The sequence below is a fragment of the Globicephala melas genome, chromosome 11 (genome assembly GCF_963455315.2).
Source record: "Globicephala melas chromosome 11, mGloMel1.2, whole genome shotgun sequence".
Taxonomy (NCBI): domain Eukaryota; kingdom Metazoa; phylum Chordata; class Mammalia; order Artiodactyla; family Delphinidae; genus Globicephala; species Globicephala melas.
The window spans coordinates 92,343,407-93,496,839 of record NC_083324.2 but is presented as its reverse complement, the minus strand read 5'-3'; the positions used below and the strand labels follow the sequence as shown (position 1 = coordinate 93,496,839).

General features: G+C 42.2%; 6 protein-coding genes and 1 long non-coding RNA gene across 32 annotated transcripts; 3 read left to right on the top strand and 4 right to left on the bottom strand.

Annotated features, from left to right (window-relative positions):
• Window positions 1-260,776: 260,776 nt before the first annotated feature.
• On the top strand, window positions 260,777-800,690 carry PHACTR1 (phosphatase and actin regulator 1). 9 transcript variants are annotated; one of them, XM_060308257.1, is made up of 17 exons: window positions 260,777-261,135; window positions 261,729-261,775; window positions 262,892-263,043; window positions 298,598-298,744; window positions 515,795-515,830; window positions 595,941-596,105; window positions 691,391-691,471; window positions 718,013-718,180; window positions 720,278-720,481; window positions 733,909-734,230; window positions 756,422-756,621; window positions 758,358-758,514; window positions 783,140-783,195; window positions 788,103-788,164; window positions 792,696-792,836; window positions 796,605-796,681; window positions 797,502-800,690. In XM_060308257.1, the coding sequence occupies exons 3-17, from the start codon at window positions 262,941-262,943 to the stop codon at window positions 797,515-797,517; spliced, it is 1,935 nt and encodes a 644-aa protein (XP_060164240.1). In that variant the 5' UTR covers window positions 260,777-261,135; window positions 261,729-261,775; window positions 262,892-262,940; the 3' UTR covers window positions 797,518-800,690. The 9 variants fall into 9 exon arrangements, with proteins under 9 accessions (XP_060164240.1, XP_060164241.1, XP_060164237.1 ...); XM_060308254.1 differs by having other exon boundaries at window positions 260,780-261,135; window positions 756,383-756,621; XM_060308258.1 differs by lacking the exon at window positions 691,391-691,471 and having other exon boundaries at window positions 756,383-756,621.
• LOC132598138 (uncharacterized) lies at window positions 794,887-805,382 on the bottom strand. Its single transcript, XR_009565883.1, has 4 exons — window positions 803,309-805,382; window positions 802,865-802,954; window positions 801,600-801,763; window positions 794,887-797,127 (listed from the first exon to the last, which is right to left on the bottom strand). It is a non-coding gene; the product is annotated as an uncharacterized lncRNA (long non-coding RNA).
• Window positions 805,383-820,545: 15,163 nt separating this feature from the next.
• TBC1D7 (TBC1 domain family member 7) lies at window positions 820,546-842,216 on the bottom strand. Of its 9 annotated transcripts, XR_009565882.1 has the most exons (9): window positions 840,063-840,221; window positions 838,581-838,737; window positions 837,461-837,541; window positions 833,855-834,042; window positions 829,804-829,941; window positions 823,773-823,918; window positions 822,374-822,503; window positions 821,757-821,896; window positions 820,546-821,340 (listed from the first exon to the last, which is right to left on the bottom strand). XR_009565882.1 is itself a non-coding variant. In XM_060308266.2 (8 exons), exons 2-8 carry the CDS (start codon window positions 838,690-838,692, stop codon window positions 822,134-822,136), a joined length of 945 nt encoding a protein of 314 aa, XP_060164249.1. In that variant the 5' UTR covers window positions 838,693-838,700; window positions 841,228-842,216; the 3' UTR covers window positions 820,546-822,133. The 9 variants fall into 9 exon arrangements, 8 of the variants coding, with proteins under 8 accessions (XP_060164249.1, XP_060164247.1, XP_060164250.1 ...); XM_060308266.2 differs by lacking the exon at window positions 840,063-840,221 and adding an exon at window positions 841,228-842,216 and having other exon boundaries at window positions 820,546-822,283; window positions 838,581-838,700; XM_060308264.1 differs by having other exon boundaries at window positions 820,546-822,283; window positions 840,141-840,245.
• A 20,123-nt stretch (window positions 842,217-862,339) lies between these two features.
• On the bottom strand, window positions 862,340-964,078 carry GFOD1 (Gfo/Idh/MocA-like oxidoreductase domain containing 1). Of its 2 annotated transcripts, none has more exons than XM_030881405.2 (2): window positions 963,078-964,078; window positions 862,340-869,160 (listed from the first exon to the last, which is right to left on the bottom strand). In XM_030881405.2, the coding sequence occupies exons 1-2, from the start codon at window positions 963,328-963,330 to the stop codon at window positions 868,241-868,243; spliced, it is 1,173 nt and encodes a 390-aa protein (XP_030737265.1). In that variant the 5' UTR covers window positions 963,331-964,078; the 3' UTR covers window positions 862,340-868,240. The 2 variants fall into 2 exon arrangements, with proteins under 2 accessions (XP_030737265.1, XP_060163378.1); XM_060307395.1 differs by lacking the exon at window positions 963,078-964,078 and adding an exon at window positions 962,476-962,600.
• Window positions 964,079-1,027,203: 63,125 nt separating this feature from the next.
• On the top strand, window positions 1,027,204-1,055,558 carry SIRT5 (sirtuin 5). 8 transcript variants are annotated; one of them, XM_060308068.2, is made up of 11 exons: window positions 1,028,840-1,028,951; window positions 1,029,052-1,029,090; window positions 1,034,881-1,035,013; window positions 1,037,722-1,037,855; window positions 1,039,936-1,040,161; window positions 1,041,458-1,041,538; window positions 1,041,656-1,041,743; window positions 1,042,567-1,042,620; window positions 1,044,042-1,044,165; window positions 1,045,831-1,045,946; window positions 1,055,052-1,055,558. In XM_060308068.2, the coding sequence occupies exons 3-11, from the start codon at window positions 1,034,899-1,034,901 to the stop codon at window positions 1,055,125-1,055,127; spliced, it is 1,014 nt and encodes a 337-aa protein (XP_060164051.1). In that variant the 5' UTR covers window positions 1,028,840-1,028,951; window positions 1,029,052-1,029,090; window positions 1,034,881-1,034,898; the 3' UTR covers window positions 1,055,128-1,055,558. The 8 variants fall into 8 exon arrangements, with proteins under 8 accessions (XP_060164048.1, XP_060164054.1, XP_060164047.1 ...); XM_060308065.1 differs by lacking the exons at window positions 1,028,840-1,028,951; window positions 1,029,052-1,029,090 and adding an exon at window positions 1,027,204-1,027,320; XM_060308064.2 differs by lacking the exons at window positions 1,028,840-1,028,951; window positions 1,029,052-1,029,090 and adding an exon at window positions 1,027,577-1,027,716.
• Window positions 1,055,559-1,057,387: 1,829 nt separating this feature from the next.
• NOL7 (nucleolar protein 7) lies at window positions 1,057,388-1,062,910 on the top strand. Of its 2 annotated transcripts, XM_030881399.3 has the most exons (8): window positions 1,057,395-1,058,326; window positions 1,058,414-1,058,474; window positions 1,059,070-1,059,128; window positions 1,060,416-1,060,447; window positions 1,060,688-1,060,775; window positions 1,061,093-1,061,214; window positions 1,061,293-1,061,370; window positions 1,061,849-1,062,910. In XM_030881399.3, exons 1-8 carry the CDS (start codon window positions 1,057,935-1,057,937, stop codon window positions 1,061,923-1,061,925), a joined length of 909 nt encoding a protein of 302 aa, XP_030737259.2. In that variant the 5' UTR covers window positions 1,057,395-1,057,934; the 3' UTR covers window positions 1,061,926-1,062,910. The 2 variants fall into 2 exon arrangements, with proteins under 2 accessions (XP_060164055.1, XP_030737259.2); XM_060308072.2 differs by lacking the exons at window positions 1,059,070-1,059,128; window positions 1,060,688-1,060,775 and having other exon boundaries at window positions 1,057,388-1,058,326.
• On the bottom strand, window positions 1,062,743-1,152,524 carry RANBP9 (RAN binding protein 9). Its single transcript, XM_060308063.2, has 14 exons — window positions 1,151,656-1,152,524; window positions 1,137,383-1,137,494; window positions 1,099,074-1,099,126; window positions 1,097,951-1,098,118; window positions 1,093,899-1,093,921; window positions 1,085,351-1,085,535; window positions 1,082,733-1,082,845; window positions 1,081,297-1,081,405; window positions 1,079,608-1,079,798; window positions 1,078,158-1,078,302; window positions 1,074,769-1,074,890; window positions 1,072,951-1,073,102; window positions 1,066,981-1,067,092; window positions 1,062,743-1,063,739 (listed from the first exon to the last, which is right to left on the bottom strand). Exons 1-14 carry the CDS (start codon window positions 1,152,239-1,152,241, stop codon window positions 1,063,609-1,063,611), a joined length of 2,202 nt encoding a protein of 733 aa, XP_060164046.1. The 5' UTR covers window positions 1,152,242-1,152,524; the 3' UTR covers window positions 1,062,743-1,063,608.
• Window positions 1,152,525-1,153,433: the final 909 nt, after the last annotated feature.

The following is a 1,153,433-nucleotide window of genomic DNA, read 5'->3' as shown; positions in this document are numbered from 1 at the left end:
TTTCTTTCTGGATGTTCTGTCTATTGGTGTAACTGGGGTGTTAAAGTCCCCCACTATTATTGTGTTACTATCGATTTCTCCTTTTATGGCTGGTAGCATTTGTCTTATGTATTGAGGTGCTCCTACGTTGGATGCATAAATACTTATGATTGTTATGTTTTCTTCTTAGATTGATCTCTTGATCATTATGTAGTGTCCTTCCTTATCTCTTGTAAGAGTCTTTATTTTAAAGTCTGTTTTATCTGATATGTGTATTGCTACTCCAGCTTTCTTGTGATTACCATTTGCATGGAATATCTTTTTCCATTCCCTCATTTCAGTCTGTATGTGTCTCTAGGTCTGAAGTGGGTTTCTTGTAGACAGCATATATAAGGGTCTTTTTTTTGTATCCATTCAGCCAGTCTGTGTCTTTTGGTTGGAGCATTTAATCCATTTACATTCAAGGTGATTATCAATATGTATGTTCCTATTACTATTTTCTTAATTGTTTTGGGTTTGGTTTTGTGGGTCTTTTTCTTCTCTTGTGTTTCCCGCTTACAGAAGTTCCTTTAGCATTTGTTGTAAAGTTGGTTTGGTGGTGCTGAATTCTCATAGCTTTTGCTTGTCTGTAAAGGTTTTAATTTCTCCATTGAATCTGAATGAGATCCTTGCTGGGTAGAGTAATCTTTGTTGTAGGGTTCTCCCTTTCATCATCTTAAGTATATCTTGCCACTCCCTTCTCGCTTGCAGAGTTTCTGCTTAAAGATCAGCTGTTAACTTTATGGGGATTCCCTTGTATGTTACTTGTTACTTTTAATATCTTTTCTTTGTATTTAATTTTTGATAGCTTGATTAATATGTGTCTCGGTGTGTTTCTCTTTGGGTTTATCCTGTGTGGGACTCTGTGTGCTTCCTGGACTTGTCTATTTCCTTTCCCATGTTAGGGAAGTTTTCAACTATAATCTCTTCAAATATTTTCCCAGACGCTTCTTTTTCTCTTTTTCTTCTGGGACCCCTATAATTCAAATGTTGGTGCATTTAATGAAGTCTCTGAGACTGTCCTCAATTCTTTTCATTCTTTTTTCTTTATTCTGCTCCCTGGCAGTTATTTCCACCCCTTTATCCTCCAGCTCACTTATCTGTTCTTCTGCCTCAGTTACTCTGCTTGATTCCTTCTAGAGTATTTTTAATTTCAGTTACTATGTTGTTCATCACTGTTTGTTTGCTCTTTAGTTCTTTTAGATCCTTGTTAAATGTTTCTTGTATTTTCTCCATTCTGTTTCTGAGATTTTGGATCATCTTACTATCATTACTCTGAATTCTTTTTCAGGTCAGTTTCCTATTTTGTCTTAATTTATTTGGTCTTGTTGATTTTTACTTTGCTCCATTGTCTGTAATATGATTTTTTGTCGTTTCTTTTTTTTTTTTGATGGGTGCGTCTGTATTCCTGTTTTACTGGTTGTTTGGCCTGACGCGTCCAGTACTGGAGTTTGCAGGCAGTTGGATAGAGCCAGGTCTTGGTGCTGAGATGAGGACCTCTGGGAGGCCTCACTCCGATTAATATTCCCTGGGGTCTGAGGTTCTCTGTTAGTCCAGCAGGAGCTCAGGCCCGACCTCCAGTCTGGGAACCAAGGTCCTGCAAGCTGTGTGGCATGGCAAAAAAAAAAAAAAAAGAAAGAAAGAAAGAAAAAGGAACAGTACAATAACAAAGAATAAAAAACAAAATAAAATTAGAAAGATAAAAAATATATTAGGAAAAATAAAAACATAATTGAAACAACTGCAACAAGGTAAAATAAAACCACAACAGCAAAAGAAAAAGAAAAAGGCAGGGGGAACAAGCCAAAAGGAGAGAACGATAACAAAGTATAAAGAATAAAGTAAAATTAGAATAATAAAAGATTTATTAGGAAAAATATAAATGAGTGAACAACAATGAATCAACAAGGTAAAACAGAACCCCAATCTAAAAGAGGAAAAAAAAATAAAGGCTTTGGCTATGGGGGCAGAGTTTAGGTGGGGGTGGAACTTAGGTAGGGGCAGGGTTTAGGATGGGGTGGGACCTAGGCGGGTGCGGGGGGGGGGGGTGACATTTGAGCATGGGGCAGGGCCTAGGCTCAGGACCCAGGCAGCTGGAAAAGGCCTTGGGGGCAGGGCCTAGGTGGGCCGATGTTCAAGCATGGGGCAGGGCCTCTGCTTAGGACCTTTGTGGAAGGGGAGAGGCAGCACGTGGAAAGGAGGGCCTGGAGAGTGGAGTTCCAGAGTTTGGAGGTAAGGCCTGCAGTGAGGGTGTGTGGGTGGGGTTTAGGCCCAGTTGGAGGGGTTCTCAGAGAGGGTCTCTGAGTGTACAGGTGGGGCCCTGGGTGGGGGGGGGCTTGGGCTCTGCACAGCGGGAGGGAGGGTCCGGGGGCAGGGGATTAGGTCCGGGAGCCCAAGAGGCTCCCTAATGCCCAAGTGGACGGGGAGAGCACTGGCCCACGCTCCGTACTGTTGCTCTGTGCCCCTTCCCCACCGTCTCCCCTGGGGTCTCCCCGATCCCTGCTGGACCCCTAACCATGGGTGGGTCCCCCTGGGTGTAGGAACTCCTCCCCTCCCCCAGCCACCTCTCAGGGGTGCTGGTCCCAGAGGTCCGGCCTTTACTTTTGCTCCCCCTTCCCTCTCTCCCACTCCCTCAGGACCCCCACCCGGCTGGAGGGGGCCTCGGTGGGCAGAAGATCAGGCCCGGGATCTCAGCAGGCTCCTGGGGGCCCAAGTGGGCAGGGGAAACCCCTTAGGTGTCCATGGTCCCCCACCAGTGCCTCGTAGGTGCCCTAGTTGTGTGGAGATGGGAATTCTGCATTCTCCTAGTCCGCCATCTTGACTCTGCCCTATATGGCTTTTTTTTTTTTTTTAACATCTTTATTGGGGTATAATTGCTTTACAATGGTGTGTTAGTTTCTGCTTTATAACACAGTGAATCAGTCATACATAAACATATGTTCCCATATGTCTTCCCTCTTGCGTCTCCCTCCCTCCCACCCTCCCTATCCCACCCCTCCAGGCTGTCACAAAGCACTGAGCCAATATCCCCGTGCCATGCGGCTGCTTCCCACTAGCTATCTACCTTACTACGTTTGTTAGTGTGTATATGTCCATGACTCTCTCTCGCCCTGTCACAGCTCACCCTTCCCCCTCCCCATAACCTCAAGTCCGTTCTCTAGGAGGTCTGTGTCTTTATTCCTGCCTTACCCCTAGGTTCTTCATGACATTTTTTTTTTCTTAAATTCCATATATATGTGTTAGCATACGGTATTTGTCTTTTTCTTTCTGACTTACTTCACTCTGTATGACAGACTCTAGGTCTATCCACCTCATTACAAATAGCTCAATTTCGTTTCTTTTTATGGCTGAGTAATATTCCATTGTATATATGTGCCACATCTTCTTTATCCATTCATCCGATGATGGGCACTTAGGTTGTTTCCATCTCCGGGCTATTGTAAATAGAGCTGCAATGAACATTTTGGTACATGACTCTTTTTGAATTTTGGTTTTCTCAGGGTATATGCCCAGTAGTGGGATTGCTGGGTCATATGGTAGTTCCATTTGTAGTTTTTTAAGGAACCTCCATACTGTTCTCCATAGTGGCTGTATCAATTTACATTCCTATTAACAGTGCAAGAGGGTTCCCTTTTCTCCACACCCTCTCCAGCATTTATTCTTTGTAGAGATTTTTGATGATGGCCATTCTGACTGGTGTGAGGTGATACCTCATTGTGGGTTTGATTTGCATTTCTCTAATGATTAGTGACGTTGAGCATCTTTTCACGCATTTGTTGGCCCTCTGTATGTCTTCTTTGGAGAAATGTCTATTTAGGTCTTCTTCCCATTTTTGGATTGGGTTGTTTGTCTTTTTGTTATTGAGCTGCATGAGCTGCTTGTAAATTTTGGAGATTAATCCTTTGTCGGTTGCTTCATTTGCAAATATTTTCTCCCATTCTGAGGGTTGTCTTTTGGTCTTGTTTATGGTTTCCTTTGCTGTGCAAAAGCTTTGAAGTTTCATTAGGTCCCATTTGTTTATTTTTGTTTTTATTTCCATTACTCTAGGAGGTGGGTCAGAAAGGATCTTGCTGTGATTTATGTCATAGAGTGTTCTGCCTATGTTTTCCTCTAAGAGTTTGATAGTTTCTGGCCTTACATTTAGGTCTTTAATCCATTTTGAGCTTGTTTTTGTGTATGGTGTTAGGGAGTGATCTAATTTCATACTTTTACATGTACCTGTCCAGTTTTCCCAGCACCACTTATTGAAGAGGCTGTCCTTTCTCCACTGTACATTCCTGCCACCTTTATCAAAGATAAGGTGTCCATATGTGCATGGGTTTATCTCTGGGCTTTCTATCCTGTTCCATTGATCTATCTTTCTGTTTTTGTGCCAGTACCATACCGTCTTGATAACTGTAGCTTTGTAGTATAGTCTGAAGTCAGGGAGCCTGATTCCTCCAGTTCCTTTTTTCGTTCTCAAGATTGCTTTGGCTATTCGGGGTCTTTTGTGTTTCCATACAAATTGCAAAATTTTTTGTTCTAGTTCTGTGAGAAATGCCAGTGGTAGTTTGATAGGGATTGCATTGAATCTATAGATTGCTTTGGGTAGTAGAGTCATTTTCACAATGTTGATTCTTCCAATCCAAGAACATGGTATATCTCTCCATCTATTTGTATCATCTTTAATTCCTATATGGCTTTTTAATGTCAACTCTAAGATCCAATTTTTCTCTGACTCCTTTAAATACGAGCACCCCTATATATTTAACATATAATTCAATTAAGGACATTTCAAGTTTACCTGCCAATCTGTAGAAATGTCTGTTGGCTGAAACAAAACTGTTGTTTATGACTTTCTACTCAACCCTATTTATTATGTGTGTACAATGTATCAGGTACTATACTAAGCATTTTATTATAACAGGAAACTAAAGACATTTCCCACACCTTCAATGAACTGAAATATTTACTGAAGAAACAAGTCACAGATAGATAGAAAATTAATTTTTAAATACTAAATTGTTGCCCAAAGCTCTGCCAGAAATGTGGGGATTCAGATCTAGGAGAGAACATCCCAGGCTGTGATGCTGAGGAAAACTTTCATTAAAGAAGTGGAGTTTGAACTGTCCTTTGAAGAAATTATTGACCTATGTGTTCTCACTGCTTCCATTTAATTATCTATTTGTGGTTAATCAGAAATCAGCCCAGAATAGTAAGTCCTTTTGTTGCTTCCTACGTCTCTCAGATCACAAAAGTAAGCAGAAACATAGAAGATAACCCAGAAGTAGATTTACAGGACAGCTAGAGTTCAGAAAGATACCTTAATGGGGGAATTGTTTATTGACAACCCCTGTCTTCAAGAATCTTGGTGATGTTTCAGCATCCTTGTATCATTCATTCAGTTTACGCTTAAGTATTTTCAACCTAACAGTCACCAAAATAAGAAGAAACAGCTGGAGGCAAATTAATACCTCAGAAACTCTAGGTCAGTATCATCAAAGGGATGATGATTGCAACATTTTGAAATTGTTGAAAATAGCTAGTGTGATTCCTTCTAATACAATATGAATAATAAGGGAGAATTTGAGGGATAGTACTGCATTTCTGCATTTTGTAACATTTGGTAAACATAAACTTCCTCCATTTTCTGTTCACCATATGTGCCATATTTTCTATTAGCATAAAATTCCAGTGACTCGTAAATAATCCAGATTCAGTGACAGAACATGACTAAGATTCTGTTAAAATTAAATAGATGAGCAAAATTATATTTAGTCTCTTATTTTGAAAGTAAAATAGCTTCTCTATGCTACCCATATACATTTCTGGTAGACTTCTCTTTCTTGCAAACATTTTTAATAATATAAAGTATTGTTTAGAACCCAAATATTATAAACTAGTTTCATGATAGAATAATAGCTTTTTCTTGGCCTATTATTTTAAACATTTTATTAGAATTGATAAGATAAGCTTCCCACTTAATTTGTTCTCTAACAAGTTGAATTTCAACAGCTTTTTTTGTCTTTACATTTTGGAGGAGGCAGAAGGAAGCAAAATTGATGTACAATAAGCACCCAGCTCCATCCACTTGGGGAAAATTTAAAAGTTTACAATTATTTGTAGAGCGTGTACGCAGCCTGGTGCTAATTACTGTTTCATATATTAGGAAGTGAGCCTTGTTCCAGACCCTCAAAGAGCTTTCCATCTTGCTAAAGAAAGAAGACTCCTACATGTGACTTAATAAAGCAACAAGATCAAACTTGAGTGATTCAGAGTCGTAACACTTAGGGTAAGAGATACATAAATGGGAATCAGAGCCATGAGGGAATGTTCAGAAGAAAGTACGACCTGATCTGATCTTTGAGACGGGCTTGAGGGCAACAAACATCGAAAAGGGACCTTTCTGTTCATGGTCAGTGAGAAACAATCACTTAATCAAACAGAGAAACAGAAAGAAACATTCAAAACAAGCAAACAAACAAAAAACCCTTCCTCACTGGAGTAGAGATATCCTTGGAGAATAGTGGACACAAGCGAATCAGTAGCTGTGGTGTGACCAGGTGATGGTGGGCTTTGACATTTAGGCAGATGAATCTATAGTGATAAGACGGATGCCTGACTCCCATACAATCCTGAAGAAAGTTGGAGAACCCCCAGCTAGATAAGGCATTTCGCTACTAGTATAAAAGTATGTGTTTTCTTTCAATTCCATTATACAAGTAAGTAGGGAGATAAAATGATCTCATTCTCAGTGGTGGTGTTTTATTTTTAACCCATAACTTTTCTTAAACTTTTGGTGACTGCTGATGACTGTTCTCTAGCTTAATTCTAAAAGATGTTAGGAGTGAAAGAACCATTCAATCACCCGGAATGTGACAGCTTGCATTTTGCTTTGTTTTTAAAAATGGTTTGTGCCTGGGGCTCTCATTTTTTGGTCACATATATTTATCGCAGTCAGATATGGCAGCTGTTCAGTGTAATAACTAAGAAAACAAACCTTAGAGTCAGAGTAAGTTTCGATTGAATCCCAGCCCCACCTCTTACCAGGATAGACTTTCAAGGAGTTATTTTATTTACCTGTGCTTCAGTCTCCCCCTATACAAAATGAGGAAGAGATGAGGATGAGAATGATGGTGGAAATAATAATACCCATCTCATAGAATTAAATGTATATCTATAGTATAGTATACATAATGTGTGTATATATATGTATAGTTTTTAGAAGAGTCCTTGGTACAGAAGAAGCCATCAATAGGTACTAGCTCTGTTTATTGTAGCAAAAGGGTCCCTCATATTGTGCCATAATTAATTGTACTAACATTTTATTGTGTCTACAAAGAATACTGTAAGATATTGGATTAAAAGTTTTGAGAACCACATAGTCAAAATAGGAAGCAATTATAGTTTTTCAAAAAGTGACATGATGAAAACAAATTTCAGGAAGATTAGCTTTCTTCTCTTTTTAATTTATTCTCACTGCATACATTTTACCTGTACAAGTTTACCCATCTCCATGGCTTAGTTTATAGCATTTCTTATGTGCTGGCATCCAAATTTTTATCTCCCAAACTGACCTATTCCTCTAGCTCGTAACCTGTCTATCCAGTGGCCTACTAGGATTTTATTACTCCTTCAGGGAACTCAGGGGCACTGCTTCAAACTCAGCTATTCTCCAAATCTGTCACATTGGTAGAACTCTAATGCACTTGTTCTTAGCATGCTATCCCCTATCAGCAACATCAGCACCACCTGAGAGCATGTTAGAAATGCAAATTCTTGGATGCTATCCCAGACCTGTGAATCAGAGATTTGGGGTTGGGGGAGAGAAGGCTAACTATCTGTGTTTTTAAAAGTCCTACAGGTGAACCTGATGCATGCTAGAGTTTGAGAACTACTGGTCTAATACTAAGGTTTATACTGTGTTCGGTATCTGGTGTGTGACTCTCTCCCTCTTCACAGGAAGGGTTCATATTTTCAAGTAGAAAGAATTACTCTGGTGAGCTAAGAAGAGCATAGGTGGGAAGGGACAAGACTAGCACTAGAGACACCTACTTGGCAACTAATGAAATAATACCTGGGGCAGGACAGTGGGATGTTTTATAGCTAAAGCAAGAGTCTACCAGGTTCTGTTCTTTGAAATCCACCGCTATTAGCTCCTTCCTTTAACTAAGTACTCTTAATAAGCTTTAATATTTTTTGTGGAATTTTTGAAAATTATAATTAAACAGTTGGGCCCATAAGCCCTTTTAAAAGGTTGAGAAAGGGGTCTTACTGGTCAAAGTTAAAATATTTACCTAGATTTTGTGAATCATGAGCCTTGTGTCCATTAAGAACAACCCTCAACCTCTAAAAATTGTCTGGGAGGGTAGATAGGGAGATTATATAATAAAGGAAATTGTAGCCATAGAATTTTCCCAAATATATCTTAATGTATCTGGAAATAGTTTTACATTAAAGCCAGTGTGAAAGTGAGATCATAAGGTGAAACTAGACTTTTAAAATATTTTTTCATATTCCTAACTTAAAAAATAATATCAAGGCATTCTTGAGGCTCCTGTTTTCTGACTATTGATCCTTTTAGATGCCATTCTTAGCAAACCAACTTCCAAACGATTTCCTCTTTGGAACAGAAATATGAGAACTCTGGACCAATGGAACAGAATAGAGATCTAAGAAATAAACCCACACACCTATGTCAATTAATCTTTCACAAAGGAGGCAAGAATATACAATGGGAAGAAGACAGTCTCTTCAGCAAGGGCTGGTGGGAAAGCTGGACAGCCACGTGTAAATCAATGAAGTTAGAACACACACTCACACCACACACAAAAATAAACTCAAAGTGATTAAAGACTTGAACATAAGACATAACGCCATTAAACTCCTAGAAGAGAACACAGGCAAAACATTCTCTGACATGAATCATACCAATGTTTTCTTAGGTCAGTCTCCCAAGGCAATAGAAAGAAAAGCAAAAATAAACAAATGGGACCTAATCAAACTTACAAGCTTTTGCACAGCAAAGGAAACCATAGACAAAATGAAAAGACAACCTTTGGAATGGGAGAAAATATTTGCAGACGATGAGACCCACAAGGGCTTAATAGCCAAAATACACAAACACATCATACAACTCCAACAACAAAAAAAAAGACACACAACCCAATCAAAAAATGGGCAGAAGAACTAAATAGACATTTCTCCAAAGAAGACATACAGATGGCCAACAGGCACATGAAAAGATGCTCAACATTACTAATTATTAGAGAAATGCAAACCAAAACTACAATGAGGTATCACCTCACTCTGGTCAGAATGGCCATCGTAAGAAAATCTACAAACAATAAATGCTGGAGAGGGTGTGGAGAAAAGGGAACCCTCTTGCACTGTTGGTGGGAATGAAAGTTGGTGCAGTCACCATGGAGAACAGTATGGAGGTTCCTCAAAAAACTAAAAATAGAGTTGCCATATGAGCCAGCAATCCCACTCCTGGGCATGTATCTGGACAAACTATAATCCAAAAAGGTACATGCACCCCTCCGTTCATAGCAGTACTATTCACAATAGCCAAGACAAAGAAACAGCTTAAATATATATTGGCTGATGAATGGATGAAGAAGACATGGTACATATGTACAATGGAATACTACTCAGCATTAAAAAATAAGGAAATAATGCCATTTGCAGCAACATGGATAAAACTAGAGATTATCATACTAAGTAAAGTATGTCAGAAAGAGAAAGACAAATACCATATGCTATCATTTATATATAGAATCTAAAATATGACACAAATGAACTTATCTACAAAACAGAAACAGACTTATAGACGTAGAGAACAGATCTGTGGGTGCCAGGGGGGAGGGGTGTGGGGGAGGGATGGACTGGGAGTTTGGGTTTAGCAGATGCAAACTATTACATACAGAATGGATAAACAACAAGGTCCTACTGTATACTGGAAACTACATTCAATATCCTGTGATAAACCATAATGGAAAAGAATATAAAAAAAGAATGAATATATATGTATTGTATAATTGAATCACTTTGCTGTACAGTAAAAATTAACACAATATTGTAAATCAACTATACTTCAATAGAAAAATTAAACCTGAAAAAAAGAAAAAATTATAAGATTTGTAAAATGAATTTAATACATCCAACATCTGTTTAATAAAAATGTCAAAAGTGAAAAAAGAGAAAATGAACAAGAGAAATAATCTAAGAAGGAAAAGTTGTAACATTATCAATCTTCACATTAAGTGCTGAGCTGTATAAACAGGGGAAAAAAGCAAAACCAGACACGTTATGTTAAAAAGTTCAGAACAGTGTAACTAATAAGATGATCCTAGAAGTATGCATTCTGCATTTTCAAAAATGCAAAGACTTAGAAAATTTATCTCCCATGCACCACTGTTGTAAAAATTACATGAGAATAAAGTAGCAAAACAAGAAAAGAATACGAAAAAAGAACATAGAGTTGAAGAGAGAAGGGAGCTAATTCAGTGCACAGAAGAATACTGGGAGATAACTACACAGCAAAGAAAACATTAAGTCCAAGTTTGAACATGAATATCTGTTCCTCAGAGAAAAAAGAATTTTCAAAATGAAAATATTATACAGGTAACTGAATAATGTAATTAAGTTGGGATAGCCCATTCATGTAGTAAAGGTGGTATATATTTCTTTTCTCAGTAAAAAACAAAACAAAAAGCATGACAGTCAGAAACTATAGGAAAAAGCCTACATTTTATAAGCTAATTATAATCTATATTATGAAGCAACCAAACATTTGGCATGGTTTGGAGGAATTCAAGTGCTGTGAAGAATTCACATATGGTGAAAGAAAAGAGGTTTCATTCATTCGTGTTCTTGTAACATTTTTCTATTTGAGTGGCACTGCTCTAAAGGCATAGAAATTATTTTATCTCCGATCATACTAGTTGGTTTTATAGTAAACAATATTTTGCAATCCTTTGCAAAAAAAGATTTTGCAGTCAATATATTCTAAGTACTGTCTATTGATTTTCTCCTTTTATGGTTTCCACTTCTCTGCTGAAATTCTCAGTCCTGTCTTTTAATTCCTTGAACACATCAAGCATGATTATTTTAAAGTTTGTGTCTGATAACTATTTCTGAATCCCTGTGAATCTGTATCTATTGTATGTTGTTTATATCTTGCCGCCTCCTCCTCTCTCTCCTCTTCCTCCCCTTGTTTCCCTCTTCCTTCTTCTTCTTCTTAAGTCACTTTTTATCTCCTTATTCCTACTTTTATTTGAGTGCTAGACATTGTCTATGAAAAAATATAGAATTAATTTGAGGTCTAAGATGTTATATTTCTCCAGAGAGAATTTATGTCTACTTCTGAAGAACTGAGATGTTTCCAGAGCTGGGCTCCAGTTCCATCCTATTTCTGGTTCACTGTTTTTCCTAGAGTATAGCCCTTCAGAGTCCCAAGTCAAAATCTCAGTGGTTTACCATGCTCATCCAGTTTGCAAATCCTGAGCTCTAATTTTTATCCTGTAGCTTGGTAAGACTATTTTTAAAAGTCTAGCTCATCTTCTAAGCAATCTATGTTTGAATTAGAACCTACCCCTAGGGGAGAAACAGCCCCAAATGCTGGATTTACTTCCTTGGTATGAATTACCTAGGGTGCCGTTACTGGAAGCAGAACTCTCTTTTATTGATTTCTAATTGTGACAAAATATTTTATACGAAATCTAGAAACTTAAAGACATCTTCTGTATACATATTATGAAACTTGATAATGGGGCTTCCCTGGTGGCGCAGTGGTTGAGAGTCCTCCTGCCGATGCAGGGGACACGGGTTTGTGCCCCGGTCCGGGAAGATCCCACATGCCGCGGAGCGGCTGGGCCCGTAAGCCATGGCCGCTGAGCCTGTACGTCTGGAGCCTGTGCTCCGCAACGGGAGAGGCCACAACAGTGAGAGGCCCGCGTACCGCAAAAAAACAAAAACAAACAAACAAAAACTTGATAATGTAGAAGTAATGGTTTCTCTGAAAGAAGTAAGAAAATGGAGAGTGAAGGAAAAATGGAGGGGAGTATAGGAGTCATAATTTTCTCATTTTACAAACAGGGATTCAAGACATATTTGCCTAAAGTTGATGGGACTGAAACTAGAGAATTTACAAACATCAAAGTTATAAAAATAGCAGATGAACCTAAACAGCAACAGAAGAAATGTAACTGAAAAATTTAGGGGTATTAGGAAGGTAGGGAAGAACATGAGAGCTGAATCTTCTTCTTTCACAGCAGTGGTCAAAAAATAATTCAGAACAGTGATAAATCAACTTTCCTTAGAAATGTGGCAATAAATAACAAATCTAAACACAAACAAGTTAAACATGGTTTGCTCTTGGAAGTGGGCCTGGGGATCTAAGGAACTAATAGAAGACTTTTCCTCTTCACTTAGACCCACTAAAAAATGTTTAACTTAAAAATATATATATATTACTAATCCTGGGGAAATCAGAGAAAGTTTTACAGAGATATAACACTTCAGCTGCATTTTAATGGGTACTTTGATTTTTCCCCTTGATCATAGAAAAAGAGTGGCCATTCAAAGCAGAGAAAATGGTTTGGAAAAAAAGATGGACAGATGACATGGCCTGATTTAGACATTCTGCAGATTGGAGCAACAAATAAAGGAGAGGAGTTGTAGGAAAAGAGGCATATGAGTGAGGTAGAAGCCAGAGCATAAAGGATCTTGGAAGCTTTGAAGGTTTTCTCCAAGTTTTTTCATTTGGGAGTCTGGGAAGTGGTTCTCTATCACCTGAAACAGGGGATACCAGAGTCAAAGAACTCTTCCGAGGAGAATGCAATCAAAAGCAAGTAATTCTCCAGGTATTTCACAAGAAGAGCCTTAAATCTCATAAAGAAGCGCCTTGACTGTTGTATGCGGTATGTTGCATATAAGACTCGTGTGCTGTAGAGGAACTCAATACATACTTGTTGATTATTTTGACACAACAGTACCTTGAGAAGATTCAGTAAGACAGTGTATCTAACAGCCTCTACTTATACCACACTTTCTGAAGAAAAGAGCTTTTACCATTTATTAAGTCTCAGTGTGCTTTGTGAAACATCGCCATCACTCTCATTCAACCCAGATAATCATTCTTGGCGTTCTCAAAAGTATATACAGGTCGCTTTAACTTTCTCTGTGATAGATAAACATCCACACCACGGTAGCCAAAAATCATACCCATTCTGTGCTGGTCTGATGGGTCCTTCAGATTAGGAACGAGTTCAGAGCTTCTCTATTCTCTGGAAGGGGAACCAGGGAAGGGCTTGTGTATTTAAAGGCTCTCTTTTTAAATCAGATATTAATTTACAAGAGTGGCTTCATCTGTATGAAAGCTCTTAGGTTGGCTAGGAGTTTGTGTAGTACAGAAAGAGAGTTTGCAACATGACAGAGATACTAGCAATGTGCTAATCCCTCGTGTTTTCAAAGGGATAGCATCAGGGGTACGTATCTTTTTTTTTTTTTTTTGGCAATTAAAGTGAATGTATGACCCCACTTTCTCATCTAATTAAGTGAAGGTTCAAAGATGCCAAGAATCCAAAGTGAGGCAAAGTGAGGACACAGATATCAGCCTAGTTACACTACAGCTATTGATATCATGCTCTTATGAAAGGAACTGGATGCATTTTAATAGCTGGGCTAACTACCACCCAGATTGGAAACAATTGAAGCCACCTCTGGACAGACACCTATTAGCACATCTCTTCAGTGAACCAAGATCTGTGAGCGTATCTTGTGTCATGTATCTTCTTGGTATGGGTTGAATTGTGCCCTGCCCCCGACACCCCTGAAGTCTTAATTAACCCTTAGGACCTCAGAATATGACCTTATTTGGAATTAGGATTGTTGCAGATGTAATTAATTAAGATGAAGTCATACTGGAGTATAACATGCTCCTATGCTCCTAATTCAATGTGACTGGTGTCCTTGTAGGAAGATAGCCACATGAAGATAAAGGAAGAAAGCCATGTGAAGAGGAAAGCGGAGATTGGATCTATGCAGCCACAAACCAAGGAACGCCTGATGCTGCAGAGGCTGGAAGAGGCAAGAAAGGATCCTCCCCTAAGAGCATGACTCAGTTGACACACTGATCGTAGACTTCTAGCCTCAAGAACTGTGAGAGAATTGATTTCTGTTGTTTGAAGCCAGCCAGTTTGTGGTAGTTTTTAATGACACCCCCTAGGAAACTCATACACCTCTCCTGATCCCTAAATGCAAATAAACTGGAATATAAAACTAATACCTCCACTAAGTCACCTCAAATGGAGAGAAATTAAATTATTTATTCATGATCAGGGAGTATAATCCAAAGCAGCCCATTTGGAAGTCCAACATTCTACATAAGTCTAATGTTTCATCTTTAAAATCTAAGCAATTTAAAATCTATTTTCTAATACATCTACTCTTTTTCTCAAATAAACTTAATGGTTTTTTAGAGATGTTTTAAGTTCACAGCAAAAATGAGCAGAAGGGGACTTCCCTGGTGGCACAGTGGTTGAGAATCTGCCTGCTAATGCAGGGGACACGGGTTCGAGCCCTGGTCTGGGAGGATCCCACATGCCGCGGAGCAACTAGGCCCGTGAGCCACAACTACTGAGCCTGCGCGTCTGGAGCCTGTGCTCCGCAATAAGAGAGGCCGCAATAGTGAGAGGCCTGCGCACCGCGATGAAGAGTGGCCCCTGCTTGCCACAACTAGAGAAAGCCCTCGCACAGAAACGAAGACCCAACACAGCAAAAATTAATTAATTAATAAACTCCTACCCCCAACATCTTCTTTTAAAAAAAAAATGAGCTGAAGGTACAGAGATCTCCCATATGCTTCCTACCCCGATCCCTGCATGTATAACCTTCCCCATTTTCAATGTCCCCCACCAGAGTGGTACATTGTTATAATTCATGAACATACACTGATGTGTTGTTATCACCCAAAGTCCACAGTTTACACTCTTGGTGCTGTACAATCTGTAATTTTGACAAATACATAATGAAATATGTCCACCATTACAGCATCATAGAGAATAGTTTCATTGCCCTAAGAATCTGTGCTCTGCCTAGTCATCTCTCGTTCCCTCCTAACCCCTGGCAACCACTGATCTTTTTACTGTCTCCATAGTTTTGCCTTTTGCAGAATGTCATATAGTTGGAATTATACAGTACATAGGCTTTCAGATTGGCTTCTTTCACTTAGTAATAGTAATTTAAGTTTCTTTCGTGTCTTTTCATAGCTTGATAGTTCATTTCTTTTTAGTGTTACTTTTTTGTTTTCAACTAAAATAGTGCTTCGGTAGAAATGATGTATTTGTCCTGTTGCTTTAAGTGGCAACTTGTTCCCTGCTTAACCTTGATCCTCACAAAACAAACAAACAAACAAACAAACAAAAAACAGAAAAAAACACCAAGGGCTCAGTATTATTATTACCTGTACTTAGCAAGTAAGGAGACTGAGACTGCAAGAGGTTACATCAGTAGTTTACAATTCTGGTTGCACATTGAGTTACACAGGGAGCTTTAAAAAGACCCAGAATGCCTAGGCTCCATCCCAGGACTTTAATCAGCATCCCTAATAGTGACACCTGGGCACCCAATACTTTGCCCGAAGTCACACAGCACAGACCGAGGAAAAGTCCTTTTGCCTCTTAAACATCTGGACTTTCCCTAAACCACGTAGAAGGATTTCTTTAAAATATAAACAGCTGTTTAGTTCTCAAAGATTGCAAAAACCTAAACGAAGGTTTAAGTTAAAGCAGAAAACAATTTTAGATATGAGGAAATATTTGTTGATCCATCTGAATATAGACTCCATAGTCTGTGTTTTGGTAAAAAAAATCCACAGGGCTGGAGTGGATGAGACTCTGAGAGCTCCTTCAAAGCCATGTGCTAAAGGAAATAACAGAAAGTGTAGGATGACTATGGGAAGGATACGATTTTGATAATCTAATAATTTTGAAACAACTGACAATGCATGCAAAAATAGGTCAGATATTTGCATGAATCAACTTTTTCTGGCTTATCATTGCCATTTTAACTTCTTCTCCATCAAGAGTTTCTTAACAGATTCATGAGTGACTTTACTGCATCATTTTTAAGAGCACAGATTTTGGGATAAATCACCTAATTTAGTTCCCAAATACATATTCTTTATAGCTGTATAATCTTAAGTAAGTTACTTAATTTCTCCATGACTCAGTTTCTTCAACTGTAAAATAGAAATAATAATGGTATCCCATTAATGTTGCATAGTGAATCACCCAAAACACTCATGGCTTAAGATCTCTCGTGGTTTTTCTGGGTGGGAATGCAGGAGCAGCTCGGTGGGGCAGTTTCAGCTCAGGGTTTCTCTAAGCCAGGGCTGCAGTCATCTGATGGCTCGATTAGGGCTGGAGGACCCATTTCCAAGGTGGGTTGCTCACATGAAGGACAAAATGGTGCCAATGGTATTATTGGCAGGAAGCTTCAGATTTTCTCCACAAAGCCCTCTGTACGGACTGCTTGAGAGTCCACATGGCATGCTGTCTGACTTTCTCCAAAGCAAATGACCCAAGAGACCAAGGTGGAACTTGCAATGCCTTTTATGACCTAGCCTTTAAGGTCATACATCATCACTCCTGCAGTATTCCTTAGGTCATACAGACCAACACTGATTCAGCTTGGGAGGAGGCGATACCTTTGTGTCAGTAAGCAAAGGTCACTGGGGGCCATTTTGGAGGTAGATACTACAAGTACCTAGTTTATAGGCTTGTTCTGTATATATCCACTTAGAATAGAGCTTAGACCAATAGCTTAGAACACACGCAGACCAGAGCATAATACGTTGTGTGTGTATATACCTCACATTTAGAACAGAGCTTAGACCATAGTAAATATTATATAACTAAGAAATTCCAGGAGTGGCCGTTAGTATTATAGTTTAAAAAGTCACCAGAGGTGATTCTAATATGCAGCCAGGTTTGAACACCATGATTCTATACCAATACTTAGCTTCTTTATGATAATCAACCCTGAAGCCCTAGTTGAGAGTTTCTCTACCCCGGATGCACGGTAGAATCATCTGGAGAATTTTTAAAAATCCAAATGTTCAGGCTACATACGGGGTCAATTGTATCAGAATTCTTGGGCATGGGACCTGGACATCGGGGTGTTTTAAGCTTCCTAGGCCATGCCAATAACTCACAGTCAAGTTAGAGACCCACTGCTTTCAACTCAGACAATTGTATTCCGACTCTCCCCATTTTCTCCGTGAGCTGAGCTCTAACTCAGCATTTAGATCATTGAGACCTAATTTCACTTGTTGAAAACAAAGGGAAGACCTTTGACTCACCCTCATGTGCTGGGAACGCTGAAGACGGGTGGGAATGTGCAGCATGGCGCCAGTTGCTCTCTGTCTATGCTCTGTGTGTCTGGAGGATTTGAGCCTCCAGCATGTCAGCCAGGCTCCTTTGGCCAGAATTCGCCTTCATGCAAGAGTAGAAACCTCCTAGGCATGTGATTGCTGGGCCAGGAAAATGTCACCCACTGCCAGAGAAAAACCAGCCTTCCACGAATCTAGAGAGAATGGCACATGAAACCAATTTAGCCAGAGTGGCTGGAGAAGCATCAGAAAGCATAGTGAGATGGCCATTCTAGAAACAACGCCTATAAGATACACCTGGTAATGCTTATCGGTACTGTTCAGGCACAGAACATGCCTCAAATTCAAAAGCATGGAGTTGGCTATCTGTGGCTCTGTGAGTCTGCTTCTGTAAATGAGCATTCGCATGGCATAGAGAACAATCAATTAGGATTTGGGGAAGATGAACAATAGGGAGCAAATGGCAGCCGTATCGGGGCCAGAAAAATACTAGGTAAGTGGCAATTTCTAGTGAATGATGCCATCAAACTAGATATAGAAAGATTGTGATGTGCTGGAAAAGCCAACACTTTCTGCAAATATTTGGGATTGAAAGAAGCTCTTAACAGACTTTGCTTATGGCTTTCTCTCCACATTTAAACCTATGTTTGTTTTAAGTAAAGCTTAATCCATGTGTTTCTGATTCCTTTACACATAACTCATCAGAGTCTTTATTTTGGGGAAAAAAAAACCTATTTAATGTCCAAGATGCTTTTGCTTTTTAGCCTTTTAAAGCATTTTCCCCCTCTTTGAAAGGGGCTGAAATCGCATGTTTGCCAAGTTTAGAGCCCACTCAGCTTTTGTGAACGCAGAATTTTGACCACTGTTAGGGATTTGAATTTCTTCACATTTGCCAAAAATGTGACTTCCTGCTTGTTTTTAGTACCCAAATCTCTTTAAAAATGAATGTGAGACTCTCAATGACCCTGAATGCGGCAGATCTGCCCATCCATAGATTCTTTTTTTTCCGTTTTGTGGAGCTTATCAATGCATGTATATTACAATCTTTCTGACTCTTTGGAACAATTGTTATTTGTGTTGCTTAGTAATAAAAGAAAAATATTTTGAGCTTGTGATGGTACCTTTTATCAAGGATCTCAAAGCTGGCTTGCAAACATAAGCACAAAACTATGACAACATTACTTTCCATATACCCCATGATGAATGCAGAAATTGACTTGTGGGAATAAGAAAAAAGTAAGAATGTAAAAGGAGAATGTATGGACTTGAAAGCAAACCAAATGGGCCATCAGGACTCCAATAACTATTTTCTCATATGTCCCTTAAGAAAACTAGTTAGGTGTCTGTTTTACAACCTCTGTTTCTTAGAACGAAGGGAAGGGAGAACTGATCATATTAGTCAGACTGAGCCAACGTTGTGTTGAAATAATGCAAATCACCGAATAAAAAATAAATGTTAGTCAACTATTCAGATATATGTATCTATATAATGCTGTATGCTCTGTCATTTGGAATCTCTTTCCTTTTCTTTATTAAAATTTTAATTATAGTTGCTTGATTTAGCTCATCAGAAAGAGAAAAGAAATAAAGCTCAAGAAAGTTGTAATGAACCATCGTCAAGAAGCCGGAATAAATATTATCTTCGTAGATGCAGTAAACTGATATCTAATGTCATCCCCACATGAGTAATTTGGTCAACACCATCTTTTATGTTGATCGTTATTTGGTCACGTGGGGACATTTGTACAGGAAATGGAAGGCACAGTCCTTATCCTTGAAGAACTTACAATTAGGAGAGTTTATAAAATTTCACTACCAAATAATAAAACACAAAATCAAACGATTAATCCATAGCAATGGTAGATGTTCAAGCGACCCAGTACTTGGGGGGGTGAAGAGGACCGAATGTCAGCAGAGACTGAGAGACCAGATCTAGGGGCTCAGAGCACATTGACTGTCAGCATATCACGGTAAACAATAAGTATGATTTTTCACACAATAAAAATTCATCTAAAAAAACGACATAATCGGGCTTCCCTGGTGGCGCAGTGGTTGAGAGTCCACCTGCCGATGGGCCGATGCAGGGGACACGGGTTCGTGCCCCGGTCCGGGAAGATCCCGCGGAGCGGCTGGGCCCGTGAGCCATGGCCGCTGAGCCTGCACGTCCGGAGCCTGTGCTCCGCAGCGGGAGAGGCCGCAACAGCGAGAGGCCCGCGTACAACAACAACAACAAAAAAACGACATAATCAGAATCATTCTATTTTGTACAAGCAGTCCCTAATTTGATATTTAAAGAGAAGACCAAATTGATTATTGCAGTGGAGACAGACATACTTTAATAACTACGATTGGCAGCTTGAGTATATTTTCTGTAACAAGTTTCACAGCCACTATATCTACTTAATATACCCAATTGGATCAAAACATTTGTATTATAGTGCTCAAGTTTCAAAAAGAATGTTACAAAAACCATTCCTCATAATAGCTTTATATTTGATAAAATATACAATGTATTTTATTTTATTTTATTTTAACCTGTGCAGATATTTTATCTCAGGGCCAGGCTCCTAAAATGCCAGTGATTAATGTAAATTGTAGTTGCCTTTTGAAGAATATACAGTAACTTTTTTTTTATTAATGAGGAAGAAAAATGAGACATTTTAAGGGAAGATTTTGGATATTTTCTCTGGGTGGCTAACCTTAATTCAGTTTGTCTCTAGTCCCTTCTTCTAAAAAGTAGGGCTTTCACTTCCCAGAAAATAAGTGTGGGGAGGTTGAATGCTTGAAAAGGAGATTTAGACTCCATAGTTGTAAGAATCATTATTCCTGGGATCCTGGGAAGATGGCAGAGCTGGAAGCATGAGGAATTTGTCTCCCCACCTAGACAAAAATTGTATTGGCAGAATCTGTCTGATGTAACTATTTTGAAACTCTAGAGTCTGTTGAAGGCTTGAAACTTTCAGGGAAAGACTTGGATGGTAAATTGTGGTTAATTTCAGTCAATTTTAGCTCTTAGCACAGTAGCTGCTACCCCTCCCCAAACACCAGCCTCATGGCAGGCAGGTGTGCAGGTGTTCCAGGAGCAGCTAGAATGCAACCTATGGGAGCAAGGGTGGGCATTTTAATCAGGGTTCTCCTGAAAAACAGGACCAATAGGATATGGATAGATACAGCTAAAAGAAGAGGAGATTTATTATAGGAATGGCTCATGTGGTTACAGAGGCTGAGAAGTTCCACAGTCTGCTGTCTGCAAGCTGGAAAACCATTAAAAATGAAGGTGTAATTCAACTATCTGGGCATCCCTTTGTCTAGTCAAGTTGACATACAAAATTAACATCACAGAGGACAAAAACTATTGTATGACCCTGTTCTACAAATATCAGGGATCTGTGCTCTGATTGCTGATTGCTACTTCTGATCTCAGAGGTGCAGAGAAAGAGGTGGGCAGTCATTGTTGTTGCACCTCCCCCATTGTTGCAGGCTCCTTCACCTCTGGCTGACATGACTCCTAGGGGATTAAAAGGGCTGGTGCCCTTTATTCCCCCTCCTTATTTTTTGGTTTTCCTCTGGGAATCAGATATGAAAGACTAGGATATTCAAAAGCAACTGCACATGTAAGAGGAAATTAGAAAAGTCACCATGCTCAACATCACTAATCCTAAGGGAAATGGAAATCAAAACCACAATGAGACATCACCACATGTCTGTCAGAATGCTATCATCAAAAAGACAAGAGATAACAAATGCTGGTGAGGATGCGGAGAAAAGGGAACCCTTGTGCATTGTTGGTGGGACTGTAAAGTGATGCGGCCACTATGGAAAACAATATAGAGGAACCTCAAAATCTTAAAACTAGAACTACTATCTGATCCAGTAATTTCACTTCTGGGAATATATTGAAAGGAAATGAAAATACTATGTTGAAGAGATATCTGCACCCTCATGTTCATAACAGCATTGGTTACAATAGGAAAAACATGGAAACAACCTAAGTGTCCACTGAGGGATGAATGGATAAAAAAGTTGTGGCATATATATATATGATATATATATATATGATATATATATGAGAGATATATATATATATCATATATATATTTCAGCCATAAAACAGAAGGAAATTCTGCCATTTGAGACAACATGGATGGGAATTCAGGGCATTATGCTAAATGAAATAAGTCAGACAGAGGAAAAGAGTTTACCAGAAGTGGTAGGGTGGAGAGGGAGGATTGGATGAAGGCTGTGAAAATATACAAACTGCCCGTTTACAAGATAAATAAGTCATAGGAATGTAACGTACAACACGACAACTATAGCTAACTCTGCTGTATGGTATATTTGAAAGTTGTTAAGAGAATAGATTCTGAGTTCTCAATACAAGGGAAAAAACATATTTCTTTCTTTTTGTATCTATAGGAGATGATGGATGCTAACTAAACTAATTATCGTGATCATTTCACAATATATGTAAGTCAAATTATTATGCTGTACACCTTAAAATTGTATAGTGCTGAATGTCAATTGTATCTCAATAAAGCTAGAAAATAAAATAAAAATTAAAAAAGAGAACATAGAAAGTCACCATGCATGCGCAGGGAAAGGGAAAGACTCAGAAAAGACCTAAGAAGACCTTAAGTTCACACCTCAAGCTGATCCTTGGCACAGATACAGCCTCCAACAATATTAAAAAAAAAAGGATAGTAAAAAGACAGCAAAAATTCAGCCAACCCTGAGGAAGAGGGAGAATCTGATTTCTAGAACTACCACATTATTACATTCAACTGTCCAGTTTTCAACAACAACACAATCACAAAGCATAGAAGGAAACAGTACAGTATGGCCCATTCAAAGGAAAAAATAAATCAACAGACTGCTGCTGAAAAGACCTGATGGCAGATCTACTAGACAAAGAGTTTAAAATAACTGTCTTAAAAATGCTCAAAGAATTAAAGGAATACATGGATAAAGGCAAGAAGACAAAGTATGAACAAAACAGAAATATCAAATAAAGAGATGGAAAACATAAAGGTAAACCAAAAAGAAATTCTAGAACTAAGAAGTACAACTGAAATGGAAAATTCACTAGAGGAATTCAAAGGCAGATTTGAGCAGGTAGAATAAAGAATTAGCAAACTTGAAGACATGATAATAGAAATTATAAAGTCTAGGGAACAGAAAGAAAAAAGACTGAAGAAAAGTTAACAGAGCCTAAGTTAATAGACCTGCGGGATACCACAAAACAGACCAACACATGAATTGTGGGAATCTCAGAAACAGAAGTGATGGGCTTCCCTGGTGCTGCAGTGGTTGAGAGTCCGCCTGCCGATGCAGGGGACACGGGTTCGTGCCCCGGTCCGGGAAGATCCCACATGCCGCGGAGCGGCTGGGCCCATGAGCCATGGCCGCTGGGCCTGCGCGTCCGGAGCCTGTGCTCCGCAACGGGAGAGGCCACAACAGTGAGAGGCCCATGTACCGCAAAAAAAAAAACCCAACAAAACAAAGAAACAGAAGTGAGACAAAAGGGCAAACAGAATATTTGAAAGAATAATGGATGAAAACTTCCCAAATTTCACGAAGACATGAATATAAACAACCAAGAAACTCAAAGAAAGATGAACTCAAAAAGACCCTAACCCAGATACATTGTAATCAGACTTTCAAAAGACAGAATCTAGACAACAGGAAGAGATAAAGAAATAATCATACACAAGGGATCCTCAATAAGATTATCAGCAGATTTCTCATCAGAAGCTTTGGAAGTCAGAAGTCAGTGAGCCAATATATTCAAAGTGCTAAAAAAACAAAAGCAAAAAACTGTCAACGAAGAATCCTGTATCTGGCAAAACTGTCCTTTAAAAGTAAGGGAGAAATTAACACATTTCCAGGTAAATGAGAGCTGAGGGAGTTTGTTACCACTAAACCAGCTCTGCAAGAAATGCTCAAGGGAGTCCTGCAGGCTAAAATGGAAGGATACTATACAGTAACTCAGAGCTGTATGAAGAGACAAAGATCTCAGTGAAGGTAGAGACTTGAGCAAATATAAAAGCTGGTGATACTGCAACAATGATTTATAACCCCACTTTTTATTTTCTGCATGATTTAAGAGACTAATACATTAAAAATTATTAATCTAAAAGGTAGTATTACTGTCACTTTGGTTTGGAACTCCACGTTTTGCCTTCTACGTAATTTAAGAGATTAGCGCATTTAAAAGAATTATTAGTGTATGTTTTGGAGAACACAATGTTCTTACACCCAGAGCCTCAGATGTAGAGGGGTTCTAGACTGTGCATCTCCAAAGAAAAAAAACGCTTATCAAGAAAAGGAAGATGACATGTCGAATTTGGGGTTTGGTTTGCAGCCATTCAGGTGATCAACAAGTACTTATTCGGCATATGCCAGGTGTCAAGCACAAGCCCAGGTTAATTTAAGTTAAACTTAATTAAACTTAATTAAAGTCATATTTTAAAACAGGCCATATAATATTTTCAACTTATTGTGGTCCCCAAAGCAAGTTCTATTTCAAGATTTACTCAGTGAATTCAGGTGAGTCATTTAACACTGATGAGCCTTCACTGAAAGTAAAATGCTGATAGTTCCTGCCCTTCAGACAGTGTTAAGTTACCAATCTCATTCTCTTTTACCCTAGCCTACCTCTACTATCATCTTGAAAAGCTAAGTATGAATTTTCCAGCCAGCCTTGCAACCAGAGATGTGTGATGCAGCAAGTTGATGTAAGTAGAGATATAAGTACCCAACGAGTTGTAAGTAATTGTCTGCAGAGGTGGGGTGGAAAACTCTGGAAAACATTTACTTCCCTCGTAAAATGGCACAGACACAGCTAGTGCCACATCTCAAGCCCATTTTCTCCCTCCCTCTTCCTTGAATGCAACTGTGATAACTGAAGTATGACAACCATGTTGTGACTATAAAATGATAAGTAGAGGACAAAATCCAATGTGCTAAGGATGGCTGAATGAAAGATAGAAAAGTCTGAATCTTAGAAGAGATTACTCAGCAACTGGGTTGACTCCAACCATGGCTGACCTTCCGATTTCCTGTTATGTAAGAAAAGCATCATGCACCCCATTTTTATTAGGTCTCTGTTAGTCAGGGATTCACTTTCCTGCAGCCAAACATATTATTACATGGTTACCCTTTCCTCTTAAGCTGGTTGTAAGAATTTTACACAGAGATAACCTAAAATGTATATTTTACATGATTGATTTTATATTCTCATTTTGCATATGAAGAAACTTGGGTTCAAAAAGGGTATGTAACAGAGCAAAGTTAACCCAGGTCTTCTAACTGCCTATGATCACGCTTTATGCCTTGCCCCCTTTTGAAGTATACAGAGTGTAAAATAACATTTTGTAAGTGATGATGCTCTTATAATACCTGTAAACATCTGTCTAGTCCTTTAAAATGTTGGACGCATTTTCAGTAACTTCATCAAGCTTGATTCTCAGAGCAGCCCAGTAAGGTAGATATTACTGATATCTCTATGGTACATAGTTATCGTCATTTCCCTTCACTTCTTTCTCAACCACTACTGCTACTTGGTTCAGCAATTCTGCCCTCGTGGATTAACAGTTCCCACTTAACTATTCTTTTTTTGATGGGTTCAAGCTCTTTCTTTGCTCCATGGTAGCCTTAGTCTATCTCTATCCATCCCTTGTAAAATTCTACTTTAATTCAGTAGGGACTGTAATCACACAGGAGCTCTGGAAATCACACCAAGGAGGCTGTCTACATTGCCAAGTTCACTTATTAAAGAAAAAATGCTTATTATAGTATTAGGCATGAAACGTGATTGGAGCCAGTTCTGGCCAGGGACAACTTTTACAAAGATGGTGCCCCTGATTCTAGTGGAACAGTACTTTTTCCTACCAAACAGAACTTTTTCCTACCAAACAGAACTTTTTCCTACCAAACCGAACTTTTTCCTACCAAACATGCTCGCTTAGAGGAAATCTCTTTGCCTCATTTGCGCTAACTGGGTGAAATCTGCCCCTTGCACACCCACCCCCTTCAAGTTGGTGGCTGTAAAGTGATACCACATGTAAAAACGAACACCGGTTTGTTGAAACAGATTCTTTGTGTAATGAAACATGGCAATTCAGTGTAAATAGGGAGCTAAGAAGGAACTTTACTTAGAACTTTTTCTATGAAGTCTTGTGGCCCATGGACCAGCATCGTCAGCATTACCTTGGAGTTTTTTTTAAAAAATGCAGAAGAACTCAGGCTCCACCCCAGACCTACTGAACAAAAATCTGAATTTTAACAAGAGCCTCTGGGGATGTGTACTATGTTGAAATTTCAGAAGACGACTGGGAAGGGCCACCTATCACATAGTTGCATCTGTTATAGGTGCCCATAAATCATTCTTTGCCACAGTATATGTTCTTGCCATCTCTTTTATACCTGGAATGTGGTGCCTATAGAATTTCAGTGACCAAAAATGCACTTCCCTGACCCCACTTTTTTATTACTCAAAAGTGTAGGTTGGTCTACTCAAACCTGCTTTATAGTGGATATGTTTAAATGCATCCATTTGGGGAACTGGTGGATGTTTCACTGTATTATTTGTCCTCTCTGGTTAGATTTGGATTGAGATTTATACCTGAGTTCCTAAAATCTTATTGATTCTCAAGTACCACTCCAACTTGTAAAGTTGATTGAATAAAATATGTGAAAGCACGTCATTTGGTGTCTATAATAGACTGTTATACAAAAACGTGGTGTTGTATTTTTGTTTGTTGAATTTTATGATATTATTCGTTTTTTTAATTTTTATTTTATTTTTTTCATGGAAAGGCATTTTATTTTAAATATAGCAGTGTGTACATGTCAATATGATATTATTGTTTTCATTTTAGGATCCACATTTAGAGGACGTTGAGGGGGATGGAGAGAGGAATATGGACTGTGGCAAATTTGTCTGATAATCCTTTCTTTAACAATTGTGTACAAATGTCTTCTAGGTTCCCACGTTGGCCAAGAGATTAGCATATGGATGAATAAGACACAGTCTCTCTCTTCAATTTGCAGATGGTCACGTGGAGACAGAGCCCTGCACAGCTGGACCCCAAGGGTACCAGCCACTCTCCAGTCTATGTGAATGGTGCTTCCTAGAGCTAGATGCCACAGTCACCTTGTGGTTGGGCGACCAACTGTAAATTAAATGAATTAAGGCAGAAATGAACCCAAGAACTCAAGTAGCACAGTAGAGGGGGGTCAAATTCACAGCGAATGAAATGTGAGTGTGTGTGTGTGTGTGTGTGTGTGTGAGAGAGAGAGAGTGAAGTGTGTGGGTATGGAATGAGTGGATGGGATATATATGTATATGGGTGTGTGAGGTGTGTGTCCTCCTTGTGTGTCTGGTGGCGGGAGAAGTGGAAGCTCTGGGTATCGGCAGAGCTTTCTGGAGGAAGAGATACCTGAGCTCTGTTTATTCAACTCCAGCCAGGCTTTCCTCCTTCTACTCCACTGAAATGACACCTGCCAAGTTCTCAGTGTCTTCACCGCCACCGAACCTAATGGTGGATTCTTGGTCTTCACCATACTCACCCCTGTGAATTCCCATCTTGGCAAATGGCATCCACTTCACCTAGATGCTCAGACTGTGAACCTAGGAATTATTCTAGACCTTCTTTCTCTCTCACTCTCCATCCAGTCCATCCACAAATCCTGGTAGTTCTCAGAATCGGAGCACTTCTCACAACTTTCACCACTAGTCAAAAGCTCTGTATCTTTTGCCTTGACTATTAGAATAACTTCTGAACGGATTTTCCTGTTCTACCTGCCTTCCTAAAGTCTATTTTACACTCAGCACCTGGAGGGGCCCTTTAAAACTCTAAATTTAATCAGGTAATTGGTTTTTCTCAAGATATCTCAATAGCCTTCCTTCATGCTCTAATTCCATGTCACGGCCCCAGGCCGTACAGGACACACGTGGTCCCTGGCTGCCCTCCTACTTCCTTCTGACCTTTCTCCCCTCACTAACTCCTCTGTCCACACTGGCCTTCTTACTGGTTCTTGGACTCACCCAAAGGGCTCCTGCCTCTGGGCCTCCACACTGGTTACCTTCTGGTTTTAATGCTTTGCCACCAGTCAGTTACGTGTCTTTTTCTTCATTTTATTCAGGCTCCAGAATTTTCCTGGTCTTTCTTTTTCCATCTTACCCCCTTTATTATTTTTTTTCTTTTAAGCGCTAATGACTACTTAATATTTTATATTAATTTGTTTAGTATCTGTCTCCTCATTAGAGTGTAAGCTCCATGAAGTCAGGAACTTGGGTTTTTTTCTTCCCTGTCTCTCTAACTCATAGCAGAGTGCCTGGCATAGTAAGTGCTCAGTAAGGATGTACTTAATGACCAAATGACTAACTGACTGAACAGATGTGGGCAAAGCAGGAGGAATGCTGGGACCAAAGCAGTAGCTCTGGGAATGAAGAGCCGGAGCAGGACATTGAGGCTACAGGACTTGGTGATAATTGAATGTGGGTGCGAGGAAGCTTTCTGCTCTGGGGTACTGGCTGACTGCAGTTCCATTTGGTGAGAGAAATAACATGGGGTGTAAGAGAGTAGGTTTAGAGGTAAAATGATTAGTTCAGTACTGGCCATTTTGAACTTGAGATGCCGATGGAGCATCCAGTTTGAGGTGTCTGATAAGCACATGGGAACAGGTGCCTGGACCTAGGGAGAGGAAATTTGAGAGCTGGATGGTTACAGGTAGTAGCTGGAGTCATGGGGGAAATTGGGTTCACTCAGTAAGCAGCCCAAGGGTAAGAAAAGAAAATGCAGTAGCTACGTCAGAGGCTTGAAGTATCATCCATCCCTGCTGCTTTGCGTAGCACTCAGTGGTGGCATCAGTCTCATTACCAGCCTAATTTAAGAGCAATGAATGTATGTTGGGCCTGAGTTAGTTGATGGTGGTAGCAGGTGAACCTTTACAATTATCTTGTAACTTGTGTATACCCCAGAAAATACTCACACTTCTGCTTGACATGATGACCAAGTGGTCTGCTATTTAACATTGTGATGTACAAGGAAAGATGCCTCATTATTATTTTGGCAACTTCTCTGTTTCATCCCTACCCCTGCACTTCTGTAATCTCCCTAACATGTGACTTCAGATTCTACCGCTCTCAGAAGCTATTATTTGGAAGCCTTTAGTAACACAGAAAGAATACACTTAATGCACTTTCCACAATTTCATCCTCTTTGCCACTTCTGACATTTGACTGTTGATCATATCCTTTGTTATGAAGCACTCTCCTGTTTGTGGGAAGTTAATTTTGGTCATTCTTTCTCTTTTCCTGGTTCTACATCTTTCCCTGTGGGCTCCAGCCAAATTTTTAACCTTGGTCTTCAGTTGTTCTGTTTTACGCTTTCTCTCTGGGATCTCAGTCAAACATCCACAGCTTCACAATCCCCAAATCTGTGACCATCTCTGACCATGCTTCTTCCCCCACTATCCCCACTTGTCTTATGAGCTTACATTGTTTCCAATAACCTTCTAAATAGTTCCATTTGGATGTCATACTTCATCACTGTAACCCTGAACATACTTTGAAACTGAATTCACCATTTTTCTCACAATACTGACTCCTTTTTTTGACTTAGCTCTTCTCATCCATGGGAAATGTGCTGAGCCACAGAACTACCTTTAATTTTTCATTCTCTCTCTCAGCTGTTTATCCAACCAGCCATCAAAGGGCATACATTCTTTTTTTTTAACACCTCTCATGTCTATCTTCTTTTTCTTTCCATTGCTATCACTTTGGCCAGGCATGGGCTATTACCTATAGGGTAGAGGTAAGAGTACAGGCTCTGGAGCTGGGCTACCTACATTTGGATTCAAGCTCTACTCTTTACTATGTAACTTTGAATAACTCACACCATCTCTCTGTGTCTCTGTTACCTCATCGGTCAGAGGGAGATAATAATGGTATCCATCTTACAGACTTGTTAGAGAATTAAATGAATTTATACATGTAAACACTTAGAATAGTCCTGTCACATTTACAGTGTGACAGCATTGGGTACTATTATTATTATCAGCCTTTGTATAACTTTCTGAGTCTCCCATCTGCCTCCCAGCTATTCTTTTTTACAGCCTCCCAGTACATCTTCATCATCTTCCTAAAATACTTCCATCATGTCCCTCTTGCTGAGGTCTGTCTCAAGATCCTCCCCAGCCTGATGCCATCGTGGGTGGTCACCTTTATTTTTTACCCTCCCAAAGTTCATCTGTACTTTAGTTTCCATTTCAAGCATGGTATGATAGAGAGATGGGAGGAGCATGCCTTACTTTTCACAGACCCAGTTCACCTTCAGATCTAGTTTCCAATCCCAGCTCTGTGTGACCTGAAACAAGTAACTTAATCTTTCTTCATCTGAACAAAACTGGAGAGTAACAATTCTATATAGTGTTGTTATTAGTATGAAATGAAATGATGTATGTTAGCTGCTTCAAGCCCTCATTGGAATGAGTCTGGATGTAAATAAAACACAACAATTAAATGAAATATTATGAATGGAATGTAAAAAATGAGCTTGGAATACGTGCAGACAAATGGAATATATGCAAAGCACCTGGAAGTTATGTAAGTTTATGGAATGTATGTGAAGAGTTGACGTAAATTAGGCTAGTTCATTCCCATCCTTTCCCTTAAGAAGCTACTTCCTTCTGAATAGTCAACTTAACCCTCTCTGCCTTCCCATCTTAAAAATCCAACTCTGGTCTTGATATTTGGGTGATGTCTTTTTCCAACTCAGAGTTCTCTTTCCTCCTTAGAAAATCTACAACACATATTGTCTAGACTGCTAATTTAGGGTTTCCTATGAACTGCCCTGCGTGGTTAGTTAACTTTTTTATGTTTACGTGTTTAGTCTATTCGGCTAAACTGTGTGAGCTCCTTGAGCACAGAAACTACTGATATGTCTTCATATTCCTTTAGCATGTAGAACAGAATTTTGCAAATAGCAGCCCACCAGGTTTATGTTTTTAATTTACCTTACTGTTTGGAAAAGGGACCTTTGCCATGCTGACTGCTCGTGTTACATGAATACCATGAACTCATGGGTGTCTCTCCTCCTCTGTATAAGAAATGTCATGTCACCCTCCTGCGAGCTGGGCCTCTTGAAGCCACACTGAAAATGCACCAGTCAAGCCATTACCAGCACCGTGTTCCTCTTTGTAAGTCTGGTGTAGATCGATGCAGAGGATGTGAAATCTGGTTGCTCTGTTTACAACTTGCAAGTGCTTTCTTTTTGGCGGGAGCATTTAGAGTGGGTGTAGAAGAAAGTAAGATCTAGCAAGAGCAAGTCTCACTTGGAATAATATATAAAATAGTTTTTAAACAATCCCTAGAAACTGCCTGCTCTTTCCTCATCTGGCAACTTTGATTTGAATTTACACAGAATTTATTAGTTTAAAATGAGATGCATTCATAGAAGAGCCTTAACTTGCCTCATTATTTATTTCAGTTTTGAGGTATTATAAGTAATCCTATTATAATGTGTAGGTGGCCTGAGCTAACTCAGGCTTTCTGTCCAAACACATTACAGAAGAGCCCTTCCTCAACCAATGCTTCAGTGCTGACAGTGGTGCCCTGGGCCAGTCTCGGCACAGCACATTAGGGAGTAAAAGAGGCCGTTCATGACACGCTTTGGAGATTTATTCTATAATGAGCTTCAGCAGTCATTTCAAAGAGCCCAGGGCCATCTTAGGGAATTTTGATCCACAGACTAAGGAACTTGAACAGAAAGGGTTCAATTCAACCCCTCCTTCCAAGGCCTTGTTACTCAGCCTGATCAAGTACTAGCACAGCCTTACCAATGATCAGTAAGTACCTGCTAGTTGGAGAGGCAACAAAAATACCACTGGTGGATCAATAACTCCATAAAAATAGGGTTTATACTGATACTGGTAACAGCTCTATGTATAGAGCACTCTGCTAAGTGTTTTACATCTGCTGTCTCATTCTATCTTCATAGCAACCCTACAGAGTAGGTTGGAGACCAACCGAGGCTCGGGTAAGAGTCTAGGGATGTTATTTGAACCCAGGTCTCACTAGCTCCAAAGTTTCTTAGGCCAAATATTGTCTTGCCTAAATGAGGATGCTTCTAGAAATGGTAAATGTTTTGGAGGCTGAGTCTTTGAAAACACAGGACTCCATATGATCTTAAGTAGTGTGTTTACTTTGAAGAAAATATTTCGGTAATAACTAATAAAAATGGAGAACTTAGTCACATGGTGAAATGTGTGTATAAATCTTTTCAAACTGATGTTTAAATGTTCTGACTTTGTATTGGTTACTTTTCTGTGTGTATAGGTATCTAGGTGGGGAGGTTATTGGCTAGTTAGGTGCACAAGGAATTGGAAATGTTTAATCTCTTGATCTTAGCAGCTTTTACATGGGTGAATACTTATGTAAAGAGTTCGTTGAGCTGTATGTATACTTAAGATGGTACATTATATTTGTAAGTTATACCTCAATAAAGACTTTTAACAATTAAAAAATAAAATACTCTGACTTGTTATTTGGTGGAAGCTTAGATTACTGATTTAAGACCTTTCTTCTTTTCTAATAGAAGTAGTGTACACTGCAAATTTCCCCTAAGCACTGCTTTAGTTGTGTTTCCTGTATTTTGATATATTGTGTTGTCATGCTTGTTCAATTCAAAATATTTTCTATTTTCCCTTATAAATTCTTCACTGACCCATTAGCTACCTTGTAGTGTTGTTTAACTTTCAGATAACTGGGGATTTTTCTATTTTTAATTTCTAGTTTAATTCCATTGTGGTTAGAAAACATACTCTGAATGTCTTCCTTTCCTTTAAATGTGTTTTGTAGCCCAGAATATGATCTATGATCTATATTTAATGTTCTGGAAATAAGTTACATTCTGCTGTTGTTGGATGGAATGTTCTATAGATGTCAATTAGATTAGATTGGTTGATAGTGTTGTTCAGATCTTCTATAGTCTTACTGAATTTCTTCCTACTTATTTTTATCAGTTACTGAGAGAGAACTGTTGAAGTCTCCAACTATAATTCTGTATTTGTCTTTTTCTCCTTGTAGTTCTGTTTTTATTCGTATATTTTAAAGATCCATTAATTGGTGTATAGGATTATTAGATCTCCTTGATTAATCAACCCCTTTATCATTAAGAAATGACCTTCTTTATTCCTGGTATTATTCTTTGCTCAGAAATCTACTTTGTCTGATATCAATATAGCCACTCCAGCTTTCTTTTGATTAGTGTTATCATGGTATATCTTCTGCCATCTTTCACCTTTAACTTATTTTTTGTCTTTATATTTAAAGTGAGTTTCTTGTATGTACCATACAGTTGGGTCTCACTTTTTTATCCAATCTAAAAATTTCTGCTTTTTAATTGGTACATTTAGACAATTTACATTTAATATGATTATAGATTTGATTAGATTTAAATCTACTGCATTGATATTTGTTTCTAATTATCTTATCTATTCTTTATACCTTTTCTCCTCTTTTTCAGCCTGCTTTTGGATTATTTTTATGATTCAATTTTATCCCCACTATTGACTTATTACTTATAGGTCTTTTTAAAAAAATAGTAGCTGACTAAGCATTTACTATATATATATATATATATATATATATATGTTTGTCAATTACAAGTTACTCTCAAATAATATTGTACTGCTTTGAGTAAGGTGTAAAATACTTACGTATTTCCAATTCTATCTCTCATATTTTATGCTATCGTTGTCATACAGTTTATATTGTACATGGTATAAACCTCGGTATATTGCTATTATTTTTCATTTAGAAAGTAACATCTTTTAGAGTGATGATAAATTAGAAAAAAATGTCTTATATATTAACTTTCATTTTAACCATTCATGGAAATCTTCATTTCTTTATTTGACCTAAATTTCTGTCTGCTATCATATTCATTCTGCTTGAATAACATTCTTTTTTAAAAAATTTTTATCGGAGTATACTTGATTTACAATGTTGTGTTAGTTTTAGTTGTACAGCAAACTGAGTCATGTGTGTGTGTGTATATATATATATATATATATATATATATATATATATCCATTCTTTTCAGATTCTTTTCCCATATAGGTTATTGAATAACATTCTTTAACATGTCTTGTAATCCAGGTTTGCTGAAAATGAATTCTATCAGTTTTCATTTGCTTGAAAACGTCTTCACTTTGCCTTCGTTTTTCAAAGACATTTTCACTGAGCAAAGGATTCTAGATTGACAGGTGTTTTGTTTTTTCTTTCAAGCTTTTTCACTCCACATCTTAGGCTCGCTTTGTTTCTGATGAGAAGTCTCTGGTGTTTCTAATCTTTGCTCCTCTGTTTGTAATGTGTCTTTTTCTCTGGCTGCCTTCAGACTTGCTGTTCAAGTTTAGTTTTCAGAAGTTTGCATCTAATGTGTTTAGGTATGTGTCATGTGTGGGGTGCTCGATGGTTATTCTGCTTGAGGTTCTTTGAGATTCTTGGATTTGTGGTTTGATATCTTTCTGTGTGTTTGGAAAATTTTCAGTCACTATTTTCTCAGCCAATGTCCACATTCTGTCTCTTTGAAGGGGCCTGTTTCTACTTAGGTTTCAGGCCTGTTGGTTGCCTTGAAACTTCAGGTCCCTCAGTCACGCAAGGGAAGTTCTGATATTACAGTTTATCTAGTTTTTTCTTGTTTTCAGAGTGGAAGCAACAGTGTTTCCTAGAAGGAAGTGAAATTCTCTTTATTTGAATAGGAAACTTAAAATCAGTATCTGTTTGGTATAGGAAACTGCCAAAACTGTGAAAGGTTTGAGATTTCACCCTACTTTCAGGTTAACTGGGTAGCCTGCCTCTGTTTCATGGATGCTGACCAAAGATCCAAGATTCCTGAGTCAGACAAAGGTTAATTTGTTACTCCTAGTAACGAGGGGGGGGGGTGCAGGATAGCATCCTCTTTGTGCCCATTCCCCAAGCATCAATTCTTATAAGGCAATAAACAGAGCCAGATGGTACCTACACATGCAGTGGGTTGTATTATAGGTCAACCCTGAGTTTAAGAAAACCAAATCTTTTATAATGGGCAGTAAGTATAGTTGCCCTTTTCTGTGGAGGGAAATACTATTTCTTTCTTGTTTGCTGTGCCGATATCCTTGAAGAGAGAGTTTAGAATAAAGGCAGTCAGTGCCTCTGCTCTCATGTGAGAGACCTACGGAAATTGTCTCCCAATAGAGATAGCATCCCATGAGCTGATCTACTTTCTCAATCCACATTCTCAATCCAATTGTGTCAGTAATTCAGCTCTATATTTTATGTCCCAGGGTCTATTTCCATTCATTTCAATATTTATTGTGGACCTGTCCTGTGCCAGCCAATGTGCGAAGTGCTGAAGATACTACGGTGAACAGAATAAATATGGTCTATATTTCTCCCAGCTGATAAACATGATAATTGGAGTTCTCAAGGTTTTTAACAAACCATACAAAGTCCCAATAGGCTAAACTTCCTGCAGTGGGAGACTTTAGATATTCAGACCATAATAGCTGATTGCCATTTACATTTACATCCTGAACCTGATCATTATTCCTTTTCTATTATGTGTGTCCCTGTAAGAATTTTAATACCTGTCTGTGAGGTTTTTAAAAGCAAGAACTGCATTTATTATGCTCTACTTTGCTGTGACTCCTCATACATTTTATTACCACATAGGAGACATGAGAATTTCTTTTGTGAATGTGATTTTAAAGGTGTTCTCTCAATCTTACATGTTATTCCATTAGAAAATGATACTTAATCCTACTTTTCCATAGCATGGTAAAATGGCTAAATAATTTTTACCTGGATGTCTGCCATAGCAAAAAACTTTGAATCATTAGGTATAACATGCAAATTCTGATATTCTATCCTCAGCGAACTTTACACTTCATAAAATAGATGTGGTGCTTCCTATTTCTGTATATGGAGGTGAGAGATAACAAAACTGAAGGAAGTTTGGATTTGCAAATGACCTGGAACCACATCTTGCATGTTATTTTTGTTAACCACATGTCCTTTACAAAACAGATATTAAATGTAATCTTTTTTTTTAATTGCCAGGAATAGGAATATAGTGGCAATTCATTTCTGATAAAACATCACAAGGTTATCTAAATATTTCCCCCAAATAATGTCTTTGACTTAGTCAAACCCAGCCAATATGTTTTCTTAGAATTTTACCCTTGATTTTTAAATTTCACAAATGTGTATGCATGTATATCAATAAAGTAAGACAGAGAGAGATGTAATTTAAACTATATTCTTTATTCATTTATGTTTAATTTATGTGTCTCGAACAGATGTTCGCGTGCCTGGGGTGTCTTGTCAAGATGCCTTTGTAAGTGCTGCCCTTCGAACCTACGAACGATGTCTTACCAGCACTCAACCTGGGAAGGGCCAAAGTTCAACTCTCGACTCCATGTGTGCTGCTTGTTTTAAATGTGAAACTTGGCACTGAGTGTCCCCCTGTGCTGGGTTATTATTCTTGGAATGCAAAAGGTACATGTTTTTGTAATTCTCTGAAAAGCTTCTCTATAGCTTTTCCAGAATCTAAGTCAGATTTTGCTTCCAGGGCTATGTTCCAAGGTATAAAATCCATTTTTTAGCAGCTCACCGACAGATGGGTGCTATTTTTGAAGTCCATATGGGCTTTCTTGTCTGCTAGGGCCTATTTAATGGTCTACGTTACTAACACAGAAATATACTTACTGCATTTGTTCTTCCCTTGCTGCATAAAGTGTTCTGATTTCCATCCAAAATACCGAAGCAGTTCTGGGGCGGAAAGGAAGAGCAAACTCACTGGCAAGTGAACTTGAGTCAGCATTTCTGAACCTCTGAAGATTTCATTTCAACGTTCATTGGCACCTTAGGTGTTAGGAATAGTGAGAGTATGATGCCTGCAACAACCTGTGCAGCCTGAGAGAAGAAAATACAAAATAGAATCTATGCATGTGCTATATCTACAGCTGGTATGTTCTTGAAAGAGTATGGGTAGGTTAAGGTTTGAGATATCAAATTATGTTTTAAATGGACTAGGAGAGCATTTCAAAACAACGTTCTAATTAAATTAAAAAAGAAACTTTCCTTATTTAAAGAACTACTTGGTATTCATTTTAAAATTCCTTGTTTTGGGAACTACGACCTTACCTATCTGAAATTCACCTCGCCTGTAACTCCTCCCACTCAATAACATGACCTGGATTTACAAAATAAGCCAAAGGTGTAACCTCAAGCTAAAATTAATATCACAGTGTTCATGCACTAATCCCAGGAGCATCACTCAGTGGCAAGCCCCCTTCAAGATCTATTTATTTGTACTTCATGGCTCATTCTAAAAATGACCTATTTTCTGTTTCTTGTTTATATTAGTTGGCTAGGGCTACCTTAGCAAGTACCACAGACTGATTAAATGAAAGATGAATTAAATAAAAGAAATATATTTGCTTTGTTCTGGAAGCTGGAAAGTCTGTGCTTTCATTTCATTCTGAGGGTTGATTTCATTCATTCTGAGGGTTTTTTCTTTGGCTTGTAGATGGCTGTCTTCTCCCTTTATCTATACGTGGACTTTCCTCCGTGTGTGTGCATGCTTGTGTCTAAATTTCCTCTTTTCATAAGAACCCCGGTCATATTGGATTAGGGCCTACCCTTAAGACCTCATTTAACTTAATCACCTCTTTAAAGACCTTATTTCCAAATATAGACATGCTCTGAGGTACCTGGAGTTAGGACTTCAATATATGAATTTTGCGGGATATAACTCAGCCCATAACATTATTTATAGCAGCTTTGAAGCAGGAAATGTAAACAGTAACTATAGAAAAATATGGCATTAATCAGGTTTACAGATAGTAGAAATAAGCAGTAACCCAAAGGCAAGAAAGAAGATAGCAAATTTATTTTGAAAGCTCATGTAAATATATTGAAAAGCACAAAAGTCTGGCGTAAACATCCTTGCATCTCTCAGCAAGTCCTGGATCATCTTGATATAACTGCAGAATTATATCAAGTTATAACAATTATCAATTGTAACTGATGCTCTGAGGAAAAAAAAAAAAGTGAAGTGTTCATCATATAGAAGCAACAATTTCTCAAAGAACAACAAATGGGAGTTGAAGTCCTAACACTCTCACTTGGGACAAGTCACTTAAACTCTTAGTATTTGTTTTCTCACTGGTATCTTGAGAGTAAAATTATTTGTACAATACCATTGATAAGAAAGCCATGTATGGGTCAGTGCTTCATTCTGATAAGAATTCTACAGGGACTAGGGTTTTAGATCCAGCAAGAAGACAGGAAAATATGTATTACAATTAAATAGGGTCTATATTTATATATCAAAATGATCAAGGAGGGAAAATGTTAAATTTTTTTAATGAGGTATATCATTAGTTATCTGGAAAACTGATTTTTAATAATAAAAAAGTCAAGTCAACATCTAGGAGTTCCCTACACTAAGGATTCATTGCAATGATCTTCCTTAAGATAGAGAATAATTGCTTGTTAAAATAACCAGATGAGGTCTTTCTGACTAATATTGCCCTGTATCCAACTATAAGAAAATAGAAGCCATTAGAAGTAATATGATATAGAAGAAAGAAATCTGCTCTATAAACCTAAGGAATATTGGATTCTGATTAGAATTTTGTTACTACCTTGAACTTCATTTTGTTTTTCTGGGTCAGTTTCCCCATATTTAAAATAGAGGTATAAAACCAGATGGTTTACATAGTATCTTCTAATAGTAAAATTTATAAGACATATTTCTGTTTCCTTTCCTGTTTCCTAGAATGGGGAGATATAAAAAAGAAATGGTCTCGGGCTTCCCTGGTGGTGCAGTGGTTGAGAGTCCGCCTGCCGATGCAGGGGACACGGGTTCGTGACCCGGTCTGGGAAGATCCCACATGCCGCGGAGCGGCTGGGCCCGTGAGCCATGGCCGCTGAGCCTGCGCGTCTAGAGCCTGTGCTCCACAACAGGAGAGGCCACAACAGTGAGAGGCCCGCGTACCGCAAAAAAAAAAAAAGGTCTCTACTTACTTAAATTTCCATTCTCTCCACCAATATATGGAGATGAGAAGGGTGGGATATGAATCACCAGCGAGCCTGATCTCCACCTACACAGCCGTCTGTCTTGCCATGGCAGCATTGACTCTCTGAATCTGAGTGTTAGGTATCTGTTCCCTGGGTGGGCATTTCCAGGATAACACATGATTGTCAAATCTAAATCTCATAATGGGTAGGGTGCCATTTTACTCTGTTAACTGCTCCTTCGAGAGGCACCGGACTCTGCCCCACTCTGCTAATCTCTGACATTCAGAAGAAACCAAATAACCTGAACAGTCACAATATACATATAAAGTAGGTCAAGAAAATGTGCCTTTAATGCTGTCAGTAATTTAGTAACTATAGGAAGCCCAGTGCCCTCAGCCTTTCTCTTTGTAGTCCTAAGAAGAAAGTCCTTGTCCTAGATGGAAGCACCTCTGAGAGTTCCCCTAAATGAAAACAGTAAGAATCCACCTTGTGACCACCTAGAGGGGTGGGATAGGGAGGGTGGGAGGGAGATGCAAGAGGGAGGAGATATGGAGATATATGTATATGTACGGCTGATTCACTTTGTTATTAAAGTAGAAACTAACACACCATTGTAAAGCAATTATACTCCAATAAACATGTTAAAAGAAATGAAAAAAAAAAAAAAGAATCCACTAAGTGTTAAAAATAAATTCTTCAATCCTTCTACCTAAAGCAGTTAGGGATTTGGGGATGGTACCAGAAATGGTTAGCAAGCAAAGCACTTTCTCAGGCTCTAAGTAATCCAAGGTTGGACATGAGAAGATAACCTTCACAGAGCTTATGATCTGAGAGTGAAAGAACAGTGTGAAGTTCTGATATGAGGGATTTAGAAAACAGGGAAATGCTTCTGCAGCACAGCCTACAGGGATACAGATTTTGAACTCTTAAAGGCAATTCAAATTTAATGTATCAGCAACATATTTGCTGCCCCTGCAAAGCCAATTCCTATTTTAAGTCACTCAAGCCAGAATGGAACCTCTTGTAGTTAATCAGTAACTAGGACCTACCGATTCCATTTCCGAAATATTTCTTAAATTCATTTCATTCTCCTGTTTTTATTGTAATTGTTCTAGTTAAATGTCTCTGACTCTCAACTTCCCAACCTGTAAATCATTCTTTACACAATCAACAGATTATCTCAATAAAGTACAAATTTAACCAGATCACTCCTCTGCCTAAAGCACTTAGAGCTCCTCATTTCCTTCAGTAGAAGTCCAGGCTCCTCAGAAGGGTATATAAGGCCTTTTGTCACCTAACCCCCCTTTGATAGGGCCACTCTACCCACTTTCTTTCCCATTTCCCATTCCCATCCTCCCATTCTGGCTTTAAAACTTATCAATTCTGATCCATTTGTATTTCTTTACACATTGTTTTAACACACTTCATTCTAGAAAAGCAACATAAATGTTGTAAGTTTTATAGCTTAGGTGCTCTTATAATAATTTCATAATTTTCTGGAATAAATTTAAATTGTGAGTGCCATTTCTTCCCCATCATATCATCTTTCACTAAGCTGAGCATTTAGGTTCATTTTGCAGTGAAGATAGAACCCTAGATTAAAGAAAGGTAGCAGCAGCCTTTATAAGCCAGCAAACTGTAATCCACTACCACAATCTTTACACCATACCAGGCAAAGTTATAGTAAGATAAATTGATTTACAGAATACAAGTTTAGAAATAGTAGATGAGCAATATAATAGTCCTTTGATAAGCCTTGTTTAGTGCAAGGCATTTCTCTCCACAGGCATAAGCATAACTAATATTGGGGTGGGATGGGGGAGGCGGTGGAAGGAACATGAGCTACTGTCCATGGTCCTGATACAAAAACACATACTATGATAAGGTTGTTCTCTTTGGGCCATTTCTATCATCTTCCAGGACCCAAGAGTTACATCAATACTGCTAACTGGCTTTTTGAGCGAGTCAGTGATTAGAATGAATACTGTTGTGGGTTGAATTGCATCCTCCCCCAAAGTATGTTGAAGTCCTAAACCCTAGAACCTGTGAATGTGACCTTATTTGGAAATAGGGTCTTTGCAGATATAATCAAGTTAAGATAAGGCAATACTGGTCTCATTATAACAAGAGGAAAATTTGAGCACAGACACGGGGAAGGTCATGTGAAAACAGAATCAGAGATTGTATAATGCATCTATAGTTTAAGGAACACAAGGCATTGATGGCAAACACCAGAAACTAACAGAGGCAAGGAAGGATTCCTCCCTTAGAGCCTTCAGAGAGAGCTTGACCCTTCCAACACCTTGATTTCAGACTTCTAGCCTTCAGAACTTTGAGAGAATACAGTAGACTCTTGAACAATGTGGAGGTTAGGGGCACCAACCGTCCACACACAGTCAGAAATCTGCATGTAATTTTACAGTGGGCCCTCTATATTCATGGTTCTGTATGCATCTGAGGATTCAACCAACCGTGGTTAGTGTAGTAGTGTAGTATGTATTTAGTGAAAAAAAAATCTGAGTATAAAGTGGACCCACACAGTTCAAACCCGTGTTGTTCAAGGGTCCACTGTACATTTCTGTGGTAATTTGTTATGGCAGCCCTAGAAAAATAATACAAGCACAATATAAATAATCCTTTGGGCTTTTTGTCTGATGCTCTTTTACAGTCTCAAGTCTTAGCTATCTTATCTTTCTTCAAGCGCTAGGTTTGGTGCACTCATTTGTATGTATAAAAGATAATAGTGTTCAGAACTGAATATGATAATGCCTATAAGTGAGGGAGATCACATTGTCTACATTTAGTCAGGCTTTGGGTCTGCCTCCCATGATACTGCTCTATTTCTGCTTCAGTTCAGGCAGCAGGGCAACTATATCTTTTCACTTAAATAAATAGCTCCATATTATTCAAAATTAGCGGTGATCTGTAGGTAATTTACAGAGATTTTGCTTTCCAGCTTTTCTCCTTTGGATCTTCATTTCTTAAGTATTTCTCTGACCATCTGCAGTGATTTTAATGTGTCTACCTACTGTTTTAAGACATTATTAGGCAAAGAAAGAATGGGAATTATCTCTCAAAAAGTCTGTTTTCCTGGCGCTCTTTGGCACTGGAGGAGAGACTTGTGAAGAAGCAGCTAGGGAGAGAGAGGGGCATCGTGAACATACCATGCTTTTCAAACTGTAAAAGGTCCTTGTGACTTGGCTTTTTCTGACTGCAGTGAAAACAGCTTGCTTTCTCCCACTGCCATGTAAACATTCAGTGGCCAAACAAGGTTATCTTCTTTATTCTTCTGCTTATGTATCTCTTTGCTGTTGATGAGAACACAGAAGAATCCCTGGCTTCTCACCTTTTCATCTGGGGTGTGTATGTGACCAGGAGGCGTGTGCTCAATGTTCTGTGTGTGCTGATGTTATCAAGGTACCTTAGAGGGCAGACTGTTGAAGGGTTTCCTGTTGCTTCAGAACAGAACAGTCAGACTGAGTTTTCAGACAATGTACTCTGGGTCAGCGAGGCTGACAGGCTGCACGTTAACTCAGAAGGAGTCTTTTGCATGATTGGCCTCGTGACATGTAATTCTTAGCTTGTTTTCATTCTTTTCTCTTAAAGGGAGCGATCTTTAACCCATTGTCATCTTCCTCTAGATTTCGAAACACATTGTCTGTCCTGGTGTAAATGCAGCAGATGTCTCTGAGGTGACCTTCCTGAGATGGATTTTTTGGAGTGAATTTTGGGATTGGCATCTAAGTACATTATAGAAACAGATTGACTTCACTCAAGTTGCTCTCAGGTCACGGCACTAATATATTAGAATTTGATACACAGTGAGAACTCCTGTAGGACTCAATTATTTTATTTTGATAATATGCGAATATATGCAGTGAACCCATGGACTTTATTTCAAGATTATTGTCATTGTCACTAACTGAAATAGGGAGTATCTTGCAGATATGGGTATTAATTTGTGAGATGTTAGTCCAGAATCTTGCCCTTTTCTTTAGGCCTCTGTGAATAAGTGAAAAAATTACTATTTTCTTGCCAAAACAGTTTGCCAGTGAATGAATGACTTAGTTAATAAAACAATTCCTATGCTCTTGTTTCAGTGTGCTATTACTCTTCTGACATAGGACTGTAGCCTTTGGATTAAGCGAAGAGGTCAGGACGACTTAGAAGCAAAAAGTTTGTTTTCATTAGTCATCTTTCTAAAACAAAGCACTTACCATGACATTTTTTTCTGTTCAAAAACCTTTGTATTGTGGACTCAACTATGGAAATGCTTTGTCACTTATATCTTCCTCTGTCTGACTGCTCCTGTCTATAAAACAAGCTGCAGAATGTATACTATTTCTTGCATTAGAAAGGTGACTCTCTCCAGGGAGAAAACGATTTGTGTGTAGTGACACAGTTCGTGCTCTGTTATGAGCCAAATAAGAAAATGAATCTTGCCTAACTGCCAGAAAAGTGGAAAACTAACTTACTTTATTTGATAATGATAGAGCTAGTTAATAAGCTTAGCGTGGGGTAGATACCTAAAAGGTTCTGATATAATTTGGATATTGAATTTTAGCAAGGCATTGGGCAAAGTCTTGTCATATGCTTATGGACAAGATGTATAATGACTGCTGCACAAACAAATTTACATTTATGCTGTATTAAAAGAGGTGTAATGCCTGTAACAAGGTATATATTGGTCCCATCCAGATCGGTCTTAGTCAGAAGTTTTTGGAGTTGTGGGCTCAGTTCTGGGTACTATGCTTTAAGGAGACATTGACTACATGAAATGTATTTAGAGAAGAGAAACTAGAATGGTGAAAAGATTAAAACTCAAGTCATTTGAAGGAAGGCTGAGTTAATTCAGAAGTCAGAACTGGGTTTGTCACATCATTTTCTAACTGTGTGGAGCTGGACAATTTTTTTAACCTATCTGAATTTTAATTTCCTTATATGTAAAGGGAGGATAATAATAATAGTGTTATTATTATATATAATGTATATAAAATAATAATACTCTGCCTTAAGAGGATTAAAAGACAGGTATTAAAACTATCTGGCAGATGGTAGGTTTATGGACTGAATGTTTGTGTCCCCTCAAATTCATAAGTTGAAACCCTAATGCTCAATGTGATGGTATTTGTAGGTGGGACCTTCAGGAGGTAATTTGGTTTAGATGAAGTCTTGAGTGTAGCACCCTGTGATGGGATTAGTGCCCTTATAAGAAGAGGAAGACGCATGAGAGCCCATTCACAAAGTGAGCACACCAAGGAAAGACCATGTGAGGACACGGTGAGAAGGTGGCCATCTGTAAGCCAGAAGGAAAGCCCTCACTGAGAACCGAATCTGCTGGTGCCTTGACCTTGGACGTCCTAGATTCCAGAACTGTGAGAAAATAAATATCTGTTGTTTAAACAACCCAGTCTGTGGTATTTTTTTCATAGAAGCCTGAGCTGACTAAGATAGTAGGTACCATTATTTCAAAGAATTAGAACTAATATCTAGAAGGTCCTGGGAGGTAGCTTTGCTTCACTGTGAGGAAGGGTTTTCTTGTATTCAAGGCATTCTAACAAGAGAGTGGGGGAGTGAATTCCTTCTAGCTCAACTATTCAGAGTCTGTATGGTAACCTGACTGATCTGTGTAACCTTTCCACCCACCTTCCTGTATCGGCTCAACCTTTGCTATCTCCTAGAGAATCAAGGCCCAAGTGATTAAGAAACCATATAAAAAGGAGATTAATTTAAAGAAGAGTATCCCTAATTCTGATCTTCTTCATGAGTTTGTAATTCAATCGTCTCAAAAGAATTTGTTCATTTAATTCTAATGTGGATGTGTTCATTTATTTTAGCCAGTTATACCTGAAAAATTATATCTCTTAACACTAGATCAGTTACTTCCACCAATTCAAATGGCTATAGACTTGAAAAGATTGTTCATTCTCTTTAATTTGGAACTCAGAAATCAGTTTTAATTGCTCCAAACCAAGCACACGCTGTTTTCCAACGGGCAATTATTGTCTCCAAAGAGAATAAAACTGAAATGCAAGAATGCACCATTTTCTATTTTCAGACACGAGATGAAAACTCAACTTACATATATATTCCCTGAAAGAAATAGATAAATGACCCTCTATAAAGCACAGAGTCCCAGTAGAACACTGGATCTAAGTTACGGCACCTTGAAGGTGTGTTAGTGTAATTTATTTACCACTAAGACACTTAGATGAATTTCATTAATATTAAAAAGTAAATTGTTGCTATCTCTATGTGGATAAACTATATTTTCTGGTGGTTTTTGAAAACCATCCTGTGCGCATAACGAGAACTATCATGAGAACTGCGATTCTGTGTATAAAAATTAATGTTCAGGGGCTTCCCTGGTGGCACAGTGGCTGAGAGTCCGCCTGCCGATGCAGGGGACACGGGTTTGTGCCCCGATCCGGGAGGATCCCACATGCCGCGGAGCGGCTGGGCCCGTGAGCCATGGCCACTGAGCCTGCGCGTCCGGAGCCTGTGCTCCGCAACAGGAGAGGCCACAACGGTGAGAGGCCCGCGTACCGCAAAAAAAAAAAAAAAAAAAATTAATGTGCATATATCATCCACTGTAGACAGCTCATATTATTGTTCAGTGCAATACATATTAACAAATTAAATCACATTTCTAACTAACAGACTAGAAAGAGGCAACATGGTGGTTTTTAAGGTTCTTTAACAACTTTTAAGACACAATAGGAAGGAAGATTCTAAAACATAGCTGAAGTTAAGAGTCATTGAAACCTAAAGGAAAAGAAATTTAAATTTCTTTCTGGACAACAAATTTGTTCTCAAATACAACATGTATTTTCAAAGTTTTGGGAACCTTATCCAGAAATCAAGATAAATTCACCAATGGGTTTTGTTATAAATTATATGAGGTGGGTATAATTAGATGAATTTCCTCTGTAATAGAGAAATTCATCATAGTTTCCTCCTCAAACAGGAGTTGATTGAAAAATCATTTGAGATATCCCTTGGCTTACAAGTTGGCCTTTCCAAAGAAATTTTTTAAATTCTTCAAGATTTGGTGAGCCAGGTATCTGAAGTGCCTCGGGTAAGGAGAATCATTTCTAGGTATGAATAAAGCAAATTATGTGTTAACCTGTTCTAGGTACTGTGCACATATGTCAATCATTTCCTTAGAAAGAAAGTATTTGAAAATAGGAATAAAATTCTTGTGAGCATTATATAAAACTTATGGATACATATTATTTGTCTTACTAATGACCTTACATGTTAAGAAAAATTAATTTAATCAAATCAAAAGAGGAATTTGTTCTTGCTTTCATAGGTGCCTCAGGGAACTTCAGGTGGCTCATTCTGAGGCTTGCAGATGTACGTAATACCTCTCCAAATTCAAAATTGACCTTGAGTTTCGAGAAGCTAAATAGTTTCCCCAAGTGTACGAAGATGATAGGTGGTAGAGCTGGGACTCGAACCCAAGTGAGATTGTCTAGAAACACTCTCTTTGCTTTTCTCAAGACACCACTCTCTCTTCCTGGGAAACATTTCCATTATCTATTCCCAGTCCTTTGCTAACCTCATTCCCTCTATTTAACTTGTTATCAGAGTTATTCGGGGCTCCAGACTGGACCTTCTCCTCTTTACCAGGACAACTTCATCCATTCCCACATGCACAAATACACACAACACAAATGTTGACAATTCCCAACTTTCATCTCTAGCTCAAACAACTTTTCTGAGTTCTAGATTTATGCATCCAAATGTCTTACGGTCACTTCATACTGAAAAATTTAAAAGCTTACTTTCTCTACAAACTAAAATATACCGTCTCCAATTTCTTCCATCTCAATAAATGGTACCTTCACCCACGCACTGCTCATGACATGAGCCAAGGAGTTGTCATTGATTTTTCTGTGTCTCCACATTCAACCTACCTCCTAACTATGTCCTGTTGAAATGTTTCCTAAATAGCCCCAGGGTCCCTTCACTTCTTTCTGTCTCCTGGTGACAAGGACCAGAAAAGTGGCTGGTGAATCAAAAAAGCCAAATTGATATAATCTCATCATAAAAAAGGTGCAATGGGTTATACATCCTGTTTTCTGGAAAACATGGTAATGCATTTGCTCATTTCTTTCAAGAACTTGCTTTCCTTCCTTTAAAAAATTTAGAACTGTTTTCAATGTTATGCAGGCAAGAGTCATTTAAGAATGTACTCCTCATCTCAATGCCTCTTCTCCTTTCCCTATGTGGTATTTTCTATGTTCTCTAGAAGCTCCTTCAATCCTCACTGGGGTTTTCTTTGCTTAATTATTCCTCCAAAGCCTTCTCGTTGCCTAGTCAGTCCTCAAATTCTCGTTCACCGGGGACTGCATTTCTTATTACCATTATTAAGATATAAACATATTTTGTTCAACCAAACATGTAAAAACATTTTAATTTAGGGTTTTCCTCATTTTAAAAACATCATAAAGTTGTATTCTTTTATTCTAGGAAAAGGAGAGGAAGAAAATAAATATATAGCAGTTCTAAGTCCCAAGATTTTGCCACAGGGGGAATACACTATAATCAAGTATTTTAGTACAGTTGGGTTCAGAACTATGTTAGAACTTGTTACTGGGGTTAACCTGGTAGAGTATGGTTAATGACGGTACCTGTGATAGGCTGGATAATGACCTCCCTCCCCCCAAGATATCCATGCCCTGATCACTGGAACCACTGAGTATTATATGGCAAAGGTGCTGCAGATGTGATTGAGTTTAGGATCTTGAAATGGCGAGATTATCTAAGATTATCTGGATCGGCCTTAAATGCAATCACAAGTATCCTTTTGAGAAGGAGGCAGAGGGAGATTATAGTCAGAAGATGAAAAGCCAGTGTGACCACTTAAGCAGAGATTGGAGTGATGGCAACCACAGCCAAAGAACATTGGAGCTATCAGATGGTGGAAGAGGCAAGGAATGGATTTTCCCCCAGGACCTCTGCAGGGAGTTATGGCCCTGCTGGCTGCTTGATTTTAGCCCAAGGAAACTGATTTTATACTTCTGAACTCTACAACTGTGAGATAATAAAATTCTGTTGTTTTAAGTCACCAAGTTCATGGTAATCTGTTTCAGCAGCCCCAGGAAACTCATACAGTCCCCACGTCAAAGGGCTTTCCAAGAACCAGCACAGTGACTGGAATATAGTTAAGGTCTCAGTTTTTATTTGTTGCTGTTATTATTTAAACCACCCAAGTTAGTGGGAATCTGTTCTACCTTTAATGGTCTCCACAAAAAGAAGAGGCTCCTGCTTCTCAGAGAGGAGGAGAATTTGAACAACCTTTCCACTTACCAGCCAATAGTGGTCATCTGGAATGTGTTGTGTGCAAAATGTTATGAACAGGTTTTGTTAACCGTGTTGTTATAAGGAGCAAACATTCTCTTATCACATTATTTTGGCTCTTGCAGTGTTATATTCTAGCTTTTGCTACATCACTTATTTTACATTGCAATTTATTTAAGCTTATATGTCAGAACTCCTAAGGGTGGGAACCCTCTGTAATTTGGCTCTATATTCCCGGCACAAAGCAGAGGCTCTGGCACACAGTAGGCACTTCGTTTTGAATGATTTAATTGATGGACTGACTGAGTGAACAGATTCAGATTTTCATTGCATCTAATTCAGATAGAGGTCCAGAATGAAGGAACAGGATAGCTGACAGGTATAACAGCAACTGTCTTTTTGGACACTTGGAATGGAGAAGACTGCAACCAAACTACCACCCAGCTACTACTTCAGTTTGAAGATACTGAAGTCCCTGCTTCAGTTTTCTCCTCTGTAAAATAAGGGGGCTGTAGTGCATTCAACAGTTTAGCCATACAAAAGCTATTTGTGGAATATTCTGGGCCAGACAGTCTTCTATGATCTGGGAAGACAGCAGTGAATAAGGCAACAAGAACTTTCATCTCATGAAACTTCAATATAGTAGGGGAAGACAGGAGATAAATAAATAAGAATATGTTAAGTAGTGCTAGTAATTTGGTAAGGATTAAGCAAGATAATATGACAGACTTTTCACTAAAACCTAAAAAAACAAAGAAGAGACAGCCATGCAGTGATCTGGGGTAAATCATTCCAGGCAACGGAAGAAACAAGTGCATAGGCTTTAAGACAGTAAAAGCTTTGCAATTTTTTTTTTTTTTTTTTTTTTTTTTTTTTGCGGTACGCGGGCCTCTCACTGTTGTGGCCTCTCCCGCTGCGGAGCACAGGCTCCAGACGCGCAGGCTCAGCGGCCATGGCTCACGGGCCCAGCCGCTCCGTGGCACGTGGGATCCTCCCGGACCGGGGCACGAACCCGTGTCCCCTGCATTGGCAGGCGGACTCCCAACCACTGCGCCACCAGGGAAGCCCCAGCCCTGCATTTTTTATGAAGTGGAAAGGAGGCAAATGTGGCTGGAGAGGACAGGGCAGAGATAAGCATAATGCAAGATGACAACAGAGAGGTTCAGAGGGGCCAGATCAGGTAGGGTCTTAGAGAGCATGCAGAGAGCTTGTATAATTTTTATTCTTTCAAGCACTGGAGGACCAGCTCAGGGGACCAACTTCAACTGGGCTATTTACTTCTCAAGGTCATTATTTGTAAGGTGGACTGCAGTGAAAGCAGGACACCAGACGGCACACCATTGCAGAAATCCAGATGGGAGAAGAGGCTGTTGTTTCCCATTAGGGTGGTAGCAATCAGGATGAAAGAAAGTAGACAGATCTGAAATCCCTTTTAGAGTAAAATTGACAAGACTTGTTTATGTGCTTATTAAATGGAGGGATTAAGAGAGGACTCAAGAATGACACCTACATCTTTATCTTCAGTAACTGGGTGAATTGTGGGATATTTACAAATGTGGAGGAAAACGGGAGAGAAATCAGGTTGTAGGGTGGGAATCACAATTTCTGTTTTGAGATCCCTATCAGGCATTTAATGATATGTCAAGTGGGCAGATACATATGCGACGTGGTGTTCAGAGTTGGTCAGGGCTGGATGTTAACATTCGGGAATTAATAGCGTACAAAGGGGGTATTCATTTCCTAGGGATGTGATAAGAAAGTACCCTCAAATGGATGCATTAACACAACAGAAATTTATTGCCTCACAGTTGTGGAGGCCTGAAGTCAAGGATCAAGGTGTAGACAGTACCATGCTCTTTCAAGCCTCCAGAGGAGAGTCTGTTCCGTGCCTCTCTCTTAGCTTCTGGTGTCACCAGCAATCCTTGGCATTTCTTGGTTTACAGCTGTATAAATCCAGTCTCCGCCTCTGTCATCACATGGCACTCTTCTCCCTGCCCTTTTCTGTATCCAAATTTCTGTCTTCTTGGATTAAGGTTCCTCCTAAAGATCTCATTACCTTGAATACATCTCTAAAGATGTATTTCCAAATAAGGTCATATTCTTAGGGACTAAGGGTTAGAATTTCAACATCATTGGAGGGAACACAATTCAACTCACAACGGATGGTCTTTGAAGCCATGAGACTGAATGAGGTCATCTGGGAGAAGGTTAGATAGAGAAAAGATCCAAAGACATGGCCCTGGGGTGCTCCAACATTTAAAGGCTAAACAGAGGAGGAAGAAGCATGAGATGGTGGTAGAGGAAAACCAGGTGACCTGAAAAGATGAGACATGAGTGTTTTAGGAGACAGTAGTTAAAGATTTTTGTTAATCAAAAATACTAAATCATGGGATTCCCTGGAAGTTAATTTTACAACAAAGAGTACTCAAGTGCAGGAACTGCACCCTTTCAAAGTTGAGAAGGGCTGGAACGGACCTTTGTCTGGAACAGGAACACACTGCCCTCTGTGGCACATCCTTTGACACATTTCTGATCTTGGACCAGCAGACAAGCCAGATCTGCTGGATTCACAGGCAGGGAGTTTGAGGTTTGGTGAGGGAAAGGAGTGATGTTTCTCTTCTGAATCCTTCCATTTCCTCTGTAATGTGTGAGGCAAAGTCATTCATAAGAGTGAGTCAGGAACAGGGGGTGTAGGTGACATGAAAAGAGGGGTGAAGGTGTGAAGGGAGATTCAAAGAGTATGAAAGTGAAAATACTAAGGGCCTACCCATATATAAGATAACTTCCATTTTGAATTCCATGATACCAACCAATGCTAGCTACACACCACACATACACACGCCTCCGTGCTTTCTCAAAGTTACTTATTAAAATTGATTTTTAAGCGTACTTTATGTATTAAGGATATTGATGTTGGCTACTAGTCATGTTGTTATACTTGTTACAGTCTGCTGTTTGAGTATTGATTTTGTGATGTTTTTTGGTTTTAATCTTTCCTTTTGTCAGATCTCATCCTTCTTTGTGAATTTTCCCATTATTTTTATGCAAAGAAAATCCCTCCTTTAGAAGAGCATTACAGCTGTCTTTTCTTCAGGTTAATCTGTCATCATTTCTCAGACTTTCCTAATTTAGGATCCTCTTGTCTGCTGCTGTGTTCATCATCACGCCCTAACCCTAGTCCATGTCTACAACTGAGTATTAAGCAGTTTATATCTGTATGACACTGGGTTTTACACTTGAAGAGTGTAGAAAAGACACATTGCCAGACCTCAAATTAATAATCACGTTTTTAAGCTCTTTCTTTTTCCTGTAATTGAATATTCAACTCTCTCATATGGATTCTTTAATTTTTCAACTAAGAATCAATTGAATTAGAAGTTGACCAAAAAAAAAGTAAAGTAGTCAATGAAAAGAAAGTACATCCAGTGAACAAGTGGAGATTTGTCTGTTTTCACCATGGGAGCTGGCTGTCAGATGCTTGGAGCAGAGAGAGAAAAGCCCTGGGAGGAACTTAGAAGTCAAGAGGAAAGCTTTCCCCCCTGGCCCCAGTCAACATCCCAGGGCTGGAAGGATATTTTGCTCTCAAGATCTAAGGGGCTCTCCAGGGATTTTCCTGGAGCCTGAATAAGGCCTTTATCACATTTCACTTCATAACTAACATGAGCTCTGTCTCTCCTGGCTTGGGAACAGCAAGTCTGCCGTTGGGTGATTTTAAGTTGGATGCTAAAGAGAGAATGTGGAAGCAAGTAAGCATGAAGCGTGTCGCGTGGATATGAGCCCTCTTTCCAGGTTGGGAAGAATCAGGCTGAGGCCTCCCTCCACTTTAGGAATTCATGAAATAAAAGGTATTTATTGAGCAACTAGTTTGTAGCAAGCATTGTCATAGAAAAGGGGAACTCTTGCTTGTGTAACTGAGTTTGCCTGAACTAGGCACTCATTCTTTCAAAAGGAAAACTAACTGTTCCGTTGTTTGCAGACTGTGAACACCTGAATTCCTTTAGCACTTTATTCACCTTGTCAGATAGACCAACACCTACTGTCTCAGAATTATATTTACCCAACGTCCAGTCATTTGTCTGTTCATATAATAATAATTATTATTATTGTTATTATTACCATCATTTTCCACTGAATTAGCAGGATGACATAGAGATCACTAGTGACAGTGTGTGTTCTATGATGTCACTGTAATTGATTGTTTTTACTTCTGGGTCTCTTTGCTCTATCTTTTCTCTGTCTAGCCCCTTTGTTTCTCCTCTTTCCGCTCTCTTTCCACATCCCTTCTTCTCTAATCTCTCTCTCCCCCACCTCCAACACACGCACGGAACACACCTCACACCTGGCTTTCAAACAACGGGCTGCCCTTCACCACATTACTGATGAAGTGCACAAGTCCTGCCCTTTGTTTCTGCAGCTTTAGCGGCTCTAGGATATTCATGGTCTACTGTCACGTACAATTTTCTTTCTTTTGTGAAGTAATTGAAATGGAGTCATGACTCAGCCTTTATTGAAACACCACATTGTGAGGCTGACAGATTTGGAAAATACTGCAACTCTTACCCTAACCAGAGCTGTCTTTCTGGTCTCTCACTGTATTATCCCTCCCATCAGTTGTCGTTCCTGCTCTTTTCCCTACTTAATTTGTTACATGACTAGATGTAATACGGAGCCTATGTGAATTGCAGGTTGGAAATGAAAAAAAAAAAGTACTCAATCTTCTGAGTACGTTAGTTAAAAAGTAAGGAGATTCTTACATCAGAATCTCTGCATATGAAACATTGGACCAAATCAAACAGACTTCTAGGAAATAAAATGATTTTGGACTCCCTGGATTATAACTGATCAGTGTATCTGTTGATCCATTGCAAGAGGTTTTTGTTAAATACTAACCTAGTTATAAAGGTTGTACATTTTAATTTTTCTCTTGATGAAACCCCATTGCTTGTGTGAGCCTCTTCATTACCCTGGACCTTCATTTTTCATAAAGAAGAAGTGGAGATCCCAAGAGGGTGAGCATTGAGTATAATTTTAGGATACCGTGAGCTCTGGAATGGGATTTGAGGGCTTCTGGTATGCAGAACTGGAAATCCCAGATCAATGCTCAGCTTCCATTTGTCTCTTCATCCCAGCCAGGTGCCATTTCGATGGTGATCTCCCAGGGAGCATCAGTGCCCTGACTGTCTGCTTGGGCAGGGGATTCTCAATTCAGGAACCTTTTTTTCTTACAACAGTAGGTTATATTCGTTGTATATAATGCCAGCTAATTACTTGGACTTTCATCCCTACATCCTCCCCTGTCCCTTCAGCTCCTTCCGTTTCTCCTTCCCACAGCCCATCTGTCCTCATTAAGGAAGAGAGTCCTTCTGACCAGGGCACAGAAGTATTGAGTCTCTGACCTGCTTCTTTGATGACAGCGCCTTGATTTTGCCTTGCTGCCTCAGGGGTACTTGTCTACTTCTTATTGTCTTCATGTCAAAGCTCTCTGCACCCTTCGGACTGCCTGGAGATCTGATTTTTCCAGCGTAATCCCGTGCTCTCCTCTCCAGGAAGAGTGCTATGCTGTCACATGGACCGAGTGGTGTCTTTCTGCGAGCTCTGTGTTGTTCTGTGTCAGTGCCGATCCCACCACGCACAGCGCTCCACTCTGCACCGAAGGCTGAACTTTTTTTTTTTTTTTTGGGCACTGGAAGGGAAGGTTCCTAACTTTACAGCCTCTGAGGGATTCCCCCGAGGGCCACAGGCTGATGACTTCACTCATCAAATTCCTAATTCTCTCCAGGTCCATCCTCATTGCTTTTCGGTTTTTTTTTTTCTGCCTCCTGGTCCCACTGAGCAGATCCTGGCTCCACAGCCTGCCTGACCAGAGTCCCTACCGAGCAGCTTGGCCTCTGGGACCTGGCGGCCACATACTGATGCTCAGATCTCTGTGGACTTTTTGTGGCTCTCAGCAGGCTGGACAGGCCGTTTGTCTTGTCCTGTGGTTTTGAGCAGAAAGCAATAGCTTCTTGGCGGTCAGACAGCATGAAGACTTGCTCTCCAGTGAAGCATAGATTCTCACTCCAGAGTCTTTTCCTGCTCTCGATTTCAAACACTTCACCAATGCCAGACACACCAGCTCTTCCATGGAATCCACTCTACCAGCTGGGTCTGCAGCAGAAAGCTTTAGCTCTTTCTTGCCCGCCAGAGAAAGAAAGGGGCAACACTCATGCACGGATCCTTATTTTGATAAGTTTTAATTCAGCCTAATTTGGAAAGCCATTATTATGGGAACGAATAACCAGATAAAAACATTGTCCCAGATCCTAGGGCAAGAAGACGTCATCCTTACTTTTAGGCACAGAGAAGCCCTTACAAACACATACAGTAACACACACACACACACACACACACACAATACACTACTTAAACACTGAATACACACTCCACAACACTCACACATACACCAGTGTGACTGCAGCCTGAAATAGAAGGATTATTCTCAAAATAACCATCTTGATTTCAACCAAGTTTTTTTCTTTGAAATTGAATTTTAAATACTGACTAGTCATGCTTTTCTAAATCTCCTGCATAGACAGATCTATTTCAGGTCTTTCTAGGGAATATGTGAGTCCCAACTACTTATTCTAGAATAACTCACCATCTTCTCTTGCGTTGTTATTTCAGTCCACACTTGTTCACCAGAGACACCGCCAGTACAAGTCCAGACTTAATGAAACACTCTAGGACCATTTCCCTTAGATTCCTTCTCCAACCAAGTGGTTTTGCTCTCCTTGTCCTATAATCATGTAGCACTTAGTACATTTTGCAACACTTCAATACAGGATGGTAGCTCTTTGCATACAGAACCTTCTCCACAGGATACTGTGAACTCTTTACAAGAAAGTGCTATTCTTAGTCATCTCTGTGGTTCCAGTGCTTTGCATAGTGCGTAGACTATGGGAGACCCTTAATAGATTTCCACTGACATACAAATGGCCAACAGCTACATAAAAAGGAGCTCGACATCACTAATCATCAGGGAAATGCAAATCAAACCATAATGAGATATTAACTCACATCTGTTAGGTTGGCAAGTATCGAGAAAACAAGAGATAACAAATGTTAGGATGTAGAGAAGAGGAAACTCTTATATACTGTTGGTGGGAATGTAAATTGGTGTGGCCATTATAGAAAACGGTAGGGTGGGTCCTCAAAAAATTAAAAACTGAATTACCATGTGATCCCGCATTTTCACTCCCGGGCATGTATTAGAACAAATTGAAATCAGTATCTTGAAAATATATCTGCACACCTATGTTCACTGCAACATTATTCACAATAGCCAAGATATGGAAATAACTTAAATGTCCTTTGACGAATGAGCAGATAAAGAAAATGTGAACACACACACACAAACACATACACACACACATACGGTGGAATATTATTCAGCCATAAAAGAGAAGGAAATCGTGCCATCTGTTATAAAATGGAGGACACTATGCTCAGTAAAACAAGCCAGAAAGAGAAAGACAAACACTGTATGTTATCACTTATATGTGAAATCTTAATAAAAAATGCTAATTTTGTTTTAAAAAAAAAAGAATAGAATGGTGGTTGCCAGAGGCTGGGGGAGGGGGACATGGGGTAATGCAGGTCAAAGGGTGCACATTTTCAGTTATAAAAGTTCTGAAGATCTAATGTACAGTATGGTGACTATAGTTAATACAATATATTGTATACTTGAAAGTTGGCTGAGAATAGATTTTAAGCATTCTCACCACATACACACACACAAAATTAATTATGTGAGATGTTGGATGTGTTAATTATCTTGATCTTGGTAATCTTTCCACAATGTATACGTATATTACATCATCACGGTGTACAATTTAAATACATACAATTATATTTGTCAAAAAAAGGATAAATAAATAAGTAAATGCATTTCCACCGAATGGCCAGCTAGATGAATGATTCATCTCCAATCGGTCTGCCACTCCAGTCATGTTATCCATTAAACAAGAGCATGGGTCAGAACCCAGAGCAACGCATGGTGGTGTATTGTAGACCTGGCCTAAGAGTCTCCATGATAGAGCCCTACCAGGAGGATTGGTTGCATTTCCCAGTGTATGGCTTTGCTTTTTCCACTACTGTTGCTTAATTGTGCTGACATAGTCCAGGATACCTATAGATTTCATTAATTAATTAGTCTGTCTTCTTGTTTAAGTTTTCCATAGTTTTCTGTGAGTGCTTAGTCGACCAGTATCTATGGTTTTCTTTCCCTCCGCCGTTGGTTGGGAAAATTTTCTTTCACTAGGGAAGTCCAAGGCCTTGTCTGGCAGCCTGGCAGTTCTGGTGAGATGATTGCTTTGCGAGGCAAGGATTAGGGACATTTCGTCATTTGTACATAAGCTATGTTGTCTTCTGTCATTTCAGTGTAGGAGTCAATGAAGACATATTAGTCTTCTTAACACATTACGGATAACCTCTCTCTGCTGCATGTTTTTCTGCTTCTAGCCTGGAGCCAAATATTCCTCACACTGAAAAGAGTGATGTCTGCTTGTTTGTTTTGCCATTTACTCTTTTAATATACAGCACAATTTTGTAATTCAAATTGTCACCCCAGCACTTTGTATGCCATGTGCATTTTCTTTCTTCCCAGTCATTGCTGCGATTATCTTGACTCCTTCTTTGTATAATATGTTCTCTGTGGGTCTCTGTGTTGAACTCCAGTTACTTGGCAATTATGAAAATTCAGGTCTGGCTGGAGTTTAATTTCACACTCCATGAATAGGAGGTTTGCGAAATAAACTTTAAGAGTCAAAGAGTTTAAAGAAATAGTCAATCTGCTTAAGGGAAGAACTTTTAAAGACACAGCCATTGTTTGAAAGCAAATGACTCCTGCTAGCCAGGTGTGATTTTCTTTTGTCGTGAACAAAGCTTTTATCTGGAAAGATTTTGCTAAATTTGTCTACTTTTCTTTATGTATGTGAAAATAATAAAAATGCATTTTGAAAATGTTTCTATAATTCATATTTGAACTTATATATTTTATTCTCCATCTATCGATGCAAGTGAGAGCTTCTACTGTCCTTAGAATTGAATGGAAAGATCAAGACAGATCAGGATATGGGGACACAGGAAGAACTGCCTCCACATTATACTATGAACTCTCCACGTTTCCATGATTTTCTTTTCTTTCGACAAAGCCCAGGGCAAAGGACTTTTCCAGGATTTGCAACAGAGATTCCAGAAATGTGGAGGAAAATCGGGCAGGAGCTGGCAAACTGTTTCTGCAAAAGGCTGTACTGTAAATATGAAATACAAAATCTTAGACGTTGAGGACCACATACTGTCTGTTTCATATTCTTCATTTCTTTGCATCTCTTCCCCCTCCTCCCAATCACTTTAAAAGTGTCGAATCTCCTCTTAGCTCATGAAGTCATGCAAAAAACACACACTGGGCTGGATTTGGCCCACAGGTTTGCAATACCCCTAGAAGAGAGGATTGCTTGTTCCTTGCGAGCACATGTAATTGTGTATGCTGTGAGGGCGTGTGCGTTTGTGTGTGTGCATGCATGCTTGCACACATGCGCGCTGAGGGAGGGGATTTAGATGGTGGCCGTTGAAACCCTGAAAAACTTTTTTTTTCTTTAGTTTGTGAAACATTTTAGTTTTTTGGTGCTCAATTTTAGATTCTTCTAGTTACCTAAAACTAGCCACTTTAAATCCTTTTCACAACAAAGCTGGGTATAAATGCACACACACATATAAATGAGTTGAAATAACACCTTAATCATCTTTACGGTAGACTTAACCATCTAGAAATGCAGAAACGAACACAGGTCTCTCTAATACCACAGCTCGGCGAAAATGATTATAATGTTATACTGATTTTCCTCTAAACTATTTTCTATATATGTATTCTGTTCTACATGCACACCTAGACACAAATGTATACGTGTGTGCAGAATGTGCGATCTCTGTGTATATATATACAGATATACACACAAAACCGATAATTTTATATTAATCTTTTCACATCCATTTTTATTCAATATAAGTATTTTCTGATGTAATCACTTATTCTTTGTAAACATCATTTTAAATGACTAGGTAACATTCTGTCTCACCAAAATACCATTATGTATTGCATTATTTTCTCTTAGCTTGTTCTCACTGTAGTGTATAACGCTATGAGGAACATCTTCATAGCACTACTTTTCAGAAACTGAAAGTATTACTCTTGAATGAGAGCCAAAGATTTCACAAACACAGCTAAAGAAAAGCACACAACAACCACATTAGAGTTTCTTGGAAATTTCTGTTAATAAGAAAAGGGAGTAAAATGGTATGGCTGCTTCTTACTGGAAGTAAATAACCTTCAAGAATTCACTATGTTTTACTCAACAAGATATGCCAAGTTCTTCATGGTACTTTTTCACCCAGTTTATCTTTTCCATCTCCAAATTCTTTTTTCCACTTGAATTAACTTCCCAATTCTCCATGAGCCCCTTAGGCCTCTACTATGCTTAAGGTGTGCTGAGAAACCAGAACTTAAATGCTAAGTGCTACTAACACACCATTGTAAAGCAATTATACTCCAATAAAGATGTTAAGAAAGAAAATTCTACACACACACACACACACACACACAAGTAAGTGCTACTTTTTAAAGGAGAATTTTCTGTGAGCAATTCAACTAGAGTAGGCAAAAAATCTCAGGTTGCTGTAAGATGAAGATGATTTGAAATACAAAATTCAGCTTAGTGGCAAGGTATATAGTATTTGCTTTTACAGTGTCCATGCCAGCTTAATTAGTTTTGAGCTCTACAGCTACAGACACCTCTATTAACAGAACTGGCCTGGTATTAAATGTTGGCAGCACAAGTTTTGATGAAAAATGCAAAGTTTTAACACATACCTAGTATTAGTCATGGAAGCTCAAAAAATAAGAACAAGTGAAGTTGCTTACACACCATCAGAAGTGCTGCAAAACATTCGTCGAATGCCTTACAGCTAAAACAGTGGAAGTATGTGAATTTGAAATATGTATAGCATTCTCTTTATCTAAAAAAGTTATACATAGTCAGCAAAGGAATAAGAGGCAGCATTCCCTTTAGGCAGGGACAACTGGCTGACTGATGATATCCAAAGATCTAAAAATACATAGAGCCTTCCCTGAGTGATCAGATGGGTTCATTTGGAGGACATCTTCAGAGCTAATTCCATCTCCTGTGCACGCAGTGCACTATGCAAGATGCTTCAGGAACCTGGAAGGATGGAGATGACCCCCGAAGCCAAATGTTAATTCTTAACAAGCTTGCGGTAATCTTTCCCCCTCATTGTCCTCACTCCATTTTATGGTTTACAAAGCACTTTCGTAACATTGGTTCCTATCATCGTAGGCAACGAAACTGAGGCTCGAAGAGAGGAGGTGACTTATCTAGGGTCCTACACCTGAGAAGTAGGGACACTAGATCTCAGATGACTGCCAACAAACCCCGCTGTGTGGCAGAATTTGAAGAAACCGAGACGTTACCTTGTCCAAAGAATCTCCCTCAGGTACATATCATGATATTGTGCCATGTCCCATAAGAGATATTCTTTTGGTTGAAGCACTTTTAATGATAAGAGAACAACAAGAATTTCTGGAGTACCCACAATAGTGCTTTTTATGTGCTAACTCTAGCCTTTATGAAAACTCTGCAAGGTAGAGATTTTTCTTTCCACTTTACAGCTGAAAACATGTGGTTTGGAGCAGTGAAATGACTTACCAAGTCCCACAGCTAGAAATGGTACCCCTGGCACTTGAACCCAGGGCTCTGGAAGCAGCTTTGTCTTTTCTCTCTAGGAAGAACTGCTCAAAATATAAATAACCCTCAAGGGGCGACACATTCACACCTTGTACAGAAATTGTTTCCCTGGCTGAAAATGCAAAGATAATGGGCCATAAAAGTTTGATGGCAGACAGAAGGAGAAATCCAAAAGTAGGAGCAACAGATCTAAATAAAGTGTGGAAATGATGGAGCTTGGAGGAGTGTATGTGCATGTAGGGGGCATCGGTGGCATTGCCTAGGGGCATTAGGATAGCGTGTGCCCTAGGCAAGTTAGGTAACCTCTTTTTTAAATTTTTATTTTTATATTGGAGTATAGTTGATTTACAACGTTGTTCAGTTTCAGGTGTACAGAAAAGTGATTTAGTTCCACATATACATATATCTATTCTTTTTCAGATTCTTTTCCCATTTAGGTTATTAAAGAGTATTGAGTAGAGTTCCCTGTGCTATACAGTAGGTCCTTGTTGATTATCTATTTTATATATAGTAGTGTGTATATTGCAAACTCTCTTTTACGTCATATTTTCCTCAGCTGTAGAAACAATAATTCCTACCTTCCAGGGTTATTGTGAATAAGGGGGAAAAAAAAGATTGTAGAGTAGCAAACATAAACTACAGCTACCACAAAACTGTACCCACAGCCAGCCCTCTGTCTGAACAGAATCTGTTTTTCACTCCCTACTGAATCTTTGTCATGAAAACATAGTAAAACAAAATTTAAAAACCCTTTCTTGTCCCCATTCTCCCCACAGCTATGGGACCATTTCTTAAGGAGCAGGAAAAGCTCCTTAAAAAAATTTGTCTATTCTCACTGTCTCAGTGCCTCTCCTTCTATTCTTTCTTAAACTAACCCAGCCAGGCTCTCACCCCATCATTTCACTGAAACCTCAGCCTGACCTCCAAGCTGCTAAATCCAATGGTCATTCTCCATCCAGTTGACTTATCAGTGACACAGTTGGTCATTTCCTTCTCCTTGATTACGTTTGCACTTTTACTCCCTCACTTCCTTCAAGTCTTCATAGATGTCACCTTCTTAATGAGGCCTACTTTAACAGACCGTCATGTTAATACCTCGTGCTGAGTCCCCAGTCCACCACTGGCACGCCCATTCCTCGTGATACAGATTGACTTCTTTTTTCCCCATAGCGCTTATCGTCTTTTAAACATTCTATATAGTTTACTTATTAACTCTGCTTATGTTGTATCTGCCTCTTTGAGGGCAGGAATATCTGTGTGTGTTGTTCAGTGATTCTGTCCTAAGTGCCTAGAACAGTGGCCACACATACTAGGCCCTTAATAGCTATTTTTTGAATGAATGATTGAATGAATAAGCTGTAAATAAACTGACTCTGATTCAAGGGCAGGTAACCACTTCTTCTGTATCAGTCTGTGGGAAAATTATAGGTTCAAAGCAGAGAATCTACCCCATTTTTTCACGCCATTCCAAGGGAGAAGTGTGAGTTTTTTAAAGGAAAGTTTAGCTCATTGGTTGTAATAAAGAGCTATTTCAGCCATCCGGAAAAAGAAATCAAAAGAAGTCAGTTAATGCAGACTTTCATCCCCCAGAAACTGATTTTTTTTTTTAACTTAAACCACTGTGTATGCACAATGTTTACACGGTCAGTGAATCAATGTTTGAGTTCAACTCTTGTTTAATAAAGAAGAGGTGATTGAGGGTTAGATTCCTGTTAAAAATTCTCTGTTTCCTAAAGTATGTTCCTTGGAACCCCACGCCTAGGAGATGCTTAGTGAAATGAGCCCTTGGGTCCAGTAAAATAATACGATGAGTCAGTGGGTACTGAGGTGGCTCGTAAGAGCCAAATGTGCACAGCTTTTCCCACCCCTTCATCGGTAGTTTGAAATCTGCTGTGTTTGGGAATATTTACACCACGAAATAAGCAACTAGCAGTAAGTGAATGTTCAAATCAAGCTTTATCATCCATGATTAGATTTAAATAAAATTTAAATGAGAGAGTTGGTTGTTAAACACTACCACCCCAAATCTACATTTGCATATTAAAATCATAGAGACGTCTGTGGGAAAAATCCATTTAACTTTGCCTTCCAGTCTTACTAAATGTGCCTAAATGTGGAATCAGTTTTTTTTCCAAAATACCATGGATTTCTAAACACCAAACATTAACGTCTAAAAGAATATACTTTGTAACATGCCATAATGCTGGAAATTGCATGGAATGTTTGAGTCTGAACCACCTAAGTTATCAACTATGTGATCCTGGGCAAAATATTTCTTCATGTGAAGTGAGGAAAATATCTGACCTGCAAGATTTTTGAAAGGCTGAAAATGAAACAAAGTCTGTAACAGCTTATGGCCTATATTAGGCACTTAAAAATGTTAATTTTTCTCTTCCCCATTCCCATCAAGGCAACCTAGTTTCTGGAAAATGTAAAATGATACTAAAGGCCTTCCTATCATGAAAATGGGAATTATCATCCAGAATCCTATTTCTCATTACATACTCAGATATACAAATTCATAATCAAGACTAAGAAATTCCTTGCATTACTATTTTATTCATAAAAATATCTTAAAATACATTTATTTTGAACGTAGATTTAAATTTTGATCCATAAAATAGTTTGTATGATAATTTTTTTTAATCTTACTATAAAATTTCAGAGTTTTAGTTTTTTGGTTTTTTTTTTTTTTTTTTTTTAGAGTTTTAGTTTTGTCTGTTTGTCTGGGGCATATTCTGTAGTCTCAGTTTTTTTCCTGATGACTTTTCTTACACCCAAGAATCATAGAAACGTCTCTGAGTTTTATTTCTTTGAAACAGCTTAGTCTCTTCTAAGTTATAAGTCAGGGCTTTGGGGCCAAGAAACTTCATTTATGAGTAAGTTGTCTTCACATCTGGTAGGTATTTTGTCCTAGTAAAGGAATTGTTTTCCATATGGTGAATGTATATTGCACAAGGCACTGTAAAATCTTCTTAGGTAAAATAAATTGGTCTCTCTTATTTATTATGAAGATCAAATGGGTAATTGTAGAAGTTTCTAGGAAATATCACTTCTCAAACAAGCCCAGTCCCAACTCTTTGCTGAAGTCAACTTGCCTCGAACTAAATGGTATCCAGCAAAACTCTAACAACTTTCATCCGAATAATATAGATATTTCAAATGACATTTCAAAACCACTCTTAAAAAATCCTTCTCATGTGCAAGTTAGAGACATACAGCAGATCTTGTAAGGGGAAAAAAAAAAGTCTTTTGTGTGGGTGAAATGGTATTTCCCATGGGACTCTTAGGACACATCCTGATTGGAACATGCCATGTCATCTTCCATGGGCACCACTCTCCAGACTCGGGGGAGGCTGAGTGAGCGATAGTCATACATGTGCAAATGGAGGAGCCCCTGGCACTAGTAACAGAACTTTTACGGACATCAAGATTGGGATCCTGATGTGTAGAAATTCCTAACCATCAATGACAGGCTAAAGGACCTTCCTTCTTCCGTCTCCAGATGAACGTGAAATAGTAATCTTCAGAAACACAAAATGGTCAGCTCTAGCCATTATGTGGATTGCAAAGATATTTCTTTCCTGTTATCTTTAGGAATGCATTACCTTTAGGGTCTCTTCAATGTGTGAGTACATTTCTGTGAAGAGGAAATAAGCATATTCAAGGGTAACCAGCAGCAAAAGGCCTTCCAGGAGTTCCAGGTGTGCTTTATTACATTGTGCTGATTTTGCCAGAGACAAAATTCTTGGGTACTAGAAGAGCCACTTTGAATTCCATTCAATGCAGAAGCAAAAGCCTTTGCCAAGGAGGAATTATAGCTGGAATATAGACACAAATAAGCTGCATAGCTAACAACGACAAAAGTTCAACTGTTCTTTCTTCTATGTTTCCTTGCTAGTATTTGTCAGTATTACCATAAAAGACTGTTAATTTTATAAGTGAAAAAATATTTTAATTCCTTTCTTTATTGGTGAAATGAATGGTTTTCCATGCTAGTGAACTAGTTATCGTTCTACCTTTTAGAATGTTGTTCATATTCTTTGCATGTTTTCGTTGAGTTTTCATCAATGTTTCTTATATAATTTATGTGAACTCTTTATAAAATAATGAAATTGACCCTTTATTTATTGAATAGCTGAATTTGAAATACCTCTGAATTTTGATTACTTTTTGTACAAAGGGAAGTTTAAATCTTTTATATAGTCAGATCTATCAACCTTTTCCTTTCTGATTTTTTTCTATCATTTCTAATCTTAGTGAATGTTTTTCTGCCTTGCAATGTGCTGAACATACACTCATTTTTCATACACGTATATAATTTTAATTGTATCGTTAGTTTAATAGGTAATAAAATAAGATAATTCGATAAGTGATATCTAAGCTGTGTTGTTTATTAGTGTAGCCCCAGGGCCAGCAATAGTGTCTGCTACATAACGTGTGCTGCATAAATAACTACTGAACTTTTTTAGGTTGTATCGTTTGCTTAAACTGGCGAAGGAGAGCGGCGGTGAAATTATCAATCCAGAGAATAGAAGAAGTGACGGAAGACACACAAGAGAAGGAAATGCCAGCACCTCCTTCGGGGGACGTTTTCATTGGAAGCTCCAGCTGTGGAAGGCGCCCCCGACTTCTCATACCTGTCTATGCAAACTTGCTCATGTGCCTCCCCCCTCAGGAAGGTGACTGATGAGAACCAAATGGTCAAATGTGGCTTGAAGAAAGAGTAGCAAAAGGAAAAGTAATGGCCCTTGAATAAGTGAGCATCATCTCTGTTTGTTGTCTATAAGAGTAAATAAGTAGCCCACATGTTTAGTTAATCCCTTAGCAATGAAGCAGGCTTCCTGGTTTGTTAAATGCCGTAAGACTGTAACTTAATACTTAGCAATCCTCAGCAGCATGGTTCTCAAATCTTTTAAAAAACAAACCTCATCCTTACATATATTTCCTATCTTTCCATACACTGAAAAACAAAACAAAGTGTTTGAAAACTGCGAATTGCACTGATTCTTTTGACGTCATTCGATGGCATTCTTTGCACGGCTACGGGGAAAGTTAGATTCCCTCTTAGCTTTCTGTTTACACGATCAGATGGAGACTCGGAGATGCCTTCGTACTTTATTCTAATATTCTTTACTTTATTGCCCTTGCCTAACAGAATTGTAGTAATCTCCTAGACTGAATGAACTTGCTACCAAAAACCTTTCAAATAAATTCTTCTCACTTCCATAAACTCATGGACATGGGTTCCTGAAGGCTTTCAGGAACCCATGTCTTTGTCATCTTGTTTTAATATGTTCTGTTTCCATTTCTCCTATTTCCAAATAATTCAGAGTAGAACTCTTGAACTTTCTCAGATGTCTGTCTCCTTGGATGACTAGAAAAGCCTTAACATTATAAAAATCAGTGGGAGGGGAAAACCTTCATTCTCTAAACTGCAACTCTTTCATAACCCCTCTTGGACCCGAGGCAGAGCCAACCTGCCAGAAAGAGCATTTTGCTCCTGCCTCGGCAACGTCCTGACTCACTGACAGCTATAGCTGCTCCCACGAGTCCTCAGACAGCTGAAGCCCATGTAACCATTATCCGAATGCCCCCTCTGGCCCACGTTTACTTCCAAGCACCCAACTGAAATGCTTTTTCTCATAAAGGTGAGACAACCAGTGACTGCTTGCCTGTGCACGAAGAGGCAGGCATCTCCAAATCAGGATGCCTTACCTGGTACAACCACGGCTGACTCAGATGACTTGGATTTGGGGACAAATACTGGTTAAGGTTTTATTAACCAGCCAGCAGCACGGTGCTCATGTCATTGACTGAGAGGTTTGCTGTGTCATATTGGTGAATGCAAGTTCATTCTGTTCTCTAGAAACAGTGAAATGAACTAAGTACTTTTTTGTTCCATCAGTGTTTACGTTAGCCGTGTAGGTTTTTATAATCGAGGTCTGGCTTCTAGTTTCCCATCCTGGTTTTTCAAATGTCAGAGAACTTTCCAAAGCTGTCACGGCACTGCTATTTCTATTAGAACGTTAAGGACCCAATTTCTTTAAAAAAAAAAAATCAATTTGTTGGGAAAGTTAGCTCTTTTTTTTTTCTTTTTGCTAAAAAAATTTTTGATTCATATCTTGCAAAAATACTGGTTTCTCTGTGAAAGAGCATTAGGTTCCGGCTTCAGATGACTTCCTAGCAGTTGAGGCACTTACTAGCGTACATAACCAAGCAACAGGCATTTACTAGGTTTCATGTTTGACGGCTATTCTCAGCCCTGTGGTGGTGGTTATGAAAGACGTAAGAGAAGTAATTACAAAATATCATTTCCGGTTTCGGAGATGCTGTACTCAAATGATTACCTCCAGGAATGAAGGACCGCTGGTGGAGAAGTAGCCTCAAGGCCTATTTGCATACGGATTTGCAGGAAAAGGAAGGGCATTTGAGGAGAAGATTTGCACAGAAAAGCTTGGAGGTAGAGGTGGTGAAAAGCAGGTTATGGAGAGCAATGGGCCTCTCTCCTCCCTTGGCCCATGGACTAGGTGAGAGCTTTCTCGAAAGAGGAACTGAAGACAGAAACTGAAGAGGGGAATTGAGAGAAACAGAGGGGCATGGAGTACTGCTTTGAGGCCTCGGTGACAAAGGACAAAACATAAGAGGGCAGGGATAGAATGAGGAGAAGACCATTCTCCTTGTGTACAGATGGGACACAAACAGCACAGTATGGGTGCCCACAGGCCCACAGCTGAAGGACACTCGGGATTTATACCCTGGCGCTGGATCCAGGTGGTAATGGGCACAGTTAGCAGAGGACATTGCCCAGGCCAGTGTGGACAAATGGAAGAGGGCCCTCAGTGGCTGAGCACCTGTGAGAAGCATCAAGGGAATCCCAGAAATAGCTGGGAGAGGTTTAGGACAGCGGGAGGGACGGGGGTGAGGACCTCATCGTGTAAGTCAGTGCAGCGAGCCAGTAAATACGGCCTATGACTCAGCGTTACCTTATTTGTACCCACATGTTGGAAGTGATTTTCCTGACCTGACTTTTAGAGCCTTTCCAACATTTATGAAGAGAATGTTGGTGAGACAGTTCTTTCCAGGACAAGGCTATTCAGAGAAGAAGCAGGCTGGCTGGAGAGAGAGCCCAGTTCAGTCCTGAAAAAGTGAGGTGAATTATGTGAACATCCTTTTCCATGTTTCCTCTCTTTACCCTCTTTAGAAGATTTTGGTCACTAAAATGACCTCAGAGGGTTGTAAACTCCTGGACTGCTAATTAGGGGCAGAAGGAAACATTCTAATGGGGGTTATGTAACATTAGTCAAGTTGACTCTATCTCCCACATGAAACCCTATATTTAATTGGAGGGGAACTCCACATGTGACCACATACACTCTGCTGATTACTGCCTCCCTCTCCTGCTGGAACAGGAGGGCGAAGGTGAGCTGGGGGATGGCTGTGTGAGGAAGGCAAGTAATAGGCTCAGTTAACACATGCCACTCGGAACTATTCACTGCACTGAAGCCTGCTTCTCCCAAGCAAGAGATCATCAAACGAAGAAAGAGTTCACCTCCTTAATATTCAGGCTTGCAATCTCCACCCTGTCCTCTTCTGTTATCTGACATTGGATCCAAAGCCTACTTGTGTTAATACAATGATCAGAAACCTGAAAGAAGATCAGCAGCTAGTCCTCTCCTGTTCAGTGTCACTTCCTCAAGCTTGAGAATGCCTGGAGTTGTCTTTCGCTGGCATGTTACTTGCTTTGGGAACATTCATCATAAGAAGGTGAACACCAACATGCAGAAGGAATTGTAGAGGTTATGTCATCCCCCTGCTTCCCTCTATTACGTCCAGAACTAACTGGTTTTAGGGGTATTTCACTACTGAGTTTTTTAGGATGAAAAGCCAACTGTGAAACTGGTGTATTCATTCTTCTTGGAAATATGATTTGAAATAAAATAACAGATCTCCTTTACAGATAAGATTTCAGAGGAAATATTTTATGTTTAGTTCATTGTTAAGAGTATCCATTCAAAATGAAATTATTTCACACGTTCCACATGTCATAAACTGTCTGCCTCTTTCTCTCTTATGGTATTTAACTGGCATGGTGGCCATCTGGATAGAACAAGACAGATCTATGCCCTAAGCGATAATGGATAATTAAGGTGGAAAGTAAAATGTACCCCATCACATAATGTCCTTTGAGATTACATGGGATGAAAAATAAAGCTATATGCAACTCAGCTGCTCTAAGGTCTGATATTTAAATCTCAGAGTCATGGCGTTCCAGCCATACCTTGATCCACAGATTTCACCCTCCAATACCCTTGGGTTGAAATCTATTTGTAGTGTCATTTGGTCAGAAAGCTCTTGAATAGAAAGGGCTGTCTCTGGGGTGTGTTTGATTCTTAATTCCATGTAATTACTCTAGATGTTGTATTTCACTGCCTGATTGAGTGTAGACTGAGGTAACCCGACAGATAGTTTCTGACATGTCTTGGCAATTGGCTGATGCTGCCGCCAAAAACTTAGCTATGAAGAAAAACCAAGCGTAACTTGGTCTCATTTGGAGTGGACTCGGGGTGGGGAATGGCAGTGGCGCAGCTCCTTGGCATCAAGAACTCTGCGGATAAGAGGGTAGGTGGCACCTCAGCAGATAAGAAAAATGTCAGAGAACTTTCCAAAGCTGTCACGGCACTGCTATTTCTATTAGAATGTTAAGGACCCATTTTCTTTTTCAAAAAAATCAATTTGTTGGGAAAGTTAGCTCTTTTTTTTTTCTTTTTGCTAAAAAAATTTTGATTCATATCTTGCAAAAATACTGGTTTCTCTGTGAAAGAGCATTATGTTCTAGCCTCAAATGATTTAAACAAGTTTTTAGCCAACATAAATGTCTAATAGGAAGAGACATAGGACAATTATATGAGCAGAACTGTCTCATGTTGTTTTTTTTAATTAATTTTTATTGGAGTATAGGTGATTTACAATGTTGTGCTATTTTCTGCTGTACAGCAAAGTTAATCAGTTATACATACACATATATCCACTCTCTTTTAGGTTCTTTTCACATATAGGTCATTACAAAGTATTGTGTATTGATATTGATCTGACTTGGAAGAAGCCTGCCTAATGTGTGGTTTCGATTTATTTTAATAGTTCCAGAGAGCTTCCACCACAGAATAAATGGAAGAAAAAAATTTTAAGGAGACTATTACGGACACTATGGTCCCCCTTCCCACCCCTCAATGCATGTGTTGAAGCCCTAAGCCCTCGTACCTCAGAATGTGACCGTATTAGAAGATGGGATCTTCACAGAGAGGGGAGACCCTAATCCAATATGACTGGTGTCCTTATAAGAAGAGGAAAATCAGACACAGACATTTAAAGACAGAGGGTGAGAAAACAGAGTGAGAAGGCAGTCGTTTACAAACCGAGGAGAGAGGCCTCAGAAGAAGCCAACCCTGCCAGCACCTTGATCTTGGACTTCTAGCCTCCAGAACCATGAGCAAATAAATTTCTGTTGTTTTAGCCACCCCATCTGTGGTAATTAGTTACAGCAGCTTTAGCAAAGTAATACAGAGACCAGAGACTAAAGACACATAGAGGCAGAAAAACAGTGGCTCAAACATCTTTGGTTAAAACTGTCATAAGGATCATGAGGAGGGTGGAAAGGTTGGATAAGCATGATTAGGGCAACATTTTCACACTCAAGTCTCTTCTATTGAACTTTGCACAATCATAGTCCACATACTTAGTCTTTCTGAACCTCGATTTACTCACCTCTAAAATGGGCTGCCAGGTCCTTGAGGAAACCACTGGGACTTTTCCATCATTTTAAAATATGAATCTAGCCCACAGAAAAAAGTTTTTTTTCTACTAAATGAATTAGTGATTCTAGAAAAAGAAAGCAAAGGAGTCCTCCTTCCTCAAGGAGCTTACAGCCATGTGGAGGGAGATACATGGTATACACACAGAAATATAACCTGGAGGTGGGTAAGTGCTGAGTATTCGAAAGAGTGAGGGCTGTAAAGCTCCCAGAAGGAAAGACCGTGGAAGGCTTCAAGGAGGAAGTGAAATAGATTTACTCTTTGAAAGTTGAGTGAAGACTGGCTAAGAATAAAAGACCGATGTGTCTCAGATAAAAGCAAAGAGGTAGAAAATGCAGTGTATGTTTTAGGGACCATAAGAGGAACAGTGTGCAAAAGTGGAGCCCTGTGCACACTGAAGAGAACACCTTTAGGTGTTCCTATTGGGGGTTAATTCTTTATGAGTCATGACCTTAAAAAAATAATAAGGTAATTTGACCAGTTGCTGAAGGCAGGAGGAGCTTGTCTAACTATTGAAATAAATCAGGGCTGTTATGAATTCTATTACAACGGGTGAATGTTGCATCCAGTAGAAGATGTTCTTTCCACTCCTTCTGACCTAGATAAGGAAACCTCACTATTCTCTTCCACCCTACTGACACCTGGGGTTATGTGGACAGAGACTGCGCTGCAGTTAACTTTGCTTCCTCTAGGAAGAAAATATCCGCCAAAGAAGTGAACAGAATAAACAAGGCTCCAAAAGGAATGCTTCCAGAGCTTCAGAATACCAGGTCATTCTAACTAGTACTCTAATTCTGAATTCATCTTTTCATCAAAATAAAAATCTGGAGTATTGCCATTTGGCATTGCTCTCAGGCCTATTTAATCCATTCTATATGTCTTTGAAAGCCATGGTTGTATTTTACAATTTAAGTTTTTAATTCAGATTGACCTTTACTATAGTTATCCAAATGATGACATTTTACTGTACTGTTGTCTTCTATGAATTAAATCAACAGTGAGTTATTAAACTTCTACTGTGCCCAGGGAAGAAATTAATAACTCTAAAATAATATGAAGATACGGTGTAAGGTACATATTTTCAATTGATATTAAAGCCATGGAGGGTCCCAAAACCCTGGCAGTTGATAAACATTTTATTTACTCTAATTGAAGTAAGAACTGGTGGAGAGGTTTGAATTTTGAAGATGATGAAAGAGATCAAGTTGTAGATTTACTGTGGATGGTGTTACATGGAGAAGCTTTGCTAATCCTTTAGCATCTTTGTGGGGTTTTTTTTTTGTTGTTTTTTTCTGCAGTACGCGGGCCTGTCACTGTTGTGGCCTCTCCTGTTGCGGAGCACAGGCTCCGGACGCGCAGGATCAGCGGCCATGGCTCACGGGCCCAGCCGCTCCGCGGCATGTGGGATCTTCCTGGACCGGGGCACGAACCCGTGTCCCCTGCATCGGCAGGCAGACTCTCAACCACTGCGCCACCAGGGAAGCCCAATTCCTAGCATCTTTCCCCGTGAGGAATGGGGAGGGAGAGTGAGAACAGAAGTCTCATTATTAACATTTTGCTCCTTATTAGTCAGTTGGGCTAGAGCTTCATGAGTGTAGTTGCTGAAGGAAGGAAGCTTTGTTGGAAAAAGCATGGGGATCAGTGACGGAAGTAAGGATTGAGAGAAAGGCAGGGAAAGACCAGCTCATAATCTAGAACTTGGCTTTACTCTTACGGGTAGTGGGAAGCCAGTGATTTCCTTAGAGTAAGGGTCTGATAAGACACGAATTACAGTTGGTGAAAATTATTTTAGCAGATATCTTCAGAATGTGTTTCAAAGGAAGAAGTAAGAAGGCAGGCTAGACTAGTATCTGGTACACAATTTTATATATTCATTTTACCTAACTCTACCTTAATTTTTTTGGTATTTCTAGGCTATGCAGTTCATCTGTGTTTTTTTCAGGTTGTCACAAATCTCCAAAAACTGTTCCAATATATTTATCGAAAAAAATCTGCATATAAGTGGACCCATGCACTTCAAACCCTTGTTGTTCAAGGGTCGGCTGTATATTTCCTCAACTTTTCATAGCCAGACAAGAATTACAAAGATTCCTCTTCTCCCTAAGGATTCGGTTCCACTGACAGTCTATGGGATGGAAAGAGGAAGGGGACCAAATTAGATACAGAAGACCTGGGTCACATTCTACTTGTCAGGCTTACAAGAAAATTTTTACCCTGCTCTCAGTACTGAATGACAAATGTTATCGCTATTATTGTTTTTGTTGTTATTCCTATTACACATCATTGCCCTGCCTGCGTAAACGTGGGCACGTGACTTTTCTTACCTCTTTCCTACGCTAAGGTGTTAGGAGCTGGAATCTCAGGATTGTCTTAGGTTTGGCCTGTTGTAACTTCATGCCATTTTATTTTTATGGGCGATTGAGAAAGGAGCAGTTTTATTTTGGTGAAAATGCTTTAAGTGACACAGTCTTCTGATAAGATCATTTTATTGGGAGCGCGGAACTTCAGCTGTACAAGCAGCGGTTGGGTGGTGTACGAGGACCACCGTCAGCACTACAGTTGGTTGTTATTTAATTCACAGAACTTCATAATAATCAATAGTGACAAACTGAAGTAAAAATATATTCAGGCTTCCCAAGTGTTTTATGGATTTGGACTGAAATCAGGGAGCTTCTTCCTCAGATTAGGGAGTCTCATGTGGGTTCTTGGATTCTTTTGCTTAGAGCAATAGTTCAACTTTCCAGTTTCATCATCAAGCCATATGTCACCCATGGACACCAGAGCTCCTTTGAGATAAGTAGTCTACAAGCTGATATTTTTGGCAGAAAACCACATTCTGGGTAATAGGGGTCTGGTATCTGTAGGAATCCTATCTCAGCTCTAGATTGCTGACTTCACCTCTCTTCTGTGACTAAATCTCCATCCACAGCTGAAGTGCGGGCTGCTTGGAGAGAAGTTACGGGTGCATTTCCGGTTCCCTCTGGGACTCTGTGACCTTTGACAAACCCCAGAAACTCTTCCTGCCTTGGAGACAAGTTCCTCCCCATTACCTCCCTCTGACAGGTGCTGTCAGAATTAGAAAGCCCTGGAAGATCCAAAAAACATAGTCTTAAAATTATAATTATAATTAATAATAGTAATTAACTTTCATCACAGGTGAATCATCTATACATTAGAAATTCAGTGATAATTTGTTTCAAACATTTCCTTACTTAATCTAACTCATCATAAAAGGTAAGTTACATCTTATTTTTTATTATTTTAAAAGTTTTTCTAGTTTTTCAACGTGTAATTAACAAACAAAAATTACATATATGTAAGATGGACAATGTGACGTTTTGTTATGTGTATACATTGTGAAATGTCACTACAATCAACCTAATTAACACATCCATCACCTCACATAGTTACCATTTGTGTGTGTGTGTGTGTGTGTGTGTGTGTGTGTGTGTGTGTGTTGAGACACTTAAGATCCCTTAGCAAATTTCAAGTATACAATACAGTATTGTTAACTGTAGTCACCATGCTGTACCTTAAGTCTCCAGAACTTACTCATCCTGCATAACTACAACTTTTTAATGTACCTTTTGTCCAAAATCTCCCCATTCCCCCCACTCTCTGGCCCCTGACAGCCAGTATCCTGGGATACATTTTAAAGAAGATATTCTTAGCTTTTGAAGAGAGCAGAGAGAACTTTTCCCATCTCATGTTTAATGCATTTGAGCGGCTGAAATTGGCAAAGCAATGTTTTTCCTTAAATCATGGAGAAAAAAAGGGGTGTTTTCTAAAGTAATCTGTAATTCTATATCTGTAATTATGTCAATATGACATTTTTGCTTTTAAATTCTTTCAATATTCAACAGGGCAGTTTATGTCTGTGAAATGTTTCCTTCTTCCCCTGTCCAATAACAAAAGGATGGGAAGTTCGGACATTTGTACTTTTCCTTTGAAGCGATTGCGCTAAGCTGGTAAAAGCTATTTCATCAGCTACAGCTTTGAGTAGTTTTATTTCCTCCTGATAAAAGTTTTAGGTCTGTGCTCATGGACAAGATATATAACTGTCAATAACCAACTTTCCAGCAGGTAGAGTCAAAGTTAGTTTATTAAACACAACAAGCTGTTCTCCTGGTCTTCCCCCCCTCGCCGCCCCCGCGATGTGTTGCTCAATTATTTCACATTCTTGGAGTGTAAAATAAACACATTAGTCTGTTGAGATACTGCTGTGGATATTTATTTTTCAAATTTAATAAGAAGGAGGGGGATGACCTTTCCTCTTACAACAGGAAAGAAAATTAGACCTGACAGTGACACATTATCAATTTTTACAAGTATGAAAATATTCCATAAAGTAAGCAGTTCTTTGTGCACTCAGGTGACCGTCCAAGCTGGTCAGTGAAGTTAAAAAACCCAAATCCTTTTTAGTTCTGAGTTAATGTTCCATTTACTTGTAGGGTTTCCTTTACTCTGGAAGTCTGATAACCATGCATAATTATGTCAGCTTTCTTCCTCATCAAATTCCACCACATTTCCCAGGCCAAAAGGAGCATAGGATCGTCTTCTTGGTGCAGGTAAAAAGAGCATGGGGACATTGAGAACAGGTTTAGTTGAGGAACATGCCATGGTAAATTTGCTTCATGAAACTTTATCGTCTTGTATTTCCATATCTCTTACAGTCAAACGCAGCAACAACAGAGTCTCTTTCCCGACAGTGTTAGAGTCATCAAAATGTATGGTTAAAGTTAAAGAAAACTACATCTACCTATACATACCAACTGCCTCCCCACCCCAAAATCTGTTGGCAGTGCTGGAACAATCTTTCAGAGTCTTTCACTTTTCTCTAGTCACAATCCTGGATTTGGTTTATGTGGATATGCTCTCATAGCCAGGGGCATAATTCTGATGTGTGCAGAGCAGTCAGGGGCAACAGCGTTGGAAGAATCAGAAGCATAAAATGCTTGAGAATTGAAGAAAAATATTTCTAGACTTCGTACAGACATTGCAAATTCTGTGGCAAAGGGAGAAAAATAAAACAAGCAAAGAGACACATACATACATCTCTCCTCTGAGAGCTTAAAAAATAGAGATACTTCTTTGTATCAGTCCTTAAAAATACTCTCTAATTTTCATCTCTATAGCTGTCTAAGCTTGAATTATAGCTTTTTTTGGTTTTATTTTAAAGGGGATGTATGTTGGGGAGAAGAATGGTTACTGATTCCCAGACTTTTAACATATTTAACACAGGGAGAATTCTGACAAGGGAAACACAATAACTGGATTCCCTGTTTTCTCCTCTCTCGGTGGTGGTTCCATGATGAAAAGATACAACCCTGTTTTTGTCACTCCTTATTAGGAGCTTCAACAGAAAGCAAGCTGCTCATGAAAATGGGTTTGGAAAAAAGAAGATTGGAAAAAGAGATAAGTGTGAGATACTGTCTACAATGTTGAATTGAAGCCTATGAAACAAAGATAGGTATATACTAAAGTCAGACTTTCCATATGAAGGTTTGGATTTTTTAGGGCCCAGATGTTAGATTTCAGTACTGGTCCCATTTACCGAAGATGCAATCCAGCTTAAAGGGAGCCCTGGGAGATCCAACAGTAATCATACCTGAGGCTAAACATCTTCTGCACGGTGAAAGTAACCATCATCAAAACAAAAAAGGCAACCTACTGAATGGGAGAAGATATTTGCAAATACATCCCTGAGAAGGGGTTAATATCCAGAGTACATAAAGAACTCACACAATTCAACATCAACAAAAAAGCAAACAACTTAATTAAAAAATGGGCAGAGGATCTGAATAGACATTTTTCCAAAGAAGACATACAGATGGCCAACAGGCACATGAGAAGATGTTCGATGTCACTAATCATTAGGGAAACGCAAACCAAAACCACAATGAGATATCACCTCACAATTGCTAGAGTGGCTATTATCAAAAAGACAAGAAATAGAAGTGTTGGAGAGGATGAGAGGAAAAGGAACCCCTAAAACACTGTTGGTGGAACTGTAAATTGGTACAGCCATTGTGGAAAACAGTATGGAAATGCCTCAAAAAATTAAGAATAGAAATACCATAGGACCCACCCATTCTACTTCTGGGTATTTGTCCAAGGAACATGAAAGCACTAATTTGAAAAGACACATGCACCCCTATGTTCATTGTAATGTTATTAATAGTAGCCAAGATATGGAAATAAGATAATCATTCATCAATGGACAAATGGATAAAGAAGGTGTGGTATATATATATATACAATGGAATATTACTCAACAACAACAAAAAATGAAATCCTGCCCTTTGCAACAACATGAATGGATCTTGAAGTTATTATGTTAAGTGAAATAAATCAGAGAAAGACAAATACCGTATGATTTCACTCATATGTGAAATCTAAAAAAAGAAACAAACAAACAATATAAAACAAAAGTAAACTCATAGATACAGAGAACAGATTAGTGGTTACCAGAGAGGAAGGGGGTTGATGGGTGAGCGAAATGGGTGAAGGGGGTCAACTCTATAGTGTGGATGGTAACTAGACTTGTGGTGGTGACCACACTGTAGTGTATACAGATGCCAATTTATAATGCTGTACACCTGCAACTTATACATAAAAGAAAAAAGTATTGCATAGCCAAATAAACCAAAACACCTGAGTCCAAATCAGTCCAGATCAGTTACTATTAACTCCAATTTATTACTATTATTGAAATATTTGTTAGGTCTTATTAGCAGCAGCATGAATCAAGATGATATTTTGAGGATTATACGTTCATGCTTTTAATTGCTAGATAATACACTATCTTGTATTAATAAAAATGCTCTCTGTTGTCAAGACTATTGAGTTCTATAGTTTTTCCTCATTTTTATCTTCCTCTCCAACTCCTTCCTCTTCCCATCACTACCTTGTTAGCAGGTCCCTAAATAATTTAAGATACAAGCAAAGATTTTCTTGCATGAATGAGTAGAAAGCTAGGTTCTCTTTGGGAAGCTATTTTATTATGACGTTTAGTTTTGATTGTGCGTTTGTGTTTCTGCCTTAGATCTCAGGATTGTGGCTGCTTTCCTTTCCAAGTGAAATTTTTCTCATTGCAAAAACAGCCTGATGTCCTTCTTAAAGAATTTTGGTAAACAAAGCTCTGTCCCTTGCTACCAGGAGCAAACAGTTTTCCTTCTCCCTCTTAGTCATTTCATCCGTCAGTCATTGAAAATTACCATATGTTAGAGGTTGACACCGAGACAAAATATCCTAATGTTAGGCCATATGGTTCACCTTTTCCTTCAGGGTTGTTTTGTTTTGTTTTATTTTTGTTTTTGTTTTCACTTTTGATCTTGGGTAGAGCATTTGTGAAATTCTTGATGTGAGAATACATTTTATTGTGGTTAAGACTTATTCTTTCTGGGGATGGAAAGGCCGATAAAGATAATATGCGTTCCGAGTTCCAGTAATATGCGTTCCAAGCAACCAAGGCACCTGTATTCTGGAGCTGCCTGTTTACTGAAAGACAACTGTCGGTGGGAAAAGAACTCTTCCAACTTTGAATTCTATTAGAACAGGATCTTTCCTCAGAAGATGGCTCCTTGGCCTTCTGAGGGAAATCGCCAGTGAGCTGGCTGGGCACATTCCAGTAGGGGATCTGGCACTTAGCAAGGAGAGAATAGCTCTCCTGTCAGTCCTCAGTGAAATATAAATAATCCAGAGAGGAGCAGAAGAAAAAAATAACAGTCCCTTTCTAGTCTTTGTCATGAGTTTTGTACACAGCCAACTTTCTAACAGGTCCTCTGAGATACTGGCCTCAGGCCTAATAGGGCTTTCCATTATGGTTAAACCGGACACCAGTGAAGAGGGAAGGGGTCCCTACAGAGAGACCTGTTTCTCTCCACTCTGCTGCCCAGTCTCTCTCCTGATGGGACTACAAGGAGGTAGGTGTGCTGAAGACACAATTGAAAGAATCTGATTGAGAATGTTCCTTGAGACTGCAGCGATCTCAGACAGACTTTCCTAAGGCCAGAGATCTCTTAGTGGCAAGGCCCTCATACCAAGAACTGTACTTTCCTCTGAGACTTCTGATAACAAGGGATAGAAGCCTAACTCAGTCTAACTTAATGAAAGAAAAAGAATTTCTTAGAAGTCTAGATATGACTGAACTCTGGATTTTAAGGCTGTCCTGAGCAGTGCACATTCCTGGTCTACTCCTACCTTCACAGACTGGTTCCCCAGCAACCCTGAGTCTACATAGACCTTTGAACTCATGATCACAGAGAAAGAGATACCATCTCTTCCCATAGCTCTGGCAAGGGTCAAGAGAGGGCTCAGACTAGCTTGGATTGGATCACATGCCCATCCCTAAATCAATCTTTGTGGCCAGCAAGATTGATTGATCCTGAGTGGTCAGAACTGAGTCAAGTGTCCATTCCTAAGGCTAGTGGGTAGCTGGGCAAAGACAGGGACCTGGACTGAAATCCAAGAATCACTTGGACTGAAAGATATTATTAAAGACTGAGGGAGAGATGGTTCCCTCTGGAGGTATTAGAGATACAGAGAAGTGTACGTCCACTACACGTGGGAAGACCTTGATGGGACATTCATTGAAGGAGACTAGGTGCTTCCCAGAAGAAGAGAAATGGAGGGTCCTGAATGAGGCTGGCATGAGTCATGATGTGAATTGGAGAGTGGAGTTGTGGATTGGATTTTGAGCACACTCAATTTCAAGTAATGTCACTGTACTTTGCTGGTTGGCCTGGTCCTAGATAATATTGTGAATTCAGTTACACTGTGTTTTGGGTCTCTATCTCTTGTTTCTATGGTCCTGTTTTCTTTCCCCTTCTACCGACTGTCCACCGAAGCACTTGTGCATCCCAAGCCATCTGGCCCTGATGTCCTGCACCTAAGTAAGGACATGAAGATTCTACCCCTCACGCCTTACCAAAATGACCTACCCTATGCTTTAAATTCTATAGACCTCCAGGGGAATTGATGACTAATGTGAACTAATCTGAGAATTATTTGTTACCAGACAAGATACAAATGAGTTTCAAAAAAAGCTATCTCTTAATCTTGTGGCTTTCAGGCTTAGAGCTTTTCATAGACTGGTAATTGAGAGAGAGAGAGCATGTGCATGCTTGAGAGATGGGCGGGGAAGGGAGGAGAGGAGAGGAGAGGAGGGAAGGAAAAATTAAGGCTGGTTTAAGACTTTTAAGCATTTTATTTTGGTAAGTTAAGAACCTTTAATATAGCCACAACAAAACTACTATTTAATTTAATATCACCAAAAATTTTATAAAAGGAAGGATATTTTAATACCAAAAAATTGGAAAAGTTTTAGTTTCATATTCAAAGAAAATTCCTCAAATTTTAAAAATTACAATTTTTTTGGAAAACTCACTGAAATGGCCTGAATTAGCCACAGCTCATTTAATGTGTCATCCCAAAGCAGCCCCTTCTAAAGATTAATGTTTGAGAACCCCAGTGTTACCCCCAAAGAGTTTAATGGTGGGAGTTTGGGGGCTGTGGCTCATCAGTGAGAGAGTTTTTTGTCCAACCGCATCTTCATACCACAAAGATAAATCGTTCCTGTATCTCTGAAGACTTGGCCTTGGTTCCAGGGCATGGATTTTCGTAGAACTTACACACATCTGAATCATCCCTGATAAGGAACATTTATCACTCAGTCTTTTCATAGAAGGAGAAACTGAGGTTCAAAGGGTAAAGAGACTGGGCTAAGGCCACACTCCAAGAGTGAATCCCACAGCCAAGGCAGAACTTTCACGAATCAGGACTCAGCTGGCACTCTGAGAGAAGGCAGAGAGAAGGACCGCAATCTGAAGACTGAACACGTCCTCGGACGGGCCCTGGTGGAGAGTGGGCAGAGATAAACACGGGTGACAGGAAGCAGTGTCGACCAGCAGGTGGAGCACTTCAGGAAAGAGAATGCCATCAAGGGATGGATCCCAGACTGGCCACCAGGGAGTTGTGCCTGGGGCTTGCGGCAGTGGAGAGGACCCAGACTATACCTTGGACTTGGCTATTTCTTGGCAGGCCCCATGAAGTCTAAGCAAGACCCTATTCTCAGAAACACTGGAATACCAGGCTGGTTATCAAGACCGGGGTTTGATGCCTCTGGAAGTAAAGTCAGGACCTGAGTTCCTGGAAACCAGGGATAGGGAAGTTGGAGGAGTAACAAGACAGACACGACAGGCTAGAATTTCAAACCAGTGGGTGGGACTAGCTAATTCTGATACGAAGATTGGAATGTTAGCAGCAAACAGAAGGTTTTACATTGTGAGTGTGTGATATGGAGGAAAGAAATCGTAATGGATTTCTTTCCTCCCAGTAAAATAGCCATCGTTTTTAATATTTACCTGTCACCTGAGCTCCACTGCCGACAAAAGAAAGTACACACCAAACATTGTGTCAGAAAAGGTGTGGTCCCGTTTGGCTGTGAGGACATTTGTATAAGATAGTGAAACTGTAAGGAATGTAGAAAGAAAAAGAAGAAAACTTGGTGAAGCCGTGGAGAAAGACGAAGACTGGTTCTTTGGAGAAATGAGCTGAAGGCAAAGTGGCAAAGCTTTGTCAAAGTGCTCATGAAAATCTCAACATTAAGCACAGGCAGAGGGAGAAATGCACTTGTGGCTGAAGACGCTCCAAACCAGATCGTGTAGATCGTGATGGAGTTTCAGCCTTTGCAGTGAGTTAGCAGGTCTGAAATCTCATAGAAACATGGAAATCTGCCATGTCTACTAAGAGACACTAAGGACATTAGGACTAAAACCAAGAGGTGGCTTGAGCCCAGTAGGAATGATAGGACTTTTTGAGAGACTTAACAGACCAAAAGAAAAAACTCAGACTGAGTTCAAAGGAAAACATACAATGACCCAGGGGGCATAACTGCCACCCAGCATAAACATAGTAGGGAATGCCTAAAGTTCTTCAGTGCCTTAAGATTGTGCCAAGTGGTACCTCAGAATTACTTCACACTGCAACACAATTTAGTTAAGTCATTTCTGAACTCAGTAAATTTGTCTTGGAGGGAGGGGGCTCAGAAAGTGTGGCAGTGCCCCCCGGTTTCTCCAAGAACACAGCAGTGCCCAGGATACGGGAAATCTTTGGTGAAAATGTCAGAAACAAATGAAATATCCTTGGGACATTAATAATTAAAGTCTCATATCTTTTATGACAAAAACAATATGCAAAGTATGGGCATTACTGGAAATTCATGAAATGAACCCTCTTTTTTGGGTCAGTGTTTACTACAGTCCTGATTGTTTCAGAAAGAAAACTTTATGAAAGGAAATCAAAAGCGTTTCTCCAACTCCATGAGCATTGCAATAACAGGAAACAAAACTCCTATTTCTGTAGTTTGCCAGATAAGAACTGAATAGTAGATTTTTTTTTTGGAAGGCATGTAGCACATACTGTTAAAGACATAAATTACTGTCTATTGCATGGTTTTGACTAGGCAACTTACATTGTCGCTTCTATTTCTGGTAGGGGAGGCACATGCATTTGTTGTTATTCCAGAAAATGGTGAAAAATGACAAGTTGACAGAAGAGCCATTATTGCTAAGAGTGTAGCCATTCAGCCCTGGTCATTTGGTGGAGTTACTTTAGTCCAAGAACATTCTAGAGAGTGAACTTGAAACAAGGCAAACTACAAGCAGTTGGAAGCGATTTCCAATAGCCTCTAAGATACTGCAGTTCAGCTGCTCCGTAAGACTAGAAGAAATAAGAGCACCCAGTAGCCTTCTATGGGATCTTTCCTTTGAATATGCAAGGAGATGCCTTACTCAGTTTAGTCCAGGGCCTATTAGCTTATCACATACTCTATTGTTCAAGTCCAAGGGCTAGCTGGCCTATTGAAATATACTTCCCCAAACTTCTCTCAAGTTATGTTGTAACAGCAAACATAGTTAGGGAGTATATATGTTTCATTTTAAAGTTTATCTTCTTTAGTAGCTTTGAAAAAGACAGGAAAGTGAGGTCAGAAAGCCAGTGGGTCACTGAAGACACAAATCTCTTAAAACACATCGTCAAAGCATATATTGGTATCGAAATATGTACACGGAGGGATTCTTTAGGTTATAATGTGAAGGTTCTTTTCTGGGAATGGTTTTCATCTTTTTAATCATGACAACTGATTGTAAGCTTCCTTGTTTGCTAAGACATCACTGATGTCATCCATTGCTGACAAGGCACAGAGAGAAGAATTTTTAATATGTGGTTATGTCAACAATTGTGAAATATTACTGAGACCAAGGAACAGAGGGTGAGACTGTTGAACGTATTATTGTTACAACATTAGGGAATTGCAATGATGCAAAACAATGCACCAAAATCCCCAAACTCAGGTTCAGCCACTGCTAACATTTAGCTACATTTGCATTTTATGTTTTACCTGGACTAGACCACATTTATCCACAATTTTGCATCCTGCTTTTACTCCTCTTAACTTTACGTCATAAGCAAGTTCCTATGCTATTAAAACTCTATGCAAAGATTATTTTTATAAATGGATCCGTTTTGTATGAATATACCATACTTGACACATCAAGGTTGTTTGCAGTGTTTTTTTAAATAAATAATTCTAGGTAAAATGTCCTTGCAAATGTATCCCTTTCCTTATTACTTATGATGTTCTCAAGATGCAGAGGAGTGATACTTTGACCTTACAAGGTCAAAGATATAAATTTTTTGAGAACTCTTGATACATGTTGCCAAATTGTTTAATATAAAGGTTGTACCAATTTATACCTCAACAGACGTTTATGAAGGTAAGCAAGAGAACGTACTTAGTTTTCTTTAATTTGAACATGGTCCTATGAAAATTTATACTATGGTAAACAGAGCATGTGCTAAAGACAAGCTATTGAAATATATTTTTAAGATAAAATGGAGAAAGACATCTTTAGATTACTAGTTAATGCTAGGAGTTTAAAAATACATTCAAATTTATAGCCAGGGTAACATCGCAGGCAATTTCTTAAAGTTCACTGTTTAAGAATAAAAATAATCCCTTATATTTGCCACTTAACAGTTTGCAAATACTTTCGTAAATGATCTCTTATTAATCAAGAACTTTAGAAAATTCTGAAGTAATTCGGGCATACCAGAAACCCTCAAATGTAATCACATAAAAACTAAATGCAAGACACAATTGTCTTGCATTTAGAATTTTTTTCATTAGTTTTAAAATATGTATTTCCAAGAAAGATCTCTGCTCTGGGTAAAGAATAAATTCAATGGCGTGGTTCTTTCACTTCCAAGCAGCATAGGAAGGTAGGTCTATGAGCTAGGCTAAACAGTATTTGCCTGACTACATGCCTTTGCATCACCTTGAAATCAAATTAGGGAAAGAGAAACTGTTGCAGCACCCTAACACACCATGCTTGCCCCTGCCTTGGTATCTTTCCACTGCCCAGCCCCTTAGTCTGGAGCTCCGCCCCCAGTGACGTCATGGCCCCTCCCTCCCTCCCGGTCTTTGCTCAGTTGATACCATCTCACCTGGTCTTCCCCCCTGCCCCACAACCCTACTTAGAATTGCAAACACCACCATCCCTCCCCCCGACAAAAAGGCCTTCTCTGTACCTTTTCCCTGCTTCCTTTATCTACACAGCACTTGTTACCATGATTTTTGTGTGTTTGTTTTACTTAATTACTCGTTTTGGTCTGTCTCTCACAGTACAGTATAAGCCTCATGAGCGCAGGGATGTTTTGTCTGCTTTATTCACTGCTGTATCCATGTTACCTAGAGCACTTGGTATACAGTAAGCACTTAATATATATTTGTTGAAGGAAAACAAATGGCTGAATGAATGTGGGGCCTGGAGCCGTCTAAGAGCCTGTCTGGATAAGCTCTATAAAAAGACAGCGCTCTCTTCAGGGGCAGCTTGAAGTTGATGCCCACCCTGCCAATAGCTCACATTACAGCACAGCATTGGTCCCAGGGCTCGCTAAGGAGAAGAAGGGGCCAGGAAAGCAGCACCTTTGGGCAAGTGGAATCTTAGTTCCCCAACCAGGGATGGAACCGGAGTCCCCTGCAGTGGAAGCACGAGAGTCTTAACCACTGGACCGTCAGGGAAGTCCAGGAAAGCAGCATCTTAAAGTGTGGTCAGACAGACCCTGTGGCATCAAAAAATCCCACATTGCCACCTTCTTGGCATACAACCCTGGGCAGCTGGTCAATATCTCTAGGTTCTAGAGAAGAACAGGATACCTCCTACCTCTAAGGATTGTTGTGATGACAATTCAACATAGTGACACAGGCAGCCCCTGGCGGGGTCAGTAATTGTTAGCCCTTATTATGCAGGAGATACTGAGCTAAACATTTGAGGTACATTATTATGCTTACTTATCACAGTTTATCACATTAGGAGGTGGATAAACTCTTCTGAATATGTATCCTGTGGGTCTCCAAGTAAGTTTGGCTAATGCTGTGTAATCCATACCTCCACTGGAGAGTCATGTTATTGTACCAACAGATCAAGAAGCTCTACAATAAAGAAATCTGCTCAACTTTAATTTGACTTTAATCTTTTATTTGAGTTTAATCAAGCATTACCCAAAAGATGCTCTTCTCGTTTTGCAGTAACCCATAGTGCCACTATGTGAAGATGGTGATTCCTGTAAATGCTCTTTAATACCAATAGATACAGAATACATGATTTTCTCCATTTAACAGAGGAGGAAGCTGAGGCTCTGAGAAGTTCAGTGACTTACACAAGGTCACATAGAGAACAAATAGATGTGCAGCTATCCTAAGTGGTCAACCCAATTCAGGAGGCTGATGTTATCACCACCTCACTTCAAGTAGTCCCCCATCACCTAACTTGATTATAATTATTGCATATAGAGATGACAAGACAACAACACAGCTGCTCTTATAGAACTGCTGAAAATTCAACTAAACTGGAAGATAGATGTGAGATAAGATTGCGTTTTGTGAACCTAAAAGAAACATGTTACATGAACTCTGTTTGGCCATTGACTTGGTGTTACCGATGACTTTTTTCTTTCTGACATTTATGATGTAAGGAGGCAAACAGAAGGAAGGCTATTATCTAAAATATAGAAATGGCATATACTTAAGTTACAGAGATTAAAAAAGGGAGAATCAAATTAAAATCAGTTAATTAGAAACACACTGATACAAACAGGAAATCTGAAGCTATTTCCCTTTTGTCCAAAAGAAAACCCAGAAACTTTCAGAACATTGGATGAGAAAAGAAAAATTGAGCTTCAAAAAAATTATAGGTCTCCACTGTTAGTTAACCAGGGCTGAGCCTTGTAGACAGAAATCCCAGTTAAGCAGGCAGCCTTGCTCACAAATTGATGGGTCTTGTCTGTTCTGGAGATATGCTTACTTGGTTTCTGAATCAGCCAGAGATTTTTGTTATTGAATTATTTAGGCTATTTTTAAGTCTGACAAAAAAAAAAATGAGACCACAGGGCTCAGAGATGAACAGAGAGTACTCAGATTTTTGCTGTCCTTGAAATTTATATTTCATTGTAAGTGAAAGAAGAAAAAAGTCCATAGCAAATAGAGAAATCATGTTTGAGGTTAATGAGATCTTTATTCTCAATCCCTGAAAAGGATTTCCAAATAGGGATGGGCAAAAGTGACAGAACAACCCAGATGAGATGCCTGAGAAGCATCACAATTGTAAATTGCATCTGGTGTCAAGAAAAATTATCTCAATTTAGATAAGTTGGAAACGGTTTATCTGCTTTTCACCTCCAGAGCATGTGAGATAGATAGGACTGGAAGGGGTGACTTAAAGATTGAACCATGTATCCACCTAGCTCATTTTGCTCTGTATAACTGTGCCATTTTTATGCCCCACAGTGTCCCTCAATAACTCTACCAAAATAGAAAGTGGTAGAAATACTCAAATTGGCATTTTCTTGTGTCCAAACCTTGATAAGCGTTCCCTGGTACTGTCCCACCCCCAGACTGACCTAGGTGGACTTCTCTCGAGACATTCTGTGTTTACTCTAAAATCTGTTTCTGGTTGTTAAAACAGTAGACACGTCAGTTCTAAGCAGGGCTCCCCGGGCATGCTTTCGTGCAGTGACACATTGGCACAATAATCCCAGGTTATTATCAGTGGCAGCACGGATTACTAGAAAGAACATGAAGTTTTCCTCCTTAATCACAGTTTGCTGAGTCCTGTGAGCAACAGAGGGAGTGAGACCCAATTGCTTGAAGGGTGATTCATTGCTGTCTGCGGTACAGAGTTCTTGCATAACTCCTTACATCCAAATTAGCAGTCCTAGAATACTGTCGGGAGAAAGGTCTTCTTGATACGCTTAGGATATTTTTTAGGGATAATAGCATGCACGTTTCTGTGTCACTCTTTCAAAAATAATCAAGGATTTGGTTTTGCCAAAAATGCATTTGAAACAGGCCTTGCAATGTCAACCTTAGAGGTCTGTAGGATGCCAAGAATCTATGTTTAGTGCAGTGTGTATACATTTTGGATGAGGTACAACTATTTATTTTGAAATTAAAACGTCTCCAAGCAACCATGCATTACAAAACATTTTAGAAAAGTCTTTTGGCAGTGGCTAAGGAGAATATACCATATATATGAACAAGCATGTGGAGAAAATGGGCATAAAACCCATTTCTAAGTTCTGACACTTCGTGTGCCTGATCTTACCTTAGAAAGAAGTAACCGTGATTGGGCTGCATGCAATGACCTGTTCTATACAACATCTTCAGGGAGCAAACTGTTTTTTTTTTTTTAACATGAAGTAATTACACATGATGTAAACTGCAAGAGCAACGCTAAAGTTTATCTCTAGGAGGTATATTCCTAAGTCCATTTTTTAGGTCATTAACCTCCTAGGGAAAGTGCCCTTTAGGCTAAGCCTTTTCTGCTCTTTCCCTATATTATTTGGAAAGATGAAAATGCCTATTAGAGAATATCTATCAAATCCCATAATGGTAGGGTTAGGTGGGGAAAGAAGCCATAGGGCATGAAAACCATGATTATTATTTGTTAGTATATTTATTTGCACTGACACGTGGCATTTCTAGGACTTTCTCTCTCTGGCTGACAGGGGAACGGAGATTGGATGATAGTGTCTCTCCTTTATGAAGAGTCATGAAGCTACAAGGTGGGGGATTACTCTCAGTGCTCTGCTGTTATGAGGGCAACTCTTAGTCACCTGGCATGTTCCACCTTTTGGGGTTAACTTCTGGTCTGTCAGAGCCTCATAGAACTGATTTATGTTTGGAATTTTTTCCCTGTCTGACCATGGACAATTTGAAAACCTTTCTATTTGCACAGGAATTAGCCTTTAGTTGAAATTGGGTTTTGGCAACGTTCTATGTGTTATACCAACCAGAAAGTAATTGCCCAATTAAATATAATTCAAGTTTTATGCCTCATCAAAACTAGAATCTTACAAGTAAGTATATCATTAAATGCTGAAGCCCTTGTTAAGCTCAAACCCCCCTTCTTGACAGTTTGATATATTTTTACCCTCAGTTCTTTGAACTCCTCAGGTTCTGAGTCTAAGCGAATTCTGCTTGTGATTTGTCTCCCCATTTAGGTCCGACTTCAGCGAGTAATTTCCCTGATGATGCCGACATGAGTATTCCAGTTCTATGACAGTTGTATTTCTCACTGCAAATTAACACACTGAATACATGTGAATGGTGTTCTACCTTGGTTAACCCAGGTCTGCCTGCTGCCACTGCATTAACAAAATCTGATTTCAGAGTCCTCGAGGCTGAAAGTCAGGCTGGGGTCCATGGTAGGTAATTCCTCTGAGACCCTCCTGGTGAGTCAGACGGCTGGTCTGCTCCCCTGGGGGCAATTTTCAGATATCACCGTGTGGGAACTGTTAAAAATTCTTACCATCTTCTTTGTATTTTTATTCTAGGGAAGTTTAGAAGCTGTATGAGCAAAAGTAGTATGAAATTGGAGGTGGGCATTGGGGAAATTGAGGTGATTATGGTGTAGAGAGAAGACTTCTTAGAAAGGATAGGAGCACTAAGTTGGACAAGGATAGATTCTATATCCTTTTTTTTTTAACTCCCAATATACTTTTATTTTATTTATTTTTTTTATTTCTTATTCTTTTCTAAATTTTTTTTTTTTTTTTTTTTTTTTTGCGGTACGCAGGCCTCTCACTGTTGTGGCCCCTCCCGCTGCGGAGCACAGGCTCCGGACGCGCAGGCTCAGCGGCCATGGCTCACGGGCCCAGCCGCTCCGCGGCATGTGGGATCTTCCCGGACCGGGGCACGAACCCGCGTCGCCTGCATCGGCAGGCGGACTCTCAACCACTGCGCCACCAGGGAAGCCCCTCTTTTCTAAATTTTTAATTTAATTTTTATTTTGTATTAGAGTATAGTTGATTTATAATGTTGTGTGAGTTTCAGGTGTACAGCAAAGTTATTCAGTTGTACATATACATATATCCATTCTTCTTCAGATTCTTTTCCCATATAGGTTATTGCAGAATATTGAGTAGAGTTCCCTGTGCTATACAGTAGGTCCTTGTTGATTATTTTATATATAGTAGTGTATATAAGTTAATTCCAAACTCCTAATTTATCCTTCTATAGAGTGCCTACAACATTGCTGGCATGCCAGTGTGCAGGAAGAAGAAAGGCTTCCACAGAAGGAATGTTTATCCACTGATAGCCAAATTTCAGAGGATGAGGAAAATAACAGTTCCCTATCTATATTAACTTGGATTTGTCTCTACCCTTTATCATTCATCATTGCTCCAAACAAAGTTAATGGGAATGTTATGGCTCAATTTCTGTGAACTGGGGAAGCTTATCAATGGGGCTGCCACTTCCTAGCTACTTGTGGAATGTATCTGTGTTAGCTGAGTTCACTCAGGGATGTCAGGAACATTATAAATTCTGTCCCGCCTGGATGATGAAATATTAAAAAAAATATTCACACACATTTAGGGAAAAAGAAAAAGAAAGCTCCTAAAATCCAACTTCTTCCCTCCATTCTGCCATGAACTTCTTGCTCAGAAGACTTCAGTGGACATTTATAACTACACACAATAATAAACATCCATGAAGCTTCATTATAGTTTTAAACGCAAATTGTTTACAGCATAGTTTTTGAAATACCGATGGTGACGATTCAAGGATTCCTTTTAAGAAGGAATATTATTAGAGGTCATAAATGATGACTTTGAAGTATCTTGGGAGTAAATCTACCTGTACAGCTTACAGTCTACCAAAAACATTCACATTTCATCATAGAGTTGTACAAAGTTGTTTTATTATGTTCTCCAAATAGTGAGTCATTGCTGCTTAAGAATCCTTGATTCCTACAGCAAAGAAGTAAGCCATATCAAGAATACGGTAACTGAGTTACAAAAAACTGTAAAATTCTTGCCCAATAGGACATGGGAACCTGGTTATAGGACCACAATTCTCCCAGTTAAAGATACATTCCCTAAGCGCACTGGACTACCCTGTATTTCAATTAAATGATGCCTTTGATCAAGAAGAGTGAAAAGCAAATGGTTTAGCGATAGAAGCAGTATTGCTAAAAAAATACCCAAGAACCCTATTTGTCTTTGCTAAGCTCTGTGCTATTTACATGAAGATTTATGGTATTGAGAGCCCAGATAGCTTTAGTCATTTTACATGTTACCGCAGGGGTGGGATGAAAGGATCAGGCCAGAGGGGAAGAACACCTCACTAAAGAATGTCACACGCCCAGTCTTCCTTAAAACCTTGGGGAAGAATTCTACACTTTAATTTTAAAAGCCACTACGTGACTTCCAGATTGAGTCTCTTAAATGTACTAGGATAGAGCTTTATGGAGGGAGTGTATGACGTGAAGCAACTAAATTAATCGAAGTAGTTAAATACCACAATTTTTTAAGGGCTACAAAATACTGGCTTAATCAACATTTCTAAGAGGATAACTCTCTTCCTTCCCCTCACCCCAAGCCTTTATTTCCACATTATTTACAAAAAGTACATGTTTTTGTGTGAATTAGAACTGACTTGATTAGAATTAGAATTTACTTTGAGAAATGCTCTCCTGATTACTAAGATACTAAAATATCTTTGATATAAGATTTATTTCTAACCATTTTGCTAGGATGCTAAAAAAAAAGGCTGACTTTTGTTTCTCATTTTCAAGCGCTGTGGGCCTAGGGCTGAAGAAAAGCTCCTCTACTCATAGCTAGGTAATCTTGGGGATGGTATTTCAATTCTCTGAGCTTTAATTTCTTCAAATGTACACATGAGGCTAGTGATTCCTACCATCCAGGATAGTTATGAGGGCTAAACTGGATACACTATATAAATTTTTGGTGCCTAGATTAGAGTGGATGTTCAATATTAGCTCCCCCTCTAACCCCTTCAACCCCAACTAGATTTTAGGCTTCTTTGGTACCAGGATAACCAACTTTACCTATTATTAGTGGATTTAATCATCAAAGGATGATATGCAAATTGCTCATGATAAATATAAATATATTTATTATAACTGTAATCAAAGGAATTAGATTAAATATGTTTTAATAGTGTTATTTTTCCAATCATATAGTATTTAATTAACACTTCATTGGATTCTAATACATATCAATTGCACTGGAAAGAAGATTTTATAAAAGGGTGTGACATACAAGGAAAAGGAAGAGATCACGGGGCTTCTCAACTCAAAATCAACATGATTTTATTCTTCAGCCTCTTCATAATACATAGGGCTTTTTTCCCAAGTTATTTATTTCATGTGGTATCATCATGTTGTAGCTTCTCAGGGTTTCAGAATGTGGTCTCATGCTACACATCAAATTTAAGCTCCCCTATTCCAAACATCTCTTTCTTTTTCTCTCCCTCTCTCACACAAACATTATATAATTATATACATACTTTAAACCTTTGCTCATACCTCTTCCCCTGCCCATAATCCTGCCCAAATCCTACCAATAACTGGAGACCCAGATCAAGTACTACCTCCTTCAGTAATTCTTTGTCTGTTACCTTATTCAGCAAATGAAGGGATTATTCGATGCGTGGCACCTAGCTATGGAGACAAAGACACGAGTCCTTCTACAGGTTTACAGCCTAACATGGAGACTCAGGAATAAAATATCACAGATTCTAGAGTAACTGGATTCAGAAGCCATAAAGGGGACCAAAATTGTCAATTCAACTTGGTCAAGGTGGTGTGTTCCAGAAAATACCTAATGTATTGCGTTTGGGACATGAACCTGACCTTGAACACACAAGTATCTTGTGTACATAAGTAGGTGTCTATCAGGTAGAGTGAGTGTAGAAGATGGTCCTCAGAGAGGGACCTTGTATGTGAAGGTACAGCAGCTTGAAGCATCAGAGTTTTCTGTTTATTCTACAGAGGTTGGACATTACCCTCAAGGGAGTAGAAAGCCACTGAAAAATTTTAAAGTAACGAGAACAAATGAAAAGATGCACATTTTAGAAAAATCTCTGGAAGAAGCACAGAGAATGGAGGAGGGCTACTTTAGGGGTGGAGTTCAGGTTGGAGACTTTCAAACCTCCAGCCAGAAGGTGGCTAACATTCTCTTCTTTGAAGTTCTATTGTGCCGATGGTCAGGGCATTTACCTTATTACTTAATTGTTCTCTTCTTTCACTCATGAGAGTTTTCTCTCTAGGACTATATTGAAATATATTCTGCCCTGACATACCTTGCATTGATTTTTGGTATCTCCTCTTCTAACCCTCTGCAATATCTTCATATACACACACACAGCTCCCAGGACAGGGATGCATACTGAGAAGATGGGCAGAAAATGCTTTTAACTGACAGACTTCACTGGTCTCAGGAGTGATTAACTGTACACAACCAGTGCCACTGAGGTCAGCAGCAGTGAATGTTATACACACACAGGCTCCTGAAAAATATCTGAAAGTTAAATCAGCACACAAGAGAGTTGGAATGTGTGTCTCGTGATTCTTTACCCTTTAACTATTTATTTTGTATAACCTCATTTAATTTGAATCTTTGCATATAAAAATGTTCGGCTACCATCATGTAATACTCTAATTTTGACTTTGCTGAATATATGAGATGATTTGTCCTGAACACATTGCCCTCCATCTTTCAAACTGAGTTTTTATAAGAGCCTTAAAAAAGTTTTTTTTAAGAGCCATCCAACTCAGTGGAATTTATATTCAAAAGTAACTATTCTTTTAATAGTCCCTTGTAATCGGACCTCTTAACTGTAAGCGTAAGTTAGCCTTTACTGAATGCATCGTCTTAATTTATAGAGCATTACATGTATGGATGATCATAAAGTTAAAGAAAGGAAAAAGTCCGGGTAAGATACCCCATAATTCTTGGGTTTAAAATTCATGGAATTAGACAACTATACTGTCTAAAACAGGACAACAGGCTTCTGCTTTGAAATCTATTTTTTCCTAAGTCTTACAAAATGTTTTTCATTGGCTATCAGAACATACTGCAAAACACGTTTTTAAAAATTCTTGCATTGTGACAGTGATAGAGATCTAAATGTTTAAAGTTTTCAAATTTATATGGATATGTATGTTTAGACACTAAAAATTTTTGTTAATGCTACAAGAATCCAGACACTCTATGGAGGTATCTGGGTTCTTTTTTATTTTTTTATTGAAGTGTAGTTGATTTATAACGTTGTATTAGTTTTTGGTGTACAGCAAAGTGATTCAGTCATATATATATTTTTTTTTTCAGATTCTTTTCCATTATAGGTTATTACAACGTATTGAATATAGTTACCTGTGCTATACAGCATGAGCTTGTTGTTTACCTATTTTATATATAGTAGTGTTTATCTGTTAATCCCAAGCTCTTAATTTATCCCTCCCCCCTTTCATAACCATAAATTTCTTTTCCATGGCTGTGAATCTGTTTATGTTTTGTAAATAACTTCATTTGTATCTTTCTTTTTAGATTCCACATATAAGTGGCATCATATGATATTTGTCTTTCTCTGTCTTACTTCACTTAGTATGATAATCTCTAGGTCCATCCATGTTGCAGCAAATGGCATTATTTCTTCACTGTTATGGCTGAGTAATATTCCATTTTGCAGCCACTATGGAGAACAGTATGGAGGCTCCTTAAAAAACAAAAAATAGGGCTTCCCTGGTGGCGCAGTGGTTGAGAGTCCGCCTGCCAATGCAGGGGACACAGGTTCGTGCCCCGGTCCGGGAGGATCCCACATGCCGCGGAACGGCTGGGCCCGTGAGCCATGGCTGCTGAGCCTGTGTGTCCGGAGCCTGTGCTTCGCAACAGGAGAGGCCACAACAGTGAGAGGCCCTCGTACCCACCCCCCCACACACACACACAAAAAAAGACAAAAAACAAAAAATAGAGTTAACGATATGATCCAGAAAGCTCACTCCTGGGCATATAACCAGAAAAGATGAAAACACTAACTCGAAAAGATACATGCACCCCAATGTTCATAACAGCATTGTTTACAACAGCCAAGACATGGAAGCAACCTAAGTGTCCATTGACAGATGAAGGGATAAAGAAGTTGTGATATGTAGCTGGGTTCTTTTTAAACTTTTGGCAGTCTGCCAAACTATAGGTAGGAGGGAGTATTGGGCAGTATAGAAGAGAGTGAGACAGGATGGAAAACAGGAAAAAGAAGAGGGGGCTTCCCTGGTGGCGCAGTGGTTTAGAGTCCGCCTGCCGATGCAGGGGACGCGGGTTCGTGCCCTGGTCTGGGAGGATCCCACGTGCCGCGGAGCGGCTGGGCCCGTGAGCCATGGCCGCTGAGCCTGCGCGTCCGGAGCCTGTGCTCCGCAACGGGAGAGGCCACAACAGTGAGAGGCCCGCGTACCGCAAAAAAACAAATGAACAAAAAAGCATATGATGCAATGAGATGAAAAAAATCTTACTCCACAAATTGTGTAAGATAAATGAAGCATTTTGATTTCCTTAAAATAGACAGATCAACCTTAAAGCAAATGAACACTCATGGAGAGAATGAAATGTGTGTTCTTCCCACCATCATCAAGGGAAGCTGGACTAACCCTAAAAGAGCCTGCGTAATAATGCTCTAATTGAGTAAATAGGAAATAATGAAAGTACTTTTGTAGATGGTTTAGGAGATTGTGTGGTGTAGGGACACATTTGTTGAGTGCTCTGCATTTTCTGACAGTCAAAACAGTCCCCTGACAATAAATGATAAACCACATTAAATTTTTCCCATAACTGTTTCCCTTAGGCTTCGTAGTGTGGTCACGAAATCACATTTGTGAGTTGTAACTGCTCCACCCTCCCTGGCTTTACAGTAAGGTTCAAGGCAACAGCCCTAGCTGTAACCATGGCATCAACTATTAATAGTTGACGTTGTTTTGTGCCTGCTTCTCTGAACTCAAAGCATGGATGTATGGGTAGATAGAGAGATAGAGAGAAGAAAGAAAAGAAAGAAAAAGAAAAGAAAGAAAGAAAGAAAGAATTTTCCAAGACATCTTACTAAGTGAAAACTCAGTTTGCAGAATAATACATAAGGTAGAAACCTCATTAAGAAGAAAGAAAGAAAGAGAGAGGAAGGGAGAAAGGAAAAAAATAAAGAGGGAAGAAAGAAGGGAAGAAAAATTGTTGTATGTGTTTGTGTGAAAATGCAGAGAAATTAAAGTGAAAGCCTGCAGAGGTGCATAATAAGCCTTTAATAGTAATGCCCCTGGGAAGGGAACTTAGGATGGGGAATGTATGAGGTGGTGAGGGCCATAGAGCAAGAAAGCTGGAATCAACTTTGACTCCCTGTGCACCTGGATATAACTAACACCAAGTCCTTTCAATATTGCCTTATTCCTGACTTTAGAATTTGTCTGCTTTGAGAAGTGACCTTCCCCAACCAACCTGCCCAGAGCCTAGGGGGGCCATTCTCTGTCACTTCAGCTTTGAGCTACTCTTCTAAAGGGTCTCATTGCGTCTGGTTTTGCTTACCCATATCATCCCACTGCAGCCCCCAATCCATGTGAATGCCTTAGCCATGATCCTTCATTAAAATATTTTAGCTTTACAATTAGGTATTATATATTATGTATAAATGTATTTTTAATGTAGAAAATTCAGATATCAAATTATCCAAACACTTCTTTCCTGCCCACCCTCCCATATCACTTCCCTACACATTCACCATCCTAAATTTCATTTCCCTCCAGTCTCCTATGCCTCTTAGCAGACACACACACACACACTTCCATACATCTTTTCCTTTGTTAGTGTTTGCAAAAACATGATTATACCGTATGTATTATCCCACAGTTTTGTTTTCCCCCTAAAAATCTGTCTTGGAGAATTTTCCATTTAGATATATAAAGTCTACTTTATTCTGTTTAACTACTGTAAAATATTTCATAGAATGAATATATTGTGATTTACTTATTGATAAACACTAAAGCTTATTACAGTTCTTTGCTATTTTAAAAAAATGCTGCATTGGGACTTCCCTGGTGGTCCAGTGGTTAGGACTCCACTCTCTCACTGTAGAGGCCTGGCTTCAATCCCCGGTTGGGGAACTAAGATCCCACAAGCTGTGTGGCACAGCCAATAAATGAATAAATAAATAAGTAATTCAAATTAAAATTTAAAAATGCTGCATTTGTGTGACTGGCCTGTTTCTATAGAATAGACTCCCTAAAAGTAGAATGCTGAGAAAAGATTATGAATTCTCTCATTTTCGATAGAAACTGCACAAAATTACGTTGTAAAAACTCTTTACCTATTAGCACTTTCACCAAAAGTGCCTGTTTCTGCAACTGATTTTATCTTTTAAATGTTTTTAATTATGATGGTAAAATATGATATTTATTGTCTTAGTAATTCCAGAGATATTAAACATGTTATATTTTTGACAGTATCTCTATTTCTGTGTTTTGACAAATACACACTTTTTTGTCCATTTAAAGATTCTTTAATTCATTTGTATGAATTCCATCTATTTATCAATTGATCAATCACTCTTTCATCTGACGTATAGAGCTTCTGGATTTTTTCTCTTGCTCAGACTGTCCCAACCATAGATTTAAAAATTATCCTATATTGTCTTTTGATAATCTATTGGGAATTCGTGTTGTTTATGGTGTTAAGTAGAAGAGTCCTTTGTGGTTTTTTTTTCTTTCACATTGGTAGGCAATGGTCTAATACCTTTTATTGCATAGTTCGTCATTTTCCCAATGATGTGAAATGCGACTTCATGATAAACTACAACTCCACGTATACATAGTCTGATTCTAGTCTTTCCATTCTTTTACTAATATGTTTTTATGTTTTGTTTTAATGCCGCAATGTTTTAATTATTTATAGCTTAATGACATGTTCTTATATCTAGTAAGGCAAGTTTATCTTTTTTCTGTTAAAAAGTTCTCTTGGTTATTTTCATAAATTTTTATGTCATATAAAATTGAGAGCTTATCAAGTAACATGAAATATCTTCTTGGGATTTTAATTGGTATTATATTAATTTTATGGGCTACTTTAGAGAGAAACAACTATTTTGCAACAATGAATCTTCTTGTCCAAGAATATGGATACTTATTTAGGTCTTTTGAAATGTCCCTCCCTACATTTCTGTGATTTTGTTTTATATGGTTTCTTGTACATTTCTTGGATATATTATTCAGGCTTCTGTTTTTGTTTTCGCTATTACAAATGGAATTTTTTTTCTTCCAAAACATTTTCTAATTAATCATTTTCGCTTTTGGGGAAATTATTACATTTCTGTTTTAATATTTAGTCTAGTTTTAATCTAAGATCTTTGTTGGTCCTTTCCAAACATCTTGTGTTTTGTGCTTTGTATTTGAGAGCCCTGGCTTGGCTCCTTTTGAGTTAGCAGCAGCTGGTTCTGGTGAGGACAGGATGATGGCAAAAGTGCATCACTGTTAAAGAGTGTTTAAAAAATTAAAATAAAATAAAGGAAAAATAATTTAAGAAAGAAAAAAAATAAAGAATGGAAAAAAAAGAATGTTAACCACAAAAATAGAGTGTCAAAGAGTCCTAACTTTTATTGAGGAATAACTGACAAATAAAACTGTGTATATTTATGTGTTTTTTTTTTTTTTTTTTTTTTTTTTTTGTGGTACGCGGGCCTCTCACTGCTGTGGCCTCTTCCGTTGCGGAGCACAGGCTCCAGATGCGCAGGCTCAGCGGCCATGGCTCACGGGCCCAGCCGCTCCGCGGCATGTGGGATCTTCCCGGACCGGGGCACGAACCCGCATCCCCTGCATCGGCAGGCGGACTCTCAACCACTGCGCCACCAGGGAAGCCCAAAACTGTATATATTTAAAGTGTATGGTGTTATGATTTGATACATATGCACTGTAAAATGATTAGCAAGATCAAAATAATTAACACATCCATGACCTCAGAAGTTAACATAGGTAATTTTTTTAATTTATTACTTTTTTTGTTACTCTTTTTTTGTGATAAGAATGCTTAAGATGTACTCTCAACAACTTTCAAGTATTGAATACCATATTATTAACTATAGTCATTATGAAAAACAGTATGGTGGTGTCTCAAAAAAAAATTAAAAATTGAACTACCATATGATCGAGCAATCCCACTCTTGGGTATAAATCCAAAAGAATTGAAGTCAGAATCTTGAAGAAATATCTGCACCCCTATGATCATTGCAGGATTATTCATAATAACCTAGATATGGAAACAACCTAACTGTCCTTAATGGATGAAGAGATAAAGAAAATGTGATATGTATATATATGTACAGAGTGGACTATTATTCAGCCATAAATACACACACACACACACAGGAACATGATGCAGCCATAAAAAAGAAAGAAATCTTGCCATTTGTGACAATATGGATGAATCTGGAGGACCTTTTGCTAAGTGACATAAGCCGGGAAGAGAAAGAGAGCCCTGTCCTTCTGAGAGGCCAGCGTCTTCCTGCAGTGCCTTGCCATCTTCCTGGCCGCAGTGTTCACCCCCAGAGGTTCAGTGTTGGGTACACACCATGCCTGTTCACGTGCTGCCCAAATGCAGAAAGACAACGTGGGGGGACCCAGTTTCAGCTGCTTTGACCGTAACTCCCAAGTGAGTGCCATGATGTTGCCTCACTGGGTCCTTTGAACTTGGAGTTCCCCAAAGCTGCTCCAACTTCTCTAGGAAAGTACATTTTCTTTTATACTTTCTATTCTCTATGAATTCCTCAAAATCTCAGGTCTACCAATGATGCCGTTTTTTGTTTCCTAATGTTATTACTGATTTATTCTCCTTCTATCACTTTGTTGGCTGGTTCATGGGTTTGGAGACTGGCAGATAAATAGAAGTTGCATTCAGTTCACTATCCTGATCATCAGAATGATTTCCTCTAGATATAAATCTTATTATATCATTTTCCCCTTAAAATGTCTCAGTGATTCTCTTTCCTCTGCTCCACAAGAGGTGACTGCCACTTGTCCAGCCTTTCTTATACCCTTTCCCCCAAACCCAGATCTCATTTTTCAAGCTGGAGACACACTGAACTACTTGTGCTCCCCAAACACACTCTGTCACCAGTCCTTGTTTCTGTTACCCCTTACACACTTTGTTAGCTTTATCCATTTGATCAGTTAGATTAGCGCTAACAAGTCAACTCCTCCAGGAAGCCTTCCCTGACCTCCAAAAGTTTAGATGCCTCACATCTATTCTTCCAAGGTACCCTGTGCTTATTTCTGTCCTTGCGTTTGTCACACTGTATTGCTTTTTACTTATTCTTTACCTCCTCCACCTGTATTTTATGCGAAAAGAAGGGATTGTAATTTGTTCATCATTCTAAGCTCCCTGACATAAGGAACCACAATTGGTTCTTACCTGTATACTTTCTGGAATCCAATATAATGCCTTAAACATAGTTGTTGTTAAAAGCAGGAGCTTCAGAGTAAGGCAGACTTGGATTCAAAGTCTAGTCTCTCACTTACTAGTCCTGTATACGCTGATTACATAATTTGTGGAGACAAGGGCAAAATGAAGATATGATCCCGGACTTGGGTGGGGAAATGGATCTCTCCTTCCCACAGGCCCACTTCTCCAACCCATGGCTGATGGACAGTCTCCAAGGGGTTGCACCCTCCATGTTTTACACGATTGGTATCTGGATTGGGGGTAGGCAAGTGGCTCTTGCCATCTCCTAACAACATGACATGGCACTGTCAGCCCAGGGCAGTGACCTCTGCTACCCTGTCCCTCCCAAAAAGGGGCCTAAGCCCCCCGGGGGCTGACAGCAATGGTGGAACATGGTCTAGCCCTGCAGATGGTCACTGCCCTGGTCATAGGGTGGCAGCAATAGCCCTCCCCCATTTTCATTCCTCCTCACTCTGTGATGTCACTCTTCGATGTCACTCTTCAAGCTCTGCTCCAATGACCTTTGAATGATAACTTCCAAGGAGGTAAACTCAATGGGCGTTTTTTTAAAACGTCCTTGTGCAGGATACCTGCGTGTGCTCGGTATTATTATTTCAAGAAAACGACAGCTGTCTTTGTTTCCTGTTGTTCATACTTTTCAGAGACACAAACTCCTTTCTATGCTGAAAAAATTCCTGACAGCCTCGAGCTCAAGGCCACGATTTTAAACCTTCAGAATTTTGAACTCACTGCAAAGGGAGAAGGGGAAGATTGGGAGGATTGAAATGAGAGCTTTAGGTTCAGTTTTTTTAAATGCTCTGTGTTGTAAACAATCATCTGAAGATCTTATAGCCTTTGAGTGAGAGTTAGGTAGTAAGGTAACCATATTTGACGAGAAAAGCAGACCTAGGGGAGAAGGCACCTTTTTCCTTAGGCTACCGTGGGGAGCTTGGAACAGAAGCCAGTCCCCTATCAGGAGATCCCAGTTGCCTCTGAAATTCCACGATCAGAACAGGCAGAACACAAAAGAGAAACCCACTGAGGAGAGGAAATGTTTTCCCACAAAAGCAATTTCCTCCAATTTGTATTTCAGCAACAAATTTGTTTCCAGTTTCAGATGCCACTATTCAAAAATGACCTGTTGCCTTTTGACTATAATAGACCCCCTCTCATTCTTCAGTGATTTGCTTGTAAATATTTATCAATATGGCTTGGCCCTTAGCCCCCTTTTCTCTTGCTTTTATTGCAATGAGCCCCCAGCCCCTGCCAACATTTCTCAAGCTTTGATGACTGTTATGTCTTTCACGTGGGTCAGTGTGCTTTCTCATGTGGTCTATGAAGTGTTGTAAACATTTACTACTGAACTGTCAACATGGATAAATAAAGCACTGTAAATTTTTACAGTTCAGTCACCTTTATTATGCTTTTTACACTCTTGCATAGGTCCAGAGGATTTGCTTTATCTCAAGAAAGGAAGCACTAGATTAGATTAGTTTAACTATATTACTCAGTCCTGGTTGAGCTAAAATCCTGAAACTGTCCTATTCGTAGTTATATGTGTTTTTTCTTTAGTTAGAAACTGGTTTATTAATAATATAAACAAAGCCTTGATTAAAATTTCAGTCTTCCTCTCACTGACAACTACAGTTGTCTAAGGCAGCAGTTCCAAAACTTTAGCAGGCATCAGAATTCCTGGAGGACTTGTTAAAACATAGGTTGCTGGGCTCCACCTCCAGGGTCTCTGATCCAGTAAATCTGGGATGGGGCCCGGCAATCTGCATTTCTAACAAGGTCCTAGTGATGCTGATGTTGCTGGTCCAAGAATCTAAAGCATTGATTTGGTTCTTCCATCTGAAGAACCAAGGATATTTATTTTTTAGTTTTGTTTTCCAGCCAGTGATTGCCTCAGTCCTGTATTCAGAGCTATTCAGAATACTAAGGCTTGTCTTCACGGAAAGTAGGGCTTGTCTCGGGCAAAGTTAGAGACAATTAACTCTCACACGTGGACAGTTACACATCTCAAGGTACTGGGGGACCAGTGGACACCCTGCCAGTCTCGGTGGCCTCCAGCAGTGCTGGGCCTCTCCCCCTTTGGGAAGGCCTTGTGAGAACATTCTAAAATATTCTTTCCTTCCTCCACATCACTACTTTAGCTACTATTTTTTTAACTTCTTCTGCGGGATATGTTTATCAGGAGGACTCACTTCTCACTCAATCTCACCTTCCACACTCCCAACTGTTTTAAATAAAGTCTTCCAGGTCTTCCAGGCTCAGCTCCACCTTGCCCCACCTTCCTGTGTGATCTGAGAGCATTTTGGTCACATATCTCACTTAACACATGGTCCTGTACTTTTCTGGTTACGTGTTTGTCCCCTTCTATGAAACTTGGGGTCTTCCAGACCAATCAGTGTCTTATTTACGTCTATCATCCTGAGAAGTTACACTCAATCAATTAAGAAAGAAGGCAAGATGATAGAAAGGGAGAAAGAGAGGAAGTTCTGCTCCCAAGAAGTATGTAGAGGGGGATTACAGAGGGGATAGTACAGTAGCTTAGTGGTTGGGGAAAGCAGCGGAGGCTGCTACCTGCAGTGACAACCTAAAAGACTGATCCTCACAGCAGCAACAATGGAATCAGTCACATGAATGACTTGGCCTTAGGTCAAGGTCCTGGATCCAGCCCAGCCATAGAGGAACAAAATAGTGAGCATCACCGGCACACTTAGAGTTTTTATGGCTCTATGGCAGAGATGGTGCTGATGCCATGACAACAACAGGGGGCTCTTTGGGAGGCTTTTATTTGAGGCTGAAGGACTTTGAGATTCAGGAAGGACATGGGATAAGGGATAAGATATATATATGTATTGCAAATAGAGTCACTCACCATTGACTTGCTATGTGTCAGGCACTGTTCTAGGACTAGAAATACAATGGAATTGGTTGGTTAAATGGAAGATTATGTAATAAATTAAGAAAATATATGTCTTTTTATCATATGTGAATAGTATTAGGCTTTCCTTTAAGAAAACATCATACTCTTTTCTATTATATACTTTAATATCTTGCAATATATGAATGACGAATGAATTCATATCATGTGATATATGTCATTTGCTGCTTCCAAAAATAGTTTAAAAATATTTCCCTCATACAGCCACTTTAGAAGACAGTTTGGCAGTGTCTTACAAAGCTACACATAGTCTTACCATATGATCCAGCAATCATACTCCTAGGTATTTACCCAGATAAATTGAAAATTTATGTCCACATAAAAACCTGTACACAATTGTTTATAGTAGCTTTCTTCATAATTGCTAAAAATTGGAAACAACCAAGGTGTCATTCAGTAGGCAAATGTTTAAATAAACCATGTTATATCCATACAATGGAATATCATTCAGCGATGAAAAGAAATGAGCTATCAAGCCATGAATAGACAGGGAGGAATTTTAAATGCATAGTGTTAATTGGAAAAGGCTGGTCTGAAAAGGCTACATACTGCATGACTCCAACTCTATGACATTCTGGAAAAGAAAAAACCATGGAGACAATAAAAAGATGAATGATTGCCAGGGGTGGGTGGAGTGAGAGGGATGAATAGTTGGAACACAGAGAAATTTGAGGGGCAGTGGAACTATTCTGTATGACACTATAATGGTGGGTACATGTTATTACACATTTGTCAAAACTCATAGAACATACAACACAAAGAGTGACCCTAATGTAAACAGTGAGCTTTAGTAAATATTAATGTGTCAAGGGCTCCCCTGGTGGCGCAGTGGTTGAGAGTCCGCCTGCCGATGCAGGGGACACGGGTTCGTGCCCCGGTCCGGGAAGATCCCACATGCCACGGAGCGGCTGGGCCTGTGAGCCATGGCCGCTGGGCCTGCACGTCCGGAGCCTGTGCTCCGCAACGGGAGAGCCCACAACAGTGAGAGGCCCGCGTACCACAAGAAAAAAACAAGAAGTGTCGATATTTGTTCATCAATTATAACAAATGTACCACAATAACGGAAAATGTTAATAACCGGTGAAAATGAGTACAGGAGAGAGGGAGGTTATGGGAACTCTCTGTACTTCCAGTTGAATTTTTCTTTAAATCTAAAACAGCTCTAAAAAATAAAAAGTGACAGAGGAAAAAATATTTCCTCATTTTGTCCCATTACATTCTCAAAACACCTAAAGATCCATTTTCCCCTAGTTCCCAATGACTTGCTTTTTGGGTTTTTTTTGCGGTACGCGGGCCTCTCACTGCTGTGGCCTCTCCCGTTGCGGAGCACAGGTTCCGGACGCGCAGGCTCAGCGGCCATGGCTCACGGGCCTAGCCGCTCCGCGGCATGTGGGATCTTCCCGGACCGGGGCACGAACCCGTGTCCCCTGCATCGGCAGGCGGACTCTCAACCACTGCGCCACCAGGGAAGCCCTTGTTTTTTTAAGTTGAATTTTTATTGTGTAACTATCTGTTGACAGAGTACAATGCATTTTCTCTTTCCTAAGTGAAAGGAGATAATATTTAATGCTGATTTCATGAAGACTTATGAAGAAGTCAATTCTATGAAATAAAAATATTTCTGAATGAATTTATTACAAACGGAAAGGGGAATGGGTGGAAATTCACACTTCATACTATCATTTTTAGAGAATTTGGTCTATATATATTCAATACTGGCATCTAGCCGTTAGTGGCTTTTGAACTGGTAACTCTTCAGAAAGGTTCTAATGTCTCTGGTGAAGTAAGGATGGGGAAGAAGAACATAATAGACTAATTTATTTTCTTTAATACATTTCCACTTGAAAGGATTTTGAAAGTCTGGTCTCAAGATAATTCTGGAAATGGATTTCAAAGACTGCTACTCAGATTTCTGTTTTGTAGTAAACTTAGGTTTTATAACATGTCAAAATAAGAGTCCGTTATATGGAAGCTTCTATAATGGCACATTTTTACGGCGCTTTTAATTTGTAATGATGCTTTTCATATGTTATCTGATTTCATCTTCACAATCATTCTGGGAAAACTGTAGAACAGATGTTAACTACTAAATAAATAACCACACTGTCACAAAGTAAGAATACTCGCTTAAGTGTTCTTCTGGCTTCTCTCTCATGATTTTGGCAGATTCGGTTTCTTAGAAACCAAACCAAGATAGGCACTAAAGTCTATTCTTAAAATCATCAAAAATGAATCCTCCAATCTAAGGTCATTATAAAGATTTCTTAAAATGAATTCTTCCAATTTTTTTCTTACTTCTGTCATTGGTAAATAGCAGTTCCACAGAACAAATGTTTAAATGAAAAAACAAATACCTTATTTCTCATAGATTATAACCAAAGATGAAAATAATATTAAATGCAAGTAAAAATAAATACAAAATCAGAACCAGGCGTCTCCAAACACAAAACGGTAGACTCATAGCAAACACTGTTTGCCATCTGTGCCGTCTTCTGTTTTGAACGTAAATAGAAATGTGTGTTGTTCTGTGTGTGTCCATATGTATGTATGCTCTCCAGTGGGGGCCTCTCTGCTTGAGTCAGTGACTCAGGTAAAGATCCAAAGGTAACGTTGCTCAACCTTCCCACAGGATGTTGGAGAGACTGCATATCCACAGTCCATTTCTGGAAGCTTTATTGGACAATACATTGTCCATTTTGGCTGCTATGTGGGATTTTCATGAGAATTACAAAGACAACTGATGCCTATAAAGATGATGTAACTAAATCAATGAGATCCATGTTTTAACTGACCCGTCAGTTCTCCAGAGGGAAATTCAACCTGTCTTTCAGGGTGGGACTTGCTGAAATTACAATTGTTTTGAGTTTGGATTCAGGCCCAGACTGCACAGAAGTGGAGTAGAATCACTCTGATTCCAATCTTGGATATCTGTCTGAGGTATTTGTTTTTCTGCTCTACTTTAGGGAGTGGGCTCATTCTTATACTTTTGACCTTTTAGTTCTTAACTGTATCTACACATCAGAAGTCCATATCTTCTTAGTATAAAATAGTTGTTATTAAGGGTTTCATGTTTTGCAGACATCAACCTTTATTTTTTCTCCTGACCTATTTCATATGGAGAGAAGACAAAATATTGGCTCACAACCTCCTCTTTCAAGGCATGTTAAATTACATAAACATTAGAATGCTACTCAGTGTATACTAGCTTAACTTTGGGGTGAAAAAGCAAATGTGGTATACTGAAATCATGAAAACATTTTCTTTTACTTGAGTCAGTTGCTCATTTACGGTGCATTTAAGTAAGTGTCTTTTAAATCCTCAAGGACCTTCTTACCACCTCCCCTTCTGGAAGGCTGGAGTCTTCAGGACCATCTTGGACCGGCAGGGCTGGATGGGTCCATTTTCTCATTACCCTAGAGCATTCTGGAATCTACTACTGCTTTTTCTAGAGTAAGTTGCTGGTCTTTGGAAGAACAATCTTCTAAGATAGTACGTTTATCTATGTGTGAGGGGAGGATGGGAAATCGCTGGGGGATGCTACCAGGAAGTCAACACAGGGTTCCCACTCTAAAGATGCCTACGGGCCAGTGGAGGAGAAAGAGGCACTTCCACTAATTCCAATACAAGAGGGACAGTCATCATCACTTGCAAAATTGATGTCAACATACAGCACAGAGGAGGGGCAATTCTATTTCACCTGGGTGGGATGGAGTGGAGGTGACATATTTGTCTTGAGAGATTTGGAGCTCCCTTTCTAGATAGGTGAATTCAGTGCTGGATGTATCAGTAAATTCCTATAGTCAGAAAGAAGCAAGAACAGAGCACTCCACTTATACATTCTCTAACGAATACTACTGAGAAAGATCTCCTTAGACAAGGAAAAGAAAAACCTCTCCAACATAAATAAATAAAACCACATGCAACACAGCTTTATAGATTGCCAGTCCTTCCCCCTTTGATTATTTTTTTCCCCCAGCAGGGTTTATGTCCAGTGGGAACCTCTTCCATGTGCTTCCTGAGGGTGGTGGAAGGTCTGCAGCTCTGCCTGGGTGCCAGCGGTAGGCTTCTCTCCAGAGCACACAAATATCTGGAGGTCCTTCTTTTTTTTTAATAAATTTATTTATTTATTTTTGGCTGTGTTGGGTCTTCGTTTCTGTGCAAGGGCTTTCTCCAGTTGCGGACAGCGGGGGCCACTCTTCATCGCGGTGCGCGGGCCTCTTCACTGTCACGGCCTCTCCCGTTGCGGAGCACAGGCTCCAGACACACAGGCTCAGTAGTTGTGGCACACGGGCTTAGTTCCTCCGTGGCATGTGGTATCTTCCCAGACCAGGGCTCGAACCCGTGTCCCCTGCATTGGCAGGCAGATTCTCAACCACTGCGCCACCAGGGAAGCTCCTGGAGGCCCTTCTGAGAGCATGCCCTTGCTCCTCCTGCCAGGGCTTACCTGGGATTGAGTTCCCCCTGCGGGGAACAGAAAGGGTAATTCATGTTATGGGTGTTGTGTTACATTTAGTCCTAATTGATGCCATTACTGATATTCTCTACCATCGATGGGTGTTGAATTGCATTTTAGAAGTCCACAGTCCTCTGCAGTTATTCAGCCCAATTCCTGAAAAGGACTGAGCTACCAAACCATAGTACATGACTATTACTACAATTACTATTTCGTAAACCATAAGGAACAGCATGTAGACCTTTGGGAGATGACATGGTGTTCATCTCTTTACACTAGAAAAAGAAGAGTAGTCTAATTTGTCCCCATTGTCCTAACCTGAGGGAAACAACACTCCAGTAACACTAGCTATCATTTATAAAAATGGAGGCAAGTGTACATCTATGTCAACTCCCTCTAGAATTGGCCCGGGCTAGTCTTTATCAGAAACTTCTTTCAAGGGAACATTAACTGAAAAGGGAGGAATGGAAATATGGTCTAAAGTATCTGCCTTTAGATTAAAAATCTGCTCTGACCTAAATAGACATTCTCCACAGAAGACATGCGAATGGCCAAGAGGTACATGAAAAGACGCTCAACGTCACTAATTATCAGAGAAATGCAAATCACAACTAAAATGAGGTTATCACCTCACACCAGTCAGAATGGCCATCATCAAAAAATCTACAAACAATAAATGTTGGAGAGGGTGTGGAGAAAAGGGAACCCTCCTATACTGTTGTTGGGAATGTAAATTGGTACAGCCACTATGGAGAACAGTATGGAGGTTCCTTAGAAAACTAAAAATAGAGTTACCATGTGATCCAGCAATCCCACTCCGGGGCATATATCCAGAGAAAACTGTAATTCAAAAAGATACATGTACCCCAGTGTTCACTGCAGCACTATTTACAACAGCCAGGACATGGAAGCAACCTAAATGTCCATCAATGAAGGAATGGATAATGAAGATGTGGTGTTATATACAATGGAATATTACTCAGCCATAAAAAAGATTGAAATAATGCCATTTTCAGCGCCATGGATGCACCTAGAGATTGTCATAATGAGTGAAATAAGTCAGACAGATAAAGACAAATATCATATGATATCACTTATGTGTGGAATCTAAAAATATGGTACAAATGAACCTATTTACAAAACAGAAATAGAGACACAGATGTAGAAAGCAAACTTATGGCTACCAAGGGGGAAAGGGGGAGGGAAGAGGGATAAATTGGGAGATTGGGATTGACATATACACACTACTATATATAAAATAGATAGCTAATAGGAACCTACTGTATAGCACAGGGATCTCTACTCAACACTCTGTAATGTCCTATATGGAAATAGAAACTAAAAAGGAATGGATATATGTACATGTATAACTGATTCACTTTGCTTGCAGCAGACACTAGCAAAACATTGTAAATCAACTATACTCCAATAAAAATTAATTTTAAAAATCTGCTCTGAAAGAAAGAGCAAACTAATTTGTACCACTTCAGAGGATCAAGTTTAGGTACAAGGAAGATCTCTCTTAAAATTAAAATTGCTAATCATAGGAGTGGGTTCCCCGTCATTGGGAGGCACATGCTGCAATTATATGTCTACACAGAATGATGGACGGTAGAGGAGTCACGCCTTACTTAGGTTAGAATACTGGGGTAGATAGTATCTAAGGCTACTTCCAATTTTGCTATTGTGTGAGCTACAAAAAAATAACCACAGTTATAATGAACTCTGCATAGAATAAATTAAAGGCAAAATGACAGATTACTCCAGACTAGGGGTTAAAGAAGGCAAGCAAAGCACATGGAATGGGTGTAATTCTGAGCAGTGGTCTTTGCCCAGTAAGGTGTAGGTTGAGCAGGAAGAAATGAAGAGTGGTACATTAATGACATTTGTTTCTTTTCTGGAAATTGAGTATATAAGAGGAAGTAACATATTGGACAGCTGTAGAATCTTCCCTGCCCTCTATTTCCTGAAGAGTATGACCTATCTGTAAATGTATGTTTGTACGCACACGTGTAAATGGCTAGTGGCATGAGTCTCACTAATGGGTTGGCCCGTTTAATGGTTAATTTGGTTTTGGAAACTTCCATAAGAACCCTCTAAAGACACTCTAGGAATAATAGAACAGACACACTGGGATAAGAGCCTCTAAACCCTGTGATCATGTGTTCCATATCTGGAAAATGTTATAAAGCTTCTCTTTCATCCCCTGTAAAAGGGAAACTATAGGAAGATTTTTTGTAAATGTACTCAGATAAAAGCCCCTCTATGGTCGCTTATGTGTTCTTCTCTGTAACGTTAAAGGGAATCTAGAGTTTGTGTTTGCAGAGCTGCCGTTGCCAGGGAAACAGAGGGCCTCATCAGAATGCAGCTGCATTAAGATTCCCTATCCCAGTTACTGGGTCTTTTGATTGGTCTGCAACACACAAGAATCTCTTTATATCTAAGAAAGTTATTTTCTTCATATGCGTCTATTGCACAAACCTGTTTGTCAGCTGACTGTGTGTCTGACATAGAACTCCATATCTGGTTACCTCATGAGAACTTGTTGATGGAAAGACGGAAAGCAAAGCTGGAGGAGATCATTCCACCCTTCACAAAGAACAGGTGGCACTAAAACGTCCTGTCTACTGAGTGCCTTCCTGTGTTCTGGAGTTCTCCAGAGAACAGGAGAGCTTAGATACTTATTTCTGATATGTATGCATTTCATATGCTACGAGGGCATTGTAATTTTCCATGACTCAGGTAAATTTAACATGGGCTTTACTGCAACTAGACTTGACACTAAAGTTATCTAAATCTTTAAAGCCAGGACCACTCATCTGAATTCCCTGACCGTCCACTATTATTGGAAGGACTTTCTGAAGCAACCTAAATTCTTATTGTAATTTTAGATTTGTTCCAACCCAAACAAGTTACCTGAGTGATTTCTAAAGAGTATCTGAGCTGATGCATACTGGATATGGGCTATTTTGAGTTTGATAAAAGTCCCAGTGAGATATTGCCCCATTTGTATAATCATGAGTCCATATGTATATTAATTCAATAATCCAGCAGGCCAATCTTTTTCATACAGATAAGTACCCTTCAAGGAATCATCTTCATCCAATTTTTGTTTAATTGGTGATAAGTAACCTTTCTTATTCATGCTATAGATGATGATATATTGAACAGGCTGACATACTCAGAAAAATCTGAAATGTGGACATTTTCAGAGTGCCTTCTTTAGGAAGGCAAAGAACATGTGGTGAATGTCTAATTATGAAAGCTCATTTCACATGCACCATTTATTTTTTTCCTAAAAGATCCTGAAGTTTAGCTCTCTGGAAAGATTCATGCTCTCTTGCTACTCTGTCATTGTGTTTTTCTGTGCATGACATTAATATTTCCAGATTTTTTTACTCTCTGCTTAGTATCTGAGATACTCTGTTCTTACATTTCGCTTTTAAATTAGCCTCGCAGAGTTCTGCTTTTCACTAATTATTCCATTAACTTAGCACTGCATTTACAAAGGACATTCTGGAATATTTTTTTAGGGTTTTCCCTGATAATGTCTGCTTGAAAGTAGCAAGATTTCAAATGAAATCCATTCTGCTTTAGTAAGTCTAGGGGGACATTTACCTATTCTCCCAATAGGCAAATTCAGGTTTAGTTGGGTTAAAGTGGCCCAGGTAAGCAAGGGTTTCTGCATGTAAACTCCCTGGAATGTTTATTCCTTATTCTCATAGCTGCGGCTGTTTGCCAAGTCATTCAGCAACTCCAAAATGATCGTTTAAAGCGAGACAATGTGCTTATGCAGTGAACTGTACAATGTAAAGCCCAAACCTAGAAGACTGACACTTAAAACTTGACAGAAACATTCCTTTTGCAGTAAAATAAACAGTTTTCTCTTCTAGATAAGGTGAAGTAATTTTTTGATTAATCCATATGGTTTGTCCTCTTGCCTTGGAAACAACTAAAGACAACAATTTTCCAGTTCCCTTCCTCCAAGTCTTCATTATCAATAAATGCCTGTGATATCAGCTGAGAGTGTTTAGCCCACACATCCGGCTTGTATCTTAATTGCAATAACTTCTTGTCACAAACAGCCAACGCAGTGATATATGGAAACATTTGATTTTTTTTTCCCTCCCCCCATACCTTCAGCCCTCTTCTCTCCTTTCTCCATCCCAATCTCACAGAGCCCGGAAAGTCTTGCAACATTCCTGAAAAGTTACATAAGACACCAGAAGTAGATAACATTGTATGTTTCAAGTTTAAAATGCAGAATGTTTATGCCTGTAGGGAGAGAAGAATGAAAGAAAGTCCCTTTCAGGAATCCTATCTGAAATGACTGGGAGGCTAAATGCTCCCCTTTAAGTAAAACTGATGTTTAAGGAGTTTGGGTGTTTTTTTACTATCAGGTCAATGGCGAATTCTTTGTTCCTTAAGAATAAATAAGAAGCATCTATACAGCCAGCAAGGCTGTGATTTCCAAGGTTTCATTTGAGGCAGGGGCAATGGAAGGAGAATTTTAGATCCAACAGCGGTACCATTGTGTTGAGATCCAGTCTTCTTTTTGTGGTATAGAAGGAAAGGGATGGAGAACATGGGTCTTGGCTTGGCGTAAAAGAAAGGCAAACCAAGTTCTCTCTTTGGCATCTGATCATATCTCTAATGCCTAACACAGATATGGAGTTAGGTCTGTCCAATACCCAGAGTTTTCAGTCACAGGTGCCCTTCCCATCCAGCATAATACAAGCCTTCTCTGAGAACAGAAGTAACTGTGCTGTATCTTAGAAGAGGAGATCATTTAGTCGGAAAATGGAAGCACCAAAAAAAGAGGTTTAATGTGTAAACATATTTTCCCAAATCAATATGCCACACAGAAATCGTTCCGAGGCTTCTTAACCTTGACCTTGCCCTTCCCTTTGGCGAGGTCAGCCGCAGCAGACACGCACGCAGCTCCACAGCCAATTCCAACACATTGCAACGGTCTCCAAGGCAACACTGACACAAGGTCATCTCAGTGCTGTCCAATTTCCAGGAAGCTTCTGGGCGCTCTGTTCTTTGTGGTCTGGCATCAGGATGGAAGGTTTAACCTGAGCACAAGTGGAGGAGGCTGGTTGGTTCCTACAGACTCTGCATTCTTTTCTCTGGTGGGTCAGGTTTGTGAACAAGGACTGGCCCCCACCTATAATATAAATATTTTTGAAAGGTTTGTAGAGTGTAGACATGACCTCTGCCCAATGGACTTACCACCCATCTAGATAAGAAACAACAGGAGGGAAATGCAATGAGCCTCTTCGTTAATTTGCTTAATGAAGGGGAAGTGACTTGGGGAACATGAGTGAATTAAAGAGGAAAGAACAACACAAAAAGGTTCAGAGTCGTTTTTTCCCTCTGTCCCTGTTAGACCCTCTTCTTACTGTTTCTTTGCCACCTTGCTGAGTTTATTTATTTTATTTTTTGCAATAGAGTTAGGCCATGGGTGGGATTGGGGAATGCTGAATACAACTGAAATAAAATGTGGTGTTTACCAGTGAGTATCCTTACAGCAATGACTGCCCTCACAGCAATGGCTCCCCTTGGTTTTACTTACTTATTGTTATTGAGCTATGATGGGTATGCAAAAAAAACATACATAGTTAACGTATACATCTTAATGAGTTTGAGACAAGTACTCTTTATTCTAAATATTGTCTCAGACTGTTCTTTCTTGCTTTTACTTAGTATCATTGATGCCGTTTGTTTTTGCATGTACTCATCAAAAGTTGACAGAACCCCTGCTGAGCACCAGACACTGTGCACAGCCCCAGGACAAGGAAACAGGTAATTACAATGCAATCTGCAAGCGCTATGGAAGTTAAGAGGAAGCAAATGACCCATTCTGATGGACAGTCCAGTGTAACGGTCTTGAAGGGGTGATCTTGAGCACAAAGTAGTCAAAGGTTCCTTAACATGGTAAGATCATGAACATCTCTGTACTTCAGTTTCCTCATCTGTAACATAGGGACAGAAATAGTACTTTCTATAGCATCTTAGGAACTGTATCCTGGCTTAAAGTACCTATCTTCTAGATGTAACTCATCACTGGTCCAGCAAGTTCAGGGAGCCTGCCCATTTACTCCCTGAGTTGCAGTGACTCCCAGTGCCGAATGGGGTAGGTATGCTACACAGAAATGAAAGGGGAGTTGGGTTTTCGCCATTTATTAAGACTGATTCCCCCTGTGGCCTCCAGTGCTTGGTAGGGTTAAGTTAGACAGAGATGTACCAAGTCCTCTCCAGTTGGGCAGGAACCAGCCCCTGGGCAATGTGTAGCTCACCAAATCTCCAGACATTTTAGAAGCCACGAGAATGTGAATATTCCTTTGTCTAGTGTTTTATGTCCAGACAGATCCAAGTGCAAAGAAGGCAGTTGTAATTCACACAACCAGCAAGAGTGAGAATCACTTTTATAAACAGGATCCTCTACCCCATGGTTCCATCTCAAGTTGCCACATCTTAACACAGTAGCTCAGACAAAGGAAGACCCTGGATGGGGATTTTGATTTTAATTGTTTGCCATGCTAGTGAACCAAAGAACTGAAGCTGACTAGACTCTTTCAGAGACACTGTCATTAGCGGTGAGAAACGTCCACATTAGGACTAAAAATTTTCATTAGATCTAGAAGATCAAGATAGAATGAAGACATTTGGGAGGGGGAAGTTAGAGTTGATAGTGATGTCTCTTATCTAAGACATCGACAATAAACCTCCACTTACGTGGCATCCGGATAACAGACATTAGAAAAATTCTAAGTGAAAAATTTCATACTCAACATTAATGGGAAAAAGCCAGAATCCAGGGAAACAATGTGTTATAAGTAAAATAAGCATTCGATAACAACAACAAAAAAACCCTCGTAACTCTTCACAACCGTCTCATGAAATAGATCTTATCCCCATTTTACCGACGAGGAAACTAAGGCTTAAAGAGATTAAGGGACTTGCTCGAGGTCATCCCAAATTGCCTTTCACTGGCTCCAAAACTTGAGAACTTAATGATGCAATACTCTTTCATGTCAGGGATTTACTTATATCAGATGTACAACTTCCAGACGGGTATGACACCTAAGAGTCCCTAAGGATCTGAAACCTTAACTGTAATATGACTTTATCTGATATTAAGAGATTTCTCTAACTCATCTTTCAGGGCAGGGGCTGGAAAACTACAGCCCATAGTCCAGATCCAGTCCTTTGTCTGCCCTTGTAAATAAAATGTTATCAGAATATGCTCATTACTTTATGTATTGTCTATGGATACATTTAAGCTATAATGGTGTGGAGTAGCTGCAACAGAGACCATACGTCCTGCAAAGCTGAAATTATCTACTATCTGGTCTTTTACAGATCAGTATAAAAGGGTTAGTATAAAATGAATCTGTCTGCCTTTGTATTATACTCAGTCAATATTTTACAGTGTTCACAGTATGAACCATGAGACCCCCTACAACTTCTTAAGGCATCGTGTAAATCATAAAAGATTCAAGTCTACCTGACGCAGTGTTAGAGTTAAGTATATTTTATACCATTCAAATCCACTTTAGGTAAAATTAGTACAATTCTCTTAGCCAAAACATCCTATTGCCCAAACACCCTGGATAAATAAAATCTTCCTGTGAAAATATTCTACAATCTCTAGTGTATAGCTCCAATCACTACAGTTAAAAGCTACATACTGGTTGTGGACTCAGCAGATTTATTCATATTAAAACATGGTTTAGGTTTTAATGTTGTTCTACAATCCCCATTCGTACAATTTCAGTTGCTTGCTGTGGTTTTTATGATAAGCAATGTATCTCTCCTTCACAGCTTATGAGATCGCTTTTGCATTCTTCTCCATCTGAATCTTCAAACAACCATACAAGAAGTCAGTCGTTCCACTCTTTCCTGTACCATCTATTTTGTTTTCCACTGATTCATTCCCATCAGCTTACAAACATGCTTTTATTTTCTCTCATCTTAAGGCAAACAGAACAAAAACAAAAAATCTTTCTTCCATTCCTCTTCTCTCTTCCCTTTTAAACTTTTCTAATCAGATGTTCATCCTCTCCACTCCCACTCCAGCTACTCTATTAAAATTGTTCTGAGGGGCTTCCCTGGTGGCGCAGTGGTTGAGAGTCCGCCTGCCAATGCAGGGGACACGGGTTCGCGCCCCAGTCCGGGAGGATCCCACATGCCGCGGAGCAGCTGGGCCCGTGAGCCATGGCCGCTGAGCCTGCGCGTCCGGAGCCTGTGCTCCGCAACGGGAGAGGCCACAACAGTGAGAGGCCCGCGTACCGCAAAAAAAAAAAAAAAAAAAAATTGTTCTGAAAGCAGCAGCAGTGACCTTGCTGTTCAATCCACACTCAATTCTTAGTCCTCACACTCTACGACTTACTACCCGCAGCATCTGGTGCACTTGCTTGCTCTATTCTCTTTGATATTCCTTCTTTCCTTGGCTTCCAGGATGCCACACTGTATTGGGACCTTTGGTTTTGTTGTAGTTTATACCTGGCACATGGTAGGTGCTCAGTAAGTAACTGTTTAAATAAAGGAGACTGGGACATCTAACCTCATCTGCATCACAAAATAAATTCACACCACTGCTAACAGGATAGTGTCAAATGTAATTTGACAGCTAGATAGAACAATATGCTCACACTAAATCCAAATCGTCACATTCCAATGCAAAAATATCAGGCACTTTGAACAAAATAACCATCACTCATCAATATAATATATATATAATGACTTCCTTTAACGTGTTTGAAGCAGCCGTAAAGTTTTTACGGGTAAAGTGATGACAGTATTTTATTCTACCGAGACTACCACACATTTCTGGGAAATAATTACAAACCTGGGTAGGTCACCGATTCAAAGACACAGCCTGACATCTTTCTTCTCAACACTGTATTTGACAGAAGTTGTAAAAAGACTTTTGGGAATATATCAGTGATGGGCACGGTGGTGGGAAGCCATATTAGTAAAGCCATTTCAGGAGAAAGTCATTAGGATTAGAATGACACATTAACCAGGGTGTTATCTCCTCTGGTCAGATAACATGTGGCATATGTGTCAGGGAAGCCTTCTCCCCTACCTCCCCACTCCCTGTTAAACAGAAGATAAGCTCGTTGTGGATATCCACTAATACTTTAGAATGGAATGGAATTTTTTTTAAAGCATCGTGGTAAATTTTAACTGACTTACATATGATTTAAGAAGCATTTTTATTCAGTTTGTCTTTCCCAGATCAAAACACTATATGTGGTCAATAGAAATTAAGAATCCTGAGTCTCACGGTTATTCAAGACACACTTTGAGAAAACTGAAAATGATTGCACTCAGCATCTGCACGTTTTATGAGAAGAAAAGCACGTATCATGAGAGTGCTGTAAACATTGTGTGAGAATGAAACTGGGATTGTGATGTCGAGGGCTTCCTCTGGGTGGGTGACATGCCACCAAAACAAATGGCATTCTAGCCACTCAGTGGGCCAAAATCTAACATTATTATATTAACCAATTTCCGTCCTGTTCTTTTTCTTTATGGGTTTTAATGACCAGGCAAGATCTCACTGTTTAATATTTAAACAAATGTTTTTATGCTGAGACAATAAGGCACTGTTGAGACTGGAGAGAGTTGTTTAATATTCTCCAGTATGGCTGACTGCCATTCCCGCCGGAGTAAATGGCATGAGCTGACTTCTAGAAATGTTCAGAAATTAAAGCTCCCTAGTTGGTGACATGTGTGAATGGAATCTCCTTGAGCTGCACGCACGGCATCCCAGGTGTGTGTGGTCTGCCCCACAGGGTGAGTTCCTCTATTGTTCCGGCTCTCCTAGCAGAATGCTATTTGGTTAGCATAGCTTGTGTTGGCTAAACAGACTGGCTTGCTTCCATGTGCTGCTTCTTCTCTACACTGACCCTTATCCATTTACTGACAGTGACCTTCAATACACCCCTTCTTAATTATCCATCATCAAAGGCAGCTGAGTGTGGGCTTCCTTTTTGAGGTTCAGTACCCCTCACTGACTAGATGAGCTTTAGTCAACCACTGAGGTGAGCTTACTTAGTGTGAAAACATGTTTCACGTACGGCAGGACGACTCTCAAAATCCACGCTGACTGATTTAAATCGTGGTTACATTTCTTCCCCGCAAAGTTAGGTGTGAAAATTTTGCATCTGACGTGAAGCAAGAAAACTAACTTTACAAAATGTTCAGGAACTTTTAGGTTCCTGAAAAACTCTGTGATGGACAACTTCCCAAAAAATCTTTGAATACATCTCTAAGGAGATATTATCTCTTATAAGGTTGGGTGTGGGTAGGACAGACTGAAAATCCCCATCACTATGCAGTAGATTTTTAGGCACAAAAACCTGCAGCACATTGAAGTTATAAATTCTACTGGGACCCACCATATTTTAACTTGTTTCTTCCCCAGAAGAGATGGGGTCCAAGATGGAAGCCAGTATTGGAAAGAACAAGGCAAACCATCTTAAGGTGAACAACCACAGTAACCAAAAAAAGACCGATCAGAATTGTAAGAAAAGTACTCGGTTGGTTTTTATTGCTTAAGCTTGCCTTCTTTAATAGGAATCTACATACATCTCAAGTGTGAAAAATAAAACCCTTTGAATATTACCGTGTGTATATTCTAAAGCTTCCATAACATACTGGCCAAAAAATAAGATGATTTCTCCAAACGGAGACCCATAGGATATACGTTTAAGCAGTGGTCCCCAACCTTTTTGGCACCAGGGACGGGTTTCGTGGAAGACAGTTCTTCCACAGACAGGGGCGGGTGGGGGATGGTTTCAGGATGATTCAAGCACATTATATTTATTGTGCGCTTTATTTCTGTTATTATTTCATTGTAATATATGGTGAAATAATTATACAACTCACCATAATACAGAATCAGTGGGAGCCCTGAGCTCATTTTCCTGCAACTAGATGGTCCCACCTGGGGGTGATGTGAGACAGTGACACCAGAAGTGTGTTGCTTACGTCCAGTCTACTCCGTAAGATACAGCTTCATTGTCACTTGCCACTCACTGATAGGGTTTTGATATGAGTCTGCAAGCAACTGATTTATTATGGTCTCTCTTCAGTCAAACCTCTCTGCTAATGAGAATCTGTATTTGCAGCCACTCCCCAGCACTAGCATCACCGCCTCAGCTCCACCTCAGATCATCAGGCGTTAGAGTCTCATAAGAAGTGCACAACCTAGACCCCTCCCATGCACAGTTCACAGTAGGGTTTGCGCTCCTATGAGAATCCAATGCAGCTGCTGATCTGGCAGGAGGTGGAGCTTAGGCACTCATGCTAGCAATGGGGAGCGGCTGTAAATACAGATGAAGCTTTGCTCTTTCACCCGCTGCTCACCTCCTGCTGTGCGGCCCGGTTCCTCACAGGCCATGGACCAATACTGGTTCGTGGCCTGGGGGTTGGGGGCCCCTGCATTAAAGAACACACTTTCTGGGCTTCCCTGTTGGCGCAGTGATTGAGAGTCCGCCTGCCGATGCAGGGGACACAGGTTCGTGCCCTGGTCCGGGAAGATCCCACATGCCGCGGAGCGGCTGGGACCGTGAGCCATGGCCGTTGAGCCTGCGCGTCCGGAGCCTCTGCTCCGCAAGGGGAGAGGCCACAACAGTGAGAGGCCCGCGTACCGCAAAAACAAACAAACAACAACAACAAAAAAAACCAAGAACACACTTTCTCAGAAAGGGCATGAATTGGTGTGGATTCATCCACATTCTCTCACCCAGCTCTCTCAGATTCACAATGTTAGTAACGGCTACCTGGGTCCAGGAAGCTATGTAAAGCCACCTGGCCACAGGGAGATGTGTTTCTCAAATATATCAGATCAGAAGGATTACTAGGGGCATTTGTTAAACGTATAAATTCTCACACTCTCACACACCTACCTCTCACTTCAGATTGACTCATTAGATATGGGTTGGAGCTCAAGAATATAAACTGGTAATAAGATGATTCTTTACATCAAGAAATGGTGTGAAATATTTCTCTACGGTATAGAATCCCCATATCATGACCTCACCAACTGAAGGTATACCCGTTTCATGGCTTCATATATTTACAGGGAATGAACAAGAGAAACTGGAAAAGAGTTAAGACATGAAAACCATATATAATGAATATATATGATAGGAGAAAAAATAAATAAAATTATGTATAATATCAGTAATGAGTAGTGACTTGAAACTTAGGATATGAGACTGTGTGAGGAAAAAGACAAAGAGACAAAGACAAGGAGAGATAGAGGGAGACCCAGAAAAGTTTGCCTTCTCACATCTACTCTGAATTTGGCTTGCTTTTGTGTCCAAGATCAAGGTCCCCTGTTCTGATTGCAAGGTCCCCTACTCAACAGCCCCTGTCTCTTTGGTGTATGTAGAATTAGACACCTGGAGATTAACTAGCAATGCTTGGGGTTTCTTTATTTATGTATTTATTTTTAAAGGAAGTCACTAAAAAAATATGTAAAGGAGTAAGTGTTGGTGGAACAGCTACCATTTATTGTGCATCCAGCTGTGTTCCACACGCTGTCCTCATGTTATATCATTTCTTTGTCTTCAATTCTCTGACAGAGGTTTTATTACAATTCAACTGATAGGGAAACAAGTTCAGAGAAATCTTTACTCTAAGGTCACATTATCTTCAAGTGACAGTTGGGATTTGAACCCAGATGGACCTCTCTCTAGTACACCCTACGTCAGTGAGATGGTAACCTGTGGATTATGAGGCAAGAAACTTGGATTCATTTCCTAAGTTGCCTGATGACTCATTGTGTGTATATAGATCAGTGTCTAGTTTCTTTGTGCCTTGGTTTCCATGCCTTCCAGTCTGCAGACAACTTTCCTATTAACTGGTTTTGAACAACCCCTAAAGAAGCACCAGCTGAAGTAAATACAGGACTTCTCTTTGAGTTCTAAATCTGGTGTGAAATTGAGAGGAACATTTCAGAAAGCTTTCCATTGCTATCGAAATGGCAGCAGACATTCACAGGTTAGGGAGCCCATTGAAGTAGTCCAAAGTACCATCTGCCCAGTTGGGAACCATTCGATAAGTTACTGTTGTCTTTTGACCCTGTCTCATACTTGTTAACTTGTTAAGCTTTGACAAAAGGGACAGAATGGAGCCACTGTCGAAAACAAAGCATTCTGTTTGAATTGGCAAAAGGCAAGATGATCTCCCAGACACTCTTGCCTAGAAGTAACCGCTCTCTAATGAGTTGTTCTTTTTATTGAATATTATGTACAGCTGATTCATCCTTTTGGATTTCAAGAGACACAAACATAATGCAATGTGCTTTTCCTATGCAGAAGCTGTTAGCAGGCTTTTACACTCCTTTTACATAAGTCCCAAGTGAATCTCTGCAAGCCAGTGATATTTGCACACATTTAAAGAGGTTTGCACAAAGCTTTGAAAGAATTAAAAATAAGCATTTTCAAACAATCACATCCATCCAAAGGACGGTGTTCCCTGGTGTCAAGGCGTATCCTTTGCAAGAAGGACCTGGGCGACGTGGAAAAGAACATGAAATTAATGTTAGGAAAACAGATGTCCAGAGTCTTAGGGACTAGCAATGCAATTCCTAAACAAGAGAGCTATAAAGTGCAAATGAGTCCAGGAAGGAAATGTGATAATGTGCGGGAGTGTTATCTATTGAGTAGGTCCTAGGTCTGCAGGGGTTTCACATTTTCAGCAACAACTCAGCGGTGGCACCAAGAACATGTTTGTGTTCGTTCTGTTAATCGATGACCCCAGGCTGACCCAGAGAAAATTAAAATTCAGAATGATTTTATTCAATGTGGGAGAGGAATTCAGTGAAGATTTTAAGGATATGTTCCAGGCAATGCACACATACAGAAAATAACACGACAGGAGAAAACTGTTTGGGGTTTACAATGAATTCCACTCTGTCTCTAGGTCACTACTGCACAGCTATGGTACTTTTCCCAAAGAAGCATGTACCATGTACAACACTTAACTGGAAAGGAAGTATATGGTGGGCTCCCTTCTCTTTAGTCAGTAAAGCAAATGGCAGAAGGAGACAACAGAAGGCAATTACAGAATGAGATCAACCAAGAGGATGAGATTTGCAATAAGGAGACTTTTCCAAAACCAAAACTCTACGGTTAAGGATGTAATCATCATCCTCATTATCACCTTCCTGAGGTCTTTAAAAACCAGAGAAGTAACATAGGCAGAACACTCTATGGCATAAATCACAGCAAGATCCTTTTTGACCCACCTCCTAGAGGAAGGGAAATAAAAACAAAAATAAACAAATGGGACCTAATGAAACTTCAAAGCTTTTGCACAGCAAAGGAAACCATAAATAAGATGAAAAGACAACCCTCAGAATGGGAGAAAATATTTGCAAATGAAGCAACTGACAAAGGATTAATCTCCAAAATATACAAGCAGCTCATGCAGCTCAATATCAAAAACCCAAACAATCCAATCCAAAAATGGGCAGAAGACCTAAATAGACATTTCTCCAAAGAAGATATACAGATTGCCCACAAACACATGAAAGGATGCTCAACATCACTAATCATTAGAGAAATGCAAACCCAAACTACAATGAGGTATCACCTCACACTGGTCAGAATGGCCATCATCAAAAATCTACAAACAATAAATGCTGGAGAGGGTGTGGAGAAAGGGAACACTCTTGCACTGTTGGTGGGAATGTAAATTGATACAGCCACTATGGAGAATAGTATGGAGGTTCCTTAAAAACCTCCTATTCTGTCCCTTTTGTCAAAGCTTAACAAGTTAACAAACCTCTATTTGTAGGTTCCTTAAAAACCTACAAATAGAACTCCCATATGACCCAGCAATCCCACTACTGGGCATATACGCGGAGAAAACCATAATTCAAAAAGAGTCATGTACCACAATGTTCACTGCAGCACTATTTACAATAGCCAGGACATGGAAGCAACCTAAGTGTCCATCGACAGATGAATGGATAAAGAAGATGTGGCACATATATACAATGGAATATTACTCAGTCACAAAAAGAAATGAAATTGAGTTATTTGTAGTGAGGTGGATGGACCTAGAGTCTGTCATACAGAGTGAAGTAGGTCAGAAAGAGAAAAACAAATACCGTATGTTAACACATATATATGGAATCTAAAAAAAAGGTTCTGAAGAACTTAGGGGCAGGACAGGAATAAAGATGCAGATGTAGAGAATGGACTTGAGGACATGGGGAGGGGGAAGGGTAAGCTGGGGCGAAGTGAGAGAGTGGCATGGACATACATACACTATCAAATGTAAAATAGATAGTGGGAAGCAGCTGCATAGCACAGGGAGATCAGCTCGGTGCTTTGTGACCACCTAGAGGGGTGGGATAGGGAGGGTTGGAGGGAGACGCATGGGGATATATGTATATATACAGCTGATTCACTTTGTTATACAGCAGAAACTAACACAACAATGTAAAGCAGTTATACTCCAATAAGCATGTTAAAAAAAAAACAGAGAAGTTCTCGTCCAACTAGGATAAATTGGATGTCATTAGGACTACCAACACAAATGGTTTGTAGGTTTAGATGATTCTTTAAGTTCTCTTTAGCCAGATGTTGCTGTGGACATCAGAAGGAAAAGTGCAGGCCCTGTTTGAAATTTCCCTGGACCTCCTGCTTTCGTCTTGGATCCAGACAGCTCTCAAGATAATGCAGTCAGGTTGTGTTGGCTTTTCATCTCTCTATGCTAATGGACTCTGACGTTGGTGCACACCCCTGTTTCTTTCCACCCTATCCCCCAAAATGGAACTGAATGAGTTCATTTTCTCCTGCTCTGAAGGAGCTCTGACTTTGTTCGTTAATCTTCTCGAATCGAGTTGTTCCACATACTAAACTGAGATAAAGAGGCAAAGAAAAGGAGAGGGATAGAAAGAAGGGAAAGCAGTAAGCAGTGCTAAGAGGATGGCTGGGGACTAGAGCCTTCGTTTGATTTCCATTTGTACGTCCTGTTAAATGGAACTCAACTTCAATGAAACACTACCTTGGCTGTAGAAATGTAGCTTCAACATAAATTCCTCAGTCACCCCTTCCAATCAGTTTGGTACCCTAAAACTAGAAGCTCTGGACCTTCCAGTTCTTTTACATTATCAGAGAAAGTCTTTCACTAAAAAATCAAAGACAAAGAATCATGAGCTATAAAAGACAGAGAAAGGTCATCTAGATAACAGCTTTACCAATGAGCAAACTAAGGGCCAAACAGATAAATGACCAGACCCAAACCATCCTCCCCTCGTGGAACAGAGCAAGGTTTACCGTCAAGATTGTGGGCTTCACGCAGGCAGGATATTTGTCCATTTTCTTCTACCGTATCTCCACAATTAGCACAGTGCCAAGCATACAGTAGGCACATAATAAATAGTTATTGAATGAGTGATCTGTGATTCCTGATACCCCTTCTCATGTTCTTCCCACTCAAGTACACATTTTAGCTCTCAAAAAAAAAAAAAAAAAAGTCTCAGGACCAATGTAGCTCACTTCACCCCACCTCAAGCCCTGAAATGACCTAATATTTTATCTTGGAATGTTCCACTGTGTTTCCAAAAATTCCTAGTATGCAGTGATGTGGTTTGACTTAATTCTGTTTTCACACAAAAAAAGTCTGGCTAAATGAGCCCTTCACAAATGCTCTATTGTTATCACCAGACTCGATCTTTCCCTAGTGAAAATACATTATCTTATTAAAGTTTTGGTGTTTTGATTCTTGGGTTTTCCCCCGACTCTTTATAAAAAGTGTTCCCATTCCCCAGACTGAGGGAACTCTTTCACCTTATCTTATAGTAAAAGGACGTGTATAGTACCATAAACCACAGGCAGGTAAATCTCACCATGTATAAATTCTGATATCAGAAACTCTGGTTTCAAAATAATACATTCCAGGAGAGGCCAATTCTTTGTAGTACTGAAGGATTCACCATAAGATCGCCTTAAATATTGGTCTAGGGTGTAAATGTGGTTCAGATTACATTCAACTTTTTAGGAACACATCTATTGTGCAAGAAAGGTAACTTTCCTGGGACAACCATGGGATAGGCAACGCAGCCAACTGATGTGGCATGTTTTAGGAGTGACTGAGGGCAGTGAGTTGGGAGCCAGAGTTCCCGAAGTCCTCTAAAGCATGTGACTCTTTCAAGCTCTGGAGATCAGGGAAAACCTAAGAACTACCATACTTAAAATTGCTTTCTCCACAGCCGTTAAATCCAAAGATGGAGGGTGGATTGGAATATAGGGAAAGAACATTTTAACCACTACTGGAATGTCAAGCGTCCTGATGCTGCCTAACCGTGACTGACACGTAACAACTACTAACACTTTGACACTGAGATATTCATATTCTACATTTTCAAAAAACACAGAGTAACTTAGGGGAACACATAAAATACAGTAAAATAGACAAATCAAATGTACATGAGAAAAGAGATAGGGATATAAAAACAAAGACAGAAGCTAACACAACAATGTATACCATAATGTAAACTATTGTAATAGGAGACACTGACATGACTCTTAGCTTTTTAGTGGTCAGTGAGAGAAAGGAAACTGACCAGTTACTTAATTCACTGTCTTCCTAAGATTTTTTTAAAATGCTCAAGAAAGTATGCCAGAAAGAAATTTGTCTTCATAAGTCCTCATAAAGACGGTACTGGGTAAGTAATAAATAACATCCCTAATGATATACTTACTATAGACCAGTGGTTCTCAAACCTTAAATGCATCAGAATCAACTGGAAGTCTGGTTAAAACACAGACTTCCAATGCCGCTCCCAAAGTTTCTGGTGCAGTATGTATGGGGTGGGGCCTGAGTATTGGTATTTTTAATACAAATTTTTAATACGCTTCCACATGTTACTGACACTGCTGTCCGGCAACCACATTCTGACACCACTTCTATAGGCACATGGCCAAATTTTCCAGGTCCTCTCATTAAAGCACCCTTCCACATAGACTGATGGCACTGCACTAGCTGCAACTGAGCAGTTCCCTGGGATTAATACAATAGAGCCCAGCTGCATTCCCTCTGTAGGTCCAGCCCACAGTAGGAGGTATCAATGTGGAGAGGGAATGACCACACCATTTCTCATTCAGGGTATTTGCTACGTTGTTCCGTTATGTAGTCCAGCCCTGTTGGTTTATTCATTATATTCCCCAACAAACTTTTAGATTTCCTCCTCACTTATCAAATTCCTCTGCAACCCAGAGCAGAAGGAACTCTACCTATGGGAACCCAACCATCCTGCATCAGTAAACAAAAGAACAACTTTTTCTTATTGAAGACTGCCTCTTACTCATTACTTAATGTTCTCCTTTTATGATTTATCAACATTTTAAGACTGAGGTTCCTTGTATTTCCAACCACAGTTCAAACCTATGAGCCATGTCTAATGCTTCCTTGTATCTCTAAAGCTCACGGTATAGTGCTTTTTATAAAATGGGCACTCAATTATCTGAGTGCTAAACAAAACTCTTAAGAAAACTGTAAGAAACCTGTGAAACTGAAAAGGAATGTTAATGGAGGCGATGCCTCTTAGCCATCATAACATACTTTCCTTCTCATAAAGCTGAACTGTTTAAGATTGACTACATTCTGTTGAGAAAAATGTGTACATAAAAGATGTGGCTTTATTAACTATGTAAACAATGTATGCTATGGTTATTCTCTTTGAAATAAGATTTTTCCATATTTTATTTTATTTTATTTATTATTTATTTTTTTGCGGTACACAGGCCTCTCACTGTTGCGGCCTCTCCCGTTGTGGAGCACAGACTCCAGACGCATAGGTTCAGCAGCCATGGCTCACGGGCCCAGCCGCTCCGCGGCATGTGGGATCTTCCCGGACCGGGGCACGAACGTGTGTCCCCTGCATCAGCAGGCGGACTCCCAACCACTGCACCACCAGGGAAGCCCTGGATTTTTCCATATTTTAAAGCTGTGTTCATTTGTTGAATACTTCTTGAATATTTGCTATATGTAAAGTAATAGGTAAGCAAAGAGTACATTCTTAAGGAACTCACAGTACCATAGAGAAGACAGGCACACACACACAAAATCTAGCCTGTAAAATGAGGGAAAGATTCTGTGTGTGTTTGTGTGTGTGTATGTGTAAAAAACACATATAGTGGTAAAAGCACTATTTTTGTTACTGTTTCTATGAATTTGATTATTCTGTATACCTCATGTAAGTGAATTTATACAGTATTTGTCTTTTTGTGACTGGTTTATTTACTTAGCATGATGTCCTCAAGGTTCATTCATGCTGAGGCATATGACAGGATTTCCTTCCTTTTTAAGGACACATAGTGTGTGTATGTGTGTGTGTATATATATATGTGTATATATATATGTATATATGTATATATATATATACACACCACATTTTGTTTTTCTATTCATTCATTGGTAGACACTGGGTTACTTCCATTCTGAGCTATTGTGAATAGTCATGTTATAATATGGGTGTGTATCTATCTCTTCAAGACCTTGCTTTCAATTATTCTGGATATATAACCAGAAGTAAGATGACTGGATCATGTGGTAGTTTTATTTTTAATTTTTTAAAGAACTACCGTGGTGTTTTTCGTAGTGGTTGCACCACTTTACATTTTAGATTCCCACAAAGGCGTGGGTGCACAAAGGTCAAACTTACTTCTTAAATACTCTAAAATTGATAATATTATACATGCAGAAACCAAGACATATGCTTCAGACTCATAGATAATACATGACCAAATAGGAACATGCCCATAGATCTTCTTGACACAATTTAGTGCCTCATATCATTCCATTTATTGCATCAAAGCCCCAAGTAAAGCAAACAAGGCAAATGTTATTTTTTGTCATTGCTAAGTTTGATTATCTCTGTTAGAGTCTCTGTGATAATTTTAGCCAATGGATTCCTCTACCCTTTGAAAGAATAAATCTTCTCTGGTTCCTCAATTCTGCTTTTGCTTTCCCACAGCACCACCACACTGCCTTATACTATAAAACGATAGAAGTTGGTATACCAGCTCTTTGGTCATTATTTATGCCAGGTTATATTCATCCTCCACCATCCATAAATTAACCAAAATCTTAAACTTGGAAACAGAATGATGCCCTGCTGGCCCAGCATTGGGGAAAAAGTCCTGAATGAGTAACCCAGTAACCCAGCTAGACGTGTTTGCTAACCCAAAAAGCTGTGATCTCTGGGCCAGGCACGTGGGGCCAGAGGAAGAACTAACTCTTGGCTGTATTACTGGATTTTTCCACCGAAGAATTATTGCAGGAAGACAGGTCACAAAGTCAAAGCATATATTACTGAGCAGGGAATACCATCAGAGGCAAAAACAAATACCAGCAGGAAAAAAGGAAAGCCTGGCCCACTCTCCCTCACACGTCTCACCTCAAAGATGTTGGTGGTTGGAAGCTGTTTCAATAATGATAGCTCAAACTGATGACAATGCTCTCTAGAACTGTCCTTGTGATCCGGTTGTTTCATGTTTCATAAAACGTCCAATGAAAAAAGGGAAGGTCATTTCCATGGGGAAGGATGTGACTGAATGTTGTCCAGCAGAGCTAATACTTTCCTGATCGACACATGCCTCAGGTCAGCTTTCAAAGTTTTTGTGCTCTAATGGTCAAGGAGCTTGCTGCTAACACTAAAATTATCATCTCTGACACTGGAGTGCACATACCAACATTTAAGAAAAAGATGGCTTTTATACATGAATGGTGTAGCCAATAATCAGCTAACAAGCACTGGAACATGACATTTCAAGGCAAACTAGAAGTACATCCACATATAGAAGGAGACATTGAGGAAATGTGCCTGTCCTGAACTTGGCATTGGACAGAAGGGGAAAAAATCTCCCTGAAGAATTCATAACTACGCTCTGGCACATATGTAGTTTCGCTACCCAATCTTGTACTTCCAGCTTAGTCCAAAGACTCCTATGCAAGATAAATAAAAACATCTGCAATTATACTTACCATAGTAAAACTGCAAAACACTAAAGACTAAGTAATAATCTGAAAATTTGTCTAAGAGAAAACATAATATTGACAAATTAACAATTTGATTAATTGATGTTTCATCAGCAATGATAGAAGCCTAAACACCTTGAATGATATCAAAGTGCTATGCAAAAACAATTATTGGTCTAAAATTGTATACCAGAAAAACTATCTAATAATGATATTTTTAGGAAAAACTAAAATGAGAGCATTTTCCATTTATACTATTTACTAAAATAAAGTATCAAGAAAGTACTTTAGGCAGGAGTAAGTAATCACATATGGAAGAAAGAAAGGATGAGTAAAGAAATTGATAAAGTATATGGGCAACTTACACAAGCAGTGATTGCATGAAATAACAGTAATAATTTGTAATTTTGTTAAAATACACAAGAAAGAACAAAAATACAGTGCACTGATGGTATATTGTATATAAGAAAGGAGGGGTTGTTTGGGATTACAGAGTACTAGGTTCTATAATGTTAGGTAACAGGGCAAAGGCAATGAGTAACTATGTATCTGTAAGGGTTCTTGAGAAACAGACCAAATAGGATATTTATTATAGGAACTACCTTACACAATTATGAAAGATGAGAGGTCTCCAAACTGCTGTCTGCAAACTGCAGAACGAGAAAAGTTGGTGGCATAATTCAGTCCAAGTCCAAAGTCCTGGGAACCAAAGGAGCTGATGGTGTAAGTCTCAATTTGAGTCTGAAGCCTTAAGAACTAGGGAGTGCTGATGTCTGAGGGCAGTAGAAGATGGATGTCTCTGCTCCAACAGAGAGAGCAAACTCACCCTTCCTCTGCCTTTTTGCTACATTTGGGCCCTCAATGAATTGGGTGAAGCCCACCAACACTGGGGAGGGCCTTCTGCTTTACTCAGTTCATTTAATCTCTTTTGGAAACTCCCTCACAGACACACTCAGAATCATTTTACCAGCTATCTGGGCATCTCTTAGCCTAGTCAAATTGTTATATAAAATTAAGCATCATACTTCAGAATTTAAGTAGGCAACAGTAAAATTTTTACAGTAACTACTGTTGAAAAAGAAAGTGAGTTTATAACTTAAAGCTAGGAGAGGGATAAATAAAAGATGGAATGAGAGGAAAACATTCAAATAATTTCAAAGACAAAAAGGAGAAGAAACAAATATACTCAGAAACTTATACAAGGCAGGAGAAAGAATAACAGTAGAAATAATTTCATATATATCAATAATCACAATAAATATAAATGAACTAAATTTAGCAGCCAAATAGTAAAGATTATTATATTGGATTTAAAAGATCCAGTTATGCTATTAATACGAGATACATATAAATTATAATGCAGAAAATTTGAGAGTAAAAGACAAATATTAACCAAAAGAAACCCAACATCATTATATTAATATCAATTCCAACAGACTTTATAAAAAGCAATACTGGGGATAGAGTCACTGCATAATGTACACTATACAATGTTTAGTCTACCAGGAGGATAATATATACAGCATATCACCAACATGTATAAAGTAAAAATTGACAGAACCACATGAAGAAATAGATAAAGCCACCATCATCTGGAAAACATTAGCCTGTCCCTCATTCTACTTGATAAATCAAGCAGTAAGGATATGGATATTTGAATAACACAACAAATTGTATATAAGAGAGACACATAGTACATTGAATGCCAAATATAGTTTTTAATCATGCAAAAGAAAAAAGTTTGCAAAATTTGGCCTATATTATGTGCAACTCACAAAACAATGAACCTCAAAACTTGTTATCACAGAGCCTTAATTCTCTGTCCACAATACCACGAGATTAGAAATTAAATAAAATAGAATTAGTATTATTCCATATATCTGTAAATTTTTTTAAAAACACATAGTTCTACCTCTGAGTTACAAAACAATAATCATGAAAGTAAAAAATTAGAATTATTCAATGCCAAAAATACCACATATCAAACATGAGTGATACTGAAAAGCCATACTTAAAAGTAGAGAGCTTAAATCTTCATGTTAGAAAATGGTAAAAGCTGAAATTTAAAGTAATAAGCATTCAACTTAAGAAATTTTAAAAGGCAGGAAAAAGTGTAGAAGACTGTAATGATAAAGCCAAATTTGAAATTAGTAACATACTAGGCAGAGATAAAATATGGAGATTTAACAAGTCCGAAAGTTTATTCTATGAAAATACAAATAAAATTGACAGCATCTTGGTAGAATTAATCAAGAACCCCCCCCAAAAAACTCACATATTTTGAAAAATAGGTTATCAAAACTGACTCAAGAAAAAAAAGATAATCTTGAAATAGAAAACTAACCATTTAAGATACTGAATCAGTAATTTAAAATCATGAAGCAAACAAACAAGAAAGCACCAGGCACATTAATATAAATAATGCAAATCACTCCAGCTAATTTATAAAGAAAAGTATTTGGTATAGAGTACTTACCTTTACAAAATCCGTGCAAGGGCTGGCGAACTTTTTCTGTAAAGAACAAGATAGTAATATTTGAGGCTCTATGGGTCATATGTCATCTCTTCCATATGCTATTCTTTGTTGGTTTTTGTTTTTAATTTTTAAAACCACATTTTTTAAATGTAAAAAACATTTTTAGCTCATGGATTATACAAAAATAGGCCATGAATTTGGCCTACAGGCTGTAGTATACCAGGCTCTCTTCTAGGCTGAACAATCTAGAATAAATCCCAGAAACTCATTAGAGGAGTTACTAAAGAAGTAGGTACCTCAGGAGAGAGGAAGATATGGGATCTAGGAAATAGGGACTCCAATACATAAGAGAAATGAAAGGTATTCCCATCATGCAGAAGAAATATTCCAAGAAGAAGGCCTGGAGGGCAATCTATCCAGATTGGAGCAGGAGGAAGAAGGTCCCAAAAGAATTGACTCCAAGAAAAAGACAGAAACGATAGGCTCAACTGAAGTATTTGACTACATGAAAAGGGGTTTTACTCATTTTTTGGGTGTATTTGGGGATGAATTTGTATTACCTGCACAGAAAACCAAAAAGTAAAGCAATAATTAACTCCAGGAAAAATGCTCAGATATACAAAAAGGGAAATGAAATCATAGTACCCTACATGGTTCAGTTACTAATAATTAGGATAGGGGTGGGGAAGCATGTAAAAATGTTAAATCCTTATTTTCAGAGAAAAAAAATGTTAATGAACAAATTTTGGGACTTCCCTGGAGGGCCAGTGGTTGCTTCGTGCTTCCACTGCCAGAAGAGCAGTTTCCATCCCTGGTTGGGGAACTAAGTTCTCACAAGCTGTGCGGCAAGGCCAAAGTTTTTTTTTTTAAATAATAATAATGAACAACTTTAAAAGTCAAGAAATCATTGTTTAATTACATTGTTTAAAGCATGGTACTTAATATCAGAAACAGCTAATGTTCTGTGACTGAATGCTCCTACCCCCCAGGTCCACATCACCTGTCTCCTAGTAATGGCAAAACGGATCTGGTTTTTGATGAGGTAATAATTCATTTGGGGGCCTTCAAACATATAGTATTCATTTTCTGCCTATGATATATAAATCCAACTTATATTTTTGGAAATATGCTTTTTTTTTTTTTTTTTGCGGTATGCGGGCCTCTCACTGTTGTGGCCTCTCCCGTTGCAGAGCACAGGCTCCGGACGCGCAGGCTCAGCGGCCATGGCTCACGGGCCCAGCCACTCCGCGACATGTGGGATCTTCCCGGACCGGGGCACGAACCCATGTCCCCTGCATCGGCAGGCGGACTCTCAACCACTGCGCCACCAGGGAAGCCTGGAAATACGCATTTTTAATGTCATGAAAATGCTACTATTCTCTTAATATTGTTATATCTGGATGTTCCAAATGCATCCCTATCGGGAGTGCTATGTTCCAGAGGATATGTATAGGGCTTAGCTATCATCTGTTCTTTCTGATAATGGATTCCTTTCCAAAACCCAAACACCTGGTATACAAATGAAAAATAATATTAATCCAGAATTTTTTGTCTCCTTATTCACTGAGGACCTAGCACTGCTGAGACCTGCTGAAATGTCTCATAATTTGCTAAAAATATTACCCACAGTTATTGAAACTTGGGAGCGGTGGAAGGAAGTGGTTTTGTTATAAACATTTATGGATAGTTGCTAACCCCTCACTTGAGTTCATGTCTTTAAAAGTACGAGTACTTTATTTTCTATCCTCAGGAATAGTTAATTAGGGAAATAAAATGCCCTCAAAACTCCACAGAACTGACTCCTGTGCAACTGTGTCAAAATGAAATAAAGTTGAAATATTTGTTCCTACTTTCATGTAATTCCAATGAATTAGTTTTGCTTCTCTTTTCCCTTATGTGTTTATTTATTAATATACATGGTTATAATAGATTATACAAGTTATGTTCATATATCTATGTAGACATATATATTTCAACCCCTAAATATTATCATTATGTATTTACATCTAATTATAAAATTTATGAAATATTTATTTATGTTATTTTATTTTCACATAGGTGTCAACTCCATTTGAGCTTTCCATGGTTGCTGGCTGCTTACAGTTACATGCATTTATTGATTGGCTTATCACTTTCTTGTCACACTACTTAGACTATTATTTGTTAAATAAACATCATGACCAAGAATGCATTTTGGAAAAAAATGAAATGCAAATAAACCCAATAAATAAAATATGAATCATAAAAGAGTGTGAAAAATATATTTATAGCATATGGTTAGGAGCTTCACTGTGTTCAGGAAATGGTATTTGCTACCAAAATCACCATTGATAATATTTTATTACAAGTAGATGCCTGGAATATACCTCAGTGAACAGTAATCTTTCATATGTCAATTCTTTTTAGTTAATTGACTTTTGTCTAGACCTAACATGTCCTGAATATGCCTTGATGCCATGTATATCTAGTTCTAGTAAACCTAGAAACTCTAGCCCAATTAGAAACTCCTCCATTCCATATTTTTATACATTTTAACAAATGCTAACAATTTGTACAGGGTAAAGAGCTATCAAATTGAGCTGCTGGTTGAAAACTACAATCTTTCAACTCTCACTAGCCCACCATTTCTTTGCTATATATTCTTACCGGCTCATTTCAAAAGGGATTTAGGATGCAAGTTTTCACTGAAAGCACAGGGCACATCCCTGTGATGTCTGTAACACAGTGGACAAAGTCACCAAGGATCTCCCTGAGGCAGAAAAGACATTAAATGACGTTCTTTCCCTGAGTTCTCAGCTGGAGAGAAAGAACAGGACAACCTGTTCATTGCTCTCTATAGAAATTTGGATCTAATCAAGGTCTGAATATTAATCACGTCTTTACAGGAAGGGCAACGCCAGGAAGCTTTTTTAGCTGGAAAAAAAGAAAATGAGAATGAAAATAAAGCAGTGCTCTCCACAAGTTTGAGAGTTCTGAAAACGACTCATCCGGAGACCATGTCAGGAATGCCTGGCTGTTAGCAGAAGTCTGGTTTGGGTGTCAGACCAGATTCTTGAGATCCAGGTTGAGGGATGGAGTCTCTCCTTTAGTCCAGACCTGAACTTAAACTTTTTGAGATTCAAGTCAATGGAGATGGAGGCTGGGGGGCTCCAGAGACACATGGGTAGTGCTGTGCTCTCAGCTGTTACTTGACTTGTGGAAGGAGCAGACGTGTTTCAGCTCTCTCCTCAGTATCCCAAAACAATAAAAGCAGCCCTGTCTTGTTGCTACTCTAACTTGGTGTTGCATGGTCCTGGGAAGACATATATGTGTGGATGATAATTCAATTCATACACATATATGCACTTAGATGTGACTCATACTACCTTGTCTACTTTTTATTTCAGTTAAGCATGTGCTGCCCTATGCTGCCTTCTATTTAATGTGTAACACAATTTAACCTTGATATTATCTTAGTTTTTTCATTTTTTCTCTTACCTACTCAAGCCAACTGTAAGCTTATACGAGCAGGGATCATGCCTTTTACTTGCTGGTAATTCCCACAGCATCTAGATTGAACTGGAATTCAAACACATTCTGAATTTCAAATGAATAAAAGTCCATGTGATATTCTTCTTATAAAGGAATATCATGAGTTAAAAAAAATCCAGACGCAGCATTTTCCACAAACTCATCTGGTTCTCAATGGAACCAAATGACAAAAACTTGTTGGATGAGCCAAACAATTGTTGGCCTGTCTGTGGCCTTCATGGATGCGCTGGGCACAGCATATTTTTTCCTGGGGCATAAACACTGATAATGCCTTCCTCTGGTTTTCCCTTCCCATTGATGTCACCACTGACCTCAACAGCAAAATTACTTAAAAATTCATCTAAAATATAAAGCCATCAATTAAAACATTGTTATTGAGAGTCCACTATGGCCATGGAGTATTTTTCACAAGTGGGTAGGTATTATATATAAAATCAAACACAGAAAATCATAGCACCAAAACTAGAAATCACTGTGGTGTGTTGATGACTTATAGTATACCTATTTAGAAATAAGCTTTAAGACAGAGTTCTTTAAAGGGGTATCTTATCAAGTTAACTATTCTAGACACAAGAATCATGATCCTAATTAATCAGGTAGGCACTACTGATTTTAACAATACCTTAGAGCAGTGTTTGGCAAACTGGTACACCAGTTTCTGGCAAGAAGTCAGTAAGTGTTCAATGAAAACAATAGTTCAATGAAAACAATGATTAAGTTTGGGAAATGGTGCCTACTGTATCACTCACTTGAATAACTCCCAATGCATGTAATTATACTAATGATTCTGAGAAGTCCTTCTGTTAAGAAATCTGTTTGGCTTTAACTCAGTGTTTTCCAAACTAATTTGCCTGTAGACCACCACCTCTTTTTATTTTTAATGATTTATTAACATTTCAAAGGATACTAGTGTTCCAAGAAACAATTTAGAAAAAGTTCCCTAAAAAGTTTTTTTCTTAATTCAGTTTTTTTTGAGGATAATAAAAAGATTATCCTCAAAAAATGTGAGAAAAATCACACTTGCTCTGTGTAATGAGAACTATATGCACTTTACTCTGCATAAGTACATTGTATCATGGCCAGCCTCTCCTTCCTAAGAAACACCTTATCATCAGTGGGGTAGGGAAAGAGTTTCTAATCTGTCTCATCTTTATCTTTTCTCCTTCTCTCTCCTATTCACTGGTCTTTCCCATCCCTTTTTGGGTGGAGTATTTGTTTCTTGTTTCTCATCCCATGTTAGTAAATGTAGAAAAGTTACTAACTGTTAGTAACCACACAAATGAGTTATTGCTTATTGCTGAATTTCTTAGTCTTTACAACTTTGTATTTTCTCTGAAAATACATCAATATTCTGTGATGTTTGAGAGAAACTGGGAAAGATATTCTACTTGCTCTCTTGATAATGTATTTTCCTTTATCTTCCAGAATATTCTGTGATGATTAATGACACATGTCTTCAACTTCTTCCCTCAACTGGTTTCATTGTCTCACCCTATAAACATATTCGTCTCCTCTATGCTAATCAGACAAACTCTCTTCGCTGTCTGGTTGTTCTTCATTCTATTCTCAGCCAAAGTTTTAAGAAAAAGGTATATCTGCTCATTCTGCTTGTACCCCAATTTATTCTTCATCCCTCTGCAGTCTAGAATTACATTCTTCCCCAATCCACTGCACTAATTCTGTTCTAAGAACACCAATAACCATGTCTCTTGTTATTATCTTGATCTTTCTGCTATAGCTGACCCGTTATCAGAGCTTTCACGAACTTGCCACTCTCACAGTTTTAGTTACACCACACCTTCTTGGTGATTTTTATTCTTGGTCACTTTGTGGGATTCTCTCTGCCCAAAACCAACCCTAACTTTGCTGTTTGCTGGTGTCTGTTCTTGCTCACTCTTCCCACTCTATTTGTTCTTTCTGGAAAATTACTCCATTCTCAAATATTTAGTCTCCACTTATTAACTAATGATTTACAGTTGTCTTCCCCCACCATGAGCATTTCCCCTGTATCTCAGACTCACATGATAAAATGTCTTCCCAACACCTTTACCTGGATGCTCTACACAATAGTTCACCATAGTACTTTTTACCCCTTCCTCCTACCTCACAAAGATTCAGTCTTCCAAATGTCATCTTTAGTACATTTGGCAGCAACAGTATCGTCTCTGCCATCCCCAAAAGAAACCACCTCCATGCACTCAGCCTCTTCTTTTTTCTTTCCCTCATTTGTAACAACTAAGAGTGCCTTGGCCCTTTCACTTCCTTTACGTTACCATATGGACTAGCCTCCGAATTCGTGGCCTCACTCATTCAAATTTATTGACCACACAGCTGCTAAAATAACCTACCTAAAACACAAATCAGGTCAAGTCATTTCTCTGCTTAACGCTTACCAGCCAAAATCCAATGGGAAGCTATTGTCTCAGTAGCAGTTCTCTTTCAGGTGGTCTGTGAATTCTTTCACTTTTTCAATGATTTATCTTTATGAGGCTGGAATTTCTTCATACACTTTTAAAAAATCAACATAACCCAGCAGATGGAATGCAGAAACAGCTATGAGAACCCAACTGTCTTCTCTCAAGCCAGAGAAGAGATTTGCAAAAACGTAAAGCAATGCCACTGTTCTCACTGAATTTGATTCTTGTTTTGGAAAATATAGTCGCTTTTCATAAAAATAGGTTATTTATGTTGACATATAATAAATTTATTGTTATTCTTAAATGAATGGGTAAATATTTTAGATGCGTCAGCTATAATTTCTAACAGTAAATATAGATTGAAGTAACCTCTATAATCTAAAGTTCTTTAGGATCCACAATCATTTTTAACAGTGTAAAGTAGTCCTGAGACCAAAAACTTTGTAAACTTCTCATCTAAAGGCTGTAATACTATCTCCTATCTCCATTGTACCAACAAATACACAGATAAACGTATACTTGTAAATATCCGTGTGTTGCTAGGGAAGAAAACACATGGTTCTGTCAGAGAGGTTTAGGAGGGGGCAAATCTTCTTGATAGTTTGGGCAATCAATTAGAGAAGGATTCCCTCAGAGGATGGTATTTAAGCTGAAACTGAAAAGATGGAAAGCAATAACCAGGTTTGTAGATCCTGAGGTAGTAAGGACCTTGTCCTATTTGAGGAGCTGAAAGATGATTGATGTGGCTGGAGTAGCATGAACAAGGGCCAGAACAGCCTGACTTAAAGTTGAAGAGAGGACAGATGCCAAATCACGCAGAGCCCTATAAGTAAGTCATCCTAACGCACCATCCAAACCAGGACACTTTAGAAATGCAAGGGAACGGTCATTACAAAAACAAAGTCAACTGCTACGAACAGGATTGTCTTTGGCAAACCAGGACAGATGGTCACCCTAGATATAAGCCACTTTAAGGTGACAAGGTTTTACTTCAAGTAAAATAGGAAACTATTCAAGGATTTTGAGATCACTCTGGTTGCTATCTGGAAAATGGAAAATGAGACAGTAAGATTAAAAATAAAAATACTGGCCTTCCCTGATGGCACAGAGGTTAAGAAGGTGCCTGCCAATGCAGGGGACACGGGTTGGATCCTTGGTCCGGGAAGATCCCACATGCCACGGAGCAACTAAGCCCGTGTGCCACAACTACTGAGCCTGTTCCCTAGAGCCTGTGAGCCACAACTACTGAAGCCCGCGCACCTACAGCCCGTTCTCTGCAACAAGAGAAGCCACTGCAATGAGAAGCCTGCACACAGCAACAAAGACTAGCCTCCGCTCTCTGCAACTAGAGACAGCCCGCAGGCAGCAACGAAGACCCAACGCAGCCAATAAATAAATAAATTTTTAAAAGTAAGAATACCGTTTTGGAAGTTCTTGCAGCATTCTGGGTAAGATGTAATAGTAGCCTAGACTAGAGTGGAAATGGAAAGATCTGAGGCCTATTTGGAAGTGAAATCAACAAGGTTTGGTGATGAATCAAGAGTAAGGTTTGAGGGAAAGGTAGGAGACAAGAATAATCCTACATTTTTTAGTAGAGCAACTGAGCAGATAATTGGGGTCTTTTATTGAGAAGGATGTCTTTGGAAAAGAGTAGGTCTATAAGGTGGGGGAAAGGCAGCAGAAATCAAGAATTCAGTAATTTGGGATATTACATTTGCAATTCCTGTGAGACATCCAAGTGGAGATAGATGAAAGTTGACCTCTGTATATACAAGACTGAACTCAGAAAAAAATGGCCAAAAATATTAACATGACAGTCATCAGTATATAGATAGCATGTAAGTAAAATAAGGTTCAAATTATTCTCTTTTGCCTCTTCTATTTAAAAAAGCTGATATAATTCTTACCTGCCCCAATTCCATATTTGTTATAGGGGTTAGAAATAGTCTTCCAACTTTAAATTTTGAAAGCTTTGCTATCTCCTATTCTAGGGTAACTTCAATGACTGATTATGTTGCATCTTTTGAAAGATTCAATTTTCAGCATTTCTGGATAGAACTTGTACTATAGGGTTGTGATATTCCTAAGGGTTTGGGAGTAGATCACTTCTGAAAATTGAATTAAATGAGTAATTGAGTAAATGAGTGAGGTCAGTTCATCTTTATCTTAATCCCATGGTGAAAGTATTTATAAAATTAGGAATCTGTTTGATTGGTGAAACATCAAGCTCTGATAGTTTTTTTTAAAACGTTTGGATTTCGTATAGCAAGTTTTCTTGAATAGGTAAGTCCTGAGTTTTGTTTTTAAAACTGATATAGTTATTTTCTCTATGGAAAAAGGCCTACCAGCCTATCTAAGTCAACATTGCTTCATTAATTATGGGTGGGTCTCTTTCCACTTTTAGACTTGAAGTTAAAACTGAAATGCTTAGGTCGTTAATCATTGTACTTCCAAGTTCATGTAAGAACTCATGCCTGTGGAATTCTCTAAATGAATTGGCGATTTCAAAAATTTGGGAGAATATTTTACCAAATCTCCCCAAAACTTATTTATTACCCCTCCAATCAGTACACATACAGATGAAAAGAAATAACCACGATTTGCTAACAGAATTTAGCCCTGATCTACTTTTACTATTAAATGGGGATAGAAGGCATGTGTGCTTGAAAAAGCATGTCCGATTACATATTTTACACACTAGTTTTGAGGTGTCACTAGAATTGGGGCTCTTAAAATAATAATATATTACCAAAATTTTCATCTATCTCTTGAAGATTTTAATATGAAGAATAATATGATTCTGGTTAAGTAGATTATATGTGTATGTATGTATATATTTATATGTATGCATGTATGTATATATGTGGATGTGATATATATGTAGGTAGTATATGCATGTGTGTAGTTCATGTGTATATATAAGTGTAAGTGTAGGTGTATATGTATATGCACATATGCATAACTGAAAGGATAAATACCAAAATACTGATAGAGATTTCTTCTGAAGAGGGGAGTGGGAATACAGGGATACATGCAGTGGGCTTTCATGTTTATTCTATGTATGTTCATAATATTTGAAACTTTCACCATATGAGTGTATTCACATTTCTTGTGTAATTTAAAAGGATAAAGAGGAAAACAAATAAATGGATAATACTTTATTAAAAAGAGCAGGAGGGTAAGGAAGAGAAAGAGAATAAAAGGATGATTATCAAAAAGTGGAGAAATGGCAAAAGTATTTAAACTTGTTTCATCACTTTACATCCCACCTGGAAAACTGATGCAAAGATTTGGACTTTTTATAATGTAACCATCCGAACTTTGGCTTAGACCCAATATTTCCAGTAGCAACTAGCTACTGGACTTTTTATAATGTAACCATCCGAAATATTGGCTAGACCCAATGTTTCCAGTAGCAACTAGCTAGTAATAAACAAATGAACCTTTATCTACTAGTTCTGTGTCGAGAGAGATCCACCAACTCCTCCCACCCCACCCCTAACGCTGTCCATCACAGGGATCCTTCAGCAGAGGAATCATTAGCAACATCATGCTGTTGGTGTCTGTTTTAGACTCCCACTATTTGCATGGCTAACTTGGCTGAGATTCTCACCCTCTTTTAAATTATTAAGCTCTTATCAAAAACAAGCTTGTGTGTGCTGCCCTCCTTTTCCCATGGGAATGGCCATCCCAATCCTCATGAGACATAAAATTATTTCTTTAATCCTTATGAGTACTTGTTCAACATGCAACTCTTAGGAGAAAGTTCTTCCATGGGCAGCTCATGTTTGAAAAGCAAAACCCTTTCATTCCCGGGAAGAATTCCTCTGGGTGATATACCCGCTGCCCTCCAACATCTGCAGATCCCCAGATCAAGACATATATTATGTAAATGCTTGGAGAAACTGTTTGGAGTCAAGCAGACTTTTGCTACCAGAAGCACAGTGATACTTGGATGAATGAATCTTAGGGGGATGGCATGGAAATGGGTTTCATTCCTGAAGACAAAATGTCCAGTTATTCCTTTATCTCTTTCTGCTCACACCCCTATCTTCCTCCTTTCTCTTCATCCTCTTTCCTTCCTATCTTTCTCTTCATCTTATGAACAGAATCTTCATTTCCAGAAGGCTGTCCACCCCAGGGCATGTGTGACTTTTGGGGAACGAAGCCCACTGACACTTCTTACAGTCAGAGGGCCTGCCTCCCTGGCGTTGCTCTCTGGGTGACTCAGGACCCTGGCAGCAGGGGATGGCCCGAGGCCCTGATGGATGTGCCAGAACACTCAGATTGAATCTGACAGGCAGCTTCAGCGATTTGAAGGAATTCACAAAGAGAATTTTGCTCCTCCTAGGTGAGTCCAAGTGCTCTCTGAAACTGCCAGTGTCTTGTCCTTCACTCCTTGCCCAGGGGCAGCTTGGAGATGCTAACCCATACTCTTTAGATAAAAATAGGGCTGCTTCTTTGCCTCAAATACTAAAAGCAAAAGGATTTGAAAATGTTTTAAAATTGCCCAATCTTCATACCCCATTTGGTTTACTGACCCTGCCACCGCTAAAAATTAAAGGAAGGAGGAGGAGAAGGGGGACAACAAAAAGATAGCTCTGTAATCTCCTTAAGGTCACAAAATACTGTATACTCTGTAGTGAGAAGTGGCACTGAATAACATAGGCTGTTAGGTCTTCCTGGATATTCAGGGTTGGTTTTTGTTATTAACATTTTATTGGAGTATAATTGCTTTACATTGTTATGTTAGCTGCTGCTGTTTAACAGAGTGAATCAGCTATACAGATACATACCTCCCCATATCCCCTCCCTCGTGTCTCCCTCCCACCCTCCCTATCCCACCCCTCTAGGTGCTCACAAAGCACCGAGCTGATCTCCCTGTGCTATGCGGCTGCTTCCCACTAGCTATCTATTTTACATTTGGTAGTGTATATATGTCCATGCTACTCTCTCACTTCGTCCCAGCTTACCCTATCCCCTCCCTGTGTCCTCAAGTCCATTCTCTATGTCTGCATCTTTATTCCTGTCCTGCCCCTAAGTTCTTCAGAACCGTTTTTTTTTTTAGATTCCATATATGTGTTAGCATACAGTATTTGTTTTTCTCTTTCTGACCTACTTCACTCTGTATGACAGACTCTAGGTCCATCCGCCTCACTACAAATAACTCAATTTTGTTCCTTTTTATGGATAAGTAATATTCCATTGTACATATGTGCCACATCTTCTTTATCCATTCATCTGTTGATGGACACTTAGGTTGCTTCCATGTCCTGGCTATTGTAAATAGAGCTGCAATGAACATTGTGGTACATGACTCTTTTTGAATTACAGTTTTCTCAGGGCATATGCCTAGTAGTGGGATTACTGGGTCATATGGTAGTTCTATTTTTAGTTTTTTAAGGGACCTCCATACTGTTCTCCATAGTGGCTCTATCAATTTACGTTCCCACCAACAGTGCAAGAGGGTTCCCTTTTCTCCACACCCTCTCCAGCATTTATTGTTTGTAGATTTTTTGATGATGGCCATTCTGACCGGTGTGAAGTGATACCTCATTGTAGTTTTGATTTGCATTTCTCTAATTATTAGTGATGCTGAGCATCCTTTCATGTGTTTGTTAGAAATCTGTACATCTTCTTTGGAGAAATGTCTATTTAGGTCTTCTGCCCATTTTTGGATTGGGTTGTTTGGGTTTTTGATATTGAGCTGCATGAGCTGCTTATATATTTTGGAGATTAATCCTTTGTCAGTTGCTTCATTTGCAAATATTTTCTCCCATTCTGAGGGTTGTCTTTTCGTTTTGTTTATGGTTTCCTTTGCTGTGCAAAAGATTTGAAGTTTCACTAGGTCCCATTTGTTCATTTTCTTTTTATTTCCATTTCTCTAGGAGGTGGGTCAAAAAGGATCTTGCTGTGATTTATGTCATAGAGTGTTCTGCCTATGCTTTCCTCTAAGAGTTTGATAGTGTCTGGCCTTACATTTAGGTCTTTAATACATTTTGAGTTTATTTTTGTGTATGGTGTTAGGGTGTGTTCTAATTTTATTCTTTTACATGTAGCTGTCCATTTTCCCCAGCACCACTTATTGAAGAGGCTGTCTTTTCTCCATTGTATATTCTTGCCTCCTTTTTCAAAGATAAGGTGACCATATGTGCGTGGGTTTATCTCTGGGCTTTCTATCTTGTTCCATTGATCTATATTTCTGTTTTTGTGCCAGTACCATACTGTCCTGATTATTGTAGCTTTGTAATATAGTCTGAAGTCAGGGAGCATGATTCCTCCAGCTCCGTTTTTCTTTCTCAAGATTGCTTTGGCTATTCGGGGTCTTTTGTGTTTTCATACAAATTGTGAAATTTTTTGTTCTAGTTCTGTGAAAAATGCCATTGGTAGTTTGATAGGGATTGAATTGAATCTGTAGATTGCTTTGGGCAGTATAGTCATTTTCACAATGTTGATTCTTCCGATCTAAGAACATGGTATATCTCTCCATTTGTGTGTAACATTTTTAATTTCTTTCATCAGTGTCTTATAGTTTTCTGCATACAGGTCTTTTTTCTCCTTAGGTAGGTTTATTCCTAGGTATTTTATTCTTTTTGTTGCAATGGTAAATGGGAGTGTTCCCCTAATTTCTCTTTCAGATTTTTCATCATTAGTATATAGGAATGCAAGAGATTTCTGTGCATTAATTTTGTACCCTGCTACTTTATCACGGTTGGTTTTTAATGCTTCTGTAGGAGAAACTGATTCAATAGAGAAAGAATGAAATCCTACCCATTTATATATCCATTGAGTGTAAAATTTGTTCAGAATTTTAGGTTGACAAATTGAGGTGTATCCTTTCTTCAAGGCAAACCTATCTTCGCTTCCTTCACTAGCATCCAGTAGAATAAGTCATTTCTGAGTATATTTGCCTCACATAGGTGACTTAATCTAATAAGTCATTAGCTGAATAAGGAATTGAACTTTTTGGAAGTAAATTTCATGTTTGATATGTTTCTTGGTAAGGACTGGCTGCTAAACAAAAAACAGTTGACACCAGACTCTTGAAAACTTCTGAAACATGCACATGCAAGGTTTTGAAGGTGTAGGTAAGGTTATTCAAGTGTAACTTAATCCATGTGCCACAACTTCCAAGACTTCTTAAATAAAAATGACAAAATTATCTCAAATAAAAAAATAAAGTCAAGAGAATTTAGATTAATTATCTCAACTATATTTTGAGCCCAGTATTTTTATCTTCATGGCAATTCTCACTCTATTACTATTAAACTAAGAGCCAGAAAATCAACTGTCAATTTGATTTTTAAGGAAAAGCCCCACACAGAAATATCCACCAATAATCATTTCTCACCAGATTTATTAAGGAGTTTGAAGAGCCCTCCTATTTTTAGGTACCTGTCTAGGCATTTTGAAGTGTATTCATCCCCCAGGCAACCCAGAGCATAATTATTTCTTGCTCTAGGTCCTTTAATGGCTTCGAGTTTACACTACACCAGCATATAGCACCCTAGCACTGCTGATCTTCAATGATTCAACAGGTCCAGACTCATAGGCAAGAATTTTAGAGCCATCGCCCAGGCCTGAATCAGCCACGACTAAATCCAATTCATCACTGCAATTATATTTGTTTTTTCTTGTTCCAAATGTTGTTCAGAGAAAACAAAACCCAGGGGAGCTGGGTACAATTTGTTAGCCTGCAAGTAGCAATTATTTTAATGAAACTGTATAGATTTCGTCACCATGACATTACAAGAGTTATTTTGACTTCTATTTTTATTTTAAGTGACCAAGAGAATCAGAAATGACTTACCATTATTATCTATTGTTCTTAAAGAAAAATTAGTAATATCTAAAGCCTTTCAGGAAAAAAAGATGATACACCAGAATATTCATAATCCTTCCATTGTCCCCAGTTTCAGTTATCTAATTCTGAGTCTTTTTATGGATGCCCTTTGGATGAAGCCCAAATTTGAGTTCATTGGCAGGAATTATCTCAAGGAACATCTGTCTTATGAATATCCATCTAATTTTTTGCACTGGTTGAGGTAACTCTAATCTTATCACTGATAAATCATTGCTTATTCTATAATTACCATTTGGGGAGCAATAAATGTTGAAAATTTGGAAACGTTCCCTTTCTTCTTCAAAGTCTCAGAATTACAATTTACACTTATGTTTTGAGGTCCAACCAATATTTTTTTCCAAATTCTAACATCTGGAGAGACTGCCGTCACACTCTGACAGTGTAAGGACGATCCTGCTCACAAGGGGGTGAAATCCCTCAGAAGGCAGAGGTGAGGGGCAGCTTCTTCCTCAGCCCTAGCAGGAGCCCTGCCTGTACTTCACCTTGGAAGGTAACATAGTCTCTATTTCTACAGTGAAGCAATGTTAAGAAGACCAACCTATGATTTTCAAAGACTGCCTGCCTTTGCCTAAAGAACAAACTTGAAAGAAAGGAAGGAAGGAAGGAAGGAAGGAAGGAAAGAAAGGAAGGAAGGAAGGAAGGAAGGAAGGAGGAAGGAAGCAAGGAGGAAGGAAGCAAGGAAAAGAAAGAAAGAAGGAAAAAGAGAGAGGGAGGAAGGGAGGAAGGAGGGAAGGAAGAAATAAAGAAATAAGGAAGGAAGGAAGGAGGAAGGAAGGAAGAAAAAAGAAAGAGAGAAAGAAGGAAAAAGGGAGAGGGAGGGAGTGAGGAAGGAGGGAAGGGAAGAAGGAAGGGAAGGGAAGGAAGTCTCTTTGTGTTCGTTCCCTACATCTTGGAAAGAATTAATGAGAGCAGAGAAGTTTGATAAAAAGTGCCACAGCTTGTAAACAGTGGAAAGTTTCTGCTTTTGTGTGGGTTGAGTTGGTCAATGTTATAAGGAAACCAGGTAATTCTTCCTCCCTGCCTATATTAGGAGAAACACCTGTTGAGGTTAGCTTTTCTCAGGAGGGCTGGGTCGGCCTCTGAGCTGAAATTGGCTACCTCAGGAAACTGTGATGATGCTCTGGCTGTTTACAGGGGTGGCTGGAAAGAACCCTTGCGAGGAACTTGGATATAACTGACCACTATGGGTCAGCATCACAGCTGTACAAATGGTTCTTTAACAACCATGACATCAATGAGGTATTTCTGATGGCTGAAGTAAGAGATTTCCTATTACGGGCTTTTGCGGGACAATGTATTTGCTAATCATGAAAACTCTCATAGAGCTTGTCCAGACACACTTTGCTTACAGCAGGCAATCCATCTTCCTTCAACTGGGGCAAAATGGATTTCTCAGAAGTCTATATAAAAACTCCAACTGCCAAGTATGAATAAGGAAATAAGGCATACTTAAAATGAATTTTGGTTGTTTTGCAAGCCGGTAACTTACTGAAGCAAGTATCTTGGGGATTCCATGCAAGACAGTTCAACAGAGATACTCATGGATTAAAGCACTTCGACACCTGAGGAAACTGTGCTGTTACCCTCGTGATGGTTTGAGTTTGCATTTAAGTCTATTAACATTCAAACGGGACCTCCTTTAGCACTTTATATATGTCATTTGGGATTTATCTCTTTTGATTTGCGCCCAAGTCATGCATGTGCTCATATGCCCTAACTCCTTTACCAGACAGTGATCCCATGTTGGCTGTACACAGGTCTGAATTACTTTTCCTTACTCACTATTACTCTAGGAGTCGTAGCACATACTCCTGGTGAATGAATTTTTAATGAGTGTAAATATGTCCTGTCCTAAGTATATTTCCTTTTTTTCTAAATAGGAAGACACATGGGTACACATTGACAACTGTAGGTGAAATCTCCGGACTGGGAACGTCCTCGTTCCTATTTCTGGATTAAATGATATTTAAATTCTTTTAGGGGAAATTTTCCATTATAGGTTTTCAAAAATTTCAAAAAGAGGGACCGATGAAAAGAGTGAGACAGGTTGACTTATGGAAACGTTTTGATGTTTCTCTCATATCTGGCCTTCACTTCCTATAGGTGTTTAAGCTCGTTTTCTTTTAAAAGAGAAGAGTCAGTCACTGCTCTTCTTTAAAACAATTCTTAAAAATCCTATCAAAATTACTATGTACATTTTATTATGAGTTAATATAGTTAATAGTTAATCGAGACTGCAAATCTCATATATTTCCAAGGATACTCTGAAAACTTTAATTTCTTTATTGAATTGGTCTCTATTCTACCAGGCATAATGAAACTGCCCAAAGAAAAGTGATATCATCTATAATTAATATAACCCAATGGATAGAACTAAAGCCTAAAATTTCTTTCTGCCTCGTAGCTCTCAAGGAGAAATGGCCTCAAAATGCTGGAAGCACAATTCTTTTCGATCATCAGATTTTCAGGTCTGTTGCATCCAACAGTTGGACAGAATTTTTGCCCTGTTCAGACAGACACCAAGTTTAAAAACAAAAAAAGGCCAAGTACCTTTTTGATCTAACTTTAAAAAGCATTGTCAATGTCAAGAACACGGAGACTGTAGACCGTGGGTTGTTTATTATGCTAGAAGGAGTCTTCTGTGCTGTATTGTTTGTGTGGTATGAAGAGACATTGTACGCCTGCTGTCCCTCTGGGACCCTCATGAAAAGGAGGTATTTTATCTTCCCTGCCTATGCCCGTAAATGAATTCTGCAAAGTAAATACAATATATAAAGCCAAGCCTGGCTCCAAAATCATGTTATGTGCCTCCCTTTGGCCATGAGGAAGTTACTCATGCTTATCAGAGGACCAAATTTGGTGTGCCATTATTAGGTTGCAGGCAAAATGGTAACAGGACGCCATTAAGTGGTTTTTACCAACAAGGCGTGCCAAGACATGGTGTCCCAGCCTACTGGCTGCCGGGAAAGTGTTCTTTACCTTGTGCACGAGGTGGGGGAACATCTACTGATGATAACATAAAGAGAACTCAGATCCTTTGAGAACTAGCATCAGATCACTAGCTCACATAGGGGATGTGGTTAAATACATCAATTTAAAATGTGGTCTTGGCTCTGGGGCACTGAAGTTTGGAGGACCGGCATTTATTTTATTTTCTTGATCGAAATCAATCAGGAATGACTTGCCTCCCATGAGGAAACCAAATAGGTATGCAGGAATTTAGCCACTTGACATAACCATGACCACATTACAAGCTAGACAATGAGAAAGGACAAAGGAGAAGGAAAGTCAAGTTGAAATTGTGCTGCTTCATGAGGGAACCATCCCATTTATTCCCTGTTCCTGATTCACAGCCTCTTCTGCCACGTGCATCAGTTTTATCTGACCCTTTCCTATTTCTCCAGATTCTTCAGAACATTTGTGTCCGATGTCTGTCGTCAGTGCAATTGCATTGTTGGGGTTAAATAAAATTGCTTTGAAGCCATGAACATCTGGACTCAAATATTGACTCTGCTGCTTGCTAGCTGTGTAGCTTTAGACAAGCACTTTCTGAGTCTTGTTTACTTTAAAAAAGCAATTTCTGAAAGATTTTATAAAATAGCTATATAACACCTGAAACCCAGAGGAATTTCAGAGAACGTGAGGCTACGAAAGCAGATCATTATCCTAAGATATGTCTTGAGAAAACAACTCATTGAAAATACTTGTGCTAATTTTTTTAAGATGGACTAAACTGGGAAGTATTTTGTTAATTACCATCCTAAGACTTTTAGGACTTACTAAGTATAATGTATTAGAGAAATAAAGATTTAATTTTTCCCCAAAGGCATCAAACTAATCCTTGATACTCATGTGAAAATATTGGTCAGATATGACTGACTTTAGTTTAAAATTTAGAAGTAGAAATAATTAAAATTTTTGTTGATCTTCTGTTGAGGTATAATTGACATGTAACATTACATTAGTTTCAGGGGTCCAACATAATGATGATACTTGTATATGTCGCAAAATCATCCCCAAAATAAATCTAATTAACACCCATCACTACACATAGTTACAAAGTTTTTTTTTTTTCTTGTGATGAAAACTTTTAAGTTCTACTCTCTTGGGAACTTTCAATTATACAAAACTGTATTCCTTTTTTTTAAATTTATTTATTTTATTTATTTATTTTTGGCTGCACTGGGTCGTCATTGTTGTGTGAGGGCTTTCTCTAGCTGTGGCGAGCAGGGGCTACTCTTCGTTGCAGTGCATGGGCTTCTCAGGGCTTCTCATTGTGGTGGCTTCTCTTGTTGCAGAGCACGGGCTCTAGGTGCACAGGCTTCAGTAGTTGTGGCACGTGGGCTCAGTAGTTGTGGCATGTGGGCTCAGTAGTTGTGGCATGTGGGCTCAGTAGTTGTGGCACAGGGGCTTAGTTGCTCCGCAGCCTGTGGGATCTTCCCGGACCAGGGCTGGAACCCGTGTCCCATGCATGGGGTTCTTAGCCACTGTGCCACCAGGGAAGCCTCCAAACACTGTATTCTTAACTATAGTCCCCATGCTGTACATTACATCCCCATGGCTTATTTTAGAAATAATTTGGAGTTTTAGATATCAAAAAATCAAACATAAGCATCTATGAAAACATAATCGAAAGTCTTACAAACTCCTCTTTTCTTTATTTCTTTCTAAGGAAATCTTTCTCAGAAACTTGAATACTTTTGTCAACATTTGTCCAGTATCCATCATGTTTTAAATCTGTTAAGAATTTTATGTCAGCTCAACCAACACTTCAATCACGTAACAAGGCTGAAGAAATCAAGATTGATTCAGCAGGTCCAAATTTTATATACTGAGGCATTTACATCAAGTCTGGAAGATATATCTTTGGATTTTCTGTGGAGGTAAAGTAATCTGTTTTGGTCTGTCTCCACTTTTATACCATTTCAATGTGTAAATAAGAAACTATCAAGTACCAAATAAAGTTGGAGTAGAATTGCCCAACTGTGATGTCAAACTTCCGAAGAGTAAGAATTTTAAAGTGAGTATTTCAAGGGGTAACATCAATGTTTTTTCTTCTTATTACTGATTAGAGAAACCAAAGGACTAAACAATTAAAAATTCACAAACTTGTTCAGTAGAAAAGGAACCATACTACGGAAAGAATCACTTACATTCTGGTCAGAGTCCGTCTCTGCTCAGCCTGTAAGGATTTGTGTAAGTTTACATTATAACAAATGAAAAACAACTCACACTACTCTCAGTACTAAGGGGATCTATTTTGTTTCCTTTGGCAATTTAAAAACATATCTGGGTCTGAATGTGTGCATTTTTGAAACAGCAATTTGTCAACTTTGTTGTTGACATATGGCATTTGTGAGGTTTGATTCAGGCCTGTCTTAAAAAAAAAATCTTCTTAAAACTGTATGCCTTTATCAGAAGTCGCCCCTCTGCTATTTACAAGCGCCATGGTTACGGTCCTGCTAGACTGATGATATTCACATGCAGGAAACAATGCAGGGAAAACAGGATTTGCACGGCTCCGACTGCACTGGCCCAAGAATTCCAGGAAGTGATTGTACTTTATGAAACCGTCTGTGCTCCGCTAGATTGTCTATAGCTTTTAAGGTCAAGTCCTATCACACTGAGTTTGCAATGCCCTTTGTAACAACGCAGAGTGTTTATGAAGCTGAGTACACGCTGTATTGTTTACCAGTCCCTCCAGTTTAAAGGTGCGATATCCCGATCTGTTCAGGATGGCACCGGGAATCCATCACAACCTTTTCTGACACAGGCTTGGGCTCGCTTCAAAGAGCCCCCAACAATAGTGACCACGCGACAGTCCAGTGCATGGAGAAAGTCACGAAGCCCACAGTCCCTGACGGGAGAGACGGGTGCGAGTGTGGAAGATAAATGTGGGGAGTGCTCTGAGTTTATGTTATAAGATTTCTGGGCTCTCTGATACAGCTGAGCAGTCTCCTTGCAGGGAGAAAGGTGCTGGCATACAGTAACTGCCGATTCCGAGAGTGCGGTAAGGAGAGTGAGACAACAATGGAAATTACTTCTTCGCGAGAGAGCTGGCTGGCAGCCAGGCATTCCAGGGCCTCGCTCTCTCGAATTCTTTGATTTCTCTACTGTGTGTAGAGATTCCTGGTGCCGCTGGGCTCAGGGCTGCGGGAGCCCGACAGGGGACACCCAAACTGCTCCCAGCGCAGACGCAGCAGCATTGCTTGCTACCCTCCCTCTTCAGCGCCCCCCAAATCTCTTTGTAGCTGCCCAACTAGACGTGACTGACCAGACCCCTCCCGGCTCCCTCTCCATGAAGGATGCTGAAGCCAGGTTGAACACACGATGATCCACAGCCGTTGTTAACGATGCTGTAGCCATCAGGTTGTCTGGGTCCGCATCCTTTCAACTAGGAGTACCCACTGCTCCCCAGGCTTAATGAACTTTCGGAAGCTATGTGAAATGCTGTGCACCAATGTCATGGCACCTTAAGAATAAACATGACAGCACTAATGTTCTTACACACAAGGACTGAATAAACCTCTGTGGGTGACTGTCGCTGTCAAATCAATCAATATAAATATAATGAAGCCTAGCAGTGTGTAAGTTAAGTGACTTGCCATAGGGGCTGTTTCCTCCAGGATAGAAAAATAAATGGACAACAGTGAGTTACTTTTCATCCAGCCCCACGTTATGGACGCCAAAACCCGTTTTCGATATCTGGTTTCCCAATGGAGGGCTGTATTTTGTTTAATACATTTTACTTTTTTTTTTTTTTTTTTGCGGTACGCGGGCCTCTCACTCTTGTGGCCTCTCCCGCTGCGGAGCACAGGCTCCGGACGCGCAGGCTCAGTGGCCGTGGCTCACGGGCTCAGCCGCTCCGCGGCATGTGGGATCTTCCCGGACCGGGGCACGAACCCGTGTCCCCTGCATCGGCAGGCGGACTCTCAACCACTGCGCCACCAGGGAAGCCCAATTTTACTTTATTTTTAAATGTATAGGCATCTTGAGGTTCATCTTTAAATTAATGAGTACACTCTGGGCAAAATCGCAGAGCTATCTTTAAACCTTTTGGTAAAATGTATTTCTTTCAAGCTGGCTCAAAGAGAGCCATTGTCGGATGTAGCGGTGAGCATGACTGCCTCATAAATGGCATAAATGGTTGCTAATTGCTGGTCAAAACATTCAAAGCTAAATTAAAATAAAAAGTGCCGCTCATCAAGTAAGGATCTAATAGGAAACACCAGACCGGAAGTGTCGAGTTCTCCGTTCTGGTTCTGGCTCTGGCACTAACTGCTTGGGAGTTTCTCCTCTGCTGTTTATAGACACTGGGGTAATCATTCCCTAGACTTTTGGTTTTCATCTGCAAATGGAGGAGCTTTGAATATATGACCTTTAAGAGCTTTCACATCTATAAAGATAGAATCTGTAACACGTGGCCTCTAGAACAGGAGAGTCTATAAAGAGGGAGCTTGAAGGATTCCTAGAAGAATAGAAAAAGACACATATGAGAAAAAGAACCGAGGTATAAAATTTTGAAGATTAATCCTGACATAGGAAGAAAAATAATGACATATTTTCATAGCACATTTTAAAAAGTGCTTCCACATTCATTAAATCCTCAGGAAAATACTGGGACTTTGATATTATGATTTTCATTTCAGAAATAAGGAAACTGAGGCTTGCTGAAGATCCAGAGTGATAAAGGCTTGAGTATAAAAACAAATTTAAAAAGAAAAACAACAAAAAAAAGCAAATCAAGCTCTTGGGCTCCAGGAATAGGGCTTCCTTTAGCAGCCTGAATGCAAGGGCGGTGGTGCCCAATGGAGAAGAATTCTTGGTTTTTCTTGCTATATCACCTTCAGTTTTCTCCATGTTTTAGCTGGCAAAAATGCAAAAGGCTACTGGCTCTCTGTAGGAACATTTTCTGATCTTAACTGTGCTAATTTTATTTTTCACCCTGTTGAGACGTGCATACATAAAAGAGTAAGGAAATTATGGAGTGATTTATTTGAGGTATATCTCTTGGTTAAGAGAAATACATACATTAGAAATAATGAAAACTATGTTCTGTGCCCTAAATGCTCTCAACACGTTGTCAGATGATGTAAATAAAATGTCAGGTAATTGCTTTATTTATTCAATATTTATGCAGTTAGAGCTAACAAAAACACTATATATTGTATATACTAATACAAAATATGTGGGGTGCAAAAAAGCAGTTTTTAAAAGGAAAAATATAGTCTACAATTCTTACAGTAGAAAAGAGGAAAGGAATTTTATTTTTATAAAAGAAGACGACGGCTTAAAATTAAATGAGTTCACTATCCATTCTAAGAAATTAGAAAAGGAACAAGAGAATAAACCCAAAGAAAGGAGAAAAAAAGAGATAAAAGAAGTTCAGAAACAAAACAGAAAGTAAAATTTCATATAAGTAGTCAAAAAGATAAAAGTTGTTTGAAAAGACAGATTTATCAAGAAAAATAAGAAGAGACTATGAAAACAAATAACATAAAAAGAGGGAAATAAATATTGTTCCCACAGATATATAAAAAGAAATAAGAAAATATTATGAGCAACTTTAGGCTAATAAGTTTGTAAATGATGAAATATATGAATTTGTAAGAAACATAGCATATAAAAATGACTCAAGATGAAACAGAAATTCCCTACAAATTGAAAATGTAATTAAATCTGTAGTTTAAAATTTCACAAAGAACATAACATGCCAGATTGTTTTACTTGTGAATTCTACCAAACATTTCTTACACAAACTCTTCCAGGGAATAGAAAAAGATGGAACACTTCCCAAAATATTTTATGAGACTACACAATGTCAAAACAAAAATTAGCTAAGGGCAAAACAAAATAGGAAAATTACAGGTCAGAATTGTTGTAATTCACTACATTACCAAGTTAAAGGAGATAAACCACATAATTACACCCATAGTAGCAAAAAAGATGTCCAATAAAATTCAATAACCATTCATGATAAAACGTTTGGCAAAGCAGGAATAGAAAACAATGTCTTTAACTTGATAAGAAAACCTATAAGCCTCTAGAGAAAACACCATTCATAATGGTGAAAGCTTGAAAATATTTTTTTTTAAATCATGAGCAAGACAAGAATGGCCACTATCATCACTTCTTTCCCACACTGTAGTGAGAAAAATTCCAAGCATCAAAATAAACAAAAATAATAAATAATTAAATATTTCAAGAATTTCAAAGAAAGGAACAAATCTGTCATTACTTACGGATGATATTATATACAGAGAAAGCCCAAAATATCAAAAGATACATTATTTACATTTATTCTAATACTTAGCAACAAATCAATTGTCAAACAAAATCCATTGTATTTCTAGATATCAAAATATTTCACATACAAAATGTAATTTAAAATATGTCTTATAAAAGCAACAAATTAAAGTACATAAACACATGGGACTAAATCTAACAAAAGTTATACAAGGCATGTATAATTAGAAAGCTTTTTGAAGTTCATTAAAGAACTCAACTAATGGAAAAATACACTATGTTCTTGAATAAGGAGAGTCATAAAATGTTGTCAGTTCTCCTCACTTGGATCTAAATGGTAAATATATTTACGATACCAATTACAAAAGTTTTTCATGGAATTTGGTAAGCTGATTTTAAAATTCATACAAAAGAACAAAAAGATAACGGGTAGCCAATATGCTCCCGAGGAAGTGAAGTAAGAAGAAGGAACTCGTCTTATTAGATATCAAAACTTATTATAAAACTATACTAATTAAGTTGCTCACAATGTGATGTTGCACATTAATTGATGAATAGACCAAAGGACAGAATGGAGAATTTGGAAATCTGATTTATGACAGAGATTGTATTTGAAATAAATGAGGAAAAGAGGAACTATTTAGTAAATGCTACATTCAAATTTCATAAGCTGAAATTCACCCCCTCCTCACACTATATACAAAACTCAAATTAAAAGAGTAATAAGTAAATAAATGTGCTAGTCAGAACTACATAACCCCAAGAGAACGTAGGAGGTACCCAGAAACAAAACTCACAATGAACAAACCCTAAAGAAAAAGACTGAAGAATTTAATGACTTTAAAATTAAGAACTTTTCTTTGTCAAATGAGCCCACCAAAAGAGTGAAATAATTAGCTATGGAGTGAGAAAAGATAATTACCTAACATGTAATTTATAAAAATAAATAAACTATACATAGTTTAGCAGTTAAATTTATTGCCTATTGCTATTCCTACTTTGATATTTAAGAGCTCCAATCAGTTAATAAGAAAAAGAGAAACAACCCAATAGAAAGATAGACAAAAGACCCAAAAAGGAATTCTAAAGAAAAGGAAACACATAAGGCTTATTATAAACACATAATAAGATGCTCAGGGGCTTCCCTGGTGGCGCAGTGGTTGAGAGTCCACCTGCCAATGCATGGGACACGGGTTCGTGCCCCTGTCCGGGAAGGCCCATGAGCCATGGCCGCTAAGCCTGCGCGTCCGGAGCCTGTGCTCCGCAATGGGAGAGGCCACAACAGTGAGAGGCCCGCGTACCGCAAAACAAAAAAAAAAATAGATGCTCAGCTTCTTCAGTAATCAGAGAAAGGAAAAGACAGAGTCACAATGCACCAGATTTGGGGGAAAAAGGGGGACAATAGCATGTTTAAGGAGGATGTTGAGCAATGGGAACTCTCATCCACATCTGGTAGGGATTTAAATGTGTACTATTACTTTGGAAAACACTTTGGAATTGCCTAGAAATTTGAACACTCATAGTTTATGACCTCGCCATTCCATTTCTAGGTGGAATTCTAGTTCAGAGACTCTTACATACAGTCACCAGGAGACAGGTTCCCCCAAAATTATACCAGTGCTCTTTGCAGTAGTCCCAAACTAGAAAAAATAAGCGTGTTGATCAAAATTAGAATGAATAAAGCAGAGTGGACAAGTTCAAATGGTTGTCAAAAGCAGAATAAATGAATTCATATGCTGAAACACTACACAACAGTGCAAATAGTGAGCTACAGACACAAGCATCAACGTGGATGAATTCTTAAAATATAATTTTGAGCAAAAGGATTAAATTCTAAGCAAATATAAATATAATAATTTATTTATATAAATTCCCCCCAAAGGCAAAATTAAACTATAGTTTGCTTAGGGATGTATGCATGTATGTGAAAACTAAGAAGAAAAGCAGGGAATGATTAACAGAAAAGTCCGGATAGTGGTTACCTCTGATGAGGGCTTGGGGAAGAAATTGTTGAGGTTCATGTAGGAGGATTTAAACTATAGGTTATGTTCTAGTTTTAAAGCTGGGTGGTAGGTAGGCAGATATTCATTTTATTGTTATCCTCTATAGTACAGATGTATTTTAGACAGTTTTGTGTATGTACGATACACTGCACACTAAAAATAAATAAATCTATGTTTACTTCAGCTTGTTCACTTCCAAAGGCTCCCCAAATACCTTATTCTTTGCCACTGGACCACTATGGTAGGAAATGTTTAAAAGCCGTGTCTTAAAGTTAATCAGTGCAAATGATTTAAGGTTTGGAATGATGAGATGATACATACTGAGAGAGGGCACTGGCTGCCCAGGGTAACAGGAGGCAGCCAGTAGGGTAACAGGACAAGAATTTAGTGGGTGCCACTGTCGACATGCTTCACATGGTTAGTAATTTCGCCAAGCCCTGTCCTTGCCTGAAGAATTGCCACAGGTTGGAAATTCCACATCAGTCACCACTTCCCTGGTGATATTAGTTGTTCATGTAAATTGTGAATAATGGAAGGCTGTATTTTAATCACAAAATAGAAGGAAATGGAAAACAAAGACAGCCTGGGAAGGGGAAGGCAAGTACTGGGGTTTCTCCCTAAACTTCTTTCCTTACACTTCTGTTGATGTTCTCCTTGGTTAAGTATTTGGAAAGCACATCATATTTCGTTTGTCCCCCCTAAAAAGAACAGTTTGTTCCCATACTAGGAAGAATGACAGTGTTTTCTTTCCTTATGACATGAAAGTACCATCTGACACCAACAAGCAGTAATTTTGTTTAGGGATGCATACATATGTGTAAAACTATAAGGGGAAGCTGGAAATAATTAACAGGAAAGTAAAGAGAGCAGTTACCTCTGACAAGGGGATGGGGGAGGACATGATCACTGAGCTATACTGGGTGAAGGGAGTGGTTTTAAAATACTGGTGATATTTTATTTCTTACTATAGTTGATAGGTACTCAGCCATTCCTTTTATTGTTATTCTTTAAACTGTACTAAAGCTTTTATAGCCCCTTTTGTACATATGTTTCACAATACAGTTTTATTAGTTTTATTTTACCTGAAGTCATGTCTAGATACACAAAAAAAGCAGAGAGGACCCTCCAAATTCAGATGACCACCCCCCCCCCCAAAAAAAGGTCCCAGAATCAAGCAGGCAGGTGTGAGACTTTTTACGCACACTTGTACTTTTTTTCAGATTTCAGCCTTTCTGCATACACACCTTTCAGGAGAGACATTTTAAATGCTTTCCCCCTGACCTGAACAAATAACACACCTTGGCTGAGATGCTGTGAGTTCAGTGAGAAGGGAGAGGAATACTAGCAGAAGAGAAGCCAGAGTTTGCTACCCAGCTGGCCCGCAAGAAGCAGCTTGAGAAAGATTCCAAAAGCAGCATGTCAAACAAATGCAAAACAACACGCTGTCAACTAAATAGCTACCTGAAAGAAGGGTGACTATTTGTACCACTTCACCCGCTAGAGCCCCATCAATGTCTTCCGTTTCAGAATAAGTATTAACAGCACCCCCCTTTTGCTCTCAAAAGTGTCCCAATTTGACAATAAAATAGGTGGTCATTCCATACATAAAGGAAAAGATATAATGGTGCAGTGGGAGTTGAAGGGCTCATCCAGCAACACACTGTAAAAAGGAAGAATCTAGAGCTTAGATGTTACGGCTCTAATTGGCAAAGATGAATGGAGGAAAAAAATTAAATCATCAGAGAGAGAGAAAGAAGAGGAAGAAGAAGGGAAAGGGGAAAGGAGAGAGGGAGGATGAGAAGGAGGAGAATTATTTGTGTTTGTTTAGATCAAAAAAAGAACTACAATGGGAGGAGCAATTATTTCCTTAACCAACTTTTCTTCGGTTTTGAGCTTCTAAAGGGTGTACCTGGCATTTCTTTCACCTCAATTCCCTTTTCATCCAAGATGAGTAAAAGAAAGAGAGTTGGGAACTGGAATTATCAGAGTTGATTTAGACAGCACAGAGGGGTTCGTTTTGAGCCCTCCATCTCATCTGCGGAGAAAAGGGTGGACGCTTCCCCTCTCATCACAGGCCGACCTTCTGACCTGCAGTTCTTGCTATTTCCCAATATGCATTCTTGTGGCTTTGTTAGTTCATGGAACTAACACTATGGCGTTCATGGAACGCTATAATTCCTGACCTTTCCTCTTTTGACTCTTTCAATGAATTCATCAACATTCTCCAATTTTATTAACAAAAGGAAACTATTTTTAGGTGTGATGACCACATAAGGCTAAACCAGGACCACCCCAAGCATGTTGCGATGTTGCAAAGTGGTTCTGTGAGGCTCTTTCTCCTACATGGTCTCAGCTCTGAAGTCATTGTTTCGTAAACCTTGTCCTAAGACGACCAAATCACAAAGCTTCTGTTTATTTTTTTCCTTCCAAAATCTCAATTTCCACATAACCATCTAGTGAATAAGAGCTTATAGAAAAAGAGGGAAGGGACAGAGAGATAACACAGAGGAAGAAGGGTCACACAGAAACTGGAAAACTACAAATTATTAAGGTGGTTCTTCCATTTTTCTTCTTGTATTTTTTTTTTTCTAAACAGTGCCTGAATTGGGATGGGCAAAATCTGATTGGGATCCCAGACGCAGTATCTCTGTGGATTTGTGGATTAGGAAGGTGAGGCATGAGACCAGGTAGGAAACTCTTGGGAAAAAATGGGATTCAAATGATCTGATTTCAGTATTGCTCAGGCAAACCCAGCCTTAAGATCTTAAGAAAAGCATGAATGGTGGAGTCACTAGGAGATGAGCAGTCTAATTTGACTCAAGAGAATGAGTAGGAAGAAATGCCCAGGTTCCCAGCTTTGGAATCAGGACAGTCCTAGGAGGGAAAAAAATGCCATTTGCTAATTTATTCATGGTAGTCAAAGTGAATAAATACAATCAAATTATGGTTTAGCTACAAGGGGAAAACTTTATTTACTGGTTCCAGGTATTCTAAGCTCTGGGTGTAGAAGGATCACTGAGAAATATTCAAAAATTATGCACTGTATCCAAGAAATATCCTTCACAGCAAAAAGACTCACACCACCCAAGATTAAACATATTAATGCCAACTCTAATGGCTCAGTAAACATTATCAGTGATGTCTTCATTTTGTTTGGTTTTAAGGCTGCCTTTTTTCTACATAGGGAATTCAGTTCTCCTTTTTAGTCTCAGCTTAGCAAGAGATGGGAGTCATGAAGTCATATATTAAAGTATCCCTGGCCATTTCATGGCCAAACGGATATTTACCCAGTATTCAAACTTATGAACATAAAGGAGAATGACAGGGAAACCTACAAGAATTTCTCCCTGTCAATACAGACTCCAATAAATGTCACAGTAATTAACTTGGGAAGTAGACACTTTTCAGTAAGGAAAGATACTGACAGAGTTCAGCCTGGAGCAGGGAAGAGAGGTAGACAATTTGTGTTTTAGAGCATGGAGGTCCACCATATACATACTTGTTCAATCCTCATTAAGGCAGTGTGCCAAGTGTCTATTTTTCCCAACTCCTTTTCCAAATAATAGGCGAGGTCAGTTCTCTTCCAGAATGGAAAAGGTGGTGATGGCAACTCCCCCCTCAAGAAACTAGCTGAGCCTATTAACAGAGATGCCAAAGGGAAGCCACCCAGAGAGCAGGCTTCCAAGTATTGGGACAGGATCTTCTCTTTCATATTCAAGCTCATTTGCTTCTCTAGACAACAGTCAGTGTTTCCCCTTTTTAAAACAAATACACTTGGGAGGAGTACTCATTTTAAGTGTTGTTGACATTTGAATTAATTTTGAAGGGGTGTCTTGGTAGAAATTAGAACATAGTCAGTGAGAACAAGCATGACTCTTTCAGGAGAGTAGACAACTACTGCTGGGTGTGGGATGCAGAGGAAGAAGAGAGATGGCAAAGACATCAGGAGACAGAAAATGACAGAAGAGAAACAGGGAGACGAGGAAGATGAAGATGAATTTCACTGATTTAAAACTTTGATCTGAACTGGTTCTGGCCATTCTAGGAATTAACACGTGCAATGCCATGCAATACCCATTCATCTGGCAAACCTGTGTTGAACACCTGGTATGTTCCAGACACTCAACTAAAATCTAGGGATTCCAAACTGAACAAGACATATGGATGGCTTTTAACATGGATTATATCCCAGAGGAAATTACATCTAAATTGAGCTTTGAGGAATAAATGAGAATTCAGAAGAGAGGCAGCAGTGTGTAGTAGGATATGGTCATTTGTGGTTAATCCAGTCCAAGTGGACCCTCAAGTATTGCTTGCAGTTCTTTCACTCTTCCTCAGATTAACTCTACATTTGGTCTCCTGGAGGCTTCAACACTGCACCATATCTACTTACTGTCAGGAGATGACCTAGTCCTAGTTTCTCAGAAGAAGGACAGGCCACCATTCATAAAATTCTTCAATTTCTCTCTATCACCCATCAATTTCTTCCCACTCCCACCCCCTCACATTGTCTTACAGGAAAATGTATCCATCTCTCCAAATCTTTCTTTAAATCACTGAGACTTGGACCTTTCATATTTCATCTGGAACCTGTGATACCATTCTCTCATGGGTCTGCATCTTCTTCCTTTGCCCTAGTTTAGCATGAAAGCAGCTCAGCTCTTCTCCCTCTTAAAAAGCAAACACACACACACACACACACACACACACACACACACACACAGACTCACACAAACTTTTATTAAAACAATTCCAGTCTGTTGTTCCTCTACTTGTTCTTAAATTGCTTTATTAATCTCCTCACTGACAAATCAATGAACTCTTCTCAAAATACAATCATTTCTTCCTTCTTGCAATGGTCTGTCTTCTAAAATATTAACTCCGTACCCGTTCTCTTATCCATCTCAATATTCCTTCTAGATATATTATCATTCTTTATCCTTTAAAAGTTTGTAGTCCCCCGAGTTCAGGCGTTGGCCTGTTTCTAATTCCATTAGCTATCCCAAGTAATTTTATTTACTTTTAGGACTTACTGTCTCTGAATTCCCATGCCCAACCAACAGAAATTTCTGTTAGATCTTCCTTCTTTGTATTTTTCAATTCTAACCTCCTCTCTACATTCCAACTTCCTATCATTATTCAGTGTACGCCACCCTTGTCTCTCACCTGGGTTAGAATAAAAGCCTCCCAATGCATCTCTTTGCCTCTATTCTGATGACCCTCTAATTCTTCTACACTTTGCCAGAGTGATCTTTCAAAGTGATGAATCTTATTTTGCTCCGCTGATTAAAAATTCTCATTGTGACATAGAAAATCATTTAAGATCTGCCCCCAATCTATTTTTCTCATGTCTCTTCCTCTTCTTTATCTTCCAAGCATAAACTTGGTGAAAATTTTCAACCATGCCATGATTTTCACACCTCATGTTTTTGCTCCTGCTTAAATTTGAACCTGGAATATCTGTCCTGAATTTCTCAACCTGGATAAATTATAATGATTCTGCAAAATACAGAAAAATAATTACATCCTCTCTAAAGCATTTCTTCTTTTTTTAACATCTTTATTGGAGTATGATTGCTTTACAATGGTGTGTTAGTTTCTGCTTTTTAACAAAGTGAATCAGCTATACGTATACATATATCCCCATATCCCCTCCCTCTTGCATCTCCCTCCCACCCTCCCTATCCCACCCCTCTAGGTGGTCACAAAACACTGAGCTGATCTCCCTGTGCTATGCAGCTGCTTCCCACTGGCTAGCTGTTTTATATTTGGTAGTGTATATATGTCCATGCCACTCTCTCACTTAGTCCCAGCTTCCCCTTCCCCCTCCCCGTGACCTCAAGTCCATTCTCTACATTAAAGAATTTCTTGATATTCCTCCCTCCACCCTACACAAACCCATCTCCCAGGCAAATTGAATTAGATTCCTTCTTCACTCCTACAATACTTAATTCATTCCACTACCTGTAGCCCTTGCCAGATTGTTTCACGGTCGTATGATAGCTGTGTTCCTCCTGGGAAATTAAGGTCCTAACCCAGCATGGCATGGATAGTTCATGTCACTATTGGAACAACAATGACCTAGAACACTTAAAGCCAGTGAGCCATCTCCTATGCCATGTTGTAAGAATTGGCATCATCCTGCCAGAAGGGAAAGAAGTAGATTTGATAACCTCTGAAAGTCTCTGCCTGTACTACCATGACTCGGAATAATTTCTTTCACTATTGCTTCACCACAGAATCCACACAGCTGATGCCTCTGTTTTCTAAAAGCCACCCTGGGAACAGCAGTAGGAAAACCAGCATCTCTCTTACCACATCATAGGCACCGTTACTGAAGGTGACTTCTTGAGAGTGTTCAGGCTTGCTGGCATTCCCAAAGCTGGATAAACAGAGTGACATTTTTAGAGCTGTCCCATAAACTGAATCATTCTGAAACGGGCCACAGTTATCTGAGTGGTTGGCTTTCTGAGTGGTGATTTACTGTGGCATACAGAGTAGCAGAAATGAATTTATTGTGCTTAATTGACTTGTTAGATCAAAAGGTCTTTCTGAAGATCAATCCAGATATGAAGGTGCTTTTGAGATCTAAAGAACTTTTTCTTTTCTAAAAATGGGAATTGTGGGACTTCCCTGGTGGTGCAGTGGTTAGGAATCTGCCTGCCAATGCAGGGGACATGGGTTCGAGCCCTGGTCCGGGAAGATCCCACATGCCACGGAGCAACTAAGCCCGCACGCCTAGAGCCTGTGCTCCGCAACAAAAGAAGCCACCACAATGAGAAGCCCACGCACCGCAACAAAGAGTAGCCCCAGCTCGCCGCAACTAGAGAAAGCCCACGTGCAGCAACGAAGACCCAAAGCAGCCAAAAATAAAAATAAATTTATAAATTAAAAAATAAAATGGGAATTGAAATGAAGATACAGCTACCAACCTAGTGAGATTATACATTGGGATATTGGGTTAGCCAGAAAGGTCTTCCAGGTTTTTCATTCACAGCTTTCATTCACAAACCTGAACGAACTTTTTGGCCAAGCCAATATGTTGGTTTAATTGCAGGTATCAGAAAACCCAACTGAGCATTTACTGCGTGTCAGTTAAGTAAAATATAAAAAGACACATGCCTGTGCAAATAGCAGTGTTTGTAAAGAATTTAAACTCCCTGGATAAATTCTTGGTTAAACTCTTTTAAGCAACGGTTTTATAATACAGAATGGAAGCTGTAGACTTCATGTGAAAAATACGTGATGCACACAAAATTGTACCAGCCCCACTTTGAAACTTTACCTTGTCCTTTTGGGGAGGTGGTGGAGTAAAGGATGTGGAAAAAATTGGGTCTGAAAGTTGAAAGGAGCTTTAGGTCTCTTATTACAGTTCTTCTCTAACTGCTCATATGACTTAGAGGAAGACAGCCATCTGGTCCTTAACATTCTCCAGTAAAGTACAGGTAAAAACATCTGCCTCACAAAGAGACTGTGCATTAAGTCTGAAGAGTGAAATGGTAGTTACCTTGGCTCTTAGGAGAAGTCACCCCACTATAAGGCCAAGGTATGTGTATCTCTATTGTATTATTCATTCATTCAGCAAATAATGATTGAACGTCTACTATGGGTGGAGCACTGTTCTAAGCGTGAGGATGAGCAGAGAACCAAGAGGAAAAAAGTCCCGTCCTTTTAAGAGCTAACATCTAGTGGGGGGGAGAGAAAAGCAAGCAAACAAAAGAAAGAAGTAAAGAGTATATTAGAAGATGAGAAGATGGTAGGTAGCGTGGAAGAGAAATAAAACAGGGAAGAAGGTCAGGAAAGTCTGGGGTTAGAGGTGGATTTCAATTCTGAATATGATTCTCAGAGAAGACCTCACAGAGAGAGTGACATCTGAAAAGCACTTGAGGAGGTGAATGAGATGATGTGTGAATGTGAGGATACATGGGGGAAGAACATCTGGGCAGAGGGCTCCCAGTCGTGAAGGACTTGAGGTGGGAGCACAGCTGTGTATTCAAGGAAGAGCAGAAGTCCAGGGTGGCCAGTGGGTAGAAGAAGGTCATAGCGTTAGCAGGAAGCCAGACGCACAGAGCCTTGTAACCAACACACTGAAAGGATCTGTTTCTCTGAGGGTGATGGGGAGCTCCTGGGGACCCCAAGCAGAGGAGGAAAGTGATCAGACTTGCATCTTAAAGGTATCCCTCTGGCTGTTGTTTTGAGAATAGATCTGTAAGGGCATGTCCAGGTAGAAGCACTTAGAACCAATGGTGGCAGTAACGTACCAAGGGTAATCTCTTGGTTTGGATGGTTGTATTGTGGTTACATAGGAGAATGTATGGTTTGTAGAAAGGACACACTAAAATATTCTAGGGTTGTAGGGCAACAGGTCAGCAACAGATTCTCAGGTAGCATCAGGGAAAAAAGTCTCTGCAACGCCCTTGTGACTTTTCTGTAGGTTTGAGATTATGATTTAAAAGATGCAGTAATGCAGGTAGTGGTTCAGGCAGGTAGCAGTGGAGGCACCGAGAGGTGGTCAGACTCTGCGTACATTTTGTAGGGAGGGACCATAGGACTTCTTACTGGAATGAACTTGGGTGGTGAGAGAAAGAAAGGAGTCAAGGTTGACAGCATGGCTTTTGTCCTGGGGAATGGAAGAATGCACTGGTCATTATAATTCCACTGGTGTGACAGTTGCGGGGAATTTAAGGCAAATAATTTAACATGACCTCTTCTTCTGCATTTGAATATATCTTTCCAAATGGTAAAGTAAATATACACAACAGAGAATTTTTAAAGATTTTCATTGAAGGATGCTATATAATAAAAAAATTTCCATCTATATATTAATTTGGGTTTTAAATAAATTTATTTATTTATTTACTTATATTTTTGGCTGTGTTGCGTCTTCGTTGCCACGCATGGGCTTTCTCTAGTTGCGGGGCTACTCTTCGTTGCGGTGCATGGGCTTCTCATTGTGGTGGTTTCTCTTGTTGCAGAGCACGGACTTGAGGCACGCGGGCTCAGTAGTTGTGGCTCGCGGGCTCAGTAATTGTGGCACACGGGCTTAGCTGCTCTGTGGCACGTGGGATCTTCCCAGAACAGGGCTCGAACCTGTGTCCCTGGCATTGGCAGGCGGATTCTTAACCAATGTGCCACCAGGAAAGCCCCTATATATTACTTTAAACGGCTCACTTGATCCCAACAGAATAGCTATGATATAAAATGTTTTATGAAGAAGATCCATGAGGGCTTCCCTGGTGGCGCAGTGGTTGAGAGTCCGCCTGCCGATGCAGGGGACGCGGGTTCGTGCCCCGGTCCGGGAAGATCCCACATGCCGCGGAACGGCTGGGCCCGTGAGCCATGGCCGCTGAGCCTGCGCATCCGGAGCCTGTGCTCCGCAAACGGGAGAGGCCACAACACTGCGAGGCCCGCGTACAGCAAAAAAAAAAAAAAAAAAAAAAGAAGATCTATGAGAAAGGAACAATCAATAAGGTATTATTACCCAGGTTTTACAAATGAGGAAGTCAAGGCCCAGAGAAATCGTCATGCAGCTAAGTCCAGGTTCTTCTGATTTGTTCTCCAGAGAAATTTCTACCACAAACACTGCCTCTCTGACCACGTTAAGCCCCATGCGTTGTACTTTCATAATAAGGGTAGTGATTTTCTATAGACAGCCTCTTGAGTTTTAACAACTAATAAACACCTCATCTAGAGAATACAGATGACTATTACAAGACACAATATATTACCAGGTTTCTTTTCCCTTAAATCTTATTTCCCCATCCTTCAAGTTAGAAAGTTTTTAACCTGCTACTTTTACTGTCCCTTATGTATCAAAGCTAAAATGTGAAGGTTGACCTGAAATGCAAATGCTGTTTCAACATATTTCCAGAAAAAAACACTTTTCAGACAAATGATGAAGGGTGTGAGATACACAGATTGGAGTTCAGTTATTTTTCTCCTTTTCGACTCTCTCTGCTTGCTATTCTAGCATGTTTTGAAAGGCAGCAAGAAGAGAAAGTTTATAATGATTTGTATTTCCTCAGCTGTAGGGCAAAAAAAGCTCAAATGTCGGTTTTATAGTCTTCTCTGCTCTCAAGGGAATTTAAGTATGCAGAGCTTTGGCTGAGATAGGAAAGAAACAGCTCAGAGGTGGGGACTGATGCTTAAAATGTTCCTTTGTTTAATTTTTTTCCTGTTATTGTATATGGAACTTTGAAACCATCCTGACTTTCCATTCCAAAGGCACATGCCAGTACAGGTGCCAACTGTGGCGACTGCTTGGATGAGAAGTATTCGTGATTACTGATTTTTGTGGGGCTCAGAGTGAAAGCAGAGGGGGTTTTCATGAAGATTCATTATGAGGTTAAGGTATTTGCCTTGTTAGGGTAAGCTGGCACCCTCTGTCACCTTTGGGTGAAAGGTGTCCTGTAAGAAAATTCAACAGGGAAGATCTCCAAGTTCAGTACAAACAAGCATTAAGCAGGGTCCCGGGAGCCCAAGAATTGAGTGGAAACTCAAAGGCTGTGGATTCTAAACTCAGTGTGTGTTCACTTGCTTGGCGAGCTGGGGAAAGTGTCTTTAAACTACCCCTGCCTCCGTTTCTTCAACTATTGAGTTGGATATGCCATAGGGACAGGTATTAAGTAAATACACACATATCATTATTTCTTGACAAATAAATGCTTTGCTTTACCAACAGAGCTCTCTTTTGTGTAGAATAGGGTGTAAATCAGAGTCCTGGGTCTCACTCCAAATTGTTAAAGATATTCTGAAGATGTTCTGGAAAAGGTACTTTCTTTTTAATGCATTACCCAACTGCAGCTCAGAACCAAGGAATATCTCTTTAATGGCAGGGTTGGGAAGACCTGTTTTATTTTTCTTTTTGATAAATCCCTCTGAAGTGATGAACTTATAGATCTGCTGGCCTGCCTTTTCTGCTCTGTAGAACAGCAAATCCCACCATTATCTTGCTAAATTCATTTCCCATACTTTCCCCTAAACCAACTCCCCTCCCAAACACACACACACACACACACACACACACACACACGATACCTCCCCACACTGGTCATTTGCAGGACCTATACAATATCATTTAAGGGATGCCAAAATACTTCCTGCCGCCACATATATGCACCCCTAAACTTTTCTCCTGTTATGACATTGAAACGTGTTATTTAAATGGAAAGAGAGTCAAACAAACTCCATCGTTGCTAATGGTATCAGATTAGTGTTAAAAGTGTGGGCACTGGGTTTGAATCCCAGCTCTATCCCTCACTAGATATGTGACATGTCTCATCCTCAATTTCGTTTTCTGTAAAGTGGTAACAGTAACAGTACGGACCTCTGGGGATGGCTGTAAAGTGCTGCAACGTGCTTAAAATATTGCCTGACACATAATAAGCACACAATAAACAACATGATTATTATTGGCTAGCCAATCTCCAGCTAGAGCCAAAAGGAACGATACAGAGGAAGGGAAACCGTGATGGTGAAGAGAGGCAGAACAAATTGTATATTTGCCCTGACCGTTTATGAGTTTTTAGTCTTTATTCTGCTCCTGCTGATAGTAAATTTTAAGGGCTTGCAAGAGCTGCCTTATCCTGTAGACAGAATATTCTAATCATGTTGTTGCTAATGACTGGAGTGACCTCTAGTGGTACTGAATTTTCCATCCTGGGGGGGGGGGAAAAAGACAACCAAATTCAAGGTCACTGCTAGCATCATCTTACTATTTTGCTCGTAAACTCAAAATTCAGAAGTTGATTAAATGGGAACAAATGTATAGTTTAATTGAATTGGCTAATTTATTAATGGGAACTTTACCTCCAGATAATTTCAATAATCCCTCGTGAATACCACTACACCCTCACTTTTGACCGGGTTTCTGTCCATTACTACTGAGCCATGGGGGTCATTCATTCACATTCAATTAAAAGGTTTTGGGTGTCAGACACTGTGCTAGACAGAAGGAGACATAGTAAGATGAAAAATGGCCAGGTTCCTGCCCTCAAAGAGCTCCTTATTTGGTTGGGAGTTTGAGGAGGGACGAATGTACTAAAGAAACAAACAAAAACCAAAACACTAAAGTAGATGTCAGTACAAAGAATTTTCACCATTTGATGCTTTCTGGCTTTATAGATAACCTTTCCTTTCCTGATAGGAGAAGAAACAGACCCTCTTACACTAAAGCAGAATAAAGCATGTGTATCCTTTGACATCTAAGAGAATTCTCTCTCATGGGCTGGAAGATATTAGCCAAGAATAGATCCAGGTATCAAAAGAGAAAAGTACTCTCCTATGGTTAAAGAAAATCAATGTTAAAGCGAAATTCAAACTTCAGAAGTCTTCTAAAGCAGTCATTTAAAATTTGTCTTGTTTATTGAGCAGCCGTATCTCACTTATTTTCTGGGTAATTCTACTCTCAAATAAACTTACTCCTTTCTAGAAAGCAAGGCATTAAATAAGCAAATCAAAAGGATAATTTTTATGCCTTTACATAAATTTTCATAGAACTAAGTTCACAAGTCAGAAAAATATTTTGTCAGATTCTATTTTATCTCGTAGAAGATTGGCAATGTAAGCCTAAAGAAGTAAGATTCCCAAAGAGAATGTTAGTGCTCTGATATAACACCCATACTTTGAGCATTTTTATTTCATGGCCATATGAAGCTCAAGAATATTTTTAGCTACCCATGCAGAGTATGACTGTGTCTTGTTTCTCTTCTCATGAAGACCTTTAATGATGTCTAGTTGACAAGCTAATGGCCTTACCACAAAGAGCTGTTTATACTTGGCAGAAATTTAGAAATTCCTCAAGCCTAATTCTATCGAAAAGCCTCAAAATGAATTCACAAACCTTCAAATTTCCTTTTATAACAACTTTCCTTGGTCACAGTACATAGAGGATTTACTATGCATACAATGTCACTGGAATTTTCCTGAAACATTAGGCTCCATCACTGGGAATTTTGTTTCTTTTTAGGGTTTATATTTAGCATCATTTATGTCTATTCTTATGTCCTGGGAGTATAGAATGGATCATTAAAAGCCAATTAGGAGCATAGAAAATAGGATGGGACAAACATTTTATAAAGAAATATTTCGAAAAAGATTTATAGGGAAAAACACAAGTTGAAAATTAGAATGTTGTCTGCTTCTGTAGAGTCTGATTTCTCATTGTCAAATTGTACTGATTCAATTTTTATTTGCTTTACATTTAAAACTCCATTGACTTCACTTTGCTGTACACCTGAAACTAATACAACATTGTAAATAAACTATACTCCAATAAAAATTTTAAAATAAATTAAAAATAAGTAAATAAATAAATAAAACTCTATTGACAATCTAATAATCTTTCATAGGCGGTTATATTCTGAGCCACTATGGAGTGGTTTGTACACAGTTAAACAGCCTATACTTTTTTAAGCATTTGTACTAAGCAGTGGGCTGATATGTCAATATATTTTTTTTTCTGTATTGCTGTTAATTATTTGAATTTAAGTATTACCACTTAAAACAACTATAAGCACAGTTCTAAAATAAATAAAAGAGATTAACTGGCAACACAGGTTTAAAGACAACCTTTCGTGATGACAGACAGAAGCTATGATATCTGGATACCTATTTTTGACTGCTGAGAAATAATGAAACTGGAGGTGGCCTTCATTAGGGTTAGGGTCTGTTCGGTGTGTAACTGCTCTCTACAGTGTGAAGGTCAGAAGATGTAGCTTCAAGAAGCTTCAGAAAATATTGGGAGATATGGTAAGTATAGTTATGCCTTTGAAACTGGCAACCAAGTGTGTTCTTTCTTATCGTTCAGTTTTATCCACACCCATATGCACCATCTCCCTTTGAGAATCATGAAGAGGTTTGAGCTTCTTTGTCCTTTGGCTAATTGTTTATCTCAGCAGTTTGCTGCCACCTAGTGTCCAGGAAAGACTGTCTTCTAGTAAGGTTTGGTGCCCCAAGGACAAACTGGACACTCCTTACCGGAGGGCACACAATGCAAAAACCAGCATGCATGGGTCGTATGATAATGGTTCCCACATTGATCCAAAAATGCCATCACAGGAGATTCAACTCTCCTTGATACATGTCTCACAGTAGGAACTGGGGTTGGGGGGTCAGTTCCAGTTTCAAATTAAGTTAGAAAACCACCTTACACATTTCCAAGCCTCCAAGTTGCAAAGTGCACGAAGTCAATTATGAGAATTCTCATAGCCCCAGCCCTATCACATGAGTTTAATTAACAGAATTACAAAAGTTTTGGTAGAATTTCAGAGGGATTTGCATTTTCCCATTGTCTTCCATTTTTAGGGATACTTTCTGATACGAGGTCCTTGTACAAAGGCAATTTCTCCTTATTTTGTCTACAGAATTTTAGACTTCCTCCACTTAAATCTTCCATTTACATCCGGCTACCACTGGATCCTGTATTCCTTCTGAAAGTCTACTTGTTACTAGACTTTCAGCATTTGACATCCAGTTTCTTTCTGAGCCTGATCCACTTAGAGCTGTTCTGAAGAACAGATTTCATTTTGGGAAGAGAACACAGTGATGTTACATAAAGTCTGATTGATGGGCGTTAAGGTGGGCAGAAGTTATCCAAATCTGAAGATGAAGTGTGTTTGAAGGGGAAGGCATGTATTATCAGTAAAAAGGTGGGAGGATAGAATTGCCTGCTCTGACTGAATGATGGATTGCAAGCACCAGCCTCTATTGTAGATCCCAAGAACTGAGCCCAGTGTCCTTGAGAACTTGGGCTGCGCTGACCTTCTCAGAATACTTGAAAGCTGCTTGTCAGAAAAATCTTCTTCAGCAATCCATCTAGTCACAAGCAAAGACTTGTTTGTCATATGTCACACTGGACTAAAATATTACAATATTAGAACTTACAAAAGAAGCAACTCAGATCCAAAAATGAATTAAGGCAATGAGAAAGGGAAAGAAAAAATTCAGCTTCACTGTTACAGTCACACTAATCTCTCTCTCCCTTCTCATCTGGCCCCTTCCTCCCTCCTGAGCCCCTCAAAATTCTTACACTTATCCATGCTTGGTCTCCCTCATATACAGATACAGGCAGTCACAACTTTATCTCTCCTCTTTCTTTTCTGCAAGAAGTATGTGCCCCAGAATCACTCTCCTGGTAGCAGAACAACTATTGAATTATTTCAAACCTACAGTTATAAATTTTATTTCTATTCATTAAATTGACTGCCCATCTTCCTCATCCATTTCCTACATGGATATAGACTTAAAATGCCGGAGCATAACACAGAGGATCTGTGAATAGAGCAAACATAAAATTTATCTTTACTTTTATAATTCTGAATATTTTTATTTTAACAGTCTCATTTACCAAGTTTCACTGCTAGCAAAGTTGAGACTCTTTCTGTGTTTGGATCATTGAAGTACTTGCCTAGCTGAAGGCAGACTGGATTTTGGATGAAGAATTCATCTGATCTACTGGCTTTTTGTGTCACTATGTGTCTGATGACATTCTTAATGAAGATAGCTCACTAAACCTATGATATTGATGAAAAATACTTAGATGATAAACAATAATGTAAATTCCATGTGTGGGGGGATATACATATTACAGAGGTGCTGAAGCCAGGAACAAGAATCTTGATTTAAATATTAAGCAAATAAAAACTTTTGTGAGAGAATCATCCTGAAATATACTTTTCTGGTGCAGAACTTGAGTTACCAATTGCTAGTATTCATAATAAGCCTGATGATAATGAAACGTCTATTTCTTGCTTTAAAAAATATCTGTTGACACCTGCAGTGTTACATAAAGAAGGCGGAGATTTTTTGGCACACTGGTCTGTCAATATAACAGAAAATATCCACCAGATGTGATGGTGATTCTATTGACGTGTCCCTGGTAGGATGTTAAGAACAATCCTTTTTGTAAAAGGATGAAAAACAAAAACTTTGAGCAGTGAAAGATTGCACATTCCAAGAAGATTAGCTAATTTCCTGCAACGGGGCATAATGAAAGGGCATGCAGACAGTGTGTGTTGTTGTGATTTATCTGTAAAAAATTAAAATAAAAAAGAAACAAAAGCATCACCACGTCTTCTGGTATCTCGATATAAAATTCCCTGACTTACACAGTGATTCTGAGCAACTTTGAAGAGGTCATCAATATTGTATGCTATTTTAAACAACAAAACCTTTCTCTTTGTACCTCAAGCAAGCTTATATTTTAATGAAACGGACTCAAAATAGCACAACGCATATTTCTAGGTTTTGATCATTAAAATTCTTCATCTGTAGATTGCCAGCCACAAATAACCGACTTGAGAAAATAAACCAAACTAGATGACTTTCTTGTTTCTTCTAACCATTTGTTTTTTTCTTTTAACCTTCTGTTCCTACTTGCTCAAACAAAGATAGCCTAAACAAAGAAAATCCAGCCATTTGCCCAATCTTTTCAATCCAACCCTGCCTAAATCAAACTAGAAGTGACCTTATTCCTTGTTTCACCAAAAAGGACTTAGTGACATATCGAAACCTCCCCCTGGAGAAGAGAAATGGTATTGTCCAGAAAGATAAATTATAAACCTGTAGTCAAAATTTACCATTGAGAAACAACAGGAAATATCTACAAAGCTGTTTACAGCTTGTCAAGATGACTAATATGACTACGTAAGTGACTTACCTTGACAATAGTTGGAACTCTGGAATTTCCTTCCACTGCAGTCAATTTTATGGTGCCCTTGAGCCAGGGAAATAGCATGCTGTGCAGTGAGAGACACTCATTTTGCTGAGACAAACCGAAGTGTGTATCCCCAAACAGCCACTTACCAGCTGGGTGGCTTTGGCATTTTTTTTTTTAATTTTTATTTTATATTGTAGTTGATTAAAAATGTTGTGTTAGTTTCAGGTGTACAGCAAAGTGATTCAGTTATACATATATAGGTATCTATTCTTTTTCAAATTCTTTTCCCATTTAGGTTATTACAGAATGTTGAATCTGAACTTCTTAATTGAAATGGGTATAAGAATCTATACCTATCGTTACTGCGTGGGAAACTAGAGATAATTTACGAAAAGTACTGAGACTACATCTTTAACCATTATTGAGAGCGTTATGGGAGTTGACTACAGGAGAAGATTCTGCTGAGAACACAAGTAGAAAAAGGCTGGGAATTAGGATAAATCAATACTTGTGGAGCAAAAAGTTTCTGTAAAACCCAGCTGGCACAAGGAGGCAGGGAAGCTATATGACAGAGAGTTTGTAAAGGTATTGCACTGCTCTTAAACCAGAACTGTTCTGCTATAGCCTATCACATCGCAGATACATTTCCAAATGACCCTTGTAGAGTAGGCACTGTAAAAAGCAGTGCTCATGGGGAAATGTCATTCTGCAATAATCATGCTTAAAATCAGCCTTATGAACTACAATACCATCTTGGCAAACACTAATTTTCATCACCCATTAGGCATATCCCAAGTTGACATATTCAGAATTTCATCTGTTATTCCATCTACACAAGGTACTTTTATTTGGACATTGTTTTGCTACTTTATTGAGTTAAGAGACTAAGCATTCAGCAAGAATATAAAGTTAGGGACTTTTATTTTAATTTGACACTGTGGTCATTGATGCAAAAGTGTTGCTATCTTTTAAGCAAGAGCTGAAGTGAGGTGCCTCTCCATATGTTTTGGCAGAATTGCTGTGTCTGTAAGATTCGGTGCTGAGCCCTGCATGCCTTCGCACAACAGCTGCACAAATCAGTGCTCTTGGATTGATCACCACATAACTTTGCAGCAATAAGTCAGAAATTTTAAATCCACTGGATGAGGCTGGTACTGGAAGTGTAAAAGCTGATTTACTTTTGCAAACATCTATTAAGTATCTTTTCGTGCAAGTCACTGCATAAACATCATTTAATTTTTCAGCTATCTTACCCAGAACTCTAAAAATCTGCAAAAAATATTTTATTTTACCTCAAAAAACCATTTCCACTGGTTAAAAAAACAACATACAAAGTTTCAAAGCTTCAAAAAAGGAAAAACTATTTCAGAAGCCTACCAATATTCAGTGGTATGATTGGAATTGGATAGGCAAGGTTTTTTGAACAGAATTTAAAAAGCACTACCACAAAAAACTGATAAATTGGACTTTATTAAAATTAAAAATATCTTATTATTAAAAAACTCCATTATGAAAATGACTAGACATATCACAGACTGAAAGAAAAATGTTTATAATACCTATCTGACCAAGGACACATACCCAGAATATATAAAGAATGACTACAAATCTCTGATTTTAAAAATGCAATTAACATCGGCAAAAGTTTTGAACAGACACCTTCCACAAGAAGATACACAAGTAGCCAATAAGCACATGAAAAAGTTGTAATCATCATTATCCATTAGTAAAATGTAGTTTAAAATCAATAGAGCATCACTTTACACTCATTAGAATAGTTAAAATTAAACTCTGACAATATGAGAAGTTGGCAAGGATGTGGAGCATCTGGAATGCTCATCCACTGCTGGTGGGAGTGTAAAATGGTAAACTACTTTGAAAAACAGCAATTCCTGTCCTACATATTTACATAAGAGAAATGATAACTATGCCCAGAAAAAGACTGACTTGTACTAGAATAATCATAGCAGTTTTATTCATAACAGCCAAAAACTGAAAACAGCCCAAGTGTTCCTTAACAGGAAAATGGATACACAGATTGTGGCATATTCATATAATAGAGGAGTGATCAATAATAAAAAGGAAAGAACTACTGATACACACAACAACCTGGATGAATCTCAAGTGTCATACTGAATGATAGAAGCTGGGCAGAAATAACAGTGTTATGGTGTGACTCCATGTACATGAAATTCAAATTCAGACATAACTAACCAACGGCTATAGAAATCACTTAGTGGTTGAGAGGAAAGGTGGACTTGAATGGAACAGAAAGAAAAGTTCTGTGGAGATGGAAATGCTCTCTATCTTGTTTTGGATGAACACAACGGAAGTGTAAACAATGTGAAAACTAAGGGACTGAGAGGGTTCCACCTTTGGTAATAGCCAAGTTGCTCCTACCAGAACATTCCATGCACGGACAAGAACTATAAACTCTGGACAAAATGTAAAATGCAACTACCTGAAGGCATTAGAGAGCAGCTAAGTCAGACACTGGAAGATGGGTGACACTTGGACAAAGAAAACAAAACTGAGTAAATTTCATGAAGGGCAAGCCATGGTCTGCACCATTCAGAGCAGCTAAAACTCAAATATAAATGTGCTGTGCTATTAGCTTGAAGAACAAGATGGCAGGCGTTGGGTTGACCACTATAGCTGGGGAGTGAAGGGAAAACACAGAAGAAACGGACAGAGAGAGTGAGTCTCAAATACTGTGTATACACTTTGCCCAAACCTTTCATTGGTTCCAAAACACGGATGCAGCAAACTTCTAGCTGTTCAGCTGAGTCTAAAGGAACTGAACTGAAATTTCAGTTACCAATCAGTTTGCTGTTTGAGTCCGGTCAAGTTATCTGCCTAACACTGAAAATCAGTATTTTGGCTGAAATATTACAGAATTCAAAGTGTCTATAACAACATATCATTTGTCCAGAATATAATCCAGAATTATTCAATAAAGAAAGAGGAAACTATTATCCACACTCCAGAGAAAGGTAATCCATGGAGACTGGTCCCAAGATGATCCATATATTGGAATTAGCAGGCAAAGAATTTAAAGCTGCTATTACAGCTATTGCTAACGTATGTAAGAGAACTCATAATAAAAGAAAAGACAGGAAATACAGAAGAGAAGTTGAAACTAGAAAAAAGAACAGAATGGAAATTCTATAACTGAAAATTTAAATATCTGAAATTAAAAATTCAATGAATGAGCTTAATAGCAGATTGGGAATTGGGGAAGAAAGAGTTATTAACCTCTAAGACAAAGAAACAGAAATTTTCCAATCTGTAGAAGAGAGAGAAAAATATAGTTAAAAATAGTGAATAAGGGGCTATTAGGGTCATATCAAGAGGTTTAACAGAAATTTTGGAGCCCAACCACTAGAGGAAAGAGAGAATGAGTCCCCCTAAAAATTAGTTGAAGAAATAATGGCTGAAATTTTTCCACATTTGGTGAAAAGACAAAACCTGTAGATTCAAGAATAAGCCAACCCTGAGTCTGAGTGGCAGGACATGGGTGTTCACTATACATGTATCTCAATTTTCCTCTGTGTTTGAATTTTCCTAATAAAATGTTGAAAATAATATTAAAAACTCATCAAAATGAACACAGGTCTGTATTACATTGTATATTAATTATATCAATTTTAAAGTAATCTAATTCTAGGCTATATCAGGTGGGTATTCAAACTTCTAGCTTAAGAAAGATACAATATTCAACACTTTGATGATTCCTGCTAAGAGAGGTAAAGTGTGGACCATGGAAAAAGGGGTGGATGGTTCACATTATCTGATATAGGGTCTACTCCCAAATAATCTGTTAACACATCAATCCTCCTGTTACTCAGTAAAAGTTCTTCGTCGCATCTCATGGATAAATATGGACATCTGATGAAAAGATTTTCTTTAAAAAGACAATGAAAGGAGAGATGGGAGAAAACACTATGACATACACAACAAATTCCTTCCCCCTTTTGTGTTGGTGATCTGTGTTTCATTAGCAAGAGTGTACATTAAAAGGATATAGCAATGCACCCAATCTTTCAGGTACTCGGGCATATGATGACAGAGAACACTGGTCAGAAGGTTAGTGTCCTAATTCTGTCATTAACTAGTTGTGTGACTGTAAGTAACCCCTAAATGTACTCAATATTCAGCTTCTTCTCTACAACATAAATAGTTTAAGAATTGCTCTCGCCAACCCCTTTTGTGTCTAATATTTGCTGTCATCACTGGGCTCTTTTGAAAAGAATAGTAATTCTGTATTTCTGAGAATTCTCTCATGATGCAAGATGTACCAAGTCTGTCTGAGATGATCTCTTTGGCTAAAGTCTAGGACCAAGTTTCAGTTGTCCCCATATGAACCTAGCAGATTTGAACATTTTCAAGTAAGCATCACAAACTCTTAACAATTGTTCTTTTTTAAAAAAGGGAACTGACATTAGCAAGCAGGTGGGTTTTAAAAGATATGAAAACCCTCGAAGAAAAGGTAATGTGCTATGATTAATTTCGTACAGAACTGACATCATGAAGGGGAAAAGGGAAAAAACCACCTACGATCAAATGTTATGCGTGTCCCTGTTTTCAATTTCCTCCCATGCATCCACTGCTTCTGTTGAAACCTGTTATTGCTAAAGTACTTTTTTTAAATCATAAAAAGAGCTACAGTTCTAAAAGAGACTATTGGCCCCCAAATTCAGCTTTGGTGTTAGAGGCAATTAAATTGTGTTTGGTAATTGCTTTCCTGGGCATTTAATATGATTACTGTTGTCGATGTGCCCAGGAGAGCAGTGCTTTCTATTAATCATAAATAGAGTAACAGATATTATACTAATTTTTGAGTATTTCTTTTTGAAGACAAAGAGCTAGATTATATCAAGCTATAATGGTAGAAATAAAAGCAAAGATCCAGATACTGGTAAAAACAGATATATGCTCAACTGCTAATCAAACATATAAGTAACTATAAGAGGCTCTCATTTCCTAAGTCAAGGTGATATAAATGCAGAACGCTGCTTGCAGAGTAAATCTAAAATATAACCTAAATCCCCATTTTAAAAATATAACACCTAATTTAGACTAATTTTCTGATTAAGTATAGATGAGCTGATGATCAGTTACTTAACCTTTTGGAAATTTACCATCATTGTGGCTCTGATCTAAACTATTCTCCCTTTCATTCTTTCTCTCCATAGGTATAAATAACACCAAAGCAATTCGAGGAAATGCTGAAATCTGTTTATTTCATAATTAATACACTGGGACAGCCTTTTCTGAAGCTTTTGTCTTGAGCACTCAGAATCTCTGGCCTATAACTCTTTTTTTTTAGGTAATAATTCTATCAGCTCATAAATATAATTCAGAAATCATTTTTATGCTAGGACTGAAAAAGACAGTGGTTTCCAAACTCTGCTCCTAGAAGCCCCTTAAGTTTTAAAGAGATGTATCAAGGGCCCAGCCCAATTCAAGCAAACAGTCCCACATTCTGTTTCTTTTAAAAAATAAAATGGATGGAAAGCATGGGTTTAATCCAACTCCCTCATTTTAAAGTTAAGAAAATTGAAGCCCAAAGACATGCAGTTGCCTTTTATAAGGTAGTTCAGCTAGAGGACTTAGAGGACTTAGACAATGACTTCACCAACAAATATGAGAGAAATAGAGACAGAGACAGAGAGAGGGAGGGAGGGAGGGAGGGAGCGCGAGCGAGCGCTGGAAACAGTATCCCACACTGTACATCATTTTTCTTAGTTATCTTGGGTTAATTTCACTCCCATGAAGTATCTCATGCCGATTTTGTCCTTTTTGTGTTTGTTCCCTTCACCTTAGTTTAGCCTTATTTGCTCACGCCGGGACTAGACCTGGTCCCCCTCATCCAGGATCTCCTTCCCGCATCCTTCTAGCATCCTGCTACCAGACTTCCAACTGAGCATGTTCCTGCCCTGAGGAGAGACCTCCAACGGCTCCCCATGCCCTCAGCACTGCTTCCCAGGGTGCAGTCCCCGGACAAGCAGCTCAACACTACCTGAGAACTTGTTAGAAACGCAATTTCTCAGGTCCCACTTTAGACCTACTGAATCCAACGCTCATGGACTTGGAGCCCAGGAATCTGTTTTTTAACAAGCTCTGCAGGGGATTCTGATGCACCCTAACATGTGAGAACCCTGGTCTGCAGAATAAACTCCAAACTCTTTGTACAAGTATTCAAGGTTGTGCATTATTCCTTTCCAACCTGCCTCTCCATCTTATCTCCTATTGCTTCCTAAAGTGTAACCCATGTTCCACATAAGCTGCACCATTCCTTTGACCCATGACTGAAGTTTTCCTGCTTCCAGGCCTTTCCCCACTCTGCTGCATTACCTAGAAGTCTCTTTTGTTCTCTTTCATCTTATTTTGAAAACCCACCCATCTTTCAAAGGCAACCTCAACTGCTCTTTCTAGGGTACTTCACTGGGTACAAACTATTAGGTATAAAACAAGCTACAAGGATACATTGTACAGCATGGGGAATATAGCCAATATTTTATAATAACTATAAACAGAGTACAACCTTTAAAAATTGTGTATGCCCATAACTTATATAATATTGTACAGCAACTATACTTTAATTTAAAAAAAAAAAGTACTTCATGGTATCCCTGGTGATGTAACTTCTCCATATTCTAAATACCTACAATACTTTGCCCCACCCCCTTTGGTTTTCTCTATCCTCACTGAATTATAATTCTTTGTGTATATGTCTTATCAAGGCTACTAGATGCTTTAAGCCCTCAAGGTCAAAGGCTGTGTTTGTTTTATCATTTTGTCCCTCGCAGTGCTTTATACACTATATATATTCAATAAATATTTGGTAGATAAAAGACTGAAGACTTCTTTAGGCCAAGAACCATATCCTCCTTGGCATCAAGCATAAGATATTACAACTAACAGGTGCTTAATATGTTTATCACTTGAATGAAAACTGAAGAATAGCAGTTTGCTTCAAAGGTCTGGTTCTGATTTGTGGTAACACTCTGCATGATGTCCTCTCTATGTGTATTACGGGCAAAGTACTAATAATGGAGAAGTTAAGAAATCTGAATTCTAGACCAGCTCTTGGCTAGTATATGACTTTACCTAAGTCACTTAGCTGGGTTTCAATCTCCTTATTTTTAAACTGACATTTTTAGACAACATGTTTTTTAAAGCTATTCTACTGTTTAAAATCTATAATTTTATAAATTAGCGTAACTGCAATGAAAAGAACCTCTAATCAACAGATACTGAGGACCATTTCTTTGTTAACCATTCTGTTAGGCACTAGAAATAAATTTCAGTAGAGGTTCAGCTCTGTCATGGACTAGCTTTTTGTTAATCAAGCTCCTTAACTGGTCTGGGACTTCAATTTTTTCATTTATAAAATCAGGAGATTTTACTATATGTCCTTTACTGTGAAAGAGCATCTCTTCTTTTGTACTTTTTCTAACTGTATCATACTGCCTTGTATTGTAGCCATTTGAGCAGTCTTGTCTAAAAATGTCTTAGAAAGACAAATACTCTATGATATCACTTACATGTGAAATCTAAAAAATAAAATAAATGATTTATATAGCAAAATAGAGACTCACAAACATGCCTTCTATCATTCCCCCAAGGATCTGCAGTAAAGAAAACCTTTAAATTTATTTTCTCAGAATTATTGGATAAACCTGTGGGGATGAATGTCAAAAGGAACACAATTCAGGGTGATTCCACACAGTAAATCATGGTGATTTTAGAATAGCTCTACCTGGGAAAAGGTAACAGGGAACTTGTCACTGTGTATGACGGCACCTGTACTTGCTTACATAAAGAGTTAGAATTTTTTGTTGGGAAACACAGCATTCATAAGAAAAGTACATACAGCCAAAGAATGCTTTGCACTCCAGTCTAGTCTGAATAGCATCCTGTTCTGGAAACTTTGGACACGGTCTTTGTACCTTTGGCCTAGATGAACTTCCAAGCCCAGAGCACTGGTAGACCTCTCAACCCTTGTAACTTTGTTTGAACCACCAGTGAGATCATTGCCAAAAACTCATAGGATTGAGCCAGAGGGATATGCCTAGATTGACTGAATATTTAATTGAGTTCCCTCTACTCCAAATATTAGTAATGAATGTATGTTTTGTTTTCTTTCTTATCTTATACCTTCAAGGAATTATCACAACAAACACCCATATTACTACCTCCTAATTCAAAATAGAGATTTTTACACCCTGGAAAGCACCTTCATACCACTTTTCAATCCTTACCCACTTTCTCCTCTGCAAAGGAAAACATCAACATGGGTTTTATGATAATCACTTTCCTGCCTTTTCATCATAGCCTAACCATCTAAGTATGCATTACAAAAATGTTTTTTGAATTTTATATAAGTAGAATCATCAGTATGTGTTATTTTGTGTCTGGATTCTTTGACTCAACATCACATGTTAGAGATTCATGCATGTTTTTCGCATAGTAGAAGTTCATTCATTTTCATTGCAATAGCAGTCAATTATAAAAATATACCATTATCTATCCATTCTACTGTTGATTAATATGAATATTTTTCACTTTTTTTCAGTTTTTAAAAAATACGTGTTTTAGGGCTTCCCTGGTGGCACAGTGGTTGAGAGTCCACCTGCCGATGCAGGGGACACGGGTTCGTGCCCCGGTCCGGGAAGATCCCACATGCCGCAGAGCGGCTGGGCCCATGAGCCATGGCCGCTGAGCCTGCGCGTCCGGAACCTGTGCTCTGCAACGGGAGAGGCCACAACAGTGAGAGCCCTGCGTACCGCAAAAAAAAAAAAAAAAAAAAAGTGTTTTGAATAAACAAAGTTTGGAAAAGATTGAAATTTATTCTGGATAGGCCAAAAACCTATCAAAATCATTCTTTCCAAATGCCTAGTTTCTCATAAAACTAATGCCATGTATTTTGGTGTTAAAAACAAAAATGGGGGAAAAAAAAGTAGTCCCAAAAATGATGCTTAAAACTCTCTGGATTTGGATCAACTTTCCTAGCCCCATTTCCCATCTTTTACCTTAACTCTGACTTTCTCAAGTGACCAGACACCTTGAAGCAATGACCCAGGGAGGCTGCTGGGCGATAGGAGAGGGAAGGGTTGGAAGCAAAGAAGGTGAGACTCATATAAAGCATGAAAATCAAGAGTGAGCCAATCCGGGGTAAGCACAGCACATGGGCAATGGGGTGGAATCCTCTTCAACATTCTTCTCTCAAGTCCCCCATCTGCCACTTCTTTTTACCAAGAGGGTGTGTGTGTGTGTGTGTCTGTGTGTGTGTCTGTAAAAGATAGGGAAGCATTAAGGCTTTGATAAATGTGATAGTGAGAACAACTCATTGTCTTCTTATTAGAGTGATAGGCAAGCTATCACTTAGGCAATGCCTGGGACATATATGGGACAAGAAAAGCAACCCCCAGGCTCCCTAAAAAGATGGACTATTTCTGAGCACAAGAGAAGGAAAAGGCATATTGTACAAAATGTGTACATTTTTAGGCATGAGGACATCAATTTATGCCACTAACTAAGCATAATTTTTTAACAGGAATCTGTCTAACCACTTTTCCACATCCTCTTCTATTAAGTATAGGTTCTATTACATTTCTACTTATCTCCATTTTAATAAGAAATTGAAAAATATTTAAGTGCAATTGAAGAACAGAAAGCGTGAGGGAAACCCCTGGGTGAAGACAGCTTTCAATTAAGAGGAAAAAATAAGAAAGGCATGAGTAGTGCATATGTTTGCCACGTTTTGCTGTGACCTGCGATATAGCCACTAGGTGATGTGAACAAAGGAGATATTACACGTGGATATTTTTTTTTTAACATACCAAGAGTTTCTTTGTTGCAGGGCATGTCTTAATATGTCAATATGCTTGTCAACCTCCCAGGGAGAGGGAAGGGTAGAGTACATAGCCCTTCCCAAAGTTTTTTTTTTTTTTTTGCAGTACGCAGGCCTCTCACTGTTGTGGCCTCTCCCGTTGCGGAGCACAGGCTCCGGACGCGCAGGCTCAGCGGCCATGGCTCACGGGCCCAGCCACTCCGCGGCATGTGGGATCTTCCCGGACCGGGGCACGAACCCGTGCCCCTTGCATTGGCAGGCAGACTCTCAACCACTGCACCACCAGGGAAGCCCTTCCCAAAGTCTTTTGATCATCAAGTCCTTGTTTTGTGAAACATCTTGTAGGACTAGTGTTCCATGGAATCCACTTTGGGAAACACTTATCTAGGCACAGCCCCTTGAAAACTTTCATGAAGATTCTTTCCCCTCCATAAATATGTTTTAAAAATTTTTGACATTTCCTCATGAAAACACAAGACTCTTCTTGAATAGTCCCTTCTTAGAGATAGTTACTACATATTCAGTTGTATTCATAAAATGTTCTGTTTCTTTGTAGTTAAAGAAAGTTTCCTTAGATTAAAAAAAGTAGCCTTGCAAATCCAATTTTTATCTGCATTTCTTAGAAAGTAGAAGAGTCTGTTTAACTAGCAAGGCTGTGTTTTATGCATAGATATTCACTTAGTTCTTTTTAATAGTCATTTATCACTGCTTTATAAAGATGACAAGAATATAATTTTTTTCTTTCTGTCTGACATAACTTTTAATTATTCCTAAAGGCAACAAGGGAGTATTTTTATTTGTTATGTTGACCTAGTACTTTTGGATTTTGGCTTAAATTTTAACTAAAACTAATTCCAGGCCACTATTACATTAGATTTTTTTGAATACCTGCATTGCAAGCTGACCTTTGAAATAAGGGCCCAACCACTTATGTACAAGAAAGCAGAGGTGAAGTCCTTTCCTCCAGGGTATGTGCCTTGTTAGTGCCTGAACTGGGAGGATGCCGCGGTCTCCTGACAGACTCCTAGTCAATGCACTTTCCACTCCGCCTAAAATTCTCCCACCATTTCTTCTAGTACATAAAGGGATATGGGATTTGTTTCATTTGTTTTGTTTTGTGGATTTATAAATACGCCCTTCCACTCCTAGGTGAGAAAGTAAACATATGTCCACACAAAACTCACACACTAATGTTCACAGCAGCATTATTTACTACGATAGCCAAAAAGTGGAAACAATCCAAATGTCCATCGATGGATGAATGGATAAACAAAATGTGGCATATTCGTACAATGGAAATATTATTCATCGATAAAAAGAAATGAAGTACTGACACATGCTGCCACAGGGATGAACCCTGAGAATATTATGCTAAGTAGAAGAAGTCAGGCACGGACTGATTCCATTTATATGAAATGTCCAGAATAGGCAAATCTATAGGTACAGAAAGTAGATTCATGGATGTGTAGAGCTGGCGGCAACGGGCAGGGGGCTTGAGGTGACGGTTTAGAGGAATGCGATTTCTCTTACGGAGTGACGGCAGTGTTTTACAATTGACCGTGGTGACGGTTACAGAATGCCTTAAAGATACTAAAAGACATTGAATTGTGCACAATAAATGTGTAAATGGTATGGAGTATGAATTGTATCTCAATAAATCTGTTACAATATGCCTCTGTTGGTGCTCACTTTAAAGAAAATTCAGATTTATATCAACATTAAAAAGAGATGAAATATCCATCAGCAACCACAGACATAAACCATGACGAAAAAATAATAACAGACGGCCCAGAACTAAAAGAAATTCATAGAATGTGCTTTCCTGTGCTTTACCTTATTAGACCCTCAGTGTAAGCTGTGCTAAGAAATCATTCGAATGTCCGTTTACCGCTGTGTGATAGGCTCACTCAGTCTGCAAATATCACGGACCATCTACTTGTTGCCAGAAATTGTGCTGGACTTTGGAGGTAGAATGATAAAAAAAAAAAAGAATATAAGATCTGCTCAGGGAGCTCATGGCAAAGATCCGAATGTTTTAGTAGAAACCGAAGAAGTTAGCATTTATTGAACACAATCTATGTGCCAAGCACCATAGAAAGCATTGCACATAGGTTTAAAGTTGTACTAATGGCCAATTGAAAAACCATTTCTCACGCTGCAGTTAATATTGCTTGGCTGTGAAGATAACTGAAGTCGTTAAACCATTCAGTTGATTATTTATTTCATAAATGAAGTCATTCACTGTTTTATTCATCTCTATCTCAGGAACCTATGCAATGAATGGTAATAAAAATATAGTTCATGATAAAAATGTGTTGAACTCTCAAAGTGGTTAATGATTTAGTGATATGATGGTCTTGTGACTGTGGTTCATTAAAATCCAAAGAGCAGTTGAACAGTTATCTTATTGATTCTTTTAATCTCCAGTTCAAGAGAGCAGAGAAAGGAAAAATATTTGCAAAGGTAGAACATGGAGAATTATGGGCATACTTTGTAAGCCTGGGTAAGGCCAATGCAATTTATGGCCTTATGAATATTGTGGTCTGATGATTTTTTTCAAACAATTTGTAAGGCTAACCACCGCTTTCTGCTTTATTTCACATGGCTCCCAAGGCTCCCTCAGGCACAAGAGTTGCTTTATTCTTTTGTATTTGAGCTTGAAAAGTGAGTTTCTCTTTATTACATATGCCTTTGGTACATGGCATGTGAAGGCCGAAGAAAGCTTGGCCGGTGACGACATTTGCCCCTACTGCAGTCAGGTGGATAATACTTATCCTTCTAAGTGTGACCTTTCTTCTGAGCACAAAGTGCTTTACAACTATTATCTGATCAAGTTCAGAACCCCAGCAGGGAGACAGGAGCTGGGGACTAGTAGTAAACTATTTCACATCTGAGGAAATCAAAGAAAAAGAGGTTTTCCAACTGAGATGTAAGGACATTTTAACCTTTTAAATACTCAAGGCAAATGGTCCAAGAAGTAATGTGAGAACGAGTTTGACTTTTGCATCCTGACAATGGCAACACAGCCTGCAGACTTTGGGAGGATTCTGCTTAAACTGCAGCCAGCCAACCTGCACAGATCCTGGCATTGCAAATGCATCTGGCACAAGGAGGTGCCTGACAGCAGTTCCTGAGCCCAGTGGGCTCTTAACAAATGAAGGTTGAGTTGATTTTGGAAAATGTGGAAGTGATTCTGTAGCATAAATATAGAACATTAGCTATAAGCATATGCTGCATAAGACAATCTGCAATAATTGTCACTGTGACCATAATAGGGAGATGTTAGCAGGATGAGGTCACTTCCAATGGACTTGGATTGCATCTACCCATAAACGATTTTAAAAATTTACATATATACACATATATGTCAATTAAATATACACATATTTAATTCAGTCAATCAATAATGAAAGAAAAGTTACAAACAACCAGGGTTTGAATTAAAGCAATTTTTAAATTAATTGATCTCCATGTGTGGACATTTTTACCAGGTTGTTCTTTGGAATCATAAGAAACTAAGAAATAATATCACTTCAGCCTGGGAAGGTTAAGGTTTCAGCTGAACAACTGATTTTCATTTGATAAAACTGAGAATCTGGCTCTTGCATTTACTAATTGAATCTCTCTCTGCCTCAGTTGCCTCATTTGCAAAAGGGCAACATTGAGTTATTACAAAGACTAAATGAGTTAATACAGTAAAGTAGGCCTAACAGTGCCCAGTACAGCACATGCTATATAAATGCTAGTTATCTCTGTTGTTACTATTGTTGTTGTTATTGCTCTTATTACTATTATTTCATTCATGTAACAGTACTTAGAGTCCAACAGTAAAACATACATTAAGTAATTACTATAAAGTGTGATGAGTATTAGTATGGGGAATTATAGGATGTTCCTTGTTCCTGAGTAAGTACCAATACCTTCTCCAGCTATTTAGTTTTCCTTCCTCATTGCAATAGCGGGGTACTGGGGTTCAGATTCTGGTGAAAAACCCAGGAGGGAATATCCCACCCTTAAATTCCCGGCAGACAACTTTGACTCATGGATAATGGGGAAAGAATTCTACGTGGGAGATTTTCTCCCAACTCTGTTTCCTTAGAACAAACGGACTGAAGTGGAAAGAGCAATAAAACCCAACAGAACTATTGCAGCAAAATTTCCCTAAAACTTGAAGAAGAAACTTACCAGCAGTATTGGAACCAGCGATGGCAGAGAAACAAGACACGCAAGGACCAGATGGTGGCCATCGGTGGCCTCTGCTGTCAGGCATCAACAGTCTTGAGAAAAGGCAGCTGTAGGGCTCGGGGTGGACACCTTGGGCAGGTATCAACAACCCAGCAGGATCTTGAATTGGCATCTATGGCACAGGTGTCCTCTTTGTCACTGGCAGCAAGATAGCAAGAAATGAGGGAACTGAAGGATGCCAGCTGGTATCCAGGAAGGTCTGTGTCCTGCCTCACTCTTCACGAATCAGACAAGTCTTAGGGTGGGTCATCAGATACGCTTGCATTTGAGGGCTTACCATTGCTCTGGGGACTCCCAGAACAACTGGAGTTATTAGAGAGGAGAGGTGACCTGTGCGGAGCAAAAGGGACAGTGTTTTGTTACAAAAATGGTGGCACTATTTTTGCCCCAGATCATTGTTGTCAGAAAAAAAATACATTCACTTTTCAAAGGATAATATTTTTAGTACTTTTAAAACCCAAATATGAAAATCCATGTGTAAGTATAAAATAATGTTGTATTTTTCTAATCCTATAGTACTAACATGAAAAATAAACCCCAAAATTAACTGCAATAACGTTTCCTATAGGCTTCTAAGTGATACTGGGACTGTAATTTTTTTAAAATAGCCTTTATACGGTAGAAGTCTAAACGGTCTGATTTTTGTTTTGGCTGTCAGGATTATTTCAAAGATGTTATCATAACCAGTCTCAGTCAAGGGAAGATTTATGGTACAAATTATGAAATAATATACGCCTGTCCCTTATAACTGTTACTACAGATAATGTAGTCACTGTTTCTATGTATCTTGAAACTATCATTTCTTTTCAATGCTTGAGGATATGATTTTTTTTTTCATTTTTCTTTAACTTGTTGGTAAATTTACTTTTACATTGACCAACGTGTCTAAATGCCTTTGTCCTGAGTCATGCTTACCAGGATATATACTCAGGGTTGGTTTTAGATAAACTCATGAGTCTGGTTACCCAGTCTGTTTCCTAGCATTCTCCAATCCCCACCTCCCATCTTCTCTCCGGTCCTCCAGAGAGAACTGCGTCTGTACCACCTACCTGATTTAACCTATCCACGTCTGTCTTGGAAATAACTACTGAAACTGATGTACCATTACTTCCTTTTATCTAAATGTATGTCCCCACAAAGTGATAGCTGTATTTTAACAAGAAACAATGCCTGAGCTTCTCATGTCAGGGTACCTTTAATCCTACAAGTACATTTGGTCTGCCAGAGTATGCAGTCTTGGGGAAAAAATATGGTAATCTTCTGGAATGTAAATATGAATTTGTATATTAAAACAAGCATGGTTTTATAAATCCAGATTGCAAAGAACCTAAGAATTGTAAAGACAAAACACAAACGTGTAAAGAAATCTTATATTTGTGATAGGCTATTTGAGCTAAAGCCCCCACAGCATCTCATTCCTCTGTTATTTGTTATCATGTCCCTCTGCAATCATCTAGGCATCTGTAGAAAAATTTAAGTAGCATAGGTTCCAGCTAAAGGGAAGAAGTCCTAATGTGAAATTTCAGTACCATGCAGATGGAGAGATACCAGAAATAAGCAAGAGAATGATGATTCTTAGGTAACAGAAAGAAGTTGAAGTTCCAACATTTACTGTGTGACTTTGGGCAAGTCACTTAACTTCTCAGAGTAAATTTCCATTAAGTGTGAATTGGGAATGAAGACTCCCAGTTTGGCATTCTTCACAAGAACTGGTGGAGCTGAAGGAAGACATCTGTGAAATATTATGAATTATAAAATAGCTACATAAATGTTAAGTTACTCTTGTTTCTGTTTTTGCTCAATGATTGGTTTTGTGGAAATGGTCACAGCCCTTCTCTGAACCCTGGAATTTTGTCCCAACAGCAGGGCCCCTTCCTTCCAGCTGCTGATTGATAACTGATCTCCTGTTCTGGTCGGATGCACGTCTGGACTTCCGAATGTAAGCTGAGAATTGCCTAGGGTAGAGTGTCAGAATTTGATCATAAATAATTATACTTGTTGTATATTAAGATTTTACACAGAAATAGAAGAAAACTGGTACATTTTAAAGAATCTGTGCATGATTTTTGCTCACATCCCTCCTCCATCTGAAGGATCTGTAGGAGCTTGTGAGGGATGCAGAATTGGTTCTAGTAATGCTTGCTACAGAAATGGAAGTAGCTCAAGAAATCACATTTCCTTCTTTGGGACTAAGATACATCTATCTTTGGCTTACATGCCATCTGTGCTGGTAAATCTTTGGAGGAGAGATAGATATACAGCTCTAGATTTGAGGCCCTCAATTAGGTATTTATAAAAACAGAAAAATGTCTTAATGTGAACTTGGAATTCCTGGTAGTGGGTTTGGATATAGAGAATCCCACTTCCCATGGAGCAAGGCATGTACACACAGAGAAGGGTCATGCAGGGTCTTCCACTCCTAAGAGGTAGAGTCCAAAAGCAACTGTTTAATAGGAACAATTTTCCTTCCAATTGCTACTTCATTCTCCTCAGTGTGTGGACACCTGAGAACTTCAGTCAGCCCTAGGGAGAGATGCAGATGACAATGTTGTCTCTGAATAAATACAGTTTCACTTATAAAAAAAAATTTACAATAAAGCGAGATGCACAATGCATGACCATTTTAAAGCTCCAAGAATAGCACCTCTCAGGAAAAGTTATATTAGTCATCAGAAATTGAGTGTGGCTTCCTAGAGATTCTTCCAAATAACATGATCTGATCTATTCTGCTTAAATTTGAGAGCACATCTGTCCTCTAATCTCACTTCTACCACTAATTGTTCAACTGGTAGATGGAGCCAGGCTCCTGCCCAGCTGGCATGCAAGGAGACTTTGGCTGAGATGGGAAAGGCGGACGAACATTCTAAGCGGATGGGAGCAATCCCAGATCTAATCTTTCCTCTAGCTTTGAGCAAGTTTGTTCAAATTCCACAAACTTACTTTCGGTTCTAGGACACATGGCTCTTAACTTTTTTTTTCTTTTACTTTGAGAGATTATTTTCTTTCACATTATTTTATGATTATACAGATAATACATGCTCATTTCCAGAGAACACAGATAGATACAAAGAGGATAATTAGACGGCTTCCGGGAAGATGGCGGAAGAGTAAGACGCGGAGATCACCTTCGTCCCCACAGATACACCAAAAATACATCTACACGTGGAACAACTCCTACAGAACACCTACTGAACGCTGGCAGAAGACCTCAGACCTCCCAAACGGTAAGAAATCCCCCACGTACCTGGGTAGGGCAAAAGAAAAAAGAATAAACAGAGACAAAAGAATAGGGACGGTACCTGCACCAGCGGGAGGGAGCTGTGAAGGAGGAAAGGTTTACACACACTAGGAAGCCCCTTCGCGGGCGGAGACTGCGGGTGGCGGAGGGGGAAAGCTTCGAAGCCGCGGAGGAGAGCGTAGCAACAGGGGTGCGGCGGACGAAGCGGGGAAATTCCTGCACAGAGGATCAGGGCCGACCGGCACTCACCTGCCCGAGAGGCTTGTCTGCTCACCCGCCGGGGCGGCGGGGCTGCGAGCTGAGGCCCAGGCTTCGGTCGGAGGCAAGGAGAGGACTGGCGGCGTGAACACAGCCTGCAGGGGGTTAGTGCGCCACGGCTGGCCGGGAGGGAGTCCGGGGAAAAGTCTGGAGCTGCTGAAGAGGCAAGAGACTTTTTCTTCCCTCTTTGTTTCCTGGTGCGCGAGGAGAGGGGATTGAGAGCGCTGCTTAAAGGAGCTCCAGAGACGGGCGCGAGCCGCGGCTAAAAGCGCGGACCCCAGAGACGGGAATGAGACGCTAAGGCTGCTGCTGCCGCCACCAGGAGGCCTGTGTGCGAGCACAGGTCACTCTCCACACCCCCCTTCCGGGGAGCCTGTGCAGCCCGCCACTGCCAGGGTCCCGGGATCCAGGGGCAACTCCCCCGGGAGAACGCACGGCGCGCCTCAGGCTGGTGCAACGTCACGCCGGCCTCTGCGACCTCACGGCGGCCTCTGCCGCCGCAGGCCCGCCCCGCACGCAGTGCCCCTCCCTCCCCCGGCCTGAGTGAGCCAGAGCCCCCAATCAGCGGCTCCTTTAACCCCATCCTGTCTGAGCAAAGAACAGACGCCTTCCGGCAGAGGCGGGGCCAAATCCAAAGCTGAAACCCGGGAGCTGTGAGAACAAAGACGAGAAAGGGAAATCTCTGCCAGCAGCCTCAGAAGCAGCGGATTAAAGCTCCACAATCAACTTGATGTACCTGCATCTGTGGAATACATGAATAGACAACGAGTCATCCCAAATTGAGGAGGTGGACTTTGAGAGCAAGATTTATTATTTTAGAGATTACTTTGAGAGCAAGATTTATTATTTTTTTTTATTTTTTCCCCTTTTCCTCTTTTTGTGAGTGTGTATGTGTATGCTTCTGTGTGAGATTTTGTCTGTATAGCTTTGCTTCCACCATTTGTCCGAGGGCTCTATCCATCCGTTTTTTTTCTCTTAATAATTATTTTTTCATTTTTATAACTTTATTATATTTTACTTTACTTTATCTTCTTTCTTTTTTTCCTTCCTTCCCTCCCTCCTTCCTTCCTCCCTCCCTCCCTCCTTTCTTTCTTTCTTTCTTTCTACTTCTACTAATTCTTTCTTTCTACTTTTTCTCCCTTTTATTCTGAGCCGTGTGGATGAAAGGCTGTTGGTGCTGCAGCCAGGAGTCAGTGCTGTGCCTCTGAGGGGGGAGAGCCAACTTCAGGACACTGGTCCACAAGAGACCTCCCAGCTCCACATAATATCAAACGGCGAAAATCTTCCAGAGATCTCCATCTCAACACCAGCACCCAGCTTCACTCAACGACCAGCAAGACACAGTGCTGAACATCCTATGCCAAACAACTAGAAAGACAGGAAAATATTCACACCCATTAGCAGAGAAGGTGCCTAAAATCATAATAAGTCCACAGACACCCCAAAACACACCACCAGACGTGGACCTGCCCTCCAGAAAGACAAGATCCAGCCTCATCCACCAGAACACAGGCACTAGTCCCCTCCACCAGGAAGCCTACACAACCCACTGAACCAACCTTAGCCACTGGGGACAGACATCAAAAACAACGGGAACTATGAACCTGCAGCCTGCAAAAAGGAGACCCCAAACACAGTAAGATAAGCAAAATGAGAAGACAGAAAAACACACAACAGATGAAGGAGCAAGATAAAAACCCACCAGACCTAACAAATGAAGAGGAAATATTCAGTCTACCTGAAAATGAATTCAGAATAATGATAGTAAAGATGATCCAAAATCTTGGAAATAGAATGGACAAAATGCAAGAAACATTTAACAAGGACCTAAAAGAACTAAAGATGAAACAAACAATGATGAACAACACAATAAATGAAATGAAAAATACTCTAGATGGGATCAATAGCAGAATAACTGAGGCAGAAGAACGGATAAGTGACCTGGAAGATAAAATAGTGGAAATAACTACTGCAGAGCAGAATAAAGAAAAAAGAATGAAAAGAACTGAGGGCAGTCTCAGAGACCTCTGGGACAACATTAAACACACCAACATTCGAATTATAGGGGTTCCAGAAGAGGAAGAGAAAAAGAAAGGGACTGAGAAAATATTTGAAGAGATTATAGTTGAAAACTTCCCTAATATGGGAAAGGAAATAGTTAATCAAGTCCAGGAAGCACAGAGAGTCCCATACAGGATAAATCCAAGGAGAAAAATGCCAAGACACATATTAATCAAACTATCAAAAATTAAATACAAAGAAAACATATTAAAAGCAGCAAGGGAAAAACAACAAATAACACACAAGGGAATCCCCATAAGGTTAACAGCTGATCTTTCAGCAGAAACTCTGCAAGCCAGAAGGGAGTGGCAGGACATATTGAAAGTGTTGAAGGAGAAAAACCTGCAACCAAGATTACTCTACCCAGCAAGGATCTCATTCAGATTTGATGGAGAAATTAAAACCTTTAGAGACAAGCAAAAGCTGAGAGAGTTCAGCACCACCAAACCAGCTCTACAACAACTGCTAAAGGAACTTCTCTAGGCAAGAAACACAAAAGAAGGAAAAGACCTACAATAACGAACCCCAAACAATTAAGAAAATGGGAACATACATATCGATAATTACCTTAAATGTAAATGGACTAAATGCTCCCACCAAAAGACACAGATTGGCTGAATGGATACAAAAACAAGACCCATATATATGCTGTCTACAAGAGACCCACTTCAGACCTAGAGACACATACAGACTGAAAGTAAGGGGATGGAAAAAGGGATTCCATGCAAATGGAAACCAAAAGAAAGCTGGAGTAGCAATTCTCATATCAGACAAAATAGACTTTAAAATAAAGACTATTAGAAGAGACAAAGAAGGACACTACATAATGATCAAGAGATCGATCCAAGAAGAAGATATAACAATTGTAAATATTTATGCACCCAACATAGGAGCACCTCAATACATAAGGCAAATACTAACAGCCATAAAAGGGGAAATCGAAAGTAACACATTCAAAGTAGGGGACTTGAACACCCCATTTTCACCAATGGACAGATCATCCAAAATGAAAATAAATAAGGAAACACAAGCTTTAAATGATACATTAAACAAGATGGACTTAATTGATATTTATAGGACACTCCATCCAAAAACAACAGAATACACATTTTTCTCAAGTGCTCATGGAACATTCTCCAGGATAGATCATATCTTGGGTCACAAATCAAGCCTTGGTAAATTTAAGAAAACTGAAATGGTATCAAGTATCTTTTCCGACCACAACGCCACGAGACTAGATATCAATTACAGGAAAAGATCTGTAAAAACTACAAACACATGGAGGCTAAACAATACACTACTTAATAACGAAGTGATCATTGAAGAAATCAAAGAGGAAATAAAAGAATACCTAGAAACAAATGACAATGGGGACACAACGACCCAAAACCTATGGGATGCAGCAAAAGCAGTTCTAAGAGGGAAGTTGATACCAATACAAGCCCACCTTAAGAAACAGGAAACAACTCGAAGAAACAACCTAACCTTGCACCTAAAGCAATTAGAGAAAGAAGAACAGAAAAACCCCAAAGTTAGCAGAAGGAAAGAAATCATAAAAATCAGATCAGAAATAAATGAAAAAGAAATGAAGGAAATGATAGCAAAGATCAATAAAACTAAAAGCTGGTTCTTTGAGAAGATAAACAAAATTGATAAACCATTAGCCAGACTCATCAAGAAAAAAGGGAGAAGCCTGAAATCAATAGAATTAGAAATGAAAAAGGAGAAGTAACAACTGACACTGCAGAAATCTCATGAGAGATTACTACAAGCAACTCTATGCCAATAAAATGGACAACCTGGAAGAAATGGACAAATTCTTAGAAATGCACAACCTGCCAAAACTGAATCAGGAAGAAATAGAAAATATGAACAGACCAATCACAAGCACTGAAATTGAAACTGTGATTAAAAATCTTCCAACAAACAAAAGCCCAGGACCAGATGGCTTCACAGCCGAATTCTATCAAACATTTAGGGAAGAGCTAACACCTATCCTTCTCAAACTCTTCCAAAATATAGCAGAGGGAGGAACACTCCCAAACTCATGCTATGAGGCCACCATCACCCTGATACCAAAACCAGACAAGGATGTCACAAAGAAAGAAAACTACAGACCAATATCACTGATGAACATAGATGCAAAAATCCTCAACAAAATACTAGCAAACAGAATCCAACAGCACATTAAACGGATCATACACCATGCTCAAGTGGGGTTTATTCCAGGAATGCAAGGATTCTTCAATATACGCAAATCAATCAACGTGATACACCATATTAACAAATTGAAGGAGAAAAACCATATGATCATCTCAATAGATGCAGAGAACGCTTTCGACAAAATTCAACACCCATTTATGATAAAAACCCTGCAGAAAGTAGGCATAGAGGGAACTTTCCTCAACATAATAAAGGCCATATATGACAAACCCACAGCCAACATCGTCCTCAATGGTGAAAAACTGAAACCATTTCCACTAAGATCAGGAACAAGACAAGGTTGCCCACTCTCACCACTCTTATTCAACATAGTTTTGGAAGTTTTAGCCACAGCAATCAGAGAAGAAAAGGAAATAAAAGGAATCCAAATCGGAAAAAAAAGTAAAGCTGTTACTGTTTGCAGATGACATGATACTATACATAGAGAATCCTAAAGATGCTACCAGAAAACTACTAGAGCTAATCAATGAATTTGGTAAAGTAGCAGGATACAAAATTAATGCACAGAAATCTCTGGCGTTCCTATACACTAATGATGAAAAATCTGAAAGTGAAATCAAGAAAACACTCCCATTTACCATTGCAACAAAAAGAATAAAATATCTAGGAATAAACCTACCTAAGGAGACAAAAGACCTGTATGCAGAAAATTATAAGACACTGATGAAAGAAATTAAAGTTGATACAAACAGATGGAGAGATATACTATGTTCTTGGATTGGAAGAATCAACATTGTGAAAATGACTCTACTACCCAAAGCAATCTACAGATTCAATGCAATCCCTGTCAAATTACCACTGGCATTTTTCACAGAACTAGAACAAAAAAATTTCACTATCTATATGGAAACACAAAAGACCCCAAATAGCTAAAGCAATCTTGAGAACGAAAAACAGAGCTGGAGCAATCAGGCTCCCTGACTTCAGACTATACTACAAAGCTACAGTAATCAAGACAGTATGGTACTGGCACAAAAACAAAAATATAGATCAATGGAACAGGATAGAAAGCCCAGAGATAAACCCATGCACATATGGTCACCTTATCTTTGATAAAGGAGGCAAGAATACACAGTGGAGAAAGGACAGCCTCTTCAATAAGTGGTGCTGGGAAAACTGGACAGGTACATGTAAAAGTAGGAGATTAGATCACTCCCTAACACCATACACAAAAATAATCTCAAAATGGATTAAAGACCTAAATCTAAGGCCAGAAACTATCAAACTCTTAGAGGAAAACATAGGCAGGACACTCTATGACATAAATCACAGCAAGATCCTTTTTGACCCACCTCCTAGAAAAATGGAAATAAAAACAAAAATAAACAAATGGGACCTAATGAAACTTCAAAGCTTTTGCACAGCAAAGGAAACCATAAACAAGACCAAAAGACAACCCTCAGAATGGGAGAAAATATTTGCAAATAAATCAACTGACAAAGGATTAATCTCCAAAATTTATAAGCAGCTCATGCAGCTTAATAACAAAAAAACAAACAACCCAATCCAAAATGGGCAGAAGAGCTAAGTAGACATTTCTCCAAAGAAGATATACAGACTGCCAACAAACACATGAAAGAATGCTCAACATCACTAATCATTAGAGAAATGCAAATCAAAAGTACAATGAGATATCATCTCACACCAGTCAGAATGGCCATGATGAAAAAATCTAGAAACAATAAATGCTGGAGAGGGTGTGGAGAAAAGGGAACCCTCTTGCACTGTTGGTGGCAATGTAAATTGATACAGCCACTGTGGAGAACAGTATGGAGGTGCCTTATAAAACTACAAATAGAACTACCATATGACCCAGCAATCCCACTACTGGGCATATACCCTGAGAAAACCATAATTCAAAAAGAGTCAGGTACCAAAATGTTCATTGCAGCTCTATTTACAATAGCCCGGAGATAGAAACAACCTAAGTGTCTAACATAGGATGAATGGATAAAGAAGATGTGGCACATATATACAATAGAATATTACTCAGCCATAAAAAGAAACGAAATTGAGCTCTTTGTAATGAGGTGGATAGACCTAGAGTCTGTCATACAGAGTGAAGTAAGTCAGAAAGAGAGAGACAAATACTGTATGCTAACACATATATATAGAATTTAAGAAAAAAAATGTGATGAAGAACCTAGGGGTAAGACAGGAATAAAGACACAGACCTACTAGAGAATGGACTTGAGGATATGGGGGGGGAAGGGTAAGCTGTGACAAAGTGAGAGAGAGGCATGGACATATATACACTACCAAACGTAAGGTAGCTAGTGGGAAGCAGCCACATAGTACAGGGAGATCAGCTCGGTGCTTTGTGATCGCCTGGAGGGGTGGGATAGGGAGGGTGGGAGGGAGGGAGACACAAGAGGGAAGAGATATGGGAACATATGTATATATATAACTGATCCATTGTGTTGTAAAGCAGAAACTAACACACAATTGTAAAGCAATTATACTCCAATAAAGATGTTAAAAAAAAAGAGGATAATTAAAAGAACCACTGTGAACATGTTAAAATATTCCTTTCAAGATTTCTAGCAGTGTATATGCATGTGTTTAAAAACTTAAATCATAACACACAGAGTCACTGAACATTTGCATTTCTGCTTTACATTTGCCTCAATTTTTGAGGAAGCTTCATATTTTTCTGATTGATGTGAAAACATTTATATATATATTAAAGATAGTAACCTCTTATAAATGTAGCAATGTTGAGACTGGTTTATTCTTTAAACTCATTAATTTTTTAAGTAAATGTAACCATAATTGTTTTGAATGATAAAAGAAAATATGTCACTGTGGAAAAAAATCAGCAAATATCAGTAAGTAAAAAGAAAAAATGTTGCGGAAAAAAAGCCCACATTAATCTACACCCTGAGATAACCTCTATTAATACCTGGCTTGTGTCTTTCCTGTTACATGTATCTATATGTGCATATATTTCTTTTGACCGTATTTACCTGAAAATTATTGCCCCTTACTTTTATTTTTGACTTAGCTGTGCACTATTACTTTAAATCTGTGGCTTCAAAGCTCCACATAATTGGATTCTGGATTTATTTTTCTCTAATTTGAGAGGCTTAATACAGCAGTTAAAACCCCTAACTCTTCTGCCATGTTTCTCCCTTGCTATTTCTTTCTGTTTTAGTCTTTTACCAAATGAACTGTTTCCATCCCTCTCTCTTTTTCCTGTACTTTATTTTTTTATATAGCTTGTTTGTGCTTTATTGGTAATCACATTTTATTTTTAAATTTATTTTTCTCTACTCCACAAAGTCAAAAATGAAAAAATGACTTCCCTGGTGGTGCAGTGGTTAAGAATCCACCTGCCAATGCTGGGAACACGGGTTTGAGCCCTGGTCCAGGAAGATCCCACATGCCGCGGAGCAACTAAGCCTGTGTGCCACAACTACTGAGCCTGCACTCTAGATCCTGTGGGCCACAACTACTGAGCCTGCGGGCCACAACTGCTGAGCCCGTGGGCCACAACTGCTGAGCCCGTGTGCCTAAAGCCTGTGCTCCACAACAAGAGAAGCCACCACAATGAGAAGCCCACGCACCACCATGAAGAGTAGCCCCCTTTCGCTGCAACTAGAGAAAGCCTGCGCAGCAATGAAGACCCAACACAGCCCAAAATAAATAGATAAATTTATGGAATAGAAAAAAATCTCTCAATTCCTCCTGTGTGAGATGAAAAATACGAGTGTTACCTCCTCCTATCCTTGATATAATCTGGAATTTTAGACCCATATTATTTTTATGTAATTATTATTCAATTAGCTATTTAATTATTAGTGTTTTAATATTATATAGTTTCCCTGAAAGGAACTTCCGACATTTTTATTATGTTGTATGTGCATATTTATGTAAGTTAGATGTATCTCTACTTGTTTTCCACATTTTCCAGTTCTCTATTTTGATTTCTTGCTCAGTTAGCTAGACTAACAGAGAGACCCAAGTCATCTTTCATCACCTTTGCACACAAAATACCGGTAAGGGGTCTTCACGCTTTATCATCAGTACGTGGTGAGCCCTTCTCATCTGCAGGCTCCAGTGCTCAGGAAAATGTTCTTCTCTCTTCTTTGATCACTGATTTGGGATCATCAACAGCACTGTCTCCCTCTGAAATGCAGATCTACATCAATGTGAGCTCCTAACTATGCTCTGCATTGCTCCCCTTTTCTTTCTAATTCTCTCCCCCATTTTTATCTCTGTACTTTCTGCCTTAATTTCAGGAAAAATTCTTGAGTTTCTCTTCTGGTTCAGAAGTTTTATTTTTTCAGTATCCAGTCTACTATTAATTGTAGACATCGTGGTTTTTATTAAACACTTGTGTTTTTCATCTCTATATATACCACTCTGATTTTAGAATGTCATGACTACTTATTTAGGATTCATATATGCAAACTCTCTTAAGGCACGCTGAAAGCACACTCGGAATCATTGAACTTTTTTCCCTACTGTCTCCTGAGGCAAGTCTGTTTCGGAGGGTAGCATTTGCACTGATTCTTCAGAGCTGTTCCTTTTATTAGGTTGAAGCATTTAAAATTGCTAGGATTCTAGCCATTTTTAAATTTATAAACATGGCGATTTTATATGGTTTAACCTAAAATGAATGTTTAATCTTTTCCAGGATATGTGATGTACTAAACCTTCTAGAAACAAGTTATTGCTGCCCATCTGACTTATAGTCAAGTCAAAGTGAAGATGAGCTTGTGAGAGATAATGTGTCCTTGTTACTAATTCTTTGGGTCCAGGTAAATAGGGAGAGTAAGTATTGTTAGGACAAATTTACACTGTCAGTTGAGCTGTCCTGAATTCTGGGTGGTGGGGAAAATATCGGCACCACAAACAGTCCCAGCAGTCAATTTTGTCCAAGTCATTTCTCCATGTGATTGTGGAGGATGAACGGTAGAAAAACCCTACATCTCCTTAGGAGTGCTTAGTTCCCACTTTTCTTTTCAGTAACTATGGCAGACAAAACCAATGGTCAGTGTGTTCTTTGCTGCTACACATGGTTGCCAGGTATGGCAATTAAAAATAGAAGATGCCCAGTTAAATTTGAATAAACCACACAATTTTGCAATATTAGTGTTAATATGTCCTGTGTACCTTTGGAACCGACTTATACTAAACAATTATTCATTGTTTATCTGAAATTCAAATTTAATTCTGTCTCCTGTATTTTACCTGGCAACCCTAATGCTCATCCCAGTCATAGCACTAAATTCTTCTCAACACAAAGAGGCAGTCAGTATAACTCAACTGGAGTTGATGTGTGAGTAGATGTCCATTTGACATCTCACAATGGAACTCAACTGGTGAGGTGCAAATCTTGCCAAATAGGTCGTGCTTGTCTCCAACCCTTGCTTCTCTGAGTTTTTGGAGGCTAGCCAGTGTTTGCCAGGATCTCCTCCACTCACGTCCGGGAACACTGGTCTTTTACAGGAGGGATGGTGTGGATCCCTCTCTAGAACTCTCTCACCAATCTGGGTCCATCTCACTACCTCTCCCATAAATTTTTCAGATGTTATGCAAGACCCACAGTGCCCTTCTCTAGTTCCCAGTGGCCATGCAGCTTCCTATTCATTATTTCAAAGGGATTGGGGGAAGGAGAATAGTAGATGACTGTGATAAGTCATTTTACCACCTAACTTGGATAGTCAGGATAATTTGCTTGATCTGAAACAAAATGGATTATTGCACAGGGTCAAACGAGCAAGTTCATGTTCCACCATGAACTTTAATAATCATAGAAGCCTAATTGTGATGCTGATCGATAAAATGGTCAATATTTTTATGAATGGATTGTTCTTCTGGTTGTAAAAACACAGACTTTTTGGAAAGGGTAATCTCAAAAGAAATTGCTTCTTGCTCCCAAGTTGGAGTGTGAGGCAAAGTGCAGACCCTAAGATTTGCTAAATGAGTATGTGAAATAGGACCCTTTAGAGAAATACACATGAAACTTTGGGAATTTCACATTAAGATAATTTCTTATTTCAACACTCTGACATCAAAATTCAAATGAGATAACATTGAGAATAAAAATCAAATCATTTAGGCAGAACCTCTAGAATGATCACACATTACCTCTTTCCTTCTCTTCCTTTGTCCCTTCCTCTCCATAGATGACATATGACAGAAGAATAACAATATGTAGCATTCAATCTGATTTCATCATTATTATAATCACATGCATATCAACATGTCCTACTCTTGCTTTAAAGCATACAGATCACAAGGAGAGTATTCCTTTGGAGAATTCAATTTGTTTTCCCAACTTTTATGGATATTTCAGGCTAGAAAAATAAGATTTTCAGTAGAAAAATAAGATTTTCAGTAAATACTAACGCCATTGGCCAAACCTATTATGACATCCTAAACACAATATGAAATTTGCAATTAGATCATTTTCAGGTAAAAAAGCATGCTGTTAATAACGTCCTACTGTTCCTACACTATAAGAAGGTTACTTTTCTTTCTTGGTATAGAAATAGCTTTGATTTTTTTTATTTTAAGTTTTATATGTAATTCATATTCAAAGTAAAAAAATCAGAAGGTATAAAATGGTATAAAGAAAACATGAAAAAGTTACCTGTAATTCCAACATTATGAAATAAACTTTACCATTATGTTGGTATATCCTTCTGAGCTTCTAGCTGTTCACGGTTAGAAATGTAAATGTGAAAATATATATGAATACAAAAGTACAATGAGAATAATTGACTTTATTTTAGGTGCAGTGTGCTTCAGAACTTTATATGAATTCCTTTCTAATTTTAAATGCCACCCAAAAAGTAGGTACTGTTATTATTCCCAATTTAGAGATGAAGAAATTTTGAGGACAAAAAAACTCAGCTTTCCCAAAGCCAAATGCTAAGAGCTGGCGAAGCCAGCATATAAAATGAGGGAGTCTGTCTGACTCCAAGTCCACAGTACATTAGGCATTGTTCATGATCTCCATTGTTCACCTAGTGAAAAATCATAGGTATCTTTTCACATTAACACATGTCAAACTGCATACATCTTCTTATGGCTGCATAGTATCCCATTAGATGATATAAATGATCTCTTCATGGAGATGGAGTTTAGTTTGGTTTTTTCCCCCTCATCATTTTTTATTTCTAAATGTTCTGAAGAAGACCCCTGCAATATATCTCTGTTAAATTTTCTGACTACTTATTTAGGATAAATTCCTAACAACAGAATTTGGGAGTTCGATTTTTGAGATACGTTGTTAAAATTGGTTTAATCCTAAAGATTAAACCAATCTATGCTTTTGCAAACAGTTCATGAGAATAACTTTTCTCTACATCTGCTCCACTTAGAAGAATGATTCTTAAAACTTCACATTCCAAGACACTTTGAAAGCAAAAATCTCTTTCCTTAGTGAGTCATCACTGTAATATGCAGAAAGCCCAATTACTTTAAGTACTATGATATTTTATCTTTGGACCAATGCTTTCGTATGTGACACTTTTCCAGTGTCCAGTTGTCCCATCGTGGCCAGCAGGCGGTGCTCACACACATCAGAAAGATCCCTGTGGTCACATTCACTCTAACGCACTAGGCACCATTCATGTCATCTCAAGCTCTTGAACCATCATGGGCTGCTTGCTGGAAACCTAGGTCATGGTTTGTTCAATAATCTGTGAAATTCAAGTTCATTGTTATTCTTCTTATATCAGTGTCTTGGCAATGTTAGCAATGTCCAAATACCACTCTGACTACGAGGTCCATATTTACTGGCAATAGCTCCCTAGGACCAGGTGAGTTTTCAAGCATTTGATCTTAAACAGGTACCAGCCAAACTTAACCTCCCACCTCCTTATCTGTACTTCTTGTCTATAAGGAGTGGCATATGCCAAAACACCATCTAATGCTTTTTCTTTTCCATACTTCACTTTTTTGAAACTATCACTCATTTCTTATTCAAAAGGTGGCTTAAGTATTTGTCATTGCAAGCCTGAGGCAGGTGACAGTTTCTCAATGTTTTCCTTCCTACCACAGCCCAGTTTTTTTTAATATCTTCATATTTGTCTTCATAATTATCATACCCTGCGCTTAATATAAGAACATTTCTGACTCCTGTATGGTTTGGTTGCTGACACCTTGAAACTCAGAATTCAAATGGAAAGATTGAAAAATGTGACTACACAAAATTTAAACGTTTGAAAATCCAAAATATCAGAAAATTTGGGGGGAAAAATATTTACAACAAATGTGATTTACAAAAGGTGATGTTCTTAAGAGATAAAGAGCTCGTTATGTCTATTAAAAATGTTAAAACCCTAACAGAAAAAAAAAGTCAAGGGGCTTGAACAGAACTTACAGAAGCACAAGTAACTAAAGATGTACTTTAAGTGAATATTTAATTTCATTAGTTATGAAAAATACAAATTAAAATAACCTTTGTTCAAATTAGCAGAGTAATTCAATGTTAGCAATGGTGGTTAGGACACGGGAAAGGCCAAAGTCACACCTCACACATGCTTAGTAGAAATATATAGCCATTCTAGAAAGGAATTTCACAATGTATAGCAAGACCATTAAAAATTTTTATACCCTTTGACCAGTAATATGTCTCTGAAAATTATTGGAAACTTAGTCAAAGAATTTGTATGAAAAGTTCATTCTGGCATTATTTACTCCAGCCAAATATTATATACCACAAATTATCCAATATTGCATTATTGGATAATGCAATTATCCAATAATGCAATATAATTTAAATATACATGTATTTTAATATACCTATGCAGAAAAAAGAAAGGAAGAAAAATTTATCTAATTTGATATTGTTTTCTCTGGATGTAGAATAATAGTTTTATTTTTAATTGGTTCTTTTTTGTTTCTCACACTTTGTAGAGGAGATTGCATTATTTTTACAATTTAAAAAAACTACAGAGTTAAAAAATCAATTTGATTGAGGTTTAATTCCTATACAAGAAAATGTAGACAATTTAAGTGTGGAATTCAGTGAGTTTTGGCAAATGGTACCCTAATATAACACCCATTACAACTGAGAGAGAGAATATTTGCCGTCAGATCTGTCCACCTCTACCCCAGCAACCCCACCGGTCAGCATTCCATCCCTATAGGTCATTTTAGCCTTTTTGAAAATTTCATGTAATTTAATCATACAGTATGCAGCGTTTTATGTTCACCTTCTTTCCCTCAACATAATGTCTTTGAGATTTAAACATGATGATGCGTATGTCCATAGTTTGTTCCTCTTAACTACTTAGTATTGAGTTTAAAGACAAACGACAATTTATCAAACCAAATAATGATGGACATTTGGGTTGTTTCCAGCCTTTGGTTATTATAAATAAAGCTACTACTTACATTTGTGTAAAAGTCTTTCTGTGAACATACGCTTTAGGTTTTTTTAGGGAAATAGCTTGGAATGGATTTTCTATATAGCATTGTAAGTGAATATTTAACTTTATAAAAAAAACTACCAAACTGCATTCCAAAGTAGTTACACCAATTTTTTTTTTTTTTTTTTTTTTTTTTTTTTTTTTTTTTGCTGTACGCGGGCCTCTCACTGTTGTGGCCTCTCCCGTTGCAGAACACAGGCTCCGGATAAGCAGGGTCAGCGGCCATGGCTCACGGGCCCAGCCGCTCCGCAGCATGTGGGATCTTCCCGGACCGGGGCACGAACCCCTGTCCCCTGCATCGGCAGGCGGACTCTCAACCACTGCGCCACCAGGGAAGCCCAGTTATACCAATTTATCTCCATAACAGCAATGTATGAAAGTTTCAGATGTTCTGCCCTCTCACCAACATTTGGTATTATCAGTCTTTTTCAGTTTAGCCATCCTAGTGGTAAGGAGTGGCATCTCTTATTTTATTTCCCTGATTACTAATGATTTTTAGTATTTGTCCACGTGCTTATTGACCATCTGTACATCTTATAAGTTAGAAAACTTATTACTGAGATATAAGAGTTCTTTGTATGTTCTAATTAAGATTCTTTCTGATATGCATATTGGGAATATTTTTCCCAGTTATGTGACATGCCTCCTAAACAGTGTCTTTTGAAAAGCACTTCAGGGTTTTAGTGAAATACAATTTACCGATATTTTTTTCTTTTATGATTTATGTTTTTTAAGTCATATCAAAGAAATATTTACCTCCCATGGGGGAAGAAAATGTTACTATGCTATCTTTTTAAAGTATTGTACTTTTGGCTCTTGTATTTATATCAATGATCCATTTCTAGTTAATTTTTTTATTATATTGTTTATATAGATTATATATATTTAAAATATTAACTACTTTACAATATATTGTGAGGTAATTTGTAGATTCATTTTTCATATGAATATCTAATTGTCCTGACATCATTTGTTAAAAAGACTATTTTCTCCCTAATGAATTACCCTGAAATGTTTGTTGAAAATCAACCAACTTTTTTGAAATATAGTTGATTTACAATGTTGTGCTAATTTCTGTTGACTTTAACAGTCCATGTCTTGATCTGCTATTCTGTTGCACTATCCTTATAGTCCTTATAGTCCTATATCCTTATAGTCCTATATCCTTATAGGACTATCCTTACACCAGGAATCATCAGTTTTAACTTTTCTTTCATCTGCATATGGATCCTTTGTTGGACACTAAAACCACCTAATACCATGCATTTTATAATGGGAAGAAATTTCTCTTGAACCTCAGCTACTCCTCTAACTACCAAGAACACGAGCAAGTCATTAAATGTCTCCAAACCTTAATTTCTTCACCCATAAAACAGGTTTATGAGTACTCACTTGCAAGGATTGTTTTGATAATTTAATGTGATGATAGCTTAAAATGCCTAGAGCAGCACCTGATACCGATGAGGAAACCAAGATAGGTCAGTGTCTCTTCAGTGATCTTGGTCAGTCATGACCCTTACGTGAATGTCAACGAGGGGTAGAGTAAGATGCATTTACCATTGGAAAATATTATTCAGCCATTAAAAAGAATGAAATATTGCCATTTGCAGCAACATGGATGGACCCAGAGATTATCATACTAAGTGAAGTAAGTCAGACAGAGAAAGATAAATACTTTAACAATATCACATTTGCAGAATCTAAAAAAAATGATACAAATGAAAACTTACTGACACAACAGAAACAGACTCACAGACACAGAAAACAAACTTATAGTTACCAAAGGGGAAGGGAAGGGGGAGGAATAAATTAGGAATTTGGGATTAACAGATACACACTACTATATATAAAATAGATAAACAACAAGGACCTACTTATAGCACATGGAACTATATTCAATATCTTGCAATAACCTATAATGGAAACGAATCTGAAAAGGGATATATATATATATATATATGAATCACTTTGCTGTACACCTGAAACTAACACAACGTTGTAAATCAATTGTACTTCAATTTAAAAAAATGCATTTACCATTGCGATTTCTAGGCCTTATTTTGCATTTCCAGTCAACTCATCATCACTTTGATTCTGCCACTTAATTATGTGATGACCCTTTGGCAAGTTGTAAACTTTCTCTGGTTCTCAGTCTCTTCCTCTGAAACATTAGGTCACTAATCGTTCTCAATAGTTACTTCCATCTTCCACATCTAACCATTAGGATTCTAGAGGAGGTTCTGTTATTACAAGATTCCATGCTCTTTAAGTTGTGTCTGGGGGCTTGGGGTTCAAAATAGGATAGTTCTCTATAAGAGGACATTAACAAACTGGAGTGCATATAGAGTATCATTGCCACAATAGCAGTCTGGAAGCCAGAGCACATGAGGAACGATAGAACAAGCTTAACCTGGGAAAGGGAAGACTGAATGGATACATGATAATGAGCTTCAAAACTCTGACCATCTGTCATGTTGGAAGAGTGAACAGATTAGTTGTTCCAGAGGATAATATTAGTATCAAGCAAAGAATATTACAGGAAGGAGAAATAAATTGCTGTAATGTACATTTATCCATATTTATGAAACAGTCTGCTTTTAGTTGAAGTGAGCTCCCCATCATGAGAGGTGTTCAAGCCAAGGTCAGATTATCATCTAACAGTGATGTTCTATCCATATAAAGGATTTTTGCAATGGGTAAAGAATTTTTGTAGAGAGACTGTAAAAACCCTTCTAGCTCTGCAAAGCTGTGATTCTGTAGAAACCTTGCAAGAACTCAGCAGATACTTGAAAACTTACATAATAAAAAATTCACAGCTTCTAAAGCCAAAATAGCCTATGAATAGCCATCTTTATCACAATTATACCAAAATAAAAAAAGAATCAAACTTTACTTTTTTTGTTATCTCTGTAAGTAAAAAGACAGTGTCTCAGACCCTGAAGTACTGAGTGCCTTCCCCATCCTCCCCTGGTCCAACATAATAAAAATAAAACGATAAAACACGTTGAAGAAAAGAGGTGTATCTTTTTGCTCTGAAAATTGAGTTAAGTAGGTCCTACTAAGGCTGGAGGGAAATTAGGCCACGAATACAGGAAATTAGACTACAAACAGGAACTTTAGAATACAAAGAACCATAGAATCACTATATTTATTACTTTGTAGCCTGTACATATTCATTAGCATCAAATGTATCCATTGCACACAAAATCTCTACAATGAAGTTCAACTTTCGTAATGTTTTTTAATTAATTTTATATTTTGAATTTTTTGATTAATATAACTCTGAATATTAAATATTAATTTATTATTGCATGTTGTAATCATCAAAGACTTTTGTAAGCAATGGTCAGTGCTTTTGATTATCCTGAGAAAGCCAGGTTAACCTGATAGAACTCCTGCAAAGGATGTACTGTGGTAGATGAATTTCATTATGGACCCAATTCTTTACCCCTTCTTGTTTGCACACCTTTTGTCAAGTGACTTTAGCATTCCTCCTCTAAAGATGGTGTGTTTCTCCAACCCATGTGCCTTGTTTTGACCTGTAGAATAAGCAGAAGTGATGGTGCGCTAGTTCTGGACCTGGGCCTTAAGGAGCCTTGCAAGTACCTGCTTGCTCTTGCTTTCCTGCCGTCCCCATGAGAACGTGCCCAGGCTAGTCTGCCAGAAGGTGAGAGACATATTGACAAAGCTGAGTTGCCCATCATCTCGGTCATGGCCAACCCAGATCAGCCAATTCCCAACAGGTGAGTGAACTCAAACAAGATCAGCAGAGACTCCTGGTTAACCCAAAGCTGATCCCACATGATAAACACACATCACTGTTTATTATAAATCTTTGCAGAGCTTTATAGTTGCTTGTTATGATGGCAATAAGTAACTGAGATAATTATCTTGTGAGCTTTCTTGCATATGGTGTAATGTTACCTCTTACACTTTTAAACACGTTGAAAATAATCCCCAAAATGCTTTGTTTCCTTGAATATCATCAGAACCTTGGGTATTCCAGCTTGCAAACAAATCTCTTCCTTATGTATGATCACAACCATTGTTACAAATCTGTCAGATGTGAGTCCATAAAACACAAAGCAGGAATGGCTGCCTTCAAACGTTGTCTTGCTTACTTTTAGTCTCAAAAAACAATTTCTAAGTGAAATACAGCCAATAAACTTGGATTCAATATAGATGTGTGTAGGTATATGCATATGTGTGTACGTGCTTGTATTTCATATTCCTATTTTTTAACGTCCTTGAAATATTTTTAAAGGATCATACACTAGTCCAGAAAGAAAACTTTAATAAATTCTGAGAAATATAGTTATATAGACTATTTTCTCCTATCTTATTACATTAACACCAGAAATTTATAAAAAGTTTAAACCAAACTATCAAATTAAACTCTCCTAAAATATTTTCATGCCAAACAGAATACAGTCCTCTTAAATTATTAGTTAACTAGGGATAACAGTATATTTTTTAAACATAATAATTTAGCCTAGAACCAGAAACTACACCGCACTTAATGAAATACTTGATTTGTCACATCACTAGCAGAAAAAATTAACAAAATGTATCATGGCACCACAACTATTTATCAGTATTCTGACGTGACAGGTCATGTATTAAAATAAAGAAAATATATCAATATTAGAAAAAATTATCATTATTTGAAAGTAATAACTTTTTCAATATAAGATACTCAAGAATATTGATAAAAATATTTTAAGTCATAAAAAGTTAAATAAGTTTGACATCAGACAATCCAGCACAGCATTTCAATTCAATTATCATTGGGAACTGATTGAAATCATCTGGAAAAAGTATGCCGTCTCCCAAACAGCAATTTCCTATTCAGAATACTAAGAAATGGAACTTAATATGAGAATGTTTAAGGACTTGAATATAAGGTAATACCCTTTTTATTGGAGGATAATTTGGCGGAATACTATCTCAGGTTTTGATATGTGTGTGTGTGTGTGTGTGTGTGTGTGTATATATGTGTGTGTATCTATATCTATATATCAGCAGATAGATATTTATATAACTTAAAATAACCAAATACTTATATATAATAGGAAAAAAGAATCTATATATCTCAATAGATGATATATTAGGTAAGAATAGTGATGATAGATAGAGAAAGATTTTTTTACAAATAGAATTAATTTCTATAATATGCTAACATTGTTGAGAGAATGTTGAAAAATGACCATGGAGGAAATCTTGGAATAAATTGAGACTTGATTGAGGGCGAGTTTTACCATCAGTTAATGCAAGGAAGACTAGCAGGATTTAGGCAGGGCACAGAAAAAGTACTATGAAGTAAAAAATAGTTAAATCCTTATTGTATTTTTTTCCTATGCATATTATACCATGCACATTATCAACTAATAGACAGAAAACAAAAAGAGCTAAAAGTGTATAATGGTTATCAATATTTCAATTTATACTGCAAAGTCATTTGTATCTGTGATGGTGAATATCCACATTTGTATAATTATTTCAAAGTCAGCAGTACTAGAAAACAGCAAAAAAGTGAAAAATATTTATTGTTTTTAACCATGCCTGTAGCTATAACAAGCATACACATACACTCTTTGTTTACTCTGTATGAGGGGTATGTTATTTTCCTTTTGATCTCTATTTTTTTCACATGAGCATTACGCTTGGGTTGCATAAGAATCATTTTTCAGTAAGAAGCAATTCTACTTTGCACTATGAATTCAAAAAGTTCTCTAGCAGTGCATGCGAGGGTGGTGAGATTCATGCAACAAGACCACAGATGGACGGATTGGAGTTCATCTTCTCTTCCTCCTTCAACCTACTGTCTGGTAGAGGTGTTAATGAACACTAAAATGACCATATGCTTGGTACAGCCAGGAGAAACACAAAAAAAGAAAAAGAACCAATATAGTCTGCTCCTGAAAATTCAAGTGTTTGCTAGGACCTAAAGACAATCTAATAGATATTAATCATTAAATAGAAAACAAAAAATGATATAAGTATGTGGAAAGCAGATCAACCTTACCAACAATGAAAAATTAAAACAATGAGATATAATTTTTGTCCACTAGATTGGAAAAAATCTTAAAGACTGAAAATATTCAGTGTCAGCAATAGTGTGGGAAAATGGGCACTCTCATAAAATGCTGGTGGGTAGATAAATTGATACAACCTTGTATAGGACAGTTTTGTCTGTGCGTAATAGAAAAACCCAACTAACAATGGATTCGAGAAACGGTGGTTATGTTTAAAACATAACTGTCTGGGAGGTTGAAAGCTGTTGGCCTTGGTTTAACTGCTGTCTTTCAATCTTACTGCCTCATCATTTCAGAGTTGTGGCTGTTTATTTCCATGCTTATCATCCCATGATGGAGAGGTGGCTACTGCAGCTCTAGGCTGCTACATGGGAATATCAAGCAGGAAGAAAGGTCTAGGGCCAAAGACCCAGGTTTCTGAGGCTCTGTCCTCATTAAGGAGAAATATCATTTGGCAGTCTTCCCCTTGAGTCTCATTGACCAGAACTGACATACATGTCCACTCCTAGACCAAAAACTACTGAAGAACTATTAAAGATACACAAGGCCTATCCTTCCTGACAGAAAATAACTCTTTATTGGGTCATGAATTTGCATCAATTATAAATTTTTGTGACATTTTGGCAGTATCTACCAAATGCATAATTAAATGCATAAATGAATGCAGAAATCTATCACAGTATAATATTTCTTCTAGAAAATTAGGCCATAGATACTTCCAGAAATACTGTGCAAAAATATATCCATCTGTGTATGTTCTTCTGGAAGTATTTCCATGTGTGTATATGTATGTCCATCTGTATATCTTGGCATACTGCTTCTGGAAATACATATATTCATATGAGCATAATTAATTAAAAAATGGAAATAACTTATTACTTAAATGTCAGTTAATGCATGTTAAACAGTTAGTACAGTACCATGTACAATAAGAGCTAAATTAATATTCAACATTCTTTTTGGTTTCAGTGTAAATTTTTGTTCTGTTTACTTTATCTCCTTCAATAGATTAGTTAAATCAATTGTAGACATCCACATATTGAAATACCTTGCAGCAATCAAAAAGAATAATCTAGGTTTATATTTGCTGACATTGAAAGATATACAATATATGTTATTCAGAAAAGAATAATGCAAGTTTCCTAATAGTGTGTGTATATCATCTTATTCTTCATTAAAAAAGCAAAGAAAAATAAAACTTAGAATATAATTGGGAAAGAGAGTTTACACTTCAATACTGTCATAATTTTTAAACAAGTAAGCATTACGTTTTTATCCCTCTGAATGATTTTATATTCCTCTTCATTTTCAATAGCTTTAATACGATAAGTGTAAATATGATGTGTTTTGTATTTAAGCTGTTTAGAGTTCTTATCACTTCTTGAATATGTAGCTTGATGTCTTTCATCAATTACATTTCTCCAAAGAATATATACAAATGATCAAAACATACATGAAGAGTCAACATTATTGGCCATCAGGCTGACACAAATAAAAGCCATGAGATATCACTTCATACTCAGTAGGATGGACATAATCAAACAGACAATAACAGGTATTGGCAAGGATGTGGAGAAATTGGAGCCCCCATACATTGCTAGAAGGAACATAAAATAATGTAGCTTTGGAAAATAGTCTAGCAGTTCCTCAAAAGTTGAAGCATAGAGTTATCACATGACACATCTATTCCACTCCTAGGTATTTACACAAGAGAACTGAAAATATATGTTTACACAAAAACTTGTGAATTATACAATATTCTCGATAGCCAAAATGTGGGAAAACCCTAATGTCCATTAATTGATGAATGGATGAACTAAAGTAGCATATCCATACAATGGAATATTATTCAGCAATAAAAATGAATGAAATACTGATACAAGCTACAAGATGGATGTATCTTGAAAACATTATGCTAAGTGAAAAAAGCCAGTCACAAAAGGTCACATAATGTATGATTTCTTTTATATGAATTGTACAGAAAAGGCAAGTCCACAAATCATAAAGTGGATTAGTGGGTGACTAGCACTGGGAGTTCAGGTTGAAGAAATGGGAATTTAGTAGTAATAAGTATGAGGTTTCTTTCGGGGTTATTGAAAGTATTCTAAATTTGATTGTGACAACAATTGCACAATACTTTGGATAAACTGAAAACCATTTAGTTGTATACCTTAAGTGAGTGAATTGTATGGTAGTAGATTATATCTCATTAAAGTGGTTTGCATGTGAACTATATTTCATTAAAGCATTTTCTAAATGATTGGCTAGGTTTTCCAGTATAATGGGTAAAAACAGGTGCAAACAAGGCACATTGCTGCCACATTTCAGAATACCAAGGAAAGAGAAGATTCTATAGACTTCTAAAGGAGGAAAAACTGGTTAAATACCAAGAATCAGAAACCTGAATGGCCTCAGACTTCTCAATAGCACCCACACCATTAAAAAAATGCAGCAATGCTTTCAATGTTCTGAAGGAAAATATCTCCAATCTAGAATTCTATAGTTAGCCAAACTGTAACCAAGTATGAGGGTAAGATGATGACATTTTCAACATGCAAGATCTCAAAAAATTAGCCTTAAGAACCCTTTGAATAAGAAGCTACTGGAGGACGTGCTCCTTTGAAATGAGCATATAAACCAAGACAGAGGAAGCATGGATACAGGAAATGGGTCATCCAATGCAGGAGAGAGGCAAAGAGAATTCTCAGGGAATTCCCAAGGAAAAGGGAAATCTCAGAATGATAGTTATACTCTAGAAGAAAACGGTCCAGTCTGAAGTAATGTGCCTCAAGCAATAAATATGTAGAAAGTAATCTTGATCAAGATCCCTACAATTTAATCCAACCCAGAATGCCTGGATGTGCCCACTCCAGATTCTTATGTGTCTTGGATTGCTTAGCTACATGCTGCAGAAATTTTTGCTCTCCCATCCATGCCCCAGTATTAGATCATCTAAAGACACTCATTTCAAACCAGAAGTGTGCTTGATTCACCTTTACCTGGAGGCTAAAAGTAGGCAAGATGACAAGATGTATTAATCAGTGTATCCATGGTTATGCTGTGTAACAAACTAACTCTCAAATTTGGGTGACCTATCTCTCTCACACTACATGTCCACTGTAGCTTACGATGGATATTCTGCTATACACAGTCACTGAGCACCCAGGCTGATAAACACACTGATTCCTAACATCTTGTTTCCACAGTTGCTGTGAAGGGTTAAAAGAGAGTTGGCCTATTACTTGCTCTTTAATCTGCCACCCAGAAGTAACATACATCTCCTACACTCCCTGCACATTGGCAAGAACTGGAAACATGACCCACCTAACTGCACTGGTTCTAGGAAATGTGTCAGACCACATGAATATACGGTAAGCAATAAATATGTCTGCTTATAAATAAATACATATAAATAAATAAATATAAATAAATAAACTGGTAAGCACAAAATGCAAAGCAGCCCAATCTCTCTGACCATATTTTTGTCAGGTATCCAGAACCTGGCCAATCGTTCGTATCTGCCAGATGCCCCGTCTTGGTAGGCCCTGTATTTCCCAGGATTCAGTTGTGACCTTGTCCACTTATTTCCCCAAAGGAGGCAGCTGTTATTTCTAAGGGAAGCTGAAGGCAGAATATGACACGGGATGTTCAGCTTATGTTTTCTTCATCCAATGAGTCCTTTCCTAACGTAAGTAGGTTTGTACTTGCTACTCAGATTTTCAAAACTAAGAGCAAGTTGATAAGAGAAAGAGAGAGAAAGGAAATGCTCAAGTCAAGAATAGTGGTTATCTCTGGCAGAGAGAAATGGTAATACATCTGGGAAAACTAAAAAGGACATAATATAGTCTATTGCTTAATCTGGGTGGTGAGCACGGGCAACACAGTTCTTTGTTTTATGAAAATTCTTAAATCTATCTATCTATCTAGTCTACTTATATGTAGTATATCCAATTTCCTGTTGTGCACTAAAGATTAACTTGGACCACAGAAAGTTTTGGCCCTTAACTAGCTCTAAGAGGTAACCCCTAAGCCCTTAGAATGCTCTGCCTGGTAAAAGTGTGTTTATCATCTAGAGGCTTTGTGCCATGCAATATCAGCTTGAACTCTGGAGAGGCTGGAGATGAAGGTCAGCCATGTGAGCAGTCAGTCATGCCCATGCGTCTGGCTCCCATGAAACCCTGGACACCAGGGCATCGTTGAGTTTTCCCGTTTGGCACTATTCCATGCACGTGGAATTGACACACATCGTTGCTGGAATAGGAAAGCCCTGTCCATAAGACTGCCCTGGAGAGGACAACAGGAAGCTGACACCTGGTTTCCAGGATGCTGCCCTATGCGCCTCTTCCCTTTGCTGACTTTAGTCTGTATCCTTTTGCTGTAATAAACTGTAATTGTTAGCACAACAGCTTTGCTGCATTCTGTGGCCCTGGGGAGCCCAGAACTGCACCTGTATGTAGATATCTTTCACAATTAATTTTTATAAACTATAATAGAAGAAAATTTCCCTAAGTATAGGAAGAACTAAATCTGTGAGACACAAAGACATTTTGTGTTCTGTGGAAGGTGTATTTTAATAGAAGATCTACATTAAGACATGTCACAAAGAAGTTACTAAACGTTAAGTATAGTGAGAGAAAAGAAATCTTTAGTCATCCAAAGGAAATGCAATTTACTTACAAAAGGAAAAATCACTGCTGTTAAATTCCAGGAGATCATATAAAAACATTTATAAAAATCAGAGGAAAATCAATAATTTATTATTGATTTATAAATAATAAATGTTATTTATTTATACTCAGCTTACATTTTTGCTCAAGTATTAAACTAAGAGACAGGCATTGTTAATCTGGAAATTATCAGAGGGTAGTATACCTGTAGGTCTTTGCTGAAAGCAGTGACTCCAAAGTGAAATGCATGCAGTCAGAAGATGAATCAAAATAAAGTTCTCAGAAAGGGAGACAACTATTGGAATTATGGGTGTAGAACAGAATGTAGATGTTAAAACTCTTAGTTAAATAAATATAATAAAATAGAAATCAGGATGTGATTGGGAAGGAGGTGGGAGGGAGGAGGGAGAAAAACATGATACATTTCTCCACCTTTCATAGGAGGAAGCTATGAGTTTTTTTCAAAAATGGACCTAACCCAAAAACATGACTACTATCTCTGATATTTTTCATAACCAGTTTTCCATAAAATAAATCTGTATAATTGAGCTAATACAAAAACCCCTGACATTTATGAATATATATTCTAGGCTCCATTCTAAATGTTTTGTTTATATTATCTCTTTTTACCCTCAGAACACCCTATGATTGAGGTACTGTAAGTCCTGTTTTACAGATCAGAAATCTGAGACACAGAAATATTAAGTAAATTGCCCAAGTTCCCATAGAAAGTTAAGTGGTAGATCCTGGATGTATGGAACCAATTCTATAAACTTTGAGTTCAGTTTGTTTCCCCCTCCCCATTATATTATAATTCAATGTGAAACATTTTAATTAAAATTATATATATACCATATGTCTGTAGATTAGGATTGACATATGTACACTACTATGTATGAAGTAGATGGCTGCTAAGGGCCTACTGTATAGCACAGGGGGAAAAAAAATAAAGAAGGTACAATCTGTTTGCAGGACATATATTAAGTTAACCTTACAAATGCACTCCAATATATTATACATTAGATGCAGACAAATACTGTTTGATTCCACTTATACAAGGTACCTTGAATAGTCAGATTCCTAGAGTCAGAAAGTACATTGGTAGATGCCAGGGGCCGGGGGGTGGGGGGCAGTGGGAAGGGAAGTGGGGAGTTAGTATTTAATGGGGACAGAGTTTCAGTTTAGGAAGGTGAAAAATTCGGGTGATGGGTGATGGTGAGAGTTGCATAACAATGTGAATGCACTTAGTGCCACTGGACTGGACTGTTAAATATGGTTAAAATAGTATGTTTTATATTATGTGACTTTTACCACCATAAAAAAATTAAAAAATAATATATATATACCATAGTCTCATTTTTATAAAAATTTTTGATTTGGCTATATTTTAAACTGTATATATATGCATAGAAAAATGTTCAGGAATGCTGCTCACCTAACATTAGAGAAGGTACTCCAAGTAGTTAAATTTGGGGTGATATTGTGCTCTCTGCTCTATAATTATCTATATTGTTTGAACTTACATAATTAGTAAGGTATGTAAAATTAATAAAATATTCTTTAAAAGCATCTCCTAATTAAAAACAAACAAACATGCTTCTCTTGCACCAATACCAGGAATTTTTAAGCAGCTATTTAAAGTACTAGTGTTGACTGTTAGGATGGCTATTACCAAAAAGACCAGAGACAATAGGTGTTGTCGAGGATGTGATGAAACAGACACCCTTGTACATTGTTGGTGGGAATGTAAATTGCCACTATGGGGGTTTCTCAAAAAATAAAAAGAGGTCTACCATACTATTCAGCAATTCCACTTCTGGGGATACACGCAAAGCAAACGGAAACAGGATTTTGAGGAGATGTATGTACTCGTATGTTTATCACAGCATTATTCACAATAGGCAAGATATGGAAACAACCCACATGCCCATCAGTGAATGAATGGATAAAAATGATGTGGTAGGGGACTTCCCTGGTGGCATAGTGGTTAAGAATCCACCTGCCAATGCAGGGGACATGGGTTCAAGCCCTGGTCTGGGAAGATCCCACATGACTCGGAACAACTAAGCCTGTGTGCCACAACTACTGAAGCCCGCGCACCTAGAGCCCATGCTCCGCAACAAGAGAAGCCACCGCAATGAGAAGCCCGTGCACCGCAACCAAGAGTAGCCCCTGCTCGCTGCAAATAGAGAAAGCCTGTGAGCAGTAATGAAGACCAAATGCAGCCAAAAATAAATTAATTACTTTAAAAAAAAAAGCTTTAAAAAAAAAAAGATGTGGTAGGTATACACAATGGAATATGACTTGGCCATGAGAAAGGAAGATATCCTCCCATTTACAACAACATAGATGGACCTTGCGCATATCATGCTAACCAAGATAACTCAGACAGAGAAAGAAAAGCACTGTATGACATCACTTATAGGTGGGATCTCAAAAAGTTAAACTGTAAAACACAGAGAGTAAAATGGTGGTTACAAGTGGCTGGCGACTGGAGTGGGGTGGCGGTAAGAGAGATGGTATTTAAGGGTACAAACTTTTATTGAGTGGTAAACAAGCCATAGAGATCTAATGCACACTCTAATGAATATAGACAATAATATTGTACTGTAATTATGTAATATGATAAATATTGCTACATCAGCAATCATATTATAATATATAAATGTATCAGAGTAACAGGCTGTACACCTTAAACTTACCCAATGTTACATTTGAAATGTATTCAATAAAAATAAAGTACTAGTGTTAAGACTTATTAATAGGTAAACTTATTTTGTAAAAATAGCCAATTTCCAATATAACATGAAAAATGCATTTAATTATGTAAAATTAAATAGGGTGTGTGGGTGTGTGTGTCCGACTGACATAGAAGTATGTTTTCCAAGGTATTAGCAGTGGTTATATGTGAATATAAGGATTTTAGGTAATTTTTACTCTATTGTTTATTGTTTTCAGTGCTGGTCAAATTATTAATGATAAGCATGTTACTAATTCAACTAAAACTGAGGGGAAATTAAAAAATTAAAATTTGGGGAGTGGTAAAGGTAAAGGATACATTTTTATTTGTCCCTCAGAGAGGTTGCCTGATTTCTCTATTCTCACTGTTCAGCAAATGTGTGGGTGTTTGGATTTTTTTCCACTATTTTTCCCTCTGCTGCTGATTACTTAAAACCTCATTCTTGATAACACAGTTTGAGATTTAAGACAGCAGGAGTCTTTCAGTATTGAGTCATTTTGCCTTGGAGGGGGAAAAATGCTCCAGGGCAAGGTGAAGGACAGGAAAGGAATTGATTCTATTTTTGACTTGTTGCTGCTCTATTAGTTGAATTTGACCAGCTGTGGCAAGACTGCCCAGGTACGCTATTCTGCTCAGGGAACACCTTGTTCTCACTCCTTTTCTAGACTGACTTAGCCCCTTGCTACTTAAAATGTGGTTTATAAAACAGCAGACTCGTTCTCACCTGTAGCTTATTAGAAACGCAGAACTGTGGGTCCCACCTCAGACCTGCTAAGTGTTATCAACATCCCAGGTGATTCTGAGATTCATTAAAGCATGAGAATCACTGACCTGGAGAATGCCATGCTCCTGATTCTCTCTGCTGGTTGATCAATGTGAAACCGCACGGAGGTTAGAGAATCATAGAAGGTTAAATGGGAAAGCTCCACATTCAGGAGGAGAAACTGGGAGCTGAGAAGGAACTGACTTAGAGGAAGAACTAACCCAGGCTCCTTGCTGCAAACCATGCCCTGGACAAATCCACTCTCGAGAACCTACAAAGTCACAATTCAGAGATGTAAACTGACAGCTCTAGTTAGGACATCTGAAGGCTGTAACATTTACATGAGAAATTGGAAACTAAAGACCACCTTACTTAAATGTTCTGTGTTGCCTCTTCAGGGTGGGGATTTCCAAGCAGTGCCAAGCACATTAAATACATACATAAATATAAACAACCAAAAAAACCCACTCAAGAATTTATAAATACATGAATCCTAGGTTTTTAACTAACCCAATAGAGAATTAGAGGATCTTAAAACAGAAAGAAAACTGAGACACAGAGTGTGACAAACCAGCCCAAGCTCAATGCTAGTTAAAGGTAAATCCAGGATTTGCATTTAGGTCTTTTGATTCCTGTTCATGCTTTTTCTACCTCCCTGACCTGATCTTGCTTTTCTACTTGATTTCCTTTTATCTGCTCCTCTACCATCAAAGTAATAAAACAGATCCAATGGGAAGTTGTGATTATCACAAGAGCGGCCGAAATAACTGTTAAAAAGCCCCCATCTTTTCCTGCTCCTTAAAATTGTCAGATTAATGAATGCTTAACAAGATTAAATTATGTCAAGTATGCCTGGTGCTGAAACACCATATTTAGGAAAAACACAAGGAAAATTAAAAAATAAAAACATTCACCATGAGCAACAACAAAACTAAAAATTATAGACTACCTGGGAATAAATTTAATAAATTCAGTGTACTTCTAGTTAAAACTGATGCCGAATCTGGCCTCTGTACCCCAATACCGACTTAAACCTCAGAGACAGAGTTTTGGGTGAAATAGAAAAGAAGAGCTTTATTGCTTTGCCAGGCAAAGGGGGCCACAGTGGGCTAATGCCCTCAGAACTGTGTGTGCCAATCCACATTGCAGGGGGGTGGGGTGGGGGGTGGGTTGTGAGGAGACATAGCCCAGGGGCAGGGTTGCTGATAAGGATCCAGGCGCCTGCAGGGCCCACATTCCTTCAATACAGAGATCATCTGGCCTTAGGTGGTCATGGGTGAACTGTGACCCTCTCTGGAATGAAGAATGCTTCATCAAGTAGTTAAGTCTTCCATTTGTTGGGGGGTTTAGTTCTGCAGAAGAGCTCAAAGATATTGTTATGTGTATCCCTTGATGGAAAACCAGGACCCTGCCCTAAGGCTGCACTATTGTTTCTTGACTGCTCCTCCCGTGTCTCTGCATCGCCTCCCTTTCCTGATTAGCAACTGTTTGAACCTGCCCTTTGGAACTCAGGGAAGGGGACCCAGAAAGACTTTTGTGGCCAGGAGCCCCACAGGGTCTCTGTTTCAAAACTCCAACAAAATGTTTTTAGGAGTTGAAAAAAAAGCCTAAATTTAACCTGGAAGAAAAAACAAGGGAAAACAGACAGTAAAATTCTGAAAGAGAAGAGTAATTGAGACTTGCCCCCAAGATGTCAAGCATTTATGATAAAGCTATTGTGAATAAAACAGTATCTTACTGGTGAATTTAATTTGTAGTTTAAATTACATATTAATGACATTTTTATAACTGAGTCTTTCTAGCTAAGAAAAAGCATGTATCTTCCTTTATTAATCTGTTAATACATGTCACTCAGTAGAGTTTCATAACATTTTTGTGTATTTGAATCTTATTAAATTTATTTCTAGCTATTTCATGTGCATTACAGTAGCTGTCTTGTTGCTGTCACAATTTGTGTTGGGCTATTATGAATGGCTCTTTTCCAACTTTATACTTTTCACATCTCATAAAAAAGCAATTCAATGTTTAGGAATTAAACCTGTAGGAATACCTGCAGAAGTTAAAGATATGTATACATAATGTTTCACTGCAGCGTGGCTTGAAATAGTGATAGTAGGGTTCTGATAAGTAAATTGTGTTCCACACGTACAATGACAAGACTATGAAGTCATTTTTTTAAATGACACGTATATAATGAATTGACATGAATTACTGTCCAAGATATATAGGAAAAGAGGGTTAAAAAAAAGCACATAAAATATACCATCTCTGTTAAAATATGGATATATGTACATGAACAGTAATTTTTATTGAATAAATAATGTTAGGCACTTTATGCAATGTCTAACTATCATTGACTTTATTTCACAAACGACATAAATGAAATGAGGCCTAAAGAGATTATGTAATTTTCCTAAGACCACACAACATAGTTGGAATCAAACTCAGGTATGACTAATTCCATGCTCTTAACATTTATGTGATATGGTGTGTGTGGCCGGTGTGTGTATAAAAAACATAGTAATTTTCTCTAAAATATCAGATAAGAATTTTTATTTTCTAATTATGAATGTCTATAATGTTTGTATCTTTAAATAAAAGCTCATAGTTTAACTAAGAAAAAATAACGGAATATTTCTAGTACAATGCACAGTCTATTGCAAGCATTATAGTTAACTTGAGAGAAATAAATAAAAGTAGTTTAAGAAATTTGGGGGCTTCACTGGTGGTGCAGTGGTTGAGAGTACGCCTGCTGATGCAAGGGACGCAGGTTCGTGCCCCGGTCCGGGAAGATCCCACATGCCGGGGAGCGGCTGGGCGCATGAGCCATGGCCGCCGAGCCTGCGCGTCCGGAGCCTGTACCCCGCAATGGGAGAGGCCACAACAGTGAGAGGCCCGGCCGCGTACCGCAAAAAAAAAAAAAAAAAAAAAAAAGGAATTTGATCATGAAATATTTTAAAACACTGTAATCCCATGATCCTGCCCCAACCAGTGTTAATATTATGATGCATATATCCTTATTTTTTTCTATGCTAACTTGTGAGCAAACTACACATAGGTCTGCAACTATGAACGTGCTGGCAATATAATATCCTCTTGTGTGATTTGCCATTAATTACTTAACCTTTCTCCAATGGTTGGATACTTAGGTTGTTTTCAATTTTCTCCATCCTAAAGAAAATATGATCTTCAAGCAAACAGTAAAATTTATTAAGTTTTCATTTCAGTTGACTTTCATATTGAAAATCTCAAGATTGAAATCACTGCTGTAGAATTCATAATTATACATAGATACGTACCACCAGGCGAATATTCACTGGAGAAATGAAACATTCATCAAAGCTATTTAGATACTTACATAAAATGGTTATATGACTCAGTTTCTAACTGACTTTTATCTGAAATGCTTTATGTGCTTGATACCCAGAATAATTTAGCAGGTGGCAATTGCTTTGAATCACAAAGATCAGCTGTCAGTTCTTTTTGTTGACTTTGAAGCAAGAATTCAAAAATGACCTACAACTAGTATATAGGGAAAAGGCCTTAATGTTCTTGTATTTTATTCTTAAATCTCCACGTAAGTAACAATAAAAAATAAATAAACAAAATTGATTTGAATAGTAGAGTCCACTAAAAATAAGCATATTATTATTAAAGGCCACTGCCGAAAACAGTGATTTCACATGTTTCGGCAGTACGAGAATTTGAATGTCTTTAATGAGAAAAATGGAACTATAGCACACTGAGCCAATTATGTGATTGTACCAAATTTTCCTGGAAATCAAGCTCAGAATGTTTATTTAGGAAAGTAGGTGATCTCCAAGGCTGCACCTGCAACTTGCCTGATTACACAAATAAGGAGAATATTGTACATTTCTACGGAAGTTTTAACTGCTTCTTCTTCTTCTCACCTTCACAACAGTCCTGAGGTGAGTATAGAGTTGGTATTTATATCTCCATTTTACAAATGAAAAACCGACCCCCAAAGAGGTGAACTCTCACCCAAAGTGACGTTAAATGCGACCCAGATATGTTCTATCTAAAGATCGATGACTCTCCATGGAATGTGGGCTCTGATTTGTCTAGAAAGCAGAATACTCATTAGACAGATTACTTTTAAAAATTAAAAGGATTATGTAAATTTCCAACTACTTTAAAATGATATAAGCAGTCAAGAAGTCCTTAAGTGACATTTAAATGTGAATTTTAAATCTAAGGTGGGTGAAAAGCTAAAGTCTGCCTTTGTGGAGAGGGGGCGGGATTTATAGGAAAAAGTATAAGGGGACGGTGATATTCTAGACAGAAGGGCGGATAGATAGATAGGTGACAAAGGGAATATAGTAAAATTTAATGGTGGAATCTTGGCGCACATTCAATGTTGTAAAATGCTTTCAATTTTTCTGCATGTTCGAATATGTTCTGCATGTTATAAAAATATAATAAAATGTGTCCAAAAAGGCAAATTCTTTTCAATGGAGTTTTAAGCTAATTTATGTTAGAAACCCATGTCTACACATACAAATTACCTCTATCTGCTTGAGAAACAATTTGAAAGATTGTACATAAAAATTATATTCTAGTGAGGCATCTGGGACCTTACTGTGTATCTTGGGAAAATGCTGATTTGTCCAAATTGCACTTTAACCTTACTAAAATGAAAGCTGAGATTTGTTTTTTCTGGAAATTTGAGAAGTATACTTTGTGTTTGGGATAATTGATTATTAATGAATTTTATTACTCTCCTTGTTGTCAACAACCGAATGTACATGTCTAAATTATTTTATTTTCAAATACTTATAGAAATTTAATTTCTCTTTCATTCTCTTTTCAAATGATCTCATTATTCTTAGGACAATCTGGAAAGGGAGCAAAGCAAAAAGGTTTCCTTTTTTAGTAATTTCGTATGTCTGGGATAGCCTTTCCATCAAGTGTGTTTGCACTGCTCTTTTTCTGGAGCAATGGAAAAAAAAAAAAAAACTTCCTCTTTCAAGGCGACAAGCGCCAGTGACAGACAGCTGCCAGTGCTGGGTGAATTAGCTTGCATTGGCTTCCTCCATTCCACTTGTCTTCTGAATTCACAGTTCAAGGACAGAAGGCAAAAACAGACAAAAAAAATCCTTAAATAGTCCAAGTGTAACTCTCAAAGGAAACTGTTTGGAACAATCTCTTTAAAATAATAGGTAACAATTTTTTTTAAATGACCTTAATTATGTAGTATTTTTGCTTTTCTAAAAATAATGGACTGAAGAAAGATGTGTGTTTTCTCACTTTTGTTCTATCAGACACATGTATGTACTCGGGGATAAGTATCATGTAGGCATGCAGATGTAGGCATATATCATGCAGATGTAGGCATATATCATGCAGATGTAGGCATATATCAGATGTGACTCCTGGATTTAGCATACTAGCCTCCTGTGGGAGATATCACAGTTTCATTAGTTACCACAATATATTTTGAAAGATAAATGGCACAAGAAGAGTCCTGATAATGTTCTAAGATGGCTCAAAGGAAAAGTTCACATACCCAGGTGAGGAGATAAGAAAGGTTTAATTGAGGAAGTGATGTTTGTCTTTGCCCTGAATAGCATTTTATCTCTAAACACTCTATGGAATGCATTCCTGGCACAGACACTGTGCTCAGGGAAGAAGCAGGAACACTGAAATATAGTTTGCTTTAGAGCGAGAGATGGATAGAAAAATAAGATGATACTATATTACAGAATCCCTTGGAAACCAGAGATTTTACTTTGCTGTTGCTTTTGTTTTCTGGGGCTTATTTTTTTCTTTTTTCTTTATTTGGTGTCAATAGAGAGCCACTGAATGTTTTTGAGAAGAATATCATTCTGGCAGCAGTGTGTATGCAACGTTGGGAAGGTGGATCGGCAGGAGATGCTGCTTTAATATCTAAGCCAAGGAGAAATAAGGACCTAAAGCCTCATGATGTCTATGAGAATAGGAAGGAGGAAAGTGATTGGAGGGCTATTACAAAAGTGGAAGAAAATAACCTGGCAAGTGATTGTATTGAGAGACACGTTGGAAGAAGTCAGGGGGCTTGAGTAATCAGCAGGCCAGTAAAAATGGTCATGAAAATAGAGTCAAGAGGAAGACAGACAACAGATGAACGGATGAAAGTGTGATACATATATACAATGGCATAGTACTCAGCCATAAAAAAGAACGAAATAATGCCATTTGCAGCAACATGGATGCAACTAGAGATTGTCATACTAAGTGAAGAAAGTCAGAAAGAGAAAGACAAATACCATATGATTATCACTTATATGTGGAATCTAAAATATGATACCAATGAACCTATATATGAAACAGAAACACAGACATAGAGACTAGACTGGTGGTTGCCAAGGGGGAAGGGGTGGGAGAGGAATGGATTGGGAGTTTGGGATTAGCAGATGCAAACTGGTACATATAGAATGGATAAACAACAAGGTCCTACTGTAGAGCACAGGGAACTATATTCAATATCCTGTGATCAACCATAATGGAAAAGAATATGAAAAGGAATGTATATATGTGTGTAACTGAGTCACTTTGCTGAACAGCAGTAATTAACACAACATGGTAATTCAACTACACTTCAATCAAAAAAAAATTATAAGAGTAAGATAGAAACTGGTTTTGTAAGGGTTTGAGGTTGAAATTTTGACACATTGAAATTTAGAACCCCCAAATAAAGATATCAGACAGTAAAACAGAGGTGTGGAGTGCAGTCTCAGACTTTTCTACAGTGTTAGAACATGGAGCTCTGCTCCAAAATCCTCAAAGAACGAGAGCATGACCCAAGAATTACAGACTCACCCAAGCCATCTTTTCTGTATAATGACAACAAATATTTTGGAACATGCAAAGAACTTGGGGACTATAGTCCCAGACACACTGCATACAATGAATTAAGAAGCTATTGGAGGGACTTCCCTGGTGGTCCAGTCGCTCAGACTCTGTGCTCCCAGTGCAGGGGGACCAGATTCGATCTCTGGTCAGGGAACTAGATCCCACATGCCACAACTGAAAGATCCCACATGCCACAACTAAGACGGGGCAAATAAATATATATATTTTTAAAGAAGCTATTGGAAAAAGAGAGTGAAACGTGCATTTGAAAAAGCAATAAATACATAAGCAGACATCCCTTCCTTTTCTATTACCCTTGATACATTTGGAGTTAAACTGAAGTTTGTTTCCTGCCCAGAAAACTAACTACACGTGAAAAACATTATTTCTTTGGGGGGAAAAAAAAGAGTTCCAAACTAATTTTCAAGAGAAATTTGTGAAACAAATTCATTCTGAGGTTGGAGATTGCCTTGACTGTAAAATCAAAATTAGCTTGTACTATTACTGATGTATAACTGACACAATATATTACTTCCAATTCTAACCTTACTTTAGTAAGGAAATGAATGATTACAGCTTAAAAGTTCAACTTCAATAACGGTATGTTGGAATTTCTCTCAAAAAAAATTGTTTTAAGCTGCCTAGTCTCTTCTGTGTTTGAGGAAACCACCTTATAAGTTCTCAGAGAGGCAGTCACCTCCCAGTGAACACCGAAAACAGCAAACGCTTGTTTCGCCAGGCTCCCTTAGAGACAGCTTGGGCACCTACCCAAGGCTTGAACCATCAAGTGTACCCACGCAAGATGGAATGAGGTGCTCCAGATGAAAAGCTGTCCCTACCAGGAACTTCTGGTGATGGGCAGCAGCCGCATTACATTTTCAGGGACCACACTGGCTAAAGTGCAGAGGACCCACCCAATAGCAGTGCTGGCGTAGCAGGGACCCAACCTGTGGCATAGATTGTTTAGGGGTGACGGTAGCAGTGTCCCCGCTTAACTCAACTGCAGTGAGATTGCAGCAGTGGTCCCAGTTCTGACCTTTTACCCACAGCCACCCTTTTATCTACCACGGTGATCCCTGGAAATTCCCAGGTCAGCAGAACACACATATATATATACACATAACATAGGAGGAAAAATCCAGAGTTCAAATATCGTACCAGCTCACTTAACATAAACTTTCAGGGGCTTCCCAGGTGGAGCAGTGGTTAAGAATCCGCCTGCCAATGCAGGGGACACAGGTTTGATCCCTGGTCCCGTAAGATCCCACATGCTGCGGAGCAACTAAGCCCGTGCGCCGCAACTACTGAACCTGCGCTCTAGAGCCCGTGAGCCACAACGACTGAGTCCGTGTGCCACAACTACTGAAGCCCACACACCTAGAGCCTGTGCTCCACAACAAAAGAAGCCACCACAATGAAAAGCCTGTGCGGCACAACTAGAGAAAACCCGCGCACAGCAACGAAGACCCAACACAGCCAAAAATAAAAACAAATAAGTACATTTAGAAACAAATATTCAGTTGCATCTCCCATTATTCCTACACTCTACCGGCTAGATGACGTTACTCGCACTTTTCCACTTTCAAGCCCCTGGTATTCCTGGCCTGGGGTAAAGTTTCCCTTTCTTTCCGATGACTTCTGCTTTTGGAAAACTTCTCCTCCTTAACAAAAGCAAACCAGAGGACCCGATGGTCTCAACATCCATAGACTGTAAGAGGACTGCACAGCTTACCTGGAGAGAATCCCGTTTTGTACTTTTGGTGGGTGGTGGCTCCCTGCTGATTCCAAGGTGCTGGGTCACTGACATCGTCCAGAGAGCAAGCACGAGTGGCTTATGGCTTGAAGCAAGTGAGCTTGTTCCCTACCTAGTAATGAGTGGTAGGGGACACCCTCCCATCTAAGCGGGTGAATCTCTTCCTAGGGCGCTTTCCTACCACTTTTCTCTCTCCTCTCATGGCGGTTCCCTCTGCAAAGTGCTGGCCCTAATAAAGAACCCGGTACTTCACTCGCTGGTACACTACCACTGCAGGAATGAGCAAAGAAATTAGTCTTTTTTTAAAAAAAAAAAAAAAACTACATTTGTAACTGCTGTTTATTTTTTGCTGTATTAAAAATAAAAGAGAACCCACATTAGATGATACTCCAGAGCCCATGTCTACCAGCGAGACCTCTCCTCAAGTTCCTGCTTAAACGCCAGGTCCTCCTCTTGCTTTTCCTGACCTCTCTCCTGCCTATCTCCCATCCCTACTACCTTCAATCCCTCCCGTTGCATCACCCCGTCAGTTAGGGCTTCTATTAAGCAATTACAATTACAATCAGGTGTAACAATTACAAATGATGAGTTCTTGAAACCTTGGTGGGTAATTAGTCAAATCCATTTCACCTGCCTTCACTAATCAAGGTCATTTTAAGGCTCGCATGACCTTCAAACAGCATCCTTTTGCCTGAGTTATTTTCCAGGAACTTGGAGTCAGCTGCGTCTAGTTCAAGCTGAGCCAGTTAAGACCGGATAGGACCACGGGCTGTCCAAAATGGGCATGCGCAAACGTCACCTTTTGTTATCCGAAGGCTGAAAACTCCACCTTCAGAATGTGGAGAGGCCCGTGGCCTAGTTACACCTGCGTAGAACTACAATTATCTCACCTGATTCCAATCACACTTGCCCATGCTTCCCAGGCTCTTCACGCTGCCCACGCCTCAGACCGCCATGCTTCTTTATTCTTTATCCCATACCTTCAGGGAAGTGGATTTGAGATGTGTTCTCCCATCTCCTAGCTCGGTTGCCTTGTGAATCAAACTTTCTTTGCTGCAGACCTCGGCGTCTCAGCGTTTTGGCTTAGTGTGTGTCGGGCAAAACAAACCTGTCTCAGTGACGTTCTCCTTTTCTAACTTTCCTATTCTTACCTCTTTCCTACATCTTAAGTTACCAAAGGAAACTAAAAGCTAGAGATGTTCACAGTCAGTGAGTCATTCAACAATCACTAGCGGAGCGCTCCCTCTTGCAGGCACTCTGCCTGGCTCTAGTCGTGCCAAGATGAAAGTAATAGATTCTGACCTCAAGGAACTCAAATCCTAGTGGGAGAGAGACGTAAACATTGCCAGCCATTATTGTTAGTTCAAGTAGAGGGAAAACTACAAGTTATGGGATCCTAAGAGATCCTGTAACCTACCAGAGAGGGCTTGGGGAGCAGGAGGATGGAACTGTGAAGACTTCCTAGGGAGGTAGGATTTGAAGCCTTTCTTAAAGGATGAGAAGAATATCAAAATGGGGCGGAGGGTAGAAGAAAACTTTCCAAACAGACGAATAGCGTGAGTAAAAACAAGAAAGCAAAACGTGGTCTGTGTGTTCAGAAACCGCTAGGAGTTCAGTGTCGTTTCAGTACAAAATACAGAAAGTGAAGCTGGAGGGGATACAGGAGCCAGACACGGTGGGACACATGCTCCACGTTAAGGAGTTTGGGATTCATCCTGCAGGTACCTGGAAAGCCAGCGAAGGATTCCAAGGTGTGGAATGACATAGTTGGCTTAATATTTTGGATAGATCACCCTGCTGGCATTGCACAAGATGAATTTGAGATGGAAAATGCCAAAGGCTGGTGAAGTGATCGCGGGCTGGTACGATATTCCTCACCAGAGGGTATCTGTTCTAGGATAGGGCTGGTAAGGTGAGAGAAGACATGATGGCTTGAAGAGACAATTAGAAAGTGAAAAACCGATTGGGTTTAGAGGTTTATTTTCTGTGGGAGATTAAGAGGGATGGAGCAGTTAAGGATGCTCCCACGTTCTGTTGCCTAGGAGATGTTGTCAACCTAGAGAAAATGCAGGGTACCAAAGAAGATGATGTCAGTATGGGACCAGTTGAGTTTAGCTGTAGTGGAGCTATACCTGGGTGGAGCTTAGGTCCATCAGGAGTTAAATGCCTGAAAATTCTGTGCTAGATAGATCTGGGACTCATCAGCATCTAGGAGTTGGTTGTGCACATGAGAATGGGATGAGAGAAAAACATTGGGCTGAGGGCAAACAAAGGGCCCTATACAGGATCCCGAGATAAAATGTTCAGAAATGCATGAGGGGAACTGAGAAAGTAGAGGTTTACAGTGAGGGAGTATGTGATAGTGACCAATCAGAAGAACAGAAAACGTTCACTAAGATGACAACATGTCAGTGCGTGGGGCAGGAAGCTAGCAGCAAAGCTTCAGAGAGCTGAGCAGTGCCTGTGTGTTTGAAGTCAATCCTTTCAAAGAACCGCGCTGGTGCGGGTGGAGAGCACGTGGACGATAGAGCAAGACCAGAAGACTTGGGAGGTGATATAAAATCAGCTTTGCAGACTTGAAAATGTCCTGTCTCCAATCGTCTGCAGCCCCATGAGAGCCATCCCTTGATCCCTGACCTTTGGCCATCCCTCAGATAATGAGACACAGCCAGCAGCAGGTGTTCTTAGGATGGAGCAAGGTGGCTCACCGATGCGGACGGTGAAACAAGTGCCTCACAAGGTTGATTAGAATGGACAGGCCAGGGCTTCCCTGGTGGCGCAGTGGTTGAGAGTCCGCCTGCCGATGCAGGGGACGCGGGTTTGTGCCCCGGTCCGGGAGGATCCCACATGCTGCGGAGCGGCTGGGCCCGTGAGCCACGGCCGCTGAGCCTGTGCGTCCGGAGCCTATGCTCCACAACGGGAGAGGCCACAACAGTGAGAGGCCCGCGTACCGCAAAAAAAAAAAAAAAAAAAAAAAAAAATAGGCCAGCCATGTGTCCACTTTAAGTTTCCTTCAGTCAGCATTGCTATAAAGCTGAATCATTAGGCCAGTGGCCTTGGTTCTCTGCTAAGGCATTTCCCAGAGACAGTTTTCCAAGAAACCCAGGCAAAGAGGCAGTTTAAGAAAACCCAGGGCATATTAGAAGGCTTTTAGGTCTATATTTTGGTCTCTGCATATCCTGCTGTGTTTATTGCCTTCTCATACCCTCACCTACCTGAGAGCATGACCCAAGAATTATAGACACACCCAGGCTGTCTTTCGTGTTTAATGACAACAAATATTTTGGAACATGCAAAGACCTCAGACTATAGTCCCAGATATACTGCATAAATGTGAATTAAGAAGCTATAGTGGGACTTCCGTGGTGGTCCAGTGGTTAAGAATCCACCTTCCAATGCAGGGGACAGGGGTTTGATCCCTGGTTGGGGACCAAAGATCCCACATGGTGCTGGGCAACTAAGCCCACGTGCTCTAGAGCCCCTGCGCCACAGCTAGAGAGAAGCTGGGGCACCACAACGAAAGATCCCACATGCCACACCGAAGACCCAATGCAGCCAAATAAATAAGTAAATAAATAAATATTAAGCGTCCTTCCCTAAAGAGTTTAAAAAGTAGAAGAAGAAGAAGCAATAGTAAATGGGAGGAGAGATAAGTGTGTTTGACAAGCAATTAACATAAGCAAACGTCCCTTTTTGTATTACACTTAAGATACACATGGACGAGAGGGAAGAGATATGGGAACATATGTATATGTATAACTGATTCACTTTGTTATAAAGCAGAAGCTAACACACCATTGTAAAGCAATTATACTCCAATAAAGATGTTAAAAAAAAAAAGATACACATGGACGCCTCACACTCCTGTACATTTTCTTCACTTTCCTATTTTGAGACAGATTTACAGATGCTCTCACACCAACTGATGTTCGACGGTAAAAGTCATTTTCTCTGCTTCAGTGCGGCTTTTTCTGACCAGCATTCATAATAAACATTTGGATCTCTAGTGAAAAAGGCAGGGAGAAATGCTAAATGCCTGAAGGCACCAGTCACAGGAGACTGATTTTTTTTTTGAATTGCCAGATTTGCAACATGTTAGGGTTCACTGGGACTGTTATTATATTGACCTTGAAATCCAGGCTTTTAAAATTCTGAAATGATGGCCAAGACCCTTTTTGAGGAATTCACTGAGCGAAAGTGTTCTCTCTCCCCTCCTTGGACAACTGGGCAACCTGGGGTGAACTCTGAGGACTGCATCTGACTGTCCAGCAAGGATCCCACTTGGTGGCTTTCTGAGGGTCGTGAGAAACTAGCGAGAAGCGTGAAGGGGGTGAAAGGCTGTGCCTATACTCAAAGCACAAGGAGTTTCTCAGTCTTTTGCTCCTATGTCAAAATTTACTTTCTTAATGCTCAGCACACCCTCTGGCTTCAGGTATGCATCCTCTGATCTCTCCATTTCATTCGTAGACTTAACTTTCTCTGCTACCAGGGATTGGCTGGGGTCTCAAACTGAGCAAGTGGCAACTCTGAATGGGCATCACGTGCTACCCAGTTAAGGAATACAGAAAAATTTATATACGAAATGAATATCCCAAAGGAGAAAAGACGCCTTGAAATTTGGGTTTTCTTTTCCCCCACTTGCTTGGTTCAGGTCCTTATGTGTTAAGAAGGAGAAGAAATGTCAATGCCTCTCGTTTTCTTTGCTGGAGCAGCGAACAGCAGCATGGTGTCCGGCAGGGTTTCCTGGTACAGCAAGATCAAGCTGTGTAGAGACCCATCACCAGGCAAACACCAGAGCCAACCCCACCACCAATGATGTGTTCCAGGCAGCAATTAAAACATGATATTCCCACACACACACACACACCCCTCCCCACTTCCACCCCAAATCCCAGCTCTCTTCCAAGTGTGGGAAGCCCAGATTGGATTACTAGGTGCCAGGAGGCCATGTCAACCCACAATGCCAGCAGTTAACAGGACCCTGGATCTCAGTGTTGAGTTTAGGAAAGGGGGAGAGGTCTCCTGCTCAACAGTGAATTCAGGTACTGGTCCAAGTCATGGTTTAAAAAAAGTTGGAAACAATGTGCAGAAGAAAGATGAACAAGGAGAATAGAGCAGAATATCATTCTCCACAAAGATTTTAGAGGAGTGTGACTTTCCCTTCAATCGTAGAAGTGGAAGCATAGCCCTGTTTTGAAGACCATCTTCCTTTCCTGGCACACAAGCATAACAAGGCAGCTGGAATGCTGGAAGGAGGTGGTCAGGTATGATAAAGGCCCTCGTGTGAGTGTCCCATCAGATGAAGCAGCAATAGCAGTAGCAGCCACCCTAGAATAGCCCCCAAATGGAGCAGAAGTGCGAGAGGGTTAAAGCTGACCATCAAGTAGTCAAGCCATCGATAATGCGTCTATGGAGATTTTAATCAGGAAGACTTGAGTGGAATATGAGGCAGGGGAGAGAATAGGAGCTGGGCAGTAAGCGGGAAAAGGCTGTGAACTGTGAAGATTTTTTAAATATGAGAAGAGCAAGTACTCTGGAGAGAAGTTGAAAAGATCAAGAAATACATAGTGAAGAATGTGAGGTGAAAGAGAGCTCAGGTGAGACAACAGAAGAGCAGAAATGGATGAAACAAGGACAGGAAGAGGGAGAGAAATACAAGAAAGGTGGGGGTAGTCATGGAAGAAGTGCAGGAGCTGGTAGGAAATAGGCAGAGGGCAGCTTTGAAAAGAAAGTCCCTGATTTATGATAGTCAGATCTCTTGGACACGGTTAATGAATTAATGATGGAGAGTAGTTTGCTAATTGTAACTTTGCCTTTTAAAAACACTTAAAATGCAGCAGTAACTGGCAGAAAAAACAACAATGTAAATTCAAATTATTGAAAGTGATCAGAAAAAGGCAGTAATGGGAAACAGGAGGTCTTATCTTGCTCTAAGCTCTTGTGACCTGAATGTCACCCAGCTCTGCAAGTCTACTGCTGTTGCAGTTTCTATGTCATCAGTTAATATATTTGAACAGATTTAATTACAGTCATAAGAGCCAACTAGGCCAACATATAATACAGCCCATTTGTATTTTTTTTTCTCCACAGCTTCTGAACACAGAGATAGATTTTTTTTTTTTTTTGAGTTAAGTTGATTTACCTAGATGTTCCCCTTTGGTGACATCATTTCATAGGGCCCCAGCTCCACCTGCTTATTAAATTTCCTTCCAACCCTGATCTAGTCCTAGGCCTCAGAGGGCAAGAGTAAGAGGGAGGAAAGGGAGAAACTGGAGGAAATGCTTCTATCTTACCCATCACAACTCAATACATGTCCCTAGAGAGCAATTCTAGGGGCCAGGGTATCACCAGGGGAAGATATTTCAATATTCCAGGAAATAGATGATTATGGTCTGTGTTAGGGTGGAGGGTGAAGCAGAGAGAGACTGCTGAGAAATACTTACTGAGAAATACTTACGGGGTAACTGGAAGGACTCGTTGGTTTTGGATGAGAAAGAGGAAACGAGACTTATGGCTTTGAGCAAACTGAGGAATATGGTGCTTGTTACTGACCAAGGAACAAGGAAAAGGAAGTTGTGGAGTGAGATGATTAATTCCATTCTTGATACTGAGCAGGACCCTGTGGGGCTCCTGGGCACAAAAGCCTTTCAGTGTCCCCCATTTCTTGATTACAGGAAATAGGCTTCATTCGGCCTCCATGACCTTCCCTGAGTTCCAACAGCAGGTTCAAACAGCTGCTAATCAGAGAAGGGAGGGGATGCAGAGACAAGCAGGAACAGTCAAAAGAAACAATAGTGTAGCCTTGGGGCAGAGTCCTGGTTCCCCCTCAGGGGATACACATAATAATATATTTGAGCTGTTTTGCAGACACTGAAACTCCAGCCAGTTGGGAGAAGGTAACTGTATGCTGCCCACAGCAGGTAGACCCCAGACCTGTTGGAACCAGAAGGTTGATGATGCCAACTCCCACTTACCTCATCACAACCAGTCAGAAGAATGTCCACGAGCTGATCATGCCCTCTTTGAACCATTACTATAAAACTTCTCACTACCCCTTCCAGGTCGGAACACACAGTTTTGAGAGCATTAGTCTTCTGTGGCCCCCTTTCCCTGGCAAAGCCATAAAGTTATTCTTTTCTACTTCACCCAAAACCCTGTCTCCGAGATTTAATTTGGTGTCGGGGTACAAAGGCCGGATTAGGCTTCATCCTGAATACATTGAATGTGAGGGGCCTGGAAGATGCCCCAAGGGGACTACCAGTAGGAAACTGGATATATACACATCCGAGGCTCAGCAGGCAGGTCATAGCTAGAAATACAGATTTTGGAGTAAGCAGAAGCTAGGTGGCAATGAAAGCTGTGAGACTGTATACAAAGTCCTTCAGGGACCATAGAGAATCCACAGAGTTAGAAGAGCAAAGGGCTATAAGAAACTCCAACATTTAAGGGACTGGTAGAAAAAGGAGCCTAGAAAACTGAAAAGGTGCGGTAAGAGAAGTAGGGGAAAAAACTAGAAGGAGTTTTTGGAATGCAAACTGAGATAATAGTGTTTCAAGAGAGTCCAGAAGATGGTGGCAGGACGCACAGCAGGTTAGTTTTTAGATCTTCCTAAATTCCCAATATAAAAGGAGATAGAGAACCTAAATAATGAAGCCAAAACATATGGACAACATGTAGAAGAAGACTCAGTGACAAGATATCCTTAAGAACTCCAAAATAGGGAATTCCCTGGCCGTCCAGTGGTTAGGACTCTGCACTCTCACTGCCCTGGGCCCAGGTTCAATCCCTGGTCAGGGAACTAAGATCCCACAAGCTGCATAGTTTGGCCAAAAAAAGAAAAGAAACGAAAAAAAGAACTCCAAAATACAAGGATGTGACAACAAACCATCAACAGTGACAAAAATGCATGTGATTTCGGCATCTGTGTGGGAGAAACAGATGGAAGCAGCAGGGCACCCAACAGACCTGAGAATAGCAGAACCCAGATAGAGCCAGAAATTCACTGGAAAGTACGATGGGCCAATTTGAGAACAGCAGTTGAAATGGGCAGGGATTTCCTTACTCTGAATAGTCTTCATTTCTCAACTGGAAATACCCACAGTAAGAAGGTCTTAAGGAGTTGGAGTAGCCTAGCCCCTCTGAACTCCTGAAACATAGGACAGAGCCCCACACTGGAGAAGTGAAATCAAAATTGAGCATATGAAGAAGTCTAGTTCAACGTAGGGGAGAAGAACAGAGACAGGAAATCTTAGAATACAAATCACTCTGTGAGAATGACAGAGGGGTTCTAAAAGTTAGAAAAGCTATCAGAACCAAGCTCCTTTTAAAAGTTCAGAAAAATTAGGTTGCTATGAAAATGAGCAAGAGAATTATCAAGTTCAAATATTTTACAAAGTTTCTATAAGAGAATAAGGAGCAGAATAACATTCTATAAAGAATAAAAACAAGCCAAAAGTATGTTCAAAATAGATCAAAATGGTTGCATATGTAAAATGTGCTGAAAGACATTAAGAAAATTACACAGGTCAACATATATCAGAATTAGAAAACCTCACATAAGGTGACAGCATTCAAAAATGATTAGAAATAAAAGAAAAAGTCATTTTAGAAATGAGAACTAAACTGGAAGAAACACAAGAGTGAATAAACACAACAGACACTGCCTTAAGATAAATAAAGTGAAAAGGCAGAAATTTTTTAACTCTAAAAGAAAGACATTTTTAAAAGGACTCAAGAGAAAGTGACAAATATTGAAGATAAACAAAGATGATCTAATAAACAGAAAATACCAAAGAAGAAAAAGAGAACCAATAGCAAAGGAACAGAGCAAATACTTAGAACAAAAATTCAAGAGAAGATTTCTAAAATTTAAAAAAATATGAGGTTAGATATCGAAGGAGCACAAGAGGGCTTCCCTGGTGGTGCAGTGGTTGAGAGTCCGCCTACCGATGCAGGGGACACGGGTTCGTGCCCCGGTCCGGGAGGATCCCACATCCCACATGCTGCACAGCGGCTGGGCCCGTGAGCCATGGCCGCTGAGCCTGCGCGTCTGGAGCCTGTGCTCCGCAACAGGAGAGGCCACAACAGTGAGAGACCCACGTACCGCAAAAAAAAAAAGAAAGCACAAGAACATCTGCAAATATAGATCCAAAACAACCAACAGTAAGACATATTCAAGGAAAATTGATGCACTTTAAGGAGACTTATAAGGGAAAGAAAATTAGTCTTCAGACTTTTTGAGCTCAAAGCTTTGTACTTATAAATATAAAGCATAAATATGGAATAAAATACTTTAAATATTCAAAGAAAGTGATTGTGAACTAAGGATTTTATACCCAGAGAAACAGACCACCAAGTACAAAGGGCATGGAAGATATGTTTTCACTAGGAAACAACTAAGGAACGCCTATGATCCCTTCCAAAAGAATCCACAAGAGAGCAAGTTTTGATCAAATAACTAGAGAGCCAATGACATGAAGACAGGTGATGAGCATTCAACATAGAGCAACTTGTAGAACTAACACCAAAAGGGGGTTAAAAGGAAGGGAATTTAGTGTGTAATGGCTATATGATCTGACAATGTAGATTTGATAGTCATTATTAAGAAACAACCAGATATAATGTGCCTCCTGAAAAAAGGAACACACTACCACCCATAGCCTTGCCAAAGAAATCAAACCCGAGTCGTATCAAGTGTCTGAGCCCAGCTGCCAATTTACAAGAAATAGAGCAGACAGAGCAACACACCACCCTGCACCAGGAGTGTGCAATCAGCAAAATTCAGACTGTGGAGCAATCTGCAGTGAAATGGCCAGGGTTCTTCCACAGTCAAACTGTAAGGGAAAGAAAGGAATGGAAGAGGAAGGTAGATGAAAAGAACTTAAATGCTGCATCCAATATTTTGAAAGAGCAAGACTCAGGTATAGTGTCTAGGAATGCACATGAGTAATAAAACCATACAGAAATGCAAGGAAATTATTATTATAAGAGTTAAAAGATAGAGTTACTTATGGAAGGAAGGACTGCTGGGCAGTAGGCATAGTTCTATTTCTTGGCCTGTGTGATGTGTACCAGGGTGTTCAACCTATAATAATGCACTAAGTTATACATTTATTCTCTGTGATTTTTCTGCATCTATTTAACTTTATAATGAAGAAGTTAAAAGGGAGAAATAGAGAGGGGAGGAGTCGTTATCAAAAATGAATATTTCTCAATTTTCTCAATTTAGTCATTTTTCACCTTAATGAGTTTCAGTGGAATGGTATATGGTTGGCCAAAAAGATCTTTCGGGTTTCCGTAGGATGTTATGGCAAAACCCGAATGAAGTTTTCGGCTAAGCCAATAGATGAAAAATAGACCGAGGTAGGGTGAAGAGTGAATGAGAGAGAAGAAATGGGAAAAGCAAATATAGACAACTTTTCCAATAAATGTAGCTTTGAAGGAGAAATAAGAGATGTGGTAAAAGAGAATTGTGTCTAGAAAGGAGAGTTAAGCATGTTTAAATGCTGGTGGAAAGCAGTAAGCAGAAGGGGAGAGGTTAAAGATATAGGAGAGACTGCCAATGACCAAATCTTGAAAATTTGAGCATTAAAATAAATCATGATAGAAATAGTAACCCATTTTTTAAAAGTAAAATCCATAAGTCCATAGTAATGTAATAAATTAATTACCTAATGGAGGAGAAAGGAGAGTTCTTCCTTTCAGTTAAATGTCAGCTAATAAATATGGAAGGAATGATAGAGATAGAAAATAGGCAATTTTCTATGGAATAGAAATAATAGGATGCTAAAATTCATGAGTGAGATATTGATGAAGAGCAGGGTATTAATATAGTCTCAAATTGTCTCCCCACACATAACTTATAAATTACAAAGGGAAAAGTAATAACTTTACAGTGGAGAAATATGGCAGATACCCCTCTGACCAAGTTAATATTACCAATACTGGGACAAACCGACATCATGAACCTCCTGACAAAGTGCACTGAAAAAGATACAACATCCTGTCTGTTCTATTCCAGCCAAAAATGAATAAACTGATTTCAAATCATATGGAAATAACCAACAAATCCAAATTAAAGGACATTCTAAAATTTAACTGACGTTTATTTTATAAAACTGTCAAGCTCAAGAAAGATAAAAAAAAATGCGTGAGGAACTGTTCCAGATTAAGAGATATGACAATTAAATCCGAGAGTCATCTGAGATTGGATCCCAGGAGAGGAAAAGAATATAGCTATAAAGGACATTATTAGGAAAGCTGATGGAATGTGAATGCAGACCATGGATTAAATAATGGTATTGTTTTCAATGTTAAACTTCATGATTTTGATCACTGAACTGTGGTTAAGTCAGAGAGTGTCTTCGGAAATACACCCTGCGATAAGGGTGTATTTCCGCCTTATTTCCGCCTTATCTTTAGGCGATAAGAAGCATGCTATCTCTCCAATGTATCTGAAATGATTCCTTCTGAATTGAGAAAGAGAGAGAGAAGCAGATGGGACAAAATGTAAACAATTGGTGAATCTGGATATAGAGTACATGGATCTTCTTGTACTATTCTAATCACATTTCTCTAAGTTTGAAATTATATCCAAATAGAAGTTTGAGGAGAGAGGAGGAATGCTTGACAGACTGAGGTCACTTGTAAAAGGAGGGAAGGGGGAAAAGATGGGTTCTGACATCCACCAGATGAGTGGAGGGAGGAAAGGATTGGTTTTTATAATCTTATTAGCAAGGACATAAATGTTTATATTAGTCTCTTCCACGTTTGAAAATTGATGAAGGAGGGAGAAAACAGGAGCCTGAAGTGGAAGGACCATTACTTAGCAGAGGGTTTTAATGAATCTTTGGGTATCCGAAGGAAGATTTGAGGCTGACCCTGTGAGCTCACGGCACAAGCCCACTCCTGTGTATGTGGGGGAGAGATTGGGAGAAGGAGAGATCAAAGAACGGGGGAGAGCCTCATTCTCACTGTAACTGGAGAGAGAGTAGCTCAGAAGATAGTAAGGCCGTTACCATCCATCAGTGCCCAGGCTAAGCTGCCGGGCCCGATCCTCCTTATGATGGCCGCTTAAGCCAGTTTTCATAGAATGAGCCTTTAGGCTATTTTTAAACTAAGGCATAAAATGTGTCTTACCTGCAAATTCTTTATATAACTATTTGCCTTAGTCACTGCTCAAGTCTAAAACCTATTTGTGGAAAGATGAAAGTTTACAACAAATAGTGAAATGTTCTAGTTATAAACCCATATCTGTAAGTAAGCAGCATTACTTACATGGTCTTCTACGAAAATGCCCCAAAGAGACCAATAGCCAGGATAGATGCAATGCAATTTCACTGAAAATAGTGCTTTTCTTCCCTTGAGCCATAAGCTCAAAATTTTCACCATTACCTCTTTTCAGCTTGTTAGAGCAATGATATGATCAATTGGAAGATGCACTATAAAGACTTAAAAATAAAAATTTGGGCTCCAGAGGTATATTTTGCCCTTATAATGGTGAGACTATTCAAGTACACAGTTTTTTTTTTCCTCCTGATTTTTCAAAAAAATTATTTATTATTTATTTTTGGCTGCATTGGGTCTTTGTTGCTGCATGTGGGCTTTCTCTAGTTGCGGCGAGCAGGGGCTACTCTTCGTTGCGGTGCGTGGGCTTCTCATTGCAGCGGCTCCTCTTGTTGCAGAGCATAGGCTGTAGGCACGTGGGCTTCAGTAGTTGTGGCTTGTGGTCTCAGTAGTTGTGGCTCACGGGCTCTACAGCACAGGCTCAGTAGTTGTGGTGCACGGGCTTAGTTGCTCCACAGCATGTGGGATCTTCCCGGACCCGGGCTTGAACCCGTGTCACCTGCATTGGCAGGTGGATTCTTAACCACCGTGCCACCAGGGAAGTCCCAAGTACAAAGTTTAAGTGTAGTGTTCTTTACCCATGGGAGAATATTAGGCCATCAGAATTTTTTTTCCAAAAATAAGAATTTACCCGTTCAAATGAAGGAAAAACCTCTTTGTATAATTTTGTAAATTGGACATTTTATTGACTGGATGTTTCTAGGTCCTGATCCTCTCAAAAAAATTTACTGAATCAAATGTGTAGATTCACCCTAGATTCTACCAGAGAAAGAGGCTCAGTAAGGTCCTTCTTAGGCAGTTTAATGTTCTCAAAATTTCTTATTGTCTGGGTCTTTCTAATGGGAAAATAGAGTGGCCTTCTCTCTTATGAACACAATAATTGCCCTGTTGCTCAAAGAATTGCTGTGATGTCTATAAAGTAACCCTACTGAAAAAAACAAATATAACAAATGACAATACTAGAGTATTTGACTATATAAAATGAAAACTTTTATAAATAGGAAACATCATAAATAGAGAGGGGCTGAAAAGGATTAGCACCTTTACTATACAAGACCCATTATAACTCAGAAAAAAATCATCAAAAGTCATGAAGCAGACTGGAAAAATGGCTCATAAACGTGTAGAGATATTCAAGCTTAGTATCTAGAAGTGAATACGTAACAAATGGAACGCTCTACTATATGTCTCTCAGTAGGAAAATTGTGTGCGCGACCCCTCTCAGTCATTGACTGAACAATGTAGAGAAACACAATTGAGTGAGGTTACTTACGGAATTAACAAGTAAAGAATTCACACCATCTTATTTTAAGCTTTCAAACATAAAATCATTTAGTCACGTTACCAAAAATATTTCCTACTATTTATGGGACATATAAAGTAAAATTCAAAACAAAATGAAATAAATCCCTCACCAAAAGTTTTTCAGTTTCCTACTGATGTTTCTTAGTACTTAAAAAAATTTTTTTTTAATAAGAATTGATTTTATGACTTAAAATGTCTGAAAAAAATGGATCATAATGATTGTATCTCTCATTACCTTGCCCTCCAAGGAGATTTTCACTCTGTTTTTTGTTTGTTTGCTTGTTTTTAATTGCTACAAAGATTGTTTAGGCTTCAGATGCGGAGGTGAATAGGGGAGGGTGCTTAGTGAAGCCCAGAGGGAAGCAGGCTACATCTCCCCTCTGGGAAGCTCTGGTTTATTGTGTGATGCTACAACTGCGAATATGTTTCTTACTTTCTGTTAAAAGTTAAAAACAACCAGCTTTAAAAAACACATTGTTGTACAGTAATCTATAAATAACTACTGCATCACTGCAGCACAGCTATTTTCCTTTTTGTATATATTCTTCTTCTTGCAAAGATTTTTCCATATAGTTCTAATGACAATTTATGCATCACTATTTTCTATTTTTTCTGATTATATAAGTTATATCAGGTCAGAGGAATCTGGGAATCCTGGCTTGGGTGGCAGTCCACGAGTCCTTCTTATTTCCTCTGATGAAATTTGCCCAAAAGTTTGACAAATGACACCTACTTCTAGAAACAGGAGAGCTGTCCCCACACAGCTGGACCTGGGTTTCCCCAGAGATGGTTGAGTGCGTGGCTGTTGAGGGAGAGGCATCTCTGCACTATTGTGTACAATGCCGGTGGAGAGGTGGAGAAGGAGGGAAGAAACCACGGGAGAATTTGTACTGTGGAGGGCTGGGACAAATACATTTCTGGGTTTTTTTAAGAGTAGATAAACAGATGTTTTTATTTTGTTTTTATTTTTTTGACCACACCCAGTGGCATGTGGGATCTCAGTTCCCGGACCAGGGATCCAACCCATGCCATGCTGCCTGAAGTGGAAGCGCGGAGTCCTAACCACTGGACCTCTTGGGAATTCCCCAAACACGTTTGTATTTGAACAGGCTAAAGACAAATGGTTTAAACATGACAGTTAAAACTATTAAGACAGTTTTAATATTTCTCACTGGAAAGAGAGACATATAGTATAGCTTTCCATTTGTTACGTATTCATTCATTACGTATTCTAGATACTAAGCTTGAATATCTCTACGTGTGTATGAGCCATTTTTCCTGTCTGCTTCATGACTTTTGATGATTTTTTTCTGAGTTATAATGGGTCTTGTATAGTAAAGGTGCTAATCCTTTTCAGCCCCTCTCTGTTTATGATGTTTCCTATTTATAAAAGTTTTCCTTTTATATAGTCAAATATTCTAGTATGGTCATTTGTTATTATTTCTGTTATTTTGATGGATTGAAAGTTTCCCCCACCCAAATATTTATTAAATATTCACATAAAATTTTCTCTTGTTTTTGATTGTTTCATTTTTTTACATTTATTTTTAAAGTCCATGTGGAATTTCTTGTTATATAGAATAAAATAAAGATATAAATAGAGAAATGGTACATAAAACTCATACTAAAAAATAGAGCATATATTTTCACTACTGTTGAACTATTTCCTTATGATAAATTCTTAGTATCACTAGGTCAAACTTGTCTTTGGCTTTTAGATATGTTCCTTTTTAAAAGGACTGTATTAACCAAAATGTAAAATGAATGCTGTTGGCACTTAGTTCTGTAAGACTTTGTTTCACACATCTGCACACCACCCACCCTCAGAAATGTCGTGCCACAGGTGAATATAATATGTTTTGTTGGAAACAAAACTGTTTTGATATGGCCTTGATGTTATGTGAAATATTCTATATGTCAGTTTCCTGATGGGAGCAACACAAAATTAACAGAAAGCATGAACTCATCTCTCCAGGGGCTCTACAAATGCTATAGGAGTCTAAATTTTGTGGACAGAACAGTGATAAGTAAAAAGAGGTAACTAGTCAACTGAGTATAATAATACGGAAAATATTATGGAAATAATAATACGGAAAATAATTTAGGAAAGCAGGATGCTTTGTTAATAAAAATTAAAATGATAGGGCTTCCCTGGTGGCACAGTGGTTGAGAGTCCACCTGCCGATGCAGGGGACACGGGTTCGTGCCCCGGTCTGGGAAGATCCCACATGCTGGGCCCGTGAGCCATGGCCGCTGAGCCTGCGCGACTGGAGCCTGTGCTCCACAACGGGAGAGGCCACAACAGTGAGAGGCCCGCGTACTGCAAAAGAAAAAAAAAGATAAAAATATACATAGACATACATATTAGAAAGATAGTAAGGTAATGAGGGTTTCCACATAGGACAACTCTAGGGGACACAATTCACATTGAATTCTGTGTAAATGGTGTATCCTAGTGCTTTGCAAAACTGGATCTGCAGGTGATACTTTCATTGAAACTGAAACATTGCTTATGGACAATAGGATTAAGAATTATTTTTACTTTTTCTGTATACTGTACGTATTTTGAACTACATTTGAAAACAAAGTTCTAGTACTTTAAACATATATTTGAAAACTACTGACGTAATCATGGCATTTTATAATCCCAAAGAAAGCATGAACAGGGAGCATCTGAACTGGAAAATATACCTAAGCCACTTATTCTGTTTGATAATTAAGTCTGGAATTTAAACTACACGGTGACTGGATAAAAAAACAAATTTAGCCATTGGGTCATGTATTCATCAATCCAGTTATTCACCTATCATATATTAAATGTCTGTTTCAGGAACTGTATCAGCTGAGCAAAAGCAACCACATTCACTCATAACTATAAGAGAACACCATAGTGTAATGCAACATGCAATAGGAGTACAACTGATTTTAGAATCGGTCCTGCCACCTAGCAAGAGCCCAATAGATATGTATAAATGAATGATGGATGGTGAATGAATGGATATAATACCACCTCAGATGTCAAAGCCAAAGTGACATTTGGATCTCATATACAGTTCATTTTATCCACCAGGAACGAGCTTAAAGGAAGGAGGATGGTAGGAGACTCAAATACGGGAATCAAGCATAAATTGTGCACAACAGAGACAAGACAATGCGTCAGACATGCCGTAAAAGTGTATTTGGATTTATGACCGTTATAATCAGATGACACCTGAAAGCCAACCATATATCTTAAAGACAAAATTCTTAATATAGGCCATCTAAAAGGCAAATATCTTGCAAATGCTGCGATGCTTTACTCATTCATTCTATAGACAGTATTATGTTTGAGGCCCTGAGTTAGAAACTGAGGATAAAGAATGGAAGAGTTCTTTTTTCAGAAAGCTCACAGCCTAGAATGAAATACTTGCTATCATCACCGTCATCTTCATCACCATTGCCATACAGTGCATATGTACAACAGAAACATGGGCTAGTATTATGTGAGTATCAGAGAGGGCTACATAAGCAGGGGCTTAACTCAATCTTTAGGAATCGGTGTCAGAGTACTAAAGGATGAAAGAGACTTATTCAGGGAGAGAAGAGTACCCTGGGCAGAAGAAAAGCATGTACAAGGGCAAAGAGGCACGAAAAAGCAATATGCCTTTAGAAACCAGCAATTTTGGTCTGACTCGAGGGGTGATGTTTGTGGAGTTGCAATGACATGGGACAACTGCTGAAAGAAAAATATCTAGAGGTCCTTTCTGTCTTACTGGAGGGTTTGAACTGTATCCTGAAGAAGGAAGGACTCACCAAAGATCACTGCTCCTAAGCAAGGAGCAAATCTCTCTGTTTTGAGGTCTTCAGATTGACTTCTTAATTTAGGGTTGTTTAAGATAGAAGATTCTGAAAGGAAATGGATTTTGAATGACCTAAGTTTACAGTCAGAAGCTGTGTATAAAAAGACAGGTTGACCCAGCAAAGATGACCTGTTATTGAATTTTTGCATGTAGAATATTTATCTCAACCACTTACTGGAATGCTTAGCACTTTGCTTCTTCTCTTCTGTGAAATTTTTATTGTAACCACACTTTTCCGGATTTTTTAAACAATTTTTCTTTTTTTGCTCTTGATGTGTTAACTGCCGTTTTTCTTAATTGTCTTCTTCAGGATCAAATCCAAGTGGTCCCTCTGTAGGGACCAGGGATAATTTTCTAGGACAGTGGTTCATAGAGGCTCATGTAGTTTGAATCAGTGCCAGTGACCAGTGTAAAAGCTAGCATCAGCTTCTGCAAGACACCTAGGCAATAAGGAGAGACTGACATATTTCAATTATACATGAATCTCTCGCCCTCACGGCGGTAGTGGCACCAGTGTAACGGTTAAAGTTTGGGTTTGTCTCACGTTCATAATTCTTTGACAAAGAGACTTTGTCTGATTATATTGATAGTTTTCTCAGCATCCAAAAGATTATACCAGTTTCTACTTAGGAAGCCATTAGTAATAACATTTGCTATACCCACTGTATTGGCAAATCTTTAACCCCCCCAAAAGAGTCATTATATTGAATTTGATTTCATATACTTAAATTTTAAAAATGTATTCAGATTAACACTGTGTTCCCCAAACTTTTGGATGAAAATATTTGTTTACAGCAATGAGGAGAGCTCAGTCTAGGTTTGGAAAACAACATTTGCAATGGCCCTCGGGAGTGAGAGTGTACAGAAGATTTCAGAAGACCATGTGGCTACAACCTCTGGCACATCTGAGAAGCGAGGCTGGAACAGAATGTGGCTTTGTTTACCATGGTAAACAAAGAAAGGAGTGAGAGACACATCCTGTGGACTGGAAACATATTAGTGAAGGATTTCAGGCAAGTTTATGACATGCTCAATTTGAATTTTAAGGATTGATTCTATCATTGTTGAGGGAGACATGCCTTAGATCCCAGAGACCATTAGAAACCTATTCAAATAACTGAAGCGGGGCTTCTCTGGTGGTGCAGTGGTTGAGAGTCCGCCTGCCAATGCAGGGGACGTGGGTTCGTGCCCCGTCTGGGAAGATCCCACATGCCACGGAGCAGCTGGGCCCGTGAGCCATGGCCGCTGAGTCTGTGCGTCTGGAGCCTGTGCTCCACAACGGGAGAGGCCACAACAGTGAGAGGCCCGCATATCACAAAAAAAAAAAAAAAAAAAAAAAAAAAAAACTGAAGTGAAAAAGATGAGGCATTGGGAACCGACGGTATAAAAGATACTTATGAATAGGAAAAACTGATTGTATGTAGTGATTGTCTGGATCTTTCCGGAAGGAAAAAATTCAGACATTTAGGATGCCTCTCAGCTTTCTGGATGAGATTCCCTGGACGATGATGTGCCCTTTACAGAGAGAAGAATACAGGAGAAAGAATAGGTCAGGAATACATAGTGATAACCACGATTTATTCAGCGTTTATTCACCGCTCACTGTGACAACCTCTTTGAATTACCTTATGTCAAAGGTGAGTTCTCTTTTGGACATGATGAGTTTGAGAGGTCTGTGACTCTCCAGGAAAATATCCTGACCAGCAGCATCAGGAGGATATATGAGTCTGCAGCCTCGGAGACCTAGTTGGTTTGGAGATCAAAATTTGAGAATCGTGAGAATAATAACAGCTAACATTTATCGTTTGCCACATGCCTGGTACTGTTCTAAGCACTTTATGTGCTTCACCCACTTAATTCTCACAACATCCATATGACGTTGGAGCTATCATTAACTCTTTTCATAGAAAAGGAAAAAGAGGTCTAATAAGAAATGTGATTTGACTTGCCCAAGGTCACAGAACTAATAAATGGCTGAGCCAAAATCTGAATCAGGGACCACGTTCATAATGCCTAAACCTTGAGATTGAAGACCCAAAGAAAGTTGCTAAGATGAGAACCGTGAACCATACTTGGGCTCCTTTGAAAGTAGATTCACTCTTTTGCATTTCCATCATGTAGCAAAGTTTTACAACCCAGGGAGCCAATGTCCTGTCCTATAGAGAATTTAGGTTAAAACACTGCGTTTGAAATTCTTTGTGTGATTTTAGGCAAGTAACTTCATCTCTATGAGCTTCCATTTCTTTTTTCAAACTGTCAAAGTCTGATCTGTCAACCACCTAAAAGGATTTTTCTGAGAATGAAATGAAGTGGATGTATTTGAAAGTGGAGCACACAGTGAGCATACACTAAAAGTCTATCCTACATTTAACTCTCTGCAATCTGCAATAGCCTGTTCACTTCTAAATGTAGCCACCCTGCTCAGGGAACAGGAGTGGGAACAGACGGGGCACAGGGTGGATATTACAGAATGGGCTCCGTTTTCATCTTGGCAAAATTAACCTGTTCAGGTGAGAAAAGCAACAATGCTTGTATCTAACCTATTACAAGAATTGGGGTGAGCGGGTAATTATGCCTATTTTCTAAAGAGAATTCTGGGATAATACAACTTCTCAGGCCAGTATTCTGTGTCTTTAAGCTGATATAATGATTTCTTTAAAATATTGCAGCAGATATTAAGCCATGTGTAGCTGTTTTGCATTCCCAGTATTACTGTTGTCATTCAATTTTTAGAACCTTGAACTTTATGACTACAGATTCTCTCAATTTTTAAGTGCAATATTATTGTATCTTGAAAATAAAACATTTTCCCTAGATGCACAACTCTAATTGTTTTTATTGAATGTTTAAGCTCTTCAAGGACAGAGAGAGAGATTCTTGAAATTCTTTCATACCATCCAAAGGTACCCAGGGTAATTTGAAGGATTTAACAAGCAGCTATTGATACAAAAATGCAGGCATGATATAGAACATTTCATAGGGCTTCCCTGGTGGTGCAGTGGTTGGGAGTCCGCCTACAGATGCAGGGAACACGGGTTCGTGCCCCGGTCCAGGAAGATCCCACATGCCGCGGGAGCGGCTGGGCCCGTGAGCCATGGCCGCTGAGCCTGCGCGTCCAGAGCCTGCGCTCCGCTACGGGAGAGGCCACAACAGTGAGAGGCCCGCGTACCTCAACAAAACAAAACAAAACAAAAGAAAACCAAAAAAACATTTCATAAAGAATCATTCTGCTGGTAGGTCACTTTTGAAATTACCACTTTTTTTTTTTGGGGGGGGCTCCACCTCATGGCATATGGGATCTTATTTCCCCGACCAGGGATGGAACCAACGCCCCCTGCAATGGAAGCGCAGAGTCTTAATCACTGTACTGCCAGGGAAGTGCCTGAAATTACCACTTTAATTATAACATGATTCGGGCATTTGGAAAAATCCTATCACAATCAGTGAGTAATGCATTCTGAGATAAAGAACTTCTAAACTTTTGGGATCTTTTTGCATAGTTGGAGCTAGCCTGACAATGGATAAGCTATACGCTTGACATAATTTGCAGAACTATTTAAAAATACATGGCTTAAGCCTTTCTCCATTCTTGGAATTGAGCATAATCTATCTGATTAAATTATAACCCAATATAAGTAGTACTTTCGAATCAGTCAATACTTCCTTCTCCCCAGCTTGATCTCCACGGCAGAGGCATAAAGTGCCCATCATGCTCTGTAATTTAGGTATTAATCTTTGACTCATCCTTGACATCCTAGTTACACCTACACAAAGTCTTTCAGTCTTACAAAATGCCATCATTTCAAGGTTTAGCAAATCGAGGCATACAGCTCTTTACCACTGGGAGAAAAATAGCCCTCCTGACTCCTTGCTCCCTCCCTCTGTCCCAAACTACTTCAACATAAAACAAGTTTTTATCCTGTCTCTGCTGACTTTAAAAAAGTGTTGTGTAAGTTTTCTAACAGAAATTCTTGCAAGTTAAGCTTAATAAGAACTCAAAGTTTTCTTAAAGAATATGCCATCTTTTATGTCATCACTGATACCTTCCAGAAATTAAAATTACCTTCACACCATCCACTGCACAGCAACTAAGGCTTCTATTGATAATACAGCCCGGGCTTCCCTCGTGGCGCAGTGGTTGAGAGTCCGCCTGCCGATGTAGGGGACACGGGTTCGTGCCCCGGTCCGGGAAGATCCCACATGCCGCGGAGCGGCTGGGCCCGTGAGCCATGGCCTTTGAGCCTGCGCGTCCGTGAGCTTGTGCTCCGCAACGGGAGAGGCCACAACAGTGAGAGGCCCGCGTACCACAAAAAATAAAAATAAAATAATAATAATAATACATCCCTAGCATTATACTCTCATTATTTTAAAAAATCCTCTTATATTTCATTGAATTTAGATTTCTGCTTCCCCTTAAGACTTCTTAGCATGATGATACTTTTCCCTAGTTATACATTACAATCACCTTGGGGAGCTTTTAAATTACTAATGCCTGGGCCTCGCCCCAGAACAAATAAATCAGAATCTCGAGGGGTAAAGTCCGAGCTTCAGTATATTTTTAAGTTATGAAGTTTCTTTCAATGTGCAGCCAGGATTTAAACTACTGCTTGAGCAATTCAGGGGATACTGGGGCTGGGTTTGGCCAGGTCTGCCCAATTATCTTCTAAGAATAACCCATGATCTGTGCGATGGTTAGACCCTGGTCAACTAACATATGAAGCAGGGTTTAAACGTTAATGTGCATGGATCTCACATGTGAACCTAAGTCAAATGCAGATTATGATGCAGTTCGTCTGGGGTGGGGCCTGGTTCTGCATTTCAGCAAGCTGCCGTGGGTGACACCAAGGCTGCTCTGTGGAACGCTGTATCTCCTAAGTGAACCCACTCGTTTTCACTGTTTCAACTTCCAAATATGCTGAGTGAGAATCCATATCTATAGGTGTGACCTCTCCCTTTAGACCCAAATTTCTTTTTCTGGTTTAAACACCTACGCTTGAATGTTTCTGAGACATTAGAAATTCAAAGTATCTCCAACTAAATTTCACTGTTGTAAGTCAGGTCCTTATCACAGTTTGCCTGGACTTTGTCAGTTGCCTCTTAGCAAGAGTCCCTGCCTCTAGTCTGGAGAATGAAGCCAGAGTAGGATAGCCTTCACGATGTGGCCCCAGCTTACCTTTTCATATCCTCCTCTTCCAAGACCTGAGTCTGTCTGGAGGAGGCTCTCCATCTTTTATTCCTCTTGAAGTAAGCTAGGCTCTTCCGCGTTTCCATGCCTTACTAAGGCCGCGCCCTCTGCCTTAAGACCCGCTTCTTCACTTGATTTTCCTCCTTGCCTGCGACGTAGGTCAAACAACACCCGTCCTCTTAAGCCCAAGATGAGTTGATCAAATCCCCACTTCCAAGTCTCTGCTAAATCACCTTAAACTTTGAATTGCAATTGTTGTTTGAGGACACTTTCTTTAATGAACTCTGCACTGAGAAAGGAACTCTGTGGTTTCTTTGTTATTTAGCACCAATCCTTGAGTCAACTAAAGAAATTGCAAAATGAGTAGGTAGCCTTAAATGGTCACTCATGTTGCCTTCTTTGACTCTCTAAAAGAATTCAGGTTTTGTTTGCTTCATTCTTTTGTTCAAGAAACATTTATTTGTTTAAACTCAAATTGATAGCTTGGCTGCCCTAGAGAGCAACAGCGTTAAGAGAATGTCAGTTTAGCAAATAGAAAAAACAAATACTCATGCATTAGGATGAATTCAGGTGCATAAGTTGTGGGTTTTTTATTAAGTAATGTGGTTGCTTGTCTCTGTATCCTTCATTCCACTGTTAGCTCCAGATAAAAGTGCCGTGCTTATCATCATAAGAGCAACTCAAGATCTGTCCACAAAAGGTTAAGTGGCTTCAAGGGTATTTTTATTGTATTATGCTTTAAACGCCTTTTCAGCCACCACAGTTTGAACAAAGCCCAATTTCCAAGCTAAATTCTATAAGTGGAAATCGGAGGCTATGGTTAAGTGAACAGAAATAGAATTGACAACCTAAATGCGTCAACATTCATGAAAAATGACATCAGCAGGTTTGCTGGGCAATTGCTTTCTTTTTTTTAAAGGTGAGTAGGTGTTTGAAACTTTTCAATGTTTAGAAAATGTCCTCTTCAGCTTATTTTTCTTTATGTAATTCTTTTTAACAAGATGGAAGTTCTTTGCAAGGATTAGAAGACCTGTCAGCACCAACAAATGTAAAATCGTGTATATGGCTAAGAAAGGGGTGTCAAGAAAGACTATGGCCATCTCCCAAGAAATATAATTTGGGGATTATTATAATAATCCCAGGTAATTAGAAGAGACCTCTGCACCTTTGATCTGAGAGTGATTCTACAGAGCTGACTGCCATGGAACAACATCATCGCTTGGTCCTGCAAGAACCATTGGACGACAGACTCCTTACTGATATCCGAAGGACTTTTGAGTGAATTTTTTTAAGAGGACAGAAGAACAGTTTAAAGTTTTTGAGCACAAAAAGATGAAAACGTTCCCAGGCGATTCTCCTCTATCATTCTGCATAATGTTGTTGATGCTATCACCTTCAAAATGAATATGTGAGCCCAGGAAAGAAAATGTAGATTTGTTTATCAAAATATTTACCCTTGGAAATTCCCTGGTGGTCCAGTGGTTAAGACTCCACATTTTCATTGCCAGGGGCATGGGTTCGATCCCTGGTGGGGGAACTAATATCCCACAAGCCGTGCAGGCAAAAAATAAAAATTTTACCCCTATTGGTGAATAGCAGTAAGTAAAATTCCTGTTGAAATAAAGTTAATCCCTCCATTCTCTTTGCCCCCAAAGTACCACGTACCTGTCTCTATTATAGAACATTCACGTTAATCACATTTTGAGTCTGTTCACTTCAGTAGGCTGTGAATTCTTTGAATGCAGAGATCTTATTTTTAATCATTTCTGAATGTTAAGCACCTCACCAATGCCTGATGCTTTTACAGACCAAAAGTGGTTCAATACCAGCAATTTCATATTGTTTAACAAATAATTGTTCAGTATTTAATGAGTGAATACTCAATTACTTTATATTAACATTCCATTTAACAGTGTTGGATTTTCAAAAAGAAAGCCAGTATTTATTCCATGAATTTCATGTTTTACAATTATGAAATGACACAATTATCAAATAGTCAATTTCTCCCTTAATACAACAAGGATTTGCCCAGTTTTTATGGCATAAAAAAATTGAGCCCTAATAAAGACCAAATAAGCCCTTTGTGCCTCATTATATTCTGATAAATTAATTAAAATTTTGTAGGGAATTCCTTGGTGGTCCAGTGGTTAGGACTTCACACTCTCACTGCCGAGAGTGTGAGTTCAATCCCTGGTCGGGGAACTAAGATCCCACAAGCCTCATGGTGTGGAAAAAAATTTTTTTAATTAAAAAAGAAGAAGAAGAAGAAGAGGAAGAAACAAATAAAAAATAAAATAAAATTTTGTAGCTCCTTTGAGTTCGAGAATATTTGTTCCTAGGAAGAGTTTTTCATTTAGTATGTGCATGTTTGAGAGATAGACAGATAGATATAACCTTTTCTCAACATTTCTTAAGAGCAAACAAGAAACTAAAATGGAAAAAAAAGTGAACCCTGGAAGATGTGAAATGTTCTCCAATGAATGTTCTATGTTTAAATGAGCTTTTGGGAAAGATGCTTCCTCTGATGACAGCTTCAGAGAAATTCAGACCAGCTGGTAGCTAAAGGACACCAGAGTCAAAATCAAACAGGATAGAGCCATGTTTCTGTTAATTGCCTTGCCCAAGTGATGATATGAGAAATCCTTTACACCATTTAACAATCTATTTCAACAGTTGCTCATTCTATGAAACAAAATAACCACCTAACCATCCCAAAGTACCATTTTTTACTTTTCGATATACGTTTATATCTAATTCAATGACATTTTGACTCTGAAACCACTATGATTTAGCCTAATATCTCAAAACTACACCTTCCTTGATATAGTTACCTCTTTTAAGACCAGTTTACTTCTAGCATTAGTGTTCAAAATGACTTGCTGCTATGAAAAATTATTACAGGAAGAATTGCTACTTGTCGAATGTAGGAGCTTCACAATGGGTTATACATGTTTAAGAGTAAGAAAGATATGCTATAATCCCTTTCTGAGCAATGAAAATACTGTTGGGCTGGATTAAGTCTCTAGAAGTCAGCCTTTCAATTTCCCAGATCATTAACTATAAGGAAGAAGATAGAAAAATGAACATTAAAATCAATTATGGTATTAAATTTTCCTTCAATTAAAAAAGAATTTTTTTGCACTGTTGATGGGAATGTAAAATGGTGCAAACAGTATGGAAAACGGTATGGCAGTTCCTCGACAAAATTAAAAATAGAGTTACCATATGACCTAGCAATTCCACTTGTGGGATAAGACCCAAAGCAGGATCTTACAGAGATAATTGTGCACCTATGCTCTTACCAGCATTATTCACAATGGCCAAAAGGTAGAAGTAATCCATGTGTCCACCAATGTATGAATGGATAAACAAAATGTGGTATACACATACATTAGAATATTATTTAGTCTTCAAAAAGAAGGAAATTCTGATACGTACTCTAACATGGATGAACCTAGAAAACATTATGCTAAATGAGATAGGCCAGTCACAATAACACAAATACCGTATGATTCCACTTACATGAGGGACCTAGAGCAGTCAAAATTCATAGAGACAGGAAGTAGAATGGGGCTGGAGGGAGGGGGAATGGGGAGTTATTCTTTAGTGGGTAGAGATCTAGTTGTGTAAGATGAAGGAGTTCTGGAGACGGATGGTGGTGACGGTTTCACAACAGTGTGAATGAATTCAATACCACCGAACTCTATGCTTCAAAATGGTTAAGATGGTAAATTTTATGTTATGCATATTGTACCACAATTAACATTTAATTTAAAAAGAGCACCCCCAAGAAGGCACTATCCATTGTTCTGATCTTTGACGTCAACACGGACACACAGATCAGCAAGTGGGCAGCACGGTAAATATTCTAAATCAAACACAATATGAAGGCAATGATCTAATACTGGGTATGGCTCCCAAATGTCCAGGCTTTTCTTGGGCTCTGTGACTCATGAGCTCAAACAAGTCAATTTAATTCTCTAGGCTTTGAATCTGATCCCTTCTGTAAAATTAAGTAATAATTCCACCCCGGATTTCCATGTGATGCTGTCATGAAAATCATCAGTGATGATTTTTAAACTGAAAAATGCTATGTCAAGTTGGGAGGTGGGTAAGGTCTGAGAAAGGGTTTCTATGCCAGAAGACTCTATCTGTTAATAAACAAGGGATGGGCTTCCCTGGTGGCGCACTGGTTAAGAATCTGCCTGCCAATGCAGGGGACACGGGTTCGAGACCTGGTCAGGGAAATTCCCACATGCCACGGAGCAACTAGAGCCCGCGAGCCACAACTACTGAGCCCATGTGCCACAGCTACTGAAGCCTACACGCCTAGAGCCCGTGCTCCGCAACAAGAGAAGCCACGGCAATGAGAAGCCCATGCACCGCAAGGAAAAGCAGCCCCCGCTCGACGCAACTAGAGAAAGCCTGCGTGCAGCAACAAAGACCCAACGCAGTCAAAAATAAATAAATAAATTTATTTTAAAAAATAATAAAAAAACAAGGGAGGTTTAATGTAGAGAGTCTGAAGAAGGCCTCGTGGACAGTCCTTCCCCCTCTTAGCTGACTAGCTATACAGGGCAAGTCTACTTTAAATCTGCCTCGGTTTCACCACTAAATAACCTATCTGTTGTGTGACTATAGGCAAGTTACCTAATCTCTTTGCACCTTGGTTTCCTCATCTGTTAAATGGGAATAATAATCAGGGTGAGAGGAAGGTGAACCATGGTGCTGAACACAGTTCACCTTGCCGCCAACATATTTATCACTAGAAATACAGCCTCTGTAAGTACTTTACGGCAGTGGTTCTCAATTTCTCAAAGAGCTGGTTAAAATACAGATTCTGAAGCAGTGGGTCTGGAGTGGAGCCCAAGATTCTACAGTTCCCAGGGACCCAGGTACTGCTGAAGCTACTCAATCCAAAGACACATGTTGAGCAGTAAGACTTACCGTGTGTCCCCACTTCTATATGTTCTGGTCCCACTTTATTGAAAGAAAAAGTCAGAAAGCTTTCATCAGACCCCGATTCTACTGATTTCAGCTCTGGAAATTCTAGACTTTTTGAGCAATACGATACCTGAGACTTAGAGACTAAATAGTTTAACATCTCCAGCTTACAAGTGAGGGAAAGGAAAGCCCGGAGCTGATAAGCACCACATCTTACATCACAGAGCAACAGATCTGGTACCAGCATCTGGGTTTCCCAGCTCGCAATCCTTACACTTACCAGGAATACAGTGATTGAGGACGAAGTCTTAACAAAACACCCCCCTAAACAAACATCCTCATTGAGGAAGCATGGCGGACAGACAGACAATGGCGGCCTCTAGAGAGAAGCCAATAGGGGTATGGTGCCTCATTCTGATCCAGAATGTTCCTCTGAACCTTCCCCAAGGAACAGAGGTGAGTGACTCGTCCATATTTTGTCAATATATCTTAGAATCTAAGCAAGATTATATGCAAAATATCCCAGGCCATTTTCAACTGAAAATGATTTTTCTTTCCCTTGGAAATTTTAAAAGCACTCAGCCAGGATTCAGCCTGTCTTTACTTGGCCTTTGCATCTTTGAATGCCAGGCTTCAGGTTCTTGCTCTTTCAAAGAACAAGCCCTTCAGGAGAACAAAACCACTGGAGTCCTCCTTGAAGAACAGGCAGTAATGATGACAGCCAGCTCCCAGCGCTATGAGACAGTCGACACAGAGGGGGTCTTTCTCCATATCCATGACTAACCACTCCAGCTTCCTGTGAATGTGTTATAAATGTTCCCGGAGATGCACTGCAGCCCAGTGGGTGCGTTTTGGCTCTGTCTCTCCACATATGTTATCTTCATGGTAGCTGCTCCCAAAAAGGGTTGTAACTCAGAGGAATCTCTTCACAGATTCATGTCTGGCTTTAAAACAAGGAGCTCTCAAACCTGTCAAATCAGGGAAACAGACGGTGTCTCTATTTTGGGGTACCTTTCCCCTCTGGGTTTGTAAAGGTTTCCTCTGGGAGGACTCGTCCCTTTTACATGTATTTGATTGCTTGCATGTTGGAAAGCAACCGTGAGTCTGGAAAAGAGCCTTTTTCAAGGTGTACAGTTTAGGGAAGTTCAGGTTGAATCCATAGGGACGGAGGTAGCAGAAGGTGGGAGAGGAACACAGCGCACGGCTTAATGTACACAGCATGTAGCATCAGTTGAACACTTCCGTGGTTGCCATAGGAATGAGAAGACTTTTGATTTTAAATCATCGCTCCTCTGGGACTACGTTAAAAATGTGACAGTGGGTTCTTGCTGTTTACCACTACCAGCTTTTTAAATGGGGGCTCTTTTAAAAATGCAGCCCACATGTTTACTCTACCGAAGGAGGTCACACTAACCTGAAACAAAAATGTCACTCTCAAGGCCCAAAAAACTAAAGAACATGGACTTCTCCCAGGTACCTTGGGCTCCACAACTTCCAAGCTGATGAAACACAATGTAGTTCCGATATTTTCTTCCCCAGACGGGATTTGTGAAATACACAAAAGAGCCCGTGGTGGTAACTCAACCAAGTTAATTATCATTCAATTGTTGTGGGAGAATATTTTAAAACCAAACAATTGGTTTAAAACCAATAGCTCTTGAAACCGTTCTAGAGATTATCTGTTTAAAACATGATGGCGCACATGCTCCACCCTCACCCCCTGTATGTTTGCCCCACCAGTTAGCCCTCTAATCCTTTTCTTTGCTAATTCAAAGTTCTGACACCCAGTACCAACCTGCAAACTCAGCTTAACACACTGCACTAAGTTTCATTAGTAGCTGCTCCTCCCTTCTCCCCACTGCCAACTAGACACTGTGTTGTATTATTCATCTAATCTGAAAAGTTATGGAGAAATTAAATACATTAAGAATTGAGCACCATACATAAAGCTTCCCGACTGGCACGCCAGGTTGGGTCCCTGAAGCTGACTGCCTCTGGACACATCTGCTGAATCATGAACTAATGTGATCATTTTCAAATACATGCCTTAATATGAAAAAAGTTGGGAGAATCTAAGTTCAGCTAATTTGTAATCTCCTTGAGAAGAGGAGTTGGTCTAGTTTATTATTTTAACCCTAGCAGCTCGTGCAATGTCTGGCATGTAATGAATGATAAACAATTATGTGCCAATAAAGAGTTATAAACTGGGCTGCCCTGGTGGTGCAGTGGTTAAGAATCCACCTGTCAATGCAGGGGACATGGGTTTGAGCCCCGGTCGGGGAAGATACCACATGCCGCGGAGCAACTAAGCCTGTGCGCCACAACTACTGAGCCTGCGCTCTAGAGCTCGTGCTCCGCACCAAGAGAAGCCACCGCAATGAGAAGCCCGTGCACTGCAACGAAGAGTAGCCCCCGCTCGCCGCAACTAGAGAAAGCCCGCGTGCAGCAACAAAGACCCAACGCAGCCAGAAATAAATAAATTAAATTAAATAAAAATATATTTAAAAATACTTATAAATAAACACACAGTGATTGAACGCTTGGATTAGACAATATCTGTGACACAGGCCTGGAAGAACAGAAACATTTGTTGACTCTCTCAGTACTCAGTGGATAAAGTTCCTACTCTGTGCCCGGCATCTACACTTAACTCGGCTGAGGAAAGAGAAGATGAGCTTATGAAAAATAGTGGACAAAATTCTGCTCTAGTTTGTAATTCCCTGTTGCAAACTTCTCTCAGGAAAGCAGAGTGGTAAAAAGAACAACAAAGGCCCTTTTGGTGGAGCTATCTTGACATGGGTCCTCAATGCTCCTTACTTTGCATGACTGTCCAGAAAAAGCACACACATTAAAGAGCTCACTAAGGGCCACCAGCTCTCTGTGAGGGAAAATAATTATAATAACTTACACTCTTGGAGTACTTACTATGAGCCAGGAACAATTCTAGATGTGTTACACCTAATAATTCCTTTAATCCTCATGTATACATGATTAACTGTAACACAAGTTAGAAATATAGACCAAATACCATGGGACTTCAGAGGACCAAGAGCTTATTTGCAGTGAAAATGATGGAGGTAATATTTTGACTGATATGTGGGACAGATGCAGCTGCGGTGGGGTTGTCTCACCCCCTGCAACTCCTTGCATTTGTAAGCTGTTAAAAATATTTCAAAATAATACCTAACCTCAATACTTCCTGTGTGTCAAGTGCTGTGTTGTCTACGTAGATGATCCCTTTTGATTCTTATTTTTATTCCTGTACTACAGAGCTGGAAACTGAGGCCTAAAGAGGTTAGCTTGCTCAGCTAAGAAGCTGCAGAACCGGGAGTCCCAAGCTCGTACTTTTAGCTATTTTACTACATTGTCTCCTGGATAACATTTCTTTGGTGTTTATTATACAGCAGTGAGTGCTGTGAGGCTGAATATTACATTTTTCCCCATATACTAATAATGCTTGTGAGAAATTAAAACTCAATGAATACCAATAAGGTTCTCTTTGTTTCAGAAGCAAGTGCTCACCTACCATCACCCCCATTTTACGAGCATCAGGGAGGGGGTGTTTTCTGTTATCTTCAATCCACTAGGAGCAGAGAATGCTGATTTGGAAACTTGGTACCTAGGATATGATGCTCCTCGGTACCTTCAGGTGATATATCCTAAAGACATTTAACTCTGAAATTAAACCAGAGACTGTATCGTGAATAATAATATTTGTTATGCAAAGATATGCCTCAAATACCCTTGCACAATATGCATAAGGAAAACATTTAGTATCACTATTTAAGCACATAAACCCTTGCTATAGAATTTGTTAGTGTATTCAAAACCTAAAAGGAATGAAACAGTTCCCAAAGTTCCTTTGACTTACACTGCTTTGGTTTTTGACCTTGGCATTTGGGAACACAAAAAAGGTAGTTCAAAGTCACTACTATGCCTAAATTCATCTTGATCATTTTCTTCTATGAATCTCTACCTCTATCCTTGTCTCCATCTCTATCTCTTTCTAATCTCTACATCTACCTCAATATTTATCTATCGAATTTGTCTATCATCCATCCTCACTGTGCATAGTAATGTGGGATTGTAAAAATGACCTCACAACGACCTAAAATTGACTTTTACTCTTTTGATACAATTCACTCTCTGTGGGCTCCCACTGGTATAGCCAAACCTCTTTTCCTAATGTGTTCTGGAAGTTCAGGGGTCATATCTTCTGTGTAAGGTCTGTAAGACTCATGGCACATAGAAATCATTATTCTTTCTTTCTTCAACATGTTTTTAGTTACTTTTCAGGTTGCCATCTGGATTTTTAGGAGGACTAGGAAAACACAGTTGAACTTGTGATTAATTTTTTCAGCTTCCTCTGGGAAAGTTGAACCAAATTACACACATACACACACATCAAGAATTGAGGGCAATGTGATTTTCTCGCCAGAGGGAATGAAGTCAAATTTCACTCTTACGTACCCTCGAAGTGGTGCTTAAAGAAAGAAAAAAAAAAAGAGTTGCTACTGTCAACACATTTCTCCAACATTAGTTGGCCATTTTCATGTCTTCATATTTAGGGTTTTGAGAGTTATGGTAAGTAGAGAGTTGCTCGAGAATTCCTCATTTCCCTACTCAACATTTCTTCATTTCCCTATATCCAGATCAGTAGATAAACACTGAGATAGAGATATAATTCATGAGTATTCTTTCTGACAAGCCAAGAAATTTCCACATTATAAGCAAGATGGGCTTACTAGAATCCAGTTGGCAGAGGGCAAGATGAGATTTTGAACTTTTGTTCTTCACTCTGTGAATTGACCCTTCTACAAAGTATTAAAAGAGGGGAAAGGATATTTTTAGAAGTGGGCAGCAAGGGAACCAAAGGCTTCGCTGCTCTTGGCTCTGACCTTTGCCATTTTGGCCAATGCAGCCTCTCTCCTAGTGTGGATCTCTCGAATGCAGTTTCAAGAACAGAAGCCTGCATGATTTTGTTGTGAAGAATTTTCCTGCTAGCTGAGGATGGGCCAAAGGTGAAACTCCTTTGACATAATGTTCTTGAAATAGGATTTAGGAGTCTGTCTCTGGTCCTTTAAGGGAGTTTCAAGCCCTGGTCCAAACTAAGATGTTTACAGATTTAACGTCCTTATTTGCCAGCTGAATACTTGGTACCTTATATGTAAGTAAGCCCTCAAAACATGACTACATGCTTACATGGAATAAAATTAGGTTCCTCCTCCCTGTGAGACTTTTTTTTTTTTCTCAGTCCATCTTTCCAACCCTCCCAGCTTTCTTTAGCTTTCTGACTATCATCAAAATCTTTTCACAAGGAAAGATTGGAAATTAATTTATACTAAAGTAAAAGTAATTGATGATGGTTTAACATGTTTCCTTTCCCAGGGAGATTTCAATAAAAATAAAGCCCCAGATAAAGTGTCTGCAGTTCCCCTACCATCTAAGGACAAGCTTTACTGAGGAGAGAAGGAAAGATTCTTTTCGAGTGTTGGATCAAGAGATAAGAGAGTGACTTGCCAAGCAGAGAGAACCGGCTGCTGTTGAAGCATATCATTCTCAGGTCAACTATTTGCAAAAATAAATGAATATATTATTTTCTATACTTGTTTAGTGAGCTAGCAGTTAACCAAAGATCTTCAGTCTAGGTACCACCCCCCGCTCCCCGCCAAGGGGTCCAAAATATCCTCACACTTTGAGATCTCCTAATATTTTTAAAGTTAGTTGAGTCTTTTGGGGAAAAAGGAACTTCCCCAAGATTTCATGCAGGTAGAAGGCAGAACTTCACGTAGTCCAACACAAATAAAAACATGGTCTTCTAGAGATCTCTGGAATATAGTAAAGCAATTAAACAAAAAAAAATATGAATTGTAAAATTGTCAATAACACAAACTTCTTTATCTCTTAGCAAACAGAGTAAACCCAGACTGACTCTGATGGAAGTTGTTTGGATGATATTAAAAGAGCAAATTGTCTAACTGCAAATCACGTGAACCTCTCTCTCGGATCGTCTGGGTCTTATGCCATCCAATTGTATAAATAAGTACACCTCAAAGATAAATTAACACAAGCTGTTATCTTTACTGATCTCCAGATTCCATCTTGAAATATGCCTTCATTTTTTAATTAATCAAACGCTTCTTCCTTTTGTATATAGAACGCTCACACACATATTCTCTTACCACCAAATTGGACAGAAAAGTATAAACATTTCTGCCAAGTCATGTATTTTAAATAATACGAGATTATTGATTTCATCCTTACAGCGCTAAACTTCCATATTGTAATGCCATCGATGTAAAAGACGTAACTCTGGCTTTTTAAAAATGATTGTTTATCTCTAGCTCACTGAGCTATGTTAACACTGTCTGAGTGAGTAAGGAGACAAAAAATTTTGGATTACTATTATTTTTCATTTATATACCACGTGTTTGGGTTGTTTTTGTTTTTTGTTTTTTTGCGGTACGCGGGCCTCTCACTGTTGTGGCCTCTCCTGCTGTTCCGCACAGGCTCCGGACGCGCAGGCTCAGCGGCCATGGCTCACGGGCCCAGCCGCTCCGCAGTATGTGGGATCTTCCCGGACCGGGGCACGAACCCGCGTCCCCTGCATCGGAAGGCGGACTCTCAACCACTGCACCACCAGGGAAGCCGTGAGTTAACTTTTAGAGCTGATGTCTCAAGGATGTTTTGGGCTGAATCGTTCAGTGACGCATAAGAGTTATTCTGAATACTTGCTGTAACCTTGCCTTCTTCTCTGTCTGGTTCTATTATATCTCAGAACAATGGGCCATTATAAATGCTGCTTTTGAGTAGATTAAAGTTATAAAACAGAGCTGAGCTGATCAGATCTTGACATTGGGTTTTGAACATTACAATACTTCCCCACCTTTAAAAGTAATGCCTCACACAGATATTGCTATATGTGGTCTACAGCTATGCTCCCCAGAGAATAAAATCATCTTTTGTATCTATTTCGGAACCTGGTCATATCATGTTAAAGAACTCAGCCGTTAATTACTTAGTAAAATAAAGTCACTTTTTGCAAGTGAATAATCATCCCCTTCCCAAATACATTTCTTTAAGTTGAAATTTTCCTCTCCAAGTTTTCTTTAAAGCATTGCCCTTTCACATTATATGTTCATTTTGTAAGACTTCAAATTCCCTTTCTTGGTCAACTCTCCAGAAATGACTGACTTCCAAAGCCATCCCCCAACCCCTGGGGATCAACTCTATTTTTCGCATTTCCAATTTAGCACCTCCTTTTCAATCACACATTCATCTGGGCTCACCAACAGTAGATGGTGCACTCTCTCTCTCTCACCTCTGAGTCATTACAATTTCAGTAGAAGCACAATAGAGAGTTCAGAACCTGTCACCCACACCTTAAGCTAAAGGAACCAGAAGACAGCTTTCTCCTTTTGTAAATGTCAAGTGTTCAGCATGTCTCCACTGGGGGCTGAACAGAAATGTAACCTTAGAGAAGTCAGTCCTTGGGTCTGGGCACAGCTCTGAGTATTCTGAGTCCAAAGTTGGCTCTTCCTACAAGGGCATGTGATTGGTAGTTTCAGCTTCCTCTTTCATCAGGCTTAACTCTGTAGCACCAGCTTGGTGTCTGATTTGTTCTGACTGGGTGGGAGAGCCCATAAGATAAACAGAAGGAGATGTTCAGGTTTGTCTCAAGAGTAGTCCACAAAGCTGTGTATATGGGAGAAGGGAGTCTGGTAGTTTTCCTTCCAAGGCTTCTTAAATTCAGCTTCTCTTTTCTTAACAATACAACATGCCACACACCACACCACACTTATTACTAATTCTGCTTGGTCAACAAAGGGTGCAAGAGGGTCATGGAAAACCTACTACAGATCTTGTATTTGGCTATCATTATGCCTTTCATGAGTGGATCTCAAAGTATTATGCCTAAAAGTCCTTACTGAGGTTTGGTAAGGAGGCTATTCTACCAGAATAAGCTCAGGTATCAAACCAAAGTTTCTTTTTGCTGTGAGGTTTACTTTGTTACATTCGGACAGAGTGAAACTCATTTAGACAAATTGGCATGATTGAGGCTGGCGATTTGACCAAGCAATCAGAGGCTGGAAGAGGACGAAAGGCCAGAGAAGAGGGAGGGGGTGAAATCCAATGTTCACTCTGTATTTCACTCCAGAAAACAGCTCGCAATTATAATTCCCCACCTTGTTTTGCAGCTCAGAATAAAAGTGGCATTGCACCAAACCCTGCCCAAGCAGCCATTGTGATTAGAAAGTACTCCACACCTTGGAGAACCAAGGAGCCACGAGCCTAATTTTAAATGCAAATTAAATTGAGGGGGTAGCAGAGAGAACACATAAAAGACAGTAAAACAGAACCTTTCAATTTTCTTAAATTAGCAGTCTAATGTGTTCTAAAGAACAGCTCCCCTCAGATCTCTTCTTAGGGGTTGTATTTCATCACAATATAAAATGGGCAAAGCCATCACTTGCCTCTGCTTGGTGCTCTTGAACTGAGATTGAAGGAAAAATTAGAAGCTGTTCATTTGGGCTTGTGGGCTCAGCGGCGTGAGGCAGCTTCGTTTTATGCTCTACGGGGTCCTATTGAAAGGGGCCAACAAGTGCTGGTGAGTATCTGCTAACTGCAAGACTCTTTCATATATATCTTTTTGGGTTATCTTTCCTTTACCGGGGGGGAAATCTCCCAAAAGATTTATGTTATAATGCAGCTTTCAAAACCTAGGAAATTCCAGACAGTTTTCTAAGCTTCTTCCAGGGACTGATTTACGCAAGGGGAGAGAGTTATTTTCAGCCCAGATGCTGGTGACTGATCCGTGTATTAATTATAACAGGGGAATGTGTAACTGATGCTAGCTAAAACAGCCTTTCCCCACCCCCCTTAGCCTGCGTTAGGGTAGGAACTGGTGCCCCGACAACTTTTCTACCATATTAACTGCATAATCGCGTAATTGTGTTATAATTGCAAATAAAACTGGGACTTGGAGCTATATAAATAATTAAACCCAAAGCATTTTTTTAAATGACTATGACAGTACTCTGCCTAAGAGATGGGCGGCGGCAGCCGGGGGATGGAGGTAGGGGTAGGGGTCGGGGGCGGGATGGGGCATCGGACCCGCGTGATGGTGACATGTAGATTTTGACGGTGATGGTTTTCTGCCAAAGTTTTACCCGAGAACCTGGTCATTTCCTTCTTTCGCAGTGGAGGATACAAAGAGACTGAGGCTGGCGTCACCTTCCGTTGCTAAGGTAACGTGCTCTGGCCATTTTATCTGATAAAGGAAGTCCAGCGGACGGTATACATTATTCATCGCCGATCTAATCAAACAATCAAAATTGTTTACTTTCACCGGGAATGTTTAGTGAGATCAAAGACACGGTGGCTGAAATTGCTCCTGCTCTTAACTGCCGGCAGTTAACCCTTGATTTTATTTATTTTTCTTTTCTTTTTTGCAGTAAGTATGACTTGCCGTTGGGGTAGCTTTGGATATTTTTTAAAGTTTCCGCCTACCAGACTTGGTTTCTTAAATTAAAAGAAGCACTGTTAGAAAGAAAAACCAATTGGATTATCCTTCTGAGTTTGATTTTAATGACTTTGTCTTGTTAACTCTTTCCAAAAACATCCTGCAGAAATAGAGATACTTCATTTGTGCAAGTATGGGGGAAAGGCTACAAATGCTAGAAAGAACCTAACAGGCTGAATGTTTTTTAATGAAGCGTATTAGCTTCCTGACAAGCTAGTGCACGATAATATCCCGGGGATCATTGCAATTCTGAAATAATTGTCGTTGCTCTACAAACCAGAGTTCTTTCTCAAAAGCAGCCTGTCAGAGGCAAGCAGGTGATGATCCTTAGCACTTTATAAAACGTGCTAGAGGAAATCGCTAAAAGGAAGGAGTGCGAGGCATTTTTACAGCAAACATGTCAGCCTGTGTCATAAACGCAAGGCATCTAGAGGTGGAGGCTCTGGTTCCCGGGAGATGCTCGCTGCTCCGGGGGAATTAGAACTCCCTGGATCAACTGAGGATCCATACTCAGAATGGCTGATACTTAATGATGTCATTTATCAGACAGACCTTTTGAAAACAGAGAGCATGTAAATTTAAAAGTTTATTTTCCGGTTAATACACAGCAAGGAAAGACCGGTATGTTATCTCTCTTTAGCCTGGATCATCTGTATTTTCTGTGTAGCATATATTACTTTTAATAAATGTTGGTGAAAGGCTGCATTTTCTCCTACAGTAGGAAAGCTCTGTTGAGGGATGGACTTAAAACGGGGAATGTCAGTCAAATAATGGGCTATCTCTTCTTCCAAAATCATATTTGACAGTCTAAAATACTGTGTATTTTCTTCCTCTTCCATAGGCAATACAAGTGACTATTTTGTCTTAAAACTGTTTCTGGAACATCGAAGATGGATTATCCCAAAATGGATTATTTTCTGGATGTCGAGTCTGCGCATAGACTCTTGGATGTTGAGTCAGCTCAAAGATTCTTCTACAGCCAAGGAGCTCAAGGTAATTAAATGGGAGAAAGAGAGGAAACTCCTCTCATTTGCATGTTGGTTTTATATGAACAGTGCAGTGTGGACTGTAGCAGTGTAAGCTCTACTGCAGAAGTTCAGCAACTGGGATTTCCCAATCGGTAACCTCTACCGAACTGTTTCTGGAACCGAGGCAGGCATGCAGTAGAATGAATACATCTAAACTTCTTGATGTAGTTAAAAAGCAACCTCCCCGGCTTTCACACAAACAACCCTTGGAAAGCTATGTTAGAAAATTATTCCAACTCCTTGCAACCAAAGTCTAGGTTTGAAAGGCTTCGAGGATGCTTTCAGCCACAGGAAAAGGTTGAGTGCGCAGCTACTGCACTAGAGAAGTAGGTCTAGGGCACCCTGACCTATCGATTGAAATCCAGCCGGAGGAGGGGCTCCTGAGATAAGGTTTGAGCTTCTACAGCTGTCTTATCTAGTTTAGATGAAATCAATTACTGCCTCAAGGAATTAACAGTGTGCTTGGGAAGCACTAAGGAACACGCCTGTTGTGAAGTGTGGCTGATAGGTACCTTTTTATTACAGATTTCAAGATGGTCAGTTAGGCTCCAGTTGGCTTGTTCTTCTGTTCCAGGGTGCACTTAGAATGTTCTGCCAGCATATTAGAGTACAGGAAGAAGATGGCGTATTTACTGGGCTCTCCTGACAGGCAGGAGATATTTTTAAAGCCTATTTTCTCTTCTCCATAGAATAGTTAGGGTATACAGTCAAAGCAACCTGATGATGGGCATATCCCAAATGGTACAAGTAATGCACTGAGAAGAAAGGCAACTTTCATTTTCTTAGAGAAGTAGTTCAATTCTTCAAAGCCACGAGGCAGGACAGAAAAGGAAATGCTGTTTTGGTAATCCTGGCACCTTTCACTGTTATGTGGTAATGGGTACTTCACACAGGGGTGCTTCACAGAGGGCGCTTATGATATTCTGCCTCGGCTTCCCCAGTTGTCTTGTCTGAAGTGGTTTTTCCCTAGCTCTTAAGCCAATTTCTCATGGCAAACTCAAGGGCTTGCAAGCCTCCTTCTCTGCTTCCATTTTCCTGGGCAGGATCCCGTCTTCTTCAAGTCAAGAGGGGCTGGTAATCATCTGGTTGATTGGCTGGGGTCAGTATGCTCATCAGCAGAGCCTCCATTAGCAAAAGTGAGACAATAGCTAATTCTCCTCATTCCTGTGGGTGTGTGTAGTCAGCATGGGAAATGCTGGGAGGTGGCAGCATAAGCTACTGACTGTGGCTCGTTCATTTTAGGGTAATCAGAATGATGTTGCAATCAGGGAATCTTGGATCTGTAGTGAGAGTGAGGGTTTCCTAAACAACCCCCAGGCCTCCTGAATCAGAAATCCAGGTATAAGTCTTAGAGGTTTGCCTTTTAAGCAAGAGCTCCAATGACAATTCCCCAGCTCTCACACTCTTCTGGGGACCAGCATTTAAGAACCAGTCCATCCTGTCTGATTTCTCTCCTTCCACCCCAGAATGGGATGTCCCCAGCCTCAGAGGCAGGATAGTACAGTGGTTACAACCAAATCCTTACTGCCTAGGTTCAAACCCTGGGTCTGCCACCGTCAACCTGGGAAAATTAACCTTTGAATTTTTAATTTCCTCCTCTGAAAAATGGAAACAATAATAGTGCCCAATTCATAAGTTGTTAAGAGCAATAATGAGGTAAGAATTGAAAGTGCTTTAAACTGCCACATGGGAGATGCCATACATAAGCAAATCAATGAAATAAACACCTTTGCAAAAGGCCATCTCTCCTCTGTTGGAGATTTCACTGCCTTGCAAACAAGAATGTTACCTGATAGGAGTGAACCTCCTATTTTTAGCCAAAAAAAAAAAGAAAAATTAATTTTAAAACTAAAATTTAAAAACTAAATTTTTAAAAATTAATTTGAAAAAAACAGTGATTGTTTTATTGTCACATCAAAAGCTAACTCGGGGCAAAACTGAAAAATAGGGAGAACCAAGACCAACTTCTACCATCTACCTAGTCCTACACATCACTTGAAAACTGAAAGCCCCTCTCCCACCAACACCTTCCCCAGAACCCCACCACCTAGGACCAATCACCCCCAGGGTCTCCTTGCTGGAGTTTTGCTGCCACTATGATGGGAGGCTTGTCACTGCGTTATTCCACCTCCTTCACAGCAGCTCCCTTCCGCTCAGCACCGACGCCATAGTCTTTCCTGGATAACAAGCCCCTCGGCCTGATAAAGGGCTCCCAGTGAATGGGCAGAGGGCCGAGGACCATGGCTTACACCCCTCCCTTTCTGAACCAAATGTGCATGTAGGTGACTAAAGCCCGTATCTCACCACTGGCAAGATCCCAAGAACCAGTGGAAGGAGGGCAGCATGGCGGCTGGCTCTTGAGAAGGGCATGTGAGGCAATTAGGGCCTTGTGCTGCTGTTAAATCATAGCACATGGCAGCTTTCTACTTGGCCAGCCCAGCCCAGGTTCAAAGAGATATTACTGAGGTCAAGGAGCCTCCACTGGATACCCTCTTCTATGAAAAAGGCCCAAATGGAAATACAGTATTAAGTACCTGGAATGTGGATGTCCTAGGATTGATTCCCTTGGCTAAACTGGTGTGTGGTTATTGCATTCTTGAGATGTCCATTCTCGAGGGAATGCAGACATTTCTATAGACTGATCAAGGACAGGTGTAAATACTTTTAAAGGGGAAAGGAAGAAAATAAGACTTTCATTTTCCACATTACTATCCTTGCATCAGTTGATTTACAAATTCATATACTTTTGAGGATCCAGCCCCTTCTATATTAATTAATGCAAAATGGTTATCCAAAGCAACAGTATCAGAATTAACAATGTTTCTGACCCCATCATGGTTGTTTTTCAATTATTCTTGGAAAGTGGCAAAAAGCCTGTCGTTAGGTAGAGGATGTTTTGAGCTAGTAAAAGCAAGAGGAATCCAGGAGGATAAGAAAAAGAAAAAGAAGGAAAATGATCTAATATCTATCCTGGGACAGATTCTGCTGAAATTCCCAGAGATTTTCAAGTCAGTCCTCTGCTCTGCTGAATAAAACAGCTTGTTATTTTCTCCCATCTCCATTTTTCCTTGGAGGTAAGGAAGGTGAGCCCAATTCTCTGGGGATTCTGCTTAGAAAGCATGATGTGTTGCGAAGAGCAGAAAAAAGTCCAGGGTCATTCTGTTCATCTCCTGTCAGTGAAGGGTGCTCTCCCAGTTCATCTGGGAGTGCTTCGTCAACAATAAGCCCTGCTCACACGGAGAGTCCGTGAAAAGTCGCCATGAACTCAAAGGGAGAATTTTGGAGGTTGAAGGTGCACGTGATATAAAGATCAACCATGTCTTGACATCACATACCTTGAGTTCACCCATCTTTCATGTTTCTGACAATGATATTCCACACGCTCAACTACAGATGCTGTAATTTTTTTTTACAGAGCCGTTAAACTGGGAGAGAAATCATATTATAAAATCACAAAATTGGCATCATAGGATTTTCAGGTTGAAATGGACACTATAGTTCCATGACTTTTCTTGCCCCTCCCTAAACCAAGTAAAACAGAATTTGTGAGGGCCAGACCCAGGTCCCAGGGCTACATTTGCCACAAGCCGCTGGGTTATCCTGCTGGACACTGAAGGTTGAGAATTGTTATGGAACACTAATTACTCAGTTTGATTCCGGACTAGCAGCATCAGCTTCATCTGGGAGCTTGTTAAAAATGCAGAACGCAGACACCCCAGACCTAGAGAATTAGAATCTACGTTTAACAAGATTGCCGGGTACTTTATGGCAAAGCTTGAGAAGCAATGATTGAATCTAGTGCACATTAGAAACACCTGGTGAGCCTTTATGCCCTCGAGGCTGGAGTCCCAGGGCAAAAGCAATTAAGTCAGAATCACTGGCGGTTAAGTCCCATACTTGGGAATCTTTTAAATTGTCCCCCGTGATTCAAATGTGCAACCAGGGCTATGAACTACTGACCTCCCGTTTTATGGTAAAGGACATTTTAGCACATCACGCAGCTATTCTTGCCTGAGTTTCTTTACCTAGGTCTTTCCCTTTAAATAAGTCCAAACCATTGGAAAGGTGCAGATGGACTGTTTTTTTTTTAAAAAAAGGACTGGACTCTGTATCAGGTGCTGCCTTCTGTGTATTCACTGTATCTGTTAGTCCTCAAGGAACCTGGGGAAACAGGAATTATAATGCTCATTTCAAAGATTAGAAAGGACTCCACATTTAGATAGTAGCATAGCCAGGGTTTGAATTCAAGTGTATCTGACTCCAACAGCCCCCCACGTAGTAAGGGTAACATTTGTGACCAAATCACACTTCCGGAGATGGTGAAGCTCAGAGTGGTTCAGCCACATGCCCAAATCACACAGCTTCTAGTGAGAAGGTGGAGACTAGAATTAGATCTCTTCTTACCAACGAGTGCCCATTCTACTGCTTTAGATTTCTTTTCTCCAAGACCATCAATGTCTTTGGGTGTTTTAAGTTATATGCAAGGGGATCCCACTACTGGGCATATACCCTGAGGCAACCATAATTCAAAAAGAGTCCTGTACCACAATGTTCATTGCAGCACTATTTACAATAGCCAGGACATGGAAGCAACCTAAGTGTCCACTGACAGATGAATGGATAGAGAAGATGTGGCACATATACACAGTGGAATATTACTCAGCCATAAAAAAATGAAATTGAGTTATTACAAATAATAAGGTGGATGGACCTAGAGACTGTCATACACAGTGAAGTAAGTCAGAAAGAGAAAAGCAAATACCGTATGCTAACACATACATATGGAATCTAAAGAAAAAAATGGTTCTGAAGAACCTAGGGGCAGGACAGGAATAAAGACGCAGATGTAGAGAATGGACTTGAGGACACAGGGCGGGGGAAGGGTAAGCTGGGACAAAGTGAGAGAGTGGCATGGACATATATACACTACCAAATGTAAAACAGATAGCTAGCGGGAAGCAGCCGCATAGCACAGGGAGATCAGCTCTGTGCTTTGTGACCACCTAGAGGGGTGGGATAGGGAAGGTGGGAGGGAGGGAGACGCAAGAGGGAAGAGATATGGGAACATATGTATATGTATAGCTGATTCACTTTGTTATGAAGCAGAAACTAACGCACCATTGTAAAGCAATTATACTCCAATAAAGATGTTAAAAAATAAATAAATAAAATAAATTATATGTAAAGGGGAAAACACATTAAAAGGCAGCCATTTGACTAACGTTACTAGACAATCAAATTTATGACTCCTGCCCACAATTTCCCCTCTTTGTCATTTTAAATAACTCTGGGCGTTGGAACCAGGTGCTGTAGTCATTGTTACTTCGTCATAATGCATCTTTTCTGTCGTCTACATTGTCTTGTTCAACAAAGGGAAATGCCGGTTTTGACCACTGATGAATGCCACAGTGAGCAGCTAAGAGTCTCTCCAAGTTGTATTTGGAAATAGAAATTCATCTACAATCCCCTCTCAACCATTTCCTCCCTGCCCCTCCCCTCAACCACCTTCCAGCTCTACCTTTCCTCCACCCTGGGAGATCTGTCAGAACAGCTGGTTTTTCAATCTTTAGCTTTGAGTTAAATGTACTCTAAATTTAAACTCTAAACCTCTGGGACTTCTTCACACGGCCCCCGGAGACAAAGACATTTGGTTGCACTCAGTTATTTGCAAATCGTTGACAGTAGTCATCTGCACAGAATGTGTTTGTGCCTTTTTTTTTTTTTTTTCTTTTTTTGTTTGCTTGTTTGTTTGTGGGATCTTAGTTCCCCAACCAGGGATTGAACCCACGCCCTTGGCAGTGAAAGCACGGAATCCTAACCGCCGGACCGCCAGGGAATTCCCCAGTTCATGCTATTTTGTTTCCTGTGTTTAAGACCCAGCCCCAATGTCACCTCCTCTGTGAAATCTTGCCTGACTTTTCCAGGACTCTCTCCCATAATCTGTTCAGCCTACATTCTAGCCACTAGCATGCTGTATTATTTTGCTTCCACCACTTAGTAGATGCATGAGCTCACGTACATGGCTTCACTTCTCTAAGCCTCAGGGTCCTAATCAAAATGCATGTAACACTGGCTCCAAATTCATAGGGGATTTTGAGCATGAAAGCAAGTCTGCCTATGCAGTGTTTAGTACATTGTTATTATTGATTAGCTACTGATGCTATTGTTTTGTTATTAGGTGCCTGTTGCCTACCTAGATCATGGTGATCTCCTTAAATACCATTTTCTGGGTGCCTAGTACCATCCTCGGTACACAGTAGAAGTATTGAAGTACACAGTAGAAGTATTAAAGGTCTCTGTTGAACTGAAGGAATGAAAATGCTTAAATCTGCATTATGAAGAGAAACTTGGGATTCAGGGAAAGGACTTCTGACAATTCATGATTGAGAAAATAGAACTTCCTACGACCTTTAAAGAATTAAAATCTTTAGTTGGAAATAGAGACTCTGCTTAAGGCTGAAGGGAGGGACAGATAAAAATAATTTTCAAATACATGGAGATGCAGGAAATGGAAGAAAGTCATCAACTCTGATATATCTTCTATAAACCAGAAAAAAAAAGCAGAAGAAAAAAAATGCAGCAGGAGGGAGTTGGTGTACTATTGAAGAGAATTAACCTTTTAAAATAGATTTCCAAGGGTTCCTGAATAGTACCCTTCTTAGAAGGACTTTTTAGTGTACAACAGTCTGTGAGGCTGAGTTCTTACTCTGCCTAAAAGTAGAATTCTGGAAGAGGGGAACTCTTCAACGTAACTCTGATGAACTTAATTGAGATCAATTCAAAAGTTGCTCTGAACATCTTCTGGAAACTAGCTCTGAGCTGTACCTTGGTTAAGATTCCTTTCCCCTTCCTTCTTTAGACCTTTACTGCCTAGTCTATTCCTTATACTTTGGGGTTGATTAATCCTCAAACCAGCTACCATTCCCACTCCTGCTTCCGACCAGACTCAATGAAAGGTGACCGTAGATACCCACCTAAGCCCCATACAGGAGGCACACACCTTGAGAACCACTTGTTGAAAGCCTGGCCACAGTGTTTCTAGGAGTCTTGCCGAGTGGGAGCCAAGTTGTCTTCCTTCTCCTGGCCTGTCCCCCCAAAACTTTAATGTCATGGTCTTACATGTGACTCATATCTGGACCTTAGGTATCAGGACCTCATATCTAATTTGCTCCTTAAGGATTGAGGCAAAAACAGTGATCGTAAAGCAACTGTATCCTCATTTGGGGCACAGTTGCCAGTTGGATTGTCATCTTTTCCATTCACTGATCTGCCCTTCAGAGTCCTGCTAGGCCCAGCACAGCAAAACTGGCCACCTCCTCTCACTGTGATGTCCTAACCAAGTAGTTTACATGTTGTCGTACTATTTTTCGGACGCTTGTCTCTGAGATGTGCTTCAGATGACGCTTTTCTTATATAGTTTCCAGCCTTGTGTTTATGGTGCTCAAGTCATCACCTGCAACAAATACTTGCTTTGGGTTTTTTTTTTTGGTTGCTTTTTCTTTCTATAACTCTAGCCAGGAAGCAGCCCACTGTATGGATGACAAGCTAACTACCAAGGCTTATCCTCCTAACTTCCCACACACTCCATTTTCGACCTCTAATTGCTCACATTCAGGCTCTCCAAACCTGTGTTTAATGCAGGGAACATTGTGAAGGAGAGGATGAAGGCAGATCAAGAGAAAAGATACTGTGGAGCTAGCCAGGCTGCCAATTCTATCCATATACAGATGACCGTGAAATCCAACCTTCCATTTCTGGAGTGTGCCCTTGAACGGGACATTTCTCTGTACACAGAGGAGCATTCTTGGTGTTGACCATTTACCCACACACGGCCTTCCAATGCTCTTTGTGCTTTTGCCCCCAGCAAGCATCTGCTTTGTCACATATTGCGATTCAGGGCTCATAAGAAGGGCATGAGGACAAGAGACAAACAAGAGAGAGGAGACGAGAGGATGACAGAGGAAGAAAGTCAGATGAAAATACAATAAAATAATTCCGCTCAATTAATAACTCCTCCTTTCACATACAGCATAGAAAGTGGATTAAAGATGCAGCCCACACACGGTCAGCATCAGCTATGACCCAATTAGCATAAACAATTCACAGGTGCTTGGAAAAATTCTCACTCCTCATCGCTCGAACAAATCTGTTTTGCTAAAAACTTTCAGTACCACCCTCTGTGACTGAGCTGGCAGAGGCAAGGATGGGGCGCCTAGCACATCAAAATCAGCTCATGGCTGATACCATTCTTAATATGTTTAAGAATATTTTAATAGCAGTTAGATTCACACAATTTTACAAAACCACTGAATGAATAGTGGTATTAAATTGAACTTCTGAAATGTTGGGACTGAACAGAGAGATTATCTTAGAGATCTCTGTACCTTTTTCTTTCAATCAGAGCAAAACAAGAGTAACATTAATGTCTTTGGGGAAAAAATGGAAAGGAAAGTCAACCCCACACATCTATTTTAATTTTTTATTTTACTTTCAGTCAATTTCAGGCACATTCATATTTTTACGGTTACAATTACAGCATATACAAAATTGGAGGTATGAGTGAAATCTTTCCCAGGGCTGGCTGAAGAATGTCATCATATTTTAGGGCTTGGGTTTTGGAATACTACAGATCTGAGTTCAAACTGTGAGTTTGAGTTTGAGTTCAAACTTCTCAGCTTATAACATTAGGCAAGTTATTCAATCTCTTTTTGCCTCACTTTTCCCTTTTGAATGCAAATGATAATAAGCATTCTTAACCCAAAGGGTTATTTTGAGGATTTAAATGAAACCAAGTGTCTCACAAACTATGGTCCAATATATGATTTTCAGGTAATAATTGAACTCTTTTATAATAATAATGTATTTATTTTATTATGTTTTAGAAAAATGTAAAGTGAGAAATATTTAATTGAAATATAAAAATATATAACTAGACTTCATACTTACGGACTACTGCTTAGAACAAGAAGAAAAAACAAGGATGACTAAAGTCCATTTAAGGAAAAACATTAAGTAATTAATAGTGTGGATGACACTTAGAGGTAACAAAATCCATAAAAGTGATACAGGAATGACTAACATTTGGAAACACTGAACAAATAAGTATGAAAGTAAGCAAAATGTCAAGTACCTAATATGCATTTAGTAAATATTAGCTCTTATGTTCATTAGTTTGTTTGTTTGGTTGGTTTTTTTTTTTTTTTTTGGCTGCCTTGGATCTTTGTGGCTGCACGCCGGCTTTCTCTAGTTGCAGCGAGCGAGGGCTATGGTGCGTGGGCTTCTCATTATGGTGGCTCCTCTTGTTGCAGAGCATGGGCTCTAGGTGCACAGGCTCAGTAGTTGTGGCACACGGGCCTAGTTGCTCCATGGCATGTGGGATCTTCCTGGACCAGGGCTCGAACTCGTGTCCCCTGCATTGGCAGGTGGATTCTTAACCACTGCACCACCAGGGAAGTCCCTTAATTGGCTTTTAATCTTGTCAAGCCTCAGAGGAAAGTGGCAGGGCCTCTAGCTCCCCAAGAGAAACTTCTATCCTGTCCCATCTCTGGCCTTCTCTACAACCATTTATTCCTAATTCAAATTTCCAAGCCCTTGGAAAGGTGAGCCTGTCTTAAAACACAAGAACAAGAAAAAGCAAAAAAACTTTGATTTTTAAATTAAATTGCTAACAAATCCCAAAGCAATCCTCTTTATGGTTTTACTACTGGGAATTTTCTTCCTGCAAACTCTCTTAAAACAAGGGCTAAACTGTACTGATTTCATCTGAATTTACAGCAAACTCTAGTTTATCGGAATGTGGCTTCCAAGAAGTGATTTAAATCAGCTTTAGGGAGGTTGAAATGTGTAAAGGGGGTCAACTGTATGGTGATGGATGGAAACTAAACTTTTGGTGGTGAGCACATTGGAGTGTATACAGAAGTCAAAATACAATGCCATGCCCATGAAACTTATATAATGTTATGGATCAATGTTGCCTCAGTTTTTAAAAGTGAGTCACCACTTACCCAGGAATGAGGAAATAGGTTTGGGAGAATCCACTTTAAATCATATTTCTCTTTATTTTTAAAATTTTTTTCCCTTAAGAAAAACATGGTAGTGTGAAGAAAGTGACATCAGAAACTCCTGGACGCTAATTCTGTTCCAACAATTAAACAGCAATGTGGCTGGCTATTCAAGTGGTGAACCTCTATAAGCCTTTGTTTTCTCGTTTGCAAAATGGTAACAATGCTTGCAATATTATTAGTAGAAGGATAAAATGGCATAAATTTAGATTGGTGGGTTCTCAATTTAGATAGCAGATTCTCAATAAATATTTGTTTAAGGAGTAAGTAAATTGCGACAATAAAGAATTGAAAGAGCACTCATTGAATAATTGTTCTGTGTCTTCAAGAAGCTCAAAGACGATGGGGGCTTCCCCGGTGGCTCAGTGGTTAAGAATCCGCCCGCCAATGCAGGGGACACCAGGTTCGATCCCTGGTCCGGGAAGATCCCACATGCTGTGGAGCAACTAAGCCCGTGCACCACAACTACTGAGCCTGTGCTCTAGAGCTAGTGAGCCACAACTACTGAGTCGTCATGCCACAACTACTGAAGCCCGCGTGCCTAGAGCCTGTGCTCCGCAATAAGAGAAGTCACCGCAACGAGAAGCCCGTGCACCGCAACGAAGAGTAGCGCCCGCTCGCCGCAACCAGAGAAAGCCCGCGTGCAGCAACAAAGACCCAACGCAGCCAAAAATTAAAAAAAAAAAATAGAAGAATAAATTGAAAAGAAAAAGAAGCTCAAGGATGATATAATACAATACCAAATACCATTATAGAAGCAAAAAACAGATCTAAAAGGGGGAAAGGAAGAAGCAGAGACTTACTCATGGAAGTGTTGTTACCTAAGCTTCATCCTGGAGTTTGCACAATAGTGGGGCTTTCCTTGCAGAAAAAGCCAGCATGTATAGTTCTTTCTATAAGCAATTCAGCATGACTGGATCAGAAAATGCAAGCAGGTGAAAGTGACACCCGAAACTGGAGGGAAAAAAAAGGGTTCAGGGAAAGAGACCTTGAACAGCAGACTAAGAAATGTGGCATCTCTTCTGTAGGAAACACAGAACATTTGAATGATTTCTAGAGCTCAGAGAGCTTCTAGACCAGGTGATTCCAAACCTGGTTACATATCGGAAACAAATTCTACAGCCCTTCCCCGGGTATACTGGTCAGAATCTTTGAGAGTCAGGTGTGGTAATATGGGTTTTTCCTAGTTTTTTGGTCATGCCACATGGCATGGAAGATCTTAGTTCCCCGACCAGGGATCTAACCCATGCCCCCTGCAGTGGAAGTGTGGAGTCCTAACCACTGGACCGCCAGGGAATAGGTTTTTCCTATTTTTAAGGGGTTGTTTTATTTTTGTAGCTCTCAGATGCTTTAATGCAAATAGTGTGAGGTGTAGAATTTGAGACCCATTGACTAGTCTACTCTTCACTTTCATAAATGAGGAAAATGGAGCCCAGAAAGGTAAATGAATGAAATGCAGTAAAAATTCGATTATATTCATTGAAAATTCACTGTTTTTTTGAACACTATCTATAGGCTGGGGATTCAAACTCAAAACAGATAAAACCCCTGGCCTCATGGAGTTAACTATCTAATGTAGAGACAGATAAAGCAATGATTTCAGTTGCAAAAGATACATGCTAGGAGAATCTGCACACTGGGAGTTTTGTAAGCACGGATGAGGGCATCCAAATGAGAGAGAAGTGTGTGTGTGTCTGTGTGTGTGTGTGTCTGTGTGTCTGTTGGGGAGAAAGTTAGATGTGATTCCAAGTTAGTGTCCAAAAGGAGATGACAGTTAACCTACGTTTGAGTTAGATTTAGGTAGAAGGAAGAAAAAAAAAAAAGAATGTTTCGGGCAGTGTGAACTGGCATGTGATAAGGCCTGGACATATTGAGTATAATATCTTAGGGGAGCTGTACATGTTACAGAATGAGAGGTATATTGTAGATATCTAGACTGGCAAGAAAAAAAGACTAGAATAGTAGGCAGAAGCAAAGACATGTAAGGCTCTGCATGCTTAATTAAGGAATTCCAAACCTGACACTGAATCCACTAGGGAATCTAATGCAGAGGAGGTCTGTCGTCAGATCTGTTGCAGTAAAATACCAGCAAGAAGTATAGACAGTCAGAAAAGGGAATTGACAGAGTGAATCCAGCAGGAAAGAGGGATCTTTGAAATATTAGGACGGTTCTTTCCAGATTACCTGACGGTAAGATGAATACACTGAGTGTGAGGAAGGGGTACATGCCATGATCCCCAGATGTTTTACATGGACTCATTGGATGGATAATGAAGCTGTTCACTGAGAAAGAAGATAAAGGAGAGAGTAAAGATGGAGGGGGAGGGACTTCCCTGGCAGTCTATGGTTAATAAGACTCCGCTCTTCCACTGCAGAGGGCATGGGTTCCATTCCCGGTCGGGGAGCTAGGATCCCACATGCCGCAGCCCCCCCAAAAAAAAAAAAAGATGGAGGGGGAACATAAATTGAATGTAGAATATATTGAATTCGGACCCTATAAAATATCCAAACATAGATTACCAGCAGGGAGTAAGCTCTACAGATATAAAGCTTGGAAAACTATTCAAAATATTCTATGTGCCTAGGTAATTCCTAAGATAATTTCACTAACATGTTTTACAACTGCCTCTGAATATGTGGTTCCTCTGGGCCTTTAATTTTCCTTTCCTATTTATTTGAAGGGAGATTATTTAACGGAAACATTTATTTTCTAAATTAAAAGTTGTTCCTGTAAATACAGTATTTTCTCCCCAGAACTAGTACTTAAAATTAATAGTCCATTTGAAATATTTATAGCAACCAAATGTCTGAAGTTACCAATATTACTCAAATTCTGGCCTGTGTTTTCATAAGAAGAAAATTCCAAGTTAACGCTTATAAGAGCATCTAAAAAACAAGTTTAAAGAAAAGAAATCTCAGTGCAACCCAATCGCTTTAGAGAACTATAGGCTGTCTCAGAACGTTGCAAAGGAAGAAAAAAAGAGATTCAGCTATAGCTGGTTAAAGATAGACCTTACTTTTCTTTTGAACCTACGCAGTAAGATCTGTTCCATTTAGTTGATTGTGCACTATTTGGTGACTAAATTTGATAGGTGACAGGTGGAGAAAAAGTTACTTGGCTTGGTCCCAGTTTAATCCTTGTCTCTGGAAAGCAAGACCACACTTCACACATCATACCGGAAGGCTGATTTTTCACATTAGTCCCACATCCTATGCTTGCTTAATAATCTGGACATGCACACAGAAGTTGCAAAAGGAAATGACAGCGAGAAGAAGACCCATGTTTTCAGTGCCAGGGGCTTGGTATTTATTGTCTCATTTAGTCCTAGAATGGGACATTTGTGACATACTTGCTATTATCCCCATTTTACAGATGAAGTAATCCATGTTTCCAATCATCAAGTAACTTCCCAAATTCACAGAGCTGTTAGGAATGGAGCCAGAATTATAATCCTGAACTTTGTGACTCTTCCTACTACATCTTGCCGTCCTGTAGGATACTGGTGTCCGTGGCAATACTAAGAAAGACTTCCAGGAACAGAGATGCAAGGATGCGAAGAAGTTTATGTATTTCCACACATTCAAATGGCAGAATGTCTCAATGTTGTAAGATATAAATGGGGCAACTGAGTCATTCTATGTAACTAGATCCTTAGATTCAGTTTCTTAAAGTGAATTTTTACCTTATTTACTTGGGAAACTGTCTGTAGGGGGTGGTGAGACCTCTGTCCTCTAGGTTGAATTGCAGGAATGGGTGATGGAGAGGGAGGCAAGTTGCCTACATCCCCATGGGAGTTTCTTATTATACTCAGAACTCGTTTTTCCCTCTCACTACCAAGGTAGCACATAACAATTACAGAAAATTTAGAAAATATAGACGAACAACAAAACACACACACACAAACTCAACTAGCCCCATCATCTAAAAATAGATACTCTTTACAACTTTGTGAATATCCTTACATCCTTTTTACACACATGGGCACACACTCATGCACATACATATTTTTTCAACCTAAATCAAGCTCTTCAGATTTATTACTTTTAGTTTACTCTGTCTTAATTTAAAATAAATGAATAATTTGTATCTTGGGGTAGTTGATTCTAACTGACATAGAAAATAATTGGGACATGGTTTAGTAGAAAAGAGGAAAAGGTCAACCAACCCACGCATTGTTTTTGCCTCAAGGGTGACTTTGCCAGCTGGGTTGATGTTACTGGGTCTGTTCTGCTATTATTAACTAGACAGAGTCTCTGACTAATACCCTGTGATTTGATTGCTATCACTGGCGCATCTGTAGACACAACAGAATGCAAATTAAATAACTGCTGAATCTGTACTGGGCAGGCCTTCTTCTTAGACACATGCATTTAGGAATTTTTGTATTTTCCCTTCTCCACCACCAAAAATATGCTTTTATTCTTATTATGGCCAAATATAGCACTTCATTGAGTTCCAATATCGAGTGCCATTTAACAGTGTAGTTCCTATAGTAACAGAACATTAGAACCAGCAGTAACTTAATTCAACTGGCCCATTTTACAGGTGAAAAACTGAGGCTCAGCGAAGAAAAGAAAAGCAATAAAGTGGTTATGAAATACCTACCATATACTAGAAGCTATTCATATTTATTTCATTCAAAATCACAAAACCATGAGTTAGATATGACTGCCCCCAATTTCTAGGAAACTAAAACTCAGCAGAATCACAGAACTCTGAAGAGGCAGAGCCAGGATTCAAACATGAATGCTGACTCAGCTTTCCCCTGCAACATCCTGCCTTTCTGGAAAGAGGTGATTTATCTAAAAGAGACGGCAAGAATGATGGCAGACCTGGAGTTAGAACCTCGTCTCCTACTGTCTAGTCTGATGCCCGTATCTCTACATCCTGTTATTGTACGTGGGGCTCAAATGGAATTCAAGCCCATAGTCTTTGCCCCTAAGATCACTTTGCAAGTGACCAAGCCCAGCAGTTTGCCATACAAAGATATGTCCAAGTATTTGTCACCCTTTCGTTCACTGAACAAGAATTAGAAATATTAGAATCTTTAGATTTCAAATGATGTCATTAATTACAGCAACTATATTGAAAACTGACCATGCAGAAAATACAAATAAATGAAAATAAAATAAATAAGGTTTAACATTACCTGTACTATTAAGCAAGACTGGAAAAGTGACTTGTGTATCTTAACCAGGCATGTTCAACAATAAAAAGCTGTTTAGGTTTATGTCCAACTCAATTCAACACACCAAGCCTGAAACACATTTTCTTTTTTGCATCTAGCATGTTTTAGCAGCCAGCCCCCAGCCACTCTGCACGGTATCTACTTTAAGAAGCTGAGAGCAAAGGAAGCAACGAACATTTGTTGCCCGCCTACCATTTGTCAGGCTCTGTGTTCGGTGTTTTACATTTATTATGTAATGTTTTATCCTCCCAAGGCCCAGTGAGAGAGTTTATTTTATTTCTAGTTTACATATAAGGAAACTAAAGCTTGGAGAGCTCACTAACTTTTTTCCAACATCTAATAAGCATTAAGCTTGGGAATTATGCCAAGGTTTAATTTCACAGTGACAGCTTTACTTGGAGCTGGCTAGGAATAATAGTTTTAAAATAATAAATGTTTATTGGGAATTTCCTTTGCTAAAGACTTTACATAGATTACATGTTTGAATCCTCACAGCAACCCTAACAAGTACCCTTACTTACCCTAAGCAACCCTTACTATGTAAGGCCCATCTTATAGACGTATAAGAGGTAAGTGACTTGCATGAAATCATTCAACTCTTAAGTATGGAATTGGAGTACAAACTCAGGAAGGCTAACCTCAAAGCCTGTGTAGTTAACTTTTATTTCATATTGTCTGGAAGGAAAATAACATCCATATTATTTATATACTCATACAAAGGGAAAGTTACAAAGTGCCACAGGTAGAGACAAAGTGGAAAATACCACATTCTCACATTGGTGCTGGATTGGGGGTGGGAATAAAAACATTTCAGCCGTAAAAGATGGGCAGGGTTTAGACAGGCAGTGATTGGCGAGGAGAAAGAATAGAGAGGTTTTCCAGCGGAAACACTGGTACTGTCATTTGATAATGTTTTCTTAATTTTTGTTTGGACCTTCTGTCTTAGAACTTGCCAAGCAATCTATCAAACTGGTTAGGATTTGGGTTTCGTGGTAGACATAGATGGCATGTAAGCATTCGTACTGATGATCTCAGCCCATTGAGAACCCATGCGTATTACTTACCTAGTGCTGCATGTCAAATTACCCCACGGCTTAGTGGCTGAAAACAACAAACATTTATTATCTCACAGCTTCTATAGGTCAGAAATTCAAGAAGGTCTTAGTTAAGCAGTTCTGGCTCAGAGTCTGGGTGGCTCACAGTCAGGATGCTGGCTAGGGCTGCAGTCATACAGAGGCTTAGCTGGGGTTTCCAAGGTGCCTCATACAAACGGCACCTGACAGGAGACCTCAGTTTCTTGCCACATGAGCCTCTTCATAGGCTTCTTGGGTGTCCCTGTGACATTGTAGCTGGCTTCTCCCAAGACCCAAAGAGAAAGCAAGGCAGAAGCTGCAATGTATTTTATGATACACCATCACTTCCACCATATTCTAATGGTCACAGAGACCAACACTGATTGAATGTGGGATGGGACGACACAAGGGCGTGAATACCAAGTGTTGGGGATCACTGGCCATCATCTTGGAGGCTGGCTATCACAACATACAAGTTTTTATGGAAGCAGAAAAATCTCCAGAAACATAGAGAACAGGGTCCCCATACTTGAACAGGTATTGCTAATAGATCTCATATCAGTTAAGTAGTTTTAAAATTAGGCACAATTTTACATAAACCACAATAGTAGTCCTTCTGGGGGAGAAGCCACTATGCATTGTTATGGTAGCTATCCAATAGTATTAAATAGTATTGAATTCATCTTTACCCAGGTGTCAATTCAAGGAGAGCTAGGTATTCAAGTCTTAAAAGAAGAGTCAGTACAAAGTCAATGTTAGACCCAGATGGTTATAGGAAACAGGGCTGGCCTGAATGCCCACGCATGGAACCATCTCTTGGGGAAGCCACCACCTTTGGGGTATGACTGCACGAGTTGTGGCCTTCACAATTCCATAATTCTATTTACATGGACTGTGGCGTGAACGGTGCACAGCTACCCGAAGTTGCACAACGCTAAAGACCCAAACTGGGGCCAGTAGGAACACTGAGGGGCTGGGATGTTGGGGAGCAGCGGTCAAAACTAGACAGCCATCCCCGCTCCTTTGTGGACCCTGCAAAATTAGCCGATAGAAAAAGGAATCAATACCACAACTGTGTAGGATGGACAGCTCCCTTAATTACAAGTTTAAGCAGAAAGAACTAAGATGTACCAATAACAATTCCTCAGATTCTTGGTTCTCTAGCAAAGCATGCATATGTATAGAAAAGAAAAAATATCTCAGCAGCTACATACTAAATTCAGTTATAATAAAAAGCACAAAAGACTTTTTGGTACATTTGTGTTAAACCTGTTTAAGATATGGGGGCTACTGCTGCAATCTTGTTGGCTTCATATTGTAACTAATAACACTCATCTTCGTTATTTGCATTTTGTATTTTCTACATGAATGATTTTCAGTAACATCACTCTAATCAATGACATCATACTGGGTTTAATTGCAAGGTGTAAAGGTTCTTATATTTCTAACTCACGTTAGATATGCAAACAGTAACATATACACTTCATCTATACAGCCCAGATTCTTAAGGTGTTTGACAATACTATACCAGAATCAATTTTTTAACAAAAATTCAAACACCTCTAGCATAAATGCAGAATCAATTACCCTTAAGATCAATACTGTATTTATCCGCAGCCTGTGGGGATGCCAGACAATGACAATTTTTCAGAAGGATTTAAAGCAAGATGGGACATCGTCTCTAACGCTTGGAAAATTTGTCAATAGAAAGAAATAAACATGTTTTTACTAGTACTTTTAAACTTTTATTGGAAATAATTTAAAACTTATGGAAAAGTTGCAAAAATAAAATAGTGCAAAATACTTACGTACCCTTTACTCAGATTTGCCTGTTGATAACATTTGACCTCATTTGATTAGCATTTGCTGTTTCGTCTCTAATGTCTCTTTATCTATCTATCTATCGATAGATGGATCAATTGATCTATCCAGAGAGGAGTATAAAACTGTATACATAAAGATAGGGAGGGAGGGAGGGAGAGAGAGAGAGAGAGAGAGAGGAAGGGAGAGACAGAGACAGAGGAACAAGAGAGGAAGAGAGAGAATATCTGTGTATTATAATAATGGTTTATCATTCATTAGTGAACTTAATTGTTTTTGTGCTCAAACTGTCCCAATGCAAGACCCTTCAAGCTGGCTCCTTTGTCTTTGTGACATACCTCCTTTATTTGGGGGGAATGCTGCCTTGTTTCTGGCATAACAAGAAGTCCACTGTCAACATTCTTTCTTTATTCCTTATATACATTTCCAATCTGGTTATTTTTCATTGGTTTTAATGCAGCACACAATGATGCCGGGAGCAGAATATCTAAAAGATTATGGTTGTAAGAGATAAATATGATGATAGGCTAAAAATAAGGCTGAAACAGAAACAAAACTTATAGAATTTCAACACAGTGGAAGGTTGGTATTCACAAAGATGGCCCAAGACATTAAGAAATTATTTTAATTAATCAAATCAAGTCAAATTAAATTAAATTGTTATTAGTAGTGTGGTTTTATAACTGTTTGGTATTTAAATGCAATAATTCTCAAATTTATTTTGTATCTTAATAAGTTGGAAGCTTTTTTCACTGTCAAAAAAGAGCTTGATAATTTATTTTTAAATTGATAATGGTTGATATCCAATAAGTATGATATTCCACATACTATTATTTTCACCAGGATGTATTTGTTTATAAGAAGCATGTAACTATTTTATTCCCAAACGTGTAGCTGATGGTAGCTTGCAAATTTTTGTTAGAGTAAGCATAATTCTGTGAGCTGGAAGCTTTCTAAAATTTACTTTTAATGATATAAACATATGTAGAATGATGTACACAAATATAAAATGTATAACTTGATGAACTTTTACAAAAGTACCCACCTTTTCTAAAAGGTATAACCACCACCCAGATGAAGCTATAGAATATTTCCAACATTCCACATGGTTCCTTTGTGCCCCTCCAAAACAATGTCTCTGTAGTCAATCTTCTGTCATTATGTTAGCTTTGTTTTCTCTGTCACTATATGTTAGCTTTGTTTTTTCTTGAACTTCATAAATGGAATATATACATATTCTTACAGTATATACTCTCTCAGGTCTGATATCATGCCCATGAGATTCATCCATGTTGTTGCATATAGTGATAGTTTGTTCCTTTTCACTTTTATGTACTATGACACTGTATGAAGATATTACATTTTTGTACATTTTCCTATTGATGGTCATTTGCTTTGGTTCCAGTTTGGGGACATTATAAATAAATCTGCTGTGGACATGCTTGTCCATGTCCTAGGGTATATATAAGTTTACCTATGTATAAACATAGGTGTACCATGTATATAAACAGTTTTCCAGAGTGATTTTACAACTTTACATTGTCACCAGCAATGTACGAGAGCTGCAATTCCTCCACATCTGAACCAAAACTTGGCACTGAAGGATTTTTAAGGTTTAGCCAGACAGGTGGACGTGAAGTGATATCTCATTGAGGTTTTTATTTGAAGTTACGTTTAGGTAGTGATGCTAGGCATCTTTTCTTATGCTTATTGGATATTTGGATATCAACTTTTTCTGCAGTGTCTATTCAAGTCTTTTGTCCATTTATTAGAAACTTGAGTGGAATTGTCTTTTCATTATTGACTTAGAAGTTCTTTATAGATTCTGGTTACAATTTCTTTGTCATATATAAAATTGAAAATATTTTCTCCCAGTCTTTGGCTTGCCTTCCCACTCTCCTAGTGATGTTTTTATTTTAAAGAGTGTATGTTGTTGAATATATGAGCATACAGATTTTTGTAGTGTTCTCTTGTTATCCTTTTAATGGATATGGGATCTATAGTGATTATCCCTCTTTGATTCCTGATATTGGTGATTTGTACCTTCTCTATTTTTAACTTTGTTAGCCTTGCTAGAATTTAATCAATATTATTGGTTTTGTTTTTCTAATAATGAGTTTTTTTTTCCTTTAACATCTTTATTGGAGTATAACTGCTTTACAATGGTGTGTTTAGTTTTTGCTTTATAACAAAGTGAATCAGTTATACATATACATATATCCCCATATCTCTTCCCTCTTGCATCTCCCTCCCTCCCGCTCTCCCTATCCCACCCCTCTAGGTGGTCACGAAGCACCGAGCTGATCTCCCTGTGCTATGCAGCTGCTTCCCACTAGCTATCTATTTTACGTTTGGTAGTGTATATATGTCCATGCCACTCTCTCACTTTGTCCCATCTTACCCTTCCCTCTCCCCATATCCTCAAGTCTATTTTCTAGTAGATCTGTGTCTTAATTCCCATCTTACCCCTAGGTACTTCATGACCTTTTTTTTTTTAGATTCCATACATATGTGTTAGCATATGGTATTGCTTTTTCTCTTTCTGACTTCCTTCACTCTGTATGACAGACTCTAGGTCCATCCACCTCACTACAAATAACTCAATTTCGTTCCTTTTTATGGCTGAGTAATATTCCATTGTATATATGTGCTGCATCTTCATTATCCATTCATCTGCTGATGGACACTTAGGTTGCTTCCATGTCCTGGCTATTGTAAATAGAGCTGCAATGAACATTGTGGTACATGACTCTTTTTGAATTATGGTTTTCTCAGGGTACATGCCCAGTAGTGGGATTGCTGGGTCTATGGTAGTTCTATTTTTAGTTTTTTAAGGGACCTCCATACTGTTCTCCATAGTGGCTGTAGCAATTTACATTCCCACCAACAGTGCAAGAGGGTTCCCTTTTCTCCACACCCTCTCCAACATTTATTGTTTGTAGATTTTTTGATGATGGCCATTCTGACCAGTGTGAGGCGATATCTCATTGTAGATTTGAGTTGCATTTCTCTTATGATTAATGATGTTGAGCATTCTTTCATGTGTTTGTGGGCAATCTGTATATCTTCTTTGGAGAAATGTCTATTTAGGTCTTCTGCGCATTCTTGGATTGGGTTGTTTTTTTTGATATTGAGCTGCGTGAGTTGCTTGTAAATTTTGGAGATTAATCCTTTTGTCAGTTGCTTCATTTGCAAATATTTTCTCCCATTCTGAGGGTTCTCTTTTCATCTTGTTTATGGTTTCCTTTGCTGTGCAAAAGCTTTGTAGTTTCATTAGGTCCCATTTGTTTATTTTTGTTTTTATTTCCATTTCTCTAGGAGATGGGTCAAAAAGGATCTTGCTGTGATTTATGTCATAGAGTGTTTGCCTATGTTTTCCTCTAAGAGTTTTATAGTGTCTAGTCTTACATTTAGGTCTTTAATCCATTTTGAGTTTATTTTTGTGTATGGTGTTAGGGGGTGTCCTAATTTCATTCTTTTACATGTTGCTTTCCAGTTTTCCCAGCACCACTTACTGAAGAGGATGTCTTTTCTCCACTGTATATTCTTGCCTCCTTTATCAAAGATGAGGTGAACATATGTGCGTGGACTTATCTCTGGGCTTTCTGTCGTGTTCCATTGATCTATATTTCTGTTTCTGTGCCAGTACCATACTGCCTGGATTACTGTAGCTTTGTAGTATAGTCTGAAGTCCAGGAGCCTGATTCCTCCAGCTCCGTTTTGCTTTCTCAAGATTGCTTTGGCTATTCGGGGTCTTTCGTGTTTCCACACAAATTGTGAAATTTTTTGTTCAAGTTCTATCAAAAATGCCAGCGGTAGTTTTATAGGGATTGCATTGAATCCTTAGATTGCTTTGGGTAGTATAATCATTTCCACATTGTTGATTCTTCCAATCCAATAACATGGTATATCTCTCCATCTATTTGTGTCATCTTTAATTTCTTTCATCAGTGTCTTATATTTTCTGCATACAGGTCTTTTGTCTCCTTAGGTAGGTTTATTCCTAGATATTTTATTCTTTTTGTTGCAATGGCAAATGGGAGTGTTTTCTTAATTTCACTTTCAGATTTTTCATCATTAGGGTATAGGAATGCAAGAGATTTCTGTGTATTTATTTTGTATCCTGCTACTTTACCAAATGCATTGATGAGCTCTAATAGTTTTCTGGTAGCATCTTTAGGATTCGCTTTTTATAGTATCATGTCATCTGCAAACAGTGACAGCTTTACTTCTTCTTTTCCGATTTGGATTCTGTTTATTTCTTTTTCTTCTCTGATTTCTGTGGCTAAAACTTCCAAAACTACGTTGAATAATAGTGGTGAGAGTGGGCAACCTTGTCTTGTGCCTGATCTTAGTGGAAATGATTTCAGTTTTTCACCATTGAGGACGATGTTGGCTGTGGGTTTGTCATATATGGCCTTTATTATGTTGAGGAAAGTTCCCTCTATGCCTACTTTCTGGAGAGTTATTATCATAAATGGGTGTTGAATTTTGTGGAAAGCTTTCTCTGCATCTATTGAGATGATCACATCGTTTCTCTCCTTCAATTTGTTAATATGGTGTATCACACTGACTGATTTGCGTATATTGAAGAATCCTTGCATTCCTGGGATAAACCCCACTTGATCATGGTGTATGATTCTTTTAATGTGCTGTTGGATTCTGTTTGCTAGTATTTTGTTGACGATTTTTACATCTGTTTTCATCAGTGATATTGGCCTGTAGTTTTCTTTCCTTGTGACATCTTTGTCTGGTTTTGGTATCAGGGTGATGGTGGCCTCGTAGAAATAGTTTGGGAGTGTTCCTCCCTCTGCTGTATTTTGGAAGAGTTTGAGAAGAATAGGTGTTAGCTCTTCTCTAAATGTTTGATAGAATTCGCCTGTGAAGCCATCTGGTCCTGGGCTTTTGTTCATTGGAAGATTTTTAATCACAGTTTCAATTTCAGTGCTTGTGATTGGTCTGTTCATATGTTCTATTTCTTCCTGGTTCAGTCTCGGAAGGTTGTGCATTTCTAAGAATTTGTCCATTTCTTCCAGGTTGTCCATTTTATTGGCATAGAGTTGCTTGTAGTAATCTCTCATGATCCTTTGTATTTCTGCAGTGTCAGTTGTTACTTCTCCTTTTGCATTTCTAATTCTGTTGATTTGAGTCTTCTCCCTTTTTTCTTGATGAGTCCAGCTAATGGTTTATCAATTTTGTTTATCTTCTCAAAGAACCACCGTTTAGTTTTGTTGATCTTTGCTATCATTTCCTTCATTTCCTCTTCATTTATTTCTGATCTGATCTTTATGATTTCTTTCCTTCCGCTAACTTTGGGGTTTTTTTGTTCTTCTTTCTCTAATTGCTTTAGGTGTAAGGTTAGGTCGTTTATTTGAGATGTTTCTTGTTTCTTAAGGTAGGATTGTACTGCTATAAACTTCCCTCTTAGAACTGCTTTTGCTGCATCCCATAGGTTTTGGTTCTTCGTGTTTTCATTGTCATTTGTTTCTAGGTATTTTTTGATTTCCTCTTTGATTTCTTCAGTGATCTCTTGGTTACTAAGTAGTGTATTGTTCAGCCTTCATGTGTTTGTAGTTTTTACAGATTTTTTCCTGTAATTGATATCTAGTCTCATAGTGTGGTGGTCAGAAAAGATACTTGATATGATTTCAATTTTCTTAAATTTACCAAGGCTTGCCTTGTGACTCAAGATATGATCTATCCTGGAGAGTGTTCCATGAGCACTTGACAAGAAAGTGTATTCTGTTGTTTCTGGATGGAATGTCCTATAAATATCAATTAAGTCCATCTTTTTTAATGTATCATTTAAACCTTGTGTTTCCTTATTTATTTTCATTTTGGATGATCTATCCATTGGAGAAAGTGGGGTGTTAAAGTCTCCTACTATGATTGTGTTACTGTCAATTTCCCCTTTTATGGCTGTTAGTGTTTACCTTATGTATTGCTGTGCTCCTATGTTGGGTGCATAAATATTTACAATTGTTATATCTTCTTGGATTGATCCCTTGATCATTATTTACTGTCCTTCTTTGTCTGTTGTAATAGTCTTTGTTTTAAAGTCTATTTTGTCTGATATGAGAATTGCTACTCCAGCTTTCTCTTGATTTCCATTTGCATGGAATATCTTTTTCCATCCCCTTGCTTTCAGTCTGTATGTGTCCCTAGGTCTGAAGTGGGTCTCTCATAGGCAGCATATATACGGGTCTTGTTTTTATATCCATTCAGCCAGTCTATGTCTTTTGGTTGGAGCATTTAATCCATTTTTATTTAAGGTAATTATCGATATGTATGTTCCTATTACCATTTTCTTAACTGTTTTGGGTTTGTTATTGTAGGGCTTTTCCTTCTCTTGTGTTTCCTGCCTAGAGAAGTTCCTTTAGCATTTGTTGTAAAGCTGGTTGGGTTCTGCTGAATTCCCTTAGCTTTTGCTTGTCTGTAAAGGTTTTAATTTCTCCACCAAATCTGAATGAGATCCTTGCTGGGTAGAGTAATCTTGGTTGTAGGTTTTTCCACTTCATCACTTTAAGTAAGTCCTGCCACTCCCTTCTGGCTTGCAGAGTTTCTGCTGAAAGATCAGCTGTTAACCTATGGGGATTCCCTTGTATGTTTTTTGTTGTTTTTCCCTTGCTGCTTTTAATATGTTTTCTTTGTATTTAATTTTTGATAGTTTGATTAGCATGTGTCTTGACATGTTTCTCCTTGGATTTTTCCTGTTGGGACTCTCTGTGCTTCCTGGACTTGATTAACTATTTCCTTTCCCATATTAGGGAAGTTTTCAACTATAATCTCTTCAAATATTTTCTCAGTCCCTGTCTTTTTCTCTTCTTCTTCTTGGATTCCTATAATTCGAATGTTGGTGCATTTAATGTTGTCCCAGAGGTCTCTGAGACTGTCCTCAGTTCTTTTCATTTTTTTCTCTTTATTCTGCTCTGCAGTAGTTATTTCCCCTATTTTATCTTCCAGGTCACTTATCCGTTCTTCTGCATCAGTTATTCTTCTATTGATCCTTTCTCCATCCCAGAGATGGAGATCTCTGGGAGATTTTTGCCATTTGATATTACATGGAGCTGGGAGGTTGGTCCACAAGAGTGAGGACTAATATCCTGAACTTGGCTCTCCCACCTCATTGCACAGCCCTGATTCCTGGCTGGAGCACCAAGAGCCTGTCATCCACATGGCTCAGAATAAGAGGGAGAAAAAAAGAGAAGGAAAGAAAGAAGAAGATAAAATAAAATTAAATTAAAAAGTTATTAAAATAAAAAATAATTATTTAAAAAAATTTTTAAGTAATAAAAAAAAAGAAAGACGAGAGCAACCAAACTAAAAATCAAATCCACCAATGATAATAAGCTCTAAAAACTATACCCAAAGAAAAAAAAAGGGGGGGACAGATGGAACCCTAGGACAAATGGTAAAAGCAAAGCTATACAGACAAAATCACACACAGAAGCATACGCATACACACTCAGAAAAAGAGAAAAAGGAAAAAATATATATATCCTTGCTCCCAAAGTCCACCTCCTCAATTTGGGGCGATTCGTTGTCTATTCAGGTATTCCGCAGATGCAGTGTGCATCTTAGTTGACTGGAGATTTAATCTGCTGCTTCTGAGGCTGCTGGGAGAAATTTCCTTTTCTCTTCTTTGTTTGCACAGCTCCCAGGGTTCAGCTTTGGATGTGGCCCCGCCTCTGCCTGTAGGTCACCTGAGGGCATCTGTTCATGCTCAAACAGGATGGGGTTAAAGGAGCAGCTGATTCGGGGGCTCTGGGTCACTGAGGACGGGGAGAGGGAGGGGTACGGATGTGGAGCGAGCCTGTAGTGGCAGAGGCCGACGTGATATTGCACCAGCCCGGGGCGTGCCATGCGTTCTCCCAGGGAAGTTGTCCCTGGATCCCGGGACCCTGGCAGTGGTGGGCTGCACAGGCTCCCTGGAAGGGGGGTGTGGAGAGTGACCTGTGCTTGCACACAGGCTTCTTGGTGGCGGCAGCAGCAGCCCTAGCGTCTCATGCCCGTCTCTGGGGTCTGCGCTTTTAGCCACGGCTCGCGCCCATCTCTGGAGCTCCTTTAAGCAGCGCTCTTAATCCCCTCTCCTCGCGCACCAGGAAACAAAGAGGGAAGAAAAAGTCTCTTGCCTCTTCAGCATCTCCAGACTTTTCCCGGACTCCCTCCCGGCCAGCCGCGGCGCACTTACGCCCTGCAGGCTGTGTTCACGCAGCCAACCCCAGTCCTCTCCCTGCGCTCCAACCGAAGCCCGAGCCTCAGCTCCCAGCCCCGCCCGCCCTGGCGGGTGAGCAGACAAGTCCCTCGGGCTGGTGAGGAGCCATTATACTACTCTTGCATTTTGGGGCCATTATAAAGTAAAATAGGTTGGTCCTGATCCTCTGTGCGGGAATCTCTCTGCTTTGCTCCCCGCGCCCCCTGCACCCCTGTTGCTGTGCTCTCCTCCGTGGCACCGAAGCTCCCCCCTCTGCCACCCGCAGCCTCCACCCGCGAAGGGGCTTCCTAGTGTGTGGAAACCTTTCCTCCTTCACGGCTCCCTCCCACTTGTGCAGGTCCCGTCCCTATCCTTTTGTCTCTGTTTATTCTTTTTTCTTTTGCCCTATCCAGGTACCTGGGGGGTTTCTTGCCGTTTGGGAGGTCTGAGGTCTTCTGCCAGCGTTTAGTAGGTGTTCTGTAGGAGTTGTTCCACGTGTAGATGTATTTCTGATGTATTTGTGGGGAGGAAGGTGATCTCCGCGTGTTACTCTTCCTCCATCTTGAAGCTCCTCAATAATGAGCTTTTTGTCTTATTTAGTTTTCTGTTGTCTTTATGTTTTTAATTTCATTGACTTCTGCTTTTATCTTTATTAGTTCCTTCCTTCTCCTTGCTTTAGATTATTTTTCCCTTCTTTTTCTAAGTTCCTGAGTTAGGAAATTAGATAATTGATTTGAGACCTTTACTCTTCTCTAATATAAATGCTTAGAACTATAAACTACCCTATTAACACTGTTTTAGCTGCATCCTGCATATTTTGGTATGTTGTATTTTTAATTGTCTAGTAATGAAAAGAAGTTTTTAATTTTAATGGCACCAAAATACCTATTTATCCTTTTATGGTTAGTGCTTTTCATGTCCTGTTTGAAAATCTTTGCTGATGTGATAAAATATTTTTCTCTTAAAAATTTTTCTTCTAGAAACTTTATTGTTTACCTCTTACATTTATGTCCATGATCCATTTGGAATTGATATTTGTGTATGCTGTGAGGTAGGGATCAAAGTTTATTTTCTTCCATTACATGTATATTCAAGTGTTCGAGCATTATTTATTGAAAAGTCCATCTTTTCCCCCACAATACTGCAGTGGGACTCTTGTCACAGTCAAGTGACTATTTATATATTGGTCTATTTTTAGATTCTCTTCCATTGGCCCATTTACAGTAGTCCACGCTTATCTGTGGGAGATATATTCCAAGCCCCCCAGTGGATGCCTGAAACCTTGGATAGTACTGAACCCTATATATACTATTTTTTTCCTATATATTCATACCTATATTAAAGTTCAATTTATAAATTAGGCACAGTAAGAGATTTAAAACATTAACTAATAATAAAAGAGAGCAATTTTAACAGTAGAATGTAATAAAGTTTATGTGAATGTGATCTATCCCTCTGTATTTCAGAGTATCTTATTGTACAAATTTAATGCCTTTTCCATCTTAACTAAGCGTTTATCACACACTATGGCTGGAACTTATTCAGTCTAAGGTAAAACAGCAAAACTATCACAAATTGTTTTTTCCTTCTTCACAATTTAAAGGATGGAAGATTTGTTCTTTCTGTCAATCTTAGCAACCTCAGCATATAATCTTTTTCCTTCCTTATTAAGTCAAGAACATTCACCTTTTCACTTAAAGGAAGCACTTTATGGCTCCTCTTCGGTATATCCAAATTGCCAGCAACACTACTCTTGCATTTTGGGGCCATTATAAAGTAGAATAGGGGTTACCTGAACACAAGCACTGCTGTGCTGCAACAGTAGATCTGATAACTGAGGTGGCTACTAGGTGACTAAGATTGGGATATGCTGGACAACGGGATGTTTCACATCCTGGCCTGGACAGAATGGGTGGGCACGAGATTTCATCATGCTACTCAGAACAGCATGCGATTTAAAACTTATGAATTGTTTATTTCTGGAATTTTTCATTTAATATTTTCAGCCTGCAATTGGCCACAGGTAACTAAAATCCAGAAAGCAAAACCATAGATAAGGGGGGACTACTGTATCTTACTTTGTTTTTGAATTCTATACCTTTATAATGTCTTGGTATCTTCTACTATAAATAGTCCAGTTATTTTTTAATTTGTCAAGATTTTCCTGACTAGTCTTGGCCCTTTGCATTTTCATATATATTTTAAAATCAGCTTGTCAAATTGAAAGAAAAAAAAAAGGCTGGGGGCTTCCCTGGTGGCGCAGTGGTTCAGAGTCCGCCTGCCGATGCAGGGGACACGGGTTCGTGCCCTGGTCCGGGAAGATCCCACATGCCGCGGAGCGGCTGGGCCCGTGAGCCATGGCCGCTGAGCCTGCGCATCCGGAGCCTGTGCTCCGCAACGGGAGAGGCCACAACAGTGAGAAGCCCACATACCGCAAAAAAAAAAAAAAAAAAGCTGGGATTTTGATTGGAGTTTCGTTGACTCTATAGATCAATTTGAAGAGACTGATGCCTTAACACTAGTGGATCTTTCAGTCCGTGAGCATGAGCATGGTATATTCACCCCACTCCCCACTTACTTAGGTCTTGTTAATTTCCTTCAGGAATTTTTTTGTAGGTTTTCATGTAGAAGTCTTGCTCACCAACTGTTAGATTTATTCACAGATATTTGATGGTTTTGATGCTATTGTAAATGGTCCTTTTAAAATTACATGTTCTATTTTGCTAGTATATAGAAACAAATCATTATTTTATACTGCTATTATATCCAGTGATGCTGTCAAATTCACTATTTATAATAGTGTAGATCCTTATGGATTATGTACATATACAATCATAACATAGATGTCTAATCACAATTTTATTGTATTTTTGCTCTCCAGTTATGATACTTTTTAATTTCTTTTACTTACTTTATTGCCCTGGCCAAGACCTCCAGTATAATATTGAACACAAGTGATGAGAGTGGACATAGTTAAGAATATTTTGAAAATCTAGGTACCCGGGTCTTATCCCCTCAGAATTCCATAGATCCAGGTTGGGAGCCTGAAAAATGTACATTTTAACAAGTATTCCAAGTGATATTGATGTAGAGGTATCCTAGAAGCACACTTTCAGTAACATTTTTATTTTTATTTTTTATTTTTTTGTGGTACACGGGCCTCTCAGTGCTGTGGCCTCTCCCGTTGCAGAGCACAGGCTCCGGACGCACAGGCTCAGCGGCCATGGCTTACGGGCCCAGCCGCTCCGCGGCATGTTGGATCTTCCCGGACCAGGGCACGAACCCATGTCCCCTGCATTGGCAGGCGGACTCTCAACCACTGTGCCACCAGGGAAGCCCTGAGTAATATTTTTAAAGGATAAGCTTCTCACCTGAAGAGTTAGTCAGGATGAAATATTACACTCTTCTTTCTTCCTCCCCTCCCCATCTCCATCCTCTTCCATGCTGGTGATGGATGTATAAAATGTTATTTTTTGAGCCCCTTATTGTGCTGCCTCTCTTTTTCTGACTCTAGCTCTGGATATAACATGCATATAAGTGTCTTTAGTGTTAAAATATTGACTGGCTTTAGGAAAAAAAAGAAAACAGAAAGAAACAAAAATGGCACTTATCCTGAGTCAGCAATCACATTCAAAAAGAGCAATCTTAGAAAATAAAAACAAACAAACAAAAAAACCCACTGTATTTGGAAGTTGTTGAGGTCATGGTTGAATTCAATCCCTTCTATACACACACCCACATCCACACATCCATACACACTCAAACCACCAACAATCATATGGGTGTTGCCACCTGATGCAAACAGTATGAGGAAAAAGAAACAGATTCTAAAGGATGTATAGTTACATAAAGCAGAGTTGAACAATATGAAATCACTTGAGAGAAGTATGGATACCATGTGGTTTCCTAAATATAATTGGTTACAAATCAAAGGAACAATGTATTTTCTTAGATTAAGAGACAAAATATGCCATGGATATTTATGGAAAGAAGTAGAGATACAAGAATAGCTGTAAATACTTATAGAGTATTAGAGTTCGGTAGGGCCTTAAGGTCACGTTGTCTGATGCTCACATTTTTTTCCTACCAGTTTTATTGAGATATATACAGCACTGTATAAGTTTAAGGTACACAGCATAATGATTTGACTTACATACATCATGAAACGATGACCACAATAAGTTTAGTGAACGTCCATCATCTCATATGGATACAAAGTAAAAAGAAATATATTTTACCTTGTGATGAGAACTCTTAGCACATACTTCTTAACAACTTTCATATATGAGATACAGCAGTGTTAATCATATTTATCGTGTTGTATATTACATCCCTAGTACTTATTTATCTTATAACCTGAAGTGTGTACCATTTGACCACCTTCATCCAATTCCCCATCCTACTCCCACCTCTGGTAACCACAAATCTGATCTCTTTTTCTATGAGTTCATTTGTTTGTTTATTTTTGAAGTATAATTAACCTACAACACTATGTTAGTTCCTGGTGCATGACATAGTGATTCCATATTTCTATACATTTCAAATTGGTCACCGTTGATAAGTCTAGTTACAATATGTCACCATACAAAGATATTACATACTTACTATAATCCCCACAATGTACATATCTTACCCATGATTCATTTATTTTGTGACTGGAAGTTTATACCTCTTAATATCCCTCACCCATTTCTCTCACTCCCCAATCCCTTCTCCCAGCAACCACCAGTCTATTCTCAGCATCTACAACTCCACTTCCATTTTGTTATGTTTGTTCATTTGTTCTTCATATAAGTGTGATCACATGGTATCTGTCCTCCATCCCATCCAGGTCCATCCACGTTGTCACAAATGGCAAGACCTCATTCTTTTTTTATGGTTGAGTAATATTCCACTGAATATATATACCACATTTTCTCTATCCATTCATCCATTGATGGGCACCCAGGTTGTTTCCACATCCTTGACACTGTAAACAGTGCTGCAGTGAACATAAAGTTGGACATTTCTCAGATCCACATTTTTGTTTACTTTGGACAAATACCCAGGAGTAGAATTGCTGTATTGCACGGTAGTTCTATTTCCAACTTTCTGAGGAACCTCCACACTGTTTTCCGCATCCTTGACAACACCTGCTATTTGTTATCTCCCCAATAAAAGCCATTCTGACAGGCATGAAGTGACATCCCACTGTGGTTTCAACTTGCATTTCCCTAATGACTGGTGATATTGGGCATCTTTTTATGGGCCTGCTGGACATTTGTCTTCTTTGAAAGAATGTCTGTTTTACATCCTCTGCTCATTTTTTAATCGAGTTGATTATTTTTTTATGTTGAGTTGTATGAGTGCTTTGTATATTTGGGATATTAACTCTTTATCAGATATATCATTTGCAAATATCTTCTCCCATTCAGTAGGCAGCCTTTTCATTTTGTTGATAGTTTCCTTCACTGTGCAAAAGCTTTTCAGTTTGGTGCTGTCCCATATGTTTATTTTTGCTTTTGTTTCCCTTGCCTCAGGAGACATATCAAAAAAATATTGCTAAGACTGTTGTCAGTGGGCATACTTCCTATGTTTTCTTCTAGGAGTTTTATGGTTTCAGGTCTTACATTTAAGTCCATTTGGAGTTTTTTGGGTTTTGCTTTTTGTTTTTGTATATGGTGTGAGAAAGTAGTCCAGTTTGATTCTTTTGCAGGTAGCTGTCCAGTTTTCCCAACACCACTGATTAAAGAGGCTGTCTTTTCCCCATTGTGTATTCTTGCCTCTGCTGTCATGGATTCATTGACCGTATAAGCGTGGGTTCATTTCTGGGTGCTCTATTCTGTTCCTACAACCTATGTGTCTGCTTTTGTGCCAGAGGTTGCACTTCTCTAGCTGAGGGGACAGGGTGACTTACCCAGTGGTACTTGGTGAGGTAGTGGTAGGACTGGAAGCAGCCTCCACCAGCCCTGATTCCCACCCCAGGGCTCTTCCCCTGATGTTACTTAGTCCGATATTTTATGATGAAAGGTCATATATATGAAAGGAATCCAAGAATAAAGAATGTGGAAACATTGGGACAAGCCCACAAGAGTAAGAACTTCATAAAGGAGTGAATCCTTCATACAGGATAAGAGTGAGATACATGATCTGGGACTGACTTTGTAGGGGAATTATAAAAAACTAAGAAATATGGGAGAGAAAAAGAGAGGCAAAGTGAAAAGATAATGGGAAAACTTAGATGAGACAAAGAAGACAGTAAATTATGGAAGCCAAAAAACTGGAAGGTAATAGTCAGAAATGAAAATATCATAAGATAATTCAAGAACATGGGGATAAATGTAGTATTTTTATGTCTCTTTTGAAAAAATATATCTAGAATTATTTCAATAGTAATAGTCCATATGAAAGAGATAATATGAAAGTACATTTAAACTCTTTTGAAGAGAGGTAAACCTAAAATTATAGCATTATTAGTTCCTAATCCTCTAAAATGTTGAATGAATAAGAAACAGAAATTCAAATATTTATTTCTCTATGTGAAGAACCATTATTATGTAACATCAAAGAAACAGAGAAAGCTAAGACTAGGTATTCCTTCAGATGACTTTATTGTTTTTTTTTTTTTAAAGACATGGCTGATGAATGAAAATACAACGGGTTGGGGAATCCCAAACAATTTGAACAATCAGATAGCACTGCATTAATTCAAAGAGAGGTATAGTTTATACAGTATGCAGAACTGTTGGAGTTTATTTCCCTACTTTTGCACGTCCTTAAGAGCTTGCACCTAAATGTTAAAATCACATTGGTTTGCAGCCTGATTAATCATCGAAAAGCATTAACCTTCATGGTTCATTTGATGAGCCAAATACCCCTGTTGTTCCTCCTGGGATAGGAGGCATCCATTTTTAATCTATGTTTAACAGAGATAAATGGGAAATAATAAGGAGGCAAGTATCATAGAAAATGAATTTAAAATATGGATAGTCAACCAAATATATCTACTTAGCAAATCAATGTACTGGTTAAAGACAGGATTTGAGGTCAGGCATGGATTTGGTCCCCAATTTAGCTACTCATTTACTCATTAGTTACATAACCCTCCTTCACTCCTTTTTTCCCATTCTCTCCTTCCTTGCTCCCTTGCTTTCTCCCTCTCCTCTCTTTTTTGTATTAAAAGAATATCTATTGAGCATTTACTATGTACTGGATTCATGCCACAGACTAGTAGGTCAGTTATCTCACATTCCTGAGGGAGAACATGGAAAGTTGATGGGGAAGAAATTCGTGGTGTACAAAACAAGGAAATGTACAGATGCAGAAATGAGTCAGCCTTGTTTGGACAACTCTGAACAGACTGTAGGGAAATAATGAGATGAATTTGGAAAGCCAGATGGAAGTCAGGTCATAAAGGGCCCTGAATGCCAGGATATGCATTTTCAAATTAACACGCAGGGAACCGGCTATTAGAAATCTAGTGATTAGGAAGTTAGTCTAGTACAGGGAGGCCAAAGGAGGAGATTATTTCAAGAAGGATAGATTACTCAAGAAAGAAATGGACTTAACTGTTGAGAGGATGTTGATGACCTTTAAAGTAACTTTGACTGAGTGGTGGGGATAAAAAGTAGTGGTAGGGATGCAAGGAGGGGATTAAGAGTGAAAAAATGAAGCCTATGGGGCCAAGCGTTCCACAGGAAGGGTAAACAGAATGGGAGAGAAATAGTATGGTAGAGATTGAGGAAGCGGCAAGGCTAGGGCAGTTGGAGAGTTACTACCTATGTGTGAAGTAAGAGACCAGCGTAAAGAGACTGAAGATTCTAGGGCGGGCGCAAGGATACAGGGTGAGAATTAGAAACGACAGGTGAAATGGAGAGGGAAGTCTTGCAGAGCTGAAGCAGTACTTCATCCTCTGAGATTGAAGGGCATGAATTGACACTGAGATTTCCTTTGCAGCAGGGAGGGAATCAAGGTAACATTTATCTGTGTACTCCAGGTGGGCTCTCATTAGAAAGAAATGTGGCAACATCGGGCCACAAGAAGACGTGACTGAAGCTGCCGGAAGACAGACATCAAAGAGTTGAGCCCATCAATAGGTTCAGTAGGGGCAGCGAACCATTGTGACTCACACTCCAGAAACCTTTCTAGGTTTGGCTGCTGTGTAACATGGGAAGGTTGCAGTGCAAACATTCAAAGAAATGTAAGGTGCCCTCGATCTTCACCCTCTCCTTCAGAAACAATGGTAGAGAGTTATAGAGATTACAGGTCCAATCCAAAGACTATTATTCATGCTCTAAATCGCCAAATAAAAAGCCGAATGGGTACTTCCGTAGAGATAAACATATCCTAGAAACCCGTGGTGGTAAGAAAGCCACTCAATTCTGCATGAATATGTCTAGTCTACATTCAGAATATCAACTCTAGAAACTTTACTGCCAAACTGCCCCCAAAGTTATATACACTTTCCCTCTGTCCTCCACCTCTAGGGCTCAACGGGGGCCTGCAAGAGAGCTTCCAGGGAGTCCAGATCTGGTTCCATCTCTATTTGAGCTCCAGGTTGGGGAAGAGGGAGCAGAGGGGTACTCGATATAGCGTGCTCTCTTCCATGACCAGCTGGGCCTAGGCTCGCACCCCAGGAATAATAACTCACGCAAGGAAAGCTGAAGCTGGGCTATCTGGTCGGGCATCCTCAGCCCAGAGAATCCTGTGGGTTAAGGAGACTCTCGTGTGCACTTGAAAAGCAAGCGGAGTAAGTGCATTTGGCGGGAGAGGGCACAGTGCTGACTGGGCATCCTTGCTTTGGAGTCCTCCCTTTCGCATTAGCCTACCTGTGCCAAGAGCTGAGAACTGGGGCTGCAGGCAGGAGGCGGGGTGTCCGTCCGGGGCACTGGCCCGTTGGCCCTGTGGCTGAGTGCAATGAGGGGGAGCCCTGAGCACAAGCCGGGCCTGGGCCGATCCCTGCTCCAGTCCATAAATCCTTAACGGGTTTTCTTTCTCTCCCCTCACCCTTTTCTCTCCTTTGCTCTCTTTCTTTCTCTCTCCCTCTTCTCTCCTTTCCCCTCTCTTCCCCCCTCCCTCCCCGCCCCCTTTCCCTTCCTCTCCCATCCCCCTCTGCCCTCCCCCTTGCCCTGCGGGTGAGCCTCTTCCTTCCCCTCCCCCCCTTTTTCCGCCTCCCTCCGTCTCTCTCCATCTCCTCCCTCAGCTCGCCGGGCGACCCTGCTTCTGCCTCCCACATTAATGGCGGCATCTTCGGAGGACGATATAGACCGGCGGCCCATCAGAAGAGTCCGCTCCAAGAGCGACACTCCGTACCTCGCGGAGGCCAGGATCTCCTTCACCCTGGGGGCAGGTGAGGACGAAGCTCTTGCCTTGCTCTCTCCGCCACGCCGCTTCCTTCCCTCCTCCCCGGCTGGCTCGGCCCCCAGCCCCTCCTGTGGTCCCCCTCCCCCTCCCGGCCGTGCCCTCCCCTGCGCCCCACTTCCTACCCAGCCGGGTCCCTGGCGCTCGCTCGCTCGCTCTTTGTGTGCCGAGTAAGGAGGTGTGTGTGTATGTGTGTATTTGTGTGTGTGTGTGTGTCTGTGTGTGTGTGTGTGTGTTGAGCAGGTGGGGGAGGGTAGTGCGTGGAGCCCTGCCTCCGCTGGGGAGTCGCACGCGGGCTTTCCCCTTCCTTGAAGCGAAGGATGTGTTGTCACTGATAACAATGATCGTAGGCGTAGCCGAGAGCTGGGTCGGGATGCTCCACCTGCTGTGGGCAGAGGGTTTGGCAAGGCTCCGCTGGTGTGGTTTGCTGGTGGGGCTACTACAGGGTGGAACTTGTTGGTGACGTTCAGACTCTGGTGATTTCGCCGGGTTGATACACGCCTGCTGCGGTTTTGGAGTGAGGAGGGGCCGGGCGGGGATCACAGCTGGGAACGGGACCAAGCACTTGGCAAGCAACCTTAGTGATGATAATAATAGGATGGTCTATAGGATGCATATGGGGTGATGATAGGAAGCTGTCACTGGAACTGGTGCCCAAAGTGGCCCAGATGGAATTAAGTGAAAAGGGTAACTGACGTGGAGGAGGGAGGGAAAGAAGGGGGAAGGAGGAGAGAGGAGGACAGAGGAAGGAAGGGAAGGAGAGAGGGCCGGAGAGAGGGAGGAAGGAAAAGGAAGGGAGGAAGGAAGAAAGAAGGAAGAAATGAACCACAGAGAAGACTGAGGGATTCAGGGAGTCAAACTGAGAGCTGTCAGGGTTACCTGAAAGGAAGCACCCAGTGTCCGCTGTCTCCACTGCTGCTGCAGCTCCGGATTCACAGGCAGACCTCACCTCCTGTTACTAGTAGATGGTCACTATCACCCAGAGGAAGTTGTTCGCTACTAACTTCACTGGGCTGCCTTTTCTGAAAGACTGCTAAGTCTCTCCCTCCAAGCTTGTGTCTCTTCCTTTCTAGAATCCCTTGGTATTCTCGCAACTCCAGTGCAAAAAGAGTGAGGGCATTTCCTGAAGATCCTCCTTCAAAATAAGTTTAAAAAGAACATGATATCAATACCTTTTTCTTTAGGAAACTCAGCACTTGAAAATGGAACTGAATCAAACAAAGTGTGTGTGTGTGTGTGTGTGTGTGTGTGTGTGTGTGTGCTGGAACAAAGAGAAACTTCAGATAATGACTATTTTACACATTATTGAGAAGTTTGAACAAAAGAGAAAACTCTGCATAAAGAAACAAGATGTGTTGGCTAAGGAACCATATTTTATGACCGATGGGATGGTAACTGAATGTGCCGAAGTAGCCAAGTTCTTTGGAGTGTAATTTTCCTGTCTCAATGATTTTGATTTTTTTAACCCTGTGTTTTCTCGTCACCCCTGAAATGTTTGCCTCTGGATTTGGCACTGGAGAAAGAGGACTTTATTGGAGGAGGCTTTGACAGTTTTTGTGGCAGGTTGTAGTAGCCTATGGTCTTCGTTTGGAACTATTAATCCTTCACTTGTATGTTCCAGGTTCAGAATATGATGTGAGGGGTCTTGGAAAGGACTGAGAAGAGTTCCTTTTAGGATTGAGATTGTTTTCTGACCCAGAGAAATTAAGAATTATTCCTTTGCTATCAAACTCTGGTATATTCCCTTGGTGTCTTTGGCTTGGCAGAGAAGGAAGGGGGCTTAAGAGGCAGTTAATAAGGTTGTTTACCTACTACTGGTGCTTTTACAACAAAACAATAAAATAAAGCACTAAAAAAGAGTTTCAAGTTTCTGCTACTGTTGAGTTGGGCTGAACCCTTTTGCCACCAGATTAAAGCCAGTGACTTGCAGTCTTTTATCCTGCGTAAATTGCTCTGGAGGCCAATGAAAAGATTGGACTTTTCAGACAAAACTTGTCTCCCTTCCATCTGGAAATAAACAAGCCAAACGAGCTCCCAGTCCCTTATGAATATGTTCCTTAGAGTAGCCTTAAAAGCACAGTGTCAAGAAAGACAGCAGCAAGAAAGAGGAATGCGGTGGGAGAGGATGTTTCTCAAGGACGGAGGAGGGCAGTTGTTGAGGGTTCTGCTCTGCGACTAGGGGAGCTGTCCTCTCGGTGGTGCTGAAGCCAAGGGCTGGGTGAGAGGCGTGACTGTGAGCCCGACAGCAGAGGGAGGGGTGCTCAGTCCCTCTCTGTGATGGAATCCCAGGGAAAACGCGCACGGTCTGGCCACCGAAAACTTTTCTATCCCTGCCCACCTACGTTTGCCGCCTGTTTACTACGCCTCACGCCCACTGCTCCACTGCTCACATGGGAGGTTTTGCTCTAATTTTGTGCCCGCAGCTCACTCCTGGGGCTTTGTTGATTTTCCAGCTGGCTTCGGGCTGCTTTTCTGACATAGTAAGATCTACTCGCAGATGTGCCTTTCCCTCGCGTTTAAAAGTAATTGTAACCCCCGGTTTAAAAAGCAAACAGCCTTGTTTATCTCCTTGAGCAGCAACTTGCAATTAAACTATTAGCGTCGTTATCAGCATTGCTGAAGAGAGGAGCCTGCATACTCTGGATAAATTACATAATTTGGGCATAGAGAGAATTTTGTTTGTCTCTTAACAACAATTTATAAACGATTAAGCAAGGAAGCGTTCATCTGCCCTTTCTTCCCGCTCCTCTCCTACCCCTAGTCACTTACTCTTTATTCTTTCCAGAGAAATTCTTTATTGGTTTAAACTATTTATGCTTAGCATTCCCTTTCTCACACCCACTCATTTTGTATAAGCCCATGTTTAATATTTGAGAGGTTTAGTAATGCTTCAAGGAAATAAATATACACATATTCATTTTACTTGGAAATCATGATATCATGAAATCATCTGGGGACCAACTCCCTTAAAACTAATGTGTACACTTGCCAGATAAAGTGGACTGAGCATTTTGAATATTGATTCAATACTTAAGCATTCCTTCAACTACACCCTGTCCCTGATGGTACTTATTAATATCATTTCAGAAATAACTCCACAGCTTGAGTGAAGCATATAATCCTACAGTCCCAAGTCCGTCAAAGAATAGCAGCAAAATGTGGGTCTTCCATCACTTTATGAAGATGCTAATTTCAAGTTCAGTCTAAATTGAGAGAGTAGAGAACACAATTTTTTTCTGAACCATGACTTCATTTTTCGAAACGAGCCTCTTTTGTAGGCTTTTTACCTTCTATTTAGCATTTAGTATATGCAAACATTGATAGTTGATTGTTTGCTGAAGATAGTATACATGCTAGAGAGAATGAAGCCAACGTATTTGCTGAAAGTTACTCAGACACGTTAGATCTCATTTAAAACACTGGAAGAAGTTTTTTTTTCCTGAGAAATTCAAATGTGTTAAAAGGACATCGTGTAACAGAAGAGTGTGTGCACACTATTCGTAGCAAGTGTTTCTAATTGTGTTCTCACTCCGTAATGAACATCACTGGCATTTAGCTCGTAAGACCTTACCCTGCCTCATGAGGTCGTTCATTCACCGTATTGAAGTGAATGCAATGTAGATTTGCAGCTCATCTAGCAAATATTTCCCCATGGGCTAGTTTATTCTATTTATTTTTACTTTAACAGTATATAGAAGAATATTTGATACATAGAAGGTACTGAAACAGAAAGGTTCTCCATAATTACACACCAAAACGAATGAAAGTGTTGTGATACATAGAAGATTTAAGCACATCTAAAAGTTCTTAAAGGGATGTCAAAAGGAGGAAAGCTAGTCCTAGGATGATATAGGATTGTTTAAAACACAAAACCAATATTTTGCACTGTTGAGAAGAGTAAGTACTTCTCTAATCGTATGTATGTTTAACCTTTGTTGACATCTCAGAATTGCTTTGTACGTATGGAGGAGACTTTAAATTAATAGCGTCGTCAACCCCAGAATACTTATCCTCTTCGGAAGGCTGAGATCTGTCTTTGTCCCTGATGTTAGCCAGAGGTATTTGTTTCTGACTCCCATTGGTCTCCTCCACTCTTTCAGGCCTAGAAGAAAATTGCAGTCAGAAGTGGCTTTCCTCTGACTACTTTTTTTTTTGCGGTACGCAGGCGTCTCACTGTTGTGGCCGCTCGGTGGCATGTGGGATCTTCCCGGACCGGGGCACGAACCCGTGTCCCGTGCATCGGCAGGCGGACTCTCAACCACCGCGCCACCAGGGAAGCCCCCTCTCTGGCTACTTTTAAGAATGGCTGGGTCAGTCATATTAAGTTTTAAACTGAGATCCCTTTTCTACCTCTCTTGAGGAGGAAGACCTTTATCCCTTAGCTAAATTATAAAAGTTCTGATATTGAGAAGTGACATCTCAGAATGCGCTATTGTCATTTAGCAATGGGGACTGTCTCTAGAAGAAATTGTGAATATTGTCATGCTGAACCAATCTGAAGGTCTTGGTAAACATTCTCCTTCACTCTTTCGCTGAGGAATGCCTATGCATGTATCCCTCACAATATTTTTGTTACTGATTTCAAATTGAAGGCAGAGCATGTGGGTCTGGCTTTTATATGGTGGACCCCAAATCTCCTTTAAAGTATTGCTTCTAGCTTTCAGTAGCCAGAATCCAAGTAGCTGACCATGTAGCTGACCAGGAGCCTCTATTGTGGGGCTCTCTGAAGGTTTGTCCTCCTTCTGTGTCACTGGAAAAGTTAGCTAACCCAATAATCTCACTATGTCATGCATTAAGGTGGTACTAATGAAGACCACTCCAGATAACATAAATAATATACACGAGGTACAGAAAAGCGAGTAATTAACACCAAGAGAAAACAGGAAACCCTTTGTCGTGAATGTTTAACTTGTCTGCTTATGATGTCATCGTTTCAACAACAATTCATACATTTATGAGATAACTAAAACATGAAATCTGAGTTGCATGGTTCAATTTTCTTAGGATCTTTCGATCTGGGCGCTGTTAAAAAAGTTTTTTTAACATCTAAGTATTGTATTTACTATTATCACTAAATGCTAAGTTTCTTGTTTGGTTTGTCTGTATATGCCCATATATTCTAATTTCATGGAAGACGATGGAGGTGTGTCTTATATAAAAAATAAGATACAGGAGTCAGAAGAACTGATTCTAATCTCTTCCTCTAAGACCGTAGGCAAGTCATTTAACCTTTGTGGGTTTGATTCACTCAGCTCTAGATTTTTAAATCTCGAAAGTCCCATCCAATCTAAAAAAATTGTGTGAATAATTGGCCCTTCTAACTCTGGCTGTGCTAATGGATACATACTATGCCACTGATTTTATGTATAGTCTAATTTATGGTATAAAACATATAGACTAGCGTAATTACAATAAGAATTAAAATATTTGATCAAAGAAAAGTTATAAAAATAAGTTTGATTAAAAGAATAATTAATATATATTATAGTAATTTAAAATAAATTATTAATAATGAATAAGAATTGCCAGAAGGCACATTTATATGTACCATATTAATCAAAATGTTTTAAATTTGAATATTCAGGGATTAGAGTCTTGAACGCAGTTGATGCTCCGTAAGTGTTTGTTGTGTGGTTGAATATGGTATTAGAGAAAGCTTAGCAATAAATGGAAAGTCAGGAAACTAAATATTAATCCAGTTCCCAATTGGCATTTTAAGTCTCGTAGCCTGTTCTTTCATAATTAAAATGAAATGAGTATACCTATAAGATCTATAGTTTCCCTTTATCCTTTTAAATTACCAGGGAAGGGAAATATGTGTGCAGACTAGCTAAATGGCAAGATTCAATCACGCTGCAATGTACCCTTTTGGAATTCACAAATAGAAGAATCCTAACTTCTAGGCACTGTCTGCGAAACTTGACCATGAACTACCAAGAACTTTGTGTCCTTTTTCTTGACAGGCATATAAGCTGACAGGAGCAAACAAACTGTTGGTCAGAATAAGTGCACATTAATAGATTTACATACATACATTTTAATACTAACCAAAACTATTTTGAAGTTCCTTACGGAGTTATTCTTCGATATATGCAACTTCAATTCGTCATAATTTATTGCGCAAGTAAAATAATTAAAATTCAAGTGGGAAGAGAAGATAACTTGTAGAGCTATTTTTCTCTTTGATTAATAAAGTGACATAGGGAACATACATTATAGCCAGTGTTACGTATAAACTGAAGAGGGCCTGAAGGGACAAATAATAGATATAAGTTTTTCCTCATTGTATGATACAAGAAAAACTCTAGAATTTTCATATTTTGTTTCATATCCCCTCCATCCACTTTAGTAGGTGATAAAGTGGATATGATTTCCGGGGTGTGGGGGGGGAATGTGGGCCGTGTTGACATTTTAATTGCTTTAATTTATAAGTCTTTTATATAATGAAGGATAGTTAAAATAAAAGGCAAAATCGATTTTGTGGCCCTTTTGAATGATGATGGATTCAGTTGCATGACTTTCACACAGGTTATCAAAGGACAAGAGGAATAATCTCATGATAGTAGTTATTTAATATTTATGAAGGCAAGTATTGTGTAAAAGCCTGTAGATTTCCTATTGATCTTTTCACATTTGTATACCTTATACTAACAATTCAGTAGCAGAATCTTTGAACATTAAATACCTGGGCTGTAATTGCAGACATGAGGATTCAATATACAGTCAACCCTTTGTATCCATGGTTCTGAATCTACGGATTCAACCAACGGCGGGTTGAGAGCACATTATTTCTGGATGTTTATCAATCAAAGGGCAACAAGTTGGTTTAATACTCCATCATGGTTTATTCAAAAATATAGAAAAAGCCTTGCTATGTTTGAATTTATCCCTTATTCCATCTGGGCCTGTTTTGGAGATGAGGGGAGGATGGAGGAAGGTGAGAAGAAATAATAATATAGAATATTCATTCATTCAACAAATATTAATTTAGAAGTTGAGACAACTTTTTAGACCCTTGGGATACATTCGTGATGAAAACGAAAACATCTTACCCTCACGAATTTTAACTTCTAAAAGTGGCTTATGGACAGTAGACAATACCATAGTTAAGTAAGTTGTATAGTATTTCATAGGTTAAGTGTTAAGGCAAAAATAAAGCAAACTAAGAGTATAAGGCATATGGGGACAAAGAAAGGGACGGATTGCAGGATAGGCAACACTGAGAAGAGGGAATCTGAACAAAGTTCTCCACAGTAGAGGAGGGAACGAGCACTGTCAATATGGGGCGGAAGAGAAGGCGGAGAGAACGGAGGGGGAGCAAGTGTAAAGGCCCTAAATCAGGAGCCTTCCCGGTGTGTCTAGGACCCGGCAAGGAGCCCAGCTTGGTTGGAGAGGAGTGAATCAAGTGGTAGGAGGGAACGGGGACTAGTAACAGAGGATCCGGTGGGCCATTGCCCACTCATGGTGAAATGTGGTACAAGGCAGGGATTTGAGCACAAGAGAACATGATGTGAAATAGATTTTAAAAGGATCACTTGGGCTGCTGTGTTAAGGACAGACGATAGTGGGGCAAGGAGGAAGGAGGGCAGCTGGTTTGGAAGCTATTACAGTAATCCAGAAAGATGGTGCTGGCTCAGCAGCAGGGTACAGCGGAAGCAGTGAGCAGTGGTCAGATTCTATAGGTATTTGAAGGTAGAGCGAACAGGCTTTTATGGTGGATTGAATGTGGGTTGTGAGAGCAGGAGAGGAGCAAGGAGTACCTCAAGGTTCAGCCTGAGCAACTGAAAGGATAGAAAGGGCCATTTAGGGGCGTGGGGTATGGTCAGGAGTGCAAATACAGACATAGCAAGTGTGAGATGTCTACTATACATCCGAGTGGAGGTATCCAACAAGCAGTTATACAGGTCTAAGGTTAAACTGAAGTCTGGCTCAGAAATGAATATTTGAGTTGTCAGCATATATAGAGGGAGCCCTTACAGAGGGCTTCATCAACATTTCCTCACTTATTTTTCGTAATGACCCTATGAGATTGGCATTATTATTACTCTCCTTATTTCATCCATGTGAAAACTAAGCCACAAAGAGATTAAATAACTTAAGCTAATAAGGGGAGTAAGAGGAAGAATTAGAATTCAGACCCTGTTTTATATGACTTCAAAATTTGTATTTTTAATGGGGATGATTTATTATAAGAGAGCAAGCTTACGTTATCAGCTTTGCTTTGAGGTTACATTTGAAGCTGAACATGTCTAAGGGAAAGAAAGAGATGGAACTAGGGGTGCATCCTAGCTCAGTATTTTATAAAATGTTTGGCTAGGATTCACTGTAAGAAGTGCATTTTAGATCACCTCACATACATATTGAGAATTGGAATAAAATGTTTCTCAAAATACCCTTATAAGTCACAAATGTACTCTGATGTTTTCTATATTATCCTATCCCATCCCTTCCCACTCTGTTTTATGCTAACATATTTTAGTTATAAGAATGCTAGTTTTAACTCATCTAAATGATTTTATAACCCCCAGTTTAAAAAACATTACTTGATAGTTTTCTTGGAGTGATTTCTGAACTCGGAAAAAGCTTTTGCAAGGAAATCCCTCTTTAGGACTTCCACTATCCCCGTAAGAGTGTGGTCAATTCATTCTCTTACCTGGATGTGAATCAAGGTAAAAGAGAAAAACCCTAAGGTCTGGGCCAACTTAGCTACCGGACACAGTAGACACAGAGCCCAGGTTCACAATACATTTAGAGGTCCACAAAAGTGTTTTAAGTTTTTAAAGTCAGAAGAAAAAATAAATATAATTCAGCCTGTTTTACATATGTCTTTATACCAACACATAATATTTTGTAATACTTATAAAGTATAGTTTAAAAATGTTTTGTGGTAAAAGACAAATGTGCATAGGACCCACAAAAGTCATAATGAAGCTCTACAAAGGGTGGAAAGAGAAGCAGTGAGAAAAAAATTGTTTTTCAACGTAGGATAGTGTCTATAAGAATATACTCTGGAGCTAGACTTTTTTGGGTTCAACTCCCTACTTTATCACTTACTAGCTGTGTGGCCTTGGGCAAGGCATTTAACCCCACCCTGCCTCAGTTTTCTCACCTGTAAAATGGGACAAATAATGGAGACCACCTTAGAGGTTTGTTAAACTTGGAGCCGGGGAGGGATAAATTGGGAGGTTGGGATTGACATATACACACTACTATACATAAATAGATAACTAGTAAGAACCTGCTGTATAGCACATGGAACTCTACTAAATACTCTGTAATGACCTATAGGGAATAGAATCTAAAAAAGCGTGGATATATGTATATGTATAACTGATTCACTTTGCTGTACGGCAGAAACTAACACAACATTGTAAATCAACTATACTCCAATAAAAATTAATTTAAAAAATGTGGAAAAACTTAGAATAATTCCTGCCACATAGTGAGTATTCACTACACAAAGTGAAGAATGAACTCCATTATTCCTTTATGTTTCTGTGTTCTGCCTCACCTTTATTCTATTCTTCTAACATACTACCAAAAAAAAAATTGCCTCTCTAGGTACCACATCTTACAAGACCAAATGAGCTGCAGATTCAGAAAGTCTCATATAAGGAAAAAATTTTCTTTACTACATTTTACCCCTATTCAATCCTTCTTGCTTACACTACAGAATGAATAGAACCTGCCCAAAATGAGAAAGTCACCCTCAAACTCTGAAAGTTAAGGAAATTTACATTAAAGATAGTCTATTGTCCAACTAGAGTTAAATGGATCACCTTTGAAATGTCTTTCGCAAATGGCCACATGGAAATGGCCACCTGAGGAAAAACCTACTGGACTTTCCAACAATCCTCTAAACTTGGAGGAGGTGGTGTGAGGGGAGAAGGAAAAAAGAAGAGCAAACGAAGAAATACAGGGAGAGAAGAGGAGGGAGACAGAAAAACAAAACTTCTCAGTTTGAGAAAGGCATCCATATAGGTCAGGAGAGCACATCAAAAATCATAGAATCTTGGCTTTTGAGAGTCAAAGGGAATATCTTCTCTGCCTTGAGTAATCAACACAAGGGTTCTGTGCTGTGGTTGGAGATATGCTTGTTCCCAAATCTGAGTCTGCTGCTTATGAGCTGAATCGTCTCTGAATCTTTGAACCCTGGGAGATGGGGTAGCACTCTCTGTCTAATCCCCACTGTTACTTTGAGGACCAAATGTGAAAATGCTTTGCCAATAGCTGAGTGCCCTAAAAAGGCAAGAAACAGATGTAGTCTGGGTGAATGGGACAGCTTAAATGCCTAGCTCTGACACAAATAAAGCACAAGAATAAAAATGTGAAAAATAGACTAATTCTACTTAAAATAATGCCTCTGCCGTGGCCAAAAATTTAATATAGCCTAACAGTCCAGAAAGACTGAATCCAGCATCTACCGATTTATAAATGTAGGCTCTGTTCATGCCTCCACTGTCAATCTCATTATTGTATGAAATGCAGTCACTCTAGGATACTATTATCCATCCATAAGAAACAAAGGGCTTGAATTTTTACAAGTGTCGGTGAATTGCAGAAGTTTTTCACTTCTTAGTGTAGTCCCAGGCTCACTTCAACTTTCCACTTGATAGTAGTTCTCGAGAAGGTACCTGTCGTATTCAAGCTACAAGTAACTGTACTGCACAGTAGAACTGCCAGCCAGTGCCGTGGGGGGTATTAGGTCACCTTGGCCTTCTGCAGACTCTCAGACAAATGGCTCTTCTTTCACAATCTCCTCTCCCCTTTTCTTCACCCTCTCCCTCTTCCCCCAACTGAATGTCCTGCTTATTTGTTTTGACCTTAAAAAATACAACCAGCGGTTTCAAGGCAAAACCTTCATTCCTAAGAGAGAGAGAGGGGGTTAAATGTCCTCAGTGTTCTCCGTGGAAGTCTAGGTCTGTTCCTTACCTCCCCCTCCAACCACAGAATTATAGTTTGCACAGCTGTGGGACCAGCTGCTCTGTATTCACTCCAGACCTCGCACCAGGCGGCCTTCCAGCAACATCCTTGCTATATCTGGTCATGACGCTGGCAGTCATCAGCTAAGAGGCAACTATTTCAGTAAGAAAAGTGACTTCTACCAGCAGTTTTGGCATCGGGCTCAGAGCTGCCCTACATGCAAGGAAACTTCTCAGTTCTAGAAACAATTTCCCCATGTTCAGTTTGTTCAATAGAAATAGAACAGGCGGAAACAAAATTAGGAGTGACAAAGTTTTTATTTTTATTCTTTTTTGTCTTTGACTTTTACCGTTTGGAGGCTCCTTCTAATCTATGGATTTCATTCATATAAAAGCGGAATTTTTCAGCCGATATCTGGGTCTGGAGCTGTGGTGGGTAATGCAGACCACACCAAATTTTGGTTAGCCATAGATTCCCCTTCATGCATAATTTATGATGCCCCATGACTTTCATGAGTGTATTTTACTGCATTTTGACATGTAAAGGTATTTAGCTAATAGACTTTAAGCACATTGAACGCTTGATACGTTATTACAGTTTTGTGAAACTTCACAGTGACTAAATCTTTCTTCAGGTTGTGCAGTGCCTGAGGTAGTTTTCTTTTATCCATTCACGTAAGTAGTTCATTCTCATTATTCAGGAATAAATCATTAGTGTGGTTTCTGACCTTTCAGCCAAAGATGGCCCTTATAACCCCATGTACCACTCAATTCTCACCGCAAAAATCCTCCCCATTTTATGAAGCAAACAGATAACATGGGCAGTGGTCACTGTAAATAATGTTTGGTTTGCTTGTTTAATTGATTTGAAAATTTGCCTTTGTTTATCAAAGTTTATTCATGTGTTTGCACCTGTAGTTCAGATCATATCCTTTCAGGGATCTTAAGAACACACGTATTTCTCAAAATAGAAGATATGCTTATTTTTCTTGTCTACCAGGTCTGAGTCAAACCGTGTCACCACTTGTCTCAGAGGATGGCAACCACATAGACGGAAGTGGGTGTTAAGTCTCAGACCAACTAGAACCATCCATAAAAATAATACCAGGTGAACCCAAAGTAAGCTCAGATCAGCCTTAAAGTCACTTCATTGGCCTCTCGGTTACAGCTCATATAATATGATCTGTATGAAAGATTTCTGCTGTAACGTTACCTCATAAAGAAATACATCATCTACAGACTCCTTTTATAAACCCAATTACAGGAACAATTCAGCAGAGTTATAGCCACTAGGATCTGCATTCCATCTCCTCCTTGATTCCACTTATTAAAGACACTGAACTGGAAATATTGTAGAGGAAAGAAACAATGACTGAATTTAGCCAACACAGAAAAGGCTGGTATAATCACTCAATCAGGCATAACTTTAGTTCTCTCTTATTGCCATGTCATCAGCTTCATTTATAATAGGTGATTTGTCTAAAGAAAAACTATAAGCAGGCCCTTTGTACACAAATATGAATATATTTTCAATATCTCACTGACTTATTTGCAAAAAATTGTACTTGATTAATTCAAAAGTATTAGTTGGGTATTTCATTTCAATTCGACCATCATAGTACTTTGATAACTAAGATCTTTGGTGGCAAGTGGCAGAGAGCAAAATAAGAATAACAATTAATAAACCATATCATTAATTAAAAATTGATAAAAAGATATTGTTGGGGAAAAAAGTCCAATTGTGAAAGATGTGATTCCTTTTAACTTCATACCAAGGCTTAGACCAGCAGGGACTCATATTCAGTTTGTTATCTCAAACAGAGCTGAAATGGTGATACTGGTTTTGGGAAGAAATCACATGTTATAATAAAGCCTAGAAAGGGATCAAGTAGAGAAGCAGATGTCATGTTCAAGTGAAATCTTTCCTGCAGCACGACTCATCATTCAGAACTGGGGGAAAATGAGAAGCATGTTACGGCTACTCGTACATTGAATCCAATATTTGGTGCATTCGCTGCAACTGGACAGAAACACTCAACACTGGTGTATATTAAAGCTGGTGTAAATCTCTTTCCAGTTGCTGCTTCTCAGTGGACTTTGTCCTCTGTCAATCTCTAGAAAGCTCAACTACGGTCGAGTAACCACAATGAATCCTGAGGGCATGCTAGTGTCTTTTTAAGATTATAACTCCTTTCATCTCTCTCATGCTTGCTCTTTAGTGACCTAAGGAAAAACAATTGTATTATTTATGTGAGTTCATGAAAATATAGATTTTTTTCCTGTAAGGCCTCAGTTTCCATAAATCTGTTGCTGGAGTTCATTATTTTCTTCCCCTAAGTGGGAAAACAGTTTCAGGCCTTAGGTCCACATAATTTCTCCCATTACATTCCTATCTCTGCCTAGTGTTAGAATAAAATGCCTCACTGTCATGAAGGTCTAGAGGCCGTACAGTTAGGAGCAGATAAAGAAAGTACAGTGGCAAGTAAAAGAGAGCTCTGGTTTTCCCAGGGGTGAACTGCCTAGAGTGCCTACAGATTTGTAATGTATCATCATACATAGAAGGAGAAAAATGTCTAGTGAGTATTGGTCCCCGTGGGAACCTAAGGTCAGGTAAGATGTAACAACGCTTCTGACAGCTCTTGAAACATTGCGGGTAGAGGAATAACGATGGACTTGTGTCAGACAGATCTAGGTATGAATTCTGACTCTGTTGGGCAAGTTTAGGGCAAGTTTATTATATTTATGAACTTCAGCTTGCTTACCTATAAAATGAGAATACTAATTTCTCAGAATTGCTGTGAGAATTACATGAAAGGGGGATATAAAGCAAAGTACCTGGCATAGTAGGTGCTCAATAAACACTATTCAAACATTTCAAGCCAGAAACATGCTCAGTTTAGTTTATTAACCTAAAATCTTGATGTTGTATCACAGTGATAAATATTTTATTAGATTACCAAAGACCCCTTCTCAAACCTGGACAAAATTTTAGAAAAAGAAAGGATGACTTGTTATAGTTTATTGTGACTTATTTCATTAAATAACAAAAAAACAAACATTCATCAAAGGCTCAACATGGATTTAATGTTTCATCAGCAACTAAATCCGGGACTTTCCTGGTGGTGCAGTGGTTAAGAATCCGCCTGCCAAAGCAGGGGACGTGGGTTCGAGCCCTGGTCCGGGAAGATCCCACATGCCGCGGAGCAACTGAGCCTGTGCGCCACAACTACTGAGCCTGCGCTCTAGAGCCTGTGAGCCACAACTACTTAAGCCCACGCTCTTAGAGCCCATGCTCTGCAACAAGAGAAGCCCCTGCTCACCGCAACCAGAGAAAGCCCGCGTGCAGTAACGAAGACCCAACGCAGTCAAAAATAAATAAGTAAATTTATTAAAAAAGGAAAAAAACCCTAAATCCATCAGTAGGAACATTAACATCCACTGGACTCCAAGCTTTCTGAGGGAAGGAACTGTGTCGCCTGATTTGCTCCTGAATCTTTGGTGCCTAGCATTGGCCGTGGCCCATAAGAGGTGCTCAAAAAGTACTTGTCATGAAGAAATGCATCAGGGTAATGGCCACTTTGCTATCAGTCAGTCATCTTTATACCAAACTAGTTGGATTTCTTCTACATATTTTTTAAAAGGACATTATTTTTTTCATTTTTTGTTGAGACATAATTGACATATAACATCATGTAAGTTTAAGGTGTACAAGGTGTTGATAAAAGGACTTTATTTTTTTAAGAGCAGTTTTAGGTTCCCAGAAAAATTGAAAGGAAGGTACAGAGATTTCCCCTATGGCCCCTGCGTCGACACATACAGACACCCCATCACCTACATCCCCCACCAGGGTGGTGCATTTGTTACAACTGATGAACCTACTTGGATGCGTCCTGTTCACCCAAAGTCCATAGTTGACCTCAGGGTTCACTCTTGGTGTTGCACTTTCTATGGATTCGGTCAAATGTATAATGATAACTGTCCACCATTATCGTATCATATAGAGTATTTTCACTGCCCTAAAAATTCTTTGTGATCAGCTTATTCATCTCTCTCCCTCCCCCCGAAACCCCTGGCAAACACTGATCTCTTTACTGCCCTCAGAGGTTTGCTGTTTCCAGAATGTCATATAATTGGAATAATAGTGTGTAGCCTTTCCAGAATGGCTCCTTTCACTTCCATGCATTTAACGTTCCCCTATGGCTCTTCATGGCTTGATAGCTCATTTGCTTTTAGTGCTGAGGAGCGTTCCACTGTCTGTAGGTACCACAGTTTATCTATCCATCCACCTGCTGAAGGACATCTTGGTGGCTTCCACGTTTTGGCAACTATGAATAAAGCTGCTATAAACATCTGTGTGCAGGTTTTTGTGTGGACATATTTTTCAACTCCTCTGGGCAAACACCAAGGGGTGCGATTGCTGGATCATATGGTGAAAGTATGTTTAGTTTTATAAGAAACTTCCAAACTGTCCTCAAAAGTGGCTGTACCATTTTGCATTCCCATCCGCAATGAATGAAGTTTCTTTTCCTTTTTTAGGAACATCTATACACATCTTCAAATATCGTATCCTTATTTCCTTCTCACAATTTCTGGAAGCAGAAGCAGAGGGAGGAGACAAACTTACCCCCAGAGCTGCCTCCAAACCAGTCAGGCCTCTCAGACTTGCTGTATCCAACTCTTCAGCCCCTCCTCCTCTGGGGAAAGGTCCAGAGGCCTGATGTTCTCTATGGTTTTTGTCTGGCTTCTGAAAAATGTGGGAAAAAGGGTTATGTTGATTGTTACTCCCGCTCCATTGTCATTGCAGTAGTACTTGTGATGATACCACTAACTTTCTCATCAATATTCAGTTCATGGTCCCCTCTCAAGTAATCCCCTAGACAGGAAGAAAGGTTTAAAGTGCAGTTCTTGCGAAGGAAATGAGCTGTTTCTTCTCCCATGCATCAGAAATAGGAATGCCTTTGATTTTGCCAATTTTGAAAATGCGGAAGTAGAAATGAAGCGGGCACAGCCAGTCTTAATGTGTTTCTCCTCTCTGACCCAGCATTTTATTTTCTTTTTGAGCCATACTATAGGAACTGACATCATTGTGACAAGATCATAGGATCCTCCCTTTTTACATATTTCTGAAAACTATACCTAAATTTTATAAAATAAACCTTACTAAAATAGGAATAACATGTTCTGTGTTGGAGGTCATCCTTCATCTCCAAGTTCTTAGAGAATAAACTTGGACTCAACAGAATTTTTTTTTTTAATTTTGGAGTCAGATTCAGGCTGCCTTTAAATTCAGAGCAGGGAAATTATTGAAATATTTAACGAATTGAGCTTAAAGGAAGTTTAGAGGTTATCTGTTCCAATTAACATATCTTGCAGGTAAGGAAATTACATCCCAGAGAACTCTGTGGTCCCCAAGAAGAGAAAGAAAAGACAGTGAAAGTGAAATTCCCCAGAATCTAGACATTTAAAAATAACTTAGTCCCAGGGGTGAGCTGAAGCCAGCTCATATAAGGTCATGAGAGCCAACTAGGCACATGTCTTCCCAAGTCCACATTCAGTGACATCATATCAGTAGTTTGAAATCAGCCTTGGAGGGAGTATTGACAGCCATGGAAATCAGCAAGCACTACTACAAATCAGAACTTTCTTTAGAGAGCTGGTTGTTACACATTTACCAGCACACCACTGCTCAACTCACAGAACTGAGCCTAATATTTGACAGGCATAATTTAAGCACCATCTGAGTATAATACGTAAGTGGTTTAGGCATGGTTTATTAGATGCTGAGAATATCAAAGGAAAAGTAGCAGACGGGTTTTGCTTGATCAATTTAATTTGACAACTTTAACATTCAAGTGTTTATTTACTTCAGTGGCTCTAGGAACATGCTGATAGGTCAAATTACTATATTATTGCTTTACTGTTATTTAAATATGGAATAATCAATATGGCTACGGTGACGGCTATAAGCATGTCTATTGAAAATATGCTTTCATCTTTAAACTAGACATAAATACGTATGATACAATTTAACAGTTTTTCATAGAAAATATTTTATCTTGTTACCCTGTCATTTGGCCACTTATGAAGAGGAAAGTGGATTTTTTTTTGCAGTTCATTTCATAAGATCACGTGGTCAGCATTCCAACATTTTATGCAGCATTTCCGTATTTCCCAGCTAATGTAATACATTAACTCGGTTTGGAATCCAGTTTCAATCAAACTAATGATGAATCAGTTATAATGTCCCCATACCAGCCTTACCAACTGGAAAGGTGCATCTTGAAGCAGGAGTCAACAGCTATTTAGAATTCTCCTAGCCTTTCTGTCCTTAGCACAATTACTAGATGTATCAGATTTTTTTTTTTTAAGTCATCACACGTAGGCTTTCCAAAGAGACACTTCTAAAAATAGATTTCGGTTTCTGCAGGTCACATGTATTTTTCAAGCAGTGGAGGGAAAGCTTTTTTGTTGTCTTCTGAATACTTGTTAATGGATCGTAAATGCAGCTATAGATGAAATGAGCGTCCCAGAGGAACACCTGTCTTGCGGTAGGGAATTTGAACCACCCCCTTTACACCCTTCTTTCTTTTTAAAATGTGACTCAGGGACAATCATAAAGAGGTACGCGTGCATACACTAAGAAACCAGACTAGAACCTTGCAATTTATGCATCAGGGTGGTATATGGTATTAAATGAGAATGTTTGCGCTCTTGGTGAATTTTAAAGCTCTCTGGGTCATTTCCAAGCATTCTGACATCTAGAAGAAAACGTGTAAAGGGATTCAGAAGGAGAGGTCATTAATTAGGAAAATGGCCAAAGGATGGAGAATTCCAGGAAAAAAGACAAACTTAAAAGGTGTTAATAAATCCTGTTTGAATTACTTTAACATATTCTAGCCGAATACATAAATCAAGCAGAAAACGTTAGTGTCACGTGGACTAAAATGATCTCATAATGGGCTTGGCATCTTACTTTGATATAAAGAGGGAGACCTGGTGGATTGGAACTATAGATACGTCAACTGGGAACTGTAATTACCTGATTTTGACAAGTTTGATGTGACTTGGTACAACAGTGTTTCTATAGGGACAGTTGCTTTGAATGCTGTCAAACCCCTTTTAGGGAACAGATCCTGGGAAGAATGATTATCACCATCAAACCCTGTCAGGCAAAAGAACCTGAGAAGAGATTGAATTTTTCCTTGGTTAAGGTCTTGGTAGGATGAATTCATATGGATGGCCAGAGAATTTCTTTTCACCTTTTGAAAAAATTTCTTTTCTCTTTGAGAAAGCAGTGAGTTCCAATCTTGGTCTTGGTTGGCGTCTGTGGGTTAGACCATGGGCTGTGGAGTGGGACCCCCTGGGTGTGCATCCCATTCCGGCCCTCACCAAGTATGGGACCTTGAGTTAGCTGCTGAACCCCTCTACGCCTTCCTTCCTTTTCAATACATCAGGGATAATAATAATAGTACCTATTTTACAGTTGTGAGGATTAGATAAGGCAACAGGTGTAAAGTTCTTAAAGAGTTTCTGATACACAGTAAGCACTTGGCAGGTGTTTACTAGTATTATTAGTAGGAACTGCTGGCCCAGGATGCTAATCAGCTTTAGAGCCTCAGCACCTGCTGGGGGCGGAGCACAGACAGACTTGGGGCGGGCGCAGGGAGCTGGCTCAGCTGTGGGATCCCTCTGTGAGTCGCTGCTTTTGCATGGCTCCCAGTTCTGCACGGATCTGCTCAGAGGAAAACCTCTTTAACCCCCTAGTTTGAGTGTTGGCCGAGGCAAGCTGTCCCAGGCCATTCAGGCTGTGACTAAGCAGGTTCAAGATTACAGCCTCTTTTAGGTAATTTGGGTAATTTGTGGGGCTACGTAGTTAACTCAGTAGGCAGGTCAAAGATGTGATATACCAGTGTTTAGTCACTTCTGACTGCTTGAGATGATTATGCAGTTTGAAATGCCACGAGACGTGGGAAGCAGGGTATGAGTCGGTGAAGACTTAATCCTTTTGCCCTTTCATTTGGAAAGCCTCCTCCTTGGTGTGTCCTCCCACTGTGCAGACTCTTAAACTTGGTTTCACAATTATCCCGGAGGGGTGATAGTGGAGCCAGTGTTCTAGGTGTCTATAGAGCTATCTTACATCCTACCTCTGTTTAGCATCCCCAACACCCAGACCCTGGGCTAGGCACTTGGAACAAAAAGATAGGTAGGCAGACCCCTAGTTCTTAGGAGCTTGAGTCTGCTTGGGTAGAGGAAGAGTAAACAGACGGTTCCAATGGAAAGGGACGGTGTCATAGTCTGGGCACAGACAAAGCATCACTGGACATAGGCAATGAAGAGACCAGCCCTGCCAGGGAGAGTTGGGAAATCCTCATTGAGGAGAACACTTGAGCTGATCCTCAGAGGATGAGTAGGATTTTTCTCATGGATGAAACCAGGTGTGGAGGCACGTTGGGGCGGGGGGGAAGAGTTTCAAGAATTGAAGAGCATTCTAATCAGAGGAAACAGTCTGCACAAAATACATTTGGCCTTTAGGTTTCACACGTATTCCTTAAAATATGCACATATGATCTGCAGTGCGTTGAACTGGATATCTCTGCCATTATGGAGCACAGACGAGAGAGAAGATGGCTATGGAAGGAGACTGTGACATAACGTAAGTGCTCCAACTGTCAGCAGGAAATAGGGATATCAGCCGGCAGAGCACTTGGGATCCAGTGGAAACTCACAGTGAAGGTGGTACTTGAGTAGGGCTTATGGAATGAGTGGTGTCCCCCAGGAAGGCAGAGGAAAGAATGTGTGTGAAGGTAAGAAGGCAGTTCGTGTGCACACACCACAGACAGAAAGAAGATGGGTGGGACCGGAGCACAGTGCGTGAGTTTGAAATTGTAGAGGGGAGACTGGGTAGGATCAGAGGATGCAGGGCTCCCTGTGATATCAACAGCAATGAGGACGATGCATTGGCCAAGGCCGGAGCTGGAGGCAGGGAGAGACTTAGTTCACCTTTAGGGTTTGGCAAAACGCGATAGAGGCCTGAGCTGGGGCAGTAATAGCAGGGATGGAAAATCAATTTACAATCCAGGTATTTTAAAATACGGAATAGCCACGACCTAGTAACCAACTGATTATGGAACTATAGGAAGGGGAATGGAGGCCCTCTAAGTTTCCCCCTTGACCTACTAAGTTCTATTCACCAGTTCAGCGGACAGAGGCTGGGGCAGATACTCATGGGACAGGTTAAGGGGCTTACACATACGCAGGTGTGTTTTAGGGTGTCTGTGTGGCATCCTGGTGGAGGATGCCTCAAGAAGTGAGCACATGGGTCAGGAACTAGGGAGAAGTGTTCATATTTACTAAATTCATACATGGGTAAGATTTTCCAGGTCACAGATTCTTGTTCAGTGGCTCATCAATGATTGTATTGTGCCAAAGTGTGGATACCCTCAACATTGTATTAGTTTTAGGTGTACAACATAATAATTCGACACATGTACATGTGGTGAAATGAACAGCACCATAGGTTTAGTCCGTCACCATTCTTTTCTGTATTTGCCATGACCTAGCAGAGCATTAGGAAGCCTCATGCTAGGGAAACCGTGGTGAGAGACAGAAGAGAATTGGCAACACCCGCCACAAGGAACATCCATTTTAAAGGGGTTCAGAGAGAAGAGGAGGCAGCGCTAGCGTCTGAGGAGGATAGAAAGACAGAGGGGAATCGAGAGGAAGCCAGGGGCTTCCCTGGTGGCGCAGTGGTTGAGCGTCCGCCTACTGATGCAGCGGACACAGGTTCGTGTCCCGGTCCGGGAAGATCCCACATGCCGCGGAGTGGCTGGGCCCGTGAGCCATGGCCGCTGAGCCTGCGCGTCCAGAGCCTGTGCTCCACAACGGGAGAGGCCACAACAGTGAGAGGCCCGCGTACTGCAAAAAAAAAAAAAAAAAAAGAGGAAGCCAGGGGAGAAAGGGGTTTTCTAGCAAAATGCAATGGCCAGCAGGTTCACATGCAGCAGAGACCCAGGGAGGGCTGACTGTGGTCCTTTCCTTTGGTGCCTTTATCAAAGGTTGTTTATCAAGTGATAGAAGCCCGGTTGCTGTGCACGGAAGAGTGAACAGGGGTTAGAACCTGGAGTTACTAAACATTGATTCGTGGTTCAAAGGTGTTGGCTAAGAAAGAAAAGTGAGAGCAAGTACCCTAGCTAGCGAGAGTGGGACAAACGTCAAAGAGGTCTGGTTCTGTTTTTCAGTTATGCACAGAGCTGTAGCTAATCTGATTTCCCTGGTGAGGTTACAAGCTCCCCGAAGAAGCAACCGCGTTGCCCACAGTGCTGGGCATGGTCCAGACGCTAATTCAGGATATGCAGATTTACGTGCTGATTTTTGTCACAGAATTATTCAAACAACATTAATTATGTGTGCATCAATTTAAATGTAATTTCTGAATACATTTACAAATATATGTACAGAAACATTTCATAAGGCGAGAAAGCAGGTTTTGGGAAGTTAACTAACAATAATGAAGCTATCAAAAGTACTGTGGTTCAACAGATAATTATATTCTTTCTCTTCTTTTATCTGGACTTACTTGAAGGTGTAACAAGATATTTTGTGCCCACTTTTCTCTACACACTGGCCTTTCTCCTACATTCATCTGTTAAGTAACATTTTCTCTACCATAGTGCTTGGACCATATGTTCCCCTTCTGTAGTGTTTTGACTTATTTTTGGTGGGGTAAATGGTACTTGGGGGTGGGTTTCATCATTCTCAGATACCAAGTAACTATACTAATTAGTCTTAAGCACGAAATCAACTCTTCCTGGGCAACAATTTGTTGATCAAAAATAACACCCTATCTTCACTCTTAAATTGAAAGCTATATATTGGTTTATATTGGGTAAAGCATGCCCCCCAAAACATGTTTAAAGTTTCTGTTTGTACTAGGATGTGTCATTTAAGCTCAGGAAAGTGTTAGAACTGATTACAGATCATAGTAAATGGACTCTATTTTCAAGTCCCATTTTTAATTTAAGCTTGTACCAAATCTAGTAGGATTTCCAGACATTCATACAAAGATACAATATGGACGTGAGAAGAAAGAGACCTTTAAGTAAGAAAAGATGCCCTTTAAAATAATAAAAAGAACTTTAAAATCCGGTGAACTGATTGAACACATAGCAGAAGCCTCTCATTAGTAGAAGTTTGAAAGTACATAGTTATTAGTGTGTGGTGGTTTCTGTTTGCATTTTCCTGAAATGAAATTGGTGGTAGATATTAAATAAAAAGACTGGTTATCTCAGTCAAATTCCATTTTATGCCAAGGTTTCTGAACGGTGTTTTGTACCTGGAAGTTGCCCCTTGTATATGTGCTTGTATACTCTGCGTCGGCTAATATTTTGAGTGCTGTGACGACTGGTTCTACGTTCCCCAATTAACTTCCAGTTAATATAACTTGTACCATTTAGTCTCATTTGAAACACTAGTGTATTTTTCAGACGTACACAATTTTGTCACCTTTTTAGAGGGACGGGAAATGCAATTTTATTAATTCTATTACCTTGTTTTAAATCAGATGCTTGAAAAACGCCCCATTTCAAACTAGCCCTAAGAACCATGTGCAACAGAACCAGAAGGCTGTCAGTTAAAGCCGCATCTCAATTCTAATATCAAACCTCAGATTTCACAGATCTCGTAATATCTGAGCTGTGAATATTTGCTTCAGACATCAACTTGGCATTTAAAAAAAATCTTTAAGACCACATGGACATTTCACTTTGCCAGAATATCTACTTCTCATATAATGCTCACAAATATAACAGTTTAACTAAAACATCCAATTTTATCACATTCCGAGAGTCAGACATCTCTTTTTGTTTGTTTTTCTTCTTTCCATTTCTAGGCTAGAGCATACTTGTCATCCATTTTATATTGATTGGGTAATTGATTAGGTAATCAAAATGACTGCTCAAAAATGCATTCTAAACACAAAAACCATTTTTCTCTTAGAATTTTTGCTCAAGACTTTCACTCTAGGAAATTAAAGAGTATAGATGGAAGTAAAGGACAGAGAAAGCTGTGGTGGGGAAAAAGAAAGAGGTTCAACTGGAAGGTGAGAGAATTAATAAAATGTAATATTTGAGACAGTAGCGTTTCTTCCAGATGAGATGGATACTTTTTTTTTTTTTTTGCGGTACGCAGACCTCTCACTGTTGTGGCCTCTCACGTTGCGGAGCACAGGCCCCGGACGCGCATGCTCAGCGGCCATGGCTCACGGGCCCAGCCACTCCGCGGCATGTGGGATCTTCCCAGACCGGGGCACGAACCTGTGTCCCCTGCATCGGCAGGCGGACTCTCAACCACTGCGCCACCAGGGAAGCCCGGATACATATTTTTGTACTGGGAATACTCTGTGTTTTATATTTACCTATATTTTTGGTATTATATGTAATACCACAAATATGTATGTAATACATATTTGTATGTAATATTCATGATGAATGTTTGCATAACCCCCTACACTTTATAAAGCCGCTCTCAGATCTTATCCTATTTTATCCTATCATCTTACCTACTGCAGTGGCAACGCCTGACAACCCCGAGGCATGTCTGTATTTCCCTGACACATCACAGAGATTTGAATGTAACCAAACTGATAATTCTTTGAGCAGTTAGGTATCTGCGGGGTATTTAAGTGCAATATCTCACCCACAAACACAGACATATTATAGTCAGTGTTCAGTGGAGGCTGCAAGAAAGAGGTGCTGACCTTGACATCAAATCCAGTTTAGTTCAAAAACAAAGTCATTTCCAAATAAAGTAAGAGCAGATGTTGCTGAGAAGTTCCTGAGTCACTGTTACAGTGTGTGTCTGCAGCTGAAGGACCCATGAGTTTTTATTGTCTCTCCAAGAAGACTTTCCACTTAGGAAGTGCTGAAGGGATGAGCATGTCAGGCAAGAGCCTCCCAGGGCCTCAGCAGCCCGAGTAGCCTGTTAAAAAGATGAGCAAGGGATTTTACTGTCCTTCTCCCCAGGAACAAACCTAGTCTCTTAAACTTTTTGACACATTAATTACTCAGGAACTCCCATACTATATCACATCTTATTCAATTTTTCAAATAACCAGTATCCTAGTATTTGTAATCCTACGGTAAACCAATGTTCTTCTCCCAAAAAACACCCCTAATGAAATGACATCTACTATTTTTAAAAAGTTACAATAAACATCTTAAATTTTAAAATATTTTAATTTTTATTTTTATACAATGTTAAACGTTACTTTCCATTTACAGTTATCACAAAATATTGACTGTATTCCCCGTGTTAGACAGTACATCCTTGAGCTTATCTTATACCCGATTTTTTGTACCTCCACTCCCCTACCTCTATATCATTCCCCCACCCCCCAACTGGTAACCACTAGTTTGTTCTCCATATCTGTGAGTTTGCTTCTTTTTTGTTATATTCACTAGTTTGTTGTATTTTTTAGATTCTACGTATAAGTGATATGACACCGTATTTATCTTTCTCTGTCTGACTTATTTCACGTAGCATAATGCCCTCCAAGTCCAACCATGTTGCTGTAAATGACAAAATTTCATTCTGTTTTATGGCTGGGTAGTATTCCATTGTATAAATATACCACATCATCTTTATCCATTCATCTGTTGATGGACTCTTAGGTTGTTTCTGTATCTTGGTAATTGTAAATAATGCTGCTATGAACATCGGGGTGCATGAATCTTTTCAAATTAGTGGTTTTGTTTTAAATTTTTAAAAAAACGTTTATTTAGAGGAAGTTGGATCTGGCCATCTGTTGCCACATAGTTAACTCGTAATGTAGTAAATGCAATATGAGGACATAAATCTATTTCTGTTCACTAATTCATTAATCATGGGCCCTAATGTAACTGCACAGCACCGCTCGCAGTTTAAACTTGGATTATGATGGTAAAGGCTAGTTCTGGGATACATCATTTATTTGTGATTGCCAAGTAACAAATTAAAATAAAATTCAATGTTTTGGGGTTTTTGAATCTCTCGTGTTGGAGAAAATATGCAAATTCATGTGAGATGCAAAACAGGATGAAATGCAGTTTGTACATATGGGAATCCAGGAGCAGGTGGTTTTCTTTTGCTCTTACTCTAGCAAATTTTTTAGAAGCTTGGTATTTTAAGATCTCAGAGTCTAAGAGTTTCTCCTGCCAATAGTTTTGACTAGAATATACTGTATCACCAGGCTTACCTACTTCCAGATCTAATAGAAGACAGGAGATTCTCAACTATTTTCATAGATTCTTGGGACAAGAAACCATTCATCAATTTTTACGTTAAAATCAATTAAAATTAAATAATTAAAAATAATTACTTCAACAATTATTTATTACATGCTCAGCCTATGCCAGGCGTTATTCTAGGAGGTAGAAAGACAGTGATGAACATTATCCCCATATTCCCTGTTCTAATGGCTCTTACAATCTTAAAGGTCACCTTAGTCAAATTTTACTCAAGTGATGTATGAAAATTGTTTTAAAAAAGAGCTGTTTTCTAAAGATTTCTTTTCTTAAAAATGCATATACACTATTTTAACCAAACATGAGTATTTTTCTCCATCTTTTGGCCATTTTTTTTCTTTTAACTATTCATATCCCCGTCAACAGAAGAAAGTATTGGTTATGTAGCCAACACTGTCTTTATTTTCCTTTTCCTGTTTACTTATAGATTGAAGGAAAAAGTGAGAATTTCTTCTGTTGTCTTAACAAATGCCTCATTACAATTTACAGATTTAAGTTAGTCCAAAATAAGAAAACAATCTTTCTACTTCTGCTGAAAAACTTACTCCGTAAAACCTGAATCACTGCTTTCAGCAGCCTCTGTTGAACTAGGTGCTGGATCATGTCCACCAGCTGACACTCCCAGTGTTGCATAGCCCCATCCTGCAAAGGTTTCCACTCAGCTTTGAAAAGCATTAAACAGTAGTTGTCATTGGGCAGATGTGGGCTCCGGTTCTAGGGAAAATCAGAAATGCCTTGTGTATGTATAGTGTAACCAGTTCTTTTACTCCATTTTCACATAGTCTGAATAAAATCCTGCCCAACCATTAAATAGAGTTATTTAAACAAAATGAACATATTATTTTAAAGTTTGTTTTTATTTTCATTAATCATTCATACTGTCTTCTCTAACTTAAGAACAGAAGAAACTTCAAGTACTGGTTATGTAATCAAATTGGTCTTTACCTCCTTCTTCCTGCTCACTCATAGATTGAGGAAATATGATGCTGGACTGTAGATTCTTTAGAAAAAGAAGAAAACCAGGTAGGGTCCTTTACATGATACAGCCTGGTGCAAAGTATCATCTTTATTGGAAATAAGAAGTTATGACCCATACTTTTTCCACAAAATAGCCAATGGGCTCACAGAGTAATAATTTTCATTCATTTTTAAGTAAAAATGCTCACTTTTGAGGTTCGAAAATTTCAAATACTCTCCCCTGCCCCCACTGTAAAGATGTGCATGGTATGCATATGGCGTTTGTATTTAACATCCATTGATCTGTGGAAATGATGAAGAATTGAGTAATACTCAAACATTTTTGTGCTTCATTCAATACAAGAGTATTTGTGTACATCTGAAGAATAATAGCATGGACGTCTTGGAGATTTATTCAGACTACAGTTAATGAATGGTACCTACTCATGGATGGGATGACTGCCCGTAATAACTCTGTGGTCCCACAGCACTTCAAAAGGCCCAGGTGTAGTATGGAAGGTATAAGGGGGTTCTCAAGGTTGAGTAATGTATGGATCCTTTCAAAAGAAAAAAATTACTGGACCACTGGATTACTGGACCAAAATTACTGGAATTGACTTAAATTATTTTTGACATGTACACATGCAACATAATAACCGTGTTCAACCTGTACATATGCAAACCTGATTGTAAACTCCTTATACTCGGAGCCCTTGTCCAACCGTAATATCAAAACAAATTAACAATCAAATAGAGAATATAAAATCAATTAAGATCAAATTAACAAAACTAATTTAATGTGGCAAAACATGTTGTTGGGCTGAAATTAAATTACCACTCAAAACGTGACTATGGTATTAACTATTATGGCAACAGGGATTTTGATTTCAGAATGAGTATGTATTTCAAGGGCCAGGTGATAGTTTTCTGGTAGAACATAGTGAAGTCTTCATTTCTTCTTTGGATTTACTTGGTGCACATAAATCATTGACTTATTAGGTTCATCTTATAGTCCTCTTTAGTATTACCTTTTACTATTGCAGAAGAGATTATGTTATTTTTTTAGACTATCATCTGAATAAAAGCATCAAATCTAATCAATTCCTATAGAAAATTTGCAGAATCTTAAAAACATGTCCAAGAACTCCTGCATCCCCTTTCTCCATGACCACAGACACCTGTTTGAAACCAGTGCCCTAGAAGATAGTGTTCAAAAGCAAAATTCAGCTAAGTTTGAAAATCTAATTGGCTTTATTCAACAATACATGAGTTGAGCAGCATCCCATATAGCAAACAGAAAGAAGCTCTAGAGAGCTACATAGAAAGGGAGACTTTTATAGGCAGAAAGGGACAAGGAAAGAGTGTATTACCTCATCTTTCTTTGGGGGATAAAAGGGGTCTATCAGGCAGGTTACCTCACTAGTGCTGACCAAGAAATTCCAGATTGTCCAGTTAAAGGTTACATTCCTGGGAGAGGTTGAAACTGCAGTTAGGTTAGGTGTTAAGTCTTGGTTTGCTGACGTGGAGCTTAGCACAAGTGACTCCATTTTGGTCCTGTAGTCCTTTTTTTAAAAACAATAGTAAACTTGTTCTGAACCTGTACTGTGTGAAAGGGTAGTCTCTGTAAGAATAGCACAAAAGTTTGAAATTCAGTGTCACGTTACAAAGCATTCAAATGCAGTGTGATTTTTCTGCATAGTATATTGCAGGTTCACTACTAACCCGTATTGTTCCTTTGTGAAAATTAGAACCGGGTGCCCCTCCCAGCTGGCATAGTCCCAGGCAGGGCCTTAGCTACAGGGCCCAGGCAGGGTTTCAACAGGATCTGCCCTCTGGCTCTGCCCCTTGGCTCCATGCCTTCATGCTATGACAACCTGCACAGCTGTACATGGCAGACCAGTATATTAAAAAGCTAAGGAAGCAAGAATCCTCTTCTTCTTTTTATTTTCCAAAGAAAGAAATCCCGACTCTCAAACTGACTCATTAGCTAAGATAAACCTCTTTGTAATGTCATATTTACTTCAGTTAATTAAAGCAAATGCACTGGGAGATACTCCATGCAGTTTCCTTCAGGAAATTATTCTTGGTAACCTCATCTTAAATAAAAGACACCTCTACCCATGAGTTCCATTTCTACTAATTTCCCTAATTTCGTTGCATGCTCCCCATTCTTTTCCATTTGATATAATTGACCAAAGTCCAACCCTAATTTCAAGCTCCCCACACCTTCTTGGTTGCTTTTTATTTATTGAAGATACTATTTCCTTGCTATCTGTTACATTGTGGTTTATAAGAAATATATATTTGGCCATTCAGACAGCCAAAATATATTTCTCATTTATATTTGGTCTTTGTTCAGGATTCCTGGCTGGTAGCTCCTAAAACCCTTGGAATATCCTGTGATAAAAGCAATAAAGGTATCTTTTGTTATGTTAATCAGGTGACTTTTGGAAAGTCTTTAGGTAACTTAAGGCTGGGGGCTGGTTGCCAAGAGAACCAGCCATGTCATTAGAGGGTTGGAACTTTCAGTCCCACTTCTGGGAAGGGTTTGGAGATCAAATGAATCCATCAATGGCCAATGATTTAGTCAAGCAAGCCTATGTAATGAAGCCTCCAGAAAAACTCAAAAGGATAGGGTTCAGAGAGCTTCCAGGTTGAAGGAGACTTGGGGAGAATGGAGATTTGGGGAGAGTGGCACCCTCAGAGAGAGCAGGAAGATCCACACCCTTTCCCACATACCTTGCCCTTCCATCTCTTCCATCTGAATGTTCACCTGTATCCTTTATCATGTCCTTTTATAATAAACTGGTAATCCAGGAAGTAAAGTATTTCTGAGTTCTGTGAACTGCTCTGGCAAATAAATTGAACCCAAGGAGTGGGTTGTGGACTCTCCAATCTATAGCCAGTCAGTCAGTCAGACACACAGGTGACAACCTGGGCTTGCGACACCCTCTGAAGTTGGTGGCAAACAGGGGTGGAGGGGCAGTCTTGTAGAATTGAGCCCTTAACCTGTGGGATCTGATGCTATCTCCAGGGTAGATAATATCAACATGGAATTGAATTGTAGGACACCCAGCTGGTGTCCAAGCATCGCTTGTTGGTGTGGGGAACCCCATTCCACACATTGGAATTGGTCATGAGACCGCTGATTTATTATATGATAGGGGCTAGAAAGAAATGTTTTTACTATCTTCTATGACAGTGTTTCTCAGTAGCAATACAGGGATATATATTTTTTCTCTCTTTTGCTCAATATATATATAGCTTAATTTAAGTAAAGTGTCCTTTTCATACAGATAGAGCATTTCGAACAGGAATGCATCGTGGAGAGTTATGTAACACTGTTATCTTGACTATTACTCACTGAGCTTTCAAGTGCTATTTACAGGTCATTTCTCAATGGGCAAGCCCACTTGTGTTCCCACTCTACTCTAGCCCAGAAAAGAGGAGGGAAGAGAGAAACATCAAGAAACTGAGGCAGGGATGCCTCAAATGACACCTTGGGGATAGAAATCAGGAAGTTTAGCAGGATTTAGGATTTCAAGAAGCTGACTGTGGAAAAAATATATATATATATATTTTTTTTTTTTGCGGTACGCGGGCCTCTCACTGTTGTGGCCTCTCCCGTTGCGGAGCACAGGCTCCGGACGCGCAGGCTCAGCGGCCACGGCCCACGGGCGCAGGCGCTCCGCGGCACGTGGAATCCTCCCGGAACAGGGCACGAACCCGCGTCCCCCGCATCGGCAGGCGGACTCCCAACCACTGCGCCACCAAGGAAGCCCGAAAATATTTTTAAAATATTAAAAATAATAAAAATGATTGTTACTGTTGCTTAAGTATTTAAAATCTTTGACAGGTATATGCCTAATAAAAGCCCAGTATCTAGAAGACAGAGCAATGGAAGCATTCCATTTTGCATGGGGAAGGGGGTTTGGGGACAGAGAGAAGCCATTCCATTTTGTGTGTGTGTGCATGCACATACTTAGACATTCTGCAGTGGCAACTTTATATATGAGCATCAGGGCCTGATACACAGAAACAGATAATTGCTGTTATGTGATTGTGAGTTTGTATAGTAAATCCTTTCTTCTCTAAGCTTCAGACCCAGCAGAATTATGCAGAGGCAATTCTACTTAGTCGATTAGAGCCATTATCACAGAGTAAGTCTTGCCAGAGCCCTTCCAAGGCATAGAGCACACGGAGCTGCCTTCTATGTACAGTCAAAGCCTTGCATCTACCCCAAATACCTTCATTCGCGCACATAATGACCTCCTTGGGTCAAGCAAATAAGCAACTGCGCACTCCTGCACGCTCAAGGCAGGTACTTTGACATGCTGCTTTCCTGGTGTTTTCATACATTCGTTCAAGGTACCTTAAGGTCATCTAAACACACCTAAGCAAAAGTTATAGAAAGGGATCTCCACAACTTTTAAAAGGTATAGAAATCTCAAACGGCTAATTTCTGAAATACTAGAGTGCAAACCGACTCCAAACTTCATCCTTGTCGACCCCTATGGGATAGATGGTTTTGGAGGACAGATAAACTGGGGAAAGGGTCAGGGAAAGGCATAGTTTTGCTCTCTTTCCCCCTCAGCTACAGAAGGACCTTTAGCACAGTTTGACACTCACACTATTCCCAGGCAATTTCTGGAAGTCACTCATGAAAAACTGAAATTCTTCATTCCAACTAGGGATGTAGAGGCCTCCCATTCCTTGTAACTCTTCTCAGGAAGACTGGGATACTTGAAGAAAGGAGATTATTTTTTGACGAATTCTCCAAATATTTTGGAGTCCCCCCTACTATGTTCTGTACACGAACTTAGAGGCTGGTGGCTCTAAGTCTTCCCCTTGTCTCCCACATTCTGCATCTGGGATGATTCTGGCGTCACTGTGAGTCCCATGATAATTTTCGGGTGGAGAATCCAGACCCCTTGTGCACCTGCTGTTGATGATCAAGTTTGGGATTGTTCCTTCGCTGCTAAATATTCATTCCACCCAGCATATGAGCCTCTAATGACAACACCATTTTCAAATCAATGCTCGCTCATAAAGAACTGTTGGCTGCCTTCAGATGTTTGGCAAGCTTTTTCCCAAACAGGTCCACAAAGGTTCTAGGGTTGCCCTGATCAAAAGAACACTTTCATCAAGCCTGTCCTCTGTTAGCTAGGGTATTCATTCGGAAGGAACAGAAAAGCTCAAAATGGTAATGTCAATTCATGGGAGATTATTTTAACGAAAAGCATAGCTATCGGGAGGCAGGCAGACCAAGGTCAATCACTGTCTATGCATCTTCATGGTGGGTCGTCCAGGACAGAGCAGTTCTTTCCCATCTCATTGCCACTTCAGCTGCAAGAGCATTCATGAACCTTTTCTCCGGTGCCCTGCTTCTGGCCATCTCTACTTCTTCCTGGAGGGAGCTAGGCAATACATTCTTATTATTCTCTCATTACCAATTGGCTGTTTATTTCAAATTTTTTCTTTTCAAAATCCCAGGAGAAAGAACGTGTTTGTCCTAACATGTGAATGTTGACTCTACTGGGGCTGGGCTTCGGTACTAGGTCATCTCCTAGGTTTCTGGTCAACCTAAGGTTTGGCAGTCAGCCTCCCCTACTTGGTCAAATTCATTAGATCTAGAGGTTTAAAACATGGCACAGAACGTGAGCCCCTGCACAGGGTACTGCCTAAGGCTGCTTTCTCCAGCAGGGCATGTGGGCAACCGATGACCTCAGAAAGCGCATTAGATGTGGCAAGTACCATGACTGACCCTTCTGGTATAATGTCAGACCATAAGAAGACTGTATTCATGAGGAAGAAATACAATCCAGCCTGTGTTTCTAATCCAGTTTCTAAGGTTTTCATAAAGATTTGTAATATTGAGGACGTGGCTAAGGTTTTTCGTAAAAATATTGAGTGGCATAAATTTTTTTCCACCTAAGTCTATAAATGTAGCATTTTACTTTTGATAAACTTGGATTGTGGTGCACATGGGATAATTACAGGAAAAGAAGTAATAACAGTTTGCTAGAACTGAAAGGAGATGTATTTAGCCTTTAGGGAATGTTAGGTAAGGCTGGAGAGTGAACAGCAATAGAATTTAAAAAGAGAATTACTATTAATTAGGCAGAGTAACAGAAAAACAGAAAATAACGATTCTGGATAGCACCCTGATGGTAGGAAATGAGGGGCCGTGTAGCTGTCAAAAAGAAGAATTATTCAATAGACATAGTAATTATCTTAGTGCCTATTCTTTTATGAGATATATAGCCAGCTGGAAACTCAATTGGGAGATAGAGAGGAGAAAAATAAATATTTGTTCTCAACTTGTTTCATTTTGGAGTCAAATCATTGTAAATATTTGAAAAAAATCAGCTTTGAATATTTAGTATGAACTGTGGCCTCCTTTACTTAGCCATGTTTTAGGCAAGGTAGATGAAACACTTTGAGTTTACATGAGTTATGAGAATGTCTGAGCTGTGGACTGAAAAGTGAAGGCTGTCAAAACCTATTGCTCTTCTTGTGTATTACATGTTTAATGTCAGGAACCCTGGTTTCAAGTCATCGAATTGTCTTGTCATCTCTTTGCCTCCATTGCCCTGGTGGATGGCACCAAACGCACAGATTCTTTTGTGTTGTGCATCCTGGCAGGTAACTAGGAAGACACTGGTCAGAATCTGTGAGGGTCTAATGCCTCACATTTATAGAAATCAGATCTGCCTTGGATGAGAGTTGGTTCAAAGTATGAGAATTATATGTAATAACAATAATTTTTCAATGTGCTTATTTAAAGACATATTTCTTTGCTCTCTTTGTGCTCAGAAATACATGGGACACAACCACGACTAAGGTGCAAAGGTGAGGTAAGAAAGGCATAGAGGATGTGAGCAGGCTTTGCCTGTGTTCTTAGGACAGTGGATAACTTTTTACTTTATTTTTAAACTTATTTTGCTATAGTTCAATGTAATAAACACATATTTATAGAGTGCCATCATGTGCTTGCTGCTTTGATAAACAAATCTGTGGTGGATTTTAAAATAGCATTTTTTAGCCTCAAAGAGCTTTTGATCAAATCGTGGAGAAAGGCAACCATAAAAATCTGTCATTGCAGTGAACGTTTATTGCATGCTAAATGCTTTACATGTATTTCTAACCATATACAAACATATAAATTACTATCTCATTTTCACAGAGGAAGAAATGAAGAGTTAGCAGGGTTAAATGGCAAGCCTAAGAACCGGATATAGGATTCAGATTCAGGTTATCTGACTTTAAGTCCACCTTTTTATACCATATCATGTTAAATAAAATTGTCTAATAATAAATGGCAATTGTATGGGTAATTACTCTAGAAATTCAGAGAAAGGGAAGATCAACACAAGAGATCAATTAGTCCTATAATACTTGTTTGATAGCTTTTATAGGAGATAAAGCTAGAATGCATGACACACATATATGCATATACATATATTCACATAGATGCATACACATATACATGATATATACATGGATATACATGTGCATATATACGTACAAACATGATATATATGTGTACACATACATGATGATATAAACACATACACATACAGAGAAAGAGAAAACAAAAATTAAATTCCTTCTAGAAGTTTATGTTCTAAGAAGAAATATAGTACATACCCATGAAAACAATGGGTTTTGCAAGAGCTGACACACAGACAAGTACTGAACCTCACCAACTGTAATTGAATATGTTGCCTTTGGATAGAAGAGGCTGCTGGATCCACCCCCTGCCTTTGTCTCGATTGCTATTCCACAGAGAGCTGTTACATAGGGTAGCAAATGCAAGTGTGTGTATTAGGTTGACATGTAATGGTAGAGAGTTTTTTTTTATATTTTGCCCAGATGGCAGATATGTCTTATTCCTGGATGTCTCAAAACAATGTACAGGAGCAGTTCAGGGTTAACCAGCTCACTGCAGACCTGCTAGGCTAGTCACTACACACAGCAGAAAAACAGAAGGAAGATTCAAATTTCTTCCCTTGTGTTTGAAGCAAGAGTGCTTTTACAATGTGTTGAGTCTAGACTCTGACTCAACACATTAATTATATATTAATATATATTATAATATATAATGTAATAACATATATATAAATTATATATATTATTTATATATTATTTATATACATTTTCATATATGTTTTTTACACATTAATCATTCCTCATGGTTTTATTTATTTACTCATTCATTCAACAAGTATCTATTGAGTTTCTACTTTGTGCAAGGTAGTGGGGAGTACATTTCACTGATTGTACCCACCCTATTGCTGCTGTCTATTCTCACATCCCTGACAAAACAGCCCTTCAAAGGTCAAGGGTTGTGTTGTGCTCATAACAGCATAGTAGTTTTGAGATTTTAAAACCATGAATTGAAGGGAAAAGAAAACCTTTTCTTCTTAATGGAATTTTCCCCTCTTCCTTTGGTACTCAAAATATATCAACATGGTGATGAGAGAGTGCATCTTCTTCCAACAAATGGGACCTTTGTTATAATGGTCTGGGCACAGAACCTTTAGTGGCTTAACTATAACAAAAGGTTCGACCATAAAGGAATGTGACCGACTTGCTTATGCTATCCATAAACTTGATGGTAGTCCAAAACCGGGAGCTCAAATTTTTCGTGTGTGTGTGTGTGTGTGTGTCTGAGCAGTGTCAGCATTACAATTTATAGCTTTCTAAGGTGTCTCTTTTTTTTTGTTCTACAAGTGTATTTTATTATTATTTTTTAATCAAAGTATAGTTGATGTACAGTATTATATAAGTTACATGTTAAGGTGACTCCTTTGAATAGGAAAATAATTCTTAATACAAATTCTGGGGTTTGTTAATAATCAATTTCAAAGCATCAAATATAAGGCTTGAGACAGTCCAGAGTGTGATGTTTGCTACATGATTGGGTCTAAGGCTCAGAAGTGTCCCTCATCGGATGAATGGATAAAGAAGATGCGGCACATATATACAATGGAATATTACTCAGCCGTAAAAAGAAACGAAATTGAGCTATTTGTAATGAGGTAGATAGACCTAGAGTCTGTCATACAGAGTGAAGTAAGTCAGAAAGAGAAAGATAAATACCGTATGCTAACACATATATATGGAATTTAAGAAAAAAATAGGTCATGAAGAACATAGGGGTAAGGCAGGAATAAAGACACAGACCTACTGGAGAACGGACTTGAGGATATGGGGAGGGGGAAGGATGAGCTGTGACAAAACGAGATAGAGGCATGGACACATATACACTAACAAACGTAAGGTAGATAGCTAGTGGGAAGCAGCCGCATGGCACAGGGAGATCAGCTCGGTGGTTTGTGACCACCTAGAGGGGTGGGATAGGGAGGGTGGGAGGGAGACACAAGAGGGAGGAGATATGGGGATATATGTATATGTATAGCTGATTCACTTTGTTATAAAGCAGAAACTAACACACGATTGTAAAGCAATTATGCTCTAATAAAGATGTAAAAAAAAAACATCTAAATAAAAAAAAAGAGAAATCAGTATTCAAGTAAGGAGAGTAGAAAAGGGAAAATAAACTGAACTCCTTGTTTCTGGAAAGTGTCGATCGTTAGTCACTGTACATATGTGCTTCAGGTTGCTTGGGATCAGTATTAACTGACAGATTCCCTCACCACAGTATTTGGAGTATTGAAGTGTCAAGGAAGCTACCAATCTGGAAATTGCTGTTCTGAAGCTGAGTTCAAAGTGACAGCTGTTTCCAGAGCACACGAGCAAACCTCTCAGTGCCCTGCCATCATCAGTCTTGATAAAAGTAGTCATTTTGTTTGTTTTTTCTCCTATTTTAGAAGCACTTAGCTAAGCCCCAGTGACAGGAGAAGGCATACTTGAAATGATGGTCATGTATAAAAAGATTCCATCTGTTAAATGACATGTTTTAAAACTCCCAAGTTAAATCACCTATGGGAGTGAGTTTTGAGAAACAGAGGGTGGGACAGACATCCCAACTATCCTAACTTCTATAACGGAGGCAAAATGATAAGTTTTATATAAATTCGGAGAAGTTAGGAAATAAGCTGTTCAGGCATGAGCAAAGTACTACTACCAAGGAACATATTTCAATTAGTGAAGCCACTGAAAATCAGGATGATTTTCCAATTGACTGAAAAAGAGGTAATTTGAATGGACAGTTCTTGCAGAAGATAAAAGGGAGCTTGGAGATCACTCCCTCATTTTACAGTTGAGGAGATCGTGACACGAGAAAGCAGGAGGCTGAATCAAGGGTTCATGCCAACCCTAGGTGTAAGGCTGGGACAACTTGTCAGTTTCATTCTACTAATGATGTCTTTTTAAGTTAGAATAGTTTAGAACTCAGGTATGAGATTAAAAGCAAGTGTAAAGCATGAGAATTTTGAATTTTTACTTCATCTCAACACAGTTAAACTTTCTCTGTAGAAAAAGACTGGTTTGTTTTTGGGTTTTTTTTGGCTGCATTGGGTCTTCGTTGCCGCACACGGGCTTTCTCTAGTTGCGGCGAGCGGGGGCTACTATTCGTTGCAGTGCGCGGGCTTCTCGTAGTGGTGGCTTCTCTTGTTGAGGAGCATGGGCTCTAGGCACGCGGGCTCAGCAGTTGTGGCTCGCAGGCTCTAGAGCGCAGGCTCAGTAGTTGTGGCGCACGGGCTTAGTTTCTCCGCGGCTTGTGGGATCTTCCCGGACCAGGGCTCGGACCTGTGTCCCCTGCATTGGCAGAAGGATTCTCAACCACTGCACCACCAGGGAAGCCCTCTTTTTTTGGGGGGGGGAGGGGGGCACACGGCTTGAAGGATCTTAGTTCCCTGACCAGGGATCAAACCCACACCCTCGGCAGTGAAAGCATGGAGTTCTGACCACTGTACCACTTCCTTTGAAAAAGACAACAGTATCCTCCCATGACTTGAATGTGAAAGGCAAAAGGGTCTTTTGTGGAGCAAATCTTAAATATTCAAGGCCAAGATGGAAAAGGTCTGATGCATCCTGAATAAATGGTTTCCCAGAATACTGGTGCAAAGAACAAAGATATATTGGGGGAGTTTATACCAACTTGCCTTTACACAAAGGTTAAGAAGGCAGTGAGAAAAAGTTCAATTTGGTTCTAATTTATAGTCAGGCTCCCATAACAGGCCAGCAGATGCTACTCAAAACCCATCACACGTCAGGCTGGGGCCAGATGCTAAATCATAGCACCACTCCTCGAGGGATTTTAGCAGGAACAAGGCTGGTATGTTGCCACTTCTGGTTCCAGGGCTTTTTTTTTTTTTTTTTTTTGGCGGTACGCGGGCCTCTCACTGTTGTGGCCTCTGCCGTTGCGGAGCACAGGCTCTGGACGCGCAGGCTCAGGGGCCGTGGCTCACGGGCCCAGCCGCTCCGCGGCATGTGGGATCTTCCCGGACCGGGGCACGAACCCGTGTCCCCTGCATCGGCAGGCGGACTCTCAACCACTGCGCCACCAGGGAAGCCCAGGTTCCGGGGTTTTTATCATTGCACTTCTCTACCCAGAGTGACCTTTCTAGACCGGAACCAGCACCTCAGGATGAGTAAGGGAGCAAACTGCAGACCCCATGTCTGCACTGGCCTAGGCCTGGGGTTTCAAGAGGGTATTTGGGTCCATTAACAGCAGGTTCAGGCAAACTAAAGGAGAGAAACTCAACACTACTACAGCCAAGGCTTTCCTCCCCAAGTTCCCCACTACATCCACTGGTGTGAGTTACCAGTGAAATTTTTAATTTGCACCATTTAGCAAAATGTGGACTTTGCAGGAATGAAGCCCCTTCTCTTGTTTACAGAAGAAAAACCTAGAAAGGATGGGCAGGAGAGGAATATTATCTTGTCAGAGTTATTTTTAGGGATTTTGAATGACCTATCAAAGACGTATGAAATTTCATATTTTTAATGAGGACTTCATGGGGCAAAGGAGAGGAAGGAAATATAACAAATGAGAGAATTTCATCAGGACATTGAGGATATGTCGGTCTCTGATTTTCTATGAAATTTTATTTCATGTTGATATACTGTTGTGATTTTGACATGGAATAAGATACCAATATTAATTTTGTACTTGTTATTTATTCTTATCTATCAAAATATTAATAAAGTGAGGAATTGGTTAATTTATCAGAGAATATATATTAATCTGACAGAGAACAGCAGCTAAGACCTTGTCGGGTGCCCATTTTGTGGGTAATATTCTAGTACTCATTTATAAGAACACCAAAAATATTTAAAACATCATCTCTGCCTTCTAGGAGCTAATAATTTTGGAGACAGATAAGACACATAAGAGACGAGTAGAGTAACAATGTGAGGTGGAATTTGATTAAATACTGAATTGAGGGCATAGGAAATAAATGCAAAAACACATCTTCAGGGACAAGAGGGGTAACATGAGTTGGACTTTGAAAAAAAGAAACTGGAGAAGCAAGAGTATTGGGAGAGGGAAGAAGTTAAGAACTAAACAGCTGTGTTACGTTTCTATCTGTTGAGGTTCTCTAGATGATGCAATCATTTCTTTGTTCTTCTTCGTTCACACTCACAGTCCCCAATTCCTCTGTTCTCATTTCCTTTGAAATCACCTGGGTTCACATTTTTGCCTTCATACGTCCCTGATACTGGTTTTGCTGAGACCACTAAGGCCTACCATCCTATTAAATCTAAACAAAGGTCAATTCCTATATTGCATTTTTCTAGACCTGTCTGCATCATCTGGGACCACTGATCCTTGTCTGTTTTGTTCAGTGCTAAAGACCACCTAGTAGGTGCTCAGGAAATATTTGCCGAGTGAATGAACAGAGACTGAACATGGCTATAGCTTTTGGAAAAGGGGATATTATTGGAAGCACATGGGATGGATCAAAGAATCTAAGTGATGAACTAGGCTTCGAGAAAGACAGGAACCCATCTCCTCAGGTTCCTACCATCGGGGTAAATTGTGAGCTCCATTTGGATCAAGGTTGAAATTCCAGAAAGAGAACTTCTGATTGGCCTAGATTGGTCACCTGCCTGACCCTTGGCCAGGGGAGGGTGGGACAACTCGATGGACTGTTCTATCAATACTGGATCAAATAGGGAAAGACCCATTCCTACCTTTAAAATTAGAATGTTGTTATTCTATTTAATTTTATTTGTTTATTTTTTTAAACATCTTTATTGAAGTATAATTGCTTTACAATGGTGTGTTAGTTTCTGCTGTATAACAAAGTAAATCAGCTATACGTATACATATATCCCCATATCTCTTCCTTCTTGTGTCTCCCTCCCTCCCACCCTCCCCATCCACCCCTCTAGGTGGTCACAAAGCACTGAGCTGATCTCCCCGTGCTATGCAACTGCTTCTCACTAGCTATCTATTTTACATTTGGTAGTGTATATATGTCCATGCCTCTCTCTCACTTCATCCCAGCTTACCTTTCCCTCTCCCAGTGTCCTCAAGTCCATTCTCTACGTCTGCGTCTTTATTCCTGTCCTGCCCCTAGGTTCTTCATAACCATTTCCTTTTTTTTTAGAGTCCATATATATGTGTTAGCATAGGGTATTTGTTTTTCTCTTTCTGACTTACTTCACTCTGTATGACAGACTCTAGGTCCATCCACCTCACTACAAATAACTCAATTTCATTTCTTTTTATGGCTGAGTAACATTCCATTGTATATATGGTTATTTTAAAAGGGAGAATGAATAATAAGCAGACAAATAAAATAGAAGTCTATTCAGTAGTCATTCAACAAACACTGGTTGACCACTAACTATGTGTCATACACGGGGCTTCACAGAGGGGGGTCCAGGGGAGGAGCAAACAGTCATGTGAGTAATTATGTGTAAAAAATAGGCTAAGCTTCAATGGGGACGTAGAAAAGCAAGTGACTGATTCTTTCTGCAGAAAGGGAGGAGAGAAGTAGGTGAAAGTTTTTAGAAGATGGGGAGATATTTTACTAGAGAGGATCTCAGCAGTCTCATCCTTCATCCCTCTCATGGCATTTTGAGGTGCATGCTTTTGTTCTCTGCCTGGAATTGGAGGAATATGTTTAAGGAATTAGATCAGCCCAAATATCTGGAGATGGATAAGACCCCAGGAACTTGTCACTGATCTCACTTCCTCCACAAATGAAGTGACCTGGGCAAAGCTTTACAGTGACCATGAGCATGGCGTCCTCGGGGAGAAGTGAAGAAACCAAACCTTTGGCAAAAGAAGGTGCATGCCCAGTGACCTTAGCAAAGGGACAGAGGAAGGAGGGAGCAGAGTTGAGTGGTTGAACGCACTGGCCGACGGGGATGTGCTTGGGAGAGTTCCTTCACCTCTTTAAGGCTCACCTCTAGAAAGGCAATAATAATATGCCAAGGTCATCATCTTTTCAGAAGATTAAATGAGACCATAAGTTGCTGTGTGCAGAACGACTAGCGTGAGGTCGCACACAAAATAAGCAGTGTTCCATATTCATTCTTTCAATGAATGTTTGTTGAAGACCGCTATGTCCAGCTTCTGCTCTGGGTGTAGCAATGACCAAGAAGAAAAACTGCTTCTCTCCTGGGCGTTACACCATAGTAGGAAAAGCATAATATGTTTCATATTATGGCAGTGGTGATAAGTGTCATGAAAGAATAAATAAATAAATAAATAAATAAATAGGCAAAAGGGATAGAAAGTCATGGGTTAGATATATGTATAACATATTTTTATATGTTTTACATTTTTTACATTAATTTTACATTAATTTTATATTAACATTACATTAATTTTACATTAACATATTTTTATGTTTTACATTTACAATATACATTTTTGCTGTACAGCAGAAACTAACACAACGTTGTTTGTCAACTATACTCCAATAAAAATTAATTTAAAAAAAACAAACACAAAATGTACTTTTCTACTAAGTAAATATTTTTTCTGCTGCAACAAAAAAAAGAAAAAAGAAGGAAAGAAACGGGGTAGAAATGGGTAATATTTCATGAAGTGGGGGGATCAAAGAGGACCTCTCTGATAATGTGACATTTGAACAGAGATCCAAAGGAGGTATTAATATATACACATGTAAATGTACATATGTATATGAAAGTAGATGTAGGCATATACATAAATGTGTATATTTACTATGTAACTACAAATATGAATATATTTTCATCATAGGTTATGATTAGAAATAAAAGAATGAAGTGTTCTTCCATCATCCTGAATAAATTTAAATCTACAGAATCATTTTTATTACTGAGAAAACTCAAATACAATGCCGCAGACATCACATTTATGCCCATGTATTTCATGCTATATCTATGGTTGGGAAAATGTCAGTGTTTTTGTGTCCTAGAAATTAGTCTCTTGTGCTCATATTCTTCCAATTTCTGTTCAGAATCCTGAAAATGTAAACTCAGGCTAGGATTCTTTTGGACTGTGAGGCTTTTTTAGACTCCATTAAGATGGAATTCAAGAATTAGAGATATTGGGACTTCCCTGGCGGTCCAGTGGTTAGGACTCCATGCTTCCAATGCAGGGGGCATGGGTTTGATCCCTGGTCGGGGAGCTAGGATCCCACCTGCCACACGGCCAGAAAATTAAAAAAAAAAGGGGGGGGGATTAGGGATATTAAATAAAGCTGTGCATTCATGAAGCTTGATATCCCCACTATATTTGTATCTTAAAGTTTTTTTCAAGGAGTAATCAAAGGAATTCTGAAGCTTTTCTATCTTTACACCTACATGTTTGCTATTATTGGCAATCTCCCTCCTAGTTAAAGCCGTTGCTTAGATTTTAGATTTGTCTTGCTTCCAGTCAAGTTGGTGAGATTTGTCATTTTCATTTTATTTTCAAAGTTGTATTTCTCCCCTGAGATAATTATCAAGGTCATTACCAATTCTTGCCCCATGTTAACAAAAAGAAAAGAAAAAAGAAAAGGACAATTATTAGGTATCGTTCACATTAGGTGTTTCATTCTTTGCTGACCTATTTCTCAAGTGCTCTGATAAACGATTATAAAGTCTGTATTTCATGAGTGTTTTAGAGTCAAAGTTGAATATATGTCAAGTGTTTCCTTATGTGAGAGTTGGCAACTGTTCCCACCAGTACTGATTCTAGAGTTTTGTTGGGTTATAAAATCTTGTAACTGAAAAGCTTTGTATGTAGTTTTTCCATTATTCAGATTTGTTATTTTTTTCCCTCATTGGCATTTTTTAAAGAAAGCTATTTGGTAAGGGATAAGGCTTGACTAAATAGGATATTGCAGGATTTCAGTTCCTGTATCTTTTTCTCCATCCTTTTTGTATATCAAGTGAACACAAGGAGAATTCAATATAATGTCATTTTTATGCTTCAAGATTCAAAAGAAATGCAAAATCACAGAGAAAATTAAATTTTTATGAACCTTTGAGGTGGAAGACACATAGTGCTCCAAACTCTGATTGTATCACATAAGAACCCAAACCCAGAAGGTGGATGGCTTTTTAAAGTTGGGTTAGTGGTAGAAGCCACATCAGAATCCAGGATTTGTGATTACCAACTTAGTGGTGTTTCAGCCATCACACTCTATTTCCAAAGGCAAAGGAAAAAAATAAATGAATAGTGTAAATCAGCTTTTCTGAGATACACTCACATTTCTGTTTTCTCTGATGAATAATCATATTTCCCATATAATCAATATCACTTTCCCAAAGCTTCCTCCAAAACTAACCTATGGCTGTTAGTAATTCAAGTGAGAGTATAAAGTGTGAACTAGAAATAAACTTAATCTAAAAAGAACTTACTGTGCACCAACAGGATGCCAGGTACTGTGCTAACTCCTAGAGATACAAAGAGAAATAAGATGGAAAGGGCACGGTTCAAAGTTCGAGAGCCTTGGATTTGGATCCTGGTTCAGCCACTTAGCAGCTGTGTGGCCTTAGAAAAATAACTTAACCTCTCTGAACCTCAGTCCACTTATCCTACTTGTGAGGACAAAGTGGAACACGACACTTTGTAAAATGCCTAGATCACTTCACAGATATTAGACCCTCAGATGTGTGAGACACCACTCTCCTTTAATTCACAGATTAATCAATCTGGTAAGAGAGACCAAACTGTGAAGAGATGACAGTGATACAATTTGATAAACCTACAGTGAGTTACTCCTGAAGTGCTGAGGGCGTCCTTGCTTTATCCTGAAATGAAGTGTCAGTGAACTCAGAGGAGGTATTTGAACAGGGAAGACATTTTCCTGGCAGACAGGGTAAGGGGGAAAATTCCAAACCAGGAGCATTGCCTGAGCAGATCACAAGCCTGAATGTGTTGGGTATAGAGCAGCGCTGTTCAGTAGAAATAAGTGAAACTCTAGATTTTCCAGAAGCCACATTTAAAAAAAGCAAAAGGAACAGTGAAATTAACTTTGATACTGTATTTTATGTAGATATGTGTCTAAAATAGTATCACGTCAACGTCATCAATGTAAAATAATAGAGATTTTACGTCGTTTTCCCCATACTAAGCTTTTGAAATCAGTGTGTATTTCCCGCTTAGAGCACCTCTCACTTTACACTATTGCTCAATAACCACATGTGGCTGGTGGCTACTGCAGTGGACGCCTGGAGTAGTGGGTGTGTGGGTGTGAAAGAGATCAGTGGTGAGAGAGAGAGAGAGCAGAGATGAGAGAGAGGAAGGCAGGAACCCGAAGACAAAGTGTAGCCAGGTTATAGAAATGGACGTGGCATGTTTAAGTAGGAGAATTATGTACCAGATCTGTAATTTACAAAGATCACAGTGTAGGAGGAGGTTTGCGAAAGACCATCGCTTAGGAGGCTCTCACAAATGATCTAGATAGACTATTGCTTCTCAAACTTTGATGAGCACACCGATAATCTGAGGGTCTTGTTAAAATGCAGATTCTGACTTTCTAGGTGTGAGGTGGAGGCCTGAGATTCTGCATTTCTCATAAGGTCCTACAAGATGCTGATCCCACTGGTCCATTAACTGCACTTTGAGTAGCAAGGATTGAGAATAAAAACTAAAAAATAGGGCTTCCCTGGTGGCGCAGTGGTTGAGAGTCTGCCTGCCGATGCAGGGGACACGGGTTCGTGCCCCGGTCCGGGAAGATCCCACGTGCCGCGGAGCGGCTGGGCCCATGAGCCATGGCCACTGAGCCTGCGCGTCCGGAGCCTGTGTTCCTCAACGGGAGAGGCCACAACAGTGAGAGGCCCTCGTACCGAAAAAAACCAAAAAAACCAAAAAAAACCCAAAAAAATAATGTAAAGGATTATTCTACTTAGAGAGAAGGGAGAAACCCTGGTTAATAATCAAAATGTAAACAAATGACACTAGTACTTTACAGTCCAGAACTAACTACTTAGCACTGGTCTCCTTTTGAAGTCACCCTTCCCGGGTAACTAGCTGTGTCAAGTAAGGTTGCGAATGACAACCATTATCTTGCATTTCAATTTTCTTAACCTTTCCAGGAAACTCATTAATTCATGTTAAAAGGATAAAGACATTCTGAGCACAAACGGCCTGTGATTTAATGCTCCTGGGGAAGAACATTTTGATTCACAGATGAGTTGGAAACCACGGGACTGCAACAAAATTGCCCAAGTAAAGGTGAAGCGTGATTAATGGCTGCTAATACCTGATGTATGTAACGGGAGGTGGCGTGGCAGCAAAACTGGTACATTTTTCATTGTGTCCATATAGGTTAAGTAATTTGGGAGGTCAGTTGATCTATATGGAGAGTAACATCATGATTTTTGAAGTTTATTTTATATACGTTTTTATTCCTCCATTTTTAAAAGGGCAAAGTAAATTAGTCCACTGTATTGACTTTTTTTAGGGGGGGTAAAAATGTGAGAATTTTCTTCAGGGAGAATTCTTGACAGAAAACTCGTCTTCCCTTAACCAGAACTTATATTTTAGGAAAATGAATCTTCAAGTTTATGAAGGAACATAAATTATTGTTTTCTTTTTTATTATTAGTATTGGGGTATAGTTGTTTTACAATGTTGTGTTAGTTTCTACTGTACAGCTAGGTGGAGTTCCCTGTTCTATACAGCAGGTTCTTATTAGTTATCTATTTTATACGTATTAGTGTAATTATTGTTTTCAAAATTCATTAAAGATTTCCAAATGCTTCTTGGCCATTCTGTGAAGTTAAGTAAATAAAGAATTAATATTTTAAATTAGAAGAATTCCAACATATACGTCTGTTCCTTGGGAATCCGAAGATTTAAACTGTATCATTTACTTAAACTTTGCCAAGGCCAAAAAGCTGGTTTTCTTTTTCTCAAATAAGTTGAAAGACCTTGGGAAAGAAGGGAAAACCCCAGCATTTTGGGGATGTATGGGGTGGGGGGATTTCATTGCTATCATTTCTAAATACTTGCATTTTCTTTTACAATACTTTGAGTACCCTCTGCCTCAAATAAGCATGTATGCTTTTTGGTTTATAGCAATTATATATAAAACTCAATTTGGATCAAAACAATTTGGGCAAGAAAGCATTTTCTTTTTCCCAGGACAAGCTGCTTGCAAGATTGCTTATGCCTGGGACTGTCTGTTATGTTGTTATCTCACGAGACCTGGTGCTCAGCACAGACTGAACTGGCAGCAGTGTCTACCCAGGTCGTATCTTTGATTTCTAGGTCAGATTCCCAGCATACGTGCTAGGCATGGGCACCCAAAATTTCCACAAACATCTAAGGAGAGAAAAGAGGTGGGAGGGGTAGTTCAGCGTCAATGGAGGTAACATCATGGAAGAGACTTTCACGGGGCCTTACGGCACGTGAACAGCAGGACACTCCAAGGCTAGAGTCCATGGGCAGGTTGAAGCAGGAGCAGAAGGAGGCAACTAACATCTCTCTTGGCCTGTTGTATTCCAGAAGCTGGGCTGGGCACTTCTAAAACATTCTCACATACTCTGCACACCAACACGGAAGAGCAGTTATTATCACTTCCGTTTTACGGAAGAGAAAATTGAGACACAGAAATACTAACTCACTCACTCAAGGGCACAGAGTTTTTCAGTGGAAGAGCCAGAACTTAGGCTTGGTATATCAAACTCAGGAAAGCCTAGAAAAAGCCTAGCACTGTGTGTGTGTGTGTGTGTGTGAAAGAGAGAGAGAGAGAGATTTATAGGAGGGTGTCTAATGACAGAACTCCAGCTGGAGACAAGAGAATTGATCTTACAATACCTGAGAGCCTCCAGGAGTAATGGAGATGGCTAGTCTAGGGTGTGCACAATAGATGCAGTGAGACAGATTGATGGGGTGAAAACCCGCTGATAATTCACTAGTATCCAATACAAATGAATTTAGTTATAAAACAGAAATAGAGTCAAAGATGTAGAAAGCAAATTTATGGTTACCAGGGGAGAAGGGGGAGGGATAAATTGAGAGACTGGGATTGACATATACACACTACTGTATATAAAATAGATAACTAATAGGGACCTACTGTATAGCACAGGGAACTCTTCTCAGTACTCTGTAATGACCTATATGGGAAAAGAATCTAAAAAAGAGTGGATATACGTATATGTATAACTGAGTCACTTTGCTCTACAGCAGAAACTAACACCACATTGTAAATCAACTGTACTCCGATAAAAATTAAAATAATAATAATAATTCTGTAGCATCCAGTTTGCAAGCAGCTAAGGGGTAACTGGGTACTTCCACAAGCCCCTGGGAAAAGGGTGTTTAGCAGAGATGAACAACCAAAAACATACATTAATAGACTGCTATTGTGTAGTGATTTAGGAACGAGTACTTTCATTGAATTTTCAATCTGGTAACCAGTAAATTTGTCACCCACTGGCCCTTCGGTTGGATAATGGCAGTGGCTCTAACTATGGGACACATGAGCAAAAGGTAACTCATTCATTACTTCTCTCAATAAATAATTCTTTGAGCATCTTCTTCATAATATTTTGGGGCTTGTAGACTAGAGGGAAAAGGGAATAAGCATTAATAATGCAAAATAACAATTTAATTGCTTTGATGGAGGAAATATCAAGGGCAGTGGGAGTGGAGGTCCAGGCAGGTGTAAGTTTTACTTGTCCCACGGCCAGTGGAGATGCTGTTCCGTTTCAGCCCAGCTATGGTCCCAATCCTTCCTTAGACTCCATTTTCCCTCCCTCACCACACTCCAGCCACACTGACCTTTTTGTCAACACATCAAGCTCATTCTTATCTTGGGGCTTTTCACCACCTGTTCTCTCTACCTGGGACTCTCCCTCCTTAGATGATAATAGGGAATTTAGATCTCAGCTCAAATGTCACTTCATCTAAAGATCTTTCCAAACGACCATATTTAAAGTAACCTCTCTCTACTCTCAGTTTTTATTACATTTTTATGATACCACCATTTAACATAATACCATTTCTATTTGTTTCCATGGTTCTTTTCTTGGGCTTCCCCCCCCCTTTCTCAAATGTGCACGTGTGCACACACACACACATACACACACACAACTATACAAGTGCCAGAAACAAGATGTTTGGGTTAATTGCTGTATCTGTCCTCTGTCTTCTGTGCCTGGCGCTGTGTTTATTACAGAGTCACCAGTCAATGAACATTCATTGAATAAGTGAGAGAAGGAAAGAGGGAGGAAGGGAGAGGAGGAAGGAAGGAGAAGGAAGAGAAGGTTTCACTGAAGGGAACTGAGAGGTTTGAGTGGATGTTTTTTGAATAAAACAAGCAAAGGGGTAGGGGGAGAGCAGCCATATATAATGGATCTCAGTGTTATAATGATATAGACGAAGTGAAGTTTCTACCCCTGCCTGAGGTGGGAGGGACAACCTAGGAAAGAACTGATTTGAGATTCCAAAAGATTGATGTGATTCAAAAAGTTAGTGAATATTGGAAGGGCATTCTAGGCCTTCTTAACTCTTTTTTTTTTTAAAGGTTTATTTATTTATTCATTTATTTATGGCTGCGTTGGGTCTCAGTTGTGGCACGTCGGATCTTTCATTGCAGCGCACAGGCTTCTCTAGTTGTGCTGTGTGGGTTTTCTCTTCTGTAGCTGTGGCACGCCGGTACCAGGGCGCGCGGGCTCTCTAGTTTGTGGCACTGTGGGCCCTAGTTGAGGAGCACAAGCTCAGTAGTTGTGGCGTGCGGGCTTAGTTGCCCTGCAGCATGTGGGATCTTAGTTTCCTGACCAGGGATCGAACCCGCGTCCCCTGTATTGGCAAGTGGATTCTTAACCACTGGACCACCAGGGAAGTCCCTCACTCCTTAACTCTTAAGTAAATAAAGCTTTATATCACAAATGACTTTGAGTAACAAATGACCAATTTAAAGCGAGTGCTTGGGTGACAGCACCAACTGTTTACTTCTCAAGGTTTTTCATAAAGAGCACACATCCTGCCTTTTAATTAAGGGAGTGGTGACTTGTCCTGTATACTTTGGATGGTCACCTAAAAGGTCAGAGTATCGCAAAGGAAAATTTTTTTATTTTATTTTATTTTATTTTTTTTGCGGTACGCGGGCCTCTCACTGCTGTGGCCTCTCCCGTTGCGGAGCACAGGCTCCGGACGCGCAGGCTCAGCGGCCATGGCTCACGGGCCCAGCCGCTCCGCGACATGTGGGATCTTCGCGGACTGGGGCACAAACCCACGTCCCTTGCATCGGCAGGCGGACTCTCAAGCACTGCGCCACCAGGGAAGCCCAAGGAAAATGTTTTTAATTCTGGGCTAATTTTCAGAGCGTACCTTCGTACTATTATTTTTTGATGCATAATTAGCATATGTACCATGGTACAGTGTTTAGAACAAATTCATATGATTTCAAAATGTCAGCAGTTTATGGGCCTTCCCTGAATCTGTACAGTGGCAGTGGACAGTCTCTTTATTCTTTTATTCTGGTTGGTTCCTCGTTCCAAAAAAAATTCCACCAGTCCCACTCAAAAGAATATTCAGATTATTTCACTCTAAAATCGTTCTCCTTTCTTTCCTTCGTGAAGATCTCCAGGTAGCAACTTGAAGCATTTCATTGACTGAAGATTATGTCAAATTGTGAAAAGGCTGAGTGACACCTTCTAAATGTCATATTCTACCAGAGTTACTTTGGGAAAAGCAATATCCATTTTTAAATTTGACCTTTCTTGGGAACATGTTTGGTACATGTGATTCACTTCATTAAGGCATCTGCATAAAAGATTTATAAAAGGATCTCTACAAGAGTGATGTTTCATCATGATGCATGGAAAGGATGTTTTCCAAATGCTGGTGTGTGATGAAAGGTGAGGCCAAGCATTAAGCTGGAGCCAGCCACACTGTAGATGACACTCATTTGGAGAGAATTCACCTTCACATCTTTTCGTGCAATATCTCGTGTAATACCACCAAAATCAAAACACAGATGTAAATGGGACATCATTAGCTTTCAAAGCTAGAAACAGTTACTAGGTATACAAAATATCAGATTTTTTCATAATTATTTTTCTGGGTGAAAAATAACTGTGTTGTCTTCTTGCTATAATAAAAAAGGCATCTCATAATGCTAGATGCCCTAATACCAATATTTGGTGGGATTCCACAGGAAGTGAAATTTCTTTTGGGAGTGGAAAAGAGACCCGTGAAGAAGGCACCTACATCTTGTAACTCAGATTCATTGCTAGAAACTGACATGTTACAAATTTATGATGTGTCAGTTATCTTGATGGTCCTGGCCAAGCTGTATGGCTGTGTAGTTAGACTTTCTGACCATCTAGTGTCAATGATTTCATCATCAGGTAACCTGAGTTTAATATGACCTTGAAAATAATAAAGGAAAAGGGATTTGGATAGAATGCTCATGGGCAAACTTTCGTCCTAGTGGCCATGTATACTCAAAGACATAGAAGAAAGGTAGCTGAAGATGATAATAATAGTAATAATAACTCAGAACTCATTATGCTCTCCTGCTATAGAGCATGGTATACTATTTTGCAGTTGACCAAAATTTTTCACATATGTTATTTCCTTTAATTTTTCCATCAACTCTGTGTGCAAGTTTTAAAATATTCTTATTATTTCCATTTAATTGTTGAAAACATTAGTGCCAAAATAAATAAACCACAGACACAGCACTCGAACTCAGGTCTTCTGACCTTCAACCCCATGTTCATTCTATTACTCCATCAAGAAGGAACAAAGAAGCAAGAAGCAGTGACAAAGAAAAAATTTAAACTCCTTAACTTGACCGTCTCCAGGCGGGATGTTTATTCTTTTCTTTGGTTAGAATGAGTTTTAGGGGATATAAATCCCTGGAGTTAATTTTGTAAATCCATGGGTTATCATTCAATGCATGCAAGAGAAAAATCTCATAGTCTGCGCATCTCGCCAAAAGGTTACAACCTAAGAAGAAGACTATTGAGTGGGTAACACATTCAGGCATACTGACTTGACCCTTTTGGTATTTTGTGCAAACATTTCCTAGGCTCGAGAGAAACAAATTGATTTTGTCTTATTGTATGCCATTGTTTTTTCTCTTAAAGTCAACAGAGTGATTCCTAATTTTAATACGTGTAGTTCATTAGGGCAGTCGTAACAAAGAGAGGGAGTTTTGTTTTGTTTTTTTGCGGTACGCGGGCCTCTCACTGCTGTGGCCTCTCCCGTCGCGGAGCACAGGCTCCGGACGCGCAGGCTCAGCGGCCATGGCTCACAGGCCCAGCCGCTCCGCAGCATGTGGGATCTTCCCGGACCAGGGCACGAACCCGCGTCCCCTGCATCGGCAGGCGGACTCCCAACCACTGCGCCACCAGGGAAGCCCGAGAGGGAGTTTTTTGGTCTAGAAAATATTGAGTTAAAGTTTAAAAGTCAATTTGAGTAATTCATTTCCCTGGGTCCCTTCCAGTTCTCAGTTTCTAAGCAGTGGATTGTGCCAGTAAATTTTTTAGTATAATAGTTTTAAAAAATTAGGTGAAACTACTGGCAAGATAATGTACAGTAATTATATATTGGAATACGTTAGGGCCTTTGAACTCTGTGTTCAAGATACTGAAGCTAACGACAAGTGTAACTGTGTGACTTAAATTAGTAATTTGTACTGGTAAAGTAATTTGGAGAAAGATTTTGAGCATGTTAATATATTCTGATAATAGTCTAGAGGGGAGAATGTACAAAAGACTGAAAAGATGGGTACAGATGAATCCCGGGAAAACACAGTCTAATCTGGTGATAAAGCTCAGTTGTGCATGTCATATTAGTGACATGGTCAGCATGGCCACAGGACTGATTGTCTAGGCTGCAGGATTGAGGCCACATGCCCTCTTGGACGAGATGTTGGCAGATTTCACCTACCCAGGAGCGTATGGCTTGGGCATTTCCTTCTCATAAGGAACGTAGGCAAAGGAGAACGAGTTCAGAATGAGGCCGCAAAAGGAATTATAGGGGTTCACACCTAAGAATAAAAATAAAAAAGAACAGGGTATCCTCTCTGCTTGGCAGACAGCTGTGCCAGGGCATGGATGGCAGAAGTGGAAGGAATTAATTGCAAAAAAGGAGCTAAGAAGTCCGTAGAAGTTTAGGAAGGAAGCATTTAGCAGAATCCTGGAATTTTAAAACTGTAAGGCATCTTAGAGTTCATCTGGAGATTTGGTTGGACTTAATGAGGCTAAATTAAGCTGGGCAAGCTTGAGATCAAAAGCAAGAAAAACCTTCTGTGAATGAGAACTATTTAATAAAGCTTTATTGAGCGAAGTAGAAACTCTGCCGCAGTTCTTTCCCAGTATCCCAGAATCCTAAAACATGAGATTCTTCTGCAACATTTAAGCCAATATCTTTACTTATACGAATCAAGAATTAAGCCCCTGAGAAGTTAATAAATTGTCAGATCTAACCTTTTGATATCCTAGTTTAGCATTACTTGTACCATATTGGTAGCCTCATGGGATTCAAATTAATGGACTTGCATAGAGACAACATAACTTCTAGTTTCTGGTGTGATTATCTAACCTCATATAACCCCTTGGATTCATATACCCCTTAAAATCATGGGGAAAATGAGCTATGTGTTATTTTATGTAATTATGGTAAAAGTTACGTAGCCAGTTAATGCCCAAGTTGATGAGTATTGAAAGATACTAACTTCTACCTATACTTTTCTATTTCCAGCCTAACTTATTTACTGAAAGAAATAAATATTTTTAGTGCTCATTAGTTTATAGTCCTCATTAGCAATTTATGATAATATAAAAGAAATAAGCAATCTTAGGAACAAAAAGTACAAAAGAATTAATCATTTTTATGTGCTGGCGAATGGAATACACAACTAAGCTAAAACAGAAGCAGAACAAGAAACAAATTTTAAAAAGGAGCAGTATTAGAGCTGACCTGCCTGATGCAGTGATTCTAGGAAATTTAGAAATCGTATACTTTGTTTCATTGAATCTACAATGCCATCAGTTGTAGGATGTACCATGATTTTCTCTGCCACCCAAAAGAAAACCAGTTAAACCGTGATACAGTGCCTTTTAATCAGATCAATTATAAGATGCATCCTACTTTCTTAAGTGTTAAAATGTTTTTTTTTAACTATGTATAGTAAAATCAGTGAAATGTGATATCTTAAACTTGACCACAAAGGAACTGATTACCTCTCTAAACTTGATGACCTTCCCCATGGAAAGCCCCATCGCACCCGAGAGCTTCATCTCTACCATTTTATTCTGAGAGGAGAAGTTTTTAAAGTGACCACAAGTTTGGGGTATTTTTTTCCCTTTTTAAAAAGAAAATCAATTAAATCCATTCTCTGCTTTTGGGTGATAAGAGCAGCAAAATAAAAACCTTACGTGAAGAGGTCATATCTGCGGCATTTTTAGGGAGGAGGAGACATTCTATAATGTTATCAAGATGAGCACACATGTTAAAATATCAGGCTGCCCGTTCAAAGCTTGTGTATTAAATTGTGATCTGTTGACAAGCTGCACTGTCTTATCTGTGCTCTGCTGAGCTTGACTCTGTTTGGTCCCATTATTTGATCACTTCTCTGTGTGTTCTCTTATTTGAAAGTTGTATGTGTCAACACTGCTGCACTCAGTAATTCACGGAGCTCTGGAGCCAGGAGTGGAACCTAAGGGCTGGGAGGGCTGTGGCGGGATGTTCAGGGCTGGCCTGTCTTTCCCGTCTCTTCCCTTCCTCCCTCACACCTGCGCTGCTCACTCTGACCGGGCCCACCAACCTTCACAGGGAATTTATTCAAAAATGTTATCCTAATTTACATGGTTCTTGCTACAGAATTGGACAGTAGCAACAATCACTACTTCACATGCCATTCAGAATCTCACCCCTCTTGTCCTCAACATATGTATAGAAAAAGAATTTTTCTTTTTGGTTATACATGGATGGTTCGGGATTTGGCTTGTTAAGATTTTTTTGTAAAGTTTGGGTGTAAATCTATTGTTATCTTGTTAGCTAAGTCAGAAAATTTTATCTTGGAGGAAATGACTCATTTGTGCCTTGAAAATATCACACTTGGCATTCATCATTTACTGTGTTATATGGAAGTTATTTAACAGTGCTTTTGGGGGTGTCAAACTCTTCAACTTCTTTTTAAAATAAATCTCTTCTTAAATGATCTGGTCTGCTTGAGGTCAAAGGGCCTCAAATATTTCACTTTTCTAAAAGCATGAAACACTTGTGTCACTTGAAATTCTGGCTCACATTCTCTTAAAACAACCCTCTTCAGCCCTTCGAACCCTCCCCTTGGTCACCTCCTATTCATACCTCAGCCCCCACAATGTCATTCTCTGAAAGACACTGATAACTTACTAGTTGTCAGCGTGAATGGCCTCTCATTTGCTTCCCTCTGAGTTTTAGTAGCATTTGCCACTGTTGACTACAGTTGCATCCCTTGGCTTCATAATGCTGTGTTCTTCTCCATCTCCTGCTTCCCAAATCCCAAGTTCCCAATCTCCTATTCCCCTTACTAAATACATCTCCATGTTGTATATTAGTCCCAATTCTCCCTATATATTTTCTTCATTAGCAATATTGTCCAGTCTCAAGGCTTTAGTACCAAATACACATCTTTTGAGTTCCCAGTCTGCATTTTGTAACCTACGTGGGCCTCCATCTTCTACATCTGTACGACTAAGTCTGCCGTCCTCTCTCTCGGATATGCTCCTGTTCTAGTCTCACGAGAGCAGCGTTGTCTTTGCTTTAAATCTAGAAGAAAGTTTTAATGCCCCTTTTTCTTTCATGCCACATATTGTATCAGTTACCAGTCAAGTAGGAGGCATTCGTGGCGTCTCTGATACCCCTTCCCTTCCTCTTCAGTCTCCAGATCCTAGTTCAGGCCCTTGGCCCCTGCCTTAGGGACTAAGCACCTCTCTGACTTCCTCCCTTTAAACCAACCCTACAAGCTTTTACTGGAACCCACTACTTTATAAAGAATGGCTCTTTCCTCAGTTATAAAATGGGAAATGGCCATACCTACCCCACGCTCAGAAACCTTCGTGGTCCCTCCGAGCATTCAATGCCTTCTACTTTCTGACCTCAACTACCTGTATCTACTATGTCCCACACTCCAGCTAGCGCAGATGATGCGTGACTCCCTGAATATATTCCACCTGGGCCATCCCTGTGCTTCTGCTTGTGGTCCTTCAAGTGTTGTGTCAGAAGCATCAGGAGCACCTGAGAACTTGTTAGAGATGCAGATTCTCAGGCCAACCTGTCACCTGCTGGATCGGAAACTCTGAAGGTAAAGCCAGCAATCTGTGCTTTAATATACCCTCCAGGTGATTCTGGTGTGTGCTAACATTTTCGAACATGAAATGCCTTTTCCTCCTCTCCCGGCTAAAATGTTCTCCATCTTTCGAAGACTGCTTAAATAGGACCTTTTCTATGAGGTTGTCTCTGATTCTCTGCTCTGCTCCCACAGGCACCTCTTGTGTCTTTCTCGTATCATTTTCAATGTCCTTCCTTGTTCGTCAGTCACATGCATACGTTCGATCTCCTCTGGTAGATTCTAAGCTCAAGGATAGGGAGCTTAGGTATGTGCCTCTGTGTGTGTGTGTTTTCTACTTTGCCTTGTCTTATTATTTTGTCATTTGTTTTCTATTTTTTAAAAATAGAATTGAAAGCAGTGAATAAAACTTTTCTAATTTGTGAGTGATGTAATCCACCAGAATCCAGAAGGTTATCAGGAGAAATGAAATACCACTTAAGGACTTCCCTGATGGCTCAGTGGTTAAGAATCTGCCTGCCAATGCAGGAGACATGGGCTTGAGCCCTGGTCCGGGAAGATCCCACATGCCATGGAGCAACTAAGCCCGCGAGCCACAACTACTGAGCCCGTGCGCCACAACTACTGAAGCCTGCGTGCCTACAGCCCGTGCTCTGCGAGAAGAGAAGGCACTGCAATGAGAAACCCATGCGCCGCAACGAAAAGTAGCCCCCGCTCACCACAACTAGAGAAAGCCTGCACACAGCAACGAAGACCCAACACAGCCAAAAATAAATAAATACATTTATTTTTTAAAAAAAGAAATACCACTTAAAATTTGGCACAGTAGCTTTAATTTTCTAATAAAATAAACCCACTCTTTAACCTCATATGCTTATTCAACTGTGTCAGGCCTGTTTGATACTGTGGTATTGACTTCAGATCATTTGGACTGTTTGATCTCTGGAAAAAAATTCCACTGCACAGTATTATCAGAGAGACAAGAAGTTGTGTTTTCAGGATGTGCCTTATTCCACACAAAGCCCACAGCTACCGTTGCTGTTTTCACAATCGTTTTATCCAAAGGGGTGTCTGGAGACAAAGAACGTTTTCCCAGACATGCATGAAATTTAAATATTAAAACTAATACATCTAAATTAACCCAACTGACCTACATTTGTGATTCAAACTCTTATTCCATTTTGTTCAGTTCATATTTATTGATTCACTTAAAGTATTATTCAGTCATAAGACTAAGTCACTATGACTGTGCATGTATGATTAATATAAAATAATGTTTACAGGCCTAGGTAGGGAGAAGAATGGGTGGCGGAGGGAACAGAAACAGAAAAGGCCGAAGGGAGTAAGATCTAATGGTGTCACACAGGTGGTGGTAACCAGTCCATATCTTCTTTTTTTTAATATAAATTTAGTTATTTAATGTATTTTAGTTTTGGCTACGTTGGGTCTTCATTGTGGTGCACGGGCTTCTCACTGCGGTGGCTTCTCTTGTTGCAGAGCACGGGCTCCAGGCACATGGGCTTCAGTAGTTGCGGCACGTGGGCTCAGGAGTTGCGGCACACGGGCTTAGTTGCTCTACGGCACGTGGGATCCTCCGGGACCAGGGCTCGAACCCGTGTCCTCTGCATTGGCAGGCGGATTCCCAACCACTGCACCACCACCAGGGAAGCCCCCATTCCACATTTTCAGAAGTAGTCATAAACTGCTGAAAATCTTGCTTTGGTTTGTTTCTTTATTTGAGATTGGCTGGGCAGTTAATGTAGCGGCACAGTTGCTCTTCTAATGATTGATCAAAAAGAATTCAAGGTAATGCTATCTAAGTTGTAGAGTATTTACTCTGTATCCAGCACTTCCAAAATGGCACTTTAATTCTTAAAAGCCCCAAGAAAGGAGAAACAACATCCCCATATGACAAATGAAGATGCCCAGGCGAAGGGAGGTTAAGACCCTCATGCCGGGTCTGCAGGCTGCACCCGGACTTCAACCTAAGCACTACTGTGACCCCCTTAAAAGATTAACTCCGGTCATGCTCAGCCTTCTTGTGCTTGCAGCCCTTTGGAATTCTAGACATGTTGGCCGTGCATTTAAAGTAATTCAGAGACTCAGAACGACCCAAGTCAACCCTAACTACGGAGTAAACTCATCTCCAGTAAGCAATGGCTGAGTGTCCACGCAAGCAGCCTCAGCTGTCCTCCTCTTATCCATGAGTTGCTCCCCTCTGGGTCCTGTGGGTAGTGAATAGAGCTATGTGTGGTGCCCCCCCCGCACTCTTAGATCCAAGAGTCTCAGCGCTCCAGTGAGAGCACTTTTCTTCGACGCAGCTTGAAGTTGACTGCACCTTTCCCCTCTACACTTTGTCATAGATCCTCTCAGCTCAAAACTGATCCTCAACACCGAGGGCTCCTGGAAGACATCATCTCACATCTTTTGAACGTTTATGGAATAGAATATAGAGGTTTGGTCTGTTATATAACAGAAATGTGGCTCACGGAATATTTTAACCGATGCTCATTGGATTTTTTAATGTCTTTTTAAAAACATGGCTTGTGCTATATACACCATGGTTTAATACTAGAAATTGTTTTTATAGAGTATTATTTAGTCAACAAATTTTATAAATCAGGTCTGCATTATACATTTGCACTAGTAATAGCTATAAATTCAATCTTTAGGATGATTCACATACTTACCATACATCAGATTCCCTGGGCAAAATGACTATCCTTAAAAAACACAGCCAGTAGGACATATATTTTCAGAACTGTGAATTTGTTTGCATGATAACTGCAATTACACTGTAGTTTTTAATCTAGCAATCAGATGACAAGTTGAGTAATTACCATTCCATACTTAACTATTTTTATGATGACTTTTTTTTTCAAAACAGCTGTTGTGGTTAAAAACACAAAGATTCTTATTTTTTCTTCGCATGCTACAGTATTTTGGCAAACAAATCTCTTTTTCTCAAAACATGAAGAGTCTGCTTCTTCAAGATGGTGTTGTAGCACATGTGTGCTCTCAGATTTTCCAGCGCTTAATTATCTTGTAAAGATGGGCTTTTTAAAAAAAACCTCACACAGTGCTTAGGACAGAGTGGGTACCCAATGAGTAGGTCATGAATGGATGAGTGAATGATTACTATTTGGATTATTTAACCATATCTTTCTAAAAGCAGTTGTGTATGTATGATAGTAACTAGAAAAGAAAAATCAGAATATTTATTGATGCCGGTTTCTTTTCTTCTCCCAGGCTGATGACCTTAAAGAGGTAGACAGTGTTTCTCTGGAGAATTTCAAACCAGGAGAGAGACTAGTGTGCATTGGATAGTTTGATTCTCCACGATAATGATAATTCACAATGTTAATTATTGTGTCAACCCATGGAAGCACGAGGAACTGAGGAAAGATGGACAGTGGGTAGATGCAGGCTGTTGATCAGTGTGATTTCAGGTATTTCAGTTTGTCAGTAGACTGGTTAGAAGAGAGGCGTGTGAAATCCTTACAAAAAACAGGCAGAAACTCTGATCAAAAATCTCACACCAGGGCTTCCCTGGTGGCGCAGTGGTTGAGAGTCCGCCTGCCGACGCAGGGGACGCGGGTTCGTGCCCCGGTCCGGGAAGATCCCACACGCCACGGAGCGGCTGGGCCCGTGAGCCATGGCCGCTGAGCCTGCGCATCCGGAGCCTGTGCTCCGCAACGGGAGAGGCCACAGCAGCGAGAGGCTCGCGTACAGCAAAAAAAAAAAAAAATCTCACACCAACACAGTCTTCCTAGTGAATCTGTCTTAAAATATTCATCCTTTATGAAGCCTTCAGTCATGTTCCACAGGCATAGCGTGTTGCTTCCACTCATCCCTGTGTCTTGCACTTACTTACATGTATCCTAGTACTTGTTACTCTGATCCCCCAAATATTTATGTGATGTTCTCCCAATAGCCTTGTGATAAGCTTTAATGGGTGAGACCATGTCTGAATAGTATTTTCATCCACTGTGTTTGGCATAATTTTGTTGCCCAGTGAAGTTTGTTGAATTGTTCGAGTGAGGGTAAATATATTAGATATTCACACTTCAACCTCAGTTATTTTACGGAGATTTACAGTTTACAAGTATAATCTTCAGAGATTGAATTTTCCATTTAGGCTACAGAATTGCTTCCATAATTTTAACAGGTTTGGTTTGGTTTGAATTTATATACCAGGTCATATTGGAAGCAGGGATCTCACTGTAGAATTCTGCTTTTCCTATTTGGGGGAATTTCTTCTTATTTTCTCTGCGACATCTCAAAGTAGAGTTCAGTACCAAGTCCTGACCCACCTAATGAGTCAAAATATTCATGACAAGCAGGTAACTCTTCCATTATACCTTTGTGTTTTAAAAAAACGTATTTTGTTACCCATATAGTTCCAGACATGACATAAAAATGATTCATTGTAATCACGTGTGCAGAAACCAGTTTTTAGAGAGCTAATTGCTAATCTATACAACAGAATTCTTTATCAGTCTCTTAAATCTTAGTATTCTTCAGTCTTTGGGCACGTTTAAAAATATACTTTCAACTTTTAAAATGTTGATGAGAATAAATTTTTATAGCATTTCAGGAGGGCTATTCATCAATACACATCAAAACCAATTTGCACTCACTTTGATCTAGCAATTCCACTCATGAAAATTTATCCTGATGTAATAATCGTGTAGGTGCCAAAAGATGTAGCTATACAAATTTCATGGAATTGGGGTTATTAAAATAGTAAAAGTTAGAGACCATCATAGTATACAGGAAGAGTGGTTAACTACATAAAACTGGTACAATAGAAAACAAGGAAGATATTTTAAATGACATAGATTTTCATGAGATATGATCAAGGCTAAAGCATCAGGTTACAGAATTACACGAGCACAACCCCTTTTATAGAAAATAATACGTGGACAGAAAAAGGGGAAAGGATATCTATCAGTGTTGTCATCTCTCTAGGTGATAGAATGGTGATGACTTCTGCTGTCTTATTTGTACTTATCTGTATTTTCTAACTTTCTACAGTGAACAGGGATTGCTTTAGCAATAGGGAAAATAAAAGCTATCATTGATATTTACTTAGAGTCTTTCACATGAAAAGAAGGGAACCCCTCCCAGTGCAGGAATAGCCAATACTCCCCACCCAGGCAGGCACCACTCACCAATCTCGGCACTTTGCCCTGAGCAACCTTGATGAAACCCCAAGTTTTCTCCACACAATACTTCTGGCAGCCGTTATGCATTAACCCAAGTTGGCATGAGACGTGAAACCTATGTGCCAACTCTACTCAAAACAAAACAAAACTGTTCCCAAGAATTGAGATTGATTTTTTCATACAATGGAATGTTTTAATTTCTCCATTTGTATAAACTTCTCTTTCCTTCCAGAGAACTAATATAGACTAATCAAATGGTAGATGTGAAGACAGATGTCTTTCTAGGAGGAAAAAAAAAGAAAAGATGCTTTAAATAAGCGTTATAGTTCAATTGCTCTTACAAGATCAGATACAGATGGAAAGGCCTATGGCTTAGAACTTTTTCTCCATCCCTCCCCGCAAATATAAAGTTTATCAAACATTGTCTTTCGTGGGTAGCAAACCTTATGATTTGCTTATTCTTCTGACTAATGGTAAGAACAATAAATATAGTTTAAAATAATTCTTATCTTCTTGGTGTTCAAGTCCAAGGCCTCACCCTTGGAAAGACCCTAATACTAAAAGATGAAAATATGGACTAAATGAACTGGATTTACTTAAAACCTGTATCTAGACAGCCTACTTCCATCACCTGGCTAGTCATATTTGCTTCTCAAGAATTCTCCTAAGTCTTATATAGATTTGGTTTTGAAGGCTGTGGAACAGAGCTAATCAAATGAAATCTATCTGGGTTAAAAATGAAATGTTCCCTCGGATTATTTCTCTCTTCATAAGGTACACACATTTCAAAATCTAGGTATTTTAAACTCATTTTTTCTCACTGATAATTAATTTTTAAAAGAGGGCTAAAATTGCTCCCTAATTTGTGACAATTTAGCCTTGTTCCTGCATTATTTTTTCCCCTAAAATAATTCATAGTGCTTTTCCTGAAGACCTGACACCCACTCCGTATCCCCGGGCATTTATAAAGATGCTGTCAGTGAAATTCATGTAAGACGGAATTTGTGTGAAGCTCCTGCATGTTTCAAGAAATGGGGAGGCACTTAGATGCTCTCAGTGGATGGAGTTTCTGGTACAGATCCCTGAGAGGTGTCGGCAGCTGCAGAACTGGAAGGCTATTTCCTCTGTCGGGAGGTGACGATGGCTTCAATTCCAACGTCTTCTCCAGAGAGACCCAATAGTATCTGTCTTGGAGTGCACTGCTCATACCTCTATGCTGTCGACTCTGCCTCTTTCACTAACTGCATCTTCTTCCCCCTCTACCTTCAGCTACCTCCTTGCTGCCTCCTTTCCCTGTTATGGTTTTTGCTTACTTCCTTCTCTCTGTGCTTCTTTGCTCCTGTCCCACTCTATTGTGTGCCCCTTCTCTCTGTGAGTCTCACTCAGACTCCTCAAGAAAGAGCACGTGTGGCTGTCCAGTCACCCTCGGGTAGCAGACAGAGAATTCCCATGAAGCAGCAGGCTTCTGGGGTTGCTGCCCAGACTATACATGGCTGGCTCAGTGTCAGTTGTCCATCTTCTTGCCTATTAGGTGCTCCTCTGCCTAAGTAACACTTGAAATGGCTGTGGATTCAGCAAGACTGCTTCCATAGCATGTCCAGTACAAGACTGATTTCCTAGATTATTTTGTGAGTTGTAAGATGTCCTGGGATTTAGCATGATAGGAAGATGCCTCATCACTTGTTTTACTGTCAATCCTAGATTGCATAAGGGAGCTCCCGAAATCATAGGAGGAAGGAAGTGTAAGAGTTTGGGAAAATGTTGAAAAATGTAGTGGGTTACAGTTTGCCTGGTCACATAAACCTTCAAAATAGATGCACGACAAGTTCTAGCCCTGGGTTTATTTAAAACCATTACATAAATTACATCCCTGATTATATAAGGCTATGCTAGAGAGTATAGTTTCATTACTGAAAAGAACTGGTAGGTTTTAATAATTTGACTTGTTTAAAGGTTACATGTTTTCTTACAGGAGACATTCTATGTCTTGACATGGGTGGGGATTACAAGGATATATACAAATATAAAAGTCATTGAATTATGCAGTTAAGATTAATGTACTTGATGCATTTTGTCTGCTATCCTTCAATCTGGAAGGATATCACATAAGTTATTTCTAACTTCTCATCCTTATCTTGACCAAATCGTCTCCAGTTTGGGGCTCTAGCCTAAATACACCCCACAGTGCCCTCCCTTCTCTTCCTGTCGTCCTACCCTATACGCATCACCTCCTCTGAAGCAGCCCTGGTGTGGTTCTGACTTTATTTGACTTGTTCAAATAACTCATGGGTCTGTCTCTTCCTGCCTACTTAGCAGTACACTTTCTAAAGGCAGGAACCATCTTTTATTTTTTCTCTATGTCTCTCTGGCCACCAGTACAGGACTTAATACATAGAAGGATTTCATTAAGGACATACCGTGTCAGAAAATGCCAGAACTGCAAGGAACCATAGAGGTTTGTGGCCCTTCCTTTTTTTCTGAAAGAGAAAGCTGGTCTGTAGCGTGTGGGGAAACAGATGAGCAAGCGCTATTTTTTTTTTATTAACAAAAAATTTATAATTTTTGTTTTTTTCACGTATGCACAGAAGATCAAGTGACCGTTTTAAAGTATACAACTCAGTGGTGCCTAGTACCTTCACGGGGCTGTGCAACCACCACCCCTATCCAGTTCCAAGACATTTTCGTGGCCCCCCAAAAAACCCTGCGCCCTGTAAGCAGTCCCCCCAGCCCCCAACAAACACTCATCTGCTTTCTGTCTCTATGGCTTTGCCTGTTCTGGACATTTCATATAAATGGAATCATACAATAGGCGACCTTTTGTGTCTGGTTTCTTTCATTTAGTATAATGTCTTCACGTTTCATCCACAAGGTATTAGTGCTTTATTCCCTTGTATGGCTAAATTGCTACCATTTTTGAGCACCAGATACCGTGCCAGGTATACTTTACGCATGTGATCTTATGGAGTCCTTGTAACAGCCCTAAGATTTAGGTATCATTATCCCTATTTTATAGATCTGGAAACTAAGGTTCAAAGAAGTCAAGGGTCTAGCCCAAGTTTATAAAGCAAGCAAACCAGCCAACCAGGTCTAGGACCCAACTTCCTGACCCCAAGTGCAGTGTCCCTTCACTACAGGTGTCCCTCTTGCCAGTTCCTGAATGTCTGTAGCTCGTCCAGCCCCGGTATCTGTAGGATCCTTACTTCACATCCACATCTGTCTCTCCTTTACCTGCTGACATATTAGTGATACAGCCCCACATTGCAGAGTGGGCTAAACAGACCCTTGCTTATGCTTTCGCTTGTTTGAAATCACATGCATTAGGTCTCAATATGGATACCTAAAAGATGATAGAAATTCCCATTGCACTCCCGTGCTGTGTAATTGGAGTTTCATGCAGTTGAAGCCTGAAAGCAATTTTCTGTCATCACCTGGCGATCATCAGAGAAGAAGGCCTCTTCAGGTTCTGTTTTAGACTGTTGGATGAGGCGTTGGGGGGTGCTTTAAATATGCATGGGCTTCACCAATCACCCACAGCAGAGGTGGATTTTAATAATTCATTAGGCCGATTTATTTCTCTAATTGGTTGTGAAGCTTTGTCAACTAGGAGACACTAAAAAACAATTACACATTTTTTTAAACGTAAAACTTGGTGGAGTTTGGGTAATAACAATGCACAGAGAGATGAAAACAGACAGGAGGGCCCTGACTATTTCTTAAATAGGTGGTTAAAGATTTACAAATTGCACTTCAATGAAACTTGTTTTTATTTTTATAGATGTGTGCTCTCTGTATTTCTTCTGGGATGTGGGGTTCCAAACACAAGTTCTGAGAGTCGAAGGGCAGCATTCTTAACCTTGGGGTCATGAACCAGCTTCATGGGGTCTATTCATACCTTGCAATTATCTGGAAAATGTTATGTGTGTGTGCATTTTTCTGGGATGAATATGCAGAGTTTTTGTCAGATTTTCATAATTTAGGAACTACTGCGTCACAACTTTCTCTCTGACTCTCTGAGGCATCAGCCAGGTCTGTGGTCTACCAGTCTAGGGACCCGAACTCCTCTACAGCATGAGGAGGTGTATCTGCACCGTGTGAGGGGTACTCTACCATCCCAGAGTCCCTGATGGCCAACTGACCTCTTGGCCGGGGTTCGGAACCCTTCCTCTTGCTCTGGCCTTGGAATGGTCACTCTCCACTTTCCACCTGCCCCTTTGTTAATAGTAAACCAACTCATACAACCAGTTCAGAGACTGCAGCAACCACTGGCAGCAGCTGGATGAAGGTGAACACTAGAAGCAAGTGAGCTACTGGCGGCAGTTTTCTGGAGGCGCCGAAAAAGAACGATCAGAGCCTTGGATCTCAAAGTGTGGTCTGCAGACCCGCAGCATCAACATCCCCCCAGGATGTGTTAGAAATGGAGAATCTCAGACCCCACCCAGACCTACTAGGTCAGAATCTGCATTTTAACAAGACGCCCAGGGGATTCCTAAACATGGCAGAGTTTGAGAAACACGTGTGCTTTGTTCTGGATACCGCTGTCCATTTCCAGCAAGCACCTTCGATTTCATCTCCCCTGTGAAGCCTCATCCTCTTCCATCTCCATGCTGATTCTAGCTCCTCTGTGTCACATGGAATTCCTATTGTTCTCTCACGTCACCTAAGGAAACAGCAGTTTCTAGCACTTGTGGTGTGAGCTCTAGCCCCTTTCTGGTGCGCAAATGCCTGGGACTGCCCTCTCTTGATGGTGCTGTGATAAGAAGAGAGAAAGGAATCAGAAGATTAAGTTCTCCAGGCACTTTCTCCATGAGTGATATAGTCATAAGCAAATCACAACCTCCCATGCCTCAGCTTCCTCATCTTCATAGGGTTGTGATAAGGATCAAAGAGACTTATGCGGCTTCCCTGGTGGCGCAGTGGTTGAGAGTCTGCCTGCCGATGCAGGGGACACGGGTTAGTGCCCCGGTCCGGGAGGATCCCATATGCCGCGGAGTGGCTGGGCCCGTGAGCCATGGCCACTGAGCCTGCGCGTCCGGAGCCTGTGCTCCACAACGGGAGAGGCCACAACAGTGAGAGGCCTGTGTACCGAAAAAAAAAAAAAAAAAGAGAGATTTATGAAAAGTACTTTGTGTTTCGCACAGAGTAGATGTTCCAAAAATGTTCCTTTTCTATAAAAAAAAAACAACCCACCTTATTAAGATATGTTTGACAGTAAAAAGGTATACATATTTAATGTGTATAACTCGACAAGTTTACACTCATAATTATACAATGTGAACCCATTACCACCATCACCTCCCCAAAACATAGCCATCACTTCCCAAAGTTTCCTCCCGCCCCCTTTATCATCATCATTGTTATTTCAGTGGTAAGAACACTTAACATGAGGCCTATCTCCTTAGCAAATTTTAAGTATACAAAGTATGCTTAATATGTACTTATCTATTACTTTTTTTGCATTTTTTACCACAGTTTAAAAAGAGAAAAAAATGTACCGTCTTTGGAACAAAAGAATCATGGTAGATGTTTAAAGGAAGGATATATAATCAAAGAACACAGTGTGGTATAAAAAGTATTCTCTGTTTATTTTATGTTTTATTTGTATGTTTGTTTCTCTTCTTCATCTCGTTACAGTTCCTCTACTAATAAATATGCAAAGTATACATACATATGTATACATACATACATTGTACATATACATACATACAGTGTATCTGTACATTGATAGCTATAGGTACTAGTCTGTACAGTAGATCTCTAGAACTTATGTGTCTTATTTATTTTGTGTAACTGAAATTTTGTATCCTTATTCAACTCCAGAAAGGGAGCTGAATTGAGAGCTAGTGGACCTGGGTGTTTTGGTACCTAATCAGGCTTTGACTAGTTTTGTGTGAACTTAGCTAAGTCCCTTCACCCTCAATTTCCCAACCTATAAAATGAGGCTTTGACCACAATGTTCCTTTTTGACTTTGTCATTCTATGTATTGCCTCCCAGAGGAAGCCATCACCCACCAGATGTTCTACAAATAGTGAAAAAAAGCTGTACTGTGTAGAATTCGTCAGACTCTTGAAGGGTATCCCTTGAGACAAATATACTTTCATTGTTCCACTTCCGCAGATATTAATCCCCCCTCCATTAGTGATTCTGAGTTGCTGTGATTGCTTTATGTAACCCAGAGCCCAAATCCTTGGTCCTTTTTGAGATATCCTCCATTAAGTTTGTCTCAAAGCACAGCACACTTAACATGCATTGAGCACAGTTGCAAATTCCTCTGTGACAACATGAAAAGATTAATTTTGAGCTTCAATACTTTGTGTTTATCCGTCATGGTACCAACTGTCATTGTAATGATAGTCTCCCGTGCAGACAATTAAAAATCATGCTCAAGGATTCTGTTCTAATTGCCTTTTGCTTTGAATTCTAATTCGATGTAGACACGTCGCCCATGCAATAGGAGGGCCACCATGCTTTGTTTGCCGTTTCAGAAAAATTTTAACAACCTATAGATACTGCTTTTTCTCTCCAAAGCATCTCAAGGAGCCCCAAACCAGGGAAATTTGAAGAGCAGCTTTGAGTAGTGACCAGCATTCCTTTTTTCTCTATCCATAGGCCTCCGTGCTGCCTCTCCCCCGAGGCTATCCAAGATTCTTTTCTCTACTGAGAACCACACATTTGGAATTTTTTCTTCTTGAATCTCCCTACACCAAACTTACCTGTTCTGATCATTCTCTCTGAGGCCAGGTCACTGCTAATAAACAGCGAATGTGGCAAATCAGTCTGTTCCCAGGTGTTTAGTGAGTGCTAGTGAAATTGCTCTTACTTCCTTGTGCTTTAGAATAGAAAAGGAAGAAAATAATCATCTCCTTTTTATTGAGTGTAGGTTGGCAGTTGCATGGGAAGGAGGAAGGGGAGCTGCAGAAACAGTCTACTTAACTTTACTTTCTCCCAAATTAAGTCAAATTCCAGAGACCCCAGCTCACATCCAAAACAGGGGGCCAAATACCAGTCTTTGGGGAAAGTAATTAAGGAGGGATCTCTTTAATTGTCCTTCATTTATTTTTTCTCCTCTCTATTGTCTTTTTGTCTCTTTTGTCCCTTTGTCTCTTTTCTGGCCTAGCCTACTTCTATTACCTAACAGTATGTAGAGCCTTTTCACAAGAAACGAAGAGTTTCTATGCAGTAAAGTTAGTTCCCTTCTCCTTGGGCATGACCATCTTCTAGGCGAGCGAGGCAGGTTGTCATGGGCCAACGCTCAGTTTCCGAGGGGAAGAATGTCTCCAGTGTGGATAGGACAAAAGAAAGTTAAGTGAGCACAGCTCTTCACCCCTGAGAATGGACCCTATTAGATATGTGAACAAGAGCTGTACATGAATATTATTATATTCTAGAACCTTCCACCAATGCTACCGTAAATGACTCCATGTCAACTCAGAACTGGAACTGAGTAAATGGTTTCTAATTTAGAGATTCATGAACTTTGGCATTTACATGAAGAAGCTGTCAACTTATCTTCTTAATATACCTGATAATACTTGCTATATTCAAAAGAGCAATGAACCACGTACGCTCTTATGAGAGATGTCTCAACAGACCCATTCTTTTTGAGTTTCAAAGAATGGATGTCATCTCTTAAACATTTTATCCCTCTATTAATTTGAAGTTCTCTCCAAGGTAAATTCAGTCATTCTCTTTAGTCTTCTAGACTTATGTAATTGAACTCTCTGGATGTGTGCCTTGGGTTTCCTGTCAAGGAGAGATAAAGCCTGTTTAGGCTCACTCCCCAGGGGAAAGTGATTACTCTGAGACAGGACACTTTTTGTTCTTGGGGCCTTGCATTATATTACATCATGGTTCAGAGACATCTGTCTCTGTGTGATTGTCTGTCAGAAATCATGTCTGACAGCTTTCTTCTATCCTCACAACTTTAAAGTATTGTACAGTTTTTCAGAAGTGGTAAACTTGTTTTTGTCTTTATAAATCGCGATAGCCACAGCTCAAAAAAGAGGCTTTGATTTGTTGTGTTGTTGCTGTTTTTAAAAATCTTCCCAATGCTATTAACAAACCAGGGTTGTCAGAAGGATATGTTCACAAAGTGTCAAAAGACTTCAGGAGTCTTACTTCAAAAGAATTCCAAATTATGGCTTGTCTTAACTGTGAGGGTTCCCACTGGGTTTATCCATGAGAAAGAAAAAAAAAACATGCATTGACTCAAAAGGATACTCATAATTTATATTGAAGAAGGGAGAGAAAGAAGAAGTGGGGCAGTGTGTGTGTGTGTGTGTGTGTGTGTATGCATGAAACAATCAGATTTTTTTCGGTGGTAATATGGTTTCCTTGATTGGCAGAGAAGTACAAGTTTGGTCATACTTGTATAGTGCTCTAAAGACGATAATTTTTCATACGCCATCACTGCCTTTTGGTATTTTCAGGGAGTAGTAGGAGAATAGACTCTTTAACAAAGGGGACTTTAACCAAGAAACAGTTATAGAAGTAAAATTATGAAGCAGGTAAAGTTTATCATCATATCTTCTGTCTCCTTTTTCTGCAAACTTTTTACTGCTTTTTATACCTCTCTAGACTTTTCCATTCATTAAATTCCAGGAAAATTGTTTTCAACTTATTCATAGCAGTAACAAATGGCTTGGGAAGCCATAAATTAAAATGGTTAGGAATCAGATCTGGGATTGACTCTTTGCTCTGCCACTTACTATAGGATCTTGGATAAGTTTATCTTTCTGAGCCTCAGTTTCTTAAACCAGAAAATGGGAAGAATAAAGTCTTCCTGGCTCCGATTGAGATAATGCATCTAAAGCACTGAGTACAGTAGCTGGGATACAGTAAGTGCCTAATAAATGATAGCTTTTGTTATTGTTATATTACACTGTCCAGAAGTGAGAAAAGAGATTTCAAATCTTTGGGATCTTTCTAACAGTAAGTTGGAAGACTGGTTATATTTTTCAGGAAAGGTGAGTACTGAAATCAAACCACCAGGATATCTCTTCAATATCCTGTTCTCATTTCCTCTGGATATAAACCCAGAAGTGGGATTTCTGGACCATATGGTAGATCTATTTTTAATTTTTTGAGGAACCTCCATACTGTTTTCCATAGGAGCTGCACCAATTTACATTCTCACCAACAGTGCACAAAGGCTTCCTTTCTCCCTTTTCTCCATATCCTCGCCAACACTTATCTCTTGTCTTTTGGATGATGACCATGCTAAGAGGTGTGAGGTGATATCTCATTGTGGTTTTGATTTGCATTTCCCTGTTGATTAATGATGTTGAGCATCTTTTCATGTACCTGTTGGTCTTCTTTAGAAAAATGTGTATTCAGTTCCTCTGCTTATTTTTTAATTGGATTATTTGGATTTTTGGAATTGAGCTGTATGAATTCTTTATATATTTTAGATATAAACCCCTTATCAACTATACGATTTGCAAATATTTTCTCCTATTCAGTATGTTGCCTTTTTATTTTGTTGATGGTTTCCTTCGCTGTAGAGAAACTTTTTAGTTTGATGCAGTTCCACTTGTTTATTTTTGCTTTTGTTGCCTGTGTTTTTGGTGTCACATCCAAAAAATCATTACCAAGACCAATGTCAAGGAACTTGTCTTCTGTGTTTTCTTCTAGGAGTCTTACATTCAAGTCCTTAATCCATTTTGAGCTGATTTTGTGTGTGTGGTATAAGATAGGGGTCAATGTTCATTCTTTTGCATGTGGCTGTCCAATTTTCCCAGTACCATTTATTGAAAAGTCTATCCATTCCTGGTTGTATATTCTTGGTTCCTTTGTTGTAAATTAATTGACCATATTGTGTAGGTTTATTTCTGGGCTGTCTATTCTGTTCTATTGATCTATATGTCTGTTTTTATGTCAGTACCATACAGTTTTGATTACTCTAGCTTTGTAATATATTTTGAAATCAGGAAGTGTGATGCTTCCAGCTTTGTTGTTCTTTCTCAAGATTGCTTTGGCTAGTCAAGTTCTTTCATGAGTCCATACAATTTTGGGATTTTTTTTCTATTTCTGCGAAAAATACCATTAGAATTTCAATAGGGATTGCATTGAATCTGTGGATTGTTTTGTATGGACATTTTAAGCAAATGCTTACTTTTAAATTATTTTCCTTTTGGGATGTGTGTGAATATTTATAAGTTAGCATTTACTATGCAAAAAACTGTGCAAAAACTTAGCCTAAAACAACATTTATTATTTCTCATGATTCTGTGAGTTGCCTGCATTCTTCTTCTGATCTGGACCAGCCCTGCTGGAGCTGGGTAGTCAAGGATGGTCTCACTCACATGTCTGGAGCTTTAACTGGGACAGCTGAGATTGCTGGACTGCCTGGAGCCTGTGTCCAAGTGGTTTCTCATCCTATAGGAGGCTAGCCTGGGCTTGTTCATTTAATGGCAAAAGGTTTCCAACAGCTAGAAAGGGCAACCCCCAATAAGCAAGCACTTTTTAAGCCTCTGTTTGCTGATCAGCCAAAGTAAGTCACATAGCTAACCCAGATTGAAAGAGTACAGCCTCTACCACTTGGTGGGGGTTACTGCAAAGAACTTTTGGCCATTCATACTCCATGATACAGGGGTTTTAGGTTAACCAGTCCTTCTAATCTCCTTACACAGCTATAATGAGAGTTCTTTAGAATATTCTATAGTCTACAACTTTGCTCTGATAAAAAAATCAAAACCTTTAGAAAAAAGTGAAACACTTCTTAGGATACAGAATCATTATCTACATCTACGTCTTGGCTTTTTGACCACTACAAATGTAGGTATAAAATTTGCAGGGTGATCGTAGCCAAAACAGATTGGTCCAGAACTTTCTACACAAGGCAGACTCCCCTTTACTCTTTGAAAAACATGTTGAGAAGTGGAGTGATTCTGCATCTCCACATTCATTCAAGAAAATACAGGCAGAGGAAATGTCAGAGATGTTTTTGCAGGGGACATTAACTAGAAAAATCAGAGCTTGGAAAACATTTGAACTAAGTAAACAACACTGCAGCTGCACCTTTCACAGCGTCTCAGCCAAAACACTAAATCATGGTGGCTTGAAGACTATGAACATCAAGTATTCCATGAAAACACCTTGACCTCCTGAGATTGATCAGTGTGTCTAGTCTTCAGCTCTATTTCCATATCAGGAAATTATTTTCTTTTATTGGATTGTATGGATTTGTATAGGTTTTTTATGACTCATCATTTAATATCTGAGAGTGGTGATGAGAAAAGAGACATATGTCTGTGTCACGTGAATGGCAAATTCTCTGCAGTTACAACTTATAGCTATACTTTCTGTAAACAGAATATTCCATGGAGTCACTAGATTTTCTCTTTTGCTCTGTAGTAGCTCTTGTGGGGAATACTAGGGCAATTCAAACAGCCAGTTTCCCGGTCCCTCGTGTATTTCAACCACACAGGACAGAGTATTTGAAATATATGATAATTTCCCACTTATGGAATAAGATGAGAATCTGGAAAAAACTTGGGTACTAATTTAAATTCATCCCTTCTTAGTTGTGTGAATTTGGGCATTACAAACTACATCACTGTGTCTCAATTGCTTCTTCTGCTAATTGGCAGCATAAATTCTTGCCTATCCCAAGAGGTATTGTTGAGATGATCAATGAAGTCATGTATGGAAAAGTTATTTGTAAATAATAAAAATATTTAGAGAGATGGCATTGTTGTTACTATTATTATCATTATTAGCTTCAAAAAGGTCTGTAATCATTCAAAGCAGTAAGTGACTCAGTAAGCAGTAATGTTGGTTTCGCCATTTTCAGATTAGGATAAATGATAAATCTAACCTGAAGAGAGGAGCAAAAAAGCCATCTCAGTTTCAACTCAGTCATCATCCTCATTCTGGAGTATTCTTGGGATTATCAAAGTACCAGAATTTAATTATCCAGATCATGGATTACTTGCTTTCAGTTGCTGCCTAAATTTTCAGCAACTCCTTTCGTAGGAAACCACTCTACACATTAGCAGCACTGATTCAGACATTGGAAGGAAAGTAAACAATAAGAACTCAGATATTTGAGGGGATGGAGTAGGGGTGAGTATTTCATATGAGGGTAAATTTCCTATTATTTCCCTAACCTTTTGCCCACTGGATTGAATGTTCACTCTGTCAGGACGTCATCAGCGAAAAAGTATTCTTAATGTTTCTGAAAACAATAAAAACGTGTTTCAGAGCAAATAGATGTCTTATACAATATCCCTGTAATCCTCACTTGTATGTTTTTCCTCTCCTCCATTCCTTTCTCTCACTTCCACTCTGATCTCTTATCTTTGGGTACCATATCCTTACAGCAGTGTTACTCGCCAGACAGATTTACAAAGGCACAGCTTCCACTTTGGCAAGGGAAAATGGAAACTAATTTGAGATCAAAGAGCTAAACATTTCATTTAAAATTTGAATTCTTTATTTTTTCAAACTTAAAAATATATTCCGGGAGTTCCCTGGCGGTCCAGTGGTTAAGACTTCACGTTCTAATGCAGGGGGTACGGGTTCGATCCCTGCTTGGGGAGCTAAAATCCCACATGCCTCGCAGCCAAAAAGAAAAAAAACAGAAGCACTATTGTAACAGATTGAATAAAGACTTTAAAAATGGTCCACATCAAAAAAATCTTTAAAAAATATATATATATTCCAACGTACTTCTTCTGATTAAGAATAGAAACTGAAATGCTAAAATATGAGAACTACCTGTATAAACTCTCTATAAAAATAATGGTTATCATCACCAAAAACCAAGCCAAAAAATAAAAGAAAAAAATATACAAAAGGAAACCTCCCATCGCTCTTGAGTGATGACAATAATGCCTTATTTAATTTTTCCCTTCCACCTTTTCAAACCACTTTCAAATATTTTCTCATTGGAAAACCTAGTATGGAGATCTCAACTTTTCAGGAAAGACTTTTAATTTGTGAGCAATTATATAAGCTAGACAATCTTTCTGAGGTCTACCAATGTGGTTGTGTCTTAAATACTCAAATGAAAAAGGACAAATGCATGAGAAGTTAAGCATCAATGGACATGACTCGGATCTTAAACCACATACCAGAAATCCCAGGGCATTTCTCACCTCTAACTTTTCCAGACTCCAATCTGCAGCCAATCACTTAGTCTTTCAATGACTATATATAAATGGAAGCGACTCAAAGGATATTTTGTGGAAAAAATTTAAGGATTTTTTTAACGATAATACCTATAGTTTATTGAGTGCCTTCTATGTGCCAAGATATTGGGTTAAATGCTTTACACACGTTTTTGTCAATGTTTAAAACATCTCTAGATATTATTATCACATTTTACAAATCAGCAAGGGAGGTTAAATAAGTTGCCAAAGTTCATCCAAGTTGGTCCATATCTGAACACAGAGCTGTGAGTAAATGAACTCAGCAATCAGATTTTACTGTCTTTGTAAATAGTGTTCGGTAATCTGAAAATTCCTTGAAAGAAACTTTGGGGGAAACTGATTTTAATTGTTAGCCACACAAGGAGACCATAGTTGATGTGCATCCCCCTGACTTCAAACCAAATAAGAAAAGCTTAAAAAAAAAAAATCACAAGAGTTTGTTATGTGTCCTATGGTGCTGCGGGACACAGTGGGCTGTTGTAGAATTTCATCCTGAAAAAACATAAAGGACAAGAACCTGACTATGGCCACAGAATAGAGGTCTGCAGTTTTATAAGTCATTGGACTCTTATGAAATAAAAATCAAAGGTGTGTGTTTCCAGAGGACAAGATGTGGGCAGAAATAGAAAACTAGTCTGGAGCTCTCCTAAATAGATTTTGCCATAAAGGACCTCCCAGAGGGGCAGTGAGACCCCAACAGGGAAAGCCTGTGTGATGACAGACTCCTGAGAACCAGAGACCTAAGGGGCAGCCACAAGGAACCAGCCAGACAAGGCAGAGAAACCAAGTGATGAGAGCTGGGGGACAGCTGGGTGATGAAGACCTCCCAACAAGCCACAGAGTTCCGCGTGAGAGAGAATGAACTTTAAAACTCTGCCATGGCCAGGGGAAACCAATGCCAGCTCACAACAATTCTAAACAGCTACGAAATTCCCTGCTCCTCCTGTCTCTCTTCTTTCCCTACCTTTCTCACACCCTGGAAGAGCAAGGGCATCTGGTGAGTGTGTGGCTAGAGGTCAGCGGCAAGGGCAGTAAGGCGGACAGAAGCTCAAATCAGAAAAGAAAGGAAGCAGATTGGCCTTTTTTCCCCAGGATAGGCTTCTGGTCTGCAGTAGTCCTGGCCCACAGCTTTGACTTCAGCTAATGGTCAGCATGTGGATAATAGCCCAGGCTGGACATATTAATTATTGAATGGAGACTGTTTCAAGGTTTAAGTGAGAAAAGTATTTTTTGCTTTGTTTGAGTCCACAGAGAGAGTTTTCAAGAGAGTTTATGGGATGGAGAGGGGAATGCCTTTTGATTTTACCCTCAAGTCCTCCTTTAATGGTAACATTTAGGTCAGGGATAGGAGTGGCTTAGCAGTGACAACAAATAAACCTCATGGTGCCTTGATAGTGGATTTACTGAACAGTATATAATGGGCATCTCGATGTCCTATCAGGAAGGGTTGTATAATATATCAAGGCGAAGTCATAACATCTAACCATCTGTGGACACCACCTAATTGCAGAGGCTCTGTCATCTACTATCACCCAGATGACCTTGAACAAGTTACACATGTTCTCTATGCTTAGATTTCTAATTCTGCAAAATGGAAGGAATAATGTCACTGTTTCATAAGATTTGGGGAGAGGAACAAATAAGTTCCTGTATTTAAAGTGCTTAGAAGAGTGAATGACACATGGGGAGCATTTAATTTGGAATTTTAAGTGAACTTAATGAAAATCAGCACAGTGAAGCCAAGAAGTTAAGTGAGAGATGAGTTTAAAAATAATAAAATAGGGCTTTTCTGGTGGTGCAGTGGTTAAGAATCGCCTGCCATGGCAGGGGACACGGGTTTGTGCCCTGGTCCGGGAAGATCCCACATGCTGCAGAGCAGCTGGGCCCGTGTGCCACAACTACTGAGCCTGCGCTCTAGAGCCTGTGCTCTGCAACAAGAGAAGCCATCGCAATGAGAAGCCTGCACACCACAACAAAGAGTAGCCCCTGCTCGCACAGCAACTAAGACTCAACGCAGCTGAAAATAAATAAATAAATAAAATAAAATATAAGAAATGTTCCACTAATTCAAATACCAATAAGAGGCATGGAATTTCTTGAGTAAAGTGGAAAAAAATTGTTTACTGTACTTTGTTGGTTATTATGGGCATAGCAAGCGTGCCTATGGATTTGGACGGATCTGTCCTGCTGGTTTTTGAACAGATTGGAGATCTGTGTGGATGTCCTAGAAGCAAGCTGACCCCCTTTCATGTTCAGATCACAGTGTTGTATTGAATTACAGTAATTGATTTTTTAAAATTTATTTACTTATTTGTTTTTGTTCTTGGCTGTGTTGGGTCTCCATTGCTATGCGTGGGCTTTCTCTAGTTGCCGTGAGCGGGGGCTACTCTTCGTTGCGCTGCGCGGGCTTCTCATTGTGGTGGCTTCTCTTGTGGCAGAGCACGGGCTCTAGGGGCACGGGCTTCAGTAGTTGTGGCACGCGGGCTCAGTAGTTGTGGCTTTCAGGCTCTAGAGCGCAGGCTTAGTAGTTGTGGCTCACGGACTTAGTTGCTCCGCGACATGTAGGGTCTTCCCGGACAAGGGATCCAACCTGTGTACCCTGCATTCGCAGGCGGATTCTTAACCACTGCACCACCAGGGAAGCCCACAATAATCGATTTTTAGAAGATCTCTTTCTCAGTTGGAACTTCAAGGTTCAGTCTGTATTTTGATTCTGACCAGGGTTTCGACTGTTATTATAATACAGCAGAAATCGTTTCCTAACACTTTAGAAGCTTCTACTTAGTGCTCATCATATCCATCTTCTTTCCTTATTTTGCAGACAAATACAAGCTAAAATTCACGAGCTATTAGGGGTCATTTGCTGCTTCGTTGGGTGTGACTATATATTGATCTGATGCATTCCTGAAATAACTTTGTCATGATTTTCTTTCCAAGGAAAAGGAAGTGAAAAGTTACCTGCCCAACATAACTTGAGCAAAAGTTACTCATTTTTCCTTCCAAGGAAAGGAAAATTCTGTTGCCTGCCTGATGTCCCTAATGGGATTATACCTCTGCATACTATTAAAGAAGAGAGAAGCCATATAAATTCTTTCCATCCTCAATCTACTTCTCTGGAGGAAGGTTTATGGATGGAATTCAGAAAGTTTGAAGGGGATAGTGAAGGCAGACATGGAGGCTGGAAAGGAAATAGATAACGCTGTCCTATTTCCTAGCACTATTTTCATTGCACACTTAATCCCTTCTTGATCATGTAATAATGGAGCCTGTTAATGTATTTGGGTTTTGAAATTTCCGAGCATTAACATTAATATACATGTTCTGACAATGTGTGTTTCAATCTGACACATACTGTAGTGGTTAAGAAAGCACAGGTTCTGGAACCCCAGGGTACCTGGGCTTGAATCTGGGCTCCATCCTCATTTACCACCCCCGTGGCCTCGAACAGGTGACTTTTGCTGAGTTCATATATTTGGCTAGAAAAATGGAAAATTGATCAGATTTAGTAACATTCCCAATGTATTCTCTGCCTCAGCTTATAGGACAGAGGGACCCAACTGTAGCCAGTTTGCTATTTATTCTCTCTGCCACTCAAGAGGAAAATACATGGGAATTCAAATGACTGTGACATAGTCATAGGATAGCCTTAAATCTTCTCTAATTCCTTAAGTACATAATTTATAAACTTCATTACATTAATATTAATAATCAAAATCACTTGCAATATGTCTTAAACATACTCTGCTAGAGAACTTCCAGGTTTGCACAATTCTCAGTGTTCATAAATCAATATGAAGGAAATGATGACTCAGTTAAGGACAATTAATCTTGAAATCAAGGTCAAGTAGGAATTTCTCCTGGGACTCTTCATGAAAATGAGCTCACTCATTGCATCATATTGATGCAATGAATAGCTTTCTCCATGACATCTTGACATAAGTATCAAGAAGTTCCATTGGACTAATTCTTTTAACAGCCTTAAAAATGGGATGCCATGGAATCTAAAAAAAACAAAACAAAAACAAACTTATAGATACAGAGAACAGATTGGTGGTTGCCATTGGTGGGGATGGGAGGTGGACAAAATTGGTGAAGGTAGTCACAAGGTAAAATCTTCCAGTTATAAAATAAATATGTCCTGGAGATGTCATGTACATAACGGTGACTATAGTTAACAATACTGTATTGTTTATTTGAAAGTTGCTAAGAATGTAGGTCTTAAAATTTCTTATCCCAAGAAAAAAAATTTGTAGCTATGACTGGTGGTGGAGATTAACTAGACTTACTGTGGTGATCATTTCACTATAGATATATGTATATACATATATATGCATATATATATTCCTTATACACCTGAAACTAATACAATGTTATATGTTGATTACATCTCAGTTTAAAAATGGGCTGCTAATAATATCCTCATAAGCACCTATATAAAGGCAATTCTGTGGGACACCTACATTTCATCACTTGTCATCCTCCTTAACTGTTTACGGTCATATAGCTGATTGTCATTAAGCTATCAATTATGTAGGCAACCAGCACATCTTGAAATTATGTTACTGACTAAAATTCCTACACTTTTCTTGAAAAACTTTTCCTATCTTTTACTAGCCAAATAGCTGCTGTAACTTTACTCCGTAAACATGAAAGCAAATTCACTGTTGTATTTAATGTAATGCAAGGGTTCTTAGACATTTTGGGGTTACAAACTCTCGAGAAAGTGATGAAAGCTATAGACCCCTTCCCCAGAACAATGCACAAAGATTCTTAATATTAGATTTTACATATGATTTCAGAGATTTTGTAGACCTCCTAGAGCCCTCACAAAGGCCCTCTAACTCAAAGATGCCACTTGTTCTGACTTAACTCTGATTATTTTAAGATATGTACACATAAATGAAAGCCTGTATATGGAAAATCTTGCTCTGGGACTTAATTGGAAATGACCACACGTCAGCGTCAATAGTCAGATTGCAAAGGTATTTTCATTCACGTGAAAGGCAACATAAATACCCAACACAGGTGAAGATCCGATTTACCAGAATTAACAGAACCTGATTTTTATGACTACGATATTCCTGGAGCTGCCAAAATATAATATTTTATGGAAGCAAGAGCCAGCTTAGAATTGTCCACCCCTCCTGAGAAGACTAGCCCTCAGCAAGCATACCAGTGATACGAAAGAGGCGGAAGTGGATTCTAATATAACCTTGCGTCCACACTGTATGACAATATAAGAGTGAATAGAAGAGATCCATTTTTTGTCTTCTGTGAAGGAGGGGGTCCTGCAATAAATAGAATAGTTAGGATATATTATGATGTAATAGTGGACCTTTTTTGATACTCATTAGTCACTTTGGTTTTCAACAATTGTGTGATGTCTCTCTTTTTCAGCAGAAAACTTAATTTTGGAATGTGATTGTCAGGTTAATCAGCGCTAGCAGTATCTATACAAAGAAGTAGCTGTGGGCTTTGATTATTTCTTAACAAATCACAGTTGACCGAGTGGGTAGGTAATAGAGTTGTCATTCTGTGATTTTGCAGCATATGATGCCAATGAGCCCAAAAGATTTATTTATAGACAGTCATGAAATTCTCAATTTAGAGTGGAACATTATGCCTCTCTATTCTCCTACTAATTAGGATTTGCCACTGAACTTCTGCAGTTACCTACTTAAATATTAGAACTGCTACTGTACATTTTCTGTAGCATATCTATATGTATTCAGTACAAAACCATTGCACATGAGAAAACCCGGAGATTGAGATTGAAGTAAATTTAGATTGTATAAAATAATGGGGATGGGTGTGTTCTTTTTATAAGAAAATGACTATGAGAAGTAGACAATCAAGGGTATTCTATTATATTTGTAATAATTGGTGTCTTAGTATTACTTTAAATCCACATTTGGGAACTTTGAAAAGAGTAATATTCTTATAAAAGGAGAAGGAAATACGTGAGAATTCGACTGTAGTTATCTCTAGACAAGTAGGATTATGGGTGATTTCTATATCCCACTGTTTCTTTATCTTTCTTTTCCAATTTTTCTGAAATGGAAATGTATTGCTTTTGTAATGAGCAAAAAAGCAACAAAAGAAACTTCACTTTGGGGGTAAAATAATGCTCTATTGTAAAAGATGCAGGTCCTTTTAAAAAGCAACTTGGAATAGAGGTAAGATCTACACAGCAGCCTTTGGTCAAGGGGAGTCATGACAGAGGCCAGGCCAGGCAATGCCTGATATAAAGGAGTGTGAGTGCGGTTTCTAAAAAAAAGACAGAGAGAGAAAAATACAGTAAAAAACACCCATTTAGAAGTTAGAGAAAAAGCTCTTCTAATAGTGTCTTTCTTGTAGTGGAAGGAAATATTTACATGAAGTTGAATCTCAGCCTAATATAGCCTTAGGCTATAGAAGAGTTTGGGACCATATTATAGCTTTAAGTACAAGACCAAGGAGTTTTGCACTTGATTTAGGAGGTAATGAGAATTAATTTGGAAGCATTTGAGTAGATGGGTGATAATATTCGTGCTATACTTTAGAAAAATTAATCTGCAACCCTGGGTTAATGGCTTGGGGAATGGAGTAAAAAGAAGAATGAGCTTAATAAGGTGTTGAGACTCTTTAAAATGGCCCAGATGAGATCTTGAATTGGGCTCTAGTTTTATGAATGTTATGGGTGAGATGAATAACAGATTATAAAAGAAAAGTAAAGGTGTCCTTAGTTCACTTAATCTAAGACACACCATTTATTTATTTCACAGCTGACTGAATCTAAAAACTGGAAATAAAGTAAAAACTCTAATCGAGTTTGATACCCAGCTGACCTGGTTTCCTAGAATCTTACTCTATTCTCTTTGTAGATTGCCATCAGAAAAGGATTCAAGGGTCTTAGGAAAAAGAAAAGGTATTGATAGTAAGATATTTGCTTAAGTTTCTGCTTTATGCAATCAACATATTTAAAGCTCACATTGATCATTTCTATATTGAATATGTAAATTAAGATGATGAACTGATGGAGAAACAGAGACAGAGACACACAGAGAGAGAGAGAGATGAAAAAAACTAAAAAATGAAGAACATGGAGTTTAGGCCACCAATCTGTTATCACCTAGTAGCAGCATATACTAATTGATGACTCAGTTCTTCTAAGACATAAACAACATTTTAAAAAGTTATGCAATCCTAAGCTTATGAAGATAGAAAAGAACTATTATATCAGTTTCCCCCAGAGAAAGAAAATAAAGTTGAAATGTTTCTCTGTATTTTCTGATTGAAAATCCATTACAATGCACACAGTAGGTGCTCAGCAAATATCCACTGAATAACTAGATAAATGAGCAAATAAATGAATAAACATTGAGTTGTGGTGCATTTTTTAAAACTATGTGAACACTTAGGGATACAATCTTTGTTGTTCATAGACATGAGGTTTGTTAGGAAATAGGGAGTGTCATGGTACCAAAATGAGGAGAATCATCCAGAAAAGAACCCTTCACTCAGGAGCTCAGGTACATATTAATTGTGGCTTGCACCTTGGTGACCTAGAGCAAGGGATGACATCCTTAAAATAGGAGGAAGTTTCATCTATCATTTCAAAACTAACTTTGTATCCATAATTGGGTACAAAGACATAGATCGGATGTCTGCCCCTTGTTTGAATTCACATTGGATGCTCCAGATGTGGTCTGAAGTGTTTTTTGTCTCTTAGGAGACTTTGGCCGGACTGGAATTATTCTCTGTTCTATCACGTTCCTTGACGTAACAAGAATGGCAACCACCATATGATTCAGAACCATCAGTGTTTAATGCTCTCACAGTAATTGCATTTACTCCTCTTAGCAAATTGGACAACCCAGAAGAAATGGGTAAATTCTTAGAAACATGCAACCTACCAAGACCAGGTCATGAAGAGATTAAAAAATCTGAACAGATCATTAATGATTAAGGAGATTGAATCAGTAATTAAAAACTTCCCAACAAAGAAAAGCCCAGGACTAGATGGTTTCACTGGTGAGTTCTACCAAACATTTAAGGAAGAATTAATACCAGTCCTTCTCAAACACTTCCAAAAAGTTGAAGAGGAGAGAACACTCACAAACTCATTTTATTAGACAGCAGAAATTCTCTTGTTGTCAGGCACACAGTAGTACCAATAATAGACTCAGGGATGTAGAAAGATAGGCAAATCTCTGACGATGCTAAATGCTAAAATACTTTCTCTCTCCGAGCAAAGATATTTGACTTCTTTTCCATCACAACCAAAGTCTTAGAACATGTGAGGTGCTTATATGTAAACGGTCTTTCTGAGATTTTCTTTAAGTAACCTGCGGCTTTAGAGTACCGACTATAGTGTGGTCCAAATGTCAAATTCCAAATTAGTAATGAGCCTCAACATGGAGAGAAAGACAGGCGATGAGGAGATGTAGTCTTTGCTCTGAAGCCAGTTAATTGTATGTCTTTGAGGACGTTATCCTACCTATAAGGATCAACGTCTTCTGAGACCCCTTGTGAGTAACGTCTGAGACCCCCTTCTACCTCGGAAATGCTATGATGTAAAGTAACGATCCACATGCTCTTTGGCCTTTTACTTCCTTTTCTGTGTTAAAGCTGGGTACATCTAAGATATCGTTTGATATACCAGATAATCACTTTTCTAGGAACCTCTGTTACTCGAATAATGTAATCTGAATGTATCTACTTCTCTCCATCTTCACCACTATCATTGTGTTTGAAAACACTATGTCTCATCTGAGTTATTTATTTATTTATTAACATCTTTATTGGAGTATAATTGCTTTAAAATGGTGTGTTAGTTTCTGCTGTATAACAAAATGAATCAACTATACATATACATATGTCCCCATATCCCTCCCTCTTGCGTCTCCCTCCCGCCCTCCCTATCCCACCCCTCTAGGTGATCACAAAGCACAGAGCTGATCTTCCTGTGCTATGCGGCTGCTTCCCACTAGCTATCTATTTTACATATGGTAGTGTATATATGTCCATGCCACTCTCTCACTTCATCCCAGCTTACCCTTCCCCCTCCCCATGTCCTCAAGTCCATTCTCTGTGTTTGCATCTTTATTCCTGTCCTGCTCCTAGGTTCTTCACATATATACAATGGAATATTACTCAGCCATAAAAAGAAACGAAATTGAGTTATTTGCAGTGAGGTGGATGGACCTAGAGACTGTCATACAGAGTGAAGTAAGTCAGAAAGAGAAAAACCAATACCGTATGCTAACGCATATATATGGAATCATCTGTGTTATTTAGTGGTCTTCTGCTTCCATTTTTTCTTTCTTTTTTTTTTTAAAGAAGATGTTGGGGGTAGGAGTTTATTAGTTTATTTTTGCTGTGTTGGGTCTTCGTTTCTGTGCGAGGGCTTTCTCTAGTTGTGGCGAGCGGGGGCCACTCTTCATCGCAGTGCGCGGGCCTCTCACTATCGCGGCCTCCCTTGTTGCGGAACACAGGCTCCAGACACGCAGGCTCAGTAGTTGTGGCTCATGGGCCTAGTTGCTCCGCGGCATGTGGGATCCTCCCAGACCAGGGCTCGAACCCGTGTCCCCTGCATTGGCAGGCAGATTCTCAACCACTGCGCCACCAGGGAAGCCCCCCTGCTTCCATTCTTGCACGTGTGCGTGCGCACACACACAGAGACAACTTCACACACGATCTGTTCTCTGTGGCAGCGAGAGTGAGCCCTTTTATGTATAAATCCTCTGATGGCCTCTTACTAACTTGAAATAAAATCCCAGCCCCTTAACCTGCCTAGAAAACCCTGCGTGATCTGCTCCCTGCCTTCTCATCTTGCTCCTGCCTTTTTCACCAGGCGCACTTGCTCTGGCTTTTGTTCTGCTTCTCACACATGTTGAGCTCATTCTCAGCTTAGGGCTTTTGTGCTAATGGCTCCCTCTATCTGGAATCTTCCCTGATCACCACGTGGCTGGGTCCTTCTTGTGATTCAGGTCACAGCCTGGATGCTGCCCACCCGCCTCAAAGAGCCTTTCCTACCCACCCCCATCCTGGCAGTATCCTCTAGTCACTTTCCACTTGGTCATCTGGCTTTAGTTCTGCCATAGCATTAGTATCTAAAATCATATTCGTTTTGTATGTGTCCACTCATTTGCCACTTTTATTCCCACCCACCCCAAAATAAAGAGATTTGCTTCTTCTCTCCATCAGTGGAACACTGCCTAGCACATAGTGGTTGCTCTATTTCTATTTTTTGAAGACTTTAGAGAATAAAATATGTTCCATTTGGGTGAATTAATTTAGTTTAGTCAACTCTGGGGCCTGATGGGCACAATAGATCTATAGATAGTAGAAGAAACGTCTCAATCTTCTTCCCTGGAGAGGCCTGAGCTGGTGATGTCTGGTTCTATAAGTTGAAATTTCTGCAGATTGGGCAGAGTTAAACAAGTTTAAATTCATGGAGAGACATGACAGTTTTAACTCAGAAGTTAAAATACAGGGTACAAGGTGTCTTCATGTAACTTACACTTTTAAATCACATTTAGCTATCTGCAAATTAAGCACCCAAGAATAGACCCGATGCAAAAGGTGTCTGTTTCAGACAGAGAATTCACACAGATGCAAAAAATATGGTCAGTACATACTTAAGTCCAGATACCTATAACAGTGGATGGAAACAAAACCATTAATGATTCAAGCAAAACATGATACTAACACAGATTATCCTTCCTTTAGGAATATGATGGTCAGAGCCATCAATTTAGGAAGTGAGAGTGTGAAATCGGGAGTCAGAATGTATACATCCAAATAAATGGTTCTCTTAATATTGTCTTCAGAATGAGTCAGAACATCATAGTCATAAAGGTTCTTCCACTTGTAGGCAAGTAGATTGAATCAGGCTCCTGATGGTGACTTGTTTCTGATGAGTTGCTAGAACAGCGTAGAACATCCTAGAACAGAATGATGGATTACCAGCAGAGGAAGCACCTCCACTTCTTCAAATACCCCCTTTCCAAAGATCTTGATCCCCAGAAAGGTGAAATGATTTGCTGTTGCCTCATAACCGGTTAGCAGTCAAGGGAATTCAGAAAAAGTGAGTGATGAGTTCGGGTGAAAAGCTTTGCAGATGATAGGAAGCCTGGGCCTGGAGGACATGTGAAGAGCTGGGCGAGTCGGGGGTAGGTGGGCAAACCCAGAGGAGAGAATCTGTGGACAGAGGAGAACTCGACTGGAATGTGTGCTGAGAGTGAGAGTATACCTGTCAGAGGAGTGAGAAGTCAGGTTGGGTATAGTGGGTCAGGCCAAATTATGAAGACATTTCTTCTTTTCAACCCATCAAAGGGATCTGGCCAAAGGAAAATGAGACATTTCTGGGGATGCCTGTGTCAGAGCATGAGACATGAGACTCTGGGGACAGGCAAGTATAAGAGAGAGGAGGTCTGAACTGCTGGCTTATCTAATCCTCTGTCTGGAAGGTGACTGTTTCAGTGTGCCACGCCTAAAGGAAGGTCAAATAGAGGAAGCATTCTTTTTCAACATTTATTGGCTTTAGTTTTATTTACTTATGTTTGGATAGACCATACATTATATCATTCAAAATTCAAAAGTTTCAAAAGACTATGCAAATGAAAAAAGTCTCTTCCCACCAACTAATGTTATACAAATTTTATAGACCCCTTTTGGGAGATATATGATGGGGGACAGATTGAATATTTAAAATGTGCTATGTTTTCTATAGTGGTTTATCCTTTACCATAGTTTCGTGTTATTCTATCAACACCCTGTAAGGTAGACAGGACAAATATTATTTCTATTCTACTGACTGCTTCTGTTCCTATTCCACTTTCTTCCATTGGCTAGACAATTTATCTGAATTCTTCTGGTGGCACAGTTTGGTGAATTTTAAAAAGCAAAGTCAAAAACTAGATTTCTTTTGAGTCTTAGTTTTCAGGGCTTTATCCCTTTCAGAATGAACCAATAACATTAGTCCAACATGCAGGATTTTAGGCTGAATATAAGGGTAGAAAGTCTCCAGCAATATTTAGAGAACCGAAAGGTAGAGAGGCATCCCTGAGTACTAATCGAACTATCATACTTGCAAATTTTTGAGAACAAATGCAATAAAGAATGATAAAAAGAAATACTGTGTATTTCAGAGAAGGACTCATTTGCCTTTGGTGTCCATTTCTGGGAATGATAATTGAAATACGTTCTGTGTAATATTGCTAGAGTCTAAATTACATACTTGTGTCTTTTAGTTACAAAGAAGAAAGACTTGTTCTAAGAAAGCAGTAATTATTTCCTCAGTCATTCATTTATAATTTAAAATCTTTAAAATTATTTCAAATGTTAACTGCATTTACAAGTTTTTCTCCAGGGAGCAAGGAATTTCTTAAAGGCATTATCTCATCAGTCCTATTAGTTCTAATGTGATGAAAAAATGGAGCAGATATTTTAAAATCTTTTTCATACTACTTATGGAGAATAAAGGATAAGCAAGAGACACCTTTATTTACCCAACTTAGCATATTTTGACTAAAACAAAAGATAAGACAAACCACAAGAATTGCTTTCTAAGAATTACAACCCTACCTCAATATAGCTGAATAGCCCTAGGCAAGTTACTCAATATCCCCAAGCATCAGCTTTCTCTCTGGAAAAATATGAATAAAGCCTTCTTCCTAGAATTGCTGGGAGTCTTGTAAAGCTATATATGTGAAAGTAACAATCCAGTGAATGACAGTAATAGATGTCAGTGTTACTTATCTGGAGCTGCATAACAATATTATCTCAAACTTAGTGGCAGTTTCTGTAGTTAGGACTCCAGGCATAGCTTAGCTGGGTCCTCTGCTGCAGGGTTTCACAAAGCTACAATCAAGGTTTTGGCCAGGGCCACAGTCTCATCTGAAGGCTTGACTGTGGAAGGATCCACTTCCAAGCTCACATGATTGTTGGCAGAATCCAATTCCTTGCAGTTGCAGGATTGAAAGGCTTGGATCTTTATGAGCTGATGGCTGAAGGATCCTCAGTTCCTAGAGGGCACCCTCGGTTCTTTGCTATGTGGGCCACCCCAACAAGGGTCACGTAATTTATCAAACCAGCAAGGGAGAGAGTCTCCCTAGGTTACCTAATCACAGATGTGACATCCCATTACCTCAACTATATTCTATTGAGTAAAAGCAAGTCATAGTGCCTGCCCACACTCAAGAGGAAGGGATCACACAAGGGTGTGAAAACAAGAAATGATGGATCAGGGCCCACCTTGGGTCTGCCCACCACAGTGTCCAATACCCAATTCCTTCTTTCCTATCTTACCATCCCTTCCTTTTTTTTAATTCTTAGGTCAGAAGACCATGACCTCTGCTGCCTATAAAATTCTTCTTTGTCTAAGCAAAGACAGTACTTTAGAACTTCATAGAAATAAAATAGGAAAAGACAGCCTGCGGTGGAAAATATTAAAATTAGTGTTTTCTAACAAGTTAAATTGTATTCAGTAAAATGAATAGTTAAGTAAAATGTCATAAAACAGAGGCTTTTTGTTTTCTCCTGTTTGTTTATGCTTTTGATGCCATTTTGTTGGAGTGTGTTCAGAAAATAATTGTGACTCTAAATCAATGAGTACCAAAGCACTCATGAAACACAGGCACTCGAAGAGAATTCCACTAAATAGCTGAGAAATGGCTGTGGGTTTTGTTCCCTAAATGTGGTTAAAAGTAGCCACAAGACCCAACATGAGGCAGAACGGCATCAGTGCAGGAATTGATCACCCTGGGTAGTTTGACCGTGTTTGGTATGCCCTACCTGCATCTCTGGTCTTTGCAGTCTCTGGGGACTAGGGTCTTCCAAAGATGGTGGGGATTTTAATGATCATAAGACTGTTGCTGCTTCTACTGATGATGATGATTATAGTGACAGCTAACTTTTGGTATGTGTTTATCACATGCCAATTATTCTAAAATGCTTTGTATATGCAATCCAATACAACCCTGTGAGAAAGGAACTGTCATTACCCCTGTTTCACAAATGCAGAAACTGAGTCTTAGAGAGATTAATGTCACATAGCTAGTAAGTGGCAGGGCCTGGATTCTAACCATAGAAAGGTCCAGTCTCAGAACCTCAGAACTTGCTGTGAAAAACCAAGAACTTTAAGACACAAACAAGAAGACTAAAGGTGGGCCCAAATATTCTCTTCAAAATGTTATAGGACTATCTTGTTGAAGATGGATAAGAGTTGTACCTATGGCCAAGGAATAGTGTCGGCCCTTGCTCTGACTCTCACCCCATGCTAGCTGCTGTGAACGTACACCCTGACATCAACAAGCTGGTACCCCTTCTCTCAGAGTCAGTCAGTGGGGAGTGGAGCAGGATATCCACAAACCCCTCCACCCCCTACCATGTCCTTAGTGGGATTCAGTAAGAGTCGGGCCTGTGCTATGGCAGGAAGCAGAGTAGCCAGGGTACTTTTTGGCCCTTCTCAATACTCCACGGGTCCTATGGGCCCTTCTACCTGGTCCCAGTGGCCCAAAGTATGTGTACCCAGGATACCCTTAGCCTTTCAGGCCTTAGCCTCCCAACTTGATCCCAAAGTCGGATGCAGTTAATAAAAGCAGAATACCAGTCACGAACAGATCAAAATATACACAGTTTGAAGGACGGTGAGTTCATCTATATCACATGATACACATCTCATTAAATTGAAATGAAAGAAATAAGACCAGCTGGCAATACTCCAGGTGCTTCACCTCAGTCAGATGTAGTGAGAGTAGGCTGTGCAAAAGGAGACATTAAAGGTCTGTGGCAAGAAGGCGAGAGTGTACCACCAAGCAAGAACAAGCGATCGTTACCTTATTCCTCTGTTACCAGAGATCACTCCCAGCCCCAAAGTAGAGGAGTTACATATATTGATGAGAAATCACGCACTGAGTTTTGAGGTGGGCGTCCTGTAGGAGACTTCAGGGAGATCCAGTTCTGTCTCACTAACTTTAAAAATTATTTTTAAACATGGGTATTCTGTTCTTTTTGATGTTAATTCCTCAAGAATGCATGGTATAGATCTTTATAGAAATTGATCTAAAACTGCAGAATAACTGATTTTAGTCAAACTGGTATTTTGGCATGTCTAGTCTGTTTTCTTTACATACTGGCTGTTCATTCCATGAACTTGCTCCATTATGCTCACAGTCTAAGCATAACAGAGAAGAAGCTTTTGTGCATGAGAAAGGGGCCAGGGAAGCTTATGTCCTGGGATTGCCTTGTAGAAGCAGACTTCCAGACAGCTGAACATGCAGAGACCTTCTCTGCACTGCTGCTTGGACCTGCTTCCTCATCCACAGAGAGAAACACCAGTGCGTCAGCAGCAGGGGAACTTCCTGGACTACCTTATAATGCATATTTGAGTGAAATCCTCTGTATTAATGAGTAATATGGGCATGGATTTTCTATACCTATGCCTATATTGTCCATATCACTATCTCTGCCAGAAAAAAAATGCATAACTCCATACCCTCCACTCACCAACTTATGTGTCTTCAAAGGTAGTGACCATTTCTTCTTGCCTTTTTAAAAACATTTCCGGAGGTGTTATCAATGCTTTGAAAAGAGCACTGTGTGTGAAGGAAGCATTCAGTAAATGCTGTTGCATTGAATTGGTAAAGGAAGTAACGCTGCAGACTCTGAAGCTGAGCTGACTTAGTGGATGACATGGTCCTTCTCTCAGCCATGCTCAGACAAGACCTTAAACAGGTGACACTGTAGGTGAGGGTACCCTGGCTGCATTAGAGTGAATTACACTGAGAAATATGATGAGAACTTTGTTGTTTTACTGTTTTTTGCATAGTAGGCTCTGTGTTAAGCTCTTCAAATGTGTTGATAGTTACATCATTTCATCCTTACCGCAAGTCTTTGAGGTGTGAGAGAGGGAAACTGAGATTTGGAGAAGTTAAGTGACACAGTCAAGGTCAGACTTTAATGTTGACAGACAAGGCACTGACCCCACCTTCCATTAGACCAGCGTGCTGCTTCCTTCTCGTTCTCATTTGCTGCACAGGCTCATCCTACTGAAGATCAAAAGTGCTCCCCTGCAATATTTGCCTAGGGTGAAATGAGCGGGCCACTACCTTGAACTTGCCAACTTCTAGGAGACTATCATTAAGATTAAAGCAGGCAGGACTTCAAGCTCCACAGCTCTGCACACTTTTACTTACAAGGAAAAGAGCATGATATATATGAATTGAGCATCAGATATCAAGATTTTCTATTTTGTTATATGACTAGGCAAATAAGATTAATTTTGATCTGCTCATGACTAGATTAAAATCAAATTTCCATCATGCTTGGGAAGAAATGTTAGCCAAATGGAATAATTTAGTATTTCATTGTTTACTGTAGCCATCCAGCGCCCAAAAAGGGAGACTAGAAATGATGGTTTTAAAAATAAGTACTCGGGCTTCCCTGGTGGCGCAGTGGTTGAGAGTCCGCCTGCCGATGCAGAGGACACGGGTTCGTAAGCAAAGTTCCCTTTGTCTTTCATTGAGAACAAGTCAATTTAATATTTACATTTGAATAAAATTTTATATGGTCATAAAAGCCCTTTCTTTCTTTCTTTGAATAAGTATATTGTAGTAGAAATTAAATATATTTTAAAGTCAAACAGATGTGGGTCTGAATTTCAGTTCTGTTCTCACTAGGTGTGTGACCTTGTGCAAAGCTGTTGATGTCTCTGAATCCCAGATTCCTCATATGTAAAATTAGATTAAAAATCTGACTATAAGAATCAACTCTGCATCTATGAGGATCAGTGAGGTAAATGCACAGGTCTTGGTGTCCTTTGCAATGCTCCAGGCATTGTTCTAAGCATTGAGGACGGAGATTAAGCATACAGACCAAGCCCTTACTCTTAGGAGTTTATAGATTGGTAAGCAGGTTCAATAAATTATAGAATTTATTAATATAAGCAAAACACTACTATAGAGTGAAGTGAAATGCTAGATGGGATATCTGCCTTCTAGAGCCTGAAACTGTTCAATAAATATTTGAGAAAAGAAGTAAATGTGAAAGAGAAGAAAAACAGCAGCAGAAGGTACTCCTGGAAAAATCAGGAAAGAAGTGGCTTGGGGATGAAATCACGACCACAATTAAAGCAATCTGTAGGCTTAGTAGGGGAAACATGGTTAGCCCTCTACTGGTGGAAACAAATAACTACACTCAAGATTTGAGCCCCCCAGGTAACCACAAATGAACTGGTTGCAGAAAGGGACACCTATGTTGTCTCAGTTCTCCCCTGGGATAACATTTTGAAGAAAAAGAAATTCAATAAAGCTATAATGGTGTCCATGTGGCGTGTGTGTTTTTATGTGCGTGTTTACGTACAGCTGCGACTACGAGTCTGTATTTTTCAAAACCATGCTTTTTTTATTTACAGTTTGATTATGTGCTTAGACATCTTTGCATGATCTATATAAAGGAAAGTGCAGACATGCCCTAAGTTATTTTGGTCTCTTTTCTTCTTCCCCAGCTCTTGTGATGCATATCCCACCACATATGCTACCAGATCTTTTGTGAATCCTTCCCCACTCTCTCCTGTGCATTAGAGGCTCTGCTGCCAGGTCCTTGCTCATCCTTTTGCAGGGCAAAAGGAACGGAGTGCAAAGCTATCATTGTGAAAAATCCCCCTTAACGCTGAGCATCTCTTCTGCTGCTCTGCAGCGTCAGATGGCAGTACTAGCACCCACAGCACAGTAGATATTTCACCTCGGCGGATTACTATTTCTGTTCAGCATGGAGACTGTCTAATGTGCTGAGATTATTATCATATATATGGCTTTTGTGTACTGTTTACCAAAAAATACTCCTGAAAAGAAGATAACTGCTGGGATTAATGCATCTGTTTAGCATGCTCCCCACATGCCTGAGTACTAGATCTTTACAATTTATTAAGTTCTTTCTATGGGCTCTGATAGGGAATTTTTCACATGCATCCTTGCCATGCACGTTATCTTATTCCTTTTAAAAGGCCATTTGTTTCACCAGAAGACAGCATTCTCTTAAGAGTCTGTAGGACTGACTTTGACCTCTTTGTTTAAAAGCGCTCTTGTGGGCTTCCCTGGGGGCGCAGTGGTTGAGAGTCCGCCTGCCGATGCAGGGGATGCGGGTTCGTGCCCCGGTCCGCGAAGATCCCACATGCCGCGGAGCGGCTGGGCCCGTGAGCCATGGCCGCTGAGCCTGCGCGTCCGGAGCCTGTTGCTCCGCAACGGGAGAGGCCACAACGGTGAGAGGCCTGCGTATTGCAAAAAATAAATAAATAAATGAAAGAGCTCTTGTATTGAGCTTAAAATTTCTTCTAACAAAGTAAGCAATTGTGAGCAGACCTCATGTGTCGGCGGAATGTGTCTCTCTTCCTTACCCTATTCCAAAATCAAGCCAAAGAGGTGAATAGTTTAAACGTAATTTGTCTGCAGATAGCAAAAGTGAGGACTGTGGAAAGGAGAGGACTTTATGCCCATTCTGAGGTTATTTTTTTTACAAAACAAAACGACACCGAAGCCTAAACGCTGTGGAACGCAGGCTTCTATTCAGAAGGATGAGTTTCGCCCCATGTTGATACTTTGTTGTTCAGTGTGTGTGCTGTACCGCCTGGCAGACAGTAAGAGTTTAATAAATATCTCCTGAGGGATTGCATTGATGGATAAACATTCACGACTGAGGTGGAGATCTTAAATATTAAATGCAATCTTAAATGTCGAAAATTTAAATTTGATGCCATATATCAAATACTCGTCTTGAGATTATATTGCACATTTTCTTCAAAAACAGTGACAGTTCTAAGGACCCTGTACTCTAATAAGTCCAATTTCCTTTCACGTTTTAAGGATCCCCGCTGCTGGATTAGTGAACCTTATGGGAGGATGCTCTTTTCCTAACAAAGCCTTGAGTCCAAGATTCAGAGCTGCATGGCAGGCATGATGTTGCTTACTAATCAAAATCAGATTTCTAAAGAGTAGAGTGTGGCGGGAACTTTGGGCTCTTTACTGGGCTTTTTGGTTATACATTTGCTTGTTAACTTTTTTTTTTTTTTGACATCTTTATTGGAGTATAATTGCTTTACAATGGTGTGTTACTTTCTGCTTTATAACAAAGTGAATCAGTTATACATATATCCCCATATCTCCTTGCTTGTTAACTTTTGAAGTGATATTCTTGAATGATAAACTGAGGACTATGAAAAATTTTAAGAGTTTCTTTTGAGCAAAACTTGATTCACATTGGGCAATGCAAGCTGGAAGTGGTTAGGAACAGTCCGCAGACAGGAGGTAGGGGCGAGATGTTTACAGAGGATACGTGGTAGCCAAGCAAGGAAATTATTTGATTGGCTACAGGTTTAGCAGTAGCGTTATTTGACAGAGCCCTGTTGGCTGCTTGTGACTGGTCGTCCTTGGGTTTTGATTTCTTAACCTCGATGCATTTTGGGCTTAGGTTTTGGTTTGCTTAGGTAGGTTGCTAAGGTATTAGAACCACCTCAGGCTGATGGCCTCCTTCTTTAATTAATTTAACATTATTAACCCTGTGGAAAATTTCAAAATATAGAAATGTATAATGCCGTCACCTTAACCCAATAATGAATGCTTCTTTTCACGTATTTCTCGTTGGCCTTTTTCCGCAACTTTAGAGAATTTGTGATAATTCTAATTATAGTTTATATACCACTCAGCATCTTGCTCTTTTTTTTTTTTTAGATAATGTTCCATCATAAGCCTTTTATGTTGCTGCATAATCATCTCAGTTGTAGGTAATTCTACAACAGCTGGTATAATCACATTTGGTGATGTCATTTTTAACATCAGCTATATACATCTATCTATATATATATGTGTATGCATCTATTAACAGATATAAATAGATATGAAAAAATAATCTCCCCTCAACTGTTTGGAAATCAGATATTCAGCAACCTCATATATGGCAAATTGATGAGTCAAAAGACAAGAAGGGAACAAATTAAAAAGAGCTTTCAGTAGCCAAACTAGACGACACAGAGCTTATGAATCTTAATCATATTAAGTACTTTTCTGTACTCAGTCATAATCTATTACTCTTATTGTTTGTGCAATTCTAACACACTTAGTTATTTGTATTCATGTTAATATTAATATTGATATTGATAATGGCCAGGATTTATCAGCTTAGAGAGAAAGAAACAGTAAAACTATGAAAATAAGCATGAAACCTCAATGAGAACAGCAATCCGAGAGCATGTAACATGAGAGAAAAAATTACAAAGCACGTCCCAGGATGTTTCAGTGGCAGAATATCAAGGCAAGAAACATAATTTTTTATTTTAAAATATTAAAAATGCTACTTTATATTCAGGATGTGTATTCTATTTCCAAAGGCAGGAAATAGCTGATATATTTTCATCTAAAATTGATTTTAAATAATTAAAGTGAGATTTTAAAGGAACAAAGCAACATTCCTCAAAATTTACTTCTTTAAAACAATGTATTCCTCAATGATACCATTTAGCTGAGGTTTTAAAAATAGTGTTCGCTATTTCCTATACATTACCTTTTTTGTGTATGTGGACGCGGGCCTCTCACTGCTGTGGCCTCTGCCGTTGCGGAGCACAGGCTCCATTTCTGCTTCTGAACTTGTTTTCAAATGGCTTTCTGCTATCAGAGAACACTTACATGAACTCCCCTGAGAAAGAAATCCACCTCAACTTAAAGGAAGCAAAAAAAAATTTCTTTAAAGAAAGTGCAGTGAGATTCTGGATTAATAGCTGAAAAAAAAGAATCAAAAGACATTCATTAAAACCACTAAAATGCCACTAAACGTATGTCTCAAAGCATATTTAATCTGACTGCCTCTAATTATCAATGTCTGTTCTAGCTAGGATTTCTAAGACAGGGAATATTCTCCTTTGCTGCAAGTCAAATCACTTTGCAGACGGTGCCTAATTCACTGTCCACAGTGCAACTCCCTGTAAAGGTGAGCTGGATGCCACTCCTCCCCGGCAGGAAGTCCCAGCGGTGGTATTGAGGAGACCGCTGAGTTAGATGCTACAGTTCCTCCAGCTTGTGGGCAATAAGAGAAGCTCCCTGGGAGCGTATGAGAGAACGAACCACTTAGGAAAGCCCTGCCCCATTGTTGGTGGTTCTGGGAGACTTAATAGCAAAGCCCCCGAAGACAGTGACAGATGGTCTGTGACCCCTGTGGAGAAGGGCTGCAGGCAAAACCCAGTGGGCACATGGATTATTGGTCGGCTCTGCAGAGAAAGAATACAGGAGAGGTAGTCTGTGCACTCCTAGAAATAACCGCGTGGACCTTAGGAAGCGGCCAATGACTCCATATGAGGAGGACGGGCAAAAGCCGGGGAGTTTTGAGATGTTGCTGTTACTATGATTCCATTGCTATACTGGTGCCGGTGAGGCCTGGGATAGGTCGGATTTCACCAGCTCTGACACCAACATTATGTTCGTAACTATTATATTCTGTGCAATATTTAATGATATCCCCAAACTCCAAATAATCAGAAAATCATGGTGAACAAGTCTCCCTTCCTCTATCCCCAGGACTCCTAGGAAAAATTAAAATACAAAACATACTTACACAATTCCTGGCCACAGAGTTATGCTAAGAGGTTTAAATTTCCAGAAAATAAAGACACAAGTTTATTCAAAATGAAGTGAACAGATTGCTTAGGGCCACTGAGGTTTCCTGGGCAACTTCATTCTATAAACATCGGTGTCTGCTTCTCTTTCCTGGACTGGCTTTGAGATCCAGGGGGTTTCTTGTCTTCTATGGCCCTTCTCCCAGCAGGTCACGGGATTTGACTGCCTGGGCTGAGATCTGGAACAATCAAGGGTCCTTTTTCCTTTTGCCTCAGTCCAATTTTACCTCTTCATCGCTACTCCGCACTCTTACCCCCAAGCCTACCCCGTATGGGATCTCCTTGCCCCTTTACAACCGCCAGGAAAGAACTAGAGTAACAACAGTTGCTGCTGCCCTAGCCTGGTACCTACCCCTCCGTCCTCTGCCTTCCCTTCACTGCAGGTTCTCCTAAGGGATGTCTGCAAAGTTTCCCACCAAGCCTGGATACAGATGCAAAATCCCTCTCAACGTGTGCTCCCAGCAGCCACTACTAGTAGATCAACTTTGCAGACAAGACAGAATCGATTTGCCATTCCTCCTGTAAGACATTACCTGGAGAAGGAAACTTTACTTCATCATTTGTCTTCACATTAGCAGAACATCACTTTTTAACCCAATTGGGTCTCCCAGGGGGCTTGGACCTCACTCAGTATTTGTATTAGTTTCCATGAGCTGCTATAACAAAGCACCAAAAACCGAGTGCCTTGAAACAATAGAAACTTATTGTCTCACAGTTCTGGAGGCTAGAAGTACAAAATCAAGGTGTCAGCAGGGCCATACTGTCTCTGACAGCTCTAGAGGAGGGTCGTTCCTTGCCTCTTTCAGCTTCTGGTGTGTGCCAGCAGCCCTTGGTGTTCCGTAGCTTATAGATACATCACTACTGTCACATGGTCGTCTTTCCTCTGTGTGTCTTCTCATCAGCTTCCCTCTGTGCTAGTCTGTGTCCCAATTTCCCCTTCTTATAAGGACCCCAGTCACATTGGATTAGAGCCCACCCTAATGACCTCAACTTAACTTTCTTGAATCTGCAAAGATTCTATTTCCAAATAAGATCACATTCTGAGGTACTGGAATTTAGGGCTTCACTATATTTGGAGGGGGGCATAATTAAACCCATGTCAGTATTCCAGTGCCCTGTTTTAATACATCCATAAGGTATATATTATTCTTCCCAATTTTATAAAAGTTCTTGTGTTCACACATTTAAAAAAATTCTACCTCACCCAGATTCCAAAGACTGGATATGATCATTCCACACTCATACATAGACAACAGATTCATGGAAACTCAACATGCCCCTGCGTGGACGGATCAACAAGAATACTTACCACATACCAGGGAAGTGGGTACTGAGCAGGAGATGCAAAGAGCATAAGACAGAGCTTTGGACCTTAAATCCCTACTTACAGAGATGCTTAGGAGATAAAGCATGGATGAAGATTTAAATAACAATCTAGGACATTAATAAAGTAATACAGTACTGTTGAGAATAGGGGTGGGTTGTGATGGCATTAGAAAATATTATTGCAAGGGAATCCAAGGATACTCAAATCTTTCCTTTTCAATTAATCAACCCCCCGTAAGTTTCCTAAAGAAGATGAATATAAGTAATAGTAGTATAATGCAATAAAAATACGCTTTTATCATTGATTACACAAGTACCCAATAACTCAGAAGGCAGAGCAATGGTAAACCGAAGTTAGAACACAGAATCCAGCATCTGAGTAATAATACGTATTTCACATTCCTCTGCTTTGATTTTTCAAATCACTTTAATAATCTGAAGATTTCACCTACTTATTCTAAAGCATTTTAACTTTAAACTCTGAATTTTCTTTTTTTAAAAAGGAAAATTTTAAACAGTTAGACACTGCTGTCCTGAAGGTTTTTCTCTCTTGCCATGTACATCATGAGCTTTGGTACTACTGCTTGAGAACAGCATTTATTAATATGTTCTAAGATGTGGTAAGGAGTATTGAGTTCCTAAAGAGAAATTCCTGAAAAGCCAGTTTAAAGTGTCAGTGACCCAACTATGGCCAAGCAGTGGCCCAGAGCTGGGATGACTCATGTCTTCCTCCCTTCCTTCCACCCTAACCTATTAAATACACACACACACACACACACAAAACACACACACACACACACACACATACATACATACATAAAAAAACTAACAAAAGAAAACAATGAAAATCTTACAAAGGAAAGCTATAAACTCAATCAGAAGAGTCTGACTTAATATATCTATGATGTGCAAAGCTTCTAGAACTTGTTTTGAAATACAAACTCCTTATCCATCCATGCTAAGATAGCAAGAATCTCTAGGAATCATTGGCTCTTGGATCTGAAGAGTGCCCAAGAGATGACTAAATATATCACCCTTGCTTCAACAGAACTGGACATAAAGCATCCTGCACACAAGGGTTGTAACCTGTGTCCTAAAATCTCTAGGCAGGAAATCCCTGGCCTCTGTCAGAAACCCTTCTATCATATCACAACCTGAATAATCAATAATTCATCCTTAGTTCTAACCTAAGTCTCCAGCATTGCCCCTTACAATGCAATTTATCCAGAGAATGTATATTAAGCACCTGCTAAATGTAAAGAAACAAGACATTGTAGAATATATAAATCAAATAAGAAATAGTCCCAGAAATGGCAAACCTATGGCAAGTGTGCCACCACTGCCCTGTGTCCCTTGCATACATTATTAACTGATCACTGTATTTGTTTTTTCCCACTGGTGGACACAGTTTCAGAATCCTCAACACAACACCTAGGTAGGCAAAAGACATTGATCAGATTTGCCATAAGAGGTAAGATCTATTTGTTAACCACTGTCGCATATCACCAGTAATGACTCAAGATAATTTTTTTTAATGTTTCAAAGTTTAGCGCCTCTTTTATTGATTGAATAAGAACCAAAACAGAGCTATAATATATGACAATTTATCTGTTTTTTTAACATCTTTATTGGAGTATAATTGCTTTACAGTCAAGATGATTTTTTTAATGCTAAATAGAGATTCAAGTAACGTGCTGTGAGAGTGAAGAGAAAGAACAATTTATTCTAAATCGTTGGCGCAAAGAAGGCTTCATGGAGGAGAATGTATTTAAATAGACTTTACAGAATGAATAGGATGTCAGTGGACAGATGTTTGGGACATGAACATTCGTGACTAGGACAACACCAGGAACAAAAGCATATGGGGCATGTATATGCAACTAGATGTATTGACAGCTCCATACGACTGGGTGTATATAAGGATATAGTGACAACCAAAAAGTAACTTAAGAGTCAGACCATGGAAGACCTTCAGTGTCTTAGGAAAGTTAACTTTTTTTTTGTCTGAAATAATAAAAGTGTTTTGAGGGGACAATAACGACATATTACTGTAATCAATTCATTTAAAATAGAACCATAAATATCGGAAGAACCCATTTCTCCAAAGAGTGGCCAACTGCAAGCGTCCTCCAAAATCTACTTAAAGTTTTGTCATGGAAATGTGTATGTTTCTTTTTTTATTTCATTTCCTCAGATGTAGGGTAGTAGGTCAGGCTAATAGGATGTGTTTTGGGTTGACCTGTTTGTCTCAAAGGATATTTGTACCTTGTTTTCATTTTCCTTGTTTCTATCAAATCTTGATAGAATGCTTCTTTGTGTACCTATGGAAATGTCACTGGGTGATGGATGGCTTCTGTCCAAGGGCTTCCTGAATACCTAATTTTTAAAAATGTGGCTCAGAATCTGAAAGGGACATGAGAACAATGGTGACATGAGAATGGAAATACAGGTTATAAATGTATCACTTTGGCTACTTCCTGGCAGAGTGGCTTATAGCGAATTCCCAATTTCTCCTAATTCCAGAGCCTTACAGCCCAGCACATAGTAAACCTTGAAATTAATAGTCACAATCAAAAGCTGCTACACTGGATTAAGAGTGTGCTAAAAATAATATATATTCTTAATGATGAAGGTTTTATGCGAAGGTATCAGTGGAAAAGCTAATCTGAGTTCAACTACTGCCCTATCTTCTTGGGTCCCCAGGGGAGTATAATTGTTTAGTCTTTTCAACTCATTAAGTCACCATCTACTTACGTTTAATTCCAAAAGTTCACTCTTTCTTGAATTATCTAAAAAAAAATAACTGCACAACCAAATGCCAATCTTCCTTTATGATTAGCCAAATATATGAGACCTGCCTGTGATTGCGAAGAATCCCGCTTCCTGCTGGATTTTTGTTGTAACGATCCCGTTTGCCACCGGCTTTGGCTGTTTGCCTCAACCCGTTGACAGAAGCATCCAGGAAAGGGCAGTGACACACCATTGGACAAGCTCTCAACAGAATGCTGTGTTTACATGAGAAATAAGCCAGAAGGACCTGAGCATACTCCTCTTAACTAATGACCAGAGAACGTGCTCTCCTGAGCAGTGGGACCACAGAATAGGGCCCCGTGAGAGTAATAGAACCTCAGAATTCTTCTCAGTCTATGAAAATTGAGGCCTCAGTCGTTTTCGTTCTCTGTTGAAACTGGGGGTTAGTCTGTTTGGGGAATATTGTGTTTCAAACAGACCAAGCAGACAACTGGGAAAAGTATGATTCTGAAACACAGAACCTGAAAACAATCTCCTGTTCTCAATAAGTAGCTCTGTGTTTGAGGTGGACCAAATGCTGATTTTATTTATAGGATATTTGTATTTCTTTTTCCTATCAGCTATTTCCTGCTTATCGGCCACAGTTAGATGGGAATTTATTGCTTAGATAAAAATTAGGTCAAATGTCATCATAAGAAAAAGATCTGTAAATTACACATAAAGCACTTAGAGCCAGATTAATATAGTTACAGACGTGCACGTTCGTACCAATCAGCATTCTCCTAGGCAGGGATAGTGCTCAACGGGTGATAAAAATAATCAAGTGAATCAGCTAACAATATGAGTTTGGGGTTTGGGGTTTTTATATTACTGAAGCTTTATGCTATATCTTTCAGTCCTTTACCAGGATTAATGCCTATCAGGACTAGGTATAATTTTCCTACTCTTAAGATGAGATTCAATCAGCCTTTAGCTAAAGTCTGTGGAAACCAAATAAGGGATTTGTATTTATAAGATCTAGGTTTAGGTCCTGAATTCACCATTTATTCACTGTAATCTTGGTCAGGTCATTTCAATCATTCAACAGACAGGTATTGAATTCTTCCATGCCGGTTACTGTGCTAGGCATTTGGGAGGCAAAGATTAAAAGATATAGCCTATTCTCAATACATTTACAGTAGAGTGGAGAAGCAGATATAAAATTACCCTGCAATGTGAGAGTTAAAATAACGGAGGTTATAGAAGCTGGCATGGAAAGTACACAGTGAGTTTGGGAAAAGACTGGGAGGGGCTTCTGAAGGGACCTTAGAAGGTGACAGTAATATTGATAAATTCCCCAACAATCCGCATGTCACTCATCATTTCAGACTTAGAAATTCTCTCTGGTCAGGGTCCCAGTGCCCATCAGGTTCCGGAAGACCAACACATGCTCTTCGTACTCTGAGAAAGCTGAAGTATTTATATATAAATCATAAAACCAACTTGTTACTTTACAGATAAACATACAACTGCCCAGAGGATTGGATAATCGCACCTGACACCTTAATTTCTTATCTGTCAACATGGCAATAATAATAAAGACAATACAGTCCCTATATACCTCTTAAGTATGTGGCTAAGTTTGGAGATGAAAGTCTAGCTATCAAAATATCTAACATTCATTGAGTGTTTCAACCAGGTGCTGTGCTAAGTGCTTGACATGTGTCCTTTTATGCAGTGACGTTATGTAGTCCATTCTTTTCCTCCGTGTTAAGATGTAGACATTGTTCTGCCAGTTTTACAATGGAGGAAACCAAGGGTTAGAGAATTTAAATAATTCTCCAAGGTCACATAACAAATTCAAGGTCACATAACAAATCAGCCTCACAGCCACCTTTTGAGGCTGGCTTATTCTAAAACCTGTGGTGTTAGACAGGAAGCAAACAATTTCCCATGAAGTAATAAAAACATATCTGCAAGAACTTTATTAACTGCAGACACTTTTACAAGAATGACTCAATAAGATGTGACAAGAAACAAGGGAAAGCTAAGGAAAATAATAGCTTCACAAGTTACTGGCTATTCTTTATTTTTACCCCTTACACGTACTTTTTTGTCTATGGAAATATATAGCACTTGGGATATAACCATGAAAAAGCTGTCCCAAGCCTGCTTTATATCAATAAATAGTATGTACAGCCAATATATGTATTATATATGGTAAATCTATACTATTTATGTAGTAATTTAGAGCTTTTCCTTCCTGTTCTATACAAATTGGTGAGAGTTTGCCATGGCTTGTATATTTCATGAATTCAGTGTTGTACCATTAATGTTGTACTAATTGATATCTAAATCTGATACTATGGTGGGTTTTATGTAGGCAAAAGTCCAGAGGCAATGAGAGAAGATAGCTATCTAAGGGGTTTTTTTGTTTTTTTTACAGCAGTGGCAAACACACTTCAAAAACCATGTGTGCAGAGTTCATTCTTAGGGATCAGGGCTATGAATTAGAGCATCACGCAAGTAGCCTGCTTGTCCCACGAATGACTGAGCTCTCCTCTTGCTTATGGATGGTGCCTTACCAACCATTTTTCTGTACCCTTGCCCAGAACCAATGCGTTCACCATCATTAACTAACATGGACTCTAATACATGAGGACAACAGATGGTAATTCCAGAGAGAACCTTTTAAAAGTTGCTGGTATTATTAGACACAGCTTTCAGAGCTAAGAAACATCAACATCACTAAGGCGCCACATGGGTTAACAGTGGTATCTTAAGTGCACCGTTCTCCCAAGTTTATGACATAAGGATTGCTTAACAGTTAGAAGATAAGTCGTTGGTGTATTACATAAACGATACCAATTTTGTTGGACAAGGAAGGTAGCATTATAAAGTAGATTTGTAGTCTCAGATCACTCACATAATGTCATTGCCCAGCACATGTGGTCCACAGAAGTCTATCACAGGGGGCCATGCCTCTCTTCCCAAAACATCACACACACTTTTGATATGCTGGTGACTGAAAACTATTTCCTTAATATATTAGAAATGAATTTCCAAAACATAACATTTTTGGTCATGTAGGAGTTTAAAAGTAAAGTCAGTGGGCACACTCTGTCTCACATGGAACTTCTTGAGCATCAGGAACGTGCCTGCTGGGCAAATGTCATGGCCCTGACTTCCTAAGAGACAGGTCCCAGGCAGAGGCTTGAAAACGGTCACCCAGCACTCCTGTGCAAGAGAGGAAAAGCAGCATGCGTTGTGATCTGCCAATCTGGTTCTCATTTGGACTGCCCACAGGTCCTGGTAAACCAACACATGCAAATAATGGTGATAAGGCCAACTCCCAGTCTTCCTGAGACTAGAACAGCTGATGCAGGAACCTCAAGTTGAAACAAGCCTTTTAGCCTCTTGTAGTGAAATATACATGGAGATGAAAAGAAGAAACAGAAGCTGAGGAAATGCTTCACCCAGTGACCTTCCATCACTGTGCTGTTCTAGACAAATGAGTTACTTGGCTGTGAGAGAAAAGCGTATTGAAAGAGTATAGGGGATCCGTGCTGTATGCAAAGGACATGCATATAGTTGTCCTCTTTGTTTTATTGTCAGTTATGACAATGCAGTTTACACAAGTTTTCCTTCTCAGTTGTTTTCTTTACCTTGTCTTTAAACCTGTAATTAACCATACTCTCCAATGTAGACATAATCAGTGCAAGATCTAATATCATCTCTTCTGGCAAGCTAGAATTCAAATGCACATTTTGACCAAAGCCAGAAACTGGTCCTATACCACAATAGAAAATTTTGATTAATCTATTTAATTAACATGTGAAATAAATATGTAATATGTACATATAAGCACACATTTGTAAATATATATGAATTTATATATATATAATTATGCTTTACATAAACGTTACATATATATATATATACACATAGTACTTTACACACTCATATCAATACTAGTATGTAGCAGACACTAATAGATAGTTTATAACCTGTGCAATTGGAACAACTCTGTTGCAGTGGACAGAACAATGACCTCTGCTTAGGAAGACATGGGTTCCACCCTAGTGCTTCCCCTTGCCAGCTGTGTCCTTGAGCAAGTCATTCAGCTCCCAGAACCCCAGTTTTTCACCATTAAATGGGGACTCCCAATAATCCATGAAAGGGCTTTATGAACTCTGAAATGATATCATTGTCAACAGCATTTACTAACCAGCAGTGTAGATAGAGAAGCTATGAATGTGGAACCTTTACAGTATGTGTTACCCAGCAAGGGCTGGCAGCCCGAAGTGCATAGAAGCCAATACTATTGCACCGGCTTTTAGGAGAAGAAAGAGTTTTATTGCAAGGTCGCCTGGCAAGGAGACAGGAGGCGGGGCTCAAATCTGTCTCTTGGATCTGGGATTCAGTCAAACTTTTATGAGTTAGGGAGGACAGGCTGGTATGAGGAAGTGCTGGTGGGGCAGGATTTGAATGAAGGGCTTTATACTTGGCCCTTGAGGTATGGGATGGTGAATTTCAGCACCGGACCTTCCTGGACCACGGACCCCTTGTTTCTGAAAGGGTTCGGGTCATGTTCTAGTTTTCTTGGTTCCTCGGGGATGAAACATGGGTTCTGAGTGTTATTTGAGGAAGGCTTTCCTCCTCTGGGCATGCCCAGATTACGACTTGCAGTTTTGGCTCTGCTGTCTCTGCAAGACAACTAGACATCCTGTTATCCACAGAGTAGGACCAGTGTGAGCTGGTCCTGCAGTTGCGTATGTATCCATCCATCATCTTGGGCTGCTATAATAAAATACCACAGAGTTGGTGGCTCAAACAACAGACATGTATTGCTTACAGTTCTGGAGGCTGGGAAGTCCAAGATCAAGGTGCTGATAGATTCAGTGCCTGGTGAGCGCTCTCTTGTTGGCTTGCACACGACCACCTTCTGTCTGTGTTCTTACATGGTTGATAAAGCAAGGTCTCTGGTCTTTCTTCCTCTACTTATAAGGCACTAATCCCATCATTAGCGTCCCCCCCCCAATCATCTCATCTAAACCTGATGATCTCAGCATAGGCCTTCACCTCAAATACCATTATATTGGGGGTTAGGCCTTCAATATATGAATTTTGGAGGGATACAGTCTATAACACCATCATGTTGAGATAATCATTGTTTTGTTAACCCAAAAGAAAAAAGATAATGACTTGAGGTTATGAAATGTCTGGAATGAGTTCTTTCCATTCAAAGCACAAGCCAAGAGCCCCAGGCAGGATCTGACCGGAGGAAGACAGCCTGGTAAGGCATCCTCAGGAAATAAATGTGCCCTTTAAATTGATGTTAAGAAAATCAGGTTTGGGTAATCATGATTTCGTCTTGCAATATAGGATGATAATTGATTTGGTGTTTATCTTTTTCATAAAATATACTTGTTATGTTTTTCCAGATTTTAAAATAATAAAATATCTTCCATGTGATGCTAAAATAAATGAAAAGCCCAGTTAACTCTTTGCAGAATTGCAGGAACAACCATGAGCTAAGTGGCAGTTCAGGGAAGGCTGGCTCTATAGCAGTTCATTATTTATGAGATTAACTTGTGAGCAAACATAGGAAAGGTAAGTTAGGAGCAGAGAGGATAGCATTAAGTTTCATGCATAGATGCTAAGGTGTGATGAATTTGGTACCATGAAAAATACTTACTTTTCTGTCTACACTACTGGTTAGTAAATGACGTTGACAGTGATATTACTTTAGAGTTCATAAAACCCTTTCATGGATTATTGGGAGTCCCCATCTAATGGTGAAAAACTGGGGTTCTTGGTGATGATATCCAAGATCTTTAATCACCTGTCCTTGACATAGAGTAGTAATGTAAAAGCTGGACTCAACACTGGAATTCTGTGGGTGTCTCACTAATCCACTGAGTATCAATTACAAGTAAGGAAGATAGGTTATAGGTACATTAATTCAGTGTTTCTCAAATTTTTGCTGCATGCATGAGAGTCACCTGAAGGGGTCATACAAACCCAGATTGCTGAGTCCCATCCCCAGAGTATCTGATTCAGTTGGTCTGGGGTAGGGCCTGAGAATTTGCCCCCTATGTTCCCAGGTGATACCAACGTTGCTGGTTCAAAAAGGGTGATGCTCTTTCAAACTCCACGTAATTAAGATAGAAATTACACCCCAATACTGAGTGTTAAATTCTAAGAAAGAGCTCCTTAAGCTAATTAGTGCTTTTGAAGAGATCAAATGAAAAATCATGAGAAACATGGAGCTCTCCACAGATTAGCACAGGACTTAGTTTCCATTGTGGGTTTCTTCAGTAGGTTAAAGGATTTCAAGTTTCATTTGTATAGCCCAGCACTTTATAATCAACTGCATTCTTTGTTCTTGATTCTCTATTTTGTGTCATTGATTGAATATTCGTCCTCTCTGTCCACACAACTAAATATGGCGTGTGGGTGCTAATGTGGTAGAGCTAGGTAGAGCTAGCCTAGGGCAAGAAGCAGAGGGTAGAGGGAGAACAGGTGGAAGGTTGGGTCAATGACACATCCCAATTTGGCCAGGTACCATCCCAGCTCTTAAAACTGAAAGCTCCCCATCCCAGGAAATACCCCAGCCCCGGCAAACTAGGATGGTTGATCACACTAACAGAAGGTTGCCAATGACCTTGGGGGAAAGTGGAGAGAAGGGAGGATAATAACTACGGATCACATCATTATACTAGCATCGCTGCTGCACACTGGTGAAATCCTTTGACAATTATGGCATCCTAGGAGCAAAAAATATCCTTCAGAAATGACGAATTGATCTGACAAATATCAGCAAGGTCATGCCTGCTGCCTTCTGTCTAGATTCCAGGGGGAAGCTATTGTTGAAATACCGTGCAGCTGCTTAATGGGTCCACATGTGTACAGACAGTCCTCCTCCCTAAGCTCTTCTCATCTCCAGCTCCCTGGTCTTTTCTTTCTCTCTAGTGGGCACCTATGTACACCCTTTCCGCAGTTACTGCGCTAGTCTTTGGGTAGTCTAGAGCTGTCATAATGTGCCGTTGTGAAAGCTTCCTCGTTCTCAGTGCTATTCAAATGTAGCTTGCAAAGCTATAAAATTAAAGGTTTTAACTCCTTGATTTCCCAGGACAGTCCCACTTTCAGAGAGCTTGTTACATTGTCCCCACAAATATCCATGGCCTTTTTGGATTGGGGGGAGCAATTCTTGGCATGGGAAGTTTGATATTATGTTTTCCCACAGCTCTGAAACCTTATGATTCTATTCGCCAAGGAATGCAAATGACCCAGTAATGAAGCTCAATGGGAGAACTTGAACCTTTGTGCCCTTCCTTCCATCCTTTAGTTTTCGCCCTTTCTCTCCTCTACCCTCACCCTAAGAAAGGCGCTCTCGGGAACAATTGAAGGGGCCCTGAGTTACTGTCTTTCTGACTGAAAGAAGGAGATACACAGCTTTTTCAATTATGTTTGATGTCACCTGTGAATAGGCACCATACCCAGCAAATTTCAGCCTGAGCTACCATTTGGGGGAAGAAACATTGTGATAAATACACCAAGAGTGTGTACTTTTGCTGTGTCTAAGTCATTCAAGCTGAGGGTGGGGTTTGTGACTTGCAGAATTAAAGCTTTTCACTTCCTCTCATCCAGAACAAATGGTGTATCAAGCCAGCAGATTTCATGTGTTACAGGACCTGAGCTTTTCCTGGTAAAGGAAAGAAGTTCGAAAAGTATTCTGGTTACCTTTCAACGTTCACTCGTGGGCTATTTTAACCTCTTCCTCTCTCCCTCCACCCACATCCCTGGTGAAGGACTGATTCCACGCAACTCTGAAGTTCTCTCATCTGTTCCTTTCTCCCCAAGAGACAATGGAAAAGTTTCAAGAATTCTCCCCTCCAGCCCAATGCTGCTATTCTGTTTCTTGGAAAGAACTTCTGCCTAAAAGGCTGAGCCTGTTCAGTCCTCTCTGCCCACACACATGCCATGTTTCTGCAGGTTGAGCTGGGGTAACTGAAAAGGCACATTCAGAAGGTTCCATTTGTGTTCACGAAGGTTAAGGAGCCCCTGCAGGGCACCTAACTTCCCTCTGCAAATAAAACATTCTGCAAGTTGCCTTGTTGAGAAGAGACTGTGTTTTGGTGACAGAAAAGAACTACCAGCAATAGATGGAGGTGTTTTCCGCAGCCTTGTATGCTAGGGAGTCAAGTGACCGTAGGTGCCAAGCTAGTCTTTCTGGTTTTCACTGCTGTTGAGCTAAAGTAAAGCTTTTGAAAGAAACACGTGGTCCCTCATGGGTTCCTGAGCTCGAGTCCCACTTTGCAGAATGCTGTTATTTCTCCTCTTATCCCCTCCTCTCAATTGCCTGTTGTGTTTACAACATCTTGAGTGTAGCAGATCGTTAGGAACTGGTAGTGGGGAAAGAGAGAGAGATAGGGGGAGAGGGAGAGAGAGAGAGAGGGAACATAGGAGACGTAGATATAGAGATAGAAAAGGAGAGAGAGAGCATAGAAGGCACAGATACAGAGAGAGAGAAGAGAAACATAGAGATAGAGAAAACAGAAAAAGAGAAAGATATATACAGAGATCCAGAGAGAGAGAGAAAGAAAAACGTAGAGAGAGACAGAGACAGAGAAGAGAAGATACAGAGAGAGAGAAAGAGGGAGACATAGGGAGAGAGATAGGAGAAAGGGGAGAGACAGAGAGAACTGGACACAAATGTCCTCTGTTCTGGGAATGACAGATGACCTCTACGTGGACAGCTCTTCTGGGCAGGGTAGACAGGATGTAAGCCAGAAGGAGGTATGAACCTGACTCATGTAAGCCACAGTCTGGAGAATCACAGAATTTAAGGAGGAGGTAATCTATCAATAGTTTAACCACCAGCCTTTGTAGGTGAAGTGAGAGGAGAGTCTAGGAGAGATTTCATGGCTTGTGTGGACTCAGGTAGTTAATTACCAACAGTGCAATTTGCAAGACTGCTAAGCTGCTTCAGGCACTGGTGGAAAAACAATAAGACCCCCAGCAGAGGGGGATTTGCAACATGTTTGGTCCAGGGCTCCCTTTGACCACCAGCTTGGTCATTTGGTGGCCCTCTGGCCTTCAGTTTAGAGGACAAGACCCAAAGCCAGGTCACGTCACCCATGTGCAGCTCTCTGATCATATCGGCAGACTCCACCCTGTGTGTCTCCTGGGGTCTTTGGCTGCTTTGAGGGACCGGAGGAGAGCCGAACCTCACTAGGCTCACTGCATACTGGAAATAAAAATACCTAACTGGCCAGGCTCTTCCAAGGATTAAATGAGAAGTCATTTAGCAGATACTTGTTGAGCCCTTCCTCTTTGCCATGCTCTCCTGAGTGCTTAACATGTATTAATTCACTTATCCTCATAGGTACAATAATGATTCCAGCTCAGTCATCGTCCCCACTTCATTGATGAAGACATCGAGGTACAAAGAGGGCAACTGACTGGAGCTAGAGGTTAATTAATGTGATGTTGAACAAGCTACTAGAAAATGGGGGAGTTAGGATTTTAACCCCAGCAATGTCACTCAAGAGGCCCAGCCTAGTAGCTCATCCCTATTCCCACACCTGGCACAGAGCAGCTCCTCATGAAACCTGAAGTCGCTGTCATTGTCAACAGTAAGAGTTTTGGAATCATATTGACCTGGAATGCCAATAGGGAAAAATAGAGCTATACAGGTTGCTTTTTTTTCACTCCTTTTGTTTCTTGCTTGATTTAGCTAGATTACTGGAAGAATGAAGGAAGGAGAAGGAAGAACTGGCCCACGATTCACGTGGGGTTGAAGAGTCTGTGTGCCAAGCCCTCTTGTTTTCAGACTAACGTTGCCACACAATTCACAGCAATTAATGTTCCCATTTCAAATGGCAGATTTGGTTGGACTGAGTTTATATGCTGACCGGGTGCATGAGAGGACCCCTCGAACACTTATCTCTTCAATTCCTTAAAGAGCGATAACCATCTTTTTTTAATTAATTTTTATTGGAGTATAGTTGTCCTACAATGCTGTGTTAGTTTCTACTGTACAGCAAAATGAATCAGCTATACATATACATATACCCCATCTTTTTTGGACTTCCTTCACATTTAGGTCACCACAGAGCATTAAATAGAGTTCCCTGTGCTATAGAGTAGGTTCTTATTGGTTGTCTATTTTTTTTTAATTTATTTATTTTATTTTTGGCTGCACTGGGTCTTTGTTGCTGTGTGCGGGCTTTTCTCTAGTTGAGGCAAGTGTGGGCTACTCTTTGTTGCAGCTCACGGGCTTCTCATTGCGGTGTCTTCTCTTGCTGCGGAGCAGGGCTCTAGGTGCGCAGGCTCAGTAGTTGCGGTTCGCAGGCTCTAGAGCCCAGGCTCAATAGTTGTGGCACACGGGCTTAGTTGCTCTGCGGCATGTGGGATCTTCCTGGACTAGGGCTTGAACCCGTCCATGTCCCCTGTATTGGCAGGCAGATTCTTAACCACTGCACCACCAGGAAAGCCCTAGTTGTCTATTTTAAGCCATCTTTTTAAATTGTTTTTCAGGATGCTATCTGAACCTACACTCTAAAGATGTATTCTGTATAAAAAGACATTTCTGGAGATGGCAAACTCAATAGGGAGGTGGAGGAGAGGATGCATGAAAGACAGAGGGGGTGGGAGAAAGTCTATAGTCTATCAAGACATATGGATGAAGACTTTCTCATCAAATTTCACCAAAATAGCACCAGGGGCAGATAACGGACACACTGAATAGAAATACAACTTGAAAGAGAGAGAAAGAAGCCGGGGAGGGAAAAGAGAAGAAAGCTATCAAATTCTTTCTTACCATCCTGGTCTTTTCCCAGAGGATCATGCAGAGATTTAGAAAGAGGGTATGAAAACTTAAGGACAGTTTAAGACATGCCCAGGATCCAGACCCCAGGCAGGCATCCCGTTCATTTAGAACGATGAGAAATTAATATCTTTGAGTAGTCCCTTCACCAAAAGTCAGGAACCTCAATCCTATCCATAGAGTATCTAGAACCTCTTAACAGTGAGAGTAACCTAGAACATGCCCCCTGTTAAGATCCAGGTCTTGAGTAACTTGTCCTCATGAATTCATTACATAATCAATAGCAACGGTCCAGCATCCTCTCTTCTTCATCCAAGCCCCTTCCCACTGCCACCCACATCCTCCTTCAGATCTGCATCCACCTCCTTCAAATCTGAAGCCATGATTGCACTTCAGCAATAATCGCTCTGAGCCAGGAGAGAGACTCACAAGGCAGTGATATATTCCCAGCCTGGAGCTGACAGTGCTTCCCCAGGGCATACAGAATGAGGAGCAAATTTACTATGACATTCAGGTCTTTCTCTCATCTATCTCCGCCTAACAGCCCAGCCCTATTTCCCACCCTTGCACCATCCTCCTAATAACCCAGGCCAATCTCATATTCCCTGGACCTCTACCTAATAGTCTAGTCCTATTTCCCACCCCCTGAACCTCTACCTGATATGCAGCCTTATCTCCACCCCCTAATATTATAGCCCCATCTCAACCTCTTGTACCTCTCCCTGGTGGTCCAGCACTATCTCCCATCCTTTGTACTTCTCCCTAATGATCCAGCCCTATCCCCACCCCCCCTACACCTCTACCTAATAGTCCAACCCACCTCCCACTCCTGTACCACAGTGATGGTCCTACTGTAAGCCCACCTGCTGGTCCAGCCCTATCTCACATCCCCTGAAACTCTGCCTGAGTTTCAACCCTATGCCCTTCATTTCAACTAAACTGGACCCTTTGCTGTATAGCAAGCCCATCCTCCTCTTTCCTGCCAACCATGGTGCCTATGTTAATAATGTTTTCTCTGCCTAAATGCCCTTCATACTCTCTATTCTTGAAATTTTACCACCTGTGTGAGATTCCTGTGGATTGGAATCTCTCCTTCCGTGTTCTCTGTCTATGGCTCTTCTTAGTTACCCTGCTTGAAGTATTTAGCACATTCTATTTTAATAATTATACGCATTCGTGTATATTGTTCGCACACACACAAGATCGTAAAGGCGAACTTGGGTGCAATGCCTTAGATCCTTTTAACGAAAAGTCCCTGAGCTCCTCCTCTGTGCCAAGGATTGTCCTAGGTGCTAGGGTTATAGGGTGACTAAGACATGGCCATATATGACCTTATGTCATAGTCTGAGAACTTATATGGCCCTAGAGCATCTGACAAAGTGCCGGTAACAGAACCTCAGTACCTTTTGTTGGATAGAATGAAAGGGGAAAAACAGATGAGCTGGCTGAATGATCACTGTAGCTGAAGAGGGACGCAGCAGAAAACTCCAGCGCTTCCCATGCATCAAGAGCATCCCTAATTGGCTCAGAGAAAACATACACATTTTCTTCAATACGTTGTCAGAGACTGTGGCAGCACCTGTAGGTGTAATAACACGTTGCTCTGTCAATTCAAAGAGATTCTTTGACACACTGATTTCGGGGAATTGTGTATCTTGTTTGGAACACTTTTCTTTTCCTTTTTTCCCCTTTTTTCAGAATGTTGCTCTACAACCTAATTCCATTCATCTAAATGGAAGATTCATTAATGTATGATTACGTGTTTCATCAAGGGGATTTTATGAATCCCCTGTTTGGAGAGGGAGTTGGTACAATGATTTTTATTAGAAAATGCCAGCCTCTGAAAAGTTTAAAATGATCATCATCCGGAAAACACAATGGAGCCTGATCCCTCGGGAATTTTACCTGGAAGGTCTACAACAGGTACACGCGTAATTGCACACGTCACACACATGCGTTCTTCTCTTTCTCTTCTGAAGAACATGAGATCTCCCCTTCTGAGTATGTCAAAGCTTCACAACCCCATCCTCATAACACATACCTTCCCTTCCATCTGAAAGTAAAGAGCCACACATGTTCCTTTTATGATGGGGATCCTTGGCCTGGTAAGAGTTGGAAGCTAGCTTTTATCAGCTTCTAAAGGTCTTCACTGAAGTGATTTTTTTTTTATCAACTTGCTCTCAAAACCAAGTGCTAATATCATTCCCTGAGGAAAAGTAGTTCTCAAAGCCAGGAAATAAAATCACCATCTTGGGACTAGAACTATAATTATCATCTATAAGGAATGAACTTAGGTTCGTGGAGAAGTCACAGGAGTCACAGGAGACTGTCAGTAAATATGTGACTGAAACACAGAGACCCAAATCTAGTCAATCCAGGGAGGAATCAAAGGCATATGATGGTCACTATGAAAGTTGAAGGCTAAAGAAGAACAAAGGCTTCCTAACAGAATAGGAAGCCAAATTCAAGCAAAAGGGGACAGATAAAGAATTTGCCAACATTCACTCAGCTCTGGGAGCCGTTGACCTTGGCACGTGAGTCTGTAGATCTGACACCTGATTCACTAGGCTCTGACATGTCTCAGATGTACCCCCCCAAAATGCCTCAAAACTCTTCACTGTGTTTAAATGTCCTATCTCACAATTTTTTTTTTTTTTACAGCTGGTTTGTTCTAATCAAGATCCAAACAAATATCTCACATTGCATCTGGTTCGTACACCCCTTTTCATTCATAAGTCTCTCCCCCTTTATCATTCCATTTATTGTGGAAATAACAGTAGAATTTTTTTTCTTTCATCTGTAGAATTCCCCACATTCTAGATTGAGTTCACTTCATCCCTGTGGTGTCATTGAACATGTGATTCCATTCCCCATATTTCCTGTAAACTGGCTCAGTTAGATTCAGGTTCAGTCCTTTGCCATAAGTGGGTAGTCACTTCATGGGTAGTCATGGAATATCTGCTTGTCCCACTTTTAGTGATGTTAAGATGGATTAATGGGTTTAGGTATCATCAGCCTGAAGTTGTCAAGTATTGTTAGGTATTATCATCCATTCTGAAGTTCTTCATCAAATTTACATCTAAATATTTTAACAGCCATTAATGATTCTTGCTGAGATTCACTATTTTATTTCAGGTTGAAATGGTCTTTTATAATGCGTTCATTTCTTCTGCATTTATTAGTTGAATTTCTTTTTTAAAGAAAAATGTTCCCTCATCCAACTTTTGGTTACCTTGAAATACAATTTCAGGATGTGTGAAAGGCAGGCTGTATGATTCATTATATTTTTCCTTTTGTTTATAAATAGTCAGAATAGTGAGTTGGTGACCAGTGAGTCACCACGAGTTTTTGTACCGTTATGAACACATGGGTTTTAAAATACCAAATGTGTTTTAATCCATTGCTGTCATCATTCCTTTTGATGCTCAAACTGTGTCATGTTTGGCCAGTAGGAGCCCCTTCAAGTTAGCTCCTGTGCCTTTTGAAATGGTTCCAGTAGTCTCTGATAGCATCCTTGCTTTCTGGCCTAATAAGATGTCCGGAGCTCGTTTTGTGCATTTCCTATCCTATTCCCAGTGTCATCCATCTCTCCAAGGAGCCCTCATTCCTTTTTAATGGAAAGTGACATTTTAAAACCACAATTGAGATGCTAGGGGTGCTTATTACTACTGGATCTTCAGTGCTTCTTAGCTTTATCATTGGACAGAACTAGGAAATACATAAGGGTATGGTGACTACAATAGAAAGAAAACTTATCTGATAAAGGTGTGCACTGTAGTATTTATTAGTGATATATTATAACACGATGGCTTGGATTTGTTTGAAAAATCCTAACGTTTTAAAAGCAGAGGGGTGGAAAAAAGGTTTGGAAAATGTTATTGGAAGTGAAGGATGGGCATGTTTTTCAAACTATTTACTCCACTTTTACTGGATGTTTGAACATCTCCATGATAAAAAGTTTTGAAAAGGGGTTATATCACACACACACACACACACACACACACACACACACACACTCCTACCTTTTCACTTTTCTTTCTGATTTCATGTACATAGAGCAACATCTTAATCACTCAGTTCTCTTAGTATCTTGATACAAGGAAGAAAGTAGGGGGATACACAGCGTGAATATTTTAGACCCTAAAAAGGAGAATCCCCTATTATACATTAATGAATTGTGAACCTGGTTTGTTTCAATCCTGTGACTTTTTTAGTTCAACCTTCCCTCATGTTGTGAGGATGCCCCTGAAGTTCTTCATCATTCTTGTTCTTTGCTATAGTGCTTTAGATGTGCTGGATCCAGGTATACCCTCCTCAAGGTGGGCAGGGGCCACATCTTTGTATTTTCAGTGCCTGGTACTCCCATGTTGTGCAATTCTTCTAGGTCCATTTTTCTCTTTAATTCTAAATGTATTTCTTAAAGCAAGACCAGTTTAGATCAGAGATGAAAAAGTAATACATGTTTATTTGGTACACACTGTATCACCGTGCTGGGCACCAGATGTGCAAACATAACGAAAACACAGTGCCTGTTCAAGGAGATTACATTTTCAGGGGAAGGAAAAACATGGAAACCAGTAGATGCCCACAGAGGCTTTAAGTAGCTTGGAAGTTAGTGGAAGAGAAAAACTTTCTGTGTGAAGTACAAGCACTGCATTAGATGCTCCTGTAAAGGGTTTTTGAAACATAAAGGAGGACCAGTTAATTCTGAGGAAGCACAGGAAGCCTAGAAAAGAGGTAGTATGTGAAATGAGCCTTTAAACATAAGTAGCAATTACCCAGACAGTGAAAGGAAATGGAATCAAGGGAAGAGGAGAGGATTATTTAGGGAGGGGGAGGTGAATGTCCACAGGCAGAGGAGTATGAACCAAGAAGGACATAAGGCAAGGGACTTTGTTTTCTGCTTTGTTCAGGAACAACATATGGCTGTGACTCTCAGCCCCACAGGCGAAATCCAGCCCCCCAGCCCCCTGTGTTGTAAATAACAGTTATGGGAACACAGACGCCACAATCCAGCCCCCCACCCCCCCGTGTTGTAAATAACAGTTATGGGAACACAGACACACCAGTTTGTTTACAGAGAGTTGATGGCTGCTTTCGTACGACAATGGCAGAGTTGAGTATTTGCAACAGAGACCTTCTGGTGTGCAAAGCCTGAAATGTTTACTATCTGGTCCTTTGCAGAAATAGTTTCCCCACCTCTTCTCCAGAACCGTATTTCTCAAACTTTAATGTGCATGTAAATCACTTGGGAATCTTGTCTAAAGGCAGATTCTGATTCAGTAGGACTAAGTGGACCTAAAACTCTGAATTTCTAAGAAGCTTCCAGGTGATGCCAACGTTGCTAGACAGTTGGGGACAATCTGAGTAACAAAGGTCTAGAGAGACTCTGGATTCTCAGAGCTTGTTCTTCTGGAAGGACAGTCTGTCAGAAAGCACCTGAGAGTTGTGGATATAGACAGAGCTGACCTTATTTCTGGATACAACCTGACTTACTGCAGTTCACTGAGATGCAGAGCCCTGTTTCAGTAACTACAGCTTAAGCTATTAGAAGAACAGTTTTAGAAACCAAATGGTCATTAATCATGTCTTTCTTCATCCTCAAAACAGGGCTATACCATAGTACCATATGCCTGCATCCATCCTCTCCACTTCTATTCCTTTTCAGCTAAAGCTCTCCTCATTGGTGGGCTACACAAGGCTCCCTCCCATTTACTTCATCCCCACTGGACCACCCATCTACATGCCTTTCTTAGCCACAATAATATGGTGCCCAAACATTTTTCCAAATGTAGTATCAAACTAAAAGGACCTCTCGTAAAACGTAAGAAGAGCAAATCCAGTGGGTCTCTACCTTGAACCATAACACATAGAATAGCAATCCTGATTTCCACCTATCCCGTTAACAAAATCCTTATAAACATTACAGAAAAATAAGAACGCATATTCGAATGACTTAAGATATGCTTTGCTTATTTCAGCTTGCTGTTCTGAGAGTTGAAGTTGGGACAAGCCCCTACTCTCCTCTTCTTTTAAAATAGAGCATTAGGGACTTCCCTGGTGGTGCAGTGGTTAAGAATCTGCCTGCCAGTGCAGGGAACACGGGTTCGAGCCCTGGTCCAGGAAGATCCCACATGCCACAGAGCATGCCCGTGCACTGCAACTACTGAGCCAGCGCTCTAGAGCCCGCAAACCACAACTACTGAGCCTGTGCGCCACAACTACTGAAGCCCGTGCGCCTAGAGGCCGTGCTCTGCAACAAGAGAAGCCACTGCAATGAGAAGCCCGCGCATCACAATGAAGAGTAGCCCCCGCTCGCTGCAACTAGAAAGAGCCCATGCACAGCAACAAAGACCCAATTCAGCCAAAAATAAATAAATAAGTAAATAAATTTATAAAAAAAATAGAGCATTAGAACTAACTCAGATCTGGCAGATATTGAGTCTGAAAGAAAATTTTAAAGCATCTGGCATTCAAATGTGTTTATTCCTGGCAAAGAATTTCCTATTTTTTCATCAAAAAAAAAAAAAAAACAGAACGAAAGAAAAAAGACTTATGTAAAGAACCAAGCTTTAAGGGCACTTTGGACATCAGTAGCTCTCAAAAGAATAACATTTAGATGAGTTAACTCCAAATGACTCAGAAACATAAGGACTGAATTCCCACAGAAACTTTACATGTGGACTTTATACTTAGTGTGTTCAATAGAGTGCATGTTACAATTTATCTGGAAAATTTTTTTATCCCTTATCATGACAGCAAAGGTTTCTTGGTTCTCCAAGAGCCCTGGGCCAGGAGCCAAGAGTGAGAGTCTCCACTCTGTCACTCACTCAGTTATGTTCGGCAAGTCACTTAAACTCACCAGCTCAATATCATGACCGCTGAGGCCCATTCTAGCTCTAAGAGCGGAATTGTTGGATTTGCCCAAGGTCACTGAGAGCCAAGTAGGGCCAATACTCAAGCTCAGCCTTCTGATATCAAGTCAAGGGCTTTCTTCAATGTTCTGTGCTGCCTCTAGGAATAAAAATCATCCATTTATTACCTTGTACTTGACAGACCAGTAAACGGAAGCTGCCTAGTCCCATTTGACCTGTAAGTATAACCCCTCGTGTTATTCAGCTGTTCTTCTGTTTTCTGGGCTAACACTGGAAATCTGGGCTAACACTGGATATTTATGTCCGCTCCCATGCAGCAATGGAGACTTTCAGTTAGTTCAGATCAATGGGGAAATTGCTAAATAAGCTTGGCTTGCATTGTCGTGTGTTTCAAGCTTTTTGGAGAGGAACTGAAGAAACCAGTGTGACCACATGATAACAGGTGCCTTAAGTGTCGCTTGTGAGGTGGCAGCATTCTGTGTACAAGCGCAGAGGAAGACCAGAGACCATGCATGGAATGATGATGGTGGTCTGGTCCACCGTGTGTTTCTTGGCTACCTGTTACGATAAAGCTGTGCAGGTTAGAAACATGACAGGAGATTGTGGACACTTCATAACCAATCTAATAAAGCTTTCCAGTGTGTCTGTTTCACAAATATTTCTCGATGAACAGAAAAGAAAGAGAGCAAAGAAGTGCAGGTGAATAAGGACAAATTCATCGCCTCTACAAGCAGGGCTGCTGCTGGTCCATCCAGTGCCTCTGTGCCAGTCAGGAAAAGGCGCCCCTCTGCACACACAGGGCTGCGTGAGCAGAGCAAAGACTGGATTTCACGCATACTGTCTGTAGGGCCTCCTATACAAAGAACAAATATTTAAATGCTGCTTACAATGTGCCTGGTGTTGTCCTAAGTGAAAGCATATGTTAATTTTGTAACCTTCATAATAATCCAACGATGTGTTATTTACAGTTGCAACAATACTCATATTAGCATCATTATTATGCCCATTTCACAGATGAGGTAACTGAGGCAAGAAGCAGGTAGGAGACTTACCCAAGGTCACACAGTTAGTGAACTTCAGAGTTAGAATTCAGCTCTGGTGAGAAAATGATCCTCTGAGCTTCAGCGTATCCCTGCCTGTAGGAATGAAAACACTTCACTGTCTTGTCAAGAAAGACGTCTCCTGTAAGGCTGAGCATGAAGATACTTACTCTGTACAGTCAGATTAAAGAGACTCCACCCAGGCTCAGAAATATTGATTCCAAAATTTACATCATGGGAAAAAGTGCCCCAAACGTGCCGCACCCTTAGCCTAAGCTCATAGAAAAGCCATCTGTGTGGACATCGAAAGCCACCAACCACCTGCAGTAAAATGACTTGCAGGTGTGCTTGTGCTGTTGTCAAGCTGATGATGTGTGTGTTTTGGGGAATAGGAGGCTGTTTCCTTCTGAAGTTCAGCAAATGATCCTCAAAGGCTTGGGTGTTGATTTAGAGTAAAAATAGAGTAGTTTTTGAGACAATGCATCACCTGGAAGAAAATACTAAGAAACACTGCATAGTGGAAGGAGGCACATGATCCAGTCCTAATTAACCAACTGAGAACAGAGAACGCCTGCTGTATACCAGACCATCCAGTATACAGAGGAACCAAACGCATAGAGTCCTAGAGTCTGGTCCCTTATCTACCCCTCAGCCTTGCTTCACAGCCATCATCCTGTTTAGCACACAGCACTCCGGACGTGCCCTGAGTGTGCTCTGGGCCTTCACACTCATGGCTTTGCATTTGCTCTCACTCCTTGGAATCAGCTTGTCTACCTGGCAAACTGTTCCTCAGTCATTGGGTGACTCTTACATCACCACCCTGTGACACCTTTCCTGTCTCCCTCCAAACGTTCACCAGAGTAGTTTGGGTTTGGTGTCAAGAATTCAGGCTTTGGAGTCAGATGCTGTTTTCTCCCACCCAGGCTCCTTCACTCTCCAGCATCAGCTGATTCTTGGGCAAATGAGGATGATCCGTGTACCCATGTTACAGGGGGGAAAGTGCAAGCGAACTTCTCATGTAAAATTGCAGAAAGTCTCCAACTGTGTTTCCTACTCCTATCGTGTTGGGCATAGTTGTCTCTTTAATGTCTGTCACTCCGTAAGGTCAAAATCATACCTTTTCCCCTTGATTCCAGAGCACTTAGCAGAGTTCACGGAAGAAGTCTTCAATGAATATTTAGTAAATAAAGGGATGAATAAACCTTAGGATCTCAGGGAGGATCTTATCTAATGCTCTGCCATGTGTATAAGGAACCCCTTTATAAATCATAATTCGATGATGCCCACAAAATCATAAATACTTGAACTATCTGCAGATTGAGAAAATAATAAGGTACTATGAATGTATTGATCCAAATGCATGAATGGATGAACTTTTTTATGGAAGAACTTTTGAAAGACCTCTGCTGTTTGCCAGGGGCTTATAGATATAATTCAACCCGTATAATTGAAAGATAGAAGGAAATTGGGATTGAAATTATTACCGGGGTCATAGAATCACTGGGCAATAGAGATTGAGTCCCTGATTCCAGTCCTCGAGGAACTGACCATCTTGCAGGGACGGGATGCCGAGCTAACTTACACATGGAATACTGTGTATAACCAAGGGCTGAGTGGGGAGCCCACAAGTACAAGTGCAGCTGGAGCTCAGCCTGGTAACGTGGTTGCCCTGAGGATGTTAGAGGAGTCCCTTGAGAATTAAATCACTTCTGCAATATTTAGAGCACCTGTGCAAACTCAGCCTCATCAAGTTGTCTTCCCTCTCTTTTAACTTCCCTTGGAAGTATTAGATATTATCCTTTGGAACCGTCGTCTAAAACGGGAGGAGGTGGATAAAGAGCCTGGGACAGATTCAGACGCACTGTTTTCAGTGGACTTATTTGGAATTTATGGCTCCGTGCAATCAATCTTTCATCCACTTAAAATTTCACCTCTGCCTCTTCTCAGGTCAACAGCATTGCGATGGCATGTGTAGCACCAGGGGGTTGTTGATACTCTGGAGATGCTGTGCGGTGGTTCACAGTTTCAATATTTTAATACGGTTCTTGCTTGCAGTCATGTTTTTCAAGCAGGTTAACTTTGCTCAAGTGCAGAGAGGATGACAGAGGTGTGGCTAGAGGCTATGGCGAGTTTGGGGGGCTGGAGCAATCATCTGAGCAGGAAACTTGCACAATGAGTTGGAAACAAGGCCGAGGCGGTGGGGCAGATGGGGAGGGGAGAGACCTGGGAGAGGGTTAAGCTCTCTGGGGAGAGAGCCTGGGTCTGTTTCGCCCAGTTGAATGTGGAAATTGAGCAGGAGGGTGGAGTCAAGAGGAATGTCATTGTCCAGGGCCACTCAACCAATTTAAATGTAACCCGTGCAGGGAAGCCTCTGAATCAGGCGACTGGGAGGGAGGCTCCTTTCTGCATCCTCTCCTCACTTTTCTCAGGTGCCCAGAATCCTCTGGAATCTTCCAGAAGCTTCCAGAAGTTTCAAAGCTCCTGTTCTAATTCTTTCCTTCCTCGTGATTTCCTTCAAATCTGATCTGTGCCCCTTCCCTCAGGACCTTTGTGCCCATGTCAGAGCCATATGCAGGGCCGGATCAACAACAAAACATAATGATATCAAAAGCCAACAATCACTGAGTACTAAGTATTTTACAGTTATCTTTATTGGGTCCTCATAAGAACTCTCGGAAGCAGATAATATTATCATCCCCACTTTTCAGATGGTAAAACCAAGCAACACAGAGGCAAAGCATCAGGATTTGAACCCACAACGGCCACTTTACTACCCCACTTCATACATGAATAGCAGGTGATGAATCTGGTCCGCTGTGTCAGTTCTTCTGTTCTTATGTGGGTACTTCTATCCATCTTCATAGTAGTTAGAAGACTGCTATGCATATATTTATTGATTTGAATGAATCAATATTGAAAGGATATTAATGGAGACCACATTATTCCCCAAATACCATGCTAGGCTGGGACGCGAACAGCTGACGATCACTGAATGTGCACACTCTGCGCTAGACTGACGACATGCGCTAGACTGACGACATGCTTATGTGCACTCGCTCATTTGACTTCATCACAACCCTGTGAGGTAATGACTATTAGCATCAGCTCTCGCTTATAGACAAGGAAATGGACAGATCACATGACTGCCACGGACAGGTCTGGGATTCGAACTGAGATTGTCCACAGAGTTCACACTTTCAGGCATCATCCTCTCCTGCAAGACAGGTTTGCTCACGGTTACGTTGAGGAAACTTACGCACGATCAAGAGCCACCCCCCAAAAATTGACCCTATTTTTTGTGGGTTTTCATGACCTAAGTGAATGGAGAACACGTCATTGAGGAGAGGAGAGAAGGTGAGGCGAGATCTGAACGAGCAAAGTGAAAAGGGCAAGGAGGTCAGGGTGAGAAAACATGACGGGAGGAAGTGAAATGGATTTACTGATTAGGAGAGTCAGAGATCTGATGCTGAGAGGAACGGGTGAGTTGCAGTTCAAAAGAGAGTTGGGGGCCTTTGTTTATTAAGCTGAGAAACGTGGTCTTTTTCATGACAATCTTTTCAAAAGAAAAGACAAGACATAGTGAAGGCCATGATCTAGGGATATACCAAGCCTCAGTTTCTTCATCTGTAAAACAGAGCTATTCGTACTACCCTGTGAGTGGTGTGAGCTGATGTGTGCAAAGTGCCAAGCACATGCCTGGAATAATGTTAGGTTCCCAGTAGATGGTAGTTACTCATCTGACTGTGGGTCACAGGCTGAATTGTGTACATAGCAACCTAGCCACGGGGGCTGCACGAAAGGGCGGAGGGTTAGGAAGCAAAGGGCGCTAAGGACTCTTACTGACACTGAATATTAGAAAAGAGGCCAGTGGTAGGTGGTAGGTGACTCCTCAGTTTCCAGCCAAACTGGCACTAACAGAAGAGGCAGAGAAATCAGGAAAGAGAGAGCGAGCCAGTGTTTGTGAAGCACTGAGTTTAGCTGCAGACAAGCAGTACCTGCAGTGACAGTGAGTGTAGCCAGGAGGCAGGGGGCGGCGGGAGGGGGGAAGGAACGCTCTTTTTAGGAGCCATGAATTGTGGCCCTGAGTTCAGGGTCATCTGTACAGATGTCATCTGTCCTCGCTCCGCTTCCTGAATACTCTTCCCCCAGAGATGCCACGGTTTCTTTATCATTCATAGCTCAGCTCAAATGTGACCTCCTAAGAGGAGCCCTCCCTGACCCTCAGATAGGATAGCAGCCCCCTGCACTCTCTCTATCCCATTACCCTGCTTTACTTAGTTCATGACACTTAACCACTCTCGGCAGCTGTGATGTGTCTGTTGTTCACAGTCTTTGGCCCCCAGGAGGCTTGGTTCTGTCCCCACTGGATCCAGGACCTAGAGAGGTCTCGGGGACATAGCAGGACTCAGGATTCCTAGTAAATAGTATTAAGCACTGTTAAACTCAATAAATATAAACATATTTGAATAAACAAATAAATGAAACTATAATGTTGGATGTAGGCAGAGGGAAGAGAGGGAAGACCAGAAGGTTACGATCCAATCCCTTGGAAATATTCACTGTGCAGGAGGCAGGGACAAGATAAAGAGAGTCAAAGATCAGAGAGGTAGGAAAAGAAGCAAGATACAGAAGTGTCCCGAAGACCAAGGGCTGAGTATATCCAAAGAAAATAATAATAATACAAAATTCAACATAGTCGAATACTGCAGAGACGGCAAGGAAAGTGAACTGCAAGAACGAGGCTTTCCTGGGGGCTTAGGCTCCACTGGACGGTGCACACACACCTGAGCACAGGGGGAGACAAGTGTGATGGAGAGAGGCAGGTACTGCTACCTGCCCATCCCTGGGCATCTCTGAATGGGAAACAGGGTGGAAAAGTTAAGATAGTAGCTTGAGGGGAGAAAAATGTAAGAGAAAGCAATTCCTAGACAGGAGAGGATTAAGCATGAAAAGGGAGAGATTGAGGATGCTTAAGAGAAAGGGACAATGGTAACAAGGCAAGGACATCTCCCCGCAGGAGAGGCAGACGTGAAACTGACAACCGAAATCCACATCATGACCTTTTGATGACTTGTGGAGATCTGTCTTGTTACCATATAGTCAGACCTCTGAAGACAAATATAAAAAGACATAAAAGCAATACTAACGATGCCATTGCCGTATGGAAAGAAATGTTTTCACCTGCTTAAAATCAATTTAGGGGCAAAATAGAGCATCAGAAACAAAATGAGAAAATAATTTGAGAAAGAAAAAAGTAGTTAAAGTAAAGGAAGGAAAGAGAAGTACCAGGACTCTCGCCAGCATGTTGGCTATAGCTCCCTGGTAGAAGCAAACTCCTTGCCCTTCTGGAACTGTGACCATCCGTTCTGGGAAACGAGATGGTTCCTGGTCTCTTACCTTCTTTGACAGGTTTTTGCATAGGTTCAACAGAAAAATAATGTGCTGTAAGGCAGTAACCGTAAGGTTCTTAGAAATATGTTATAAATGAACGCGAGTGGTGCGGTAATGCTTAACAGTGATTTCGTTATCCCAGATGTAACAAGATAGCTTTGTGAACACCCTTTGAGAGGTAATTGATGGGTCTCCAGCAACCTCCTGCAAAGAACTTTGAAAGCACCTGTTCAGAGGAAACGTTGGACCAACAGGAGGCTTAATGGCTCTAGTGGGATGTTCCTGCCCCCGGGGGCAGGAATCCAGCGTTGCCAGCAGTGGGGTCCTCCCCGCTATTTATTCACCCCAGTGATAAATCCAAGTTATGGAGAGGGAACCTGACGAGAGGACACCCACTGCAGCCTGCCCGAGGGAGAGCCAGGGAGAGCCAGCTCCGGAGCACGCATACTTAGGTAACTCAAAACAAGAATGTCAAGTTTCTTTTTAAAGGTATAAGATGATTTTTTAAAATGTGCACGGTGGAGAAAAAGAAATGCCCCAAAACTCTAGGCCCCCAGGGATTTGAGTTCTCAGAGTTCCAGGCTCTCCAGGGATGGTCTATTTCCTGCTGTCCCCTCCTCCCCTACAGGGTCAGAGCTGGCACAGGTGGCTGAAGCGGGGGCTTTAGGGCTGATGGATGATGGCAACTTGATGGTGGTCCCATCCCACTCTCTCTCTGGTTTCATGTCTTCTCCTAGCCCTTTTTCTTTCCTCCTAAATATCATCTTTTTCTCTTGTACCAGTCCTTTGGCCTCATCATGTCCTGTCTTATAAGATCACAGTCTATATATGTTTTCATCTGCATGCATTCTCACAGCTGATCGTAAGCTTTTAAGGCAAGGACCTATGCCACACATCTTTATCTTCCAGGACCTGGCACAGTTCTGTGCCCAGAAAATCTATATGAATTTTACTTCCATTTTCATTTCTTTTTATACATTCATCAATTAGCACAACATTCGTTAAAGGGATCATATACACACAGAGATGAGCCTCATGACTCATTCCAGAAAACTGCAGAATTAGATGGTTGAAATTTTGGAATTTCTTACACCTCAAAGTGGCACCAATACATCATCTATTCATTCATTCATTCATTCATTCAACACCACCGAGTGCCTGTTATCTCCAGGCACTATGCACAGTACACACATTACACACACACACACACACACACACACACACAAATCCCTCCTCTCTAGTAACTCAGTTTTGTTTAAAATAAATAAATAAAATGACTAATCATAAATAGTTACAGGATGGCTTAACATATGCTAAAAAAAAGTGGTGGATAAAGGAGCCACTGAATTTGCCTTGATAATTAAGCATTAGGCATAGGGGAGTAGGGTCCTGAGGGGTGAATAGGAGCATCCTTTGACTCACGTGAAGACAGTGCAAGTCTGCAGTCACCGCTGATGTCACAGGCTGGAGCGAGGTTACCACACATCCCTGTGGAGTACAGGGAGCTTCCTTGGAATCCCCTTGCATCAGGGCCAGACAGCCCCATGGTAAAGAAATGCTTTCATCCATCTCCAGAGTAGCCTTTCTGCTTCATCTGGTGCTGTTTGGGAAAGTATTTTGGGGATGGTTGCCTGCAAGCTGTCCAGATCCCTGCAGGCTCCGAGAATGCTGAAGAATTTATGAGCTTGGGTGTTTAATGTAGGCAGTTGGAACTATTTGATGGGAAATACCTGTTTGCCTTTGATCAGAGAATTCCTATTATCTGGAAAATTGGTTTTCTAGTAAGCTGGGGTGGGGTGTTTGAGGCTTTGCCTTTTTGTTTCACTTTGAGGTTTAAAATTATAGTCTGGCTTTAAAAATGGCAAAGATGCATTTTCCTTCTCTCTTTGCCTCTCCTGCAGGTTTTGTTTTGTGAATCACTTCCCCAGGATTGTTGTTTGAAAGTTTCCCTGACAATGACACGGCCACTTGTCAATGGTGTTCCTAAGAGAAGATACTGTTCACTTTCTACATACATTCTTACAAGCGTGGAAAACTAGGGGGGATCTCGTCTAATGACAGGGACACAGGGAATAAGGTCTGGGGACACAATTGACTGTTAAAACCCTGTCTGGGGAAGCAAAATGCAATGGAAAAGTGTTCTCTGATTCTATGACCTTAAGATACAGGCTCATTGTAGTCTTGTGATAAAGCAAATCACAAGTGCATGTACCCTCACGTTAAAATCGTTGTCTTATTGCTAAAAAAAGCATCTTAAAAAAAACATATTCAAATGTCACAGATTTACATTCCTGAAAATGAAGGAACATTTTTGCAAGTTAAAAGGTCACTCTCGGGTTTCCCTGGTGGCGCAGTGGTTGAGAGTCCGCCTGCCGATGCAGGGGACGCGGGTTCGTGCCCCGGTCGGGGAAGATCCCACATGCCGCGGAACGGCTGGGCCCGTGAGCCATGGCCGCTGAGCCTGCGCGTCCGGAGCCTGTGCTCCGCAACGGGAGAGGCCACAACAGTGAGAGGCCCGCGTACCGCAAAAAAAAAAAAAAAAAAAAGAGTCTGAGGCAGGTGGAAACTTAACGAATGCAGATCCGTATTATGCTTTAGCTACCACTTCAAAAAACAGTAGAGGGAAGAATAGAGGATGGAGATCATGAGGCATGAAAGTTGGGTTCCAAGCATGGGATCCCAACGGAAGTGGCTGGTTGCCTTCAGACCAGTGTTCAGCTCCACGTGATGAGATGTTTCCTCTCCTCTACCTTCATCTTCTCACTTTCTCTTTTTCATGAGCTGGAGACTTTCTCAGTCAGCCATGCACAAGGGGGCTTCCTTTTCCTCTGGTTTAGCAGGTGCCTCCCTCCCAAGTTTGAGAGATCAAGCCATCTCCTGAGCTCCCCAAGCCCTCATGTCCACCTGTCCCTCTCCTCTTGGGCTTCTGGGCTCTTTTGAACATGCACCAACAGGAAGAAGGAAGGGACTTCCATGCCGGAACAGCCAGTGCCTGCAGACAGTGAAGGGGAGTTTTGATGTTACAATAAGCTTAATACATTGCAGCTTTCTGCTGAGTCCTTAGAACTGTGCAGCGCAGCTCAAGGCTTCTGTTCTTCCTCTCTCCGAGTCGTCCTGGCTAATCCAAAACCCACCAGCAAGGCTAAGCACTCAGGCCCTCTCTCCTCCGCTGCATCACTGACCCTCATCATCCGGTCTGCCCATCCTTGTGATGTTTCCTTTCTAGTCCAAAGAGCAGCAATTCTCCAGCACTGAAGACGTGATATTAGCGCTTTATTATTACTTCATTCATTTGCCACGTGCTTTTAACAAACATTTATACGTTCTGGTATGTGCCAGGCATTTTTCTAGGTGCTGGAGATACAAAGATGTCTATTACACAACTCCTAATCTCAAGAAATCTCTCATTTAATAGAAAAGTTTTGAACAGAAATCCAAATTTTAATCAACTATATCTAGGGTAGCACTTTATAATTAATCATAAAGTTTAAAAATCCAAAGTTATCCAAAAAAGGAGTTTTATTTAACTCAGCCATTTGACTCTTTTTAAAGACCATGAATTGAGTAACCCATTTCTGGTAAATAAAACGTGTGTTTTTAATTAGATTTGCACTCTAAGAAATAAACCCTTTAGCTATCTAGAAAATGCACTTCTCCAGAATGACTTTATGTTAGTCAGTTTGGCTGTAGTAACAAACAGCTCCAAGAGCTCAGTGGCTTGTAACATTTATGTCTCACTCGTGGTACATGTGGGCTCTCTTAGAAGCTGTGGCTCTGTTCCATGTCTCTTCTGATTTCAGAACCCGTGCCAACGGTATCTGGGCTCTGCTGAGCTTTTGAGAGAGAAAGAGTAAGGGAGCTAGTAGAAACATACAGTGCCCCTCAAAGTGCCTTCACGGGGTGCATGTCATCCTCAATCACATTTCAGTGTCCAAAGCAGGTCACAACATCCAGGTCAAAATCAGTGGGGTGGGGATGTATTCTTCCCACAGGCAAGGGGTGGAGGAGGAAGGCTAACGTTTACTGAATTCCCAGGGCTTCCGTAAGCCTGTTTTGCTGGATAGATGAGGCTGCACCTGTATTTATATCTATGTCTATTTCAAAGATATACAATGATCAAACTTGTACTAGTCAGTGCACGCTGGGAGAATCACAAACGTCAAGAAAGCAGGATACTTGAGAATGTATGCTAATCTGACACCAGCGTGCTAACGTGCTTCCACCTTGCACTTTGGAGGCCCGGAAAGGAACTGAAGTGATTTTGTCAGCCTTCTCTTCAATGTCTGTATCATTTGGGGGCAGACGGCAGCGAGAAGGATCCACTCATGAGCTAAACGATCTTCCTTTAGCCAGTATTTCATCGCCATTTTGATGCATTTCTAGTGTTAATTTTCACAGATCCATTCATTTAATAAATGAGATAACTCCAAGTTAGACTTGACACCTGATGACAGCGAAAATCTTCCATGGTTCCGTTTTTCTTTTTAAGTCTCTCCCCAAACTAGCAGAGCTTGACCGGAGTCAAGCTACCAGGATCCCACTTTTGGAGCTCTGGCCTGTCGGGTTCTCTGGCTTCTCTGCTGCCGCCTGGTCCAGGGCACCTTCAGGTCACCTGGGCTCTTGCCTCATTCCCCTGGTACCTCTCCTGCTTACCTCCTTGCCCCCTGCAGTTCTCAGCATGGCAGCCGGAGTGAGCCTTTGAAATCAGAAGTCAGAGCATGCCTCCTGTGCTAACACCCTAAAAGGGCTGCTGTTTCATTCAGAGCAAACGCCAACCCCTCCAATCATTTCCGGGGTCATACTTGACCTGGGCCTTGACCCCTGCCATTTCCTTCCCTCTGTCCCCACTCACTCTGCTCCAGCCTCTTTGGCCTTCTTTCTCCTGGAACCAAATATGTCCCCATCTTAGGGCCTTTGCTCTAGGCATTCCTTCTCCTTTTGCCTGCAGTGATCTCCCCCTAGGTATCTGCTTGGTTAATTCCCTTACTCGAATATGCGGGTCACCAACTTTGATTATGAAAACTGCCCCACTCCTTCAGGTCTTCCTGACACTCCTCTGCTTGTTCTTTTTTCAATAGCAACCTTATCACCTTTTAACCTTCTTAGTAGTTTGCCTACGATGTTTACTCTTAAATACCTGCCTTCCCTCTCTCATATAAACTTGATGAGACCAGGCGTCTTTATTTTGTTCACTGAAAAATCTCCCAATTGCCAACGTTCATGCTCGGCACAGAGTAGATGTTCCACAGCTTTTCAAACAAAAATTATAAAAACTTACTTTGCACCTGGAATATTCTAACATAAGCCTTTATTTATCATGGCTGAGTAAGGAGCAATTTCCAAAGTGGTGTCAATTTCCCCTGGGGGAAAAAAGCCCCAGCATGTGAACATTATCGTGTAACATTCGGGTGATGAATGTGAAAAACTAGACTTTACTCCTCCCATCTTGCAGATCATACCCTTGAGCGCAAGGGGTAGCTGTGAAGTCCCCTGTAATTGAATCCATATGAAAACCCTAATCTTTTTAAACTACCCTCTTCCCAGTGGTTTACTCAAACGTGAGTTGAACGCCAAATAGAGGAAGGAAAACTCCCTCGTGCTTTGACTTTGTTACGAAAAGTCAAAACCAGGCATGCTGTCACTGCCTGGTTTGGGAAATAACTGCATTTTATCATGAAGAAAGAAAGAACTGGAATTGGAGGGTGCAAGCGGAGCCTTCCAATGGGTAAATCTGACCAATGGCTGCTCCAAGTAACTCCCATTTTTTCATGACCTAACCTACCCTGCTACCAAATAGCTTTCCTGATCCCCCTGCTCCTTCCACAAAGTTCCATAATGCCTGGTGCTTCTGTTAGAGCATTTGCGCCCCCTGTTGACAGCATTTTTCAGAGTCTGTATTTTACAAACATACAACCCAACCTTGATTAGATCATGAATAATGAACCAAAGAGAGTCTGGTTTTACTAAGTCTTACAAGGTTTGCACGTATAACAGTTCACTCTGAATCAAACTGGGCTTGAATTCCATCCACCTGCTGGGTGTGTAACCCTCAGCAAGTCATTTCAGCTCCCCAAGCCTCAGTCTCCTCATCTGTAGAATGGGCATACTTTAGGGTTGGTGGACGATTGAATGAGATAATACACTTACGGCTTCTGTTAGTTCTTCCACCAATCTTGTCCAAGTAGAATGTAAATAGTCTACATGAGAGAGATGCATTTTCCCTATAAAGCGACCAGCTTAGTAAATGGGGATATGCTAAAAGTCCATATTGGGTACATGAGCGATAGAGCACTCCCCTCGAACTCTCAGCCTCTCCAAATAAAGTACTGAAAAATCGAGCCCCTCTTGTTTGCTAGACCCAATGACAGGAGCAGGCAAGCAGTTTCACTGAGTTTGAAGTCTCTCGTCAAAGTTAGTAGTCTTTGCCGAAGGAGCGCACTAGAGAACATTGTCCTCCTTGTAAAAAGAACTGAAAGGCTCAGGGCAGTGTTCAGATCACTTTAATGCATTTAATGTGGGCTGCACCTCATGCAAATAATAGACTCCGCACGCGTAACTTCTTTTGCCTGGATAGTGGCTCTTCACATCTGGATCAGATTAAGATAGAGCTGCATCTGGACCTGTTCGAGGGAAGTGGTGAAACGTACACACCCATATGGATTTATAGCTGTGTTGGGGGTATTTTGGACTTAGTTGCAAAATCTTAAAGTATAAGATCCAGTTTGGTTGTTAAAATAATAGTGTCTATTAAAATGTTTCCTTTTCTTTGTATCTTGAGCTGACGGTAAAGCAGAGCGGCAGCAATGGCAGGTAGCATTTCAGACACATTGACAAACACGTCTTTCCTTTCCACGGAGACAGAACAGTATGAGTGATCAAAGTTCATCCTTCTACTTATCCAGAGATACGAGAACCTGTAAGACATTGTCATGCATATAGGCATTACCATGTGTAAAACAGATAGCTAGTGGGAACCTGCTGTACAGCACACGGAGCTCAGCTCTGTGCTCTGCGGTGACCTGGGCGGGTGGGATGGGGGTGTGTGTGTGGGAGGGAGGCCCAAGAAGGAGGGGATGTATGTATGCATGTAGCTGATTTGCTTTGTTGTACAGCAGAAACTAACACAACACTGTAAAGCAAATATACCCCAGTTTTTAAAAAATGGAAAAAAAAAAAACCATTGTCATGATCTTGTCCTCAAGAAATACAAAATGTGGAGTAAGGGAGGGTAGGATTACTGAGTAGGACAATTCTACAGGTGATGTGAATAATGCCAGGAAAGGATTATAGGTTTTATTGGAAGGCTGTTCAGGGATGGGGTGATAGGTCTCTGAGGAAGAGTCAGACCTACCTGCACCAGGCTTTCAGGTAAGGCTGGGATTTCTTAAGGCAAAGGAGGGAGGCTTCCAGAGAGGGAAGAGGAACTGGAAAAGTACACAGTCTTGACAGTATAAAGAGCATCCAGGCAAAACTTAAAGTATAAAGAGCAAACGCCAACCCAGCATCCAGGCATCCAGGCATCCAGGCTGAAAATGAGGTTGGAAAGGAAGGAAAATCCCATTATTTGAGCCCATACTATGGGCTGGGCTGAGGTGGGCACTTTATAAACATGATTTCCTGACTCTGCCTGTAAACCCCAGTGTACAGGTGAGAAACCAGGGCTCTGAGAGGTCAAAAAGGGTCACGTGGCCACTCAGGTACAAAGTTGAAGCCAAATCCATGTCCGTCTGACTCCAGAGCCTATGCTCTTTGCATCAGATACACAAATGCTAGGTAGGCTGGGAAACTGAAATCCAAAACTAGAGTCGAGGGGAGCTCAAGACTTTGCTGTTATCTTTCAATGAACTTGGATTTGTCAATGGTAGAAAATTGCTGCTTTAAGGTTCTGCTGTCCCTACCTCTCCAGATTCTCCATAGGAGTTGCTACCAGGATAATATAAACAACAGAATGGCTTAAAAGTTAGCAAGTAGAGAGATAAGTCACAAACTGGCCAGCTGCTCCCAGGACAGGTTGTAGATATGTCAAGATGGCCCTGGGAGCCCTTCATTGTTATATGTATGATTTTTTAAATGTTTTGGGGTCCCTCTCATCCCTCCTCCTTGTGACCCGCTGTGCCTGGGGCCTCTGCAGCCTGCGTGATGATAACACCAATAGCTTTCAACCCAAGTGACAGCCCCGGGTTTCCAGCCTCAGGCTGATCAAAGAAACCGATTTCATCTTCTCCCCTCTTGGGGACAAACAGCTGAGGTCCTCTCTACACAGGCAGCTCACTCAAAACCAAAACCCCTTTCTGCATCAGGAGTCACATGGGCCTCCAGATTCCTCAAAGCAGCCCCATTGCTCCAGGCAGAGAAGATTCAAGAACTTGCATCCCTAGTTACTTGAGGCCGGTTTTGCCCTCCACCCAGCAGGGGTAAGGGAGGGAAGACCCCAGGCAGAAAGATAGCACGTGTGACAGTTAGCTCACATTAATGGCAATTTGCATGGGAACACGTCTTCCACTCCTGACCTGTGGAATTTTTACTGAAAAAAAAAAAAAATCCTTTAACTTTCACTTTTTAAACGTTATCGCCATCTCGTGGCTTCTTTCAATATTGCATGTGAATGATTCGGCGCAGGTTAACCCGCTGTTGCAAATCAATTCACTCCTTTATTCAAGTACTTTTTATGCCCCTGATATCTCAGGCATTGCACAGAAAAGCAAGCTGATAAAAGGAAAGAGTAAGAAAGACTATGATTATTACTGAAATTAGTACTTAATTCTCTTTAATCCTCGCAGTCAGGTTTGTATGGCCAGGTCTGAAGAGACATTGAACTTCCGCAGCCTCCAGCTGCCGGTTCAGCCCCTACAGAGCTAGACAAGTCCTGCTATGTGACAGGTCACTTAACATGTTCCCATTAGAGTTGTGGGGTATCTGAGAAGCAGAATGGAGTATACCTTATATACATAAATTACATAAGTGATAAATGCCCAGCATAGAGAAAAAATCCAGAACATGAAAGAAAATTAAAATCGTCTTTAATCCCATCACACAGAGATAACTGTCTCGATTAACATTTTAATATAAATCTCCCATATTTTTATGGACATGTGTTATAAAAGTAGTATCATAACACGCATTCTGTTTTTAAACTTCTTTTTAAAAATTGTTAATGCCTCTTTCTTGCTCACTGCTATATAGCTAGAGCCTAGAACGATATTTGGTACCCAAGGGGTTCTCTAAAAGCCGTTGTTAAATAAGTGACTGTGAATAAACAGTTTGCATAATTGCTTTTAATACTTGTATAATATTCCACTTTGGGGCTACCCCATATTTATTTAACTAATCTATTCTCATCTGATAATACATTTCTTTTTATTTTTATTATTAACAAAACTATGATAAGCAAGGGCAGTGGAGTTTTGAGTTTTACTGCATAGCGGCAAAGGGGTCCCTCAGCCAACCTTGTGATTATAAGATCAACAGCGATCATGGTGGTGATTGCTTTCTAAATAAAATGCAAGTTCTGGTGCAGATTTACCCATCAACGTGCAACCAAAGTGACATCATCTTGTTCTGAACCTTAATCCATGATTTTTAAGTCTGTCTGCAAATTAAAATTACCGCGGAAATTTTAGCACTAAGCATGCCTGGGTCCCAGCCCCTGGAGATTTGTGATTTAATTGGTCTCAGGTGGATCTCACTAGGGTGTATTTACCAGAACTTCAGGGTAATTCTAATATGCAGCCAGGGTAGAGAAACTCTACTTTGAATGGAGTTACCCACAGAGTTCGTGTCAGGGAGACCTCACAAGAGGGGAGACAGCCTAAGCAAGAAGCCCTCGGTGAGTGCGTGTCTGAAGATGAATCCAGAACACCCAGCGTGACGTATTTCTCAGAGACAACAAAGCAAGTTCTGTATCCTCACGCTAATTGGAACCACTCAGAGCTATTGTAGGGAATTAACAGAGTAATGCAAGTAGGTAAATATCTGTTAGGTAACCTCCAATACCACAATGACTTTACATGCATCAATCATAACCCTTGTGTGCATAAAGATGTGGACTGCATCTCTCCATTGTAGTATAGTAAGCCCTTCAGCAGGCATTACCTTATAACTCAACATGAGTACTAACACAGGCTTCAGTTGCAAGGCAGAGGAAATTAACCTGGGAACTGCAGACGGCACATATGTTGTAATTGGTTTAGAACCATTTGGTAGATTTACGAGGGAGTTTCTCTTCCCTTTTCTTTGGAAATATAGACCACATATTCCTTTGACAATTCTCTCAGCCTGATTACTGGTTGCTCTCGTTTTACATACACCAGACTTCTGAGCATCCTTTTCTGAACTGAGCATGCCCAGATCACCTGCCCCCTCCCTCCCCACCCCAAGGTACAGTGAACGCTTCACATGGGACCAAAATGCCAGACAGTCCCATGGGACAAAAACCAGATAAAGGCATTGGTGTAGTCTGTACTCCCTGGGAGACTGTAGTTAAAAATAAACGTAAACAGCAGAGAAACATTCTTCAGTGCCGAAAAGAGTTCTAACCATAATTCTTTAGGGAATAAAAGTCTCGTTTTTAAAACTCCAGCGAACTGACTGTTCCTTATATGTTTTTCTTCCTACGCAGTTGGTTTTGATCTCTGTAATTCTATCTTGTCTTTTAAGTACCACTCCTTTGTTTTAGGGGAGTGATGGGAAGATCTCTCTAGAGAACTGGCAAGGTCAGTTTTGTGTATATCTCCTGTGGGCTAAGGGTAGAATTCAAAGGGAAGTAGCCGAAAGTTCTATTGATCCCTTCTTGACATTGGACTGTAAGGTCCCAGGATGCCATCTTGAGCAGTGTGCTGTCACAATGAATTCCACCTAAATCCAGTCACTTGGGTCAGCAGCAGATGTGGAAAAGTTGGATTCAAATACAAGTCCTCAAGTCAACATGATCATGTCCTTAAAGGAGCCGTTTCTGAACACAGCACCTAACTGAACTGAATAATAAATGAAAGTCATCGTCAGCCTTGGTTTCTGTGTCCCTTTGCTACATAGTGGACACAGAAAATATTTCACAACCTCGCCTTCTACTCCCTTCTTCTAGAAGATTTCCATTTGCATGAAACATGCCCAATCCCTCCCACGCTAAAAAATAAAGCCCCCTTCAATCCCACATCTTCTTATTATTGCCACAGGCTCTCAGCCTAACTCCCCCTACCCATCACACACACACACACACACACACACACACACACACACACACACACACACACATTTCACCTAATTTATAGTGTCCACTTCCTCCCCTTACATCCTTCATCACTTACATCCTCAATCTGGCTTTGACCTTTATCACTCCACTAAGTCCTCTCCACCCCAATGACCCCTTATGTCTTGTTCCAAAGTGTAAGGGGCACTTTGGTGTCTTTACTACTTGACTTTCCAGGCAACATGAAGCACCGTGGACCATTCTCTCCTGGAAACACCATTTTCCTTAACTTCGGGCCACCACATTCTCTGGGGATTTTTTCTCACTTCTCTGGCCATTCCTGGGGTCCTGTGTTGCCCCCTGTGCTTCCTTCTGCTCCCCTACATCTTGTGGTTGCACACTGCCCGGCCCTCTACCCTTCTCTCTCCTCTCTGCAGGGTCTCTGCCTGGGGCTCCATCCAGCCCCATGTCTCCAAATACCAGCTGTGAGCTGATGTCTCTCAAACTCCACTTTAGCCCTGATTGCATTCCTGTGCCCTAAAACCATATATCCACTGGACCCCACAATCTCAGCGTGTCCCAAACTCGGCTCTCCCACTCACTTCCATATTCCATGTCTCTGTGAGTGGTGACCCCAGAAGCCCATTTGCCAAACCAGAAACCTGGCAATCATCCTTGATGACCAGAACACCCTATCCTGTCAAGCCTACCTTCTAAGTGTCTCAGACACGACCCCTCTCTTCATTTGAGCTACTATCTTAGTCCATTCATCCCACTATAACAGAATACCAAGACTGGGTGGCTTATAAAACAACAGAAGTTTATTTCTCACCATTTTGGAGGCTGGGAATTTCAAGGATAAGGTGCTGGCAAATTCCATATCTGGTGGAAGTCTACTTCCAAGTCCCCAGATGGCCGTCTTTTCACTACAACCTTACATGATGGAAGGGATGAGGGAGCTTTCCAGGGTCTCTTTCATAAGGGCACTAATCCCATTCATGAGGGCTCCACCCTCATGACCTGATCACCTCCAAACACCATCACATTGGGAATTAGGTTTCAGCATGTGAACTTGGGGGAGGGGGTTGCAAACATTCAGCCTGTAGCATTACTACTGCTTTAATCTAGGCAGCTGGTGTTGTCTTGCACTGGGATCATCTCAGTCACCTGCTGGCAGGACATACCGCTTGCATTCTCTTTTTTGTTTTTTGCAAGTTGCTATCGCTATTTCTTTTTTTTTGAAGTTGCTATAGCTATTTTTTTTAACGTCTTTATTGGAGTATAATTGCTTTACAATGGTGTGTTCGTTTCTGCTTTATAACAAAGTGTATCAGCTATACCTATACATATATCCCCATATCTCCTCCCTCTTGCGTCTCCCTCCCACCCTCCCTATCCCACCCCTCTAGGTGGTCACAAAGCACCAAGCTGATCTCCCTGTGCTCTGCGGCTGCTTCCCACTAGCTATCTATTTTACATCTGGTAGTGTATATATGTCCGTGCCACTCTTTCACTTCGTCCCAGCTTCCCCTTCCCCCTCCACGTGTCCTCAAGTCCATTCTCTACGTCTGTACCTTTATTCCTCTCCTGCCCCTAAGTTCTTCATAACCATTTTCTTTTTTTTTTTTTAGAGTCCATATATATGCGTTAGCACGCGGTATTTGTTTTTCTCTTTCTGACTTCCTTCACTCTGTATGACAGACTCTAGGTCCATCCACCTCACTACAAATCACTCAGTTTCATTTCCTTTTATGGCTGAGTAATATTCCATTGTATGTATGTGCCACATCTTCTCTATCCATTCATCTGTCAATGGACACTTAGGTTGCTTCCAATGTCCTGGCTATTGTAAATAGAGCTGCAGTGAACATTATGGTACATGACTCTTTTTGAATTATGGTTTTCTCAGGGTATATGCCCAGTAGTGGGATTGCTGGGTCATATGGTAGTTCTATTTTTAGTTTTTTAAGGAACTTCCATACTGTTCTCCATAGTGGCTGTAACCCGCTTCCATTCTTGCTGATCCAGTCGCCATGGTGCAGCCAGAACGTGCTCTCTATAGCACAATCCATCCTAGTTATCAGGACCTCCCCATTGCTTGTAGAATACAAACCTCTTGGCGTGTGCTCTGCAAGATTCTCTCTGACCTCCCTCCGACTTGTCTTTCCAGCCCTCTGTGTCACCCAGCACCACTGCACTGAGGACTCAGGCACTTGCCTTACTGTGTGTCACCTCAAGTCCTTTGCATATGCTGTTCCCTGGATCTGAAACACCCCCTCCAACAGAGCTCCCCATCCACTCCTCTGCTTTGCCTACTTCCCATCTACATATCCTCACATACGGCCTCCCCAGTAAAAACCTCCTGCATCCCCCAAGGCTGTGGTCTTTGCCTTCTGTGTTCACCCAGAGCATGTATGTGTCATTCCATCATATCATCTATTATACTGGACTGAAATGGCCTCTTTTTGTGTCTTCTCGCTTTAAGAAGCCTGTAAATTCCATAAAGGCAGAGTCTGAATCTTATTCATCACACAAATCTATCACCTGCCTGATGTACAGTAAGTGATGGATAAATATCAATGAATAAAGGCAGCATGATTTTACTTTCCTAGTGCAGGGTGGTATATGGAATCCTGATGGAAACAATCATTTTAAAGACATAAAAATAGTAAAACTACCCCCAGAATAAAGATGACAAATCAGTCCTTTACCTGTTACATCCCCAGAAGAAAGATGACTGGGCTTCCCCTGGTGGCTCAGTGGTTGAGAGTCCGCCTGCCAATGCAAGGGACACGGGTTCGTGCCCCAGTCCAGGAAGATCCCACGTGCCGCGGAGCGGCTGGGCCCGTGAGCCGTGGCCGCTGAGGCTGCGCGTCCGGAGCCTGTGCTCCACAACGGGAGAGGCCACAACGGTGAGAGGCCCACGTATCGCAAAAAATAAATAAATAAATAAAAAGAAAGATGACAAATCAGCCCTTTATCTGTTACTCTAGTTAATGCATTGATAATTTTTAGTCATGTCTGTATGCCATAAACTGTTAAAATTACCCAACGAATATGTTTCATTTAATTTGTCCAAGTGAATGAAATTATAAATGAAGGTGTTTCTCTATGAAGATACTTGCAGCCATTCACAAAATTCTGACAATAAATTAAGCAGCCAAGTGGAGGAGGCAAGCTAACATTTCTTAGGGATCAACGTGTGTTTGCCTGCGCCCTCTGCTGCATGGACTGAGAACAGCTTAAGTGTGGAAAAGACTCCATAAGGAACGTTTAGGACCCACCTAAAAGCATGGCTCTAGGTTCTCAGCAACTCAGACTTTGATGCGTAGCGGACAACCCGGGGAGGAAGGTGTGCGACATTACCCTTAGTCAGCAGACTGTGCTGTCCTGTGGCATCCTGTGAGCTCATTCTGCAGGAAGCCCCGCTCCCTGGTCTGCACCCCCAGAGCTCTGCCTTCTTCCCTCCAGCTGAGAGGTGTGGGCTTCAAGGGGGCCCCACGGAGACCTCGCCCACGCACACCGGCCCTTTCACCGCCAGTGGCCTCTGCGCTGGCAGCTGAAAAACCCAGTCTGGGGATCCCCTCTGCCCGGCTGGCCTTCTTAGAGGCCTGGTTGCCAGATTTAGCAAATCTCTGGCAAATGTTTTATTTTATCTGGCTGCCCCGTCTCCAACATACCCATCTATACCACCTCCTGGTCCCCTGTTGGTGCCTCGCTTCAGTTTTTCAACCCACTTGAGTTTTTCTCTTTTTTTCTTTTTTTTTGTGGTACACGGGCCTCTCACTGCTGTGGCCTCTCCCGTTGCGGAGCACAGGCTACGGACGCGCAGGCTCAGCGGCCATGGCTCACGGGCCCAGCCGCTCCGCGGCATGTGGGATCTTCCCGGACCGGGGCACGAACCCACGTCCCCTGCATCGGCAGGCGGACTCTCAACCACTGCACCACCAGGGAAGCCCTCACTAGTCTCTTAAAGTGCTTGAACTTCAAAAAAAAAAGTTGTCTTAATCCCTTCCCCATTCTTTGTTTTTAGTTTATTGTTTTACTTTCTATTCATGTGTTTGGCTGTTTCTTTTCCCTCGTTCTTTCGTTGTTTTTTTCTGATCACTGTAGCGATTTGTTCTTATTTTAACCTTACTTTTACTTCTCATCTTTTCACTGAGAGGTCTTCAGGCTTTAGATTTCCTGGTTGCTTACATGATGATCCCTTTTATATGGTCTTTGCTTATTGTAGTATTTTATCCTTTTTTTTTTTTTTCACTTGAAGCCCAGTTTCTCTGTTTGACTCCATAAATAAATGTCTCTGCCTTGTGCGTACTTTATCTACTTTTCATTCATCATCCCTAACTCTTGTGTGTGTGTTTTTCATTTTAACTCAACACTTTGCTTGCCAGCTTGACGTGTAAGCCTCCTTTGCTTTGTTTTTCTTATACTGTTCAGACAAGTGTTATCTTCTATTTTTATTTTTAAATTGGTATTTTTTCCTCTGACTTTGCCAGGGGCAATTCAAGAGGCATGCTGATGAAGGAGACAGTCAGAAGGCTGCCCTGTGTTTTGAGGGAGAGCAGACAAGATGCTTGTCCTCCCCCAGCCAGAGGGGAGGGGCTGCAGGAGCCCATGCTGGTGGCTCCCCTTCGCTTAGCTTTTTGTGTGGATAAAGAAAGAAAGAACGCTGAGTCAGGAGTGAGGCAAAGAATGGGTTCTTGGGGGCCCTGACACTCTGAGTTGGGAAGCTAGCTAAGGAGGATTCTCTTTTCTGCTTATAAGAGCAGTTTTGCAACAATGTCTACACAGTACTGCCAAGAACATGATCACAGGTAATTTTGGTTTAGACGCAGGCACCTTGGCCTTCATAGGAAGTGAAGAAAGTTGAGGAGACCTGAGAACAAGAGGCTCCTCTTATAATCTTCCCCAAAGGTGGTAATATATGTTATAAAAAAAAAAAAAAGAAGAAGAAGAGGGGGAGGACAGCTAATGCAAAGGAAGGAAGAGAGGGATGAAGGGAGGGAAGAAAATGAAAATGAAACTTCAGGAGTTTTTCTACCAACCTTCTTATTGTACAGCCTAAGAGAGGAAAGAGAGTCGGCACCTTAGATAGACCCAGGCCCTGAAAATTCAACTCCAGTGTCTAAGCCTGAACGAAGTGGTTTTCAACAGGTGGTGGAGGGGGGCAGATTTTGCTCCCCAGGGGACATTTGACAACGTCTGGCAACGTTTTTGGTTGTCACATCTAGTGGGAGAATCCAGGGTGCTGTTAAGCCCCCTACATTGCACAGAACAGTCCCCCACTCAGCAAAAATCACCGCCCCCGCCCCCCCACCCCCGCCACCAAATGCCAGTAGAGCCAAGGCTGAGAAAACTTTGCTCTAAGGACAGTTTTCCTAACAATCTTCCTCCCGTCTTACAGCCTCTTCTATTCACTCCCATTTGAAGACTTCTTTCCCCCAAACCCCCTCTAGTGAACACAGCATCAGCTCCATCAGCCAACCATGTCTCAGGTATCCCAGTGTGTCTCTTATTTCTCTGCAAATTATTTCTCCACACACCTGCCCAGGCCGAGGAGCTTAGACCGGGACTTGCTCTGCCCAGCATCCGTTTCCTCCTCTTGAGCTGTAGTTTAATCAGCCCACTCGCACGGAGAAGGCATATCTGCCCCAGGGAACATGCAGCTTCTCTCACCACACAGAATGGACTATCTGTGCTTTGACGAGAGCCCAATACACCCCACTGGCCATCTCAACAGGTCACTCCCCAGCAGCCCAGCCCCGGAGAACCCTGAGCTTCCCAAGGACGACAGCTTGGGAAGTGACTGCTTTCTTCCACCAGCTCTGAAGATTCCCAGCGGTTCCCACCCACTCAGTTCACAGGTCTGAGGCAAAGGGGAATGAGGAGTGATGCACGAAGGGAAGCAGACATCCACGTGGGAGGGGAGGGGAGGGAGGGGAGGGGAGGGAGGGGAGGGGAGGGGGGGGAGGGGAGGGAGGGGAGGGGAGGGGAGGGGGGGGGGTGAAGCACATGGGCTCTGGGGCCACAGCACCTGCAGTCCACGCCCAGCTCTTGGGCACATTCCTTCACCTGTCTGTGCCTCAGGGTCCTCAGGTGTAAAGTGGGGATAACTTACGGGGCTGTTGTGAGGCTCGAGTGAGTCAGGACCAGGGCAGCACTTAGAACAGGGTCAGGCACAACCACTGCCTGGTAAAGGTAGAGGTGACTCAAGGGAGGCTGTGCCGTGAATCAGTAGCCAAGAAGTGAATGTCCTTGTCGCCAATACCACCCTTAGACAGCGGTGTTGCAAATACCTCAACCAGATGGTCAGCAGGACCAAAGGTTGCCGCTCTCCAAGGTTAAGTGAAAAGCTAAAGGAGTTTCACCTCCTTACAAGGGCAACGGGACTGGACTTGTCCTACTCCCTGATTCTGTTTCCTCTTTGCTATTTAAGAATGAGTACACGGTGTACAGTTCTCTCAGCTTCCCACCGCCTTCTTCCCAGCACCTTCTCCTTGGCCCCAGGGGAGTTCATGGCTTCCCCCTCATAACGCAGAAACACAAATGAAATGGGATTTTAATTATTTTATGAAAGGGCAGAAATACGGCAATCCCCAAAGGTCGTATAAAACAAAATAGTTTTAAAATCATTGGCCGTAGTGATATTTTTCCACCAGTTGCGTTTTAAAATATGTGAAAAGCCTGGGGTAAGTGAAGAGAGATTTCAGCCTATTAACATTCCTAAACAGTTCTAAATAGGTCAAGAATTCAGTTCTGATAGCTATGACTTTTTGGTTTCTTCTCATTTCTTCATGATACCACATGTTTTCATAATTTAACATCTTTTGAAGGAGGTAACTGCCTTAAAACTTTCAAGGATAAAATCTTGCTTTGAACCTTCAAATATATATTTTTTAAATGGAAAGTTTGTTGATTAACAGAATACCTACATTTATTTTAGGATTTAGGAGATAATCAAGCTATTCTTTTTTATATTCCCAGTGTGTAATACTGGAACATCTGGAACAACGAACATTGATGTTTGTTGAATGAATAAAACATACATAGGGATTAACAAGTCAACGAGAAAAGCCATAGCTAGGGTTTTTTTTTTTTTTTTTTTTTTTTTGGTGGTGCTGTATTTTTTTAGCTAGCTTCTTTTATAGAAACTGCCTATCACAGTAGTTTCCCTGGCATGAGAATCACATTAAACATCAAACCGTCCATGTTATTTTTCTGACACCTCTTTGACCCAGGGAAGGATAAATAGCTCAATACCTATAGGGTGAACCAATTATATACCCCGAGGTCACTGACCAGTTCTCAGTCTAGCATAATCAGAATCCCATCCAACCCGCACAGTATACCATTATGTAAAGGACATGGTCTGGCTTCTGAGAAAAGGGGATCCTAACCCAGGCTCTGTTCCTTCTTAACCCCCAAGGCTCATTTCCTTAGCATAGAAGGAAACAATTGTGGTTTTGTGGAGATGATGTATGTAAAGTGCCTGGCACATGGTAAGCCTTCAGTATTTATTTTATTTATTAGGCCATTATCCCAACCACCTCCACAGAAATAACAGGAAAGTCATAGGAAAGCAGATCTGATAGTAGGGAGCCTTCTCACCCATTGGCTAATTCGGTGTTTCTCAACCCTTGACTAAATGTTGACATCACCTACTGAATTTTTGAAAACTTCTGATGCCTGGTACTCACCCCCAGGGAGGCTGATTTAAATGGGCACAAGGGATCTATATGTTTCTCAAGTTTCCCCAGGGGATTCTTTTTTTTTTTTTAATATTTTATTTATTTATCTGGTTGTGCTGGATTTTAGTTGTGGCTCTCGGGCTCCTTAGTCGCGGCTCGCCAGCTCCCTAGTTGCAGCATGTGAACTCTTAGTTGCAGCATGCATGTAGGATCTAGTTTCCTGACCAGGGATCAAACCCAGGCCCCCTGCATTGGGAGCTCGGAGTCTTAACCACTGCGCCGCCAGGGAAGTCCCTCCCCAGGGGATTCTAATGGCCATCCAAGGCCAAGAACTACAGAATTAACAGGTGATCAGGACCTAGGGTACCCGCACTCTGGTAAAGCAGAGGTTTGGTGGTAAGCAACCATTCAAGCACCTTTTCATGGTGAGATCCATTTGAATGTAGTGTGTTGCATATCTTTTAAGAAAGGTCTTCAATGCTGATTCTAGAGCTGGAATCCGCATTCGTGTGTTCATGTAAACACATAATTCATTGAACGTATGTGCCAGGAACTGTGCTATTCTTGTGGGATCTTTGCCTGACACAATCTTTGCCTCATGTGGCTCCCAGTCTAGCGGAGAAAACAAAGGACAGTGACAGTTGTGTGTGATATGTCCCCACATCGGTGTGCACTGGAGAAGGACCACTAACCCAGGGTTAGGGAAGGGGAGGGCCTGAGAGCAAATTCAGAGAAGGTGATGATAAGGATGAATAGGAATTACCTGAACAGAGAAGAGAGGTCCAAAGACAGGATGTTGGTGGCACGAGTGGGAAGGAGAGTTTGCCAATTTCATATAACAAGCATGATTTATCTTAATTTGTCTTAAAATTATTAGTGTAAGTCTGTGGACACCTATCATACATTTGGGATAGTATTTGGATAACAGGGGTTTAGAGTATCACTACACAACAACATCCCATTAGTTACATTTCCTGGAAAATATATATGTGTCAACATCCTGACAGTATGTTTTTAAAAGTTGAATAAATGACTTCTAATATTGTTTCTAACTTTTAAAGTTCTAGAATACAGGTAGAATTACTTTGCAAATTTTTTTTTTCTTACTTCATTCCCACCTTTCTGTTTATCTGATAGGCTAATGAAGACAGCTTTTATGTGCCTATCGTTGCCTGTATATGAGACAGAAGAGTGGAAAGGTCAGTTGTGCTCTGAGTATAAAATCAATTCCCAGATAGTTGGCCTGTTGACAGCTCTGATTTTAACCATTTAGTCAGAATGGTTTAAAAATATATTACTTCCTATGTTCAGTGGTATTCGACCATAAATAATTGAATTTAGGAATTGGGAGGGACATCAAAGCATTGCAGAATTGACACTCGACTTAAACTCCACATACATTATGCTTCCATGTTCTCATTTCCTATTATCATATAGTTAGATGACTCAGGGGTCAATTTTTTCCCTTTTCCAAAACCTCCTGCTTAAAGACGCTTCCAAATCTGTAACTGAAAAGCGCTATTGATAATAAACTAGGATATTTCCTTCCCTCAGATAATCTGTATGTTATAGCTTTGAGAGCTAAAAAACACAATTCAGTGCAGGATATATAAGTAGTCAGTATGCTTTCCTTTGAAATTCAAACTTAACTAAAAAATGGGAGAATTTGTTGGCTCAGGAGATAGTAATAGTTCAGGCAAAGATGGATGCAGAGACTCAACCGATGTCATTAAGACTCTGTCTGGGTCTCTTCATCTCTCAGTTTTGCTTTTATTCTCTAGCAATTTCCCTCTACACAGAGGGAAAGCTAGACCCTGACAGGTCCGAGGCCTGAATATGAATACACTTCGTGGTAGCTGAAAGAGAAACTCTCTCCAGGAACCTTCCAAATCCCCAAAAGAACTCTGATTGGCCCTGGTTGGGCCATGTGCCTACTCTGGACCAATCACAGTGTCTAGGAAAATGATGTTTTCTGATTGACCCTTGGCTCCACCACTGTGGTGAGACAGCATCCTTGATGGACCAGCCCACCAGAACCATAGGAGGGGAAAAGAGTAGTTCCCTTGAGAAAGGACATGGGGGCAGACAAGTTAAGAGATGACCATTACTGGTAGCCTTCCTCCTTATTATAGTGTTTCTCTTGTTCTGCCTTCAAAATTTTAATATTTCCACTAAGTAAAAAATAAAGATCCAATAGAAAAATTTACTACATTTAGTGGGACTTCTTCCCTTTTGAAAATCCTTTCAGCTACTGACACATTTGTTTTCAGTGAACAATAGGCTTTTTCTGTAACATCACAAACTCTTTTGTTATTCAATTGCTGAGAAAATTCTTAGTAGTTCATATAACTAGTATATCAGAAAAAAGAATTATGGTTTTATAAATTAAAAATAAACAAACCAAACCTAATTACCTGAGTTTATTATTTCTCCAGAGAAGTAGATGGGGGTTGGGGAGGAAAGAGATAAGGTTGAAAATGATAAGCAATTTTATTTTTGTGCTCTTCATTGTGTAAAACTTCTATGAAAAGTTGTTAATGTAGGGACTTCCCTGCCCGTCCAGTGGTTAAGACTCCGCGGTTCCATTGCAGGGGGCATGGGTTCGATTCCTGGTCGGTGAACTAAGATTCCCACATGCTGCACAGCGTGGTCAAAAAATGTTAAAAAAAAAAAAGTTGTTAATGTATTTGTATTTCTGTATAGTTATTGCAGTGTGAAAATCATTGGTTTCTAACAGGATAGAACTACCTTGGGAAGGTCAACTTTGGTCTAAGGATGGTCTTCAGCTTTGAAGATCCAGAAATTTTGTTTTCCCCCAGTACACTCAAGCATTATCAGTATCTCCAAATCTGGCTAATACCAAACTCACAGAAGAAACCTGAGAATTTTCTGGAAACGTCCCTTCATGTATATATCTACAGTGATCAAGCCCTCCTAATTCTGTCTTCTTAATAACCCCTCTCCCCATTCTCATCCTCTCTTTTTTGCCTCTACCACATACAGACCCTCATAATCTCTAATCTAGGCTATGGTTCTACTCTTCTGATATCCCAACTCAATCCTTCATCCTTATTAAATCCACTCTTCACACTAAAGTCAATATCCACCTTCAAAATGTAAATCTGAAATGAACTTCCTACCCTGGAACACTGGGACAAAGTAAGCAGGTCCTCAATTAATACTTGAAATGGTACTACTATTTGCAGTGGCTCTTCAAAGAGGGGATAATCAACGATTTCTCTCCGTCAGAGGAAATTTCTAGGAGAAGCCAAATTTTAATCTCAATGTTGCTTGGCGAACATGAAACATTAGCGAGATCTATTACTAGGATAATCTTAATGGCTAGTGGTGACCATCTATGCCGGTTTGATGCATGCCTACCCTCTTTGTGGGTAGACTGGATCATTAAGCCAGCTAGTTAGAGAATCTTCTCAGGCCTTAAACTCTGAATTTCTCCTTTTCTTAATTCTACTTTTTTAAGATTCACATTTACCATATCCCTTCTGCTGGTGTATTTTTCTTTAGAAATGGTAATGGAACCAGTTGGACACTATTTTTCCAATTTTAGCCTTAAAAGATAATTTTAAGGAGATTATAATATAGATTAGATAGGAAGATAGGTGATAGATGCTAGACAGATAGATAATAACCTTTAAAATATTATATATGTATCTGATTCCATTCTTCATGCATGGATTTCAACTAGTTTAACTAATTGACCCAGTGAGACCTTTATGTTATACTGTCTAAAATAGTATCTGGACGCTGCTGCATAAATCTTTGTTAATGATGGTATGGTGAAGAAGTAAGTACAAAGAAGTACAAATCACCATAAGAGAAAACAGATTTACGAATAGCACATAGAACCTCACAGAAATTGGGCAGCAGGAGACAAGGATTTAACACTTCAAATACCTACCAAAATCCCGAACTATCCTAACCCATCTTCGCAGTAACTTCTAAAGATAAGCCTTAACATACTGTCATTTCCATAGACCCTTCTGTTGACTGATTGCCCTGAACATGAGGTGGGCATCTGTCTAGCTGGTTGGACTGTGGTCAGACTTATAGGTGGTGGCACAAAGGAGTCATGTGTCCCTAGGTGACAACAGATGTGAAGTGAATATGAAATGCCACCATTTGGCTGGCGCCTGCTTGGTGATCCGGAAGATTCATTATCTTGAAGGGTGTTTCTCCAATACTGTGGTGTATCACTAGAATGACTGGGAGAGTGAGAAAGCACTATTAGTGTTCTGTTCAATAATGCAACAGACTTCACTCAGAAAGCCAGTTTCTCTGTCCAGAGCGTAATTTGAAGGACTTTGCCTAATTTGCAGGCAAAATGGATTTTCAGGCACATCACATTTCAAGTAGCCATAGACATCCTTCTTTTCTTTTTTTTTAACGTCTTTATTGGAGTATAATTGCTTTACAATGGTGTGTTAGTTTCTGCTTTATAACATAGTGAATCAGTTATACATATACATATGTTCCCATATCTCTTCCCTCTTGGTCTCCTTCCCTTCCACCCTCCCTATCCCACCCCTCTAGTGGTCACAAAGCACCGAGCTGATCTCCCTGTGCCATGCGGCTGCTTCCCACTAGCTATCTATTTTACATTTTGTAGTATATATATGTCCATGCCACTCTCTCACTTTATCCCAGCTTACCCTTCCCCCTCCCCGTATCCTCAAGTCCATTCTCTAGAAGGTCTGTGTATTTATTCCCATCTTGCCCCTAGGTTCTTTTTTTTTTTTAACATCTTTATTGGAGTATAATTGCTTTACAATGGTTTGTTAGTTTCTGCCTTATAACAAAGTGTATCAGCTATACCTATACATATATCCCCATATCTCCTCCCTCTTGCATCTCCCTCCCTCCAACACTCCCTATCCCACCCTTCTAGGTGGTCACAAACCACCTAGCTGATCTCCCTGTGCTATGCAGCTGCTTCCCACTAGCTATCTATTTTACGTTTGGTAGTGTATGTATGTCCATGCCTCTCTCTCACTTTGTCACAGCTCACCCTTCCCCCTCCCCATATCCTCAAGTCCATGCTCTAGTAGGTCTGTGTCTTTATTCCCTTCTTACCCATAGGTACTTCATGAACTTTTTTTATTTCTCCCTAAGATTCCATATATATGTGTTAGCATGCGGTATTTGTTTTTCTCTTTCTGACTTACTTCACTCTGTATGACAGACTCTAGGTCCATCCACCTCACTACAAATAACTCAATTTCGTTTCTTTTTATGGCTGAGTAATATTCCATTGTATATATTTGCCACATCTTCTTTATCCATTCATCTGTTGATGGACACTTAGGTTGCTTCCATGTCCTGGCTATTGTAAATAGTGCTGCAATGACACATTTCGGTACATGCCTCTTTTGAATTATGGTTTTCTCCAGGTATATGCCCAGTAGTGGGATTGCTGGGTCATATGGTAGTTCTATTTTTAGTTTTTTAAGGAACCTCCATACTGTTCTTCATAGTGGCTGTATCAATTTACATTCCAACCAACAGTGCAAGAGGGTTCCCTTTTCTCCACACCCTCTCCAGCACTTACTGTTCATAGATTTTTTCATCACGGCCATTCGGATCGGTATGAGATGATATCGCGTGGTAGTTTTGATTTGCATTTCTCTAATGATTAATGATGTTGAGCATTCTTTCATGTGTTTGTTGGCAGTCTGTGTATCTTCTTCGGAGAAATGTCTATTTAGGTCTTCTGCCCATTTTTGGATTGGGCTGTTTGTTTTTTGATATTGAGCTGCATGAGCTGCTTGTAAATTTTGGAGATTAATCCTTTGTCAGTTACTTCACTGGCAAATATTTTCTCCCATTCTGAGGGCTGTCTTTTCGTCTTGTCTATGGTTTCCTTTCCTTTGCTTAAAAAGCTTTTAAGTTTCATTAGGTCCCATTTGTTTATTTTTGTTTTTATTTCCATTTCTCTAGGAGGTGGGTCATAAAGGATCTTGCTGTGATTTATGTCATAGAGTGTTCTGCCTATGGTTTCCTCTAAGAGTTTGATAGTGTCTAGTCTTATATTTAGGCCTTTAATCCATTTTGGGTTTATGTTTGTGTATGGTGTTAGGGAGTGTTCTAATTTCATTTTTTCACATGTAGCTGTCCAGTTTTCCCAGCACCACTTATTGAAGAGGCTGTCTTTTCTCCACTGTGTATTCTTGCCTCCTTTATCAAAGATAAGGTGACCATATGTGCATGGGTTTATCTCTGGGCTTTCTATCCTGTTCCACTGATCTATATTTCTGTTTTTGTGCCAGTACCATACTCTCTTGATTACTGTAGCTTTGTAATATAGTCTGGAGTCCAGGAGCCTGATTCCTCCAGCTCCGTTTTTCTTTCTCAAGATTGCTTTGGCTATTCGGGATCTTTAGTGTTTCCATACAACTTGTCAATTGTTTTGTTCTAGTTCTGTGAAAAATGCCAGTGGTAGTTTGCATTGAATCTGTAGATTGCTTTGGGTAGTATAGTCATTTTCACCATGTTGATTCTGCCAGTCCAAGAACATGGTATATCTCTCCATCTGTTTGTATCATCTTTAATTTCTTTCATCAGTGTCTTATAATTTTCTGCATGCAGGTCTTTTGCTTCCTTAGGTAGATTTATCCTAGATATTTTATTCTTTTTGTTGCAATGGTAAATGGGAGTGTTTTCATAATTTCACTTTCAGATTTTTCATCATTAGTGTATAGGAATGCAAGAGATTTCTCTGCATTAATACTGTATCCTGCTACTTTCCCAAATTCATTGATTAGCTCTAGCAGTTTTCTAGTAGCATCTTTAGGAATCTCTAAGTATAGTATCATGTCACCTGCAAACAGTGACAGCTTTACTTCTTCTTTTCCGATTTGGATTCCTTTTATTTCTTTTTCTTCTCTGATTGCTGTGGCTAAAGTTTCCAAAACTATGTTGAATAATAGTGGTGAGAGTGGGCAACATTGTCTTGTTCCTGATCTTAGTGGCAATGGTTTCAGTTTTTCACCATTGAGAACGATGTTGGCATGTTGGCCATATATGGCCTTTACTATGTTGAGGTAAGTTCCCTCTGTGCCTACTTTCTGGAGGGTTTTTATCATAAATGGGTGTTGAATTTTGTCAAAAGCGTTCTCTGCGTCTATTGAGATGATCATATGGTTTTTCTCCTTCAATTTGTTAATATGGTTTATCACATGGATTGATTTGCGTATATTGAAGAATCCTTGCATTCCTGGGATAAACCCCACTTGATCATGGTGTATGATCCTTTTAATGTGCTGTTGGATTCTGTTTGCTAGTATTTTGTTGAGGATTTTTGCATCTATGTTCATCAGTGATATTGGCCTGTAGTTTTCTTTCTTTGTGACATCCTTGTCTGGTTTTGGTATCAGGGTGATGGTGGGCTCGTAGAATGAGTTTGGGAGTGTTCCTCCCTCTGCTATATTTTGGAAGAGTTTGAGAAGGATAGGTGTTAGCTCTTCTCTAAATGTTTGATAGAATTCGCCTGTCAAGCCATGTGGTCCTGGGCTTTTGTTTGTTGGAAGATTTTTAATCACAGTTTCAATTTCAGTGCTTGTGATTGGTCTGTTTATATTTTCTGTTTCTTCCTGGTTCAGTCTCGGAAGGTTGTGCTTTTCTAGGAATTTGTCCATTTCTTCCAGGTTGTCCATTTTATTGGCATAGAGTTGCTTGTAGCAATCTCTCATGATCCTTTGTGTTTCTGCAGTGTCAGTTGTTACTTCTCCTTTTTCATTTCTAATTCTATTGATTTGAGTCTTCTCCCTTTTTTCTTGATCAGTCTGGCTAATGGTTTATCAATTTTGTTTATCTTCTCTAGAACCAGCTTTTAGTTTTATTGATCTTAGCTATCGTTTTCTTCATTTCTTTTTATTTCTGATCTGATCTTTATGATTTCTTTCCTTCGCTAACCTTGGGTTTTTTTGTTCTTCTTTCTCTAATTGCTTTAGGTGTAAGGTTAGGTTGTTTATTTGAGATGTTTCTTGTTTCTTAAGGTAGGATTGTATTGCTATAAACTTCCCTCTTAGAACTGCTCTTGCTGCATCCCATAGGTTTTGGGTCGTTGTGTTTTCATTGTCATTTGTTTCTAGGTATTTTTTGATTTCCTCTTTGATTTCTTCAGTGATCTCTTGGTTATTAAGTAGTGTATTGTTTAGCCTCCATGTGTTTGTATATTTTACAGATTTTTTTCCTGTAATTGATATAGCGTTGTGGTCGGAAAAGATACTTGATATGATTTCAATTTTCTTAAATTTACCAAGGCTTGATTTGTGACCCCAGATATGATCTATCCTGGAGAATGTTCCATGAGCAGTTGAGAAGAAAGTGTATTCTGTTGTTTTTGTATGGAATGTCCTATGTCCTATAAATATCAATTAAGTCCATCTTGTTTAATGTATCATTCAAAACTTGTGTTTGTTTATTTATTTTCACTTTGGATGATCTGTCCATTGGTGAAAGTGGGGTGTTAAAGTCTCCTACTATGATTGTGTTACTGTTGATTTCCCCTTTTATGGCTGTTAGTATTTGACTTATGTATTGAGGTGCTCCTATGGTGGGTGTATAAATATTTACAATTGTTATATCTTCTTCTTGGATTGATCCCTTGATCATTATGTAGTGTCCTTCTTTGTCTCTTGTATTAGTCTTTACATTAAAGTATATTTTGTCTGATATGAGAATTGCTACTCCAGCTTTCTTTTGATATTCATTTGCATGGAATATCTTTTTCCATCCCCTCACTTTCAGTCTGTTTGTGTCCCTAGGTCTGAACTTGGTCTCTTGTAGACAGCATGTATACGATCTTTTTTGTATCCATTCAGCCAGTCTATGTCTTTTGGTTGGAGCATTTAATCCATTTACATTTAAGGTAATTATTGATATTTATATTCCTATTACCATTTTCTTAATTGTTTGGTGTTTGTTATTGTAGGTCTTTTCCTTCTCTTGTGTTTCCTGCCTAGAGAAGTTTCTTTAGCATTTATTGTATAGCTGGTTTGGTGGTGCTGAGTTCTCTTAGCTTTTGCTTGTCTGTAAAGGTTTTAATATCTCCATCAAATCTGAATGAGATCCTTGCTGGGTAGAGTAGTCTTGGTTGTAGGTTCTTCCCCTTCATCACTTTAAATATGTCCTGCCACTCCCTTCTGGCTTGCAGAGTTTCTGCTGAAAGATCAGCTGTTAACCTTATGGGGATTCCCTTGTATGTTATTTGTTGCTTTTCCCTTGCTGCTTTTAATATTTTTTCTTTATGTTTAATTTTTGATAGTTTGATTAATATGTGTCTTGGCATGTTTCTCCTTGGATTTATCCTGCTGGGACTCTCTGTGCTTCCTGGACTTGATTAACTATTTCCTTTCCCATATTAGGGAAGTTTTCAACTATAATCTCTTCAAATATTTTCTCAGTCCCTATCTCTTTCTCTTGTTCTTCTGGGACCCCTGTAATTCGAATGTTGGTGCATTTAATATTGTCCCAGAGGTCTCTGAGACTGTCCTCAATTCTTTTCATTCTTTTTTCTTTATTTTGCTCTGCAGTAGTTATTTCCTCTATTTTATCTTCCAGGTCACTTATCCGTTCTTTTGCCTCAGTTATTCTGCTACTGATCCCTTCTAGAGAATTTTTAATTTCATTTATTGTGTTGTTCATCACTGTTTGTTTGCTCTTTAGTTCTTCTAGGCCCTTGTTAAACGTTTTTTGTATTTTCTCCATTCTATTTCCAAGATTTTGCATCATCTTTACCATCATTATTCTGAATTCTTTTCCAGGTAGACTGCCTATTTCCTCTTCATTTGGTTGGTCTGGTGGGTTTTTACCTTGCTCCTTCATCTGCTGTGTGTTTCTCTGTCTTCTCATTTTGCTTAACTTACTGTTTTTGGGGTCTCCTTTACAGGCTGCAGGCTCGTACTTCCTGTTGTTTTTGGTGTCTGCCCCCAGTGGCTAAGGTTGGTTCAGTTGATTGTGTAGGCTTCCTGGTGGAGGGGACTAGTGCCTGTGTTCTGGTGGATGAGGCTGGATCTTGTCTTTCTGGTGGGCAGGACCACATCTGGTGGTGTGTTTTTGGGTGTCTGTGGCCTTATTATGATTTTTGGCAGCCTCTCTGCTAATGGGTGGGGTTGTGTTCCTGTCTTGCTAGTTGTTTGGCATGGGGTGTCCAGCTCTGTATCTTGCTGGTCGTTGAGTGAAGCTGGGTCTTGGCGTTGAGATGGAGGTCTCTGGGAGATTTTCGCCATTTGATATTATGTGGAGCTGGGAGGTCTCTTGTGGACCAATGTCCTGAACGTGGCTCTCCCACCTCAGAGGCACAGCCCTGATGCCTGTCTGGAGCACCAGGAGCCTGTCATCCACACGGCTCAGAATAAAAGGGAGAAAAAAAGAAGGAAAGAAAGAAGAAGATAAAATAAAATAACGTAATTAAAATAAAAAATAAAGGTATTAAAATAAAAAATAATTATTAAGAAAAAAATTTTTAAGTAATAAAAAAAAGAAAGAAATAAGAGAGCAACCAAACCAAAAAACAAATCCACCAATGATAACAAGTGCTAAAAACTATAGCAAAAACCCCCCCAAAGAAAACAAAACAATAAAAATGGACAGACAGAACCCTAGGACTAATGGTAAAAGCAAGCTATACAGACAAAATCACACAGAGAAGCATACGCATACACACTCACAAAAAGAGAAAAAGGGAAAAATATATATATATATCCTTGCTCCCAAAGTCCACCTTGTTAATTTGGGATGATTCGTTGTCTATTCAGGTATTCCAGGGATGGAGGGTACATCAAGTTGATTGTAGCGATTTAATCCTCTGCTCCTGAGCCTGCTGGGAGAGATTTCCCTTTCTCTTCTTTGTTCGCACAGCTCCCGGGGCTCAGCTTAGGATTCGGCCCCGCCTCTGCGTGTATGTCGCCTGAGGGCGTCTGTTCTTCGCTCAGACAGGACCAGGTTAAAGGAGCAGCTGATTCGGGGGCTCTGGCTCACTCAGGCCGGGGGAGGGAGGGGCACGGAGTTCGGGGCGGGCCTGCGGCGGCAGTGGCTGGCGTAACGTTGCACCAGCCTGAGGCGCGCCGTGCGTTCTCCCGGGGAAGTTGTCCCTGGATCCCGGGACCCTGGTGGTGGCAGGCTGCACAGGCCCCCCGGAAGGGGGGTGTGGAGAGTGACCTGTGCTCGCACACAGGCTTCTTGGTGGCGGCAGCAGCAGCCTTAGCGTCTCATGCCCTTCTCTGAGGTCCGCGCTTTTAGCCGCGGCTCGCACCAGTCTCTGGAGCTCCTTTAAGCAGCGTTCTTAATCCCCTCTCCTCACGCACCAGGAAACAAAGAGGGAAGAAAAAGTCTCTTGCCTCTTCGGCAGCTCCAGACTTTTCCCCAGACTCCCTCCCGGCCAGCTGTGGCGCACTAACGCCCTGCAGGCTGTGTTCACGCCGCCAACCCCAGTCCTCTCCCTGCCTCCGACCGAAGCTTGAGCCTCAGCTCGCAGCCCCGCCCGCCCCGGCGGGTGAGCAGACAAGCCTCTCGCCTGGTGAGTGCCGGTCGGCACTGATCCTCTGTGCGGGAATCTCTCCGCTTTGCCCTCCGCACCCCTGTTGCTGCGCTCTCCTCCGTGGCTCTGAAGCTTCCCCCCTCCGCCGCCCGCAGTCTCTGCCCGCGAAGGGGCTTCTAGTGTGTGGAAACCTTTCCTCCTTCACGGCTCCTTCCCACTGGTGCTGGCCCCGTCCCTATTCTTTTGTCTCTGTTTTTTCTTTTTTCTTTTGCCCTACCCAGGTATGTGGGGGAGTTTCTTGCCTTTTGGGAGGTCTGAGGTCTTCTGCCAGCATTCAGGAGGTGTTCTGTAGGAGTTGTTCCACATGTAGATGTATTTCTAATGTATCTGTGGGGAGGAAGGTGATCTCCACATCTTAGTCTTCCGCCATCTTGAAGCCCCCCCCATAGACGTCTTTAAGAGGACACTTTCCAACTAGTGTGAGTCAAATTTCCTCTGGGGCTTAATTTAGATAACAGAAATTTGTTCTTATGTGGCTTTAATAATATAAAGAAGCTAAATTAGGGACTATATAAGGTTTGGCTGCTGCAATAAAACTGGAGTTTATAAAGAGAGGAAAAATGATCAGTTAGCTTTGTACTACCATTATGGTCCAGCATCTAAAATTCACTGTAATCATTTTGTCCATCCCATACTACTGCAGAAAAAATAAAAGCAGCATAAAATGATGTAATATATGAAATCTTGTATAGTGATGGGTCTTTCACAACTGTAATGAAGTCTTTGGAAACTTTATGGTATGAATTCCTGTTGTTTCTCAAAATGTACAGGTAACTCAGCAAAAGCAAAAGTCTCAATCAAACATTTGAATGAATTCAAACTATTAATTGAAAATAAAAACTGTAACCACAGTCTTGATGCCATCTCAGGATCAAGTTAGGAAAGTGAAAACTTTCTTTTCACTTCCATCTTCAAGGATCATTAGACCACACCCCAGTAAACATGAAACATCATTTGAAAAAAAAATCAAAATCTTAAATGTTAAAGTATGTTACAAATCTTTCTGAACTACATCATATATTCAGTAACTATCCTGGTAAAAACAAGTACTGATATCCTTAATATTCAATAATTATTATCAAGCATCTGAAGGGAATGACATAGGCAGATTCGATTCCCAACAATTTCATGTATGGGTTTATTTTCTTTGAGATATAGACAGCTATGATAATGGAACATCCGTGCCATGTTTTAATCATTATATCACAAGATAGACAAGTGTGGTCATCCACTTGATACTGGAATAATTCCTACAAAATTTTCAGCTTAGCCTAAATACCTCAGTTATCACACACTCAGTACCTGTCTCAAGAGACGGCTGATTCTGTCTTTGAACAGGTGACATTTAGGATGCTCCTTATATTGATCCACTGTCTGTCTCACTGTATCTTCCATGCATCGACCAAGCTTCACACGCTGGACCAGGTAGAACGAGCCCAAATCCTTCTCCGTATGACAACCTTCAAATACTGCAAGACAGTTATCCAGCCCTCATATATCTGTTCTTTGTTTTGTTTTGTTTTTTTGGCTGTGTTGGGTCTTCATTGCTGTGTGCGGGCTTTTCTCTAGTTGTGGTGAGTGGGGGCTACTCTTTGTTGTGGTACAGTGACTTCTCTTGCAGAGCACGGGCTCTAGGTATGCGGGCTTCAGTAGTTGTGGTGCATGGGCTTAATTGCTCCGCGGCACGTGGGAGCTTCCCAGACCAAGGTTCAAACCTGTGTCCCCTGCATTGGCAGGCGGATTCATAACGACTGCGCCACCAGGGAAGCCCCATCTGTTCTTTAGACCAAAGTTTTTCTTTATCAAAAATAGAATTTCTGATCAAATAGAGACTGCCTATAGATCAAGCAGTGAGCTAAGTTCTGGTGTAAAGATTGGTGGCAGGACTTCCCTGGTGGTCCAGTGGCTGGGACTCTGTGCTCCCAATGCTGGGGGGGGGGGGCGGGTTCAATCCCTGGTCCAGGAACTGGATCCCACATGCCACAACTAGGAGTCCGCACGCTGCAACTGAGGATCCCACATGCCCACAGCTAGGGATCCTGAGTGCCGCAAGTGGGACCCGATGCAGCCAAATAAATAAATAAATAAATATTAAAAATAAATTAAAAAGTAAAAAGAAAGGAGTCACTATCCAAAAAAAAAAAAAAAAGATTGGTGGCTATCTTCAACAGTTTAGAGTTTAGCATAGGACACAATGCATAATCAAAACGAATTAAAAATATGATAAGTGCAGTTGCAGAGATTAAAAGCAAGATGCTGTGTGGCAGTAAGATGGAGGAGATAACCCTTCCTGGAGGAGTCAAGAGAGGCATCACCAAGGAGATGAGTTTGAACTGAGTCTTGAAAGGCAGATAGGAATTGGGCAGGTGCCTATGGGATGGAGCTTGGCAGGGAGAAGAGCCTGGCTGCCTCTCCATGTAGAGGGAGCGCAGGCAAAGGCAGTCACAGGTTGGGGCAGGGGGTGGGGTTAAGAGCAGTGTTTTCATGGAACTGCGAGTCAGCATCTGGGCGGTAGGGGGAAAGGGAGAGAAGAAATGGTACATGATACAAAGGAAACAGCATCCCCAAGGTACTTACAGGTTTGCTTGGCAACATGATAATCACTTATCCTACAAGTCATGAAGAGCCACTGGGTGACTTTTAGCAGAGAAATGACACTGTCAGATTTTCACTTTAGGAAAATATGTCAGATGTTTGTGTAGAGAGGAGAAGAAGGGATGGTGGGACAAGGAGAAAGGCAGAAAGATTGGTGTGTAACGTACCTGGGCAATGGGGATGGAGGGGCGACATGGGGGCCCAAATTATCAAGCAGGTAAAATCCTCGGGACCCAGTACCTGACTGGGTGTCAATAAAATGCATGTTCAGGAAGGTTTTTTTTTTGTTAGACTCCAGCCTTTTCAACCATTTCATATCACACTGTTTCCCATCTCCTCACCATTTTGGTTACTGTCTTGTTACTGATGGAACCTGATGACCCTTCTACCATAGCTTAATTGCAACCTATTCTTCCTCACAGTGTAATGATCCTGAAATACTAGCAATGTCACTGTTTATATCACAGTGTCAACTTAAACTGCAATTAAGTCACATTTCTGGGCTATTAGGAACTGTTCTCATAATAGCTATGAGTGCCTGTAACTGCAAATGCTGGGTTGTGAGATATGGAATTATATGCAGATTATATACAGAATTATATTACGATTAGTTTTAAATTTATTTTTGTAATCATGTTAATTGAACACGGAAGTGAATCAAAAAATTTGAAAGGCAGGACATTGAGCCTGTTGCAGTGTCTTCAGAATCAGTAGATTAAAGAAATGAGTATTACCAGTAGCTGAAAACAAACCTTGCTCATCTGTAATAGGGCCATGTCGATACAATGACCCATGCACCCCTTCCAAGTTCAGTGCCTGTTCAGTGCATTTGCCACGTGGAGTCTTCACGAGAGTCACTTTGAAAATGGACCCATGTCCAAAGCAACAGGAGGGCATCCTGGTTGTCCTGCTGAGGCCTGGGAGCGTTCCCTCAGACATCACCAATGAACACTTGAAATTTCCCCAGGAGTTATGCTCAGTAACTCCTGAGCTAGGCTCACCACTCACACATGCCCATCGTCTGGCCCCACGACGCCCCGCACTTCTAACAAAACAAACAACCATTTGTGATCCTTCCCAGTCCCTCATCCTAAGAACCCAGTTGTCCTCAGTAGCCATCCAGCCCTGTCCTGGCAAGCTGTGCAGCCCTTCTACTGGTCATAGCAGTGAGATCTGTGGAATGGCGCTGCTTAATCTCACTTGGCCTGGTACCTTAACGTGTGCCCATCTGCTCTTCAATTCTGCATAGATTAGAGCCCAGTCCAGCCTTTGTAAACACTTAGGGGACCCAGGCCGGCCTAGAGGGAAGACTGGGCAGGTTCTTTTCTGCATGTCTTCTTAAGACCAGCTCTAGGTCGATAATATAGGCATAATAATATATATGCCAGAGAGCTGGTAAGGAAAAACTTTCTGAATAAAATGCTTGCAATACTGAATCATCTGCTAGAGGGCAACCCCTGGTAAATAATAACGTGGCTGTTTTTCTGGGGATGTGACAGAAGTTTGTTTTTGTTTGTTTCATTGCTTTTCTGTGTGTTTGTTTTGTTTTGTTTTGTTTTAGTTCAAAAGCAAGGTCCAGAGTCTATAGGATACTCAAATGGGTCTTTGTTTAAAAATCAAAATCCACAAAGCCCATAGGCGTCTCACTGGAAAAACAGCAGCATTTGAGTTTTTGCTGTTTCTCAAAGGGTTTAGAGTGGACACCTTTATCATTGCTTTTGTCCCCTTTCCAAACAGATTCACACAATAACCTCCACATGATTCAGGGCAGCTAACCTTCTCCACCACCAACTGTGAAATGCTCAGCTGAAAGCTCTATTAACTTAACTACCTGAAAACCAACAGATGAGAGAGGAAGATTGAAGGAAAATACATAATTGAGGACAAAGAGACATTTTATGTCTTGTCCTTCCCCCAAAGCGTTTAATCTCAGGAGTTGACAAGGGCAGGCTTTTACGGGACCCCATTTCTAAAACTAATCAGAGGGTCCGTGTGAGTGGTTTTATTTCATTCTATGTGGGGCATGCACAAGATTGTGTTATCCAAAGAGAGAATCCGTTGTTTGGTTTTACTTTTGTTTTTTTATTTTTTTATTTTACTTATTTATTTTTGGCTGCGTTGGGTCTTCATTGCTGGGCGCGGGCTCTGTCTAGTTGTGGCGAGCGGGGGCTACTCCTCGTTGTGGTGTGCGGGCTTCTCACGGCGGTGGCCTCTCTTGCTGCGGAGCACGGGGTCTAGGCGCGCAGGCTTCAGTAGTTGCAGCTTGCAGGCTCAGTAGTTGTGGTGCACGGGCCTAGTTGCTCTGCGGCATGTGGGATCTTCCCGGACCAGGGATCGAACCCGTGTCCCCTGCATTGGCAGGCGGGTTCTTAACCACGGCGCCACCAGGGAAGTCCCCGTTGTTTGGTTTTAAAAAGGTTTTGTCGGCTGGTAGTATTTACACGTGTCTGTAAAGCCAGGATATGCCCGTGTAAGAAAGGAGATGCTAGGGAAGCAGCCACTGTCCATGCCCAGGTCATCTTGGCCACACCCTCCACCTCCCTGACCCCAATAGCTGGCCTTCTCTAATACACAGTTTCTGTTTAGTCTTTGTGTCTCAAAAAATGACAATTTTTTAAACTGGCATTTAGAGCCGTCATAAGTACATTTCATAGGATGGCTTCATCCTATTACAAAAGGCTTCGTATCTGTCCCCCCAATCCCTAGGATGCATAGGTGAGCATATCAGGTGAGAAACCAAGTATCCTACAGAAAAACCCAATGTAGACATATGACCAAAACAGAAAAGTCAAATGACCCCATCTAATAAGGGCACAGAAGATGATGTCCTAGGTGTCAATGGAGAGACCATACAGAATACGGAACAGCACTGGATCCGGAGATTTGTCAAGTGACTTGTCTATGCAGCTATGCTGCCAGGCAAATTGACCGTGAGTTCTCACTGTGTCCCATGGGCACATAACGTGTCAAAAACTGCATGCAAATTTCAGCACTCAAAGTCCCAAGACCCTCTTGTTTCAAATCCAAGAGCTGTGTGCCAATTAGGCACTGGGCAGCTTGGTATTTGGTACGACTGATCAAATGCCAACAGCTTGCGTCTGAGACCAGATCTCCCCGGGAAATGTCTGAGTGATGAGACAGCTCTTCAGTTCACACCAGCGGCGTCCAACTGACTCCAGATCCACTCTGCACGCGCCTGAGTCCAAGGAGACTCCTAAGGGGTGGAGTTATTTTTCCGGTATCCTTGCTAAGCTCCACCGCTGGAGTGGCAAAAGGCATCGCACTCTTGTTCCCATTGCCTTCTCAGTGTCAGAGAGGATCTCAGGGCCTCATATCCCAAGGGACGTGAGTGCTTTTTATAGTCCAGAGGCACCATGAGCTGTGGGCCTGTGGATGTATTTCACAGTGAAGCAAAGACCGTCATACAGCAGCTATCCCTTAATAATCGTTCACTCTTAGCAAACGGGAAGTGTTTGTGGAGGTGACGAGTTTACATTGGGGATGTTGTTCCTGAGAACATCGTGAACTTCCAAGCAAACTCTGAAGATGAACTGCTTCTGTTGAGTGATCTGAGACGTTGTCTCCTTCCTTGGCCTCTGTTGGCATGTAGCAAGAGGAGAAAAAGCACAACTCAACGTTCGACACCAGGAAGAGAAGCTTCCTTCTTCCTGCAGTGTCCCTCCAGCACCCTCTACTCACAGGGTAAAGGAGAAATACTGACAGAGGCCAGTTCCTTCTGGCAGAGCAGGTACTGAAGGGTGACTCTGGAGCTGAACAGTAATAAATTGATGGCTGGGGTGGTTGCCCGAACTAAACTCCTCCCTCCCACTCCCTCCCTCACCTTCAGCTATCAAATCTTGCGAACACTTAGCAGATAAATGTCTCCAGAATAGAATCCTCTCTCTTACCCCCAACACCTCTGCTGTGGTTTGTCCTCTCCTCAGCCGTCACATGGACCTTGGCCATGGCCTTGTGACTGGTCTTCCTGCCACTAGGATATCCCGACTCCAGTCCTATCGGCACACAAATACCAGGAATCTTCCTAAAATAACCAAAGCATCCTTATTATGCTCTTGCTTACAAACCTCTGCTGCCTAATTGGCTGAAGTCAGATGTTAATAACAGGAAGGACCGTCGGGCTGGGAATATGAGGATTCGCCGTACTTTCTGCTCAGTTTCCTAAAACGACTGTAGAAAACCAAGCAAGTCTATTAACTTAAAAAACCCACCTCGGGCTTCCCTGGTGGCGCAATGTTTGAGAGTCTGCCTGCCAATGCAGGGGACACGGGTTCGAGCCCTGGTCTGGGAAGATCCTGCATGCCGCGGAGTGACTTGGCCCGTGAGCCACAACTACTGAGCCTGCGCGTCTGGAGCCTGTGCTCCACAACAAGAGAGGCCACAGCAGTGAGAGGCCCGCGCACCGTGATGAAGAGTGGCCCCCGCTTGCCGCAACTAGAGAAAGCCCTCGCACAGAAACAAAGACCCAAAACTGCCAAAAATAAATAAATAAATAAAATTCAAAAACAAAAACAACAAAAAAAACACCTCTGTGGTCCTCCTTTGCCAAACTCCTTCTCCTGGCATCAGGTCATTCCCAACCTTCATGTCATGCAGCCTCATCTTTCCATTCTCACCAGACTGAGTTTCCCATACCAAGCTCTGAATTCCCACGGCTCTCCTTCAGAACAGGGCCTTCCCTTTGTGTGGAATACCTTTCCTCGCTTCCTTCCTCTGGAAAACTTCTACTCATCTTTCAAGTTCCAGCTCAGATGTTAACTCTCAGCAAAACCTTTTCAGCAACCAGGACAATCCAGTTGTTCATCTCCCTCTGCTCTCATTTTATTTCTTCACAGGCAATATTTTAAATTACCTGTTTACATGTCAGACTTTGTCATCGGCTTACAAACTAGAGGGCAGGGACTGTTTCTTATTCAACTCTTTATCTCCAGCACCTATTACACTGTCTGGGGTAGAGTAGCCACTCAATAAACGTTTGCTGAATGATGAATGGGGAATGAATGGGCGATCAGAGGAGCATCAAGAGTCTGGGTGACACGGTTATTGCCACGTCTGTGCAGCTGGGAGAACAGTATCATTTAGGGAGTCAGCATACGTGTCTTGTGGGGTTGGGGGAATAATAGATCAAAGTAAAAATGCTAGACATTCCTACCTATGCACCCTTAAAAGTATAATGTGGATAATCTGGAAATTTACAATTGCTAACTCAAAATGATTAATAACTGCTAACTCTCAGGAGAATTGGATGCTTCTGGGCCTGGGCTCCTGCGTAGAATAAGTTGTCAGTGATACAGTGATTAATGGTTTCTACTTTCAACATATCAGCATTAGAGGCTGTTGTAGCACTTCACGCACAGTAACTCAGAAATCGGGTTGTTTCTAGTTCTATGACGTTTTAAACTTTAGTTGGAAAATGAGCAGCACGGGTAAGCAGAGTGCACATATGTGATTATAATTCTGTCTTCCACTAATGAGTAAGTGTAGCAGCTATTTACAGTAGCCAGGACATGGAGGCAACCTAAGTGTCCATCAACCGATGAATGGTTAAAGACGACGTAGTGTATGTATGTGTACATATATATATACACATACACACATAATGGAATATTACTCAGCCATTAAAAATGAAATAATGCCATTTGCAGAAACATGGATGGACCTAGAGATTATCATACTGAGTGAAGTAAGTCAGGTAAGGACAAATATTATATGATATCACATGTGGAATCTAAAAAATAGTACAAATGAACTTGTTTACAAAACAGAAACAGACTCACAGACATAGAAAACAAACTTATGGTTACCGAAGCAGAAGGGAGAGGGGAGGGATAAATTGGCAGTATGGGATTAATAGATGCACACTGCTATATCTAAAATAGACCAACAACAAGGATTTACTGTATAGCACAGGAAACTATATTCAATATCTTGTAATAACCTATAATGAAAAAGAATAGAAAAAAGGAATATGGATCTATACATATGTGTATATGTATAACCAAGTCACTTTGCTGTACACCTGAAACTAACACAATATTGTAAATCAACTATACGTCAATAAAAAAAAAAATTAGTGTGCCCGGAACTCAGTGCTGCACGTGGATTCTCTCCCTTAATCCTCACGTTGGTTTAATCAATCCCTTTTTCCATGACTAGGGACAGCTCTTCAAGTAGCACGCCAGTGTATTATTTTCAGATCAGCCTTCCTGTGAGTGAGAATGCTGATAAGTATTCTTGAATGAATTTGTCTCAAGGAGACGGGCAGCAGAGCCGGGGTTTTTCTTGTTTCATGCCATTGCACAGGACAGGTTGGAGCCCAGCTAAGACCTACAGCTTCTCAGGTTGACCCTAAGGAGGGACTTGGCAGAAGAATCATCCGTGTTCCTTGTGAACTTGCTGCCTTTGGTCAACTCCAAGGACAGACCCACAAATAAAAGGCAGTTCAGGGCTTCCCTGGTGGCGCAGTGGTTGAGAGTCCACCTGCCGATGCAGGGGACACGGGTTCGTGCCCCGGTCCGGGAAGATCCCACGTGCCGCGGAGCGGCTGGGCCCGTGAGCCATGGCTGCTGAGCCTGCGCGTCCGGAGCCTGTGCTCCGCAATGGGAGAGGCCACGGCAGTGAGAGGCCTGCGTACCGCAGAAAAAAAAAAAAAGAAAAAAAAAAGGCAGTTCAAACAGAGAGCTGGATGTTGCCTCTCATTTCAACACCGACCCTCATGCACTGAGCTGTGCTCAGGAACCCGGAACGCGGGGATGCAGAGGTGACTGGCATCCAGGCATTGCTATTCTGATGGTAGCACTAAAAATAGAATTTTGTGCTTGATGCGAAGCAAAAATAACTACAAAAACATGATCCTGTCTTCTAGGGCATGAAGCTTAGCACCCCCCATCGTGATAGGTACAAGAAGAGCATACCGGCTCAGAGCTTTCATCCCATGCTCTCCCTACGTGCCCTGTTAACTCCTTGCCAAACAATAGCACTGCACGATGGACCACCTTTATAAGTCAGTCCAGGAAAAATCACTCCTACCAGAAGCCACAGATTGGTCTCCACCAGACAACACTTGTTCAGGGTCTTAGTTGGAGGGCTGTCCATTTGGCCCAGTCCCAAATCGCCTCCAAGTTTTCCTCCTTTATCTAGGAGTTGTTGACAATTCCAATCTAGGGACTGTCAGCCAGCTCTAAGGAAACATGGGCTGACATTTAAAAACGCCCATTACTCCTTCTGAGCAGCCAGAATTAATTACTTTTCATCCTGTAGCCATTGTCATCACGCACACAGATCCATAACCTCAGATTGCAAACACAAATTGTTTTATACATAATTACACCTCATTTAGTGAAAGAAGTTGAGCACAGATTTTGACAGCGCGTTTATAACTGTGTTTGTTGACATTGAGCTGCCATGTACATAAAATTAGCCGTGTTTTGTGAGAGCTGTCACAGCTATTATTATTTCGTGTTGCATGTCCTCAGTAAGCAAACGCCCTAAACTTGCCTGGCCAGTGCCTGAACCATGTTGGACATGTCATTAAATCTAAAGAGGGGAGCTTTATGCCTTCAAGTCCAGGGAACCTGAAAACAGTACCCCTAATACTAATTGTTCCCAATTTGGGGTAATGAGCTATGTTTCAAACACTGTGCAAAACACCTCATTTATCCTTGAAACAATCTTTGGAGCTTGACACTGAGTTTGGCATTTTGAGTTTGGTACTAACTAGCTCATTTTATAGAAGAGTCTTAGAGAAATGAAGGAACTTGTCCAAGGTCCAGACCAGGACTAAACAGAGGCAGATGAGGTGCTTAGGGTGCAAAATTTAAGGAGGCATTACTTCTCAGGTTTGTGCAAGTTGCCATTGGAAAGTGAGTGCCTCCTTAAATTTTGCACCCCAGGTACCTCGCTGGCTTCACTCTGGTCCCCACTCTGCCAGGATCACACAACTAAAAAGAAAATGGTCAAAGGAGATTTTTTTTCTCCAATTAATCTTTTTTTCTCATCTTTATTGAGGTATAATTGCTTTACAATGCTGTGTGAGTTTCTGCTGTACAACAAAGTGAATCAGCTATACGTGTACATATATCCCCATGTCAAAGAAGATTTTAGACCTGACCCAAAGTTCATGTTTTTGACCAGTCTGTTAGGTACCTGCTCAGGTAATCGTGCTCTGCTTTCTGGAAAGTACATTCAGTAAATAAGGAGCACCTCTTTAATTTATTAATTCAATCTTGAAAAATGTGATCACCAAATACAAATTGTGGTTTTTATTTTTTTGAAAGTATTTTAGAATATATAAAAGATTTGTCCTTCAAGCTAAACTGACCTATAGTATAGATTATAGAGACTATGAGTTCCGGGTAATGTGTGTATGTATATAAACACATATATACACACATATTTTTATGGATATGTATAGATATAGATAAATGTGTTTATGAGTGTACACACATATATACCAGCATGTGTAGATTCATAATTATTTAGGTTATTTAAACCATATACAAATAAAAATACAAGTTTATTATTGGTTTTATTTTGTGTTTCTATAAGCAGCCACGCTAAACTTGTTAAATTTCTCATTAACACTGATTTGCCAAGCTTTTGACAATGCGCTAATTTCCATGAATTCTTAATGAGATATAATGTGAGATGAAAATCGTTAAATTACAGTAAGTAATCATGTTCAGCAGTTGCTTACACTCGTTTGGACCCATCTTAAAAATGCATAAGTGCTTTTTATTATGCATTTATATTACAAGCTGATGATCACAATGGAAATAGACATTTTCAAGTCATTTCTTTTTGCATTACCCTTCAATACATACCATTTATGATGGAAATCAGCTGTGAGAAGCTCATTATGCCAGCATGGATTGTTTCTGTGGCTTTGATTCTCTTTCAGATATATCACCTAAGTTGCTTATTTATCTTGGCATATGTTTCCTAGCGGTAGTTGCTAATACAGATGCACAGATGTCATTTTTATTTTATATACAATCAAATATCTCATAGGAAATTTGTGATGCAGATCTCAAGCACAAATAGCTCCCAACAATTTTATCACCTTTTTATTGAGGGCTCAACTAACCTGTTGATATAAGAGGTTAAGTTACGATATCAGCTATAGGTTGAAAGTGAAATTTTCTCTTTTTCTTCCAGATTATAAATATATTTGAGTAAAGACAAGAGCCTATTAATTAATCAGTACTGAGAGCCTATTAGTTGCTCAAGACTATGGAGCCTGGGATAAAGAAGGGGTATAAGATGTAGTAACTACTCTAGAAGAATATAAAAGTAAACAAAAAGAAATAATGCTCATTACTATGTTATACTATCTGGGGGATGAACAGTCATTCAAGTCAACACTTTCTAGTTTGTTGGACACTGTTGGTCATCTCATTAATGCTATGAACACTCTCCCAAGTGCCACATATACATATACAGAGAGTTTAAGAAAATATCAAAAGCTTCGTGTATTCCTAGGTTAAGAACCCCTGTTCTGAGACAAAAATTCCTACATCATAGAGTGATTCTAAAGATTATGTTAGATGATGTACGTAAAACTTCTAGTCCATGGAGTGGAATTTCGCATATGTACAATAAATATTGGTATATTTTCCCTATTCTCCTTAGTATTTGGAATTCATATTTTATTTCAGCAGTCCTAGATTTGGCTGATGACTATTCCTATTAGAAAAACACATGAAAATAGCATCCCATCTTGCAATTACATGGAAATTATAGAAGCCTAGACTTAAAATCCAAAGGTAAACAAAAATGACATATTTCTCTACTATCCAATAAAGGCTCTCTCATTTCTCTGCCACCCACAGCAGAAATATATAATCCATTTCTAGGAGACTCTCTCTTATATATCTTCAAAGTCATACTAATAAACCCTGCCTTCCCCTCGAGCTATTATCATTTGTCTCTTTTTCCTTTCTTCACTAATATCTTTGAAAAGATAGTCTATATTCCTTCCTTCACTTTCTTCCCTTAAATTCACATATCATTCCCTCTGCAGTGTGGCTTCTGACTTTACCTCACTACTGAAGCATCTTTAGTTAGGTTCCCATGAATTCCTAAATGCTACCTCTCAGATCTCATACTGCTAGAACTCTGCAGCTGTTAGCCCTACTGGCCTAACTTCTTCTTCTTCTAGAATTATGGTTGCCCTGATGTCTTTCACTCCTTCCGTTCTCTCTCCTGGATCTTCTCTACCATTTTGGATCCATTTTCTCCCAAACTTTGTCTCATCTTCCCTTCTATTCCTTTATTTGTGTTTCCAAAATATTGTCTTGGATCATCTCTTTTCATTGCATACTTTCCCTGGTGAATCTCATTTATTCCCATTGCTTCAGTTCTGCCCCATGAACTGATGACTTCCAAATCTATGCCCTGATCCTCACCTGAATTCCAGATCCATATCTGTATTTGGATTTTCTACAGGTACCTCAAACTTTATGTTCCTCCAAACCCAGGTCCTTGGCTACCCCCAATCCCTGCCCCACCTGCTTCCTTCTCTGTCTTGCAACATCAGTATCCATCAAGCCTCCCAGGTTAGATGACTTAGACTCACCTTAGACTCATATTCCTTATCTCCATAGAAAGTTGCCCGTCAAGTCCTGAAGATTCTTCCTTTGTAGCATTTCTTGCTGTGGCTGCTTCTCCATCACAACCTGCTTTGGGCCCTCATTCCTCTTATCAGGATTTGTAGAGTGGCCTTCTCTCTCTACTGTCTGTTTACAAATCCATAACACAAATACCTCGCAGGCACTGAGCTCAAACAGAGCTGATCATGAGCTCACAGTGCTTATAGACAAAAGACCAACCTCTTCTGTGTGACATTCAAGGCTCTTCACACTCTGGTGCCACCAGGCTTTCTAGCCTAGAAAGTCACCAACCTCTTCCATGCCGCTGTGCCTTTGTTTCACTGCTCTTTCTGGCAAATCTTACAAGGCTTGTTAAATCTACTCGTTGCTTAAGATACAGCTCAGATGCCACCATCCCTTTGAAAATTTATTTTATTTTTACCACCCCAAATATAATGATCAGAGTTTTGCTAATGCTACTGGCGAAGCCCATAACATATGGTCATTATGTACGGTTGTTCAGGTTGTTCACTGAGCGAGGATACCTGGCCAAGAAAGCAAGCATCTAAAATCCAGTCCACTGGCAGGAGGGAGCATTGATTTTTCTTTTTATTTTATTTTATTGTCTTTATTTTTTTGCTGTCCATTGCATTTATTTATTCTTTAATTTAATTTAATTAATTTATTTTTTAAACAGCAGGTTCTTATTAGTAATCTATTTTATACATATTAATGTATACACGTCAATCCCAACCTCCCAACTCATACCACCACCACCACTACCACTTTCCCCCCTGGGTGTCCATACGTTTGTTCTCTACATCTGTGTCTCTATTTCTGCCCTGCAAACTGGTTCATCTGTACCATTTTTCTAGATTCCACATATATGCGTTAATATATGATATTTGTTTTTCTCTTTCTGACTTACTTCACTCTGTATGACAGTCTCTAGGTCCATCCACATCTCTATTTCATTCCTTTTTATGGCTGAGTAATATTCCATTGTATATATGTGCCACATCTTCTTTATCCATTTGTCTGTCAATGGACATTTAGGTTGCTTCCATGACCTGGCTATTGTAAATAGTGCTGCAATGACCATTGGGGTGCCTGTGTCTTTTTGAATTATGGTTTTCTCTGGGTATATGCCCAGTAGTGAGATTTCTGGGTCATATGGTAATTCTATTTTTAGTTCTTTAAGGAACCTCCATACTGTTCTCCATAGTAGCTGTACCAGTTTACATTCCCACCAACAGTGCAAGAGGGTCCCCTTTTCTCCACACCCTCTCCAGCATTTGTTGTTTGTAGATTTTCTGATGATGCCCATTCTAACTGGTGTCAGGTGATACCTCATTGTAGTTTTGATTTGCATTTCTCTAATAATTAGTGATGTTGAGCAACTTTTCATGTGCCTCTTGGCCATCTGTATGTCTTCTTTGGAGAAATGTCTATTTAGGTCTTCTGCCCGTTTTTGGATTGGGTTGTTTGTTTTTTTTAATATAGAACTGCATGAGCTGTTTATATATTTTGAAGATTAATCCTTTGTCCATTGATTCGTTTGCAAATATTTTCTCCCATTTGGAGGGTTGTCTTTTCATCTTGTTTATGGTTTCCTTTGCTGGGCAAAAGCTTTTAAGTTTCATTAGGTCCCACTTGTTTATTTTTGTTTTTATTTCCATTGCTCTAGGAGGTGGGTCAAAAAAGATCTTGCTGTGATTTATGTCAAAGAGTGTTCTTCCTACATTTTCCTCTAAGAGTTTTATAGTGTCTGGTCTTACATTTAGGTCTTTAATCCATCTTGAGTTTATTTTTGTGTATGGTGTTAGGGAGTGTTCTAATTTCATTCTTTTACATGTGGCCCTCCAGTTTTCCCAGCACCACTTATTGAAGAAGTTGTCTTTTCTCCCTTGTATATTCTTGCCTCCTTTGTCATAGATTAGTTGACCATAGGTGCATGGGTTCATCTCTGGGTTTTCTATCCTTTTCCATTGATCTATATTTCTGTTTTTGTGCCGGTACCATATTGTCTTTATTGCTGTAGCTTTGTAGTATAGTCTGAAGTCAGGGAGTCTGATTCCTCCAGCTCCATTTTTTTTCCCTCAAGATTGCTTTGACTCTTCAGGGTCTTTTGTGTCTCCATACAAATTTTAAGATTTTTTTGTTCTAGTTCTGTAAAAAATGCCGTTTGTAGTTTAATAGGGATTGCATTGAATCTGTAGATTGTTTTGGGTAGTATAGTCATTTTCACAATATTGATTCTTCCAATCCAAGAACGTGGTATATCTGTCCATATGTTTGTGTCATCTTTGATTTCTTTCATTGGTGTCTTATGGTTTTCTGAGTACAGATCTTTTACCTCCTTAGGTAGGTTTATTCCTAGGTATTTTATTCTTTTTGTTGGAATGGTGAATGGGCTTGTTTCCTTAATTTCTCTTTCTGATCTTTCTTTGTTAGTGTACGGGAATGCAAGAGATTTCTGTGCATTAATTTTGTATCCTACAACTTTACCAAATTCATTGATTAGCTCTAGTAGTTTTCTAGTGGCATCTGTAGGATTCTCTATATATAGTATATGTCATCTACAAACAGTGACAGATTTACTTCTTCTTTTCCATTTTGGATTCCTTTTATCTCTCTTTCTTCTCTGATTGCAGTGGCTAGGACTTCTAAAACAATTTTGAATAATAGTGGTGAGAGTGGACATCTTTGTCTTGTTCCTGATCTTAGAGGAAATGCTTTCAGTTTATCACTATTGAGAATGATGTTTGGGACTTCCCTGGTGGTATAGTGGTTAAGAATCGGCCTGCCAATACAGGGGACATGGTTTTGAGCCCTGGTTCGGGAGGATCCCACTTGCCATGGAGCAACTAAGCCTGTGCACCACAACTACTGAACTTGCGCTCTGGAACCCACAAGCCACAACTATGGAGTCCGAGTGCTACAACTACTGAAGTCTGTGCACCTAGAGCCCGTGCTTGACAATAAAGAGAAGCCACCACAATGAGAAGCCTGCAAACCACAATGAAGAGTTGCCCCCGCTCACTGCAACTAGAGAAAGCTCACGTGCAGCAACAAAGGCCCAATGCAGCCAAAAATAAAAATAAATAAATAAAATATAAATTATATTAAAAAAATAAGAGAATGGTGTTTGCTGTGGCCTTTATTATGTTGAGGTAGGTTCCCTCTATGCCCACTTTCTGGAGAGTTTTATCATAAATGGGTGTTGAATTTTGTCAAAAGCTTTTTCTGCATCTATTGAGATGATCATATGGTTTTTATTCTTCAGTTTGTTAATATGGTGTATCACATTGATTTGCATATATTGAAGAATCCTTGCATCCCTGGGATAAATCCCACTTGATCATGGTGTATGATCCTTTTAATGTGTTGTTGGATTCTGTTTGCTAGTATTTTGTTGAGGATTTTGTATCTATATTCATCAGTGTTATTGGTCTGTAATTTTCTTTTTTTGTAGTATCTCTGTCTGGTTTTGGTATCAGGGTGATGGTGGCTTTGTAAAATGAGTTTGGGAGTGTTCCTTCCTCTGCAATTTTTTGGAACAGTTTGAGAAGGATGGGTGTTAGCTCTTGTCTAAATGTTTGGTAGAATTCACCAGTGAAGCCATCTGGTCCTGGGCTTTTTGTTTGTTGGAAGATTTTTAATCACAGTTTCAGTTTCATTACTTGTGATTGGTCTGTTCATATTTTCTATTTCTTCCTGGTTCAGTCTTGGAAGGTTATACCTTTCTAAAAACTTGTCGATTTCTTCCAGGTTATCCATTTTATTGGCATAGATTTGCTTGTAGTACTTTCTTAGGATGCTTTGTATTTCTGCAGTGTCCATTGTAACTTCTCCTTTTTCATTTCTAATTTTATTGATTTGAGTCTCTCCCTCTTTTTCTTGATGAGTCTGGCTAAAGGTTTATCAATTTTGTTTATCTTCTCAAAGAACCAGCTTTTAGTTTTATTGATCTTTGCTATTGTTTTCTTTGTTTCTATTTCATATATTTCTGCTCTGATCTATGATTTCTTTCCTTCTAATAACTGGGTTTTCTTTGTTCTTTTTCTAGTTGCTTTAGGTGTAAGGTTAGATTGCTTATTTGAAATTTTTTTGTTTCTTGAGATAGGATTGTATTGCTATAAACTTCCCTCTTAGAACTATTTTTGCTGCATCCCATAGGCTTTGGATCATCATGTTTTCATTGTCATTTGTCTCCAGGTATTTTTTGATTTCCTCTTTGATCTCTTTGGTGATCTCTTGGTTATTTAGTAACGTGTTGTGTGGCCTCCATGTGTTTGTGTTTTTTATATTTTTTCCCTGTAATTGATTTCTATTCTCATAGCCTTGTGGTCAGAAAAGATGCTTGATATGGTTTCAATTTTCTTAAATTTACTGAGGCTTGATTTGTGACCCAAGATATGATCTATCTTGGAGAGTGTTCCGTGTACACTTGAGAAGAAAGTGTAATCTGCTGTTTTCAGATGGAATGTCCTATAAAGATCAATTAAATCTGTCTGGTCTATTCTGTCATTTAAAGCTTGTCTTTCCTTATTAATTTTCTGTCTGGATGATCTGTCCTTTGGTGTAAGTGAGGTGTTAAAATCCCCCACTACTATTGTGTTACTGTCGATTTCCTCTTTTAGAGCTGTTAGCATTTGCCTTATGTATTAAGGTGCTCCTATGTTGGGTGCATATGTATTTATAATTTTTAAATCTTCTTGGATTGATCCCTTGATCATTATGTGGTGTCCTTCCTTGTCTCTTCTAACATTCTTTATTTTAAGGTCTATTTTATCTGATATGAGTGTTGCTACTCCAGCTTTCTTCTGATTTCCATTTGCATGGAATGTCTTTTTCCATCCCCTCACTTTCAGTCTGTATGTGTCCCTAGGTCTGAAGTGGGTCTCTTGTAGACAGCATATATGTGGGTCTTGTTTTTCTATCCTGTGTCTTTTGATTGGAGCATTTAATCCATTCACATTTAAGGCAGTTATCGATATGTATGTTTCTATTACCATTTTCTTAATTGTTCTGGGTTTGTTTTTGTAGGTCCTTTTCTTCTCTTGTGTTTCCCATTTAGAGGAGTTCCTTTAGCATTTGTTGTATAGCTGGTTTGGTGGTGCTGAATTCTCCTAGCTTTTGCTTGTCTATAAAGCTTTTGATTTCTCTGTCAAATCTGAATGATATCCTTGCCGGGTAGAGTAATCTTGGTTGTAGGTTCTTCCCTTTCATCACTTTAAATATATTGTGCCACTCCCTTCTGGCTTGTAGAGTTTCTGCTGAGAAATCAGCTGTTAACCTTATAGGAGTTCCCTTGTATATTATTTGTCATTTTTCCCTTGCTGCTTTTAATAATTTCTCTTTGTCTTTAATTTTTGTCATTTTGATTACTGTGTGTCTCAGTGTGTTTCTCCTTGGGTTTATCCTGCCTGGGACTCTCTGCACCTCCTGGACTTATGTGGCTATTACCTTTCCCATGTTAGGAAAGTTTTCAACTATAATCTCTTCAAGTATTTTCTCGGATCCTTTCTCTCTCTCTTCTCCTTCTGGGACTCCTATAATGTGAATGTTGTTGCATTTAGTGTTGTCCCAGAGGTCTCTTAATCTGCCTTTATTTCTTTTTATCCTTTTTTCTTTATTCTGTTCCACAGCAGTGAATTCCACTATTCTGTCTTCCAAATCACTTATCTGTTCTTCTGCCTCAGTTATTCTGCTATTGATTCCTTCTATTGTGTTTTTCATTTCAGTTATTGTATTGTTCATCTATGTTTGCTTGTTCTTTAATTCTTCTAGGAGTTTGTTTTTTAATTCTTCTAGGTCTTTGTTAAACATTTCTTGCATCTTCTCAATCTTTGCCTCCATTCTTTTTCCGAGGTCCTGGATCATCTTCACTATCATTATTCTGAATTCTTTTTCTGGAAGGTTGCCTATCTCCACTTCATTTAGTTGTTTTCCTGGGGTTTTATCTTGTTCCTTCAACTGGTACATATTCCTCTGCCTTTTCATTTTGTCTCTCTTTCTGTGAATGTGGTTTTCGTTCCACAGGCTGCAGGACTGTAGTTCTTCTTGCTTCTGCTGTCTGCCCTCTGGTGGATGAGGCTATCTAAGAGGCTTGTGCAAGCTTCCTGATGGGAGGACTGGTGGTGGGTAGAGCTGGGTGTTGCTCTGGTGAGCAGAGCTCAGTAAAACTTTAATCTGCTTGGCTGCTGATGGTTGGGGCTGGGTTCTCTCCCTTTTGGTTGTTTGGCCTGAGGCGACCCAGCACTGGAGCCTACCTGGCTCTTTGTTGGGGCTAATTGTGGACTCTGGGAGGGGTCACACCAAGGAGTACTTCCCAGAAGTTCTGCTGCCAGTGTCCTTGTCCCCGCAGTGAGACACAGCCACCCCCCGCCTCTACAGGAGACCCTCCAGCACTAGCAGGTACGTCCGGTTCAGTCTCCCATGGAGTCACCACTCCCCCCACTGGGTCCTGATGTGCACACTACTTTGTGTGTGCCCTCCAAGAGTGGAGTCTCTGTTTCCCCCAGTCTTGTCGAAGTCCTGCAATCAAATCCCAGTGGCCGGGCTTCTCTGGTGGCACAGTGGTCGAGAGTCCACCTGCCGATGCAGGAGACACAGGTTCGTGCCCCGGTCTGGAAAGATCCCACATGCCACGGAGCGGCTGGGCCCGTGAGCCATGGCCACTGAACCTGCGCGTCCAGAGCCTGTGCTCCACAACGGGAGAGGCCACAACAGTGAGAGGCCCACATACCACACACACACACACAAAAATCAAATCCCACTGGCCTTCAAAGTCTGATTCTCTAGGAATTCCTCCTCCTGTTGCCAGACCCCCAGGTTGGGAAGCCTGATGTGGGGCTCAGAATCTTCACTCCAGTGGGTGGACCTCTGTGGTATAAGTGTCCTCCAGTTTGTGAGTCACCCACACACCCAGGGGCCATGGGATTTGATTTTATTGTGATTGCCCCCCTTCTACCGTCTCATTGCAGCTTCTCCCCTGTCCTTGGATGTGGGGCATCCTTTTTGGTGAGTTCCAGTGTCTTCCTATCAATGATTGTTCAGCAGTTAGTTGTGATTTCCGTGCTCTCACAAGAGGGAGTGAATGCATGTCCTTCTACTCTACCATCTTCTGTTTTTCTAATTCACATAAAGGTTCAGTATAGGCTAGTGGTGACCCAGTGTCAAAAGGGACATCTGTTTAGTGCTCTTGAATACATCTGCCCCTCTAGACTATGACTTCTTTAGAACTAGATCTCTTTCGCCTTTTTCCTCAATGTACAGTCTCTTGCATAGACTTGCAAAGATTGTCAATTTTGTAAGATTAATAATAGTAACAACAACAAAAATACTGTCAACACTTTAAATCCCTTATAATGCTGTAGGAAAAACTCTAAATGTTTTTGCATGGATAATCTCACGTAGTTAACACAATAAGCCGATGAAGAAGGTACTCTTATTACTTCCATTATAAAGAGCATAAAACTGGGGCTCAGAGAAGCTCAGTTATTTGCTTAAAGTCACACAGCCAGGATTTGAACCTTTTTTTAAAATTTATTTATTTATTTAATTTATTTTGGCTGTGCGGTTCTTAGTTGAGGCACACGGGATCTTTTAGTTGCAGCACGCAGGCTTCTTAGTTGCGGCACGCGGGATCTAGTTCCCCGACCAGGTATCTAACCCGGGCCCCTTGCATTGGGAGCACGGAGTCTTACCCACTGCACCACCAGGGAAGTCCCGAAGCCTGGTCCCTTATACACCATGGGGAATAGAATAGGTACGTGCATGCCTACACCAAATGCCCGTGATGACAAAGCCTGGGGCTCAGGACCATTGGAGAATCTGAAGTGTTTTTGTAGAAAGCAGTCTGATGAAGGGCAAACCCAGGAACATCCTGAAGCCCACCTGTAAGCAGGTAGATGTAACCTTTCTGCACAGGAAAAGGGTGAGTTCAGCCCCTGCTGTCTCCTGGGAGTCTAAGCGGAATCATCCTCCCGGCAGACTAGCACATCTCTGAGTTACGAGGGCAAGGCCTCCGGTGCTGCCTGCGGGTGTCTCTTGCTCTGCCTTTTGCCACTGGCAACATCTCACTCTTACCAGCAATGAACCTCAGCTGGGTTGTTGGCTCTCATCCAAGTCATGGTCACATGCAGGCTCTGTGTAAGCTTTGGAGCCCCTCTGTCAGGCTCAGATGAGGAGGGACAGTAGAGCCATTGATAATTACCAGCTGGCTGGCTCTGTTCCCACATGCCCCACTCTTTCACCCGGGATTCATTAACAAGTTGAGGGGGAGAAGGACAGATACCTCCTGAGAGGAAGGCCCACTGATGGGTGAGTGATCGTCTTCAGACAGCCACAGGGGAATGGCAGGATCTCTTTCCAAAGCAGTTTTCACTACGTGTGTTAAAAACCACAGTTAGTCCTTCTGGCAGGCTGCTGAGAGCAGCACTAAAAAACACCTGGTTCATCCAGCTTCCATCCTGCAACCCACCCCCCAAACTGGCTTGAAATTAACCTCCAAGATTCTAGAATGACGGAGAAACTAGAACAGTACAGGAATTTGTTTATCTTTTTCCTTCAGAGTCCTGGTTTAATTTACACCTTTCCCTCAAAGTCTGCTCCAGCCCTGAAGGACTGCTTCCTGCTCAGAGGCCCTGGAGAATTTGTGTCTGTACCACTCATCTGAAACACTGCAGTTCCACTCATCCGTTCATTCACATAACAAACCCTGACATTGTCCTCTGTGCTAGGCACTGGGATAGGGGCCAAGAGAGAGACAAATGAAAACTGTCCGTATCCTCAAGGGAGAGCTCAGTCCAGTGGGCACGGTGGATGGGTAGAAAGACCACTTCCATAGAGGGTGATGGATTCTACAACAAAGAGAGGCGAAAGTGCTAAAAGAGAGCAGAGCTGATGTGTCCACCCACCCCGAGGCAGGGATACAGAAAAGCTGCACGGAGGAAGGGTGCATAGGTCTTGAAGGAGCAGAGGGGGATGCCTGAGGATTGAAGAAGTACAGTGGTATTTGTTAAAGCTCTCCAGGAGGTCCTGCCCTAAGCAAAGTAGAACTGCTCCATCTGGGAAGTTATGCCCACGCACTCACCCTCCACTCATGCCCCAGCCAGGGCAGCTGGCAGCAATGAATGCATGACTAGCACAGAGGGACAAAGGGCTGGCCCCCCGGACTAAAGGTGGGACCAACTCTGTGGAGCTGTTCGTGCTTCAGAGCTTCCCCGTGGGTCAGGATGGTGCCACAATCCTTCCAAGGTCATATCCTTGCCTTTAGCCCCTAATCTGCCCCTACTCACTCTCTCTCCTGAGAGCATTCACCTAGCAAGTCACACACACCTGAAACGCCATCTAGGCTCTGCTGATCCCCCAGTCCTTCAAACTATCCACAGTAACACTCGACGTGGATTTATTGGTAGTGAGGGTGGTAAAATTTCCCAGACAGAGGATGTATGGACTCTAAAATATGATCTGCAAATGATGCATTGTCCCTTTATTGGAAGAGCGTAGAGGGCAGTGGTTCCATCCAAGGAAGACTGAGGCAACATAGTGACTCTCAGGTGTGACACAGACAAATCTGAAGAAGCAATGACTCATGGTTCTTCCGTCACACCACATGAGCAGCTCCAGGCTCACCTCTTTTGAGGACTGTTTATTCACAGCCAGAGCCTTCAACTTCTTCACTATATTACCTTAGTTTAGAAAAACACATCCAGGATCTCCAGATGATATTCTTGAATAGTTTCTAACTGATCAGCCTCTACTGAGATTGCTCCTTCATTCAAGCTTGTCGGAAGTGATCATTTTAATTTTCTGTAAATGCCTCCGTGGCGCTCCTTGACTGAGTGATCATTGTTTTAAAATGTTGATGCAAATGACAATATCTTTTGAGTCACCAGCGTGGCTATGGCTGCCCTTTAAATATTTGTGCACTACTTTTTTTAAAATAAAATATTTTATCTCTAAAATGCTGCAAGCAAAAGACTTTCTCTCTATTGATGAAACCTCCAAACACTCCCTTCAAACAGAGCTTTTTTGTGTGTCTGGAGGACTTCTTTGAGGATGATACAAGAGAACTGTCAGAGAGCTGATGATCGGTTCTCAAACAATTACTCAGGTATTTGGTAATCACTGTCTTTGCTTGGATTGTTATAACAGCTTGTGTATATCAGGATTACCAGCCACATCTGTCCTTCAATATTTATTTGTCCCTTGGACAAGTACTCTAGGTTATAAGTCACTACAGAGGAGGGCACGGGGGACTCAATCTGGAACTCTGATTGGGAGGGGGGGAAACAAATACCAATTCAAGGCCAGTTCTAGGCATAAGAAAGAATGTATCAGTACCATGATTCTAAAAGTTTGAGGTGACTAACACAACATTGTAAAACAATTATACCTCAATTAAAAAAAAGAAAAAGGAAAGTTTGAGCTGAATCTTGAGTCCAAACGAATGCAAAAGACAGCAATGTAGGCAATTGTATTAGTTAAGGTAGAGGCTAAGCTGCTATAACAAAGAGGCCCCAAAATACGGTGGCTTAAGCAAGATAGAAATTTGTTTTCCTCTAACGTAACAGCCTAGGAAGGAGTGGTCCAGGGCTGGTGGAGCGGCTCTGCCATCTTCAACATGTGGCTTCCAGGATTGTTCCAGCCACTCTCACTTCTCAGACAGTGGGACAGGAGAGAGGAAGTTTGGGGAAGCACGTTTCTCTTTAAAGTAGGTAACCCCAAAGCCATACACATTACTTTGATTCATCCCCTTTTAGCCTGAATTTAGTCTCATGGTCAAACCTAGCTGCATGGAGGGTTGGCAAACTTACCCACAATTTGAGCACAATTGCTATATGTCCTACTAAATTGAGGGGGTTCTCTTACTAAAAGAAAGGGGTCAGTAGTCTCTACCATGGCAAGTTAATATCAATGCCCAGGGACCCAAAATAAATCCAGGAGAAGACTGGAAGTAGAGTCTAAGTAAGCACACACCATAGTACATAGTTTATGTACTCATAAACACTGAGTACGTATTTAAAGCCTGGCTTGATGGGTGAATGAGTTAAGGGATGAATGAAATGAAAATGTTCATGTCAGCATCCCGAGACTCCAGCTAAATAGAGGTGCTATTCACAAAGCAGAATCCCGCACAAACGGATTCACATAAGCACAAAGGCCTAGGAGTGTGCACTCTGGCTTGCCCTTGTATACTTCCTGCAAAGTGCAGACCAGCAGAGGTTGGCAGGGGTGTGCTGAGGACAGAGAGGAAAGGGTTTATCACTCATTTCGTTGGTGATCTCAGCATCTCATCACTGGGAGATTCAGTCAGCTGGGACCAAGGCCACCACTCTGGCATTCAGACATCACTCAGACAGTAGGACTCTTCCCCTCTCAGCATCCCTTTCTCTACAGATCAGTGGTTCTCAGAGTATGGTCTCCAGACCACTATATCAGCATCCTCTGGAAACTTTTAGAAAAGCAAATCCCAGGTCCCACACCTCAGAACTATTGAATCACACATTCTGGGGGTGGGGCCCAGAAATCTGTGTTAAATTAGCCTTCCAGATAATTCTGATGTCTATTCAAGTCTGAGGACCACAACTCTAGATAACTGCTTTCCTTTGATTACCTGTATTCTCCTGCCTGTGACTGAGCCATTACTGCGTGATGTCTTCTGAGAACAACAGTGTAGCCCAGGATGTAGCTTGGCTTGGCCTGGATCTCACAGGAAGAGAGTGACAGATCCTGTTCTGGAATCCTAGTTTAGTATGGAATTTCAAAAAGCTCTCTTATTCATCTGCCTGTCTCTATAGTAAATATGCAGACCATCCAAGATAGCAATAGTGACCAGCAGTATTCCTGGATATCCCCAAGGATGGGAATCATAAGTTCTCCTTGTTAGCTAGTTCCAGTGTAATCAGTATTTAGGCAATACATCTTTTCTTTCTTTCTTTCTTTTGTTTTCTTTATAACCAAACCTCTTCTCATTATAATGGAAGCCCATGTATTCTTTAATCTTTTCAAGAGATCTCCAAATCTTTTGTCATTCTAGTTATCATTTGTATACTCAAAGACATTTGTGAAATCATTGTTTATTCTTCTCTCTTCTAAGCTAAACAATTCCAATTCCTCAAATAATAAACTTCTTTCAATGATCCTGATGGTTCCTCTAGGGTCTGAATGTTTGTGTTCTACCTCCCCTGCCAAAATTCATATGTTGAAATCCTAACTCCTCAAAGATGATGGTATTAGAAGATGGGGCCTTTGGGAATCATTAAAGCAAAATCCTCATGAATGAGATTAGTGCTTTAGAAAAGAGACCCCACAGAGATCCCTAGCATCTTCCACCTTGTGTAGATACAACGAGAAGTCTGTGATCTGGAAGAGGGCCCTCACCTGACCATGCTGGTACCCTGATCTTGGACTTCCAACCTCCAGAACTGTGATAAATAAATTTCTATTCTCTATAAACCACCCAGGCTGTGGTATTTCGTTATAGTAGCCCAAATGGGCTAAGACAGTTCCTTAATCCTTCATCAGCATTATCTCATTAATCCTCATAATAACCCTAAGAAATGGGCACTGTTATTTTATCCCATTTTACACATAAAGAAACTGAGGTTCAGTAAGGTTCAACTGCTTGCCTGGGCTTACAGAGTTTGGAAATGGCGGGGCAGGGGGGCTGAAATTCACAAGTCATTACCCTTGATCTTACATGTCTATCTGTATGTCTAGCATTCATTCCAAATCTTAATGAGGTATTGACTTCATATTTTTCTTACGGTTGGCAATTCAATCGTAAGTTATAAGCTGTAAATGTCCCACAAATATCTGCATACTCAAGAATGAGTATATGAATTAAAATGTTCATGGGAAAAGACATTTCACTTAATAAAACTAGTTGTTCTAAAGGGATACTTCAAAAAATGATGGTCAGATCATAATCTGAGAATCTAAATGCCATGAAAACTAGGAGAAAAGAGGAGACAAAGGTAGCAAAGAGATCTGTTAGAATCCATGACACGAATGGACGTCTCCAAGCTGATTCTTTCTGTTATCTTCATTGAGATGAGCACCAACAGTATCAACTGAATCAAAGTACTTTTTTCTTTTCAAACTACTTCATGGACAATTCCCTGCTATGTCCCCAGCTCTAGAAGAGGGCCATGCTATTAGCATGTGTTCACCATGTACTTGTAGAAAAAATAAACATGGAGTTGACTCTTCATCTTCAAAGAGGACTTCCAAAAAAAAAATCAGAGTCAGGTGGCCCTCAACGTCTGCTTGTTGGGATGAGAATTATCTCTAGAGACCTGCTAGTCCATCCTCTTTGTTTTCAGATGAGCAAACTTTACATAACATGTTCAATGTCCTATAGGTGAATAGGAGTAGAGCTGGAATTAAAAGTCAAGCTTTCCTACATGGGTTCTGCCCTTGTCAAAACTCAACAAAATGACTCTTAAAATGTGTGCATTTCTCTGTATGTAAATTATATGTAAAGAAACCCCTCAGTTTTCTCAGTTCTTTTTTCTGTCATCTCTCTTCCATTATATTTCCCTGCTAAACAGTAGATCAGGAAGAAGGTAGCCGATACAGCTCTGGGCTACAAACAGCCTAACTGAGAAGGTCAGACTTTGAACTTCCATGGAACAGATTATAAAATTTCAATAAACAATCAGGGATTGGCATAGGAATACCAACTTTGTTTATTTTGTCCAGGAAGGCTATTAAAAGAAAAAAAAACTTACTATTTAGAATCACCTTCATTTCACAAAACAAAGGACATGTTAACATTTTAAAAATAGAAAAGCATAATCTCAGAATAAAAACAATATATCCCCCAAAAGGACTGTTTTTGTTAAAGATCTGTGAAGATTCTTGATGGGCCAACACAGGACAGAGTCTGGAACTCTAGCGCCAAATCAGAAAGAGCCAACAAATGAGGTTCATGCCAGGATATTAGATACCTGACTACACCTCAGGATAGCTTTTCTCCTTCTGATCTGGAGGCACATCTTAATGTCTTCATATTCCCAAAAGGTCCAGACTTTTCCCTTTTGGGGAATATGGATGAAGCAAGAGTGGGACTGAAGCTGAATCCGGCCCCTGTACCCTGACACCGAATTAAATCTCGGAGACAGAGTTTTGGGTGAAGTAGAAAAGAATAGCTTTGTTGCTTTGCCAGGCAAAGATGACCACAGGGGGCTTATGCCCTCAAAACTGTGTGTCCCCATCTGGAAGGGGTAGTGAGAAGTTTTATAGCAATGGTGTTCAAAGAGGTCGTGATCAGCTCGTGGACATTCTTCTGGTTGGTTGGTGATGAGGTAATTGGGGGTCAACATCATCAACCTTCTGGTTCCAGCTGGTCTGGGATCTACATGCTTGTGGGCAGCAGAGAGTTAACTTCTCCCACCTGGTGGGGTTTCAGTATCTGCAAAACATTGGAAAGATATTGTTTTGTGTATCCCTTGAGGGGGAAGCAGGACCCTGCCCCAAGGCTGCTTTATTGTTTCTTGACTGTTCCTCCATTGTCTCTGCATCCCCTCCCTTCCCTAATTAGCAACTGTTTGAACTTGCTCACTGGAACTCAGGGAAGGTCATGGAGGCTGAATGAAGCCTATTTCCTGTAATTTCCAAGAAATGGGGGACACAGAACGGCTTTTGTGCCCAGGAACCCCACAGGATCCTGCTCAGTTTCAGGACCAGCAGTGCCAAACCTTGAGTGGACCCTTCGACTAGAGTTGCATTCCCTAGAAACCATGGACTCCTCAAGAGAGCTCCTACATAAACTACATTAGCCCATACCTACTGGGGTCCCAACTGCAGCTGGGCAATTCTTTACTCAGCATGAGCCTTGTTTAAGGAGCCTGTAGAAGTCAGAGAGGACATTTATTCTTTGATCTTGTATAAAAAGGGAAAATACGGGTTGTTGTGTATATTGGTTTCCCAGGGCTGCTGCAACAGTGTACCACAAACTAGGTGGCTTAAAACAACAGAAGTTGATTCTCTCACAGTTCTGGAGGATTGAAGTTCAAAATCGAGGTGTCAGCAAGGCCACGTTCTCTGTCTGAAGAATTTACGGAAGGAACTTTTCTTGCCTCTTCTAGCTTCTGGAGGCAGACTGCAACCCTTGGTGTTCCTTGGTTTGTAGAGGCATTACTCCAACCCCTGACTCCATTGTCACATGGCCTTCTCCCCTGTGGGTCTCCCATTATCTTTCCTATGTACACGTCTGTCTTTGGCTTTCTTCTCTTCCCATTAGGACACCAGTCACATTGGATTAGGACCCACCCTAATGACCTCATCTTAACTCGATTATATCTGCAAAGACCTTGTTTTCAAATAAGGTCACATTCACAGGTTCTGGGGCTTAGAATTTCATATATTTGGGGGGGGGGCACAATTCAACCCGTGACAGTCCATAAGACTTACTCCATGGCTCTGATGAGCCATGGTTTTGAGGATCATTTCAGATTTGCATCAACTCCCAAGGACCCTGACAAAGCATGCATTTACTCACCAGATGGGTTAAACTCTAATAGTTTTCTGCTAGCCACCTTGTATGTGTTGGTACTGCTCTTTGAGGGGCACTCAAGATGTACAAAACCCTGTCTCCACCTCACCAGGTTATGTGCCCCTCTTGTGCCCCAGTTTCCCTATCTGTGGCATCTTCCTCACAGGGTTGCTACAAGGATTAAATGAGATAATAGTCACTGTGTGGACCATAGCAGAGACTCAATAAATGTTACGGATGGCTTCAAACCAACGTGTGAACAAAATGCACCCATGGTTTAGAGAACAAATAACGAAAAGCACAATATACTACATATTGATGTTACAGTATAGAAGTTCAGATAAAGGGAAAAGAGCGTCTCAGATATTGATTTATTATCTTATTTATGGCATGCATGTGTTTGCGTGTGAATATGTAGATGTTGGTAACTCTGTATGTGTGTGTGTTTGGGTTTGGGGTTAGTCTGATAGGGGAGAAGTAATCTGGAGGATGAATATCTTTCTTGGGACTGAAAAAGACCTTAGGACCCTGTCTTCCTCATTTTATTTCCATCTAACCATAGGGTTCCTTCAAAGCTGCAAGAACGAACTCAGTTCTGTGTTGGGCCCTGCCCTCATGGTGGCTGCCAGCCTGTGTGTCTTGTGTGAGAGGCAGTGGGCTTTTGGAAGATCTCTTAGACTTGTGCCCTGAACAGGGAGGTCACCCCATGGCTGAGATATGTCTCCTTATTTTGCCTGAACCCTAATGCCCTGACAACCGGCTCAAACTCCCTGTTCATTGAGAGCCATTGATCAAGGCCTCTGCTGTGAGATTTCAGACTAAGGGTTGTAGAAAAGAAGATAAAGAGAGTCGTGTTGTTCCTTAAAGAGCTATGCATGCTTGCATCAAAAAAAAAAAAAAAAGTATTGACTTAGCACCAAAACAAACAAAACCGAAAAAAAAAAATCCAAACCTGTTACGTGCCTTTAGGATTTGAGGAAGAATCTCGTTTTTTTTTTTAACTTCAAACTAGTCTGAAAGAATTTTCCACAGCCAGACTCCTATTCAGAATTAAAGTAATGGATCCGGAGCTACTGTAGCCACCTATCTACTTATATTTCTATTGCAATCATAGTAATTGTAATATTAATTGATTCATCTAGCCCAGGGCACTCAAGTGTCTGCACACAAAATTAGAATGTAATTGCAACAATAAAGAGATCAAATGAGATAATTAAAACATAAAAGATGACAAATGCTAATTCAGGAAGTCTTTTGTATACATTGCAACATGTGCTACTTATTTATAAGGCATTGTTTGGAGATTCCTAAGGAGAGAGTTCAAGGCAGAATAAATTCTGTGATCTGCACATACAAAGATATCAAATAAATGGACTCACACAAGGATTGATTGCAATACGATTGCAGGTCCAAGCGTACCTTCCACAGAGTGTTGTTTAGATGCATCTTTTTAGAAGATGTAACACTGAACTGACCTTAATGCCATGTCCACATTTCTCCTAAAGCTTCAAACTTGCAGAAATAGCATCTACAGGACATGGCAGGAGGAGGACAGGACAGGCACATGGAAGCAAGTCAACAATTAACTTCTTTGAGGCTTAGACATGTAACCTGCATTCATAGAATTCAAAAGAAGGAAAAAAGACAGTCTGGGCAGGTCTTGAGTTACCCAAGCCAAAACCAATTGGTTTCACTTTACAGGGCCCCTGGAGGGCAAGGGTAACTTTGTACCCTGGACCCAATTTTTAATCCAATTTCCCTTCGTTTTGACTATCAAAAGAAAGAGTCTAGGGATGGGTTCCACCAAAGCCTACATGTTCACAACTTTCTAAAACTTTAGATTTCTATTCTTCATCATTTTAGTAACAGTCCCAGGCCCTGATCTTATTTTTTCAAATACATTATTCAGGCTATGCAGTCTCTAACTCCTGCAGAGCCAGGAATGAAGTGAGATTAGGACTCACTGATCTGACCAATTTCCGGTCTTCTTTTTGCCCAGCTATCTATGGGGTTAGGCCAGCTGCAGCGATCGCAGGGGACCATGGACATATACACGCTACCAGTATGCACAGTGCCATGGTGATGGCCAGCTACCACCATACTGCCACCACCACCAAGGAAGGTTCTTGGAGATAATGCAGTCATTCATTTATTCAACACTCAACCCACACTTCTTGAGTGACTTTTATGTCAGTGAACCCAACAGACCAAGTTCCCTAGTCTCAGGGAGCTTATGTTCCAGTGAAGGGAGACACAGTAAACAAATAAGGAGATGTATACAGTAGCGTCAGACGGCGATAAGTGTCAGGGAGGAAAATAAATCATAAAGTGTCTCACGAGTGACTGGGGAAGGGGCGCTGTTTTAGAGTGTGGTCAGGAAAAAGCTCCCAAAAGGGTTGCTGAGTAGAGATCTGAAAAACCTGCGTGAATGAGCCTTACTTTAATATGGCTTAAATAGACTAATGAATTCAAATCTTATGGGAATGAGATGCAAAAGATAAAACAGAATCCTTTCTCTGTGGTTCTGGGAAAATAATAATAAGAGCTAGTTTGTATTAAGAACCTTACAAGGATTAACTCATTTAATCCTCACAGCAACACTGTGAGATAGAAATGAGTATCGTCCTCCTGGAGACGAGGTTAGTAACTCACCAAGGGTTACATAGCTAGGAGATCGTGAGGCTGGGTTTCAACTCCAGGCCCCTTGAGGTTTGGGGGAGGGTTGTTTTTTGGAACAGCTGTATTGAGGTATAATTGCTATGCAATAAACTGCACGTATTTGAAGTGTAAATCTGAGAAGTTTTAGCATATGTATATACTCGTGAAACCATCATATCATCAAGATAATGAATCTGCCTCACTCCCAAAAGTTTCCTCACGCCTCCTTTTCACCACCTCTTCCCCAATCCATCCCTTTTCACACTCCCGTTTCTAAGCAACCACTGGCCTGCTTTCTGTCATTATAAATGAGCTTGCATTTCCCACAGTCTTATACAAATGGAATCATATAGTATGAACTCTTTTTTCGTCTGGCTTCTTTCACTCAGCATAATTAGCTTGGGATTCATCCACATCACAGGTATCGACAGTTCACTTCTATTGCTGAGTAGTGTTCCATTATATTGGATATACCCCGGTTCGTCTCTCCATTCACCTGTTAGTGGACATTGGGCTATATTAATAGCCATTTGGGGGCTCTTACAGATTAAACTGCTATGAACATTCACATACAAATCTTTGTGTTAGACCCACACTGTTGATCACTACATAATACAGCTTCTCTTAAAAAAAGGTTAAAATAGGACACATAGAGGCTGCATCGTGTGGCAAAATCACGATGAACCAGAACCGAGAATTCTCGATTCCAAAAGCTGTGATCTTTTGCTAGTCCGAGGTTAGTGAGTAGCACTGAGAAGTGCAGGTGTGAAGCCTTCCATTCAGATGGCGCCTGGTTTCTCTGTAATCTGAGGAGAGATGGCCCTAGATGACCTAGCACAGAAATCCCTGGTTTGCACCCTCTCCCACATTTACTAACCGTGTGACTGTCGACAAGACACTTGTCCTCTCCAGAACTATTTCCTCATCTGTGAAATCCCATCCAAGTCTAAGGCTTACTCATGGCAGGTACTAATTAGAGGAAAGCGGTAGATTAGCCAAGGCCAATCTTCATGCCACCCCACTGCTGTGTATTGCTGTACCCTCCTGATCACAGGGTCCTAGTATCTCAGAAATGCATGCAACCTAAGAAAGCACCGAAGAGAACCAAGGCCCAGGGAGTGAGGGGCGTGCCCGAGGTGGCAGGGGGACCTCAAATCCAGGTGTCCTGACATTGTGTCCAAAACTTTTTCTTCTACACCAAACTGCTGCTTGTTGGTTGCTCAAGTTTTATATCAAGCACGGGTGCTGAATTAGACGAGTGCCGTTTCTTTTCCCATTTTATCATGAATTAGGGTGGCAATCATCTGTCTCAGTTTGTTTACTATACAATTTGTGATCAAACCGCAGACGCTTCAGTCCTCAGGACACAGAGTAACACCTCGCTAGCTAGGTAAATGCTACAAAAAAGGAAACATTTTGCAGCAGAGGTGTAATAAGAGAGACAGATAAATGATTCCTTTCCCCTCTGCTATTGGTTTAAGTTGTAGTCACCCAAACTTCAAAAATAAAACCTGAAAAGCATCGCGGTCTCTGCCCCTCATGGCTAGAGCACACCCTGTTGCGTCAGCTCAAGTCTCACTTTTAACAACTGCTGTTTTAGGTTTAGACTAATTAAGGAATGTTTCTTGGTACATGTATTCCTACCGCAATTAAATAACTCACAGTGTAGGATGGAATTGTTCAGGCTTCTTAAAATTGCCTTTCATCTTTCAGTGTTAAAAGATGAATTTCTCATACAGAGTGCAGTTGTGAGAGGTTTGCGTTCTAACTCATGGAAGCCTCAATATATTTGTTTTAGAATGACTTTTCTTTAGTAACAATTTAAATAACAGAGTAATAGGCTGGAAGAGTTTCTATTTAGGATGGTGAAATATTCAGTGGAGATAAAATTGCTTTATAGATGGCTGGCCAGAATTCAGTTTAGAATTCAAACACTTCAGAATTTCAATACACTTCAAACCTTGAATGGAAGAAGAGATGAGTTCTCACAGAGCTTTGGGGACCATGTGCTGCCAGAAGGGACTGAAATGCCCACTCCCAGCCTCCCTGTGTCATGTCCTGCATACAGCTCGTCCTCGCTTTGCCATGTAAAAAGCAAACAGGTTGGAAATGTTTACGATGATAGCCGTGTTTAATGAAACTCTTAAGTGTTATGCTCGTTTATGCCATCTACGTTTCTCAGCCTCTTACGAATAGATGAATTCCAATGTTTGAACACACTTGCCCCAATACGTATCATTTGGACAGAGACACTTGCTGTCCTATCATTGCAGGTGCTGGGACAGAAAAATAAGGGCAGACCGAAATGACTCTTGCTACCTTCACCCAAGACAGTGGTGGCTTCAGGATATTTATATAGATGGGCCTTGGGAATTTCAGTATGGTTTAAAGTAGAGGCTCGTTGGGGGTTTGGTTTTTCAGAGGTGTTCGCATAACAAGCATATAGTTTTCACTTGGATGTTATGCTTCCTGGGGTCCCTATGGTACCATTTCCATGTGAGCCATCATTTGCTACTGGCGAGGGTTACGGCCAAGGTCACTCACCCATGCCAGTCCACCTACGGAAAATCCTTGGGCCCCCGGTACGTTTGGATAAACCTTCAGTTGGTGAAACGCTAAACCAGACCAGCAGTAAACATCCCTTTAAGGAGTATCCCCAGAGTGGCAGCAGATTTGTGACAAGGAAGTGATGGTTAACCAGCCTCCTATATGGTGTCCATCACTCGGCCCATTGCATGAGGTGCTCTTAATAACCATTTGTTATGGCATAAATCTCCCCTGTAGAGTAAAGGAAGCGTCTTCCTTGCACAGTATAACTGTGAACAGAAGCATGTAGAAAACCCTGGTTCAGGAGCGCTGACTGAAAGGAAAGAAGAGATAAGCAGTCTTGGCACCCAGCTCAGGACCCTTGGGGAGCTTGCAGCTGGACGCCACTCCTGCCCTCTCACCGCTTCCCGCCTCTCTGCTTGAATCTCATCTAAAGCAGGTGGGAGCTAAAAATCCTTTAAGTGTAACCCTGGGATTCTGGGGAGCTGCAGAGCTGTGAATAATGTTGAGACGGGTGAGCCATTGCAACGTGAGTCAGGGACGTAGTATTGTGAAAATGGGGAGTGAGTGCTTCTTGGCTACACGGTCTCCTTTTTGGTTGATTAAAATATTACTGAACTAGAAAGTGGTGCTGGTTGCACAACATTGTGAATGTACTAAATGGCGCTGAATTATACTCCTGAAAATGGTGAATTTTATGTTATGTGTATTTTACCCTAATTTTTTAAAAAGGTATTATGGGGCTGGAGTAAGATGTTCCATGAGATACTTTTTAGGGGTTCATGGATGTGCATGACACACTCATTCTCTATCCTTGAAGGATTTAGAAATGCAATGTCTGATGGAATGAAAAGGTCTTTCCTGCTCTTCCATGACCATGAAGATGCCTTTGCTTTGGTGACAAATGATGTAAACAGTCAAATAACTGCTCCACTGGTGGTTGAAGTGACACCTGTCAATACATGATGAATTATAGAGGTTGTAGAACATGTGGGAATTCATAAGCTCTGAATGGCACATGTAAATTTCTTTTCTATTTAAGATTATAGTCAGGAACTTATGATACTGTAAGTCTGTAGACCTTCTATGCATCTGGCCTTGGACTTTTCTTGCTTTCGCTGGGAAGATAGAAAAATGACCGATAAAAGATTATTGTTCTCCGTATTTAGATCCTAGGTCATTTTATGGATTAGTAGCTTTGCCAAACTGCATGTGGAATTAATTGGAAACAATTGCAATGTTCTCACTACATTGCACCACTTCCTTTCTTTAATTAAGAGACATTACCCTCTGTTCTACAGATGACAAAACGGACAGCTCTTCTTTTATTACCAGACAGCTGCCACAGAAAGAAAAGCAGAAATCACAGTGTGTCTGGGCATTAAGGTAGTGATAGCAGAAATCCCAGTGTAGTGCGTACAGGGAGAGAGGCTGATTCCAACTTCTGGGCTCTTAGGTACGCTCAATTCTAAGCGTCTAGTTCAATCTGCCCAGTTACAGTTTTACCTCTCTATTTGCTTGATGACAAAAGCCAGCTGCCCGGGAATGGAAAACATGTTAAAGAGGATTAAACAGCAATGGAGTTAATTAAGAAAAATCACCTCACCATTCACAATGACATATCTATAGTTAATTTTTTAATTAAAAAATAAATTGGAAATAAAATTAATTAAACGTCTATAAACATAAACTTTTTAAAAAAACATAAACTGAAAATAACTCCCTTATTTTGAATTTATTAAAAGTGTTGGGGGTTTGTGTATGTATGTGTGTGTGTAGCTGTGTGCTTCAAACAAACCATATCTGTCCCCTTAAAATAATGGTGCCATCAGATTATTATAAGGCAAACAGCAGTTCCACGAGCATTTATTAAACATGCACTTTGTAAGCCAGAAAAAGTAGAAAGGACAAAGGCAAATTCTGGGAGTGGAGATCAAAGGGGTATTGAAGACTTCCTGGTGACCTTTGGGTTGAGATTTTTTTTCTAGTTCCTCAGTTATTCCCACACTTGCTCTGGTTTCAGGACCTTCACACAAGCAGTTGACCCTGCGTACATCACTCTCCCTTTCTGCCCACCTTCCATCTGGCTAACTCCCACTTCTCTTTCAGTCCGCATATAAAGCCACTTCCTCCAGGAAGCCCTCTTTCACCATTCCTCCAGACTAAGTCCTATTACTAAGCACAAATCTCTGTTTCCCCTTCAATAGCTCTTTACCATTGTTGTATGTTTAATTATCTGCCCTTGAGCAAAACTACAAGCTTCATAACAGTAGAGACTATGGAAAAAAACACATGGAAAAACAGAATGTTTATTTTTGAATGAGTGATGTATTGAATTAATGACTTGGGGGAAAATCAAAATCAAAAGTAGTGAGACTGGGGCTTCCCTGGTGGTGCAGTGGTTGAGAGTCCGCCTGCCGATTCAGGGGACACGGGTTCGTGCCCTGGGCCGGGAAGATCCCACATGCCGCGGAGCAGCTGGGCCCGTGAGCCATGGCCGCTGAGCCTGCGCGTCCGGAGCCTGTGCTCCGCAACGGAAGAGGCCACAGCAGTGAGAGGCCCGCATACCGCAAAAAAAAAAAAAAAAAAAAGTAATGAGACTGTTCATGTTTGTATGTCCAGAGCCTGGCAGAGAGAAAGCTGTTAATAGCTATTTGTTGAATGATCGAATGAATATACAAAGGAGTTAGTGAATGAACAATGAAACTCTAATGCTGTTTCCAATCTTTCTGAGCCTTAATTTTCTCCTCTGTTGGCTCAGTGTAGGTACTGGATGGGCCCTTCCACATCACGGAAGGAAATGCTGAGTTGAGTGGTCCAACAGACATAGATAGATGGGTCTGCATCCTTAGTCAAAACAGACTTCCTGCTCCAGAATATTTGCGTTTCCTAGGTAATGATGACTAAGACAGTCAAAAACATTGAGGGCAAAGTGATGTCTGATTCCGGGTGAGCAGGATGAAGGAGTTAAGACTGATTGGATTTTTTAAAACAATTCCTCATGATTGCGACATTAGCGTGAAGGCTGAGAAACGCAATTGTACAGATTATGGGTTGAAGGGCACATGTCTAAATAGAAGAAAGTGTGATTAAAGGAAAAGGGGGTATATTCTTGCCAGCTCTAAGGCCTTAGGAACAAAACTCATCGTAATGATTAGAAGAGTTAGTGGTAGTGATGACGGTGATGACAAACAATATCTAAGATGTGTGTCTGCTCTGTGCCCGTCACGATACTAAGAACTTAACATGGACCACCTCATTTGCCCTGACAATAATCCTATGACCTAGGCATTATTATTATTATTATTTTATTTTTATGCCTGCATCGGGTCTTAGCCATGGCATGCAGGATCTTTTGTTGCAGTGCACGGGCTCTGCATTGCGGCATGCGGGTTTTGTCTCTTCAGTTGAGGCGCACGGGCTCAGCAGTTGTGGCGCATGGGCTTAGCTGCCCCGCGGCACGTGGGATCTTAGTTCCCCAACCAGGGATCGACCCTGCATTGGAAGGCGGATTCTTTACCACTGGACCACCAGGGAAGTCCCTAGGCATTATTTTTATCACCTTTTTAGACATGTGCACTTGTTAAGGGTCACAAGCTGAAGTAGTAGGGTCAATTTAAACCCTGGCTCTCCCCAGTTCCCAGGTCTGATCCTTGAACCCTATGTTACGTTGCTCTAGGAGAGTGTAACGGAGGCCATGATTCTCTTCCAATCATGGTTGTTTTGGGGTTTTTTTTTTTTTGTTTTTTTTTGGCTGCACTGCATGGCATGTGGGATCTTAGCTCCCCGACCAGGGATCGAACCCGCACCCCCTGCAGTGGAAGCGCACAGCCTTAACCGCTGGACCGCTGGGGATGTTCCCCAGTTGGGTTTTGTTGTGTGTTATCATCTACATTCCATCAACATGGATCGAGAGCTCAGGAAGGGCTCAGATGTGTGATTTTTGGCTCTGGTCTCTCTTGAGGTTGCCGTCAGTCAGTGATGTGGGGTTGGGGGGAGAGGGTGGGGCTTCTGGAAATTCTCTCCATGGTCTCTGCGCATGGGCCGGGTTGGGCTTCCTCATAGCATGGTGGCCCCAATGCAGTCACCTGCTTACCCGCCAGCTGAAGGCTTCAAGAGCAAGTATTCCAACTAATAAGGTGGAAGCTGCCTTGCCTTTTATGACGTAGCCTCTGTGGTCCCACAGGAAGACTTCTACTGCACAGGCTACAAGCACGATCCAAGCGCCCCTCCCCTCCCCCGGATTCAGAGGGAGAGGAATTCGATCCCACCACTTGACAGGGGAGTGGCGAGGTTCTAGACCAGTATGTGGGATGGGAGATACAGTTGTGTCCATCTGTGGAAAATATAATCTGCAGCATGGAGATCTGGGGCCGGGGCAGGGGGGCAGGAGTGTAAGAGGGAAGACACACACATGTGGTCTTTACCCTTCGCTGGAGGTTTCATTTAACTTCCGCCAAAGAACTTTACAGAAGGAACGTGGCAGTCTCTTTACACTTTAGACATGAAGAATGGAGGCTCTACCCACCTGGCTGGGTCATTCTGCACCTGCTCTCCACCAGGCCACCTGATATATGCTTTACAGACGTCACCCCAGACTTCCCCCCAGTTTATTATCATTAGCATCTCATACGGGAAGAACGGAGGCCAATTACTTTGCCTCCAGTGAGCAGGGGGCAGGACTAGAGTTCAATCCCAGAGCTCTCTCCACCGCATTCTCCGCCTTTCAAAACCTCACTCGCCCCATTTTTAAGGCCACTGTGTGTCCCCTCTCCCCTCTTGTGTCTTTTTTGGGTCTTTAGTCCTTTTTGGACACAGGTCGTCACATAAATCCCACATGGTGCTTTGGAGAGAATTAAAGGGTATTTATCTTGTAGAAAGAAAAGGGAACTGCCTACCCCTCCGGGAAACTGCTTTTTTCTCTTGTTCGCACAAAGTAGAGCTGTCACATGGACACTATGCTGGGCTGGCCAAAAAGCAATTTGAAAGATGGCTTTTGAGATTGGCAAGTCGCCTTGACTTGGCAGGGAGTGAGGTATTAACTGCTCTCTTATAGATTATGCCTGAGGCCTGAGATCTTCCTCCTGTCAGGCTCTGTCTTCCTTCTGGGAAGCTCTGTGTGAAGCAGCCCCCTTAGCTGTGAACAAGAATCTTTTGACCTGCTACCTCTCATTTATGGTATTGCAGATCTTCCGAGAGAACAGAAACAGGCTGGTCTAAGTTTAGCAACCTGGTGAGCTTAACGTGGCTTTGGCAAGAAGATCTCAACACAAAGAGTCTTAGTTGGTTGGCCAAGAATAGCAAGGGACAAAATAAGCTCGTTTAAAAAATAATAACTGGAAAGAGAGAGAGAAAGAGAAGAGGTGGGGGAGGAAAAAAGAAAATGAAGAAGGGAGGGATGGACGAAGGAAGGAAGGAAAGAGGGAGGGAGGGAGGGAGGGAAGGAAGACAGAGGTCATGGAAGTCGATAAATTCACCATCTCAATATGTGCCAACAGCAAACTGAGTAGAAAGAAAGCGTGGTGAGATAGCAGAAGGGGGGTTCACACAGGCACTGCCATCATTTGAGCTCCCTAACGGCATCTCCAGTGCTTTATTATCATCATGTAATATCTAATAATATGTAATACTAAGAGTGAACATTGTCCATCAGTTAACACTGTCGCTGCGTCAGAGTGATTATAGACATGATCTCGTGGAACACCCACCGTAACCCACAGTACCCTCGTCCCTTTTTACACATGAAGAAACTGAGGGCTGCAGGGCAAGTACTTTGCTCAGCAGTTAGCCCCGCTCTGGGCAACGTATTGTAAATCCGCCAGGTGGTGACCAAGGGCTGGTCCCCGAGGGCACAGAGAGCATGTCCAGGCTTGAGTCAAAGAGAGAGTTAAATTTTCTCAACTTAGCTGCTCTTCTAGCTGCCCCCCCCCACAACCGCCAGACCTTCCAGGGCAACCCCTCCTCCAAGCCTGAGGCTGTCCCAGGCTTCAGAGTCTTCAGAAACAGCCTCAGTAAGAGGTTTTCTGTTGACACTAAAGCCATTATGCTGTGTCTGTGGGTGGAAATACGTATTTATTATTCGAAGCACTAAGTGTGTTTTCCCTTCATTTCATTTAAACAAGAATTTATTAATCCCTGAGCATATGCTGTTTATTTAGTGGTGTTGTGGAAACAAAGTGGAGAAAGCAATTAATAAATTTGAGCAACTGACAACCTAGCAGGAAAACAACGTGTACATCAAGCCAGACGCCAGTGAGCGCAGTCCCTGGGCACCCATGGACAAGCCATTCTCTGGTCCCTCCACTTTTTTAAAAATAGATTTTATTTTTTAGAGCAGTTTTGGCTCACAGCAAAATTGAACAGAAAGTACAGAGAGTTCCCGTATACCCCACCCCCACCCATGCGCTGGCCTTCCTCGCTGTCAGCTTCAGGCACCAGAGTGCTACGTGTGTTACAACTGAAGCATCTACACTGACACAGTACTACAAGGACTACCCTGACACATCTCTATCACCCAAAGTCCTTAGATGACATAAGGTTTCATCCTTGGTGCTGTCCATTCAATGAGTTGGGACAAATGTACAATGACATACATTATCGTATCATATAGAGTAGCTTCATTGCCCTAAAAATCTCTCTGTGCTCCACTTATCCCTCCCGTCCTCCCAACTCCTGGCAACTACTGATCTTTTTACTGTCAGCATTGTTTTGTCTTTCCCAGAATGTCATGTAGCTGGAATCGTGCCTTACGGAGCCTTTTTGGATTGACTTCTTTCACTTAGGAACGGACATTTAAGGTTCCTCTGTGTCTTTTCATGGCTTCATAGCTCATCCTTTTTAGCGTGAATAACATGCCATCGCCTGGATGCACCACAGTTTATTTATTCATTCACCTGCTGAAGGACATCTTGGTTGCTTTCAAGTTTTGACAATTATGAATAAAGTTACTCTAAACATCTGTGTGCAGGTTTTTGAGTGGATATAAGTTTTCAGTCCGTTTGGGTAAATGCCAAGGAGTGCAATTGCTGGATTGCAAGGCAAGAGTATGTTTAGTTTTGAAAGAAAGCACCACACTGTCTTCCAAAGTGACTGCGCCATGTCTCATTCCCACCAGCGATGAATGAGAGTTCCTGTTGCTCCACATTCTCACCAGCATTTGGTGTCGATCCCCCTACTTTTTAAAGCACGACTAAACTGAATTATGTGGAAATGACTCAAGAGCCAGATGTAAACCCCAAAATGACTGAGCAACAAAACTAAATGTCACATCCTGTGATATCGATGGGGCAGGGTTTCTCATGCCCTTACTCAAAGCCACCATACTCTTATTCTGTGCAAAATATTACTAAGTTAGGTTTTCTGTTTTCTCAGCCCGCTAAGAATTGGAAGCTTTGAAGGGATGGAGAGACTAAAACTGTAAAACAAGACACATGCAGTAGCCTGTTGACAAATGAGTTAATGATCAAGTATGCAATCTTGTGTTCTTTAGAAGCATACCTGCATATCTACTTGTCATAACCAGTGTTTCTAAGAATGACCTTAAAACACCTCTTGAAAGAATGAAATGGCATTCAAGATACCACCGCTTTTAAAAATCAAGGCTAAGTTCCTACCTCGTAGATTTGTTGTTGGAATTAAATGAAATTTATGTAAAATGCTTAACACAGTGTCTGGTACACAGTAGTACAAATAAATATTGGCTGCTATGTAATGATGGTGATGATGTACCATGTGGTTAGACAATTAGAAGAAGGAGAAATGGAAAGAAAAGAGCATTGGAATCCCTTAGGCATTTATTGAGATCCTGTTATGTCCCTAGGTGAATTCAAAAGTAAGTGGTCTGTGGTTTCCCTTCTTGAGGAAATCTTTGTCTAGCATAGCATATAATTATAATAGAACGTGATAAATGTTATAACACATCTGTTTATAAAAGTGCCATGATAACATAGATGAGTTGGCTGTTAATTTTGCAAGATCAAGGAAAGCTACAGTAAATATTGGAGCTAGGCTGGATGGATTTTGCTGTTTGGTGAGGGGTAGGCATTTTAAGGAAGGACGTTCCAGGCAGAAGGAACAGACTTTAAACAAAGTCATGGAGTCATGGAAATCATAGCACAGCCAAGAATGTAGACCTGGGTAAAATTAAAGAATGGTTAGCCAGGAAATGGGCCAGAAAGTTCCCAGAAGGCCAGTTGATGATTGCCTTATATCGTGACAAGGAGTATGGATTTTATTTGAAAGTTAGCAGGTTGCTATTAAAGGCTTTAAGCTGAGAAGCTCCATGAATTTTTTGTTTAATACTTATTTTGGCTGTGCCAGGTCTTAGTCGCGGCACACGGGATCTTCGTTGCAGCATACGGACTTCTTAGTTTTGGCATGCATGCGGGATCTAGTTCCCTGAACAGGGGTCGACCCTGGGCCCCCCTGCATTGGCAGCATGGAGTCTTACCCACTGGACCAGAAGGGAAGTCCTGAGAAGCTCCATGATTAATGTCTGCTTTCAGTGCATGTTTACGCTGAAGGCAGGATAGAATATGAACTTGAATGGGTGGAGAGTGGAGGCAGGGAGACCAGGCACGAGTTCTTGGGTTCATCTAGATTATCGCAGAAGTCCTCAGACTTGAAAAACAATGAGGGGCTGATAGAAGAGGGCAGAGAGAGGGGATACATAGAAAGGACAGTCAGCATGACTCTGAGGTCCCTAACTTGGGCGATTGGGACAACCCAAGGAAGGAACTTTTTATAAACCTGAGGTTTATTGTTTTTAATCTTCACGATCCTCTGGTGGCACAAAAGAAGCTGAATCTTTAATACTATTTCAATTCCAAGTTATTTGATATTTTCTTGCTCCACCCAAGAGAACACCACTTGAATTATGCCATAAAGCTAGAACCAAATGAATGCAATTCATTTTTCTAAAAGTTCCAAGTAGAGATAGACAAATGTGTACTCACAGAACAAATTTGAAGCCAAAATGACCAAATATAGCGTGAAGCTGGTCCATCTGATGTGGTAGCCACTGGCCGCTTGTGGCCATTGAACACTTGAGATGTAGCTACTCTTAACTGAGATGTGATGTGAGTGTAAAACACACACAGTTCATAGCAGATTTCAGAGATTTAGTACGAAGAAAAGAATATAAAATACTCTGTTAATAATTTTATATTATTACATGTTGAAACAATATTTTTTAAAAATTTTTAAAAATTTAATTAATTTATATATTTTTGGCCGTGTTGGGTCTTCGTTGCTGTGCGTGGGCTTCCTCTAGTTGCGGTGAGCGGGGGCTACTCTTCGTTGTGGTGCGCGGGCTTCTCATTGAGGTGGCTTCTCTAGTTGCGGAGCACAGGCTGTAGGCGCGTGGACTTCAGTAGTTGTGGCACATGGGCTCAGTAGTTGTGGCACGTGGGCTCAGTAGTTGCGGCTCCCAAGCTCTAGAGTGCAGCCTCAGTAGTTGTGGTGCACGGGCTTAGTTGCTCTGCGGCATGTGGGATCTTCCTGGACCAGGGCTCGAACCTGTGTCCCCTGCATTGGCAGGTAGACTCTTAACCACTGCGCCACCAGGGAAGTCTGAAACAATATTTTGAATAGATTGGATTTGAGGTAAGAGGTAGATGGGCCCCTGGGCTGGACAGCTGGTGTTTGTCAAGCAGATATATTACCAAAATTAAGTTCACCAGTTTTTTTTCTTTTTTAACGCAACAGCTAGAAAATTTTAAATTACATACGTGGTTCATACTGTATTTCTGTTGGACAACACTGGTCTAGGAAATTTGATTTTTGCAGTGTCAATATTGAAGGACTATATTCAGACCAAAGGTATATTTTGCGTTATTGCTTTTCTTCCCATTACTAGTATGGCTCTCACTGTTGTGGTCCGAACGTGGGTTGGAAAAGAATTTCCAGACACTAGGCAGAATGTAAAGAAGATCGAATTTATTAGAGGGAAGGGTCCCTGTCAGATCAGCAGGCCGACTTCCTAGTAGTCTGGGAGAGACAAGCCTGAACATGTGCTATTGATCAGTTTTTATAGCCAGAAAACAAAGGAATGGTCTGAGATGAAATTTTCGTTTACTCATTGGTCGAGGCACATATATCTTCCTTCTATAGGGTGGGAGTGGGACAGGGCAGATGCCTTTCCTTATTTGGGACAGGTCCCATCACCCAGGTGGGCTCAGGAATTTTGTAACCATCACAACATGGCAGGGAGTCCGGTATGGGGTGTGAGACGCTGACATTTTTTCAGGCAGCATTGTCCTTTGTCCTTAAAGCACCATTGTCCCTGGAGCACCACACTCACCACCTGATGTTTTCTAATATTTTACTATGTAGCCTTATTCTCATTAAGAAAGAAGTGGTTACCATAGCAACTGCCACAATACATTGTATTTACCACACCTGGAGAGAAAGGTATAAACAGACATCAATCTGTCATTCAGGTTTACACATTCATGTGTTTTTGTTTTTGCTTTTTCATGTGTATCTTGGTCTTCCTTTGTAAAATAGAGCTCTGAGAGTAGGAAACTTGACTTCTAATTCTCACCTATATTACTGGCTTTCTTTGGGTCTGGACAAAGAGAATAATAATTATCCCATGCCCACTTCAGAGGGATATGTGGATAGATAGTTACAAAGTATTTTGCAAGCTATTCTTTGGGCACAGTATCAGTCTAATGTCACACAGTTTAATATAGCAATGGTATCTACTGTTAGTACACTGCTGGAGTCTGGAGGGAAAGACAGGGTAATTTCCTTGGGTAGATATGAGTGAGGAAATGCAGAAGGGAGAAAAGAGCTCAGACCAGGAAAAACCCAAAGAAGGTGACCAATATTAGCATTTGTTCCCCTAGACTTTAACAGCCATTTTGGAGTATATCCCATATTCAGCAATGTCTCCACTGGCTGGGAGGAGACTGGGAGCCCAGATCCTCCAAGGCATACAGTTCATCTAGCTTTGACATGGAAAAAGCAAACAGGTTGGAGTTTTTTAACGTTGATTATTTCATGGTGCTTTAAATGTTATGCTTATTTATGCCACCTAAATTTCTCAAAGATCTCATTCGTGGGTCAATTCTGTTTTAACATACTTGCTCCTCAATATATATCATCTGAACAGAGATGACAGATGCTAAGAAGGGGAAAATGGGACTGAAATAATTTTTTTACTTTCACCCAAGTGCTGGCTTCAAAGTATCCATCTAGATTGGCCTTAAGGATTTCCACATTGTTGATAGTAGAGAATGGGGCTTGGCCATTAAGTGGTGTTTGCATAGCAAGCATGCAATTTTCAGTTGGATGTTATGTTATTTGAGGTGGCCGGAGAGGGTCTAGGAAGATTAAGGTCAGGGCAGGGGGTTGGCTAAAGACCTCTCAACCCAATCTACCCCTTTGACATTTCAGGGAACTTAGATACTGTGGCTAAAGTAATAAACATTCTAGGCTTTGCAGTTCATTTGCACAGGTGCTATAAATCTACTTGAGGCTGTTCAACTGATGATGCGCTCTGTCATTTGCAAACCCACTGGCTGATTTACCTCATCTGCAGACAGCCACCCTAAATGAAAGTCAAGGAAACTGCTACAGTTACATCTTGAGATGTTACATCTTGAGAAATCCCTGCTAATTCAGCATTGGCATTTAGGAAGTCCTCTGCCGGAGAAAAATCAAACCAAAGGGAAATAAAAATACACTGCAAAAATGCAGCAGCGCCACTGAAATTTCTTCTCTTTTTAAACATTTTTTTTAATGTGGACCATTTTAAAAGTCTTTATTTAATTTGTTACAATACTGCTTCTGTTTTTTTATGGGTTTTTTTTGGTTTTTTGGCTGCCGGTCATGTGGGATCTTAGCTCCCCGACCGGGGATCAAACCCACAGCCCCTGCATTGGAAGGCGAAGTCTTAACCACTGGACTGCCAGGGAAAGCCCTCCACTGAAGTTTCAAGAAAGATTAATTTTCATTGTTTGGTGTTTTGAGTGCCTCTCCCTCCACGCCAAGGAAGCGGGAGAGGGGAGACGGGGGAAAGGGAGTGTGGTTTTCTGATCAGAACTCAAGTAACACAGTTTGAATTATATAATGGAGCTGCTGTGAGTCAGGTGACAGGCTCACTGAGTAATTCCCTGCAGAAGGAGACAAACTGCATGTTAAAAAGCTCAACAAATACTTAAAAAAAAAAAAAGAAAAGAAAAGCAAAGCCGAGGCCGTGAGTTCCAGACTTGCAAGCTGCAGTTTCCTCTGAATTCTCTCCGGGCTGAAACAGCTGGGCGGGCTGGCTGAGTCCCAGGACTCATAGAGGCTACGGAGAGCCAAAGCCAAGTGCAGGTCGGGGGTCTGGCCTGGGTTCCCGGGTTACTTTCTGTTTCATTTAGAAATGTGCCCTGTTTCTGAAACTGGTGGCTTCCAATGTCAAGGAAAACGCAGAACTCCTTGGAGGCTCCAGCCAGGCTTTTAAGAACCGGGGCTTTGTAAAGGTAAGAAGCTATCCACGTCCTGCAGGCTGGGGGTTGCCGCCTTGGAGGGGTCTGGGTGCGAGCCGGGGACGCCAGGAGTCGTCTGCCAACTTGTTCTGGGATCTGAACGAGGCTGGAGAAACCTTCTGTGGAGGGGTTTTAAGGTTAGGAAAGGGATAAGATGGACCCTTCCCGCCTGGATGGGTGGCCCCCCCGGTCCTTGGCGACTTAAATTGATCCCCAACTCCTGTCTGCGCTCTTCCCTTCCCCAGTTCCATCCCATGGAGGAGTTGCTCTCCTGTCGGGGAATTGGCATGGGCTGGCCCGGGGCTGGGAAGGAAGGAGAAGGGGCTACCTGGCACGAAGAGGCTGTCTGAGCGTGTGTAGCATGTGTATTTCAGAGCCTGACACTTGAGAAGACTGTTGCTCAGGCTAAGAAAACATAGTTTTTGGGGAGCCAGAGAGCAGAGGCAGCGGAGGATGCCTGTGTGAGCGGAGAGCTTTGGGAAGTCTGTGAGGTAGGCATTTGAATCTTAAAGCATTTCACTGCTGTTTGTGTGCCCTTTAGTTGGATTTTATATTGCTTTTGTATTTTGTTCGGTTTGGGGACTTTTCCCTTTTTGGAGCTGCCGCTATCAATTGATTTGGTTTTTCAGTCCTCGGACTTGGTTCACTGGATGTCTTGAAACCCACTGGTGCCCTTGTAGATGTCTGGAAGTCAGAGATCGCTTAGGAAACTGGTGCTATTTTTTCAGATCGGGGAGATTCACTTGCAAATCTCACTGCCATGGAGACTTGCTGGGAGTCCTGAACGCCTGCGGAGGCCGCCAGTGCTTAGGAACCTAGGGAAGTTTCTGACTTAAAGAGACAGGAGAGGGAAAATTGAATGGGCAATTGTTAATTCCCGGAAGGTGGGTGCAGGGAGAAGTTGTCAAGGATCAAAAAGAAAGACGACTGGGAAAATGAAAGGATAAGTAAAGGAATGGGTTTGGTGGGATCCCAGCTGGGGCTGTGGCATTTTGAGGTTTACAGCATGGGGATAAAAATCAATAAGCAAACTGATAACAGCTCACTTGGCATGAATAAGATTCTTTTTTTTTTTTTTTTCCCCACTGGGTCCTAGAGAACCGGAGAAATAGGCAGGATGTGAGTTTGGAAGAGTTCTTTTTTTTAACCTCTTTATTGGAGTATAACTGCTTTACAATGGTGTTTTAGTTTCTGCTGTATAACAAGGTGAATCAGCTGTACATATACATATATCCCCATATCTCCTCCCTCTTGCATCTCCCTCCCACCCTCCCTATCCCACCCCTCTAGGTGGTCACAAAGCACCGAGCTGATCTCCCTGTGCTATGCGGCTGCTTCCCACTAGCTATCTATTTTACATTTGGTAGCGTATATATGCCCATGCTACTCTCTCACTTCATCCCAGCTTACCCTTCCCCCTCCCCGTGTCCTCAAGTCCATTCTCTACATCTGCGTCTTTATTCCTGTCCTGCCCCTAGGTTCTTCAGAACCTTTTTTTTTTTTAGATTCCATATATATGTGTTAGCATATGCTATTTGTTTTTCTCTTTCTGACTTCACTCTGTATGACAGACTCTAGGCTGGAGAGGGTGTAGAGAAAAGGGAACCCTCTTGCACTGTTGGTGGGAATGTAAATTGATACAGCCACTATGGAGAACAGTATGGAGGTTCCTTAAAAAACTAAAAATAGAACTACCGTATGACCCAGCAATCCCACTACTGGGCATATACCCTGAGAAAACCATAATTCAAAAAGAGTCATGTACCACAATGTTCACGGCAGCTCTATTTACAATAGCAAGCTAAATGTCCATCGACAGATGAATGGATAAAGAAGATGTGGCACATATATACAATGGAATATTACTCAGCCATAAAAGGAAACGAAATTCAGTTATTTGTAATGAGCTGGATGGAAGAGTGCATTTCTAATTGCTATTCTTCTTGACTACAGAAGATGCTCTAAACAAAATATGGGGATGTTAGAACCAGAGGGAAAATGTGCTTAGAATGATGCCTACAAAGATGTGTTCAAGTTCCTGCTGCCCTTCCCTTCCCCTCTTTCCCATCCTACTCCCAGTTTTGGGCAAATTATGTGATTTGAATATGTCTGGTATAAACAACTCCTTAGACTGATACAGTTATCACTGCGAGAGGATATTTGGGTACTAGAATAAAAATGATCTTGAGTCAGTGGTTCTTAAATCTTTTAGATCATGGACCGTATTTGGGAATTGAAAAAACTTAGCTGACGGTGAATTTCTAGAGTCCTCTGTCTACTGTGGCCCTGACACCCCCATCTTCTGATGCTCAACAAAGAAAACTAAACAATGACAGCAAAACCAAAAGGCGTAGCATAGCGAGGTTTCTAATTAAAGCCCACTTTTGAAATATCGACAGCATAACATTATAAATATTCATAATATAAGAAAACAGTTCATGGAGCCCCTTTTGCAAGCCATGGTAGTCCCTCAAGAAAGCACCGCTTAAATAATTAATGTCAGCACAGTGAGTTCCTTTCATCCAGATTTCTATCTGTTGAAACTTGCTGGAAATCTGCATTTCTGCACTTCAATAATATAATGAGGATAGAAATTCATAAGGGTGACTTCCAGACACCACAAGATCCAGCAGTGCCTTCTAAATCACAGAAGAGTACGTGATGCTCTGAACACTTTGTGTTGAGTGCACTTTCTTCCTCTCTAATTCTCGAAAATTTGGTAATCTGCTTAAATTGTGGTGCCCATATATTTCACACCAAGACTCAGGACTTGTGGTCTTACGGAGGATTTTTATGTTACGTTACTTTCAGTGTGAGGGACAGTTTGGGAAATGCAGTTCAGATGCCAGGTTGCAGTTTAGATGTCCGTCTCGGGGACAGTTAAATAGTTTATGGGACAACTGGTCAGAAGGTATGAAATTGAGAAGCTCTTGAAAATCCAGTTCTCATAGAAATATAGATGCTTTGGTTAAGAGCATAAGTTTTTTGGTGTTCCGATTGACTTAGGTTCGAATTCCAATTCTGCCACCTATTCAGTGAGTGACATTGGGCAAGTTTCCTGACCTTTCTAAGGCTCAGTTTCTTCCTCTGTAAAATTGGATAGCGATAGTACTTACCTCAGAGGTTATATGGGGGTAAATAAAATACCGTGTGAATACAACAGCACCTAGTATGGTATCTGGCACTGTTAGCGTCTAATAATCAGTATCTGCTGTTACTATTGTTATCACTTATGGTACCTTTTGATATGCCAGAGACAAAGCATATACTGTGCAACTTTATTTATTTATTTATTACATCTTTATTGGAGTATAATTGCTTCACGATGTTGTGTTTCTGCTGTACAACCAAGTGAATCAGCTATATGTATACATATGTCCCCATATCCTTTCCCTCTTGTGGCTCCCTCCCACCCTCCCTATCCCACCCCTCTAGGTGGTCACAAAGCACCGAGCTGATCTCCCTGTGCTATGAGGCTGCTTCCCACTAGCTATCTGTTTTACATTTAGTAGTGTATATATGTCCATGCCACTCTCTCACTTCATCCCCGCCTCCCCTTTGCTGTGCAACTTTAGATCAACATTGGTGATCCTCAGAATGTTCTGGAATTAAGTCATTAGCACGTCTATTCCTCTCTATGAGGAGGCATCGTTATCCCCATGTTTTACACAGAAGAATCCATTGAAGTAGTTGAAGGCACCCAGGACATCAGTGGCAGCATCAGATGGGGGATATTTGTCCCCAGACTCTGTGCCCCACCCCTGGATCACACCCCTCCTGATCGTCCTGCTGGGCATCCACATCAGGGGTGGTTTAACAAGGGCAAAGTAGCCCTTGTCTCTAGAAAGCCTCAGATAACCTTCCCAGGGAAGTATTGTAGTTTGGTGCTGAAGGCTTGGTTTTCCCTGCTTCAGCCCTGCTATTAGTTGTGGCTCTTCCCTTTTCTCCTCCTGAACTTGCTGAGTGCAGAGTCCCTACAGGTGTCTCCTACTTGGCCAGCTCATGCCGATGGGTGGTCGTGACCATGAGTACCCAGTTCCAAGTGTCCACTGGGGACAATACAGAATCTGCTGCCCTTGTCCAACCCCTTAAAGACTGTGTTTCTGTTTTCTCTTTGAAGACTTCTAACATAGGGATTTAATGCCTCCCATAAAACAAACTCCCCATCATATACTATAAAGTCCAAAGACAGTCATGTAATTAATCTAAAGGGTAAAGATGCCAAAAGACCTTTACTTTTGCCTTCCATAGGTATTCAGTTTCCTGCAAAATTCAGAATCCACTGGTACAGGGAAAGGGTTAAGAGAAGGGATTTCATAAAAGGTCTTCTAGGTATCGCCTGGGTTTCTCAAGGAAACTAACTGAATAAAAAATCCCACTTGGGATAGGTCATAAAATGGCAGAGTGAAGAATAGCATAGAGTGACTTCTTCTAAGAAATCTACCACAAGGACAATACCAACGTCTAAAATTAAGAGAAACAGAAAAAAATCCAATAGAATTTCAGAAAAATAAGATTCTAGATTCAAAAATAACAAAGCAAATTTTGAAATGTAAAAGCACCCCAAATTTGGAAATATTATAATGCTAAGGAAAAAGGGGAAAAAAAGAGTGGAACGTGAGAGAAACAGCAGAGAGAGTGGGATTGAAAGAATTGGTTATGAGTTCAGTCCTGGGTCAATCACTCAGTTGAATCTGTTTCCTCATTTATGAAAAGATGACAATAATTCCTACCCTACACTCAAGGCTACTGAGAGGAACAGATGAGATACTGTGTCAAAACTAGAGAGATAACAGACCCTTAGAACATTCCCCTCCACAATGCTGAGAACTTGAACTCCATCTGGCCCTATCAGGCAGGTGTCCATAACTATACAGTATTAAGGAAAATTGACCCAAAAGGAAAGAATGTGTGTATGACTAAGAAACAGAATTTTCTTCTTAATAATGCAGAAGAAAATCCCTTTGGATAATCCATAGCTAATGAATAACCAATTACTGTTATACTAGGGCTTCCATAACAAAATACCACTAGCTGGGGTGGCTTAAAAAACAAAAATTTATTTTCTCGCATCTCTGGAGGCTGGAAGTCCAAGATCAAGATGTTGGAAGAGTTGATGTCTGCCGAAGCCTCTCTTGAGGATGGTCACCTTCTTGCTGTGTCCTCACATGGCTTTTCCTCTGTGTGTGCAAATCCATGTGTCTTTTCCTCTTCTTATAAGGACACCAGTCCTATTGGATTTGGACCCCACCCATATGACCTCATTTAACTTTGATTATCTCTTTCTAGGCTCTATCTCCAAATACAGTCACATTCTGAGGTACTGGGGGTTAGGGCTTCAACTTATGAATTTGGGGGAAACACAGTTCATCCTATAATAGCTATTAATTAAAAGGTATATTCTTGTTCTAGGAATTTAGAAGGTTTATAAAAGAAAATGGCATCTGTCTAAAGGAAAATGATATCTCTGAATAACCATAGGGAGACCATGCCTTGGAAGGTAGCCTGGTAGACCTGGGCCAAGATTCAGGAGTAACTTGACTTTCAGGCATATTTCAACTAAGAGGAAAAGTGAGGACCTTGTGTTTTTCACTTCCACCTGGGTGTTCTGTCAAAGAACCAGCAGATTGTCCCTAGCAAGTTTGCATCTCTATGGTGAAAGCTATTCTTGGAGGATGAATTTAACATTGTTTGGGATTAGATGCTCCTCTGAGGTCAAAAGGATTATGGCATTTCATGGGCTAGTTTCCCACTTCCTTTCCATATTCTGTCTCTTAAAGGAAGTCAAAAATTGATCCTACAACCTGGGTTCCTGCCGTGCGCAGCGTGGTCATGCATACTTTCCACAATTTCCTCAGTCAGTCCCCAACTTTCCCAGTTCCCTTTCAGTAGGAACCATGATATTCAGTGATATGGTTACCTGAAATACACACACACATACACACGTACACACACGTGCACACACGCACCTTTATTTATTCCACGAACAGAATTTGTGGATAGAGAGGAAGATGATTTGTAAGTGATACGTACACATCACTTTCTTCCTAAATTTCAGATCTTTGATTTCAGAGAAAGGGATATGGGGCCCAGCTCGTGGCTGAGATGACCCCACAAATATGGGAAGTGAGGGGAGCTGATGTCTATTCTAAATTCACAGGCGTGAAAAGGCATGAAGGAGAAAGTGATGTCAGGGGAGGAGCAGGTGATTCGCAGGTGTACACGGATAAGGGTGGGTGTGCCCCTCCCTTCCTCTCCCCCTCCCCACTCGCAGCTGCCCCTTTGGTTGGACCACTTGCGTCCTCTGGTGGGGCACATTGTAGCTCCCTATTAGCAGTGTGGCGGCTAGAGCCACACAGGACACATGAGGACATCGTGCAAGCAAGACACGTACCTTGATTTTCCTTTTTAAACAACTGATGGTGGTGAAAAATTATACTGGGAGGAACAAAGAAACACATATTTAGTAACTTGTAAACACCCCATTGTGTCCTTTTTCCTTAAAAATAAGGTGTGCTTCCAATGCCCAAGAGGAAAGAATCAGTTCCCCAAGCATCATGATCATACCTCCTGATCCTTCCCAGTACCATTTCAGCACAAACAAGAACTCACTCCATTACTAGTAGCTTTCCTCTTTCACCAGGATCCATTCCAGAGGCAGGGGAAGTCATGGGTTAGTGCACCAAATCAGTCTGCCCAACTTTCAAACTATTTGGATGCAACGTGCTCTCTAAGTGTCAAGTACTCTCGTTTGGGTTATTAGAAAGGAACTGTTGAAAGGAACTATGATGTAATTCAGAATATATCAGTGCCTGTATTATTTAGCCCTGATTTTAAGGTTCATGACTTGCCAGAAAAAGGACCTAAAGGCTAAAAAGGATAAGAATGCAGACTCAGGAACAAACCATCAGATTTTAAGAAAACCAGTATTGGTTCCCTTTGGCTTTCATGTAAACCAATAACATAGATTAGGAACTCTTATTTAAGTTGGTTTGTTCATATGTAGACTTTCTCAAACAAAAATGTGTTTGGTAAAGCACAAAATAAAACATAACTACCTTGGAGTTTTTTTTTTTTTTTTAATTTTTTTTTTCGGTACGCAGGCCTCTCACTGTTGTGGCCTCTCCTGCTGCGGAGCGCAGGCTCCAGACGCGCAGGCTCAGCGGCCAATGGCTCACAGGCCCAGCCGCTCACACGACATGTGGGATCTTCCCGGACCGGGGCACGAACCCGTATCCCTTGCATCGGCAGGCGGACTCTCAACCACTGCGCCACCAGGGAAGCCCTACCTTGGAGTTTTTGTTGTTGTTGCTGTTATTGTATTTAATCAGTAAGCACTTACTATCTACTGCAGCTAAGGACAGGGTGTTATGCCAAGAGTTTTGCAAGGTAAGATGAATCAGATCTACCCACATCTATCTAGAGAAATAAAACATGTCCATACAAGTTTTAACAAAGTATAGAAAATGACAACTTCACGAGAACAGAAAAAAATGGTTATTGAGGTTGAAAAGAGGGAAATATTAATTCCAGCTAGAAAAGCTTTTAGAAATGTTTCTAACAAGAGTCTTGAGGGCTGAATAGGTATATTTCAGCGTGAAGGGTGAGGGGGCAGAGGACATTTCCAAGAGAGGAGAGGGAGTAATAAGCGGGAAGCAAAATTGTAGAAGAAGGCACACCTGGATTGCACGTGAGGCCAGGAGGCCAGGTCAGTTCTTTTGGAGGAGAGGGTGAAGAAAACAACCAGTTGTAGAAACATTGGAAAAAACCTGAATATCCAGCAGAGAATGGCAGGGTCGGAGCTTGAAACTAGATGCAGGGCGGGGTGAATGGAGAGAGATGGTGAGTGCACCCTGCGGTTACATCGCAGCTGTGGTGGTGGAGAACATGGTAAAGGTTAACAGTAATGATAATGATCATAAATAGGTCTCACTTGTTGAGTGCCTAGTAGCTGCTGAGCCTTTTCTTTAGATTATTGCCTTTAATCTGCACAGCAAACCTCAAGACAGGTACAAATACAGTCAGTTCTCATTCTGCACAGATTCTGTATTTGCAAATCTGGCTTATTCGCTAAAATTTATTTGTGACCCCAAAATCAATACTCTTGGTACATTCTCAGTCATCCATGGACGTGTGCAGAGTTGCCCCACATGTACATTCCCAGTGAAGTTAAAGAAGGTGATACTCTGCCTTTTTGTTTCAGCTCATACTGTAAACAAGTGTCATTTTTGTGGTCTATTTAGTCTCATGCTTTTCACTTTTTTTTTGCTTCTTGTTGGTGATCTCTCTGTTTAAAATGGTCCCCATGTGTAGTGCTGAAGTGCTGTCTAGTGTCCCTCCATGCAAGAAGGCTGTGATGTGCTTTAGGGAGACAATACGTGTGTTAGATATGCCTGTTCAGACATGTCATAGTGCCGTCGGCCATGAGTTCAAGGTTAATGGATCAACAATATATACTAAACAAGGTGTCTTTAAACAGAACCACACATAAGACACAATACATTGATCAGTTGATGAAAACACTGTGACCAGAGGCTCCCAGGAACCTAACCCTATATTTCTCCTAGGAACAATGGTTCAGTGTTCACTAATTCCGTTTTCACAGTGACTTCATAGAACAAGGCTACTTTGAATATCAAGAAGACTCTGGTTGGGCTTCCCTGGTGGTGCAGTGGTTAAGAACCCACCTGCCAAAGCAGGGGACACAGGTTCGAGCCCTGGTCCGGGAAGATCCCACATGCTGCAGAGCAATTGGGCCCGTGCACCACAACTACTGAGCCTGCGCTCTAGAGCCTGAGAGCCACAACTACTGAAGCTCGCGTGCCTAGAGCCTGTTCTCTGCAACAAGAGAAGCCACCGCAATGAGAAGCCTGCACACTGCAATGGAGAGTAGCCCCCGCTCGCTGCAACTAGAGAAAGCCCACGCGCAACAACAAAGTCCCAATGCAGCCAAAAATAAATTAAAAATAAATAAATAAGACAATGGTAACACCCTCTCCCCAGAGATATAAACTGGGGTCGGGAGGGAGGGATAAGGACCTTGCCTGAGGCCACACAACAGGCACAAACCCAGTCTGTCAGATTCGAATGTCATATTGTGATGATATAGATTTGTAATAACTTAACAAAGGCCTGGACCAGGTGTAGCAATGAAGAATGGAGGGGAGGAGGTGAATTACAAATGGTTTAGGAAGTAGAATCAACAGGACTTGGCCACTGATTGCACATGGAGGGCAAAGAGCAGGAAGAGGTCTGAGAGGAGTCTGAAGTCAGGTGGAGGTGATAACCTATTGGAATCAGGAGAGCCTGAGGGTGGATGGTTGCAGGAAGGGTAAACAGCAGGTTCAACTGGGATTAAGGGCTGGGGCTTGAGAACAGAAATGCCAGTTTTAATTTTTGAGCACTCACTGTACTCCAGGTATTGTTAAGTGGCTCTAGCTAAATGATCTCAGGAACTATTATGCCCATTTTACAGATGAAAAGAGTGAGGCTCAAAGAAGTAAAGTGACTTGCTCAAGGACACCCTGCTTATAAACAACAGAACAGGATTCAAACCCAGGCAGAGTGACCCTGGAGGTTGTAATACCAAAGAGAAGTTTTGGAATTTGAGATCTTAGAGGAAGAGAAGCATTAATGTTAATAATACCGTATCTTGTTCTCTAGTTTCTTCTTTTTAATGTTATTTTTTCCAATATTCTGTCTTTACACTGCATATTTTCCTACTTTCATGTTTTTGTTCAAATTCTTCTCTCCCACAAGAATGTTGTTCTTCTCTCCTAGCTTTTAGCTTTTATTCTTTTTTGTCTTTTTATGTTGCAGAGGGGTAAACTTACTTGGTAGCTTCAGAAATGGGACACTTTATGTTATATTGTGCTGTCTAATTTAAAAAGTTTGAACGTTTCAAGGATTCCTAGAACGTAATACATGTTACTTAAGAAAAATTATTCTCTGAATATTACTCAGCCATAAAGAAGAATTAAATGTTGCCATCTGTAACAAGATGGATAGATCTAGAGGGTATTATGCCGAGTGAAATAAGGCAGACAGACAAAGACAAATATCCTATGATTTCACTCATATATGGAGTCTAAAAAAACAAATAAACATAACAAAACAGAAACAGACTCATAGATACAGAGAGCAAAACTGGTGGTTGCCATGGGGCGATGAGTGAAATAGGTGAGGGAGAATAAAAGGTACAAACTTCCGGTTACAAAATAAATGAGTCCTGGGGACTATAGTCAATAATATTGTAATAACATTGCATGGTGACAGATGGTAACTATACTTATCGTGGTGATTATTTTGCAATGTATTAAAATATTGAATCACTATGTTGTACACGTGAAGCTAATATAATAAGTCAATTATACTTCAATTTAAAAAAGAAGAATTGTTCTCATAATCATTCTTACAATTCACATTAATAATGTTATGGTTTATTTACAGATGTTCTCATTAACAGAGGAAACATGATTATGCTATTTGTGTATTAGATTTGGAAAACCTGGCATAAAATAACATGATCCTTGTTTTGTGTTTCCTCTTGGATATCAGTTACCTTTGAACTTTTGTAAAGATATAAAGTCTCTCATTGTTTCCCAAATCTGTATCATCGAGACTTATTTGCCTATGTCCTTGAGACACTAAGAAATTAAACATTCCCTCAACACTTAGGTATTAAGGGTTATTTCCACAGGACTCCTAGTAGTACTGTGCCTGGAGATATAATAGTATCCAAAAACAGAGGGTGTTTCATTTAAGAAATGCCAGAGCTGTTTATTATATTAAAAAACTTTTAAACAGTATGTAATAGGAAAAAAAAAAAGACTCCTGTCGGAATCTTGAGTTCCTTCTTTCTTTCTAAATGCCCCCCCCAAGATGTCCAGAAGGTGAGCATTCTTTCTGGCCACAGGGAAAGTGCCCTCCAGAACTGTGAACTCCATCAAAAATGCTTCTGCCCAAAGAGCTCAAAGGCCAGACATTTTGAGAACAGATAGCTTGGATCTCTGTAGGTACGTGGGAAAGAGTTCACCTACAAGGGAGTTTCTATTCTTTGAAATAACCCAAGTCTGAAACCCTTCCTTTGTAAATTAAAAAGAAATCTCTTGAACTATTCTGAAACCAAAAGAGAGAGAGTTGCAATGCTGCTGGCAACTGTACTAGATAGTCAACTGTGACTCTTAGGTGAACAAATTCTGCATTTGTATAGAGATCTGGTAATTTAGGAACAAAGGCGAAGACAAAGGAACCTTAAGGAATCTTTGTCTTGTTCTTAAACTGCCACGGCCTGAAAGGGAACTAGGGAAAATGAAGCCATGTTTGATTCGACAAACACTTGAAACCATCCTTCAAATATTCTGGACGGAAAACAGTCCAAAGTGTGTTTTTGCCAAACCCAAGGGAAATTAGCTCCATATGTTTCTGATTTATTTACAGTTTAATCATCAAAATATTGCTTTGCAAGGACTGGTTATGTCCAAAAAACCTTTTATGAGCCATTTTAAACAGTATCTTGAGAACAGGAAGCCCTGTTTTGCCAAGAGCCAACAGATGCCTGAGCAGAGGTTCTGGAGTTGGTAGTAGGGGCAGAGCCCTGGGCGCTGCGATTTCCAAATCTGACAGAGCAGACTTCATATTGGTTTTGGGGAATCTGTGCTCCACGCACTAGAATTACAGAAATCCTTCAGGGAGGATAACCTGAGGGGAAGGTGGCTGCTGGCTTCCATGATTTCCACTCAAACTCATTATCTTTTATGGAATTTCATATTCCTTTCACCGCATTCCATTTGCTAAATGATTATTCAGGAGATAACTTCTCTACTGAAATTATAATGTTAGTATCTGAGCCCTTACAAACCTGAGGTAGAATTTCTTAGAAAACAGCGGCTTCGAAGGAGCCATTGTCTGAACGAATAGGACAAAAATTTTTTCTCTTTATTTTCGAGTTTTTTCCTTTTGGGGTTTTTTTTGCTTCTCTTTCTTTTTATTCTACTTTTCCTTTTCTTTCCCTGGGAAGTTCACCATACAGTATCAATCATCCAGAAGACATTTAATAATAAATTGGTGATTATCAACATTATGTACATATATATGTACTGTACAAGCCTGGGTTTACTAGTTGAGGGGGAAGGCCTTTATTGAAAATACGCGTTTGTAAGGGATTACCCACTTTTTTCTCATTCTCCCGAAACTTTACCTAAAACCAAGCATTCTTTCTCTAGACTTTATTTTTTTAACATCTTTATTGGAATATAATTGCTTTACAGTGTTGTGTTAGTTTCTGCTGTATAACAAAGTGAATCAGCTATACATATACATATATCCCTTCCTTCTTGCGTCTCCCTCCCACCCTCCCTATCCCACCCCTCTAGGTGGTCACAAAGCACAGAGCTGATCTCTCTGTGCTATGCAGCTACTTCCCACTAACTACCTATTTTATATTTGGTAGTGTATATATGTCAGTGCCACTCTCTCACTTCGTCCCAGCTTACCCATTTCCCTCCCCGTGTCCTCAACTCCATTCTCTATGTCTGTGTCTTTATTCCTGTCCTGCCCCTAGGTTCTTCAGAACCATTTTTTTAAATTCCATATATATGTGTTAGCATATGGTATTTTTCTCTTTCTGACTTACTTCACTCTGTATGGCAGACTCTAGGTCCATCCACCTCACTACAAATAACTCAGTTTCATTCTTTTTATGGCTGAGTAATATTCCATTGTATATACGTGCCACTACTTCTTCATCCATTCATCTGTCAATGGGCACTTAGGTTGCTTCCACGTCCTGGCTATTGTAAATAGAGCTGCAATGAACACTGTGCTACATGACTCTTTTTGAATTTTGGTTTTCTCAGGGTATATGCCCAGTAATGGGATTGCTGCATCATGTGGTAGTTTTATTTTTAGTTTTTTAAGGAACCTCCATACTGTTCTCCATAGTGGCTGTATCAATTTACGTTCCCACTAACAGCACAAGAGGTTTCCTTTTCTCCACACCCTCTCCAGCATTTATTGTTTGTAGATTTTTTGATGATGGCCATTCTGACTGGTGTGAGGTGATAACCTCACTGTAATTTTGATTTGCATTTCTCTAATGATTAGTGATGTTGAGCATCCTTTCATGTGTTTGTTGGCAATCTGTATATCTTCTTTGGAGAAATGTCTACTTAGGTCTTCTGCCCATTTTTGGATTGGGTTGTTTGCTTTTTGATATTGAATTGCATGAGCTGCTTGTATATTTTGGAGATTAATTCTTTGTCACTTGCTTCGTTTGCAAATATTTTCTCCCATTCTGAGGGTTGTCTTTTTGTCTTGTTTATGGTTTCCTTTGCTGTGCAAAAGCATTTAAGGCTCATTAGGTCCCATTTGTTTATTTTTGTTTTTATTTCCATTTCTCTAGGAGGTGGGTCAAAAAGGATCTTGCTGTGATTTATGTCATAGAGTGTTCTGCCTATGTTTTCCTCTAAAAGTTTGATAGTGTCTGGCCTTACATTTAGGTCTTTAATCCATTTTGAGTTTATTTTTGTGTATGGTGTTAGGGAGTGTTCTAATTTCATTCTTTTACATGTAGCTGTCCGGTTTTCCCAGCACCACTTATTGAAGAGGCTGTCTTTTCTCCATTGTATATTCTTGCCTCCTTTATCAAAGATAAGGTGACCATATGTGTGTGGGTTTATCTCTGGGCTTTCTATCGTACTCCATTGATCTGTATTTCTGTTTTTCTGCCAGTACCATACTGTCTTGATGGCTGTAGCTTTGTAGTATAGTCTGAAGTCAGGGAGCCTGATTCCTCCAGCTCCGTTTTTCTTTCTCAAGATTGCTTTGGCTATTCGGGGTCTTTTGTGTTAACATACAAATTGTGAAAATTTTTGTTCTAGTTCTGTGAAAAATGCCATTGGTAGTTTGATAGAGATTGCATTGAATCTATAGATTGCTTTGGATAATATAGTCATTTTCACAATGTTGATTCTTCCAATCCAAGAACATGGTATATCTCTGCATCTGTTTGTATCATCTTTAATTTCTTTCATCAGTATCATATAGTTTTCTGCATACAGGTCTTTTGTCTCCTTAGGTGGGTTTATTCCTAGGTATTTTATTCTTTTAGTTGCAGTGGTAAATGGGAGTGTTTCCTTAATTTCTCTTTCAGATTTTTCATCATTAGTGTATAGGGATGCAAGAGATTTCTGTGCATTAATTTTGTATCCTGCTACTTTACCAAATTCGTTGATTAGCTCTAGTAGTTTTCTGGTAGCATCTTTAGGATTCCCTATGTATAGTAACATGTCATCTGTAAACAGTGACAGTTTTACTTCTTCTTTTCCGACTTGGATTCCTTTTATTTCTTTTACTTTTCTGATTGCTATGGCTAAAACTTCCAAAACTATGTTGAATAATAGCAGTGAGGGTGGGCAACCTTGTCCTGTTCCTGATATTAGTGGCAATGGTTTCAGTTTTTCACCATTGACGATGATGTTGGCTGTGGGTTTGTCATATATGGCCTTTGTTATGTTGAGGTAAGTTTCCTCTATGCCTACTTTCTGGAGAGTTTTTAATCATAAATTGGTGTTGAATTTTGTTGAAAGCTTTTTGCGCATCTATTGAAATTATCATTTGTTTTAATCCTTCAATTTGTTAATATGGTGTATCACATTGATTGATTTGTGTATATTGAAGAATCCTTGCATTCCTGGGATAAACCCCACTTGATCATGGTGTATGATCCTTTTAATGTGCTGTTGGATTCTGTTTGCTAGTATTTTGTTGACGATTTTTGCATGTATGTTCATCAGTGATATTAGCCTGTAGTTTTCTTTTCTTTTGACATCGTTGTCTGGTTTTGGTATCAGGGTGATGGTGGCCTCGTAGAATGAGTTCGGGATTGTTTCTCCCTCTGCTATATTTTGGAAGAGTTTGAGAAGGATAGGTGTTAGCTCTTCTCTAAATGTTTGAATAAATTAACCTGTGAAGCCATCTGGTCCTGGGCTTTTGTTTGTTGGAAGATTTTAATCACAGTTTCAATTTTAGTGCTGGTGATTGGTCTGTTCATATTTTCTATTTCTTCCTGGTTCAGTCTTGGAAGGTTGTGCATTTCTAAGAATTTTTCCATTTCTTCCAGGTTGTCCATTTTATTGGCATATAGTAGCTTGTAGTAATCTTTCATGTTACTTTGTATTTCTGCAGTGTCAGTTGTTACTTCTCCTTTTTCATTTCTAATTCTGTTGATTGGAGTCTTCTCCCTTTTTTTCTTGATGAGTCTGGCTAATAGTTTATCAATTTTGTTTATCTTCTCAAAGAACTAGCGTTTATTTTTATTGATCTTTGAGATCATTTCCTTTATTTCTTTTTCATTTATTTCTGATCTGATCTTTATGATTTCTTTCCTTCTGCTAACTTCAGCGTTTTTTTGTTCTTCTTTCTCTAATTGCTTTAGGTGTAAGTTTAGGTTGTTTATTTGAGATTTTTCTTGTTTCTTGAGGTAGGATTGTATTGCTATAAACTTCCCTCTTAGAACTGCTTTTGCTGCATCCCATAGGTTTTGGGTCGTCGTGTTTTTCATTCTCACTTGTTTCTAGGTATTTTTTTATTTCCTCTTTGATTTCTTCAGTGATGTCTTGATTATTTAGTAGCATATTGTTTAGCCTCCATGTGTTTGTATTTTTTGGTTCTTTTTTTTCCCCTGTAATTGATATCTAGTCTCTTAGCATTGTGGTCGGAAAAGATACTTGGTACTATTTCAATTTTCTTAAATTTACCAAGGCTTGATTTGTGACCCAAGATATGGTGTATCCTGGAGAATGTTCCATGAGCACTTGAGAAGAAAGTGTCTTCTGTTGTTTTGGGATGGAATGTCCTGTAAATATCAATTAAGTCCATCTTGTTTAATGTTTCATTTAAAGCTTGTGTTTCCTTATTTATTTTCATTTTGGATGATCTGTCCATTGGTGCAAGTGAGGTGTTAACGTCCCCTACTATGATTGTGTTACTGTTGATTTCCCCTTTTATGGCTGTTAGCATTTGCCTTATGTATTGGGGTGCTCCTATGTTGGGTGCATAAATATTTAAAGTTGTTATATCTTCTTCTTGGGTTGATCCCTTGATCATTATGTAGTGTCCTTCTTTGTCTCTTGTATTAGTCTTTATATTAAAGTCTATTTTGTCTGATATGAGAGTTGCTACTCCAGCTTTTTTTGATTTCCATTTGCATGGAATGTCTTTTTCCATCCCCTTGCTTTCAGTCTGTATGTGTCCCGAGGTCTGAAGTGGGTCTCTTGTAGACAGCATATATATGGGTCTTGTTTTTGAATCCATTCAGCCAGTCTCTGTCTTTTGGTTGGAGCATTTAATCCATTTACACTTAAGATAATTATTGATATGTATGTTCCTATTACCATTTTCTTAATTATTTGGGTTTGTTATTGTAGGTGTTTTCCTTTTCTTGTGTTTCCTGCCTAGAGAAGTTCCTTCAGCATTTGTTTTGAAGCTGATTTGGTGGTGCTGAATTCTCTTAGCTTTTGCTTGTCTGTAAAGGTTTTAATATGTCTGTTGTATCTGAATGAGATCCTTGCTGAGCAGAGTAATTTTGGTTGTAGGTCTTTCCCTTTCATCACTTCAAATATGTCCTGCCACTCCCTTCTGGCCTGCAGAGTTTCTGCTGAAAGATCAGCTGTTAACCTTATGGGGATTCCCTTGTATGTTATTTGTTGCTTTTCCCTTGCTGCTTTTAATATTTTTTCTCTGTATTTAATTTTTGATACTTTGATTATTATGTGTCTTGGTGTGTTTCTCCTTGGATTTATCCTGTTGGGACTCTCTGCACTTTCTGGACTTGATTGACTATTTCCTTTCCCATATTAGGGAAGTTTTCAACTATAATCTCTTCGAATATTTTCTCAGTACCTTTCTTTTTCTCTTCTTCTTCTGGGACCCCTATAATATGAATGTTGGTGCGTTTAGTGTTGTCCCAGAGGTCTCTGAGACTGTCCTCAGTTCTTTTCATCAATTTTTCTTTATTCTGCTCTGTGGTAGTTATTTCCACTATTTTATCTTCCAGGTCACTTATCCGTTCTTCTGCCTCAGTTATTCTGCTATTGATTCCTTCTAGAGAATTTTTAATTTTATTTATTGTGCTGTTCATCATAGTTTGTTTGCTCTTTAGTTCTTCTAGGTCCTTGTTAAATGTTTCTTGTATTTTCTCCATTCTATTTCCAAGATTTTGTATATTTACTATCATTATTCTGAATTCTTTTTCAGGTAAACTGCCTATTTCCTCTTCATTTGGTTGGTCTGGTGAGTTTTTACCTTGCTGCTTCATCTGTTGTGTGTTTCTCTGTCTTGTTGTGCTTAACTTAACTGTGTTTGGGGTCTCCTTTTCACAGGCTGCAGGTTTGTAGTTTGCATTGTTTTTGGTGTCTGTCCCCAGTGGCTATGGTTGGTTCTGTGGGTTGTATAGGCTTCCTGGTTAAAGGGACTGGTGCCTGTGGTCTGGTGGATGAGGCTGGATCTTGTCTTTCTGGTGGGCAGGACTGCATTTGGTGGTGTGCTTTGGGGTGTCTGTGAACTTAGTATGATTTTAGGCAGCCTCTCTGCTAATGGGTGAGTATATTTTCCTGTCTCGCTAGTTGTTTGGCATGGGGTGTCCAGCACTGGAGCTTGCTGGTCATTGAGTGGAGCTGGGTCTTAGGGTTGAGACGGAGATCTCTGGGAGAGTTCTTGCCAATTGATAATACATGGGGCTGGGAGGTCTCTGGTGGTCCACTGTCCTGAACTCGGCTCTCCCACCCCAGAGGCTCAGGCTTGACACCCGGCTGGAGCACCAAGACGCTGTCAGCCACACGGCTCCTGTTGCTAGAGAATCCACATTTCATCTGGAAAGTACATAAATCTGGTAATCTCACTTCAGGCCTAGCCCTTCCAACTTTTTTCGCTTTGTGCTTAGTCTGTTTCTGTTGCTCATAGCGGGCCCCATGCAGAGGCCTTGCCCCAGCCCTTCAGACCAGAGTCCCTTGTGAAACGGCTGAGCCAACACCTCAGCTCAGAACATGCGCTGAAGCTCCTCACAGGACACTGAACCCAAGACGGCCTATTTTTGAGTTTTTGAAAAATAAACTAAAATTCTTAGAATTTTTAAAAAGTCTCCTAAAATGGCTTTGAATAATGTTTATTCTGTTTTCCCTCTCAATGCTCTTCAACAGTGGTTTTGTAGTTTACTGATCAGCTTCACCTGGGAAATTGTTAGAAATGAAAATTCTGTGAGCTCCCCTCACACTGAATGCTCCCAGTGGTTTTCAAATCACACATCCATCGGAATCACTTAGGGTCTTGTTAAAATATATACTGCTGAATTCCACCCCTAGAGTTTCTGATTCAGTAGGTCTGGGTGTGACCTGACAACTTGTACTTCTAACAAGTTCCCAGGTGATGTTGCTAGTCCTGGAGCCCTACTTGAAGAACCATTCGTCTATACTGTTCCCACTTCTCACCGCTGACTTGCAGTTGAGTGGCAGGGAGATGGGTATTAAAGCAAGTGGAGAGCACTCCAGGTGCATCCACTAATGGTTACTTGGGGACGTGTTTTAATGACTTAAAAATGATGCCACCTCTCGAAATTCCTGTGGACTGTTATTGATGGCCAAAGAAATGAAGTAGTTTACATAATTATTGGAATGATTGTGTAACTCTGTGGCCTCCACAGAGATTTAGTTTATGAAATAAGAGTACCGCCAAGCCCATTTATATAGAACACCTACAATTTTCAGAGATTTTTGTGAATTAGATTCTCTACAGGCTTTAAAATTATATGTAAGTAGGAACTAAATGCATGTGGTGACATGAGCTTTTTCTGTCATTAAAGTGTAAGAGGACTTTCATTGCATGGGTTCTTGATTAAGGAATATTGGGCGTATCATGGGGAAAATGTCTTTGGTGAGAGTTGTATAGTTGACACCAATGGACTATACTGATCTTCAGGCACATCATGAAGCTGGGGCTCAGTTAAGGCATTTCACCAGAGAGATCTGCTGACGGGCTGCTTTGTCATGAGCTGACAATATGAAGAGCTCCTAGAACCTTCTTTTAAAAAGTGATTCTCGAACTTGCAAATGCATTATAATCACCTGAGAACCTTTTTAATAGCAGATGCTGATTCAGCCGGCCTGGAGTGGGGCTCAAAAGCACTTCATTTCTAACAGTCTCCCCGGAGATGCTAATGCTGCTGGTCCCTGAGCCACACTTGGAGAAGCAAGGTTCTAGAATAGTGGTTCCCGACCCCAGGAAACCCTTAAAACATTCTAAATCAAATGTTCAGGGTAGGACTCTGGCGTAAGTATTTTTAAAGCACCCCAGGTGATCCTAGTGTGCAGCCAGCATTGAGATGCTCTGACCTGAAAAAGCAGAGTTCGTTTTTCTAGGCTGCCTCTCTCAAAGTCAGGTGTCTCACCTGAGTCTTTGGTGAGTATTAGATTGCAGGGCATTCATACTTGACTTTTCTAATAAGAGCCTGAGTGCCTATTTCTATGTTGCTGATAAAAGAAAGAGCCAGATGCTTTAGATTCCTGATGTGCTGACTGCAGAGTTGACATTCAGCTATGAAAATTTAGCAACTGGTCTTGTATTCTCTCCTCTATGGAGGGTCTCCCTATTTACTCTCATAAGTGAGCTACAGATACAACTAGGGGGTACAACCAACATTTTGATACTCAACAAAAAAATGTGTATATGCTTGAGTACTTAGACATATATTTGAGAACTCAGAACCCTGCACAAAAAAAAATCAAGTCAAAAATTTGCTTTAAAAACGTCAAGAGCAGATGTTACAATCCACTTGTCTCCAGCATAAAATAAACATAATATTACTTCTGTGGAACATCGGATTCTGGTTATAACTGCACCCCAGTGGACCTTATTGGATGACTCACTTACCAAGCGCACCCATAAGTATCTGAAGGTGCTATCTGTGGTTGGGTAATTAAATATTGTACACTTAAACATGAGGGACCGGCTGCCAAATACAATTATTTCAGTTGTAGCCTGGTTGAAGCTGAACTTCTCTTTCTCACAATAATTGGCCAACAGGGGCAGTTACTACTTTTTTTTTAAAATAAATTTATTTATTTTTGGCTGTGTTGGGTCTTCGTTGCTGCGTGTGGGCTTTCTCTAGTCGCGGCAGGCAGGGACTACTCTTTGTTGCAGTGTGCGGGCTTCTCATTGCGGTGGCTTCTCTTGTTGCAGAGCACAGGCTCTAGGAGTGCCAGCTTCAGTAGTTGTGGCACACAGGCTCAGTAGTTGTGGCTCGTGGGCTCTAGAGTGCAGGCTCAGTTGTTGTGGTGTACCGGCTTAGTTGCTCTGTGACATGTGGGATCTTCCCAGACCAGAGCTCAAACCCGTGTCCCCTGCATTGGCAGGTAGATTCTTAACGACTGTGCCACCAGGGGAGTCCCAGGTGCAGTTACTTCTTAAGTTCACTCCTCATTTCTGATTAAAAAAAAGAAAATCCAAACTATGGCAAGGTAGAAAAGGATGTACCCTTATTTATCCTGGTAGATGTTTACAGACCCAAGTTGTCTAATAACTGTATCAAGTTATTTAAATATTAAATCCAAAAGAAGAGGACCTAAGTGCCCAGCATATTTTAGAAGTTGAATTAATCCTCCCCAAAGCCATTCTTCTCCCATCCCATTTTTTGGCCAGTTGTATTATGATGACAGGTGGTAAAGCATTAAGATTTTGGATGCCATATAAATGTTTCCCATTTTATGCTATGGGTAGTTCATGGGCATGAATCTAAGAATGACAAAAACAACCATCATTGCAAAAGTTGTCTTCTAAACCATATCTCCGTGAATTGAAACTGTATAGAGATGATCGGTAGAATGATCGGTAATAGAATGGACATGGCTGGGACAGTCGGGAAGAGATATTTCTTCTTCAGTGCAGTCCATCCACTATTTTGAGCCCGTGTGCTCTGCCCTGGCCCTTGCAGTTAACTTAATGCATTCACGTACCAGAGCGAGCAGCACAAACCAGCTAGTGCTGGAGGCAATATTTTGGGATCCCTTTTGTTACCAAGCAGGGTTCTTTGGCCTCCTCAGTCAACAGAAAGTGATCAGGAGGGAACAAGTAACAGGTTCCCTGGCTTGCGCACTCAGGGAGCTGGACGGGGCGAGCTGGTTCCTTACCTGCTTTTGCTCCGGGCTCTTCAGAAGTGGCAGTTGAGTTCTTAGTCTTTTTGTATCTTGTTGTTTATAATTTGCCCCAACTGCTGCATGCGCACAGCTATTTTTAGTCCCTTATAGTTTCTTTGTATTTTATTGCTGGAGGAGTTGTTTATCCAGGTGCAAGCACTGCAGCAAAGGGTACCAGCCTGTCTCACTTTCACTTGTTTCTTCTCTGATTTCATCTTCTCTCAATGCTAGCCTGGTGCGCCTGGTATTCCAGGGCCTGAAACTCATCTCTTGACCTCTTTGGACATCATACTTTACCTGTGTTCTTGTCAGTACTTAGACTTCAGATTCTCTCACAGATGCAGGCTTGGCCACCCTGTGGCTTATGACATCCCCTACTGCCCCGGTTAGAAATTTCCTGCCCAAACTTATCCCCAGGGAACCCGTTCCCATGGTGACAAAAGCCAGGCCCCCCCAGCAACAGTACAACAGACCACCTAGAAGCCTGGGGTAAGCAAAATGGAAAGGATCTGGCCCTCAGATTACTGAAGACACCTATGTGGTATGGAGGGAAGGGGAAGGGGGATGGGAACCACCTTCCATGCACTAGGGAGCTGATGGGTCCCCGGGGACTTTGGGTCCATGTATATTCATCTCTGGAACAGTGGGCCTTCTCACCACTGAGACCAGAGTTTTGGAGTGGGGCTGGGGAGGAGAAGTGAGAAGGGGAGCATTTAAATTTGTACATTCTTGAAAAATCATGATTTGAAAGTGTACCCTTTAAATTTCAGTTCCCTGTAATACTGGAAGTTCTAACCAATAAAACCCAGGTCCCTTCAGGGATACTGAAAAAAGACCCTGTTTTTCAGTTTTGAGAAAAGCTGATATAGAATTTTGAAGTGATGGCCAGTAAGCTTATGAGTGTCTATTTGCTTAAATAGTGAAAGTTTCTTCTTGAGGCAAGGGTGAACTGCATTTGGAATCCACCTGAGGGAATAGAGATTGTGGTTGTGTAGGGCTAGGGTGAGAATAAGGAGTGATGGTAAATGGGCACTTGTTTTCTTTTTAGACTGTTGGAAGTGTTCAAAAATTAGATTGTGATGATGGTTGTACAACTCTGTAAATATACTGAAATTCATTGAATTGTACACAAAGTGGGTGAATTTTATGGTATGTAAATTATGTCTCAATAATGCCATTAAAAATCGAAAGGCGTCTTATAAACCCTGATAAGAAGTTTTGATGTTCTCCCAGTTGAGGCAGGAAGGTATTGATGATGAGATTCATACACCTGCATTTTAGAAAGCTCCCTGTGGGATCAACCTCTGCTGTGCGAGGTTGAGGTGAAGTAAAGAGACCTGGCCTCTGTGGAGCATCTGCTGTAAAATAAACACTGCAGAGACCCCTTATACACATCATCTCATTTAAACCTCACGACAACCTACTGGTACCTTTATTCTAGCTGGATGATTTATTGCTGTTGCCATAGAGATGTAATTCTACTGGATCTGAAATGCAGACAACCACTGCTCTACCTATGAGATAGTTAAGGCTCAAGGAGGTGAAATAACCAGCCCCAAAGCACACAGACAGTAAGGGGCAGAGCCAGGATTGGAACTCAGAGGATGTCTGATTGATCTAAGGCTTTGCTTTTTCTGCTCCACCCTGCTGCCCTGAGATTGGGCAAATTAGAGTGCACGGCATGGGTTGAAGGAGCCCCTTGGTAGATTGTTCAGCATTAATTCTTTCACATACCCCTTGTATTAGTTTCCTGTTGCTCATGTAAAAAATTACCACAAATTTAGTGGCTTAAAGAAACACAAATTTATGCTTTCCAGTTCTGGAGATCAGAAGACCAAAATCAGTCTCAACGGGATAAAGGCAGAGTTGGTTCCTTCTAGAGGTTCTTGGGGAGAATCCATGTCCTTGCCTTTTCCAGCCTCTGGAGACCAGCGTTCCTCGGATCCTGGTTCTTCCTTTGCAATGGGATCACTGCAACTTCTGCTTCTGTCATCGCATCTCCTTCCTCTCTGACTTGACCTTCTCACTTCCCTCTTATAAGTACCCTTGTGATTACATTGGAGCATCTGGATAATCCAGGATAATCTCTTCATCTTAAGAGCCCTAATTTAATCACAACTGCAAAGTCCCTTCTACCGTGTAAAGTAACATATTCACAGGTTAGGGGACTAGGATGTGAATATCATTGGGGGGGGCATTATTCTGCCTACCCCACACCCACCCTAGAAACCTATGTTTGAAAGGAGTCTCGGAATAAATGTAATCTTCCGTATTTTGACCTTGAACATAAACTCAAAAGCTGCTCTTTATTCATAACAACCAAGATCAAGACTTGAATCAAATAATACTAATTATTTGTCTCCAATTTGTCTCTTGAAACTTTAGAGGAATAAAATAAATTAAAACCTTGATGAGGTGCCACTAAGTATATTACTTTCCTTTGAAGGTGTTTTTATTAGTCGATAAATTGCAGGATTGCTTTAATATGTCAAGCCCTCAGAGAGATCTCACATCAAAGGAACGAGGATGTTTGGACAAATGAGGACGAATGCACAGGTAGAATAGTATTTATATTTGCTCGTAAACTGTTTTGAGGCACGCTTTCTCTTCTACAGTGTCATTTAAGATGACTGTGTGCTTCATAAGGTACTTTTTAAATAGGTCAGGGTCTTATTTTTGAAAGGTTCTCTGGTGCCTGTTTGGCTCCAGGTTTACTTCCTACAGCAACAGCTGAAATTGTCAAAGTCAAGGGCCAAATTCCAACAGAAGATGAAGAGCAAAACCTTGACCCTGCTGACCAAAAGCAGAGTACAGAGAAAGGGGTTTTTCTACTATTATTCCAAGGGTCTGGGGCTTGAAAGGGTTGTTCTCCCAAAGGTGGGAAGACTTACCATATTTTTCATATACATTCAAAATATTGAGTGGTAGGAGTTTGAGAGTTGAAGACGATGCAGATGTTCCCTTAGCTCTTATGAAGATTTTCCCGTATATTCTCAGCACTCCTTAACTAATAATGATACCTTTCTCTATAACTCCTGTCACCCTCACAGAATATATCATCCTCTTAATTTTTTGTTCTCTTACACTCAGCATATCACCATGGACTTTTTCTAGTCTTCTATTCAAATCCTGCCACAGACTTCTGCTAAAAGTAGTATTTTGGTTCAAAAATGTCCTTGGTCCTTAGCCAGATTTAAGTCTTACTCTCCAAATAGAATCCTGGGGGGCTCAAGGTGTTTGATCTTTGCCACTGATTGCTTATGTGACCTTGGGGTCAGTCTGTCTGGATCTCAGTGTTTCCATATGAAAATCAAACCTATCAGGGTTGTGTCATAGGACTGTGAGGTGCCTTTCAGTTCCAATGTCTTAGAAGCTGAGAACATTTAGTGGTTATGGGAACCATGTGTTAGATTTTGGTTTGGGGTTTCCAAGAAGTTGACGCAGAGATAAGATTTTGAGTACAAGTAGTTTGTCTGGGAGGTGCACTCAGGAAGTACTGGCAGAAGTTTGGGGAAATAAGACAGAAAAGAGAAGGAGAAAAGAGAAGGCAATAAAAGGTGTGTTGTCAAGCCAGTTACCATCGTATGCAACACACGTTCAAGTTATTCCAATTGAGAGATGTGGAAACTGGGTATTATTCACTCACTCTTTCTCCATCATTGGTTGAATGCTGCTTTGAGGGTCATTGTCTCTCCAGCACTTCTTGCTCCTTTTCTCCTATAGTCAGAAAAAAGCCCTCTGTGTAGACTTGCAGGCTTTCCCAGTAAGTTTTCTAATTACCAGTAGGATATGGGCAGGGTGCTGACTACATCCGCTACAATGTGTGTGAGACCTGTGGGGAAGTATGGGAAAGAAATGGTCAATTGGGAAATGAGAAAGCAGTGGTCTGATGTTTTGGTTTCTTTTAAACTTGCCATGAATGTACCAGAAATTCCAAGCCATTGTTCTATAATGTTTAGCAGTGTGTGCATGCTACCTTCACAGTGGGCACAGACAAGAGAATAAATTTGTAGCTAAACATTAAAGAAGAGCTCACCAAAATCCTGACCAGAGTGAAGAGGGTGTATGTTAGTAAATTACGGATGCTTTATATAATTTACATAGAAATACTCTTAAAAAACGACGTTGCAGGGACTTCCCTGGTCCAGTGGTAAAGAATCCGCCTTCCCATGCAGGCGACGTGGTTCAATCCCTGGTCGGAGAACTAAGATCCTACATGCCACAGGGCAACTAAGCCCTCACGCCACAACTACTGAGCTCGCGCACCTCAATGAGAGAGAGGAAAAAAACCTCATGCCACAACTAGAGAGAAGCCCGCATGCTGCAATGAAGACCCGATGCAGCCTCCCCCCAAAAAAAGATAGAAAATAAATAAATAAAATATTTTTAAAAACCCACTACGTTGCAAAAATCTGCGATGAAATTTCCTCTCACTACCCATTCTTCAGGATATCACATAAAAATGTTATGACGCTGTGACATTTTAACTAACAAGGAACTCATTTTTAATTGCTTAGTATCGAAGGTTCAGTTTGGCCAAGAGCCTTCTCTCATGTTTTATGGGTCTTTCCTTTAATGCATAGCCAATGCTTTGTGTGAAATGGGCCAGTTGGTTCTATGATCATCCATTCCTCCTTAAAATGCTTCAGCATTCAGATATGCTCTTAGAAATAGGATAATTCAATTCATTCTTCCCCTTCTGAACTTTCTGAGAACCCGACTTGCCAACATCTATGAAATATAGAAGAGGCTTAGCAGTCAATCACGAGGGAGGAGGTGATGGAAGAGGAAGGCTGGCCAAGCAACTCTAAGCTTCAATCATTTTGTATTTCAGGACAAGAGAGCAGGATTGCTGACTGTTAGATTTCCTTTGAGAGGTGGTATGTGAAGGGCATATTGAATATGCCGATAAAGCCAAGTATAGGTGTAACTTCTTTAGGAAACAGTCAATCTGGTAAAAAAGTGAAACTCCTTGGGTGAATATTAAATAAGATTTGACTTACATGATACTTGGACTCTTAGAATACGAACAGAGTTTCTAGAGCATCTAATTCGACTCTCTTACTTGACTCAAGAAGAAACCAAGACCTTCAAAGGTTCAGAGATTCATCCATCAGGACCCCAGAGCTTATGGATTCAAGTATTCTGACACCTTATCCAGTGTTCTTTCTACTCCACCACATGGCTCTATATCTCCCCCCCTTCCTTCTCCTCCCCCATCACCCTTCCTTCACCCCCACCCCTCTCACACAGACACACACACACACACACACACACACACACACACACACACACACACACACACACACACACACACACACACACACACACACACACACACGAAGTTCATTTAAACAGCAAAACACCTAACTTGAAAGGACAAGGATCTAGGATTTCTTTCTTTCACCTTATCCCTACATGTAACAGCTTCGTACAAAACCCCCCAAGAAAGTTATGAAGTTGCCCTTGGCTTTACAATGATAAATGTAAAATGTTGAAATCCTCCAGTCAAATAAGGTCTGCAAGGATTTGTGCTGTGGAATCTGTTTAACCCTAAGAACAAAATAACTGACAGTTACGGAAGGACAGAGGTTGAAGGAGCACGCCGCTAATAGAGAAAGGGACTGGGGGCTGATGTCACAGAAAGTCTTTTCCAGACCTTGTCTCTGTTTGATCTCCACAACATACCATAGAACATTTAGTTTAAAAAAGCAATATTTCTGTATTGTCTGTCTTGCTTCTCTCAGCTTCTCTTTCCCTGACCCACTCCAATGTCATTGTCATTTAACGTCTCTGAACCTCAGCTTCCCTGTGTCTGAATCATACATCTTGTTTTGGAGGGGTCTTTCTAAGAAAACATACAAAAATGTCTGACGTTGGAAATTTAGTAAATGCCTGGGAACACCTTGCTAGATCCCTTCCCAGGACCATGGAAGGGGCCCTTGCCTAATTTAAGCATCATAACCTTCACGATAAATCTGCCCCTATGTCCCATTGTCCTCCACCATGTTTCCTTCCATCCCAAGAAATCTGGCCGTATCTTGTCTGGCTGGGTTGAGGGCAGCAGCCCTGGCTTGTCCCCTGCCTGCCTGGAGTCCACTGCATGGGTCCACCCCGCACTGGCTGCCCAAGTAAGTGTTCAAAATCTAAATCTAATCATGTCACAGCCTCATGTAAATTTCCCGATTCCCCAGTATCTTAAGGATAAGCCCAAATTCCTTAAAGGCGTCCGAGGCCCTCCGGAAGGAGCCAGTCCTTGCGTTACTGACCCAGGTTCTTGGACCCTTTAATCAATAGAAATTGAGAAGAGGCCAGATGAGAAATTCAGGCAAGGCTTTACTGGGACTCGTGCTGCAGCACAAGAGAGTGAAAAACCAGTAACAGGTTCCCTTGCTCGCTCCCAGAGAAGGGGGCAAGCTCGTTACTTAATGGGGTGAGCGTAGGGGCTGACCCGTGGGTCGGGCCAGAAGGGAGGCTTAGTTGGTCTGCCCACTCACTTGGTGGTGCTGTGTGCAGGGATCATGTGTAAGACCCTGATTTTGCTCCCAGCACCTCAGAAGTGGCAGTTGGATTTTTGGTCTTTTTTGTGTGTGTTTTTTTTTTAAATAAGTTTGTTTATTTATTTTTGGCTGCGTTGGGTCTTGGTTACTGTGCACAGGCTTTCTCTAGTTGCGGCGAGCAGGGGCTACTCTTTGTTGTGGTGCGCAGGCTTCTCATCGCGGAGGCTTCTCTTGTTGCAGAGCAGGGGTTCCAGGCCCGCGGGCTTCAGTAGTTGTGGCATGCGGGCTCAGTAGTTGTGGCTCGCGGGCTCCAGAGCACAGGCTCAGTAGTTGTGGCACAGGGGCTTAGTTGCTCCACGGCATGTGGGATCTTCCTGGTCCAGGGCTCGAACCCGTGTCCCTTGCATTGGCAGGCAGATTCTTAACCAGTGTGCCACCAGGGAAGTCCTTCTGTATCTTACTGTTCATAATTTGCCCCAACTGTGCATGTGTGCAGTTATCTTTAGCCCCTTGTAATTTCTTTGCATTCTGTTGCCGGAGGAGACGTTTTTCCAGGCGCAAACCCTGCAGCAAAGGGCCCCAGGCGCCACCCTGTCTCACTTGCTCCTCCAGTACTTTTTTTTGCCAGCCTCACCTCCACACTCCAGCCATCCACAGTGGCTGCTGTTCCTGAAGCAGGTCGGGCTCTCCTGCCTACGTGCCTGCCTGTCCCACTCTCAAATCATCTGATGGTGAGGTCTCTCCAGGATCCCCAGTAGAGATGGGTCCTCCTTCCCTCACTGCGCCCACCTTCACATACCTGTGTCTTAACTCCTGGGACACTTGATTGTTCTGATGAACTTCTCTATCTCTCCCCCTACAAAGCTTGAGGACAGGAGTTAATAAGCTGAAGAAGAGGGCTTCCCTGGTGGCACAGTGGTTGAGAGTCCGCCTGCCGATGCAGGGGACATGGGTTCATGCCCCGGTCCGGGAAGATCCCACATGCCGTGGAGCGGCTGGGCCGGTGAGCCATGGCCGCTGGGCCTGCGCGTCCGGAGCCTGTGCTCCACAGCGGGAGAGGCCACAACAGTGAGAGGCCTGCGTACCGCAAAAAAAAAAAAAAAAAAAAAAAGCTGAAGAAGAGAGTGGCCTGGAGACCTCTCACCTGAAAGGTGAGGCCAGATGGCTGTCTCCCCTCTCCACCTCCAACCAGCCACCGAGCACATTGTTCCTGAGGGATCAGGGGCTGCCATGGCCAGGAACTGTTGTATTTCTCTTTCTTCAGGTGGGGGAAGAAGGAGAGTGAGCCCTCCTTTTCTTTTTGCTGCTTGAGAAATTCCACCTGCTCCCGACTTTCTCCCTTTGCACTGATTCCTTCTAATCATTATGATAATCATCAGATGTGTTTCTGAATCCATTAAGTGCCTCTCTCAATGTGGCAATGCTGTTCTAGGCACAAACTAAGAACATAGAGCAGCTAGTGGATCTTACTTTCAGGAGCTCATAGTGCAAATATGCTTAAGAGAGAAAAGTCGTTGAGGTCCAGGGGGCCCTCCTGAGCTCTGCTTTGCAGTTGGCGGTGGGTTCTCAGATGTGGGGAGAGACTCCGCCCCGCCTCCCCCAAAGACTGGCAGTGTATCCAGCCTGCGTACCCCTGCAAGCCTTCCTTGCTTGCACTGTGTGGTGCTGGCATAAGTTGGGTAGCATTGTGAGCTTCACACACAGGCATCATTGTTTCAAGAAACATTCCCTTTCTATGTTTGCGCTGGAGGAGATCCAAGACAGTGAGTTTTCCTTTCAAGTCAATGACCCCCACCAAAAAACCTCCATGCAACCAATGTTAGAGTGTATTCTGGGAATTCTGTAAGACACTGTGAGTCTCTCCAAAACAAAATCAAAGGATGAAAGTTTGCCCATCCTTTAGCTGTCAAATGCTTGCTAAATAACACAGCTGATCTGGAATGAGTGATTTAAGACTTGTTTCTCTTTCCGAGGATGGCTCTCCAAATGGTTCCTTTCTGTTTGCACAGGAATGAAATCATTTTCACAGTTAGCATGATTTCTTAGCCATGAGTGGAGAGAATACTCTTCACGATAGATAGAAACGTTCAGTCGACTGCTGGTAAAATGATGACATAATTATGATAGCCTGGTCAAATTATGGAGGGTTGTTTTGTGTCGCAGCACAAGGAAGGTGAGAGAAGTCCTTGATGTAACAGAGTTTCTCATCTACAGTGTGAAAATGCTGGGGCCTCTAAACGTTTACAGAAAAAAAATCATAAATCATGTGTGTGTGCGTGTACACGCGTGCACCCGCGTGTGCGACAAATGCTAGAAGGGTTTATCACTTTGCCTCTTTCACTTGCTTTGCTCCTACACATCCATCCCCTCAGAGGCCTTAAGGTGACCAGGTTGAGAGGATGATTCATTATCTCCCACCCCTCACCCTGCCCTCAACCCCAGCACTGCCCAGCAGCACATGTGATGCGCTCCCCGTAGAGGGGCGATGTGCTTTGTGCCTGGTGACCTCTCTGCTTTTGCTCACACTTTGCTCCGTGCTAAAAATATTCCTTTTCCCTCTTCCCCAAGGCTGCCGGCCCACGTCTAAGTGTGACCTTCCCCAGGATTACGTACTGATCCACCAAGCCAGATGCTTCCCCCTCTAGTAACAGTTGGTTTGGGTCTTTCTTCATAGTCATTCTTTGCACTGCTATTATTCTGCTATTTGCGTTCTCGTTTTCATACTGTACGTTCTGGAAGGGAATGAGCTTTCCTTGGGTTCTGCCACCAGAACGGCACAGTACAGTGCCTGGCACGTGCTTAGCAGTGTCCAATAAGCACTGGATTGAGTGCGTAGGAGAGTTAGGGGCTGAAACTGTGGAGAGTTTGGATTCATGATTCCTGAGTCCTAAGCAGAAAGACCTCTATGTGTGGTCGTTGCAGGGAGGATAGGATGAAGTGGGCAGGTTTTTTAAAAAAATGCCCACTGTGTGTCCATGAAAACTGTCACTTGAGACGCCCATCTCCTAAGTCTTACACAAATTCTTTTTACGGTTTCCTAGAGACATGGGTGCAGACCAAAGATAAAGATGGCCGGGAGATAGTCTTGCTGTTACTTATATGGTTGAAAATAGTTTTCCTTAGTCTTATTTTAATTTTTCAGAAATTCCCAGGTAGGACTGAATCTGCCTACACAATTGCTTTAAACTTAAATTTGGGCATCAGTATTCATAGCTCCACCTACTCTTCCTGCCATTTCTGAGCTGTGCGCAGGTTACACAGATGTCTGGGGATGTGCTGCCATTCTGTCTGACGTAAACCTGACCAGCTTCCCCCGAGTTTACTGGTGGGAACGCTCTCGAACAGGGTTACAGATTGGAAGTCCTTTAGCCATGCAGCCGGCAATGGTGAGACCCGCATAGTGCTACATTTTTGGGAGATGGTGTGAATACTGGCATTTTCCATGGCTAATTTTGGAATTGCCAAGAACTTTGTGATTTTTTAGGGCAGGTTTTGTGACTATACCTGTATAAAGTACTCATGCAAAAAGTAACCTGAATGAAGATGCTAAAGACAATACCATCAAGACTGTTCCCGACGTCTGCCTTCCTTGCAAAGTGAACTAATGGGAGCTGCTCAGCCACACGTCTTCTTATTGTTGCATGACTCGGCTCTTCCTGGTTTCTCCCATGAATAGCAGAAAAACCTCTAGACTGAAAGAAATGGCATACAAGTCCCTTCTGCTGTTAGAATGTAAGCTATCTGAGAAAAACGCACCTTGGAAAGATTTCTATTTTGGTTATTTAGGAAAAATTCTGCAAAGCATCCCCGAGCATAGGTACTTTTCTTTACATATTATTTAAATTGTAGACATTTTCACCCTAGTTAAAGGGTTAGGAGTTCTCCAGTTCAGAATCTTAACTGTGGGATAGCTGTCTTAACCCATGTTCATTTCCAGTCCTCACTCGGCCATCTCATGATCAGTCGACCAGAAAGTTCCTGAGCTACAGGAGGAGGAAACGTCAGGGTACAAACCACAGAGAAGTGGACTGTTGTGGTAACTTAATCATGGGCCTCAACTTGTCTTGACATATATATTTATACACATATTTTTTTTAGTCCTTTGTGTTTTATCCCCAGGGTCTTGTTCAGGTCAGCAAAATTGAGCAGTTACTTGACCCACATCAAGTTGTTTGCATCCCCCGAATTCATGTTCCTATATCTAGTTGGCCTCTCTTCTTTCTTTCCAAATCTCAACAGGCCTCTTTTCCTGATTGTCTTTGGAAGGAGATTAAGCGATAGCATATTGACTTGAAATTGAGTAAACTGTAAAGTCACATTTCATCTAAGTGGCGGGTCCCAACATCCCTATTCTTTTTTTTTTTTCTTTTCTTAATTGAAGTACAGTTGATTTACAACGTTGTGTTAGTTTCAGGTGTATAGCAAAGTGATTCAGTTATACATACATATCTATCTATTTTTTTTTCAGATTCTTTCCCCTTGTAGGTTATTACAGAATATTGAGTAGAGTTCCCTGTTATACAGTAGGTCCTTGTTGGTTATCTATTTTGTGTATAGTAGTGTGTACGTGTTAATCCCAACATCCCAATTCTTAAACCTTTTCATCGTGCCACTTACCCTGAATAATCCGGCCTCTTCTTGCTACGTGCTGCTGCTTTTGCAACACCACGCACCTTATATTCTTCCACCGGGAACTGCCCAAATTTCATTCCCCAACACAACTTTTTCAACCACTGCTTAAATCTATTTTTAGTTCTTTCCTCTGGGACATGAGTGATGACTTTTCTACTGCCTGTCAGCTATTTACTTACTGTAACGATTAACCTATCTAAAGCTCCCTTTCTAGGTTTGCTCTCAAGGGATAGTTTACCTGCATAAAAAAACACTAGACTTGGACTTCCCTGGTGGCGCAGTGGTTGAGAGTCCGCCTGCCGATGCAGGGGACATGGGTTCGTGCCCCGGTCTGGGAAGATCCCACATGCCGCGGAGCGGCTGGGCCCGTGAGCCATGGACACTGAGCCTGCGCGTCCGGAGCCTGTGCTCCGCAACGGGAGAGGCCACAGCAGTGAGAGGCCCGCATATCGCAAAAAACAAAACAACAAAAAAAACCCCACTAGACTTGAAATCAATCATCTTGGGTCCAAGCTCCAGATTTTACCGCTATTAGAACCTCTATTTTCTCGTCTGTCCAGTGCATCAATTCTTGACCTTCAAAAGTTCTTCCTTTGTAGCTGCAATAAATGAGGTGTACATTCACAATAAGTGTGTAAGTAAAGATCTTATATTCAAGGTAAATGAGAGAGTTTTAAATTTCTTCTTTGATCATGAAAGCTAGGAGCCCCTAAAGATAATGAAGACCAATTTCTTGATTTTTACAAGTGAGGAAAGTGATGTCCCAAGATCCCACAATCAAATCAGACACTTACTAGTGAAGCTGAGAACAAAACCCATGCCCCGAGATTTCCAGTCCATTGGGTTTTTTCCTATATAATATTCTGAGTTTGTGGATTCAAATCAATATAAATTAATTTAGTGCTTGCTGCAAGGAACAGTTTTAAGCACTGAATAGAAAGAAAGAAAGCCTAGTTTCCACTCTCAAAAAGATTATGAACAAGTAGGGGAGACAAATATGTCACCCGCTAACTAATACAAGGCAGGTTGAAGGAAATGCTAAATAAAGGCAAAATATGTTTGTAATTTTTTTAAATCAAAGAGGAGATGGCATAATGGCATCTTGATGGTTATGAAAAGTTTGGATACATGGAGAAGTAGGGGGTAGGAAGCACATCCCAGGCAGAGAAAATTACAGAAGTAGAACTGGAGACTTGAGGGCTTCCCTGGTGGCGCAGTGGTTGAGAGTCCGCCTGCCGATGCAGGGGACACGGGTTCGTGCCTCGGTCTGGGAAGATCCCACATGCCGCGGAGCAGCTGGGCCCGTGAGCCATGGCCGCTGGGCCTGCACGTCCGGAGCCTGTGCTCCGCAACGGGAGAGGCCGCGACGGTGAGAGGCCCGCGTACCCCCCCAAAAATCCCAAAAAACTGGAGACTTGAAAGTGCTTGGTGTGGACTGGAACATAGACTACTGTTAAGTAGAGTATAGGATTTCTAAGGAGATATATTTAGAATTTAGATTAAAAACATAAACAGTTCGGGGCTGTATCATCAAGAGCTTTGGTCCTTTAGGTAAATGGACAGGCATTGTGGGTATTTGAAGAGAATGGGGTATGAGATAATTTAACACCTAAAAATTTAGTCCAGGTTGGGTTGGAATGGCCAAAGGGCATGGATGGTGGTAATGGAGAGAAGAGGGTAGATTGTAGAAACATGCCATGTCAGGCCTGAATGGAAATTCACAATTCTAACCTTAGGAACATATATCATTGCTCACTTCTAATCTGTTCCCCCCTGGTGTTCCAAAAAAGAGTATCTTTCAATATACTATTCACCTCCATGGAGATATAGATATGTACAGACATATGTAGAAACTAGTTTTATCCAATATTCTATAAATGAAAGGTATAACCTGGTTAGTGTCTGTGAGATGACAGAATCAAAAGTAGTGATCATATTAAAGTCAATATGCAAACATTTAATCTCCTTCCAAAGACAGTCAAGAAAAGAGGCTTACTGAGATTTGGGGCAAAAAAAAAAAAAAAAAAGAGGCCAAATAGATGTAGGAAAATGAATTCTGGGGATGCAGACAATTTCATGGGGTTCCAGTAACCGCCAAGTCACTTTGACCTGAACAATATGATGCCAGTATATTAGAAACCCAGGGAAGATTGGGGTTGGGGAGCAGGATTGGTCTTACCTGTGAGGATAGGATTTAAGGAGAGCTTCACAGGTGAGGTGGTATTTGGACAGCTCTTGTGTCATGCTCATTTGAGAGGACCTAGCAGCGCCATAACATTCAGAGGGAACGATGTGAGTAAAGGCCAAAGGATGCGAAAGCGGTAGTGGGAGACACATGTGAAGGACACCTACCAAGATGCTAAACGGGGCTGCCTCAGAGGGGTAGGTTTTTTCCTACTTCTTTATATAAGACTATCCTTTGCATATTTTCTACAACAAGAATGTACTGTATTCACAATCAGAAAAAATCTCTATATATGCTTTTAAAAGAAATGTAGTTTGGAATATTAGCTCACTGTCAGTGATCTATTGTGACTGGGTTAAGAAGGATCCAGAATCCTAAAGACTTGGATTTTATTCTATAGGGAAATAAGAAATGAGAAAGGCCTTTTTACAGAAGAGTAAATTACCAACCGAAACACATGGAGAACAATTCAAAACAGTATTTGGTTCAGCTCCAAAATGTGTTATATCAACATATGCTATAGGTCAGAAAAGAAAATAGCATTGCAGACCAGAATGTGAATGATAGACTTTATGGAAAGACATGGAATCAGAGCTCATCTTGAAAAGATTTGTGACGTGTAGATAGAGGTTAAAAACAGGGAAGAGGATATTTTAGGCAGAAGCGAAGTGTGAGTAAAAGCAAAGTGATGAGAACAAATGTTTCTGTTTGGAAATAATGAGATCTGGGCTGCATAGGTGGAATCATGGCAGATTAAGACAGCTTCTAGTTCCAGAAGAGAGGTTTTGGACTTGACTGTGTAAGCCAGGGGAGATTTTCGAGCAGGAGAATGATGGGATAAAAATAGTTCTTGAACAAATAGGGCTCATTCGGCAGCAGTGTTCCAGGAGATGTGGTGGGAGAAGCACTAATAATCTCCATGTGGGTGATGACAGTGGCAGCAGTAGGAATGGAGCAGCAGAGGTAGCACATTTTAAAATTAAAAATCAGTTGAATGGATGAAGATAAGCTAGAGATCGAACGAGAGCAAAGAGCTCGTGGTGCTTCCACTGTAGAACAGAATTCTGGAGTCCTGAAGATGACTCTAAATTGCCGTAGTATCCCAGTCACGTGAAAGGGGCAACACACATCCCCGTCATGTGGGCCTGAATGTCGTGGATGTTTTCAGCAATTGTGCTGGATTGGATTAACCACTCCCTTGGTGGCCCATGGTGGGGCATTTATAAAAGGGTCATTTAGCCTATGACCATGGGAAAGTGCAAACCTACCTGATAATAGGGCATATCTCCAACTCTAATCTTATGCATACCATGTGACAGCCAAAAAAGGTAGTTAATGTGAATTAATATTGGAAATTAAATGGTTTGGGCTCCATTTGCAGTGCATATTTGTGGGCAAAAGACACAGGGAATAAAGGCACCCTTTCCTTCAGAGCTTCTTAAAAGATGGAGGAATTATCGTAAGTGGTTACAAATTAAATAGTCTTCATCCAGGCTGATTGTTGTAGATGACCTGGAAATCATCTCAGAGTATTTTGTGCCACAAGGTCACATCACACAGATAACCAGCTACCATGGGTAGGTAGCAAAAGGGTGTAAAAAGTGCTTGGATGCCATGTTAAATATTCATAATGAAGTCTTGAAGCAGAAGGTTCCTCTTCAATCCTCAGCTACAAAATTGCAACAGTGCTCATGGGGGTGATGTATTATGAATGCACGTAAATGACATGTCCATGAGACAGTTGTGGAAAACTACCACCAAGATACAAAATGATAATATCTTCAAAGTATTTATGTATCCTTTTAATTCCTTGATCTTACCTCCTGACTGTGTAGAGTACATTTTCCCTCTTTTCAGACAAGAAATCTAAAAAGATTGATGACGGGGTGGGGGGTGGTGGTGGGATGAATTGGGTGATTGGGATTGATATGTATACACTAATATGTATAAAATAGATAACTCGGGCTTCCCTGGTGGCGCAGTGGTTGAGAGTCCGCCTGCCGATGCAGGGGACATGGGTTCATGCCTCGGTCCGGGGAGATCCCACATGCCGCGGAGCGGCTGGGCCCGTGAGCCATAGTCGCTGAACCTGCGCGTCCAGAGCCTGTGCTCTGCAACGGGAGAGGCCACAACAGTGAGAGGCCCGCGTATAGCAAAAAAAAAAAAAGATAACTAATAAGAACCTGCCGTATAAAAATAAATAAATAAAATAAAATTCAAACAGAAAAGAAACCAAAAAAAACAAAACCAAAAAATAAATAAATAAAAATAAAAAGATTGATGAGAGGTTAAACAATTTGGCCAACATCAGGACAGCAAATGTATAGTGGGAAAAAAATCCAAGTTGGCCAAGAAGGTCATGTTCGAAATTTTGGGGACCAGGGATGCATCAATTAATCTGTCTTGTTTTATTTTGCTATAAAATAAAAGAGCCTACCCATCTCACAGGGTTTTGAGAGGATCAGAGAGATGATGGATGTGAAAGCAGGGTTCAAATGCAAGACAGCATCAGTGTGACTAGAATGGAAAGCTCTCATATACATGTTTGAACTTCACACAGCCCACTAAGAGACATTGATCCCCTAGAACAGTGTGCTTCTTGATCAACCTGCTGCTACAATAAAGGCTTTAAAGGAAACTCATGTTTTTAACAGCTCAGTATGAATATTTAACATGGCATCACAATGCCTGCCATAGAGCTTTGTGTCCTATACATGGTAATTAGCAATCAGCATATGGAATTCTACTACGTGAGGTGACTACCAGGTGGACAAACCATTCGTTCATTTTCCAAACATCACTGCTATTCCAGGCATCCAGGCACTGGAGATATAAAGAAACACAATACGTAATTATTCTCCGTAGAGTCTCCAAGCCTACAAGGGGAGAGGGAGAGAGAACCACATATTCGCAAAGCCAAGTGAGAGCTGAGGCACAGAGGGAAGAATGAATAATTGTCCACATGGGCAAGAAAGTCTCATCTGGGAGATGACCTCTGAGCTGCCGGTCATACCAATATCCAGGAGACCAGCTAGATAGGATACTAAGACGGTGGGCTGTTTACAGCAATATAATTCCGGGTGCCTGACTCAGGCCCACCATCCTAGGATAATCCCTTCAGTCCTCTACCTCATTGACCCCCACTTTGGAGCGTTTTTCTTGACATTTTCTAAGACCTCATTAGGCGCCTGGGACTGGAGAGGTATCTGAATGGGGAGCCCTGGACCTGGACCAGAACCCATGTGGACCTTGGATGCCTGTTTCTCCTTTTTGGGATATTCTCCAACCCTCAAACTCCATGCCACCCCATGCCTGGCATGTGAGGTTGACCAGATGTCCTAAGGAGCTCAACGCTCCCACTTATGGGTGGGTGGTGGGCCCTGTGGCCTGTCCCTTGTTCCAGAAGGGTGGCCTGCCTAGCAGTTTCCTCCCACTGGCCAGCTATTTCTTTCGTAAATCAGGTGAGATCAGTGCTAATGTGCTGATTTGGAGTGACTCAAATAGTTTCTATAGGCAAGGACTGTGCACGCTCTAGGGATGGCTGTGGTTTGCAAAGCAGTAGCATGGGTCTCCACAGGCTTGCCCCACATGGGAAAATTTTCCACTTACAGAGCTGACCAATAAGTCAATGCTCAGTAATTACAACAGCTCATTCCATTATGACGAAAATACTTGCCCAACAGAATGCTTTCTGAAGAGGCCAGCAATACAGAAAAGTTGGCTTTTGCCGTTTCTCTGATTTCATTACAAATATTCGGTTCAGCTCTTTGGTTTATTCTCTGACACAGTCCTGTTTGTACATCTTTTTCTTCCTCTAAAAAAAACAAAAGCAAAAAAAACAACTATAACTAAAGAACTCAAACTACTTCGTCAGCATTGTGTTGCTGTACAGAGCTGGCCAGCCTCGGAGGAATAATACGAGACTTGGATGACAAGGCACGTTATCCAAAGTGGCCAGCACACTATGGTGAGCTCAAGAAGGAAATGGACTTAGTTTAATTAGAGTAAACTATCATATCTGAGCCAAGGAGCTCAGATAATGAAAATGTCAAGTACTAACGCGATAAACCTGCAAATTTCACATCAGAATACATGGCCTTTCTCAGTTGTGGCATTGACATAACTATGTTTGCGCGCACGCGCATGCGTGTGTGTGTGTGTGTGTGTGTGTGTTACTATCATTAAAGGTCTTTCAGTAGCGATTAGTATTGCTATTTTTTTGCATCCAAAATTCACTGACAACACATGCATTTTTATTTACCATGTTCAAAAGGTAAACAACTAACTTAAAGTTCAAGAAAAGGGCGTGTTCTAGGTTAATAAAGGACAAGGCTCTTCTTCCCTCTTTCTCCCTCCTCCAATTCCCCGCCCTGATCCCCTATGACAGATGTTGAAGGACAAATCAGAGTGCCTTCCTCTTGCACTGTAAGCAATTTGAAAATGAAGCACCCCGGTATTTTTAAGAAATTGAAGATCTGGAAAGATGTTAATTAAATCGCCAAAAAGCTTCTTGCCTCATTTCAGTGTACTGCATAACTAGGTAGCCAGAAGATATATGTAGCACCTGAGTGCTGTTCTTGGGTTTTAATACAGTTTTAATTATTTAATTTCAACAATGTTTCAAACAGTGAGGAAGAAAACTAGTTGAATACCCGGTCAGAACAGTCAGGTACCACATACGTCTCCAAGTGTCTTTTTCCAGTCCTCTGAATTCTCAGACACATCTCTTACCTGTGTCTTGGAAATATTCTACTTTGTGCTGCAAGTGACAAGTTGTAGAAGACTTTTACGTAGATGTCAAACTCACCTAAATTAAAGACATTCATTCATTCATTCACTCATTCATCCATCTAATATTTACCAAGCTTCTGTTTACGAAGTTTCAGGACTATGCTAGAAGCTACGAGAGCAGAGCAGAGCCAAAGGATGGGTAATAAACTGTGGTCCTTGCCTTAGAGATGCTTAGTGACCAGTGAGGGAGACAAACATGTAGAGACTCAATTAGAAGGACTTTTAGCAGCACAGCCGGCTCAACTGATGTTCCACTGGGGTGCCTGGCCTGCATATACACCCTAGACACTGAGGGCTGGAGCTTCAATGCCCAATTCAGGGACAGGAGAAGTGTCCTTGGCCTTGCTTGAGGCCATGAGATAAGACCCTGCTTCAGGGAAGGTTCCTCAAGGGTCTGCCCAAACTTAAACCAGGAAATAGGAAAATGAAGGCAAGAAAACTGGCTGTAAGGGCAGGGAGGTAGTGAGGAACTTTAAGCTCTGGGAATGTGAGTAGAGGCAGGAAGGCCCCTGAGAGAAATTCAAACTGCAAGCCCGTGCCACTCTTTATGTGGTATTCAAATATATCCTGCTGATAGGATTCGGGAACCCCAGCACCAAAAATGAACATAACTTTTTGTCCTGGGCCATTGGAATCACTGGGATACTGATAGAAGCAAATGAAAAATTATAGGGAATTAAAAACCATCCTGTTGAGCATAAATTCACAGTGACAAATTCCAAATCACATGAAGAAATAGACCACAATAAGGAGAGTCAGCAGATACAACGAAGGAAGAGCTAGAAATAGGAGAAAAATCTATTTCTAAAGGTTATTGTAAAATGTAGATACTTACAATAGGAAAATTAAAGAGGTACTAGAAGTCATCATGAAAGAATAGACCCCTAGGAAAAAACAAGCAAACAAAAGACAGACTAGAAAAGGAAAAAAAATACAACATCTAGAAATGAATAAACAATGTAGTCTTTGAAATTAAGCATGAAGTGTTTGGATTAAATAGCAGAGTGGACACAGCCAAAGAGAGAATTAGTAAACTGAAGGATCTGAGGAAATCACTCAGAAGGAAACTTAGAGTAATAAGAAGAAAACTATGATGTATTAAGAGACCTGGAAAATAATAGTAATAAGGATACCTAACTGTTGTTAAGTCCTTACTGTATACCAGGCTCTGTTCACATTGCTTCTCTAATAATTAATAATTCATTCAAGCTTCATAATGACCCTCTGGGGTAGGTACTATTACTAGCCCCAATTTTACAGATGAGAAAACTCATGCAGAGTAAAGTTAAGAGATGGGAATTAGGGTCAAGGAGGGAACCAGGCATCTTCTTCCCAATGAACTGCTCCAAAGTCCCATTTCCCCATACTCACCTGGGATCCACCTGCATTGTCTCCTTTTGGCTCATTGTGAAGCAGTAGCCAGTGCAGCAATGCATTATTTAACATCACTTCCCATCCTTCTTTGCTTTGCTTCTCCCTTTTATCACTCTTATAGCCCTGGCTTTGTACTTTTGAGATAAATTGTTAGCACTTAATTGATGTCTACCATAATAGATCATTGATAAAAAATATTATAAATTAGTGAATTAAGAGAGTATTATAAGCACACTATTTAAAACCATGGAGGTAAATACCGTAAGGAATAATTCTCCCCCAAAAGTTGAAAATTGTTATTTCTGGGGAAGTGAGACTACTACATTTAGCCGTATTAAAAATTTTAAGCTATTTACATATACTTCATGGATAATTATGATTCAGTTATACAAGATTGATGCTGAGCTAAAGATGTTTTCAGACAGACCCTGAGTTTACTATTCATAGACCTGCACTAAACAAACTAACCACATATTATTCAGAAAGAAAGAAATTGAACCAACAAAGAAAGAGTGGAATTCAAGGAGCAGATATGAAGTTGGCAAGTATGTTTGTAAAAGTGAAACAAAACCAAAAATGCTGGAATGTTGGAATGTTTTTTAAATAAGGGGGATTATAAACAAGGTAAGATCAAGGCCATAATAACATGGAAGGTGGAGAGGGGTGATTGGATTCAAGCATTCTGGGGTTATTCAGGATATATTGGCCTGATAGATAAGTCCAGAATATGTTAAATATTTAATGGTTACTCTAAAGAAAATAGAAATAAAACATATAACTTCCAAACCAAAGGAAGGGCGAAGAGGAAGAAAGAAAACTCTATCAATCAGAGACCAAGAGGTGCAGAAAGCCCAAATAATACAGGTTTAATTATTTGATTAATAATTAAAGCAGAAAGCCCAAATAATATGAATTTTCAAACAGAACATAGGCGACAAATGTATATAACCTCATCGCGGGAAAGAATTTCTTTAGAAGTCCGAGAACAGAACAAATCATAAACAAGTGATCGAAATGGACAAAAATATGAGCAAGCAATTTACAGACCAAGAAATGTGAGTAAGAGATAATCAGGATATAGAGATTAAATCATACTCAGCATGCTGAAAAATTAAAATATTGGTAATACCCAGTGGCAGTGACGTGGAAATGGAAACTCTCATATGCTATCGATGAGATGGTAACTGTTACAATCACCTCGAGAGCTATCTGTCAGTATCTAGTTGAACTAACGATGTGCATATCCTATGACACAGCTATTCCAATTCTAGTTATATTCCTTAGAGAAACTATTGCATAAGAAGAGCACAAAAGAGAACTTCATCAGGATGCCCACTGGAGGATTGTTTGCAATTGCCAGAAACGTAGATACCAGCTAAATAATCTTCCATGAAGGAATTCATAAATAAATTGTGATATAATCCTATATTGGAATACTAATACAGCAGGAAATACGGATGACTACATTTACATGAATCCACGTGCAATAATCCTAAAACATAATGTTGAATTAAAGAATATTACAAGATGATTCTTAAAATGTGACACCCCTTATGTATATTTGAACCCACAAAGCGATATTACATAATGCTTGCAAATGTATCACATATGGTAAAAATATAAAAATAGATGGGATGCACAAACATCAACTTCAGGATAGTAGTTGCCTCTGGGAAAGAGGGTGGGAAAAGGGAAGATTGACGGTCTTTGGCTATACCTGTAATTTTTTTTTTTTTTTTTTTTTTGCGGTATGCGGGCCTCTCACTGTTGTGGCCTCTCCCGCTGCGGAGCACAGGCTCCGGACGCGCAGGCTCAGTGGCCATAGCTCACGGGCCCAGCCGCTCCGCGGCACGTGGGATCTTCCCGGACCGGGGCACAGACCCGCGTCCCCTGCATCGGCAGGCGGACTCTCAACCACGGCGCCACCAGGGAAGCCCCAATATACCTGTAATTTTTAACCCTTTATATTTTTAAAGCCTAGAACACAATGTCAGCATTTTAAAAACTGAATAATGCACACGCGGATAGTATAGAATTCACTATCTTTTTCTGTATCTGTGACATACATCATAATTAAGAGTTTAATATTTACAGGATGTTACAGTAAGCTTTCGATCAGCAGTCGGTGCCAAGGTGGCGCTGAGGAGAGAGCTGGTAGCTCTGTCTGCCCGAGTGTGCTGAGCACTCAGCGCTGTGATAAGAATGAGAAAGAGGCTCCTGGGAGCGGGAAGGGGAAGCTCGAGGAGGAGATAGCATGTGGGATAAGGCATGGCATTGTGGGAACTGTGAGTGCCCTGGAGTAGCTAACCGCGAAGTGGTAGGAGATACACAAGGTGGTGGAAGATGTGGCTGCAGAGGAAGATCAGACCTGGCTTAGCTGTTGGTTGAGATTTGATATCTTAGAAAGGTTAAACGTTCACTGTAAGCTCTTACTTAGAGTGTCATTTTCCTTTTCCAACACAATCGATTCTTTATGTTTCTTTCCTCCTGGACACTTCCAATCGTTGCAGTTTAACATCTCCTAGAGTCAAAGAACTGCATTTTTGGAAAGACCTTAGCAAATCATCTACTGGTCCAATCCCTTCATTTTATCCACCAAAGAACGTATTGGTCACTTTGAGGGCAAACCACTCTGAAAGTTTTTAATCTTTGCAATCCAAGTTAACTCAGTTGGCTTTTTGGAAGAACTGATTCCTGGGAAAGAGTCGGGGAAAGACTGTGTCCAGAGAAGTTGTTCACTGGTAGAGGATTTCATGAAAGTAATATTGTGATATATACAGATGGGTGCTTAATAAATTACAAATTATTTTGATGGATTCTTAATTATGAAAATTAATAAAAGAAGTTGTCTCTAATTCATTTTCTGAAGAATGAGATAGGGTACCATCTCATTCTACCCCTAATTTGGGGATTTTTATCATAAGTGAGAGAATTAAGGTAAAGAACGCATAAGGCTTGGTCACTGTATGCAGAAGATGAAGACCATAGATAACACAGAGGATTCCAGTCCAGGTGACTGGGAGGAATGGGGGACCTGGGAAGGAGCAGTGGTTTGCACAAGGAGACAATGAGAATGGTTTGCGTTCAGACTGTTGAATTTCAGGATATGACTACACACATGTCTGAGAACTCTGGAACGTCAGGCAGGCTATAGGGCAATGCCTACACCATTCTCTTGCAAGCAAAGCGGGAGTGTTTAATTTTTTTTTTTTTTTTTTTTTTTGCGGTACGCGGGCCTCTCCCATTGCGGAGCGCACAGCCTCAGCGGCCAGGGCTCACTGGCCCAGCTGCTCCGCATCATGTGGGATCTTCCCGGACCGGGGCACGAACCTGTGTCCCCTGCATCAGCAGGCGGACTCTCAACCACTGCGCCGCCAGGGAAGCCCAGGAGTGTTTAATTTTTAACGTAAAGTTGAGATTAGGATTTAGGAGAATAAAAGGCTTCTTTGCCTTTAAGGACTTGATAGATTTGGGGGACGGGCACTAGCCTGAGAAGGCATGGTTGTTTCCTTGAAATCAGGGGAGCTTAACCTGGCTCTCCAGGGCTCCCCTGACATATTGTCAATTTTGGAAAAGAAAGAGAAAGGGAGTGTGGAAAAAAGGAATTCGCATACTTAAAATTTTTGAAAAGTTTATTTTAAATAGTTTCTATTCATTAGGTTTGATAAAATATAACAATATATTGATTTAATATCCATGGATTCTGAAAGTCTCCTTCATTTTTATCATAACTCACACATTTTCTAAAAATTGATCATTTTTGTCAAGGTTTAATAATTTTGTTTTTTTTCACCTGCTGAATTTCAAGGGAAAAAAATGATTTTAAATGGTCTTAAAAATAATTTACAGATTGGGAAATGAAAGAATGTTCATTTCAGTAATTTTTCTTAATCCATAAAATGGAAAGATGGATTTGCTTCCAGTGTAACTGGGTAGATCCCAGTGAATGTGAACAGGTTTGCCCTTCATCTTTAAGGAAGTCCTGCAGGAATTTCTTCCAAGGTTGGCTTGGAAAGGTATTTTTACCCTCAATATACCCTCTTTCCTATGTGCACATTTCTGGACAGCAGCATGAAATCGTGGAGAGTGACTGGTCTCTGAATGGGAAAATCTGCGTTCATTTCAGGTCTGGGGCCCAACCTTGTCCGCATTGGACAGCTTTGAGCAACTTCTTTCATCTCTCTGCCTTCTTCACTGTCAGGTGGTGGTCAGAACACCTCAACTCTTGGAATTGTTATGAGGATTCAATGCTAATTTTTTAGTTAAAAATATTAAAAAATAAATAATTTTATGACATTTAGTGTTCATATATAGTATTTACTATATTTATTATCATGTAAATATATTTTATAAATGAATGCATACATTAAAATATTTAATATATACATCAGGAAAAAGCCCAGTAGAGTTTTTTAAACGTACTAGAAGCCCAGCCAAGTGCTATGTCTCTCTCTGCCTGCCTGCTACAATGGACTGTCTTCCCCTGCAAACGAACCCTTGTGATCCTTTGTGAATAGCTTTGAAAGCATATCTTTATCTACGTATGCTGTGGATCTGTTCTTCTACTCTTAAGTTCCAATTACTCGCTCTAATATGATCTCTCTTTAGACTCTTCTTAGCTTTTTAATTTCCCCTTCCATTCCTGTAAATAACATGTCCTTTTACATGTAAGATGGCAACAAACTATTACAATAATTTGTGTGGATAAAATATGTTATCACAGAGGAAAAAAGCTCTATTGACATAAGATGTATAAACATAAATAGAATTCCTCTTCAGCATGCTTCTCTATTATAAAAAACTGTTTTGGAAGCTCATGAGATCACAGGATCCTGGCTTGTTGGGAAGATGAGTACAACCTGGCTTGTTAGAAGCAGAGATATTCCTTTGATCATTCACTTCACAAGTCTTAGTGCATATCGTAATGCTTCCCTCAGTGAATTAGACCATCTTATTTTCCGAGAGAGAAATAATTTGCATGTCACACAGTTGCACACCCGCAATACCCACTTAGAAGCTCCCTGTAGCGGGCTACTGACAGCAACCCCGCACGCTCAGTTGTGTTTCGTGTATAACCGAAGTTCTGCCACTTGGAAAAAGGGCCAATCTGCATTTCTTGCCAGTGTTACATTATCCTAGTACCTGTTCCTGCACCTGCTCTGTACGAACACAATTGTGATTCTGTCCTAATGGCCAGTTATCATTAGCTGATCATGAGCTTTTGTTAAACAGCCCTGAGGTGCCCAACACACTGTCGATACCATCCCGCCCTAAAAGGATAACAGTGAGTATTAGCTGCTGTCTGTTTTAAAGATGGAAAGGGCACAAATCTGCCAATAGAGATGACAGGTAAGAACCTGTGTGTCCTATTTTTACCCCTGTTCTCTTTACTACCAGCAGCTAGGCTCTGCATGGCAGGCAAGGTTTCTGTGTCCCGTGCCTGCCGTCTCATACCCTTTCTTGGTTGGGTTTCATGATGCCATGTGCGTCTGCCCTAAAATAGTGTTGAGGGTCCTCTGAAGAAAAACTACCTAGCAGTTCTCTGTGTGCCAGCGGGATGGTTGGAGAAGGAAAGGTGTGCTTGGCTGTTACACATATTTTGTATCAGATTTCTACTTGGCAGAATGCTAATTGTGTAACCTGGGGAATTTATTTCACGGTATTGAAATTCTGTTTCATGAAGCATAAAATGGAAATGATGGTTCCATCTTACAGTGTTGGTGTGATGATTAAATGAGGTGATCTATAATATACAAATGCATCCCCACACATCCACACACCCATTTGTCATTGATGTATTAGTCTTGATAGGCTAGATTAATCTTCAGTAAAAACAACTCCAAAATTTCAGTGGCTTAAAGCAACACAAGTTCATTTTGCATACTACATGTCCCTTGCCTGTCAGCAGGCAGGCTCGTTTCACTCCATAACCCAAACTGTGGCAGCAGCCATCGCCTTGAACTTCAGCTCGTCACACATAGGTCAGAACTGGTCACCTGGTTCCACCCACCCCCAAGGGGATCTAGATGTACAGACTACAATCCAACCATGTACCTGAAGCCTGAAGATAGTAAATCAGAAATATCTGGAGGACAGTCTTAATGCCTACAATATTTGTCTTACAAAAATGAGATAGTATTGTAGTCAGTTCTCTGGACATTAATTTCCTTATTAACAATGCATTGTGGAAATCCTTCCAAGCCAACTTGTTCAAATATAACTCATTATTTTTAGTGACATCATGCTATAAACATACTATAATCTATGCAGCCATTTCTTTATTGGTGGACTTTGTTTTATCCATTGCAATATAAACACACCTATGTTATATTTATAACATCTTTATACTCTGGGGCTTTTCTTTCTGTAAGCTAAATATCCAGAAGGATCTAAATCTGCCAAAATTAACCTGGTTCGGAAAGGAAAGCATAAGGCTATGTGTATAAGCCTGTAAGTCTCCGTTTAAATGGGATTTGTCATTTGCGGCAAAATGTAAAGAAACTAAATAGTTCAGAACAACAGACCCCTCACTTAACTACACTTCAACAATCCACAACCTGTACCTATCTATCCTCTCTTTTACCCTGGGAATAAGCAGAAATATCCGATCCCAAATTTTAAAATTTAGACTAAGAGTCTTCTTTGGACACTGGCAATACAGCCTTTAAAGATGCTTGACTTGAACAAGACTTTGCAGAAAATGTCCTGCCTTCTTTGATCAGTCACAGAGATTCTGTTCACTCTGAAAGCATGGCCCATTATGGAGAAGGTCCTCTTATTTGGACTAAAGAACTAGACCACTCCAGTCCTCTTCCCACCCACGGCAATGCGGAAAAAGAAAGAAACATTCCAAAATAACACTGTAATCAAGAAACTACAGGAGTTCACTCTGATGATTTCCCCTTGATCACCTTTTTCCACCTGTTTTGTGTAACTGCTTCCAATCTCCCCTTCTCATTAGGTTGCTATCTGCTAAGTATTTGCCGAACAATTTGCACAGAACAATCCCTTAGTAAGCATAATTATCACAAACCTAGAAGGAAAATTGCTTTCTATTCAGAGTTTTAGGAGAAAAATAGAAAAAACAAATCCTTAGCTAAAATTAAAAAAAACACACGCACACTAAAAGACTGCTCACATCATTTAGATGTCTTTATATTTTTAAGAGCTTACGTTCTAAAAACAGAGATATGAAATTGTTTCTTCAAACCTACTGTCCACTGACCTCTTCCTGGCTCTTATACCAAAAACCCATCAGGTTGGATTAAGAAATAATAAGGGAAAAGCTTGGGCCAAAAGAATTTTTGCTATAGGCTCTTAAACACAGTTTAAAGAAAAACATTGGGGTAGAAAGCCTTCTTTTAGGAGAATCAAGGCTTGCCAATTGTACAGATGGTTTCTAACCTCTATCTGCAGGAGTGATATACAAAATATTTAATAACTAGACTTGGCAAGAGTCAAAGAGACTATTAGAAAAAGATATCAGCCGTAAGCAATCCATACAGCTGTACCAGTGCACAAGGGCTGAATATGAGCTCTACTGATACATCACTGAATTGCCTGAAGAATTTTTACCAGTCTCCCACAGCAAGCTCTGATCACGTCTCCTTGCTCAGAATATAAATGCCGTCTACTAAATGTGAAACAGCCTGGAAGCTGTATGCCCGTCTTAAATGACAGTCTACTTCCATTCCATTTCATACTTCCATTCCAGCATCAGCAAAAATAGAAACAAAACACTAAAACAAAAACAACACGCGCACACACACACACACACACACACAGACGTAGCAGTAATGTTGCACAATTCTGTGTTCGTGATCCGTTTGGAAGTAATTTTTAAAGCTGCTCTTAAATTTGTACTTCGTAGATTAGCTTACAGCTCTGGCTTTAACACAGTACACATTTAGATCAAACTTAGAAAAGAATAGATGCTATTCCTCTGTGAGAAATAGAATAGATGCTCTTCTTATATGAGTTAATAATCAGGGAGTGTGTTAGTTCTCTAGGACTGCGGTAACAAACTGCCGCAAAGCTGGTGGCTTAAAGCAACAGGCATTTATCTTCTCGCAGTTCTGGAGACCAGTTCTGTCTCTCCTCTGTGTGTCTTTAATAAGGACGCTTGCCATTGGATTTAGGGTCCACCCAGACGATCCAGGAAGATCTCCTTACCATGAGATCCTTAACTAAATTACATCTGCAAAGAACCTTTTTTCCAAATAAAGTCATATTCATGGATTCCAGGGATTTGACATGGACATATCTTTGGGGGGCCACCATTCAACCCACTGTAGGGAAGATAGGAACAAGAAAGGAGACGGACAGATGGACAGAAGCAGGAAGAAAATTTATCAGATAGCTTGAGTTTAAATCAAAGAAAAAAATTAAGGAAGAAAAGAAATGTTGAATCTTTTCTTCCATCAGATGTGTATAGTGATATTCTTCTCAGTACATCTCTCTTTGAGTTGTTCCGCTGCTTTGTCTTGTATTGACACTATTTTGTATTTTGACTCTTTTTCATAAGAGTTAAAGCGCTATATGAGCATTTCCAAATTTCTACGCTTAACTTTGATTCTGACTTCCTTTGAGCCTAGTAACTGTTGAGCATTAAAAGTAGGATGGAGCACAGACAAGCAGATAAGCGGAACAACATCTCAGTCTGCAGTTGCCTTCCCATCCTCATAACGGTGGCGTCTTCTGGAGAGCTCAGTTTTCACCCCCTGCCTTGCTGAGTGTAACTCTCCTGCCAGACTAATGACCATCCTTGACTATCCCCTCCCCCACTATGAACTCCTTCTAGCCAATGAGCTTGTCTTCACCCCACTGCCACCACCACTCCCACCATTCTGACCCCAACTGGTGCTGATGAACTTTCCCGGGGAAATTCTCCTTCATCAACTCCATCTCGTCCACATTAAATCACTGCAGAACTCCCTTTACACACGCTCACACTCAGATAGTAACTGTACTTTTCTCCATGGCTGCTCCTAATTATAAGTTTACACACATGTTTTCAGTTGGGTGTGTTGTGTTATATGTCCTTTCATTGAGTGCGTCCTCTCTCCTCTTAAATTTTAAGCTCTGCAAGATCAGGGGTCCTATCTGCTACTTTCTTCAGAATCAAAAAATGTGCTCCACTGGTAGGCAGTTCATACTATTACCGGGCTTGATTCCTAGCAGGTGCTTGTCAAACCTTAATGTGCCTCTGAATCACCAGGATGATCTGTTAAAATGCAGATTCTGGGGTAGAGCTTGAGATGCTGCGTTTCTTCCATCCCATGTAGATCATCTGGGTAAAACAGCACAGGCAAGTTACACAGGCTCTGTGTTGAGAACCCCTGAGGTAGGTGATAGAAACGCTCTGGACTGTCTTTCCCTTCAATGTTTCCCTCCTTTCTCTTAAAAGTCAAAAAAAAAATGCCACAATACCATCTATATTTTCCAAGAATGCCGTAGGATGACCATTTATTTTCTCCCACTGTCAATGCAGGGAGATGATTATCAAAGGCAGCAATAGAGCTGAGCCGTAATTACAAGGATCATAATTAAACACAGGTTTGTCTTATGGGATGCGACGAACACAGACTCTGTGTGACATGTCTTGGCATCGAGAGCTATAGGGACATTAGGGTAATGGGTGGCAGGAGGCAGCTTTGCTGAGGCAGCATTCAGGGTACAGAGCAGGATCAAGAAAAAAATGTCAGGTGTGTGCACACCTGTTCTGCCTGCTGCGGGTCAGAGGAAAGGGGTTGCTGGCAGCCACCAGACACAGGCATCTTCTTCCAAACTGCAGCCAGCACTAAGGTATATTCCCCTCTCCACCCACTTTCTCTTGTAACAATAGAAGACTGGGCTTCTCAGCTTTTTAATTCACGCCGAGACACTAACATTCATACCTTCTAAGAGGAGCAAGGTCTTATAGAACTTGCAGCGCTGATGGAAATGTTCTACCACCTGGCCCGCCTAATACAGTGGCCACTACGTACATGTGACTATTGGGCACTTGAAGTGTGCCAGTGCAACTGAGGCACTGAGATTGAATCTCATTTAATTTTAATTTACTAAAGTGTACATATCCACATGAGGCTCGTGGATACCATTACTGGCCAGCATAGTTAGAAGCTGCAGATTCAGGGAAGACTGTTGAGGAAGATGAACCACCGAACAAGGGGACAGCTCTCTGAGGTTCACCTTAGGCCACTACACACTAAACCTGAATAAAGAGCCCCCGAGCTGCAGGGCATCACCATCAATATTTGAGACTAAGCTGGTGGTCATGTCAGTGTTCTCTCTACTACATCATAACTTGGCCAGTTAAGAGAGAGACACCTGAGCTCTCAGGTGTGGTTTAGTATTCAGCAAGCGAATAAGACTGCTTTGGGCTCCGTTGATTTAATAAGACCCTGCGGGGTTTCTGCAGGTCTGTTGTTCTCATCTGTGGGCAGAGAGGTGGGAAAGGCATGCAATTTTAAAAACCTCGTTTAAGAAAAAGATGTATGTATATTTTTTCTTTTCAGAAGGTAGTTAAGAGGTGATACAATTTGGGAGAGGGATCTACGATTTGAAAAAGAGAATAAGAAATATTTGCCCAAAACACAATGCAATAAATTCCCTCATACACTTCTCCAGCAGAGCAAGTGCGTCCTTGGCCACCTCTAAGAGGAGGCTTATAATCAGGCAGGGACCAACTGATGTGAATGTGACATGAGAAAAAACAGATTTATCTGTGGCTGCTTTGGCTGGTAATCCAGGCGAGAAGGGAGGGGTCCCTGAAGGCCCCGCTGGGCACAGGGAGAGACTGGGTTGTGATGTAATTAAAGGCAGCAGAACTCTAACCCTAGGATCCCCTGACTTCTCCTTCTAGAGCAGGCCATGGCAGCTGGACACCTGGTGTTCCAAACTACAGCATGCAAATGAAGCTTGGAATGTGCTGATTTGGGCAGAATGCTTTGCAGATGAGAAGTAATGTAAATGACCGGGTGGGAGAATTGTGGTGATCAGAGCATATTATAACACAGTAATTTAATACCCCCAGTGGGTGGTTGACTCACTTCTCTATGAGGTGAGTTGTACGTGTAGAATTTGCCCAGTGGGAGGAGAGAGTAGCAATGACCTGCCTTTTGTGGTAGTGGAAGACACAGGGTATTATGAAATTCACTTTGGAGAAGTTCCTGGAAACAATTGGTGGTGATATCTCATCCTTTAACTGACACTGTTTCAATGTCTGGAAAGGAGGACAAGGGTTCACAGGGAATGGGGCGTGGAGGGAATAACAGGCACACCTGGCTGTAAACACCTGTTTCCCCACTTAGGCTTTGCATCAAGATCACCTGGGGAGCTTGTTAAAACTACAGGTTCCTGAGCCCTGCACTGACCTACTAAGCCAGGATCTCAGGCCTTGAGGCCCCCAAAGTCTCTTTTTAAAATAAGCACACAAGGTGATTGTGCTGCGACGATTCTCTAAGCCTTAGCTCTCCAAAAGGTGATGTAGGATTCACAATACCGGAGTCAGGATTAATTGTGTAAATATAGCGTCATTTAAAAAAAAAAAAAAAACAGGAAACGTGCAGATCAAACAAAGGCTCGATAACTTGTAGCTGTTATTATTATTGAGCCATGGGTTTGCCTTAAGACACTCTTCTTTCTTTAGAGCTTTCAATTGATGTCATTTGCCTTGCTAAGCCTTATTCACGGTGTTAAGACAGCGGGGAATCTTCAGCCAAATTAGCTGGGATCGCAAAGTTGCAAGTTGTCGTTCCTGAGGATTGACGAAAGCAGCCTTTTCTGTCCCTTTTCGCTCTAAGTTTTAATGATACTGGTGTAAGGCCGCCCTTCAGGTCGGGGAATCTCTATTGAACGTGAAAACATCAATTGTGTTGTAACAGGTTGTCGGCTCCAGTGAAAGTCAAGGGCTGTGGGTTGGACCCACCCGAGAATGGTAATCTGTTCTGGTCCCAGAGAGGCGCTTGCACCCCGAGGGCTCCCAGCGTAGCAGCCTTCTGTGTGGTGTATCTTGCTTTCATTTGGCAGCGGGAGGCTCGAGGAAAAGGGGGAGGGGAGGCTAGCGTTCTGCCCTGCAGCTCGAAGAGAGCGAAGGTAGCTGCAAACCCGGCAGGCTCAGGTCGCTGGCGCTGAGACTTACGGAGGGTGGGGCTGCCGGTGGAGGATGCGTGCGTGAGACCACGGGGGAGGCGGGAGTGGAGCATCCCAGGTGGGACCGCTGAGTGCCTTCCGGAAACCCTACTCGGGCCTCGGGATCCGGATTGGCTCGGGCAGGGAGGTCGGCGAGGTCAAGCCCCTTTCGGCGCCTTCTTCTGACCCGCCCCGCCGCGGTCGGCCCGCTGTAGAGACGCGGGTGCGGGGCGTGGCAGGGGCATGCTGGCCAGGCGGCGGGGCACGAGTGGCAGCGCGCGGGGGCCGGAGCAGCGTCCGGCCCGGGACGCCCGGGGGCCGGATGGCGGAGCCCACGCGCACCGCGGAGCCGGGGAGGTTTGCGCTCCGCTCGCCGCGCTGCAGGGAGGGCGCGGTGCCAGGCGCGAGCTCCCAGAGACCCAAAAAGAAAGCTTTTTATTTGCTGAGTTTGAAGCCCCTGAAGGAGCCCGCCCCCAACGACAACAACAACAACGTGTCCTTTGTGATCCATTGTCAACTAGGCAAGGAAATCAAACACATTTGCAGCAACTGCAGTCGTGGGGAGGACGCCCGGGACGGTGAGTGCCGGGGCGCGTCGGGGCGGCGGCGAGCGCGGGAGGCGGCTGTGCCGGTCCCCGGTTTGGGGGCGCCGCCGGCGTCTCTGCCCCGAGAACTGCAGGGACATCCGCCTTCTACCCAGGCGTGACGCCCGCCCGTCCGGCACTTTGCAGAGTGCCGCCCGGAGCCAAACCCGGACCGTATCCGTGCACAGACCATTGATGGAAATGCTCCCCTACAGGAGGTGTTTGAAACACTTAAAGCGGCAACTCTGGGATTTTTCTCTTGGGGAAGGTGGGGCTTTAGGGGCTTCACAAGGGGCAAGATTATTAGCTTTAAGAAGATGCTTCCGCCAGTTTTCTTAGCTTTCTGGGCTTCTTAGCTGTTCTCCCATTGTTGCGTTAGGATAGGATATAAGCTTTGCTGGGCTGCGTTACAGATGTGGCCTTCGGGTGGATTCACTTTGGAGCGGTGGTTGGGCCTCGGCCACAGCGCCCTGGAGACTAGACTTGTGGAGTTGTTGAATGATGTCCGCTCCGAGTGGAACATGGCCGGGATTTTGGGAGCGCCGCCGCTGGTCCCTCTTGCGCTGGTGCCTAAGGGCCAAAATGTGGGAGGTGGGGGAGGAGCGGCGGCGGCTTCCTCCAGGTGTGCCCTGCGAGCCCAAGAGCCCCCTCCGAACGGTCCGGAGCGGGGCGGTGAAAGGGGACCGGGCTGCCGGCGGCTCTGGGCAGAAGGCGCCACGGAGGAGGGACCGCGTTGCGCGGACCGGGCAGAAGCCTCCGCAGACGTGGACGCGGCTGTGGGGCGGTGCATTTCCCAGGCGGTTCGAAGCAGCTCAAAGAGCAGACTCCGGAGGGCCACTGGAGGTCTTGGAAAAGTTTTAGGCAGCAGGTTTTGCAGGGAAAGCATTAGCTACTGGCCAGCCTGAAGCTCATCGCCTTCCTTGACACTCACACCTGCTTAGACAGGCAGATTTTTCCTATCCACCAGGCCGCTTCGCTTGTTGCCTTCGGAAGAACGCGTTATCACTTAGAATTTCTCCGGTTCCTGCTGGCCTCTGAGGTGCAGCGTAATGAAGCGACTGGTTTGGCTAATGTCTTTTCAGAATTAGAGTCCTGCTAGCGTAATTATACTTTTCTTTGATTAAACAGCCAGAGAGGCTGTGCACGATGGTACCAGGCATCCGAGGGGAAAATCGTGCACAAGGAAGGAAGGCACACAAAACACGCTGAGGCAGCTCCGGTTAGGTTTGGGGGAGGATATCTGTTTATGAGAAGCACACACTGACATGTGTTTGGTCCTTTGGTTACTCTATAAGCTGCGGACGCCTAGGGAATATGAATGGATTAATGGGGCGATCTAAAGCCAGACTTTTTACCATTTAATATAATAGAGCATGAGATGCAGGCTAAAATATTTATTAAATGAGTCACTCTGATGACTGAATTGCTTCCCACATGGGCTACTTCCACAACCTTGGGGGGTTATTTAAATCAGGATCTCTGAACATTGCTACAGTAAGGAAAGGTCTGTATCTACACTCAAGGATGTGTGTTCATGTGTGTAATTATGAACACCATGCTTCCGCTTCCAACACGCCTCATCTCTACCACCTCAAACACTCCAGAATGTCTTACGGGGCTACTTATGGATGTTCACATATTACCTGATAGGACTAAAGCATTTGATTTCAAAGGATTCTTGTTTAGGGGAGACCTCATGTTGTGGCACCTAATTTTTGCTGAATTCTACACTTGCTAATCCTGCCTTCCAGTGTGGGGTGTGCTTCGTCAGTCACTGAAATAAAATGAGGTCAGGAGCTTAACCCTGCCAGGGCCCAAAGCAGCACTGCCCACTGTGAAAGGAAAGGAAGTTCACATGAATTTCACTTTCTGCAGAGATTGACCTTGAATGATAGTTTGCCATGAGTGGATGTTCTGTGAGCTAAGCTCTCCAGAAGCTGTTTTCAATTTGAGTCATCTTGTCTGCATGCCAGCTCTTTTAAAGGAAGTGTGTAGTAAAGATTGTAGTAATGCTCACAGATTCGGTAGGGCTCCATAGAGGAGGACGTTTCTTGCGGTGGGGTGTACCTGCATTGTGTCCAGCGCCATAAATGTGTTAGGTTTCTCCTCAGCACCACTGAGGTCATTTAGTAGCCATCAAGGACAATACTGGTCCGGCTGGAAAGCCCTTTCTTGAAGTTTTATGCAGGGAAAATTTTATAGAGGCGTTGCTCACTGAGTCTCATTCTTAATTTCCTCATATATAAAATATATTGAAACCTATTTAAAGCATATTTTAATAACTTTCAGCCTGAAGACGATCTATAACTAAAAGTATTTGGCTGATATAGAATAAATTTTAAAAGAAAGAGTATCCCTGGCTCAGTGGACATATGAAAGTTGAAATTACATTTTGGCATTTGCCATTTTACTTCAGAGTAGTTTTTTAAGTTCCGGGTGTCCACTAACTAGTACCAAAGATGCTTTGCTGACCTTAGTTTTAAGTAGAAAATTACTTAAAAAAATTGTAGAACACAGTTCACCATTAATGGCCAAAGACAGTTTGTGTTTGCTTCACCTTTGCCGTTTTGGTTCAATACCGAAGCCTTTTTCAGATGAGGAAACAAGCTTATGTAGCACTTTGGTGTAAAGGCCACAAACAAGTGAAGGGTAGAAAAAACACTGAAATCCTTCTCTGTTCGTCTTTGAAACTAAGGTGCTTTCCAGTGCGCCTCAAGTTGATTATTTTTTTATATGGCACCTATACTGAATGTAGAAAATTAAGTACTGTTTTGTGTGTGTGTGTCTGTGTTATATACATGTGCAGTCTTGATAAGCCAGGTTTATTAAGCTATAGAACTAGAAGGAACTACGCAATTTCCTAGTACCTTTAATTTTATCTGCCTTACATACTTGATAGAGAGGCTGGCATTGGTAGGAATAGAGAGAGAGAGAAATTTTTAGCTAAATAGATTAGAAGTTATGAACATAATAAAGCTGCAAGAGGGCTTCCCTGGTGGCGCAGTGGTTACGAATCCGCCTGCCAATGCGGGGGACACGGGTTTGAGCCCTGGTCCGGGAAGATCCCACATGCCGTGGAGCAACTAAGTCCGTGCACCACAACTAGTGAGCCTGTGCTCTAAAGCCCGGGAGCCACAACTACTGAGCCTGCGTGCAACAACTACTGAAGCCTGGCTGCCTAGAGCCCGTGCTCCACAACAAGAGAAGCCACCACAATGAGAGGACCGCGCACCGCAACGAAGAGTAGCCGCTGCTCGCTGCAACTAGAGAAAGCCTGCACGCAGCAACGAAGATCCAATGCAGCCAAAAATAAATTAATTAATTTAAAAAAAAAAAGCTGCAAGAGACATAGCTAAAGTATCACCTAACTTATATTGGAAGTCAATAGGAGAATATGATTTAATTTACAAATAGTTAAAAATCAACTCTAGGGAGAAATCTATTCTAGAAAACAAGGTATTTCTCTATATAATTTCATATATATTTTCTATTCTTATTTGAATTCCTTCTGAGTCTATTAGTAGTGAGGAATTATTGTAGGAATTACAGTGTTATTAATTGTGTATTAAAATGTAATTTCAAGTAATTTTAATAGAAATGAAACATTTTAAAAACAGTTTTTAGAAATATTTTGAAGCCTCTGTCTTATAGTGGCCTGTTTAAAAAGTAATCGAATGATAGATTTAGAAACAAGACATATATATATATTTTTTAACATCTTTATTGGAGTATAATTGCTTCACGATGTTGTGTTAGTTTCTGCTTTATAACAAAGTGAATCAGCTTTACATATATCCCCATATCTCCTCCCTCTTGCGTCTCCCTCCCACCCTCCCTATCCCACCCCTCTAGGTGGTCACAAAGCACTGAGCTGATCTCCCTGTGCTGTGCAGCTGCTTCCCACTAGCTATCTATTTTACATTTGGTAGTGTATATATGTCAGTGCCACTCTCTCACTTGGTCCTAGCTTCTCCTTCTCCCTCCCTGCATCCTCAAGTCCATTCTCTACATCTGCGTCTTTATTCCTGTCCTGCCCCTAGGTTCTTCATGACCATTTTTTTCCCTTTTTCTTAGATTCCATGTATATGCGTTAGCATACGGTATTTGTTTTTCTCTTTCTGACTTACTTCACTCTGTATGACAGACTCTAGGTCCATCCACCTCACTACAAATAACTCAATTTCGTTTCTTTTTAGGGCTGAGTAATATTCCATTGTATATATGTGCCACATCTTCTTTATCCATTCATCTGTCGATGGACACTTAGGTTGCTTCCATGTCCTGGCTGTTGTAAATAGAGCTGCAATGAACAGTGTGGTACATGTTTCTTCTTGAATTATGATTTTCTCAGGGTATATGCCCAGCAGTGAGATTGCTGCGTCGTGTGCTAGTTCTACTTTTAGTTTTTTAAGGAAACTCCATACTGTTCCCCATAGTGTCTGTATTAATTTACATTCCCACCAGCAGTGCTAGAGTGTTCCCTTTTCTCCACATCCTCTCCAGCATTTATTGTTTGTAGATTTTTTGATGATGGCCATTCTGACCAGTGTGAGGTGATACCACATTGTGGTTTTGATTTGCATTTCTCTAACGATTAGTGACGTTGAGCATCCTTTCATGTGTTTGTTGGCAATCTGTATGTCTTCTTTGGAGAAATGTCTATTTAGGTCTTCTGCCCATTTTTGGATTGGGTTGTTTGTTTTTTTGATGTTGAGCTGCATGAGCTGCTTGTATATTTTGGAGATTAATCCTTTGTTAGTTGCTTCATTTGCAAATATTTTCTCCCATTCTGAGGTCTGTCTTTTCGTCTTGTTTATGGTTTCCTTTGCTGTGCAAAAGCTTGTAAGTTTGATTAGGTCCCACTTGTTTCTTTTTGTTTTTATTTCCATTTCTCTAGGAGGTGGGTCAAAAAGGATCTTGCAGTGATTTATGTCATGGAGTGTTCTGCCTATATTTTCCTCTGAGTTTTATAGTGTCTGGCCTTACATTTAGGTCTTTAATCCATTTTGAGTTTATTCTTGTGTATGGTGTTGAAACAAGACATATTGATTGTAGCTGCTACTCAGTGCCTTTTACATGTGATTAATCAATATTTCAAGGTTGTTTTCATTTCACTAAATATGATTTCTATTCTTCAAATATTCGTAGACAAATTCGCTAATCCGTTGACTCACTAGATGCATTTCCAGATTTTGTTTTCGGAGTTTGAAATATTTCACACGTTATTCTAATGGATTCCAATGTGAACTTTTAGAACAAAAACAATTTGCCACAATACTTCTCTGTTACTCTGTAGGGTTCATTCCACAAGACAGCTTTTTAGAAAAGAATGCCTTATGAGTTTCTGTGGGTCAAATCCTTCTTTTTGCAGATGAGAAAACAGAGGTGCATCAAGATTAGGTGAGCAGTCCTCCAAAATTCAGCCACCATTTGGTGTCAGGGCTACTCACAGAACTGTTCCTTCATGAAGAAGTTTCTAGTGGTGGTCCGGAGGGGGCTCCTGGAACCTCACTGCCTGTTTTCAAATAATGGCTCCTCCACTTGCTAGCTGGGTGACTTTAGGACACCACGGTATTATCTACTGCGTGGCGTTGTGAGGATTAAATGAGATAATTAGCACAAAGCACTTAGCATGGTGCCTGGCAAGAGAAAGTGCTGGAGAAATATTAGCTGTGATTACTGTCGTCTGTATTGTTACTGCCAAGTTCAATTTCGTCTTGGATTTTTCCTCCCGCTATTGTGTGCTCTTTGGTCTCTTCCGTAATTAAACATTCCTGGATTGGGTCCGAGATGAACGCACCAATTCTACTCTGAATTTAACAGTGAAAACATATTTTTAATAAAAGCAAGTAAAAGTGAGGTTGGGGAAGAGCCCCTACAACATTGTGCGTGTCAAAAGTATTTTGTTGTGCTGGTTTTAGAATTTTAACAATCATGACCAGTTCATTCTAGGTAAAAGGGCTCACGTGTGTCTAAATTTACAATGACGAAGCACTTTTTGGTCAGTCGGGTATTCCAGAAAATAGGCAAGGTGAGATCCAGTTGTTTCTCCGGAAGAGGAAAAGTGAACAACTGGATGAAGTATTGTTACTGTTGTACTGTATTGTTCTCCAGAACAATAATTACTGGACAATTCTATCGACATGGGCCCAATGGACACTGAGAGTAAGAGGGACAGCTAGGGAAGATGTGACCTGAAGCAAGGGGGAGAGGTGGGAAACTGCTTGCATGAAGTCAGGAGAGCTTAGGAAAGACTCCAACTTGGGCAGGGTGTAAAGGTTCTTTGGAACCCTGAAAAGAAAAGCATGTGCTCAGACAGTAGTGAAGAGAGTGGAGAAGGGCTTAGTGGGGTGTTAGGAAGAGGTGTAAAGAGGGGGGGAATTCTAATGAAGGTGGGCTCTTAAAATTCTGCTGAAGTATCCACGTACAATCGTCCCTCAGTATCTGTTGGGGATCGGTTTCAGGCACCCTCTGCAGGTATCAAAATCCAGGGATGCTTACGTCCCTTATATAAAATGGCCAGTACAATGAATACAGTCCGCCCTCCACATCTGTGGGTTTTGCATCTGCGGATACAGAGGGCAGACTGTACTCACACAACTGACCTATTGATTGATTCTCTTATGTTTGCTTATAAAATTAGCAGGTTGTGTGTGCAGGGCCCCCTCAGATACCAAGAGGTACAATAACCAGTTGTTGCCTTTGAAGAATCGACCTTAGAGCAGCAGGAAAGTAAACTGCTAAATTATTGGAGGAAGCCATTAACTGTGTGAGTAAGGTAGGAGGGCTTCCCAGAGGAGGTGATATTTGCACTAGGGCCTAATGGAGGAGTTTTCTCAGATAAATAAGGAAGGGCATTTTGGTAAGAAAAAAAAAAAAGCAAATGGTTTAAATTGCAAAAGAGCATAGCTTGCCCGGAAAAGGGGAGAAGTTCAGCAGGTAGAATTGGTGGAATGTAGGGAAAAATGACATGAGGTAGTCTAGAAACATATGTAGGGGCAATTCTTCATTTTTTTTCCGATGATATATTTCTGCAGCAATTTTATGTGCCAGGTTAAGCATTGGGAATATAAAAATCAGTAAGATAGCATGGTCTTTGTGTTCAAAGATCTTAAATGTAGCACAGGGACATAGGTAGACCGATACATGCACAGTTTTAAAAGTGTTTGAGAGTCCGCCTGCCGATGCAGGGGATGCGGGTTCGTGACCCGGTCCGGGAAGATCAGCCATGGCCGCTGAGCCTGTGCGTCCGGAGCCTGTGCTCCGCCACGGGAGAGGCCACAACAGTGAGAGGCCCGCGTACCACCAAAAAAAAAAAGTTTGAGAGAGGTAGGTGTGTGGTTTTTTTTAAAATAAATTTATTTATTTATGGCTGCATTGGGTCTCATTGCTGCGCACGGGCTTTCTCTAGTTGCGGTGAGTGGGGGCTACTCTTCGTTGCGGTGCGTGGGCTTCTCATTATGGTGGCTTCTCTTGTAGCAGAGCATGGGCTCTAGGCGTGTGGGCTTCAGTAGTTGTGGCACATGGGCTCAGTAGCTGTGGCCCGCGGGCTTTAGAGCACAGGCCCAGTAGTTGTGGCTCATGGGCTCAGTTGCTCCACGGCATGTGGGATCTTCCCGGACCAGGGCTTGATCCTGTGTCCCCTGCACTGGCAGGTGGATTCTTAACCACTGCACCACCAGGGAAGCCCGAGGCAGGTGTTTTGGAGGCAGAAAGTAGAGAGTGTCAGGCCCGACTTGGGCAAGAGGGAAATCAGGAAAATCCTGGTACAGTTTATGAAGGAGCTCATATTTCATTCAGCGAGCACTGTAAAAATATTAATAAACAGAAGTCTCAACTAAGTAGAGTTGGGAGACCGGACAGGGGAGCTTTCATGCCCTGGGAGGATAGCAGAGCCCAACAGGAAAAAGAAAGTCTCCTCTTCTTGCCTGGCAAGGATTCAGCCAATGAAAAGCCAGGGACTCTGTTTACTAAGCCCTCCCAACTCCCTTTTCCCTTCTATAAAAGCACCCTCCTTTCCTTGCTGTTTGGGGACCTTCACAGCTTGTAGACTCCCAGTTGCATTTCTCTGCTGATCCTGAATAAATCCACCTTTTTGCTGGAGAAGTGACTGGCAGTCTGTCTGTTTTAGGTCAGCTACACCGAAGGTAGCACAGGGATTTTTAAGCAGAGGTAGCATGATTAAATTACCTAAAAAAAGAAAAAACAACTAAACTTATAAAAAATTATGAAAAACATATACAAAAGTATACAGGAGAGAGAATGATCTCTATAGATTCATCAGCTACGTCCCCCCGCTCCTATATTATATTGGAGCAAATTTGAGTAGGTTTTTGTGATGGTGTTGCTGGTAGAGCTTAAGCAGGGACCAGACGAGAAAGGGCCTGGGTCCAACACTCATAGCCAAGAAAGGTCATTTCAAGACCTTAAGCGGTAAGTGTCAAAAGACCAAGAGTCTGCTATTCTGTTACAGACTCATAAAAAGGCCCAGTAACACTTTCAAGCACCAGCAATTCAAAGTCAGTTTGCCTTATTTTCAGCATAACTTTGAGCTCATATGTAATTTTGCAAATAATTTCCCCTTCTGCTCTGATATCTTTCTGACTTATAGACATCTATAAATATTCACTCAGTTTAGGAGAAGAAATGTTTAAAATATTTGTAAAATCTATAGCTTCAAATATACCCGTATGTCTAAAGGAAATTTAAAACGATCAGTAGATAAAATATACACATACAACTGTATTGAGAGGGGAAGGATCAAAACTTGTTTGCTAGCCCCCAATAGTCATTTCTGTAGTTTGCTAGTTAATCCAAATGGTAAGAACTTTTCGGACGTGAATAGGTGTTTATAGAGTTTGAAGACATGGCTGAAAGGAGGGGGCCTGATGATTTGATTTTTGTGTAGGTTGTAAAATAGGGGTCCAGTTTAATTTCTTTTGCTTGTAGCTGTTCAGTTTTCCATTTATGAAGAGTGTCCTTTCCTCCTTGTACACTCTTGGCTATACTGTGACACATTCTGCTTACCCACTGATCAGTTGATGGTGATTTGTGTTGTTTCCATTTTTTGGCTATTATGAATAATTCTTCTTTGAGCATTTATGCTCAAAGAAGAATTTATACACAAGTTTTAGTGTAGATGTATGTTTTCATTTCTTTTGGGTATATACCTAGGGGTAGAATTGCTGGATCATCTGGTAACACCGTGTTTAACCATTTGAGGAGCTGCCAGGTTCTTTTTCAAAGTGGCTGCACCATTGTATGTTCCCAACAGCAATGAAGATAAAGTCCCATTTCCAATGATTTTCATTATCTGTGTTTTGGATTTTTGTCGCCCTGGAGGATTAAGAGAGAGAGTGAGAAGGTTCTGAGTTGATGGTCAAGAAGAGAGCTGATTCAGTCTGTTTAAGAAAACCGATAAGTTTAGAAAACGTAGACACATAACTCTATTTATGTTACACTTTATAATTTGCACCTATTATTTCCTTGTAATCGTCAAATTTCCTTTTAAGGTTGGAAATACTATTGTGACCGTTTTAGGGAGGAGGGAACAGAGGGTCAGTGGTCATGGCTTCCTCCGTGTCATCTGCTGTTGCTACTGTACCTGGGCCATCCCTCTGCTTCCATCTCTGCGGCCATGGCTGTGTGCTTCTGAGATGTGAACCTCTAAGAAGAGACTACTTGTTTTGGCCAATGAGGTTTAACATCTTAAAGTGATTAATTACATACGAAAGTGATTCTTGCAGGAAAATTCAGGTAAAAAGGAACACCAAAAGAAAACTGTCAGTTCATTAAAAAGCGCAAGAGGAAATTATATGGCGGAGAGTGCGTTTGGTTAGAATTGGGAAGCCTCAGGGGCCGCTGATACCCTCTATCTGCTCTCAAGACACCTCTGTCCTGAGTTTCTTCCACATGTGAGATATTTCTCTTCCCTGAAGATGTTGCAATGCCTAAAACCCATCTAGATCAGGGGTTGGTAAGCAGTGATCCCTGAGCCCTCCCTCTGTTTTTGTAGTGGAGAATGTTTTTTTTTTTTTTCGATTACAAACGGCTGACAGAAATCGAAAGAAGAAGAATATTTCATGACACAAGACACTCATATGAAATTCAGATGTCAGTGTCCATAAATAAAATTTTGTTGGAGCACAGCCATGCGTAATCGTTTGCGTACAGTCTATGGTGGCTTTTGTACCACAGCTGCAGAGTTGAGGGGCTGCAGCAAAGAGCCGCACACCCTCAAATATTTCGTTTCTGGCTTTTATCAGAAAAATTTTGCTGACCCCTGATACATCACAGTTCCTATAATTAGGAGGTACCGATACCGACCATTTTAACACCACATCTAATCTTAGGATTGAAAGGGACTCAATCACATCTCAGTGTCATTCACCAGAACTGCAGTTTTAGTCCTTTTCAAACGCTATAAATGATGTCCTAGTGTACGCAGAGGGACAGATTTAAAATGCAAATCAAGCTAAAAAGAAATGACTCCTCCGAATGGGGTTTGTGGAGATCTTTCCTTTCCCCACTCCTACTCTGACCTTTATGTGGGTTTCAGGCTGGCACATGTGACAAAAGGGGATGGATTTCTAATCCCCACCTAAGAGCTAACCATCCTGACTCTGCTTTTGTTTCGGTGTGAACTTTAGAACAATCGCCTCTGCTATTTGGGCAGATGGAGATTTGCCTCCATAGTAATTATTTTGCAACCCACAAAAGTAATTATAAAATCAAATTATTAGCTTCTAAACAAGCTGTAACCCCAGCAGTGACTCTTGGGAGGGGAACAAAGTTCCTGTTCTTTAATTTTCTTTCTTTTTTTTTTTGCGGTACGCGGGCCTCTCGCTGCTGTGGCCTCTCCCGTTGCGGAGCACAGGCTCCGGACCCGCAGGCTCAGCGGCCATGGCCCACGGGCCCAGCCGCTCCGCGGCATGTGGGATCTTCCCGGACCGGGGCACGAACCCGTGTCCCCTGCATCGGCAGGCGGACTCCCAACCACTGCGCCACCAGGGAAGCCCCTCTAATTTTCATTTTCAGGACTGTCACCTTCTGCTTCCCTTGCCCCCTTACCTCAGTCCTCGAGTTATTTTAAGTCGAGTAGCAGTCTTCAATGAAGCATTAGCTGCTTTTGAGGCAACCATCTTAAAGAGTAGGACTGCTCCAAGGTTATGAGTGGAAAGACAGAGAAGCAAGCAAGAAAAAGGAAAAGCAAAGCCTGATTTGATTCTTCCAGTAATAGGAAATCAACTTTAGAAAAGGAAGAACCGCCCACCAGACTCGGTGCCTGGCGGGTTGGAATTATCGGGAGCTGCACTGTAGCGAAGCCTCCAGATGCTGAAGGTGTTCTCAGGAAGAGCTGGCACCGCGATTTCCCGGCACTAAGTGAGGAGTGCAATCTGCCGCGCAGTTAGCGACCATCCATCGCTGACGACTGGGCACACACCAGCACTGCCTATTTCTTGAGAGACTTAGAGTCTGTTTACGGGCAAATGTTTGTCTAACGCGTGCAGCAGATACTGTAGATAATGTTTATATGTTTGGAAACGTACTTGTCTGATGAACCGGGCTGCTCCACATGATGGAAGTGTGTCCAGAAGTAGATCTTGGCTACGGGCACCGTGATAGATTTGCTGCATATTCAAGAAACGCCGCTTCCAGGGGCTTCCCTGGTGGCGCAGTGGTTAAGAATCTGCCTGCCAGGGCTTCCCTGGTGGCGCAGTGGTTGGGAGTCCGCCTGCCGATGCAGGGGACACGGGTTCGTGCCGCTGACTGGGAAGATCCCACGTGCCGCGGAGCGGCTGGGCCCGTGAGCCATGGCCGCTGAGCCTGCGCGTCTGGAGCCTGTGCTCTGCAACGGGAGAGGCCACAACAATGAGAGGTCCGCGTACCGCAAAAAAAAAAAAAAAGAACCTGCCTGCCAGTGCAGGGGATATGGGTTCGAGCCCTGGTCCACGAGGATCCCACATGCCGCAGAGCAACTAAGCCCGTGTGCCATAATCACCGCAACGAGAAGCCCCTGCTCGCCACAACTAGAGGAAGCCTGTGTGCAGTAACGAAGACCCACGGCAGCCCAAAATAAATAAAATTAAAAAAAAAAAAAAAAAAGAATCGCCCCTCCAAATCTCAGTAACTCACTGATTGATGGGTCCCTTCCCCAGCTCACTAAAAAAGCCAAACAAGCCACCGACAGGAGCTTATCATCCCCCAAATGAACACGCAGTGAACCTTTTTGCTTGCCCAAAGCCCTAATGTTTTCATAGCCAGAATGAATAGTATGCTGCAGTTTCCAACTAGCCATGATATGAATTTTTCAGGCACTATTAAGCAGGCTGTGGTCAGAACGCCACCACCCGAAGTAAAACTGAAGACAAAGGAACAGATTTTAATACATGCAGCTGAAGGAGCCCTTTGCAGTGGAAGTAGAAATGATGCGCTATTGGACCCCTCCCATCCTTGTCCCGGTCTTTGAGGTGGCATCAGGAACGTAAACATAGATTTCTTGTGGTAAGACAATAGAAGTAGCTTGGAATACTGGTGCGTGTAGTAGTCGTTGGGCTGTGTGCCTAGGTTAATGTTTCAAGTTTTTCTAGAAGGCAGAAGAGGGAATACATAGAAAAAGAAGCATCTATGTTCAAGAAATAAAAGTAAAGACAAGAGGCATAACCAAAGACAAGAGTTACTCTTTGGAAGAGGAAACTTATGAGTATCTTGGAAGACCCCCATATATAAACCAGATAAAAGAGGGAATGCTGGTTTAGGCCGGGGGACGGCCTGTCCTCACAGAGTGCCATAGAGTCCTAGAGCTTTCCAGAACCACAGGTTTAAAGTTGTTCTTTGCTCTACTCCATTTAGATGAGATACAGTGTAGAATGATTAATTACATTTCTACAAGGTAAACATCAGCTCATAACTGGGGACATTATATCCCCAATTTTTATCCTGTGAAGATGATGAACATCTCATAGAGCAGCTTGTGACCTAAATCAGGTATAACCAAATAAGGTGTAGGTTTTTCATAGACGGTACAACCTAGAATAGAGCTAATTTGGGGGAAAGTGTATATATTGGCTGCAGATTTGCATGACATCACATATAAACGGGTAGTAACATAACATCTTTAGCTTCAAATTATTTCACGAGGAATGTTTAATCTCGTGCCAACATTAATAATCACTTTAAAAATGGCAACTGCTCAACATACAATTGGATGAGGTGTACAGTCCTTTTTGCTTCCTCCTTAACATTGTTGATGGAACGTTGTTGAATTCACCACTGGATTTATGAGCAAGTGTTGAGGACCAAACAGGAATGACACTTAGCATTCAAACCATAAGTAGATGGGTCAGTGTGTGTTACTAGCTCAAAGTACATAATTCGCCATGAATGAAATAACACAAATTTACTTTGAAAATATCATAGCCTAAATTATAGTAAGATTTAACTGGGAGGATTTCCACCATGCTTTTAGAAAGCAAACATAGCTTATTTTTTGTTTGTTTTTGTTTTTTTTTTTTGGCGGTACGCGGGCCTCTCACTGTTGTGGCCTCTCCCATTGCGGAGCGCAGGCTCAGCGGCCATGGCGCACGGGCTTAGTTGCTCCGCAGCGTGTGGGATCTTCCCGGACCGGGGCACGAACCCGCGTCCCCTGCATCGGCAGGCGGACTCTCAACCACTGCGCCACCAGGGAAGCCCCAACATGGCTTATTTTTATTGCACAATCCTAAGAGTGCAATTCCTGGCAATGTTTACCAGAGAGAAGGAATTAGCAGCCTCCAGGGGAGGGTTAGGGAAACAAAGCGTCCTCTGGGAATCCGGCCCCTAAGTCTTGGTGCCAGTAACCTTGGTACAAATTGGCCTCAGACAAATTTCAGTCTTGGCCTTTGTTTTCCTTCTTGCGAAAAGGGGTGAAGGAGAGGAGGATCGTGCTTGTTTTTCCAGAGGGTGTTGAGAAGATTCAGGAGGCTTCTGGAAGGTTTTCAAAAATAGAAAACACAGGGGGTTTTGTGCTTTTAAATCCGTGGTGCTAGCTTCCACATTCTAAAGGGATGAAGGAACTAGGTTTCCCTTTTCTCCTTGTATTCTCCTCTCTGTTCGTGGTGATGGTTGGTGGAAGGATGGAGGACCGAAAAGGCTTCCTGGCTTGCGGGACTGGGAAAACAATAGTCCCTTTCTCTCAAGGTCAAAGAGCAGAGGGACCCCCTGAGCTAGATGAACAGATGACTCTGCCATCTGCTTCTGCCTGCGTGTGGCCTCCCCCCATGCCCAGCCGAGCCCTTTTCAGACTTGCAGGTCACAGAGCTGTGAGCTCTGAAGAGCAGTCTCCTGAAGCCTATTCCAGAAACCCAAGTACCTTTGCCCATGGCCGGTCCCCCTGCCCAAAAGACGGCAGCTGCCCAGTCAAGCCAGAGCGGGTGGGCTGAGGCCCCTAAGGAATTACAGATCCTCTTCAGAATTCAGTCCTCTGCCGTCTGACTAAATCCATAGATATCACAGCATTTTTTTAAGTGTACAAATACGTCCGTGACGTAGGCATAAAAGATGTTAGAGTGGATTATGGACTAGTTAGGAAGCGGGTGGGAAAATCGGGGTACTTTGTACCTTCACCTTTGCTTTTAATTTACTCCTTTTGCTTCCTTATGGACATGCAGGGTCCTATTTTGATGGGTTCCCCCGGCACAGAGAAGTTTAAATTAGCCGTATTGCTTGTGGGAAAATAATAATTTTCTGCCTGGCATCTACCTATACTGAGGTCTGTACTCTTAGAACCAGTCCAAGGTAGCAAGGCAAAAAAGTTCTCCCATGCCATTTGGAAATATGGCCTCTGCCCGAATTCCAGGGTCTGTGCCATTCCAACAGAGACCTGCGGAAGCACTGATCTTCCTGCCAAAGACGTCTTACGGTAAAGGAGGCTGTGTCACGCTTCTCTGCTACTGAGCTTCCCAAAGCAGCTCTGATTACAGAGTGAGAAATTTTAAAACTCAAGTTCTGAAGTTCAGCATTGGGAATTGTTGTCAACTTTAATGAGATGTTTTCCAAAATGTGTTCCGTAGAACACGTGCTCCATGGGATGGTAATAGATGGTATGTGGAAAATGTCAAGATCAAACTAACTTGGAAAACTGAGCTAAAAAACAAAGTTAAGTAGATTGTTTTAATTTCTGAGCCCTCGGTGTGCCCATGTGCCTAGTGAAACGTCAGGAACAGAGTGTTTATACCTCTTTACCCAAATGTATTTTATCATACACACTGGTTTTTTTTCGAGGAGTGGGGAGCCTCACAGGTGATGAACGCCCTAGAAAAAAATTAATGTATGGCTTCAGAATCCTCCCATAGAAAATACTCCATTGATTGACTCCTTCCCACTTGTGAAAGATACAGAATCACACAGAACGATGAGGTTTGTTCATGAATTCTTCTTTCTGACCAGAAGCTCTTGGCATGAAACTTCGTAGTACTTGGGAAGAAATACTTTCACTTTTGCTGAACATGTTTAGTGATTTTTGGTTAAAAGAGTTATGAATGCAAATTATTATACCTTTGTTTCAGTCAATCCAGGAATTAGGTACTTTCTCTATTTCCCTAGTTAGGCGATGTGATAGAACCGTATGGCAGGTCTGGGGTTTCTAGAGACCTGTGATCTCAGTGTGGAATGTTTTAGGTCAGTGTTTCTTAGTCTCATGACTGTTGACATTTTGGACTAGATAATTCTTTGTTTGGGGTGGGAAGTGGTATTCTGTGGATTGTAGAACGTTTAGCAGCATCCCTGGCCTCTATCTACTAAGTTCCAGTAGCACCTACTGTCTTAAAATGTACCTGGGGTTTGTTCTAATCAGGTATGGTAAGGGGACAGACAGGGAGATAACTGCCTTTGAGAGAAGAGTTCATTACAACTCCTAAGGGGAAGGAGCACCCCATCCATGCAGCACCCCCTGGGGAAGTACCAGGGTTGGTCAGGAGGCAGAAGGACTCAGGAGAGAACATAGCCCAGAGTTTTATTTGGATTGCTTGGTTTGCATAGGACAGGTGCCCTGGCAGGCAAGTTGTTTACTGTCTCTAGGAATTAGCTAGTTCTGGGGGGCGCAGCCTCTCCAGGCTCCAGGATGTCAGCGCCTCATCAAGTACAGAAATATTTTAAAACATGCTTCATACACCCACCTCCCACTTGCGACAACCAAAAATGTCTCCAGACAGTGCCAGATGTCCCCTGGGGGCAAAGTTGCTCCTGGGTTAAGAATCACTGATTACCGGCCAGAGTGGGCAGTGCCAACCATGAGTGGGTTCACCAAAGCAAGAGATCAGTGTGGACTAAATCCCAGGAGGGGGGTTTGTGTGAAGGGGCTGATGTGGGTTGGCAGAAGTCAGGAAGGAAGAGATCCTAAGTGGAAGGGTTCACAAGAACAGGAGCCAGGAGGGGGAGGAAGCGTAAGTGTATCATTGTTAGATAATAACAACAGTAATGTCTTAGTCACTTGCCCAATGCCAAGCCCTGTGTCAGTGATGGGAAGTATGGGCTTAATCTTCCCAAGAGCCCCATGAGATAGGTACTGTTTATTTCAGCTTGGCAGAAAAGAAAACTGAGCCTCCGAGGGATTAAGCAACACGCTGGTCTCACCGGTAATAAGTGCTGGGGTTAGGATTTGAAATCAGGTCTCTTTTTAATACAAGGTAAAGTTAAAAGATATTAAATTATAGGCAGAAGTGCCTGGACTTAAAGCGATGTGCTACACGAAGTGGTGGTAGGTTCTTCAGCAGAGGAGGGATAACGTGCAAAGCGTATTTTGGTTCAGCTCGTGGCATCAGCTCTGCAGCAGGCACCAGGAATTGGTTGCGGGTGGGCTGAGGCAGGGTGGTGCCGAGAAGGATCAAAGCCGTAGAGCTGTGATCGGCGCTTAGCCAAGGGTAGTGGCAATAGGATTGGAGCAGAAAGGGGTGTCAGAGATGTTTCTTGACAATAGGAACTAAAGGCTGAAGAGATGAAGAAGGGAAGAAGAACGGTGGTCCTCTCCCATCCCCTTCTCCCCAGTGGGAAGGGTGCAGGTGTAATAGAAAGGCAGGCTGGGATCTCAGGAACAGGGTAGAATATGGGCTCCCTTAAAGATTTTGGTTTTAGTTCATTTCTATGCCTCATTTTTACTTTTCATAGTAGTGTACACTTGTTCTACTTTCTGAGTTGGGCACTGCTCTTTGTACTTTCCATATGTGAACGCACTTACTCCTCACGATGACCTCTGCATGCAGTCTCCATTTGGCACGTGAGGAAGCCAAGGCTCAGAAGGGTTTAACAGCTCGCCCCACATCTGGCTCCAGAGTCTTGCCCTTTACGTTCTCAGCTTTGCAGCTTCTGGAGCACGTTATTAATGCCCAGCTGCTAGGCATTTTGGCAATGTTATCTCCTATCATCACTGGGTCCACTTACGTACTTCTTGGTTTTCCCAACTACAGAATGAAGGGGCTGAGCTTGTAAATCCCTTTTAGCTCTGTCGTTCCATGTCTGAATAATAGTTCTACTTATTAAACAAGTCAGACTGAATTCTGTTGTTTATTATAATGGAGACCTTTTTCTTAAAAAGAAATGTCTTCCTTTTCAAAAGTCTTCCTTTTGAGGCCTTGGTTGGCCCAGGAAGAGATACCCCTTCCCTGGATTCCCAGGCCTCTGAGCATAGCTCATGGAAAGCCATTCTGCTTTCTGTGCACCTGTTTCTCGTACTCACCTGTGAGCTCCTTGAAGGCAAGATGGTGTTTTACTCATTTTTGTATTCCTGGCTCATAACGTGTTCCCAGTAGAAGATCAGTAATTTTGTGTTTTGTTTTTGCTTTTTAACGATTTCAGACCAAGGAAATCAGATTTCATACATTGCACTTGGTGTATAACGTTACCATGATTCAAGTAAACTCTTTCCTGAAGAAAAGAATAGTATTAGCCCTCAGGATGGCTACAAAAATAGATGACACAGGAGGTCACATTGAGAGGAAAGGAAGCTTCTTACCTAGGAAGTAGAAAGCAAAGGGCTTCAATGTCTAATAGTATGAGCACAAGCGTCGAGTTGATGTTACTTACTATTGAAGAGTTTAGACAGTGTCAGCAAATGTCTTCTGTAAAGGGCCAGGCAGTAAACGTTTTAGGTTTTCACCGTAAGATATCCGTGGCAGCTCTGCTGTTGTAGCCCAAAAGCAGCCACAGGCAATAAAGAAATGAAAGAGTGTGACTGTGTTCCAAGAACATTTTATTTACAAAGACAGGCAGCAAGCTGAATTTAAACTGGGGGTTATAGTTTGCCAGCCCCTGGTATAGACTCTCAAGTGTGAGAGAGGGTGCAGATCCCAGCTGTGCCACTTGCTAACTGAGTGGTTTTAATTCAGAGTACGCCTCAGTTTCTGCATCTGTAAAATGGTGACTCTTTTTTGAAAAAACTAAAATTTATTTATTTTGGCTGCGTTGGGTCTTCGTTGCTGCGCGCAGGCTTTCTCTAGTTGCGGCGAGTGGAGGCTACTCTTGTTTGCGGTGCGCAGGCTTCTCATTGTGGTGGCTTCTCTTATTGCAGAGCATGGGCTCTAGGCGTGCGGGCTCAGTAGTTGTGGCTCATGGGCTCTAGAGCGCAGGCTCAGTCGTTGTGGCGCACGAGCTTAGTTGCTCTGCAGCATGCGGGATCTTCCCGGACGAGGGCTCGAACCCATGTCGCCTGCATTGGCAGGCGGATTCTTAACCACTGCGCCACCAGGGAAGCCCCTGTAAAATGGTGACTTAACAGCATCCACACTTGGGGCTGGGATCAAATGAGATAATATAAATAAAGCACTTGGCACTGACCCTGGAATACAGTAAGCGCTCAGTAGGTTGTGGCCATTACTGTAATTATCCTAAGTGTTCTTTATATCCTCCCGGCTTTTTTCCTTCTTGCTTTGCATTGTAGTAAATGAATTCACATTGAACTCGTGCTTGTGAGTGCTATGGTCAGATGTTTTCTTTGCAGCCCTCTTTTTCTATCTGCAGATTTTTGAGTTTAAAGAATAATAAGAAAAATGGTATCTGTAGTTCCTACCTGTGAGGATTGTTGTAAATATAAAATTCACGTGTCGTAATGCACGCAGTGCCTGGGACATGGCACTCGATATGTCATAGCTAATAGGAAGAGGAAGAAAAGAAGTTGACAATGTAAGTTTTTTAAAATGAAGACTGTAAAGAAATTCACTAATTAGAAATCTGGAATTTCAATTAAATAGGAATTCTGATGGGGAAGATTTTAGCATTCATTGTGCATAAATGACTTAGTTTTACATTTGGAATCAATTAATTGCTTGGCTCTGTTAATCAGTGATTTCCTAAAGTGGAATCCAGTGCTCATAAACTAGGAACTTTAAAACGAGTTGAGATATTTGCTTTTCAAAATGATTTGTTTATATTATAGCAAAAACAGGACAAATCACACAAGCAAAACAGCTGTCTGTTGGTCGTGAAGCACAGTCTGTGTTACATGTTGGGAGCACCCACTGTGAACAGTCACGTATGTGCTGAGCCAATGATCCAGCAGTAATATATGCAAGAGGTGAAAGCAGAGCTTGTTGATCGGGTCCTGGCTTCTTCTGAGTCATGTGTTGTAAGTTATAGGGAACAGGATTTCTCACCCTTGGCACTATTGATATTTTGGGCCACATAATTCTTTATTATGAGAGGTTGTCCTGTGCATTGTAGGATGTTTAGCAACATCCTGGCCGCTACTCTTAACTGGAAACTACATTTATAAGGAGAAAAATCTGTGGAGAACAGCAGCTGATTAACCAAATGAGCTAAAATTTCTGCGCAGTTGTATAAATACAGCATTGGTGCATTTTCTTGTCATCAAAAGGACCTGTGGCTTCGTTACTCAATGTCCCCCTCCATCCACCAGATCCCCCCAAATTAGGACTAACTCAAAATCATCTTCAGACTCTGAAACATTAGATTTTTAATGTCAGCAAAATATTTACCGTTGCTTTTTGGCAGGGAACTGATAATAGAGGATATTTTTTCTTTTTTGTGGCCCCAAATAAATTGCAGACATGTAACTGAACTCATTTTTCACTTTCAGGATACACTTGACCTATTATAGTTACTGTTAACATGATAGCACTGTATCATGATGTCAGGCTAGCATAATAGCACAAAAGTATTATTGCCAGAGTTTTATGGAGAAGTTGTCTTGTATGGGTACATTCTGTTAAAATGTACCATTATATCATTGATTCTTTCTATAAACAGCCATACATAGCATGTATTGACAATTAGACAAAAAAAAATTTTAGGACCAACACATAATGTTGTTTATTTCCAGCTGTTTATCCTCATTGGTCAAGCTCAGAACCAGACAGGAAAACCCTGTATATGGTATTGATTCAATCTGTCAGAATTTTTGAAGCTTAATTCATGCAAATCTGACTACTGTCATTCTGCTTCAACTTTTGCAGTTTGAACTGTTCTAGAAAAGAACTTTCTTGGTGCTATAAAGATAGAGCTCACTTGCCTACTCCTGTCCCCTTAGCTCGCTAAGTGCTAGTTTATGGGTTTTTTTTGTGTGTTTTTTTTGCGGTACACGGTCCTCTCACTGTTGCGGCCTCTCCCGCTGCGGAGCACAGGCTCCGGACGCGCAGGCTCAGCGGCCATGGCTCACGGGCCCAGACGCTCTGCGGCATGTGGAATCTTCCCGGACCCGGGCACGAACCCGTGTCCCCTGCATCAGCAGGCGGACTCTCAACTACTGCGCCACCAGGGGAGCCCTAGTTTATGATTTTTAATAAAATTGTCTATACTAAATATGATAGAGCAAAACTGTCTCAAGAAATATTTCTGCTAAAATTTCTGTACAACCTACCTTCAAGAAAATCTGAAAATTGTTTTCTCCATGTCTTATCGAAGCTATTAGATGACTGTGTGTGTGTCTCACAATATTGTGAGTACTTCTGCAGAGCTGAGGCGTATCTTTTTCTAATTTACAAAGCTGCACAGAGTACAGATGCTCAGTAAATGTTGAACTGAATTCATAAAAGGTGGTTTGATAGGGAAACCAATTTTTGTTCAAGTACTTAATATAGAAATTTTTTCCCTCCAAACCACTTCCCCTCATATTTTATCTTAGAGGTTCAGTTATTGCTCTCTTGGTGAGCTGAGAAAGAGCTAAAAATAAACAGCTGTTTTTTTTCCCCCAGTGGGTGTGTAGCTGAGTTCTCCAGATAATATTTTTTAAAAATCCTGTTATTGGTTTTGGGGTCGTGGTTATGAGTATCTGAGTGTTACAGAGAGGACTTCTTTGTGAGACTTAAATTTCCTGTGTCTTCTCCATTTGCAAATAAGGATTCTTTTAACCGGGTTTGTTCTCCTGAGTTGAGTCTTCTCGAATACATTCAATTATGTTACTGCATCTAATTTTTTTTTTTTTTTTTTTTTGCGGTACGCGGGCCTCTCACTGTTGTGGCCTCTGCCGTTGCGGAGCACAGGCTCCGGACGCGCAGGCTCAGCGGCCGTGGCTCACGGGCCCAGCCGCTCCGCGACATGTGGGATCTTCCCGGACGGGGGCACGAACCCGTGTCCCCTGCATCGGCAGGCGGACTCTCAACCACTGCGCCACCAGGGAAGCCCCTGCATCTAATTTTTAAGTAAACGTAAAAGGAAACAGTTATATTTGCATTTGAGCCAGTATGCATGGCAAAAATTTACTTTTCTGGGGAGCAGAGAGCCAGGAAATAGATGAAGAAATTACCTTCAATGTTCCTTGAAGGATAGTTCAACAAATATCAAATACTGTTGGAAAACCTCTGAAAATATTGACCTTATGGTGTCGTATTTCCTTCTCCTTAGTGGATCTACCCCAGATCTCGGGCAATTCCTATTTACATACACGCCCCCGAAGCCTTCATAGGATGCATGGAGTGTCTGCTTTGTGCACTGCATGGTAACGGTGTGAATATATTTGAATTACTCTTTGCTTTTGTAGTCAACTTAGCTCTAAGATTAAAATCCAAATTATTTTCCCCAAGACAAAAATTAATTTTAACTATGTCTTATTAACCTAGTGGGTTAATAAGCTAGTGGGGTTTTAGCTAGTGGATTTTTTTGTTGTTTATTAATCTATAAAGACTATACTTCTTTTTTTTCAGTAGAGTGCCATTTTCATGTAAATTAAATCCTATAGAATAAAGATGAATTTGGCATCTAACTAAATTTGAACTTATAAAAAGCCCCTTCCCTCCCCCATCCACTTTTTAGAAAGGAGTTGATTATCTCCTTTCAAAATATTAATATTCCAGAAAAGTTTAATGTGGCAGATTTTTTTTTTTCTTTTAACCCAGGAAACCATTTTAGTGCACTGTTCCAGTTTTTGGTTAAACTACAACTCTTTTTTAAAATGCAATAAATTTGCTAGGTAAGAATTATAATTAGTGGAATGTCAAGGTAATATTTTTACATTTAAAATATAATTTTATGATGAATTTGTAATAATAATAGTAATATTTGTTGGGGTCTTAACTATGGCCAGGAACTGTATTCCACATGTAAGTACATTATCTTATGTAATACAAAAACTTGTAAAGAAGATGATATTATTCCCAATTTAAAGTGGAGAAACTTGCTTTAGTTCATGAGGCACATGTCTATTCACTCCAAAGTCAGGCTTTTAAATGCTGCATCACACCTACCCCAGTGATAGCCTCTGGCAGGAGAGGTGACATTCAGTTATCAGTAATTCCTTTATGCCCCATACACTCAACCACACCTCCACTAAGTACCACTTGTAGATTTCTGTTACACTTAACCACAAATGCAATATTCACGTTACAATAATGGCAATAAACTTTTCATAATTGAATAATCACAATGGCTGATACGCTAGATATAAATGCTTCAAATATATTCATTCTTCATAACAATTTAAGAGACAGGTTCTCTTACTTCCTCTCTTGTACAAAGGAATATATTGGGGCTTTGTATGTGGTTTGTAGATGGCAGAGATGGGATTACATCTAATCTACCCCCCATCAGAAAATAGAATTATAGAGAAATTTGAGATCATCTCTGACTTTATGACCCAAATAGAACCACTGTTTAGCCAAGTTTCTTCTTCCAGATTCTATGCTTATGCATAGATAGATAGGTAAGTAAACCTCTTTTAGAAAAATCAAATTATACCATATATAATACTTGACAACTTACTTTCCACTGAATAAGAAATCATGGCAGCTTTCATGTCAATAATTAGAGGTGTCCATCATCATTTTTAATGGCCACATAGTTTATGTTCAGTGCTTGTCCCTTAATTAATCCCTAGTGATTGGACCATTTGGGTCACTGTCTTTTTATGCTAATAAAATACACAGGGAGTTTAGTTTGTGATGTTACCCTTCAATAATATATCAAACGTGACCCAGGTCAACAGATCTCTTGTGGCATGTGGGACAAACTTTTGTGAAAAGCCAGTGACTGAGGTGGAGCAAAATGCCCAGTTCAGTTAGATTTGGGATAACACTTACAACTAAGACAACGCTTCTAAGAAACAGGAAAATGTGAGCGAAAGCTCCCTGTGTCATTTCTTCCCTGTGGCTTTTAGAGGTAGACACTGTCTCCTCTGCCGCAGCCCCACATCCTGCCATGGCTCTGCCTGCAGGTAAATAAAGAATGAATCTCAACTACAATTGTTTGTCCTCACCATGCGCATTCCAGGGGATAGGCTCTGGTTTGCATATATATAATATTTCCTATCGTGTCTTTTTCTGAGAAACATTCATGCATTTATTCACTCAAAAAATATTCACTGATCATTTCCTAGGTGCCATAAATGGCCCTTGCTCTCCAGCGTCATCAGTCTAGTAGGGGAAGGTCAGTTAGGATGCTTTTGGCTACAGTAAGGGAAGAAAGACCCTGGACATCTTGGCCTTAAACAATTAGATCATCTATTGTCTAACATAATAAATTCCTAAGTGGGACGGGCTCGAGCGTGATCCCATTGTCCTGTGATTCTCTCCTCTGCCCTCTTTGGCTTCAGGACTCCATCCCCAGGCTGGTTGCAAGATGCTTATAACCGTTCAGACCTTACATCCTGATGCCACAGCAATCAGAGTAGAAATAGGACTGTCTCTTGGTGCCTTTCTCTAAGAGGAAAGAAGCCATTCTTAGAAGCCCGACCGCCTATATAGGCACCCCTTACAGATCTCAATGGCCAGGTCTGCGCGGGCTACCCACCTTCCGTCAATCACTGATCAGAGATCCACCCACTAGTGCTGGGGGCGGGGCCTCCAGGAAGCTTGTGGTCCTGTGGAGAAGGGATAGACAGGTGAGCGTGATGATGTGGGTTCTGTTAGAAGGGAAGATGGGCAGAAAAGAGTGCAACATTCTCTGTTAAGGAGGAAAGTGGTGTTCAGAAGTGAAACAAATAATCATCCAGGCAGAGGGAATGGCAGGTGTAAAGGCCTTGATGCAGAAATGATGTGTTTCTTGTTGTGTCTGAGGAAAACAAAGATGAGCTGGGTCGGAGTCAGTGAGTGGGGCAGCTCGTGTCCCTCGGTCATTAGGAAAAAAAGTAAGAATTTAAATACACTCTAAATTCTTTGTGAATTCAGAACTTCTTATGGGGAAAAATGAACCAAAGACTTTCCTTGCTGAGACCTCTTTGGAAATTGAACATCTTTCATGGAGAAGAATAATCAAAGGTCCTCAAAGGAATTATTGACAGGACAAAAAGAATAGGCCATTTACCTCTGAAAAAAGACTAATGGAATTTAATTTCTGTGTTCTGAAACAAGTGAAATTAAGAATTCCTTATGAAAGAGGCAAAAAATATATATATAAGCAGTTTCTTACTTTTTGAGTAAGGGTCAAGGCGAGGCCCGAGTTAGAGCTACTTATGGTAATTATTCACACATGGAAAAGGGAAAGAAAACAGGGATGTTTATCAAGGACCTTCATTCCTGCTAAAATATTTTTTTTCCAGAAGTACCATTTAGATTTCACACAGTCATTACACAGATGACAAATGGCACTAAAGAACTGGTCTGTGAGCTAATGGGAGGTAAATAAGAAAACGGTGTAATGTCGTCAGTGGAAGAAAATGAGAAGTCTGAGCTTAAGAGGAAGCAGACTCAAGAAATGATTCTTCAGGGGAACGTAAGGCTTCATAAGGTTCTCTGTCACACTATATTCAATAGGTAACTGAGTGACTCTTATTATGAGATCTCGGAATGAGCTCAAGGGAGGAAAAATGCTGAGAAGTGTATGAACCTTGATGGTATTACTGGAGGGAAAGACTGTTGGAAAAGGGTCGAATCCAGTAACCTACACACCCTGGTCTTAAGCATTCTCAAGCCATCCAAGAGATCCGAGGTGTGCCTGACAATTGACCCATCTCTAGACTCAGAGCCCTGGACCACTTTAATTCCTGTGTGAGTTGGCATATTCCGGGCAAATCAGTTGACCCCTCTGTGTCTAACTTCCTGCATCTGTAAAAAGGGACAAAAAAGACACTGCCTTGGCATTTTCCAAATTTTGTTCTGTGGAACACTAGTCTATGATGAGACCTCAATCGTGTCCCACAAGGAAACACCAAACAACCATATTTGCGATTAACTTAAGTTTGGGAAACAAAGGGTTAAACAAAAGGTTTATCCCGGACCTTCTCCAAGTCTTAAAAAGGCTAAATTGTGATGTGATTCTTTGCGATGAGAAAATAGTGTGTCAATCATAATTGTAAGGAAACAAAGTTAGGAAATTTGATACCCTACCTACATAACGGGGAGGTTATGAAAATCTAATGAGCTAACAGATGTAAAAACACTTGGAAATAAAGCACTCCACGAGCATTAGACATCTTTAAAGAATTCTCAGTGATCTGAGGATTTGGGGGCCGGCTGATGGCACTGAAGTATGACCTAATTTTCTGCACTAGGCATCATTCTCCTTAGCCAGCCACTCAAAGGCTATGGATTCAACTGGGAGTAGGAGTCTAGGCTTCTGTAGGAATGCTCTATCTAGTATGTTTCTCCAAGTGCGATTCTTGGAATGCTGGCATCAGAATTACCTGGGCTACGTATTATACATTCACATTCTGGTTCAGCAGGTTTAAGATGGAGCCCAGCGATCAAAAGTTTCATAGGTACTTACTTCGGTTGGTTGTTACATCAGTCTGGAGGGTCTCAGCATAGTTCAGAGATTCCAAAATTTTAAAAATTCATGTAATTCCTTAAGGGACATCCTAGGGTGAAGAGGTAAGGGACTGTAGCCCTAGAGGAACCCTCATTGGCCAGGTGGTCTGCCTGGTACCAGAGGAGACTTCATTTTTAGATAACTTTTATTGAGCTCCTCTTCTATGCCCCCAAAGAGTGTTTTTAAGTACATACCTGTTAATCCTTACAAGTCAGTATTGTCTTTATTTTACGGGAGAGCAGACTGGTGGTCACACAGTTAATTTGTTAGAACTCTTTTGGTTGCAAGTGAAAACGAACCCAACCCATGCTCGCTTAAGTAAAAAAGAGAATTTATTGGTTCATGTAAGGCAGATGTCCAGGGTTAGAATGGTTCCAGGCATGGTTGGATCCAGGGGCCCAAATGATATAATGAGGTCTCATTCTCACCTGAGCCATCCCTCCCTCAGCCTTTTTTTTTTTTTTCTCTGTTGGCTCAATTCTGAGGCAGCCTCTCTCCTCAAGATGGCAGAAAGATTGCCAGCAGCTCCATGCTATAGGGCAAGTTTTGGCAAACTGTAGTCCCAAAGGCTGGCTGCTTGGGTAAATAAAAATTTTTTGGAACACAGCCATGTTCATTTGTATGTGATTGTCTGAAGCCGCACTCATGTAGCAACAGCAGAATCGAGGATTTGTAGCAGCGGTGTATGGCCCATAAAGCCCAAAGTATTTGATTTGCCTTTATGGAAAAAGTTTTGCTGACCCCTGCAGGAGAAACCAGGTTTCATTGCGGTTTGATTTGAATCTGAGAGGCACTGTTTATTTACTTCGAGACCCAGGGTCTGAGGTTTTAAGATGAACAAAGAATTTACATTATTTAAAGATTATTACTTTGTATTAACAAAAGACTTGAGAGTTCGTTTACAATTTAAATACACAAGTTCCATTCCCAGCACAAGTATGTAGATTAAAGGAACGATAGAATGTTTTATAAGTTTTTTTAGTCATTACATGCTTTGGTGGTTGAAGGTTAGATTCCTGGGACGTGAAACAGAAATTTTGTTTTGAATATCTCAGGAAGAACTTCGCAGATAACATATACTATCTCAATAAATACACCACAGACCTGTGTAAATGTAAATAAGACATTTCCCCACCTGTCTAGTCTGTTAGCAATGTGCTTTGTCCCTTGACTGTGTTCGTGGAATGTGAATATCCTCTCAGCACAGTTCTTAGAAAATAGAAAGTATTTGATGTAATAGAATTGTTTCCTTTCAAAGCATATGAATTACCATTGTGCCCTAGAAATTATTTTAACATTAACCAGGTCTGAGGGAAGGTTTTAAAGTTTATGGGCCCTGCTTCGAACAGACTTAGAGCCTAATATACAGTCCCAGTTGAAAGAGCACGTCTATCAGTAGCCCCAACAAAATCTGTAATGGAGTCTCATTGCCTGGAGGGACTCAATTGCTCATCCCTGAATGGATTACTAGGGGTGGGAGGGTGGGTGGAGAATGAAATGTTCTGATTCGCTGACACTGGGTCCCATGCCCACCTCTGGTGTCAGGAGTGAGATCATCCTTTACTGAGCTGCCAGGACTGGAAATGGAGGAGAGGTCCAGGACTGGAAATGGAGGAGAGATCCTCTGGAGGAAAATCAGGAAGCCCAGGCCTCCTGCCTGGAAGGCAGAAAGAACCCTTATCCACCAACAGCTATTAGGCAGTAGATTGTAGATCTGAGCCCACATCCTCCTGGTTTCAAAACTAAGATTCTTGCCACCACCATACACAATGTATAGCCTTTTCCAGGCCAAACTGGTACCTGCTGAGTTGCTAATTGTAGCCTGTGGCATAAGTGCTTAATAGAGAACTTCCTACACATGGTTCCGAATGTGCTAGTGACCTCGGGTGCGTATCGTCCAGGGCATATATGCTTGTATTTTATGCATATGCATTTTATATATGCGTATATTTTATGACATTTTAGGATAAGACTGGTGACACCACTTTTCTGTTGCTAGAGTGGGATCCATTTATATTGGCATCTGTTTTGTAGCCTTTGCAAAATGGAGCTCATTTTCTCCCTGTCCCTGAAGCCCTCCTATTACTTTAGTCACTAACACAGGGATTTGAAAAGCAAGCCTTTCATAGTGTAAGAAGGGATTTTTGAAAATAGACAAGTCTTCATTTAAAGCCTGGGTTTCTCTTTCCTGAGAATCACATCTTCCTGTTCATTAAGTTTCTCCTCAGTTTCCCCACCTGTAAAATGGAGATAATAATAGCACTACCTCATAAGCTTAACGTGAGGATGACGTAAGGTAGTACGCATCGAGGGTGGAGGTCAAGTGCCTGGCAGACTGAAGTGGCTAAAAATGGCCGCTGTTATTGATACGGTTACCATCATCATGATTACTGTCATCATTGACGTGAATGCCCACGGAAGCACCATCCTGTTCAGAATCTCTCTTCCTGTTACAAGGAACTGATACCCTGTTCACAGTCTGCAGAGTTCTGTAGACCATGTTAGTCATAGCTGCTTATACAGTGGCCTACACTTTCAGAACCAGGGGAGCTACCCTCTTCAAAAATCAGTACATCTTAGGGCACAGGATTTAGGGACAGTCTCATATTCCTCTTGGATTTCAACTACTGCTTCAAGAGCAGATTAACAGAAACATGACTTGGGCCGTCTTTGGTCCCATGGGATTCATGAATTCCCCTCTCTTCCCTCCATTCCGTGCTGTCATAGCATCCTTTTGCCAAGGTGCCAGTAAAGGATGGCTGTCCCTGGCGTGGAAGGCAGTGGCAAGCCTGGGAAAGCCCTTTGGGGCTCGCTTCCAGCAGTGGGTGGACTACCCCCTACCAGGCAGAAATCTCTGGAGCCAGAAAGAAAGGAGGAAGTTGGCCGGTGCCTGAGCAGATATGCTGAGAAGTATGGGCCCAGGCACATGCAGCCTCAGTTTCTTTTTCTCCCTGCTCCCAGCCCTCAGGACTGTGTTGTCCTGGGCCATTAAGACACACCCCTTAATGGTTCTTCCTCCGTGAAGAATACCCTTCCTGTAACAGGACTGATTAGCAACCGTCTCAATATAAACATTTTCCTGTCCCTCCAGAGGTGCAGTGGCTAAGACTCAAGTGTCCTAATGGTGTGTGATGGTTGCATCTGGAGTGTGGGTACTGTTTTGAGGGGCATGTGATTGGTTTTTCCTTTGGGGAGACCCAAGTAGAGAAGGCAGCCACCTGTGTGTCCAGGTAGCCGAGGGCCTCCAGAGCTTCTTCCCCTCCTCGTTGGGGCCAGCACTACTCAAGTTAGCCAGCCTTTAGATTAAGACGGACAGAAGCCTTTGGTTAATGCAGCTGTGTTCTCATTAACATTGTGCTACTCCAGTATCAGTGTCTGTACCTTAATTCTAATATGCAGATGGGATCCATCTTTGACTTGGTGGTGAGGGATATAGGGCGGTGGTGAGGGATATAGGGCGGAAGAGGGTGGCACGCAGAGGGTGGAGAATGTGTAAGGACAGTGAAGGTCACGGGAAGGCCAGAGTGAGAAGAGAAGGTGTGAACACTATACGTCCTTGCCCTCAGCAGCGTTAACGCTGGTGTGTTTTCAGGCACTGCACTGAGCCCTTCAGTAGCTCCATGGGCAACGTGGCAGTGTTGCTTTACCTCTCAGCCCTTTTAGGCTTACATGTGTTCTCTAAACCGGGCAACCTTCTTTGGACAAAGGAGCCTCCATTTGCCCCCCTGGCCACCACCTCTAATGCCCAGTCTCCTCCCCTCTGCACCCCCATCTCCATCCCATTCCTTACCTCCTGGGACTAGGCAGTCTCAGGATTTTTAGAATAAAAATGCATCACTGGGCTTCCCTGGTGGCGCAGTGGTTGAGAGTCCGCCTGCCGATGCAGGGGACGTGGGTTCGTGCCCCGGTCTGGGAAGATCCCACATGCCGCGGAGCAGCCGGGCCCGTGAACCATGGCCGCTGAGCCTGTGCGTCCGGAGCCTGTGCTCCGCAATGGGAGAGGCCACAACAGTGAGAGGCCCGCGTACCGCAAAAAAAAAAAAAAAAAAAGCATCACTCTTCTGTTTTTCAAAGACACCTCGTAGTTAGCGCAGATGAGTCCTAGGTTAGACAGAAACTCTTCAAAGAGGTCTGACCTCTGTAGGAGAGCGTGCCATGACTTCTTTTGGAGTGAAAAAGGGAAACCACTGCCCTCTTATGCCTGTTCATTCATAGCAATTCTCCATTTCCCTGTGATAAGGTGTCTCTGTAGAACTGAAAGTGCATTTTAAAAGGGGAAAGCCATAGTCCTTGAGAACTTTCTAAATGGCTAGGGACTTGTGTGACATCGTTTTGCAGCTGTAAGCAAAGGTAATGCTGCTTGAGGCAGAAAGGTGACAGTTTCAGGCTCCGGGCAGCTCAGTGTAGTTAACTGACAGCTATCCTCACCTCCACCCCCATCTTGGGCTGCCATTCCTAGGCTGGTGAGATATCATGAAAACATAACCCCTTCCCATGAGATTGGAAGGAAAGTGTATGTTATCAGATCCTGCTACATAAGCACTCTGTTTGGGGCATTGCTTTGGGTTGAGAAGCACATGTCCAACCTGGGAGCATCTCACGTCCCCCCAAAATCCTAAGAGCACTTGGCATATGGGGAGATCTAGAGCAGGGGCCCCAGATGTCCTGGCCCTTCTGCCTCTTCTGTTGACTAGACATCAGATAGCCCAGACACTGCGACTTCCTTTTTTCCAAACTTCTCTGGGGGGCACTGGATGACTAACACATTCTAGACCAGCAGGACACCAAAGTTGGCGCTTTCTTTGGATAAGCCTTTTGAAAACTAAGCCACCGTGAGAAATACCATGGTAAGGTAAAGCCGGCTAAAGTGCCCCTTGCCCACTCCTCCCCACTGCATCCGCTAAGAGCCCGCCAGGAGCAACCCCGGGCCGCCACGACGGGTGGCTTCAGAACACACCCAGACACGGCTACTTGGCTTCTCGGTAATTACAACAGTGCATCCATCAGGAATTTTGTCTCCTGCTTTTCTAAAGAGAAAGAAAAATCACCTCCCAGCCACTACCCTCCCTATGATAAAGCCACCCCCAGTCATGCCATGAAAGGGAGCCCAGACCGTCTGGTCTGTTAGGAGGGTGTTTGTTTGGATGGAAGCACTATGAAGACCCCAGAGGTCATCTGGTCCAGGCTTCGCCTGCCCCCCTCAGCTCTCTGAATGAGCTCAGCTGCTAGCTTCCTACCTCTGGGGGTCAGCATTCTCAGTCCTGGCAGTGGACACTCGAGCTGACTCGTGTCTAAGTGAGCATTTTCTCCAGACCGCCGTCTTCTCTCTCGGCAGCAGGAGGAAGCCACCTTTGAGAGCAGTGGGCTTGGGCCAAGCAGCTTTTTCTTGATCTGTTTCGACAGAAAGCTGATTTCATAAACACACCTTGGCTCTGCTCACCTTCACGCTGTCCTCTCTCATGTCCCTGCGGTTGGTCGGATAGAGACCACTTGATTCTCAGCCCTGTTCTGTTTTCTTACTTTTCTTCCTCTTCAAACTGTATTTGCAGTTGGTCTCTTTCCTCACTGTCAAGCCTTCCACATTCGTTATGTGGTGGCAAAAAAGTTTGAGGTCTAGGCCCTCTCATCAGATGGACTGGGGGAAGAAGTCACGTGGATGATTAAACATCAGCCAGTTAAAGTAATCCAGTCTGTTCAAAAATCTGGACTTAAGGGCTAAGCATCTTGAATTTACTAATATACTTCTTAAGGCTTCATTTAATGATAGAGTTACAGTTAGGCCTTTATAATGTTTGTGAGCTCTTTGCCACTCTAAATTTCTTAAAAGGCACTCCTAATTTCTTATAATTGTTTTTTGTTTGTTTTTAAAAAATTTTTATTGGCGTATAATTGCTTTACAATAGGGTGTTAGTTTCTGCTTTATAACAAAGTGAATCAGCTATACATATACATATATCCCCATAGCTCCTCCCTCTTGCATCTCCCTCACACCCTTCCTATCCCACCCCTCTAGGTCACACAGCACCGAGCTGATCTCCCTGTGCTATATGGCTGCTTCCCACTAGCTATCTATTTTACATTTGGTAGTGTATATATGTCAGTGCCACTCTCTCACTTTGTCCCAGCTTCCCCTTCCCCCGCCCCGTGTCCTCAAGTCCATTCTCTACATCTGCATCTTTATTCCTTTCCAGCCCCTAGGTTCTTCAGAACCATTTTCTTTTTTTTTTTTTTTTTAGATTCCATATATATGTGTTAGCATACGGTATTTGTTTTTCTCTTTCTGACTTACTTCACTCTGTATGACAGACTCTAGGTCCATCCACCTCACTACAAATAACTAAATTTCATTTCTTTTTAAGGCTGAGTTATATTCCATTGTATATATGAGCCACATCTTCTTTATCCATTCATTTGTTGATGGACACTTAAGTTGCTTCCATGTCCTGGCTATTGTAAATAGAGCTGCAATGAACATTATGGTACATGACTCTTTTTGAATTATGGTTTTCTCAGGGTATATGCCCAGTAGTGGGAGTGCTGGGTCGTATGGTAGTTCTACTTTTGTTTTTTTAAGGAACCTCCGTATTGTTCTCCATAGTGGCTGTATCAGTTTACATTCCCACCAACAGTGCAAGAGGGTTCCCTTTTCTCCACACCCACTCCAGCATTTATTGTTTTGTAGATTTTTTGTTGATGACCATTCTGACTAGTGTGAGGTGATACCTCATTGTGGTTTTGGTTTGCATTTCTCTGATGATTAGTGATGTTGAGCATCCTTTCATGTGTTTGTGGGCAATCTGTATATCTTCTTTGGAGAAATATCCATTTAGGTCTTCTGCCCATTTTTGGATTGGGTTGTTTGTTTTTTTAATATTGAGCTGCATGAGCTGCTTGTAAATTTTGGAGATTAATCCTTTGTCAGTTGCTTCATTTGCAAATATTTTCTCCCATTCTGAGGGTTGTCTTTTTGTCTTGTTTATGGTTTCCTTTGCTGTGCAAAAGCTGTTGTTTCATTAGGTCCCATTTGTTTCTTTTTGTTTTTATTTCCATTTCTCTAGGAGGTGGGTCAAAAAGGATCTTGCTGTGATTTATGTCATAGAGTGTTCTGCCTATGTTTTCCTCTAAGAGTTTGATAGTGTTTGGCCTTACATTTAGGTGTTTAATCCATTTTGAGTTTATTTTTGTGTATGGTGTTAGGGAGTGTTCTAATTTCATTCTTTTACATGTAGTTATCAAGTTTTCCCAGCACCAATTATTGAAGAGGCTGTCTTTTCTCCATTATATATTCTTGCCTGGTTTATCAAAGATAAGATGATCATATGTGTGTGGGTTTATCCCTGGGCTTTCTATCCTGTTCCATTTATCTATATTTCTGTTTTTGTGCCAGTACCATACTGTCTTGATCACTGTAGCTTTGTAGTTTAGTCTGAAATCCGGGAGCCTGATTCCTCCAGCTCCATTTTTCTTTCCCAAGATGGCTTTGGCTATTCGGGGTCTTTTGTGTTTCCATACATATTGTGCAATGTTTTGTTCTAGTTCTGTGAAAAATGCCATTGGTAGTTTGATAGGGATTGCACTGAATCTGTAGATTGCTTTGGGTAGTATAGTCATTTTCACAATGTTGATTCTTCCAATCCAAGAACATGGTATATCTCTGCATCTGTTTGTATCATCTTTAATTTCTTTCATCAGTATCATAGTTTTCTGCATATAGGTCTTTTGTTTCCTTAGGTAGGTTTAGTCCTAGGTATTTTATTCTTTTTGTTGCAGTAGTAAATGGGAGTGTTTCCTTATTTCTCTTTCAGATTTTTCATTATTAGTGTATAGGAATGCAAGAGATTTCTGTGCCTTAATTTTGTATCCTGCTACTTTACCAAATTCATTGATTAGCTCTAGTAGTCTTTTAGTAGCAACTTTAGGATTCTCTGTGTATAGTATCATGTCACCTGCAAACAGTGACAGCTTTACTTCTTCTTTTCTGATTTGGATTCATTTTATTTCTTTTTCGTCCCTGATTGCTGTAGCTAAAACTTCCAAAACTATGTTGAATAATAGTGGTGAGAGTGGACAACCTTGTCTTGTTCCTGATCTTAGAGGAAATGGTTTCAGTTTTTCACCATTGAGAATGATGTTGGCTGTGGGTGTGACATATATGACCTTTATTATGTTGAGTTAAGTTCCTTTTGTGCCTACACTCTGCAGGGTTTTTATCATAAATGGGTGTTGAATTTTGTCACGAGCTTTTTCTGCATTTATTGAGATGATCATATGGTTTTTGTCCTTCAGTTTGTTATTATGGTTTATCACATTGATTGATTTGCATATACTGAAGAATCCTTGCATTCCTTGGATAAACCCCACTTGTTCATGTTGTATGATCCTTTTAATGTGCTGTTGGATTCTGTTTGGTAGTATTTTGTTGAGGATTTTTGCATCTTTGTTCATCAGTGATAATGGTCTGTAGTTTTCTTTCTTTGTGACATCTTTGTCTGGTTTGGGTATCAGGGTGATGTTGGCCTCGTAGAATGAGTTTGGGAGTGTTCCTCCCTCTGCTATGTTTTGAAGAGTTTGAGAAGGATAGGTGTTAGCTCTTCTCTAAATGTTTGATAGAATTGGCCTGTGAAGCCATCTGGTCCTGGGCTTGTGTTTGTTGGAAGATTTTTAATCACAGTTTCAATTTCAGTGCTTGTGATTGCTCTGTTTATATTTTCTATTTCTTCCTGGTTAAGTCTCGGAAGGTTATACTTTTCTAAGAATTTGTCCATTTCTTCCAGGTTGTCCATTTTATTGGCATAGAGTTGCTTGTAGTAATCTCTCATGATCCTTTGTATTTCTGCAGTGTCAGTTGTTACTTCTCCTTTTTCGTTTCTAATTCTATTGATTTGAGTCTTCTTCCTCTTTTTCGTGATGAGTCTGGCCAATGGTTTATCAATTTTGTTTATTTTCTCAAAGAACCAGCTTTTAGTTTTATTGATCTTTCCTATTGTTTCCTTCATTTCTTTTTCATTTATTTCTTATCTGATCTTTATGATTTCTTTCCTTCTGCTAACTTTGGGGGTTTTTTGTTCTTCTTTATCTAATCGCTTTAGATGTATGGTTAGGTTGTTTATTTGAGATTTTTCTTGTTTCTTAAGGTAGGATTGTATTGCTTTAAACTTCCCTCTTAGAACTGCTCTTGCTGCATCCCATAGGTTTTGGGTCGTTGTGTTTTCATTGTCATTTGTTTCTAGGTATTTTTTGATTTCCTCTTTGATTTCTTCAGTGATCTGTTGGTTATTAAGTAGTGTATTGTTTAGCCTCCAATGTGTTTGTATTTTTTACAGATTTTTTCCTGTAATTGATATCTAGTCTCATAGTGTTGTGTCGAAAAGATATTTGATACAATTTCAATATTCTTAAATTTGCCAAGCCTTGATTTGTGACCCAAGATATGATCTATCCTGGTGAATGTTCTATGAGCAGTTGTGAAGAAAGTGTCTTGTGTTGTTCTGGGATGGAATGTCCTATACATATCAGTTAAGTCCATCTTGTTTAATGTGTTGTTTAAAACTTGTGTTTCCTTATTTATTTTCATTTTGGCTCATTTGTCCATTGGTGAAAGTGGGGTGTTAACGTCACCTACCATGATTGTGTTACTGTCGATTTCCCCTTTTACGGCTGTTAGCATTTGCCTTATGTATTGAGGTGCTCCTATGTTGGGTGCATAAATATTTACAATTGTTATATCTTCCTCTTGGATCGACCCCTTGATCATTATGTAGTGTCCTTCTTTGTCTCTTGTAATAGTCTTTATATTAAAGTCTATTTTGTCTGATATGAGAATTGCTACTCCAGCTTTATTTTGACTTCCTTTTGCATGGAATATCTTTTTCCATCCCCTCACTTTCAGTCTGTATGTGTCCCTAGGTCTGAAGTGGGTCTCTTGTAGACAGCATATATAAGGGTCTTGTTTTTGTATCCATTCATCCAGTCTCTGTCTTTTGGTTGGAGCATTTAATCCATTCACGTTTAAGTAATTATCGATATGTATGTTCCTATTACCATTTTTTAAAAATTGTTTTGGGTTTGTTATTGTAGGTCTTTTCCTTCTCTTGTCTTTCCTGCCTAGAGAAGTTACTTTAGCATTTGTTGTAAAGCTGGTTTGGTGGTGCTGAATTCTCTTAGCTTTTGCTTGTCTGTAAAGGTTTTCATTTCTCTGTCAAATCTGAATGAGCTCCTTGCTGGGTAGAGTAATCTTGGTTGTAGGTTTTTCCCTTTCATCACTTCAGATATGTCCTGCCACTCCCTTCTGGCTTGCAGAGTTTCTGCTGAAAGATCAGCTGTTAACCTTATGGGGATTCCCTTATATGTTCTTTGTTGCTTTTCCCTTGCTGCTTTTAATATTTTTTCTCGGTATTTAATTTTTGTTACTTTGATTATTATGTGTCTTGGTGTGTTTCTCCTTGGATTTATCCTGTATGGGACTCCCTGCACTTCCTGGACTTGACTATTTCCTTTTCCATATTAGGAAAGTTTTCAACTATAATCCCTTCAAATATTTACTCAGCCTGTTTCTTTTTCTCTTCTTCTTCTGGGACCCCTATATATAATTCGATTGTTTTGTGTTTAATGTTGTCCCAGAGGTCTCTGAGACTGTCCTCAATTCTTTTCATCCTTTTTTCTTTATTATGCTCTGTGGTAGTTATTTCCACTATTTTATCTTCCAGGTCACTTATCCGTTCTTCTGCCTCAGTTATTCTGTTATTGACTCCTTCTAGAGAATTTTTAATTTCATTTATTGTGTTGTTCATCGTTGTTTGTTTCATCTTTAGTTCTTCTAGGTCCTTGTTAAATGTTTCTTTCATTATGTCTATTCTATTTCCAAGATTTTGGATCGTCTTTACTACCGTTACTCTGAATTCTTTTCCAGGTAGACTGCCTATTTCCTCTAAAGTTGTTCGGTCTGGTGGGTTTTTACCTTGCTCCTTCATCTACTGTGTATTTCTCTGTCTTCTTGTTGTGCTTAACTTACTGTATTTAGGGTCTCCTTTTCACAGGCTGGAGGTTCGTAGTTTGCATTGTTTTTGGTGTCCACCTCCAGTGGCTAAGGTTGATTCAGTGGGTTTTGTGGGCTTCCTGGTAGAGGGAACTGGTGACTGTGTTCTGGTGGATGAGGCTGGACCTTGTCTTTCTGGCGGGCAGGACCATGTCCAGTGGTGTGTTTTGGGGTGTCTGTGACCTTATTATGATTTTAGGTAGCCTCTGTGCTAATGGGTGGGGTTATGTTCCTGTCTTGCTAGTTTTTTGGCACAGGGTGTCCAGCACTGTAGGTTGCTGGTCGTTGAGTGGACCTGGGTCTTAGCGTTGAGATGGAGATCTCTGAGAGAGCTTTGGCCGTTTTATATTGCATGGAGCCCAGAGGTGTCTGGTGGACCAGTGTCCTGAAGTCGGCTCTCCTACCTCAGAGGCACAGGTCTGACACCTGGCCGGAGCACCAAGACCCTGTCAGCCATATGACTCAGTAGAAAATGGAGAAAGAAAGAATAAAATAAAATAAATTATTAAAAATTAAAAAGTCATTAAAAAAAAGAAATGAAGAGAGCAACCAAATGTAAAAAGAAATCCACCAATGATAACAAGCGCTAAAAACTGTGCTAAAAAAAAATGGACAGACAGAACCCTAGGGCAAATGGTAAAAGCAAAGCTATCCAGACAAAATCACACACAGAAGCATATGCATACACACTCACAAAAAGAAAAAGGAAAAAAATCTATCTATCTATATATAAAGAGGGCAACCAAATCAATAAACAAATCTACCAATGAGAATAAACTCTAAAATACTAAATTAAGATAAACATAAAACCAGAAACAAATTAGATGCAGAAAGCAACCCCGAAGTCTACAGTTGCTCTCAAAGTCCACCGCCTCAATTTGGGATGATTCATTGTCTATTCAGGTATTCCACAGATGCAGGTACATCAAGTTGACTGGGGATTTAATCCTCTGCTCCTGAGGCTGCTGGAGAGATTTCCCTTTCTCTTCTTTGTTCTCACAGCTCCCAGGGGCTCAGCTTTGGATTTGGCCCCGCCTCTGCGTGTAGGTCGCTGGAGGGCGTCTGTTCTTCGCTCAGACAGGACGGAGTTAAAGTAGCCGCTGATTCGGGGGCTCTGGCTCACTCAGGCCGGGGGAGGGAGGGGCACTGCGTGCGGGGCGGGCCTGAGGCGGCAGAGGCCGGCGTGACGTTGCACCAGGCGCGCCGTGCGTTCTCCCGGGGGAGTTGTCCCTGGATCCCGGGATCCTGGCAGTGGCGGGCTGCACAGGCTCCCCGGAAGGGCGTGTGGCTAGTGACCTGTGTTCGCACACAGGCCTCCTGGTGGCGGCAGCAGCGGCCTTAGCGTCTCATTCCCGTCTCTGTGGCCCGCGCTTTTAGCCACAGCTCGCGCCCGTCTCTGGAGCTCCTTTAAGCAGCGCTCTTAATCTTACCCTCTTTTCGCGCACCCCGAAACAATGGTCTCTTGCCTCTTCGGCAGCTCCAGACTTTTTCCCAGACTCCCTCCCAGCTAGCTGTGGTGCACTAGCTCCCTTCAGGCTGTGTTCAGGCCGCCAACCCCAGTCCTCTCCCTGCGCTCCGACCGAAACCCGAGCCTCAGCTCGCAGCCCCGCCTGCCCCGGCGGGTGAGCAGACAAGCCTCTCGGGCAGGTGAGTGCCGGTCGGCCCTGATCCTCTGTGCGGGAATCTCTCCGCTTTTCCCTCCGCACCCCTGTTGCTGTGCTCTCCTCTGCGGCCCCGAAACCACCCCCTCCGCCACCCGCCGTCTCCGCCCGCGAAGGGTCTCCTAGTGTGTGGAAACCTTTCCTCCTTCACACCTCCCTCCCACTGGTGCAGGTCCATCCCTATTTTTGTCTCTTTTTTCTTTTTTCTTTTGCCCTACCCAGGTACGTGGGGCATTTCTTGCCTTTTGGGAGGTCTGAGGTCTTCTGCCAGCATTCAGTAGGTGTTCTGTAGGAGTTGTTCCACATGTAGATGTATTTCTGATGTATTTGTGGGGAGGAAGGTGATCTCCACGTCTTACTCCTCTGCCCATCTTGAAGGTCTCTCCCTTATAATTGTTTTAACATGGTAATTTCAGAATAATTTTTACTCATTTTTGGAAAATGTGATTATGAAGCAGGTTTTTGGTCCTTGTGGTACATTTTTCTTAAGTCGAAGAGTGATGCTGATTTTCATACCTCAAGATGGTGTGAAGGAGCTGCATCAGATGCTCTCATTCATTTACTTATTAAACAAACCATTAGGGAGTGCCAACGATGAGAGCAAACTCGTGTCAATCCTGAATAACTTGTATCTTGGTTTTGTTTTTCATTGTTTATCTTTTTCTGGCTTTAGTATATACTCCCTCCCTTTAATCCGTAGCAGAGGATGTTTTAAGTTGGCTGAACTCATATAAAGCCTCAACTGGGATGCTTTAAATTTTTTACGTTTTGTGTCTTAGTCTGTTTGGAGACTCAAAGATGGGAACTCTTCCAACCAAATGTAGATACTCAGATAGACATGAAATTTTGTGTATTTTTTCGGGGGTTTGATCCCCACCCCCAAAGCCCACTGGGACCCAGACAGTGTTTCATTTGGGCCGCAGCATATGTTTAGAGAGGTACTGGAAGATCATTCTGGGCAGGAGCTCAGGCAGAGTTTCCTGAAGGGCAAAGCAAGAAACGAGAACTTTCTACTGTAAGTTGTGTAGACTCCTTGAAAGTCTCTGAGAAGAGTGGGCTTCTGGAAGAGTAAGCTAGCAGCAGTTCAAAATACAAGTTTGAAGGCAGGAGATTAGGGTTGGGAAGGTAGGTTTGGAGACTTGCAAAATGTGGACAGGTAACAATGAGATTAGCAACTGAAGCAAGAAAATTTTAAAAGGTGTTGCATAGAAAAGAGAAAGGGATCTTGTGGGAATCAGATCACCAGACTCTCTTGAGTTGGTTTGCATCCTGGACTCAAAACCTCCCTGGTGTGGTTTCCCACAATTGTCGCTGTGTGGCTCTTCCCAGCTACTGAGCGTTGTTGAGGGAGCACCAACTCCAGCAGCTGATACCCTTTAAAGAGAATAATTTCCAAATTCAGTGTTGCTCCAGAGGCTGTTCACTTCCTCCGTTTGGCTTCTGTTTACTCATTGCAGTTCGTTCTTTAAAACAGTCTCCTCAGCCTCTCTGTAACCCAAACTTACTTAAAGTCACCTCAGTCTTTATCTTCTTCCCATCAGGCTCCAATAATCCATTTTATCCACTGCTACCACATTAATCCTTCTGAGGCTCCCATCTGATCTGTGCCATTTGTGACCAGATATCTCAGTTCAGATGTTCAGTGACTCAGAGTAAAGTCCTCCGATGACGAATTTCTATAAGCACTTGTCATCCCACCTCTTCTCCTCCCTAAGAACCTTGCTTCACAAAGTTCTCAATCTCTTCCCTACATCTTCAGCCTCTTACTCTGCACTGGCTCTTGCAGCTCAGCCTACTGACGTGATCCCGTCTCCCCATCCTGACACATTTCCTTCAGTTGTGCTCCGTTACCTTAAGAAATAAAGTCCGACTCCCTAAAGAGGTATGCAAAAAACAAAAACAAAAACTGCATTATCTGGTTCCAAAGCCCTTGTCCTTGAGCGACCATCCTGTTCGGCTGGCTTCTTCCCTTTATACTCAGAGTTCGTTAAAAAATGTAAAGTCTTCGTTATCTCCCCAGTCATGGAAAGCAAAAACTTAATTCTTGCTTCTTTGTCCTCCCCCATGTGTATCCGGAAAATTACCAAGATAATTCTTCCCCGTGCTGGATTGCATCTTTTTCTCTGTGTCCCTTCTGTCCCTCCAGACGAGTGCAGTAGCCTCCTCATTACTTCCTCTGCCACCTGTTTCTTGACACTCCAGTTAAGATGCCATTGCTGTGAAAATGATTCTCCTAAGAAGCACATCTGGTTGTGTCCTGGTGGTAGGTCTTCTCGGTCAGGCTGATTAAAATTGAGCCCCTCCTCCACCAAGGCACTCTTGATCTCATTTAACTTGTATCATAGTCACTTTTTTTTTCTCCCCCAAGCAAGTATCTTTTTTTTTTTGCGGTACGCAGGCCTCTCACTGCTGTGGCCTCTCCCGTTGCGGAGCACAGGCTCCGGACGCGCAGGCTCAGCGGCCATGGCTCACGGGCCCAGCCGCTCTGCGGCATGTGGGATCTTCCCGGACCGGGGCACGAACCCGTGTCCCCTGCATCGGCAGGCGGACTCTCAACCGCTGCGCCACCAGGGAAGCCCAAGCAAGTATCTTCTGCCATACTCTGCAGTTGATTTAGCTTGACTGTGGAATGTCTGCTGCTCACCCTACCTCCCAGGGTAGGCTCCCTGAGTTGGCATTTTTATCTATTTTGCTTACGGACATAGCCTAAGTGTCTGGTACAGAGTGAGCTTTCCATACATATTTGTTGAATGTCATAATGTCAATCCCCATTTTCGAATTCTCTTCCTTCTCCCTCTGGGTATAGGATAAAACCCAAACACCTAATAAACTTCCCCCAGGCTTGCAGGATCTGGCTCCAGCCCCCTCTCGCACCTCTCACCTCTGGTTCCCCATCTTGGCTGACACTCCGGGTTTCTCTGGGTTTCTTGAAGCTCCCAGACATGCCATGTTCTTTCAGCCCTCTCTGTTCCTTTTGGGTCTCTTCCTCTTTCCAGGAATCCACTCCTCTTTCTTCCTCACGTGGGGAGAACAGTTCCTTTTCTTTCAAAATCTAGCCCCAAATGGTACGTGGCACGCCCGGGGGGTGTTTTCCAACTCTGTGAAGCAGAGTCAGCTTCTCTTTGCCTCCGTTGAATTTGGCGGAGTTCCCCGTCACAGCAGTTTTCCACACTGATGTCTCTGACTCTTCCGCTAGAGTCTGCTCAGCCGTGTCCAGATCTTCTGTGCATCTGCTCCAGAAATAATCAGTGTCTGGCGCACTATTAAGTGGTCACTTAAGACAGTGATTGAAAAGAGGGGATTACCCATTCATTGAACCACGTCAAGTCAAAAGTTCAAAGCGGGCGTCCCTGGTGGCGCAGTGGTTAAGAATCCGCCTGCCAATGCAGGGGACACGGGTTCGAGCCCTGGTCCAGGAAGATCCCACATGCCGCAGAGCAACTAAGCCTGTGCACCACAACTACTGAGCCTGTGCTCTAGAGCCCGCGAGTCACAACCACTGAGCCCGTGTGCCACAACTACTGAAGCCCGTGCACCTACAGCTCGTGCTCCACAACAAGAAAAGCCACCGCAATTAGAAGCCCGCGCACCACAACGAAGAGTAGCCCCCGCTCGCCGCAACTAGGGAAATCCCGTGCGCAGCAATGAAGACCCAACGCAGTCAAAAATAAATAAATAATTAATTAATTTAAAAAAAGTTCAAAGTGCCTTCGCCATGCAATACGTCCAAATCGTTACTGCCTTCCCCCGCCCAATTTATGTCCCCCATGTTCCCAGCTTCCATGAATGAAGGGGGCCACTCCGCCGATGTGAATGTGGCCATCAGGAATGACCTGCCTCCTCTCCCTCATCCACCCAGTCAGTCCCAGGTCCTGTTGACTCCTGGCTTCCCAGATGTCACTCAGATTCATCTACTTCCTTTCCGTCTTGCCCAGGAGCCTTTGCCAACCTGTCGTCATCTGTCACCATTGCACATGGCCCGGCATGTGGTTGAGGGTTCCATATGTATCTGTTGAATGATTGAATCTCCTGGTTAAAACCATATTGGATGGTAGCAGGTAGAACATCAGGCTGTAAGATCGAGATTCCAAGAACAGACTGTGTTGCAAAGTCCAAGAAATTTTTCTGAAGGATGGTGTCAAGAGGCCCAGCAGAGTGGTTCTGGATTGGCCGCAGCTCTAGATGTAATTGGACTTTCTGGAACGGCAAGTCCCTCCCACCTGCCTTGATTTCGCCAAGGAGGTTATTTTCTCAGATTATGCCTGTCATAAAAATTCAAGTTGGGGCCTCTTTACCTCACTGAGATCTATAGATGCTCATGTACGTTGGAAAAGAGTTTTATTCCAAGTGATAAGCGGTCAGAGTGCTTGTGGCCCTTAAGAAAGGGTCCCCTGGGCATTATGAGTTTGAAGGTCTTCATGTCCTCAAAACGTCAAGCTGTTGGGATTAGGCTAGATGGTACCTAATGTCACGCTCAACTCTCAATTTACAGGAATTTTTTTTTTATTAAAGCAAAGCACCAGGAACAAAAAGACCTAAACGAATTGTGGCAATTGTAAAATCTTATGAAGTGTAAGTGTTTCTAAACACGGTCAGTGGATTTTAAGGCGGAGGCACTCGTTCAGTAGATGCTAGTACTTCTGCAGGTCTGGGTGAAGCATGGTTGTAGGAAAGAGCATTGTGGGTGGTGGAGATGTTGGCGCTGGAATAGACGGTTGATAAATGTTTTCTCCCTCCTCTTTTCTCAGCTGACGGTGTTATAGTGATGGCATCTGTCAAGTCTTATTTGAGAAATTGCTGGGCCAGTAGCTACACTGTCATTTGACTCTTTGGATGCCCTGTCCCTGCCTCGTAGGGGAGGCTCCGATGGGTCAGGGGCGCTCTGTTCCTCCTCCAACACCTCATCCTTTTGCTCAAGCCTAGGTGAAGGCTGGGCAAATTTGGTTGGGGTTTTCCAGATTCCTAGGGTTGGGCTGACTGTCACCAGCCTTTAGAACACGTTGGTAGGACTTCCATTCCAAAAGGCAGAAAGAGAAACGGAAGTTGGGTCATGTGGTTTCTGTCATCTGTAACCATGGCAAGCATTGGCCATCTGTGAGGCTCCCATTTTAACACTTTTCCTTCTCTCGCTCTTTTCCATCTCTTTCTCGGGAAAACAAGCTGAGGAAGTGGAGAGGCTGGCGGCAATGCGATCTGACTCCCTTGTCCCGGGTACCCACACCCCACCCATCCGGAGGAGGAGTAAGTTTGCCAACCTGGGAAGGATTTTCAAGCCTTGGAAATGGAGGAAGAAGAAGAGTGAAAAGTTCAAACACACGTCTGCAGGTAAGGTTATGTTTTCCTTTGTTTCTCATCGGGCGTTTGTTTTCTTCAGCTCTGTACGTTCATTCGTAGAATTTAATTACCCTAGGCTGTCGGAACCAAAGGAAGAGAATCCAGCCTTAGGCTTGCTCTTGTGTTTAGTGATCCTTCAGAATGATGGAGATTGGCTTTTAGGTCCTATGTGTGTTCTCATGGCTCAGGTTGTTGGTTGTTGCTTTGCAATTTATAAAACCACCACTTCTATTTGATCTATAAATAGCTGAACTTAGAACTCCACCTTTCCCATACCTGTATGCTTTCATTCTAGCGTCGACAGTCCATTTCTCATTTTTCATCCTTATTTTCCCTGCTCCCATAAAAATCAACACAGGAGCAGAAAGTAAGTTATATATGGTTATTGGCAGATAGGAATAGGTTATTTCATGGAGACAAAAGCTTGAGTAAGCGAAGCATCATTGTAATGACAAAGATAACTATATAGTTCATAGCCGAGTGGACGGCAAAGGAATCTGGGTAAAGTCAGCGTGGCAGGGGTGTGAAGAGCACAGACTCTGGAGTCAGACTGTATGAGTTCAAGTCCCAGCTCTGAAACTTGGTGGCTGCATGACCTTGCTCAATTTAACTCTGTACCTGTTTCCCACCTGTAAGATAGGGGTGAAAATAGTACCTTACATGACTTAGTGTTTGTGGGGTGTTTATGGCGGCACGTTATGTGGGTATTTTTTAATAAGTAAGAGTATTGCAGAGGGAGATGTATAGGGAAAGAAACGTGAAGAGTTCTGATTTGACCCTGTCGGGTTTGACATGAGGTGATGGAGGAGCCGTGCAGATTCTTTTTGTTTGTTTTGTCCTGATTTTGGTACCCGGGTCATTCCAGGGATACTCTGGGGCTTTTATTTCCTTCGTCCTCTGTGTCCTCAAAAATTCAGCCTGTTCTCCCTCTTCCTCAGAATCATCACCTCCTCTGTTTCTTGGTCCTCTCCCCGCTTTGGCTCACGTCTAAACTGTGAAATAGGCGATGATCTGCTTCTTGTACATGAATACTCGTCCACAAATCTGAGAATTTTCATGCTAGCTGCTTTGGGGAATGAAAGAGAAGAACAAACATAGGAAAGTTGGAATCTGAAACAGTTCTCATGGTAGACATCCCCAGTTTCGTGCTTTCTGACTGTTTCTGAGATGGAAACCTCAGTGCCCTGTGGCTGTATATAATTTGTTCATTCCTGAGATTACAGTGAACCTCCGAATTCCATGAATTTCTAAATTGTCACGCCGCTGACATTTACCTGACTACACCCCACTCTTCACCTGACTGCATTCTCCCTTTTGGTCATTGTACAGACTTGTTAAGGTGGCATAAAATGTGTACGTCGCTTACGTATTTGTAAACACTACTGAGAGATTTACGTGCAAGGGAAACTCTAATGGATGACTCCTCTGTGTCCCCTAAGAGCGAAACAGAATAGGGCACTTACATCATGGCCTTGGAGAGGAGAAATCTAAATGAAATATATTTTCAGGCAGAGTGAGGGGTAAGACATGTGAACAGGAAAGAAGAAGGGAATGTTCTGTAAGCACTGGAAAAAATAACAATAAAGATTCCACAAGTTCCAGGCTTCCCTGGTGGCGCAGTGGTTGAGAGTCCGCCTGCCGATGCAGGGGACGCAGGTTCGTGCCCCGGTCCGGGAAGATCCCACATGCCGCGGTGCGGCTAGGCCCGTGAGCCATGGCCGCTGAGCCTGCGCGTTCGGAGCCTGTGCTCCGCAACGGGAGAGGGCACAACAGTGAGGCCCGCATACCGCAAAAAAAAAAAAAAAAAGATTCCACAAGTTCCTTTACGATGGTCTTCCTGACTCTGCTATGAAAATGGTTTGTAATAATACCCACATCCATTTAAATAGTTGCCATTTGTCAGCATGAATTCCCGCATGACGGTGGCAGATGCATTTCCTCCTGGCATTCCAGAGCTTTGCGTAGTCCATTTGGCAAGACCACAGGGCGAAGGTCTGGTGCTTCTCATGTGAAATGGCACCTGAACCGTCGTGCAGACTTTTTAAGGTGTCGGAGGGCTTCCTTGGTGATGCAGTGGTTAAGAATCCGCCTGCCAATGCAGGGGACACAGGTTCAAGCCCTGGTCCGGGAAGATCCCACGTGCCACAGAGTAACTAAGCCTGTGCGCCACAACTACTGAGCCTGTGCTCTAGAGCCCACGAGCCACAACTACTGAGCCCGCCTGCCACAACTACTTAAGCCCACGCACCTAGAACCCGTGCTCTGCAACAAGAGAAGCCACTGCAATGAGTAGCCCCGCACGCAGCAACGAAGACCCAATGCAGCCAAAAAAAAAAAAAAAGATGTTGGAGAACTTGTCCTTTGATGGGTGCAAGTACAGTGGCATCAAACCACTCATGAACCATTAAAAGTCTGAAAATGTTTTCATTTAAAACTTTTGAGGGAAAGAATTAAAACATGAGACAGGCAAAGTTGCAGCTTTAATCCTATTATTAACTATTCTTAGCAAGTTCTTGTGATCTCGAGGGCCAAACTGATTAATTTGGCAACCAAATGCCATATTTGTATGTGGTTTTATTGTATTTTATTTTTTTGTATGTGGTTTTATTTTAAAGAGACATATTCAGCTCCTGAATTAGAGAAAATAGAGGATAGACTAGAGCATATCCGTATATTGTGATGGATGGTTATATGATATAACAAGCTATTCTAGGTTTTTTAAAACCAGTGGTTTACACTGTAGTATCCTTTGTTCTTAACTGGATTCAGAAATATTATTCCTTATTTTTGGAAATAAGGAGAGACTTTCTGTGCTAGTTTTTAGCTCCAAGGAGAAAAATACTGACAATTTAAGGATGTTTAGCATGATAAATTATATATATGTTCAAATAGTACTTTGAAGTGCAGACTTTCCTATGTGTGGATAAGAGTCAAATATTAAATATACAAGAGGGTTGACTGTGGGAGTATTAATTGGTTGGCCAATTTTAGCTGTTATGCATTTACTTGTCTTATATGTGTGTGTCTGTAATGTCCTTTCATATGTACAATAATTTCCACAATTTTAAATACAAAGAATAAGTCCAGATATTACATTTATATTATGTATTTGTATTTAAAGTTGTGTGCTTTCTTGATTACATGAAAGGTTACATGATTACAATGCATACTTGGCCTGTTATTATTTCCACAGTGAGTTAGTTACCTTTATAATTTGCCGGAATTAGCTATACTGTAGTCTTACTGTAACTCAAGTTACAGGATGTATGTGCCTGTGTATGCAGCATTTTCAAAGGTGCACCCAGAAATCTTGCTTTGTAAGTCATGGTAGCAATAAGAAAACTACATTGGAAAATTATGATGTCAACATTTTCCTTAACTTTGGCATCAACAATTACATGAATTTTTCAAAGACCGATCTCCACGTCCCATGCTGCTCAGACATCTTCCTATTGTAAGCTGGAGGCTGGTGTCCTTAAACGGCCTTCAGCACTGAACTCTGGTGGAGAAAACACTACAGGACAAAAAGCTTCTCTCAGAAGCATCACACGACAGTAGGAGTAAAACAGTAATGGATAGAACATAAAATAATGGGTCCTCGGGAGATCTCAACATGCCTTTCAGCCTGTCCTCAGAGGCTCTGTCCAGGGCCTGTGAAGCAATTAGCCTGACATGTCCAACTTCTTCTGTAGAATCAGCGACAGGGGTCCACGACACATTCCACACCTGCCCCAGGAGCAAAGACAGATGACAACATCCACTCTGAAATAGAATCGACAGGGCCTCCCCAAAATAGTCAGCTGCAGCCATCTTACCCAGATTCCTTGGAAATGAGGATTGTATTTATAGAAAAGCAGAACTGGCAGGAATAAGCTGTGAAGACGCCACCCAGTTATGCTTTTATTTCCTCTTGAAAGAAAATCATAAGCTGCGAGAGTTGGCCCTGGAAGTCTACAACGTGCCAAAATTCGCTTTGTGCTTCTAAGCTTTCCTGCACCCCTAGGGCCTTGAGCAAAAAAATTAAAAATAAAAACCTCTTCCGGAGTGCCTATCACTTACTGAAACTGGCCGTGGGAGTATGACTGCGAGCGGAAACTGGACCTTGTCGGTGAGCTCATGGCATGCACGGTGTCTCTGGAGAGACAGTCAAATTACAAGAGTAAAGGTTAAGATCACAGCTGTGATAAGGACAGTGAAGGGAAGCTACTTGAAAGAATGAGGGGGCGGGGCTTGAGGGAGTAGGGAAACTTTCCTAAGAAAGAGAAGTTTGAGCTGGGATGTGAAGGAGGCGTAGGAATTTAGAAAATTAGCCTTCCAGGTAGCAGAAACAGCATGTGCAAAGGCCCTGTGGTGGAAGAAGCAGGGGTCAGCCAGCTAGGAAAGCAAGGATGACCAGTGGCTGGAGAATGGAAAGCAAGGAGTGTGGGGTGGGCTGAGGATATCTACCTGGCCAGAGGTTAGGATTTCAGACTTCTGTAAACCGTAGGGAGTTCAGAAACGATACCCACGTGGCATGGTGCGCTTATGTATTTGCCAAGCACTGCCACCTTCGCTAAAAAAAGGTAACAGTGCAGACAGACATCTCCCAAAGGTTATGGTCTTGAGGGAAAAACAGGTAGTTAAGCCAATACTCACAACAAAGTATAAGCAACAGAAGACGCGCAGGGGCTTCAGGAACTCAAAGGAGACAAACCCAACTGAGCTATAACTTACTAGGAAAGGTTTCCTAGAGAAATGAATGTTTAACCAAGGAATTAGGCAGTGAATGTGTGGAAGTCTTCTCTCCCAGTGGAAAGAACAGGATGTAAGAAAACCTGGAAAAGAGAGGAGGAGAGATTGACAATCTATAGCTTGGAAAGAGGTTGTGGTTTGGAAAGGACTGTTGGGCAGGGAGGAGTACAGAGTACTGAGAGATGAGGTTGAAGAGGTGGGCAAGGGTCTGCTCATAAAGGTTCTTAGTAGAACGTCGTGGAGTCTGGGCTTTATCCTGATGCATTACCCTAATGAAGCTATCAGAAGACTTGCCTTTCTGAAAGATCATTCTCTATGCTATGGGAAGAGTTTGGAGTGGTACCCAATGTTATTTTCAAGTTGTTAATATAACTTCTTCCATATATTTGTGTCTGTAATGAGAGAAAATTTACTTGTGAGAGAATTAAGAAGATACCTCGTTGCTGTCACATCCAACGGAATATTAAGTGTGTCTGTTGATTCTGGCAACAAGGAAACTGGTTAGCAGGTGGTTAATTATTACTGTTGGGGAGAGATGAAGATAACCTAGGCTAAAAGAGTGGCATTAGGAGCTACAGGCTGTGAACAGTTGCAAGGGATATTTAGGAGATAGAATGAGCAGGACGTGATTACAGGTTGGATGTGGAGGATAAAGGAAGAATAAGAACCACGCTCTTGTTTCTCTCTGAGCAGTGACCTGCCGTTAGATGGATGGAGGTACCACATACTACATCGGGTTTATGGGCAAAATGAGCTTTTATTTGGGGGCATGCTGGCTTTCATGTGGTTCCAAGATACCCCAGTTGGAGGGATATTTGTTGAAGCCATGGGATGAAAACTCCAAAGGAGAATTTGACATGGGAAGCAAAGAGGGGTTGTGGCAGCCCCCTGAGGACCACTGACCTGCAAGTTATGAACACAGGCAGCAGCAGAGTCTACAGGGAAGGCAGATAAGGCCCGCCAGAGAATTAGGAGGAAAACCAGGAGGGGGCCATTGGTATCTCCTGACCGGAGCAGGAGAGAGTTCAAGAAAGGAGGAGGGTCCACTCTGCCAGGTCCCGGCAAGATGGTCAGGACTGAGAAGTGTCTGGAGCGTTCAGTGACAACTCATTACTGGTGCCCTTGGGGAGAACAGTTTCGGGAAGCTGCGTGGCTGGGAGTTTAGAAAGCATATGGTTATGGTGTGAGTGAGACTTGAGGAAGCAGACTACTTCTTTTAAGGAGTTCGTCTGGGAGGGAGAAGGAGAAGTACAGAGTAATCACCAGAAGGGGGTAGAACTTGAGGGAGGTGTTTTTTTGTTTGAGATTGGTTGGATTGTGTCAAGATGCAGAGTTCACCTTAACATGGCTTTGGCATTCCAAGGGGAATAGAAACACCAGCGCAGCGACTGTGAGGCCAAATAACTGTATTTCCACGCATTTTTCAGTGATGACAAGTCTCATGACTAGGAGAAAGACATGCAAATAATCAGAGCACTGTTGAGCATCTGATCTTAATAAGAAATCATCAAGTTGTGTAGCTTTCAGCACCTGGCTGGATCACAGTTCTCTTTGTACGATTGGAAAACTCAGTTTCTTTAAAAAAAAAAGAATGAGCATGGACAGGCACAGAATCTTCTTACCTGCGTATCCATCATGACTCACAAAGGGAACATCTAGAGGTTAGAAGGCAAAGTAGACTTAGAGGCCCTATTTTTTTAAGAGTTTTTTTCTTCTGTTTTTATTATTTTTTTAATGAATTTATTTTATTTGTTTATTTTTGGCTGCGTTGTGTCTTTGTTGCTGCGCACGGGCTTTCTCTAGTTATGGCGAGCGCGGCTACTCTTCATGTTGGTGCGTGAGCTTCTCACTGCGGTGGCTTCTCTTGCCACTCAACATGGGCTCTAGGCACGTGGGCTTCAGTAGTTGTGGCACGAGCGCTCAGTAGTTGTGGCTCTCAGGCTCTAGAGCACAGGCTCAGTAGTTGTGGCGCATGGGCTTAGTTGCTCTGTGGCATGTGGGATCTTTCCGGACCAGGGCTCAAACCCATGTCCCCTGCATTAGCAGGTGGATTCTTAACCACTGAGCCACGAGGGAAGTGTAGAGGCCCTATTTTTAAAGGACATCTCTAGGAGGTACAGGCTAAAGGTTGTGGGAATCGGCACCCTCCCGGAGTGGGGATTGTAAAGATATCATTGTTACCTCTCAAAGTGCATGTTATCCAACACTCTTTGCTTGCATGTCAAGACTATATGGTCCTTGATGACAGCGATCCTGCCTTTGCCTCTCTGTCCCCCAGCATTAAGTAGAGCACCTGATGTAGCGGGTACCCGAATGCGGTGGCCAGCCAACCGTACTGTTGAGGTCCTCTGTTTAATAGGTCTGAAAGGGGAGAGGTAAGGACAGTGATTGAAGCATAAGCTGGAAGGTCCCGGCCTTGGAAGAACTTGCCATCATCCACGAATGCTTTTCAGTTTCTCAGAGCTGTTCACAGGTCAGGTTATTTGGGCAGCACTGTTGCTTGGGTTATCTGTTGCTATGGGACCAAACACCCCCAAACTTAGTGGCTTAAAGCGACAAACTCAGTTGTATTATGTTCTGTGACTGGGCTCAGCTGGGTGGTTGCTCAGCTGGTGTCGCTTGGGGTCTCTCACGTGTTTGCAGGCAGATGGGATTGGAGTCATTTGGAGACTAACCAGGCCATGGGGAGAGCTGTAGGCCTCTCTCCTCCAGGCATTCTCAGTGCCAGTCCGTGTGGTCTTTTCCCGTGGTCTCTCCAGCAGGATGACTCAGGGCCCCCAAGAATGTGAAAGTAGAAGCTGCCAGGCCCGTTAAGACTCAAGTCCAGAATTGGCGCAGTATCCCATTTGCAGTATTCTGTTGCTTAAAACAAGTCACAGGAGCAGCCCAGACTCATTGTTGGAGCAAACGAAACAAGGGTGTGAGTGCCAGGAGCATGGTTCATTGGGTGCCAGTATTGGAAGCCAGCTACCTCCATTGTTGAGGTCTAAGAAAACTGCAGGTGCTCCTTATTCCCTTCTTTCCAGGTAGACTGCTTTTACAATTTTATACTGACAACAACAACAGCAGTTGCTATAATCTGTTGGGTTTTCTGTGAATGTGACACGTGCATGACCCTGTCCAGGCGTTATTACTTTACTTTCACAACAGACCTACATAGTGTTATTAAGCCCATTTGGCAGGTGAAGAAACTGAGGCTTAGCGCAGCTAAATACTTTCCAGTTAGAAATGGAAGAGTTGGAACTTGAACTTAACCTGGAATCTTATCACGTACATTGTGTTTTGGGTCCATGAGTGTGGGAACTCATAATTCAGATGCTTTAAAACGTATCATTCATCTGCACTGAACAGTGATGTGACAGGACACTTTCCTTTTCTGACTTATCTCTAGAAAGCTGAAATGTGAAGGAAGAGAATCGCATCAATAGGCACCAACCCTGGAGGTCCTAACGTCTTTCTTGAATGCCCTTAGAGGCAGGGGTTAACAGCTTACCCATCTTTGTATCATACAGTATCTAGTTCAATGCCATGTATACCACAGACACTTCCTGTTTGTTGAATGGCTAAGAAAGAATAAATTGAGACTGGCTGCAAACAAATACCATTCAAAACCATTACATTTATGTTTGCAGTAGAACAAGATGTCTTTCTGCTATTTGGTACATAGAAACAAAAGATGCATGGATTAGGTAAGCAGACAGTGACCACGCAGACCTCTGGAGCAGGTGCTAGATTTAGGGCTAGACATTTGCAGAACTGATTCTGAAAGGACACAGGCCTTACAGCATTTGTCATAAGGTGTCTGCTTGGCCACTGACTTCCAAGATAATCTGGAGTTCTATGTGAGGAGGTCGTGTGGACCACTGGTTAGGGCACAGACCCCACAGCCTGACTGCTGAGCTCTCTCAGGCAGGTTATTTGTACTGTCTGAGTTCAGTTCCCTCAGCTAAAATAGGAATAAAACTGACACTTCCTAAAGCTGTGAGGGTGGAAAAAAAAATTAGTTGTGGAAGCTCTTAGAATCATACCTCACATGTAGTAAATTTTTTGTAAGTTTTATCTACCATTATTTCTTTTTTAGAAATGCATTAAAAAGTAAGCAAACATCCAAGAGGAACAAAAGACTTCTTATTTCATAGTTTCAGTTTTTGGATGGTGTGTGTGTCTCTCAGATGACAATTCTTATGAGCTCCTCTTAGATTTTGGGAATGTTTGTTCAGGTACTGGGTGTAGGAGTTTGCTTTTAGACACATCGTACAATCCCACCAAGCTGGAGTTTACGCCGTGTTTTCCTAGGTACCAACAAGTTAGGTCACTAAAGTATTTCCTCTTCTCTAAGAATTTACAATTAAGTGGACACACACAGTGGCCCCTGAGGAAGTGCTTCATCCTGTTTTTCCTTTGCTGCATCGTAGGCAAAAATACTGATGTATGAAGAGGTGTTCTGGGGGGAAAAAACAACGAGCATGTAATCTGAAAATCAGATCTCTGTGGCAAGTCAGAATGCTCAAAAGTAGAGAAAGACGTAGGCAGGATACCGTGTGCTTTATTTTCCAGACCTGGGCATCTTTGACAGTAAAATGAGATGCCATTACTATTTCTGCCAGGATAATAAGCGCGAGGTGGGCCCGTGCCAGGCAAGGTGGGGAGAATGGAGACGCTAAAGCCACATGGACATAAGTTGCAGACCCTGAGGCCAGTTCTGTTCTGCAAACACAGTAGAAGTACCAGTTAACTTGCAAGGCGTAGTGGAAAGAGCCGTCGGTACTGAGACTCATAAAAACATTCAGACAGCCCTCAACTGCCTGCCATTTCAGTGGAATCCATTAATGGTGGTTGAGTCCCTTAGCATAGTTACAGAAGTAAATTTCTTTGTTCCCAGCCCTCATATTGTGTGTCTCTCTCCTCTCCCGCACTTCTGCTGGGTGTCTTGATCGGAAATTTTGTCCCAGGGCCAGTTTCTTTGGCTAATCATGGATTCTGTCTTCCTTCGACACCTCTCCCCGCGGTTCTTGTCTGTGACCCTGGTCAGCTCCCAGGCCAGCAAGCACGATGCCTTCCCCACCTCCAGGCCCTCCAGGAGCACACCTCACGCTCTGCTGCCACCTCTCCCTGGACCAGCCCTGACGGCCATGCTCCACTGGCCCTGAGCGCTTCCCGGCTGGGCTCACCACATTCTTCTTTCTTTATGCTTCTTCCTCGCGTCCTTTCCCTTCTCATTCTTCTCCTCCCCTTTCCTTCTGGGAGCACTCATTTGTCCCATCTGAAGCTCTGATGTCTCCTGAGTCCATTACATTCTTAGTCATTTGCTGGCTCCATCGATATGGTGGCAGTGGACTCAGATCTCTGGTGGCAGGTTCAGCCTCTGCCCTGACGCTAGCCCTTGGCTGGACCTTCCCACCATCACCTAAATAAGCATGTGTGCACCAAATGCCTCATTTCTGCCCTAACAGGCTTCCAGTCCGGAAGCACCCTGACTCTCTGAATCATCATTCACTTTGGGGACACTGGAAATCAAGCATCTATTGTAGTTCCTTATTCAGTCCAATTGCAGTGTGCACTCTTCTCTCACGACTATCGCTTTAATATATAACCACGCCTCGTTTCATCATGCTTCGCCTTATTGCGTGTTGAAGATGATGCATTTTCTGCAGGTTGAAGGTTTGTGGCTACCCTGTGTCCAGCAAGTCTATCGGCACCATTTTTAAACAGCATTTGCTCACTTCCTGTCTCTGTGTCACACTTGGGTCATTTGTGCAATATTTCAAACTTTTTTATTATTTGTTATGGTGATCAGGGATCGACTCGCTGAAGGCTCAGATGACGGTTAGCGATAAAGTATCTTTAAATTAAAGTATGTATGTTGTTTCTTAGAATGCTATTGCACACTTCATAGACTACAGTATAATGTAAACGTAACTTTTATTTGCCCTTGGAAACCAAAAAAATGTATGTGGCTTGCTTGACTGTGATATTTGCTTGATTGTAGAGATCTGGAACCGAACCACAGTGTCTCTGAAGTCTGCCTGTAGAGATTCACCTTCTGTGTTTCCCCGGAATTCTTTGACCTTTTCCCTTGGACTTTATTCACTGTAAACACAATAATAACATATTACCACTAGTAATAACAGTGGTAGTAGGGGATAGCTGGGTGCCCACTGCATGGCAGATACTGAATGAACTTCGATATAGTTCTCACAGCCTTAACAGTCCTGGGCAATTACTCCGAATATCTGTTTTATACATAAAGATAATAAGGCTTAGGGCTAGTAACTTCCCAGGGTCCCTTGGCTGGTCAGTGGTAAAGCCCTAAACGATATGAATGCAAGCCCGTCTCACACCGAAGTCTTCTAGGCTTTGCTCGGAAATTTCACCGTTACACGTGACTTGGAAGCAGAAAGAGTGAAAAGGTTACGATGTATGTATATCTAGGTAGACAGATATTAAACACACTTGAATTCAGAAAGCAGATCCCATTAAGAAGACAAAATAATATTGGAAATAAGACTTGGTGTTCAGTGATTAATGCTGGCATTTCTCAGGCAGAGAACAATACCTCTATGATGTATATGAACGTGTCTTTTAAAAAAATGATTTCTTTTATGTGTTGGTTGATTTGTGGTGGTGTTGGTTTCCTCGTAAAGTTGTAGGAGATAGAGGAATGACATTAGGCAGTGAATCAATTATGATTTGGGGCTTGTTTGCCTAAAACAAATATCAAGTAACCTTAATAAGAGAATACACAGCCCACACATGATTCAAATTGTTTCTGAAGGTCAGTTTTAAAGGTCTTCCTTCTTCTTTTGGTTAGCCCAGGGGTGAGTTAGAGTGGGGGCGATGCGTGAATAGAATATAAACTGGGTGAGGTATTCATGAAATCATATGAATGAAAGAAAGCATTGTGTACCGAGAACCGGCCTTGAGTGGCAGTCTGACCTGGGGAGGGAGGACCTGGGTGATAACCTCAAATACCACAGAGGACTTTCCTGTCTCGTCCCAGTGAGTTATAATGAAGCGATGCTCTGAGAGGTCTTTGTGGAGTAGAAGAGAGGAGGGCTGATGATGTTCAGATGCAGATGTGATTTCGGCATAGAAGACTGTTGTAACATTTAGTCTATTTTTGTCCTCCAATAACCAAGCGTGAGTTTCTAAAGAGAATGAATGTCTCTTCTGTGGCATAGCAACGTCTTCGTGTCCTTGGAAAGGCTGCTTTGTTCCATAGTACCAGGATTTATGTTCTCTGGCTTCTTGGGAGCCGTGAAAGGCTCTGAAATTGTAGGAAGCTGCCTCCTACCACTGCACCTGGTTGTCAAGGGCGCACGTGAAAAGGGCCTTTAAATGCTTCCCAGCCTCTGGGAAGGGGTTGTTTAATGAGGTAGTTTGAGCAGCATGGTAATTACAGTTCCAGGTGTTTCTATGAAGATTCTGTGAAGCAACTATGAACTGTCATTTTACAACATCATTTTATAATAATATATTCCTAAGTGAAAAAAAAGTTATACAGTTTCTCCACTGTAGCACAAAACTCTGTTTCGTGCATGGACAGCTGGAAAGATTTATTAACAGAAAATTTGCCATTACAATGAGGATCGTTCTTGCCTGCCTCATGAATGACTGAAACTTGATAGATTTGGGTCAGGTCGATATTTACAGAGATACCCATGATAATGGGCCTTCCATGATGGCTGTAGTCACATCAGTTTCTGGTTGTTTTGTAAAGACAACTGGGCTCTTGTGTGTTGAATGCTAACCGTAGATATATAAATATCTCTAAAAAGAGAAAGAGTCATGTTATGGTATTACCACAAACTGCCTCCCCATGTAAGGTAATTAGTGTCATAATTTTGTATCTAGATTCTAAATAAGAAAACTTGAGGTGTTTTTTTTTAAATAAAAGGATTCCATTAAAGCTTGAAAATAGAAAATTCACCCTTCATCCTTGCATGCTGACAAATTATGATCATTATACATATCTGCTTACATTCATTCATAGTGACTTCACATAGATGAAATCAAAACATAACTCAGCTTCGTGTGCCCGACACACAGTGAGGCCAAACAAACTGAAAAGTCAGAGTTTGGAGCACAGAAAGGTTTATTGCAGGGCCGTGCAAGGAGAATGGGTGACTCGTGCCTCCCAAAACCCTGAACTCCTTTAGGGTTTCAGCAAAACATTTTTAAAGGCAAGGTGAGGGAGGGGTGTGGTTGGTTGTTGCAAAATTCCTGGTGTAGAAATCCTTTGTTCTTTTAGCTGTCTAAGTAGGTCCTGTAAACTTCTAACAAGACAAATACTATTCTCTGTTCTGCAACTTTTTATCTCTATATGAATGGAAAAGTGTTATATCCTTAAAGGTCACAGCCTTGAGAATGGGCTCTCCTGTATATTTCAGGCTATAAGCAACATTCTTAACTAAAAGCAAAAGCAATAGAATACAAAGGTTAAAGTAAAAGAAACATCTAATATGGAGTCAGATTTGTTCTTCCCTATTACATAAATATAATTTGATCTCGCTCTCATTTTAATTTTTTAACTTAATGTTACGTTGGAGTAGAACTCTTGCTCATAGCCAAGTCACCTTCCTAATGACTGTAAAATATTCCCTTGGGTGTGTGTTGTTATAAATAACCCTGCCACAGACATCTGTGTTTGTAGCATTTCTTTCCTTTGTACTTTTGTCTTTAGGGTAGAAAATTGGTTCTGGAGCACGTTGGGGGTAAATATTTTTTGGCCCTTGCATTCCAGAAAGGTTGTAATGTGATGTGGAGGGTAATGACTTCACCCGCAGCAGGGCTGGAATATAGGGATGTGTAGTGGTTAGTTCTAAGTGTGGTCAGTGAGAAATCAAGCAGGGAGGAGTAGACTGGGATGTCTAGGATATTCCAGCATGGGACAGTCTGTGCAGAGTGGCCCTCGGGGAAGCTCTTGTGATCTTTGGCCTCTGTTTGGACTAATTTCTTCTTTTATGGTTAATTTTAAACTCCTGGTGTGAATGTTGCAATCCACTTGTAGTTGAACATTTTCCCCATCAAATGATTGAACTTCAGTGAGAATTTAGTGAGAGCCAGCTGGAAGGTATCTAGATATCATCACCAGTGTAAACCAGCAGAAACCATGACAGACGTATTATTTATAAATGGCCTCTGATAATAGGATTAATAAGAAACAGAAAATACGCCAAGAAATTGTTGGAAGTTTCATAATAGTTCTTTATCTAAGGTGAATTGTATGAAAATTGGAATTCCTTCAACCAGTCACCCCGTGAGTCTTGACTGAAGTTGAAATGATGCAGACTCGGAACCACAAGCAACTGGGTGTTACTAGACCGTCAATTTTGAGGCATGGGTAACAAGTACATGAGAGAGGAGGCTTAGAAGGGACCAGACCATATGTTAGGGATTCCAGACCTTATCCTATAGGCAGTGGGTCACCATTAAAGGTTTTAAGCAGGGTTTTAAGCACAGTTCATATTTTCAATTTAAAACAAATTGGCAAAGGAAATAACTAGCAAATCAAAGAAAAGTATAAATGCCCCATAAATATAAAAATATATCACTCGCACTCATAAATAAACACAAATTGACACGAGTGAGATACTACCATTTTTCGCTTATGATTTTGGCAAAGATAAAAGAAAGTGATGACCACGCTGTGTCAGCAGGTGCAAGAGTAGGTTGGGAAACAGCCACTCCCATACACTGTTGGTGGAAGGATGAATCAGTCAGTGCAAGCTTTCTAGAGGACAGTTCGGTAAAAGTAACCAAAAAAAAAATTTTTTTTAAGATGTTGGGGGTAGGAGTTTATTAATTTTATTTTTTTTTGCTGTGTTGGGTCTTTGTTTCTGTGCGAGGGCTTTCTCTAGTTGTGGCAAGCGGGGGCCACTCTTCATCGTGGTGCGCGGGCCTCTCACTATCATGGCCTCTTTTGTTGCGGAGCACAGGCTCCAAACGCGCAGGCTCAGTAGTTGTGGCTCACGGGCCTAGTTGCTCTGCGGCATGTGGGATCTTCCCGGACCAGGGCTTGAACTCGTGTCCCCTGCATTGACAGGCAGACTCTCAACCACTGTGCCACCAGGGAAGCCCAAGTAATCAAAATTTTAAATGCACTTACCCTTGACCTTACAATTCATCCTCCGAACAGAGGATGGTGAGGCAGGAAGAACATTCCAGACAGAAGATGCCGCAAAGTTACAGATTTGAGGAGGAGCATGCCCAGAAGGAGTCACACGTTTCCAGGGATTTAACCTACATGTGTGCTTGCAGTAAGATGGATGTGCAAGGCTGTTCATTACAGATTGTGCATTGTATCAGAAAACTGGAAACAAGACAAATGTCGTCGGTGGAGGGCTGGTTATATAAATCATGGTCTTTCTACACAAAGTGCCAGTGAGCCACAAAAAAAGCCTAAGGTACATATCTTCAGATACGGGGAGAACCTTAAGATGGACGGTTAAGTGTAAAAAGCCAGGTGAGGTGCAGAACAGTAGGTGTGTTGTGATCTTATTCATGATAATTTTATTTTTTTACTTCTGTATTTCATCTTTTTAATTTTATTTTTAAATAGAAGTTATATATATTTAAGTTGTACAACATGATTTGATACACATGTAATGAAATGATTATTTCAGTCAAGCTAATTAACATATCACCTACTCATACAGTTACCATTTTTCTGTGTGTGTGATGAGAGCACCTAAAACTTACTCTTAGCAAATTTCCCTTAATAATACTGTACTGAATACTGGACAGATTATACGTAGACATGTTGGTTTCTGAATAAAATTTTTTTCTGCAAAAATATGGAAGAAACATTTAGGAGTGTAGTGGGCTTTGGGGAACAGAACTGAGTATTGTAGTTAGATGAAGGAGGAGGGCTTGCATTTCATCGTATTCCTTTCTTTGCATTTGAATGATTGCCCTAAGTATATGTTACTCTTATGCAAAATAATTATAAAAGATACATTCTTAGTGAATTTTAAACAGACATCATCTTTGCCTGATTTAATCTTAGTTCATCGACACATATATCACTTATGTGCCATTTACTTATCTAAGCTCTTAACATGTATTAACTCATATTAATAATCACAGACCCATATAAGACCAGAACTATTTTTATTCCCATTTTGCAGATGAGGGAACAAAGGTGCAGACAGGTTAAGCAGCAACTTGCCCAAAGGTCACACAGCTCTTAAAGAGTAGAAACAGAACTCGAACTCCAGTAGCCCGGCACCCCAGCCCACTATGCCTTCGTTCAGTCATTTTAATTGGTCGGCATTGAAACAGGAAGCTGTTCCTAGAGTAAGGTCTTGGTAATATATACGATTACTTGTTACTAAGTTGAAGTACTTTTTGTTTAGTCTCTAAACAGTTTTATTTATTAAGAGACTGAGGTTGTTTCTGGCCTCTGTTCCAACAAGTGCCTCTTTTTCAGGTGCAGAATTTGTTCAGCCTTCATCTGCCCACAATGAGGCCATTATATAAGGTGGGAAGCCCCTCCTTCGTCTTTATCAACCCTGGTTTTGCTTTCCAAAAGGGAAATGCACAGAGTTATCCCTTCCAGGCATGCTGTGAGTCCCCACCAATGGGTTGGCTAGGACACACTCACATCTGTCTTCTATCATCTCAAGCTGCAGGCTCCCAGCCTCAGCTTCCTGACTACCCCAATGCAGAAAGCTTTATAAGCTCAAGGTCGTATGCCAAGGGGTCTTTTGGCTTTCTGTCTACCTACATCAAGCTTGGACAACAACATAGTGTAACTTAAGCTGGATCTGAAGCCAGGGTGATAAGATGAATGCAGCTAAAACTTTCACTCTTTTCAAACTTACGTCATGGAAATGACAGTAATATCTGATCAGGTAAACCTTCATAGCAGTGGAGTATTTGAAAAAACAATGCAAGGGAACATCTTTCTTTTTCTGACTGTCTGATGCTACTTAATGGCTCACGGTGCCCCATTGTCGTGTAGCTGAGGTTTCTCCTCCAAATTCCTTTGTTCAACAGATACCTACCCAAGATCTCCTAAATGCCAGGCATGGAAAATTGAGAGCTAAATAAGACAAAAGTCTGCCTACACTGAACACACCCTAACGGAAGAAAGAGAACTGGCAACCAGTAATTCCAAGGCTGCCAAATTAGTGATCATGAAGTATACACAGAGTGTCTGGAAGCACAAAAGAAGTAGTTCCTTGATTGTCTTAATTCAGTTCCAATTGAGAATGGCTGCATGGGGAAATGACCGGAAGTCTCCATTGGGATATACTTGGGTTTTTTCAGTGCCCGTGCGTGCATGCACGCAACAGACACTTACGTAGCACCTAGAAATGCAAGCACTGGCAGCTATATGAAGACAATATGATAGTTATTGCCCGTTGAGAAGTTAAACCTTCTAGTGGCTCACCATTTGGTCTTCTGTTTGTTCTGTGAGCATTCGTTTTGTACTTACTAAATGTTAAGCACTGAGTTAGGCCCTCGGACAGAAAGATGAAAAAATCCAGTTCCTACCCTTAGGAACTTGAGCCTGGCCCCACTGGTGCAGGAGGAGAGACTGTAGTAGAGCACGGAGGAGCGAAGAAGACCGAGTAAGGTTCTATAAGGACTTTGGAATGGGCGTTGAAGTTCTGTAAGAGAGACGAGATATTCCAGGTACAGGAAAAATGCTGCAAAGTTATAGAGAGACAGGTCCAAAAGAAATGAAAGAAGAAACTTGGGTCTTTTTTTTTCAAAGAGGTTTTTTTTTTTTTTTAATTCATTTTTGGCTGTGTAGGGTCTTCATTGCTGTGCACGGTCTTTCTCTAGTTGTGGCGAGCGGTGGCTTCTCTTGTTGCGGAGCATGGGCTCTAGGTGCGTAGGCTTCAGTAGTTGCAGCATACGGGCTCAGTAGTTGTGGCACACGTAGGATCTTCCCGGACCAGGACTTGACCCCGTGTCCCCTGTATTGGCAGGAGGATTCTTTTTTTTTTTTAAACATCTTTATTGGAGTATAATTGCTTTACAGTGTTGTGTTTCTGCTGTATAACAAAGTGAATCAGCTATATGTACACATATATCCCCATATCCCCTCCCACCCCTCTATCCCACCCCTCTAGGTGGTCACACAGCACCAAGCTGATCTCCCTGTGCTATGCAGCTGCTTCCCACTAGCCATCTATTTTACGTTTGGTGGTGTATAAATGTCCATGCTACTCTCTCACTTCATCCCAGCTTACCCTTCCCTCTCCTAGCGTCCTCAAGTCCATTCTCTACATCTGCGTCTTTATTCCTGTCCTGCCCCTAGGTTCTTCATGACCATTTTTTTCCCTTTTTCTTAGATTCCATGTATATGTGTTAGCATACGGTATTTGTTTTTCTCTTTCTGACTTACTTCACTCTGTATGACAGACTCTAGGTCCATCCACCTCACTACAAATAACTCAATTTCGTTTCTTTTTAGGGCTGAGTAATATTCCATTGTATATATGTGCCACATCTTTATCCATTCATCTGTCGATGGACACTTAGGTTGCTTCCATGTCCAGGCTATTGTAAATAGAGCTGCAGTGAACAGTGTGGTACATGTTTCTTCTTGAATTATGGTTTTCGCAGGGTATGTGTGGCAGGCGGATCTTAACCACTGTACAACCAGGGAAGTCCCAGAAAGTTAAGTGTCTTAAGAGCAAATTAGTTGGAATGCTATTCAAGGTCAGGGGAGAAAGCTGTTACCTTCAACTCCCACAAAAGTGTTTGTGAATAATAGATGAAATTTAGTGAGTACTTAATCTGCCAGGTACTATTATTCTAGATGTGGTCCATGCATGTTCTTATTTAATTCTCACCGTAGCCCCACAAGGTATTATTATCCTCCTTTTGCATTTGTAGAAAGTAAAATGCAGGGAAGTTCAGTATCTTGTTGAGGTCACGTCTTTGTGAGTAGGGGGGCCAGGATCGAGCTGGTTCTTTGCCCTCCAAAGCCTGCAGACTTAACCATAGCACCACAGCCACAGTCCTTAAACAATGGCTAGACTTTGGACAGAGAGAACGAGGGGGGAGGCTATTCAAAACAGAGCACATGGGATAAGCAGAGACACAGCGGTGGAAAGTCAGAAGCGTGTTTTACAAGTTTGACTTAGTTGGAGCGAGGGTTCATAATAGACAGGTGCTGGGACATATGTTAGGATTAGATCGTGGAAAATAGTAAAGACTGTGGAGCTGGGCTTTTATTCTCTTGCCAACTTTTGAGCAAGGAGGTGACGTAATCACAGCTGGCCTGTGGGTGACTCACTGGCAGTTACAGATGTAACCGACGGGGACAGTAGAGAGCCTGGCAGGGGGAGGCCAGTTAGTAACAGTCTAGGCAAGAGATAATTGGAGCCTGCCTGGGGTGGTGTCATCCCGAAGGAAAAGGAGAAGAGAGATTTGAGAGACACGGAGGAAGTCGAAATGACAAGACTTGGGAGACAGATATGGGGGCGAGGGAGAATGAGAAATCAAAGATAGCGTTGGAGCTTTGACCCTGGGTACCTCATGATTGGTGGTACTTTTTTTTAACAGGAATAGGTAAGAGTTGAATTCAGGCGATGAGAAGAGAAAGGGCATTTCATTTTTGACAAGGAATCCTCGTGGCCAGAGAGGGCCTAGAAGGCCCCCATCACACAAGGAAGGAGAGGCCATCTCCTGGGAATGCCAGGTGCCCAGGCTGGGTTCCGTTGTGTCTTGAGAGAACAGCTTTAACTGCATGAGGCAGGGGTGTGTGTTTTCTAGGGCTCCCACAACAAAGCACCACAAACTGACTGGCTTGAACGACAGAAATTTATGGTCTTAGAGTCCTGGAGGTTGGAAGACCAAGATCGAGGGAAGCAGCAGGCTTGGTTTGTAGGTTGTGGAAAGAAGATCTGTCCGTGCCTGTCTCCTAGGTTCTGATGGTTTGCTGACAACCTTTGTCATTCCTTGGCTTGTGGGTACGTCACCCTGGTCTCTGCTTTCATCTTCACTGTGTGTGTGTCTGTGTCCAAATTTCCCCTTAGTATAAGGATTCCGGTTAGACTGGATTAGAGGCCCATCCTACCTCGAACACCCACTCATCTTAGTCTGACTCATCACATCTCTAATGGATTTATTGCCAAGTAAGGTCACATTCTGAGATACTGAGTAGGACCACGACGTGTGAATGTGGGGGGAATACAATTCAGCCCACACCAACAGTGAAAGAGATGAAGGCCTTCTTGCTCTCAGGTTTCTCTTCTTCTTAGGCATCTTCTGGAGGTTTGTGAGCAAGTCATCATTGGCTTAACATGTTTTATCATGTCAGTAAGAGCTGAGGTCTGGTGGCGACTCCTTACTGGACTTGCAAATATTTTTAATTAGCAAAGGAATGTCAGTACCTCACTTATTCCCATGAACGGCATCCTCCTGGCTTCTCAGCTCTAGAGCACTTCTAAGCAATGGCAGTCCTTCTCCCAAGAAGGACTTTTCCTCCAGGAAAAGTAGTGCATAGCCAGGAGCACATGCCTAATAGCTAGAGTACTCTCACTTGGGAATAAACTGCTTGAGAGAAAGGACAGGTGAAAACCAGAGCCCCAGCTGGGGGGACCCAGGGTGTTCAGGTGCAAAGAGAGTCCCACAGTCAGTACCCAGTAGAAATGGATTTGTGCCCATATTTTTTCTGCTTCGGACATCAAGCTTTGTCCATAAAATCGTTTACAGCTTTTAACTCAAATTGGTTTTCTTCTTCTTGGAAAATGAATTATTTCACCTTGTTGAAAAAAATAATAATATCCTCCCCCAAATTTTGTTAAGGTATCCGGTTTTTCCAGATTCACACTCATCCTCATAAGGCTTCTAGGCTGGTGTGTCCAAGCAGGATCAGAGGAAAACACATTTGGATCATGATACGTGGCCCTTCCTCATGAAATGCCAACCCAAGGAGACCTTGGCTGTGCTCTGTATATCAGATGGCTATAAGTTTGGGCATCTCAGATGGATGGGCACGCATGAGTGAATCATGAAGAGCTCTGCCCTGGGTGTTTATAATTCAGATCCAGTCCTTCCCTAAATAGCTCTTTGGTGGTTTTCCATTTTTCTGTTGGTATATTTACATTTATACCCCATTTATATGATTTTCCAAAGCTTGAGGCTGATAGCTTAAACCTTTCCCTTCACTTCCAATTTCATTGCTCTTCCAATCTCTATAGCCCTGAAAATGAGCTTTTCTGAGCTCCTCATTAATTTTTCACTTCTCTCCCTGAGGGAGATGCAGATATGCAGTACTAGGATTGCAGGCCAAAGAATGTTTGGCAAGCCACTTCTGTGCCCAGTGATAGGTTTCAGAAACATATCTCCAGGGATTTTGACAAGGGATATGCCCAGAATCTGCTCACACTCTATTTATGGGGTTCCTATTAGTCCTTGAGAAAGTTGCACTATATCCCAATATCAGGGTGTGCAGTGATTTGCTCTTTCTTTTTTTAGTTGGGTGTTACGAGTAGCAGTGCCGTATCTTAGCAAGGTCACTGGTCTAGCTCTTACTAGCTGTATGACCATGGACAAGTGAGTTCACCTCTCTGAACCTTATCTCTTCATCTTTAAAATGTGAGGCTTAAATTGGACCATGTCCGAAGGTCGGTCACATCTAAGCCTTCTCTCATTTTGACAGCAGCCGGGCATTCTTCTCTACGAGTATAGAGAAAATCATTTAACCAGTTTCTCTCACTGTCACTATTGCTGTAGCCAAGAACAGATTCTATGTGTTGGAAGGCTAAAAAATTCACTGGCATCCAGCTTTATGTGAGAAACATGCCCCAGAGAAATCCTCCTGTTAGAACAGCTCCGTTGCCAGCACTCTTGACATTGAATACTGTCTCCAGACCTTCCCTGCCCTCCTTCCCACCAGACCCACACAACCTTCACTCCTGATTTAGAAGACTGAACACTTTTCTTTAGGGATATTTTAAAAAGTTAAGTCAGAATGCTGGAGTTTCACGTTCTATAGGACAAGAGTGGGCCAGAGACTTCTGAAATAAGCCTAGAGGCTCTGTGAGCACGAACGTGCTTCATTGGTAAAATTAACCTTATTGAAATCCTTACCCAGTTGCCTAAATTGGAACTGGGGTGTGTACAGGGTCCAAATGGATAAGGCTTTCAGGATGCTAAAGTAACCAAATCACTGGTGCACGTGATTTCCTTCTGCAAAGTCCTCTAAAATGAGATAACCTTCCGAATATATAGATGGTCTTCCAAGACCTAATAATTCAAATGCTCAGTGAACAAAATAGGATAAATGCTTTTTTTTTTTTATTTCCCCTATTTTCAGCACTGTGCACTGCCTGTGTCTGATGTCTAGAAGTAGTAATCTTGGGAATAAACTTTGATCAGGAGCCAGAAATGCTGTCTGTGAAAATGAAATTCCCTCACATTGTCCTTGAGGACAATAAACAATGTCACAGGAAGGAAAATATCAAAAGAACACCTGGTGGAAAAGAGGATAAAGAGGTGTTAGGGATTAGGTAGTACAGCAATGTTAGTTTTGTAAAAGTTTTTTTTGCGGTACGCGGGCCTCTCACTGTTGTGGCCTCTCCCGCTGCGGAGCACAGGCTCCGGACGCGCAGGCTCAGCGGCCATGGCTCACGGGCCCAGCCGCTTCGCGGCATGTGGGATCTTCCCGGACCGGGGCACGAGCCTGTGTCCCCTGCATCGGCAGGCGGACTCTCAACCACTGCGCCACTAGGGAAGCCCTTTGTAAAAGTTTTTAATGGCTTGCTTCCTTAATAGAAAACCAGAGGATTTTTCAAGCTGAGCTAAAAATGAGAATATTTTTAGAAAAATACAGCGAGCGCTCGGAGTACAGACAATTTGTTACATCAACATTAAATCAAAATGTGTTGGATAGCAATGGATTATTTCCCCACATAAGGAGAGAGTAGGATAGAGTGCAATATTTAAAATACTGGGTGAGAAAATCCTGAGTGTCACTCTTTTCATGTACCCAAAAAGTGTTGAAAATAAAAAAATTAGAGCAGTAATTATTATGAGTGAAGCTCTGCCTGATGTCTTGGTGTATCCCCATTTTCCTTCCGGAATTGGGTTGTTCTCCTAGATTAACTCCCCTGCTGTTCTGTTTCTCATGCATAAAGTGAAGGGTTTGGAATAGATAGTCTCTGAGGCCCTGGCCAGCCCTAACACTCTTTGGTTGTAAGTTAACACATACGGGAAAAACATGTCAAATTTTATTAAGTTTTCTGTTACATTCAAATATAGTAACAGCAGAAAAGATAGACAAAATATTTGCAAATGTTAGCAAAATATCTCTTTGCACAACACCTTCCCCAGCTGCTGTTCCAGGTTATAACTATTTGAAAAGGCTGTATGATGTTATCTGAAGACTTATGTAAATAAGAAGCCAAAAAGAAGTGTGGGTTGGCCCTTTAAATGCTATAGCAGTAGGCTACCCTTACAGGGAATTTAGGAATATGATAACAAATGATGGCCCACTTGTCATTTCTTGTTCCTTTCCTAGTTTGACTAACAAGTCACAAAGAATTGCAGGTAAGATAATTCTTGCCACCCTTTCTCTTGAGCCAGAGCAGATGTTAATACTTAAAGAGAAAGAACACTGTGAGCCAAGAAGGGATAGTTTAAGGTCTAGGCACAGACTTTTGGGGATACCACTGATGGCCCTCTATCATCCACTCCACACTATTCTACCTCCTACCTCTGTTTATCATAATGTTGCCATCCTTTTTCTTCCTTCCTTCCTCCTCGTCTGGTGCCCTCTCCATGCTTTCCTTCTCCTCCACCCAGTCACCAGTGGCCCTCATAAGGCATCACTTCGCTCCAAGTCAGCATACTAGAGATGTCTGACTATTGAAGATTATATCATTAGAGTCCTGAGGGGGAATACTGTTAACCAGCAATTCTGTGCTTGAATAACCTATCATTCCAGTGAAATAAAAACATTTTTAGCAATAAAAATCTAGAAGAGTTTACTATAAACAGATAATCACAAAAAGAAATGAAAAAATATAATTCAGGAAGAAGAAAGTAGAATGCATAAAAAAGGAATAGAATGTAGGAAGCAATAATGAGCAAATAAGTTGGTAAAACCTTATAAATAAGCACTGATTGTTTAAGAATAAACATGATTATTATGAGCAATTGGAGGGTTAATTAAATAAAGGCAGAACTAGTATACTAGATAACAACATATAAAAAAGGAGGGCAAGACCTGAGTAAAGACATTCTAAGCTTACAGTATTATATGGGAGGTGAGGATAGAGATTCATTTTGAACTTTCAAAGTCAAGTAAGCATATTAAATATTTAAGGCTGGGCTTCCCTGGTGGCACAGTGGTTGAGAGTCCGCCTGCCGATGCAGGGGACACGGGTTCGTGCCCCAGTCCAGGAAGATCCCACATGCCGCAGAGCGGCTGGGCCCCTGAGCCCCACTGAGCCTGCACGTCCAGAGCCTGTTCTCCGCAGCAGGAGAGGCCACGGCAGTGAGAGGCCCGCGTACCAAAAAAAAAAAAAAAAAAAAAAATATTTAAGGCTAACCACTAAAAGAACAGAAGCAGATATATAACTTAAACTAGTGAAGAGAGAAAAGGAAAAAGAAAAGAAACCTCATCTCTCTAAAAGAAGGAAAAATAGAAAGAAAAATCATGATAGCATGAATAAGAGTAGAAATAAATCCAAGTATATCAGTGATTATAATAAAAGTAAATGGTCTATATATACCAGTTAAAAGATAGAGGTTGCTAAAAAGTATATAACAAAATTAGGATATAAGTTCTTTATGAAATATACCTAAAACATAAGAAAAGTTTAGAATAAAAGGACATAAAAGATATACAAAGCAATATTTTTTTAAAAGTATGCTAGTTTATCTACATTAATATCAGGTAAAAATAATTTAAGTCAAGAAACATAAAGTTGGATCATTGTGTATTGATAAAAGGACCATTCAGTAGGAAGATGTAACAATTCAAAATATGTATGTATCTAACCTCGTAGTCACAAATATATACAGCAAAAGTTGGTCAAACACAAAGATAAATGAATAAACCTATTAATATATGTCAATCATTGATAGGTCAGGCCGACAAAAAGAAGTAAGGATAAAGAGAACAAAAATACACAATTAAGCTGTAAGATGGCCAAAGGCCGTCGTAAGTTTAGAAATTAAAAATTAACATCTTTCATGGATTATTTTATGGATTAAATGTGTTATGAGTTATATTTTATGGATTAAATACAAATTTACTTTATGGATGAAAGAATAAATTATACTCAATATTAAATATTTAGAACTGACTGAAAATATATTACATGTCAGATATATGTGAAATATAGTTAAAGCAGTAAAGGGAAGTTTATGACCTTAAATGCATACCTTAGAAAAGAAGAAAGATTGAAAAGAGCCAAAGTTAATGAATCAGAAAACAATGAAACAGGGACTTCCCTGGTGGCGCGGTGGTTAAGAATCCACCTGCCAATTCAGGGGACACAGGTTTGAGCCCTGGTCTGGGAAGATCCCACATGCTGCTGAGCAACGAAGCCTGTGTGCCACAACTACTGAGCCTGCGCTCTAGAGCCTGCATGCCACAACTACTGAGCCCGCATGCCACAACTACTGAAGCCTGTGCACCTAGACCCTGTGCTATGCAACAAGAGAAGCCACCACAGTGAGAAGCCTGCGCACCACAATGAAGAGTAGCCCCCGCTTGCGGCAGGTAGAGAAGGCCCGTGTGCAGCAATGAAGACTCAACACAGCCAAAAATAAAATAAATAAATAAAATTTAAAAAAAGAAAATGAAACAATAAATAAGATCTATAGACAAAAATACAGATGTACAGAACAAACGTATGGACACCAAGGGGGGGAAAGTGGCGGGGGGATGGGGGTGGTGGTGGTGGGATGAACAGGGAGATTGGGATTTACATGTATACACTAATATGTATAAAATAGATAACTAATAAGAACCTGCTGTATAAAAAAATAAATAGGGCTTCCCTGGTGGTGCAGCGGTTGAGAGTCCGCCTGCCGATGCAGGGGACACGGGTTCGTGCCCCGGTCCGGGAAGATCCCACGTGCCGCAAAGCGGCTAGGCCCATGAGCCATGGCCGCTGAGCCTGTGCTCCGCAACGGGAGAGGCCACAACAGTGAGAGGCCCACATACTGCATAAATAAATAAATAAATAAATAAAACTAAAAAAAAAAATCCAATTCTAAATGATTACTGAATTAAAGAAAACTTTATAATAAAAACTAGAGAATACTAAGAAATAAATGATAAATAAATTATTACATATTAAAAAAGATCTATAAAACCTAAAAACAGTTATTTGAAAAGACCTCTGAATTAGATAAAAATCTAGCAAAAGTAATTACATAAAAATGAAGATGACACAAATTTTAAAAATACTAGAAATGAACGTAACTACAGAGTGCAGGTTTTTATTCAGAAGAAAAAGCTGAACTATTTTATGCCAGAAATTTAAAACCTATATTAAAGACTTCCTAGAAAATAATATAAGTTGCCAAAATAGGAGCTAGTAGAAATAGAAAACCTGAATAAACTATAACCAGCATCCCAATTAAATGAGTCGTTTAAAAATCATCCTTTTCTAAAACTTTTTTTATTGAGGTATAGTTTACATGCAGTAAATTTCGCCCTTTTTCATGTACAGTTCTATGAGTTTTGATAATTAAGTATAGAAATGTAAACCCCACCACAATTAATTCATAATGCAGTTTTATTGCTCTTAAAAACTTCCCTCATGCCCTTTTGTAGACAACTCTTTCTCCTACCCTAGGCCCCAGTAACAGCTGATTTGTCTTCTGTCCTCATAGTTTTGTCCTTTCCAGAATGATACATAAATAGGATCAGAAAGTTTGTAGCCTTTTGAGAATGTATTCAGATTCATCCCTGTTATGATGTGTGCCAGCAATTCGTTCTTTTTTCCTGTGAGCAATATTCCATTGCGTGGATATGCCGCCGTGTAGTCATCAAACCAGTTGGAGGGCTTTTGGGGTTTTTTTCTAGTTTTTGACAGTTACGTATAAACATATTTTTGTTTCACCCAGGTGAATAACTGGGAGTGAGGTTGCTGAGTCATATGGTAAGGGTATACTTAATTTTATAAGGTATTGCCACACTGGTTTCCAAAGTGGCTGTACCATTTTGCATTCCTGTTAACAGAGTAATGAGTTCTAGTTGCTTTGCCTTCTCAGCAACACTTGGTATTGTCCATTCTTTTCCTTTAGCCATTCTACTAGGTATGAGTGGCATCTCACTGTGGTTTAAATTTGCATTTCCCTAATGATTAATGATGTTGAGAGTCTTCTCATGTATTTACTTGCGTTTTTATATCTTTTTAAAAATCTTTTGACCATTTTTTTAAACTGGGTTGTTTGTTTTTCTGTTCTGAGTTTTCAGACTGCTTTATATATTCTGGATAAAAATTACAGTAGTTTAAAATCACCCTTCTTTAAAAAAAAAAAAGAAAAGAAAGAAATAAAGTATAGGCCTGGGTGATAACTTAGATGAATGCTACCCAACTGTCAAGGAACAACTGCAAATTACATATTCCAGACCACAGAAAATGAGAGAAAGCTTCCCAATCATTTTATGGTATAATCACAATGCCAAAAACACATTGTGAGAAAGGAAAATTTGTAGATCAGTTTTACTTGCGAACATAGAATAAATACTATCAAACTAAATCCAGTAAGTGGGGAAAATACGTCCAGTTGGGGTTTATCCATCCAAGTATGGGTTAACATTAGAACATGTATTCATGTAATTTACCATATGACCATGTTAAGGAGAAAATCCTATAATTATCTCAAAAGAAGCAAAAGCATTTGATGAAATTTAATATCCATTTATGATATTAAAGAGAGAAAAAAAGGTAGCACATTACAAATAAAAGCAGGCTTCTTTAACCTGGTAAAGTGTACCTACAAAACACGCCACACTAATGGTGAAATATTGGAAACATTTTTTCTGCTGATAGCTCAAAGAGAAGAATGTTCACTCTCACTACTTCCATTTAACCTAGTCTGGAGGTCCTACCTAGAGAAATGAGATATGATGATTTCTACATAGAGAATCTATGTGCAAGAGAATCTATAGAGAACTTAGAACTAATATGGAAGATTTGGCAAGATTGCTGAATATAAGATTAATATATGTGTGTTTATATATTAATATATATTGATATGTATATGTGTATATATATATAGATATGTATATGTGTATATATATATTGATATGTGTATGTGTATATATAATCAATAGAGGTCATATATATCAGCTAAAAGTAATAACAAAACATAATGATAATTTTTAGAGATTCTATTCTTGACAGCCCAAAAAAACCACTGGGAGCTGGGATTCTGGTTTATATAGTTGATTCTCCATTTCACCCCTAAAGGACCTGAATCTTCTGACTTCTTTACAAATATCTGTTTCCCGGTTCTGTCCTCTGTATGTGTATATCTTGGTTCTTTTAATTTTATTCCCAAATCTTTATAAATAATTACTATGTTTCAGGCACTCACTTTTATCCAGCACCTATGTAGCAGGTTTGCTTTTTTAGATCTGGAAAAATTCCTCCCTATGTCTGCTCTCCAGTGCCTTCTAAACATGGATCAAAGAGTCTTTGGTTCGCCCCTACTCTCTGTATATGACATTCTTTCCTCCCAAACTTTGCCCACCTTTGATTCTGAGCCTTTTGGATATCATAAAATTGTCCCCCCAGTAATCCTGAAAAAGGCCTTCTAAAGTCAACTTCAACATTTTAAATGACTCCCTCGTCTGCAGGAGGACAGAGGATACAATGTAATACACAGTAAAACAGCTCCTCATGTGCTCTCAGGGCTGGGACAGTGTGACACTATTCAACTCTGTATCCTCTGAGCCTAACAGGGACTCTGGCAAAAACAGGGTGCCAATTATATTTTTTAATATACAGAACTTCAGAGGACCAGAAAACAGAGTGATTGGTTTTAGATTTTCCACAAGCAGGTAGGAAGGTGCTGCTTCATCCGCCCTCTCTCCTTTACCTTTGCTGTCATTGTTCAGTCATAAAGTGACCTCCAATTAGAGTCCTCCACTGTGAGTTGTCAGGTCTGGACAAGAGTACAAACGCAGTCGCCCTCCCCCTTGGCCCTTGGGTTGACTCCTTCTCTTCCCACATTAGGCCCATCCCCCCACCACGAGGAGCCTCTGGGGCACAGGTGTGGACACCCACCAGAACACCTGCCCAAGATCCATCTTCTTGAAGGTCTTGGCCATCTAGGCAAAGAATTAAATGGTCCCAAGTACCCAATACCCAGAATATGGTTTAAAAGGGGATGCATACTTCAGGTGGGCAGACTCCCTTGGCCCAGACATCTTACCTGTATGGAGGGGCAGAGTTGAGGGCAGGTGTCCTTGGGTACCAGGCTTAGGACAGGTTTTTCTCTGCTTCCTGCATCAGGCATAGATCAGCTTGTTTCCTGAAGAATTCTGGCTCAACATACTGTCATCTTTTTAGGAATAATCATAACATGTAAGAGCTTGAAAAGACCTTTGAAGTCATCTTATCTGAACTTTTCATCAACTGAGGAAACCAAGGCCAGAGAAATGAACTGACTTGCCAACAACAGTCATACAATGGGGTCAGCACTAAATAAGTAATAGAAAACCAGGTCTCCACATTCCAGATGGTATTTCTCATTCCTGTCCTTCTAGCTGTGTGTTCAGTGCCTATCACTGTAGTTCCAGAATGCTTTGGCAAGCTATGTTGCTAGAGAATAAAACGGGCAAATTGTAACCACAGTGGAATGAACGCATGTGGGGAGGGCAGGGGAAAATCAACCCACATGCCCTGCAGCATCTACATAATTTAGGTTTCTCCTAATTGTGAAGTATGTGATGAATGGGATATGTCTTTTAGAATCAGAAGTGGGCACCAGTGGACTTTCAGATAGGTTGTAATGTCGGAAGCCAAGTAATACAACAGAAGGGAGTAGCACTGCATTGTTGGCTTCTTTTTAAATCCATTTTTATCCCTTCAAAGGTCCCTCCGGAGTAGCATCCCCAAGACAACTATGCTGGATCCAACTTGGCATCATAGGTCAGCCATTGCTCAGCCTTGAACGCTATAGCTGTGGTTCACTGAGTGTATTCTTTAGTCAAGTGAGATAAGAAGGAGGAACATAGCTTGGGTCTCTTTTCATTTTTATATTATTTGTTCTTTCAACAAATATTTATTGAATACTTTGTATGTACTAGATCGTGTGTTAGGTAATAGGAATGTAGAGGTGAGCAACGCGGATATAGTCCCTGCTCTTAAGTAACTTCCAGTCTAATGAGGAGGATTATATGAGATCTTCAAGAGGGAAAGGAAGTGTGTGAAAAAGCTAAACCAAGATTTAAGAAGCGCCTGGTAGAGCAAGAAACAAAAAGGAATTCTACGTCTGTGAGTCTGTGTCTGTTTTGTAAATAAATTGATTTGTATTATTTTTTTAGATTCCCCATATAAGTGATATCATATGATATCTGTCTTTCTCTGTCTGACTTACTTCACTTAGTATGATAATCTGTAGGTCTATCCATGTTGCTGCAAATGGCAATATTTCATCCTTCTTTATGGCCGAGTAATATTCCACTCTCTATATATACGACATCTTTATCCATTCATCTGTAGATAGACATTTAGGTTGCTTGCATGTCTTGTGGTTACCAAAGGGGAAAGGGGAGGGGGAGGGATAAATTGGAGTGTGGGATTAATAGATACACACCACCATATGTAAAATAAACAAGGATTTACTTTATAGCACATAGGACTGTATTCAGTAACCTGTAATAACCTATAATGGAAAAGAATCTGAAGCTGTATACCTGAAACTAACACAATACTGTAAATCAACTGTAGCTTAATAAATAAAATACAATTATAAGGAGAGAGAGAGAAAAGGAAGGAAGGAAGGAACAGTTGAATGAACGAACGAACTCTGCCTGTTAGCAAGCGGTGGTGGGATGCTAGGTGCTTTGCCGCTGAACGTGGCAAATGCTTTTCACCTTCATTGAGAACATGGTGAACTACAGCCTGACAGACTCACAGGGAGAATAACATTTCCATATTTCACAAGGTTTTAGAATAGGAAACAAACTAGAGGAGATTATGGAATCTTCTTATCTGAGGAACTTTAAAATAGACCCAGTAGCCTAGAGTGGTTTAGCCAGGATCTTGTTTGTGTCTCTGAGTGATGAATTTGGGAAACCCCTCAGGGTCAGTCCAAGCTTGATTTACCTTTGTATGGTTGACAGAGTGATTGATGATAACGAGCAATAGGTATCTACTTTGTTATTTAGAAACTGGTGTTAGGGGTGCTGGAAACTGCTGTGAGATTTCTGTGAGCTCTGGTGAGGTATAAATGAATCAGAAGCACCTGGTTTTTTATTGTGCTTACTTCTTAGTGCATTAATATGAATTACAAAGAGGAGGTGTCTTCTGAGCCAGCCACGTGGTTTTATGTGTATATATTTTTTACAATAGTTTAAAAATATGTTAGTATTTAGCTGTGTTTAGCCAGAAGAATACCACATGTATCCAAGTCCATAAATGAAGAGTGAAGTTAAAAGTTAACGTGAAAAAACAATGTTTCCAATTATTAGAAATGTTCAATACCTAATTGTTATCATCATTCCTTCACCTTATCACTATTATTGCTATTCCAGCCAGCACGCCACACCAAGCACTATGGCAGGAAAATTGCAGCCATGTTCCATATTTTAGGCCAATTTCGTTAGTAACTATACCCTCAGCACTGATTTGTCCAGCTTAGCGCAAATAAGACACTAAGATAACAAACTGAAAACAGGAGCTTCCATGCCTTCAATTAATTCGGTTGTGACTAAAATTGGTGTTTCAGTCTGTATCATCTGTGTTGGGTTTTAGTCAGGTTCTTTTGTTAATATTACATTGATGAAAAGCATTAGGCAAAGACAAAAAAAAAAAAACAAAAACAAAAACCATGGACTGAAAACCAGAATGGAAGTTAAAATAGTCCAGTAAATAGGCTTGGGGGCAGGGCTGAATCTGTTAGTGAAGAGCCATTCTTCCAACAGGGTCTGCTGTTTTTATTTTAGGTTAAAGTTAGCTGAGCAAACTTTCCATTTTAAAATTAAAACATATTATCTGCTTCCTACTTTTTTCCATAATTGTATTTTTTTAAATGGTAATGCGTCTTCATGGTTTAGAGGAGGGAGCCAGGATATAGGTAAGGAACCCAGAAAAAAGGCTAAAGATAAGAGAGATGGAAGCACCAAACTGATAAGCGTTTTTGAGAACACAAATCAACTACAAAGTTTTGACACAGATGGGAGGATAAAATTCTGTACATTTGGTTACACTCCTGTACCACAGAGGTCTGCAGCATTATTTCATCCCTTCTTTCTCCTTGGTATGGACTAAATGTTGTGTCCCCCAAATTCATATGTTGAAGTCCTAAAACAAGAAAATAAAGGACAGAACATGTTATCTTTCAGTGTGAGCGATTTAAATTATGTGTCGATGGTAGATCTCATCACCATCCTTGACACTCTCTCTGGCTCACTTTTCGGGTTGCTCTGCTAGGTCTACAGGATGGAAGTAGAACAGGCATGGTCTCTGCCTTCCTTGGGTTTTGGTTTATTTTAGTCATTGAATAAAGAGAATGTGTGTTATAGGATCTCCAGAATATCCTGACTCTAGAGTGGCATTCCTATGCAGGAATAAAGAGACTGAAAAAATAAACCTACCCACAATGGGAAGGTCATCCAAAGATTTATGTGCATGAAGGTGAAGAGTGGATGCAGAGAGATGACCTTGAACTTAATTTGGAAATGTACTTGATACTAAACTTTAACAGTTCAAGTGGATTATTTTGAAGCTTTCTGTTAGATCAAAGACTCGTAAAACTAACTGGATGACTTGGGTTCAAAAAGAAGACTTGGGTTTTGATCTATTGGCTTATCTCATTTCATGTCTGTGTGTTAAGTCATGTAAGTAGAAGAAATGGAGTGGATAGGAACAATTAGTTTTTGAAACTCAGAAGGTAGAAGGGAGATCTCTTTTGATCTATGTGTCTTTTTTTTTTCTAACTACATGCCTTCCAATAGCTAGAGTCTGAAATAATCACAACTGGGGATGACATTCTTTTCCTTTGTGCTCCCTACTTTTTCAAACTCATCCCCACAAATGATGGGAACTTTTGAGTTTTTTATGCCACTCCACAGTCAGCCAGTGTATTAGGCCACCTACAGAGGTTAAAATGAGAGTCTTTTGAACCCACACTTTTATCTCCCTCTTTATCCCAACATGCTTTCCTGGATGGAAATCAAGTTGATAAATTAAAGAAATAAATGTGACCGTGTCTTCTCCACTCCCCTGGTATTAATTCTGTTATCCTAAGAGTAAATAAGTGATGGGCTCATTCACAAGACTCTAAAGGTAAAAGAGAAATTCCTCTTCTGATTAGAGATTAAACTAATGCTTCAGATCCTTCAAGTACACAGCCTAATTAGAAACAGTTGGACAGCCCTTAGAAAGCAGAGCATGGGGAGGGAAGGCTGCTTACGTATGCGTCATCATTCTTACTCTTCAAACATAGGGAAATCCTATTTGGGGAAAGCAAATCAAATGACACTGGGTGCAAATTAATAAGTAGTTAGACTTGTGAGGTTGCAGACATTATAAAAAAAGATACGCACTGCAAGAAAAAGAGCAAGTGAAAGACCGAGGACATGACAAAACCCAGAGAACTGAAGCTAGTGCAGAAACGTCAGTGATCTTCATTTTTCATTTGTTTCTAAAATATTTGGATTTGAGGTATAAGTCAGTGTTTTGACAGATTTGTTTATTAAGCGTAGCTTTTTGTATTACTTTTAGGGAAGGGCTCCAGATATACAGGTGCCAGGAGACGTAACAAGCAGATTGGATATATTCTGTGAATAGTTTCACGAGGCATGTAGTTTCTCTCTGCTGTCGTGCACGACTTCTCGAATAGTGAAAAGCTCTTTTATTTATTTTTTAAATCTATGCTTGAATTTCTGTTTTCTTTGGATAGATTTCTAGATGGTAATTACTGGATCAAAGGCCATACAGTTTTTAAAAAGATTTTTCCTTCATTTGCACTTTTCCAGTCTATTTTATTTTAATTAATTGATTAATTAATTCATTCATTCATTTTGGCCACGACACGAGGCATGTGGGATCTTAGTTCTCCGACCAGGGAGCGAACCTATGCTCCCTGCATTGGAAGCATGGAGTCTGTTAACCACTGGACCACTAGGGAGGTCTCGTGAAAAGGTCTTTTATTTATTTTTAAAATTTTTAAAAAATATTTTAGACATTCAAATAAAGTATTTGGGTTTTAAAAAATATAAATTTATTTATTTTTGGCTGCGTTGGGTCTTCATTGTGGTGCGCGGGCTTCTCATTGCCGTGGCTTCTCTTGTTGCAGAGCATGGGCTCTAGGCACGTGGGCTTCGGTAGTTGTGGCGCACAGGCTTAGTTGCTCCGCGGCATGTGAGATCTTCCCGGACCAGGGCTCGAACCCGTGTCTCCTGCATTGGCAGGTGGATTCTTAACCACTGTGCCACCAGGGAAGCCCGAAAAGGTCTTTCATTGCATCTGTGCTCCACAGGAAAAAAACAAAGGTGGTAGAGAAAGGCAGGGTAGTATAAGTTTTAGATGCATGGGGAAGAGCTAATCTGATGTTTCTAAGACTCAGCCTGTTGGTTGCCATAAGCATTCATAATTGGAAACTGTGTTTCCCATTAATGCAAATTTAGACAAGTCAGGCATACACTAATTTTCCAGAACAAAGTGAGCTCCTTGCAACCCACAGGCTGCAGATAGGGTCAGTTTGAGTTTCCTTGAGTTCTGCTGGTATTCTGGTTAAGGAATGCTGTTTCTAAGTCTCCAAATGGTCTACTGGATTTCATGTTATGTTTTCCATGCAGAATGGGAAGCATTGCACCAGTTAAAGAGGGGTTTGTTTCTAAGAAAATATTATCCAGGCTGAGGCAAATTAATCTATGGCTTGCCCTCCGTGATCCTTTCCCCCGTCCTTACCACTCCCAGACCCTGCAACCTTCTTCACCTCCTGCCCAGCTGCCACCAGGAACAATGTAAAGCAGTGATTGTACTCTAAGATAATTCATTGAGGGCCAATTTATTGTTATTTTTATGCTTTATCATGAGTCACTTGTAGTAAAATTCTGAGATTTTATTTCCTTGGTTGTAGAGCAACAGAAAGTTATTTTACTTTTGAGCTGTACAAAACGAGAAAGCTATAAGGCAACTGGCTTAAAACTGAAGAATGTCCCTCATGCCCTGGCTAGCTGGCTAGAATGGGCACTGAGTAGTTCATAATCAGTTTCATATCCAACCACGGCAGAACGCCTCCCTGTAAGCCCAGCAGCCTCACTGTGGCTTCAGTGCCACTCGGCAACCCTATTGCGTTTCTCTAGTATGTCCATGGTCCCATTGTCCTCAGTGACTCATCCTTCCGCAAGTATCTCAGTGCCTCCCTGCTCGTATTCCCATCCCTGCTCCTAGCCCCCTACTCTCGCCTCCTGGATGCAATTTTACCTTCTGAGCCTAATACAGAGGATGGTAGCCCTCGGGGGGGATGCTCCCAACTTCCCACTGTCTAATCTACCTGTTCTCTGCGTTGTCCTGTTGTGATAAAAGAAACATCCCTTTACCTTTTAAATTTCTTTTCTTCTTCTTCTTATTTTTTGACTATGCCGTGCGGCATGCAGGATCTTAGGTCCCTGCCTAGGGATCAAACCTGCGCCCCCTGCATGGGAAGCGTGGAGTCTTAACCACTGGGCTGCCAGGGAAGTTCCCCTTTACCTTTTAAAGAACTCTCTGGATACTAGTCTCCCATCTAGTCAGTATCTTCCTTCCTCTCCTTTCTCTCCTAGAACTCACGTTTCATTTATTACTGGATCTTTCCCTCAGCCGGTCAAAGATGCTTCGGCACCTCACCTTTGGAATGCTCTCCCTCGACCCTGTAGCTACCAGTGCAGGCATTTTCCCTCTCACGGCTGAACTTCTGGAGTTGCTCCCTGCTTTTCTGAAGCTGCTCTTTAAAGGGTTCACACCATCCACGTTGCTCCTTCTAAGCTTTCCTCTACCTTAACATCCCAAAGACATGTGTCCAGTTGACCCATCCCTCCTTTTTAATGTCCTTTTCTCTTGGCTTCTGTTTCATTGCATTTTCTTGCTTTTCCTTCTCTCTCTCTGACCACTCCTCCATGTGTTCCCAGTCCTTCACTGCTACAGCCCCTGTGGGTTTGGTTCTGAGCCATCACCTCTTGCACTTCCTCTCTAGAGGGTTTTGATCACACACGTGGCTGCAGGTACATGCTGACAAAACCCAAGTTTATATTTCCAGATTTTTTTCTAAGCTCCAGACTCATACTTGATATCTCCTCTGTGTCTCATGAGGACCTCAAATTTGTTACCGAGTCTGAGCTCATACTGCTTGCCACAGGACAGGTCAATAAGTTGGGAGATGAGGTGTTGGGGCAAGGAGTAGCGACTTTATTCAGAAAGCCAGGAGACCGAGAGGATGGCGGACTAGTGTCCCAAAGAACCATTTTCCCTGAATTCGGGCTGCTTCTTATACTAAAAGGAGAGGGGGTGTGGTTAGTTGCTGCAAACTTCTTGGTGCTGGAAACCTTTGTTCTTGCAGCTGTCCATGTGGGTCCGGTCACAATGTTCCTATAAACCTCCAAGACAAATGTTCTCTGTTCTGCAACTTTTAATCTCTATATGAATGGAAAAGTGTTATACATTTAAAGGTCAGAGCCTTGAGAATGGGTTGTCCTGTATATTTCAAGCTATAGGCAACATTCTTAATTGTAGCAAAAGTAATAGAATATAAAGGTTAAAGTAAAAGAAACAGATCCAGTATGGAATTAGAATTAGATTTGTTCTTCCCTATTACAAATTCAGTATGACCACAATCACCTTCATCATCCCTCTCCCAAACCTGATCTTCCTTCTGTGTTTCTGTCCTCCATTGACTCTTACTCAGGATATACACAGAGAGCGATTCTGAACACCTACTTGTCTACCACCTCTCACATTGTCAATCTCTAAATCCTGTTAATTTCAGCTCCTATTTATTTAAAGGTCATGTTCACTTTTTTCTAGTTCCAATTACTCCTTCCTAGGTCAACTGCTATGTTATCTGTCTGGAATTTCACAATAGCCTCCTATGGTCTTTCTACATACGCTTTGGCATTCTGCAATCATGTCTCTGCCCTCTAGCAACAGTGATGACATAAAAGTGAAAACCTCGTCATATTCCCTCTTTAAGACATTTTGGTAGCTTCCAGTACACTTATAGAGTCCAGAGTTCTTGGCGTGGCCAGAAGGCCCTGCTTGAGCTAGCCGTACCTGCAAGCCTTCTGCACTCCCTGCCACCCTTCCCTGGCCCCATTGCTCCAGCCACACAGCCTACCCTGTGCTCATTGTCCCTACTCCACTGCCTTGGCACACACCTTCCCAGTCTTCATCTGAATGAATCTTACGTATTCCTTCAGTCTTGTCTCACGTCCCTTGTTCAGATATCCTCCAATTCAAATCAGGCACCACTGTCACAGCTCTTCATCATACATTTTTGTTTTCAGAGAACTTTTTCAATTTACAGTCACATGTCTCCTCTTCTGATGACCTAACATTTGTAACCCCCAGTAAACTGCAAGCTATAGGCCCTCTGACTCTTCAGTCCTAGATGCTCCTGGCATAGGGTAGGTGCCCAATGAGAGTTGTTGAATGAATCAGTGAGTGAGTGATGAATAGAAATGCACCCCCACCCCCCGGAACTGAACTAGACGCCGGGGGCTCACACTGGCGCCTTTGGTGCTGCTGGTGATGGGACGAGCCCGGTTCCCATGGTGCTGCATCTGAGGCATATTAATGAGTGTTCCTGCTTCCCATCAAAACTCACTCCTAATGGAGATATTCTGTTTTTATAAACATGTGAGCCCTTTTACCTTCTGCCTCTGAAGAGTGTTTAACCTTTAAGAATTTCTAAATAGACATGAAAGATAACCTATCTGCTAAAATCCAAACATAGTTATATGGGCCCAGTAAAATGGCATTAACTTGGAATGTTTCAACAAGAGCTATTCATGCTTAAACACATTTTTCAGCTTTAACTTTACCACGATAGTACATAGGGTTTTTTTTTTAATTGGGAAAAGAAATACGCATTTGAAAATTAGCACCTGCCCCAAAGAAAGTCCTCTATAATTTCTAAGTGTTATGGAAGAGGGTAAATCAGGAAGGGTGGCTGATTTAATGTCACAGCCAGGGTTAGTTCTACTTTACTTGACTGCATAATAATCAGGAATATTTAAACAAGCAAACACTGTGCTGTAAAATCCTGGTGGTGAGGGAAGGAATAATATAAATAAAATTAAGAAAAGGAAGCTGTACACAAATGCAAAAGACTGAAGCCCCTGGCAATAGCACTACACCCAAGGCCACTCACCAGCAGAGTATTTCATATTCTCTTGATTAAGCAAGGTTGTGAAACTTTCACATTGTTTCTGTTCTGAATCTTTTTTTTACCTGTCTCGTTTAATACAAACAATTCAGTCAAGATACCGCTTGAAACATCTGAACAGTCACGTTATTCCAAGAGCCTAAGATTTCTAAAATATTTTTCTAGGATTTGCAAAAAAAAGAACTACTAGCCTCAGAGACCTGGCCAACAGTTTAATTCTCAACCCTGAAACCTAATGAATTGTCTGCCTATGGTGGATACATCACAAAACTATGGAGACACGCTATTCTGTAACTAATTGGAGAAAAATTCTCTTTTCAGCTCTGCCTACTTACCTTCAAAATTCTGTGTCCCTGTACCCTAGCCCCACATTTATGCACTTTGTATATATTTATTGATTCCTCTTCTACCCAATAATGGCACTCTTGATGTTCTTATTTCTCAGCTTCTTAAATCCCAAATTGTGAACTGGCTGGTTGCTTGGTATTTTAACGTCACGGTCCTTACCACAGTATGTGATTATCAGCTTCGGGAAACCCTCTGTAGGTTGAACTCATAAATTGACAAGCACTTACTGTGCAGCTATGAGCTTTAAATGAGGACTCTGCAGGTGATAAGATGCTTGAGCCCTGTTCTTACCTCCCCAGATACTTAACAAGGCTCAGGTCACTGGGATAAAGAAAAGGGTAGAGGGGCTTCCCTGGTGGCGCAGTGGTTGAGAGTCCGCCTGCCGATGCAGGGGACGCGGGTTCGTGCCCCGGTCCGGGAAGATCCCACATGCTGCGGAGCGGCTGGGCCCATGCAGTTCCTCTCAAACTTTAATGTTCATCTGAATCTTTTGAAGATCTTGTTAAAACTCACGTTCCTGGACTTCACCACCCCGCAACCCTCCAAAGACTCTAACTCAGTAAAGCCCACATAAGGGCCCATATATTGTCATCTTTAAAAGCTTCCAGGTGATGCTGCTACCGGTGCTCTGATCACACTTTGAGTAGAACTGGTTTAGTCTGGCCAACAGCAGCAGCAGCTGACACATGATTTTCCTCCCTCCATTCTTTTGCCACTTTTGCAATCCATCTGTGCTCACAAAGGAGGAGTAATAGCTGAGAAAACATAGGAGAACCTCTGGTTATGTAACTCCCAGAGCTGTGTGGTCAGAATATGGTGGGCATGGAACTTCAAACAATGTATTGAGTAGTGACGGTATTTCACCATTGGTCCAAGCAGCACCCACACTGACCATGTGGAAACTACATTGTACATCCAGATGCAGAAAGTACATTGCCAGAATCTGAATATGTGGGAAAGGACAAGACAGCTCTGAAGAGACTAAAACAGGAGCTTAACTTTTGCAATAGGAATGCCAGTCACAAACTTAATGGTAAGGCTCAACTGTGCTGCTTAAAATCAACACAGAGGGCTTCCCTGGTGGCGCAGTGGTTGAGAGTCCGCCTGCCGATGCAGGGGACACGGGTTCGTGCCCCGGTCCGGGAAGATCCCACATGCCGTGGAGCAGCTGGGCCCGTGAGTCATGGCCGCTGAGCCTGCGCGTCCGGAGCCTGTGCTCCGCAACGGGAGAGGCCACAACAGTGAGAGGCCCACGTACTGCAAAAAAAAAAAAAAAAAAAAATCAACACAGAGCTCTGGACCCAGTGGAGGCCCACGCTATCCTTGGAGGAGCTTCTCTGGGGGAGACAGATGCTTAGATTGCTGAGTTTCCCTGGAGGGTTCTCGCTGCCCATGGGTTAATACCCCCACTTTCAAAGAGGTCCCGCTGGACATCCACTTTCTAGATATCCCGGAGAGCCTCTGAAAAGGCTTTCCTTACCAGCTTGTCAAAATTGGGCTAACTGGGAAAACATTGGTATTGCTCGTTGACCCAGAGCTGCACCTCTGCAATTAGAATAGCGCTTTCTTTTGTTTTCCCTGAGGGTGAAGCAGTTGCCAGGTAATTAACAGGCAGCTTCTAATAAGCCGCATGCGAGGAGCTATCGATTGGGCTGGGGGAGAGGCAAGTACAATTAAGTTTCAGACTAATCATCAGAATTCAACATTGACTTGTTCCAGAGATTCATTAAAACCGCTCTCCTTGGCCTGGAGTATGGGAGTTTCTGGGTTTGTTGGAACGGGTCATCTACAGTGTGAAAAACCATGGTTCAGCAGTTTGGAATATTTTCTTATTCTCAAAGATCAAAAATGAAATGAATAAAAATCGTAGATCGCCATAGTAGGTTTTGTAATTAGAACTGAAAGACAGGGAGAATATTAGTATTTAACAGCATTGTTTGTGAATTCACAGCAGTTACACTGAGAAGTACATTTATTTTTTGTCTTTTTTTATTTTTTTGTCTTGGAAACACTGCAGAGCAACCAGAGCTGTTGCCACATCAGTTGTAGATGTCTGGATAGATTGAGTGCAAACTTGAGGATGTACAGAATTGGGTTGGAGGGGGAAAAAATTGTTTCCATATGTATACTTGCATTTAGCAGCAAAAACTTATTTTGAAAAGTTCACAAAACATCCTGGGGTGATTGCAGTGTATACAACCTGGAAAATGTAATTGATGTTTCATTATATATTACTCATAAGCAAACCATGCCTTTCAAAGTAATCTCTAAAGTGACAGATGGACGGACACCCACTGCCTAGTTTTTGGCCAGTCAGCCTCTATCCAGGAAGGTTGCTCACTAAAGGAGCTCACGACCTTAACTTCACTCTGCAGCGTAAGGCAGTCCAAACTGTGCTATTTTATTTCTTCATGGAGTGGCTCAGCCTGCCCAAGCTCAGATGTGATTGGAATTCATTTTATGATACTATCAAAACAAAAAAACATAAATTTCTACTTACTTCTACCTACTAAGGTTTATCATACATATGGCTTGGAAACATTCGAAATAAATTACTTTGCCCTGTTGGAAAAAGTGCCATGCTGTTCATTTTATTGCTTTTCTGGCAAGTATATTAGTGTTAAGCACTCGGTCTGATTGGAGGCATAGTAGAAATTAGATGTGACCACTGCAGAATACGAGCTCTGTACCAGCTTTAGATACAGGATAGCATCTGAGTTCTTTTCCAAGGAAAAACAGGAGAGATGCAGACACAACCCTACCAGCGGTTGGTTCATTGTTGCGAGAATTTGCAGATACTTTCCACAAAGTTTGAAGGGTGATCATATTACTTTTATAATAAGAAATTGTAGTAAAAATAACAAGTGATACAATTTGTAGGACTACCATTATTTCACCGACACCCCAGTACCTGTAGTAGCTTCTTAAAATGAACTTTTCTCTTTCTAGAACCAGCTGAACTTTTAAAAAATGTCAGAATGTTAATATGGGGTAGAAATGTTTCTTTGTTTTGAACTTTTAATTTTGAACTAATTTTAGGCTTGCAGAAAAGTTGCAAAAATAGCACACCTACAGAGCTTCCTTATATCCTGAACTTTGCTTTACTTAATGTTGGCATCTTATATAACCATAGTCCATGATCCAGGACAGGGTATTAACATTGGTATCATATTATCAACCAAACTACAGTTTATTCAAATTCCATCTGTTCTTCCATGAATTTATTTTTTCTTTTGTGGATTTTTTCTTTTCTAGGCCCTCGAGTTGAATTGAGCTGCTGTTTCTCTTTAGCCTCCTGTAACCTATAACACTTCATTCGTCTTTCTCATAAAAATGTTTCGTAGATTTTTTTGTGCATTTGGTGAAATATATGTGGGAAGAGCATGTGTGAGTTTTGGGGGGTGGGTATGATAGTTGAATAGGAAACACTTGAACTCCTTGTTTGCTTGAACAAAAATATTCCAGAGGCCTTTCCAATACATTAATGATATATGATGACTTAGTGTTATTCAATAAACTTTACTAATTCAGATTAATATTTTAAAAGCCACCAAGATTTGGTTAAAAAACAAAGGTTGAATTTGAATTTTAAAATATATTAAAAATAGATTGGGTTTCATTTTATTAGTTTTAGAAAACTCTAAATTGATATAGATTTTTCATTCTAACTGTGGTCTAGGAGAGATTATTACATGTAAGGCCAGTTTATAATTAGCATAAGTATTATTTGTATATAGTAGATTATTTCAGCTTCAAAAAATAATTTTATTCCTTAAATATTCTCCCTGAGAAGGATCTTACCTTTTTTTTAATTATAAAAAGATGTTGGCTAAGCAGAGATAAACCACAATCAGAATCTTGCCCATATGCTATAAATTTCAAATTAGTGATTCAAATTAATAGGTTTTTATAATATAAAAACTTAAAGTTGTTACTAAAATATTTTGGTGAGCAGTTGAACCGTTTATAAACTAATCTATTCATCTTAGTACCTTGGTCCTCAGCCTGTTTTCTCCCAGCACACAGTATACACGAGGGTTACGAACGTAGTCCAGTGGGTAAAAATTTCAGGAATTCTTGATGCTGCACCTCTTCTTGTAAATGACTGTTGAATGGATATACACACATGCCCCAGTTCCACAAACACTGTTTTATGCTTCCGTTCTGTTCCAACTCTTCTGACACCAACTGGGTATACTGCAATTCAGGTCTGAACTAACCACCCAGAGTTAGCTCAGACCCCACACGTTAAAGGACACAATCCACAAGGTTGCCCCGACTTCAGAGACCAGCAACAAGTGGGACCCCCAGGCCACATGCACTTTTGACTGACTCCCTACAAAGCCAGGGGAGCCCCTTTCCAGTTCAATAATTTCCTTAACGGAGTCACAGAACTCAGGAAAGCACTTACACTTGTGACTATGGTTTTATTATAAGGGATACAGATGAGGAATCGTCAAATGAAGAGAAGCATAGGGTTGGATCTGGGAGGGTCCTGAATGAAGAGTTTCCATGCCCTCTCCTCCTGGAATTAGGATGTGTCATCCTTCCAGCACATCCATGTGTTCACCAACCAGAAAGCTCCACTGAGTGGTGTTTTTATTAGGGTTTCATTAGGAGGGAACATTGACCACTTAATTGAACTTAATCTCTAACCCCATTTTCCTTCCCTGGAAGTTGGAAGGTCAGGCTGATACCATGTGGCTCAAAGCTTCAATCCTCTAATCATATGGTCTTTCTAGCATGACTATCCTGAAAGTATCCGGAGGCCCACTGTGGGTCACCTCTTTAGCATAAACTATCAGGGCCAACCATGAATAACAAAGATACTCCTGTCGCTCAGAAAATTGCAAGGATTCAGAGGCTCTCTCCCAGGACAAAGGCCAAATTCTGTTTTGTTTTTGTTTTTCTTAATTTTTTTTTTTCCTGAGAGTAAAATATGTGATATAGCATACTGTTTGGAAAATACAAAAACTATCGGTGCCAAAAACTCAGCCTCTGTGCACCAGTGCTGAATCAAATCTTAGAGGCAGAGTTTCAGGTAAAGTAGAAAAGAATAGCTTTATTGCTTTGCCAGGCAAAGGGGGACACAGCAGCCTCATGCCCTTCAAAGCTGTGTGTCCCAAACATGGGGATGGGGGGGATTTGGTGAGGAGTTTTATAGGAATGGTTCAAGGGCGGAGTTGCTGATAAGGACCAGGGTGTGTGCAGGGCCTGCCTTCCTTTAATCTGGCCTCAGGTGGTCTCCGGAGGTGGATCTTCTCTCTGGAATGAAGAAGTGCTGAATCATGTTAACATCTTAAGATGTAGTTAACATCTGCCATTTGTTGGGGGTTTTAGTTCTGCAGATCCTGTCCCAAGACTGCACTGCAGTTTCTTGTCTCCGCATCCCCTCCCTTCCCTGATTAGCAACTGTTTGAACCTGCCCTTTGGAACTCAGGGAAGGTCATGGAGGCTGAAGCCTGTTCCCTACAAATAAGCAACGGGGGACACAGAAAGGCTTGCATGCCCAGGAGCCCCACAGGGTCCTGCTCGGTTTCAGTATTAAGAAAAAAATAAAAAGCACCCATAATCCTACACAGTGATAACACCACTGAATATTCTCATATACATTTTTATCATTTTTTTCTCTGCATTATTGGGGCTTAGTTTATAGATTTTTTACAGTTTGTTAAATTATTCCCAAGTATTTAATGTTTGATGCTGTTGCAAACGGTGTTTTTGAAAACTTCATTTCCCAACCATTTACTTTTAGTATATAGGAATGCAAATAATTTCTGTACGTTGACCTTGTCCTTAGGATATTCTAAACATACAATCATATTGCCTGCAAATAAAGTTTATTTCTTCCTTTCCAATCTGTACTTATTTTAATTTTTTGTCCTGTTCCATTGTGCTGGCTACCTAGTATATTTTAAAACACATTTTATAATACAGTACAATGTTAAATAGAAATTGTGACAGTGGACATCCTTAGAGGAGATATTGTTCAGTCTTTCACCATTAAGTATGATGTTAGCTGTAGGTTATTCATAGATGCCCTTTATTAAGGAAGTTTCCTTCTATCCCTAGTTTTCTGTGAGTTTTTTTCAAATCATAAATGGATGTTGCATATTGTCAAACCCCCCCCCCCTTTTTTTTTTTTGCGGTACGCGGGCCTCTCACCGCTGTGGCCTCTCCTGTTGCAGAGCACAGGCTCCAGACGCGCAGGCTCAGTGGCCATGGTTCACGCGCCCAGCCGCCCTGCGGCATGTGGGATCTTGCCAGACCGGGGCACTAACCCGCGTCTCCTGCATTGGCAGGCGGACTCTCAACCACTGCGCCACCAGGGAAACCCTGTCAAACACTTTTTTTTCATCTTTTGAGATGATCATTTGATTTTTCTCCTTTGTTCTGTTAATGCAATAGATTGCAATTTAAAGACTTTGGAATGTTACACAACCTTGCATTTCCTGGGATAAACAGCATTTGGTCATGCTGTATTGTACTGTTTAGATACTGTGGGACTTACTAAAGATTTTCATGTTTATGTTCTGGAGAGATGTTAGTCTGTAATTTTCCTGAAATGTCTTTGTTTGGTTTTGTTATCAGGGTAAACCTGACCTTGTAAAATGAGTTGAAAATGGTTTCCTTCTCCTCTGTTTTATGAATGAATTTTTAAAAATTGTTATTATTTTCTTTTTAAACATTTTATAGAATTCATCAGTGAAGCCACTTGAACCAGAGTTTTCTTTGTGGGAAAGATTTCAGTTTCAAATTCAATATCTTTAATACATATAGGACTATTTGCATTTTTTTCTTTCTTATATAAGTTATGATAATTTGTCTTTCAAGCAGTCTGTTTCATGTAAGTCGTTGAATTTTTTGGCCTAAAATTTTTCACAATATACTTTAGTTATTCTTTAGTATCTAATGATATTCCTTAGTTTTTCCTTCATTCCTGATATTGATAACTTTTAAAATTCTCTTTTATTCTTGATCAGTTTTACTAGAGGCTTATCAATTTTACTGATCTATTCAAAGAATCAGATTTTATTTTGATTTTTGTTTATTGTCATTTTCTTTCTCACTGATTTCCAGTCTTTATTATTTTCTTTCCTCTACTTACTTTTTCAATTCAATTTTGCTTCCCCAGTTCCTTTAAAATGGGAAGCTTATATTATTGATTTTTTTCTGTAATTTAAGTATTTAAAGTTTTATTCTTTTCCCTTTAAGCACTGTGTCAGCTGCATCCCACAAGCTTGATAGGTTATATTTTCATTGTTATCCAGTTTCAAATATTTTCTGAATTTCCTTATGATTTCTTCTTGGACCTATCCGTTATGTATATTGGTATTAATTTTGTAATACGTAACTATTTTAAAATAATTTTGCTTTTGACTTCAAATTTAATTTCATTATAATCACAGAACACATTTTGTAGGATTTCAGCTCATTTACATGTATTGAGACTTATGTTATAGACCAGTATATAGAATATCTTGGTGAATGTTTCACGTGCCCTTGAAAAGAATGTTCACTTTGCAGTGTGGGGTAAGGTATCTTATAAATGACAATTAGGTCAAGCTGGTTGACAGTGTTGTTCAAATTTTGTTTGTTTTTGTAAATCTACTTTTCTAGCAAACATGGCAAAAGGAGTTTTGAAATTTTCAAATAAAATTATGAATTTGTCTATTTCCCTTTTCCATACTGTCCATTTTTTTTAGATTTATTTATTATTTAATTAATTAATTAATTTTTGGCTGCGTCAGGTCTTAGTTGCAGCACGCATGGTCTTCATTGAGGCATGCAGGATCTTTTCATTGCGGTGCACGGGCTCTTCGTTGTGGTGCGCAGGCTCCTCTCTAGTTGTGTGCTGGTTTTCTCTTCTCTAGTTGTGATGTGTGGGTTCCAGAGTGTGTGGGCTCTGTAGTTTGCAGCTTGCAGGCTCTAGTTGAGGTGCATCAGTAGTTGTGGCATGCAGGCTTAGTTGCCCTGAGGCATGTGGGATCTTAGTTCCCTGACCAGTGATTGAACCTGCGTCCCTTCCATTGCAAGGCAGATTCTTTACCACTGGACCACCAGAGAAGTCCCTGTCAATTTTTTAAATTTTTATTTATTTATTTTTTTGGTAAGCAGGCCTCTCGCTGTTGCGGCCTCTCCCGTTGTGGAGCACAGGCTCCGGACGCGCAGGGTCAGCAGCCATGGCTCACGGTCCCAGCCGCTCCGCGGCATGTGGGATCCTCCCAGACAGGGGCACAAACCCATGTCCCCTGCATCGGCAGGCAGACTGTCAACCACTGTGCCACCAGGGAAGCCCCCTGTCAATTTTTGATGACTGTATTTTGAAACTCTGCTGTTTAAGATTGTTATATATGTCTTCTTCAAAAGTTGACTTGTATCATAATGTAATGGCATTCTTTATATCTGGCACTATTCCTTGTCATGAATGTTAGTTATTTTGTCTGATACAGTGTAGCCATTCCAGCTTCCTACTATTTGTGTCTGAATAGTGTATCTTTCTTCCATCCTTTTACTGTTAACCAATCTTTGTATTTATATTTAAAGTGTGTTTTGTTTGTAGTAGGTAGTGTGTAGTGGGTCTCTGCATTTAATTTGGGTGTTATTTTAGTGGAATTATCAGTATGGTTGGATTTAATCTACCATTCTTGCTTAGTTCCCATTTGTCCCATCTGTTCTGTGTACCACTTTTTATGCTTTCTTTTGGATTGAGTTTTTTTTGGACATTTATTTTGCTTATTAGCTATATTCCCTTGTTTTATTACTTTTGGTTGCTCTAGGATTCACTGTATTTACAGACGACCTTTATGTAATATTATGGCACTTTGTGTGTAGTATAAGAACCTCAAAACAGTAAACAATACCATTTCTCTTCTCAATCCTCACGTTACTGTTGAAATACATTTTATTTCTACCTATATTATAAACCCCACAGTGTATCTTTATTACTTTTTCATACAGTTATTTATCTTTTAAGTAAATTAAAAACTGAGAAAAAAGTTACTATTTTGCTACTCTGGTCTTTTGTGTAAATCTGAGTTTTATCTGATATAATTTTCTTCAGCCTAAATGACTTCCTTTAATATGCTTTAGAGTGGAGGCCTACTAGCAATGAATTCATACAACTTTTACTTATCTGAAAATTTCTTTATTTTACCTTCAATTTTGTGGGATATTGTCTCTGGGTGTAGATTTATAGGTGATGGACTTATTTTTTTCCTTTTGCAATTTAAAGGTATTATTCCATTTTCTTCTGGGTTGCATTATTTCTGATGAGAAGTTAGAGATTATTCTTTTTTTTTTTTTTTTTTTTTTTTTGGTACGTGGGCCTCTCACTGCTGTGGCCTCTCCCATTGTGGAGCACAGGCTCCGGACGCGCAGGCTCAGTGGCCATGGCTCACGGGCCTAGCCGCTCCACGGCATGTGGGATCTTCCCGGACCAGGGCACGAACCCGTGTCCCCTGCATCGGCAGGCGGACTCTCAACCACTGCACCACCAGAGAAGTCCTATTCTTATTTTTGTTTACCTGTATGTGGGATATCTCCTTAGCTGTCTACTTTTTAAAAGACTTTCCCCTGATTATTAATTTTGAATAATTTGTGATGTATCTTGGTGTTACTTTATTTTAACGTACTTGGGTTTGTTGAGCTTTTTGGATCTGTGAATTTATACTTTTATAGTTTTTAAAATCAAATTTGGAAGAATGTAACCATTATTTTTACAAAAATTTTCGGCACCTTCTCCTTTCGTTTTGTCGTTTAGAACTCAAATTATATGTGTACTAGGACATTTAAAATCATCCCATAGGACTTCTAGGCTCTGTTCAATTTTTTTGTCTCTTTTCTGTTTTTCAGTTTGGATAGTTTCTATTCATATGTCTTCAAGTACGCTGATCTTTTCTTCTGCATTTGTTTGTCTATTAAACCCATTCAGTGAAACTTTTAATTCAGATATAGTATTTTTTAGCTTTCCAAGTTTCGGGTTCTTTTTTAGATCTCAAATTTTTCTCAGTTTCTCTTATGTTCATGCTTACTTTTCAAGCCTTGGGTATAAATACAACAGTTGTTTTTAAGTATCTGTCTGCAAATCTCCATTATTTCTAGGTCTGCTTCTGTTGATTGATTCTTCTCCTGTTTATAGTTTACATTTTCCCACTTTTTCATTTGCCTAGTAATTTTTGATTGAAAACTGAGCATTGTCCTGTCACATTGTTGACTCTCTGTGTTTTGTTTTACTCCACTGTAGAGTACTGAGTTTTGTTCTGGCTAGCAATTATTTGTACAGTCCTTCCAAAGCTTGTTTTCAAATTTGTTTTGGATGGGTCTAGGGTGTTTTTTTCCTCCAGGGCTAGTTTAGCCCTTCGAGTACAGCCTTCTGGAGTCTGTACAGAATGCTACAGGTGTTCAGTGAATTTTCTCTATTCTTAATGATCAGAATTTAAATGAATCTGCCTTTCCAGTAATTTTTCTTTCCCCAGAGGTTGTAGTTTGCTCAAAGCTTTGAATATCAGCTGAAAACTCAAGAGGATTTCTGCACCTCTGCTCTGTGTAGCTCTCTCATCTCTGGTACTCTAATTCTCATATTCCAGCTTCCTCAATTTCTGTCTCTTCAACTCAACAGGACCGCTAAGCTCTACTTGATATCCAGGTATCAGTACCAAATCTGTAAAGTGCTTCGAGACAGGAATCTGGGGAGATCTTAGCGCTCAGGTCTTTTTTTTTTTTTTCCTTTTCTCATAGATCCCAGCCTTGTTCAGTGTGTTTTAACTATTTGAAAACAGTTGATTTTTAAGTTTTGTCCAGATTTCTGGTTTTTTACATTCACAGGTCAAGTTAGATTTCTCTGTCATGTCTGAAAGCTGGAATTCTGCCCTTCCTGCAGAGTTTTGTTCTCTAATTTTTTCTTTCTTTCTCTCTTCATATTCTAACCCTTTTCCATGCTTTTCAGAAATTCTTTTGTGAATGACTGGAGAGCAGTCTTTCGAGTGGATATACCATCATTTACAGAAGACTCGCCCATAATTTACACAAGAACATTGACCCCAGTTGTAGTGCATTAATATTAATGTACATTTAAAATATTATTTCCATAGGATAAAGTGAAATTATGTCAAAGGAAGTAGACATTTGCATGGCTCTTTGCACAGATTACCGAATTGCCATCCAGAAAGATGACTTTAGCTTAAACCCAACATCACTATATGAGGTTGTGCATATCACCATGACCTTGCTAGTGCTGGATATTAAAATGATTTTAAAAGAATCTTCAGTTTAAGCAAAACTTGCTGTCTTATTATTGGAACATCGTTCATCTGGACATTCATTATTTTATTATTGCTATGCTTGAATTTGCATAACACCTCTTGGCCTTTTATTGAAGCCCCATCCAGTTAAATTATGTACATGTTGTAAAGTATCAAATAGTGCAGGAGGTCTTACGAGGAAAACCGCATCTCCCGTCCCAGACTTCGTTATTCCAGCCCTGTTGCTCAAAGGAAACCAGTTTTAACTCTGGATTTCTAAATTAGATCTTATAATGCTACTGTAATATAATGCTACTATTAGTATTAATATTTACTCTTTACTTCTTATTCTTTTAGGTTAGACTCTTACTCCAGTCTTCTATCTTTCTTCCCCAGTCTTCTCAATATACTTGTGTAGTTAAATCAGTAAACACTGTTTACATTATGGTGTCTGTGTAATGATGTTCTCTGCAGAGGTGATACGTTACTACAATTCTCATCTCAGAAAACTTTTTGCCTTCCTGGAGTTTTAAATTGTTTTTCTTTTCTTCTTACAATGTCTTCCTTAAAATAATTTTATTTTTTAGCTCTAGCGTATTTACATTTATTGAGTGCTTCCCTTTTTCTGAAATGTTAAAAAGGCATTTAAAATCAGGAAAAGAGCAAGGATGCCCACTCTTCAGCCTTCTGTTTCATCATTGTACTAGTGGCCTCAGTCAGTGTAGTAAGAACATTGCATTAAAATTATGAGGATTGGAAGCGCGGTAACAAACTGTCATTGTTTGCAGATTAAGTGATAGTTTAGGTAAACACACACAGCTCTTAGACTAGTTATTAGAAGTAATAAAAGTATTGAGCAAGAGAAGCGACAAGTAATCAGGTTTCAACTGGATAAAAAGCAATAAAACTTTATTAACTTTAGAAAAACAAAAATACTAGGAAAATCCAAAATGAAAACAGAAAGATCTGCAAAAACATTTCACTCACAGCCATGCACAGCACAGATTTCTGATGCTGAAAGGAGCCGAGCGCCAGGCACAGGTTGCTGGTGCCACTCAGGCTTAGCTTTCATGCCCTCTAGTTCCATAAGCAGAGTCTTCCCAGTGGCTTCATTTTCTCTTCCCTCTGCCAGGCACTGTTCCCGCTGCTCTCGTGGGTTAGCGCAAGAGCAGGAAAGACTAGTTCTTTTCTTTCCAAAACCTCTCTGTTAGCTTGAGACCACTGAGAGAGGTCTCCAGAGTAGGGAAAGCAACTGGTCTGAGTTCATCCCTAGAGCTCCTGGTCTTGGTACCTACAAAAGAATAATTGCTTGGTCCTCACAGGCTCAGGTGCTCCTTTCTAACTTGATGTGGAGCATCTAGTGACATCTAATTCCCCCTGGGAAATGTTATTCTATTAGAGGATGAGGGGATCAAGATACCATAAGTATTAAGATGTATTATAAATATTAAACTTGCTAAGAGACTGATCTTAGTTGTTGCCACCTCAAAAACAAATGATATGACTGGATAGGGGTGTTAGCCAAGTGGCAGTCCTATTGCAGGATAAGTGATCAAATCTATGTGTTGTATACCTTCAACTTAAACAATGTTATATGTCAACTATATTTCAATAAAACATTATGACATATATGCTGCATTTGGAAAGTTGAATACTAAAAAAAGTGTTAAGAAACAAATATGTAAATATATATACAGCAGGAAGACAATTTGTCACATGATACATTTCAGAATCAGTAATCAACAGGTTTAGAGTTAGAATCTAATTTCTCGAGCTCCGTAGTTCACAACTGAGGCAAATGTCCCGGGGTCATTTGGCAATGTCTGGAAAACTGTTAGTTGTTACAGTATGAGGGTTTGGTGGTGGCAGGTGTTGGTGCGACTAGCATCTGATGGGTAGAGCCAGGAATCTTGTTAAACATCCTACAATACAAGCCCCACAACAAAGAATTTTCTTCCTCAAGATATCAGTAGTGCTGAGGTTGAGAAACTCTGCTGTAATCCATCAACTCCTAGAAAGGTTATAAATTTAAACCAGCATCACAATAATAACAACGAACATTTATTAAACACTTACTATATCCCATGCACAGTGCTAAATAAATCGCATACATATTTTCATGGAACCTCCACAGCTATTCCTATGGGAAGGTACTATTCTTATACCTGTGAGAAAACTGAAGCTTAAAGAGGTGTAAAAACTTTTGTAAGATTACCTTACAAAAAGTTTACAAAGTTTACAAAAGCTTTGTAAGATGATCACTTACTAAGTGATAAAGCTGGAATTCAAACTGATCTGTCTGACCCCAGAGCCAGAAATTTTAACTAGGCTTACCTGCCTCCCAAGTTAGGGCCAGTGCCCTCATTTCGTAGAAGACAGAACTGTGTGCGATCCTAATGTAAGCTTGTTCCTCTGTCCTTATAGTTAAATGCTCTAATGATGTGGGGCAAGTTTAGCCCAGAGTTATTTTTATGCTCCCAGAAAGCTGTTTGGTTGAAGATCTTGTTTTACTAATACATGACCTAACATACAGTGACCTCTGTGGCTGGTTAAAGGTAGAACTGAGAAAAGCCCTCCCCCAACCCCTTCACACACTCCCAGGTATCAGTCTTTACGGCACTTGATTCTGTCCCCCACAAAGGAATGCCTTCCAGAGCTGCTACTCCTTTTCCCTTACATCCATGTCTTAGTTTGCGATAGCCTGAAAGCAGGGCCTGGAGCAAGGGTTTGGGTGCAGGTATTCTATTTGGGACATGAGCTCAGGAAATGGGAATGAGGCAGAGTAAGTCAGGGAGAGAGAAAAGCAAGTATAAAGGTGCGTTATTAGATTACCAACATGTGCACTGGGAGCTCCTGTATGTATTGCTTTAGATGCACCCATTTCAGGCTCCTCTTGCACTGGGGTTGAACATTAAAGGGCTTGCGACAGATAGTGGGATGATGCAGTTAAGCGTTGTATCCTTGAGAAGGGATGATTTCAGTGAAGTTGGGTCTGAGTTCATGTGGAACCGTGCTCTGAAGCTACAGCTGAATTCAGAATTAGGCCAGAGGATATGAACCCGTTTCTTCTGAAAGGTTCACTAAGCCCAGGGACAGAACAGCAGGTGCACAGTGATCTCTCCACTAAGTCCTCAGAATATTCTTCTGCTTCAGACAAATAGAAAAAGATCTGCTGGTGTGACGCGGAGCTGTTGGGGTATGTGATCAGGTGGGTCCCTGTGTATAGACTTTCTTCTTGACACATTCTCTCCTCACTTTTTTTTTTTTTTTCCAAAATGCTGCTGGAAGTATCTGGTTTTTCTATAAAAGTGTTGGACAAATCCAGCGAACAAGAGGCAATATTAAGGCTACATTTCCTCATGGCTGCTCTCGAGGGTGCTTACGATAGTAGTTAACTAGACTGATATTGGAAGGATGTGCCTTAAATTAATACAGTTTTACAAACCCGGTGCGCTGTGGGGTCTGAGAACCATATTCAGAATGGCAAATGCAACCTGGTGATGCCCTGAGACAGGCTGAGTGAGAGACGTTACATATAAGTGCAATTACGGAATGAGATAGAAGGAAGCAGAAAACTGCTTGAGTGTACCTTGTATTTTCGTTAAAAACCAGTAACCAACATTTATCGAGCACTTGTCGTGCATTAAGTCTTTTAAGGCCACCTTGAGAGAATATGGTAGTCTGTTAGAAGACAGAACAGTGTTTATTTTCAGGAAGAATAGAGGCACTTGGAGTGGAGAAGAGCCATGTGAGGGTCCTTCGTGGAGCCGACAAGGTTCTATTTCTTATTTCTAAGTGGTGCTCACACACATGTGTGAGCATAATATACAATACATCCATGTTTTATATACCTTTTTTTTTAAGTGCATGACCTTTTGCAATTGAAATAAAGTTAAAATATTAAACATGTGTTTAATGACTAGATAGAAAAGCTATAGCTTCTGAGGAGGAGAGAAATAGTGAGAAACTTGTAAGGCTTCTATTTGCATTATCTCATTTCATACTTACAGCACCCTATGAAGTAGATGACAATGTTATACCTGTTGTCAGATAAGGAAACTGAGGGACAGGGAGATTAAATGACTCGTCCCAAGTCACACTATTGTTTACCAAATGCAAGTTCATGTGCCTGAAGCACAGTGAGGCCAAATGAGCTGAAACAGAGTTTGGAGCAGAGAGAGGTTTATTGCAGGGCCGAGCGAGGAAAACAGGGGGCTTGTGGTCAAAATACCCCAGACTCCCCAGTGGGCTTCAGCAAAGCATTTTTTAAACACCAGGTAAGGAGGGGCTGGTCACAGGGTATCTGATCAGCTCATGCACAGTTCTCTGATTGGCTGATGGTGAGGTGACAGGGTGGTGTCACAGGTGTTAACACGATCAATCCTTAGGCACAGCTAGGTCTGGGGGCTCATGGTCATCAAGTAGTTCATTTCTTCCGTTTGATGGTGGTTTTAGCATCTGTAAAACAACTCAGCAAGTGTGCACCAGGTACTGTTACCCAGGTACCCAGGTACTTCAGAGTGGAGCTACTGCAGAGGATATGGGGGAGGTGTCTGTCCCGGGAAGGCCCCATAGGGTCCTGCTCAGTTACACTATTTTCAGCTGGTGAGTTTTGTTATTTAGACATGATACTTTCACTTTTTAAAGTGTCAGAGCTGTCCCATTGAAGAGGTGCTCAGCAGCTTCTTGGTTTATTCTAAACCTGAGCCAACCTGCACTAACGTAGCCACTCACTGATGGAGCCTTGTGGCCCAACATGACAGGAGCAAAGTGGCCCAGTGCCCCATGGGAAGAACTTGGCCACCATGTTGTTTCAGAGCAGCTGACATTTTTCTGCAGAAACCAGCCACTCTCCTCATCTCTTGGATTTTCCTTTACACTAAAAGCCACCAGTTAATTGTAGCTACAAAGGCAAGAGACCCCTTAATCTAGTTTCTGTAGGCTTGACCCCCCAGCAGGGTGCCATGTTGATTGGGTTTGGGATTTGGTTTCAGTTGATAACCTTTCCATCCTGTCAGGTCTGGTCGCTTTCTGGAAACAGTCTTTTCTTCAGTACCAATGTCATGGGGATGTGTTTGTGAAATGGGTGTCTGAATAATCTCAGGTGACTGTTCATAAAGGGCAGTTTAAATATCAAAATACATCCTTAGCTCTTAAAGGGCTAAAATTTGAATCCCAGTCACCACCTGACTTGCTTGATACAATCAAGCAAGTGTTTATTTGGCATCTGTTTTATGACAAGTCGGTACGTGTTGTAAGTTTCACAGAAATGTGGTCTTTGGTCAGGAAGATGGGGTATGTGTGAATGTGTTTACGTATTTTAAATCCTGCCAAGGTGGGCTTTGAAATTGACATATAACATAATTTTCAGTAATTCACCTGGTAATCATCGGTGATCGTAGCACTCTCTCCTTCTGTCACCCTTTGGGTATTGTAATCATTTTTAGCTACCTTCTTTTTTCTGCCTTTTCTCCTCACCCTTTTAGCACCTCACACAGAGCTCTGCACCTGGTAAGTACTCAACAGATGTCTCAAATAAATTAATGCACACCAGAGCCTCTCCACTGAATGCTTGATTTCTATGAGCAGGAGAATCTTAAATACTCACGTTGCATGTAGAATCTCACATTACTCTCTTACTTAAACCAGGATGCCGGCCTCACTGCTGGTCCTCGAAGCTAGATGGAATCAAACGACAGACTCAATTTTCAGTCAGTTTCTACCTAGGAATCAAAACTTCAGAGAAATATTTTAAACTTTTCTAAAATGGAAAAGTGAAATGATGGTGTTGATCGATCTTCTTCTTTGTCCATTTTTACTGCTGGGAAGCACCTAGGCTTCCTGGATGTGCATGAAGAGTGGCGTGTTCTCCATCCGTTGCACCCAGGCACTGTGGCTCCCTCTATCCTTCTGAAAGGCCAGAACAGAGGCATTGGCCTCAGGAAAGCAAGAACCCAAGAAGCCGGTTTCCTGGGACTTTTACCCAAGTCCTGGGGGCTTTTGTACCTCTCCACGAGGTCACTGCTCTGATGCATGCTCTAGCAGGGCCCTTTCTCACAGGGCAGTATGGTAGGGAGGAAAGAACCTCCACACTGGAGCTAGAACCACCAGGGTTGCACCTCTGCTCAGCCACATTCTAGACTCAGTCTTTTGTCACTGTTCCTGCAATGCTGAGCCTCAGGTGCCCCATCTGTAAAGTGGAAACTAGAGTTCTTATAATGCCGGTTGGTAGTGAGGGTACCTATGGGTTAAAAGCTCCTAACACGTAATAGGCCCTGAAAAAATACTTCTTCTCCCTTTATTGGAGAGTTTGTAAGAAACCTCCTTTCCCTGTTTTCCCTTTTCAGGCTTTCTCTCTGTTTTTTCTAACTCATAAGGAACAGAGTGAGGTACTTTTTTTCTACATCCCCTCTTTTCCTTCCCAAGCATATTATGCATATGGCGGAAGATATAATAGCAAATTGGGCCTTGTGCATGGGAGGAAGAGCATCTCTTCTAGTGAAATCCCGGTGGCGTGCAGTGTGTCTGTGAGAACCCAAAGGGATTAGTTTAAGCTCGGGATACTGGTTGGAAAACACCCGTTGGCTTTGGAACTGGCTTGAGCTTTTTCAGTGATCAAGATGAGCAGTTTCCTGATCATAGGTCACTTTTCTCATGACATTGGAAGGCCACCATAGAGCCCTGCACGTATTATGAACCTTTTTTTAAAAAAAATAAATAAATAAAATAAATTTATTTGGGGCTCTGTTGGGTCTTCGTTGCTGCGCGCGGGCTTTCTCTAGTTGCTGTGAGCGGAGGCTACTCTTCATTGCGGTGTGCGGGCTTCTCATTGCAGTGGCTTCTCTTTGTTGCGGAGCACGGGCTCTAGGCGCGCGGGCTTCAGTCGTTGTGGCACACGGGCTCAGTAGTTGTGGCTCGTGGGTTCTAGAGCGCAGGCTCAGTAGTTGTGGCACGTGGGCTCAGTAGTTGTGGCTCGTGGGCTCAGTAGTTGTGGCTTGCGGGCTCTAGAGCACAGGCTCAGTAGTTGTGGCACGTGGGCTCAGTAGTTGTGGCTCGTGGGCTCAGTAGTTGTGGCTTGCGGGCTCTAGAGCACAGGCTCAGTAGTTGTGGCACGTGGGCTCAGTAGTTGTGGCTCGTGGGCTCAGTAGTTGTGGCTTGCGGGCTCTAGAGCACAGGCTCAGTAGTTGTGGCGCACGGGCTCAGTAGTTGTGGCTCGCGGGCTCTAGAGCGCAGGCTCAGTAGTTGTGGCGCATAGGCTTGGTTGATCCACGGCATGTGGGGTCTTCCCGGACCAGGGCTCGAACCCATGTCCCCTGCCTTGGCAGGTGGATTCTTAACCACTGCGCCACCAGGGAAGCCCCTATGAACCTTTTTAGTTTAATTATGAACCCCAAATTAGAGGAAGTCGATGCTGTCTGATGCACAGGGAGTGCCGAGGGCTCCCCACACACACATCTCCGCCTACGGTGGCCTCCCGGGGCCGCTGGATCAGGACAGGAGCTACAGCTACAGCACGTGGTTGAGTGTGTTCCCTTCTCCGCTTCCCACCAAGGAGAAGTCTCAGGTGGCTGAGCGTGCGGAAGCATTAGCCCCTGTGATCTCGAACACCACACCTTCAGCTACAGGAACGCTTCCAGCAATACTGACATGTGCCTGAAAAGCTGACCCCTCTTTTTCTTTTTCCCATTCACTATTGCCCGTGTCATCTCTGAGGAATCTAAACTTGTAGAGAGAAGCCCGGAGTATGCTGAAGGATCTTTCTTTCATGGAGGCACCCAAGTCAAACCTCACCTCTATTTGATGACGAGGTTGCTTAGTGAAGATGCACCCTGTCAACAGCAAACACCAGCTTGGGGCCACGGTCACGTGACCCATCTCTAATCCTAACTTCTGCTTAGTCTTAGTTCTGGAAATTCCTTTCTCTTGTTCCCCAGGGGAACAGTGCTTCAGGGGCATACAGAGCTTTTATGACTTGTTCCCACACATAAAGGATAAATACAGAAATAGAATAAAGAGCTTCTCTCCTGGTCTACAGTCTAGTGTTTTAAAATAACCTCTTCCTCCCTCCCTCCATTCTGTCCTCCTTTCCTAAAAGGAAAAGAATCCCTTTAAACGAACTAGGAAAACAGAAGGCCCAGTAAAATTGAGTGATGAGGCGTCCTGTTGGAGCATCGTACACCCACACTGCTGAGATGCTGAGATGCACCTTCTTGGCGTGCAGGGTTGATAGAAAAATGATGGCTCGAAATGAGCTCAGCAGAGTCAGGATGGTCTAACTGTTGAAGTGTGTCACTGGCCCGCTTCTGTCCCCATTGGCGTGAGAGGGGGTGGGAGGGTGGCGATTTGAAGGAGACACGTGGGGAGAGCTGGTTTCCTTTCTTCTTCATCCTGAGCACGCAGCACGGGGCGTCGCTTCCTCTTCCGCAGACTGCTGTGTGCATGTCTCGGTTAATTCTGCAGGACAGGGATGGAGATGGTGGTCCAGGACGTGCTGCCCTTCCTCTCCTCCCTGCCATAACCTAGTCATTTGTAGGAAAATCAGAGTTTGAGGAAAGACCAGACGTAGTTTGTCAGGACTGATGTAGTTCTTGTTATGGATGTTATTTTAAAGTCTGTGTTTGCTGCTGTTAACGAAAACGTACCCAACATTGTGGCCTGTGGGGTCACCCTATTCCTTCCCATTTTTATAATTCAAATCAGTAACCAGTAGTTGAGAGCCAGCTTCAGCCCTCCGGGTGATAAAGAACAAGTCGTGCTCCCCAGACTAAAGAGCGAATCGTTTGTGTGGTGTCCAGACAGGTGTGCAGTGGATGGCAACACCGGGCAGACCCGGAGAAGGTGCAGAGGCGCTGGAGGAGTGCTTAGTGGAAGAGGATGATGTTAACTCAGGTCTGGGCAGTCCGGAGAAAGAAATTTTACTCCCTGGCATTGGAGGTTTTCCAGGTGAGGGAGACAGTGCCAGCCCAGAAGCACCGTGTGCCTGGAGGGGGTGACTGGCGTGCTGGAGGGGTTAGGGGTAGAGGCACCAAGAGGGAGGCCTGTCAGGGGAGACAGGAGAGCATAGTGGTTAGCGTCCAGACTCCTGAGCCGAATGGCCTGGGCTCAGCTCCCAATTCTGCCACTTAATAGCTGGGTGACCTTTGGAAAGTTACTTAACCACTCTGTGCTTCAGTTTCCCCCTCAGTAAGATGGAAATAATAGTACCTCCTTCATAAGGTTGTTGTGTAGTAAGCACTCTAATATATCAGAGATCTTATATTATTGATCATATAATATGTAATAATTGTATAATTTTATGTAATACTATACATATAGTATAGTGTAATAGTTGACTATTATAATTTGAGGTTCTGTGGCATAGGGCCTAATATGCCAATCTGATGAACGTCAATTTATTCTGTAAGTGATGGGGAGTCTCAAAAGGGGCTCGAGGTGCATTTTATATGGTCTGATGTGGTTTCTAGAAAATAACTCTGGCAGCAGTGTGAGGGAGAGGGGGAAATGGGTGAGACTGGGTGCAGGAAGATACATGTCAGATGCCTCTCTCCCTCGAGACAGGGTTTCAGAAGGTCCGTAACCAGGGCTGCAGCCGTCCACCTGAACAGGGCTGTGGATGAAGTGACAGAGAGCATATGAACAAGATTCCCCCCTGAGTGGATGAGGGAAGCAGGTGGAGGGGGACTTATTGGATTCAGTTTGTATCCTGTAACACGAAGTTCAGGGCTACTCTGGGCTTTAAATATATATATTTACATGCATGTATATATGTGTGTGTGCATATATAACTGTGTCTCTGTATCTGTGTGTGTGTGTGTGTGTGTGTGTGTGTATATCCATATACACAGAGTCTTGTAAGAGAAGTTATAGGCAGTATTATGACCTGCCGTGTGTTTATGGTGTGATTGTGTGTTTGCCTCTGTGTAATACCGGAGCAGTCTGTCCCTGAGCCCTCCGGCCACCCCTCGCTCATCATGTGTTGAAATGTTTGCCGGCATTTTGTAAGTAGTAAAAAAAAAAAAAAAAAAGATCCAATGACAATTAAAACATTGAAAAAAATGTTTGAAGAGTTTAAAAAATTACTTTGAAGAGTTTCAGTGCACTTTTTTCTTTCATTTTGAAGGAGAATTACACTTTGGGGAGTTGGAAGATGCTATTAGGAACCATTCCTGAGAGAGGATATGGGATGATTTTAGGGCCACTGGAAAGACCCCTTATCCTTCAGCCTGATGTTCCCACCAGGCTGATACTGACTCCATCAGTTCACATCATGCCTTGAGCCCTTTTGAAGATGAACAGGGGTTACCACCTGTGAGTTTACACAGTGCTCCGCAGATATTCATCAGACAGCAGCAGTTTGCTCTGGTTTATTTGTTTAATGAACAGGCTCCTTTAGAAGCCAGAGGTGTGACATTTAGGCTTCCCAGGAAATGACTCATGGGATGAATTCTGAAGAAGTAACATAAAGATCAAGAACAGAGCAAACTGTCCAAGGAGGGTGGCTCCCAGCACTTGGAAGGAGAAAAAAGGACCTAAAAAAGTGAAAAAGTAGTTTCTATGCTGAAGACAAATGTTTCTTTCTTAATTTCTACTAAAGCTAGCTCAGCTTGTCTCCAGCTCCTGGGTGCCGGTAGTGATTTAGAAGAGAGTTTTATTGCCTTTTCCTTGAGTGGCCAGATTACAGCTAAGCTCCCAAGGGATCAGACTGAAGTAGTGGGAACATTTCAGAGATGTTGGGAGAATCCAAATCTGCATATTCTTTTTCAAAAAATTAATTTAATTATTTAATTTTGGCTGTGTCGGGTCTTCGTTGCTGTGCCCGGGCTTTCTCCAGTTGCAGTGAGCCGGGGCTACTTCCCGTTGCGGTGCGTGGGCCTCTCACTGCGGTGGCCCCTCTTGTTGCAGAGCACGGGCTCTAGGCACTCGGGCTTCAGTAGTTGAGGCTCGTGGGCTCGGTAGTTGTGGCTCATGGGCTCTAGAGCGCAGGCTCAGTAGTTGTGGTGCACAGGCCCAGCCTCTCCGCAGCATGCGGGATCCTCCCGGACCAGGGCTCGAACCCGTGTCCCCTGCTTTGGCAGGTGGACTCCCAACCACTGCACCACCAGGGAAGTCCTGCATATTCTTATAATTGGAAAAATAGTGAGCACTGAATGGGGTTGTCACCAGAATATAAATGAAGGACAGGGAGGGAGAAGCTTAACAGCGTGTGTCTCGCTCTCTCCCCCCAGGTGCAAAGCATTAAACATTTAAAGGCTTATAATGAGTGCGTGTCTCTCAAAATGAGAGCTGGAAGGCCACTTAAATTCAGATCCTACAGCCAGCTCTGGTTGGGGAACATGAAAGTTGTTAATATCTTCCATCACATTGGCAGACCTCTGTCTGTCCTTGCTGGTTTGAGGCAGGGTTGGGCACAGATAAAAGAATGTCAAGTTGAAATCAAGAAAACGATCATGAACTGCATTTGCATACATTGCTAGAAATGCTGGCCCTTATCATATCCCTTTCATTACCTGCATCTCACGCTGGGTAGATGTCACTTGCATTCAGGACATCGCAGTAGCCTGTGGTCAGGGGCTGGGGGCTCAGACAGCCCTGAGGGGCAGTGTTTCAAATTGCTGCTTTGCAGATGAAGGCATTGAACCCTGCTCAGAGGTCAGACAGCCCAAGTCTCAAAGGGGCAAGGGAGCTTGCTATCTCGAGTTTAAGAGGGGGACAGGTTCCCCCATATTCAAATAACCCAAGGAGATGCCCCAGCATTTAAAAGGCTGAGTAAGATCTTCGTCAAAGGGTCTGGGGGGAGTTGAGCCACAAAGAGCTCATTTGTGAGCAGTGCTCCAGCATCCGTGTGGGTCTCTCTCTGCCCAGTGTTTTAACCAGATGCATACCATTGGGATCGTGAGGTGTGGATCCTGGGGCAGGGCTGCATCTCCAACCAACTTGGAAGAACCACAGAGCATGTCTTCCAGTACCATGGGATTCCCCAACCAGTGGTGTTCACCAAGGTTCAGTTCACTAAAAGCAGTTGTAACGTCTATTTCCATTTATTTTCTTAACGAAATAATTATGTGTGTTCCCTATGAGATGAAACCACTTGAGAGCATTGAAGCAAGCACGTCAGTGGTAGTCCAGTGTGCAGGCTCGTTATGACTCAATTACTTGGTCAGTTTATTGTCAGTGGTACCCCACTCACCTCTGTGCCTTGTGGCCACTAGTGCAATTCAAATTTGTTTTGATTCTTAGTCAAATATTGTTTCATTTATATCCATAAAGGCTTTTTGATTAAAGACAGCATCTTGTATTAGGCATCTCAGGCTGCCATAACAAAATACACAGACTGGGTGGCTCAGACAGAAATGTATTTTCTTGCATTTCTGGAGGCTGGAAGTCCAAGATAAGGGTACCAGCATGATTGGGTTAGGGTGAGGACTCTCTTCCGGGCTTGCAGATGGCCGCCTTCTTGGTGTGTCCTCACGTGGCAGAGAGAGAGAGACAGAAAGTTCTTATGAGGACATTAATCCCATCATGGGGACCCCACCCTCATTACCTCATCTCCCAAAGGCCCACCTCCAAATACCATCACACTGGGGCTTCAACATATGAATTTGAGGAGGGGACACAAATTTTTAATCTGTGACAAGACCCAAATCTTGAAGTGCAAGTTAAGGGCATCCAGGTAACATGATGGACTGAACAATGACTTTGTCCCCACACCCTTGTGAAACACCAGTAAATGATATTAAAGGGTAGCAGAGACATGAACCTACTAAGACAAACAAAATAGTGGAGGACAGAATAGCAGAGGGAAAATCCAACAAAGTTTCAAAGTTGAAAAGCAGATGAATGTACTCAGCAGACCAGAGAAAGGTGAAAACTAACTCCTGGCAGTGGGGAAGCCACGGGCCAGACCGTCCTTCCTGCAGAACCCCAGAAAGGTTCAGGAGCTGGAGGCTTCAGGCACCTCTAAAGACAGGGGTGCAGGTGGGATTAGAAAAGGTAGATTCTTTGAAAGATCATATAAGAAGGGATTAGATCTCTGGATCCCGTCATTCACCCCATGCAGAGAAACAACTGCTCCTCTGCAATCCTGGTAAAAGAAATGACACTCAGTCATTGTGGAGCTTGAACCAGTGATTATGGACATAGGGGCCATGCCCACTAGGGCAGAGGAGCTCCGTAATGAATAATGCATGACTGCATACTGACCTGTGATGGGGCTCATCTTTTCTCCCACCCCCAAGGGCTAGGATACCAGCAGCCAAGGCTTGTGTTTTCTAAGAAGGCTAGAGGACTCAACCAGGGGGTGTGTTCAGGCCACAGGAAAGTCTTCCAGATGTGGACAGTCTGGGCTCCTTCACTAAACAAAAGGGGTCTCTGCCTGAAGCCCTTCACCTGACACCCACCTCACTCTGTACCATTCAGTACATTGACCCTAGCCACAGAGCACTTGAAAAGTGGCTAGTAGGATTGAGGAACTGGATTTTATTTCTGTTTCATTTTTAATGAACTTAAATTTAAATAGTCACAGGTGGGTAGGGGCTACCATACTGGACAGCACAGGTCAGGACAACTGAGAATTTGACTTAGTTTTTTTTAAAGGTTCTGACCTCAATTTTGACTGAAGCAGTGGTATTAAGTTTTATACCCACCAAACAATTCCTGAGGAATTTCCCCTCTGCCAGGCGAACACACTTACTGTGTAAGTCAGTGATCTCGTTCTGATTCCTTCTTTTCAAACCCTTTCCACCACTGCTGGGTTTCCATATTTCTGCGTCAGTGTAACATCATCTATTTATGAGTGAGTAATCCTTCATCTGGGTTCGAGCTTCCATGTGTTAATGTTTATGTGGTTGTAGATTTGGGCCTCATCTTACAAAAAAGGCATGATTCCTTCCAAATCATGTTCCTGTAATCAAGTATTATACTTAAGGCACTAGGGCAATTTAATGATCACCCTATTGTGGCTTCATTTGTAACGAGAATAGAGTTGAGAATTATTCACAGGTTTGATGTTTGCGAATTCACCTACTCACTAACATTTATTTGTAACCCCAAGATCAGTACTCGGGACACTTTTGCAGTCATCTGCAGACATCTGCAGATCAGTGAAAAATTTGAGTTCCTCAACACACACATTCCCAGCTGAGGCCAACAGGGCAATCATCTGACTTCTTGTTTCAGCTCTCCTATGGTGAATGTGTCCTTCTCGCAGTCTGTTTAGTGCCATGTTTTTGTGTTTTAATGCTTTTTGTTGGTGGTTTCTCTGATTAAGATGGCCCCTAAGCGTACTGCTGAAGTGCTGTCTAGTGTTCCTCAATGCAGGAGGGTTGTGATATGTCTTATGGAGGAAATACGTGTGTTTGTAAGATTTTTTTCAGGTATGAGTTATAGTGCTGTTGTCAGAGTTCAAGGTTAATGTGCCAACAACATGTATTAAAGAAATATGTGAGGTGATGGATGTGTTAATGTAATGGAGTCCTTTCACTATGTATGCATATAGCAAATAATCATTTTGAATTAACTATCTAAGAATTTTAACTATCTTAGAATTTTGTCAATTATACCTCAGTAAAGCTGAAAAAAAAAGAAAACCCAGAAACACACGTGAAACACAATCATGTATTGATCCCTTGACAAAAACGTTGTGACAGAGGCTCGCAGGAACTAACCCTGTATTTCGCCTAGGACCAATGGTTCACTGTTCATTAATCCAGTGTTCTTACAGAACATAACAAATAATGGGCATTGGCTGTAATTACTTCCTGCTATATGTGTAGATTTATGGTGGTTTTAGGAGGAATCTTTTTTGAACATTCTTGTGTACTTGCTCTGCTCTAATTTTGATTTGTATTCTTAGGTTGTAACTAGTAAACTCAGTGACACTCTTTCTATTACAATTATTTATTTATTTAATTTTTATTTATTTTTTTAACATCTTTATTGGAGTATAATTGCTTTACAATGTTAATTTAGTTGCAACTGTATAACAAAGTGAATCAGCTATACGTATACATATATCCCTATATCCCCTCCGTCTTGCGTCTCCCTCCCACCCTCCCTATCTTACCCCTCTAGGTGGATGCAAAGCACCGAGCTGATCTCCCTGTGCTATGCGGCTGCTTCCCACTAGCTATGTATTTGACCTTTGGTAGTGTATATATGTCAGTGCCACTCTCTCACTTCTTCTCAGCTTACCCTTCCCCCTCCCCGTGTCCTCAAGACCATTCTGTACATCTGTGTCTTTATTCCTGTCCTGCCCCTAGGTTCTTCAGAACCATTTTTTTTTTTTAGATTCCATATATATGTGTTAGCATATGGTATTTGTTTTTCTTTTTCTGACTTATTTCACTCTGTATGACAGACTCTAGGTCCATCCACCTCACTACAAATAACTCAGTTTCGTTTCTTTTTATGGCTGAATGATATTCCACTGTATATATGTGCCACATCTTCTTTGTGCATTCATCTGTCGATGGACACTTAGGTTGCTTCCATGTCCTGGCTATTGTAAACAATGCTACAATGAACATTGTGGTACATGACTCTTTTTGAAGTATGGTTTTCTTGGGGTATATGCCCAGCAGTGGGATTGCTCGGTTGTATGGTAGTTCTATTTTTAGTTTTCTAAGAAACCTCCATACTGTTCTCCATAGTGGATGTATTAATTTACATTCCCACCAAGAGTGCAAGAGAGTTCCCTTTTCTCTACACCCTCTCCAGCATTTATTGTTTGTAGATTTTTTGATGATGGCCATTCTGACCGGTGTGAGGTGATACCTCACTGTAATTTTGATTTGCATTTCTCTAATGATTTAGTGATGTTGAGCATCCTTTCATGTGTTTGTTGGCAATCTGTATATCTTCTTTGGAGAAATGTCTATTTAGTTCTTCTGCGCATTTTTGGATTGGGTTGTTTTTTTGATATTGAATTGCATGAGCTGCTTGTATATTTTGGAGTTTAATCCTTTGTCAGTTGCTTCGTTTGCAAATATTTTCTCCCATTCTGAGGGTTGTCTTTTTGTCTTGTTTATGGTTTCCTTTGCTGTGCAAAAGCTTTGAAGTTTCATTAGGTCCTGTTTGTTTATTTTTGTCTTTATTTCCATTTCTCTAGGAGGTGGGTAAAAAGAATCTTGCTGTGATTTATGTCATAGAGTGTTCTACCTATGTTTTCCTCTTAGAGTTTTATAGTGTCTGGCTTTACATTTAGGTCTTTAATCCATTTTGAGTTTATTTTTGTGTATGGTGTTAGGGAGTGTTCTAATTTCATTCTTTTACATGTAGCTGTCCAGTTTTCCCAGCACTACTTATTGAAGAGGCTGTCTTTTCTCATTGTATATTCTTGCCGGCTTTATCAAAGATAAGGTGACCATATGTGCATGGGTTTATCTCTGGGCTTTCTATCCTGTTCCATTGATCTATCTTTCTGTTTTGGTGCCAGTACCATACTACCTTGATTACTGTAGCTTTGTAGTATAGTCTGAAATCCGGGAGCCTGATTCCTCCAGCTCCATTTTTCTTTCTCAAGATTGCTCTGGCTATTTGGGGTGTTTTGTATTTCCATACAAATTGTGAACTTTTTTGTCCTAGTTCTGTGAAAAATGCCATTGGTAGTTTGATAGGGATTGCATTGAATCTGTAGATTGCTTTGGGTAGTATAGTCATTTTTCACAGTGTTAATTCTTTCAGTCCAAGAACATCTCTCTCCATCTGTTTGTATCATCTTTAATTTCTTTCATCAGTGTCTTATAGTTTTCTGCATACAGGTCTTTTGTCTCCTTAGGTAGGTTTATTCCTAGGTATTTTGTTCTTTTTTTTGCAACGGTGAATAGGATTGTTTCCTTAATTTCTCTTTCTGATCTTTTGTTGTTAGTGTACAGGAATGCCAGAGATTTCTGTGCATTAATTTTGTATCCTGCAGCTTTACGAAATTCATTGATTAGTTCTAGTAGTTTTCTGGTGGCATCTGTAGGATTCTCTATGTATAGTATCATGTCATATGCAAACAGTGACAGCTTTACTTCTTCTTTTCCAATTTGGATTCCTTTTATTTCTTTTTCTTCCCTGATTGCTGTGGATAAAACTTCCAAAACTATGTTGAATAATAGTGGTGAGAGTGGACAACCTTGTCTTGTTCCTGATCTTAGAGGAAATGGTTTCAGTTTTTCACCATTGAGAACGATGTTGGCTGTGGGTTTGTCATATATGGCCTTTATTATGTTGAGGTAAGTTCCCTCTATGCCTATTTTCTACAGAGTTTTTATTATAAATGGGTGTTGAAATTTGTTGAAAGATTTTTCTGCATCTATTGAGATGATCATATGGTTTTTGTCCTTCAATTTGTTAATATGGTGTATCATATTAATTGATTTGTATATACAGAAGAGTCCTTGCATTCCTGGGATAAACCCCACTCGATCATGATGTATGATCATTTTAATGTGCTGTTGGATTCTGTTTGCTAGTATTTTGTTGAGGATTTTTGCATCTATGTTCATCAGTGATACGGGCCTGTAGTTTTCTTTCTTTGTGACATCTTTGTCTGATTTTGGTATCAGGGTGATGGTGGCCTCATACAATGAGTTAGGGAGTGTTCCTCCCTCTGCTGTATTTTGTAAGAGTTTGAGAAGGATAGGTGTTAGCTCTTCTTTAAATGTTTGATAGAATTCGCCTGTGAAGCCATCTGGTCCTGGGCTTTTGTTTGTTGGAAGATTTTTCATCACAGTTTCAACTTCAGTGCTTGTGATTGGTCTGTTTATATTTCTGTTTCTTCCTGGTTCAGTCTCACAGGTTGTGCTTTTCCAAGAATTTGTCCATTTCTTCCAGGTTGTCCATTTTATTGGCATAGAGTTGCTTGTAGTAATCTCTCATGATCCTTTGTATTTCTGCAGTGTCAGTTGTTACTTCTTTTTCATTTCTAATTCTGTTGATTTGAGTCTTCTCCCTCTTTTTCTTGATGAGGCTGGCTAATGGTTTATCAATTTTGTTTATCTTCTCAGAGAACCAGCTTTTAGTTTTATTGATCTTTGTAATCATTTCCTTCATTTCTTTTTCATTTATTTCTGATCTGATCTGATCTTTATGATTTCTTTCCTTCTGCTAACTTTGGAATTTTATTGTTCTTCTTTCTCTCATTGCTTTAGGTGTAAGTTGAGGTTGTTTAGAGATTTTTCTTGTTTCTTGAGGTAAGATTGTATTGCTATAAACTTCCCTCTTAGCACTGCTCTTGCTGCATCCCATAGGTTTTGGGCCATCGTGTTTTCAATGTCATTTGTTTCTAGGTATTTTCTGATTTCCACTTTGATTTCTTCAGTGACCTTTTGGTTATTTGGTAGCGTATTGTTTAGCCTCCATGTGTTTGTATTTTTTACGTATTTTTTCCTGTAATTGATATCTACTCTCATAGCATTGTGGTTGGAAAAGATACTTGATATGATTTCAATTTTCTTAAATTTACCAAGGCTTGATTTGTGACCCCAGATATGATCTATCCTGGAGAATGTTCCATGAGCAGTTGAGAAGAAAGTGTATTCTGTTGTTTTTGGATGGAATGTCCTATACATATCAATTAAGTCCATCTTGTTTAATGTATCATTTAAAGCTTGTGTTTCCTTATTTATTTTCATTTTGGATGATCTGTCCATTGGTGAAAGTGGGGTGTTAACATCCCCTACTATGATTGTGTTACTGTCGATTTCCCCTTTTATGGCTGTTAGCATTTGCCTTATGTATTGAGGTGTTACGTGCACAAATATTTACAATTGTTATATCTTCTTCTTGGATTGATCCCTTGATCATTTTTAGTGGCCTTCTTTGTCTCTTGTAATAGTCTTTATTTTAAAGTCATTTTGTCTGATATAAGAATTGCTGCTCCAGGTTTCTTTTGATTTCCACTTGCATGGAATATCTTTTTCCATCCCCTCACTTTCAGTCTGCATGTGTCCCTAGGTCTGAAGTGGGTCTCTTGTAGACAGCACGTATATATGGGTCTTGTTTTTGTATCCATTCAGCCAGTCTATGTATTTTGGTTGGAGCATTTAATCCATTTACATTTAAGGTAATACTATGTATGTTCCTATTATCATTTTCTTAACTGTTTTGACTTGTTATTGTAGGTCTTTTCCTTCTCTTCTGTTTCCTGCCTAGAGAAATTCCTTTAGCATTTGTTGTAAAACTGGTTTGGTGATACTGAATTCTCTTAGTTTTTGCTTGTCTTAAAGGTTTTCATTTCTCCATCGAATGTGAATGAGATCCTTACTGGGTAGAGTAATCTTGGTTGTAGGTTTTTCCATTTCATCACTTTAAATATGTCCTACCACTCCCTTCTGGTTTGCAGAGTTTCTGCTGAAAGATCAGCTGTTAACCTTATGGAGATTCCTGTGTATGTTATTTGTTGCTTTTCCCTTGCTGCTTTTAATATTTTTTCTTTGTATTTAAGTTTTGATAGTTTGATTAATATGTTTCTTGGTGTGTTTCTCCTTGGATTTATCCTGTATGGGACTCTCTGTGCTTCCTGGACTTGATTGACTATTTCCTTTCCCATAATAGGGAAGTTTTCAACTATAATCCCTTCAAGTATTTACTGATTCCCTTTCTTTTTCTCTTCTTCTTCTGGGACCCCTATAATTTGAATGTCGGTGCATTTAATGTTGTCCCAGAGGTCTCTGAGACTGTCCTCAATTCTTTTCATCCTTTTTTCTTTATTCTGCTCTGTGGTAGTTATTTCCACTATTTTATCTTCCAGGTCACTTATCTGTTCTTCTGCCTCCGTTATTCTGCTATTGATCCCTTCTAGAGAATTTTTAATTTCATTTATTGTGTTCTTCATCATTGTTTGTTTGCTCTTTAGTTCTTCTAGTTCCTTGTTAAACGTTTCTTGTATTTTCTCCATTCTCTTTCCAAGATTTTGGATCATCTTTACTATCATTACTCTGAATTCTTTTTCAGGTAGACTGCCTATTTCCTCTTCAGTTGTTAGGTCTGGTGCGTTTTTATCTTGCTCCTTCATCTGCTGTGTGTTTTTCTGTCTTCTCATTTTGCTTATCTTACTGTGTTTGGGGTCTCCTTTTTGCAGGCTGTGGGTTCGTAGTTCCCATTGTTTTTGGTGTCTGCCTCCAGTGGGTAAGGTTGGTTCAGTGGGTTGTGTAGGCTTCCTGGTGGAGGGGACTAGTGCCTGTGTTCTGGTGGATGAGGCTGGATCTTGTCTTTCTGGTGGGCAGGACCGTGTCCGGTGGTGTGTTTTGGGGTGCCTGGATCTTATTATGATTTTAGGCAGCCCGTCTGCTAATGGGTGGGGTTGTGTTACTGTCTTGCCGGTCGTTTGTCATGGGGTGTCCAGTACTGTAGCTTGCTGGTTGTTGAGTGGAGCTGGGTCTCAGCACTGAGATGGAGGTCTCTGGGAGAGCTCTCAGCGATTGATATTACGTGGGGCTGTGAGGTCTCTGGTGGACCAATGTCCTGGACTTGGCTCTGCCACCTCAGAGGCTCAGGCCTGGTCCCCAGCTGGAGTTCCCACACCCTGCCAGCCGCATAACAGTGAATGTGGCAGTCTCCATCATGACGTCAGATTATAAGGTTCTACAATAGCTGTTCAGCTAGAACAGGCTGACTTGGGAGCCCTTTGTCTATGAGGCTGTCTTCAGCAGCTGGTGGATAAGAGTAGGTCTCTGCATGTGCTGCCAGTATCTTAAACGTTTATATAGATGTCTTCACTGTGTTCAGTCACAGATTTGGTACAGGTGGTCTCAAGAACACCTTACTCTCTCAAGGTTGTATGCTTGAAACAGCTCCTAAGCCTGAGGGTCTACTAGCTGCAAGAAGACGAGACCACCTCGGGTGGCCTGCAAGCCGTGATTCTTGTCGCGAACCCTGCCGTTGCTGTCATGGCATCCGGCTTCCCCTGCCGCTCTGCAATGAGTTTTCAGTGAAGCTTTCTGTCTGTGCTGAGGAGATTCATGCTGCCTGAGTTGCCCAAAGCCATAGAGCACATAAAACAATAGAGCACGTATACAAACCCAGCAAATCTGTCTCCAAAGTCTTTGTTAACTCATCCTGTCTGAAGCAAGGTCCTGGCGCAACACCCCACTATATGTGGCAGATGGTGGGCAGGACATGGCCCACAATTATTTTTATCACTTGATTTTATCTTGTTTTCAAGGCCAGCAGCTTTTTGAGGGTGTTCTAGTTTACCTTTCAGTTATTTTTAATGTTACAATCCACGGAAGAAACCCACTGAAAAATCAGTTAGTCCTAGGACTTCATCTTCTATCTCCTGCCAACGGAGGAAGAAATACATCATTCCTAAAAGTCCATTAAAATTTCACTCTGTAGTAAAGGATTTAAATGAGAAATGCCCAACATTTAGAGCTGTAGTTCTTGTGTCTTAAAAAAATATTACATTGAACATAGTCCAGGTTAAATAAATGCCTTTTGTGTGAAGATATTTCCACATGGAAGATGTCCAGATCGTGCATCTGTGCCTGGTTAATATTTAATACTAAGAATTTGATAATATTTAGTAACATTTCTTTTATGCAAATAAGACTTCTTCTTGGGGTTCAGACCACCATATAACCACGCAAGAAGAAGAGAAAAAGACACAAAAGTAACATAAATGATATGACTGAGTTAGCTCTATTTATATGTGTATGTGAAGTAGAAATTATCTCAGTCTACTAAATCGTGAAGATGCATTATTGCATTTATGTTTAAGTAATAATAAACATCAAAGCATCTTGAATCTGGTAAGTACCAGATCAGTGTTTGGGGTGGGGGAGGAAAAAAGGGGAAAGGGAGAGAATGAAAGAGAAGGAATTTAGCTACTTGATTCTTCAGATGGGCAGGAAAGAAAATAACCACAGATGCCTTTATAATACTGCTTGCTAATGGAAGAGTGCTAAATGCTGGATACAGCTCTTCAAGTCAGGAGAATGGGTGACTGGTTTCTACCAAGAGATGGAGGCCTGGTTCCCACTAAGGATTGGGATGGCCTTGAATAAGCCTCTTAGCCCTAGAACCAAAACGTGTAACCCACCACAGTATCCAAGCTAAATGTCCAGCATGTGTTCAGTGTCTGCCTGCTCGTTTAAACATCAGAGTCACCTTACGTGGCAAACATCATCATTTCTGATCTACAAACAAGGAAACTGAGGCTCAGAGAGGCTCAGTAACTTGTCCAGGGTCAATGGAATTTGAACTCAGGTCTGTTGGACTCCAAATTCTGTGTTCCTCACCTCAATCTGTGTATGTCAGAACTTTCCCATACACCTCCACCCATTTTTCTGGATTTGCATTTGAATTGTTGGAGATAAGCATCAATATATTTTTAAAAATATTTATTTATTTATTTATCTGGCTGCGTCGGGTCTTAGTCGCAGCATGCAGGGTCTTCCATTGCAGCGCACGGGCTCTTTGTTGCGGCACGTGGGCTTCTCTCTAGTTGTGGCGTGTGGGCTCCAGAGCGCATGTGCTCGGTAGTTGCAACATGGACTTAGTTGCTCTGTTGCATGTGGGATCCTAGTTCCCTGACCAGGGATCAAACCTGCATCCCCTGCATTGGAAGGCGGATTCTTAAGCACTGGACCACCAGGGAAGTCCCAGCATCAACATTCTTATTTGCCTTTTCTCTCTGTAGTAGGCGCTGAAAGTCGGGGGCATAAATTAATGTATTTTAAAATGCTCTGTACAGTGCAGACAATTGCCACTATTTCTAAAGAATCATATAGAAGTAGAAGTAAGTTGTCTGACCAGAAGTTTTTTTAATTTTGGCAGATACTGACTACCTCAAGAAAACTATTAACCTTTGGGAAATCCTTCTTCCTTTTCCATTTCCCCCACCTGACTCCTTAGTACAAGGTCCATATGAAATGCCTATCTGGTTGTTTTGAGGGAATAAGAAGACTCGAAGGATGAAAATGCAAAGTAAGAGAGATTTGTGTAGTACATGCATCTGACCTTCCTGAGATCGATTCTTGGTGTGGTTGAAAAGTATCCTAGAGTTTTAGCTTTTGGTCATAGTTGCTTGGTGTTAAACTTGAGCATGTACATCATTGGAATCTCTCTCAGCTTCTGTTTTTCAGAAGATTGGAATAGAAAGTCCTTGACTTCTCATCCATTCGTAAAATATATGATTTCATATCTCTTTGATATTTGCCCTGTATTAGTATAATGTGAAGACATGTACACTAGCTTATAACTTATAGAAAAAACTTAAAGTGACTTATGTGTATGAAAATATAAATGTATATGTATCTCTGATGTTGTATTGCATGTGGATGATTCACTATGCTTGAAGGCCATGGTTTTTGTTGCTTTTTCTGTGCTAGTCTTCGTCTTGTTTTGGGGTTGAGTGGCTTATACAAAAAAATGGCTTATTTTGAGCCATACTTGCATTCTGTCATGTTTGACCAAAGAGGATATTACTCAAAATCAGAGACCAGTAGGACCCCCAAGGTATCCTCTTACTCTCTAAAGGGTAGATGGCTTTAGTGACAGCTCCCAGAAATTTTAACTGCCACCGGCCTTCAGGAAGCTCGATGTAAATGAACTAGGCTTGATGGCCATGATGTTGTAGAATTAGAACTGTGTCCTGGCTTCGTCACTTTGAGTGATTACTCTGAACTTCAGAAATACGTACTAAAGTTGTTGACGTGCTTAGAAAATAGTAACATCAGCGTGCCTGTATTAAATTGTTCATTTCTTTGATGTTTTCAATCAAGCGCAGGCACGGTGTTACATCGCTGTAGACATAATCCTGTCTCCATGTGATTTATGTCAATTTACATCATTACGGAAATATCATAATGCTTCATTAAGCATTAGGGAATTAGGGGTTGTGCGTTAGTGATTTTACCAAAAGATTATCTCTCTTAAACGCCTTAAAGAATTAAAATAATCTTCAATAGTAGTCTTTTTGAAGTATGTGTTTTCCCATTTCTCCTTAGAGTACAGTAAACCTAATTTTATATTTTCTTCATGCTTCAGGGTCTTTATTAATACACTTATTACTATGCGTGCCCTGAATAATGATGCTCTCGGGCTATTAAGGGTGTAGGACAGTTCGGTCTTTTTTGCTTTAAAATCCCCTCCCCCATCTCCATGTCTCTGAGATGCTACTTCTCCTATCAGGCTGCCTCTCGCTTTGTAATTTACGTTTCTATGGTCTAGAAAACCAGACAACCACGCCCATTTAACTTGTAACTAAAATTAAAGTAAACTAGCTAGGAGTGGGAGCTTGGGGAGCCCTCAGAATGATTTAACTGCATGAGTTTTAATGCATGGATTTGTGCCATCCATACTGCTGGCTGCGTTGCTTTTTTGGCTTCTTGCTAGCTAGAAACTTGACTCTGATTTAGATTCGTGACTTAAAACTCTGGAAAGTATTTTAAAGTAATGCCTGGATTCATACAGAGGAAGACAATTTGTTGAATCTATTTCAAATCATTAATAAAGGTGAAAGCCCTCTGAATTAAAATACATCAATATGAAGAAAAAATATTATCTGAGTTTCAGAATCATATTCTCATGTAACTGGCTTATCAGCTATTCCAGTGGTTTCTTTAAACTGAGAAGAAATGGACACGTATGGAAGATTTTTCTTCCTTTAGCTTCAGCTCACAATCTGAGAGGACTTTTTTTCTTTCTTGCGTAGTTTTGCTAAGCAACTATGAGCCCATTATAAATTTTGCAATTCCATTGAGGCAAATTAAAATTTTCACTGAACCTTCTCGTAAACTGGCAACGTGAGGTTTGAAAATAGTTTAATGACTTCATTAGAAAATTCATCCAACCTGTGATTTTAGACAGGTGCATTTGAAAATAACCTTTTAGGTGTATTCTAAACGAACAAAACCTGGTATGCTCTAAAGGGAGCTAGTCCTGTAAAATTTCCACCTCAAATTTGTAAGCTGAGACTTAGATTTGAAGAGGAAAAAAGGGTTAGAAAAATCTCTCTCTTATCTTTGGGGTCTTGATAGGAGAATATGACTGGATTTTCTCTATATCTGAATAAGTCAATTGTAGGCTAGTGTTCATAGGCAGATACATACGAGTTTTGAATGTGTAATTTCCTTATTTAGACAGTTAAAGTGTCTTTTCTCAGCTATGCAAGTTAGGAAATGACAGTAACTTTAACATGAGCATTTAAGAAGGTAAAAATTCTACTTTGAATATGAACGACACAGTAAATCCTTAAGGTGCTGTTCAAACAATAGTTCAAACAACCCTCATATGAAATAGAGGACCTCTAGGAAATAGAGTAGTAGTACTCCTTAACATTCAAAACACCTAGAATTTGTTACAGCCCACTTTCCAACAACTTTACTTTTCCCCTCTCACTTTTTTTTTTTTTTTTTTGCGGTACGCGGGCCTCTCACTGTTGTGGCCTCTCCCGCTGCGGAGCACAGGCTCCGGACGCGCAGGCTCAGCGGCCGTGGCTCACGGGCCCAGCCGCTCCGCGGCATGTGGGATCTTCCCGGACCGGGGCACAAACCCATGTCCCCTGCATCGGCAGGCGGACTCTCAGCCACTGCGCCACAAGGGAAGCCCTCCCCTCTCACTTTCGGTGAATATTTTTCTTCCAGTTTCATCACTGTGATAGTCTCTAAGGCTCAGTCATTGTCTTTCTGTTGTTTCTCGTCCACTTTCCCTAGGAAGCCCGTTCTCTCCCTTAATTTTATACTGAGACCTCTTTGGTTGTCCCTTTGCTTCTGATTTCTTGTCAGTTCTCCAATTACATATATTCAGTTTGACCGTAACACATTTTCATTGGGATATCCCAACTCATTCAAAAGATGAATCGATCCCACCCCCAGCCCAAAGCAGACCCCTTCCTAACCTCGCCATCAGGGTTGGGGCATCACTGAAGTTCAGTGCAGAAAGGGATATGATATAAGAAATTAGGTGCTTACATCACTAAGAGAATGAAAAGGTAATGGAAAGTTATCTGAATCCATTTAGGTAGGTGGGTCATCAGAGTCAGGAAAGAACACAACAGAAACTCAGACACAGGCCTGAGGATTCAAGTACATGATTGCATTCCCCAGCAAAAATCCTCAGGAAAAAACTCCCTAGCAAAAGTGAAAGAAACAGGAGAATCTTAGTCCTTAAGAATAGAGTTCAAGGATGAAACTGAGAAAAGGACTCAGTTACTGCAACTGGGGTTCCAGGATCAGAATACTTGGGCACGGCAGGATTAGCCACAGGTTTTAATACCAGATGCCTACCTGTGTGCCTAGGACATAGGATGTGGTAAAATCAACACATACCAAGTCGTTTTTTTGGAAGAAAGAATGAATGAAATGCACAGATAAAATATTCAAAATTGGGCTTCCCTGGTGGCGCAGTGGTTGAGAGTCCGCCTGCCAATGCAGGGGATGCGGGTTCGTGCCCCGGTCCGGGAAGATCCCACGTGCTGCGGAGCGGCTGGGCCCGTGAGCCATGGCCGCTGGGCCTGCGCGTCCGGAGCCTGTGCTTCGCAACGGGAGAGGCCACAACAGTGGGAGGCCCGCGTACCACAAAAAAAAAAAAAAAAAATTTCAAAATTTGCTCATTGACTTGAAGCAGAGCAGACAGTTGAGGTTTGGTTGTCCTTCCTGTTAGTGTAAAATCCTGTGATGACTCAGGGCACTGGAAGGCAAGCAGAATCAGCCTCTGGTTGGGAGGAATCTTCCACTGAGATTGAGCACATCTGGTGGGATCTGTCCCTGGTATTTCACTAAAAATAACTTTAGTCACAAGCTGTGTAGATGCTACCTTTCATTCCTATTACTCTCAATTAAGTCAAGAGCAAGGTTTAGTTTTAAATCCTTTCCGTTACTATTACCCTGTTTTAAAAGCCTATTCAAATTTTTATGAAATTTTAACTTCATTTTGTTTGACAACATGTAGCATTGTGCTTTTTAAAATAATAATTAAAATATTTTAAAAGCTTCCTTAGCTTGTTAGATCTGTTGGGTAGACCTGTTAAATATTTTTAAGGATTCATTTCAATGATCTGATTAAACCTCAAACACAAACATGTAATCCTCTCATGTTCTTTTAATAATGTAGAAAGGAGCTTTCGCAAAGCCAGAAGTTTAAAAAAAGGAGCTTAAACTCAGAGGTCATTCAAAATTTGACTTCCATGAAATACCCTAATCTCTTTTCTTTCCATATCCTTTCCAAGAACCATTATAAGTAAAATAGTGCACTAGACTTTTCTTTAAGAAAAGAAATTAATATAAAATAGTTATCAAAGGGCTTCCCTGGTGGCGCAGTGGTTGAGAGTCCACCTGCCGATGCAGGGGACACGGGTTTGTGCCCCAGTCCGGGAAGATCCCACATGCCGCGGAGCAGCTGGGCCCATGAGCCATGGCCGCTGAGCCTGTGCGTCCAGAGCCTGTGCTCCGCAGTGGGAGAGGCCACAACAGTGTGAGAGGCCCGCATACTGCAAAAAAAAAAAAAAAAAAAAAAAAGTTGCCTCACTGGAAGGTTTAAATTACTGGGATTAAGTCATCCACATACCTTTTCCCCCACCCTCTTTTGTCCAAAGTAAAAATAAAGTAACAGTCTGGTTTCTATATTTGGTAATGCCTGTGGTTTGAATCCTGTGCTATTGTATTGTACTAAGATGTGGTTATAATACACAGGTGGCCCGTGCACGTGGTGACGGGGAATGAGGATGAGAATGGGTGGGTCTGTTCCTGTTGTCATTCACCTGGACAGAGAGGCCCATGGCTCTAGAAATCCGAAAGTGAGAGAGCAGGCTGCAGGTGGTGGGAGAGGAAAACGTGTCTCTTGGGCTCACCTGTGAAGCATCAGTCAGAGAGTGTCTGCTTGGGCCTCTTGGGATTGGAAGGGGTGATGTGTGTAAAGACATGCTAAGGAAAATAAGAGGAGGGAGTTTTGTTCCTCTTGGGGCCTCAGCATTAAAGACTGAGCAGTGTCCCCTGAAGGCAGTGTGGAGAAGTAACTGTCAAAGAGAAAGCTGGACGTTAGTTTCAGGCCGTAAGACAGATTTTATTCCTTATTACTGCAATAGTAAATAGAACCCCGTGTAACACTGGGTAGCTAAAGGAAAAGCCCTGAAGGCCAGTAAGGGGTGTGATCGGCCGTCTGTGTCTGTTCACTGGCTCTTGCTGAAGTTCAGCTCCTACCCTCCCACAGAGACTGGAAGACAGGGGCTCGGTCCTTTTTGATGATTATATTTCAAAGGAATGGCTTCCATATCCTTGAGAAGGACACTCCTGGGTTGTAGAAGATATGTATACATCTGCCTCTGTCTCAAAGGCACAGAGAAAGGATTTACTATTGTCAGTTTTCTAAAGTAAATGCCCAAAGAAAAGGGAGCCCAGGGGCCTGTGTCAGGTTTCGGCTGGAACAAACAGTAGGTTCTTTGGGCAGTACTCAGCTTCCTCAGGCAGGTACTTGCGGGAGCTGTCGTCATCGTCCAGGGGATGCAGCCTTGAGCTGCTAGAAACTGTATGTGTTGCTTCAAGTCTCGTAGTGTCAGGGGTGGACAAAATCGTTAGTGTTGAAAATTGAGTTCTTAGAGGCCAGGTCAAGAAGAGGCTTAGAGGAGCCTCTGGACTAGAGTTTGGCCAAGGAGAGAGCCTTTCTCACCACTTTGGGAGAAACTCCAAGGGGAAAACGAGGCGGATGTCAGAGGGATTGGTCCAGCGTTTCCTTCCAGTGGTTACCTTGCAGCCTCCATTTGTAGTTGGTGAGGAAAACGTCGTTTCCTCACACTGACAACAAGAATTTGTTAAGTGACTTAGGATGAAACGTGCCATTTCTACCCGAGATTTTCTTCTTTGTAAAGTTAAACTTTAGCTTTTGAAGAAGTTAGGATTTCAAGGTTCGACATCCGAGGTTCTGTTGATTCTCATGTATCATAAGCTTCTTCAGCTCAAGGATCAAAAGTGTGAACATGACGTGGAGCCCGGAAATGCATTTTTTTATATGAAAGCCACAGTTTTATACTTAGTTTTGAAAGCAATGATGTCAAGAAGGTTTCTTTTGCCGTTTGTCTTTTTTTTTTTTTGCCACACAGCTTGAAGGTTTGTTCTTCCCTCTTCAACTTATGGGAGAACTCTATAAAGTTCTTTCTCTTGGGTTTTCTACAACAGGGATTAGCAAACTATGACCCACAGGCCAAATCCATCTCCCAACCTGTTTTTGTAAATAAAGTTTTATTGGAACACAGCCACCTTATTCATTTGTGTACTGTCTAGAGCTGCTATGACGGAATTGAGTAGTTTCTTAAAGACTGGTGGCTGTCTGCCCTTTACAGAAAAAGTTTGCCGACACCTGCTCTACATAGTCACAGACTAATTCTTTTTTTCATTATAAATATATTCTCTGCCTGTTTGAAACATAGAGTTGAAATGCTTACAGAATCCATACTTGCTACCTTTGAACGCAGTTGTATTTCCCCCCAAAGTTTCATTTGAGGAACTCAAGTTGAATGGACAGCATTGTTTCAAGCCCCATGGAAGTTTCAAAGAAAGCAACCATGTGCATACCAGGTAGCCAGGTTTCCTCATAAACTGGAAACTTTGGCTCATATAATTAAAGACTTTCATCACGCACAATGGAGAGAGGTACAAATATTTGCAGTGTAGCTACTGTCCTTCATGAATTATAAAGACACTTGTGGATAAGTTTCTATTTTGGAAATAAAAATGACAATAACAACAAAACTTTTTCTCTGAAAAATGTGAACTTTCCTCTTAACTTATTCATCCTTTCCATTAAATTTATCCCCACTTTTCCTCTATAAAGAAATCAAGTCTTATAATCCCAGAGGGTCAAAGGAGACCTTTAGCTTGTGATATTATTTCTGTGATCCGAGGTGAAGAAATGGCAACTTGTAAAAGCATTTAAGCTCATGGCCAAACATTAGTCATTAGAGTCTCATAATTTTCCTCTCCCTGAGTTTTGACATCTTAAAACTAACTTCATCCCATCACACCCATTAGGATAGCTATTTAAAACCAAACAAACAAAAAAAGATATAATAAGTGTTATGAGGATGTGGAAAATTGGAGCTTTTGTGCACTTTTGGTGGGAATGTAAAACGGTGCAGCCACTAAGGAAAACAGTATGGTGGTTCCTCAAAAAATTAAGCATAGAACTGCTACATACATGATCCAGCCATCCCACTTCTGAAGCAGGATCTCAAAGAGATATTTGCACACACATGTTCATAGCAGCATTATTCACAATAGCCAAGAGGTGGGAGCAACCCTAAGTGCCCATCGACAGATGAATGGATAAACAAAATGTGATATATACACATACAATTGAATATTTATCCAGCTTTAAAAAGGAAGTCCTGTCACATGCTACAACATAGATGTACCTTGCTAAGTGAAATAAGACAGTCACAAAAAAAGACAGATATTGTATGATTTCATTTATATGAGGTACCCAGAGGAGTCAGATTCATAGATACAGAACGTAGAATGGTGGTTGCCAGGGGCTGGCAGGGGAGAAGAATGGGAAGTTATTGTTTAATAGGCATAGAGCTTCAGTTTTACAAGATGAAAATATTGGTTACACAATAATATGAATATACTTAAACTACTGAAGTGTACCCTTGGGAGTGGTTACAATGGTAAATTTTATGTCACGTGTATTTTATCACCATTTAAAAAATGCTAAGCTGATCGCATCCCTGAGCCAGTAGCTTTGACAGAACGTGTGACAAAGTCCAGACAGTTTCTGTTTTGTCTCTGTCTTCACGCTTTCACAGCGGTTAGCTTATCTAGTTATAGCGCTGCCAGGTGACAGGATGTTTTGATAGGAAAAGAAATCAAATCAAGCTGATTGATCTGTTTTCATGGCTCATTCCTGTAACATTGTATAGACACAGCCTTGGGCAAGGTTTTTCTATTAACTTGTCGATGAGGCCAGCAAAGCCACTTTTGTGGGTTTGTGAGGAAGAAAGAAAATGGGTTGATGGTTTACTTCGCCTCTGAACACCATTGAGATCAGCTAGATTCCCATCAGGACCACGGCCATCAAATCCTTCATCCCCTCCCTCACTCAAGCCCAGATGGTACTAAGAATCAACATCTGAATTCTAAGTTGCTGCCCTGGCCCAGACATTTCCTCAAATCAGAGTCAATCCCTAGAATTAAGAGACTGCTGGGTAATTTTATGGAGGGAAAAAAAGTTCCATTCATGATGTCATAAAGAATCAGTGTCAAGCAAATGAAAGACATTGAGTTCTGCTATTTCCATGGGTGAATTAAGCGTTGCACATTTGTTACCTTTCACTCTGCACGCGACAGTTACTTCAAAAGGAGCGCAGAAATACCCATCAGAAACAAAACTCGGAAGTTGCGATCACAAAGGAGGAACAGAGAAGGCTGCGTGTTCATTTAAGGGAGCAACGTGCTGCTTGTCATGTCTCGCTGCTTTGTCATAAAGGGAGGGGGTATTGATGGCATCTGTGAGAACAAGCAGAGCCTCAAGGAAAGCTTTGAGCAGCCTGTGCTTCTGGACCTTTGTTCTTCGTTTCATACGTTAAGAGATTTCTGCTTCTTTTGGCAGTGGTTATGTTTTTCAGTTTTTCCAATTGCTGCTTGGGTAAATGTTTGATTCACACACCTGCTATTCAAATATTCTGGGATTTTCAGGGAATAATATCTAGGTACTAATGGTTGAGTTTTTCCCCCTATTACAGATTAATAACTCTCTTCTCCTATTTGTAGATCATGGCTATTTGGCCATATTGGGTTTTTTTGTTTTGTTTTGTTATGTTTTGCGGTATGCGGGCCTCTCACTGCTGCGGCCTCTCCCGCTGCGGAGCACAGGCTCCGGACGCGCAGGCCCAGCGGCCATGGCCCACGGGCCCAGCCGCTCCGCGGCATGTGGGATCCTCCCGGACCGGGGCACGAACCCGCGCCCCCCGCATCGGCAGGCGGACCCCCAACCGCTGCGCCACCAGGGAAGCCCGGCCATATTGTTTTTCTCATTAGCTGGCGGATGCTTAGATAAAGAATAGCCAAACCCGGTCTGTTTCTGGGTGAAGCATCTTATCATGCAAGAGGAGAAGGTTGAGACAGAAATGAAAAAACGTGTTTGGTATGCAGAGTAGGAAAGGATGTTTCTAAATTACTTGGACTTTCTCTTAGATTGGAAGGTTTTGTTATTTAATTATATGCAGTTATGCATTTCTTGTTCGTGAGCATTTCTGTTCTGCTTTGGTATAAAAGGCTCGATGCAGCTCAGTGTTTCAAGGACATAGCAAATCTGCACATTTCTTACCTTTATAAGTCTCTCCATCGCAAATGACTGATGGGAAGTAACCGGGTGGATATTTACCTTCCAAAACATGGATGTTACTTAACATATGCATATAAAAGAAGAGAGTGAAATTATAAATTTCTGTGTGACTCTGTATTTCCTTTGGCCAGTTTAACTTTTTCCTAAAGTACAGCGTGATCATAAAAACAATCGCACAACTTATTGAGTTTTATGAGTGAGGCAGGATGCTTTGTCTTCATTTGTGAAACCTCATTTGGTGACAAGTCACTGCTAGACTTTAATAAGATGATTTAAGAAATGATCAGAGTTTACAGGCTACAAAATTTGGCCCAGAAAATAGCAAAAGGCATATCTTTCGTTCTTCTGTATATGCACTGTAGCCTATCTGTACGTGTTTGTTTATTTACGGATAGTCTCGATGAGTTGTCGGGCGACGGGCAGTATAATGTCATGCTTAAGTTTTCACACACTGGAATCACACGGCTTGGGTTCAAGTCCAATTTTGCACCTTGGGCAAGTTACTTAACATCTTGTTTATCTGCAAAATGGTGATAAGCCTCTGGAGTTGTTGTGAAACTTACAATAAAGTACTACGTGGAAAGCGCAGTAAGTAGTTCCTGATGCAGCGTGAGTGTTACCATGGCAACGGAAGGGAGAAATCAAGTCTTCACACAAAAATGTCCCTTTCAGACAAAATATTTGTCTGAGTAGACATTTGACGTAACTGTATATAGTTATGGTTTTTAAAATTTTTGTTCAAAATCATTAGTTGACTTTAATCTGACTAGATACTAAGAGCAAATAAATTCCCTCAGTCTAACACTGCTGTCTTTCTCTGTCTTATAAAGAATCAGAGAAGTAAGATTTTAAAGCCTAAACATCTTAACACCACCTTCTAAAGACTTCATTGCAGCAGAGTTGATTGGACCATTAGAGGAAAAACAAGCAGTGAAAGAGGCAAACCTATTTCCATTAACTTGACAGCACAAAACCCTTTGAACAACGGCCCTATTATCTTTGGGGTAACAGGTGGTACCTGGGCTATTAAGCTGTTCTGGGCAGGATTTCAGATTTCCTTCTTCAGTGCTTTGGGCGATACCTTTCCGTCATAAAGCAATCAGTAATAATTAGGTGTCTAGAATGAAATACAGTACAGCATCATGCTTCCTACATCTGGAAGAGAAAGTCACTTAACTAGCTCTAAATCAATGAATTTTCTTTTTTATTCCTGACCGGAGTGTTAGAGGTAGCAGAGAATATGATGGAAATGTGAATTGTAGCTTGGTACACAATCACAAAAAAAATTAGATGTTAGGACACACTTCCCTGCAAGTAAAAGAAGCAAACACCAAAACATCAAACCTTTATTTCTAACATAAATACTTTCATTACATTGCATTCTCTATCACCGTAGGGCCACCTGTTCCACATTTAATGAAATAAAGTCCCTTGTAATAGGTGATATATAGGTGAAAAGACAAAATGAAGGTTGTAAACAGGGCTTAACCTACATTACTTTTCAGATCTTAGTTTTATTAAATCATTGTTCTACCATGTTCCCATAAGAGGGGACCAATAAATGGAGAAGAAATTATTTCTACCGTGTCTTGTAAATCTCCGAAGAGAAAACTGATAGTTATTCTGTTCGAATTTGGTCTGAAGTTTTCCTGTGCAGATTGGGGTAGAGAGAGAGAAGATGGAATCTGCCAATTGTAACATAAGCTTTCCTCGGTGCCCTCCCAAGAGTGTTGAGCCTGATCCTTGCAAAACTAATTCCCCGAAGTTGCTTCTTACATGCGACTTCAAGGATGGACTCCAAGAACAGTTCAACCTATTTTCAAAAATCAGAATACTTACTTCGGCAAAATTACTCACCTCGAAAACTTTCTGCCAGCTTTCTCCCCCTCAAACTTCAGGTCCCTCTTCTGCTGCCCAGATACCTGCCGGCATTAAGAGCAACCATTCTGTGCTCATATCTGAACTATTTGAAGAAATGACCAGGAAAGAACTTGTGGCTTTTATTGCCTATGATCACCCTTTCTTTCATCAGCAAGAGTTGTCTGCTGGCCAACTGTATAATTTCATTCTGTGGTGGCTGAGTTTTTTACTCCCCTTCAGAGGCTGATACATCAGTGAAAAGAGAAGCAGAATTAGTAAGGAGGTCCTTTGAATGCTTTTGCTTTGGAAAATAAAACATACATTGAGAAAGTGCATTAAGCATCAATGTACAGTTTAACAGTTGGTTATAAAGTGCATATAACTGCTGCCACATCAAAAAAAAAGAAAAAGAAAAAATTGACGGTATCTGGGAGCCCCTTAATGTGCCTCTGTGATTGCAATTTCCCTCCCCACCAAAGGTGGCCGCTGTCCTGATTTTTTATTGTCATCATATCCTTTTCTTTGTAGTTTTAAAGTTTAGAGAGATGCATCTCTAAACCATATATTTAGTTTTGCCAGTTTTGAACTTTATATAAATGGAATCACGGTGTGTGTGTTCTTTTGTCTTGCTCTTTTCACTCAGCATTACTTGTAAGATTCATTCATTTTGCGCGTTTACATTTTGAGAATTTTCAAACATGAGAGAATTGTGTATAATGTGTATAATGATATCATTGCACAGTTTAATTGTAGAGTTATATAGCCATCACCTAACAGTTACTAAGATGTGGCCATATTCATTGCTTTTTTTTTTTTTCTGAAGTGTTTTGAAGTAAATGGCAGACATCTCTAATCATTCATCTCTAAAAACTCAAGAAAATGTCCTCTGTAACCCCAATTCCATTATCATAGGTAGCAAAACTAATAGTCATTCCCTAAAATATCATCTAATACCCAGTTCATATTCATATTTTCCCAACTGACCCCCAAATGCTTTGATAGCTAGTTTGTTCAAACCAGGATCCAATCAAGATCCATGAAAAAGGTGCTTTTAACAGCACAACTTACAGCTGGAAATGAGTCTGTGATCCTTTTTCTCATACACTTCATCAGTGGATAAGGCTCCTGTGGGACCTGACTGCAGGCATTTCTCCCACAGTAAGAGGGAAATAAATCGCCTTGTCTATGCTAATGACATGTCCAACTCTCATGCTCTCCGACTCCAGAGGAAATTATACTGTCTGCATTACTGTCAGAAAGAAGTACCTAATACCAATTATGTCAAAACCCAGATTGTTGTTTTGGACAGATACTCTGAAGTATTGAGCTGATCAAGGTTAAGTCTAGTCTTTACTTATCTGGAGAATGGATGGGGGACTGCCCATCCGGGGAGGTCACTGGAATGCAGATGTCTACCAGCTGAAGTCTCTACCAGGACCGCAGGAGGACTGGTAGATGGATGGCTGGTCACTTTGCTCTATTAGGATCTTTCTGGATCTTTCAGTCATGCCTTTGCTCATTTAATATTGCAGGACTTTAGGTTTTCTGTTGTGTTTGATTCAAACATTGACCAGAAAACTCCTCATGAAAGATCTTGGCCCCCCTGTGTCCCTGCTGAGTTAGAAAAGCTGACCTCCCTGGTTCCTTTTTACAACAGAACAACCACATTTGCTTCCTGCAAGCTGTAATATAGATCATTGTTTCGCAGAAGATTTTCCTCGGAATGAAAGACCCATGGTACTCCATGAAAGGGTCATACTGTCAAATGAATTTGGGAGAAACACTGGGTTAAACTGAGTTAAACTGGTTTCTTTAGGTCCTCTCCTGCTAACGAACACTGTGATTCTCCAGTGGTACATGGCATTTCCCAAAACTATTGTCCTCCAACCCTTTCCTCAGAGCATCTCTGGGGGTTACTATTCGGCAGAACAGACTGTGGAAAGTGCTGATCTAGATGACTTGGATGTAATCACAAACAACAGTAAATAAACAATCTCATCTCCTACCTCATGGGCCGGGAAGAGTTTATGTAAGCTGGCTACTCAGTGTTGCACGAGTACATTGGGTAGGTTACCATGTTAGAGATGAGGAACCTTATTCATGCACCCCATCCACTTGGACCATCGCTGGAGTTCACGCTGTAACAATGTGAATCAGGATCTATGCTTATTATGTGATGAGGACAATTACACCTTAGATTCAATCTTTTAGATGAAATTTCCACATGGTTTAGATTCTTAGAGGAGAAAATAGTTCTAAACTGGTCAATCTCTCTGGTTTTTAAAAAAATTTTTATTAAAGTGTAGTTGATTTCAATGTGTTAATTTCTGCTGTCCAGCAAAGTGATTCTGTTTACATATATATATTCTTTATATATTCTTTTCCATTATGGTTTATCCCAAGATGTTGAATATAGTTCTCTGTGCTATACAGTTGGACGTTGTTCAGTCTTTCTGATTTTGAGGCTCACTCGGCCTTAATTGCCAAATATGTTAAAAGCGATTTTTCATTTTGAATTAGTAATGCAATAAGCTTTCTTTGGATAATCGAGTAATCAAAAACCTTCTTGCCTAGTGAGTCTACGTTTAGCAAAATGTTTAGCTGTTCATAGGACCCCTCAACATCATCTGTTGGTAAAAGTCGGTGCTCATACAGATTGCTTCTAGATTAACAGGACTTCTTGAATGTGTTCATCATACCATTCTGTCTGAAACTAGACGTTTAAAATTGCATTCTTTTCTACTTCTTTCTTCAACACAGCATTTAGATTGACAACCTTGTTGCTTTTCTCCTTAATTTCCTTATGAAATAGAAGATCAACTGGTATTTGTCATCTGATCTTTTGAAATGGAAGACCTCTGGATTTATCCCTTCCTCCAAATCCTTGCTCTCCTTTCCCCTCTTTTATATATTGTATGTATACATTTAATTTTTTTTTTTTTTTTTTGCGGTACACGGGCCTTTCACTGTTGTGGCCTCTCCCATTGCAGAGCACAGGCTCTGAACGCGCAGGCCCAGCGGCCACGGCTCACGGGCCTAGCAGCTGCGCGGCATGTGGGATCTTCCCGGACTGGGGCACGAACCCGTGTCCCCTGCATCAGCAGGCGGACTCTCAACCACTGCACCACCAGGGAAGCCCGTTTACATTTAATTTTGAAAGAGAGTCTCTTCATCTTAAGGAAAATGGATGCATTTTCTCTGGAGATAGTGTAAATGTGGGTTGCTTGTTTCATGTTGGGTCCTTCTAGGATGTAGTGGCATCATATTAATAATTTTCCGTATTGATGATGTCAGCTGGGAAGTGGAGGTAGGTTCCAGGTTCTGCAGGCTCACTCCATTTGCTACTTGTAGATCTCTAGCATAAATTCACTTTCACTGGAGTTGTCAAATTTTAAAGGGATAAAAGCTACAGACTTTACTTGCAAGTTGACTATTCTAACCACTGAAAGCATACGACTCTGCAGTAAGCTACTGCAGACTTCATCATTTCTCCATTGTTTTCCCCCCTTCAAACTTCTATATCCCATACAGAATGTAATTTGAAGGCAGTTGAGCCGAGAATTCAACAGAGATAGATTATCCTAGAGAAAAATATGAACAACTCCCTGCTCTGGTACTCTGAGAACCAGATGACTGAAAAAGCATCAATATTACTTTTATTCCCCATTTCCTCATTTTATGAAATACAAGAGTTTCTTTCTTCCGTCAGTATGGGGAACACAGCGAAAATACCCTGCCCAGTAAGCCTAGTGATATATTTTAGAAAAATTCGTTTACCTGTTCACATGGGTGCCTGAACAGGCATAGTCACAGTAGCAATATTTGTAGGCCAAAAATGCAAAGCAACTTAAATTTTCTTCAGCTGCAGATGGTGACATAAGTTCTGGCGCTTATATCCCATGTCATGGTATGTGGTACTCAAAAAGAATGAGGTGCTTCTGTATGTACTGATGGGAAGATCTCTAAAACATATTTATAAATGAGAGGAGAAAAAAGAGTTTTAAAAACTGTATTTATATAGTGTTGGGTGTGTGTGGGAAAGAGGGAGAGAGAGAGAGGGAGGAAGGAAAAGAGAGAATGAAAATATCAAAGAAGGGCAGTAGTGAGACTTGATGAGTTGGGTCTATGGAAGGAGGGACGATGAAAAAGGAGTTTGTTTTCTGTTTCTTGAATTATTTACAGTGAAAAGGTTTCATGTATTTTTATAAATAAAAAAATTAAAGAACACGTGTATGTGAGCACATGAAAAAAATAAAAAGAGAATGTCCTAGTTATTTTTAACAAAGTCATCCATCGCAGGCATTCACTAAGCAGAACAAGCCCATCCAAGATGCCTGTTTTAAATTCACTGATGTTAAAGAGCATAGGATTCCGTGGCTTAGCACGTACCATGTGGATAGGGAGACTGAAGAAAAAATAATTAGGGGGAGGTGATGGGGAACGGGCTTTTAGTAAATATGGCATCTACTGCAGTGGTGGCTCAAAAGAGGTTTACGGTAGTGATTAGAACTGCTGTCACTCCATTACCAGAGTTAGTCTCTGTGCTTTGGTGGAAGTTACTGCTGAGAATCGGTCCTTCACCAGACTTTCTGTGACTAAAGCACTCGCTCAAATGTAAACAGACTTCAGAGCAATAGAATGGAACATAAAGCTGTGAAAACCAAAACCCTCATTAGTTTTTCCCTTTGTTTACAAACCAGTGCAAGAATAGGTGTGTGTTAAAATGTAGGCTTTATTATTATTCAGGTATGGTGAAGCCCACAGGTCAAGAGACAATTGCCATTGAAAAGAGAGTCTGTTACATTCACAGATCCCGAAGAGAACGGGTCGTGCCAGGCCATGGAGAGCCACGTGGAGAAGCCCCAGGGTTGTTCAGGAAGCAGAAAGGGAGGAGAACGTGGGCAAGAGCCTTTATTGCCGTTTCCACAGGAAGGAATGTGCGGGACAGGGTTAGCAGGTGTGCCTGGCTAGGGTGAATCATTTTAGTGGCTCTGGGGCATGAGGACTGTCTCTAGTTGTCTGGTACCTGGCCCTGGGGTGATGAGGGCAGGAGAACCTTGGCCTGTAGTGCAAGGACTCCGTAAAGGAGATGATTGAGGATAGGGGCTCTGGAGTGGTCGCTTTGCATATGAAAGGCAGGCTCACAGGCAAGTCACTTACTATCCGTAGGAATCTGTTAGCCCTGGGAGGGGCTGTCTGTCTCTAGGATCAGCATGGCTCCTAGATGTCAACGTATCAGAAGTACGAAAAATAAAAAGGCACGGTCAATAGATGGTGATAAAATGCAAGAATACCTGTGCCAGCAGCCGCATAGCACAGGGAGATTAGCTCGGTGCTTTGTGACCACCTAGAGGGGTGGGAGGGAGACACGAGAGGGAGGAGATACGGGGATATATGTATATGTAGGGCTGATTCACTTTGTTATAAAGCAGAAACACACCATTGTAAAGCAATTATACTCCAATAAAGATATTAAAAAGGCCTTTCAAGGTTTTCTGCATGGTTTTTATATGAATATTTTGTTTAATGACAAGCTTCGAGAGCCTTCCTTGGACATGCCAACCTTTTAATATCATTTTGGGGGGCCATTTGGGGCCATTTTTGGTACAGTAATTGAGAAGTACTTCTCGCACTCATTTCAGGAGAGAAAGATGGGTATGTGAAGCTTTTTAAGATGCGTTTGGACCTACTCAACTAATTCTTTGTCTTTGTTTGCCTCTAAAAGCCAGCCAGTCATTTTTAGCCTTTTCCTCTTCGGGCTGTCTCACATGCTGGCGTAGAATTTTAGACCGGGTGTCCCTGCAGTAGCCTTGCACATTTGCTGGTTTATGCAATTTGGTTTTGATGTTTCAGTCACCACAGGCCCATCCCAAAAGCCTATTACAGGGCTTCGCTGGTGGCGCAGTGGTTGAGAGTCCGCCTGTTGATGCAGGGGGGACACGGGTTCGTGCCCCGGTCCAGGAAGATCCCACATGCCGCGGAGCGGCTGGGCCCGTGAGCCGTGGCCGCTGAGCCTGCGCGTCCAGAGCCTGTGCTCCGCAATGGGAGAGGCCACAACAGTGAGAGGCCCGCGTACCGCAAAAAAAAAAAAAGAGCCTATTACAGTGTTCTGCACCTCCTACCGCCTGGAGATTTGGTTCTTTTCTAAAGATCCAAGGAGTTGCGTTGTTGTGCTCTGAGCTGTATTTTCATTTTGGGGGGAAACCAGCTTCCTGCTTTTTCTGTTTTGTTTCTATCCTGTTAGAGGTTAAAATGATTGTTTTTAGAAAGTTACTTTTGTATGCTACGTATCTAATCCTTGTATTTTACTGTTGTCCTCTTGCTGACGGTGGCCTAAAGTTTAATTTAATCGTCTGCTTAGATTTACTATTTTTGTTTTTAACTCATGTTTTTGCCCTGGTGGTCACTATTTTTTTTTTCATAACAGCTTGATTGAGGTATAATTTACACAACATAAAATTAATGCTTTGGACGAGTACAGCTCAGTGATTTTAGTAAAACTGAAGAGTCGTGCAACAATCACTACGTTCCAGTTTCATAACCAAAACGTTTACACCAGCACATGCCCATGTGTGGTCACTCAGATTTTATTTGCCCTGTGCTTTAATAACTGAATAATATTGGAGTGATCCTTATATAGTAGATCTTATTTTAAACTAAGTCCTTACTTTATTTTTTTATATAAAAATGTTACCTACTTGTGTGCTTTTTGCCACCAGTTTAACGAAGTAGCTTTTCAGTTTTATTTTCCTTTTGAGAGATAAATGATGTTGTTCTGTTAACTTCCATTTCCCATCTCCCAGAGACCAACATCCCCCAGTTAATCAGCTCCCTGTCACACCTCGGTATGCTCTTACCTGATTTCTTCCTCCTATCCTTTGGACAGATGCAGTACACGTTATACCTTCTCTTCCCCGATGCATTGTTCCTCATCTTCTGACTTCCTTAACTTTTCATAATCTCTTCTCTTCTCTTCTTTTTTTGTCTTTGTTTTACCCAAAGCCAGAATTATCGGAGAGGGAGGATCGGACCTAGCCTTGGTCGGTGAAAGGGAAACCGTTATATTTTCTTTCTCCCCACATGGAATCCTCTTCCCCCGGGGGGTTTATGGCTTAGTAGTAGCCCAGGTCAGGTGATTTGAGTTGTCCTCCTGCCCCAAGAGCCCATCTGATTTCACTCCCTCGGGCAGTGGGTGAGCTTGTCTTTGACCCCAGTTAAACTTAGCTGGAACTTTGGAGGAACTGCTGAAAATAAGATTAGCAGAGAGGCATCACGTATACCTTGTTAAGAGAGATAGTGAAGAGTGCCTTAGAAGAAGCTCCTGAACCAAAGTGTAATTATGTTATTTTACTGTGATGCTCAGCCCCAAATAAACTAGTAATAAAATTGCCTTCTATTTTTAAAAACTTATTCCCTTGAAGTATAGTTGGTTTACAGTGTGTTAATTTCTGCTGTACAGCAAAGTGATTCAGTTATACGTATATATATTCTTTTTCATATTCTTCTCCATTATGGTTTATCACAGGATATTGAATATAGTATCCCGTGCAATAGGACCTTGTTGTTTATTCTTGCCTTCCATTTTTAAAGCGGTATACATTAGATTATATTTAGAGCCTATATACATAATAACAATCTCCATAATAAAGTGGTATTGTGGAGGCAAAAAAAAACCCCACAGGCTTTAAAGTCTCTTTCTGCTCTTCTACTTACTGCTCTGTGATCCTGAGCAAGTTAATTTTGCTGGGCCTCAGGTGCCACATCTGTATAATGGGAATAATAGCACTTCGCAGGACTGTGGTGAAGATTAAATGAAGTGACATGACATCCACCCTTCTCACAATGATCTGTGTATCCTCTCTGGGCACAGGGTTCTGCACAGGAAATGGACAAAGCCAAGGTATAAATAAGCCACCTCTTCCCGGAATGTCAGTTAAAGGTGGAAATTGGTGTGCATGTGGGAGAGGGTGGAGGGGGGGTACTTTCTTATTTAAATAAGAGCAGATATATTTTGTGAGCTCCACCTTCGTTCTTAAGGAAAAACTCAATACATTAAAGAAATGGCATGCTTGGGACAGGCAACTTCAGTCATACCCTTGGAGCCCCTGGCCTTACTCCTTTACCATTAGGAGTAATCACATGGAAAAGTTTGAGAAACACTGCCACGTACAGGACAGTCTCATCATCCCTGTTTCATGATGTATCCCACTACATTTCCCGAGCACATACCTGATAGCTCCTTCTGGGTGTTGATGACATTGAGCTCACCATCCTCCCTCCGTGCCTGATTCTCCTTCTGTGTCCCCTACCGTAGTCATTGACACCACTGTCCATTTAGTTACTCAAGTCAAGAACCAAGGAGTCCTCGTTGACCCCTCTCTCCCCCGCACACCCCATGGCCAATCCTTACCTTTGGGTCGTGGCAACATTGCCACCTTCACGTGTCTTGAGTGTGTCCCTTGTCTCTGTCTTCAGCATCTTAGGGTAGCTGCCATCGTCTTCTGCCCAGACTTCTGTAATCACCTGGTAACTGGCCTCCCTCCAACCCATCCTCCACACTAAAATGGGCGTTGGTCTTTCAGATACTTAAATCTGATCACTTCTTCCCATTTCCCTTCGAATAACATGGTCAATAAGGCCTTTGCATGGCCCAGGCCCCCTGCCCCTTTGGCCACATCTTAAAGCATCATTCTACACCTGGTGCTGGTGGTACAGTCATACCAGATTGCTTTCTGCTTGTCCACGGCACCCTGATTCCTCCGTCAGGAGCCGTTGCCAAGCTTGCTCTATCTGGAGTGTTTCTGTCAGCTCCTACCCAACTGCCCTGGGCTAAGATAAGGTATATTTATCTTTCAAACTCAGCTCTGGGGTTTCTTCCTCAGAAAAGCCTTTTCTAACTCCCCAGTGGAGGAGGTTATTTATCATATGCTCTGATGGAACCATGTCTTCTTCTTTTTTTAAAAAAAATTATTTTATTTTTGGCTGCATTAGGTCTTTGTTGCTGCATGCGGGCTTTCTCTAGTTGCGGTGAGTGGAGGCTACTCTTCCTTGCGGTGCGTGGACTTCTTATTGCGGTGGCTTCTCTTGTTGCGGAGCACGCGCTCTAGGCGTGCAGGCTTCAGTAGTTGTGGTGCACGGGCTCAGTAGTTGTGGCTTGTGGGCTCTAGAGCACAGGCTCAGTAGTTGTGGTGCACGGGCTTAGTTGCTCCACGGCATGTGGGATCTTCCCCGACCAGGGCTTGAACCCATGTCCCCTGCATTGGCAGGCGGATTCTTAACCACTGTGCCACCAGGGAAGCCCCAAGGAACCATGTCTTCTTTTATGAGGCCCATCTCAATTTGCAGTCACACATTAGGCGATATCATCATTTGATGACTGAATCACACATTAGTCTATAATCCCTGTGAGGGAGGGGCTGTCCCTTTGGTCACCATCATCTCCAGTCCCTGACAGAGTAGCTTTGCACTCCAGGCAGCTGGTCCTCAGTTGTTGAATGAGTGCGGAGAGACAGCTGAGGTCCGGATACCTAAGTGGTTGGCCTGACAGTGACCGTATTCTGCTGATACTTGAGATCTCGGACCTCTGCGTCTAGGCTCTGTCCGCCTCGCTGCAGATCCTTCCCTGAGTGCCGTGGGTCAGGTTCATCCTCTTTACTCCACGATTTTGAAAAGCCCCTGGGAATCCTCATTTTGTTGAAGAGAAATCTGTTCATTTACATGGTTCAGTACAGGATGGCAAAACACCTGTTTATTCACCCAAAAGATCGCTAACAAACTTTTTACTTAAAAACCCCCGCTTCATCTTGCCTGTTCCGTCTTTCCCACCGTGCTGCTGAGCAAATCTTTTTTAAAATCAGGCAGAACTTTCTAACCGAGCTGCACGCACCTCTCTTCCGCTTCCCCGGGCATCCCTCTTCTGCACGAGAACCCCGTCTGCCCTCTTCCCACCATATCTTGCTATTTGGGTTGGGACATAAAACTCCTTCACCTCCCAAAACGAACACCGCTCCATTGATTCTCCCGCTCACCTTTAACCCTTGCCCTTCCGTACAACCTTCCTGCCCTCACGTCTGTGGGTAAATCGTGGTGGCTGGGGTGGGGGCACCAGTGTCTTCCCAGACTGGCACAGTGACTTGATTAAGGGCACACAGCTAGTGGGTAACATAGTTGCAATCACAATTCTTGTTTCCTTGCTTTCTTTCTAGTTCTTACTCCTATTCTTTGCATGAAATTCTATTGAGGGGTGTGTGTGTGTATGTGTAATCTGCATCTAAATTTGTGTGCATAAAATTGTTTCCTTATTTTATAACTGGTATTTTCCCCCCCCTGAATAATTGTGTATCCAAAGGATATAAAGAATCTCAAGTTGACAAAAGTGATTGCTGTCACCTCTCCCCTCCTCCATTCCGTGTTTACTGAAATGTCAGCTGCTGGAATAGCTTTCTTTCCTCTACAGGTTCTGCTGGTTTCCCCTTCCCTACCTGGGGCCACAGGCCTGCCCTTTCGTGCTGCCCTCACTTCCCCACTCTGGGGCTCTGTTTCCACTTGCCTTGCCCTCCATCATACCCACTGATCGGAGAGGAAGCGCTCCCTCTTCCCCCCTGCAGCTCCCACCTGCCCGAACGATTGGCTCAGGTGAATGGCTGGTCAAGTGGAAGTGTGTTTGGGAACTGAACAGTCCGTTCCTTGTTTGGAGCCAAGAGAGGAGAGCAGTGGGTGGGTGTCGCATGGAGGTCTCCCACCGCCCCCTAGGCTCTCCTCGGGAACCTGGGTGCCAATCCAGGGAGCTTTTTAGGAGATATTTTCAAATGACTTTTAAAATAGTTGGGAAGCAACAAAATCCTCGATGAGACATGATCTGTATGCACTAGGTAATTAAAAAAGAAATCCCACCTGTGAGGAAAGGCCACACTCAGGAAGATGTGTGATGCAGAGGTTAAGCTGAGCGCAGAGGTAGTGTTTTCTGGCTTTGAATCCTGGATGCTCTTCTCAGTATGACTCTGATAGGTTGTTGAGCTGCTCTATGGTACAGTTTCCTCAACCATATATCACGGTTAAATAAAATGAGATTAAAAGTGCCTACCTCATAGGTAATTTGATTGTCTTGATGATTAAATAATTGGATTAAAATGCTGATCATAGTATCAAAACGTATTAACTGGTATCATTAGCTTACATTAGTAAAGTATAACTTACGGAAGCTTTCCCATATATGACATTTCAATACATCTTAAAATACGATGCTTTTTAGAAACGTCTTTGTTACCTACTCACCCCTGCTTCTCTGTGTTTTGCTCGCAGCCCTGGAAAGGAAAATATCGATGAGGCAAAGCAGAGAGGAGCTAATAAAACGAGGGGTCTTGAAGGAAATCTATGATAAAGGTAAGGGGACCACTCCAGTCTCCATGAGCCAGAAAAAAGCCGTGCATGGAATCTGTGTGCATAGTTCTTGGAGTTGGATTCCGTTTTCTGTATCACTTTATCAGAGTTTGAACCTTTAGAACTCCAGACACTTCTGGAGAGATCAGAGGATGTAGCAGACAGCGCTGAAGTGATTGCTATTATAGAGGGAACGAAAGCTCCCTTTTTCTCAGCACTGGAATCAAACCATAGGATGCTGAGACAAACGATGTGGCCCAAGGAATGGTGTCAGTACTGGTGGTGAGCCTGTTGGTGTCTGAACACACACAGCTGGGGTGAATTTAATTGCTCAGGCTCTTTCAGGCACTAGGGGTTCCCAGGACAAATGTTAAAAATCCACAAGCACCTAGAATTTCTCTAACAGATTTTTTGGGGCCGTCCATCTCCCAACAATAGGAGAAATCAAAGTGGAGAAAATTATGTATAATTTTATATAAATGTACACGTTTCAAATGATAATATTTCCAGTGATTACAAATGCACTGTGAATGTGTCCAAAAGTGTCTGCTGGTGAACTTATCCCGTGTCTTTTGCTGATTGAACTACTGCCTTTAAATACGAAGGTATGCAGTGGTTTACCCATTAACTATTCTTCACTCCCCTCCCCTTCCTCTCACCATCCTTCATTTAAGGCTTTAAGAGACATGATGAACTGTTATTCCAGTCTTGTTACAGTCATCAGTAATAATTGTCTGTTCTAGATCTTATTATTTGAGGCCAGTATTATTTGTTGGGCCAGATTATTAAATCACATGTTCCGCTTTAAAGGTCTACCCTGATCATCAACGTGATCCTGTAATTCTGACCGTGCAGTCAGTTTTCCATGTTTTTGTAGGTCTAATACATGCCTAGTTTGTGTTCTGATACAGAAAGGCAGGCTGTGTTTCTAACTTGGGCGCTTCTGTCTGATTCCACTGTCTTCAGTGAGTTGGTCCTTATTCCTCTGGTGGTACAGTTCACCCCATGCATTCCTGCCGTGGAGCCTCCTGACGGCACTTTGGAAGTATTTTGTCTTAGCACACGTTGCCACCCTGAAACGCTGCAAGTAGGAGGTGGCGCTGCTCTCGCCCTAGTGGCAGGGGATGCAGCAGGTAGGGTGTGACGCTGTGCTGTTTCAAACCGCCTTTGTTCATTAGCAGAGCCTCCTGGCCCCAAGGCATCCCTCCGGCGAGTCACATCGTCCTTCTACTTCTGGGCGAGACATACCAAGATACAGTTTCTTTGGTTGATTAAGCTCTCCAGAGAAAAAGAATGCATCATTTTGTCACTTTTCTCCAATGTCTTATTTCTGTACAGGCCCCCCAAACCCTCCCTTATACTGACCTTAAGTTTCCATGTTTCATCTCAAAATCCTTTCTCTATATTCCCTCCCCGGTGAAGATGGGAAGTGTCTGACCACAGGTATGGTATTACACGGTCAGCATCCCAGGGCTTAAATAAAGATTACTGTCCTAGCGAAAGCCTGTTCAGATCCAGTTAAATGATCCCTCCCCCTCCCTCCTTTCTTCCTGCAAACTTTATGTCTCTTACAGGAAAATTTCAGGAATCCTTTAAAGGAGAGGATACATTTAAGTATAGTATTTATTATTTCCATCATACCTAATAACTGAGTTAGGGTAAATATTGCCGGAGTAACTTCGTGACTTAATCAAAGAAGCCATAGACTGTTAGAGCAAAAGCCCATTTTATAGAGGAAGAAACAGGGGACATTGAGTCTGGGGCCTGCCAGCCCCCATTAGGAGTTGCCCAAGGATTCGGAGCTGTGTCCTGTTTGTGGTCTCAGTAACTGGCTGTGGAGGAAAGGACCAGGCTGGCCGCCGCCTGTCACCACAACTTCCGGTTTTATTTTTGTCTTTGCATTATCGCTGTCTGCTTTTTTCTGTTCTGTTGTTGGCCGGCTTTCCTCACTAGCACGTTAACTCCAGGAGAACATGGACTTCATAAGGCTTGATGCCAGACCCCCTCAGAAAGTGGCTGAGATAGATTGGCTCAAAAAATGCTTATTGTTTGTATGATGGGAATGGGAGTAGAGGGAAACTAAAATTGCACATCGTAGATATAGAAGTTTGTATTTGCTGTGGGTTTTTCTGATAAAAGCATCCATTTTGTATCACTGTGGATATTAATCACATTACCTTGTATTATGTTACATCAGCTGTTCAGAACGTGAGTCCTGTAATCATTGCTTGGATTCAATTCCAGTTCCACTACTGAGTAGCTGTGCAACTTTAGTGAAGTTGCATAACTTCTCTGTGCTTCTATTCCCGTATTTGAAAGTGTGGATAATATTGTAATGAGGATTACATGAGATAACATATCTGTATTAGTTTGCCAGGGCTACCATAACAAAATACCACAGACTGAGTGACTTAAACAACAGAAATGTATTTCCTCACAGTTTTGGAGGCTAGAAGTCCAAGATTCAGGTGCTAGCAGGATCGGTTCCTGGTGAGGCCTCCTCCTCGACTTGCAGACGGCTGCCATCTTGCTGTGTCCTCACATGGCCTTCCCTCTGTGTGTGCACACTCCTGGTGTCTCTTCCTCTTTTCATAAGAAACACAATCCTGGGGCTTCCCTGGTGGCGCAGTGGTTGAGGGTCCGCCTGCCGTTGCAGCGGACACGGGTTCATGCCCCGGTCCAGGAAGATCCCACATGCCGCGGAGCGGCTGGGCCTGTGAGCCACGGCCGCTAAGCCTGCGCGTCTGGAGCCTGTGCTCCGCAACGGGAGAGGCCACAACAGTGAGAGGCCCGCGTACCGCGAAAAAAAAAAAAAGAAACGCAGTCCTGTTGGATCAGGACCCACCCTTAGGACCTCATTTAACCTCATTACTTCCGTAAAGGCCCATGTCCAAATACAGTCACACTGGGGGTTTGGATTTCACATATAAATTTGGGCGGGGGGAGAGGGGGTAACACAGTTCCGTCCATAACAACATGTAGAGTAAAATATTGGCTATCATCCCATAAGTTCTCAAGAAATTGTTGACACCCCGTTATTAGTAGTAGTATCATCATCATCCTTTATATTTTTTAAAACCCTTTATGTTCCTTAGCCTAGTTCAGGCCCACGAGTTAGGAAGGGACATCATTGTCAGCTCTTAAGTGCAAGGATCTTCAACCCCCCCTCACAATGGCCTTACCAACGTGGGTGGCCGAGAACCTAGCCCCTTGGTATATGATTTAATTACCTTCTCACCCCTCCACCCTGTCTCCTCTTTAGTCTCTAAACATGTCGTTTTCCTGTCATTCATCCTTCCCTTTTCTACAGCATCATTCAACTTGCTGTGTCTGGGATTCTAGTGAGTAAAACAAATGAACTTTTATTGCCACATCCTGAGTGAACAGCAAGAGGCAAAGAACCTTTCATCATTTTCCAAGTTGTTTGCTGCAAAGATAAATTTCTTAGATTTTCGGCAGTCCTTTCACATTGCCCGGCTTGGTCATTCCTCATTTTGCACCCATGAGTCTGGTCACCTGGCAGCAAAACGGTTTCCACCAGAGATGTATGGTCCCTAATGTGCAGTTACTGTGTCAGCCCATCCACGAGGGCCGGCCCCTGTTCATGCTGCAGTTACACTGTTTTGTATATGATATTGCTAAGGTGGTGGGAAGCAGTTTATCTTTAGTAGATGAGCTTTTCTCTTCCAAATCTTTATGTTATTGATTTTGCTTAATAATGCCGTACTCGTTTGTAGGAAGTATTAAGATAAACTGTAGGGATATGAGATTTGTAACTGGGCACGGCGGACTTAGAACCAATGAGGTTTTATTATTCTGAGAGTTCTCCTCGAAATTCTTTATGTTTTTCTTAGCAGGTTAAAATCCCACACTAGTCAATAAATTTAAATCAGGCAAAATGAGAGCTTGGATTGAAAAGGGGAAATGTTCTCAGTATCTCTAGAAACTAGTTCAGGAATCCTTCATTTAATGGAATGTAGATGTAAAGAGCTTACATTACTGGATGGCTTATATTTTCTTATTGGTTTCCATATACAACCACATGCATTTAAAGTTCAGAAGAGGACTTCCCTGGTGGCACGGTGGTTAAGAAACCGCCTGCCAATGCAGGGGACCACGGGTTCGAGCCCTGGTCGGGGAAGATCCCGCATGCCGTGGAGCAACTAAGCCCATGCACCACAACTACTGAGCCTGAGATCTACAGCCCGCGAGCCACAACTACTGAACCCATGCGCCGCAACTACTGAAGCCCGCGCACCGCAACTACTGAAGCCCGCGCACCTAGAGCCTGTGCTCCGCAACAAGAGAAGCCACCGCAATGAGAAGCCCTTGCACCGCAACGAAGAGTAGCCCCCGTTCACCGCAACTAGAGAAAGCCCGGGCACAGCAACGAAGACCCAATGCAGCCAAAAATAAAAATAAATAAATAAGTAAATAAATTTATAGAAAAAAATAAAGTTCAGAAGAAAGTTTAGATAAAACTTTAAAGATCAGAGAAAATCGTTTGATGTCTGGATATATCAAGGCCATGTAAAAATGCAGCAAACTTTAAAAACTACAAAGAAGACTTTAAATTGTTAATCACGATGTAGAGGAACATAAAATTTTAAATTCTTTTTCTCCCATTTTCCATATTTTCCACAATATGGATATAGCAATTTCGTGAAAAACACAATGAAACATTACAGTGAACCGTCATCACTCTAAAGAGTAAAAATGTGAAACCAACTACTGATGGAAAATGGTCTATAATTTTGTAGACAGCTTATTTTTAACTATTTAATCCCCGGTTCCATAGTCTGTTTTTTTAAATTAGAACTTAAGGGTTCTCCTAGACTCCTGGAACATTTGTTCATTCATTCAACAAATTGGTACTGAATCCCCCCTCTGAGCCAGGTGCTCTAGTGTTGAGCTATAGTGATAACCAAAAAAGCAAGAGTCTCACCTTCTCAGAGTTTACATTCTACTAAAGGAGATAGGAAATAATTAAATAAGCCTATGATATATTGCCAAGGAGTGATGAGCACTACGAAGATAAACAAAGCAGCAGGGTAAGGAGATAAATTCAGAGGGGGAGCCATGATTTTATATAAATGCAATCATGGAGGACCTCTGGAGGAGGTGATATTTGCACAGAGACCTAAATGCAGTGATTGGGTGGCTGAAACAGGAGCATTGGTCCTACTACTACTTCTAAACAACCTGTAACCTAATTCGTGAGCCCTTAAGTTCCTTAAATTGACTCAGTATGTTTCTTTTAAATTAAAGCCTCTGTATTACACTTGCCTCTCTCTCAGTTCTCTGTAAATCAGAGCACAACACCCCCTGTTCAGAGCCTACAGTGGCTCCCCACTTCACTCAGAGAAGTTTCAAGCTCCTCCGACAGCCTACGAAGCCCTCCACGATCTGCCCTCCAACCCCTAAGTTTGCTTCAACTCCCTGGCGGTACTTCCTCATAACGTCCTCTCTGTGGCATCTTGCTAACCCTGCTTTCCAGCCCCTGATGTTGGCATTGGCTCCACTCTCCTCCTAGAACCCTCTTCCCCCAGATATCCATCCACGTGGTTCACTCCTTTTTCAAGTCTTTGCTCAGATTCCACCTTCTCAATGGAGCTTCCCTGGGACCTCCAGGTTTTAAAGTGTCACCTCCTTCCATAGGTCTGTAATCCCCTGACCCTGCTCTACTGTGTTCTTTCTTTCTCTCTTTTTTTCCTTCTGTCTCTTATCACCTGCAATCTATACATTACATATGTGTTGTATTAGCCTTTTTCTCATCGGTCTCTCCTTACTGAAAGGTGAGCTCCACCAGGCAGGGCAGGATCTCTGTCTGGTTTGTTCACAGACGTTGTGGCATCCGACTGCCTACAGTAGCACTGTGTCCTATTGGGACATAGTCAATGCTCAGTATGTTTATTGAAAAACAACAAATGCCAGGCTGAGGCTATCTGCATGTACACACGACTTGGTCTGTACACCTGTGTTGGCAAAATCCAGAGCACTAGAACTCTGATCCCTCTTGTTTATTCATTTGTGTGGTTCGTGAAACGTTGTTGCCAGTTGTTTAAATAGGCGGTATTACATTGGGCGTATATTCATGTATATGGATGCCACATACTCTACTTACAAACAGTGGTTATTAGGTGTTATGGAGAAAAATATCCTGAAAGCAGTGGACTGTTTGGCCATCAGTAAAATCGTGATGGTATTTCTCAGGCTTAGCAAGGATCTCAGGAGGTCACCTGACCTGGCTTCTGTTATTTTTCCAAAGTAGAGTAGAAGCAGCTGCAGCCCAGCGAGGTTATAGACTTGCCTGAGGGTTCACGGCCAGCGAGCGTGGACTCTGAAAACCCCTGCTAAGACCTTCTGTCCTTTGTTTGGAATTTATAGGAACACAAAAAACCTTTGTAATATATTGCCTGTTGGTCATCAGAGGATATTAATAAATAATGCTGTTAGTGGTTATTGCAAAAGAGCTCTACAAATAAGCATGATGTTGTATATAAAGGATGTTAGGGATGACAATGGCGGTTGTTCCGTATTTTTCAACACTGGATCTTCCAGTGAAACCTCAGTTCTATCACAGTCCTGTCACGTGCTTTGTACAGTATGGGTGTGTTTAATTCACATGAGTGGATATATCACTTATGAGGAGGGAAAAGAGGGAAAGGAGACCATCTCTCTGCGTGGAAGGACACGCTGTCGCCCCTGTATATTACACACCGCCACACCCCAGATGGGGGCAGGGAGCTGGGAGGTGTGGCCACCTGCAGGGATGGAGTTGAGGCCGCTGCGGCTCCCCTGGTCGCCAGGTGGTTGCTCACTGCAGTCCCACGAAGACCTGACGGGAGAGCTAGCCCCACCGGAGCAGGAAGACCAGGGGTCACGGAAGAACAGAACTGACTGTGTGCAAATGAGCAACTTCCCTTTTCACTGTGCGCTGGGAATTAGCGATAACATTTCACAGCAAATAATAAAGTGCACCGAGGTGTGCTTTTTTCCGTCATCAAGTTAGAGCAACGTTTTGGAAGGTGTTATTTTTAATTATCAACGCAAATAGCAGCTCCCTGAAATGGATAACTCTCTTATGCAGAGGCTACAGTTCCCCCCTTCTCAGGCATTCATGAGAAAAAAGGCTGGTATTTAAATTAAAAGGTCATCATCTTTTAAAAATAAAAATAACAACTCTCCCCTATATCAGAGGAGACGAATTCTTAGACTTGAGCCTTTTAAGTCCCGTTGTTTATCTGGTGTCCCAGTTGTGTAGACTTTTCAAGTCTTGCAGTTTGTGGGACATGCTTTTCACAGCCTTGACCGGACATTGTTATTTTGTCACATTTTTAGCTGTTTCTCATGTCTCACCTAGAAATGGCATCTTCTGGAAGCTGTGATTCGGAGTAACTGTGTGAAAATGGAAAGAGTGTTTACTTTCAGACTCAGTGACGTAGAATCATTTATGTAGCGTCTCAGCGCCTAATGCAGTGGATTGCCCTAGTGGGGTAAATGGAAAGCAGATTAAATGAAAACGGATAAAGAGAAATTGTGGTCCACATTCTCTTAAGCAACAGTGTTCTTTCAGAAAATCACTATCCCAAGGCAAAAAATTAATGAAGTTATTATTATATCAGTGAGCAAATGTTCCCAACAAAGGTATTTGTCTCTTGCGTGTTTGTTGAATACCTGTTATGTTGCAGGTGTCGTTCTGGGCGCCAGGGATGCTAGGAGGGTCAAGGTGGACTCCCCTAACAGCACTTACGGTCCCGTAACGGGTTCAGGTGCTTGGCAGTTATGATGAGGAAAGTACAGGAAGTTCGGGGGTGCGTGGAAGCGTCACCCACCAGGCCTGGAGACTCAGGGAAGGCATCCTGGAAGGAACGGTGTCTGAGTGGAAACCTGAAGGGTGATGAGAATTATCCTGGAGAAGGTGGGCTGGGTTGGGAAAATGTTAGAAATAGAAGGACTAGCACATGGGGAGGCACCACGTTGGGGATAATGAAAGATAGAGGGTGTCCAGCTTGTGTATATGGTGAGGGGAAGTCAGGGCAGATCTTGCAGGCAGGAATATGATATTAGTTGCTTATCCTTTGTCCTGAGAGCATTGATGAGGATTTCTGGAAGGGTTTTTTGCACAATCGGACTTGCAGCCTCATCCCTCTGCCCGTGGGAGAGAAAGACTTGGAGGGACACCAAGGCATGAGTCGGGGAGACCAGGTGGCGGACTGTTGCTGGGATTCAGATGATGTGACGGTAAATGGCAGGAATGAGGGTAGTAGGAATCGGGGGAGGGGGAGAGGAGAGACTGGAGAATTGTAGGAGGTAGAGTCAGGAAGGCCTGTGACTGCTTAGATTTGGGGAGAGGAGGGGAGGTTGAAGGCATGGCTGACATTCAGGATTCTGGCTTGGAGACTTGGTGGACAGATACGGGGGACGGGTACAGGTCCCCTGAGCTGGGGACCTAAGAGAAGCAATTACAGAGCACAGAATATCGCGATGGTTTGACCACATTGCGTTTGAGATATCCAAATGGCTAAGCAGAGCACTACATGTACAGATTTAAAACTCAAGAGGGAGATGTGGGTTGGAGATGCAGGTTTGGAATTGTGCGTGTGTAAATGGTCATGAAGTCGTATAGATTGATGATATTTCTCAAAGAAGATGGAAAATGAGAAAATAAGTGGCACTGATAGAAAACACCTTGGCCCCCAGCATTGAGTGATCTGGAAGTTAGGAAAAAAAATGATCTGGGAATAAGAAAACCCTCAAAAACTGAGAAGTGGACAGAAAAATAGGAAGTAACCCAGAAATGTATAGCATTATGGAAGTCCAAGGACAGTGGCGTAGTGTGGAAAAAATTCCCCGAAGTGTCAATACAGACACATCAAACGAGATAGGAAGCGTCCTTTTGATAATGTTTATGCTGTTTAATTATAGGCTCCTTAGTTACCTGTGAAGCCAGTGTGCAGTCAGCAGGGTGTAAGTTAAAAGGCCTATAGTTTCAGGTAACTAAAAACTTAACTCAAGGAGGCTGCAGCGATAAGCAAATTTAGACCAATGATCTTCCTGTGTTTTGTCCTCTGCAGCAGTCCCCAGCCTTTTTGGCACCAGGGACCGGTTTCGTGGAAGACAATTTTTCCACGGACCTGGGGGAAGGGGGATGGTTTTGGGATGATTCAAGTGCATTACACTTATTGTGCGCTTTATTTGTATTATTATTATGTCAGCTGCGTCTCAGATCATCAGGCATTAGATCCCGGAGGTTGGGGACCCCTGCTATTAGTGTATCCCAAATGCCTTGAGCAATGCTTGGCCTTTGTCAGCGCTTATTAATTTTTATTGAATCAGTGAGTGAGTGAGTGAATGAATGAATCTCACGTCATAAAATCCAGTGGTAGGGCAGCTCCAGAGTTGGTGAATTCATCAGCTCAGTAACGTGGTGAAGGGATGCCATTCTCAAGCTATCACCCCTCATGGTAACAAGATGGCTGCAGTAGTTCCAGCATTACATGCAGATAAAACATCCAGATGGGAGAGAGAGGGCTATCCCCCTTCTTGGTACCTCTTTCTAAGAGCAAGAACACCTTTCCCCAAAGGTTCTCCAGAATTACCCTCATTTCTCATTGACCAGAATTTTTAGAGATAACCCCTGGATATCTTTTTCCCTAATTTTGACAGATGTTTCCATAAACCAAAGTGTTGCAGGTACAGTCAGCTCCTGAGAGCTGCTACCTAGTGTAATTTGTCCTTGGAAGACCCACCACGGTATCACCCTTCCAGCTGCCTGTCCCTGGACCCTGCCGATGAAATCAGGGCAGGGCAGGGTACCTCAGGCACGGTGAGCATCCCTGCCCACGTCTGATGCTTGATTCCACAGCCACTGACCTGCACTGGTGTTTGTCATGAGAAGGCAAGCCAAACTCTGGAAGGTAATAGCTAATAAAAGGAAAGCTAGTTGTACTTAAAAAATTTTTTCCTGATTTCATACGTTTGCCTAGGACTCAGATAAAGTCAAATAAGTCAGGGGGGCATTCAAGCCTTAACCCCACATAAATATCTGTAAAACAACTGAGCTCTCCTAGGAGCCCCAAGCCCAGGATTCTGGTCCCAGCTCCCTCATCTTCTGTCTGTAGAAGGTACAGGGCAGCCTCTTATCTCCCTGGACTCTGCTTTTTGTTTGAACGTAACCCCAGGATCTTACTGTGCTCCAACCAGCAAAGCCATGCTTTCCTTTGATCCTCTCTCACTACTCCCAGCCCCCAGCCTGCTTGATTGAAGACAGCCTGTTACCAAGCAGCTGGTCCTCCTAGATCTGGGTACACCCCTGGAGGCATACTCTTCAATTCCATTCTGCCCTTGCTCGTCTTCTCATGGGGTTGTTGGAGGATCAAGGGACATAATTCAATCTGGGCTTTTAGACCGTTGCCTGCCCAGAGTACGTGCTCAATAAATGTCAGCAATGGTCTCCACCAGACATGTGACCTGGACTGCGCCTCTGCTCTTCTTAGATGCCTGTCTCTCCTTCCCGGTTCCCCTTCACCCAAGCCTAGACTCTCTCTGCTTCCACCCGCCAGAGCTGAGATTCTATCCTGAGGCTTCGGGACTTCTCCAAAGGCCACGCCCACCTCTGTAGCTGTGTGTTGCTACTCTCAGGGCCCCGACATGCACACGTGCCCTAGAGCACGTCTTTCCTCCCTGTGGTGCAGCCTTCCCACCACTGCAGCTTCTCTAAAGGAAATAGTATCCACTGAACTGACCATTCATTGTGATGTGGACCAGTTTAGCAACGTCATTTTAATCTCCCAGTTCCAGAAATGGGTTCACTTTTGCATATTCATAGGCCCATTATCCTGATGTTTCAGTCTGTCTTGAGCAGTGCTGTCCTGTAGACTTTTCAGCAATAACAGGAATGTTCCATCGTCTTTGCCAGGCAGCACAGCAGCCAGCAGCCACATGTGGTTGTTGAGCACTTCAGATGTGCCTAGTCTGACTGAGGAACTGCATTTTAAATTTTAACTAAAACAGTAACTGTACGTGGCAAGTGGGTACGCTATTGGAGAGCTCAGCTAAAGAAACAGAGCTGCTTACATTTTGAAACGCCCAGCCCGTATCACTTTCCTTCTCCAACTCTAGCCATTAAAGTTTTCTTAAAAAATCTTGGATTCCCTATTAACTCTGAAGGGCCCCTTGCACAACGAGGTATGATTCTGTGAGATTCACACTCTCATAAAATAGCATAGGAGAGAAACTGTGTCATTCCATCCATTTTATATTCAGTCTGTGCCCCAGTTGCATTTTTGATATCAAAATACCCAGGAATAGCAAGATGGTAAATCCTCTTTCAGCTACAAACCTTGGAGACGAGTAATTATTTGGAAATAGTGGTCAGAACCATCGTACTTCATCAGGATAGATGATGTAAGAACCGATGGGCTTGGCGTGAAGACTGGTGAGGAGGTATAACTGTACCCAGAAAGATGAAAGAAACACCTCTGGGAAACAGACACCACGGTTTGATGGGATGAGGTGTTTGTGATCGAGGAAGCAGCTGAGAATTCACATGAGCTGTGGTTTGCTGACCATGAGGTCCAGTAAAAGGCAGAAAATGCTGATAAATCCAGCAGGGTACAGCCACAAGGAAGTGCAACTGAAAGAAGCTACCCAAGGTCAATACCGCATCTGTGATAGGAAGTCACTGCAACTCACATACTTAAGGGTTTTAGGCAAAGACCTCTGAACAAGAAGGGAAATATTATTAACATCAAAATAGGATATTAAATCCAGAACAATAGCAACTATTAAAAAAAAGTAAGTTGATTCCCCAAGCAAAAAAACATGTATCATTCCATTCTGTGTTTAAAATCATCCAATCAGAGTAGCACGCAATTGATTACATTCTGAGATTGAAATCCATCTTGCATAGATTTTCAAGGTATTAGGTTCAGAAGGGTTCTCTGAGTTGCCAAGGTGCCTGTGTGAAGACACAAAGGAACCTCATGGCTCTTGCAAAATTGTTCTTCCGTGTAAACTGGTCAGAATAATCCAGAGACTTCTGGCTGCAAACAGACATGAAAGATAAACTGGAAGATAACTTACGGATTCCGGAAATATAGGTTCAGCGATCCTACAGAATCCTGCAGTGTCTGCCCTAAATCCTAGGTGGCACAGAGATACTTTTAGACACACAGACACATACTTATAGTGACTTTTCCTCATTCAGAAAGAAAATACACCAGAAGAGACACAGACAGAGAGACACACACTGTAGTTTTTGTTTGTGCAAATAAGACTCTCAGTTTGTCTTTTTATTTTTATTTTATTTATTTTTTATTTTTTTGCTGTATGCAGGCCTCTCACTGTTGTGGCCTCTCCCGTTGTGAAGCACAGGCTCCAGACGCGCAGGCTCAGCGGCCATGGCAGCCGCTCTGTGGCATGTGGGATCTTCCCGGACCGGGGCACGAACCCGTGTCCCCTGCATTGCCAGGCGGACTCTCAACCACTGCGCCACCAGGGAAGCCCAGTTTGCCTTTTTAAATGCTCAAGATTCAAATACATTAAGTAGTAAATATGCAGTGTTACTAGAAATGTGTGGCCTTCGATGTATGTTTAAAATTCTACACAGTGATATCTGTAGCACCATTTAGTTTAATGACATCACCTCCCCGAACTCAGGCAAACTGAAGAAAATACTTCCAACGGCCAGGGAGCCATTTCCAACTTCTTAGGTTCAAAGCTTTTAATCTTTCAATGAAATCCTTAGATAAATTATTTCTTAGCTAACTGTTGCTCCGCACATCATTTCACTGACAATGAGAGCAGCTAGTGGCTTTGATTGCAGTGATTTAAAAGGTCATTGGGATTAACAGAAGCTTTTCAAAACTCTGTATATTGTTGCAAAAATGACACCTCTGTGGGTTACAAAACAATGGCTGTGCTCCCTTAATGGGTGAATTTTTTTGTACTGTAATGGAAAAAGTATATCAGTGTCAAAAAAAAAAAAAAAAAGACATTGAATGAAGTCTTTGTTTCATAGCTCACCACCACCAGAGTGACACTTCTTGGGAAAACACCTTCAGCTCTGTGGGGTAACCCTTCGGCCACTCAGTGGAGATGCCCTTTTTGGTCAAAGAGCACGTCTGGGGGCTTCCCTGGTGGTGCAGTGGTTGAGAGTCCACCTGCCGGTGCAAGGGACGCGGGTTTGTGCCCCGGTCCGGGAAGATCCCACATGCCGCGGAGCGGCTGGGCCCGTGAGCCATGGCCGCTGAGCCTGCGCGTCCGGAGCCTGTGCTCCGCAACGGGAGAGGCCACAACAGTGAGAGGCCCGCGTACCGCAAAAAAAAAAAAAAAGAGTATGTCTGGGAAGCTACAACAGCAGCTCTTGTCTCAAAGGGAAAAAAACAATTAGCAAACACTTGCATTAGGGCTCTTGTTCCATGTCCTCACAAGATGGTGGTTTGCTTTAACATAGGTAGCTTCACTTTTTGATTTTGCTGTAATTATAGCCATTGGTGATCGCCAGTCAATTAAAACGTGTTTGAATTTTCACAGGCCCGCATGTGTGAATTCTACACATTTGAGTTAACAGCAGAGATGCAGCACAGCGAACACTTCCCAGTGTTTTCAGTCTAAAATTCTCACATGGCGCTTCACGTACATAGTCCTTTTTCTTTATAATGGAAGCACCAGTGTGACCATGATTTCATTTCATTATTCTCCTCTACTGCAAGTTTGCTAACAGTCTTTCATGCAGAAGTTGCATCCTAGCAATGAGGTAACTGTGGAGAAGGGGTAGGAAGCCAGGCTCAGGGAAAATACCTCCTCAAGAAACCAGAGGAGTGAGGAAGGCTTTCTCCTCCAACAAAACTATTATGTTTTCATTTAACTTAACAAGGTAGCATGCCATTTTTTGTTGTATTTTTTTATGTATGTAAGCATCTCCACAGGAAAAAAGTTAATGATCATTAAGCTCTATTCATATCAAAGCCAAAACCACTTCAGAACTCTGCCAGCACGCATGCATATTTCATCTTGAGGGCATTGTAATCAACATGTCCATTTTGTTCTCCGTTCCTGCTTTTGTACTTGACATTGTTTCAAGCACATTTGCAGGGTTCAGCATCACCCACAGGGTCATTTCACTCGCATTTCTTTCATTGCCAGCCAGGCTGTGCATGTCACAAGTGGCCCCTGGGACTTGATTTTTATTTATTTGTACAAATGCTCTGCATACTGGGAATAGCCATTATTTTATTAGCTATGTTCATATTTCCCCATTATGCTGCCTTTTTTTCCTTACATTGGGTGTACAGCACTTTATTTTGTAAATTAAAAATGTAAACGTTTATGAGTAAGTTAAAACTATCCATCTGGCTTCCTTCTTATGCAACCTAAATCAATAAATATGTATGTGAGTATATATGCGTGTGTATGTATATACATGTATTTATTTAAACAATTTATCCTGGTTTTTTGTTTGTTTTTTAATACTGCAGGTTCTTATTAATCATCAATTTTATACACATCAGTGTATACATGTCAATCCCAATCGCCCAATTCGGCACACCACCATCCCCACCCCACCGTGGTTTTCCCCTCTTGGTGTCCATACGTTTGTGTCTCAACTGTGTCTGTGTCTCAACTTCTGCCCTGCAAACCGGTTCATCTGTACCATTTTCCTAGGTTCCACATACATGCATTAATATGCGATATTTGTTTTTCTCTTTCTGACTTACTTCACTGTATGACAGTCTCTAGATCCATCTGCATCTCAACAAATGACTCAATTTCGTTCCTTTTTATGGCTGAGTAATATTCCATTGTATATATGTATCACAACTTCTTTATCCATTTGTCTGTTAATGGGCATTTAGGTTGCTTCTATGACCTGGCTATTGTAAATAGTGCTGCAATGAACACTGGGGTGCATGTGTCTTTTTTTTTTTTTTTGCGGTACGCGGGCCTCTCACTCTTGTGGCCTCTCCCGTTGCGGAGCACAGGCTCCGGACGCGCAGGCTCAGCGGCCATGGCTTACGGGCCCAGCCACTCCACAGCATGTGGGATACTCCCGGACCAGGGCACAAACCTGTGTCCCCTGCATCGGCAGGTGGACTCTCAATCACTGCGCCACCAGGGAAGCCCTCGTGTCTTTTTGAATTATGGTTTTCTCTGGGTTTATGCCCAGTAGTGGGATTGCTGGATCATATGGTAATTCTATTTTTAGTTTTTTAAGGAGCCTCCATACTGTTCTCCATAGTGGCTGTACCAATTTACATTTCCACCAACAGTGCAAGAGGGTTCCCTTTTCTCCACACCCTCTCCAGCATTTGTTGTTTGTAGATTTTCTGATGATGCCCATTCTAACTGGTGTGAGGTGATACCTCATTGTAGTTTTGATTTGCATTTCTCTAATAATTAGTGATGTTGAGCAGCTTCTCATGTGCCTCTTGGCCATCTGTATGTCTTCTTTGGAGAGATGTCTGTTTAGGTCTTCTGCCCATTTTTGGATTGGATTGTTTGTTTCTTTAATATTGAGCTGCATGAGCTGTTTATATATTTTGGAGATTAATCCTTTGTCCATTGATTCGTTTGCAAATATTTTCTCCCATTCTGAGGGTTGTCTTTTCATCTTGTTTATGGTTTCCTTTGCTGTGCAAAAGCTTTGAAGTTTCATTAGGTCTCATTTGTTTATTTTTGTATTTATTTCTATTACTCTAGCAGGTGGATCAAAAAAGATCTTGCTGTGATTTATGTCAAAGAGTGTTCTTTCTATGTTTTCCTCTAAGAGTTTTATAGTGTCCGGTCTTACATTTAGGTCTTGAATCCATTTTGGGTTTATTTTTGTGTATGGTGTTAGGGAGTGTTCTAATTTCATTCTTTTACATGTAGCTCTCCAGTTTTCCCAGCACCATTTATTGAAGAGACTGTCTTTTCTGCATTGTATATCCTTGCCTCCTTTGTCACAGATTAGTTGACCATAGGTGCGTGGGTTTATCCCTGGGCTTTCTATCTTGTTCCATTGATCTATGTTTCTGTTTTTGTGCGAGTACCATATTTTCTTGATTACTGTAGCTTTGTTAGTATAGTCTGAAATCAGGGAGTCTGATTCCTCCAGCTCCGTTTTTTTCCCTCAAGACTGCTTTGGCTATTCAGGGTCTTCTGTGTCTCCATACAAATTTTTTTTTTTTTTTTTGCGGTACGCGGGCCTCTCACTGTTGCGGCCTCTCCCGTTGCGGAGCACAGGCTCTGGACGTGCAGGCTCAGTGGCCATGGCTCATGGGATCTTCCCAGACCGGGGCATGAACCCATGTCCCCTGCATCGGCAGGCAGACTCTCAACTACTGCGCCACCAGGGAAGCCCTCCATACAAATTTTAAGATGATTTGTTCTATTTCCATAAAAAATGCCATTGGTAATTTGATAAGGATTGCATTGTATCTGTAGATTGCTTTGGGTAGTATAGTCATTTTCACAACATTGAGTCCTCCGATCCAGGAACATGGTATATCTCTACATCTTTTTGTATCATCTTTAAGTTCTTTCTTTAATAGTTTGCTGCATACAGGTCTTTTGTTTCCCTAGGTAGGTTTATTCCTAGGTATCTTATTCTTACTGTTGCAATGGGAAATGGAAGTGTTTCCATAATTTCTCTTCCAGAGTTTTCATCATTAGTGTATAGGAATGCAAGAGATTTCTGTGCATTAATTTTGTATCCTGCAACTTTACCAAATTCATTGATTAACTCTAGTAGTTTTCTGGTGCATTTTCAGGATTCTCTATGTATAGTATCATGTCATCCGCAAACAGTGACAGTTTTACTTCTTCTTTTCCAATTTGTATTCCTTTTATTTCTTTTTCTTGTCTGATTGCCGTGGCTAGGACTTCCAAAACTTTGTTGAATAGTAGTGGCGAGAGTGGACATCCTTGTCTTGTTCCTGATCTTAGAGGAAGTGCTTTCAGTTTTTCACCATTGACAATGATGTTGGCTGTGGGTTTGTCATATATGGCCTTTATTATGTTGAGGTAGGTTCCCTCTGTGCCCACTTTTGGAGAGTTTTTTATCATAAATGGGTGTTGAATTTTGTCAAAAGCTGTTTCTGCATCTAGTGAGATGATCATATGGTTTTTATTCTTCAATTTGTTAATATGGTGTATCACATTAATTGATTTGCGTATATTGAAGAATCCTTGCATCCCTGGGATAAATCCCACTTGATTATGGTGTATGATCCTTTTAATGTGTTGTTGGATTCTGCTTGCTAGTATTTTGTTGAGGATTTTTGCATCTATATTCATCAGTGATATTGGTCTGTAATTTTCTTTTTTTGTAGTATCATTGTTTGGTTTTGGTGTCAGGGTGATGGTGGCCTCATAGAATGAGTTTGGGAATGTTCCTTCCTCTGCAATTTTTTGGAAGAGTTTGAGAAGGATGGGTGTTAGCTCTTGTCTAAATGTTTGATAGAATTCACCTGTGAAGCCATCTGGTCCTGGACTTTTCTTTGTTGGAAGATTTTAAATCACAGTTTCAATTTCATTACTTGTGATTGGTCTTTTCATATTTTCTGTTTCTTCCTGGTTCAGTCTTGGAAGCTTATACCTTTCTAAGAATTTGTCCATTTCTTCCAGGTTGTCCATTTTATTGGCATAGAGTTGCTTAGGATGCTGTGTATTTCTGCAGTGTCTGTTGTAACTTCTCTTTCATTTCTAATTTTATTGATTTGAGTCCTCTCCCTCTTTTTCTTGATGAGTCTGGCTAGTGGTTTATCAATTTTGTTTATCTTCTCATAGAACCAGCTTTTAGTTTTATTGATCTTTGCTGTTGTTTTCTTTTTCATTTATTTCTGCTCTGATCTTTATGATTTCTTTCCTTCTGCTAACTTTGTGTTTTGTTTGTTCTTCTTTCTCTAGTTCCTTTAGGCATAAGGTTAGATTGTTTACTTGAGATTTTTCTTATTTCTTGAGGTAGGCTTGTATAGCTATAAACTTGCCTCTTAGAACTGCTTTTGCTGCATCCCATAGGTTTTGGATTGTCGTGTTTTCATTGTCATTTGTCTCTAGGTATTTTTTGATTTCCTCTTTGATTTCTTCAGTGATCTCTTGGTTATTTCGTAACGTATTGTTTAGCCTCCATGTGTTTGTGTTTTTTACGGTTTTTTTCCCTGTAATTCATTTCTACTCTCATAGCGTTGTGGTCATAAAAGGTGCTTGATATGATTTCAGATATTTTAATTTACTGAGGCTTGATTTGTGACCCCAGATATGATCTATCCTGGAGAATATTCCATGCGCACTTGAGAAGAAAGTGTAATCTGCTGTTTTTGGATGGAATGTCCTATAAATATCAGTTAACTCTATCTGGTCCATTGTGTCATTTAAAGTTTCTGTTTCCTTATTTATTTTCATTTTGGATGATCTGTCCATTGGTGTAAGTGAGGTGTTAAAAGTCCACCACTATTATTGTGTTACTGTTGATTTCCTCTTTTAAAGCTGTTAGCAGTTGCCTTATGTATTGAGGTGTTCCTGTGTTGGGTGAATATATATTTATAATTGTTATATATTCTTCTTGGATTGATCCCTTGATCATTATGTACTGTCCTTCCTTGTCTCTTGTAACATTCTTACTTTAAAGTCTATTTTATCTGATATGATTATAGCTACTCCAGCTTTCTTTTGATTTCCATTTGCATGGAATATCTTTTTCCATCCCCTCACTTTCAGTCTGTATGTGTCCCTAGGTCTGAAGTGGGTCTCTTGTAGACAGCATATATATGGGTCTTGTTTTTATATCCATTCAGCAAGCCTGTGTCTTTTGGTTGGAGCATTTAATCGATTCACATTTAAGGTAATTATCGATATGTATGTTCCTATTACCATTTTGTTAATTGTTTTGGGTTTGTTTTTGTGGGTCCTTTTCTTCTCTTGTGTTTCCCACTTAGAGAAGTTCCTTTAGCATTTGTTGTAGAGCTGGTTTGGTGGTGCTGAATTCTCTTAGCTTTTGTTTCTCTGTAAAGCTTTTGATTTCTCCATCAAATCTGAATGAAATCCTTGCTGGCTAGAGTAATCTTGGTTGTAGGTTCTTCCCTTTCATCACTTTAAGTATATCATGCCACTCCCTTCTGGGTTGTAGAGTTTCTGCTGAGAAATCAGCTGTTAACCTTATGGGAGTTCCCTTGTATGTTATTTTTCATTTATCCCTTGCTGCTTTCAATAATTTCTCTTTGTCTTTAATTTTTGCTAATTTGATTATTATGTGTCTCGGCATGTTTCTCCTTGGGTTTATCCTGTATGCGACTCTCTGCCCTTCCTCGACTTGGGTGGCTATTTCCTTTCCCATGTTCGGGATGTTTTCGACTATAATCTCTTAAAATATTTTCTCTGATCCTTTCTCTCTCTCTTCTCCTTCTGGGACCCCTATAATGCGAATGTTGTTGCGTTTAATGTTGTCCTAGAGGTCTCTTAGGCTGTCTTCATTTCTTTTCATTCTTTTTTTTTCATTCTGTTCCGCAGCAGTGAATTCCACCATTCTGTTTTCCAAGTCACTTATCCGTTCTTCTACCTCAGTTAATCTGTTATTGATTCCTTCTAGTGTATTTTTCATTTCATTTATTGTATTGTTCATCTCTGTTTGTTTGTTCTTTAATTCTTCTAGTTTTTTGTTAAACATTGCTTGCATCTTCTCGATCTTTGCCTCCATTGTTTTTCCGAGGTCCTGGATCATCTTCACTATCATTATTCTGAATTCTTTTTCTGGAAGGTTGCCTATCTCCACTCCATTTAGTTGTTTTTCTGGTGTTTTATCTTGTTCCTTCATCTGGTACATAGCCCTCTGCCTTTTCATCTTGTCTATCTTTCTGTGAATATGGTTTTTGTTCCACAGGCTGCAGGATTGTAGTTCTTCTTGCTCCTGCTCTCTGCCATCTGCTATCCTAGTTTTAAAGTTTTAGTTTTTTGATCTGTGTGAAATTTATTGCAATAATCGTTCAATATACAGCTGTAAAGCAATTCTTTATACTCATATTCAACTGTTGTTTATCAAGTAAGCAATTCTTATCCAACTAGAAATACACTTCTAAGCATAGGATTTTATATAAACCATAGTGCATATCCTAAAAAATCAAATTCGGTGGTGAGCTTATTACTGAGTCCAAGCTTGTACCGCTCGCTGTACAACAGGCCAATAAATTGAGAGACAAGTTGTTAGGGCAAGGAATAGCAACTTTATTTAGGAAGCCAGCAGACTGAGAAGATGGTGGACTCGTGTCCCAAAGAACATCTTCCCCAAGTTGGAATTCAGGCTTCTTTCCTACTCAAAGGGGGGAGGGTGTGTAGTTGGTTGGTGCAAACTCCTTGGTGCCAGAATCCTTTGTTCTTGCAACTATCCACATAGGTCCACATCCTATTACAATGTTCCTGTAAACCTCCAAGACAAATGTTGTTCTCTGTTCTGAAACTTTTTAGCTCTTTATGGTTGGAAGAATGTTACACCTTTAATGGTCAGAGTCTTGAGAATGGGCTCTCCTGTGTATCTCCTTACACCTTTAAAGGTCAGGGTCTTGAGAATGGGCTGTCTTGTATATTTCAGGTGCTAGGCGACATTCTTAACTTGTAGCAAAAGCAATGGAATACAAAGGTTAATTTAAAAGAAACAGATCCAGTATGGAGTCAGATTTGTTCTTCCCTATTACAGGCTTAAGTTTATATTAAAGTATTTTTGGTTTTCAGAATTAAAATTGAGACTCTTTTGTCTTAAGCTTCAAAGGGCCGTGATCCCTGAGCTCTCTCAGAACAAAATGTCTAACTTTCATGCAATTTTTCAGAGTAGAAACCATTATCATGGAGGTATCCAGGAGAACCCGAAAGGATTCCTGTTGCCCATTCCCCATGGCAACATTCATCTACTTATTAGAAAAAAGACACAACTTATTAACCTTAAGCTTTGAGAAATTAAATTGATCAGTAGTTGATGTCAGTCGCCCTAAAACCGAGAGTATTCCTAAAGCAAAACAATAACAATAACAAAACAAAACTTTTTTGGAATATAGTCACAAAGGTGACATCCAGTGATAGGTGGATGTAATTCCTCAATAAACTGAATTAGAGCAAAAACAATATTTTGAAATATATCTTTTGAGCCAATCCTCTGGAACACAACTTTTATATAGACTGTATTTTTAGAACATTAAGAGAACTTTATGCAAGACAAGATCCTCTGTGTGATCTCCATCTATTCTGAGCACACACATCTTCTACCTTCCTTCACCTCTTATTTTTCTTCATCCGTTTCTCAGGGCTTAACTTCTCACTCTTGCTTCTTTTTCTCAACTCTCACACCAGCTAACTTGCACAAATTCCTCCCTGTCTGCCTTTCTGCATCATGTCTTGGCCCACTCTTTCCCCAAGGCGTGTCTGTTTTCTCCTTAGCATTTGGCACAATGCCTGGCTTGTGGGAGGAGAGGCAGGGCGGGGTGTGGCTCACCTCCAGGGTTTGGAGCCAGCAGACCTGGCAGTAGTTTCTCCATGTATATCCTAAGGAGCTAATAGCAAATCTATTTCTGACGGTTGGCGGTTTCTGGTATGTGATCCCTGTTGTTAATGATCAGATCTCAACAGGTGTTCGTCAGTTGAATGAATTCATTCACTCTCACCTTTCCCTTCACTCTTCTTGATTTGGTGTCAGCCTGATTGTACCAGAGTCTTCATTTCTTGTGCCCCACAAGAAAGAGAAGACAATGGCCGTGGCCAGTTCTCTGTCGTAATCCATTGCCTTCTACCGCTCATCATTTAAGTCATGACATTGACCCGCACTCACTTCTGCATTCTTTTCTCTACCAGTTCTGTGACCTGATTTTACCTTTTTAGATATGTCTGCAGCTGCCTTACATTTCACTTTTCTTCTCCACCATATTGCTCTCTCCAGTCCCATTGTCCTTTGTGACAAGTTCATAATCCATGGTTAGACAATACAACCTCCTGCTTTCTCTTTGAGATTTAAACCAACCATCTTTTTTTTTTTTTTTTTTTTTTTTTTTTGTGGTACACGGGCCTCTCACTGTTGTGGCCTCTCCCGTTGCGGAGCACAGGCTCCAGACGCGCAGGCTCAGCGGCCATGGCTCACGGGCCCAGCCGCTCCACGGCATGTGGGATCTTCCTGGAGCGGGACATGAACCCGTGTCCCCTGCATCGGCAGGCGGACTCTCAACCACTGCGCCACCAGGGAAGCCCTAAACCAACCATCTTTGTTCCATGTTAGCCACGTGAACAACATTCCCTGCCCTAAACCTCATCGTGAAAAGGCACTGTTGCTATTCCAGGTTCTCCCGCCTGTCCGATCCTTACCTCCAGTCCAGTGGTTCTCTGAGTGTGGAACCCTAAGCAGCAAAAGCAGCTTTGGCATCACGCAAGAAGTTATTAGACATGCACACTCTCAGTCCCATCCCCAAACCTACTGGGTCAGAAACTCTGGGGATGAGGCCCAGTCATCTGTGTTTACTGCCCTCCCGGAAACTGTGATGCCCACTAAAGTTTGAGAACCATTGCCTTAACCCATCTAGTCTCCTGCCTTCTCCCTTCCTCCTATTCACACTTAATTCATTCTAGCAGGAAACGTTTTATGCTTGGGGGTAATTGCACCATTTTGAAAACCATTATTCCAGATAATTTTAGAAGACCATGTAAAACATCAAAATAATTTCCAATACTCAGTGAGCTCTTTCTCGTTCATCACAGCAAGAGGTGGTGATGCTCTAGATAGATGAAAGTACAAATAGTCCGTAAGACTCATTTTATTCAGGAGGGTTAAATTCTTCCTGGGGGGAAAACACAGTTTTTCTCATGATGCTGGTAAACAGAGCTGGCAATAGTAAAAAGACACGGAGAGCCTAAACAGTCTTAGAGATGCAAACTATTTTATATAGAATGGGTAAGCAACAAGGTCCTACTGTGTAGCACAGGGAGCTATATTCAGTATCCTGTGATAAACCATAATGGAGAAGAGTATGTAAAAGGATGTGTATATATATGTAAAAGTGAATCACTTTGCTGTACAGTAGAAATTAACACAGCATTGTCAATCAACTATATGCCAATTAAATAAATAGTCTTCAGATTAATCAAACTTGGAATTACCAAGCATTAGGAATTCCCAGCTAATTCCTTAGCTTGGTGATGAGTATAAGGAGTCCATTACATTAATGCTTCTACTTTTGTGGACATTTGAAAATGTCATAAGAATTTTAAAATAACAGTTGCTTCACAGTAGCAGCGTCATTTTATCTCCGTGTTATATGAATCCAGTTCAGATTTCAGTTTTGTCACTTCCCATCTTAGTTAGTCATAAATGATATTAATAATAAATTTGTACCTATTGCATGGTTTTAATTTATTTCTGCTAGATATGTATATACATATATTTATGTAAGTAGGTAGGTCAATAGGTAAAACATGGTTATCAATGTAAATGTTGAGGAGATGACCAAAAGCTAAGAAATTTGTGTGGTCTCTATATTGCTGCTGTGTAAATCGCCCAACCCTGTAGGAAAACAATTTCACAAGATCTAGGTATGTGTCACTAGACATTAAAATAGTAATACACATAAATTTCATTTACTGGAATCTCTCCTAAAGGGGGAGAATTCTAATTGCAGAAAAGATTTTATACAGGAAGGTAGTCAGCAGAGATTTCTGTTTTCATAATAGTATAAAACACTGGAAATCCCTTTGTGACCAACCACAGAGAGATAACTAAATAAACATGTATATTCATTCAGTATAATTTATTAAATGATAACTATACAAATTATAATGCTTATAAAAGTTTTAAAAAACAAAACACAAAATAAAATTTGTTACAACTATGGAAAATATTGAAAAACAAATTTTCTGTTAGGGTAGAGATATGATCAGTGTCTTATTTCTTCTTTTTTTCTCCTGTTTTCATTTTTTTAATGAAAATGTGTATTTAGAAATTATGACAGTGGAATTAGCAAGATTGTTTCCTCTCCGAAGTGGTTTGAGCCTTTGTGATTTAGTAAAGGCACTTTTAATCCATAGGGAGCTAAATTTTTTAAGAGTTAATCAGTCCCAAGAGGAGTGAGTAATATTCCTTCTGTTACCACCAAAACTTCTAGCACTAAGCTAACTGCCTTGATGAAACAGAGGTTCATAGAATCTAACGTAATGCAACTTCTGTTGTATCTTTTTTTCCCTGATATTGCATCTATGGTACTTTTAACAGTTAAAATGTATAGCAATCATTCCATCACATCTTTGCCCCAAAGAAGCAGAACATGGCAACAGCCCTGAAACCCCTTCCTCCTCTGGTGGTCTTATCCAAGACTACACTTGGAACATCAAAAATCAAAGTGGCTTCCCAGAGATGTATTAAACCTAATGGCAGCTACATCATTATTCCACCAACTGGGAATTTGAAGTAGAGCTACTTCCCACGGTGTTAGTTTGAACAAGCTAAACCAAAGCATGTTAAGAGGACCAGGGACCATCCATTATGGGACGCTGATGCACTAACGCTCACACCCACAGCCCTTCCCATCCTGCGTACGCTCAGTTCAGCTGTGTACTTTCCATAGCATTGGCCTGAGAGTCTGCACTGCTCTTCTCCTATTAAGAAGTCGTCATATTGTTAATCACAATTATCGTGACTGCTATTACCATTTGAGACACATAAAAAGGCCAAGTGAAAAGAAGGGAAAAAAACCCACAATCTTCAAGAATCAGTGCTTTATATTGTCTGCTTCAGATGATTTTTTGGTGTCCATTATATATATATTTTTTCTATGTTTATAAAAAATTCAGATCAAATATCATATGTCCTTGAACCATATGCTATCTAAAGCCTGTTGTTTTGTAAATTGCTCTGTTGAACATACATTTCATCAGGCCAATTCTAATTGGGGGCAAAGGGGGTGGGCAGAGGAATCTTTTGCGGCCATATTATCACTGTGTATAAAATTAAAGCCTTGGGAGGAACATAGCGAAAGGAAAGGATTATTTATCCAAGATTAACCTTGGAGTCATTTTACTGTTTTATTTCTACAAGTAAATGATCCATCTTCCCATTTTAAGGCAGGTAATTGCTTTGCTGGCTTCTGTGTTTCTACCGAAACATAACTTAGAGTCTTTCGTCTGGATATTTATTCATCTGACTGGAATAGCTTTCAGTCCTCTTTAAAAATTAATTTGACTTTAATGTCTAGTTATCTAGGACTCCCCGGGGCTAGGATGAAATCACACTGGGGGAATTTTGATTTGACAAACAGCCATTGTGCGGGAGCCTTTGATCCTCCACCATGGTGTTAACTAGCTGCCCCTCGTCTTGCTGAGCTTTGAGCAAGGTCAAAGTCTGCACCCCGCCTGGCAGGATCACTGGTGGGCACTGGGAGAATCCTGGCACCTCCCAGAGTCTTTGAGCTGCTGCAGCCCTTCAGCTGGAGCTTAGAGCGCTCCTAAACATTTAGAGAAATTGGATGTGCGCGGAGATAAAGAGAAGACAGGGTGAGTTTTTCCTGGGGCCTTGGTGTAGCGTGTCCTGGTGCTTGTTGAGTGCTTGAAGCCCTTTGCTCTTCGAAGTAGGAATTCCTGACCTGGTTTTCCAATCTCTGAGTCCTGCTCAGGTTTTCCAGGTTTTCAAAAAATTATGAAGAAAAATTTATTTTCATTTCCATTTAAAAAACACATAGAAAATATAGTAGATAATGATTTTTACAAATTTTTAAAAATTGGAGTAGAGTTGATTTACGATATCATGTTAGTTTCAGGTGTGTACAGCACGGTGATTCAATTATACATATATATGTGTGTTTGTGTGTGTGTGTGTATATATACACACACACACATTCTTATATATGTGTGTACACATATATATGTGTACACACATTTTTATATATGTATGTACACATATATACACGCACACATATATATTCTTTTTCAGATTCTTTTCCCTTATAGGTTATTACAGAATATTGAGACTAGTTCCCTGTGCTATACAGTAGGTCCTTGTTGTCTATTTACTTTATATATGGTAGTGTGTATGTGTAAATCCTAATTTATCCCTCCCCACCCCCTTTCCCCTTTGGTAACCATAAGTTTATGTTCTGTGTCTGTGAGTCTCTGTAAATAAGTTCATTCATATCTTTTTTTTTAGATTTCACATATAAGCAGTATCATATTTGTCTTTCTCTGTTTGGCTTACTTCACTTAGTATGATAATCTCTAGGTCCATCCATGTTGCTGCAAATGGCATTATTTCATTCTTTTTTATGCTTGAGTAATATTGCATTGTATGTATGTACCATATCTTCTTTATCCATTCATCTGTCGATAATTAGAAGAATGGAGAGAAAACAGGCATATTGCTGAAGATCACTGGAAATTGTCGCCCTGGTGGTTAGATCTTAAAAGCAAAAGAACAAGTGTAGACTTTCCATACTGGCCTTGATACAGATTGTTCAAAAGCATCTAGACTCATGTAGCAGGCTGTAAGTGTCACCCTTGCCTGGAAGGCAGGCGTGGTCTAACTCTGCGCTCTCCTCGCTCTGACAGACGGGGAGCTCTCCATATCGAATGAAGATGACTCCCTGGAAAACGGGCAGTCCCTGAGCTCCAGCCAGCTGTCTCTGCCCGCCCTGTCCGAGATGGAGCCAATCCCGATGCCCAGGGATCCCTGCTCATACGAGGTGCTCCAGCCTTCCGACATCATGGATGGGACAGGTAATGCCCCTGGTAGACATGGAACTGGTCCCCGGCATGCGGTGTTAGGGGGCTTCAGCCTGGCTGGACTTTGGCTTCTATCTTGAACCACCCTGAACATAAGGATCTCCTGGAAATGGGGATGAAGGTGACCAGTTAGTACGCGCTGAGTGTAAAAATATGGAGGATGTGTCCATTTATTTTTCTACAGTCTTTAAAAACACTTTTATAATCTTAATCTCTTTAAAGAAGATATGTCTTGTTTTGTAATACTGATGATTTAAAATGTCTGTTTTCTAACCCTCGTTTTTGTTAAGGTAAAGCTAGAGAGTCCTGTGCTTCTGTAGGGCACCCGTCTAAGTCCACCTGGTCACAAGGCCCTGGTATTCCTTTGAATCCTAATCCCAATATACCAGTTAATAGTTATATCGATTTAGTAAATTGTGCCAATTTACTATATAAAATCAATTAATGTGTTAATCGTCTACAATTTACCGGTATCCTGCTGACAGATCATTTTGATGCCGTCTGTCACTCCCTCTTTGGTCCAAAGCCCTCTGAGTGGCCGGTCCTCACTCCCTCGCAAGGTTTGCACAGTGGTCCTCATTAGCCAGAAGACGGTACCCTCCCAGCAGCCAGTAAGGAGAGGTCCTTGCTGTCAGGAGACAAGCCTGGGGGATGGGGCCTCTGGGAATATCTGGAGTCTGGGGAGGAGGCCACGGCCTCCCCCACACCGTGTGCAAAGTCTGCGTCACGGAACTCAGACGGGAGGCGAGCAGGATGGCGTTTCAGAGTCAGCGCCATGCTTCACTTTGGGACCCAGCGAGTCGCTGCTCCATCGGTGTGTCCAGCGCTGATGACAACAGTGTCCCCTGAGACAGGGGAGAACCTGGTTCCCCTGAGGATTGTGTACAGGGCTTTGACTGCCGGAAACACTGCTACCCAGAGTGGGGAGAGGGAGGAGGGCCAAGGAGGCTTTCTTCCCGTAGCAGTGATGGGGGTGGGGGGGAGAGAGATGCATCTGAGTTGCATTTCCCTCCTCCTCCCCAAGCTGGGGAGATCGTTCCAGCTAAAGCAGTATATTGAGACTTCTTCGCAGCCTTCCTTGTGACATTGGGATCGGATGGATGTGATGGCTGTAGTGAGATCTGTCATCCCAGGGAAGTCGTAGAGTCTCATTCTGTCATTGGCTGGTTGCCAGCATGGTAGGAGAGCCTTTGCTACCACCCGTGACAGCTCTTAACTGGAGCCGGTCCTGGTCCCCCCGCCCTCCGCCCGCCCCGCCATGGGGGAGAGGAAGAAGCAGGCCCGGGGCAGAGCAATGAGAAGTGGGCAGAATCAAAACCAGAAAACCGTGCTTCTGGCGAGTGCAGGAGAAAGGAAGGTGGAAAATGAAAAGGGTGTTGAGTTGGAGCATCCTTCACCTTACCCAGGTGTATCGGAGCTGGCAGGAGCCCCTAAAACTGCAGAGCACTCCCTGGATGCTGCTGCCCAGCTCGGATGGCCCCAAACCTGGAGGAGCAGCCGCTGCCCCAGGCATGTGGGGATCACCTGCCCAGTGTCAGCCTCTAGGCTGTCCTCAGGCCCGGGGAGCAGGGACACAAGGAGACCCAGCAGGCAAAAACAAGACCCCGGAATGCATTCTCTCTTCCTTCCCAGCAAAGGGCAAACAGGCCCGAAGGAAGATGCCGGCGTTTGGTGCTGGTGTGGTTCAGAGGGGGCTCCTGGTCCTTGATCCGCTACACCTGCCGTCTGTCGGTTGTCGCTATGGTCCCATGAGTCACATTTTGGAGCACCCGTAGAATTTGCATTATAAACACCAAGGTTGAAGGGATGAAGCCTTGGATGGTTTGAGGAAGTGTCCTCTTCCTTCTTCTCCCTCTTCATCCTTCCAGCTCTCTCTGTTTTCTGTCTCTCCCTCCCCGCTACTTCCCCCACCCTCACCATGGCTTTATTGGATTTCTGGCGTCCTCCCTTTAACACCCCACTTTGACAGCCTGGGGCAGTCGGTGCTCTGCTGTGTCGCTAACCCTGTCCTGTGTGCCCTCCGGCTTCTGCCGGCCGCACCTGCACTGCGTTTGTGTAATGTCGCTGTGTGTCATGTGGTTGTCCCCTCAGTGTCTGAAGAGAGTCCCTCTGCCAGTGAGTCTGGAGTCCTGCCCCAAGATCCTTCAGCCAAATCCGTCCTGCTCCTGCCCCCCAAAAAACCTGCTGCTTTCCCTGGAGACCATGCGGAGACCCCAGTGAAGCAGCTCTCTCTCCTCAAGCAGCCCCCTGCCCTGCCTCCCAAACCCACTACCAGGATTGCCAACCACTTAACAGGTGAGTCAAGATGTCTTCTGGGGACCCGCAGCCGTGCCTTCCCTTCAAGGGATCCTTTCTTGTGCTTTTTTTTCTTTTTCTCTGGGGCCCGATGCACCTCTTTGGTCAGGTCACTCTGTGGGACATTTGAGGGTTTCTTTGTGTGTCTTGGTACATGCCGTCGTGACCTGGGTTTGTGTGTTCGTGTCCAGAAGCATGCGATGTGCACCTGCCAGTCGTAGGCTACGAGGCTGCAGTCCTGTGCATTTGTAAACATGTACATTGGCGTTTATGTGGCTAAGTAAAGATTACCTGCCCATGTAGGTGAATTAGATTCACCATCAAAATCTTTGCAGAGATCAAGAGTAGCGCCTGCTGCCTTCATAATGAGTTTGCCAAACTTTAAATTTTTTGTCTTTAAATAATTCGTCTGAAGCCCAGTGTATTTCTTCTATTAAAATTTATGTCTGTGCTGTTCTTTTTGGGGGGGGGGAGAAAAAAGCAAAGACAGTAATTTGCAGAGTATTGTGGGAAATGCTTTTAGAGAAGAGCAAGCTGAGGAATGTTGTCCTAAAATAACTTTTTAAAAGTTGAAATATAGTTGATTTACAATATTGTGTTAGTTTCAGATATACAGCAAAGTGACTCAGTTATATATTTCTTTCAGATTATAATCGGGATTAACAGATACAAACTACTGTATGCAAAATAGATACATGACAAAGATTTACTGTATAGCACAGGGGACTATATTCAGTATCTTGTAATAACCTGAAATGATTTTATATTTTCATTGTTCAAGTGTTATTTAACAAATGCACCCACAGTTATTAAATTGAGCATTTAGTGAAATTGCACTTCACGGCACATTAGCACACGTATCGGTCATGACTCTGTGATTTAAGGTTGTGGTGTAATCAGAGATTCAAGATTTCAGAGGGGTGTTTCTCCAACCTTGATACTAATCCCACCTGATACTGATCGACTTACAATATGTTTGCTATTTTTATAAATAGTCTCTATTGATCTCTATATACTTTTGTAAGATGGGATGGGGATGAAAGAATGTTCACCTGTTTTATCATTAAAAACCTGAGGTTCAAGAAAATAAGTGACTTTTCCCGGGCTGGCAGGAATTCTGCAGTAGAGCCGCCGTTAGACCCTGTGTTTCCCAACTCCTAGTTCAATGAATGTTGTTTCCACGGTGGCAGGATGTCTCTCACATGGCACTGAGTTTTATTAGGTTACAATTTAAATATAGGTTTTTGTCAAGCTCCTCTATCAATGTACACATCCATCCAAGTCAGGGTTTGTGGTTCAAAAGAGCAAATTTCCTTCAACACATTAGTAACACTTTAGTGCCCCCAAATTTAAATGCATAGAAAACCACAAAGGAAAAAAAGCCCTTGTAAGCCTCCCTCTAAGGCATAACCACCGTCCATCTATCATTTATCTCATAAAAATCAAACACTGCTGCACATTTTCTTTTATCACCTGCTTTTTGCTCTCAGTGATGACTTATGAACTGGTTCTCACGTTAGTGAATATCCCACAACGTGATTTTGTTAGCTACGTGGCGGGGATCCCGATTGACATGATGGACCCCTTAAGAGGTTTCCATCTTCCTTGTTGTAAAAAACGCAACATCTCAACAGTGTGCATGTATTTTTATAAGCACCTCTGAGTTTTTCCTCACTTATTCCTGGTACGAGAATTGCTAATTCTAATTCTAGAAATAAATGATGTACGTTTTAAGGGCTGTGTACCTTTTAAGACTTAGATGCCAGATTTCCCTTGAGAAAGATTAAATGTTGAAAAACAAACTCCTGCATATAGTACCTATTTATTCAGCACATCTAACTCTAGGCAGAATACTGTGCTAGGTATCAAAGTGGGTACAAATACATGAGGGTTCAATGTATAAGTATATGGTATATATATACGGATATGAGTATATATTTTAAATATCCAAAAATAGAGCCCCAGAATAACTACCATTGGGTATAATACTTGCGGTTCAGCACGATCTGATAGAAGGTTCTAGGAGAGCCTGAAACTTGAGCTCACCCTTAAAGCATGAAGGACTTTTATAGAGAATGAGGAAAGCACATTCCAGAAAAGAAGACCTGCACAAAGGCTCAGAGGTGGCCATGCTTCGGGCCGGTGACAAGGAGGCTGAGCTGGGCTGGCGGGTCCGTCTTGGGGTCTATTGAGAGAGAGCGTTCACCAGGTAGGGCATGCGAGGGTTTAGATTTTATTCCCGTGGCACTGGAGAGCCTTCGGAGGTTTCTGAGCTGGGGAGTGGGTGGTATGATGAAAACTAGACTTTAAGGTCTACTCCTGGGTCACTGTGTAGAATGAACAGGAAGAGGGGAAGGTTGAAGGCCCAACAGAGAAGCCGCCGAGGCCTGCCCTGTGTCTCGTTCTCCGAAATCACTGGTTGAATTAAATCGAACAACCTGAGGCAGGGAGGCACTTTAAGAGGCCGCTGCAGTTGTTGAAATAGAAACTCAAAGCATCTGACTGATGGCAGTGGGAAGAGAGGGAATGGACCAGTAGACAAGACATTTTAAAAGAAGAACTGACAGCATTTTTTTAAACTAACATTAAATCTAATGTATCTAGTTACCTAATTAATAGACGCACATGTCACCTTCAGCCATGAGCCCAGAACTTGGGCAGCCTGGTATCCGCGGGCCTCTCTTGCTCTGTCAGCCCAGTCTCTCCAGCTTCCGTTGTTCTTTCCCCAAGAGAGCGGGTTTTATCTGTTATCTGTACATCTCACCTCCATAGAGCTTGGGTCAAATGGATAAAAATACATAAAAGCTGACGGTCTTTGCCATATTGTACCTGGTAGCCTCTTAAATATGCGGAAGGCAAGACAGGCACAGGGGTGTGTGGACTGTGAGTCTGGTGCTTCCCTTTTGGGTTTAAACTCCATTAGACTTGCTTCATTTTTGTAAGACAGCAATCAGTCATAATGAATCTGCCTCACCATGAGGCAGCCCCGTTAACCCTGTTCTCTTACTCATTAGAGACACCTGGGCCATGTGAGCAGGAATTAATAAGCTGAGAATTCTAGAACTCTTTAAGTTGAGAGTTTTAGCATGTTCTCAGTGTCCGTCGTTCTGTTGACATTTTTGAAAGGAAACAGACAACAACTCGAAAGGCACCGAGCATGGCTGGTAAAGAGTGACAGTGGTTACTGGTCCAGTAGATACTGGAGGAAGCGTGAGCCTGGGCGGAGGCTATCTCTGGGCGCACGATCAGGGAAGGGTATGCAGAAATATCTCTGCTTTGGCATGTGCTTCCATTTGATCAGGAAAATCATAATTAACTTGGAGACTATTTGCCTTATACGTTTTCTCTGTTCTTTAGCCGGATAGAGGGAAGCCCTCTTGCTGTCCCAAACTCCTCTTGTTGTCATCTTCACCCTTCTTATCTCCAACATCAGTATGCACAGCGGCCTGTATCACAGGGTCAGGAGTTGTTGGGTGTCAGCTTCCCTTCCATTCCGGAAGGACAGTGCCCAGCAGAGCTGGTTGTATAACGAATATGATCTGAGATAATGATTCTCAAAACGCATCCTTCTTGGAATAATGGCTGACCCCAGAGGAGAAGGGTAGCAGAAGCAAAAAATACTGTCTCCTACTTTTCTAAGTCTCCATCAGTCACCTCTCCAGCCATCCTGGCTCCAGGAGTCAAATGTTAAACATTGCGTGAATAATCCAGTCCTTCTGCATAAGGTACCTGTGATTAGGTAGCCCACAGGTGCCATTGGAAGGAAGGATAATCAACTTCTGTGATAGCTGAGCTTCACAGTCTGACAGTCACACTTGGGTAATAATGGCAGGCGCCATTTTTGGAGAAATTTACAACGTACCATTTAGTCCTATGAGGTAGATACTATTTTCTTTATTCCTTCCTTTTCACAGAGGAGGAAAATGAAATTCAGAGAAGTTAGATTACTCAGTCATGGTGACGTAGCTAGTAAGTCCAGAGACAGACTCTACCCATTTGGTTTTACCCCAGAGCCCTCCTCTTAACCGTTAGTTTATACCATCTCTACTAAGATACCTATTCTTAAAATTCGTAACAATGGAATCTCTACTAAGAGATCTCCGTTGTGAGATGCTCTAACATCTCTACTAAGATACCTATTCTTGAAATTCGTAACAACGGAGTCATTAGTTTTCTTTGGGTTTTGTTTATTTATTTTTTGTTTTGGTTTGCTTTTTTATTTTCTCTTTGGTTTTTAATCTGTTTAAGAAATTAGAAAATCTGCTTTGTTTGTATAACTCAAAGACAAAAAAACTGCCCAGTCTTTCGAAAATAAGTAATGTTCTTAAGGCACTCGATTATAAAGAGTTTCAAAGAACATGCTAGAAAGAGACAGTCTAAGAATCAAGAACGGGGCCGATCACATGGGAAGCACCTGACCACAGTTAGAAACCGACAGCTCAGCAAAGAAAGGGAACTCTTGCTGATCCTTAGAAACAAGTCCTTCTGCTAATGTGGACGGGCCCAGGGTATAGTTGCACTGTCTTTAGAACCTGAAATACAGGGAAGCTTACTGTATTATCAGAACTGGTTGATTGCTAGTTTCAACGTTATGAAGTATTTGCAACTGCAAATTTCCCTGCCAGACAGCAGCCATGCCCCGTGGTATTTTTTCAGCCCCAGCATGTGTCTAATGAGAATCCTCTGTGCAGAGCTTGTCAAGGTAAAACCAGTATTTCTATTTAGAGCTGTCTCTCTAGTTTTGAGGACAGTGTCTACAGTGAGCTGTTCTATACCCACATTCTGATCTGTAATTTCATTAGGTTTCTCTGTCCCCATTTCTCCTCAATATATCCCAGCCCACCCTCTTTGTCCTCCTCTTTCAGATTCCTCTCCAACCCTCCAAAATCATCTAACTACTTTTGTCTCTGTCCTTGCCTTCCCTCCTGGTATTCTACTCAGAAAGTGCAAGAAAACTGATGATTAGACCATTGAGACCCTGGACCTCATCTGTGCTTTTAAACGGACAAAATGAATCGTAACCCAGAGGCCTCATAAAGAGGTTTAAGGTTCACAGTCTCTCGATAACTGCGATTCTGAAGGAATGGGAAATTTGCCTGAATTTACTCTTTATACCCATTTCTCCATAGTATTCTGGTCTTGATTTTCTTTTCTCAAAATGCAGAAATTCTCTTCTTAGTGCCTCTAAGGGCTATCTATGGATTAAAACATGATTAAAAGGATGCTTTCTGCTCTGACATCTATGATCAAGGCAAAGATTGCAACAAAATACCTTTCTTTTTTTGGAGCGCTGTTAGGTTGGAGATTTAATTCACTTGGCACTTTTTGTGGTGAAAACACATAATATAAAATTTGCCACCTTAACCATTTTTAAATGTACAGTCAGTAATGTTATGTATAATCACATTGTGCAGCAGATTTCCAGAACTTTTTCATCTTGCAAAATTGAAATTCTGCCTATTAAAAACACCCCTTTCTCTTTCATCTCCCCTTAGCCCCTGGGAACCTCCATTTTACTCCTTGTTCCTATGATTTTGACGGCTCTGGGTACCTCATATAAATGGCATCGTACAGTGTTTGTCTTTTTGTGGCTGGCTTTTTTCACCTAGCGTAACGTCCTTCAGGCTCACGCGTGTTGTGGCATGTGGCAGGATTTCCTTCCTTTGTAAGGCTGAATGGCACTTATATTTTGTGTATTTTTTGCACCATGAGCAAAGTGCTCTTCCAGCCCTGGTATCATTTACAAAAAGTGTTTTCTTCTCAGAGTTGTAGGTGGTTGTAAGCTACAGAAAATGTTTAATGTGAAGACGTATAAACATGGTTCTAAAGAAATTCAAATAGTAACAGATCAAATCCTTTGGGAGGAATCAGGAAAAGCATCATGGAGGAGGATGTATGTTTAAGACAGGCCATAAAGATAAGCAAAACTAGTAGGGATGTGGGTAAGGAGCTTTCCAGGAAGTGGGAAGCAGGGCTCACATAGGCACATGCATGCAAGGCATAGCATGTTCAAGGCATAGCAAATAGCGCAGCTTGGCAGGGATGTGGGATTCCTGTAGGGAAGTCGAGAAAGATCAGGCCAGCAGTGGGTTGAGGGTAACTGTGGAGAACCTTGAAAGCCACAACGAGGTATTTAACTTCGGAGGAGGAAGAGGGCATCTCTTGTGGACGTTTAGCAGCATTTGCTTGATGTCAACCAAGCCTGTCTCCTTGATGTTCGGATAAGATGGATGCTACTGCTGCTGGATGGATTTACAACTGGATGGATGAATGTAACTGGGGCTGCCCTTGGCTCTTCCTCGTGGACGTTGTTTCAGTGTCCGAGGGGGAAGTGTCCCCGGGGGTGGGGATTTAGTCTGCCTTGTTCCCTGCTGTGTCCTTAGCTAGTGCTGTTCTGCAGGAGGACAGGAGGCCATGAGAGGCATAGAGCCCCGCTGCAGAGGCATTGGAGGAGGAGCTGGGTGGTCATTTGCCCATGAGTTCTTGGCAGGACACTTGCTTCTTTAGGAGAAGCTGGGCACATTGTTCTCCGGCTCTGAGTGCTGCTAAAAATGAAATCTGATTCTCGTGGGTTCTTTGGTGTCTGAAGGAAGCATGATAACCCAGGTAGAAAAGCAACTTCCCGTAAGGGTAGCAGTTAGAACATGACAGTCATCCATCGGGCAAACTTGTGGTCCAGCCTTAGGTGTCAGGGAGGACACTCGGAATTTCATGGGAATATGGGGATACCCTGCAGATGGTTAGACCAGCTACCACCATCAGTATAAATGCAAGAAATCTGAGTGTGACCTCTGACAGTGAATAAATATCGTGCATCAGATGGGTGTAGGGTTAGAGATGAACTGTAGTTGTCCTCATTTGCCTTTATAAGATTTATGGATCTAGGGAATTCCCTGGTGGTGCAGTGGTGAAGAATCTGCCTTCCAGTGCAGGGGACGCGGGTTCGATTCGTGGTCGGGGAACTAAGATCCCACATGCCGTGGGGCAACTAAGCCCACGCACCACAACTACTGAGCTTGTGCGCCTCAACTAGAGCCCGTGTGCCACAAACTACAGAGCCCAGGTGCTCTGGAGCCCACGTGCCACAACTAGAGAAGAGAAAAGCCTGCATGCCACAACTAGAGAGAAGTCTGTGCGCCACAACTAGAGAGCCCACATGCTCTGGAGCCCATGCACCACAAGTAGAGAAGAGAAAAACCCGCACGCCACAACTAGAGAGAAGCCCGCGCACTGCAACGAAGACCCGACGCAGCCAAAAACATAAAATAAAATAACATAAAACATTTTAAAAAAAGAAAAAAGAAAGAATCCTCTCTAGGGCCCACATGCTGCAACTACTGAGCCCGAGTACTGCAACTACTGAAACTCGTGTGCCTAGAGCCCGTGCTTCGCAGCGAGAGAAGCCACCGCAATGAGAAGCCCACGCATCGCAAGGAAGAGTAGCCCCTGCTCGCCACAATGAAGACTCAATACAGCCAAAAATAAATTAAGACTTAAAAAAAAAAAGATTTATGGATCTAGCTTGAACTTCTTGATACCTTCACCATGAATGTACTAACTCTTAATCGGGATATGCTCTAAGTAGTATTTCATTGTATGTGATCTAAATTTACTGCTTAAAACTTCATAGATAGATCCCCTGGTTCCCATGTTCTGAGACCAGGCGAGCATGTGTATGTTTGCCTCCATGACTTTGTGACTTTGATTTGACTCGCTCTCAGCTTTTGCTGGATGGTCAAGATAGCAGTCCTCCCTGGTGGGCACCGTCCAGTCCAGGCTCCTCTCCATTGCCCATTGTGGACCTTCTTGCCTGCCTTTACACCTGTCTCGTGGAAGGCTCGGGTTCAGCCACTCAGTTGTCAATTGCCTGGCCATCTCCTTGCCTGGTCTCCCTGGGAGCACTGACACTAGTCTGCATTGCTGCAAAAATAAACGATAGAATGTGTTTTTATCAATGACTTACAATTTCTAACAAAATACCGATCTTATGAACAGGTGTTTGTTCTTGTGATTATAGAGACGTCTGCAGTTTTGAATCTTTGAGAGCAGTTTCCCGACAATGAATAAGGTGTAGTTTGACTTTTACAAAATCGAATGTAGTTGTGGCAGAGCTGACATGCCCAAGTGACCCAGTTAGCTGGTGAGCCACGCCTCCACTGCCCCACGTCACCATCTCAGGGAGGCACTCACTTCCCTACTTGCTGTCATCTCCCCAGGTGGCCTTGGGAAGGGTCCATTTAAAAACAAAAATGTGTCTTTGTGGAAAGTGGCTCTGAAACAGTCAGGTGCTGGTGATGCGAATATGATCACGGCCCTCATTTTAAGATTCTGGAAGGTCTCAGGACACAATCCCCACAACGTCAGGTGTTTGCTGAGGTTTCCGTGTGCTGGGCTGGCTTAGGAGAGCAAGCCAGGCTGAGGGCATTGAACACAAATCACTTGATACTCTTCTAGCACTTTCACCACGAGGGGTCAGTCAACATGTTTTTGCCTTTCCAGGCATCTGGCCAAAAAATAAAAAAGGCCAGACTACCTTAAAATCCCCAGGATGGCCCAAAGTGATTGGTGGGGCTCCTATAAGTACCTTTCTTATAGCCAGGGGAATCTGATTCTGTGGTTTCGTGGTACTGGACTCTTATTTAAGTTCTAAGTACACTTCTTACAGACTCTTCATGTCCTTGGATGGATGCCTGTATCTATGAAAGGAGATCAGAGATTCTAACCCACTAGAACCAGGTGGCAAATGACTGAGAAATTCTTACAACACTTTTGTTCATTAAGACGTTAAGTGCTACTATCATTGGCAAGTGTATCTGAATCGTCTATTATAAAGTGATAAATGCGTCTCCAGCTTCTCCAGCTGTTGTTAATTTAAAAAGTGAGGAGAGAGGCTAGGGGCGTATTCATTTAGCCCAGACTCATTCAGTGTATAGACTACAGTCCTCTGGCACCAGTCTCAACTACAAAAGTAATCGGGGGTTTTCACTTTCTTGTGTGAAGTCCTAAGCCAGAGGTGTGTCAGTCTTGGAAATATAGCCGCCTTGGCTTTTCTGGCTCTGTGACGTAGTTTGGGTTTATTTTTCTTGTTCTCTGGAACTGGTTGTTTTTGCTCTTTCCACTCTATCAGCAGAGACAGTTTTATGAATATACTGCATTCTCGATCAGTCTGGCTGCCAAAGACTCATCCATTTTTTTTTTCTTTTTTTCTTTTTTAACATCTTTATTGGAGTATAATTGCTTTACAATGGTATGTTAGTTTCAGCTTCACAACAAAATGAATCAGTTATATATATACATATATTCCCATATCTCTTCCCGCTTACGTCTCCCTCCCTCCCACCCTCCCTATCCCACCCCTCCAGGCGGTCACAAAGCACCGAGCTGATCTCCCTGTGCTATGCGGCTGCTTCCCACTAGCTATCTACCTTACGTTTGGTAGTGTATATATGTCCATGCCTCTCTCTCGCTTTGTCATCGTTTACCCTTCCCCCTCCCCATAGCCTCAAGTCCATTCTCTAGTAAGTCTGTGTCTTTATTCCTGTTTCACCCCTAGGTTTTTCATGACATTTTTTTTTCTTAAATTCCATATATATGTGTTAGCATACGGTATTTGTCTCTCTCTTTCTGACTTACTTCACTCTGTATGACAGACTCTAGGCAAAGACTCATCCATTTCTAAGTCAGCAAGCAGAGAGCTTTGTGTGTGCCCCAGCAGGAGCAGCCACTGTCGTTAAAAATGCAAGAGGTAGTGTGTGTCCTCCCATAATCCGTACACGTCGTGCATCACAGCGAGGCAAAGTATTGTATTCAGGGAGGTGCTATCAAGGTAAAGAAGGCTTTTTTTTTTTTTTTTTTTTTTTTTTTTTTGCGGTACGCGGGCCTCTCACCCCTGTAGCCTCTCCTGTTGCGGAGCACAGGCTCCGGACGCGCAGGCTCAGTGGCCGTGGCTCGCGGGCCCAGCCACTCCACGGCATGTGGGATCTTCCCGGACCGGGGCACGAACCTGTGTCTCCTGCATCGGCAGGTGGGCTCTCAACCACTGCACCACCAGGGAAGCCCAAAGAGTTGGAGTTTAATCTCAGCTCTAAGACCAAGAAGCCCTGTAGCTCTGCCTAAGACATTTATCCTCCCTGAGCTTCAGTTTTCCCGTGTATGTAACAGGAGTTCAACAAATGTAGTCTTAATTCATTCTGAAATAATAATAATATGATATGTTCCAGGCTTCTCCCACAGGTCATTGTGAGGGTCAGACAAGATAATGCGGACATGCTTTGTAAACTTCATGCCCCGGTCCGGGAAGATCCCACATGCCGCGGAGCGGCTGGGCCCGTGAGCCATGGCCGCTGAGCCTGCGTGTCCGGAGCCTGTGCTCCGCAACGGGAGAGGCTACAGGGGTGAGAGGCCCGCGTACCGCAAAAAAAAAAAAAAGATGTCATAAGAATATAAAAATAGGTCTTGCCAAGGTACTGCCAATCTGAGCTTCCCAGGCTCTCCTCAGTTATCCACATGTTATAGAACGATGGGGGCTGCAGAGCTAATTCACTGAAAGTAGACAGTTTCACTTGACTTTAACCTTTTTCTTCATTTCCTCTGTTTGTACCACATCCACTGAGCCAAAAATTATTTGACATGATTCACTTTCCTTCTCTACCCTTATTTAATTGGTGACCATGCGCAGTGAAACAACCGGAAGAGAGATGCAGGTAGGAAAGGAGAAAAAGGGGTTCTCCATGGGCCCTGGCATGTGTTTCTTAGATCAATGAAAGGAACCACCTCCACTAAATCGATCCTGTTGGTCATGTCTTCCTTGCCTGTTTTGTTAGAATTCCTGGCATCCACTTGGTCCATTTTTCTGGCGATGAAGCCAAGTAAGTTTTGCTGTGGAAGCAGTGGCAAGAAACACTGTGTGTGCGGAAAGTTGTAGCTTAGCAAGGTGGGTGGAATCCATCGTGTATCACTGACCCTTCTGAGGCAGACAGTTCCATGCTGCCCTCCTGGCTCTGCTCTCTTCTGCCCAAGCAGATGAGTCCCTACTGCCTTAGACAACCAGACCCACAAATGAAGGAGTCGTGGGTTAAGGGTCCCTGGATGAAAACCCTAACACTTCAGGACACATTGTACTTGCTGGGTCTACGCTATGGCTTCCATAGGAAGCCTTCAGTGTACCCTTCAGTAACAGGACCCAGACAGGGGTGCTGAGTTTCTGCATCTCAGCCACTTTGGAATTAGCACTGCCTGCTTTGGTCCTGAACGTGGTGACCTTGTGTCCTGTGCTTGGAGGCTCACAGGAACAGGATGAGCTGTCCAAGTTTCTATTTCTGAACAACATGTAAATTTATCCCATAGCAGAGCATCACAGCTTCGGCTCATTCTGTAAACGTGTTGAGCCTCCTGCTAGGTGAGCTGGGCACTGTACGAGATGCTGAGGCTATAATGACAAATTATCCACGGTCCTTGCTCTGTGTGGGAGGAGATAGCTGCGTAAACAGGAAGAACGGTGCAGTGTCTGCAGAGTCCAGGGCTATCATCTGTAAAAAGTGAGAAGATCATAGTGTGTACGTCACTGGCTTGTTGAGGGGATTAAGCTGGTGAGATAAGAAAAGCACTTAGAACACTGTCTGGCTCATGGTGGGAGGGTTGGCAGTATCTATCACTGTCATCGTCATCGTCACCATGGTTGTTGGCACTGACCTACCACCTGCCCACAGTGGGTCCAATGGCTGCAGAATAGGGGGAGTGATGTAACCCATCAGGAAGGTTCTCAGTGGAGGTAACGTTTGAGCTGAATCTTGAAGGGAGAGTAGGGATTGACCCAGAAGACAAACCAGAGAACTGAGGGCAGGTAACCAAGGCTCTGGGGTTTGAAACGTCAGGTGGTTTGGGGAACCCAGCAGTTCAGGAGTGAGGGTGGTTACCTGGGGTGATGGGGAGAAAAGAAGGCCGATCCAAAGAGAAGGAGGGGCCTGAAGCGCCCTCCTTGGGCTTCTCTGTGAAACAGGAGAGGAAATCTGTGGAGGTGAAGAGCCTCGAGGCCACCAGTGGAGACACAGCAGCCCTTCTGAGCATGTGTGGGACAAAGGCCAGCCAGGGACTTAGCTGAGGAGGGAGACTGAGCGTGGGTCAGCAAGGAAGTCAAACCCACAGGAGGAAAGCAGGCCGTGTCCCAGGAGAAAAGGAGCTTTTCAGGTGCAACAGGCAAGGTTATTTCTAGCCGGGGGAACTAGCACAGACTCTATAGAGATAAGGTGGGGACACAAAGAGGCCTTGATGATGTGTCAGGAAGTTGGGCTTTATTTCCAGGCCATTGGTAGGTTTCAAACTGGAGGGCAACAGGATCAGATTTGTGCCAAAAGAATGTCATTCTGGCAGGACTGAGGCTGTCAAACTGGAGAAGGCCACACTCAGGCAGACAGTTGGAAAAAAATCGAAGGCCTCAGAGACCAAGAGGCAGGAGCCTGCAGTGCTCCCGGCATGGAGCGGGTGTGAGGTCACACACACGCCCCGCCTGCCACTGCCCTCTGGCCCGGCTTCTCCCAGGTGGCCTGCAGCCCACAGGACTCAGCCATGGACCCGCAGTCCCCAGGGCTAGGTGATTTTTAGGAATGTGAAGTCCAGACAGGGGACTACAAGGTCAGCCCAAAGACACCCTGAGGGCTGGTCTGTCTGACCTGGAGCCCCCCTTAAGTTGGAGCATCTCTGGGAAGTTTCAGTGCCACCGTCACGGAACCAAGGGGTGGGGTGGGTGCAGGTACCATCAGGCCCCCAGAGTGCCTGTCGGAGCCTCCCGACAGTGGGAAGAGCCCACCGTGGATGCCACGGGAGTGGTCAGCCCAGCCACCGTGCTCACACTGAGGCCCGGCACGGGGCACCTGAGCCCTCTCTGTGACCACAAATCCTAGAAAGCCTCCTCTCCGGTGGGACGAGCATCCCCACATGAGGGAATTAAGGTTGGTGGCATTAAAGTCACCGCTGGAGGAAGACACTCTTCGTGGACTTGAACCCAGGTCTGGCTGCTAATCCTGTGCCTGTTAGAAAGCGCCAGCCGAGAGGGTGTGTCCACGTTACGGTGGCGCAGTTGTCGGCGTTGCACATGTCCTAGCAAAGGTCTCTTTGAAGGTGCTTGGGTTTCCATGAGCAGAAGAGCGCATTCCCCCTTTCTGCTGGTGAGCTCCAGCCTGGCAGCTGTGTGACACACGCCACCGACACCTGGGTCCCTGAGGGCCCTGGGGGGCAGCGTGCTTCGAGCAGGAAGTGAGAGCTGCTGGGTGCTTGTGGAGTAGCGCTCACCTGCCGGTTCTTCGGTTGAAGCGTTTCATCTCAGGGGCCCGCCTCCAGGACCACGGTCCCCGGGTGGGCACCTGTGGTGTGCTACGTTTTTTCTGATGCCCCCAAACTCACATCTGCCTCTCGCCCTCCTTCTGCCGCAGATCCTGGCGCCCCTGTGAAATTGCCTTGTCTGCCAGTGAAGCTGTCGCCTCCGCTACCTCCAAAGAAAGTCATGATCTGTATGCCCATGGGGGGGCCAGACCTCTCGCTGGCGTCCTACGCGGCCCAGAAGAGCGGCCAGCAGGGCGGGGCCCAGCACCACCACACCGTCCTGCCCTCCCAGATCCAGCACCAGCTGCAGTACGGCAGCCTCAGCCAGCACCTCCCTGCCACCACCGGCTCCCTCCCCATGCACCCCTCGGGCTGCAGGATGATAGATGAGCTGAACAAAACGCTGGCCATGACCATGCAGAGGCTGGAAAGGTAACGGAGGGAAGGGGTGAGGGCAGGAGAGGAGGGCTTGGCGCTCCGACCATGACCAAGGAGCGAGAAGACCAGCGCAAGCAAGGGCTCACACCCACTTGGGGGGGGGGTGGGATTCAGGAGCGGGGGTGAAGGTAAAATCAGACCGGAATCTGAATGTCAAGGACAGTATGGAAGAAAAAACTGTTGCCAGTTGCCAAACTATAGAACAGTCACGTTTATCAAAAAGAAAAAGTAGTGCGTATGTATACATCTGAGTATGCGTGAGTGGGCGGGTGGATAGATAGATCGTACCTATCGTGCTTCTGTAGACCTTAACGTGGTTTGGAAGCAGGTGCACGTCATCATTAATGTGGTAACCCCTAGGGCAGGGAGATGGGGAGAAAATCTTTTGTTTTTGTATTTTGTATCTTTCTGTACTGCTTAATTTTGTACTTTGTGTATATTACTTTTATGATGTAAAAAACAATGTGAATGTAGAATAAGAAGAGATGAGAGCTGGCGGGGCGGTGGTGGAATAACAGAGGGAAAGGTGGAGAGGTACGCCCTCGTTCTTGCCAATGGAGGAAGCGGCAGACGTAGTCTGATTATATGAGTTTGAGCCTCAGATATTTACCAACAACTGGTGAAGTCCCCTCTTTCATCAGAATCTGCCTCCAGTAGCATTGCAGGGAGAACTGCCAAGGGTATTCCAAGGGCAGGCCTGCAGCGGAGACCGTGACTCCCCACCACCCAGGGAGATCTCTCGTGCTGGTTCTGGATCGCTTGCGTGTGTGTGTGTGTGTGTGTATGTGCGTGTGTGTGTGCGCGCGTGCGCACGCGTTCAAATACCACCTCGCTTGTGCCCAGGAGGTGGCTGAGATTTCCCAATGTGATTCCAACCCAGTCTAGTTAACTGGGTCCTGCAGACCAGATAGGAAAACTGCAGCCTGGAAAGCATGCAGCCGGTCACCGGGCAGAGAGCCAGGGGCGAGATGGACACAGCCGAGAGCTTTCTGTTGTAGTTTCCTGACTCTCAGTGGCTTTTCCCTCCGTCTGTGTCAGCCAAGTATTCTATGTTTGGAAAATTAATGACTCCAAGAGAAGTTATCACTAAGAATTCTGACTTGATAGGTTCACGTTAATATCTCCCTTCACTGAAAAACAAAATGTATTTGGCCGCTGCCATCATTTCCAACTACTGTTACTGTTAATGAGGACAGTCGTAATTTACAATCTGGATGGCAGTTCGTAGTCTATTATGAATACATACCTTGTTATTATCTTAATCCTCACACCACCTAGGGAGACTTGAGTCAGCCAAGAAACTAAGGAAGGCTGAGTTCCCCAATGCCAGCCACTCAAACTTGGTGCCCATCTGCAGAAATTGTACAGAAATTGAGAACAAGCTTTTAGATACCTTCATAGCAATTTGACAGGATAATTTTTTGTCTTACGATAAAAAGGGGTTTTATTTGTTGTGCATTTTTATTATATTTTTGAAAGCATCAGTTTGTGATGGATTAAAAATTAAAGTATGTAAATCAACCAACCGACCAACAAAACTGGTCCCTCCCCATAGACATTTTTTTTTTAACATCTTTATTGGAGTAGAATTGCTTTACAGTGGTGTGTTAGTTTCTGCTATATAACAAAATGAGTCAGTTATACATATACATATGTTCCCATATCTCCTCCCTCTTGCATCTCCCTCCCTCCCACCCTCCCTATCCCACCCCTCTAAGTGGTCACAAACCACGGAGCTGATCTCCCTGTGCTATGCGGCTGCTTCCCACTAGCCATCTATTTTACGTTTGGTAGTGTATATATGCCCATTGCCACTCTCTTTGTCACAGCTTACCCTTCCCTCTCCCCATATCCTCAAGTCCATTTTCTAGTAGGTCTGTGTCTATTCCCATCTTACCCCTAGGTTCTTCATGACCTTTTTTTTTTCCTTAGATTCCATATATATGTGTTAGCATATGGTATTTGTTTTTCTCTTTCTGACTTACTTCACTCTGTATGACAGACTCTGGGTCCATCCACCTCACTACAAATATCTCAATTTCATTTCTTTTTATGGCTGAGTAATATTCCATTGTATATATGTGCCACATCTTCTTTATCCATTCATCTGATGATGGACACTTAGGTTGCTTCCATGTCCTGGCTATTGTAAATAGTGCTGCAGTGAACATTTTGGTACATGACTCTTTTTGAATTATGGCTTTCTCAGGGTATATGCCCAGTAGTGGGATTGCTGGGTCATATGGTAGTTCTATTTTTAGTTTTTTAAGGAACCTCCATACTGTTTTCCATAGTGACTGTATCAATTTACATTCCCACCAACGGTGCAAGAGTGTTCCCTTTTCTCCACACCCTCTCCAGCATTTATTGTTTGTAGACCTTTTGATGATGGCCATTCTGACTGGTGTGAGATGATATCTCATTGTAGTTTTGACTTGCATTTCTCTAATGATTAATGATGTTGAGCATTCTTTCATGTGTTTGTTGGGAATCTGTATATCTTCTTCCGAGAAATGTCTATTTAGGTCTTCAGCCCATTTTTTGGATTGGGTTGTTTGTTTTTTTGTTATTGGGCTGCATGAGCTGCTTGTAAATTTTGGAGATTAATCCTTTGTCAGTTGCTTCATTTGCAAATATTTTCTCCCATTCTGAGGGTTGTCTTTTGGTCTTGTTTATTGTTTCCTTTGCTGTGCAAAAGCTGTTAAGTTTCATTAGGTCCCATTTGTTTCTTTTTGTTTTTATTTCCATTTCTCTAGGAGTTGGGTCAAAAAGGATCTCGCTGTGATTTATGTCATAGAGTGTTCTGCCTATGTTTTCCTCTAAGAGTTTGATAGTGCTGGCCTTACCCCCATAGACATTTTGCCAAGCACTGTCCTAGGTAGTAAGTCAAGCGGCCGAGCCTTCAAGCCTGGATCGTCCTCCTGCAAATCCAGAACTCCTTTGACTATAGCATAACCGCTTTCCAAAAGACAGCTAGCAGTGAATGTCATTTACTGCCCTCACGTCTCCTGTAACCCCCAGTATATTTTTGTATCTCTTCCGGAGATAATAAGCATCTGAAAAAGATACTCATGAGAGCATATTAGTAGGATATTGCTAAATACATTTGCATCTAAAACATGCCATTTAAAGCTTCCATTGAAAGTACTAACCAATAAGTTATGTGATATTCCTCAGTTCAGTAATTTCCGTGTGTATTTATAGAATATTTCAGTCGAGTGTAAACCAATGCATAGGTCTGTTGGACCTACACTGGGTCAGGTTCTTTATTGAAATGAATCAAAGACAGCAAATGGGCAAGGAAAGGAAGGCGATATCGGGATATTGCAGGTGGAGGAGGTTGGAAGAAGGGCAGCATGGTCTCGGCAGCTGAGCCAAGGCAACCTCCTGTGCTTTGTGTCACCCCCAGACCCTCCTTACCTCCTGTCTCCCTCCCCACCAACCATAGGCCAAGGCATAGTGTTGTTCTGGTGAACCAGCCAGGACACAGGGAATTAATGCCTACATCATCAGGATAGCCCTACAGAGGGCTTCCCTGGTGGCGCAGTGGTTGAGAGTCCGCCTGCCGATGCAGGGGACACAGGTTCGTGCCCCAGTCCGGGAAGATCCCACATGCCGCGGAGCGGCTGGGCCCGTGAGCCATGGCCGCTGAGCCTGCGCGTCCGGAGCCTGTGCTCCGCAACGGGAGAGGCCCGTATACCAGGAAAAAAAAAAAAAAAAGATAGCCCTACAGAGAAAGCGAGGTCTTCTTGCCAGACAAAGACTGAGAATGTTTCTGAGGACCCACGTCGTCTTCCAGGAGTCCTGGAAGGATCTGGGAGCAGAACAGGTCATGGGCCACCTTTCAGTTTAGTGCAGGAACTGCCGCTGTCTCCAGTGATGTCACCTTTCTTTTTACGACCTGGAAATTCTCCCTCCTACCTGTCAACATGATTTCACTCTTGTTCTGGCCAAGTTTCATCCAGAAAGGATGATTTCCTTTTTCTCCTGACAATTTCCAGTGACCCCAAAAAGCACTGCAAGAAGGAAGGAACATTACTGAATGCATAGGCATTCTGCCCGCAAAGAACCTGAGATCTCATAGAACGTTCGTGCCCTACGGGGTGTTAGTCCAGACCCATGGTCTGATCCTGGTGAAACATTGTGGGTACTGCAAAAATCGAATGATGAATTTAACAGCATGAATGCCTGACTTAGGACTATAAATTTGAATAAATAGTCATCTTGTAATTGAAAGGGACCTTTAAGACCAAGGCAGCCAGCCTGCTGCCTGTTGTAGCATTTCTGACGATTTGTCCTCTGGTCTCTGTGGGAATGGGACCCTCCCTAGGTACCAAGATAGCCTGCCCCACTGTCCAGAAGGTCTGATTACTACGAAGTTCTTTCTTATGTTAAGTGAAAAGTGTTACTTACTGTAATCCCTTGTCCCAGTCTTATTTCTAATCTTCCTTTCCTGTGAGAGGCTTTCAAGTCTTTAAAAATAATTACTGTTCCCTTTATCTAGTGGCTTCTCTCTTTCAGGCTGATAATCCCAAATTCATGGAATCGTCTGTTGAGACGGTTTCTAGATCCTTTACCATCTTGTTCCTGCTCTCCCAAGATTACTCTAAATCTGTTTGGATTTGTATGAAGACGTTCTTAACTGTTAACCTAACCTGACCCTACTTAATGACATTGAAAGATCACATTAGTTAGTTACAGCACTGGCCCGCCAGATTTAGGGGGAAGGAGGGAACTAGAGACCAGCTTCCGTGTTTATCAAAGTCACGAGGCAGCATGGCCAATCTGGAGGCAGCCCCTGCATCATGGCTCTAATTGCCAGGGTTTCAGTCTCAGAGATGCCGCTTCTTTTTTGCCTTTGATTCCTCATCTTTAAAACAGGGATAGTAATAACACCACCAACCTCGTCAGGGTGATTTGTGAGGAACAGGTGACAGTCTACATCAGTCGTCTTATTACGTGGCATATAGTAAGTGTCCAGTAAATGACAGTGAATGTTAAGCAGAATTCTTCAACACACAGAATTGACCTTCAGTTCCCCTAAAAGGCATATTGCAAACAGATTGGATCCAATCTTGTTGGAAATTTCGTGTCGGTTTCCTGGAATTCGATCATCTTCATTTATTTTCTCTTCACTGATGAGTCACATCTTCTTTGGAGGTGACTCCACAGGGGTGGCCCTAGGGCCTCCTTCCACAGCAGCGTGGTTGCCTCGCAGGGCCACCCCTTCTGCCCTGGTCCTCATTCTTCAACAGGGACTCGGGCTTGAGCCAGGCGAGGACCCTCACTCTTAGCTGCTGCTTCTCCACCAAGGAGAGAGATTGAGCCCATCCCAGAAGAAGAGCTGGGAGGCATGGGGGTGTGATATGAGAGCCCTGCCTCCTGCTGCTGCAAACCAGTGTTCTCTTCCCTTGCCCGTTTGGTGATGGAGAGATGATGCTGCGATATGTAATGTACGTGCCCAGTAAGTCGGGGAAAGAGGACAGTCAGTAAGCACGGCTCTGCTCAGAGCTCCTAATGTGGCCCTTGGGAGCCAGGAGCAGGTCAAAGCCTCTAGGAATCCAGGCACTGCTGGAGGTGGGAGGGAGCCAGCCTTCTGTGTCCCTTTCCCTCCCCTCCCTGCCAAGCGTTCTGCGACCTCCTTATACTCAGAATCTTCTGAGCTTGCTGCTCTACTGGGTGGAGACAGGGTCCAAAGAAGAAAGGAGGATGTGTAAGAGGCAACCCTTCTTCGTCCTCTGGGGTAAATGAGCTTGACTTGCTACAAATGGAGAGAACAAAGGCCTCTGATTTTTAGTTTCCATTAAACTATTAGAGAAATATACATATATTTCTATAAATTTTTACGTCTTCGATATGTCTGTACAATCCATTCCCTCTGCCCTGAAGCCTGAGCGAGCACATGAAAAAGCTCTGAATGTGTCCCGTTCAAAGGCATTAGTCAATTAAATGATTCCAACTTGAAAAGAAATATATTATTCGATGTTTACTTTTAATATCTGCAGTCAGCTCTGTGATCTAGGTGGCGTCCATCCTGGAATTCAGACTGAAAGTCCTGATCAGACACTAACTTTCTTTCCCGTCTTAGTTCAGTTGATCAGTTCTGTGTGCTCTGGTTTCCGTCTTAGTAAAATGAAGGCGGGATGTGTACACGTGTGGACCCTGAAAGAATTCCAGGAAGAGTCTTAAGGGAATGCACTTCAGACAAGTCCTTCCCTTCTCAATGACAGGAGACTTCATGCTTGCAGCGGCTCCTGCCAGAAATCTCGGGGTCACCCTTGACACCTTTCTTTCTCTCATACCCTGTGGCTGAGGGGTCAGCAGGTCCTAAGAGGTCTGAGAACCTGTCTAGGCTGGGCAACCTCCTACGTGCTCCTGCCGCCCCACGGTCTCAGCCCCCGTGGTCCCTCACCTGGTTTGCTGGGTCCCTGCTACCTGGTCTGCTGCTTCCACTCCTGCCCCCTCGGTCTGTCCTTAACATGACAGTCAAAGAGATGAGGTTTAACGAAAATCTGATCATGACTCTATTCATTCGCTAGGGTCGCCATAGCAAAGTACCGCAGACTGTGGGGCTTAAACAGCAGGAATTTACTGTCTCACAGTTCTGGGGGCTGGAAGTGCACAGTCAAGGTGCTGTCAGGGCTGGTTTCTCCTGAGGCCACTGTCCTGGGCTTGCAGACGGCCGTCTTCTCCCTGTGTCCTCACACGGTCTCTCCTCTGCGGGTCTGTGTCCTCATCTCCTGCTCTGATAAAAACACTAGTCATTTGGTTAGAACCCACCCTGCTGACCTCATTTTAACCGAATTACTCCTTTAACATAGTCACCTCTGAATAAGTCACATGTTGAGGTGCTGGGGATTAGCATTTAAGCACGAATTGGGTGGGAGTGGAGTTCAGTCCATAACAACGTGCACAAGCGCTCCTTGGCTTTCCGGCTCACAGAGAGTAAAAAGCAAAGTCCTCGCCTCAGCCCAGAAGCCCACCACGGCCTGGGCCCCTGTCAGCCCTATGACTACATCTGCTGTCCTCCACGTTGCTACTCTCTCCTACCACAAGGCCTGGACATGCTAGGCATCCTCCTGACAAAGGGCCTTTGCGTTGGCTGTTCCCTCAGTTGAGACTGCTCTTCCCTCCTGTATCCTAAAGTCTCCCTCCCTCACCTTCTTTGAGTCTCTAGTCACCTCCTCAGTGAAGCCCTCCCTGATTGCTCTATTTCAAATCACAACTCTCCTCCCAACACAGCCTATTCCCCAGTCCCCCTTTGTTCTTTCGTACATTTTTCACCATCTAACATTCTACGTTTGCCTTTTACTTTCCTTGTTGCTCTTTCTTACCTAGTAGAACGTGCAGTCTGCAAGGGTGAGAACCACTTTGAATGAATGAATGAACGAATGAATGAAGAATGAATGTAGAGCCCCTAGTAGCTGCTATGGTATTTCCTTATTATTAACCCACTTTGTCCTGATGGATATTTAGGTTGCTTCTGCTGTTCTTTTTCATTTTTGAGCTTTGAGTTCTCACAAGACACACATTATGTAAATACTAAGTGGTGTTGATCGTGCGGCAACCGTGTCTTTAACCTTTTGTATTAATTTTGCTCATGATCCTAAAATTTTTGAGTGAATCCCTCTGTCTGGAATTCACCCCATTTTGCAAAGAAAAGTTCTGCTTATTTTTCAAGACTTTATTAAAATACCACATCCTCTTGTGATCGCTTCTCAGATTCCCAGAGGAAGCTCTGCCTGCACATCCTCCTCTTGCACCCACTGCGTCCTGTTGTGCGTTTCTTGGTGTATTCTCTGTTAGATGTGGGCAGGAGCCATCCTTGCCTTCCCACTCGACTCCCGCCCCCCCAGTTCATCACAGGACCCATGATATAGGAAATATTCAGTAAACATTTCTTAAATGTATTTTATCAAAAGTTCTTATGGGGCTTCCCTGGTGGCGCAGTGGTTGAGAGTCCGCCTGCCGATGCAGGGGACACGGGTTCGTGCCCCAGTCTGGGAAGATCCCACATGCCGCGGAGCAGCTGGGCCCGTGAGCCATGGCCGCTGAGCCTGCACGTCCGGAGCCTGTGCTCCGCAGCGGGAGAGGCCACAACAGTGAGAGGCCCGCGTACAGCAAAAAAAAAGTTCTTATGATCTTTGAAATAGAAAGGTATTTTAATCTGTGAGCATAATTAATGCTTTTTTTGGTCCAGTTCTATTGAGATATAATTGACATACAGCACTGTATAGGTTTAAGGTGCACAGCCTAATGATTTGACTTACATACATCAAGAAACGATGACCGCAGTAAAAGTATAGGGAACATCCATCATCTCATATGGGTACAAAATAAAAGAAGGAGGGAAAAGATTATTTTCCTTGTGATGAGGACTCTTAGGATTTACTCTCTTAAGAAACTTTTATGCAGAACAGACAGCAGTGTTCATTATATTAATCATGTGGTACATGACATCCCTAGTACTTGTTTATCTTATAACTGGAAGTTTGTACCTGTTGACCGTATAAAGATATGATATGATTATCGACTATATTCCCCACGCTGTACATTTCATCTCCATGACCCATTTATTTCGTTACTGGAAGTTTGTACCCCTTAATTTCCCTCACCTGTTTCACTCATTCCCCCACCCCTTCCTCTCTGATGTTTTATTGGAAACTCCCTTAATGATGCAAATAGGCTCTAGCAGTGGGTACACTCCTCAGCCCGTTGCTCAGTTGTGCCCATTTTGTTTTGCTTTTGCAGATGTTAGAAGCAAAGAAAAAAGTTCATCCTTTAAAGTTAACCCTAGGTCTTTGCTTGTGGTAATGTCAAACTAGAGTTGAAGATGCTGTAACTTTGATTACGAACTCTTCCCACTGAAGTTCACTGTTCCTTCATTTTCTTGGAGCATAGCCAGCATATATGATAAAGTTGGGGAAAACGATCGTCTGTAGCTCCTCCAGCAAATTGTTGAGTTGTAGAGATTTATCATTGACCGTTCAGCATCCTTGGACTGAAACTAAAATTAACTTTCAGGTTTTTACAGCAAGGTCTGGAAGATGGGAACAGCCAGGTGAAGGGGCAGGAGAATGAGTGGGACACCCTAGGCAGAGCTGTGCGTATTAGGAGGATGTGTATTAGATAGTAAAGCAGGTAAGGCCACATGGAAAGAATAATTGAAATCTCCGGGTTTAAACTAAAAAAGCCAGATATTGAGTTTGTGTCACTATTATCATTTAGGTATATCAACAGCCAATTGATATTTTTAATGTGTTTTATTTTCACTCACTGGGTTTTGGTTTAAGTATCATACATTTAATCCTAGAGAGAGAAATTTACTTCCTACATATGAGCCTTAAAAGTGGACAAATAGGGCTTCCCTGGTGGCGCAGTGGTTGAGAGTCCACCTGCCGATGCAGGGGACGTGGGTTCGTGCCCCGGTCTGGGAAGATCCCACATGCCGCGGAACAGCTGGGCCCATGAGCCACGGCCACTGAGCCTGCGCGTCCGGAGCCTGTGCTCCGCAACGGGAGAGGCCACAACAGTGAGAGGCCCGCGTACCGCAAAAAAAAAAAAGAAAAAAAAGTGGACAAGTAAATTACAGTTCTGATAAACTCATGCTTCTTCTACCTTTTCCTCTCCCAGAATCCCTGAACAGTTAGATTAGAAAAGCTGGGACATTTGCCAGCAGAAAATTTAATCCCAGGAGAAAATTTTCATGCAGTCGCTGAGGCTAAGGATTTATACACCTTGAGTGAAAAACAGGCCCAGCGAAGAAAAAGGAAAGTATCAGTGTTTCCTTAGCAACCGGAAGGTCCATCAACAATTTTTTATCGAGCACCTTTTCTGAATGGGGCTCTGTGCTCGGCACTGGGGATACAGCGGTGAACAAAATATAGAGGGCGGCTGCCCTCGGCGTGGCCTAGAGTCTGCTGGGAGTGTGACCTGGGCGAGTCAGTGCCAGCGAGGGAGCTGGGGGGAGGGGAGAGCACAGCAGGGGGTCAGCTGGTAGGTGGGCTTCTCTGGAGAGCTGCATTTAAACTGAAATCTCAAAGATAGAAAGAACCAGGAGAAGACGGAGAAAAGGGATGAGAGAATATTCTAGGCAGATTAGAGGAAAGAATGATACACTGTCTCCAAACGGGTGATGAGATTTTTAGGAAGAAAAGGCAGGAAGTTGACAGTTACTCTCCAGCTTTTTAGAGGGACAATTATAGAGAATGAGAGAAATGACAGAAGATTGTGATCTGATGTAAGGAAGAGCCTGGGAACCATTGGAGAGAATACAAAAGATCTTTTGAAAAGATCAGGCTAGCAGCTGTCCCAAATGGTTTACTTGTAGGCTTCCTAAAGAAAAACCCTACAGGTGAGATTGTCTGCTAATGTCCTGTCCAACCCTGTAACTCCATGTCAGTAATACTGAAGTTATCTCTAATGTGAATGTTTATAGAAATAGAGTGGTTTTACCTCTCCTGGGAAGTTAGCTATACATTGGTGTTAATACAGATAGTCCAGACCAACAATGGTCAACCAGAACCAGAAAGGCTTCCAGAACCATCTTGAACTCTTGCCAACACTTACTGAGTACTGCTTACATTAGCTAGGGATTAAATTACTACCTGTCAAGATTATTGAAAAAGGAACAATTTCAGCATTGGACAGAAGAAATTGAAATCAGTAGCCCCGCAAACCCCTTCAGTCTTTAATAATTCTGTTATTCCATAATTAGACTTTTCAAAGATGACAGTTCATTTATAATCTTAGTATAAAAACATTTTGGGGTGACAGTTACTTTATGTGGCCTTCAGGGTCACAGGAAAGTCTAAAGAAGGATTCTCGGTCCTGAACTAGAGGGTCCCTGGGGTTTCTTCTAGCTTTAACAGTCTGACGTAATTACCGCATTGGTTTATGTCAGTGTTTCCACCTGCAAATCAGTGTTCATGATGATGAGTAGCTGTGCCTTGGTACCGGAGGAAAAATGAACCTCTGAATAGCTAAATGTTGTTTGCTTGTGAAATGACATTTATTTGAGGAAGTTCGGTATTTTGTTCATCGTAGAGCAAATGGCATGTATTTTCAAATGAACTGTGTTTCCAGGGAAAGATTCTCTTTCTTATACTGATGACCGTCTCTTCAACATCTCCTCCAATTCTGGTGAGACATTTGTCCCTGACCCTTTGAGGCCAGAGTTATCCATGTCTTACCTTAGGTCAGTACTTGGATTTTACAGCAGGTATTTTTCATCTGTAAGTGGCTGCCTGTAGCTGTTGTTTTGCAATTTAACTGCTGCTTTAAGAGGCAGAATGAGATTTCAGAACAAGGTAATGTCACCCTGAGCAAGACAGGTCCTCCCCTGCAAGGCTGGTGAGCCACCTGGTCAGAAGAAGGTTACAATGAGACTAGATGAACCACTGACATCTTTCAAAGTCTTAAGAGGATAAAAAAGGAAATGTATTTTTATAAGAGAGAATCTGCCCCTGAATTCCTATGTGTACATGAGTAGAAACCCTGCCCTTGCTTAATGAATAAGTATAGATGCTTCGATCTTCTTGGAAACCCTTGTCCAAAAAGATTTTGCAGACCACAGATATTTAAAAAGCGAGGGAATTCCCTGGCGGTCCAGTGGTTAAGACTTGTTGCTTCCACTGCAGGGGGCCTAGGAACTAAGATCCTGCATGCCACGTGGCACGGCCAAAAAAAAAGTTAAAAAGCGAAAGGAAGTGTTTCGCAATGTGGCATCAATGTTAACTTCTCGGTTTTGACAAATATACCATGGTCATGAAGGATGTTGACATGAGGGGAAGCTGGCTTAAAGGTATATGGGAATTATCTGTGCTTTCTTTGCAACTCTTCTGTAAAGCTAAACTTATTACAAAATAAAAAATTATTACAAAACAACCCCCCCAAAAAGAACCAAAAATAAAATCCTGGCATCACATCCAGCCAAGCATGACCTAGGACATTGGCTGAGGTCTAGGGACAAAGGCCTGTGGAAAAGCCACCAGTTTGGTTCCTCCATCAGAAATGGAGGTTGCTGTTGGTGAGATTCTGGGTGTCTTACGGTTTTATTCATCACATCCTGACCCCAGACACTGTTTCAGAAGTGTGGGTCATTGGTCCCTGGAAGGACAGACAAAGGGATGTGAGTGAACTAATTTACATTCATTACCATGGCTGGAAAAAAAGCAGCTCAAAACACATCCTCCACTCAGGGAAGCTCAGTCCCCTGGTCTATATATAGAATGGCATCATTTCCTGCTGACTAAGGTCCAACAAAAAAAAACACAAAGGCTCCGATGTTGAGTTTCTTATCTCAGAAGGCTGTGATAGAGCGTACAATGTGTGCCTGCTTTCCTAAAATGAAGCTGATTAACTGTTTTCTTGGGTGTCAGAGGTTACTTCCGTCATTCTCCAGCCGCAGGCGCTGCAATTTGTAGCATAATTTCTCACACGTTTTTGGGCTCCGAGGAGAAAACGTCTGACTGTTCCCTCTCCTTTCTGAAAACTCTCTTTATAACTCTGTGCAGTCAGAAGGACGAAAGCTGTCCCTGTTGAATTTCATTTTCAGCATCATATTGGAGGGTAATAAATGTTCTCTGTCCTTTCAAGAGATTATTGTCTTCTTTTTTTTTTTAACAGTAGGTGCAGTTGAAATCATGTGTGGGAAAGCAGTATCCCTTTATGACACGTTTTTCTTTAAAAATGGTGGTGAAATGGTTCCCATGTATTTTCAAGGAAGAGGAAGGATTTAAAATAGGAATTTTTCATTTCAGAACCTGCCCCTGATTTCCTAGCAGAGTATCAAAGGTGCTTGATCGTGGGTAATCCCGTGCCCAGGGATGGGTCACGATGCTCCACTATGCATCTACCTGTTATCATGTGATGGAGACGCAGTGATGGTTATAAAGCTCCCTTGGAAGGGAGCCAGCTGTTTACTGACCCTGAGTTGTTGTAGATGTCTTGCATTCATCTCTTGATGAATTATTAAAAATAAGCTGCCTCTCCCTCACCAGTAACGAACAGGAAAGGTAAAACAGTCTCTTAATGTTCAAAGTCTAGGGATTTCTTAGAAACATGTGACTGTTTAGATGATAGGAAAATGCGGTGAAGGGGGAGGGAACCTGAGGCGTGCCGTTGTGTTCTCAATTTATGTCTCTCCTACTTGGTTTAGTAGAGTCAAAAAGGAGAGTTGACTTTAAAAAAAAAAAAAGAGTTTTCCAAAAAGGAGACGCATTAAACGTTATTCTTGTTGGAGACAGGACCAAGGAGAGAGGACACGGCTTTTCACTTCCCTGGCATGGCATGGGGACATAGTGAAGGCAAAGAGAGTTTGAAATGAGTGCTTTTTACTGATTTAGGACTGGTATTTTACTCTCAAACTTTCTGAATCCTGTTTTCGTGTGTCTCTTGTAAATGGCAGGCGTCCTGTTTTAGGTACACTTCTGTCTGTTCTTCCTGGTTTATTCACTTTTTTCATGAAGGAAGACATTCAGGCACTTCCATCCTCTGGGGAGAAAGCGGGACAGAACAAAGTTGACATCCTCACAAACTTACCTTTCAGTGGAGGAGACAGATGATACACTAATGAATATCTTATATGCTGTGTATATACATCTATACACTGAAGAAAATATAAAGCAGGGGAGTGGGCATCACCTATGATGGTGATACCTTTCTGTCCTCGAGGAACTGCGTCACTGATGTGGCCACAGTAAACCCACTGCATCCCTTCTTCTTGTTGGTGACGCACCATTACGCAAGACTAGACTATCCAGCCTCGTGATTATTCTGCCCCACTCTCTCTTGTATCCTGTTCTCTCTGCAGCCTACTCGCCCCCAGCCACGGGCTACTCACACAAACACGGATGTACCACCCACGTCAGGAGTTCAAACCTGTCTCTGTGTCCCATCAGAGTCTCCAACCTTGGGGCTCTTCCCAGCAAAATTCATAGCAAAAAAGGAGCTGAGTTCTGTGAACATCTGTTGTCCTTGCTTTTTGTTATACGATAATTAGTATATTCCCATGTTTTTTTTTTTTAAATTTGTGGTACCAATTGCATTTCATAGTCAGCATGTCCATATACAAGAAAATAACGGCCCTGAGGGTTCTTTGGGAGAAGACAGTGTGGTTAATGGAAAGAACACAGGCCCTGGAGGGAGAAAACCCACATCCATATCCCTGTTGTGATCACAACTGAGTGATCACTTATTTCCTCAGAAATGTAACATCCTCATCCATAAAATCAGGATAATAACAATACCCTTCCTAACTTTGCAAGTTTTGGGAAGATTAAATGAGATAACGAACATTTACGAAGTACTTTGATAGGACCCATGCAGGACCCTATGTGTTAACTGTTGTTGCTGTTTTGAAAGATGGCCTGCTCCTTTGTCCTGATTTGTGGAGCCCCCTGGTGTATTTAATTACTAGAATGGAAATATTCCAACATGGTGCAACTGACCAACATCTTGCAAATGTTACGGAGCGCTCTCAGGTTTTTGCATGTTCATCCCTATTTCATTTCTCAAGAAAATTACGTCATTTGGAGCGACCCAGATGGGGAACAGAATCTCATCTTCCCCCCCGCCCCCTCGCCGGACAATAATTTAGGACCTTTGGTGTTAATTTAAATTTATCATAGAATGTCATACAAGAAGAAACCTTCTAGATCTTATCTAGCCCAACTACCTCACCTTACAAAGCAGCCTAACTCTGGACAGTCTTAACTGAAGTGGCCTGAGAGCGTAGAGTTAGGAAATGTGCTGACGTTAAGCTGTCTCTGTTACGTTCTATACTCACACCGTCCTGGGATGGAAGGCACGCGGGTACCCTGGCATTCTTCCTTGCACAGATCTGTGCCTTATCTCTTTGGATTATCTTCTTGGGAAGAACTCTAGATCACTATTTCCACAGCTTTAATTCTCCTTTCATAGGATATTTTCCCTACACAGCAAGACTATCTAAGGGTCAGGGATAATTATTTTAGTGAATTAAAAAGATGCTAAGTATATTATGGCCTACTCTGATTACTAGAGACTTCAAATATTTGATTGACTTTTCCATCAGTTCCCAAAACGTGCACAAAAACAGGGCTGAGATATGAAGAGAATTAATAATCAGGCTCTGTCTTTGACAGGCTTACAGTCCATGGGGGCAGGGGGTAAATGCTTAGATGTGTGATTGTAACATAATGCGACAGATGCTGTAACAGGTGGGAATGGAAGCTGTGGAAGCACAGAGAAGGGACTGTTTTCCGCTGAAAAATCAGAAAAGGCTGCTCCAAAGAAATGGCATTGGAGCTCTCGTTGAGGGTGGGTGGACTGCTCCAGTCAAACTCTGAGGGGCTATTTCTGAGGTGGGGGGATGGCAGGAAAGCTCACAACGTGCTCGGGAGGCGACAGGTGGCCTGGTGGCTGGAACACTGGGTGCGCGGTAAAGAATGGCAACAGATCAGATGGGGAGGAATTATGGGGCCAGGTGGTGAGGTGCTCCCTAGGCCATTCCAAAGAGGGTGATGAGGTTTATCCAATTGACAATGAGACCCTTCAAAGGTCTTTTCATTGGAATTATATGACCGGAACTGTTTGACAGCAGTAGAGAGAGGACTGGGTGGTGGTGAGGAAGAGAGAAGGTTCTGGAAAAAGAGTAAGTTTTGAAGCCATTTCAGGGCTCTGCTTCTGTCCAGATGACACCAGTACGAGCTCAGGCTCTACAGCCCCTACTGCCCGAGTTCAGTAATGCCTGCACCCCTCTCGCTGTGACCGTGGCTGCGTGCCTCATTTTTCCTCTCTGAAGTGGAGGGTAACAGTAGTACCTGTCTAATAGGGTGGTGGTCGTTAGGCTTAAGTGAACCCATCCCTGGCACTATGTGAGCATTTAAAGTGTTAGCTCTTTTCACCATTATGTGCAGCGATCCAGGAAGAGCTAGGGAGGCGCCGCCTAGGAGGTCAGGATGAGGGTCTCCACGTTTACCTGCAGTTTTAATTCCTGCTCACCCACCTGGAAGAGGTACAGTGACCACAACCCCCACGCGATGAGATCCGTTTGAATTCCAAGCAAACTCAGTGCTTAATCTCTGAAGAGTTTTGACGTGAATGGTCCAGAATAGATCTGATTATGTGAGTCATCTTTTCCCTGGGGACTTGGACAGGTACTCTGGAAGATGTGGTGACTCTTTCGGGCCACCGGAGTGTCATTTTGTACATCACTGATCTGGGCCACATAATGAGAAAAGCTGCTTCCCTCGAATTGGTTTGGAGCTCTCGCATTAATGGGGTAGCTGCTCAGGGACTAGAGCCGCGGCACAGATAACATGCTCAGCGGAACTGTCATGGTGTCAGATCGTTGGTACCGCCCCCAGAGCAGCAACCTGATCCACAGCAGGTCAGGAACTTAGGAGATGAGATCTGGGCAGTTCATCCTTCAGCAAATACTGCACATTCCTGAGAGTTAATACCCAAGTTGCATGAGAAGAGACTCAGGTGGTACAACTCTGAAGATGCAGCAGGTGGCAAAGCTGTCATGCGCACTCCAGGCCAGCGGTTCCCAAATGGGCAGTTTTGCCCCTCAGAGGACATTGGGCAGTATCTGGTGATATTTTGGGTTGTCGCCACTGGAGGAGATGCCACTAGCATCTAGTGAGTAGAGACCAGGTTTGCTGCTAAACAGCCTACGATGCACAAGACAAGCCCCCCCTACAAAGAAGGGTCCGGTCCAAAATGTCAGCCATGCCGAGGCTGAGAGACTCTGGCCTAGCCCGACATTTAACCAGAATGTGATATATACGTCATTGGTGGTACCCAAAGTGAGTTTAAGACGAGCTTTTTTAAGTTTTAATGGACACGTACTTATTTTAATGTAAGTTGTAAACACACACTTAACATAAAACCAGTGATTACAAAGATATTGTTGCTTAAGATGAGGCTAAATTAGTATTTGAGTTTTTTTTAAGTGTTGACTTAAAAATACGAAGTAAATAATAGCGTAAGTGGACATCAAATATGGCTAAGGAGTGTGGGATGATGCAGGTTAGAAGCCGTTGGTTTGGACGAGGAGTCAGAAAACTTTTTCTGTAAAATAACTGGGTAGTGAATATTTGAGGCTCTGCTGCAACCTCTCAACCATTTTGGTACAAAAGTCACCATGACAATAGGTAAACAGCTGAGTTCTTTTCCCATCCTGACTTTTCTAAACCCAGTGTCTGATGCATCCTTTAAACTCAGTGCCCCAGGTATGGCCTGACTGTGGCAGGAGAAGACACTCTAACTTACCCTGGTTAGTAAGATTTAAAATATTTATAAAGTCATGATACCCGTTTTGTACACATGTTGTGGACAAAGTGTGATGTGTTCCTCACTTTGCATGTGTACAGTTAGTGCGGTTTGTGTTTAACCAAAGTACACAATCTTACAAGTATCACAATTCAGTGTTTGGATACAGCATATTGAAATAGAGTGGGTTCAAATTCCAGCTCCTCCCTTTACTACCTACGCCCTCATGGGCCTATTACCCTCTCACAGCCTCCATTTCCTGCTTAATAAAACGAGGATAGTGACACCTCTCCTGCAAGGTTGTTATAACAATGTAATGAGATGTGGAAGTCTCCAGAACAGTGGGCAGCACATTCAGTAAATGTTTACTGTTTTCCTTTTCTGCCTTAGTTCTTCCACATATTTGATTCTGTTACTAAGCCATTAATAAAAGTGTCAGTCAAGTCAGGGGCACCTATACAATACACTGAATATACACTGAAAATACAATACACTGAAAATACTCCCTGAAAATTAAAGAATGATCTCTGCACTAATACCCTTTGAGTATGACTCGTCAGCCACTTAAAATGCACCTAGATGTCAGTGATTCCAGCCCATCTTTCTTCCAGCAAAAGCAATAAACAATAACTGAGTGTCAGCCATGGTGTCAGGCCCCTGCTACAGACATGAAGAAGATATGGTCCCTGCCCCTGGAGGCATCTACTGCTTGGTTGGGGAGAGGAAGCTAGTAAGCAAACGGATGCTCCCAATTTCCACAATTGTGGAATCTCCTGAGAAACTAGGCAAAGTGTTGCCCAAGACAAGTATTGAAAGATAAATAGAAATTAACCAGGTGAAGGTGAGATCCCCTCACATCCCAGGCCAAGAGTGTGCAGTGCATTGTTGCATGTGAACGAAGGGTGAGTTGTATGGGGACAGAGGCGTGGAGGGGTTGCAAGGCTGGGTGAATAATACAGGTCAGATTATGCGAGGCGTTGCATGGCAGGCTGTGTCTGAATTACTGCTTCCAGGCTAACGGTTCTCCCTCTAGCAGCGACACCTTTTATTTAGAGCAGGTCTTCTAAGTGACAGCTCCATTCTAGAAAACCAGCGTTACTAAGACTGTTGGACTGGTGTCCCCCTTCCTGCCCATTACCACCAGCGGTGGAGGCCAGATGTAAGACGCGGCTACATTTCAGTTGATTTAGTTCTTTGCTGTGAATAATATAGCTTGTAATGTGGATTTTTTTGAATTTTCCATGTGTGTCACTCTTGAAGCACTGGTTTTGTAGCCGAGGCAGGCATTCAGGGTTCTAACAGATGAGATGGCTACATCTGAGTTTCCGAAAGTTGCTTTGACGACAGTCTGGAGGACAGACTGAAACGGAGAATGTTTGGAAACCACTTGAAGGGCCCTTCCTATAAATAACAAGTGAGGGGCTCCCTTGAGGCCATGCCAGTGGGACACACGTGCACCAGACCTACTAAAAAGATACCGTTGACCCAATTTCACCCAAGGAAACTGAGGCTCAGAAAAGTTAATAATCTGCCCAGTGTCATGAGAGAGTCAGTGACGGAACTTGGACTTGGAGCTATGTCTTGACTGCTCATACCGAGGCCCCATCAGAACCTTTCCGGCCTCCTTCCCAGCCAACTCTTCTATCCCCTTGTGTCTTTGCTTGCTACCCTGTGGTCCTCCAGAGCTACCAGATGTGTGGAATCATCTGGTATTTGTCTTCCTCCTTCTCAGCATTTTTCCTAACACAGAGTTGGCATATATTTATCAATAGAATATTTGTTAAGACCCTTTTGGTGGATTCACCCAGCTTGCTGGAAAACACTTTCTTCGTCCTTATGGAAACTGGACATTCTGTCACATGCTAGACTGGCCGGATCGGCCAGGCAAGGTCTTCAGCTGTTGCTGTGATGCCCCAACCAGGCAGTCGCTGGTCTCTATGACTGGTCCCTATTTTCCAAGGTGGGCAGTCTTATATGTAGGACCTGCCCCAGGGGCTGAGGGATCTGCCTTATAAGCCCCTTCTTCTCAGGGTTTCACACTTCCTGTAGATCATTTTTTTCTTTTAATACATTTATTTTTTATTTTTTTTTTTATTTTTGGCTGCGTTGGGTCTTCATTGCTGCACGTGGGCTTTCTCTAGTTGTGGCGAGCGGGGCTACTCTTCATCGCGGTGCGCGGGCTTCTCATTGAGGTGGCTTCTCGTTGCGGAGCACGGGCTCTAGGCACGCGGGCTTCAGTAGTTGTGGCACGTGGGCTTCAGTAGTTGTGGCTCGTGGGCTCTAGCGCGCAGGCTCAGTAGTTGTAGTGCATGGGCTTCGTTGCTCCGCGGCATGTGAGATCCTCCCGGACCAGGGCTTGAACCGTGGCTCCTGCATTGGCAGGCAGATTCTTAACCACTGTGCCACCAGGGAAGCCCCTCCTGGTAGATCTTTGAGAGAGGAGAAATCACAGTCTCCTCTTTATCATAGACTACTTGGGAAGCTGAGTTTCTTATCTTTCTTTGCATAGTATTTCTCCTTTCTCTGTCCTCTCGGGCAGGTTGGAGCTGTCACCTTAAGGAATTCTTGTGCTTTCTAGTTTCCAACTTTTATTTCCTCAAAAGACTTTTCCCACCAGACATGAATAGCTATTGGCTTCTTTTCATTCTTGCTCTTGTCGTATCCCCAGCGCCCTGCCTTCACTGGAGCCAATAATTAAACTAGAAATGGCAGGGAGGGGAGAGAGCAGGGGTGGGGCAAAACAGGGGCCACGGAGTTACAGTTTTGCTTCTTCCACACCAACTTCCCTTAATACCCAGTGTAGAAACCCAAGCGCGGTTGGAGCCCAGTGTCGTTGTCTGATGGAAGGGCCGCCTCGGGAGGTGGTGTAGTCCGTCACCTTTCAGCCAGCTCTTGGATTTGTCATGCGAGACCATCCATTCTGTACTCCACCTTCTTGTTCTCACTGCCATTCCTATTAAACTAGGTGGCAAATGGGCCCCCTAACCTGCTAATGTCTAATTAAGATGCTGCATTTTTATAAACATGTGATTGATTTAATCTTATTCAGTGGTTGAAGTTTTTTTTTTAAGTTGATTTAGTTCATTTCCTTGAACACCATAGCTCATGATGTGTCAACTAGATTTGCCATTTGTGTCACTAAAGACTTATGAGAAAAATACAAAGAGAAAAACAGCCGTTTGGAAACAATGGAAGGAAGAAAGTGAATTGAATTTAAATTAGACATAGCAATCAAGTGTAATGAGGGATTTCCCTGGTGGCGCAGGGGTTAAGAATCTGCCTGCCAGTGCTGGGGACTCGGGTTTGAGCCCTCATCTGGGAAGATCCCACATGCCACGGAGCAACTAAGCCCATGTGCCACAACTACTGAGCCTGCACTCTAGAGCCCATGCGCCACAACTACTGAGCCCGTGTGCCACAACTACTGAGCCCATGCGCCTAGAGCCCGTGCTCCACAACAAGAGAAGCCACTGCAGTGAGCAGCCCACGCACTGCAACGAAGAGTAGCCCCCGCTCACCGCCACTAGAGAAAGCCTGTGCACAGCAACAAAGCCCCAAACACAGCCAAAAATAAATAAATAATTTTAAAAAAAGAAATAAAAAGCTGAGATTTAGAAATTAGACACATTTTAAAAAAAATAAAATGTAAGGAAGGTTTTAAAGGAGACCTAGCATGCATTCACATGTCCTTAAGAGTTTTCTTTTAGATAAGATGTTCTAACGTAAAATTATTGCTAGACAGCATAGCCTCACACTCCGTTTCTTAACACGTCAAACACTGTTGGATGGTAAAATGCATTCAGTTTCCTATGTTTAGAAATTCCTTAAATGAAAGACATAAATTCCACTTGAAGTTCATCTGAAAAAAAAGTTATAAAATTTAACTGTGGGTTTCAGGCTCCATTATTCTTGCTGGACTTCATTCAGAGCCGGTCATAAAAAGGATTCTAACTTGCTGTAGGAACCTTGGATAGACTCTAATAAGAAAATAACTAATTTTCTTTATTTTTGATAATACACATTTCCTGATTTTCTTACAATGAAACTCATGTGGCTTTTATTAAGAAGCAGATCATTTTTAATTAAAAAATATTTTTTATCTGAGTTGGCTCAATTAAAGAGGTAAAACCAAAAATACGATCATCATTGCTGCTGGGAACACTGACCTGCTGAAAAACCAGACTGGCGTTGCCTGTGTCTGCTGAGGGTCTGACATGGTCCTTGGGAGAGAACTTGGTCTGAGTCGCCCTTGCCCATGTCCACCCCGATGTCATGCGTGGGTCTCCAGCCTGATGGTCCCACCTCTTCTGTTTCTCTGCATCTCCATCCGTGACATTTCAGTCAGCCCCTACCAGTCATGCTGTATAGCTTTGAAAGCTGGAGCTTCATGTATTGTCTCTTTCTTTCCTGGGTCTCTCACTTCACCATCAAATTAACCCTTTTACTCCTTTAAGACATGTGGGTTGCAAACGAACCTTCCTTTGACCATTGGGGTTGTTGCTCTTAACCAGAAATAAAAAGAGTCAAATTTATTTTTAAAATTTTTTATTTTTTAAATTGCGGTAAATACACAGGACATGAAATTCACCATCTTCCCCACTCTAAAGTATACAGTTCAGTGGCATTCTCGTACATTCGCATTACTGTGCTACCGTCACCACCGTCCATCCGCAGGGCAGTAGAATTCTCATTTCCTATTCTGTGCTGCTACCACCATCCAGTAACTCAGCTGCCCCTAAACAGTTAGCTGTTAGGTGAGAAATGAGACTTGAATTGCCCAGTAGACCTTTTGTCTCTTAGGACATAATGGCTAAGTTTTTAAAAGGTTCTGATGCATTTAATACGACACGTTAGACAGAATAAATGTGCTCTTTTCTCTTTAAACAGCTCTGAGCAGCGGGTACCCTGTTCTACTTCTTACCACAGCTCTGGTTTGCACTCGGGTGACAGTGTCACAAAAGCAGGACCTCTGGGCCTTCCGGAAATAAGACAAGTGCCAACTGTTGTGATTGAATGTGATGACAATAAAGAAAATGTGCCTCATGAATCAGACTACGAAGACTCTTCTTGCCTGTACACAAGAGAAGGGGAAGAGGATGAGGACGACGACAGCTCGCTGTATACCAGTGGGTGCATCTAAACTCTTCGCTGAGGGTGGGAGGGGCGTGGCTGGCGGGAAGAGCTGCCCACCTCTGTGGGTTCTAATCTGAGGTCCGAGGTTACTGTTTCTTCATTAGTAAGACGAAAGGGTAACTGTCCTCTGAACAGCCTCAGAGCTCTAAAAATGACAGCATCGTGCTACCATCTCTCGCCTCTTTTCGATGTCTCTTTTTTTCTTTGATGGCTTCCCTTGGGCTGCAACACCCCATCAATTAAAAAAAAAAAAAAAAAGCAAGGAGGGGAGGCACCTTAAAATTCAATTCCAGTCTACAAAATATATAAAAATACTAACCATTGTATATGGAACCAATTCATTTTTAAGCATACCTCAACCACTGAACTTAAATTTCAGTGATCAACTTTTTAATGCGTGAACTTATATGATAGCAACCTTTTACCGACTGTGTGCCTGACGATATGCTAAGGTTTTATTCTCATCTACATCTGACAACACTCAGGGGCATAAACTACTGCCCCATTTTACAGGTGAGGGGAGAAAATGGAGAAGTAAGGGACTTGCCCAGAGACTCACGTCTACTAAGTGGCAGTGCTGAGAGTTGAAGCTGCCTGTGTCTCATTCCAAAACCCACGTTCTAAAAGCAGTGGCAAAAGAAGGAAGATAAGTACTTACTCTATAAGGTCCAAAGGAGCCCCCCAGACTTGCTGCTTCCCGGTCTCTTCCTCTTGCCTCACAGCTCACCAGGCCTCAGACAGCTCGCTAAACCTGAGTGATGGAAATAGTCCTGGTGTTGAGGAGAGAACCCTGGAGGGGCAGCCGAAGGCCCACATGGGCCGTGAGGGAAGGAGCTGTTGCCCAGCCTCTGCTCACTGTTTCCTGCCCGGAGAATGGAACGCTTTATACCAGGGTTTCTCAACCTTGGCACAAGTGACATCTTGGGCCAGATAATTCTTTGTCATGGCGGCTGCCCTGTGCACTGTAGGATGTTTGGTAGCATCCCTGGCCTCTACCCACTGGGTGCCGGTAGCACCCTCCCCAGCAAACTCGAGTTTGACAACCAAAAATGTCTCTAGACCTTGCCAAATGTCCCTGGTGGGGGCAGAAATCACTCCTGATTGAGAATCATGGATTTATTCCAGATGTGAGGAAATAAAAGGAAAAGCAGACCCAGAATATTGCCTGTTTCCATGAGCTTGCCCCCTCTCCCACCCCACACGGACCCCACTTTGCCCAACTTTACTTGCCTGTACCCTCCAGCCCCACTGTAGCTGATCTCTTTTGTTTCCTGTGATTCCCCCGCCTATCCTTCACCTCTGAGCGTCCACACACGCAGATGCCCACCGGCCTGCTGCCTGTTGGCCTCACTTACCCTGCACGTGGCGGCCGCGCCTCCTCCGCCCTTTGCATTCTGTTTTGCACTCCGCAGTCTGTCCTCCCCTCCTTTGTGATGTTGCCCACATTGGGGGGGGGGAGTTCCTGGGGAGCAGAGATCCAATCACAGGCTCTCCATGTGCCCCGCACGTGCCCAGCGTACCGCGAGGTAGAAGGGACATGCTGATTGCAGGAACGGTATGAAAGTCGCATACTGCAGCTTTCCTCCTTTGACCGAGGTCTTGACCGCGCTCAGGTGTTGGGCTCTTATATCTGTCTCCCCGCCTCTCACCTTGTGGTCCACGGCTGTCCCTGGGGGGAGCCCGAGCAGGTTGGTGACAGCCTTATTACCTCATGTCTCCCTTCCTGCAGGCTCCCTGGCCATGAAGGTGTGCAGGAAGGACTCCTTAGCCATCAAACTCAGCAACAGGCCCTCCAAGCGAGAGCTGGAAGAAAAGAACATCCTTCCGAGGCAGACGGACGAGGAACGGCTGGAGCTGAGGCAGCAGATCGGCACCAAGCTCACCAGGTAGGACAGCGCAGCCCGCGGCTCCACGGATTTCCGTGCAAGAATTCAGTCTCCATCCTCAGATCTGTTTTGAGTGTCTCTGAAGAGCTCCCTGTAGAAAAAGTCCGTGGAAAATATTCCATTTCTTCTGCAGGATTGCTTTTATGGTCCCCTCTTTTTCACTCATCAAAGTCTTAGAAATTTCACTCGACTAAAGGTTCAAGCTGAGAGGAAGATTTCTAGGGAGAATAAGCACCTGTAGAACAATTCCCATCATCCAGTAGAATTGAGAACCTATATACCTAGGCACTGTGGTTTGCTTAAGCACAAAGCAATCGAATAAGTGGACTTTTCTACTAGACTGTGCAACTAGAAGACATCAGTGGTGGGTAAAGTTGCCTCATTACTGAGCTGGGACTCTTCTTGAGTGATTGCCCCTATGAGTGGGTATTACAGACACAGGCAAAGCAGTATGTCATATTAATACGTTAAACACTTACGTGTGTGTTCATAACCTAGTGCATCTTTATGTGGTGTTAGCTAACATCTGTGACACACTTATTAGCCAGGCATTCTTCTAAACATTTTATGTGCGTTCGTTCATTTAATCTTTGAGCTTCCCTATGAAATGGACATTTCTATGCCCATTTCACAGATGAGAACACGAGAGAGAACTTGAGTTACCTGCGTAACGTCAGACAGAATGGCTGTGGAGAGCTCCCTCTTGGCCATATATGATGCTGCCTCTGTAATGATAGTCACCAGGTGAACCTTCACTTTGGCCCAGGCACCGTGCTCGCTGTTTGGATGCAGTGTGTAGAGGTCTCCCAGGGTTTCCTCCTGACTTTCCCACTTACTGCCCCATAGCCTCGTGTAAGTCACTTATTCTCTTCCCCTGTGTTTTGTGCCTTTATAAGATGGGGAGTTGCAAGAATTAAACAATATAAGTAAAGCACTTAAAACAGTCTCTCTAACTTCCTCTAGGGAGCCTGTCCCATGGTGGAAGAGCCTGACTTTAAACACTTCCTTCTGTTGAAGTGAAATCTCTGTCCATGCATTTCCCACCCATTGGTCACATTCTTTTCTTTCTGCAGCTACCTCACTCCTCTTAACACACATGCTTTCGGGCACTTGGAGGCAACGGTACTGGCTCCCCAAGTCTCCTTTCCTACACTGCATATAGCCGCATTCTCTCTCTGGGGTTCAGTGGATTGGGTGGATATAGTTCTAGGCTGCTTCCTGAACCAGCTTGTTCAATTTTACACCTGATACAAATAGGGCTCTCCATTGGGGGACTAGAAATAAGAGAAGAAGCAGATCCTTGACCCCAGCCCCTCTTCCCAAAAGTTCATTTCCATTATCCTTTGACTAGGACAAAGGAGCATGGGTATCCTTTATTCTAGTTCTTTCCCTCACTTCCATTTTCCCAGCTTTGTGACGGTATAAGCAGAGCCCCAGGATTGTGGGGAAAATTGAAAACTTCTCTGCAGATGTATGTGAGATGCCAACACATCTAGCTGCCCAAGGTGGCATCTTCTGTGGAGAGAGAGACAAAGGTGGGAGATATGGAAAGCAGATGTGTGCAGCCGGCCACTCTGCTTGTCCACCACAGAGCACCATCCACCTGGAGGAAACTGACAAAGCGAAAAAGGCCATTGTCCCAGAACACGCTCCTAAAAAGACACAGCCCAGCTTCTCATGCCTGAATCCATACCAGCATCCCACCACGATTAGCACGTGGCTATGGCAGTGACACAACCAGAGGTGGGAAGAGACACAGGCCACCATGCACTGCAGGAAGGTCTCTGCATTTGAGGATTTATCCTTGGAAATCATCCCTTTCCCAACCTTTCCTCTTCTGGATTCATAAAATCCACTGAGCGTTCACCATAGTGATGTCTATTCCCAACCCTCGTTCACCCTGGTCAGTAGAAGAAGACACACTGACCAGGGAGAGAACGATGGAGGTAGAGAGGACAGCATTGGGCATATTCCAAGTGTTGAGCTCTGACTCCATTTCTTCTTTGTTCACTCTTTCAACTAGGGAGTTTATTTCCTTCTGGTCTAACCCTTGGCATCTCAGCCAGATTACAGGAACTGGGCATCAGGAAAGGACATCAGGAGTGTTGAGCAAGTCAACAAAGTTGTACAGAGTTCAGCAAATCTGGTGGGGAGGCCTAATCCACGTCTCAAGGTCTTCTTTAGAAAGGAATTTTAAGGACGATTCTCTTTTGAATGAGAACCCAGCTTGGTGCTTCCAGCCACTCATTTATCCTGAAGCCAGGGGAGAATGAAGGAGAAATCTGAGAACCGGAAGGTGACCATGGTAGAGAGAGAACTAATCTGAGGCCCAGAGCCTTGGCTTCTAGCTCTGGTTCTGAGGGTTTCCTAAGCAGATGTTTGCTCACTCTGGGTCTGCATTTCCTAATCTGAGGGGATTAGGTCATCTGATCACTTTGTGCAAACCGTGAACTTCATTATCATCAAAAGTAACTAAAAGTCTGCAGGAATCCGTTGTAGAGTTTGCATCTCCGAAGCTACAAGGCTGCGGCTTTCTTTGGCTGTTATGTGAGGTAGTGAGATGTACTGGAAATATCAAGCTCTTCGAAAAGCCTACGGCCAGGTCTGCGGTCCTCGCGGAGTGAGCAAGATAGAAAACGTAATTTTAGTCTGACAGTTTTAATAGCATAAAAGAATAATGTAGCACTCCAAGGATAATCCCAAACTGGGGGAAGGGAGCAGAAACATCAAGTAAAATGATGTCAAGTATTAAGGGAGAGTTTCTACCTAAGAATGCCAAAATATTGTTCTTCCAAAAACGTTTTCTCATTGATGCTATTGGGCAGACTCTCCTAAACCTCGGTCGTCAAGTCATCTGGGTGCTTTGATGGTAAATAACTGTTTCAACCAACCGCCATTTGAGAAGTGAGGGCTGCCCTTGAGACATGAACGTTGTCAGCTGGGTGTGCGTTTCTCTGCTCCTTGTGTATTACAGACTCAGGCCGGTTGCAGAGAACCAAGGGGTCAACACGTCCGTCCGCTGGGGTGTCCGAGGGATGAAATAGTAGAACTTCGACTTAAATTTATTTTATGGCATTCTTTTTAAGTCGATTGTGTCTGTGTTATAATGCACATATATATCAATGCAGTAGTATCAGTACTTGTATATAACTTATAAATAAAGAAATGGCATGTGTGGGGATACGTGCTTAAAAAATTAAATTGACCGAGTTCTCAAGAAGCTTCGAGCCCACAGGTCTGAGGGTCCCTTCTTAGGGCTGCGTGAGCAGGTCCTTTCCTCTCCAGGGACCTCTCTAGTCAGTGGAAAGGTAGAGACCTCAGGGCCATCCCTCACCCCTGCAAAGCCCCCAAATTCAGGATGCTGCTGCTTTCTCTCTGAGTCTCTTCTCTGGGCCCTTCAACCTGAACCCTAGGAGGTGGTCAGCCTGTGTGATCTTAGCTCTCCAGTCCACTTTCAGCTCCCTTCATTTACCAAGCTTTTTACTCCCCTAAGATTAATATTCATCCCACATGACTCCATGTTATTTATTTGAAATACATCTTACTACCCCCTCCTCCCCCCCCAAAAAAAATCATTATTTAAAAAATTAGACATGGAGACATACTTCTCAGTGTTCATAGTGAGGATGACCTCTTTCTTGATCAGTCAGGGGACAGCTGATATGGCCTAAGCCACTTACTTTCCAGCTTGGGGCATTGATTGAAGAAATGACCCCCCACACACAACTAAAGGATGGCGCTCAAGACCATTGGGAATGGAGTTTTGAGGGACTAAATAGAAGTCTGATGCCTAAAGGAGTTGTCCTTTTGCTTCTGAAACATCCTTTAGAAAGTGAATCATCCTGTAAGTCACTAAGACTACTTATTTTTTTAAAAAGGAGCTAAGACCCTGAAACGTGATCTGTTCTTGGTTACTCAACAGCCAGTGCGCCTAAGCCTTCTCTTGGGAACAGCCAGCCTTTCAGACCCAGCTGTCCAGTCCTCTCCAACTGAGGCCCCTCCCTCAGTCCCCTCCAATACCTTCTGTAAGGTTTGGATCAGACAGGGGGAGAGAAAGCCTGGGAAGGACAATAGAATGGGAGGTGCCTTGCAGTATACGTAAGAGTATATTAATCTAAATTAAGCTCAGGAATAAATAAGGATTCGGGCAATTTGCCTCCGTGACATACTTGTTCCCCTAAAATATCTCTTCACCCTTAAGATATCCATGTCCCACTCGGGTGAACTGTCATCATCTTTTTTTTTCCTTTTTTTAAACTTTATTTCTATTATTTTATTTTTTATACAGCAGGTTGTCATCATCTTTTTTGCAGTCATGGTTGACCACGATGTTTTCAGCCTCCCTCTGAGCTGGAGCAGGCATAGCCCTGCCTTAAAATGGGAAGCATCCCTACGGGGAAACTCTTTGGAAACCGTGCTGGGTTTTGGAAAGGATGTTTCTCCTGTGATGTCCTTTTCCTAGGCCAGACATAGCTGGTGGTTCAGGCCACTCACCTATGATTCTTGCCAACAATCAAAGGAGATGCTGACTTAATTTCAGCTGCTGGGAGTATTCATTTTCTAGGGCTACCATAACTGAGTACCACAAACTGAGTGGCTTCCACAACAAAACTGTATGGTCTCACAGTTCTGGAGCCTGGAAGTCTGAAATCAAGGTGTCGGCAGGGTTGGTTCCTTCTAAGGGCAGTGAGGGAGAATCTGTTCCAGGCCCCTCCCCTGGCTTCTGGTGGTTCACTGACAGTCTTTGGCCTTCCTGGTCTCTGCTTTCATCTTCTCCCAGCGTGTGTATCTCTGTGTCCAAATTTCCCCTTTTTATAAGGAAAGCAGTCATCTTAGATTAAGGTCCAACCCTCATCCTCTTGTTTTAACTTGATGACCTCTGTAAAGACCCTATCTCCAAATAAGGTCACACTCTGAGATGCTGGGGGTTAGGACTTCGACATTTGTATTTTGGGGGGATACAATTCAGCCCATACCATTTGGGGAAGCATAAAGTGGGTCTACCTAGAAAAGGAGCCACAAACTCAAATGCACACCTGGGGCCAGGCAGGTATTGAACATAAGGGAAGCAGGCAGTTCTAAGATTGTTAACAGGGAGTGCTGGGAACTGGGGTGAGATGGAAAGTCCATCCTTTATCAAAAGGGGTCACCACTCTTCAGCTTCAGTCCCCTCTTGTTTTGGAGAAATGAAAGACCAGTTTGTCAGATCTTATTTTTAAAAAAATCTGGATTTTTTTAAAATGAAAATTCCGAATTTGTTAAACATTGGACAGACCAAGCAGAATATAATTATGGGTTACGTTTAGCCCCGGGATCGTGTCTCAGCCTGTGCCCCCTGGATATAGTCTCTGACCTAGAAACCATAGGTTTTCCTATCTACCGTACAGTCCTAAGTTCTATGGGCGCGCACTGTGCACTCTGACGACATGAGATGGAACTCTTCCGTGTGTGATAAATGTCAGTGTGAGCATGTGCATGTGTCTCTCTGTAGCAGTTGGGAATTCACATCTTCTAGGGTCCAAGTTAATTTGAATGTGGTTATGTGGATTAATCACTAAAGCAATATATACTCTATTCCTAGAAAGAACTTGGACCCAGCTTTCAGGAGTTTAGTCAGTTGGTTTTCAGAGTGTTTGTGACTATGGAAAAACACATTAAGTTGAATGAAGAAGTTGGTTGAAATAGCTGTCACTGCTTTCTTTTCCTTAATGCGTGTTGAGTCTGGGAATCAGAAGGGTTTAAGGTTAAAGCACTGGTAATTGTTGATAGTTGGAATCTATACATACAGCATGAGATCCACACCAAGCATCATAGGGCAGATGAGATGTAGGACCCGCCTTTGAAAATTACCAATATTCTCCCTCTTCTTTCCTCCTTGGTATCTATGATGGCCGCCTCTTATATAGCTGTTGTCTTTGCGGTGGCAGGGGGGTGGGGAGTGAGATAGGGGAGGTGGAAAAGTGATGACCTGATCATCCCCATGAAACCTAATGTGTTATTCTCTCTTATTCAGAATTTAATATGCTAGAAAGAAAGAGTATTCTAAACCTGTATTTTATGCTCCTAAGTAGTTCACACTATAGGCAGAATATAAAATAATATGGGGCTTCCCTGGTGGTGCAGTGGTTGAGTGTCCGCCTGCCGATGCAGGGGACGCGGGTTCGTGCCCCGGTCCGGGAAGATCCCACATGCCGCGGAGCGGCTGGGCCCGTGAGCCACGGCCGCTGAGCCTGCGCGTCCAGAGCCTGTGCTCCGCAATGGGAGAGACTACAACAGTGAGAGGCCCGCGTACTGCAAAAATAAAAATAAAAAAAATAATAATATGTACAGAGGATTATGTGCTGCTTTAAATCATAATACAGTGTTCAAGGGAGAAACTTGAAATCCATTTTTCATGCTTATAGCACAGGCAATAAAATGCAGTAGTCCTGACTTCTGACTGTAGCTTGCATACTGTTGGTGGTTTGGGAAAATCAGTGTTATGAGTCTCGATACACCGAAGCCTAGTTCCAAGGTGGCAAATAGTATCTCCCCCCAAATCTAAGGGCTGATGGCTAAGTGTGAGCTGGTACCTTCCCAGGCTAGGTAATTTCTTCTGCTGCAAAAGCACTTTCTAAAAAACGGAATAACAATCAAAGGCTCTATGAATTCAGTTCAACTTTGGCTGACTGAGGGTGCCCTGGACGTGTGTCCCTGTGAATCACTTGAGAGAAAGAAGGGAGGAAAATAGACCTGAGTGAAGTTTAGGAGGAGCTTCCTTGTCCGCCTGGCTTTTGCAGCCTTGCAGCAGCATCTGCACCCTCCTCACCTTTGACTGTGATGAAGGATGGAGTGGAGAGGGGACCAGAGAGGAGAGCAGAGAGGGAAGAGGGCACTTGTGGGCTTCCCTGGTGGCGCAGTGGTTGAGTGTCCGCCTGCCGATGCAGGGGACACGGGTTCGTGCCCCGGTCCGAGAAGATCCCACATGCCGCGGAGCGGCTGGGCCCGTGAGCCATGGCCGCTGGGCCTGCACGTCCGGAGCCTGTGCTCCGCAACGAGAGAGGCCACAACAGTGAGAGGCTCGTGTACCGCCAAAAAAAAAAAAAAAAAAAAGAGGGCACTTGTGTCCGCTCATCTTCACATCCACAAAGCCTGGGAGGGAATGGCTCAGGTCAGTGGGCTTTTTCTGTGGATTCTGAACCCTCCCATAAAGAAAACTGAAATTAAGTAACAGTCACCAAGCTGAACTGAGTGATCAGAACAAGCTAAATCGGGTGAAATAGGACGAGAATGGAGTTATTGAATCCTGCAGCATTTGCATAACTGACATGTGGAATCTTCGAGCAGCTCAGTGGCTTTCAGATCATTTGACATCTCCCATTAACTCACTGGGCAAAATAGAAAATCCTCTCTTAAAAGCCCTCCAGAAAGGCTGACATCTTCTAAAAGGTGCTGAGTTGAGTGGAGGCTACAGTGTGACCTGACTGATAGAAAGTTAAGGGCAGCTACACATCTGTTTCTGTTTGTTTGTCTGTTATTACTGATTGCCATTCTTTTTTTTTTTTTGAATTTTATTTATTTATTTTTTATACAGCAGGTTCTTATTAGTTATCTGTTTTCTACATATTAGTGTATACATGTCAATCCCAGTCTCCCAATTCATCCCACCACCACTACCACCCCCTTCCCCCCCACTTGGTGTCCATACGTTTGTTCTCTACATCTGTGTCTCTATTTCTGCCCTGCAAACCGGTTCATCTGTACCATTTTTCTAGGTTCCACATATATGCATTAATATACGATATTTGTTTCTCTCTTTCTGACTTACTTCACTCTGTATGACAGTCTCTAGGTCCATCCACTTCTCTACAAATGACCCTATTTCATTCCTTTTTATGGCTGAGTAATATTCCATTGTGTATATGCACCACATCTTCTCTATCCATTCGTCTGTCGATGGGCATTTAGCTTGCTTCCATGACCTGGCTATTGTAAGTAGTGCTGCAGTGAACTCGGGTGCATGTGTCTTTTTGAATTATGGTTTTCTCTGGGTATATGCCCAGTAATGGGATTGCTGGGTCGTATGGTGGTTCTGTTTTTAGTTTTTTAAGGAACCTGCATACTGTTCTCCATAGTGACTGTATCAATTTGCATTCCCACCAACCGTGCAAGAGGGTTCCCTTTTCTCCACACCCTCTCCAGCATTTTGTTGTTTGTAGATTTTCTGATGATGCCCATTCTAACTGGTGTGAGGTGATACCTCATTGTAGTTTTGGTTTGCATTTCTCTAATAATTAGTGATGTTGAGCATCCTTTCATGTGTTTTTTGGCCATCTGTATGTCTTCTTTGGAGAAATGTCTATTTAGGTCTTCTGCCCATTTTTTGATTGGGTTGTTTGTTTTTTTAATGTTGAGCTGCATGAGCTGTTTATATATTTTGGAGATTAATCCTTTGTCCATTGATTCGTTTGCAAAGACTTTCTCCCGTTCGGAGGTAGAATGAGATGCTAATTAATTTGTTTGTGGTCATCATTTCACAATATAGACATTTATGAAAACACCACATCGTACACCTTAAATATATACAATTTTCATTTGGCAAAAACAACAATAAATAAAAGGCTTTTCACATTGGCTGAAGGAAGAAGGTAGCCAGTTGGCGGTTGCTGTGCAGAGTCATGGTTCATCTGAAGGGAGCAGATCATGTGGAAAGTTTGTGAGGGCCTGTGCTGGGGCCGACATCACTACATGCCCATGAGCTGTGTCAGTGAATGGACTGCTCCTGAGGGCCAGGAGATCAAAATAATCTCCATTAGAGAAAAATGAGGCCCAAAATAAATACTGCTCATGTTTAAAGAAAAAACTAGCTTAAGTACAACTGGGAGATCTCAGAAAGGAACAGTGCACCTTGAGCTGAATAAGTTTGTTTTCTGTGGGTTTAAGGTTCACTTTTCAGGGAAACAAGTTACTAAGGGAGACCATGGAACCTCGACAAATTGATTCTGTTGGAATTCTTTTAGAATTGATGGTGCACAACACTGTATGAGGTATCATTTAAAAGGTAGCTGGAGGGAGCTCCCTGGCGGTCCAGTGGTTAGGGCTCAGTGCTTCCATTGCAGGGGACATGGGTTCGATCCCTGGTTGGGGAACTCAGATCCCACAAGCCCTGCAATGTGACCAGGAAAAAAAAAAAAAAAAGGTAGCTGGATAATCCTCCTTCAAAGAGATTAGTCAAGGTTACCCATCGTTCTCTGTTTTAGCCTGGGAAAGAGATACTGATGGCAGGTTCTGTGGGGCAAGTGGGGGTCCTTCTGGGCCACATCCTTTTATTGGTGGGAATGTATTTTAGACTATTTCTCTTTCCATTTTTTTTCCTTTCAATGTTCCTGGGAGAATGCGGATGGGACAGGGCTCTGGATAACTTAATCACTGAATAATCTAAACATTTATGTGTTAATAGGAACAACTTCAACTTGAGTTGTCAGACCATTTTTCTTGTAACATATTTTTTTTCTTTCCTACAATCTTTTGATCCCTCTATAAACTAAAACAGTCATAAGGATGTGTCATTGCTATCAAACTTTTATTCATGAAAGGAGCTCTCAAAGCCATTTGTGAATCTGCTGGGAGGCAATGAATAAACAGTGAGTTAAATCATCTTACGAAGCACCAGACTTTGGTTGAAAGATGCTTCTGTCACCTGGAATAGTACTTCAGAATCTGGTCTAGTGCTTTCAGATTAGCTTATTTGGAGGTTTTTTTTCCCACAGTGAGCTTTGTACCTATATCACAAGGAGTCTATTTGTGAGTTTCTTTACCTCCTTCACAATTGCATCTCCTGAATGACTGCCTCTAGCACCCTTAATTTTACAGTTAAAGAAACTGAGGCCAAAAGAAATTAAGCTGCTAGCCAAGTTCATACAGTTATCTGGCTACACTGGGATCTGAAACCAAGACCTCTGACCCCAGCCAGTGCTAAAAATTAATATCCCCCAGAAAGGGGAGAGATGTATTCCCTTCTCACTGGAAGAAACAGGCCAGTTATTTGTTAGAAAGTATGACAAGTCATAGATCTCAGTTGATTTTCTCAATTCATGTCTGAAAGAGAGAGAAATGACTCAAAGGTTTTGAATTAAATCTTTAAGAAACATTTTCAGAAGTTAAAAAGCCCATGAATAAGGAATCTGTGAATCCTCTCATAGGTAGTTTCTTTCCTGGGCACTGTTTCCTCCTCAATCCCACATAGCTAAAAGAACATTTAAATGAAGTGCCCAAGTGAGAGACATTTCCCCATCTTAATAGTTAATCACAGCTGAGAAAATCTCGTTAATAATTTTTGAAGACTGATCAGGTACTTTTGAAGATTCTGTATCTGATGCCTTAGTTTGGAGTTGGCCTGTTCTAGTGATTCTGTCATTCAGATGATAAGTGAAGCTCTAATCCGTTATACTTAGGAAGATTTCTTTGTTCTTTGTTTCAACGGTGAAGTTGGCATTTCTCGTCTCCAGGATAATTTCCATGGTATGTAGAGTACTTTCTCCCTCATCCACCAACTTTGGCTGCAGGTTTGATTGAAGGTGATTTTTCGACAGCTCTCCTTAGACCTTGCACACAGTCCTGAATATTTAAATAGCAGAACTGGATTACAGCTGAGACATTTGCACAACAGTTGTTTTTCATAGGTCCCCTCACATCTTTGTTGACTGGCAAAAAAAAAAACCCTAACTCTCATGCAAAATGCTAATAAGAGTAATTCATTTTATTTATCTTCATTATATTCATTTCACTCTTCTTGGTTTAGAATGCAAAGATTTTTAGAATAGCCTTGAAAATTGCATATATGCTAACTAAACAGTGATTTTTTTGACAGAATATAAACAAGGGAAGTCATCCAAAGATACAAACCCTGGAAAATCGCTTTTCCCTCTGATTCCGAAGGCAGTTCCTTTGAAATATAAGTGAATACGCTTCTATTTTAGGAAGTGTGATCATGAAAATTTTATGTTCTGTGCCCAATGAACCACTAAAACAATAGTTCTTCAAAACGGGCAGCCTTATTAGTGCCTTGGGAAAAAACAGCAGGCAGACAGATAAATACTGGGTCGTGACAGGTGATCAGTGTGTTGAGAAGAGCTTTACCTACGGTCAGTCCAAGCCTCCTTTGGACTCTTATGATTTTCCTTGTGTTGCTCGTCTGCGTATTGTAACTTATCAAGCTCCCCCTTGAAAGATGCTGAGAGAGGTCATTACCTCTTCCTGTGAGTTAAAATGAGAGCTGCCCTCCCCAAATTTGATTGAACCAATGAGTCTGCCACCTGCACATTCCACCCCAAGCTGCCCAGGCAGTGTCCCATCCACGGGAAGCCTTCAGCTCACCCTCCCTGAGTGACCTGGTACTTCCTTTAGATTCGCGGAAGCTGAGTGAGGCTGAGCGGGTACCTTCTGCCTGGAGCCTGCTGTGTCCACGCAGCACATCCTCGGAGCATTTCTCCATCTCATTTCTCTCGCGCGTTACCCTCTCTCCTCACAGTCTTTAACCACATGTAGCCATTTGGGGCCACAGCCTATGAAATCTGATTCTCACCCCACAGTCAACAGCAGCACCTGGGTAATACTCAGGCGTTTCCCACGAAGGAGCTGTAAATTCATACAACTTTGTCCAGGCAGAAATAAAATAAGCTTATTCATTAAAAAAAAAAAGCATATATATAATGTCAGGTTTAGCCTACCTAAGAAAGTAGCTTAAATTTGTCCTGCATTTACATTGTGTGTTACATGGTATGTTTCCTAATTGATTAATAATAGAATGCTGATGTATGTATGCACACACACACACACACACACACACACACACGAGAGAAAAGGATATGGCCTACTGTCCACCACGCTGGGAGCTAAGGATCCTATGTTAGACATGTGCTACGAATTCATGGTCTCTTTTGGGGAACATACTTGAGGGGATACAGTCTCTTCTTACAAGCTACCTGTCTCCCAATCCATTGTACAGATAAGGCCAAGAAATTAGTAAACGCGTTTATTATATTTGTTTCCTGTATAGTCAAGGTAAAGTCGGTTGAAGCAGCCGTATCACGCTCCATTTTTACATTCTTTTTCTTCTCTGCCTTTCCCATATTATAGATCCTTTCCTAGACAAATAGACCCATTCCATTATTAGAACTCCATTTTTCCTGATTCTTTTAGAATTAACAAATAGATTTTCAAAAAATGCAAAAGTGCAAATCCAAACTGGTTAGACATTCCTAAAATCCACCATGCTGCTGGGGGAAAAAGATGTGTGTGTGTGTGTGTGTGTGTATATATATACACATACATACATATATATGTGTATATATATACGTATATATGATGTCTGTTACATACATATATATGTGTATATATATACGTATATATGATGTCTGTTACATCATATATATGTATTTTATGGAATTTTATCATGGTTAAGCACTTCTACTTTAATGAGGATACCTATATTCTTTACCACTCTTTTGTTCTACAGGACTAATGGTTTTAAAATGAAGCTTTATGTTAAAATTGTGGCGTCACAGATGAGGAAACAGTATGGAAATGAGACTTCTAACAAAGGAGAATTATAGAAAACCTTGCAAAGTCAGATGATCAGCATCCCCTCTACTGGAGCCTCTGGGACTCTTTGGGGGTTTTTTGTGTTTTCATCTCCAGGTTTCTAAACAGCGTGAAATCTCATCTGAGCTGGAGTTGTGATTTGTTCCAGAAATAGGAGCTCAGGAGAGGCCCTGAGAGGCAGCTGTAGGAAAATAGCTGTAGTCCTGTTGAATGAAGAGGAGAGAAGGGGCTGGGCATGCTTGACAGCTGTCTCCCAGCCTCTGTCTCACATAAGACCCTTCAGCCTCTCCTTGGGAGGTGCTGATGGCCCCAAGATGGCAGATTGGCCTTTGGGGGGAACAGGAAAAGAGCATGAGCTGCACAGACCCTGTAGGTCCTGGAGTCGCCCAGGTGTCATAGTCAGAGCAGGCACAAGAGGAGGCATCAGGGGACCTACTTCCAACTCTCCATCCCTTGCCTTGCTTTGGAAAGTAGTCAAGCGTTTTATACATTGTTTATTGACGCCCAACAAAGCAAGGCATTGGGGAAATCTGGAACCACAGTATTTTGTGGATGAATGAGTGGATGAATAAGTATATATTCTTATGACATTTCTGTATTGTCTAGACTGCACAAGTCATCCTAACCATGATACTGTCCAGGACAGTCACTCAACAGTGAACCCCGGAGTTTCCTCTTTGAATCCCTTTTTGTCCTTGTTCCAGAGATCTGTTCATCAGAAGCAATGTTCTTTAAAGAAGTAAGGACAAGAAGTACAGGGGTACCTGGGGGAAGGCTCAAGTTAAGAAAAGAATATCCAGGTGCCGGTGCCCTTGTTCTCACACTTGAATATGCATGCAGCTCTCCTGAAGATCCGTATGTCGTCATGTCCTGTGTCTAAACAACACAGCCTGCTGGGTTCCACCCAAACGTTCCTAATTCAGTAGGTCTGGCACCCAAGAATTTGCCACAGTTAAGGAGTTCCCAGCTACTGCTGAAAAATGACCTAGGAAGCTTTAAAAAGTATATTAACAGTGCTTTACCCTCAGATATTCTGACTTAATTGGTCCAGAGCGTGGCCCAGCCATCGGTCTTTTTTAAGGTAATATGGGTTATTCTAATGTGCTACAAGATTGAGGACCACTGACTCAGAAACGGCAGAGATCAGGAGAACAGACAAAACGCTATAGGAAGAGGACCAAGGATGAGCTTGAGTTGACAACTTGAGGATATTTTTTGTTCCCACTTGACTGGTGAGGTGTGTGGTGCTTAGGGGCTGTACTGATGCACTTATTATCAGTGTGGTGGATGAGGCGTGCTCAAGATGGAAGGACGCGGCAGAGGGAGTGACCAGTTGTGCCTGGTGGAATCAGAAAAGGCATCCTCCCCCATCATGACAAATGTCCCCAGACATTTCCAAATGCACCCTGGGGGGCACAGTTGTCCCTGGTTGAAAACCAGCACAATAGAGTGGTGTGGACAGAAGCCAGATTGTGATGGGCGGTTGAGACCTCAAGAACATTCAGCTCCAGGCACGGGACCCTTCTGAGTGGGGGGTTTCTCTGCAACTGCCCAGGTCGTACACTCATGAACCAGCCCTGGTGGTGGATGGGCAGACATGGCCGCACCTCACAGAGCTTCAGCTCTGGGCTCCAGTGGACGAGATGAGCAGTAGGAAGAATAAGAAGCACCAGGATACAAGAGACACAGGACTATTGTCATAGACTGTGAAAGCACCTTAACCAAAGGCTGAACAGAGGAAGTGATATTTGAGGTTTAAGCTGCAATCTTGGGGATTATTGTCGGTTCGCCAGATAAAGAGGAAGAGAAAGGATATTTAGATGTAAGGAAGGGCATGCAAATCTGGAAGGAACCAAGAGGAGGTAGGTACGACTAAAGAATAGGGCGGGGTGATGCTTGGCAGGCGGCCAGATCACAAAGACCCTTAGAGGACATTTGGGTATTTTGACTCCTCCCTGCAGGCATCGGGAAGGTGTGCATAGCTTTCAAGCCGGGAGTGCAGGGATCAGATGTGCCCCTTAGAAAGACCATTCTGTCTGGGGTGGAAGAGGATAGGGTGGCAGCATGGGGGAGATGCTGGAGGCCTGTTTTCTGGAGGAGGTGGTGATGGGATGGAAGGAAAGATGGTTGGGACTTGGTGGTTGAGTGACCCCCGGGGGTGAAGTACACAGGGGATAATTCCCAGTTTCCTGGGCAGCTCCCTGGGGGTCAGAATATTATTGGTAGACAAAATAATGTGTCCAGTTGGCAAAACTACCTTCACAGGAGGGGAAGAAGGTAAATTAATTCCTTTGGGACCCTTTAAGTTTGATGGCCTGTAAGAGTCTAAGAAGGCAGTTGGAAAGGTGTCTGGAACTCAAAAGTACGATTAGGGATATGGAATCTGGAGTCCCTGGCATGCAGATGCTAACTGAAGTCGTGAGTGTTGATGACGTCATCCAGGGAACATGTGTGGCATCAGAACTCGTAGGATCTGGGTTAGATAATTACTAAATGAGCACCTGTGATGGTCTCGGTGGTCTCCTAGGAACTGGCGATGTAGTGATGACCAGGACCAGACAGAAATGCCCCAGGCTTCATGGCACTGACAGGTCCTAGGGAAAGATGCCAAAGGAGGTGCAGGGGATGGAATTCAGTGCTTCCCCCCTTTACCTGGCCCCAGCGTGCTTGTCTAAGATGGGGGGGAACCCCCATCTTCTCCTGCCTTAGGAAAGAGGACCTGGCTTTCTGTCAATCTCCACGAGCACCTTTGCCTTTTCTCTTTCCAACTGTCTGAAAAGGCAGTTACCTCCCTCTGAGATGCAGCAAACAAACCGAAGTCAATTCTGCTTTTCTTTTTTCCTGAAACGCAGATACAGCTTCAGAGATCCAGGCTTTGAAATCAGGGCCCTCCAAACCATAAGCAGTTGTAAATACTAGTGAAAGCGGTGACCTTGCTGTTCCGAAGCCTGGAGAAGGCTCGTTAGATCCGTGCCGCAGAACGAATCCTTGTCGGCGTCAAGTCAAACCAGCAAAACCTACAAGGGTCGTGTCACTTCTCTGGGGAGATGCTGTAATGCTCGAAGACAGCTCTCCGCTGCTCTGCATATATTTAAAGCATCTTCCTGCTGCATTTGCTAGCAGTCTCCTCCTTCCAAGGCCAACACCTGAGTGCCATTTGTTTGGGGTTGGTTGGTTGGTTTCACAGAAAAATGTTAGCTTGTTTGCTTTTCTCTTATGGTCAGTGGTGTCGATGGAGTTGTTCAGACTGATAAAGAATAAGATCCATTCTTACATTTTGAAAGAAAATAAAAGGCTCGTGTGTGGCAGTGGATGGCAAGTGGCACTTAAATGGGAGCCAGTGATTTTCAAGTTCACGGTGAGTGGAAATCACTTAGCCGTGATCCACGGTAAAGGAGAAATCATTTGAGGCGTGCAAACAGTTTTGCTGCTCAGAGATGTTGTGTAAACCAGGGTCACATATATAATAGCAGAGCTAGTTAAACACATCACTTGAAAGGACATTAAACCTTTACTTTCGGGTAATTCACTCTATATAAATGTTTAGCTCCCAAAAAAGGAGTTTCCTGTGTCATCTAGCATGTGAACGGTCATGTCTAAATATCTAATCAGGAAAAATTTTAATTTAATGTTAGTCTAAATCAGATACAATTACTTAAATCTACTGTCAAGGTGAGGATAGCGTAAGAGATTCAGTGCATTCAGAAGGCATCTCTGCTTTTCTTCTCGGAATTATTAGCTCCTCGGGATTATTCATAAAACTGCCCATTTCATTAATACGGTCATCGTGCCCTTCTGCTCAGCTTTCTATTAACCAAAGCTTGCACACAAGGTAGATCTTAAAAGGAACCAAGCAGGGCTTTCCTGGTGGCGCAGTGGTTGAGAGTCCGCCTGCTGATGCAGGGGACACGGGTTCGTGCCCCGGTCCGGGAAGATCCCACATGCCACGGAGCAGCTGGGCCCGTGGGCCATGGCCGCTGAGCCTGCGCGTCCGGAGCCTGTGCTCCGCGACGGGAGAGGCCACAACAGTGAGAGGCCCGCGTAATGCAAAAACAAAAAAACAAACAAAAGGAACCAAGCAGATGGCTGCTTCACCTGGTGAAGATGGCAGGCTGCCCCGGGCGTGCCCCTAAAATTCTGGTGACTGAAGCTAGAGCTTTACCCGTTTGCTCGTGAACTTGGCTCTGTTCAAAGACAAATCCCTCAAGGAAAGGTAATATTTTAAACTAGTGTAAGTCATCTTTATTACAGTCCAACTTGAAAGAATAAGTACAAGCCATCAGTTGGGAGCACCCTTTTTTCTTCCGATACCAAACAGACAAACCTCCACACGGCGCACTTTCTCCTGCAGCCTCCTGTCACGGTGAAGGGCTGTCCCTCCTCCAGTTGAAAGATAAGGTCTTCTCTGCCCCTAAAACCCCAACCCCTCCTGCCTTCTCAGGACTCCTGCACTGTCCGTGGAGCCTCTGCCCTCCTTATATATTTAGCTTCTCACCGGCACCACCACCACTTAATCTGGGTTCTTTCTGTTAAACATGTCAGTCTCCTCCCATTAAAAAACTATAAACCTCACCTGAGCCTCCTTCACCTCCAACTCTCTGGTCCCTTCAAAACCAGGCTTCACGGAGGAGGCCTTCCTACTTGTTGTGTCCATTTTCTCACCTCTGTTCTCAACCCACTGCAGCCTGGCTTCTGTCCCCACCACCCCCTGGAAGAGTTCTAGGTGAGCTCGCTGAGAACCTCCCCGGTGCTAAACCCAGTGGGCAGTCTTTCCAGACCTCGTCTGCCCACTTCATTGGCCGCGCGCGTCTTCCTCTGCCTCCAGGATGCCATGTTCTAATTTTCATCCTGTCTCCGTGCCCTGCCCCTCCTCTAACTCCCTGGCAGGTGTGTCTTCCTTAGTCTGAGAATTAAATATTGGAATTTTGTAAGGCTCCATCCTAAGCCCTCTCCTCTTCTCTTTCTATGCTCTCTCCATACCCCTGACTTCAAATATTATCTAATTGCAAACTAGCCACAGATTTCTGTCACTGGCCTAGCCATCTCCTCTCCACCGAGCTCTGTATATCCAACTGCCTACTGGATGCGTCCACTTTGACGTCGCACAATCACTCTGACTCAACAGATCTAAACTCAGACTCATGGTTCCCTTCCACCCTTCCCTTGTCCTCCCCCAAAATGCCCCAGTTCCCTTCCAGTGTTTCCCGCCTTCTGGGTGAGTAGCATATAACCATCTGTCCAGCTGCGTAAGTTATGGAACCTAAGAGATATCCAATATACCTCCTCCTTCCCCCTCTGTCCGTAGGCGCTGTGTCTCCATGGTCTGTCAGCTGGACTCCCTAAGAACTTGCACATCGACCATCATAGCCTAGCCCAGGTGTCCGTCATCCTCTACCAGGTGTGCAGTAGCCTCTGAGGCTCCTGTTTAAACTGCCTCTCACGTCTCCCAACCCATTCTCTGTACAGCAGACAATGTGATCTGTTGTAAACCTGAAATGTTCATTTGTTCCTCCCCTCTCCTATCCTTAAATGTAAACTCTTCAGTGACTTCACTTTGCTCCTTGGGAGATCAGATTCCTTAACATAGCCTCCATGGGCACATGGCCTGGCTCCTGGCTTGTTTCCCACCATCCTTCTTCCCATTGCTTTGTCCATTCCAGGAACCTGGCTTCCTCCATCCTCCAGATCTGCACCCAGACACAGTATCACTTCCTCTGGGAAGCCTTTCCTGACCTCCTAATTTTGTCAGGTCCCAGTATCACTGCCCCAGATGCCTCACCATGGAACCTCTTACTAGAGTTTTATACTTCTTTCTATGACCATGTGAATTTTTTTTTAATTTTTTTGGTAGTTTTTAAAAATTTTTTTTGAAATATAGTTGAAATAGATAATCAACAAGGACCTACCGTATAGTACAGGGAACTCCACTCAATATTCTGTAATAACCTATATGGGAAAAGAATCTGAGAAAGAATAGATATATGTATATGTATAACTGAACCACTTTTCTGTACTAACTAACACTGAAACTAACACAACATTGTAAATCAACTGTACTCCAGTATAAACTAAAAAATTAAATTAAAAAAAGAAATATAGTTGAATTACAATATTGTGTTAGTTTCAGGTACACAGCAAAATGATTCCGTTATACACATATATATTCTTTTTTTAGATTCTTTTCCATTATAGGTTATTACAAGATGTTGAGTATACTTCCCTGTGCTATACAGTAGGTCCCTGTTGGTTATCTGTTTTATGTATAGTACTGTGCATATGTTAATCCCAAACTCCTAATTTATCCCCCTGTCACTATGTGATTAATGACTGCCTCTCCCAGCCTCTTCCAGTCTCTAAGTTCCCGAAGGGCAGGACCTTGATCTGTTTCTGCCAGTCCCCGATGCCCAGCACAGAGCCGGCACTCAATAAATAATTTGTGAAACGAATGAATGAATTTACATTTGAATGTGGCTAAGTATATAGCATCTGTTTTAAGAACCGGTCTTGACAGGAATGACATAGAAAGAGTGATGATGTAATTCCAAGAACCTGAGAGGGGAAGGGTCCAGGAGACAGAACCCTGACAAAAACATGATCCCCTTCACAATTTTGCCTGGCGCCCAGCCCGCCTCGCACACATCTGCTGATCTGTTTTTGGCTAACCCTCTTGCTAGCCAAGCTGAGACACTGAGAGAGTCTGTAGCGTCTTCTAAACTGCCATGAGGGTCTAAATCACGTCCAAGTTGCCGGCCGTTTCGAGGGCATTCTATTGCAGTCTAGCTCCTGAAAAGTATAGCTCCAGTTTCAACCTGCAAATTTTCATCACTAACGCGCACCTCTAGGCTTTGAGCTCCTAAGAGCTATCAGTGCTCAGTCCTCAGTGAGGTTCTTAGTCAGCGTTGGGTAGATGGGTGGATGAAAGAAGGAAAACAAAAGTGGGGATTCTTACGACTTGATGATCTTATCCAGGGGTCTCAAACTCAGGGCCAGGAATGATTGGAAAGGAAGAAAGCAGGACAGGTATTATCTGAGAGAGGGTTGGGGACCGGGCTAACTAGAACAAACATACCCTCTCTAAAGGCATTCAGGGGGGCAAAAACTGTAACCTCTGAGCAAGGAGAAGAACTTGCAGAGTCAAATGCAACCCACTGGACATCAGTTTGCAATTTCTGACGCGTAGGGTACTATGGTTGTGGTAGACAGAATATCTCCCCCTCCCAAAGACATCCGTGTCCTAATCCCCAAGCCTAGGAGCCTATAACCTTTCATAGCAAAAGGGACTTTGAGGCTGTGGTTAAGAATCTTGAGTTGAACAGATTATCCTGGATTATCTGGGTGGGTCCAGTGTTATCACAAGAACGCTTGCAGTCAGTCTGAGATTGGAAAATACGACACTGCGGGCTTGGAAGAGGCACAGGGAAGGCAGGGCACTTCCGGAAGCTGAAGAAGGCAAGTGAATAGATTCTTCCCTTCCTCCAGAAGGGGTGCAGCTCTGTTGACTCCTTGGTTTTAGCCCATAGACACGCATTCCAAACTTCCGACCTCCAGAACTGTAACATAATAAATTTGTGTTGTTTTAAATCACTATATCTGTGGTACGTTGTTACAGCAGCAATAGGGAACTAGTACACTGGTTAAGAGTGTTGAGACTGTTAGAGCCCGGGTGCCTGGGTTTAAGTCTTGGCTCTGCCCTGTGCTAGTTCTGTGACCCGGGACAAGGTATGCAACTTCCTGTGCCTCCCTTTTCCCCTTTGTGCAATGGAGATGCTGATAGTACCACCTCCAGGGGCTGACCTGAAGATTAAATGAATTAATATGCGTGCAGTTCTTAGAACCACGCCTGTACTTCTTAGGCATTAAATCAGCATTAGCTTATTCAATTACTCTTGTTATTTGCAGAGAAAAGAACATAGGGCTGAGCGGGTCCAATACCTTGTCCAGGTGGGTTCAGGGCAGAGCCAGGAGTGGAACCCAGGTCCCCTAACTCCTGAGCTGTTTAGCACTTTGTCATTAAGCCACAATATCATTTTCCTACCGAATCTCATTTTCAAAGTCAAAACAACTAGTTATAATACGTGCCCTTCGGGAGGGCTTAGCTACATTTTATATCTGTGATTAGCCTGGATGTCCTCAGACCCTTTCGAGAGAAGTGAAACGTAAATAGAAGGACTCATGTGAAATCATGTGTGTTTAATGATAAGGCTGCCTAGTTAGTAGCAGCATTTTCTCTGGTTAGATTTCAGTTACGCATTGTTTTGTCCCCTTCAAACATGTCACATAAGAAGAACAAAAACAGAAAAAGGCCAGAATAGAAGCAGGCAACGCATCTGGTCCTGGGAGCCACGGGCCGCTTAGCACAAGCCAGTGAGGGAACCTTCTGCAGACACTTCAGGGCATAAGATTCCAAAACGCTGCCCGCCCCCCACCTTCTGAGATGCAAACTCCGCCTTGAGTCTGGAGGGCTTCTTCAAAACATACGGCCCCCAAACCCAAGCTTCATGTAAAAACCTGGGTTTTACTAAATGGTCCCAGAAAGGTGGCTGTGCGTCCCTACCAAAGAAACCAGTTTTCTCAGGGAAAATAAATTGAAAGGTGAGGCAGAGCCTCTAAGGAACTCATTCTAAGTGGAGTCAGGAGTTGCATTCCAGACCTATGACACCAGCTTGCCCAGCTGGGTAATCTCAAGTTGCTTCCTACAGTCTGAGAATGCTGTTTTAGAAAGGACAGGAAGACTGCTGAGTCCAAATTTGGAACCTCCAGCATTGTGAATTTCCAGATACCCAGAGGGCCCTTATCAGGGTGGATAAGTAATCCCTTCATGGGATGTTTTGAGAAGAAAATGAAGAATAGACGTGAAAATGTTCTTACAGACTTAAAAACACTTTGGAATACCATTTCCAGCAGTTTCCAGGGTGCTAAGGGGTTTGCAGACAGGTATCTGATCAAAACTCCTTTCTCTGGCATTGAGGCCCATTCCCTGTCTACAGCCTAAGTGGTGATGATATTGGGGAATCACAGAATCAGCTGTCAGTGAGCACTGGGTTTAAAATAGTTACACTTGGCAACTCCGTGGACTTCTTATCTTCACTCTGGGTCTCCAGAGTCCATGGTGTAAACATCTTGCCAACAGTACACGCCAGTTGCCGCTGTTTCGGGAGGGACTGTAGCCTCTGCTGCCGGGACGGCACTCTTTTTTACCCCTTAGTCCCGTTGGAGGACTCAGAGGGGCCTCAAACTCCTTCCACAGTTTTCTCGTCTCACACACACCTCATCCCAATGGGGGAAGCAGAATGCTGAGTAATTAACTGCAGGATTGTTAAATAATTTTCAAGAGCCTCAGAAACACAAACATCTCTGTGATGCTGAGGCCCGTTGTGTGATCATTCCTGGAACTTTATCCGGGCATGTGGTTCTCTTTTTCTTTTTTTTAAATATAAGTTTCAGGTCTACAGCATTATAATTCAACAGCTGTATACACTGCAACGTGATCACCACCACAAGTCTAGTTACCATCCGTCACCATACAGTGACCCCCTTCACCCATTTCACCCCCCCCCAGGTCCCCTTCCCCTCTGGTAACCACTGATCTGATCTCTGTGAGTTTGTTTCTGTTTTATTGTGTTTGTTCGTTTCTTTGGGGTTTTTTTAGATTCTAATAGGAGTGAAATCATATGGGATTTGTCTTTCTATGTGTGACTTATTTCACTTAGAATAATACCTTCAAGGTCCATCCATGTTGTTGCAAATGGCGAGATTTCGTTCTTTTTCATGGCTGAGTAATATTCCATTGTGTGTATGTACCACATCTTCTTTATCTATCAGTGGACCCTTAGGTTGCTTCCATATCTTAGCTATTGTATATAATGGTGTAGTGAACATGGAGGTGCAGATATCTTTGCAAATGAGGATTTTCCTCTTCAGATAAATACCCAGAAGTGGAATAGCTGGGTCCTATGGTAATTCTAGTCTTAATTTTTTGAGGAACCTCCATACTGTTCTCCATAGTGGCTGCACCAGTATACATTCCCACCAACAGTGCACGAGGGCTCCCTTTCCTCCACATGCTTGCCAACATTTGTTTTGTGTGGTCTCTTTGATGATAGCCATTCTGACGTGTGAAGTGATATCTCATTGTGGTTTTGATTTACGTTTCCCTGGTGATTAGTGATGTTGAGCATCTTTTCATGTGCCTGTTGGCCATCTGTTTGTCTTCTTTGGAAAAATGTCTATTCAGATCCTCTGCCAGTTTCTTTTTGTTGTTGTTGTTTAGCCTTTTTTTTCTTGTAAAGCAACATATTATGTTTATTTATTTATTTAACATCTTTATTGGAGTGTAATTGCTTTACAATGGTATGTTAGTTTCTGCTTTATAACAAAGTGAATCAGCTATACATATACATATACCCCCATACCTCCTCCCTCTTGCGTCTTCCACCTTCCCTATCCCACCCCTCTAGGTGGTCACAAAGCACTGAGCTGATCTCCCTGTGCCATGTGGCTGCTTCCCACTATCTATTTTACATCTGGTAGTATATATATGTCCATGCCACTCTCACTTCGTCCCAGCTTACCCTTCTCCCTCCCCATGTCCTCAAGTCCATTCTCTATGTCTGCGTCTTTATTCCCGTCCTGCCCCTAGGTTCTTCATGACCTTTTTTTTTTTTAAGATTCCATATATATGTGTTAGCATACGGTATTTGTTTTTCTCTTTCTGACTTACTTCACTCTGTATGACAGACTCTAGGTCCATCCACCTCACTACAAATAACTCAATTTCATTCTTTTTTATGGCTGAGTAATATTCTATTGTATGTATGTGCCACATCTTCTTTATCCATTCATCTGTCTATGGACACTTAGATCCTCTGCCCATTTCTTTCTTTTTTTTTTTTTTTTTGTGTTACGCGGGCCTCTCACCGCTGCGGCCTCTCCCATCGCGGAGCACAGGCTCCGGACGCGCAGGCCCAGCGGCCATGGCTCACGGGCCCAGCCGCTCCGTGGCATGCAGGATCCTCCCGGACCAGGGCACGAACCCATGTCCCCTGCACCGACAGGCGGACTCCCAACCACTGCGCCACCAGGGAAGCCCCTCTGCCCATTTCTTAATCGGGTTGTTTGCTTTTTGTTATTGTTGAGTTGTATTAGCACTTTATATACCTTGTATTTTAACCCCTTATCAGATATGTGGTTTGCAATTATCTTCTTCCATCTGTAGGTTACCTTTTTGTTTTGATGATAATTTCCTTGGCTGTGCAGAAGCTTTTTAGTATGATGTAGTCACACTTGTTTTTGCTCATTTCCCTTGCCTTTGGAGTCAGATCCGTCAAAGCATCTCTAAGAACGTGTAGTCTCCTCTTCGGTGCCCTTCCCATTCTCTGGCAACTTCTGCCCCTACCTGGTGCCGCCCATTGTCTGCCCCCGGCCCCTGCTGTTGCACCATAGCAAGTTCACATCCTGGCTGTGATGTTTCACTTGTTGTGGCTAAATTACGTGCCGGCACCAAGTGTCATTTCTGTTCCTGTTCATTTGCCACCTTGTGTCTAATAAGGCTCTGGTGGCGATGGGTGGGGACCAAAAGAGCAGCTATTGTTCTCTGCAGACAGACGTGCTCTCTCCCGTCTCCATGGGGCCGTGAGCCTCTTTGTGTTCTGAGTCTGCACAAACATGGCAAGAGGCAAGCTCTAGCCTCGGGGCCGGGGGGAGAAAAGCAGAGGCCATGCTCCCGAAGTTGGGAGGCCACACGAAAGAAAGGGACTTCTGTGAGAAGAGTCCATGCGCCTGGAGGCCCGGAGGAGCAGGGCTGGGGAGGGGCCGATGGAGGGAGGGGGTTCGGCTCCACGTGACATCACGTCGGTGCCTTTCCTGGGGTTGAAAACGAGGAACTCAGGAGGCATTGGTGGTGAGCGCCAGTCTTTCAGGGCACAGGATGGAACAGGGCCTCCAGCCGCTGACCCTGCCCCATGTATCTGCGACGGCCGGGAAGATTAACGACCCAAGGAGGCTATGATATGGTCCAAAAACTTTTCCTGGATTTCTTCCGCAGGCGACTGAGCCAGAGGCCAACTGCAGAGGAGTTGGAGCAGAGGAACATTTTGAAACGTAAGTGACCGAGCCCGTGGCGAGCGCTGCTGTTTCGTGGTGGCTTTGGTTATTGTTTGATGGCAGGCCACAGGGTTTCTCCTGTGTGGTGGTGTGGAAACGATCGAAACCCTCTCTGGTGGTGGAGGCTTCGCCCTTGTGTGTTCGAACATCTGAGAGAGCATCCCCACAGAGCAGGCAAATTCGAATGCACTTGGTTCGCGAGGACCTCAGGGTCTGCAAGAACCTGCCCTTTAGCGAGCTGCCAAGTCAGAGAAGCTGAAAGGTTTGAGTGAGAGAACTTACTAGTAAGTGAGAGTTGGGGTCACCTTTAAAGCCAGACTGGCTGAAAAACTGCAAATATGATACGGATGGCTAAAATAGGGCAAGTAGCCATTTGAAAACGAAGACCAGAAAGTGTGACTTTCCACTGCAGCCAGCTGCTGGGGATAAAATCCCCCCTCCCTCTGAGCATTAAACCTAAAGTCTAAGAGAGCATTTCCAAGGGGAAATCCTTCCTGGCCTCCTCTCAGGCCTCCTCCAACTGGCCGCTGGTATAGCTGCCCAGGCTGTCATTGAAGAAAACTCGCTGTCACTGTGTCTGTGGACAGAAAAGGCCGACGAGCCTCTTGTTTGGTTCAGGACACAGAGATATTTGCCTAAGTACAGAGAGTCCATGTGGTGCTTAAAATACCTATTTTTAAAATGCTGAAAGAAACCAAGCATCTCATGGGCACCAGCCAGTATGCCTCAATTTAGGGGGAGATATGCAGCAATTAAAAACTAAAACCTCTCCGCTTCATCATGCTACACTCTCACCGACACTGCCCTCTAGATGGTCAACAGATATTTTTAGTTTAATTTCAGACCCTTTCTCCCCACACGTCTATCCCTTTCTGATTTGCTCCAGAAAAGAGAAATACATGCTACGCAGAGTTTTACAGAACTTCTGTGCTATGCACGCGCACGCACGCACGCACGCACGCACACACCCACGCCCCGGTCGCGTGAGGCCCCTGCGTGAGTAGCTGGGAATTTCCACTTCGACCAAACGAAAGTGTTCCTGATTTTGCTTTTCTCGCCTTGCTCGTGTGGCCTTGCGACTGGGTCCGCGCCCAATGGTTTGCTGTTGAATGTCACGGGCGAGGGCTGTGATGGGGGGGCCGGTGTCGTGACCCACAGCACCCTTGCCCCAGGGCACCCACCTGCGTGCCCTGTGCCTCCACCGTCATCCTGCCGCGCTGCTCCGGCTTCGGCCACGCCCTCGCCTCGCGGTGGCTGTTCCTTTCAGCCTTGACCTTCCTCAGTCCTGAGGCCACCTCCCCCATTTCCCAGATCTCTAGGAAGTTGTACGTATGATTACATTCTTCGTAACGAAGGGGGTGCCTTTAAAAGTTTCTAAGTTTACTTTGCCGTGAAACAGAATTCGAATGCTTTCAGATGATTTTCCTGGTTGGGGAAGCATTTGGCCGGCGTGTCTCCCTTTCTGCCCCAACTTGATAGCTGATCCATTATAAATTGTCTGCCTTAGAGAGAAAGAAAAATAAAAAGGTGTCCGTTTGTTCCTAAAGCCAGAAATCTGGTGAACGGGCTTTCTTCTTCTCCTTTTAAACGTCTCCCCCAGATGTGCCTCACACGCATCTGTGGTCCTGCCGAAGGAATCTCTGTACAACTTTCTTACAGGGCCACACGGTACCTGGGGTCCCCAGCCTAACTCCTAAATGTGAAGGAGCTAAAAACATCTGTGGAATTGTTCATGTTTCAGAAGACAGCACTTCTCTCGGCGAGGACACAGGTTTTGGAAAGAGAAGGCAGAGAATCCCCAGCTCACCTGCTTCCCAAAGGCACCAGCTTCCACGCCTCGTCTGCCCAGATCCATGGGAGGCGGTGGGCAGGCCCCTCAAGTTAGGTTTTTCTCACCCTCCAGAAAGACACTCGGGTCTTAGAGACAGTTACTTGCGTCCAGTGAGCCTGGGGGCTCAGGTTCAGGGGAGCCAGGGGCTTACAAGTTGTTCCCACAGTTCCCTTTCGTTGTTGCCTCTTGCGTGTTTGTCCGTTTGAGCAGTTGCAAATTGAAGGATCACTTGACCACATTCAAACAGGGTCATCATGTCACAGTTTCAGAACTTTCTGGAAAGGAGCTTATTTTTCCTGTCGGTATTTTTTTTTTTTCCTCCTGCGTTCTGAAATTTTGTTTTCCGAAATAGCTTTTTCTTTCTCTTTTTAAAATCTTGTGTGATTGTTAAACAAGAAATGTTTCGTGGTATCAGAAGACAACCCTCAAACAGTGTATTCTGAGAATTATCATCTGGGCTGTAAGTCAAGGGATGAACCACATCTCTAAGTGTGCAGGAGAGAGGCCCAGAGCGGTGGCTTTGCTGGGCGGTGGAGCTTTGCAAGCCGGGTCTGACTCCCATCCCAGGCTGCCCGGCCCTGTGGGCAGTACTGGCTCCACTGGGCAGCCAGTGAGACCCTGGGCACATCTGAGCACACAGTGCACTCTCTGATGGTGGCAGCAGGCCGTGACCTCGAGGGCTTTTCCTAGTCTCCCTTCCCACTTGCCCAGTGGGGCTGTCTTGGTCCCCGCTGCCTGAGAATTCATGACCCTGGGTTTGTAAATGGCTTTGAACTAAAGGTATAGATTCCGTAGGTGGTAGCTTGGGGCCCCTAGCCCTGAGAGGGACCTCAGGAACACCTGTAGGCGATGAGGGCTCGGTGCTCTGGGCAGGATGTCGACCTTCACGGCTCGGGAGGGGGCCTGTAGGAGGAGGCAGCTCCGAGTGGAGTCTGAGGCCAGTAACCAGTGAGGAGGAGAGGGCTGGCCCTGAGCAAAATGGGATGGGCGGAGGCAGCGTAGCCAAGCAAGAAAAGGAGCTGGACTGTTTGTCTGTTAGCCACGGAGTGTGTGGCCAGCCGCTCAACCCCCCGGACCTTCCTATCCTCATTTCCAGACCACGAGCAGTGGCCTAGGCGGTCTCGTGGGCCCCCCTGGCCCTGACATGGCTGCAAGTCTGTACATTCCAACCCAGTGCCCTCGAGCTGCCCCCCGGCCGCTCACCATCCACTCTAGACCTTTCCTTTCGTCCTCCCTCCCACCTGCAAATGCAGCTCTTGGGGGCTTCCCTTCTCCTGCGGCTGGCAGTCTGCCTCCCAGTTTCTCTCTGATACATTAGTTCATACTAAGATAGTGATGGCTGACTAGTTGAACAGGCTTCTATCCAAGAGAAATTCTCATTTTTAAAAGGAACCCTGGGGCGGGGTGGGGGGAGGAGGACCTTTCAATTCAAAGGAAGGAGCTCTCGCGTGGGGTTTGGGGCAGCGGGGACCCCTGGGGACTTTGGCCCACAGCAGGATGTGGCCATTTCTGGAGCTGCCCTGGTCCAAGATCCTGGTCACCACAGGCAGTCACACTGGCCAAACCGTGCCCCCGGGGGTATCGCTCAAGGACGTGAGTTGTGCTCTGAGCCACCGCCGTTCCTTCTGGCGGGAGGTGTTGCCACCTGCGGTGTGAGTTAGCTGAGGCTGTGGTTGCTGCCATCAGGCTGGCAGGAGGGGCGAGGGCACCCCCCTTCTAGGCACAAGGGGGTCCCTGTTTTAAAGCCCTGTCCTGAGACCACTCAAGGGTGAGTGCGCACTGCGTGGCAAGTTAATGGAGTTATGGAACCATAATTTCCAACGGTGACTTCAAAATGAGGGAACAAGGGCCCTTTTGATGCAGCCGGTGCAAAATCAAGTGGCAGTGGTGGTCTCTCTCTGATGCCACCCTCAGTTCAGTAGACAGGAAGCAGAGGCATGGGAGCCAGGCTGACGTTCGTGATTTTTCTTCAAATTAGACAGTATTATGCTGTGATCCGTGCTTCCATCGCAAGGCCTGGGAGGAAAGTGAGGTACCCAAGGTCACTGCGTTACTTAGATACTCCCGCGTTCTGTGTCCTCCGAATCTCTGCTCCCTTCGGCGCTTTACACACCTGATGCTAGGTCACCCCACATGTTGAGCTGAGAAGGTTTAAGCTCTGGGGTCTGCTCTCCTAAGACGCTCCTTAGAAGTCTAAATGTAGGCAGTTGTATCCCACACTGTGGCCTCACACGTGCTCTGTGGACTTCTTGGAAGAGTCAAAGAATTCATGGAATCAGGGCTTGTGAAAGGTGGGCATTTTGAAATTCCAGCCTTGCGTTTGGCATCAGCCGTGCCTCGTTTTGTTTCTGTGGCAGGTGGCAGGCGCCCCCGCGGGGCCTGGCTTCTGTTCCATCCACGCAGGGCACCGGGCACCAGGGCCACATCACAGCGAGTCCCCTTCGGTTGCTGTGAGGCTTGAGGCAGAGCTGCGTGAGGCCCAGGTCTTGTCCAAAGAAGGGAGCCTTACCTCTCCCCGGATGCCTGTGTCACTGCAGACAGTACCCCACTCTTTCAGGACCTACCTCCTTGCCTCGTAGCCCCTCTTCTTGGCCCAGCGTTTCGGCCTGCAGACTTGAAACCCCGTGTGACGTAAAACAAAATAAGGTCAACCCACTCACCACCCATTTGAAACAGTACAGGCAGTTTGGAAAGTGTCCCCACAAGCAGAAAGGGTGGCCAGGGTAGGGGATGGGAACTCTCTCCTCCTTTTCAAACTGAGCTGCTTGGGGCTTCCCTGGTGGCGCAGTGGTTGAGAGTCCGCCTGCCGATGCAGGGGATGCGGGGTTCGTGCCCCAGTATGGGAGGATCCCACATGCCGCGGAGCGGCTGGGCCCGTGAGCCATGGCCGCTGAGCCTGCGCGTCCGGAGCCTGTGCTCCGCAACGGGAGAGGCCACAACAGTGAGAGGCCCGCGTACCGCAAAAAAAAAAAAAAAAAAAAAAAACTGAGCTGCTTGGCCTAGAACCTGCAGAGCTTGCACCTTTGTGCGACACTGCTACCAAAATCTAAAGCGTCTTAAATGTTTCTTTCAGCTCGGAATGAACAAGAGGAACAAGAGGAGAAACGGGAGATCAAGAGGAGATTAACTCGGAAGGTGAGACGATTCTCCATGCTGAGCTGGGGCGGGACAGGGGGCCACCCTCCCCTGCTGTGCCCTGTGTTGGCCTTGCAGCTGCCTGGCCCATTGGAAGTGACATTAATGGTTCCATTCCTCGGGTGTCAGGGCATGCAGCTCTCTGGACTCTCTAGGACCTCTCCAGGGGCCAGTGGTCCACTCAGCTTCATGACCCTCAGTCCTTTTGGCTGGTGACACTGGCCTACCCCCAAGCAACTTGATGTCAGGTGCATTCTATCTGCAGGTACAGTGAATATTTTGTTTTTAAAAATTCACCGTAACCCCATGAGGCAACTGGAAATTCATTATCAAAATCACAAGTTCAAATGTATCAGTTATTTGCTATGACCCTGGGAAAGTGCGAGTTTTCCTTGTCTCCGCTGGTACTCTTCCTGACCTGTTACCTAAGAACTATTTGAGTTTATTATGCTAAATCCGATTTGAATTAATGAGTTAGGAAAATGCCAAAAGTATTGATAACTCTAATGAAGATGTTTGAAAAGCACTTAGATAAAAGTCAGAAAGCTAGAATTTTTATATGTTTTTAACCCCCAAAGTAGATGGCTTGGCAATGTCATGGAGACCCAAGTGGATCTAATTCTACAAGTGGCCTCTTTGATAATAAACTCTTATTTGAGGCTCCTCTTTGATAATAAACTCTTATTTGAGGCTACTCTTGGAGGATGTTGACAGCTTTAATTAATGACACAGAAGGTGTACTACTATATTCTGTCTGACTAAAGTGTTTTTCATCAGCCTCCTACAGTGACCATCTTGAGAGAAAGATACTCAAAGCTTAGAGACAGTTAAGAGACCCATTAAAATTAATTCTCTAAAGGTTTGTTCATGGATTTTTCTCCCTAGAAATATTATGCAAAGGAAGAAATTCAGAGATCCTGAAATATCGTACCAATTATCAAGGTGATGATTTGTGTTTCTCAACACGCTCTTGCCCTTAGAGCATCCCAAACATACGGTGACAAGCCAGACACCATCCCAATTAAAGGGAGTAGGATAAGCAAGGGCCTGACAAGCCGCTGACGGGCTGGTGTCCCCTGGTGGGAAACTCGAACAAGAGCTAAGGGCCCTCACTTCATCCAGGTGCCCTCACTCCAGTCAAGGTCTGACTCTTAACATCCTTAAGACCACCCAGCCTTTGGACGCAGGGCATCCCTTTTCCTGAGACTGAGTAGTGAGGGGGACCGGGGGAGATGCATTATTCTAAGTGTGTCTTTGAAATGATGAGGTTATCAAGGGGAGACTGGTGATGGCCGCTCATTTCTGATAGAGAAAGGTCTAGACATTCAGAAAAAATGTTTAATCAGATTTTCATAAAGTTCATTGGACTTGATTGCTGGGACCCCAAAATTCTCCTAAACTGTAGGGTTTCTTGCTAAAAACTAGTAATAGGGAAAGATCTGGACATGCACCTAATTCTCATCTCTTTAAAAAGAGCATTCGATTTTGCAAGGGAAAGCTTGACTAATTGCATAGTTTGGCAGGACGGGGCGAGAGAAGAGGGTCTCCTCCCACACCCATCTGCCCCGGGAGGGGTAATACTAGGGGTGGGGTTTCTGCAGGTCCTCAAGTCTATCGATAAATGCCTCTTCCTCCCCCTGGTTACCTCTCTTTCCTTCTCCCAGGAAAACTGCCTTGTAATTTCAGCATTTGCCTCCCCTGGGACTGGCTTGGGGAATTAGAAATAATGAGCCTGAGTGAAGGGATAAACTGTTTATGGGGGAGAGACCAGAAGCAGCGTTCACATCTGGTTTTGTGAACAGAGATGTGGAACGTGCCAGCAGGTAGGGAATCCATATCGCCTCCTGGCTCTGGGCACGTTCTGTTCCTCGGGAGCCTGTATCACACCAAGACCAGAAGCCAGTGGTGGGGGATGCTTTGCACTTACCCTCAGCCCGAGGATTTCCTCAGTATCGTTCTATTTAAGACACTGAGAAAAATAAAACACAGTAGCAGATGCTGAGAGCCACAGACCAGGCATTTTCTTCAGCCAAATTGAAACTAACCTAAAATTTCCATGCTTTATCTTGGGATAAATGCCTGCTTCCCACTTCCAAAAACTCGCTAGCTGGCTGGCTGGCTGGATGAATGGGAAGAAGTATTGGAGGGAGGATGGCTGGAAGGGAGGAAGGAATGGAGGGAAGGAAGGGAAGAAATGTACCTGGGTCAGGTTGTGTTAATAGTGGAATTGGGGTCTCAGCGTACCCTTTTGTTGAGTAATTGGTTGCAAACGATATTATTGCTGCCATAGATGGAAACATAACGCTACCCACCTCTGCACCCCACCCCTTCTTCCAGCCCAGCATCCGCAGAAAACCAACTTTGGCTGCAAAGATAATTTCCTTAGTGTCCAGGCAAGGAAGTTGGGTGCACGCACCCCAAGGGCTAGAGCCATCCAGGAGCCAAAGGCACCTCTCCTGAGCCCCGTGTGGCCAGGGGTGTGAGCCCTGGCTCACAGCAGAGTCCGGGCAGTGGTTCTCCCGGCAGGAGAACTCGGCGTCCTCCTCACTCACTCCCTGGTGGCACTGGGGCCCGGTCTCTTACTGATCTGGAGAGGGTCGTGTCCAATCCCCACCAGACTCAGGCATGAAGAAGAGCCCCTCACCTTCAGAGCCAGCCTCTAGGTTTATGTTCACTCCAGACTCTACATAGACAGGCTATTAATAGAATCTACATCATGACTGTGAGAAACTGAAATTAGAAATTCCGACTTTAACAACCTTTCTCCTGTCATGGCGTACTGAGAAAATAGTACTGTTTGTCTAACACCCCAGGGCGAGCTAGTAAGTCCTTAGAAACACAAACTGGGGCTTGGAGTAGAAGTCTTCATGCCTTGTGGTATTACGGTAAATGCCTACGTACTCTAATGACAGTACAGAGCGCCCTGCACTCACATCTTGGAGTCAGGATAGGCCACCAGTTTTGTTTACAGCACCCCTAACCATAGAGCGTGGGAGACCTCTGGTTTCCTGTGACGGGTCACAGCTGATGCCAAAATGCCCTGTCCCGGGAAAACCAGGGCCACCTCGGGACAGACTGCAGCCACTCTGAGTGGGGGAGCTACACAGCGTCTAGACAGGTGACCAGTGCCACAGCCCAGTAGGCCTCTGAGCCCCAGGTTTTTCCTCCCTTGGCCAAGGGGGACCCGCAGGCTGCTTTGGTCCTGTCCGGAGCCTCGCAGTAGCTGTCACCGTTCTGCTCGGCACCAGCCAGGCAGTCATCTAACGATGCTCTTCCATCGTAGGCCGGTTGGTAGCAAGCTGGGACACTCTGGCACCAGCCAAGGTGTATGGCAGCTGCGTGATACACAGTCAAAACAGCCGGGGTGGTTTGGATTCACTTGCGTGTGTTTGTTTTGTAGGCCTTTGTGGTAAGATTCTATTTGACTGGATCTTCTGTGAATAGAATTAAATACAGTCTAGGGCTTAGAGAAAAATTGCTTTTAACTAACATTGGTTGAACATGAATTGACAGCATCCTAAAGAGAGAGCAACTGTGTTGCTCCAGAAGAAATAAATCTGGTGACAGGAAGAGATAATAGAAATGTCAGCCTTATGTTGTTAAAGTACAAAGGAAGGATGCTAGCGGGTAACACTGGGAGATGGTTGAATAATTCACTTGTTTCCTTCCTTCACCACAGACCTATCCAAAGAGCCCGTCTGAGTCTTCTTTGGCATCAACGCGGGCTAGCTCTGCCTTTGTGGACTCGCCTTTCATTTGAGCTGTTGAGGGGTAGGGTCTCCCTGACTTCATAAATCAACATACCCTCATTCCTGCACACCCCGGAGTTTGCATACCGTTTGCACATACACTTTCTTTGTGTCTAAGACACATACACAGAAAGTATTACAAACCCATCTTGCAGAGAGCACTAAGTTTAACACACAGATGTGGATTCACAAATCGAGAATATAAAACTGTTGTGTGTTGGGCTTCCCTGGTGGCGCAGTGGTTGAGAGTCCGCCTGCCGATGCAGGGGACGTGGGTTCGTGCCCCGGTCCGGGAAGATCCCATATGCTGCGGAGCAGCTGGGCCCGTGAGCCATGGCCGCTGAGCCTGCGCATCCGGAGCCTGTGCTCCGCAACGATAGAGGCCACAACAGTGAGAGGCCCGTGTATCGAAAAAAAAAAAAAAAAAAACTGTTGTGTAAGATTTCTGTCCCCTGATGGGAAAGGTAGGACAGACGTGGGAAGACCCACAGCCATGCACAGACACCCCGCGTGTACAGACCGGGACGCTGCAGTGTTATTAAGAGACAGCCTGGCTGGCTGGCTGAATAGGCCTGGAGGCAGCTCATGAGTTAGTAAACTCCTTCACAGAGTCCTGGAGAAGTCCAGGAATCAGGAGCCCTGTGTCCCCTGGGCCCTGCCCCTCACGTGTGTGTGATGCGTCAGCTGCCTCTCTGGACCTCGTCTTCCCACCTATAAATTCACGGATGGACCAAGTGATCTAAACGTCATAGGCTGACCACATCCATCTCTCCGTCCCGCAGCTCAGCCAGAGGCCCACAGTGGAAGAGCTGAGAGAACGGAAGATCCTCATCCGCTTCAGCGATTACGTGGAGGTGGCCGACGCTCAGGACTATGACCGCAGGGCCGACAAGCCCTGGACCCGCCTCACCGCTGCCGACAAAGTAAGAGGGGCGGGGAGGGGGCGGGGCCACACGGCCAGCCGGGTGCTGGGTCTCCAGCTTGCCGCCCGGAGACTGCGTGGAGCCTGCGCGCAGAGCCAGGGTGCCGGTGCCTGGGTCGGTACTGGGGGCTGAGTGGCTGCCGGGCAGGCTGCGGTGCTGCTCCCAGCACCTTTCCCCAAGGGCTCCAGACAGCGTGCAGAGAGGGCGCTGAGCTGGTCCTCCCCTGCTCTGGAGAAGGCTCAAGACAGATGCCTTTCATCCATACACGTATCTAAGGGGACCTCTGCTTGGGGATCCTTTGTGATTCTTATCCAGGCACCATGAGGAACTGGAGGGTAAGGGCCTTTAAAAAAAAAAGTGTAAGACAATAACGCGGTACAGTGTGCAAGTGACAATAAGGGGACTCGGGTACACTGGGGACCTTCTCCTAGAGTCCTGCCTTTGCCCCATCCCTTCCCGGGGCAGGTGGCTTCCTCACAGGCCATGCAGGAGGTCCCCCGGAGCCTGGCCTCTGGCTGGAGTGTGAGCCCAGGGAAGCCGCTGCACTTGGGAGGCGGGGAGGGGGAGGGAACTGACGCGGCCAGAGGCACCTCCCAGAAACCGTCCCCCTCCCCCTGCCCCGCCCGGGGCAGGCCAGCCCCCAGGTCCTGACGAGTGGAAACCTCACCTCTCCCCTCTATAGGAATCATGGTGAGCAGCCCCAAGAACCGGCACCCCTCACCTCGGGCAGCAGACAGGCCCCTCCGTCCCACCCCAGGCAGTTGTGTCACATAGATGTGACCTCGCTCTGTTGTTCACACTCTCACTGCAGCGTGCTTGCTGACCAAGGCTGAGGGAACTGGCAAACGTCAAGGGAAGGTACCAGCTAGAATCCTAAGCAGCTGTGAGGGAGCCTATCCAGTTCCTCCGGGGCTGCTGGGAAGCAGTGCCCACACCTCCCACCCCCGCAGCCAGGCACTTTAACCGAGTGCCTTCCTAACTTGGGAGGAGCCATTCTGATCCTATGTAAAGACTTTTCCAGGGGGTGGTGGGGGGATGAATTGGGCGATTGTCAATTCATACCTGTCAACAGGTATGAATTGCCAGGTATACACTGACAGGTGTATACACTGATGTGTATAAAACTGATGACTACTAAGAACCTGCTGTATAAAAAAAATTTTAAAAACGAAAACAAAAACAAATACAGGTCAGGAGAGAGGTGAGACAGGCACTCACTCTACACTAAAACTAGTAATTGTAAGACAAAGATAAATTTTTGGAGAGTAGAGCAATGTATTTTTTTGTTTGGGATATTTACCAATTGCTGGTATAGTCTTCTGGTCCCATATCAAGGGCTACATCTGGAGGACTCAGACCATAGCGTTCCTTCCATGGCATAGAAGACATTCCCATTGGTCTCTCTTAGACCATGTGGTTTTACTGCCTTAAGGAAGAGGAGCTTCCTTGGAAGGAACGAAGAGGGAAGCCCCCAGCCAAGAAGCGGGAACGTCAAGTCAGCTCCTTCCTGCCTGGGGGATAGTGGGAAGGAAAAAAAGAAAAGGAAGCTTATGGAAGTACCTTGTCAGGGTTCTTAAGCTCCTGTCTTCAGTCACATTTTTGAGGCAGAATTGTGAGAGTAAGAGTGAGATGATACGGTTGAAATTTCCAGAAAGGAATAGATAAACTGGAGGACAGCCACACCAGCAGCAAGTGTGGTACCACGTCCACTTTGTCCCAAGTATTAGCATTGCTCTGGTAGACGGAATTGGCTAGGCCAGTGGGCCTGAGGTGGTGGCCCTCGTTGCTAACGGTTTGATAAGGAGATAAAAACGCTTTGAGGACTAGCGGACCAGCAGCCTCAGAAGTAGATTGCCTGGACTTCAGCCGTAGGTGAGGACATGAAACGATGATTGTGCTGGAGCATAGCGCTCTGGGATCAGGCTGGATAGAGAATACAAAGTACTGAACACAGTGCTTGGCACACAGTGCATGTTAATGATCACAGTAACAAGAATACGGTCAACTATCGTGTGACCATTAAAATGTTTACAAATAAGTTTATCTTAGGAAGAAACACTTGTGTTATTACATTTTTATTGGAAGAGTACAGAGTGTGTATCTTTAATATAAAATACGCACAAAGAGGACTGTAAAGAGAAATACCATAGTATTTAGAGTTACGAGTCTTCCAAAATGTAGCTACCTGCTTTACTGTTGACTGACAGCGCTGCTGTGATGAAAATGCTGCTATGAACATTCTTTTTCCATGTCTTTTCATTCACGAGTGCACACGTTTCTGCTGAGGTTGAATCTAGAAGCAGAATATGTGTGTCCTGCAGTGTGGAGAGGGTTCACTGCTTTAGTAGTAATGCCAAAGAGTGTCCCAAAGTGATTGTATGAATTTACACGCTCACCAGCAGCTTATGAGAGTTCTCATCGTTGCCTATTTCGGTGAACACGTGGTATCATCTTAGCCCTTTTGGGTGGGTGTGTAGTGGTTTCTCAGGACGGTTAGTTGCATTTCCCTGTTTTCTGATGAGCTCAAGCCCCTTTGCATATGTTGACTGGCCTTTTGTGAATGTCTGTTCAAGTCCCTTGCCCATTTTCTCACGCATTACTTTTATAATCATAAAAATTCTCACATACACAAAAACAAGAAGTATTAAATTGCTTTCTGCCTTGCCCTTAATCTTACGCATTACTTTCATAATCATAAAAATTCTCACATACACAAAAACAAGAAGTATTAAATTGCTTTCTGCCTTGCCCTTAATCTTACTTATACAAGCAGTCTGACTGAGGGGTGGCATCTTAACTGGCTCTCCAAAAATGGACGACCAACTTGAAGTAGAAATTGTTTTATCTGTTCCTTTCTAGAGATGCCTATCATTTTATAAATTATTATTTATGCACTTATGTCTTCTGTTAGACTGTCAACTCTCAAACAGTGGCAACTTTTCTGATTCCTCTTTGCATAATACACCTAGCACAGTACAACTGCACACAATAGAAGTTTTTTGGATGAATGGAAAAAAAAGACTTTTCCATCCTCAGACTCTCCGTGCCCTGATTATCTTCCCATCAAAGCACGTATCAACCTTAGAAAGAGCTATGGGAATGGGCCCACGTTTAAATTTTCAGCCCCGAGGAAGAGGTAAGGTTTTCTCCAACCCCAGACGTTCTTTTGCTCCAGTCCTCCTTCCGCCTTCTCGGTGGCCCCAGACGATGGCCACATCTGTGACTGTGAGGACGAGGTCATTCAGGTTTATCTCATGCGTGTTTGAGGTTATTCAAAACACATTCCATACCCTCCATGGTGAAATATATCACCTCAGAGTCAACAGACTTGTAAAGGAGCCAAGGCTTCATGAGTCAAAGGGAAAGGGGGCAGCTGGCCGTCACCCCTTCGTTTGGTTGGGGAATTTCACACACCTCCTCTAGAAGTATCCATCCCGAGGTGTCGCTGTGCCTCTGATGAGCTTAGATTCACCAAAGAAAGATATGTGCACTCAGGACCCAGGAGTGTGGGCCAGGTGGAAGGGCCCTCGCGCTGCCCAGGTGGAACAGCTCTGGGCAGGATCCCAAATCGGAGTGCTCGCAACTTAGATTTAGGGGGACGGGACTCTGCACAGGCTCTAAAGGAGACCTCAGGTGATTTTGTTTCTCCCGGTGGAAGAATCCGTTTTATGCACGTGTATGGCTTTGTCGAAGAAAGAAAGCTTAGGAATAAAAGAAGGTGAGCTGCTTTCCATCCTCTGCACTCTCATGGGCTTCTCTTCCTTGCAGGCTGCCATTCGGAAGGAGCTCAATGAATTTAAAAGCACTGAAATGGAAGTTCACGAATTGAGTAGACATTTAACAAGGTTAGTATCAAGTGGGTTTTTTTTCCCCTCCAATTATAACATTTACCCGCAAACTGAGCTATCCTAGCTGCTTCTGGAGGACAAGTGGTGAGGTGGGTGCAGTGAGGGGAGAAGATAAAAGAAAGAGCTACGTGGGGATCCACGTGTTCCACTGTGGTTTCTCAAAGTAAGGGAAGGAGCAGGAAAGGCCCAGGCTGAACGCAGCCTTCTCAAAGCCTAGTTTTTAACTCATTCAAACTGAAGATCTGCTAAATGCCAGACCACCAACATGGTGGGTAGTTATGAGAACATAAGCTGAGGAGAAAAGATCACTTGCCAATGTACAGCCAGTCAGCGGAGACCAAACTAGGATAAAGTACCGAATCCACATGGGACTTGGGAAGCGGGATCACGCCTGATTCCATGTCGTTCTCCCAGACAGTCGTGTGTGATGCTACCTGGGGAAACTGAAGCACAGAGAGATAGGAGGGGCTTATACAAGGTCACAGGGCTAGTCAGCGACGGAGCCGCTGACTGAGTTCTTCTGACCCTCTCCTTGGGCGAACATCTGGAGAAACAGTGCCTGACTCGGAGACGCGAGGCTGGGGTCCCCACCTTGCTGCTGAGTCCTTGCCTGGGCTGAGGGCCCCGGGAGCTCCAGGCTAAACTTCTCCAAAACCAGAGGTGAACTCGGTGGGCCTACAGTTCTTGAGGGGTCCTGTGGAGATTTAAGCCTCCCTGTGGCTGTCAGAAACAAGGAATTCGAGGACGGAGATCTGGAGTGTCCAATCCGACACCTTTCACAGCCCCCGGGTCTTGATTGAATTATTTGTTTTCCTAGGTTTCACCGACCTTAACAGTCGAATTCCTCTTGAGTGCTATGCTGTCTTCAAAACATAAGTTTATAAGAACCATAAGTGCTGGTATTTATTCACTTCCCCATTACGATGTAAATCTTCTGAACGACCTTTTTTTAAAAGAAGAAAAGGAAAAGGAAACACAAGCAGGATGGCGATGGTTACGGCTCCGTGGTCAGAGGTGCTGGTGCCACTGCTGATAAGGGACTGTGCCCTGCCCCGGGCAGGGCCGAGGACACCGGAGACTTTCCAGCACTAGGAGAAGCCCTGGGCCTCTCCGGCCAGGCTGGCAGGTACCACGTTTGTTCAGGCTCCGGCGAGCCTTAGGCGACAGACACTTTGGAGGCAGAGTCCAAGGAAAGCCGAGGCGGTGGATCTGGCCTGGGATGACTGTGCAAAGCGGGCGAGCCGGCTGGCCTTCTAGACTTGGCCAGATACACTGGCTCCAGGTGTGCCATGTGGTTTGGGGGGCCCTGAGGCGGCGGCTGCTGAGGGAGCAGCGTCCTCCTCTCCCTCCAGCTATCACCCAGGCCGTGAACTGAAGGGAGAGCCCTTTTCTGGGGGAGCCTGGGGCTGACAGTGCGTGCTCCAGGCCTGGAAGGCTGGCACGAGCACCTGTCCTGTCCCCTCAGGCTGAGCCGGGCTGCCTTCCAGGAAGCTCTGGTTTAGAAGGGGAAAGTTGTCAGTAGCAAAGCCCGGTGTCACGGGTGATCTTACGCATACCAACAGCCACGGGCGGCGTGGTGGGATCACACGTGTGAGCATGAGCCCCCTTTTGAGGGCATAAAGGCTGGGGTGACAAACTGCTTGGCCCATGTTCTTCATTTTCTCTGCGTGCCCCAGGGCTGGTGACCGGGTGGCTTGGCTGTTAATGGCCCTTGAGTCGAGGACCGATGCCTGCAGGCCAGAAACCATTCCTGAAAGGCTGAATTTCCAGCCGCTGGTGGACTGGTCCTCCAGAACCACCTGAGGGCCTTCCAGGCTTGCTTTGCACTGAAGAGTCTGTGCAGAAGCCCCAGCGCTGGGCACACGCCAGCCATACCTGCTGTGCTGGACCTTCCATGCCTGCTTCTCCGGGGAGCAGCCTTCCTCTCCCCCTTGATGCTGGTGAGGGTGACTGGAGATGTATCTCTGACCACCCTCCTCTCTCGGGACCACAGGAAAGCAGCGGTGACAGGGTAGGTGAGGGTAGGATGTGCAGTGGAGGAGGGGCCTCTCCAAACCCTGACTGCGCTCTGAAGGAGGCCGCTTGAGCTGCTTCCGGTTTCCTTCCTGATGGAGCCTGTAGGGCCCTCAGCCGTGCAGCTCTGCCTGGCGTCCTGCCGTGATCCTGTAGGTCCTACCAGCTCTCCCAGTGACGGCTTGCTCCCCGCCACAGAGGCCCAGGCTTTAGAAAGATGCCAAGCTTGGGCTTCACAAAAAAAGAGTTAACTGGTCCCCACCCCAAAACGCGTGGGATCAATTTACTTTTGGGCCCCACAGCCATGGGTGAGGCCAGTTCCTTTTCCGCTGGCGCTCACGGCCCCTGTGGCCGGCATCACCGTGCACTTGGCAGGGAGCTTGGGGCAGCGTTCCAGGCAGTGCCCGCCGGCTCGTGCCAAGCTGGTGCACGCTTTCCTCGCAGCGCCTGGCGCCCAGCCCCGGGAGGACGTGTCACCCCATCCTTTTTTCTCTGCATGGTGAATCCGCATAGCTACGGCCGTGGGTGGGGTGACTGATTCAGGGAAGATGCGGCCAGGGCTGTAGCGTGGCTGTAAATGGCGTCTTCCCGAAAGGCTTACTGACCTTTGAAAGTGCAGGTGGCACGCCGAGGGACGTGGGGCTCTGCCGTGTACCTCCTCCGCGGTGGGCGCGTCTTCCAGGCTGAGGTGCCCGCCGGGCCAGGATCTGAGTCTGGGCTTCCTGTGGCTCGCGGTGGCCTGGAGCGACAGTCAGCCTGCCCCTGGCCCAGGAGCGAGTCCTAAGGGACCTCACTCCGCTGCCTGGACGCCTCGCAGAGGCCAGTGGCTTCTCTGCTGGCCTTGGTTCCGGGCCTTTCAGATTCCCCGGGAACACGATGCCTAAATCGAGTTCCCCGCAGCTAGCCAGCGGTCCCGGGTTCCCGCCCAAAGTGCCCTACGGTTGTAGCCACTTTGTGCGTGGAAGAAACTGAACGCAGTTTCCACTTCTCCTCCTGCAGGGCAGCCTTGTCCCGAAGTAACTCCCTGCAAGTGGAAGGGTGCCCCTCCCGTGTCACCACCCGCGAGCTGGGCTCTTCCAAGCCCGCTGTAAGCAGCTCAGCAACTTCCGTAGGTCACAGGATGAGCCCTCTGCTGTCTTTCCTTCCTTGAAATCTTGAGGTCTTTATAGAAATCTATCCAAATTTCCTTTTTGCCACATTGTTATGACAATTGAAAAATGTGTTTCTTTCTTTCCAAGATGACGATTCCATATTAAGGGGGAAAGAGAAGATGGGCTGGCTGGTTTACAAAGCATCCCTTTTCTGGAAAAGCTGCAGTTAGAGCCTTTTTCATTTGCATTAGCATCAGAAGAAAAACGTTGAGATTTCTCAAAACGTTCCCCTCTCGAAATCAAATCGCCCAAAGTCCCCACCCCATCCATGACGGAAGAGACGGCCATCAGCCTACTTACTGTTTCGAAATTGTTGATATTTTCCTCCCCAAAGGCCCTCAAAGCTCTGTAAAACTTTAGCCTTTATGTCAGATTAGAGAAACCAAACGACGTGACGGTTGATGTGATGAAAACCTCCGAGCTTATTTTTCTCCTGCTTATCAACGTGTATTTATATTTGCCGAATGAAAATCATGGTGTGTGCTTCGGTGAATGGAATTTCAGGCTCTCCCTGTGCACAGCCAGTGGGCGAAGGTCACCTTAAACAACTTTTTCTTCCCAGTTGTCTGTTGATCCCCAAACCGGTTGCTTTTTTCCAGTTGCTTCCCGGGTGTCTGTACATAGTTTGTCTTTGTATCAGAGCACTCTCCTGTGTTCTGCTGTAACAGCCACCGGCTGTATGAGGAAGACAGTGTGAATAGAACACAAATTAAACTGGATCTCTATGGCCTAGGTTTTGTACATACAGAAACTGCATGGTATTTAAATTATTGTTTGTCTCTAATGATGTATGCAGTTTCTTTAAAAACAAACCAAAAAAAAAAAGTCTTAAAAACAAATCATTTCCTTGACTCCTGTGTTGTTTTATCGACCACCAGCAGGAACCACCTAAAATTCTTGGTTTGGCGGGGGTAGGGGTCGGGGGAAGGGGTAGGTCAGCGCATCGGCACAACAGCAAGTTATGAGGACACAGAACCAGCTCATGTTATTTGGTGTTATCGGTGAAGGAAGGACTGTTGGACACAAATAACTTTCTAGATGAGTCCTAGCGTACCAAAGTTTTTTTCTTCCAAACTTCTAAAGAATATCTAAATGTATTTACCAACTTTCTGTCCTTTAGTAACCTGGGAATGATGAATATAAGTTACTGCCCCGAGGGAAGGCCCCAGGCAGCTTTGTTCTTTGAGTACTTACGTCTGCCCCCTTTCTTGAGCAACCTGAGAATTTGGTTTATAGGACAAAGACCTTCTCCGCTCAACCTTTTGGTCCTGTCTTGTCTTTTTGAAGGTTTTAGGGGAAGCAAGAAGGGCTGCAGTGCTTGCTGGCTGCGTTTTAGGTGGTGGGATTGTTGATAATATGCCCTTGGTCTGGTAACCTAGGAAGGTGGCTCTGGGAAAGAGGACCTGGCACAGCGCCGTTCCCCTGCGCCACTGCCAGGAAGCACCTGGGCGTCCTTTCAAAGCGCAGATGCTGACTCCGAGGTCTAGGTGGGCCTGGGATTCTGCATTTCCAACTAGCTCCCGGGCCATGCTGATGGCCCTGGTCCAGGAATCACACTTATGAGCAGCAAGGGCGTGGGAGATCAATCCAATGGGGACCACCTTCCCTGTGCCTGGGAATCACCAGCCTCAGAAGATCGGCGTGACCACTCCTTGTAACAAGCGGGGTGCACTGTTTTCTTTGCTGAGCAGCAGCGGCAAAGCCCTATTGGGGGTCCGTGTGACTGCATCACAGTCTGCGCAAGCTCTCACCTGTGCAGGAAGAGGGACGCCAAGCTGGCGGGGCCACAGCAGAGAGCGGCAGCAAGCGGTTTACAGAAAGGATTGCAGGTTGCAGGCTAAGAGCTTCTCCATCATTCTGCCGTCTCCTCACTCCAGAATTCTCTGACCTTAAGTCAGAACTTGACTGCAGCTGCCTAGGGGAGTGAAAGGACTAGAATAAGAACAGCTCCAACAGGCTCTGGCCTGCAACACAGAAGGAAACTGGCCATCATCCTAAGAGAAAGCTCTTTACGAAGAAGGTCATGGCTACACGTTCTCAACAGGTAGAGGACCTGGTGTGTCCACCCTTGGATCATCGTATGACGAAGTGGTGGCCCTGCCACGACATCTAACTGGACAATTTTGGCCAAGTCACTTAATTTCTCTGGGCATCAGTGTCCTCCTCTGGAAAGTGGGGACACTGAACTAGGTGTCCTGTAGTGTCCTTTAGGACATCAGCTTTCTAAGATTTGGGTTTATCTGAATTTTTCAAACACTAAACTTAGTCTTTAGCAAAGAGTAAGCTTTGGGTAAGTCCTGCTGGGGAAGGCTCTCGGAGAACAGCTTGGATGCCACACCTGCCACCCCTCCCTGCCTTGGGCTGGCCTCCTGGAGGGCTGCTTGGCACTGGGACCTGCGCTGTCTCACGTGTCTTCGTGGGGGCTTGTCCCAAAGCTGCTGTCAACCCGATTATGCCGTCCCGCCTCCCCCTTCCTCTGGGCAAAGCATCCTGGAGGGGCTTGTAGGCTTGAGCAGTGATGCCTAAGAAACGGCCCACTGTCCCCTACAGTGCCCCCAAGTTCAAGGGCACCTCAGATGTGGGTACTTACCCCTGATTATTAATGCAAAGGACGAGTTTGATGCTGGGAACGTTTCCTGGCTGGCTCCACGGGGCCTAAGTGCTGTCCTGGCCTCAGATGACTCCATGTCTACAGCTACCACTCAGATCCACCCTGAGCTCCTGACCCAGGTGTCCAAATGTCACAGAGCAGCAGTGTGGGTCAAATCGATGCCCTGGGCTCAAATTCTGGCTCTTCCACCCCTTACTAGCTGTGCAGCTTTGGACAAGTTACTTAATCTCACTGTGCCTCGGCTTCCTCATCTGTAAAATGGGAATAATGGCACCTGTTTCTAGCCTGGCAGGATTAAATATGCGTAAGGTGCTCAGCACAGGGTCTGACACAGAGTTAGGCCTCACTACATGTTAGCTCTTGAGGACTTGGCCGAATGGCAGAGCGGGAAGACGCTGAGCTCACCTCCTCTCGTGGGCACAACAAAATTACAACTGTTTGCAGAGCCACTGCTGATGAGAGAGACTGGAATCCAGCAGAAAAGATCTTCTACCACTAAAGATATAAAGAAAGAACCACAAAAAGACGGTTAGGAGGGGCAGGGGCAGGTTTAGCCAAGACCCACACCCCAGGGTGGGCAGCCCACAGAAGGAAGGATACTTATAATGGCAGAGGTTCTCCCCGAGAAGTGAGGGGTCCAAGCCCTACATCAGGCTTCCCACCCTGGGAGTCCTGCACCAGGAAGACAAGCCCCCAGAACGTTTGGCTTTGAAGGCCAGCACGCTGACTTTGAGGAGAGCCAGGGGGCCATGGGAAATAGACTCCAATTGTAAAGGGTGCTCACAGAATCCCACACGTCAGGACCCAGGGAAGAAGCGGTAATTTGAAAGCAGCCTGAGTCAGACCCACCTGCTGATCTTGGAGAGCCTTCCAGAAAGGCAGGAGGCAACTGGAACTCACACTGGGGTCACAGACACTGTGGCAGCCATTTTGGGGAGCTTGTCTACCAGGAGAACACCAGAGCTGGCAAGCACCATTTTGGAATCCTCTCTAGCTTCTTAGCTGCTCTGCCAGTCAGCCTGTCAGGAATAGCACTGGGACACCTCAGGCCACGCAACTAACAGCGTGGGGATACAGACCCACCCACCAGCAGGGCTGCTGCCTTAGGACCCCCTAAGCCCACAGCTGCCCAGGGACACAGCCCTGTCCAGAGGGCCCAAGAACTAACCCCATACACAGTGTGCCAACACTAGCCCTGGGACCCACCCACCAGTGGACCAGCACCAGCTCCAGGACCCCCAATCCCTGCAGCCGGACACCAGGATCCAGCTCTGCCCACCAGACTGCCAACACTAACCCCAGGACCAGCCCCACACACCAGGACCCCCTGGGGCATGGCCCTGCCCACCAGCAGGTCAACACTAGATCTGGGAACCCCAGTCCCCACCCCCAGAACGCAGCTCTGCCCACCAGTGGGCCAGCCCTAGCCCCAGGACACTCTGAGATTCCACAGCCAACTGTCTCAGGACCCAGCCCTACCAACCAGCAGCCTGGCAACGAACTGGACCAGGGGCCAGCCGTACCTACTAGACTGCCAGCAGCAGTCAGCTGACCACAACAGGAGAACCCAGGCAGCCCACATAGGGGGCACCCCTACAGCATACATACAGCTCTGCTGACCAGAGGTGAGTGCACTGCTGGGATGCACAGGACGTCTCCTACAAAAGGCCACTTTTCCAGGGTCAGAAAATGTAACCAACCTACCAGATACATAGAAATAAAAACAGCAAATTAGGCAAAATGAGGAAACAGAGGAATGTGTTACAAGTGAAGGAACAAGATAAAACCACAGAAGAAGTGAAATGGAGACAGACAGTCTAGCCAATAAAGGTTCAAGGTAATGATCACAAGGACGATCAAACAGCTCGGGAGAAGAACGGATGAATACAGATACAGAAGTTAGAAGTTTCGAACAAAGAGTCAGAAAATACAGAGAAGAGCCAAACAGATGAATACAATAACTGAACCTAAAAATACAGTAGAAGGAATCAACAGCAGATTAAACGATAGAGAGGAACAAATTAGTGACCCACAAGACAATAGTGGAAATCACCGAGGTGGAACAGAAAAAAAGAGTAAAAAGAAACGAGGACAATTTCAGAGACCTCTGGGACAACATCAAGCATGCTAACATTTGCATTATAGGACTCCCAGAAGGAGGGGGGAGAGAGAGAGAGAAAGGGGCGGAGAACATATCTGAAGACATAGTAGCTAAAAACTTGCTTAACTTGGGAAAGGAAATAGACGTCCACCTTCAAGAAGCACAGGACCAAACCAAAGAGGATCATACCAAGACACATTGTGATTAAAATGGTAAAAATTAAAAATAAAGAGAATATTAAAAGGAAAATGAAACAACTTATGTACCAGGGAACTCCCATAAGGCTATCAGCTGACTTTTCAGCAGAAACTCTGCATGCCAGAAGGGAGTGGCATAATATATTTAAAAGGATGAAAGGGAAAAAACCTATAATGAAGAGCACTCTACCCAGCAAGGCTTTCATTCAGATTTGATGTAGAGATCAAAAGTTACACAGACAAGCAGGGCTTCCCTGGTGGCACAGTGGTTGAGAGTCCGCCTGCCAATGCAGGGGACACAGGTTCGTGCCCTGGTCCGGGAAGATCCCACATGCCGTGGTGCGGCTGGGCCCGTGAGCCATGGCTGCTGAGCCTGTGCGTCCAGAGCCTGTGCTCCACCACGGGAGAGGCCACAACAGCGAGAGGCCCGCGTACCGCCAAAAAAAAAAAAAAGTTACACAGACAAGCAAAAGATAAAAAGAGTTCAGCAAAAGATAAAAAGAGTTCAGCACCACCAAACCAACTTTACAAGAAATGTTAAGGGACTTCTCTAAGCGAAAAAGAAAAAGCCACAACTAGAAACATGAAAATTATGAATGGTAAAAGCTGATTGGTAAAGGCAGTACAGTAAAGGTAGTGAATCAACCACATGTAAAGCTAGTAGGAAGGTTAAAAGACAAAAGTAGTAAAATCATCTATATCTGTGATAAGTAGTTAGGGGGATACAAAAAGTTGTAAAATATGATGCCAAAAAAAAGTAAGTGTGGGAGGAGGGGAGTAAAAATGCAGGGTTGTTAAAATGTATTTGAAATTAAGAGATCAGCAATGTAATTACATATATACATATAGATTGCTATATATAAACCACATGGTAACCACAAACCAAAAATCTATAATAGATACACACAAAAGAGACAGGAATCCAAACATAACACTATAGGTAGTCATCAAATCACAAGGGAAGAGAATAAAACAAAAAAGAACTACAAGAACAGCCCCAAAACAATTAAGAGAACGGCAATAAGTACATACCTATCAATAATTACTTTTAACTGTAAATGGATTAAATGCTCCAATTAAAAGACAGAGTGTTTCAATGGACACAAAAACAATACCTGTATATATGCTGCCTACAGAGACTGACTTCAGATCTAAAGACACACAGACTGAAAGTGAGGGGATGGGAAGAGATATTCCATGCAAATGGAAATGAGAAGAAAGCCAGGTAAACAATCCTTATATCAAAGTACTGCACCAGTTTACATAGTGACATGCTAGGCCACAAAACAAGTTTCAGTAAATTTAAGAAAAATGAAATTCATATCAAGCATCTTTTCTGACCACAATGCTATGAGGTTAGAAATCAAGAAAAGAACTGCAAAAAAACCCACAAACACTTGGAGTCTAAAACAATATTCTACTAAACTAACAGTGGATTACTGAAGAAAAAAAAAATCAAAAAATACCCAGAGACAAATCAAAATGTAACACAGCAATCCAAAAATCTATGGGATGCAGCAAAAGCGGTTATAAAAGGGATGTTTATAGTGATACACGTCTACCTCAGGAAACAAAAATCTCAAACAACCTAGCCTTACACATAAAGGAACTAGAAAAAGAACAAACTAAACCCAAAGTTAGTAGAATGAAAAAAATCAAAGATCAGAGCAGAAATAAATGAAATAGAGACTAAAAAACAATAGAAGAGATCAATGAACCTAAGAGCCAATTCTTTGAAAAGATAAAATTGATAAACCTTTAGCCAAACTCATCAAGAAAGAGGGCCCAAATCAATAAAATCAGAAATGAAAAAGAAGTTACAACCTATAAACAGAAATACAAATGATCATAAGAGATTACTATGAACAACTATACACCAATAAAGTGAACAATCTAGAAGCAATTGACAAATTCCTAGAAATGTACACTCTCCTAAGAATGAACAAAAAATAAAAAATATGAACAGACCAATTACCAGAAATGAAATTAATAAAAAACTCCCAATAAACAAAAGTCCAGGACCAGATGGCTTCACAAACACTTAGAGAAGAGTTAACACCTGTCCTTCTCAAACTATACCAAAAAATTGCAGAGGAAGGAATGCTTCTGAACTCATTCTGTTAGGCCAGCATCGCCCTGATTCCAAAGCCAGAAAAGATATCACAAGCAAAAAAAATTACAGGCCAGTATCACTGATGAACCTAGATGCAAAAAAATCCTCAACAAAGTATATTAGCAAACTGAATTCAATATTGCATTAAAAGGATCATACATCATGATCAAGTGGGAGTTATCCCAGGGATGCAAGTATGGCTCAACATCTGAAAATCAATACGATACACGTTAACAGACTGAATAAAAATCACATGATCATCTCAACAGATGCATAAAATTCAACATTCATTTATGATTAAAAACTCTCAAAGTGGGTATAGAGGGAACATACCTCAACTTAATAAAGGCCATATATGACAAACCCACAGCTAACATCATACTCAACAGTGAAAAGCTGAAAGCATTTCCTCTAAGATCAAGGATGCCCACTCTAACTACTTTTATTTAACATAGTATTGGAAGTCCTAGCCACAGCAATTAGACCAAAAAAAATAAAAGGAATCCAGATTGGAAAGGAAGTAGTAAAACTGTCATGTTTACAGAAGACATGATACTATTACTTAGAAAATCCTAAAGATGCCACCAAAAAATAACTACAGCTCATCAATGAATTTGGCAAAGCTGCAGGATACAAGATTAACATACAGAAATCTGCTGAATTTCTATACACTAACAACAAACTGTCAAAGAGAAATTAAGAAAACAATCCCATTTATCATTGCATCAAAAAGAATAAAATACCTAGTAATAAACTGACCTAAGGAGGTAAAAAAATCTGTACTTGGGGAACTATAAAACACTGATGAAAGAAACTGAAGACAACCCAAATAGATAGATATATCGCATTCATGGATTGGAAGAACGTTGTTAAAATAATCAAAATACCCAAGGCAATCTACAGATCAAATGCAAATCCTATCAAGATACCAAGGACATTTTTCACAGAACCAGAAAAAATCTAAAATTTGAGTGGAAACATGAGAGACCCTGAATAACCAAAGAAATCTTGAGAAAGAAGAACAGAGCTGGAGGTATCACACTCCCTGATTTCAAGATATACTACAGGGACAAAGTGAGAGAGTGGCATGGACATACATATACACTACCAAATGTAAAATCGATAGCTAGTGGGAAGCAGCCGCATAGCACAGGGAGATCAGCCCAGTGCTTTGTGACCACCTAGAGGGGTGGGATAGGGAGGGTGGGAGATCCAAGAGGGAAGAGATATGGGGATATATGTATATGTATAGCTGATTCACTTTGTTATAAAGCAGAAACTAACACACCATTGTAAAGCAATTATAGTCCAATAAAGATGTTAACAACAAAAAAGATATACTACAAAGCTACAGTAAGCAAAACAGTATGGTACTGGCACAAAAACAGACACAGAACAGAGAGTCCAGAAATAAACCCAAGCACTTATGGTCAATCTACGACAAAGGAGGTAAGAATGTACAGTGGGGAAAAGACAGTCTCTTCAGTAAGTGTTGCTGGGAAAATAGAACAGCTACATGTAAAAGAATGAAATGAGAACATTTTCTCACACTATTTACAAAAATAAACTCAAAATGGGTTAAAAACCTAAATGTAAAACCAGAAACCATAAAACTCCTAGAAGAAAACACAGGTAGAACGCTCTTTAACATAAATTGTAGCAGTATCTTTTGGATCTGTCTCCTAAGGCAAAGGAAACAAAAGCAAAAATAAACAAATGAGACCTAATTAAACTTAAAAGCTTTTGCACAACAAAGGAAACTACTGACCAAACAAAAGGCAACCTAAGGAAGGAATGGGAGAAAATATTTGCAAATGATATGACCAGTAAGGGGTTAATATCCAAAATATATAAACAGCTCATACAGCTCAATATCAATAAAACAATTAAAATGGGCAGAAGACCTGAATAGACATTTTTCTAAATAAGACATACGGATGGCCAACAGGCACATGAAAAGATTCTCAGTATCGCTAATCCTCAGAGTAATGCAAGTCAAAAACACAATGAGATATCACCTCACACGTGTCAGAATGACTATCATCAAAAAGATCACAAATAACAAAAGTTGGCAAGCATATAGAGGAAAGGGAACCCTAGAACAGTGTTGGTAGGAATGTAAATTGGTGTAGCCATTGTGGAAAACAGTATGGAGGTTCTTCAAAAACCTAAAAACAGAATACCATATGATCCATTAGTTCCACTCCTGGGTGTATATATGAAGAAAATGAAAACACTAATTTGAAAAGATACATGCACCCCAATCAATGTTTATAGCAGCATTATTAACAATAGCAAAGATATGGAAGCAACCTAAGTATCCATCAATAGATGAATGGATGAAGATGATATAGTATATATCTACAATGGACTGCTACTCAGCCATAAAAAAAGAATGAAATGTTGCTATTTGTAACAACATGGATGGATATGGAGGGTAACACGAAGTAAGACAGAGAAAGTCAAATGCTGTACGTTATGACTTATATGTGGAATCTAAACTTAAAAAGAAAACAAATGAATATAACAAAACAGAAAGAGACTCAGATATAGAGAACTAGTAGTTACCAGTGGGGAGAGGGAAGGGAGAAGGGGCAAGATATAGGGAGGGGATTAAGAGGTACCAAAAGTTAATTAATCTTCAAAAAACATGATTCTCTTGACTACAGAAAGAAAACAGTGTCTTTAGATTTTAAACTTCAAGCTTTGCTATCGTGTTTAGCAACTATGGTTTATGACTTCCTTACAAAATAATGTAAAGTTTGCAACACTAAGCAAACCTACCAAGAAACAATTATCCGTAGTTCCCCCACTGGATTTTCATATCTGAGTTATCTACCAAGTTTTATCATTTGTACTTTTCACAAAATGTTAATTTCATATGTGCTTACACTTATATTCTACTTTTTCAATTACCTTTCTTATGTGAAGTTTCTTAGTCTTTAATTTTTTTCATCTTCTATAATCCAATAAAAACTGATATTCCATAAAAAAAATTTTAAATAAATGTTAGCTCTTATGCTTGACACACGTTTCACAAGCACCTCAAACTCTGTGTGTCCCAGACTATCGTTTTCCTATGTTCAGACCCCACCCCTCTGCCCCAGTCCCATTCTCCTCTTATTTCCTTTTTCAGTGAATGGCATTACCTAGAAGTCACCTCCCTCCTTTCCGCTTCCAGCTGATCGTGAACACTTGCCAGTTAGTTCTAGAAGCTCTTTCACTGCTCTAATTAAGGTCCTCATCTGCCTGCATGTTCACACTCGTGGTTCTCCATACCTGTGGCTGTAGCCAGTCCAATCCTGCTGCCAGTCCTCTGGCCAAACACGAGCTTCCGCGCACCCCTCTCCTGCTTGACATCTGCAGCGGGCCCCACTATCCGACCAATAACATCCCAATCTCCAGTCCACCATCCTCGGAACCAGTGTGGCCGGTCCTCCTGCCTAGGGGTCCCGGAGCAGACCCCCATGGTGTGTGTGGCCCGGGAGCCCTGAGAGGGGGCTGGCCACGTGACCATGCTGCAGTGACCCCCTCAGGGACAGCCAGCGCTAACTAGGGGCTTTGTGGACTTAAGCTTCCCTGAATAGAGTCCAAGAGAGCCTTCACTTTGATGACCTCAGAACTCTACTGAGGAGTCAGAACACTCATACATACCAAAAAAAAAAAAAAAAGCCACGGTATGAATGCCTAGTTGTACCCTGTGGTACCTGACTGTGGCACCCGTTTCCAACTGCAGCTGTCTGGGCACTTGATTCCTGTTGCCGCCACCGTCTGCAGCTCCCAAATATTAAACACTCACTGTGTACCTGGCACCGCGCTGTACCATTTTCATGCACAATTTTATTTAATCCTCACAAGGCCTCACAGCTTCCAAAGCCGAGTGTGTTCAGCTCTAAAGCATTGCTCTTAACCTCCCTGCTAGGCCGATGCATGCGTTGCTTCGCCTCCATTTTGCTGAGTTCACACTTTCTCAGCTTCCGTCCAGTTATCCCAGTTCCCTGTCTTAGGTGATACCATCACCTTCCGACACCGAGAACCACAGATCAGGAAAGATACCCACCTGCCTCCCAGCCTCCAGGTAGGGAGACGCTGTTTCCTTAACCTAGCTCTTCCTCCCCGCTCCTGTGCACTGCCTGCCTGTGTGCCCGCCAGTGGGGACCTCCCACCACCGGCCTGTCAGCCAATACTTATGACTTCCTGCAAGGAAAATGATGTCGAACGAGGCTCTTGCACAGCGTGGGTCCACCTAGCACTGTGGCAGAGACAGGAAGAGAGCAGCATGCCGCTGGGTCCACAGAGGAAGAACACATCTGACACTTAATCAGTCGTGGGTGGGCAGCCAGGCCGTTTCCTAAGTGCTGTTTTTGGTTTTAAAAATAAGTTCTGCTCTTTATGTGCCATTAATCAAAAAATGCTCTCATTTCATAATAGGAAGCCATGATCATCCAATCATGAGGTTTAACGCGAAGCAGTCTTGTTACGTGAACTCATGAATCCGTTTGCAGAGGAAGGAAAAGTAAACCACAAAAGCAAAATTTAACTGATTCTCCTCCCAGGCTGTGACATCCAGCTAAGACGCATGCTACTCTGAGCTGGACTTGCACACACCCATTTCTTTTCTCCTCCGTAAGAGATTGCAACTTTGCATCTTGTAATTGCAGAGGTTCAGTGTTTCCTACGTGGTGAGATCATTGCTGTGTTTTTAAATTTCTTTAATTAAGCGCGCACACACACACACATGCGCACACATGAGACAAAATGATGGAAGACAGTACAAAAAATTCCATCTGTTCCTTAATTACCAGCCTGGAGCAGGATGGTTGTCATTGACACCTTGTCCAGGGCGGGTCTCACAGGGGGTCCCACGCGAGGCTACATCCTTATGAGGACTGTGATTTCAGAGTCTCCACCCAGGAGGCGGCAAGCCCCGTCCCTTCAGCTACACAAATAAAGGTATTTTACACATGAGTTGGGCTTATCTCAAACTCCCCCCACCAAAGAATTAGGGTAAAGGCCTTGGCCCCGCTCCCCAGGGGGCTGGCCTCGTTCACACTATGTGCTGCCTTGACGTCTGTTCCAAGCCAGCATTAAAATGCTTCCCGTCACCCCCGCCAGCCTCAGCCCCCACTCCAAACCCTCCCAGCCGGGGCAACACAAGAAAAGCCCCTGGTCGCAGTTTAACTGTCTTGGGTTTTCCTCAGTTCTCTCCCACTGACCTGGTTGCGACAGCCCCAGAGCGGGCAGGGCACGCCCCTGTGCTGTCCCTTCTTTCGTCCTAGAAGGTATGCACAATACCCTGCTCACGTCTCAGCTGACAGAAGCTGCTTGTGAGGAAGGGACTGGGGTGGAGGGACAGGGGCCGTGCAACGCATACTCTCCTGTCCTGGTTGCCTTTTATTCCCACGTGCACATAGCCCTTTCCCATTAAAAAGTTTAGTTACAACTATTTTTTTAAAAAGGTGGGCAGGGGATTGAAAGTACATACCTGTGCTGGTTGCCTCTGTCATCCCTGAGCAAGGAAACTGACCCATGTGGACCATGTCCACTCAGACGGACCTTGTTTCAATCATATCAAAAAATCTAGGAAGAGGCTGCAGTAAGGAAATGGCATTTTCAGACCATCTAGCGGCTGGTCAGAAAGATGGAGCCCCACATGGCCCAGCTGTGAGAGGTCCCCTCCCCAACTGCCAGCAGTCCTATTTCGGCCTCTGCTCTCCATTCTCTGTGTGCAAGGAGACAAGATGCCTCTTGATAGTTTCAGTTCATCGTAAGGATATGGTTTTTGCCCTCCAGGGACCAGCTGGCACCGTGTGAGTGGAAATAGTGCAGGTGCCCAACGTAAGGAATTGGGGTGGGCAAGAGAGGAAGATGGAGAGAGATGGCTTCAGGTCTGGAAGACGGTTGAGAGAAAGTGGCAGCAAAAAGGTGCTCTGGTTTGGATGAAGGAGGTGTGGACAGCTGTGCTGTGGTTGAAGACATCTCACTGCAGGTTCCAGGCAGCAGGAGAGTATGCACACTCACTGCTGACCCCCCAGCCCATCCGGCTGCTCCAAAGTTAGGAGCTGGGGCGCAGTCCTGTGGGTTTCAGCAGCAAAGCAGTGCTGGAGCCGAGATGCTGCCAGCCACCTCGCAGGCCTCGGCTTAAAGCTCAGGGCTGGCGGAGGAGGCCTGAGGCAGGCTTCCCAAGGGCCAGCTGAAGGCTACTTGTGCCACCCCACTTCCTCTGGGCAAAACCAGCCTCTCACTCATGCAGACGGGGCACTCAGTCCAAGCCCTTTCGGTTCCAGCAGAGGCTGCAGTGCTCCGTGGCCCTCGGGGCACCAAGGTGGGCACCTCTAATGGAAGCACTGAAAGGTGCATCAGTGCCTGCCCCCGAGCTGCACCCCTGCACGGCCCCTCGCTGCTCACATCAGCATCGGCCACTGCGGCCAGCTGGTCTTTGCATCCTCTCCTTCATCCTGAGACCCACCCCTCACCCAACACCGGCAGAGTGAGTTCTGCACCTCGCACTATGTTGGACTCTGTCATCCATCGCCCCCATTTTACAGGAGTGGGTACTGAGGTTAAAGGAACAGGATCCTACCACTAGGAAATGGCAAAGCTGAGCTGAGCACCCTGGGCTCCTGACCCTCAATCCAGTTCCCCTGCCTCTACGTGACTAGGGGATCCCACAAAGGATGCTCAGAAGAATGACAGTTTTAGACACAGATTTCAACCCGTGTCTGCCCTGCTAAACTGCACCTGCTCTGGTGGGGTCAGTTACCACTGGGTTTAGCACCCTTCACGTAATAGGAAACCTGTCAAATACTGGCTGAAACAACCGGATTTTTTGTTTTAATGTAAAGGAAGTCTGGAGTTAAGTAGGGAAGGGCTTGTGGTACCATCAATGTGCCACAGCTCTGTTTTTTTGCCCCACCATCCTCACCATGCGACTTCCATCCTTGAGGTTGCCTCATGTCCTAAGATGGCTGCTGGAGTTCCAGTCATTCTGTATGTGTTCCAGGCAGGAAGTAAGAGGAACGGTTACCTGACCGTGGAGTAAATCCTCCGTGAATAAAAACCTTTTCTGTAAGCCCTACCTAATGACTTTGCTTCTATCGCATTGTCCATTCCTCTGCATCAAGACTGGGAAATAAAGTTTTGTTAACACACTCCTGCCTCAAATAAAATTGACTTTTGGTTAGTAAGGAAGGGGAGGATAGATATGGGTGGGTTGGCTGCCACAGAGCTACTCTCAGTAACGAGCTGACTCGTGATAAGGTGAGAGTGAAACCACCTCCAGTGACCCAGCGAGGAGAGCAAATAATTCATAGGACATCTGTGTCTCACTACTGAGATTATAAGGTACTTCATCACATCCTGAATATAAACTTTTAGCAATATCCCCAACATCCCCTAGAAATGAAGCCAGACTAATTTAAAAATGAGAAAATGGCACAGGTAGGTAGCATTCTCTGTAGCTTTTCTTTCTTTAGCAACCCGGGTTAAAGCTCTGACAAGGTACAATCTGAAATCTACAGTCCCTGCCTCCTTGCTATGCAAACTCTGGTCCCCAAGGACCAACATCATCAGGGAGCATATTAGAAATGCAGAACCCCAGGCCCCACCCCGAGCTACTAAATCAGAATCCGAATTTTAACAGGGGCCCTAGGGGATTGCCATGTATGTAAGTTTTACAAATGGAAGACTTAAAGCACCTGCAGTGGGCCTCTGATCTCCTAGAACACTTCTCAGGAAGCATCCTCTCTAAGATGCTGAGTGAGACTGTAAGTCACAGTGTCGCCTCTTGGAAGAGAACACACATTTTACCCGTTATCGCTGCGACTCAGTAACACCTAATGTTTACTGAGTGCTTACACGCGCCAGGCACTGACACGAGGGTACTGTGTGTCCTGCTGCATTCAACGCTCCTAGCAATCCTGTAAGGTGGCTACCATCACTATCATGTTACACAGGAGGACACCGTGCCAAGGTGCCCAGCCAGCAAGCTCCTCAGGGGTGTTAAGGCTCAGAGGACAGATAAGGGCAGTGTTTCAGGATGAGGGAGAAGCTTGGCATGGTGAAGCACGCTCTAGCCAGGGATGGGAGCCAGAAGGCTTGCGTTCCAAAGCCTTCTCAGCTACCAGTGGGTGACGTGGTACAACCCCCGTCACCACCCAGAACCTCGCTTTTCTCTTCTGAGTACTGGGGAGGGGAGTGTCGACCAGGTGACTGGCACGCCTTCCTCCAGCGGACGCTCAAGTCCAGGTGTGCCTCCCTTCTGATCCCGAAGTCAGTCAGCCTTGGCAGCGGCCAACCCCGACTTTATCCAGATCCACCCGACTGCCACCGGGGCTGGCCAGAGCCCAACTCAGTCTACAGACGCAGATGTTGGACACCCCAGGGGACGCATACATCTTTCCAAGCTATTAGAGGCAAATACACACAGCTGCTCCAGCCGCCCCCTGCCCCCCCACCAGCCTTCTCACTAGACTCAGGTGCAGGGGAAGGAGCCGGGCAAAGCCCACTTCCCGTCAACTTCCAGAATTAGACTTGATCGGAAATGTTCCCAAGGAAACACCTGGCCATGCCAGACGCTGCTTGCCAAAGCTGCCAGTGGGGCATTCCCACTCCGCCCACCTCATTGCAAAGGGCCGGCCATACCACGCTCAGACCGGCCGGCAGAAACCAGAAATAAGCAGTGAAGGGAGACCACTCAGATGCAGTCCACGATGGAGGGCGCCTGGTACCCCTCCTGGCACCTGTGCAGGGCATGTCCAGTCACCAGGTTTGTCAGATGGAGTGGGAGCTTCTGAGAGTGTCTCCCTGTTCACAGTGGCCCCTGTACAGTGTCCCTTGCTCACCGGCCCTGCGCTGCCATGGACACAGGGAGGCTCCTGGGGGCCATGAGTCTGTCTCCATGGGGATGGATGATCGATCCACAGGCAGCTCCAGACCCAAGATGGACCACAGGCTCTTTCCCATGGATTTAGGAAACGGGGCCAAGAGACTGTCTCCAGAGGCTGGACCTGTACCAGATAAACTTAGGACCTCAGGGTAAGGCATCTTCCACCAGAGCAACCTGGACAGCAGAGAGAGAAACAGCAGACACACAGAGCAGGTCAAAGATAAAGGGGGCCAGAGTCTCTTTAGTCCTGTCCCAGATTCTAGCCCTACCCCCAGTGGGTTCTGAACCTCACCCCCTGTATCCTGTGATCAAGTCTCCTTGAGCAAGCCAGCGCCAGAACAATTCTGTTACTTGTCACCAGAGGAGTGAGGCATTCATGTATTCACCTAATACTCAGGGAGAGCCCAGGCAGGCTGAGATGTCCTTGGCACCGAGGGAAAAGAAAAGAATAAGACATGATCTATACCCTCGAGGGGCTCACAGGCTAGTGTTCAATATAAACAGGTCATTCTAAACCAATGTATTAAATGTGGTAAAAAAAGACACAGAGTACCATGGAAGGAAACAAGCCTAGGGCAGAAGCCAAGGGGCAGAGAGTCGGGAGGGCTTCCTGGAGGAGGGGATGCTTGAGCTGAATAGAGATAGGAGGATGTAGCCCTGCAGTGGGGAGACAGTGTTCCTGACCAAGATGATACCAGCATGCCCAAAGATGGGTGGGGGACAGCACGGTTTCAGGGAGAAAACACATATGAGGAACTATACTAGGTAAAGCAGAAGCGTGCAAAAGGGACCAAGACACAGCCTGGACGCAAGAAGCCTGCTTTTTAGAGGGAAAGCACATGGAGTTTAATTAAAGTTCGAGACCACCAAACCAAAGACTCCTGAACCATTATGCATGAAACATTACAGAAGCTCAGAAGCAGGAGAAGGCACGTGCGTGCAGCTTGGAAATTAACAAGGGGCAGTTTCAGATAGGCCTTGAAGCCCAGGGCAGATTCAAACAGAGGCAGAGCCTGGCCACAGGCTTGCAAACCACGCTATTCGAAATTGTTCAACATTCCTCAGAGCTCTGTACTTTTTTTTTTCTTTTTTTTTTGCGGTACGCGGGCCTCTCACTGTTGTGGCCTCTCCCGTTGCGGAGCACAGGCTCCGGACGCGCAGGCTCAGTGGCCATGGCTCACGGGCCCAGCCGCTCCGCGGCATGTGGGATCTTCCCAGACGGGGCACAAACCCGTGTCCCCTGCATCGGCAGGTGGACTCTCAACCACTGCGCCACCAGGGAAGCCCTGTACTTCTTAAAGTGCTTTCACATTAAGCTCACCTGATGCTCACAGCAAGTTGAGGAGTAAGCAATTCCAGTACCTTCCTGAAGGTAATGGGGAAACAGCTGCAGACTGAGTGATCTTGGGTCACAGAACTAACGGGTCAGCGCAGAGGCTCAGACCCTCCCCAGCACCCACGCCTTCCAAGGCTCTTTGTCACTCTTGCATGAATAAGAGAAGGGGACAAAGACCCATGCATTGCAGAGTAACTAACTTTCCTCCAGAGCTTCTGGGCAAGCCCAGGTCACCTCCACCCTGTGTGGCAGCTCAGGAGTGAGAGGTCCTCTTAAAGACTGAGAAAACAAAATACATACCTGTTTAATATGTCTTCCCTGCATGATTACAAGCTCCAACAGGGCAAATACAACTTAGCAATTAAACTCAGTACCTGGGCCATTAATGGGAGTGTGTTCAAATCTATTTCATGATTGAATGAGAATGAAGACGAGAACAAGTGAACCACAGAGTGGAAAGGGGAGAGAGGAGGTGGGGACGCAGGCCTGCCGGGGCAGGGACACAGCCTCTGACAGGAGCGAATCATCCAAAGCTCTCCTCACTGCCACCCTCACAAGCCTTCATGGCATTAAGCCCAGAGGGCGGGGGGGGGGGTGCGGGCAGGGAAGAGATGCCAACATTTCCAACAAGTACCCGGTTGCTACTTGGTAAAACTCTAGGGAAAGAAGGGTGACGGGAGACAAGCAGAAAGAGACCAAACAGGAGGGTCAGAGGTTAGCGTGAGCTCCAGCAGGCCCGAGCACCCCTGTATGAGTTCCTAGTAAACAACCAAGTAATCCCTAGGCTTTAGGTGTGATGCTGAGGTCTGAACCCCGATCGCCTGCTGTGCTATTCTGCTGGGGGTTCTGCTCGGTCGGGACAAGCTTCTTGAAGGATTTTTTCCTTGTCCTCTGATCACGTTCTCCAACCCCCCTCTGGGTGGTGGCCCTACAGTGAGACCAGCCCCGAGTGAGGAACTGTCACCTCACCTAGCAAGGAACCGCCCACTCACTTTTTAACCTCCATAGGGCAAGGCTGGCAGACCAAAAAGGAAAGGGAGTGACTGGTGAGGAAGGCAGTGAGGGGCCGGCACCCCAGCCTGCCCTGCAGGCCTCCGGGAAAGTTCCTCCCCCCTCTGTTCACATCGCCCTCCTCCTCCATCCACCCCTCCCCGGCCTCTTCAATCTGGCCTCCTGCCAGGAGCCACGAGCAGTTTCACTTGGCACAGATTCTAAAGGAGAAACAGCTCTTTGTTCCATCCACCAGAGGAAAAGGTCCCCAACTCCTGCTACAAAGACACCTTTTCACCTGTCTAGGCAAAGAAAAGCAGCCTCTAGGCCTTCCAAACCCAGAACACCCAGCTGAAGACAAAAGCTGCTTCTCCTCTGGGACCACTGGAGGATGCAAAAGGCAGAGGCAGAGGCCCTGCCAGCCATCCACACCCCTAACCCCTCCCAGAGGCTGCCTCGGGCTGCAGCGCTGCTCACAGAGGCTGTCACTTAGGCAGGAGATTGGACATAGTCCTGGGCACACGTGCTCTATTTTTACCCTCCCCACCCTCAGAGACTTCACTCCACATTCTGCATTTTCAGGGAGGAAAACTAAACCCCCAGTCACAGTGGGGAGCTGACGACCACAGGGCCCAGGGTGATGCTGCAGCAATTCAAGACGAGGCCGTCTTGTCTCACACCCAGAACAAAAGAGGATGGAGGCCTTTAGAGCTCTTTCCACACATCGCGGGATTTGAGGGTTGCCCACAGTTTTCAGGCAAACTTTCCATTAACAACAAAAAAAAGCACTTCATGCTAATGAACCCTGACCTCATTTCCTGAAGTGGCCTCACACACACACACAAGCCTGCGTGTGTACAATCTGTCAGTTTGATTTGTCATCAGGCAAAAGCCACACACACACACCCCAACCTTCCCTGCCCTCAGATCTAGAGCTTCTCTCATCTATGTTTAAGGCGACGCTGTAAGAAGGAAGAACTAGAAACTCAACTTAGTAACGTTAAATCCCAGTTTTCCAAGGCAGGGGGAGAACCCCACAATTAGCCACCACAGTTTTGGCCACAACCGAAACCCTGGGTTTCTGCAGTATCCGGACAAAACGTCTCGAATAAAGGGAACGTGGGGCTATTTTCATCAGGAGCTGTGCTTCTCACAGCAGGCAGTGAGCAGAAACATCTTCAAAATACTGCACTCTCAGTAAAATAAAATTCTGATACTGAAATGGAATTGGATCCTCACCTCCTCTGTGTCCCTAGAGTGGGCCTTAAATTCTGCCCAGATGGAGCCCTTTCGTTGTCTAAGGAAAACGCATGATAATCAGATTGACAAAACAAAACAAGACCCAAGACCCACACCCTATAGCAGACAAGGTTTTGCCAAACAGGGTTTGACAGCATATACTGTACTTGCAGAATATTTAATTTTCTATCCCTCAGCAGTAGGGCAATAGTCTTCCGTTTTGGCTCATCTGGACCCTCACCAGAATTTTAAGCGGAACTCCAGCCCCTTCGGCCCCCTCCCCGCCAGGTGCACTCCCTCCCTCTCCCCCCACCTCCCCCCTGCTCTGTGAGGCCTGCCCCTGCTTCTCCCAGTGCCGAGGTGGGAGCCAGCAGTTGGGATTCACTAACAGCACTTGACCTTATAATCTTTACCAAAAAGTTGTGCAAACTTTTATGGTTTGTAACCGTATGTGGCTCATAAATTAGATAGAAGTAAAGCGCTTATGACTTCTGTGAATTTCACATAAACCCCACGTTCACTCACTAGGTAGCGGACAAGTGCAGCAGGAACTCCTCGCGCGCTTTTGCTCACATCTCCTACTGGATTCAAAGTTCTTCGGGGCAGAGGCGATCACTGGATAAATGTAAAGTATTAACTGTAAGCACAGTTTGCTTTAAGAAGTTTTCTTATGAGTGTATTTTTGATTAAAAAAAATTAAATACTCTTGGATATGTTACTTTACACATGGGCCAGCTGGTTTCAACAACTCCGTGTGCTCTGAACTCTCTCTACAGCTATTTTCCACATTAGGCAGGGACTGAACTCTCAGGAGTGAGAGCTCCATAATTCCATGTCTCCTCTTTTTTGGGCAGAGGGATGGGGGCGTGGAGAATCCAACTCACCACTCGGGCTCCTGCAGGTCTGACAGGTGCATGAATCAGTTTCAAACAAAGGGCCCCGTCTCACTCGCCCAGCTCAAAGCCTGCAACTGTTCAACCAATAGTTACCATCAGGGGACGACATGGCCGGGGGTGGGGGGTGGGGGGGGGCATTAGATATTAACCTGAACCTGCCCTTTCACCCATTCCTATTCCGGGTGGCAGAGTCCTCCCCAGATGCTCACCCAACATTTAACGGCCCATCAAGAAAAAGCATGAGTCCAGCAAAATAAACAAGTCCTCTCTTAGCAGGTAAATTTAGACACATTTTGTTCAGTAATATTTCACTCCAACTGGCACAAAGAGAAAAAAAAAATGTAAGGCCTTTATTTAAACCTATTTAGCAAGATAAAGTCTCAGAAAACAGATTTAGATTTCAGAAGATTTAGAAAGTCTGCTTAGATTTCAACAGGTACTGTATCAACAAAAGCCGATTCTGAGTTGTCAACGTAAGGAAGCTGTTTGTCATTCCAGAAATAGACCTTAGAAAGTAACTAGCTTGGTGCTAAGTAGAGAGGAGCAGGGCAAGCTTGGTTACACCCTGCTTCCTGAAGCACCCACCCACCCTGACTCAACTGCTGTACAAGCTGGGAGCTGTTTTCAAACAACGCTTTCAAAATGCTGTTCAGAACAAGTTCCTATTGTATAAGCACAGGGGACTATATTCAATACCCTGTGATCAACCGTAACGGAAAGGAATATGAAAAAGAATGTATATGTAGGTATAACTGAATCATTTTGCTGTACAGAAATTAACACATTGTAAATCACCTATATACTTCAATAAAATATTTTTTTTTAAATGCTATTCAGAGTTGAACTCTGTAGTTCTGTGTAATCAGAAGATGCCATTCCACAACACAGTGACTCCAGGTATCTTAAATAAATTTTGCTGGGAAAACAATTACACTTTGAGTACCAAAGTGAGAACCCTATTATCAGTTTAGTAGATCATGTCCCAAAAAAGCCCTCTGGGCAGGCCTGGCAGACTGTCCACAATGTCAGGAATGTTCAGGCGGAGTGGACCGGGGTCCCGCAGTGTTTGTGCCATAAGTCGATGGCCTTGCTCACAATCGCATCCGAGCTGTCCTGGGGGATCTGTAAACAAGCAAACCAATCTCTGAAATGTGTTTCCGACTTCAGTATCTCCCTCATTTTCACTCTGGTACAAATCTCATTTCCACTGGAGTTTTCAGCATTTTTCAGAAAGTGATCGCACAGGAGGCTAGTGCCAGGATCTGTTTCATGCGCCACCTGAGGCCGCAGCAAGGAGCAGTCGTGTCATACCGCCTAGGGTCGAATCCTGCACTGTCCACTACTTGTGGACTCCTGGGCAGGTTATCTGAGCTCCCTGGGTTCAGATCTCCGACTCTAAAATGAGGCAAATGATAGTCGCAATTCACAGGGCTCTTTACCGGGTTACATGACATAATTCACAAAAAATACTTAGCAGTGGCCCTGGCACTGTGAGCCACTAATTATTACAACGATGACAGTTCTTTGATCCAACATACCTTCACTTAGTACTTATTTACTGGGCCACTGTTCAACTGTTAACGTTGACTGATTAAAATATATAGATTTGGGGTCCAGTGACATTCATTCACACCTAAGTCTCTTTACTTCCACCTCTTCTTGCCTGGTTAAGGGTATTCTAAGATACAAAGACGGGGAAAAACAGATTCATTTTGACCCTTTTCAACATGCTCTAAGTTTACATTTCAGCACATTAACAAATCCAACTGGGACTCTACCAGAGATAGCAACAGAAATGAAAGGACTTACAAAATCCCTCAAAACATCAGGTTTCCTTTTCCAGCAACAAAGATCAGTCACCCTAAAGTAAAGATCTCACCTCGTCCTCTTCTTGACAAACCTCCTAGGGGTCACATCAGGGGATGAGACTCCAGTCCCAGGCGCATACACTCGTGGAGACTTGCTGCTCAGACCACTGACCCCAAAGGACAGCACTACATCCACAGACCAACTTGAAACTTCCCGGGGAAAATTGTTTCTTATGATGTAAAAGTATACTATGTCTCTGAAATAATTTAATGCAATAGAAAAATCTGGCTTGCTAAACTGACTTCCCTTCTAGATTCAAAATTAAAACAAAACAAAGTACACTTACATTTTCCAGAAACTTTGTTATCTTCTCTGCACCGTTCAGTGCCATTACTTTTATTTTAAAGGTTAAGAGAATTTCCACAGCTACAAAAACTAGTATCTTACAGGATCCACTTATGACTTTATCCCAAACCCTGCAAAATAAAGATATAATCAAATTACGAGTTTGACGTTTATGTTTATCTAAACAGCTCAAATTTCAAAATTAAATCAAATTACATTTTCTTTTAAGTACCGTCGTCCCTCAGTATCCCCAGGGAATTGGTTCCAGGACTCACTTGCTGTGGATACCAAGATCCGTGGAGGCTCAAGTCCCTTGTGTAAAATGAGGTGGTACAGTCAGCCTTCTATATCTGCAGATTCCACATCCAAGGATTCAACCAACCACAAATTATAAACACAGCACAGGATCAGCTGAATCTGCAGATGCGCATCTGCGGATACAGAGGGCTGAGTTCATGAGCTTCAGAGAAGAGCTACGAAGAAATCATCACCAAGGAAAACAACACAGATCAGCCGTTTGAAATCTATTTCAGACGCAATCAGCAGTGGAAGGAAAGAAGGAACCGTGGCTAGAAAGTATCAATATTTGCTCTGCTAGGAACTGACCAGTATGCCAATTCCCTAATGTTTCGAAACTGACATTTTCGGGCAGGAAAGTCCTAAACCAAAGCTTAGATTTTACTAACATTTTGTAATGTTCATATAATCATTACATGGTAAGGAACAACAAAAGCAGCAAATGAAATGATAAATTCGATTTCATTTTCCAGTGGTTTAAATTCCTTAATTAAGGAGCCAACAGGAGCCAACTGAATATACTCTAAAATAACTATTCTGATAACTCCTATAAACTCTTACAGTTGGTATTATTCTATACATGCCAAGTGCATTGTCTTGTAACGTCCTCTGTACATTTACCTTTCTCAACGGCAAAGCTGTGGATGGGGTGATCCAGGCACCGAAATACCCGTAGCACGTCTGAAGTTGATGGAAGAGCTGAGTTTGAGTCTCAAGCCTCTCACTGCCTTCAGCTACTTTCGAAATACACATTTTCTCTAGGACCTTCTCCATTTCTGGAAAAGGCCACATATACTCCTAGAGACTCTTTCACACGGGAATACTGAACAGCATCGAACACATTGAGGGCCTTCAATTTCTCTAACTGTATGTTGTAACATTTTTAATATTTATATTAATGAGATATTTCTAATGTTTCTAACTTTATATATAATAAGCAGAATCGTGTGTTGTTATGTTAGCTGCTGGAGAAGTCAGCATCAAATTATTGTATTGTTCTAAAGCAAATTCATATTCCAAGATGATCACGTTAAAAAAAAAAAAAAGAACACAGGATTTTTCTGCCTCTGAGCCTGCAGTCCGTATTTGAAAGAAATACTTGCCTCTGTAAGCTGGATTCAGGCAAGCAGCCGGCGAAACATCTCTTGAACCAGAGATCATAGGGAAGTTTGGACACTGCAGAACTCGTCTTCAGATGACTCAGCAGTCGGCTATCTTCCAGGTTCAAGTATTGTTCAAAAGCCTTTGGCTAATGATTAAACAGGAAGAGATTACTCAGTTCCTGTGACATAATGTTACCTGATCTTACAGCCTGTGATGGAAAAGTTTACATGCTGAACGCAGGAAATGCTAGAAGACAAAGCTTCAGGCGCATTTAAGTCACTGGTGAAGCAGCAGTTTCCCAGGTCAGAACTAACCAGAGGAACCAAGCGTCCAGGACTAAGGGGTTTCCTGGGACAGTCCCAGGCTAAAAGGAACCGTTAGTCACCCTAGTTAGTCCCAATTGTGCTAGCCAGATTCGACAACCTAAGACAAAAGTCCAAACCAAAACTCAGTTGCTCTGGGGAGCTAAGAAAGGCCCGCGTTCTGGCTGCTCTAGGGCAGCAGGTTATACGTTCAGGGAAAGGACAAGGGTTAAGACCCAAGAAACAGAGCGGGACTAAAGCGGGGACAGGGAACTAGGAAGAATGGAGATGAAAAGGCCCAGCAGTCACTGATGCCACCTACGCTGACCCACGTGGAGCACACTCTGCACTTGGCAGCTACAACAGGGGTAGCTCTGTCCCCAGCAAGATGTGCACAAGAATTCCGGAGAGGTACAGGAATAACACAGGGGGACAAGGCTCCAGGGTTCCGTCTGGCAGCCTCTCCCATGTACGGTTACACAGCAGCCAGCACTAGAAGACTGGGGTGGGAGCTAACAAAGCCGGCTCCCAGACGGGTCTGCTGTATTTACAGGGTTCTCTGGCAAAGCACAGATCCTAAGGTCAAACCCTCAAGTCTGTACTCTCTAACCAGAAGGGCACAACCAGATCCCATATCACCTGGCCAAATGCAATTTTTTTTTCTTAACTAAATATCTGCACCACTGTACTTCTGCCAAAGAGGCAATTCATAACCTTTACAATGTCCACCGTAGCCAGACACTGCTACATATATAGGGAAGGGAGTAAAAAGCAAGATAGCTTTATTATAGTGTGTTATAGTTAGCTCTTTGCCGCTCTCTCAACCAGGTTGGAAGCTCCTTGAAGGCAGAGATGCTATGATGGGAATAAGCAGAGACGATGGGTACATCCAGGTGGGAATCCTAACCTATAAACTTAAGAAGCCAGAAAGAGTTTCCCAGGACAGCTGACGTTTCAGCTGGCCCACGAAGAAGGGATGGGACTTGGCCAAAGAGGGCCACACATTGATATCTGGTCCAGCTTAAAGGATAAATATCCCTAAATAAAGAGAGCTTCTAAAAAAGGAAAAGGCCAAAACCTCTATAGGAAAAAAATGCACATGGCTCTAACCCATATGAAAAGATGCTCAACCTGGCTATAATAAAAGAAATGCAACCTGAAACTATAGTAAGGTATCCTTTCTCACCGATCATGCTGGCAAGAACACATACCAGGTTGGCGAGGCTATAGGGAAACTGGTGTTCTCATCTGTTGATCATGAGTACGCAAAAGGGTATGAGCTCTACAAAGAGGAATTTGAAAAAAACCTAGCTGAGTAACATATGCCTTTACCCCTTGATCTAGGTCAATTCATTTCTACGAAATCTATCCCCCATATATACTGGCAAATATACAAAAAGATATATGCACAAAGCTATTCACCTGTTATAACAGCAAGAGACTGGAAACATCTCAATTAGCCAACAATAGAGGATGGGTTGAATAAACTAGGATGGAGTGGTATGCAGCTGTGAAAAGGAATAAGGAATGTCTCTATATACTGCTCATGGCATAATCCCCAGCATATATTAGGTTAAAAAAAAAATAAAGCAGGGTGAAGAAAAACGTGTATCAGATACTACGGCTAAATCTAAGAGGGTGAATATAAATACATATGCATGTGTGCTTTTTTTTTCTTTTTAGTGGAAGATGACATTTATACTGCCTGAAATTTTTAGGACACAGCAAATGGTAGAAATGGTAGATGTGATGATTTTATTTATATTTTACTGTAAAACATTTAGGTTATTTCCAATATTTCCATGACTCTCATATACTTACTTTTAAGGAAATAAAGCATACCTCAACAGAAGGCAAAACCTGGCAAGAGATTTAACCACCTTGAGAGGAATTTATATTAAACTTAAGAAGAGGCTGCTAATAGTGTTCATTAAAAGAAAAAAACCCTCTCTTTAGGACAGCTTTTAAAAATTATATCAATGGCAAGGAAAGAAAAGTCACTTACTTTAATGACTAAACACAGTTAAGACTGAGATGGCTTAAAGGCAGTCTGATCTGAAGAGAACAACAGAGACCTTCCATGTCACACCACTGAAGCTGGCCTCTACTCTCCTTGGCAATCAGAGGCCTCGTCAAAGAGAATTTCCAAAAGCTTGTATGGAGAGGAAAGCTGTGATGTAATCCTATAGATCAGAACACTACAACATAGAGGCATCATCACCAGAAATATTCTTTTCTTTGGATGTCAAAAGCCCGTCACCGTCTATCATGTGCACATTTCCCTAGGATTATGAAACAACCTATGCTCTGTGATAACAAATTTGGTAAAACCACAAAAATTTGAAAAGATGACAGACAAGATTTTAGAAACTAACAAAAAGCTGGGCAGAAGAGATCTAGTATACAACAATAAAAAATTTTAAGCAGGACTAAACAAGGTTTAACTAAAGACAACTTTTTTTAAAACTTGACTTTAAAAGTTTAAGTCACACACACAAAAAAAGTTTAAGTCACTTGATGGCGAAATCAAATAGCAACACAAAGGAAATTTAGCTTTTCTTACACATTCTGAACCTTAAAAAAAAAATTGCAACTATAAAAAACCTATGTGCTAGGCACTATAATGTACATGCGAAAATAAACCCCCTTTTCTGAAGATGGGGAAATTAAGGTTCAGGGGACATAGGGACATTAAGTATCTTGCCGATTCTAAAATGCATTTCTTTAAAAAAAAAAAAAAGCTCAAGGCATTTTTGAAAAAGAACAATAAGAGGGAAATTTCCCTACCAGCTATGAAAATATGCTAGGAAGTTAAGGTAAGTCATATGGTACTGGCCAGGAAACAGACAAATACCTTGATAGAGAAAAAAAAAGGAGCCCAGAAAGAGATAAATATATATATAAACCTAGTACATTATAAAGAGGGCGTTACAAATCTGTGAAGAAAAGAATGAACTGACCAACAGCGTAAGTGGTAGTTCTACTGCTTATTAACTGTGTGGCCTTGGACAAGTTACTTAACTGCTCTGTGCTTCAGTGTCCTCATCTGTAAAAACAGATGTGTTAAGATGAAATAATTCATCAGCAAAGCAAATTTAGTCTTGGTTGGCATGAATCTTGTTCTCAAACTTGACCAGAGCGAGGAGGAAGAGGGCGGTGGGGTGCTGGCTGAAGCTGTGCTGCAGTTATAACCACAAAAGAAACAGTCACGTCTGCGTCTGATGCCAGTCACAAAGGTAAGTCCTTCACCAATTAAAGAACTAAATTTTTAAATGTTCAAATATTTTTAAAAGTTAGAAGCTTTTTAAAAACTCGTTTTTAAATCTTGGGATTAGAAAGGGCTTTCTAACTGAGATACAAAACAGCAAAAGAAATACCGATAAATCCAATGGTATCAAACCTTTACATCTTTATACAACAGGGAGAAATATTTTCAGAAAAAATATTTAACTTATTTAACAAAGAATATCCAGCATCCAGCATATAGCAATAACTCTCACCAAAAAAAAAGGAAAGACGGAAACAAAATAGAAAGGTAGACAAATATGATGACCAATAAACATACCCAAAGCTGCTTAACTTCACTCAAAAATGAGGCAATGGAAATTAAAATGGGCTACCATTTCACTATCAGATTGGAAAAATTTTAAGAGAGTGATACTATCAAGTACTGGCAATGGGGTGGAAAACAGGAAATCTCATAAACTGTTGGGGGAAGCAAAACTGGTACAACTTCTGGGTAAGTAACCTGGTAGTTAACAAATTTAAGTATGTCTCTTGCAATTGAGCATCTGTTGTATAGGTAACCCACCCTAGACACACGCACACATACACACATGGGAACACATCACGTACACGGAGTGGGACTGTCAGCATGGAGCCTTTACATTAAATTGGGGCAAATTCTTAACAGCAAATACTATGAGAATTTTTTAAAGTGGTTCTAAATGAGCGACTCTCAATCCTAGCCTCATTTCAGAATCACTTGGAGTTTTAAAAAAGTAGAATTCTGGGGCCTCACCCCTCTGAAGATTCTGATTTCATTGGTTTGGTCATTTTTAAGAGCTCACAGGTGGTACTAATAGGAAGTCAGAACTGAAAACTACCTATGTGTATTGACATGGAAAAGCTCCCAGACATTAATCTTTAAAAAGAATTGTAGGGCCGTATGAACAGTATGATAATACTTACATCTTAAAATTATATATATATATGTTATATACATATACACACACACGTGTTCATGGGAATGCACTCGCAACCTCATCCATTCCAATGCACATAGAATAGTCTAGACAAATACACACCAAGCCGATGACAATGCCCACGTCTTAGAAAGTGGGGGAGGGGAGGCGCTGGTGCAGGTCTGTGACAACACTGGATTCATTTGGATTACTTAATACTTCGAGAATGTATCTGTTACTTATGTTATTAAAAATAATGAATTTTTAAACAAACTATCAAAATGCTACTGCATTTACTCCAATAATAAGAAAAGCGAATCAGTATGGTTCGCACCTCTTGATTTAATCAGGCAGCTAACATTTCATTTCCATATGCTCCAATGCCATGCTTTTATTGAAATTAAGTGAATTAAATTTCAAAAATCTAAAATCAAATTTTACTTAATGCAAGTACATAAAAACACTCCTGTTCAGTGCCCTGGGGAACGGAGGGCCGAAGAGTCTCGCCGACCACCCTAACGGACACAGCAGGGATGGATCTCCAGGGCCTGGCTGACCTGTGTCCCGCACCTGACCCTGCGTCCTGTACACGGTTACTGCTTTCTACAGAATTTCCAAGTAAAACAATTCAATGACTTAAGAGAAAAGACTCGTTTTTATAACATGAGGGAAAACACTGGGCAGAGAGAATGGCAAAGGACCCCTGGCTTGTGCTGATGCCAGATTCCCAAGTCAGAGTGTACAGGCCACCGGCTGCCTTCCTCACAGAGTCCCGACTCTAATGTGAGATCACAGTGTGCCCAGCTAAAACGAACCGACCACATTTCCCAGGCTCCACTGCAAACTGGGGTGGCCTAGTGACACAGCCCTGCCCGCCAATAGTCATGCAGAAGGCAAGTCTGTTAAAGGGTGACAGGCTGGCCTGGCTTGTCACTTCTACTCCTTTACTTTCATCTTTGCTTTTCCCTTCCTGCCTAGAACAGGGACGTCATGGCTGTCACTCCAGCATCTGTCATGGGATCACGAGGGGAAGGATCACACCTAAGAAGGCTAGTACAGGAGGACACGAGCCTGGGTTCCTGGCCATACAATGGCTGTGGCACCAGCCCTGGGCTGCCTCCCCTCCAGGCTTCTGCTTACATGAGAGAAGACAAAGCCTCTGTTACTTGGGCTTCCCATTCTACACAGCCAAACTTAAACCTTAGTACAGACGGTAATTCTAGCTAAAGTCAGGGGATTCTGGATCAAGATAAGGAACATCATAGAGCGGGGGGTGGGCAAGCTACAGCCTGCAGAGGCCAAATCCGGCCACAACCATGCTTGTATATATTTTGTGTGACAACAGCAGAGCTGAGACATACACACCCAGCCCACCAAGCTGGAAATATTTACCATCTGGCCTTTTACAGAAGGTATCTGCTGATTCCCACCACAGAGGGTCCACGCATAATTGTAGCAGCACCAGGAGATAAGGGTCATTTCCTGAGGACCCCCATCACCATTGCTCACGCCCACCCCAAAATAGCCATAACATCATCCCTCACCAGCTGGGGTAGAAAATCCCGGTACTTGTTATTCAGTTGGTTCACAAAGCATCGGGTGAGCCAGTAACAGTCAATGATATCTTCCACCATCTCTTCCATGGCTTTAGCAATGGCAAGAAATACTTCATCTTCTGGCTCCTGCAAGATTAATAATAACTCTCAAGAGGGAGGTAGAAGAGAGAAATACAGAATTCTTTAATAATAATGAAGCCTTGCTCCCTAGATTCTGAAGGACCTGCAATAAATCAAAGTGGGACCAAAAGAGCACAGTCCCTCACTAAAAAGATGACCAAGGGGAGATGAGGATGAGTAACCAGAGGAATCCGAGTCAGCGCTGCTTCTGAACACTCAGCTTTCAAGCTGAACGTTCAGAGATTTTCCAACTTCTAACATTAAGGCCAAAGAGTCAATACAAACCCTAAGCAAGGGCTGACTCTACACCCAAGAGTATTCTCTGCGCTGGAGGAGAATTCCTTTCAAACAGAAGTGATAAACAGCAAACAACTGGAGACCTCTGTCAATAATTTGCAAACATTAAATGACCCCAAAAGGACTAATAAGCATTTTATTTCAAAGCATTCATACATAGCTTTAAATTTTTGTTCTATCTTTAAGCACCTAAAAACCTAAAAATGACCCTAGAATCAGAATTTTAGGACTTTGAAGAATGGCATTTCTCAAACCCTGTGTCAATACTCAGAGCATGAAAGCAAACCCTCAAGTAAGTTTTGAAAGAAATCTCATAAAAACTGGAATCCACTTGAAAAACCTGTTTTCTAACACCATATCTTACACCAAAAGCTTTACATTTTCATCTAGGATTTAACAGCTGAAAGGTTTTAAACATTGAAAAGAAACTAAAAAGTTTCCTTCTACTCCCCTAAGAAGTCCCAAGTTAAAACCAAAATACCTATTTTAACAGAAGTATTGCATTTTAGGCCTCCTATCCACTTATGAACATTCTACAAAATGTCAAGAACAGCAGAAAGTCTCCTTTCGTGGACTCCCACCCGGCCCTGGCGCTGTGCTGGGTGCTCCTGAACCTGGCATCTCAGCGCTGCTCCCAGTTACTCTGAGACACAGCCAAGAGGACCAGCGCCCTCCAGCTGAAGGCAGCTTCTATGTGCCCAGCCCTGTGCCGAGCACTGTCACACAAGTCTCATTAAAAGTTAAGGAAAATACAGCTTCTAGGGCTTGGTGACCAAGGAGGCTTGAGCCCAGAACAAAACTTGGACAGCACGTCAGCCTGAGGCCACGGTACAGGTGCCTGGACTTCAAGCCTGGAAAGCTGAACAGGGATGAGGTGGAAACGATAACCTACCATCTAGATCTCTTGAGCTAATGGATAATCTAACCTAACTTCATATACAGTTTAGGAACTTGTGTAGTACTATCAGCTAACTGCATTCTGCCGATGGGAAATAAAATTTAAAGTTTGAGGGTTCCAACTATTTTCAGGAATGTTCTCTCTTGATAAACTTCATCAAAGTGGACGACCTAAGATTTGCCCATGGGACCCAAAGCAGCCTCAAAAACAAAGCACAAGTCAAAGTCCAAACTGCTGTGCTAGCACACTGCAATCTTCAACAGCCACCAAAAAAATTACAGAACAGCACAGTTTGCAGGCAAATCCCTCTTCCAAACAATTCACTCTGTTTTAGCCAAAAGTTAAAATGCTTAGAGTGAACTGCAAGTTGTATTAAAATAGCCAAAGCCCAAGAGCTATAGTCATTACTTTGCCTGCCCTCCTCCACTCCCCCTCTCTTCCCTTTATAAACAATAAGCAGTCCAAGAAACTAGAGTGAGCGGTTTGTCAAAGGTGAAATCTATAAAGCAGGCTGGAGCCTGTGGGCCTGAGGCCAAGGAGGGGTCAGGGCCAAGGAGGCAGCCAGTGACTACAAGGCCTGTGCGGTCTGCAGGCCAGGGCCAGAGAGGTGGCCGGCCGTGTTGGTCACAGACAGAGGAACGAGCAAAGAAATAAATACAAATAAGAAGAGGCTTCCATTAGCCTCACTGTCACTGCCAGAGAAGGAAGTTGCAAATATAAAAAGGGTGAGGGCTAAAATGAACTTGTGATATTAGAAAGGAATTGGCACTTCTGGCATTAACTCAGGGTCTTCAATATAGAAATAAATAGATATATAAACATATAGGTGTGTGTATATTTCCTAGCTGTCTGCTGAGAGGGCCTAGAGGCAATGACACACCAGGGACAATGAATATACCTAGCACCCTGTTCTTGGTTTCTAACTATAGTACTCCAAAAAAAAAAAAAAGCCTGATTCCAAGCCTGGGGTAGGGAAAGTATAAAATGAGCCTGGAATATCTTTTTGTGCCAGAAAGTAAGAAAGTGCTCAAAATGATGGGAACTTGTCAAAAAGACACAGAAGTCACAGGGCTTCCCTGGTGGCACAGTGGTTGAGAGCCCGCCTGCCGATGCAGGGGAAACGGGTTCGTGCCCTGGTCCGGGAAGATCCCACGTGCTGCGGAGCAGCTGGGCCCGTGAGCCATGGCCGCTGGGCCTGCGTGTCCGGAGCCTGTGCTCCGCAACGGGAGAGGCCGCAACAGTGGGAGGCCCGCGTACTGCAAGAAAAATAAAAAATAAAAGACAAAGAAGTCACCTTGAAGGGGCTCCCGCTGGCTAAATATGGGACAATTTTAACATCAAAATAATGGTAGTAATGAATTATAGGCCATTGAATAAAAGAGGAATCTATAAATTCATACTGATATACATAAATGAGGGAGAAGGGAAAACTCTTCCTTACAGAAAAGTCAACGAATAAATGCAGAAGGAACGAAGGAGTTAGAAGATCACCATTTGGCAATCAGCACAGTAAAAATTGTTTCAGGCCAGAGTCAGTGGATTGATAATTACATAGTTTCAAAGTACCTCCCCACAAGTTACTTATTAATTACAAAGGGAAAACAGCAACCTCACCTTGAAGAAACCTGGCAGACACCACCTTAACCAAGTGATCAAAGTTAGCAGCAAGAGTAATAAGTATCATATTTCTGTGGAATTCCTGCCAGAAACGCATAACTAGATTTTAATCATGAGTAAACACACAAACCCAAATTGAGAAATGTTCTACTGGCCAGCACTCTTCAAAACTGTCAGTCATGAAAGACAGAGGAAGACTGAGGGACTGTTCCAGATTAAAGGCAACTAAGACATGGTAAACGTAATGCATGATCCCAGATTGGATCCTGGACCAGAAAAAGAACATCGGTGGGACAGTCAGTAAAATTTCAATAACACCTACAGATTAGTTCATGGTATTGTATCACTGCTAATTTTCTGGTTTTGATAAGTAACCAGAGTATAATTAAGATGTAACATCTGAGGATGCTAGGTGAAGGTAAATGGGAACACTTAACTCTTTATGCAACTTTTTTCTACTATCTTAAAATGAAGAATTAAAACAGAAAAAAAAATTTTTTAATCGTCAACAAATGGTAAAACTAGTAGTTGAAAGTTTGATAAGTTCTGAACCACAACTTTTATTGTTTAGATAAAGGGCATTATTGGGACAATTGGTCAGACGGGAATGGAGTCTGAAGATTAGATGTTAATACTGTATCAATGTCAACTTCTTGGTGTTGATGACAGAACTATGGTCACCTAGGGGAGTGTTCTCATCTTTAGCAAGTATACACTGCAGGAATCTGAAGGAACGGGATGCCGCATCTACGTCTTATTCTCAACTGGTTTGGAAAAAAAATATGTATACATATATAGGAAAAATAACAAGGCAAACATGGTAAAATGTTAATGACTAGGGAACCGGGATAGAGGGTATATGGGATTTCTTGATAGTATTCTTGCAACTTTTCTGTAACTTTGAAATTACTTCAAAACAAAATTTTAAAACATCAGGGAGATTGGGTCAAAATGTACAGGGCTATGAATGTCTGGGAAAGATGTGTTGCTTTTATTCTACAAAGAGGAGCCATTGAAAGTTCCTAAGGTGAAACATAACGCAAACAAAGGCTGGCAGACGGAGCAGGTCTAAAGCTGAACCAAGGGTCAGACAAAAGCACCACTGACCAGTGCAAAGGAGGGGCTTCGAGGCAACTTCCCAGACTCCAGCCGATGCATGTAGAGATAGACTTCAACCTGAGGGGTGGCATCACTGATAAAGCGAATGACCTCCAGGGCGTGAAGGACATCAGAGTACTGCTCCTTGCGATACATCATCACCTGGGCATGGGACTCATGGTGTGGAGGCAAGATGCCTACAGAGACCCGGGGCAGGGGAAAAAAAAAAAAAAGGGCAAAATACTGAGGCACCAATCCAAATTCCTCTTCTATGAAAGAGAATCCTGTGCAAAGCTGCCTACCACAATTAGACTAGAACTCACACAAATATTTAGTTACCGTATAGATTATCTTTTAGAAATTCACACTATAAATCAAATTTTAAATACTATCAATATCAAATGGCAATTACATCATTGATATTAAAGAGAAATGAAACACCATAAAGCCTTTGAATAAATGTGCCACATAAATTCAAGATAAATCACACCAGTTACAATAATGATGTCATTCAAGTTTACGGCTGTCAGCCTCGGGCCACCCTTAGCTGCTAAAGGCCTATCTCCAGTTGCTGTGCTTGGCCCCTAATATGGAATTGTTCCCATCCCCCAACCTCCACAATTCATATGTTGAAGCCCTAACCCCCAATGTGACTCTATTTGGCAACAGGGCCTTTAGGAGGTAATTAAGGTTAAAAGAAGTCATAAGGTGGGGCCCTAATCCAACAGGGCTAGTACCCTTGTAAGAAAAGGAGTAGCCACCAGAGCTGGTGTGGTTTCTCTCTCAGCCGTGTGAGGACACAGCACACCAGGAGGTGATACTTCACCAGGAACAAAATCGGCCAGCACCTTGATCTTGGACTTCCCAGCCTCCAGAACAGTGAGGATATAAATTGTTATTTAAGCCACCCAGTCTGTGGTATTTTGTTAAGGGAGTTGTAGCTGACAACACAGCCCCCTTCATCTTAGAACCACCACCAAGTGGTCAAATCCTTTTCTTCCCCAACAACTAAAACTTGCTCAAAGTCCTGAAGTCTCTTTAGAAGGAAAAAAAAATCTCTAATTTTCACTGCCAAAGTGACCTTATATTACATTTCAATGCCATTTTATGCTCATTAATATATTTAAACATGATGTCTACTCATTAGACTTTGGGGCAAGAACCACATTTTTTAAAATACAAACAAATGGCATGGAGAAAACACACTGGAAAGAGCACTGGATAGGCCTTCAGTCAACTAGTCCCAGAGGTGTTAACACCAAGATGCTCACAAATGTCTCTCCGGGGACTTGTTTCCTTATCTTCCAGAGGCAGGAAATGGCATGGGTAAGCATTTCACCAAATGTTCTCGGCAGAACATGACCCCCAAGGGTCTTCATGAGAAAAAGAGTACCAGAGTCAAATAGATTTGGGGAGTGGTGACAATGAAATTAAGGCTTTAAGTTTTGCTATAAAGAAAAACATCTTCCTTTATTTACCCCAGCCTCATTAAACTTCACGAAACTGTATCGTAGCCCAAGCTCCAGAGTCAAAGTTCCTGGGTCTGAAGTCTAGCTCTACAGTTAACCAGCAGGTGACCCTCAGCAACTTACTTGATCTTCCTGTGCCTTAGTTTCTCCATCTGAAGAATGGGAAGAATAATACCCATCTCACACAACTGGAATGCTGACTAAACAAATTAACATACATAAAACACTAAAAGTACATGGCACATACTAAGCTAGTGTAAGTGTTATTAGCTAGTACACTTGACTATGGCTCTCTCTTTGGTGCAAACTACCACAGATCCAGTATTCTAAAGAACATTCTGGGAAACGTAACTTGGATGAGCTCTGAAGACTAACACAGTGGGAGGTTAATGTTGGAACCAAACTCCCAACATAGCGTGGCAGCTCTAAATCTCGAGTGCCTTTTTAAAAAATTTTAAATTAATTTTTGGCTGCCTTGGGTCTTCATTGCTGTGCATGGGCTTTCTCTAGTTGTGGTGAGCGAGGTCTACTCTTCATTGTGGTGGGCGGGCTTCTCATTGCAGTGGCTTCTTGTTGCAGAGCACGGGCTCTAGGCACACGGGCTTCAGTAGCTGTGGCACACGGGCTCAGCAGTTGTGGCGCATGGGCTTAGTTGCCCTGAAGCATGTGGGATCTTCCCAGACCAGGGCTCAAACCCGTGTCCCCTGCATTGGCAGGCGGATTCTTAACCACTGCGCCACCAGGGAAGTCCCTCGAGTGCCTTTAATGGCAAAAACAAGGGAGACTCACCTGATAAACCAAGCCACAAAGAAGGGAGGTGATGGACAGCCTGACAGGCCTTGGCGCTCAGCTGCAAAGGACAACTGTCCATCTCATACTAACCCACTGGCATTATCAGTTAATAAGACACACAGTCTTTCTCAGCAGATATAAATATGATCGACATTCCCACCTAAAAGGCACCCCTGGAAGGCAATTTACTTTGATGGGCACTGGAAACACTAAGATTTTTTAAATGCTCAGGGAAAAACTGAGGTCGTTTTCACACACTCTCTATATTTTAACCGCACGGTGACCTATTAGAAAAGTAAGTGTACAAAGGCTGGCAAGAGAAACAACAAAAAAGGCAAAGCACAGTGCTTTCTAGCACGGCTTGCATGCCCTCGCTGGCTCCACATTACACAATCAGATTCGGGACTCCAGACTTTTCAAGTCCTGAAAATATAGTACATCTTGGAAAGAAAACAAGGTCTATAAATCTAGCCTAACTTCAGATGGGCTCTACAAACCTGAGCTCAAATCCTAGCTCTGCCACTCACAGGCTATAAGGCTTCAGGCAAGTTATTTCGCTTCAGTCTTTTTTCCCAATTGCAACATTGATACCTGCCTCACAAGGGAATTCTAGGATCATCCTAGCTTGTTTTTTTTAAAGAAAGAAAAGGAGGGTAGTAATGGATGGGTATTTTCTACATCAGCAGGCTCAGCAATAACAGAAAAAATAAATCCTTAGCTCAAAAGGCATACTGCCAGTCACTTGGGGCACCTAATACACGTTTTCTTCCACAGAAACTGAGCGAGACTGTTTTTCTTTCTCCTTCAGCCACTCTTCACTGTAAGTTATTCATTTGTGCTTCTAGGAAGTAAAAACTCTTCAATTCCTTTTTTGATTCTGACAGCACTCCTTAGGAAGTTATACCTCTACAGCTGGGAGTCACAGACTAACAAATCAAGAGCTAAACCCTAGGAGTTAATTTAGCTCAATATCCTCATTTCACAGATGAAAGAAAAAAAGGAAAAAAAAAAAAGAGGCCTACTGGCATCTTCTGGAAGGTTACTAAGCTGACAGTAAAGCCCAGACCAGTTTGCCTTTCTCCCGGCCCAATGCTCTTCCCACACCTTGTCTCAGGAAGGTGCATCACTGTCTCTTCTAATGTCACCGGACACTCAAGAGTGACACGCAGTGGACTGCCTCTGAAGGTCACCTTCTTCCAGGCTTCCAAAGTGAGTGGTGATTCCGGCTCCCGAGGTTAGACCCAGTACACCCAGTAAAAGGCCTAAAGAAATCCTTTTTCTGACTGATAAGATGCCAATGATCCCATCATTCAATATTTTTGAAGATAAAGTTTCCAAATCTTGGAAATCATACCTAGAAGCACCTTCCAGACCAATGCACGGTACATGGATGGGAGCGGGAACCTCTGACTAAAAGTACAAAGTTTCTCAATATCTAGAGGAAGAAAAAGAAAAAACAAAAAAGATTAGATGCTTTTCATGCTGATCACAATAGGTAAAGATGCATTTCATGTCTGAAAACCAAAAGTATAGTAAGACATCTCTTCGGAGGCAGGCTGCTATATAATCAGCAAATCTAGGAAAGGTAACAGTAGACTGCCAGCCCAGGTGTTCCAACTAGCTATGTATTTTTTTTTCCAACTAGCTATTTAAAAACAATTCGTGTTTCACGGTGTAGGAGATGCATTTTTCATATATTACTACATTCACTATAACATCAGCAGTAGTTACTATTTATAGAACTTATTTCATTTATCCACATCGCAAGCCTATTGGGTAGTTATTGTTTCAAAGATGCAGAAACTGAAGCTCAGAGCTGTTTGTGACTTTAAGTTTACATCGTCGGTGAGTGGCACAGTCAGCCTGCAAATCCCCACATTCACCAGTAAGCCACATTCAACCATCTTGGGCCTCAGTTTCCCTACTTGTCAAGTGAGAATTAGAATACTTAAAATACAGACTGCCTAGTGAGGGTCAAAGGTCAGGTGGGAAATGTTTTTGAAACTTTAAAACACTCTGTGCATTTAAACTACTGTTTTTAACTATGGCTCAGTTTATTCTATAGCAATAGAACAGGCCTTATTATGACTGGCTTAGAATAAAAATGTCAATATATAATGCAGTTTCAGTATTTCCATAAAAGAAAATCATGGCAAGGGTTGCTGCAAATTTACCCAGAAGCTATGATGACACCTCTGAAAATTGAGAAAAGAAAATACATGGGTCTAACAAGAGAAAAAAATATTACTGACTACTAAAGAGGCCTTTCAAAAAGGTCTGGCTCTGACTCAGTGAAATATAAACTTGAAAAATCCGTAACTTCTCCCAAAATATACCATTCTGCTGCCATCCTATCATTAAAAAAATACGGCAGGTAACCAATACCTCTGGACATCTTTAAAGGTAACATTTAATTTCAGAAGATCTGGGAATGACTGAGAACCAATTAGGTAAATTTAACTTATCAAACTCACCCAGACAGTCATCTTTTAGGAGAATTTCTAATGATTTCTTTTCTTCTACTCCACGAAACCCCACTTTTTCATAATATACTGAACGGAAGTTTCTCTGGGAGTCCTCAGTCATGTTTCATTCTTGGAGAGACAGAACAGGGAGCAGAAAAAAGTGAGCCTAAAAACAAATGAAGAATTGATGAAAATTGAATGATTTTCTCCAACTTTTCCATGAATCTGATACACTATGATAAATGGCCTGCCCTTGCATAGGACTCAGTATTAAACCTTCCCTTTTACACACCCTAACATCACCTCACCTTTGCACCTTGGCCAAAAACCAAGATATAAAACAAAAGTCCTCTGAGCTGCTGTAACAGATGGCACAAGGTTCATGCCTTAGCACTATTAGGAGAGAACCTAGCACAATGGTATATTCTGCAGCTGTTACACACGTTCAAAGAAAAAAGTTACTGAAATAGGAAGACAGACAAAATGTCATGCAAAAGGGATTACCAAATATACATGATGACTGTTTAAAAAAAATTTTTCTAATTAAGAGTATTCCGAAATGTTAACAATGGTTATCTTTAGGCAGGATTCCAGATGATTTTAATTTTCTTTCTTTGGCTTAGCTGTCTTTTCTAAAATGGGCATTTTGTAAAACAAAAAACTAAGTTATAAAGAGTAAAACAAAACCCCACAAACCCAAGTTCCTCACTTAGTTTTCCTTCAAACACAATTCTATCAAATGTAATTGTCAATTCAAAACCCACAACAGATTAAACATTAAATTATAAACCAGAAGAGGGGCAGGAATGTAGCCGGTTGACAAGTGATATCACAGAGTTGGAGACAAAATAATGACTTAGAATCTGGCATCAGAACTCAAAAAGTTCGCTGGTCTCTCTGGTTCTTTCACAATAACCTTCAGCAGGACTGAAGGCAAGTCGTCAGGAAAAGGTCAAATATAGGTCTGTGTTTTAAGAACAGAATGGATGTAATGCATTTTCCAAAAAATATACCACTGCCTGCCCCAAACGCTTAAAGCGTCGGTGCAGAGTATAACCCTCAGGTTTTAGAAATTCCGAGATGTCCCCAGGGGCTAGGGGAGGGCTGAGTTCTAGACAGCCAAGGTGTTCCTTATTGACAAGATCCTCACTGAGACGATTCGGGCACAGGAAAGAATAGAATTCGTTTAGATTGAGGAATTCTACAGGGTACCGAGCTCTTAGGACCAAACGTTTTTTAAAAGCAGGATTCCAAAGCATTAAAACACTAAATAAGGTGGGATTTATTTAAAAGCAGCATCCAAACAGCTGCAAGGCGATTCGGTGGCTGCCATCTAAGGACACCATCCTCTGACTGCAATGCAACAGCAAACGCGTCCTCCGGGAGGAAATAAAGTAAGTTTCCTTGCTGCCCAGCAGCGCCCACCTGATGGGAAAAGTAAACACACCCTGATCCAAGACCCCAGGTCCCACTCTCCCTATTATGCTTCACCTCTAGTAGTGGAAACCACACTCGGGTTCTGACTAACTGCTCCAGGGAGGCAGCGGAAACCTGACCCGGTGCGCTGACCTGCCGACCGCCCAGGGCCCGCCGGGCGGAGGGAGACAGCTGAACACCCGCGCCCAGGAGATAATACCCGGCAGCCGCGGCGTCCGCCGGACGTGACGTCAGCTCCGCTCCACGGGGCGGTGCCGAGAGTGCGCGTGCGCCGAGAGCCTGCGCGGAAGCTCCACCCCCCACGCCCTGGGGTTGGAGACTCTCCAACCCAGACACGTGAAGTAACGGGATGCAAGTCAATCTAGCATCTCAAGCTCCCTGCCCATTTCCCGCACCCGTCTCCCTGCTCCCTCTACTCATTCCTGGTCTGGAGAATCTCGCGACTACCTTACTCCCGCTGTCCCGGGCGGCGAGTGCCCGGGATGCTCTCCCCAACCCTACCCTGGAGGTGATCGCAGACCCCAGGATGGTACTCCTTAATCTGTCTGCGGTGGCAGACCCGTGCTTTGTTTTTATTTCCTTTTTCCTGGTATGTGGAAATAAATGACCAACCAAATGAGAAGTGTAAAGCAACTTACTGAGAATTTGCTGTACGAGAGAGTCAGCCCCACTATCACTTCTATTTGGGCAGAAACTCAAAGGCAGGCAGAGGAGGGGAAAGGTTGATAGTGGGAAAAAAAGGGAAGGTTTCAGGTGTGCCCTCGTGGGAGGCTGTTGGCATGGGGAAGCGGCAGGTAGAGGAAAAGCCGGGTGTCCTATGTGATCCGTTAGCCACATCTGGCTTTCTCTGGCTGGTCCTAAGTTGAAAAGCAGGGATACAAATTAGGGAAGCTGTAAGTTACTAATCAAGTCCAGGCCAGTTGCTACAGTAGTTGTTGTTCCACTTCCTGGGTTGTTTCTACAGCTAGCAGTCAGGCTGGCTTTCTAGGCTGGTTTTTGTGGATAAGGGGTTGTTTTTCTAGGCAGGTTGTGGGTCCGTTCTATTTTCATATATGGTCGACTACTGTCTGTATATTCAGCCTCTCAGTTAAAAACACTATAAATTCTTTGAAAACTGAAGTTTAAAAACAAGATATACAAGCCCCAAGTTTTTAGACTCAGCAGACAAAATTACTCTTTAAAATAGCTATTAAAGTTTATAAACACTTTCTCTGCTTACCTTGTCACAGACCAGCACTGGTGTCAGGGACAGCCCTCCAAGCAGCACCAGATGAGTGGGTTTTTAAACCACTTGGGTTTGCGAGGAACTGTTACTGAGCCAGGTTTGTTTTGTCCGATGCATAGCAAGCCAAACACTGAGACACCAAGGTTTGCAGCAAAGAGAGGGAGAACCGTCTCAAATTGGCTTCCCTGAAAGAGGCTTGGGATACTTATGGGCTAAAAAAGAAGCAGGAAGATCAGAGTCATGGGAAAGGTGATTGGGAAAAGGTGTGGGAAGGTCATTCTACACAGGTGTAACTAAGCTACAGGCCTTTGCACGTTCAAAAGATCACCAAGCAGAAACTCACGCATGCCCAGTTGGAGGGTCGGTGGTCCCATCTAGTCTTAACCAGCTCAGCTCAAACTAGACACAGCTGATTCCAAGTTCCTGCAAAACAACTCGGGCAAACATCTTACTATTACCAAACGCCAGTCCCTGTGCCCAACGCACAGCGAGCCCAGCAATACAGAAATGTCAGAGTTTGAAGCAGAGAAAGGTTTATTGCAGGGCCAAGCAAGGAGACAGGTGGTTTAAAAACCCCTTTTACAGGAAAGGTGAGGGAGGGCTGTGGTTAGTTGTTGAAAACTTCTTGGAGTCCGATCCTTTGTTCTTGCAGCTGTCCATGTAGATCAGGTCATGGTCAGGTCACTATGTTCCTGTAAACCTCCATCAAAACAAATGTTATTCTCTGTTCTACAACTTTTTTATCTAAAGGTGTAATACTCCTAAAGGTAACAAATCCCGTAAGCAAAGTAACGTCAGTACCCCTCATTTTACTTGGTCAAAGTCCTAAGGCTCAACTTTCGTCCTCTGAGGCCCAGGTCCTAAGAAGAGAGGGTCGCTGTGTGGGCCGGGTACCCTGGCCGGGTGCATTCGTCCAGCACCCAGGTGTGGGTCCTCTGGCCTTCATCCAGACTCGGCTGAAGAGGCAGGTCTCAGCCGGCAGCGCCTTCGGGGCCGGGTCCCCAGACCCAGCCCCGCCGTCATCACTGAGGGAGCCAGGCACCCAGCACCCAGCCGGCCCTCAGGCTCCCCCAAACAGAGTTGGGCCCCACAGACTGTGACCCAGGGCGACCGCCACCACCAGGACCACTGCGATGCTGACCGTCGGCAGAGCAGGACCACTGACAGTCATGCACTAAGGCCTCGGCCTTGCACTGATGGCTGCGCACCCGCCCCATCCCCGTTACTTTATAGCTTAGGCCACGGGCCACCTGGAGGACATGCAGCCTTAAAACGACCTTGATGAGTAAAGGCAGGTGAAATGGATTTGACCCATGGTCTCAGTACCTCCTAAAGAGAAGTCAGTTCAGTGATGGGAGCGGCTTCCCTAAGAGCCCAAATGTGTACAGAGCAGACCACACAGGGGCCAAGCTCTAGAGACTCTTAGAAATCAACAACACCAAAGTCAGTCCAGTTACGGTGTCAGTAGGTTTGTGGTGTAACGGCTACACGGAACTTTAAAAAAGAAGCGCGTGATGGTTGAAGGCAAACACCGGTGCTTCTCTCCCCGACCCGCAAACACCATCTTTAGCTCTTCAGCACTGGGGTTCTAAGCCTTGCTTAGGCAGTGTTTCTTCACATTAGCAAGTAGAGTTTTTCAAGTTTTAGCTTTCAAGAATTCCATTTACTTCATCTAAACTTTGGACCGGTCACTAAGTCTTACAATCTTCTTTTTCTTACCTTTACAGTAGAACTAATAGTGGTGATGATCTCACAGAGGTATTGGAAGGATGAAGTGAGAAACTGTGTAAAGTTCTTGGCGATGCCTGGCACCTGACACAGTGAGGTTATGTGTGAATTGGCTGCTATTAGCTAAATGGAGACAGAACGTGGTTGCCTTTAACTGTCATTCACCGTGCTTTGTGATGAGCTGACAGACAATATTTGGAAGCTTCTACGGGAAATAAGTCTCTTGGAGACGATTCTTAACACTGCAGCCAGAGTGACCATTTAAAAATGTCCTTCCTCTGCTCAAACTCCTGCAGTGGCTCCCCATTTCACCCAGAGTAAAAACCAGTGTCTGCATCGAGTGCCTCCTCTTACCTTATCAAATACGAGGGTCCTTCTCATGTCTGTCCTCCACGCCTGAAATGCTGTTTCCCCAGAGAACCACGTGGCCTATTCCCTCACCTCAATTTTGAACAAATGTTCCCTCCAAAGTCCTATTCCAAGCACCTTACCTAAAACGGCAAACCCATTACCTGAATCTCAACCTTCCCATACTCACCTCCACTTTTCCTTTCTTCCACAGCGCTTATCATAATCTTAGCAGGCAAGAAAATTTTGTGAAACTGAATGGAAATAAGAATTTTAAACATCACAGGTGCCCCTTGTTTGAATGTATCCCTTGCTACCTTCACCCCTTAATGCCCTGTAACCTGACTATCCTCTGGTGGTTAATTATTCTCACTAAAATTATGGGAATAACTGCCCTGCTAGTCAACTCACTTTCAAGATTGAAAGGGACTCAAAGGTCAGCCCGTTCCATTCGATGTGATGGGGCTGAGAGCTAGATTTCAGGGTATGAAAACAGCACAAAGTGTTTAGGAACGGCATCACGTCTTTTTAAATTCACCTGTGGTAGGATAGCAATTATCAAGTACCAGAAACCTCCACTGCCCGCCCCTCTTTGTTTAAGAGATAAGGCAATGGAGACCCAGTGAGGTTACAGCTCTAAGGCAACTGTCTTCATTTTGAGCAGCAAGCAAAATTAACATAGTAAAAAAAATCCATTAAAACATGATTGGGGGAATATATAAATTCAGGTGACTGACATATAAAATCATACCTCCAAAACATCTGAAGAGGGACAAATCCCGGAGGCTTATTTTCTCCTTCATTTCGGTCATTTGGTGGAGAACTTGTTCAGCAGGTCTGAGTTGGCTAATCATAGGCAGACACCAGGTGCCGGCCCCCAGAGTCTCCCCTTTCTGACCAGGGAGCTTCCCTTAGTGTCATAGCAGATCTGTGCTTCACCCAACCCCATCACTGTAAATATGTGAAAAATTAAGGGGAAGGGGCTCCCCTTGATTGTGATGTTTGTCTGCAGTGCATGGACCCTCTATGCCCTGCCTAAGCTGTGGGATAGAATCGAAGGATTGCATACGCTCCGCTATTTTCTACTTGTAAATCTTCCCTCTAATAAAGCCTACTTTATACTTGCATCATTTGGCACTAGTGGTGTGTTTTCATGACCCTTTTTCAGGATACATGATTGTACACAGAGTAGTCCTGTTAGAGGGAGGAAATATTACTTTACCTGTCAAAACTGGTAGGATATGTATTACGTGGATGTGATTACAGCCTTCCAATACTGTCCTGGGATATGGAAACCTCTGGTCAGAGGTCAGAGGTTGCCTCGTGCACGTGGGGTCATTTAGCTAATAATGAATCCATTAGCCACTGGTAATTATTTGACCTTTGCCCTGTTTTATATTTTGCATGAATCTTTGGCCCTTTTAGTGTCAAGATGGCAGGTAAAGTCATCAAAGTTAAAATGAAAACTCCATTTCAGTTTCAGTGAAACTAGAAAAAATATAAAGTGGCTGAAGAATTTCCAGAAGCAGTAGAGAGCAAGCAGGGCACATGTAGGAGAAAGTAGAGAGAGACCCCGAAGCGGCAGAGTCAGCAAAATACATCTCCCAAAGGCATTCTTATCAGGAGCAGATGTTAGAATTTGCCAGATGCTTTTTCTGCATGGAGATAATCACGTGGTTTTTCATAAGTACTTTGTTAATATGGTGAATTACACGGATTGATTTTCAAAGGTAAACAAATTGTGCATTCCTGGGATAAACATCACTTGATCATGATGTATTACCGTTTTTATATATTGTTGGATTTGATTTACTAGAACTTTGTTTATAAATTTTGCATCTATTTTCATGAGAGATGATGTTCTTTAGTGTTCTTTTTCCTGTAAAGTCTTTATTTGGTTTTACTATCAGGCTAATGCTGACCTCATGGAACAAGTTGGGAAGTATTCCTTCTTCCACTTCTAGTTTTTGGAAGAGTTTGTGTACAACTGGTGTTAGTTCTTCCTTGAATGTTTGGTAGGATACACTAAGGAAACCATCCAGGCCTAGAGATTTTTTTGTGAGAAGGTTTTAAGCTATGTATGCAATGTCTTTAAAAGATAGAGGGCTATGCAGGACATCTATTTCTTCTTGATTAAGCTTTGGTAGTTTAGGTCTTTCTAGAAATTTCTCCACTTCATTTAAGTTTTAAAATTGATTGCCGTAAAGTTTTCCATAATGTATCTTTATTATCCTTTTCGTGGCTGTGGGATTTGCAGTTCCATGTCCTATAGTGAGATCACCTCTCTCACTCAATGATCTTGGTAATTTGTATCTTCTCTCTTTTTTTCCTGATCAGTCTGGCAGGAGGTTTATCAATTTAGTTGATCTTCTCAAAGAACCAGTTTTAGGTTTTATTGATTTTTCTCTATTATTTTTCTGTTTTCTACTTCACTGATTTCCATTCTGATTTTTATTCTTACCTTTCTTCTCTTTTCTGTAGTTTAATTTGCTCTTTTTTTCTAGATTCTTAAGGTGGAAACTGCTTGGAGGCTTTTTTTTATAATACATGCATTTATTACTATAATTTCTCCCTGAGTATTACTTTAACAGCATCCCACAAATTTAAATAACTCAGTTCATAATCCTTCCTAATTCCCTTTGATTTCTTCATTGAACCATGGATTATTTAGAAGTAGGTTATTTAGTTTCCAAAGATTTGAGGAATTTTCCAGAGATCCTCCTATTTCTGATTTTTAATTTAATTCTGTTGTGGTCAGATAATATACTTGTTATGACTTGAATTCTTTTAAAACTATAGGGAATCATTTAATGGTTTATCTCAGTAAATGTTCGATATACTCTTACTATGTATCTTGCTGTTGTTGGGTGGAGAATCTTATGCGCATCAATTTTTTCCCTCTGCTTGGCCTATTTCATTTAGCATAATGTCCTCTAGATTCATCCATGTTGTCACAAATAGCAGGATGAGTTGGCATCCTAGTCTTGTTCCTGATCTTAGAGGACAAGCTTTCAGCTTTTCATTGTTGAGTATGATGTTAGCTATGAGTTTGTCTTGTACAGCCTTTACTATGTTGAGGTATATTCCTTATATACCAAATTTATTGAGAGATTTTTTAATCATGAAATGATGTTGAATTTTATCAAATGCTGTTTCTATTGAGATGATTGTGATCTTTATGCTTTATTTTGTTAAAGTAGTATACCCATTTGTTGATTTGTGTTTTTTTGTTTTTTTGTTTTTGCGGTACGCGGGCCTCTCACTGTTGTGGCCTCTCCCGTTGCGGAGCACAGGCTCCGGACGCGCAAGCTCAGCGGCCATGGCTCACGGGCCCAGCCGCTCCGCGGCATGTGGGATCCTCCCGAACCGGGGCACAAACCCGCGTCCCCTGCATCGGCAGGCGGACTCTCAACCACTGCGCCACCAGGGAAGCCCCTCAAGATATTTCTTGAGCTCCCTTTTGATTCCTTCTTCCACTCGTTGTTTATTAAGGAGTGTGTTGTTTAATTTCCATATATCTGTGCATTTTTTTCAGTTTTCCTCCTATTATTGATTTCTAGTTTCATACCATTGTGGTCAGAAAAGATAGTTGGTGGGAGATAAACCTGTCGTTCTTATTCCACACCTTCATTGGAGACAGAGGGCCAAAAATCATTTTTAATCTTACCATTTTCTTTATTCATTCACCAAACTTCAACAAAAGTTTCATCAGAAAAATAATTTAAGAAGAAATTTACCCAAGTAACAATACATTTGATAAGGGCAACCTAAGTAGCACATAAGAAAGGCCACGGAAATTGAGGTACTGTTGCCTGGAGTGGTAGGTGAAGACACCGTGGAGGAAAGAGAATTTGAGCTGAGTATTGAGAATTTGAGCCCTTCCCCTCCTTCCGTTGCCTCTGAGGCCAAACCAAGTGCTTCCAGATTCTTCTGGTGCAATTTAGGAGACATGCCAGACGCTTAAACACATTTAATCGCTGTCAGATTAATTCCACGATCACTAAAGAGTTGCTCTTTTTTCATATTTATTTTTGTAATGATCACGAGCAGGCATTTTTTGTATAAATGGTGGTATTTTTGACAAAAGAAACAGCACCCACTAACCACAAAGGAAATGATAATGTGTATGTGGAAATGGGACTTGGCCAATGGCAGCTGTGTGGGTATCACAAGAGATAAGGCTTGAGAGCAGGAAGGGTCAGATGGAGAAGGTCAAAGGAGCTGGACCAAGTGCGGGCAGCGGACAGGTGACTCAGATCAGGAAGACTTTGTAACCATGGGTCTCAAAGACCTGTAAAGGGAAGAGACTTGGAGGCAGGAGGGCCTCTCTGGAGGTGCAGAGGGAAGGAGGGATGGGTTTGGGCATCTGATAGGCTATGAGAGGTCACAGCTAACTTGGGACTCAAGACTGGATATCTGGGATATGGGGCATGAAAAATCAAGACGAGGGCGTCAGCAAGGTTTGAGAACTGGCCTCATATCCTTGCAAATAGGCCGAGCTTGAGGCAACAAAAGTCTGCATTTGATGGCAAAGTCCAGAAGCAGTTATAGACCGTATGCCCATGTGAACGTGCAAAGCTGTGCTGTTAAAGGCACCGTGAAGAGCAAAGTCTAAGACATTCAATCAAGTCTGGAACAAAGTACATGCTGATAACTCCCTCCACTTGGGGTGAGATGTTGCTAGCCTTCCGCAGTAGAAACTCTGCTCGGTGTAATTCTCAATGGAAGCAGCAGAGGGCAGCAACGGTAGGCGGTTGGGATGTTCCTGGCACTGAGCTAGGGAGAACTTCATGCCTAAGGGGGTGCTGGGATTCTGCCTCCACCAAGATCTAGCAGCTATTTCCAGATGCTTGGGAAGGGAAGATGGACCCTGGCTTGTCAGGTAGACCACAGATCCATCTTCTTGCAGATGGAAATGCTGAGCAAAGTAACAAAGACCTCTTTATTCTCAAGTAAAAAGTATAACGGCTAAATTTATTGAGTGCCTTGTGTTCTAAGAGCTGTATGCATATCACGCCTGTTAACTATTTTAACAAATGGAAGCAACTGGTGCTACTATTTCCACCACATTTTATAGGAGATGAGTTCAAGTGGATGCAACTTGTAGATGGTTGATATCTGGCTCCCATACTTAACCTACATTATGTGACCTCTCTGTGCAGTGGTACTGTTATTGGGGTGTGTGTGTGTGTGTGTGTGTGTGTGTGTGTGTGTGCGCGCGTGTGCGTGTTTGTGCTTTGGTGCATAGTTTTTGTCAGTCGTTTAGATTTAGGGTAAGATGGAGAATTTGCAGGTGTTTTGGATCTTCCTTATAAACCAAAACACTGTAAGGCAGTAGTAACAAGACTGCTGGAGTAGAGCTGCTTAAAGTGTAGTCCTCTGACTAGTGGTGGTCCACGGACTGTGTGGGATGGGTGTGCAGCCCAGGAAGTACAGAAATTCAGAGCACACCCTTAGACGCTCTGAGAGCAACTTGGGAGAGTAGTTTTATGCCTATTGAATCTAATAATAAAAATTGAGGGCTTGAATTTGTATCTTTTTAATTTCATTTTCTAGTAATTCATATTGATTATATTTGAGAAAAGTTAAGTCCACAACAGATTGGAATTTTTTTTTAAAGCTGGTTCTTTGTCACAAGATTGCATGAGAAGCACTGCAGTGGAGTTCATAACACAGACATAAAAGTCTGTAGGATTTTAGATCTGTTCCTTTTACCAGGGAAATGAACGCCCCACACAAGGATTAAAACATGGAGGAGCTACTCCTGTAAACCCTTCAACAGCTCCACTGATGGTCATGATTAAAATAGAACGAAGGGCTTCCCTGGTGGCGCAGTGGTTGAGAGTCCGCCTGCCGATGCAGGGGACGCGGGTTCGTGCCCCGGTCCGGGAGGATCCCACATGCCGCGGAGCGGCTGGGCCCGTGAGCCATGGCCGCTGAGCCTGCGCGTCCGGAGCCTGTGCTCCGCAACGGGAGAGGCCACAACAGTGAGAGGCCCGCGTACCGCAAAAAAATATATATATAACGAAGAGGGATGAGGTGGAAGCAGAGGAAGGAGGGCAATGGAGACGGAGAGAAGGGAAGGAGAAATCTTGATAAGACTTCAGAAGGAGCAGGACCCTTTTCACTTCTTGTAATGACTCAGGAAAAGCACAAAATTATAAAGAAACAGACGGTGTATGGAATCATTTTGTTTAACATCTGCCCTTAGGTATTGCTGAGGCATCTTTTGCACGTACATTTGACACAGCAAAAGATCCCAAGATCCATGAATAACCAGGCTTTCACAAGGATTTATTCCTAGTCACCTATCATGAAAAATACCTAATTTTCAGTTGAAAGATGAGCCCTTGGCCTTATTCTAGCTTCGGCATCAAAAAGCTGCTATCTAGGAATGTCGGGGGAGAAAGGTTCTAGGAGAAGCGGCATTTCTCAGAGGAAAACAAAAACATAAACAAAAAGGAACTTGTCAAGGCATAAGTAACATTTTTAAATGCAGCAGTGGAGTTTGTTACAGGAAAAGAGTAATAAAATGCAGTGTCCTTTGTTCACTTGCAGACGTTTTCCTCCTTTGAGGAAATAAAGGGGAAAATGCTCAGCTCTGCCTTGATTCAGAAGCACCTGACCAGCATTGCACAGAAAGACGTCCACCCACATAATAGGATTTGCTAGGATGTGAGAGTCAGCAATGACTTGGAGAGCTGGGCCTGAGCAACTGCAAGAATGGGGAAGACAGCAGGTAGACGTCTGGGAGGAGAATTTGGGCACTAGTTCAGTTTTGGACGTAGTAAGTCTGAGATGTCTATCAGACATCCACGTGGAAATGTCATGTAGATGATTGATCACAAGTCCAGAGATGTCAGTTAAATGCCTCTCAGCTCCAAATCCACCTTTCCGTGCCTGCTCTGTGATAATGGAGCTAAACCCTGTAAACGTTTTTCCTCTGCCCTCTGGCATGATATTAAATTTTCTCGGCAGAGTGCCCTGCCAGGACACTGCAAGAAGAGAGGGTTTCTTTTCCTGACTCTGGTGAGCTCTTCTTGGCAGTCACTTGCACTGTGCACGGCATCTGCAGAGCTTGACTCTTGCAGTGGGTGACAGCCAAAGCCAGCTCCTGGCAGGTTCAGCAGCAGACACCCCATCACGGATGGCTTCCTTCAGGACCTTTTTGTGCGGCTTTGCCACAGTTTCCAAGCAGCCGACAGCTTGCCCAGCACCCAGAAGGGCCATTTCTCAGCAAGTCCCACCAGAGCAGCTGCTGAGCAAACTTCTCCACCATCCCATGAACCACAGCTGTTCCCTCTCCAACCAGGTCTGGATCTCAGCCCTAGGGTGTGCATGGGGGTCCCCTCTTCCAGATTTGTTCCCTCCTTGGGCTCTCTATCTCAGCCCTAGGAGTCATGGCTATTCCCCTAGCTGCTATTCCTGTATTCTTCAGAGCCATCTTTATTCCCGGCTAGCCAACCCTCCATTACTCCAGTCTGCTGTGATAATTATATGAAACTGTCCCGGCTCAAATTACTGTGTGGTGTCTGTCTCCTGATTGGTCCAGACTGATGGGGATCGGTGGAGAGGTCCAGGAAGGAGATAAAAATTTGTGAGCTGTCAGCATATAAGGGCTACTGAAGAGCCATGAGATCACCATGGCAGTGGGAAGATGAAGGAGAGAAGGAAAGAGAGGACACTTCAGCACCAAAAGGTCATGAGAAAAGGAGGAATTCACGTGAGAGACCAAGAAGGAGCAATCAGTGAGGTAAGAAGAAAATCAGGAGATTTTCCTGGAAACCAAATTTTAAAAGGATATTGAGGGACTTCCCTGGTGGCGCAGTGGTTAAGAACCCACCTGCCAATGCAGGAGACACGGGTTCGAGCCCTGGTCTGACAAGATCCCACGTGCCGTGGAGCAACTAAGCCCGTGCGCCACAACTACTGAGCCTGTGCTCTAGAGCCTGTGAGCCACGACTACTGAGCCCACATGTCACAACTACTGAAGCCCGCGGGCCTAGAGCCCGTGCTCGTCAACGAGAAGCCACCACAATGAGAAGCCCGCGCACCGCAGTAAAGAGTAGCGCCCGCTTGCCACAACTAGAGAAAGCCCGCACGCAGCAACGAAGAACCAATGCAGCCAAATAAATAAAACAAATATATAAATAAAAATTTTAAAAGTATATCGAGGAGGGATCGATCAGCTGTATCAAATACTGCTGATACATCAAGTAAAAAAGGAGACTGAGAATTGAGCACAGGAGGTCGTTGTTGACCTTAAGATCATTGAGAGCAAAAGCCTGATTGGAGTGGTTTTAGGAGAAAATGGGAGGAGAATTGGAGACAGAGCACATCAGCGGCTCTTTTGAGAAGTTTTGCTGCAAAGAGAAGCAAAGAAATGGATGGCAGCTGGGGTTGGGGTGATAAGGAAGTGAAGTCCAGAGTAAGAAATCGCATGTACGTATGGTTATGAAATGGTACGGTAGCAAAGGAAGAATTGCTGATCTGGCCAGAACGGGGAGGATTTACTGGAACCACATTCTTGAGGTGGGGAGACGGGCTAGGAACTGGAGCACAAGTGGGAAGATAGCTGAAGCTGAGTCTTTAGGGGGTGACCTCAATTGAAAGTCAAGGGTGAACATGGAAATTAAGTCTAGGTGGGTCAGAGTGGGAAAACGTCAGGTGTGAATGTAATAGGGCCGTCAGAGTCAAGGCTGCGTTTCTAAGCCTTGCCTGCAGGTAAGTGTGGTCAGTAGGCTAAGCCCTGGCCAAAATATGTGAGGGGGACGTTTGTGTGAAACTTCGGGTCATGCGCTTAAAGAGAAGGAACGCGTTCTCCTGCCGGCTGGAATGCAGACACAGTTGTGAGCCATCTAGAACCCTCCAGACAGAGACAACTTCCTAGGGAAGATGGAGCAACCGGGTAAAGAGACCAGGCCCTGACTACTGGCTGAGAACACCCACCATCCCAGCTTCAGCTGTTACGGAGAGAGAAAGCTACTCTTACCTTGTTTAAACCTCTGTTATTTTGAGCCTCTGTTTTATACACCTAAACATATCCAAATGAATACAGAATTCCAAATATGCCCCAAAGCAAGGAGAAGTTGTCTTGGAGGCTAGCTGGGTCTCATCAGGATTTAACAACAGTTAGAAGCTAAAACAGCCCCTCAATTAGTTTTTTTAAAAGTGAATCAAAGATGCAACCAGAAAATTAAACAATGTACAAAAATCTCTTTAGTCATAAAAGCAGTAGGAACTCTCAGAATTAGTGTGTACAATCTACACATCTAAACCCTTACCAACTTCCCTGAGAAACTTCTAGGTGGCGTGATAGGACTGCAGACCTGGGATCCAGAAGACAGATCTCTTCAGCAGTGAGGGGAGCATATGGAAAAGAGAATAAAAGTGGTCACTGGGGCTTCCCTGGTGGCGCAGTTGTTGAGAGTCCGCCTGCCGATGCAGGGGACACGGGTTCGTGCCCCGGTCCGGGAAGATCCCACATGCCGTGGAGCGGCTGGGCCCGTGAGCCATGGCTGCTGAGCCTGCGCGTCCGGAGCCTGTGCTCCGCAACGGGAGAGGCCACCACAGTGAGAGGCCCACGTACCGCAAAAAAAAAAAAAAAAAAAAAAAAGTGGTCACTGACCTTGATCAGAACACTTAGTAAAATGTACGGCTCGCGGATGGCTCTAGAGACTGTCATACAGAGAGAAGTAAGTCAGAAAGAGAAAAACAAATATCGTATATTAATGCATATATGTGGAATCTAGAAAAATGGTACAGATGAGCTGGTTTGCAAAGCAGAAACAGACACAGATGTAGAGAACAAACATGGACACCAAGGGGGGAAGTGGGGGTGGGGGGTGATGATGATGGGATGAATTGGGAGATTGGGATTGACATATATACATTGATATGTATAAAATAGATAACTAATAAGAACCTGCTGTATAAAAAATAAATTAAAAAAAAGCATAGCTATAGGTCTTGGCCAGCTGCACTTGAGTCTCCCAAATTCAAGCCTAGAAAGGGGTTGGGGGTTTGCAGCTGGCTGTCCAAGTCCCCCTTCCTGCACATCTCCTCAGGAAAAGGCAAGTTCTTGGATTATAGAAGTGGAGTAGGATGTAGACAAAGAATGGAAGGTGGATTCATATACGTTGAACACATCCAGAACTGTGCTGTCCCCAGGGTGACCCGGGCCACGGCTGGGAAGGCGTGACTGTATGTTCTGGCCACGTTCCTGGGTTCCTTTTTTAGTTTTTCTTTTTCCTCTCTGAAGGAATTCCTAGACATTACAGGTTTACTTGGCTAATTACATAGTACTGTTGATACAGTACCACCTGGAAACCATTTACCATCTTCCCTCAGCCTCCTAATTGCATCACTTACTGTTGGGGCCAGGGGTGGGAGGAGAGGAAACAAGTTATCTTGTTTTCTGGGAAGAAGAAAGTGAACATACCAGAAAAATTAAGGAAACACTTGACCGATTCATTTTCTCCAATCTGGCCCACTCTAGTTGTTTTTACAGGAGTGTGTATGTTGTCATGGGGGGTGGACAAGCTCCATGAAGATTCATCACAGGCGGATTATTGTAAAAATGTTTGCAGAGGCAGAAAAAAAAAGCGGGGGATAGGGGGAGAAGTTGGGAGGAAAGGTGGGCGGCTGAGTAGAAGTGAAAAGAATCAGATGTCCATGAACATGGGGGAACTGGAATGAACATGAAAGTGGGCTGCCCTCCAGATACACTGCTGAGTGCCCACTGGAACATTCTAGGGCAGAGTAAGAATACAAACCATTGTAATGGCTTCCTTTTTGGCATCTGTTTGTCTGAGTACCAACTCCTTTTAGACTCAACTACAAAAACACAAAACTGACCAGCTCACAATATTTTCTGCCCATCCTGGAGGGAGTAAAACCAAATATTAGCAATTCTATGCTGAAGACCAGTTCTGACCTTTTAAAAGCTCTTAGAAGCTAAGATTCATTTTTCTGTTTGTTTCTTTTTTTTCTGGAAAAGACTTTGAGACTATCAACTAGCTCACTGACTTGAAGAAAGGAAGGAATTATTCATCTAGTTTCTGTTTTAGGGATGAGGCAACTAGAGCCCTAGAAAGGCGCGAGGATTTAATTCTCCTGAAGTCCAGCAGGAAATAAGATAGAGCAGGGTTTAGAAATCCAAGTTTCCCCTTCTGGCAATGCTGTGTTCCCTCCTGTTGTCTCTCTGGCTGATGAGTGATCGTGATGAGTTACAAGCAGTAAATTCCTCCTGTGCTGGGAGGAGGGAGCAGGGAACAAACAGGTGGTCACCTACAAGGCTGCTGAAATCTACAAAGAGAACAGTAGAAGCAGTTCTGGAACCCTGGCTGTCCATTAGAGTCACCTGAAGAGTTATGATTGGGTCCTCCGGCAGGTGAGTTAAAGCAGAGCCTGGGGCTTATGGGAGGAGCCAGGGTATCTATTTTGCGAAAGCTCCCCAGGTGATTCTAAGATGCAGCCAGGGCTGAGAGCCGCTGTCTAGAGCTGTGATTCTTAATGGGGGTAGATGGAAGACAGCCTCACCTAGGGCCGTGATACAGTGAGCGTGCCTCACACGGGTCTAGAGGGCTCGCTGGGCTTAGGCCCTGTGTATCCAGGGTCTGGGGTGGGACCGAGGATTTGTGTTTCTAACAAGCTCCCTGCGTGATGCAGCTGAGCCAGGGAACACACTTTGAGAATCGCTGCTCTGCAGGTAACTTTTCAAAGTTCTATGTATGTATATATGTAAAATTCATATATATGTAAAATATATATAAAGTATATATGTAGGTATGTGTGTATATATATACACATCTGTCCCTAGCCCAAGAGTCGGCTGTACCCCCTAGAATGGACTTGGGGAGCACGGGAGGGGTAGAGGACAGGTCTGACTAAAAATCCAAGCAAAAATGATCACAGAGCACAGAACTCCCATTGTAGCTGGTACCATCTCTCAGGTGTCCTGCAGGAAAACGTTGCCAACGAGGAGCCCAGAGCATAAAAGGCAAAATTGAATGCTGATTCTATTTCTTTGCTCAGCTGAAAGTCAAGTCTCTTGAAGCTCACCCTAGACTAGAACTAGTTAACTTTTGGGAAACCGTTCTAAAAAGGCTATACATGGTCTATTATCAGACATCAAGGGAAGCCAGCAACCGGGAGCAAGGGCTTTATCTAAAAAAACCCATCTTGCCAGGAGATTTGGGGCCTTTTGACCTCCGTGGGGCTTGTCCTGGCTCCTTTTCTTCACCTTATAGGGTAATTGCCAGGACCTCAGTCACAGAATGAGGTCTGAGAGCAATCTGATCTCAGAGGAAAGGCAGCAGTGAAATGAAAACACAGTGGATGTGTTTTCACAGTTCTCTGAATATAACAGCCAGGCCTCTGCACTCACTGGTTGCTCCAGCTCAAAGACGAACCATGCCGGGGCTGGGCAAGGCCCCGATGCCTCAAAGAAATGATGTGTGAGCTGGTAAAAATCTGATCGAGGGGACATGCAATAGAGTTCGTGAATGGATGGACAGACAGTCCTGGCAATGGCGCGGGCAGGGGAAGGGCAGGGGCTGCACCAGGAGACCTTCCAGAGAAGCAGCCGTTAGTAACTCAGTAAGAAGTCGAAAACTGAAAAGAAATCTCCAATGAACTTGAACGTTCAGAGCCGTGCCTCACCAAACCAAAGCCTCCTTCCGTGAAGTGTTGGAATGCGGATGTATGCAATGACACGGCGAAACCCTCCAGGGAGGGACAGGACATGGGAAAATCCTTATCTCCAGTACAGTCACGTCACAGGCGGGACCCAACTCATGAGGCTTGGACAAACTCCCAGAGCCAAGCTACTTGAATGTGGCAGGTACGTATGGAGGCTTTTAAAACAGAGTTTAAGTGACTCCTTCACAGGGAGAGACAAGAATTTGGTGTCACAGTAACTTTTCCAGGTGACTAAGGTAAGTGTCTGACTCAGTGCCCTGAGTCCGTCTGTAGCCAAGGCAATACATCCCATGGACTTGAGGTGACGCGATGGCCCAAGGCTCTGGGAGCATCTGCCTGGGGTGACAGTTCCAGGATGCTGTACTCTGGACGAGCTTCTGTTCTCTCTGATCTGAACTGCTTCAGAGTCCACAGACCAATGGAAGTACATTAAACCCTAGGGATACCCCACACGGTGCTGAATTTCAGGGGATTTAACTTATCTGAACAGGCCACTGGTGAAAAGGCTTTTTCCGAGCCCTTTATCTGGTCAAGGACGTCAAAATGCCAGTGAAAAACAGTCCAAGGAGGCATTAGCATAGACTTTTGGGGTTGTTTGTGACCAGGCTTGAATTGTTTGGCGAGCCCTGGCCCAATTTCCACAAAGCTTTCAACACTGAGGATGAAAGACATTCCAGAGCTGAAAAGGATTCTGTCCTCACCAGAGCTGGGACTGTCAGTGGTGTTGCAGCTGTCTGCTGACTCCTGACAGGCTTAGGAAAGAACCTTTCATCCACTTACATTCTGGTAACACCCACCCGTGGAAAGGAGAGCTTTTGTTTCTGAAAAGAAATATGAACGAGAGAGCCCTGAATGGCAGCAAAGAGGGAAAAAGGACTAGGGGTTTCCAAGATGTCAGGCTGGCCGACCTGAAGGGAGGTGGGGGGAGGAGGTAGGGTCCGGGTCTGCAGCTCAATTACTTGGGGAGCTTAACATTTATTTTAAATTGTGGTAAAATATACAAAACATAACATTTACCATCTTAACCATCTTTAAGTGTATGGTTCAGTGGTCCTCAGAAATTCACATGATTATGCAATCATTACCACCATCTATCTCCAGAGCTTAAAAAAATTTCAGTTAGAATTTTTCATGCAGATTTTTTTCGATACAGCCATGAAAAAGAATGAGGTCAGGGCTTCCCTGGCGGCGCAGTGGTTGAGAGTCTGCCTGCCGATGCAGGGGACACGGGTTCGTGCCCCGTTCCGGGAAGATCCCACATGCCGCGGAGCGGCTGGGCCCGTGAGCCATGGCCGCTGAGCCTGCGCGTCCGGAGCCTGTTGCTCTGCAACGGGAGAGGCCACAACAGTGTGAGGCCCGCGTACCGAAAAAAAAAAAAAAAAAAAAAAAGAATGAAGTCAATGTTACATGCTGATGTGGAAAGAGGTTAAAAATACATTACGAAAAAAACAGCAAGACCGCGCCGTGTGTACAGTGTATGTATAATACTTGTGCGGATGCTGGGATACTTTCAGGGAGAGGATACAAATTGTGGGTGGCAGTTGCCTCTAGGGAGTGGAAATGAGGGTCTGGGATGGAAGGGATTTGAACTTTCATTGTATAATTACAGTGCGGGCTGTTTAATAGATGCCCGTGTTGTTCGCATTTTAAAATTTTCCAGCTACCTCTTCTGCCCCCAAATCAATGCAGGTGGTGAGGTGCAGAGCCCCCAGATCTGCTTCTATTAAGGCGGCCCTTTTGGTACTGCTGCTCAGCTTTCTTTGGGAAACGGGGCTTTGGAGTAAGAACTTCCTCCAAAGGAAGACATGGGTTCGGACGCCCAGAAGGGGTCTTCGGATTTCAGAGTATCTCTTTTAAACGAATTGTGTCATTATTTAAATCATATTCAATCACCATGGAAAAAGTTTGTAGTTGAGAGTAAGGACCATGCTAAGGCTATTTCTGCCATACTCGGAGGTTCTCAACTTTTTTGTGCCTTGTATATCTTTGGCAATCTGGTGGAGCCGATGGACCCCTTTTTGGAGTAATGTGTTTAACCCCACGGAATACTGTTTTGAACGTATAAAATAAGACACATATGACTATAAAGTAACAAATTATATTGTTATATGTACCCCCCAAATTTTTAAAATTGTGATAGGGCAATGTATGGGCTTTTAACTGCAGTATTAAATTAAAAGATCTGGTTATAGTATAATGATTTCCATAATTTTAGAGCAGTGATGAGTATGAATGATATTTCAAGATACCTGTAAAACCAGTGATAAGATCTGAAGATACATGTGATTCTTACTGGTGATAAAGTCACAGATACTGCTAATCCAACTGTAACTTGATGATACAATTGAAGAAAATGATAATTTCAGGTAGAGTTAGTGAAAATTAAGATGTACTTTTTTGGTTTTTGGTTTTTTCTTTCCATCCAAGTTCAAAGACTCCCTGAATCTATACTCTGGCCCAGCTGAAGGATGAAGGGAGAGTTCAGTGGACAGGGAGAGATTCCGGGTGGGGAATGAGAGCAGGCTGGGAAGGGATGAGATGCAGCCTTAGAAGGGAAAGATGTCTGCCTTTGCTTCCCCAGGCCAGGATGAGGAAGCGGGTCAGATACAACACGTGCTGGGTGATCAGGAAAACAGGTGGAGACGCTCTCGTCACATGACCTCCGCTCGGATGAATGGATAAATGAAAGCAAGAGGATGTTGTGAACAAGGAAGGGAAGAGCCTGGATGTCACAGGCAACCTGACAAGACCCAGGACAGATCCAAGGACTGAGCCAGGGGACTCAAGACAGCAGAAGCCAGGGCTGGATGTAGCTGACAAGCATCCGCTCCTGCTGGGCCGGGCCTGCTCCCTCGGAGACTTTCTTCAGAAAAGCTCCGGTGCAAAAGGAGAAAACAGGTTGTAGCAATGGCCTGGTGGGCAGGGTCTCTGAAAGCTGAGGAGGGATGAGAGATTCTGTGTGTGCAGAAAAAAAGAAAAAGGCTACCTGGAAGATTCCTGAATGTGTCCAAGAGTCCCTGGAGGGGACTAAGGGACAGGGCAAAGTGGCAGCTGGTGAATCCTTGGAAACTTCAGGTTTGGGGGCAGGGATTGCAAATAAGAAAAGCAACGAGAAAGGAGGATGGGCTCAGGGTGCACTTGGGGTCTGGTGGTGCTTATTTAACACAGAGGTTGGTATGGAAGTTTTTCTAGCAAATGCCGACAGTTGGATCGCTTTGAACAGCTCCCAGAGTGAGTCAGCCAGACTGTGCCAAGTTCTACAGGAATTCCTCCCTCGTGCCTTCTCATCCGCTCTCCTCCTTTCTCAAGCTGTCCTCAGAGCACAGATTAGGCCTGTCGGCCACAGAGGAACGGCGTTTCAGTTATCTCGTGTAACATTTGCTTATCTACAGAAACTTCCATATCTCAAACGCATGCCTCTGCCCTTTCTCCACGTTTTCTCCCTTCATCTCTTTTTTCCCCTTGGCACGAATTTCCACTCCTGCTTCTGCTCTGTGTCTCCCCTGCCCTGCCTTTACCCCAGTTCCCTCTTCTCTTCTTTTCCCCATCTCTTCCCGCTCACTTCTTTCTTAGTGGTACATGCGTGTCAGCATCTCACAGCTGTACTGATACGCAGCTGCTGGTCCCAGGCTGACTCTCTCTTCTGCTTCATGGTGGAAACCTGAGTGCCAAGTCAGATGCCTAAGCCCAGCACACTGAAGTGTGACTGATGCTCCAGCCTCCCTGTTAGCCACCACATCCCAGACAGGCAGCCTCAGAAGGCCTAGAAAGACAGCGGGGGCTCTGGCCTTGCCTCCCTCCCTGTAGTTTCACTAGCTATTATGCCTGCTTGGTCTTTGCTTTTTTGTTTCTTTTTTTGCGGTATGCGGGCCTCTCACGTTGTGGCCTCCCCCGCCGCGGAGCACAGGCTCCGGACGCGCAGGCTCAGCAGCCATGGCTCACGGGCGGCATGTGGGATCCTCCCGGACTGGGGCACGAACCCGTATCCCCTGCATCGGCAGGCGGAATCTCAACCACTGCGCCACCAAGGGAAGCCCTGGTCTTTGGTTTTGAGGGGTCTGGAGTGAGTCACCATCCCCAAGACAGCCTCAAGCAGCTTGGGTCTGGCTTCAGCATGATTTAGACCCCTCAGGGCTCTTTAAAAGGGAGGTAGTGACTTGGATAGGGGGTGTTTCAAGACTGGGGACTCCCTAGGGCCTCGTGTGCTTTGTGGACGTGAACTCCACATCTGTCGCAGCCACTCACAGCCCTCTTAGGGTTCCTCCTCCCCAGGGTGTCCTGCTTCCAAGGTGCCGGTGGCCAATGATGAATGGGTCAGAGACGATGGGACTTCGGTACATGTACACCCCAGATGGTAATTCTGGGATTGAGCTCTGTCAATATACAAATCATTCACCAAGAAAGGAATGAATCTGCAATTGCCCAAGAAGTTGCTTCTGAAGTTAGTCTTTCCTTTTCACTTGTGGCTAAAGGGAGAGTTTGGTTTGACCCAAGGTGATCGCAATCTATGTAACATTAGGAGAGAAAGGTGTTCCCTTCGTTAGGATATTTTTGGAGGAAGTCCAACAGCCAACTTAGATATGACTTCATCTTGTAGAGCTGTGGTTGGAGCACAGCAATGCTGCAAAGGCTGTCCTAGCTCAAGTCATCTCTCAGGAATTTACCCAGCAGATGGAGACTCAGAGATAGGATTCCAAAGGAAGCCTGAACCTGAATGAACAAGGTGAAGAATTTTGAATGTTTTGCATCAGCTTCTTTGTAGAGGTTTTGGCTCAAGTAAGCTGTCGCGCTGTCTAGTTGGTTGTGACATGGCTCAGCTCTGTGAAGTGGCGTCTGTTCCATTTCTGTTCTCTACACTTCCTGGCCAGCCTTCCAGCAGGGGGCACTGCTACTGACGAGTGCATGTAGGGACTGTCGAGGAATATCTAGGCAGAGGGATCTTTTCTTCTCAGGCAAGATTAAGGTAAATGTGTGTTGATAAAATGGGAGCATACAACTTAGGGTGAGGTGAAATTATTATTCTTTCGTTTGTATACAAAACTGTGCACACTTTGTAGATGCGTATTTCATTCTCATAACAATTGTAGCAGTCATTGTATCCTTCACGTTGTATCACCCAGACTTGTCAAAATAGGTGCTAAAAATGCACAAGATAAAAGGTGAAACTGGAAAATGGTCCTGTGTATCTGTGTGTGTGTACGTGTGTGGTGGGGTGGGAGTGGCGAGAGGGTAGATCGGCATAGGAGGAGACATAGATTCTTCTTCGTTTGACCCGTAAACTATTGATACAGTCTGAATGACTTGCAATGTAATTGCAACTGTTCTTTTTAAACAACAGTTCAGAGACTACGAAAGCAATGTGATCATATCCTGTAATTTAGTAGGACAAGGCACAGTCCCCGGTTTACGTAACAAGAAATGAGCCTAAATTGAGAGAAACCAGCATCACGAGGAGATTCCAAATCTGTGAAGAAACAACTGGGTTGAAAATGTACATAAACGCTCAGGAGTGTGGTGTCTTCCATCAGGGGTTGGCTCGCAGGCCACTTGGCTGGAAGAAACTAGAGAAATGGACCTCATCGCAACCATATCTTACATTTGGGCAAGTGGGGCTTTCAGCTCTGACGAAGCACTCTCTCTCACGGCCTTCTTCAGAACCGACCTTAAGGTGTGAGAATGTTATGTGTGCATTGTCAAAATCCATGTGAATGCAGGGATTTGCTGCAACTTTGTCTGAATGGGCGGGCTGCGTTCTGAATGCACTAACATCACGATCTGCTCATGGAGGAATGAACCATGCGATCTCAGCTTTTGTATTTTTCTTCCCAATTCGTAACTGTTTTTAAGTGAAGGGAAAGCATGGACCAGAAGAATTACCTGTGTGTTGCCTAAGACAGCAGAGGGTGGAAAGGAAAGACCAGCCCACACTAGGCACACACGCCCCCCAGATGCACCACCATCATTCCCACCCCCATTCTTAATTCAGATCCCCCAAACTGGCCAGCTACCTAACTCATCAGGTAGAGCACCCAGGTGTAATAAACAGGGAAACAGCTGCAATTATATCTTCTCTTCAGTCTTTATTTGCTACTTCCATTCCTTTATCCCACCAACACCAACTGGGGAGGACAGCAGGAAGCCACATTTGAAGCGGCACATGCCAGCTGGCGGGGTGATGGTGACCGTGGCCCCCTGAGCATTGCAGAGGTAACACGAGGCATCAGCAGCTCCGGGCCTGGAGCACAGACTGTACAGCCCGAGGGCCTGGTAGGGAAGGCCACCTCCCACAGCAGTTTAGCTTTTAAAACACTAAGAACAGGTGCGTTCATTGTCTTTTTTTTTTTTTTTTGCTTTAATAATAAAAAAAAAGAAAACCCAAACCTTCTATAATTTATAAGCTATTTTTTGCTATCTACATTATATATAAAATATAGACTCTGTTTACTTTATAACACACATCTTTTTCCCTTGATAAATAACTCTTTAAAATATCTAGTATACATGCCTTGACTTTTTATATGTTATGTTTGTTTTTATACATATACATACATATATATACTCATGTTTGTAGAACAATAAACACACACTCGACATTGACAACCAAACAAATGCAATTTTTGGTTAAAAACAACAACAACACAATAAAATAACAGTAGAAGCACCAGGCAACCAACAGAAAACCATAAGTACTAGAAACTTCTCCCTCCCCTGGGCAAGGCACAGGGCAAGAATACTAAATATGGTTGGATGCCTGATGGGGAAGGAGGGGAGCAAAGGAGCAGGCAGGTCGCTTCCTTGGGTTCTGTTTCTTAGCCTGGGACTAGGATCAAATCAGTCATGGAGTTGCTGGGGAGAAACCATGGGGCTCATTCAACAACGTAGCCCTTATGGTGGCTGCAGGGGACAGCAGAGAACTGGACCTGGGTCAGTCTGGGGGCCCCGCTCACACCACCCAGGCAAGCATGATTGCCACGCCAAGCACGGAGCCACTGCATGTGCCAGGGCCTTGTTATTTGTCTACTCACTGCTGGTGTAAACAGAAAGGGGCAACAGATTCAGGAGTATTCAGTAGCGCAACACTTGAGGAGCCTGACAGAGCCAGACGCTTGGTGCCCCTCTCAAGAGCTCCAGCAAATAGGGACCGTGACATGGGGAAGAAAAGGTCAGGAGGCCACTGCCTTTCATTGCTAACTGGTGTGGAACTCAGGTACACGGTACTTACCGGCTGCACCAGCACACTCTGATGAGACCACCGAGCCCAACACCTCTTAAAGAAGCACAGCAGGTCTACACTCCTCTTGGGAAAAGTTCTGAAGCCCAACTCAGGGCTCTTCCCTCAAACTTGGGGTACCCCCAACCGCCCGCTTCTCTGCCCAGGATGCGACAGGCTGGGGTGGGCCCATGGGCTGCAGACAAGCACAGCTTTTATTTTATTACGCGTCTCCCTGTCCCCGAAAGGGAATTGAAAGGCAGGGCTCGGAGAGTCGATTTAAAACAAAACAAAACAAAAACCTCCCCAGGGTCGTGACCTCTGCCCTATAAACTTCAGGATTTGGATGGCCAAAGACGGAGGTGGTAGGTGGGGCAGGAATCCTAAGCTAGTCAAGACCTAGATCTGTACGCAGAGGGCAGGGTAGAGCCCAGAAGTAGAGCTGGCCTCAGGAAATCCCAAAGGTGAGCATCTGAATGTATATCCCCCATCCTTGCCAATAGAATACAAATTAGAGGTAACTGTTCACATTACAGTCACAATGGGAAATTTTAAACAGCTAGTTTTCTGAGTACATTCAAGACATAATTGAGTTTTTAAAAAACTGATTCAGCTGCAACAGCTCAGGGAATACTGTCAGTTGCAGGTCTGAGTTCTAACTGCAACTCTTGCCCCAACTAGCCCTGCGACCTGAGACAAGTCATTTCACCTCTCTGGGCCTCCCTCTCCCCATCTGAGGCTCTGAAGATGCAGGATGGGACTTAGAGTCAGAAAACTGGGATTTTAGTTCTGGCTCTACCACTAGGAAGCGGTGTGACCTAGGTCATCACTTAACCTCTTGGGGATGTAAAAATAAAGGAACTGAATATATTGGGCTCTGAAGTCCCTCCAGATGCAACTGGCTTTACTTTCTCCCCAGGGTACCCTTATCAATGGTGAATTCCTCCCCCGCCCCAAACCCACCAGAATAAAAGTGATGCAATCAGAAACCTACTTTGTGACCACAGGTCGTATTCAACAGCTGCGGCTCTGAGACAAGATGAAGAGTTAAGAGGGTCTAAAGGTACAAATGCAACGCACAGCTAAAATCTGAGTCACACACAAATGAACTGTCAAAGCCCCACTCCCTGAGAAAAGACATTTTCCTATGCTATATACTGCGAGAGCAAAACCCAAGGCCATCCATGATAATCGGCTAACGTTCTGAAAATCCCCAACTCTGTGGCTTGCCGCATCGCTTACAGTCAGAATCAACTTAGGACGTTGATTTGAAAAGAAGCTGAGTGCTATTTCCATTTTGGAAGAGGAAGAAAGATCGACTCTATTTGCAGCTCTACAAGGAACCTTCTGGCAGAACATCAAACATGGCATCCTGCTCCACAGGCAGGTGTCGACAGCAGCAGAGGGGCACCCACAGGTCACATGGAACTCTAAACGCTGTTGCTCCACAGACCCCGACAGGGTTCGACAAGAAGCGCTCTCCTGCCCGGGAGGAATAGCAGAGGCTCAAACCTTTCTTCGTGGGAGGCAACGTGGTTTGGAGGAGAAGAAAGGTTTGGATTCAGGTGACCCCACTTCTACTTAATAGTTTTGTGACTCTGGGCAAGTTACTCTTCCTCTCAGCCTCAATTTTCTCATGTGTAAAATGGGACCGACAATACCCAATACTACAGGGCTGTTTTTATGGATTAAGCGAGATAACGTACTTAAAATACCCTGCACACAGTAGATGATCAAGGAATGTGGGAGCGCAGAGAGTACTGGCGTGGCTCTCTGAGGATGGAGAAAGGGTCGGGGAGAAGTCCCCCTTGAGCTGGAGTCAGCCAAGCTGCCCTTAGAGTCCCGAGGTATCTGCTGCCTGGTGGGCTAAGGAGCATCTGTGGTCCCCTGCCACTCCTCTCCATTGCGGGGAGAAGTCGTAGGGGAGCTGACAGTGGTCATGAACTCTCTCTCCGGGAGAAAACTCAGAGAATCCAACCCTTCCAAATAAGCCCAGAGCATTCCCAAGCACTTGTGGTTACCCTGACTGATCCCCCCTCTCAGAATTTGGAATTTGGAACACTCTGCAGAGGACGCCAGTGGCGTGAGCCCAAATGTTCAGCATCAGAGGCCCCCTCACAATAACGGGAACAAATCAGGCAAGTGGGGACTAAATGTGATGACCCTAAAATGGAGCCTCCATTACTCTGGGTCCTTGAAACACATTAAACAAGGCAGAGAGGGCTGGGTTACCCCAGAGACTTCGTCTGAGCTCGAACCCAGCTGATGGTACCCAGTCCCCTGAGGGGACTACTGGGGGTGCTGGGCTGGGACAAAGTCCTTCCATAGAATGTTGAAAGCTTCAGATTTCAGCTTTATATTGTGACTCCTAATCAAGTCTTTGCAAGTGATAGGCCTGGGGCCCAAGGAGCACTGAAGAACCCATTTACTGTAGATTTTACACTAAGAAAATGAACTATGTCTTTTCTTCCACTTGTTCCTGCATCTACCTACTACATGCATTTCAGTAGACAGAATTTAAGAACACTTACTAAAATATTTTTCATGCTTCTTTTTAAGAATGTATATTCTTTCCATATACCCCAGCCTCAAATGAGAATTTCTGTTTTAGACACTAAATATTTATCACGGACCGCAGTGATCTTTGGGGGGGAAGTAGTCCCAAGTATTTTAAGTACAGAAACAAAACTGAAACCCCAGGAACAGCCCTACTTAGATTATAAATGACTTAGAAAAATGAGACTCATAGAGTCACTGGTTTCCTTTCTCCACATCTTTGATCACAGCCTTTCGGGGCCAACTAGAAAAAGAAAATATTCTTTCCACTCAGTTTCCACAAAAGCTATGTATCCAGAGGGGAATTTAGGAGAATCTGAACCAAAACAGTCCATGGCATGGCCCTCTGCTCAAATTCTTACTGGGAGACTTCCATTCTACCAAACCTCTAGTTTTGAACTGGTAGCTAGGAAAGCTGGCAGGCTGATTCTGTGAACGGAGCAGGGACCAATCGTGCGACGGAGAGTTTTAGCTCACTAACCTTCCCACATTGTGGTAAGGGACCAGGAAGCAGGGTAATTCTTTCTAGGGAGGCGATCCCTACCCCTCCGTGCTAGAAAATACCACATTCCCGTGGTGTTTGGACACGGCCACGCAGGACCCACGGGCAGCCTGGGATTCAGTGTATTGCCCCTGGGAGGAGGAAGGAGGGAGCAACTGAGCGCACGGTTCATTCTGGGACTTTGCCCACTCAGAGCCTGGGGTTCACCCTCAGCCCCTTAAATTCCCTTCCAGCTCCAGTGCGGGGCCATCTGAAAAGATGTCTAGACGTCACTTGTGTGCCAAAGACAACGGCTGGATTTCTGTGACTGTGAACAAACGCCGTGTACGTTTACAAGCGACAGTCTCCACAGCCAAGCTCGACAAATGTCCGATGTGGGGTTAAGGATTAAGAAAAGATAACAAAAGGATAATTCCCCATTTTCAAAATGTATTTGACCTGGGCTTTCTTTCAAGACTAGGTCTGAATTTTTAAGAGCGATTTTAGTGACAATGGTGGTAGCGAGCATTTATAAATCCGTGTGTGTGTGTGCGTGTGCGTGTGCGTGTGTGTGTGTATGTGTCTGGTTGTTCCCTTCGGGCACTGCCTGCTCCAAGCCTGCAGTTTGCCATCTCCAGTAAAAGCCCTCCCTGTAAGCAGAGGATGACAAGACAAGAGAGACAGGAGACCAAGAGGAAGAAGATGCTTTTTCCTACATTAGCCTTCTTCAGCCTATGGGAACTATACACCTCAGAGGGTTCTCAAACCCCATTTAGAGACGCCGAAAAGTGTGTTGCTTGCTGTCCTTTTGTTTAATACCTATTCAAAATTTTTCTTTTTTTGATGCGTGAAAGCGAAGGTCCAAGCTAAGGAAAAGAGCCTTGACTATTTTTTTTTTCTTTTAAAGGGGAGAGGATTATATCTGAGTGGACCTGAAGGCCCCCCTTTTAAAATCTACAAAGCTGGGGAGTCTCCTAAGAGCCCTTCCCCAGCTCGCTAGGAGAGATGGGTCCAGGGCTCACTTGCCCTCCTGCTGGGAAATGCCACTGTGACCCTGGGGCGCAAGGCTGCCCCCGGTCCTGGAGGATAGCACAGGAGCCTGTGGTCAGACGCACACCTCCTTCCTGCTGTCTCCTCGGCCCCGTGCAAGGACAACCTCAACGCTTCAGTACCGAATCCCTCCTTCCAGGCCATTCCACTCCACCGGAAATGGGCTTTTAATTGCTGGCAAATCCGAAGGGATATTTTCTTCTCTGCCTCATCTGTCTCAGTGCAGGCTGTGCCCCTGCTCTCTCCTTTTGGCTCAAGGGAACCCGATTCTCTGCTTGCTGTTCCTGGCCCTCCCTTACCCTACACCTCAGGCCAGGAAAAGGGCACTGAGCCAGTTAGGAAGACACTCCCTCCCTCGGGCTTCCTGGGAGGAAGACAAATCCATCCAGAAAGCTGTACACTTTGCTACCAAGTACTTTTTCGTTCAGACACTTGAAGTGGCTTCCTGGAATCTGAACTTTCTCTTTAGCCACTGGCGCCCCCCCCCACCCCCGCACACACACCTGCAGGCTTGCGTGGGCACGTGAAGATGTACCGTCTCCCGCCAGCCGAGCTCGCCCCTGGAAACAGGGCTCAGAGCACGCAGGAGTATTTGGCTTGCCAAGGAGGCCAAGGTGTGGGGGGCGATGGATGAGGGGCGGAGGCCGGCAACCCCTCCCGGCTTCTCACAGTAAAGGGCAGCTGAAGCGGCCGACCGCCTCCGTCTCAGCCGACGACAGCAAGGACGACCTCAGGGACCGCAGGTCACCGTCCCAACAGTCTCGTTTGGGGCCCCTCACCGGGACAGGGGCTCAGCCTCCCAGATGCCATTTTCTCACCCTGCCTTTCCACTTCCCCACCCCTACACTACTCGAGGCCACCTCTCCCCCAGCCTTTCCCCCTCTCTGGGCCCCAGGCGGGAGCCCTAGGTCGCGCTGGGTCCCCAATCCGGGCTAACAGTACAGGGACATCCGGCTCCGGCGCATGGCCTCGCTGATCAGGTAGGCGGGGCTCAGCTCGGGCTCCTCAGTCATCACCGCGATGTTCTGCCACTCGCCCGTCTGGCTGGACCGCTTGATGGTGTCCACCACGCACAGGGCGTACAGGCAGTCGTCGAAGGTGGCGGCCATGGTGAGCGGTCGCCCGTCCCATGTGCGCCGGTCGTCCTGGTCCTGGAAGGCCTGGCGCACGGCCTGCATCATCTTGATGGTGCCGCGCAGGTAGGGCGAGGGGATGTCACTGAAGGCCTTCTCGGGCAGCAGGGAGTTGCTGACGGGCGTGGCGTCCTGCACCAGCAGCTCCTGCGCCGGGGCGCTGTTGCGCTGTCCGTACAGGTCGGTGCCCACCGCCAGCAGGCGCCCGGCTGAGCCCACCACGGTCACGTCCTGCTTGAACTCGCCGGGCACGTTGAAGTTGAGGGTGACGGTGCAGCACACGCCGCCCTCCAGCACCATCTGGAAGGTGCAGAAGTCGTCGCTGGTGATCTGGCGGATGCCCTTGATGTGGTCGGTCTGCTTCACGAAGGTCTTGAGCAGCCCGTGGACCTTAACAGCCTTCTGGCCGGTGAGGAAGGTGAGCAGGTCGATGATGTAGGTGCCCACTGAGTGCAGGCCGCCGCCGCCCATCAGGTCGTCGCAGCTCCAGTTGTATTTCTTGCCCAGCAGGCTGCCGCCGTGCACCTGCACCTCGCACACCAGCAGCTCGCCCACGTAGCCCTCCTCGATGAGCTGCTTCATGCGCACGAAGGCCGGCAGGAAGCGCAGCACGTTGCCCATGATGCTCATGAGCTTGGGGTAGTAGTGGGCGGCCGACATCATGCGGAAGGCATCCAGCGGCGTGGCCGTGCGGTCGCAGATGACGTTCTTGCCGATGCCTGCGGGCGGGAGGACAAACAGCACGTCAGGGCGCTGGCGCCGAGCGAGCGACAGGGGCCGCTGTGGCCCCCAAATCGTAATTTATGGACCGGGAACCAGACCCGACCGGCTACCCTTACTACACTTTTAAAACATCTTATAACACCTTTTACTTATACAAAAATAACATATTCTATACATTTCAGTGTTACTTTAAATATTTATGTCGAATTACTTTAGTATTAAACCATCACATTGATTTAAATATTAAGATTTATTTTCATACATTTAAATAGTCTATATTTTAGCAATTTTTAAAATGTTCACCAATATAATATCAAATGCTTCATTTAATATTTTATTTATATGAATCTATAACATTTTATATACAAATATATTTTGTAAAGTTAAAATATTTAAATACAAAATGTAAGTTCTATTAAGGTGTACAATATGTTCTACATATATTTTATTGAAAGTTATCTTACATGTGAAATGTTTTATATGTTTTATTTTATTTGTAAAATAAAATTTTTATTAAAAATATCACACGTAGAGAAGAGAACAGTGTCTTTATCTGGACAGAACCTGAACACATAAGCTGAAATCACGGCAACGCGAGTCTGATTCAGGATGAGGAAGAATTTCTTAACCATATACTTCAAAAGTCTAAGCTTTTAGCTGTCTCTCCCACAACCAGCAAGCTTGTTTACTGCAATAATGAAGCAAGAAAACACCAAGGATTATGTTTTGAGTGTTTTCTTGCTTGTTTATTTTGCATTATGGATTAGAGCTGGCTGTGCTCACAGACGTGTTCGTTTAATGTTTTCCTGTTCCTTACGGGAAGAGCGGATAGTCCTTATATCTGAGGGATGGTCAGTGACTCGACCCTCATCTGTCTCACGGCCTGGGAGGGTGGGGACGTTGGTGCCTTTGGCAATGGAGCTGAGGCCAAATAAGAATTAAGCTTATGTGATGACTCTACCGAGTGCCTAAGTTATAGGTCGGCGGAAGCCCTTTAGGAAACTAAGTGGTTCCGGGTCAGGAGAAAACCACAGATCCAAGGATAGGAGAGTGATAGGGAATAAGAAAAGGATTTATTCCAAGATAAAGCTAAGAGGGAAGAAAGACAACTCAGCTGAACCTGGAGAAACAGCCAGTTGGAACTCAAAAAAATAATCATTTTTTAAAAAGTATACCGATTTGTTAGCAAGCCAGATTGAAGGATGCCAGATTGGGAAGCTTCAGAGTCAAGGCATATGCCTGCCTATGAGTTCTCTGCTGTCCAGTCCTGTTCTGCACGTAGACCCTCCTATGGAGAGCTGAACACTCCAGCCACAGACAAGGGACATGCCACAAGGGAGATGGGGTGACGAGACTCGCACCCATCCCAGTTGTCCTGACCACAGGCACCTGACTTGACAAAATCCATGAACACCCCCAGCAAGCCCAGCTAAGAGGGTCCCGTGGAAGCCCTACAACTGTAGGAGTCTGTCCAGTGGAGATGCCTGGGCAAGGCCACAGGCACGTGGTGCTCTCATTTTCCCATCGGAAGAGCTCGCCGGGCAATAGAAGTGGCCAGAACAGACTGGAGAAAATAAATACAATCGATGGCTGTCAGTTTCCAGGTGCACATCGAACTCCAGCCCCGAGTGAAAGGCCTGGAGCCACATAACGACCCCACCTCCTGGCCTCCTCCACACTGGCAGAGCTGGGCTGGTTTTCCTGACGACCCTGAATGAACAGTAAGAAGCTTCTTTACCTCTGAGTAACCAGGTGAGGACTGAGGCTCTGGAAGAGGGGTGAGGAAACATTGGTTTGTGTTACCAAAAGTGCCGCGCACCTGTGTGACATCGTGTTCTGATAATATGGTCCTATCGGCATTAGGCTCACGTAACACGGGATAATGCCGGCAGGAGCAGATTTCTATGTAAACAGATGGGTAGGTCACTACAGGTCCAGGTGACAAACGTTGCCAAAATCTGCCTCACACCTGTTGGGTATAGGCTGTGGCCTCTCCTATACCCTATCTCAGGGTCCACAACACCAAGACCCCTGACGGCCATCTTCTGAGTACATGCTATTGTCATATTAATGACACATGAAAAAACAAGTTTATCTTGTTTTTTCTATTCTAAGAACTATCAGATAAAACAGTAAAAGAAAAAATAAATTGAGAAAAATAATTCACTCCCCTCCACATACCCAAAGCAACCATCGCATGGGTAATTCTTTGAAGCTCTGTAGATGAAAAGATACTGGTGAAAGCTATAGACTCCGTTTCCAGAAGAATGCAGGCCTGCCTCCCCCAAGATTCTGAGATACAGGCATCTCTTCCTTTGGGCTATTTAAGTGTGCTGTGGTCCCACACTAGACAGCAGCTTCCTCAAGGATCAAGCCTGGGCCTTCTGCTTTCTTAAGTCTCCTCTATGCCCACGGCACCTAGAGGCACGCGATGTGTGTGCAGGAAGCCAGAGGTCGTTGCCGCCTGTCACCACCGCTCTGTCCACAGTCCTCTGCACCGTCCACACTTTACAGATGGGTCTTGGCAACGTCTTAACACACAACATCTTAAAAGTCAAAAGAGACTTCTAGGAATCGAGCATAAAGAAATCCTCTAAAATGTAAGCACAGCTTCTCGCCCAAAGATGCCGTCACTGCGTGATTTATTAAAGCAAAAAGCTAAGAACAATGCAAATGCCCAACAGGAGAATGGGTGAGTAGGCTGTAACACATCCACATAATGGTGTATTGTGCAGCCATTGAAAATGATGTTTATAAAGAGTTTTTAATGGCAAGCAAGATGATTATGAGGTCATGTTAAGTGAAAAGGGCTCTATTCACAGACATGCTATGATCTCAACTCTCTCTTAAAAGGACAAAAGAAAAAAACCTGGAAGGGAATACCTCAAACTGTTTACAGTGGTTCATTGATTAGTAGGACTAAGACTAATTTTTATTTTCTTCACTACCTTTTTCCATATTTTATGAGTTTTAACTTTTACGGTCAGAAAAACATTTGTTTTTCTTTTTTAGGTCCAAAGGAGACACGAAGACTTAACATGAAGGCAGAAGGGCCCTCCAAAGCCATGGAAGGCCAGGTAGGTTCCAGAGCTCATGGACCTGCCCCAGTTCCTGTGCCCAGGGAGCTGATGAAAGCCCCTCTGACCCTGAACTTGTGATGCTTCCAGGGCTCAGGTCTTCCTGTTCCAGTTCCGCAGGACTTCTTCATGATTCTGGTGAAGGCTACGGACTCTCTTCAGAAGGTCAATTCACACGTACACGTAAAACTTGACCCACATCCCCAGCTTGTGCAGGGCCCCCTGGGGTTCTGAAGAACAGGCAACTCCACTGTAAGTTGTAAGAGAACTCCTAGAAGCCCCTATAACGTATTGTTCAAAATAAGATCATGCTTCCAGCTTCAGAGGAATGCACAGCTAGCAGACCGCTCACAGATTCATAAAGCAGCTTGTTTTCTCTGTCTTACACAATCTTCCCTCAACGCTACCTCTTGGTAGGGCTTCTGCAAAGTGCCCTCTGGGACCATCCCCCGACCACCAAGATCCTTAGGTTCTCTTGGCCCGCTTTTCCCCACCAAAATCTGCCCTTCCAAAACGCTCAGAACCTGGAACTCCAACGTTCTTAGCAGTTTAACAAGAACCAAGGGCTTAGGCTAAAGAATACCATTCTAATTGTGGACTTTCAGTCGTTGGGTACTGGTGTGTGTGTGTGTGTGGACTTTCAGTCGTTGGATACTGGTGTGTGTGTGTGTGTGTGTGTGTGTGCGCGTGCGCGCGCGCGCGTGTGTGTGTGTGTCATCAGCGTGGCACAGAGCATTCCCCTCACCCCTAAAATCACATGCCATATAAAGGGAGCTTGTGTTGTCTGCGCAGAGGGGTGACACAGCCCACAATCTGGGTGTGTCCGATGCCACTGAATGTATGTGGGGATTTTTCCCGAAGAAAGCAGACAGATCCCTGCCTTCCAAATTGCCCCTGTCGGCCTGGGTCTGGTTCTCCAGAAATATCATAGGTCTTTGGTGTCTTCAGGATTTGCATATGTCTTAGCACCATGCCTTTCTCGCCACCTCCAGAGAAAGTGCTGGAATGGGCTCTTCAGAGAAAAGCCCACTCCATTTTGTGCTGGAAAGGAAATAATAAGTAGGGGCATCCTCCCCAAGCCCATGGCTCTGACACTCCTTTGCTATGAAGATAAGTCGATTCTCCCAAGGAGACAGGAACTGAAGAGCTCAGGGAGAGGCAGAGCCCGCCCTCAAAGCAGCCATGGCTGACCCCTAACAGGAAAATTACCACCCTGGTCTCTGCTCTGCAAACCCTAAGAGGACAGCCTATGCCCTGTCACTCCTGCGTGTACAACTTTGCCAAAAGTACAGCAGCGCCATCTGCGCTGCCCTGCATCCACACGTCTCTCAGGCAGACAGACAGACACAGACACAGACACACACACACACACACACTCCCTTTAGGTTGGGGGCTCACATCGTCTTGTGGCAAGATGTGTCTTCCTTCTAAGGCAAGAGATCCAAAACTTTAGCGAAAATCGTGCGGCAGAGAATCAAGCAAAGGGACTTGAAACATACGGACCTGATTTCACTCCAAATCCACAGGCAGTGCGAAATGGACCGGGGGAAAGTCCCGAGTGCCCGAGGGAAAGCTGGAGGCTGTGCCGAACCCCAAACATTTCCCGAGCAGCTGGACGGCGTCAGCAAAGCCCACTGGCTCTCACAGGGATGCAGAAGAACAGCGGGAGCTTTCTTGGTTCTCTGGGCTACGGCGGCCGGTGGTCACCCTGCCGCTCCCTGCGGGGACGCCACCGCCCCACGCTCAGCTGGCTCCACCCAGGGGCCCGTGGCTGCACCAGAAATGGCTGTCTCGGGACCTTGCTGCATTTGTCAAGGGGGTACAACGTGACTCTGCTGGGTGGCAGAGGACGTGTGGAGACTGGTCTGCGTGTCCTGGGGAGTCTTCCTAACCCACCTCCATGCACACCGTCTGCCCGTTTGTGTGAGAACAAAGAACGTAAGTTGGGTCTTGGGGGAGCCTCTGGGCTGGAACGAACTTACTTTATCAAGACGAGAAGCCCCTGTCAGCAAATAAAGTGAGAGCTCTCTGTCCGGAGGATGGTGGGGTTAATGCCTTCTCACCTATGTCACGGAGCTGAAGTCGGGGAGAAAATGAGATCGTGGAAAATTTCTGGAAGGTGAAAGTGTCATGTGCAAGGCAGTATGCCTGCTCTTTGTCAGGAGTTTTTCCATGAAATCATTTCAGAAGGAGTTTTACTGCCCTCCTGAGATTCCCTCGTAGGGAGATGGAGAACATGTTTCCTCCAGAGCCTGCTGAGTATGTGCTCTCGAGTCCTAATGTCCACGGCCCTCCGAGGACTCAGTGCCACAGGGAAGGAGTTTCCAACCAACAGACCCCAAAGTCGCTTTCAGGCAGCTGTGCCCCTCACGCCCTCCAAGCTCAGGGTCTCCAAGCTGTGGCTGAGGACCCACCCATCTCTCTCTCCAGAGACTGGAGCTTTTAGGAGGGCTGATACTCCAACCCAGGGACCCCAGGAGCAGGGCAAGGGGCTTCCCACTGACACCTCCGGGGAAAGACACATGCTCTCTGCTGTCCCAAAGAGCTGCCGTCCTCTCCTGCCCTTGATCAGGTAGGTGGTACCTAGAAATATGGATGCCACCCAGCCACCCAGAGTCATTCTTTAGCATAATCAGCCTGGAACTTCAAAGCATCCCTCCCTGCCGGCACAAACCCAGTTACACACTCCCTCATCTAATCGACAGTGGCGATCTAGGAGGCCGATGCTACTTTCCCACCAGTTCTTCCCGATCATTCCACTTGTGTTGACAGCCCCTCATCTTCTGAAAGCCAAAACGGATGCTGGTCCCGGAGGCTGGCTTGCGCTGTCCCGGCGGGTTGGCCGAGCCCCACAAGAAGTCCCATCAGATACAGCTTCCTAGTTCCCCACCCCCACCCCATTCACCCAAGGCAGAAAGGGCTTTCCCTGCATTTCAAGCAGGGAACGCATTATCTTCCTTTATAGTCCATTCCTGCAACATTTCTGTGCTAGGCACTGGGACCCAATAAATGAGTAAGAAAGATGAAAAGGAGCCCACAGTTTAGTAGAAGAAACCAACCAGGAAATGAGTGATTATGGGATCTAACAGATATAGGATCTAATAGAAGGATCTAATAGAAGGATAAACGATGAGAGCACAAAGGAGGGGCTGCCCAACTGACTTGGGCGTGGTAGGGAGCTCTGCTGAAGAGGTGACATTTGGGCAGGGTTCTGAAGCACGTGTAAGAGTTCACCTCTTCATTCAGAAGCTTTGGGTCCCATTTAGAAAATGGTCTAAAACAAGGGTGTTTAAAAAAAAAATCCTTTATTTGAAATGCAATTTGAATGTAAAAAGATTTGCACTGTTCAAAAAATAAAATAAAACAAGGGTGTTTAACCTGGGTCTGAGAAACCACTAAAATTGGACTATTTAAAAAAAATTGTGTGAAACCTGACGTTCATTTTCTGAGGAAGAAGATCGTTAGAGTCTTAAAAGTGTCTCTAATTCAAAGGAAATGAAGCAGAACTACAGTTAAGAGTGAAGAAAAAAAACATTTTAAAGGCCAAGATAGACCTCTGGTTTCAACAGAACTAAGTATCTGAACAGACAGGGCTGTTCGTGATCGTTCCTTCTCTGCTCCCGGAGACATGGGACATGTGGTCAGTTTCACCCCCTCACTGTAACACTCCACTCAGTCCAGCTCGGTCCCTTCCTTCCTTTCTTCCCATCCTACCCGTTATCTCCTTCCCCTGCTCCCTGCCCCTCTGGCCCCAACACACACACACGTGTTTTCTTTCAGCTGAGAAAAGCATCAGCAGAAATGACCTGTCTCAACCCTGCTCTCTGCCCTCTGGCCCTTCTTCCATGTAAGTTGGGAGAAGAGCCCCTTTGGAGAGATTAAATCCCTCGTCTTCAATCCCCATGACAGTTCCTGACAAACAACTTCGTGACTCACAGCCCTAATCTGATGTGTTCACTATAATCCTGACATAATTTAAAATAGCAATCACCACCGCCCCCGGAGCACCAACTCTGTGCCAGAAGAGTCTGCATATCTTACATTCCCTTCCATTTTTGTGTGTGTACACAACCCCACAAGGCAGGTACTAACCCTGTCCCCATCTCACAGACACGGAAACCGAGCCTCTGAGAGGGGAAGCTATTTGCCCATGGTGCCACAAAACTCAATGACCAGGACAGCTGGGATTTGAACCCAGACACATGCTCCCATTCTGGCCAGCCCCACGTGTCAATGCACACACGTGCAATGCCCATGGCACCACAGGAGGGCTCCCAGGAGGTGGTGTAATGGGCTGGGGTGAGCACCAGAAACCGGGCCAGTGGTGGGCAGGTGTGCCCAGCGCTCAGCTGAATGACCGCCCGCAGTCCCACAGCAACTTCTAATTTCAAACCTGAGATGGAAATGGGTCAGCGTGACCCATATTCAGCCCCTTTTGTCAAGGATGCCCTCTGTGGGCTCTGAAAGAGGGGGGACAGCCAAACAAAGGAAGTCAGCACGGCTAACGTGGACAGGACCTGATCTTGAACTGACTGAGATGTTCAAGTGCTTTTCTGTATACAGCCCGCCCTTAAAGGCCGGCCCCCATCCCACCAACCCTTTTTATGGACTTCCCTCCGCTACTCGGGCCTGTCATCAGAGCCCTCCTTTTGCACAGGAATCCCTGTTGGTGGCTAGATTTTCTCAGATGGTTTCATGTATAGTAGTATCATCTAATCATTGAGCCTGTAACACCCATAACAGGGACGGCACTCCTGAAACACTCTTCATTTGCGGTTTCCTTATCGGTCGATCGCACACATCTCCACCGCTACGGCTCATACAGGTTGAGGTTGAGGATATAATGCTGGGAAGTTTCTAACCAGCTCCTTCCAGCCTAGGCATCCCCAGGAGAGAAGAGAAAAGCTCGCCACGTCTAGCCCCGGGAAACCAAGAGGAGAGGTTTAGCAACAGCAGTGGGTATGTGGATGCCAGCTTCCCAACCTCCATGCCTAGAGGTGGCCCACGCAGAGCCGAGTGTGGAGAGGGGCAGGGAGGTGGTGGGAGGGCGCCTTGGAGGATAGAGGTCTGGGGCTGGCTGCAGTGGCTGCAATGATCGGGACGGGACAGAGGAAAATGGCCAGGACCATCAGTCCCTCTTTGCTGGGCCCCAATGGCCAGATGACGCCTACCGCACCTCAGTTATTCTGGGGAGTGGCCTGCACTGCCACTGCACACCTGGACAAGCCAGAGTCAGAGGCACCACCTGGATCCAGGGAACACAACCAGTCACTCAAGCCTCACTTTCCCCATAGAAGCCGCCACCTTCTGCAGCAGAGGCGGGCAAAGGGTAGAGTCCTGAACAACTGGGCCACCAGACTCATCCAAAAGAGACCGAGCTGCTTACAAGAAAATGTAAGCGATGGCGTTGGTGAGATGACCAGATTGCACGATGACTCCGTTTCCTACCTACCCCCTAAAGATGGAGCTTAGAATGGGGATCGGGGTGGCTACAGAGAAATAAGGAAATCTGTACTTCCTTTTCCTATTTATAGTGGGAATTCTCATCACACATCCCAAAGGGTGGGAGACTCGTGGTAGCTCCCAGAGCCTCCCCGGAGGCCCCGACAAAACCTCAGTCCCTGTCAATGGCACGTTAACACGCTTCAGAGAAGCACTCTCCTCACTGTACACCTAATATGAATGTAAGACAAGACTTAAAACTAGGCAACTTCTCAAAAAAAAGTAGGAAACTCTTTCCATTCAAGAGGGGTTATGCTTTAGTGAAGGGACCTTAGGTATATTCACCAAGCAGGTGTTTCGTGGTTTTTTTAATCACTATATTTCACACAGTCTAGCTTCTTATAAAAAATAGAAAAATGCAGAAGTATTGGGTTTCTTCCTCCAGAGCCTCCCACACAACAAGAATCAGCTGGAGCTGAATAGCGCCCTCTGTAGACCACAGTCTCCACCAATCCCTATTGCTTGACTATATCAGTTTTCTACTGCTACCCTAACAAACTACCATGAATGTGGCAGCTTAACACAACACCCATTATCTTCCACTTTTCTGGATCAGAAATCCAGGCGGGCACAGCTGGATCTCTGCTCAGGGTTTCACAAGGCTCCCGCCGGAAAGAATGTGCTTCCCAGCTCATAAGGTTGTCTGCAGAATTCAGTTCCTTAGGGCTGCAGGCCTGAGGTCCCCTGCTGCTTTCCGTGCTGGCTGTGCAGCCTCTAGAAGCACTTGCATCTCTCAGGAGTGGCACCATCTCCGGGACAGTATCAGCATCATGGGGAAGGCAGTCCTTTCCACGCTTGGAATCTCTCTGACTTGCCCCTTGGCCAGCAGCTAGAGAGAACTCTGTCCTTAAAGGGCTCCTGTGATTAGATTAGGTCCACCCAGATCATCTCCCTTTGGCCACACAACTAATCACAGGAGTGACAGCAGGGGGCGAAGGTCATCTTAAAATTACTCCAGCCCAGTCCTTTCATTTGCCTGTGAGCCCTAGAAAACTCTGCCAAGAGGAAGATTCTCGAGTATTCTCCCAAGTAAAGCACTTCAGACACGTGTCAACATCCCTTCCAGACCTCCCTTTGCTTCTATGTTCTTGCAGTAGTTTTTACTCCATCAAGCAGGACTCGATGAGGTACTCTAGGCTTTTTAAAACCTATTATTAGTCTCCTCATCACCACGGAGATTGTGTCCTCAATTCGGGGCTCCCTGTAGGCAGTGGTAATAGGAACAGGGCCAGGAAGGTGGCAGACTTGGCCTCTGGGCGCTAGAATGAACACAAGGAAGGGAAGGGAAGCTGAAATTGTTATGAACCCACCAGGTGCCCAGGTTTCCCGTTGGTTCAGTTAAGCATCATACAGGCATCGTTATCCCCATTTGTCCAGAAGAGCGAATGGAGGCCGAGAGAGACCACGATTGCCCAAGATCATAGACATACACAGGTCCAGCTGCAAATTCAGTTCTGTGATCCCAGAGCTCTATGTCTTCCATTTTCTGTGTAGGGAGTTGCTACCGGTGGGAGGGTGGGAGTAGCGTTAGGTAACTGAGCCTCAGAGCACCAGGCGGGTTAATAAAAGAAGCCCAAACCCTTTGGGCCCCGCTGGACCTCAGCACTGAGTTGAGAAGTGATTCAGGAAGGTGACGGAGGGAGGGTGGAGGCCGGTTACTGCTTGGAGGGGGAAGAGCTGAAAACCAAGAAGGGCTGGAGCTCCACATGGGAGAACCACAGCCACTGCTGTCCTTGACAGGTCGACGTCGTTGCTCTACGCCTGTGGCAGTGAACTGGCCAGAGCAACTGAAAGATTATCATCAGGAAGGAGAGTGGCCGTGGAAACATGGTGGTGACTGCGTTCCCACATTGAATAAAGGAAGCCCTTAAGGGTCTGGCCTTCTGCACGCAGGCACCTGCTACCTCGGCAGAAGGAACTAGGTAGCAATGCTCTTGCCCCACACTTCACCCCTAAGAAACAGTGTGGCAGCAGGAAAACGACGGCGGGGCCACACTCCTACCCCACCATGACCCTTGGGGGAATAAGTACCTCGGTGTGGCCAGAAAGCAGCCTGATGCTCTAAGCTTCCTCACGTAGAAACAAGGGATCTTGCCCCCATCCAGAAGCAAAGGGAACAGAAGTGCAACGTTTCTGCCGATGTGACCAGACAACAGTAACGAACCCTTCCCACAGCCAGGAGGCAAACCGGATCCAGGGCTGTGGAATATCAGGTCGGGATAATCGTTAACAAACCACTTCCCAGAGCACCTTCACCTACAGCACCTCCACGTGTTAGAGCAAACCTGTGACGAGGGGAGGGGAGGGGAGGGAGTGGTGGGAAGGTGGTGATGATGAGAAACAGAGAAGTAACCTAGAATTAACTCGGTGTTTGTGTATGTCTGGGCGGGGGTTGGGGGTGCTGGAGATCTGTAATGTTCAGGGGCTGCCCAGCACCCGCATCTCCCTGCTCCATGTGGGAATTTCCCGTGTGGGCATCTTGGTGGGAAGCAGAGCTTCTTCCCATTATGGAAGCCAAGCCAGGGGTTGCTTTCCCAGCAGCCTTTGCAGTGAAGGCACACCTGGGTTTGGCCAGCCAGGGACACTGCCTGGGCCTGGAACCCAAGGAAGCAGAAAGGCTGGCAGTGGGGATAGCAACATCGGTCTCCAAGGGCTGCGGTGGCAGTGATGCCAAAGAGGGCACCTGCGGCCCAGGGCCAGCATCATCGCAAGCAACAGCGTCCCCGTCCACACTGGCTGGGTTTCTCTGTGTGATCTGGACCGATTCCAGCTGCCAAGCCTTTCTTTGTTCTTCTTGTTTTCCGAGCCTGCTTCCCCAGGCGGCCGAACATTTCTGTGACGAATTAATGTCCTTTCAAAAAATTCCATTCTGCTAAAATCGGCCGGGCCATTTCTGTTGTCGGCAGTTAAAATGCTTCTCTAGTACAACAGGTTTACAAGCTTTCTGGACGCCTTTCTGAAAAGATTGATTTGGGGACAGAGGAACCACTGAGGACCCATAAGTAAAGCAGCCCAAGATCCGGCGTGATTTATTGGAAAGGGAAGCGGAGTGGGGGTCGGGGGGACGTGGATTGAAGTTCTGATTCTGGCCTTTGGAACAGTGTGACCCAAGCCATTTGATGTTGAGGGAGCTCAGTTCCCTTATTATAAAATCGGAAGAATAACGGCTTCTTCAAAAGGCTGCCTTGAGGATGAAATGACAACAGGTACTGTCCCGACACATGAAAAGTGCTCATGAATGTCTGCTGAATTCAATAACACATCCAGATAAAAACAGCTCATGTCAGCTCTGAGAGAGACAAAAATTCAAAAGAGATCAGGGGCAGGGAGGTAAGTGCATCGCAGCAAGGGGTGGGCGTGGTGGTGTGTGGTTCTGGCAGTGGTCAAGGTACCAAGACTTGAAATCGAAATGGGTTCTAAGTCTGGCTTTGCCACTGATGCGTGTGCAAAAGCCATCTGTGAAATGGGGCTGATACCCGGCCCCGCCAGCTTGACGGGACTGCTGAGAATACGAAATGAATAGTTTTGAGGAACGGCTGCTGGAAGGAATAAGCCTATTGCAAGAATGAAGTTACTGCTGAGATGCAGTAGCAAAAAAGTCCCCCGAAAGAACAAATCTGCTGCAGCGTGCTCTGCCTGGAATCCCCGGGCTGGATGCTGGATGCACCGGCCGGGGTGCTGAGTCACTTGACATGGGGCACACCCCGGCAGGGACTTCCGTTGGCATCACTGGCTATGTGGGGTGGCCCGGGAGGCGAGGCCGGGCAGGCGGAAGGGCAAAGGCAGCATGAGACATTTGGCCGGGCACCTTATCAGCTGTTCCTGTAAATAACTGAAGCTCAGCTAGTGCCCGAGGCTGCAGACTGGAATCCCTTTTCTGAGAACCACCCCTCACCCTAGGCTGCAGCTGATATCTGCACGGATCTGTGCTACCGTCATCACCAGGACGAGGGCCCTGTCCACAGAACTCAGAACCTCAGAAATGGGCAAGGCTCGGGGAGGGTGGGGTTGGCAGGGGGACGTTACAAAGCCCCTAACTGAACACAGAGATCCGTCATCCTCCCCGGAGCAGCGGCGCAGAAGCCAGCTACATCCTCCCTCCACCAACCTTTTCTCTTAAAGAGACAGTGTTCAGTTTTTCCTCTCTGGACCAGATGACAATCCCCTGCACTGGGCAGATGAAGATTCAGCAAATTTAGCCAACCGTGGCTGAAAGGCCCAGGTGCTGGTTAGGGTGAGTCACAGCGCTTTGGCGCTTTTGTTGCTGTTGTTTTCTTTGGGCAACAATTTGCAAACAATGCAAGTTCTTTGTAAAGGCCAAAACCTAGCTGGCAGGAGCTCCCAGAAAACTGGGCGTACCTGGGTCTGTGTTTGCCTGAGCAATGCTAGCTGAAAGCCTGAAAAGCGAGACAGCTCATGGGCTGCCTGGTGATGTCGGCGGGGAAGCAGCCCCATTGTGCAGATGAGGAGACGGGCTGAGTCAAGTCTTAATGCTTTCTCTTCCACATAGTACTACTGTGAGGCCCTGAAGGAGGTGGGATACAGGCATACAGGTGATAACGGCTCTTTATACATCCGGAGGAGCTCCTGCACGGAAGGGGCTCTGACTCCCAGAGGAGGGCTGTACATGGGCACAGCGCTGGAATAAGCCTGGCCTGGGGCTCGTGAACACCCGGCCACACGTCAGACTTGCACAGAACTGTGGGGAGATGTCCAGATATCTTAGACACAGCAGAGCCCTAAAGGTGTGCCAGAAACAGAGAACAAGGACAGAGACCCAGGCTTGGTTTGCTCTGTTCCCCAGTGGGGCGGGTGTCGTTAAGGGCCCTGGAGAGCAGGCAGGTGTGGCTTGTCCCCGTTCCTCCTCCACGACAGCCCTCACCCACCCACCTCTCATCAACCCCTCCTCCTGAGAAAAGCCTGTCGTGCTCAACCGCAGAAAGTCTAAATGTCCACTCCAGGAGGAAGGGTTATGGAAACAACTACCATGTAGTGACTGACAAGTGCACTAGGTACAAAGCACCCGGCAAAGCGCAGCTGCGCTCATCAGATCCTCCCAACACCCTGGAGAGTCACTGTCACCCCCATTTCACGAACCATGAAGCCAAACCCTCGAGAGTCAATGCCCAAATTCACATCCTAGGAAGTGGTAGAGCCGGGATTCAAACCCACATATTCTGGTTCCCTCCGCGTACCCGTGACTCACCTTGAAAAGTACATCGTGATTCTAAATACAACTTGACAGGCAGTAAAACATGACTGCCGAGGAACCCAGCTGTAATCATGGATTTTCATGTAATTATTCGCTCATCCCACAAACACTTAGTAAGGGCCTCCCGGGGAAGCAGTGGGAGGGGGGTGCCCAGCCTCTACATGGTCTTGTATTTTCCTACTACTGTGTTCTCTACTAGTTTCTGTGCTTTAGAACCACAGTTCCCAGCCTGAACGTCTCGGCACCCAAGGCATCCAGGGACCCCATACCGAACTCGCAGGGGCACTGCAGTGTATTTTTCATTTCTGAGGGAAACATAGTGGTACTCGACGTCTATCGGATGCTGCGGGAGATACTCGCTCTGAAAAGTTCACAGTTTCAATACTGATTTGCACTACACTCCTTTCGATAACGTGCCCTCTCTGTGAAGCTCGGTTTTCGGCAGTTGCTGTGATGAAAAGCAAATAAACTAATCGAGGCAGGACGGGAAATGAGGGCGGTGTGTCCTCTCTGATTCTGTGGTTTGAGAAGCTGTGCGGTGCCCAATGGGCACACATATCCCAGTGTAACTCATTCTGATCATTTAAGAATGCAATACAAATATTTTTATTCCTTCCATGTATGTGTTATTTTTTCAAGTATCTGTTATGTTGTTGAGACACAGTATATATGTCTATTGGATACTACTTGGATCTTATTATTTGGACTTTCTAAATGGAATTGCCAGGTCTTTCTTGTGGCCTAGGAGCACCATGAAAAAATTACTGAGACGTTAAGAGCACCATGAATGAAGAATGTTTGGGAACCTTTGTTCTAGAACATTCTATGTACTCTCTCCCCTAAGCTACGGTTAGAAGTTCTTTAAAGGCAGGAGCCATCTTATACTGGTCAATACTTTGGTTTCCCCTTGGCATAGTTCTTGGCTTGCTGTAGATACTCTTTAGTACCTGTTCACAATTTACAATAGAAGTCTGAACCTGAAAAAAAAGTCTGAATCTGGCCTGAAGAAGCCCTTACAGAGGTCTAGCGAGGTGTGAGGGATACAGGGGCTGCTGATACTCCAAGCTCACAGGTCCCACCAGCTAGGGGGCAGAGACGTGTAGGGCACCTTCCTGACCTTAGAGAATAAATAAACTTTTCTGAGCTTTCTGATGCAAAGTAACACCATCAACTGCCTCTGAAGGGTTTTAAGGACTCATGGAGATATAACCTTTAGGTATACATCACTTTAAACTGCTGAGATTCTGTTTAATTTAAGCTGAATCTATGATCATGTCAATGATCTAGGTTATTTTCTCTAGTCTCGAAAGGCAAACCCACACCTCTGGGAAGACGGGCCCCTCAGCGCAGAGGGGAGGGTCAGCAGCAGAGTTAAAGTCCAGCCCTTGGGTAGCTCCCAGCTGGAACTCTCCAGCAGGAGTTGCAGGGCTGCTTCTGTATCTGCTGACCAGGAGAGCACAGAGTAAACTGGTTGCTTAGCAACAGCTGCAGCCACTTCCCTGGTTGGGGTGGGGGGAGAGCAGAGGAGGTATACGTCCACAGGGAGGCTGACGTTCTCATCTCAGGCCTGTGTCAGCATCTCCAGACAGGGCTGGCAGGAGAGGACCCACCCAGGCACCTGCTCCCACAGGGCTCTGGTCCCAACCAACGAGAGACGACATCAGCAAGCTAAAAATGCCGATGGAGCTCATGGAACGGTCTTTAAAACTGGCAAGTGATGATGGTGGGAACCTTCTGTAAAAACCGATCGTTCTGCAACAAGGAAGCGTTGCTGTCCTGCTTGGGGCTGGGGAGAGGAAGATAGCGGTCTGGGACCTAGAGAAGATTCCTCTCGTGCATTTCTGCCAGGCTGGGAAAAGAAAGAACAGAATCATTTCTCTTTTCTTTCGGTGCATTAAGGTGAAGCAGTCATCGAGGGGTTTTTGAGCTCACTGAAGAGCTGAGTGCCTTTTTTATGCAGGTCAATTTCTGTTGAGGGGGTGGGAGAGTGAGAGAAGAGAGCTAAGTGTTAGTGGAGTAGTGTGGGTGAGGGGCAGGTAAAGCACCACGCCTGAAACAGAGCCGTTCACCCATTTTTCGGGTGTAAGGCCTAAAGAATGTCCTCTGTGAAAGTTAAAGCACTCGTAGAGCAGAATAATAACAAATATAACAATAAATAATAATATATAAGAATAAAGTCATGAACTATTCCCTCCTCAGTCATGCCTGCTCTGTCTATGCAGCTCACTTCTCCTTTAGGTTTCTTGTCATACCTCGTTTCCATCAAACACCAGTTTAGAAGACCCTCTGTCCTTATCGGTTGGTTACCTGACGGTAGTGAGTTTGGACAATTATCCTTATTTTTTCAAACAGCTTTGTGTTTGTGGACCTCTGTTCTCCTTTTATTCCCAGGCCCTAAAGGGTCCCTACACTGATGTCCCAGAGAGTCTCTAGCTCACCCCAGTCCCCCTTGTTAAATCCAGGCCAACAAACCTGCCCTGTGTTGACGCTGGACACACGCCAATGAATCAGCAGTTCTAGGGCCACGGCCTGGAAAGCTCCGCCCACCCTGAGGAGGAGCCTTGCTCTGCTTGGAGGACACTGGGCTGTCCCCTGCTATCCAGAGCCAGCAGAAGAGTCATTCACCTGGCAGAACCTGCTCTCCAGGGCCGTCATCCACTCCCCCACCAGTGCGTTGGCAGCACAAAGCTCCCCTCTCCAAACACCCTTTATCCTGCTGCTCTGCCTGGTGGTTTGTTTTTGTTTTTTTTTTTGCGGTACGCGGGGCTCTCACTGTTGCGGCCTCTCCCGCTGCGAAGCACAGGCTCCAGACGCGCAGGCTCAGCGGCCATGGCTCACGGGCCCAGCCGCTCCGCGGCATGTGGGATCTTCCCGGACCGGGGCACGAACCCGTGTCCCCTGCATCGGCAGGCAGACTCTCAACCACTGCGCCACCAGGGAAGCCCCTGCCTGGTGGTTTTTAACAGGCAGTGTCCCGCTCCACACACACCTCGCTATCAGAGGTTGAGTAATCAGTATCTGTGGGCACGAGGCCGGGGACAGGCGGTGGAGACTTCCTGCGGATCCTGTACCCATGGCCCGGCCCCCACTCTGACCCCGTGCATTCCCTCATCCACAAAGTGAGGGGCTGGGCTGAAGCCCCTCTTCCGAGGAACACTCGCCCCACAGGGTGTTCATCGCCCTGCCATGCACGAGAAAAGGATTCTAGGGTTAAGAAGTATGGGAAGTGCTTGTTAAAAATGCAAACTAGTTGCAATTCTGTTTTCCAGCCCCAGCCCCAGCCTAGATCTCATTCCTCACTGCCCCAGCAGAGAGATTCGACTTGCCAATCACCACCCTCGCCCCGTATGCTTCTGTGTGTTCCTGTCTTGATGGTTTTTAAAGCAACGTTAAGCACCCTGTTACACAGGCACACACACAATAAATACAAGTTGCAAGCACCCTCTCCATCAGCAAAAGGTTTCTCTAATATAGTACTTCTTTGAGCCATTAATGACTGCGCGCATCTCCAAGGAATCAACGACACTGGAACAAACCCCCAGCGATCCAACCTTTCCCCCTTTATAGTGAAGCATGTTGGAGAGAAGAGAGACAGCTAGTGTCTGGACTAGATGTTCCACAGGGGGGCTCCAAGTGTAACATCCACGATTTATATTCTTTATACCGTGATTTGCTAAGTGAATCACAAATCTGCATTTATTTGGGGGGCATAGAGAGAAGATGGGGGGCCAGAGGGGCTGTGGTGCTAAGTCAGGGCTACCTGTGGTGCTGCAGCTGGCCCTCCACACGGCCTCAAGGGAGGAGAGCGCTTTAGTCCTTCTAGAAGCTACAATTCAGGGGTGCGAAAGCACCCAAGGACACGTTGCAGAGCACATGCTGCCCAACCTCCATTGCACACACACCTTTAGGCTGAATGAGTTGAAAAGAAAGAGGTTTGGTAAACTGTTTAGAAAAATTCTCAGCAACTGGACATCTAAACGACCCACTGCAAAATTCAAATAGAGGAGCTTCTGCCAACTGTTGATATGCAATCCATTTTTTAAAGGTCTATACTGTGTCGATACAGTGGCTTTAAAAAATGTTTAACATCCCTTTTCCAATCTATCTTACTATTAGTCTTTTCCAAACAATGATACGCATATCACACACACACACACACGCCCCTCCTGTTTAGAAACTTAATCTTTGCCATCGCCCATCCCCATCGTATGGCCTTTGATGCTTCCCATGCCTTGGCCATAATTTATCCCTCTAAAGGGATTCTCAAGTTCAAACAGGTTCAGCCTCACCGTACACTTTCCCACCCTCAGATCTTTGCCCCCTTCCTCTCCAGTCTCCACTGTGCCAACCCCCCCTCCAAGGTCTAACTTAAGTGCTGTCTCCTCTGAGACATCTTTCCTGAGGACTCCAAGCCTCAGGTATCTCTCCATCTCTAATTTGCTGCCTGCATCAGGTATATCTTTCTGAACCTTCATTATATAACATCTGGGATTCTTAGCCATATTTTCACGTGTAATATTGAAGCTGCCAACCATCTGTGAATTCTACAACTGTAAGCAAGATTCCCCCAAACCTTCTGGGCTTCAGTTTATATAAAATGTGGGTAACAATAGTATCTACCTTAAAAGATTGTTATGAGGATTAAACGAGATAATGCATGTAAGCTACTTCACACAGTGGCTGGCACAGTAAGTGCTTAATAAGTGCTATTATTAACCAACCAGTGAAACCTTTGGAACAACCAGGAACCATCTCTATTTCCTGGTGTCCTGCAATGGCCTAGCACAATGACCATCTTCAATAAATCCTTACTCCTTGAAATTAACCCAAGGGGGAAGGAGGAAAGAATTCAGAGGAAGTAAGTTTGAAAGGATACTTAATTATGGTTTTCAAGGATATAAAGGGTTATTTTTACAGAGGATGATGAACATTAGATTTTCTTTTTGTTTGTCTCCTTGAAGGCAAAAGATGACAATTGGACTTAAATTTTAGTAATCTTGGCTGAAACTTCCTGATGACACCAGTGAAGCTGCAGCAAAGAATACTGATGAAGGTCACATGTAGGGGAGCCAGACCAAGGACTGAGTCTGACCTCAGAGCTCTTATTTGGACAAGTAACTTTATGCCTGTAAGCCTCAACTTCTTTGTCTGTAAAATGGGACTAAAAAGAGTACCAGCTTCATTGGAGAGTTGTAAGAATCATCTTAAAAACTTAGCACAGGGTCTGGAACATAGTAAGTGCTCAATAAACAGTAATGATGGTCATGTCATTGTACCAAGGGATGTTGTGGAATTTCTTTAAAATGGTTATAAACAGTTACTTTTAGTAGATAGCTGGGGAACAGGCTGGCCCATTGCTCACGTCTTGTAGATAAGGAACTTGAGGTTCTGAAATTTGTTAGACCAGAAACAACTCTGGGGTGGGAGGCTGGGGGGGGTGGGAGGCAAAACAACTCTGCTGACCAGGTATGCAGCATACTTCCATCCTCATTATGAACTGCTTCTTCTGACATGGAAGCAACCTAAATGTCCATCGACAGATGAATGGGTAAAGAAGATGTGGTATATATATTCACAATGGAATACTACTCAAAAAGAATGAAATAATGCCATGTGCAGCAACATGGATGGACCTAGAGATCATCAAATGAAGTCAGAGAAAGACAAATATCATATGACATCACTTCTATGCAAAATCTAAAGGATGGCACAAATGAACTTATTTACAGAACGGAAACAGGCTCACAGACATAGAGAACAAATTTATGGTTACCAAAGAGGAGGGAGGGGGGGCATAAATTAGGAGCTTGGGATTAGCTGACACAAACTACTATTTATAAAACAGGTAAACAACAAGGTCCTACTATATAGGACAAGGAACTATATTCAATATCTTGTAATAAATTATAATGGAAAAGAATATGAAAAAGGATATATGTATGTATATGTGCGTGTGCGTGTGCGTGTGTGTATAACCGAATCACTGTGCTGTACACCTGAAACTAACACAACATTGTAAATCAATTACACTTCAATTAAAAAAAAAAAAATTGCTTCAGTGTGTTTTGCCCCTGGGTCCTCGCAGATAATTGACTCATTTCATATCGGGGAGACAGGGTAAGTAGATGAGGTGGATAGATAGGAGAAATGAAGTCAGGGAGCTTTCCAGGGAAGAAAAGAGGTGACACGGGCTTTCTGTGGCCATACTCCCTGGCTCACCATCTTTGCGGAAAGGCCCCCATGGACCAGTCCCATGCAGCCCTGCAGGAACACAGTGGCATCAAGGCTCTCCATCCAGGTGGAGCAATGGGGTTCCCCCAAAACACGTCTCTCGTTTCTCTGGAATCTGGTGACACCAAAACTTACTGAAGCATTTCTTTATAATAATGCCAACTCGTGCTCCTTGAGTTTCAAAATTTTTTTAAAAATTGATTCAAAACAACTTTTTTTGTGTGTGTAGGCATCATGACCTATTCAATTAATTTAGACTCTACAAGAATAGTACATTATTTTCCTTGGACAGTTTCTTAAAGGAATAATGTATAGGTATTTTGCTAGCTAGCTAACTGATAAATAAGTATATAAACTGTTTTTAAAAGATTTACTTTATCATTAAACATGATCTTTTTCATGATTCTATGTAAATTTTGTTTTCACATAAAAATGAGAAAGCTCTTTATATATGATACGGAAAGTCATACAAAAAGGGCAAGGGGCAGAAAAACGTGCCTGCTATATTACCATCTGTATAGAAGGCAAAGAATAAATGTATATTTGCTTGTATTTACGTAAAATATCTCTGGAAGGGAACACTGATAACCAGTAACGCTGGGTGCCTCTGGGTAGGAAATGGGTGACTCAGAGCAAGAAATGGGAGGGGGGCTTTTCAGCATGTTTGCTTTTGTTCTCTTTGAATTTTAAACCCAGTGAGCGCATTACAAATTTTAAAATGAATAGATAAAATTACAATTTTTGTTTGAAAATCAAAAAAAAATAAAAAACCCTTACAATGTCCTTTGGATGGAGGTAGGGGCCTAAGCTTCAGGAGGGAGGGTCATGGGCACATCCAGCAGTGTGACAGCTGGGCCTTGGACAGGGCCCTCTACCAAGAGGCACTGGGTACACGATAACGAGCCTATAAATCACTCGATAAAACTCTCATATCATGGCTGGCCTCTGACAGGAGAATCTTGTTTTTCCTTTCCTGTAATACAAGAGATTCATGAGTTATCCAGAAATTCAGAGACTGCGGTGTCACGGGCTGGTTGGCTTAGAAGTTGGGCAGAAGCCAGGCCTGGCCCTTAGCTGCTGTGCGAACTCAGATAAGAGTGTTAGCCTCTCAGCAGCAAAAGGCAGGCAGTCATATCCTGAGGAGCAAATAAAGATAACTTACGTAAAGTGCCCAGCTAGCAGTCCTCACTCATAAATGAGCAATAAAGGATCCAGAAGCTACCGTCACTGGGATAGCCTTCCTGAGCTCCCTGGTCTTTGCTCCCCACTAAAAAGAAACTTCTTGGGCATAAATACCAGCCAGCATCTCTCCCACCTGAGTGAGTCCTCAGCCATGAGCAGGGGAAGCTGGGGGCCTTCCCTTGGGAGCGCCCACTCTGGCTTGTGTTATCCCTGGTCTGGGGGGCTGGGACAATTCCAGGCCCAGCTTGGGGTTCATTCATTCCAAAAAGATCTGATCCTGGGACTAAACGCGCTGGTCACTGAGCCTGGGGTGGGAAGGGCAGGCGGAGGGGAACGCAGGAAGGTAATCCTAGGAGGTCACCATTGCCTGCCCTTTTCAAACTTGCAGAAGAGGATTTAGAATTTGGGAGCCTGGGGAACAGCATTTGTATGTTTAGTATGTTTTTCACAACCACAGACGTATCTAGGAAACCACCCGACGTGCAAACTAAGCTGGGGAACTGTATCAGTCCCACTTCTAGGTAGTTCACTAGAAATTCTCCAAATAATTATAGGCATCATTTATTGAGCACCTACTCTTTGCAGCCACAGTGCTAGATGCTTTATCTTTGATCTTTCCTGCAAAGTTAGGTTACCGCCTACATTTTACAGATGAGGAAACGAGCCCCAGAGGTAGTATATTTCACCTGCCAGAGGTCACAACTTCACTACAACAACAAGAGGGTCAGAATTTGAACTCTGGTCTGAGTGGCCACCCTCTTTCAAATGCGCCTCTCAACGTGAGTGCCACGCTGAGTATCTGCTAGCTGTACCAGCAGCACTGTCCCCTACAGGACAGGTGGCCTTTCCCAAGAGTGGGTTCTAAAGATTCCATGCCCCCTGTGGTGGTAGGTTGAAGGTCAACATCCCAATTCCCAGAATCTGTGAACGTTCTCTTATATGATGGCAAAAGGGACTCGGCAGATATGACGAAGTTAAGGATCTAGAGGTGGGAGATTAGCTTGGATATCTAGGTGGGCCTGATGTAATCACAGGGTCCTTATCAGAAGGAGGAAAGAGATCAGAATGGGTGGTAGGGGACGTGTCACAAAAGCAAGAGGTTGGAGTGATGTGAGAACATCATCAACAAGAAACACAGCCAAGGCAGCTTCTAGAAGCCGGAAAACATAAGGAAAAGGATTCTCCCCTGAAGCTTCTAGAAGGAGCGCAGCCCTGCCAGCACCTTGAATTCACATTCCTCACCTCTGAGAATAACTCTGTATTATTTTAAGCCACTAGGACTGTCATCATTTATTACAGCAGCCATAGGAAACTCACACACCAGATGTTTCATGTCAGTGGGAGGGATATTTACCTCCCAGAAGGAGGGAGAAAGTTCTGGAGTGGCAGTGATCACAGGAGTGCAGTGAGCCACTGGAAGACCCACACCTTCAGAGCACGGAGAGGCCTGGTGAGGAAAGTGCTCAGGGAAAGACAAGGGCACCCACGACCGTCACTTCGCAAGCTCGCAGCAGTGACCGGGGAGACTTCCTCAGGGGAGAATCCAGCAGTGACTGGGGACTGTGGAGCCCCGCGGAAGCTGGCCTCAAAGGGAAAAGGGGTGTCTGGCTTCAGGTCCCTCTGCTCTCCATCGGAGGACAGCCAGCCTGCTGCGAGAAATTCATCTGCACTGCCACTACCTGCTTTCACTTCCTCACTTCCCAGGCCCTCCCTCATCTCGGGGGCAGCCCCAGCCATACCCAGAAGGATGGGAGACAGAACATATCATAAACCCCAGAGGGGGACCACGGGAGAGACCGAGGGCCCTGACAGCACCTGGCAGGGCAAACGTTTGCCTCTATCCGCCAGGTCAGAAGCCAACGCAAAACAGGAGAGCAGGTGGGGAATAGGAAATATACTTGGTCAGACAGCAATTCAGCCCTAGCAGTCGTGAGAAGACGGTGGTGTCCTGCAGTAGGTGTGTCAGGACACACCAGCCCACGTGCATCCCCCTGGAGTGTTTTGACTTGACCATTGGGTGGTGGTGGTGGGGGGGGGTGAACTTTTTTTTTTTTAATACAGGGAATCTTTTTAAAATTTATTTATTTATTTATTTTTGGCTGCGTTGGGTCTTCGTTGCTGTGCACAGGCTTTCCCTAGTTGTGGTGAGCAGGAGTTACTCTTCTTTGCGGTGCGCGGGCTTCTCATTGCAGTGGCTTCTCTTGTTGCAGAGCATGGGCTCTAGGCGTGTGGGCTTCAGTAGTTGTGGCGCGCGGGCTCAGTAGTTGTGGCTCGCGGGCTCTAGAGCGCAGGCTCAGTAGTTGTGGCGCACGGGCTTAGTTGCTCCACAGCGTGTGGGATCTTCCCGGACCAGGGCTTGAACCTGCATCCGTTGCACTGGCAAGCAGATTCCTTACCGCTGCACCACCAGGGAAGTCCCAAGGGGTGAACATTTTTATATTAAGTATATTTTATATTAAAATAAACACAGACACATGTGGAACCAAATACAAATTCTGCATTAATTTTTAGAAGAAGAAATTTCCGACTATAGGCCATGTCCCCAGATACTATGTCTCCTTAAGTCTGTACTCCCTTTTCTTAACAAATAACTCAGAAGAAAGTCTGAGAAGCTGGGTTTAGGGAAAAGTGCAAACACTGGAGCCTTCATAGCTGTGTTTGACTCCTGGCACAGCTAGCCACTAGTTGTATCATGTTAGTCACTGTATTGTGATAAATTACGTGATATAATATTTATTATACATATTATATATAGTATATATAACATATATGATGTTATATAACACCATATACAATATATATAACACGTGTTATATAATATTATGTATTATATGTAATATACAGTATATATATGTTATATACTATTATATATTATATAACGTTATGTGTGTATGTGTATATATATACACATATATACATATACATACATATACACACACACAGCTATCTATCTATCTATGTATATATAAAACTTAGCCCTCCTGTGCTTCTCAATCAATGGCGCCTTCTCTCTTTCCTGCCAGCCAGAGTTCAGGCCAGCCAGGGTTCAGAGCCGCACCCCAGAACAGGAACCATCGAGGGCCATTCAGGGGCTCAGGGTCTTTGCAAAAAGCCTCTCTATTGACAAATATGCTACGGACACCAGTTGACTCTGCTCGTTCTCTTTATTTCTTCTAGCACAAAACACGAGCTAGTTAATAATAATGTTGGGCATTTAAAAGAAAAGGGCTATACAGGCACTTTGGAAAACAGGCAGATTTTTAAGAATGTAAAACATATATCGAGGGCTTCCCTGGTGGCACAGTGGTTAAGAATCCACCTGCCAGTGCACAGTACACGGCTTCAAGCCCTGGTCCGGGAGGATCCCACATGCCGCGGAGCAAATAAGCCCGTGCGCCACAGCTACTGAGGCTGCGTGCCACAACTACTGAGCCTGCGCTCTGCAATGGGAGAAGCCGCCACAATGAGAAGCCCGCGCACCGCAACGAAGAGTGGCTCCCGCTCGATGCAACTAGAGAAAGCCCGCGTGCAGCAACGAAGACTTAACGCAGCCAAAAATAATAAATATAAATAAAATAAATTTTTAAAATATATATTTAAAACCCCCCACATATATCGACCCTAAAGCCCAGCAACTCCATTCCTAGAAATGTACTGAAGAGAAATAAAAACAAAAACCCCTGAATATGGAGCTTCCCTGGTGGTGTAGTGGTTGAGAATCTGCCTGCCAATGCAGGGGACACGGGTTCGAGCCCTGGTCTGGGAGGATCCCACATGCCGTGGAGCAACTGGGCCCGTGAGCCACAATTACTGAGCCTGCACGCCTGGAGCCTGTGCTCCGCAAGAAGAGAGGCCGCGATAGTGAGAGGCCCGCGCACCGCGATGAAGTGTGGTCCCCGCTTGCCACAACTAGAGAAAGCCCTCGCACAGAAACGAAGACCCAACACAGCCAGAAATAAATAAATAAATAAAAATTTAAAATCATATGGGCTTCTAAGAAGACCTCTGCTTAAAAAAACAAAGAAAAAAAACCGAACATGAACGTTCATAGCAGTTTTATTTATGAAAGCCCCAAACTGGAAACAACCCAAATGTCCATTAGCAGCTGAAGGGTTAAAGGAATTGTGGTACATCCAGAAAATGGAATCTACTCGGCAAGAAAAACAAATGCGCTGCTGAGACGTGCAGCAATGTGGAGAAACCTGAGACACGCTACGCTGAGTGCAAGAAGCCAGGTGGAAAAAGGCCCACACTCTATGACTCTATTCCTATGAGATTTGTTCAATAGGCAAAGTAAGCTATCACGACAGAAAGCACAGCAGTGGGTACCGGGCTGAGGCTGGGAGGGTAGAGTGTGGACCCCAAGGTAAACTCAGGGAACTTTCCGGAATGATGGAAATATTCTACACCCTGAGGCTGGGGTGGTGTTACACAGGTATATACATTTATTAAAACTCATCAAACTAGACACGTAAAACGAGTGCATTTTATTGTATATAAAGTATACCTCCGTGAAGTAAAGAGAGAGAGAAACAGAAAGGGACAGAGAGAGACAGAGACAGAGAGAGAGAGAGAGAGAGAGAGAGAGAGAGAGAGAGAGGTGTCTGACGTCTTTGATGGCATGTTCCCTTTCGAGGAGGCCAATGCATTGTTTCTCTTTCTCCTAAAATCCTCCACAGTAAATCACTAAGAAGCTGAGTTCCACCCTAAAGGGATTATTATCTATGAAACCATGAGAATGCTGATTTTTGTTTTTAAAAGGAGAGACCTCTGCTCTTCTGATATATTGGGGAGAGAGTAAAGATTTGATGGAAGGCGGAAGCTCTAGAATGGACACGGCACAGGCTATTACACAGAAACGTGCACCATGCTGGGGCCGGGATTTAGCCAGTACTCAACCAATTAGAGGTGGAAAAAAATGAAAACGTGTATTTATCAGTTGGTCAATAGCCTCTGCCCTGAGATTTCTGAGCATCTCCCCACCATCCGGGACGCCTTCCCACCTCCCCAAGGTCCAGCAACTTGAAGGTTGGCAGCTACACAGACAAAACCCTATTCCAGTTGTAAGGTGGCTTCTGGGCTGAGGGGCTGGTGTCTGGCCACCCTGGAGGGGAAATATTTTTAATGCCTCCCCTGCAAGAACAATATGAATTAAGAGTAATCCACAAGCATAGAGTGATCAAAAGAGCACACTCTGTCAGAATGAACTGCTGCCAATGGAAAAAACACAAAAGTGGGATTTTTTTTTTAGGCACACGCCATGTAAAAACTCTTAAGGGGTGTTTCCACTTGGAAGCCCAGCTTTGACCCTAATTGCAGACTTGTGTCTCGCTTCCAGATAAACATTTTAAACGATGAGAAGAGGGAGGAATCTTGGAAGAACAGAGAGAAAACCACATCTGATGACTGGAGGCCAGGGATGAGAAATGGGAACACAAGGGGCCCTGAGTGAGCAACTCTCCCGCAGGGCTGGGGGAATCTAGCTCTCCACCCTACTAAATAAACTGAGAAGAGTGAGAGCCTTCTTTGTCACTCCTTAGAACAATTAGTCTTTGTTGCTCAAGTATGGGGGGGCTGGGGGGGGGGGATAGGAAACAATGGTGTTGTGTCCAGTATCTTCAGCAGAGATTATTTCTCCTCAGCAGGTGCTTGGAGAGTTAACAACTGCATCATACACTGTGTAGACCAATGGACCTACTGCCAGAGGAAGTAATTCTACGTTTCAAATTTTTTTATCTGAAATGAAGCAGGAGGATTCTGATTCCAGTTAATGAGGATTATCTGACTGTAGATGTTAGCTTTGTATGAGGTCAGAGACTCACTGTGCCTGAATTATATAAATTTAAATCCTCAGTGCACGAAAAAGAGAACAGAGGAGCCATTAGAAAATGAAGGGGACTTGAAAGATATCATTGCCAGGTTTAAGGGGAGGGCTTGTTTGGATCCTGATTTGAGGAGGCCAACCATGAGAAGACACTCGAGCGACAATCCAAGAGATGTGACTCTGGGTTGTGTAATGAATGAGAGCAAGGAATTCTTGTTAATTGTTATGGGTCCAATAGTGGTCTGGTGGCTAACTGGAAAGAGAGGGAGGGAGGAAGGAAGAAAGAAAGTGAAGGGAACTAACACATGCTAACTTAGGTATTTACAACACGTGGAATGTCGTATCAGTATTTTGGATGGTATTTAAATAGTTAAAGTTTTGCAGAAAAATGAATAATCTGAAACTTAAATTAGGAAAACAAGTCCGTTAATAACAGCACCAAAAAGGATAAAATATTGGGTTGGCCAGAAAGTCGTTCGGGTTTTTCGTTACTTAGAAATATATTTAAGAAATGCAAAACTTGTACTCTGAAAACTCAAAAAAATTGCTGAAAGAAATTAGAGAAGACTTACATAATTGGAAAGATATCCTATGTTCATGGATCAGAAGATCTAATATTGTTAAGATGTGATACTACCCAATCTGTTGATCTACAGATTCAACACAATTTCTATCAAAACTCCAGCTAACAACCCCCCCTTTTATTTTTTACATATTGATAAGCTGATCCTAAAATTCATATGGAAATGCACCCAGAAGAGCAAAAACAATCTTGAAAGAAAACAAAGTTAGAAGACGAACACCTCATGATTTCAAACTTAAGGCTACAGTAATCAGGATGGTGTGGTGCTGGCATGAGGATAGACAAATAGATCAATGAAATATTTCGAGTTGAGAATTCAGAAATAAACCCTCACACTTATGGCTAATTGGTTTTCAACAATGGTGCCAAGACCATTCAATGGGGAAAGAATAGTCTTTTCAACAAGTGATGTCCGAAACTGGATATCCATATGCAAAAGAATGAAGTTGGACCTTCACTTCATGCCATATGCAAAAATTAACTCAAAATGAATCAAAGCCCTAAGTGTAAAAGCTAAAATTATAAAACTTTTAGAAGAAGACATAGGAGTAAAACTTTGAGACCTTGTGTTAGTAGGTTACGACTGTGGCATCCAAACTCCATGGACTTGAACCTCAGTCTGCCACTTCCTTGTTAAGGCCAAGTGGGCGGCTTAATTTTGCTTAGTTTCAGCGAAAACGAAGATACAATCAGCCTCATGAGGCTGTTACAAGAACTATATGAGACAACACTGGCATCTCCCAGAACGTGAACTCAGTCTATGTGAGTTCATTGTTAGCCATGTTCTTAGTGAAAGAACATGTAAGCTACAGAGTGAAGCCTATGTATGGACTTGGGTGCAAAATGTAAAATGCCATTTCCAGATTTAAAAAAGAAATTCCAGTTTACAAAGCTTGGTGTGAATTCTCTACAATGGGTAATTTTCATGGGATCTGTAGTGTAAAAACAGTTTGTTTCAAAGGTCCCAAGAGTAGCATGCTGGAGTCCTCTGGGTCAAATTCCACCTGAAGACATTGCTTATGGAGGAACCAGCATTTACAAGTTTTGAATTTGGATGCCTTTACATGGGGCACCTCCTTCCAGCGACCCACAAGCCCAACCATTCCTTATTGTATAACCTCAGGCATATCTCACTTGTTTACATCCTAGTCTGGTTCCTGAAGATGACTGTTTCTACACCCTATGTCAAATGTTGTGAAATCTTTGTTGGTTAACTTTCTTCTTACAAATGTTTGGAGAGCCTCTTCTTTTTTTTTTTTTTTTTTTCTTAAAAAAGACTTAAAATTTTGGAAGGTTTTAAGGCTCTTTTTAATATTTTCAATAACTTAAAAAATATGGCGCTAAAATATTTTAAAACATAGACCAGCACTGTCCCAACAGAAGTAGCACGCAAGCTACAAATGCAAGTCACTTGCATAATTTTAAATTTTCTAATAGTCACATGAAAAAAGTTAAAAAAAACCACATATTTTATATGCTTCCTTCAAGCTAAGTGCTTGAAATCCGGTGTGTATTTTACATTCAGAGCACATCTCAATTTGGAACGGCTACATTTCAAGTGGTCAATAGCCACGGTTGGCCAGCAGCTTGCGAACTGGATGGCGCAGATATAGAAAACCAATGACAAACCATGTGCGGTAAGACCTTACAGGAAGAGGTGGGGGTCTACAGGAAAAGAACACTGACATTAGAAACTACTGAAGGGGCAGATTCTGGGGCTTTGGCGGTCACGGTGGTGACAGTGGTCACGTTGAAGTTTGAGATGGAGTGAAACTGAGATCATGTGATTCCAGTGCAGGAGTGGGAGAAGATATTCAGGGCTTCCTTTTCTGCTGTGGGTTCTACTTCCATCCTCCCTACTCCAGGCATATTGGGGGTGGGATAGGACAGGGTTGAAGAAAAAGCAAGGAAGAGTAGATGGGGTTGAGAGAGGACCACTCCTAATATTTAAATCTGCTTCAAGCTCAGGCCCCCACTCAGCGGTGGCCCGAAGGGTCTTGGGGAGAGGATTTTCCAGCTACTCCTGACTTCCCCTCCCCAGCTTCTGAGGCAGCTTCTCTAGCTCCAAAGAACAGGCGTTCTGCCTCTGCTCTTCAAGGAATATTATGTTCTCCCAACTGTGATATTTTGGGTCTTTTTGGCAGGAGGTGGGATGGGCAGGGGTGGAAATAACTCACGAATGTTCTCTGAACAAGAAACCAGGAAAGTACAGCCACCTGGCCTCAGGATTTTGCTGGCTCCAGGGACATCACTGTAAACCCACTAACACTAATTGCTTTCACATCTGCTCCCATTTCTAGTGGAAATAAAATGCCTCTCCGGCTAATGGGAGACAGAACGCCCGCGTGCTGTTTGTTGACCTCCTTACGAAAGAGCTCTGGCTCCCACCACTCCTCCCCCGGCCCCCAGCCTGAAACCCTTGAAAGGGCATCTTGCGCAAAGCTGGCAGGAGCCTCACATGCACAGAAAGGACGCCTGCGTTCCTGCTGGGGCTGCAGAACTCCCTAATCCTAGACTAAACAAATGTGGGGTGTTGGGGGAGGCAGAAAGGAGAGAGAGAGAAAAGGGAAGGAATCCTACTTGCTTTTAATTCATGCTTCCTGGGATATTCTGGATCTCTTCGTTTGACATGAAGTACCAAGATCTGAACCTCAACTTCTGAATTCAGACTTCTGACTGCCAAAGATGGGAAAAATACAAGTCCAGCTGAGATTGGGGTTTAAGCAAATGGACTCTCAACCCACTGGGCCTAACACAGTTGCCCTTTAAAATGATTTACGGCAGCTCACTGGGGAGCCATCTTTGACAGTCCTGTTCTAGCTGGGCTGCAGGCGTTTACCCCTGTGGTAGGACTTGTTACACAACATGGTCTGTCTCCCCACTGACCGTTGGCAGGACAGCATCTTACACACCCCTCTATCTTCGATGCCGAGCATGGGTCTCGGCAAAGCACAGGTGTAGCTCAGAGCCCTGGCCGTCCCTCCCCTCTCCCCAAAGATTCTGGTAACAGAACCATTCATTTTTAGCTGGACCCACAGTTGCTAAGAATTAAAACTACATTTCCCAGTCTCCCTTGCAGTAAAGTGTGGCCATGTGACTAAGTTCTAGCTAATAGGATATGAGTAGAAGTGATTTTATATATATAATATATATAATACAAAGTTCCCATGGTGTAATTCTCCATCTCCCTTCTTCCTGTGTGAATACCGACCAGGGTGAGGTCATCTTGGGCCATGTAGTCAAGGACAACACCCTAGGGATGGTGGTGTGATAAGACAGGTTCCTGGAGCCTAGACAGTGTGGAGTGGCAGACTGCTTTTGGAGGGGCTGCTGTGTGAGAACGAAATTTATTTTGGAACTGGGTTACGGTAGCTGAAATTACATGCTTAGGATTTATTTGTTGAAGAAAAGAAAGGACGATACCCCTATAACAGAGAACCCCACTGTGGTAGTTATTTTATGTGACTGGGCCACAGGGCGCCCTGACATTAGGTCAAACTTTATTCTGCAGTATCTGGAAGGGTGTTTCTGGATGAGATTAACATTTGAACTGATAGACTGAGTAAGCAGATTGCCCTCCCTAATGTGGGTGGGCCCCATGCAATTAACTGAAGACCTCAGTCTGAAGGCTAACAGGACCTCCTGCTGCCCAACTGTCTGAGCTATCAGTCTTTTCCTGCCTTTGAACTAAAACTGAAACATCAGCTCTTCTTGAGTCTCAAGGCTGTTGGCTTACAGACTAGAACTTACCATTGGCTTCCCTGGTTCTCAGGCCTTTGGACTTGGACTGGAACTACATACACCATTGGCTCTAGTGGGTTTCCAGCTTACCGACTACAGCTTTGGGACTTCCCGGCCTCCATCATTGTATGACCTATTCCCTTATGATAAATCTCTTTCTTTATTCTTGGCAAACATGGGTTCAGCTGAAAGTTAATGGTTCTGTTACTAGAGAAGAGGAGAACTGATTTGGGGGAGGAGAGGGGCAGCCGGGGGTCTGTGCTACATCTGTAATTTGCTGAGACCTGTGCTAGGCGCTGGAGGTAAAGTGGTGTATAAGATGCGATCCTGCCAGTGGTCAGTGGGGAGACAGACAGGGCGTTGTCTAATTACACCATACTGTGAGCTACAGAGACATAGATATAGACATAGATCTAGATATATCTCCAATTGGTTCTGTTTCTCCAGAGAGCCCTGAACTAATACACTCACTCTTTGGCTCTCCTTCTGGACAGCCAGCCTCTGGTTCTTCCTACCTCTTACTGATGAAGAATCTTACATCCCTGACTACATTACATGCTCCTGGGCTACAGAGATTCATCTTTCTCATCACCTTCTTTTGTCTCCATCTCCCTCTATATGCTGCCTACTCTAGGCTGGAACAAAGCAGCACTCCATGACCAGACACTTGAATAAAGGATGATATTAAAAACAAAGCCCTTGGGGACTTCCCTGGTGGCGCAGTGGTTAAAAATCTGCCTGCCAATGCAGGGGATACGGGTTTGAGCCCTGGTCCGGGAAGATCCCACATGCCGCGGAGCAACGAAGCCCGTGAGCCACAACTACTGAACCCACGTGCCACAACTACTGAAGCCCGTGTGCCTAGAGCCCGTGCTCCACAAGAGAAGCCACCGCAATGAGAAGCCCGCGCACCGCAACGAAGAGTAGCCCCCACTCGCCACACTAGAGAAAGCCAGCGCGCAGCAATGAAGACACAATGCAGCCAAAAATAAACTAATTAATTTAAAAAAAAAAAGAAAACAAAGCCCTTTGTCTTGTGTCTTTGGAGTGCTTTTGAAACACCCTGTTACAACGGCCAAGAAAACTGTCCAAGATGGCCCAGTTCAAATGGCTTATCTTAGCATCAAAACCTTCTTCAAAGCAGAGACTGGGTTTTTGTATAAACATCTTCTGTGTAGCCATGATGTTCTAGGTAGTAAAATGAAAGTGGAAAATTGGGGGGAAATTAATTTGGGGGGAAATTACGATCAAATGGGGCTCAGAGAATAAACTGTTGCAACCGAATTTAGTCAGATGTCTTTTCCTGAGTCACTGAATTTCATCAGGAGAGAACTGCAAACACAAACCCTCTGTTTAACGTAGCTGGTGATGAAATAAATAGGGTGACTCCGACTCGACCCCCTCGTCTCCTCACACCCTTCCAACCGACCTTCCCCGATTGCCCAAACAAAGAGCAGAAGTTCAAAGACTTGGGTCAGCTTCCAGAGGATGCAAGCACTTGCCTTTGCTCCCAGGAAAACCGTGATCGGGTGAAGGTATGTGAGAAGCGTGCCCTTCCCTACGTGACACTGCAGAAGGGAGAGTGGCCCGGGGCCTGTCACCGGACTGTTTGTCTCCATGTGGAGAATGTTTATGAACTGACACATTCGCTCTCCAGCTCAGGAAATAGCAGCCTGGTCAGAACACAATTGAACCTGACCTTGGGCCCCAGCTGTGGCAGGCAGAGGTTAATTTCCCTTCCTCCTCCGGCAGGACCCAGGGTTGATTGTCTTCTTGTGCCTAATTACATTTTCTGCACAGTACCGCATGCCCCTTATCTCGGGCAGCAGGCAGCTAGACCAAAGCTTCCCCTGGTTCCTCCCTATGGTTTGAAGCAGAAGTTTGATAAGGGGCACATTTCACTTTAAAAAAAAAAAAAAAACACCCTGTTAATTGTGAGGAGAAAGTACTATTTCTAGGGTACTTTCTTCTCCAGTAAAAATGTACATGTGCCTGTGAGAACCTCCCCATGTGACCTGGCAGGGAGAAAGCAGCCATGAAAAGGAGCTCAGGTGAACAACTTAGGACCTGAAGAAAAGTAGGCCAGTGGGTTGAAATAAAATCCTGCCACAAGCAAGCAAAAGATTTAATAAGCAGGAGACAGAGTGGCGCTGGCACAGGCCTTGGGCCCCCTACTTTCAGTGTGTTCCTGGCCATCGGTGCGCAATGGCCATCTCGGTCGGGATGATACACTTGTTTATGTAAATGTTCATTTATTTGGGGGTGACTTTATAGCCTTTTGGAGAAATCACATATATCCCTTTGTTTGCTTTTTTACTTAACTCAGAAAACTCTGAAGAGGAAAATGTAACTTCTAAATCCCACCAGCCATCCAGCAACCATCCTCAAGTCAGGTGACCACGGTCCAGTTATACCTTTATGTACATGTACGGTTAGGAAGACGGGTAGATTTATAGGTAAGAAATCATTTTAAAGGGACTTTACCACATACTGTCCTTTCAGTATTTGAACTTGACAGATAAGAAAGAAACTGAAATGAAACAGAATCTGCTGAATTTCTGAAAAGATACAGATTTCAAGCCTGGCAGGATTCTGAAGGTAGGGTGAACGTCCAAGGCCAACCGAGGTAAATGACGTCAGAAAGGCAGGTAGCACGGGGAAATAAAACCCCAGGCCCTAAGAGATTTGAACTGTTTTCCTTGGCCCTCTGGAGAGATGCGATCAGTCGAGATAGGGTGGCCTGCTCTGGACTCAGTTCTCTGGAAGCCCAGGGCCTGGCTCTAACACCACAGCTGGCTCACGCTACATTTGCGTAGATGATCTGACCTCTACGCAAGGGAGCATCTGCCTAGTGCTGGTAAATTCTGACAGTTAACAATGAAGGTGGAAAGGAGGTTGCTAGTCAGGGTATGCTGGCAGGAGAAAAGCAGGGAACAATGTGAAAGGTCAGAATTCATATCAGGGGACTCCCAGGATAGAGGTCTGACCAGTTTGGATGAAAGATGAAAAAGAGAAGAGAAAGAGTGAGGGGGGGGGTGGTGGGAGAAGAAGACACATCTGGCAACCCTGACGCTGAAGACCAAAACCTTATCTACCCCAACCCCACCCCTTATGCTCTGTCTGGGCAGCGGAGGGCACATCATTATTCACACAGCGAAGCAGTTTAACCTCACGGAGACAGTGGGAAATGCTTTCAAAGTAACCAGGGCCTCGTACCCAGGTGTATGATAAAGCCTCAAGCTCAGGAAGAGCCAGGGCCCTACAAAAAGCCACGTTCACGTGTAGCCCTGGCGGCCACTGTCCTTCCCCCCAGCACTGCCAGAAGGAAGGAGGGGCAACAGAAGGAAGGTTCCAGGCAAGCGGACACCTTAAGTCAGAGACGCCAGCTGTGAAAACAGCGGCTCCAGGCCCTGCAGGAATCAAACCTCTGGCTGTCGGCCAGAGGCCACTACGAGGGGAGGACCCAGAGAGACTCCAGCTGTCCGTTCTTATCCAGTTGCAACGGGCGGCCTGTTCTCCTCAGATGCAGGGACAGTGTCACCTGGGAGACATCCTGCCCCCCACACAGAGGTCAGCGGTTGGCCCCCAAGAGGAAGGCCTGTCCTCCCAGCCTGTGACAGGAACCAGGCCTGAGGGTAAAAGAGCACATCGGCACTTTCTTCTCTCAACGAATTGAGATTAGACGTCTCCTCAGCTGACGCTAGCACAGTGTCCGGTGAGAGACCTGGGCTAAGTCTTTGCTTCCAAGGCTGCGTACAGAGGCTCAGCGCATGGGCTTTGGAACCAGGATGCCCAGTTCTGGCTCTGCTGCTTTCTCAAGTTCTTTGTGCCTCTGTTTCCTCATCTGTAAAATGGGGGGAACATTCATAGCTACCTTAGAGCTACCGCAGGGATTAGAGGAGTTGGCCCACGCAGAGCTCTGAGCACAGTTCCAGGACACAGGAAGGGCCGTGAGGACCATTACTACCACTGAGCCCTTAATAAGTGTTAGGGGCTAAACTGTGTCCCTGGAAATTCGTATGTTGAAGTCCTTACCCCCAGTACCTCAGAATGTGACTGTACTTGGAGAGAGGGTCTTTCAAGAGGTCATTAAGGTAAAGGAAGTCACGAGGGTGGGCCCTGATCCAGTATGACTGGTGTCCTTATAAGAAGGAGAGAGATTAGGACACAGATGTGTATAGAAGGAAAGGACCACGTGCAGACACAGGGAAAAGGCGGCCGTCTACAAGCCAAGGGAGGGGCCTCAGAAGACACCAACCCTGCCAACACCTTGATCTCAGACTTCTGGCCTCCAGAACGTGAGGACATAAATTTTGTTGTTGAAGCCACCCGGTCTATGGTACTGTGTTATGGCATCCCCAGCAAACTAAAACACATACAGGTTGACTCTTATTTTAGCAGAACTGACATTCAGCCAGTGTGAGCCCATGGGGAAGTAGAGCCAGTGTCACATCTGATTGGTGATATCAGTTATAAACTATTTTTAACATCCACCCCCTCCCCACTTCCTGTTGGTCTTAGCCCAGTGGTGCTCAGCCTTGTGTGAGAGAATCAGCCTTTTGCTACAGAATCAGTGAGAATGAGTCTGCTTCCTACCCCCCTCATCTTGCCTCCCCTTCTGGGCTCACACAGTCCAGGGCCCTGCATCGTCTGAGCATCTCTGCCTCCCTTCTTTGAAGCATGAAAGTTGCAACAGTGAAGGGGTGAAGGGGGCTCCTCTGAGCAAGGCCATCACCAAATCCTCATCTGAGGAGCCCTTGGGCTCAGGAGCGCCTGAGGGATGTGACAGGGTTGCTATGACAACAAGCACGCACGCACGCTGTTTGCTCAGCACCTTTCACAGTATTCCAGGCAGTGTCGGTGCCACCCACTATACACGCAAGCAGCCCAGGGAAATCTGAACTGGGAAGGAAGTTGTACCAGAGCACTGAGTACACCCAGGCTGACGGCCCCCCTTGCTCTGTCATCAAGTGAGCCTTGGCCATCACGTCCCCCAGAAGGTCTGCACCTGAGACTACGTTCTGCTGTCACCTGGCATTCTCCTCTTGTAAGGTTGCTGGCCACACGATTTGGTGGAGCATTTGCCCACAGTGCCCTGACCCTTTCACACTCTCTCGGGCAGCAGGAGAAAGGAGCAGAGGAGAACTTTCAGTCTCACAAATCTGTCTGGGGTTGGGTGGCGTGGGGAGTAGGTCACCACTTGCTAGGGACTGTTTAGCTGTTACTGGTCTCCACTCTCTCCTGCCACCACGGTACGTGAGCCCAGGCAGAGTCGGCAAGGATGATGAGAAGTGACAAGCACGCGTTCCTCATTCAAGGTAATCAAAAGAGGAGGTCTGGTCCACAGAAAACGAATGCAATCTTCTTCTAATCGAAGGTACCCACAGGGGCATTCGGTCCAGAAGGGCAGGGAGCTCCCACATGGCTGGAATTTAGCTCTCTATTCTCCTCATCTAAAGTAAGCCAAGGGTGAGGAAACCTGAGAAGAATGTCTGAGCATTCTTTGGCCAAATTGGGAGTGGGAGGAAGCACCGCTCTGAAGCATGCATTGCCCCCGCACCAGGGCCACACCAGCTACCACCGCCTGGCACGTCAAGCAGCCCGTGCTGCCCTCACACTAGCACGTGTGTGAACCAACCCACAGCAAAAGCAAACAAGCAACCTGGCAGATCAGCCCCCAAGACTCTGCTGAGCGAACCAGGTTCAATCTCATAGTTCAATCTGGTTCTGTCTCTTGAACAGATAACTGAGAACAGCAATGCCTTCGGGAATTACACAGCACAAAGATGTTCGCTATAAAGAGGCCAACAGAAAATGCATGAGATGGCTAAGCCCCTAAAACCATCACAGAAATCAGGTTCTGGAGTTTACAGGTGATGTTTTCCTCTGCTTTACAGTTGCCAAAGCAAACCCCGTGTGTTATACAGAGAAGGGCTTCTTAATACCAGTCCAATGCAAGTTGTATCCACCTGTAGAAGGCTGCCACTTAAGAGGAGGTTACTCTGTCCCCTGGTCAGGCTAAGTGTTATTAAACCACTTCTAAGCACCCACTGATATGCCACGTGCTCTGGGGAGACCACGGGAGAAGCACACAGCACGGCCCCTGTCCATTAGCATCTTGCCATCTGGATGGGGAGAAAAGATGTGCGTCTTTGGAAATGACTGGAGATGGCAGTGCGGTCACACAGGATGGAGGCAGATCGCGTGACACAGGTGTCAGTGCTTAAGAATGTGGAGAGTGCCAGAGTCACCCAGCCCCACTGCACATCCAACCAACTACACAAAACTAGTCGGCCAAGACTGGAGAGGCCGAAGAGCCGAGCTGCGGGTCGGAAATGGGGCAGGTGGTGTATCTGGTGGCTCAGGGCGGGCAGGGCCGTCTCTGGCCGGACACGCTGCCCAGCACAGAGTCGGGGAGAGTGAGTCTGCGGGCAACTTCTGGGGCCACCGCTTGCTACGTGTATGATCTCGGGCCCCTCACAGGATGCCCCCGGGCCTCCAGAGCTCCAGCTGTAAGTGGAGACTGATAAACAGCACTCGCATCACTGTCGTAGAAAGGGCTTCTGCACGGTGCCTGGCACACAGGAAGTGCCTGATAAGTGTCAGCGGTCACTACCACGGGTCTGGACTTCTAAAGGGCTTCCCTCCAGCTAGTGGCAGGAGTCAGCACATTCAGTCTAAGGTAAAAGACAGGTTCGTTAACAGAAAGCGATTTTAATTTTAAACAAGACAAGGGAGGGAGATTATTTACGAAGGAGAAACAGACTCACGGTCATAGAAAACCAAGACAAGAAAATAAGCTATGGTGACCAAAGGGGAAAGGGAGTGGGGGAGGGATAAATGAGGAGCTTGGGATTAACAGATACACAGCACTAGGTATAAAATAAACAACAAGGGTTTACTGTAGAGCACAGGGAACCATATTCAGTCTCTTATAATAACCTACAACGGAAAAGAATTTTTAAAAATGCACACACATATATATATAACTGAATCACTTTGCTGGACACCAGAAACTAAGATAATATTGTAAGTCAACTATACTTCAATGAAAGAAAAAAAAAAGGGGGGGGAGGGAGAGGCCCTAGAGTGCCATGAATATGGCGTTAGTGAGAACAGGCTGTAAGTCAGAGTGAAGGCCACTGTCACCCCAGCTCGTGGTTAGGAGCAGAAGGCTGCCTGCTGTTCCTGTGGGTGACCAGCAGCTGCAGCGTCCGAGCAGGGAACTGAAGCCAACCCTGAAGGCAAGGGGCATCACGACGACGTCCCAGAACACCTAGCGGCAGGGAACGAGCCCAGCTGCCTGCCGCAAGGACTCACTCTTCACTGCCTGGATTCAGGTCCGTCCCCAGTGCTGTCACCCTCCTCGGTGAGAACACACAGCATATTCCTCAGAGGCTAGACCCAGACACCGTCCCTTTCTCATGTGCTCTTAAAAGTCAGTCCCCTCCCCTCTTCCACCTTTTCCAGAACTTGAACATACAAATCTCCTCATGAGATCATTCTAAAACATGCCTGATCACAGGAAACATGACCTTTCTCTGCCCTGCCCTTCCGCCCACTGAGCCCCTTCAACACTGACATCCCCTGAGGGAGGGCATTCTCTCTCCTGAAATGAACGCAGTATGGTTGAGTCGCCTCCTCCCCCCACCCACCTTGTCTCGGCCACCCAAGCTCAGTACACAAAACACAGCTCTCAGAACGTGGATGCTACAGGGCGTGGTGCAGCCCCGAAGGCAGCTACAGATCTGGGATGCCTTCCTACCCTCACGTTTCCTCAAGGTGAGGCATCTGTCCAAGTCCTGGACCAGGGCGGACTGGGGGTGGTGAGGTTCCGGCTTCACCTCTGCAGGGCATCAAGTAACAGACCGGAACCTGTGTGGGTTTGGCTTCAATATCTGGGCAAGTGGACTTATTGGATGGCTCACGAAGATCTGTTTTGGACCGTGGAAAGGGCTAAATGAGATAATGAACACAAGGCACGCAGTTTAGCGTTTGGCACGCGATGGCCACTCGCCTACCCGATCATTAGCGTTATTATCTGTACGTTTATTATGATTAGTGTTCAGTTTTCTATTCATTCACTCAACAAACATTGACCATGCTTTTTTAGCATCAACCATGTGCCAGGCACACATGGTCCCAGCCCTCCTGGAATTTAGAATCTAGTTGGGGAGACAGCCAGTAAACAAGTAAACAGAGAGAGACATCATTTCAGGTCGCGGAAGGGCTCGGAAGGAATCAAATGGAGTTTGTGACAGAGAATAACAAGAGGGAACTTACTGTCGGTAGTGTCACCAGGGAAGGCCTCAGTGAAGTGACATTTAAGCTAAAATCTTAAGGATGAGAAAAAGCAAGAGAGGAGAGACCGGGCGCTCTGAGTGGAGGGAAAAGCGCACATGATGGCCCTGGGGTGGGCGGAAGCTTGGCAGGTCCAAAAAATGGCAGAAAGTCAGTATGGCTGGCATGCCATCACAAGGGAAAGTGTCACTGGGTGAGGTGGGAGAGCCGGGCGGGGGCTAGAGCCATCGGCCTCGAAAGGACGTTTGATTTCTATCCTAAGGGACTGGGAGTCTCTGAAAGGTGTTAGCAGATGTATTACACTTTCTTCACTTATTCACAGCAAACCTTCATATCTGTCCATTATTGAGTACTCAGTGTGTGCCAGCCTCTGTGATAAGAATTTTACTTGCGTTATCTAAGCAACATAGCAGTGATGGGTACTGGGGTGATGGAGACAGGGACAGAGAAGTGGACAGATTTCAGATGTACATAAGAGCAAAGGCAGCAGTTAGGCTTTGCTGGTAGAATGAATGGGGCTCAGGGAAGAAACTAGCTCAGACATGGCCACTGGCTTCTCCAGCTACGGCATCATCATCATCTCCCAGGCACGATTATCATTTAACCAAAGGATAAGATTAACTCAACTTATTTATAGAGCACCAACTATCAACGTGGCACTTTGAAGGGCAGTGTGTTCCATTAGAAGCACGTGCTAGGTTATCCTGCACTCCAGCGTACTCCAGTACTCCGTGCTTTACTTACTGCCAATGGCTGAGTCTAGAAATAATTTCCAGAACAACCTGACAACTGCTCAGATCAACTGTCCAGTTGATTTAAGTCAGCTCCAAGAGCAAAGCCAGGGGACAGACCTAAAGACACAAAGTACCAGTGCTGTTACCAACGCAACGGTACCGCGAGTACAGATGGTGTCACTTAGCGTGAAAGGCTTCTTATTGCGTCAAGCAGCCTGTCAGACAAAGACCCAGAACAATGTCAGCTCAAAACAGCAACAAAGCCCTCAGCCCAGGGATAGCTTCTCAAAAAGGCAGCAGTAGAGAATCGCTGGGACACAGGGTTCTTTCAACCACAGCATGAATAACGCCATCAGTAGCCACATCCTCACTGAAACAATAATCCATGTCTGGACTTGAGAACCTGCTGAGAAATGATTAAGTTGAAAGAGTATAAACCACCCTCAGTGGGGTGAATCACACACACTCATTTTAGCAAGACTGCATTTGGGAAGACGTGGACCACGTTCATCAATGTACGTCAATGTACAATGTACAATGTACACCACAATATGCAGCAGGTGTACTGAGGACACGAAAACAAAGTGAGAAGAGAAAGGGACTTTCTAAAGGTGAATGCCCGAGCCTGGAAGGATGGGTTAACTTGTAGGTAAGGAGAGAGAAAGGCATCAATCAGACTTACTTGACCTGGCTTCCACCCCACACCTTGACTAAGGCTGTCATTGTTAGAAGCCAGCCACTCCCCTACTCTAAAGTCTAAACCAAAGCCACTGCAGGGGACAGGCAAGACTATATAAATCATAACAAAATAGGGAATGCGTCTTCCAAAAAATGAAGGCTGGAATTGCAGTAAACAGTCATCTCTTGGGTGGGTAATTGTCCCTCCCTCGTTAATTTCTCTTCTGAGATGCAAAAGTCCAACCCAGACGCGCAGTCTGATTGACACACAGCTCATCAAACCAGAGTCCGCTGCAGAACATGCAGCCCGCTGGATGACTGCCCTTGCATGGGAGAAGTTTTATTTTTTTATTCCAGCCTTCAGTTTGTTCATCCTTCCTTTAACAGAATAAGGCAAGTCATGCAGCCCCTGACATCTTGAAAATTATGAATGTGGAGGCCATAAAAAGTGGCACAGAGAAGTCTGCCCTAAATTCAAACCCAGACCACCACGTGGAATTTCTCTCTAGAAGCCCAGAGTATTGGTTTCATCAGTCACTGCTGCTCCTTATTTCTTATTCAACTCTTCCTTGGAACTGTAAGATGTTAAAGCTGAAAGGCGTCTTAGAAACCAAGCTGTCTAGGGCTCACATTCAAGATTAAGCAACAGGGGACTTCCCCGGTGGCACAGTGGTTAAGAATCTGCCTGCCAGTGCAGGGGACACGGGTTTGCGCCCTGGTCCGGGAAGATCCCACATGCCGCGGAGCAACTAAGCCCATGCGCCACAACTACTGAGCCTGCTCTCCGGAGACCGCGAGCCACAACTACCAAGCCCATGTGCTGCACCTACTATAGCCTGTGCACCTAGAGCCCATGGTCCGCAAGAAGAGAAGTCACCACAATGAGAAGCCCACGTACCGCAACGAAGCGTAGCCCCAGCTCACCGCAACGAAGACCCAATGTAGCTAAAAAAATTTTAAAAAAAGATTAAGCAACAGACCTAGCAAGGATGATGCTCCCAGGCACACATCTAGTAGAGCCAGAAGGAAAAGTAAGGTCTCCTGAGCCCTGGTCTAGTGAGCGCCTTCCTGTTATACTGGGAAGTGTTTCTCAGCCCTTCTTACTAAACTTATCAATAAAAGTAATAAACTTATCAAAGCCCTAGAAGGAAGTCCAACAGGTGTCGAAGCTGATGAGACATTCAGGATGCATCCTGGCGATTGTCTGTTCAGTGCTTCCTGGCTGGATTGTATAGTTGCAGAGCTCTGGCAGGTGGTTCCTGGTTTTGTGGGGTTTTTTCTTAAGTTCCCATCCAGCAGGAGGCTTGGCATGGACGGGAAGAGACAGATGGCTCCGGCTCAAGTGTGGGCTGCCATGTTGGGCTTCTACCGCATTTCCTGTTGAAGAAAACTTGGGAAGAAAGATTCGTGCCCATTTGAGAGGAAAGCATCTTTCCAAAAAGAGACGGATGTGATTGAGGCTTGGAGAGCACGATTTCAAAGAGGAACAGACTGTTCTAGAAGTTCCTGCTCTTCCCTGGGGGAGGGAAAGCTTTCAGAGCCCTACTCCAAGGAATGGAGGGAAGGCAAACGATGTCTGACCTCCCTGCACTGTGTGCTCCCGGGGACCACTCCTCACGCTGCGCTCTGCCACCATCTCCTGCCCCCGGACTGTGGCAGGACCTGCTGTTCCCCTTCCTTCCCGCCCCTGTCTTCTGCTAAACCAGAGCCAGAGCCAGAGCCAGTCGTGGGAAGCAGAACCTCAGGTCACATCGTCATCCTGCTACCAACACTCCGGTGGCTCTGCAGTACATCTAACGCAGAATCTGAGTCCTCTCTGTGGCTTCCCGAGCGTCCACGGTGCCTCCCTGCCCTGACTCTCCCCCTGCTCTGCCCTTCATGGTCCCCTGGCCTCCCCCCGTCACAGAACACATCCAACTCGCTCCAACCCCTTTGTGCTGGCTTCCCCTCCACCCGGAGCATCCAACCTGTGAATGTCCCCAGATGGTCACCGCTTCCTGAAAATCTCTGCTCAAACGTCAGAGGACCCTTCTCTGGCCACCTGAGGGGAGCCAGCCCCTCCCGCATCCCTACCTGCCCCATCCCTCTCTGTCCCCTCCCGACTCTGCTCCTGGACGACGCGCTCACCCCAGCTGCGGGGCTGCAATCACTCCTTCGGTGTTTCTCTTCCCCGCACTGGAAGCTCTGAGCACCATGTGGGCAGGACTTGGTCTGTCTGTTTGCTTTCCTGTCTGGGTCAACGGCAGGCACACAGAAGGAACTTAATACATACTTGTTGGCTTGCATGGAACTGAACCCACGCCTTTAAACTTGGTCTGGATGGAGAAAACACCACTTCCGCTGGAAAACCCAAGGCCAGTTGGACCCTCTGGTTTCTTTGTACACATAGATTTGTTTCTGAATATATACCCTTCCATCTGTCCATGTAGCCCTGCTTTTGAAGAGTGACAACCAAGCCTCAGGGAGGCCTGGCAGGGAGGCTGAGAGAGCGGCATCAGCTGACGACTTCCCAGAGGGACGGGGCCACCCCGGGCTCAGATCTCAAGCACAGCCCCAACTCTGAGGCATCTCTCAGTGGAAGATCCCATCCCATCTTGTTCTGAGACACAGCTAACTTATGTGTGGAAAGCAGAGGAAGTTAAGAGCAGCAGAGAAGAGCAGAGGACAGCCAGAAGCTACCATAAACCAAGACGACCCCAGAGCCCTCCTGCAGACATCCCAACTCTGCGAGAACAAAGGTGTGTGTTTCCTCTTTCCAATACGATGCCTCTGATTTGCATCACATGGAAACGCAATGAAAGCGCTGCTGTCTTTTTTTCTAAGTCTCTGGAATAAACTTGGTCAGGTGTCTATCTTAACTTCTGGGGCTTCTACTTATGCAGCTGGCTGATGCCTCTACTTCAACAAAGGACTGATTTTCCAAGTCTAGGGAGAAGTAGGCAGGGGCCGCCCTCCTCTGTGTGGGAGCGTGACGTGGCACTAAAGTTACGCTGCAATGTGTTTTAAGAGTGGTGGTTTTAAATTCCACGCTCGGTAATTGTGTTTAGAAGAATTCACTCTAAACAGGATGTCACAAATCAGGCAAAAAGTTACTTGCAAAGATATTCATCTCAGCACGATAATAGAAAAAAGCTGGAAACAACCTAAATATCTCAAAATAAGACTGATAATGCATGTAAAATTCTTAGCCCAACAGGGAACTCTGCTCAATATTCTGTAATAACCTAATGGGAAAAGAATTTGAAAAAGAATACATACATGTTTATGTACAACTGAATTACTTTGCTGTACCTGAAACTAACACAACATTGTTAATCAGTGATACTCTAATATAAAATAAAATTTTTTTTTAAAACCATAAAAACAAAACAAAAATTCTTAGCCCAGTGCCTGTCACACAGTGAGTGCTCGGTAAGGAGTAGATATAACATTTTATTGTGAGTAAATAAAGAAAGTGTGGTACACTGTAGGATGGATACTTTTGAAAGCTTTTTTCCCCCTGTTGTATAGTCACATGCCTATAAAAATCTAAGGAAAAGAAAAATTACCCTTCAGCAGGAGACCGTCTATCCACCTGTATTTTCAGAAAAGCCCCATCTATCTTTTCCTACCACCCCAAGCCCTGTATTTGACAACTGCACAAAAGGCTATGCCACCCACAAGCTCTGTTCCTTCTACCTGAACTGCTGCGTTATCAGTCTTTTTCAGCCTTCCCTCTGAGAGACACATGGGGGAAAGAAAGAAAACACCATTCTGTAATTCAATCAGCATTTTTCGCATCTATGATGTTTTGTGCTTTCACTGAGATGAATGTCACAGGAGGGACTATGCAGGTTATTGGGTCAGAAGCCCTTCCTGTCTAAGGAGGTTCTCCCGTGAGCGTCCAGAAGGTTTGCTGGGCAAGTATGGCCTTTCTCCACAGCTGTCAACCAAACAGACACAGAAACCTGTGATGGATACATCAATGACTGGTTTCTTCCTCTGGGGAGCACCAAGGGGCAAAATCTGAAATGATAAGCTATACTTCCTTCGAGGAGAAATAGTTCTAAGGAAGGAAGAACGCAACTCAGTAGGCTTTCAGAAAACTAGGGACTGGTGGGGACCCCTCTCCTTCACCTCTCTATATACACAATACAGGAACACACACACTCACACACACAGACCTACTCACCTACATAGCAATCACACACTTGCAAACATACACACAAACACATGTGAATACACAATGCACACATATACACACGCACATGATCTCCCTTTCCTCTAATCATACCCTTCTGCAATTAAGGCTGCGATTCAGTCCTTAGGTTCTAATGACAACAAAAAGAACAAGAAGTTCACTTTTACGGTTTGTGATGCTGTGAAAACCCCAGGTGGAACCAGAGGCCCGTGGAACTCATACCACCCAGCTAGGTGCTCCGAAGAGTAAAAGAGAGCAGGTGCGGAGAACGTGACGGCTGGAAGGGACATAAGAGAACCCCCCCTGCCGCCCACAGAGGAGGAAGCTGAGGCTTACCAAGTGACGCTTAGTGTCGCCATGCCATGCCCTCCCCAGCTCCAACCCCAGTCGCCACCCAATAAATCCCCTCCTTCATCCTCCCGCTTCCCCACTTGCTCCGGACTTGGTTTAAATAATGCCTCTGTTGGACAGAAGAAGACACTTCCCAAAAAGCAGACGTGCTTCCACATCTACACTGGGACCCTTCCCAAGTAAGTCACTAGCTGTTTCAGGTGGATGTGAACACAGAAAAAGACAGAATAAAGAAATCCACCTTCCTTTTGACTCAGATCATTTCCATCTCAGTAGGAAGCATGTGTTCACCCAGATACCAGCGGGCTGGTTCCTTTGTTTAAACAAAGGCTTTCCTGAAAGCTACAGGGAACCAGAGGCCGAGGCTTCTTAGCAAGAATTTTTCTCTTAGCGAAAGCAGGAGGTGCTCTGGTGGGAACGCCTTACCCTGGTCTGACGATTCTGGACTTCCAGCTAGCCGGGTAAGTTGTGTGAATGTGTGTGGCTAGTGGTTTTACCTGAGGAACTAGTTTACATCCAGCTTGCTTTGGCTGCCTATTTCCTCTACATCTAATGCCCTTTTAAATGCAGATCCTCCCAGATGAAGCACATGCGTGGGAACAGATGTGATTCTCACACAGAAGTGGTGTCTGAGGGGCCACGATACCCGTCACAGCTGATCTACTGAAACAGTCTTGAAAACCAACCAAGAGAATGCCTTTGAACGTCTGTTTCACTCCCAAAAGAAAATAATGCAAGGAAACCCCAGACAGCATTACATCTGAGAATAAATCTAGAGCCCAGCATAGTACCTGCCAGACAGAAAGTGACATAAATCTCAGTGTTCGGTTGAGAACATATTCCCATCAACACCTGAAATTCACGCACGGTGACAGTGACACTCCTAAGAGGACAGGTTCCTTTACTGAGAACCTGTTATGTGCAAAGCACTAGTCCAGCTATAAGTGTCCTTGTAAGTGTCGCATGTCTCCCCGACAAGGCAGTCAGACCCACTTTACCATACAGAAGAGGATGCCAATGTTATTCAATAAGTAAGTAGCAGAGCCACTTGGATCCAGGATGCACTCTCTTCCCGCCCCGTTCCACTGCCTCACGTGAAGGACCTTCTGAAAGTATCTCAGGGATGGCTCCTTCCTTGGAGATCCTTTACGACTTACCTCCCACCCAAAGCAGGAATGTCCCCAGCAGACGGTCATTCACCCTTTGCTTAAATAATTACAGTGACAGTGGGCTCAGCGAGTTGCCACTCCATGGCTGAGTTGTGAACCGACTGTCAAAAGCTCTGTCTCTACACTGGGCTGAAAGCTGCCCTCACATAGCTTGGATCCATTGGTCCTGAGTGTGCTCAATTCTGTAGCAGATTCTGCAAACATCAGGAAGATGATGTTGACAATGATGATGGCATCCATGTTCATCTTAAATCCTCATTACACAGAGAAGCCAGACGTCAAGGGGTTCCCTTTCAAACCTAACACCCTATCCAGTACATATGGGATATATTTGGATGTGAACAAAACAGAAAACTTATTACATTATGTCATCTGAATGGTGGAACATCATAATACCATTAAAATCAGGTTTCAAAGGACACTCCAAACCATAAGAAAATGCCCACCACATACAGTTAATGAGAACATTATAAAAGCAGTATAATCACAATTCTGTAAAAAACAAACAAAAATAAAACTGTAGGGGCTTCCCTGTGGCGCAGTGGTTGAGAGTCCGCCTGCTGATGCAGGGGACACGGGTTCGAGTCCTGGCCCGGGAAGATCCCACGTGCCACGGAGCAACTAAGCCCGTGCGCCACAACTACTGAGCCTGCGTGCTGCATCTACTGATGCCCACGCACCTGGAGCCCGTGCTCCGCAACAAGAGAAGCCACCGCAATGAGAAGCCTGTGCACCACAACGAAGAGTAGCCCCCGCTCGCCGCAACTAGAGAAAGCCTGCGTGCAGCAATGAAGATCCAACACGGCCAAAAAAAATACATACATACATACCACTGAACTGTACACTTAAAATGGTTGAGATGGTACCTTTCATGTTATGTATATCTTACCACAAAAAACTTCTGGGAGAAAAGTTCAAAATGAATGAAAACCATCTGAAGATTGTGAGATTGTGGGGCTACTCAGAGACAGAAACGAGGGTCACAGTCCTCATTCAGGTCTGAAAGCTTCTGGGTCTCCACTCCATGCATCTTCCTGACCAGTACACGTGGCCTGAGCGCTCCCACCCTGGCCCCTGCCAAGACAAAGCCAACCAGAAGTAGGCTCCATGTGGTTCTTCTGGAAATTAAGCTGAAAAGGACAGCCATGTTCACCACTTCTTCCCAGAAAAGAGGAAAAGGGTCTGAGATGTCCGGCTCACATAGCTGTGGGCACAGGCACCTGTCACCAAGTTTGATGGGCGCCATCCGACGGGGGAAGCAGGTGAGTCAGGCTGAGGCTGGGTCTCCAGCTCCCTCCCTCCTACCTGCCTCCACTGCGCCTCCTACGTGAGGGTTCTGGGCCGAGAAGGCAAGCCTCAGGTCCAGCCTGCCTGCTCCCACAAGGCAGAAGACACAAGTAGCCGGAAGCCACAGAAACAGCCAAGGAGGGGGCTCAATATCCCACAAACAACCTCAGGTCCGTCCTCCCCCAGCCCCTACTGCGTCCTCTGGGTGACAAGGTGGGATGGGAGCTCAAGGTGTGCTCCCGGGTGCCTCACAAATGAAACGTGGAGAAAGACCCAGAAGAAATCAAGGCGGGTGGGGGATCTGTTCATTCCAGGAATGCAAGAAAGGCAGAGGTACCTCCATGCAGGATGCAAGGCTCCGGCCAGACACACCCCACCTCCCAGTCACCGGCCTCGGCTGCCCGGGCCGGGAAGCGACACAACAGGCTGCAGGGCAGAGCTGGTCCCCACGCGCCAGGCACGGCACTGTCAAAGGGCTGAGTGGCCCCAACACGAAAGGGTGGCTACATTTGGGAGCTGGTTCCTTCACATACCATCAGCCAGGACATTCCGCCAGTTTCCGCCAGAAACTGCCCAACTGCCTATTTGATTCGAAGGAGGAAGATTTCAGAGACTATGAGGGGTGAGTTCCATGGTCCTCGCAGGCAGAAAAGTATGTGTTTCCTGCTGGTCAAGATCTTGGAGTCACTTAGGTACTGCTGATACAAAAAGCTTGGCCAGAAACTTTGGTGCTGCCTGGGGACCCTGGGCATAACTCAGACACTGGGCTTCTTAGAAACAGCTCTCTGCCCAGGAGTTTCTGGAAGAACCAGACCAGGGCACAACACAAGAGTGTGCCATGAAATTGACTGAGTGGGTGGGTAAAGAACATCTTTCTTAAAAGAACAGAACAGAAAATAGACTGCTATCCTGTATAATAAGTTCATTCATTTTATATATTCACGTATTATATGCATGTAATATACATGTCACTATGAATATGCTATTATACCTATATTAGACATACACATCCATGTATATATTGGTGTGGCAAATTGTATTTTTCAAACGTGACGGCAGTATTTATGATCTCACATATTCCTCTAGAATCTTGTCACTTCCTGATGAAGAGGCAGAATCTATGACCCTCCCCTTAGATTTGGGTTAGTTTTTGTAACTGGCGCAGTGAGAAAAAAAAAAAAAATGCAGTGGAAGTGACGCTATGTGACTTCCAATTATAAAAGGCGATATGGCTTCCAGAAGACTCACGCTCTCTCCGGATGCTCACTTTTGGAATTCAGCCACCATGCTGTGAGGAAGCCCAAGCCGCACACTGGTGTTTGTGCCAACAGCCCAGCTGAGATCCCAGTGAAGAGCCATGTCAGTTACCAGACAAATGAGTAAACGAGCCTTCAGCTGACTCTAGCCTCTCTCCATCTTTAGAGCCACCCAGATGATCAACGTAGAGCAGAGATGAGCTTCCCTACCAACCTGCCCAAATTACAGATTCAAGAGCTAAATACATGACTGCTATGGTTTCAAGCTGCTAGATTTTGGGGTGACTCATTATGCAGCAACAGAGAAGCAGAATCATTGAGTTGCAATATAAAATGTAGCTCCTACATCTATCTCACACCAAAAAAGTCTGGGAAACACTGAACTAGACCATCACTCACTTTATATTCATTCATTCACTTATTTACTCTACAAATATTTACGGAGCCTGGTACGATGCTGGACATGTTACATGCTATTCCTTCAGTCTTCCCAGCAACCCTGGGACAGCCCACCTCATTATCATTCCTATTGAACAGAGAGAGAACAAGTGAGGCCCCTGACCCCAGACAACAGGTGAATTCTCAATCCTGCTCAGAGCAACAGGAAGGCAAGGGGAGACGAGGAAGAAGAGCCGACCTTTCCATGGGGAGATGCAACAGAGAAGGCTGCTTCCTGGAGAAGCTCTGTCATAAAAGGCAAGCTTTCAAGAACTCATACAACTTATGAGAGTTTAGAGTTGGCTTGAAAAATCATCCAACCCAAACCCTCCTTCTACAGATGAGAAATCGGATTCCAGAAAACACAAATTTACGGAGCTAATACACAGCCAAGTTGGGACCAAAATCCCAGTAACCCCAGTCAGCAGCCTGGTCCTCTTTCCAGCCCACCACACTCCAACAGCCCTGTCTGGGATTCAGTAACAGACCAAAATAAGTTTATTCTGAAAGGAATGGGAACCACAGTATGGGATGGTGGCCTTCAAGAACAAGCAGAGGGAAGGGATTTGCCGAGCTGTTATCTGCATTGTCATCCGTATTCCCAATGCTCCTATACAGGGCTCCCAGGGAGACTGGCAAATGGTGAGCAATAGAGAGGACACCAGTAATGAGAGGAAATGAAAGGAGCTCTTGGAGCCCACGTGCTGCAGGATCGGTGGGGCAGCAGGTGGGGAAGGAGTGGTCCTTCTGCCCATCAGCCTTGCAGCCTCCAGCACAACCTCCAGACGGCGGAAACCAGGGCCACTTGCCAGTCTCAGGAGTGCTCGCCCCACCTCCACCTTCCAGGATCGCTACCAAACGCCACCCTCCCACCTTCTCCTGCCTCTCCAGCAGGACCCCTCCCTCCCTAAGGAGTCTCAATATCCAACTTTTTCAAACCCTTACTTCTGGTCATTGTGCTAAAACCTTGTATATGCTTTACCTGTTTAATATTCACAACCCAACTTATATACTTAAGGAAGCTGAAGCATGGAGAAAGAGGTTAAGACATTCGCCTAAGGTCAAACCGCTAAGTGATGGAGTTGGGACCGAACTGGGGCCGTTGGGTTTTGCATTGCTTGTTTTGCATCACTGTGTGAAAAACTACTCCACGAAGGAAAGTGAGCTGGAGGAGGGAACTGACACCTTCAGTTCCCAGGGGTGGTGACGGTGGTGACAATGGTGGGAGGACCAAACTCTGTGGTGAGGCTATTTGGTCATGGTTTCCAATCTTCACCACTCTAGCCAAGGAAGAGGAAACCGAGGCTCAGAAACTTGAAGCAGTTTTTCCAAGTCCCCTTAGCCAGACCTCCTTTTCTTTCCACATTTCTGCTCACATCCTCCTATGACTCAAGAAGAGCACGGTCTGACCCCACCTTGAGGAGCTGCACTTTCACGTTGCTTGTTCAGACTTTCACGTCCTCTGTGCTCTTTCTTTAATGTCACATGTCTAACCTCATCTCCTGCCTTCTCGTGGGCTGCCAGACCTCTAAACCACATGGCGAATGGACCTGCCCAGCCTCAACTCCAGACTTCCTGAATCCCAGTCCTACGCAGAAAGAGCCCTCCCCCTCCTTCCAGGCGATTCCCACCCACATCAAGAGGGCCACATGCCTTTTAACCACAAAGCTAGGTGGCACTTTTCTGGTGGTACGAGAAGACCCTGCAGTCCCTCTTTTCTCCATACGACCCTACTCTAAGTAGCAACATGCAAACCCCATCTTAAGAATAAAGCATATCATTAATAATGGGGAACATCCCCAAGCAATAACCCAGCATCTCAATACAAACTTGAATGACCATTTATATTTCGTTCCGAGGTTGCCACCAAGTATGGAACGTCGCCAGCTAAGAACCTCTAATTAAACTCCTTTCCCCCAGGGTCCGCCTCCCTTTTGCCTGCCTTCAAAACCCAGAGCTTGCCAGAAACAGGTGATCATTCAGAATCTGTGCTTCCAATAGCAGATTTCATGGAAAGAGCAGCTCTCTCCACACTCAATATTCACAATCACCAAGACAAAAGTTGTTTCCCCCAGTAGCATCCTCTCTCTGCTCTCTTAATGTAGCTCAGGGAAGAGAGGTCCTCACCCCTCAATGACTCAGCCCCAGCCAAGCCCCCCTGCACACCCGATGGCTTCAGAACCCACCCTGAGTAGCCAGTGTCAAAACAGCAAGCTACATGTGCAACCACAACGATCAGTCCAAAAACAGAAGACAGCCAGCGCCACACAACGGGTAACCAGGTTTCATCCTGGCTGAATGTTGTCCAAAAGAAATAAGAATCTTGGGAAGAAAACAGATGAGGGAGACAAGGCAGAACTCCTATTTCCATGTCCACAATGACACTTCTGCCAAAGGGAAACTCAGGGAAGGCAGGGTCATAAAGTGTCCCCATCCAGTCCTTTCACCTTCTGTCAGTTTGGGCTGCTACTACAAGAAACCATACACTGGGTAGCTTAAATGACAAACATTTACTTTCTCACAGTTCTAGAGGCTGAAAGTCTGAGATTAGGGTGCCAGCATGGTCGGGTTCCTGGTGAGGCCCCTCCTCCTGGTTTGCAGATGGCTGCCTTCTCCCTACATCCTCACACAGGGGAGAGAGATCATCCCTCTCCTGTCTCTTCTCTGAAGGGCACTAATCCCATCATGGGGCCCCACCCTAATGGCCTATCTCAACCTGATTACCTCCCAAAGGGCCCACCTCCAAATACCATCACAATGGCGGTTAGGGCTTCAACATAAGAATTCTGGTGGGGCACAACAGGCTGTCCATAGCGCCTTCCTCTTATCAGGACACCCTCCTACATGGTCCCCCTTGTGCATCCACTCCTGTCAAAGGCCTGTGCATGATGGGACCGAGCCACCATGGTTGTTTCGGGAGTGGGCAGCACAGAGGACTTGCAGGCTGTGCCTCCTAGGCATCTCCCTCATCCCACCCTCTAACCATTTATCCCACCAAACCTGGGTCCTCATAATGAGAGAGGCAGAAAGCTTCAATGAACAAAGCAGCCATGTGCCCCCAAACCCACTTCCTCTCAGGATCGCTGGTCATAAAACACTCCCTGTACCACAGCACTGGTCAGATGGACAAGTTAACTAGAAACATTTAACACTTACTCACCTTGTCCGAGTCCACGTAATCAACATGTCCCTAAGCCATGGTCCACTTAACTAGTCAACCTCCCCAGCTGGGACAAAAAAAACTGTCCCCAGACACTGCCAAATGTTCCCTGGGGACGAAATCTCCCCCAGTCGGAGACCTGGGCTGACCTGCTGGAGGGCCTCCACGGGGGAAAGCCCACAGGGGAGTTTTCATACCGTGCCTACACTTCTCTCTCCCCCAGCTCCACCACACATCACCTTCTCTCTCTCTTCAGTGCGTTTCCACCACCTTCACCCAGGTGCCTGTGGCTTCCTTCTCACCCTCCCTCGAGGGTCAGCAGAGAACAGATGCCTCCCTTAGAATCGTACAGGTCCCTCCAGTCCACAGAGCATCACCTGCTCTGGTTCCTAAAGCTGCCTGTCTGTGAACCATTCACTCAACAAGCCTCCCTGGAGACTTCTTGTATGGCCACTCCAGGCCTTGAACGCCAAGAGGAAGCATGTGCAGCCCTGAGAAGTACCACGTCCTGGGAGAGCATGGAAGTCACAGGCAGCCGGCCTCACAGAATCGCGCAGGGCAAGTGCAGGGCACCATGGAAACACAGAAGTCAAATGCCCAACTCAGCTTGGGGGAGAAAGGGGAGGAGTCAGCATCCCCCAGAGAGGCGATGTTCAAGTCAAACCTTAAAAGACCAGTGGGAATCAGCTAGGCAGGTGGAGCGGGATGGGATTCCTTAAGACAGGGCGGAGGGAAGTGCAGTGGGTTCTGGGAAGAGCAAGCTGGAGGCTAGTGCGCATTAGAAGCACCAGATGCAAACAAACAACGCAAAGCGTGGCCGGAAATCCAGAGGCCTGGAGAATTTGCCGCACGTTCACCAGCATCTGATTCACTTCAACAGGCCCCTTGTAACAGCAAAAGGTCTCTGTATAAACGCATACATCCTGAGGGAGGGGCACATGTCTCCAACCAAACACCCCCCAGGGCAACCTCAGAGCTGCCCCTTTCTAGGGCTTTCTCTCTGGGGCACCTCCAAGCACATGCTATGCTACACTCATGACCCCCCTCCCCGTTCATCTAAGGGGCTGGGGGCCTGCAGCCTTGGGCTACAATCTCTATTTACCTACCTGGGAGGACAGTGCTGGTAAAGAAAACCAAGGACTAAACTTGAACGTAGAGGAACAGATGGCCCTTGGAGAATGTAATCTTGATTTGTAAAACGATGGTTGTGCTAAGGGTGCTATAAATCTTCTCGTTGCATCATGAGAAAGTTACCTTTGCACATGCTGTTCCCTCTGCCTGGAATGCCGGTTGCCCCCCTCCCCCCATCCTCACTTCTTGAGTTATTAGCAGGTACAAAAGAAGTTCCTTAAAGTAACTTTCTAGGGTGTTTCTAGTTATTCAATATTATAATGTTGCAATAAATAATTATGCTAATATAGCTAAATAAATCCCCAGAAGTGGAATTGTAGGGGTGAAGGGTGGGCATGTTTTGAACTTTGATTACCATTGCTGAATTGCTGGGCACATCACCATTCTGTGGCTTTATTTTCTCCATCTGTAAATCAGGAAAATATTAATGGGCTATCAACTCAAAGGGCATGAGTTGAGCTTTCACCTCCATCCAGAGTGGAATCCTGTAGATGCAGTACTGACCTCCCAGTGCCGGATAACCCTGCACCTCCCCACCCCTGTCCCACGTTGCGCCTGTTCCATTAAAGCCCAGGATAAAGAAACTGCGCACACAGTGTTCACATAAGAAGGGGCAGAAAAGAAAGTTCATTTCAACACGAAGGCGAGGCAGCGAAAATGTTGAGGAACGAGGATGCAATAACCTTCTTCCCAAGGAAAACTGCTTGCAATCACACATGGACTTTTACTGTATCTTGTAACCATCCGAGACCAGTTCACAAGCCTCTGAGAAAATTCAGTGCCACCTATTAATATAAAATTACATCTTCTGGGGCTTCCCTGGTGGCGCAGTGGTTGAGAGTCCACCTGCCGATGCAGGGGACACAGGTTCATGCCCCGGTCTGGGAGGATCCCACATGCCGCGGAGCAGCTGGGCCCGTGAGCCATGGCTGCTGAGCCTGCACGTCCGGAGCCTGTGCTCCGCAACGGGAGAGGCCCCAACAGTGAGAGGCCCGCGTACCGCAAAAAAAAATAAATAAATAAAAATTACATCTTTTCAAAAATGAATAGGACATAATACATTTAAATGTAAAAACAGGTATGACTTGTTGCAATGAGTAATATATTAATTATAATATATTAGAACAAAATATATGAAATATATATTTATTATATATATTAATAGATTTGCCTACACTACTGAGCATTTATTATGGACCTGACATATATAATTCATATAGTTTCTAATCTGTATCGCCAGCCGTCCTGCGATATGGGCACCACGGTCACCCTTTTACAGATGAAACTGAGTCTCAGTGGCCCAGTTCTGACCTAGGATCCTTACCCAGACGTCCTGAGGCCTGAAGCCCACGCTCTCCACACTCCTCATGGCCTCACTGACGTGCTGTCCACTCTATTTCACTTGAGGAGGGAGCCCTCGTCTCTGCAGCATCCCCCACACACCCCAGTACCACGCAGGTGCCAGTTAAACCCCCTGAACCAGTGAATCTGTGTCAGAGCCAGTACTAAGGTGAAGGCAGGAGCTGGTCATGTTCTGAGAGCAGAATTAACCCAGACATGATGTATTAATTTTATAATTAATACTTATGGAGGTGATAAAGACACAGATTAATATTCCATAAGTAGATGGAATTTTTACTTAAGTAGAAATAAGTACATCACATAAGTAGATGTGATTTTCTATCAGTGAGTGAGAACGACATCACAGAAACAGAGGGTGATTTGGATTCTTGACTTCTAGAGACATCCATCCCTGCAGTCCCAGTACTTGGGAATTAACTGTTCCAGACGTGCCAGGCAGAAGCTTTGAGATACGGGACCCCAACTTCCCTCACATTTGGCTTTCTGGAGACCGCCGCTGGTCGAGCACATCGCAGGATTGGTTTTTAAGCAGCCATGGCAATGCCGAGGCAGAGGAGAGCAGAGCATAAACCACTGAGAATAAAAGAAGAACGTGTGTTTCTGTGATTTCCAATGGACTCGGTGTGCCTGCAGGTCTGAGAAAGTGAGACCACAGCAGCACAGCCACCCTGTGCAGACCTAACCCGGAGGGGCTCCGACGCTCAACAGTCCTCTGCTGCCGGCGCCAGCTTAGAGCACGCCTGTCTGTCTGTCTCAAATAAGTGCAAGACCTGTCATCCGAGCCTTCCTTTGTGGATGTGAGAAGTGTCACATCTGCATTTCAAGAGTTCTCTTTGCAAGGAGAACAGCTGAGCTAGTGATGTAGGCTGTCCTTTACTGAGCTCTGACTACGTCCCGGGCGCGGGGCTCAGCACCTGGCTTGCGTGTGTTCTCTCCTTTTATCTTCCCAGGAACCATATACGTTAGATAACGTTATCCCCACTTCACAGGCAAGGAAACACAGCTATTGAGCTGGTAAACTTCTCCATGGTCTTACTTGAGCCGTGGTTCTCAACACAGTTATCCATGATGCGGGGAGAGGGCGAATACTTTAAAAAATACCCGTGCCTGTTTTCCACTCCCAGAGATGCCTATACACCTGCTCTAGGATGCAGCCTGGGCATCCAGAGTTTTAAGAGCTCCCTGGGCGATTCTAACGTGCAGTCAAGATTGAGAACCACAGCACCAGGGCGAGTAAGCAGAGGAGGCAGGATACGAACCCAAGTCTCTCCAATTCCTGAGCCTGCAATCCTAACTGCTTACCTAGACAACACTCCATGGTGAAATGAAGACCATTAGGTGCTAGCAATCAGTAATAATTGTTACAGGAAATCCAAACAAGACCAACTCCACCATTCCAGGCTGTCCAGGTCTTCCATGCCGTTTCAGGTCTTTCAACTGCAGGGTTAGCACGAGTTCTCTGTGAACTGTGCCCACCTCCTGGACTGTATTTCAATCAGTCTTCGACGTCTGCTCTCAGAGTTCCCTCTGGGCAGCTCTCCTCATTTCTAGAAAACCAAGAGCTCAGACTTCCTCCCAACCCCGGACTGGTTTGGTCTTCTGGCAGCAATTTTACCAACACATGTTTTCAAAAGTCAAAACCAGATCTGTTTCCTATTAAATCAGAGAACAGCCTTCTATGTAAATAGTCCTCGGGTTATTACCCAAACAGCCTTGGTTCGTTTTAAGAAATAAAGAGCCCTTTAAATACTTTAAAATAAGTGCTTATGTTGTTATCCTCCAAAAAAGCTGCAGCTTTGTCGAAACGGCCCGGGTGTATGTCTGCCCGACTCTTGAAACACTCTCTCCTCTTTTCTCCTCTCTACTGCACCTCCCCACGTGACAGACGGGAACCACTGCAAACCTTTGGGTTTTCACATGGACAGGAATAAAAAGAATACGGCTTGGCCCAGTCCACTGACTACTGCATCAGCTAATCAGAAAGTAATCAGACCATCGTGAAGAAGTCATTCCAGGATCCACGACAGCCAACGTTGATATCATTACATGATAAGCATTTAGCATTAAGTCCTCCTCCCAGAGCCCTCCCTACAGAGGCGAGGGCCGCGATGTGCGCACAGTGGCGCCCTCAACATCAGAGAGCAACACGTTTGATGTCAGCTCCCAGGACAGAGAGGTGAGCAGGCATGTGTCTGTAGCCCAGACCAATACTGCCCGTCCCTGGGTTCACATGTTGTGCCCTGTTCACCGAGAACCGGCCAAGTCCATGGTGTCACAGACTCTACTGGGCTGTGAAGCCAGGAGGCTTATCTCACGACCATTGTGGTTTTCAACCAGCTGTGACCTCAGGCAAGCGACCTAAGACCTAAAGACTCCCGGGGCCCTCATTTCCTTAGGTACCGAGACCCCCGCCAGCTCTGCGGGTCCATGGGTGCCAGCGCGGGCATCTGCTCTCCCCCTGTGTCCGCTCACAGGCGTGCTGCCACCACACCCCTACGTGTTTTGATCTCCCTTGTTCCTGAACTGGTGGGACTTTTGGTGAAAAGCTTCCTGGAAAACGACAAATCTGAGATCACTGCCAACGATAGGTCTCTTTCAAATGAAATGCGGCCCTCATCACGGACACATCCCACAGAAACACTTACCCAACAGCAAAGGGGCAAATACTTGAATTTAGAGTTCTCCTCAATTTCATACTTTGTGCAAAGAACTTATCTTTCAATCTTCTCAGCTCCACTATAAAAATCACTCTGATTATTGAGTGAACCCCCCTAAAAGGTAACTAAATTAATAATACAAGTAACAGTCCTCCTAGAACAGCATGTTTATCACCGGTAATGCGGTGACATCCTGTCTTACGCACACAGCGAGGGCTCTAAACAGGCAAAGAAGCAGTTCAGCCTCTGGCGGAGGGTGAAGTGGAGGAAGATAGGGAGGGGAGTAGAGTTCTGGTAAAGGCGACGGCTGGCAGCCATCCAAGCCTGAGGACGCTTCATAGCTCCTGTCTCTATAAAGGGCCAGATTCCCTGATGTTCATGGAGCACCACTTCTTATATTCATATGTGAATACTGAGGAGCTAATACACATTTCAATGAGATCCAAGACCGCCTGATCATAATCTCCTATTTGACCACAGTCATCTAAAAGCAGCAGCTCCAAACCCACCTTTCCTATCCGATTAACCGTAGAATTCAAATGATTTAGGAAAACAAACTCGCTTGACATTTTTCAGAGGCAAAGACGAGCAGATCTTGTCCTTCGGCAAAGCCTGGATTCTATCCTCTCAAAACCACAGTCTGAAGCGGAGAGAAGATTCCTCCGCTCACAGAACAAGCAGGAATGACAGGTGGGTCTGGCATCTCTGTTCCTCCTAACAAGCTTGCTTTCAAAAGAAAGCTTTCTCCCTTATTCCTTTGAAATCAAGAGATGTACTCAATACGAGACATCCTACTGCTGCAGCTCAGAGGATGCACCAACATAATAAAGTGCACATCTCATCTTTAAGAGGCCAGTAGCCTTAGGCCACGTGTGGCACAGCCCATCCTGCTGGATTGCACGGTGCACACGTCCAACCTGCGGCCATCCTAAGCCTCTCGGGCTGGACACCACAGTGAGGTCTGGTCTCTTAATACAGCATCACGCCAAGGACCCAGCCAAGTATGGCAGCCTTGATTAAAAGAAATGCACAGGGTGGCAGAGGGAAGGTTGGAGAAGGTCTGTTCAATTGCTGGCAGACCAAAAAAGACTAGCAGAGGAGAGGGGACCACAAGCCATCATGCTGGAGTTTGAACCTCCCACTTTGCCCACTTTGCTACCAAGCACAGCCCCATTCCTAGCATAATGATGAGGCCAAGCACGGAGAGTTAACGAAGCCACAGCTCCGGGGACTGTGACACAACAGGGGACAGGCTTTATAAGTATCCATATCATTAAACAGGATTTATGTCAAATCATCTTGAAAACCTCCAAACACAGATCTATTCACCTATGACTCCCAAAACTGCATCCTAGAGTCCAGCACTCCCAGGCCACCCCAGGAGGAGGAGGCTAAGGCATCCAACTAGAGGCTGTATTTGTTAGAACTCTGAGGACCACTGGCCGGGTGATGAGTTACATCACCTGGTAGCCTTGATCTCTCAATTGGGGGCAACACTGTGGGGAGGACCGTCCTTCTGGAAAAACCACTCAAAAGGAAGAGTCTGGGTGCGCAGCCCCGGGCGAGGAGGAAGATGAAGCTGGGAGAGTGTGAATGACAGGCGACGGTCAAACCAGGCCTGTTGTGGCCCCTTGTTAATCCCGGAGTGACGTTCTCAAGCAGTGTCAGCAGACACGCCCCTGAGATTGGCTGTGACTCACACGTGCAGGCTGCATCCACTCCCCCAACACAGCTATCCAGGTGGCGGCCGGTTACAGCAAGCCTTGCGAGGACCGGGGGTCCTAAGAAAGAGGAAGAGGCCAACACGATCCCACTAACCGGCCTGCTGACGGTGAAAAGGGCTTTCAGAGGCTGGAGGTACACATTTGAGCTCTTCCTCTCTTGACCAGCCCTCATCCTCACCGGACCCCTACCTCCTAGGGGCCCAAAGCAGAGGCGGCATCCCAAATTCTGGGTCCATCCACACTGGGTGTCAAAGTTTTTTGGCAAAAATTTGCTCATCAGGAAGGGAGTGTTTAAGGGATGTTTCTGGAACCTCTATGCCTTCCTGGATGTTAAAGTAAATAAACCGCTCTTTCCCCATCACTGCAAAAGGTCAAAGATTCAGGCTGGAGGGTGTACGCGTTTGCTAGGGTTGCACCACTAAGTACTCCAGACTGGGGTGACTCAAATGACAGAAATGTACTGTCTCGCGGTTCTGGAGGCTGGAAGTCAGAGACCGAGATATTAACGAAGCTGGTTCCTTCCGAGGCCGTGACGGAGGATCTGTCCCCTGCCTCTCCCTGGGCTTCTGGGGGTTTGTGGGCAACTGCTGGCCTTCCTCGGCTTGTAGATATATCCCCCTGATCTCTGCCTTTATCTCACGTGATGCTCTCCCTGTGTACGTGTTTCCAAAGTTCCTCTTTTTATAAGGACACCAGTCATACTAGATTAGGGGCCACGGAATGACCTCATTTTAACTGGGTGACCCTATTTCCAAATAAGGTCACATTCTGAAGTACTGGGGGTCTTATGGGACACCAGCTTTTAAAACTGCTCTGCAAAAAGAGAATCCTTCTGCAGGTATATAGTTATCCCCAAACTCATTGAGTTGTATACATTAGATATTATAGATTTTTACACGTCAGTCATAAGTCAATAAAATGCTTTAAAAGATAAAATATATTTAATATATGTGGATATATATATGTATGTGTGTGTGTGTGTGTGTGTGTGTGTGTGTGTGTGTGTGTGTGTGTGTATAAAAGAGAAAGGATGAATCCTCTGGTCCAGTATGTTTGAGAAATGCTCCAACCCTATCCTAAAGATTCATTATTACAAGACACATTTAGGAAGTGCCTCCTCCACGTCAGGTACTGACTATGGCTCTGAGACTCCAAAAATACATAAGAGCTGAGGAATCAGGTTTGGGGGGTGATGGAGAGTGGATGGGAGGGCACTGTGATAAGTGTTATGACAGAGCCCAGAGGAGAGAAACTTACCTGAGCCTTGGAGGAGAAGGGGAAGGTGTAAGAGAAGGCCTACCAGAGGGGAAACCCAGCTGGGTTTTTTTTTTTTTTTGCGGTACGCAGGCCTCTCACTCTTGTGGCCTCTCCCGTTGCGGAGCACAGGCTCCGGACGCACAGGCTCAGCGGCCATGGCTCACGGGCCCAGCCGCTCCGCGGCATGTGGAATCTTCCCAGACCGGGGCACGAACCTGTGTCCCCTGCATCGGCAGGCAGACTCTCAACCACTGCGCCACCAGGGAAGCCCCCAGCTGGGTTTTGAAGAGTGCATAGGAGTTTGCCAGTCAAAGTCATCAGGAAAAAGGCATTCTGGTCAAGAAAGCAAATAACAGTAATAAGCCAGCACACATTTGAGGCAACATCACAAGCCGAGTACTCCTAGATGATAAAGGACACGGCGAGTGAGGTGAAGAGGAAGAGGTAAAGCGGGCTAAAGGGGGCTTGAGGATTACCCTGAGGGTGAGAGAAGCCACTGGAAGCACTTATGCATGGAAGTGATGGAACCAGAACAGACAAGGGGTGAATGAGTGAGAATAAAGATGGGGCTGCCCGTCAGGAGGGCATCTGTCTATTTCACTGATCCAGGCAAAAGACGACAGTAACGCTGGAGTCAGAAAATCATCATTTTGCAGCCGTCATAACACAGACTGGATGAGGTCCACACCATTGATGGATGCGGGATCCCGGGAGAAATGTTGATGGTAGGCCAAATGGTCTTTAAGAATCTCCCCCAGATCACTGCTCAGTTGCAGTGGAAAAAAGTAGTCACACACAGAAGAGAAATCGGGCACGCCTTTACCAGGTGGTCAGAACTAACACCGCCAATGCTGGACAGATGGGCATCACGCGTCTCCAGACGTGATCCTGCTGAGAATGTGGAACCTGAATTTACCCATCGGGAGACCCAGATAAACCTCAAATGAGGGACATTCTATTTTAAAAAAACAACAAAAAAGAAGAAACCGTATTCTTCTAAAATATCATATCATAAAAGAAAGGCCTGACCATGTTCCAGACATTGACATTGGCTAAAGAGACATGACCACCCAATACAGTGCCTGACCCTAGACTGGATCCTGTTTAGAGGAGGAAATGCCATAGAAGACATTATCAGGTCAGCTGGCAGAACTGGAATATGGAAGGTAGATTAAAGCATTGTATCAATAATTAAAGTCACTGAAGTTGACAAATGTATTGATAAATGTATTGTGGTTACATAAGAGAACACCCCAGTTCTTAGGAAATACACACTGAAATGTTTAGGAAGTTAAGGGCCATGATGTATGCAACTTATCCTCAAATGGTTAAAAAGAAGATGAGAGGGGTGGGTGTCTGTGCAGAGAGAGAGAGTACAAGCAAGAGAACACAAAAGGGATGTTAACAGTTGGTGAATCTGGGTGAAGGGTCGATGCTCTTCTTTGCACTATTATTCTTACAACCCTTCTGTAAGCTTGAAATTAATTCCAAATAAAAACTCGGGGGAAAAGATGAGGGCCTGAACTGGGGCAGCTCTGGCAGCAATGAGGAGAGGAGGGGGTAAAGTCTGGGGTGATGGGTAGGCGGGCACGAGGGAGAGGGACAGCTAGAATGCCTTCCAAGTCTCCGGTGTGTGAGCCTGGGGGGCCTCGTGGTGCCCTGAGCAGCGCCAGGGAAGGGATTAGAGCCAGCTGGCCTGGCAGGAAGAAGGAGATGGTTCTGAATAAATGTCTGGCTTTAACGATTCCTTCGAAAACCTCTTTCTTAATAACATCTCTAGTTGGCCACGCCTGACTCTGGCTACAAGCCATCCTACGTAAGGGAATGTGCTCACGTACACAGGTATTTTCCATTAATTTATACTTTTGCTTTGCAAGTGCCCATCAATCATTCCTCCCAGGTAATGGTAGGAGCTGCAGGGCTGCCCCCTTACCCAGCCCAAAGGGAAGCCCTGGAAGGGAGAGAAGCCTGGTCTGCCCGGTGCCCATCCCCAGCCCTGTCAGGCACGTGGCACAGCGTGTTCTCTGCTCAAAGGAGATGCTCAATAAAAGCACTGGCAACAGTTTCTTTTTTTGTCATTTTAGCCCCAAGGAGAGGGTGTTCTTATTGGTCTTCCACCAAATAGGGATCATGTGAACAATTCTGAAAAGAAAATGAAAGTTTCCAAATGCCATAGCAACACCCAGCCTTCCTCACCAAAGCCAAGAGGAGCAGAAGATCTGCCTCCTCCTCGCATGTCATTTGCAGTAGCTTTTTGCATGATTCAATGCCTTGAATCCGCTAAGGATAAGGAGAAACGTGCTTACGCCGCATGCGGGTAAAGTCAGTGTCTCACCCCACTGAACTGCCAGGGGATCTACAGACTCTAAGTACTGCTTCTGACAGCCATGCTTCTAGCCACCACGCTCCAGTGGGCGGAGGCCTGGAGCGCCTCCTGAGATGCTCTGTTCCTACAGCTGCTGACTTCCAACGCTGCCTCTAGAGACCAGGCCAAAAGCATCTCTGAAGCAGGGGCTTATTTTAAATGCTGGAATATGAGATGTGGTCAAGTGATCTTCTGCCCTTAGAGGGCCAAATACTCAACTACCCAGGCTACCTGCAAGCAGAAAAGAGAGCTGCTTAGAGGATAAAATCTGCGATTTGGGTTCTCACGGTCCATGAAAGATATGACAGCCAAACACAAGAGTTCATACTCTCCTCCATTTGCTTACAGACTCACAGTTCTTGCCATTAAGAGTGCAAGACTTGACTTCCCCGGAACAGAACTCTATTCTAAACAGAATGCTTTCCGAAAGCGTTCAGGAAAAGCGATGTGGTTTCCATTCAAAGCTCACATAAACAGTCTAGATATGCTAGGGTTAAGACCTTGCATTTCCTCTCCAATGATCTTTCCCCCATCCAGGAATTTTCCCTAACATATCAGACGCACTGGCTTTCCTGACTTGGCTCTAGAGAATCTATAACCTCATTTGATGAAGAATCTTGCTGCCAGAGTCGCCCTGATAAGCCGGCATGCCAGCCAAATCCTGTTTCAGAGAATTCCCTCCTTATCCTGGAATGTCTGGCTGAGCCAGAGGTCCTGGCTGACTTTTTACACCTGGGCCACGCATGATCCGGCCTCTCAGTGGACAGTGCAACATCTGGGTTCTCCGTGTGGCTGGAGGCGACCTTAGTGCTTAAGGAGGCAATATTTACGGATTTTAACGAAGTGAAGCTCCTCTTAGAGCAGGTAGAGGAACCAGAACCGGTGTGCCATGAGTTAGCACTGGGGGGCTACACTGCAGTGTCGGGCTTGTCTCTACTTGTTTTCAGTCATTTTAAAGTCCATGAGTATAGGGGTCCCCAAGGCCGCCCCCAGGCTTGGAAAGAGGTGAATTGATAGGAAGATTCCCAGAACTCAGCATATAGTTATACCCACATCTACAGTGAAGGAATACGGAGCAAAACCAGCAACAGGAAAAGGCACATGGGGTGAAGTCTGGGGGAACCTGGCACAAGTTTCCAAGAGTCCTCTCCCTGTGGAGTGTCACGGGATGTGCTTAATTCCTCCAGCAGCGAACGGTGACCACAGGCAGGGACACCCATGAGAGACTCAGTGTCCAGGGTTTTATTGGAGGTTGGCCACAGAGGCACCCTCTTGCCTGGCACGTGCCAACATTCCAGACTCCCAGAAGGCAAGCTGGTGTTCAGTATAAACCATACTGTTTGCACAAACAGGCACAATGCGCCACGATTATTCCTTAGGGAAAGTTTTTTTTTTTTTTTTTTTTTTTTTTTTTGCGGTACGCGGGCCTCTCACTGTTGTGGCCTCTCCCGTTGCGGAGCACAGGCTCCGGACGCGCAGGCTCAGCGGCCATGGCTCACGGGCCCAGCCGCCCCGCGGCATGTGGGATCTCCCCGGACCGGGGCACGAACCCGTGTCCCCTGCATCGGCAGGCGGACTCTCAACCACTGCGCCACCAGGGAAGCCCAAGGGAAAGTTTTATATCGGCGTAGGGAACTGTTTACCAGTCAAGCTCCCAGACACCGGCCAAGGGTCAGCCTTGCGAGCCGGCCTCTCTAAGCGGAGCAGACTCAGGCCTGCATAGTGAGTAAACTGAGACTCAGGCCGAGGTATGTGAATCCCAGACCACAGCTGCCCGGGCTGCTCCTTGTTAAGGCTCCTCCCAGCCTTGGCGTTAGCAGGGCTCTCACCTGAGGGCCAGCCCGCCTCCACGCGCATGCCTTCCTCTCCATCAGCTGTGATGTCCGTTCTTTGCACAGCCTTGGCAACTCCAGAGTCCCTGATAGACATCGCAGAATTTCTCAGAACAAGAAGGGCCCTGGAAGAACATTGGTTCATTCCCCTCAGGATACAGATGAGGAAAGAGACCCTTAGGGAGCGTAAGTGACTTGCCCAGAATAAGTCTGCATTTGAAAGCCTTTCTTCCCCTGCCAGACTCTCCCGGCCTCTGACGCTGAGCCGGCCCTGATCCACGGCCCTCAGCCATGACCCATGGGCCTACATGGGTAGGTGAGAAACAGATGGGCAATGTGGAGGCCTGAGCCCAGGGAGCGGCCTGGCTGTGTGACCAGGCCTGGTGAGGTCTGGGAGGGGTGCCTAGCAGTTCAGTCCTGGTGAACAAGAGGCCACGGAGCACGCAGCTCAAGCCCAGTGTATCCACATCAACATGGGGCCCGCCGGCAGATGTCTTGAGACTTCATCAGCAAAGCCCTCCAAGCAGTGGTGGTGTGACAGCTCCAGAGGCCGCTCAATTTGAAGCCAGGAGCTTGGGGGTCAAGGGTGGCCAAGGCCAAGCAGCTCCCCCCGGCCCCAAGCAAACGGGCGGGACTGTCATCCCAAAGCAGCAGAAATGCGAATCAGCAACAGGACAGATGGCATCAGACCCGAGCAGTGAGGACCAAGGTCAGGGGGATGGTCCCCCAAAGTCGCTGATAAGAATCCCAGATCAAATCCACCTGGAAGGAGGGCGCCGACGTGCTGTGTTTTCTTAAAGAGACCCCACCTCCCCCATACTTCATTCTCACACATGGAAGGGAAGCAGGCACGTGGGGATGTGAGTAGGATTGAAGAGACTAGCTCTGCCTGGCTACTGCCTTCAATGGACGAGGAATAAAGGCAGGTTTGGGTGGTGGTCGCTGCTTTCTAACGTGCGTATCGGGAAACGGGAAAAGTCAACGGTACAGAAAGCAGCTCTGATGGGAAACAAGAAAGCTCCCTGGTTCCTAGGCCCCTGGTTGGGCCCCTCCCCCAGGCTGGGCCACAGCTCCGTCTGGGGCTCCGGGAGACACCGTGTACCCGAATCATACCTCACCCGGCCTGGCCCCTGGAGGCCTGCTCCCGGAGCTGCTTCTGGGACCTGCAAGCAACACAGGCTTAAGGAATCTGGGCAGCAACAGCTGACCCAAGCTTGCAGAGTTCACTATGATAAAGAAAGGCTGTGGGAATGTTCCAGATGAAAGGAGTCTAGAGATGGGAGCCGGGGACGGCAGGGCCCATCAGGTCAGACGTTAGCCCTCAGCGCTTCCCCAGTCCTGATTCTCCCGCTCAGAATCACGCAGGACCCAGCTCAGGGCCCTGGAGCCGGGCCGTGCGGCTCTCAAGGCCGACTCCATCCCTTCGAAGCTTGAGACCTGACCACACAGTTTAACCGCAGCGTTCCTTGTCCGTAACACATCTAGTCGTACAGGCCCACCAGCCCTTTTCCAAAATCCCTGGCCCCAGATTCCAGGTTTTAAAAAGGTAATATGGTGCATCTGCTGGACGTTACATATCACCCCCACGCTTTCCTGTAGAGAAACGTGTGAATGTTCACGTGATGTGGGAAAATAATTAAACAACAAATTGCCTCACAGCAGTTCAGCTCAGGTACTGTAATCGAATGAGTTTGCACCAAAGCAAGGACAAAATTCAATTTTCAGAGTTGAGGTTTTTGGTTTTGTTCTTTTTCCCCCAGAATTGAGGATCGGGGACCGTAGCCCTGTATCCACTTCATCAGGTCCCTGTACGGATTACACGGGTTAATCCGGGCGCAGCTCTACGCAGGACGTCCGTTCCTGCCTGAACGCCTTGCTTTATGTCTCTCTCACTGGCTGCAAGTTCCTGAAAACCCAGAGACAGCACCCTAGTCTTTTTTTTTTTAAATCCACCTTAGCACATAGCAAAGTATTCAGTGCATAGCAAGGCTTGAATAAATGTTTGTTAAGTGAATAAACCTAGTTTCAAAGACGAATTTTTTTCAGTATTCGAAGTACAATGGATCCTAGCAAATTCCCTGGAGGGGACAATTACTTCGTCATCTGAAGATGTATGAATCTAGAAATTCAGGGGCTAACATCCGTAACTCTTTCAATTCACCCTTTTGAAAGCATCTTCAGTAACACAAAAGGCTCATAACTTTAAACAAGCAAGTGAATAGTAGAGGTAATAGCAGAAGCAACTTACATAAGTGAGAGCTAAATGTGCCATGTGCTGTTTAAAGAACCTTGTGTGTATTAACTTATTTGATCCGTCAACCACCTTTTTCTAATTTGCCCAATTTACTGTATGGAAACAAGGCAACAACTTGCCCAAAGACACACTGCTACTTAGTGGCAGCTTTCAATCCCAGGCCATCAGACCCCATAACTCACACTCCCGTGGCCTCTCATGTAAGGTGAGCACAAAACCCCTTTTGCCCCTCTTATGGGTTGAACTGTGTCCCCCCTCCCCCCGCAAAAGATGTTGAAGTCCCAACCCCCTGTACCTGTGAAGGTGACTTTATTGAAAGGAGGTCTTCCCAGACCATCAGGTTAAAATGGGGTAATTGAATGGGCCCTAGTCCAACATGACTGGTGTCCTGGTAAAAAGGGGGACATTTAGACACAGAGACACACATGCAGGGAGAACACCATTGAACGTGGGATTCTCTACGAGCCGAGGAATGACAAGGATGGCCAGCGACCCCCTAGAAGCTGGGGGAGAGGCCTGGAATGGATTCTCCCTCCCGGGCCCCAGAAGGAACCAGCCCTGCCGACACCTTAATCTCAGCCTTCCCGCCTCCAGGACTGTGAGAAAATTAATTTCTGTTGTTTAAGCCGCCCAGTTGGTGGTACCTTGTTAGGGCAGGCTCAGGAAACTAACAGAAGCCCATCAAGCTAATAAAAGGAGGAGGCTGGAGCCAGCAAGGCTGACGTCTCCTTCTCAGGGACAGTCCTGCAGTAACAAAGTGACTGACACGGTGACGCATGCTTGTGGGACCGGAGAGCGAGAGATGCTGGATGCTAGCGGGCTTCTTGCTCGCTGGTACATCCCCTAATCCTACTTCCTGGCCTTTTCAGTGGCTACATCTTTTCAAACCAACCAAACAGAAACCAAAAGAAGACATTTCCATGCTACCCACTGGCTCCCTGGAATGAGTAATAGCGCACGCGCCCCCTTCCAGGAGCACACATGCTGTCACACCCACATCACACCCGCAAAGCAGCACTTCCCTCTCCGCTGTGCAAGGCCACTGCTGAGCTCTCCACCTCCCACAGACCACAGCCTGCGGTGATTCAGAGGTGACAGCTGACAGCCGGGGACGGATGCCAATGCCTCGCAGGCCCAATGGGGGCTGCAGGGAGACAGAGGTGGCCCCCGACAGAGGACACCAGAGCAGTGCTGGGGAAGAGCGAGAGGGGTACCTCAGCCCTCAGGACCTGGCTTCATCCTCTGGCTGTCACTCACAGCAAACCTCCTAGCGGCTGCCCCGATATGAAAGACCTCAAGTAGATTATAAATGCACTTGGGTGAGATTTTATACCATCTGATACTGTGGCTCCCACTAGAGTCTACGGTTTAGTCACGTGAGGCCCTCTGATCTGAATCTCTGTTCACGTGTGCCCGTCACACGGGGGTTCTGCACACACACATCCCCCCCGCCTTCCCCCCAGGCCCCTGCCAGCATCCTAGCCGAAGCACGCGCCTCCTTAGGCATTCTGGAAGCTTGGCAGCGAGCGGGTACACCCCGAGAGGTGCCCGGGGGGTCAGGTTTCTGACCTCATCTGGACTGAGTTTTACGCTGAGGGTTAGTTCTTTCAGAAGTTCCTATCGTTAAATCACCTTGGTAATTCCAGACGCCCATCAGGGTTTTGTTTCCTGAGCAGGAAGCCAGGCCCAGCTCACAGAAGCTGTGGGGAATCGTCCCAGGCAGGGAGGCAGCCGTGTGTGGGAAAGCAACCTTGTCTCTGGTCTGAATTTGGTTGTAGAAACGCCCGAGATGCAAACACGTGTTATTTCTAAAGGGAAAACCCTCAGGACACCGCACCACAGGTTGACAGGGACATTTCTGAAATTGCAGGCAAAGGGCTATCCTCAAGCCCAAACAGGAGGAAACCAGAGGCCCTGCTGACGGCCCATCAGCAGTGCCCCGCCCGGGCCGCCTCGCCTCCTGTTTGGACCAAGGAAGCCCGTGCAGAAGAGAAACGTCTCGGCCACATTCAGCACAGATACCCACATTAGATCAGGAAGAACACAGAAGGTCAAAGTGCCCCATAGCCTTCCTGCGCACCTTTGTCTGTACACCCTCCTGCTGGAACCTGCTCTCATGGCGAAGGGATTACCCCAAGCCCCCTCACCTGATCCCCCAGTTGGTCGTGGTGTAACGTCTGCCTCATCGGCCCTCTGCGGACGGCACTGCCAACCAGACTCCACGCGAGCCCCATAGGACCGTTCTTCTAGCTTGACTACTGCTTACTCCTAAAGCAGGGCCAGGCGAGATCTGGGCAGAGCAGGACTGAAGGCTGGTGACTCCCGTGGCTCAGCCCGGGGAGGCCCTCATGCCACAACAGACAGGGGTGTCAGCGGTGGCCCAAAGTGCAGCCTCCCTGCCTCGCAGCAAGATCCCAAAGGGTCAAGAGGAAGCGAGGCTTCTTATAGGATGTTGCAGCTTCTAAAACACTGTAATGAATAGCGCCATGACAGAGGAGGCTCATTCCACTTTCTCTTGCCCATTTAAACACACGCTAACTTTTAAACTACATACTGCGTCACCTCTCATCCTTTCTAGAATAAGCAAGACTCGAAATAAGTACGTAGAAAGAGCGCAGTGGCTCTCTTGCTGCCCGTGATCAATCCTGAACAGAATGTGAGGTCCCGTGCCTGCACCCCTCCCCTACCCCCACCCCCCCCACACACCAGGCAGATGGTAGCCTCCTGGGAATAAAAGCTTTCATATTCAATCACCGGGACACTACTGAATAGAATGAAAAGTTTCCATGGATTTTTCAAGTAAGGACAAGACACCTCAAAGAGACTTGACTGTCCCAGCAGAAGGTGCTGAGCTCTGCCCCTCCCCCTACCCTGGGGGACCCGAGCCAAGGAGTTTGGGGAGCGCCGTGCAGGGTACTCGGCCTGCGGACACATGGGGGAACCTTCCCACTCCTCCCTGTTCCCATGACTAATAGGTGACTTTAGTGACCCACATGGCAAAGTCAAAGATGGGTCTTTCCAACATAACCACGAGGCAGAGGGGCAACATTGCCTACAGCACACAGCTGTGCAGACAAAAGACACAGCTGCCCGAATGGAAAGTGGGAAGGACCAAGGGGGGCTTAACCTCCCACAACATGCTCCCTCCCATGGATCCTGAGTCAGACTTCCCAGAAGCAAGTGGGCACCTGCTAGGGATGTGAGAGGTGACCTGGAAGTCCCGTAACTTTCCCGAGCCTAAAATGGAGAACGGTTTCTAGAAAGTTCTACCGCATGTAAAACTACGCCCAACAGGTAGCAGGTGCTCAGTCAGTGTTTGGAGATGATGATTAAGAACCTGCCGCCAGCAAAGAGCCAACCAAGGAACTCGGCCCTCCCTGACACCAGTCCCCATTACAGCAGAGTAGGGGCCAAGGGTCTCTGTTTTTAACAAGCCCCTCATCCACCCCCAACCCAGGATCCTCAGAAACACTTTGAGAAACTGATGCAGAAAAAAAAGAGTCACATGCCCGGGGAATGACAGAGCTGGGACTAGAGCCTGTGTCTGGATAACATTACACTTGATACTTCTCCTATGCCAGGAACATTATTGATTATTGATGGAGAGCCGGTATTTCCCACTAAGTGTTAGCAACCATCTGTAACGAATGCCTGCAGCTGGATGTGATTCAGAGTAAGCAAGACAACCTCAACATAGTTCTGAACTGGACGGTATAACTTATGTTCTTCGGAAGTGGCCGCTGGCCTGTTATCGCGAGAAAAATGGACACAGGGCTTTCACTGGCTCCGTCCTCAGTGCTCTTACATCATTCGCTTGGGCTCCTTCCATGACGACCTTCAGTGGAAAGCAAGAAGTATTTTCTATCCAGGCAACAGCAGAGGTTCCAGACACAATTCCTGGAGGTCACACTGGGGGTCAGTGGTTCAAAGGGATGATTTCACTGCTTCCCAGCAGCCTATCCCATCCTACAAGCCGAGGGACTGTGAGTTCTTTGGGGGCAGGGACCCCAACTCACTCTGTTTCCAACAGATTCGAAATAAACCATTTGCTGAGCCCAACTTGAGTAATTCCAGTGGGTCTCCCCCAAGGCCACAGATGGCTGGTATTGGATGGAGAGAAAAAGGGAATTCCATCACTCCTCTGGCCGGCCCCAGAATCTGCCTTAGGTTTCTGTTTCCTGCCTCTGGGTGGTGGGCACCAGCGACGCCCATGTCTACGGGTTCCAGGGATGTCAAAGGTACACAGTGAGTCACAAATACCTGAGGCACAGCGGGTCACCTTGAACTTGTCATGCCTGAAGTTGAGAGACAGCTCAGCAGAGCAACCTAAGAGGCCAAATGGCAGCTTCAAATGTCGACTCTGACAGTTGCTCTTTTGTTCTGGTCTCTTCTGTTCTGTTGTTGTATAACGTCTATTTCTGATCTCCCAGCTTGATTCTTTGTTAGCAGGGTCTCCATCTCATCACGTTCTGGGTCTCCTCTGCAGCCACTGGCCGAGTGTCTTGAACATGGTGGGCCCCCCCCCCCCACCCAGCCCATCAATGCTGCTCCCGTGGCAAAGATGTCACAAGAAAAGAAAAGTACAGGCCAGTATCACTGATGAACATAGATGCAAAACTCCCCCTCGTGTTTTTCCATCCGCTGTCAGCTCACACCTTGCACCCTCCAGAGCAGGGTGGTGCCACTCGGCCCTGGCATTGCCGTTCCTCCTTCAGCTGCTTCCTGTCAGCTGGATCTGCTAGGGGTGTGCTGCTGCTTTCCCCTTCGTCTGGTATGCACGAGGTAGACTCTCTCCTTTACCAGGAGCTCCCTCCCTCCGCCTTCAGAGAGAAAGAAGGCTCCTGCCTCCATCGCTCCACCTCGCCCCAGACTCAGCTCTTCCCAGAAAACACACGAGCCAGGCTCAGTCTCCACCAAGAAAGCCAACGAGTGGAGGACTGGCATTCCCCAGCTCCGAAGTGATGTTCACCAAGGACGCCATCGTGTGCCTCACGCACCATCTGCATGTACCATGCACGGTGCAGTGAGTCATCAGTGTTCTAGGGCACAGCAGGCCACCTGCAGCCTGTCAGGCCTGAAGCTTAAAGCCCCAGCAGCAGATCTGGGTTCTGCGTCTGCCAATTCCTAGCTGTGTAACATTGGGCAAGTTACTTAACCTCTCTGTTTCTCCATCTATAAATGAAGACCACCACTTCTTCAGCATGTGGTGGTAAGAATTAAGTGAGATGCCTGGCACATGACAAATATTGTACTTTTAACAAAAGGGGATGCATTTATGTGTAGTGGCATTTGATATGGCTCACCTTCCCTGCGGTCACTGCACCCTTTTAAAACCCCTCTCATTACCTATCCACAGAGAAAACAAGCAAACAAGATGACTGCTCCTAGCAGCTGCACCATGTAATTCCAATCAGGGGCCGGTTCTTTGGATCCCAGTTTCTGAATGTCACGAGTTAGGGCTCTTCCGAGAATTTCTGTCCCTCTTTTGACCCACCCATCGGAGCCGAAATGAACTGGCAGAACATCTCAGCTCAAATCCGGGCTCAACACAGAGCAACAGGCTTGAGCTGCTCGCTCAGTTCACCTTCAGTCTGGTCAGCTGTGGGGGGACCTGCCTGGGAGAAGAACCCGCTTTCTGCCGAGTAAAATAAGCTGACTTAGGTGCCCTGCAGAGTCCCCCCTCAGTCAAGGTTGACTCTTAATTACCGGAACTTTCTGGAGAGTGAGGAAGACATCACTCCTCCCCCCACCCTTTCCCAGATCCCTTCATCTTTTCTAGCAGTGCCCTGAGGTCAGTGAAGTAAAGGGTCTTTTCCAATCGCAACTGCTTGAATTTAAACAAATTCTGTCCACCAAACCTCAACTGTAATCACTAGCTTTGCAAACCACATACAACAAAAAAGAACACAGCCTGAGGGTTAACCTCTGCACCCCAATTCCCACAGTCCTCTTGCTTTGGGCCGTTACACCTGTCCGGGGAGAGGTTTCCTCCACTCGAGAAGAAAGCCAAGAAAGCAACCAGTGGAAGAAAAGCACCTCGTGTTCAGGTAGCAAATGCCACCCGGAGCCCAGCAAGTCGGTGAAGATGGGTTGCTAAGATTTCATTAAGCAAAAAGCATCTCTCTTTTCAAACTGCCAAGTCACACAGGTGAGCAATTAAGCAACTGAAAGGGAAGAAGGGAAAGGTTTCCTAAGGACCATTTAAAAATGCAAAGCACGTTATCTGTAACACTGTGCAGGGCACTTAATTAACTACGTGCCCCAAGTAAGCATCTAGCCTGGCTTTCCTGACCACCAAGACTCCAGAGAGGTGGAGCTGGCCAGCCTTTGGGTGTGGGTGTCCCAGGGGTGTGGGTGAAGGTGGGCGCTCACTGCCATAGAGCTAGTTAGAAGCAGGGGCAGGGCAGTCCCCCAGATCTGGGCTGTCCACCACTGGGGCCACCAGCCACCGGCGGAGACTTTTTCAATTTATTAAAATGGAATAACATGTAAAATTCAGTTCCTCATTTGCACTGGCTGCATCTCACGGACACAATAGCCACATGGGGCCAGTGGCTTCCGCATTGGACAGCGCAAAACTGAATGTTTCTGTCAGCACAGAAAGTTCTACTGGACAGCACCCCTTCTGATCACGAGACTCCCCAAGTTCTTTCCAGTCCATCGGGGTTTGGGTCTCACTTTCACTGCAGGTATGCATCCATCGAGCACCGTGAAACTGGGTCAGTGGGACAGACCAGCTCTTCTTCTTAATGCAACAGCAGAGAATAGAAAATATCATGCCAGTATCATGTGCTGATGACATAAGGGGAAGTGTCAGGTGATAAAACATTTTCAATTTGATTCCATTTCATTTACATACACACACAAGCGCATGTATGCTCTGCATATCAATACATTTATAGTTTTCTATCTACTGGGCCACTATGTAAAATATATTTCTTCCTGTGGTCAGGGTCAGAAAAAGTTAGACCCTCTGCACCAGAGCGTGCTCCTCGTCCGTAGGTATTTGGGTGCTTTTATCCCCACTCCCCTTCCCCTTTTTCTGGATGACTCAAATCACGAGACAGTGAGGTCGAGTGTCTGCTGCAGAGCGACACACATGAGTTTTCCTCCAGACCTGATTTACCCTGTGTGCTCTTCCCTGTTAATCCATTGCCCCTGGGCACCGAGCCAAGAAGCTGGAAGGCCCAGGCACTTGTCTGGGCTCCAGGGCCCACACACGGGCAGGGGCAGAGGGCAGGGCGGGCAGACAGACCCACAGCGAAGCCGATGCCGATTCTGTGGCTTGTGAAGTCCGGCTCTGCGACATTTACAGCCGAACAAAGAACTGTCAGATCGTCAACAGCGAAGCTTAAGAAATGCCCAGAAATCATTCTAGCTCCATTAGGCCACACATTCCTCCCACTCCAGCTGTAGTTCTATTGTTCACAGAGGCCAAAAGAAACTAGAATACCCTTTCCCTCGTTGAGGTGGTTAATTTTATGCATCAACTTGGCTAGGAAATGATACCCAGATATTTGAGCAAACATTATTCTAGATGTTTCCGTGAAAGTGTTTTTTAGATGAGATTAACATTTAAATCAGCAGACTCTAAGTGCATTATTCTCCATAATGTGGGTGGGCCTCATCTAATCAGTTGAAGACCCTTACTAGAAAAAGACTGATTTCCCCTTAAGAAGAGGGAATTTTGCCAGCAGACTGCCTTCAGACTTGAACTGCAAAACTCGCTCTTCTCTGGGTCTCCAGCCTGCCGTCCTGCCCTGCTGGTTTCAGACTTGCCAGTGTCTACAACTGCATAAACCAATTTCTTAAATCTTTCTCTCTCCCTCATTCATACACACACACACACACACACACACACACATATACACACATATACACACATACAGTTGACCCTTGATCAATACAGGTTAGAATTGCATGGGTGCCCTTACAGGCAGATTTTTTTCAATAGTAAATACTACAGTCCTACACAATCCACGGTTGGTTGAATCCATGCAGGCTGCAGATACAGAGGAACTGTGGAGATGGGCAGCCGACTATGTGTTACATGCAGATTTTCAACTCTGCGGAGAGTTGGCACCCCTAACCCTCATGTTGTTCAAGGGGCAACCGCATACAAACACACGAACACACATCCTGTTGGTCTGCTTCTCTGGAGAAAGAGAAGTTTCCCGAACTAATACACACTCAATATTCTGCCCCAAAGAAAAAACCCTCCTCACTGTTCAAGGCATTCTCTCAAATGCCACCTCCTCTGTGCAGCAACCCCTGATTTCCTCTGCCAACATAACTGCTGCTTCTTCTGTGCTCATTTCTGTAGTGTACTCCTTGTGCACATTTTTGCAAACATAATTCTTAACTAGCCTGGTACCAACGTTAAGATTTAGAATCTAAATCCTGTTATTCAAAGCTTGGTCCATGAACCAGTGGCATCACCATCCCCTGGAAACTTGTCAGAAACGCAGAATCCCCATCCCAGACCTAGGGAACCAGAATCTGCCATTTTAACAAGATGCTCAGGTGGTTTATATCACATTAAAGTTTGAGAAGCCCTGTTTTAAACAAAGCTTCCTAACTTGGAGGAGCTTTTAAAAATACCAATTGCTACCATCAGAGGCTCTGATGTAATTGGTCTGGGACGCAGGCTGGGTACCCAGGATGCTGAAAACCTTCCCAGGGGCTCCTACTGTGTTAGCCAAGCTTGAGAACCATCATATAAAAGAAACCCCTCATTTTATAAGAGGAATTGAGACCGGAAAAGTCAAGAGACGGTCAGGCTGCAAAGTGAGTTACCATCAGGAACCGGCCCCCCGCAAGGTTTCCTATCTCCCTAAAAACGTAAAGGAAAGAGGAAAAGATCCATGTGCACTGTCAGCAAAGTTAAAACGAAACCTGGATCATACAACGCCCAGCGGACACAAGTCACTGTCATGACACCAAGCAACTCCTCCGTAAAGAGGCACCAGCAGGATCCTCTATGAACACAAAGAACCACTCGGTTTAGGCTGGATCTCAGGAACCCTTCCCATTTTTAATGACTGTCAAACATTGAAACCAAGTGTAAAATTAATGCTGGGAAAGGTGGAGTCACCCTGCTCTAGGATGACCCAAAAATGTCCTACGTAGACACAGATCCTTTCTCTATTGGCGCCTTTATCTTCCCCCGGCCCCTGATTCTTTGCTTATGTAATTCCTGTGGAAGGTACAAGATGATATGATTGCACTGCTTAGTGTTCCCATACGGCACGGATTTTTCATCTGAGTTGGGAGATGACAGGAAGAAAAGATGGGAGGAGTAAACAGAGTGATTTTCCTTTCAAACCCTCTCTGCGCTTATCTTTACGCCGACCAGGTGAAGCCCACTAATTCCTCTGCCAGGGTTATGATCAGTAACACCAGGTTTTCCACCCAGTTTATTCCCATCATGTGCTCTACCTTTTAGGAAGGGTGACTGAGGTGCAGGGGGAGCCCGTCTTGGGCGGACACCAGCATGAAAAGTGGCTGCACCCAGACACCTGCTCACGAATGACAGGGTGACATTCTCTATAACCACCTCCTATAAACTGTCCCCAGAACAAGTTCTGGCCTGGAGTTGCTTGGAGGGAATATGCCTTTGATCTGCTGCTGACAGTGCAGTAGTTCTTCTTGGGCAAAACTACATCTTCCCTTCGTGCTGTGGACGACGATCTGCTTCACGAGGCACCTGCAGACAAAGCTAACCCAACCTCCTGCGCTGATACACTTGTGCCCAGAAATCACACCAAACCCACTGAATTACTAGCTTGGCAGCCGGTAGGAGCAGCTACCCCTACAGATGTGCTCTCAGCCGTGATAATAAAGGAAAAAAAAGAAACCCACACCATCAAGGGCACAATGCGCACAGGCGGGTGTGCGTGAGCGCACACGCACGCGCGCGCACACACACACACACACACAGAGGTGCGCACACAACTTAGGCTAACAGTCTTCCCACCAAGCCACACCAGTCAGGCCGCTTTGCCCCCAGAACACATCTCCCTCGCAGATAAAGGGAAACTTTATCTTCCCGGTATAAAGGAGAGCTGTGTGTATTTGTGTAACAGATTAAAAAACAACAGGTCAGAGTAATCAACCATGACAGCGGTAGTAATGAAACAGCACTTAAAAATATTGACCAAACCAAATCACTTTGCCCAATCAGTGCCATGCTTTTAAAGCGAGTTGTTGGAATAGATCTACCAGGTGGGAACTCTTATACGCTTGACTCCGGCGCCTGCATTTTACAGTGAAGGTAATGAAACGTCTAGAGAGGTGAGGTCACTCACCCAAGGTCACAGCTAATTAATTGTGCTGTCGGGATAAGAATGGCCTGTCCAGGCCCCCAGGCCAACACCCTCTGGCTGCACCACATCCCCACCAAAGCCCAGGAAGGAGTTCCAGAAGACGGTGGTGCGATGCGTTTCCCAGGACAATGGTTCTGAAGCTGCTCACCGGCTACACCAGCACAGGTCTGGCTAAAGCGAAAACTTCCTGCAGAGAAAAGGGTGAGTGAAAACTGCAAATACTTCCACTGCACCATCCCTATATTTCTTCGGAGGGCTGAAGCCAATAAGAGCTTCACTTCCCATCCCGGGGCAAAGTCAGGAGGCAGCAGAAAAGGATGGGGCTGCCCCAGCTCCTTCCAGCAGCGTTTGGCCTTTGTCTGCACAAGGTTAGAATTACAAATAAATCACCCTAGAACCAAGAGCCTATGGCTTCTCCCCAGATTCATTCACCCCCAATTATCAACAAGAGCAGAGCTTCTATACGTTCATACATCCACTTCCACTTCCTGGAAGACTGCCCTTCCCCTTTACACATCACAAACGTCTGCACGTGCCTGGAGACAGCTGTCCCAGATTCAAGGGATCTCAGAATATAAGAACCGGAGGCTCATTCCAACCAAACATTTTTCCCCATGTTACTGTCTCTTTCTGTTGAAAAAAAAAAAAGAAATCAATGTATTTTTTCCATTAAGACCATATTTTTAAAAACTGAAAATCCAGAGAAGAAATAAAAATCCATATTCCCACAGCCCCATGATAACCAGCGTTAGAATTCTGGCTGGTTACCTACCAGGCTTTAATCTTCTGGGCCTGTGTGTTCTGAACAAGGCTATCACCATCATATACAAATACTTCTGTATCCTTTTTCTTTACCTACCATTATATCATAAAAATTCCCCACATGGCTACAGTCTTCCTCTACATAATTCCAATGGCTACTTAGCATTCAATCAACTATATTTACCATATTTACCTAACTGCTTCCCTACTGTGGAACATTTATGTTTGTTTCTAGTGTTTCATAACGTAAACAAGACTTCACTGAACACTATTGTGTGTGCGCGTTTTTTCATCGTTATTATTCGAGGTTATTTCCTCGGGAGAGCTTCCCAGAAGTCAACCTCCCATTTTTTTCATTGTTGGAGAAACACAGGCCCCGAGTGACTAAATGTCTGTTAAGGTAAAAAAGAACGGCCTCTAGGGACCCGGGTTCCGTCCTGACTCAGCTGTCAACGATTAGCTGTGTGAACACCAACGAGCCAGTCAACTCCTCTGAGACTCAGTTTCCCTTGGGTGTTAGGGGATAGGTCCCTCCAAGACATGTCAGGGTGTCTCTGTCCACCATTCCACACAGCCTCCCCTGAGACACCAAATCACCAAATCTCCCTTCTATCTGTCTGCTTTTCACACCAGCTGCTCAGGAGAAGGACTTGGTCGAAGCCCATCGTGGGACCAGACTCGTTTAAGCAGACGGGGCCATGCAGGCCAAGCCTACGACTTGCAAACCGCGGCAGCCACACTGGCTGTTTCTCCCCCGGCCCCGGTCCTCGGCGCGCTTGCTGAATCCAGGTCAGCTGTGGAATTCAACAGCCCTCCCTTCATACCTGAGTGAGCTGACCAGAGGGCAGTGTGACGACAATAAACACACCCAGGCCCGCGCTTGGGGACTTCCCAGAATTCAGCCATGCAGGGGAGAGAGCTGGCCTGAGTCTCCTATCAGGGTTCTCCAGGACACTAAAGAGGCCGCTGTGCCTGCGACCGTTAGTCACATCCCCCATGGGTCCCTGCAGGTGAAAACATGGCCCTCGGCCCAGAACACACGGAACCAAGGGAGGACTACCTCGCTCCTGTTTCCACCTCGTCCACACAAGAGTTGGCCATTTATTTTTGGCCTCTTTCAACAATGAGTTATAATCGGTAGAGAAGGGGAGACAATGAGACAACATTTTCTCAATCTCTCAACATCCTGTTTGACACGTGCAGTTCCCCAGCTACTGTCCCCACAGTGATGGAATAGATGACGTGAGCTCCAATTTAGTCACCATTTCCCCCTTTTCATGCCACGTCTGCGAAAGCCCTATGGACTCTGCATATGGCGCACGGACTTTGCAGCATATTGTGCTGGAAAAAACGCAAGCTTCCGAGTCAGGCAGTCCTACGCCGAATTCTGATTCCACTTCTCCTTAGCTGGGTGAACCTGACAAAATACCCTGCTTCACAGAATCTAAGCCACCAGTGCCAAGACCTATGATGATTTTACTTCCTACCAAGAAAGAAAAGCCACTGCCAATGACACTACGACCTGACATCGATGACAAGTCAGGTCCCTATTTTAGATGTGGAAGTGTGGAAAAAAATGTGTCTTAGAATCAATGATTGTGACATTTAACCTCTCTCCAATTAAACTTCTCACTTGTCAGATGGAGACGCTAAATGCCCACCGTGAAGCTTGGTTGTGAGGTGGGAGTGAGGTGACACTTGTGTGACTCTGGACCTGGTATGAAGTACTCGATAAAGTGTTAGTTCCTCATCTCATTCCAAAAGGGATGGGTAGGTTCTAGATAGATGATAAGCTCTTTTCAGAATAGTTATCATATCTTATATGTCTTTGACCTCTTCTCACCCCCAATGACCAAGAACAATGCCATACACATTGTAGGCACTTAAATGGATTGTGAATACAAGTATTGAACTAGTTTGAAAACTGAGAAATGCCCCTGTTGGAGGGTGTGACCCCTGCAATCCCACTGGCTCCCCCAGCACCTGGAGGTGATGAGCACACCTGGCAGTGTCATCCTGGGTCACAGGGGCCGGAAAAGAGAAAAGCAAATGCCAGGTGCTTGGGTGCACATCCCCCGTGGAACCCCCCATGGGCAGGCTGTGGACGGCGGCCCACTGCACTGGGGTCAGCACCCGTGGCTACGTCTCAGGTCCACAGACAAACGCGGCACTGTGGTACCCACAGGCCTCGCGGGGAAAGCCGGGCTGCCTCTGTGCCCTCGATATGAACGGCTGTGCATATTAAGTCAGACAGGCTATGTCCGCAGGGGCTCTAAACCTGTCCCCAGGACTCCCTGAGAGCAACACTGTGCTGTGTAAACAAATGTCCCATGTGGGTGGTGCTGGAAGGAACAAAAGTTCAAACAAGCAGAATCGTGTGGCATTGGGTTTTTTCCCCAAAATGTTTACACCTGCTGCTTTTTTCTCCTCTGGTGCCCCAGCTCTATTGGAAAAGGAGGAGAGACAGAGCAGGGAAAAACAATCTCATTTTCCACCACCCACTTTCGATTATTCATAGTCTTGTAGGAGATGAGAGCGCTGCCAGTGACAAATTTAAATGACAAGTCTTCTAAAATCCTGACCTTGCGTGTGCGCTCACACCCTCACAAAGGCACTCACCGCTCCCTCCAAGCTCCAATTAGCTGGAATTTCACAGACCCGATTCCCTAAGGAACACTCACACAGATGGGTATTGCTTTCACAAAGTTAGTGGGACTTGAAGGGGAAAAAAAGCAATAATAATTACCAAAATAGTAATTACCTATTCGCTGAGGCTTCGCGCTTGAGTGCCTGTATAGCCTCTCCCCTCGCGGGAACGGAGGACGGAGGGAGCGGCGAGAGGAGGAATTGAGTGAGAACGTTCATTTCGCCCAGAGCTGCAGAGTGTTGGCCGTGGAGAGGAGAGGGAGGCAGTATTCTCCCCCATGCCCAGGCCCCAGAACCGGCAGGAAGTGTTCTCTTGGGTTCTCTCGGGATTAAGGGGCCTGAATCTAGTCCCTTCCCCCACTACCCCCAGGTGCAGACTCTACGTCCTTTGGGCTCTACATCGGCCAAAAGCAAGGAAAACCTCAGGGGGTTGCTGAGAGGCTAAGGAAGCGTCTCTAGCGAGAGAAGCTGCATTCCGGGCCTGGCATCACTCAGCCTCATCTGTGCCACCTGCTACCCAAAGCCCCTGGGAGGACCCCAAGGTGGGGCATAGTGTCACTTATCTGGTTGCACACTCCCGACAGTGAAAGGGGATTTTAGGAGGCTTTCCACAGCACTTCTCCTTCTTATTATAAGTCCTTACTAATAAATAGGGAAAGTGGTACCTACACGTCATTAAACATCCACTAATTACTTATGAGACTTCAATAACCCACACTATGGACTCCCCAACATCCCAATCCTGGAAAAAAAAGGAAACACACCCAAAAGTTTGGATTTCTCAAAACTCCCTGTTTACATCAAGCATCAATGGCTGCTTTGTTCACAGCCGAATCCCCAGCCTAGGGATGAGGGCTGTCCAATAAAAGTTTCTACAATGATGGAAACGTTCTATGCTGCGGCCTCCAATATGGTAGCCTCCAGCTAGCCACATGTGGTTTTCGAGCGCTTGAAATGTGGCTAGGGCAACTGAGGACCCGGATTCTTTATTTTATTTAGTTTTAATTTATGTAAATGCATACAGCCATGTAGGGTGAGTCACTACTGTATTGCAAAGCATAGATCCAGAGAGTGCCTGGTATACAGCTGGTGCTCAATGAAGATTTGTTCAAGGGAAGAATGAATGGACAGTAGCTCACCATAATGTCCTGATTAAGCAGGATGCCCATGTTTTTTGAGCACTCACTTTAAACAAATCCCTGTTTATGTCTACAACCTTCTGAGTTAGGTATGTTTATTATCTCTGTTTTACACATAAAGAAGCAGAGGCTCAGAAGAGTTAAGTGGAGAACTGCCAGCCACGTAGAAAGTGGCAAGGAAGGACTCAACGCCAGGCCATATGCAGGATGGGGCAGCCTCTTAAAACTAGTCAACTTTTCCCCTGATGACAGAAGCATCTGGATACCTCACTTTACTTTCTACAGATGACACCAAATTCAACATTTTTTTTGGAAACCTGGAAAAGGAAAGAACTTTTTCTTATGAAATACAGCAATGGCTATGCAGAGTGTCAAGGGTGGGGATCTTCTGAGAGCCTAGCCAGCGCGCTCACCTAGCAAGGCCCTGTTAACTGACTCTGGGTCCCAAGCCAAGAACTAACTACACATGCCATCACTGGGGCCGTTCCCTAAAACCATCGCCCACGCAGCAGACTCCTCTGCCGTGGCTTCCTGGTCATCACCTCCACAAGTTCTCACCTCCTAATGCTGCCAAGCATGTCCACCTCTCATGCACTGAGTGTCCTTCTCCAAGGAGAGTCCTTCATCCCTTCTCACACGGTGACTCACAGCCCCAGCCCGCCTTGCCCCTTGGACCACAAGGGCCTCGACCGTGTAACAGAAAGACGCCCACCATCCGACACAGCACAAAACCAGAAACCGAGCACGACCTGTAGTGGTCGACTACAGGAAACATAATTTTTCCTGAGTGCTGCTACAGAGCCAGGTGGTTCCCTGAAGAGGATTTTACATCACAGAGGCTGCTACAACTCCCTTTCAGTTATTTAAATCCGACCCGCTGGTCCCATATGAGCCCCACCTCCTCCAAAGGTTCTTCCCAAACCCTTCAGCCCTCAGGAATTCCTCTGTCCTCAGCTCTGAGGCAACATCCAGTATCTGCAAGGGACCCAGGCTGCCTGAGGGGATGGGCGCTGGGGACCAGTGTGGCCTTTTCTCACAGGCGATGTGCATTTTAGCTCTAACCTCAAACTCCTCCCTCATCAAAACAAAAGCTCATCAATGAACCTGGGCCAGCCCTTCTAGAGAACAACATGGCAATACTTCACCCCCTGTCAGAGGAAGCCCCTTCCAAGTCTCACTCTGTTGCATCTCCCATTCCATCCACACAGAACTTTTTTTTTTTTTTTCTTTTGCAGTACGCGGGCCTCTCACTGTTGTGCCCTCTCCCGTTGCGGAGCACAGGCTCCGGACGCGCAGGCTCAGCGGCCATGGCTCACGGGCCCAGCCGCTCCGCGGCATGTGGGATCTTCCCGGACCGGGGCACGAACCCATGTCCCCTGCATCAGCAGGCGGACTCTCAACCACTGCGCCCCCAGGGAAACCCCATACAGCACTTTTTATGAAGAGAATTCTGTTCAAACATTTTCTCTACTTTTCCTCTTTGTTGTAGCACCCTTTACAGACTGGCACTGTCAGGCTGCCCGGGTAGCCAACCCTTAATCCAATACTGATATTTTGGGGTTACTCAACTGCCTTAAGCAAACACTTCCTGCCATTGCAGTATAACGATTCATACTGTACTTAATCACATGTTTTGTTGCACTGCTGTGTGCTTGTGTACGCTTATCTTCTCTCAAGAACAAAGGCCATATCTTTAAAGAACATTAAAGAAAAATAAATGAAAAAAAAAAGAGAGAGAAACACTCTCCAGACACTGGACAAAATAAGTAACTGTAACTGAAAGGTCCTAGAGCACTTCTGAAAATCTTCAAATTGGGAATGTCCCTCAACGGGTGTTCTGTATCTCATCAGGGCCCAGGGCAATACGGGAGCGATAGTGTCAGCATCCGTTCACATGATTGTCTCGCTCTCTTAAATAGTGAACCATTCCAATGAATATTTGGCAAAGCTAATTTCACTTGGGATGGAGAATTAGTTCAGCTGTATCTAGTTCCAAAATCAAAAATAGAGAGAAGTCTTTCAAAGCCCCCAGAAACCTACCCCTAACTTAACAACATAACAAAATCGTAAAACCATTGCTACTAACTCAATAACAAGATGACAAACAACCCCATTTAAAAATGGTCAAGAGATTTGAATAGACATTTCACCAAGGAAGATATATGACTGGCTAATAAGCACATGAAAAGGTGCCCGACATTATTAGTCATTAGGAAATGCAAATCAAAATCATCATGAGATACCCCTATGCACTATCTATAATGGCTATAAGCAGGAAGACTGACAGGATCAAGTGTGGGTGATGATGTAGAGAAATTAGAATTCCCTACCTAGCAAGCAGGAATACGAAGTGGGATGGCTGCTTTGGAAAAGTCGGGCAGTTTCTTAAAAAATTAAATATACATACCATATAACCCATCAATTTCACTCCTAGATATCTGTTCAAAAGAAATGAAAACACGGGTCTACCAAGACTTGTATGCAAATGTTCACAGCAGCATTATTCACAATAGCTAAAAACTGGAAACAATACAAATACCCACTGAATGGTGAACGGTTAAACAAAATGTGTTCTGTCCATACAATGGAATATCACTTGGCAATAAAAAAAAGAACAAACTTCTGATACATGCAACAACACAGGCTAACATCGAAAACATGCTAGGTGAAAGAAGCCAGACTTAAAAGACTACATATCGTATGACTCCATTTATACAAAATTGCTAGGAAAGGCAAAATGTTAGAAACAGAAAGCAGGTCAGTGCTTGCCTGGGGCTACGAGTGAGCGCAGGAAGCAGGAATTGTCCAAAAACAAGCATGAGGAAACTTTTGGAGATGTTGGAAGTATTCTAAACCTTTTTGTGATGACAGTTTCACAATCATATACGTTTACTGAAAATCATGAGATCACTTCCAGTGGGTGACTTTAAGACATATAAATCATATCTCAGTGAAGCTGGGGTTTTCGTTTGTTTTTCTAAAAAGCAATGCTAAAGCTGCAACTTAATCTGGGGCTTCAAAACTCCAGTTTCAGTTTATGGATATTACGCTAACGACAAGAGCATCTCAATAGCCTAAGGGCTATTATCGTTGGAAACTGGAAATTGAAAAAACAGTTCATATCATTTTAATGTAAAGTCATTTTTCCACGTTTTTTTCATACTCATTAACAATTCTCAAGGAAAGTCTAAACCCCAAGGCATCCCAGACTTGCCCAAACCTGACTGATAAACTCCCCCAAAGCCCTGTTGACAGGTGTAGAACCATCAGGGCGAGGGGTCAGCATGGCTCTCAGTGGTGCGTGTGGCCAAGTCTCTTCCCAACATTCCCTTTGGCTTGAGTCTGAAATAAAAAGAACCCCCCACCCCCAAGGTCTTCTGGCTTAGAGAACGATGTTCAGTGAGTGCTCTCCTAAGGGCCCACACCCATCAGCTGAGCTCCCCAGAGCTGCTTCTCCACCAACAAGTCTCTCCAAGCCCACGTCTGTGTGACACGTCTGCTGGGTGTCTCATGGCCCAGCTCGCCTGGCCAGGTGGCATTGATCCAGCCACAATCTGTACTCATCAGGATTCCCCAGAGAAACAGAACCAATAGGATATGTATACATGGGGCGGGTTTACTTTTAAGGAATTGGCTCATGCCATGATGGGGCTCATGCCATGATGGGGCTCATGCCATGATGGGGATTGGCACTTTGCAGGACAGGCCAGCAGGCTGGAGACCCGGGAAGAGCTGATGTCGCAGTTCCCAGCAGGAAAGCAGCCTGAAAGCAGAAATCCTTCTTCCTCCGGGACCTCAGTCTTTCCTGGCTCCTTAGAGGTCCTAAGCTAATACTTGAACTCAAAGGGTCTCTGTCTCCTGGTGGTCCTCTGCTGGCACATGCCACACGGGAGGTGGCACTCAATAAGGCTTGCAAACCTACAGACGACCATTAAACTCCATGGAGTGGGTCACGTTTACCTGCTCTCCCATCACCGACTTTCAACATATGCACACCCTACATTTAATAATCCTAACAAGGTTGGCATCATCTCATCATGACATATATTTTTCTCTCTGCCGTTTTACTACGGTCATTAGAAGAGCAGCAAAATGACAAATGTGTGTTTCACAAAGCAGGTAAAGAACCTGCGTAATTAAGAAATGTCTACATCTGTAAAGTCTTCACCCAAGTCTATGTTCTCATAATCAGCACCTTTGTGGAGTGTGGCCCAGCTCAGAATGACCACTCAATGCCTCCACCTCCACTGCCCTCCAGGAGAGTGGTCCTCCACATTGCGAGCTAATCTCCAAAAAGACTGAGCCGGGAGATAGCATCAGGCACAAGCAGGGACACCTGGGGTGGGGAGCAAGGCGAGGACTGCACTTTTCAGGTGGCTGAACTGGTAATATTTCTGTTTGGGAGCTACATGTGGACAGTGTTCTGCCCATCACACGAGCCCAGGAAGCAGAGGAGTCTGCTCGAAAGACGGATGGGTGATGAAGGCGACACATGGAGAGAAGCAGAGCACAAAATGGTAAAATTCCAGGAGTTCATGATTTCCAGGAACCTACTGAGACCCAGCTACATCCCTGCCCCGAGTTCCATGAGACAGCCCTGCATCCTTCCCACGGTGACGATAAAGCTTCCCAGGAGGATGGTGAGTTCCTGGTAACACCATCGGCACTTTCTAGATCACGTATCTGTGAAGCAAGGACTAGATTTTCAGCCAAGACAGCACCTGAAGTTGGCTTATGCATATTTCCTTTTTAAAATAAAAAAACGTTTAACTGTATTTTCTGAGTCTAGCAGAAAGGAATCGTCTCATGAGAAAAATGAGGGAAAATAAATCTTCAGAAGCACCGTTTGGAATAGGCTAAATCACTGACCACAGTGAGAAGAAAGAGAACTAACGTTTATTGAGTCTATGCAGACAGCTAAGGGGGGGCCATGGACTAGGTCTTTATCTACCCCCCTCATTTTAATTGTCATATCAACTCTATATGATAGTATCTTTAGCTCCATTTTATTGATGAAAAAAATGAGGCTCAGGAAGGACATTACCTCTTCCCAAAGCCACACAGTGCCACACTGCCAAGTTTTCCCAGTTAGTTTTGTGTATCACCACATCTTAAATCATGATGCTCTTTGCTGGACCATGATTTCCCTGAATCAAAATATAGAACGAATTGCCTGTATATTATGTTCTCAGCGAAACCCTAAAAACATGCTATTTACTTTCACTTTGGTTGTTGTTCTTTCCCAGTTTCAGGTATCAAAATGTCCAACTTCTTCATTTGGCTTCTCCCTGCTCCAATATAAACTTCTGCAGAACTGTACGTTTGCAAAGCCAGATACCATCAACAAAATAATCACTCACCCAAGCCTAATTTCAATTAGATAAAATGAGGCTGGTGATGCTTGACTTTTCCTCACAGTAAATAGAGTCATTTCTGTCATTTACATAATGCCCCAGAGCTTCCTCAACTCTAAACCAAATCAGTAGAGCGAAATCATTTCTCTCCACGTTCAGGGGCGGAAACTTGGAGAAAAATGCAATCACATTTACTAGTCTTCAGACAGGCATAGATAGAGAACAGACTTGAAGGAAGAACAGGAAATGCAGGGTCTGCTGGAGTTTCAGATGGTGACTGTCAAGTCCAAATACACAATTTCATTATCTGCAGCCCTATCTCTGCTAGTGTGGCAACCATGACCAGTGCGGCCGCGTTTCCTTCCCGCTCTCTCAGGCCTGTCCCAGCAGCCCTTCTCAACCTTGAGCAATTTGCTGACACTGTGAAGTAGGGCAGAAAAGGACATAGCGCTCCCAGTCTGCGGCTAATGATGCCAAACAAGTTGGGGCAAGACCAGTGTGCAGCAAGGTCAGGGCTCAATGAAACTCTGCAGCCTTATTCACTATCCCCAAAGCGCCATCCATCCCCCAGAGAGACTTTCCCCAGGGAGCCTGCACTACTATCTCCAAAAACCAGGGCAGGGACCATGAAAACAGACGTCGCCACATGACACACAAAGGCAACAGGTGTTTTAACACAGCTCCCCTGCCAGGTGAACGACTCAAGGCCGTGGATGTCTTCTTTTCCCAAAGGCAGAGAGCCATCACGCCTCTGTGTCTGGCTGTGGCAGCATCCAAATCACCTGGGAGCTGGATGGAAATTCTGAATCTCAGGTCCCATCCTGGAATCTGCATTTTGACAAGATCCCCAGGTAATGCAACCGCAAATTAAAGTTTGAGAGGTACTGTGCTATTGCATGCAGGACAAAAACGTTCTGTATTGATCGACACATCCTCTTGATAAGCCAAACATTCGTTCATTCGATGAAAAGCATTCGTTTGGCGTTCAAGAAATATTTACAGTGTGCCTATGAGGTGACTCAGTGCCTGGCACTGTCTAGGGGAGATAAGGCAACTGGGTGAGCCAAGCAGACAAAGGCTCTACCCCCTCAAAGAACTTACATTCTAACTGGGGAGACAAATAACAAAGAAAAGAACAAGCAAACAAATGAAAGAGATTACCGCCAACTGTGATAAAGAGTTCACGTAGTCATTCTACGAGCACACTGGCGTGTGCAAAATGACATCTGCTCTCGATTATTCATTACAAGTTGCAAAAGGTTGGAAACAGGAGAAAATACTTGCAAATGAATCAACGGACAAAGGATTCATCTCCAAAATATATAAACAGCTCATGCAGCTCAATATTAAAAAAAACAAACAACCAAGTCAAAAAATGGGCAGAAGACCTAAACAGACATTTCTCCAAAGAAGACATACAGATGGCCAAGAGGCACAGGAAAAGCTGCTCAACATCACTAATTATTAGAGAAATGCAAATCAAAACTACAATGAGGTATCACCTCACACCAGTTAGAATGGGCATCATCAGAAAATCTACAAACAACAAATGCTAGAGAGGGTGTGGAGAAAAGGGGACCCTCTTACACTGTTGGTGGGAAAGTAAATTGATACAGCCACTATGGAGAACAGTATGGAGGTTCCTTAAAAAACTAAAAATAGAATTACCTTACGACCCAGCAATCCCACTACTGGGCATATACCCTGAGAAAACCATAATTCAAAAAGACACCTGCATCCCAATGTTCATTGCAGCACTATTTACAATAGCCAGGACATGGAAGCAACCTAAATGCCCATCAACAGATGAATGGATAAAGAAGATGTGGTACATATATACGATGGAATATTACTCAGCCATAAAAAGGAACAAAATTGGGTCATTTGTAGAGACGTGGATGGACCTAGAGGCTGTCGTACAGAGTGAAGTGAGTCAGAAAGAGAGAAACAAATACCGTATATTAACACATATATGTGGACTCTAGAAAAATGGTACAGATGAACTGGTTTGCAAGGCAGAAATAGAGACACGGATGTAAAGAACAAATGTATGGACACCAAGCGGGGAAAGGGGGAGGGGACGTGGTGGGATGAACTGGGAGATTAGGATTGACATATATACACTAATATGTATAAAATAGATAATAAGAGCCTGCTGTATAAAAAAATAAAATAAAACAAAAACAAGTTTGGAAACAACCTAAATGTTGAATAATAGGGAACAGCTTAAGTAAACTTTGGTTTATCCCATACAGTGAAATACTACGCAGCCAGAAACAGGAGCGAGAATACTTTTACCTTCTGAGTTTTAAATATACATCTATGTGTATATATACACAAATTTTCAAGATCATATTGTTGCATGGTGAAAGCAAAGTATATAACAGTGAGTATAAGATGTTACTAATTGTGTGAAAAATATTTTTCAAATTCTCGACACACATATTCACCAGTCCATACTTAGAAAAGTCATCAAAAGGAGACAACAAAACTTATAACCGTGATTGCCTCCAGTTGAAGGATGGGGCTGGGGAACACCTCCTCTTCACTGTGTACTATTTCAAGTGTGTTAGAGCACTTGAAACTTGTACCACGTGAACCTATAACCTATTGATAATAACTAAATAAAAGCTACTTTTTAAGCAAATGCATTAAAGTAAGTGCAAGAAAAGGTGGAGGCACGCAGTGCTGAGCCCACAGAAGGGTATGGGTGGGGGGCGGGATGGAGGAAGGGGAAGGATTCCGGGAGGAGATACCACTGGGGCTGAGGCTGGATGAACAGGCATCCACCACACACACGAGGCAGAAGGGTATTCCTGACAGAGGCAGGGACACATGAAGGAACAAGGGCCTTTCCGGGAAACACCTGCAGTTTGGTTTAGCTGAAGCGCGTGGGGTTCCAGAACCACCAGCAGGACAGGAGGCTGGGCAGGCTCGTCAGGGGCCAGGTCTTGCCTGTCATGCCGAGAAGCTGGGGCTTTGCCTAGAAGTGATGAAATGGGGGAGCAGTAACGTGATCAGGTCTGCAGTTCTTCAAAATAATTCTGGCAGCAGAGTGGAAGGTGGACAGAGGCAAGGGTGGCGAGGGGCAGACTGCAGCCTAATTCAGATGCAGTCAGGGCCTAGCTCCTTCTACGGAGGAAGCAATGATGCAGAAGAGGGAACAGATACAAGAGGGACGGGGGGTTGGCATCAACCAGATTTGGGAACTGATTCCGTGAGTGGGGTAGACACACAACAAAGGATCCCTCCAACCATCTCACCTGGGCTGCCACTCTCTGACAGAAGTAAGTGCAAAAGGAGCAAGTTTAGGGGATGGGAGAGGAAGCAATGACTTGGGGGGAGACACATGTCCTTGAGCAACTCAACTCCAGCCTCATCTGTAAGATGGGGCAAACAGCTACCTTCGAGGATTATTTTAGTCAAGAAATGAAACATTTCATATAGAGCACTTACCACGTTGCACACAGTAGGTACATAAGAAGAGGCAGCCTGGATGCTGCAGAGATTATACGTTGCAGAAACGGCTCTCCAACAGAGAAATGCCTAGTTCGCTTAGGAAGGGACTTCAAGGAAATTTTTAGAAATCAAAGGAGGATGTTGTGATTCAACTGACTGCAAGTTTTATGCCTCCATACTGGTCGCAGCCCCTCACCTCGACAGGCCCATGACCAGTAATGGATCCAGGGCCACAGATCTCTCACCACTGCCGGGCAAGCAACTCAAAGGAGGACAGGACGACAAGGCCAGGACTAGTCAAGGTTGGCTTGTTTCAACATTAGGCAACCACTGATATCTACAAACCTCCAACGGCCAGACCGGCCCAATAACTGTTCGGGGGTTTTTCACTTCCTGTGTCGTATGTGTTGAACCTCTAACTGTGACAGCACACAGCACACCAAGATGACCGCCCCACCGGGTACTCGCAGGTACAATGGGAAGAAGAGCCACGTCTGGGGATTTTCCACTGAAGATGAAGCCCTGGGACAAGCCTACGGTCCAGCCACATGTAAACCCAAAGCCTCCGCGTTTCCTGCAAGCAGAGACTACCTGAGAATCAGGTAGTCTGATCACCTGTGAAATCAGGAATTAAAAGAAAAGTAAAAAGCCCAAGACTTAGCACGAAAATATAAACAAACCCCTATTCCTCAGTCATGATGATTAAACCAAGGCTATTTCTTACGCCTGACACTTGGTTTTGAAAAGGTAACCCACCTCAGCCTTGTCAAAGAAAAAAAAATAATCATAGGGGTTTTTGAAAATAAGAACAGAAGAAGTATCCAGTAATGTATAATTTGTGCCACTTCCCAAAGCCAGAGCCCCCAAATGCTTTCATGGCTAAAGTACCAGAGATGGTCAGAAAACAGGAACATCCCTGCTTCCCAAATTGTCACCCTCCAGAAGACATGCTCTAGGGCTGCTCTGCGGGTCTGACCTGGAGGGCTGTGCTGGGGTGGGGATGGGAGGGGGAGGGCGGGGAGGGGGGGGATGTGACAACAAGGTCTTTCTGATGTGATAGGTCGTAAGCCCTCTAGCAGAGACGGGGCTCTAGATGGACCCATCTTACATGAATTGCCCTCCTAGATTTATGCTATAAGATGGTGATCATTTACTGAATATGTACAGATCCACTGTGAGCACAGACGTAAGCTACCCAACGTATATACTCGATCAAACAGAAAAGAAATATTGGCCAGAACCTAATGACATTCCATTCAAGGCCAAAGAAAACAGGCAACAAAGGTCAGAAGCTTAATAAAATTAACATGAAAACGGACAGCCTTGGACGGTCTCCTTAGGAATCTTCAGATGTCCCATCCGAGTCAACAACAGAATGGAATGGCCTGATGAAAGTGGTTTTCTAGGGAGAAAGAGTTCTACATTCTGGTCATAATTCTCGGAAGATAGAATTAAAATATATGTACATGTCACCTACCCTAAATCCATGCCTGTTTTTAAAAATAAAACATTCTTTCCAAGATTGCATAAATTACCCTTGGTTTCTGTTCCTTCCCAGTTCTTGCCTTCTAACTCTTTTGCCTTCTAAGCTTTGTCTCTTTCCTGGCCAACAAAAAATTCCAACTTTCAAGGGTGGGCAATAACATTTTCTCGGGACCTAAGGAGTGAGCAGCCTTCCTGGTTCGTGTGAGGACTGCTGATGGACAAAAAACATGCACTTCTTCCTCTGGGCACGGCAGGGACTCTGATACTCTGCCCTGAGATGGTCCAGTCGGCCTGGGTTAGGTGGGGGAACCCGACGGTGAAGGCTGGTAAGCTCACCCCCAACCTGCCTGTCACCAGGCCTAGGAACTACTCCAGCGGGGAATTAAGGTGGGACTATTGCATGCTTCCACGTGAAACTGGCAGCATGGGGCCTTTCCCCACACAAAGCATCCGTGCCTCTGGAACTACCGCGCTCATCCCCTAAAATTCTAAGATCCTACTCCAAATCTGCGCGGAAGACAATTCTCGAGCTGCCGCACTCGAAAGTTAACTCCCTCTGCTTTTATCAAATTAGTCTTTACTAACCTATGACCACCACCACCCGCCACGAAGACGTCCTAATAGATCCCCCGCCCCCATCCAACCACTCTCACCATCCTTGCTTTCAGCGAAGAGGAAATAATTCCAGCTAACTGTCACATCTCTATAATCTCCCACTAAACTAACTCCCAGCAGGAAGAAAGAAACTATCCTAGCAGGGCGCCACAGCTGCTGACTGTCAGGCAGTCGATCGCCCCCAGGAAAACCCGAGACACGTGTGGGCCCTTTATTCCGGCGTTCCAGGGCGCGCACTCGGCTCTCGCAGGCGCGCACGCACGCACGCACACACTCGGGCACTGCACACTCAGCCGGCGACTTAGTTTTGTCTCCCTCAGAGCAGCCCGTCCCCAACCTTAAGAATTTCCTCAGCCTGGTCGACTTCTCCGGAACACACGCGCCTCCTGCAGCCTGGGCGCTACGCGCGTGTGAACGCGCGCCCGGGTGGTGCCAGAAGGGAGAAGGGAAGCGTAGGTGTGGGGAAGGCCAGGGATAAGGAAGGAGAAAGCTCCGAGTGGGATGTGGGATCTCAGGTGCCCGGGTCGGCGTAGATGTCATGTAAGCTTCCGGGATGAAGAGAGGGCAAGAGGAGAAAAGAAGCAGGGGATGAAAGGAGCGAGGCTGGGGATGGGGTGGCGGAGGGGGAGGGGTCGCTCACCCAAGGTCTTGACTGCGATCTGCCTGGTGAGGGGCGGCGGCAGGTTGATGCACACCAAGTCCACGTCCTGATGCAGCAGCACCTCGTCAATGCGGCTGGTGTAGAAGGGGACGCTCATCTCCTTGGCCAGCTCCTCCGCTTCCTCCTGCGTGCGGCCCCAGAGCGCCTTCACCGCGAAGCCCTCGTCTTTCAGCAGCGGGATGATGACACGGGCCGTGAGGCTGGTGCCGAACACGCCCACCCCGGGAAGCATGGCTGCTCCGGCCCGCCTGGTTCTGCTTTCAGCTCGGATCTCCGGTCGAACACGCGCACGCACAGCCCTCTAGCCAGTCCCGCAGCCGGCTCGCCGCGGTGCGCCAGCCGCCGTGCACCGGGCCAGGCGCCCGGGTGCCCAGAGCGCACCGAGCCGCAGGCGGAGCAGGCTCGGCCGCCTCAGTACGGTGACTGCTGCAGTGTCCGCCACGCGGGGCTCCAGTCCTTCCCGGAGGCAGCGGCAGGGACCCCCCGAGGCGCGCCTGCGGCCCCGAAGCCCCGCGGAGCCCGGGCTCAGGCGGCGTCCCCGCCACAGCGCGGGCCGGCTGCGTGCGCCCCGCCGAGGTCGCTCCATGGCCGGCTCATCCCCGCGCCCGTGCCGCCGCAGCCGGGACCGGCTCTCCCCCGCGTCGTTTCCGCAGCCTGCGAGTCGCACGCAGGAGCCTCGACACACTGCCACAGACCGGACCGGCCGGGCTGCGGGGGTCCCCTTCCTCCCCGCCCGCTGCTCCGAATGAAATGCACTGGCGACCAGCAGGAGGCCGGCTAAGCTGGAGGCTCGGAGGGCGCCGGGCGTGGATATGGAGCTGCAGCGCGGCGGCGGCGGCGGCGGCCACGACCTGGGGCCAGCCTTCTCATTCTGCTGCCATGTTCGCTCGCCGCGCGGCTCGGGCGGCCTCGGCCCGGGGGCAGGCTAGGGCTCCGGGATCCCGCGGGAGGGCGGAGTTGGCGAGTTTGGCTGTCAGCGGCCGGGGGTTCCTGCCCCGCCCCCGCCGCAGCGCCGCGCGCCATTGGCCGCCGCGCACCGCCCCCGCCCCCGGCGCCGCGGGCTCGGGGTGCGCGCTGCGCCCGGGCCCAGAACACGCCCGGCTCCTTCCCCGCCCCACCTAGCTCGCCTCCTGCCCTTCGCGTCTTCCCTTTCTTCGCTGTCCACCACCTCCTTCTTCCCCTCGCCTCATTCCAAGCCCCGCCCCAAACAAGCCAATACATCTATCGAGTCAGGGCGCGCCCTAATAGGCTAGTCATCTGTGCCTTGCAAGAGAGTAGCGGGCGCCGGGGCCCAGAGAAGGCCGGGGCACGCGGCCAGGTGTGAGCAGCGGGTAATTACCACCTCCGCTCCGAGAGCGTTTCCTCCGTGCCGGGCATCACGCTAAAGAAGCTTTCCTTGCATTCTCCCTTATTCCTCGCATTCTCCCTTATTCCTCGCACCAACCTTAAGGTTATAGGAAACCCATATAACCGATGATGTAACTGAGTCCTGGGAAGGTTCAGGGACTTGCGCATGGTCGCGTAACAGGTAAGCAACAGGCCTGGGATCGGAATCCAGGCTCCAGAGTTTGGGTGGCGAGCGGGGGAGTTCTCCCCTCTCCTTCTAAGAGAGACTCCAATCGTGCGCCACCCTCTCCGGCCGCGCACGCACCGTCCAGCCGCCTTCACACCAGACGGTGTTGTCTTGCTAAGCTCTCCTTCCCCGGGAGGTCGGCACGCGCCTAGACTTTGCTGTGCTGGGCGGCCCCAGTGGCGTAGGGGTCACCGAAGCGGCTGCGGCACGTGTGTGTCACGTCTGGGTTTGGAGACGGAGGGGTCGCTGGGCCAGAAGCCAAGCCAGCCTCTGGCCTCGGGCTTTGGTTCCTTCGCTGCCCCTTTCCGCGGCCTCCACTCTCCTGTTCCCCCACCTCAACCCTCTGCTCCCTTCCTCAGCCCTGGCGGAAGAGCTGCCGGGCCAGGCCGAGGCTCGCCCAGCGCCCCTGGAGCGGTGGGAACTCTGTGCACGTCTGGGTTCCTGCCATATCATCGGCACCTCTCATCCTGCCTGCCTGGCTCGTAGTAAGCGCTCAATAAATATTTGCTAAATAAATGAATGAATGTTCACTGAATGCCTGTTTTGCCCCCACTTGGTGGTAGGAGGGGTGACTCACGCTGAAAGGCAGGGGACCTGGCCTCTAGTCCAAAGTCTCTGGAGATGTCAGACGTCCTGTCATGAGCATCTCTCGTCTTCAGCACTCAGCTCAATGTGGCACACGTCGGCCTGAACACAAGAGTGAAAAGTGTGATACTTGGAAGCTTTTAAAACAACAAAAGTAAACAAATGGGACCTAATGAAACTTAAAAGCTTTTGCACAGCAAAGGCAACCATAAACAAGACGAAAAGACAATCCTCAGAATGGGAGAAAATATTTGCAATGAAGCAACTGACAAAGGATTAATCTCCAATTACAAGCAGCTCATGCAGCTCCATATCAAAAAATGAACAACCCAATCCAGAAATGGGCAGAAGACCTACACAGACACTTCTCCAAAGAGGACATACAGACTGCCAACAAACACATGAAAGGATGCTCAACATCACTAATCATTAGAGAAATGCAAATCAAAACTACAATGAGGTATCACCTCACACCAGTCAGAATGGCCATCATCAAAAAATCTACAAACAGTAAATGCTGGAGAGGGTGTGGAGAAAAGGGAACCCTCTTGCACTGTTGGTGGGAACGTACGTTGATACAGCCCCTATGGAGAACAGTATGGAGGTTCCTTAAAAAACTAAAAATAGAACTACCATATGACCCAGCAATCCCACTACTGGGCATATACCCAGAGAAAACCATAATTCAAAACGAGTCATGTACCACAATATTCATTGAAGCACTGTTTACAATAGCCAGGACATGGAAGCAACCTAAGTGTCCACTGACAGATGAATAGATAAAGAAGATGTGGCACATATATACAATGGAATATTAGCCATAAAAAGAAACGAAACTGAGTTATTTGTAGTGAGGTGGATGGACCTAGAGTCTGTCATACAGAGTGAAGTAAATCAGAAAGAGAAAAACAAATACCGTATGCTAACACATATATATGGAATCTAAAAAAACAAAAACAAAAATGGTTCTGAAGAACCTAGGGGCAGGACAGGAATAAAGACGCAGATGTAGAGAATGGACTTGAGGACACGGGGAGGGGAAGGGTAAGCTAGAACGAAGTGAGAGAGTGGCGTGGACATATATACACTACCAGATGTAAAATAGATAGCTAGTGGGAAGCAGCCGCATAGCACAGGGAGATCAGCTCGGTGCTTTGTGACCACCTAGAGGGGTGGCATAGCGAGGGTGGGAGGGAGATTGCAAGAGGGAGGAGATATGGGGATATATGTATACATATAGCTGATTCACGTTGTTACACAGCAGAAACTAACACACCACTGTAAAGCAATTATACTCCAATAAAGATGTTAAAAAAATACAAATACAAATAAATAAAATAAAACAACTTGTAACAGCTGGCAATGAGGTGGGGCGTGTGGAGAGAGCAGGTTACCAAAAAAGCATGTGTATAACAGTACAGGGATGAGGCTGACCTCAGGGCCTTAGAAGAAAGGCACAGAGGACACAGTGCTGGGGTGGCTGAGACAGAAGCGGTGTTGCCATCAATACCGACAGCCTTCTTTAGAGCAGAGGTTTTCGAAGAACTGAGGCAGGAACGCCCACAGGGGCAGGGGTGCAGGCAATGAAGTTAGACAAGAGGCACCTTCTCAGTACCCAGAGGCCAGGTCACATGTCAATGATGGTACCGCTTACATGGAGCAGAGGATGTAGAATGTGGCATTGGGGCTAGAAGCAGAGCTGGAGCATGTGGGGTTGACTCCTGGCTGTGCTACTTACTAGCTGTAGGCTCTTAAGCAAATTACTTCACCTCTGGGCCAGTTTCATCTGTAAAATTGGAGGAATAGTGGCGTATACCGCCAAGGATTTGGGAGGAGTATATGAGTTAGTTTTATAAAGTCCTTAGTATGGTGTCTGGCACATAGTCAGCTCTACATAAATGTTAAATAATTATGGAGACTGGGTCTGTTACCAACATCATTCCCTGATGGGAGAGACAATTGTACAAGGGCAGCAACATCTAGACACTAAGAGGAAGTTGTTTCTGTTCTTTTAAAGGGAACTCTACCCCTAACTGCAGTGTGAATAAAAATAAACCTTCCATCTACATAATACGAAAAGAAAATGATCACATTTAATTCACATAAGAAATGCATAAAATAAACATGATCCCCATTTCACAGAAGGTAAAACTGAATCCTGGCAGCAACTCAAGCTTACAGGTCTAAAACAGAACGCTTCATTTCCAACCCATCTCCCAAACCATTGCTCCCTCGATTATCCCCATCTCAACAAATGGTACCACCAACCCACCAGTTGGCCCAAAACCTTGGAACCATTCAGGACTCCCCTCTCTCTTATACACCCTACAACCAAGCATCAGCAGGTCCTGTCTGCCCTGCTTTCACAGTACATCCAGAGTTTGACTGCTTCGCTGCCGTGGTGGGGAGCCCGAGTCACCATCATCACTACCTGGACCACAGCATCCGTCTTCTCACCGCTCTACCTGCTTCCACTCTTGGTCACCATAGTGTGTATTCTCCACTCACATCACAGTGATCTTTTAAAAGGCAAGTCAGATCCTGTCCCACCAGGCTTGACACCTACCAGTGTCAAAGGCCTCAGGATGGCCTGAAGAGCTCTACCTGACCTACCCACCCCACCCCTGCCTTGTGTATGTCCTACCACTTTCCTCCCCCCACCCCACCTACCAGCACACTGGCCTCCTCACGACGCACTATACAGACTGAGCCTGGGCCTTTGAACTCACTGTTTCCTCTGCCCACTCCCACCACCACCCCCTCACGTATCCACGTGGCCCATTCACTTTACTCAGGCCTCTGCTCAGATGTCCCCTCCTCAGGTCTCCTTGCCTGACCATCCTATCTAAAATGACCTCTGACCACATTTCATCCCTTTGTCTGGCTTTATTTTTCTTTATAGCTCCTCTCACCACCTCACATTGTATAAGATACCTGTTTATCTATTTATCATCCATTTGCCTCAATAAACTATAAACTTATTGAGATCAGAAGTTTGTGTGTCTTGTTCATTGCTGAATCCCCAGTGCCTGAAATTGTATCTGGCACCTGCTAGATGATATACATTTGTTGGACAAATGTTTATACATTCTTCTAATAACCATGTACTATTATGAGGATTGTATAAGTTAATATTTATGAACTCCTTAGAACTGTGCCACATGCCACATAACGGTTTAGGCCCTGGAAAAGTAAGGTTGAGGACAGCAGAGCCCTTGCCCCTGGTGGCCTGTTGACTGGGGACATGAATTACGATGGCAATACGGCAACTCAGGCCAAGTAGGGGCCTGCAGGGGATGATCTGGGAGCAGAGAAAGGCTTTGAAATCAGAATGGGAAGCCTTTGAAGGCTTTCAGAGAGAGGAGTGAGCTGGACCCAGGCTTTGAAAGCCTTGCTGGAGTTAGCTAGAAGAAAGAGGGGAGGGAGGCTGAAAACAAGCTAACTCAAGGTGGGAGCGTCTGTGTGAAGGAGGCCAGGATGTGATGGGGAATCACTGAGAGACTTAAAGCAGACAGTGCACTATCAGATTGGCATTTTAGAACCATCGCTCAGGCTCTGTTATGGAGGATGGATTGCACCCATCACAGCCGCAAGGAGACCACTGCAGTAACCCGAGCGTGAAGGAAGGAGACTGAGCAAAGGCGGCAGGCAGGGGACTGAGGATGTGGGCACAGGTGCCTGTGATAAAACAGGGCACTTTGGGCTTCCCTGGTGGCGCAGTGGTTGAGAGTCCGCCTGCCGATGCAGGGGACACGGGTTCGTGCCCCGGTCCGGGAAGATCCCACATGCCGCGGAGCGGCTGGGCCCGTGAGCCATGGCCGCTGAGCCTGCGCATCCGGAGCCTGTGCTCCGCAACGGGAGAGGCCACAACAGTGAGAGGCCCGCGTACCGCAAAAAAAAAAAAAAACAAACAAAACAGGGCACTTTGTGCTACAGCAAGAGGATGAAATCTCCGGGGCCTCCGGCCCCGGGAGTTGGGGCAACTTCCCAGCCTGGGGCTAACAGAGAAGCTGGGTGGACATTTGTTTCTCACCAGCTCGGCAGGACTTGCTTGATCAGCGCTGAGCTGGGGAGGATTACACATCAATTCTGAGCTGCTGATAACACAGACCTCTGAACCATAGCGCTTATACACACGATACCCTCCGACACATCTTACGGTTATTCCTCACGTTCTGCCTGTGAAACCTCCTTTAACCTGGATCCTGAATCCCAGCACAACCTGACATTTTGATATTTTAAAACAGTTCTGAAAATAGGCCTAGAATTTTCTTTCCCCTCAATCCATGGATTAGCTGCCAACCTCTACTGTTTGCATTTGGGTGAAGATTTCAGGCCCTATTTTAATTTCAGATAATTGTCATGTGACTCCCCAAAAAACATTGTAAACCTTCTTTTAGAAATGAAAAGAGAAAGGATTTATTTTTTATTCACAGCCCTAGCATGATGATGAAATGGAATTTTTCTCATATTAATTTAGCTTTAATGATAATTTAAAATATTTTTCATTATAAAAGTCACTTATACATATTACAGAAATTTCAGAAAACAAGATGACTCCTACCTTAATCTCTCTATCATTACATAGCTGCTGTAAATAACTTGGTTTATTTGCTTCCACAATTTTGGAACTATTTTAATGAAAACGAGAAAGTCTTGCTATTTAGATTTGTTTATTCCTCTGATATAGAGTAGAAACAGGCTTTGGATATTTTTAGGTGAGTGTCCATAAATACCCAATATCCTTATAAATCTTAGCATTTGTGGAATGAAATCCGTTTGCTCTTTGTAGAAATAGAGCTTTGCCAAGTTGAAAAACTAGCATAGTTATGACTGCCGAAGATTCTAGAGCAATTCTACTAAACAGTTCTAATATGCATCATGCTGAAATTTATACCCAAATTTGTTTCCATCAGTCGAGTTTTTTTAAAGTACCTATTTATCATTATACTTTGAATTCTGGGTTTTTGTTGTTGTTGTTAATAGCTACCATTTATTGGGTGCTGCTATACATGAGGCAGAAGCTAAGCACGTTTATGCTTTTACTCCTCAGAGCTTTTTCAGGTAAGTACAATTATCCCCATTATTCCAAATAAAGAAACTGCTACGTAAAAAATGTGCGATACCACGGCCCCTATTTTGCCCTGACAGTGGGGCACTTGGCCCTCTAGAGAAGATGGAGACGGACACACACTTGCCTTTCTCTTCTTTGTCCCCTTCCCCTAACAAAGGGCAACTGACCCCCAGAGGAGGGCTTCACTAGAGCTGCCATCCAGGTCAGGAGAGAGGTGCCCCGCTGTGCCGCTGCTCCCGGGGAACAGGGGCAGGGACAGTACTGCCCACTGTCATCCCCAGGACGCCCGCAGTAGCCTCCTAACAGCACTGACCCTTACACTCGACACCTCTGATCTGTAAGTAATCAGAGAGAACTTTGCAAAGCATGTCACTGACTTGTTTCAAACCCTCTGCTGCTTTCCTCCTGCCCTTGCAGCACAATCTAAACCCCTCTATGTGTCCCGGGAGGCTCTCTGCTCTGTCCCTCCCCTCCATGTCTGATACCACTCGCTCTCCAGCTGAGTGTCAGTCACACTCGCCTCCTCTTGATTCTGCATTCTTGCCTGGTTCTCTCCTGCCTTAAGACCTTTGCACTTTCTGTTCCCTCTGCTGTCATGCAGCTCCTTGGCCCTCCATTCACCTGCTGGCTTATTCTCAGCCTTTTGGACTCAACTCACATGTGGCATCCTCCCCACTGCAATGATGGTAGATTCTTTCCAACCCGCTTTGGGCTGCTTTCCAACACCGCCCTTCTTAATTCCATTCAGCCATGTACACAATCTTCTGGAGTTTGCTTCCTTGACCACTGCCTGTCTCTCCTGGCTGGAATATCAGCTCTTTGCACCCAAAACTCTTGTTGGCCTCATTTATTGCTATATTTCCATGGCCTAAAACAGTACTTGGTACCTTACTGATACATAATAAACCTTTGTTGAATAATTAATCACACAGTAAAATGTTCTAATACCACACAATGGCATGGAAAAATGATTATAGCATAATGTTATATTTAAAAAGCCAAGAAGACAACACTGCATATATATATTATTGCAACTCTATATTTTTTTAATTGGGGTAAAATATTCATAAAATTTTCCATTTTCATAATCTTACTGTACAGTTCAATGGCATTAAGTCCATTCGCATTGTTGTGCATTCAACTACATATTTTTTCACCATCTTTATTGGAGTGTAATTGCTTTACAATGTCGTGTTAGTTTCTGCTGTATAACAAGGTCAATCAGCTATATGCATACATATATCCCCATATCCCCTCCCTCTTGCGTCTCCCTCCCACCCTCCCTATCCCACCCCTCTAGGTGGTCACAAAGCACGGAGCTGATCTCCCTGTGCTATGCAGCTGCTTCCCACTAGCTATCTATTTTACATTTGGTAGTGTATATATGTCCATGCCACTCTCTCACTTCGTCCCAGCTTACCCTTCCCTCCCCGCGTGTCCCCCGTGTCTGCGTCTTTATTCCTGTCCCACCCCTAGGTTCATCAGAACCATTTTATTCTTTTGGATTCCATATATATGATGAACTACATATTTTTAAGAAGAAATAACCTACGAAATAAAAACTGCTTCTTTCTACATGACTGTATTTTCCTTTTTTTCTTACATTTGAAATAAAGGAAAAAAAAAACATGTAAAGGTATAAATGAACTAACAGCTCTGGTCCCATGCTCAGAAATTTCTTTCATCTCCAGGTCCAACTCTAAGTAAATGAACTCGTTGAGGCAGGGAGCCTAAATACGTCTAGCTAGTTACCAGTCCTCTGAAATACAAAAAGAATAGTTGACTCAACTAGGTGGTTTAACGACAGATCTCTTATGTGTTGCTCGCCAGGCCAAGAGAAACTCAGATGCCCTTTAGCACCACCACCAAACCTGTGGCTCTCGGAGGGTGGAAATGGGTTTAAAGTAAGTACGCAGGTGCTTGGGCATCGCAAGGTTAAGTGGAAAATACAGAACTTTTCTTCTTGATGTGTGAAAATCCTCAGGGCACTTAGCCTCTTCAGGCCCATGATTCTCTGGAATAATGCTTTTCTGTGTAACTTTCGGCTACTTCTGTCAGCATGTGAAGGCATGGGGGCGGATGGTAGAATTGCTCCATAAATAAACAAAGTATGTAGGGTGCTTTTATCGGACAGATCAATAAGTACATAGCAAAACTCTTAAGCATCCCAAATCATTAACACACTGCTTACATACACAGATTAGCACACTAGAAGAGTAACCCTTGTAACAGTCTGGCAGAAAGTAAATACTACTGGGGAGAGAATGATGTGGCCTTTGCAATTCAGATTTTAGGAACAGTTTCTAGTTTAAAGGGTAAGCACATAAAACAATATATGCTCCATTTTAAAGAAGTCACTATTTACTCACCAAGGCAACATACAGAACCCAAAAGTCAATCACTTGAGCTATACGTATCGGGGCAGAGATACCATAATGTAGACTGTGGCCCTGTAGTTACGCGGTCCAAAGGGCTGAGAGACACAGGGCTTGTTCTTACACAGAGGGAATCAGGGGCAAATTGTGGCCTGGGACAATAATAGCAGAAAGGACATGGCATGCAACTCAAGCACAATGGGAGTAGAAGGAAACCAAGGCCATTCATTCATTCATTCATTCACTCAGGCAGGGATGATAGTAAAACTATTTAATATCTGGTATATCATGGGCACAAACCAATGCAAACAAATGCCGGTACCCCTGGAGCAGAGTCTCGGAGGCCCCCTGCTAGATCAAACAGCAACAGGTTAGCTGCTGAGTCCTGGTCAGGCCCGGGAGACCTGGTGGAGAGGTCAGGGCTGTGGGGTGACAGCACTCAAAGCTCAGGGCAGCCGCTGACCATTTCCACGAGCCATACAACCAGGCTGGGTACGTGCGTGCCAGCTGACCAGCGGCCCTACATTCAATGTAGGGTCATTTCCCGCCTGCTCTGTGTGGGTCCCCTAAATGCTCACTGGGAATACAGAGCTGAAAGATGCCATTGTGTCCCTCAGGGAGCTCACGGCCTTGGGCATCAGACAGACAAGCAAACAGGCACTTGCAATGTAGTATGTGGGGAGCATAAAACCACAGTTTGTGACACACACACAAACCACGGGGGAGGGAGGCAGAGGCAGAGGAGAGGTGGTGGTCAAGTTAGTAGAAAGGAATAGGAAATGCTCCTTGCCTCAATAAAATGAATTTAGACCCTCTCTAGTAAGCAATGGAGGGGCAGTCCACACAGGGGCGGGGGAGCAGCCCTGATTCTTCTGGAATTCTCTTTGCCTTTGAAGTCTCTCACCAGCTACTGCTACCACCACAATAACCCGGCTGTCTTTTCCCACCCCTGGAACCCCAGGCCGCTCGCGCACACCTTTTGTCCTTCCTCTTCACACACAGCGAAGACATGACTACAACTTTTCAACAAAACTTTGCAGAGGGCTGGGAGCTAAATTATATCAGGTATAACATGGAACTTGAAAATGCGGCTTACAAGTTAAAGCATATTTACCTTCAGCTCACAGAGCTTGCCTACCTCTGCCACTTCGTGGTACACAGATCAACGCTGTTTGACGGCACACTGGGGTAAACCAAGGAAGGCCTCATGGGGGTGGGGGTGACTGCCTGTGGGCCCTCGGGTCCCCTGGGGGAGGAGAGACCATCTCTCAAGCAGAAATTTAACTCACTGGGCCCTCTGCCTGCAGGTTGGGAAGCTTGCTTGTGCCCCAGCTAGAATGTCATCTAGCAGTGGAGTGGCGCTCATGAATGTGCAAGACCACAGTCAGAGAGATGACAGGAAGAGGAAGCAAGGGAACCCCTGGCTGCTGAAGAGCACAGAAAGGAGAAAAGCCTGGCTAAGAGAGGCCAGCTCTAGAAAGTTGGAGAGAAGTCCTGTTCCTGTTGCTGAATTTCTGGTGACAATTCTACCAGCTGAAAGAAAGAACCAGCCCCACAAGGACTCACACGGAGCTAAAGGAAGGACTAGTTATAGGATAGAGACCTTCCCTAGCTGGAACACCAACCCTCGGGCCAAGCTAAATGAATATACAATTCCCCTTAATTTAATTCATGTCAACCCACTCTGATCTAATCAGATCATACGCCAAGTTAAGGAACCCCTATCAGGTATCGGCAAAGGAGAAATAACCGAAAGAGGAAGGGCCCGATTAACCATGGGTCCTACCTGTGCTGTTTGAGCAGAGACCACTTCTGCATCAACCTTTCTGGTTGTTAGGAGCGGGTCACAGTGGCGGTGACACAGCTGACATTCACACCATCCTAACGTGCTCTGGCATGTCCAAGGGCAGGAGCGTTACACTAGACCTGGGGTGGAGTGGGGTGCAGCCTGCGGTGGCAGGGCTGGTTTCTCCAGGACTAGGTGATGCCTTTGGTTTCCCAGGCTCTTCCTCAGGTTCTGCTTCTGGAACCCTTCCTCCCTTTCTGATGAGAGGAGGTTCCTGAAAGACAGACTCTTTTTTAATCCTATTTTCCAAACAAAGTATATATTTATTATGAAAACAATACCTCATATTTAGAAATAATAATAGTTATTTAGAAAGAATCTTCACCCAACAAATAAAGAGTACACATCCTTTGTAAGCCCACCCAGAGCATTTACACATTTGACTATTGGTTAGGGCACAAAGGAAATCACAACGAATTCCAGAGGAATGATCTCATGCAGGATATGTTCTTTTACCACAATGCGCTGAAAATAGAAACCAACAGTAGACACGTATTCTCCCATCCCATAAATTTGACAATAAAAAAATACTGTTCTAAATAATCTCTGGATGAAAAAAGAAACCGTAATGAAAATGAAAAACATTTAGAAATAATACACAACGAAAACATGCACATAAAAACATTTGAGATACAGCTAAAATTATACTCAAGGGACAACTGAGAGCTTAAACGTATTTTTTTTTTTTTAGAAAACAAGAGAGTTGAAAATTAATGAATAAGCACTCAACTGAATGATTTAGAAAGAGAAAATAATAATCTAGAAAGAAAGAATCGAAGGAAAATTAATGTAAAGCACAAATAATAGAATCTAAAACCAAGAATATAAAAATTATCAATAAAACCAAAAGATCACGAATTAAAATAATAAAATACTCTTCCAGAAAGTGATTAGAAAGAGGAGAAATAGCAAAATAAACAATATTAGGACAAAAAAATACTACAGCAAAATTTTGCCTACAATTTAAAAAACTTTCATGAAATGGTCAACTCTACAAAAAAATATAAATTACAAAAGTGACCCAAGAAGAAACAGAAAGTCTGAATATACCAATAACTATTAAAATAATTGAATGGCTAGTCAAATCTCTCTTCTCAAAAAAGGTAACAGATTCATCAACTTGACAGGCAAATTTAACCAGACCTTTAGGGGACAGATAATTCCTATCGTAGCCAAACAGTTCCAGACAGTAGGAAAAAGGGAAAAGCTACCTAATTCATTTTATTAGGTTAATATATGTAAAAAGAACAGCATTTTTTGAAAAAGAAACAAAAGTATAGACCAATATCATTTATCAATATAAATGCAAGAATTTTACATAAAAAACTAACAAATCTAATTTATCAGTAATAAAAGTAATCATAACTAAGTAGATTTTATCCTGTAAAAATATATATGACTCAACATTAGAAAATGTACCATATTACTATAAAATATGAAGATATAAAAAGGATAAAAACCATATGATAATCAATAAATACAGAAAAATATATAAAATGTAAGCAATAAAATTCAGTTAAAATTCATTAAAAAATAATAAAACTTTTAAAAATCAGTAGGAACTTAACTTGATAAAATATTTCCCCCAAAAAACCCTATAATAATATCATACTAAGTGATGAAACTTTAAACAAAGTCTTTTTAAGTTCAGGTACAAGTCAGAGTGCCCATTTTCACCCTGACTTTGCAACATTGGACAGGAAGTCCTTGCCAATGAAAGGAGACAAGAAAAGAAGAGGCAAAAGAATAAGGGAGAAAGAGATAGAATGCTCATTATTTGCAATTTGTCTTCATTGAAAATCCAAGAGAATTTTCAGACAAACCATAAGAAAAAACAAGAGGGTTTAGCACGATTGCTGCAAACAAGATCAACATAAAAAATTAGCATCCCTTTATACCTTCAATAACCAATTAGAAAAGGTAGTAGAAAAGCTTCTCATTCATGATGGCAATAGAAATGATATTAAATCTAGGAAAAAGTTAAGCAAATGATATTCAGGACTTTATAGGGAAAATATTCAATATAAAAAGTTGTTTAGGGCTTCCCTGGTGGCTCAGTGGTTGGGAATCCAGGTGCCAATGCAGGGTACACGGGTTCAAGGCCTGGTCCGGGAAGATCCCACATGCCGCAGAGCAACTAGGCCCATGTGCCACAACTACTGAGCCTGTGCTCTAGAGCCCGCAAGCCACAACTACTGAGCCCGCGCGCCTAGAGCCCATGCTCTGCAACAAGAGAAGCCCCCACTCGCCACAACTAGAGAAAGCCTGCACACAGCAACAAAGACCCAACACAGCCAAAAATAATAAATAAAAAAAAGGTGTTTAACAAAGAAAAGCTGGGGGCTTCCCTTGTGGCGCAGTGGTTGAGAATCTGCCTGCTAATGCAGGGGACACGGGTTCGAGCCTTGGTCTGGGAGGATCCCACATGCCGCGGAGCAACTAGGCCCGTGAGCCACAACTACTTAGCCTGCGCGTCTGGAGCCTGTGCTCCGCAACAAGAGAGGCCGCGATAGTGAGAGGCCCCTGCTTGCCGCAACTAGAGAAAGCCCTCGCACAGAAACGAAGACCCAACACAGCAAAAATAAATAAATTAATTAATAATAAACTCCTACCCGCAACGTCTTCTTAAAAAAAGAAAAGCTGAATACATTGACAAAAAGAAAGACTTAATATTATTTCTCCAAATGAATCTATAAGTTCAATATAATGCAATTTTGAAAAAGAAGTGTAAGGATGGGGAAAGAGCGGTATCAGTAATCTACTGACTTACAACAAACCTCTGCAACACTTAGTGGCTCAGAACAACTACCGTGACTGAAGCCTGGGATGAGCTCAGCTGGGCAGTTCTGCTGCCCTTGCAGGTGGTCACTTAGGTGGCTACGTTCAGCTGGGGCTCAGCACAGGGCTAGGCCCCGCTGGCTTGCTAAGAGAACTAGTCTTCTCTCTTTCTCTAGGGAGTCTCTGAGTTTCTCCCTCTCTGGATGATACCTCCCTGTGGTGTCTCTCCAGCAAGGTAGCCAGACTACTTACACGGGTCACTAGTCTGGCTCCCGAGAGCACAAGACAAAAGCTTACAGGACTAAGGTTTAGGCCAGGAACTGGCATAGTACTACCTCTATCCCATGCTAAGATAAAAGCAAGTCACAAGGCCAATCTATCAATAGATTGAAGAGTTGGGGACTACACAGGTCTGTACACAGGTAGTGTGGTTCATCGGGTACGTACCACAAATGACCTATCATGCATGGAGATTTGTAAAGTTAAAAAGTGTAGTGTTGGTGTAGGACCAGATAAATAAATCAACGGATTAGAACAGAAGACCCAGAAACAAATGTCTACTTATGTGGAAAACTGATAAATTATAGAAGTGTCATTACAGATTAGAAGGGCTTCTACAAGTTAGTAGGGTCGGCACAAACGACTCTTTACACTTATGGTGGGTTTCAACTGCCACACAATCTCTGATATGCCTCCCTGTGAGATGTGGAGTATAAATTCCCCTCCCACTGAGTGTGGGCTTACCTTAGTGAATAGAAGTGGGCTCACTTCTGATGAACAAAGTAGAAGTGACAATGTGTGGCTTTAGAAATTATGTCATAAAAGGCATTGCAGCTTCCTGCTTACTCACGCTTTCTCTCTCTTTCTCGAATGGATCTTGGGCTCTGTGGGAAGCTAGCTTCCGTGTCATGAGGACTCTCAGGCAGCCTCGAGGAGAGTCTCTATGGGGAGGAACTGAGGCCTTCTGCCAACAGCCATGTGGCTGAGCCATCCTGGAAGCACAGCCTTCAGATGACTGCACCCCACCTGCAACTTCTGAAGAGACCCTGAACAAGAACCACCAGCTAAACTACTCCCAGATTCCTGACCCTCAGAAACTGTGAGGTAATAAATGTTTGTGGTTCTAAGCTGCTAAGTTTTGGAGTAATTGGTGATGTAGCAATAGGTAACTGACAAAATCTCTTACCTGCAAAAAGAAATAAAATTGGATCCCTCCTCACACAAAACTTTAGATTTTTTTAGAAGATAATATGGGACAATATCTATGATTATAGAAAAGATTTCATAAATCAGGCACAGACATGCAGACACATGCCATAAAGGAAAAAACACCATAACCAAGGTTAAAAGATAAATGACCATCAGGGAGAAGATATCTGCAACCTCTAGTATCCCGAACAAATAGAGAACCCCATTAAATAAGTAACGAAAAGACAAACAGCCCAATAGAAAAATAGGTAAAAGTAATAAATAGGTAATTCACGGAAGAGGCAACCTAAGTGACCTTTAAACCATCTCACTGGTAACCAGAACAATGCAACTTAAACCAGGATGAGATTCTATTTCTCAACCATCAGACTGACAAAAATTAACAAATCTAAAATTATCAAGGGTTGACCAGGATGTGGGTAAATGGGAATTCTCATACATTGCTGGTGGGATTATAAATTGTTAGAGCCATTGTGGACACAATATGGCAGCCTGTAGTAAAACTAAACATGTACATACACGGTGATCTGACAACCCCAGGTATAGCAATTGTAGACTTTCCAGAGAGAATTTCTGGCACCATTGCACAAGAAGACCCACACAAGGGTAGTTATTACTGAATTGATTATGGTAGAGAAATATTTGAAGCAACCTAAATGTTCATTAATAAAATGAATAAATAAAAGATGGTATATGTAAGCCAAACATTACACTAAACTACAGTTATAGGTATATATTTCAAGAATGGATGAAGATGTATCAAGTTAATACCACCTATATATATTTATATATAAATATTTAGGGCTGCCCTCAGATCCCATTTCCCCTTAGCCTAATGGAATTTCCTCTTGTTTTGGGAGCCACGTATTTTAAATTCAAACATTCTTTGAAGGCACCCAGAATTGCTAACCAAATTCTGGTTCCTTTATGAAATGAGACCTGCATTCATGGAAGTCACGGGATGGACAAGGTATCAAAGGTGGCATCTGTGTAAGTTACCAGGACCTGCTGCTGCTGGGTTCGTCAATCAGTGAGCACCTAAACTAAAGGCATGTCCCAGTGGTGGCATTACCAAGTTATACTCAGGAGTCTCAGAGGCAGAAGCGCCAGTTTCATTTTTAATTATTTGGCAGTCACCTGCTCAGGATTTCTTCCTTCTATGGCTAACTCTCATTTTCAGTCATTTTCCACTTGCAAAGGACTCTGCTTGGGCTGAGTGCTGAGCAGGTGACCTGCCTCTTTTTGCTTACATAAATGGGGGCATATTTTTGTTTAGTGTTGTAAAGAGAATCAGTAGAATAGTTCAGAGTAGCCACTGAAGCATCTTGGGACCCGTCCAACACTGGGGAGAAAACTCTCACTAGAATGGAGACAAGTAAGCAGTCAAATGGAAATCCCAAAGTTTATTTAGAACTCCCAGGAGAGATATGAGTGTGGGCCTTTTATGGCAACATCTGAGAGGGCAACTTGAAAGCCAAGCTTTGGAAATAGCGGTTTAGGTAGAGCCCTTGGGATGGAAGGATGAGGTAACAGGTTTCTAATGCCAGCTATACCATGGACAAGTGGGCAGCGGGGTGACAAGAATTGAGAAACCTGTTGCTATGGCCTCCGATTCTCAGATCAGCTTCCCTACCCAAAGTTCTGCTACATAGAGCCGCAGACAGCAGCCCTATTCTAGCAGCCAGAGGGTAAGAGAGAGTAGACAAGACAAAGAAGGACCCACAGCCATTCTCTACCTCAACAGTTGGTCACTGTTGGCTCCGCTGGACTGGAGCCTCCTTCCCTGAAAAGTGAGAGGACTGTGTGAGTAAGTGACCAAGGTCCTACCCGGTTTGCATAAACTAGTGTCCATTATCTTGTACCCATTCATTCCATGAACCTGTTCATCCCCGTCAGGTACTGCGCTGGACTGTTCTAGAAGTACTTGTGCCATAGGGGAAAAGAGAAGAGAAACTGAAAAATAACTGCTCCAATAGATTTGTTTACAATGTGCACACAAATAAGTAGACTGTGGTATAACTACAGACCAGTCCAAGTCTGGATGTAGAAGGCAGAACGCTACCTTTACTTTTCTTCCCTGTGACTCTCATTAACCATAGCATAGTCGTTATAATACACGTGGGCAGGTTTTGTGGTTAAAGTAGAACACTCCTTGAAAACTGGCTCCAAAACTCAGTAACCACATTTTTCTCTGAGAACAATGGAAGTACTTATTACTATATCCATTGCATGAAGATCTAATACCCAAATACGCCATACTAGATGCTATGCCAACCCCATTAACATTCATAAGATGTTAAAGACACAGGGGCTTTGAAAGGAAAAGTTGGGTGGTTCGTTTTAATCCTTCAAGAACTCAAACAAATTAACACCACACTGTAAATCAACCAAACTTTAATAAAATAAAAATTTAAAAAAGAACTCAAGTAGTTACTCTTCGCAGGAGCACGTAGCTCACCAGTAGGCAAATTGAAATACACAGAAAACATTTTTTATCATTTGAAGACTTGGAAATTTTCTATTCATATGTTTGAGCTCCGATCCCATGTCAAGATTGTGTCAGGATTCAGAAAGCCATATTGCACTAGAAAAGAGTTGAGCTCTCTAAAGGTGAATTATTTTTTGTTTTTTTCTTTTTAGCGAATAGAGACATGGATATTTTTAATGAATTATAAGAAAACTGCAGTTTATCTGTAAAGAGAGCTATGAGAATCTTTATCTACTCTATAATCAGAAAAACAACTGATTATTTTTCTTCTAACCTAAACTGTTATACTGATGTCCATTCTGGATTTTCCAAATGATTCAGATATACAACTGTGTACTGCATAATGGAGGCTACCTTCTAATTAGGTGAAGCAATGGGAATAAGATTTGGGGAAAAAGAATATATTTTCTCAGATTTAGATTGCTCTCCTAAAATATTAAAATTTATGAGGTTTATAATGCATTTTTTACTTTAAAAAACTCGTTTATTAAAAAGTTCATTCATCAAAAGTGGGTAGTGAATTATCCCAAGGTGCTCACATCTGTGTAACACCTGCCAGGTCAATAAGTAGAACATTACCAGCACCCCAGAAAGGCCCCTCTAACCCCCTCTATTGCTATCCCCTCCCCACTCCCCAAAGTTAACCACTGTTCTCACCTCTAACAACAAAGATTAGTTTTGCTAGTTTTAAATTTTTTACATAAATGGAGTAATATAATATATATATTTTGGTATGACTTCCTTTATTCAACATATTGTTTTGGAGAGTCACCCAGGGTGTTCTGTAAAGCTGTAATCCCTTCATTTGATTGCTATGTAATATTCCATCGTGTGACTATACAACAATTTATTCGCTCTTGCTACTGTTCATGGATATTTGGGTTTGTTTACAATTTGGAGTTGCTAGAAATTGTGCTGGTATGAACAGTCTGGTACGTGTCTTTTAATGCATATCTCTGCAGGGATTTCTGTTGGGTATACACCCAAGAATGAAACTGCCGGGTCATAGGTTATATGAATGTTTGATTTTGAGAAATAATGCCAAACCGTTTTCCAAAGTGGTTGTGAAGTTTCATTTATTCTTGGCAGTCACTCTTTTTCTACTTCTGGCAACAGAAAGTAGAGTGAGAAGGATTTTTAATGTCTTACAGGTTTCTTGGAACAAAGTATCTTTTTATAAACACTATTTGAATGAGTCAAGTTTAAAGTAATTAAGGATTCAGAGATTAAATTTATTTCTACACTACAAATATTTTTTTAAAAAGAAGTGCAGAAGTGCTTGGGGCAAAATACATTCGGGATTTCCTTGTTGTCAAAATATCTGAAAAGTGATTCCAGCTGCCCAGCTCAAATCATCCACAGCTGGGCTGGCCAGTTTCTGACTTGATATTAACCTGAGGTTTTCAATAAAAGAAACAAAACAGAAGGTAGGATCCCCAGTATAAAAGCAATATCACGCCCATGAACTTAAGCAAATAAGCAAACATTTTCAGTATAGCCATAGCTCCACCAAGAAGTGAGGCAGCTTTGAAGATTTTTTTTTTTTTCAGGTTTCTGAGGTTGGAAATCTCCTTCTCCCTGATATGGATGACAGGCAGAAACAAACAATTGTAGTTGGAAACAGAAGTTGTTTTTCAAAGGACACTGCAACGCCCATTGGGCTGTCCTCTACCAACTTGATCATTCAGTGTAGAGCTGTCTTTCTTCTGGGTAAGAAGTTTGTATTCTCTCTGGCAGGACTGTGAGAGAAGGGGTTCGCCAGCACACCCGCTGGGTTCCTTAATCAATTTCTTGCCAAGATCAGCAAGGTCCCAGTGTAACAAATTAACATTTTTGTGTGTACAAGTTCATAAAGGCTAAGTAGCCAGTTAAGAAAATTGTCCAGATATCCTGCACTAAAAATTGTTCAAGAATTTACGATTAAAACAGGTAAGTTGTGAATATTCACACAATGGAATACTATGTAGCGATGAGAATGAAAGGACTACAGTTACACAGAACAATACCGGCAAGTCTCACGGACTTCATGTGGAGTGGAAGAAGTCAGACACAAAAGTTCACAAACGGGCAAATTTATGGCGACAGAAGGGAGAATAACATGATGTTGGTAGCGGCTGGCTGGGAGGAGGACCAAGGCGGGATGCTGGTGGGCTGGTCGCGTTCTATCTCTTGATTGGACTGTTGTTTACATGGATGTGTTCATTTCGTAAAAGGTTAACAAGGTGTGTAATTACGATGTATGTGTGCACTTTTTTGTTATGTTTGTGTATTTCAGAATTTTTTTAAAATAAAGTTGAGAGAAAAGGTAGGCTGACCTTAATTGTGATTTATTTTTTTGAGCAGTCCAGCAGTTTATGGTAATGTTAAATAGGCCACTCCCTGCTCAGGAGCACAAAGCCTTCCTAAATCTTTAGTAGTAATGTTTTAAATTTTTAAATTTTAAATTTTAATTTTTTAATCTTTAGCAGAAATGATTACCAATTTATGGAATAACAGCTACGTATTAAGCTTTGTGTAAGGTCTTGTACATACGTTATTTCCAGGCGTTCAAACAAACATTCAAAATAGGTAACATTGTCCCCAGAGCACAGATAAGAAAACAAAGTTCAGAGACGTTTAACCATTTCCCTAGGTCACGCAGCTAGTCGGTGCCAGGGCCAGATCTGAATGCTACCTTTTTCCTCATCATCCAGCCATTTAGGAAGGCCCCCTGACTCACCGTTGCTGCAGGGCAGAGGAAGTAGGGTCTAGGGCAAAATTAGGGTGCACCGTGCAGTAGAGGCTTGCCCACCTGTGAGCTCACGAGGGGCCACATCAGACAGTGTCCAAGACGAGAGGTAAATTCAACTCGAGGTCACTTTAGTGATTAAACCCTGATGAACCACAACCTTCTACCCAGCTGCTATGATCACAGCTTGGAGCATCCACTCCTCTTCAAACCAAGCACACACATCTCCTCCTCCATGAAGCCTTCCCAGATACACGAGGCCACAGGCTCTCACTCTTTCATCTTAGGGAATCCCTTCCACACACACCGTTTAATTTCATCATCACAATAAGTTGCCAGTAAGTGCTCTCCCCTTTCCTCAAACGAGGAAACCAAGGTTTAGAGAAGCTAAGTGGTTTTCTCAAGGTCAAAACAGTAGTAAGAGGCCTTCCCTGGTGGCGCAGTGGTTGAGAGTCCGCCTGCCGATGCAGGGGACACGGGTTCGTGCCCCGGTCCGGGAGGATCCCACATGCCGCGGAGCGGCTGGGCCCATAAGCCATGGCCGCTGAGCCTGCGCGTCCGGAGCCTGTGCTCCGCAACGGGAGAGGCCACAGCAGTGAGAGGCCCTCATACCACAGAAAAAAAAAAGGTATGTAAAAACCATCCCTGTTTCATAAGGTTGTTCTCTTAGTTCAGGCTACTACGGTATGGACTGAGTGGCTTAAACAAGAAACATTAATTTCTTACTGTTCTGGAGGCTGGAAGTCCCAGATCAAGGTGCCAGCAGATTCAGAACCTGGTGAGGCTTGCAAGTGACCAGCCACCTTCTCGCTGCATCCTAACTTGGTGAAGAGAGAGGGAGCTCTGGCGTCTCTTCTTATAAGGGCAGTAATCCCATCATGGCGGCTCTAGCCTCGTGACCTCTTCTGAACCTAATTACCTTCCGGTGGTCACATCTAATAATATCACATTGAGCATTAGGGCTTCAACATATGATGTGGGTGGACACTAATATTCAGCCTATAATGGCTGTTATGAGAATTAAATGAATTGAAATATATTAAGTGCTTAGAGCCATGCCTGGTACAGAGTAAAAGCAAACATACCTAGTACAAGGTGAAATTAGCCAGGTTACCTGGGCAGCTTACAAAGAAAACCACTGTGGGAATACAAGGCAGAATTGTCACCTATTCTTGGATGTGCACCAGGTGCCAGGTACTGTGTTCTACATGTCTGTTCACCACCTCGATACTGTGTGGCAGGGATATTATCTCTGTTACAGATGAGAAAGCAAAAGCTTAGTGAGGTGAGAACACTCACCCCAAGACACCCAGCCAATCAGCCTGCAGCAGGCTGTGAACTCAGGTGTACCTGCCTTTGCAGTCCGTGCTCTTAAAGGATGGGCTATAGTAAGGCTGGCTCGGGGCACCTGGGGATGGCTTTAAGGGTGAGATACGATGTGAGATGAATCTTGAAAAATAAGTGGGATTTTAAGAAGTGGAAATGTCTGTAGCCCTCATTTGGGCACCTGATGTTCAGCACGGTGTCCTGGATAATGGCTTTGGTGGGGTCAAACCAGAAACTCAGCACTATGAACGTTGGCCGCGGTGGCGGTCCCGTGCAGTGTAGGCTATTTAGCAGCACCCTTGACCTCTACCTACTAGATCCAGTAGCACACCCCTCTCTCCCAGTGATGACAAGCAAAAGTATCTCCAGATTGTTCCCCCTACGGGGACAAAATCTGTAGTTGAGAACCACGGGTCTGTGTGTATGTGTGGTGTCGATAACACAGCTGTAAGCAGCATGAAGCCAGCAACATACTGTGCCTTTTTGCATTCTCCAAACTAATAACCCAATTCTGGAAACAGAGCAATTGCTCCCCAAAATACTCACTGCAATGAATTCAGTTGTCATTACAGCCACCGTACATCTTTCAGAGTAGCTCCCATCTGTCCTTCAGATCTCACCTCAAATGTCTCCTCTTCAGGGATGCTTTCCCCACATCTGGACTTGTTGTCAGGTTCTCTTTTTTGTTTTACTTTCGGTGAGGAGGTATTGTTATCTGTATTCTCTAATTCGTTCCTCCAGCACCCTGGCGTGGGAGTAGCAGACAGGGCTGTGGCCCACTATTTTCATTAAGGAAACTAAGGCTCAGAAAGCGAATGAGGCATGTTCAAGATCACACAGCCAGTAAACGATAGACTAAAACCTCAGTCACGTGACAATGGGCGGGTCCCCTAGATGGACGGAACAGTAGATGCTGAGCGGAGCATCAGGGGGGCTGGCGTTTGAGGCAGAGCACCCACCACAGAAGAAAACTGGAGTTTAAGGAGGGAAGTTGGTCAGAAACCAAGGACCAATAGTGTGTGAGTACAAGACTGCGTGGGGATGGGTACCTCCAAAACACACTTGACACCAGCCTACAGCACCTGACTAACCCAGGATGAAGGGTTACGTTCCATGGTTAAGCCAACCGGTGAATCTGAGAATAAATGTCTGGGCTTGGTTCAGGTTTGAGGGATGCTGAGCTGCAGGTGGAGAAAGGAGGAGTCTGGGTGAGGCAGTTGATCCATCGCGTGTGCCCAAATGTGTTGGATTCCTAGTGTGCTGAATTCACTGTCCTCTCCTGGGGAGATGCCAGTCATTCATGCAGTCACTGATGTCAGTAATTGGCACCTACTGTTGTGCTGGGCCTGTGATGGGCACAGAAGATATGAAGGTGAGCACAATACAGGTGGTCCCTATCTCTCAACCTTAATCTAATTATTACACAAATAAATGTTTAATTACAAACTGTGACAGGTCTTAGGAAGGAAAGGCACTGCATGCCATGACAACATGTGACAGAAGGACATCTCACCCAGTCTGAGGGCTGGGGAAGTGTTCCCTGAGAAGGTGATAATTGAGCTGAGATCTAAAAAATGAATAGAAGGTAATTATTTTTGTGTATGTTGAGGGGGGAGATGGCTGAAGAAACAGCAGGGCAGTATCTCTGAGGCAGAACCATGGAGGGATGAGGTTGAAGAATGCAAGGTACAGAACATACAGTTGAGCCCAATGGGGGGAAAAAAAAGTTAAAGTGTTTAGAATCAAAGAAAATAAGGCTAATGCCCCATTCAATCTTCTTGATGGTGAAAGGTTCCCTTCCCAAGAGGACAAAAAATAAAATAAAATAAAATAAAATGCTACTTCAAAAGGAGAGGTAGCCTGGCTTTGCAGGCAGGGTTTCCCTCAGTGATGGGATTTTGGTGGGGTTGTTAGTCCAGAGTTTGATCTGAGAATGTCCAGCAATTCCGTTTTTTCAGTTTATCCAGTCAATCAGATTCTGGGGATTGACTCACATTGACCAAAGTCATGGAAAACAGATGTGTAAATCAAAATGCCTATATATAATTTTGTCATAAGAAATGCAACTGCCTAGCTAATTGAAATATTCAAGTCTATTGGTCAGTGAACGCTCCCTTCCCTATAAAGTGGTCCACGGAGGAGGGCAAATACCCATCAGGTTAACGGGGGAGAAGGGATTGGAACAAAGCCTCCTGGTCAAATAATGCAGCTGACCATTGGACACATCATTCTCCACTAGAGATGAGCATATATTCTGAGCCCAAATTCAAGATGCAGGGCTTAACAAAGAACTCTAACCTGATTTATGAGTGTCATTCATCTATTTAGCTGTCTCTACTGGACTTTACTAATTAAGTAATGATATTATTAAATAATGATATAATGATATGATTAAATAATTGTATAATGTTATATTATTGTATAGTAATATAATTTTAAAATTATATAATTAATGTTATGTTATTATGTAATGATATAATTAAATAATATTTTTATATTGAATAAGCCACCATTATTAGAAAGAATTAAATAACATGAAAAGAAACACAACCAATATAAATTCAATATTTGTCATCATTTTTATAAAACATTTATCTATCCAAGTTGATAGTTTGATTTTCCACTAACACTTATTTTCTACTAATATTCAGTTTTCTCAATTATTATTTTTTCTCTTAATTAAAAAAAATCTCTGAAGAGGCCTTTGAGTAACTTAATTTAAGAAATGTTTACAGTTTCATTCATTATTGAAGATATTTTCAATATAATATTATTCATCAGAGATGGAAGCAATGACAATTCAGTGGCAATGAGCAATTCTAGCACCAGATATGGTTTCTGAAAACCATTTCTCACTAAAAGAAACCAGGGCTCCTTGGAGAAACAACTGATTCAAGATGTGGGGCAGGAATTGTTCAAGATAGGGCTGGAACATGTTGTTATACCTGAGAGCAAAGCCACTATCAAAGACTCCTGGCAAAAGGATATTGAAACTAACTTGAAGGGGCTCTTGCCATCCATAGTTGGGTCAATTTGAACACCAAAGAAGGTAATAATCATAAAAGGTTGAAATACATCAAATATAAAAAAATCTAATAGCTTATACAATGATAATTTAAAAACAAATTAGTATCTCCTTTGAAGGTTGTCAAGGCACCAACTCCCTGACATGATGTGAAATAAAAGGATCTTATTTTGCCTTTTCTGTATAAATTGTATTTCAGGGTAACCTAGTTGTTGATATGGGAAATTCTTTCTTTATAGCACGATCCCAGCTAATAAAAGCAAAACAAATGACAGATTTAGAAAATCATCACTTTCAAATACCTATTGAATTAATGGTTCTAGGCCATAGACATCAATGGTTGCTAAAACCATTAGGTGAAAGGTCCATAAGGATCTGTATTATGAATAGGTCAGGCTGACAATTTCTAGAACCACCAGTCAACTTAAAATCATGAAAAATGGAAATGCAGGACATCATATTTTTCGTGATATGACGTAATAGGAATACACACTGAACTACCTTTCCTTTAAAGGATTCTAGCCAAATGAAGTTGACTCTAAGACTCTAGGTTTCACTACCTGTTTACAAGAAACACAGGGATAGAGGAACACGTTAAATGACATCAAGAGAAGACAATCAGTGAAATCTGGAATGTGAGAATTACTACGGGACAAATGACTTAGTTTCTTTGACAAGTGAATTGCATAAAAAAGGCTGATAGCAGGGAAGTGTAAGAAACTTTAGAAGTATATTATATGAGTCATCTCAGGCTGCCATAACAAAATACCATAGATTGGGTAGCTTAAATAACAGAAATTTATTTTCTCACAGTTCTGGAGGCTAGAAGTCTGAGATCAGGGTTCTCATGAGAACACTCTTCCTGGTTTGCAGACGGCTGCCCTTTTGCTCTGTATTCATATGGCCTTTCCTCACTGTGTGCACATGGAAAGAAAGAGAAATCTCTTTTCCTGTTCTTATAAGGCCACCAATCCTATTGGATTAGGATCCCCACACTTATGACCTCACTTAACCTTAATTACTCCGAGAAGTCTTATTTCCAAATACAGCCACACAGGGTTAGGGCTTCACCATATGAATTTGGAGGGGAGACACATTCAGCCAATAGCACATAAGGTAAGCACAATAGAGGTGGTTCTGGTCTGAATCCTGATTGCAACAACCCTACACCATGTGTGGACCTTGTTTGAATCCTGATTGCAACAAACCAACTATAAAAAGACATTTATGGGACAATCAGGGAAATTTTAACATTACCTATTAGTTACAAGATGATGTTAAGAAATCATTTTTAACTTTTGTAGATGTCATACTTTTTAAAAATATTCCTTATTTCTTGGATATATATACAGAGGTATTTACCTTTGAAATTATATAAAGTCTGAGACTTGTTTTAAAATAATATATAGGGGTGGGATGGAGGTGGGAAGGGGGTATAGATGAAATAAGATCCCCCATATATCAATAACTATTGAGACTGGGGCATGTGCAGTTGGGGCTTTACCACTCTATTCTTTCTACATTTGTGTATGTTTGAAATTTTTCATAATCATCAAAATATTTTTACTGCAAAAGAGAGAGGGAGAGAGACTCAAGAAATCTATCAGCCACATACAATGTGTAGCTCTTGTTAAATCCTGATTCAAATGCACCAAATGATAAGAAGCCATTCTTGAGACAGCTGAAGCAAATGGATCATGAAATGTGTGATGTATGATATTACAAATTGTTAATTTTGTTCGATGTGATTGAGAGTTTTTTAAATTTTTTGAGGTCCTCCTTGTTAGAGATACATAGGTACACATTGAAGTCTTTACAAGATCTGTCGCCAGGGTTCTCCTGAGAAACAGAGCCAATAGGAGATTAGATATAGATATAGATACAGGAGATATATAGAGATATAGATATGAAAGAGAGAGATTTATTTTAAGATACTGACTCACATGATCTTGGAGGATGTTAAGTTCAAAATCTGCAGAGTTGGATGGTAGAAGAGCTGCAGTTTGAGTCCAAAGGCAGTCTGCTAGGAGAATTCCCTCTTGCTTGGTCTTTGTTCTATTAAAGCCTTCAACGAATTGGATGCCGCCCATCCACATTACGAAGGGCAATCTCCTTTACTCTGAGTCTGCAGATTTAAATGTTATTCTCATCTAGGAAAACAACTTCACAGAAACATCCAGAATATTTGACCAAATTGCTGGGCACAGTGGCTGCTATGGACTGAATTGTGTCCCCCACCCCCACCCCCAAATTCATATGTTGAAACTCTAATCCCCAATGCAACTGTATTTGGAGATAGTGCCTATAGGAGGTAATTAAGGTTAAATGAGGTCATAAGGGTGGGGCCCAGATCAGTAGGATAATTGACCTTAGTAAGTGCACACGAAGTAGAGGTCACATGAGCATCCACAAGACGGTTGTTGCCTACAAGCCAAGAGAAGAGCCCTCAGAATCAAACCCATGCTGCTGGCACCTTGATCTTGGACTTGGCCCCCACAGCTGTGAGAAATAAGCTTTTGTTGTTTAAGCCACTCTGGTATTTTCTTACGGCAGCGCTAGCAGACTAATACAGTGACCCAGCCAAATGGACACATAAAATAATCATCACACAAGCACTTGTATTACCTGGAGTTTGCTTTAAAATACTCAAAAACAATTGTTTTTAATTTAAAAACTAATCCAGGGCTTCCCTGGTGGCGCAGTGGTTGAGAGTCCGCCTGCTGATGCAGGGGACACGGGTTCGTGCCCTGGCCCGGGAAGATCCCACATGCTGCGGAGCGGCTGGGCCCGTGAGCCATGGCCGCTGAGCCTGCACGCCCGGAGCCTGTGCTCCGCAACAGGAGAGGCCACAACAGTGAGAGGCCCACGTACCGCAAAAAAAAAAAAAAAAAACCTAATCCGGAGAAGGTAGATGAAACATGGTTGGCAAAATGTTGACAATTGTTAAAACTGGGTGCTGCAGAAGTGGAATTTCATTATATTATTGTCTGAAACTTTCTATCATGAGCCATTTAAAAGAAATATTCATGAGACTACCATGTCCCAACCCAATAATGACAGGAAGAATTCACACACCTTCTTTACACTTTGGAAGATGAAGGTTTTAATAATGAAATTCTTTAAGTACTTTTGTCCTGCTCTGATCCGTAACTTCCTTTTCTATTCAGCCAGCAAGTTCTTATTAAGATATGACTCAAGGACATGGAGTTCATTAAAATGATCGTCATATCACATGGTGGGAAGAACACTGTCAAAAAAAATTCCCTGTCTCCACCAGAGCATGTCATTCAGGGTTTCCTGCAATTGAAACCACAGTAGCTGATGAGGGTTTTTTTTTTTTTTTAAGTTTTTGGCCACACCCCACGGCATGTGGGATCTTAGTTCTCCGACCAGGGATCAAACCCACGCCTCCTGCATTGGAAGGCGGAGTCTTAACCACTGGACCACCGGAGAAGTCCCCTGATGAGGATTTTTGAGATTTGCCTTCCAAAGATCTAGATGATATACCACATTATCATATAAATCCCTGTTACTAGCTTCAAAATGCATTAATTACCATTGTTATGCTTCTGTAGTTCTCCCACTTTGTCCGGGAAAAGCTTAGAATATTTTCTACTAAAATCATATATAAATGCAAATATTTGCCTCCAGCTTCCTCTGACTACATTTCTGTTTAGCTAAGGAATGCTAAGTGGTTTCATCTGTAAAAAAGAAAAAAAAAAGAGCCAGAACCAAGGTTGTTACTTAGGATATTTGATTTTTTTTTCTGAAGAATAACAGGAGATTTTTCACCTAATAATAAATGCACTTTTGAAGGTTGAAGCATTTTAATTATTTTAAGAATAGGCGTTTTCAGAAAACTCATACTCTGTATTGGAATCTGCAAACAAAAAAAATCATTAAATTTTTTCAGCACCGGCAGAACTGGGTCAGAGAACTTGTTGAAATGGACACAAAGGAAGAAATTCCCATCTGCTCTGTTCCCCAAATAATTCATCAGTGGGGCCCAAGCAGGCGTGAAGGACGGGACTCAGCATAATGGTTTCTAAGTGAAAGTAGAAATCAGGTTTTTAGGGAAGTTGTTTGGTGCGAAATCTTGACCAGTATAATGAGAGCCTTGTCAAATGGGTGCCCTGATTTGACGTTTCAGTCCAGGATTCCAGACCTCTGACTGTCCTTTTCTGTTCTGAGAGGAGTGAGCTGGACAAGGAGAGAGCCAAGCTTCCCCTGAGATGCCAGGTCCCTTGTCAGTCTGTCCAGGCTGCTGGGAGGGGCCCGGGTGCTCTGGGCCCCCCCGGGTCTGACAGCAGTGAATCCCAAACAGTGTGGACTCACTGGGGCTGAGTGATAGGCGAGGCAGACAGGACACCAGTGCCTGCAAGTGTCTCTGCAAACTGAAGAAAACAAAACCAAACCTTCAGCAAAGGGGGAGTGGGTCAGTCTGTCAGCATCTACAAATACCCAAGCCGGGGCAGAGAAACACCCCATCACCGCAGGGCGACCAAGTCAAAGTCACGGAGGAGTAATTTGCTGGGAAAAGAGGGCAACGGGAGAGGGAAGGAGAGTCTGGAGACAGAGAAACGTGGGTCCCTCAAAGGCTGGCACAGTTGCCCTTGGACACAGATGCTGGGAGGGCCTCAGAAAGAGCCTTTGGGTCACTGCCAGGGGAGCGTTTGCATCAGGCTGAGGAGGCTGGCTGGGAACACTGGAGTCTGCTGGGCCTCAGGCCGGGCCACAAGGAGCAGCGAGGTCAGAGGGGAGACACGCGGGCTCTGCCGACGCTGAGCCAACAGGATTTTCCAGAAACCGCCTAGAGCAAGGAGCGCTGGGCATATTACATGGGGATGGTCGGGGTCCAGGTAATCTGAAACAAAGTAACAGCAATCATCATTCTGCACTTTTTAACCAGAAATGCCTAGGGACAAAGAAAGGACCACCCTGGAGAGGAGGGACCATCTACCAGACGGGCAGCGTCCAAAATACTGGCTGGTATAGATGGGCCCAGGTAAGCGGAAACACAAACACAAGTGTCATGTGACAGCCTCAGGCTCCCATAGGCTTTCAGGGTCCACTGGGCTGGGCCCTTTGGTAACCAGCAGTGATCTCTGCAGCCCCCTCCATCCCAGCCAGGCTGTGCCCTCTCTATCCTGATGGCCAAATATTCCAGGTCTTTTCTGGGCCTTGTCCTTCCTAGTCACCCAGGTTCCCAGGCACACCCTCACCCTTAGCCAAGGAGAGCTGGCCTTGGGCTCCTGCAGAACATGGCTCCTCTGAAAGCTGAACAAGTACCACACACACACACACACACATACGCGCGCGTGCACGCGCACACACACACAACGCACACGCACGCACACACACACACACACGCACACACACACGCACACCCCACCATACCCCTCACAGATTCCCTCCGTAACCATCACCCTGCCTTTCTCTTCTCTTCCCTGGATAAAAATTCATTCCCCACAGATATCAGATGGGGAACAATGCCATTTCTCTCTTGGGAGTCCCTCCTAGCAAGATGGTAACTCATGAACCAGAGCAAAGACCCACATACGACATCAGGGAATCTTCTGCCACCATGTGGTTAGACTACCTCGTATTTGTATCGCGCTTGCAAGTTTACAAAAACATTTCGCACTGAGTGAGGCAATTATGAATCCCATGCTAGGAACGTCGAAACTTTGACTTGAAGAGCTTCAGGGATCATTCCAAAGTCACCCACTTACTCAGTGACAGAACTGGAATCCAAACCTTGTCATTTAATTCCAAGTAAGATCCTTTCTCTAATAAGGTAATAAAAATAGCTCCCATTTACTGAGCACTTACTCTGTGCCATGCCCCATCCTATGTACTTACACACGTAAATTTAGTTAACTCTCATGAAAACCCTGTAAGATAAGATGCTAATATTATTACCCATTTTAGTAATGAGGAAAACTGAGGCACAAGGAGGTTGTGTCATTGCCCAAGGTCACACACTATACCACACTATCCTATAGCTGCCTACAATTTTCCTATTCCTACTTCCTTACAGATCATGAACTCAGGCTAGGAAGCAAAGTAATAAACGGATAATGGCCCAAACAGAAAGCTTGGGAAAGGCAGAGCCAACACTTAGGACCCTGACGGGGGTGCACAACCAAGAGCTCAGCCCACAAGCAGTCAGCCGCTACAGGTGTTTGCTACTAACTCTGGATAGACAGGCAGCACCAACTTGTTTTAAGCCTAAAGGAAAAGAAGGTTTACTGGCAGAGTATCAGCCAGGCCTGGCAGGTAACAGATGGCACAATCCAAAGTGTTTAACTGAAAAGAATTTAATGAAGGGGCTGTTTACAGAGGGTAGGCGGGATTAAAGGAAGCAGCAAGGGGGTGGTGAGGCCCTGGAAACAACAAATGCCGGAAGTTGTCACCACCTCTCGGACTGTGGGGTTGATGGAGGGACCGGGTCACCAGAACTCAGGGAGCGCTGGAGCCACCCATGGGACGGCCCCGCCCCTTCCATCTCCTGCAGGTGCCCACCATTAGCAGGAAGCCCCGGGGCCGAGGGACCTTGGTGAAGCTGCCTATAGATGCTACGGACCACAGTCAGGGCGGAGGAGGGCAGAGGACGAAGAGGCAGCGGAAGCAAGGGGGCGCATCAGCCAGTGACCCACCCTTCTCATCCTGACCCCGCCCACGCCCGGACGGTTGGATGCCTCTTGCCTCTCCAACCCAGCTAAGGGGGAGTGGCTCGTGCTTCCTCCAAAAACACAACTGTTTTAAGCAGACCCGACCATCACCAGCTCCTGTGTTTATTCTTCCAGGGACGGGCCCCGGGGTTCAATCAGCAGAGCCTTCCAGCCTAGCCTCCCCTAACAAAGGAGAATTCTTTCCCGACCCCCCAACCTTTATCAAGAACGAGCAGAATCAATACCCAAGGGCTGTTTTTCTTCTCTGAGCCAGTCTTTTAACCCTTGGCATCTCTCTCTCTCTCTCTTTTTTTTTCTTTTTAATTCATTCAGGAGGAAAGCAGCGACAGAGAGCAGATCAGTTGCCAGACGTGGTCCTGGAGCAGACAGCGCCGTAGTTGTCTCTGTGGCAGAGGTGACAGGGGGTGGTGCACGTGTTGGCCAAGCGTTCCTGCTGAGGAAGGAGGGGAGGAAGGCGGGTGGCGCCCGGGAGCTCAATCTGTTACCAAGGAAAGAGGAGAGGCAGGACTTTCTCCTGATAACCAGGAAAACACGGAGAGAAGGAGGATGCTTCAAAGCAGAGAGCAACTTCCGAGGCCTGAATACAAAACACCTTCATTAGAGGGACTTCCTGGGGCCAGATCGTAAGGCCCTCCCAGCACTTGGCCGGCTGTTTTGAAGACCCACAATCGCAAAGCTTGAGTGACAACTGCTTTGAAAACTTTGTGTGGTGGTGGGAGTGAGCAGGTTGGAAGGGGAGTTTTTATATTGTATCTTTTTTATTAGCGATGAGATGGATTTTATTTAAATTGTGGGAAGGGGGGGGGGTTTCTTACCCCTGTTAGACCTGTCACTCAGCTTCGTCTCCCACGGCACCTGGAAGATCAGAATCCTGATGAGTTTTGACAAGAACTTCTCTCAAGTGGAGAATGATTATACAAAACGGCACGTTAGGAGGAGACCCACACTGAAAGATATCCGAGTCCCAAATACGCTGGGGTGTGGGGAAAAGAAGGGGTGAGGAACAGTAAGTGGCCCAGCCCATGTTTCTTAATCTTGGTCTTGGGGGTCCCACCCATTTTCCCTTACTCACTGTTTTCACAAACGGTCCATGGTAGCAACCAGGGATGTGGTGGAGACAGAGGTCCAAAAAGTCACTATAAAAATGCCCAGTGGTGTCATGAGTCTGGGCTGTTCCACTTCCGGTATTGCTCTATTGATGGCAGGCCTGTTAACATGTCACTTGGGCCCCAAACCAGGATGTCATCTTGGACTCTTCCCTTTTCCCCAACATCCCATATTCCAACAGTCACCAGGCCCGATTGAAAAGTCAAATAAAACATATTTATCGCACACCTCTGACGTACCAAGCACCATCGAGGTAGCTGGGGGGAGGCAGTTCTACAGGCATACAGACCTCATCGTCAAGAAACTTACAAGCTTATCAGGTGAGATAGGAATCAACATATAAACAAAGTCATCTCAGATTCGGTGTTAAACTGTTTTTGTCTGTTGGCTATAAGAAACCGGCTTAATTCCCATTCTGGCAAAGACTTCGGAGATGTACGATCAGGGGTTCAAAAATGTCATCAAGGACCCAGGATTTTTCCTATCTTTCTGCTCCACCATCTTGTTTCGCTTTAGCCTAAAGCCAGAAGCAAGAGGGCTGCAGCAGCAACGGACATCCCATTCGGATATTACCAAAGCCAGAGGGAGAAGAGAGGTCTTCTCCCCCTGTGGCAATCCAAGGAGAGAGGGACCCTTCACTAGAACCCCCCGTAGACTTCTCCTCAAGTCTCATTAGTTATAATTGGGTCACCTGCCTATTCCAGAACCAAGACTGGCAGAGGGAATGGGATTCCCTTTAGATCAAAGAGGACGGAGTCTCTGCCCCAAGGGGCTGTGTGGGAGGGCACTAAGGGACCAACGTTAGGGTTCCTTTTAGGAAGGAAGAAGAGGGGGACACATTCTGGGTTGCAGCCAACAGTGTTGACACAATATTAAAAGGGCATTTCAGAATTAAATGGGGTAACAACAGAGGGGTCAGGAAAGGCGGGCTTAGATCTCACCCCGTTGCCACCGGCTGGGGTTATGGCCGTAGCCTCCTAACTGGTCTTCCAGCCACCGGCCTGCTTCACCTCCACCCTCACTCCATGAACCCATCCTTCACGTGGCCCCGTTGGATCTGCCTAAAATGCAAATCTGCTTATGTCATTTTCTTGGTTACAATGCTCCTGTAGCTCCTTATTTCATGGAATAAAAAACCTTTCAGCATGAGGAGGTAAGTGAATACTTGCCACGTACAAGGCAGTGCTCTAAGCACTTTCTATTGTGTTATCTAACTCAACTCTCAGGAAGTGCTTTCATAACCCCATTATGTAAGCGAGGTCATCAGGCACTGGGATGTTAACTGACTAGTCTCTGTGTTAGTTTCCTATGACTGCCGTAAAACATTACCACAAACCTAGTGGTTTAAAACAATGCAAATTCACTACCCTCACTTCTAGAGGACAGACGTGCAGAATCAGTTTCAAAATCAAGATGCCGGCAGTGCTGCGTTTCTTCCCGAGGAGCTGTGTTTTCTTGCCTCTTCCGCCTTTTAGAGACTCTGCCTGTATTCCTTGCCTCGTGGCCACAGCGCTTGACCAGCTTCCATCGTCGCATTGCCTTCTCTCCTTTCTGATTTCCTGCCTCCCCTTAGAAGGACCCTTGTGATTACATGGGGTTCACCCAGATAATGCAGGATACTCTCCCATCACAAGATCCTGAACTTAATACATCTGCAAAGTCTCTTTGGCCGTGTAAGATGACATGGTCACAGGATACTGATATTAGGACAGGGGTATCTTTAGGGAGCCATTATTCTACCCACCACTCTCAAGGTCCCATGGCAAGGAAGTCGTGGAACCAGTGTTTGAACTCAGGCTCCGCTGCCCCAGGAAGAAGCCTTGTCTCCCTCCCAATCTAGCTGTTTTGTGTCTAACCTAGAAGATGTCTTGCATACCCCAGCCTCTCATGTGGCGCACTGTCACTTAACCTTGGGACCCAGCTCACAGGGACCTCTTTTGGAAAGACTCCTTCCCTACCACTCTACCCATGGACCCCTCAGCTGGGCTAGATGTCCCTCTGCTGTGCTCCCACATACCAGAGCTCACTACTAAGGTATCACTTATAACTCTCCAGGGGAACTGGCTTCCACACAGCACGTGGAGCTAGGGTAAACTTGTTCATTTGTTGGTTGGTTGGTAGGTTGGTTGAATAAATGAATTGGCTGAGGATAAGACATTTGAAAGGAGAGAAATAATCATAAGAGTTAATAGATATTAGGAAGGGGGCTTTGGGGCAATGGTCTTTTGAAATCTGTTTTGGGGTTGGGGTACGTTTGGGGGTTTGCAGTGCCTTATACTTTAAGAACCCAAAGGGGTCCATGTGGGGCTAGAGAAAGAAGCAGGTAAGTGGCCAGCCCAGGCTGATCTAGTTTCCCAGCTCTGTCACCAGGTGGGATAGCGTACCAAGCACAATGGAGGTAGCTGGGGGGAGGCAGCTACCCCCAGGGCTAGCTGGGTTTCAGGGCAGAAGCTGGGTTCCGGAATAAAAGGTGAGCATGTGGTCGTAGCGCGTCGTTTGCAGATGGGGTGTGATAGACGGCACAGGAGGAAAGATTTTGGGAACCAGAATGACAAGCCTTTAACCACACCCTGACTTAGACTTTGAAGCCTGCATTACACACACACACACACACACACACACACACACACACACACAGGGGCAAAAGGAAATGAAATGTGTAGCTATAGTCACAAACCTAGTAAGTTCTAGAACCAGTAAGGTTGGAGCCCACATCGTCTGGGCTCCGCTCTGTGGGCTCACCCCTGGGCCGTGCTGCCTCTCGCACTCCGACTCTGTTCTATTTTTAAAAGCAATATCTGGAGGCTTTGGAGCCTGGCCTAGTGAGCAGAGAGGTCACAGATAGAAATAAAGGCTAGGAGAGGAGAGGGAGGAAGAAGGGGTGAGGGCTAACTTCAAAGGACGAGTCTCAAAACCAGAGCCACAGGCGACTCAGCACCTGCGCACACCCCCGTGTCAGGCCAGTCCTTTGTTTCCTAAATGACCTTCCTTCTCAGAATCTGCAATGGTCATTCTTTGAATATTAGCATTTTTACCAGATAGAAAGGAATCTTAGATGTGAAAGGCGTTGTGTGATATAATTCTAGTTAATTCAGTCCTGTAAACAAGAGGCAGAATGATTTCTCACCCAAAAAGGACATATTTATTCCAACTATGTAATTGACCAATGAGTTAGATCACTCAGAGGTTCCTAAAAGGCTCTGCCTACTATTCTGAGTTACGTTTTTATCAAATAAAATCAGTATAAAACCCTCCTGTGCTAGGAAAGCTAAAATGCCAACAGAGGTTGATACAAACCAGGCGTCCCCTAAGCAAACCTGTGTACACTTCTGTTGAATAATAGAGGGACCAGGGCTTTAATTCTTATTTCCCCCAAAGAGGTATCAATATGTACCAACAGGCACGTGTGAATGCATCATACATGTGCATGCACTTCAACCCTGCTTACCCGGCCATAGGCAGGTCTCTAATATAAGCCAAAAAGCTTAGCATGGCGGAGCTCTGACAATTTTCCAAGGTTAGACTTTTTCTACCTTAGGAAGCTCTGCATCCGTAAGAATCATGCTATGGTTGCCTAAACACAACAGTTAACACCTTAAAACATTGAGGGTCAGATGTTAGGCATCGTCCAGCCCACCATTTTGCAGATAAGGAAGTCAGGGCAAGGGAGATGCATGACTTACTCAAGGTCCTGGAGAAAGGGGCAGAGACCCAGGCTGGAGGTATGGGTTTGATGGGCTCCAAGAGAACCAAGAGAGGAGGTAACCGGAAATGGCATCCCTGAAGGGTGAGCAGAGGAGAAAGCAGCAAAGCCACCTGAGAAGGGCTCCTGTAGGTGGAAGGAAAACCAAGAGGGTCCAGGGTCTTGGAAACAAGGGGAAGAAGATACTCAAAGCAACAGTAGTCAGTACTGCCATGCGCTGCAGAGAGGGCAAACAAGAGAAGGGCTGAGAAAATCCCACTGGATGCGGCAACAAGAAGACATTGGTGACCCTTGGGCAAAGCTTTCCACTGAGTTGTGGGGACAGAATCAGATCTTAAGGGCTCAATGAGCGGGTAGGAGGTGAGTTAGCGGGGGCTTCCTTTCAGAAGTTGGGCTGTAAGAAAAGACGAGAGGTTGTGCCTGGGCTGGAGGGGTCTCAGGGTGGAGAGAGACATGTCTTCATGCTCCTGACCTATGGAGAAAGGCATTAAAGAAGGAAGACTAGGAAGTATGGGAGAGAGGGGGACTCAGCTACAGAGCCACCATGAAGGAGACGGGCAGAGCTTCATCCTCACCGGAAACCCAGCTGGGGCTCGGCAGCCAGGGGAGCCTGGTGAGATGTTCGGCTTCCGATGACGTTAGGAGAATTCACCGAAATCTTGATTAACTGAAGTGCTTCGAGAGGACTGACTCATCGATGGGGAGCCCCCAGCTTGTGATTTGAAAGACTTTGGGATCTGGCCGAGATCTCCCCAAACCACCTTCCCCGGCCGAGGTGCCCCGGAGCTGGCAAGTTTCGTTTCTCTGTGGCAGGAAAACACTACAGGTATGAAGGGAATTTTTTCTAAACCAAGCCTATCAAAGAGCGCTTTCTGAACCTAACAAATGACTTCACAGGAGTCCATGATGGTCCTAACTTGGCATTTTGACCCAACCACTAATCTATCTGGGGGATTCATTTATTCTCTCTAGAAACCGGCTGAAAACATTGACTCAACCGGTTTTCAATGATTGTTATTGTTGTTTTAGATGAAGATAGTTAACAGGCCCTGCCTGTTACCCAAAACCCACGATGCGCGACTGTTCTTTATTGGTCCAGAGGGAATAAAATCCAGTGCCTTTGGGGGGAGGTCAGGGGATGCCACACGAATGCAGTAGTGTTTGTCTTCTCAGGAGTAACAGAGGGGGGTCTGGGAGGAAGCCCAGCCCACACTGGAGTGTGCCAGGTGTATAACCAGCGATTGGGCACTTTGTGTCTCAGATCCCACAACCAGTGATCATAACTACATACATCAGATGTTACTACACGCCAGGGGCTTTCCTAAACAGTTTATACGTTTCCTCTTTCCTACGACCTGTGAGCTGGGTGGCACGTCTGGATCTGACAAGGAAACCAAGGTTCAAAGAGATAAAGGAACTTATCAAGGGTCACACGCTAGAATGTTCCAGAACCAAGATTATCAACCAGACCTGCCTGACTTGAAATTCCCACACTTAACTACTCCGTGACCTCAACAAGATAGGGATTAAACAAGTCTGGTCTAGCTGATCATTCTGAAGATGAAACAAGATAATGACTAAAACTGCTGTGAAAACTCAGAAGAGGAAGAGACAAGCCTTGTTGTTGGTGTCCTTTGCACACTTACAGCAAGTATAAGTCCACAACTTGGGGAGCGGCATGCATGCAGTCAGGGGATCCTGGGGAGGCGGGTGTTTTCAGGCTATTACCCAAGTGTGGGAAGGTTGAGTGGAGGAAACATCCTGTGGCCTCTCTGGGCTAGCACATCTTCATCTCCTCACCTCAGCTGGGGAAGAGTAATCGTGAGGGTGAAGCCACAGTTAGACAATGGGGATGTCTGTGGACTAGGGCTCCCCCAGCTGTGTGCTCGGGAATGCAGCTGAGGGAGAAGGCACGTGTAGATGTTTTGACCCAGCCCTCTACAAAAGTTCTAGAATCAATCCCAGAGCTTTCTCGCCCCAGATCTTCATTTGCGGACTACTTCCTCAGGTCTCTCAGCTCAAATGTGTCTCCACATAGCAGCCCCTGCCATTACTCTGTTTTGTTTTCTTTATCTGTATTCTTAGAAATTATCTTTTAAATTTTTGTTTTGTGTACTATTTCCCACACTCAATCTTCTCAACCCCCAAATGAAAATAGAGGTCTGCTGTATCTCCCATACCTACAATACTATCTTGTATTGAATAGGTCACAGGCACTTAATATGTATTTGCTAAACGGATGGATGAATGAACGCATGAAATTTTAAAATGTTCTCCCTCTATTTGGGCAGCTCCTCTGTCCACAGACCCAGGGAACATTCTCTCTCACTGATGATATGGCTGGTCCAGTAGTTAAGAAGCTAAACTATTCTGAGAGTGAAACTGTGGGTAATAATTAGTCAAATTCATTTCACCTGTCTTCACTCATCAAGATTGTTTTCATTGTTGCTACAAAAGACTAGCCTGTCCCCCAGGCAGCACTTAGCAGTAAACAATAAGATGTTTGCCTGAGTTATTCTCCAGGAACTTGGAGTCAGCTGTGTCTAGTTCAAGCTGAACTGGTTAAGAATGGGTAGGGCCAACAACCCTCCAACTGGGTGAGTGTCCTCTTGGTGACCTTTTGACATCGGAGGGCTGAAAACTCCACTCTCAGATCACGCTAAGCACCTCCATTTTTGAACGGGCAGAGGCCGTAGCTTAGTTACACCTGCGCAGAAAGACGACTACCGAAACTTTTTCCAATCAGCTTTCCCCATGCTCCCCACGCCTCAGACCACGCTGCTTCTTTATTCTTTATCCCACAAATAACCCAGGCCCTCGCCTGTAGGGAGGTGGATCTGAGACCTGTTCTTCCGGCTCCTCTCCTGGCTGCCTTGTGAATAACTCTCTCTGCTGCATCCTCAGCCTGCTGCTCATCGGGCAAAAGGAACCTGACTCAGTAAAAGGAGCATGGTAGGAGAGAGGGGTTCTGCTCCCCAAAGCTTCACAAAGGGGGTGATATTTGATGGTAAAAGGTACTTCAGTGTGCCAGGTGGAGAATGGCAAAGGTCAGGGGTCAGGTGACCTGGCGGAATAGTGAGCTGCCCACTGCAGCCTCCTTGCATGGTAAGGGCTGGGCAGAAGAAGAGGCTGGAAGGGGGTGAGGGTCAGGTGGGGAAAGGCCCTGGATGCCCAGATAAAGCGTTTGGACAGTATCTCATAGGAAATGGGGAGCCCTTGAAGGTCAGGGCAATGAAAGCACCCTTGGCCCTTCTGGCTACCGACAGTGGGTGTGAAACAAAGTCGAAGAATTATTCAAAGGGCGATGAAGCAGGATCGTTAGCCGTGAGTTCAGTCTCCACTGCTCATCTCTGAGAAGCCAGGCTTGTCACCCTCATTCTGGGGTCTCATGTGCTGGGTAAAGTGCCATGAAGGCAGCGACGTTGGTAGACTATATGGCTGCTGGTGAAAAACAAAACATTTCTCAGTTACCAAACATACAGTAGATTGTGAAAATATATCGTGCTTGTGATATATACCAACTTCATAGATAAAACATTTTAAGTTATTCTCACTGCATGTTCTATATTCCCCAGTTCTTTCCATTCCTTCTCAGTGTCAGGGTATTAATTCATCTGATAACAGAGATTCTTAGCAACCGGAAATATACCCAGCCAGGTAGTCAATTCAGTTGATTCAATTCAATGGCTGTGAGTTATGCTTTCCATTCTCACTAAAATGTGCCCAACTTATTTTAGGCTTTTCAAAAATGGAATCGTCTCCTGAAAATGTGAATTTTCAGTAAAGAGCCAAATAAGCATTTAAATTGTATTATCTGAACATTATTGCTACACTATCTGAAGTTCTTAATAAAAATTCTAGGAAACCTAGTTGAAAGGAGCGAGGAATACTGCACATCTGAAGAACACCTGGGTTACCCAGGCAATGCTTCTCACTATTCCAATCAGTTTTTAAGAATCCTGATGCCCCAGCTGCCCCTGATGGGGCAGAGCAATTATATTCCAGGCCAGTTGGATCAGAATCTCTGGGGGCAGCACCTGAGTATCAATATTCTAAAGCTCTCAAGTGTTTCCAACGAATTTCACAAGCCTGAGGCGGGCCTGAATATAGCATCACTTGGAGAGACTTTTTAAAACACTGACGCCTGGGCCCCCCTCCTCACAGATGCTGCCCCAGCTGATCTGCAGAGGACCTGGGCATTCTTTTAAGGTGCCCAGATGAATCTATTGTGCAGCCAGAATTGAGAATGTCTAGCCTACAGCTGCTCCCTTAATTAACTCTGTCCGGGCCATGAACCATCCTTGAACCCTGCCTCTCACACGTCCTGCAATTTTCTACGGCTGCTTTCTGCAGCCAACAATGATAGGAGGAGGTGAAACTCCACTCTTCCCCCCTTCTAGTCTGTATGTGAATTAAAACCGACGCCACCTTAAGCTGTGAGCCGTTTATACCTTTACGCGTGTATACACTTCTTTGGGTCAGCAACCGTTTGGGAAGTTAACTCATCCACTGCTAGTGGCAGAAGGTCAGTGAGAGGCAAATAGGAAAAGACCCACAAATCAAACCAACCCCTTCATCCGAACCATTCTCTTAATTCTTGAAATTCCATAGATCTTTCTCACTTGGCTCCTATGCACCCACCTGTGATTCAGTTGGTGAGGTGCGCAGGGGGAGGGTGGCCTTAAACAGCCCAGGCATGCAACAGTCTCCAAAGATGGGCTGTCACTGAGGATGAATGAAGAGAAAGATACATTTGGCGGTGGGGCAGCGCAGGAATTCGAGGAGGTTCACATCCTGTGTATTAAAAGGAATTATCCAGACCCACCGCCTAAAGAAAATGAAAACAAAAATAAACAAACGGGACCTAATGAAACTTAAAATCTTTTGCACAGCAAAGGAAACCATAAACAGGTTTATGAAAAGGATGAAAAGACAACCCTCAGAATGGGAGGATGAAAAGACAACCCTCAGAATGGGAGACAATATCTGCAAAGGAAGCAACGGACAAGGGATTAAATCTCCAAAATATAAAAACAGCTCATGCAGCTCAATATCAAAAAAACAAACAACCCAATTCAAAAATGGGCAGAAGACCTAAATAGACATTTCTCCAAGGAAGACATACAGATGACCAAAAAATACACGAAAAGGTGCTCAACCTCGCTAATTATTAGAGAAATGCACATCAAAACTACAATGAGGTGTCACCTCACACCAGTCAGAATGGCCATCATCAAAAAATCTACAAATGAGAGATGCTGGAGAGGGTGTGGAGAAAAGGGAGCCCTCTTCCTGCACTGTTGGTGGGAATGTAAATTGATACAGCCACTATGGAGAACAGTATGGAGGTTCCTTAAAAGACTAAAAATAGAACTACCATATGACCCAGCAATCCCACTACTGGGCATTTACCCACAGAAAACCATAACTCAAAAAGACACATGCACCCCAATGTTCACTACAGCACTATTTACCATGGCCAGGTAATGGAAGCAACCTAAATGCCCATCAACAGAGGAATGGATAAAGAAGATGTGGTGCATATATACGATGGAATATTACTCAACCATAAAAAGGAATGAAATAATGCCATTTGCAGCAACATGAGTAGACCTAGACATTGTCATACAGAGTGAAGTAAGTCAAAAAGAGAAAGACAAATATCATATAATATCACTTATATGTGGAATCTAGAAAAATGGTTCAGATGGACTTTTTTGCAAAGCAGAAATAGAGTCACAGGGCTTCCCTGGTGGCGCAGTGGTTGAGAGTCCGCCTGCCGATGCAGGGGACATGGGTTCGTGCCCTGGTCCGGGAGGATCCCACATGCCGCGGAGCGGCTGGGCCCCTGAGCCATGGCCGCTGAGCCTGCGCGTCCGGAGCCTGTGCTCCGCAACGGGAGAGGCCACAACAGTGAGAGGCCCGCATACCGCAAAAAAAAAAAAAAAGAGAGAGAAATAGAGTCACAGATGTAGAAAACAAACTTATGGTTACCAAGGGGAGAAGAGGGGGAAGGGGGTGAATTGGGAGACTGGGATTGACATCTATACATTACTATATATAAAACAGATAACTAATGAGAACCTACTACGTAGCACAGGGAACTCTACTCAGTGCTCTGTGGTGACCTAAATGGGAAGTAAATCTAAAAAAGAGTGGATATATGTATATGTAAATATAACTGATTCACTTTGCTGTACAGCAGAAGCTAACACAACATTGTAAAGCAACTAATCCAATAAAACATAAATAAATATAAATAAAAAGATAAAAGGAATTATCTATCAAACAACCAACCGCTTGAGCCTTTAGAGAAGTTAAGTAGCTTTCCCAAGGATGCAGAGTGATGACCAGGCCTGGATTCAAAGCCAGGTGTGTGAATCCGAAGTTAGTTGGTTTTTCTCTGAGTTGTATTGGCATCGTGTTGAAATAGGCCCATGATCAGTTACTTGAAACGTCTGGGGCCTGAGTGGCTTGGAATTTAGAAATTTTCAGATTTTAGAAAGGTATAGACATTAATATTTCTGTGGCAAAACATATTAATATTTTCACTAAACGGGTCAACCTTTTACCAATTCAGGTAAGGTTGTACCACTAAATTTGGGGTTTTCAGAGCTTTGGGGGTTTTAGAGTTGCAGATAAGGGATTGTGGAGCTGAACGTCAAAGGAAATAAATGTACGTACATAATAACGAACAATTACTGAATAGTGAGCATTTGCCAGACATTCTGCAAAGCTCTGGGCGTGCGTAACCCTCACAATAACCTCGCAAGATAAGTAGTATTACTATTCTCAGGCTCAAAATCAGAGAATAGGCATGGGTGAGCTAAGTAACTTACCTAAAATCACCTAAGTCCATTCATTCGTTCAGCCCCTGTTTTAATTAAAACCTTATAGTTAAATCCTTAGAGAATAACCTTTTCTTATTGAATGGTGGAACATTTCCAGAATAACTGGCTGGACACTGGGCTTTGAGCTGAAAGTCCATGGTCTGTAGCTTTAAATTTGCGTCCACTTTGTATTATCCATCTTGCCTTAGCAGCAGCCAATCCACACAAAACGGTAGGTCTTCCCCTTTGAGCACAGCTAGAAGTCTTGGGAAGTTCAAGGGAAAACTTGTGGTTGATTCAGTTCATTCACTTGCTGCTTGTTGGACACCCACAAAGTCCTGGCACTTTCCCAGAATTAGATCCACTTCTGATAAAGCAGCAGAGTGTGAACTTCTACTAAAGCAGTATTGTCAAATGAAACTTGGACGACTGAGGAAGGCTTTTCCTTGGTAATGAGAAAATGTGTAGATGCTGAACTTGGCCATGAACGGTGTGTTCTCCCTTCCACGTAACTCAATTTCCTCTGGAATGATAACCTTTGCCCTTTAAAGTAAGCTAATCAAACTCACAGGAGTGGTTTCCTTCTACTGTGCCTAATATTTTTTAGAATAGACTTTAAATACTCGCAAGGATTTATCAGAAAAGCATCACTGTTCTAATAATTCTTGAAATAGAAATCCTTGAACTCTACACAACCATTCAAAATTCTGGAAGAACAATGTGCTTTGTTTAGTTAATCTCTCATTTTTCCCTGTAGAACTCAAAACTATTGTGTAAAATGTAAGTATCCCTGGCTACCATGCATCTGTTTTGTGATTAACTGAATATTATTATTTCAGGAAATTGTATAATTGTTTTTCTGTAAATGTGTTTTTTAAAGACTTGTAGCGATCTTAAGTGATTTTATTATGTCTAAGTAATGAAAATATCCAGTTAATAAAGTCTAGTGAGGAAAAGGGGTTTATCTATAAAAAATTCAGTCTATGGGCATCTTTGAACACGTTTTTTCTTAAAAATAATAAGCGCCTTATGTTGAGATGGCTTGCCCTACAATATGGTCTGCTACTTAATTCACAAAGCTCCCCCTGGTGTTTAATAAAGTCCAACTTTTCCCCAATTCTTTTTGGACTCTAACTGCTTCTAATTATCTTAAAAAGCTATCCATTGATGCCTCACAAGTTATTACCAAAGCTGGAATATTTGGACAAATTTTGAAAAATGTTGAATAGATAGTAATTCCTCAACAGGTGCTGTTGAATGGACTAGGATATTCTTACCAACCTCACACCATAAACCAGGCAACCAGGGCAAAAAGAGGTAACTTACTTCTAAACTTTCACCTCCTGGCTGTGTGACCTTGGGCAAGTCACATCATTTCTTTATTAAACAAACATTCACTGATCGTTAATCCATGCTTGGCACCACTACCCCACCTGTCTTGGTGCTAGGGACACAATAGTGGGGAGACAAGTATGGTTCCTGCCTTCACAGACTTTACTGATACAGAGAATCTCAACTTGCTGTGCATCCGAATCACCCGGAGGACTTGTATAAAAAAAGTTGCTGTATCCCCCAGAATTTTGATTCAGTAGGTCTGGGGTTGGGGGGTTGATAATTTGCATTTCTAACAAGTTCTCAGGTGATGGTGATGCTGCTAGCCTGGGACCCTACTTTGAGAACCACTGTTCTAAGATGATTACAGCCACAATAGTATAAGTGCTAGCATAAGCACATATACTATAGAGATAGTTTCTATCTCTATAGTGAGAGTTTCCCCAGATGCAGCATACTTAATCAGTTCTAAGACTTTAGTATCTCTGAAATTGGATTACAATAAACACTGACCATTCTTTTTTACATTTTAATAGCTCCAAAATAAAAATTCATTTGATGAAATACTGTAACAACACTCGAGCAGAAACAGTAACAAAGACAATGTAGTACTGGCAAAGGATAGACATGTATCTATGTATGGAATAGATACCGAGAGTTAAGAAATAAATCCACACATCTATGGTCAAATGATTTTTGACAAGAGTATGAGAACCATTCAGTGGGAGAAGGAATAGTCTTTTCAACAAAGGGTGCTGGGATAAAATATGGAAAAGATGAAGTTGGATGCCCTGTCTCATACCATATATAAAAAATTAACGCAAACTCGATCAAAGATCTAAATGTAAGAGCAAAACCAATAAAACTCTCAGAAGAAAACATAGGGGTAAGTCTTCATGACCTTGGATTTGACAAAGGATTCTTATATTGATATAATACCAAAAGCATGAGCAACAAAAGAAAAACATAGATTTCACCTAAATTAAAAACTTTTGTGCTTTAAAGGACATCATCAGTGAAGTGAAAAGATAACCCACAGGGCTTCCCTGGCGGCGCAGTGGTTGAGAGTCCGCCTGCCGATGCAGGGGACACGGGTTCGTGCCCTGGTCCGGGAAGATCCCACATGCCGCGGAGCGGCTGGGCCCGTGAGCCATGGCCGCTGAGCCTGCACGTCCGGAGCCTGTGCTCCACAACGGGAGAGGCCACAGCAGTGAGAGGCCCGCGTACCACCAAAAAAAAGAAAAACAAAAACAAAAAAAACAGAACCCACTGCGGGCTCTGCAGAATACGGTGGGTGAGCCCCCGGAGAGGCCTGCACAACTGACAGGCCCTGGAGCTTAGATCTCATTAGCTTCAAGGTCAACCCACCTCTGGGCTTCTGAGCACTTGGGAAGTTTTCTGAGGACAAAATCAATGCTGTTCGCCAACATTGCTCAGAGGAGCTACAGAAGAGTAAGGATTGGTCTTGAAGGAAGGTGGGAGCAGGACTTCCCTGATCAATTTGGTCTTCTCCCCGAAGGGGGCCAAGCCCACTCTTTTTGACCACAGATTTAATGGTTAAGCCCAACCGGTTACAGCAACAAAAAGCTGGGGGAGGGAAGAGAGAACACTCGTTACATCACCGCCATTTTTCTGGTTCTATGAGGAGGGATTTTTCCCTAAACGGTCTTCACCCACCCACCCCTGCATCCTCGGGGAGGAGCAGTCACTCATCAGATTGGTGATTTTGGAAGAAGTCATCCTTTTGCGCCTTTCTCTTTGGGAAGCTGAGTTCTGCAGAAAGCACTCACCTTTTTAGATACGTTTTAAGGTCAAGCTCTACTTCTTCAGGTGAACCTTCACTGCCGAGGAAAAATGTGCAATTGAGGAAAAGTTAATTAACCAGATTATCTTTCTAATCTTTCTACATAAAATGATATTAGAAAGCATTGTTGTGAAGAGATAACCAAAGAGTAGGCAGAAAAAAAAAATGTAGAGGAGGATCAAGCAATTTATTTAAAATAATATTAATGGTACTTTCTGGATTTGTGATATTTGTGGTACCTGTCAGCTTTATAAAATTGTAACTTGTTGTGATTTCTTTTCTCATTCTAAATAGATACTTTCACATATAATTTCATATTCATAATTTTGTTCTTTTTCTTAAAAGGGTCACCGTAGTGTATAAGCATCAGGCCTCGTAAAACCTAAATCCATTCCCTCCTTCCCTTTCCAATTAACTCCAAAGTACTGGAAAGCTAAAAAATCCTCTCCCTAGTCGATTTCCCATCCCAAATCATCAGTCGGGTTGTTCAGTGTAGTCTATTATAGAGGTTCTGCCATGAGCTCAAATGGTATCATAATGGTAGTAAAACGCCAACAACACATTCCTCCTATCATGATGTCCACCACGGCTTTAAAGTTCAAAGATTAAAATCCCAAAGAAGTTGAAGTCCAGAATTTTTAAGTTCAGTTTCAAAGGAATTAATCAAATATGTTTGCCCTTGTAAGTTAAGTGTGAAGTCCAAATTCCTTGGGTTAATTTTAAAATAAATTACAGTCTTTCCCCAATTTCTTCTACTCAGTTCCAACCAAAGGGAATCTTGGTGCCTTGGGTAAATGGAGAGACTCCATCTAGGAGCGCCGGCCCGGAGTGGTTGTGTTCCTTCAGGATATCTGAAACGTCACCCATCACAGCACTTTTCAGAGAGTCCAGAGTGTCCACAAGAGGCAAGGCTGTGGGTGGCCCTGGCCCCATACCTACTCGTTGGCAAAACAAAAACAAGCACACACAGAAAACAAGCCAAACTGTGGTCCTTAGGGCAGCCATCCAGGCAAAACATATGTTTGAGAAACCAATACGTCGATGTTGCCAAAGGGGTTGATAGCTGAGAGTTGAGAGAGGAAAGAGACAGTCTTGATGTCAACCTTGCCAGGGAAAAACCAGTTGATCCCAATTATCTCGAATCTGTGAGTTGTGCACTCGTTTCTCTGAGAGACTCTTTCTACTGAGAAATTAATTTTGCAAGAATGTAGGGATGTCTTTAATGCTACTCCTTGAAAAGAAAGAGTTGGACATACAGTGGCATTCTCCCCTATCTCCTGGCATAGTAAACAGAGTGCCACGGTAATTAATTTCTCTTCCCTTCCCAGGCTCTCAGATTGATTAGGTAATTGATCCCCTGATGACAACCCCAAGCCTCAAGACTATGCCTCCAGTTTCTGGTATCTTCAAGGCAGTGGGTTTCAACTGGGAGTGATTTTGTTCCCCCGCTAGGGTTGCCAGATTTGGCAAATAAATACACAGGGTGCCCAGTTAAATGTGAATTTCAAATAAACAACAAATAATTTGTCAGTTTAAGTATGTTCCAAATACTGCATTATTTATCTGAAATTCACATGTGCCTGGGCATCCTATATTTTATCTGGTAACCTGGTGGTACCCAGGGGATAGTGTTGGCAAAGTCTGGAGACATTTTCGGTTGTTACAATTCCAGGGGTGGGTAGAGGCCAGGGATGACGCTTAAACATCTTGCAATGCCCAGGAAAGTCTCCCACCACAAAAAATTATCTGGTCCAAAATGTCAGTGGTGCCAAAGCTGAGAAATCCTGCTTTAAGGCAAAGGCTTTTCTTTTCAGCTTCTCCAGAGAATAAAGCACCAGACTCCTGCCTGACATTTTGTGGCCAGAGTGGGGCACATTCATTTATTTTTAAAATCTCGGCATGACCTATTACCCACGTTCACAGCAAAAACTCCAGGCACTCTTTCCTCTTAGTTTTCTTCTGTAGCTAATAAGGAGACCAAGGAAGAGCTGGCCAAGATAAGACAGCATTTATGTTAAGTTCAGGGCATGAGGGCCAGCCTCGCAAAGCAGCCCTGAAGAGCTGGGGGTGGGGATGGAGGGGGCCTGGCCCATCTCATTCAGGCGAGACTTCCACCTTCCTGCCTGGGAGGAGAGCGCTGTGAGCTGCACAGCTGCACTTCTCATGAAGAGACGCTTTCTTCGCGGGCCCTGGGGTGGGAGGGGAGCCAGTGGCAAGAAGGTGGGGATGGCATGACACAGCTGTTAATCAAACGACTTTTAAAAGAACAAGAGAGTAAGGAAGCACAGGGGTAGGGAAGGTTCTGAATGTTTTCTGGTCATGAGACGTGTATAAATTCAAGGGAGGTTATCTGAGGATATTTTCCCCAAGCCCTATTCACAGTTGGCCCTGAAATGAATACCAGAACATTAGAATTCAGGGGTCATCGCTCCTTTCTGCAACATCCGGCCCCCATTTCCTTCCCTCCCAGCAGACCCGTGTGTCACACGTGTCGGTGTATGTGCAAAAGAATGAACGTGCACCCTTAGCCACCCAATTTGCAGAACTTGATGGCCCTAGGACAAAAATTGCTGGTAGGTTTTTTCCTTTATTTGATTAATTTTTTGCATAAGAATTCTAAAAACTTTATTTTAAGAGCCACTAACTGCTGACTCAAGGTGAGAGACTAGGGTTTTGGAGAATTCAAACATTAAACTCCATTCAGGCATTCATTAAGTCAAGCAAGATGAAGCAGGCTTTTGGTTATATAAAAGCTTGACTACTTATGGAAAATCTGCCTTTGCAGTTCTCTGCTTGCTGGAGAAAAGAATGCAAGAAGCATAAGAAGAGGGGCCGTGCAGACAGCTTTATAAACACCGGAAAAGCCCCATTTAGGCTCAGTTGTGGCCTAGCATGGCCTAGACAAAAAAATGGTGAGAGTGAGGCATGGGCGCTGGGAGGAAGGTGACGGCAACCCCTCTGTCCTCGATGACCAGGACATCATGTTTTGGTCCAGTAAAGTCATTGACTTTACTGTCAAATTTAATGTTTGTAATTTCTGTCTGAACTTTAGTGACTTACTCTATTTCTCTTTGGAAAGTATTCTAAACTAAACTGTTTATTTAATCGAAGTATAGTTGAGTTACAATATCGTGTTAGTTTTAGGTGAACAGCAAAGTGATTCAGTTATAAATGTATATATATGTACGTCTATACATATATATTAGATTATTTTCTTTATATGTCATGGCAAGATATTGAATATAGTTCCCTGTGCAACAAGTTCCTTGTTGCTTATCTATTTTCTGTATAGTAGTTTGTATCTGTTAATTCCATACTCCCAATTTATCCCACCCCCTGACCCTTTCCCCTTTGGTAACCAGAAGTTTGTTTTCTATGTCTGTGAGTCTGTTTCTGTTTTGTATATAGATTCATTTGCATTATTTTTTAGATTCCACATATAAGTGACATTGTATAGTATTTGTCTTTGTCTGACTTACTTCACTTAGTGTAATATTCTCTAGGTCCATCCATGGTGCTGCAAGTGGCAATATTTCGTTCTTTTTTATGGTTGAGTAATAAGCATTCTATTAAACTAAATTTTTGTTTTAAAACTTGGTCTTTTCATCCATTATAAAAGTAGTAGAAATAGCCAAGGGAAAAACTCAGAATATACAAAGAAAGGAAAATGTAGAGAAAATAATAATTGAACCATATTTGACCCATAGTTGAATACTCACAGAGACAACCCCTGCCATTGACCTATTTCTTTCCAAGGATCACTCTAAGCTTAGCTTTTGGCTTAAAATCTCGTGATGATGACTCTTTAAAAATTTTAATTGCTGTCCAGTATTATGAGTTGTTGCATCATAATTTAGGAAACATTCACCTACCATTGGACATTTGGGTTACGTCCAGTCTCTTGTGGTTGCAGGTGATGTTAAACATTTTTATTCTGGACTATGGATGATGCAATGAACATTTTTGAGCAAAGCTATTTTTGGATTTAAATATTTTTAGGGATAGATTTCCAAAAACAAAAATGGAATTACTAAAAATGTTTTTAAAGGAGTTTTACCCATAAAACAGTCACATTGATATCCAGATAGGCTCCTTTTTCAGTGTCTTCATCAGCAACGGAAATTATTATTGAAAAAAAAATTAGGTGATTTTTTGAGAAAAGAATTTAGTACATTGTTTAAATTGAATTTTGCTTTATAAGTAGGTCAAAATTTTGTTTCATTCATTTTTGGCCAAATATAAATTTTTTATGAGTTTTTTTTTTAATCCAGTTATCTATTGGGATTTTAATGTTTCCTAACCAACTGCAATGAACAGTTAGATAGCAAATATTTTGTCAATGGTCATAGTTTCAGTATTGTCCTCAGGTTGCTATCTTCCTTTAAGGTTTCCGTGCTTTTCTTTACAACATTTGAAAATGTTCATTTAAACCTCTGGGTGTTTTCCATTGTAACGTCCTTCATGTAGAGTTCAGATACTCACTTCTCTTTTCTCCAAATAACCTGTTTTTAACACTTCTGAGAAGTTTCTCGGTAGTATTTATTAAAGTGAGGGTTCAAAATAACACAGAGGAAAACGACATCATCGTATCTCAACCCCAGCCCTATGTGGACAATTGATTGCTGTAAACTACACATCTCAAACCAGCCAGAACTGATTTGTGCAAGCCTGCCCCAGGCACGCTTTGGGCTCGGCATCCGCCTGGCGAGCCAGCCCTGTATTTAAAAGACTCTCATTATGTGATGTGGAAAATTCTCCATTACAGCTACTTTGAAGCTCTTCTTATGCCACACAGATCCATTTCCTTTGTTCCATCCTCAGCAGAGACAGAACAGCGAGGCATTGTTCCCCAGGCAAGTATTCCTCGTGGGTAGTCCTGGCCCAGTGCATGGTGGGCTCAATAAATATGTCTTGATTAAAGTTGATATTTAACATCTCTAATCAGAACTATGCTCAGGCTTCCTTTCTCCGAGTTAAATGAGCTAACTACTTCTTTTTTTAACCCCTTGGATCATCTCTATGTGTCTCTCTAACTTACTTCCGGGAGTTCCTGGCCCTCTTGAAGCACAGTTTCCAAGCTGAGACAGAAGAGTCTGTGTCCTCTGGTCACTCCTGCCCCAGAGCTCTCAGGGGTGTGCTGAGAGCCACTAGCACCCTCACCGGCAGTTTGTCTCACCCGGAGATGTGGTGTAGACGGTCCTTAAGCATCTCTTTCTCCCTGTTATAGATGCAGGCTGAGTCAAAGATGTAAGGCCAGAAGGGACAGGGCTGGCTGGGGACAGAACTGAGTCCTCAGGTCCAGGAATGCTAGGCATGAGCAGTAACTAACTGTGGCTCACAAGCTGACATTGGATTGAATTTTCGCCAGTTTCAACACTAACAGATTGTCATTAGCAGTGAAAATACTTATCATGGATGCAAGATGATAAAGTCAACAGAGTCCTAGTGACTATATGTAACTCTCAAAATGATTAAGATATTTTCTGAGAATGGGATGCATTCCCTATATTTTCCTTAAAATATCCTTAGGAAAAGAAATCAGACTAATAAAAATAATAGTGCCACGAGCCTGGTTGGACCACTAGCTACATGGCCTCAACTAAGTTTCTTAAACATTCTGAGCCTTATTTTCCTCATATATAAGATGGACTTCTGTCGTGCCACCTGTTGCTTTTGCCTGCCCAGCATCTGTTTCTCCTTTGTCTTCTAATAGCATCTTAATTTTCTCTTGGGTGATCATCCTCTTTTTTTTTTGCAGTACGCGGGCTTTTCACTGCTGCGGCCTCTCCCGTCACGGAGCACAGGCTCCGGACGCGCACACCCAGCCACTCCGCGGCATTTCGGGATCCTCCCGGACCGAGGCACGAACCCGTGTCTCCTGCATCGGCAGGCGGACTCTCAACCACTAGCGCCACCAGGGAAGCCCCCCTCTTCTGTTCTTATTTAGCACATGTGGCTCAGATGGAGCTGACCCACCTCTCTAGTCCATAGGAGGGCATGTGACCCAAGTCTGGCCAATCACCATCTTCCAGCCTCCTGGCCCCAGTGATTCACTCCTCAGGCTCCATTTCCACCTGCTCTGGCTCAAATAATCATATACTTGCCTTCTCTAGAAATACTGCTTCATGCTGCCTCACAAACAAACAACTCACAGCGAAGAGCTGAGAAGACACGTAGGTGCCGAGAAAACAGAATGCAAGAGTGAACAAAGAAGTTGGTTTAGGCAGAAGCTTTTTCTACTGAGACTGAACCCTTCTTCTTAGATTCTTTCATTAAATCACTGTTGCTTAATTACAGTGATCTCTGGAAAGCCAAGGAAACTGAGCTTGAATTCCCTTCTGGAGCTTTTCTTCAGCCTCTCTGAGGAACGTAAGAAGGGGAATTGGAAGACAGGCAAGCTTCTGATGCTGCAGCCCAGAGGTAGCAACTATTGATTTTGCATGGCAATGCCCGAGGAGTCCTCTTACTGCTTTTAACCTTCCCCTGCTGGAGAGTCCTACAAAAAAAGTATCATATTTTTTGCCAAATATATTTTAACTTGAGCCTACTATTAAGAAAAGAATAATAGAATATTAGCTACTGAGCGTGTTTAAGAAATGACTACTGCATTAAAGCTAAAATTCTTTCTTTTATTATCAATTTTAGTGACTCTGGGTCTAAATCACCTCTTCCATTAATCCCTTAGAAGGTCATTTTTAGAACATGAGTGTGAATATATAAAAACACAGGGAGAGACATCTCAAGGGACAGTTTTAGTTTCGGTGGTCAAGATGCTGAACTGGATTGATTTAGAAGTCCTATCACAGCAAAGTAATTGACCCTTCCTCGGCTGGTACCCCCCTAAGCAAACTTTGAAACACACCAGCTCAGCACTTAATTCATCTTTCCTTTGACTTTTAAAGTGGCCTGGGTCAAGAGTAGCCTCTTCTTCCGATGAATGACATAGTGTTGGATTCTTTCTCTATAAAATCATGCAATCCCAGGTTTGACAGTGCCTCACCCCCTGACCTTGGGCCAGGCGCTTAACCTCTACGTCCAGGTGGCTGCACTTCAAACAGAAGATGTTAACATTGACCAGAAGATTCAGGGATGAATAACTTATTAATGATTTGAGAGCACTTAGGACCTATAAAGCACTATAAAAATCCTTCCTGCAATAATATACGGATAGCATAAGTATAGCATGATAGCCAGTTCCAGAGCGGAAATGAACCACTTAGGTGCCATTTTGGTGTTCTGTGAAATTTAAGCAAAGGAGGATAGCCCTCTTCCACCACAGAGGTTTTGCCAAAGGGCAAATGCATCAAAGTAAGGGGACGCTTGTAAACTTGACTTCTACTTATGTCCCTGTGGCTGTTCTGTAACGATTTGATGTGACCCAAAGTTGTCTTTATGTGTCAAACAGTCTGGGGTCTCCTCATTGCCTTTGGTTTTTTTGGACCAAGAATGTAGAATACAAAGCTTGTGTTGTTAAACATGTAGGAGCAGAAAATGCTAAGAGGTTTGGAGCGTGTAAGGGTCTGTCTAGAAACTGCGGTGGAGCATGTGGAAGGAGAGATGGACAGACAAGTGGATACTTTGTCAACCGTCTTAGTGTTTCGGAAAACGTGTAGTAAACGTTTGTGCAGTAAATTTGGAGAATTTACTGTACTGGAATATGAAGCATTTCTAGACCAAAAGAGGCCAATTTAAGTCAAGACTTCAAAGAGATGGTGCTGACTGTCACAGTGGGCGTGTCCTTCTTTTTGCAAGCTCAGCATCTGTAACCCATTCCCATGGTTGGGGAATCCTCCCACCTTAGGAGTTTTGGTGAGAGGCAGAGTCTGCCTTTCACTCTAGCAGGTGGAAATGCAAGATACTCACTTTCCCAAGGCACAGCCAGAGGACGGAGGCCTGGCAGGCAGAGGTACCTACTCCGGACTCTGAAAACAGAACTAGTGACACAAAGAAAGAATCAGACGTAACTCTGTCTGACATTGGCAAAGGATGCAGAAGCCCATGTTCTTGGGCAGCAGAGAGAGTGGTGCTGTGGCCGCACCCGTATCCACGATGACCAGAGTCCATGGTCCAAGTTCAGATGTGGTTCTCGATGGTGGTGTCTGTAGACATTCTTTCTACAGCAGACCTGCCGTGGGATTTTGAGTTTTGCTCCTGCCTGGAGGTCCCCGTCCCAGTGATACTCTGAGATACCCAGTGCCCCTTTGTTGTTATTACCTTTTTAATATGAATATTTCCAAACATATACAAATCCTCCATCTGCCCACCGTCTACTCCGCCTGGTATAATTCACTTACTAGAGTATTCGAACATCGTAGTTGAATAACTCAATGTGTGTTAGTAAACGTATAGAGCTATATAACCATCCCCCCCATCTCATGACATGTTCGTTTTGTTTTAGTACAGTTCTAGGAATTCTGACCCATATAGATTTGTTCAGCCACAGCCACACTCAGGATACAGAATAGTTTTCATCACCCCAAAGTACTCCCCTCTGCTATCTATGGTCATACCCTCCCTGCTTCCGACCCTGAGACCACTGCTCTGTTCCCCATCTCTACAGTTTTGTCTTTTCTAGAATGTCATATAAATGGAATCATACGATAGATAGTCTTTTATGTCTTTGCACAACGCCTCTGAGAGTCATCCAAGCTGCTGCATGTGCTAATAGTCTACTCCTTTCTATTAACTATTTTGTTGTATGGATATACCACAGCTGGTTTATCCATTCACCTCTTGATGGTCATTTGCATTGTTTCTATTTCCTTTTGTTTTGTTTGTGGGGTATTGGTGTGAGGTGGTGACAATTGTGAATAGAGCTGCTACCCAATATCCTTTTTTTTTTTTTCTTGCGGTACGCGGGCCTCTCACTGTTGTGGCCTCTCCCATTGCGGAGCACAGGCTCCGGACGTGCAGGCCCAGCGGCCATGGCTCACGGGCCCAGCTGCTCCACGGCATGTGGGATCCTCCCGGACCGGGGCACGAACCAGTGTCCCCTGCATCAGCAGGCGGACTCTCAACCACTGCGCCACCAGGGAAGCCCCCAATATCCTTTTTATGTTCTAAAAAATATTTTTCATTTTGAAACAAACTTACAGAAAAGTTGGGACAAATAAAAGTTATACAAATAAGTTTTTCTCTAAACCATTTGAGAGTAATTGCTAATCTGATGTCCCATGATCTCCCAATACTTTGTATTTTCTACAAACGAGAATATTCTACTATATAACCACAGCACAACAATCAAAATCAGAAAATTGGGCTTCCCTGGTGGCGCAGTGGTTGAGAGTCTGCCTGCCGATGCAGGGGACGTGGGTTCATGCCCCGGTCCAGGAAGATCCCACATGCCGCGGAGCGGCTGGGCCCGTGAACCATGGCTGCTGAACCTGCGGGTCTGGAGCCTGTGCTCCGCAGTGGGAGAGGCCACAACAGTGAGAGGCCCGCGTACCGCAAAAAAAAAAAAAAAAAAAAAAAAATCAGAAAATTAACCTTAATGCGGCACTACCACCTAATCCTCAGACCCATTCAAGTTTATTCAGTTGACACAATAATGAATTTTATAGTGAAAATATCCAGGTCACAATCACGAGGAGCATTTAGCTGTCATGTTTCTTTAGTCCCCTTCTGTGTGGAGCAGTGCCTCGGTCTTTCAGTGGCTTTCATGACCTTGACACTTTAAAAATCAACAGTCCAGTCCTTTTGTAGAATGTCCTTCAGTTGGGTTTGCCTGATGTTTCCTCTTGATTAAATTAAGCTTTATCATTTTTGGAAGTGATTGTATCCTATCATTTTTTTGGTCCCATTACTGGTGACGTTCACTTTGATCCCTTGATTTAGGTGGTATATACCAGGCTTAAAAAGTATTTTGTGGGGTGGTACTTGGAAACTATCTAGATATCCTGTTCTGCATCAAAGTTTAGATCTAGGTCTAGATCTTGATCTAGATGTCCCACAATATCCGTGGAAGATGGGCTCCAGGACCCCCATGGATACCAAAATCTACAGATGCTCAAGTCGCTTATAGAAAATGGTGTAGTATTTGCATATAACCAATATATAACCAATGCACATCTCCCTGTATACTTTAAGTCACCTTCAGATTACTTTGAATACCGAATACAATGTAAAGGCTATGTAAATAGTTGCCCACGAGTGGCATGAATTTGTTTTGTGTTTTGAAACGTTCTGGAACTTGGGGGGGCAGGTTTAGAATATTTTCAATCTGCTGTTGGTTGAATCTGAGAATACAGAACCTGTGGATATGGAGAGCCGACTGTTTATCTTTTCAGGTATCTACATTCCCATGGTTTTCTGTTTTACTTAATAGTTTATCATCCTTTATTCTCATTGCATATTTTGATGCTCAAATTGTCCCAGATTTGGCCAGCTGGGAGCCCCTTCACACTGGCTCCTGTGTCCTTTGATGTCCGCATGATTCTTGGGGCACGTTCTTGCTTTCTGGTCCTACAAGATGTTCCAGTATCATCTTGTTCTTTCCTTGTGCCAGGCGTGTTAATTGATATCAGGACACTGCAGCTCTCAAGTCTTTCAGGGAAAAATATATACGTATATACACATACACATCATTACATCTATCTCTTTTCTTTTCTTCCGTCCTTCCTTCCTTCCTTCCTTCCTTTCTCCCTCTCTCTCTCTCTGTTCCTTCCTTCCTGTGTCATCTATCATCATCTATCTATCTCTCTAATGAATATTATTAGTTTATACCAATACCTCCAATTCCAAACCAACACTACAGAGTTTATTTTAGTTTTTTCCCCTTTTTTGTGACTCCCTTGCCTGCCAGTGAGAAATATGACTTACACCATTGCTGGATCAATTGCTGGATCATATGTAAGTCTATTTTTAATTTTTTGAGAAACCTCCATACTCTTTTCCACAGTGGCTGCACCAGATTACATTCCTACCAACAGTGCACAAGGGTCTCCTTTTCTCCACACCTGCAACAGCACTTGTTATTCCTTGTGTGCTTTTCTAAAACAATAGCCATTCTAACAGGTGTGAGGTGATATCTCACTGTGGCTTGGCTTTGCATTTCCCTGATGATTAGTGATGTTGAGCACCTTTTCATGTATCAGGTGGACATTTGTGTATCTTCTTTGGAAAAATGTCTATTCAGTTCCTCTGCCCATTTTTTAATCAGATTTTCTTTTGCTAGTGAGTTGTATGAGTTCTTTTTGTATTTTAGATATTAATCCCTTATCACAAATATGATTTAGAAATATTTTCTCTCATTCCGTAGATTACATTTTCATTTTGTTAATGGTTTCCTTTGCTGTACAGAAGCTGTTTACTTTGATGTAGCCCCATTTGTTTATTTTTGTTTTTGTTGCCTTTGCTTTAGGTGTAAGCCTCAAAAGTCATCACCAAGACCTATGTCAAGGAGCTTATCACCTATGTTTTCTTCAAGGAGATTTATGGTTCCAGGTCTTACATTCAAGTCTGTAATCCATTTTGAGTTGATTTTCGTGTACAGTGTAAGATAGGGGTCCAGTTTCATTCTTTTGTATGTGGCTGTCCAGTTTTCCCAGCACCATTTATTAAAGAGATTATCCTTTCCCAACTGTATATTCTTGACTCCTTTGTTGTATATAATGGACCACACATGCATGGGTTTATTTCTGGGCTCTTTATTTTGTTCCATTGATGTATGTATCTGTTTTCATGCCAATACTATAATATTTTGATTACTGTAGCTTTGTAATGTAGTTTTAAATCAGAAAGTGTGATGCCCCTAGCTTTGTTCTTTCTCAAGCTTGCTTTAGCTATTCGGGGTCTTTTGTGGTCCATACAAATTTTAGGACTGCTTGTTGTAGTTCTATGAAAAATGCCATTGGAATTTTGATAGGGATTACACTGTTTCTATAGATTGCTTTGGGTAGTATGGACATTTTAACAATATTCTTCCAGTCCCTGAGCATGGAGTATCTTTCCATTTATTTGTGTCTTCCTCAATTTCTTTCATCAGTGTACAGGTCTTTCACCTCCTTGGTTAAATTTATTCCTACGTATTTTATTCTTTATGATGCTTTTGTGAATGTGATGTTTTAATTTCGTTTTCAGATATTTTGTTTTCAGTGTATGCAGAAGCAACTGATTTCTGTATGTTGCTATAAGCATAGATACTCCAGCTTTCTTTTGGTTTCCACTTGAATGGAATATCTTTTTCCTTCCCTTCACTTTCAGTTTGTGTGTGTCCTTAAAGCTGAAGCAGGTCACTTATAGGCAGCATAGAGTTGGGTTTGTTTTTTTATCCATTCAGCCATTCTATTTTTTTATTGGAGAATTTAGTCCATTTATATTTAAAGTAATTATTGAGAGGTATAGATTTATTACAACTTTGTTAAGGATTTTCTGCCTGTTCTGTAATTCCTTTTTTCCTTTCTTCCTCTCTTGCTCTCTTCCTTTGTGATGACTTTCTGTAGTGGTTTGCTTAGGTTCCTTTCTCTTTATCTTTTATGTACCTACTATAGATTTTTGCTTTGTGGTTACCATGAGGCTTACATAAAACAAATTATATTTATAACAGTCTATTTTAAATTAATAACAACTTTTTCAAATGCATTCTAAAGCTCTACATTTTTATGCTTCCCCACTCCACATTTTATGTTTTCTTATGGTGTTTGTTTCTTTTTCACAGTTGATTTACAATATTATATTAGTTTTGGGTATACAACATAGTGATTCAAATTTTTTATAGATTATACTCCTTTTAAAGTTATTGTAAAATATTGGCTATGTTATCTGTGCTGTACAATATATCCTTGTAGCATATTTTATACATAGTAATTTGTGCCTCTTACACATTTCATGTTTTTGATGTCACAATTTATATCAAACTATCCATTAACAAATTATTGTAGTAACAGTTATTTATACAATATCTGTTTAATAAGATAAATTTTCTTATTAAACAAGCCAGAATTGGTTTCTGTTGCTTGCAATTAAGAACCAAGCTACTATTCTTCTATACCTCGAATGTCCCCAGACCTCACCAGCTGAGGGTACAAAAAAGCTGAGGTCAGTTTACTAGTTAGACACTTATTTTGTTAGTCAAACAGCTTGTGTAACTACAGTATCCCAAGGTTGTTGTATCCCAGCCCCAATCCAGCCTTCAGATGACAGCAGTTCAGCTGACATATTAGCTGCAACTTCATGAAAGATCCCGAGCCAGAACTACACAGCTAAGCTGTTCCCAAATTCCTGACCTACAGAAACTGTGAGATAATAAATGTTGTTTAGAGCTGCTAAGTTCTGTCATAATTTGTTACACAGCAATAGATAGCTAATATAAAACTGTGTCCTCATTCTTTGCTTATAAAGTACTGAGAGCTCTTATTTTTTAAAGTCAGTTTTACTGAGTTATAATTTATATACACCAAAACTCATCCTTCTTTCATGTACAGTCTTATGAGTTTCAACAAATATATGTAGTCATATAATCCTCACTACAGTGAAGATACAGGCTTTCTCTCCCCCAAATTTTCTCATGACCATTTGTAGTCAATCCCTTGCTCTACCCCATTACCTGGCAACTGATCTGAGTTTTGTGTCTACAGATTTGCTTTTTCCAGAATGTGATATATATGGAATCATATAGTTTGTTGCCTTTTGAGTTTGGCTATTTTCACTTAACATAAGGCTTTTGACATTCATCCATATTGTGGCATATGTTATTCATTTGTCCTTTTTTATTGCTGAGTAGTATCTCATTGTAAGGTTGTGCCACAATATGATTATCCATTCACAGTTGACGGACATTTGGGTTGTTTCCAGGTTTTGACAATATAGAATACAGCATGATAGGTCCCTCACCCACCCTTGGGTGTATAAAAGGAAAAATATTCTTTGGGTATAGTTGTTAAAATGTAGGTGTCTTTCCTGTACCTTCATGGGGGAACAGAGGGGAGCTTTTGCTCTCACTTCATGCCAAGTGAGGAGGGCTTCAGTAAACCCCCCAGAGAGCTTGACCTGTGTCCCCCTGAAGCTGGAGGGACTCAGGGATTGATATCCAGCACGTACCTGAAAAAGCCCAAAGGTGGGATGGTGCAGCTAGAAGCACCTAAGCGGCAGAGCAAAGAGAGTTAGGGTTGTGTTGGGAATGGCTTCATTTCCAGAGTTCGGCAGGGAAAGTTTTTCATGCACGTTTTTTGTAAGCTGAATGTGGCCCTGTGGAAGGGGAGTTGGCTGGTAGTTTTCATAGAAATGATCCTGTCCCACAGGCTTTCTGCCAGGGTAGAGATGGCCTCAGCCAGAAAAGGTTCAAACACACCAAGATGCAGAGGCTGAGGAGGCTTGGCCTATGTCAAGGGAACTGTGGATAAACGAACCCTCCCAAACTACAGAGGTTGCCCACAACAGGATGAATCAGGATTTGGAAGCTCCTGGGACTTTGGTCCTTATCTCTGAAGTACCCTGGAGACCAAGTAGCAAGGTGGAGAGGTCTCCGAAGAGAGATGTCCTCAAGCATGGACCTTCCCACTTAGCCCTCTCCTCCCCCTACTCAATAAGTGTGAACAGCCTTCCATCTGGTGGCAAACACTCGTTAAGTGTGGAGAACGCAGACATCTTATTGGAGATGGATGGGGGCATGAAAGGAGAGCTGTATCTTCAGATAAAGGTGGAATGGAAGAGACCCAGTGGGGAAATTCTCTTTGGGAGGGGGTGTGGTCATTCTTCCAATATCTTTAAAAAGATGAAGGTATTGCATCCACCAAAAAAACCAACAACAAACTGGATGTTTTAAACATGAAAAGAAAGGATAGGGCTCTCAGACATTAAGAATACAGGTATGGGCTCCTCCACAGCTCACCATCCAACCCTGAAAGACTGTTTCCTTCTCATTGCTCCAGACTGTCTGATGTAGCCTTGTCCTCACAACCTTACACTCCTCATTGCAGATACTGCAAACATCTGCAACCCCATTTCCTGTCCACCACCACTCAGTTCACCTATTCGTGTCAATGTTACTTCTTCAGCTTGGGCTGTGTGCATGGTTGCTATAATATATGTAGCCATATCCTAGGCACATGCACTGACCAGCTGCAGGGGGTAAGAGCCACAAGCCTTGGGTGCTGTGTATGTGGATCCCTCTTAGGGCAGGGTCACGCTTAGTGTTAGCCACCCCTCAGGACTCACACTGGAGCCTAAAGAACCTGAGGGCCTGTGCGGAGAGGGCCTTGCTCTCTTGCCTTCCTCCATGAAAGACCCAACACACACGGGGTGGGGAGTGGCCTCGTAGTGTTGATGTTACGTTGGCACGATCTCATGGAAGCAGGTTGGAGCTGGGAAATATAGAATCGAGTGGGGCTGGGATTTTGCACAATTTCTGGATTGTGTTTATCTCTTGCAGTTTTGTGATCTTGATGGTTATTTTCTTGTTGTTCTCCCTTAGAAAGTTTTAGCCTTCTCCTAGTGTGTCAAAATCAATCAGTGAAAGACACCAAGCCTAGGGGTTTATGTCCAAGTTTATATTTGTACCAGAGGCTTAAAGAGGACAGTCCACGCCTGAGGGGCAGCATGGTAATCAGCAAAGTGAATGGCCCCAAGAGGACATAAAAGTCAGGGTGGGGGAAGATTGTCTTTCCAGAGATAAAGCTTGGCACGTCTGAATTTCACTATAGGAAGGAGGCAGAACCAACTCCCAGTATATGTGCTCCTAAACTCTTACATCACCTACCTGGTTATCCCAGAAAAACCTCTGTAGATAGGGTGAGTTATCAATAAACTGTTTTTTGCTTATTTATTTTCTAATTGTTTTGTGCTGCTAGGGACCCACAAGCAACATGAAAGAAAAAGTAATTTGCTTCGTCTTCAATTTAGTAAAGATAGCCAAGCCATTATCCTCTGAGTTCTGGGCTGCTTTTCCTGCAAGGTTGTTCATTCATTCATTTAATACATATTAAATGCATTCATAAATTGAGTATCTTCTATCAGGCACTGTGAGGGACTGGAAATATCATGGTGAGCAAACAGAGACAAAAGGGTCATCTTCAGGGAAACTTACAGCCTGGTGGGGAGAGAAAATTTCATCAAATGAACAGAAATCTATTTGAAGTTTTCATTGGGCTAACTGCTATGGTGCTGTAAGAGCCTGCATCTCACCTAATAGAGGCAGGGGGAGCTGGGGTCAGAGAAGGCTCCTTGAGGAAGTGACAACTGAGCTAGGCTGGAAGGATGAGAGGAGTTACTATGGAAGGAATGAAAAATGAACATTCCAGGAAGAGGGACCAGCCTTTGTTTTAGAACAAGGCCATCAAGAAATTAAGCTGGAGTTGCTCTAAGGATGGAAAAGATGGTGGTTGATGCTTCAAGAAGAGGAAGTAGCCTGACACTGATGGAAGAGCCAGCTTTTGTAAGCCTGGAAGAAGGGATGTGGTTGAGGGATGTGTGGTGGGTAGCTGTGGGTGGTGACCCCTGGGGCTTGATGGAATGCGATGCCTCAGAGGGGGCCTACCCTGTGGGAGGTGGCAGAGGGCTACATATTGGGCCTTTGGACCACAGAAGGTTGCAGTGAGGGGCACTGGGCCTTCCCCACAGCCTGCCTTCCCTCCTCCCCCAATGTCTGAATGAAGGAAAGGATTAACACTTGATGGCTAACATCATAAGCAGGAAAAGCAATGAAACAACAACACTTTAATGAGTAGCAGTATATGTGGTGGCATGGACCCTCGTGTCTGGAGCCAAAGCACTTACAAATCCCAGTTCTACTATTCAACAGTCTTTCCATCTTGGGCAGTTACTTGACCTCCTTGGGTCTCATCCCCACTGAGGGGAAAGTGGGGATAACCCTATATGTTTTATCGAGTGGTGGGGAAGATTTCAATTGGTTAATACATGTGAAGTTCTTAGAGGTGGCTGGTGCAAAGTGCTATGTACATGTTAGGAAAATATAGCAGCCAGAGGTGAAGCCCTTCTCCAATTTTCTTGGACTCCATAGGGCCGTGAAGGCTGGTACAGCTTGCAGGAGCAAGAGAGGCCGCAAAGTGGGCTGAATTTCCAGCCAGACTGAGGGAAGTGGTTGAGGTCTGAGCTGGGAAAACAAATGTTACCATAACATTCTATGCAACCAAGTTCTCAGACCGCTTGCCTTTAGGATTACTGGCGCAGCCAGAAGCAATTCTATTCTGAGAAAATTAGCGCTGGTGGTAACGCTAAATCAAGGACAAAGAAAGATGAGTGATTTTATGGGCAATCAGACACGTGCAGCCACGTGGGTCACAGAGTCCTCGAGGACCTGAAACTGTTCCCTTCAGACAAGGGGTCAGGATCTCAGCACCGGCACTCAGCTTTGGTGGGCTGGCCTGGGACCCCCGCTGACCATCATTGCAAATAGCGTCTCAGAGGAAGCCCACCTATAATTCCAAGTGCTCTGTCGCAAAGTTGTGCAATCGGCTGCAGGCTCAAGGAGGAAAGCAGCTCGTCGTTCACAACACATCTGGGAAGCTCACAAAGGCGAAGTAAGGTCCTGTCCCCTCCCCCGGGCCGGTCGGCCCCCAAAGAAAGAAATGCAAAAGAACAATCTTGTTCGACGATGAACAGGCCCAAAGAACGGCCCCCCAAGGCTCGGGAACCCGGCCAGGTGTGGGTCTCCGGCAGGGGCCGCGGAAGCCCGGCCACGTGGGTCAAGCCGCTCCGCCCCCGGCCTCGTCGTCCCGCCCCCCGGCCTCGTCGTCCAGTCCCCGCGCCAGAGCCGCCGCCGCTGCCGCCGCCGCTCGGGCCTGCTGCAGGTGCGTCTGCGCCGGGGCCAGGCCGGCATCTGCGCGGCCTTCCTGGGCTCCAGCCTGGGGTCCGGCAGAGCACGCGTTCCCGCGGGGCCGAGCTCAGCGGCTGGGTGTGGACCGGGGGCTCACCGGGCCGGACGCGGAGGCGGGGCCAGCCGGCCAGCGGCGCGCCTGCGCGGCTTGAAAGCACCCGCCGATTCCGGGGTCCAAGATGGTGGCAGAGGAGGGGGAGGAGCGCGAGGGGGAGGGGAGTGCGCCCAACTTCTGCGGGTGGACCCGGGAGGCAGCCCCGGCCGCAGCCGCACGTGCGGAGGCCCGAGGCCCTGTGTCTTCCCGGCACAGCGCGGCCGAGAGACGAGGGAGGGGAGGAAACGAGGTCGGAAAGTCATGTGGCCAGGGCAGGTGGGCCTGGTAGGCTGCTGTGAAGGGGGAGACCCCGGGGGCCCCAGGCAGGACGTCCCCTTGGAGTAGAGTCACTCTGGGCACTGCAGCAGCCCGGGTGGCAGATGTGGGGTGGCCTAGGCCGGCTGGTGGGCCTGGGAGGAACGGCCAGACCCGCACGTAGTGTAAAGCTGCAGCCTTCGGGATTTGCTGAGCTGTGGGTGCGAGATGCTGAAGGAAAGGAGAAGTGGGCATCAAGGAGGATGGTGCCCTAAGGCTTTGTAGGAAGAAGGTTTGGGGAAAGTTCCGGAGTTCGGGCTTGGCTGTGTGAGGTGGGAGCGCCATCTTGAAGCCTTGGGAGGTTGGGAGATCCAGTGAGGTAGGAGAAAAACCAGGAGAGGATGGCGCCTGGAAGCCGGGAGGAGGAAGTGGTTTCCGGAGACGTGATCCAGTAGGAGCCTTGGGTTTAGCAAGGCTGGTGACCTTGACAAGAGCAGGTGGTAGTAGGGGAGAGGGAGTGAGTCTGCCAGTGTCGATACCAGGGGGCTAGAGCATTGCATTTATTTAGCTCATAGGTGTTCAAAAAGTATTTAGTGAACAGCTGTGTAAGTTTTTGCAGTTCCTTTGCAATGTACTTACTGTGTATTTTATTTTTTAATAAATTTATTTATTTTTGGCTGCGACGGGTCTTCATTGCTGCCACGTGGGCTTTCTCTAGTTGCGGTATGCGGACTTCTCACTGCGGTGGCTTCTCCTGTTGCAGAGCACGGGCTGTAGGCGCACGAGCTTCAGTAGTTGTGTCTCGCGGGCTCTAGAGCACAGGCTCAGTAGTTGTGGCGCACGGGCTCAGTTGCTCCGCGGCATGTGGGAACTTCCCGGACCAGGGCTCAAACCCGTATCCCCTGCATTGGCAGGCGGATTCTTATCCACTGCGCCACCAGGGAAGCCCATTATCATGTATTTTAAATTAATGTTCTGTAAATTTTTTTTTCTCGAATTCCTAATATAACCTTACATTTATTGTGTTTTTCAGAATTGGTGGGGTGCCCCCTTTCTCAACAGGGAACCTGAGACATTTTTCTTTTTTTCTAATTGGGTAGGTGAGTTTCCGGTTTCACAAGAAAGCCTGGTTAAGTAGGTACTGCCATTCACCCAGAGTAATATCAGTGTTTGGGCACCTATCCTGCACCCAGAAAGCTCCCAATGACTGTGATGAATGAGTTTTTGTCTCCTGAGGCCTTTCTTCCCACCTGAAGGTAAAAGCAAGGCAGGATAATTGGTGGCTTCACCCAGGGCATTTTTCACCCCTGAGGGCTTTTGGACCAGATAACCTGAGTTCTTCCTCCTCTGACTCAGCACAGTGGGGACCTTCTACCCTACCACCGCACCACCCAGGTATTTGCTTTTGCACTTGAATCGGGATGTGAGCTTGCAGAAGCTAGAACCACTGCCCACCCTGATCCCTCAGAAACGCAGATAAGTGTTGGCACAGAGGATGCTTCTGATGAATACTTTGAGGTAGCATCTTGAAAATAGACTTATGTTCTGAGCGTTTACAATCATGGAGATAAACTTCAGGTGGCACTGTTCTAAAACGTGTAAAAGTTTTGTTCTTAATCTCTCCTTTGTTTTCACATTTACTGAGAGACTTGGAGAACATCTTGTAAGTTAATGGAAAATTTAGCAAAACAATTCCTACATTCATTTAAAAAAAAAAATCTTGTGATGACTAATAAAACAGGCAGTAGACCTGTTTAGTTTTTGTAACCCACAAGACCAAAATTATCTCACTGATGCATTACTTCGGATAGACATGAAAAACTTAGACTCCACTAATAAATTAGTATGATAAAAGATTTGAAATAAAAAGAATATACATATTTAGAAGTATTTTAATTGTATACAGTTCATGAGTATGTTTATATGCATATATATGTTTATATATATATATAAGATATATGTGTATGTCAGTAGACGTTATAATTCACATAAGATGAGAACTAAAGCTGTCTTCCCCCAAAGTACTTGCTCATTGCATTTCCTAGACAAACAATCTAGATACTAGTGGTTTTTGGAAATATTGAAACATGAGCAAGGAAAACTTTTTTCCATTTTATTATTTTGAGTTCAGTATTATGGTGAAAGTAATTATTATTACTCAATAATGAGAACATTTGAATAGAAAAACTTAGATGAAAAATTAATAACATTTTACCCAGATAATACAAGTCTTAATTTTGTCAATTCTAATTAAAAACTCCTTCTTAATAATCTCAAATTTTTGACAACTCTTTATAATTAGCAACAAATTCAGTACTTAAGTTCAGAGTAGAATGAAGATTTGCCTTCATTTCACAGCTGTCCAGCAGAAGACCCACTATTTAGACGCTCATGCAGAAGAGCTGTATATATAGCAGTATAGTCAATTGCTTTATGTTGATGCCTTTGTTGATTGGATTTTAAATCCTTAAATCCTTTTAAATGCTTAATGACTTTAAAAATCCTACCTCATGGCTAAGAAAAAACATGACAGTTTACTCAGGAGTTGGTCTAGAATTCTTTGAAAATAAGTGGGAATGTTTTCTAACATTTAAAAACTTAACAGAGGAAGAAAATAATTTTCTGGATCAAATTGATGTCTCCAGATTTAAATATTAGAAAGCAACAGTGCAATCAAACATCTTTGAGAGAAATAACGGAACATATTAAGCACAAAATAGCATAAGTAACTTCATGCAACATAGAAGGAGCTTTTAGTAAAGTGAAGCAGTTTTGGGAACATTAATCTTTACAGTGTTCATCAAGATGGGCAAGTTTAACATTTATCAGCTATGACAACATCTTAAAGCCTCAGCTGGATGTGAGAAAAACCCCTTTTCTTGATAATTATTGAAGCTGAGTGATGGGAACATACATACGAGTTAGTAATACTATTCTATTTTTGTATATGTTTAAATTTTTCCATAGTTAAAAAAATAAAGCATAAACTGTAGATAGTTACACCGTTATTGAGGTGTTCAAGTAGTTAGCTTTTCCAAATCAATTGAAGTTTGTCAGAAGCTTACGCCCGTGCTGGTGGAAAATCCTGCCAAGTTGTTTTCCTCATGCTTCCTTTAAATAAAGCACTGGGGGGCTTTCCAGGATAGTCGGGCATCCCCATTGTTGTAGTCTGCAGGCTGCCCACCAGAGTGGCCCTCCTTGGCCACTGGGCATCTGAGCCTGCCCACCTTCTCCCCCTGGCAGCCTGTCAGCCAGGGGCCTTTTTTGGCACTATCTTTGCCTCTGACCTCATGACTGCAGAGGGTCTTGTCCCCTGAGGTTGTTCTGGAAACCAACACTACACTATTTTTCTCTAACCTACTCTCTTTTTCAGAATTCCAAGCTACTTGTCCAGTCTTTTTGATTAAAGCAGAGACAGGTTACAGTGAAAATTTGTTGATATTTTGTTTGCTTGAAAGTTTGTTTGCTTCTTGTTGTTTTTAAGTGAGGTTTATTGAAATGCAACTTATATACTGTAAAATTCACCCTTTTGTTACACAGTCTATGAGTTTTGTAAAAACACCACAAAATAAAGACATAGAATTTTCCCTGGTCCTACCTGCCTTCCCTTCCCTCAGTCCCTGGGTACCACGGAGGTGATTTCTGTACCTGTAGTTTTGCCCTTTCAGAACATCATATAAATGGTCTCAAACAGTAGGCAGCCTTTTAGGTCTGGCTTCCTTCACTAAGCATAATGCTTTCCTTTTTTCAAAAGAAAGCACCTTTATTTTTATTTTATTTTTTTGCTGTAGGCAGGCCTCTCACTGTTGTGGCCTCTCCCATTGCGGAGCACAGGCTCTGGACGCACAGGCTCAGCGGCTATGGCTCACGGGCCCAGCCGCTCCGCGGCATGTGGGACCTTCCCGGACCGAGGCACGAACCCGCGTCCCCTGCATCGGCAGGCGGACTCTCAACCACTGCACCACCAGGGAAGCCCAGCAACTTTATTTTTGAAATAATTTTAGGTTAATAGAAATGTTGCAGACATAGTATACAGAGTTCCCATATACCATTTACCCTGTTTCCCCTAAGGTTAACACCTTACTCAGTTTAGTACAATGATCTAAACTAGGACGTTTACATTGATATAGTACCGTTAACTAATTGGCTCACTTCATATGTTGCCACTAATGTCCCTTTTCATGTCTCGAATCCAGTCCGGGATCCCACAGTGCATTTAGTTGTCATGCTTCCTTAGTCTACAAACTGGGACATGTCCCCAGTCTTTATCCTTCATGACTTTGATAGCTTTGTTGAAGAGTACTGGCCACTTTTGCCATAGAATGCTTGCTCAGTTGGGGTCTGTCTGATATTCTCTTACAATTAAATTGAACTAATGCATTTTGGGGAAAAATACCACCCAAGTGACGTTTTGCTCTTCTCATGGCATCATATGATAGACGAAGATGAAGTAGTATGAGGGAGGTAGATGAAGTCAGTATGTCTTAGAACTGGTGATGTTAACTTTGGTTACTTGGTTAAGGTCGTATCTGCCAGGCATCTCCACTGTCGTATTACTATTGTGTAATACTTTGAAAATGCATCCGTGTTGCACGTATTACCAGTTTTTTCTTTTTATTGCTGAATAAGATTTCATTGTATGGATGAATCACAATTTGTGTACCCTTTTAAGAGTTGATAGACATTTGGTTTGCTTCCAGATTTAGACCGGGCACTATCTGCTAGGCCTGTTGAACATCAATAATTTCACAGAACACCAACATCAGGCAAGGCTACCCTGTGATCACGATGAATCCGGACAAAAATAAGACAACTCCATAATTAGGTCTGAACCCAGACATAAATGAGAACTTTGTCTAAACCACTAAAATGGCAAAACACCCTCCTACCCTGGCTAATAGGAGGGCTGCTGCCTCTTGACCAATCCCAGCTCAAGCCTCACTTCTCTCCTTCCTCCTAGATCACACTCACTGAATTATCCAATTAAAGTATACTTTTTCCTGACAGCATCCAATCCAGATCAAAGCCTCCTTCCTGACCCTCCCCAGCTTTACCCAACACAAGCCCAAATCCTGTAATAAATCCTTCCCAGCACATCACCGGGACACCTGCAGTTCCTCACCGTGAGCTGCTCCGTCCCTGCACTTGCTCAGCTGCAGGTGTGTTCTAGACTTCTGCTGGAGAGCACTGACAATGCAAACAATATATAAACAAAATATATAAACAATATATAAATATATAAAGTGAGGTTGAAAATCCTCACTTCCACTCTTGTCGCCATACATCCTACTTCTCACCCCAATTCTTGTTACTAATTTCTTGGGAATTCTTCCATTTATTTTTTAAACACAAATGCAAGTAAGTACTATGGTATAACTTGTATCCCCCTTCCTTCCTCTTACAAGGCGCTATTTACACCTGACTTTTGTCCCCTATTCTGGAAATCTCTATCAGATTAGAGGGGACAGCTCATTCTGTTTTTTATTTTTAACATGTGAAATCTGAACATTGGAAAGATTTATGGAATGAAATAATCTGATTTGGCACTAACAGAGTTTGGAGGCTCATCTTCCAGACATTTATTTTTAACCTCTCTGAATACCCTCTGCTCTACTGATAGCAACACTCACTTCTGAAGCCAGCGAGCTGTCTGCTTATAAATACTGGGTCAGCCAGCAAATCACATTTAATCAGACTTTGAATTAGACTTTGTTCATTTGGGTCGTTGTTGTTGTTTAATTGTAGTAAAATACATATAATGTAAAATTTACCATCTTAACTGTTACTTGGGGTGCGATTAAGTCGTGTTAAGTACATTCACATTGTTGTGCATCCATTCTCCAGAACTCTTTTTATCTTGCAAAACTGAAACCCATTATTTTTATTTTTAAACCATTTTATAGTTTACATGCAGTAAAATTAACCTTTTTAGTGCAGAGTCCTATGGGTTGTGACAACACAATCATGTAACCACCACCACAATCATGATGTAGGACAATTCTGTCACTCCCCCATATCCCCTCGTGCCCTTTTGTGTATTCACTCCTCCCTGGTCCGGCAGCCACTAATATGTTTTCTGTCCCCATAGTTTTATCTAGTCCAGAATATCATATACGTAGAGTCATACGTGCATTCTTTTTTTATAGCAGCCATGTTGCATACTGTGAATGTGTCATTGTTTATTGAACTCATCCCCTGCAGATGGACATGTAGGTTGTTTCTAGTCTCTTGCTGTTAATCACAGTAGTCTAAAGAACAGCCCTGTAGATGTGTCATTTTGGATGTGTGCAAGTGTCACTGTTGTAAAACTACCCAGACTTGGGAGTGCTAAGTCAAAGGGAAAATGCATTTGTTTTTGATAGGTTGTCCTCCAAGGGGATTGGAAAGTTTTGGGAAATGTGTTATTTTTCTATTTTTCCTGTATATACAGACCTTTAATCCTGAGTTTTGCCAACAGTGTGATCCACTAGATAGAAGTCAGCTATGTCAGTTACCCTTTTGATGTCATGGATCTGAATATTGCCTTTCTCTGTGTCTGTTTTTCTTTTATATAACTCCTCGGATAGGTAAAGATTTACTAAACGTGCTTGAAGACTCGCAAGTTTCTTTGAGACGATGTCATCTTAACCCTATTTGTTGTCATAGCGCATATCTTCCCTGCCTAGTTCAGTTCTCAGAATTTACATTCTCATAGAAGCTATATTTTGATGCAAAGTTGAGAAGCCAGTGGTTTTCATACCTTTTTGAAAGCATCAGAAGCTGTGTTTCAAATGAGTTCTCCCATCTGACCCCTTCCCAAGTCTCTGAGGCTGTGGTTCTCAAACTCGCACACTCATCAGAATCACCCGGAGACAGAGATGGGCCCCACTGCCAGAGTTCCTGATTCAGTGGATCTGGGGTGGAGCCCATGACTTTGCATTTCTAACAGGATCTCAGGGGATGCTGCTGCTGCTGGTCTGGGGACCATACTTTGTAAACCACTATTCTGGGCACCTAGGAGCGCTTGAGAACACACAATGAAAACAGCTGGTTTAGAGGATGAACACCCTGAAAATTTACAGAAGATTTCTGTTAAGGGCATTCTTTTGCATATATGTGTGTATGTATATATTTGCAGAAATACCAGTATTTTCTGATTGTTTCTCTTTGTTTTGTGATTTTTCTAAATCCCGTCTCAATAATTAGTGCGACGCAGAGAACCTGATGCCACCTCTCCGGATTGTCCCAAGCCGTTTACTTTCCCAGCTGCATTGTGGATTGAAACCTCCAGCCTCTATACAAACCAAGATTTGCCTAACAATGGCTCGTCCAAGTTCAAGTAGGTCTTCGCAGCCTGCCCTCTCATCTCCAGTGGAATTTGAAATACCTGAAAGTTCCTGCCCCGTGAGGGGGAATGTCTGTATTGAAGTGGGTACGGGGCAGGATGGCGGAGAAAGTCGCTCTGTCCTGTTGTCCTTAGGGAAGCCCTTTCTAGGACAGGGTCAGAATTATCTCTCAGTAGCCAAGTTAAGTCCATTTAAGACATCCTGTTGCTTCTTCAGAATGTTTGCATTTAAGCTTTTCACACATGATTTGTATTTTAAACCCCTCACCTCTCGGCCGGGCAAGAAAGCTAGTGATCGTGCTGTGGGTACTATGGGGTTAAATTTTCTACCAGACAGAAATGATTTGTATCTCTACCTGACAGAAACCTGCAAGTCAACTCTGACCTACGAATCTATTCATCAGTAGGATGACAGAGTTTACATTTGAGGTAGAAAAGACCTCTAGGGTAAAGTTCTATGGGTGAACTTTAGGTCCGTAAGGATGTTTGTAGGTTTTGAATCCAGGAGTCATGTAAATAGTTCCTAGAAAAGTACTGATGTATTTTCTTATTAAGCATCTTGTTCTTTCAGGAGATTAGATCGGATTACAACCTCTAACCCACCCAGACTGGGTTTCTTTTTCTGAATTCTTCCTGGTTGGACAGCTTTCGTGGGCCCTGCTTTTCACACTGGTCTGTCTCTGAAAGGGGTGCAAATTGAGGCAGCGCTAGTGTGGTTGGCAGGCCACCGGGCTGGTTGCACGCAGGGGCACCGTGTGCCTAGACCGTCTTCATCCCGTTGAGCTTGTGCTGCTGAAAGCATGGTCCCAGAGCTCCAGGACCGAGCGGGAGAGGGGGCCGGAGCCTCTGCATCTTCTGTTTCTGAGGCTCTGCTTTTATTCTTTGTTTATTCTTGCCAGTCGTCAGGGAGGAAGGGAAGGGGAGGAGAGATTTGGAGCCTCTTTTGAGATTCTCTGTCCTGGGCTAGCCATAGAGGCAGCTCTGAGCTTACAAGGGGGAGGAGGTCCCCGCCCTGCCTGGAGGAGCCATCAGGTATGAGAAACTGGTAAGATGCACATCACCAGCCTAGGGTGCGCAATGACGTCGCCTTCCGTTTAACGTTCACTTTGTTGTCTGTGAGCCCCCATCCCACTGTCTTCCTTCCCTTCCTCCTTCGCCTGTTCCACGTCTCAGGGGCGCTCGATCAGTCCGAGGGTTGATGAGCCTCGGTTGCCATTCCTCCCGAGGGAGACCAGAGAGCCTGTTCCAGCAGCCAAGCAGCCTGCTTCCACTGCAGGTTGAGCGCAGGTTGGCCACTCCTGGAAGATACCTGTGCCCGGCAGACCCTGCCCTGGTGGCCCAGGCCAGCCGCAGGCCGCGCTGGTCCACACTCGCTTCTCCGGGTAGGGGCACTGGAGGAAGTCTCTTCCCCCGCAGCTTATGCTCGGCTCTGCGGCACTGCTTAGGCCTGGCCTGCGGGGCCGTGGCGTTTCCTCACCCCAGGCACGAGGGCCACAGAGCCGCGGCGCCTGGGAGAGAGGGCGTCGCTCTCGGCCTCATCTCTGCCGCCCGGAGAAACGACGGCAGTTCCAAGCCTGGCGATGGATGACATTTCGTTTCAGGACCAAAGTCCACCTTTGGCGGCGATGCTCATCGAGTGTTTGGTGCGGCGCCTGGGCACCGTGAGCCCTCACGGCAGGAGGGCTGCTGCCCCTGTTGGTCTGAGGTCAGGCGGGAGGATGCCCGGAGGTGCAGGGTTAGGCCTTGCATCCTGGAGCGCAAGCCACAGGCTGTGACCACGACTCCCTGCTGTCGTGTTATTCTCTGTGTTCAGTTCCCTTCCGTTACCCCAAGTCTCTGGGGACGTCTTGTTGTAAAGACCAGCTCTGACTCGAGCTGTAAAGGAGAAGGTCATGGGTCCAGATTGGGACAGAGCGTTTATTCACAGAGGAGGGGCCCTCACCTTCACCCCGGTGGTGATGCCGAGCGAAGCTGGGATTAGCAAGATCCTCAAAGGGAAGTGAAATTGGAAAGGAAGGGAATGCTTTGGGGTCCCGCGGGCCTGAGGTCAGTCCTCACACACACACAAGCTTGTTTTTACTTTTAAGAAGGAAGGTGCAACCCCGTCCATTAGCGTTTTTTTAAATTTTTAAATTTATTTATTTATTTTGCGGTACGCGGGCCTCTCACTGTTGTGGCCTCTCCCGTTGCAGAGCACAGGCTCCGGACGCACAGGCTCAGCGGCCATGGCTCACGGGCCCAGCCGCTCTGCGGCATGTGGGATCTTCCCGGACCGGGGCACGAACCCGTGTCCCCTGCATCGGCAGGCGGACTCTCAAACACTGCGCCACCAGGGAAGCCCCCATTAGCGTTTTTTAATCCTCATAGTAGCCACCCTTTACGGAAGGCACTATTGTGCACATGAAACAGCCAAGGAAACCCAGGATAGCAGAGGGTCAGTCATTCACATAAGATCTCGCTTGCGGGAGATGGGGTGGGATGCAGGGCCAGTGCTGTGCGCCCCAAGCCCCTATCTCTTTCTTAGACGTTGAACACTCACACATCAGGTGCCTGGGGCCGTCTTCATGGTACGAGAAGGATTTTCATTTGCTCATCTTAAAGTATAATTTCACGCAAGGTCAAGTTTCAAAATACAGGCAGTTGATTTGGGATGTAAATGTCCAAATGGTGCACTGAATTGACCAAGATTTTATTCCCTCTAGGTATGGCTGACTTCCGGAAGTGTTTTGCAAAAGCCAAGCACATAGTCATCATTTCAGGGGCTGGCGTCAGTGCTGAGAGTGGGGTACCAACTTTCAGAGGAGCGGGAGGTTATTGGAGAAGATGGAAGGCTCAGGTTAGTCATGTCTCCACAACAGCGAGAGGCTCTTCTGCATGAAGCCATAATAGTGTTTGACTCGCAACCTATACCTACTCCTGACACCCAGAGAGGAAAGTTTTGAAATTTACCATGACCCTTTTGTCCCATTTGTTTTGGCATCGACACACGGTCCGTATGATTAAGATCTCAGATTTAAGCAAAGCAGCCTCTTTCCTTTCTTTCTAGGCATGTATTGACTGCACTTATTCAGATAACAATTGGGTTTCTTCCAGTAACTAAAGTGGAACCAGAAAACTTTGGTTAGCATAATTCATTACTTTTCTATCGATGTTGAAATTAAGAATTACACATTTTTAAAAAGTTTCTCTGAACTTTTCATGTGAAAAACAGTGTTGAATTGTTAAAGGCTTAGGCCTTGATGCTCAAAACTTTACATGAAGGTCATTAGGATGTAAGTTCTCTGGGGGCATGCAGTTTTTTTAATTCAGTTTTTATTGAGGTATAATATATTGGGAAAAACCCAAACTTTTTGGCCAACCCCATACATGCAATAAAATTCGCCAATATAAGTGTACAATTCAGTGAGTTTTAATAAATGTATACAGTGGTGCAGCCACCACCAGGATCACGGTGTGGAATATTTCTGTGCCCCAGAATATTCCCTGAAGGCCCCTGTAGGCAGTCTCCTCCCCTCCCCCTGGCCCAGGAGATCCCTAGTTTTGGAGGGCAGGGAAATGTGCCTATTTTCTTCATCGCTCTATCCCCAGCTCCCAGAACTCTGGCACTCTAGCAGATTTCTGTTGGTCGAAAGAAGGCAATCATGAGTAATTACTTCAATGCATGACTTCCAGATTTCATAGGTAGTTTCTTACCGAGGGAAGGGTTAATGAATCTGCCCTTCCTTCCCGATTAAATGTCTCAGGCTGGCACATGTTTAGGATGTCTTGTCACCTCTCTGCTGCCCTCCGGGCGAGTCTGGGGATCATCACCTTAAAGGTGAGGGAGGGGAGAAAGGAGAGCAGAGGGCCCTTAGGGTCCCACAAGAAGGAGCAGCTGTGGAGGGCAGTCCCTGGGTCTGAGAAGCAGGGCGGGGTGGGGGCGGACGGGGGTGCTCAGCAGGCATCAGGAGGGCCTTCCAGAGGGGTGGTCGGTGGTGTCAAAGCAGCTCAGGGTCTGTGGGGACCCAAAGAAGTCAGTCGACGGTTTGAGTCCACCTGTGTTCCAGGGCTGCAGCTTCATGGGCTGCCTGTGACCGCTTCGGGCCACCGGAGGTCTAAGTGGGGACAGGAAGGAAGGAGGTACAGGGCTGATGTAGATGACGATCCGCTCCTCCGATGCAGGCTGACTTTACCACCAGGTCGAAGGGTGACCTTCATAGTAAAATACATAATCCCAACCCTGCCTCAATCCGTTTATGGAACATTTCAGTCATTGCCAAGGGTTCCCCTCCCCCGAGCTTCCAGCCCCAGACAGCTGCGGACCACACTGCTCTTCCACCGTCGATGAGATTTGCCTCTCCTAGAAGAGGAATCGCACTTTAAAAATATGTATTTTATACATATCCTGTTACTATAATGTATATACTATTTTTTATATGTCTAATTGTGTGTGTGTGTGTGTGTACCTATCATTATAGTTATAAAAACCGAGGTTTTCAACTATGGCCATTATACCTCAGTTGGGCATTTTGCATTTTACTTTTCTTCCTGGATAAATGAGCTTGGCATCCTGTAATGTGGAGCTCCATGGAAAACTGGATTCCAGACTCAATTACCTTCCCGCTGGTTACTCGACTTCACGTTCGTAACTTACTCGAGTGGAAGATGAGGCAGGTTGCAGTCTCCCTGCGTCATCACTGGGGAAGTTAAACCGATTTCTCCAAGGTCCCTCGTGAGCCCCAGGCCCCGCCCTGTGGCTGCCACGCCACATGTACCTACACGGACGTGTCCCTGTGGGCACCTCCCGAAGCTGCCACTCTGCTTAGAACAAAGGGGCCCTGGGAGTGTCCCGCCGGCTGCAGCAGCCCTGCCGCCCAGCTTCTGAAGCATCAGAGCTTCTTTCCCTCCCTGACCCCTGCCTCCTTTCTGCCCCCCAGGACCTGGCCACCCCTCAGGCCTTTGCCCGAAACCCATCCCAGGTGTGGGAGTTCTACCACTACCGGCGGGAGGTGGTGCAGAGCAAGGAGCCCAACGCCGGTCATCTGGCCATCGCTGAGTGTGAGGCCCGGCTGGGCAGGCAGGGCCGACGGGTCACGGTCATCACGCAGAACATCGACGAGCTGCACCGCAAGGCTGGCACCAAGAACCTTCTGGAAATCCATGGTGAGGGACCCTCGGTCTTCCGTGGGAGGGGGGAACCAGACCTGAAAACACAGGTGCTGCCATGTCCCAGCTGGGCCCACTGCATCTTAACAAGACCCCAGGTGTCTGGAATGTGGACCACCCTGCCTGGAGAAGCCCCGCCTGCTCTGCTATGTGCTCTCCCCTCCCTGGGTGTCCTGTTGAGGGGCCTTATGTTCCCAGACAGCCCCCCAAGCTGGGCTGACGGAAGCAGGAGGCTTGGGCCATTGAACCGCTGTGGCTTCAGCAGGATCCAGCTCCGGAAAGGCCTGGCATCCCCGGGGGAACCATTTACTGTCCCTGTGTCCCCGATGGGCAGCGTCCGCCGAGGCTGTGCTTCTGCTCAGCCCTCGAGCCTTTAGGGAGCTTCCAGCTCAGTGACCTTCGCTGCAATGAGCCCAGCAGGTCTGTGACACCGCGGAGCTTGTCTTGGATCCCTCTGGCTTCCCTTCTCTGCGCTTAATGACACCCTTCTCTTTCCTCTTCTTAATCCTCTCTCCTTTTTGCTCTCGCCGAAAATCTGATCAGTTCATTCAGACAAGAGCATAAATGGGTATGCAGGAATTTCTCCCCAAGGGCATTCAATAGTCTACAAAAGTTCAATCCCAAGAAACGCATTTCAAATTGTGGAATTCCCAGAAGCAGTGACCCAGTGGGGCTCCAGGCTCCCTCTAGTGTAGCTGTCTCCTCAGAAAATAAGTCTCTGGATGGCCTTGCTTGGGTCACATACCTCCCTTTTGACCAGACACTGCTGCTAGAAGGATAGGCTGCTACGATGGGACCGGTCTGGAACTCGTGCCCAAGCTCGTATCTGGGGATGTGACTGACAGCTCCGTCAGCTTGGCCTGGGATAGAGGAGAGGTGGCTCCCCAAAGAAGGAGTCCTGGCCAGAATGGAACAGTGTGTGTCCACCGCAGTGTGACGTGCTCAACACTGGGCGTGGGATGACTATTTAGTGAATTGAGATCACCTTTTATTGGTTAAGCTCAATAAGTCATTGCTAGTTTTAACAGTTACTTTCTTCGTTTGTTAGTTGATTATTTATTGAGCTGCTTTTGTAGAAAAGATTCAAGCTTTATTAAGTCAAAATTAAGATTCTGTAAAGCACGTCCCAAGCTATTGAGCCTTTATCAGTCATACACTTAGTAAATCCTGCCCTTAGGGTTAGATTGGCTTCTTCTGCCCAACTGACTACTTCAGTTCCACCCGAACATCAGGGCAATCAGAGAGCTCCTTAGTCACGCAGTGAGTTATTTCATCCGCCTCTCTCTCCTACAGGTTATGCGGTCCAGGAGGGCAGATGTTCTGGCTTGTTCAGTAGTACTGCATGCCTTTATTATGTTCCCTGCGATGCCTGGGGTAGGCCCATTTGTTAAAACGATGTATAAAACAAAATTATTTCGTACCCTTTTAGACGTGGAGACAATTGCGCCTGATTATACTAAATTCCAGTCTTGTTTAACTTCTGTTTTTCAGGTAGCTTATTTAAAACTCGATGTACCTCTTGTGGAGTTGTGGCTGAGAATTACAAGAGTCCAATTTGTCCAGCTTTATCAGGAAAAGGGTAATTATACTGCACTTCAGAATAGACGTGTGTCGTTTTGTCTTAAGTTGAATATAAATGCGAAGAAATTGAACATTCATCTAAGATGCCCGTGGATATTTATGCGAAATAAAACCGGGTACAGTACAGCTATATGATCAAAGAAGTATTTTGCTCACAATTTACAATGTTAAGTGAAAACAACGGAATCTAACTCTATACAGTATGATCCCAACTTTGTATTTAAACACACACACACATACACACACACACACACACACACAAACACACCATGTTGACGTATCTTTATATAGATAAAAGTCCAGAAGAAAATACAACAAAATATTAACAGGAGTGGTAAGATTATGGACAAATTTGATTTCTTCTTTATATATATCTTTCTGAATTTTCCAACATTTCTATGATGAACGTTTACTATTATTATAATTAGGGCAAAAAATTAAGAGTAGACTCAGAATATTGAGAAAAATTCTACCTGGCTACTTTAAATCAGTATAAATTATCCATGTAACTTATTAACATAATGTCATTGCAGATGATTCCAACTAGGATGACATATACCATGCAAATCATGAAACTCTCCTTAGCATAACAGGTACTCCACCCGCTTCCCACATACAAATTCCCTCTCCTGAGGTAGAACCAGTGGTAATCAACTGTTTGGTGTCCATCCTCCTAGTACCCTTCTAAGTCAGTGTGTATTCATTAGGAGTTTTGTACCATATACTGCGAGGCAAAGAGGCAGTCTCATTGGGTTATCTTATTTCATTGTTCTTCGATTACACCAGTGACGTTCTTTCTTTTCTGATACTATTTACTTCAGGGCTCCAGAACCTGAAACTCAAGATGCCAGAATCCCAGTGGAGGAACTTCCCCGGTGGGTAAAAATCTTTGATCTGTATTTGGTGTTCCAGATTGCAAAAAAAAGAAAATTAGGAGTCAAAATCCAAGTTCACTTGGTGAGATGCCTCTTAGATGTGCAAATGCCGAAAACAGCCCTAATCTATGAGGCCAAGGGCGAAAGGACAAAAGGTGAACCAAGCCAGGCTTAAGAGAAGTGCTTCTGTCTCGTCCCTTTCTCCTGTGTGTTATGGCGGGATCATTTCAGGTGTGAAAGTTTCAGCAGCTGTTATGTGGTAGACACTTAGCAGTGTACACGAGGCGTAGAGGCTGGCATCCCGGGACTAACTGGTCCATAAGCCTCGGCTGCTACCCTCTCTGTCCTCCTCCTAATCTTCAGAGTTATCAATCCAGGGTCACGGAGGCAGGAGGAGGTCTTGCAAAGGTGAAGTTGTAGGGCCAAATAGAATTTTTGTAGAGTAACAACAACAAAAAACTTGTATGTCAGTTTTTCAAAACTAGACATTAAAATAGCGCTTCCAAAAGTGTTTCTCAGAGCACTAGATCCATGTGAAGTTATAGGCATTACTTGAAAAAAAAGATGTCATGTGCTCAAATAAATATGGAAGCGCTAGATTGAACGAAGTTAAAGTATGTTTCCTTTACTGCAGGACTAATCAGAGCACTGAATATGTGAAAGTACACTGTTACTCTCTAAAAAGCGATTATGTTAGTATTTCCCTGGTTGACTTAACCTTTTTTATTTTTCTTAATGAGGGTTTCCATTACTAAATTCAAAGTTTTGCTCTAAAAGAATGTTTTCATTACTAAATTTTGAAGTTTTGATCTGAAAGTTTTGATCTAAAAGAATCTTGAGTAGGAGATTAATATGATGAAAACGGTGTTTGGGGGAGATTATTTTAGAAGGTAAATTATAAGATGACCTGGGGTAGTAACGAGTGAAAGATGAGAGATTTTTAGGAATTGACGCTGGAGAACTTGGCTAGAGACAGGGCAAGAGAGAGGTGAATCTGAGAGAAGAAAGAAGGAGGTCACTGATGAAATTAGCAAGCAGTTGACGTGTTAGAGGCAAACCTCAGCCCAGTACATTCCTCCTGGGCCTGGCTGACCGTGAGCACGACCGTGCCCATGACCGTGGGGAAGCGGCTGGGGAAGAGACAGCTGCTTAGAAGGAGAAGAGCGAGCCTGGTGAAACGCCTCCACCAGCACGTCAACCCGGTGCATCCAGACAGAATAGAAACTTCATAAGGGCAGGTAGAACTACACCTTCAGGACAAGCTCATGTGGGCTGGAGGGAAGGGATGGGGGATAGGAAGGCTCAGAGTGACCTACCTGGACAGACTGGCCCTGGTGCAGCTCCTGGCTGTCCCCGATCCACTTGGGCAGATCTTCCTGAGAGCAGGTCTTGGGGTTGGCTTAAGGATGACACTCTTCCAGGTGTGAAGAGGCAGCATGCGGGGGCCTGCTGCGACCTCACGTGGTGTGGTTTGGAGAAAACCTGGACCCTGCCATCCTGGAGGAGGCTGGCAGGGAGCTGGCCCTCTGTGACTTGTGTCTCGTGGTAGGTCATGCCCGTCCCTGATCCTCGGGAGGCTCTGAAACACCAGGCGGGGGGGTGGGGGTGGGGGTTGCTTCCTCGCTCCCTCCCCCTCTTTTCCTTCCTCCCTCTTCCCCTCCTTCTCCCTCTCTCCCCCTCCGCCCTCCCTTCCTTCCTTTTCTTAAGGGTGTGTTGAGAGTCGGGGGGTGCCCTACAGAAAAACTAAGAAACGGTGAATAAGATACGATCTCAAAATACGAAACTAGGGAAGACCATGTCTGGGGCTTCTCAAAGCCTTTCCCCCCAGAAGAGAAATAATGAAAAGAGCATGTTATTGGTTCTGATTTTGAAAGTAACACATGCTCGTTATTAAATTTGAGAAAATACAAAAAAGTATAAAATTATAAAGAAGACATTAGAGATCACCAATAATTCCACAATCCAAAAATAGTCCCTGTTAGCATTTTGGTGTGATCTCTTCTAGACCAGAGGGGAGCAAACTATGATGTACATTGTCTTGGGAACAAAGTTGTATTGGAGCATAGCCGTACCCTTCCTTCTATGTATTGCCTGTGGCTGCTGTCACACTATAATAGCAGAGTTGAGTCTTTGTGACAGACTGCATGGCCTGCAAAGCCTAAAAAATTTACTATCTGGCCCTTTACACAGAGTTGACCCACCCTGGTCTAGACCTCTGCTTATGTAGATGTAGACATATTCAAATTTGAAAGTGGGTTCATACTGTATGTCCTGCTTGGAAGCTGCTTTGTTCACATAGCAGTTCACTTAGCCTATTTCATGCCCGTACGTCCAAATCCACGTCACCTTTTAACAGGCTGCGTGGTGGTGTTCCTTTGTATGGATGTAAAAGGACATAGTTAACCAATCCTCTGCTGTTGGACACTTAGGCTGTTTCAGATTTTGATATTTTAAAACAATGCTATGATGAATGTCCTTAGATGTAACTCTTAGCAGGCTCTTCAAGTTATTTCCTGAGGGCAGATTTCCTGGAAGTGGAATTAATGGGACAAAGGGCATGCACATTTCAGATTCTCCTAACACATCTCTAAAAGCAGAAGCGGCCTCTCACGGGTGTGTGTTCATTCAGCCGGTATTTCTTGAGTGCGTCCCACTGTTGAATCTAGTATCAATGTGCTCGATAGACGGTTAAGCAAGGAAAGCTGGCTTGTAAAACTTGGTCTGGTCTCCCTGCTCTTGTAAAGAATGTTTATAAATATATATTCGTAGGGAAAAGCCTGAAAGAATATACATCAGAATGCGAACAGCGATAATCTTGGTAGAAGTAGGATTATGAATGACGTGTATGTGTTTTCTCTTTGTATTTTCTAACTTAAAAGGAACCTGGATTATTTGCATCTCTTCAAAGAGCAGAAGCAAAACTAAAACGAACCCCCTTTGGGTGACGATCGAGTCATTTCTTTGCCATTCTCTCCGTGTGTGCAGCTCTTGTCTTCGTATCGCGTGTCCTTCCCGAATTCTAGGGGTCAGCCAGAGGGGCGCCTCCTGCCTCCCTGTTTGTCCCTCAGACGCTCTCCACTTATCCCATTCAGCTTAGCTGTCCTCACACCCGCCACCACAAACTGGCCCAGGTTTCTGGTAGGTTTTCTGAAAAGCTGTTTCCTCTCCACGGTGTGGTCATTTGTCCGTTTCCGTTTGTTTGCTCTGTAGGTGGGAACTTCCTCCGTGGTCTACCCCGCCGCCATGTTTGCCCCCGAGGTGTCTGCCCGGGGGGTACCGGTGGCCGAATTTAACATAGAAGCCACCGTTGCAGCGAACAGATTCAGGTACCGGGATCACCAGGGTGGGAATGCACGCTATTGAGCGGGTTTGGACGTGCTCATCCAAGCAGATTTTGCTACTATTCTAATTTAAAAACACGGAGTTTGTGTTTTCTTATTTGGCCTATAGTTGCTTTGATGGAAGAAAACAAAGTATTAAACCTAGATGAAGGTAGCTGTGTCTTTTTACGGGAAGTTTGCCATAGGGCTTTTGTTTTTCACATTTTGAAAGTTCTTCCTTGATTCTTCAGACTTGACTTTTATTTGTATTTTTAAGCTAGATTTAGTGATGGCATTTAGAGGTAGGTCAGCCGAAGACTCGGCACGTCAGCCCAGGAGATACCCATGCGGAACTGCATCTCCCACGCTTCTCACCGTGGGGCTCCCTGGGCAAATTCCCCTTTGGTCTCACTGTCAAGAATATTTGTACTTGTGGCCATATGGTGATACTGATCCTGTTTCCCAAATTTGTGTGCAAAGTGTAGATTATCGCAGTATTCGTTTGTAGTCTCATTCTAGGTTCCATTTTATGTCTTCACCTTTGTTCTGCTTTTTTTCACCCCTGCTTTTCTCTCTTCATTTTTAATGTACTTTATATATTCTTGTCAGTCTGTTTAATTCCTTTCCAGAATAAGGTAGACTATAAACTAATAAATAAATATGAATAAATAAAAGAAAACTTCACTGAAGCTTCTTGTCACTACTTTAGTCAGTGGTTTTTACCTCAGGTTTTAAAAATCTGATGACCCAGGAGATTCTGGTGTAATTGGTGTGAGGTGTAGCCTGAGCCCCATGACTTTTATAAGCTTTCTAGGTAATTCTAATGTGCAGCCAGGATGAGAACCAATGCTCTTTTTCATTGGAATAAAATCGTGTCACAGACAGTATGGAAACACTCAGATATAATCCTCTTCAGGTGAGTGAGCTGACTTTCTTCCTAGACTTCTCCAGGTCTTTTTAGTCAGCTACAGCCTATGTGCTTAGACCATAGTTCTTCATTTGTGTGTAAGAGGTGGGAACTAGGAAGGCGCCTTTTAAGTTTATTTATTTAATTTATTTATTTTTGGCTGTGTTGGGTCTTTGTTGTTGTAGGCAGTCTTTCTCTAATTGTGTCGACGGGCTTCTCATTGAGGTGGCCTCTCCCGTTGTGGAGCACAGGCTCCAGGCACACAGGCTTCAGCAGCTGTGGCACGCGGGCTCAGCAGTTGTGGCTCACGGGCTCCAGAGCGCGGGCTCAGCAGCCGTGGCACACGGCCTAGCCACTCCGCGGCATGTGGGATCCTCCCGGACCAGGGCTCGAACCCGTGTCCCCTGCACTGGCAGGTGGACTCCCAACCACTGCGCCACCAGGGAAACCCCAGGAAGGCACCTTTTAAAACATTGCCTTCTGTGTGAAACTTATACTCTGAAAATGACAGAATGCTGCTGGAAGAAATACAGAAGACCTAAGTATATGGAAGGACAAAGCTGAAAAGAGTCCAGAAAATAAACCTCATGTTTATAGTCAATTGATTTTTGAAAAGGGTATGAAGACAAATCAGAAAGGGAAAGAAGAATCTTTTTAACAAGTGGTGCTGGAACAGCTGGATAGCCACCTGCAAAAGAATGAAGTTGGACCCCTTAATTACACCATAAACAAAAGTGGATCACAGACCTAAATGTAAGAGCTAAAACTATAAATTTCTTAAAATATAGGAGTAAATCTTTGTGACCTTAAGTTAGTCAAAGCCTCCTTGATATGACATCAAAAGCACAAGTAGCATAAGAAAAATGGAGAAATTGAACTTCATCAAAGTTAAAGCTTCTGTGCTTCAGTGGACACCACCACTAAAATGAAAAAGACAGTCCACAGAGTGGGAGAAAATATTGGCAAGTCTAATATTTTAAAGGAACTGGTATCCAGAGTATATAAAGAACGCTCACAACTCAATAATGAAAAGACGAATAACCCAATTAAAAAGTGGGCCAAAGATTTGAACAGATACTTCTCCAGATATATACATACATGGTCAATAGGCATATTGAAAAGATGCTGAGCATCATTAATCATTAGGGAAATGCAAAACCACAACCAGATACCACTTAACCACTAGCATGGCTATAATTTAAAGAATGGAGAATCCCAAGTGTTGGTGAAGAAACTGGACCCCTCCTACATCGCTGGTGGGAATGTAAAATGATTCAGCTGCTTTGGAAAAGAGTATGGTGGTTCCTCAAAAGAGTACATACACAGTTGACATATAACCCAGCATTCTACTCCTAGGTATGTGGTGAAGAGAAATGAAAATACATGTCTACACAGAAATGTGTACATGAATGTTTATAGTAGCATGGATCATAATAAAAAATGGAAACAACCCACATGTCCTTTAACTGATGAATGGATAAACAAAACTTGTTATCTATACAGTGGAACGTTATTCAGCCGTAAAAAGAATGAAGTACTGATACATGCTACAACATGGATGACGCTTGGAAACATTGTATTTAGTGAAAGAAGCCAGGCACACAAGATCACATATTGTATGATTCTGTTTTGTACGAAATATCCGGAATAGGCAAATCAGCAGAGACGGAAGGTAGATTAGTGGTTGTCTAGGGTTGGGGTAGGGAGGAATGGGGAGTAACCAACTGCTAATGGGTGCAGGTTTACTTTGGGATGATGAAAAGGTTCTAAAGTTGCTTGTGGCGATGGTTGTACAGTTCTGTGAATATACTAAAAAACCTGTTAAATTATACCTTTTAAATGAGTGGATTGTATGTGAATTACATCTCAATAAAGTTGTTCTATTAAAAAAGTTATTGTCTTCTAACCTATCCACTAAAATATTGTACATTGTGGCACTTACGTGTAGCACCTGGGCCACTTAGCATCATCAAAAGTAGCATCGCAGCCAGGTAACCCAAGCCTCTTGTCTGCTTGGAAGAGCATCAGAACGCTCCCAGGTGGGGACAGGGTAAATTTTCTGAAGCAGGAAATGTGGTTCATCCCCAAATTCTATTTTTATTCTAATGTGGCTTATTTTCAGTCAGTTGATCTCCAGCTCATCTCTAATAAGTGTACAGAAAAGTACACGTCATTGTAGAAAAGTAAAATGCAGATAGGGAAAAAGAAGAAAATAAAACTCGAGTGTTTCCACAGCCCAAGATAAGAGTTGGCCTCTGCCTTTCACGCTCAGGACTGACCAGCAAGGACTGGGCATCCATCGTGTTGGTCTTCACCTGAAAGGAAATGGAACTTGGTGGTTTTCCACGCAAGTTAAGAAGAGGTTCTTGGCACGTACCAATGATATCACTTCATAAGTTGGGCCTCCTCAAGCCGCAGACCTGCTGCAGCTGCTACTCTTCTTCAACCAGAATTCTTCAGCGTCACGTCCTGAAAACCTGCCGTGTCTCTGTTTAGACAAACAGGCTACTTGCTAGTCAGAGACTTGGATCGGATTTGGACAGCACCGACCACAAGCACCACGAGAACAGATGCTCGTGGGCTCCTTTGGGAGCCGAGACTCTCTGTACCACGGAGTCTGGGAATTTTCCCAGATGAGTATAACTGACCAGTGAAGCCAGCAATGCTTTTGTCTAGGCGTCACCGAAGCTGACATTTAGAAGAGGCCTGGGTGATCATCTTCTCATCCTACTCAGTGTTTCAAATGGGGAACCAAGCCCAGGGTGATTAAGAGGCTTGTTTAAACACGCAGCTCAACAAAAGCAGAAATTTCTCACATCTTATGTGTAACAGATGTTGGCTGAACTTTAGTTAGGTCAAGGGGTGGGCAAACTGCTGCCTGTAGGCCAAATGCACCCACCATGCTTTTTGTAAATAAAGTTTTATTGGAACCTAGCCACCGCCACATGTTCCTGTATTGTCTGTGGCTGCCGTTGAACTTCAACAGCGGAAGTGAGGAGTTGCAGCAGAGACCGTCAGGCCTGCAAAGGTGAAAAGATTTACTCTCTGGCTCTTTACAGAAAGCAAATTGCCAACCCCTGCTCTAGGTTAATAAGAAAAATGAAAATTGGAATGATACCTCCTTTTAACCTGATTTTCTTTGTTATCTAAATAGATAGTGGGAATGCTGCCTCTGTTTTAAACTTGGATCTCACAAGACTCCTTCGACCTTGTACAAGTTGTTTGGATTCTTTGCCCCAATTCTAATTTAGAGTCTAAGTCGTGTAGAATTTACCTCCCACTGAAATGTATTAATATTTTCAAGGTGTTAATTTAATTAGTTCCAGTTTTTTTTGTTTTCTTTCCCTGTCCCAGATGGTTGTCTTAGATGATTTCTGAAAAACCGTTACACTAGGCATTTTCAGATTTAGGCTTCAAGCTGTTACTCATTCCCAGAGGTCCTTGGCAAGTAAGGGTCTGCGTGCATTTGTTGAGGCGGAAGTGGGATTTGTGCTCCCGAGACGCTGGTGTGCAGGGCTCTCCAAGCACCCTGGCCCTCCACGCCCTGCGACCACCTGTTGTTCCTCTTTGCATTTCTCTAAACTTTGGAATTTAGTCAAAGCCCATAATTGTTTATTTAGCACCTACTATGTACTAGGCACTGCTCTGGGTGCTTAGGGTAGGATATATTAGTAAACGATACACAAACCCTACCGTGTGAAGATGGCATTCTAGCGGTGGAGGCAAACAGTACACAATAGGGATAATAAGTGCGCAGATTCTGTGGCCTATGACAAGTGGGGATTAGGCCGTGGGAAAAGCAGAGGTAGAGCTGGGGGGAGCAGGTGGGTCGCAGGACTCAGTGGGTGGGTGGGGGGAGCCTCACTGAGAAGAGGCCTGAGCAGACTTGGAGGAGGGGAAGGAGTTAGCTAAAGAGGTGTCTGGGCTGAGAGCTTTCCAGATGCCGGGACCAGCTGGAGCAAAGGCCCCAAGGGGAAAGCAAGCCTGGGCGGTTTGAGGGGCAGCAGGGAGGCCAGCATGCTTGGAGAGGAAGGAGCAGGGAGGCGCTCCAGGAGAGGTAGAGGGGTCGGTACGGTGAGGAAGTGACCTGTGTGCTGGGCAGGTGCTCCCAGAAGAAGCTCACTGCAGGTGGAGTTGAGAAGTCTCAGGAATTCTTAGCTAGAAGATGGTTTTATCGCTTGTCTTATTTATGTATTTACTCCTCAAGAGTATAAAGAGGTTAGTTCTTTTAATTTACAGCTGATCACATTTGATAGGGAAGGCCCGTGCTCTCCCAGGCAAAGGGGCCCTGTGGTCTGTTAACCAAAAAAGTCACTTAAAGCAAGAATATAATAAAAAAGGACACGTAAGTATTTCATTTTCATTTAAAGCATAAATGTGCATTCATTTGCCTTTTTTTTTCTGATAGAGCCAAAGGCCTTTTCGTTAGTGGGAATCTACTGACTGGAGCTCACCTTTCTTGCATAAATCATATTCATAATCCTCCTGGTGTTCCCCAAATTTCCCTGAGGAGAAAAATCACCTGAGCCTTTATTTTATAAAACAAAACAGATAACCAAGAAAATCAGACCCCAAGGCGCCGGTCTGGACTTCCTGAGTCAGAATAGCCAGGGCAAGAGGGCTGTTTATTTGTATATTTAACGAGTGACCTAGGTGATTCTTATCATCAGGAAATCTTGGAAAACACTGGAATACAACTCCTGGTTTAGATATTTTTCTGTTTATTTGTGTTTTTGGGGGGGCCATGCTGTGAGGCTTGCAGGAACTTAGTTCCCCCACCAGGGGTTGAACCCACGCCCTCGGCAGTGAAAGCACAGCGTCCTAACCACTGGACCACCAGGGAATTCCCTGTTTTTTCTTTTTTTAAGTGGAGAAAGAACATACAAAAAAACTTTGAAGCATTTTCCCCTCATCTTGTCCACCTACATCTAATTTGACAGAATTGTTTTTAATAACATGTTTTGTCTTTCCAAAGCATTCAGCTAATTTTCCTAGAAATAATCCTCTTTTAATAGCTATATTTTTGCATTAATTAAATTTTTAATTAAATTGGATCATTACATTAACCAATAAAAGTGGCATGAACATATTCTGGGCAAAACACCAGTGGTCTTGGTTATCCTACAATGGGAGGGATGAGGGGAGAGGCACCGGCCTGCTAGAACAGGGGTCTTCAAACACCTTTGTTCTTGTACCCCGTTTACACTTTTTTTTTTTTTTTTGCGGCACGTGGGCCTCTCACTGCCGTGGCCTCTCCCGTTGCAGAGCACAGGCTCCGGACGCGCAGGCTCAGTGGCCATGGTTCACGGGCCCAGCCGCTCCGTGGCATGTGGGACCTTCCCGGACCGGGGCACGAACCCGCGTACCCTGCATCGGCAGGCGGACTCTCAACCACTGCGCCACCAGAAAGCTCCCCCGTTTACATGTTTAAACTTGACATCTAAAATTTATCAAAATCATTGAAAAAGATGTGATTCTGAATTACTGGAAATAAAATACCGACATTTAAAAATAAAACTGCCATTATCCTAAACTGCCATTTGAATGTATCCAGTCAAATCGAAATGTCACAACTGCTTGATACCCACGTCATCCATTTACAGAATAAATATACAAGCCCTTTTTAACAATGAGAACCTTCACCTTTTTTCTTTTTCTCTTTGAACTGGTATTCCCATCCTACTTCTACCGTAGAAATTTATATTAATGTATTTTTATGCTTGAAAATCTTTTGTTGACTATCCTATTATATTCTGCTGTAAAATATATGAGTTACTGAACTATTTTCAAGTTCTTTAAAACTTAAAAATTGTTCCATTGAAAAATTCTTGTAGATGGAATTATCACTGCAGTAATTTATAGTACTAAGTTGTTGAAAACAACAAATGATACATTTTGATTAATAATTCCATAAAAGTAAAACTATGGGAAATGCACCTCTTAATAGATGCATGGGGCATGAGTTTTTTGAATTAGTTCGGGTATCCATGGCTGAGTATTACGCATTGTTAGAAGGAGACGGAGTTCATGTTGTTGTAGCCCAGTCGGCCTGTGGTCACAGGAAACCTGTATTCTGAGAAGATCAGGTTTCCTGACCCACTGCAGTGAGCAAGACCCCAGAGGAGCCGCGGGGCATGTCCCCAAACAAAGGAAAAGATGGAGTTATTATAGGATTTGGAAGGAGGGTTGAGTTCAGGTAAAGTTTAAATGAAGCAGTTTTTGATAGACTCAGCAACTAGCAGGGCTGTGGGTGTGGAGAGGGGTCAGATCTTCTCTGGCTGCAAAGTGGCCGCAAGGTCCTGTTTCCTTGAAGGTAGATGTGGAACCCTGGTCCCAGACATCCCTTACCTGGAGCTCTGCACCTGGGTTGGAAGTAAGGCTGCTTCTCGGAGGCTTAGGTCCTCCAGATGCAGGATATTTCATTCTTTACTGCCGTCATACTGGTAGTGTATGATTTTAGAGGACAGAATTCCTACTCAGTGAGTAACAAAGCAGTGGTCGCTCAAAGAAGGGAGTTGTTATGATACTGTGCAGCTTGTCCTGGGGGGAAAAAATTGTGTTTCTTACTAGCTTTGCAGCTGGCTGTGTCTGTGTCTCTAATTCCAGTCTGAGGGATGGCAGGGAAGATTTTTACTGGCCGAGCTAAATTTTGCCTTTTCAATGTCCAATGTCAATTGTAATTCTTTGTTTTTGCTTTTTTAAAAAAATATTTATTTACTTGGTTGCACCGGGCCTTAGTTGCAGCAGGCGGGCTCCTTAGTTGTGGCACATGGGCTCCTTAGTTGTGGCAGGCGGGCTCCTTAGTTGCAGCTTGTGGGCTCCTTAGTTGCAGCATGCATGTGGGATTTAGTTCCCTGATGAGGGATCAAACCCAGGCCCCATGAATTGGGAGCGCAGGGTCTTATCCACAGGGAAGTCCCAGTTTTTGCTTTTTATAGATGAAAGTACTGAGAAACCTGGGCCTCATAAACCCTGGGCGTGAAAGGAATTTCATTATGGCATCGCCACTCAGATTTTGGACCGCCTTCCAAGTTATACGCTGAAATACCCATAGTAATCTTGAATCACGTTTAGTGATCTGTTCATTGACAACTCTATAAGACCCTCTTTCAATTTTACTGAAAGCAAGGATGAAACGGCCCTGCTCGCATGTGTTAGCCGGTCTTTAGAAACCGTTTGTTTTCTCAGATCCTCACCGATATTTCAGACATCCCTTTCTTTTCACGTTCTGGGATAAGGCGCCATTGTAAGGTTTGGGATGGGTGAGGTGAGCTGCAGCTTGCTTTGGTAAATAGGGAGGAGGGTGAATGTGGAAAGGGGCACAAGGAAGAACATGTGGAAGCTGAGGCTCTCCGTGCCTGGCTGTGCTTCTCGGAAAATCCTCAAGGGACTGTGCTGGGGCGGAGCTTTTTAGTGGCCAGTGTTCCACATGCTGCCAGTGGTAGAAGGATCAGAGAGGCCATTTGGTCGGGGATGTCTGTTCGTGGCACAGAGAACAGAGTATTCAAGGGCTAAGGCATTCATGATTTGTGTTGTATCAAGAATAAGTAATATGACGAAATGCTTTTTTCATTTTTAACTGTGCTCAGTTGATTTTCTTATTAACGATACACTAGAATTAGTTGGGTATTTTTTCCCCCTGTCCTAAGTGTTTTCCCTTGAAGGAAGCAGAAGTCGTTGGTTTTTCTTCTTTTCTCTCCCTCCTCTTTCTTGATCTTTCTCTTTTTCCTACTTTCTGACTGCAAGTCAGGGCTAGTCGCGAGTTCAGTGGACGGCTGCAGAGGCCTGTGGCCTCAGGTAAAGTCCGTACGGTCCACATGGCGCATGAGGCTCTTTTTTTCTTGTCCTTATTACCTGTCAGTAAGATTTTGTAAAACTTACAATATGTCAGTTATGAGTTTGGCAAAGCAATCACAAAATACAACCATGTCTCCCCTTCTTCCTTAAAAGAAAATCCTTATTTATAGCACCTAAATTCTAAGCAATTGCTTTCCCAAATTCCCTTGGTGACAGGGGCCAACCCATAGTGAAGTGTCTGCATTTGGAGTTTTCAGAAACTAGATGAAAGAACTGGGCACAGAAATGCGTAAGACCGCATTTGTGAGAATGTGAATTTTACTCTGGTTGTAACTAAGAAAGTTGACTTGCTGAAGCAGAATGTTCATCTTGCTCCTAACTCTGCTGTGTTTGTCCTGCTATTTCAGGTTTCATTTCCAGGGGCCATGTGGGACGACGCTTCCTGAAGCCCTTGCGCCTCATGAAACTGAAACTGTTTCTTAATTGCCCTGAGGAAGGAAGAAATCACAGTGCATCTATAAGTACCAGGCCACCAACAGGAGAAACAGTCTTGTGGATGGTGAGCTGAATACTGAAAGGTCTGAATGTATCTTCTGGAATCCAAACTGCTGATAAGTGATGGGACTTAGAGGAAATAGTAGTAAACGTGTTTAGAAGGAGAAGTCACAGAACTTCTCAAGTCAATTCACGTTATCTGGTTTGAACTAAACATAAGATACCTCTGATGTGTTTGGTTGGTTACCGGGAGGGAAACAACTTTGTAATTAGATTGTCTAAAAAAAGTAATTTTTTTTTTTTGGTATTTGGGTAGAGGGGTAAAACCCTGGTATTTCTGATTTTTGTGCAAGGTTTGGTGGAAAATAAAATCCCTTTCTACAGCAGGTAATTGACTGTATAAAGGTGTTACCCCAAGAGATATCTTTGTTGGGGACTTTCTCTTGTCAATGTTTATCTTGTTTGGCTGCCTAACCTCAGTTCCAGGGGGATAGCTTTCAACAAGAATTCAGGCAAGGAAGGAAGAGAAATTAGCAGTAAGGTAGAAAATCAGGATGAGAAAAAAGAATAATGCAAATATATGGACTCCAAGGACAAACACAGCTGCCTAAAATTTAGCACTGGGCTTCCGAGCGGACAAGGAGGAAAGGGAGAGGTGATGGTTGGTCGTTCCTCAATATTATAAACACAGAAGGACATTTCTCACTATCATCAACACACACTTCCCCCGACGCTGAATTTTGAAGGGAGTTTTTCCCGTGGGACTTGAAAGTTTTATGCTCATACTACCTCTGCGTAAAGTAGGAAGAATACAGCCCTCTCCTCAAGTCCCACCATCTCATGCAGCTCCCAGGGATGCCTGCTGCCGGCAAGGCAAGCATCAGAGGCCTGACGGAGGAGCGGCCTTCAGTAAACAGCGCATGAAGGTCGTACATAACTAGCTCCCTTGGATCAGGTGGGCTCCCTGGGTGATTATGCAGCTGGTCCATATCATCCCCACCCACCCCTTACAAAATTGCATTTAATATTACACCCTTGGCGTTTGTAGAAGTAGATGACAAGATGCCGTGACATAAAACTTTGTACTGCATTTGCAAGTCACGCCTTTTAATAAATCCCAAGTATCCTTTGCATGGGCAAGAGGGGCGCCCATAACCCACAGGGAGTCTGAAAGATCAGCCAGGCACCCTGAGGGCTCCCGTCAGATGCTTTTACGTGGGTGGGTCAAAGCACGCACACTGACGGGACTTGTAATACTTATAATGCAGGTTTTGTACATAAAATACCATCATTCACTTCTAGCAGGTTTGTTGTAGGGCTTCTCAAAAGTGTACTGTATACAATTCCCTAGTGTTAGCAGTGATGGAAGTCAGAACACTGTTTCAGGGAGTCGGACTATATTTTTAATTCGTAATTTCTATCTGACCAAGATCCAGATATTTCAGAACTGTTCTTTGCAACTCCCTTCCTACTAGGTTGTTGGTACCAGTAGCTGTTTTTGTTTCTGTTTTGTCAATTTTGTTCATGTTTTGGTCTTGTTTTTAAACTAGGAATTGCTTCCAAATCAGAGCAGAGGAAAAGCGAATTGAAAATACTCCACAGTTTATGTGCGGTAGGATTATTCAATTCAATTCAATATTTACTGAACATCTGCCGTATGACAGACATTAGAAGTACAGTGCTTAGAGAGAGATGGACCGTCCCTCAAGGAGTTCACAAAGACTGGGTTGGGACAATTGTCATATGAACTGGTAAACAGCATGGAAGCTATAGTTACAGAAATTTGTTCAAGATTCAGAGAATGCAATTAGAGATGAGCAGAGTGGGGATGGGGTCGATCTTAAGGTGCTTGAAGTCTTTAAGAGGAAGTCAGCCTGGGTGGGAGTTTCTGAAGGTATAAATAGGAGTTCCAAGGGCAGAGTGTGTGTCACTAGAGCATGTCCAAATGCAAGGTAAATAAGAAATAGCTTGGTTTGTTCAGAGAAAGATGAATCTTTTGCTATCGTATAATGGGTGGGAGAAGATAAACACAAAGGTCATGAAGGGCCACGTATGCTAGGAAATGAAATAAGTATACTTGGGGCGGGGGCGGGGGCATAAATATACACAGTATGGGGGGTTGCGTCACTAAGTGACGGTAGGATGGGCAGACACCGTGCAAGGTCCTGGGGTTACAGCAGGGAACCGGGGAGGGGGGTCCCCGCTCTCAGTGAGCTCACGTTCTAACGGGAGAGTCAGACAACAAGCTGTTAAGGCGAGGAGTCAGTGATGGACACAGAACAGGCAGTGGCCGAGGGCTGGTGGTCAGGGATGCCCGTGAGAGGGCGGCCGAGGTCGCCACGCCCACGTTTGGTGCTGAGGATCGATTTAAATCCGAGTCTGTCGACCTTGTCTCTCGTCGGCGACAACAGGGCTGAAAGGCATGGGGTCCTGCCGCTATAGCGCACTTCTTCCTTTTGAAACTGCACTTCTGTGGGGAGTGCGGAAAGCCGAATATCGACCAAGCGGATCTCGGAGCTAAAAAAGGCGGAGATAGGGCGACTGGGGCTTGTGGTCACCGGAGGCGGGACCTGCGAGCCCACCCCAAGGAGCGCGAGGACCCAGCCAACCCTGCACCCGGCATCCCCGCCAAGGAGGCAGCAGGATGTATCTTTCCTGCCTAGAAACCACGGCCACCTGCCCTCGCAGTCGTGCGCGAGGAGGGAGCCGCGAGGCCTCCTGCGCGCAGCCCCGGAGCCGGGCGGAAGGGAAGGGCCCCCAGCTTTCCTCAGGCCACGCCCGTCCCCGCTCTGCGCATGCGCCTCTGCATAGCTCAATGGGGCCTCGGAACCTGCAGAGGGCGACAGAACCCGCGGCGCCTGCCTTTTACGTCACGCTCCGCTTGCGTGCTGATTCCGGGTCAGAGGTCGGGCGCAGCTTGGGTCATGGTGCAGCTCAGACCGCGCGCGTCCCGCGCTCCGGTTTCGGCGTCGGCGATGGTGGACGAGGGCCAGCCCGCCTCGGAGGAGGAGGCGGAGCACGGCCTGTTGCTCGGGCAGCCGAGCAGCGGCGCGGCTGCCGAGCCGCTGGAGGAAGACGAGGAAGGGGACGATGAGCTTGACGACGAGGCCCCGGAGGAGCTGACTTTCGCCAGCGCTCAGGCGGAAGCGAAAGAAGAGGAGCGGCGAGTTCGCGAGACCGTGCGCAGGTTCGGAGCCCGCGGCCGGGCGGGGAGAACCGCCCCTTCCCATCCCGCTCGTCCCTGCCCGCACTGACTTGTCGCCTTTTCTCCCAGGGATAAAACGCTTCTGAAGGAGAAGAGGAAGCGACGCGAGGAGTTGTTCATCGAACAGAAGGTTGGAGGGGAGGGCGGCGTTTCACAACACGGCTCGGGGTAGAATTCAAAGTTGCTAGGATGTGGGGTAGAGGAAAGTCGCTAATATTTTCTTCTGACTACAGTGACAAGGTGCTCGTGCTCTTTGCTGTCCACCGATTGAAAAAGGGAGTGGGAAGAAGTGGGAACCTGAAATCGTAGGGTCAGCCCCACCTCTGACGCTCGGCGGAAGTAGTTTATTTGAAACTGGGTCGCCGTGAGAATTAAGTGCATTGGAAACTAAGGGCCGTTCCAACATGGAGGATGATTGACGTGCTCTCTGCTGTTTAGCAGATTGGCCACAGAACTGACTCCATATGGACGTGATATTAACTGCTTCCAGTGTATGATAGTGACCTGAGGGTTCCAGCCTTCACATCTTCCAAAGAATGTGGAATAGTTTCTGAGATGCTTGGTCCCAGTCTTCCCACAGCTTAGAGATAGTGGAGGGCGGTGTTCAGCCCAATTCATTTATTTGCCTAGAGGTAGGGCTGTCCTTAAAATGGTAACTTTTAAAAGCAATCCAGGGCATACTGTCGTGTACCTCACTTTTAATTGATTTTTAAAACGTTTTTAAGAAAAGAAAACTTCTTCCAGATACTATTCTAGAGAAGTTAACTACAGCTTCACAAACTAGGTAAGTAATGGATCTCGTTTTATTACTTGCCTGCATACAGTCTTTGAATTACATATTGGTACATTTATTTGAACTCAAATAACTGAAGAAATTGTAAAGTCTAAATTAAAAAGCTACACAGTATTTGAATTTGGCGGGACAGGCTGAGGGAAATATTCCACTTCTTTTCAGTCTTCTGGTTTTTATAATGTTTGTTGTTTTCCCCATAGGTAACTAGTTTCTGAGTTGCTGATCCCAGTGTGTTCATTCAATACGTTGTGGGCCACTGTCATTGTACTAGGGGTAGGATAGATGGTGTGAATAAAACAGTGTTTTGAAATTTATCCTTTAGTGGAGTAGCAGGCAATTATCCATAGGCTTCTAAAACTCAAGCTTGTCCCATACTTGCCCTATCTGCCGCTAACCTGGCCTCCCTCCTCGTTCCGCATTTCACTTAGCAGCTCTGACATCCACTGCACGTTTAAAGCTACTTTTCCTCATCTGTGCCAGGGAATCAATCAAACCATACTTAATTTACATTTCTAAATATTTGCTTTCCCCCCTCCCCATTCCCCCTTATCTCCTCTTACTGCTTTCAGTTTAGAAGTTTAGCCCTGCATCTTTGACTTAGGACAGTGGTTCTAAAATTTTCAGTAAAAGAACTTTTTCCAGAGTTACTCGGTTTCTGGATACATCACGGTGACAAAGTCCTTTTCACCTTTCAAAACCAAGTCCAGATGTCACCTGTCTTCTCTCACTCCCTCTACCCCATCGCTCGCCCCAACATCGAGCTTTTCCAGTGTGCAAGTGCTTCTGTGTAGATATCTCATTGTATTTTGCCATTTGTCTTTCTCTCCATTAGACCGCACTTCTTGAGGCTATAAATTCTTGTCTCTATCCTCGTTTGTGTCTAAATTGTTCAATTAATGCTTCGAGATCTCTCCAAATAAAGTGAGGCAGGCCTACCACCTTTCACTTTGTATTTCAAATACTGTACTATATAATTCTTAAATATTTCACTTTAACTCTGTTAACCACAACAGTCTGCTTTGGAAGCCTGCTAATATATTTTCAGATTTTAAATTCTGAGAAGATATTCCCAACCTAGTATAGTTTGTTGATTTTGAGTTGTCAGTTCACTGGGGAGAGACTCTTTCTTTCTAAAGATCCTAAGTAAAAACTGAGAATGGTGGTAGTAAAGGGGGGGGGAGGGGTATCTTATTTGTAAAACCAGATGAAATTTTGTAACAGGTTGAGTCACCTTTGCTCTCTGCCATCCCAATTAGTGTTCTTCTTGTTCTTCCTTAGTGTGAAGAAATCACCCGCAAAGTTGAAAGAAGGTATGAACTATTCTAATTTAAATAACTTCTCATTAAGTGTCAACTGCATTTGCAGATATTTGCAGTCAAATGTTACTGACCCTTAGAAAGAGCATGGGAACAGGCCTGCCAGTTGTAGCTTATTTCTTACAAATAAAAACCACACACTGGTGTGCAGTGGGTATTTAAAGTGAACTCCAGTATGTGTTCCTGATTTATTTTTACACCAGTGCTAATTAGAAATATAACTCAATGTTTTAGTGAATTTGCAAAAGAAAAATGAAGAATGTGAGAAAGGAAGTGACTCAAAGAAAGCTAAAGAAAAAGTGCAAAAAGTACAGACTGTTGGGTAAGAAGAGTCTTCTTTTTTTGTGTGTAGGATGTAAAGACCTTTGGAGGAGAGTATTGGCTTAATTAGTAGCAGTTTCAGATTGGATCCTCTGTGGAAAGTTTTTGGTATTTATATTTAAAAAAATATTTATTTGCTCTACTAAGATGTAAACATTACTTGTAAAATAGTCCTGTAATTTAGTTTTATCATCTTACCCGTGCATATACAAAATTAGGACTTGGGATATTGTTTTCCACTATTTGAGTCAACTAACAAAAATACTTTATTTTGAAAATAAGCACTGCCTCATTTTGACCTTTCGTATTGATTACCAGCCAGAATAAAAGCTACTTGGCTGTAAGGCTGAAAGACCAAGATTTGAGAGATTCAAGGCAAGAAGCGGCCAAAGCCTTCATACAAAATTGTTTATATGGTCCTGGAACCAACAGAACTACTGGTAATTTCTTTATGGACTATTTTTCTCCCTTTTAACTGCAAGTTAAACAAAGCAATGATAAATAATTCTCTTTCCTAGTAAACAAGTTCCTGTCTCTTGACAACAAGAGGTTACCGGTGAAAAAGGCCGCAGCCCAGTTTTTGAATAATGCTTGGGGTAAGATTCAGCTTTATTCTCTGAATCTGATAGTTTTATATATTGAATAATGTTCTTTAAAAAAAAAAATTTTTGTTTATGTGGCTGTGCTGGGTCTTAGTTGTGTGCGGCACGTGGGATCTTCACTGCCACGTGTGGGATCTTTAGTTGCGCGTGCAGGCTCTAGTTCCCTGACCAGGGATCGATCCCGGGCCCCCTGCATTGGGAGCACAGTCTTAACCACTGGACCACCAGGGAAGTCCCTGAAAGATGTTCTTTTTTAAGGAGATAGTAAATACTCATGCAGTATCGATGTTTTTCTTACAATGGCTTCTATTACTATTTTAAACTTGCTTCTGAAGAATAGGTCAGTGTAGTATGTATGCACATGTACCTAATTTTAATATTTACACTCATGTGTTAACTAGAAAATTTGGAATTGTTTCTTGGGGATTTTATCTCTTTATTATTCTTAACTGCACAAAACCTTCTATTCTAGCATCCCAGAAAAAACAAAATGCCAAGAGGTTTAAAAGACGTTGGATGGTCGTAAAGATGAAAACTTCTAAGAAGTAAATCAAAGCTAAATGAAGAACGAGGACTTTGTATGTACAGAACTTATAAATTTTTAGTTTAGAGCATTTAATTTTTCTGAAAAGATTAATAAAAGACTTACAAATCATTTTAGAGGGTCATTATAAAAATCGTAAGTCTGTTTGGGGTAGTACCCAGTCACATGTCATCCATGGAGTATAAGTAATTGTGCCTTATAGTCTTTGAGCATCCTGGAAGAAAAAGCAGTTTAAAAGGACTTGTTTTCCTTTCTTTTTATAATTGTTTACCCATTTTACTGAACACAAGCAGTGCCCACACCAGTAGGGCTCCTCTGCTACCCCTCCCCCCTCCCCTGCAGGGTGTGTGGCAGGAAAAGTCTTCCACTACAGCTCTCAGAAGCTTTAGTTTCTTGGATATTTTTGTGCTATTGATGAGAATTTCACAGAATACGAGGAAGAGTGCAGTATCTAAGTGTAGCTAGATAATCTGTTCTTTTTTAAAAGAAGGTTTACCAAACCAAAGGACATGGTTGTTTGTTATCCTGTTGAACAGCTTGTTTTTATGTTTTACTTTTAACCAGTTTGGGAGTTTGCTGTAAAAATGGCAAGTCACATGCCATATTATGATTGTGAAAACAAGAAGATTCATTTCCTGCTTTCTTTCTGTATCACCCGTAGTATCGGGTTTGACCCTAATCCACAGAGGCCAGTAAACTCAAGGCAGTCTGAGGTTGCAGAACTCAGATTTATAGTAGCAACCACTCATTTTAGTTGTTCTAACTTTATATTAATCGTGAGAAGTATGCCAGTACCTAATATAAATTCAATTGACACTCTAGTATCTGTAGAAGTAAATTTTTAATGGCTGGTTAATTATATCACTACATTTTTATTGCAATATAGTACTCATTTAAGCACTTAAAAATGGAAGGTGTACAAAGATTAAATTAAGACACGGTAAATTGACTAAATATTTGGTTTTTATATAAATAAAGGTCATGACCACACTGTTGACATGTAATACTGTTATAATACAACAGTTAAACTTGTGAGTCTACAACAGAAGTCTCTGTAGTTAAACAGGAAACAAAGTTGAAAAAGACCATGTTAAAACAAAACTACTGGGACTTAACAGGTCGGGATTGTAAGTAGCAACAAACATATTCACTCAGCTCCTGAGTATTTCAAGTTTTACAGTACACATTAAAAATGATTTCTTCCATCAACACTATAAATTCAAACTGTCAGATGTTTATGCATTTTGCAAGTTACACTGATTGAATTGCTTACATGGGAGCGGGGGTCAGAACACCTCCCAATTTGAAGTTTACATCACCCACATGCTAACACAAACACAACTTGTTCCGTTTCCTTCCCCCCACTCTCCCCCCAACAAAGAAGGCAGGATTTTTTGGTTTCTTTTAGGTAATTGTTTTAAAGGATTTGTGATGATCAATTTGAACGTCTGAAATTCAGTAATATTTAACTCTTAGACAACTAAGAGGTTAAAGATGGAAAATAATTTCTCCTAACACTAAGTTAGAAAATCATTTGCATCATGCTGTAAACTAGGAAGCAATGTAAAGCAACAAAAACCTGTCCCCAGTACATAATTTAAAAAATCTAAATTTCAAATCAGCAGAACTGGTCTACTTCCATGTTGACTATATGCCACAATATAAGTGTGAGCTCCGTGAATGCATAGCTAATGTAGGTAGTCTTCCACTGTGGCAAAAGCACAGGATCCAATTCCTGATCGAGCCATCAGTCCTAGACACTGTGTGGCCTGTCCCATGGCTAGGGCAAGTGGAGGTTGCTTTGGCAGATTGTGGGTTTCTGAGGAAAAATGATTAAAAATGGAAATAGCAATTAGCAATATATTTCAAACAACGTCTCTCAATCAGGAAAATACTGCATTACTTACAAAATTACCGATGTCTATACTGCTCTTAACTACCTAGCTAGCTAGCAAAGGTGGTTTTTAAGCAAACAGCACATGCCTTGGACATCTACTCTGACAAGGTAATATGGTTACTGGGTATTCAAGTAATAAGAAAAAATTCTTGCAGAATTAGACTTTCAAGGTGTTAGACACTCAAAAACTTCCACATTTACTATGATGAAAACGATGTAATTATCTAATGTTTGCAGTGGGGAGTAAGGAATATTTAGTATTTCCCTGCTATTTTTCCAAGGTCAATTGACATTACCAAAGAAAACGGCACCAGGTTTTCGGTACAAGTTTCACTGATGGATTCTTCCCCTTCTGGGAACAGGACCCAACAGAGGCTGCCGAATCCTTTCCACGGCATGTTGGTGAATGTCATTTGGGTTGGTAAGGGAGCAGGTGGTGATGGTGACCACGAGAGACAACTGAGCCCAACGACCCTATAGTCTGAGGAGTTAATTTACAATTGATAGGATAAACATCTGTAAAAATCACCATTAAATGGAATTTTCAGGGCCCTACCTACCAGACATTTGTCAGACAGCTGTAGTACAAATGTAACCATCAGCAAAATTCATTCTTTGCCAGAAATGAAAAACTGGACTAATGATAAAAGTGACCAAACCCATAGAAGCTGATAACTTTTCCTTGTGTGCAGGTGTCCAAATTTTAATTTTAGGCAGATTCCCAGTTAGTAAAATTACTAATCAGTCCTTGTAGGCACAGCTGACAGCAGGGCAAGAACAGTGATCCAGGGCTGGTTAAGGCTCCATGTGGTTGGTTCTGAGGCTGCACATAGCGGTGGGAGAAAGAGAAGTTCCGGAAGGGATGAGGCAGAAATAAAGGGAGCAGGTTCCGGACTTAAGGTGTAAGGGGAAGTAACACAGGATGAAGAATATTAGAATACAGATAATGCAAGAAAAGATGCACACGCTGGTGAAAAGTGGTCTGTGGGTTAAGATTATTCAAGTACTAGCTCTTCTCTGGCAAGATGCTCTTCAGCTAAATTCTGATGGTGATACATTTTTTGGTCAACTCTAAGCAGGAATGACTTTATAAACTAACTCTGCCTCAGCTAGAATCAGGAACAATTTAATTTTTACACAAAATCAACATAACAATAAACAATGAAAAGGAAACCATCCTTTCAAAAATATCTCTTGAAGGTTCACAGGGAAGTAACCTTGCTCAGAGGTAAGCACATTACAGTTTTATTTTGGCCGAGGGAGGCACATCTGTAAGCATCTTTAAATTTTTTTAGCATATGAAACTCACAGGAATTACAGATCATATAACTTGAAGCACTATTTAGAGGTGAAGCTGTATAATACAGCACAGTTTATAAATATGCACACATACATCCACAGCAATTTCAGTCTCATTACTTTTGCAAGAATTATATACATTTAATATAAGTTTAAGCACTGTTTACAGCTGAACTACATAATACATGGCACAACATGTAAGAATACACATGTCCTGGATAATGGTCCTAAGCAATTTACTACTGAAAATTTTAATTCCCCTGGAGAACCCAAGATTTTTAACTGTCATAAGAAAACTGTTCACTTTTCAAAAATTCTTTTGAAGTCTGAGTGTTTACCTAGATACAAAGCAATTTAGGGCTTCATGATTACCTATAATGTAGTCATTTCAAAAGGACAATTACAGTAAACCATTATTTGCCCTACGATCCCAGCACTGCTACTAAGTACACTTATTTTTACCAATAAAGCTAAATGAATTTCGTATAACCAAAGAAAATACACATTACCCAAAGAAAATTCACATTGAATTTGTATAACAAAAAACACTACTACTATTCCAGAACTTCAGTGTTAGACCATAACACCATGAATTAATAATGAATTTCAGAAGGACAAAGAAGCAGATTAAGGCCCAAACGTGCATACTTTTAAACTGCTTCCTTTACATTCCAGCCACATGAGCCCTGGCCTTCACTCCAACAAGTCTCTCTGTGTGACACTGATCCTATCTAAGATAGTTTCAGACATAAACCTAACAGGGCCAAACAGCACAGAACAGACTTCTAAACTGGTAGTCCCCATTTTTCTTGAGGAATTACATTCTAAAAAGGTGAAAAATCGCTCTCATCTGAACTACCTCTGAGAAAAACTGCCCAGATATGAAAAGTTTTATGTGAACAATCAACCCTGTAGTTTATATATAAATGCACAAAATGTGCAGTTACTGAATTCACATAGAAAGTATTTGTTCAGGGGACTCCCTGGTGGCTCAGTGGTTAAGAATCCACCTGCCAATGCAGGGGACACGGGTTCGATCCCTGGTCCGGGAAGATCCCACATGCTGCGGAGCAACTAAGCCCGCACGCCACAACTACTGAGCCTGTGCTCTAGAGCCCGCAAGCCACAACTACTGAAGCCTGCGCGCCTAGAGGCCATGCTCTGCAACAAGAGAAGCCACTGCAGTGAGAAGCCCGCGCACCGCAACGAAGAGTAGCCCCTGCTCGCCACAACTAGAGAAAGCCCGCGTGCAGCAACGAAGACCCAACACAGCCAAGGATGAATAAAGATTAAAAAAAAAAATTGTCCTCTGTTTAAAAAAAAAAAAAAGTATTTGTTCAGTACATAAATACCACACTCCTACTTTGCAATGAGTTGCTCACAGGAATGGCAACCAACCAGGGGACAGCAAATCCCAGTTTCTCACTTCGTGCTCCCCCTGCCTAAGCCTGCTGTTCTCCCCTTCCCTCCCTTTTTTACTTGGTAAGGGCATGTAGTTAAATATGCTGAACTTCAATGAGAATGTCACGTGTCTCCAAGGGTTGATGCTGACAGCACTCACTCGAGCCCCGTGGGAGCTGTGACACAGGTGGCTCGGGCCAGATATGCTTATGTACACGTTCACACAAAAACTTCTGTCTTCCAGAATCACAAGATGCACCCCAATATACCTGTTTTTACTCCATTTGAATCTATTTAATCTGGGATTGAGATACCAGAGGAAGTTTTCTATACTTTAAGGTAATTTTAATTTTCTAAATGTAGAAAACATTTCCCTTATGATTTTACCAAAACATAAATGCCAGCACAAATACCATCTCAAATACCCCAGAGACTAGCTAAAGTGCTTTCTGGCTTCACTTACCTAATATTGCACTGTTAAGAGCTGAGCACACAGGTTCTCTCTGAATTGGGTCAAGTTGATTTCCAACTGGGCTGTTCCAAGGATCTGAATAGGCTAGTAAACTGAATGCATCCTGTTGAAAACAGCAATTTGGTTTTTAATTCAAACAGTTCAGCGACTGCTCACCATGATTACACGTTGAGAGAAAGGTAAAAATATGGCTTTAAGGCACTAGACTAACACAAGCCCATTTACCCCATGACTAGGAGGCTATGTATTTTTTAACAATTAGATTATGCAGCAAAGCCTAATTTGTTTTCATTTTTCTTGTAAACAGCCATTTTCATCATCTACCCCTTATCCCTACAACACATGCAGAACAGAATAGAATAAAAATGGAAAAAACTTAATTCCTGTGGAATGGGCTATATTACTGGTTAAAGTAAAGAGAAAGAGAAAACATTTATGACCACTAATATGAATTTGACATTAAAAGGTTAGGACCAGCCCATGTATTTTTTTAAACACACGTGGGAACTGGGCGTATCTCACTGGACGTCATCTTCTCAAACTCAGTAATCAACAAAATTAAACTGGCTCCGCTTCAGGAACATTCAGTAGTTCCAGCCATCCTCAAGCTGCCCCTCCTGAAGTAACTGACACACAGTCTTCTTTTCAGACGATGGCTCTGTCTTCCTGTCATCTTTCTGTGGGAAGCACATAACTACAGTGGTTTCAGACATTGGCTTCAAGTTAAGCTGCATCACCAGAGTGGCCTTTGGCAAGAACAACCTTCCTAAGTATCAGTATCATCATTTGTATAATGGGGATTATAAAAGGTCCTATTTCACAGAGTTTATGAGGACTAACTGAGCTAAACAAAATTAGTAATGTCAGCTCACTCTTTCAGTAAAAGATATATTATCGTTTTGCCAGAAGCCAATGCCCTAATCCAGAGTAACATTATGATACAGATACAGATACAGGTAGACACAGCACACCTTCCCAGTTCAGACGGCACGTGGAAAGGCGCTGGGGAAACCAAACCAGTGAATTCAGTAGCGCGACACTCAAACTGCTGCTCGTTCAAACGTGGAAGACAAATTCCTAAAGAATAGCACCTCCCAACGTGAAGCTGCTCCGGCACCCCTCTAGCCATCTTATTAGTGGGGTGAGGCTTCCTGGTCAAGCCTGCTCTTGCCCTTTCTTATCTGAATTGGCCTCTACGTTGTGATGACTGGAGAAGAACTGCCCGTAAAGCAGAGCTGTGCGGCCTGAGGCTACAGACAGGGATACACGGGGCACCTCCACTGTCCTACACTGCTGAGTATCTCATTCACATGAGACTTCTGGCCACAGTTATTAATGAAAGTTCTTTGAAGAACTTACACTAGTTGGAATCCCCTGCAGCTACTCACAGGTGCTAGTAGATACAAGGAGAAGAAAAAAAACTTCATATACCTGCTGATTGCAAGATCTGCTTCTTAACAGTATTTAAGATATTTTATGCATCTCACAGAGCTACTAGATTCTACTTCTGGTTCCCCCCAATCCAAATTTATTGATGGAGAAAGATTGATATCCTGTGAAGCTAACTCTAATCACGCTATTTCTAAAGACTGAGCTTTGCTCAAGACTTAATTCACCCCACAACCATCTAATGAGGTACCATCCCTATAGCGCACATGAATTTTAAAAGACAGACTAAAGAATCTGTCCAAGGAATAACTGCTACATCACTATTTTAAGCACAGAACTATCCTCTTGCGTCTACATCCTGACATGCTACCAAAAAGGTGAAATGCTGTAGTCCCAAAAGTCAAATCAAGACCATTCTGTCAAATACACCTTCTAGCATTTAAAACAAAATTCACAGAAAAAGATAATGATGGTAGTAATTTACTGTGCGCTAATGTTGTGTGAGGCAATGTTTCAAGCGCTAATGTGTATCATCTCATTTAATCCTCACAATAACCTTAGGAGGTGGTTACTACTATGCCCATCTTAGACGCGAACTGAGGCAGTGAGAGATTACCACCACACGGTACTGTACTTCTTTTAGTAGGATACAGTTTCTTTCTTTTAATTACCAATCTAAATATTAAGAGGAAAAAAGTCTAAAATTTTGCCCCCATATTTTCAGTATAGCTGAACAAATATTTATTGGACACAGACGGGGACCACCAGGACCTCATCACTGCTTCGAGGACTCACAGTCCCGTGGGGAAGGCAGACATGTAAGTGATGTACCGTGTATTGCTTATTAACAGAGTGCACTGTGTCACGAGAAGCAATCACAGATACAGGCTCAAGCTACATGGAAACTGAGGCTGGAAAGAAGAAAAGGCATGGCTGGAACCATGGGTAAGGGCTTAGATCCTAAAACACCCTAAAAATCACACTAAAAAGCTTCCATTTTTTCCAATAAGGCAACAGAGTTTTACATAACGGAGTGATATGAATTAGACTTGATTTTAGATGGATCACACAACACTATGAAGCACAGCTTGCAAGTAGAGTGAAGCTTTAAGCAAGAAAACTGAAAAAACCCTTAAAAAAAACACAACCGGTTTATGCCATCAAGTTCCCAGGAGTAAATATCTAGAACTTCATCTTTCTTTACAAGGGGAATGAAATCAGCAAAGCAACCTTACTGTTTTAAATTCTGCTGTAAGACTAATTGGTGAGAGTAACCAAAGAAATGCAAATAAGCAATTTTGAGATACATGTTAAACCCACTAAAGTAGAATTAAGGTATCAGTGCCACCGGCACATCCCTTTATTACTGCTGCTAAGTTGGTAGACGTTTCTGGAAAGCAACGCAGCAACACGTAGCAAGAGCCACAATAATTGTATCCTTTGACTCAATAATTCTATTTCTAGGACTTTATTCCAGTGGAATAATTTTAAGGAAGAAACAAAGATACATGTATAAAGGTGTTCAAAGCATTTTTTAAAAGGCAAATAGAAAATCTAAAAATAGAGCAATGCTTAAATAAACTGATATAGCAACACACTAGAATATCATGTAGCCATTTAAAAATAATTGTCAGTAACGCATAGAAACTGGAAATACATTTTTTATGATAATAAGAACAATACAAATAGGATAACTACACTTACCAACCAGATAAAATATATGCCCATGCGATTGAAGGCACAAAACTGAAAATACCTGTTAAATATCATGGTATTATGGGTTACTTTTTATTTTAGAAAAAACATTACCTCAGTGGGAAAATTTCTGACAAAGTGTGACATTTAGGTAGGATTCTCAAACTGTACTTACACTTGGCTTAAACTCTGTAGCAGTTTCTAAACAGGGTGCATCTAAAGTTACTAGATTGAGAGCTACCTGCAGCTGGGGCTGCTCGCTCTAACCTGACTCTCCCGGCCCTCCAGCAGGTGCCCTGCTGCTCTGCGCAAGCGCAGTAAACAGCTGTTGAACAATTCAGGTGGCTCTCCCGGGAGCCACTGGCAGATTCAGGCAGGTAAGCAACAAAAACAAAGACAACAGGAAAACAGGAAAGGAAAACCAAGAAAGTCAGAAAAAGGTCAAGAGAACCACGGCTGCAGCAGGCCGCCCAGCCCGTGTTTAGCACAGGTGGGCTACCCCAAGGTCTGCGGTGCGCCTGCTACTCCGCGACTGAGGGGAAGCACAACACGCGTGTACATTACGGCAACTTCGGTAAGTCTCAAGCCGGCCTTAACCAAATCCTGTCTCTCTACACATGTATGCATGCTTCAGAAGTCTGTGCAAATTCAAACAAAACTAAAGATAAAAACACCCATTTCAACCACCCATGACCTGAAGTGAAGAATAAAAGAAAACAGTAATTTCTAAACCACCTCAAGCAGGGCAAAAAAAAAAAGTTCTCTTTGTGTTACCCTCAATCCTCCAGCATTGTTCTTTAGGTGCTTAGAAGCTGGATCAGCCACCCATCTTATCTCTTACCTGGATCAAGATAAGTTTGGGGAATGGGAGAGAAGCAGCTCAGAATGTTAAGACAATCTCTTGAAGTAGGTGGCATTTGCTCAGAAGTCATAGGTACAAAATCAAAGCCATCCACATTCTTTAGATGATGAATCACATCTTCACTTAATTCAATATATAATCAAGGAGTATCTTTGAGGACAGGCCATGTAATGCCACTTCCTGTGCTTCACGCAAATTAGAATCAAAGAATAAGCAATGGAGTGAAATTTTCAAAGGGACTACATAAAATCATACTCCATCAGCATAAAGTATTAACAAGAAAACAGAGTCAGATGACCCAGTGTAAAAAAGCCTATGATTTCTTTTTTAAAAACATTTCACATCCCCAAGTATCTCCTAAAACATCAGTTCTCAAAGCACGATCCAGGAACAACTGGGTTGAAGACCCTTTCAGGGTCTCTTGTGAGGGCAAAACTATTTTCATAGTAATACTAAGATATTACTTGCTCGTTTCTCACTCTCATTCTTTCAAAACTATACAGTGGGGTTTCCCAGAGGCTAACAGACTGAATACAGAAGCAGGTATGAGAATCCAGCTTATCATTTACTAAACCTAGCATTAAAGAGATTTACAAAAATGTAAAGCAGGGCCACTCTTCTATTTTTGTTTGTTTATTTTAGGAAGATAAAATAACACTTATGAAAAATAACAATGACTTATTTTAAAATGAATTAATAATTTTAGTATTAATTTCTAGTAGAGTAAAATCAATAAATATAACTTATACAAACAAGAGCCCTTTGGGAATCTTTAATAGTTTTTAAAGTGTTTAGATACCAAAAAGGTTGAGAACCACTGCCCTAAAACAACCCCAGTACCTAGTAAAGAAGTTTCCCAAATGGATAGCTTTGGATATGTGAAATAATAATAAAGCCTGAGAAGTTTCTTAGCACTGTTGATATCAGAAAAGATTCTCAAAGTTGTATAATGATGAAAATTCCCAGTCTGGAAAAATCAAGTTATGCATGCCTTTTTATCTGGAGGTGTATATACGTGGCTTCTTAACCCATCCTAGACTAGACAGGTGCTCTACTGAGGCTACAGTGCATGCAGCTGGGATGGGTTTCTTTTGGGGGGACTGATTTTATGCCATATTTAGCACTACTACGTGTTGCTCGCTGGCCCTCTCTCAGTTTAGGTCAGGAAGGGATGGCAGGAGTCTTGAGTCTCGCCCTCTCCTATACCCAAGCATCAGTGTAAAGGCCTACGTGCATCTCCCCTTCGTTTTTTGGGCTTATTTCAAAACATTCAGGAGAAGATATTTGTAACAAACCAACTTTGAGCCCAACCTTGTGCAGGACAAACAAAAAACTACAATGGCTAGGTTCATGTTTCACAGGTGTACAGGGCTGGTGGGACTTCTATGAACATGAAAAAAACCTCATCTCTACCACTAACTGCAATGCTGACTTAAGGTAGGCAAAACTCCATCTTTAACTGCTACACAGAACTGTGGCTAACTTAATGAACTGTTTCCATTTTCTCCATCTCACTATATCCAGCGCAGACATCAATCCAGAAGAGACTTGAAGACGTGTTTTATCTCTTCCCTGTGAAAGATGACCCAACCCTTCACCAATCTCAAAAGAAAAGCCACACGTTATACATTCAATTTGCTGCGACCCTGAACAATCTCTACTAAAGTAAAAATATCTCAAATTTATAGTTTTATCAGCACACCCACATTTCTCCTAATAACTCTGCCAATTTTATAGCCGAGAAAACTAAGAAAGCAAGTTGACAAGGGGCACACAACACTGGTAAGTGGCAGAACTGAGATTTAATCTGTATGTTGTACAGAAGTCCAGCGCCTGTCCAGTAGAGCCGGGCTGCCGAACCCTGCCGTGTGTCCGCACCCTCAGCCGGGCTGGAAGCCAGGGAGGGGCGCGCGTCCAAGTTCGCAACAGGAATTCCAGTGTTGCTCAATGTGTTACAAAACTACATTTTAGTTCCTTTGACACATTTATAAGTTTTCAAGGAAAAACAAACTTACCTTCAACATTTTTTTATTTGCTGTGTTCTTGCCACACTCTCTCCTCAGCTGCTCACTCATCGCTTGTAGCTCTCTTCCGAAGTGAATCATTCTTTCTATGGCGGCTTGACTTCCTCCACACAGCTGGCGTCTTAACTGGCTTGAATCAACTTCTGTAAGCAAAACAAACAGGTATTTTACTACCTTACATCTGGAGTACAATGGAGAAATGAACATAAACTGCTTACAACATTTTGGACGTTTCATTTAGTAATTACTTCCTAATATTTTACCTAAATATGCAGATTTTTAATTTAATGTGGAACTTTGTAGCTAAAAGGTATACTTTATCTAGGCCTCAAGAGTCTAGGATCCAATACCCAGCTTTCAGCTGAAAGTCAGGTGACAAACCTTTCAGTGTTAGCATGTACATATGTCTCAGGGAAAATTTTATGAAAGGTTAATAATAAGCACGATTTTCTAAAACTACAGCAACATGAAAAAAAGAAAAAGAAAAAAGTAGTGCTTCTCAGGCTACTTTAACTGACAAAGAACAGAGATAGAAGGTAAGAAAGGCTAAATGACTCCAATAAAAACACAGAAGACACCACATACTAATCAAAAGGGTTAATTATACTACTTTTAGAAAAATACTACTTTTAGGAAAAAATTTTACAGTGTATATCTTGACTGACAATAATCACTGATCAATAACAAACAGTATAAGTCACTAATAACAACATCATAAATCACTAATGATAATGATAATAGTTACTGTTTACGAAGCACTTACTTTGTGCTATTAGCTTTTTACAGATCAGCTATGAGGCAGTTATTATTATACCCATTTTACAGATGAAGAAACTGAGGCAAAGAGCTCCTAAGTAATTTGTCCAAGGTTACACAGCTAGTAAGTGGCAGTTGCAGAATTCAAATCCAGGTGATCCGGCTCTAGAGCTCCTGCTCTTAATCACTATGCTCAAATGACTCTTGGAATGTTGAGGTTGCTTGCTGATACCTGATAGAGTGAAGCTAGGCTGCCTTTTCAATCATACTCCTTGCTTGAAAGAGTGAATTATGCATTGGACACACAATCCTCAACAACAAGGTGGTTGTGTAATAAGTTTGCATTTATAAAGTAGTTTCTAGCAATCTGAATCAATACCTTTAATCTCAAAATACTAAGAAATCTAACGTTCTGACAAATCAGAATGTATAAGCTTCAATAATTTTCACTCTCCGATTGATGGGAAAGTTTGCTGATGGTTGAACTTTTCGGTACAATTTACTGCACAAGTTGTCAACAAAGTAAACTTATGTGTGCGAACGTATCTGTCAGCCACATGTTCTGAGGGGGCAGGAGCCAGGGGGTGTCAAATGCAGGCGCCTACTATCTGCCAGGCGCTGGGCTGCGCAGAGTCACATATATTCACATTGAATGAATTTAAGAAAGTTTGATTAGAACTTATAAAATCATCTCTACCCATTTGGCCTTTATTGGCTATACTGAAATAGGTATAAAAACTTTTCATATCTCCAACCTTAGCTGTCCTAAAGGATATTTAACACTAATAAGTTAGTACTCCTACATTAATGAAAGCACTACAGTTGCGCAGAAACAGTTCAGCAAAGAAGATACTAAAAAATTAAACTCTACCCTCTCTGGCAACCCCCTCTCACAAGGAATTTTACGAGAAGTGATACGTATCGCTGTAAAAGCCAGTGGCACACACATCTTCAAATTTGATCTGTGCTCATCAGCTGTGAATCAGCACAAGTAAAAACATAACCTTGTAGTCATCATTTTTTATTAAAAATGTAAGAAATATCACTGCAGACCCATTTCGGTGTCACAATCTTCCATTTCGTGGTCATGTTTAGAGCTACCATTTAGGAAACCATTGGATGAAGTTTCTCCAACTCCATTGGAGTAGTGATCTGTTTCCATGTCTACATCATTACTGAAAATGAAAAAACAAACCTAATTTTAGAAATAGCATACTTGCAGCTTAGTTTAAAATAAATTACTACTCAACTACAGAGCCTACGTATAAACTGACTTCACAACGCAACAGCAATCTGGAATAAAGGTATTTAGTTACATCCTGAATGTATTCAAAGCCCAATCTGTAGCTGACCTTTAACAACTCTGTACTCCTGGAGATAAAGTACGTGGACTAAAATGTAGTGGTTTGATGACTTCCGATCAATATGGAGAAATCATTTTTCAGCACGTATTTCCCACTATTTTTCAAACTCAGATCTGCTCTCCATTCTTTGTTAATCAACTCCTGCCCCAGAATCCCTGGCCCTCACCCCAGCATGCACTTGCAGCGTGTAAGGGAAACCCTCCCTCTCAAACTACTCCTGGAACCCACCTCTCTTCAGCTCTTTCCCCACCCTCATACTCGACTCGCTTCTAGACTATCTTTTTTCACTAACAGCCTTGATGTTTTGGCATTTGTCCTCACTACTCAAAAATATACTCTTTCTCAATGGCAAGTAATAACCTGCAAAACTACTCAGTCTCATCCCTTCATACCTTCCCAGCGCCCAACACTATTTTTCTCTCACAGGCTTTCTTATTGGTGAAGATTCTCAAGTATTTTTGCTGCATCTTAATTTTTAAAAGACTGCTCTGGAGATACTTAGGGCATTGCCAATTCTCACCTACGTCACGCTGCCTGAACGAATAGCATGTGCCGACAGTTCCATGCTGAGCTCGTCAATATTTGCCCTTCAGATCCTTCCACACCCCAAGCAACAATATCTAACCATCCAAATTTCTCCTATGAAGATCTAGGTTATGATTATACAGCTCAAAAGGAAACGTTTGATGAAAATTTAGAGAATATTTAAATAAAAATGATCTTTTCTCATTAAAAAGGCAATGTTTGTAGGAAAAAAAGAACATCGAATGCAGATAAGCAAAAAGCACCTTACAGCTTGGGTGCGTGGGCGCGCGTGGGTGCATACATACTTCTATCCGTAAGACCTATCAGGGTAAAAAGGCCCATAGAGATCTAGGAAGAAGAGGGCCATGGCCCCAGGACATTCCTGTCAGTCAGAAAAGCTTGTTTCGTATCCTGATGAAATTTGAGAATTGATAAGAAAAATCAAACTTTGAAAATAATGTTTAATTTAAGGGAAATCCTTAAGATCGTAGCTTTTAGTGATCTTATTAATATACTAAAGTGCATTTTTCATAATCCAATATAATATTTGAGAGGGATACTTTCATTCAACACACATTTAAGAGCCTCTGGGCCATGCTCTGTGTTAGGTGCTAAGGATTTAATGAAACAGCCCCTGCCCTCCAGGAGTGAACAGCCTAGAAAAAGCTAATAAAGTTATTATAGTACAGAGACTCAGTTCTGTGATGAAAGCTCCACAAGGAGTGACACAACATTTGGCGGGGATATAAATCAAAGAAAACATCCTGGAAGAGGTAACATCTGAAGTTGAGTTTTACAGCTTGAACAGAAGTTAAGATGGGGGAGAAGAAGGAGGGCGGGGAGAAGAGCATTTCTGATGGGGGGTAATGGAGAAGGCACAAGTCTAGAAGTCAGACATCCCAGGAAGTAGTCACAGCTCTGCAACTTACTAGTTACTAATTATGGACCTTAAAAAAAAAAAAGTCATTTACTTCTCTGGTACTCAGCTCTACATCTGTAAAATGGTTTTCACAGTTAATACCATCTTTGCCTACTTCACAATACCGTTGGTAAGGAAAGCCATTACCAACTAGAAAGTAACTGTTACTGCTTAACAGTTTAAGACAGTTTAAAAGCTTACTTTCTTCTATACTGCACACAAAAGAGGATGCTGTGTCATCAACCCCTTCCGTTAAGCTTGCTTCCCTCCACTCAGGTAATAATAGGTCTCTTTAGCAACTTCCTGCCATGAAGATAGTATTTAAGAGAAAAACTCACGAAGAAACTGCAATCCTACCCTCAAACTATGGTAGAACCCTCTAACAATGATAAAGTACTAATATACTATAAAGTACAATGATGTACTAAAGGCTTAATCTTTTAAATTTCCATACAAAATTTTCAGAATATTCTAATCTTATATTTTCTAGTTATGTCATCTCTACTGACTACCCTGACCTCCTCTGCAAGAGAGTCTGTTTTCCTACTGTTCTTCTCATACCATTTTTGTGGACTTCATTATCACTTGTACCACACAATACCATTACTTCAGTACATTTTTGTCATTTGTGACAGATAACCTGGAAATTCTGATTAATCTCCAAATTTGTGAAAACAGATTTTTACACATACTTCTTTCTCCAGAGTCATATTTCCATTAAGAGTCATGGTAAACATTAGGTTCTCTCTCCTTCAATGGGAGAATTTTGCACTGATAAACATTCCCCCAAAACGCAGTGTGACCAATCAATTCACGTTCTAAGACCAAACCAACATCAAATTGATAAAATCCATAAGAACTTGCTGTCACACACTAGCATTCAATTCAAATGAAACCTTCAGGTTTCATGAATAGTAAACCTGAGTATGTCATAGTATGCTGAGAGAGACATCTCTTCTCTCAAAGCTCTTCGAGTGGAGACCATGCCCAGCAGTGTCTGACACCCAACAGGTTCTCAATACTCTCCTCGCACTGTATATTTTTACTAAATGACTTAACCGTCTGTTATACGCAAGCTACTTAAAGATAGGTTCTCATCAACAAATATTTTTTGTAAAGTTAGTTATTTGGAACTCAGGAAACACTTCACACACTTACACCAAAAAAACCACACACAAAGAAAAAAAATAGTTGTAACTGTATCAAATGTTAACTGCAGAGGTTAAATATACTAATGGAAACATAACAAGTGGCATGTACGTAACCACCTGTACGGGTCTGCGGTGGCAGGAAGATGAAATGCAGAACCATAACAAGTGGCATGTACGTAACCACCTGTACGGGTCTGCGGTGGCAGGAAGATGAAATGCAGAACCTGGATGTGTCCCTATCACCCCACTAGAGGGAAGAGTGACGTAGAGGAAGGGGAAGGAACAGAAGGATGAGCCTCCATGAACTCTAGGAGAACAGAAAGCTTTGGAGAACTTACTCCCCACCCCTTTAACCTCTGGGGGCTTGGGAACTCTCAGAGCCCCACTATGGACCATCTAACTCAATTTCTCCAAATTATTAAAAATGATGACATCTATAATTAAGGTTGCTTATAGTAACACAAAAGCTAGGGATATCGTTACCTGGTGAAGTTGTTAACTTGCTGTGACCTTGACATGTTTATACTGTTCAGTTCTGGTACATTCAAACTGGACGACTGGTGTTTACTATGGCAGTATGACTGATGTGCTTTATTTGATATTACACCATTACTACAACTTTCAAAACCTGGGAAAAAAGAAAGAGAAACTTTATAAAAATAGAAACAAACACATAAGGTTGTAACAGATGTACCATATTCTGATCATGTATTTAAGACTTTTATAATGCAGGAAAGTCAATGGACTACTTAAATAGAAAACAAATGGATAACTTCTTTGAAAGAACATAAGGTTACTTAATTGTGAGCTGTCATCTCCTCCTGTATTTATTGAAGGCTTAATTATAGGTCTCATTTAATCCTCACAACCCCCCAGCCCCCGCCCATGAAGCCCAGTTATCATAACCCCATTTTACATATGAATACACCGAGGCTAAGAATCTGTCCAAGCCTGACGTGACACATGGTGTCAGGGGGTGGTGACTAAGGACACAAACATGAGAATCACGCACACTGTGCAGGATGGTGATGTAAACAGGCTGAGAGGCAGCAACGTAGAAAGGTATATGCTGAGTGAGAAAACGCAAAGGTGTTGCTCTACTCTTTGAAAGGACAGGAAACAGTATTTGATTTCTGCTTTAGAACGTTAAATGTACAGAGGAAACATAATACCTTGGGAAAAACAGAATTAAAGAGACAAGCAAAGAAAAAGGACTGAGAAGGATCAGAAATAAACCTGCAGAAGTGATGTCATAAAAGCCAAGAAAGGAGAGAATTTTAATTAAGAGAACACCAAAGGCCTTGGTGAGTCCAGAAAAGGATAGGAGGAAATGAACGGGCAGAGCTGACTCCTGCTGGCAGCTTGGCTGGGAAAGAGTGAGCAAGAGGCAGCCGGGCTACGTGGCTGGGTATGGTGATCGGTGGCTCCAGACACCACAGCCACGTCACCGCCTTTACAGTTATCCTTTCCTAAAACACACAATTACCTTCTCATGACCAAATATCTCCGCTTTAATTTCTAGAGACAACTTGAATGTTGCCCTTCATTTATGGAGATCTGTTAATAAACTGTTTTTAGAAACAGCTCATCTTTAAGTCACTTCCTGGTACTAAAAACACGTGAATCTGACCCACCCACAATTTTTCCTCCAGAACATCTTGAGATCAAGTATACAAATGTGGAGATCGTCATTTATGGAGATCTGTTAATAACCTGTTCTTAGAAACAGCTCATCTTTAAGTCACTTCCTGGTACTAAAAACACATGAATCTGACCCACCCACAATTTTTCCTCCAGAACATCTTGAGATCAAGTATACAAATGTACCAAACGCCTAGCAGAAATGTCTAGATTTTTGAAAAAATTTTATTTTGGTTCAAAACCACGAAGAAGGGTAAAAATTTTAAGATAACGTCATAAGACTGAACCTCACCAGAAAAATGTGCAGCACTTCCTTTGCCTGATGCTAAACTGTGGACACTCATTCCGTGGCTGGGGCTCATACTTGGACTACTAAAAGGTCGAGGACTCACAGGGTAACTGTCTTGAGATTTTGGACTTCGGCCTCCCAAACATCGTACTTCACTATCTGTACCATTCACCATTTCTATAAACTGACGCACTCTAAAAAGAGAAAACAAAAATTTACTTACATGATCTTCAAATTACTGTTTGTTTATTTAATAGCAACAGATTTCTGAAAGGAAATATTTTAAGAACTTGTATTTTTATCAGTAAATGTGGGCTTTAGATAGTATGCTAAAAACACTAAACATGGTTCCATATACTGTACTGCTTAGAATCAATTTAAAATTTTCCAGAAAAATGAGAGTATAATGCAAAAGACATTTTATCGCCTTTAATCAAGATTTACTAAGAAAATGAAAATCTATCTGTAGCTATAATAAACAAACCAAAATGGACCTCATTTTTTTTAGCTAAAATAATCAAAATAATATTTGCACTTGGAAGCAAACCAAACAGTACATAAGAACATCATGTACCTTTTTTTTAACATCTTTATTGGAGTATAATTGCTTTATAAACATGTACTTTTATATACATACTTACCTACATACAAAATAAGAGCCTAAGTCCCCAAGTTTCCTCATCCCTCTTAACCAAAACAGGCCACATTTAAACTTTGATTCTAAAGCAAGACAATTTTGACACTGGGCTTAGAATTTCTGGTGCTTAAAGTTTAAATCTTAAACCTAATAACACCTGAATTTTAAAATAACGAAGATTCATACGACCAATTAAAAAATGCCAAGTTAGGGTGGCTATTATTTATGAAAAAAACAAAAACAAAAAAAGAAACAGAAAACAAGTGTTGGTGAGGATGTGGAGAAACTGGAACTCTTGTGCACTGTTGGTGGGAATGTAAAACAGTGCAGGGCTACGGAACTGTGAGGACTAATTTTCAAAAAATTAAACACAAAATTATCATATGGTCAACAATTCCCCTTCTGACTGTATATGCAAAAGAAGTGAAAGCAGGGACTCTAACATATATTTGTACACCCGTTATGCTAAGTGAGACAAAGCAGTTACCAAGGACAAATATTTTATGATTCTATTTATATGAGGTATTTAGAGCAGTCAAATTCAAATTTATAGAGACAGAAAGTAGAACGGTGGTTGCCAGGAGCTGGGGGGAGAGAGAGGAATGGGGAGGCAGTGTTTAATGCGTACCAAGTTTCAGTCTCGGATAATGAAAAAAGTTCTAGAAAGGGATGGTTGAAAAACAATGTGAATGTACCAGAAACAATGTAAATACCAGAAAACTGTACATGCAAAAATTGCAAATTTTATGTATATTTTTACCACAGTTTTTTAAAATGCCCCAAACTTACTATAAGGCACTTTACAGGAGGAAAAATAGACATCCATCTTCTAAGTCAGACTTTCACATTCTTAGACACAGGACAGAATGACAGAGTGCAAACACGAAGCAACAGCTGCCTTCTGCCCACAGTCCTCGACACAGAAGCACATTCTATAACCTGTCACTTAAAGGGGCTACATTACAAAATTATATCCAAATATCTGAAAGTATGAAAATAATTTTGATTATATAATACACACATGTATCATTAATATAACATTTTATTAAACTCACTTTAATGTGAAAAGGAGATTGGGATTTCTTTCAAGTAAACTTGGGTATAACTGTTGTGTTGTTTCAATGGCTTCTCCCATTCTTCCTGCTAACACCAATTTCTGAATTCCTATTTAGAAAAAGAAAGCAAAAGATAAATTTTTTTTAAAAAGAATAGAAACAGAAACTTAGTGGATCCTCAAAAAAAATTTAGTAAAAAATCTTTAAATAAATTATCATGATTACTTTCCACTTCTTTTTCTAACTCAGTTTCTACTTCAACGAAAATTTTCAGACAAATTAAAAAATTAGAAAAACAAGTACTTTATTAAACTACTAAAAAACCCCACAAACTCGCATACAAGTAGCATAGGAAAAATACCTGTTGAGCAATACTGATGTACTAAACACTAAAATGAAAAAGATGGGTACGTTATGGCATACACTGTGGTGATGATTTCATGGATATATACTTATCTCCAAACTCAGCCAGGTGTATATGCTAAGTATGTACAGTTTTTAACATGTCAACCATACCTCAATAAAAGTGGTTTTTTTTTTAAAAAAAAGACCATAGGAAACATTAAAGAAATAATATTCCAAGTGTCTTATCAAATACTATAACCTTTTGCACCCAGTACTAAACGAATGCTAGCCTTTGAGTAAGACCTGAATCCAATAGCTACTCAGTGAGCAGTCCCTGTGGGTTAGATGATGGGGATACGAAGAGTAAGCGGTCACCTCCTGCTTGCCAGAGCTTACAACGCCGTGAGAAAGACAGGCAAGCATACGATTAGCTACAACGCAGTGTCATCAGTGCTATCACAGCAGTCTGACCTATAAAAAATTTGTTTTCATCCATCATGATCTTACCCGTAATGTCTTGTTTTTATCCCTATACTTTCATCAAGCCATGCCCTCCCTGATGGCCTAACCGCACCAATCTTTGGATGGCTACTGTGAACCAGCTGTTATGCTGACCTGCCCTGGTCAGAACAGACTCCACAGCTCTGGCCACAAGCACCAGGACCTAAGCCATAAATACTTAAGATCAATACTATCTTAAATTTAGACAGCAATTTAAATGCAAAGATACTTAAATTTATTTTACATGTTATCTCCACTAACATCTAATCGTGGACTACTTTACCAATTTAAAAAAACACTGTTTAGTAAATGTTTACTTCCTGAAAGCTCAAGAAAACGTATTTTAAGAAAAAATGGCAAATATTTTTACAAAAATTTCTCCAAAATTGTATCTTTCTACATCCAGAATGCTAATAAGTGAATTTTTAATGTAATCTTCAAAAATGTCAATAAAAATAAATTTCAGAGGCATAATTTCAAGTTAATATATTTGAAAAAATTTTAATTTAAAAAATAAAATTTCTAAAAATCAATGTAACCAAACCTATAATCTGAAAACAAGTGTTAGCCATGCACCACAGGGTCCTTACTTTGTCTATTCTTAATGGAAGCTAATTCTTCTAGAACGGTCTGGTCTGTAGATCTGGCAAAGGCCTCTGCTGTGGCACAGTACCCATGGTGGACTAAATAAGATGAAACCATTCTTAAAATAAAAAGAAGAAACACACATCTTTTAGTCAAGAGAATACATGCTTCATACTACAATTTATATAAACAAGGACTACTCTGATATCACAAGACCAACCTATGCCGTTGGAACAATTAAGGCTTTAAGTACCTCAACTTTAAAATAAGTTAAAAAAGATCATTTTGTCTTATTCATGTAATATTTCCAAAAAGATAACTGCAAATGCTGAGGTGAGACTACTCTCCCTAGAAATAAGTATTACCAGAGAATCAAGGACATTAAATGACTTTGACTCTTGGTACTCCATTATCCCCAGGTCCTTTCCTATTATTTCCCATCCTTATTCAATCGTACTAACCATAATTTCTATTTTACCTTTATCATATGAATTATCCTAGCAAAGTGCTGCCATTTTGTAAAATAAAACAATTTTAAAACAACAGATTAACTCTTTGTGTTCTGTAGTTGAACCATTTTCTTTATCCATCAGTTACATAAGATGGGATCACAAGGTGTGAACACAAAAAATACTAAGGTGAACCCAGAGAGAGAATCTTCCAGAACAAAGTCTATGAGGGTGATAATATTAATCAATGAGGAGTCAGCCTTCTAATCTAAATCAGTTAGTATGGTCGTGCACAGGACATTAATTCCTCAAATATGATTTACATGTAAGTGACACTGCCAAAGGGAAAGTTTCTTTTTTTAAAAAGCTACCAAGTGGTGTTGGCATTTACATCTAACCACAAAACCTTAGAAAAACTGTTGACTACACGATATTAACTCGAATACCCAATATCTCTCTAAACACCCAACTTTTAAACCTGCCTCCATCCAGCACAACTAAGGGGTCCATGAGAAAATGGTGTGAAGCAGTGGTTCAGGAAAAGGGGACTGAGGTGGCAGAGGGGAAGATCTCTAAGAACCAGATGTTTTTCATTTTATTTCATCTAATTATTCAAATTAATTTAAGAGGGTAGGGGAGAACCTCTTAAAATGGACTTCCCAGGAGGTCATGGTGAGTATCAATTTTCTGAAGCATGGGGTGGGGGGGGTGCCCTCACTGAACCCTGGCTATAGGATTAAGATAAACAATGCTTCCTCTACAACTATCCTGCCATGTTGCTCAGTGGTAACCATTTTCAAAGCATTAAGAGATGTGACCCCCAGAGAGCAGTCTATCCTAGCTCCAACTCTAACTCATGACAACTATGGGATTCTGAGTCAGTTTCACTATTCTTTCAACTGTGCAAGACAAAATACTAGTGTTGAGGCTCTGATAACAGCTCTAGGGAAAAAGCTTGTTTTCAGAATCATCATCATGTCCAAAATTATCTCCTCAAAAAAATATGCAAAGTTTTATTAGATTTGTAAATTTAAGACTGTTCAAAGCAATTATAGAGACATTTAAGATGAACTGTGTCAAGCTGATGGTATCTTTAATTTTCTCAGGTTAGATTACAGTAGGGAGAATGACAATTTAAACTTACTGGTATTTATTTTAAAGTCTACACTATTTCAAGTTCTAAGAGCTACTATTCAGTACTACTGACATTCATGTGTCATGGCTAGCCTTTCAAGCAAAGGCACAGTCTAAAAAGTTGACTGTCACAGGAGTTACATTTTCCTGCTGACTTCCATATTGGAATTCTACCTTTTCATAAAAGGCTGCCTAAAAAAACAAGTTGAAAATTTTGGGTAAAAAATGAGTTGAGATAAGCAGTACTTTTATTGACACCCACTGTTTGCTCTGCTGCTGCCCATCCTCTACCACTGTTACTACTAACTCCTAAATATTTAACCCGCATTGAGGCATCTTAACCCCATACTCACTGTTCCTTGGTCTTTATTCCCTTTAGCTCCTCTTAAATGTCTAATTACAGAACACACAATAAGTAAATGGAGTTTTAAAAATTCCTTAAGCTGGAGGCTTTTAGTCAGGAAAAAAAAAAGGGATCCTAGTAAACAAAAATAGTTGATATTATTCTTATATAGCAACCCATTCACTGGAAAAATTTAGCCAAATCCTGAAACATGAAATGTACACATCAAGTCTGTATTCCAGTATGTAAATTACACCATTATTCTGATGCTTATTCTTACTGAGCAATAATTTATTCTTCATAAATATTTACATTACTGCTGAACAACACAGCCAAGTTCATGTCCAAATACCACAATGCTGAATTATACAATCTAGATTATCTTTCTGAATTTATCTTTTGCATTGGCACTATTAATAGTTGAATCATGTAACCTATGGAAACCGTTAAATCCGTTACTAAGGATAGCAAATGAATTAACCTAAGAGATCTAGTGTCACTTTATTTCTTCCAGCAAATTAATAAATCAGACTAAAATACAAATTTGGTATGTGTGTCACCAAATCAAACATTAAAATCATTAGGATATATATTAAGAGATTTAAAAGCTTCAATAAATAGTCTTTCCTACCAAAAGGATGAGATGTTTTATAAAAAATGTACTTCTGAATATGTCAATACACACTTCTTCACTTACTTTTGTATCATGGTCTGCCACTCTCCTTCTCGATCTCCAACAGGAAACCGGTCTATCTGTGCCTGTATTTTGGTTCTCCACTCTCGCATGTAATCTTCTATATCAAACACGAAAGGATGCTGCCCAAAATTAGCATCGACGACTTCTCCTGGTGTCTGGAGCCCCACAGTAGGATATAAATTGGGCTGTAAGACAAACACATTTTACTAAACATCTATCCCTTTTATGTTAAAAACATATTCTTTCAAATGCTACAGAACTACAAATTTACTTCATGAATATTTTAAAATCTCAATCAAAAACTAGTAGAGGAAGACTACAGCAAATCATCTAAAATACATTATATGCTGGATGAAAACTATCACTTCCTGTAATCTAATCATCAAAAAAAATTCGCAGCAACCTAAGCTACTTATTTATTCAGAGACCATGTGGCATTATACTTCTAATAAATGAAGACACCATTCTTGCTCTTAAGAATATGTCATATAATAGCTGTAGAGACTCAAGTATAACGCAGGTTTACCCTTCTATGTATGATATAAGCGATGCATTTCTAGAAACTGCACGTGAAGCTAGTTACTATGAAAGTACATCCTAACTGGGCACGTACTATTCTATAATTTCACTTATCTGTACATCTGGGATGCTTTTATTAAGGGATCGTGATAAGAACTTAATTATAAGCAAAACAGTGCCATTAAGAATAGAGATTCTTTACGTAAAAATAAAACGCGCACATTTCAAGAAAAGGAAAGGATGGATTTAAATATTCAGATTCATGAAGAAATACATTTACTCCAAGATATACTCCAAGATTTCAAGGTAAAACAATCAAGTTTAATAGCTTCAAAAATTTTGTACAAAAATACAGGAGTCCTTCTTTTGGCTCTATCCCTAGTTGTTACATCTAAACGGAGAATAAGTTACTGAATGTCTACTAAACGGTCAGGTTTAATCATAATTATCCTGTTAAATCATTATTATTATTATTTGCATTATAAAGATACAGAAACTGAGGATTAGGGGTAAATTAACTTGCTCACAGTTGTTCTACACTATGGCAGAGGTGGGATTAGAACACAGGTTTATTTAACACCAAATCTTAAGTTCAATTTTTCTTTCTGTAACTCCAAATCCTACTTCATCTTCAGTCTCTGTATTCATGCCTTATCTCTTTGCTTTAATGGTTATCACAAGTATTTTCAGTACAAAATTAGGTAAAGATTGAGTATAATTCGTGTGTACATATAAGGTGCTTAGACAGATTTCACTGCAAAAAGCTAAGAGGGTGTTTTTTTTTTTTTTTTAAAGAGGGTGTTTTTAAAATCAGCTGACCAACCAAGCAACCAAAACCAGAAACAGAAGGAGTACTGTGTCAAAATATTGAGAAATATATTCACACTGGATTAGGGAAATAAATGGTAACACAATGCACACAAAGATACTGAACAAACGTACTGATTCTTAACAATCAACAAAACTTGCAAGTTAATAGAATTTTAAGCCGAAGACAAGTGAGATACTTATTACAACCTTCTCATTTCATCAATGAGAAAACTGAGACCTAAAGAGCTTAAGGGGTGTCTCCAAAAGCACACAGCTTGTTAATGACACACATAAAGGAAAAAACTCATGGCTCTCTACTCGTAGCACAGTATTCTTTTCATGAAACCCCATTACAAAATTGTGACATACTTTAAAACAAAAATATATAAAGCCAAAGACTCTTATGTCAAGAAAACTAGACTTTATAGAAAACAATCTGCCACACATATAAGCATCAATGTTCCAAATACTTAAAAAATATTCTCACAATATAGGAAGACAAAGATTACTAGTTCAAAAAAATTTAATTGGCAATAGGCAATTTGAAGAAATATAAGATGATAAAAATATGAAGAGACATAGTGAACTTTTTAAAATGCAAATTAAAACAAACAGATGTTTTTGCACAGCAGATTAAGATTTTAAAGACTGAGAATAATACCCAGTGCTGATGAACGTTGGGAAAATAAGCCCTCTCATCCACTGTACATACCAATGTGAACCCACAGAACCTTTTAAGAAAGAAATTCAGCAAAATCTATTAAAACTGACAAGGCAATTTCACTTGTAAGAAATTAATCCCACAGAAAAACAAACATGTGCAAATATATATGTCCCACAGCATGATTTGTAATAGCAAATAAAAAATTAAAAAGAATGTCTATTCACAGGTGGTATTATATACCACAATCACTGAAGCTCAGACCCCACTAACTACAAGATTTACCATTATTTTATGTCTAAGCAAAAACACTGCCCATTAAACTCTGACAGGCCATGGATTCTAAGATGCACCCCATATCATAAATGTTAAAATATGCAAAAATGTACATCTTCAAATTGCGGTAGTACATCACAGTAAGATATTATAAAAACAAGCAAAAAGAAGAGTTAAAAATGTGTATACTGACACAGAAAGAGGCCCAAGATACATTCCTAAATGAAGAACGCAAGCTATAGAACAGTGCCTCAGCTATGACCCCATCTTCTTCCATCCTACATTCAATTATGGAGATACTGGCTAACGTAAGTTTAAAACAGATCTAGAAGGGTATACACTCAACACAATCATTGTATCTACAGAGTCTGGGATTATAAGGAACTCCTCTGTTATACATTCCTGTATTTATAAACATTTACCATTTGACTAACACTCTATATTACCTTCTGTAATCAGAAAGTGATAAAAAACTAAAAATGACAAAGTCAGTTTAAGCTCAATGAAAAGTAACTAACTGTACCTTTTATTCCACTTACTCAACCTTAAAACTTGAGGGAGAGATTAAGGACACAGCCCTTAACTGACTAAACTACAAATTTTTAAAAATATAATAGACTTCTAAATTGCTAAATTATAGATTTCTAAAAGCACAGTACAACAATGCAATGGGTCTTAGTATAGTCACAGAGCTGTGCAGCCATCGCCATCTAATTTTACAACATTTGCATCACTCCGAAAAAACCTCCATACCTATTAGCAGTCCCTCTCTGCAGACCACCAGTTCCTAACCACTGCCAACCACGGATCTACTTTCTGACTCCACAGATCTGCCTATTCTGGATATTTCATATCAGTGTAATTATACAATAGGTGGTCTTTTCTGTCCGGCTTCTTTCACTTCGCATAATGTTTTCAAGGTGCATCCACGCTGTAGCATCTATCTAGAGTATGGATATATGTAAAACAATGTTTTCAGGGAAACTGATTTTAAATTAAAAAAAAAAAGCACTCCTGTCTATGTAGAATTAGAAGTGAGAATAATTTAAGTTTCTATGAAAAGAACAGAAAAATACATAGGTCTCATTTCTATCAACCCATGAAAGATGAAGACAGCTACTAAAAATGCTATTCAAAAGCTAAGTATACACAATAAAATTATATCCTCAATATCATAGTTTTGTTCTTTTATATATAAAAGATTTTTTTCTAAAGAAAATTGAAGCAAATAATGCTTTCTATAAAAGGTAGATTTCAAATCAGGCCAAGGAACTAGAAAGCAGCATCATGTTAAACGTGAATAGCTTTTATAACAAAAGAATTTATCTAATCCCAACTGAATTAGTCAGCTTATACATGGACATTTCTCAAACTGGTGAGGTGAGCTGGGGAAGAAAGATCATTTTGAAAAACATCTAAGGTTTTCTGAGATGTAAAGCACCCTATGTTCCGTAATAGGTACACTTTTTTTCTGTGAACATACTCTCCACTGGGATTGAATGCTACAACTGGCTAGTGAAGGATCACAGGTACACAACATAGAAACACTTGTTTGGTGGTGCCTTTAAGAGAAAGACTAACTTCTTCTTTCCTTTTTAAGTAGAAGAATGATATGTTACATGTGGAAGTCCCAGATCTCACAGTCATAAAAAAACAAAAGAGCTCTCAGAACCACTGTATCTTAAAAGAAAACTTACAACTACCACCATAACCACCACTTTACCCACTGCTACAGAGCTGAGTAACAACCTTGGTTAATCACAGACAAGGCAAAAAGTAGAACTGGCGATTCTAAAGCAGGACAAAAAATAATCAGAAGGCAACACAAAAATAGTCAACATGTCGGGCTTCCCTGGTGGCGGAGTGGTTGAGAGTCCGCCTGCCGATGCAGGGGACACGGGTTCGTGCCCCGGTCCGGGAAGATCCCACATGCCGTGGAGAGGCTGGGCCCGTGAGCCATGGCCACTGAGCCTGTGCGTCCGGAGCCTGTGCTCCACAAGCGGAGAGGCCACAACAGTGAGTGGCCCGCGTACCGCCAAAAAAAAAAAAAAAAAAAAAGTCAACATGTCTACAACTAGCTAAGCCTTTTTCAAATGATCCCCACTAGCTATCAGTGAGGAACAAAACCTGCTAACTGACAAGTTGGTTTTACTTGCTCAGTGCCACAAAAAGAGGGGGAAGAAAGGAAAAGCAAACCAGCTACGTAGGCCCTTTAACGCAGCGGTGCCCAACCTTTCTGGCACCAGGGACTGGTTTTGTGGAAGACAATTTTTTCACAGACTGGAGGGGGGCGGGGATCAGGCGGTAATGCAAGCGATGGGGAGAGGTGGGGAGCGACATGTGGAAATCCCAGATCTCACAGTCATAAAAAAAAAAGGGCAGTGACAGGGAGCAGTGGGGAGTGACAGGGAGAGATGGGGAGTGACGGGGAGTGATGGCAAGTGACGGGGAGTGGTGGGGAGTGATGGGGAGCGGTGGGGAGCAGTGGGGAGTGACGGGGAGCGGTGGGGAGTGACGGGGAGTGGTGGGGAGCGATGGGGAGCAGTGGGGAGCGATGCGGAGTGACGGGGAGCGGTGGGGAGCAGTGGGGAGTGACGGGGAGCAGTGGGGAGTGACGGGGAGCGATGGGGAGTGACTGTGAGTGACGGGGAGTGGTGGGGAGCGATGGGGAGTGACGGGGAGCGGTGGGGAGCGATGGGGAGTGATGGGGAGCGGTGGGGAGTGATGGGGAGCAGTGGGGAGTGACGGGGAGCGGTGGGGAGCAGTGGGGAGTGACGGGGAGCAGTGGGGAGCGATGGGGAGTGACGGGGAGCGATGGGGAGAGCTGGGGAGTGACAGGGAGCGATGGTTAGCGACAGGGAGCGGTGGGGAGGGACGGGGAGCGGTGGGGAGCAGTGGGGAGTGACGGGGAGCGATGGAGAGTGACGGGGAGCGATGGAGAGTGACGGGGAGTGATGGGGAGTGATGGGGAGCGGTAGGGAGCAATGGGGAGTGATGGGGAGCGATGGGGAGTGATGGGGAGCGGTGTGGAGTGATGAGGAGTGGTGGGGAGCAACGGGGAGCGGTGGGCAACGGCAGATGAAGCTTCACCGATCGCCCGCCGCTCACCTCCTGCTGTGCGGCCCGGTTCCCAACAGGCCACGGCCCGCCACCAGTCCGCAGCCCAGGGTTTGGGGATCCCTGCTTTAACCAACTCCATTCGGAATGGAGCCTTAGCAAAACCCCTGCAACAACACTGAGCCACATGAACCTGCCTACCTGCGCCCACACCTACACCCCGCCCCTCCACCACAGCCGCTCTTCTCTAAAGCCTCCTCTTTCCACTTAACACACTGGATCACTTCCCTTGTCCAGTCGAGGGTACGATCATTGCTACTTTTCCTCTCTGTATACAACATCAACTGTGTTTCTCGCTACTGAATCGTTCTCATCATCAAACACCCTGCTGAATCTAACAAAAAATCTCCTACTGTTCCCCATTCTACCACCAGCTACCACATCCCACTTCTTTACTCCTTACTGTGGTCAAAATCCTCCAAAGCTATCCATAATCTATAATAGCTTCTCTCTTCCGATTCTCTCTTAAACCTGTCCCAGTCAGGACTTCTCCGTCACTCTGCTGAAACTCTCTCGACAAGGTCACCAGTGACCTCCACTCTGCTAAACCCACTGATCAACAGCCCTGTCTTATGTGGTATGTTGCAGTGGCATTTGGCACAGTTAATTTCTCCTTCCTTCTGGATATATTTTCTTTAGTTGGCTTTTTGAGGACACCCAGCTCTTAGTCTTCCTCCTACCTCTCTGATCTCTGCTCCTCACTTTCCTGGTGCGGGTTCCTTCTCTTCTCCCCAGTATGGCACGCCCCAGAACTCAGTCCTTGCTCCATTTCTCTACAAGCACATACTCCCTTGTTGACTTCAAACAGTCTCATGACTTTAAATTTAAACACTGAAATGCCAGTGACTCCCAAATTTTCATCTCCAGCCCAGATCACTCTCTTGAATTCCAGGCTTGTATAGCCAACTGCATGCTTGACAAGTCCACTTAACTTATCCAAAATGAACTCCAGATTCCCCCCCTCAAAAAAGTGCTCCAGCTAAAACACAGCCTTCTCCATATCAGTAAGTGGCATCTCCGTTCTTTCAACTCTTCAGGCCAAAAATCTTGAAGTCAAATCCTCTTTCTTACATTTTCACATCCAATCCATCAGAAAATTCTCTTGGCTCTCAGATTTCTAAAAAAATCTTATTTATTTATCAATCATTTAACTCTTTAATCCATTTGGAACCTACTGTAGTATACAGACAAAATCCTAACACTATATATTTTTTCAAAAAGATAAACACTTCTTCCATCACTGCTTATCAAATAACACCTCTTGATGAGCAATTCTGATCTGTAAGACTCCATATTTTCCCTTGCTTGTTTTCTATTATAACTTGGATTTCTTCTGGTTTTTCTAGGATTTTTCTTCAGGAAGATTAATAACCTATAGATAGGGTGTCTATTCTCTGCCTTTGAGTCTCCTGTCATCTCTCTCAAAACATTTCTAGAGCTGGAATATATCTTATAATCACTGGCACCTTACGTCTGTTCCGGCAGCTGTCATGAGGCAGCAGTGGTCACCACCTGCATAGGTGTGAATTTGCTGAAGGATGAGCTCACCAAAAACTCTTGAGTCTTGACTGTTTTTCCTGGTCAAACAGCTGGATAAATGCAATTCCTAAGACATTTTAGTCAACAAGCCACTATGGACCAACTGAGAAAGGACTGTCAGAGTCCTTGTTGTGTCAGAAAACCTTTAGTTAATACCTTCTGGTCACATGAAAAAAGTGAGCATATGAAACCCTGTACAATGCGGTCAGGAGCTTGGAAGAAAGTGCCAGAGATATAATGGAGAACTCTTAAGAAATGTTCTTAATGGCAGAGAAGACAATATCATGTAGAAAACCACAGACATTAACTCTGAACAAGTGTTTTAAAAGGTTGGACTATGAACATGAAGAAGTTTGGGGAAAACTTTAATCAATTTATATCGTTTACTGTAACATTTTTAGGTGTGTAATGTGATACTGATTAAAAAGTTAAATACCTGAAGAGATCATTCAGTGAATATAAAATATAAATTCTAAATGATATGAAAGCACTTTATCATAGTTTATTAGTTTGTTCGTTTCCACCACCACCACCACGCTGCCCTTAGGGCTACGTATGACGCATGTTACACTGATAGAGCCTTAGATTTGGGGCATAAGGTATGTAGAATCAAACTGCTTCTTACATCTCTAGTGATGCTGAGTCACCATCATCTCCCGCCTGAATTTCTGCAATAGCCCTTCACATGTCGGCTTGCTTCTACCCTTCCTCCCCCTGCAGTCTATTTTTCATCCCAGTATACCATAATAACTAACACTCTGCAGTGTCTTTGTATTTCATTCAGAGTAAATGCCCAAGCTCTTACAATGTCCCTCAAGGTCTAGATGATCTCCTCATCCTCCCTGTCATCATATCTGACTCACCTCCTACTTTCATGTCTCTCTACCTCCCTTCATGCTATTCTTCAAACATGCCAGATGTGCTACTGCCTTAGTACCATTCCCCTAACTATTCCCTCTTCCTGGAACATTCTTGTTCTCTGTATCCGTTTAGTTAACTCCCTCACTTCCTCAAAAGTCTCTGCTCAAGAATTACCTTGAACAAAGGTGAGCAAATTATACCACGTGTGTTCTGTCTTTGGTACTCCCAAGCTCTACTGTTTCTTTTTCTTTAAAAAGTATTTAAATCCTTTAAAAATATTTTTAATGCATTATTTATTCTCTAAGTTGCTCAGCCTGAATACTCCAAGGGGACAGAGCTCTTTATCTGCTTTGTTGAACAGTGTAGCCCAGGCACAGAACCTGCAGCACAGCGGCACTCAACATACACTGAATTAGTGAATGACTAGAAGTGTTGCACAGCCACTTACTAAAAAGTCCAGCAATACCAGAGACATATTTCGAATGAATCCACAGTGACACCAAAAAGTGTATTTTAAATAATCATTTCCCATTGAGTTTTTAGCTACAGCTAAGTTCCCTTGGACAATGGTGTCCAGTGCAATTTGGAGGTTAATTTCTGATGGTCCAGACCAACGGTAGCTTGAGAAAGGAGCTCTAGCTTATGCATGGCATGGCATATAAACTTAATTACCAATAAGACTGCATTTTAAACATGATTAGTACTAGTTCTTATATACTTTTAATTAAAAATACAAAACTACTTTTACAAGAAATTATGTCTTACCGGTAAGTCAGTGAAAGCAATACCTAAAAAGAAAAAAAAAAGTGGCATTAGAAGCTGTTTTTCAAAGGCAGAGTATGGCGACAAGCTGAATTTCTAACTAAAAAGAAGGGGAAAAATAGCAAAGGAAGAAAAAACTTAAAAAGCTAAATATAAAATAATAAGACTAATTTTTTTCTCACTAACACCTAAGCTGCTTTATCCAACCTTACTATTTAATTTTCCTTACCTATATTTATCTTTTAAATAACTCTGAGGGGAAAGGAAAGATTTTCTGTTAAAAATGGGGGTGGGGGGTGAATAGAAAATATAGTACTTTTGTTTCCTTTAAAAAAATCTTATAAAAGTACATTCTCAGAGCTCTTACTCTGGACAAAAAATTTTAATTCCTCCTTCAAAGGACAATGATTTATACAGTTGAGAATTTCTCTTAAATGTCCGGTGACAGTAATTTCAACAGTCATGTACCAAATACACTTGCACAATGGCAATATCACCGGAATACATCTACTGACATCCCAAAGTGATGGTGTAATCTCCCTCCAAATATTCAAATATATTACTTAGCTGAAAATAAGGTAATAAGCAAACCAAATATTTCTGCAGGACCTCATTCATAGGTTTACAAAGACTGAGCTCTAGAAGAATGGGAGGGGCAGTGTTGGTGAGCCAGCTAAGCAAAGCTCTTCCAGTGTAAACACACATTGACACAAAATACAGCCACGCCAGCACCACTGCCTCTGCAGTGCTGATCGCCTTCTAAAAATGGAGGGCCCTCCTGTTATATTATGTTTAAGGTCTCCTCCCACTTGAGAGTCTATGGCTCTGTAATTGTGCTGTATCACCAGAAAACACAACTGTCTAACTCTATTTATTAAAGTAATAAAGTTAAAAGGCAAAGTGACTAAATCTCTATTGTACATGTTTTTAAATAAACAGTAAAAACAGTGCTTTGTAATTAAAGTACTGTTTTTATGACTTTTAAAAACTAGTGAACTCATGTTAGCTTGTCAAAAGGAAAAGCGAAGCTGGAGATCCCCCCACCTTCCATAAAACATTCGGATTACCTTCAGCTTCATTAGTAAGTAGAAAGCAAACTGACTATGGGCCAAACGAATATGAGAATTTATTCTAAAAATTTCAGAAAACTAAAAAGAACACAGAAAGCAGCAAGAATAAATATGACCAACATATTTCTACCATTTTTCATAGAACAGCAGTCTAATCAATTATTTTCCTCAAAAATGTCTATTGATAAAGATTGTCTAAATTCATATTGTTTTAGCAAAAATTCCCTTCTGTCAGTAATTACTGAAATCCTTACTTTACCAAAACCTCTAATGAAAAACCCAACTTAATTCTATAGATGAATACTTTTGAATATTGCCAAATACAGCATCCACAACCTATGCATGTTCAGACCACAAAGACGGCACTTTAACAAGCTGTGTAATTATTTAAATTTTACACAGAAAATAATTTTCCCCTATTTCCTAATCTGATTATCAAGAGGCTTTTTGAAAAGTTATCTTCAATTGATGAATGATAATCAATAAAACAAAATTTTAAAATTTCAAGTAAATTAACTTGCATACTGAAATGTTTCTCCTTTAATTATTTTCTCAAAAATCTTTCCATTTCTCTTTATATGGTAAGTAAATATATATTTTGAAAACCTTCATGAGACAGAAACTAAAGATGTATCAGCCTTGGGGCAGAAATTATCTACTTTGGGAAATACAAGGGAAGCATAACTGAGTAATTTCTTATCTTCTAGATGCTAGAATCTGGATCAGAGATAAGCACACTACTCTATAAAGGGCCAGCAAGTAAATATTTTCTGCTCTCTAGGCCACGTGGTCTCTGTTTCAACTACTCAATTCTGCTACAGTAGCAGGAAAGCAGCCATATACAGTACATAAATGAATGGGTGTAGCTGTGTTCCAATGAAACTTTACTTAGAAAACAGAGAGGAGACCGATTTGGCCCATGGGCCACCACAGCTTGCTGGCCTCTGTTCCAGTGGAACACTTTCTGCTCACCAATGTTTTACCACTGCACCCCCAGCACCTGGCCAACGATAATAAATAACCTTTAGTGAGTACTCACTATGTGTCGGGCAATCACTTGAGAACTTCACATGCATCACTTTGGCTTGCTCTAACAACTTTAATAAGGTAGGTAATATAGTGATCTGATTTTATGATCTGAGGCACAGAAATGTTAAGTAACTTGCATAAGGTCACACAGCCAAACCAGGAGATAATCTCAGGCAACTAAAGAACCCATACTGACCACTGTTATACTGCCTCTGTATGTGCTTAATAAATATTTACTAAATTTATGAATGAATAATGCCAAATATTTCAAAGTGACTTAATTCTAGAATGTGATCCTATCATTAGGCACCCTTTTCTTAAACAGCATCTCACATTTTAAAAACAGCTTCCTTGCTCAAAAGAAAATTTCAAGGTAAATACTTGTGAAAATCTAACAGGAAAAAAATAATATCACATCACCTATGATCTTCTCATCTCCTAAAATAAAATTTCTTCTCTGAAATAAAGTTTGAAAACTGTAAAAAGATTAATTTTGGTTTTAAAAATGTCACCTTTTGCATTTTTGAAGGTCATACCTAAAAGCAGATTTCTCCTGGTTTACTTTAAGATCGCAAATATCTTAAGCAGCCAAGCCAACGAAGACGATGCCGGTGAACTGCTCTGGTAAGTCAGAGCTGAGCACTCACAACAAATACACTACAATGCCTGTATCCTTCTGGAAACCAGTTTGCCACAGCAATCAAATCACAAATACGTATAATCTGCATGGCGACCTTTATCAACATTCTTGCACCAAAAAGAATGTAAGAATCTTTGTGACAGCCTTTAAATTAGATAGCACAGGACTTCAGAATCAATATTAATAATCAGAAGGAAAAGTTTTAAGCTGAATGTAAATATGAAGAAGACAGTAACTTTATATAAGGAGTATGTTGAGACACTAAAAAAAAAAAAAAATACTATTACCAATGTAGCCAAAAATTTAGAATCTTCTACTATGAAATTACAGAATAGTTTTTGTATTATATTCAAGAACATTTACCGTATGTCTAAGCATACTATCTGCAGCTTACTTTTTAAATACTATTAATAAGCAAACTGAATTTTCTGCCTTCTGGAGTTACTTAGTTTTTGCCTTTTTTCACTTTACTTCAACAGAAATAATTTGCCATAAATCAAGGATGTTTCAAACAGTAAAGTAATGTGAAACTTTTTTACTTTTAAAGCATCAGTTTTGCTATCCTTTATACTTTCTTTAATACAAAACAAAAACAAGCAACTTCTAAGAAAAGGGAGCATAACAATTATACACAATTTAAAATCTGAAGTATTATGCATATTCAACTAAAACCCCTGATTTCCTATTAGTCTTACAATGGATAGATTTCCTCATGTTTTCATTAATCTACTTATTTGCCACCTGTCTTTTACAAGTTTTGCTGTTATTTGCTCATTTAATTCTGCTCACTTTTGCAGAACTAACTTGTAGTCACCATCCTTTATCAACCTTTGTGAGCAGGCCTGATTTTTCAGTATGTCAACGCCCTTCATTTGGTTGGGGGCATCAAGCTTTTTCTCGCTTTGTCATTACCCCCGTACTATACTAAAAACTGACAGCTCTTTCTTCTAAGCAACTGTTACCTAGAGAACTGGATCATACTGGGACAGGCTTTATTCAAAGCAAAGCAGAAAACAATTAGCATTTCTACTACTAGAATAAATATCTGAGTACGAGGTTATTTCTAGTTAGTCCTATATATGTGATACAATGTGGCCTTCATTGTAAAAAATAAGGGTTTTTAGTTGAATATGTGTCCATTATACTTCGGATTTAAATTGTCACCATTTCCTCAGCTTCTACCTAGAAGGGGCAAAGAAATAATTTCCAGAGGCAACTACTCATAAAGGAGAATTACACAAAAACATTACTACCATGATGTAAGTACAATAATCATAACATCTGGTTATTTAACATGCAATTCATTATCTTAGTACCTAAACTATGTCCATTCTTGGTGTAGAAGCAGGTATTGTTGATAAGGTTAACACAACAGCCAATGACATCACCAGTCGTAAAAGTTGGTCCATAAGGTTGTCCCGTTCCAGAAGAACAAAATGAATGTCCATCATCACCATGATAACCATATGAATGTTTATCCCAGCCTAAAGAGAAAGTTCCAGTATATTTACAGTGAAAAGTAAGGTTACTCTATACTAGAGCTATTCACTAAGATTATAACAAGCTAAGCAAGAATAGTACAACAGATAGTACAAAGATAAAATTCCCAAAAGTACATTTAAATTCTCAACAATTACAGTACATAACTTCTATATAAAACACTGCTTACCACATTAAGGAAAATAAATCCACCACACGGAATGCTAAAATATATCTTAAACAGAGAGGACTCCTATCAGAAAACACAAACAAACATAGCAAGACACATTTTCCATGCATATTTCCTTTGCTAACAGACCAAAGGAATTTTGCTTTGATTTGGTTTAAGCACACACACACACACACACACACACAGATACACACACACACACAGATACACACACACACACACACTTTAATATAACAAAAGATTTTTCTTTCAATTTTCAAAAAATTTCCTCCAAGGTTAATTTTTAACATTAGTAAATAGAATACCAGAAAATATAATCGAAGAATCACTTCCATATGATTAATGGTTTTAGGAAACAGTTCTCCTACCTCAATTCACACCTTTCTTAGTTTACTTTTAATATCAGCCTACATTCCCAGAATATTAAAACAACTAAAAATGGTTTAAAACCTAGGAATGTGTTGGGTAGGAAACAGAACCAACCATATTAAAACATTTAAAGTAGTTGATATGACTATGTACTGGAAGTTAAAAATACCAACAAACAAAACAAAAACAAGCAAAACAAAACAAAACAAAACAATGCATGGTATACTTGTTATGTTTTGCTAAATAGCATAAAATTTATTAAAACCATTCAGCTCGACTTTGAACTCATAAGTGATTAAAAATATAGAAGATTAATGTACTTAACTATCTCCAAGTTATTACTTGACATTTTTAGCCAGAGTTAGCCATAAGACTGTACTGTAATTCAATTACAAGTGTACCTGGTAGTCTATTCATGTTCACACCTTGAGCAGAAAGACCAATTCCCATGTAACTGTTTAAAAAAAAAAAGGAAGGAAGGAAGAAAAGCTGGTTATTATAATCATATATGTATAAATTACCAAACACTCTCAAACATTATTGAACCAAGCCCAAGATGAAACTCACAGGGTAGCTACAAAAAAGTTACTAGAATTCATGAAATAGCAAAAAGGGCAATATTAAGCAACAATAAAATCCAGATTCACAGCAAATTCCTATAGCAATCATTCATAAATATACCCAAAGTATTATTAATACTTAAATACTCTAAAAACTATAAAAATCTTTCCAACGTATCTACACAAATATTTAGAATTAAGACTTCTAACAAAAAGTATAGAGGGACTTGTGGAAGAAAAACGAAATACTAAATAAGAAACAAATGTGTTTTCAAAAGGATACAGTAAAAATCTAGTTCCACACACATACACACACAAAGACATGGAGACATACTGAAAAGATATCCAATTCATATAAAAACATCTGAAATACTTAACAGAATTATACTAAAAAGTATATGCTATGGGGTATCTATATATTCGTTTTCCAAAAGTATTTTGGCAAATTGATAATATGGACTTAAATATGAGACTCAATTATTAATTTATGAAACACTAGAACAAAATTATCTCCACAAAAGAAATACAAGAGGAAAAGGTAATTATTAGGGTATGCAATTTATTTTAAAAGCTTATAAGATATTAATAAAAACTGATAAAGACAGTTCAAAAGGGGGAAAGCATAAAGAAATATATTTATAAGTATCGACGCAAAAAAAGAAAAACTAAATAAAAAAGCAAACTGAATCCATTTGTTAGAAGGCTAATTGTCGGTGATTGTATCATGATTTAAAATGGTATCTGACGAATTTCAGCTACCACTCCTAATAAAAACTCAAATAAAAATAAAAGGAAACTACTTAAATATAACACACCTTTTTTCAAATCTAATACAGCAAGCAAGGCATTCAACAGTGAGACAATGAAGTCATTTCCATTAAAATCAGGAACATAGAGACGCCAACCACTGTTAAACATTGTTTTGAAGGTTTTAGTTTAATAAAATAAGAAAATAGGAAGCTTAATAAGAGAACTAAATAACCACTATAAATATTACAAGACATAAAATTATCTTAATTGTAGTTGCTCTGATTATATACATAGGAAACTATGGAACATACTAAAAGCTTTTAGAATTAACTAGTTATTTTGGAAAAATGACTGAATTTAAGAAAAACATTTTAACTTCTTTTCTAGTAATAACCAGCTAGAGAAAGGAAGTGGAATATATAGACATATCAGTCATAATAACTACAGAAATTATAAAACAAGAGTAAAGAGCTCAAGTAAAGCTCCAGAATGATATCTTAAAAGTGGTAAATAAATGAGTATTTTAGGTATCTGGATAACTTGACAGCACAAAAATAGCAATCTTTCTAAAATGAATATATACATGTAATGAGATTCACGATATACTCCAAATGAATATTTAAAACTAGAGAAAGTGATTTTAAAAGTTCATATGTAAAAACAGAATTTTGATCAAGACAAAATTTTTAAAAAAAACTTAGTGTTTGTCCTACTAGATATTAAAACTCAGAAAATGGAATTCACAAGTGCAATATTACTAATAAGAGTAAGAGTCAAGTGACACAAGAATAACAAAACATTAAGAAACAGCATTTTGGATGTCTAGTCAAGACTCTATAAGTTGGTATTTTGACTCAGCCCCTTTGTTCCAAATACAGTATACAACGTAATTACTTATTTTTTTAAAAAGTAGTAAGTCACAAGATAATCTTTGAGAAGAAACACAAAACTGTGCTCTGGCCCTGTAAAGCTCTGCGTCCTTGAGCACCCATTAATGGGTAGGAGTTTCTCCTGAGGAAACAAAGACTAAAAAGGCTCCACAAGGGGATCATTAGCTATGCTCACTGCTTAAAGCCAACAACTGGAATAGGCTTCCCCTCCTGAAGGGGAAGAAAACACTGATACCACCTGCTGCCTTGGTTAAAATTCATTTGACATTGTTGCCTAGTTGAAGGGAAGGGGGAAGGAATAGCCTCTTAAGATCTGAACAAAGTTACTGAATGGATTTGTTACTGAATCTGCAATACTCCCAATACCACTTTGAAGAAAGAACCTGGAAACTCTAACGTACACCTGGTTTTAGATTGGGGACCCAGGAGTTAGAAAGCAACTATAAAGTATAATAAAGGGAATAAGTATAGAACTAGATAGATAAACAAAATGGAGAAAAATGTTAAACTTTCTAATTAAAATGAGGCCACAAAAACAAAATTCTAAAATATACCAAATATATATATAAGACCAACAAAATACACAACTGGAACATGAATTCATTCTAGATGACATCAAACAATGGAGAGTATGACAAAAAAGTTTTTTTTAATACATTTAGGATTATGTGAAAGAAAAAAGGAATCACCATCACTAAAATATACAGTGGAGCACCAATATTTACTGAGATAATTTAGCTAGTGATTTTCCACAACTCAACTGAAAAATACGTTGGTAAGTTGAAAGTGCACACCACAAACAGAGAAAGATAAAAACACATCACAAACTATCAATGCAAACAAAACCCTAAAAGCTTCCAAAAAGAAAGGCAGATTACCTCAGAAGGAATGACGATTAAAATGACAGCTGACTTCTCCCCAGCAACAGGTGATGACTGTAAACAATGGCACGAAGTACTGAAAGTAAAGAACTGTCAACCTAGAACTTAATTCCCAGGTAAAGCATCATCCAAGAATGAGGGCAAAATAAGATATTTTATGGCAGAAGAAAGCTAACACTTTACTATCCACAAGTGTTCACAAAAGAACTATTTGAGAATAGACTTTAGCAGGAAGACAAGTGAAAACAGAAGGAATGCATGGGACAAAGAAATGACAACTAGAAAAGAAAATGATGAAATGTAATTAAAATTAATTACTGAAAAAAACGCTATTAAGAATTTTAAAAATCTATAATCCAGTTATAATGTGCTAGAATACAATTCAAAATTACTTGACATATAAAGATATAGTAAAACATGACCCATATTCAAGAGAAAAGACAAACAAGACAATGACCGGGAGAGCCTCAAGTCATTGGAATTAAAGCTAAAGTATTTAAGGCAGCTGCTGTTACTATGCTTAGGGATGTAAAGGGAAATATGCTTGTAATGAATGAAATAGGAAATTTCAACAAAGAAAAAGAAACAATAAAAAAATGAAATTCTGGGGCTTCCCTGGTGGCGCAGTGGTTGAAAGTCCGCCTGCCGATGCAGGGGACACGGGTTCGTGCCCCGGTACGGGAAGATCCCACATGCCGTGGAGCGGCTGGGCCCGTGAGCCATGGCCGCTGAGCCTGCGCGTCCGGAGCCTGTGCTCCGCAACGGGAGAGGCCACAATAGTGAGAGGCCCGCGTATCTCACACACACACACACACACACAAAAGAAATTCTGGAGCTGAAATATATTTGAAATAAATATTTACTAATGTACCTAATGGCACACTGGAAATAGCAAAATGAGTAAGTAAACAATGACAGAACTGATCTGAAGAACAGAGAAAAAATACTGATGGAATAAAAAGAGAGTCCCTTGGGCAGTAGCAAAATGTCTAACATAAATGTAACCGAACTCCCACAAGGAGAAAGAGAACGGAACAAAAAAACTGAGAAAAATTCCCCAAATTGGGTAAAAGAAAAAAATTTACACATTTAAAAAGCATAGAAACCTCAGCAGGTTAAGTACAAAGAAAAGCACACATAGGCACGCATCACAGCCAAAGAGCTAAAAACTAAGAATGAAGAGAAAATACTGAAAGCAGCCAGAAAAACATGATGCATTACTTTCAACAGGAGCGCTAAGCTGAATATCTCCTGACTTCTCAGAAGAAAATACGAAGAGGCCAGAAGGTGGCTGAGCAAAACATTCACAAGAGCAGAAAAGGGGAAGGGGAACCCATGCCAACACAGGGTGTTATATTAAGGAAATATCCTTCAAGAATGAAAGCGAAATAAAAATATTTCTCAGATAAGAGAAAAAGAATGTGTTGCCAGTAGACCTGCACTAAGAAAAATACTAAAGTAAATCTGCCAAACTGAAAGGAATCAGATATATATATATAAAGGTATACCAGATATAACATATACAGGTACATCAGATAGATACCTCGATTTTCAGGAAGGAAAGAAGAGCATTGCAAATGGCACACACATGGGTACATAATAAAAGACTGCTTTCACTCTTGATTTCCTTAAAAACATGTATGACTCCTTAAAGCAAAAATAACATGTATTGCCCAGTTGATAAGATAAGTAGATGTAATACATATGGGTAACTACAGCAAAAAGTACAGGAAGAGGCAGTAAATGGACCTATACAGTTGCAAGTTTCTGTATTTTATGTGAAATAGTAAAACATTCTTAGTAAGTTATGAAAATAGGGATATATACTAAAATCTTTAGAGTAGCCACTAAAAAACTACAGAGATATTAGTTAAAAAGCCAACAGGTAAATTAAGACAGAATTCTAGCAATATATCAAAATGATAATATATCAAGACCAGGTGGTGTTAATCCAGGAACACAACACTGGTTTAACATTCAAAACACCGATCAATATATTTTATCAAATTAGGAGAAAACTCTTATGATCATGTAATTAGCTGTAGAAAAACATTTGACAAAATTCAACACCTATTCACAATAAAAACTCTCAGCAAACCAGAAATACGAGGGAACTTCACCAACCTACATTTACAAAAAACCTACAGCTAGCATTCATAATAGTGAAATATTGAAAGCTATTCCCGTGAGATCAAGAACAAGGTAAGAATGCCAGCTCTCACCATTTCTATTCAACACTGTACTGAAAACCCTAAGCATTTCAATAAGGCAATAAAGAGAAATAAAAGGCATAAATAAAAAAGGAAGAAATAACTTGCCCAATGTCACACAGCTAATAAGTGGCAGAACTTATTGGGCAAGTTACTCATCTGAACAATGTGCTGATAATAACGGAACCTACCTCACTGGCTTGTTGTGCGGGCTAAGTATATTTGCAAATGCAAGGAACTCAGAGATGTGCCAAATTTATAACAAGAACTGTGTTACTGTGACTGTTAGCATTTTATTCTCTGTGCCCAGTGGAGGCCTGGCACATAGAAGGTGCTCAATGCACAGTTTTGAAGGAATGAATAAATGAATGAATGATTAGTTTGATTTAAAAAAAAATCTCACAAAGTAAATGGTATGACATATTTTTAGAGTTTAACATAGCTTGCTTATTTATTTATTTATTGGGCTGCGTTAGGTCTTCATTGCTGTGCACGGGCTTTCTCTAACCATGGCAAGTGGGGGCTACTCTTCCTTGAGGTGCACGGGCTTCTCATTGCAGTGGCTTCTCTTATTGCGTAGCACGGGCCCTAGAGCACGTGGGTGTCAGTAGTTGCAGTGTGCGGGCTCAGTAGTTGTGGCTCACGAGCTCTAGAGCGCAGGCTCAGTTGTTGTGGCGCATGGGCTTAGTTGCTCCAAGGCATGTGGGATCTTCCTGGGCCAGGGATCGAACCCGTGTCCCCTGAATTGGCAGGCGGATTCTCAACCACCGCACCACCAGGGAAGTCCCAACACATCTTATTGTTAAAGCTGAATACAGACATATAAATATATTCATCTAATAAAAACATCCTATTTGGGGGAAAAAAAGGATGAAATAAATCTGACTTTACTTGTAGATAACATTAATTTAACAAGAGATAATCTTAAAGAAACATAAAATAATCAGAATAAGTGAACTTAACATGGCTGCAGGATATAAAGTTATTGTATAAAAAAATCTATTGTATTTGTATATACTGGCAGTAAACACTAAGAAGATAAAAGTTAAAAAACAATTATGTCTACAATAGCATTAGAAAGCATAAAACATTTTAAGAACTGAAAAAAAGGCATGAAGAATTTCTCTGCTGAAAATTACCAAACACTGACGGGGGGAATTAAAGAAGATGTAAATAAATGGAGAGATATATCACATTTATGGACTAGAAGACTCAATACTATTAAGGCTGCAATTCTCTCCAAATTGATCTCTAGAGTCAATGCAATCCATATTATACTCACACTAGGAGGTTTTTGTAAAAACTGACAGGCTGATTCTAACGTTTATACAGAAATAAACAGGATCTAAAATATCCAAAGAAAGTTTGAAAAAGAATACAGATGTAGGACTTACACCATCTGACCTCAAGATTTACCATAAACCTGAGTAAGCAAGACAGTATGGTACCAGAATTAAGGATCAACAAATAAATCAATGGAATGGATTCAAAAAGAGCTCAAAAAGAGATCCACACTTATACAATCATTTAATACTTTACAAGGGTGCCAAAACAATCCAAAAGAGTAAGGAAAGTTTTTCTAACAAACAGTGATAGAACTGATACCCATTTGGAAAAGTAAACATTAATCTCTACCTCACACAATATATAAAACTCAACTGAAGACGGATCATAGTCCTAAACACGAAAGTTAAAACTATAAAGCTTCTAAAAAAAAAAACACGTGAAAATGTCTTAATGACTTTGGGATAAAGCAAATACCTATCAGGACACAGAAAGCAAGAACCATAAAATAACAAACTCATAAATCAGACATCAGCAAAATTAAAATCTTCTGCTCAAAAGACATAAGACTATCCAATTTTTATAAATGGACAAAAGATCTGAATAGACACTTCACAAAATAATACTGCAAATAACCAAGAAGCACATGAAACTGCTACACAGCACTAGTCAGTCACTAGAGAAACACAAATTAGAACCACACTGAGATACCACCATGCACCCAGCAGAACGGTTAAAATGTAAGACTGGCCACACCAGTACTGCCACAGATTTGGCACAGTGAGAGCTTTCATACACTGTTGGTGGGAATGTAAAACGGGACAACTGCTTTGGAACTATGGCTGGCAGTGTCTCAAAAGACCGAACATGTACTTATCCCAAGACCCAGCAATTCCACTCAAAAGATAAATGAAGGCACTACGTGCACCTAGAGACTTGTACAAATACGTTCATAAGAGCTCTTCACAATGGAGGAAAAACTGAAACAGTCTGGGTATCTATCAACAAATGAATGGATACACAGACTGTGGTATGTTCTACTTAGAAATAAAATGGAAAATGAATTACCGATATACACAACATGGATGATCCAAAAGATGTTTCCGTGAATCAAAGAAATCGTACTAAGATTTCTCATATGATTCTCTTTACAGACATACCTCATTTTATTGAGCTTCACAGATGCTGTGTTTGTTTACAAAGTGAAGGTCTGTGGCAGTCCTGCATCCAGCAAGTGTATCAGCACCAATTTTCCAACAGCACTTGCTCACTGCATGTCTCTGTCACATTTTGGTAATTCTTTATAATATTTCAAACTTTTTCTTTATTATTAGCATTTTTTAGTAGTAAAGTATTTAATGTAAATACTTTTTCTGACATAATGCTATTGCACAATTAACAGACTACAGTATAATGTAAACATAATTTATATGCACTGGGAAACCAAAAAATTCATGTGACTCACTTTCTTGTTGCATTTGATTTATTGTGGCGGTCTGAAACTGAACCTGCAATTTCTCCAAGGTATGCCTGTATATGAAGTTCCGAACGGACAAAATGAAAATAACAGTCACCTCTGAGAGGGTGAGGACAGGGCCTAACCGGGAAAGAGTATGAGGGAACACTTCTAAGGAGGATGGTCCAGTTCTATGTTTTGATGGGAGCTTGCATTTCACAGGTGTATGCATCTGCAAAACTCATCAAATGGTACACTTCAGACTTCACTGTATGTAACTTTTATGATGATTAAAAAAAGAACAATAAGCAAGTATCAAATTCTACTTAGTGATATGCATGGTGTAGTAATTAGGAGTTAAGTCTACTTATTTCGAAATGCATCAAAAAATAAGATGGATCATTGGGTGGACAAAGTAATGGGCACATATGGGATAGAGCAATTACAGTCAGTTCTACCATAGCATGACATTTGAGTTCCTTAAAATCACTGCACTATACAACATGATGCAATAAAAACCACAGAGTTTATGGGGGAAGTGGGGTTAAGAGCAAAACAGTCATAAACTTCATTAGTAACATATTTTTAAAAATATAAGAATCCAAAAAAAACCACCAAAATTCAATAAAAATGGTTTTACACATGTTGAATTGTCAAGAAATACATAAATACTACAATAAATATGGTACCTTACACTGAAAAAGACCTGAAGTTTACTTGGGGAAGTAGGTGAAGCAGGGCTGCAGCTTGTGAGTTATTGTGAAGTGGTGGAAGGAGCTGACAGGGGAAAGATGCAACACCAGATGTGGATGGGTGTGGCTCCCAACAAACAGTGAACCAAGAAAGCTGGTAGATGCTTGAGGTGTTGCATGACATATAAAAACACACTCAAATTCAGTAGCAGTGAGGGAGTGGAAAGAATTGACGGACAAGAAACTTACTGTGGTATTATGTGCAGTAAGTCCCCTACATATGAACCTTCAAGTTGCGAACTTTCAAAGATGCCAACGTGCGTTCGCATGTCCAGTCACATAAGTTAGTTCATGTGTCTGGTGTACGTTGTCATGTGAGTGCATCCTCTATGAGTGGTAGTGCTTTTGGTACTTTACTGTACAGTACTGTACAGAGTACAGGATCTTCATTTCAAGCCCAGGATGTCCACAAGCAAGCGTAAAAGCAGTGGTGACGTAGCTGGTACTGCTAAGAAGTGCCAAGTGAGAACAATGGAAACAAAAGTGAAAACAATTGAGAGAGTGGAAAGAGGCGAAAAGATGGGAGACATCACTCGTTCTTATAACATGAATCGTCCGACCATCAGCACGATTCTGAAGAATCAGGACAAGATCATGGAACATGTGAAGTCTGCTGTGCCGATGGTGTCAACAATAATATCGAAGAAGTGTGGGAAAGTGATGGAGGAGATGGAGAAACTTGTGTGGATGCAGGATCAGCATGTGTCGAGGTGCTGAGCTTAATGCTGATTCAAGAGAAAGCCAGAAGCCTTTATGAAGACTTGAAGAAGAAACACGGCAAAGAATCAGAGGGCACATCTTTTAATGCCAGCCATTGCTGGTTTCACTGGTTCAAGGCTAGAACCAACCTTCGCAATGTAAAAGTAAGTGGTGAGGCAGCAAGGGCAGATACGGTAGCTGCCCAGGAATTTCCTGAAACACTTCAAGAAGTTATTGATGAAGGCTCATATTTACCCGAGCAGGTTTTTAATGTAAATGAGACAGGACTGTACTGGAAGAGGATGCCAGACTGAAGTTACATCAGTAAGGAGGAAGGAAAAGTTGATGCCAGGTTATATATAAAGCAGCAAAGGTTAGGCTAACTCAGCTGTTTGGTGGCAATGCTTCCGGTGATATGAAGCTGAAGCCTCTCTTGGTTTATCATTCAGAGAACCCAAGAGCCCTTAAACACATAGCCAAGGACTCTCTCTTCCTGTTGTGTGGAAGAGTAACCCCAAAGCCTGTGTTACAAAGGCCATTTTCCAGGACTGGTTTTTCCACCACTTTAGCCCAGAGGTAGAGAAATACTGCTTGGAGAAGGACGTCCCATTAAACATTCTTTTGCTGCTCCACAGTGCTCCGGGCCACTCTCCCATTCATGGGACAACTTTCATCCCAATGTCAAAGTAGTGCATCTGCCACTGAATACTGTGTCCCTCATCCAACCTATGGACCAGGGAGTTATAGCGACTTTCAGGAAATATTATTTACGTCACACTTTTCATCAGACAGTAAAGGCAAGTGACGAATCAGGAACAACCCTGTGACAATTTTGGAAGGACTAGAACATCTACAAGGCCATAAAAAACACTGACTTTGCTTGGCGTGAGGTTATGGCCATCACCCTGAACGGGATTTGGAAGAACCTTTGCCAGCAGTGTGTTCACAATTTTCGTGGATTTGAGAAGGTGGATGAGGAGTCCAAAGAGGTCTCCAGCAAGAAGACCAAGTGGCCCTCAGCAAGAAGCTGGAGCTAGATCTGCAAGAGGACGACTTCACTGAACTCCTTGCTGTGCAACACAAGGAGCTGACTAATGAAGACCTGATGGAACTGGAGGCCCAGAGAAAGGACGAAGAGAGACAAGAGGAAGAAAAAGTAACTGAAAAACCGAAGAGATTCACGATGCAGGAAACGGCAAGGGGGTTTTCTTTATTTGAGGAGGCACTGTTAGTTTTTGAGGCACAGGACCCAAACACAGAACAGTACACGAAAGTACTGTTCACGAAGCAGCCGTTCAGAATGTAATCAAGTGCTACTGTGTCATCTATGATGAGAAAAAAAGAGCTACTACCTAGACATCACTGGATCGTTTTTTCAAAAGGGTAGATAAAATTGAATCCAGCAAGGAACCAGAACCTGTGCCATCGACGTCAGGCGTGAGTGAAATGGCAGCTTGCCCTCCGCCTCCTACTGCTGACGATCCTTCAGCTCTACCGTCTCCCACCTCCTCTCCCTCCTCCAGTCAGTAACTCTTCTTGCCTGTTCACTCGATGCCAGCCCCTGTGTGCCAGCTGTTGTACTGTACTACTGTACTTTTCAAGGTACTGTACTGTAAGATTAAAAACGTTTTATTTTTTGTTTTTTATGTATTATTTGTGTGAAAAGTACTATAAACCTATTACAGTATGGTACTATATAGCCGACTGTGCTAGTTGGGTACCTAGGCTAACTTTGTTGGACTTATGAACAAACTGGACTTACAAATGCACTCTCGGAATGGAACTCATTCATATGTAGAGGACTTCTTGTGTTTAAAAAGGGAAATGGACATGAAGTTTTTTTAGATCAATATATCAATACAAATAATTTCAAATTATACATTATTAGCATTGTTAATAATAGTGTGCCAAATATCAAAGAAGAGAGACTAAGAGGACTAGTTTAGTTTAATTCCTATTATAGATAGATTTAAGTTTACTAACTTATTATTCGTCCTACCTGTTCTCTCGCTTTGTCCTTTTCTGTGCTCTTTGTATTTTATGACCTTTGTTAGCTTTTTGCTATATATTTTGGCATTGCATTAATGAGTACCACATAAGTTTAAAAAACTGCACCTTTAATATGTCATATTCTTGATTGAATTAGTATATTTATCAAATGCTGGCAATGCAACACACAACTTTTAAAAACCTTTTTACCTCTTCCCACATGTTCTGATACTGTGGTCATGTTTTGCTTCATTATATGTCACAAACTCCACAAAAGCAAGTTACTATTATTGCTTTATATAACTAATGCTATGTAACCCAGATAGATCAACAACAGACTTCTCATGAGAAACCATGGAAGCCTGAACGCAGTGGGATAATATTCTGCAACTGCTGAAAGAAAAAAAAACTATAAACCAAGAATTCTATATCCACTAAAACTATATTTCAAAAGAGAAATTAAGACGCTCCTAAATAACAAAAACAGAGAATCTGTCACTAGCAGACCTGTGCTATAAGAAATAAGGTGGGAAAAAAAAGAAATAAGGTGAAAAAGAAACTAGTCAGTTACTCAAATGTATACAAAGAAATAAAGAACATCAGTAAAGATAACTGCACAGGTAAGCATAAAAGGCAGTGTAAGTGTATTTTTCTTTGTAACTCTTTTCTTCTCCTATCTAACTTAAAAGACATAAAGCAATAATTATAACTCTCTCGGCCTAAACTGTATAAAGGTATAATTTCTGACAATAATAGCAAAAAGAAGAGGGGAGACAATGAAAATATTATGAAGCTAGGTTTAACACACTGTTGGAATTAAGTTGATATTAATCCAATTTATATTGTTTTGAGTTAGGATATTATATGAGTAATCCTCCAGAGCAACCATTAAGAAAATAACTCAAAAACTACAGAAAAGAAACCACAATAAAATTATTAAAAGGTACACTAAAAAGTCTACTTCAAACAAAAGTAAGCAACAGAAAAACAAAAAGACATGAGACCAAAATAGCAGACATAAGTCCTCCCTTATCAGTAATTGCAATAACTGCAAATGGATAAAAGCATTCAAAGGCAGAGACTCACAGAACACATTTTTCTTTTTTTAAAGATCCAAAGAGATGTTGTCTACAGAGACATTTCAGATCTGAACACACAAATAGGTTGAAATTAAAAGGAAGGAAAAAGAAATACTATGCAAACAGTAATCAAATGAGAGCTGAAATAGTTATACTTGCATCAGACAAAATAGACTTTAAGACAAAATGTTACTAGAAACAAAACAATATATTTATTATGATAAAAAGGGTCAATACATCAAGAAGACATAAAAATTATATACAAATATGAACCTAACAACAGAGCCCTAAAATATTTAAAGCAAAAACCCACAGAATTAGGGAGAAATACACAATTCATGATAATGGTTGGAGACTTCAATAACCTACTTTCAATAATGGATGCAACAACTGATAGAAAATCAACAAGAAATGTAAAACTTGAACATAACTATAAATCAACCAGAACCAACAGTCGTTTACACAACACTCCACCAACCATGGTAGAACACACATGCTCCTCAAGTGCACACAGATTTTCCAAGACATATTAGGCCATAAAACAAGCCTCAATAAATTAAAAAAAAATTGAAACCATACATGGTATACTCTCCAACTACAAGAAAATCAAGTTAGAAATCACAAACAGAAGGAAATTTGGAATGTACACAAATATATGGATACTAAACATGCTCCTAAAAAACCAATACAAAAAAAGAAAGGGGAAATTTTTAAACACTTAGAAATGAATGAGAATGAAAACACAATACACCAAAACTTATAAGATGCAGCTAAAGTAGTTCTTAGAGGGAAGTTTATAGCTGCAATTGCCTAAAATAAAAAAGAAAGATCTCTAATGAATAATCCAACTCTCAACCTCAAGAAACTAGAAAAAGAACAACAAACTATTAAACCCAAAGCAAGCAACAGGAAGGAAATAATAAAGATTAGAGCAGAAATAAAAGAGACCAGAAAAACAACAGAATCAATCAGCCAAAAAATTGGTTCCACTAAGCAAGGAAAAAAGACTCCAATTATCAGAAATCAGAAATGAAAGAAAAAATATTAACACCAAACTAAAAAAGATTAAAAAATTAAAAGGATTATAAGAAAATACTATGAACTATATAGCAACAAATTAAACAACCTACTTAAAAATGAACAAATTCCTAGAAAGTCATAAACTACCAAAACTGATAAGCAATCTTAAAACTTCCCGCAAGGAAAAGCCCATGCTCAGATGGCTTCCCTGATGAATTCTACGAAACATATAGAGAACAATGACCACCAATCCTTCTCAGACTCTTCTTCCCCCCGAAGTTAGAAACACTTCCTAACTAATACTACAAGGCCAGTGTTACCCTGCTGCCAAAATCAGATAAAGATATCACAAGAAAACAACAGAAAAATATCCTTTATGGACACGGACACACAAATCCTCAACAAATTACTAGTAAATGAAGCCCAGTAACACACAAAAAGGATTATACATCATGACCACGGAGGACTTATGCCAGGAATAAAGGCTGGTTTAGAAACAAAATCAATGTAATATTAATATAATTAATATAATATTAATATAATAAAGGATAAAAGCCACAAGATCATCTCAACAGACACAGAAAAAGAATTAGGCAAAATTCATCACCTTTCTTGATAAAGACACTCAACTAATTAGAAATAAAAGGGAAACTCCCAACCTGATAAAGGGCACCTATGAAAAAACATCTGTAGCTAACATCAGACTTAATGGTAAGAGACTGCTTTTCCCTTAAAATCATGAACAAGAAAAAGATACCCTCTTTTACCACTTCTATTCAACATGGTACTGGAGGTTCCAGCTTGGGCAGTAAGGCATGAAAAATAAAAGATACCAGCTTGTTAAGGAAGGAGTAAACATCCTCTATTCACATACAACATAAATTTGTACATAAAAAATCCTTGCCAAAATACTATTAAAATTAATCAACAAAATCAGCATGACTGCAGGATACAAGTTCAATATGAAAATCCAATTTTATTTCTACACACGAGCAATGAACAATTTAAAAATAAATTTAAGAAAACAATTCCATTTACAACAGAATCAAAAAGAATAAAATATCTACAAATAAACTTAACAGGACAGTACAAGACTTGAACACGAAAAACTACAAAACACTGTTGAAAGAAATTAAAGAACACCTAAATAAGTGGAAAGGCTACCACGTTTATGGATTGGAAGAATTAATACTGTTAAGAGAGCAATATATAAAAATAAAAAAAAAGATAGCAATATTCCCCTAACTAATCTAGAGATTCAAGGCAATCTCTATCAAAAGTCGAACTTGCTTTTCTGCAGGAAGTGACAAACTGATCCTGAAACTCGTATGGAAATGTAATAGGGCCCAGGAGAGCCAAAGTAATCTTGAAAAAGAACAAAATTGGAGGACTCACAGTTCCCAATTTTAAAACTCACTGTAAAGTTACAGTAATCAAGAGAGTACATTACTGGCTTAAGAATAGACATAAATATTAATGCAATAAAATTTAGAATCTAGAAATTAACCCTTACATTTACGATCAGTTGATTTTGACAAGCTGGACAAGACAATTCAAAGGAGGAGAAAATAGTTTTTACAACAAACTGTGCTGGGACAACTGGATATATCTATGCAAACCAAGGAAAGTGAATCAATACCTCACATCATATACAAAAATTAATTTAAAAATGGAATCAGAAACTAAGAGGGAGTGCTAAAACCACATACTCTTAGACAAAAACACTGGAGTAAATCTTCATGACCCTGGATCAGGCAATGGTTTCTTAGATATGACAGCAAAAGCACAAGCAATGAAAGAAAAATAAACTAGACTTCATAAAAATTTAAAACTTTTGTGCTTCAAAGGATACTGTCAAGGAAATTAAAAGACAAACCACAGAATAGGAGAAAATATATACAAATCTACATAGGTGATATGTGATTTCTATCCGGAACATATATACAATTCTTAGAACTCAACAATAAAAAGAAAACCCAACTAAAAAATGGGCAAAGGATCTGAATAGACATTTCTCCAAAAAAGATATACAAATGACCAATAAGCACATGAAAAGATGCTCAATATCATTAGTCATTAGAAAATGCAAATCAAAACCACTATCACTTCACACACATTAGGATGGCTAAAATCAAGAAGACGTGTTGGCAAGGATGTGGAGAACTTAGAACTTTCATAGTTGGTGGCAATGTAAAATAGTGCACTCACTTTGGAAAACAGTTTAGCAGTTCCTTGAAATGGTAATCACAGTTTCCTTATGAACCATTAATTCAACTCCTAGGTATCTATTCAGGAGAAATGAAAACATATCCACTCATAAAAATGTTACACAAATGTTCCTAACAGCATTCTTCCTAATAGCCAAAAAAGTGTTTCTACCTACTAATGAATGGATAAACAAATGTAATATCTTTACAATGGAATATTATTTGACCTCAAAAAGAAATGTGAGTACTGATAAATGCTACAGCATGAGGAACCTTGAAAACACTACACTAAGACAAACCAGAAACAAAAGATCACACATTATATGATTCCATTTACATAAAATGTGCAGTATAGGCAAATCCAAAAAAACAAAATAGTTAAGTGGTTGCCTAGGACTGGGAAGAGTGGCTGCTAATAGATATAATAGGATTTCTTTTTCAGGTGATACGAATGTTCTGAAGTTAGACAGCGGTAAGGGTTGCACAATTCTGTAAATATACTAGAAACTACCAAACCATGCTTTTAAGGGTAAATTTTGATGGGTATATGAATTATGTCTCCATAAAACTCTCATTAAAACATAAACAAGAGGACTTCTGGCTTCAACTCTGATATGTAAAGAGACTGAAATTTATCACTCCCTCACAACCGGAAAAAAAAGGTGATCAAATTGAAAAGCAACCACCCCTCTTAGATTCGTCAGAAAACTGAGTTCACAGGGCAAAGTGCCTCCAGGAAAATTGAAGAGACAAGTGAACACAGAGAATGAGAGCTTACCAGGAGTAGGAGTCTCTGGAGACTTTAACTGGTAGAAATACTTTAAAGGTGAATGACTTGCTGGAGGCTGAGTGTGAACTAGCTTGAGCTTTAAACCTCTTAGGGTCCCGCTCTTAGAGAACCTTCCATATGCTCATGAGTTTTACCTTCAGGAGCTCCACCATGTTATCATTAAACAAACAAAGAAAACCCTTCCAGTTTTGTGCTGGGGAGAGGAAAAGTAACCATTCTGAGATATGCCCAGAGCAATCTGGTCTCTTTAACAAAGACCTGCCTTCAAGGGTAACTACTTTCCAGAGCCTTTTTGACCTAAAGGGAGGGTAATTAGACAACTCCAGTACCAGCTAGCCTTCCCAATTGAAGTAAGGGGAGAAGGAAAAAAGGGTAAAACTCTTCCAAGTAAGGGGAGAAGGAAAAAAGGATCACAGCCCAGGAACTCTGGCCAACTACAACTGGTTTTTTTTTTGTTTGTTCGTTTTTTTGGCGGTACGCGGGCCTCTCACTGTTGTGGCCTCTCCCGTTGCGGAACACAGGCTCCGGACGCGCAGGCTCAGCGGCCATGGCTCACGGGCCCAGCCGCTCCACGGCATGTGGGATCCTCCCAGACCGGGGCACGAACCCATGTCCCCTGCATCGGCAGGCGGACTCTCAACCACTGCGCCACCAGGGAAGGCCACAACTGGTATTTAATCATAAGTTACAGAACACTTCCCTTTCCAGTACCTAGCACCACATCAACAAGGCTCCAGTATAAAAACAAATTACAAGTGAGACAGCTGAAAGACAGACTCTATTTAAGGAGTTTCTAGGGAAACCCAAAACAGCAGGGAAAACAAAAGCAAGGAAACTAGAGGTAAATTAAGCTTCTGACACCGAAAAATAATACAAACAAATTGGCAAACGTTAAACACAGCCTAACTCTTAGCCAGATAATTATAAAACCTCACACTAAAGACCTATTTACCTGAGTTCCTGCTATCCAATAAATCATGTAGTTTTCAACAACAAAAAAATTCACTACATGCTAAAAAGAAAAATTACATTCTGAAGAGACAGAGCAAGCATCACAACTAAACCAGATATGGCAGAATTTTGTAGTTATCAAACTAAAAATTTAAGATAACTGTGATTAACCTGCTATGGACTACAAAAAAGAATCAAAACAAATGCTAGAAATCAAAAACACTAACACAAATGAAGAATGCTTTCAACAGGCTCATCATTAGACTAAACACAACCGAGGAAACAATATGTGAGCTTGAAGGTATGTCAATAGACACTTCCCAAACTTACATGGCAAGAGAAAAAAGGAATGAAAAAACCAGAGAAGAATACACAAGAACTGAGGGACAACAATAAAAGGTGCAACACGTAATGAGGATACGGCAAGGAGAAGTGAGAAACTTAAGTATTTTAAGTAATACTGGCCGAGAATTTTTTCCAACCCAAAATTCCAGAAAGCTCAGAGAACACCAATAGGACAAATACCCAACATCAATACCTAATTTATCATATTCAAATTGCAGAAAGTCAAAAAGAAAATATTAAAATAAGCTAAAGAACCAAAAAAAACAAAAACAGAAAACCAAAACTCAAACCAAACACCTTACCTATACGAAAGAAAAGTAAGAATTACATCAGACTTCAGAAACCATACAAGCAAGAAGAGACTGGAGTGAAATATTTGAGTGTGAAAGAAAAAAAATCTACCAACCAGAATTTGATATCCAGTGAAATTTATCCTTCAAAAAAGGACAAACAGACTTCATCAGACAAAAACTGAGACTATTTATTGCCACAGACCTGTCTTGCAAGAAGTTCTTCAGAAAGAAGGAAATATAGGTAAGAAACTCAGATTTACATAAAGAAAGAAAGAGAGTCAGGATAAATGAAGATAAAATATTTTATTTTTCTGATTTTGAATTGATCTTGGATAACTGTTCAAAATAATAACAGCAACAATGAATTATGTAACCACATTTTATAGATAAGTGAAAGGAGTGACAGCAATATTATAAGGGACAGGAGGGAGGAATTGGTTATAATCTGTTACAAAGCACCTGCATTACCTGTAAAGTGGTAAAGTGTTACTTGAAAATGGACTTTTATTAGCTGAAAATGTCTACTGCAAACTCTACCAATAAAATTTTTAAAAGAAGTGTAATTGATATCTTAAGATAGAAGAGAAAATGCAATCATAAAAAAATGCTCAATTAAAACCAAATGGGTGGCTTCCCTGGTGGTGCAGTGGTTGAGAGTCCGCCTGCCGATGCAGGGGACACGGGTTCGTGCTCCGGCCCGGGAAGATCCCACATGCTGCGGAGTGGCTGGGCCCGTGAGCCATGGCCGCTGAGCCTGCGCGTCTGGAACCTGTGCTCCACAACGGGAGAGGCCGCAGCAGTGAGAGGCCCGCGTACCGCAAACAAAACAAACAAAAAAAACAAATGGGGGAGAGATTTTTAAGAAAGCAACAAGGAACAAACGCAATGAATAGAAAAGTTATAATCAAGGTTGATATCACCCCAACTATAACAATACTCACTTTCAATGTGAAAGGTCTAAATACACCAATTAAAAGAAACTGACAGACTGAATAAGAAAACAAGGCCCATGTATCTGCTGTCTACAAGAAACCCACTTTAAATATAAAGACACAGGTAGATTAAAAGGAAAGGATGGAGAAAGGTATACCATGCTAATACTAATCAAAAGAAAGCTGGACTAGCTATATTAGTTCCAAACAAAGCAAATTTCAGAACAAGGAAAATTATCAGGGGTAAAGAGGAGCACTATGTAAAGTGTCAACTCTTGAAGAAGGCATAACAATTCTTAATGTTTATGCACCTAATAACAAAGTATCAAAAGATATGAGGCAAAAACTGACAGAACTGCAAAGAAAAACAGTTAAATCCACTCGTATAACTGAAGACATCTACAAACCTGCATCAGTAACTGGCAGACACAGCAGGTAGAAAACCAGTAAGGATACAGTCAAAGTCAACAGCATCATCAATCAACTGGATTTCACCGACATTTACATCCAATAACATAAGAATACACGTTCTTCTCAAGTTCACAGAAACATTCACCAAGAAAGGCCAGATTCCGTGTTAAGACATACCTTAACACATTTTAAAAACTGAAATAATACAACGTACACTCTCAGTGTACGTTGTTTAATAAACGTCTAGTTTAATAAAATTAAACTAGAAACCAATAAAAGTTGAAAAATCTCAAATATTTAGAGATTAAACATTACACTTCTAAATAACAAATGGGTCACAGAAGAAGATTCTCAGGAGAAATTTTAAAATTATTTTGGATTAAATGAAAATGAAAACATAACTTATCAAAATTTGTGGGATGCAGCTTTAAAAAAGGTATTTAGAGGAAAATTTATAGCACTGATTATAATAATCTAAAATCAATAATTTAAGCTTCTACCTTAGGAAACCAGTAATTAAGAAAAATATTAATTTTTCTTAATATTTTAGATTTTAGGAAGAAAAGAAATAATAAAAATCAGAGCAGAAATCAATGAAATTGAAAATAGGAAAACCGAGAAAATCAACAAAACTAAAAGCTTGTTCTTTATATATTGCTAGTCATCAGGGAAATGCAAATCAAAACCACAATGAGATATCACCTCACACCTGTCAGAATGGCTATCATCAAACAGACCACAAATAACAAATGCTGGCAAAGATGTGGGCAAAAGGGAACCTTTATATACTGTTCATGGGAATGTAATTTGGGGTAGCCAATTAAAAAACAGTTCTAAAAATAGAACTACCATATGATCCAGCAATTCCACTCCTGAAGAAAATGAAAACACTAATTTGAAAAGATACATGTACCTCAGTGTTCATAGTCACATTATTTCCAATAGTCAACATATGGAAGCAACTTAAGTGTCCATCAACAGATAAATGGATAAAGAAGGTGTGATACACACACACACACACACACACACACACACACTCTCTCTCTCTCTCACACACACACACACACACACACACACACACACACGAGTGCTATGCAGCCATAAAAAAGAATTCTGCCATTTGCAACAACATGGATGGACCTGAAGAGTATTAAGCTTAGTGAAATAAGTCAGACAGAGAAAGGCAAATACTGTATGTTACCACTTATATGAGGAATCTAAAAAATAAAACGAATGAATATAACAGAACAGAAACAGACTCACAGATACAGAGAACAAACTAGTGTTTACCAGTGGAGAGAGAGATGGGAGAGGGGCAAGGTAGGAGTAGGGGATTAAGAGGTATAACCTACTGTGTATAAAATACATATTTTATACATATACTATGGATAAAATAAATAAGCTATGTGGATATATTGTACGGCACAGGAAATATAGCCAGTATTTTATAATAACTTTAAATGGGGTATAATCCATAAAAATATTCAATCACTATGTTGTACACCTGAAACTAACATAATATTGTGAAGCAACTATACTTCAATCAACCAATGAAAGGAGGACAGAATGATTCTTCCCACCAAAAGAAACCTAAAAGCTGGTTCTCTGAAAAGCTCAATAAAATTAATAAACCTCTAGCCAAACTAACAAATTATTAATATCAGAACTGAAAGAAATCAGCAATTACTGTTGTCAGTAATAATATCACTAGTGATCTCATGGACATTAAAAGGAAAAAAATTTAATAATAACTTAATAATATAGATAAAATGGACCAATTCATAATAACTTAGATAATAATTTAATAATTTTGATTAAATGGACCAATTCCTTAAAAGACATAATCTACCAAGACTAACAACAGAAGAAACAGATAATCTGAATATGCTTCTATATTAAAGAAACGATTAAAGAAATTCAATCAATAATTAACAACCTTCCAAAAAGGAAAACACTACACTCAAGTAGTTTAATTGTTGAATCCTACAAAACATTTAAGGAAGAAATGATACAACTGTCTACAAATCCCTTCCAGAAAATACAAGCAGAGGGAAGACTTCCTAAGTCATTTTTTGAGGCCAGCATTACCTTAATATGAAAACCAGATAAAGAGATTACAAGAAAGGAAAAGCACAGACCTATTTCTCAGGAACATAGATGTAAAAAATCCACAACAAACTATCAGCATATGAATCCAACAATGTATACAAAAGAATTAAACACTACAACCAAGTGCAGTTTATTCCAGGTATGCAAAGCTGGTTCAGCCTTTGAAAATTAATATAATCTTTCATCAATTATTTAGAAGAAAAATCATATGATCATAATAGAAAAGCACTTGACAAAATGTAACACACTCATTCATGATTAAAACTCTCAGTAAAACAAGAATATAGGTAAACTACACAAAAACCTGTTTGCAAATACTTATTACACCTATACTCATAACTGACATAACCTGGAAACAACCCAAAGTCCTTCAACTGGTAAAGGGATGATGAAACGTGGTACCTCTTGACAATGGACGACTACCCAGTAATTAAAAGCACTGAACTATTGGTTCAAGCACCAGCATGGTTTTAATCTTGAATGTGCTATGTGGTCACTATAAATGCTGTTATAAAAATAGTATTAAATAAAATGTAAAGACATTAAACAATAATGGGGGAAGTATGTTATAAACAGCTTGTACTGTGTGCAAAGAAACAATGCTTTCCAAAAGGGTAAATATGGGGTAGATATGGCCCTTTCGAGTGAAGTAATTCAATGTCAAAAAGACTGGTGAAAAGACATTTCTGTCCTATAGGATTGGAATTAGATTTTAATTTACAAAGTAATTTATTGAATCAGTGTGTTATTTGAAACTCAAAAGCAATTTTACAAACATAATTTCTTAACACAAGTGTTTAGGAATTTCAGAAATAAAGGAAGTTTCAAATTATATGAATCTGAATAACTTAGCTGCTCAGTAAGCATTCCTCTAATGGGCCTAACGGTCATCTATCAAATTTCTTGCTTGATGTTTAATTTTTAAATTTCAAATTCTGAATAGTATTTTCACGTTACTCAAGGTACAAGAGGGATCTTTTTGTCTTACAGGATTTTAAAATTACTTAATACCTTTTGAAATAAAATATTTTATTTCTGTCAAATGGCATCATAAATATAATGAAATAAGACTCCAAATAAGAGCACCAAAAGATAAGTATTGCTGCAAGATTCACTGCTGTATGTATATCTAGGTAATATTTCTACATAGAAACTCAGGGACACTTATCTGCAACTCACAAGCTATCAATCTTAAACATTTCAAAAAGATATGAACATACATCTATCTCTTCTTTATGAAGAAAAAGAAGAAACGTATGTCTACTCTCAACCATTAAAAGTGAACTGCTGACATATATCCAACTGGTGATTCATTCAGTAGTGCTATAAAATTAAATCAAAATCATTTCATCAAAAGTTGCAGATAGGGCTTCCCTGGTGGCGCAGTGGTTGAGAGTCCGCCTGCCGATGCGGGGGACACAGGTTCGTGCCCCGGTCCGGGAGGATCCCACATGCCGCAGAGTGGCTGGGCCCGTGAGCCATGGCCGCTGAACCTGCGTGTCTGGAGCCTGTGCTCCGCAACGGGAGAGGCCACAGAAGTGAGAGCCCCGCGTACCGCAAAAAAAGAAAAAAAAAAGTTGCAGATGCTCCTGTGAAAATACATTAATCAAATTTTTAAAAGATGCATATTTCAGGGGTAAAAGAAAAAAAAGCAATCACGAACCAAAAGGTTTAAAAAGTATGAAAAAGCAAACAAACAAAAAGAAAGCAATTGTCTAGAAAGCTAAGATTATGAATATATCAGATATTGTATGACAGAGTAAACAGGTAAACTTCACTGGGCGGCTGCACTAGTCATGTTTCTTATCTCCCGTAACTTATGTGAAGTTTTGACATCTTAAAGAGCTTGCTGGTCAGAGACTGCTCCTTCCCCATCTCTGACCAGCCCCTTCCAAGGCAAGCCTTTTCTTAAGAGATAACAAAGGGCCTGGCCAGGAATATGCCTCTCATATACAAACCAACTGATTCTGAGTCTATAGCCCCCATCATCTCCTTATTTTACTCTCACACGCAAGCCAATTTTTCCTGCCCTAAATCATCTCAGGTCAAGTCCCAAACAACTAGAGATCAGCCCTATAGCGCAAGGCCCGCCAATATTATTCAAACCAGCCAATCCTAAACTGTTTACCCTGGCTCGGCCTTGCCTTCCCCCACTATCTTCTGCCACCTGACTGAAACCTGGTGCTTCTCCTGTGACCCTGCATGGCATGCGTAACTCCCCTCTGGGTCCTGTGAGTATAATAAACTTCCTGCCAAGCCTCTGCTGTCCCAACAACTTTACCATACCATATCCAACATGCACATTCTTAGATATGCACTATTAATATACAAAAAAAATTCAAGAATATGCATATCTAAAATACTACAAATTAAGTAGTAATCTCTAAATGATATCTGAGCCAACAGAATTGAGGTAAAAATTTTACAACTGAAATTAGAGAAAACAGAAATTCTTTTTCTCAGTATTACTATTCCAACCTAGAGCATTTGTCTGTGGTAAAAAAATTTTTATTCTAATTCTACACGGACAGTAAAGCAGCTACTTCTTTCTATATATACCATACTAACCCCTCCCTCATTTCTCCCAAAGCAAAAGGATCACAGAAAACAAAAATTAACAGGCTCTACTTCTTGCCTTTGGAAAGTCCACAATAATATACATCAACCCCTGAGTTGCATATTCTTCCACTACCTCTCAAATAGCTATATAAATACAAAATACCTTAAATTAAGGCTGGCTATGTTTCCCAAGATGGACTTCAAGTACCTTTTCATTTTTCCGGCCTTTTAAATAATAATTAAGACAATAAACTCTACGATCAACAAAAGCAGAACACTATTTTTAGAGTTTCTCTAATAACTATCAAAGAATCTGATCTGTAGTTAATTACAAGAGCAACAAATCAATTTTTTAAAGTAGCGTGTTATAGTGTTAAATGTAGGGTAATGAAAATAATTGATCACATAATAGGTATAAAACACATCCTACTTTCACCTCATAGGCACTAAATTATTTACAACTCCAATAAAGTGAAGTTTTTGGTTAATAAAATTAATTCTTTATATTATAACCCATATTTAAAATCTTCTTACTTCTCATCATCTCCCTAAAAAATTGATGAAGAATGAAGAGCAGTAATTCCAAATCATGCAAAGAAGTTAGTAAGAAACTGCCTCACTTCAATTTTATAAACTTTACAGATACTATCCATCATACCAAGTGAGGTGTACCTATAACTCTGGAGATTGGGGTGTACTTTACTGTTTTTCAGCAATAGCGTTTCTCTCCACCAGTGTTCTAACTTAACTTTTTCATTGGAAGTCTCCATTTTTTAATATAAATAAGTAGGAAAATGGTGTTTTTATTAGCATTATATGAGAATTAGGAAAAAAATTACATCAGAAATGAAGAAAACTAAATGGAACACAAGAGTGAATAGACACCAGAAGAAAAGATGAAACAGAATGCAGGAAATTTTTAAAATAACAAAGGAGGAAAGAAAAAAATTTTGTGAGTAAATGATACAGAAGTTAGGCAAAGAAGATCCAACATACTCAAAATTGGAGTCCCCAAAAATGAAACCTGTGTAATTGAAAAGAGCAAATATTGAAAATTATCATAGAAGAAAACATTTCTGAAATAAAAGAAGACTTGAACCTATTATTTAAGGTCATACATGAAGGTTAACACCAAGACATATTCAATACTGGTTCCTTAAAGAAAAATCTTTTGGGCATCCAAGCAAAAGACCGAATCTCTTGCAAGGAAAAAAAATGGCATAAGACTTTGACAGTGATACTTCATATCCAAGTCCACAAAGCTCAAGAAAATGTAAACCAGGGATTTTATATCCAACCAAACCTTCAAATATAATGGGTGTAATGGTCACAAACAAGTTATGAACCAGAAAGGACTTAAATAATATTGTTCCCATGAGCTCTCCCTGAGCTCTCTAGTAAAGAATGAGCTTCAGACAACCAAAAAACCCTAAGAGAAGCTTTGAAATAAGATCTGGTGGTAAGTATTAAATATACTGAATTTAGAACTAACACTAATGATGAGGGAACAGAGCTGTGTATGCAAATGTTATGTACTTTTAATGTATATGTGTGTGTGTGTGTGTGTGTGTGTGTGTGTGTGTGTGTGTGTGTATAGAGAGAGAGAGAGAGAGAGAATTAATTAACAAAATGGAGAAGGGGAGAGTTTACCAAAAAGGGAGTGTTCTACGGATACACTAGACTACCTAGATGAATCTCAAATGCATCATGCTAAGTGGGAAAAAAGCCATATTCTAAAGGTTACATTTATATGACATTTCCATTTATATGACAAAATACACTCTGGTTTCAAAAGGAAAAACTATAGGAATAGAAAACAGATCAGCAGTTGCCAAGAGTTAGGGTATGGGGGAGGATTTGATTATAAAGAGATATCAAGAGGGAATTTTGGGAGGTGAATTGTTCTAGATCTTATTATGGTGGTTGTTACATGGTTCTATGCATTTGTCAAAACTCACAGACCTACGTCATCACCCTCAAAAAAGTGAGTTTTACTGCATGTGAATCAGTAACAAGTTTTTAAATACCAAAAAAAAAACCAAAAAAAAGATTCTAGGGAAGAGGGAAGGGAAGGTCAAGAAGAGATTAGTAGCTAATTCCATCACTGCTCACAACAGAGGATATCTTTAAAAGAGGAGACTACAGGTATTAGTATAATTTTCTAAATGTAAAAATATACTAACCCCCCCAAAAAAGCAAACAGACCACATCATTAAAAAAAAAAATTCAAAAGTGACAAAAATGTTTAAAGTTTCCTTTCACTCCTATCTCCAGCTAACCACTTCCCCTGTCTAGAAGCAACTAATGTCTGTCACCAGTTACTTGTGAGATCTGTTCACACTTTTCTATGGCATATTTGTTTATATTTTCAAAAGGAAATAATACAAAGAAAATACAAGAACTAGTAAAAATGGTTATCTATGGGAGGAAGACCAGGATGAAGTGAGCCTTCTGTGAAGTGCCTTCTTGCACAGTTTTAATTGGGGAACAATGTAAATGTTCAAATGTTTTATTTAATTAAAACAAAAATCAAAAAGAAAAAAGCAATCCCTATAAACGGAAGATAAACTTAAATATGTGAAATAATATGTCAAGTTGGTGTAAAACTGTATAAAAAAAGGGCTTCCCTGGTGGCACAGTCGTTGAGAGTCCGCCTGCCAACGCAGAGGACACAGGTTCGTACCCCAGTCTGGGAAGATCCCAAATGCCGCGGAGCGGCTGGGCCTGTGAGCCATGGCTGCTGAGCCTGCGCGTCCGGAGCCTGTGCTCCGCAACAGGAGAGGTCACAACAGTGAGAGGCCCGCGTACCGCAAAAAAAAAAAAAAAAAAAAAAGTACTAAAAAAAAATACGGTATTCAATATTTTTTTAGTAATAATATTGGTATGCTAATTTAGAAACGTATAGTTATGTTCTAGGACAAAGCAAATAAAAAATTATGTCAAAAGCATTAGAAACAAAGATTTTCAGAGTAAGATAAAAGAGGTACAAGTGTAAAATTAGAGAATTTAAATAAAACTAATTTGGAAACTCTGACTTTGAAATGTATTAAAAAATAAGATGTGTTCATGGATGGACAGATCTGTGATAAAGCCAACAGAGCAAAATCCTAACTCTAAAATCAAGGTGGTATATGGCTGTTCACTGTATTAACTTGTCTTTATGCTTGAAAATGTTGGGGAGGAAAACTGCTGAGATTCCACACCATCTAAATCACAGAGAAAGCAGCACTGGGATGAAGCACAACTCCTCACCAGCCTGTGTTTCTGTTCCAAAACAGTTACTACTCTGTAATCATTTTAAACATCTCAGCCACTCCTCCTGAAAAACCTACCCAACTGCCAAATCATCCACAGAAAATCAAAAGGTCCAGGACTAACAGACCATGTCTCCTTATTTTGGAACATTTACTTTCATATAAGTGATTCCAGAAGAAGGCAAACAGCAAGCACTCAATGTATCTGAGATAAAAATAAATAGATTGGTTACAAACTTTTTCTGGTTCTGCAAAACTGAAATACGATTTCAAGTAATATATTCTTTATGACAAAGCTATACAACCTCAACAACATATTGAAAGATTATGGGTATCTTCAAGACATCATTAAAATGGGATTTTTCTCTCTGAATTTTTAATTAAACTCATATTAAGTATAGGTAGTGGTACACATAAGCATAATATATTTTTTAAATCTCTTTTACGTGATTCACATACATCTTAAACCAATTTTTCTTTCTCGGACTAATGTTAAAATTTGTTTGAATAGAGGAAAAAAAAAGGCAGGGAGAATATACCCCAAAATGTCAACTGTACCTTAGTATGAGTGGTAGGACTGCACATGCTTTTAAAAATAGTTATGCTTTTCTTCTATTTCACAGGATCTGTTTGATTTTCCCTTTTGCATTAAGAATACATTACCTTACAGCTGGAGAAAAGGTTCTTAAAAAAATTCCACATGCATTTACTGGGTATAAAATAAGTGATGGAGTAAGGGGTAAAGGTGATTTCGGATTTCCGCTACAATGAAGATGGATAACCAACTCGAGAATAATTTAAGAAACGTGATGGTTATATATCTCTAGGGCACTTTTCCCACATTCACTGGGCACTTTGTTAAACATTTTCCTCACCAACAGAAATGCAGCTCCCAATCATCTTTGCTGGTTTCAAAATGTCAGTAAAGAAAAGTCCAAAATCCAAGGCTCACTTTGTTCACTCCATAAACACCAATACCTATACTCTGTACAAGGCACAGAGCTGGGGGTACGCAGAGGCAAAGCTGTTACCCCATCGCCTCCACTCAGGCACCTGTTTTGTGCCTGGCATTGTTCTATGCACTGAGGAGACAGTAGCGAAGAAAATCAACCCAAAATCCCTCCTGCTTCTCTTCACATAAGCTGTCTTTCATTGGTACCTCCTACCTGGCAGCTCCAGAAACCCCACCTCAGAAATCCCACCACACCTCTTCTTAAACCTCACTAGAAACAGCAACATACAAATTTCTCCATTTTTGTCTGCTTTTACCCACTCTACTGATTTCATTTCCTCCTTATCCAGCCTGAACTAAAAAACTGTCCATTTAAACATTCCCTCACCAGTAACCTCAACTACAACTGTCCTTCTAACTTACCTAAACTATGATTTCCCATCCTGTATCAATCATACAATTCAACTTTCCTCCCCAACCAGCTGAGTACATACAGAAAAATGATTTTACATATGTAAACTGCTGTCACTACATGATTTTAAATTCATGGTTTAAAATCTCACAGTTTCTCAATACTTTTACTTCTCTGATCAATAAATATTTACTAAGTAGCTATGTGTGGGCCAACACAGACTAAACTGTGAAAAAGACAGAAGTCTGTGCTCCCGTGGAGCTGACACTCTAACAAGGAAGACAGATCTTACATAAATAATTATGAATATGACGAAATCCTATAAAGGGGGAGTAAAAGTGCTATGAAAGCACATAACAGAGGAGTCTAACCCAGTTTGGAGGTGGAAAGGTTGTCAAGACAGGCTTCCCAAAGTAGAGATGTTTCTGTTCTAATCAATTCCGTATTCCAGCCCACATTCCAAACTTATATTTAACCCCTCAACCCCACTCCCTCAGCAAAGGAACTAGCCTCCTCAACTTGCCTTGGATTCCCTAGTGATTTCCTCTCCTCAATTTACACATATGACCAAGTTTCTCCCGCCCACACGGAAATTGGACTCATCTTTCTAGAGAGTAATTTGGCCAGTGCCTCATGCACCTTAAAAGTGTACATACTTTCTCTTTTGATCCAATAATTCTACTTCAAGAAATCTTTCCTAAAGAAATACAGATACCATGCATAAAAATTATTTATAATAGTGAAAAGAGTTAGAAACAACTTAAATAACGATAGGAGAATAGCTATGGATGTGCCTTAATACACCTGCAACAGACTATGTTGCAGCAAAAAAAAATAAAACAAAAAGAAAAAAGATGGTCAGAGCTTTTAATCTCATAGTAAAGTACTTACACCTGTAACTAGGTTAAAAAATACATAGTAATAAATATGTCTTGGCAAATCAATAATAAAAACAGGATGTAAAAATGTGTAAGAAGGGCTTCCCTGGTGGCGCAGTGGTTGAGAATCTGCCTGCCAATGCAGGGGACACGGGTTGGAGCCCTGGTCTGGGAAGATCCCACATGCTGCGGAGCAACTAGGCCCGTGAGCCACAACTACTGAGCCTGCGCGTCTGGAGCCTGTGCTCTGCAATAAGAGAGGCCACGATAGTGAGAGGCCTGCGCACCACGATGAAGAGGGGCCCCTGCTCGCCGCAACTAGAGAAAGCCCTCGCACAAAAACAAAGACCGAACACAGCCAAAAATAAATAAATAAATACATTTTTAAAAAATGTGTAAGAAGAGTACAGCTGTGTAAAAAAGGTGTATATATAAAAACTGGAAGAAAACAAGTTGAATTATTAATAGAATTTATACAAGATATAATTTTCTTAGGCCGATTTTTCTGAATGGATGGAGAAATACTGTTTCCCACAAGTGCTGCACAGCTAGGCAGTCCTCCAGCTCCACCAACTCCATCCCTTACCTCTAACTCTCTGATGCACTGCACTCATTCCCACCCCAACTTTAAGGAAACTGCCAGAATAAAGATTAACAACCTCCTAAGTGACAAACCAGCGGACACTTCAGTTCTCCTTTTAATTGACTTCCTTGGCTTCTAACACACAGTACTCTCTAGAATCTTCCTTCTAACTCGGACCATTCCTTCTCAGAATCCTTAGCTAGATTCTTCCCTCCTACATTTCTAGTAAATATGGTGTTTCAGATGTCCATTCTCAGACCTCTTCTTTTTTTACACCACATACTTGGGTGATCATATCAATCCTCATGGCTTCAACAAGTTACATTCTGATGACTCCAAAATCCACCTACAACTTTTCTCTCTCCTAAATCCCATTTATTTTCAGTCAAAGCTCCTACTATTAATTCATCATCTGGATGTCTCACAGCAGTTCAAACAATGTCCCCATCATCTGCAATTTCAAAGTTCTACTTCTCTCCAGTATTTTTTATTATGTTCAGTCACAGCACCATCTATCTAATCGACTGTCCCAGCCAGAACAGTGGAAGTCACCCTTCATTCTTTCCCTTTCAACAGCTACCCTTACCATTCCCACCTCCTAATCAAGTTTTTTCTTTTTCTTTAAAGTCCTAAATAGCTAATAAATCTATCTACTTTCCTCACTAACTCCACTACACAGATTAAGCCAATGCAAAATCATAATGGCCCAACTGGACCTCTTGCGTCTCTCAGACCTCTCTTTTCTGTATCAGCGTAACCTCCCCAAAATGCAAATCCAATCGTTATCATTCCCTTTTAAAGCTAGCACCTAGAAGATAAAGATTATCCATTAGAAGTCCCTTCATGATCACCTCCAGACACATTCATGCCACAAACCTTTGTGTTGCTCCTTCTCCATCAGCAACAGAAGCATCAAGGCTGTGCACCAGGCAGGCACTCTAATGGGTACTTTAAGTGAACTATTTAATCTCATCCTATGAGGCTGGCACTACTGTTTCCATTTTACAGAAAAGGAAACAAAGAGTTTGTCGAAAAGTACAAGGCCACAGAACTAGTAAGTGGCAAAGCCAATATTCAAATCCCCATCTTTCTTGTCCCAAAGTATTTCACTGTATTTCTTAGCAAAAGTAACTAAATCAGCTTCTAAAACAACTATTCATCTTTGAAAACTCTGCTCATAGAGTATCTCTGGAGTAATTCCTAGGAAATCAGTCTAAGGAGGGTAAATAGGTAGCTAAAGGACAGGGATGTGAGAGAGACTTATGTTTAACTTTCTTCCTCTTCCATAACTCTTTGCAAGCTTTCTAGAGGCTTCCTTGATTGCCACCCCATCTTCCAACAGAGTTGGTCACTTCCTCCACCATACTGCTTCTCTACTTTGTTCATATAGCTATTACTATACATTTTTTATGCTATATTTAATTATTTATTGACATGTTCATTTCTATTCTTACCTACAAACTTCTGGAGGGCAGAGACCCTGTCCTGGCCAATCCCTCCTTGTAAACCCTAGGTTCCTAGCACAGTATCTGGTACATAATAGGTACCACCCAACAAGTTAAACTACCTCCTCCTCCTCTATTTTTTTAACCTCTATCACAATTCATCCCTAGGCAATAGCCTCGTAGCCTAACTCCTATCTCTAGCCATCTTTCACACTGCCATCACACACTGCATCCCCTCCCCACCCAGTACTGTTTTCCTAAAACAGATACCCTATCACTGCCCTACTCAAAAAGACTGAAGGCTCCCTACTACCTATAGAGCATTTGCCCTTAGAACTATCATCAAGGCTCTCTAATATGATTCCAATTCCACTCTTACTTCTGTAAACTCTTCACTATAAGCCCTCAAGTCTCCAGCAATATTGAGTCATCTACCTCAGCCAAAGACACCATACAGTTCCATTCCTCCCATGAGACAAGTCCAGCCATTTGTCATAGTCTGGAATATTTTTCCCCATCGAAGTGTCTCAAATTTTTACTCATTTTCTAAGGCCTATCAAACACTACTTCCTTTATAAATCTATTTCCTTGAGCTAGAATTAATCATCATCTCCTCAGTTCTCCCATATACTCTCTCATTCTAAGTACTTAGTATATTATGTCTTAATCTAGAGTTATTTGCATATGTCTGCTCCCTGCTCTGCCCCACCGTACCCTCCAAATACTGAATTCAATATTCCCTGAGAACAAGAACGCACATTCAGTTCACTCAATGCATTTACTGAGTTTCTGCTAAGTGTCAGGTCCTCTACTAGAAACTATGGATAAGACAGAGATAAATAAAATAATTTCTTATACTCGCTCAGCTGCTGCCAATGCCAGATACACCATACCCGTTCAATATATATTCATTAAGTTAATAAATATATAGTTTATTTGATATCTTTGTTCACATTTTCCATCTGTGTTTCCACTTACTGCTTACCTCCAATAGAAACTAGAAGGAAAGACCTTTTAAAGCCTTTTAAACCTAGATGGAAAGAAAGGCCTTTATTTCTCTTCCACTCCCCCAAGAAATAATCCAGAAAGTCAGGAAGCATAGAAGGAATGTTCTATGCTTTTATTATCAGCAGAATTTAGGAACAGAACAGAGACTGGATTACTTGCTGATTTCTCCTGAATCACACTGGCAGAATGGCATCAATATTTTGTTTGAAGAGTTAAAAATATCACACTCATAATAAATTATAATTCTAAAAATTTCCAAATAAAAATTTTATTATCTCTCACATTTATAATTAACTGTATCTCCATTGCCTCTATCAGTATACATAATTTAAAACCTGAATAAAATTCCTGAACTGAAAGTACGTTCAAAAGACACTTTTAGAGACTACTTTTAGAAATTCATCTTGCCAGTCAACAAGAATTAACAAGAACATAAAGTAAATATATACCCTTTAAATATGTCTCCTGAAGAAAATGATTTCATGCAGATAAGGTGATTTAATTTTTGGGGTGCAAAAGGTGTTAGGAATTCATTTTCAAATTAATCAAAAAATTGAGACAGGCTATTTTGTCCTAATAAAGTAAGCTTATTTTGCTGAACATACACAAAAATTATGTTTAGTTTAAATGAAAATCCAAGGCAGAAAACAGAACATATTATTTGTTTCATTCAATAAAAGGAACTTCCTTCAAGCCTCACTTCTTAGGTAATGAAGAAAACAAGTACCAATCAACACAGTCATATTCCTACTTTTCCAAGGCAGACCTAGAAATCATGCATTTTACAAAAAAACTGAGAAGCAATTCACACCCAACTCTTGCCATTTCATGAGAAAACTTGCTACAATGACAATTTCTCGTAATAAAACTGACATCTTGGATCCAAATATTTATTTACCTGTCCTAATCTTGGATAAACACACTGTTTAAAAGAAAATTCAATTTTAAATTAAGTATAATAAACTCTCAGATGAGCATGTATCACTGCAAATGAAAGGTAACTAACAGCTGCTCTTTCTGGTCAAGTCTTTACAATGACATTAGGATTTTAGGAAGGAATTTTTATATCTCTTGATACAGTTCAATATATCTCCAGAAAGACAATACTTGGCCAAAATAAGCTACATGACTTGCTTTTCTTCCATAAATGAACTGTTTGCTCTTTCCTTCCAAAAGCATTGGGTTGGACCTAAAACTGTGTTCAAAAAGATTACAATAAAAAAAAAAAAAAAAGATTACCAGAAATAAACAAAATCAGACCAAAAAAACACAACAGTTTTCTCCAAGAATATACAGGAGGTGGGTACTGTTTCTCATCCATCCATTTGTTCATTCATATGAGTGCTAGCTAAAAAGTAAGTACTAGAATTACAGAAATATAAAATAGTCCCTCACCCTTGAATCTGTACCGTTTTACATCACCAATAAGCAGACAGTTAGCTGTATAAATATTATAATTACAGTCTGCCCAAAAAGCAAAGGAAGCATAATAAAGGCACAATCTTATTTTGGGGAGGAGAAAGTGCCACCAAAAAAAAGTAACTGTAAACTACGACTTGAAGAGTAACTAGTTAAGCTTGGCAAATGGGAAAAGAGACAAGAGAAGGTGAATATAAGGAGGAAGGAAAGAACCTGCACACAACTAGAAACATGAGCCAGCAAGTACCATCAGAGAACTACAGAGAGTATCTTACGGCACTACATACCTGCCATCTACTTTCCACAGATGCCAACTCTGATTAGAAAAAGGTCTTTGGGGGTATTTTTGAAACCAAGTCCCCCTGCCAGGTTTATGGTTAACCTCTCTATCCAAAACTTTATTCCCTTTCTTGTCGCACCCTTGTTCCCCTCAGGATTGAGAAGTATCAAAGAAAAAGGGAGACTGAAACCCAGTAGGCCCCTGCGAGACCTTCCCGGGTACAAAAGCCCCTCCGTGCTTCTTGTTTGTAGGAAAAAGGCTTTAGTCCCTAGGCCTTTCCTGACTTCCAAAGAGCAGACTCAAGCAGTTACTAATTGGGGAAGCGAGGGAATGCAGAAACCAAGGAAAAGCAGTCAAGCAAGAGAAGTGATGACAGCTTTAAACAACAGCAGCCACAGAACAGGGTCCTACTTCCTCCTCAAGGCGTATACATAACAATCGGACAAATATCTTTGAGTAGTTCTGCAGAAACTAAGTCTCCCTCCCAAGAGGCGGATGGTGACTTCGTGCTGACCACAAGCATGTACACCCTGGACAGGATGGAACCAGGAGGCTGATGATTAAGATTCCCAAAACAACACCCTGTTACCTCACCACCAACCAATCAGAAGGAAGTCCACAAGCTGATCACACACCCTACAACCCTCACCCCTAATGCTGCCTTTAAAAACCCTTCCCAGAAAGCCACTGGGGAGTTTGGGTCTTTTTAGCATGGGCTGCCCATCCTCCTTGCTTGGTTCCTGCAATAAACACTGTACTTTACCACAACCCAGTGTCAGTAGATTGGCTTTGCTGGGTGCCGGGCAAGTGGACCCCAGTTTGGTTAGGTAGTATTTTCTAACCTACCCCTCTCCTTTGGGGTTCCATCCCTCTCCTTTGGGGTCACTTTATGTTGATTCAACTCTGTTTAACATCCTACTTTCTATTTTCTGGGGCTTATTTCTCCAAGCCTAAGCTGGCAGAAAAATGGAAATGGAGATTAACTGGATGCCCCAGTTAGAGCTCCCATAGCTCAGAAAAGAGATGAGGAATAAGGACCTTAAATTTAATCAGGGTGAATGCCAAAATGAGAACTGCCCTAAGAAGCATTCCGTTCAATTGAGCTGTCAATTCAGTATTTTTAAGTATATCTCTGTTAAGTCATTTCTTAACCATGTCCACAGTGGTTGACAAGTAATTAATTTAAAATCAAAATAGGGGACTTCCCTGACAGTCCAGTGGTTAAAGAATTCACCTTCCAATGCAGGAGTCTGATCCCTGGTTGGGGAGCTAAGATCCCACATGCCTCATGGCAAAAAACCAAAACATAAAACAGAAGCAATACTGTAACAAATTCAATAAAGACTTTAAAAATGGTCCATATTAAAAAAAAAAAATCTTAAAAATAAAATAAAATAAAATCGAAATAAAGGAACTATTGAGTTTGTTTAAAAAAAACAGGACAGGGCTTCCCTGGTGGCCCAGTGGTTGAGAGTCCACCTGCCAAAGCAGGGGACGTGGGTTTGTGCCCCAGTCCGGGAAGATCCCACATGCCGTGGAGCGGCTGGGCCCGTGAGCCATGGCCGCTGAGCCTGCGCGACTGGAGCCTGTGCTTCGCAACGGGAGAGGCCAAAACAGTGAGAGGCCCTCGTACCGCAAAAAAAAAAAAAAAAAAAAAAACCAGGACAGATAAGAATTAATGAAGACATTAATGATGTCTTCAACATCATTAGTCATTAGGGAAAAGTTAATTAAAGCCACAACAAGAAAACCACTAGATACCTATTAGAATGGCTACAAATTTAAAACAAAACAAAACAAAACCCCTGACAACAGCAAGTGCTACTGAGGAGGCAGAGCCACAGGAAGTCTCACACGCTGCTCGTGGGATCGTAACTAGTACAGCCATGCTGCAAAACGATTTGGCAGTTTCCTATAAAGTTAAAAATACATTTAACAAAGGACCCAGCAATCGCACTCCTTTGTATTTACCCGAGTTAAATGAAAACTCATGTTTACGAAAAAACCTATACATAAATGTTTAGAGTGGTATATTCCTAATTGCCAAAAACTGGAAATAATCTGATGTCCTTCAACTGAAGAGTGAGTAAGCAAACTGTGGTTGGTTCATCCACATAATCAGCAATAACAAGGAATGAACTACCAATACATACAAAAATAGAGATGAACCTCAAATGCATTACACTCAGTGAAAGATGCCAGACTTAAAAGGCTACTCTACTCAACATACTCTATGATTCCATTTATACACCATCCTAGAAACAGCAAAACTATAAAGGAAGAAAACCAATCAGTGGTTACCAGGGGCTGGAGATGGGGAAAGGTTGCCTAAAAAGGGGTATGGAGGAATTCTGCAGGGTGATGGAACTGTTCTATATATTGATTGTGGTGATGGTTACAAGACTGTACACATCTGTCAAAACTCACAGGCCTGCACACTAAAAACGGTAAGTTTTACTACATGTAAAATATACCTAATTTAAAAAAAAATAATGAGGGATTCTGGCAACAAAAAGATGAGACTGAAAAATTACAAAGGTCACATCATGAAGGACCCTGCTAAGAAGCTTTAGATTTTAATCTCAAAGCAACAGGTGTACCAAATAATCTCAAGAAGGGACAGACACAACTGAGTTCTGTATTAGGAAGAAGATGAGCAATAGTTATACTGCTCTCTCACTGCAGTGAGAGCAAAATAGGGAGCAACTGGGAGACCTCAGTAATTTAGGGGACAAAGTACCAAGACCTGACTCAGGCAGAAACTGTAGAAATGGACAGAGAAAGTTTAAGGCAAGAAATTCTCAAGTTTCTAGCAACAGTGTAACCATTAACCAAGCTAGGGCTGAGAAAAAGATTTTAAACAAGCTAAATTTAAATGCCTGTGGGACATTCAAATACAAATTTGGGCAGATATATTGGTCTAGAGCTCAAGGGAATGACCTGAGATGTAGCTTTAGATTTGAGACTCGTCAGGGAATGTGCAGTCATGAAAATATAAGGTCAAGCTCATGCAAAGATACAATATGCAGAGTGAAAGGTAAAGAGAATCCTGGGAATTATCCTGAGCAACACCAGCATTATGGAGTTGGTGATATAACTTGAAGTATAAAAGAACTGGCTTACTGAGTATACAGCAGTAGAGTTAGAAATGGTTACAATCATGTGCCTATTTCAATTTGGGGGTCTCTCAACCACTTTATCGTTGGCTTCTCTGATTTTACCTTTGGCTTGATCACCCTGGGAAAACTAAGGTAGTTAAAAAGTTATCGTTGAACCCAAGGTTTCACTTTGTACTTTCCGTATTGTTGACATTGAGAATATTCAGCAAATAAAGAGGAATGATCTACTGAACATACTTATTTTGTCAATTAAACACAGAAGAAGCACCAAGAGGGGTTAAATGACTCACTTCAAGTACAGGTAAACTTACACAGCCCCATAAATTTACCTTGGTAGCTGCACAAATGACTCTATAGATGCTTTAAAGGATCTCTGATACCACAATGAAGTTATCAGGAAATACCACAGGATAGATCCAATGATTCTACGTAATTAGCTCTCAATCAGAGGGATGCACCGAAATTCCCTGTGGAGCTTTCTCGAAATGCCTATCTTCCAAACTCTACATCTGAAAATACTGATTAAGGAACTTTTGGGGTAAGACCCAAACTACTATATTTTTAATAGCCCCCTAAGTGACTCTGATGTGTACACACACACACACACACACACACACACACACACACACACATACACCCAGTGATCTCAAGTTGAAAAGCAATGATATAAAAGTTGGTTCTAGCACCTACATGAAGTTCTCATTTGGAAGCTTCTAAACTACATCCTAATACTTGGGAATGGCCTCCAACTGAGAGCATACAAACATACAATTCCCTGATCTAAACCTAAAATTCTGAGGCCCCATCCCTGTAAAATATCTATGAATCACCTTTTGGTTTTGGTTAATTACCTTTGAGAAGATTTAATTTCTCAGCAGAATTCAGAAAATGGCAGTGTAAGAAAGGCATGGAAAATGAGTCATTATCTCTCTACTGTTTTATTCCAATTCTCCACTTTAACGACAAACCTACCAGAAAAACCTGGTAATTTCACCAACTCAAGTGTTAACTTCAACTAGTATTTAAGCAGAGCCAGGTACAACATGCTATACTAGAATATTCATATTCCACTTTTCCAATTACCAAAATTTCCCCAAAATTCCAATTTTCCAAATACATCATAAACGGTTATGAATCAAAGCAAAAATAATTACCCGTAAGCAAACGATTTTCCCATCAAAATGTACACTTACCCATCTCTTCCCTTACTGACGATTTTTACTTCAAAATAATAAATCCCACAGGCTGCTGGTATTGGATGCGTGGCACGAACTGAAGCTGCATCTTTTGGGGTTTTGCCATGACCTGCATAAGGAACAGGAAGGAAAAAAAAAAAATCAAGAGAGATAATCAAATGAAAATCTTAACAAATAATTCAGGAACCAATATGGTTTTTGAATGAGATACACATTTCTGCTTTCATCAGTACAAATAATCAAAGACTTAATAACACATTTATCATCACAATTAATCCAATATGCAAAACAGCCCAAGTTAAACATGGAACTCTTCACACTATTACTAGTTTTGATAAAATTTCAGAATCTAAGCACAGTGAACCTAGCAGTCCTTTATGCAAATTAAATAAAGTATTTTAAGGTAGCCGGTATTTTTAAGAGACAAAAGGATACACTTTAAGAACAAGATGAGAATATGATTAATTTTATTAGATCTAAATTTGCATATAATCTATCAAATTCCTAAACAACACTTTTTTGCCAAATGGCCTAACTTTTTAAACCAGAAGCACCTGTATCATACACTATTTTTTTTAATTTATTTATTTTGTTCTTGGCTGCGTTGGGTCTTCATTGCTGTGCACAGGCTTTCCCTAGTTGCAGTGAGCAGGGCTTCAATAGTTGCGGCACGCAGGCTCAGTAGTTGTGGCACACGGGCTTAGCTGCTCCGCGGCATGTGGGATCTTCCCAGACCAGGGCTTGAACCCGTGTCCACTGCATTGGCAGATGGATTCTTTACCACCCCACCACCAGGGAAGCCCTCATACACTATTTTTTTAAGTGAAATTTTTATAATTAGATTGAATTGGCAAAACAGCTTTCTTACTTTAAGAATTTACAATTTTGTTGGTTAGATCCAAACTTTGGATAGATTTTGATGGTTTCACTCATTTCATCATCCACATTTCAACTACCTGAACTTAACAGTTAGATGGGGAACAACGTAAAAGGAAAGCATTTGGTAATATTTATTGTAATATAATTCGACATAAAAATATTTAAGGGCTTCCCTGGTGGCGCAGTGGTTGAGAGTCTGCCTGCCAATGCAGGGGACACAGGTTCGAGCCCTGGTCTGGGAAGATCCCACATGCCGCAGAGCACTAGGCCCGTGAGCCATAACTACTGAGCCTGCACTCTGCAACAAGAGAGGCCGCGATAATGAGAGGCCCGCGCACCCCGATGAAGAGCGGCCCCTGCTTGCCGCAACTGGAGAAAGCCCTCGCACAGAAACAAAGACCCAACACAGCAATCAATCAATCAATAAATAGTTTTTAAAAATATTTAATTTCCTCTGGAAAATCAAACCTCCCAGATACCAAACCTGAGGAAGGCAAAAGAGAGCTTGGGAGACAAGGGCAGAGAGAGGTTACTATACACAGCATTCAAGGAGCCCAGGGCCTCACTTAGGACTCTCCTGGGCTCTATACTCCAGGAGACCTTTAGAAAATCTTCTCTACCCACCTTTACTCCACCCCAAGTCCTGGGAGAAATGCACACAGCCCTGAGATGGTAGAGACCAGATACACAGACAGATACACTTGACAGAAAGCCTGGGAGTGGTCTTGAGGCCAGTCAATTTTCCAAAATTGTAACTTTAGCAAAATTGCATTGTTGGTGTTTAGAAAAATTAAAAATTTTAATATGTAAAAAAAAAATCATTAATCTTTGATCATTAATTCTATCCAAAGGCTGATCCATAAAATTTCTTTGGTCAATTACAGCCTTCTGAGAAACATATCTAACCTCTCGTTGTCTTTTCTTTCTTTTTTAAGAAAGCAATATAATAACCATACTAATGCTGACATCTTTAGGGAATCTGTTAGATAAAGGCTTTTAAACTTTTTAAATTAGCTATTCCTCAATCTAACCCAGAGTTTTATTCACTAAGATCACCTCCCCTGTCCATCACCCAAGACACAAATTACGTTGAAAGCTAGCATGTGCATAAAACCACGTGAGCAAGAGAAAATATGCCCATAAAACCACCAGAAGAATAAAGCTGAAGTAGCATGTCAGAAAGTATTCAGAGAGAGTGAGTGAGACAGACTCCACAATCCCGAAAAGGGCCGTATGAGCAACAATGCTCCAAATCATTACTCAGGTATTCTAGTTAGATATGCTTCACCCAATACAAACTTATGTCATTAATCTTTCAGTCAGACTATACCATTACCTTCATGGGTAGCAGAACTCCCCTTCTCAAATTTACCATGACTGTTTTAAAACTAAACACCTCTTATCAGTCAAAAATTATATCCTGTTTATACAAGAACCATCAAACACCAATGAGATCACATCTTCCCTTACCATACACTCTGTCAAATTATCAATGCGTATCCTACCATTAAACAGTTAAGTTTACACTTGCAATGCAAATTAGCACATGTTCACATGGCCTAAAAGGAACTAAATGAACTCAGCCACTCTATTACCATTCATAGATGTCTTAAGTATATGTCTCAGCAGGATGAACACTGAGAGGTGATAAACTTGGCTAGAAAGATAAAAATGGAAGCAGCAATGTACAGATGCTGATAAAACTGCTTTAATATATGTAGGTAGTATTTACATGGAGCTAAGCAGAAGAAAGTAATGGCATAAATCTGCAGAATGATACACTAATCACTTTTTAAAAACAGACATTTAATAAATTATGGTTTCAGCAAAATATATTTTTCGGTAACATTATGTTCAAATAATTGGCTGCCTGGGAAAAGGTCATGTAAACTAAAAGCACTTTTAAAATTTAGACAGTTAAAAATCAATCTAAAGAAAACCCCAATTAACCCAGGAATCCTAAATCAACTAGCCCTTATTTTTGGTTTTGGTTTTTCTGAAGAGAAGTGACCAAAACTTTTAGGGATAAGGGAATCTCAAAGTATACTTAATAATAGTAAGTGATAACAGTTGACATACATTTAATACTATGTGAAAGGCACCATTCTAAAAGCACTGTACTGACAGAGAAAACAAACTTATGGTTACAAAAGGGTGATGGGGGGGTGGGCAGGGTGGACAAATTAGGAGTTTGGGATTAACATATACACACTACTATACAAAAAACAGATAAGGGCTTCCCTGGTGGCACAGTGGTTGAGAATCTGCCTGCCAATGCAGGGGACACGGGTTCGAGCCCTGCTCTGGGAAGATCCCACATGCCGCGGAGCAACTGGGCCCGTGAGCCACAACTACTGAGCCTGCGCGTCTGGAACCTGTGCTCTGTAACGAGAGGCCACGATAGTGAGAGGCCCGCGCACCGCGATGAAGAGTGGCCCCTGCTTGCCGCAACTAGAGAAAGCCCTCGCACAGAAACGAAGACCCAACACAGCCAAGGATAAATAAATAAATTAATTAATTAATTAAAAAAAAGAAGAGGTTCAGAAGTTAATGATAATATGCTCTGAAAGTAGCTGGTATTCATAGAAATAGAAAAATAAGAATGCTATATGGATCATTTAAAAAAAAAAACAGATAAATAACAAGGACCTACTATATAGCACAGGAAACTATATTCAATATCTTGTAATAACCTACAATGGAAAAGAATCTGAAAAAAATGTATATGTATGTATGTATAACTGAATCACTATGCTGTACATCTGACACTAACACAACATTGTAAATTAACTGTACTTCAATTTTTAAAATGATAAATAAATAAAAGCACTGTATTTATTAACTCATTTCACATTCAAAACAACTTATGAAGTAGGTACTATTTATTATCATTTCATAGTTGAGGAAGCCAAGGGCAGATAAAGAAACTCAGGTCGTACTGCTGGGTGAGAATCCCAAACCAGGATTTGTGCTGGGATTTAAATTCAAGAAGCCTGATCCAGTGCGAGCTCTGAACCCACAGGAAAGATTTAGTTACAGGGAACGTTCTGGGATCACTTCACATGTATTCCCACCTCCTATTCTAGCTACTTTTGTGGGAAAAGAGAAAGAAAACTAATATTTGAGAGTAAACAATCTCTCAAAGTACTAGGTGCTTCTGTATAGATTTTTCTCATTCGACATCTGTGAAATAGGTATAATTTAACCTCATTTCTAAAAATGGAGAAATTCTTACAGAGATTATATAACTTGCCCAAAATTGGTAGAATCGTGCATTAAATCTATGTCTGATTTAAAATCCCCTACATCTTACCATTATGCAAAAATAACTGTAAAGAACTACAGAGTCATAAATCTTCAAGGTTTTAGTATATTCATTATGCTCTACCAAGACACTATAGAAAAATTCTGTAAATGTTAAAAGGATTTGTTCCATTTTAAAATTAACCTTAAGATGTAAGGACTCAAAAAAAAGTTGAGATATAAGATATTAATATCAGAGTGAAGAGCCTATTTCTAATAATGTTCATCAGCATCAGTTTATTACCTTCAATTCTGTGGTGACCAAAGTACAACCCTCACACTACCAAAGTGTACATTTTTAAAACCACAGTCTTCAATGTTAAGTGTTTTCTAGATGGTTCAAGAAGAAAATACATGTACTGCTTCAGGACTCTAAGACTAGCAAGGTCACCTCCTCCTATTCAGTCTGTTGACTGCATTTAACTGAAACAGAAAGGGTTTGAATAAAGCCTTCCCCCAGACCCCTCCACTCTCCAACCTGCAGCCAAGTGCCGTTCTGAAAATATAAATCAGCCTTCCTTGTACCACTAGCCCTCAAGACAACTAACACTCCTTCCCATTCAGCCTAGAAAAAGATAAACTTCCAGAAAACCTTGTTTGATCTTGCCCTCCCTCTGCATTTTCCACCTCCTCCTTTCTGCTCCAGCCACACCGGCCAGGCCAGGCCGTGCCCAAGCTACTCCCTCTAACTGGAAAGCTGTGTACCCTTCCTTCTCAGACTGGCCAGGTCCTCCTCAGCCCTTTTATCTTAGTTCAAGTTTTACTTCCTCAATTATTCTTTCTCTAGTCTCTCTGACTCGGTCTAACCTTTTTTATATGCCCGCCACACAACATTAACACATGTTAACACTTAATTTTGATTATTTTATTGTTCCTGCATTTTAATTCCCAGACCTCTTTATTCCCACTGACTTCCATTCTAATTTCAATCATTCTTCCTGGAGCCACACTCTGGATGCTGACATCACCTGAAACTACTCCACCTCAGAAATATTAAATTGCAGTAAAGTCTGTTTTGCTACAAAGCACATTTCTTGAATACAAATTAGCCCACATGCACTTGATAAACATGGCAATGATATCAGCATAATAAAGAAGTCACTCAGCTCATAACATAGCTTTTCCCAGTACATTAATGAATTAAAGAGAAAATTTTAGCAATAAACAGAGGCCCTAAGTCAAAAAAGCTGGGATTCCTCCAGAAGTGCATTCCTATTGTGCCCAGTGTTTGGTGGCTTCAGGAACTGCTATACCTGCCACTGTATTAACCCATCTGGGGAAAATTCAAGTGCAGTACAGATCAAAAAAAGCTAAGATACTTCCTCTTTGTTTATATCAGTATGGACTCATGCATCTCATGCATATTTATTTTATACTTTGGGTTATAATTCAAGACTAGTTCATTTCTTTTGTTGCTCAAACTGTTCCCCGTTTAGCCACTGGGAGCTTTTTCAGTTGGCTGCTCTGGCGCTCTGACATACCTCCATTATGTGTTTCTTGTTTTTGTTACTTTCTGGCACTACAAGATGCTGGAAGCTCATCTTGTGCATTTCCTACCCTAGTCCTAGAATCAGCCATTTCTCCATGGGGTCCTGGCTCCTTTTATGGGCAAATGGCATTAGAATCCAAGATCTAGGTACTAGGTATGCTCACAGTTACTGGGGTGTCATTGCTTTTAGGCCCTCTCATTGACAAGAGCGAAGAAATATATGTGTGTACACTAAACCCCTGTATATACACACATCTGTGCTTTTTATTTAATCATCTGTGTACATATTAAACTGAACATGAGTTCATACTACTGTCTCCGGCTCTAATCCATTACCATGTGGATCATTCTAACCACTCCAGTGGTGAGAAACCCAGCTCCCACTGTGCACCATCCACTGATTTAACTGTTAAGTTCTAGTATACATGGACAGCAGTATCAGAATTGTTAACTCATATCCCCCTGGGATGCAACTTATCAACAAGAATTCAGTGCTTATATAGTTTCTTTTACCTTTAGTTTTACAGACTCCACTGATTTCCAGTTACTTATTTAGGTCAGTGCCTTTTCCCTCCTCTTCTGAGATTGCTTCATATATTTGTAATATAGTTACACTGTTTTGTCACATGCTACATTCTACACTGGGATTCCCCCCCACCAAGTGACTTTCTAAAAAATATGTACCTATTAAGGTTCACTCTTTATGTCCTAAAATTCTGAGGGTTTGATGAGCACACAGTGTCATGCAGCCACAATTACAGCATCATACAGAATACTTTCATTGACCTAAAACATCCTGTTCTTCGCCTCACTCGCCCTCTCTCCATCCCCTCAAGCCCCTGACAACCACTCATCTTTTTCCTAGCTCTATAGTTTTGCTTTTCCAGAATATCATATCACTGAGATCATACAGTATGTTATCTTTTCAGACTGGAGTCTTTCACTCAGCAATATGCATTTAAGATCCATATGTGTCTCTGTGTGGATAGATAGCTCATTTCTTTTTTATCACTGAATAATATTCTATTGTATGGATGTACTGCAGTTTATCCATTCACCTACTGAGAGACATCTTGGTTGTTTCCTGTTTTGGTGATTATGAGAAAAGCCGTTATGAACATTTACATGCAGGTTTTTGTATGGGCGTAAGTTTTCAAACCAGTTGGGTAAACACCTAGGAACTCAACTGCTGGATCATATGGTAAACTATGTTTAGCTTTGTAGAGACTGCCAAACCATCTTCCAAAGTGGCTGTATCATTTTGCACCCCCACCAGCAGAGTATGAGAGTTCCTGTTGCTCTCTGCACCCTCACCAGCAGTTGTCGTGGCCAGGTTTTCTTTGGATTTTAGCCATTCTAATAGCTAAAGCTAAGCATTTCCAATTGCTTTAAAAAAAAAAAAAGGTGAAAAGAGCTAAACCCTGAATCAGATTTTTATTTTTGATTAAACAGCTGTCAAGAACTTACATCTCTAACAAGGAAGACCAAACCCCAGGGTTGAAGGCTGTGAAGGATCAGCAGCCTGTGATGTTGGGCACACATGGGAGTGGAAATTTAACTGGGCTTGTATTTTATTAGGACTGTTATTTCTGTAGTGCTCTGGTTACAAAGTTCCATAGGTTTTAAGTGGTCTGCCCCAGCCCTATTTTTCCCATAAGCCCTGTTACTTTTAGTGCGCAATTCTGTGAAAAACATTAAGTTTTTCCAGCAACACAATTTTGGCATTACAGTGGAAATACCGACATCTTCCCCTAGGACACACCCCCCTATCCTCTCCCCTGTCTAAAGAATTCACTCTGCACTTCAAAATTCAAGGAACTCCAGGGCTTCCCTGTTGGCGCAGTGGTTGAGGGTCCACCTGCTGATGCAGGGAACGCAGGTTCGTGCCCCGGTCCGGGAAGATCCCACATGCCGCAGAGTGGCTGGGCCCGTGAGCCATGGCCGCTGGGCCTGCGCGTCCGGGGCCTGTGCTCCGCGGCGGGAGAGGCCACAACGGTGAGAGGCCCGAGTACCGCAAAAAAAAAAAAAAAAAAGGAACTCCAGTGCACTGAACCCTTTCTTGTTTGTTTGTTCTTCTCTTTCCTCTTCCAGGATGGTATACATGGTAATTATTTAAAAGCTCCCAAATATCTTGACTTCCCTCATATGCCTATCCTTCCATCAAACCCAGCCAGCAAAACCACAGCCTTAAATCAACATTATAATCCACCTTCCCTATTCCTGCACTGGGCAGCTGGCCTTTGCGGAATAAAGTCCAACCGTCCTGCAAACAGTCACCACTGTGAACTAATGATGTCAGCTGGCATTCTCCACTGTTATCAATACCACACAGCAATCTTTAGAAAGATGAAGATGGTCCACATCTCCATCATTCACTTTAGGCTTTAAGTCCTCTACCTGAATTCAGTGAGCAAACTACCTCACCTCCTCTATCACAAAACGGGACTGAAATGGGACTCCAACATTATACCATATACCAACCATATATATATGGTTACGTTCTACTCTCCTCTCACGCATTACTAACTCGTCTGTCTACACCAGTCCACCTCTTCCACTGTTATCGAAGGAACAGTACGTACTCCTCTCCTCTTCAAGGGCAAGCATCTTAAGCTTCTGAACCACCTTCCTCCCTCCAAGTCCTTACTCTGTCAGCCTCCCAAGCTTGTATTTTCATCCTTTCCCTCTTTACTCTCCTTCCCTTCGATCTATAAGGGCACAGTGTCCCAAAAATGTATATCCTTCTCATAAAATTATATGTCTCTGTGTTATAAATCATTGTCAATAATGCACTGGAGTTGGTGGTTAGTATAATGAACTTTTTTTTTAACTTTAAGGTAATAAAACCAAGTATTGGTACTATTTATCTTATTTGTTAAAACACATTAAATTCTGTAGACACTTATTGAGACTCCATACCTTGCACTAACATCATACTGTCATCTAACTTACGTCACTTCAGTTTTACCCACGCAGCCAAACTAAAACTAGGCCTACTTAGAAATGATACAATAGTTTCTAACACAGTACCTTCCAAAGGGTTTTCTAGGGATAATTTTAAGTATGTGGATTTTCATCTTACATGCTGATGTTATAAGCTAATCTCCAGATACAACATAACTCCAATATCAATCATTAAAAAAAAAACAAAAACCCACAGCTGCCCTAACCTCCATTCTCCTCCAGGTATTGACTAATCTCTTTCCTCATCTATATTTCTCAAGAATAACATATATTCACTATACTTTCTGCCTGGTCCCTTCTACTGACCCTGATTTCTGCCCCCATCACTCAATTCACACTGTTCTACCTAAGGTCACAACAAACTACTTTCCAAATCCAGTGGAAATTTTTCTGTGCCTAAGTCACTAAACCTATATGTTGCATTTGACACGAAAGTTCACTTCCTCATTTCTGACACTCCTCTGCTCAGCTTCTGTGACACCACCCTCCCCGCTGTCCAGGTGCCTCTTAACTACTCCTTCTTGGGCTCCCTGCAGTCTTTTAATGTTGGTCTTGCTCAAGGTTCCATCTTTGGCCCACTGCTCTTCTCACTTTACTCACTCTCTCTCACACTCTGAGTTTCAACTACCAGCTACAGGCGACTCCCAGGTCAGTCATGACCTCAGCCTCTCCTCCAGGTTCAGCCCCTCCTAGGAGAAACTGACCCCCACACTGTCCCTACTGAGAGGAGTGGGGTCCACACTATCCTTCCACCAGGAGGACATTTTGTATTTCATAACAACCCTCACACCCCTACAGCTGATTCAACACAGGTCAGCATCTATGGGAAGGCCACCAATTCACTCCACAGCACAGAATGAAAAGCTCTGCCCAACTAAGAAAGACGGCAACTAGCTAGGCCAATCTGCTGAGTCTCTTGGGAGTTTAAAATAGGAAAAAGGATAAACCAGTTAGTAGGGAAAAGAACAGAAAACCACCAGAAACTAGCACTGTAGCTGAATCATCTGAACATTAGAATAAAGTGACAAATCAGGAACTCCAGCTGTGGTGATGACACAGAGCCACCCTAACTCCAGAAGACCTCTTTCTGTTCTTTCTCCAACACTATTTCTTTGGCTTCTTCTGGTTTACATGGTCAGATCACATGGCTAAGATTCCCATTTTCACTTACCTCTAAGTGTACTGTAATACTTCCTTGCGATAATTATTTGCTTCACGGTTCACTGCAAAAACCTAACAGGGCTGGAAACCCAGCATCAGCCTTGATTTCTCCATCATTCCATCATATCCAGTCAGATTTACTTCAGCACAGATCACAGATATGTCTGCTCTTCTCTGCCCCCACCACTGACCAGTTCAGGTCCTTATTTCTTATGTGGTTTGCAACAGCCTTCTAAATGAGTCTGCTATTTCCAGGCTTGTGTCCTTGAGTCCACCTCCCAATTAGTTGTATAATCCGACAAAGATGAAAATGAGCCAGTCACTTCCTACTTAAAATCCTTAGATGATTCTTTGTCTCCTACAGAATAAGATCCAAGCTCGATAAAATATTCTATAAGGCCCCGCATGATCTTTTCCCAGCTGTACCTTGTCACACACTTAAATTCCAACAACCCCATATTGCTTGTAGATCCAAACATATAGAATAATTCTCTCCTCTATGCTTTTGTTTATGCTTTTTCCCTTGTAATGCCCAGCCCCTCCTCCCCTATATCATACTCATCTTTCAAGACTGACCGCTGGCCTCATCCCCTTCAAGAAGCTTTCCCTGACCCACCAACTTCACCCCTGACAAGGGCAGCCTGCAGCAGATGCTCCCCCATCTTCCACAGTACTCTATGACACTTCCCTACTACACACACTGCTTGATGTCCTTTGAGTTCTTCGAATTCAAAAACAGTGTCTTATTCACCTTTGAGTATCCAGAACCTGGCACAAAGTAAACACTCACTAAAAGCTTGCTGAATAAACAAAATGAATAAATAGAGAGTAAGGTATATATACAAATTGTCTAGAAGAATATCTGCCCTACAGCAATTGCTCAATAAATCATTACCAAAAAAAAATCATTACTATTGTCTACTTCTGTTCAATATGATTATTAGAATCACTTAATCCTTGCAGTTATAACTAGCATTCTTAAAGCTCAATTTTGGCAAAGGGATCCCTGGGAAAGCTTGGTTTTTAAATTCCTTGATTTTGAAGCACATTTTTGTATCACCTCCCATAAATCTCTAAAGACATTTCTATTGGTAAGCAAGCAAATATGTTGAGATACTTATTCTACGTAAAGAAGTGCAAGAAATTAGATAAGCAGTTAAACTGAGGACACGTTAAAGGCCTAGTGACTGGTGATACGGAGGGGGAGGGGAGCTGGGCATACCAAAAGTTCAACCGATTTGGTCACTGTTAATAATACTTCAGTTAGAAGGTGCAGTTCACTATTCATTTCTTCCTATCATTCCCAACTTTCACTTATCTTACATTTCTTCTAAGCTGCCCTAAATCAGTATAATCAAAGCGTCTGGACTTTTCCATGGCATTAGTGTGCTCCAGGTAGCACTTTCCCCAGAGGAAGTACTTTCAACATCAACTATTCTTCAAAGTCAACTATTCTTCAAAAAGTTATAAATGTGATCACTGGATTTTAACTACTTGAGATAATTAAGTCTCATACAAATTGAAATAGGCAATACAGTGTGGTGGAAAGAACACTAAATCTAAAATCAATGAAAATTAGTTTCCAATCCTGGCTTACTTGTGACTGGGAAGCTCTAACTTCCAGGTGCTCCCACTTTTTCTCGTCTTAAATGAGAATTCCACCATCTTATGCAAATTCACTAACATGCTCCTGAGTGTATGTATCAAAACGCTTGGCAAAGTAAACAAATCGTGGTAACTTCACAAATATAAAAATGCAACCTGTAACTGAAACATTTAGACTAATCAAACCCATTGTCACATTCATTAAAATGCTTTAAATTGGAATAAAGTGATCATTATAACTAGGTCTAAACTTGTCATATTTATACTTATTCAAAGCTGACAAGAATTTCAAAAACAAAAGGGGCCATGCTTGAGGATTTCAACAGTTGGTGTGTGACTGCTAAGCAAAAAGTCTTCTAAAAATTTTTAACAGGTAGTAAACACACCCAATTCCTCTGCAATCCAATCAACTTCGTCTGTATGGCTGACACTGTTTAACATTAATCCCTTCAAATCATTTAAGGAACCCCAGTTTCCAAAAGAGTAACTCCAATTTAGAAGAATAACATCTTCAAAACAGAATACGTTCAGACCAAAAGAAATTTATATTTCAAAGGTAAGAAAAATCCTCATCATATGGAAAATAATTATCATCAATCTTTTGAAATTCTGTAATATGCAAAAATACTTTAAGAACAATAGTTTTTAATGTTATTTTCTGACTTCAAATTTGCTTACCACTACCTAAGACACTTCCCCCTTGCTTAGATGCCCAGTAACTTCTGGTGTGGTCCACTCTGAAGGCACACAGAAAAACAACAGGAAAAACACACAGGCACATATTAAAATAACAAGACGAGGAAGAGGCAGTAGAAGGGGAAAAAGGGCCCGTGTTTGTGACAAGGGGGAAGGGAGAGACAAAGGGGAGATAGAAAAAAGCGAGAGGAAAGAAAAAGAATGACAAACAGCAAAATCTGTTCTTCCAGAAATAATGGTTTATGTTTACAAAAGAGTGAAGTTTCCAGAAAGTGAATCTTAGTATTACACAACAGAAAGTAATAAAGAGGCCAAGAGGAAAAATAACTGAGACAGCAGTGTCATAAATATTCCAAACTCCAACCAATTTCACATAAGCTGCACTTTTGCGTGACCCAAATCATCAATTTTATGTAAAAGTAGTTAGTAAAACTAGTCAAGGCATGTTACAGTGCTAAATAGACTATAATCACAGATCTTAGATATGGAAATTCAGAGCTGGAAATCTCCTTACCAACACCCAGCTCAACTCCCTCATCACTCAGAGGAAGAAACTGAGACCCTGTCTGGTAACATGCCTAAAATCACAAATGATGGCAGGACTCAGAAAGCTAGAATTCTTTGTTCAATAATCTCTTATATCTACTCCCTCTGATTTTATAAGCCAACTATCAACCATCAACCATAAAATTTAAAGTAAAGTTTTGTGGAGTCTGACAAAAAGCATTCTGGTAGCCAGATCAGAAGTAAACACTTCATACATAGCACTGTTCACACAAATTAAAACACAAAATTAAACAACAGCCTTCACAGGATATTAACAAAATGTCCTAACTTAAGAAAAACCAAAGGTCCAATATTTGGAAAATTTCAGCCACTTAGATTAAGAAGCATAACATTTAAAATTGAAAGTACTTCTCTGGATCTATGGATAAAAGGAAGGAATATTCAACAAGGCCTATTTTTGTGCGTTATTCTTTGCAGCCAAATCATTTGGAAGACTTCGGTGGCCATTCTCGTTCCTGATTAAATAGTAACTTATTTATCAAGGTTCTTCTCAAATTTCAGTCCAGTAAACTTTAAGAATTTCACCACAATGGTTGTTTATACCCTCTATATCCATGTCACTAGGATCTGATAAAGACCCTCCCTTTGAAGCCAATCAAAATGAGGCTGCTCTGAATGTAAAAGCAGCAGGTTTGGGGCCTAAAAAACTGGATTTGTTTCCAGATAGACTGACACATTGGATTGATTTTTTTCCCCCAGATAAGTAAATTTGATGCGTGTTATTAATGTGGGCTACATTTCAAAAACTCCCAGAGCAATTTATAATTTTATATACAACTGATCTGCTTAAAGCTTTGTTTTAACATAGAAGAGGTAGGTGAGGGAGGAGGGGGAGAGCACTAGCCTAAGGCTTTTTTTTTAACTGCAGGTGGAAAATAGGAGCCAATTTTCTTTAAAATGCTAAATAACGTTTTTAACAAATCCCTGTTTTCAACGAGACTTTCATAATGCCAACATATAAATACAGGGCATATCCAATCAGTCGTGGTAGGTTACTGCTCCCCTAAGAAAACACGTACTCCTGAGGTTTCACCTCTCGCACCCCCCAGTTGCTTTTAGCAAGATACACTGACGGCAAACTTGGGGCCCCGGCCCGTGTGTTCCCCTAGACAATCTCTAGCTTAATTTGGGGCAAAATCCTCCACTGATTACTCCTCTCCCTATACATCCCTGCTCTCCCTTAATTAGAAATTATCCCTCAGAATCGTGCCTCTCTTCCCCCCACGTAAGAGGAGAGCGCCTGACCCAACACCACCTGGAGAACAATGTAACCCAACTCCGAGCCCATAGATTCCTCCATCCCAGCCCTACGATTTATCTCAAAGGGAAATCAGAAAGCGAGTTATGTCCTGTCATCCTGGATTCCCCCGAGGTGTCCTGCTCCTGGCCTGGGATTACCAGCTCCATTCTACCCAGGACCATTATACTCACCTTTCCCTTCCCAGAATCGCCTGCTTTCCCTCGCACCTCTCCCCGCGACCCCAATCCCACCCTGGGAGCACCAGAGCCGGCGGCGAGTCCCCTCCGAGGACACCCGGCCCCGGGAGGGCGGGGGCGGCCCGAGGGTCTGCGGCCCCACTCCCACCGCAGGACACACGCCCAGTACCTTTGTAGTGCACCCGCAGGTTATTCTGAGACAGGCCGATGTAGCTGAACTTGTCCTTCGGGCTCCAGGACCGAGGCAGCGGCGTCTCCTGCTCGTCCACGGCCGGGTAGAGGCGCTTCAGCCGCCGCTGCAGCTCCTTCTCCTGCTCGTTCAGGGCCGAGTCCCCGTGCGGGAAGGGGGCCGCAGCACTGCTGCCCGCCGCCACGGCCGGGGCCGGGCCGCCTCCGGCCGGGCCGGGGCCCGCGGCAAGACCCGGGGGCGCAGGGGGCGCGGTGGCGGGGGCGGCCGCCGAGGCGGGCTGCGGGGGCGGGGGCGGCGGCGGCGGCGGCGGCGGCGGCGGCGGGGCCGCGGTGGCCGGGGGCGGCGGCGGCGGCGGCGGCGGCGGGTGGAGGAGGAGGGCGGCCGCCGCGGCCCCTAAGCCGCCACCGCCGCCCGCGCCGCCGGGCGAGCCGGCCGGAGAGGAGCCAGCGCTGACGGCCGGGGGCGCCGGCAGGACGACTCCGGACACCGGGGCCACGGCCGCCGGCGGTGGCGCCGGCAGCTGCTGTTGCTGTTGTTGCTGCTGCGGCGGCGGCTGCCCGGACATCCCGGCCGCGACTCAGCCTGCGGCCACCTCCACCTCTTCTCTCCTTCCTCCTCCGCTTCCCGGGGGCGCTGTCGCTGCGGCCGCCGGCACCAGGCGCCCAGTCCGCCCGCCCCGGAAGCAGGCGGCGGGCCGCGCGCCGAGAGGGAGAAAGCACGACGGTTGGGGGGCTCGGAGCCGGGGGAGTGGGCGCCAGGCCCGGGGAGGTCCCGAGAGAACGCTGGCCGGAGCGCGGGCGCTGGCCCGGGACGAGGCGCTGAGGGCGGGGGCGCGGCGGGGGCGCGGGAAGAGAAGGCGCGGTGGCAGCAGCCGCGGCCGCTACTCTCGCGGCTGTTTCCCGGCGGGCGGGCCGGGCCGGCGCGAGACGCTGCGCGCGGGCGGTGCTGGGCGAAGGGGCGGGGCCGGAGGGGCGAGCTCGGCGCGAGGGGCGGGGCCGAGCGGGGGGCGGGGCCGTGCGGGCGGCGGAGGGCGGGCCCGCGGGGGTCCCGGCGCCGGGAGACCGCACTAGGGAGGCGGGTGGCCCCGCGCGGACTCCGCCTTTGCCCGGGTCCGACAGCCGTTCGCGGACCGGATGCTGGGGTCCCCGCCTCTGCCGGGAGCCCGCCGCCTCGCCCCGCTCGCCCGGGCCCTCCCCGGGAGAATCTCCTCCTACTTTACTTCTTTTTGTTGTCGTCGCCCCACCTCCCCAACCGTAGGGTTCCCGCTGGCGCGGTGGGGCCCGCTTCTCGCCCAGGCGAAAGTAATCAAGCCCCGTTGGGGCCGCCGCGAGTCCGGTCTGCGGGCCCCAGGGACGAGCGGGGCGGCTCCGGCTCCCAGCTCCCAAATCGGGTCCCCGGGGCGAGCCGTCCGGGCGGCGCCCACGGGCTGCTCGGGCTCCAGCTCCTGCACCAGTACAGGTCCCTGTTTGCCGCCTCCCTCTTAAGGAACCAACTGCTCTGCATACTTCATAACCATTTCTGAAGGGAAAGTCTCCCACTTAAAACAGGGAGCATTTTGTTAAGTAATTTTATGAGGACTTAAAGTGAACCCAGGGTGGCAGAAGGTGTCACTAATTTATTAGGAATGCTAATAAAGACTGGCATCTCATCAAAGAGCAGGAACACGAACCGTACGAATACAAGGTGTATTTACGCAGGGCTTCTGGAGGCGTCAAAACATTTTAGAGACTCCTTCGTTTTCGTGACAGGCCTCTTTG

Coding starts and splice junctions, on each gene's coding strand:
- PHACTR1 (XM_060308254.1), top strand. CDS start 262,941: ATGGATTATCCCAAAATGGATTATTTTCTGGATGTCGAGTCTGCGCAT. Junction 758,515..783,139: donor ATCGGCACCAAGCTCACCAG/GTAGGACAGCGC, acceptor TTTCTTCCGCAG/GCGACTGAGCCAGAGGCCAA. Junction 792,837..796,604: donor GCCTCACCGCTGCCGACAAA/GTAAGAGGGGCG, acceptor TCTTCCTTGCAG/GCTGCCATTCGGAAGGAGCT.
- TBC1D7 (XM_060308266.2), bottom strand. CDS start 838,692: ATGACTGAGGACTCCCAGAGAAACTTCCGTTCAGTATATTATGAAAAA. Junction 834,043..837,460: donor GGTCTGGAAGGTGCTTCTAG/GTATGATTTCCA, acceptor GGGTCTCTGTAG/GCATCTTGCCTCCACACCAT. Junction 823,919..829,803: donor GGGATTTTCTACCCCAGCTG/GTGAGGGATGAT, acceptor TTTAATCATTAG/CCAAAGGCTTTTGAACAATA.
- GFOD1 (XM_030881405.2), bottom strand. CDS start 963,330: ATGCTTCCCGGGGTGGGCGTGTTCGGCACCAGCCTCACGGCCCGTGTC. Junction 869,161..963,077: donor GATCGCAGTCAAGACCTTGG/GTGAGCGACCCC, acceptor TCCCGCCCGCAG/GCATCGGCAAGAACGTCATC.
- SIRT5 (XM_060308064.2), top strand. Junction 1,041,539..1,041,655: donor TGTTCCCTGCGATGCCTGGG/GTAGGCCCATTT, acceptor TCTGTTTTTCAG/GTAGCTTATTTAAAACTCGA. Junction 1,042,621..1,044,041: donor CCAGTGGAGGAACTTCCCCG/GTGGGTAAAAAT, acceptor ACACTCTTCCAG/GTGTGAAGAGGCAGCATGCG.
- NOL7 (XM_030881399.3), top strand. CDS start 1,057,935: ATGCGCCTCTGCATAGCTCAATGGGGCCTCGGAACCTGCAGAGGGCGA. Junction 1,061,215..1,061,292: donor TGGAACCAACAGAACTACTG/GTAATTTCTTTA, acceptor TCTCTTTCCTAG/TAAACAAGTTCCTGTCTCTT. Junction 1,061,371..1,061,848: donor GTTTTTGAATAATGCTTGGG/GTAAGATTCAGC, acceptor CTTCTATTCTAG/CATCCCAGAAAAAACAAAAT.
- RANBP9 (XM_060308063.2), bottom strand. CDS start 1,152,241: ATGTCCGGGCAGCCGCCGCCGCAGCAGCAACAACAGCAACAGCAGCTG. Junction 1,081,406..1,082,732: donor TTCCATTAAGAATAGACAAA/GTAAGGACCCTG, acceptor TTTTCTAAATAG/GAATTCAGAAATTGGTGTTA. Junction 1,074,891..1,078,157: donor CAAGTTAACAACTTCACCAG/GTAACGATATCC, acceptor TTTCATTTTCAG/TAATGATGTAGACATGGAAA.